We start from the raw sequence: 1117098 nt of genomic DNA, 5'->3' as shown, positions 1-1117098 counted from the left end.
TGAAGGTGCAAACCAAAAAAAAAACAGAAGAATGGAGACCAGAAAATAAAACAGAGAACATTTTACTAGACAGTGCAGAAAAATAGAGGAGATGCTGCTTTCGTTGTAATATTTTTGTTTATAGATAATTGATGTGTATACCTATTCCACTAACTACTAGGGATCCATTGACATGTTTGGGAACAAAACTCATTACAACTGCAGCTTAGACCTTGACAAGAGCTGTGTCACAGCAAGAGATCTTCTGAAGCATAGGATAAATACTTCACATAGTGTCCCTGAGAAAAGATCCTCATCTTCTCAAGGGAATCTCTGGCTCATGAACATTAAGGAGTTTCCTGAAAGGCAATGAGGAATTCAAATCTCTTCAGTAGAAATGCACAGAGGCCATTCAAAAACAAACGAATGATCTCCCAAACAACCTACCCACCCATCCAACTAATGCCCCACTGGTGCCTGTGTCTGAATATCCCACATATAATTAGCCACCGCAGAACCCACAGGAGTGAAAACAAGTCATCCTAAATCCCAAATGATATCTTAAGAAAAAGATGGCAATACCTAAAAGGATGACATGTATGTACTATATGTCTTGGAGAAAATAACATTGAAGACTTTATTGATTCCTGCCGTGGAACAAGTCTCCTCACATACTAATTCAGTAATTCAATACACACAAATCATATAGCAATATAACAATCATATATATAAACAATCATAAAAGCAGAAGTTTATTGGGGACGCTCCCTTCAAGTTAAAGTACAGAGAGGACAACATGTGCATAAAGAGAAGTGCAGAGTTTTCTATCACTACATCAGTGTTGCGGATGTCTTACTGATCTCTGTGGGATCGTTAGCAATGTGGTTCTCAGCATTTGCTTTCAGTCGGTACAATGACTTCTCTTCCATTTTCCGAATGGGGGCTCTGGTTATTTTTTTCATACTTTTATTTATACCCATAAATTATTTTCTAGCAAAAGTAGTTTTGTATCCATAATCCACTGGAGAGCTTTCCATGGCTTTTGAGGCCTCATCTGCAGATTCTTTCCATATATTTAACAACAGCATCCAGTTCCATCTCACTAGTTCTGATGCACTCAGAATGCAGCCTTGAAGGGAAATACCTGGAACATCACAGCCCTCATCCCCCTCTGTCCATCCCCTTCACAGATTGTCATATTGAAATGCTCATGACCCAAACTGAATTTAAATTGTCATTGGATGTCATATGTTCTCCAACACAGATCATACATCTACAAATATATAACACTGTTCATAATTCAGTATCCCTTCTGCTGAAACTTCTCTCCCCCTCTTTGCCCACCATCAAGGACATTGTCAAAGAGTGGTGCCTCAAGAGGGAAATAACCATCCTTAACTTTACTTTCTTTATCTGCGTTCTCATTTTTAATTTCTCCAATGTCAATTCTCACTTGGCAACCTTTCCCGAGTATCAAAGACTTTGATCATGCTTTTGGTTGCTTTTCTTAATATCTTCACTTTTGTTTCAGCTTGGCATTTTCTATCAAATTAAAGATACAGTCTAAATGAAAGTTGATGTTACAGTAAGAACCAAACCCATGATTACTTCGCTCCATCCAACTCCCACCATTCTGCTGAATGCCTGTGCAAAATCTTAGGGAAGCAATGAACTGGTGAAGTCAGACAAAGTAATAGGAATTATTTAGAGTATCCAGCGGACATTGCATTTTTTTGTGTTCTCTGTCCCTGTTAAAGCTCTTCAAAGGAGAAGTGCTTTAGTACGTAATACATCTGTGTGAAGAACTGGCTATCTCCTGTTTCCAAAGAGACTTGCCTGCCCAACATCTTAAGTATTATTTAGAAGTTCTGCACTGTTTATCATCATTGTTCAATAATATAGATACGGATATAGATAATGCTACAGATAAGAATAAGCATGGACCTTGTGAGAGAACATTAAACTGAAGTAGGGCAAATTACAAGAGCATTAGGCAGAACAACAATGGCTAACCTCTGGAACTTCACCTGTCGCTAAGGATAATTTAAACACCTCTGCCAGGGCCCTGCCATTTTCTGCACTTGCCTCCCACAGGGTCTGAGGGAATATCTTGTCAGGCCCTGTGGACTTACCCTTTGGACAGCAAACACCTCCTCCTCTGTCAATGAAGCTGATGCTGTTTTGCCTCACCTCTATAGATTCTGTGTCCGTCTCCTGAGTAAATACTGATAGAAAAAATTCATTAAGGTCTCCCCATCTCTTCCGGTTCCAACATGGACTGCGATTCTGATCTTTTAGAGGACCAATTTTGTCCCTTGCAATCTCTTTGTTTTAGAACATATCTGTAGAAACCCTCAGGATTCTGCTTCACCTTGTTTGCTAGGGCAGCCTCATGCCTTTTTATAGCCTTTCTGCTTCCTTTCTAAAGTGTTTTCTTGCATTTCCTATACTCCATAAGCACCTCATTTTTTCCTACCCACCTATACTTACTATGCACCTTCTTTTTCCCTTAGCCTCTGGAAAGCCAAGGTTCCCAAAACCTGCAATCTTTATCTTTTATTCTGACAGGCACGTTACAAGCTTTGTACTCTCAAAATTTCACTTTTGAAGGCCTCACAATTACCAAATAACAGGGTCCCTCATGGGAGGCTCATCCAGATGATTAAGGTGTATGGGCTTAACGATGAATTGGCCATCTGGATTCAGAATTGGCTTGGTCATAGAAGATGGTGTGGTGGTTGAAGGGACTTACTCTAGCTGAAGGTCTGCAGGCATCTTTTCCTGGACCTTTACAGTTGAGATTTATATAAATAACTTGGATGCAAATGTACATAGATGGGTTAGAAAGTTTGCAGACGATACGAAGATTGGTGGTGTTGTGGATAGTTCAGACGGCTGGCAAATAATACAGTAGGATATAGACTATTTGCAGATATGGGCAGAGAAATGGCAGGTAGAGTTTAACCCAGCCAAATGTGAAGTATTACACCTTGTAGATCAAATGTAAAGAGACAGTACACTGTTATGGGCAAAATCCTTCGCAGTATTGGTGAGCAAATGACTCTTGGTATCCAAGTTCATGGCTCCCTGAAAGTGGCTATGCAGGTCGATAGGGATGTTAAGAAGGCATTTTGCATGCTTGCCTTTATTAATTGAGGCACTGAGTTCAAAAGTCAGGAGATTATGTTGCTAAACTCTTGTTCAGTCACATCTAGATTATTGCATACAGTTCTGGTTACCCCACTATAAGAAAGATGTCGAGGCTTTAGAAAAGGTGCAAAAGAGGTTTACCAGGGTATTGCCTGGATTAGAGGGCATGTGCTATCATGAGAGGGTTTGGGTTGAAAAACTTGTGTTGTTTTCTCTGAAGTGGCCAAAAGCTGAGGGAGGATCTGATAAAAGTTTAAGAAATTACAAGATGCACAGTAAGGGTAGACTGCCAGTATCTTTTCCCCAGGGTTGAAATATCTAAAACTAGAGGGCATGCATTTAAGATGAGAGGGGGTAATTTTAAAGGAATCTTGAGAGGCAAGCTTTTTACATAGAATAGTGGTAGAGGCAGATACATGACAGACTTTTAAGAGACATTGAGATAGGCACATAAATGTGAGGAAACTGGAAGGACACGGGCATTGTGTAGGCATAAGGAATTAGCTTAGCTGGCCAATTGATTACTAATTTATTTGGTCTGGCACAGCATTGTGGGCCAAAGAGCCTGTGCCTGTGCTGTACTGTTCTATGTTCCATGCTCCACTTCTTTCTCCCATTGCGCTAAGCACAGGCTTCTCGCACTGTTGGCATTCTAAGAGCAATAAACAATTCACCAAAGGAGAGTCACCAAATCTTAACTATCTAACCTTTGACAAGGAGAAAGGTCTTCTGATTCAGGGACACCTATGTTTTGTCTTTATAACTACTTCTACATCCTTGCTAAAGGCAGTACTGTGTGAAATATACAGGAGACCGGATATCTAAGGATACAAGAGATACAAATATACAAAAAAGTGGATACCTATGTTTTGTCTTGAGAAGGAACAAATCTGCTTTCAGCTTTGTCTCAGTCAAGTAAGGAGAAGCAAGAATAAGATGCAAAAAAGGAAGAGAAAATATGTTCTGAAAGAGACACAGGACAGGGAAACTTTGGGGTGCAAATCATTGAAAGCAGCTGAGTAGGTTAAGAAACTGATTAATGAAGCCTACACATATCTGTACTTTATCAAGGGCTGTATAATTTCTATAAGCAAGGAGCTGATGCTGTATCAGTTGCACTGATGTGTGCAATTATGGTCTGGTCACCGAGTTTAAGGAAGGATGTGACAAAACTCTTGGAACCAGAAAAGGCTTATGAGAAGATCTGCAGGAAATGAGAGACCACAGTTACAAGAATTAATTAGAAAGACGAAGCTTGTTTTCTTCAGAGAAGGGAAGTTAATAAGGAGCCTTAATGGAGGCACTGTATATAAGGTAATGAGGTTCCGGACAGAGAGGATACAGGGAAGTTGTTCACTTTGTTGAGAAAACCAAGGACTAGTGGTCACAGGTATAAAACAAAGAGGAAGAGTGACACAAGGAAGAACTTATTTTTACTGATCCTGTGGTCAGAACACAGAATATGCTGCCGGTAGAGGTAATATCCAGGGCGGCCTTCAAGAAGAAGCTGGGTACATATATGTTGAAGTTAAATTTGTAAGGCTATGGGGAAAAGTACTAGAGAGTTGCTTTGGTAGAGTTGATACAGATGTGATGGGCTGAAAGGCTTCCTTCAATGCTCTAACCATTCTGTAGTTCAATGAGAAGCATTCTAGATGGGAATTTGTACCTGAGGTTTAATTTCCATATGGGCTTCCTTCACTAGGTGGAGGTGTGAATGAACAGTGAGCTATGTAGCCCCTTAACAACCGGCTTTGGTAAGTGCATGGGCACTGGGGCTGATGATTCCAAGCAGTGGCCCTGGCCTATTGTTTGCCTGGAAAGTATAGAACTAGGTATCCTTGACATAGATAAACTAATCAGCCATTTGAGACTGAGAGAAGACATTTCTTCACCCAATGCACTGTGAATCACAGATCATGTAATTGCCTAACCCAGTAAACTCTGAATGTCCATTCATGAGTATATCCAACACTGAAACTGATTTTAATTTAGTCACTAAGGAAATCAAGAGGTTAGGGGATGAAAACAGAGTTTATGCAAGGTGTTTAGTCATAATCCAAATGAATTTTAAGGAGATACCTTGCTTATTCCTTACTTTCATATAAAGCATGAGATAACCATTGATGAATCCAAAAGGAAAACTTAGGAGAATGTTTTTCACCCAAGAAAACCATTAGTATGAAGAACTATCTCATGGAATAACTGAAGCAATAGAGAGAAGATATAAATGAATGCACTAAAGGAATACTTGAACATCTGAATAGAACTAGATGGAACATTGTAAGTGTGTGAAACCTCTTGCCAACCTCTCTCAGTCCAATGCATAGTTTCTCTCTTCTATATTTTACACAATTGTGCCTTTAGTAAGGTTGCAAAACTAGTTATAAAGAAGATTAGGAGAGGAGACTTCATTCCTGATGAAAGGCTACAGCTCAAAACATTGATTGTTTATTTACCACCATAGATGCTGCCTGGCCTGCTGAGTTCCTCCAGCATCGTGTGTGTGTGTGTTGCTCAAGATTTCCAGCATCTGCAGTTCCTCTTGTATTACTGGCAATAAGCCTACTTTCATTCCAGTCAGGAATCATGGTCAGACAATTACTCTCGGTAGCAGGAATAGGCACAGAAGAATAAAAGTAGAAGCAGGAGAGGTATACTTGCTTCTCCTTTCCTTCTTTCACCTATCCCACCCACCACCGGGTGTCTGCTCCAGTGTTGATTAAGTGCTTGGCTGATCTTTTACTTCAGCATCATTTTTCTATGCTACCTCAGATGCCTCTGTTCTCTACAATACTGAGCAACACAGTCCTCACATCTCCCCTCAGTTCAAAGTTACATCACCTGCATGAAGAAATTTCTCATTACAGGCCTGAGTACCCAACTCCTTACTTTTGAGGTTCTGCTATTGACTCTGGAACTTTCATCCGAGAGAAAAGTTATGCCTTAATCTACCCTTTCAAGCACCTGAAGATAATTGCTTGATTCAGTCAGATGTAATAACATAAGAAATAGGATGAGGAGGAGGCCATATGGCTCCTTGAGCCTGTTCCACCATTCAATTAGACCATGGCAGATCTGGACAGAGACTCAGCTCCACCTATAACCATTCATTCCCTTTCATGCAAAGTATCCATTGAACCATGTCTTAAATACATTTAATGAAGTAGCTTTTACTGCTTCCCTGGGAAGAGAATTCCACAGATTCAGTACTCTCAAGAAAAAGCAGTTTCTCCTCATCTCTGTCCTAAATCTATTTCCCCAGATTCTGGGCTATGTCCTCTAGTTCTAGCCTCTCTCACCAAAGGAAACACCTTTCCAGCCTCTATCTTAACTTTATTGAATGCCTTCTGGAAATCCAAGCAGACATCATCCTCCTGCTTGACCTTTCGGATTGAATTTGGTTCTAAAAGAGGTGGCTCAGGAAATTGCGGATGCATTGGTAATCATTTTCCAATGTTCCTTAGATTCAGGATCAGTTCCTGAAGATTGGAGAGTGGCTAATGTTGTCCCACTTTTCAAGAAGGGAGGGAAGGAGAAAACGGAGAACTATCGCCCTGTTAGCCTAACGTCAGTCGTGGGGAAGATGCTTGAGTCCATTATTAAGGACGAAATAGTGGCACATCTAGATGGCAGAAATAGGATTAGGCTGAGCCAGCATGGATTTACCAAGGGCAAATCATGCTTGACTAATCTGTTGGAGTTTTTTGAGGGTGTAACAAGGATGTTAGACGAGGGTAAGCCAGTAGATGTTGTGCACCTAGATTTTCAGAAGGCATTCGATAAGGTGCCACATAGGAGATTGGTGAGTAAAATCAGAGCTCATGGCATTGGGGGCAGGGTTTCAACATGGATAGAAAACTGGTTGGCAGATAGAAAGCAAAGGGTAGCAGTGAATGGGTGTTTCTCAGACTGGCTGGAGGTGACTAGTGGGGTTCCACAGGGCTCTGTATTGGGTCCACAGCTCTTTACGATTTATGTCAATGATTTAGATGAGGGCATTGAAAACTATATCAGCAAGTTTGCTGACGATACTAAACTGGGTGGCAGTGTGACATGCGAAGAGGACGTTAGGAGAATACAGGGAGACTTGGATAGGCTGAGTGAGTGGGCAGATACTTGGCAGATGTCATTCAATGTGAATAAATGTGAAGTTATCCACTTTGGAAGCTGGAACAAGAGGGCAGAGTATTGTCTGAACGGTGTCGAGTTAGGTAAGGGAGAAATGCAAAGAGACCTGGGAGTCCTAGTTCACCAGTCAATGAAGGTGAATGAGCAAGTGCAACAGGCAGTGAAGAGGGCAAATGGAATGTTGGCCTTTGTTACAAGGGGAATTGAATACAAGAGCAAGGATGTTCTTTTGCATTTGTACAGGGCCCTGGTGAGACCACACCTGGAATATTGTGTACAGTTTTGGTCTCCAGGTTTAAGGAAGGACATTCTGGCAATTGAGGAAGTGCAGCGTAGATTCACTAGGTTGATTCCTGGGATGGCAGGGCTGTCTTACGCAGAGAGATTGGAGAGATTGGGCTTGTACACGCTGGAATTGAGGAGATTGAGAGGGGATCTGATTGAAAAGTTTAAGATAATTAAAGGATTTGATAGGATTGAGGCAGGAAATATGTTCCAGATGTTGGGAGAGTCCAGTACCAGAGGGCATGGATTGAGAATAAGAGGTCAGTTATTTAAAACAGAGTTGAGGAAGAGCTTCTTCTCCCAGAGAGTTGTGCAGGTGTGGAATGCACTGCCTCGGAAGACGGTGGAGGCCAATTCTCTGGATGCTTTCAAGAAGGAGCTAGATAGATATCTGATGGATAGGGGAATCAAGGGATATGGGGACAAGGCAGGGACTGGGTATTGATAGTGAATGATCAGCCATGATCTCAGAATGGCGGTGCAGACTCGAGGGGCCGAATGGTCTACTTCTGCACCTATTGTCTATTGTCTATTGCCATGATTCAAATTATCCATGTTTCGGACTCTCCAAGCAAAGCAGTTGTGCTCAGCAGCAGGTATCACCCTTTACCCAATCATGGCACACTGAAACTGGAGCGTCAATTAAAACAATTTACATCTTTACAAATGAAAATGCAATTAATCAATTCTACAAAAAGATACCGTTCAAAACATGCTTCTCCATATTTTTGTCTGACGTGCCTAACTCCATCCATCATACACAGGTGTTTCCTTAATGCAATCTTTTCCAACCTTTCTAGGTTTAACTGGTTAGCAGAACTTCAGTGAGTTCCTTCTTTGTGTTCTCACTTTCCTTTTCATGTTTCCTCATATGGTTGAACAACCTTTTATGAGTCAGCATACCTTTACCACATCCCTTGCTACAGTTCCTGAGTACCCCTTGTTTTTTTACTTTCTTACCTCTAATCTTTTGGCATTTAACTTGTACTTTAATTTTAACACCCCCAGGCTGAGGCCATCCTTTCCGCCGCTGGGCCCCTGGGCTCCCTTTCTCTCATCACCCCTCTCCTATCCCAGGTTCCTCAGGATCCACCATCACCTCTTGGGTCTTTGGAGCCTCTATCTTCCTGCCACCCTACCTTCCCTAAACACCCACCTCTCCCCCCTCCTCTGACGCCTCCAACTCTCCACCCTACTTTAATCCCAGCTCTCATCCCTGCGGAGTCTTCACTACTTCCACTGACTTTCCCCTCTCTGAGGTTGAATGTTCTGTCCTCAGCAAGGGGCTTACCTTTGTCCCCTTCACCGCACCTCAGTGACTTGCGTGCCTGCCACGATGCTGAGTTTTTCTGCCATCATCTCCATCCCCAAGTCCACTTCCTCTGCAAGTATTTCCCACACCACTCCAATAATCCCTTCTTCTGTCTCCAACCCTCCTTCACTTCTTAGACACGCCATGCTGGTTCTTGAATCTTTTCATCTCTATTGAATTGAACTGACTTTACTTCTTACATCATTCATATGCATGAGGAGTAAAATCATTACATTATATCTCCATCTAAATGTACAATGTGGAAATTATAGTAATTTATAATAAACATTATGTACAACAGGACAGTCAATATAACATTGGAATACATTTGTATCAGTGTGAATTAATCAGTCTGATGGCCCGGTGGAAGAAGCTGTCCCGGAGCCTGTTAGTCCTGGCTTTTATGCCGCAGTACTGTTTCCCAGATGGCAGCAGCTGGAACAGTTTGTGGTTGGGGTGACTCAGGTCCCCAATGATCCTTCGGGCCCTTTTTACACACCTGTCTTTGTAAACGTCCTGAATTGCGGGAAGTTCACATTGGGCTGTCCACACCACTCTCGGCAGAGTCCTGTGATTGAGGGAGGTACAGTTCCCATACCAGGCAGTGATGCAGCCAGTCAGGATGCTCTCAAATGTGCCCCTGTAGAAAGTTCTTAGGATCTGGGGGCCCATACCAAACTTCTTCAACCGTCTGAGATGAAAAAGGCACTGTTGTACTTTTTCACCACACGGCCAGTATGTACAGACCGCGTGAGATCCTCGGTAATGTTTATGCCAAGGAACTTAAAGCTGTTCACCCTCTCAACCCCAGATCTATTCATGTCAATAGGCGTTAGCCTGTCTCCATTCCCCCTGTAATCCACAACCAGCTACTTTGCTTTTGCGACATTGAGGGAGAGGTTGTTTTCTTGACACCACTGTGTCAGGGTGATGACTTCCTCATTGTAGGTTTGAGATTAGGCCAATCAGTCAGATTAGGTCATCAGTAAATTTAATTAGCAGATTGGAGCTGTGGGTGGCAACACAGTCATGGGTATACAGGGAGTAAAGGAGGGGCCTTAGTACCCAGCCCCAAGGGGCACCTGTGTTGAGGGTCAGAGGGGCAGAGATGAGGGAGCCCACTCCTAGCACCTGCCGGTGATGTGACAGAAAGTCCAGGATCCAGCTGCACAAGGCAGGGTGAAGGCCGAGGTCTCCGAGATTCTTGTCAAGCCTGGAGGGAATTATGGTGTTGAATGCTGAACTGTAGTCCAAGAACAGCATTCTCACATAAGCATCTTTCTTCTCCAGATGTGTAAGGATGGTACATAGAGCTGTGGCTATCGCATCATCTGTCGATCAGTTGAGTCAGTAGGCGAATGTAGGGGGTCCAGTGTGGGTGGCAACACGCTGCAGATGTACTTCTTGACCAGCCTCTCAAAGCATTTGCTTATTATTGAGGTGATTGCACAGGATGCCAGTCGTTCAGACATGTTACCTTGGTCTTTTTAGATACAAGAACAATGTGGATGTTTTGAAGCAGGTGGGCACTCTACACTGGGAGGGGGAGAGATTAAAGATGTCTGTAAACACACCTGCCAGTTGTGCTGCACACACTGAGTACCCGCCCAAGGATGCCGTCTGGTCCCATAGCCTTGCAACTCTTCACCCACTGGAAACACCTGTGTACTTCGGCCTCAGAGCTGTCCGAGCTGCAAGTTGCATCAATGGTTCTCTTCAGGTGCTTATCAATGTTGGCAACATCAAATCGAGTGTAGAAAAGATTTAGCTCATCTGGGAGAGAGGCATCTAATTGCTGGTGAGACATCAACAGGCTCAACTTCAGCACTCCTCTCTCTTCCTGAACACACTGCCTTTCACTGTCTCTTCACCAGTCTCAGCCTTACCATCAGACCCGGAGACAAAGGGTGCTTTGATGTGGTGGACTAACCTCTATCTTGCTGAGACCAGGCGTCAACTCTCAGAAACCTCCTCATACCTACACCTTGATTAGCAGCCCATCAGAAAATTGAATCAGACACCATCACTGACCTTATCAGTTCTGGAAAACTCCCACCCACTGCCACCAAACTAATTGTTCCTTTATCCCACACTGCTTCCTTCTACTTCCTACCCACAAACCTGACTGTCCAGGTAGGCCCATTGTCTTTGCCTGCTCCTGCCCCACTGAACTCACGCCCTCATACCTCGACTCCATTCTATCCCCCTTGGTTCAGTCCTGACTCACCTACATCCCCCATACTTCTCTGTAGCACAGAGTGGGAAATTATAAAACGGGGTTCAATTCCCATCACCGTCTATAAATAGTTCTAACATTCTTTCCATGACTGCATGGATTTCCTCTTGGTGCTCCCGTTTCTTCCCACGTTCCAAAGATGTCCAGGTTAGTATGGCTTAGTAAATTGTGAGCACGCTGTGTTGGTGCAGGAAACACGGTGCCACTTGCAGGCTGACCCCTGCACTGCCTTGAACTGTTTTGTTTATTAATGCAAATGGCGCATTTGATATTTCAATGTTCTGATGTACATGTGACGAATAAAGCTAATCTTTATCATTAAATCTCTGTCCTAAGTGTGAGACTTTTATTCTGAAACAATGTGCTCTAGATATATCTTTCCTCATGATGGTAAATACCTTCTCAGCATTCGCTCTGTCAAACGGCAACAGAATTTTGTGAGCTTGTTGATGATCTTTGTAGACTCAGAGGCAGAAGGGCCTTTTCTGTGCTGTTTCTCTCTTTGTGTTTACATAAAAGTGGTGGTACAGTGGTGCAGTAGGCAGAAACGCTGCCTCGCAGAGCTAGAGATCTGGATTCAATCCTGACTTTGTGTTCCCTATTTGAAAAGATTCAGATTTTCATTTCTCTGTGTTTCGCACATTCTTCCTGTGACCATATGAGCTTTCTCCTGAAGTTCTGGCTTCTTTCCACAGCTCAAGTACGTGCAAGTTGCTAAGTTAATTGCCTTTTGTACATTGACCCTAGGGTGTCAGTGGTAGAAACTGGGGGAGCTGATGGGAATGCTGGGAGTTTAGTGTAGGATTAGCGTAAATGAGTCAGCACGTGTTTGGTGGGCTGAAGGGCTTCTTTCCTTGTTGTACCTCTCTATGATCTGTTGTTCCTTGGAAAATCATCTTTTGTTCTTCTAAACCTCAATGAATAGAGATCCAAACTGTCAACCCTTCCCCATAATGCAAACCCTTCATCCCAGAAAACCACCAAGTGAAGTTTCTCTAATCTGACTCCAGTGCTAATACAGGCTCCTTAAAAAGGAAGAATAAAACCTTTACACAGAACTCCAGGAGTGGTCTCACCAGCACCACACACAGCTGTAGGAAGTCCTGATGAAGGGTCTTGGCCCAAAACTTCAACTGTACTCTTTTCCATAGATGCTGCCTGGCCTGCTGAGTTCCTCCAGCATTTTGTGCATGTTGCTTGGATTTCCAGCATCTGCAGATTTTCTTGTGTTTGTGTAGAAAGTCTTACATATTTCATCTGACTTGTAATAATGTCCTTCTTAACTTCCTAATGATTAGCTGTACCCATATGCTAATTTCCTGCGCTTTATCCGCAAGATTACCAGAACCCTATACCACAATATTCTTTAGATTCTCGCTGCGTATTTCTACTCTTCCTACAAAAGATATCATCTTCATATTTCCGCGTATTACCTGCCATCTGCCTAATCATTACCTCTTTATTTAACCTTTTTAATACTCTTTGCAGAATCTTTACACCTTCCTTACAACTTGCTTTCCCACTTCACTTTGCATCAATTTTGGCTACAAAATTCTCAATCCTTACAACAAATTCAATTTAAAAAGTTGAACGTACTTGAGGTCTCAGCACTGACCACCCCCCCCCCCCCATAGTATCCATCCAATCACAGGGAAGGGATCCACATGGTCATATAGGACAAAGTGGAGGGTGGTGCGATTCACACTTAATAGCATAGCAATAGAAGCAGGAGAACACCACTGAACCCTTTTGCCTGCTCCACCATTCATGGTCATGTATGATTCTTTATATCAGTGCTACTTCCCACACAAACTGTATGAGTTCCTTAACATATGAAAAAGTTATCAGTCCCTTTAATGAGTATGCTCAGTAACTCAGCCTCCACAGCCTCTAGGGTAGAGAATTCCAATGAAACATTATACTTTGGGTGAAGAAATGTCTTGTTATCACTATCCTGAATGGGCAACTTCTTATTTTGGACAGTAACCCCTGGTTCTAGACACCCCACCTAGAGCATCTCTGTATCTCTCCTGTCAATCAGAACTTAATGTTTAAAGCCCATGTGTTTCAACAACACATCTAAATGAAAGATCCACACAGATCAAACTATGACCCGATACTAATATCAAAGTTTTTCAAAAGTGGCTCAAAAATTCTTGCCTTTGCAGTTTTTTATACATTGTAAAAAAGGGTGGTCTGGATCCTTTTCACTTTAAACAGCAAACATGAAGTGGTGACACAGCCCAGTCCACCACAGGCAAAGCCCTCCCCACCTTTGAGCACATTTACAAGGAGTGCTGCCACAAGAAAGTAGCATCCATCATCAAGGACACCCACCATCCAGGCTATGCTCTCTTCTCACTGTTACCATCAGGCAGGAGTTACGGGAGCCATAGTTCCCACACCTCCAGGTTCAGGAACAACTATTACGCTATGACTATCAGGCTCCTGAATCAGTCATTGTTTGTGTGTAGTTTTTCATAAAACTATGCTTCATAAATTATATGGTATTTCTTTATTTTCTTGTAAAAGCCTGCCAAAAATGCAAGATAGTGTATATGGTGACATATATGTACTTTGATAATAAATTTACTTTGAACTTTAAAGTGAGATTCACTATAAGCCATTTTCATATCCTTAACAATCTTGTTACATACATTAAGTTTCCCTGTTATGACAGTAATTTACAAGCATTTCAGAAATAATTATGAAAATGCTTTATAAATGCATGGCCCTCTTTCTTCTTATCATCTCTGTAATACATTTTCTCCAGGTTGAAAACCTCATATTCTATTTTTGCTCAGCTCTGGTGCTCTGTACAGCATCCACTCTTTGAATATCATTATTTCTCAAGTGGCAGAACTGGATTGTAGGTGTACCACAAATTTTATTGGCAGTCTCTTTGAACAGAGTAAGTCAGGTATTATCTAGCATTTAGTTTTCTTTGTGCTTCTTTTCCTTGTCTTGAGATTTCAGCCTATTTATAATAAAGTGCTTTATTTCTCAGAAGAAGTTTTATCTGAATGGTACAATTCTCATATGGAGTCAAAGGGTGATACAGCACAGAAACATGCCCTTTGTCATAGCATCTGCACCAACTATCAGCCACGTTATAAAGGATTACACTAATTCTACATCACTCCTTTTTATGTTCTTCCCACATTCCATTCATCTCCCTCACATTTGATTTTTGTTAGCAGAATGTTTAATTTGAAATAGTCCATTGTGCTCAATGATTTTACAGTATTTTGATGAGACCTGTTTTCTTTTATTAAAATGAAATTCAGCTGATTTAATCTAAATCGGTTGTATGCATCTTGTGCATAAACCTATGGTCTGTTTCCTGAGAATATTTGAATGCAGTTCTGAATTTAAGCCTTGCTAAATGACATGTCAGTACTCTGAAGAGGGCACCAGAAGCAAATGGAAGGGATTGCGGGGATGATGTCTGTTGTGCTTTGTTACAGAGGCAATTCTGCCAGAAGCCATCTGAATTACCAACAGGAAAGCTGTTCCCTGGCCCCTCATTGGAAGATTTCAGTCAACAAGCAGCGGTGGAATTACAAAAACATTAATAATTTAGAAAATACACCCTATAGGTTTGGCCCTTCTTATTCTGAACAAGACTTATACTATTCTTATATAATTGTTACACAATCCCACAGTAAGGCCTTTGGCTCATTAAGTCAATACCAGATAGGTGACATTTTGCAGAAGGTAAAATTGTGTGTGTGTGTGTGTGTGTGTGTTTGTGTGTGAGAATGATGATCAAAGTAAGGAAATTGAATTGCCCTTCAACTTACCTTCACTCCCTTGTTTTGTTTTGCATATTAAGTTACAGAGAAATTAAGTTACACAGAAAGGTTGAACAAGTTAGGTCTCTATTCATTGGAGCATAGAAGGTTGAGGGGGGATTTGATCGAGGTATTTAAAATTTTGAGAGGGATAGATAGAGTTGACGTGAACAGGCTGTTTCCATTGAGAGTAGGGGAGATTCAAACTAGAGGACATGATTTGAGAGTTAGGGGGCAGAAGTTTAAGGGAAACACAAGGGGGTATTTCTTTACTCAAAGAGTGATAGCTGTGTGGAATGAGCTTCCTGTAGAAGTAGTAAAGGCCAGTTCAGTTGTGTCATTTAAGGTAAAATTGGATAGGTATATGGACAGGAAAGGAGTGGAGGGTTATGGGCTGAGTGCGGGTAGGTGGGACTAGGTGAGATTAAGGGTTCGGCACGGACTAGGAGGGCCAAGATGGCCTGTTTCCGTGCTGTGATTGTTATATGGTTATATGGTTATACTCATCTTTTTTAGAATCTAGGCACAGCTGCCAAGACCATCATTTTTTGACTGACTGATAATGAAGGGTCGGCTATACGTTTCTCAGCCAGGATCAGGATGGTGGGAAAGTTTAAAGGATGCATGTGGGTGGTGTGTTTGCTGACTTTGTCCTTCCTGGTGTTAAAGGTTAAGGGTTTGAGAGGCACACATTTACTTGCTGTGCAAGTAAATGCACAGCACATTGTACATTGCACACATGGTGCGCCGGTGGAGGAGAGAATGAATGATGGGTGGGGAACAGATCAAGCAGGCTGCTCTCTCCTTTTTGGAAGTTGTTAGAGCAGCGCTCATCCAGGCAAATGAAAAACATTCCATCATAAGCCTAACTTGTACCTTATAGATAACTGAAAGCCCTTTGAGTGTCAGATGAGTCACTCATAACTGAATGCATAAGCAACTTCTGATGTATTTTATAGCCACGGTATTTACATACCTGATTCATTTAAGTTTTTGGTCAACAACCCCAGCTGATGCAAAGCTTAGCAGTGGTAATGCCATAACATATGTTAATCATAAATGATTGAACTCTTCCTTATCTGAGTTGGTCAATGTCTGGCACACATAAAGCACAGTGTCATGGGGCACTGGAAGTGAACTTTTCGCTTCATTAGATTTTGAGTGAGCTGAGGCTTTTCACTCTGGAGCAAAGGTGTACAGGATGATAAGAGGCATAGATCAAGCGGACAGCCAAAGGCTTTCTCCTGGGGGGGGGGGGAGTGGCTGATTCGAGGGGACATAATTTTAAGGTGATTGGAGGAAAGTATGGGGGTGTTGTTGGTATCAGAGGAAAGTTTTTTACACAGAGTGGTGGATATGCAAAACGCCCTGCCAGGGGTAGTGGTAGAGGCAGATACATTAGGGGCATTTAAGAAACTCCTAGATAAGTACACTGATGATAGAAAACATGGAGGGCTCTGTATGAGGGAAAGGTTAGATTAATCTTAGAGTAAGTTATAAGGTGGGCCAAAGAGCCTGTAGTGTGTGTAGTGTTCTGTGTTCAACTATCAGGCATCCATCTACACTAATATCACTTTTCCTCTCACATTCCCATCAATTTCCTCTCACCCTGATCTTCCTTCTAGTCACCCTCACTCGGGGCAATTTACAGTGGTCAATTAACCTACCAAACAGCAAATCTTAGGGTTGTAGGAGAAAACCCATGAAGTCACAGAATGAACATTCCAACTCCACATTGACAGTACCCAGGGTCAAAATCAAACTTGCATTCATTAAACTATGAGACAGTAATATTACTCTCTGCCACAGTGCCCTCAATCCATGCATGCACAAACATTCTCTAAGTAATGTTGCATGCAACCTTGGAAAATTTTATTTGCTAAATAGTTGAGAGTTGAAAACTGTGCATCATCAAAAATTCCCACTTCTAACCTTAAGATCATTGATGCCTGGACCTAAGACACAAAACCAAAAGACTTTTGCAGTGTTGTGCCACAAAAGTGCCAGGCATAGACCCATCTCAGACAAACAGTCCAATCATCTACAATTGACATGTTTTGGCATTACCATTAATGGTCTTGCACCACCAGTATCCTGGGATTGTTGGCCAGAAATTTAATTGAATCAGTTCTGCAAACACTATGGCTTTAAAGAAGTCAGCTTATGTGCATATGTATCTGGTTATGAGTCACAGTTCTGAAACACAAAGATGGAGTGCCTTAGCCCGAAACGTTGACAACGCTTCTCCTTATAGATACTGCCTGGCCTGCTGTGTTCCACCAGCATTTTGTGTGTGTTGTTTGAATTTCCAGCATCTGCAGATTTCCTCGTGTATACTCAAAGACTTTATAAGGTACAGGTCAAGTTTGTGAAGGCCACCAACAACCACAACCAATTTCCTCTTTGCCAAGTCTAGAGTGTCTTCTCCTTGATACTTTAATTAGTTCTAATGATGTAACTTTGCTCGTATCTAACGCCTCATAATGCTTTGCTCTGAGGCTCGACTTGCTATGTAAAATTACACCACAATCTGTAGCAAAGCCAACTGCACAACTGCTGCCAAAACTGTGCTGGTGAAAATAACAGTATAAAAGAAAGACATATTTAAAGATCCAAAAACTTGTTAAAGGTGTATGACTTTAATGCCGGTAAATAAAACAAATGCATTAAGACGACAGATGAAGTTTTACATCAAATTTTATTCAAATGTAATATAAAGAGAAGTGCTCTATTAAAAATACAATTTTCAAATAGCCATTAGTATAAATATAATAATGAACAAGAAGATGGAAATGGAGTCATTAAAAGCTATTTTCAAGATGTTACAGCAGCAGTATATCGTGTTATAGCTTCTAATCATCCTTGCAGCTATGATGTGTAGGTAAGTAAGTTTTCTGCCTTTTCAAGATGGGAGCACATCAAGCTGAGGAGTGTAGGAATAATTATTTCCCCATTTCACACTTAGTAATTAAAGCCAGATATATTCCAACAGTATGGCACAGTTCACCTGTACTGCAAATCTCAATAATTAATTCCTTTTACTTCAGTGCCCAAGCAGTACGTTGCACTTTCATGCCCATAAGCTCTCATCATACAGGCTTAGCATGCTGAACAGTAGCCAGCTGCTCAGATGGACATGGAAGCAACATTGATATTTTTCTCTGTTCAGTTTCCTTCCTCTTTCTACAGAAAAGAATCTGGCTGCACACTGAACAATACTTCCATAAGCTCAGAATACTAGAAAACTTACATTGTATTTCAGATATAGCAAGTCGCAGACTCAAAATGAGGAAGTTAGCAGTAGGGGAAACCAGCAGCACTGTTTAATTACAAGGATCCTAAATCTAAAACTGCTAGTAGAGAGGTATTGGAAACAATTTGTACAAAGACAAGAGATAATTCTGGGAAAATAATTAAAGTGGAATAGCAAGTAGGTGGGTTCATATCTATCAGAACAAATGATTACTTTCAATAATATTGTTTTATAATGCTTATTTTTAATATAAGCAAACCAGATATATAAATGTCCAGTGCAAAATTGTTATGTTCTGTACATATGGGTTTTGAGCTCAAATGTAAATCTGGGATCAAAACTCTTGGCAAATTTGCCATATCCATTTCTTACAAAATCTTCAGAATCAGTAAACAACTGACCAGCTCGGTAAAAATATTGTGTTTTACTTTTGATTCCAATAATCCAAAGTTGTCTTTCTTTGGACTGCACCTCCAAAAAAAATGGTGCTATTGTGCCAGCCTTGACTACTGAAGCTTGGTGTTACTCAGTAAGCCTGTAATGAAGAGTGCTTAATGAGTAGGACTGATACATACCCCAATGGTGAAATGCTTCCAGAGAACATGATCACATAGTAATATAAATACAATTTTTACTAATTCTAAAATACAGAAGCAAAAATCCAAAAGTAAAGAATATTAGAAAACATATAGCCATAGAGCGTGTCAGCACACATCAGGCCTTTGGTACAACTAGTTCATGTTGACCAAGATGCCTAAATACACTAATCCCATTTTCCTGCACTCTATTACTTTCCCATCTGTGTACCTGTCCAAATGTTTTTTTTTTAATGTTATGACTGCACCTGCCTCTACAACCTCCTTTGGCAGCTTGTTTCATATATCCACCACTCTCTGTGAGAAAAGCTGATTTTCTTTAAATCATTCCCTACTCACCTTAAACTTGTGTCGTCTAGTTTTAAGCTCCCCTGTCCATTGAAAGAGACTACGAGTACCTACCCTGCCTATGCCTCTCACAATTTTGTAACACACTATGTGATCATTCCTCAGCCAGTTTGCTCCAATAAGATCGTCCAGCTTCTTTCTTTTCTTAACTTGTTTCTAAATCTCTCACTTTAAGCAACATCCTGGTGAATCTTTTCTACACTCTTTCTAGCATTGTGACATTGCTCCTATACACATAATATTCCAAGCATAGTCTATCTAATGTTGTCTTCAGATCAGACCATAAGATATAGGAGCAGAAGTAGGCCATTTGGCCCATTGAGTCTGCTCTGCCATTCAATCATGGGCTGATCCAGTTCTTCCAGTCATCCCCATTCCCCTGCTTTCACCCTATTCCCTTTGATGTCCTGGTTAATCAAGAACCTATCTATCTCTGCCTTAAATATACCCAATGACTTGACCTCCACAGTTGCTCGTGGCAACAAATTCCACAGATTTACCATCCTCTGACTAAAGCAATTTCTCCACATCTCAGTTCCAAAAGGACGTCCTTCAATCCTGAAGTCGTGCCCTCTTGTCCTACAATCCCCTACCATGGGAAATAACTTTGCCATATCTAATCTTTTCAGCCCTTTTAACATTCGGAATGTTTCTATGAGATCCCCCCCTCATTCTCCTCAACTCCAGGGAATACAGTCCAAGAGCTGCCAGACATTCCTCATACAAAGCGTTCACTCAGGACTCACACATGTCCCCTGGCTTCACTCAAAAGACTTTCCTTTGGGTCCCCAAGGGGTCCTCCTCTTTCCCTAGCTACTGTCTTATTTCTAATACTGTATATCTTACATATTTATATTGATCTATAGTGCAACACCGACTTCTCATTTAGAGCACTCCCTCAGTGTCATATTGGGGTCATGGCTTGTCACCTGCTGATTTCCCCTTTGCGTATCTGATATTGGCTGTCTTTAGAGAAAGGTGTTGCCTGAAGAACAGCCATTTGCCACATGGAATATGAGAAACTCTCAGCTCCTTTTAACTTCATTGGCTTCCATAATAGCAGCGGATTAATCACCTACTTGTTTGCTTGGCTGGGTAATGTTAGAAAGTGTCAGAAAAGACATAAAAATGAAAAAAGTTAAAAAATGCATGATGGAAAGAAACCATCAAACCTAATTTAATAATCCAAAGAATGAACTCTATATTTTGGAGACATAATTAACATTAACATGAAATTCCTGCATTTTGCCTTTCCTGTTGCCACAGTCTAAAGCTTGCAAGATGTGCAGCCTATTACTCACTATCGTCCCAGTATCACAGATTTTAACTTTAATAGCTCTGAATACAATCAGCTGACTCAACATGTCCTTTTGTTCAACACATAGTCATGAATTAAATACTTCATAATAATTGCTTGTATACAATGCATGACAAGACACTTAAAACTTCAGAAGTCATCTAAAATACCAAGAACGATGCTGGAAGAAGCCCAAGTAAAAGGTCTCAGCTCAAAATGATGTCTGTCCATTTCCCTCCACAGTTGCTGCCTGACTTGCTGAGTTCAACCAGCAGTTTTTTTTTTTGCTTAAGATTGCAGCAACTCTCTAAAACATCAAAAAATGGAAATTTATTGCTTTCTGTGCTGGTATAGATCCACAGCAAAGTGCTTCACTTTGAATTTACCTCTGAGTTAGTTTAGGAAGCCACTCTGCTGAAAATCAATTAAGGATGGGATTAATTGATGTCTCTGTCAATAAGACCAACATCTAATGACTGGATTAAACAAATAATATGATAAAGAGAGGAAGAATGACATTACTCTGACTATAACATAAACACATGTGTTTACCCTAATTTGTCTCACAGAACATGCAAAATATTCTCTATTATGGATTTTACTCACTTCTATTAATTTCTAGGGAAAGGAAACAAGAAGTTCTTCTATGTACCCTAGTAGTGTTGTTATTTTTACAAAGCCCCCCCCCCATACCCTCATTTCTTTCTATCCCTGTAACTTCTTCCAGCCCTATAACATTTCAGGGTTTCTACATACATTCCTGCTGCCTGTACTTCTCCACATAGCCCAGTGCACTGAACCCTTCCATGGCACCTGTACCTTCAGTCATCCACACTCTAAATTATAAACAGAGTGTCTGATGATGGGTCTTCAACCTGAAACATTTACTCTGTTTCTCTTTCCACATATGGCTCCGACTTGCTGAGTTTTTCCAGATTTTGTATCTTTATATCAGTATGATGAACCGTAAAAAAATCCTAGTTCATCCACCTCTTTCTTGGGTTTTTTTTTGCTCTCTCTGCCTTTAAAATATTCTTTAAAATCTAACTCCTCAAGTAAGCAGCTCAAAAATATCTCAGCTTTCAGTTTTCCATTATAAATTCTGTCAGCTTTCATGACTTAAGATCCACTTAATTTTGGGAAAGTTATTAAACCTACTAGTTTGTAATACAAAGGGGAACATGCAAGGGGACTGGAGGTAACCTGTTCTGGGTTGGAGGACTGTGTAGGTGCATGGGTGGCTGGGTGGGAGGTAGGAATGGGGCTTCTTTTGCTGTTGTTGTGCTGTTGCTTGTTGTGTTCTGTGCTGTTTTGCTGAGTATTCTGTGTGTAATTTGTTGACCCCAGAATGGCGACACTTGCGGGATGCCCTAGCACATCCTCAGGCTGTGTTGGCTGTTGATGCAAATGGCGCATTTCATCAGATATTTTGATGTACGTGTGATAATAAAATGAATCTGAGTGCAAATTTGTGACAACTCTACTTTCCAGAACAATTTAGTTGCAACACAACAAAAATCAAATAGCTTGAAGCATTACATGTTAGCAGCTTTGAAATTCATGATTAGTTTAAAAATAAAAATACACCGAATCCAGTGAAGCTACCCATATCTTATTGGTCAGTATAGAAGACAGACTAGTCTTTGATGTCTTGATCCAGTAGAATGTTTCCATTCAGTGATGACGCAGACTGGTTCAGGACACTCTTCTGGGAATTAATGGGTAGGTTTTTATAGTTTGAATTGCATTTGCACTCCATATTGTTGTGGTAAAGCTGAACATTAATAAAGGAAAATTATAAGTTAGTGTAAAATTATACTGTCAATAGAATCTATTTATGTAAAAAGATCTCAATTCATAATACATGTGTGAGGTTATAGCATTTCACAATGTGAATTATAATCAGATTAGGAGATCAAGAATTCTTACAAATTGAATGAACAATAACACAGCACAAACCCCATTCACACTAAACTAAAAACATAACATTTTAGATTATGACTATTGGGGAAATAATAAGCCAATTTAACAACATCAAGTTTTTAGATCTTGATCTAATAAAATTACTGCCCACTTGGGAGACAAAATGTTGTACTTCAACATATTGTCTTCACTAACACTTTCATAAAGTATAAGTTCCTTCTCCATTGGCTCCACCTACACTTTCAACTGCCCCAGGAAAGCTACCAACATAATCACAGACCCCATTCTGTCTTCTCAGGTAGAAGACACAAAAGCTCAAGAGAACCTGCCACCAGGTTCAAAGACATCTTCTATCCTGCTGTTGTAAGGTTCTTGAACAGACGTCTCATACTCTGAAGACAAAGTCTTGATCCCCACTGTGTCCTTTGCAATTTTTTTGTCTACTTACACTGCTTTTTCATGTAAACTGCGCCACTATTCTATATTCAGCTTTTCTATTTACTACCTTGATGTACTTATGTATGGCATGATCTGCTTGGATGGCAACAAAAGCTTTTAGCCTTATCTCAGTGCATATGACAATAATAACCCCAAAACCATTAAGTGATGTGATCTTCTGCCTTTCAGACCAAATATTAAGCTTAGGGCTGTGATGATGGACATACAGGATATGATTCCATTGCACTTATTTTGAAAAGAGCAGGCAAGTTCCAGTGGCATCCAAGTAAATGTATCTCTAAAGCAACCTGAAGCTAAATCAGCACTTATTACTTACCAGATGTGAAACCTGACCATGGACAAACAGGTTGTAAGTTTGTTTATGTAAGAACAGTGACTAATTAACTAGTTAGTTACTGACTAGTAAAATGACCAGTGATGTTCTGGGGCTATATAAGTTCATTATTTTAGGTGATTACAAAACCCTTCTAATCAAATACTATAATTATGCCAAAAATTGCCCCAGAAGGTCTAAGCTCACTTACTGCTACTTCGGCATCTGCAAGATGCTTTTCAAAAATAGAAACCAAGTCTGAAAATGTGAGTCTTTTTCCTGGATCAAGAGCCCAGCAGGATTGTATCACATTGTAGCTGTGGAAACATGGAGAAGGATATTAGGAACTTGAGAAAAAAAACTTAAAAACATTGCACCAAGATAAATGGAGTCCTTGAATCCTATATACAAAATATTCAAATTAAAATGTTTGCATTTGCAAGTTTGTACTGGTGAGATGCTAAGATATGAGGTTCTATTGCTACACATTGCAACACAACAATTATTTATTGATTTTCTTCATCTGAAGGATACTTAACATTCTTTAGATTGGTCCTGCAGTATTTGCTAAAATATGATCAAAAGCTGGAGCTGTTTGAGCAGCTTAACTTGTAAGGAAATGCTTCAATTACATTTTGCACCAAGCAGCATCCAGATTCAGAATTGTGGGCATTTCAGTTTATTTTCCTGCATTTTGGATTTGTTTCTTCGCTTGTATTTCGCTTTCACTTGACAGTCATATGCAGAAGTGAAAAACTAGGTTTTGCATTGACTAGACTTACACTGCATGGAACCTTTGTCTTGTGCCAGTGTACTCATTAACATTAATGATTTATGCTTTTTACTTAATTGATCAAGAGGCTAGGATTGGTGAAGGACATGGATGTCAGGGAAGAAGGAAACTAAAAGGTATGGGTAACTGAAAATAGGAGTGGAGAATATTAAAATGAGCTATTGCTTTGCACACAACCAATATAGCTCAGAAACACAGAATGGTGAGTGAAGAGGACTTGATGCAAGTTATGACTTTGACAATAGATATTATGGTAGCTTTAATATCTAGAAGGATATTAGACAGGAATGCATATAACTCAAGGTTTAGTAAACAAAGATTGAAGGAAGATTTGAGCTACAGGTAAACTGAAGCAACATTATAGAGTTAGAGATGGCAACACACAAAAAAATCTGGAGAAACTCAGTAGGCCAGGCAGCATCTATGGAAAGTAATAAAGAATTACTGTTTTGGGCCAAGACCCTGCATCAGGACTGGAAAGGAAGGGAGGAAGCCAGAATAATAACATGGAGAGGAAGGAGATGATAGGGGGAAGGTAGGGGCTGTGGGAGGAGGGATGAAGTGAGAAGCTGGGAGGTGATAGGTAGAAAAGGTAAAGGGCTGTAAAAGAAAGAATGTGAATGAGAGGTAAGGGCCATGAGAGAAGGAAAAGGAGGAGAGGCACCAGAGGGAGATGATAGACAGGTGAGGAGAAGAGGAAGGATGAGAGGGGAGAATGGAAAAAAGAGAGGAGGGGGGAAGGGGAGTGAGAAATTACTGGGAGTAAGAGAAATCAATGTTCATGCCATTAGGTTAGAGGCTACCCAGTCGGAATATGAGGTGTTGCTCCTCCAACCTGAGAGTGTCCTCATCGTGGTAAGGACCAACATATTAGAAATAGGTAGCCTCAACGATGATGCACAAAGCTTGCTCTCCTCGAGCTCCTCAATTTGTTGTGATCTTCTTACTTTTTCAGAAGTGTGTAGCCAGAGTGATTCCTACAAATTAAGTTCTTATGCAAAACTGAGCATAAAAAGACTTACATTGCTTCTGTTGCATAAAATGGTTGCTCCATCTTAAATCCACTCTTAATTAACTTGTAAAAGTTCGAATCTACTTGGATTCCAGGATATGGATTGACACCTGAAGATATTCAATATGGGACATTAAGGCAAGAAAATTAAGCAAAAATCCTGGGAAAACAATTGGACAAAAGAATCCATGATTACCAAGTGAGAATATTTCCCATAGTAAGATTCCATATGACCAGACATCACTACGGGTTGTGTAACTGCCTTCAAACAAGCTTTCAGGAGCCATCCACTTGACAGGTAAACGTGCCTACATATAACAGAGAAATAAAATTAAACAATTAACATGATAATAAGCTACCTTAGTAACATTTTCCCAGTATAATGAAAGGTACGATAATCAGATCTCTCTGCAGGGCACATCAATGCTTCCTTGAATAAAAACAGATTTTTTTCTGTATGCTAGGCACGACACTACTACAGCTTGAAGTTCCAAGTTCAATCCTAGGATCCTCTGTAAGGAGTTTGTACACATCCTCCTTGTGGAATGTGTGGGCTTTCTCTGGTGTTCCAGTTTCCTCCCACAGTCCAAAGACGTACCAGTTAGTAGTCATTGCAAATTGCCCAGTAACTAGGATAAGGTTAATTGGGGGTTGCTGGGCATTGCAACTCAAAGGGCCAGAATGACCGATTCTGCACTGTATCTCTAAATAACAATAAGAACAAATAAATGAAAATACTGCTGTGACTCGGTAGGTCAGGCAGCCTCTGTGTAAAAGGAACAAGAATTAGTGTATCAGGATTGAGAGCCTGCATCAGACTGAAAAAATGAGAAAACACTTTTGAGGGAGTTGGAAGAGAGCAAATTAGTGTCCAAGGCGGAGAGGGTATCTATGGTAGAAACTAGAATAAGGTTGTCTAGGTGACAGACAGTCCTAATTAGAAAAGGGAAATGAATGTGTGTAGGAAAGTAAATAGAAGGAAATGACTGAGTGGAAAAGAATAAACATGCTGGATCTGTGAGGTATAGAATGCAGTGCCTTCTGCAAATCTGCAATTAATTAGAATGTTAGAAATATTCAGGTAAAATCTGTGGACAGAGAAAAAAGTGATTTAATATTATAGGTGGTTTATATTGGCAGTCTGTCAACCTACAAAGTGTGTGATGCTAGTTCCCATCAATTGTTTACACTCACTGTATTGGCAAGGTTATAGTCGAAATGCTCATCTCACTGCTAACCCTATTGACATCAATGGATCTGGGGTTGAGAGGGTGAACATCTTTAAGTTCCACGGCATACACATCACTGAGGAACTCACAAGGTCTGCGCATACCGGCTGTGTGGTGAAAAAAGCACAACAGTGCCTCTTTCACCTCAGATGGTTGAAGAAGTTTGGCATGAATCCTCACATCCTAAGAACTTTCTACAGGGGCACAACTGAGAGCATCCTGACTGGCTACATCACCGCCTGGTATGGGAAATGTACCCCCCTTAATCGCAGGTCTCTGCAGAGAGTGGTGTGGACAGGCCAGTGCATCTGTAGATGTGAACTTCCCACTATTCAGGACATTTACAAAGACAGGTGTGTAAAAAGGTTGTCGAAGGATCATTGGGGACCCGGGTCACCCCGACCACAAACTGTTCCAGCTGCTCCGATCTGGGCAACGGTACCACAACATAAAAGCCGGGACCAACAGGCTCCAGGACAGGTTCTTCCCCCCAGGCTATCAAACTGATTAATTCATGCTGATACAATTGTATTTCTATGTTATACTGACTGTCTTACGTACATACTATTTATTACAAATGACTATAAATTGCACATTGCACATTAGACGGAGATGTAAAGATATTTATTCCTCATGGATATGAAGGATGTGAGTAATGAAGTCAATTCAAATGGGCACTGTGCTTATAGTAGCCAGCTTGAAACCAATATTTCATTGGGCAAGATCGCATATTATGTAATTTAAAAGAGATAGTAATATAATAGGGAGGATAGTTTACTAATGCTATATATGTTATATTAGCTTATGCTTCTGAAGTCAATGTTTAAATGGAAACTGTCTTTGTAATTTGGTCATGTAAAATATATCCACTCACAATGTTTACAGCATAATGGACCGTTGTACACCGTCCTCAGTTCATGCTGGAAAGAAGCTGCTAACTTTCACATGCCAGCTTTCCAGATTGTCATTTTATTGTAATAATGTAATAAGGACAGAAATAAAACATGGTTAAAAAGATTATGTCTAAAATGCCTTCCTTCTTCAACCTGTCCATCTGAATAGAAGAGATCTCTACTTCTCATATGTAGCATTGTGGTGGGTCTGTTAGTATATGTGTGAAAGTAATCATAAAGACACATAAGGGAAGCGTTTGGAAAGAAACAGAGAGTGCAGATCAGCTGTGATGAATGATGTTCACTGAGAAATATAGAAGGAACTTGCAGTTGCATTGTGTCTTTCACATATGTATTACAGATCCTAGACGTGCACTCGTCAACATAGCAAGACTCCATAGATATCAATGAGATAATTGTGCCACGAGTATGCATTTTGTGGCAGCAGCTGAGAGATGAATGTTGGATCCCTGCTCAGCTTCGAATAGTGTCACGAGATGCTTTATGTCCATTTTGAAAGGTAAGCAAAAGTGATAGCAGCGGTGCTCTGGCAGGATAGATTAGAGGGCTTGTCTAGGGAGGCTATTTGGGTGGAATTGAGGAATGGGAAAGGTGTAGTAACACTTATAGGGGTGTATTATAGACCACCTAATAGGGAGCAAGAATTGGAGGAGCAAATTTGCAAGGAGATAGCAGATATTTGTAGTAAGTGCAGGGTTGTGATTGTGGGAGATTTTAATTTTCCACACATAGACTGGGAAGCCCTTACTGTAAAAGGGATGGATGGTTTGGAGTTTGTAAAATGTGTGCAGGATAGTTTTTGCAGCAATACATAGAGGTACCAACTAGAGAAGGGGCAGTGTTGGATCTTCTGTTAGGGAATGAAATAGGACAGGTGACGGAGGTATGTGTTGGGGAGCACTTCGGGTCCAGTGATCACAATGCCATTAGTTTCAATATAATTATGGAGAAGGATAGGACTGGACCCAGGGTTGAGATTTTTGATTGGAGAAAGGTTAACTTTGAGGAGATGCAAAAGGATTTAGAAGGAGTGGATTGGGACAATTTGTTTTATGGGAAGGATGTAATAGATAAATGGTGATCATTTAAAGGTGAAATTTTGAGGGTACAGAATCTTTATGTTCCTGTTAGTTTGAAAGGAAAGGTTAAAAGTTTCAGAGAGCCATGGTTTTCAGGGGATACTGGAAACTTGGTTAGGAAAAAGAGAGATATCTACAATAAATATAGGCAGCATGGAGTAAATGAGGTGCTCGAAGAATATAAAGAATGTAAGAAGAATCTTAAGAAAGAAATTAGAAAAGCTAAAAGAAGATACAAGGTTGCTTTGGCAAGTAAGGTGAAAATAAATCCAAAGGGTTTCTACAGTTATATTAATAGCAAAAGGATAGTGAGGGATAAAATTGGTCCCTTAGAGAATCAGAGTGGACAGCTATGTGTGGAGCCGAATGAGATGGGGGAGATTTTGAACAATTTCTTTTCTTCAGTATTCACTAAGGAGAAGGATATTGAAATGTGTAAGGTAGGGGAAACAAGTAGGGAAGTTATGGAAACTACGACAATTAAAGAGGAGGAAGTACTGGCACTTTTAAGGAATATAAAAGTGGATAAATCTCCGGGTCCTGACAGGATATTCCATAGGACCTTGAGGGAGGTTAGTGTAGAAATAGCAGGGGCTCTGACAGAAATATTTCAAATGTCATTAGAAATGGGGATGGTCTCTTTTCAACCATTCTTGAGGTATATATCCAAAATATATGGTCTTATTCTCTAAGGGTATTTCACATTTAAAGGTGTCTTGTAGGGCATTGTGTATCCCCCTCCAATAGTTTTTGATAACAGAGCAGTCCCAAAAAATATGATAATTATTTGCATTTTGATTTCCACAATTTCTCTAGCAAACAGGGAGGTTACTATCATAATGGGATTTCTGAGAGGGTGTAATAAAATATCTTATCAAGTTTTTCCATCCAAACTCCCTCCATTTCTGTGAACTGGTACACTTCCATTGATACCTCTATATTGTTGTCCATTCTTCCTCGGATATAATTATCCCTCCTTCCTTCTCCCATTTTGTTTTCATGTATGAAGTCGAATGTGTTTTAAGATTTGACAGCCCCTTATACATGCTTGAAATGATTCTACTACCATTATCTGAAATTATATGCTTTTCTAAATAGTTCTATCAAGCATGTACTTGCCTTAGTTACATTTCTAAGCATCTTATTAACATATTGTCGCATCTGTAAATACCGATAAAAATCTTGTTTTTCTAATAAGTATTTCTCTTTAAGCATTTCAAAACTGAACAGTGTTCCTTCTTTCATTATAGTTCTTTCCTTTTGCTTCTTTTTTCATTCCACTCTTTTCTATAAGTGAATACCTCAGATAAATACTTTGTGGAGATTTGTGATATATATGATTATATGATATATATGTACAATGTCTGAAATACATCTTATGGAAATGTTTGTTTGATGATGAACTTCAATAAAAAAAAATCACAAAAAAAAAGGTTTAAAGAAGGTTTAAAAAGGGTTCTAAGAGTAAACTTAACAATTACAGGCCTGTCAGTTTGACGTCAGTGGTGGGTAAATTAATGGAAAGTTTGGAGTCGTGTCCCTCAAAGACCTCAACATCAATCCCAGTAGCTGGGAATTGCTTGCTCTGGACTGCCCAACCTGGTGGAGCAGGACCACTAAAGGAGCGTATGCAGCAGAAATCAGATGCACCGCAGAGGCTCAGAGGAAACGCACCACACACAAGGCTCCAGCTACTTCCACTTCTACTGCAGCACCCACCCTCATGTGTCCTACATGTGGGCGAGCTTTCAGGGCCCAGATTGGCCTCACCAATCACAAACCGTTCACCTGACAGAAGTCGTGGTCGTCTTCGACTCCGAAGGACAAACAACAACAACAATGGAAAGTATTCTTAGAGATGGTATACATAGTTATCTGGATAGACAGGGTCTGATTAGGAACAGTCAACATGGATCTGTGCGTTGAAGGTCATGTTTGACAAATCCTATTTAATTTTTTGAAGAGGTTACGAGGAAAGTTGATGAGGGTAAAGTAGTAGATGTTGTCTATATGGACTTCAGTAAGGCCTTTGACAAGGTTCCGTACGGAAGGTTAGTTGGGAAGGTTCAATCGTTGGATATTAATATTTAAGTAGTAAAATGGATTTAACAGTGGCTGGATGGGAGATGCCAGAGAGTAGTGGTGGATAACTCTTTGTCAGGTTGGAGGCCGGTGACTAGCGGGGTGCCTCAGGGATCTGTATTGGGTCCAGTGTTGTTTGTCATATACATTAATGATCTGGATGATGGGGTGGTAAATTGGATTAGTAAGTATGCAGATGATACTAAGGTAGGTGGCATTTGAATAATGAAGTAGGTTTTCAAAGTTTGCAGAGAGATTTAGGTCAGTTAGAAGAGTGGGCTGAACGATGGCAGATGGAGTTTAATGCTGATAAGTGTGAAGTGCTACGTTTTGGTAGGAATAATCCATACATGGTAAATGGAAGGGCATTGAAGAATGCAGTAGAACAGAGTGATCTAGGAATAATGGTGCATAGTTCCCTGAAGGTGGAATCTCATGTGGATAGAGTGGGGAAGAAAGTTTTTGGTATGCTGGTCTTTATAAATCAGAGCATTGAGTATAGGAGTTGGGATGTAATGTTAAAATTGTACAAGGCACTGGTAAGGCCGAATTTGGAGTATTGTGTACAGTTCTGGTCACTGAATTACAGGAAAGATGTCAACAAAATAGAGAGAGTACAGAGAAGATTTACTAGAATGTTACCTGGGTTTCAGCACCTAAGTTACAGACAGAGATTGAACAAGTTAGGTCTTTATTCTTTGGAGTGTAGAAGGTTGAGGGGGGACTTGATAGAGTTATTTAAAATTATGAGGGGGATAGATAGAGTTGACGTGGGTAGGCTTTTTCCATTGAGAGTAAGGGAGATTCAAACAAGAGGACATGAGTTGAGAGTTAGGGGGCAAAAGTTTAAGGGTAACACGAGGGAGAATTTCTTTACTCAGAGAGTGGTAGCTGTGTGGAACGAGCTTCCAGTAGAAATGGTAGAGGCAGGTTCGATATTGTCATTTAAAGTAAAATTGGATAGGTATATGGACAGGAAAGGAAGGGAGGGTTATGGGCTGAGTGCGGGTCAGTGGGACTAGGTGAGAATAAGCGTTCAGCATGGACTAGAAGGGCCGAGATGGCCTGTTTCCGTGCTGTAATTGTTATATGGTTATAAGAGAACAGATCAAGGGTGAGACCGACCATTGAAGGAAATCTACATGCTACATGAACAAAAGAGATCCATACAGGAAAAAATGAAGTGTCAAGCCAGAAATACTGACTATCGTTCAGTCAAACAATAAGGAAATGAAAAGGTTGGAGTGGATCCAGGAACAAAGGACAGAAAAGTTAAGAAAACAGAAACAGATAGAAACAGGTTTAGCAGAAGGATAGAATGTGAGAGACACACGTATATCACAGGAGTTAGTAAAATATCACAACAGACCTAATAAAATAAGTTGTGAGAAGAACTGATGCTTGTGAAAGACATCACGAACACAAGAGAATCTGAAGCTGCTGGAAAGAAGGGTCTCGGCCTGAAGCATTGACTGTTTACTCTTTTCCATAGGTGCTGCCTGGCTTGCTGAGCTCCTCCAGCATTTTGTGTGTGTCGCTTGTGAAAGACAAGCTTAGGAAAGACAAACTCACGTGGTTTCAGAGGTGAGAATCAATTTATTTAATTCCTTGAAAGCTTAGCAGAACTGATGAAGAGTCATATCAGCACCATTAATTGATTTCATTAAAATTGATGGATCCAGTATGCATTTCTAGTATTTTCCGTCTTTGCCAGATACCCAAAAATTGCATGCACTCAATAAAAGTATGTATAACTAAATGTTTTCCCAGAAATATTCCTTAATTTTATCTGTAAAAAGGTGAGCAGACAAAAAAGTTGAGCATGTGCAGAGTTAGAACATATTTTCAACAGTAGCCAGAGACAATGATTAACATTTCATGTTTGTTATGGAGTGGAAAAGTACAGTTTGTGCTCTCATTTGCCAGCTACCAACTGCTATTGGAGGGAAAACAAATATTTTTGAACTTTTCCTCTTGTTTAAAAAAAAGAACTGCAGATTCATTCTCCATTAAACAGCTCCTGCTCTTCACTTGGGCTAAGGTGAAAATTGGGAAGGAGAATTGGAATAAATATAAATAGGCAAATGGTTCTCTTGTCAGGTATACATTGTTATCTAGTTTTAAAATCATTCCCAGCATGTGTGGATGTGAGATTGGGTAAGGGAACAAAGAACATTAATATTGACTTACATTGCCTCTGATGACATAATTGGAATCTTGCATGATGTCCCTTGCCAATCCAAAGTCACATATTTTTGCTACCTTCCCGTGTGTCACTAACACATTTCTAGCTGCCAGATCCCTGTGAATACACTATAAAGAACCAGTGATTATCTTAATTGTATTAATTCCATATGGAAAAACTTTAAATGCTCAACGCAAAGTCAGTTTAAGTAAGCTTACACTTTGTGAAGTGAGGAATTCCATCCCTTTGGCAACTTGGTATGAAAAGCTGAGAAGATCTTCAAAAGTAAGGACGTGTAGATCATCATCTTCATATTTATTGGTATTCTGATATACAGCTATAGAGGAAAAAATGCCCAAAACTGTAAAGATGTCACAATTATGACTAAGTGGTAAGTTGTACAGTCTGTTAAATGCTCTTTCCTAGGAACAAAAGTGTATTTGTTCTTTGTTTGAAAATTTATATCACTTCTGTTATGTACCATAACTACTCGTATTTCAAAGCAGATAAACTAACAGCATTAGGCTATTTGAGAACATTGGCATTTCCTCTTTTATTTGAGTCAGTATTAGTTGTTTAAAAAAATTGCATCTGAATGTGTTATAATATTTATAGTACTGGAGGAATAGTTACTGAATTTAGAATACTTTCTCTGATACTTGTACAGAGCTTGAATAAAAATTAGTTCCAGACAATAATTTATTTATTTTGAAGAAGTGACAGGCAAAATAGAAAAAGGAGAGCCAGTGAATGTTGTTTACTTAGATTTTCAGTATGTATTTGAAAAAGTGCTGCACGTGAGGCAGCTAAACAACATGAGAGCCAATGGTGTTACAGGAAAGATATGAGCATTGACAGATGATTGGCTGACTGGCAGAAGGCAAAGAGTGGGAATAAAAGGGGCCTTTTCTGGTTGGCTACCAGTGACTAATGACATTAAAACAGAGGTTGGTATTGGGTTTGATACTTTTCATGGTATATGTTAATCAAAATTAATCTAGTGTTATCCCAGTGTATTTGATGAATAGTCTCTTTGCGTGCTTCCAGCCTGGTACAGGTATTGACTTTAATGACAAACTGCACCTTCTTCTGAGGGATGATGCCTCAGCATGTCTAATCCAGCACTGTATATATACACCCCTGTCATCTGTCCCTCCTGATTGGTTAGAAAGGTCTCGCTCTAATTAAGAACTGGAATTTGATTGTAAACAAGGTGGGACAATGGAAAGCTGATTGGTTGAGGACTAACCAATCAGGAGGGACAAACAATGGGGGTATATACCACTGGACTAGATGTGCCTAGGCATAATCCCTGTCGAAGATGATGGAACTTATTATTGAAACATTGGTTAAAATCAATACCTGTACCTGGCTGGAAGCCCCAGAAGAAATTATTTGTATGTTAATAATCTGTATGATTGAATTGATGGAATCCAGTGTAGTTAAGTGTATGATCATGCACTTTCATAGAAGAGAGATGCAGTTTTTGTAAACAGTGAATGAATTCAGGAATCAAAAATGCAAAGGGACTTGGGAGTCCTCGTGCAGAATTCCCTGAAGGTTAACTTGCAATTTGAGTTGGTAGTAAGGAAGGCAAATGGAATGTTAGCATTCATTTTGAGCTAACTATAATAAAAGAAAGCAAGGATGTGATGCTGGGGATTTATAAGGTATTGGTCAGACCACACCTGGCATATTGTGAACAATTTTGGACCCCTTATTTAAGAAAGCATGTGTTGGTATTGGAGAGGGTCCAGAGCAGGTTTACAAGAATGATTCAAGGAATTCAAGGAAAGCATAGGGAGTATTTGATGACTCTGGGCTTGTATTCACTGGAGTTAAGAGGAGTCGGGGGGGAATCTCAAAGATTAGATTAGCTTTAACAGCTTTATGTGTCACATGCACATCAAAAACATACAGTGAAATGTGTCATTGAGTCTGAGGTTGTGCCAGAAACAGCCTGCATGTATCGTCATGCTTTTGGTGCCAACACAATTTACTAATCCTAACCCTAAACATACTAAATTTCTTACAGGCAGCAGCACTCTAAAGCTTAGCACAAACCACAGCTACATTCATTGAAACTTAACAAATATTGAGAGGCCCAGACATATTTCATTTAGTGGGAAAGTCCAGGACCAGAGGGCACAGCCCCAGAATACAAAGATATCCCTTCAGAACAGAGGATAGGAAGAATTTCTTTCACCAGAGGGATGGTGACTCTGTGGAATTCTTTACCACAGATGACTATGGAGGCCAAGTCATTGAATACATTTAAAATGCAGGTTGATTAGTAAGGGTGTCAAAGGTTATGGAGAGAATAGGGTTGAGAGGGAAAAATAAATCAGCCATGATCAAAGGGCAGATTAGACTCGATGGGCTGAATGTGCCTTATGGTCTTAGGCTCTTAGGTATGGAGTTCAGATCTCCTGTCAGACAGGAAGTGTTGTCCCAGCTTATATGATGCATAAACTCTTCAAAGGTCCACTATGCTGCAATGGTATATATACTCTGTCGTCCATCCCTCCTGATTGTTCTACATTGTTTAAAATCGTATTCCTGTTCTTAAATGAGAGCGAGACCTTCCTCTTTGTTAGGGTTCTTATTCCCTTGACTTACTTCAATGGCTTCCTTGCCAGGCAGTCCCAAAAGCCATTGGCGCAGCACAATAGTTTTGTGGTGTTGAAGTCAATGCTGTAGTCATTGTGCACGGTAAAAACCCGCATCAAGAGGCATAGGAAGCATTTTGGGTTAGGTTGCCCAGAGAAATTGGTGGTAGCAGAACATTGATTACACAATGGCTACAGGATTGATTTCAATGACACAAAATTACTGTGCTGCGCCAATGGCTTTTGGGATCGCTTGGTGGAGGAAGCTATTGAAAAAAGACTAGAGAATAAGAATTTTAACAAAGATGAAGGTCTCACTCTAAGTAAGAACTGGAATATGATGTTAAACAAGGTGGAACAACAGAAAACTGACTGTTTGAGGACTAACCAATCAGGCCAACAGAAGCTAAGTATATATCCCACTGGACTAGACACACCTAGGTATCATCCCTGATGAAAATAGTGGAGTTTGTCATCGAAATGTCAGTTAAAATCGACACCTGTACCAGGCTGGAATCCCAAGAAGAGCTTATGCCTCCAGTCAAAATTTTGTTCCACATTTAAATGTATTATAATGCAATAATCAAGGCATGGTAGCCACAAACTGATTATGATTATTTTAAGACAGTAATAATAATCAATGCAAATTTCTTTATCAATATCATCTTTTTCAATACTTTTCACATCATATTTGCAACCATTTAGAATTATTAAAAGTACTCCATTTCTGATTTGATATCAAGGTCTTTCTTTCTCTTGAACTCTGCTGAATAAGCCACTGCTCTGTATTGGATATTCCTGACTACCAATCGCCAGACATCTAAAAAGCTGGCTTCATGCATTACTATATTCTACCGCATTTCAGCCATGGAAAAAAAACAGAGTGTGACTTACTCCCCAGCTGAACATCTTTACTGAGTCGTAGTCAAAGATGTCTTTTATGTATATCATTACACATGGGCATCTAGGAATTGAGAACTTAATATCTTTTTAATATACTGAGCACTGACCTCAACAATGTTTTTATTCCATCTACACAAAACAAAGATACTGTTCACACACATATTAATTTTCTATATTTTATACACAGTTTCCTGTATGCAGAACTTCTTACCTGAATTGCTGGGACTAGTTAGTTCATTCTCACTGAATAACAAATCATGTTCACTTGTATGTGAGAAGGTATCTGTACCAGTCTTTCTGTTTATTGGTATATATGATCCATTTTGCAGAAAATTTCCACTATCGTACCTAATCAAAATATGAAATAAAGGTATTATCATAATACCCAGAGAGATACGTGGATGACATCTTTTGCAGAAGGGATGTCTTGTATTCACAGGGGCAATATTGGTCTTCCAGACTTTATCTGAAAGTAATACTGGCAAGGGAGGTCTTGATCAGAAGCAACACTGCTGACTGGTACTGTAACCAAAATGTAATCTCACAACTTGAAGCAAAGTGATTTCACATTATATTTAGAGTTCATTCCTTCCCCACCTTACAGATTCAACAGATATATTTCCTTACAATGGATTTAAACTTTCTCATATAGAAACACACACAAACAAATACTCATGTATGTACACATGCACACAAGCTGCTTTTACTCTCTTCTCTTCACCTCTCTCTGATATCACATTGCAGCTAATCTCTCCCCTGATGCTCTCCATATATGTATCTCTCTCCATATGCTAATCTCATCCCACACCCATTCCTCCATGTTTCTCTGATTATATTCTAATATCTCACATATTCCCTCCCAAAGAGCCTGTGTTCAACTTCTTTCATTGCGCCTAGTCTTTCTGCTAGTAGCAACACACACAAAATGCTGGAGGAACTCAGCAGATCAAGCAGCATCCAAGGAAATGAACAAACAGTTGACGTTTCAGGCTGAGACCCTTCTTCAGGGCACAAAAGCAAGGGGGAAGACAGCAGAATAAAAAGGTGGGGGGGGGGGGGGAGGAAGAAGGATAGCTGGAAGGTGATAGGTGAAGCCAGATGGGTAGGAAAGGTAAAGGGCTGGAGAGGAAGGTAAGTGAGCAGAGTGGACGATAGGAGAAAAGGAAGGAGGAGGGGCACCAGGTGCAGGTGATCGGTATGTGAGAAGGGATAAAAGGTGAGGATGGGGAATAAGAAGAAGGGAAGGAGGGTCTCACGTAGTAGTGCAATCTCAGGGCCTGTCCTCTGCAAACAACAGAGATGTTTTTAATAAATTTCAAATTCATTCATATTTATTACCAAAGTACATACATGTCAACACATACTACCTGGGGTACAGTTTCTTGCAGGCATTCACAGTAAATACAAATCAATGAAAAGCTGCGCATAAGCAAAGGTGGACAAACAACCGACATACGAAAGACAGCAAATTGTGCAAATGTTTAAAAAAGAACAAAATCATAAATAAATAAACAAACAAATAAATATTTACTGAGAACATGGGTTGTAGAGTCTTTGAAAGCAAGCTCACTGGTTGTGGAAACAGTTCAGTGTTGGGGTGAGTGAACTTATCCATTCTCGTTCAAGAGCCTGATGGTTGATGGGTATTAACCTTTCCCGAACCTGGTAGTGTTGGGCCTAAGGCTCCTGTACCTCCTTCCTGATGGCAGCAGCGAGAAGAGAGCATGGCCTGAATGGTGGGGTTCCTTGATGATACATGCTGCTATCTCGCGAGAGCACTCCTTGTAGATATGTTCAGTTGCAGGGGGAGCTTTACCTGTGATGGACTGGGTAGTTACTTCTGTAGGTTTTTCTATTCAAGGGTATTGGTGTTTCCATACCAGGCTGTGATGCAGCCAGTGACTACACTCTCCAGTGTGCAGCTAAGGATGCCTCTGTGTGACGTACTGAGACTGAGGCCTCCTCCAGCTGCTCCCGGCTTCGGCTTTATGGACTGAATCTTGTCCTGAATGCTGATGCTTGCTTTATTGCATGCATAATTTGATTTGTTTTTTCTCTCTGAGTATTGGGTGTTGTTCTTTTTTTAAATTGGGTTCTTTCAGGTTTCTTGTTTTGTGACTGCCTGTAAGCAGACGAATCTCAAGGTTGTATAATTTATACATACTTTAATAATAAAATTTACTTTGAACTATGAACTTTGAAATGGTTATGAATGTTTTAAAGACATGAGGAATCTTTGCAAATATCTAAGAAAGTAAAAGCATGTGTCTTCTTTGTAATGGCACTTTTGTACATGCTGGACCCAGGACAAATCCTCTGAAATTATAACACCAACGAATATAAAGTAACGGACCTTCTCCACTTCTGGTCCCCCGATGAGGACGGGCTCATGGTCCTCTGGTTTCCTCCTCCTGAAGTCAATAATCAACGCCTTGGTCTTGCTGACAATGAGTGAGAGGTTGCTGTTATGACACCACTCTGCCAGGTTTTCCATCTCCCTCCTATATGCTGATTTGTCACCACATTTGATTTGGCCAACAATAGTGATGTTGTCAGCAAACTTAAATATGACATTGGATCTCTACTTAGCCTCACTGCCATAACTACAAAGTGGGCAGAGCAGGGGGAGGAGTATAAAGTCTTGTGGTGCACCTGTGCTGATGGTGATTGTGGAAGAGATGTTGATGATCCAAATCTGTAAGAAAGGAAATTGAGGGTCCAGTTCCACAAGGAGGTATTTAGGCCTAAGTCTTAGAGATCATTGATTAGCTTTGAGGGATGATATTATCAAATGCAGAGCTGTAGTCAATGAAGAGCCTCCTCATGTCCGCATCTTCACTCTCCAGTATTCTAGGGTTTAGTGAAGAGCATTTAACACCATTATCCCCTCAAAACTAATCAGTAAACCCCTGTGCAATTAGATCCTGGATTTCCTCAACTGAAGACCCCAGTCACCATGGGGTGTACTACAGGGATGTGTGCTTAGCCCCCTGCTCTACTTGCTTAGCGCCTATGGCTGTGTGGCTAAGTACAGCTCCAACACCATATTTACGTTTGCTGATGACATTGCTTTTGTGAACTGTATCGAAGGAGGTGATGAATCAGTATACAGGAAGGAGACTGAAAATCTGGCTGAGTGGTGTCATAACAACAACTCAATGTTGGCAAAACTAAGGACCAAGTTTACAGAAGAGGGAAACCAGAGGTCCATGAGTGAGTAATCATCGGAGGATCAGAGATGGAGAGGGTCAGTAACTTTAAATTCCTGGGTGTCACTATCTCAGAGGACTTGTCCTGGACCCTTCATATAAACGTAATTGCAAAGAAAGCATGACAGCGCCTCTACTTCCTCAGGGGAGCCCGCAGAAATTTGGCATATCATCAATAACCTTAATAAACTTCTATAGATGTGTGGTGGAAAGTGTGCTGACTGGCTGCATTACAGCCTGGTATGGGAACACCAATGCCTTTTGACGGAAAATCCTACAAAAGATAGTGAATTCAGCCCAGTAAAGCCTTTCCAACGAGTAGCATATCTACAAGAAACGTCATAGAAAAGCAGCATCCATCATCAAAGATCCTCACCAACCAAACCATGCTCTTTTCCTGCTGCTGCCATCAGATAGACGATACAAGAGCCTCAGGACTCACACCACCAGGTTCAGGAACAGTTATTACCCCTCAACCAACAGGCTCTTGAACAAAAGGGGATAACCACACTCATTCTATTTCTAGTGTTCCCACAACTGATGATCTCACTTCCTTGTTATTTCATATTCATTATTTATTGCTATTTATTTATATTTGCATTTGTACAGTTTTTTGTTCATTGATCCTGTTTACAGTTACTGTTCTATGGATTTGCTGAGTATGCTCGCAGGAAAAAGAATCTCAGTGTTGTATATGGTGACATGTATGCACTCCGATAATAAATTTTACTTTGAACTTTGGAAACCATATCTTGGATACAAAAGTAATTGAGGGACAACAGAAGACACATTGCAAGGTATACAGGAATTAGATGGTTGCAGAGTGCTGAACTAGTGATGTTGTGCAGAATTGCAGAGCTTCGAGCTGAGGCCCATGAGGTAATGTTGTGACGGTGACCTCATTCTGCCCCCACATGCGCGTGAATGCACACATACTCCCACACAATGTAAGCCTCAACTCAGTGAGATCCCAGCCTCACTGTCCCAGAAACATACAGTGACCATGACCCTATCATTGCACTCACCCACTGTCTCAGCATACCCTTCATCCTCACTCACCCGCCGTACCCCCACTTGCATTCATTTCATGACTACTCCACACACTTATCCAAGAAGGCCTGACTAATGCAGTGTCCACTCAAATACCTCTTACAATTATGAGCTGTCACAGCAGACCAGGGGGCACACTTTGAGAGTGCAGGATGACAGCTGCAGAAGGGTGAGAACTGGATTGAATGACAATGTTCAGGCATAACAGGAGCTGGAGTCAGTCCAAGGTCTGTGGTGTATAAACTAACAGAATGGATTTTGTTTTATATCAAACACATAACATCTCTGACACTCCCTCAGCATTCTCTCAGCCTGAAATGTTATGCGAGATTTGAAGTAGAAATTGAACCTAAAACTTAACTCAGAAAATTACATTTTGTGAGCTAAGTTAACACCTATAGACAGCAGATCAACAATGTGATTACATCTAATTTAAAATATTTTTAAAAGCATCTAATGTCATTTGTTAACAGACATTGAAGAAATTTAAAAAGACTCTAGAAAATAACACCATAGACCAGATAATTTCAGTAAAAATGCATTTTACCTTAACTGCGGGTCATTGTGAAGGTTGTGATAGAAGCTGAAGTTGTTAAGTGTGAAGACATCTGTTAACGTCCTATGGAATTTTTCCCGGTTGTTTCTTAAGTAATTAAGAAGGTCTCCGTAGCAACAATATTCAAAGATTAAATAAACTGGACCTGAAACAGTACAAATTAAAACATAGGTAAGTAGTATAATTTAGATATAAGTATAGTGTCAATACTTAGGATGCAGTTACTTACCTGAGTGAGTGCAAGCTCCCAAAAGATTCACAATGTTCTCATGATTCCCCATGTGAATCATCATCTTCAATTCAGACATCAAGGCATCTTTTTCAGAAGATTCGCACTTCTCTTTTAAATGAAGAATGAAAATATTTGTGAGTCTATTGTTTTAATTTAAATCATGAAGTTTGTGTGTGTGTGTGTGTGTGTGTGTGTGTGTGCTAAGCTGTTATTGTAAATGCTTCAAGGCCATTGACAAACACTCCTTGAAAACTTGTGACATTGTCTTCAGTACATGGGAATCACTGACTTATTGCTCAATGAAAGGAGACAAAGTGTCTAAATCTGCAGAGAACTTCAAAGGCATATGGACTCCAAGAACAATGGCATAAGCAGTACAGAAGCTTCCACCAGCCAAGCATTTCCTGCTCTACATGGAACAGTATGGTGATCCCACAGCACTGACCACCTCAAACCCACAAAACTGGTATCATTCTCAGCCCCAAATGACAATAAACAACTGACCAGATGGAAGGTATTAAGATAGTTTTCTAATAGTGTTGCTATATTCAAATAGTCAATAGTCTAATATGGTCCTTGCTAGTTTGCTGCTAAAATGAATAATGCACCAATGCCAATTGCTCTGATGCAAGTGAACTCAACCTAAGTGTAATGTTTTCATTAGTGCCCCACTAGTGAAATTAACTCGCAGAAAGAAAGGTTTCAAAACTTGCACTATTTCTGTTGCAGCCTCCAACTATTGGTAAAATGGTGATATGCTTGGAAACAGAAGCCTCTACGGGGTCAACCAAAGGTGTTATTGTCTTGCAAAACCTTGCTGGACTTTAAAAATTTAAAGTACTGCAGGTTTACCCCAGCATTGAGTTCCTCGTTGGTAGAGAAAATGAAGGAGTTGGAAATGGTTCAGACTGTGATGCTGCCTGTGTCAGAGAGGAGTCTGTGCACAAAGGAGTTGTGCAGTCTAACACTGTGTGATCATCTTAGTCACTTTTTCTGTGTTTGCAAATCCCTGATGGAGTGGAGTACTTCAAGTCCGGTTCACTGGTTTATTGGCAAACGGTGGGGAGATGCGTGATCTTGGTCATGGCGAAGACTGGGCCTCAAACTGCAATATTGCTTGTTTGCAGCCACCCAAGAGAGAGGGATCAGAGTCAGTGTGCTCCACTGGTATGCCAGAGGCAGTGTGGCGCAGTGTTCATGCTAGAGTCGCTCCTGCTCTTCACTCAGCAAAAGATGTGTTGTATTTGACTGCAGACTGCTGCAACATTCATGGACTTGGACTATTTTTTTTGCGTGTGACAGTATTTACTGCTGTCTGATATGTGCTATATGTGCATTGTTCTGTGTTTGACTGTTGGCATTGTTTATTGCATTTTGGCTTCGGAGTAACATCATTTTGTTTGGCTGTAGTCATGGGCAGCCATATATGGTTGAACGATAATTAAACTTGAACTTGAATTTGTATGGTCAAAGTTTCAAAATGAATCATTTATAAAATTGCTACTTATGAGTTATCAAACCAAATGGATAAATGTTTTAAAGTTCAAAGTTCAAACTACATTTATTATCAAAAAGTACATATATGTCAACATAGACAACCCATTTTCTTGTGGGCATACTCAATAAATCCATAACAAAATAATAACCATAATAGAATCAGCAGAAGAAAACACCAACTTGGGTGTTCAACTAGTAAAAGACAACAAACTGTGCAAATACAAAAGGAAAGGAATAATAATAATAAATAAATAAGCAATGTGATGAAGTATCCTTGAAAGAGAGTCTATAGGTTGTGGGAACATTTCAATGTTGGGGCAAGTGAAGTTTAGTGAAGCTATGCCCTTTAGTTCAAAAGCCTGATGGTTGAGGGGTAATGACTGTCCCTGAACCTGGTGGTGTGAGTCTTGAGGCTTCTGTACCTTCTTCCTGATGACAATGGTGAGAAAAGACCACCACCACCTGGGTGGTGGGGATTTTGAGTTGATGGATGCTGATTTCCAGCGACAATGTTTCATGCAGTGGTGGGAAATACTTTACAAGTGATGGACTGGGTTGTATCCACTTCTTTTTGTAGGATTTTCTATTCAAGGGCGTTGGTGTTTCCAGACCAGGCTGCAATGCAGCAAGTCAATATACTCTTCACTACACATCTATACAAATTTGTCGATGTTTTAGATATCATACCGAATCTTCGCAGACTCCTAAGGAAGTAAAGGTGATGCTGCGCTTTCTTTGTAATTGCCCTTACATGCTGGGCCCAGGACAGGTCCTCTAAAAAGATAGCTCTAAGGAATTTAAAGTTGCTGACCTTCTCTGCCTCTGATCCTCCAATGAAGAATGGCTCATGGGCATTTGGTTTCCTTCTCCTGAAGTCAATAATCAGCTCCTTGGTTTTGCTGATATTCAGTAAGAGGTTGTTGTTATGGCACCACTCGGCCAGATTTTCAGTCTCCCTCCTACTTGCTGATTTGTCACCACCTTTGATTTGGCCAACAACAGTGGTGTCATCAGCAAACTTAGATATGACATTGGAGCTGTATTTAGCCACACTGTCATAAATATAAAGTGAGTAGAGCAGGGGCAAAACACACAGCCTTGTGGTGCACCTGTGCTGATGGAGATTGTGGAGGAGATGTTGTAGCCAGTCCGAACTGACTGGAGTCTGCAAGTGAGGAAATCACGGATTCAGTTGTACAAGGATGTATTGAGGCCAATGGTCTTGAAGCTTATTGATTAGTTTTGAGAGGATGATAGTACTGAATGCCAAGCTGTAGTCAATAAAGAGCATCCTAATGTATGCATCTTTGCTGTCCAGATGTTCCAGGATTGAGTGAAGAGTCAATGAGATAGCATTTGCTGTGGACCTGCTGCTCTGGTTCGCTTTACTATTAATACTGTACGGTAGGCAAATTAGAACAGATTCCAGTTGCTTATCAGGCAGGAATTGATATGTTTCATCACCAACCTCTGAAAACTCTTAACTTCTGTGGATGTTGTTGTTGTTGTTCGTCCATTGTCATTGATGAAGACCTCGACACCATTATTAATTGATGGTGTCGAGACTAGTGCTTGATTTGGATTTCAGTGAGGAAGAGTTATACAGCGTCAGCCTCACTCTCTCTTCCCAATTCTCATCTGGATCCAATGGCAAGACAAGAATCAAGACGGCTGGAGATGGGACTAGGTGCAGTGGATGACCAGAACGTCTTCTGTGTCTTATCATGCTCTACACATTCCACTACGCTTGCAGAGACCGCCTTCTTGACCATTGGGCCTTCCATTGGTCTCATCAGCTCAGTCTGCCTGAGTCGGTCTTCACATACTGGGATAGGTAACTCACTATCTCACCGAGGGTTTGAGACCTGTCGGCTACCCTCGCCTGGTTTAGCCGGCTTGTTGAAGCCGTTGCCCGGGGTGTGGCCGCTGTCACATGCAAACAGCCACGGGGAGCCACAGGTGAGAGCTGAGTGCCAGGTGGGGACTGAAGGTGGACAAACCGCCTGAAAAAGGATGTGGCATGTTCCCCCACCAGAAGCACTACCCCTCCCTCCCTGACACCCCATCACCTTGGATGTAAGTGCTACTGGATGTTAGCCATTGAGGAAGGTTAATACATTCTTCTTAGGAGTCGGTATAAATGAAGCAGGCGGGTACCTCAGATTGCCAAAGTAAAAGGTTAAAAGTTCTCAGTGAACACTCCAGCCAATTGAACAGCACAGGGCATTAGTACTTGGCCAGGTACCCTGCCAGGGTCAGGTACCCCTTCTGTATCTATTTTGATAAATTGGTGTCATTATAGTAATCTGTAAATCGTGGAAATAGCTCAGTCCTTTTACATCATATTTAAATTACAATACAACACAGGCACATTCCCTCCCCACCATGGCTTTTATCTACAGGAGGCACTTCCTCAAGAAGGCAACATCCATCATTAAAGATTTCCACATTCCAGGCTATGCAGCGAACATCAGGCAGGAAGTACAGAAGCCCCAAGTCCTACACCACCAGCTAAGTCCCATCAACCATCATGCCATAAAGGAAATTACAATGGCATGAGAGGGGAACTGGCCAAAGTTGACTGGCAAAGGACACGAGCAGGAAGGATAGCAGAGCAGCAATGGCTGGAGTTTCTGTGAAAAATTAGGGAAGTGCAACACAAAATTTTCGAATGGAAGAAGGACGCTGCTGTGGCTGACAAGTGAAGTCAGAGCCAAAGCAAAAGCAAAAGAGAGGGCATACAAGGAAGCCAAAGCTAGTGGGAAGATAGAGGACTGGGAAGCTTTTAAAAACTTGCAGAAGGAAACTAAGAAGGTCATTAGGAGGAAAAGATGAATTATGAAAGGAAGCTGGCAACTAATATCCAAGAAGATACTAAAAGCTTTTTTAAGTATATAAAGGGTAAAAGAGAGTTGAAGGTAGATATAGGACTAACAGAAAATGATGCTGGAGATATTGTAAAGAGACACAGAGATGGCAGAGGAACTGAATGCGTATTTTGCATCACTCTTCACAGTGGTATTTTTTCCTGCAATTTTGTGAGGAAATTACAAGCAGTGTAGACAAAGGAGTTGTAGTAGGTGTGGTGTGCTTGGATTTTCAGAAAGCCTTTCACAAGGTGCTGCACATGAGGCTGCTTAGCAAGATAAGAGCCCATGGAATTACAGGGGAGTTACTAGCATGGGTGGAGCATTGGCTGATCATCAGAAAATAGGGAGTGGGAATAAAGGGATCCTACTTTGACTGGCTGCCAGTTACCAGTGGAGATCCACAGGGGTTGGTGTTGGGACTGCTGCTTTTTACGATGTATGTCAATGATTTGGACTATGAGATTAATGGATTTGTTGCTAAATTTGCTGATGATACAAAGATAGGTGGAGCAGCAGGTAGTGTTGAGGAAATAGAGAGCCTGTAGAGAGACTTAAATAGTTTAGGGGAATGGGCAAAGAAGTGGCAAATGAAATACAATGTTGGAAAGTGTATGGTCATGCACTTCGGTGGAACAAATAAATGGGCAGACTATTATTTAGATGGGGGAGAGAATTCAAAATGCAGAGATGCAAAGGGACTTGGAAGTCCTTGTGCAGGATACTCTAAAGGTTAACCTCCAGGATGAGTCAGTGATGAAGAAGGCAAATGCAATGTCGGCATTCATTTCTAGAGATACAGAATACAAAAGCAGGGATATGATGTTGAGTCTCTATAAGGCACTTATGAGACCACACTTGGAGTATTGAGTGCAGTTTTGGGCTCCTTATTTTAGAAAGCATATACTGACATTGGAGAGGGTTTAGAGAAGATTCACCAGAATGATTCCAGGAATGAAAGGGTTCTCCTGCAATTCAGGAGAATGAGAGAGGATGTTAAAAGGCCTGAACAGATTAGATATGGTGAAGTTATTTCCCATGGTAGGGGAGTCTAGGACAAGAGGGCACAACTTCAGGAATGAAGGATGTCCATTTAGAACAGAGATGTGGTGAAATTACTTTAGTCAGAGGGTGGTAAATCTGTGGAATTTGTTCCCATGAGTGACTGTGGAGGCCAAGCCATTGGGTGCAATTAAGACAGAGATTGATGGGCTCTTGATTAGTCAGGGCATCTAAGGGTATGGGGAGAAGGCAGGGGAGAGGGGATGACTAGAAGGATTAGCCAATGATTGAATGGTGGAGGAGATTCAATGGGATGAATGGCCTACTTCTGCTCCTATATCTTATAGTCTTATTTGCTTCTTGAACCAACCAACGAAACCCTAATCACTACTGTTTCGTAGCACAATGACCACTTTGCACTACAATGAACTATTTTTGTTCTAATTGTGTTCATTATTGTACAAATTATTTCTTCTTCTTAAAATTTTAAAGTAAATTTGTTATGTCGAGCAAAATATTATGTAGTTATATCAGGTCCATTGAGTTTTATTCATAACTCTATAAAATGATCTTGGCAAACTTAATCATGATAAAAAAATAATATTCCAAATGCAAGATACAAAAACAAGAAGACATGGTCGTATTAACTTCATGTTAACTTGTTAACATAAGACATAATGCTTCTCTCAATGGTATTATGTTATAGCTTATTTATTACATGAACATATATAAGCTAAAAATAATCGAATAAATTTCATAAATAAATGCATGTGAGTGGATAATCCCATGCATTTTTCTTTTTTGAATGGTTTCTTGAGCATAAAGATCTTACTTGTACTGTATACCGAATTATAAACTGAACATACCCTTTAACATCTTCACAGCTACTTTAACAGGAACATCAACTTTACTAATTCCATACGCTGTAGCTTCGATGACTTTTCCAAATGCACCCGAGCCAAGTACATTCCCTGCAAGACAAAGTCGATTAGCAAAAAAATGGACCCAATTTTATTTACAGTTATATACTGTATATATATTATATATACACACACATATATACTGGCCAATGATATTAAATAAAAATGATTATTTTTGTATTTAAGAAATTGGATTTGTGGTTCTGAATATCTGTTAAATAAATACAAAAAAAACCATTATTTTTCTTTCTTTTGAAGATTCTATTTGACCTGCTGCATAGTTCCAGTATTTTATTTTAGATTACACTAATTTTGTATTAAAAGTAAACACATTTTGAATACATAATACATTCTTTCTGTGATATACCATAGGAAATTGACACATTTATTTAAAAGAATGAGACACAATGGCAGCAACTTTCATATCCTTTTTTATAACAATCAAAAATCCTACACTAGAAGTGGATTACTGCAAGGCAATTTGGACCATGCTGTCTATCACTGGGCACAGCCAGGACAACATGGTTTGACTATCACAATGCCAGAATAGAGAAATTATTAGGTAAGTAAATTATTTGCCTTTATTCTTGCCCTATCACAATCACACCATCCAAACAAGCATTACCTCCAGCCTGATTCCCCAATGTTCACTGCCCAAGTTCAGGTTTCTCCCCAGTCCCAGCCACTGTGTGCTGCCTGTCCACTCTTAAACCTTTTCCAAACCCTCTCTGTCCTTCAGAGACTGCTTTCCCAGGCCCATTGACTTCAATGAAGACATCTCAGAAATACTGATGTGGAGAAAGATTGGTAATTGGTTTACTAATGTCACAAATACTGAAATACAGTGAAAAGCTTTTATTTGTGTACCATCTAGACAGATCAATCCATTTGTCAAGATAGTACAAGAAGATAAATCAGAATGCAGAATGTAGTGTAGCAGTTACAGCGAAAGTGCAGTGCAGCTAGACAAATAAAGTGCAAGGGCTGTGATAAGACAAACCGAGAGATCAAAACTTCATCTCTAGTGTAGAAGATGGGAGGGGGAGAATTAAGAATGACAGGGGTGGGAGTGGTTCTTGATTTTGTTAGTTGTTTCCATCAAGCAGCTGTAAGTGCAGCCAGAAATGCTTGTCATGAGGTCAGATGTGGCGGGAATGGAGAAACTGAGCTCACAGTAAGCAAAAGAGGAAGAAGTGTAATCAGGACTGCATCATCTCTATTGAGATGACATCCTTTTTCCTGAACCAAGACATCCCCTCAGTCATAGTAGACAGGGCTCTCGATTGTATCTCTCTTTCCTATATTTCAACTTTCATCCCTCTCCACTCAGCCACACCAAAGTTAAGGTACTCTTTCTGTCAGTTTCAGTTCCAGAAACCTCCATATTTGACAGTCTATCTTCCATAATTTCCTCCAGCCATCTTCTCCACTCCATTCCACATTGCACTCTTCAGGTATTGTTCATCTTGCAACTCCCTGATGTGCTCTTCCATCTCCAACAACCATTCTTTCTTGTGGCATTTTCACCACAAAACCTCCAACTGCTTCTTCACCTCTTGCATCTCCCATCCCACCCACACCCCCACCATCCATGTAGCTAACGGTTGCTACAGGTGAAATAGCAATTCATGTACAACTCTTCCAATTGAATGCATTGGATTTGGTGATCAAGGCGTTGCTCTTTGTATTTGACAAACCAAGCGCAGATTGGGCAGCCACTTTGCTGAACACCTCTGCTCAGTTAGCAAGGATGAGTCTGAGCTTCCAATTATCTGCCACTTTAATTCACCATCATCCCACTTCCAGCCAGAACTCTCCAGATTTGACTGTCTATGTTTTTTTTCATTCAGGCCCATTGTAAGATTAAAGATCAGCAGCCTAGACCTACTGTACCCTTTGGGCCTCCATATTACTTTAACAACTTGGGATAAGCAGGCTTTCCCGGTACAGCCTTTAATATTAAACCAGTTTTCTCCCATTTCATCTTTCCAGCAACTGTTGTGTTCCATCTATCAAAGTTTCAGTATGAAAAGCCCTAATTCATCTCTTTCTATTTACTCTTCCCCAGACACATCAGCTCTGATTAACCTACATTCATTTTCCTCTCTTAGATGTCCCCAAAACCAGTTCCATTATCTGGACAACATCGGTCTCCATGCAATCACAGATGGTTCTCTCCTGCCCTATCCCACTTTGCAACTTCAGTTTCACTTGTTTAATCACTTCTCTAGTTCTAATAAACAGTCATTGACCTGAAATGCTAAATCTGTTTCTTCCTCCAAACATGCTGCTTAACCTGCTGAGTATCACAAGCATTTTCTGTTTTTTTATATATTTACAATGAATTACTAATAAGGTTTATTGTTCTTGCCCTTATAGGAAGCAATTATCAAATTATGAACAACATGACCTTCTTAACACAATTCCCATCAATACTGCTAAGCAGGTTGAACAGTTTATGCTGTTAGTCCTAGATTGTCAATACTGCTGCATTATGTTTTGAATTTAAACAAATTTAGCTTTCTAATAAGAAATATTTTGAAAGATAATGTAATAATGTTTCTTTTACTGTATGCATTCAGCAAAATATGAAGGAACAGATTGTATCACATTGAAGTTATTAAATTTTAAGAAGTTGCTTAGTTCATGCTCATCTATGGTATTCTAGAGGAAGTACATATTTTGATTTAGATTTTGGAACTGATTACTCACCTAGTTCTAAGTTTTCTCGAGGAAATTCCCATTTCACATCATATGACACTTGGCTAAAATCTACATAATGATATTCATTCTCAGAAGATCCAATTTGATGTATCATCTGAAGTTGTCCTTCATAGCCAGGATGCTTAAATGAAGACCAGAATAATCATTATTTCAACTATAAATTTCTCTTTTTTACTAAAAGCAGATGTACTGAAGAAGAATTAATTACATAACTAAAGAAATATAAACACCATGTGGAACACTAGATTGGAACTTTCTATTCTATTATAATTTCCTATTTGAAAAGAGCACCCACTGAAAAGAGTATTAATCTCTTTTCATGAGGATAGGATTGCTCTTTCTTTTCTCCTTTTATTATAATAGAATCTGAGGAATGGAACAAGTGAACTTGTTCCATGTGATGTACGTAGCTGTGCCTGAAGGTACAAAGACAATGCCTGCTCTGCTGATTTTGCCTTTTCCAACGTACGTGCAGTCTGCACTCAACACTCCCCTCCACTGACAAACATGGGAATTTAATTGTTTGGGAAGTACATTGCTGATTTTTCAGACAAGCGCCAGATAGATTTATACAGATGCAGATCCTATTATGCCAGGTCAAATTCTTAACCAAGAAGTCAATATTATATTCAGAGGGCCTCTTCTGCACCAAAACATATTGCTTCTCAGGCAAGTTTAAAATCTTTTCGTGGAAACCAGAGGAATGTTCAAAGAAACCAGAAAAACAGACAAGGAAATAAAACAGAAAAATAGAATCCCCCTTGAAAAAAAATCACTCTCTGAGTTTGTCTAGATTTATTGCAAGCAAACAAAGTCAGGCAGTCTCTCCCGTGCTAAAATGTTTGTTCCTAATATTAATATTTCAGAAATTTGCGATATAAATATTCACTGAATTATTATACATAATGAAAAACATGAAGATATTTTCTTTTGCACCACCTGGAATCTGTTTAGCTTGTGTGCTTAAACAATTCCTGTAGTCTTTGATTGATATTATTTTTTTTTCATTTGGGCATTTTCTGATAAATCTTATCATTTAAAAATCAAGATAGATATAAATCATTTCAATAAGACACTTCACGGCATTTATTGTTTTTAAAGCTGAATTCAACTCTGTTTAATTATTAATTATCTGGTTTAATATTAAGCATATTCAAGGGTGTGCATTCGATATGAATAGAAACTCTATGGGTAGCTATTAAAAACCATACTGTATATTATTTAAATTTAACACACAAGTGATTTTTAAGATGACTTCTAAGTACAGGTGATTTATTTCTCATCTTCAATGTGAATATCTCAGATTATTTCTTTAAGGGCAGTGAAATTTTTGAACGGAATTCTTGAATATACAAACGTATTTGTTAATATGACAATTTGCCCTCTAATGTACATCCTTGGCAATAGAATATATAATTTTTATCTTAATCAGTCACTAAAAGACGGTGTTTCAGACCTACAGTACTTGAAAGGCTGTTTCCTTTGAACAATTTTGTCTGCCCAATTTCATGTTACTGCTACTCCAAATGTTTGCAAAGGCATGTGGGACTCACATGAGCCTATATTGCTTTTCTGCGGGATACACTTAAAAGTTTTTATATTTATTGGTGTTCTGCCTGAGACTGTATTAACTCTGCTTTCTGCACTTGTATAGAACTCAAAAATATCATCAATTTTCTCCCTGTTCTCACTTTCACCCCATTCATCTCTGACTTTTCCCTTCTCTTTCTGGATCTCTATCTTCATCTCAAGGCACAGAGCACTGACAAGTACTCATTACATGCCTGCATAGCTCTACAGCTACCTTGACCACTTTTTGCCCTATCTTGACTTCTGTAAGAACACCATTTCAATTTCCCATTTCTTCTGTCTTTGTTGTATTTGCTCCATTGATGAAATTTTCCAGAAAGATACTTCTCAGAAGCCTTCTTTCTTTCTGAATAATGGCTTCCCCGCTAGGACAGTTTGCAATAATGCATCTCATCTACAGTACTCTCTGCACTATATTCTTTACCGTCTCCTTTCGGACAGAATGTTCTCCTGATCTTCACCTTCCACACAACCATCCTCTGCATTCAAAGGACCATCCTTCACAAGTTCTGTTACCCTCTAACGAGATTTCATCACCAGACGCATCTTAATCACACTTTCCGTCACAGCATTTTGAAGGAACCATTCTCTCTGCAATTCCCTGGTCCATTCTTCCATCTCCACTATACCTTTCCCTTCTTATGGCTTTCTCACAGAACCACTGTCATTGAAATACCTCTCTTTTCACCTCCTCCTTTCCCATTACCCAGCAGCTGAACAGTCTTTATGATTGATATTGTGATTGCATTTCTTCCAATCTGGGGTATTGCATTCAATTTTTCCTAATACTGTAGGGTCTCTCCTACACTGGAAAGTGCAGATTCAGCAACTTCCTTGCAGAGAACCTGCATTCAGTTCACAAGGGTAACCCTGACCTTCTTGCTTCCTGTCACATGAAGTCTCTGTCCCACTCCACTCTAACCTATCTATCACCTCCTGTACTCTTATATATAAGAGACCCAGTGCAACCTTGAGGAAGAAAACCTCATTGCTCCCTTTCTAAACTCAATACAGAATTCTACCGCTACAGGTAATTTGCTTTCTCTGTGTGTATCAGAACAGGCCAAGTCATCCAATAGTTTACCTCTCCCCTTTTGCACAGCCTGATCCACTGGGTATTTCTCACAGCTCCGTTCACAACCTTTGTCTGTCTCCTCACTCTGTAACTGTCTTCACTTCATAGCTCTCTCTCTAAATGACCATTTTAATCTCTTGACCATATTACCTAACTTATAGTTTATATTCAATTCATCCAATCCTTCCCTGTCTTCAATTTAATATTAACTTATTTTCTCTCCTTCCCAATTCTGAAGGTCTTTGACCTGACACATTAACTCTTTTCCTTTGCACATATTATGCACGCTCCATTTCCAGCAAATTTTGTTTTCATTATAATTATATCTACATACTTCACATGACATTTCAATTGCTAAGTAGGAACATGTAACAAACAATTGAAACAACACACACAAAATGCTGGTGGAACACAGCAGGCCAGGCAGCATCTATAGGGAGAAGTGCTGTCAACGTTTTGGGCCGAGACCCTTCGTCAGAACTAACTGAAAGGAATGATAGTAAGAGATTTGAAAGTAGGAGGGGGAGGAGGAAATGCAAAATGAGAGGAGAAGACTGGAGGGGGTGGGGTGAAGCTGAGAGCCAGAAAGGTGATTGGCAAAAGGGATACAGAACTGGAGAAGGGAAAGGATCATGAGACGGGAGGCCTAAGGAGAAAGAAAGGGGGAGGGGGGAGCACCAGAGGGAGATGGAGAATGGGCAGAGTGATGGGCAGAAAGAGAGGAAAAAAAGGAGGGGGGAGAAAAACTAAATATATCAGGGATGGGGTAAGAAGGGGAGGAGGGGCATTAACGGAAGTTAGAGAAGTCAATGCTCATGCCATCAGGTTGGAAGCTACCCAGCCGGTATATAAGGTGTTGTTCCTCCAACCTGAGTGTGGCTTCATCTTGACAGTAGAGAAAGCCATGGATAGACATATCAGAATGGGAATAGGACGTGGAATTAAAATGTGTGGCCACTGGGAGATCCTGCTTTCTCTGGTGGACAGAGCGTAGGTGTTCAGCAAAACGGTCTCCCAGTCTGCGTCGGGTCTCGGCCCGAAATGTTGACAGTGCTTCTCTCTATAGCTGCTGCCTGGCCTGCTGTGCTCCACCAGCATTTTGTGTGTGTTGTTTGAATTTCCAGCATCTGCAGATTTCCTCGTGTTTGCTTAACAAACAATTGAAAGCTATGTTTTGTCACCAAATAAGGCCTGTATTTCCCAGGCGTCTGATGTGTACACTGAGAGCAGATCGCAAATCCTGATTGAAACCAATAGGATTTAATTTTGTGGGCAGGTATGACCAGGCAAAGAATCAAAACATGGCAAATCCGATTTTCAAATTTGTCACTAAGTTCTGGATATCCAGGCTTCACAGCCCTTCCATGGTACTCCAGGATCTCCAGGATTTCTTGCAGTTTCAATATCTGAAAGCTGTCAGTTCTAATCAGCGTTCCCAGTAAATCTCAACAATGTCTGGCCCACATATTTTTTAATTCCCTCAAAGCCGCACTTTGAACATATTTTACGAATCAGGAAATGGAAACCACTTGATAAACATTTTGAGACAGGTCTCCTAAACCCCCAGATCAGCTTGTTAAGTGGATTTAAACTGTCTGTGACCTCAACAACCTTTTCACAATGCACATGAAACAATAACTAATAATATGGATATTATTTACCTTCTTATATCTGTAGAATATGAAAATGATTAACAGAATCGTAGATGGAATAAAAATTCCAGCTGTGATGTAGAAAGAAGATTGCAGGAATTTCATATCTGGGGGAAAAAAGAGTATGTATTTGTATTAAGGTATTAAATTAACATCAACTCAATCAGTTGGAAGATCTACATCTGCACCATACAATTCCAACAATCCTGTAGTACCAGCATTGTTATTCCTTGTACATCCTATAACAATACCTTGCTCTGGAAGGAAGGTCTCCTTGCAGGTTGAACCTATGACATTTTCTGCACAGCACCTCATCACAAACCCACCCACCATGGTGCGTGTGTCCAGTACACTTGTTGTGATATTGGAGCCAAATTCTTCTCCTCCTGACTGATCAGTCTGAATACCTTCTGTGACAGGTTCACCTTCAGTACAACTGAAACACAACAAAATAAGTCCAAATCAGAAAACTATATTGCAGAATCATATACATACTTAATATTTTTAATTATACCGATATATCAGCCTTACGTACCATCCAAGTGTCTGAAATGTCTTCTGACAGAAGACATTTAATCATATGATTACACTTCAAAGCATTTTTATTTAACTTGTTTCAGCAAAGTGTTACAAGTCATAAGAATTTAAATAAAATTAGCTAAAAATAGAAGAAGCACACTACGCTGGTAATTTTGAGACTTATTTGCAGTACTTGACTTCTTCATTGAATAACATTATCAAAATGCATTTAGGATTATAAAAATATTTAGAAAAATTGCATCAACTTTTTCCAGTGCCTTGTTCATAATGCACGAGTATTGGTATAGAGGGGTAGAGGATGTTCCACAACAAATCAAATATATAAAGGTAAATGAGAGCATCTGATAAAATGTAACTCAAATTGGCTTAACTGGAATAGCCTGACAGAAGAATATTTCCCAGCAGTACAGCAACCGAAGATCAGGGAATAAAACAGTGTTAAGATAAAGTAAAGAAAGTAGTAGAAATAATCAGTGATTCTTGGTGAAAGGAATAAGACTGACATTTTTATCTAAATACATAAAGGTAAAAATTAACTTATTAGGGTAGAAAACTCCAGCAAAGGGCACAAAAGAAGAAAAGTGTTGAGATGAGAAAACATCTCTTGCTGCTCAGTTACCATCTCTTTCACAACATACACTAGCTGATTGCTTTCTCAATCAGTAAAGAATTTTGTCTTTTGGTTTCCTACTGAATACTTTTGACAAGCATGGACTATGTTTGGTCATGTGTCCAATAACGTATATATTAGCAGCAGCGCTGATAGGATTGTCATATACTCTGCTTCATCCAATCATAGAAATGGTGATTTGGTAGCAATATTGGAGAGAAGCAGGTTCTAAATTATTCTGGTGAACATTTGTTACTCTTTGGTAAGTACATCATTCTTCACAGTGGCAAGTATATCCATCATTAAGTAAAGAGACTGGGATCTTCACTGAAATCATCTTGAAAAATTTTTTTTTGTTTTTTTAATTGCTTGATGAAACAGCAGATTAACTTTGTGATTTGTGAACGAGGACAGCCAGAGCTTTTGGACACAACATTTTATCATTTTTACAATTTTAAAATATTCTACTTTCATACATTTTTTCCTAACAAAGTGCATGACTTCACATCTTTTTCACAATATATTCCACCTGCCTTGTCCTAACTCAATCACTTAGACTATGTATTTCTGCTCAAAGTATCTTTGAAGTTTCCTCTCAACCGACATTATTAACCATACCAAGTAACATCAGTAAACATGCATTTGTACATTTGGTCTCCTCATCCAAATCATTGAATCAGATTGAAATGAGCCACTGTAATGGCAATGATCACTGCAGCAGCAGGTCAATCCATGCGAGTACATTACTTCCAGTCCCTTATACTTCAACTTTGTTTAATATTCTTATATAGCGCCTCATCAAAAGCCTTCTACAAATCCAAATATATTGTGCCCTCTAGTTTCTTTTACCTATTTTGCTAGCTACAACCTCAACAAAAAATCCCTAGCAGGTTTGTCCAGAATAATTTCCTCATTATAAATCCAGGTTGGCACAACTAAGTGAGCAGTGACTGCTTCCTAAACAGGCCCTAGATACTGATTTCAGACTAACTAGTTTGTAAACAAGAGAAAATCTGCAGATGCTGGAGATGTTGAGTTCCTCCAGCATTTTTTGTAACTAGTTCGTAGTTCCCTAACTGTAAAGATTTAAGACTTGGGTTATAGATTGAACAAATAAATTACCCTTTTCTCGTTACAGAAAATAAAATAAAGTGTAAGGGTTGAGGGTTCTCTGACGTGACAGACCTTTATATTTGGCCTGTTCCTGGATCTATTATTTGATTAATTTTGCATTATATAATCTAAAGGAGTCAAAATGGTTGTTGTGATGCATCTAGTTGGTAGTGTAGTAGGTAGTGCTTGTCGCTCTCACTTTCAGCTTCCACCATTGGCTAGCAGTCCCGTGAGAAGGAGAGCTGATGTGTAAGTCTCTGTCTGCCAGGACACAGCCTCTCCAACAGCAAGCCTCATGTAGTGCCTCCACGCTGGCGACACACAGAACTGAACTCCTTTCAGACTCAGGCTGAACTCCAGAGGACAGGGAGAGGGTTTGGCCCCTGCACACATAGCACGCAGGCCCACCATTGTGTGGACTTGCCCTGGTGCTCATGAACTGGATCCCCAGCTATGGGTAAATAGCCCCACTGCCTTGTGGACAGCCTTGGGAGAGACAAAGGCTATGGGAGTGAAACCAGACAGCAAATCCGGAGTGCAGCCCCTAAATCGGCTCGATGTCTTTGAACATCCTTCCAACAGCTCCTGCAGCCAAGCTGAAGCCAAATGTATTGCTTCATAAGCTTTCCTTTGGACTACACTGGTGAGGCCAAAAGGTGGACGACAGGGCATCTCAGTATCTCCGTACCTTCTGCCCAAGCTTATTATGATGATCATCATCCATTGTCCTTCAAGACAGACAGATGTCAACCTACGAGCCAAAGGGTGAGACTGCTTCTCGGAGCAAGTGGCTCCCCTTCCCCAATTCACTATCTATCTTCAGGAGTCCTAAGTCTCAGTCTGAAACTTCAAATCTTTATTCCTTTCCATAGATGTTGCCTGACCTGCTGAGTTCCACCATTGCCCTGGACTTTTCTTTATCGCTTGCTATAAAGATATGTCTATCTTTCTAATCAATGCACCTCACAATATACTAAAATATGCCTATTGGAAGTGAAGTCAGGTTAAGCAAAATATACAATTGCTGTGGGAACTTAATGAAAATTATCAGGTCTGAAATTAATTCAGTTAATGGAGTTAATAGCAAATTAATTCCAGTTTGCTATTTTAATAGTAGCATCGGGTGGCTGTTATTTCTTATACTTACAGCTCTCCAGTGCATTTTGTCCAATTTAATCTGGCTGAAGGATGACTTGTAGACATGCATGAAATATGTGTTTTTGTCATTGAAAGAGTCAGAGATGGTTTTGCTGTAAAAAGTGCAATTCATGAATTTAGTCATATTTAATGTATATTTTAAATTATCAGCTTCATTTTTACTACCCGTAGCAATAATAACCTATTTTACAGATATAATTGCCATCTTGTACATTTCAGTTAATTGAATACTGATTATTATAGATGTACACACAATTTGTTTAGATTTGAATAGCAGTAAAAGTGACCCATTGAACATAGGTAAAGTTCAATTAGTCCTTAAACAGACATAGTCCAACTCAGTCACAAGAACAAAGACAATTTGTTGTCAGTAACTCATATTAGTGATTCCAGAGCACAGAATTTATTACATAATGTGTAGGGCACCAAGTAAATTAATTTCACTGAAAGATTCAATCTTCGTTGTAGCTTTTTATCCTGGCTCTGGTGCCCATTCAGGACAACCATGTCATGAACTTAAATAAATATGAAGCCACTTCCACAACAAGTATTATTACAGATTCAATTAAATATAATATTTCAGAAGTAAATGACTGTCACCACAGATTTGTTTCCACAATAAAAATGTTCTATGCTTTCCAGTTTCAAAAGATGAATGAAAGTTGTGGACACGCTTCTGGCACCAACATAGCAAGCCCTCAACTTACTAACCTGTATATCTTTAGGTTGAAACCAGAGCACCATGAGGTGTTACAAATGTACCACAGCTCTGAGGGGCCGAAGGGTGCGGGGTAGCACCCTCCTTTGTGAGAATCGTAAGATCACTATTGAGTCAGTTCGGGAGACCCAGGAAATGAGAGAAAGACATGCAGAATCCACAAAGAGTTGGAATGTGTCCTGGCCTCCGAAAGGCGGACCCATTGATACTGGCTATTGTCTCTTGGAGACGGACTGGTGTATTGCATCCTGTACGATGCATCAAAGCCCCCAGGCAATGAACTGAGGGGGAGGTTGGTGGAGGGGTTGCATCATCTAAACCTGATAGACATCTGAGACCCTGTGAGTCAGGATAAAAGAGGGTCTGTGGGAACAGCCCCTCAGACGGACCAGAAGAAACACTAGCGATCCAGTAATAGCGAAAGCCAGTGGGAAGGCCACGTGCGTCCGTTTCCATTTGCCCCGGAATCTGTGGTCCTTTACCACGGAAGAACGGTTTTTTAGCTAACAACGGGGAAATCAACTCCCAACGACTCTCGAAGGATTGACATCATAAAAGGAATGGGCAGGTTTTAACCCGTCTTTCTCTCCAACCAGAAAGCTGCAGCTTGAATGAACTAAAGTGACTTTTATATTTCCATCGGACAACACATTATCCCCTAGACAACGATAGAGCTATTCCTTATTGATTATTATTATACCCACGCTTTTAGATTTAGTATTGATGACCTATATTATCTGTATGTTTGCATTGATATTATTTTTGTGTATTTTTATCAATAAATACTGTTAAAAATAGTACCATCAGACTTCAACGGACCTCTCTATCTTTGCTGGTAAGTGACCCAGTTACAGGGTACGTAACAGAGGAAACCCACGTGGAGCTGGGGAGAATGTCCAAGTTCCTTATAGGCAGCAGTGGGAATAGCTGATTTCCCCAATCAATTTTATAGCTGGCATTGTAAAATGTTGCACTAATCGTTATGTTACAGTGGATCTACACTGCAGTGTCCACAAAAACGTGTTAATTTCCTAAATTATGAAGTATACATGCATAGGAACACAAGAAAATAGGAGCAGGAGTAGGCCACCAGGCCTCTCAAGCCAGCCCCACCATGCTCCTGGGTGATTTGTGCTACCCTCAACTCTTCTTCTGTGCTAGTACCACACATCCCTTAATTCACAGATCTTTCAAATATTTATCTAAATCCACCACACTTTTTTTGAGCGATCTGGCCTCCACCACCCACAGCAACAGAAAATTCTAGAGGTTTCTATGCACTTCAGTTTTAAATGACCAACCCTTTATTTTGTACTTATGTTGGGTTGTTTGTGAGTCTCCCAATAGTGAAAACATGTCAATATCTATCCTGTCAGGCTCTCTGAAGATCTTACTTGTTCAAAGAAGGTCACACCTCATCCTTCTAAACTCCAAGGAATACAACTTTAAACTGCCCAGCTTCTTTTTGATGAGGCAATTGTATTGTATCAGGAATTAGCCTGATAAATCTCTTTTGGACTGATTCCAACATGATTATATTGATTTTAGATAAGAATACTATGCACAGTATTCCAGTCACAACATATCTCACACAAATGTAACAAATCTTGCCTGTTCTTAAACTCTAACCCCTTCACAATAAAGATCAAACATGCTGTTGACTTTTTAAACTACTTGTTGAACCAGCCTGTCAACATTTTATGACACATACTTTAGAACATCTAGATCCTTCCTGACTTCATTTTCTTTCTATTTAGGCTATAATCTGGTTTTTTTTTATTCATCTTACAAAAGTGCATGACATGACACTTCCCCACATTTATCTCCATTGGACAGATTTTGGCCTATCCAAATTGTGTTGCAGAATCTCAATGTCCTCATCACAGTATGCCCTTCACTTATTTCTGGATCATCGGCAAACTTGCAAACTTTACAAAACACATATTTATTCCAGCTCTTTGTTTTCTACATTACAGTCAATTTGGATTGGCCAAAATCTGTCCAATGGAGGTTAATGTGGGGAAGTGTCCTGTCATATACTTTGGTAAGAGGAATCATGGGAGGTTTCGGGGGTGATAGATAGGATATATAAGACTTAGAACAGAATTAAGCCATTTGGCCCATCCAGTCTGCTCCGCCATTCAATCATGGCTGATCCTTATTTTTCCCCTCCTCAATCCCACTCCCTGGCCTTCTCCCCATAACCTTTGATGCAGTGGCCAATATATAGAGAGGTAGTTACACCCAAGGTCTAGGATGCAGGAAAATGGGTGACAGTCACAAGGGTGAAAGGGGTTAAAGTCAATGCAGACTACACCTGTAGCCTTCCCCCTGAACAACAACAATACCACTTTGGATAATATTGGGGGGTTATGACCTAGGAGAGGAGAGTCACAGTGGTCAGGTCTCTGGCACTGAGTCTGTGGCCCAGAAAGGAAGGGGTGAGAAGGGGCATGCTGTGATGATAGGGCATTTGTTAGTTAGGGTAAAAGAAAGGAAGTTCAGTGGACGAGATCAAGATTCCCAGATGGTACTTTGCCCCCCAGGTACCATGGTCTGGGACATCTTGAATCGAGTCCTCAGCATTCTTAAATGGGAGGGTAAGCAGCCATAGGCCATGGTCTAAAATGATACATGGAGCCAAAAAGATGAAGGAGATCTTAAATGCAATTTTTGCATCTGTATCAACTTAGGAGATGGACACAGAGTCTATAGAAGTGAGGCAAAGCAGCCATGAGTTCTTAGACCCGATACAGATTACAGAGGAGGAGGTGTTTGCTGTCTTGAGGCAAATCTGAATGGACAAATTCCCAGAGCCTGACAAAGTGCTCCCTTGGATCCTCAGGGAGGTAAGTGCAAAAATTACAGGGGCCCTAGCAGAGATATCTAATTCATTCTTAGTAACAGGTGAGGTACCAGAGGATTGAGGGTAACTAATGTTCGGCTGTGTAAGGAAGTCTCTAAGAATAAACCAGGAAATTATTAGGCAGTGAGCCTGACACCAGTAGTGGGACAGTTATTGGAAAGCATTCCAAGAGAACGGATATATGAGTATTTGGATAGGCAGTGACTGATAGAGATAGTCAGCATGGCTATGTGTGAGGTAAATCATGTCTAGCCAATCTTTTCGAGTTTTTCGAGGAAGTTTGCAGGAAAGTTGATGAAGGCAAGGCAGTGGATGTTGCCTCCATGGACTTCAGCAAGGTATTTGACCAGGTCCCGTATTGGAGGTTGGTCAATAAGGTTCTTTCACTTGACAGTCAAGATGTCATAGGTGATCATGGTCATTGACCATGATCGTATGTGGCAATTTTTTCTAAAGAAGTGGTTTCCTATTGTCTTCTTCTGGGCAGTGTCTTTACAAGACAGATGACCTCAGCCATTATCAATACTCTTCAGAGAGTGTCTGCCTGGTATCAGTGATCACATAACCAGGACTTACAATATGCGCCAACTGCTCATACAACCATCCACTGCCTGCTCCCATGGCTTCACATGACCCTGATCAGCAAGGTGCTACACCTCGGCCAAGTATAACCTGAATGTTAGTGCAAGGAAGGAGTGTCTTAAACTTTCTTTGACAGAATTGTATCTCCAGCCTGTCACCCAAGTCCATAATTCATTGAAAGTAATGTCACAGGTAGATTAGGTCATTAAGCAAGCTTTGGCATATTGGCCTTCATAGATCAAAGTATTGAGAACAGGCGTTGGGATGTTATATTATAGTTGTATAAGACATTGGTGAGGTCTAATGTGGACTACTGTGTGCAGTTTTGGTCACCCACCTACAGGAAAGATGTAAATTAGACTGAAAAACTACATAGAAAATTTACTATGGCGCTGCTGGGACTGGAGGACTAAGTATAAGGATAGATTCAATAGGTTTGAACTTTATTCCCTAGAACAAAGAAGATCAAAGGGAGATTTGATAGAGAAATACAAAATTATGTGGGGTATATACAGGATAAATTCATGCAGGCTTTTTCCACTGAGGTTAGGTGAGATTACAGCTAAAGGTTATGGGTTAAGGGTGAAAAGTGAAATGTTTAAGGGAAACATGGGGGGAAATCACTTCACTCAAAGGGTGATGAGAATGTGGAGCAAACTGCAAGCACAAGTAGTGGATGGGATTTAAATTTCAAATGTTTGGGAGAAATTTGGATAGGTACTTGGTTGGGAGGGGTATGGAGAGTAATGATCCAGGTGCAGGTCAAGGGGACTAGGCAGTTAAAATGGCTCAGCACAGATTGGATGGGCTGAAGGGCCTACTTCTGTGCTGTAATTTTCTATGACTCTATGACTCCTTGACTTCTCCCTGTACGTTGGCTCTCAATTTATGTAGCAGCTTTTAAAATGGCACCTTTCAAATGCCTTTTCAATAGCCTAAATAGACTACATCTACAGGTTCCCCTTTATCAACTTTCCCTGTCACATCCTGAAAGAATCTGAGCAAATTGGTCTAACACATTTTACCTTTCATAAAGCTGTCTTAATCATGTCTGATTTATTGATTTCCCCTAATTGATTGGTTATTCTCTCTTTGATTATTGACTCTATTGACTCTCATCTTCTGACAATAAATGTTAAATTAACTTGTCTATAGTTCCCTAACTTCTGTCTTCTTCTGTTTAAATATTGGAGTCACAATAGACGTTTTCCAACTTTTTAGTGCCCTCCTGAAATTTGAAGAGTTTTAGGAAGTTTGATCAATGGATCCACCATCTCTGCAGCCACTGGTGTAGGCCAACAGGACCCAGCAAGATTTTAACAAATTCTTCACTTTTATTTGAAATTAACCTACCCATTATCTTAGAGAAATGCAGTGTCCTCCGTTGGACGAGTGATCTAAAAAATTGATTTAACAAATCTGTCAGTTCTTCGTGTCATATGATTAATTCACCAGTCCTGTTCTCTTTTGAAATCCCATACATGTCTCAATTGCTTTCTTCCTTTTTATATATCTATAGAGATTCTTACTGTTTGTTTTGGTTATTCTATGCAGGTTTTCTCACAATATCAATCTTCTTCCTTCTGATGAACTTTCTGATCTTTCTCTCTGGAATCCTTAACCCTTCCCAGTCTTCTGGTCAACCACTAGCCCCTGCCATTTTGCATGGCCTACTTTTCAATTTAGCGTTATCCCTGCCCCTCTTTCTCACTTTTTCTAATTAGGATAAATACCTGCTGAGTGTCATGGACCAGCTGTTTGAGTATGTGCCACTGTTCATATACAGACCTGTCTCTTATTTATTTTCTTGTTCCACCCGAGACAACTTCACCTTCATACCAATATAATTGCCAACTCTTGTTAAAAACCTGAGTGTAATAGGGCATCACATCATAGGAATAGGCCCTTTCAACCATTAAGCATCCACCACCCCCAGTGGGACGTTTACACTGATCTATTCTCCTCACAGTCTCTTCAGCTACCACCACCCCACCCAGGAGTCTACCAACTCACCTACACACTAAGGGTAATTTACTGTGTCAAAACGGCCTACCAATCCACTTGTCTTTGGGGTATGGGAGGAAACCAGAACACCCACATGAAACCCATATGGTCACAGTGAGATTTTGCAAACAATACAGAAATAGTTCCTTTTGACAGGATTGAGCTTATGAATTTGCTGCTGTCAGGTAAGGTCTCGACTAGCTATGCCACTGTGGTGTAGCCTAGCTTATCTAACCCTTCCTCACAGGACAATCAACTGAAGTAAGGAGATCAATACTGTACACAGTATTCCAGATGTGACCTCAGCAATTTGCTATAGAATTGAAACATTACATTCCTACTTCCCGGGACATTTCCTCATTCCATTGTCATCATCAGGGAGGAGGTACAGGAGCCTGAAGACAAAGTACTCAATATCTTAAGAACAGCTTCTTCCCCTCCGTTTCTAAGTGAACATTGAATCAACCCAAGAACACTACCTCACTATTTTTGCTCTCTTTTTGATCTACATATTTAATTAATTTTAATGTATTTTTCTTATTGAAATATATAGTTTTTTTTTAATGTATTGTTGCTGCAAAACAACAAAGTTCATGATATACATCTATGATATTAAACCAGATTCTGATTTTGATTCTGAACAATGACCTTCTCTTAACAAAAAAAAATCTACATTTTATATTTCATCTAGTGCTTTGGGTGATCACAAAGGTTGTTTGAAATATCAAATTATTGTTTCATCTTGTCAGCTTACAAATAAAATTTATGCATTTGGCTCTGTAGGTTTTTGTTTGTAGTTCCTTATCACAACTTCTGCCATATCGAGTGGCATTTTTTGCCGTTTCTGTTGCACTTAACTGTTCTTACAAGACCGAGTTGCCAGCTCAGGCTGCATTTTTACTGTTTCTGTAGCATTTGACGGTTCTTACAAAGCTGAGTTGCCAGCTCGATGCTCAAACCATCTCAGATGGAAAGCATGCAAGGAGCCGGCCAGATTCGATCTTAAGTCCATTTGCCTCAAATTCTGAGGCGGATGCCACAACACCACAGGCCAGCATTTCTGTAGTTTTAACTTACTCTTTATATATAAGGTAAAAGATGTCTGAAATTCTGCTTCCTCATTTTCGGCAAATAATTCATAGATTCCAGGTTTATGTCCATGATCACAAAATCTTGCAGAAAAGCTAGGAAATCATGAAAAAGAAGAAAATGAAAATATTGTGCAATGTATGAGCAACAGATTCGAAGCAGAAAAAATCTAAAAATTAAAAAGTTTAAAATAAATTAGAAATTTAGAGCTGTACAAAGTCAATTCATACATCGTATTATTATACCATTATAGATCTTCATTTGTGCTAATATTCTCTAACCTATGAAATCAATCAATCTATGGCTACATCTCTATTAAAACTATTGTACAATAGGAGATTGACAACAAAGTCCGATGTGATTCAATCCCGAAATTCATTGCAAACTCTACTTCTTTCCCTAATGGTGCAAAGAGCATTTTTGTCCATTAATATGGTGTGATTGATAAGTTTGTGGCCTAAGGTAGAAGGAGTCAATTTTAGAAGACTTAGCCCATTTATTTTTCAACATAATCCCCTCCTACGTTTACACACTTAGTCCAGCAGTCGTGGTGCATACAGATCTTGGACCTCCAGAAAGTGTCCACAGCAGGGGTGATTGATAAGTTTGTGGCCTAAGGTAGAAGGAGATGAGTTATAAAGCTTTCATTACATGCACATGCAGTTCAACACTTCGAGCGATTATGCAGAAAGTTTGAAGTTAATAACTCATCGGGGTGATTGATAAGTTTGTGGCCTAAAGTAGGAGATGAGTTATTAACTTCAAACTTTCTGCATCATCACTCAAAGAGTTGACCTGCATGTGCACGTAACAAGATCTGTTTAACTCATCTCCTTCTACCTTAGGCCACAAACTTTTCAATCACCCCTGCTGTGGACACTTTCTGGAGGTCCAAGATCCGTATGCACCACGACAGCTGGACTAAGTGTGTAAATGTAGGAGGGGATTATGTTGAAAAATAAATGGGCTAAGTCTTCTAAAATTGACTCCTTCTACCTTAGGCCACAACTTATAAATCACCCATCTGTGGACACTGTCTGGAGGTCCAAGATCCGTATGCTCCACGACCGCTGGACTAACTGTGTAAATGTAGGAGGGGACTATGTTGAAAAATAAATGTGTTAGGTTTTCTAAAATTGACTCCTTCTACCTTAGGCCACGAACTTATCAATCACCCCTCATAGGTCAGTATGCTACAACACATTTAGCACTCTCTGCCAGTAAGGGTACCTATAATACTGCAGCAAAAGTTTAAATTTTATTCTTAGAAGCAGTTATTGCACATAAGATGTGCAATAGATTTCTCTGTATGCTAATAATAACATTAAAATTATCAAACATTTGGACACTTTGGGGAATGTTAAATAGCAGAAACCAGCTGCTTTCAGTTAGTTTCCCAGTGTGCTGTTGGTGATTCCACACAGTAGCACTGATCCATTGTGAGGAACATTCAGGGGATGCATACTGAAATGTATGGCACACATTTTTTGGCCTGTCAAATGAAATGCACTAAGAGTTCATCTTAATGTATCTTGCACGATGTTGTGCAGAATGAAGGCACCATTGCCTTTCCCCTGACGGCATTAAGTTCTTCTACTCAAGCCACAGTTGAGGTGATGGATCCATGGAAGCACAAACCAAGGCCATACAGATGGGTAGAGGCAGGTACATTAAGAGACTCATAGATAAGTGCATGGATAGAAGAAAAATGGAGGGCTATGTGGTAGGGAAGGTTAAAAGATCAGCATAACATTGTGGGCCAAAGGGCCTCATTGTGCTGTACTGTTCTGCATTCTATGTTCTAATAATAAATAGCTACGGTCAAATCTTCAATATAAGTATAAACACGAACAACGTATTCTAAAGTTAAGAATAGATTGTGTGTAGGACTTGCCGCAGCTGAGTTTTGTGGGTAGAACATTTCCTTCAGGGCAGGAAATACGAAGTCCTTATCTGGCCAGGCAGAAAATTGGACTCTGGCCCACCTAGAAATGGTCTAGCAAAGCACTGAGTTGCCAATATGTTCAAACAGCTAACAAACTGAATGACATAGCATGCTCCATAATCAACATCGCCTCACCAATTTATTTGAGGCAGGTGCCTCTGTCCATGATATGTTAATTTTATATCTAATATCTGTTCATCCTCTACTTGGTTGACAACACAAGTGTACTAAATGAAACACACTCAGAGCAGTTCTGGGAGATCAAAATCAAGTGTCAATTAAAATTAGCAGAAACAGATGCACAATCTACTTTCATGTGGATCAGCACATCCCTCACTCTGCCATTACTCTTAAAGCAAGGGATTAACTATGGTTCAATGAGAAATGAAGACAGGAGCATACTGTGCATACCTAACAATACCAGACTAGGTATATGCTAAACAAAAATAAGTGCGAGTTTCACCAGAACATCTCACTTGACATCTTAACAGAGCATTAGTCCACACTAATGAATTGAATTCTAAAGGTAAGATGAAAGTGGCTGTCTTTGGCATGACGTCAAGGAGCCTTAGTAAGGTAGGTGATGCACCATCAATAACTCTGAGGCGTGGGTTAAGGTAGGCTTTTAATGACTGGAAGAAAGCACAAGCAGCAAGTGACCATCACACAACATCCTGGAGACTGAGGAAGGGTCTGTGGCTCCAATCGCCTTTATACCGGGGTGTGTGGGAGAAGCCACAGTCTGTGGGAGGAGTCAGTGGGGGGTGGGGGGGGGGGATGTCCAGACAGGTGTATGTAGTTCACCACAGTAGGCACCAAAGGGAAAACACCTCATTGGCTGAAGCCATAAGTTAAATCAGGGAAGATGGCTGCTGTGGGTGATTTGTACCAGACCCAGGACATCTCTGCAAGAGTTTCGCATTATCCCTTCAGATGCATAAACATCCACAGTTGTTTCATCAGCATGATTTTTCTTTCAACAAGTGGGGAGGTTTGCAGATGACTATATGATGTTGAATTCTGTTTCAGCAAATGAAGCAGTTCATGCCAGCATGCACTAAGGCATCAATGTTCAGGCACAAACTGTTAAGTGGCAAGCAAAATTCACACCACTAAAGTGCAAAGCAATAGTCATTAACAATAAGAAAACCCAGCACCTACCCTTGACATTCAATGGTATACTGTCACTATGCTCCCCATAATCAATATTCCAGAGGTGAGTTGAAAGCGGCTGTTGATTAAGAGTAATTCTGGCATGAAAAAGCAGTATCTAGATGGTTCAGAAGCAGAGGATAGAAGCTGCAAATGATGGAGGCAGCTAGCATTTAAAAGTCAGTTGCACAACTTGAATTACGACCTGCTTTAACACAGAATACTTAAAGACAATATGTATGGTGATAAATATTCTAGAAAACATCAATTTTCTCTACACCGTCCAGCAAATTCTAAAAACTGTACCTGTTTCCAAATAAATTTGTAGGTTCACATGGGAAGACTGTTTTGGAAAAATACCACTGGCATCTTATAAGTGGAAATGCATTAAGTTTGGCTTCAAAGCAGAAGTCTTCATCTTTACCAATACTATAAACTTCATTTACAGTTGATGAATTTATAAAGCCTTCCGCTGCGAAAAGAACAGGTGACATATTTATTGCTTTATCACACCTTATTTTTTGAAGCCTCCACATATATTAACACATAAAAATGGAAATAAAATGTAATCACATACTGTTAATATCAGTAACGTATAGTATATTAAATAATAAAAACATAGTTACAGTACAATTTAGAAGAAAATATGCATCCTCTGACTTTCCTTTTCTAATGAAACCATTCCTGTGCTTCAGTTGAGCAAGTGCTCTAATTTGGATAGTCCACATGCAAACATAAAACAAGAGGAAGTTACTTGGCATTGTCCTTCCTCAAAATACTTGTTTTATTTTGGCTCACTGATAGCATCCCATAATACCATTTAAAATGTTTAATAGTTCAAACTGTCCTATCAGATATTTATATTATTATAAACACCTAAATGTAATTTGTTAAAAGTTTATATATATAGCTTTTCCACATTTTAATAGTATTAAAGTATGAAAGGGGCTCTCTCTGGCAACTTTGCAGGCAAATTGTTTTATTAGAGTCCTAAAATTATACTGCCGAAGTTCTTTCACTCTTCTGGTTCTGTGGCCACGGTAAATGAGTGGTGCCATAGCTGGTTATCAAATATATTATGAAATGTGTTATGAAACATGAAATCAGTACAGACATTTATAATTAAAATACAATAATACAAAACTACCATAACTAAAATAAAAATAAAGCATGTGTAACTAAGGTGATGAGACAAACTTATGGAATAATAAAAAGGAGGCAATAACATTGGAAACTGTGAATGTGGCAGATGATCTGATTGTTGTAAGTTGGTGAGAAGTTGAATGGTGGTATACGATGTGGCCCAATTGCACTGATTAGATCTAATTGTAGATGGTAGGAGATCCACTGGCTGTAGAACCACTCATTGACAGTGGAGAAGATGGCAGTCAATGGGGTTAGAAAATGGTGATTTTCAATTCAGGAATGAAACAGGGTATCAGATATTGACAAGTGGGCGAGCGAGGTTACTTTAGGGCAGTGTAACAGTATGCTTTCTTGCTCCTCAAGAGTGACTAATTTTCTCACTGCACAGACTTTGCCTTTAATATCTTTGTTCAGGTATTAGCTGTTGTTAAAAATAGAATAATGCAATCAGTGTCATTACAACATAATACTACTTTCCACAAATCAGCTTGTCACCTGCTTTTTATTTTGCTTACATTAAAACCAGAAGAGGGTAGCCTTGAGGCAAATGTGTTTCCTGTTCCAGACGTTTTGCATTGCAACGTCTCTTATGGCCTCTGTCACACTATTTCCATGTAAGATAGTGAAACATTCGGACACAGTGGCCAACCAAAGGTGTCAATGTCTTTTTTTAAGATGTAACTTTTATGATCACTAGACCCTGCTGAGCTATAGAATATCTTTCACTTGTTTCTGCCCACTTCATGCCTATTCTCTCCAAACACATCTCATCTCTGCAAACCACCCCTAGTTCATCTAATACTCTAGTGATCAAACTATTGACTTTAAAATAGAAAGGTAAAGTATTTTATATGGTGAGAAACTGAAAGGCCTTGGTATTTGGAAGGAGTTAGGTGTCCTCTTATATGAACTGGTGCAAGTAAATATCCAGATTCAGCAAGCAAACGGTGGGGGGGGGGCAAAATTACATTGGTTCATAGAGGAGGGATGTCATACTTGAATTATTGAGAGATCTGATGAAACCAAGGTTATTAAATTCAGTATTAAATCCAAATTCAATCACTTTCTCTCTCTGCATCAGAATTGCCTGTTTCTGCTTAAAGAGTTATCTGCTATTAATCCATCAAATACTACTCATGCTTTTAGCAACCCTGACCTTGCTCAACCTCAAACATTCTGTTTATTCTATCTATTCTATAGTGACTACTTGAAAACAAACTGAAAGTCGCTGAGAAGCTAAATGAGGGAGTATTGCATTGTATGACGCACTTCCAACTAACCAAATTCCAAGTTGAAAAGCGCATTTAATCCTTTATTACAAACCAACAATTAAAATCATTCAACTCTTCTGTAATTCATGTGAAAAAAGATGAGTAAGATGAGCATAATTGGATCAAATTCAAACAAAGATGAGCAGTTAAAGACAAGCGTAATTGGAATGAAGGTTAAATGAAGACAAGCCAGTCAACAAAAGGTATACGCTCCCTACTCACCCCATCTCTATGCTGCCAAGCAGGTGAACAAGTAAATAAATATTCACTTATTTCTACTGCCACCCAAACCCCATAATAAGTTACCTTAACCCAGAGAGAGGATGCATAACACAAATACAGACAATAAATAAATACATAGAAGCAACATATTTCTTCCCCACCTGCTTTGTAAATTATTTTTTTCACTTTTCCAGAAACATAAATTTCAAGTTAGTGTTATACTTCTGTTCCCGAAGGGCTTTTGATCTAAAACATTAACCACTTCAGCTTCTGCAGATGCTGCCTGACTTGCTGAGTATTTCCTGCGCTTTCTACTTCAAAAATCTAACATCTGTATTCATTTTTCTTCATTTCACAGAGTCAGAACAAGCTGGAAATAATCCCTTCAGTTTATAAACGATTTTTGACTATTTGACTCTATGACAGAGGCTTACAGATTTCTGGAAATTAACCGAATCAAGTGATGTGTAAAACATCATTCATGACCAAACTAAGCAGCCAGGTAGACAAGAAGGGCTGAATAGACTACTCCTGTTTCTGTCACTTATGTTCTTATGCCCAATTATTTGCTTCTCTGCTATTAAAACACTTATCAACACCTCTATTATATATTTGAACCATCCTTCTTTCCAAACATACTTTAAATCCAACCTCTTTGTCAAAGATTTTGACATCTGTCCTGAAAGGTATTTTGATCACACAGTATATTTATCAAATTTTGTTTGATAACCCTCCTGCTAAGCACTTTGGGTTACTTGATTGCATTGGAGATGCTTGCTGCTGTTATTAAAATTTAGCCCATTGTATCACTTCACAATTCCAAATATTCTAGTGCTCAGCTATGAAATAAACTTACCAAATACCATTAAGTTGATTGTCTTGCTTGGATGCTGTGTAGAAGAACATGTATATGATCCACTGTCTTTCAAGCTTACTGAGTTAATAAACACGAATTCTTGTCTTCTGTATCCATCTCTTCGAGATAATGCATTTTGTTCCTTCAAGACCTGTATCAGTATTGAAATAATAACAATGCTGAAGTTTATTGAATAAAACTTAATACACACTAAGGAAATGCACTATTTCAAGTAGGCGTCATACCTCTGTTGTATTTCCTGCTTTTGTGTCATTTTTCCAGAATATTTTGAATTTGTAATTGCGATATAAAGCTCTACATTCTATCAGAAATGGGTCTCCAACTTTCAAGTAAACATACGTGACTGAACTTCTGTTATCTGCTGTGGTATTAAGATCTACAATTCAAACACAGAAAGTTTACTATAGGCAGTGATGTAACAAGTGATGTAACTGAATTTAAAACTGCATACACAATTCACAAAGAGGATACCCACCCACTCCTCCTCTTCCTTCCATCTGCCATTCTCCTCTCCCCCAATGGTTCCATTCTATCTACCAATGTGCACCTTTTTTACTTATCAGAGTTCAGTATTGGTAGCCCTTTGTGTTCCAGCTTATCCTCCTTTAGCAGTTGACAAATTGCCTTTGTTTTTTACCCCTCTTTTGGCCTGCTGCTAATATCTCCCAGTTCCACCCATCTCTCCCCTCCCCCAACCCGGAGTGATCCTTCCTCACTGCACCAATCACCTCAGGCTCCTGCCTCACCACTCTCCCTCTCCACTTTAAACTGGCCACCACTCCTTTTCAGTCAATTTTAGTGCAAAGTGATCTAGTTCATCTACATGGCTTAGAAATATGTTATTTCCTGCAGTTGTTTCCACTGACATTGTCAGGTTCAAAAAGTTTCATCTCAGATATGAAAATACATTGCTGTTAGCTGCCAACAAAGTGGCACCATCTAGAACAATCTGCACATTTTTATGATGTGAAAACAAACAAGAAGCATCAAAAAGAAACCTGCAACAAACGGCACTGAAGATTAGGATTGAAACAAGGCTGTGACAAATGTGAGTCAGCTGCTCCACCAGCCGCACCATCGTGTACTGCCCCTTTGTAAGGATCGTTTGTTTCGGTGTGCCAATTGGTTTTATTGAACGTCCTCTGGTTGTGTACTTAGTAATACAACTAATGAAATTGTCCAAACTGTGTTGGGAATTGCTGTTCAGAAAAGAAGGAATATGCTTGTCCTCTCAGAGACAGAAGGAGGGTAACCTCAAGAGGGGAAGCAGTATTGTCTTAAGAGGCAGAAGTGGGGGGTAGTCTCAGAAAAGAGAAGTGGGGGCAGAAAGGGAAGTGATTATGATTTTAGAGAGGGAAGTGGTTGTAAGGTAGTAAATGGTATAGAGGAATAATATATTCAGTATATATGTAATTACCTGGGTTCTAACTCCAAACAATTGGAAACATCAATTTAGAATTACCCTCTGCAAAATTCTAATAAGCTTATAGACTACACATCTACACATTCTAATAAGATTATAGGTATGGATTTAAGGTGAGAGGGGGTAATTTCAAAGGAGATGTGAGGGGCAAGTTTTTTTTACACAGGGAGCCATATGTGCGTGGATTGCTTCACCTGGGGAGGGTGGTAGAGGCAGATAGATACATTAGGGATTTTTAAGAAATGTTTAGATAGGCACATGAATGTAAGGGAAATGGAAGGATATGAACATTATGTAGGCAGAAGCAATTACTTTAGCTTGACATTAGATTGCTAATTTAATTCTGGGCTGAGGTGCCTGTTCCTATGCTGTAATGTTCTATGTCCTACATCATGTAATACTACTTAAACAATATGGTGATCATCTTTTATGATTAGAACAAATTGCTCAGAAGATAAAGACCACTGACTGATAATTTGAGTATGGTTGTTTTGATAAATGGCAGCTTTTTGAATCAATCACCACATCCTGAATGACAGTAGTAGGTGCACAGACTTAAATTTTACTGTCACAAGTCTCACATGGGCTTTCTGTTAAGCAATCAGAATGCACAGGATGCAGCCTATTTGTTTTGGTCATACATATGAGGAATATATGATCCCAATTGCAATTTTGAAGGACAATTTTGTATAACTTGAAACGTTTGCGCTGTGCTTTGGCGGGAAAACCATTGATTTTTGAAGTGAGTTGTGGTGGCCAAGAAACAGCCATCTTGAACATCTTCCCAGTCTCTAGACCTCTTAACTCGTGAAGCTCAGGGTGTTGCATATTCACACTGGTGGAGCTGGCAACCTACTCGGGGTAATGGTTACTGGTGTGTAACTTCTGTACGGCACAGCAACCAGGCCGTTCATAATAAACTAGGCCCCCTGCTAACAGCATTTAACAGCTGTGCCTCTGCATCATCAGCCAGAATATATGTGTTTAAATAAAGTTTTCCAAGTTACAATAGTCCCAAAATTGAATATATTAATTTGATTGATCAGCTTTGTTAAAATGTGAGCACTGAATTTCCTAGTACTGTCAGGGAATTACATAATGCTATTTAGCAATAATAAAAGACACACTTGAAACTTTAAACTTTATTTTTTTGCTGTTAGTAATTCTGCTGTTAACATCCAGAATTTTCTGTTGCTATAGCTTTGCTCTTTGGGTAAGCCAAATAAATAACGACTGTCAGATGTTGAACTAGAAAAGCAACAACCTTGCTTTATTAATAAAGCAACATTCATACGATGGAATTCTAAAACATAGTTGTGTAATCATTTACTATCAACAGTCATTGACATGATTGACAGGCAGTTTGTTAACAATACTATTCAATAGAGGTTTTTAATAATTATAATCACTGCAATTTTTTTCTTTAAATATTTTCTTCCCCAAACAGCAACATAAATATTTAAAACTTATCTTGATACAATTTTGTGCAATAATATTACTATAGGATTCTTGCTCCTTTGTAACTTACCATTTATTGTATATTCCCTTGTTTAGCTTGTCTTCCCTAAATGTTACATTTCTATGAATGAATTACAGAAATAAGATATGGGAGTAATTAAATGCAATGATGAGAATTTTAAATTTGAGGCAATGAGAGTCAATGCACAAAAATTAAAACCTGAATATTTTTTGGAGGTGCATTTTAAAAATGTGCATAATTGCATGCATCCCCAATGATTATTCAAGGGTTTGTGTTTCGGCTCCTACCAAATCCTACCATGCAAGTCCCTGCTAGCCCGCCACCTTGAAGTAGTGTGGCGAGAAGAAGATTTACAGAAGTGATCAACCCCGATTCGAAACCCCATCACCTGAGTTTAAAATGTCAGAGTATATTGGACGGAATATCATGTAACTGAGTTCCATTAGGTGCCCTGGTAACGTAGCAGTATGCATGATGCCGTTACAGCTTAGGGCTTTGGAGTTCAATTTTGCCGCCTTCCATTAGAAGTTTGTACGTTTTCCCCATGACCACATGAGTTTTCCTTGGACGTTCCAGTTTCCTCCCAAATGCAAACCGGTTAGGTTAATTAGTCATTGTAAACTGTCCTGTGATTGGGCTAGTGTTGTGTCTCGTTGGTCAGGTAGGGCTTGTTCCGCACTGTATCTCTAAATAAAAAGATAATAAATTCCATGTTCACTCCTGTCACTAAATGAGTTCTTTGGCATTTCGAGTTCCATGAATTTTAGGCTCAGTCTGTAACATTGTTGTTCATTTTCGTGCCTTGTGGCACATCAGCCAGTATTTTTGCTGTTCCCACAGCATTTTGACTTTTTTTTTTACAAGGTCAAGTTGCTAGTTCGACGCTCAGCCCAGCACGCATGGAAAGCATGCAAGGAGCTGGGCCAGATTTGAACTTGGGGCCGATTCGCCTGCAAGTCCGGTGCTGATGCTGCTATACCACCAGCCGGCAAGACTGTAAGATGCTGAACGTTAAATAAAATATCAGAAAGAAAGAGACAGCTATTTTCAACATTGTTCTATAAAATATAATGGCATTTTTGACTCAAAAAAATCCACTCTCAATATCTATTATTGATGTGGACAATTGATTATAATTACCTAGAATGTGAAGGCTTGAACACTCTGACCCCTGGATATTACTTGCACAACAACATCCAATATCTTGATTGATTGCATTTATCAGTTTGGTTAGTCTTGTCACTCCAAATGATCCAATGGATTCATGATGTTTATCAGCGGGAATAAGTGAAGAACTGTAATATCAAAATGTATTGTTAATGCACAGATCTACCAAATCCTCCTAAGGTTTATGAGAGCATTGTACTATAACAAAGTGAACAATTATGGAACAATTATTTTGTCTTATTAAATTTTCCTCATAAATGAAATTTACTGAACAGTTGAGACTCTTGAATCCCTTTGCAACCCCACCATTAGAAATAGCTTTTCTGCCTTTATAGAAGATTTCTATCTGACTCATTCTACAAACATTGCTGGTTTCTGTAGGGATCAGCCCACCAAGTTATTCCTAGTAACTCTGGTGGAAGAACAAAGAAAGCTCAGAAAATGACATTGGGAAATAATTTCTGATGGAATTCTTTCCATTGTGAGTTGTAATAGAAGCAGAAGGGCTGTTGAAATCCTTAACAAAGCAGCAACTGCAATGACATAGCAGGAGAGTAGGAAAAGATGTTGAAACTGTACGTTCTTAATATTTGGCTAAACCCATCTGAGAGCAGTATGAACATATTATGGTATGTAATTGTTTCCTTTGTGCATTCTAATCTGTGACTTGAAACTTAATATGCTTAAATAAATTTAATAAGATACAAGCTTCATAAACTTTCAAGTCCCTGCAAAAGACATAGGGCACCGTTCAATTAGTGTTTCTGGAGCTGAATCACTAAGTGGAAGGTGTGTGGTACCAAAGTTTTGCCATTTACATGAAGAGTATTCTGCCTGGAGATCAGTGACTAGTAATGTTCTGCAGGGATCTGTTCTGAGGTCCCTGCTCTTTGTGATTTTCATAAATGACTTGGATGAGGGAGTGGTAGGTTGGGTTAGCAAGTTTGCAGATAATACAAAGGTTATACGTGTTATGGATAGTGTAGAATGTTGTGATAGATTACAACAGGGAATTGATACGATGCAGAGCTGGTGACAGATCTGGATAAGTGTGAAGTGATACACTTTGGAAGACTGAACTCCAGAGTACAGAGTACAGGGTTAATGACAGGAATTTAACCAGTATGGAGGAAGAAAGGAATCCTGGGGCCCACATCTATAGATTCTTCAAAGTTGTCACACAGGTTGTTAGGGTGGTTAGGAAAGCGTATGGTGTGTTTACCTTCATTAGTCAGGGGATTGAGTTCAAGTTCCATGAAGAATGTTGCAGCCCCATAAAACTCTAGTTAGACCACACTTGGATTATTGTATTCAGTTCTAGTCCTCTCATTATGGGGAGGATGTGGAAGCTTTCCAGAGGGTGCAGAGGAGATTTACTAGGATGCTGCCTGGATTAGAGAGCATGTCTTATGAGGACAGATGGAGCAAGCTAGGGCTTTTCACTTGACAAGAGGTAATGATAGAGGTGTATAAGATGATAGAAGGCATAGATAGAATGGACAGCCAATGCCATTTTCCCCTGGCATATGTGGCTAATACCAGGAGGCTTAATTTTAAGGTGATTAGAGGAAAGTACAAGGGAACTTTTCAAAGGCAGGTTTCCAACATAGTATGTGGTGGGCATGTGGATTGCACTGCTGGGGGGTAGTTTTAGAGGCAGATACATCAGGGACATTTATAAGGTGAAAGAAAAAATGGAGAGTTCTGAAGGAGGGAAGGTTAGAAGTTCAGTTCAACATCTTGGGTCTTGTGCTGCACTGTATCATGTTCTATGTAATAACTTCCTGGTCCTACTACATGGTGAATTGTACATTTCATCCCATTCAATCTCTTCTTACGTCTCCTGTTTTTTATTTGAAACACAAGTAAATTGAAGCCTGATACCTATAAGTTGACAAATCGTGCATTCCACAAAGTGATCAATTGAAGATGGCAAGAGATAAACATGAAGGTGAAGAGTACCTTGTGCACTTAAGTCTCCAAGAAAGCTGAGGGACAAAGTAATTTTCTGTTGTGCAATGCAACATAGGTGGCATTCGTGTCATTGTCAACTTTGGCTTCTTGGGTTTTGCTGTCAAATGAAATTGTAGGATAACAAAATTAATACTTTTATAGACAATTAAGAACAAGTGTTTTTAATATTGCAAATTGCTGTGAAAATTTACACCAAGAACCATATACTTAATAACCCTGATGACAACCTTTTATAAATGGGCAGTGGCTGACTGGCATGGACATGATGTTTCTGTAGTGTATGACTCTGGGACTCCATCATGCTAACATTTAACACAAAACAGAGAACGGGACAGCACCAAAATAATCCCTTGATGTCTGGAACAGTTGTGCCAGTCTATGCTAATCCCACCTGCTTGCACATGGTCCATATCCCTTCTTTCTCTGCTTGTTCATGTGTCAGTCTGAGTGTCTCCCAAACATATTTCCCCAACAGCATGTTCCAGGCACCTATCATTGTCTTTTTAAAAACCTTTCCTTATTAATTTCCTTTGAATTTCCCCCCTCACCCTAAAGCTATACCCTCTAGATATGATATTTTCACTCTTGAAAACATACTCCATATTATCTATGCCCCTCATTTTTTGATCAACCCTCAACCTTCAACACTCCAAAGAAAACAATCCAAGTCTGAATGACAGGATGTCTCACCAACAAACAATAGAGGGAGAACTATGCAAACATGCCCACATGTTTCTCATCTTTCTCATGTTCCATCTCTCCTCCAATCACAATCTCTTTTCATTCCCAACCTAAAGAGGTTATGAAAGACAATGTCTCAACTTTCATTCCTCCTTTTCACCCTTCTCCCCAAGTCACAATATTATCTTGGTTTAATTTCGTATCACCGAGAAATAAAGCTTAGCCAGGCAGTGAAGGAAGATGAGAAAGAAGTGCTGGCGAAGACAGTGATGAGGAAGAAGCAGAATCATTCAAGGTTCAAAGTAAATTTATTGTTGAAATATGTATATGTAATCATTTTCTTGCAGGCATTCATGGTAGAACAAAGAAATACAACAGGCAATCAATATGCAAAATTTTTCAAACTGTGCAATTAACAATAAAAACAAATAATGATAATGATAAATACATAATATATACAGTAAATAATATGGAGAACATGAGCTTGGAGTCCTTGAAAGTGAGCCCATAGGTTGTCGAATCAATTCAGCATCAAGGTGAGTGAAATTATCCACGCTGGTCTGGGTGATGGTCAAATTTCACATGCAGCCACCTTATCAGTTGTCACTCAATGAGGCAGACCTGCACATAATTAGTTCCAGCTAAGCAGAGTTACAAATGAGCCTCTCTGAATAAGGCTGACATGAGAATGTCGATGGTCAAGTTGACAGGTAAATGAAATCAAAGTGGTGTAATGGGAATGCTACCTGAAAATGTTCATTCCCTATCAAGGTCCATGGTACATACTGCAGGAGGTTGGAATTCTGCTTTGAGACTAAATTTTTCAGCATGAACGGAACCAGCTGACTGTAGAGGTGGCGGATACGGGTTTGATTTCAATATTTCAGAGACGTTTGGAGAAGTGAATGGATGGGAGAGGTATGAAAGGCTATAGTCCAAGTGAAGGTTGATGGAACTAGGCAGAATAACAGCTCAGCATGGACGAGAAAGGCCAGAGGGCCTGCTTCTATGCTGTAGTGCCAACACCCAGTTTCTGGGTTCTACTGCACAGGTCAGACTGCTGCATCAATGCTGTTAATTATGAGCGTTTTGAAAGTGCAACAAACTACCTCCCCCCACCACCCCAGTAGGTTATCAGGTGAGCTGTGTCGATTTTTGTTTTGTAGAGCACGAACCTGCTGATTTCTCCGTGCAGTGCAGCATTTGGCCTCACACTCACTTTACACAGTCAGCGCCTTTGCTCATGCAGGAGGCCGTGCTGGCTAAACAAACCGACACAGCAGCAGTCACAATCCAGTCTCTACTCTTGAGAGTCATCTGCATTCTATAAGGTGTGCCTCCATGATTGTGAGTTCTTCAGTCACATAGTATCATGATTCTCTGGTTATGTATATCACCAGTTGACATTTGTATGCCTGGGCTAATGTCTTCATCAGTATGGCAGCCACCATGACTCACATCACAGGAGCAGAGATCACTAGAGTCTGGAATGGATCCTGGACTCACTGGAGTTTAGAAGAATGGGTGGGGGGGGGGGAGGCATCTCATTGAAACCTATTGAATATTGAAAATCCTAGATAGAGTGGATATGGAGAAGATGTTTCCTACAGTGGGTGAGTCTAAGACCAGAAGGCACAGTCAGAATAGAGGGATATCCATTTAGAACAGAGATGAGTAGGAATTTCTTTAGGCAGAGGGTGGTGAATCTGTGGAATTCATTGCCATGGACAGCTCTGGAGGCCAAGTCATTGAGTATATTTGAAGCAGAGATTGATAGATTCTTAATTAGTGAGGATGTTAAATGTTACTGGGAAAAGACAGGATAATGGGGTTGAGAGGGATAATCAATCAGCCATGATGGAATGGCAGAACAGTCCCGACAGGCTGAGTGGCTTGTCTCTCTGCTCCTATGTTTTATGGTCTTAACCCATAGAAGATCCAATTTCATTCTCCATTATCTGTTTCTTGAATAAGTATATCAAACCTCAATTAATGCCTCATGCAAAACACCCCACAATTCAGCTCTCCTTCAGTACTGAACTAGAATGTTACCTTAGGTGAACAGCTTAAACCCAAATACAAGCCTTTAACTTACAACCTGCTTACCACAAATACATATTTCTGACATTTTCCCTTCTCTAATTGTCCAGGTAGGGAAAACACTAAGGATGCTGCTAATCTTCTCAGTTACATTTTGAATATTTAAAAAAATTTCACCGTAGGTTTTACATTCAACGTAAAGTGTGACTTCAATTTCACACTTTCTTACAATAGAGATGTCAATATGTATTCCCTCCTCAATTGTACCCTAATATTAGGAAAAAACCTGTGAAGTTGAATATTATTGATACGGGTCTGTGGATAAACGGCGACCATTACTTCCTCACATGTTGGAAATTATACTTAATTATTTTATTACTTACCTCTAACAACAACTTTAAAATTAATTGTCCAATTTCTATTTCCGTTTTTGACTGTAAGAGAATATACACCAGAGTGCCTTTCCCTGATTTGCAAAATTGTAAAACTCGTAACTTGACTGAAAAGAAAAATAAGAAGCAGATCAATTTAGCAACAGGAAAAGTAATCAGAGATTGTTCTTTGTTGTGCATTACTAATCCCGTATGTACTTCCCTCTTCTCTTCGGGTAATAACTTAAAATCAGAAAATGGTTAAGTTGCTACTGAAAAGCAATACAATTGCAAATATAGCCAAACAAATTAGCTTATCATTTAAAATTTAAAAATGCAGGTGCAAGAACTACACAGTAAATGAAGATGAATCACCAAAACTATGACCAGCACCATACCTATCAAATGCTTTGATTTCAGAGAAGTACTGTACATTCTATTGCATTTACTCAACAAATTTTATTAATTTTGATCAAAAAATCAACTTGGATTTCCTATCAAGTATCTGGCTTCTTTCAAAGGACAAATGTAGCTTAAGATTTAAAGTACAGCAACAATGGAGAAACCTGTCTTCCTGAGGTTATGGGGATCACTGAGGAATAGCTGTGGTTCTAGGGACACAAATTTGACATTCCCTCTCAGGAACACAATTCATCTTGCTCTACCACACTTCTAACATCCCTTGTCTTGCAAGGCCCCTCATCTACCCAAATTACTCTCCCATGGTTAAATGGTCCAGTCAATACTGAAGCTTCCTAAGTCCATTTCTAATCCAGATTGTCTTCTAAATCTATCAGTAGTGTCTGTTACAGAAAGGCAGCTGTCTTTCATAAACCATATTGCAACTATTAGGATAGCACTGGCAGCAAACTTTACCAAATTGAACACGATTTATTCATTAGTGTTGGTTTGCTATTCTCCATGTTTTGGTGGAATTTTAATTTTGTTTTGGATCTTATTTCAGCATTTTAGCCAAGCAGATTTTATGACAGAGGAAACAATGCATGGGACTGTTGGTGAATGGGGATCTGGAATTGCAGTTGAAGAAATTGTGCTCAGATAAGACCATAAGTCATAGGAGCAGAACTAGGCCACTTAGCTGATCGAGTCTGCTCCACCATTCCATCAAGGTTGATTTATTTTCTCTCTCAACCCCATTCTCCTGCTTTCTCCCTGTAACGTTACAAATCATGAACCTATCAACCTCCACTTTAAATATATCCAATGACGGTGCCTCCACAGCCATCTGTGCCAATGACTTCCACAGATTCACCTCACACTGGCTAAAGAAATTCCTCCTCATCTCTTTTCTAAGGGGACATCCCTCTTCTAGGGCTCTGTCCTCTAGTCTTAGACTCCCCCTTTATAGGAAACATCTCCACACTAATCAATCGAGGCCTTTCAATATCTTTTCTTAGATGAGGGGCCCAAAACAGCTCGCAACACTCCATAGATAAAGTGTATAGATATTGCTCTTTCCTCTTTTACCTGCTCATATCAGCAAGGTTGTCTAACATATCCCGGTTATCACAAGTTTCAGCACTTGTCCTGCTTAATACTGTGGCCTCCCACAGAGAAATCCTAGGAATGGAAGCTTCATTTCAGCAGGCCGGTGGTCTGCTTCATCTCAGATTTTGCTTCTGCGTGGCATTCTATGCATGTATCCTGCCTCCATTTGCATATGTTATGATTTAGATTCATCAGTTATGTCATCATTGGATTATCCTTGTTATTCAGTGGCTCAAGTACACTTGAGTGCAGGGCAAATGGACCAAAATAACATATAACAAAAGTAAAACAGATTCAACTACAAATCCCATTAAATCAAAGGAATCAATGAATGGCTTATTCCTATTCCTCTGAATCACATTGCAGGAAGAAATCTTTCTTCTAAATTTTGCTTAGCTCATTTTCAAATGAAGAATGTCACACAACAACATTTAATGTATAAAAGCAAATTAAGGAAAATACCTGTACAATGTGTTGTTCTTCATATTACATGGAATTCTGCTATTCTTAAAGCTCCAATGACAAGATATGTTCCCAGTAGTATTCATGATAGCTTTTAGGGTTATATCATCCAAAACATTAAGTTCTGTGGTATCAACCTGAAATTCTAAACCATATTGCATACTAAAGTAATTTGTAAAAAGGAAATAAATGGCAAATTTGAGATAAAGTTATTTTGTTAAAATATGTCATAGAAGAAACATGCTGATATGTACTATAAATATTACTAGTTAATATTGGACAAAGAAAATAATTTTGAATCACAAATATCTGAATTCATACCATTGGCTTTATTCACCAAAGATTTTCTTCTTGTTGATTTTTTGCCATCGCAAAAGCTTTGAGTTTGGGTCTGATTTTCATCAGAAAATATCTACAAAAAATAAGTTGAATGCTTCATATATACTTTTAATCTATATTTATAATTTCCTGGTGTAACTTTAGTGAATTTGTAACACTAAGGAATGCTGAAAATATAATCAGTAATACTTAATGTTCAGCACATAGAGTGGGCTTATAGATAGGAAATGAAAAATAAACAAATATAAGAAATTATTTCAAAAACAGCAAGTTTTTTTCAAATGAAGCATTAAAGTTTCTTCTGGAGAAATGATAACAGGCTGAATTGCTTTCTACATCCATTAAATCTTGTGGTTTAGACAACATGGTTTCCATTTGATACAACATACAACTATTTCCTAACACCAGAGACTTTTAATATTAATCATGCCAGCATAAGAGCATATGAAAACATTAGATTGGAAAAGGACATCACTCAAGTTTTCCCAAATTCATGTTATCTGGAGCATCACAACAAGACCATAAATTCCTTTTTACTGCAGCCAAATTATCCCCTGGAAGAGGCAAAACAAAAATGGGACAAGTAAGGCAGAAAAATAATGTTTTTTGTTTCAGCTATATTCCTTCAAATCACTGACCAGGCTGTTCCACAAATGTTGATTCCAATTTTTTTTTTGTTTTCCATGATGGACTCATTCATGTTCTGGGATATCATCAGCTAGATTCAATTGCCATCTGAAGGTTGTATGTAGTATTGGTATTGCTTTTGCCATTGTTGTACTGAATTAATAAAGTCAACTGTGTTAGACTTTACAAGCTTTTATTTATTTAGTAGCATGAAAATAAATGCAAAGAGCAAAATCAAACAATCGAACAATTGCAAGGAGGGAGTCCTCTCTATATTAAAGAGAAAGGTGTCTGCTCCCCCAGCAACTCCTCTCAACCAGCACAGTTGCTCTCTGTTTCGGTCTCATCAAGATATCCTGCCTTCTTGTCAGTTCCTTCTCAGGATCAGAATTATGCAAAGTTTTCACCAATTCAAGTCCTAAATTTGGACAGTACTTCATTAAGCGACCTTTTTCTGCCAAGGTCATTGCAGAAATATATAGGCAAGGCAAGGAGACAAAGAGATTTGTTTCAAAAATAATTTTCTATATACATTAAAGTCTGAACCTTCACGCTTGTTTTGAAAAATTAAAGTGGTTACTGGTGGCATCCTTTCAAAACATCAGTAGTTATCAGCAACTTAGATTTCAAGTAACCACTTTACTTAATTACGAGCCTTGTATTGGATCTGGTTGATAGTCTACTTTATAAATTAACTGTCAATGTAGGAGATAATCTGAAAAGTGTTTGGTTTCATCATAGGTTGCAGGAAAATAACTTAGACATTGGCATTAGCATTGGCTTAGGCAGTAACAAAGTTTCTACTTCTGTGTGACTGAATCAAACTTAATCAATACTCTCTGATAGATAGCCTATGATCACTATTGTAAAATGCCTAAGGTGAACATTAGTTCAGAATAAGATTCAGCATTATCTGTAATGCCTCATGCCTTAATTGTTTAATTGGTAACTTCAATTGAATTACTTTAGAATTACAGCAAATTTTTTTGAAGTTAAGAGGACTATGGTCAACTGTGATACACGTCACTTCATAAATTGAAAAGAAAACCAAATTAAAAACAGAAGAAAAATAACTTATACTGCAATGAACACAATGATTTAACTTGGTTAATACCTGTGATGCTTCTAGACGATCCATATCGGTAAGATCGATCAAAATGCATTTTGTATGAGATGATTGTTTTTTCACTCTTTGTTCAGAAATCACAGGAAGTGCAACATTAAGAACTGTGGAAGGTAAAATTGTTCTTAAGTACTTTCCCACATTTACACCTTGTAAAGTTTCCATGATCTCAAGTTAGTGATAATAAATCAGAATCTGATTCTGAACAATTTACAAAAGTTCCATTTAAATAAGGGATCCCAAACTTTTCTTTATGCCTTGGGTCCTTACCATTATCCAAGCCAGTCAATGGACCCCAGGTTGGGAACCCCTTGTTTAGGAGATGTTTTCTCCATTGATCATCAAAACTCCATAAAAAATGAGGAGGAAATCATTCGACAGAACCAACTAATAGGGGAAAGGTTCCATTCCCAAGCCAATGCCTACCTCAATCTCCTATCCCAATTTCCTCCAAAGCTGGAGGACAAAATATACACAAACCAAGCTGAGATGTCTTGGATATGAAGCTCGAAGTAACTGAGATAAATCAAGAAATTTCAGCTCAGTACATTAAGTGAGTGAAGCTAATGTATGGCTTCAGTACATAAGCAGATATATATTTCCAACTCATAGTACAACAAAGTCTTAGGTGGGGAATGGCAATCAAATGAAATTTGTTCATTTATTGACAACAAGATTTGCAATTACAATATTGATTAGGAACCCTCGTTACCATTTGATCTGCATTTCAGGTGCTATTGATTGTGCAAAACCAAGCAGCATAATTGGCAAATTTACATTGAGGATCTTGTTGCAGAAAGCTTCTACATTGAGAAATCCATTTTGAAGCTGCCAGTAATAATTACCAACTCCTCAATGTTAAATGATTTTGTGCAGCTCTGGAGGATTTACTCCAGTGAACAACACTGAAAGTGATTGATTTTGGTCAACATCAAGTAGCTCTGAGTATTGGTTTGAATTTCAGTGGTCATGATATCAGAGAAGTAACTTGTGACATAAATCGTCTGTGTACTTATGAACTCTACTATATCTGCAAGATGAATTTGGTTAGTTCTGTGACAAAATTTCTTCACTGATAAATAATAGGAGATATACTCAACCCACTATGAAGGTCATCTTCAAAGGGCAATGCCTCAGAAAGGTAGCTTCCATTATTAAGGACTCCCACTACCCAGGACTGCCCTCTTCTTATTACTACCATCAAGAGGAGGTACAAGAACTTGATGCCACATGCTCATTTTTATTTAGGAACAGGTTCTTCCCCTCTACTGTCAGATTTATGAATGGTCCACAAACAATACCTCCCTTTTGCACTAATTTTTATATTTCTTATTGTATCTTAAGGTAAATTATTACTGTCAGCTTCAAATTGGATTTCTCAATGTAGAAGCTTATTTGCAACAAGTTGCAAATTTGCCACATTTTTTAATGTATTAAACTATACTGCTGCCACAAAACAACACTTTTTCAACAAATGTCAGTGATAGGAATTCTGATTCTGGATCTGATAATTTTATTCTTTTTTCTAGGATGTTGATATTTGCCACTCGATAGCAACTACGAGAATGGAATAAGGATAATTTACTTAAATTCACCAAGAAGGGACCCAAAGATATTGCAGCCACCCCACAGAGCATATTTCACAGGTAAAACATATATGCATAAACACAGGGACAAAACAGATGATTCAAGGTACCATTAGGTCCATGCCAGCAGTTATCTTTGAGAAAATGACAACTTAGATTTTCCTATAAGAAAGAGGAGAGTGTCTTCATACTTGGAGATAGAACCATTTCTTTGCAGCATACTGGGGGTTAATAACCAACAAGCAACAGCTTTACTAGCAGATTCACAGTATAATCCAAAGAGAGTTACTCCATAGCTATCATTTTAAAATTTTAGTTAAAGTGGGTATTCAACATGCAAACTTTTCAATTATGTCAGATTACTTTGTCCAGCTTGCAGGGAGTGTTCAATAAGAATCAACAGTAGTAGGAGAAATGACAATTTTTTAAACTGGAGGTAAGGTATGAAGAAGACAAAAGAAGGCCAGAGAAGATGAGATAACTTAGGAGAGTGGACAAAGATCTGCCAAGTGAAATACAGTATGGCTAAGTGTAAAATTCTCTACAGTGCAAAAGTCTTAGGCACCCTGGTTATATATGTGTGTCCAAGACTTTTGTACAGAAACAACTAAATTGTGAAGGGGCCACAAAGGGAATTCATGTCCAGGAGAAACTTTTGCAGGTAATAAGGAAACTAATACAATATTATTGTTTGTTGCCAGGGGAATTGAATATTTATTGCTATTGCTCAAATTTATGCTTAGTTATATAGGACATTTGTGAGCCCACATCTAGAGTACAGTATTTTTTCAGTCCATGCACTAGAAGCAGTCAGAGAAAGTTCATTGGAATAATAGTTAAAATTGTGGGCAATTGAGGTTTTTATCTACTGGAGTTTTTGAAGAGTGAGATGTTAATTCATTCCAAGATCCTGATGGTGGATGTGAAGAGGTTACCTCCATGTTGGATAATCTATAATTAGGAATCACTAGATATTTTCTCTCAGAAAAGCCAAGCCTTTGAAGATAACAAGAAAGAAATGTGTAATTGATGTATAAATGCATAATAGTTATATATGGTCTTAATAAAAATGGCAGTGCAGATTTTAGGTAGCAAGTAGCTTACTCCTGATCATATCTTGTATGTTTATTTAGATACTGTCAAAGATCTGTTCCAATATAAATCTCTGATGGTTTCCAAGTTGCAGTCAGCATTAGTGAAATGAGAAGTTCACCCCTAAAATGAAAATGTGTCTGCCTTTCACAGATGGCCACATCAGAGGAATGCAAAGAGGGATCCAGATTCCAATAGTATGTAACCAAAATGTTCACATGGGTTCTAAGTCCAGTTTGTGACCTTGATGAGCGAGTTGTAGAGCCATAGCACAGAATTGTGTTGCGCAGAGAAAACCAGTTCATCCATTCTCCAGTTTGTTTTTTGCAATCCTGCAATTCTCTTGCTGAACCAATTTCTCTTCAAAAGCTTCAATTAAATGTTTCCATCACCTTTACAGCAAGTGACATCTAGCTCAAGACTACCCACTGCTTGGAAAATAATTTTCTGCACATCACCCTTGATTCTTTTGCAATCAACTTAAATCTATGTTCTTTGTTTTGAAAATACAGTATCATGTGCTTCCCATTCCTAAATAGCATATAGACACACTTATAACCATACAACAATTACAGCACGGAAACAGGCCATCTCAGCCCTTCTAGTCCCTGCCAAACGCTTACTCTCACCTAGTCCCACCAACCTGCACTCAGCCCATAACCCTCCATTCCTTTCCTGTCCATATACCTATCCAATTTTTTAAAATGACAAAATCGAACCTGCCTCTACCACTTCTACCAGATGCTATTTGCTTCTCTTATCAAGGCAAATGACAGACTAGGAAGGAAGTTTAAGAATCAAACAGATTAGAGCAAATGCCCTGTATTATTATGAAGGAATTCTAAGAGTCAAAAACATTAATTTAAGATGCAGCAGAAAAATAAACTGATTACCTTGACTTTGGAGTGGCCAGCAATGATTTTTTGGCCCAATTAAACAAATGACCTTTGGCTTAAGAGGCAAATATAGGGACAGTTGTGCAGATAATTGACAATTTACCCAGTTTGTAGACTCTGTGTGAGTTTAAAGAAACCAATGGAATTACATTAAAATCAGAAAAGCTTGGCATGCTCATCAAGACCTCATTGATAGAGTGAGGAACAAAACTGATATTTCAGGTTAATGCAGATGCGGCCCGACTTATTGAGCACTTTCAGTACTTCTTGGTTGTGTTTCATTCTCCAGCATCTGTGGACCTTTTGCAGAAACTTTAACAGATTTTGGTCACTACTGTGGCAATCATTCTCCTACTTCATTAGCTCCTCTGGAATGCTTTCTGTTTCAGTGGATTCCTCTCAAGTTGCTACGTTTAGCAAAACACATATGATTTCATTTTCTAATTTTAATATCTCAAAGTAATGCACAAGTCATCACATATGTTTTTTGAATTAGAGGGATTTGATGTTGCCTTAACCATTAATGCTTCAAAGCATATGCCTGGTTTACCAATAGCCAACTGTCTATATGCCCTGCTCCTATGGTTAATGCCAGATGAGATAATTTTGCATGGGGATTGCGCAGTGTTGTTTTGAACCACTAGTCAGCAGTCTTATGTAATGATGGAAAAATATCCTTTACCTGCAGTATTCAGCTCTTCCTGTAGCATCTTTATTCTCTGTACATTTTAACAATAACCTCAAACCAAGGTAAAACTGCATGCAGAGCATAAAAGATTTAACCAGAAAACATAACTGTTCCTGAAGCTAATATCTTTTCACACATGCTTTATAAATAGATATGTTTTAAGGGTTCTGGAGTAAAAATGGTGCAAGCCAGGCAGCATCTGTGGAAAGAGGAACAGAGGTATTGATGAAATAGACAGGTGTTTAGTTTGGGATGTAGTGGTCTCTTTTTCTGAGCCTTTTGAACTCTAGGTGAAAGTGTGCAAGGTTCATGGTATCATGACAAATGATCCTTCACCACTGTTAACAACCATCGAACTAAAGATTCCCACAACTGAGGGAGGATGTTACATTTCTTCAGGAGGTTTTAAAACATTCTTGTATTACTTCTCTAGTCCTCCTTATAATTACTCAAATCCTGGATTGTGCCAATTTTGCACATCTGATGTCACCCATGGAAATGACCTAGTCTGCTCATCCAAGGCAGGTGCATTGAGCTGAGAGAACATGTTGATATTGGTGTCTGCTAAGGAATATGGAGGTTTTGCAGAGAAGACATTGGTGATGTATCTCCTGGGATTTGAGGTATCTGCTGGGGCTGTCCATGTATCAGAAACATATGAGAGGACAGTATCATTGCTATCTGATAGGCCATGAACCTAAGATCCTGATCTTCAAACGCTCTTTATCTCAAATGGCTCCCTGGCTGAATGAACTTGATTGTGGCTTTCACTGTCAATGTCTGCCTTTAGTGCAAGGCTCAGTCTCTCACTTGCCTCAGTGAACTTGTGGGTGACAACTTGTAATTTGGCCTCCAAGTGTGCGCAAGTGTTGTCTGCATCTTTCAGCTGAGCGACCAAGGTTAGAATGGCTTTGGATTTAGAGTGAAGCCAAGTAAATTGAACAGTTTCTATTTTGTTCTAATAGATAGAGGTGCAATATTGGAACAAGACAGACTGAGATGGCTTGGTGGTAATGGAGCAATTTTGCATGATACCAGCCTACACTGAAAATTACGACTTCAATATTATCACGTAGAGGACGTGTGGTAAAGAGAAGGACACTACACATACAATCTCAACTGGGAGAATTAAAGGCTTTCATGCAATCAGTAAAGGGGCATGCACAGCATATACTGCTCCTTACACCTCTAGGAATTGCTGTGCAGTGCATATATACTCATTAACGCTAAGCATAGGTGGAATCCACAAACTCATTCAAGAGGCAATTCTTTAGCCCTTGGTAAGAACTTGAGATGGAGATTGGCCCAGACTTTCCCTGTAGCAGAGAGCAGGGAAACCCCTCTGAGGGTGATGCATTTGCATTGTACCTTCTCGTATAGAAGCTCACCATTACTCTATCTAGGGTCTCCTGGCACTTCCTGTCCTCTTCAGATGTGGAGATGAGCCTAGGAATTTGTCTACTAAAATTGCAGATTTCAGTGGGGATACTATTTGCTCTTGCTGTTTTGGCAGTTGATTCACATTCTTCTCCAACTCTTGTTGGTTTGGGTAGCAGCAAGAGTTGGTTAGGTAGTTTGTGTGGAATAGAAACAAGAACATATGCACCAAGGATAGAGTCTTGTTGCGAAGTTCTTCAAAAATGCTCTTTCCAGCAGGCACCACTGCCTCCTATTGTTAAGAAGCTTTCCTCCATTGTTTCCTTTCTGCAGAACAAGCTTTTAGACACATAGATGGTCTTGAGAGTACTAAAGAATCCATGGCTGTTATGGTTATTAGTAAGTTGCAAAATGTCCTCTTACTACCAATCATCACAGAATGCATTTCAACTTTCATGTGTCTGTAGTCTGTTTCATTTCTTTTAGCGTGTGTGTGTGTGTATGTGTGTGTGTGTGTGCGTGTGTGTGTGTGTGAGAGAGAGAGAGAGAGAGAGAGAGATATTAAATAACTCTTGCACCTTTGGTCATTCTCATTGAACCAGACTAGAACTGGAGCTTCCTGGAAATGAAGTCAAAATTATCTTCACACAGAATATTTGCAGCTTCTGTCAGGATCTCCATTCATTCTGGATTTCTGGTTCAGTCCACTTTCACTTGTTACTTACAATAGGATAGGTTGTTCCTTCAAATAGCTTAAAGAATATCTGGAACACGTCTTTAAAAAGGGTAATTTATCTCTGTAGACTTAGGAAGGGGAAATCACTCTTGGCTTTTGATTCTAATTAAATTCCAGTGTCTGGTATACCCTTTTCCACTAACAAAAAAAAAAGAAATGAAAATAAAACAGAAAAATCTGTAAACAGTTGGCAGGTTTGCAGCATTCAGAAACAGAGAAACTGCTTTTGTTTCAGATTGGTGAGCTTTCATTAGATCTGGGGATAGATAAAGCAAGCTTTGAGATACTGAAAAAAGCGAGAGAGAATAGGGAAAGGGGGAAGTCTGTGACAGACTGAGAGGCCATGGAAACAAGAGGTGGGCTAGAAAAGGGAAGGTAGCAGGTATTTAATAGTGCTTAAATACCTATATTCAGCTTTCAATGTCCAGCAAGCTGCCTGCATTTGTACTGTAATTATTAATCGTTCTTTCTTGACTTTAACGTTGTATATATCCAGATAGTGCCCTTTCATACAAACTGGCTGAAAATCCAACTCTCTTCTGAAGTGGCAAAAAACTTAAATACAAGTAGGCAGTGTTATCACAGCATTTACATTTAACTGTTTAAACAAGGAGATGAAGGTTCACTCTCTAATAATTTACTTTAATTCCAAGTGGACTTGACAAATATTTAAGGAATCTAAAGGGGTCCACAGCTAATTTTTTGACCTATTACTGAGGAAGTCAAACAATAATAAACACTGTAAGACCATTAACTACAGTGTTTCTGGGGACAGTTCACATCCTAGTTCCAGTTAAATTGCATCTGCATAGTAATGCTATTTCACAGTCATCACATTGATTTAACCTCAGAGTTACTATTTGTTGCACTTAAATGAAATGTAGTCTTAACCTTCACATTCAATGAAGATCTTAGGTACCTGATGATTAATGGTTATCTTTCAGCATGTTAGTAGTAATTTGTTTTGTACTATTTAAAGACAAGATCATTTGGCTTATGATGCTTATGTTGCAGATTTTTGGGTTGGATACCAATCTATTGTCATTCTGGTGTAACACCAGTGACACCCTCTTGAGTTATTAACTGAGAGGCTCAAATCCTTTCACTTTAACATGTGCCTATTGGAAAATGGTATGCTGAGCCTGACTAATTTTGATTTAGATCAATGGGTGTTCAGTTGGTTCTGTCTATGCTAACGTAAAAACATACTAAATTGGTGAAGCAAAAGCCACACTCCCCCTTATGCCTTCTCTGCCATTCAAAAATTACATAGACTCCGCTTTTTCTAACTTAATCTCCATTATCTTGGTTTTTTTTATAAGATATATCTGCCTCAGCTTGGAGTATACACAGTGATTGAACCTCTGTAGCCATCTGAGATGGAGAATTCCAAAGATCTTCAAAACACTTTTTAGAGAAATTTTTCCTGTCCTTATTGTATACAGTAAGAACATACACTGCAGTTCAAAACTTTCCATCCTCTCTCATCATCCACCCATTCAGAATCATACAATGAGTCTGTTTCTCCTTCATCTAAGTCTGTTATTCTCAATATCCTTATGCAACAACTATCCTATGCCAGGAATAAATCTGATAAACCAGTGTTGCTCTGTGTCTAAGGCAAATATAAACTCACTGAGATAAGGAGACCAAAGCAGTATATGATATTCTCAGAACATTTGTAGGGAGATTTGTTAAAGGTGCATCCAATCTACTTGCCACAAAGGCTCTCATGTCCTAGCTGTTCCAAAAAAATGTTATAAAAATTAGAAACCCTGGGAATATTTATTTCAGATTCCCATCAGATGCAAAGTTTTGATTTTCCTGTTGGCTGCATCAGCCTAACTTTCTGTGATTCATTTACAAGGACATGAATCCAACTGCAAAGTAGTTACTGTCCATTTAAATGTTCTTCTTTTTCCTACTGTTTTATGAAAGTGAAATATCTCACATTTCTACAAACTATGACTATTCTGTCGTCACCTTGGCCACTTACATCTTACAACCTGCATCTTTCTCATAGTTTAATCCGTAAGAATAGAGAGCAACATCACAGCAATATCTCTGCCACAATAATCCTCAATACTGGTGCTCAGCAAAGCTGCATTCCCAACCCTTGGCTTTACCCTCAATATACTCATTACATACAGTGTGGCCAGATCCTGCTTTATCTTGATTTACAAGTTTGCAAATGCCATTACTGCAGCGGGTGGATGCCAAACAACAAGACAGCTTAGAAGAAGGAGATACAGAGCTTAGCGGCATGGTGCCTAGACAGTAACTTTCCCTGAATCAAATCACCCAAAATGCTGGAGGAATTCAGCAGATCAGGAAGCATCCGTGGAAATGGAGAAGCAGTTGATGTTTTGAGCCAAGACCCTTCTTCAGGACAGGAAGGGAAGAGGGAAGATGCCAGAATAAAAAGGTAGGGGAGAGAGAATAGGATAGCTAGAAGGTGGGATAGATGAAGCCAGCTGAGTAGGAAAGATGAAGGGCTGGAGAGGAATGAGTCTGATAGGAGAAGAGAGTGGACCATAGGAGGAAGAGAAGCAGGAGGAGCACCAGGCGTAGGTGATAGGCAGGTGAGAAGATGTAAGAGGCCAGAGTGGGGAATAGAAGAAGAGGCAAGGGGGAGCAATTTGTTTAAGTGATAGGAGAAATCGATATTCATGCCATCAACTTGGAGGCTACTCAGACGGAACATAAGGTGTTGCTCTTCCACCCTGAGGGAAGCCTCATCGTGGCACAAGAGGAGGCCATTAACTGTCAGCTTGGAACAGGAATGGGAATTAAATTATTGGGCCACCAGGAAGATTTGCTTTTGGCAGATAGAGCGGAGATACTTAACTAAGCAATCTCCCAAGTTCCAAACAAGTCTCACCAATGTAGAGGAGGCCACACCGTGTGTACTGGACACAATAGACAACCCCAACAGATTCATAGGTGAAACATTGCCTCACCTGGAAAGATTGTCTGGGGGCCTGAATGGAGGTGAGGGAGGGGGTGACTAGGCAAGAATAGTACTTTGGCCACTTGCAGGGATATGTGTCAGGATCGAGATTAGTCAGGAGGGATGAATGGACAAGGGAATCATGGATGGAGCAATCCTTGGGGAAAGTTGGGAGTTTTACCTTCATCTACAGTACTGTGCAGAAATCTTGGGCCAGAGCGCCTGAGACTTTTGCACAGTACTGTATTTGTCAATGCAGAACAAAGAGCGAGTTTGTAAATCTGGCGGGAGCAAAGAATGTTGGGAATAGCAAGGGTAGAGCACCTCGAGAGGAATGTGGGGCAGGTAACAGAGAAGTACCGGGGCAGTGGGGGAGGGGGGGGGGACCTGACACAGGCGCAGACACACCCGACCCTGAGACACCTGGCAAGGTCCTTGGATTTCAAACAATTGTTTTTTTTCTGATCTTTACAAATGGGTCTCTGTGACACCAATATTGTCATGTCCCACTCCATTGTCTCTCTGTTCCCCTTTTCTCAACCATGATTTCCCTCTCACTGCACCCTTCCCACTCTCAGTCCACAAAAAAAAACCCAAGAATCAGGTTTATCATCATAATGTATATCATGAAACTTGTCTTTTTTGCAACAGCAGCAGTACAGTGCAATGCATAAAATTACTACAGAACTGTGCAATGGTCTTGGGCAGCCTTTTGCACAGTGCTGTATGCATTCAGTAAAAACATAAATAGCCGAGGAGTGGTAGTGGGGACAAGCTCTCACTACCTAAAAGTGCTCCTCACGGCAGGCAACTCAAATAGCCTCAAATAGACATCCAAGTCCAGCTCCTCTCCTTCTCATGTGGCTTAGCCTCTAAGCCCAGCTGAACTGTTTCTACTGACAGGAGAAGGGACGAAGGCGGGTCCTGATGCCTTAAAACCAGTGCTTTGGGTAGATGGAGCTCGTCAGCCTGGGAAAGCAGTCCGCCTAAGTGAGGGAAAACTGATTTCAAACCTCTGCTGCCTTGCGGCCATACCCACTCATGGGAAAGGCTTCAGGAGTAAACCCTGAGGACAAATCCAGAGCTGGAGTCCCTAAGGTAGTCCGATGTTGCCTTCAACCTCATTTTGGCATCTCCTGCAAAAACACCGATGCCAAGTTGTATTGGCCCTTGCCCTTCCTTTGGACAACATCGGTGGTGTGGAGAGGGGAGACTCGCTGCATGGGCAGTTGCTGGTCTTCCTTACAACCTTGGCCAGGTCATTCCATTCCAGGCGCAGATCCATGGTCTCACAAGACTAGCGGATGCCACCAGATGACACTCAACTAATGACCCTATCAATAGATCACTACTTATACTCTATCAATCGAGAAAGTCCCTATTAATTTCACAGCAATGTACACAAAATGCTGGATGAACTCATGAAGTCAGGCAGCATTGATAGAAATAAAGAAACAGTCAACGCTTCTGGCTGAGACCCATCCCATACCCCTGTTTTCTGTAATCCAATCTTTATAAACAAGGATATCCACTACTACTGCCACCACCCACTAAGAGGTTTTGGCACAAAAGTGCCATCTTATTCTATACCTTTGGAAGATCTATATATTCCAAACACTTCAGTTCCTCTTTATCTAGCTTGCCAATCACATCCTCAAAAATTCTAATAGATTTATGAAGCAGCTTCCTTTCATTCTAATCATATTATGTTTACTTATGCACCCTGTTATCACTTTCTCAAAATAATAGACCAATATTTCTCCCGACTGCAGACAGCAAGCCAACCTCCATCACATTTGCGTTTCTCTTTCAACCAGTCTTCAATGCTTGACACGTGCATCAGACTCTCTGACTTGGCAGCATTCCTCAGTGACAATGCAAGCCGAAAGTCGGGCGAGTTTGATACAGTTTATCAAGTTCATCACAAGCGAAGTATGATAAAAAGCAACAACATACACAAAATGCTGGTGGAACACAGCAGGCCAGGCAACATCTATAGGGAGAAGCGATGTCAACGTTTCGGGCCGAGACCCTTCGTCAAGTGTTGGTTGTGTGAATTTATTGCCACAGACGGCTGTGGGGACCAAGTCATGCAGTTTATTTAAAGAGGAGGTTAACAGATTCCTGATTAGTCAGGTCATCAAAGGTTACGGACAGATGACCGGAGAATGGCGATGAGAAGGATCACAAGTCAGCCATGATGGAATGGCGGAGCAGATTCGATGGACCAAATTATCTAATTCTGCCTCTATGTCAAAACAAAACTGATTTGAGAACTGGCTACGACTTTTACATATATTATATTTGGGGTTTGGTCAAAAATGCTCGATAATGTTCTGTTAACCATTGTCATATCTCTAACAAGGGTGCACCGTGCCGTTTTCGCACAACTTTGGAAGAATATAATTAGTGCCTTGGCTCCTTCCGTACAACTTCCTTCGATTTTATAAAATTATTAATTGTGAACTGTGGGATAAGGGTTAATAAAGGAACGTGATACCCGAAGTAAAGGATCAGACAGGATATTACCCAATGATGAACTGGACACGAACGGCCGAATGGCCTGCTCATGTTTCGCATTGTCGATTGTTACGATTAGCGGCATGCTTGTTTCATAACATGCATGCAGAATTAATTGTCACGAAATCGTACTTTAGTCTTGTGGTTATTTGTGTAGTCATCACTTGACGACAGGGGAGTCCTGATCCATACCAGTTTATGAGATGGTGTTAAACAGGATTCAGTTCGCACATACCGGTCCGATAGTGGGCTTCAAATCTTATTTGAATGGATATACTGAGCTGCAAAAACGTGTTTTGGGATCCACCGCCCTGCTCCCTTGGGTATAGGATTTCAGACCTACACGGGTCTGCGAAGTACTGGTTAGGATCAGGAATGAGAAGAAGAGTAATTGGAGGGGACAAGCAGCAGAGGGGTCAGCTCTCAGTGGGTTAGTCTTCAGCCTGAGAATCTCAGCGAATTCACTGTGCTCAGAGCCGCTGCCGGTGATCGCTTCAACCTGCGCTGGGAGGGCTGCACTTGGACCAGCGACGCTGTTCCAGGGCATCCCGGTTTTGCAAAGCTAGCAAACAAAATATCCGCCAAGCTTCTTTTTGCATTCGTCAAGCAAAGATTCCGGATTCCTCCTGTATTGTGTTTTCAGCACTGGGCGTTGAAGAGAGCGGTGGTTGTGGTGAGCTCCGCCAGCTAGTTTGGGTCTTGGGTTTTCACATTAGGCATCTAAAAATGCGTATTGGAACAAAGGCAGCCGGACATGCTGTATGCTTCTAGGAGGAAGTATTTTTAGGCCTATATAGTCTCCGAAACATTGTGATGCTCTTTTTAAAAAGAAGTTCAAATAGAAAGTTAGTCTATTTGCTAAAATACTCCATTTTAGTCTTCAGAATTTCCACAAGAGTATTTCATCCTTCGAATAGTTTGTTTATTGATGTTGTCCGATAACTGAATATTTTAATTTATAGCTTTTTTTCACCTGTTTCAAGATTAGTGGTTTGAAGTTTTGTCTGCTCCTAGGTAAGTTCCCTTTTTGCAAAATTATGAAATTGTATCAAATTAAATAGTTGTCCTAAAAAGTAATGGATATCCGGTGCTCTACTGCATGGTGTTTAGAAAATGTAGGGTTCCTATGTAACTCAGGTTATATGCTTGGCCTGAAAATGTAGGGTATTGGCTTTATTATTATCGTTATTATTACATACTGTAGAAGAATTTTCCTGTCTTCGGACCAAAGTAACTTTCGAGCCAAAATTGCGTTATTTTATTACCAACAGGATGCCTAATCATATTATGATAACAATCAAGAGAAAATCTGCGGATGCTGGAAATCCAAGCAACAAGATGCTGGAGGAACTCAGCACGGCAGACCAGCCTGCCAAAGGGTATCGGCCGAACGTCGACTGTACTCTTATCCATAGATGCTGCCGGGCCTGCTGAGTTTCTCGGTCATGAGGTTTCATTTACACGAGGCAGTTATTTGCATTATTACAATAGCACCAAACACGCAGTCGTCTGCTAGAAGGTTAAATATTGCGATTGGTTAGCTAAATCTAAAGGTGGGGTTTGCTTGTTTTTGGTTTAATGTTTGTACTGTTTTCCGGATCACTGCACAGACAAAGGACAGTTTAAGGACGAGGGGAAAATATCACTTGTACTTTCGTGTATATTTATGTCTTCTTTCCGTTTCTCTCCCACGTGTTTGATTGCAAGCAAAACACCCAAGTACAACTGAAATAAATCAAAGGACGCTCGCGAAGTCCCTATCCTGCGCGCAGAACGGCATTGCGAGAGACTGAACTTCACAGCATGTTCGCAGTTTCATCTTCCCGACATGCTGTTTATCTTGATTTCCTTACGTTATTCTCGGGAAGTGCTTGATATTCTGAAGAAACATCGATAGATTTCGGTTTCAAACCACCACATTGCATGGCAAATTTGTTCCGGAAATAAATTTTCTTTAAATGCATCACGTATAATTTAAACAGAAGTGAAAATATTAGGTTAACAGAAGTGTTGTCTGCGGGACCACATGTAAACTACCAGCTCCGTGCAAATCCAATTCCGCGGATAGTGCGAATTTGGAAACTTCGCAACCGTAAACTTTTCTCCCGAAGACTGTAGTCAGGAAGTAAAATGCCCATCCAAATGAAAAAAGAGAGGAAATTAAAAACAATATAACAAGGTGAAAACACTAATCAGCCTTATTTTGGTGTGACTATGTTCATATTAGCTCATCTGTACAAAACAATTATAAAATATAACGGTGCGCCGATAGAAAGAATTAGATGTCCGAAACAGTGCGTACTCGCTGGGTGTTTTGATCCTTTTTGTGGTATCATTTTCCAAGAGGCTGGTCGGATTATGATCTAATAAAGGGACTATTAAAGATAATTTCCCAGGGATTGTTACAGATGCAATTCTTCAACAGGTTAGTTTCATGGAAATTTTACAAATATTACCGTTTCTTTTCACGAGAATGACTTTGTGTTTTAGAAAACTGAAAATAACCTTTAAATAAAAAGGCGATGCTTTGAACAAAAGCGATGTAATTATAACATAACAGAACATGGCTCAGCTGCGGCGAAAACGTTTTTTGTAACTCAAGTGCCAATTAGGTTTACTCATGTTAAGAGCAGTTTGCACGCACGTGGGTTTGGTGAGCTAGTGGCTTATTTACATAAATCAGTAATACATAATTTCAATAAAAAACAAGGTTCGCGTTAATTTTTAAATGCTTGTAATACTTTTGAAATTTGATTTAATATCACAACAGCATCTAAGTTCGTTAACATTAAAAGCTAGTAAAAATGCTAAACAATTTTAAAATGAGCGAATCAAATGTTCTTTATCAACGAGTCTAAATATTTTAAAAAAACAAGTATATTAAGCTTATACGTACTCAGAATAAGAACAATACTGGACTTGATTGGCGTCTCGGATAGTAATTCCATATTAATTGTATTTCTACCGCTTCAAAAAAAATTATATAAACACGACATAAAAGGATTCTTGTGTTCCATATACTCCACGGTTACGAGAACACTGCTCGCAAAATAATATTGCCGTAGCTTAAGCCTGTAATACGTCACTAAACAGGAACCAGCAAAGGGCAACACTGTACGTTTAAAAACCATTTGTTACTTCTAAATTTGCAATGGCTCATTTGGCAATATATCCAAAGAGGTGAAAGTGAGTATTTTTATGCCACATAAGTTTCATGATAGAATTAATGTCACAGAACGCACACATCATGGTTCATAATTTATGCTTTAAAGCGAATCTATGGAACCATTTTTCCATAATTACAAACGTTTGTATATTAAAAAGAAAAGATGCTTTTTATAATCCATTAATTTATGGTAGTGAGCAATATTGCTGGTGGTAAAGCCAAGTACCTTGATAAACCAGTCAGGTCATAGCAAAGAAATGGAGGAAAGTAAAACATAAACCAGAGAAGGGGTGAAGATGCCAGGTTTCCTTACCTGGAGGATATTTAATGTACTGACTAGTTCAATAAATTCAAAAAACCTTCCTGCCCCTGATACAAAGCCTGAAAGCACATCTGCGCTGCATTTTCTATGTAGCTGTTACACTTAATTTTGCATTTTGTTATAGTTCCCACTCAATGCAGACCCAGTGGTGTGGCACCAGAGGCTTCTGTACCTAATGCCCAGTGGTAGGGGCAAAAAAATGGCCTGGCCTGGATGGTGGGGATCTTTGATGACGGATATTGCCTTCTTGAGGTAGCGCCTCCTATAGATGCTACTGATGGTGGGGTGAGATGTGCCCATGATTATCAAACAACACTCTTTTTTGTTATTTTCAGTTAAGGGCTATTTAAGAGATTAACTGGGTGAAACAATGTTATTGCTGAAACCTATTGAAATAGAAACTTTAATTCAAAAAGGAAAAATTAAAAAAATTATTTCTTGTATGTATAGTTTAATTCAAAAACAGGCAATTAAACAAGGAATTCATAAGTCAAGACAAAAATGGGAAACTGACTTGAATATTAAAATTGAAGAAACAAGTTGGTCAAAAGTATGACAAATACAACAAATGTCCGGCTAAGATTAGTGCAATATAATTTTTTACATCAATTATATATTACACCACAAAAAATAAATAAAATAAACCCAAATTTATCTGATCAATGCTTCCGATGTAATCAAGAAATTGGTACTTTTTTACATTCTACTTGGTCTTGTTTTAAAATTCAACCTTTTTGGACAAATTTAAGAGTTTTATTGGAACAAATTATTGGAACACAATTTCCACATAACCCAATACTATTTTTACTAGGCGATATTGAAGGGATAAAACCAAAACCCAAATTGAATAAATATCAGAAAGAACTCATAAAAATTGCATTGGCAGTAGCCAAAAAGGCTATTGCAGTTACTTGGAAATCGGATTCATACTTAAGTATAGATCGTTGGAAGAATGAAATCTTTAGCTGTATTCCACTTGAAAAAATTACTTATAATTTAAGATAAATATGAAACATTTCTGAAAATCTGGTGCCCTTATTTACAAAAGATAGGACTAAATATACAGGTGCTCTGAAGATAAAATTACAGGTTATTTGGGGAAAGAAACAAATATATATATTAAAGCTATTATGAACTCCATGGAGCATGTGGGGATCTTCCGATATCCAGGCAATCTTTCTTTCTTTCTATAGGGATATGTTAGGGGGGAGGGGGAAGGGCTGATAATTTTTTTTCTTCTGTAATCATTGAAAACTCAATAAAAAAAATTTAAAAATGCGCCCATGATGTATTGGCCGGAGTCCACTATTCTCTGCAGCTTCTTGAGTTCCTGTACATTTGAATAGTCATACCAGACCATGCTGCAACCACACTAGAACATGCACGTTGAGGTTTGCTGGGTTAAGTCGAAACTCCTTAACCTCCAGACACTGGCATACTTTCCTTATGATTGCATCCAATATGTTAATACCAGGAATTTAAAGCTGCTAATTCTGTCTACTGCCAATTATGCCATGACGCCAACAACATATATTCATTCTCTTTTTGTTTATTAAATGTAATTTTTGTAACCAGTAAAAACTGTAAGATGCCTTTTTAATGTAGCAAATACTGCAATTAACAAACTTGTTATTTTACAACTTTCTAACTTTGCTCTGCAACATAGTTGAAATATTTATTTGAAGTTCATATAGTTTCTGAGGACACATGGAAGCTAATTTCCTCTACTTTTTGGATTGGTAGCCTAGGTTATAACAGACGTGAATATATTGTATTGAAAAGCAATACATCAGAATCAGGTTTAATATCACTGGCGTATGTTGTGAAATCTGTTTTGCAGCAGCAGTACAATGCAATACATAATGAAAATGTAAATTTCAATAAGAAATATATATATATCTATATATATATAAAATTAAATAAGTCGTGCAAAAGGGAGCAAAAAAGAAAGGAAGCCAGAATAGTGAGGTAGTGTACACAAATTCATTGTCCGTTCAGAAACCTGATGGTGGAGGAGAAGAAGCTGCTTCTAAAATGTTGAACGTGTGGCTTCAGGCTCTTGTGCCCCCTCCTTAATAGTAGCAATGAGAAGGGAGGGCATGTCCTGGGTGATAATGGATGCAGTTTTTTGAGGAATCACCTTTTGAAGATTTTTTTGATGCTGGGGAGCTGATGCAGCTGGCCGAGTTTGCAACTTTCTACAGCTTATTCTGATCCTATGCAGAGGTTCTTTCATATGAGATGGTGATGCACCAGTTAGAATGCTCTCCACTGGTATACCTGTAGAAATTTGCTGGAGTCTTTGGTGTCTTACAAAATCTCCTCAAACTCCTAATAAAATATAGCCATTGTCATGCCTTCTTTGTAATTGCATCAATATCTCGGGCCCAGGATAGATCGTCAAAAATGTTGACACTTGGGAATTTGAAACTGCTCACCCTTTCCTCTGCTGATCCTTTGATGAGGACTGGTGTGTATTCCTTCAACTTCTCCTTCCTGGTCTACAATCAATTCTTCTGTCTTACTGACATTGCATGCAAGGTTGTTGTTGTGACACTACTCAACCAGCTGATCTAACTCCCTCCTGTATGACTCCTCATCACCATCTGAAATTTTGCTAAAAATAGTTGTGTCATTGCCAGATTTATAGATGGCATTTGAGGAGTGCCCAACCCCACAGTCATGAGTGTAGAGACGGTAGAGCAGTGGACTAAGCACAAGTCTTTGAAGTGCATCGGTGTTGATTATCAGTGAGGAGGATCTGCACTTAGTATAATCTTCTGATGAGGAAGTCAGGGATTCAGTTGCAGGGTGAGGTACAGAGACTCGGGACTTAGAGCTTGTTGATTAGTTCTGAGGGTATGATTGTGTAGAACACTGAGCCGTAATCAGTAAACAGTAGCCTGATGTAGATATTGCTATTGTCCATGTGGTATAAGTCTAAGTGGTGAGCCAGTGAGATTGCATCCACTGTAGAACTATTGTGGTGATAGGCAAATTGAAGTGGGTCTAGATCCTTGCTTAGACAGGAGTTAAATTTGGCCATGACCAACCTCTCAAAGCACTTAATCACATTAAAGTTGAGAGCAACTGGTTGATAGTCATTGAGGTAGGTCACCCTTCTCCTCTTGGGCACTGGTATGATTGTTTCCCTTTGAAAGCAGGCAGGAACCTCTGACTGCAGCAGTAGGAACTTGACAATGTTCTTGAACACTCCTATTATTTAGTTGTCACAGGTTTTCACCAGGTACACCATTGGGGCATGACACCTTGCATCGTTGCAGTTATGAAGGGTAAATAGGATTAATGTAAATAGCTATATTTACCTATAGTAGCTGAGTAGCCATACTTACCTAAACCATTTTAGTAATCTAGTTAATGAGGAGTACTCTTATGGGAAGTAAGCACACATATAGATGTGATAGTCAAATGATCTTTTACAGTGTACTGATTGACAGCTTCAGTACATGGAAGTTTCAGATAATCAAAAGTTTTATACACCACATTACTTAAAAAAAAGTGCATTTATGAACTTAGAAACATAGAAAACACACAGCACAATACGGGTCCTTTGACCCACAAAGCTGTGTGGAACATGTCCCTACCTTAGAACTATCTAGGCTTTACCCATAGCCTTCTATTTTTCTAAGCTCCATGTTGCCATCCAGGAGACTTTTAAAAGACCCTATCTTTTCCGCCAACACCACCACCGCCGGCAGCCCATTCCACGCACTCACCACTCTCTGCGTAAAAAACTTATCCCTGACATCTCCTCTGTACCTACTTCCAAGCACCTTAAAACTGTGCCCTCTCATTCTAGTCATTTCAGCCCTGGGGAAAAGCCTCTGATTATCCACATGATCAATGCCTCTCATTATCTTGTACACCTCTATCAAGTCACCTCCCATCCTCTGTTGCTCCAAGGAGAAAAGGCCAAGTTCACTCAACCTATTCTCCTAAGGCATGCTCCCCAATTCAGGCAACATCTCTGTAAATCTCCTCTGCACCCTTTCTATGGTTTCCACGTCCTTCCTATATGAGGCAACCAGAATTGGGCACAGTACTCCAAGTAGGATCTGACCAGGGTCCTATATAACTGCAACATCACCTCTCAGCTCTGAAACTCAATCCCACGATTGATGAAGGCCAATGCACCATATGCCTTCTTAACCACAGAGTCAATCTGCATAGCAGCTTTAAGTGTCCTATGGACTCAGACCCCCAAATCCCTCTGATCCTTCACACTGCCAAGAGTCCTACCACTAATGCTGTATTCTGCCATCATATTTGACCTACCAAATGAACCACCTCACACTTATCTGGGTTGAATTCCATCTGCCACTTCTCAGCTCAGTTTTGCATCCTATCAATGTCCCGTTGTAAACTCTAACAGCCCTCCACACTATCCACAACACCCCCAACGTTTGTGTCATCAGCAAATTTACTAACCCATCCCTCCACTTCCTCAACCAGGTCATTTATAAAAATCACCAAGAGTAGGAGTCCCAAAACAGATCCCTCAGGCACACTACTGGTCACTGGCCTCCATGCAGAATATGACCCGTCTACAACCACTCTTTGCCTTCTGTGAGCAAGCCAGTTCTGGATTCACCGAGCAATATTCCCTTGGTTTCCATGCTTCCTTACTTTCTCAATAAGCCTTGCATTGGGTACCTTATCAAATGCCTTGCTGAAATCCATATACACTACATCTATGGCTCTACCTTCATCAATGTGCTTAGTCACATTCTCAAAAAATTCAAACAGGCTCGTAAGGCACGACCTGCCTTTGACAAAGCTATGCTGACTATTCCTAATCATATTATGTCTCTCCAAATGTTCATAAATCCTGCCTTTCAGGATCTTCTCCATCAACGTACCAACCACTGAAGTAAGACTCACTGGCCTCTAATTTCCTGGGCTACCCCTACTCCCTTTCTTGAATAAGGGAACAACATCTACAACTCTCCAATCTTCCGGAACCTCTCCCATCCTCATTGATGATGCAAAGGTCATTGCCAGCGGCTCAGCAATCTCCTCCCTTGCTTCCCACAGTAGCTTGGGGTACATCCCATCCAGTCCCGGTGACTTATCCAACTTGATGATTTCCAAAAGTTCCAGCACATCCTCTTTCTTAATATCTACATTCTCAAACTTTTCAGTCCACTGCGAGTCATCCCTACAATTGCCAAGATCCTTTTCCGTAGTGAATACTGAAGTATTCATTAAGTACCTCCACTATCTCCTCCTGTTCCATGCACACCTTCCCACTATCACACTTGATAGGTCCTATTCTCTCACATCCTATCCTCTTACTCTTCACATACTTGTAAATGCCTTGGGGTTTTCCTTAATCCTTCCACCAAGGCCTTCTCATGGCCCTTTCTGGCTCTCCTAATTTCATTCTTAAGCTCCTTCCTGCTAGCCTTATAATCTTCTAGATTCATATCATTACCTAGTTTTTTGAACCTTTCGTAAGCTCTTCTTCTTACTTGAGGGTGTGGTAAAAAGATGCATGTAATTTTATTCACCCAGTTGCCTATAGACCTTTCTCAAGGCAAACATTCTTAAACAACAAGACAAACTTATATTGGCATTTTTCCAGTTGGAGAACTGAAGGGTCAGAGATTTTTTCAGACCCAGGCAACTTTTTCCAGTTGAAGAAGAAACAATATCTCTACCTCTCGTGAGAGTGTTGTTGCATGAATGAAGTCACTGAAGAAAGGTTTCAAAGTTACACTTAATTTCAGAGAAATGTATACAATATACATCCTGAAACACTTTTTCTTTGCAACCATCAACGAAAACAGAGGAGTGCCCCCCAAAGAATGATTGACAGTTAAATGTTAGAACCCCAAAGACTCACCCTCCCATGTGTAAGTGGCAGCAAAGCAACAATCACAGCTCCTCCACAGCAAAAAAAAAGCATCAGCACCCACCACTGAGCACTCAAGCATGCAGCAAAGCATCAGCGAAGACATAGACTTGCAGTACCCCAAAGACTACTCGCTCACCCGGTATTTTGATATCTCTCTCTCTCTCTCTCTCTCTCTCTCTCTCTCTCCCCCCCCCCTCCCCCTCTCCCTCTCCCTCTCCCCCCCAATAGGGGAAAAAGAGGTATCCTGTTTCACAGCGAAAGGGGAGACATAACATACAACTCACTGATTTATAATGTTAAAAGTCCATTGCATCACCTTTTCCGAGCTCTGTGTCCAAAGAACTTGGGTCTCTGGGCACACAGCCAGCAGTCAGCTTGCTGCTTTCGATACTCCTTCTCCCAGGAAATACCCGAATTCCTGCAGAGGCACCGACCTTCGGTCTGCCCATCTCCAGAGCTATGAGATCCTGAGACTCCGAAGGTGAGCTAATCTCCTAGGTCGCATCCTTGGCATATCAAATAAAGGTACTGGTAGATATGAAGCAGCTTCTTTATTCAGCAAAACAAGATACAGCAGGCATCATATTGAGGCACTTTCAGTTAAAAGGTCTGGCTGGCCCAATGTGGGGCTCAATATTTTATGTGCTAAGCATCAAAGGAGAATTCTGTATTTGCAATGCATCCACAATGCTTTCTGTGAAACTACACACAGACTTCACACCTCCTGATTTGCACCCACAACAAATACATTGAAATGAATTTTAATTAGCGTTGTCTGGGCTGTGATTCAAGGCTCTTAGGAACCTATTGTTCAGAGCTGTATGTTAAATTTACTATTTGTATTCAGATTTGAAGATTGATGGCTGAAATCATTTGCTAAACATAAATGTGCTAAATCCAAAAATTGCTCTAAAAAGAGTTTGTTGGTCCTTGAGTCAAGGAACTTGGACAAGCGACGTGGCAGATTGTAACATTGAAACAATGTCATGCTGGTGTCCCCTCTTGCTGTTTCAGGAACCATCTCCCTGTCTCTCACGAGTGTGAGTGTGAGTGTGAGAGAGAGAGAGAGAGAGTGTGAGTGTGAGTGTGAGTGTGAGAGAGAGAGAGAGAGAGAGAGAGAGAGAGAGAGAGAGAGAGTCTGTCTGAGATGTCAGAGTGTTGGAATGGACAGTAGTTTTTGATGGATTCTAGATCATGGTCGTCTCTTTAGGAGCTTTGCTGTTGCTTGTATAGTGGGCTGTGGGGGTTTGATGCTTTTACTGCTGCTTTCAGTGGAGTAAAGGAAATTACAGTGTTATGAGAGAGGAGTTGGCTAAAGTTAATTGGAAGGAGATATGCTGGCAGGGATGACAGCAGAGCAACAATGGTGTGAGTTTTGGGAAAAATGAGGTAGGTGCAGGATAGATGTATTCCAAGAATGAAGAAATACTCAAATGGCAAAATACTACAACCACAGCTGACAAGGGAAGTCAAAGCTAATGTAAAAGCAAAAGAGAGGGCATACAGCAAAACAAAAATTAGTGGGAAGAGAGCAACTAAAAGAATCATTAGAAGGGAAAAGATTAAATATGAAAGCACGCTTGTCCGTGCAGCCGGTGTGTCGAGCTGCTGCAGCTCCTAAGGGACTGCGTTAGGGAACTGGAGTTGCAGCTCAATGAAAGGAGTTATAGGCAGATGGTCACACCAGGGCCACAGGACACAGACAAGTGGGTAACAGTCAGGAGAGGGAAGGGGAAGAGTCAGGTACTAGAGATTACCCCTGCGGCTGTCCCCCTGAACAATAAGTACAGTACTCCTGTTTGAGTACTGTTGGGGGGCACAGCCTACCTGGGGGAAGCAACAGTGGCCGTGCCTCTGGCACAGAGTCTGGCCCTGTAGCTCAGAAGGGTAGGGAAAGGGAGAAGAAGGCAGTAGTGATAGGGGACTCTATAGTTAGGGGGTCAGACAGGCGATTCTGTGGATGCAGGAAAGAAACTCTGATTGCAGTTTGCCTCCCAGGTGCCAGGGTCCATGATGTTTCAGATTGTGTCCACGATATCCTGCAGTGGAAGGGAGAACAGCCAGAGGTCATGGTACATATTGGTACCAATGACATAGGTAGGAAAAGGGAGGAGGTCCTGAAAACAGACTACAGGGAGTTAGGAAAGAAGCTGAGAAGCAGGACCTCAAAGGTAGTAATCTCAGGATTACTGGCTGTGCCATGCAACAATGAGTATAGGAATAGAATGAGGTGGAGGATAAATGCCTGGCTGAGGGATTGGAGCAGGGGGCAAGGATTCAGATTTCTGGATCATTAGGACCAATTTTTGGGGCAGGTGTGACCTGTACAAGGACAGATTGCACTTGAATCCCAGGGGGACCAATATCCTGGCGGGGAGGTTTGCTAAGGCTATTCGGGAGAGTTTAAACTAGAATTGTTGGGGGGTGGGAATAAAACTGCAGAGACTGCAGAAGAGGCAGTTGGCTCACAAACAGAGAAAGCTTGGAGACAGTGCGTGAGAAGGGATAGGCAGGTGATAGAGAAGGGACATGCTCAGACCGACAGTTTGCAGTGTCTATTTTAATGCAAATAGTATTGTGAACAAAGCAGATGAGCTTAGAGCTATATTTTGGTGGCCATTATAGAGACTTGGATGGCTCAGAGAGAGGAATGGATACTTCAAATACCAGGCTTTAGATGTTTCAGAAAGAACAGGAAGGGAGGCAAAAGAGGAGGGGGTTTGGCACTGTTGATCAGAGATAGTGTCACAGCTGCAGAAAAGGTGGATGTCACGGAGGGATTGTCTACGGAGTCTCTATGGGTGGAAATTAGGAACAGGAAGGGGTCAATAACTTTACTGGGTGTTTTTTATATGCCGCTCAATAGTAAGAGGAATATCAAGGAGCAGATAGGGAAACAGATCCTGGAAAGGTGTAATAATAAGAGTTGACATGATGGGAGATTTTAATTTCCCAAATATTGATTGACATCTCACTAGAGCAAGGGGTTTAGATGGGGTGGAGTTTGTTAGGTGTGTTCAGGAAGGTTTCTTGACACAATATGTAGATAAGCCTCCAAGGGGAGAGGCTGTACTTGATTTGGTGTTAGGAAATGAAACTGGGTCAGGTGTCAGATCTCTCAGTGGAAGAGCATTTTGGAGATAGTGATCACAATTCTATCTCCTTTACAATAGCATTGGAGAGAGATAGGAACAGACAAGTTAGAAAAGTGTTTAATTGGAGTAAGGGGAATTAGGAGGCTATCAGGCAGGAACTTGGAAGCTTAAATTGGGAACAGATGCTCTCAGGGAAATGTACAGAAGAAATGTTGCAAATGTTCAGGGGATATTTGTACGGAGTTCTGCATAGGTGCGTTCCAATGAGACAGGGAAGTTATGGTAGGGTACAGGGACCATGGTGTACAAAGACTGTAATAAATCTGGTTAAGAAGAAAAGCTTACAAAAGGTTCAGAGAACTAGGTAAGATTAGAGATCCAGAAGATTATAAGACAAACAGAAAGGAATTTAAAAGAGAAATTAGGAGAGCCAGAAGGGGCCATGAGAAGGCCTTGGTGGGCAGGATTAAGGAAAACCACAAAACATTCTACAAGTGTGCGAAGAGCAAGAGGATAAGACGTGAAAGAATAATACCTATCAAGTGTGACAGTGGGAAAGGGTGTATGGAACCGGAAGAAATATCGGAGGTGCTTAATGAATACTATATTTCAATATTCACTATGGAAAAGGACCTTGGTGATTGTAGTGATGACTTGCAGCGGACTGAAAAGCTTGAGCATGTAGCTATTAAGAAAGAGGATGTGCTGGAGCTTTTGGAAAGCATAAAGTTGGATGAGTCACCAGGACCAGATGAGATGTACCCCAGGCTACTGTGGGAGGCGAGGGAGGAGATTGCTGAGCCTCTGGCGATGATCTTTGCATCATCAATGAGGACAGGAGAGGTTCCCGAGGATTGGAGGGTTGCATATCTTGTTCCCTTATTCAAAAACGGGAGTAGAGGTGGTCCAGGAAATTATAGACCAGTGAGTCTTACTTCAGTAAACTGATGGAGAAGATCCTGAGAGGCAGGATTTATGAATTATGAGGTATAATATAATTAGGAATAGTCAACATGGCTTTGTCAAAGGTAGGTCATGCCTTATGAGCCTGATTGAATTTTTTGAGGATGTGACTAAACACATTGATGAAGGAAGAGCTGTAGATGAGGTGTAAATGGATTTTAGCAAGGCATTTGATAAGGTATCCCATGCAAAGCTTATTGAGAAAGTAAGGAGGCATGGGATCCAGGAGGACATTGCTTTGTGGATCCAGAAATGGCTTGCCCACAGAAAGCAAAGAGTGGTTGTAGATGGGTCATATTCTGCATGGAGGTCGGTGACCAGTGGTGTGTCTCACGGATCTATTCTTGGACCCTTACTCTTTGTGATTTTTATAAATGACCTGGATGAGGAAATGAAGGGATGAGTTAGTAAGTTTGTACTTAGTAAGATGTTTGTAACTTAGTAAGTAAGTAAGATGATACAAAGGTTGGGGGTGTTGTGGATAGTGTGGAGGGCTGCCAGAGGTTACAGAAGGACATTGATAGGATGCAAAACTGGGCTGAGAAGTGGCAAATGGAATTCAACCCAGCTAAGTATGAAGTGGTTCATTTTGGTAGGTCAAATATGATGGCAGAATATAGTATTGATGTTAAGACTCTTGGCAGTGTGGAGGATCAGAGGGAACTTGGGGTCTGAGTCAATAGGATGCTCAAAACAGCTGTGCAGGTTGACTATATGGTTAAAAAGGTGTACAATGAATTGGCCTTCATCAATCGTGGAATTGAATTTAGGAGCCGAGAGGTAATGTTGCAGCTACATCGGACCCTGGTCAGACCCCCACTTGGAGTACTGTGCTCAGTTCTGGTCACCTCACTACAGGAAGGATGTGGAAACCATAGAAAGGGTGCAGAAGAGATTTACAAGGATATTGCCTGGATTGGGGAGCATGCCTTATGAACTCGGTCTTTTCTCCTTGGAGCGATGGAGGATGAGAGGTGACCTGAAAGAGGTGTATAAGATGATGAGAGGCATTGATCATGTGAATAGTCAGAGGCTTTTTCCCAGGGCTGAAATGGCTGCCACAAGAGGGCATAGGTTTAAGGTGCTTGAGAATAGGTACAGAGGAGATGTCAGGGGTAAGTTTTTTTACACAGAGTGGTGAGTGCATGGCAACAGTTGTCTGCCGGCAACAGTGGTGGAGCTGGATATGATAGGATCTTTCAAGAGTCTTTTGGATAGGTACACGGAGCTTAGAAAAATAAAGGGCTATGGGTAACCCTAGTAATTTCTAAGGTAGGGACATGTTCGGCACAACCATGTGGGCCAAGGGGCCTGTATTGTGCTGTAGGTGTTCTATGTTTCTAAGCTAGCAAACAATATCAAAGTGGATATTAAAAGCTTTGTCAAGCATGTAAAAAAAAGGAGATGAGAATGGATATAGGACCACTAGAAAATGAGGCTGGAGAAATAATAACGGGGGGCAAAGAGATGGCAGATGAACTAAATGAGTATTTTGCATCAGTCTTCACTGTGGAAGACACCAGCAGTGTGCCAGATGTTGTAGTGTGTGAAGAAAGGGTAGTGCTTAAAAAGCTTAAAGAACTAAGGGTATGTAAGTCACATGGACCAGATGAAATGCACACTAGGGTTCTAAAAAGAGGTAGCAGTAGAGATCTTCCAAAAATTATTGGACTCTGGCATGGTGCCAGAGGACTGAAAAATTGCAAATATCACCCCACTCTTTAAGAAAGGAGAAAGGCAGCAGAAAGGATTTTATAGACCAGTTAGTCTCACCCTCACTGGTTGGGAAGATGTTTGAGTCAGTTGTTAAGGATGAGGTTATTGGCGTACTTGGTGACACAGGACAAAATGGGACAAAGTCAGCATGGTTTCCTTCAGGGAAAATCTTGCTTGACGAACCTGTTGAAATTCTTTGAGGAGATTTCATGAAGGATAGATGAAGGGGATGTTTGGATGTTGTATATTTGGTCTTTATGGATGCCTTTGACAAGGTATCACACATGAGGCTGCTTACCAAGTTAGGAGCCCATGATATTACAGGATGGTTACTAACATGGTTAGAGCATTAGCTGATTGGTAGGAGGGAGCGAGTAGGAATAAAATTATCCTTGTCTGGTTGGCTAGTGGTGTTCCACAGGGATCATTGTTGGGAGCTCTTCTTTTTATGCTGTATTTCAATGATTTAGATGGTGGAGTAGATGAATTTGTTGCCAAATTTGCAGATGATACAAAAGTTGGTGGAGAGGCAGGTAGTGTTGAGGAAACAGGTAGGGTGCAGAAGGACTTGGACGGATTAGGAGAATGGGTAAAAAAGTGGCAAATAAAATACAATATTGGAAAAAGCATGGTCATGCACTTTGGTAGTAGAAATAAATGTGCAGACTAGTTTTTAAATGGAGAGAAAATCCAAACATCTGACATGTAAAGGGACTTGGGAGTCCTTGTGCAAAACGCCCTGAAGGTTAATTTGCAGGTTGAACTGGTGGTGAGGAAGGCAAATGCAATGTTGGTATTCATTTCAAGTGGTCCAGAATACAAGAGCAGGGATATGATGCCCAGGCATTATAAGGCACTGGTAAGGCCTCACCATGAGTGTTGTGAACAATTTTGGACTCCTCATCTAAGAAAAGATGTGCTGGCATTAGAGAGGCTTCAGAGGAGCTTCACAAGGACGATTCTGGGAGTGAAAGGGTCATATGAAAAACATTTGATGGCTCTGGGTCTATACTTACTGGAATTTAGAAGGGTGAGGGGGGATCTCTTTGAAACCTTTCGGATATTGAAAGGCCTAGACAGAGTAGATGTGGAAAGGATGTTTCCCATGGTGGGGGACTCTAGGACAAGAAGGCACAGCCTCAGGATAGAGGGGCATCCATTTTAAACAGAGATGCGGAGAAATTTCTTTAGCTAGAGGGTGGTGAATTGGTGGAACTTGTTAGCATAGGCAGCTGTGGATGCCAGGTTGATAGGTGTACTTAAGGCAGAGCTTGACAGGTTCTTGATTGGACATAGCATCAACGGTCATGGGGAGAAGGCTGGGGAATGGGGCTGAGGAGGGGGAGAAAAGGATCAGCCATGATTGAATGGCAGAGCAGACTTGATTGGCCAAATGGCCTAATCTGCTCCTATCTCTTATGATCTTATAATCTATTATTAATCTGCATTTCCAAAGGTATTAAATGGCCTCAGTATGTTATCATTTAGCTAGTTTCATGAAGGTAATTTAGTTTTATTTCTAACAGATTGACATCATGTATCCAGGTAGCCTTGCAGCAATGTGAACCAACAGCAGCAGCAGCAGCAGCAGGATTGTATTCCACCACAATCTGTATTTCATGATGAGGTACAGTCTTTATTTTATTGCTATCATGTATGATGCAAGAAGAGTGTGGAAGAGCATACTGTTGGATGCCAAAATGAAGTAGAACCCAAACCAAATACATGTGAAATAGAACAATCAGCATGCAATAAGCACATCTGAGTATTCACATAACCAACCAAGTTGATTGAAGTTCTATGTCTACTTGTATTTAGTGGCTACTAAGGAGGGGGAGGCTCCATGAACATTCCCAACTTCAATGGTGCTGGATTCCCGAATTTGAGTATGAAAGAAAAAGCTAAAATATCTACATCCATCTTCAAATCAAAGTGATGATCAGTCTCAGCTTTCTTCTGAGAGTCCCCAATTTTGCAGAAACCATTCTGCAACCAATTCAATTTACTTCTCATGTTGTAACGTAGCAACTAAGAGTACTAGATGTGACAAATATGACAACATTAGACTAATCAGGCTCTTATGTTGAAAACTTGATCTCTGGATTGGCTATGCTTCGAACCAGAGTACTGACATTTATCCAACAATGGAGAGTATTACCCAGCCAGATCTTGCCTACAAATGGAAAGATTAACCCTGATGGAATAATCACTGCACAATGAGTCTGCTCTCAATTATCATTCACAAATTCCAGAGGTGAGTGGCAACTCTTGATACCATTATGTTATATGGCTGAGTGTGGCACTATATATTGAAACTGAAGTCAGTAGGCATAATGGGATGCAGGCTTAGGGTTGAAGTCATGCCTGGCAAAAACTAAATTTATTGTGGTTGTTGACAATTAATTATCCTAGTCTTAAGACAACAGTTTCAAAAGTTATCATCTTTAAGGTCAGAAGTGGAAATGTTTACTGATATTTATACAGCATCCTAATTCCGTTTGCAACTCCTCAGAAAAAGCTGTTTGTATCGAAACTGCAAGATTGGAACAACATTAAGATGCAAGCTGAAAAGTAGCTAGTATTATCTGTGCACAGGTAATAAATAATAATGTATGAGAAGAGATGATTAGCCCTTGACATTCAACAATGTTATCATCAATTGGTCACCCATTATCAGCATCCTATGAAACGCCAAGATTTCAACTGGATCGGTTACATACATGCAATGTTCCATGTGGTGGCCGACTTGCACTCTAACATCTTTTCATCAGCTACAAAACACAAGTCAGGAATGTAATGACAGTAGAGGAGGTCAGGCCTCCAACTCCATTACAAGCCACCTTTGGGCCTCCGTCCTCCAGATACGCAGACATCAGACTTCTGACTTACGGGCACGACAAGCCTTGCGTTTCAACCTTTGGGTCTCAACCTCTGGACTCGTGGATTTGATCTTCAACCTTCAGGCTTCAACCTCAGGTATCAGCTACAGAACTCAATGATTATGGGGATCTGAACTCTGGGCGTTGACCTCTGGACTCACATGGACCTTCAACCCTGGGACTATCTATCCAACCTGAGGGAGGTCACCGGCCCTTGTGTTTCCTACCCACATGGACCTCTGATCGTGGAACTTGCCATCTGGGGGTGGGGGGGGGGAAGGTTTCAGCAGCCCTCAGCCTCAGGGTCTGCTGAACACACTTATTGACCACAGAGATTGGTGGCCTTGACCCAACCCCCAGAGATTGGTGGCCTTGACCCAACCCCCAGAGATTGTTGGCCTTTGACTGCAGAGTGCTTCAACCTGGACTTCAATCACTAGCTCCTGCCCCAACTCTTTACTTATTGTTCTGGCCTCTAACTCCCCTTTATCCTTGTCCCTAAATCCTACCTTGACCACTAACTCCCCACACTGAGTCTCGAGCATGATGGATATTGCTGCTCAGCCCCATCTTGACCTCAAGTCTGACTCTTGAATGTGGTCTGACTAATGCCTTATAAAGCTTCAGTGTTATATCCTTGCTTTATATTCTCATCCTCTAGAAATGAATAATAAAATTCCATTTGCCTTCCTTATTACCGACTCGACCTGCAAGTTAACCTTTAGGGAATCCTGCATTATCTCTTTGCTTTGAATCTCTTAGTTTTGAATTTGCTGTGAATTGTTTTGAATAAACCATTAGAAAATAGTTTTGTTGCAGATTACTTGGAATAGATTAGAACTTTATTGTCATTGCTCAAGACAATGTGATTGCAGTGCTACTTCACTCCATGTAAAGCAGATATTTACAATGCATGCATTTCAGCTTAATAAAGAAATCCTACATTATATACACCAAGTGACTTTGATAGTCCATAACATTCAAAGGCCATTTGCAAGCCAGGATGCAGTATTAATCAGCTACACAACAGCCCTCAGGAAGAAGTTACTTTTCAGTCATACTGTCTTGACTAAAATGTTTCTGTATCTCCTACCAAATGGCAGGAGATTGAACAGACTTTGTCTGGGATGGGATGGGATGATATTACGACTGCGGCGTAAGCATCGAGAGTTGTAGATTGTCTCCAGGTCTGGTAGTTGAGTCTCAATAATGTGCTGAGCCATCCTAATCATCCAATGGAGTACTTTCTGATCTATCTTGCTGCAGTTAGAGTACCACACTGTCATTCCATACGTCAGTATGCTCTCTATCGCACATCGATAAAAGTTGGCCAACAATTTTTGGGACAGATTAGTTCTCCTTAAGCATCCCAGATAGTATAGTTGGTGATGTGCCTTACCAGTTATTGAGGTTGTGTTGACGGACTGAGAGAGCTCTTTGGTAATGTTCATCCCCAAAAAACTTGGATCTGGAAACCCTTTCCACTATCTCACCATTTACGAATAGCGGCCTTCCTGAAGTCAATTATAATTTTTTTTTGCCTTCTTGATGTTGAGAGATCATCATTTAGCAAGTCCTTTGATACGATCTCACATGGGAGGCTGGCCAAGAAGTCAGTCACTTGGCATTTAGAATGATTTAGTAAATTGGATTAGACATTGGCTTCATGGAGTAGATGGTTGCCTCTCTGAATGAAGGCCTGTGACTAGTGATGTGCTGCAGGGATCAGTGCAGGGTCCATTGTTATTTGTCATCTGTATCAATGATCTGGATGATGCTGTGGTAAACTGGAAAGCAAATATGTAGACAGCACCAAGACTGGGGATGTAGCAATTAGTGAGGAAGGATATCAGAGTTTGCAGTGGAAACTGGACCATCTGATAAAATGGGCTGAAAAACGGCAGATGGAATTTAATGCAGACATATGTAAGGTCTTGTACCTTGTGAGGTTAAATCAGGATAGGACTTGCAGTGAATAGTAGGAAACTTAGGAGTGTGGTAGAATGGAGGGATCTGGGCATAATTCCCTGAAAAGGGCATCACAGGTAGATGAGGTTGTAAAGCGAGCATTTGGCACATTGGCCTTCATAAATCAAAGTACTGAGTACAGGAGTTAGGATGTTATGTTGAAGTTGTATTATACGTCGGTGAGGTTAATTTGAAATATTGTGTGTAGTTCTGGTCACCTATCTGCAGGAAATATATCAATAGGATTGAAAGAATGCAGAAAAAAATACTCATAAGGATGTCGCCATGACTTGAGGACCTGAGTTTAAAACCATAAGACCATAAGATATAGGAGCAGAAGTAGGTTATTGGCAAAGGATGAAAAGGCTAGAACTCTACTCCCTGGAGAATGAGGGGAGTTTCAACAGAGGTATATAAAATAATGAGGGGTATAAATAGGGTAAATGCAAACAAGGTTTTTCCACTGAGGCTGGGTGAGACTAGATCAAGAGGCCATGGGTTAAGAGTGAAAGGTGAAATGTTTAAAGGGAACGAGGGGGAATTTCTTTACTCAGAGGCTGGTGGGAGTGTGGAACGTTTTGCTAGTGTTAGAGGTGGATGAGGGTTCAATTTCAACATTTAAATGCAATTTGGATAGGTACATGGATGGGAGGGGCATGAAGGGCTATGTTCCAGCTGCAGGTCGATGGGACTAGGCAAAATAATAGTTTGGCATGGACGAGATGGGTTCAAGAGCTTGTTTCTGTATTGTAGTGTTCTAACTCTGTTTGGACTGAATAAAATACAGGCACAGTGGTATACTTCTGAACCTAAATCAAGATCACACTACGATAAAATCATTCAGGTGGTTGTGATCCCATCCCCAAAGGCCTTTTCCTTCTTAATACCAGGGCTTATGGCATAGAAGGTGTTTTAAGGATAAACTATGCAAGTGACTACATTCCATGTACACTTCACAATCGTGGATTACTGAGGAAATACTGCATTGAGATATAATCTTTTATAAGACATTAAAGCAAGTTGACAAGGTATAACAGAATCTTTTAAATTATCTTGAATCACTATCAGAATAAAAAGAACAAATTACCAAATCACTTAAGTTTTATAATTCAACTTGGATAAGTGTGAAGTGATTCACTTTGGAAGGCTGAATTTGAAGGCAAAATACAGGGTTAATGGCATGATTCTTAGCACTGGGATCTCAGGGATCACATCCATAGATCCCTCAAAGTTACTACGCAAGTTGATAGGGTGGTTTGGAAGGCATATGCTGTGTTGGCCTTCATTAGTTAGTTAGGGGATTAAGCCCTGTTATAACGTTGCAGTTCTAAAAGCCCTGATTAGACCACACTTGAAATATTGTGTTCAGTTCTGATCACCTCTTCAGATTGTTGTAAATCAATAATGCTCCTGTGTATGATAAAGGGGTTAAGAATTCCAGAATCTTGTGTTCCTAGTGAAGTATAGCCATTGGTGCACTTTTTTGTGATGGCACCAGTATGTTGGGCTCAAGGTAGATTCTGTGAGATGTTGCCACTCAGGAAATTGAAGCTGCTCACCCTTTCCACTGCTGACCCCTGAATGAGGACTGGCATGTGTCCTCTCTACTTTCTCTTCTCTACGTTCACAATCAATTCCTTGGTTTTGCTGACATTGAGTGCAAGGTTGATGTGACACTACTGAAAGCTGATCTATCTCACTCCTTTCTGCCTCCTCATTGCCATCTGAGATTCTGCTAACAGTGGAGTCAGCAGTGGATTAATCTTCTATTAGCACATCTTCTATAGTGTTACTCATCCTTATAATTGTTACTTATAGATTTGACCATTCCACAGTTTAACTGAACAGTTTCCCTCACCCTAGATTTCAGAAATCCTGCTGTAGGTTCCTCATGTCAAGTCTTGTTTAAGAATCTCTCTGTTTGCTGTTGCCTTGGTCTATCATTGCACTGATTTTAAAACATGAGTAATGGAAGTGTTTCAACAACAAAACTTTAATATATTAAAATTCAATTATGGATCTGTGGAATGTACTTACTTCATTCAAAATATACTTTGGTTATATTGTTCCAATCATTATGGTCATTAATAAAATTATGTTGGATGTGTTCATCAGACCAGACAGTATCTTCAATTTTAAGAGCAAACACGAGGAAATCTGCAGACGCTGTAAATTCAAGCAACACACACAAAATGCTGGTGGAACACAGCAGGCCAAGCAGCATCTATAAGGGGAAGCACTGTCGACGTTTTGGGCCGAGACCCTTCGTCAGGACTAACTGAAAGGAAAGATCACCCTTTGTTAGTCCTGACAAAGGGTCTCGGCCTGAAACGTCGACAGTGCTTCTCCCTATAGATGTTGCCTGGCCTGCTGTATTCCACCAGCGTTTTGTGTGTGTTGTTTAGTATCTGTTATTTTATGTGAACAATTCACAATCTCCTCAAGACTGTAACTCTCTCTCCCAGTTCTGATTAAGGCTTCCTGACCCAAAATGCTAACTAATTTCTCAGATATTGCTTTAACAGCTGAGCTCTTCCACAATTTTCTGCCGTTATCAGTACATTCGTCGGCCTACAAAAGAATTCTTCACTGTACGTATAACTCGCAGAAAGAATCAAATTAAATACATATCTAGACCTTAACACTCACAACATGCTGGAGGAACTCAGCAGGTCAGGTAGCATCTTCTCTGGGAATGAGTAAACAATCGACGTTTCGGGCTGAGATTCTTCTTCAGGACTGAAAAAGAGTGGAGGAATAAAGAGTGGAGGAGGGGAAGGAAGCTAGGTGAAACTAGGTGTGTGGAAAACGTAAAGGGCTAGAGAGGAAGGAATCTGATAGGAGAGTGGACCATGGGAGAAAGGGAAGAAGGAGGGGCAACAGGGGGAGGTGATAGGCAGTTGAGAAAGTGTAAGAGGCCACAGTGGGGAATAGAAGACGAGGGCAGGGAGGGGAGGGAAATTTAAACCTTAATCATTGTTAATTATGTTTCCATAATGCCTCCTGTTATTTTCTACCTGCATGAATCGGTGAAATACAACAACTGACCCGAAGCCGAGTGTAACGAAAGGACATCCCAAACAGAATGACCCCCGCCCACCCTCTACTTCCTCTGACTCAACGACGTGCCTCCAATTTGTTTTGATTCCTTCGGTGCCCAGAATGCGTTAGGTTTGCGCATGCGTAGCGTGGCAGTAGCTGGCTCCTCGGAGGAGGCCGCTTTCAGCCGGGGTAAAAAGGAGGGGGGGGGGGAGGAAGGCTTCCACCTGCGGTCAGAGTGGCTCCTACCATCGGCAGAGATAATACCTTAGCGCTGGGAGCCTCAGCCAAACCCCGTCACCTCCTCCACCCCCCCTCCCGAGCGAGCGAGCGAAGGAGACGGATGCACAGAGGCACCAGGCCTGTCAATGCGTGTTCTCTCGCCATCCGTTCTCCTTCCAATGTTGTTCGTCTCCGCCGCGGCACCGGATTTGAATTGTGGGAGGAGCAGCGCGGCCGGACGCGGACCTGGAACTGCAGCTGCCGTTCTCCGCCGCTGAGGTGGCTTTCTCCAGTCTTTTCCCGTCCCCGCCTGCCATGAACAGTGGCGGTGGCGGGCTGCAGAGCGTGGGCTGCAAGGTGAAGTACTGCCGTTACTATGCCAAGGACAAGACCTGTTTCTACGGCGACGAATGTCAATTCCTGCACGAGGATCCCAACAATGGCGGCGCTTCCGCGAGCCTCGGTCTTGTCGTCAATAACAACCACCCGGGACTGGTCGCGGCTACGGCAGCGGTCGGAGGTGGCGGCGGGGGAGGAGCTGCTGGCGGTGTCGCCTCCGTTAGCGGCTGTGGAGGGGGTGTTAGTGGTGGCGGGATAACAGCGGCCGGCGGAGGCGGATTCCCCCACGGAGGGCTCAAGAAAGCCGAGATCAGCAGCTTGGTGGAACCCGGGCAGCTTCTCACCAGTGAGTGTGTTGTGCATCTGTTTCAATTATTTATTAAAACCAATCCGCAAAATACCCGCGGCCCAAAGGAGATGCTGTCGCAAGATACAAATAAAGTTGGCTTCCTTTTTTTTGAAGAAAAACAGCTCATAGAAAGGAAACGGCGGTTTACGCTTGTCAATTTGACCCGGAAAAGAAGGCTCTTAAACAAAAAAAAAACCCGGGAGTACAGCTATTCTGGCCGATCTTGCCAATAAAGAATGTTTTGGGAGTGACTATACATTTTTGTTGGGTTGAGGAATGCCTATTTTCTGAGAGATCGGCCTACTGATCTAATATTCAAAGTGACAAGTAAAATTCAAACTGTTTTTAGTATGTTTGTTACGATCGTGCTTTAACTATATTAAAGCATATAAAAGGATGTAGCATACGAATTAGATTCAAGTCATCAGGAATAGCTAGATTAGCAGTTTTATCAATCTGGCAGACTAAAGATTATAAATGTAAACATGCACATTGTTTTCTTAAGAGAGGAGTGAAAATAGAGATTAAGCCAAGGAATTTTAGTGGGGATGATCAAAAATCTACTTGGTTTTGATCGTACGTCATTTGCAATGAAGGTTACAAGTGTGTTAGTGGCTGGGGTAAGGATGGGTTAGCAGCTGATGTTGGTTTACACAAAATATTACAGTTGCAAGTATTGATGTATTATTTGATTTTATCATTTTAAATATTGTTACATAGATCTAGTGACATTTTGGGTGGAGATATTTCACTTGCAATCAGTTAAAATGCAAACAAAACTTTAAGTTAATATGTAGTTGCAAATTGAATAAATAAAGCTACAGTTTGTACTTGAATTGGAAGTGGCTTAGACACCTGGAATAAAAGTACTGAGTACCCTTTTCATCTCTGTTGCTGTATCCTTATTGCATCTTTTTTTTAGTCTTGTTTGGGGCTGTGAAGTAAGAAATGTTTCCTAATTTCACTCTGCCTGGTGCTACTTTTTAGTAATGTATATGTTCTGGGTTGTCAGATCATGGAAGCTACTCTATCAAATACTTGACCTGTCCTTGTTGTTTTAAAGGGTTAAACTTGGTAAATCTCTTGTGATTCCTCAAAAGCATGGAACTGTTTTGATTTTTAAGTACACTGCTCAGAATAGAACAAAGTAGACCAGATGGCATTCTCACTAAATCCTTGTAGAAGTTTCTTCCTCAGAGTATTTCAGGAACTTTCTTCCTTTTGTTTCATCTGTTTAAGGCTTGGATGCAAATCAAATGTGTCAATAAATTATTCTCTTGGGGAAACAGATGAGGTGTTTCTTAAGGGATACTCTTGACATCATGGTGACACTAACTCTCAGTGCCAGAGACAGATTCATTCTTATCCTCAGGTGCTGCCTGTGTGAAGTTTGCATGTCCTCCTTTTAAACATGTGGGTTTTCTCTGAGTGCTTAATTTTCATTTGCATCCTAAAGATGTAGGGGTTGGCAGATTAATTAACCAATGTGAATTGCACCTAATGTGTAAGTGAGTGGTAGAAGCTACAAGGGAGTTGAAGACAACACAAAAAGCGGGGGAAAAAAAGAATTATTAATGTCCAATCGATGGTTGATGTGGGCTCAGTAGGGCAATGGTGCTGTTTTCATGCGTTTTCTGAGACTGAAAACAAAGTTAAGCTCATCTTGAAAAGGATTGTATGCACAGTCTGAATTTGGAGCAAGTACATAAGACTCTGGTTTCTACCTTACTAAATAAAATTTAACATTCCAAAATAATATATTAGACTTGAAAGTGTATACCCGTAGTAGTATATTAAACAGTTTTTTTTTACTCAACTGAAGTGCATCTTCAAGATTATGAAAGGGCTTTGATATGTTTAAAAACTGAAATATTGTGCCTTAATGACAGTGCTGGAACTAGGATCAATAAAGGTCATATACTAATGATGAATCAATGTCAGAAATTTAGGAGAAAAGTCTTCATCTGGAGTCTGCAGGGTGTGAACGAGGCAAATTGCATTGATGAATTTAAGGTAAAGCTCAATTCATAAGAGAAGGAGGAAGTAAAATAATGTTAATTTGGTGGTATGAAGTAAATATGAAGGAAGGTCAAATTGTTTAAATGCACCAATAAGAATTTGTTGGGTCAGATGGGCTATTTCTGTGATTGTAAACTAGTACAATAAAATCCTAGTATCTTGTTGAATATATGTTTGTATGCGATTGCTATAGAATCATACAGCATGAAAACATGCCCTTCAGAACAATTGGTTAACTGAGATTCCCAATCTCCCCTCTCTCTGTATTTGGTCTCTATCCCTTTCCAAGTACCTTGTTAATATGTCCCTTGTTAATATGCCTGCCTCAAACACTTCCTCTGGCTGCTTATTCTACATGTTAACCAGCCCTCTGGGTGAAAATGTTGCCCCTCTGGTTCCTGTTAAAACTCTCCACTTTAGCATTAAACCTACGGTTTCTAGATCAAAATTCTACCCCACCCCCAATCCAGGGGCATAGACTATCTTACCTGTGCCCCCTTTTTAAAAAAAAAAATTACATCTCTATAAGGTCACTACTGATTCTTCTTTGGTCTAGTGAATAAAGTTCCAATCTGCTCAACCACTCTCCATAACTTGGTCCTTCAAGTCCTGCGCTCACGTCCTCATAAATCTCTGAGCTCTTTCCAGTTTAATGGCATTCTTCTATGGCAAAGTGAATAAAGCTAGACATAATATTCCAAATTATTTGTATATTGGGGTAACAAATTATTTATACTTTCTAAGAAAGTATGGAATTTAGCAAAAGTTGGCAAAGTTTTCCAATTATTTATTCATTTTTCAGAGTCTGAGTGTCACTAGTGACTTGAATTGGGTGGCTTTGTAAGTTTTATTAAATGGCATTTTAAGAGTTAACTACATTAGTGGGTGTGGAGTCACATACAAGCCAGATCAAGTGAGAGCAGCGTATTTCCTCCTGTGAAAGACATTAGACAGGTAGGAGTTTTTACAACCATCTAAAGTAACACATACAAAAAGCTGGAGGAACTCAGCAGGTCATGTAGCATCTATGGAAATTAGTAAACAGTCGATGCTTCAGGGTGAAACCCTTCATTAGGACAGCTATAACAATCTAGTATGCTTATGGTGATTGTACTTTTGATTAGGGATTATATTTTTCTTCTCATGCCAGATTTAAATTTAACTCTAAACTTAAATTTTATTGCTGCTATGCTGGGGTTTGAATTCTGGGTTGTCAAGGCCTCTGGACCACTTATGATTTAGTTGCTGCCAGCTACCTTGCTCGAGATGGGTTAACCCATATGAATTTATTCCAATGACAATGAATATTAATGTGCATTTGTTTTGCAAATAGCTATCACTTTAAGGTGTTGTAGCAGTCATGATACTGGGAAATTGTGAGTTTTGGATTTAGTAAATCCGGTTACTCGTGTGATGGTGCCAAATTGATTAAAAACATATGTTGTTCACAGTAGGGGAGTTGTTGTCCCTTCCATATCAGGTCTATAGTTGGCTCCATACATGCTAGTGTGATGTTTGTTTAAAAAAAACAAAACTAGTATGTTGTAATAATAATATGCTTACTAGGCTTGAGGATGCAAAATTAATATTAATATTGCCCACATCCCAAGAAGGCAAAAAAGAAAAATTGCCTTCATCATATATGATATTGAAGTTACAAAGTAATCATTGAAATAAATTTTCTTACTTTTCAGTTCCAGGAATGGATACAACAATACCAGATAACCTCACCAACTCGTACTTCAGCAGCAGCTTTATTGGGGTCAATGGCTTTGGAGGAGGGCCAGCTGAGCCAAAGTACCCTTTGATTCAGGTATTATTAATTTATCACTTTGAAAATAATTTTCAGTACAAATAAGTAGACCAGATATTGTACTGAATGTGTGTGGATTGGAGAGGTTTCTTGTGACAGCAAATGGTATTGTAGGAAATATTCTGTGTATACATGCAAAGAAAAATAGACACTATATTATTGGGATGGAGATTTTAGGACAACTCTTAAATAACAAAAGCTAATTGAGAAGGCAGTTTGGATTCCATTTGTATGGGACACAACTTGTTGCTTAATTGGGACCGGAGACTTTTGTCGAACAATTTCTAAGTAGCGTCAGTTGCATGAACTTGAGTGACCATTGGACACTACACCATGCTTAGAGTGAATGGTTTTTAAATAGTCAGTTGTATTTGTTTGTGTTCAAAATGTGGTGACTGTTACACTGATAATGAGAAAGAAGCAGTAAGACAATTTAGAATTGTTTTGCTCACTACGGTTTCAAGCATTCAGGCTTGGGGATGCCAGAAATGGTCAGGAGTGAAAATAGTGATTTCACTATTTCAAGTTATGAAGAATTTGAAGGAATCAACAATCATTTTGAACGTTACAATGAAAATGAAGATTTGGAGGATACATTTGTCAAAAGCATAGTATGAAGGCAGTCCATTATCTCCAATAGATGTCTCTGCTAATTTTGTTCATTTACAGTCAATCAAAAGAACACAGCAGCATGTTGGCTGTCTGTCATATCCAAGAATGACAGTGAAACCTGTGTGGGAGAGTTTTTAAAGTGCAAAAAGTGTTGCAGTGGGACAGTTCCATTCTCTTGACTTCGGGACTCTGGGTCCAGTGGTATGAGTAGTCATCACAAGCTGGGCTTTTCCTTGGTTGCAGTTTATTACCTTGTCATTCCCTTCGCTCTCCACAAAATGTTGCAAAACTGCTGCCTTGCCATTAGATTTCACTGTTGATCTCATCTGCCCAGTCTGCCAGAGTTAACTTCACATGCAAAGACAGGGATGTCCCCATTTCACTGGGGTATGAAACCCGCTGCCTCCCTTCTCTGCCTGTCGAAGCGATGTACCGGAGTGTGGCCATTATCACATGTAAACAACTACTTCCATGAAACTTTGGCTAATTGAGGCATAGCGTACTGGTTCCAATATGTCCCAATTAATCGGAATCCACTGTATTGAAAAATCAAAATGGGAATAGTGGGATAATCACAAATTTTAGTTTATTCCTGGTTTATTCAGAACATAAGAACATAAATAGGAGCTGGAGTGGGCCATGTGGCCCGTCAAGCCTGCTCCGCCTTCAATAAGATCATGGCTGATCTGGCCACGAACTCATCTCCACCCCTACCTGCCATTTCCCCATAACCCTTAATTCCCGTACAATGCAAAAATCTAATTTGTCTTAAATATATTTACTGAGATAGCCTCCACTGCTTCATTGGGCGGAGAATTCCACAGATTCGCTAATTTCTGGGAAAAGCTGTTCCTCCTCATCTCCATCCTAAATCTACTCCCCCGACTCTTGAGGCTATGTGCCCTAGTTCTAGTCTCACCTACCAGAGGAAACAACTTTCTTGCCTCTGTCTTATCTATCTTTTTCACAATTTTAAGTTTCTATAAGATCTCCTCTCAGCGAGTACAGTCCCAGGTGACTCAATCTCTCCTCATAGCCTAACGCCCTCATCTCTGGTATCAACCTGGTGAACCTCCTTTGGACTGCCTTCAAAGCCAGTATATCCTTCCTCAACTAAAAAGATCAGCACTGCATGCAGTACTCCAGATGAGGCCTCAACAATACCCTGTATCGTTGGAGCATAACCTTCCTGCTGTTAACTTCAATCCCTCTAGCAGTGAAGGCTGACATTCCATTTCCCTTGTTGAAAGCCTGTTGCACCAGCAAACCAACATTTAATGATTCATGCACAAGCTCTCCCAAGTCCCTCTACACAGCAGCTTGCTGCAATTTTTTACCATTTAAGTCATCTGCTTTTCCTTTGTTCCTGCCAAAGTGGTTAACCTCACATTTACCAACTTTCTATTCCATCTGCCAGACCTTTACCCATTCACTTAACCTATCTAGATCCCTCTGCAGACTCTGTGTCTTCTGCACAATTTGCTTTTCCACTCAATTTAGTGTCCTCAGCAAACTACTGAGTCCCCCCTTCCAGATCATTAATGTATATCACCGAACCCTGCAGCACACTACTCACCACTGATTGCCAGCCAGAGTAACACCAGTGTATCTCAACTCTCTGCTTTCTATTAATTAACCAATCCTCTATCCATGCTAATACATCACCCCCAACTCTGTGCATCCTTATAAGATTTTTATGTGACACATTTTTGAACGCCTTCTGGAAATCCAAGTGAATAACATCCAAGTAAGTAATTTAGGTTATGGTGACAATATGACACTTCCTCTTTTTTTCTCTCCCTTGGTTCAGGCCATCTATGAGGTAAAAACTTTGTTACCTCCAAGCTCTATAATATATGCAATGTACCTATGAGCAATATCCTATCTTCCATGCTTTAAGCTTAATATCATTAACTTTCCTGATTATGCTCTAACCTCACTTGGTGTTGCTTGCATATCACCGTATCCCTTTTTTTGTTGCCTTCCGCTGGTACTAATTAATTGCTGTAATAGATGGGAAGAAGGCAAGGGCACAAAGTGTAGCACAGAGGGCTTTTAAAATTGCCTGTGCTGTCATAAACATTTATGCTGTATTTCCTTTCACAGATTAAGCAAATCATATAGAACGAGGCCTTTGTTTCATCATTCCTATAAAAAGCATTTGTCTTGCTTTATTTGCTCTCTTATAGCAAAAAACATTTTGAGAACTTTTTACAGTTTTCTTTTGTGTTACTACTTTTCACTTCTCATTCTAAATATGAATTCCAGAATTGTTATAATATGCATAGTACAGCCAAATCAGTAAAAGGAGTGGGGCTAGATGTACAGCCTGAGTTGTGGACCTGGGAGGAGGTCACGTGTGAGCATTAATATCTATGCAGTAATGCTTGGTGTGGTCAGCAAAGATGGAGTAGAGATAACTCCAACAAAGCTTTTCTCTTGATGAAGTGCTTAGAGTATGGCCTTGTCATTACCAACACGTTGTCATGACAACTTAAGCTCTCTGACTAAACAAGATGCCTTTGCACTCTTTGAGCAAGCTCCATAGCTGTTAGAGTTTATCATTTCTTGAGTGAGGGACCATGATGTCTGCACCACCTGCACCTTGACAGCATCGATGACTGCTGGACTGACCATTGCCTAATTTATACTCTCATCTCCATCAATCTGTCCCAAAAAAATAAGTAGAGGTATTACCAAAGAAGATCAAGGCTGAAACTCTCAAAGACCCCACAATGTTGGGCATATTTAAGGTGGAAGTTGATAAAAGGTTAGTGGATTGAGGACCATGTGGAACTTGAAGGGCCGACTGGCCTATTCCTGCCTACTGTCTCCTCTGTTTTTAGATATGAGAAATATTGACCACAAATATCAAACATTAGTGAGGATAATAGAATGTGATAATGTAAGAGTTCACAGAACAGCACAGGTTATCAGAAAGTGAATTTTTTATGTACTGAAATATATTGAAATAATGATTAGTTGAGAGAACAAGATTCAGAGATTCTTAAAAAAAAAATGAAATGAAGTTTTCAAAAGGAAAAGGAAGATCCAGGTTTTATTTAAAGGAGCACTCAATTAGGAACTAATTAAGTGTTTTAATTTTGTCCAAGGTGTTGTTTAATCCAAAGTTTGATTACAGGCCACTTGTCTTTTACTGGGATTTTGCATTTGCAGTTCATATTGCAATTTTCTATTGGGACAAAAACCTGTTTACACTTTCCCCCATAGATTCTATGAGAGTGAGCTTTATTTTATATTTCAGATTTTTAATGAGTGATTTGTAAATTCTGTAATGGGTGAATTTCTGTGGGCTTTCTCTAACCTCTTAAGCTTTTTGAAATCTGCATTCTGTCTTTTTGTACTCATTATTTTATCACTTTGGTGGATGTATCTGCAGCTGACTTGGCTCTAAAATTTTGTTCTCAAGCCTTCTACCTCTCCTAATCCTCTGACCAAACCTTTGCTTACTTCTCTATATACATGGTATCAAGTTGTATCTAAAAAGCAGCTCTGGGAAGTTTTTGGATTTTTTATGATATTTGAATCATTATGTTACATTGATTAGGGAGGGGGTGATGAAGATTACGTCCCAAAAAGCAAAAACATTCCGGTAAGGTTGCTAATAGCAACATTAACAGAGTGAGTTTTTATGTTGAGAAAAGCTAAGAAAATTGATTAAAGGGATTTTTGTAGATTTCTTATTCAAGACAGGTCTTGGAAAGATTAATAGTTAACATCATCTGTTATCAGTTCTGCATGGACAAGGTAATAGCAAAAGTTGCAAGATAAAGTGGGAAAAATAATTCTGTGTAAGTGGTTGTTTAGACACAAGTTGCTAATAAGGGAGAAAGATAATTGAAGAATTTAAGAGGCATTTTAGTAGGCCACCGAAAAGTGACAACAGATGGGATCAGAAAACATGTCAGCTTCAGTTGAACACCCTGCTTTGACATCTAGTGAATGATATGGCTGCCAATTCTTTTCCTTCTATGATATTATTTATTAACAGTTGCAGTGACTATGTGCTTTCACTTATTAAATAGACAATGAATCCAGATTGAATTTGTTATCATACAAGTAAAGCAATTCTCATTTTATCCACAAAGAGTAAGAAAAATGTCATGCAATGCTTCAGTGTATAAAGATAAAGATCATTGCCAAAATAAAGGATAAGCACGGAGTTCCCACAGATGCTGGAAATCTAGAGCATCACAAAATGCTGTAGGAACTTTGCAGATCAGGTAGCAGCTGTGGAGGGGAATAAATGATCGATGTTTTGGGCTGATGCCCTTCATCAGGACTGCAAAGAAAGGGAGAAGAAACTGGAATATGAAGGTGGGTGAAGGAAAAGCAGAGCAAGCTGGCAGGTGGTATGTGTGGCCAGGTGCAGGGGAAGGTGGGTGGTTAGGGTAGGGAGGGGGTGATGAAGTGAGAAGCTGGGAGGTGATTGGAAGAGGTGAAGGGCTGAAGAATAGGGACGGTTAAGGGAGTGGAGGAGTTGAACCATGGAAGAAAGAGAAGAGGGGGGGGAGAGGAGAACTGGAGGGAGATGATGGCAGGTGAGGAGAAGAGGAGGAGGAGGTAATAGTCACACAGTCATCTAACACTATGGCACAGAAGCAGGCCCTTTGGCCCATCTAGTCCCTTTGACTTGCACCCGCAACATAGCCCCCCATACTCCTCCCATTCATGTACCTATCCAAATTTCTCTTAAATGTTGAAATTGAACCCACATCCACCACTTACACTGGTAGTTCATTCCACACTGTTAGTGAAGAAATCTCTCCTTGTGTTCCTCTTAAATGTTTTGCCTTTCACACTTAACCCATAACCTCTTCCAGTATCTCCCAACCTCAGTGGAAAAAGCTTATTTTCATTTATCCTATCTATACCCCTCAAAATTTTGTATACCTCTATCAGATTTCCTCTCAGTCGGGAGAATAAAGATCTAACATATTCATCCTCTTCCTGTAACTCAGGTCCTCAAGTCCTGGCAACATCAGTGTAAATTTTTTCTGCACTCTTTTAATCTTACCGATATCTTTCCTGTAGGTAGGTGACCAAAACAGCAAGCAATACTCCAAATTTGGCCTCACCAGTGTCTTGTATAACTTGATCATACCATCCCAACTCCTTAACTCATTACTTTGATTTAATAAGGCCAGCATGCTAAAAACTTTTTTTATGGCCCTATCTGCCTGTGACACATTTTCAATGAATTGTAGATCTATATTCCCAGATCCCTAGTTCTGGCAGTACCGTTCTCCGTGCCCTACCGCTCACTGTGTATGTCCTACCCTGGTTTGTCCTCCCAAAGTGCAATACCTCATAGTTGTCTGCATTAGATTTCATCTGCCATTTTTCAGTCCATTTTTCCAGCTGGTCCGGCTCCTGCTGCAAGCTTTCATAGTTTTCCTCGCTATCTACTATACTCCCAGTCTTCTCTCATCTGCAAATTTGCTGATCCAGTTTGTCACATTGTTATCCAAATCATTGATGTGGATGACAAACAACAACGAACACAGCACTGATCCCCAGTGCATATAATTAGGCACAGGCCTCCAGACAGAGAGGCAACCATCAACTACCACTCTCCTTGCAAAATCAATGTCTTAATCTAATTTACTACGTCATCTTGAACGTCAAGCGACTGAACTTTCTTGATCAGCCTCCCGTGCGGGACCTTGTCAAATGCATTGCTAAAGTTCATGTGGACAATATCCACTGCCTTGCCTTCATCAGTTTTCCTGGTAACTTCCTCAAAAAAACTTTGTAAGATTAGTTAGACATGACCTACCATGCACAAAGCCATGTTCACTTTCCCTAATCAATTTTTGTCTATCCAAATGCTTAGATATCCAGTCCCTTAGAATACCTTCCAGTAACTTATCCATTATTGATGTCAGGCTCATTAGCCTATACCAGGGGTCGGCAACGTTTACCACTGAAAGAGCCAATATGGACCCATTTCCCACAGAAAAGAAAACACTGGGAGCCACAAAATGAAATAACACTGCATACAACGGGTTTTTTTTGCCTTTATGCTATGTATAAACAAACTATAATGTGTTGCATTTATGAAATTGATGAACTCCTGCAGAGAAAACGAAATTACATTTCTGCATGCAACAAAAACATTTTGAACTCCGAAAAAAAGACGTTGGGTTGAAGGTTACTCCATAGTTAGCCTACCTTGGATCGAAGAATTAAAAGAATGCGCGCACTGGCGGGTGTCAGGCATTGGCAGTTGTGATGTATATTAATAGCGATAAAAAACACGTTGTAGCGGTGTGCTACACGCAGCGCTAAAATAAAGACACTGCAGTCAAAGGTAACTTTATTCGAACTAAACAGCCTTGCTTTAAAGCCTCCCTCAACCCGTCCCCGTGGGCGCGGATGCTCCAAAAGACACGTACTCACAAACCCCCGTAGGCTATCTCCCTTAGTCGGAACGGTGGCTAATTGTGAGCCGGTTCGGATGTGCCAGGAAACGGTGTCTCCGCAAAGTTTTCATATTGTACAAGATCACCATAATCTTCAAATTTCGAATTACATTTCAAAAGCTAACAAACCACGGGGAGCCGCATCACAGAGATCAAAGAGCCGCATGTGGCTCTGGAGCCGCAGGTTGCCGACCTCTGGCCTATACTTTCCCGGCTTATTCTTGGGGCCTTTTATTAAACAATTGAAGAACTTTAGCTATCTTCTAATCCTTTGGTACCTCACCCATTTCTAAGGACAGTTTAAATATTTCTTCTAATGCCCCTGTAATTTCTGCACTGGCCTTCCACAGGGACCAGGAGAACTCCTTACCAGGCCCTGGGTATTTATCCACCCTAATTTTCCTCAAGACAGCAGATACCTCCTCTGTAATCTGTATATAGTCCTTTGCCTTACTGCTGCTGTATCTCATTTCTATATAGTCTACGTCCATCTCCTGAGTAAATCCAGATGCAAAAAGTCCAGTTAAGATCTCCCACACTTTTTTGGCTCCTTGCATAAACGACCACTTTGATCTACCAGAGGACCAAATTAGTCCTTTGCTATCCCTTTTGATTTAAGTATACCTGAAAATCCCTTGGGATTCTCTTTTGTCTTATCTGCTAGAGAAACCTCATGCCTTCCTTTAGCCTTCCTGAGTTTATATTTACAAAGCTATGTTGTGAGTTAAAGCTTTCTCCACCAATCACCAATACGGAAGTTTTTCTCAGGGTTTTTAATGAGTTCTTATTTCTGGGAAGGTATTGGTGCTTCAATGGCAAATAAAGAGGTGGCCTTTCCACTGCGTGCTTCAGATTGAATCAGAGTTAATCCATGTAAGGAATGATATTAAAAAAGCAGTTTGCATACAGGAAGTAATGTCTATACCAACTAAGTTGTACCTCTAGAGTCCAGAATGTTTCCTGCCTGGCATGTATAGGATGAAAAACTTAACTACTGAAATTAAAAGTCAAGTGATTATTTCATTAAGTCTTTGGCAAAAGAAGAACACTGAAAAGACTGAGAAAAGCTCTACATTTTATCAGACCTATTTCAATTGGTTAGAGTTGCTCAATAAAATAGCATTCTTACCAGCTTAAAAGTGTTGAGTGAAGAGTGGGCTGACTGATGGCAGATGGAGTTTAATGCTGTTAAGTGTGAGGTGCTACATTTTGGTAGGAAAAATCCAAATAGGACATACATGGTAAATGGTAGGGCATTGAAGAATGCAGTAGAACAGATTGATCTAGGAATAATGGTGCATAGTTCCCTGAAAGTAGAATCTCGTGGATAGAGTGGTGAAGAAAGCTTTTGGTACGCTGGCCTTTATAAATCAGAGCATTGAGTATAGGATTTGGGACGTAATGTTAAAATTGTACAAGGCATTGGTAAGGCCGAATTTGGAGTATTATGTACAGTTCTGGTCACCAAATTATAGGAAAGATGTCAACAAAATAGAGAGAGTACAGAGAAGATTTACTAGAATGTTACCTGGGTTTCAGCACCTAAGTTACAGGCAAAGATTGAACAAGTTAGATCTTTATTCTTTGGAGTGTAGAAGTTTGAGGGGGGACTTGATAGAGGTATTAAAAATTATGGGGGGGTAGATAGAGTTGACGTAGATAGGCTTTTTCCATAGAGAGTAGGGGAGATTCAAGCAAGAGGCCATGAGTTGAAAGGGGGCAAAAGTTTAAGAGTAACACGAGGAGGAACACTGGACCCCCTGCAGTTTGCGTACCGTCCCAACCGCTCAACAGATGATGCCATTGCTATCACCCTCCACCTGGCCCTAACCCACCTGGACAAAAAAGACATACATTCAGATGCAGTTCATAGACTTTAGTTCAGCATTCAACACAATCATCCCTCAGAAACTGATTGGAAAGCTGAGCCTATTGGGCCTGAACACCTCTCTCTGCAACTGGATCCTAGACTTCCTGACTGGGAGATCTCAGTCAGTCCGGATTGGGAGCAGCATCTCCAACACCATCACACTGAGCACGGGGGCTCCCCAGGGTTGCATGCTTAGTCCACTGCTGTTCACTCTGCTGACCCACGACTGTGCTGCAACACACAACTCGAACTATATCATCAAGTTCACCGATGACACCACCGTGGTGGGTCTCATCAGCAAGAACGACAAGTCAGCTTACAGAGAGGAGGTGCAGCGGCTAACGGACTGGTGCAGAGCCAACAACCTGTCTCTTACTGTAAACAAAACAAAAGAGATGGTTGTTGACTTCAGGAGGGCATGGAGCGACCACTCCCTGCTGAACATCAACGGCTCCTTGGTAGAGATTGTAAAGAGCATCAAATTTCTTGGTGTTCACCTGGGCGGAGAATCTCACCTGGTCCCTCAACACCAGCTCCATAGCAAAGAAAGCCCAGCAGCGTCTCTACTTTTTGCGAAGACTGAGGAAAGTCCATCTCCCACCCCCCCATCCTCATCACGTTCTACAGGGGTTGTATTGAGAGCGTCCTGAGCAACTGCAACATTACCTGGTTCGGAAATTGTACCATCTTGGATCGCAAGACCCTGCAGCGGATAGTGAGGTCAGCTGAGAAGATCATCGGGGTCTCTCTTCCCACCATCACGGACATTTACACTACACATCCGCAACACTACTGCATCCGCAAAGGAAACAGCATTATGAAGGACCCCATGCACCCGTCATACAATCTCTTCTCCCTCCTGCTGTCTGGGAAAAGGCTCCGAAGCATTCGGGCTCTTACGACCAGACTATATAACAGTTTCTTCCCCCAAGCTATCAGTCTCCTCAATATCTGAAGCTTGGACTGACACCTTGCCCTATTGTCCTGTTTATTTATTGTAATGCCGGTACTGTTTTTGTGCACTTTATGCAGTCCAGTGTAGGTCTGTAGTCTAGTATAGCTTTCTCTGTGGTTTTTTTTTATTACGTAGTTCAGTCTAGTTTTTGTACTGTGTCATGTAAACCATGGTCCTGAAAAACGTTGTCTCATTTTTACTATGCACTGTACCAGCAGTTATGATCGAAATGACAATAAAAGTTGACTTGACTTGAATTTCTTTCCTCAGAGAGTGGTAGCTGTGTGGAATGAGCTTCCAGTAGAAGTGGTAGAGGCAGGTTCGGTATTGTCATTTAAAGCAAAATTGGATAGGTATATGGACAGGAAGGGAATGTGGGATTATGGGCTGAGTGCGGGTCAGTGGGATTAGGTGAGAGTAAGCATTCGGCACGGACAAGAAGGGCTGAGATGGCCTGTTTCCATGCTGTAATTGTTATATGGTTATAAAAGAAGAATAGTCTCAGAGACTGGTCTCAAGAACAGTTTTACTATACTGTCTTTGCTCTCCAAAAATCTTGGCTTTAATGTTCCAGGTTTGGAATTATCGATTTGGAGAAAAAAATATGGGCACGTACACGCATGCGCACACAACTGCCCGCACAAGGCTTCATGGTCGTGGTAGCCTTTCTTGGGGGTAAACACAAGTATAAAGCAGGCATCTTTTTTTCGTAAAAGCGAAAATCCTCTGGTTAACGAAAACAGGAGCTAATGTAGGTCTTTCATAACAACGAGCTGTCATAAAGCAAATGTTCAAAAAATGGGGGCCACCTGTATCAGTAAACTGGAAAGTAAGGTTGTCGGTAATGAGGTCCTGTCCAAGATCAAAATTTTTGTAGACATTTGACCAGACCCTTGGATGGGAAACTGTTTGTTGGATGTTATTTTATGCATTCTGAGATTAGACTGTGGCAACATGTTTTGTGCTGCTTTCAACATGCTGACTGCTTCTTCTGCACTAGGAAATGATTTAAGGCCATGATCAATGCAGAATTGCCTTTCTATGTACCTGTATGTCCTGTGCTTCTTTTCCAAATTCCTTCTCTTACCCCAATTCCTCTTAAGCTGTAGCAATCTATTGCCTTATGAGGAATAATTACCAAATGCATGGAACACTCATGCAGTACTCCAGCACCTTGTCGTCTGGTTGGTGGTCTTGGAACCACAAGAATGATGATGATCCTCTCTCAGTAGGAAACTGGAACATTGGTTTGATGCCTGCCTTGTCTGTGACAGACTCAGTTCTGAAGTGCATGAGGACCCCGAGCAGACAATTATTGAGGTCTGCAGCCTGCAAGAGCACATTGTTCAGTGATACTCCTTTGATTTGTGCATTTGATTTAAGGACCATTCATATTTGTGCAGGTTTCTGGGCTTGGTAAACTTTGAAATTGGCAAGTACTAGTTTTCTTTGTTGGATCTGGTAGAAGCATTAACTCAGCTTGATTGTTCCTGAAGACTCTCCATGAACCCTACATGATGATCTTTCATTTCTGGGTCTTTCTCAATGTGGGACTGAGGGGTATTAGTCAACTAAGGGCCTGCCCTCTGTTGTTTGGTAGGACTAGTTGTGGAGAGCTGAAAAGAAGGAGAGCTATCCAACTATATTATTCATATTTGCTAAACTCTTTGTTCATGATTTGAAGGAGGACATCATCCTTGATGGACAGTGCTAGCTTATAATCATCTTCTGAGTGACGGAAGACTAGCTTTTCTAAATCTGGTTGAGTAGAGGCAAGTACAGGTGTCTCCCGCTTTACAAATGTTCACTTTACGCCACTTTGCTTTTACAAAAGATCTACATTGGTAACCTGTTTTTGCATTACCAAGAGGATTTTCGCTTTTATGAGAATTTTTCCCATATAAATTAAGCCATTTTGGCTTAAGAATGGTTTCATAGGACACTCTACCTTTGTAAAAGGTTGGGGGGTGGGGGAAGACACCTGTATGTCAAGGGCTTTGTGGCTTTGTTTGCTTACCTAGAATCTTCTCTTTCATACATATTCTGCTTTCACAGGTTCTGAAATGACTTGAGTGCTTGTTCTCCAGGATATTAGTCTTAAATGTTGTGACAGTGAACTGATGAGCACCATTGAGGTAGACTTTCACCCAGTATGACCCACCCAGATCCAGTCGTTGGGCATAAGGTGCATTATGTTGACTGTTGTGTTATTCATGTATGTTATGTACGTGGATAGTGTCCCTGCAAGCCACAGGACAGTCTCAACAAAAGAGTCAAGTGGGAGGATCTTCTCAGCTACAGTGCTGTGAAAAAGTCTTAGGCACCCTAGATTTTTTGTGGTTTGCGATGGTATGCCCTTCACAGAGCCCTAATCTCAACATCATCGAGTCTGTCTGGGATTTCCTGGAGAGATTCCTCGATGCTGGAAACAATCTACCAGCCGATTTTTCTTATAAAACTGCAAGACGGTGTACTAAAGAGAGTTGTTGCTGGTTTAAAGGCAAAGGGTGGTCACACCAAATATTGATTTGATTTATTTTTTTCTGTTTACTGCTTTATAGTAAATTTTTTGATATTGAGAAACATTTCATTTTATTATTTTTGAAAGCATCTTTGCTTTATGGAATTTGTTTTACATGTGCTTAAGACTTCTGCACAGTACTGTATGATCTAAGATGGTGATGACCATACAGCTTCAGGAGTTGGAATTTCATCCCTGTTGGGAATATGGTCACACTCAATGAAAGTTTGCAATGGTAAGCAGACCACTACTGTTGACTCCATGACAAATCCATGGCTCTTTCTGCAAATTCTGATGTTCCAGAACATGTCTTTGGAGTGTATGAAGAAACAAACTTTGAATCAGAATCAGATTTAATATCACTGGCATATGTCATGAAAGCAGTTAACTTTACAGCAGCAGTACAATGAAATATATAATAACTAATAGAGGAAAAACTGAATTACAGTTGAAAAATTATATTTGTGTGTATGTATATTTTTAAGTTAAAATAAGTAGTGCAAAAACACAAATAAATAGTGAGGTTCAGTGTCTATTTAGGAATCAGATGGCAAAGGGAATGAAGCTGTTTCTGAATTGCTGCGTGTGCACCTTCAGGCTTCTCTGCCTCCTTCCCGACGATAACAATGAGAAGAGCGCATGTCCTGGATAGTAGGGTCCTTGATGATGGATGCCGCCTTCCTTAGACACCACTCCTTGAAAATGTCTTTGATTTTTACTGAGGCTAGTACCCATGATGGAGCTGATTTAATCTTACAGGTTTCTGCAAATTACTTCAAACTTGTGCAGTAGCACCCCTCCTCCCAATCCCCATACCAAATGGTGATGCAGCCAAGAATGTTGATTTTGCCAATGATGCATTGCTCTGGTCATCTAATATCACATATGCCTTATCTTGTTCTCAGGATGTCCTTGTGGGCATATGTTGACTCAAAGTATTTTGGAACAGGATTTACCTTGAAAGCCTGTAGGAAGTGCTGATATGTGTACTCAGTGAAGTGAATGATAGCTGTTCAATCTTTTGCTTGGTGTATTGAAACCAAACATATTGAGTGCTCCTTTAGAAAGCATCTTCGGTCTGCATCCATCTTTTCTTCAAATCCTCTGCATTTACTTAAGTGGTAAAGTTTCTTATGAATAGGGCATTGTCTATTGGGGTTCATGAGAAAGTTTTCCACTTAAGTTTTGCTGACTGTGATAGGCGTTCTGGCTTTCCATGTTTCTGCTGGAGACCCGTCTTTGATGTGTTACTGGAAGTTGAGAGCATAAAGCCAGGGTCATTTCATGTTTCTGTGTGATGGCAAACAAATGCCATGAAGGATGAAAATGGCCAATAGGGGGTATGCTTCTTTTTATTGTTGAACTTTTCAGTTATCTACTGCTCTTGCCTAATGTTCAATAGTTTCTCCACTGTAAGGTTTATTCTTCTTGCTGTATCCAAGAAACTCAGTCCTAGTAGGCAATCTCGTTTGTTTTTTCTTTGCAGTTTGGAGTTCCAGTAACAGATCTGCAAGCTCCAATAGTTTCCACAGTTCTTTGTAAGAGCTTTGGAAAACCTTGTCTGCTGGTGGGAAGTTCTTTGCCTCTAGAGAGCCATAGCATTTGTCCAGCCTCTGCACAGTATTTTTAAACCTGGAGCTGGATTATTAAAGTGAACTGCTCTCGCCCTTGCATGATTTCCCATCAAGCCACTTATGGAGAAGGTCTAGCTCTAGTTTGAAACTTAGTTCTCCTACAGCATTGCAAAAGCTTGACTTCCAGGACGGATAACTGGTTGTATAACACTTTTAATCTGCTATGACTAGGTCTCGATGAAGCAGGTAGCAAGCCTGCAGCTCCTGAATGAGAGCATTGTGGAGTCTGGCTTGCCTGATGTGTGTCCTAGGGTTGATTGAAGTTCCATCTGTCCCTGCCTGTGCAGATGGGATTAGCATCAGTAGCAACTCTTGACTGAAGTCTTTGCTGTGATGAAGCTGCAGTAGGGGGTATTGTGGATCTTGGCTGTTGTAGATCTTGACTCAATGCCTAGACTATGTGAAAGGCATTTTGGTTGTGTGGTGTGGACATCTTTTACCTGTGGAGCTGGAGCACTGTCTTTTTCATAGCCAGTACATGTTTGGACATATTCTTATGTTCGCATTAGCTGTTGTGATAATGGCAGTGAAGCATGACTGATTCTGGTTATGGGCGCACCATTAAGTCAACTGCTGCTTCAAACACCTTTGCCTCTGATGGTGTGGTATCAACTTCTCATTCCTCTGTGAACACACTTTATGTAGCCTCTAGACATGCTTTTTCCATGTCTATACGAGCATATTCTATTTGTATCTCAAATTTGCACTTGGGATAAGCTGCTCTCATTCTTGCTGCTTCAGTTTTGGCACAGCCTTGTGCTGAAGCTGTCCTGGTCATGGATTTGTTCAAGCATCGTGTTGAGAAGATGCAATGGATGCACCACATTCTGATCTCACTTCCAGGTCTTGGTGATAAACGTTGCTCAGATCGGATGCCAACTTTATGCTCTATGATGTTCAGACTTGTCTCTAGTCCGCAGGTGATTTTCACTCTACTGCCCTTGCAGTTATATGTACGAAGCTATGCAGTGAGTTCAACCCTTCTCAAAAATCACCTAAGATGGAAGTTTTCTTTGGTATTTTTAATGAGATCTTACTTGTAAGAAGATTTTGCTATTTCAGGGTTAAATAATGAGAGGATGGAGATGGATGTCTTTCTGCTGCGTACTTCAAATTCAATTAAAAACCGCGCAGCAAGTTTGACCAGCAGGAAGGATTTAAAAGAAGACAGCTTTAGAAGTGTCGGCTTTCATAAGTCGAGGGATAGAGTTTAAGAGTCGCGATGTAATGATGCAGCTCTATAAAACTCTGGTTAGGCCACACTTGGAGTACTGTGTCCAGTTCTGGTCACCTCACTATAGGAAGGATGTGGAAGCATTGAAAAGGGTACAGAGGAGATTTACCAGGATGCTGCCTGGTTTAGAGAGTATGGATTATGATCAGAGATTAAGGGAGCTAGGGCTTTACTCTTTAAAGAGAAGGAGGATGAAAGGAGACATGATAGAGGTGTACAAGATATTAAGAGGATTGGATAGAGTGGATAGCCAACGCCTCTTCCCCAGGGCATCACTGCTCTGTACAAGAGGACATGGCTTTAAGGTAAGGGGAGGGAAGTTCAAGGGGGGTATTAGAGGAAGGTTTTTTACTCAGAGTGGTTGGTGCGTGGAATGCACTGCCTGAGTCAGTGGTGGAGGCAGATACACTAGTGAAATTTAAGAGACTACTAGACAGGTATATGGAGGAATTTAAGGTGGGGGATTATATGGGAGGCAGGGTTTGAGGGTCGGCACAACATTGTGGGCCGAAGGGCCTGTAATGTGCTGTACTACTCTATGTTTATAGAGAGGGTGTTGGAGCAGAGTGAGTCAGAATAGGAGGGCTTTGGTTCAACAGGGCTTCGGCAATAATGGTTCGAGGCGAGGTAAGCTACTTGTGAGGAATAGGAAGTCTGCGAGGCCGTTGTTCTGTACTGGGCGTCAGATGGGGGATGTCCAGGAGACTCCCAGCCTCTCGGATGGCCACATCTGCGCCAGGTGTGTCAAGCTGCAGCTCCATAGGGACTGGGTTAAGGAACTGGAGGTGCAGCTCATTGACTTTGTCTGGTCAGGGAACGTGAGAAAGTGATAGAGAGGAGCTGTAGGCAAGTAGTCAGACCAGGGCCTCAGGAGGCAGATAAGTGGGTAACAGAAGAGGGAAGGGAAAGGGTCAGATATGAGAGAAGTTGAGAAGCAGGACCCGAAAGGTAGTAATCTCGGGATTGCTGCCTATGCCACGCGACAGTGAGTATAGGAACAGAGTGAGGTGGAGGATAAATTCGTGGCTGAGGGATTGGAGCAGAGCGCAGGGATTTAGATTTCTGGATCATTGGTATCTCTTTTTGGGCATGCATGACCTGTACAAAAAAAGAAGGGTAGCACTTGAATCTGAGGGGGGTCCAATATCCTGGCAGGGAGGTTTGTTAAAGCTACTGGGGAGAGTTTAAATTAGAATGGCTGGGGGTGTGGGGGTGGGAACCGAACAGAAGAGACAGAGGAAGAGGTATTTGGCTCACAAATAGAGAAAGCTTGTAGACAGTGCCAGAGGGAGAATAGGCAGGTGATAGAGAAGGGATACGCTCAAACTGATGGTTTAAGATGTGTCTATTTTAATGCAAGAAGCATCATGAACAAAGCAGATGAGTTTAGAGCATGGATCAGTACTCGGAGCTATGATGTTGTGGTCATTGCAGAAACTTGGATGGCTCAAGGGCAGGAGTGGTTACTTATCAGCTTCAGAAAGGACAGAGAGGCAAAAGAGGTGGGGGCATGGCACTGTTGATCAGAGATGGGGTCATGGCTGCAGAAAAGGGGGAAGTCATGGAATGTTTGTCTGCTGAGTCTCTGGGTGAAAGTTAGGAACAGGAAGTGGTCAATAACTACTGGGTGTTTTTAGTAGACCTCCCAATAGTAATAAGAGCAGATGGGGAGACAGATTCTGGAAGGGTGTAATAATAACAGGGTTGTGGTGGTGGGAAATGTTAATTTCCCAAATATCTACTGGCATCTTCCTAGACCAAGGGGTTTAAATGGGGTGGAGTTTGTTAGGTGTGTTCAGGAAGGTTTCCCTCAAGAGGAGAGGCTGTACTTGATCTGGTATTGGGGAAATGAACCTGGTCAGGTGTCAGGTCTCAGTGGGAGAGCATTTTGGAGATAGCATTATGATCACTATCTCCTTATAGTAGCATTGGAGAGGGATAGGAACAGACAAGTTAGGAAAGCATTTAATTGGAGTAAGGGGAAACATGAAGCTATCAGGCAGGAACTTGGAAGTATAAATTGGGAACAGATTTTCTCAGGGAAATGTACGGCAGAAATGTGGCAAATGTTCAGGGGATATCTGCGTCACATTCTGCATAGGTACGTTCCAGTGAGACAAGGAAAGGATGGTAGGGTACAAGTACTGTGGTGTACCAAGGCTGTTGAAAATCTAGTCAAGAAGAAAAGAAAAGCTTACGAAAGGTTTAAAAAAAACTAGGTAATGATAGAGATCTAGAAAATTATTAGGCTAGTAGGAAGGAGCTTAAGAATATTAGGGAAGCCAGAAAGGGCCATGAGAAGGCCTTGGCAGGATTAAGGAAAACCCCAAGGCATTCTACAAGTATGTGAAGAGCAAGAGGATAAGATTTGAGAGAATAGGACCAATTAAATGTGTCAGTGGAAAAGTATGGAACCGGAGGAGATAGTATAGGTACTTAATACTTTGCTTCAGTATTCACTACAGAACAGGATCTTGGCGATCATAGGGATGACTTACAGTGGACTGAAAAGCTTGAGCACATAGACATTAAGAAAGATGATGCGCTGGAACTTTTGGAAAGCATCAAGTTGGATAAGTGGGACCAGACGAGATGTACCCCAGGCTACAGTGGGAGCAAGGGAGGAGATTGCTGAGCCTGTAGCAATGATCTTTGCGTTATCAATGGGGATGGTAGAGGTTCTGGATGATTGGAGGGTTGCAGATGTTGTTCCCTTATTCAAGAAAGGGAGTAGAGATAGCCCAGGAAATTATAGACCAGTGAGCCTTACTTCAGTGGTTGGTAAGTTGATGGAAAAGATCCTGAGAGGCAGGATTTATGAAGATTTGGGGAAGCATAATGTAATTAGGAAATTCAACATGGCTTTGTCAAAGGCTGATCATGCCTTATGAGCCTGATTGAATTTTTTGAGGATGTCACTAAAGCAGTAGATATAGTGTATATGGATTTCAACGAGGCATTTGATAAGGTATCCCATGCAAATTTTATTGAGAAAGTAAGGAGGCATGGGATCCAAGGGGACCTTGCTTTGTGGATCCAGAATTGGCTTGCCCACAGTAGGGAAAGAGTGGTTGTAGACGGGTCATATTCTGCATGGAGGTTGGTGACCAGTGGTGTGCCTCAGGGATCTGTCCTGGGAACCCTTCTCTTCGTGACTTTTATAAATGATCTGGATGAGGAAGTGGAGGAATGGGTTTAATAAACTTGCTGATGACACAAAGGTTGGGGGTGTTGTGGATAGTGTGGAGGGCTGTTAGAAGTTACAGCGGGACATTGATGGGATGCAAAACTTGCCTGAGAAGTGGCAGATGGAGTTCAACCCAGATAAGTGTGAGGTGGTTCATTTTGGTTGGTCAAATATGGTGGCAGAATATAGTATTAATGATAAGACTCTTGGCAGTGTGGAGAATCAGGGGGATCATGGGGTCTGTGTCCATAGGGCACTCAAAGCTGCTGCGCATGTTGACTATATGGTTACGAAGGCATATGGTGCTTTGGCCTTCATCAATCGTGGGATTGAGTTTAGAGCCAAGAGGTAGTGTTATAGCTCTATAGGACCCCTTGTGTTGGCGCGTGGCCTAGTGGATAAGGCATCGGTCTAGTGATCTGAATGTCACTGGTTTGAGCCTCAGCTGAGGCAGCATGTTGTGTCCTTGAGCAAGGCACTTAACATATTGCTCTGTGATGACACCGGTGCCAAGCTGCTTGGGTCCTAGTGCCCTTCCCTTGGACAACATCAGTAGCGTGGAGAGGGGAAGGCTTGCAGCTTGGGCAACTGCCAGTCTCCCATACAACCCTGCCCAGGCCTGTGCCCTGGAAACCTTCCAAGGCGCAAATCCATGGTCTCACGAGACTAACGGATGCCTATTATCAGACCCCACTTGGAGTACATTGCTAAGTTCTGGTCACTTCACTACAGGAAGGATGTGAAAACTATAGAAAGGGTGCAGAGGAGATTTACAAGGATTTTGCCTGGATTGGGGAGCATGCCTTATGAGACTAAGTTGATTGAACTTAGCCTTTTCTCCTTGGAGTGACAGAGGATGAGAGGTGACCTGATAGAGGTGTACAAGATTATGAGCGGCATTGATCATGTGGATGGTTAGGCTTTTTCCCGGGGTTGAAATGGCTAAGATGAGAGGGCACAGTTTTAAGTTGCTTGGAAGTAGGTAGAGAGGAGATGTCAGGGGCAAGTTTTTTACGCAGGGTGTGGTAAGGGCGTAGAATGGGCTGCCGGTGACGGTGGTGGAGGTAGTTATGATAGGGTCTTTTAAGAGACTCCTTGATGGGTACATGGAGCTTAGAAAAATATAGGGCTATGGGCAATCCTGGGTAATTTCTAAAATAAGTACATGTTCGGCACAGCTTCGTGGGCTGAAGGCCCTATATTGTGGTTTTCTATGTTTCTGAAAAATGATTTTAAACAACTTACATACAGGAAGTGATTTTCATACAAAACTGCACTTCCAGAGGCCAGAACACCTATTGTTCTCCATAATTACCTTGAAACTAAGGACATTATGATCACTAGATGCAAAATGTTACCCTGCACAAACTTCTGTCACCTGTCCCATCTTATTCTCTAATGGGAGAACTAGTATCGCACTCTTACCTGTTTAGTCCTCTATATACTGATTAAGGAAACTTTCCTGAACACGTTTGACAAACTATCCCATCCAGCTGTTTTACAGTATGGAGTTCTATCAATATATAGAAAGTTAAAATCACCTAATATCACAACCTTGTGTGTGTGTTTTTTTTTGCAGCAATCTGTAATCCTTCTGCAAATTTACTCCTCTAAATCTTGCAGACTTTTAGGTGGTTTATAATATAGACCTTGATAAGAGGGGAGCTGAATGGAAAAAGGGGGGTGGGAGAGAGATATTACCAGAAATTAGAGAAATCAGTGTTCATGCTGTTAGATTGGAGTCTACTCAAACGTACTGAGATGTTGCTCCTCCAACTCCGAGAGTGGCTTCATCAAGGCAGTAGAGGAGCTGTGGACTGACATATTGTAACGAGAATGGGACAGACATCAAGATTTTACTGTGAGGCATACTAAAAGTCAGAGAAACTGAACATTTAAAGAAAGTTAAGGAGAACTGGGGGAGGGAACAGGGAAGAGGCAGGTTATTTGTAGTGTGAATGGAAGATGGAAGGCTATCATGGGGCACAGAGAATATAGATATCTATGAAAGGATTGAAATGTGAGAGCACAAGTCTAAATGTGAGCTGTAGGGAAAGTGAACCAAAGTGGGTATTAAGTACGAACTTGGTGGTCTGTCATGGCTGAATATGGAATATTATGTTTTGAATGGATTTAAGGTCATGAAGTAGCTGGCTTGAAGAGGTTTCATTATGAGGAGTTTGACTGCAAATGATCCAAACTGGAGGGAGGAAAACATCTGGGATGAGATGAATGGCAGACATGGATACCCAATATTAACAAGGGAAGATGAGGTAATACCTTGACTAACATAACGAGAAATGCAGCAGGGTAACAGGTGTTTCAGCCCACTTATCTGTGTTGATCACTCGTTACCTGTTTTCACCTATTAATACTAATTCACCATTGGATTTGTTTTTATTTTTTCCTGTTTCTCATCAATTTACCTATCACCACACACCCTCGGACTCTACGATTAACCTAAACCTAGAGAAAATTAGTGACTAAGTTATCAACCCTTGTGCCCTTTGGGATGTGAGAGGAAAATGGAGCACCTCAGTGAAACCCATGTGTTAAAAGGGGAAAAAAATGTGCAAATCCACACACATAGCCAAATGGCACCGAAAGTCAAGATTATATTAAGTTCTCTGGTGCTATGAGGCAGCAGATTTGCCACTGTGCTGCCAGCATATATATCATCTATAAATATTTAGTAGAGAATAAAGTAGAGATGTAACAAATGTAGTTCATTCCTTTGAAAGGAAGCTAAAACCGAATCATCCATTCTTTCCTAGGATCTTAAATCACTTAGCATCCAATGCATTTTCTGTTGCTTTTTGCCTTCGATCAAGTAGAATATTTTACAGGCTTTTTTGGTTTATAGGTATCCTTGTGCTTTTCTGGGAGAACTATAATTTTGTACCCAGGGAGCTTTGCTTCATTTCTTGTGGTACTTGAAAGCATTGTGGACACCAATGAAAAATAATTGATTTGAAGTGCCTTAGCCAGAAAAGTAAATATTGTTCGTGAACTTGGATTGCTGATAGACGTACCTTTTTAAAATAAGAGGGAAAAATCAAAGCATACTTCACCTCTTCTATTTGATACCTGTAGTTCAATATTTCCTTAAACTGCAGTTAAGTGTTAACTAAGATTATGCTGTTTTCAAAATACACTAGGTAATTTTTAGTAAATAGTTGCCTTATACTCTTAGTGTATAAATAAGAATCAGATAATATGACAGAATTGGCAAAGGGAATGAAAGATGGCGGCCTTCCATTGATTGTTTTTGTTCTCAAATCAAATCAGGTTTAATTATCATTCAAACCATACATGGATATAGTCAAACGAGACAGCATTCCTCTGGGGCCAAGTAAATAACGCATGTTCAAAATAGTGAGCAAGTGCAAAAAAAAACATTATGCAGGAAAACACATGTATAGTCAAAGTCCCTGAGCAACATGCAAATTGATAGTATAGCTCCCGGCAATCCAGCTTGTCATTCCACTGGTGGAACACTGGAGGGCAGCACTGACGGGAGAGGCCAGCTCTCAACTGAGCACAGACTCCATGCTACACTTCCTCCAGCATCATCTGGACTGCAGCAGCAGGCAAGCCTGCATGAGGCCTCGTCCTTTCAATAACTGAGGCCACTCTGCTGCCTCGTTGCCTGTCCCACCACAAAACAAGGGAAACATGGCATCTCACATTATCAATGTCCAACAGGGTCTTGCGATTGCAAGAGAAATATCCAAGACCACCACTCATGGTTACACTGAAGTTAGGACTGCTTCCGTGTACCAACTCCAATGTTTTCTAGTAGCAGGCAGCAGCACAATCAGCACCTAGGTCAGCGTCTCCGAACCCTCTCCAGCTCTGAACAACAAACAGATCATTTATGTGGTTGACCTGTTGTACCCGTTGTTCTTGGAGTCCAGTGTAGTCTTACGATCATAAGAGACATATTTTAAAAAGAAAAGTGCACCTTTGGTTAGTCCCTGAGGCTGCTGCATTCGAATGTACTGTCATCGTACCAGAATTCTGTGGTGGCTACTAAAAGTGACAGAATCCAGATTGTGATTTGGTCATTAGGAAGACTCACTTGAGGACTTTACCTTTGACAGACAGCAAAGAATTCCATCTGTAGTTACTGGCATTAGACTTGTCTCCTTTCTTGAAGACGTTTATGGCATTGAGCCAGGTGTTGGGGCCTTGTCAGCTGTAGAGGACTGCATGATCTTTCCAAGTCCAAGTAACCACCTTAATTGCTAGAAGCATAAACAAGGAAACTTTACTGAAAACTACCAAACCCTTTGAAAGCTCTGCTGGTGTAATGTTTGTCCAGGCAGTATTAATTCAGCTAATTTGTTATTTACCAATCCCATCCCTCCAGTTATACATCTTTCTTATCGACCTTAAGTCCATAAAAGATAAAATGGGCAGTGGCAGTGCGGGTGCAGAATTGGGGATTGAATAGAAAAGAGATGGTGGTATTGGCTGTATTTCAAATTGGAGAATATTGTGCTTTTTTGGTGGGGGAGGGGTTTGTTGTTGCTTTTTTTTTGCAAGCTTTCAAGATTCATCGGTGAAAGATATTGGAGAGGTTAGTCATCCACTTAAACGGGACATAAGCACTGTTGAAATGGCAGTTGAAATTTAAATGCTTCATTTTTAGATCTTGTAGAATGAATGACCAAATGATAAAGAGGTAGAATTGACATTAGTACATGCAGAAACCAGTCTTAATTTTCCCTCCATAGTGAATTCTCTTGCATGTTTAGGTTATTTGCCTTTCATAGGAGAAGATAAATATTGCTGTTCGGTGTTTTTAAAAATGCATGTTCTGGATATTTAGGTAATTGCTTTATTCTATGTATCAAAACATAAGAGCCTCGAAGTCTAATTCTACATATACAGTTATAGAGTCATATAAATAATAAAGAAAAAAATCGAGCTAGTTTTGGGGAAAAAAAGTGCATAAAGTCTGAAGCGGGGAAATATTCCAACTTGATTGAGGAGGTGGTGAGTCATGCAACATGGAAGTAGGCCCCTCAGCCTAATTTGTCTGTGCTAACTGTGTTGCTGAGCAAGCTCATCCCATCTGCCCGCCAGTAGCCTTCTAAACCACCCCTGTCCACGTCCTTTGGACAAACCTACCCTCTCAAAGGAGGTTGCACCAGGATTGGTCCTTGCGTTGATATCCCTTTATCTTTGATTCCCTGTATCTGTACATAAACACTCTGAGTAAAGGTAAAGACATTTGTAATATTGGCAAAGACCTGTTGATCAAGAAGCAACTAAACTACGGTAATATGTAGATTTGTGGTGAGATCATAAACCGCAGTCTTAAAACATAATTTGTTTTCTTTTGTACCCCCACAGAGGCAAGCTAATAGCAGCAGCTCACCTAGCCTGTTGAGTGATTGTGCCAAAGCTTATGCTTGTGCAGGACATGGTAAGAATTATTATTTGTAATTCAATAGTGTTAATTTAAAAGTCTATTTAAGCTAAATACAAACTGCTGGAGGAAATCGGGTCAGGCAGCAACTTTTGGAGGGAAATTGACAATCTTTTGGATTAAGTCCCTTCATCTAGGTTAAAAGAATGGTGGGAGATAGCCAGGTTGGCGATGAAGAGGAGAATAGGCCGAAGTTTGCCAAGCTATAATTGGATCAACATGATGAGTTGATTGGCAGATGAAATTGGAATGTAGAAAGATGAAAAGCAACTAGGTGCTGCAGATTCTGATCATACAGGTAGGGGATAAGGAACCAAATAAGAGTTATGGTGGGCATTTAGGCCGAAGAGATGTGACTCACTGGGAGGAGTGTGTGGATAGATGAGCAAATGGACTTGGGAGAGGAGAGGAATGAAACTGGGAATGGGGGGGGGGGGCTGGGAAGGAAGCATTTGGAATGAACAGTGTGGGTAAGGGGCATGGGTAGATCAAATGAGAAAAGGGATAGAGTGGGAAGCATGTTATCTGAAATTTGAGAATTCAGCACTTAAAATTGGGGTTGCAGACCATCCAGGCACTGTGAGATGTTGGTCATTTAGTTGACATTTGGCCTCATCCTGTCAATAGAAAGGTCTGAAGACAGGCCAGTGCGGGAATGAGAGGAGGGATTAAAATGGCTTGCAGTTGGAAGCTCCAGATGACCATTGAGATGCTGACACTATGGTAGAAGAGTTTGACGTTATGGCGAGCCTAGAACGTTGCCTTTTGACCACAACTCTCCAACTTTGCAATATAGACTTCTGATAAGATGGTGGCTCACTTGGATGCAGCGGCTGTCCAAAGGTGTTATTGTCACTTAAATGCAATTATATAAAAAAAGATGCTGCTGGATGTTAAAAACTTAAGTACTGCAGGTTTATCCCAACAGAAAGTTGCTCATTGGTAGAGAAATTGAAGGAGCTGTACTTGCTCCAGACTGTGCTGCTCTCACTGCCTTTACACACTGACACCTCTCTGTAGCAGTGTGCAGTCTCACAGTGAGTGGTTGTCATAGCCACTTGTGATTGCAAGATCCTGTTGGATATTGTTAATGTGGAATGCTACAAGTCACTGGATCATTGGCAAGACAGATGGTGGGAAGCTGGGTGGCCTTGGTAGCAATGAGGACTAGGCCTCAAGCCGTGGTGTCGCCTGTTGGCAGCTGTCCTGGATAGTTGGTGTTGGAGGTGGTGTGGCATGGCGTCTGGGCTGGCGCCATTGCCGCCCTTGGCAAAAGGCGGGCTATATTGTATCCAGCAGCAGACTGCTGCAACATTCATGTACTCGGACTATACTTTTTGTAACGACACTTTACTGATATCTTATGTGCTTGCTATCTTGTATGTGTTATATGTGCTTTGTGTTGTGTATGATAGTTGGTACTGTGTTTTGCATCTTGGCCACACAGTAATGTTATTTTGTTTGGCTGTATTCATGGGTATTCATTATGGTTGAATAATGAATAAATTTGAACTAGATTGCAAGCTACGTGACCATTTAGGAAGACAGAGGGACAGCTTGCTTTAGAATAGTGATCGCCATCCCATTGATCACAATCGACTGGTTGATCTTTGAGACTTTCCCAGTAGATCCCAAAAAAAAGTGAAAAATAAATACACAAATACTGTTAAGAGATTGTTTCCGGCTTTCAGGGTTTTAGTTCCGTTCTTTCTGCCCAGTGCGCATGCGTGTAGCACTCCCGCACTACACAGTGTACTTCATTGATCCCCAACCACCGGGCCACGAGGAAACGATGTGAGTCAGCTGCAACTTTTCTCATTCCCTGTCACGCCTACTGTTGAACTTGAACCCACTCAAGGTCATAATTGCCTAAACGCAGTGATACCCTCACACCAGGGCACACTGGTTGGCTTCGCACGGCCGGCGGGAAGCACCGCTGCTGCCGGCCTGGAGTGTGGACAGATGGGCGCCGTCTCTGAGAACCTGTTTACCACACTGAATGTTCATGGGGAACCCGGTGCTAAAATATTTGCAGACAATCTAATTCAGGCTCAGCGTTTTGTAAGTAGCAGAGCAGTTACCTTGCTGAAACAAACTTTTGTCGGCTGATAGATCCTACAAGGGGGGCGAACACGTGTCCTGTTGCACTCCTCGCTCGGTCGGTCGCTCTCTCTCTCTCCGGACTGTGACTGCCACGGCAGTACGGGGACTTCCAGCCCTGACCTTGTCTCACCCCACCCACGACCAGCTGCACCTGGCCAAGGTGGCTGTCAGTGGACGGTTGGAGCTTGGGCCGGGAGGCTGTCTAATGAGGCAGTGAAGCCCTCAAAACTGCTTCGGTACCCTGAGTCCAAGCACCCTGCACTTAAAGACAAACCCTTTGAGTTTTTACAGCGGAAAAAAACGTGAGCAAGTGGGACAGAAGCTAAGTGCTGAGAGCCGCGAAAACAATTGTGGAATAGACTGGACATAAGGAACCTGCTTCGAGTATCGCTGTATTCTGGTTGTGTGTGCACCCTTCCTCCCCCCCCCCCCCCCCCCCAAGTCGGCCAGTCCGCAAGAATATTGTCAGTATTAAACCGGTCCGCGGTGCAAAAAAAGGTTGGTGACTGCTGGTGTTCATATATTATTTCTACTTCCGGGTTGCGGGGTTTTACCTCGGGTCTTTTCTCCCCCAGTGTGCATGCGTGTAATAACCAACCTGGGGTCGATCTTGTCTTTCGCTAAGGCCGAGGCAGGGGATCTTGGGCTTAAAAAGGTTGGTGACCACTACTTTAGGATCAGCCATCTCGATTCAGTCTTACTAATCATTGGTAATTTTTATCAAAGAATTTTGGATTGTCTGAAGTTTGTGGTAAGACTATTTGTTACACTGGCACAAGATGAGGCTTAAAATACTTTACCATTTTAGTAACACTTAAAGGGTAAAGGATTGAAATTCCACATTTGTAGAAATTGATTTTCAGTACCACAAATGAATCTCCACTGGAATGCATGGTTCTCACTTTTTTCTATTTTTTTGATGCTTGCATATGGCAAATAGGTAAAACAACTTCATATCTTTCTGTATTTGAATGATGGGTTTGGTAAAATGCAGATTTTGGAGAGTAATTACTTTATTTAACTGTACTACAGTTACTGAAATTTTCCATGTTTCAGTATTTTTGTCCTGCTATAAAATGAATCCTATTATGTTAAAGTCTTTATTAAAGTTGTCTGTTGCTGCCATGTGTAGAATAACTAAGCTTGGGAAAGGCAATGAACATTATCCATCAGTGACATTAACCATCAGTTTGGTCAGAGAAATTTCATGACGTATCACTGTCAGCATAATAAACATAATATTCTGAGTGTTTTTGCGCATACTGATGCTGACTCAAAAGTCATGTCTCCCCTTGTCCATAAGGAAGCAATGAATTGAATTGTATTCAGTGCAAAATTCTTTAGTATTGATCACATGAAAGTATCAATTGGCTAAATAGAGATGGTCTTAGAGCAATAGAGCACAGGTAGAAGTCCTTTAGTCCAACAATTCCATGCCAACCATCGTGCCTGCCCAGCTAGTTCCAATTTACTCCATTTGGTCCATATCCCTCTAAGCCCTGCCCCTCCATGTTCAAACTCAAGTGCTGCTTGAAGATACGGTTGTACCTACCTCAACTACTACTACTGAAAGCTCTTGTGACCTTGCACCTCACTGTCTACCTGCAGAGCACTTTTTTTGTAGAAAGATAGAAAATAGGTGCAGGAGTAGGCCATTCAGCCCTTCGAGCCTACACCGCCATTCAGTATGATCATGGCTGATCATCCAACTCAGAACCCTGTACCTGCTTTCTCTCCATACCCCCTGATCCCTTCAGCCACAAGGGCCATATCTAACTTCCTCTTAAATATAGTCAATGAACCGGCCTAAACTGTTTCCTATGGCAGCGAATTCCACAGATTCACCACTCTCTGTGTGAAGAAGTTTTTCCTCATCTCAGTCCTAAAAGGCTTTCCCTTTATCCTTAAACTGTGACCCCTCATTCTGAACTTCCCCAACATCGGAAACAATCTTTCTGCATCTAGCCTGTCCAATCCCTTTAGAATTTTATTCATTTCAATAAGATCCCCCCTCAATCTTCTAAATTCCAGCGAGTATAAGCCTAGTCGATCCAGTCTTTCTTCGTATGTAAGTTCTGCCATCCCAGGAATCAATCTGGTGAACCTTCTTTGTACTCCCTCAATGGCAAGAATGTCTTTCCTCAGATTAGGGGACTAAAACTGCACACAATACTCTAGGTGCGGTCTCACCAAGGCCTTGTACAACTGCAGTAGAACCTCCCTGCTCCTGTACTCGAATCTTTTTGCTATGAATGCCAGCATACCATTTGCCTTTTTCACCACCTGCTGTACCTTCATGCCCACTTTCAATGACTGGTGTACAATAACACCCAGGTCTCGTTGTACCTCCCCTTTTCTTAATCGACCACCATTCAGATAAAAATCAGTTTTCCTGTTCTTGCAACCAAAGTGGATAACCTCACATTTATCCACATTAAATTGCATCTGCCATGAATTTGCCCACTCACCTAACCTATCCAAGTCACCCTGCATCCTCTTAGCATCCTTTTCACAGCTAACACCGCCACCCAGCTTCGTTTCATCCGCAAACTTGGAGATGCTGCATTTAATTCCCTCGTCTAAATCATTAGTATATATTGTAAACAACTGGGCCTTGCGGTACCCCACAAGTCACTGCCTGCCATTCTGAAAAAGTCCCGTTTATTCCCACTCTTTGCTTCCTGTCTGCCAACCAATTCTCTATCCTTATCAATACCATACCCCCAATACTGTGTGCTTTAAGTTTGCACACTAATCTCCTGTGTGGGACCTTGTCAAAAGCCTTTTGAAAATCCAAATATACCACATCCACTGGCTCTCCCTTATCCACCCTACTAGTTACATCTTCAAAAAATTCTATAAGATTCGTCAGACATGATTTTCCTTTCCCAAATCCATGCTGACTTTGTCCGATGATTTCACCGCTTTCCAAAAGTGCTGTTATCACATCTTTGATAACTGACTCTAGCATTTTCCCCACCACTGATGTCAGGCTAACCTGCCTATAATTCCCCAGTTTTTCTCTCCCTCCTTTTTTTAAAAAGTGGGGTTACATTAGCCACCCTCCAATCCTCAGGAACTAATCCAGAATCTAAGGAGTTTTGAAAAATTATCACTAATGCGTCCACTATTTCTTGGGCTACTTCCTTAGGCACTCTGGGATGCAGACCATCTGTCCCTGGGGATTTATCTGCCTTTAATCCCTTCAATTTACTTAACACCACTTCCCTACTAACATGTATTTCCCTCAGTTCCTCCATCTCACTAGACCCTCGGTCCCCTACTATTTCCGGAAGATTATTTATGTCCTCCTTAATGAAGACAGAACCAAAGTAGTTATTCAACTGGTCTGCCATGTCCTTGTTCCCCATGATCAATTCACCTGTTTCTGACTGTAAAGGACCTACATTTGTCTTGACCAATCTTTTTCTTTTCACGTATCTATGAAAGCTTTTACAGTCAGTTTTTATGTTCCCTGCCAGTTTTCTCTCATAATCTTTTTTCCCTTTCCTAATTAAGCCCTTTGTCCTCCTCTGCTGGACTCTGAATTTCCCCCAGTCCTCAGGTGTGCCACTTTTTCTGGTTAATTTGTATGTTTCTTCTTTGGACTTGATATTATCCCTAATTTCCCTTGTCAGCCACGGGTGCACTACCTTCCCTGGTTTATTCTTTTGCCAAACTGGGATGAACAATTGTTGTAGTTCATTCATGTGATCTTTAAATGCTTGCCATTGCATATCCACCGTCAACCCTTGAAGTATCATTTGCCAGTCTATCTTAGCTAATTCACATCTCATACCTTCAAAGTTACCCTTCTTTAAGTTCAGAATCTTTGTTTCTGAATTAACTATGTCACTCTCCATCTTAATGAAGAATTCCACCATATTATGGCCACTCTTACTCAATGGGCCTCGCACGACGATTGCTAACTAACCCTTCCTCATTGCTCAATACCCAATCTAGAATGGCCTGCTCTCTAGTTGGTTCCTCAACATGTTGGTTCAGAAAACCATCCCGCATGCATTCCAAGAAATCCTCTTCCTCAGCAGCCTTACCAATTTGGTTCACCCAATCTATATGTAGATTGAAGTCACCCATTATAACTACTGTTCCTTTATTGCACGCATTTCTAATTTCCTGTTTAATGCCATCTCCAACTTCACTACTACTGTTAGGTGGCCTGTAACAACTCCCACCAGCGTTTTCTGCCCCTTAGTGTTATGCAGCTCTACCTATATCGATTCCACATCCTCCAGGCTAATGTCCTTCCTTTCTATTGTGTTAATCTCCTCTCTAACCAGCAATGCTACCCCACCTCCGTTTCTTTCCTGTCTATCCCTCCTGGATGTTGAGCTCCCATTCTTGGTTATCCTGGAGCCATGTCTCTGTGATTCCAACTATATCATATTCATTAATAACTATCTGCACATTCAATTCATCCACCTCATTACGAATGCTCCTTGCATTGACACACAAAGCCTTTAAGCTTGTTTTTATAACACTCTTAGCCCTTATACAATTATGTTGAAAAGTGGCCCTTTTTGATTTTTGCCCTAGATTTGCCTGCCTGCCACTTTTACTTTTCACCTTACTACTTTTTGCTTCTACCCTCATTTTACACCCCTCTGTCTCTCTGCATTTTTCCCATCCCCCTGCCACAGTAGTTTAAATCCTCCTGAACAGCAGTAGCAAATGCTCCCCCTAGGACAGAGGTCGGCAACCTGCGGCTCCAGAGCCACATGCGGCTCTTTGATCTCTGTGATGCGGCTCCCCGTGGTTTGTTAGCTTTTGAAATGTAATTCGAAATTTGAAGATTATGGTGATCTTGTACAATCTGAAAACTTTGCGGAGACACCGTTTCCTGGCACATCCGAACTGGCTCACAATTAGCCAGCGTTCAGGCTAAGGGAGATAGCCTACGGGGGTTTGTGAGTACGTGTCTTTTGGAGCATCCGCGCCCACGGGGACGGGTTGAGGGAGGCTTTAAAGCAAGGCTGTTTAGTTCGAATAAAGTTACCTTTGACTGCAGTCTTTATTTTAGCGCTGCATGTAGCACACCGCTACAATGTGTTTTTTTTATCGCTATTAATATACATCACAACTGCCAATGCCTGACACCCGCCAGTGCGCGCATTCTTTTAATTCTTCGATCCAAGGTAGGCTAACTATGGAGTAACCTTCAACCCAACGTCTTTTTTTTCGGAGTTCAAAATGTTTTTGTTGCATGCAGAAATGTAATTTCGTTTTCTCTGCAGGAGTTCATCAATTTCATAAATGCAACACATTATAGTTTGTTTATACATAGCATAAAGGCAAATAAAAACCCGTTGTATGCAGTGTTATTTCACTTTGTGGCTCCCAGTGTTTTCTTTTCTGTGGGAAATGGGTCCATATTGGCTCTTTCAGTGGTAAACGTTGCCGACCCCTGCCCTAGGACATTGGTTCCAGTCCAGCCCTGTATTGTAACACTTTATTCTGCACTCTGTTACTGTTTTATCTTGCAGTACCTCAGTGTACAGTTGTAATGAATTGATCTGTATGGACAGTATGTAGGACTTTTTTTTCCACTGTGATGATAATAAACCAATTTACCACCAACCTCTGCATGGGGAAAAAAAGTTGCCCTGGCCCCTTTAAGATCTTGTCCCTCCTCCTTTGAGCTTCCCTACCATGTAGAGAAGATTGTCACTTTATCTGTTCCTTTTATAATTTTAAAAGTTCCTATAGATTATGCTTTATTCTCCTGCTTTCCAAGAAATAAGACCTAGCCTGCCAACCTCTCCTTAAATTCATGCTGTCTAATTTTGGCAACAGTCTTGTAAATCTTTCTGCATCGTTTCCAGTTTAGCCATACCTTTCTTATTTCAGCGTAACCAATCTGTCCATGGTACTCGCAAGTGTGGCTTTACCAATGACTTGTACAACTGCAACATAATGTCCCAACTCCTATACTCATTGCCCTGACTGATGAAGGCCAGCATGTTAAATGTTGTCTTCATCACCCCGTGACATCATTTTCAACGAAAATTACACTTGTACTAAGTTCCTCTGTTCCATTGTACTCCCTAGAGCCCTACCACATTTCCATAAGGCTTTTGTCAAGATGCTGCAACATGAGACGGCTAAGCAAGATGGTATTTTGTTATTGCATGGTATTTCAACTTAAGTTAATGATTTGGATATAAGAATTGATGGCTGTGGCCAAGTTTGCACCCAGAGATGGGTTGGGGTGCAGGAAGTCATCAGAAGGACTTGGACAGATTAGGAGAACAGGTAAGGAAATGGCAGATGGCATTCTGTGTAAGGAGGTATACTCAGAATTGGGTTTCATAGCACTGGCATGTTGTAAAATTTGTTAACATAGCGGCAGCAATATGATCCATTACAGGATAATAAATAACACACACTGTAATTGAGTTAGTTGTGTGTGTGTATATATATTAAATATAGAGTAAAAACAAATATATATTTTTTTTTTAAAAAGTGAGATGGTGTTGATAGCTTCGGTGTCCATTGAGGAATCTGATGGCAGAGGGGAAGAAGCTGTTCCTGAATCACTGAGAGTGTGCCTTCAGGCTTCTCTACCTCTTTCCTGACAGTAGAAATGAGAAGAGGGTGATGGGGTCCTTAATAATGGTTGCCAGCTTTCTGAGGCACCGCTCCTTTGGGTGTTAGAGGCTAGTACTCCAGATGGAAATTTACTACTTTTGTAGCTGCCTTGGATCCTGTGCATAGCAGACAGTGAAGCAGTCTGTCCAAATGCTCTGTAGAAGTTTTCGAGTGTTTTAGGTGACAAACCAAGTCTCACTCCGCATGAAATGTAGCCCTAGATCACCCAGACAATACAAACACCTATGTTAGGATGCTGTTTGTTAACTATAGATCATGTGTTTAACACCATCATTCTCACAGTCCTGATCGATAGGCAACAGAATCTGGGCCTCTGTACCTCTCTGTGTAGTTGGATCCTTGACTTCCTAACTAGAAAGCCACAATTTGTGCAGATTGGTAATAATATTTCTTTGTTGACGATCACCACGCATGCACCCAGGAATGTGTGTTTAGCCCACTGCTCTGCTCTCTCTATATACCCATGTCTGCATGGCTAGGTAGAGGTCAAATGTTATTTCTAAACTTGTTGACAATACAACCATCGTTGGTAGAATCTCAGAGATTCAAGAGGGCATACAGGAGCGAGGTACACCAGCTAGTTGCAGCAACAAACACCAGTTCAGAAAGGGTAAGATGAGGGAACATCTGAAGAGGATAAGACATGAGAGAACAGGACCAATCAAGTGTGACAGTGGAAAAGTGTGTATGGAGCCAGAGGAGATGGCAGAGGTACTTAATGAATACTTTGCTTCAGTATTCACTACGGAAAAGGATCTTGGCGATTGTAGGGATGACTTGCAGCGGACTGAAAAGCTTGAGCATGTAGATATTCAGGATGAGGATGCACTGGAGGTTTTGGAAAGCACCAAGTTGGATAAGTCACCGGGACCGGACAGGGTGTACCCAGGCTACTATAAGAAGTGAGGGAGAAGATTGCTGAGCCTCTGGCAATGATCTTTGCATCATCAATGAGGACTGGAGCGGTTCCGGAGTATTGGAGGGTTGCGAATGTTGTTCCCTTATTCAAGAAAGAGAGTAATAGGAAATTGTAGACCAGTGAGTCTTACCTCAGTTGGTGGAGAAAATCCTGAGACCATGGACAGCTTCAAAGTGATTACGCAACCACCGACTACGACTCCAGCTTTGAACTCCAGGCCGGGTCTTCACTTACTGCGATTGTGACACCAGTCTCCCCTTCCCCCACCACCACTCTGCAGTCCTCTTTCCGTCAGATCCCATCGTCAGCTCCTGGGCCCTCAGAGGTTCCATCTTCCTCTCACCCCAACCCTCCTCTCCACCGACCCCACCAGCCTCCCTCCTACCTCTGATCCCATCTCTCATCCGTGCCAGGTCTTTACCGTTCCCTCCAATCTTCAACTCTGAGGCAGAGCGCTCTATCCTCAGTAAGGGCCTCACCTTTGTCTCCCTTCACCCTCACCTCAGCGAGTTCCGTGTACGCCATGCCGCTGAATTCTTCTTCCGCCGTCTCCGAGCTTCTTTGGCAAGGACTCTTATACCCCCATCGATGACCCCTTCTCCCGTCTTCAACCCTCCTCCTCTTCATGGACACCCTGCTCTGGTCTTCTGCCTGTTCTGGATCTCTTTATTACTAATTGCTGACGGGGCATCAGCCATCTCGACTTCACCACACCCTGTTCCAATTCCAACCACACTCCTTCTGAACGCTCTGCTCTCACTCCCTCCGCACCAATCCCAACCTCACTATAAAACCCGCTGATAAGGGGGGCGCTGTTGTAGTCTGGCGTACTGACCCCTACCTGGTCGAGGCACAGCGACAACTCTCTGATATCTCCTCTTATTTATCACTTGATCACTGAGCACCAGGCCACTGCCTCCTATACCATCACCAACCTTATCAGCTGTGGGGATCTCCCATCCACTGCCACCAACTTCATAGTTCCCACACCCCACACTTCCTGTTTCTACCTCCTACCCAAGATCCACAAACCTGCCTGTCCAAGTGGACCCATTGTCTCAGCTTACTCCTGCCCCACTGAACTCATTTTCTCATACCTTGACACTGTTTTGTCCCTCATTGTTCAATCCCTTCCCACCTATGTTTGTGACACTTCTCATGCTTTGAATTTGTTCAATGATTTTAAGTTCCCTGGCCCCCACTGTCTTATTTTCACCACGGACATCCAGTCCCTATATACCTCCATCCCCCACCAGGACGGTCTCAAAGCTCTCCGCTTCTTTTTGGATTCCAGACCTAACCAATTCCCCTCTACCACCACTCTCCTCCATCTAGCAGAATTAGTTCTTACTCTCAATAATTTCTCCTTTGGCTCCTCCCACTTCCTCCAAAACAAAGGTGTAGCCATGGGCACCCGCATGGGTCCCAGTTATGCCTGCCTTTTTGTTGGCTTTGTGGAACAGTCCATGTTCCAAGTCTATACAGGTATCCGTCCCCCTCTTTTCCTTCGCTACATCAACGACTGCATTGGCGCTGCCTCCTGCACGCATGCTGAGCTTGTTGAATTCATTAATTTTTGCCTCCAACTTTCACCCTGCCCTCAAATTTACCTGGTCCATTTCCAACACCTCCCTCCCCTTTCTTGATCTTTCTGTCTCCATCTCAGGAGACAGCTTATCTACTGATATCTACTATAAGCCTACAGACTCTCACAGCTGCCTGGACTATTCCTCTTCCCACCCTGTCTCTTTCAAAAATGCTATCCCCTTCTCGCAATTCCTTTGTCTCCACCACATCTGCTCTCAGGATGAGGCTTTTCATTCCAGGACAAAGGAGATGTCTTCCTTTTTTAAACAAAAGGGCTTCCCTTCTCAAACGCATCTCTCCCATTTCCCGCACATCCGCCCATCACCCCACTCAGGATAGGGTTCCCCTTGACCTCACCTACAACCCCACCAGCCTCCGGGTCCAACCTATAATTCTCCATAACTTCTGCCACCTCGAAAAGGATCCCACTACCAAGCATATCTTCCCCCCCACCCCCTTCTGCTTTCTGCAGGGATCTCTCCCTATGCAACTCACTTGTCCATTCATCCCCCCCATCCCTTCCCATTGATCTCCTTCCTGGCACTTATCCTTGTAAGCGGAACAAGTGCTACACCTGCCCTTACACTTCCTCCGTCATGCACCATTCAGGGCTCCAGACAGTCCTTCCAGGTGAGGCGACACTTCACCTGTGAGTTGGCTGGTGTGGTATACTGTGCCCGGTGCTCCCGGTATGGCCTTATATATATTGGTGAGATCCGACGCAGACTAGGAGACTGTTTCGCTGAACACCTACGCTCTGTCCGCCAGAGAAAACAGGGTCTCCCAGTGGCCACACATTTTAATTCCACATCCCATTCCCATTCTGATATGTCTATCCATGGCCTCCTCTACTGTCAAGATGAAGCCACACTCAGGTTGGAGGAACAACAGCTTGTATACCGGCTGGGTAGCCTCCAACCTGATGGCATGAACATTGACTTCTCTAACTTCCGTTAATGCCCCCCCCCCCTTACCCCATCCCTGATATATTTAGTTTCCCCCCTCCTCTTTTTTCCCTCTCTCTGCCCATCACTGCCCATTCTCCATCTCCCTCTGATGCTCCCCTCCCCCTCTCTTTCTCCCTAGGCCTCCTATCCCATGATCCTTTCCCTTCTCTAGCTCTGTATCCCTTTTGCCAATCACCTTTCCAGCTCTTAGCTTCACCCCCTCCCCCTCCGGTCTTCTATCATTTCGCATTTACCCCTCCCCCCTCCTACATTTAAATCTCTTACTATCTTTCTTTTCAGTTAGTCCTGACGAAGGGTCTCAGCCCGAAACGTTGACAGTGCTTCTCCCTATAGATGCTGCCTGGCCTGCTGCGTACCACCAACATTTTGTGTGTGAGACCAGATTTATGAACATTTGGAGAAACATAATATGATTAGGAATAGTCAGCATGGCTTTGTCAAAGGCCTTGTAAGTCTGATTGAATATTTTGAGGATGTGATGAAGGTAGAGCCGTAGATGTAGTGTGTGTAGATTTTTGCAAGGTATTTGATAAAGGTACCCCATGCAAGACTTATTGAGAAAGTAAGGAGGCATGGGATCCAAGGGAACTTTGCTTTGTGGATCCAGAACTGACTTACCCATAGAAGGCAAAGAGTAGTTGTAGACAGGTCATATTCTGCATGGAGACCAGTGGTGTGCCTCAGGGATCTGTCCTGGGATCCTTACTCTTTGTGATTTCTATAAATGACCTGGATGATGAAGTAGAGGAATGCATTTGTAAATTTGCTGATGACACAAAGGTTGGGCATGTTGTGTATAATGTGGAGGGCTGTCAGAGGTTACAGTGGGACATTGATAGGATGCAAAACTGGGCTGAGAAGTGGCAGATGGAGTTCAACCTAGGTAAGTGTGAGGTGGTTCATTTTGGTAGGTCAAATATGATAGCAGAATATAGTGTTAATGGCAAGACTCTTTGCAATGTGGAGGATCAGATGGATCTTGGGGTCCAAGTCCATAGGACCCTCAATGCTGGTACACAGGTTGACTCTGTGGTTAAGAAGGCATATGGTGCATCGGCCTTTATCAATCGTGGGATTGAGTTTAAGAGCCGAGAGGTAATGTTGCAGCTATTTAGGACCCTGGTGAGGCTTCACTTGGAGTACTGTGCTCAATTCTGGTTGCCTCACTACAGGAAGGATGTGGAAACCATAGAAAGGGTGCAGAGGAGATTCACAAGGATGTTGCCTGGATTGAGGAGCATGCCTTATGAGAATAAGTTGAGTGAACTTGGCATTTTCTCCTTGGAGCAACAAAGGATGAGAGGTGACCTGATAGAGGTGTACAAGATAATGAGAGGCATTGATCATGTGGATAGTCAGAGGCTTTTTCCCACGGCTGATATGGCTAGCACGAGAGGGCATATTTTTAAGGTAACACATACAAAATGCTGGTGGAATGCAGCAGGCCAGGCAGCATCTCAGGAGTCCTGATGAAGGGTCTCGGCCCGAAACGTTGACAGTGCTTCTCCCTATAGATGCTGCCTGACCTGCTGCGTTCCACCAGCATTTTGTGTGTGTTGCTTGAATTTCCAGCATCTGCAGATTTCCTCGTGTTTGATATTTTTAAGGTGTTTGGAAGAAGGTACAGAGGATATGTCAAGGGTAAGTTTTTTATACAGAGCGTAGTGAGTGCATGGGATGGGCTGCAGGCAACGGTAGTGGAGGTGGAAATGATAAGGTCTTTTAAGAGAGTTTTGGATGGATACATGGAGCTTAGAAAAATAGATAGCTATAGGTAAGCCTAGGTAAGTTCTAAGGTAAGGACATGTTTGGCACAGCTTTGTGGGCTGAAGGGCCTGTATTGAGCTGTAGGTTTTCTATGTTTCTATGAACCAATCCTCAGAGGGATGAGAAGTAAAGAGAGTGAGCAATTTCAAGTTCCAGGGTATCAGGATCTTGAGGATTTAATCTGGTCCCGACATTTCGATGCACTATAAAGGAGGCAAGACAGCAGTTATATTTCATTATGTATATGGTCATGTACCTTGTAGAAGGAATACAGGCATAAGCTTTTTTTTTTGGTAATGGGAAATGAATTGAAGAATCAGAGGTGCAAAGAGATTTGGGAGTCCTAACGGAGTGCCCCAGTGCCCTAACAGTTAATTTGCAGTTTGAGTCAGTAGTAAGGAAGGCACATGTGATGTTAGCATCTACTTTGAGAGGTCTAGAATATAAATGCAAAGCTGTAATGTTGGTACTTCATAAGTCATTGATTGACCACATTTGGACTGTTGTGAGCAGTTTTTGTGCCCGATACCTAAAACATGATATGCTGGCATTGGAGTGGGTCCGAGGTTTACGAGAATGATCCTAGAAATGAAAGGGTTAACATGTGAAGTGTGTTTAATGGTTCTGGGTCATTCCTTGCTGGAGGTTAGAATGGGGAGGGGAATACTATCAAAAATTGAAAGGGCTAGGTGAAATAGAAATGAAGAGAATGTTCAGACATCAAGGATGTCCTTTTAAAACAGATGAGTTTCTTTCACCAGAGGGTAGTGAATTTGTGGAATTTGTTGCCATAGATGGCAAATTGCTAAGCCATTTAATTTTTTTAAAGTGGGGGTGGTGTGATAGGTTGTTGATTTAATAAAGGCATTAAAGGTTATGGGGAGAAGACGGAAGAATGGGATTGAGAAGGAAAATAAATCAGTCATTAATGAATGATACAATCTTTTTAAACTGTTTAGGAGCTCTAGGGTGTGTTCTTGATACTTTATATTGGTACTACTTCATTAAAACTATATTTCTGAGGACTTGGGAGAATACTATTTAGGATCTGGCGGATATAATAGAAAGTAAGAATATAGCAGGAGTAGGTCACCTGGCCCCTGAAGTCTGATCATGGCTGATCTGCCCCAGGTCTCATTTTTTCTTCTGCGCTGATTACCTTTGGATCTCAGTTTCTGATCTTTCAAAAATATCTTGCAGCTGTCCCTGTTATCTTCTATGTATGCTATTTAACTACGTTGTTTAGGTCACTGTTCTAGCCCATTCAAAAAAAATTCCTAAAATGGGTGTCCATTTTAGTATTTGCTATTTCATATTCACTTGCATGTCCCATATAATACATCACTACCATTTAGTTTTTGCATCATTGTAATTTTCCTGGTGATTGTTTATCTGTGCTATCTTCCCATTATTTGGCTGCCTATAGATTTCGGACCTCAATTCCTCCTTGGCTGTGTTTCCTAATTTAGCCATGTGACTTGTTACCTTTTCAGGGGAGCTCGGGAATATCATTAATTGCTGACCTTGTCAGTAATGCCCATATCCCCTGAATTAATAATTAAAAAATGTTAATTGATTTCTAATCTAAGCACTTTTTTCTTGCAGATCAACTAAGTTTACCTGCCTCATTGTTCAGTGATTTCTCTAGCCTCAACATCTCCCAAAGGAGAAAGGTAGGCGATTTGGCTATGATTTAAATGACTAAGTGACTTCATTTAAGTTCATTGCATAATTTCTCTTTCTTTTCCTTGCATTTCTGTGCCTCGTTTTTCAATCATTCCAACAGATAATTTCCTCTGAGCCTTTGTGGATGATAATGAAAGGTACGCAGTTCATGTAAGTGTCTTTGCGCCAAGAAGGTGAAAGTGAAAACCCTGAGTTTTGCAACTTTTTATTGTTTACAGTGTTGGTTTGTTTAGATAGGAAAAAACAAAAGAATTTGTACACCTCTAACAGGAAGGCAGCTTTTGAATGTAACAAAGATCACATACGCCAAAGTGGAACATATTTTACTGAGCACTATTTTACTAAAACTTTTTTGCAGAACCATATATTCTTTTAGTTTTTAAATTTTGACCCAGTAATCACTAATATTTGTATTGTTGCAGTTACTTGTGCAAAATAAATCATTGATTATTCACTTGACTGTGTGTGTCAGCAATGTTGATTTCTTGAAGTTCCAGTGACTGTTAGTTACGTTTAATGTAGATAGTGTCTGTAGCATAGTGTTTTATTTTGTTGGAACTAAGCTATCAACCATCATTATCTTGAAGCAGTAGGGATAACTTCACTCGCCTCATCACTGAACTGCTGTCACAACCTGTGGACTCACTTTCAAGGTTTCTTCATCTCATGTTCTCAATATTTATTGCTTATTTATTATTATTTACTTTTTTTCTTTGTATTTGCACAGGTTGTTGTCTTTTGGTTGTTTGTCCTTTTGGATGCGGTCTTTCTTTGTTTCCGTTTTTTTTCTCTTGGATTATCTGAGAGTGCCCGCAAGAAAATGCATCTTTGGGTTGTATATGGTAACATACCGTACATGTACCTTGATGAGAAATTTCCTTTAACCTTTTTAACTTTGAACTGGCTATAATAACAATGTAGATAAATAAAATCTAATTTTAGGATTCAGGTAGTTAATGGATTTGGTACACAGGACTGTTTGATCTATTGATCAGAATGCTATTGCTTTTTATTCACTCCCACAATTGTCAATTAATTCATGATTTTCACAGTTATATAGAGTTTGGAAAGTGCAGTGCAGGAACACGTCTTTCAGCCTACCATGCCTGTGCCGACCATGATGCCAAATTAAATTAAATTATGTGCCTGCACATGATCCAGACCCGTCCATTCAAGATTGTTTAATGTCATTTCCAGTTTACAAGTGTAATGGAAAACAAAGTAATTGTTACTCCAAATTGGATGCAACACAAAAAAAAATGACAATATGATGACGATAATAAAAAAAGATACATGGAAATGCACATGATAGCTTGTATGCAATGATTGTATGTCTATAAAGTGAAGTTAGGTACAGGAGTGTCTGTACATAAGGTGACTCTGACACCTCAATTGACAACTCAATTTGGAGCAACACCTCATATACTGTCTGGGTAGTCTCCAGCCCCTTGGTATGAACATCAGATTCTCCAACTTCTGGTAATTCCCTCCCTCTCCCTTCCCCCATCCCAGTTTCGCTCTGCCTCCTCTTCCAGCTGCCTATCACCTCTCTCATGATTCTGCCTCCTCCTACTACCCATAGTGCTTTCCCCTTAGATTCCTTCTTCACCTCTCCTGCCTATTCCCTCCCTGCTTCCCTTACCCCACCCCTTGATCTTTCCTCTGATTGGTTTTTCACCTGGCACCTTCCACCCGCCCCCCACCTTCTTTTTCCACCCGCCCCCCACCTTCTTTATAGGGCCCCTGCCCCCTCCTTCTTCGGTCCTGACGAAGGGTCTCGGCCTAAAATGTTGACTGCTCTTTTCAATGGATGCTGCCCGACCTGCTGAGTTCATCCAGCTTGTTTGTGCGTGTTGATTTGACCACAGCATCTGCAGTGAAAATTTTGCACCCATTTTATTCCATCTAATTTTTTATTAGTATTTCGGGTTATAGTTGTATAAGCACACTTTTTATTGTTACATTAACTGATATTGTGATGATTTCTTACCATTTGAATAAGAAAGGAATATTGTATCAGAAGTAAGAAATACACTTGCCTTGCTTGCTGAACATTTGAGATTATCAGAAGTAATTGGAAGAGATTCGGGGTAATTTCCTGGAGCAGTTTATCTTGGAACCAACTGAAGAACTGGTTATTAGAGCATTTTTTAATGTAATCATTTAGGGTTTATTAATAATGTCATAGTAAATGATAATCAAGAAACCACTTATTATGCTGTAAAAGTATTTCACATTGATTAGAGAGTACAGTGCTAGAAGTCTTAAATTTAAACTCAATTACATATCTATGCAATACAATCACAAACAAGACTGAAACGTTGACTGTACTCTTTTCCATAGATGCTGCCTGGCTTGCTGAGCTTCTCCAGCGTTTTGTGTGTTTTGCTCATATATGCACTACAAGTTAGATATATGCGTTCAATTTAAAAATCAATTAAATGATTGCAAACACTGATAGAAAAGATGTCATAATTTTTTGAACATATAAATCAATTGAGAATTAAAATCTCCCTGGACAAAGTAAAGTTCAGAAAGTAAAGAGTCTTAAGTATTAGATTTTTAAAAATATTAGTGAGATAAGAAATAAGAGTTGTTTGTAGGGGTGTACAATATTTGGTCAATGATTCAGCCTGACACTGTTTTGGACTTGCATATATAAAATTAACATACATGGGACTAAAGGGAGAGGCAAAATAGATTATAATCTTATCACCTGTCTCAGCATTCACATAAAGCACATCAGTTAATGTTTATTGAGAACAGCTCTTGTGAATGTATTCCAGTTGTCCACAGCTGGCACTCCTTTCTTCCTACACGACAGGAAGGAAATAAGTTAGACTTGATGCTTCTCATCTACCAAAGGCTGTGTTTCTGGAGCCAAATCTTCATGACGTGAGTGAGAGCATTGGTCTATTCAGATAAATAATCTCATTTTCAAGTCTTTTGTTAATAATTTTGTTCTTGCATCATGAATTTTCTCTTGTACAACAGAATGTATTAAAATTGGGAGCATTACTTGTTTGTCCTCTACCAAAGGTAGTGACACTTTTTCAGTCCTGAATTCATATAGCTCAGTATGTTTAGTTTTAGCCTCTCTCTCGTGCTTCCTTCTCCTTCCACTTTGAGGACACAAGATCTACCTACAAGTACTTCGTCATGAAACCAGAATATTAAAATTGAATTGGCGGTTGATGACTTGCTCCAGGGGTTGATTCCTAATGGGTTTTTTCCCTTTTTTATAGTCAGTGGGTTTTTTTTTCAGTTAGTTGGGGTTTTTTTTTTCTTTTCCTTATATATAATTTTTTTTCATTTTCATAGACTATGATCAGCTTTTTTCTCTCTTCGGCTTTATTAATTGTATATATATCAATTTGTTGAAGTTTTGTATCATTTTCTAGCTGTAGAAGATTATGTACCAATAAAAAGATTCTAAAAATGAAAATGAAACCAGAATATTAGAAGTTTTAGAAACCAGCAAAAAATTGACTAAAATGAGTGAGTGAGAATAAATATACTTGAGACATGTAGCATGTTAAATCTTCTGCAAGGTATCAATTAATATTGGTCCCATGTCAGTGACTAGCAAAGTGGAGCTTCAAGAATTTTTTTAGTGAAGTAAAGATACTTAAAGTAAAATTACTAGTGGTCGACAAATCTCCTGATTTGATGACCTGCATAATAGCATTTTAAAATAAGATTCTCCTCCTTGGTATACTTTAATGGTAGTGGATGACTTGCATCTGTTCTAATTCTGAGGTGATGTATCCCGATTGACAACAATGGGGAGATTGTTACTACAATTATATTTGTCGTCTTTCTTGATGCTTTATTTGGTTCCCTGGGCAAGAGCTGTGACTTCATGTCTAAGATACATCTTTCAGTTTTAGAGCTTCAATTGTGATACAGTCTACTCCAAAGATCTTAATATATTTTTTATTTGATATGTGTCCTTCTCTGCTTTCATTTGGTCTAGGATGTTTTCAAGACTAAACCAGAGAGTGCTATGGAATGGAGTCAAGGACTCCTGGGAATAGGGATTTTGTTGAGTTCTGTGCCTCTTCTTGCAGGTGTTGACTGCCTTTCCGGCTTTGGTAAACTTTCCTATATCCTTGGCTTTCAGGAGTGTAGTCCCTCAGATATTAAGGTCATGCATGGTCTTGATGCTTCAACGTTGCTTTCTTTGTGGCCCTGTTGCCATCATTGTATGGTTCCAGGTTAATGGAAATAGTCTGGTATATTTAGTCATCAGTAGCCATCATAGCATAAATGATAGTCATCATGGTATGAACAATAAGTACAACTTTGCAGTGTCTTGCTTAGAAGCAAAAGCTGTTTAACGAGTGCCAATATTGAAAATGTTGCTGTGAGGTCTTGTATAAAGTAGACTATTACTATGACAAAATCCCTTTATTATTTCAACAGGAGGGTTTCTCCTCCTTTTCTGCCAACCAAACATTTTAACCCTATATAGAAATCACCAAGGATAATCAAATTGTCTTTGGTGCAGGGCAGTGTTTCTTTAAACCAGGTTGAGAAGGATGTTGGCATCCCATTTGGAGCAGTTGGTGATTGTAGCACTGATTGTAGCAGCACTGATGATTGTAGCATGTTGGTTCATATTAGAGTGAGTCAAGGAATCAGGAGCCTTTTGTTTGTCCCATAAGGTGAATTGCTGATGTGACTGGTTGGCTCACTGCAGATGGAAAATCTATCAATGGCTTTATTAATCCATTTTCAAAATGCCCAAGACTTTGAAATAAGCTCAATAGGTAGGAGATAAGCAAATGTAACACTTGTTTTCAGGTTTCAAAATAAAACACAGGGATTAAGGGCAGAGTTAGCCATTCAGTCTCTCAAATCTGCTCCATCATTCATTCTGGTTGAAGCCGAATTGTACTGGGCCTACACCCCTCATTTCCCCAATCTTTTAAAATGCTGCTTTGTTCCTCAAAATAATTCTAATATGGAAGAATTGACTTCCTGCTCAACTCCTGCTCAATTTTTCAACTCCTTCACCTCCAGATGAAGGGTCTTGACATGAAATGTTGATTATCCAGTTTCCCTCTTAGATGCTGTGTTCCTCCAGATTCTAACATCAGCAGTCTCTTGTGACTCCCTTATATCCCTGTTGGATTAATTTTTTTTTTAAACTGCTTTCTTAAAAACAAAAGGTTAACCGCATGCTGGGCTTTATTTTCCTGGAATTTTAGTAATCTGGATTCTTATTTTGTATCTAAAAGTATATGGAAAATACTTCAACATACTGTTCTTGCATTCTGCAGGATAGTCTGTACACAGGAACTTTGTTGTTTGTTTCAAATATGTAGCAATTAAACAAGTAGCTATTCCAGTTGTGAAGGATGAAGTTTTACATTATTAATTTGAGCATTTGGAAGGTATAGATTTTTGTGATCTGCAAAGGATGTAGTTTTGTGCTTTGCAGTCCATTAGCAAGGGCAATTCAAATGTCCATGATTGCAAATTAGAATTCTTGAACTTATTCTATTTTTCTTCACCTCTGGTACTTGTTTTTTGTTCGACCTCATAAGTATACTTGGAGGTGAAGTTAAACCGGACTTGATCATTGCTTAACCAATACCAATCTGAGGTGACACACTTGATCTGGCACTTTTAATTTCTGCTTAGATAAGTGGCCACTTTCTGTAGTAAAGCCTGCCATGGAGAAATACTGAAAAATAGGAATGTCAAATAGGAACTATTTTTTGTATTGCATTCACTTTGCTAGTTGCTTGCAGGCAGCACTATCATATCCAATAATACCAAGCCTTAAATTTTTATGAAGAGCTGAACTGACCCAAACATGGAATTTCCTTGATACTCAATTGTGAGTTTGTGATCAAGAGGCTATTGAAGTATTCTTGGGTGGTCAGGCGGTACAAATAAATACTAACTGAATGTGTTATTTGTCCTCTGAGCACATTACACTGTAACTGAGGAATAGCTACAGATAATATGACAATTTTGTATGAATTTTCTAGGGTCAATTGGAAATGCTGTTTAACACATGCTTCAGAGCCATGTTTTACCATCAATGGAAAAGGAGCAAATTTGAAACTTGTATATTTATTCACACTTGTGTACAGTTTATGTAGCTGAGTATTTTCAGAATTTAGCTTGTATTTTTATTTTTTCCCAGAATTCAAATTTCATATTGATCCTCTCTTTTTAGTTTACATTAAATTAGCCAAATATGAAGCTTCTCAATGAATTTAGTAATTACAGGTAATCCTAACCCTAATGAATTTCTCACTGTTATTCAATGAATAAAAATGCTGGGTTTGTGTAAATAACTACTTGTATCTTTCATTAAGAAAATAAATCGCTGTAGAACTCTAAATTTAAGGAACCCCATTTGAACTATCAGTGAGCGGTTGGGTGCCATTATTAAAGAATGTAATAAATTGTTTTATTATTAGTTTTGTTTTTACAAATTAGTCTTTGATTCACAACCTATGGTCTAGAATAGATAAAGCTATTCTGTGGTTATATTTTACACTCAAGTAGAAACTTTTTCTTTCCTTCCTGTCTCTTGAAATGACATACAAAGTTAATAATTGCATCATATATTGCTCCTCAGTTTTGACTTTTAACAAGCATGTATCATAGGAATTGAAATCATCTAATATTTGTACTACTAGAAGTTGTATGAAGGGTCCCAGTCCATTACATGGACCTCATTTTCCCTTTACACATGCTGTCTTGCCATTCTGTCTTGTCTTCCTCTAGCTTAGTGGTCACCAACCTTTTTAAGCCCAAGATCCCCTACCTCGGCCTTAGTGCAAGGCAAGATCGACCCCAGATCAATTAGTTACACGCATGCGCACCAGGGCAGAAAAGACCGGAAGTAAAACCCCACAACCCGGAAGTAGAAATAATGTATGAACATCAGGGGTACCCACCCTTTTATGCACTGCGGACAGGTTTAATATTGAGAATATTCTTGCGTACCGGCCGACAGGGAGGTGGGGTGTTAAATACGATGGGAATACAGTGATGTCCAGTCTATTCCGCAATTTAATTTTCACGGCTCTCGGCACTTAGCTTCTGTCCCATGCTGCTCACGTTTTTTCCGCTCACAAAACTCAACGTGTTTGTCTTTCAGTGCGGGGTGCTTGGACTCAGGGTACCGAAGCAGTTTTGAGGGCTTTGTTGCCTCCGACAGCCTCCCAGCCCGAACACCAGCCTCCCGGCTGCCCGCCACCAGACGCCTTGGCCAGGTGTGGTTGGTCGTGGGTTGGGTGAGAGGACAAAGTCAGGGCCAGAGGTCCCCATGCCAGGGTCGCGGCGATCACAGTCCGGAGTGAGTGAGCGACCGAGCAAAGAATGCAACAGGGCGCTCACCCACCCCGCTTGTAGGATCTATCAGCCAATAAAAGTTTGTTTCAGTAGATCGCAGCAAGGTAGCTGCTCTGCTACATACGAAACCCTGAACCCAAATTAGGTCATCTGCGAATATTTTAGCACCAGGTTCCCCACGAACATTCGGTATGTTAAACAGGTTTAGAGGCAGCACTCCAGGCCAGTAACAACGGCACTTCCCGCCAGCCGTGTGAGGCCAACCAGTGATCCCTGGCACGAAGGTGTCACTGTGGTTAGGCGACTGATGACCTCGCATTGGTTCAAGTTCAACAGTGGGCGTGACAGGGAATGAGGAAAGGTGCAGCTGATTCGTATTGTTTCCTCCCGGCCCTGTGGTTGGGGACCACTGAATTACACTGTGTAGTGCAAGGGAGCTACACGCATGCGCACTGGGCAGAAAGAACGGAACTAAAACCCCGCAACCCAGAAACAGTCTCTCAACAGTATTTGTGTATTTATTTTTCATTTTTTTTCAGGATCTACTGGGAAAGTCTCAAAGATCGACTAGTCGATCGCGATCGACGGGTGGCAACCACTACTCTAGCTGCTTGTTTTTTGTTTGTGTAGTCAAAATCTGCCGGCCTTATTTATTGGACACACAATTGCTTCCTTCACAAAATTTATTAACACAAGTTAAGTGCTTGCAAATTTTGCCTCAGTGTCATTGCACCTGATTGCTGATGTCCTAAATATACCATTACCATTCATTCAGTTTGGGCACTTAGTAATGAAATTGATAATAGTGAGTTTTAAAGAAAGTTTTTACATTAATGTACAGGTTTCTTTCTCTTCCCCCCCCCCCCCCCCAACACACACACACACACAAAGGTAGAGCGTTCCTTTGAAACTTTTTTAAAGCCGAAATGGCATAAAACGAAGAACCATTAATTTATATGGGAAAAATTTTCGTAAAAGCAAAAATCCTCTTTGTAACGAGTGAAGTGACATAAAGCGAACATTCGTAAAGCAGGGGACACCTGTAATTGATAATATTGACCTTTTAAAATTATATTTTGATTGTGAAGGAATGTTATATTAAGAAATTCAACTGTGCTCATGTTGGATCTGGATCGACTAGGCTTATACTCACTGGAATTTAGAAGATTGAGGGGGGATCTTATTGAAACGAATAAAATTCTGAAGGGATTGGACAGGCTAGATGCAGGAAGATTGTTTCCGATGTTGAGGGAAGTCCAGAACGAGGGGTCACAGTTTAAGGATAAAGGGGAAGCCTTTTAGGGCCGAGATGAGGAAAAACTTCTTCTCACAGAGAATGGTGAATCTGTGGAATTCTGTGCCACAGGAAGCAGTTGGGGCCTGTTCATTGGCTATATTTAAGAGGAAGTTAGATATGGCCCTTGTGGCTAAAGGGATCAGGGGGTATGGAGAGAAAGCAGGTATATGGTTTTGAGTTGGATGATCAGCCATGATCATACTGAATGGCGGTGCAGGCTCGAAGGGCCGAATGGCCTACTCCTGCACCTATTTTCTATGTTTCTATCTATTCCCTTGCTTGTATGTTAAACGAATAAACAAAATTCAACTATCCCATGTAGGTTTTAGAGATAATTTCATAATATATTATTCCTGGGCTACTAAGGAAACAATTTAAGTTCTATCTCTTCAACAGTCATATTTCCTTAATCTTGTTTTTGTTTAGTAATTATAGTATTTATATATAGAGAAAGATTTTCAAGGCTACACAAATATAGAAGAAAGATCAGTCTAATGTTCCCTTTGTTTTAGTTGCACAGATTTAGCATTATATTATAAATTTCAGATAATGCAAAATAAAGAATAAGTATGAAACCTAAATACTAGATGCTAACTAATCACTAAGGCAGCCAGATAGACTTGTACTTTTTTTTTTACAATTTTACACATGTAAACAGAAAGCTTAAGTTTGTTATGAGGTGAAACAGTACTTTCATTATTTGTTTTGTTTCTCTTTTCTCACGGTCTTCAACTAGCTTGCATTTTTTGTTTTTCATCTGAGCACCTAATCAAACAGAAGTCAAATGTGTAGATGCTTAAACTCTGCAATAATCCAGTTAAAGATGTTTGTTACTTTGTGCACAGTACTGAAACCTTGTTGGTTTGAGTTTATGTGAAAAGGCTTATTTTTATTTTCTAGAATTGCTCTTACTTGCTGTAAACATTTTGCAATGCTTTAAAATTTGAATGTTAGGTTAAGTGCTTGGTGGTGGACTTTAAAGGTCTGATGTGAATAATCGCATAAAATGTTGTTTTATTGCCAGGCACCAAATCCAGCTGCAAGTGAGTTCATCCCAAAAGGAGGATCAACCCCAAGGCTGAGTTCTGTGTCCCAGTCCAATATGTCTGCCTTTTCACCAGCCTTATTCTCTCATCCATCATTGGGCAGTCCATCAGCAGCTGTCTTAGCTCCAGGTAAGCTACTAGTGGGTATCTTAACAGCTGTTCTGTACTTTATAAATTAATTTTCAAAATAAAAGACTACACACTTCCATAAGTGTGAAAGGTGAAAAAATTACTCTGTAATGTTGCCTAGTGCATTAATAGCTGCATGCTATTTTTGCTGATGATGCAACATTGATTGGCCTTATCTCAAATAATTAGACAGCATACAGAGAAGAAGTCATCACCCTGACACAGTGGTGTCAAGAAAACAACCTGTCCTTCAATGTCACAAAAACAAAGGAGCCGGTTGTGGACTACAGGAGGAATGGAGACAGGCTAACCCCTATTGACATCAATGGATCTGGGGTTGAAAGGGTGAACAGCTTTAAGTTCCTTGGCATACGCATCATAGAGGATCTCACATGGTCTGTACATACCGGCTGTATGGTGAAAAAAGCACAACAGCGCCTCTTTCACCTCAGATGGTTGAAGAAGCTTGGCATGAGTCCCAAATCCTCAGGACGTTCTACTGGGGCACTATTGAGAGCATCCTGACTGGCTGCATCACTACCTGGTATGGGAACTGTACTTCCCTCAATCGCAGGACTCTGTCGAGAGTGGTGTGAACAGGCAAGCAGATCTGTAGATGTGAACTTCCCGCTATTCAGGATGTTTACAAAGACAGGTGTGTAAAAAGGGCCCGAAGGATCGTTGGAGACGCAAGTCAACCCAACCACAAACTGTTCTAGGAAATGGTACCGCAGCATAAAAGCCAAGACCAACAGGCTCCGGAGTAGCTTCTTCCACTAGGCCATCAGACTGATTAATTTACACTGATGAAATTGTATTTCTATGCTATATTGACTGTCCTGTTGTACGTGCTATTTTGTTTTACAAATTATTATAAATTGCACATTTAGACAGATGTAATGTAAAATTTTTTACTCCTTGTTTATGTGAAGGAAGTAAGAAATGAAGCCTTTTCAATTCAGTTAGAAAAGACCCAGTTGGATAGGTTAATTTATTAATTTAAAAAAAAGTTCATTTCATTCAAACTTGCAGTTACGTTTGGCTGTGATAAGCATTTGGGACCTAATGCTGTACTAAAGTATGTTTTTCCTCATTTGAAGTATAGTAATTTGGCTAGAATAGAGTATTCAAAAAAAGACTGCAGTTTCTGAAGATCTGAAATTTTAAGAACAGAAATACTTAGCAGGACTGGCAGCATCTATGCAAAGATAAGCTATTGATGTTTCAGGTTGAAGACCCCCTCCATCAGGCCATAATCTAATACTGTCTAACTAGATTGTTTCTACCTTTCCCTGTTTTTAATTATGCTGATTTCAATTTTATTATCTGATTTTGTTCACAAAACTGCTTATACAAATGAACATTATGTAAACGAGTCAGAATTTTAGTCTCATCTATTCTGTTAGTGTGAACAATTTAGTGGTGGGGTGAGAAGTGCTTAATCTCATCCTTGGGTACTCTTGTTGTTTTAAATATGCATTGTTGAATGTTTAAAGACAAAACATCTTTACTTGTGAAGCAGCCTGTTGAAAAAGGCACCAACTTTGATCCCCAACTTTGATGGGCTGAGAGTCCAATATGTAAGTGCTAGAGAAAAGGTAGAAAATTTTGAAACCATAGTCAACCTGCAGGGTCAAATAGTTATCCATATTAGCTTTCTCCTATTATGTGCACTAGAGAAATAGAAAGCCTTTGATATTTCTTGTCACTTTTCTCCTTTCTTCTCCTAAAGGAGTTAACTTGTAGGGATGTGGTTTTTCCAGCACCTCACCCAGGTGGCCCAGGTTCATATATATATGAACTTTGAATATTGACAGACTGTCTGATCATGGGAGGATCAATAATAAGCTGAAGCTGAGGCCTCTTTGTATCATAACTTTTGCAATGCTGGCTGCAATCCACTTTCACTGCATAGACTACTGATTCAATCTGGGACAATCTTGGATTGACTGGTTTAGGTATACACTGGAAAATCTTCTTGAACCATGGGAGTTAGACAAAGAAAATAATTGAGATAAAGACTATGGCCCAGAATGGCCTGCTTTTATCCAGTGGAATATGAAAGTTTCATTGTAAATCTGATTGGTTCAAACAGCTTCCTTTTCTATTATCTTTAGTGTAGAAAAATGTTTAGAAATTTAGTTACTGCAGTCAAAATGTATAATTTAGCAGATTTTTGTTCAAATATGCTGGAACACATTATTTGAGGGTTTTTTATTTACAAGTGGCTTCTCAGTGGTATTTTTTTGTTCATTTAAGATGTCATTAACTTGGTTGAACCATCGCTCTAATTAAATCCCTTTCTGGTCTGATCTTTAAGCATTGACTGCTTCTTAATGATGTAGCTAATGGGCTAATGGCAGTTTTAAGGAGATTATCAGATTACATTTGGGTGCTTTGAGGAGTTTTCCAAGAGATAGAATTCACTAAGCTTAACAAGAAATTAATTTGGCTAGCAAAAGTTAATTTATTTTCCAGTTTCAGGTTTATTTCTACTTTGCTCTGATTTTGGTTTCAGAAGTAATTGCTGAAAGATATCTTTAACTTGTATTGTGAAACTAAGTGTTCTATCAATGTTCTTTTCTTTAAGGACCTGTCACCTAACTTCAGTGATCATTTTGCTCAATGTGACTGTTAAATGACCCACGTCCTGTTGGTTATGATTTTTTTTCTCCACACACTTAATAAGATACTGACATGATAAATAAATTTTTCTAGAAGTCATAAAGTAGAGTTATTGTCATATGTAAAGTGCAATGAGAAACTTGCAGCAGCTTCACAGGTTCATACTCATGTAAGCATGTTCCCAAGAAAATCATTGATTACACAAATTATACGTATTTTTTATAAAGAAAAAAACACTATACTAGTGCAAAATGATTAGTAGTCACAGTAGAGAAAAAATTGTAATGATAATTAGGACTACCACTCCAACCAATTGGTTTGAGAATCAAATGCGTGAAAGCAAGCATCTTTTCTTTAACCTGGTTATGTAGCCTGAGGCTTTTGTACCTCCTCCTCGATAGTAGCTATAGAAAAAAAATTGAATGGCCCATTTGGTAGGGATCTTTGATGGATGTTCCCTTTATGAGGCAGAGCCTCCTGTAGATATTATATTGATGGTGGGAAGGAACGTACTCATGATGTATTGGCCAGAATCCACCACTCTCTGAAGCTTCTTGCATTCTTGTGCATTTAAATTGCCATGCCTAACCATGCTGCAACTAGTCAGGACACTTAGAGTTCAGTGAGAAGCTGAATTTCCTTAACCTCCTAGAAAGTAAAGACACTGGTGTGCATACCTTATAATAGCATTTATTTGCTGGGCTTATCTGATATGTTAATACCCAGGACTTCAAACCTGCTGACTCTGCCCATCACCAATCCCATAATGTAGACTGATGCATGTTCACTGTCTCTTAGTTTATAAACTGTAACTTTTGTAACCAGTAATTATTGTAAGATGCCTTTTTAATGCAGCAAATACTATAATGAACACTTTGATCTTGTGACTGCTTTCTGTAATGCAGTTGCAATATTTATTTGAAGTTCATCCCACTGTTAAAGTAGGTCCTTGTTAATTATAACAAAATGGGATATTAGAAACTCTTCAGAATATGGCATCGAATGTACATACATTTATGAATTGCCTTTCATTGCTTTTGCACTTCATTATACCATGTATTATCCAGTCAATTAAATACTTCTGAAAATTAGTTGTCATTGTAGCATAGAGAAATTTTCAATTACTGGAAAAGAACATGGATTAAGGGAATAGAAGCTATGTAATATGTAATTGATATACATTGTGGGAATATAAACAGGAAATGTATATTAAAATAGTAAATATTCTGAGTAGGGGAAGAAACAAAATCCACAATGTAAATACGCAGATGCAGTTTCAGACCAAAAGATATTTTATTAGGTTGAAACTTCACTTATTACATAATATCAGGATAAACAAGGGCCTGATGGGATATCCCCCAGGTTCTTGAGAGAGGAATGTGAAGAGATTGTTCAGTCCTTGACCAATATCTTTGTCCTCCTTAGCCACAGGTGAGTTCCTGGAGTACTGGTGAGTAGCTAATGTTCCGTTACTCAGAAGGGAACTGGGAATAATCCTGGAAACAGTATATAGACTGGTGAGTCGTGTGAGTCATGTCAGTCGTAGGGAAATTACTGGATAGAATTCTTCAGGTTAGGATTTATGAGCATTTGAAAATCCACTGTCTAATTAAAGAGAGCCAGCATGACTTTATACAGGGTAAGTTGTGTTTTATTAACTTAATTGAGTTTTCTGATGTGACGAGAGTGATTGATGAAGGTAGATGGATGATGTCTGCTTGTACTTTAATAAGGTGTTTGCCAAGGTCCCTCATGGGAGGCTCATCCAGAAGATTAAGATGCAAGGGATTCATGGTCAGTTGGATGTTTGGATTCAGAATTGGTTTGCCCAGAGAAAACAGGGTAGTAATTGAAGGGATTTATTCTAGCTGGAGGTCTGTGATTAATGGTGTTCCGCAGGGTTCTGTATTGGGACCTCTGCTGTTTGTCATGTATATGAATGACTTGAATGAAAATGTAGATGGGTGGTTAGTAAGTTTGCATATGCTACGAAGATTGGTGTCGTGGATAGTGTAGATGACTAGCAAAGAATACAGTGGGATATAGATCAGTTACTCGGTTGGAGAAATAGTAATTGATAGGGTGGTTAAGAAGATATGCTTGTCTTTATTAGTCAAGGCATTGAGTTCAAAAGTCAGGAAGTTATGTTGCAGCTTAAAACTCTAGTTAGACCGCATCTGGAGTATTGCGTGCATTTCTGGTCACCCTATTATAGGAAGGATGTCGGGGCTTTGGAGAGGGTGCAGAAGATGCTTACCAGGATGCTGCTTGGATTAGAGGGTATGTTCTATAATGAGAGGCTGGACAAACTTTGGGTAGTTTTCTCTAGAGTGGCAGAGGCTGAGGGGAGATCTGATGGAGGTTTATGAGAGGTATAGATAGAATAGACAGTCAGTATCTTGTTCCCAGGGTTGAAACGACTAATTCTGGAAGGCATGCATTTGTGAGAGGGGTAATTTCAAAGGAGATGAGAGAGGCAAGTGTTTTACATAGTGTTGAGTGCCTGGAATGCACTGCCTGAGGCATAGGCTTCTGTAACCTTTAAGAGGTGTTTAGATATGCACATGGATGTGAGGAAACTGGAAGGATATTGACATTGTGTAGGCATAAGGGATTCATTTAGTTGGCCACTAACTAAATGATTTGGTCTGGCACAACAGAGGGCTGAGGGGCTGATCCTGTGCTGTACTGCTGTGTGTTCTATGTTTACCTTGAAGCTACTCACCTTTACCACTACTGATCCCTTAATGAGGAGTGGTGTGTTTTTCCAGCTTGCACTTCCTGAAATCCACAATCAGTTCCTTGGTCTTGATCCAAGGTATTTTCCCAAGATTTTACTGCTTTGACGGAAAGAATATTTGCTTTTTACCAAAGCTTTGAGTAGATGGTGCTTTATATGTAGTTTGATTTCCAACGTCCTTTATCAAAAGTTAAGTGTATTTAATTCCACGTACTGTATGTTTGTAATAAAGGCTACTGAACTTCCATGACATATAGTATATTACAAGTCTTTAGTTCTGAAGTTGCTATATATCTGGATCTGTGTTTTTCGCTTGTTAACTAGCAGGCATAAATACTTTTGTGCAACTTTGAAATTGCATTTGGAAAGAATCTGCAAGAAAATCCTGATGCCCAATTCAATTCTTTCTTTTACTCTACATTTCTATTAGTATGATTGCAGAATTCAGAACAGCTCTTGGCTCTAACAGTCCTATAGCTGGACTACTTCAGCTGTGATATTTTATAATATGAGATGTATAACATGCAGTATTGTGCAACTATTCGGGCCACAGTTTGTAACTGGGTTTATTTTTCAGTATTCTTATAGTTTGAAACATGCTCATATTATGATAATTCTATAAAAATATCTTAACGTGGCAGCATATATGTTTAAACAGACTGCAAAGATTGAAGTAGCTGGATTTAGACATATACAATCCGACAAAGGTAAGGCTAAATGAAAAGGGCCATTGTTCTAATGATTACAGGTATCGCTACTCTTTAACTAAATACAGGTTTGAAACAAGCTGGTGGGTTAAATTTCATTTTTCTATAGAAGGAGTTCTTCCATTGTGAAACTATAAATAGAATATACTAGAAAATTTAAGCAGGTCAGGTAGTATCTGTGAGGAAGGGAGAAAAAGTTAGTATTTCTGTTGTAGAATGGAACTGAGCAAATTTTTAACAATAGACATGTTTAAACTCCCTGAGACAGTTGGGATGAGGAGATTGAAGGACATGTCTGATACTAAATTGAGTGGAAAATAAATTGTGCAGAAGACGCAGAGAGATGTAGATAGATTAATTGAATGAGCAAGGGTCTGGCAGATGGAGAACAATGTTAGTAAATATGAGGTCATCCACTTTGGAAGGAAAAAAATGAAAGAGCAGATTATTATTTAAATTGTTAAAAGAATTGCACCATGCTGCTATGCAGAGGGACTTGGGAGTGCTTGTGTATGAATCACAAAAGGTTGGTTTGCAGGTACAGCAGGCTATCAAGAAGACAAATGGAATGTTGGCCTTCATTGCTAGAGGCAAGGAGGGTATACTGCAACTGTACAGGGTACTGGTGAGGCCACACCTGGAGTACTGTGTGCAGTTCTGGTCTTACTTGAGGAAGGATATACTGGCTTTGAAGGCAGTGAAGAGGAGGTTCACCAGGTTGATTCCAGAGATGAGAGGGTTAAACTATGACAAGAGATTACTAGTCTCCAGCCCCTGGGCATGAATATTGAATTCACCACATTCCCTTCCCCCATCCCAGTTTCACTGTTTCCTCCTCCAGCTGCCTATCACCTCCCTCATGGTTCTGCCTCCTTCTACTACCCATAGTGCTTTCCCCTTACATTCCTCCTTCACCTCTCCTGTCTATCCTCTCCCCCACCCCTTGATCTTTCCCCTTACTGGTTTTTCACCTGGCACCTACAGGCCTTCTTCTTCCCAACCTACCCCCACCTCCTTTAAAGGGCCCCTGCCCCCTCCCTCTTCAGTCCTGATGAAGGGTCTTGGCCTGAAATGTTGACTGTTCTTTTCCATGGATGCTGCCAGACCCGCTGAATTCCTCCAGCGTGTTGTGTGTGAGGAGAGATTGAGTCACCTGAGACTGTACTCGCTGGAATTCAGAAGAATGAAAAGAGTTCTTGTAGAAAGACTTAAAATTATGAAAAGAACAGATAAGATAGAGGCAGAAAAGTTGTTTCCACTGGTAGGTGAGACCAGAACTACAGAACATAGTCTCAAGATTCGGGGGAGCAGACTTAGGATGGAGTTGAGGAGGAACTGTTTTTCTCAGAGAGTGGTGAATCTGTGGAGTTCTCTGCCTAATGATGCAATGGAGATTCCCTCAGTAAATATATTTAAGACAAGCTTAGGTAGATTTTTTGCATAGAAGGGGAATTAAGGGTTATGGGGAAAAGACAGGTAGGTGGAGATGAGTCCATAGCCAGATCAGCCATGATCTTATTGAATGATGGAGCAGGCTCGATGGGCTAGATGGCCTATTCCTGCTCCTATTTCTTGTGTTCTTATGATAGGGTAGTGAAGGAAGGGTGAATGGAGAAAATGATGCATTTGGAATAATGAAAGAGGAATGGCAGGCATATCTAATGGAAGCACCTCACTGAAGCATTCCATAGCTGTTGCCTGACCTGAATATTTCCAACATTTTCTGTTTGTATTTTGGAGTTCCAGATTCTGCAGTTTTTCAGCTTTGCATCTGGTGAAGCAGCATGAGGTTCCGAAGTTTGAATGAAAACCCTTTGTTGAATTGAGAGCACTCACTTCCTGTTTCTATTGTTAACCAGGTTTCTAAATGTCCAGTATTTCCTGGCGTATGATGCAAAGCCACAGAAGACAACTGCATTTGTAGTACATACAATAGGACAAAAAGTACATAGTAGCATCACAAATAAGTGTAAATTCTCTCTGCTTCAGAATTGCAGACAGAACTAAAATTTGAATACTGTGAAGCAATTAAAATTATTTACTCGTTACGAGGTTAATATCAAACATGAACTTTGTGTGGTTGAATTTTGTATGTTGTACAAAAACTTTGCATGTTCCAGTTTTCTTTCAATATTTTTGTGGAATGTTCTAAATACGACGATTTCTTTTGTTGCTCAAGTAATGCATAGTTCTTACATTTTTAATGATTTCACTGGGCAACAAAGATTTTGCTTCCTGAATACCTTTAGGTGTATCTTACGAATTTCAGGCTACTGATCATAAAAATCACCATGAAATTTCCCTATCATGCACCATTTTTTAATAAACTTTTGTTTATTATTTCAATTCATAATTCAAATCAATTAAAATGTTGCCTATTATGTAAGCTGGAAAGTTTCCTATCTTGTTCAGGCATGCTTAGGCAGCGCAGCTGCTGCATGGCAGGACAGGTTTTAGTAATAATTATTGGGTTCAGGACTGTAAGGATAAAATTTGCTATCACCAGGCACAAAAATTTCTATGAAGGATTTTGATATTTGAGACAGATGCTTTCCAGATGCCAAGATTAAGGAAAGCATTTTTGTTGGTCCACAATTCAAACAGGTCATCAATGACAGGCAATTTGAAGAATTTCTAGTGGGACTGGAGAAAGTCACATGGAAGGTATTCAAGGAAGTTGCTGAAATTTTTCTTGGCATCTACAGAGCACCAAACTATATGCAGCTGGTTGAAAGCATGCTTCAAGCATATAAAACCATGAAATGCAACATGTCACTAAAGATTCATTTTCTGCATTCCCATTTGGACTTCTTCCCTGCAAATCTTGGTGCTGTTAGTGATGAGCATGGTGAAAGGTTTCACCAGGACTTTGCAGTCATGGAGAAAAGATACTAGGGCAACTGGAATTCATCAATGTTGGTGAATTATTGTTGGACACTTAAGCGAAAAGCCTCAGACACTGGATACAAATGAAAATCATTAACAAAATATTTTTAACTTAGTTGAACTATTGCAAAGCATCAGCACCATTATGCAATTAAACGCATTATATTCAATAAAAGTTAATTTGTTGTTGCTCCAAATTCCTACGTGATACAAGTAGTCTGAAATTATATTTATGTTCATCTTCAAGCAGTCTATCATAGCCAAAAAAAAATCTTAAGGAAGCAACACTTTTGGGGAAAAAAACTTGTCCAGTGTTTTCTGTTTTTCCTATTTGTTTTTGTTTTGTTTCTCTATCCCAAATTAATTCTGCATAGTATGCGTATCATGCATGTATTTAGATTATTAAGGAAAAGATAAAATTAGATTCCTATTGTCAGCTCAAATATTCCCATTGTAAGTAAAGGAAGCCTTTAGTAGCAGAATTGGGTTTATTATCACCGGCATGTGACGTGAAATTTGTTGACTTAGCAGCAGCAGTTCAATGCAATACATAATAAAATAATAATAAATATGTAAGTAAATCAATTATAGTATGTGTATATTGAATATATTAAAATCATGAAAAAAAAACAAATGCTATGTATTTTTTTAAAGTGAGATAGAGTCCAAGGGTTCAATGTCCATTTAGGAATCGTATGGCAGAGGGGAAGAAGCTGTTCCTGAAATAGCTGAGTGTGTGCCTTCAGGTTTCTGTTCCTCTTACCTGATGGTAACAATGAGAAAAGGGCATGCCCTGGGTGCTGGAGGTCCATAATAGTGGACGCTGCCTTTCTGAGACACAGCTCCCTGATGATGTCCTGGGTACTTTATAGGCTAGTGCCCATGATGGAGCTGACTAGATTTACAAAGCTCTGCAGTTGCTTTCGGTCCTGTGCAGTAGCCTCCACATATCAGACAGTGATGCAGCCTGTCAGAATGCTCTCCAAGGTAGATCTGTAGAAGTTTTTGAGTGTATTTGTTGATATGCCAATCTCTTCAAACTCCTAATGATGTATATCCGCGATCTTGACACCCAGGAACTTAAAACTGCTCACTCTCTTCACTTCTGATCCCTCTGAGGATAGGTATGTGTTCTTTCGTCTTGCCCTTCCTGAAGTCCACAATCAGCTCTTTTGACTTACTGACGTTGAGTGCCAGGTTGTTGCCTGTGGCACCACTCCACTAGTTGGCATATCTCACTCCTGTACACCCACTCGTCACTATCTGAGATTTTACCAGCAACAGTTGTATCATCAGCAAATTTATTGATGGTATTTGAGCTATGCCTAGCCACACAGTCACGTCTATATGGAGAGTAGAGCAGTGGGCTAAGCACATACCCCTGAGGTGTGCTTGAGTTGATAGTCAGCAAGGAGGATGTGTTACCACCAATCTGCACAAATTTTTAATAACCTATTATTAAGTTTTATAATAACCTAGTCATGTGGCTTTCTGTATCGCTTCTTTATGTATTTATTGAAAATTTGAATGGTGCTCTTTCATCTGTCCGAGTCTCCTTTATTTCTATGATTCTTTGCCATTATCAGTTTCAGTTTCCTCTTGTATTTCCCCTGCCCTCCTCTCCATACCCCCTCATTTGCACATTCCTTTGCATTTCTCCTTTTGCATCTCATATTTCCCCATCTTGCTTCACTTCTACGCATATCACTCCCTCTGTTCAGCTTTTTCACAACTTGTTTTTTCTCACTCTATCAGCTGCACTCACTCTTCCTTTAGTCCCCTTTGCCTTTTACTTTTCCTTTACCTTCTTTCCACCTTGAATTTCTATTCACCCTCTTTCCTTGTATTTACCTAGTGATAACGAAATTACTACAAAGCCTGATTCTTACAGAAAATAATTACTGAATAACAACAAAAATGCTGGAAATATTCAGCAAGTTAGGCAGCATCTGTGGAGAGAGAAAAACAGAATTAATGTTTTAGGTCAATGAGCTTTCTTCAGAAATTAATATAATCAGTTCTCTTGAGTCCAGATTCCGACGAAGGGAATCGGAGACATTAACTCTATTTCTCCCTCCATGATACTCTCTCAACCTGCTGAGTATTTCCAGCTTCTTCAGATTCCTGATGAAGGGACTTGGCCCAAAATGTCTACTATTTACTCTTTTCCATAGATGCTGCCTGACCTGCTGAGTTCCTCCAGCATTTTTTGTATGCTGTGTTGGATTTCTAGCCTTTTCTGTTTTTATTATGGTGTATGTTCATTTGATTTAACTTTAAAAGTTCCAGTGGTGACCTAGTAGCAACATTATGATGCATATACACCCATGATTGGAGGGATGCAAGAAATGTGCTCAGCATTGGTTTTCAAAGTTCCCTTTTTGTGTAAGAAAATGTGTTCTTGCTATTCTATATTCATTGTTCATTATTATTCATTGTTCTATTATACCATGTTCAACCATCTATAAAGGACAACCAGAACATAAGCAAATTTAAGCTGCTTTCAAAAGAAGTAAATAGTTGGTTAAACTTAAATCTTTGGGGGAAAGAAATGCTCTCTATAATATTTAGGGGATTCCCTGAGGACTGTTGTGAGGTACTGCTGCAGATGAACAGAATAGGGTGGGTAGAGTATTTCCTCTTAGTATTGCAGTTTTGTTTTAGAATTTAGTTAACTGTTATGTGTACACCATAGTTGACTGTTATTGTGTAACATAGCTAATCAAGGGTGTGAGAGTTTTGTTTGGTTTGAGCCTGGTATGTACAGTTTTTTTTCCAGACTGTTGATTTAGGTTGAATTTAAATTACAGTGGTGCTGGATTTCTGACTTAGAAAAAAACATCAGTTTGATGTTTCTCTCATCTGCTGCACTCAGTTTCTGTGGCCAACCACTGTGTTTCTGGTCCTTGACCTTACCCATTTCTTTGTGTTGCTTCAGATGAGCTTGGCCAGCACGTCTTGAAATTCCTGTCTTCTGCAAATTTCTACTTGGGAGAGACCTTGTGACTCGTTACTATGCTCACTCTTGGCATGGTGTACAGATTGATGATCAGAAGGTTAAACTGTCACATCTGCCGCACCCTTACCTTTTAGTTTGGTTGTCCTTCGCCCAGTTTGATTTCTTTCACAGCCATTTCTGTTGCAGTTTAGTTCCTTAAACTCATTATGTTATTGACTGTTAGCATCCTGTTTGTTACCTTTATTTAATCATACACTGGGTTATATACCTACAAAGTAATCAAGTTTTTATTTGAAATGTGGTCATTACCCAATATGTTACTTCCTTGAGTAAAACACAAAAAATTCTCTAGCACTTAATTTTTTGGAAAGTGAGTCTTTGGAAGTTTAAAATGTGCTCTTTTCTACTGACACACCAATCGAGAAGATAGAATGTAAACATCTATAACAAAAAATATATTTTTAAAAAAAGTTAGGGTGCCTAAGACTTTTGCACAGTAATTTGGATTGTTAAAGCCCATTGTTAAAAAATCTGCTTTCCTGACCCATTCAGGTCTTTGACACCCATTGAGGTCTTTGACACCCATTGATTCTCATGCAATTTAAATAGCCTAGCAGAAAAATCAGAGGTGGTCAGCAGTGCTGATTGCATGGGTGACTTCTGCATTCTGCTACCTTCCTTGAATTCTTTTTGCAATGAAGTGGCCACTGTTCCAAACAATTCATGTTTATTTGTACTTGACAAGTGGTCATTGTTTCTTCATGGATTGTTCTATGGTTGATCCTTGTTTCTAGTTTGTTGCTTTAATTATTTCTGGTCAGATTCTGTTCAGATTAAAATCGTAATCAAATTTGCCATGTTTGTGACTGTAATACACAATCCCTTATTTTATTATGGACCTTTCTAGTGATGCAATATTGGCCCAGTCCTCTGCATAAAGTGGCTCTACTACATTGAGTGGCATGATATTTATTTCATTTTTGTAAATTGAGTGCCTGTTTCTATTCTTAACTCGTCTCTTGCAGAGGCTTCTATTGCCCATTCATTACTTCATTCCCTTTCTCCTGAGCCGTGCTACCCCGTCCTTCCCACCTCTTTTTGGTTTCTATCAGTTAGCTAGCTAGTACAAGAACAATTATTAATACTCTTGAAGCTTAAATATTGTTTTTAATTTGCACTACTTGTAAAGTTTTCCTGTCACATTAAGCCAGTACACTAAGTGGTTATTAATCCACAGCTGTCTTCTGTGATATTTGCCATAGCTAAAGATCTCAAAACAAACTTTGTGAAATTTTTGTCTTTCATCAGCATGTTTGTATTCCCTTAAGGCATAAGTCAGTTGAGCATTGTTGCTGTTCATTTAAAAAGAACATTCTGTGGCAGAGGGTACAGCTTTATGGATTGTTACAAGTGTATGTTTATGCCAGCTTGTCTTGCATACTTTACTTTTAGATATAGTTTTAAGAGTTTGCAATACTATTTCAGATTATTTATTTCATTTTCTCTGTGCTGGCTTACTTTTTTTTAAAAAGTCTACTTGGGTCCAGATTCTCTGCTCTTTCAAATACGTACACTGAATTACAAAGCTAGCCTACATTCTGCTTCTATATTATAGACAATTTCATTGTTGTCATAGGTTCTCCCTTTGTTTCGTTAGAATATCTGATTACTGGCTCATCAATTTATATCAATAGGTTTTCTTTATCTCTCAACATAAAGCTTTTCAATTTTAAATACTTAAATTCAGGTCTCATCTGCCTTATTTCTAATTTGAAAAGACATCTGTTTGCCCTATTGTGTCATAACAGTATAGCAAATTTATCCTGCATCTTATTTGTGGCCTTGACATTCCTTCCTAAAACATGATGCTGAACATCCTATGTATTCTAATTATTACATTTTATAGGTTCACCATAGGCTTGTTAAATTTTGAACCCCTTAACTCAATTCCTAAGCTTAGGGTTTCATGTGTTTTTTCTGTGTAAGAAATTCAGATTTCTGCATTTTAAAACTGGAATCACTCAGTTCTTCTATTCCAGTGCCATTTAGCTTATACATGCAGTTTCTTCAAAACGTATCTTATTTCACTCAACTCAGTTTCATTTGTTGTCTTTTGCTTAACTTATTAACCTCTTGAAATTGCTTATGATAATTGTTATACTTTATCACCAGTTAGTCCTGATGAAGGGTCTCTGCCTGAAACATCAACTGTTTTTTTTCATTAGATGCTGTGTGATCTGCTGAGTTCCTCCAGCATTTTGTGTGTTGTTTTGACTTAGAACATCTACACATTTTCTCATTCATAATCATAGTTTACAGTTGTTCTTTGGGAACTGAATGTAAATTTTGATATGTTTGCTAATGCAATTTGGGATCACTATCCATTAACAATGGTGCTGTAAAAGGGCCAGTAACAACGTGAAGGATCCCACCCACCCTGCTTATGGGCTGTTTGCTGCACTGCCATCAGAGAGAAAGTTACATAGCATCCATGTCAGGACCACCAGAATCAAAGACAGGTTGTTCTCCCAAGCAGTAAGACTGATCAACACCTCTACCCACTAACCTCCATCCACACCCTCAAACCCTGCCACTTCCTTTCACTTCTTGTCATTCACCTTGCGTACGGCCACTCCTTTGCCTAGTACACTTTATGGACATCCAACCAATATATGTATATAAGCTAACTTGTGTATTTATATTTATTTAGTTTATAATTATTTTTGTGTTCTTTATCTTGTGTTTTTGTACTGCAACAGATAGAACAATAATTATTTAGTTCTTTACAAACTTGTGTATTGTAAATGACATAAAATAATCTTAATCTTGAATTTTTACTTAAGATGGATCCTATCCATCTTTATTGTTTGTCTGTAAATGCATTCAGCATTTTATTTATATAATTATATTTGATCTGTTTGAGTCCCCATTCATTTTACTATAAATAGCTTTATCTTTTGAATTAATCCTAGAACTTACAAATTCCCACCTGTGCATTCGCCTCTCTAAGAAACTTTTGTGGATTTGTTTTGGTTGAAACATAGATGGTCCAGAACATTTAAACACTTGTGTTCACAATTTTTCTTGTTTATCAAGGCTTATTTTCTCTCAAATCTAATTTAAGCCTGCTTTTTTTTTCTGGCACCTGCTTCCTAAGTTCTGTAAATAGTCCGTTTTTTTTTAAGTGGATGCATGTAGGGTTAACTGCAAATTGTTAAGTGCTTGTCATGTTTTGAAGATAACAAGCATGTTTTCTGTTAAATATCTTTTAAAGAATGTGTATGGTTTAAAGTCTTTTAAATGAGCAACATTTCATATTGTTTAAATATTAGGGAATATCTGAGAAAGTGGAAGGGAAGAATGATTAAAAGAGATGACACTGATTATTTTAACTTTAGGTTTGTGCACTAAATTGAAGTATTTATTGAAGTGATTAATCTGCATGTGGTCTCCTCAGTATGCAGAAGACTGCTTCATGCTATTAAGTTGAAAATGCAAAAGTGACATGACTTACAAAGATCTGACTTTACCTGAATCCTTGTGTTAAACATATTTCAATGTTTTATGCAATTCATTGTTGACTGGATACAGTATAAATTGCATTTGTTTAATTATGGGGAGCGTTAGCATGAGTACTGTGCTCAATTCTGGTCGTCTCACTATAGGAAGGACGTGGAAACCATAGAAAGGGTGCAGAGGAAATTTACAAAGATGTTGCCTGGATTGGGGAGCATGCTGTATGAGAGTAGGTTGAGTGTACTCAGCTTTTTCTGCTTGGAGCGACGGATACAAGATAATGAGAGGCTTTGATTGTGTGGATAGTCAGAGGCTTTTCCCCAGGGCTGAAGTGGCTAGCATAAGAGGGCACAGTTTTATGGTGCTTGGAAGTAGGTACAGAGGAGATGTCAGGGGTAAGATTTTTACGCAGAGAGTGCTGAGTGCATGGAATGGGTTGCTGGCAATAGTGGTAGAGGCAGAAACGATAGGGTCTTTTAAGAGACTCCTGGATGGCTACATGGAGCTTAGAAAAGTAGAGGGTAAAGCCTAGGTAGTTCTAAGGTAGGGACATGTGATGCACAGATTTGTGGGTCAGAGGGCCTGTATTGTTCTGTATGTTTTCTATGTTTCCATGATTATTCAATGAAATTAAATGAATTGTAACAGGTATATGTAGAACATTTATAATATGCTTAGCTATTGAAAATAGAAAGCAGAAATATGTTTGAGCACTGTTCTCAAGTACAAACCTTGTATAACCTGCTTCTGCTTGTATAAGCAAAACACGCTTTCATCTAAAATAAGTGTTGGGGACCTTGGTGGTGGCATTGAGAGATGGTAAAAGGCTGTGTTGAAGTTCCTGTATTTGTAGGCAAATGTATATATTAAGGTTGAAACTATCTTTTCAGAATACTGAAGGGGTAAGAGAAAGATGTGATTGATGTTGCTTCCTTGCAGTGGCAAAAACATGAGGAAATAAATGGCAACTTTCACTTGTACTGCCATTCAGTAAGATCTTGGCTGATTTTTTATTTCTGGGGTCAGTTTCTTGCACTAAACCTATATCCTTTGATTCCTATAAAAGCTAACCAAATTGATGTGTCTCACAGATGTTATATATTCTCTCAGATACAGTGGATTCTGGTTATTAATTGGGTCTTCAGTTAATCGGGACAGCCACTTATTTGGGGCCACTCTTAAAGAACAAAAACTAATTGAGAAAATAGCCAGTATTCTCTTTGTTTATTTGGGACATCATGTCAGTTAATTGGGATATGAGACTGTTGTGGAAAAGTTTCTAACTACCATCAGTTGCATGTACTTGTGTGGTCATTAGACTGCACTGTATGTAGAGTGAACAGATTTTAAAATAGCATCAGTTGCATGTATTGTATTTGCGTCAGGAGCCTCAGAACCCACACCACCAGGCTCAGAAACGGTTTATTATCTCTCAGCCATCAGGCTCTTGAACCAGTGGGGATAACTTCACTCCACTTGCCCCATCATGAACTGTTCCCACAATTGATGGACTCTCTTTCAAGCTTATTTCATCTCATGTTCTTGATATTTATTGCTTATTTACTTATTATATTTTTTCTTTTGTATTTGCACAGATTGTTGTCTTTTGCACACCTGGTAGGTTGTCATTTTTGGTGCAACCTTTCATTGATTCTATTACGTTTCTTGGATTTGTGTGTATGCCTGCAAGAAAATGAGTCTCTGTTGTATATGATGACATATATGTATTTTGATAATAAATTTACTTGAACTTTGAAAAGCGGAGATTTTTGTCACTGATAGTTGGTGAGAAATGAGTAGAAAGACAATTTGGAACTGTTGTTTCAAGCATTCAGGCTTGGAGATGCCAGAAGCGTCTGGGAGTGAAAATGAAGCTATTTCACTACTTCAGGTTAGGAACTATGAAGAATTTTAAAGTATTGACAGTTATCTTGAATGTACAATAAAAATGAAGATCTGGTGGTTGCAATCGTCAAAAGCATTGTAAGAAGGCAGTCCCTTATCTTCTATAGATGTCTGCACTAATTTTGTTTATTTACAGTCATTCACAAGAACATGGCAGCATACACTGGATGAATTCCTTCATCGATAGCTGATAGGAACTAATATACTGTTTTATAATACTGTAGTGGTATTGGCATTGGGGTATATGGGATGTCTAGGGATGGGTAGCACCTCTGGCCTTGTCGAGTCCCAGACTTCTGAGGTTGAGAGAGTGGAAATGCCCAATGCAAAGGCTCTTCTACTTTAAAAATTCTCCTGCACAGGTTTCCTGTCATCATATAACAATTGATAACCACCAATTTGTTCGGTATTTTATATCAGTACACAAATTATTACTCAGTTAAGCAGAATTTTTTCTTTTTGATCTTTTTAACTATTTTGTGTAACTTCGGCTATTGAAATTAAAATAGGCTAACTTAGATTCCAATGTGTCTCAATTAACTGGAATCAACAACATTTCCTTCGTACTTTCGACTCCCTTTTTTTCCTGAAATTTAAGCTATGTTTGATATACAGTAACCTTTTAATATCTGATGAAAGGTCATCAGCCTTGGGTCCTGTCTGTGATGCTGAAAATTTTCAGTGCTTTTATTTTATATTTTGGACAATTTCAATATTTTTGACCTTGCCCATTTTCTTACACTGTTACAGTGAAGTTTAATGCATTATTCATTTAAGGATTTTACAAACTGGTGGACTTAAAGTTGAGTTCAGCAATTTGAAATCATAGTCACATCTTTACTTTCCAACCCACCACTGTTAGCAATAGCGCATAATCTGGGCATATCTTTTTTTTTCTTGTCCCTTTAGTCCTGAGTTGCTTTATCCTTTAATTCTTCTGCTTGTCTATATGAGTATGTTCCTTGATCAAAGTGAATCAGTCTTTTAAATTCACTTTTTTTTCTTTCCACAAATGGTTCCTGTGCTGCTGAATATTCTTACCAAACACTTTATCATTGTAGTTTGGAACATATCCGACACCTCCAGTTAGATGCATACTTAATGCTCTTTTTCATAATTTTGCATTAAAGGCAGCTTAATTTTATCTTTAGTTTGTGATGCAAATAAATCTGTTTATTTTTCCTTCAAAAATTGTGATGGTTGCAAAAGATCAGTATGAAAACAGGTCTGTTTTATACTTTTGCATGATGGTTGTCTTGGAATTTCCATCTATGATAGTCAGCTTTGTAATTTCATCAGGAATTCCAACATTGGAAAATCTCAGAGGACTGGAAGAAAGTTCATTATACATAATATGTTTAATGTAGCCAGTAATGAGCATAATTTTTAACATGTTCCCATATTTTAAAAAACTTTTTTCAAGGAATTTGTTGGTAAATGCTATGTTCCGTATTAATACTTGTTTCTATCTGCTATATAGTAAGACTGTGCTGAAGATAATTAACAAAGGTATTGGACTTTTCAGGAATGTCCTTATCAGCTGGATCGTCTCCTCTGCACTCTCCAAAAATAACTCCTCATACATCACCTGCCCCTCGAAGAAGGAGCCATACTCCAAATCCAGCAAATTTCATGGTAGCTACTAGTGCCTCTACACCAGTGTCTGATGCAGTCTCTCAGTCTTCATCTTCTGGTCAGGTGATACAAAAAGAAACTGTGGGAGGGACAACTTACTTCTATACTGACACAACTCCAGGACCTCTTCCAGGAATGGTGTGTAGATACCTTTTTTTTTCTCTCTGTTAAATACTGCAAATCAAGTGTTTGCACTACAGCAGAAAGTGAACTTGGATGGGATATTGGTAAAATGAAAGCAAATTGCTCATTTTATTTATTCTGTAGAGCAAGTGCAAGTTAAAGTTTTAACAACTAATTAGATTAAGTAAACTTTTGTATTATATTTTCTGCCACAACTGCAAAATACTCAGAATATTTAAAATATTCAATATTTTTGTATGCTTTGCAGATATAGTGAAATTTTACAGTTGATTTTCAGGTTTCTTTGTTTTCCAGGTATTTCCAACATATATTTATCCTTCATCTGCACCCCATGTTGCTTATATGCAACCCAAAGCAAATGCACCTTCTTTCTTTCTGTCCGATGAACTCAGACAGGTAAATTGAACATACTCTTAACGTAGCCTTATGATTTTTAAAAAATATATGCAACCCTAACTTTTGCAATAAACCGAGCAAATGCTTGATATGTAAATAATGCTGTTTGTGTCAGCGTGGGTGAAGAGCTACAATAGGTTGGGATGTTTTCTTGAAAAGTTGAATGGAAAGAGCTGGTCAAATACCTGACCCTCTTCTGGATACAATTTGGTCATCTGATATAAAATCAAATTAGATCGGATAGTACTAGGTTACTGGACAGTCCAATAATAAAAAATGGATTATAATGCCAACTTTTAATCATTTTTAATTTAGAAAAGCATCCAACATCCATGTCAAAAAAATGTCTACCAGTTAGCATTGAATAAACAGTCTTGAAATAATTATCTGTTTATAAGGCAATTCAACATTAAAATGTGAGCTAATATACAATGGATCTCAGGATGCTTGTCATGGTTTAGGACTAAATTTTCAAAATTCTCATTGAAATTTATTTTGTTTGCTCATAAAAGTTGGAAATATTTTTTTTAAAGTAATATTTAATCACTGCCCACTGTATGAAATTGCAGTGTAACTAAAAGTGTATTGAATTTTAATATTCTAAATATTTTTGTTTGTTACAAACCGGCAATATTAACATAAACTCGATTTAGAATCATGAACTATACTTTCTAACTTGTATATTGAATGTAGAGTCTTTAAGATTTGATCAGTTTATTTTTATAAGCCTATCATTTTTACAATGTGAGTATCATGAGCAAAGCTAATGTATTTCCTACCTTCAACTGTCTTAGAGAAGTTGGTAAGGAGCCACATCTAAGAATTGTAAACCTTCTGGCGTAGCTAATCACAGTGCTATAGAGCAGGAAGTTCCAAGAATTAAACTCAGCAACAATGAAGAAAAGATCAAACATGAGGAAATCTGCAGATGCTGGAAATTCAAACAACAACATATTTGAACAACAAGAAGAAAAGATGGTGTATTTCAAAGTGGGGATGGTGTAATACTTCAATACAAATAATGATGTTCTTCTCTGCCTGTTGACTTTGCCTATGTAGCATAGTTAAGTTCATTTTGAGGATGCTTCACATAGAGCACTATGGTGGAAGAAATGAATGTTTGGCATGATAGATGGTATGTCATTTTGGCTGGCTGTCTTGTTCTGAATGATGTAGAGCTTCTTGAGTAGTCTTGCCCTCCTCCAGGCAATAAAGAATATTCTGTCATGCTCAGTTTTTGCAACCAGTAATTAACCACCTTGTAATATCCAAAATCAGCATAATCATCTCATCTTCTTTTGGTCTACATTCTATTGTTTTTATTCTTTCCAGCCTTCCCACTTGTCTTCTGTTTGAAACATTTATATTCTAATGTTGCTGTGTAATGAGGAAGGTGAGCAACATTAGGTCTGTTTCTTTGTCCACACACACTGTCTAAATTTTTTGCAGCAGTTTCTGCTTTTATTTCTAGATTCCTTGTACTCAACATGCCCACTTTCATGTCAGTGAACCTCAGTCAATCCCCTGACTTCTAATGTTAGAATGAGGTCTGAGTATTATCAGGTGACAGACTTCGGAGGTATACTTTACTGCTCCTGCTGATGGTTCTCATTTCTCTCAATGTCAGCAAATCAAAAGAGCTGGGCATTGACTGCAGGAAGGGGAGTGGTGCACATGCACCTATTTAAATTAAATTCCTAGGAGTGAGCACCACCAGTAGCCTGTCCTGGTCCAACCATGCAGACTCCACAGTCAAGAAAGCTCATGAATGCCTCTACTTAAGCAGCTAAAGAAATTTGGCATGGCCTGTCAATCCTTACCAACTTCTTTGCTGACGTGGTAGGGCAACTGTTCTCCCTATGATTACAAGAAGCTTAGAATTATGGACACAGCTCAGCACATCATGGAAACCAGCCTTTCCTCTATAGGTTCATCTGTACTTCACACTGCCACAGTAAAGCAGCCAGCATAATCAAAGACCCTACAAACTGTGGACATTCCCTCCTGATACAAAAGCCTGAAAGTGCATACCGGCAGGTGCAAGGACAGTTTCTATTCTGCTCTTATCAGGTTATTGAATAGTTACCTAGTACGATAAAATGGAGTCTTGATACTGAAAATCTGCCTAGGTTATTTTATTGCATGTTATTGTCAACCTGCACTGCATTTCTTTGTAGCTGTTCACTTTATTTTGCATTCTGTTGTTTTACCTTGTATAACCTCACTGTACTGGAATAAATTGACCTGTATGAATAGTATGCAAGAAAAGCTTTTCACTGTACTTCAGTGCATGTGACAATAATACACCAATTCCAAAAGGCTTAATATCCAGAGATTCATCAGGAATTTAGTATGCATCATGTTATGGAGAAAAATAGGAGGAAAAATTAGAGTGTGGATGAAGTCTTGGAATTACATTTGAATTGGGAAAATTAAATGCTTTAAATGCATTTGAGTTCTGTTTTGTTCCAAACACTGAGCAATCTTGGGAAAATATTTTAGGAGATCATATTGGTTAATCTACAGGGGATGGACACCTTTTATTTAGAAAGGAACTTGGAATTATCCCATTTTAAGACTGTTACTACTTTGGTGCCTTTTTTGTATTTGTTCATCTATTCTTAAAAAGTAGCCTGATTTAATGTCAGCATTTAAACATCTGTCCCTCATTAGAACAAGTTATAAGATGGAAACAAAACAGACTGGTCTCACCTAGTTCAAAGTGTAAAGGCTGTGAACTCCAAAAAGTGCTGCATCTACATTTCCCCCAGTCCCAACAATTATTTCCCTTCTGAGCTCAGCGGAAAAGGTGACAGCATGTCCTGTTGAAAGCTCAGCCACAGGTACTGAGTACATGACAACACTGTTCATGGGGTCCCAGAAACAGTGGCAGGTTGGAAGGATTATCTAGTAGATGTAGATTGAAGGTGTCTTTATAACTTCTCTGTTAGTGCCCAGTCAACTATGCTTATGTGTTGTAGTACCAGGTCAGTGTATCAATTCTGGCAGAAACTTTCCTGCTGTCCAACTCATGGGCTAACTATGTTACGAATCAGGTCATGCTGCAACATGATTATGCATTCCAGTTCCACCAGTTTTAAGCACGTGGTATTGAGAGTTTGAGGGTAAAAAGTGCTTTAATTTGCGAAGCTAAATTAGAACTTAAGAAAATTCACATACAAGTTGGATTCAATATCATACATTATAGCCCTGCATATTTGCAGGACCTCCCATGACCATAAAACAAAAATCATGAAGCCGGGATCACATCACCTATCTCTTTTTAAAATCTCTTTGAAAAGCGATTGTAATGGTAAAGAGCTGGGTGGTGGGGGAGGAGGGGGTGGCAGTGGAAGAAGCATCATCTACCTCACACAACTTTTGGGATAAATGGAGCATGACTTAACTATATTTTCTTCTTGGGTATTACTAAAGTTTTCAGCCATCTCATCCAAAAATGCTTCACACCAACTTTGGTTAGAAAGTTGCCACGGCAGGTTAAGTTCATAACTTTTACATAAGTTAGATGGAAGATAGTCTTGAGAAAATACAGGGGCTACCCAGGTTCCCTGCATCCAATGTATCATTTCCCCTCCCCACCCAAATTCTGCCATCTCCAACAGAATCCCACCATTAGTCACATCATCTCCTCCCCTCGTTTCTCCATTTTAACAAGGATCACTCTTTCCACAACTCCCTGGTCTATGCATCCCTCCCCAATGATCCCCCTCCAGACACTCATCACTGGTACCATGCTAAGGTTACACCACCTGCCTCACCACTATTTAGAGCTTTACACTACCTATCCATGTGAACCTATTGCTGTCATCATTTGCTTCTGGTGCTCCCCAGTGCAGATCCTTTATATTGGTGAGGCCCAGCACAGAATGGGGGATCATTTTGTTGAGTATCTTTGCTGTCTGCTATAGCTTAATGGCCAGCTTTTTAAATTCCATTTCAAATTCCTACACTAACATGTCTGTCCATGGCTTCCTCAACTGCTATGTTAAGGCCAGATGCAGACTGGAGGAGCAGCACCTCATTTTCCATCTTGATAGAATCCAAACTGATGGCATTAACATTGATTTCTCTAATTTATAGTAGCCATTCCTTCTTTTTGTTTCCCCACCCCCTCTACTTTTATTTTCTCTTATCCTTCTGGGCCCTTTCCCTTTTGTCCCTTCTCTTTGCCCTTGCCTGCCCTTTCACCTATATGTCTTTCCCTTTATTTTATGGTCTACTGTCATCTCCTTTCAGATTCCTTCTTTCACAACCTTTTGCCTGTACCACCTATAACATTGTCAGCTTCTTGTATCTTTCGTTTTTTGTCTCCTCACTCCCCCACATTCCTGCCCTTCCCTCACCCAACCCCCACCCAACTCGATTCACCTATTTACCCACCGGCTCATGTTCCTTCCATCCTCCACCTTTTTATTTAGGCTTCTGACCTCTTTCCAGTCCTGCTGGAGAGTCTCAGCCCAAAGCATTGACTGTCATTTCCTTCATAGATGCTGCCTGACCTGCTGAGTTCTTCCAGCTTTTTGCTTGCTATGAAAGACCTATTTTATAGACATCATACTTTTTGCAAATTCTCCTATTAAATTTTAAAATACTTTAAAAATTATCTTAATTTTTTTTTAAAGCGTGTGGCACCAGTCAGCCATTCTTGTCTGGCACGTGGTGTCAGGATTGGTCTCCTTTCAGATTAACCAGGTCATGATATGACTCAGCCCCTTTTTTTACGAGGCTGAGTGGCTAGCTCGATGCTCAACCCATCACAGATGGAAAGTGTGCTCGGGGGTGGCCTGACTTGGATTCGAACTCGGGAGCCTTCGCTCCGGAGTCCGGCGCTGATGCCATTGTGCCACCAGCCAGCGTTAAAATCTTAAAATAAAAAAATAAGGGAATAAAATCAGCAGCTAGTTGTTTCAAAAGGTAATACCTTTTTTTTTAAAAGTAACCTTGTTGGACTAATCAAACATTGTTGTCGTTAAAAATGCAAGCTGCTGGTCCACAGCAGGAGGCCATTTAAAGGATTTGCTTTGGAAACACTCTATCGAGCATGTAGCATCCATTGATGTTCTTCAGACATCAAAATCAACCATGGGAGTAGGACATTTGATTTTGTACAATTACAATTTACCAAGAAAAGTGATAGATAAATATTGATATTGGTTGGCCCTCATTGAAATTGTTCATTTCTGACTAAGGGGGGAAAATCAATTTACGGGTATTTTCGGGAGTGGCGCCATCGTATAGCTCAGGGACTGCCTGTACAAATTCTGTTGCATCATAAAGTAAGCTGTTGCCATCATTAACAATTCTTATTTTATCTAGAATGGCTAAAATTATAACGGATGAAACCAGTCTATCTAATTTATTAATGTCTTTTTGTAGGAATTGATCCACAAGCATTTAATAACTATGGCACAAGTTGACCAAACAGAAAATCCAGGTAAGATTGGTCTTACACATTTGAAACAGGTTTTGCAGAATTCTACAAGGGACACTAGAGTGTATCATATATTTTAAAGATATGTCCATCTCCATTCTGTACACCTAAAACCATTTTCTAAAAATATATTGCAAATAAATTTAAGGTTATATGCTTCTTTTTCAAGGTCAGACTCACACAGTCATTGCTTGCAGTCAGCATGATTTTGAAGTTGTTTTCTTTTATAAAGTTGATCTTGCTGCTTAAGATGGTCCTGAAGCTGAGCAGCATGGCCCCAGGTGGCACCTGGCCTTTTAACAACATGAGACAGATGGTGCAAAGCAGCCTATCTGTCAAGCTCCTCATTGTTTTGTAATGCTTCTGAATTTCAGAAACATTGCTAGCTTTTTAAAAAAATGTATTAAATAATCAAACATAACAAATCAAGAACATCTTTGATCGATGTAACTTAACTTATTCTTAACCAAATTTCCATAGCCCTGTGGTCACTATTCAGTTGAATAAACTCTTGGAATTTGTGCCATCTCTAAAAATGTCTTAAGAGCAGATTTCTGGTGTGTATTTATTAGGTGATCCCAGCAAGCTCCCTTTCTATTGTTGGACTGCATTTAGATCTGCAAAATCACAAGCAGGGTTTTGCAGAATATGTTCCAATGGGGTTTTGCCAGCAAAATCCAACCCTTATTTCCTCCAGCTAGTGAAAATAAATATCATTTGACAAAAAAACCGAAGTATTGTAACTTAAATTTATAATCACGATCAGATTTATTGTTACTGACATAAGTTGTGAAATTTGTTGTTTTGTGGCAGCTGTACAGTGCAGGCATAACAGATTAATAATATAATATACTTCCATACCTCACTGGTGCATCAGGCGGCAACCCCGCCATTTCTCTGGCGATTGCTGCTGCAGTGCTCAACTCAGCATGGATGAAAAGCATGCAAAGAGCCGGCTGGATTCGAACCTGGGACCATCGTTTGCCTGAAAGTCTGGTGCGGATGCCACTACACCATTGGCTGGCTATAACAGATTACTATGTTAATTTCTATCAGTATAACTATAATCGTGAATTGCAGCAGGATATTTTGAACTATCAACAAGTAAACAATGTTTTCCAGTACAGTCAGCCCTCCTTATCCACGGATTCCGCATGCGCGAATTCAACCAACTGCGAGTCGCGAAAACCCGAAAGTGCTCTTCCAGCACTTGTTCGAGCATGTACAGACTTTTTTGTCATTCTTCCCTAAACAATGCAGTATAACAACTATTTTACATAGCATTTACATTGTATTAGGTATTATAAGTAATCTAGAGATGATTTAAAGTATACAGGAGGATGTGCGTGGATTATCGTGGATAGGGATTTAAAAAATTCTGAAGTTCTCTTACTAAGTAAGTCGGAACAGGTACATCTGGTATTATTTAGCGTCAGTCAAATGTTTGTCTTAGTATATAGTGTATATTTTACCGTTCTGTGCATGTGAAACACTAAAGAGCGTATGTTTCAGTGCTGGGCCCAGGAACGGAAGTTCCCGAGTTTGATCCAATGACAGACCGCTCCCAAGTGCGCTCTCCACCATGCCGGGTTGATGTGGAGGATCAAAAACCCAAAACCCAATAATTAAAACCACTGCATTGCTTAGTAATAATTGTAGCTTTCATCAGGGCAGAGCCTTTATCCTTTAAAACTGTTCCGATCGTTGACCGACGTAACCTAACGCTTTTTCAGTGACCGATGGTGTTTCTCCTCTTTCCAGTCACTTTATTATTTCCACTTTATTTTCAATCGTGATTGTGATTATTTTTGTGAACAGAAGCACTGCGGATTCAGAGATCTGCCGTTGGGTCCTAATGTCCACCGCACTGAGACAGGTTAAACAAGGCCTGGGGTTCCGCTGGGTCCTAAGGTCCGCCATATTGAGACAGTTTGAATAAGGGACTTTATCATCCACGGATTTTGGTATCCGTGAGGGGTCCCAGAACCAATCCCTCGCAGATAACGAGGGCTGACTGTACTCATTTTAGAATCACTAATCTAAATTATGGCCAGTAAATATCTAATAGTGGTGCCACAGGACTAAGTGCTGATGTACTGTGATTCAAGGTTGCAGTTTCCTATGTATATTTTGCCTCAGTATTGGTATTGAAACTGAAATATCATTGCACAATAATTAGGAAACAGTTCTCACATTAGCTGTAACATTACTCCAATTCAACAAAAAATGGACACGTATTCTTTATCTCCATCATAAGTAGATGATTTAGCAGGATCCGTAACTTCATTGGGCCCTTTGATTTGTGTGTAGTGACACATAACAGCAACGAGTTATTTCCTTGTTAGTTTATAAGCAATGTAAATAATGCATGCATAAAATAATTTCTGTCATAAGGTTTTTTGGTTAAACTGCACTATTTGGTTTAAACGGGATTATAATATTTATTGACTTTTCATTGACCTTAATAAAACCTATATTGCCTTCAATGTAGGTAAACATCCCAAAATCTGTCCCAGTGGCATAATCAAAAATATTAGGTCGTGTTATTAAAAGTGGTAATTGTGCAGAAATTGGTTTTTAAGGGAGATTTTAGCAGTGATCAAGAAGTGTAGTTTTTGGAAATTAAGTCTGATGGCCGTGACTAAAGGCAAGGCAATCATTAGCAGAGTAAAGGATCTGGGTCATCCATTTAAAGCAGTAGTTGTAGAAAAAGGGAGACTATTTTCTAGCAATTTTAAGAATTTAATTTTGAATGGTAGGTGTGTTGTATGCTCAAGGACAGGTAGAAAAGATGAGCATTTTAGATGAAGTTTGCAGTAACTTAATGATGGGTGGCCATGAAGGGCATGGTTAAAAGGCAAAAGTTGCACATTTGTAAATAATTATATCAGCAGATGATTGAGGTGTCATGGAACAGCATATGCGACCTTTCTGATAGAAAGGGTATAGAGTCTGGTATTCAGTCTGGAATGTGATAGGACACCAAGATTTTAGGTTGTTTCAAGTTAACATTTCACATGAATGGTCTTCATTGACCTGTGATGTGGACTTTTCCTTGCAATTGCAGCCATCTCTCCTGAGTATGTTGTGCATGTTTATGTTTTTAATATTAAGACTGTTAGTATCTGGTCTGTTGTTTGTGCAGTCCAGTGCAGCTTAGGAAGGCAGTTGGAGAGTTGGATGGAATCAGTAGTGAAGATAAAGTATTTATTATAGTGACTAAGGTAATGACTTCATCTTCCCCAGTGTTCATCAAATGAATGTTGGGGCTTGTCCAACACTGCTCCTTTGTCCATAAGGATTTGAAGAGTGGTGGAAGGAATTTGCAATTTTTCCTTAATTTATCAATAATAGGAAGTTTATTAGGGAGTTGAATAGTGAATGTGACCATAAGATGTAGAATTAGGCCATTTTGGCCATTTCATCATGATTGATTCATTTTTCCTCTCAGCCCCAAACTCCTGCCTCTCCCCCCCCCCCTCCCAACCCCATATCCCTTCATTACCTGACCAACCAAGAATCTGTCACTCTCTGCCTTAAATATACATAAAGATTTGGCCTCCACAGGTGCCTGTGGCAACAAATTCCACAGATTCACCACTCTTTGGTGAAAGAAATTTTTCCTCATTTCCATTATAAAAGGATGCCTCTCTATTCTGAGGTTGCGTCCTCTGGTCTTAAACTCTCCAACCATTGGAAATACCCTCTCCACATCCACTCTATTAAGGCCTTTCACCATTCTGTAGGTTTCAATGAGGTCAACCGTCTTTCTTCTAAATTCCAGTGATAAATTCCAGCCAATAAATACTCTTCATGTGACAAGCTGTTTAATCCTAGAATCATTTTTATGAACCTCCTTTGAACCCTCTCCAGTTTCAGCACATCCTTTCTAAGATAAAGGAGCCAAAACTGCTCACAATAGTCCAAGTAGGGCCTCACCAGTGCTTTATAAAGTCTCAAAATTACATCCTTTCTGTTATATTTTAGTCCTCTTGAAATGAATGCTGACATCACATTTGCCTTCCTCACCACAGACTCCACCTGCAAATTAACCTTTATGGAACCCTGCACAAGGACACCGAAGTCCCCTAGTACCTCAGATTTTTAAAAATTTTCTCTCCATTTGGAAAAATTCAACCCTTTCATTTCTTGTACCAAGTGCATGACCATACACTTCCCAACACTTCCACCTGCTGTTTCTTTGCCCGTTCTCTTAACTTGTCTAAGTCCTCTCTACTTCCTCAAAACTACCTGCTGCTCTACCTGTCTGCAAACTTTGCAGCAAAGCCATCAATCCCATCATCTAAATCATTGACACATAACGAAAAAGGAATCTGTCTTAACACAGATGCCATATGGAACACCAGTCGTCATTAGCAGCCAACCAGAAAAGGTTCCCTTTATCCTCCATTCTTTGTCTTCAGCCAATCAGCCACCGCTTTATCCATGCTAGAATTGCTCCTGTAATACCATGGGCTCATAGCTTGTTAAGCAGCCTCATGTGCGGCATCTTGTCAAAGGCCTTCTGAAAATCCAAGAAACATCAACTGATTCTCCTTTGTCTGCCATGTTTGTTATTTCTTTAAAGAGTTCCAAAAGATATTTTACCTGACTAATTGGTTTGAGGAAGCCATGCTGACTATGGCCTATTTTATCATGTGCCTTCAAGTACCCCAAAACAACATCCTTAAAAATCGACTCCAACATCTTCCCTACCACTGATTAGATTAACTGTCCTCTAATTTCCTTTCTTCTGTCTTTTTCCCTTTTTGAAGAGTGGAGTGACATTTGCAATTTTACAGTCTTCCAGAACCACTCCAGAATCTAGTGTTTTGTTACTAATGACTCCATGATCTCTTCAGTCACCTCTTTCAGAACTTTGGGATGTGCTCCATCTGGTCCAGATGACCTATCTACCTTCAGACCTTCAGTTTCCTACGAAACTTCTCTCTAGTAATGGTAACTACATACTTCGTGAACCCCTGACACCTGGAACTTCCACCATACTGCTAGTGTCTAAAGGCAACTAAAACAAAGTCATTCTGTTGGTATTTAAAAGCTTCCCAATCCCCTAACTTCCCATTAATTTCGTAAGAATTGAAGTTGGGTGGGGATTCCAAGTGGGGGTATTTCTAGAAAGCCATCTCATAGGCATTCCAGAAATTATAACACTTGGAATACTGCACCAACCTGATTTTCCCAATCCATCTGCATATTGAAATCCCCCATGACTATTGTAACATTGACCTTTTTGGCATGAATTTTCTATCTCCTGTTGTAACTTGTAGACCGCATCCTTACTACTGTTTGGGGATCTGTATATAACACCCATCAGGGTCTGTTTTACACATGCAGTTCCTTAGCTTTATCCACAATGATTCAACACTTTCCGACCTTATGTCATCTCTTTCTGATGCCTACAACATCATACTTGCCAAGTTGAAGCTGTGCTGCAAGTTCATCAACCTTATTCTGTATACTGTGCACATTCAAATATACCACCTTTAGTCAGGTATTCACCTTTTTCAATTTTGTCAGCCTTTTATGTTGCAAATTGTCCTATTGACTGCAATTTTGCCCTATCATCAGCCTCTCCTTCTCTGTTCCTCTGACTAAGGAATCTCCTATCAACACTGCAGTCCTCTTCACTTCTCTGCTCTTCTGAGCCACAGCACCAGACTCGGTGCCAGAGAACTGGTTACCATGGCTCTCCCCTGGTAAGTCGTCCCCTCAATAGCATCTAAAGTTATATACTTATTATTGAGGTGACTGGCCACAGGCGTACTCCGCACTAGCTGGGCATTTCCCTTATTTCTCCTGACAGCCACCCAGTTACCTGTCTCCTGCAACTTAGGGGTAACTACCTCCCTGTAGCTCCTGTCGATTATCACCTCCTCATTCTCTCGTATGAGTCAAAGATCATCAAGCTGCAGCTCCAGTTTCTTAATACATTTGTTCAGGAGCTGCAGGTCTGTACACGTGCTGCAGATGTTTATCTGGGAGACTGAGGTCTTCCAGATTCCTCACTTCCCACACGCAGTACAAAACACTGCCCTGAAGCCTTTCTCACTTCATTATGCACTTGTAGATGAGAAACAAACAAATATGAACACAGGGTAATTTACAAGATAAACTACATCACCCAATCTTGATCTCGTCAAAGTCCGATGAGCCAAAGCCACTCTAAAGACTGGCACACTCCAAAAGAATGGTGGCTCCACTTGCACTTGAACTAATCTTTTGGGCCCTTTCTAATAAATCACTCTTGCCAATTGGTTTCTCCTCAAATCCAAAAAACTGCCGTGAAACTCTGCCTTCAAAATTTTGGTTACCCTGCTGATTTAAAATAGCTCTTTGCTTGCATCCCTGGTGAGGATTGTCCAACTCAACAGAGGTAACTGGCATGAAGAAAATTTTTTGCTGGGTATTATTAGGCTGCAATTAGATGGTAAGGGTTGACATTCTACTGAATGGACAACTGAGTTGAGGTGTAGGCAAGAATTAATACAGCTTATTTTAGGTTGCAATAAAATGAGGCAGAAGGCAATAATGTGGAAGAAAATATTATTGATGTTTATGTTACAGGAGCTGTTACAGAACATTGAATTCTTTTTCATACATTCAGAAACTTTGAGAGAATGTAAGTCTTTGACACTAGTTGGAAAGAGAAATAGTCCTATGGCAGTTTTATAAGTAATGGGGACCAATGAGAAAAGGAAACTTTTAACACTATTAACTATCTAAGATAAATGCATTTTGAGAGATTTTTTTTTAAAAATGGCTTTAAAAGGCAATTGACTTGAAATATTTAGTGTAGGATAGAGTTGTAAGTAATTCAGTCACATAAACTGTGGATTCTGGTTAATTGGGGCACATTGGGAGCTGTATATTATAGCCCATTTATATAGCTGCTCCAATCAGCCAAAGTATCATGAAATAGTTGGAATGTATTAAAAAAAAAGACAAATTATCATTTAACTTGAGAAGCAAATTATGTATTTAAATTAAATACAGAACAAATTGGAGCACAACTAATACGACAATAGTATAAAGATGTTGTTAGTGCCTAACAGTTACCAAAGGAGGAGTGTATGCTGCTGTGTTTCTTTAATATTGACTGTAAATGAACAAAATCAGCACAGACACCTAGTGTAGATAAAGGACAGCCTTCATTTTGAATCAATGACTGTCGGCCCAAATAGATGGTTTCAGGATTGAATAGCTTGTCATATGAAGACTCTTTGATGGCTCTGGGCCTGTATTCACTAGAATTCAGAAGAATGAGGGGTGACCTCATTGAAACCTATCGAATAAGTGTGAAATGGTTCATTTTGGTAAGTCAAATATGATGGCAGCATATAGTATTAATGGTAAGACTCTTGGCAGCGTGGAGGATCAGAGGGATCTTGGGGTTCGAGTCCATAGGGCACTCAAAGCAGCTGCGCAGGTTGACTTTGTGGTTAAGAAGGTGTATGGTGTATTAGCCTTCATCAATCGTGGAATTGAATTCGGGAGCCGAGAGTAATATTGCAGCTATATAGGACTCTGGTCAGACCCCACTTGGAGTACTGTGCTCAGTTCTGGTCGCCTCACTACAGGAAGGATGTGAAAGCCATAGAAAGGGTGCAGAGGAGATTTACAAGGATGTTGCCTGGATTGGGGAGCATGCCTTATGAGAATAGGTTGAGTAAACTCAGTCTTTTCTCCTTGGAGTGATGGAGGGTGAGAGGTGACCTGATAGAGGTGTATAAGATGATGAGAGGCATTAATCGTGTGGATAGTCAGAGGCTTTCTCCCAGGGCTGAAATGGTTGCCACAAGAGGGCACAGGTTTAAGGTGCTGGGGAGAAGGTACAGAGGAGACGTCAGGGATAAGTTTTTTACTCAGTGAGTGGTGAGTGCGTGGAATGGTCTGCAGGCAACAGTGGTGCAGGCAGATACGGTAGGGTCTTTTAAGAGACTTTTAGATAGGTTCATGGAGTTTAGAAAAATAGAGGGCTATAGGTATGCCTAGTAATGTCTAAGGTAGGGACATGTTCGGCACAACTTTGTGGGCCGAATGGCCTGTATTGCGCTGTAGGTTTTCTATATTTCTATGAATGGCGAAAGGCCTTGATAGAGTAGATATGATGTTTCCTATAGTGGAAGAGTAGACATAGCCTCAGAATAGAGGGGTGTCCTTTTAGAATGGAGATGAGGAATTTCTTCAGCCAGAGTGGTGAGTCTGTGGAACTCTTTGCCACGGGCAGCTGTGGAGGCCAAGTCTTTGTGTATCTAAGGCAGAGGTTGATAGATTCTTGATCAGTCATGGCATGAAGGCAGGAAATTGGGCTGAGATGAAAATTGGATCAGCCATGATGAATTGACAGAGCACACTTGATTGCCAAATAGTCAGATTCTGCTTCTATATCCTGTGGTCTTGTGGTTTAGAACATAACACCAGACCACGACACTGAGGCTATTTAAAAACTGTTCACTCTAAGCATGGTGTTGTGTCCCAATTAAGTGGCAGTGTCCCAAATAAACGGAATCCTGGCTATTTTCTTGATTCGTTTTTGTACCTTAAGAGTTGTCTTAAATAAGCAGCTGTCCCACTTAACCGATGTCTCAATTAATTAGAATGTATTGTAATTGAAAATTTGCATTTTACTGACATTACTGACCTTAAAATTGGTTAGTTTTTCACAGCTTGAAAATTTGACTATCAAATGTATTTTCTACTTGGCTGCATAGTTTCAAATGCTGAGCTCAAATTTCCTTTTAATAAGCTTTTTTAAGCATCTGAAATATTGAAAGCTCTATTTATATATTTAAGGAAGAATCGGTATTTAGAATGCTGTTCAGAAGTGGGAACTGCGATTATTTCTTTTGTCCTCCTGATCTGAACCAGCGTTTTGTCCTCTCTGCTCAGTGATCTCTATTCCATACGTATCATTGCTATCTGACTGCGCTTAGTTAATTAAGACACTCAGAATCTGTTCTGAGGTCTTCCTTGTTCTGAACCTTCCCCAAGATGCAGATAGCCACTGTCTCAGGCTTTAGAGGAGAAGCTTAATTCTAGGTTGCAGTGATGTAGAGCATTTTGAAATGAGTTTGGTAAGTATGTGAATAATGTACCATTGTAGTTACTAACTGGCAAATGGAAAACATAATTATTGCTTTTGTATATTTAGCGTGGACCTGTTTGACTTCTGGTTATTAGAATAATCCATGAATTTTTCTTTAGGGTTTCCAACTGAAGTGGACAGTTACCACAGTCTTTTTCCTTTGGAGCCCCCACCAGCTAACCGGTTACAAAAAACAAGTAATTTTGGTTTCATTACGTCATGTTATAAAGCTATCAGTAGCAAAGACGATCTCCCATACTGCCTACGCAGGATACATGGTAAGAAAATTTATACTATAATCGTGGCATACTAGCTATTGGTCAGTATTGCATTAAAATTGTACTACAGAAGAATCTTCCCAATTGTATTTTTGTTTGAAGTCCGAAGTGCAGCTGCTGCAGTGTTAACCATTATACAAAATGGTCAAAGTAATTCCATTCTTGGTGTATATGTGTAATTTTGTCCCTGTTGTTTTGATCATAATCATCTCAAAAGCATTACAGTTCTAGTCACACAGAGCAGGTTCAGACTGTTTAAATTTGACTTGGAACCTTAAAGTCAAATCTTATGAAGTCAGCGCCATCAAACAGCGCGACCAAAGGTGACATCCTTCGGACAACTCATAAAACTGCTTCTTTTACTTATTGTACTACTACTTTCAAATAAGATTCTGCTATTATTTGAACCTGTGATTTACATTTTCATGGTGTGTTTTCGGGCCAATTGAATGATCTGGAGCTTTGCTGTCTCTGGGGTTTTGAGTGAAGCTTGTGCCCTGGAGGCCAAGAAGCCTGGAGACAGACACAAGCCCATGATGAAATCCATTTCTTGCTGATGTTGCTGATTAAAGCTTTGTGGAAGACTGAAATTGATGAGAGCAGAAGGCGAGCAGCTTTGCTTGTGTTTGACTCGTCTCTTTCTGCCTCGCGCTCGCTGTTGTTGGAAGAAGGTGTCTGAATGTGACCGATCTCTCTCACTCTCCCTTGATGATGCCGGAGTCTTGGATCTTGGGCGAGGTTTAATCACCATGGTTCGTGAATTGGACTCTGTTATGTTATGATGTGTTTCTGGTTACTACTTTATTACTATTTTGTGTGATTCTGATCGGGGCTGACTGGCTCAGCAGCTGCAGTCAACCAATGACGCAGTGCTAAATTGAACTGAACTAAACTGAACATTCCCAGACTGTTTCAATGACTTTGTGGTTTGATGTTTATATTCCGTGCTTTTTGTCTTTTTTTTTGCCGTTTGTGCAATTTGTTCTTATTTTTTGCATGTTGGTGATTTTTTTCTTTGGGTTACACAGTTTTCGTTGTTTCGTGGCAGTCTGTGGGAAGACTAATCTCAGGGTTGTACACTGCGTATGTACTTTGATAATAAATATTTTTTTTTGAACCTTTGAATGAAAATAGTGGGCAAGGTCCTAACGTTAAAAGGGAATGGTTTTAATTTGGTGCTTTGATTAATTTTCAGGCTTTCGTCTTATTAACACGAAGTGTATGGTCTTAGTAGACATGTGGAAGAAGATACAGCATTCAAACACGGTAACACTTAGAGAGGTATTCACTACCAAAGCATTTGGAGAACACTGTGAGTAATTAAGAATGTTTCAATCTATCTAGTATGAATTTTCTCAATTTTTAAAATCCGATTTGAAAGAACTAACATGCGTTATTTTTTCTCCTAAGTCACATTCTCAAAATAACTAAATTAACATGTCTGTTTTTAGTAAGCTTTCATATCTACCATTGACAATGTGGTGATAACTTACAACAGAACCTCCAAGCACATTTTGGTCTAAGTAATGTTTATGTACCATTTCAATCTAGCTGGCATTGATTGAACAATTATGTGCAATTCTCTCAATATTCTGATAGCCAAATATTTTTAACATCAATTTATTGGAGTGGCAACCTCTGTAGAATCAGATAGGCAACAGTTTTTTTTTCTCACTTCTACTTTCATTTTTTTTAAAAATGAATTTGACTGTACACCAACCTGCTGTTTAAGTTCACTACTGACGTAAGTGTGTCAGTAATTTAAGTCAACACCAACTGTCAATCAGGAAAAGAAAGGGGTAAATAATGGAGAGAAATTTGTTATTTTTCATAGACAATAATACCTAGAGCTTTAACCTTAGTAATAAATAACTTTGAATATGTGTATACAAAATAAATGATCACTGTGAGAGCATTGGCTCTAGGATTTTATGAATTTGTCAACTTGTATCACTTGATTTCAATAATTGACAAAATATATTGATCTGCTTTTAATATGCTGACAGATTAGAGTTCCACACTGCTCATGGGTAGAGAATTCTAAAGATTAGGTTACCTCTGGATGAAGAAATTTCTTCATATCTCAGTGGTAAATAGCCAACCATTTACTTTGAGAGACTGTGATCTTAGGATCTAGCCAAGGAAATTTTATGGCAATCGTAAATAAAATTGTAAAGCCTGTAAATAATTGTCTTTATTTAAATGACAGCCCAGATCTCTCTGAACTCCAGCTTTTCTTATCTAACCATTTATAAAAATGTTTTTTTAGGCAATGTGGATGATTTCACATTATTGTCCACATTATATTCCCTATATCTTCATTCCTTCTCTTAGCCCATTAATATTTCCCTAAAGCTCCTCAGCATCCTCTTACTTGTCCTAATTATGAGACGTTTTGGGGAACTGTTGAACATAATGTAAGTATTATTGAATTTTAATTTTCCTGTATAGACATTATTCATTTTTCCTACAGCACTTGTATTTGCATATGATTTCCATGCTGGAGCAGAGACCATGATGAACAGGCACTTCAATGACCCTAGTGCTGATGCCTATTTCACAAAAAGAAAATGGGGTAAGTAGGAATGTACACTAAATTAAAAAAAATAAACCCTATAGATTGTTCTATCAAATCTTAAATGTTAACATCTGTCAACAGTCTTCTGTCAAAGATGAGCTCAAAGCTACCAATTGAAACAGTGAAAATTTACTGTGATTGTAAGCTACTTGATGGTTGCTGGAAAAAAATTGTAGTATGCAATCCCAAACTCTGATTGTGCTTTCTGGAAGATTGGATAAGTGGGCATAAAATAACTCTTTAGTGAGTATAATTCATAAATTCTTAAATTTAATGATGAGTTCCCACATTTTGGTAATAACAGGAATAAGGAGGATGTTTTAGTAAGTTTCATATTAATACTTTTTAAAAACTCAGAATTTAGAAAAAAATGTTTACAATATGTTAGATTGTAAATGGGTCTTTAAGATTACTGAAAATTGTTGCAAGATGCAGATTCTGTTACAGTGGCATAAGTCCAAGTGTGTTCCTTAAACAAAAAAACCTTTCATTATTGTGCATTGCTAATTATTTGAGGAAAGTGTAAGCAAACAGAAAGAGTAAAAGAAATTTGTAAGCAAGGAATTAAATCTGCAAGTTAAGTTCCATGTCATTTGTTGCTCTGTGAAACCAAAGTGTAGTTGACAGTTGAGAATTAGGACTTGTGGTAATGTGGTTAAGTCGCATGTTCCTTGAGTCTTCTTTTGAGCTGTGTGTAGACAATGGGTTTATCTTACCAGTCCATCTGCTGTACCTCTCCATGGATTTCATTTGTAAGGGATGTGGTTCAAAAATCGTCTCCCACTTTAACATGCTCAATGTAATGGTTTTGTAATGACATTCGTTTAAGACTCATTTAGAACAAACATTGTGCTGCCTTTGCCACTTCTTAAACCGTAGCATATGCTTCCTCTCCATCCATCACATCCAACACAAGTTTAGTCTACCACATAATAAAATAAAAATGCATGCAATACCGAGTATACTGTTCTTTTAATCAATTGTTTTTTGTTAACAAAGTGTTGTTTTCACAATTAGTAGGTTGGTTCTTTGGCCAGTGCTACTTTACCTGCATTTCGCTTTTTGTTTGTGGGTGGAGCTGCTAGAATGAATAATTTTTCAGAATAAACATTAAATACAGCTGATATGCTTTATATTGGCATGCTAGAATTCAACAATTAGTGAGATGCTAGCAGTTGTTCAACTGGGGTTAACTTACAGGTAGAGTCAAAGTGCAGATGCTTATATGAAAGATGCCAGCTACATTGAAGTGCAGGCTGGCTATAAGATACGATAGGGTTATTATGGACAGAAATAAAAAATGTTAGCATTTATGTATTACATTTAGTGGTTACAAGAAGCCAGTGTTTAAAGTCTGTACAAAAATGATGAAGCTTCTTACCAGAAAAGAAAATGCATTCAGTTTTGTTGGGTATGTGTGAGGAGAGTTTTTTTGTTAAACTAGTATGTTATTAATTGTTCATTTTTGACTGTTGGAGAGAACCTCTATGTTGGCCACCCAGGCTTCAAAATTCTGAGAAGGCATGCTGTTTGTCAATTCACTGCATTAAAAAAAAACAATGCTGAATGCACTCTGCATCTGTGGAGAACCGTAACATTTCAGATGAGTGACCTTGCATCATTCTAGAAAGCATTAGAAATAACAAAACAGGTTTTGTGTTGTGGAGCAATGTAGGAGAGAAGGAAATCAGAGTTAAAAAAGGAAATGAAGGTGAAAGATAAGTGAAATTAACTTTCAATGCGAACAAAGGTTTTCAACATTTTTGCTGCAGCTTTTTTCAATGTTTGCACGATTTTGCTACTTTCTGACTGCACATACAGACTAGAAACCAGTCTTAATTTTTTTAAATGGTGTTCTGGTGTGTCTTCACTTTGTTGGCGCCCTACTAAATAGCTACAATACAAAATGTTGTCACTGTTGTTTTTTCCTAGGTCAGCATGATGGACCTCTCCCTCGTCAACATGCAGGATTATTGCCCGAGTCACTTATCTGGGCCTATATTGTCCAATTAAGCTCAGCACTGCGGACCATTCATACTGCAGGACTAGCCTGTCGTGTGATGGATCCAACCAAGATTCTTATAACTGGTAAAACCAGGTATAAATGTTAACTAAGAGCCTATTTATTTCAGAATTTAAATATTTTTTCAGTGTTTGCTAATTATTCAACAAATATTGGTTTGAAAATCACCTGTGTTTATAAATCATCTTTCACAATGTCCTAAAGTGATTCACAAATCATGAAGTATTTTTTGAAGTGTTTCCATATAGCAATTTTAACATGTCAAGCTACCGAATACAGAAGTCTGGTCGTGGCAAATTACACGTATTTTAAGTAATTTTGAATATAAATTGGCATGAGAAAGAATCTTTTACTTGAGAAGATAATGTCTTGCTTTCAAGTCTAATCCAATGACTTGCAAAACTGACAGGCAAGATGATGCTGGTGAAACACAGTTTACAAAACTTCTAAGTATACTTTTTCCAAGCTACTCACACCCTTCAATCTGTAGCCTGTAATTTCCTTTTAAGTAATATACTTTTGAACCAATTTAAAGAATTGGTGATTTCACATTTTTCTGAAGGACTCAGTTGTCTTAACTCTCAGGTGTGCAAGTATGGCTATTTTAACTGGACAAAGGTACATTGTTATGGCCAAAAGAGAGTAAGGAGCAGTGGACTGCAAGCCAGACTGAAATGGTGGGTTGTAAAACTTGTTAGTAAATGTACAGTTGCTGGAGAACAAGACTGAGTACTTAAAGGCAAGATTATTCAATCAGAGGGAAATGAAAAATTGCTTTGTTCTGTGTTTTATGGATACCTAACTCATTCCGGACACACTGCATGCATTGGTAAGACTCGAGGGCTTCTTAATACACCAAATGGGTGGGCTGCTGATTTGGAGAGATCGGGGGTTTGTGTTTGATTCTAAACTCGTAGTGATGCTTGAATGCACTGTAAACGACAGCAAGAAAATGAATCTCAGAATAGTATATGGTGATTTTTGTACTTTGATAATAAGCTTACTTTGAACTTTGCAACTCCAATAGTCTATCATTTGTGGAATGCTATGCTAGAGTGTCGACTGTATTTGTATATTGGAGTCTTGTCTTCAGATGCAAGACTGCTGTCAAACAATCTGCAGCTGATATTTCTTCCAGAAGGCTTAAATTAGTTCATTGATCTACAAGTAATTTTATCTGTACTGCATTGTATACATCATGATAATGTACACAATGTGCATGGATGAGAGGTGTATAGAGGGATATGGGCCAGGTGCAGGTCAGTGGGACTAGGCAGAAAAATAGATCGGCACAGCCAAGAAGAGCCAAAAGGCCTGTTTCTGTGCTGTAATGTTCTATGGTTCTAAGAAATGGGACTAACTAAATCATTAGTTCTATAAGAACTATTAGTTCTGCAGGTTATTTTGAAATCTTTTTGGCTATTGTATGTGATTTTGTTTTGATTCACTGAATGAAGCTCAACTTAAGCAACCATGTGCAATTTATCAAATTACAATCTTATTTATTGGGTGTATATTATAAATTTGAAGGCAGAGTTGTCATTTCACTAAAAGGAAACACAAAAGTCAAATAAAGCCTAACTCAACTGAATAGTGCAATGCTATAACATCCTAGGTATCAACACATCTTTGCACAATTTTAATTTTAACCAAATAAGAAAAATTCTAACTGACACCTTTTCTCTGATACATTATCAGTTGAGCAGATGTCAGTTAAATTTTCAGTGCTTTTTTACATCAACAAAATCTTGACCTGTTATTTTGAAATTCTCTAAGTTGGTAGTTGTAAGTTCATTTGGTACAAGACAAAATAATTTGTTATGGATGCAAATGGTCATAACCATTATTAAGAAAATCACTACAAAAATGTCTGAATATAATTTTTTTGCTTGTTCCCAAGGTTGCGTGTAAATTGTGTTGGAATTTTTGATGTCTTAACTTTTGATAGTAGTCAAAATAATCCACTGGGAATGATGCCTCAGTATCAGGTAAGCACATATTTTGAATGGAATCTGAATATTATTGCCTGAGTTATTGTCAAAAAGGTGTTTTTTTTTAATGCTCAGTAACATTCAATTCTATTTGAATTAAAACGAACATTTTATCTCATTAACCTTCGTTCATAAATGTAAACTCTCACCACTTCAACAAAGTTGCCAAATATTTTAATGAAATAACTGTGCATGATGCACTAGATAGATTTTACTTCCAAGATAAATGACCTCTGAGTGTAAAGCCTGCATGCAACGTTGCAAATTAGTGTAACAAAATAATCCAGAAAGAGAATATTATCCATATGAAAAAGTAATGTAAGCATCTCAGCCTCTTTACAATTAATTTGTATGCATGTGAGAAGTGGAACTTGTTAACAAGCAGCATATCTGAATACAGGAAGAAGCAGCTGGCTAGTCCATGAGTTAAATTAGAATGAACTTTGGACAGAGTACAATTCAAATACTTTTATGATTTTAAAAAAGTATAATCATAAAACCAGTAGATAATTACCAGGATTTATTTTCAATTCTCAATTTGTGTTCTCTTGCACAGCAAGCTGATCTGATATCTCTGGGAAAAGTGGTTTTGGCCTTGGCATGCAATTCTGTGGCAGGAATTCAGCGAGAGAATATACAAAAGGCTATGGATTTGGTGTCACTCAATTATTCTTCAGACCTGAAAAACCTAATTTTGTAAGTTATTTGACAAATCTGTTCCTTAATTTGAGTAATCTTAAGTTTCTGTTTTGAAATATGCTAAGCTGCGGTTGTATGTTCTGCCAGCAGCTTGTTTTCTTCCTGCATATATGCAGCTGTCATTTTCTCATTTCATGGACAGGAAGAAGGAGAAACCTGCAGTTTAAATCACAAAAAAAGCTGACAACTGGACCAAGAATAGCTTTCACATTTCAGATTCTTTAATTTTATATAATTTAAAGAACTGGTGATAATTTTGTTTTTACTGCAAGTTAAAGATATTAATTTCTGACTTTGTTTAAAAAGAGATTTGTTTAACATTGGCAAACTACTGAATTTTTTTTTGAAGAATCAGTGCTACTGGAAAAAGCTAGTAGTACTAGCTTTGGTGGTTGAAGGTAAATTGAGCAGCAGTATAGCTCTTACTGCTGTCTAGAACTGGATTTTGCATATCAGGGAATCGTGATCTTGAAGAACATTTGTACTCTGTGCAGTTCTGCTACTATATACCTCATCTGCCCATGACCTATCAAAGCAAAAATGCATATTTGTGAAAAGAATGATGAGTGGAATGCTTGTGCACTGCCTTATGCTGTGGTTCCCTTCTACAAAAGTAAGTTTCAGGCATTAATTCACCTAAAATCTACCAAGTTGCTGGAAAACTGAAAGGAGATTAAATTGACAGGAAAAATAAACTCAGCAAGAGTTTAAAAGGATCTGTAAACTCTTGTCATCTGCAACAAATCATTAAATTGAAAGTGTATTTGCAAAAAGGATAATAAAGGTTCAAAACACTGAAATACAAAGACCAATTGACAAAATTCTGCTCTGAAAATGGCTAACATTCCACAAAATGCAAAGGTGTTGCCTAAAAAGCAAATGGAAGCAGTTATTAAAGAATACATGTTTTTAAGCAAGACACGCAGATCTTCCTCTTAACTAGGCGCACTCTATACTGGTAGGAAATATTTTAAAAATACTTAATCAAATACTGACCAGGGGGAAGAATCTTCAGAGTTGTACAGAACAGAAATAAGCTCTTTGGCCCACCATGTCCATACTAACCTTTTTGCTCCTCTACAGTGCTTTCATTTGCCCACATCTACCACAATCTATGCCTTCACTTTCAAGGATTCTACTACTCATGTTCTTGGTATTATTTATTCACTTACGTTCTTTTTTGGTATTTGCATACTTTTGCATATTGGTTATTTGTAGGTACTTGTGTGTAGTTTTCCATTTTCTCTATTGTATTGTGAGTGTATGCAACAAAATCAGTTTCAAGGTAGCATAGGTGTCATGGTAGCATAGTGATTAGTGCAACTCTATTACAGCTCAGTGCATTCTGGAGTTCAGAGTTCAATTCCGGCATTGTCTGTAAGGAGTTTTCCCTATGAATCATATGGGTTTCCTGTAGTTTCCTTCACAGTCCAAAGGCGTACTAGTTAGTAATTTAATTGTTCATTGTAAATTCTCCTGTGATTAGACTAGTATTAAGTGAGTGGGGCTGAAAGGGCCTGTCTGCTGTATCTCTAAATACAGTAAAAATATATGGTGAAATATCTGTATGTACATTGATAATAAATTTGCTTTGAACTTTGTGCCTCATGTTATTACTTTTATTGGGTCATTCCCACAGCATCCTTCACTTCACAGCAAACAAGCGCAGCCTTTCTCATCTCTCCCTTAACTAAGGTACTCTACTCCAGGCAACATCCTGATGAATCCCCTCAGCTTTCTTCCAACATAATCACATCCTTCCTACAGTGTGGCAACTAGAATGGCATACAGAACAAAGGTTGTAACATAACATCACAACTGTTATATTTTGTGCCCCGATCTGTCATGTCAAGCATGCCATATGCCTTTTTCACTATCTCTTCGATCTGTGTTTCCAGTTTCAGGGAGCTGTGTTGGACTATATCTGTTCAACAATATTCCTTAATGCCTATCGTTTACGATATGCTTCTTACCCGAATTTGACTACTTGAAATGTATCACCTTGCATTTGTCAGGATTAAATTCCATCTGCCAGTATTTTGCCCATCTTTCCATCTGATCTATCTCTCACTGTAGTCTTGGACAATCTTGAGCAATCCACAAAACCACCAGTATTTGTATCTTTTGAAACTTGCTGCTCTACCATCTACATTCACATTTAATATAAGCGCCCCAGCACTGATCCTTGTGGTACACCACTAGTGTACCAATCGGGGGGAAGAAACACACTTCTATCAACAACACACACAAAATGCTGGTGGAACACAGCAGGCCAGGCAGCATCTATAGGGAGAAGAGCTGTCGACGTTTTGGGCTGAGACCCTTCGTGAGGAGGGTAAACATCCTTCCTTGTGTTTACGCTTCTATCACTTCCCTTTGTCTCTATGACCAAGCTAATTTTAAATTCACTGAGCCAGCACAACCTTGTCAATTGCTTTACTAAAATGCACAGTATCAGATATGCTACCTTTATTAATCTCCTTGGTTACCTCCTCAGAAAAACCTCTTAATCAAATTAGTAAGACAGGACTTTCCCCATAAGCCCATGCTGATGTTCCTAAGCAGTTGTTGCCTTTCCAAAAATACATTAATCCTGTTGCCAATAAGTTCCCAACTACTGAAAGCCTTTCGTTACCTGAATTGGAGCAGAGATGAAGAGTCTCAACCCGAATCATTGATTGTCCCTTGTCCATTTACAGATGTTGGAGGAACTCGGCACAACTCATTTTTGCTCCAGATTCCAGTATCTGTGGTTCTTTCATTACCTGGATTATCCCTGCTGCCCTTAAATACAGGAGCAGCATTAGTTATTCTTTAATATTGCACCTTGTCAGTGACCAATGAAGATCCAAAAACCTTTGTCAGGGATCTAGCAATCTTCCCACTTATTATCCTTGACATTCTAGGATGGATCTTATCTGTCCCTGGGGTTTTATCTACCCTTGCGTATTCCACATATTGTACCATAAATGTGACAGATACAATAGATTACATTTTTATTTACTGCTCTTTAATTTTTTTATTCTAGATATTTGTTGACTGATCAAAATCGGCTGCGCAGTGTAAATGATATTATGCCAATGATCGGTGCCAGATTTTACACACAGTTGGATGCTGCACAGATGAGAAATGATGTCATAGAAGATGATCTGATGAAGGTAAAAATTAAAATATTGAATCACATCAACAATAGCTCATGGGGTGGTTTTTGTTGAAGTATACTTTGGAGATGCCATTAATTTTTTTAAAACTTTCTATCTACTATACTGAAGCAAATGTACTCTGACACTTGTATGAAATGTTATCCCTGAAATGTCTTGGTCCTTTCTTTATCTTTGCTATACCCTGCATTGTAAGTGACCTCAATTCTTTATCCTCTAAATAACCTACCTTCAGTAAGTTCCTCTGCTGATCTGATCTTCCTATGCTCCAAGTCTTCCCAGCAGGAAACCTCAAATGAAATTCACACCAAGTTCTAGCTTCAAAATCTATTTTAGCAGCAGTGGGTTTTCCTTGCTACCAAGTTCTCATTTTAATCAGATCTTTGTACATAATCATGCTAATCTTTATGGCTCGACAAGTATTCAAAACTGTCCCACTACCTTTATAATCAACTAATGTAATAGCAATTTAAATTTTTGACACTTGTTTTGCAGATTAAGATTGGTTGATCAAGCTGTGTTTTCTGTGAGACTTCCATCTCTTTGGCCGTGTAAAATGCTTATGTGTAAAGCAGCTTTCAGCATGGATATGTCTGGTTTAGCATTTCAGATTAGTGTTTGATATCCAGAATAGCTTTGGCCAAACCATGTTACTCATTTTCTGCCAAATTCAAACATTCATTATTTGTTAGCAAAAGTATCTATTTTCAGTGCCGCCATTTAGCCCAGGAAATTCAAAAAAAAAATATCTGTAGACATTGTTTTGAACAACTGACTGCATGAACCAAAAGGACAATATTACACCTACCAAATAGAAAATACTGCAAAATTTGGCAGTCTTGGATTTGGTGCCGTGATCATACCCTTCAGAGCAAATACCTGCCAACCTGAGAAAGGCCTTTCTTTTTTTTTGCCCTTCTGTCAACCAGTTTTTAAGCCATGCTAGTATATAACACCCAAATTTGTGTACTATCTGCACTCGAGCCATATAAGTTGGAATTCTGAATATCTATGTACACTGCACCTACAATTCTTCATTCATTGTACCATTTACTCCATAAACTCCAGTATTTTGTCAAATATGGTTCCCTTCCATAATCAATGTTTGCTTTGTCCTGTTTCCTTGATGTTTTTATCCATTCTTTATAATAGAGTTGAACATTTTCTCTATTGATTCCAAAGCTCCTCTTATGGTGTTTTTGAGATGCAGATTATCAGCCCCTAGTGATTTATTGACTTCTTAATCCTTAAGCACTATTATAACTTAATAGTAATTTCCCCTAATTGCTTTTCAAATTCTACCTTTGTTTCTCTGGCATATCTGGGAAGCTATTTGTGTGCTCTTTCATGAGCACAAGGCATTTGTTTGATTGCTGTGCTTGTTTTTTTGTTCTCTTATATAAATGCTCTAATTTCTGACTGTCAAAGACCTACATTTATTTTCAGTAGCCTTTTTAAATTCTTACATTCTTAAGCTATTACAATCTGCTTTTATGCTCCTTGTAATTTTAATCATGAGCTCTTTATGCTTTCTCAATCAGTCTTGTTCCTTTTGTGCAGAATCCTAAACTACTACTATACCTCATACATAGTTTTTTTTCATGGCAATTTTTAACCTTGCTCCTCCTTGGATCAAATACTAACTTCGTTCAGAAGCATTTTTTTATGCTTTGGCTCCGAAAAGTGAGGAACAAACATTATAACTATTTCAAACCACTCTACTTGCTTGATCTACTGGTCACACTCTGCCAAGCTAGTTTAAGCCCTTCTGACTAGCAAACCACCTGCAAGGATGCTAGTGCCTTTCCAGTTTAGGTACAGTGTGACTTTCTTGTATATGCCCCACCCACCCTGGGAAAGGTCCCAACTTCCTAAAGTCTCTATACAGGATCTCATCTCTTCCTGCCTATGCTGTTAGTACCAATATGGACCATGGCTTTGCTGCTCACCCTCCATATTCAAAATGTCCTGCACCTGTCAGATACTCTTGAATCTGGCAACAGACCATCCTGGAGTCTTGCTTACAGCCACAGAAACCCCATATTAGTGCCTGTGATTGTGAAGTACCCTATTACATCCGTTCAAGTAAACTTTGACCTTTCCTGCTGAACAACAGAGTAAGTCATGCCAATTTTGGGTATAGGTGTACATAGTGCAATTGTTCTTTCCTACGCAAAGAACCTCATGATATTTCAAGCAATATCTGTCAGTCTGATGAATTTTTCCATAAGCTTATGATGTTTAGGATAATTATGCATGGTTTACGGTAGAACGAAAACAACTTTCATGAATTGGGGATAAATAACATAGTGAATTCAATCTTAATCTTTGGTAGAATTTGTGTCAAGTTTGGATGCTCTCCCTTTCAGTGTTGGTTTTCTCTTCCTTTTGCTCCCAGTGTTCTCACATCTTCCAAAGAGTATGGTAGTAGATGAATTAATTGGCTGCTGTAAAATGCTGCTTGTCCATAGAAGATTGTAAATTCTGAGGGCAGATTATGGGAATATAGGAGGAATAATACGATTATTGCAAATGGTTGTTTGATTGCTGGCATTTGGTTCAGTGGACTGAGGACCCATTTCTGTGCTTTAAGACTGTGGTAAACAAATTAACCTTCAATTTTGTCCTAATTTTGAACTAGTATCATTGTGTTTAAACATCGTTGAGCAAAGACAGATCGACGTGATACTATCATTTTAATTGACTAATATATAATTCATCCTTTTGATATTGAACAGAGATAGTATTTTGCGGTTTAATTAGTAGTATAGCATTTGTAGTAGAATTTGGACTTGAAGGACATCATGCATTGTGGATGGATGGAGTTGTTATAAAGTAGGGGTGCAGTGGGTTGAGATGTAATGCAAACTGTCTCTTTCAAGTTAGGGTGGAGAGGATATAACATTTCTATTAATTGCTATAGCTTGGAAAGATAAGTACCTCAATCAAAGCCAATTGCATTTTGACTTAAAGCAAAAGTTGTGGTTGAGTGATAGATTAATTAGGTCCTGTTTTAATCTGTTTGACTTTTCTCTCTTGCAGGAGGTGCAAAATGGAAGGCTGTTTAGGCTGCTAGCAAAATTGGGAACAATCAATGAGAGGCCAGAGTAAGCTTTATTTACAGAAACTCTCAACAGAAAATGAGGTTGTAGAGTTATTGTTCCCATCTCCTTCTCTCTTTTCACTTTTTCTTTTCTGAATATCACCTCGTATGTAGTCTAGGCCGGAGATTCCGCTGAACATTCAGTTAATCAGATTGTATGATTCCAATACGTCACAGTTAGTTTAGTAATTAACAGCAGTGGAATTAAATGAAATAATTGGCTTTTTATTTATTGCAGGAAAAATGGGTGAGTACTTAAAAATATTTAATTCAGATCTTATTTTTCATTGTATACCATTTAGTTCCATTTTATTGGTACAAATTGTCAAAATTTGTGAGCCAAAATCACACAAGCTGGGATGTCAGTTGTCTTGGGTTTAAAATATGCAACCATCAGATTTGATAATTTAGCATTGGGTTATTTGAATGTCATGAATAAATGGAAGAAAATAATATTTTTTGTTCCCTTTGATAGTGATGACAATCAGTTTTATCCATTTTGCAAGTATTAGTGATAACGTATATACAGTTAATACTAATACTAGAATAGTAACATTTGCTGCACTACCTGTTGCAGAAAGCCATGCATCTATGTCCATTGAATTTTCTTGCTAATGTGCTTCTGCCCATCTGCTATATCCATAAATAGAAGCTTACCCAAAACTCTCTTGTCTATATCCTACTTTACAAAAAGCTCTGTTCATTGTTCACCACTGCCTTCACTAACCTACAGCTGCAAGAAAAAGTTTGTGAACCCTTTGCAATTACCTGTTTTTCCTGCATTAATTGCTCATAAAATGTGGTCTGACCTTCATCTATGGCACAATAACACAATCTGCCTAAACTAATAACACACGAACATTTGTACTTTTCATGTCTTTATTGAACACATTGTTTAATCACTCACAGTCCAGGCTAGAAAAAGTATGTGAGCCCTTGTGGTTAATAACTGGTAGAACCTCCTTTAGCAGCAATAACCTTCACCAAATGTTTCCTGTAGCCGTTGATCAGACTTGCACAACAGCGAGGAAGAACTTTAGACCATTCCTCCATACAAAACTATTTCAGTTCATCAATATTTCTGGAATATCTTTTCAGGTCCTGCTATAGCATTTCAATTAGGTTAAGGTCTGGGCTCTGACTTGGTTGTTCCAAAACAAAAATTTTCTTCTTTTTAAACCATTCTGTTGCTGATTTACTCCTGTGCTTCTGATCATTGTCTTGTTTTATCATCCAACTTCTATTAAGCTTCAGGTGACGGACCACTATCCCAGCATTCCCCTGTAAAATGTCTTGATACAATTTTGAATTCATTTTTCTCTCAACAATTGCAAGCTGTCCAGCCACTGAGGCAGCAAAGCAGCCCCAAACCATGATGCTGCTTCCACCATGCTTCACAATGGGATGATGTTTTGGTGTTGGTATGCAGTGCCCTTTCCCCATCAAACACAACAATATGCATTTCTGCCAAAATGTTCAACTTTTGTCTCCTCTGTCCACAGAACATTGTCTCAGAGGTGTTGTGGAACATCCAGGTGGTCGTTTGCAAATTTGGGATAAGCAGCAATGTTTTTTTTAGAGAGCAGTGGTTTTTTTCTGTGGTGTCCTTCCCTAAACACCATTCTTCAGTGTTTTGCTTATAGTGGACACATGAACAGAGACTGTAGCAAATTCTAGAGATTTTTGCTGTTACCCATGGGTTCTTTTTCACCTCCTTCAGAATTGCACTTTGTGCTCTTGGTGTGATCTTTGCAGGGACGCCCACCGCTAGGGAGAGTAGCAACAGTACTGAATTTCCTCAATTTCACATATTGTGGACTGATGAACACTCGGGGATTTTGTAGCCTTTCCCGGCTTTGTGCATCTCTGCATTTCTTCTAAGATCTTTTGAAAGTTGTTTTGATCACAGCATGGTGCAGATAAACAGACCTTTCTTGAAAACAGCAGGCTTTGAGTAACCTGACTTTGTGCTTTTTTTTAATATAGGGCAGGGCACCTCTACAGCCCACACCTCGAATCTAATCTCATTGACTGCAAAAAGGTTTTATACAAGGCATTACCCCAGAGGTTCACATACTTTTTTGAACCCAGACTGAGATTGTTTAAATGGTGTGCTCAGTATTGATGAGAAGAAGTACAACTGTTTGTGTGTTATTAGTTTAGGCAAATTGTGTTTGTATTATTGTGACTTAGATAATGATCAGTCTGCATTTTATGATTAATTAGCACAGAAAACCAGGTAATTTTGAAGGGTTCACAAACTTTTTCTTGCAAGTGTACACAGTGCCTCAGTTTCTTTTAAAATTCTCATACGTATTTTAAATTTCATGGACTCTGCTGCACTCCTACACTCTACCAAATCCTCTGTGTACCTAGGCTTTTGCACATATTTGGCATTCAGTCAATACCTCTCTGTTCATCCCTCCTCATCTGCAACTCCCACCCACCCTGACTGGTGAAGACAAGTATGCCTTGTGCCTTCTATATCTTCCTCTCTACCTGTTCTGCCACTTTCAAGGAGTTACGGAATTGCAACCCCTGACCCCTCTGTATGTCCATGCTCTTTAGGGTCCTCTGGCATTTACTGTAATCGTCTAAATGCTGAGTCTCTGAAAAATGCTTTTGTATCTTGTGTGTATGTGGAAAAAGAGCAACCAAGCCAGGTGTTTCAAAATCATGGAACTCCATTCTTTAAATATTGTAATTATTTAATAAGAAAGAAAGAATTAGACGTAGCAAAAAGCCTCATTTGTGTTTTTATTATAGTTTATTGACAATAAATATAGAAAACCACATACTACTGCATCAGGCATCCTTGTTGGGAGATGAAATCAGGGAAAAATGTTGGTTTGGTTACCATACATTAAAACTGGAATGTTGACATTTTTATGCAAGTTCAGAGTTGGGAATGGGATAGATGGATAAAAGGGAGAGCCAGAGAATGTGGTGATTAAAGGATGAAAGGAATAATGATGCAATGCAGAAGATATTAGGATATGTAAAATTTTAAACAATGGGTTTCAACGGCCTGTAAATTGCAGCAACAAATTTATTAGTACCTGCTTTCAACAATTTTGGAATTAATTATGAAGTCTGTAGTTACTGAAATCAAAAGATGTCATGCCACTTTCATCTTCAGTTCATTGAAGCAATACAGGAAGTAGAAGATACAGGTTCATAGCAAAATGATCATACATACTGGATCTGCATTATGAAACCACACTGAGCTACTATGTCCTTAGTTGAAAATAATAGAAATCAGTGACCCTTTTACCCAAACGGTCAATTATATATGATGTTGAATGTAAGAAATAGGAGCAGTCCATCTGGCCCATTGAGGATAGCAGTGCTCCTGCCTTCATATTGTATCCTCTTTTGAATCATTGTTTAAACCAGTTACAATCTTTGCATAGAAGATGCTCCCATAACCTCTGCATCAAACGTTTTTCTGGCATAATGTTTTGTTCATTGTTATGAACAGTAAACCTTGTAATAGAGCGAGTCCATGGGAGATTACTTAAGGTCCAGAATAACTTTTATTGAGAAGAGGTTTTTTTTTTCTTAACAGCGGGGACTGAGGGAAGATTAGTTGAGATTTATAAAATTGTGATAGGCCTACAAAAAGTGGATTGGATTGATCTATTTCACTTCATGGAGAAGTGAGGCATGAACACAAGATAATTATTTAAAAGGTATGAGCAGCAGTGGAGAAAGTGTTTACTCTGTGGATGGGTTGGAGCTGAAGGCCTAAAGGCACCTTCTGAATACACGTGAAAGAAGATTTGCATACTGTTGCTTCCAAATCTACAGAACGAGTGCAGGAAAGTAGTATTTGCCCTTTAATGACTTGCAGGGATGTGATGGGCCAATAAGTGTCTCCTGTAGATTTTAGCATAATCTTTAATTTAAATTGCTAGCCTGAGGTAATCTGCTGTAACCCTGAGGTTTAGTTTTCTTTTAACTTCCTTCAGACCTAAATACTCTTTTCCTCGGGGTCAAGTTAATTCATGTAAGGTTCATTACTTGATAATATTTATTAAAGAAGCCTGGAAGTTGAAACATTTTTGACCCAATTTCTGTTGTTGAGTTATTAAAAAGAACCACACACATTGGCCACATCACGTGCATAAAATACAATGGAGAAATTTAAAACTGCATAGGGATGAATCATAAAGGGAGCGGCTAGTCCATTTTCTTGATGGACAGGACTTCAGCATGAAATGGTGCAAACACTTCAAAACAAGAAATTTTTTTTGCATAATTTTATTTGCAGAAACTGTGGATTAGCCTAGTTTCTAGCCAGAAGTCGTCTTCATTCAATACTACACAGCAACTTGACTTACAGAAGCCTTTACAGAAATCAAGGCAGTTTGAGTTGTATCTCTGCAAATAACCATGTTGGTATCAGATGGATAGTGAGGACGGTAACTTGCTACTGTTACTACAGAATCCAATTCCAGTCAACTCTCAGCCCACTTGTTACATACATTGTTTGAAATGACTAGAAATGGGCTCCAACAACTTTTCAAGCACAGTATCAATATTTGTCTCATTCCTCATTAGCAGTGGAACTGTCTCTTGTGAATCAGAAAATTTATAAGATTTAATTACTGCATAAATCTGGGCTGTGCTACATTGAGCAAAAATTTCATATTCAGGTTTAATCTGTTGACTTCTTTCATTGGTATAAAAGATTCCAAGTCATTATTTTGAACTGAAATTGACATTTCTCAGTGCTAATCACTTATCGCTTGACAGTCATTTTTCATTTATATAGCTTCTATTTGTGGGATTTTGTTATACATACTTTGCTGCATTTATCTACAGGATGGTGTTTATATTTAAGGAAATATTTATTAACTGCCATCCACTTTATGAAAAGCAGCAATGTGAAAGGCTGAGTCCTGTTTCTGTCTCATGGTAGAAATACTAACAGTGTGGTTAAGATTCTTGACCCAAATGCAAACATTCACCACTGGCTGATCCACTGAAGTGGAGTAAAGAAAGATCAATAACTGAATAAAAATTATTAAACTAAGAAAATATTTTGTGTCTCTGAAAAAAATTACCTTAATGATAATTTAAATTTGGCTGAGTTATGTGGAAGAATTAAGAGGACTTTATCAAAGTCAAATAATTTGTACATGTGATCTGCCTTGTTGCTCCTGGATTTTCAAAAAACAAAATACATTAACAGGAAGAGAATTTCAATGCAACAAGAGCCACTTGGAAATGACAGGAATGCATATTTATTAAGGCATAAATATTTTATGGTTTTCCCCAATTAATAAATATGTGATTTGATTGTGGAGATCGAACTACATTCAAAGAATAAGGAAAAACATTTTGAAGGTAAGTTATCGAAAATTCCTAGTTTTCCGGAAATAAAGTTTGTGCTGTTTATACCCTGGTGCTCTTCCATCTATTGGAAGTCTAGTAAACATCAGGTCTTACTAGTTTTACTTAATTAAATCATCCTAAAACGAAGTAAGTTCTAATTTCTGCATGATGTACATGTGCATAAGTACTTTGATAATTGTTCTTTTCACTTGAGTCTGAATTTTGAATAAATTGTTACAAATTACATGTTTCACCACCTTTAAATACTGCTGATGCAAACAAACCAATCATCACATTCAGTTCACTTGTTCAAGTGATAAATAAGTGGCTAATATTAAACCCATGTTAAGCTAGTAATTTGTCCATTAACTAATTTTTCTTTAAAATCTTGTTAAATACTGTAGTATTCATTACTTTCAAAGCATTACAAATCATTTGAATATCTACTTATAATCAATACTTTAATCATGCCCATCCTTGCCTCTCCCAACATTCAAGAACTATGTTGAGATTAAATAAGGTAGTTATTGAAGACTTTTAATTATGTAACATGTAACAATAAGTAAGTACAATTAAAGATGCATTAAATTCTGTCACAATGAGGCCACTCTCAGGTTTGAGGAGCAACACCTTATATTTCATCTAGGTTTTCTCCAACCTGATAGCTTGAACATCAATTTCTTCTTTCGGGAAATTTTTCCTCCCTATTCACTCTTCAATTCCCCACTTCGGCCTCTTACCTGTACTCCTCACCTGCCTATCATCTCTTCCTGGTGCTTCTCTTTCTTCGATGGTCCACTCTCCTCCTATTAGATTCTTTCTCTACACCTTCGCCTATTCTATCAGCTTCTTTCTTCATCCTCCCTCCCCCATCCACCTGGCTTTGCATATCACCTTTTAGCTTGCCCTCCTTCCCCCTTCCCCCCAACCCACCTTATTATTTTGGCATAATTTCCCCTTCCTTTCCAATCTGGACGAAAGGTCTCAGCCCAACATGTTGAATGTATATTCATATCCATAAATGCTGCTGTCCTGCTGATTTCCTCCAGCATTTTGTGTGTGTGTGTTGCATAAAATAGTATGCCTATTTGGTTTTGAAATTCTTAACGTGCATTTAATAGTTCAGCATACTCTTCAATGTTACATTGCCTATACCAAATATCTTGTAAGAATTGTGTACTGCTCTGTGGCTGTAAACCTTTGGAATGGCCATTAAATTGGCTTGCTATTTTATGTTGTTGCATATTGTTTTACTAGATTCCAGAAAGATCCAACCTGGTCAGAAACAGGTGACCGATACCTGCTAAAACTGTTTAGAGATCATCTTTTCCACCAGTTAACTGAAGCAGGTACTCCGTGGATCGATCTCAGTCACATTGTCTCCTGTTTGAACAAGGTAATGGACGAATTGTTCATCATACAGCAGACACTACTTTAAACAGTCATTTATGATTTGCAAAAATATTTCTAAATGGTCCAAGAGCTCATTATTTATCTTTTATACTATTGTGTAACTTAGAATAATTAATGTTTTGCAATGTAATATTGCTGCAAAACAAGTTTAATATGTCAGTGATAATAGACTTGATTCTGATTCTGAAACCTAATTCATAAATTTTGCTTATGTGCGTTAATTGTGTTTGAATGCTGATTAATATTTGCTGTTTCCTTTTCACTTTTTTGCAGTTGGATGCTGGTGTTCCAGAAAAAATAAGTCTTGTTTCTAGAGATGAAAAAAGTGTTCTTGTGGTGACTTATGCTGATTTAAAGCGCTGCTTTGAAAGTGCTTTCTCAGAACTCCTGGCAGCTTCTAACGGGCAGTTGTAGTATTTGCTGTGGTCAGGCAAAATATTGCTGAAGAACAATATAAAGAGCTAATTGCACTACAGCTGTACTAATGCCACCTCATTTTACATTTAAAAGACAAATGTAAATGAGCAGCGCTGCTTGCACGTTGATCAGGTACACTGTTACTTGAAGGAAGAACGTCCATTACAGGAGCTAGGACTGCCATCTATATCTGTCAAGACTGCTTTTAAAGTGGGAAATAACATCAGATGCATGATGATCCCAGTTTTATTTTTTCACGTGTTTATGCACTAATTTTAAGTTCAGGATGTGATCTTTAAAGATTTACGACATGTAATTCTGATAAGGGAAATTTGTTACCTTTAGAATTGTTTTCTGGGTAACAGTGTATGCCTGTAAGGAAGATGAAGAGATTTTGCTGCACACAAGCCTATGGCAAGAATGAGGTGGGATGCCATTGGAAATGCTACTTGGTAAACTGCATTCCGGTGAGTTATGTTTCTGGCAAACGGTGTGCTGGACTTCAGACTGACTGCCGTGTTCTATCACTCAGAAAACCAAACAACAAGAAGCATATTTTTATGGAAATCAGGTGGAATACTATGGACGCTATACTTGTAGGAACTAAACAACTCCAGTATGTCAGTGGTGATGGCATCTATCACAGCTACACATCTTTCATAATAAAATTTAAAGTAGCTTTTTTTGCTTCATACAGCTACCAGCGCCTTTTTGGAAAATGAATTCATTGTAAGTAATAAACAGGTAAAATAGCTCTACATTTATGCAAGCTTTTTTTTTATAGGAGACTAATTTTTAAATTGAGTTCAATGCCTGAAATCTCAGGAGTGGATTACATTTTGTTATGTACCATTTAATTTTGTATAAAGTTCTATTATTTGAACAGCAGCTTTATTAGGGTACTTTACACTGGATATGAAAGCAAAGGAACTTTAAGTACAATAACATAAAAAAGCAGCAATTATTTGACAGTAGTAACCTGTGCAATTAAACTACTTCATTTTGGAAGGATTGTGCACTGTTGTGCCTTTACAATGCTGTTTGCCCCAAAATTGGCTTTGCGATTACTCATATGATTTTTCAGTATCTTACAAACTGTATCTCTTTTCCAGGAAACTACTTCATTTGCTGAATCAAATTCTAAACATGTTTTCATTTGTTGAAATGGATCCATTTAGGGAAATGAGAGAAACATATCAAAATATAATGCAGATTTGTTTAACTCAAGAGTCATATATGACTGCCAAATTTTTTGGACAATTTAAAGAAGAGGATATAAAGAAAATGAAATCAAGTAATGACTGATACATCTTTTCTTCCCAGTATTAAATGTTATATAGCATTAGTTGTTTTATATATAATGCAAATGAATGCTAATACTGAGTATAGAGCAAAGCAGTCTTTACAATTGAACTTTCTTTCTCATTAATCCAATATTACCAACGTAAAGTTTTGCACATTGGATTTGCTTAAGTATTGACAAAAATATTCATGCTTAAAGTTTGGAAGGTGTTTATTCAACAACTGCAATGAGATTCATTTTATCACCATTTGTTAAAATTAATGGGGAAGGACTACATATATTTGCGATTTTGATACATTTGTATGCATCTTCTGCAAATTGGCTTATAAGGTAGCAGTACAAGCAATCACAGTGGTTCCCTCATTTTGGTTGTAAAGGAATTGAGGACACTTTACTATGTTCTTTCAAGGATAATGTCCTAAGTAAAGTCATGTCAATAGCTCATCTGTTTGACAGAAGCAGCTGTTTTTTTGTATGTTTTGGGGAAAATGCATTCTTTTATATAAAACCATTTAAAAAAAAATTTAAAAATGGTATTCTGACATGATGAAAAGAAATACTGTATTTATATCATTCTGTACATTTCAAAAGTTTCTTGTTTAATATTTGTGAATGATTGCTGAAAGGGGATCATCTCTAACTTTTAAGTGTGTGCTTGGCCTTTCACATTCTCAGTATGGACCAATATTTGGGTAATAGGCAGAAATAAGTGAGGCTTCAATTTTGATGTATTATTCAACCAGCACACTGCCTCTGGATTATCAAAAGCAAAAAAAATGTTATCTCTGCATTAGTAAAATACTGGATTCTTACATCTACTGTCATTTCAATGAGTAGCTAAATGCCCACAATATTCATTTGAATATTTTCATGATCTAATCCAAGTTAGCATTTGTATATCAGGGCAAATATTTTTACTCCATGTTATTATATTTACCAACTCTAGTCATCATGAGGTTTTAGGTCCACACCTATAAATTAATTCTCAGATAAAATTTGGGAAATTCCAATAGTTCTTAACAGGTTCCAGTTCATGCAGTTAAGAATATTTGCAGATTGGGCTTTGATGTTGGTATTGATTTCTTAAAATATGAAATCTTAGGCACATGCCCATTAATGATCGGCTGTTCCAAGAAGGATGATAATGGTTTAAAGTACATCGTGGATAATGTGCTACCTTTTGATGATCCAGTGCCAGCCCCTGAAATCACATGGTGACTTCAGCTTTTGAAATCATGTATTCTTTGAAAATCTTTTCAATTATAGACAGGATTTTCTGTTGGCTAATGCTGTTTAAAACAATTTGCATATGTATTACTATAATTTTTTTATATACTCTATAAGTGAGTTTTTTTGTAAGAAAACCTTGTAAACATACCCTGTGTGTTCTACTTTGGCCTTATTTTGTTTATTTTTGTACAGAAAAGAAGTCCTTAAACCAGCTATCCCATATTAATGAATTTTGTCTTATGTCCCCTCCTCTGTGTTAAATGTTTCCACCTGATTTAAACTTTTGTATGTACAGCAGTATTTTAATAAAGAATACCAGAATGTAAGTCTAGCCTCATGTCCTCTGTAATGTTAGCAACTATTAATATTTTAAGAAGGACATCTGAAGCTTTTGAGCATAATTTTATGCATATCATGGGGCTGACCTCTTTAGAGATGGTCAAGGATCTGCCCTTTGGCACACCTATACTTCACTGTAGAGTTTATTCCTGGATGGGATACAATTCTGCAACAGGGTATGTGCTGAAATATGTGCTTTCTGGACCCATGAAGGGAAACAAAACAAAAATTGAATATTGAGAGAAAGATAAATGAGTGTTCTATTTTGCATAATGAATTTTAAATGCATGTGTGTGTTTCAGGTTGTTGACACTATTAAATGTTGAAAAGAAAGCTCAAAATCAGTTTTGAATAGTTGTGAATATCCAGAACTGACCTTTGACAGCCAGCAAGCCTGGACACGCTTTGCTGGATGCTGCGGCCTATTTGTCATATGTGACTAGTAGTTTGCCACAGTGATCTGTACTGGGTTCATATTCGCCAATAATCTGGATTATAATGTGGTAAATTTGATAAGCAAATTTAGAGATGATGCCAACATTAGAGGCGTAGTGGATTGTGAGGATGGCTATCAAAACTTGCAGCAAGAACTGGATCAGATAAAAAACTGGGCTGGAAAATGGCAGATGGAATATAATGCAGACAAATGTGAAGTGTTGCACTTTGGGAAGAGAAGCCAAGGCAGGACTTGCACTATGAATAGCAGGACACTGAGGATTGTGATGGAACAGAGGGATTTGGGAATACAGATCTGTAATTCCTTGAAAGTGGTGACAAAAGTAGATATGATCATATGGTGAGCTTTTGGCACATTGGCCTTCATAATTCAAAGTATTGAGTACAGGAGTTGAGAGGTTATGTTGAAGTTGTATAAAATGCTGGTGAGACCTAATTTGGAGTATTATGTGTAGTTCTAGTCACTTACTTACAGGAACAATATCATAAAACCACAAAACATTGAAGCAGTATTAGGCTATTCAGACTATCATATCTGCTTCACAACCAATCACGTCTGATTTATTATCCCTCTGAACCCCATCCTCCTGCCTTCTCCCTGTGAGCTTTGATACCCTGACTAATCAAGAAACTACTAACCCCTGTTTTTAAATACACCTAATGACTTGGACTCCACTGCTGTCTGGCAATGATTTCCACAGGTTTATCACCTGCTAGCTAAAGAAATTCCTCCTCATCCCTGCTATAAATGAAAGTCCCTCTATTCTGGGGCTGTGCTCTCTAGTGCTAGACTTCCTCGCTATGGGAAACATCCTTTTCACATCCACTCTATGTAGGCCTTTAAATATTTGACAGGTTTCAATGATATCCCCTGCTCATTCTTCTAAACTCAAGTGAAAACAGGCCAAGAGCCATCAAACACTCCTTATATGTTAACACACAAACGAGAGAAAGTCTGCAGATAATGGAAATCCGAGCAACTCAGCAGGCCAGGCAACATCTATGGAAAAAAGAACAGTCGATGTTTCAGGCTGAAACGTTGACTGTACTTTTTTCCACAGATGCTGTCTGGCTTGCTGAGCTCCTCCAACATTTTGTGTTGCTCATATGTTAACTGTATCATTTCCAGAATCATTCTCATTAACCTCTGGACCCTGACCATTTCCAGCACATTTTAGATAAGGGGCTTAAAACTGTTCTCAGTACTCACAAGTGCAGTCTGAATCAGAATCAGGTTTAATATCACTGGAGAATGTCATGAACTTTGTTGTTGATTAGAACAGAGTATGATAATGTTGAACACAGAACTGTATTCAATAAACAGCAGTGTGACATAGGTATTACTGTTATCCTGGTAATCCAAGGCTCAGTGGAGAGCCAGTGAAATTGCATCTGCTGTAGATCTCTTGTGGAGATAAGCAAATTACAGCGGGTTCAAGTCTTCGCTTAGGAAGTTGTTGAATCTAGACATGGCCAACCTCTCAAAGCACTTCATCACAGCAACTATACTCACTTCTGCCCCGACACATCCAAACTTCTGGTGTACTGCTAATGTTTTCCACTGGGAAGAAGGATGCACAAGAAGCTATTTTTTTTTTCTCCAGATGTCCAGTATCCACTCTCGCCCCTCTTTTTTATATATCTGAAAAAATCTTAAATGGTATCCTCTTTTAAGTTATTGGCTAGCTTACCTTCATATTTCATCTCTTTCCATGAGGTTTTTTAGTTGTCTTCTGTTGGTTTTTTAAAAAAGCTTTCCAATCCTCTAACTTCCCACTATGTTTTGCTATATCATATACTCTTTCTTTTGCTTTTATACTATCTTTGACTTCCCTTATCAGTCATACTTCATTTTTATGATGTATCTATCCTGCACCTTTCGAATTGCTCTCAGAAACTCCAGCCATTTCTGCTCTCTTCTCATCCTTGAGAATGTTCGTTTCCAATCAATTTTGATCAGTTCCTCTCTCATGCCTCTGTAACTCCCTGTACTCCACTATAGTGCTGAGGATTCTGATGTTTAGCTTCTCCCTCTCAAATTACAAGGTTAATTCTATCATATTACGATCATTGTTTCCTAAGGGTTCCTTTTCCTTAAGCTCTCCAATCAAATCTAGTTCATTACACAATATCCAATCCAAAATTGTCTTTCCCCTAGTGTGCTCAACCAGAAACTGCTCTAGAACGGCATCTCATAGGCAATCTACAAATTCCATCTCTTGGGATCCAGCAGCAGCCTGAATTTCCCAATCTACCTGCCTATTGAAATCCCTCTCCACTGTCATAACATTGCCATTTTTATGTGCCTTTTCTATTTCCCATTGTAATGTAGATCCCACATCCTGGCTACCGTTTAGAGGTCTGTATTTAACTCACATCAAGGTCTTTTTACCCTAGTACTTTTTAAACTCTGCCATGAGGATTCTACATCTTTGGATCCAATTTCACCTCTTTCTAAGGATTTGAATTTTTATTACTAACAGGGCCACTCCACCCCCTCTGCCTACTGCCTGTCCTTTGGATACAATGTGTATCCTTGGGTGTTGAGGTCCCAAGCATAAAGTTCTTTCAGCCACTACTCTGTGATGCCCACAATGTCATAACCTGCCAATTTCTAACTCTGCTGCAAGATCATCAACCTTATTCTGTATATGATGTGAATTCAAATATTAACACCTTCAGTCCTGTATTTGCCACCCTTTTAGATTTTGCTCCCATGTTACACTTCAACTCATCCTTCTGACTGCAATTTTGTCTTACCGTCTGCCTGTTGTTCCTCACACTCTCACTACACGCAGTATATACTTGTATACAAACTGCCCCATCCTCAGCTTTATCACTCCACTTCCCATCCCCTGGCCAAAATTAGTTTACATGTTTCCCAATAGCTCTAGCTAACCTGCTTGCAAGGATATTCGTCCCCTTCATGTTCAGCTGTAACCAATCCTTTTATACCGTGCACATCTCCCCAGAAGAGATCCTAATGATCCAGGGATGTGAAACCCTGCTGCCTGCACTAATATCAATAAGATTGAAAGAGTGCAGAGAAAATTTATAAGAATGTTGCTGAGACTTGAGGACCTGAGTTTATAGGGAAAGGTTGAATAGGTTAGGACTTCATTCACTGAAGTGTAGGAAAATGAGGAGAGATTTGATTGAGGTATATAAAATTATGAGGATAGTGTAAATGCAATTATGCTTTTTCCATCGAGGTTGGGTGAGACTAGAATAGAAGTCATGATTTGAGGGTGAAAGGTGAAATAATTAACGGGGGGCAGGGGGCTTTTCACTCTGAAGGTGGAGAGAGTGTGGAATATGCACAGAATCCTGTTGACTAAACCTAATTAGGCTCAGTCTCTGCAAATACTTGTGTCTCTTGTCCCTTAAGATACCTTCCAATAAATTGCTAATAACTTGCTTTTTCAGTTATCACAGCTTGACTTTGAACATATTGGGATTTATTTGCTTACAAATGTGTGCATGCTTCTCTGATCCAGCACACACTTGTGGTACAATTTTATATTGTATCTTATCAGTTGATCCAACATATCATCCCACACTTCTATCCTTCACTTGATGTATGTCTGCCCAATTTAGCAGCAGCTCTAAATCCCCTTTATTTTTGTGTGTCAAAGTTCAAAGTGATTTTGTATTGAAATACATATATCACCAGCTACTACCTAGAGATTTATTTTCTTGTGGGCACTCACAGCACAACACAAATGTTAGAATCAATGAAAAATACACACAAAGTATGACAAGCGGCCAATGTGCAAAAGAAGAAACTGCAAATACAAGAACAACTAGTAATAATAATAGTAAATATAATGCTGAGAACATGAGTTGCAGAGACTTTGAAAGTGAGTCCTATGATTGTGGAATCAGTTCATTATTGAGTGAGGTGAGTGAAGTTATTCTTGCTGGTTCAGGAGCCTAATAGTTGATGGTTAATAATTGTTCCTGAACTTGGTGATGTGGGACCTAAAGCTCCTATACCTCCCAATGGCAGCAGTGAAAAGAAAGCCTGGCCTTGGATGGTGGGGGTCTTCGATGATGATTGTTGCTTTCTTATGACAGTACTCCTTGTAGATGTATTCAAAGATTGGAGGTGGTGGGGGGGTTGCTTTTCCCTTTCCTCTGATGGACTGGGCTGTATACACCAGTTTTCCGTTCTTGGGCAATGATGTTTTCAAAGCATCGGATGCGCAATGCTGGAAGAATTCAGCAGCTCAGGCAGCATCTGTGAATATGAATAAACAGTCAATGCTTCGGGCTAGGACTGAGAAGGAAGGGGGGAAATTCCTGAATAAAAATGTGACAGGAGGGACAAGAGGCTAGCTGGAAACTGATAAGTGAAGACAGGTGGGTGGGAAAGGTCAAGGCATGGAGCAGAAAGATTCTGATAGGAGAGGAGAGTGGACAATATGAGAAAGGGAGGGAGGAGGGGGGACCCGGGAAAAGTAATAGCTGAAAAGAAGTGGAAGGTCAGATTGGGGAATGTGTTCACTGGGAGAACAATTTGAAATTCATACCATCAGGTTTGAGGGTACCCAGGAGGAGTATCAAGTGTTGCTCCTCCACCCTGAGTGTGGCCTCATCTTGGTACAAGAGGAGGCCAGGGATTGAGAAGTCAAAATAGAATGGAAATTGGAATTAAAATGTTTGGTCACCAGGAAGGTCCACTTGTGATGGATGATGTGGAGGTGTCCAACAAAGCGGACCCCAATTTATGACAGGTCTCACTAATGTAGCGGAAGTTACATCGGGAGCACTGGGTACAATAGACAGTAGATTCACGGGTGAAGTGTTGCCTCACCTGGAAGGACTGTCTGGGGTCCAGATTCACCGGCAAGTATGCTGGGTTATCTATTGTTTCCGGTGCTCTCAAAACAGCCCTCCTCTATGTCGGTAAACTGGGGGTACCCCTTTGTCGAGCATCTCTGTACCATCCGCCACGAGTGGAACTTCCCAATGGCAAAACACTTCAGTTCCAAGCACAATTCCCATTCCAATGTGACAATCCATGGCCTCCTCATGTGCCAAGATGAGTCCACTGTCAGGGTGGAGGGGCAACACCTTGTATTCCATCTGGGTACCCTCCAACCCAATGGCATGAATATTAAATTCCTCCCACCCCCTTCCTCTGTTCCTGACTCGGACCTTCCACTTCTCACCTGCCTATTACTTACTGCCGGGTCCCTTTCTCCTTCCCTCTCTCCTATTGTCCACACTGCTATCAGTTCCTTTCTTTTCTAGCCCTTCACTTTTCCCACCTGAAGGGTCTTGGCCTGAAACATTGACTGTTTACTCTTTTCCATAAAAGCTGCCTGGCCTGCATTTTGTGTGTGTTGCTTTGGATTTCCTGCAGCTGCAGAACTTCTTGTATTGGTGTTTTCATAGCAGCCTGTCATGCAGCTAGTCAGGACACAATCCACTGTGCATCTATAGAAGTCTGACAAAGTTTTAAATGAAATACTAAATCTCCACAAACTTTTAAGAAAGTAGAGGCAGTGCTGTGACACTTATATGATGGTCCGAGGACGGTGCCTCTGAAATGCTAATACCAAGGAATTTAAGGTTACTGACCCATCCTCAGACTTTAAAGTTATGTCATGTATTCCAAGTCTGGGTTATTAATATACCGTATAATAGTACTGACATTGACATCTGATGTGTTGGCGTGTGGCCAGATGATTAAGGCGTTGGTCTAGCGATCTGAAGGTCGCTAGTTCAAGCCTCAGCTGAGGCTACGTGTGTGTCCTTGAGTAAGGCACTTAACCACACATTGCTCTGCGACGACACTGGTGCCAAGCTATATCGGCCCTTGCCCGTCCCTTGGACAGCATCGGTGGCGTGGAGAGGGGAGACTTGCAGAATGGGCAACTGCCGGTCTCCCATACAACCCTGGAAACTTTCCAGGGCGCAAATCCATGATCTCTCGAGACTAACGGATGCCTGTATATATATCATCTGATGCACACCACTGTATGTTCTGAGTAAATTCTGCATATTCTATGTAGCACTCCATTCTGTCGCTCAAGTAATTCTGTATCCTTGCAGATATTGTTCCTTTAAACCCTGAGGCTTTGATTTAGTCACTATTTTTCTATCCAGTATTTTACCCAATTTTTGTCTTAGTCTACATGCACAACCTTAAATGCCCTAGGAACAACTTGTTTTTTTGTGTCATCTGTTAATTCCATCTCATTCTCTATTTTCCGTTGTTCCATTTTCATCTTAATAAAATTGTCTATGTTATACTTACTTCCCTGCTAGATTTTGAATCTTAATGATTATTACAAGATTGTTTTTATTAATTAAGCTTCTAGTTATCTAAGAAACTTTAGCTTTGGCTGTTTATCTCCTTTATAAGAATGTATGCATTCTGTACCCAGATCATTTGTCATTGCTCTAAGAGCAACAACAGAAAATAGACAAATCATGTGTTTAAACTATCCATTGTTACTCCTCCACCATATGGAATTATTCTTTGCCCTTTTTCCTGTCACACTTCAACATATCACTGTTACTCAAATGATCCAGTGAAATCAGTAATTCAGCTGGGTAGTCGGATCAACAAAGTTCTCACACTCTTCTGGAATTCCAAAGGTATTTCCCTTTGAGTTTGCGGTGGGATATTTACAAATTTACCATCATGTGAAGTAAAATGAGTAAGCATTGCAAACAACATCAGTGATAGTACAATTTGGGGTTTCTTTGAAAATATTTGCATCATCCCACATTTCAGCAATATGTTCAATTGTTGAATTTTTGTTAACTTTGGTGATCACTTTGTTCTTAATTTCAGCATGTGGTTTATTATGAATTATAGTAGATGAAGTTCATAAATGGAGACTAAAAGCATTACTTAAGTATTTTTCCAAATTTTATATTTAATTTTTGTCCTATAATCCTGTTTGAACAAATATGGATGAATAAATTTCATAGTTTTTTTCTTAAGGCTGGGCCTGCTAGGAATCAGCAATACCATATAAAATATTGGTTGACTGTAGTACTATTATACTTAACACTTAAATGTATAATTGGGTTTCTTTTATTAAATGGTCACATTGGATAAAATAATTATCGCTAAACCCTCATCACCCTGCAGCCATTTAAGTGTCCAAATATGTTTGTTTACATACAATTTCAAGTTTAATTCAGTTGTTAATGATACGATGAAAAATCCTGAGCTGATTGTTGTGAAAATACTGGTTGTTGTTGCATTAGCAGCAGTTAATGAATACACAAGTTTTCTAACTCAGTATGTTTATGAAAAATCAAAATTAATATAATTTGTTTTGATTTCTAAAGTGCCTTCAATACCATACAATCCTCATTGCTGGGGGAAAAGCTACAGGTTGGCACTTCCATTGTATCCTGGATATGGACTACCTGACTGGCAGACCACAGTTTGTGCAGCTTCAGAGCTGTGTGTCAGACGTGGTTATAAACAGCACTGGGGCCCCACAGGGGACTGTATTGCCCCCCCCCCTTTCTGTTTACCCTGTATACCTCAGATTTTAGATGCAACATTCAGTCATGTCGTCTGCAGAAATTCTCTGATATCTCAGTTGGGTGTCTAAAGGGAGGATGGAAGGGTGAATACAGACCCCTAGTGGAGGATTTTGTCAAATGTTGCAAGCTGAATCATCTGCAGCTCAACATCAGGAAGACGAAGGTGAAGGTGATGGACTTTAGGAAGACTAAGACTGCTCCCTGTTACTACTGCTGGTGAGGAAGTGGATGTGGTGAAGACCTGGGGGTGCACCTGACGACAAACTTGCATGAAGCACCAACACAGGCTAGGTACAGAAGGGCTAGTCACCTCTACTTTCTGAGGAGACTGAGGTCCTTTGGAGTATGCAGGCCTCTCCTTCACATGTTCTACCAGTCTGCTGTTGCCAGTACAATCTTCTATGCGGTGGCAATGGCATCAACACGGGTGATGCCAAGAGGCTAAATAATCGGATTAGAAAAACTGGATACACTGTAGGCTGTGATAGAACGACTTTAAAGAAACTCCTGGCAACTCTGGGCAATGTTTCTCACCCTCTGCATGCCACATTGGCTGAACAGAGGAACATCTTTAGTATTAGACTAAGACAACTGTGCTGCTCCAAAGAGCACTATAAGAGGTTATTCTTACCCTCAGCTATTAGGCTCAATAATGAGTCAACCTGTAGCTGGGGAAGTGATGACCCCTTCTGTTAGATTGTTTAGTAACTTTTTTAATCTTTCTTACTTCTAATATTTGTATTTTTATATCTGTGCACCTGTAATGCTACTGTGATGCTATTTTCCTTTGGGATCAATAATGTATCTATTAATATAATTATAACACAATTGTTTCATAAATGTCAATTACATAATTCAAATCAGTCTTTCCAAACCTATTTTCTAAAGGAATGGTCACAAATAAAGTGTTCTGAGAAGTTCCTAGATGGATTAGTAGGGTATATAATTGAAAACTTCATCACAATGATGCAGTACCCAATGCAGCACCCTAATAATTTATTCACACCAGCTTCACTGTTTAGAATCTACAGATTTGATTGCAGTTACTTGCTAAGGTCACTTTGTCAGTACCTTTCAGATCTACAGCTTTTACCACCAAGGGCAGCAGATGTATGGTAATACCACCCTTTAACTTCTTCTGCATTCTGACTCTTCATTATGTCCATCTTCTGGGGCTCCCTCGCCAGCACTACTGTGAGTGGATATCACCCTGCAAATTTCTAAGTACGTTAATGTCACCATATACAACCCTGAGATTCATTTTCTTGTGGGCAACCTCTGTAAAAAGAAAATAACAAATTGCAAATACAAAATGAAAGAAAGAAAGGAAATAATAAATAAATAAGCAATAAATACTGAGAACATGAGATGAAGAGTCCTTGAAAGCAAGTCCAGTTCAGTGATGGGGCAAGTGAAGTTATTCCCTCTGTTTCAGGAACCTGATGGTTGAGGGATAATTACTGTTCCTGAACCTGGCGATGTTGGTCCTGAGACTCGTGTACCTTCCTGAGGGCAGCAGTGCGATGAAAGCATAGCCTGGATGGCGGGGGTCACTCACGATGGATGTTGCTTCCCTGTGAACTTTGAAGGAGGTTTAAAAAAAATGGTGAACTGAAAACTGATTTCTAGACGTCTACCATGTTAATCACATTCTAAATAAATCTAAATATATGAATCTGCTAAATCCAGATCTATCTTAACTTGTACCTCAAATGGAGAAATCTGGGTCAGACATTTGTTGATATAGTTGTCATTTGTTGAATTAGTCAGGAAGAATTACCACAAAATGATCAAATATGTGACTTTCCAAATATAGACCTCCTGCTTGCACAGCTGTTCCCAGAGGCCGTTTAACGGACACCTGAATCATCTCTTTTAAACCTCTTGTCTTGTTTGCTCGACAATTTTTTTGTTTCAGTGTAAATAAATACCTTTCTGAGCTTCTATCCCCTATATTTACTTTTGACTCCTTACTGATGTCAGTGTCCTTTTAAATTTCAGCTAACCAACCATTTATCTTACACATGTTCCTTGCCTTAACCCACCTACTATAGAAACCCTTTAAGATATTACTTTCTACTCACTTAGTCAAGTAAGTCCGCTTACAAATATCATACTGACACTGAACACTGTTTGCTCTTTTAGTACAAAATTTGCTTACATTTAAAAACTTTAAATACACTCAGACATTTTTAAGTGATATAACATCAACTGAAGTCATTACTGACCATTAAAATCAGTGGAGATGTTGTTTGTTACCTCAGTTCCTATGGATTCCCTCGCATAATTTATGAGAAATCACTGCAACTTCAGTTTTCCTCTAACACTGTATGATGTAGGGAAGCAATCACAAACAGGTAATTATACAATTTACTTTTAAGCATTCGATATATTGCCAGCGAATGCCAGCATTATGTTGCAAGAATCCTGTAAAATCCTGGCTCCTGATACTAAGGATGATCTGGGAGAAGAGATTTCTCTTCGCACACCAGCTGTGTTTTAAAAGCAGCTTTATGGTGGCAGAACAACACGGTTTTTTTAGCGTGTTGCACCAGACAGTCGGCCACTCTTGTCTGGCGCTTGGTGTCGGGATTTGTCTCCTTTCGGATTAACCGGGTCACGATATGAACGTTCCTGACTCAACCCTTTTTTTTTGCGAGGCCGAGTGGCTGGCTCCACGCTCAACCCATCACAGATGGAAAGTGTGCTCGGGGGTGGCCTGACTTGGATTAGAACTCGGGAGCCTTCATTCCGGAATCCGGCGCCGATGCCATGGTGCCACCAACACCGTGATTTGTAGGGAAAAGGAGACTAATATTAGCAAAAGATAAAGTGAAAACTTGCTAGAGCGAGAAATTACACAGTGATGTCAGCTAGATTGCTCATGGCAAGGTCTCGCGCATCAAAAGGCCAGCTGTGTACGGTGCCATTATGTGCCTTGACCACTGGAGTGACTAGGCCATGTTCACTATAAAACAGCACCAGTCCCACCTTGCCACTTTAAGGCAATTGTCACCAATTTTTTCCTACCTCTAGCTTGACTGCTCTCCCTATGCTACACCAGCATGGTCTCCCATGTAAATTTCCGTTCATGCAGCACTCTTTTGCTATCTTTGTCCTGAAATAGCTCCCACTTCCAGTGTCTCAAATGTAATTTTCTTGTCCATTTATGCTGCCTCCCTGTGTTACAACCTCCCATCCAATGGGGTGGTGGGCCAAAGGCACGCGGCATGCCTTTGGCCCACCCCTAAACCCAACCCCTAAAACAAGATATATAATGGTTATCCTGACTGCCAAATGAAGCAGCAAATAATTTTTAACAGATCGGTGAGGTACATTCGCAAAAAATGTCTCGTGCCAAGCTGGATGTGTATGAAAACACATGATGAGTTAACCTTAAAAAATAGTTCCTGTAACAATTGATGGTGTAGCCAGCATAGTTGGGAAAGAGGCAGGTTTTGTGAATCTGTTTGCAAAATATGTTGTGCATCCACTGATTGGCTTTCCTTGTATAGCACGTGAGGATGCTTTTGAGCAAAATCTGCCCTTGACGTAATTAAAATTGCAACAAAGGTAATTCATTTTATTTCTGGGTGTGACTATCAGAATTAACTGAAGCAGGTGAATATGGGATACTAGCTCACAGTGTTGGCTTAGTTGAGATTTTGTCCTGAAATGATTTGCTGATTATTTGGGTGAAATTCATGTTTTTGGCAAATAAAGATTTTTATTATCAAGAAGTATGACATTGTGTGGACTTAGAGATTAATGTTTTTATTCTGATTTCCCCACACACTTAAATTACTTGAACAACAAATTACGGGGATCTAGCGTACCACTTGATGATAATATAAAATCCTTTGAAATCAAGTCGTAAGTGTTTAAACGTAATGCCAAAAATGGCATTTTACCTAAGCTTAAAAAAAACGCATGACAGAATCATAATCAGTGGGATACGCTGTGAAGTTTGTTGTTTTGCAGTGGTACATTGTAATGCATAATTTAAAAAAATTAAATTACTCTAAACTATGTATATATGTAGTTCAAAAAGAGCAAAAGAGAAAAGAAAATAAATTTGCGAGGTAGTGTTCACTGTCCTTTCAGAAATCTGATGATAGTGGGGAAGAAGCTGTTGCTGAAATGATGAGTGTGTGTCTTTAGGCTCCTGTACCACCTCCATGATGGTTGCAATGAGAAGAGGGCTTGTCCTGGGTGATGGAGATCATTCATGACAGAGGCATGGCCTTTTGAAGGTGCTGGGGAGGCTAGTGCCCATGATGGAAGGAGCCGAGTTTACAACTTTCTGCAGCTTTTTCCAACGCTGTACAGTGGCTCATCTCCGCCCCCCCCACCCACCGCCCACTCCATACCAGACAGCGATGCAACCAGTTAGAATGTACATCTGTACAAATTTGCGAGAGTTTTTGGTGACATACCAAGACTCCTCAGGTCCCTAATGAAATATAGCCATTAGAAACATAGAAAACCTACAGAAACATAGAAACGTAGAAAAGCCCACAAGGTTGTGCTGAACATATCCCTACCCTAGAAACTACCAGGCTTACCTAGAGCCCTCTATTTTTCTAAACTCCATGTACCCATCCAAAAGTCTCTTGAAAGACCCTATCATATCCACCTCCACCACTGTTACCAGCAGCCCATTCCATGCACTCACCACTCTCTGCATAAAAAAAACTTACCCCTGACATCTCCTCTGTACCTACTCCCCAGCACCTTAAACCTGTGTCCTCATGTGGCGACCATTTCAGCCCTGGGAGAAAGCCTCTGACTGTCCACACGCTCAATGCCTCTCATCATCTTTTACACCTCTATCAGGTCACCTCTCATCCTCCGTCGCTCCAAGGAGAAAAGGCCGAGTTAACTCAACTATCCTCATAAGACATGCTCCCCAATCCAGACAACATCCTTGTAAATCTCCTCTGCACCCTTTCTATAGCTTCCACATCCTTCCTGTAGTGAGGCAACCAAAATTGAGCACAGTACTCCAAATGGGGTCTGAGAAGGGTCCTATATAGCTGTAACATTACCTCTTGGCTCCTAAATTCAATTCCACAATTGATGAAGGCCAATACACCGTACGCCTTCTTAACCACAGAGTCAACCTGCGCAGCTGCTTTGAGTGCCCTATGGACTCAGACCCCAAGTTCCCTCCGATCCTCCACACTGCCAAGAGTCTTACCATTAATACTATATTCTGCCATCATATTTGACCTACCAAAATGAACCACTTCACACTTAACTGGGTTGAACTCCATCAGCCACTTCTCAGCCCAGTTTTGCATCCTATCAATGTCCTGCTGTAACCACTGACAGCCCTCCACACTATCCACAACACCTCCAACCTTAGTGTCATCAGCAAACTTACTAACCAATCCCTCACTTCCTCATCCAGGTCATTTATAGAAATCATGAAGAGTAAAGGTCCCAGAACAGATCCCTGAGGTACACCATTGCTTCACAACCTCCATGCAGAATATGACCCATCTACCATCACTCTTTTCCTTCTGTGGGCAAGCCAGTTCTGGATCCACAAAGCAATGTCCCCTTGGATTCCATGCCTCCTTACTTTCTCGATAAGCCTTGCATGGGGTACCATATCAAATGCCTTGCTAAAATCCATATACACTACATTTACTGCTCTTCCTTCATCAATGTGTTTAGTCACATCCTCATAAAATTCAATCAGGTTTGTAAGGCACGACCTGCCCTTGACAAAGCCATGCTGACTATTCCTAATCATATTATACCACTCCAAATTTTTATAAATCCTGCCTCTCAGGATCTTCTCCATCAACTTACCAACCACTGAATTAAGACTCACTGGTCTTCTGGAACCTCTCCTGTCCCTATTGATGATGCAAAGATCTTCTCCAGAGGCTCAGCAATCTCCTCCCTTGCCTCCCACTTCAGCCTGGGGTACTTCTCATCCAGTCCCGGTGACTTATCCAACTTGATGCTTTCCAAAAGCTCCAGCACATCCTCTTTCTTAATATCCACATGCTCAAGCTTTTCAATCTGCTGCAAGTCATCACTATTATCACCAAGAGCCTTTTCCATAGTGAATACTGAAGTAAAGTATTCATTAAGTACCTCTGCTATTTCCTCTGGTTCCATACACACTTTCCCACTGTCACATTTGATAGATTCTATTCTTTCATGTCTTATCCTCTTGCTCTTCACATACTTGTAGAACGCCTTGGGGTTTTCCTTAATCTTGCCTGCCAAGGCCTTCTCATGGCCTCTTTTGGCTCTCTAATTTCCTTCTTAATCTCCTTCCTGTTAGCCTTATAATCCTCTAGATCTCTAACATTACCTAGCTCTTTGAACCTTTTGTAAGCTTTTCTTTTCTTCTTGACTAGATTTACTACAGCCTTTGTACACATGGTTCCTGCACCACACCATAACTTCCCTGTCTCATTGGAATGTACCTATGCAGAACTTCACACAAATATCCCCTGAACATTTGTCACATTTCTTCCATACTTTTCCTTGAGAACATCTGTTTCAAATTTAAGCTTCCAATTTCCTGCCTTCTAGTCTCATAATTCCCCTTACTCCAATTAAACACTTTTCTAACTTGTCTGTTCCTATCTCTCTCCAATGCTATTGTAAAGGAGATAGAATTATGATCACTATCTCCAAAATGCTCTCCCACTGAGAGATCTGACACCTGACCAGGTTCATTTCCCAATTCCAAATCAAGTACAGCCTCCCCTCTTGTAGGCTTATTGTGTCAAGAAACCTTCCCGAACACACCTAACAAACTCCATCCCATCTAAACCCCTTGCTCTAGCGAGGTGCCAATCGATATTTGGGAAATTAAAATCTCCCATCACGACAACTCTTATTATTACACCTTTCCAGGATCTGTTTCCCTAGCTGCTCCTCGATATTCCTGTTACTATTGGGTAGCCTATAAAAAACACCCAGTAAAGTTATTGACCCCTTCCTGTTCCTAATCTCCACCCACAGAGCCTCCGTAGATAATCTCTCCATGACGTCCACCTTTTCTGCAGCTGTGACACTATCTCTGATCAACAGTGCCACGTCCCCACCTCTTTTGCCTCCCTCCCTGTCCTTTCTGAAACAGCTAAAACCCGGCACTTGAAGAAACCATTCCTGTCCTTGAGCCATCCAGGTCTCTATAATGGCCACCACATCATAGCTCCAAGTATTGATCCACGCTTTAAGCTCATCTGCTTTGTTCACAACACTCCTTGTGTTAAAATAGATACTGTACATCTCAAACCTTCGGTCTGAGCACATCCCTTCTCTAGCCTATCCTCCCTCACACTCCATCTCCTAGCTTTCTCTGTTTGAGACCCAGATGCCTCTTCACCAGTCTCTTCAGGTTGGCACCTGGGAACATTTCTATCACATAGAAACCTTTGATTTCTCTCCACACAAGCAGTCCTCACATGACCTTTATCCTCCACCGCCTCACCATCTGCTCTAACACTCTGGTTTACCTCCCTCTGCAAATCTAGTTTAAACCCCCCAGAACAGTACTAGCTAATCTACCCACGAGGATGTTAGTCCCCCTCCAGTTCAGATGCAAACCGTCCTGTTGGAACAGCTCCCAACTTCTCTGGAACAAAGCCCAATTGTCCAGAAACATGAAGCCCTCCCTCCTGCACCAACTCCTTAGCCACTTAGCTGCATTATCTTCCTATTTCTAGCCTCACTACGTGGCATGGGGAACAATCCTGAGATTGCAACCCTGGAGGTCCTGTCCTTCAACTTTGCACCTAACTCCCTAAACTCTCTTTGCAGGACCTCCTTCTCCTTCCTACCCACGTCATTGGTCCCTATATGGACCATGACATCTGGCTGCTCACCCTCCATCCTGAGAATACTGAGAATTCGATCCGAGATATCGCGGACCCTGGCACCAGGGAGGCAACAGACCACCTGGGATTCTCGATCCCTTCCACAGAACCTCCTATCTGACCCCCTAACTATCGAATCCCCTATCACTACTGCTCTCTTCTTTTCCCTGTGTCCCTTCTGAGCTGAGGGTCCAGTCTCGGTGCCAGAGACGCAACCACTGCAACTTGTCCCTGGTAGGTCATCCCCACTAACGGTATCCAAAACGGTATACTTATTGTTGATGGGAACGGCCACAGGGGTGCTCTGCTCTTCCTGTCTATTCCCCTTCCCTCTCCTGACAGTCACCCAACTACTTGTCTCCTGACTCCTAGGGGTGACTGTCTCCCTGAAACTCCCGTCTATTTCTGCCTCTGCTTCCCGAATGATCCAAAGTTCATCCAGCTCCAGCTCCAGTTCTCGAACTCGGTTTGTCAGGAGCTGCAGCTGGATGCACCTTTTACAGGTGTAGTCATCAGGGACAATTGTGCTGTCCCTGACTTCCTACATCCTGCATACGGAGCACTCGACTGCCCTAACTGCTGCCTCCATTACCTACTCCTAAGTTAATTAAATTAATTAAAGGAACTCACCCGGCCTTACCTCACTTGGAGCAAGCTCATCCTCAGCCTCTGCTCACCAAAGCCTCTTGAGCCAAAGCCTCAAAGCTCCACTCCTACCCTGAGCCACTCACACCACCGGCCGCTCCTCTTCAGATACCCGTCCTTTTATTTGTCCCTGCCAATTACCTCAAGAGCCCTTCGCTCCTCCTCTTCCTGCTGCAACGGTTTCTCGATCGCACTGTCCCGAGAACAAGCTGCACTCGCCTTTTCGAAGCACGCTCACCTCAGCTGCCTTGTAGCACTCAGCGCTCCACCAGCCCATCGCTCCTCCCCTCCCTTCACACTGTGACATCGTCATACCTTCTTTGTAATTGCATCAATATCTCGGGCTCAGGATGGATCTTCAGAGACGCTGACACTCAGGAGGCTTGAGACTGCTCACTCTTTCCTCTGCTGATCCCTCGATGAGGATGGGTGTGTGCTCTCTTGACTTTCCCTTCCAGCAGTCCACAATCAATTCCTTGGTCTCACTGACATTGGTCGTTGTGGTTCATCTCACTTCTGTATGCCTCCTCGTCACCACCTGAAATTCTGTCAACAATAGTTGTGTTATTGGCAAATTTACTGATGGCATTTGAGCTGTGCCCGGCCCCACAGGCTAGGCTGTAGAGAGAGCTGGGAGTGAGCTCAGCACACGCCCTTGAGGTATGTCAGTGTTGACTGTTGGTGAAGAAGAGGAGATGTTATTTCTGAACTACAATGACTGTGGTCTTCCGATGAGGAAGTCAAGGACCATTGGCAGAGGAAGCCACAGAAGCCCAGGTTTGGAGCTTATTGATAGATCTTGTGTTGAACACAAGCTGCAATCAGTAACAGCACCCTGGCATAGGTATTGTTATTGTCCTGGAGAGCCAGGACATCTGCTGTAGACATATTGTGGTGATGGGTAAATTACAGGGGGTCCAGGTCCTTGCTTAGGCAGAAGTTGACTCTGGCCATGTCCAACCTCTCAAAGCACTTTAGCGGAATAGATGTGAATGCAACTAGGTGATAGTCATTGTGGCAGCTCATCCTGCTCTTCAAACAGGTAGGAGTCTCCGACTGCCGCAGCGAGAGATTGAAGATGCCCTTGAACACTCTTGCTAATTGTTGGCACAAGTTTTCAGGGCTTTACCTGGTGCACCATCAGGTCCTGACACTTTGCAAAGGTTCACCCTCTTGAAAGATGTCTTGACATCGGCCTCTGAGACAGATCAGAGTGACACCATACGCTGTGTAGATTTGCACAGTTGGAGTTTTAGTCTCCCTTTCAAAACATGCAGAAAAGCAGTAACATAGTGAAATTCCTGGAAAGAGAAACACTCAGAGCCTTCCAATGGAATTTCTGAGCATCATTAATTGAACAATTTTCTTTATGATTTACTACGTTCAGGTCATTTTAACAATATAAACCTCAAAGTATGCAGACAGTGTAACACTATACAAGCTAATTTGGAAGTGTTGCACTATATTGATTTGGATAATTTTGAAACATGATTTATTTACAAAGCATCTCAATTTGGAGGCAAAAATATGTCAACTTCAGAGCTGAACCAAAAAATAGTGAAAGAGATCAGCTTGTGATCATGCAGGCTGCCCCAGCAGAGTTGATATGACTCAAGTTCCACACTTCACTGTGTGTTTCCATGCACATGTGACAAATAAAGCTAATCCTTAAAAAGTGGCTGGATCAAAACCTGAAAATCCAGGGCACGAGGTTCTGAAGCTCTGGAATGCTATTCCTGAAACTTTGAACTGCAAGGTCTTGCAAACAGTATTTTCATCGACATGTCCATGTGAGTCATTGTTTTCAGTGATGAACTTGGTCAAGTCCAATTGTCAGAGTAGATTTACAGATGAAGCTAGTGCTGCATGCACAGCTCTCAAAACAACCAAATACAAGGTGGGTATTTTGTTGCTGCATCATTAGTGCCACAACAAATGTCTCACCGAGAGCAGAGTGTGCTTATTTTCCCTTCCTTGATCTGTTATAAACATCAGAATCAGAATCAGATTTATTATCACCGGCATGAGTTGTGAAATTTGTTAACTTAGCAGCAGCAGTTCAATGCAATACATAATCTAGCAGAAAGAAAAAAATCAATATGTCAATTACAGTATACGTACAATGAATAGATTAAAGATTGTGCAAAACCAGAAATAATATATATTAAAATATGTTCCAGAGCTGATAATTTCACATTTCCATTTCTTATGTTATCAATGAGGTACAATAACAATACTATTTAGAAATGATATTATTTTTGATTGTCTTTTTAAAAGATTAATACTTTTGAACAGATTTTCTAAACTGCTTCATTAATTTCAATCTGTCTCTTAATTAATTAATAGGTAAGCATTCAAATAAGCAACAAGACACCCTTTTTCCTTACAAGCCGTAATTATTGTTACTAATTCAGGACTGAGAGTGTAGAGGTGAGATAGCCAATACCAAGAGGTGAGAGGGAGGGGCGTGGCAGAAGCTGGTAATGAGATGTGAATCCAGATGCAGAGTTGTTGGTGGGCAGGTGAGAGACGGAGTGTTGGAGACAGTCACTGAGCCTGGGAGGTGATAGTAGAGACAACAAAGGACTGCAGATGATGGAATTTGATATGAAACAAAGGTGAGGAGCATGAGAACACTGCAGGGAGGGGAGGTGATTTAGTGGTAGAGCATGTGGATGATAGGCATGTGGAGATGGGGGAAGAAGCAGGGTCGGGTGTTGGGAAAAAATTATAACAGCATGAGAGGACCTGGGAAGATTCAAAGTAGAGGGAAGGGAACACAGGTTGTGCAAGTTACCTAAAATTGAATTCAATTGTCATGCAATTGGATTGTAGACAAGCTGGAGAACAAGGTTTTGTTCCCCCAGTGATGTTCTGAATTCCACCACTAGATGGCAATGAAGTGTCAACTAAGAAAAAATATAAACTGCAGATGGAGAGGTTGCACGGAACTGTGGGTCTAGCACAGGGTGAAAAGAATTTGGAGAAATTCCTTTCACCTCTAGCAAAAGTAGTTTTAAAGAACTAAACCAAAAGGCCAATCATCAAATTTCTAACCCCATCTGTAGCACAAGATTTGGCAAGTACCAACTCAGTGATCACTTTAATACACAATAAACTCAATAGACACTTCCAACAATCTAGCCAGTCTTACAAAGTATTGGTTTATTGGTGTCACACGTATCAAGATACAATGAAAAGCTTGTCTTGTGTACTGTTTATATGGATCAAATCATTACGCGATGCACTGAGGTAGAATAAAGTAAGATAATAACAGTGCAGAATGAACTGTAAACACTCCTGAAAATGCAGTGCAGGTAAGTGCAAAAGTGTAAGATCATAACCAGATAGCCCGAGAGACCGAGAGTCCATCTCACCGTGCAAGAGTCTGATAATCACTGTCAAAGGCTTTGGGACCATCTCAATTCTGTCACATTTAAAAATGTTTAAATGTTAAACTATGATTTAAAAATTAATTTTCCTTAAAACACAAAATTTTAGCAAATAATTAAAATCAGTGGAAAAAACACAACAGCAGTAAGACGAAAGAGCTGATTGTGGACTTCAGGAAGAGTAAGATGAAGGAGCTTGATAATAAACCTGACTCTGGTTCTGATTCAATTTCTTCCAGGGTCAGGGTCCATTCGTATTGACTTGTGGAGCAATGGAGCACAGAGAGGATGCTTCAGCCCAACTCAACCATGCTAGCCCCATCTATCTGTAGTAATCCTATTTCCCTGCGTTAGACGTTATTCCTTTTCTATCCAAATACCTTCCCAAATGAAGTTTCAATGCTGTGGTTATATTTGCCTCCACCATGCCTTCAATCCATATAACTACCACCCTACACGAAAAGCCTGCCCCTCAGATCTCCTTTCCCTCTCCTCTTAAGCCAATGCCCTCTAAGCTTATAAATCAATGTGAAGTGCATCCCCATTCTCCTCAGAACAACAAGATGAGTTAACACAGGGAGGGGAATTGCCCCAATCGTAGCCTAGTCCATCTCAGAGTGCCAGCTGAAGGGAAGCTTTATTCAGACTCCTGCAACACTCAGTTTTAAAAATCTGTGAAATTAAAACCTGCCTGGTATCCATCCCGATTTAGTTGTTTTTTTTAAATGTATTTTCCCTCATCAGCCACATTTTATCCAATTCAAAGTCAAACCACACACACACACACACACGCACACACGCACACGCACACACGCACACACGCACACACACACACACACACACACACACACACACACTCACACACACACACACACACACACACACACACACACGAAGCAAGTCAGCTGAGTTTCTGGCTCTTCACTACATGCATTTTCATATACTGGCCACTCGATGGCGGTAAAGGTATGACCCTATCAAATAGAAGCTCTCTGCTCCCACTTGCTACTTATTTCTTTGATAAGTAACTATTTTTGTTATCACCAGTTTCCCATTTAAGTTATAAAGCACAATCATGCTGGGCCACAACTGATTTTGCATAGAATGTCCATTTGCACTTGGCATTTCTATGGGACACAAGTTGCCAGAACCTTCTTGCCATGCAACCGGCTTCACTGTCCCATCAACCCAAGAGTAACCATTATTGATGATGCCCAGGCCCACTTTGGCAACTTACAAAGCTTTACCATGTGAGCCTTTGACAAATTTCTCCATGGGAGGTTGGTGCAGGTGGTTCAGTCACCTGGGAATCAAGGTAAAGTAGTAAAGAGGATTCAATGTTGGCTCAGTGGGAGAAGTGAGAGATTGGTTGCCTCTCTGACTGGAGGCCTGGGACTACTGGTCTGCCACAGGGATCAGCGCAGGCCAGTTGCTTGCCATCTATAGTAATGATTTGGATGAAAATGTGGTAAACTTGATCAATACATTTGTGGGACGACACCAAGAAGGCGAGGCGGGTTATCAAAGCTTGCAGTGGAATCTGGACTAGCTGAAAAAATTGGCTTAAAAATAGCAGATAGAATTTAACAGAGACAAGCATGAGGTGTTGCATTTTGGGAGGACAAACCAGGTTGGGATTTGCATAGTGAATGGTAAGACAGAAACACAAGAGATTCTGCAGATGTTGGACGTGCAGAGTAACACACAAAAAACTGGAGGAACACACCATCTATGGAAAGGAAGAGACAGGTGACATGTTGGGCCAAGACACTCCGTCAGGACTCATCAGAGGGCGGTGGAGGCCAAATCTTTAGATATATGTCTGCTGACCATGATGCAAAATCAAACCAAGCCCATCTACCTGCACACAGTACAAATCCAGCTATTCCCTGTCTGGCCATGTGTCTGTCTAACTACCTATCTAACTTACTCTTAAGTGCCACTGTTGTGTCTGTTCTACCTCCAGCCTTGCCAGTACATTCCAGGCACCCACCACTCACTGGGTAAATGAACTGGCCCTCACAGCTCCTTTACAATCCCCCCCCCCTTACCTTCTATGTCCACTCTTCAGTGTTTGACATTTCTGCCCTGGGAAAAATTATAACTGCTTCCAACAAAAACACAAGACATTCTGAAGATACAAAAATGCCATAAAATGCTGGAGAAACTCGCGTTTATGGAAATGAACAAACTGTCGACATTTCAGGCCAACTCTTCTCTTCTGGACTGGCAAGGGAGTGGGAAGACACCAGAATGTAAAGGTGGGGGGAGGGGAAAGAGGACTGGCTGGAAGATGATAGGTGAAGCCAGATGGGTAGAAAAGGCAAGGGGCTGGAGAAGAGGGAATCTGATTGGTGAGGAGAATTGACCACGGGAGAAAGGGAAAAAGGAGGGGCACCAGAGGGAGGTGAGAAGAAGAGATAAGAGGCCAGATTGGGTAATAGGTGAAGAAGGAAGAGGCAGGAAAAAATACTGCTAGAAGGAGAAATCAATGTTACTGCCAGCAGATTGGAGACTAGCTAGAATGTGAAGTGCTTCTTCTCCACCCTGAGAGTGGCCTCATCATGGCAAAAGAGGAGGCCACTGCCCAACACATCCCCATTCCCATTCTGATAGGAATTTAAATGGTGGGCCACCAGGAAATTCTTCTTTTGGCAAATGGAGCATAGATGCTCAACAAAACACTCCCCAAATTTACGCTGGAGCGACGTAGAGGAGGCCACATCAGAAGTACAGTATGCAACAGACAATCCCAATAGATTTGCAGGTGAAGTGTTGCCTCACCTGGAAGGACTGCTTGGAGCCCTGAATGGAGGGGAGGGAGGAGGTGAATGGGCAGGTGTGGCTTGCAGACATAGGTGCCAGGAGGGTGATTAGTGGGGAGGGATGAATGGACAAGGGAACCATGGAGGGAGTGATTCCTGGGGAAAGTGGGGGTGGGGTGGGGAGATAAGGATGTGATTGGTAGTAAAATTGTAATAATTTATTTCTGTTCACTTTAGTCTATTACCATCTCTAATTAAAAGATGAATATTTTCACTAATAATATTTTTAAGCATGAGGTCACCGACTCCAGGATTTTAAAGAGCACAGTGCGTTTTGTTCGCCCATTTTGTTGGGTTCAACAAGAGAGATTTACAAGTTATTCTTCTAACTCCAATTATGTTAGTTCAGGTGGTACAAATAAAAATTAAGCAAAAGGGCTCTTAAAAAGTTTAAAGAATTATTCAGGTCTGTTCTTTGAAACTATTTGATCTTTAGGAGAGATCTGACCCGTCACTCATCATGGGAAGTCAACATGAACACGATCCTTCCTGCAGAAGGTACCATCTAGCTTTTTGTAACTGAGGCACATCAAAGTATGTATTCCTAACCCTTTTTTTAATTGATTTTTAATGCATTTTCTACAACACTACAAATAAAAAAAACCCAAACCAAAATAAAAAATTAATACAGTGCAAAAAACATACAATAATAATATAATACAAAAAAGATAATTGAGAAAGCACCCAAATTGAAGTCATATAAAGTTAATATCCTCCCCAAGCCCCACAACAAAAAAAAAACTCCAGACCAACCACAACACAATATAGAGAAAATAAATCAGGATATTCAAACCCCCCAAACTGTAAATACACTTGAAAACAGAAGACAGAAAACAGAAAACAGCCTACTACCAAAAAAAAGAGCTGAAAGTAAGGGACTGAAAAAAAAAACCTTAATTAAGATGAAAGTACTCAATAAAAGGTCCCCAGACCTTATGAAATTAAGAATTGAATAATGAATTTTTTCAATGTCTAAACAGGACATAATACCATTAAGCCATTGAGCATGCGTGGCCGGGGCAACATCTCTCTATCTATAGAGGATTCCTAATCCTATTATTGAGCTTTTCCCCAGCAACTTTTAATGTTTTACTTTGCAACTGTCTTAATTTCCTCTCCTGCCTGGCTTTAATAACACTACAGTAAATGCTCCCATATTCCACTGGCACTTTGCATCAGGAATCATAAACTTGTGTTTGCTAACAGTAGTTCTAAATTGATGACCTTTCAGTTACTCAATAAGGTAGCAGAAAAAAAATATTTACTGCTCGTTCTTTTAAAGATTTGAACACTTGTTTTCTTCCTCATTGGTCTTCCCAGTTCTGAATAGAAATCCACACTTTTTAAAACCTAACTTCAGGCAGTTTCCCTACTTAAGTTACTAAACAAAGGTAAGGGGTGAGTGTTCACAATTTGCCATCAAGATTCAAGATACACTTATTAGCAAAAAATTATACAACCTTGAGATTTGCTTGCTTACAGGTAGCCGCAAAGCAAGAAATCTGAAAGAACCCAATTAAAGAGAAAAAAGAATGAAGATAAAAATAGGAAGAGCAACTCTCGATGTGCAAGAGAGAGAAAAATAAATCATGCAAGCAATTGAAACGAACAGCAACAGTCATGTCTGACTCTATGTATCCTGCTCAGAGTCTAACCACATTATCTTTCTTTTATTGACTAGATCCTGCGTTGGTCTCGCTGGCACACAGGCATGATGTACCCGTGTACAGACATGATGCTATGGCACTGTGGTAGCATAGCGGCCAGTGCAATGCCCTCACAGCTTGGAACGTTCAGAGTTCAGTTCCGGCCTTGTCTATAAGGTGTTTGCATACTCTCACCCATGAACCATGTGGGATTTCTCTAGGTGCTTCAGTTCCCTCCCCAACTCTAAAGATGTTAACTGATCATTGTGAAAATCGTCCTATGATTATGCTAGTGTTAAATGGGTGGGTTTCTGGGCAATGTGGCTCTTCAGGCTGGAAGGGCATAGTATCTCTAAATTAAATAACATTACGCTCATGGCTTTACAAACTGTAACAACTTAAAATGCTTTCCTTTTATTTATAAATGTATTTATCTGTTGTTCCCCAGATGCCGTTCCGCTACCATCCTTTATACAGTCAATGGCATGTCGCCTTGGTGTTATTTGATACTGAAATTATGTAGTTATTGTACATAAGTTCATGGCTTGATGCACTTCATTGCTAAAGGCAGCCTTACTTGTTTGTGAAGTTAATGAACTTCACTCAAGTGGCTCTTGCTTTGCCACTTTCATGAGTGAAGAGGGCCATTTTGTAAAACTGTTAGATCTGAATAATCCTCTTCTTCTGACTGAATGGTGCAGGTTGCCTGAACAGGGAGGGGAACCCCGCCAAATGGGTAAAAAGCTGAAGTAGAACATATTCTGCCACTCAGTACAGTCACAGCTGATCTTTTACCTCCACATCACTCTCTCACACCACCTTTCACCCCCCCCCCCAGACAGCTAAAACTCTAGCCTCTTTTGAATACACTCAGCAACCAAACCTTATAGCCTTCCTACCCATATTTCAAAGATTCCCTGCCATCTGGGTAAAGATGTCCTTTACCTCAACCTTGAAGGCAATATGGATCTGGAGAACAAATGAAGAAGAAAACAAAGCCCCATCCACCTCTATCCTGTTAAATACATAAAGATTTTGTACATTGCAGTAAGCTAATCTGTCGAGAAGTTAGGCCCAAACTCTTACAGGACGAAGAGCCATTCCAGGAATCAGTTTGGTAAAACTTTGCTGTGATCTCTCCACTGGAAATTTCTTGGGTAGGGAAACCAAACCCATAAACAATACTCCTGTAGCATTCTCCCCAGGACCCTATATAAACACCTTTCCTCTTCTTTTAAGTGTTCTTGCAATAAAGGGCAATTAGTTGTTAATTGATTGCTACACGTGTATTACGTGATTTGTACACAAAGACACCTTCTTAACACCACTTTTCAAACCTCTCAGTATTACAGAGCCTACCTATTTTAGACAGGTAGACAAATAGATAGATATGTATTGATCGATCCCAAAGGAATTTACAGTGTCACAGTAGCATTATAAGTTCACAGATATACAATATTAGAAGAGAAGTAAGAAGAATAAATTTAAAAAAGTTGACTCAAACAATCTAACAGGAAGGGTCATCATTTCCCTGGCTATAGGTTGACTCATTATAGAGCCTAATGGCCAAGGGTGTGAATGACCTCATATAGCACTTTCAGGAGCAGCACTTAGTCTATTACTAAAAGTGCCTCTCTGTTCAGCCAAAGTGGAATGCAAGGGTTAAGAAACATTGTCCGGAATTGCCAGGATTTTCCGTTGGGTCCTTTGTTCTCCCACAGCCTCCAGTCTGTCTAGTTTGACTCCTATAACAGAACCAGCCTTTCTAATCAGTTTATTAAGCCTGTTGGCATCACCCGTGTTGATGCCATTGCCCCAGCACACCACTGCATAGAAGATTGTACCGGCGACAAGAGACAGGTAGAACATGTGAAGGAGAGGTCTGCACACTCCAAAGGACCTCAGTCTCCTCAGGAAGTGGAAGCAACTCTGGCCCTTCTTGTACACAGCCTTGGTGTTGATGCTCCACTCAACTCTGTCATCCTGGTGCACCCCCAGGTACTTGTAGGTCCTCACCACATCCATGTCCTCACCATCAGTAGTAACAGGGAGCAGTGCAGGCTTAGTCTTCTTAAAGTCCATCTCCATCTTGACTTGATGGGCTGAATGGCCTAATTCTGCTCCTAGGTCTTATGGTCTAATATCAAGGAGGAGTATCTCACATTTTTCCACATAATATTCCAGGTCCTCACAAATTCATTTAATCTGTCTATATCCCCTTGAGTCCTCTCTACAACCTCAATATACTGAGCAAAACCTCTCTACTTCTGTATACAGTTCTTTCAGCAATAATATTCTGCTTATTTTCCTACTTACTAGCTCTATCTGCATACTAGCCTTATGAAAATCATGCCATTTAACTAATATGCTTTTTTATATTTTCCTGGCAAAGTAAACTATTTCTCCAGATATAATTTTTTCACCATATCTTTGCCTGCTAACATATTTTAGTTTTCATGTTGTCTTTTCCTACTTGTCTTTACGATATTAGCAAATCTATCAGCCATTCCTTTTGTGTCTTCATCCATGCCGCTTATAAAAGTTTTAAGAACTGATCCTGAAGGCACATTAGCTGTATCATCTAGAGACTTGGATATATTACACTTTATCACTTTAGTCAACTCCTAGTAAGGGATTTTGAATAACTTAGGTCCCAACACACATTCCTGCAATGCATTACTAGTCAGGGTCTCTCAACCTGATAATAAACAGTTTAAATTCTTAATCTCCATTTCAATCTATACTGTATATATCATCCCAACATCATGTGCTCTAATTTTGTTTCATACACTTTTCCAGGGCACGATGTCAAAAGTCTTCTGAAGCTCCAAATGCACCTTATCAATTAATCTGCATTTTTTTTCTAAACTAGTTACAATCTAAAAAGAATCCAAATGATTTGTGAATCATAACTTATCTTTCATTAATCTATTTTGATTCTGCCTGACCCTGTTATTTTTCTCAGTGCTCTGTTGATCACTGATCCTGAACTTGAAACGTTGCCTGTTTCTGCTTCCACAGACGCTGCCTGACCTGCTAGAGGTTTTCAGCATTTTCTATTTTTATTTCAGAGTTTCAGCATCTGCAGTGTTTTGGCTGTCAATAGATTGTCAGTCTTGGCTTAATGGGTAAGCACTTCCTTCTTTGAGTCAGAAGGTATTGGCTTCATCCACTCCAGTGATCCAAGCACAAAAATCCAATTGGAAACTCAGAGGCAGTATGGAGGAATTGCTAGAACATTGGATTTTTGAGACGAACATACAGTCTCCAGTGGAACTCATAGCACAACTTCAAAAACAAAATTGAAAATTTCATCGGTGTCATGTTTGATGGCTATTCCTCAATCAATACCATCAAAATATGTGGTGAAGAAAGTATTTGTATGCTGGCTTTCATCATTTGGGGCACTGAGTAAAGAAATTGGGATGTTGTGTCACAGATATACAAGATCTTTTTGAGGCTTCATCTAGAGCAGGGATTCTTGACCTTGGGTCCACGGAACCCTTACTTAATGGTATTGGTCCATGGCTTAAAACAGGTTGGGAACCCATATTCTAGAGTAATATGCATGGTTTTGGTTACCCTGTTATAGGAAAGATGCCATTACACTGGAAAGAGTACAAGGAAAGTTCATGAGAATGTAGACAGGCTGCAAAAGCAGGAAGAGGTTTGACAGGCTCAGCATCTCCTTGTAGGAGACTGAGGTATGACTTTAGAGAGGTGTATAAAATCACAATGATCATAGATAGGTAGATTGGGTACAGCCTTTTTCCCAGGGAAGGAGAATCAAAAACCAGGGGGCACAGATTTAAGGGGTGGGGCAACGATTTCAAAGGGGCCTGCAGGACAATTACTTCATGTGGAGAATGGTGAGTTCACATTTCTATGAAGTTGTGCCACACTCTACTGCATTCCAAGGAACAATGACTTAGCCTGACCAAACTTTTCCCAAAATTCAAGCCCTCTATTCCTGGCAGCAACCTCATAAATCTTTCGGCAATCTTGTCATTTAACCACACCTTTCCTATAACCGGGTGACCAAGTTTGTACATAGTACTTTATGTGTGTGCAGTTTCACCAATGACTTCTAATACAACTGCAATATGAGGTCCCAACTCCTACACTCAGAACACTGTTCTCCTAAGGCAGAAGATCTTTGTGTTTATTACTTTGACTATTCATGGGATTTTACTCTACACAAGATGATCAGTCACTCAGTGACGAGATTTTAAAAATGTGTTGTTTGTCAGAAGCCACAAAATTCAAAGTTCAGACAAGTTTATATAACTGCAAGTTCTATTCTTCTATCACGAAGGACACGTAGTGAATGTCAATGTGCCTTCCTGTGCCTTGACATCCATTCCCACAGCTTTTACATACTGTGCTTCTAGTTATCCGACTCAGCCACCTCACTCAAACACAATTCACAATAGCATTTGTTCACACATTTTCCTCTCTCTTGTACAATGCGATGCCACATAAATCACAGGCAGCGGCAGGAAAGTGTGGTCAGATCATGTGATCTCCAGAACTGATGCAACAAGCTACAATTGGAGGAAATAAAGTCCCTGACAAGTAGCATGACTAAAGCCATTGATGGTGCCATAGAGCACAATAACACATAAAGAGGGTCTTAGGCCCATCTTCGGCAGGAAATATGTTCCAGATGCTGGGAGAGTCCAGTACCAGAGGTCATGGTTTGAGAATAAGGGGTAAGTCATTTAGGACAGAGTTAAGGAAAAACTTCTTCTCCCAGAGAGTTGTGGGGGTCTGGAATGCACTGCCTCGGAAGGCAGTGGAGGCCAATTCTCTGGATGCTTTCAAGAAGGAGCTAGATAGGTATCTTATGGATATGGGGACAAGGCAGGAACCGGGTATTGATAGTAATTGATAAGCCATGATCTCAAAATGACGGTGCAGGCTCGAAGGGCCGAATGGTCTACTTCTGCACCTATTGTCTATTGTCTATAGTCCATGCCGAACTATTGACCTGCACCTGGACCATAATCCTCCATACCCCTCCTATCCAACCTTTCTTAAGTGTTGAAATCAAACCTTCCTCTTCTGCTGGCAGCTCGTTCCACACTCTCACCACCCTCTGAGCGAAGAAGTTCCCCCTCATGTTCCCCTTAAATGTGTATTTCACCTTTCACCCTTAGAACCACGACCTTTTGTTCTAGTCTCATCCAATCTCCATGGAAAAAAGCCTGCTTGTATTTACACTGTCTATACCCTTCATAATTGTATGTATCTCTACCAAATCCCCCCTCAACCTCCTACACTTGTCTAAGTAACTGAAAGGCTATCAATTTAGGGTGAGAGGCACCCTGATAGAGGTTAACAAGATAGGAGTAGGCAGAGATACTGAGGAGAGTCAGTGCCTTTTTTTCCAGGGTGACATATAAGAGGACACACTTTTAAGGTGATTGGAAGAAAGTTTAGTGTGGATATTTTACACAGAGATGGTGCGTGTGCGAAATGCCCTGCGGGAGAGGCAACTGGGGACATTTCAGAAACTCTTTGACGGGTATATGAATGAAGGAGTATTTACGAGGGAAGGATTAATGACCAAGACTGAGATGGTGTATGGAGAGGAGCGGCGTGCCCTGGTTAAACACCACGACTGCAGAGCTCACAAACTCACCTGCGTCAGTCACAGCCCATACTCATGCTTTCCATGTGCCTCTTGGATTCAACGGCTCAATGGCATCAGAGTTCAGTTTTGTTTTAAAGGACAAGAATTTTCAGCATGTAATTCCCCATTAGTCACAATACACCATGATTTGTTGGATGAAAAACTGAAACATTTAAATACTTTTAGATTTACAGTTTTGGAGTTGTGAAAAATACAAACATTTCACCATTCACACTTCTTCAAAATCAAGTTCCCATTTCTTTGATGAAGGGAAGTGTTAACAATGCACTCTTTATTTTCTGCTTGTTAAACAAATAAAGGCCTGCCCCAGGCTTTACTGTCTGAGGACAACTATCAGTGTGAATAATGGCAACCAAATGGAGAGACAGTGAAATCCTCGGGTTTGGCAGTATCCGAGCTGGCAGGTGATAAATTGGACACACAACCACTGTGTGATGGACAGGTGTATGATTGACTCGGAACAGGCAGACAGTGCCTGTGCCTAGTGAGCACTGTAGTTGCTGTAGCACCGGCGAAAGTCTACTGATCCCAGAGCAGAGGGTAAATTCTGGGAATGACGGATGCTATTGTTAAAATGAAGATACACTCTGAATATTGATTTGGTGGGAGCTGGTTCGGCAGCAATATGGTCGCAGTTCGGGGTAGCTCTCCTCCACTGCTGCTGGTTCTGGTGTACGAAGCGTAACCTGGACAACTGGATTGCTACTGGTTACTGCAAAAACAAAGCAAGGATGAGTCTGAGTTCACACTGCAAAGGTAGTTGGAGAAAGCGAGAGACCAGGTAAAAGCTGCGGAGAACGCAGTCTCACAGGACTATGCCACTGCTGGCACAGAGACATAACGACAAGTCAGATTGGGGTGTATCTTGGAGGGGAACCTGCGGGTGGTGGTGTTCCCATGCACCTGCTGCCCACATATTTCTTGGCGATAGAGGAGACAGGTTTGGGAGCTGCTGCCAGGAGTGTGTGCTTTGGTAAATGGTACGTACTATAGCCAATGTGTACCAGTGGTCGGGTAGCTCACAGTAGGGCTGCTTTGTCCTGGATGGTGTTTAACTTCTTGAATACATATGCTGCACTCACTCCGGCGGTTCATTTATTAATTAATTTTTATTTTGGGATACAGCAGGGTAACAGGCCCCCCTAGCACACCACGCAATTCCACCCGTGTGACCAATTATCCTACTAGCCCATACGTCTTTTTCAATGTGTGGGTGAAACCCGAACACTCCATCATGGGGGAAACGAGTTTGCTCCTCACAGACCACGGCAAAGTTGAAGCCAGGTGGCTGGTATAGTAATGGCTTTACTCTAGTTACTACATCACCGTTCACCTCAAAGGGAGAGCTCTTCCTCCTGCTTCTGACTGGGGGTGTCAAGAGATGTCGTCACGGGCTATCCATCCTCTCATCTGATAGTAACCAAAGATCCACATTCCCATTCCCACCTCCCTCCAGAACCTTTGTATATACCTGAATCATGGAATTCTTTGAAGTGTATCCTGTGGAAAGTGAGTGTGGGTCTGTGGTCACAGCGAAGATGATGCTGCCCGAGCTTTCAGCTACTGCTATTTACTGAAAAGCAATACACAGAACATCACTTGGAACACCAGTTCTGTTTCTCTTTCCACAGATGCTGCCTGACCTGCTGAGTCCTTCCAGGATTTGTTTTTTTACCTCAAATTGGCAGGTTCTGCACAGCTTCGATTTTTCAGTTCAGTCAGAAGTCACTGTAAATATGAGCTCCTGATCTCCTAAATCTCAAAGGAGGCAAACTGACAGAACGTGTCTTTATCTAGGCTGCACCCAGGCTGTGAGAGGAGGAATGTACATGGAGAGAGAGTGTGTAGGAGGAAAGGGATTGTTGCCCAGCTCTGAATTAACCCAGAGACCAGTTGGTAACTGGCTATGAGTTAGGGCATGAATCTGTTTTGGATTCGGTCTCATATCCACCTGAATTTTTAATTAATATCAATGCATCCATTACAATATCTTTCCATTATAATTATTCCACAATAAAAACAGTCAGGCTAATTTCAGTCATCACTAGATCTGAAAAACAAAACCGAATATAGCAATTTCTTTTTCAGTTCCTGTTACAATACCAATGTTGTTCTGTTTCCCACTTCCCTCGTCTCTGCTGCTAAACTAAATTCTGTTCAATCTGGCCATGAGTTGCACAGCAAACTCAGCCATTACTCATCTTGTTCAATGTCCCTTTATAGAGCAATCTATTTGTATTATTAGTGGATTTATTGAGAAATGTTTCTTCACATACTATAAATAGACTACTGATAAATGTAGATTGGATCTTAAAATGTAGCTCACCCAGTCTCAGTGCTGATTTCTCATTCCCAACCCCACTGAATGTCTAAGGGTACATTTCATGGTGTATTGAAACATACAGAAGCATAGAGTCACACAGCATGAAAACAGACCCACCAGCCCATTAACCTGTGCCAACCGCGTTACTATTCCGATAATATTCCCAATTTTAATTCTCTGTGCAATTCCACCAACACAGTCAGATTCCATTGCTCAATTTTATAGTGGTCAACCAGCCTACCGATCCACATGATGTTGCAAGAATCTGGAAACAGACTTGGTCACAGGGAGGAAGTGCAAGTTCAGCACGTTTTCAGAGCTCAGGTCTGAACCTGGATCACTGGAGTATTAAGGCAGCTAACGCTTGCAATACCTAAAATTTACAGATGGGAAATTTTAATGCAATTAATTAAATATATTGAGGAAAATACAACTACCCACAGTAGCAGTGACGGTGTAACTTCCAGATTGTCCTAAAACTCTTTTTAGGTATTACTGTTCTCCACAAATATTTTGCCAGTCCTGTCAGCAAGTGTTCATCTCTCTGGATGAAATCACTACCTTAATAATTACACCAGAGTGAGCACTCTTCATTCATCTGGACACTGGACCCAAGAAACTCATATCCAATAAACCCTGGATAATCCTCTGGTTAATAGCTGGTGACGTGCCACACTTAGGAAATCTGAGGAATCAAATCGCAAGATTATACTGTCAAACTCACAGGACCATAGCCATGGACAAGGATAGGAACAGATAGTATGGGAAGATAATGAGTTGGGGGAAAGCTAATAACAATTAGATTAGATTAGATTAGAACAATTAGAACAATTAGAACAATTAGATTAGAACATGGAAATAAATTGAGTATAAATTGGGAGCAGATGCTTTTAGAGAAATATGCAACAGAAGTACAGAGAACCTGTATAGGTTTGTCCCACTGATACAGGAAAAGGATGGTAGAGTGAAGGAGCGATGGTTGACAACCGAAGTTAACATTTAATCAAGAGGACGAAGGAAGCATACTTAAGATTTAGGAACTAAAAATCGGATGAGGCATCTGGAGATTAAAAACATAGCTAGAAAGGAGTTTAGGAAGGGATTTAGGAGAACAAGAAAGGGAGATGAGAAGACCTTGGAGAGCAGGATTAAGGAAAGCCCCAAGGCATTCTACGTAGAACACGGAGCATAGAACATTACATCAATGTGGTGAACTACATATACCTGTCTGGACACGCACCCCCTGCTGACTGCTCCTGTGGCTCCTCCCACAGACCCCGGTATAAAGGCGATTGGAAAGACAGCCCCTTCCTCAGTCTCCAGGATGTAGTGTGGTGGTCAATTGCTGCTTGTTCTTTCTTCCAGCCAATAAAAGCCTATATCTCGCCTCACGTCTCCAAGAGCTATAGATGGTGCATCAATCATAGTACAGAATTTTTCACCCACAATGTTAGGCCAACCTTTTAACCTACTTTAAGAACAATCTAACTCTTCCCTTCCACATAACCCTCCATTTCTCTATCCTCCATGTTTCTTAAATGGCCCTAATGTATCTGCCTCGACCACCATCAAGGCAGGGCGTTCCTGCACCCACCACACTCTATGTAAAAAATGTATCTCTAAGCATCCCCCCTTTACCCTCCTCCAATCACCTTAAAATTATGCCCACTTGTACAAACCATTTCTGCCCTGGAAAGAAGTCTCTGGCTACCCACTCTATCTATGCTTTTCGTCTTGTACACCTCTATCCTGTCACCTTGTACCCACTTTTGTTCCAAAGAGTAAAGCACTAGCTCACTCGGCCTACCCTCACAAGGCATGGTCTCGAGTCCAGGCAGCAATCTCCTATGCAGCCTCCCTAAAGCTTCCACATCCTTGTTATAATGAAATGAACACAATATTCCAAGTGTAGTCTAACTGGGGCTTTATAGAGCTATAACATTACTCTTCAGTCCCCTGACTAATGAAGATCAACACTTCATAACAACCCTATCAATGTGCATGGTAACTGAGGGATCTATGGAGGTGGACCCCAAGATCCCTCTGTTCCTCCACACTGCTAAGAATCCTGCCATCTACCCTGTATTTTGCCTTCAAATTTGACCTTCCAAACTGAAACCCTTTACACCTTTCTGGTTAAACTCCATCTGCCATCTCACAGCCCAGCTCTGCATCCTGTCACTGTCCTTTTGTAAGCTATGACAACCTTCTACATGATCCACAACTCCACCAGATTGAGTCACCTGCATGCTTACTAACCCACCCTTCCACTTCCTCATCCAAGTCATTTATAAAAATCACAAAGAGCAAGGACCCCAGAACAATGGAAGATCCATGTCATGGATCTCCAGGCAGAATACACTCAATCAACTATCACCCTCTGCCATCTGTGGGGAAACCAATTCTGAATCCACGCAAGCAAACTTCCCTGGATCGCACACCTCCTGACTGTTTGAATAAGCCTATCACAGGGAACCTTATCAAATCCCTTACCAAGATCCATATGCACCACATCCACTGTTCTACCTTCATCAATGTATTTTGTCACATCCTCCAAGAACTCACTCAGACCCCTGAGGCATGACCTTCCCCTCACAAAGTCATACTGACTTCCCCCTGTGCTTCTCCAAATATTCATAAAACCTGTCTCTAAGGATCCCCTCCAATGACTGATGTGATGCTTAATTATGTACTTACTGCTCATTATGCTTTTAGGGCAGCAATGAAGGTCTTCCAATTCTGGTGGTGTACAGGGCTTCCATCATCATGTCAGTAGCTTCTTCTCGGTTTGTGCTACTGTCAGACATGCAAGTCCCAGGTGGAGACTCAGGAATACCTTCTCACTCAGATGTAGGAGGATTTGTCATTGCAGTCTCCGTAACAATTTTGTTTTACCGTCCAAGGTTGTTAGCCCTAAGTTGAACACCAAACCAGGAGGACTAGTGGACCACTTTTAGTCTGGCCTGTATGCCATTTGGCATTGGTGTCCCTACTAAGAGCCAAAGCATAAAGACCTGACTCCAGCCAACATATTTCTCCAGGTCTTTGAGGCCTACAAGACTCCAAACCATGACAAGGTTGTGGTCCTCTTGGAGGTGACATAAGACTTAGTGGTGCATAATTCTCAGGGTTAGCCATACCTCCTTTTGAACAAAGGAATAACTTTTGTTACCATCCAATCATCTGTACTATTCCTGTGTCCAATAAGTTCACAAATATCATTACTAAAGGTGCAGCAATCTCTTCCCTCAGTACCTGAGTAGTCCAAGGTATATTCCATCTGGCCCTGGAGCCTTACCTATCCTAATGATTTTCAAAAGTTCTAGCACATCTTCTTTCTTAATATCCACAGGTTCAAGCATATCAGTCTCTTTTACAAAGGTTTGTACATTGTCTTCGCAAATTTCCCTTTTGCTGGTGAATACTGAAGTAAGGTATTCATTAAGGGCCTTCCCTTATTTCCTCCACCACCCTGATTGGCCCTACCCTCACCCTGGCCATCCTCCTGTTCTTCACATCTGTGTAGAACCCCTCGGGGTTTTCTTTAATCCTACTCACCAAGACCTTCTCATATTTCTTCTAGCTCTTTTATCTCCATTCTTTGGGTACTTCCTGGCTTCAAAAGACCATAAGATATAGGAGCAGAATTAGGCCTTTTGGCCCACTCAGTCTGCTCCGCCATTTCATCATGGCTGATCCAACTTTCCTCTCAGCTCCAATTTCCTGTCTTCTTCCCATATCCCTTCATGCCCTGACCAATCAAGAATCTATCAACCTCTGTCTTAAATATACATAAGACTTGGCCTCCACAGCTGCCTGTGGTGAAGAATTCCACAGATTCACCACTCTCTGCCTAAAGAAATTCCTCCTATTCTCTGTTCTAAAAGGATTCCCCGCTATTCTAAGGCTGTGTCGTCTGGTCTTAGACTCTCCCACCATAGGAAACATCCTCTCCACATCCACTCTATCAAGGTCTTTCACCATTTCATAGGTTTCAATGAAGTCACCCCTCATTCTTCTGAATTCTAATGAATGCAGGGCCAGAGCCATCAAATACTCTTCATATGACAAACCATTTAATCCTGGAAACATTTTTATGAACCTCCTTTGAACCCTCTCCAGTTTCAGCACATCCTTTCTAAGATAAGAGCCCAAACCTCTAATCACTGGCAGCCAACCAGAAAAGGCTCCTTTTATTCCCATACTTGGCCTCCTGCCAATCAGCCACTGCTTTATTCATGCTAGAATCTTTCCTATGGGTTTATGTCTTGCTAAGTGGACTCATATGTGACACCTTGTCAAATGCCTTCTGAAAATCCAAGTACACAATATGAACTGATTCTCCTTTGTCTACCCTGTTTGTTCAAAGAGTTCCAACAGGTTTGCCAGGCAAGGTTTTCCTTTGAGGAAACCATGCTGACTATGAATTATTTTATCACTTGTCTCCAAGTACCCTGAGACCTCATTCTCAATAATCAACTCCAATGTCTTCCCAACCATGGAGATCAGACTAACTGGCCTATAATTTGGTTTCTTCTGCCCCTCTCCCTCCTTGAAGAATTTTCCAGTCTTCCAGAACCATTCCAGAATCTAGTGATTCTTGAGAGATCATTATTAATGCCTCCACAGTTTCTTTAGCCATCTCTTGCTGAACCCTGCAGGTGACTTATCTACCTTCAAGCTTTTCTGTTTCCCAAAAACCTTCAACTTCATAGACTTCATGACCCCATAATTCCTGGAACTTCCACCATACTGTTAGTGTCTTCCACAATGAAGACTAATGCAAAATACTTATTCAGTTCATCCACCATTGTCCCCCATTACTACCTTCCCAGTATCATTTTCCAGTGGTCTAATATCCACTCTTGCCTCTGTAACACACAGTAAGGTTTCACTGCTAATGTAATGGCCTCTCTGTAATGTTTCACTGCTAAGGTAATGGCTTCTCTGTAGCAGCAATGTTTGGGTTACGACTAGAGATAACGGGGGCTTTGGAATGTATGTTAGCCAATGAGTGGGATGTTGTTCTTTCTTGTGGGTCTGGGAGCAGGGATTTTGTGGTCTTTTGCCTGAGAGAGATGAGGAGAGAAGTCGTGAATGGAGAGAGTTGGTTGACCACCGGACGGAATGGAGGAGGAGCGAGAGCCCACTGGTCAGCTATGCTTGGAGGAGGTCAACAGGGAACAAATGAATGGAACTGTGAGCTCCCATGTTGCGCATTAAACTGTTTCTTGAGAATGGGCACTTACTTTTTTGTTTCTTTACTCACCATATCGTCAAATTAAGAATTATAAAGCTCAACCGTTTAATCTCATATTCTGTACTATTTGCTATTTCGGGGTACTGATTTGTAACAGGGGACACATCGCACAGCATCCACCCAAACAAGATTTCTTAAATTTGGCCAGGCCGAGGGCTATCTTCCCTTAGATTAAGCTGCTAGCTGAACCCGGAGTTACATCTCTTTTATACTTTGAAGAAACTTTTGGTAACCTCTTTAATATTATTGGTTAGCTTACTGTTGTATTCCATCTTTATCTTCTTAATGACTTTTTAGTTGCCTCTTGTTAGTTTTTGAAAATTTTCCAATCATCTAACTTGGCCCTAGTTTTTGCCCTGTTATATGCCCTCACTTCAGTTTTTATGGTGGCTTCGACTTCTCTTGTCAGCCGTGGTTGTGCCGTCTTGCCTTCGAAGTACTTTTCCTTTTTGGGATTCATATATCCTGTGCATTCTGAATTGCTTCCAAAAATTCCAGCCATTGCTGCTCTGTTGTCAGCCCTGCCGGTGTTCTTTTCCAATCAACTTTGGCCGACTCCTTTCTCACGCCTTTGTAATTCCCTTTATTCCACTGTAATACTGATACATCCGTCTTTAGCTTCCTCTTCTCAAATTTTGGGGTGAAGCTGATCATATTATGATCAGTTCCCCTAAGGGTTCTTTTATTTTTAAGCTCTTAAATCAATTCTGGTTCATTACACAACAGCTGATCCCCTAATTGGCTCAACCACGAGCTGCTCTGGAAAGCCATCTCGTAGGCACTCCAGAAATTCCCCTTCCTGGAAACCGGCACCAGCCTGATTTTTCCAATCTACCTGCATATTGAAGTCCCCCATAACTACTGTAAGATTGCCCTTTTGGCATGCATTTTCTATCTCCTACTGTAATTTGTCCTTATTTCTGTTTAGAGGTCTGTATACAACTCCTGTTGGGGTCTTTTAACCCTTGTAGTTCCTTAGCTCTATCCACAATGATTCAACATCTTCCGCCCCTATGTCACCTCTTCCTAATGATTTGGTTTCATCTTTCACCAACAGAGCAACACCACACCCTCCACTTCCTGTCTGTTCTTCCTATGCAACATGTATCATTGGACAATAAGCTCCCAGCTATAATCTTCTTTCAGCAATGATATCGTGATGCCGACAACTTCATACCTGCCAATCTGCAATGGTGCTGCATTCATTTGCTTTACTTCATATACAGTGTCCATTCAAATATAACACCTTTAGTCCTGTATTCACCTATTTTGATTTGGTTCCCTTTTTACTTTATAACTCACCCTGTTGACTGCAATGTTGCTGTCCCATCAGCCTCTCTCACTACACATTGCCTCTGTTTGTAAACCAGCCACCTCATCTTCAGCTCTATCATCCGCCTTTCCTACGATACTTCTTCTTGCATTGAAATACGGGCAGCTCAGAACACTAGTCACACCATGCTCAATCTTTAGATTCCTGACTTTGTCTGAGATCTAACCAACATCTGCCTCCCCAACACTTCCACTAATTGCTCTGGCAGTCTGGTTCCCATCCCCCTGCAACTCTCGTTTAAACCCCACCATGCAGCACTAACAAGCCTTCCCACTAAGATATTAGTTCCCCTCTTCCCCCCCACCCCAGTTCAGGTGCAAACTGTCCCTTCTGTACAGATCCCACCTTCCCTGGAAAAAAGCCCAATGATCCAAAAATCTTACGCCAACTCAACTTCCTAGTTCTGGCCTCACCAGCACATGGCACAGGTAGCAATCCTGAGATCACAACCCTGGAGGTCCTGCCCTTTAACATTGCACCTAACTCCCTGAGCTCCCTATGCGGAACCTTGTGACTCATCCTACCCATGTCATTGGTACCTACATGGACCACGACTTCTGGCTGTTCACCCTCCCATTTAGGAATGCTGAGGACTCAGTCTGAGATATCCTGGACCTTGGCACCTGGGAGGCAACAAACCATACAGGAGTCTCATTTTCACCCACAGAACCTCCTGTCCATTCCCCTAACGAATCCCCTATCACCACAGCGTGCCTCTTCTCCCCACTTCCCCTTTTGAGTCATAGTCAGACTCAAGAGTTAAGGTTCTTGGAAATGGGTACCGGGGGGATGTCAGGAGTAGGTTTTTCACACAGAGTGGTAGGTGCGTGGAATGCACTGCTGGCAGCAGTAGTGGAAGTGGATACGATAGGGTCTTTTAGATAGGTACACGGAGCTTAGAAAAATAGAGGGCCATGTGGTAAGGAAATTCTAGACAGTCTCCAGAGTAGGTTACATGGTCAGCACAACATTGTGGGCTGAAGGGCCTGTAACATGCTGTAGATTTCAATGTTCTATGTTCTATTTTGATATACATTGTATCAGAAGGTCAGGCAGGTAAGCAGAAGGGAGAGTTGGCTATGTTGGTTAAAAATGAATGACTAGAATGCACTGGCAGAGATTGTGGTAGAGGCAGATATATTAGGGTCATTAAAGAGACCCTTAGGTAGGCATGTGAATGAAAGGAAACTGGAGGGAAGGGTTAAATAGACTGAGGAATAGATTAAGAGACCAGACCAGCATGACATCCTGGGCTGAAGTGCTGTTCTATGACCTGCCTTTCAGTCAATTTGCAGTTATTGTAATCACAGTCCCTGAGTACGTTGTATCTAATCACAGACCCACACCACTGTCAGCACGCTATACAGTGGGGCAGATGTGACTTTTAGAATTCAAAATATTAATACCATGGATGGCAGGGTGGAAATACTTCTCTACCCAAGGAGATGTGAGGCACTCCTTGCCCCCACTAGCCTGCAGGTGACCCCCGGGCAAGGCGTAGCATTTCTTTAGTTTCCCTCCCACCCCAGAACAAGATCATGTGAAGCCATGGGAGCAGGTGGTGGACAGTCGTATCAGCAGCCGATGCAAATCACACGTCCTGCGTATCACTGATGCCAGACAGAAATTCTCTGGAGAGTATTGATAATGGCTAGAATCACCCGTCTTGTAAAGACAAGGCTCAGAAGAAGGCAATTGCGAACCACTTCTGTAGAAAAATTTACCAATATCATTCATGCTTTTGAAATCATGATCATGTATGTCATATGACACAGCACATAACGAAGATGATGATGAATATTAATACCAAGCACTGTGGAATTCAAATATACATAAATAAACTTCCTGATGAAGGGATTATCAATGGGCTCTTTTAGCAGCTGAATCATTACTCACACATATTGAACTTTCTTTGGAATTTACAAGGGCATAGAAAGTTCAGTGGGTGAGGAGTTCAATACCTATTGCCAAGAGTTACTCAATAGGTTCTCAAAAGAGAACAAATCGTGGCTCTAAATGTTAGCTCGAGGCCTCAGCAAGAAGTGGTGGAGGCTAGGGTAAGGGTTCTGCTCAGCTTCGCTTTCTTCCTTTCTGATTGCACAGGTTGAGCAGTGAGAATGGACCCAAGGCAGCAGTCTGCTCCTCTTGTATGTTGTGTGAAGTCACGGCCACCTCCAGTGTCCCTGATGATTCCAGCTGCCAGAAGTGCACCCGGCTGCAGCTCCTTGCAGACCGCGTTAGGGAACTAGAGCTGGAACTGGACAAACTCCGGATCATTCAGGACGATGAGGGGTTGATCGACAAGAGCTACAGGGGGACAGTCACACTGAAGCTGCAGGAGGCAGATACCACCAGAAGAGGGAAAGGGAATAGGCCGAGAGTGCTGTGTACCTGTAGCAGTTCTCCTCAATAAAAAGGGCCTCCAAATGAGTATTGAAGTGATAAGTCCCCAGAGCCTCAGTGGATTTACCCCAGGTTGCTGGACGGGCAAGAGATGTGATTGCTGGGCCTTTGACCAGTATCTTCATGTCCTCTCTAGCCTGGAGAACTGGCGAGTTGTACCTCTATTTAAGCAGGGAACAAGGAAGAATCCTGGGAACTATAGACTAGTGAGTCTCACATCAGTTGAAGGGAAATTGCTGGAGAAAATTCTTAGTGATTGGATATATGAACATTTGGAAACTGTGGTCTTATTAGGGAGAGTCAGAATGGCATTGTCTGAGGCAGGTCGTGCCTTATCAACTTGATTGAAATTTTTGGCGAGGTGACGAGAGAGTTTGATGAGGGTAGGGCAGTGGATGTTGTCTACAGTTTTAGTAAGGTGTTTGACAAGGTCCTTCATGGGAGGTTAATTCAGAAGATTAAGATGCATGGGGTCTGCGGTAAATTGGCTGTTTGGATTCGGAACTGGTTTGCGCATAGAAGACAGGGTAATAGTTGAAGGGACTTATTCAAGTTGGAGATCTGTGTAGTTCTGGAGAGATCTGTGCTGGGACCTCTGCTGTTTGCAATATATATAAATGACCTGGATGAAAGTATAGATGGGTGGATTAGTAAGTTTGCGGAGAAGCGGATAGTGTAGAAGAATGGGAAAGAGTGATATGGATCAATTGCAGAAATAGAAAGAGAAATGGCAGATGGAGTTTAACCCGATAAATGTGAGGTGTTGCACCTTGCTAGGGCAAATGCAAGGGGGATCATTAACAGTGTCACTGAGCAGGGAGATCTTGGGATCCAAATTCATAGCTCCTTGAAAGTGGCTACACAGATCGATAAGGTGGTTAAAAAGGCTTACAGAATGCTTGCTTTTATTAGGTGAGACATTCAGTTTAAAAATTATGAGGTTATGATACAAGTTAATAAAGCTCTGGTTAGACCACATCTGAAGTATTGCATACAGTTTCGGTCGGCTCTCTATGTTGCAGCTTTGGAGAGGGGCAGAAGAGGTTTACCGGGATGCTGTCTAGTTAAGAGGGCATGTGCTATCACAGGAGGCTGGATAGACTTGGGTTGTTTTCTCCGGAGTGTTAGAGGTTGAAGGGAAATCTGATTGCGGTTTACTAGATTATGAGAGACATAGTTAGAGTGGACAGTGAGTATCTGTTTCCATTTAACCATATAACAATTACAACACGGAAACAGGCCATCTCGGCCCTTCTAGTCCGTGCCAAACGCTTACTCTCACCTAGTCCCACTGATCTGCACTCAGCCCATAACCCTCCATTCCTTTCCTGTCCATATACCTATCCAATTTTACTTTAAATGACAATACCGAACCTGCCTCTACCACTTCTACTGGAAGCTCATTCTGCACAGCTACCACTCTCTGAGTAAATAAATTCCCCCTCGTGTTACCCTTAAACTTTTGCCCCTTAACTCTCAATTCATGTCTTCTTGTTTGAATCTCCCCTACTCTCAATGGGAAAAGCCTATCCATGTCACCTCTATCTATCCCCCTCATAATTTTAAAAACCTCTATCAAGTCCCCCCTCAACCTTCTATGGTCCAAAGAATAAAGACCTAACTTGTTCAATCTTTCCCTGTAACTTAGGTGCTGAAACCCAGGTAACATTCTAGTAAATCTTCTCTGTACTCTCTCTATTTTGTTGACATCTTCCCTATAATTCGGTGACCAGAACTGTACATAATACTCCAAATTCAGCCTTGTACAATTTTAACATTACATCCCAACTCCTATACTCAGTGCTCTGATTTATAGAGGCCCGGGGTTGAAATGTCTAATACCAGAGGGCATGCATTGAAGGTGAGAGGGGGTAGGTTCAAGGGGGACATAAGGGGTAAGTTTTTTACTCAGAGAGTCATGGATGCCTGGAATGGTGGTAGAGACACATACATTAGAGGCTTTTAAGAGATGTTTGGATAGGCACATAGACGTAAGGAAAATAGAGGGATAGGGACGTGGTGTAGGTAGAAGGGATTAGTGTCTGGGTGTTTTTGATTTGCTTTTCAGCACAGCATTGTGGGCTGAATGGCCTGTTCAAGTGCTGTACTCTTCTAAATTCTATTACTGTCTAGTTGAGGAATTGGCATGGGGACATGTTTTAGATTTGTGGCTGATTGGGATCTCTTCTAGGGAAAGAGATACTTATACCTGAACTAGAAGTGGACCAATGTCATTGTGGACAAGTTTTCTAGAGCTGTTGGAGATGGTTTAAACTTGTGTGGAAGGTAGATGGGACCCAGCGTGATATGTCAGATGATGGGGCTGTTGCTGTAAAAGCAGATGTATAAACTGTGCAGAAGGATAGGCAGTGGACAGGGGGTAAATGCTGTCAGTTGGATGGATTAACTGAGAAGGGTCAGGTGCAAAGGTGATGAACTTAGAGCACGGATCAGTGCATGGAACTACAAGGTTGTGACCATTACAACGACTCGGCTGTCACAAGGGCAGGAATGGCTGCTGAATGTTCCAGGGGTTAGATGTTTCAAAAGAAAGGAAGGGAAATAAAGATGTGGTGAAATTGTGTTGCTAATCACAGCTGCAGAAAGGGTGAAGTCATGTAGGGATTGTCTATTGAGTTAATGTGGAAATCAAAAACAGGAAGGGAGCAATCACTCTTTTGGGGCTATTCTATAGATCCCTCCCAATAGCAACAGAAACACGGAGGAGCAGACCAGTAAGCAGATTTTTAAAAGTTGCAAAAATAACAGTGTTGTTGTCATGAGTGACTTCATTTTCCCTGCCGAAGGGTCTTGGCCAAAAACGTCAACTGTATTTTTCCATAGATGCTGTTTGGCCTGCTGAGTTCCTCTAGTATTTTGTGTGTGTTGCTCAGATTTCCAGCATCTGCAGATTTTCTCTTGCTCAACTTCCCTAATATTGATTGGCTTCTTCTTTGTGCAAAAGGTTTAGATGGGGCAGAATTTGTTAGGTGAGTCCCTGACACAACATGTGGATGGGCTGACTAGAGGAAAGGCTGTACTGGATCTAATACTAGGCAATGAACCTGGTCAGGTGACAGATGTTGTGGTGGGTGAGTATTTCAGAGGCAATGACCACAACTTCCTGACCTTCGGCATAGCCTTGGACAAGGATGGGAGCAGACAGTCAGGGTAACTATTTAATTGGGGAAGGGCTCTTTATGATACTAATTTGGTAGTAATTTGGGAACAGATGTTCTCGGGGAAATGCACAAAGGAAATATGGAGGTTGTTTTGGGAGTACTTTCCAGATAGGTTTGTCACACTGATACAAGAGAAGGATGGTAGGGTTAAGGAGCAGTAGTTGATAAGAGAGCTGGAATATTTTGTCAAGAGCAATAAGGAAGCATGCTTAAGATTTAGGAAGCAAAAATCAGACAGGACTCTTAAGAGTTATAAGTTAGCCAGGAAAGAACTTAAGAAAGGACTTAGGAGAACTACGAGGGACATGAGATGGCCTTGGTGTGTAAGATTAAAATTGAGAAAGGGCAACCTACACATAAGTGAAGATCAGGAGAATGATTAGAGCAAGGGTAGGATCGATCAGGGATAAAAGAGGAAGTGTGCTTGAAGTTGAAGATGATGGAAGTCCTTAATGAATACTTTGCTTCAGTTTTGACCAGTGAAAGGGACTTTGACAAATGCGAAGTCAGCATAGGACAAGCTAATATGTTAGAATATGTCAAGGTTAGGAAAAAGGATGCATTGGAACTTTTGAGGAACGTTATAGATAATTCTCTGTGGCTATACTCCAGGTTACTATGGGAAGTACTCCAGGTTAGTAGGGGAAGTACTCCAGGGATATACTCCAGGTTGCTATGGGAAGCAAGGGAAGAAATTGCCATGCCATTAGCAATGTTTGCATCCTCACTGACCACAAGAGTCATCTAAGAGGACTGGAGGATAACAATTGGTATTTCTTTATTCAAGGGAAGTAATCAGGATAATCCTAGGAATTATGGAACAGTGAGTCTTACGTCTGTGTTAGACAAACTATTTGAGAGGATTCTTAGAGACAAGATTTACAAGCATTTGGGGAAGCAAAGGCTGATTAGAGATACACAGCATGGCTTTGTGAGGGGACGTTTGTGCCTCATAAACCAGACTGACGTTTTCAAGGAAGTGACAAAACAAATTGATGTAGGTAGAGTGGTGGATGTGGTGTGTGTGAACTTTAGTAAGCCTTTTGACGAGGTTTTCCATGGCACGCTCATTCAGAAAGTCTGGAGACGTAGGATCCAGGGAGACTTGGCCAGCAGGGATTCAGAATTGGTTTTCCCACGGAAGGTGGAGATTGGCAGTAGACAGAGCACATTCTGCCATAACCAGTAGTTTTCTGCAGTTCTATAAATGACTTAGAAAATGAAGTGTAAGAGTGAGTTAGTAAGTTTGTAAGTTACCCGAAGGTTGTATAATGTGGGAAGTTGTGGTAGGTTACATTTGGGGCATTGATAAGATGCAGAGCTGAATAAGAAGTAGCAGATAGAGCTCAATACAGAAAAGCATGAAGGATTATACTTTGGAAGGTTAAACTTGAAGGTGAAGTACAAGGTTAATGGCTGAATTCTTAGCAGTGAGGAAGAATGGAGGGATTTTGAAATCCAGATCGGAGGTCCATGAGTCAGTTTCATCAGGGTATCAGAGGTGGAGAGGGTCAGCAACTTTAAACTCTTCAGAGGATCTGTCCTGGATCCAGCATATAAGTGCCATTATGAAGAAAGCACCTCTACTTTCTTAGAATTTTGTGAAGATTTGGCATGTCATCTAAAACTTTGACAAACGGCTATAGATGTGTGGTGGAGAGTGTATTGACTGGTTCCATCACAGCCTGGTATGGAAGCACAAATACCCTTGAATGGAAAATCCTACAAAAAGTAATGGCTATTTGTGTTGTGGTTGGTCTGGAGTTTTTTTTGTGTTGTGGGGCTGGGGGAGGATACTAAGTTTGCTTGTCTTCAATTCAGGTGCTTTTTTTAAAATTCTCTTTCTTTGTATCATATTGTCATTGTATGCTTAATTTTGCACTGTATTAATGTTCCTCATTTTGATTTGGGTTTTTTTTAATTTGTAAAATGTATAAAAAAACTAATATAAAAAAAAAGTAATGGATATGGCCGAGTCCACCATGGGGAAAGCCCTCTTCACCATTGAGCCTATCTATATGAAGCATTGCTGCAGGAAAACTGCATCCATCATCAGGGACTCCCACCATTCAGGCTATGCTCTCTTCTCACTGCTGCCATCAAGAAAAGGGTACAGGAGCCTCAACAGCTACACTCTCTGGTTCAGGAACAGATATTTCTCCTCAACCATCAGGCTTTTGAACTAGTGGGGATAACTTTCCTCAACTTTATTGAACTGTTCTCACTGAACTAGACTCACTTTTAAGGACTCTTCTTCTCATGTTCTTGATATTTATTGCTCTTTATTATTATTAATTATTTCTTTCTTTTTCTTTTTGTATTTGCACAGTTTGTCGGATTTTTTGCATAACGGTTGATGGCTGCCCTGTTGAGTGTGGTCTTTCATTGATTCTATTATGTTTCTTGTACTTACTGAGATTGCCAATAAGAAAATGAATCTTAGAATTGTACAGTCGGCTCTCCGTATCTGCGGGGGTTTGGTTCCGGGATCCCCCCCCCCCCACAGATACCAAATTCCGCGGATGCTTAAGTCCCATATATAAATGGCGTAGTTTTTGCATATAACCTATGCATATCCTCCCATATACTTTAACTCATCTCCAGATTACTTATAATACCTAATACAATGTAAATGCTATGCAAATAGTTGTTGTACTGTATTGTTTAGGGAATAATGACAAGAAAAATAAATCTGTACATGCTCAAACAACGAGTGCTGGAGAGAGAACTTCTGGGATTTTTTCTCGATCCCGATCTGCGTTTGGTTGAATCTGTGGATGCAGAACCCACGGATATGGAGGGCCGGCTGTATGTGGTGACGTATATGTACTTTGATAATAAATTTACTTTGAATTTTGAACATCCCTCAAAGTTGCAGCACAAACATATAGGGTAGTCAAGCCGTATGGTGCGTTGGCCTCCATTAGTTGAGGACTGAGTTTAAGAGCTGAGGCAATGTTGCAACTCTACAAAATTGTTAGACCATACTTGGAGAATTGTATTCAGTTCTGGTTGCCTCATTACAGGCAGGATATGGAAGCTTTAGAGATGGTACAGAGGAGATTTACCAGGATGCTGCCTGGATTAGAGTATGTCATATGAGGATATGTTGAGTAAGCCAGGGCCTACCTCTTTGGAGTGAAAGAGAATAAGCTATGACTTGATAGAGTGGACTGAGGTGGAAGGCATAGATAGATAGATAGAGGGGACAGCCAGTGCAACAATGGCTGATTGGAGAAAGGTACAGGGGGGTGTCAGGTGTAGTTATTTTACACAGGGATTGGTAAGTGCATGCACCACACTGCTAGTGGTGGAGGTAGAGGCAGATACATTAGGGACATTTAAGGACTCTCACATAAGCACATGGATGAAAGAAAAACAGGAGGGTTATGTGGGAGGGAAGGGTTAGATTGATTGTGGAGCAGGTTTAAGAGTTGGCACAACATCGTGGGTGAAGTTGTTCTGTGTAAGTGGAACTGCTACTTAACTTTGGCCGCACAATTAATCATTGCCTTTGTGAATGGTGTGACTCCAGCCTGTGTAAACATTGCAACAGCTTCATGCTGTGGCTCCTGTGTACCATCAACAATATTTTTTAAAATTGAACTAAGAACTATTTGGATTAAATCTATTTTGAGGTCACTTCATAGCTATATTTCCCTAAAAGCTATCACAATAGGCACTCACCCACAATACAAGGAAACACCCTTTCAGTTAACCTTCCCCTCCCAGCCCCCTTGCAATAGGAAGAACAAGAAGATTTTTGTTTCTCAGTTTGCACTTCTTGCTACAGAGACATGTTGGTTCTAATCCTGCCTGTAAGGTTATTCTTTTCCTTCAGATTCAGTTCCAGCTGCACGAAAGATTTTCTGATTTTAAACAACGAATTACAGGTCTTTCAGCACCTGTAACAGCAATATGACACTGATAGTGTACTAAGTAAGTTAGCCCTCTTTCCAGCATTCCAAAAGTAAGGAGCTGGAATCTCTGTTCCTCAAACCATTAAGAGATACAGCAGAATAAAAATGTTAAAGATAAAATGTTAGAAATCTTTGAAACTTCTGCCCTTAGAAAAGTAAATTAGCAGATTTCAACAGTTATGGGAGTGTAATAAATAAAACTACATTTTATGATTTTTGGTTAAAGCTGCCAATTTGTCTGGCAGGAACTGTGAATCTCTGCAAGTCTGCTGGGGAAGTTAAGTGCTCAAGGTCTGCAAGTTTGATCCAGGATCCGCTGGAGGCTGAGGGCTGAAGGTGGCCTATCCTGGGTTTAGAGGACATGGGTTGGAGGAATGGGGCTTATTTTGCTGTTGTTGTTTTGTTAGTTATTGTGTTCTGTCAAGCAGGTGATGACACTGGCAGGCTGTTAACATAAATTGCATGTTTCACTATATGTTTCGATGTTTATATGATAAATACATTTAAATCTTGAATCAATTGCTTTCAGAATAAATGTCATTCACATTAAGAAAAGGCCATTTCTTTGTCCCAGCTTGTGAAAGTGCTGGCAAGATCATCATCAATTGTCCTTTGAAAAGGCAGTTAAGAGTCAATATCATTGTGAGTCTAGAAGAATATATGATCTATACTGGAGAAAAGTGATACATTTCCTTCATTGTAACTCACGTCCATCATAAGGGCTTAATGACAACTCACTAGCTTCATGTCCTCATTACTGACACAAACATTTTATTTCAGATTTGCTTAGTTCTTAGAATTTATATTCCCTAGACATTGGGATGGGATTTGGACTGATGTCTCCAGATCAACACCCTTCAAATAATAAAACTCAATAGGTTATCTTCCTGGACACTTCCAAGCACAAAACCTTTGATAGAAAAAGTCTCAACCACAATGTACGATAGGCCCACTAAGATGCAAAGTGGATCTGAATAAACACAGATTGAACAGGACAAATCTTAGCGTGCTAACGGCTTTCAGTCTGTAATCTTCTGGCCTGGCATTCCTTCAAGCCCATAAACCCAGGAGACCTGGTCCCAATACAGATTTTAAAAACGTAAGGCTAGAGCAAACACAAGAAAATGTACAACTATTCTAATCACAGGGATGCCTGCAGGCTACGAGAATCATGAGTGGACTATTTCGCGTAACTTACTTCCATAGTTAGCTACAAAGTGCCATGCCATTCCAACCATACTGGGCTCCAGAACACACATTGCATTCTCTAGTAATCCAGCTACAGGCCTCTTGTAACTGCATTAGGCATCTGAGAGATTGCCAAGGCATATACCATTCACAATGGTCATGGTGAAACTAATCAGAATCAGGTTTAATATCTTTGAAATATGTCATGACATTTGTTGTTTTATGCCAGCAGAACTGAGCAATACATAAACATGAAGACTGGTGTGAGTTCCCTTGACTTCCCCTTGCTGAACTTCACTATCAACTCCTTCATCTTACTGACGCTGAGTACAAGGTTGTTGGAACACCTGATCTGTTTCTCTTCTCGTCACCACTGAAATTCTGTCAGCAATGGTCGTGTTATTGACAGATTTATAGATGGTGTTTGAGCTGTGTCTAGCTGCACAGTCATGGGTGTAGAAAGAGTAGTGCACTGGACTAAGCAAGCATCCTTGAGGATTGCCAGTGTTGTCAGCAAGGAGCAGGTGTTATTTCCAATCTGCCCCGACAGTGGGCTCCCAATGAGGAAGTCAAGGATCCAGTTGCAGAGCGAGGTAGAGTGCCTCAGGTTTTGGAGTGTGTTGTTGGGAACTGAGGGTATGATTGTGTTGAACGCTGAGCAATAAACAGCAGCCTGACTTAGATATTACTATTGTTCAGGTGATCCAAGGCTTAGTGGAGAGCCACTGAGAGAAAAATCTACTGTAGACCTATTGTGGCGATAGGCAAATTGCAAGGGTCTGGGTCTGTTTTGTATCCACACAAAATGCTGGAGGAACTCAGCAGGTCATGGGAAAGAGTAAACAGTCAATGTTTCGGGCCAAGACCCTTCTTCAGGATGGCAAGGGAGAGGAGAAGTCAGAGTAAGAAGATGGGGTGAGCGGAGGAAGAAGTTCAAGGTGATAGATTATAAGTGAAACCAGGTGAGGGGGAGGGGTGAAGTAAAGAGCTGGGAAGATGATCGACGAAAGAGATTAAGGGCTGAAGAAGGGGGAGTTTGAATGGACCATGGAAGAAAGGGAAAGGGGAAGGAGTGGAGGGCAGGTAAGAAGATAAGATGAGAGAGGGCAGCAGGAATGGAAAATGGTGGGGGCCAGTTACTGGAAATTCGAGAAATCAGTGTTCATGCCGTCAGATTGGAGGCTGCTCAGTTGGGATATGAGGTGTTGCTCCTCCAACCTGAGTGAGGCCTCATCACGGTAGCAGAGGAGGCCATGGATTGACATGTTGGAATGTGAATAGGAAGTATAATTGAAATGGGTGGCCATTGGGAGTTCCCTCTTTTTGTGGTGGATAGAGCAAAGGTGCTTAGTGAAGCGGTCTCCAGTCTATGTCAGGTCTCAACAAAGTACAGGAGGATGCACTAGGAGCAGTAATGACCCCAAAAGACTCGCAGGTGAAGTATTGCGTCACCTGGAAGAACTGCTTGGGACCCTGCTTTGTATGATAGTATTGCCAATTACTATCATTGTTAGAGCATATTTTGGACTTAGGGTGTATAGCAAAACATTCACTTTAGCAACCGATCTTCAGATCTGAAGATGGACAGCAGATTAAATTTAAAATGCAGCTCTGCACAATAGATTTCTAAGAACCATGAACCACAGTTAACTGGAAAACCAGACAATGCTGATTCATTTTGGGTGTCTGTAGTATAGGTGCAAAGAAGGAGGTATGAAAGCTATATGTACTTCAAAGGAAGCATTGTAGATACATTGTAAACATAAAACTGTCCTTTGATCTTTAGCATATAAAATGTCATGTAATATTGGGTTTAGCAGGCCCCTTCCTCCAAAACGGTCTCAACATGATGCCTGCCTTGTCTCATTTTGTCAAAAAAAAAGACTACTTCATTTCTACCAGCTCTGTCTCTCTGGTGACTTTGTTCATGTTTCAACATTTGGGAGCTTGTCTGGGATACCATCTTGTGACCCATCAGGATTCTGGGCAGTCTAAGCACTCACACTTGGCTCTGTGCAGGTTGGTGGTTATGGGATCATATGACGAGCACGGCAAAGAGCTGAACTGATGGATGCAAGAGTAGCACGGTGGGTGCGCATACATGTGTGTTTATGTAAAAGACTAAGCTTTGTGTGTTAATTTGGTGACGTGGGGCTACCAGTTGTGAAGGGTGGTTATTGAAGGTTCTGTACGTCAGTGCATGGGTGTGTATACTCGTTCCTGGAACTATATTTTAGGATACATGTTTGTGAGTGTGTGTGTGTGTTTTACCAATATGTCTGTAACATTAGTGTAACAGTTTCATGCAAAAGAATACAACAGGCATTATGGGGTTCAGATGCACGTAAGCGGCAGATTGCAGAGCACATGTTCTGCAGTTATAAGTGTGTACTGTTTAATTTTTATTCATCATTTGTATTTTGCGAAAAGTGGGATTTAGTGTAGAGATATTTAAGAGAGGGGTTACCCTCAGGTATATCTGTCAGGATGACACTGATTGAGGTCAAGCAATGTCAGGTTGAAAACCTTGATGACCCAAGTGAGCCCTTGACTTTGATTGCGACCATCCATAATCCCTTCACCCCCAGAGAGAAGCAGGCACTTTGTCAGAGCTGCCCTCACTTAAGTTTGCCTGTGGAAATGTAGAACTCTGGTGCAAGCTCAAGGAAATGGTTAAAATATAATCGTTGATAAAAGCGAAGTGCCTGAGGAACATGTGGGAGAACATGGACTGCAGGATGGTACATGGGCATCTACCAGGAAAGCCAGCAATGAAGAGATATCACTTCTTTCAAGGGAAAGTGAGGCAGAGACTGGGGGGGGGGGGGGAGGTGACACTAACTGGGGAGTGATAATGTCAGTGATTCAGAGAGTTGATGAGTCATGGATTATGCAGAATGTAAATATCAAGTGTATGAGGAGTATTCAGGTTTGAATAATCCAGAAACAAGAGAAAATCTGCAGATCCTGGAAATCCAAACAACACACACAAAATGCTGGAGGAACTCAGCAGGTTAGGCAGCATCCATGGAAAAAAGGAAAGTCAATGTTTCAGACCAAAACCTTTTAGGATATTCCAGGGAGGCATGACCCGGTCTTCCTGAAAATGCTGAAGGAAGGCCTACGCTCAGCCCACTAGAAAGTCATCATTGATAAAATAATACATGATGACATTACTTTATCTTAATGATCTGGACTTTCCTGATAAGATACAATGATGGGTTCACATTTCCACATGAGCTAACAGTCAGGAAACTTGCACAAATGTTGAAGTCCACAACTTCCAGATAGCTGGTCAATGACAACTTCCCAACCATGTTTCAATGTCAGAGCTGGAGTACTTTACTCCCCTGCAGCTACTCTGGGAGCTTGCTCACTGAATTGGTCCTGCGGCAGGCTTGTGGCTCCATTCAATCTGAGCTAGGAGGGAGACAGGTAAGTGTCAAGTAATTCAGAGTAACACACATAAATTCTGGAGAAACTCAGAAGGTGAGGCAGCATCTATGGAAAAGAATAGAGTCAACATTTCAGGCCAAGACTCTTCACCAAGACCGGAAAGGAAGGTGAGTGAAGCCAGAATAAGAATGTGGAGGGAGGGGAAGGAGTACAAGCTTTGAGGGAATGGTTCATTATTAAGTGAAGCCAGGTGAGAGGGAAGGTGGTTGAGTGGAGGGGATAGGGGAGCACGAAGTAAGAAGTTGGGAGGTGAGAGGTGGAAAAAGTAAAGGTCTGATGAAGGAATTTGATAAGAAAGGAGAGTGGACCATGGTAGAAAGGGAATAAAGAGGGGCACCAAAGGGAGGTAATAGGCATGTGAGGAGAAGAGATTACTTACTTATTCAACAAACTGTACGTAATTGGTTATGTTTTTGAATGTTTTTACTGTTTCACAAAAACAAGATGGTTGTCAGTTTAACTGGCTACTGTAAACTATACCTTGAGTAGGAGATAAAAGGAATGCAAGAAAAAATATTTTATAGTGAAATACATGGGGAAACAGGATTGCAGTGGGAGCCAGCATAGACTTTATAGAATAAATTAGAACCAATATGATATACTTCTGGTAAGGAAGAGATGATTTTGCAACTTGAAGTCTTCAGAGAAAGGAAAATTTAAAGCCTATCAACACACACAAAATGCTGGTGGAATGCAACAGGCCAGGCAGCATCTATAGGGAGAAGCACTGTTGGCGTTTCGGGCCGAGACCCTTCGTCAGGACTAACTGAAAGGAAAGATAGTAAGAGAAAGCCTATTTAAAACCTATACTAATTTTGCACTGACCAACACACAGGATCAGTAAGATTTTGAAACAATACAAAGATGCAGAGAAAAGGTATTGTAATGGAAATAATTAAACATACTTTATTAAGTCTAAATAGAGATACATTTATAACAATTTTAAAAAGTAAAAAGACATACAGAATTCATCTCATTGTCATTCAGGCTAAACAGCATACAACCAAAGAAATTTGAGTCAGCTAAAGGCTCAAACTCTGAGAATATAAAATATATAAAGATACATACACTGTTCTATTTAATGTAGCAATCTGACAATAATGCATCACAAACAAGTGTAACTACAGACTTCCGAAGAAATGAACTACAATAGTTAACCAATATTTGTTTATGCCCATTTGCAATGTGCAAAGAGTCCAAAATTCTACCCAGTGAATTCACCTCAGGCAGAATTCTTATGATATGTGACCTTGGTTAACAGCATATAGGATTACAATTTAGAACAGCTAGCTTGCTGATATATAACAAGCATTTTTCAGTGCGAGCTACCAAGAGATGTTCAGCTGTTGAAAAAATATACTTGTCAACTAAAAATGATACTTCATTAGCTTTCTCACACATTTTAAATGATGACCTGTGATTTCACACTGTGCTTGAAGCCACATACAGCTGTAATCTGTGTGCAAACTGGTAATGTGGCTAAAGAAATGCAGAATGCTCGTTACGGAAATACCTGCACTTTAACCACTACAGCTTGATATCTCCTTCATCTTTTCTATCAAGTTCATCAACCAAACAAATCTTTGGTCATAAAACTGACCATGTCCCAATGTTTTCACGAGTTTCCTTCTACAGCAGTTTTCCATGTACTATATTTACAAGATTTGTGCACAGATTTGTTTACAGGTACAACAAGAAATTTTTCTTTTTCTTTTAATTCAATATTGTGGCATGGCATATTTCAGTAACAACTAAAATACTTTTGTAGTTGGAAAATGTATATTACTCCAAACCAACCATTTAATTCATTCACTTTCAAAAAGCACAAAACATTACGCTGTCTAAAATCTGACTTTCTATTTAAATAAGGTCTACAGCAAAACAATATATTTACTGAAGTGGTAAACGTTTTATGTACATGAGATAACTCTGTTGTATATATTGTATGTAGCTGCCAAACATTTAAAGACCATTCATTAAAATCTCTCAAAAAATGACTTTATTCTCTTCTGAGATCAAGGGTCTGGATAATAATGGGTTAACTGGATCAGCAAATTTGTGGATGACACCAAGATTAGGAATGTAGTGGACAGCGAGGAAGACTATCATGGCTTGTAATGGGATCTGGACCAGCTAGAAAAATGGGCTGAAAAATAGCAGATGGAATTTAATGTAGACAATGCAGGGTGTTATACTTTGGTAGGACCAACCAGGGTAGATCTTATACTGTGAGCGGTAGGGCATTGAGGAGTATGGTAGAATGGAGGGATCTAGGAATACAGATCCATGATTCATTGAAAGTGGCATCACTGGTTGACAGGGTCATACAGAATTCTTTTGGCACATTGGCCTTCATAAATCAAACTATTGTACAGGAGATGGGATATTATGTTGAAGATGTATAAGACATTAGTGAAGCCTAATTTGGAGCATTGTGTGCAGTTTTTATCACTCATCTATAGCAATGATGTAAATAAGGTTGAAGGAGTACAGAGAAAATTTACAAGGATGTTGCTAACCTGAGTTTAATGGAAGATTGAATATATTAGGACTTTATTCCTTGGAATACAGGAGATTGAGAGATCTAATAGAGATATATAAAATTATGAGGGATATAGATAGGGTAAATACAAACAGACTTTTTTGCCTGAGGTTGGTTGGGACTACAACTAGAGGACCTGGGTTAAAGGTTAAAGGTGAAAAGTTTAAAGGGAAACTTCTTCACTCAAGAGGGTCATGAGAGTGTGGAACAAACTGCCAACACAAGTGGTGCATGTAAGCTCAGTTACAACAGTTAAGAGAAGTTTGGATAGGTACATGGATGGTAGGGGTATGGAGGGCTATGGTCCCAATGCAGGTCAATAGAAGTAGACAGCTTAAATGACTAGATGGGCTGAAGGGCTTGTTTCTGTACTGTACTTTTCTATGACTCAATGACTATAAGTACAACTATTAGCTGTTTGCTAGCCACTAGCATATAAATGTTGTGAGCACATTAGTTCAGATTGACATTTTTCAAATAACTCTCCATCACTTGGCAATAGCAAACACATTAATTACAAATGATGAAACTGGAGCCACCCATCTCTTTTTTCGTAATCCTGTTTCTACAGCAATGTATGTTCAGTATCAATTTTCCTTAGAGTCTTGATAAAAAAATAATATTAAATGTCATCAAACTTAAAACATCATGTCATCCATATCATAATCCAAAGGTACTGACATTTTGTCTCTGGTTTTCTAAGAAATCACTGGCAAATTTTCCTCTGCAATTTGATCATTGCTGCCTTTAACACATGAGCATTGCAAAACAGTGATTAGGAATGTATGGCCACTGTAATCAGATGGTCAGTAGAAGAACTGGAATTATCAGTGATACATTGAGGAGAAAATTTGGATTTGCATTTCTTGGCACATAAGTGGTTTCTCAGTGCACATGTTATAATGTTAAGTTTTTTTTTGGATTATATAGATTAAGACCGCACAGTAGGAGGCTGAGAGCTGACATAATTGCAATCATCTTCAAAAATGGAGACAAATTCACCTACGGTAACCACATAGGGATGTCTTGACCGGAGAAATAATTCCAAAAATCATCCACAACCATGTCCACCCTTGAGTCACAGAATTAATTCAATCCATCAAGTTCAATAAATGATCTCATCTCACTTCAACCAGTTTGCTATGGGCTAGATGGGGTATTCTTCGACTTTTTTGGCCAGCACACCAAAACTAAGATCACTCCAACTTCATTCACAGAGCTACAGTTTGCAGATGATGCTTGTTCACCCGCATACTCAGAAGCCAAGCTCCAAGTTATTGTCAGATCGTTTACTGAGATATATAGGACAAATATCCATAAGGCAAAAATCCCCTTCCAACCACTGGCATGAAGATCCACTACAAGATTCTGGTAAACATGGATCATTCCCCATAATCTGGGACAACATCTTTCATGCCAAACAAAAAAAAAATGACAGCATAGATTTTCAAGAGGTACCAACGCTACTTCCATAAAATTCTCAAAATGTACTAGAATAAGCAAAGCATACTCAGTAACTACTTCCAGACCAATATCCCTGCTGCTGAGGTTCTGACTGTGCTCAGCCAACTTCACTCTGCTGGGCACAGTGTCTGCATGTCAGGCACAAGATTCTTGAGGCATTCAGGGCATAGGAGTTCTTCAGGGATGTAATATCATCATTGGTTTGTAGAAATTCCCCAGCCATGACTGCTCAAAGCCATCCAATTAGTAACTGCGCACCTCAAGATTTCTTCGTGGAAGCACGAAGATGGAACACGGAGACTCCCAAACAACCTATCAGATCAGGAATCTGATTTTAGACTAAATTCAGATTTGTGTTTTTGATTAAGGATAGGAATAATATTTAATTGTTTTTAGTTATTGCTTGCTAGATTCAATTAATGGGCAAATTAGATTTAAAGGAACATTACAACACTAAAATAAATCATGACATAGCTTCATACTTCATATAGTTGCAGCACACGTTCTTGAATCAGTAGGCTGTGAAAGTAGGAAGAGCTACTGGTAATTATGCTCTCACTTTATGAAGAACTGGTAATGTCATCTTTCCATGGAAATAATTTTTCAGAATTTTTCAATCTCAAAATATTTTTCGCAAAAAGCTGACCTCACAATAGTGAGTGGTTTTCTGACTAAAGAACAAATGAAAACTGATATTAGCTGTTCACTTGTCTATTTACCATATGATAGTCATCTCAAAATTAATTAACCAATAGGGAAATATTTTGCAACATCTTGTGGTGGGGGAAATCCAAAGTGCAAGGGAGATTTTTTTATTCTCTTCACAGACCACTTCAGACCATTTGACTTACTACTTTTGTGAATTAAATCTGCCAAGTTGCACTGACAGTAGCTTTCAATCTCTTCTGCTCTGAAGAAGTAGCACAATGGAATCAGTATGACAGGTTTATATTGAATACAGGTTTATTAATATGCCCTGAACGTGAAGCTATGTTATACATTTACCTAAAAGTCATTAATAATAATGAAGGTGATACTTTAATGAAATTTTATTGGCTGGTATCTACCTACCCACTGCGAGACGTATCCAAACTCTGGTTGCCATGCCACAAATTGGCAGCTGATGAAGTTTGATAGTGTCTCGTCTATGAATTGAAGATTTTAATGCAGTCTTAAATAAGCTCAGAGACATTATCTGGGATAGTATGAAAATATCTCTAAACCTTTTCTATAACATTTCAGTTCCTGCCTGAGAGGCAACTTGGATCCACTCCAATTTGTCTACCAGAGCAGTAAGTCCACAGCAGACGCCATCTCATTGGCTCTTCATTCAACCCTGGAACATCAGGACGCTCTCTATCAACTACAGCATAGTATTCAACACTATCATCCCCTCAAAGCTAATCAATAAGTTCCAAGATCTTGGCCTCAATACTTCCCATGAAATTGGATCCTGGATTTATTTTACTTATAAATGCCAGTCAGTCAGATTGGCAACAACATCTCCTCCACAATCTCCACAGGGCAGTGTGCTTAGTGCCCTATTCTGCTCACTTTACACCTATGACTATTTGGTTAAGCACAGCTTCAATGCCGTATTCAAGTTTGCTGATGACACCACTGTTATGGGAAGAATCAAAAGTGGTGATGATTTTGGCTGAGTAGTGTCATAACGACAACCTCTCACTCAATGTCAGCAAGACAGAGGAACTGATGATAGACTTCAACAGAGGTCCATCAGTCAACACTCATCGGAGGATCAGAGATGGAGAGGGTTAGCAACTTTAAATTCTTGGGTGAAACTATTTCCAAGGACCTGTCCTGGATTCCTGGATCCAGCAGGTAAGTGCAATTGCGAAGAAAGCATGGCAGCATCTCTTCTTCCTTAGGAGTCTGTGGAGATTCAGCAAGACATCTAAAACTTTGACAAACTTTTATAGATGTGTAGTGGAGAGTATATTGACTGGCTGCACCACAGCCTGGTATGGAAACATCAATGAATTTGAATGGAAAATTCTACAAAAGGTAGAGGATTTGGCCCAGAACATCTCAGGTAAAGCCTTCCCAACCACTGAGCATATATACATGAAACACTGACATAGGAAAGCAGCATCCATTATCAGACGAAAGGTCTTGGCCTGAAACATCGACAGTGCTCCTCCTTATAGATGCTGCCTGGTCTGCTGTGTTCCACCAGCATTTTGTGTGTGTTGCATCCATTATCAGAGATCCCCCCCCCCCCCCACCCAGGCCATACTCTCCTCTTGCTGCTGCCATCAGGTAGAAAGTACAAGAGCCCCAGGACTCGCACCAAGGTTCAAGAACAGTTACTACCACACAACCATGAGGGATAAAAAGGGGATAACTATACTGGCTTGCCTCAACAATGAAATCTTTCCACAACCAATGATCTCACTTTATGGACTTGTTATCTCATGATCTCATGTTCTCTTTATTTAATGTTATTTGCAAAGTTTACTGTCTTCTGCACCCTGGTTGATCTCTCACTGATCTTGTTACATTTACTATTCTATAGATTTGCTGAGTATGCTCACAAGAAAATGAATCTCAGTATTATATATGGTGACATATATGTACTTTGACAACAAAATTTGTAACTACTGTACAATAACTGACCCAGGACCAATGGGCTTATGTGTTGGAACTTCCATCCCTATGAATGTCTCTCTCACTTCCATAAGACCATATATTTCCTAATAATGATGTTTATATATGCTGAATGTATCTACATCCATTCATGGACACATTCACCAGTGAAAGTGGATAGCATACTTATGCTTTCATACTGGTAAGAGCAATGACAACAAAGTTTGCTTAAAAATGTTAAGTACAAATCATTGAATAGGCAGATGCAGATTTTTTTTTTCTGAGGACTAGTGAAACAGCCCTTTAAATTGGTGGAGAGGTATAAAAAGCCAGTGAGTTGTAATCTGGAGGTGGTATACAACAACTCATTTTTGATTCAAAGGAACTTAGCGAGCTGAAACTCTCCCGTGCAGCTGCTCGGTAGACTTCCTCCCCTTTCTGGCAACTAGAACTAGAGCTGTAAGTGCTCTTCCAACTGAGAGGTTCTGGGAATCCCAGCTCTTTGTTTCTCCATGTTGCTTTCAAACTGCAAAATCAAATCAAAATGTTACTGACGAAAAATACATTAAGTAGTAGCAAAAGATATTAAATTCCTCATGTCTGCATGAAAATGTTTCATTGAAAAAACAAAATAACATTATTCCCAAGTTCTGGTTAATGCTCAATATTCAGTAGATGTTTACAGAGTACAATACTCAACTTACTACCTTGTTGCAAATATTACATAGTGTAAAAAATTTGGTGGAGACCTTTAGCTGCCTTCTCTGATAAATCCCTCTTTCATATGACCATGGATTCATACAGCACAGCAACAACATGTCCTTTTGGCCCACCTACTCCAAAGTTCATGATGCCTATGTTAACACCATTTGCAGGTTTAGGCCTGTACTCCTCAGTACCCTTCCTATCCAATAACCTGTCCAATCGCTTTTTAATCTACTAGTATCTGCCTCCACTTGCACCTCATTACAAATATTTACCTTCCTCTGTGTGCAAAACTTAACCCTCAGATCTCCTTTTAATTTCTCCTCATTTACCTTAAACATGAGTTCTCCAGTTTTAGGTTCCACTGCCCTGGAAAAAGAAATTCTGTCTCTCTTACTGACCCTTATAACTTAGGAAAATTTCTCGAAGGACATCCCTCAGCCCTGATGTTCCGGTGAGAATAAAACCAGCTTACCAAATCTCTCTTTATAATTCTACTTCTCTTTGCTAGGCAACTTCCTGGTACATCCCTTTTGCACACTCTTTGTTGCTATCACATCTTCCCTGTAGTGTGTCAGCCAGATGTGTACATGTTAAGGATTACTGTACCTAACTGGGAATGCCCTGTCAGAAATTAATAGCCTCAGTAACAATGGAAGGAGGCAGAATGGAATGTTGATAATTCAGTAAGTTTGATTCTTGAATTTCTGGTATGCATGTTGGTCTTGCTAAAATTATTGGGTTCATTAGTTTCCCAGTTGGCTAAGGTGTAAATATCCCTCTATGGCTTCTAAATTAGACATAAGAGCATATACAAAAATAAGAGGAAATCAGAAAGTCAGGCAGCACACCCTTCTGTTTTACTTCTCCCTCACCTTTGTTTTCCCTCATCCCTGTTGTTGCCTTACCCCTTCTATTCCCTTCTCCCGCCCTCATGATCAGCTCACCATTTCCTTCTGCTACCCCACCTCCTCTACTTTCTCCTATCAGGTTCCTTCTTCTTCACCACTTTGCCTCCCCCACTCATCTACCTCTTAGTTTTTTTGTGTCATTCCCTTTCATACGACCATAAGACATAGGAGCAGAATTAGGTCATCTGACCTATCGGGTCTGCTCTGCTATTCAATCATGGCTAATCCTTTTTTTCTATCTCCTCCTCAACCGCAGTTCCCAGCCTTCTCCCCATAACCTTTGATGCCATGTCTAATCAAGAATCTATCAATCTCACCCAACAATGTGGCCTCCACAGCTGCATGAACAACAAATGCCTCAAATTCACCACCCTTTGGATAAAGAAATTTCTCCACTTCTCTGTTTGGAAAGGGTGCCCCTCTATTCTGAGGCTGTGCCTTCTTGTCCTGGATGCTCCCACCATGTTGGGAAACATCCTTTCAACATCTACTCTGTCTAGGCCTTTCAACATTTGAAAGATTTCAATGAGATCTTCCTTTCATTTTTCTGAATTCCAGTGAGTACAGACCCAGAGCCATCAAACATTCCTCATATGATAACCCTTTCATTTCTGGAATCATCCTTGTGAACCTCCTCTGGACCCTCTCCAATGCCAGCACATCTTTTTTAAGATGAGGGGCCAAAACTGTTCACGATACTCAAGATGAGGCCTCCCCAGTGCTTTATAAAGCCTCAGCATCACATCTTTGCTCTATATTCTAGACCTCTTGAAATGAATGCTAACATGGTATTTACCTTCCTCACAACATGCAAGTTAATCTTTAGGGTGTTCTGTATAAGAACTCCCAAGTCCTTTTGCATCTCAGATTCCTCCCCGTTTAGAAAATAGTCTGCACATTTATCTCTACTACTAAAGTGTATGACCATGCATTTTCATTCCTCTCCCTCACCCATCCCCCTCTTAGTTTCTCGTTACATTTCCTTTCATTCCCCTCCACCACCCATCTACCTTTATGCTCTCACCTGGACTCACTTCTTACCTGCCAGCTTGTGCTCTTCCACATTCCCCCCTCCCCCTTTTATTCTGGCTTCTGCATCTTTCTTTCCAGACCTGATGAAGGGTTTCGGCCCAAACATTGACTGCTTATTCCCTTCCCTAGATGCTGCCTGACTTGCTGAGTTCCTCCAGCATTTTGTGTGAATCATTTAAAGTGCAGATATCCATTCACCATGGAATAGAAATTTTAAAAATGATATTTATGCAACTCACTTATAGAAAGCATAAATAAGGAATAAGTTTACTGTCCCATTCGAAAAAGCAGCCTGGTTCAGTAATTGTCTTCAGAACACCTGGTCTCCCATCTTCAGCCTGTCTATATGTTACCTCAAATCCACCAAATGTGGTTGAATTTTAACTGCCTTTTGTTTAGTGCAATTAAGAATGGGCAATAGATCTCAGTTTTGCATATTGTGGGCAATTTGAAATACAGTAACTCAGACATCAAAGCACCTTGAGATTAGGACTGGACTGATACAAATGTGCTTTGTATCATCTCTGGAATGAGATAGAAAACATGAATGGAAATACTCGGCAAATCAGGCAACAACAGCAGAAAGAGAAAAACTAAATTTCCCGAGTAAGTTATTTTACTTTGGATTCTGATGCACCATCAATAACTCACTCTGAGACGTAAAGGCGAGATATCGGCTTTTATTGACTGGAAGAAGGAACCAGCAGTGAGTGACCTGGAGACTGAGGCCGAGCATCAGGCCTCAGATCGTCTTTATACAGGGGTCTGTGGGAGGAGCCACAGGACCAGTCAGCAGGGGGCGTGTCCAGACAGGCACACGTAGTTCACCACATTCACCCCCCCTTTGTTTAAAAGAGTCCCCATGTGGCGAAGTTTCTTACAGGTCAAGTCTATCAGGCGGTCGAATCTGTCGCTGCGATCTACGTAGCACTGGCTGTGATTGCACAGATGCCGGTGGTGGTGATTGCACAGGAGACGGAGGTTGTGCTGGTTCCAGCCCACTAGGCGCCAGTGATCCCTCACGCATGTGCGAGGCACCTGGTATATATGTGTACGAAACGCCCGGTATATAAGTGTCGTAAGGAGTCTGTGTAGGGCCTGGTGAGCACGGTGTCACCTCAGGTACAGGGTTCATAGTTACCGTGGAGTGTTCGGGGTAGTGGTCGCTGCACCTGCAGGTGCCAGGTCACGGATGGAGACCGTGTCCTCCCGCCCATCAAGTAAGACCACGTAGGCATATTGGGGGTTCGCATGTAGAAGGTGAACCCTCTCGACCAGTGGGGAGTATTTATTACTCCTCACATGTTTCCGGAGCAGCACTGGCCCCGGGGACGTCAGCCAAACTGGTAGGGTGGTCCCAGTGACAGACTTCCTGGGAAAAGAGAATAGGCGTTCATGAGGGGTGGCATTGGTGGACGTACATAACAGAGAGCGGATAGAGTGCAGTGCCTCAGGGAGGACCTCCTGCCATCGAGAGACCGGCAACCCTTTTGACTTAAGGGCTAAAAGTGTGGCCTTCCACACTGTGGCATTCTCCCTCTCCACCTGTCCATTTCCCCAGGGGTTATAGCTCGTGGTCCGACTTGTAGCAATGCCCCTAGCTAGCAAGTACTGGCGCAGCTCGTCACTCATAAAGGAGGACCCTCTATCACTGTGGATATAGCAGGGATACCCGAACAGAGTGAAGAGCTAGCACAGGGCTTTTATGACGGACGTGGCAGTGGTGTCGGAGCAGGGAATGGCAAAGGGGAACCGTGAGTACTCGTCAATAACATTGAGAAAATAGACATTGCGGTCAGTGGAGGGAAGGGGGCCCTTAAAGTCAACACTCAGTCGCTCAAAAGGTCGGGTGACCTTGACAAGTTGCGCCGTTTCAGGATGGTAGAAGTGCGGTTTGCACTCAGCGCAAATTTGGCAGTCCCTGGTCATCGTCCTGATGTCCTCCAGGGAGTACGACAGGTTCCGGGGTTTCACGAAATGGTAAAATCGGGTAACCCCTGGATGGCAAAGTTGTGCATGAAGGGTGTACAGCTGGTCGAGCTGTGTGCTAGCACACGTTCCCCAGGATAGGGCATCAGGGGACTCATTGAGTCTGCCAGGCCGGTACAGGATATCATAGTTGTAGGTGGAGAGTTCTATTCTCCACCACAAAATCTTATCATTTTTGATTGCTGAACATGAACGCAACCAAGCGCTGGTCAGTCAGCAAGGTGAACCTTTTGCCAGCGAGATAGTGCCTCCAGTGCCTAACAGCCTCCACTATGGCCTGGGCTTCTTCCTCCACCGCGGAGTGCCGAATTTCAGAGCCTTGGAGGGTACGAGAAAAGAATGCTACTGGCCTGCCTTCCTGATTGAGGGTAGCAGCCAGAGTGAAATCGGAGGCATCACACTCCACTTGGAAGGGAATGGTCTCGTCCACCGCATGCATCGTAGCTTTGGCAATGTCCTCTTTAATGCAGCTGAAGGCCGCGCAGGCCTCAGCAGAGAGGGGAAAAGTGGTAGACTTGACCAGGGGGCGTGCCTTGTCTGCGTAATGGGCGTAATAGGAAAAAAAACCCAGGCACTGTCTGAGGGCTTTGAGAGTAGTGGGAAGAGGGAGTTCTAACAGGGGGCGCATACGGTCGGGATCAGGGCCAATGACCCCGTTTTCCATGACATACCCAAGGATAGCAAGGCGGGTGGTTCCGAACACACACTTGTCCCTGTTATAAGTAAGGTTCAGAGCAGCGGCCACTTGGAGAAATCGTTGGAGGTTGGCGTCGTGATCTGGCCCGTCGTGACCACAGATGGTGATGTTATCCAGATAGGGAAATGTGGCCGTCAGTTGGTACTGGTCCACTATCCGGTCCATTTCCCTCTGGAAGACAGAGACACCATTCGTGACACCAAATGGGACGCGCAGGAAGTGATAGAGCCTGCCGCCCGCCTCAAAGGCGGTGTAGGGGCGGTCCTCTGGGCAGATGGGGAGCTGGTGATAAGCGGATTTCAGATCTATTGTCGAGTACACCTTGTACTGAGCTATCTGGTTGACCATATCCGCGATTCGGGGTAGGGGGTACGCGTCAAGCTGCGTGAACCTATTGATGGTTTGACTATAGTCCACCACCATTCTATTCTTCTGCCCAGTCCGAACAACAACCACCTGGGCCCTCCAAGGGCTTGTGCTTGGCTCAATAATCCCCTCCCTGAGCAGCCGCTGCACCTCTGACTGAATGAAGGCCCTGTCCCCCGTGCTGTACCTCCTGCTTTTAGTTGCCACAGGTTTACAGTCGGGGGCCAGGTTGGCAAACAGCGGTGGGGGAGGGACCTTGAGAGTGGAGAGGCTGCAAGTGGTGTCAGTAGCACAGCTGTCTGCATGGTGCTGGATGGGATGTGTGGGCCCGTGTGTGTGTGTGGTCAGTAGTGATGAAGTCCCACAAAACTGAGGATTCCGGACAGTGAGTGGTGGGAGGGGCCCGTCATATACCATAGTCACACTTTCGAGATGGCTCTGGAAGTCCAGCCCCAATAGCACAGGTGCGCATAGTTTAGGCATGACCAGTAGTGCAAAGTTCCGATATTCTGTGCCTTGCACCACCAATGTCGCTACACAACCCGCCCGGATGTCTGTGGAATGCGACCCAGAAGCCAAATTGATCCTCCGACTTACCGGCTGTGTTGCGAGTCCGCAGCGTTGCACTGTGTCCGGGTGAATAAAACTCCCAGTGCTGCCCGTGTCAAACAGGCATCTAGTCCTGTGCCCCTCCACCAGGATGTCCATCATGGACCTTGCAAGCTGGTGTGGGTCGCTTTGGTCGAGGGTTACAGTGGCCAGAGTTGAGCCGTCAGGGTACCCGGTAAGCATCGGAGGGTCGGGGGTGGGGCGTGCTGACGCCAACAAAGATGGCCGCCCACATCCGGGCATGCAAGATGGCGGCCCCCACATCTCACCCGCAGCGCTGCACTCCGCTCGCAGTTTAGACTTACAGACCTTGGCGAAATGGCCCCGCTTTCCGCAGCTGGAGCAGGTCGCTTCTCGCACTGGGCAGCGTTTTTGGGGGTGCTTTTTGAGTCCACAGAAATAACAAAGCACGGGCTTTTGACGGGCCGCAGCCGTGGTTGGGTTCGGGGAGCTCGTGGAATCGCGACTGGCAGCGGCGTTGGTGAATTCGCTCCCGGGAGCCGGCGGTGGCGGGGTCTGAGGTGTCCACGGAACTGGCGGGGATTCGCGTGGCTGGACAGCGTCAGCGTTGTGCAGCGCAGCTTCCAGCATGTCGGCCGTCTCAATCGCCGAGCGTAAGGTAAGATCGGCTTTATTCAGCAGCCGCTGGCACACGTACACTGACCTCAGTCCCATCACAAAGGCGTCCCGTACTAGCAGCTCTGCATGCTGTTCTGCCGTGAGCGTCTTGCAATCACAAGTTCGGACGAGTGTCTGTAGTGCTCGGAGAAACTCGGCGCTCGATTCGCCAGGCTGCTGTCGCCGGGTAGCTAAACGATGTCTTGCATAGACAGTGTTCACCGGCCGCAGGTACTGTCTTTTGAGGGCGTCCAGTGCCCCATCGTAGGTCGGCAGGTCCCGGATAATGGAATAAACTTTTGGGGTGACCCTCAAGAGGAGAATTCTGTGCATAACAGCAGGGTCAGTCGCACGAACCTCCTCCAAGTATGATTGGAAGCATGCAAGCCAGAGTTCAAAAGCAAGAGCTGCTTCAGGGTCTTGAGGGTCCAAATCCAATCTTTCCGGATGTAAAACGGTTTCCATGTTTTAAAACTTCCAGTCAATAAAATTGATGCACCATCAATAACTCACTCTGAGACGTAAGGCGAGATATCGACTTTTATTGACTGGAAGAAGGAACCAGCAGTGAGTGACCACCATACTACATCCTGGAGACTGAGGCCGAGCATCAGGCCTCAATCGCCTGTATACAGGGGTCTGTGGGAGGAGCCACAGGAGCAGTCAGCAGGGGGCGTGTCCAGACAGGCACACGTAGTTCACCACAGATTCCCAGCATCAGCATTTGGGTTTACTTTCTGTGGTAAAAGCGTAAGGATATTTCAAGATTCACATTTCATTTTGGGCCCAACAAAATCCCTTGTACCACGGTCATATGAGATTTTTTTGTATGTTCTGTATGGCTTCATTTAGCTACAGGAACTTCAAACACCATCACCCACTACAAAACATAAAAATTAACTAAGTACCAAACTGCTTTAAAATAGAAAGAATTAACATATCAGCTAAAGGTAATGTATTATTGTTAATAGGACAGGTAGGAGGGCATTCAGACATGTTTCACGTTATCTGTTACTATAGTGGTTTGGACTCATTGGTGCAAGATTATTGTCAGAGGTTATTTTTCTTGAGAAGATGATGGTTGATCTTAAATATCTTCATTATATCTTCACAGAGGCATAGGAAAGTGTAATTAACTCCTCTATTCTGTGGTGTGAAGCATATTCTGAGCCAAAGTTTGGAGTACTGAGCTCTGTTGCAGAAAAAGATTCCTTGATTCAAGAAGCCAAGGAAAAAGGAATGTTAACAGAACATTTTCACAGAAGTTACCTAGAAATGCCATTGAATTGAATATTGTAAATGAGGTCATGTGTTTCTAAACAAAGAACAGACTGCAGGATATCATCGGGATATTAGATATGGTTAAAAGAATCCGTCAGGTGCAGGTCTCTAAATAGAACCCTGGAATTTCTGTAAAGTTCCTATATAAATTTAACACTTCTGGGTTTTTACGTCATTTCATTTGATGGCCTTGTCAGAAATTGTAGACGCATGAATGCAGTGTCATATCTAACGCTATAAACTTGGATGGTTTCGGGTCAGTTGTACAATGACCAAGCAGCACAATGGAACTGAGCATGCAATGAACACTATAAGTTATTTTAGTAATGAATAAGGATTCTATTCCCAAGGATTCGTATGTCTTTCAGACGACTGGATCAAGCTCACTGCCACTGTGCTAAACTCACAGCCGCATTAACCCCTAATAGTTCCCAATGATCTGGCGTCTTAGCTGTAGGAGGAGCAGACAGCTAGCAGTGATCAGGTGGGGTCATTGGAACACGAGTTGGTGGCAGTGAGATCTGTGGTCTGGAGCTGCCTGGAGTCGTTGGAGCCGGAGATGACTCTAAGAGATACTCTTTGTTTTATCCATCCCTTCTCCACCTTTACTGCTACTAATTAATTTGCTTCCTCTCTTTCCAAGGTTCTAACAAATGGCCCTGGAACTGAATTGCTAAATATGTTCCATTTTTCACAAAGGCTGCCTGCCCTGCTGAGTGTGTTCATATCTCCTGCATCTGCAGTTTAAAAATAATTTTCACATCACTGAACACCAGCCACACTCCCCAATCCAGTGGTGAGTCCAGGGCCACAACAAGGATTCAAAGGCAGTGTGTTGTTGCAGAGGTCCTGTTCTAATGGGCTTCACTCAAGCAACACCATAAAAAATTACTCAGCTTTCATTTCTGCTTTTGTGTATGTTATTTCATTATTATAAGTTCATTTGGGTCACTCTCTTGTAGTTACAGCTATTAACCAACTCAGCGAGCTGGATCTAGTCTTGTTTTGCAAATAAAGTAAGAAAAAATTCTTAGGAAACAGGAAAGTACAGGAAGGATTTCAAATTTAAAAAAGTGCCAGCACTTTTATTCCAAAGTTTGCAGCCTAATTAAATTAGAGTAAATGAAAAAGATACTAGATAATTACCGTGTAGTTGGGAAAAAGCTGAAGTTTACTTTGGAATTAAGCTGCTGCAGCGCATTTGCCTGGCCCTCACAACTTGAAATGGTGTTTATGCAGCACAAATTTACTCAGTTTAAAAAAGCCATTCTTCTGCAAAAAGGACTTCCTACTCAATCATTTTCCTGCGTATCTGGAAAGGATAAACACAGAGTGCTAAACCGCAAGTAGCCCCTGCTCGGCTTTGTTTCATTTTTTGAAGCCATGGCTTATTTGTTACATTAGTTGCATTTCCCATAATAATTATTGCTTTTAACAAATATATTATATTGTGTTGGCTTACTCAAAATACTGTGGATGTATTGGCTTGTTGTCCATTGGCAACGAACATTTTAATTCTTCTGGGGCCAAAACCATTCCACTATCAGTCTGATAATCCTAAGGAAGAAAGGAGCAAATTAGTAGAACCTATTTTTAATTTTGTTATCATATCTATAAACCACTTAGCAATTTGGAATATGATTTAATTTGTGCATTGATGACAATAGCACATATTCAAGCTTATGTTTTCGTATAAACGTAGAACTATAAGTGTGGTACATTGTGTTCCTTGTCCTTCTGATCAATGTCAGAATTGAGGAAATGTTATTTCAACAGTTACTAAAGATGTTAACAAGTAAAACATTATTCATGCATCTCCTCAAAGGCAAATTATGAGATGTACATAATGAATCTGTACACAGCTTGTACACTGTATGTTATATAATGTAATTAATTACTTAATTAGAAGGATCATTTTAATTATCTAGAATGATCTGATGCTTTCCCATCTATGTATTAATTTTCAAAATTATTTACAGTATGATTTTTTTCTCCATCAGTTAGCAAAAGAAGTGTTGATCATCTTCTACGAGGAGTTTCCTGATATGAATTTTGAAATTACCTTCTATAATTTGAACTTTACAGCTATAGCTAGACTTTTGCTTTATTCTGTGATAACAATTCAACTTAATCTTTATACCATTCAGTATCTCTCTCAGTTGACTTTTTTAAGGGCTGGAAAGTCCATTCTTTGCAATGGTTTGCTAAGTTTGACACCGGGGATCAGTCTCACGGCTCTTGTCTGTACAGGTTTTGATGGTTAGATGTTTCCTTTGCTTCTTGGCAACCCAAACCAGGTAGAGTGTTCAAATACTGTCTGACCAGAGCATCGCACAAGTTCAACACAGCTTCTTCTGATTTTAGACATCTCAAGATCATCTGGCCACCTATCCAAACCATCAATTCTTAAATTTGGGGTTTAGAAACTAAATGGATTTCCATGGTGTTATAGAGAGAAGTTGCATCTGCTAGAGTATGCTGAATCTTTATTAAAATCAGACTATCATTAAAAGAGAAGTTAAGAGAAAGATTCTGTGAATGATTAAGTTTTGGGATATGGGTAGTTCACATATCTTTCTGCACTTCAGTTTTGAAAAACCCATTGACCTGATGTCATACATAGTCCATTTATGGTAACATTTGGTAGGACTGGTGGATGGATTTGGTTTGGATAAGAAAGTAGTTGGTGCAGATTTGTAGGAGAATAATGAAATAAAAGAGTCTTGTAATGGAGCCAGCATTATACATGATCTGGATGAGGATGTGAAAGATTGTGCATTGGTTTACAAGTAATGCAGAAGTTCAGACTGTAGAGAAACAAAAGAATGTAGGCAGATGTAACTGGAGTGCCAGTGTGGGTCTGTAACTCTCATATAGCTAGATATAAACACCTTCAAGCTGAGTGGGCTAAACCAACGTGCGGTATGACTTTGAAGGTGTATGTACAATCTCTCACTACTGCAGTTGGCTCCCATCTGCTTCAAAAGGAGACAATCATACCAGTGCCCAAGCAGAGCAGGGTGAGCTGCCTCAATGACAATCACCAAGTGGCACTCACATTTACTCTGATGAAGTACTTTGGTTGGCTGGACATGGCTGGAATCACCTTCTGCCCAAGCAAGAACCTGGACCTGCTGCAATTTGCCCATTGCCACAATAGGGCTACAGTGGATGCAATCTCACTGCTCTCCCCTTGGCCTTAGATCATGCAGACAATAGTAATACCTACATCAGGCTGATGATTATCGACTGCAGTTCAGTGTTCAACACAATCACACCCTCAGTCCTAATCAACAAGCTCCAATACCTGGGTCTCTGTACCACCCTCTGCAACCAGATTGTTGATTTCCTCACTGGGAAACCACAGTCTGTGCAGATCTGAAACAACATCTCCTTCTCGCTGACAATCAACACAGCTCAATACACGCTGAGGCCACAGCTCTACTCTCTCCACACATACTATTGTGTGGCTAAGCACAGTTCAAACGGCATCTATAAATTTTCTAACGACACAACTGTTGTTGGCAGAATTTCATATGGTGACAAGCGGGTGTACGTGGTGAGATAGATCAGCTGGTTGAGTGGAGTCACAGCAACAACCTTGCTCTCAACTCCACTAAGACCAAGGAATTAACTGTGGACCAGGAAAGGAAGTTGAGGGAACACATAACCGTCCAAACTGAGGGATCAGAAGTGGAAAGGGTGAGCAGTTTCATGTTCCTGCGTTTCAATATCTCTGAGGATCTATCCTGGGCCACACATATTGATGCATTTACAAAGAAGGCACAGCATCAGTTAGTAGTTTTTGGAGAACAGGTACGTCACCAAAGACACACACAGATTTCTACTGTATATTGTGGAGAGCATTCTAACTGATTGCATCTCTGTCTGGTGTGGAGAGGCCTCCGCACAAGATCAGAAAAAGCAACGGAAAGTTGTGAACTCTGCCAGCTCCATCATGGGCACTAGCCTCCCCAGCATCCAGGACACCTTCAAAAGGCGATGCCTCAAAAAGGTGGCCTCATCACCCAGGAATATGCCCTCTTCTTATTGCTACCAACAAGGAGGAGGTACAGGAGCCCAAAGATACAGACACAACATTTCAGGAACAGCACCTTCTCCCCTACCATCATGTTTCTGAATGGAGCCAGGGACACTTCCTCAATACTGTTTTTACTCTCTTTCTGCACTACTTATTTAGAAATTTTTTATTTAATAGGTTTTATTATTATGTATTGTAATGTCCAGCTAATGCAAAACAACACATTTCACAACCTATAGCAGTGATATTAAAGTTGATTTTGATTTGGGATGACTACTTAAAGAAATCGACTGCTAAGATATATTGTAAAGATGATGAAATACAGTCTCTAAAAAAACATAAATATGGTCATTGTTTCCAATCTTGATTTGAAATAATTTTGAATGCTAGTGTAAATTTTCAAATAAAATTTAAATTGCTATTAAGCTTTAGTAAAGATGGTTTCAAAAGAGGTACTCGGATAGAGAGGATAAGAAAGCTAATGTATCAAAGAAGGAAGAAAGAAGCTATAACCAGAGTGAGATAACCATATGCAGTAGGATAAGATTGTATAATGAAATTTGTTATTTGTGGCAGCAATACAGTGCAAGACAAAAAAATTACTATAAATTACAAGAAACAGCAAAATAAATAATTTGTGCAAAAGAGGAACAGTGAGGTAATGTTCACGAGACGCTCAGAAATGAATGGTTTCTGACAATATAGTAATTCAATAAAAAGACTCCAAATAACAACTAATTAACTAAAACAGTGATGCATGATCAGGTGATGGCGTGTTGTAGCTGCATGATGTGAGGGCCAGTGGAACCATTATGCTTCCTGGTGACAACAGCTGCAGCAAATGTTGACTGCTTGAAGAACTCAGGCTCAAAGTTGACGGCCTGGAAACCCTGGTTATGTAGTTTGCCAGGCCTGTGGTCCTAGTGTGATTTAGGTGGAGAACAGCTCCCTTTTTCCCCAATAAAGGTGCCATCATTCCACGGATTCAAACTCACTTCTCCCTCTCTAATTGTATTGATCTCATGCTTATTTGCACATGGCTCAGGTAGCAATCCAATCCTTCTTGGTTCTGTTTTTCAGTTTAATCCCTAGTTTCCTAATTGAATCCAAATTTCCTCAGCATGGACCAAAACATCTGGATCTTGCCCTTCCCTTTCCAAATTCCTTTGCAGATTAGAGATCAGATTCAGATTCGAATTCAGAATTATCTAGTTATCACACATAAATTGAAACATACAGTGAAACGTGTAATTTGTGCTAACAAATACAGCCTAAGGATGTGCTGAAGACAGCCCACAAATGTCACCACATGTTCATCGGGGTTGGGGGAGTCTCACTGAAACCAACTGAATATTGAAAGGCCTGGAAAGAGTGAATATGGAAAAGAGGTTTCCAGTAGTGGGAGAGTCTAGGACCAGAGAGTGCAATCTCAAAGTGAAAGGATGTCCTTTTAGAATAAAGATGAGGAGGAATTTCTTTAGTCAGAGGAATTCATTGCTCTGGAGGTCAAGAATTTGGGTATATTTAAAGTGGATTTTGATACACTCTTGAAGAGTAAGGGCGTCAAAGGTTACAGGGAGAAGGCAGGAGAATGGCACCGACAGGGAAAAACAAATCAGTCATGATTGGATGGCAGAGCAGAATTGATGGGCCAAATGGGATCATGCTGTTCCTATGGCTTGTGATCTGATGGTCAATGAATCTTCCAGCACTCTAATTTATCTGCTGCCAAAGATTCCTTAAGGAACCACTGGCTATTAATTGTTTGCACTTCCTTATGCACACATTAAATAGAAAGTCTGGAACAGTATGAAAATCATACACCCAACTTTTTACTCATACTGGACTCACTACTGTGTACCAATGCACTTTGCATTGGCCATCAATATTATAATTGGGTAAGGATGCCAATTATCAGTGTTCCCATTCAATTGGTTCATTGGCACTGTGGAAAAAGGTCAATGCTTGAATTATTTTTACTATATTTTAATGTTTTATAATATATTGTAATATTTTAAAATGTTTTTAATTGATGTTATCTTTTAAGAATATTTAGTTCTTAAATTTTAACTTTTATAAAATGTCTTTGACTGACAATGACATATAGAACACATTGAAAGGTCTTGGTTAGCAGTGATGAGTCAAAGACCACTAAGGTAATGCAGGGATGGGGCTTCGGCTGTTTGAGGCCCACTTGTCACTTGGGGCTTGCTCCACCTCACACAAACTTCCTGTATACATTCTGTCTTCCACTTCTGGAAAAAGTAAGCACAGGTGAGGAAAGGGCTTAATTTTTCTGGAGGTGGAGGACAGAATCATTAACTATGCACATTTAAAAGATCCATTAAGAATTTACCAGAGAATTATACCGCAACACCATGAAGGAAAATATTTAATATTAATTGTTGCAGTCATGATTAATATTTTCAAAGTTTTATACCTGAACATCATCCTTGTTACAATTTGTCTACATCCATCTTTACTCTTATTTTATTCTTGAAAAAATACTATTCAGACTATTAATTGGGCTGCAAGAGGTTAAAGAGCTAAATTAAAAGTTCACAACGCAGTAGTTTTCCTCTCATTCCCTTTCCTTTCTTTGCTTTTCCACTGTGCAGATCCTTTGATTACCATTGATGACCTGCTGTCCCGGATCATTGTTATGTCTGGTTCAGTTCCTTGTCTTTGCCGTTTTCCATCTTTCAATTCTTTGTAACTTGTTTTGAAAATTTTGACTGTAGACTCCATTTGGTCCAATTTTGATTAACATAGATTAAATTTTGCAAAGCAAACTTCACCTTTTTATTATGAATTTGTTGGTTTTATAGCCCATGCTAGTTGTTGTTTAAAATGGAAATCAAATCTGCCTCAAAATATTTACTTACAATTTCCACAGATAGAAAGCAAAAAGATATTCTCTCAAAATTTGGGTCAAAATAATTTTCAGATGTACTTATAATCATATCCTGTTCTATTTATTTTTTCTTTATCATGAAGCACATGGTGTTCAAAATTCAAAGGAAAAAGGGAAATTTTTAATATCCTCAAAATGTTCTGAGGGAAGCTAGAAGTGATTTTATAAAGTTTGTCATAACACAGCAGATAACATCTGTCCATTGTAATATGGGGAAGGATGCTTGCAAAACTAAATTGTAAGTCTTACATATTGAAACAGAGCCAAGGCTATCAAACAATACACAAGTCATAAGAAAACTTACATCTGTTAATGTTGTAAGCTCAAGTGGTAGCTCTTCAAATGTCTCCAAATCCTGTGGTTGTTTGTTCAGACAAGTGTTAATATATCTGCAGTAATAAAAATATCGCACATTCAAATGGAGCTGCATGTCAGTTTTTCAGTAAAAATATAATTTTAGTGCTGAGCTGTTTATAGTTCTCATAAGATTTCAGTTTCAACAAGACTTTCAAATATACAGGATTGTTTTCCTCTCTCCCTACATTGTTCCAGCATTCAAGGAGATCTTTTTTCATTCAAGTCTCTTGGTACCTCTTCTGGGGTAGGTGGGACCTGTAAAAAAGGGATGGGTTGCACTTGAACCTGAGGCGGACCAACATTCTTGTGGGCAGGTTTGCTACAGCTGCTGGGAGTGGTTTAAACTAATATGGCAAGGAGATGGGAACCAGTATGACAGAGCTGTGGATGATACAGCAAGCTTGATGGATGTAATATAACAAAGGACAAGACAATGATTGTGCTCAAATATAAACAGTGCAGAGAGTTAAATTGTACCACAGATGGAAAATTTAAGAATTGCGAAGAATGCAGGACTGATAGTGCTGTATTTAAATGCATGTAGTATTCAGAAAGAGGTGGATGATTAGAGGTTGGTCAGTCCGACACTGTGGGCATTACTGAGTTGTGGCTGAAAGAGGGTCATTAGTTGGAGCTTAATGTCATAGGATAAACTTTGTATTGAAAGGACAGGCAGGAAAGCATAGGCAGTGGTGTGGCTCTGTTGGTAAGAGATGGATTTACATCTTTAGAAGGAGGAGACATAGGGTCAGAGAATGTCAAATCTTTGTGGGTGGAGTAAACAAACCGCAAGGGTAAAAACATTATGCAAATCATATATAGGCCTTCAAGTAGTAGCCAAGATGTGGGGTTGAGATTGCAAAGGAAGCTGGAAAGGGCATGTAATAAGGGTAATAACACAATTGTAATGGGGGATTTCAATATGCAAGGGGATTGGGGAAATCAGGTTGGTGTCGGATCACAAGAGAGGGAGTTTGTAGAATGCTATGAGATGGCTTTATAGAGCAGCTTGTGCTTAAGCCTACTCAGAGAAAGGTATTTTAGATTGGGTGTTGTGTAATAATCCAGATTTTATTAGAGAGCTTAAGGTAAAGGAACCCTTAGGAGACACTAATCATAATATGATTGAGTTCATACTACAGTTTGAGAGGGAGAGGCATAACTCACAAGTATCAGTATTGCAATGGAATAAAGGGAATTAGTGCGGCATGAGAGAGGAGCTTGCCCATGATTAGAGGGGGATTCTGGTAGAAGTTTCTGGGAATAGTTCACAAGGCGCAGGATAGATATGTCCCACAAAAGAAGAAGTTCTCAAATGGCAGGGGTAGGCAACCATGGCTGACAAGGGAAGTTAAGGACTGCATAAAAACCAAGGAAAGGGCATATAATGTAGCAAAAGTGATTGGGAAGTTGGATGATTGGGAAGCTTTTAAAATCCAAAAAAAGGCAACTTAAAAAGCTAAAAGAAGGGAAAAGATAAATATGAGGGCAAACTGGCCAATAATATAAAGCAGGATATCAAACATTTTTTTCAGTTATATAAAGAGTAAAAAGGAGTTGAGAGTTGATATTGGACCACTGGAAAATTATGCTGGTGAGGTAGTAATGGGGGACAAAGAAATGGGTACTTTGCATCTGTCTTCACTGTGGAAGACACTAGCAGTGTGCCAGAGGTTTGTGAGTGTCAGGGAGCAGGAGTGAGTACCATTGTTATTACAAAGAAAAAAGTGCTAGGCAAACTCAAATGTCTTAAGGTGGATAAGTCACATGAACCAGATGGACTACCTCCCAGAGTCTCGAGAGAGGTTGCTGAAGAGATAACAGATGCACTGGTCATGATCTTTCAGGAAACACTTGATTCTGGCATGGTGCTGGAAGATTGAAAATGTCACTCCACTCCTTAAGAAGGGAGGATAGCAAAATAAAGGAAATCATGGCCCAGTGAGCCTAATCTCAGTGGTTGGGAAAGTGTTGGAGTCTGTTATTAAGGATGAGGTTTTGGGGTAATTGGAGACTAATGATAAAATAAGTCAAAGTCAGCATGGTTTCTGTAAAGGTTTATGTTAGAGTTCTTTGAGGAAGTAACAAGCAGGGTGGACAAAGGAAAGGTTGTGAATGTCATTTACTTGTATTTTCAGAAGGCATTTGATAATGTGCCACACATGAGGCCGCTTAGCAAGATAAAATCCCATGGCATTACATGAAAGATACTGGCATGGATAGAAGAATGGCTGACAGACAGGAGGCAGTGAGTAGGAATAATGGAAGCTTTTTCTGGTTGCCTACCAGTGACTAGTGGTGTTCTTCAAGGGTCAGTATCAGTTTGTCAGTGATTTAGATAACGGAATTGATGGATTTGTGGCAAAATTTCCAGATGATACAAAGATAGGTGGAGGGGTAGGTAGTGCTGAGGAAGCAATGTGATTATAGAAGGACAGTCAAAATGGAAGAATGGACAAAACAGTGGCAGATGGAATACAGTGTTGCAAAATGTATGATAATGCATTTTGGTAAAATGAACAAAAGTGTAGGCTATTATCTAAATGGGAAGAAATCTGAAACATCAGAGGTGGAAAGGGCCTTAGGAGTCATCGTGCAAGACTCCCAGAAGGTTAATTTACAGGTGGAGTCTGTGGTTAAAAAAAGGCAAATGCAATGTTGGCATTCATTTCAAGGGAAGAAAATATTAAACAACAAGGAGATAATGCTGAGGTTTTATTAGACACTAGTTTGGCTGCACCCTGAGTACTGTCAACAGTTTTGGCCCCATATCTCAGAATGGATGTGCACCAAAGGTGGTGCATGAGGATGATTCCAGGAACGAAAGGGTTAACATATGAGGAGCCTTTAGCAGATTTGGGCTTATACTCACTGGAATTTAGAAGAGTGACGGGAGAGCTCATTGAAACCTACCGAATGCTGAAAGGTCTAAATAGGGTGGATGTGGAGAGGATATTTCCTAAGGCGGAGTTATCCAGAACTAGAGGGCAGAGCCTCAAAATTGAGGGGCAATCCTTTAGAACAGAGGCAAGGAGGAATTTTTTTAGCCAAAGAGTAGTGATTCTGTGGAATGCTCTGGCACAGACCGCTGTGGAGGCCAAGCCCATGGGTACAGTTAAAGTGAAAATTGATTGTTTCCTGACTGGTCAGGGCATCAAAGGTTATGGCAAGAAGGCAGGTGTATGGGGTTGAGTGGGATCTAGGATCAACCATGATGGAATGGTGGAGCAGACTTGACAGGCTAATTCTGCTCCTATGTCTTATGGTCTGAGATGGTGGGCTTATCTACTGAGTCAATTTGGGAGGAACTGATGAATATGAAAGGGATTTCCATGTTCATTAGACTATATTATGGATTCCTAATAGTCAGCAAGATTTAGAAGAGAGGATTTAGAGATAACGAGATATATGGTGAATCAATTTGGTTGAGGTAGTCTTGAGGAGGAGTTCAAGAATGCATCTGTGATAATTTTCTTGAACAGCACATCAGTGAACCTACAAGGGAACATGATATTGTAGATCTGGTCCTGAGCAGTGAGACAGGTAAAAATAGTGGGCTTGTAGCTAGGGATCCTCTTGGAAAGAGTGATCAGAGTATGACTGAATTTCCCATACAAATGGGGGGTGCAATAGTTCAATCGAAAACCAGTGTATTATGCCTAAATGGGATGAGGGAGGATTTGGCTAGTGTAGACTGGAAACACAGGCTATATGGTGGGACAGTTGAGGAACAGTGGAAGACTTTCAAAGAGATTTTTCATGGAGCTCAACAGAAGTGTATTCCAGTTAGAAGAAAGGACAGTAAGGGTGGGGAAAGCCAGCCTTGTATAACTAAGGAAATAAAAGAAGGCATCAAACTAAAAGCTTGTGCATACAAAGTAGCCAAGAGTAGTGGGAAACTGGAAGACTGGGAAAACTTTAAAAACCAACAAAGTACCACTAAGCGAGCAATAAAGAAAGGGAAGATAGATTATGAAAATAAACTAGCACAGAATATAAGAAGATAGTAAAAGTTTTTATAATTACATAAAGCAGAAAAGGATGGCTAAAGTGAACATAGGTCCCTTAGAGGACAAGAAGGGGAAATTGATATTGGGTAATGAGGAAATGACTATTTTGTGTTGGTCTTCACGGTGGAGGACATGTCTAACATGCCAAAGAAAAATATTATGGATGCGATGGGAGATGAGGACCTCATTACAATAGCTATCACTGGAGAGGTAGTGCTGAGCAAACTTGTGGGCTTGAAGCTAGATAAGTCCCCTGGTCCTGATGGAATGCATTCCAGGCTATTGAAAGAAATGGCAGAGATTATAGTTGAGGCTTTGGTGATAATTTACCAATATTCTCTGGACTCTGGGTAGGTCCCAGTGGATTGGAAGATGGTGAATGTCATGCCACAGTTCAAAAAAGGATGTTGGCAAAAGGCAGGTAACTATAGGCCAGTTAGTTTAACAACTGTAGTTGGGAAAATGCTTGAAGTTATCATGAAAGAAGAAATAGCAAGGTATCTGGAAAGAAATGGATCCATCAGGCAGACACATCATGGATTCAGCAAAGGCAGGTCCTGTTTGACAAACTTACTGAAGTTCTTTGAGGATATAATGTGCACAATGCATAGAGGGGAACAGATGGATATTACATACTTGGATTTCCAGAAGGTGTTCAATAAGGTACTGCATAGAAGACTTATCCATAAGATAAGGATGCAAAGAGTTAAGGGTGATATATTAGCATGAATAGATGATTGGTTAACCAATAGAAAGCAGAGAGTTAGGATACACATGTATTACTCTGGTTGGCAATCAGTGGTGAGCCGTGTGCCACAGGGGTCAGTGCTGGGTTTGCAACTGTTCACAATATAGAAGAGGGGACCAAGTGTAGTGCATCTAAGTTTGCTGATGATACAAAATTCAGTGGAAAAGTAAATTGTGCAGAAGATACAGATAGTCTGCAGAGATATAAATAGGTTAAGTGATTGGGCAAGGGTCTGGCAGATGGAGTTCAATGTTGGTAAATGTGAGGTCAACCACTTTGGAAGGAAAAATTGGAAAGCAGATTATTATTTAAATGGTAAAAAATTGCAGCAAACTGCTGTGCAGAGGGACTTGGGAGTGCTTCTGCATGAATCACAAAGGGTTGATTTGCAGGTGCAGCAGGCTATCAAGAAGGCAAGTAGAATGTTGGCCTTCATTGCTACAGGGATTGAAGTTAAGAGCAGGGAGGTTACACTACAACTATGCAGGGTACTGGTGAAGCTGCACCTGGAGTACTGCATGTAGTTCTGGTCTTCTTACTTGAGGAAGGATATTATGGCTTTGGAGGTGGAGCAGAGGAGGTTCAGCAGGTTGATTTCAGGGATGAAGGGGTTAGACTATGAGGAGCGATTGAGTCGCCCAGAACTGTACTCGCCAGAATTCGGAAGAATGAAAGGATATCTTATAGAAACATATGAAATTATGAAAGGAAGAGATAAGATAGAGGCAGGAAAGTTGTTTCCACTGGTAGGTGAGACTAGAACTAGGGAACATAGCCTCAAGATTTGGGGAGTAATTTCAGGATGGATATGAGGAGGAACAGCTTTTCCCAGAAAGTGGTGAATCTGTGGGATTCTCTGCCCAATGACGCAGTGGAGGCTACCTTGGAAAATATATTTAAGACAAGGTTGATAGATTTTTGCGTAGTACAAGAATTAAGGTTTATGGGGAAAAGGCAGATAGGTGGAGATGCGTCCATGGCCAGATCAGACATGAACTTATTGAATGGTGGAGCAGCCCGACAGGCCAGATGACCGACTCCTGCTCCTATTTCTTATGTTCTTATGTTCCTATGATCTTATAACAGTTACAAGAAATATAAAGTTGTGATAGTAGGTGAGTTTGACTTTGCACACATTGACTGAGATTCCCTTATTTTAAAATAGAATTTGTCAAATGTGTACAGGACAGTTTCCTTAATCAATATGTGGAGGTACCAATGAGAGAGAGCATGACACAGGATCTCCTCTTTGGGAATGAGACAGGGCAGATGAGAGAAGTGAGTGTAGGGAAATACTTTCGACTTAGCGATCATAATTCTATTAGTTTCAAGATAAGTATGGAGAAGGATAGGACTGGTCCTTGGGCTGAGATTCTAAATCGGAGAAAATCCAATTTTGATGGCATCAGAAGGGATCTGGCAAGGAAAATGTGGATTGAAGTAGGCTATTTTCTGGCAAAATAAATGCTTGGTAAGTGGGAGGTCTTTAAAAGTGAAATATTGAAAACACAGAATCTTAATGTTCCTGACAGAATAAAAGGCAAGACTAACGTTTAGGGAACCTTGATTACTGATGGATTAATGAGGCCCTAGTAAAGAAAAAGAGGGGGGGAGGTGCATATCAGGTAAAGGCAGCAAGGAGCAAATGATGAACCTAAAGAATATAAGAAATAAAAGAGAACACTTGAGGGAGAGATCAAGAGGGCTAAAAGATGTCATGAGATTGCTCTGAGAGACAAGTGAAAAGGAATCCTAAGAGCAAAAGGACAGCAAGGGACAAAATTGGTTCTCTTGAAGGTTGGTGTGGAATCTATGCATGGAGCAGAAAGAGATGTTGCAGATCTTACAGTTAATTTTTAGGCACATGTATTTACTCAGGAGACAGTCTAAGCCAAAAGGGTAGTGAGGTCATTGACTATATCTGGACATTGGAAGAGGGGGTGCTTGCTGACTTGAGGCAAATTAAGGTGGGTAACTCCTCAGAAACTGACAAGGCATCTCCTAGGACTTCGTGGGAGGCCATTAGAGAAATTGCAGGTAGGCTGACAGATCTATAAAATATTCTTACCCACAGGTGAGGTGCCAGAGGAGTGACTAATGATGTCATGAGGTTGATCTATTGTTTAAGAAATAAGAACAAGACAGGAAATTATAGGATGTTGATACTGACATCAGTCATGAGTAAATTATTCAAAGGTATTCTAAAGGATTACAGGAAAGATACATTCATGGTAGCAGGTACTACAGGAAAGAAACTAGTATGGATAGAAAATTGGTTGAATGGTAGGGGACAAAGAGGTGAGTAAAGGAGGTTTTTTCTGGTTGCCTGCCAGTGAAATGAACTAATGGTGTTCCTCTTCTTTTCATGTTTTACAGTATGTCAATCATTTGGATAACAGAAATGATAGCTTTGTGGCCAAGTTTGCTGAGAATTTAAAGGTAGGTGGAGGGGCAGATAGTATGAGGAAGCAAGGAGACAGTAGAGGGATATACAGTTCAGGAGAATGGGCAAAGAAGGGGCAGATATAAGGAGACTGTAAAGGGCAAGACACTTAGCAGCATTAATGAACAGAGGGATCTTGGAGTACAAATTCATAGCTCCCATTGAGTTCAAAATCAGGAAATTATATTGCAGCTTTATAAAACTCTAGTTAGCCACATCTGGAAGAGTTGCATATAGTTCTAGTCACCCCATTATAAGAAAAATGTTGAGGCTTTGGAGAGGGTGCAGGAAAAGTTTACCAAGGTGTCACCTGGATTAGAGGGCAGAGCTTGTAACAAGAGGCTGGATAAACTTGGGCCATTTTCTCTCAAGTGGCAGAGACTGAGGGGAGATCTGATAGAGATTTATTAGATTATGAAACGCTTGGATAGAGTAGACAGGCAGTATCTTTTTCCCATGATTGAAAGGCCTAGTACCAGAGGGTATGCATTTAAGGTGAGGTGAGTAATTTCAAAAGAGAGATGAGGAGCAACTTCTTACATAGAAAGTGGTGAGTGCCTGAAATGTGCTCCCTGGGGTGCTGGTAGAGGCCGAAACTTTAGGGAAATTGGAATTTTAAGAGACATTTAGATAGGCATTTAAAAGTAAAGAAAGTAGAAAGACATGGACATTGTGTAGACAGAAGATGTTGGTTTAGTTGGTTATTTGATTACTAATTTAATTGGTTCTGCACAATATTGTGGGCCAAAGGCCCTGTTCCTGTGCTGACGTTCAGATGGAATACAGTGTAGGGAAGTGTATGGTCATGCACTTTCATTGAAAGAATAAAGGTGTAGACTATTTTCTAAACAGGGAGCAAATTCAGAAATTGGAGGTTTAAAGGGACGTGGGAGTCCTCATGCAGGATTCCCCAAAGGTTAACTAGCAGGATGAGTTGGTGGTAAGGAAAGCATATGCAATGACAGCATTCATTTTGATGGGACTAGCATATGAAAGCAACATTTTATAAGGCATTGGTAAGACCACTCTTGCAGTATTTTGAGCCATTTTGGGAAGACCAATCAGGATAAGACAGTGAACAGTTTGACACTGAGATATGTAGAAGAACAAAGGGACCTGGGAACATGGATTGCTAATTCCTTGAAAGTGACATTTCAGGTAGGGATGGTTTAAGCACAATGGCCTTCATAAGTCAGAGCATTTAATACAGGAGTTGTGATCTTATGTTTAAGTTGTATTAGACCTAGGTGGGGGCCAAATTTGGAGCCTTGTGTCTCCTACCTACAGGAAAGTTGGTCTATAAGCTTGAAAGAGAACAGAGAAAGCGTACATGAATGTTGCCAGGACTTAAGGACCTGAGCTGCGTGGAAAGGTTGAATCGGTGAGGACTTTATTCCCTAGATTGTAGGAGGATGAGGGGAGAGTTGATGGAGGTATACAAAATTACAAGGAGTATAGATAGGGTGAATGCTTACAAGCTTCTCCCCCCTCAGGTTGAATGAGACTAGAAGTAGAGGGCATAGGTTTAGGATGAAAGGTGACATATTCAACAGGAATCTAGGTAGAAACTTCTTCATTCAGAGAGTGGTGTGAGTGTGGAATGAGCTGCCAGCGCATATGGTAAATGCGGGTTTGATTGTAACATTTCAGAGAAATTTCGATGGGTACGTAAGATAAGTATGGAGAGCTATGGTCCAGATGCAAGAAGCTGGGACTAGGCAGAAAACTGGGCCAACATGGACTAGATGGACCGATGGGCCTGTTTCTGTGGTTTTCCTGACTCTATGACTTGATAACTTTCAATGGATGAATCCAGGACCTTGCCAATACTTATTTTTGGTAACTAAGATGCACAAAGAGATAATGTTTCCTTTCAATACTAATTTTTCAATCTTGCTTTCCATCAGCAACGCAATTGACAACTCAAGAAGTTTGCAGATGTTCCCAGTAGGTTCTTCTTGTCTTATGCATTTATTCAACATTTTAAGTGAAAAAAAGTACAGATTCAAAGCAGCTGCTTATTCCATTTACAATGTGCATATTTCTTATCAGTTAATATTTTATATTTGCTGTAATTTATAGGTACTAAAAAGTTGTCAATCTTATTTTTGCCTCAATCAAAAGAATTTAGAGTGGAGTTAACTTATCATACATAGTTTGTCTGATTTTAAAAAAGTCCTGAAATTAAATTGATCTCAGGCAAGAGCAGAAAATAGAAGAGAAAATCAGCAAGAGTTTTATACTGATATCTGCCTTATTTATAAACAGATGTGGGAGATGTGGCAAGATTATAGACATAATAAGACTGAGTATAAATAAACTTGAATTCTGGATCTGGTTGTCTTAGTGAATTATCTCAGTTTAATTCATTGTTTCGGTAAATTTCAGACTTTAATTTTCTTGATAAAATGGTAATATATCTTACCCAAAGCTTCCTGTATTTTTATAATTAAATTTTGAATTCTCCATTTCTTCTCCCAAGCAAGAGTCTGGCAATGTTGGCACTGAAAAATTAAAGCTATTTGATACGAGCATGCCTCTCAGGGGGATGTAGTCCTTTCCATCCTGCCGATCACAACATGTTTTGTTATAAATATAAAAAATAATGATGATGTTAACTAATGTTTATGATGTTTATGAGGACGTTAACTAATAGCAGTAAAAGCAAAAAGCTATAGATGCTAGAAATCTGAAGTGAAAATCTGGAAATACTTAGCAGTCAGCCAGCGTTCTTCTCAACTTTTTAGTACCTGCCGAACACTTGCTTGTAATAAATCTCCAAGTCTCTCCACAAGTTTTGTGAATGTAGGCCGCTGTTTGGGTTCATTATGCCAGCAGTCGAGTAATATTTGATAGCTGGAATGAATACCCAATGAATACTTAGCTTCTTTGTGTTTTAAATATACAGTTGTTTCATTAGGTTAATTTTACATTTAATTAATGTAAAATATAATTTTAAGTAACACTTATAAACATCACATTAAAATCAAATTAGTTTTATACAATCTATTTCTTTCAGGTTTCTCAGAGAGGGAGTTGATATTAAGTTGGTTATAGTCTTAACTGAACTCCACAATGTTGGTTGTAAGATATTTGGCAAACCACAACAAAATGGGTAGAAGCAGGAGTCACCCAGTTAGCCTCTAACTTGTCTAAATTTCAAATAAATCATAGCTACTCAGCCACTTCAGATTCACATCCTTTAGTGCCCCAGTCCAACAAAAAATCCAGGCTCAAACATTGCAGGGGACAAGACACATGAAGCACAGATTTAAATGTGAGACAAGCAAGAAATATGTTGCATTATTCAAGCTGAAACATGCCACTTTCCAGCAGTTGTTCATGTAGAAGTCCAAATGAAAATAAGAGCCTGCAGAAGAAGACTGAACATTTGATAGATGGGTCCTTGGAGCAATTTCAAAAGTCCCTGCCTGATTTCCACCAAGCAGGCCAGAATAACATCATCACTGTCAACAAATTAAGGCAGCATATTCCACAGACCCTGAAACATTTATCTTGTCCCATTCCTAAATGTACTATACTGAATCTATACCTCTCAAGAACAGCCCGTCTTGCACCTTTTATAGTCTTTCATTATTAAAAATATGCCTAGAAAAGTAATCCATATACACCATAAGACTGTAGGAAAGAATTCAGCCACTTGGCCCATCAAGGCTATTCTGCCATTCTATCATGGCTGCCTTATTTTCCTTCATATTTCTGCCTTCTCCCCTGAACCTTTGACGCCATCACTAATCAAGAACCTTAAATCAAGTAACCAACTTCCGCTTTAGATATACCTAACAACTGCCTCCATAGCTGTCTATGATATTAAATTCCATAGATTCACCATCCCCTGGCTAAAGGAATTCCTCCTCATCTCTGTTCTAAAGAGACATCCTTCTACTCTGAGGATGCACCCGCTATTGGAAACATCCTCTCCATGTCCACTCTGTCTAGGCCGGGGGTCGGCAACCTGCGGCTCCCGAGCCATTTGTGGCTCTTTCACCTCTGTGCTGCGGCTCCCTGTGGCTTTGGGAAATAATTGGTCAGTATTTAATTAAAATGTATTTTATGTTAGTTTGTTAGCTTTTGAAATGTAATTCTAAATTTGAAGATTATGGTGATCTTGTACAATCTAAGTGTGGCGACACATTTCCTGGCACATCCGAAACGGCTCACAATTAGCCAGCATTCAGGCTAAGGGAGATAGCCTACGGGGGTTTGTGAGTACGCGTCTTTTGCAGCATCTGCGTCCATGGGGGCTGGGTTGAGGGAGGCTTAAAAGCAAGGCTGTTTAGTTCGAATAAAGTTATTCGACTGCAGTTTACTGACTGCGTGAGCACACCGCTACAACGTGTTTTTATCGCTATTAATATACGTCACCACTGCCAATACCTGACACCCGCCAGTGCGCGATTTCTTTAATTTTTCGATCCAAGGTAAGCCAACTATGGAGAATTCTAAAAAAAGAAAAGTGACTGAAGAAAACAGAACGTTTAATGATACGTGGACAGATTCATTTGCTTTCACTGTTGACGAGACTGGTTTACCGGTATGCTTAATATGCAATGAGAAACTAGCAAACAACAAAAAGTCAAATGTCGCAAGGCATTTCCAGAATAAACACGCAGCCTTTGCTCAAAAATATCCGGATGGAGATGAGAGAAAAAAAGCCGTTTCGGAACTGATGCGGAAGGTTGATCTGAGCAAAAATCATTTCCAGAAATGGATGAAGTCTGGAAAATCAACGACATACGCCAGTTATATTGCCGCTGAGGAAATAGTCAGGCACGGGAAGCAGTTTACAGATGGTGAATATATAAAAGAATCTTTCATTAAGATTTCAGAACATCTATTCACGGACTTTAAAAACAAGAGTGAAATTGTGCAGAAAATCAGGGATATGCCCCTCTCTGCAAAGACTGTCAAAGACAGAACCATAAAAATGGCAGAAGACATCACAAGACAGCAAATTAAAGACATCAATTCAGCTGTGGCCTACTCGATTGCCTGTGACGAGTCTAAAGACAAAGGTGATATTGAACAAATAGCGTTGTTCTGCCGGTATGTAAACTCTGCCGGGCCACAGGAAGAACTGATTGAGTTGATACCTCTAAAAGACCAAACACGGGGGGAGGACATCTGTGAGGCTGTCTTGAATTGTTTAAGAGCCAAAGGAATAAAGACCACCCATCTGGTGTCAGTAGCTACTGATGGGGCGCCGAATATGACGGGAACGCACAAGGGATTTGTGGCTTTACTGCAGAAGTCGCTGGACAGAAAGCTGCTGACTTTTCACCGCATCTTGCACCAAGAGGCACTGTGCGCTCAAACATTTCCTCCGGAATGCACAGAAGTAATGGATGTTGTCATTCAGATTGTCAATAAAATAATGGCAAAAAGTTTAAATCACCGTCAATTCCGTTTGTTACTGGACGAGCTGGAAAGCGCATATTCTGATCTCCTGCTGCACAACAAAGTCCGGTGGCTGTCCAAAGGGGAGGTGCTGAAACTCTTTGTCGCGTGTCTGGAAGAAGTGAAAACTTTCCTGGGCAGCAAAGGGCTCAACTTTCCTGAGCTGGAACAGCCAGAGTGGCTGGAAAAGCTACACTTCATGGTAGACATGACAGCGCACCTGAACACGCTGAACACAGCTCTTCAACGGGGTAAGGACGTACAGCCCTGCACATGTTGGAGGATGTTTTGGCATTCGAGCGCAAGTTGACGTTGCTTGCCAGAGATTTACAGAAAGGCACATTGTCTCACTTCCCCAATTTGAGAGAGTTCAAACAAGGTCACGACATGATAAATTCGGAGTATTTACATTCTGCAATCATCGCAATGCAAAGATCGTTTGGGAAACGCTTCTGTGAGTTCAGAGAGGAAAAAAACACATTATCCTTCCCGGTCACTCCCCTAAGCATCGATCCATCCCTACTAAATACGACTGCATTGTCAGGTGTGAGTCAACCTGAACAAGTATGATAAATATTTTAATTGCCTATTATTTTACGTATATTCATATGTTTTCATTGTTCAGTGAAATAGTCCTTTTATTTTTCAGGTTGACAGCTGGCTGACGTTATTTTTGGTTTGCTGCTGGCGGCAAATTTAAGTTTGGTGTTTTTCATAAATACAAGGACTCAAATAGACGTTGAGTATTTTACTTAAAAGTAACCTTCAACCCAACGTCTTTTTTTCGGAGTTCAAAATGTTTTTGTTGCATGCAGAAATGTAATTTCATTTTCTCTGCAGGAGTTCATCAATTTCATAAATGCAACACATTATAGTTTGTTTATACATAGCATCAAGGCAAAACAAAACGTTGTATGCAGTGTTATTTCATTTTAAATGTCAAGCGGGTTTTGCGGCTCCCAGTGTTTTCTTTTCTGTGGGAAACGGGTCCAAGTGGCTCTTTCAGTGGTAAAGGTTGCTGACCCCTGGTCTAGGCCTTTCAATATTCAGTAGGCTTCAAAGGGATCCCCCTTCATTCTTATAAATTCTAGTGATTACAGGCCCAGAGCTATCAAATGCTCCTCTGCTTTCATGACAAAGGCTGCAATTATTGTAATCACAGAGGTAACACAGACTGCTCTTAGCTTGTTTCACACATTTTTTAAGAACGTCACTAACAACCTTTTTCCATATTCACTGCCGAGGAAATCCATTACATCAAGTGAGCTATAACTTATAACTACCTGGTGTTTTATTGCACTCTCTCACACATATATACGTTTACAATATGTATTCTGTAAATTAATTTCTACTCTTTAAATACAAATATGAATTGTGTTAGTTTAATTCATTTTAAAATCTACAAATGATAATTAGTCACTTATTTTGGATCAATTTCAGAGAGGGTCAAGGTTTTATTTTAGAACAAAGGTTATACTTTATAGCTTCCACCATAATAGAAGGCAAAGTATGTAGGCTTTGAATATTTTCAAAATAGCAAATATTTGTTGCTTACATTTCTGGGGTTGAATAGTCAGGAGCTCGCATCCTTGTGCCCTCTTTTAATCTTCGACAAAATTCCTCATCGATTTGGACTCCTGGGTACGGTGATGCACCTGAATCAGATATGTAAATAAGACCATGTTTTAAGAGTAACTACAAGGATAGAAATTGCAGATGATAACAAAATTATGTCAATAACAATCTATCTATAACAAGTTTGTGTCAGAGTCAGATCTGACAAAACCTATAAACTGATATTGGCAAGTTAGTGGATAAAGGGGTAGAAGTATCAACATTCATCTTATCATTATTTCCCCTTAGGAAACTGTTCAGATTTAAGCACAGCAATCACTGCTTTAAAACTGATGGATTCAACTAAAGTAAATGTCAAGAAATAACCCTTTTTCTGCATTAATATACATATATAGAAACCAGCATCATTCTGAACTAACATATTACTGGTTATTTATAAACCCCAGAGAAGCTGAAAAGAAGCTTGAGAAACAGGTAATTGAGATACAAGCATAACATCAAAGATTATTGACATTGGTTTATTAATATCACATGTATCATGATACAATGAAATGCTCGCCTTGCATACTGTTTGCAACAGTAGCTGCTTGAATGATGTAACTTCAGCCCACTCAGTCTGTGCTGGCCATAAAGTATGCATTCACACTATTCCTACATTAGTTCTAATTTTGTTCTGGCCACATTCCCATCAATTCCTCTCAGATTCTGTGACTCATCCATTCACAATGGGCAGTTAACAGGACCAGTTCATGTACCATCCATCCATGATCCAAGTCAAACAGCCAATTCAGTTGACAGGCCTGGTTAATATCCGCTCCATTCTCAGTTTACATGGAGAAGAACAGAGGCACAGGCAGCACACCATTCCCCTCCTATCCAGAGAATAACCTATCTAAACACTTGAACATAGTCATAAAGTTGTAGATCACTATAACTCAAAAACAGGCCTTTTATTCTGCCTAGTCCCATCAATCTACACCTGGACCAAAGACCTCCATTCTCCTTATCCAAACTTCTCTTAAATGGCAAAATCAAACCCACATCACCACTTCCACTGGCAGCTCATTCCACATACTAACCACCCTTTGAGTGAAGAAGTTCCCCTCATGTTCCCCTTAAACATTTCAACGTTCACCCTTAACCCATGGTCTCCAGTTTTAGTCTCTCCCAACCTCAGTGGAAAAAGCCTACTTGCATTTACCCTACCTGCTCTCCTCATAATTTTGTACACCTCTATCAAATCCTCCCTCATTCTCCTATGCTCCATGGAATAAAATCCTAACCTATTGATCCTTTTCTCTATAACCCAGATCCTCAAGTCTCAGCAACGTCCTTGTAAAATTTCTCTGTACTCTTTGAATCTTACTGATAACTCTAAATGCACACAATACTTCAGATAAGGTCTCAGTAACGTCTTATACAACTCCTGTACTCAATACCTTGATTTACTGCTTGAAGTTCTCTTTACAACCTTATCTACCTGTGATGCCACTTTCAAGGAAGTATGGATCTGTAATCTCAGATCCCTCCATTCTACTGCACTCAATACCCTACAATTCACTTCAAGTTCTACCCTGATTTGTCCTACAACATCTCACATTTATCTTCATTAATTCCATTTGTCTTTCTTCAGCCCATTTTTCCAGCTGGTCCAGATCCTGCTGTAAGTGTTGCTAGCATTCCTCATTGTCCACTACACCTCCAATCTTGGTGTGATCCACAGATTTGCTGATTTAGTTTACCACAACAAAAGACCCCACACCAATCCCTGCTGCACACCACTTGCTGCAGACCTGCAGTCAGAGAGGAAACCATCTACTACCACTCTCTGGCTTCTACTGCAAAAACAAAGTAGAATCCAATTTACTACCTCATCCTGAATGTCAAGTGACTGAACCTTCTAACCTACCACCCATTTTCTTGTCAAAGGTCTTGCTAAATTCCATGTAGACAACATCTATTGCTTTTCATTCATGAAATTCCCTAGTAACCTCCTTGAAAAACTCCTTAAGATTGGTTAGACGTGACCTACCATTCACAATGCCATGTTGACAATCTCTAATCAGTCCACGTCCATCCAAATATTTATACTGAACATCCAGTTCCTTCCAATAACATTACCCACTACTGATGTCAGGCTCACCAGCCTATAGTTTCCCGGCTTATTCTTAGAGCCTTTATTTGAAGAACAGAACAACATTAGCAATCCTCCATTCCTCCAGCACCTCACCTATGGCTAGGGAATTTTAAGTATCTCTGCTGGCTCCTGCAATATCTTCACTAGCCTCACACAAGGTCCAAGGGAACTCCTTGTCAGGCTCTGGGAACTTAGCCACTCTAATTTGCCTCAAGAAAGCAAGCATAATCTATTTTAGAACATTTATTTTAGATGTATAAAGCGGACATAAGCTAGCTGCAAAAAAAGGGATTGGAACTATGCTGAGCCACGTGGCAGAATCTGCTTGAATTAATACATTATGGCCTAATTAATTTTATTTGGTTCTAAGCACTCTTCTCTTACACTCAATTGCTCTTAGATAATGTATTATTTCTCAGCCAGTCTCATGACTCATGGCTTGTATTCACAAAATATTCTTAAGTTGAGGGATGAAATTTGCAGGTTATTAATCATTTCAAAGTGATGGGATTAGTTTGAAAGCTCCAGAGACCCATATTCCATACTGACCTCAGGAAATGACCTTGTAGATTTTGCTCATTCTCTCCATAACTACATTTGGGTGCTCTTCCCAAAGGTACATTAATAGTTTAAATGGTAAATATCAGCTGCCCCCCCCCAAAGAAATCACAAGGGAAGTTGATGGGCTTATATGAAACTGGATACACTGCAGAGTTGGAGTGGATAAGGAAAGAGGTATGGATCAAATGAGGTTTCTCCTTTGAGTTCTAATGGAGTAAGAACTAAATGGTCTCAATGTGCATTGTTATAAGGTAAGAAATGAAGGGTCTATTTCTATGCTGTATTTTTCTATGACTCAATGACTATTCATTGAGTGAAGACTGGTGGAGGTGCATTGAATGCAGCTTATGTCAGATCTCTTCACGGAGCTCACTTCACTGGTGATCACAATTGAGGAAGCCCAGAAAGCTCAGACCATTGTGGCGCTGAAAGGGTGTGCTTAGGGTGAGATTGAGAAGCAAGAAAGAGAATTTCAGAATCAAAAGACTGCTAGACTGTGAGTCAATTTGGTTGAGCAAGTGAAGCTGCATGTGTCATTCGGAGCAAGAAGACTGCGAGTAGATGGCTGTTTCTGGAGCAAAGGGATTTTTTTTACTACTCGGTAAAAGAGAGGCAAGACTGCTCAGGCACATGATGTCAGCCAGTGGAGCGCGAAAAAGTTTAAAAAGGCAAGGAATCTTCAACAGTTTTTGATTTGGAGCAAGAAGGCTGCCAGTGAATGACTGATTTCCAGAGCAAAGGGATTTTTTTTTAACTACTCGGGGTAAAAGAAAGGCAAGACTGTGCAGGCACATGATGTCAGCCAGTAGAGTGCAAAAGGTTTAAAAAGAAGACCGCCATATCCAGTGGGCAGTGGAGTGAGAAGGAGGCAGAGTGAGAGGGCTTTGGCTCAATGGGCTTAGGTGGTAACGGGACGAGGCGAGGTAGGCTTACCTGTGTTAATTGTGGAAAGGAGGAAGTATGTGTGTGAGGCCAGTGTTCTGTGTTCGGTGTCAGATGTGGAAGGTCCTGAAGTCTCCCAGCCTCCCGGACAGCCATATCTGCACCTGGTGCATCGAGCTGCAGCTCCTAAGGGACCAAGTTAGGGAACTGAAGCTGCAGCTCGATGACCTTCATCTGGTCAGGGAGGGTGAGGAGGTGATAGAAAGGAGTTACAGGCACTTGTCTAAGTGGATCGCAGTCAGGAGTGGGAAGGAGAAGAGTCAGGTACTAGAGAGTACCCCTCTGGCTGTACCCCTTGACAATAAGTACTCCTGTTTGAATACTGTTGGGGGGGGGGAACAGCCTACCTGGGGGAAGCAATGGTGGCCGTGCCTCTGGCACAGAGTCTGACCCTGTGGCTCAGAAGGGTAGGGAAAGGAAGAGGAAGGCAGTAGTGATAAGGGACTCTATAGTTAGGGGGTCAGACAGGCGATTCTGTGGACGCAGGAAAGAAACTTGGATGGTAGTTTGCCTCCCAAGTGCCAGGGTCTGGGATGTTTCAGATCACGTCCAAGGTATCCTGCAGTGGGAGGGTGAACAGCCAGAGGTCGTGGTACATATTGGTATCAATGACATAGGTGTGAAAAGGGAAGAGGTCCTGAAAACAGACTACAGGGAGTTAGGAAGGAAGTTCAGAATCAGGACCGCAAAGATAGTTATCTCGGGATTACTGCCTGTGCCATGGAACAGTGAGAATAGGAATAGAATGAGGTGGAGGATAAATGCATGCCTGAGGGATTAGAGCAGGGGGCAGGGATTCAGATTTCTGGATCATTGGGACCTCTTCTGGGGCAGTTTTGACCTGTACAAAAAGGATGGCTTGCACTTGAATCCCAGGGGGACCAATATCCTGGCAGGGAGGTTTGCTAAGGCTACTGAGGAGAATTTAAACTAGAATTGCTGGGGGTTGGGAACCGAACTGAAGAGACTGGGGAAGAGGAGGTTGGCTCACAAATAGGGAAAGCTTGTAGACAGTGCAAGAGTGAGGATAGGTAGATGATAGAGAAGGGATAAGCTCAGACCGAAGGTTTGAGATGCGTCTATTTTAACGCAAGGAATGTTGTGAACAAAGCGGATGAGCTTAGAGCGTGGATCAATACTTGGAGATATAATGTAGTGGCCATTACAGAAACTTGGATGGTTCAGGGACAGGAATGGTTACTTCAAGTGCCGGATTTTAGATATTTCAGAAACAACAGGGAAGGAGGCAAAAGAGATGGGGGCGTGGCACTGTTGATCAGAGATAGTGTCACGGCTGCAGAAAAGGTGGACACCATGGAGGGATTGTCTACGGAGTCTTTGTGGATAGAGGTTAGGAACAGGAAGGGGTCAATAACTTTACTGGGTGTTTTTATAGGTTGCCCAATAGTAACAGGGATATCGAGGAGCAGATAGGGAAACAGATCCTGGAAAGGTCTAATAATAACAGAGCTGTCATGATGGGAGATTTTAAATTCCCAAATTGATTGGCATCTCCCTAGAGCAAGGAATTTAGATGTGGTGGAGTTTGTTAGGTGTATTCAAGAAGGTTTCTTGACACAATATGCAGATAAACTTACAAGAGGCGAGGCTGTACTTGATTTGGTATTGGGAAATGAACCTGATCAGGTGTCAGATCTCTCAGTGGGAGAGCATTTTGGAGCTAGTGATCATAATTCTATCTCCTTTACAATAGCATTGGAGAGAGATAGGAACAGACAAGTTAGAAAAGTGTTTAATTGGAGTAAGGGGAATTATGAGGCTATCAGGCAAGAAATTGGAAGCTTAAACTGGAAACAGACGTTCTCAGGGAAAAGTATGGAAGGAATGTGGCAAATATTCAGTGGATATTTGTGTGGAGTTGTGCACAGGTACTTTCCAATGAGACAGGAAAGTTATGGTAGGGTACAGGAACCATGGTGTACAAAGGCTGTAATAAATCTAGTCCAGAAGAAAAGAAAAGCTTACAAAAGATTCAGAGAGATAGGTAATGTTAGAGATCTAAAAGATTATAAGGCTAATAGGAAGGAGCTTAAGAAGGAATTTAGGAGAGCCAGAAGAGGCCATGAGAAGGCCTTGGCGGGCAGGATTAAGGAAAACCACAAAACATTCTACAAGTGTACGAAGAGCAAGTGGATAAGATGGGAAAGAATAGGACCTATCAAGTGTGACAGTGGGAAAATGTGTATGGAACAGATGGAAATAGCGGAGGTACTTAATGAATACTTCACTCCAGTATTCACTATGGAAAAGGATCTTGATAATTGTAGTGACGACTTGCAACAGACTGAAAAGCTTGAGCATGTAGATATTAAGAAAGAGGAGGTGCTGGAGCTTTTGGAAAGCATCAAGTTGGATAAGAAGCCAGGAGAGGATGAGATGTACCCCAGGCTACTGTGGAAGGCGAGGGAGGAGATTGCTGAGCTTCTGGTGATGATCATTGCATCATCAATGGGGATGGGAGAGGTTCCAGATGACTGGAGGGTTGCGAATGTTGTTCCTTTATTCAAGAAAGGGAGAAGAGATAGCCCAGGAAATTATAGACCAGTGAGTCTTACCTCAGAGATTGGTAAGTTGATGGAGAAGATCCTGAGAGGCAGGATTTAAGAACATTTGGAGAGGTATAATATGATTAGGAATAGTCAGCATGGCTTTGTCAAGGGCAAGTCATGCCTTATGAGCCTGATTGAATTTTTTGAGGATATGACTAAACACCTTGATGAAGGAAGAGCAGTAGATGTAGTGTATATGGATTTCAGCAAGGCATTTGATAAGGTACACCATGCAAGGCTTATAGGCAAAGTAAGGAGGGATGGGATCCAAGGGGACATTGCTTTGTGGATCGAGAACTGGCTTGCCCACAGAAGGCAAAGAGTGGTTGTAAATGGGTCATATTCTGCAATGGAGGTCTGTCACCAGTGGAGTGCCTCAGGGATCTGTTCTGGGACCATTACTCTTTGTGATTTTTATAAATGACTTGGATGAGGAAGTGGAGGGATGGGTTAGTATGTTTGCTGATGACAAAAGATTAGGGGTGTTGTGGATAGTGTGGGGGGCTGTCAGAGGTTACAGTGGGACATTGATAGGATGCAAAACTGGGCTGAGAAATGGCAGATGGAGTTCAACCCAGATGAGTGTGAAGTGGTTCACTTTGGTAGGTCAAATATGATGGCAGAATATAGTACTAATGGTAAGACTCTAGGCAGTGTGGAGTATCAGAGAGGCCTTGGGGTCTGAGTCCATAGGACGCTCAAAGTAGCTGCGCAGATTGATTCTGTGGTTAAGAAGGCCTATGGTGTATCAGCCTTCATCAATCGTGGAATTGAATTTAGCAGCTGAGAAGTAATGTTGCAGCTATATAGGACCCTCGTCAGACCTCACTAGGAGTACAGTACTCAGTTCTGGTTGCCTCACTGCAGGAAGGATGTGGAAACCATAGAAAGGGTGCAGAGGAGATTTACACGGATGTTGCCCGGAATAGGGAGCATGCCTTATGAGAATAGGTTGAGTGAACTCGGCCTTTTCTCCTTGGAGTGACAGAGGGTGAGAGGCGACCTGATAGAGGTGTATAAGATGATGAGAGGCATTGATCGTGTGGATAGTCAGAGGCTTTTTCCCAGGGTTGAAATGGTTGCCACAAGAGGACACAGGTTTAAGGTGCTGGGGAGTAGGTATAGAGGAGATGATAGGGTTAAGTTTTTTACTCGGAGAGTGGTGAGTGCATGGAATGGGCTGCCGGCAACGGTGGTGAAGGTGGATACGATTGGGTCTTTTAAGAGACTTTTGGATATGTACATGGAGCTTAGAAAAACAGAGGGCTATAGGTAAGCCTAGTAATGTCTAAGGTAGGGACATGTTTGGCACAACTTTGTGGGCCGAAGGGCCTGTATTGTGCTGTAGGTTTTCAATGTTTCTATGTTTGTGTAGAATCATTTTAAGATAAGAACTATTTATATTTCGTATACCAAACCAGATGTCATAAGGTCATAGAGACAAAAAAATTAGATACAAGCCCTTCAGTCCAACATCATGTTGACTGTGCTGCCCACCAAGCTAAACCCATCTGCCTGCATTTGACCTATCATCCTCTAAACCTCTTCTATCCATGGACTTACCTAGGTGGCTTTTAAATGGCAGTTCATTTCAAACATTCACCATCCCTTTTGTGAAGAAGCTGCCTCCAATGTCCCTTTTAAGTCTCTTGCTTCTGATGTTAAACCCACGTTCTCATGTTGTTAGTACACTCTTCCTTGGAAAAAGATTATGTGCTTTCACCCTGTCTATGCTTCTCATGAACTTATATATATCTCTATCAGTTCTCCCATCAATATCCGATATTCGAAGGAACAGTCTGTGCAGCTTCCTAGGCTTTTAAGTCTAGGCAACATCCTGGTAAATCTTTTCTACTTTAGTAACATCTTTCCAATAATAGGAAAACAAAACTGTATAGAATATTCCAGGTGTAGCCTCATCAACATCTTACACAATTGCAAGATAACCTCCCAACTCTAATACTCAGTGCTCTGACAAAAAAGGCCAGCACGCTGAACCCTTCTTTATCATCCTATCTACTTGTGATGCCACTTTCAGTTAACTATACACTTACATTTATAGGATTCCCCTGCAATAATACAACTCAAGGCCTTACTATTCACTGTATATGTTCCATCCTAGTTTTGATTTTCCAGAATGAAATACATATCTCACATTTATCTGGATAGAAAGCCACTTGCCAATCCTAAGCACACACACCAGCTGATCAACATCCCCCTGTTATTTTTCATAACCTTCCGCACTATCTACAACACCACTCACAAAATGCTGGTGGAACACAGCAGGCCAGACAGCATCTATAGAAGTACTGTCGCGTTTCGGGCCAAGACCCTTTGTCAGGACCTCTCCTTTCAGTTAGTCCTGACGAAGGGTCTCGGCCCTAAATGTTGACAGCACTTCTCCCTATAGATACTGCCTGGCCTGCTGCGTTCCACCAGCATTTTGTGTGTGTTGTTTGAATTTCCAGCATCTGCAGATTTCCTCGTGTTTGATCTACACCACCAACTATTTTAGTATGATCTCACACTTACTAACTAAGCCGTATACATTCACAACCAAAATGTTTCTGTAGATTACAAACAACAAAGGTTCCAGAACCAACCTCTGTATCGCATCATTTGACACAGGCCTCCAGTCTGATAAACAACCCACAACCATCAATCTGTGCTTCCTACCACTGAGCCAATTATGAATTCAGTCTGCTATTCCCCCCTGGATCGCATACGCTCTACTCTTCCAGACTAGCCCGCTATGAGAGACAATAAGGTCCATATAAACAACATCCTCTGTCCTACCTTCATCAATTCTTTTGGTTACCTCCTCAAAGAATTCCAAAAGATTTGTCAGACATGACTTCCCACAGACAAAGCCATGCTGAGTGTCCTGAACCAGACCCTGTTTCTCCAAGATCCTGTTCCTCAGAATCCCCTTCCAACAATTTACCCACCACCAATGTCAGTCACTCAAGGATATAGTTTATTGGCTTGTTTTTGTTAAATTGCTATAAACAATTTTGGAGGACATTTAGTATAAATTGTCATGAAGATCAGCATGACATCATGAGCAAAATGGTCTGTCCAGCACTGTACTGTCTCTATTCAATGTTCTAATGGTACCACATTAGTCACTCTGTACAAATGCTTGTGCATGTCTGTATGAATATTGAAATTCACGTTTTCATTAATATTGTGTACAATTTATGCATGTCAACTGTAGCCATAAAGAATCCTTTATCTGAATATAATACATAGATGTAGATATTATGACATACCTAAGGAAAATATTTCCCACAATAAAACTCCGTAAGACCAGACATCACTTTGAGTATTGTAAACTTTGTCAAATATAGATTCAGGGGCCATCCATTTGAGAGGGAGCCTTGCCTGCAAATATTGATGATCAAGATTATTGACAAGACTAGCTCCTTAAGCAAGTAATCCTTAAATTTTACTTGTCAAGTTATTTGCATCTTTTCAAATAATCCTTTCAAATGAACTTACATCTCCCTTTCGTACATAATCAGGATCTTTATAAATATCTCGTGCAAGTCCGAAGTCACAGATCTTTACTACATTATTCTCAGATAAAAGGATGTTTCTTGCTGCCAGATCTCGATGGATGCACTGTAATAAAAGAGTTGCATTCTCAAAACTCATTTCCTCAATCATTGCCATGGGTTTCCTGATATCATTATTTATAAGGAAACTTATTTAGTAAAACTCCTTTGCCTAATGTTACAAAATATATAATTTAACATTTTTCCTGGGGAAGTAGACAGAAGTAAGTAGGATGTCTGATTGAGTTCCTCAGAACTTACGTAACAAATGTATTTGTTTTCTGATATCACAATTTGAAAGTAAGTCATTAAATGTAATAATTGTTCATTGCAGTTCTGGATGGGAGGAAGAGCTGGGCGTCACAAATCCAGCCACAAATGCTTCAGCATAGCTTACGTGAACATTTCAACTTGGCAACAGATAACAGGTAAGAAAACATTCCTCTGTGATTTTTCCATGACATTTTCACAGTGCTACAGAACAAAGCATGAGATCCTCCATGTGTCGTGCAACGCAAAGAACAGAGGAAGATGTGCCAAATAATGAATGGGGAATGACTCTCATTCCATTGACTATTGGCTCCCTTCCTTAACTGTACCAATTACACTAGTTTAGGCAAAATAACACTTCCGACTTGTTCCAAACTATTGTTGGTACTAGATTATATACAGGATTATCTTTAACAATTCTAATGCTTCAAAGGAGATGGTTACAAATGTTAGATATGTCAGAATTCTCATGTTTGAACTGGAATTTTATTGAACTATTTACAGTTTTCTAATTTGAAATGTGATTCAATTTAAAATGTTGCTTAAATTTTGGGATTTTTAACAATATATATAGAGATAATTAATATACAATAGACTGCAGCTGATGTTGATATTCATAAGCATGTAGTTTATAAACATAGTAACATAAGATAAAGGAGTTGTAGATCCTTCACCCTCTTATATCTATCCAGTTATTCAGTAATTTTGTGACTGACCTTTCGCTCAACTCTATCATAAAGCACTCCTCCTTTCCAAGAATTTACAAACTTTCTACATTATTCACAACTTAATGCATAATTTCAAAGAATTGTAAATCTTTTTCTTCATTTCAATTTTAACCAGCTGACTTTTATTCTCATTGGATTCCCCAGGTAGGTAAACATCCTCCCAACATTTATGCTATCAATGCCCTTAGGAGCTTTGTATCCTTTAATGTTCAATAAAGTTAAAAGTCCAAATTAAATTTATTATCAAAGTACATAAATGTTACCAAATATTATCCTGAGATGCATTTCTCACAGTCATTCACACCAGAACGATGAAACACAATAGAATCTATGAAAAACTACACACAAAGACTGACAAGCAACCAGTGTGCAAAAGAAAGCAAACAACAAATACAACTGATTAAATAATACTGAGAACATGGTTTGCAGAGTCCTTGAAAGGGAGTCCACGGGTTGTGTTCAAATGCATTTTCATCAGTGGTTCTCGAAATAGTTTTAACTAACTGATTAATCATGTAAACCATATATGTTTTGAGAAATAATAGCCGATCTTTCAGCATTTTTACTTTACTTCTTAATCGTGGTGTAGTAAATGGATTTGCTCATTGTGGTGGTTAAATGCATTCGTGAATTGCCAGCACTTTGCTAACACAACTGTTGTTGAAACTATATCACCTTTCTCTCTGTACTAAACACTCTATTCCATCAAAGTAATCTGCAAATTTTGCCAAAAATACATTGAATACAGCTCATTATTTCGCACAACCTAAAAAAACTTCAGTTCTTTCCATTGGAACCTGTGTACAGATTTCACAGCTACTGCTTTGTTGCCAAGCTGACTGCTGGGAACCAAGTTAGCAGTTAAAACAATTTCTCTGTGGTAACCATAGCGTAACAACAGAAACAAAGATGGGAGAAAACATAGGGAAGGGCATATGATGTCCTCCAGCCTGCTCACTACTTACTCTCCACTTCCTCCAATGTGATGAACTGGCCTGATTAACTCTTGTATAAAGAAATAACACACAAAATGCTGGAGGAACCCAGCAGGCCAAGCAGCATCTATGGAAAAGTGTAAACAGTCAATGTATCGGGCTGAGACCCTTCATTAGGACTGGAAAAAAAAGAAGTTAGAGGAAGAAGATGGGGGAGGAGTGGAAGAAGTACAAGGTGGCAGGTGATAGGTGAAACTGGGAGAGTGGGGAGGGTGAAGTAAAGAGCTGGGAAGCTGATAGGTGAAAGAGATAAAGGGCTGGAGAAGGGGGAATCTGACAGGAGAAGGTAAAAAGGGAAGGAGGAGGAGCGCCAGAGGGAGGTAAGGAGATGAACTGAGAGAGGGAAAAGGGAATGTGAACAGTGAAAGGAGGTGGGGCATTTATCGGAGTTTGCGAAATCAATGCTCATGCCATCAAGTAGGAGGCTACCCAGATGGGATATAATGTGTTGCTCCTCCAACCTGAGTGTGGACTCATCACAGCAGTAGAGGAGGGCATGGACTGACATGTTGAAATGGGAATAGGAAGTAAAATTGAAGTTGGTGGCAACTGGGAAATCCCGCTTTTTCTGGCAGACAAAGCAAAGGTACTCAGTGAAGCAGGTGCCCAATTTATGTAGAGTCTCATCAATATAGAGGAACCACACCAGGAACACTGAATACAGTGATGACCCCAACAGAATCACAAGTGAAGTGTCTCCTCAGCTGGAAGTTCTGTTTGGGGCCCTGAGTGGTAGTGACCCCTCACCCTCTCCTGATTTCACCTATCACCTACCACCTTGTACATCTACCTCCTCTTCTCCCCACTTTCTTGCTCTAACTTCTCATCTTTTTTTCACAGATGATGAATTGTCTCAGCCAAAACATCGACTGTTTCCTTTTGTCCATAGTTGCTGCCCGGCCTGCTGAGTTCCTCCAGTGTATGTGTTGCATAGATTTGCAGCATCTTGTATAAAGAGATGTCCAACATCAGACAGCAAACTACCTCCTGATCTGTGATTGGTGCATATAAGTCATACTATTGTTTAATAAGGAGCTGCAAACAGCAAAGAGAATGTCAATGACTCAGAACTTCATAATTTTTTATTTTGGTTACATTCAAACCTTTCTTGATGCTAAGAATTCCATGCCTCGGGCCACCTGAAAACTGTAACTGATTAGGTCCTCCATGGTAATTGGTTGCTTGTGTAAGTCATCACCATCTATCAATTATTCGAAAAGAAAGGAAATAATTGTTAATTTTGAATTGCTGTTGTTGTTATCATTTCAGTAATAAAGTTATCACTGCCGAGAGAGCTGTAAGATATAATTCTGTAACTTTAATGCAAATTATCTCTATATTCTTCAATCCCAGTGCAGTTTGAAAAGAAACTATTGCATTCACGAATCCCAAACAAACAGCGATTTCTAGATTCAATTTAGAACGTCTCTGAGTTTGATCTTTTCTGAGCCTAATGAGCAACTTTAAACTGCATTCACTCAGACTAAAAGCTCTCCAGTATGTAACCTGGCTGACTCAGAGCAAACCTTGAAAGGATTTAACAATTCAATGCCCAATCCACAAATATGAAAGAAATATCTGAGTGATACTTTTGTTATTTGCAATGCAATTGCATGACTTAACATAAAATTATTTTTGCAGCTCTATTTCTACATTGGTCAGCAAAAGAAGATATCTATGTATTAAGGTTATTCTTTAGTATGAAATCCCTACGAATTCCATCATATCTATTTATCCCTTGTATCAACAAAAAAGTTTGAATATCAACAAAGTGTTCAGTCAAAGGATATTATTTGATGCACTTTCACCATGGATGCTACCTGACCTGCTGGGCATTTCCATTGCCTCCATTTATTGTTTCAGACATCAGATGGGTGCAATATTTTATTTTAGGCCAATAATAATGTTATTTGGACTAATCTAGCAAGAACCATGGGATAAGTATTGCCACAATCAACTCAAACACACTTTTGCTGTATCCTCCTAAATCTACTCAACATAATGATCCCAAATGACAAGCAATTACATCCTTCCTAGCCATTCATTACAGTTCACAATTGGCATTGTTTCTTATGATAGTCTGTTCTCTCCCACATTCCTAGAGGTCATTAATCTTTCCTTTTTCCATAAAATCATTTTCCAGCAATTCTTCCTCAAATCTGCTGCATTACTGCTACGTGGCTGTTCTAAGTAACATATAAATCAGTGTCCTAAACTGTTTTTTTTTCCCATTTGTTATGCAACAACTTGCTTTCAACAAGTGAAATTACAAATCAGGAAATTATTCTGACTAAAAACACATCATTGCACAAAAATTTATTAACGAGGTATAGGATAATATAGACTACTTTATTATGAAACCTCAAAGGTGAAAATTCACTATCTTGCAATGAATGAGTCATTTCAAATGAGTCTTTTCCTACAAGCTTTAATTTACTTTCTCTTTCCGTAGTCAAATTTGATTGGAACGTTCACATTTTTTCTTTATTCTAGACAAGCCACAAAATACTGTGATTTTACCAATTGCTCTTTGTACTTTACCCAAATGATTACTTGTTTGCAAAATATTGAAGATATTTGCAATACAAAATAAAAACAAGAGGTGTTGGAGGCATTTTGGAGATGAGGCAACACCTGCAGAGAAAGTGGAACAACCGACTTGTTGAGAATGAACAGGAGCAGAGTCTGGGAAAAGTAGTGCAAGTAATTTACAGAAGAGAAAGGGAAAAGACTGATGCCTGGAGTAAGTGACAAAATCAGCAATAATGCAAAGCAAAAGGAGCTGACTGTGGAGCAAACATGGTTGAAGGGTTCAAAGGTTCATTTTTTTATCAAAGTATGTATGCCATATGCAACTCTGAGATTTGTCTTCTCCATATAGCCATGAAACAAAAAAAAATCCACAGAAGTCAGTTTAAAGAGAAACTGCAAACCTACTCCACACAAAAAAAGAACAGTAACAAGATTATCAACCCCCCCCCCAAGGACCCTACCTCGCACAAAACACAAGAACATCAATCCATAAACCCCCCTTTTGATTGAAATCAAAAATTGAAGTAGCAGATGTGTCATTACTGTAATACTTCAAAAAAATGTTGGATTACTAACATCCTGATAGGTCTAAGAGAAAATGAGCAATTAAGATTTAATTACATTCATTGTTAAATTTAAAGGATGTCAAATGCCTGGCTGAAAGGTTAAGTTGAGCTTTGTTGGAACTTTGTATGCAGCATATGAAATGAAAATTAAATAATAAATGATTGAATGGTAAAACATTGTCCATGAAAGATCCTTAGCAGTGAGCATCATACTTGGAATAATTAGACCTGAGCTATTCACTGGCTAGCACACATGAGAAAATGAACAGTTAACTGCAATGTTTGGCAAACAAAACTTTGTATTTCATTACATGAAACTTGGTGATACCTAATATTACTTAAACTTGGACACTCATTAGCTTTGTGGAATCACTTGAAACAAAGTATACTTAAAGTATTAATTATTGTTTGTTTTGGTGGACTCCATTGATTTTCTCCAGTTGGAGTGTTGAGCAAGGTTAAGTCCATAAGGATGGGCATGTGTTCAGAGCCTTCTGCATGAGTTTCAGCACTCTTCCTCTCCCTATCACTAACTGCTGTCGGATGAAAGTTCTTGGGATCGACATTGGGATTGACCAGAGAGTATGAAGACTCGAAGTGGGGGACTTTGGGTTCAAGTTACATGTTTTCCTGGATTCTGGTAACTTTTTTTTTGCTGTTTTTGAGTGGTTTGATCAGGGCAATTGATGTGGTCTGGGGCACTTCAGCAAAGAATGCCTTCCCCTACAGCCTGCAGTGGGCTAGTGGCACAATGCTGAACTGTACTAAACTGATTGCAACTGGGCTCCTGGTATGATGTATGACATTTTATGTGTTGTCCGCTTGCTTTTTGCCGTTAGCACAATTTGTTCTTTTTACACGGATTGGGTATTTGATGTTTTCTTCAATGGGTTTCACAATATTTCTTTGTTTCATGGCTGCCCGTGGGAGGATGAATCTCAGAGTTGTTTTCTGTATACATACTTTGATAATAAATCTACTTTGAATTCAAATGAGGAGCGGAAAGCTCTATCGTCCATTCCTGATCTTTTCTCAGCATTGTCTCACTAATAAGCTGTTGGCTCTGTTGGAGGCTACAGTAACATTTCAGACCATTAATTAATCACAGGATTAAAACATGGCAATAATAAATCTGTAACATCTGCTGATATATGCTTTTTAATCCTGCCGTGTTTGCTAACTCTGCTACACCCTTTCACCTCCCACAGATCAGTGGCAAAATAATGAAGTGAGGTTTCCTCCCTGCATTCCTGGACAACTACATACTGATAAGAACATTTTCTTCTACACTTGGTACACATGTATTTTTATTCCTTTCCAAACTTGAAAGGTGTGTCTCCTCTTATTAAGAATATCCCACGGATGTTTATTAGATAGATAATCAGCAAGGACATCAAAGATACACATTCTGATGTAAAAATAACTTTGAAGGCTGTAAATCAGGAAGAAATCAGGAAGGAATCAGTTCTTACCCTCCTCTTCCTCTTCAACCTCACTTAGAGTTTTATCTTCATCAAATCCTGAGCTGGTGGAGCTCTCAGAGCTTGTGACACTAGCCAGCCTTCTCTTTTTCCCCTCCATGGGGATCTTTTCTTGAATTTGATTTGCCTGTAGTGTAGTTTCCTAGACACATAATACAGGACAAGAGCTTTAAAAATCGGTTGATATATTGAAAAATTAATAGCAAAGGTGCATCTCACACCAGTTAAAACCTGCAGCATCATTGGTATCAACACAGTTCTATATTGCACAGCCAGTTCACGAAGTAGTAAATGGATCCCTACTGCATTATGTTTTGTAAAAAGACAGAAATCATTTGCTGATATGAGCATCTTAAATATTCATTTTTCTTCATCCTTTTCTCCCCCACACCACCTGCTCCCTCCCTTATCACCTACTCTGCTCTGATATGGCAAGTCATAACCCAGGCATAGCAAGCAGTTAAATAGGAGAATAACTCCTACAGAAGTGTCATTGATCAACTGGTAAGAGGGTAGGAGGAAACAGATCATTTTTAAGTTTGGAGGCCGTGATAATTAAAGTGGTGCAGCATGTACAGAGCTGGATCACTAGCTGTTCATGGACTGTATAATGTGATTTTCCATGTTGGCTGAAAACACAAACCTGAGTGGGAGTGTGTTAATGGAGGAGGATGTTCAAAGGCTTTAGGGTGTGATGCACCATCAATAACTCTCGGAGACGTGAGTTAAGGTAGGCTTTTATTGGCTGGAAGAAAGCACAAGCAGCAAGCGACCATCACACAACATCCTGGAGACTGAGGAAGGGTCCAATCGCCTTTATACCAGGGTCTGTGGGAGAAGCCACGGTCTGTGGGAGGAGCCACAGGAGCAGTCAGTGGGGGGGTGGGGGGGCGTGTCCATACAGGTATATGTAGTTCACCACAGGGTGCTGATGAACAGGAAGGACATAGCAGAGAGAACATAATGCAAAATATGTGGAGTGATCTACACTGGTAGGAATAAAGAGAAAGGCAAATTTTTTTTGCTGGTAGTGTGAAAGCTATTGGAATCCAGATGCAATACCTGTTCTTGCTCATGAATCACAGCTAAAGTAGGCAATTAGGAGGGAAAACTGGTGTGATTTTTAATTTTTTTGACTTAATTTGATGTGAACAAACACAAACAACATTTGTAACCAACAATGATAGTGTTCTCCAGCAATGACAGGAGTTATTCAAACTATCTTCCTGACAATTACCCCCATCTTCACAAAAGAACACTTTAAACAAAATAGATGGTATAGAAAATTTCTGTCGAGGTCTGAAAGATAATCACATTCTGTGCTATCTTATCTAGAGTACAGATATTTATGAGACAAGAAATACTTTTTTTGTAAGCTCCCATGCCTATTTTGTTCAGTGCAGGCAATATTTATGTCTATTTGATGCTTAAAAACAGCTTCACTGGGTTTTGAGGCCTATTCTTCAAAACAGTAGAATGCAGATCCTTGCATGTAACTTTCAACATAATGAATTCCTACTTCTAATTACATAATGAGGCAGAGTCTGAAAAGAGGACAGATCTTAGTAGGTTAGTTTTGAATATTTAATCATCTCACTCAGTTGAATCTTGCTTTAAGGAGAAAGAAGGGGCATAGTATGTAGAATTTTCCAACTGTGAGTGAAAATACTCCATAGGTTGTAAACTCAGGAAGTTTTTAAAAAAAATAAACGGTTATGTCTGTTCACCTTGTGCAACATGAAGTTATTCCTCTTGGTCTGAAGGTAGTTGGAGAGGTTTCCATATTTGCAGTATTCAACAATTACCATCAAAGGACCTGTATGTAGAAAAGCAATACACAATCTGGATCCAGTACTCTGGGATAAGACATGGAGTAATTAACTAAATGTACATATCCATCAAGAACATTGTTTGTCACTTCTGCACATCAGGAAATCAATAATATGCTCCTAATGATTTTGACTTATGCAGAAATTGTTTTTGGAACATCTCAGATTGCATTGCCAAAGTTGAATTGCATCTTAAGATTTAAGAGATGTTTCTCCATAAGACAGCACTTTTGAAACTTCCAATTCATCTGGTTCTGATGATGTTGTTCCCACCGAATGATATTTCTGAGAATTGGTACCAATGTATAACACTTCCACCCTGTGCTCTGCTCTCAATATCTTCACTGCATGGTTTTTACAATGGGAATGCAAGAATTCTAGGCTCCAGCACTATATCTCAGCATTTGATACACGTACGACAAGTTCCTAAGTCTACAAGTGAGAGCACTGTGTGTTACGATGTATGTGTGGTAAATAAATTAATCTGATGTGAATCTGAACAACTTGCTTGGAGTGGTGTTGCACATTTTTTTTGCAGGAAGGGACAGATTGACAATCCAAAGCACATTTGATTCCTTTATGAGTTAGGCAGTGGAGGTCCAACCTCCTCCGATTTCCTTGAAGTTACATTGGGATATCTACCTGCTGAGCAAGCACCAGGTTAGATTGGGCACACCCTCACTGATTACATATATTTCATTCGAGAGGAACAGCTCCAGGGAAGATTGTTGAGTGACAGATAATTTCAATTGTTTTGAAATTAATTGGGTTGACTTCTATTAATCTAATTGCTTTCAGTACATTGTGGAGTTTTATGAGTTTTATATTGTAAAACATTCAAACATAATTATTTCTGACAGCCTTTAATGGTTTTTGAATATTTATAAATATTGGAGACAAATGAATTTTTTGAAAGTTTTGACAGATGGTAAACTTAGGGTCATAATTTAGTCAGCCAGCAAGGTAATTCTGGCAACAGACACCAAATGCTGGAGGAACTCAGCAGGCCAGGTAACATCTATGGAAAAGAGGATGAAGGGTCTCGGCCCAAAACATCGACTGTTTACTCTTTTGCATAGATGCTGCCTGACAAAATGCCAGCATTTTGTGTGTGTTGCTTTGGATTTCCAGCATTTGCAGATTTTTTCATCTTTAAGGTATTCCTGGCAGTAGGTATTGCTGTTTTTGCAGGATGATCACATGATATACAGTAGCAAGAACAGGGTTACAATCAAATAGCTTTAGATTTGTTATTATATGCCATCCATGCCTTTGAATATTATGGCAGTATCCAAATATTGGGGATGATTGAAGCAGCTACTAACAATAACCCTGATCATTGTTTCCATACATCCTTTCATTTTCTTCATCTAATTATCCTCATACTCTTACTAGAAAGAATTTTTCAAGTCATTGACCTTATAGAAATTGTTCATATGAAAGGTCATCACATTAGATGTTAACTCTTCAGCTTTCCACAGACATTTCCTGGCCTTACGAATATCTAGCATTTTCTATTTTTATTTCTGGTTTTTGGCATCTGAGTTTTCCTTGCTTTTTTTAGATCACGTGGTTATTTTAAATCATAAGTAACCTAATACTTCAAAGAAATACCAATAAACATATTGCTCTGTGCTATTAAATCCCGTTATACTGGCATGGGAGTCGTAAGGTTACAAACCTCCATGGCTGGTGCATGCTCCCAATAAATTCACCACATTTAGGTGGTTTCCAATATGAATCAAGATCTTTAGTTCGGACATTAAAGCCTTGTGTTCACTGGCTGTGGCCCCCTCTAAAAAGAAATTATTATTAAACAACTTAGAATAGTAATCACAAATTATATAATTTTCAATATATTTAATGAAAATATAGACAAGCAAAGGCTTTATTACTGTACACAAGCACATTAAATACAATTACAAAATATTCACAGAAGGATTTAGAATAATTCCATAATGTTCCAGTTGTTTAATGACAGAACTAGCATTTATTATTTTACAGATTCATTTATCTGTTCCATTCCCTTTTACTACAGTATGCATAATTCAACAGGGTTTCAACAGTTTTTTTTACTATGACTACTGTGGAAGATGGACAGGATCCCCATGAGAACCTTGGGGAACCAAACAAAATCTTTCTGGATGTCTTGTAAGTGTACAAAGTCAGTGAACCCCAAATGGATAAGTGGTGGTTAGGGAGAGAAGTGAAGAAAAGGCCCTTGAAAACTGGAAGTTCCTACATTTGAAATGGGCATGGCCCTGCGGTGTCTAATGTGCATAACAACATACTATCATTGACAGTACCATTTTTCATAAATAAAGAGAGATTTTTTTTAAGTATCACAGGTGGCACACACCATCCACCACACTCTTCTGGTGGATACCCTGGAGACAGGCATACTCTATGAGTGCAAATTGGTTGTCATCTGCATCAATAAAGTCTGTACTAATTAAGTGATAAAACAAAATCCTGCAGGATCAATGCTAAAATCATCTTTATTTTTGTCAATTCAACCATGGGAATCTTGGGGCTAAAATACTGGACAACAAAATTTCTGCTTTTTAATTTTAAAATCTACCCAATAGTGGCCTGATGAGACAAAAGGTCAGTACAGTGGCATTGCTGTTAGAGGTGCTGCCTCACAGCTCTAGCAGCCCACATTCTGGCACTGTCTGTTTGGAGCTTACATGCTGCCCCTGTGCTTTCTTCCTGGTACTCCTGCTTTCTGCCGCTCCCCAAAGACACGCATGATGGTAGGTTAATTGATTGTCCTTGGTGCACAAGTGGGCAGTACAATCTCAGTGTGGAAGTTGAAAAGAATGAGAGCAGAAACAACAAAAAGGATTAGTGTAAACGGTTGCTTGATGGTCAGCAGAGACATGGTGTGCTGAGGGCCTGGTTTTGTACAGTATGGTCCTATAATTCTATGACTATGATTGTCAAGGATATGTTGTTAAATCAGCTGGGATTTTAAGCTGTGGCACTCATTATAGCAGTTTTTAAATATTAAAGACAAAATACCTTTCAGCATTTTAATGGCAACTGTTTTACATGTGGCTGATTTATTGATCCCAAAAGCAGAAGCTTCCACTACCTTCCCAAAAGCCCCACGGCCAAGTATTTTACCTACAGATCAAGAAAAGCAGGGTAGTTAATAACAAGATTATTCCCGTTCTCTTTAAAATCAACAATGAAATAATCATTGTTGGATATATATCACAGTAATGCAAATTAGCTTAATTTTTATCGAGTTTCATCCAGTATGTAACAGAGATATGGAAATGTAAGTAATGAAGTATTGTTTTCAACAGATCACAGTATGTACCTTGAACATCACTATAAAAACAAATGGAATTTAAATATCATGGTATACATTGTTAAATATTTGTGGTATTTCATTTTTGACCCTAAGTTCCATTGGCAAAGAGCCAAGTCTAAAAGCTGGTTTTATAAAGACTGGTGAGTTTGGGATTTGATATGTGTAAAAAAAAATTCAATATTTAAATTGATGTATTTGGAAGTTTCAATTTGTTTTGGCCGGAGACTGAGTTCATTTCCAACCTATAAGTAGCAAATGTTTAATAAAAAGAAAACCTTATAGATGACTACTGCAGTTGAGTTAATAATGATCATACAAGGAAATCAATTAGTAAGTCTCATTTTATTGTTTCTGGAACAAATTTCCTTTTCCAGCCTTTTCAGAAAAATCAGATGGATGGCAGAGGTGTAAATTGTCTGAATTCATATGATGTCTATTTTAAAAAACTTTGGGACATCTTCAGAGGCAAAATTTGCTCTACAATCGGTGCTCTTGGTGCCAATAAAACAGACAATAAAACGGGAGCAAACATTGCCTCCACAATCCAGTTTGCTTCTCTGAAGGATTTTCTCTAAATGCTTTTGTGGCACGTAAATTCATAAATTTCAGAGAGCAATTCATCAGATTCAAACAATAAAGAGCTTTGGAATTCTCTGTTCCGATTTTAGTTTAACTTGTGTTTTGAGCTTTGCATCTAAAACAACATCAGGAACCAAGTGAAGGATTTGTTTGAGAAAAATAATTCAAAATACAGTCAACTCCACATAAACAGATATCTGATCACTTTTAGATCATTGGCTGACTGGTAGGAGGCAACGAATGGGAATAAAAGGATCCTTTTCTGGTTGGCTGCCATTGACTAGTAATGTTCTGCAGGTGTCGGTGTTGGGACCACGTCTTTCAAATGTTGAAAAGCCTAGAGAGAGTAGATGTAGAAAGGATGTTTCCCATGGTGGGAGAGTCTAGGACAAGAGGGCACAGCCTCAGGATAGGAGGGGCACCCTTTCTAAACAGAGTTATAGAGAAATTCCTTTAGCCAAAGGGTGGTGAATTTGTGGAATTTGTTGCCACAGGCAGCTGTGGAGGCCAGGTCGTTGGGTGTATTTAAGATGGAGATTGATAGGTTCTTGATTGGACATGGCATCAAAGGTTATGGAGAGAAGGCCGGGATCTAGGGTTGAGGAGGAGAGAAAAAAAGGATCAGCCATGGTCGAATGGCGAAGCAGACTCAATAGGCCAGATGGTCTAATTCTGCTCCTATGTCTTATGGCCTTATGGTTTTATGTTTTGCCAACAGATCAGTTCAGTCCCAGCCTCAATCAATATTTTTACTGAGTTAAGACACCATCCAAAGCAGATGCCATGGTCAACAAAGGCTGAAATCAGTTAGAACGTAGAACAGTACAGCTGTGGTGAACTACATATACCTGTCTGGACACGCCCCCTGCTGACTGCTCCTGTGGCTCCTCCCACACACTCCTGGATAAAGGTGATTGGAAGCACTGCTCCTCCCTCAGTCTCCGAGATGCCGTGCTCCGTTTTGCTGCTAATAAAAGCCTATCGTTCACCTCCCGTTTCGGAGAGTTATTGATGGTACATCAATTTTATTAGCAGCAATTTTAAAACATGGAGAGCATTTTATAACCTGGCAGATTGGATCTCGACCCTCAATCCCAAGAAGCTGGGCGACGCTTTCGAACTCTGGCTAGCATGCTTCGAATCGTACCTGGGGGAGATTCATGTGACTGACCCTGTCACGATGTGCAGGGTTCTCCTCTCCAGAGTCAGTGCAAGGGTCTACTCCACGATCAGAGACCAAATGGACTACCGGGGTGCGATGGATGCCCTCAAAAGACAGTACCGGCGGCCAGTGAACACCGTCTAAGCAAGACATCGCTTAGCGACACGGCAGCAGCAGGCCGGAGAGTCAAGCGCTGAGTTTGTCCGGGCCCTACAGACACTCGTGTGGGCCTGCAACTGCAGGGGACTGACGGCAGAACAGCATGCGGAGCTGCTAGTAAGAAACGCCTTTGTTACGGGGATCAGGTCAGTGTACGTGCGCCAGCGGCTGCTGGAACACGCCAATCTTACATTCGGCGATCGAGCTGGCTGACACGCTGGAGGCTGCTCTGCACAATGCTGTCGCTGTCCAGGCGCGCGATCTCCCGCTGGCCCCATGAACGCCGCAGACCCCGCAACCCGCCAGCGAATCGACCTCGGCTGCTGCCAGTCGCGAGTCTGTGAAGTCCCCGCAACCCGCCAGCAAGTCGACTATGGCTGCTGTCAGTCACAAGTCCACGCAATGTTACTTCTGCGGACTCGAAAAGCACCCCTGAAAACGCTGCCTGGCCCGAGAAGCGACCTGCTCCAGCTGCGGAAAGAAGGGCCACTTCGCCAAGACCTATAAGTCCAATCCACCAGTGGGGTTGAGCAGCGCCGCGTGTGAGGCATGGGGGTCGCCATCTTGCCTGCCCGCCGCGTGCGAGGCATGGGGGTGGCCATCTTTTTCGGCACAAACTCGCCCCGCCTCTGACCCACGGGTGCTTACCAGGCACCAAGACAGCGATGCAACTCTGGCCTCCGTGACCCTCAATCAAAGCACTCCCCACCAGCTCACAAGGTCAATGATGGACATCCTGGTGGAGGGGCACAGGACTAGCTGCCTGTTTGACACAGGCAGCACTGAGAGTTTTATTCACCCGGACACAGTGCAACGCTGCGGATTTGTGACACAGCCGGTAAACCAGAGGGACACCATGGCTACTGGATCACATTCCACAGATATCCGGGTGGGTTGTGTAGTGACACTGGTGGTGCAGGGCACAGAATATCGGGACTTTGCATTACTGGTCATACCTCAACTGTGTGCCCCTGTGCTATTAGGGCTTGACTTCCAGAGCCACCTGAAAAGTGTGACAATGGAGTATGACGGGCGTCACCCACCAATCACTGTCAGAAATCCTCAGTTCTGTGGGACTTCGTCATATACCCCGCTACTGACCACACACACACACCGACCCGCACATCCCACCCAACACCATGCCAACAGCCACGCTACTGACACCACTTGCAGCCTCTCCACCCTCAAGATCCCTCCCACACTGCTGTTCGCCAACCTGACCCCCAACTGTAAACCGGTGGCGACTAAAAGCAGGAGGTACAGCGCGGGGGTCAGGGCCTTCATTATGTGGGAGGTGCAGCAGCTACTCAGGGAGGGGATCATTGAGCCAAGCACAAGTCCTTGGAGGGCCCAGGTGGTTGTTGTTCGGACCGGGTAGAAAAATAGGATGGTCGTGAACTATAGCCAGACCATCAATAGGTTTATGCAGCTTGACACGTACCCCACAACCCTGCATCGCGGATATGGTCAATCAGATAGCTCAGTACAAGGTGTACTCAACCATAGACCTGAAATCCGCTTACCATCAGCTCCCCATCCACCTGGAGGACCGCCCCTACACTGCCTTCGAGGCGGGCAGCAGGCTCTATCACTTCCTGCACTTCCCCTTCGGTGTCACAAATGGTGTCTCTGTCTTCCAGAGGGAAATCAACCGGATGGTGGATCAGTGCCAACTGAAGGCCACGCTCCCATATCTGAATAACATCACCATCTGCAGTGATGACTGGCAGAATCACAACACCAACCTCCAATGATTTTTCCAAGCGGCCAAAACTTTACCTATAACAGGGACAAGTGTGTGTTCAGAACCACCCGACTTGCTATCCTTGGGTATGTCGTGGAGAACGGGGTCATTGGCCCTGATCCCGACCGTATGAGCCCCCTGTTGGAACTCCCTCTTCCCATCACTCTCAGAGCCCTCAAACGGTGCCTGGGCTTCTTTTCCTATTACGCCCAATGGGTCCCTCACTACGCAGACAAGGCCCACCCCCTCATCAAGTCCACCGCATTTCCCCTCTCTGCTGAGGCCCGCGCGGCCTTCAGCCGCATTAAAGGGGACATTGCCAAAGCAATGAAGCATACGGTGGAGGAGACCATTCCCTTCCAAGTAGACAGTGACGCCTCTGACTTTGCGCTGGCTGCTACCCTCAATCAGGCAGGAAGGCCGGTAGCATTCTTCTCTTGTACCCTTCAAGGCCCTGAAATTCGGCACTCCGCGGTGGAGAAAGAAGCCCAGGCCATAGTGGAAGCTATTAGGCACTGGAGGCACTACCTCGCCGGCAAAAGGTTCTTGCTGACCGACCAGCGCTCGGTTGCGTTCATGTTTAGCAACCAACAGCGCGGCAAAATCAAAAATGATAAAATTTTGTGGTGGAGAATAGAACTCTCCACCTACAACTATGACATCCTGTACTGGCCTGGGAGCGTGTGCCAGCGCACAGCTCGACCAGCTATATCCCCTCCATGCAGATCTTTGCCACCCCGGGGTCACCCGACTTTACCATTTCGTGAAAGCCCGGAACCTGCCTTACTCCCTTGAGGAAATCAGGACGATGACCAGGGACTGTCAAGTCTGCGCTGAGTGCAAACCGCACTTCTACCGTCCTGACAAGGCACAACTTATCAAGACCACCCGCCCCTTTGAGCGACTGAGTGTCAACTTTAAGGGCCCCCTTCCCTCCACTGGCCGCAATGTGTACTTTCTCAACATAATCGACGAGTACTCGCGGTTCCCCTTTGCCATCCCCTGCCCCAATACCACTGCCACATCCACCACAAAAGCCCTGCGCCAGCTCTTCACTCTGTTCAGATATCCCTGCTATATCCACAGTGATAGAGGGTCCTAAACTACCTGCTGGCTAGGGGTATTGCTACTAGTAGGACCACAAGCTATAATCCCCAGGGGAATGGACAGGTGGAGAGGGAGAAAGCCACTGTGTGGAAGGTCACACTCTTAGCCCTCAGGTCAAAGGGATTGCCGGTCTCTTGCTGGCAAGAGGTCCTCCCCGAGGCGCTCCACTCCATCCACTTCCTGTTATGCACGTTCACCAATGCCACCCCTCATGAGCGACTTTTCTCTTTTTCCAGGAAGTCTGCCACTGGGACCACCCTAACGGCTTGGCTGACGTCTCCAGGGCCGGTGCTACGTGGTCTTACCTGATGGGTGGGAGGACACAGTCTCCATCCGCGACCTGGCGCCCGCAGGAGCACCAGACCCCTACCCCGAACACTCCACGGTGACTATGAACCCCGTACCCACCGATGTACATACCCACGAGACACCGCACACACTGAGCCATACACAGACTCCTCATGACACTCCTATACCGGGCGCCATGCAAACGCATGAGTGATTACTGACGCCTAACGGGCTGGCACCTCAAGTCAGGCCAGAGCCAGCACAACCACCGTCACCGGTGCTACGCAGATCGCAGCGACAGACTTGACCGCCTGATTGACTTAACCTGCAAATATACTTGTAAGAAACTTTGCCCTGTGGGGAATCTCTATTAAAACAAAGTGGGAGTGAACGTGGTAAACTATGTTTACCTGTCTGGACACGCCCCCCTGCTGACTGTTCCTGTGGCTCCTCCCACAGACCCCTGTATAAAGGCGATTGGAGGCACTGCTCCTCCCTCAGTCTTCCAGATGCTGTGCTCCATTTTGCTGCTAATAAAAGCCTATCATTCACCTCCCGTCTCCGAGAGTTATTGATAGTGCATCAACAGCACAGAAACAGGTCTTTCAGCCCACAAGGTTGTGCCAAGCCCATTAAATGGCTAACTAAACAAACCTTTTCTGCCTACACAGTATCCACATTCTTCCATTTCCCTCACGTTCATATGCCTATTCAATGTCTCTTAAAAATCCCTGGTGTATTTGCCTCTACCACAACACCAGGCAAGTCATTCCATGCACCCATCACTCTCTGTGTAAAGATCCTGTCCCTCATATCACCTTTGAAATGACCCCCTCTCATCTTAAAAACACGTCCTCTGGTATTAGATAGACATTTCAACCTTGGGAAAAGATACTATCTGTCCATTCTATCTATGCCTCTCATAATATTATGAACCTCCTCCAGGTCTCCCCTCACCCTCCACTGCTCCAGAAAATACTGGATTTCTCCCTCCCGTTCTTTATTCAAGAAACATTTTGACTATGGCAACACTCAATCCATGGGTCTATGCACCATAAGATCTAACTGTCCAAGAAAGATGCGGGGCCAATTTCTTTCTGGATGCAGACAGACATTAAAATCTGCCCAGTCCTCTCCAATTCAGCACCTAGATTAACACTTATCACGAATGAGTGCGCATGTCCCAGGTGCTGCTATTGAACGAGTTAACCATCCTCAGCATCCAAATCATCCATTACCAAACTGAATTTTGCAGCTGCATAATTTGCATCACACTAAGGCCTATTCTGCCCAGTGGAGTAAACTGAAAAGTGAAATTGGAAAGAAAACTTGATATTTGGACTTCTGGTACAGATAATGCAAGAATGTGGTTTTCATGGTTTATTCTGTACCTATGTAGATTACTTAGCAAAGAAGGATTTTGTTATTATTACTTAAGATTTATTAAGAAAAAATGTTGTCAATTGAGAATTACAAAGGTCCAGTTTGTGTTACCACATACTCCAAAGCAAGCATTGCAATTTTGTGCTCATACCTAGCTTCAGTCTGTCTCGAGGAAATTCCCATTTATTGTCATCGTAGGGGAGATATTGCTCATCAAGTGTCACTTCATCAGGATCCATTATGATTGACAGGTAGTCAGTTTTTATTTCTGCAAATCTAGGCTGGAAAACCAAAGCATGAGAAAACATTTATAAGGCCATCCACATTTGTCTGTGAGTCTCGTATAGTCTTTGTGCCAGCACACATTATCTTAATGGTTAGCAGTTGGAAAGAAAAACATTGTATCATTAAGCATTTCAGCTGAAGTAATCTTCAAGGTTCAATAGCCTGCAACAAAACTGCCAGTGTGATCCAGTCAAAATTAAATGGCATCTTTCATGGGACTAATTAGTGTTAATTTATGTACCATGTCAGACTGTCCTGATTAAACAGCAGGCATGGATAAAACAATCATTCAGTGTTAAACTTTATTTAACAAGAACAATTATTTGTTTAGAAAGTGAATGGATATTCAGCAACAAATTAATCATAAATCTGTAAAGAATTTTAGTTAAGCAATTCTTAATGCAAAGCAGTGTTCACAACTATTTTACATAACTTTTTAAAAATAATTTGAATAAAAAGCACTTTATGGAAACTGTTAACCATGGAATATTCCAAAGCACTTCCCTCTTTAAAAATATATGAACCTTTCTTCTGATTTCCATTCATATTGCTAAATATCTTTAACAAGAACAGGTGAATTTTCATGGGAGTTTCCTAGTCTGTGTTTAATCTTGTCTCCCATACATCACATTATTAGTATTTCCCTTTCAGATGGCATCCATTTCCATTTCCTCCGAAGGAAACTCAAAGCTCATCCTAAACACGAGGGATTCTACAGATAGTGGAAATCTTGAGCAAGACAGACAGACAGCATTGTTCCTCCAGCATTTTGTGGGGGTTGCTCAAAACCCATCTTGCCTTTCACATGACCATTGTTCCCAGTGCCTTAGAATAAGTTGTAATTTTGCACAAATGTATATACCTCCTGGGACCTTTAATATAACTTTTATCCTATCGGTAATACTGAATTTCGCTCTCTTATTATCACAAGTGACATCACATATGATTGTGAAGTTGGTCCTCTACATTCTGAATTTTTAAACTCCTTTATTATCTTCAAACAATTATTTTTATACAAGTACCTTTCACATATAGTTTTTAACAATGTAATTGTACTTGCCTCTACCACTTACTCTGGCAGCTCATTCCGTATACCCACCACCCACTGTGTGTAAAATCTGCCCTCAGATCTCCTTTAAATCATTCCACTTTTACCTTAAGCCTGTACCCTCTTGTTTTAGACTGGCCTTATCCAAGGAAAATTACTATGACAGGTGACCCTATCTATGCTCCTCAACTTCTATAAGGTTATCCCCTCAACTTCCTTCACTCTAGGGAAAACAGTTTCAATCTATCCAGTTTCTCATTGTAACTTAAGCTCTCGCGTTCAGTGGTGTCATCATGAATCTTTTCTGCCACCCTTATAGGTTAATCACATCTTTCTTATTGTGAGGTAACCAAAACTACACACAATACTCCAATTGTAATCTAAATAATGTTTTATACAAATGCAATACAGCATGTCAACTCTTGATACTCAATACCATGGTTGATGAAGGCAAGTATGTCACATGCCTTTTTTTTTACCACCCTTTCAGTAAACCATATTTATACCCCTAGGTCTCTCTGTTCTACTGTTCACTGTGAATATATTTCTGGTTGAAGTAATAGCAATTTCAAGTACACCATTATTATTCACCTATTCCCCAAACTGACCTAATGTGATCACCTATTTCATCTACACTATACCAAAATCAGTTAATTTCCTAGGTAGAGCAAGAGCTCATTTATCCTTCAGAAGTGTTCCATCGTTAATGAGGCCTTTCTCGACCACTTTTAAGAGGGCCACTCTCCTATAATTTCATTATTTGTCTCTGTTGCCCTTCTGAAACTAAGGAACAAATTGGCTATTCTCCAGTCTTGATGGGCCTCACCTGTGTGCCTAAAGATCATACAGAGATCTCTGTCAAGACTTCCGCAATCTCCTTCCTTGCCTCCCTGAATATCCTGGGATAGATTCCATCAGGTAATGGGGACTTCTGTACCTTATTATTTTTTCAAGACACCTAATGCCTCTTTCTTCTTAATATCAACAATGGCTTCTTGATCTCACCATCATCTATGTCCTAATACTTGATGAATACAATACCAAACTACTCACTTATGACCTCAACCACATCCTCTGGTTCCACACATAAATTCTATCCTTGGTCCTTGAGTGGACCTACTTTTTCCCAGATTTGCTCCTAATATACATAGGTATAACAAGCCTTGGGCCTCTCCTTTATACTGTTTGCCAAGGGCATTTTGTAGCACCTTTTAGCCCACATAATTCCCTGTTTAAGTTCTTTCCTGCTTCCTTTATATTCCTCAATGATGTTCTGATTTCAACTTCCTACAACTTGCTTATGCTTCCTTGTTCTTTTTAACAAAACTTACAACTATCTCATTATCCAGTTCCTGGACCTTGCCATCCTTACCTATCATCCTCACAGGAATATGCTGTTCCTGAACGTTGACCAAATGGCCCTTAATAAATTCCCACTGGATGTAGATTTATCTCCAAACAGCCACTATAATCTATTTTCTCCACTTCCTGCCTTCCCCCAGTTTAGTGCTTTCACCTGAAGACCAGTCTTATCCAAACCTACCTTTGAACTTACAGAAATATAATCGCTCTTCCCAGAATGGTCTCCCACTGAAACTTTCATCACCTGAGCAGGATTATTCTCCAATACAAGGTCTATTACAGCTTACTTCCAGCTGTGTTGACTTCAGCTTCAGAAAGGAAATATAGACAAAGGTATGCACTTATCTGATGCCATGGAGTATGATCTCTGGAGATGTTTACTTTTCTATTGTCATCATGCTGCCAGTCACAAAGGGAAGGTGCTACTCCCATAGAGGAAAAAGGTCATAAACCACTTTTTTGAGCTATTGGAAACTAAACATAGTCCATCCATATATTTTTTATGGCTATCTGCTAGCTTATGCACTCTAACATCAAATGATGGGCCAAATTCTGTGCTATAAACTTCTATGATTCCATGAGGATTTTGTCCAAGTGTTGCAGAAGTTCCATGAGGCTATATGACATAAGAGCAGAATTAGGTTATGTGGCCCATTGAGTCTTCTCTTCTATTACATCATGGCTGAATTTTTATTCCTCTCAACCCCATTCTCCTGCCTTTTCTCCGTAACCTTTGACACCCATCCTAATCATTAAGCTGTTAACTGCAGCTTTAAATATACACAAAACTTCACCTCCACAGCCTCTGTAGCAATAACTTCCACAGATTCATCACCTTCTGGCTAAAGAACTTCCTCATCTCTGTTCTAAAGGGACATCCTTCTATTCTGATGCTGTGCCATTAGGTGCTAAACTCACATACTAGAGGAAAGATCCTCTTCACATCCACTCAGTCTACGCCTTTCAACATTCAGTAGGCTTCAATGAGACCACCTTTCCTCATTCTACTAAACACCAGAGCCATTGAACTATCCTCTTCATAAAAAATAAAATTAAAAATCTGGTCTCATTATCATGTCACTGCAATATTTAACATGATTAATTTCAAAGCACTGAAGCCACTACCACAGACACACATGCAAGACATCAAGCAGCCATTTGGCTTACCTATTAATTTGCTGATGGATACATTTGTTAAGACCACAAGACATAGGAGCAGAATTAGGCCATTCAGCCCATCAAGTCTGCTCCACCATTTCATCATGGCTGATCCTGGATCCCACTCAACTCCATACACCTGCCTTCTCACCATATCCTTTGATGCCCTAACCAATCAAGAAACTATCAACTTCCGCCTTAAATATAGCAGTTGACTTGGCCTCCACCACAGTCTGTGGCAGAACATTCCACAGATTCACTACTCTCTAGCTTAAAAAAATCCCCCTCTGTTCTAAAAGATCACCCCTTTAACTTCCAGGCTGTGCCCTCTAGCTCTGGATACCCCGCCACACGAAACATCCTCTCCACATCTACACTATCTAGTCCTTTCAACGTTCAGTAGGTTTCAATGAGATCTCCTCACAGTCATCTAAATTCTAGAGAGTACATGCCCAAAGCTGCCAAATGCTCCTCATATGTTCACCCCTTCATTCCCGGATTCATCCTCCTGAACCTCCTCTGGATTCTCTCCAATGACAACACATCCTTTCTGAGATATGGGCCCAAAATTGTTGACAATACTCCAAGTGCAGCCTAGGTAGTATCTTATAAAGTCTCAGCATTATTTCCTTGTTTTTATATTCTATTCCTCTTGAAATAAATGCTAGCATTGTATTTGCCTTCTTTATCACAGACTCAACCTGTAAATTAACCTTCTGGGATTGCATGAGGATCCTAAGTCCCTCTGCACCTCTGATGTTTGAAACTTCTCCCCATTTATATAATAGTCTACACTATTGTTCCCTTTACCAAAATGCATTATCATATATTTCCCAACACTGTATTCCAGCTGTCAGTCTTTTGCCCATTCTTCCAATTTGTATAAACCCTGCTGCAATTCCATTGCTTCCTCAGCAGTACCTACCCCTTTCGCCTATCTTTGTATCATCTGCAAACTTTGCCACAAAACCATCAACTCCATTATCCAAATCAATGACAAACAATGTGAAAAGTAGCAGTCCCGATACTGACTCCTGAGGAACACCATTAGTCACTTGCAACCAACCAGAAAAGGCCCTCTTTATTTGCACTCACTGCCTCCTGCCTATCAGCCATTCCTCTATCTATCCCAGTATCTTTCCTGTAATGCCAATGGAATTTATCTTGATCACCTGATAACATTCAGGAAATTTGCTAATGTGCATTCAAAAGCCCTGCATGTGCTGTGACAACACTTGGATGCAGCTCAAAGATGTAAACTGTACCAATATAATCCAGATGTATTTAAAAACAACAAAAATCACTTGGGTTTTGAAACACAAGGTCAAGCATCATAAATGGTCATATAAATCTTGGCCAAGGAAACAACTGGGTCCTACCTTTTTGAGTTTACGAATGAAGAGAGTCAGGAGGAGCCAAAAAAGTGCAGCTGCCACACAGGTACACGTTAAGGTTATCAACTCCATGTTTGAATTCTCTGTTGTCCCTGGAATTATGCAATAAAGATTGGAGAAAACAGAAACCACTTTCTTCTGAAGCCTTAGAAAGCATAAATGTGATATTCATATTGGTTTACCTTTGTCACATGTACCAAAATACAATGAAAAGCTTGTCTTGCATACAGATCAAATCATTACACAGTGCATTGAGCTAGAATAAAGTAAAACAATAACAATGCAGAATAAAATGTAAAAGTTACCAAAAATGTGCCTTGCAGGTAAATAACAAAGTGCAAAATCACATAAAGTATATTGTCCAATTTCAAGTTCGTTCAGTTTATTGTCATTCAACCATACATATTTATGATGCCAAACAGAAGAATGTTCCTCCAGACCAGTGATTCCTAATGGAAGCTATACTACCCCCAAGGGGGCAGTTGCGTATCCTAAGGAAGCATTAAGGGAAATAAAAGTCATCATGGGGAGTTCAAGATTCCTGGGGGGGCATGTAGTAAACAGCACCCTAAATTGAGGCATGAGACCTGATCAACCATGTCAACTCACTGCCATGGGCTGCATCTGATTGGTGTACCCTGTTTGTGTTAATTTTTAAATTTTAACAGCCCTATTAATGATGGATAAATACATACATTGTGATCTCTATGTGTCTGAAGGTGGTGAAGCCTTGAATTCTAATCATGCTAAGAAACAGAAACTACAGGAAGTGCGTCACTATGAAGTTACATACCTGGAGTATGGTTTTATTCTGTTCCCATCAGTTCAGCGACGCACCATGTGCCTTATTTGTAATACTGTACTGTCTAATGAAGCCATGAAACCATCAAGATTGCAGGAACACTTCCGTAAAAGACACCCTGAAAAGGCTACTTATGGTATTACTCAGTTCCAGAAGATGAAAGAAGCATTTGAAAAGTGTTGTACACTCGAGATTTGCCAAGAAAGCTAAAAATAACCTTGATGGTGGTCTCATTGCTTCTTATAGCATTTCCAAAATGATAGCAAAGTGTGGAAAATCTCATACAATTGATGAAAGATCAGTAATGCCTGCTGTATCAGAAATGCTCAGCACAGTTCGTAGAATGGATAACAGTATTTTTAAATCAATTCCTCTAAATAATAACTTAATAGCTCATCGTATTGACAAAATGAGTGAAGACGTTGAATATCAACTATGTACAGAGCTACAAAAAACAGAATTTGGGATACAACGATAAGTCAATTGTGCGAGACAATGAGGCATTGCTAATGGTATATGTATGGTTTATCAAAAATGGAAAAAGTTTATGAAGAGATTCTCTTTTGTAAAATGTTATAAACAATATCAACGGAGAATCAATCTTCAACAAGCTCAAAATGTATATAGAGTATTCAATTGGGAACATGATATCTTGTGCAACTGATGGAGCACCATATATGACAGGTCGCCATGCTGGTTTAGGGGCATTTATGAAAACAGAAATTCTAAGTTTGTTTACAATCCATTGTGTAATTCATTGTCAATATCTCGCAGCCAAAAACCTCAGCCAGCAATTTTTTTTCAAGCATGACTCTTGTAATATCTTCTATCAACAAAATTAAAGCTCATCCATTAAATAGCAGAATATTTTGCCAGTTATGACAAGATAATGATGAGTTTGAATGCTTTCTTCTTCACACTGGAGGTCATTGGCTGTCAAAAGGCTGCTGCTTAAACATTCCTTTGATCTTTTTGACACTGTGGTTGAATTATTGCTCAAAATTGACAAGAGCTTGGGAAATGAGTGAACTTCTACGTGGAGATGTGGGATACCTAGCCAATTTGTATGACAAAATGAGCATTCTAAATATGAAACTGCAGGGTGAGCATTTCAATTCAATCCAGTCAAAAAGTGCAGTGTCCATTTTTATTAGAAAACTGGAAATATATAAGTAAAACATTGGGAGATGAATGTTCTCACGGTTACCCTGCATGGAAAGTATGGCACTCTCTTTCACAGACAGTGATTTGCAAGAGTTCTGTTTACACTTATAGTCTTTGAAGAAGGATTTTCAGAATCGATTCAAGGATCTGACCAATCTGGAAATTCCAAACTGGGTAAGACAGCTTGCAAGAAGAAATTATTGAAATTTATAATGATGAAGAAGCAAAAATGCTTTTCAAAAATGTCGGCTTTTGTGGTAAGTGGCTACACTGTCATACAAAGTTTCCTGGTCTTTGGAGAAGAGTTGAACTGCTCTTCATTGCATTTCCATCCCTCTACCTTGCTGAAAGAGGCTTCAGTGCAGTGAACCACATACTCACAAATAAACAGAAACCGCCTGGACATTGTTACACGTTGGGACTTTAAGGCTTTTGCTGTTACAACTTGAACCAGATATTTCAACCCCTGCTAAAAACCATCAAGCTCAAGGATCACATTGATATCGAAGCTGCTGTACAGCGCACAGGTACTGTGTCAGCTAGATTTAAAGACAAATAAAAATTTAAAGTAGAATCATTTTTCTCATGCTAGCATATGGTGGACATGTTTTTACACTACTGGGGGCGCTGGAAAGTATATTGTGCCCAGGAGGGGCATCGGCAAGTATGAAGATGCTTTAGAGGGCATTTGAAAGTATAAAAGTGCTTTAGAGGGGTGTTGAGCTAAACAAGATAGCAAAACAATGGTGTAGGGCTTGTTCCACTTGCAAGGATAAATTCCAGAAGGGAGATCAGTGGGGAGGGATGAATGGACAAGGGAGTCCCTGAGGAAAGCAGAAAGTGGAAGAGATGGAAAGATATGCGTGGTAGTGGGATCCTGTGGAATCCTGTTAGAGATGGCAGAAGTTACAGAGAATTATATGCTGGAGGCTGGTGAGAACAAGAGAAACCCTATCCTGGTAGGGTGGCGGGAGAATGGTGTGAAATGGAAGAGATGCAGGAGAGGGTATTGGTGATGGTGGAGGGAGAGAAGCCCCTAGCTTTGAAGAAGGAGCACATCCTGAGAGCAGATACGAGACAGAGGAATTAAGAGAAGGGGATGGCATTTTTACAAGTAACAAAGTGGGAAGAGGTATAGTCCATGTAGCTGTGAGAATTAGTGGGTTTATAAAAGATATCTGTAAATAAGCTACTAGAGCGATAGAGACAGAGAGAGATCAAGAAAGGGGAGGGAGGTGTTGGAAAAATACCAGGTTTAGATTTATTTTCCCGAATTAGCCTTTGTATGAGCAATGATGTTAAATGCAGAGTGAACTTTGCCACTTCCATGTGGTGAAAACCCTTGAGCAGAAATTTGTAACAATCAAACTCAAAATAACTAGCGACTTTCTATATCAATGTCCAGTTAAAAGCACTGAGTCGCATTGAAATTAAGGCAAAATAATCCATTCAGTCTGTGTTGGTGTGAATGCTCCATTTGAATCTTCAAAAAAAATTGAATAATTGAATTGAATAATTCAAAAAAAATTACATTTCAATCTCTTCCAGTAACCAATAGCAGAATAATTCAATTAAACTCTTAAATTCCACTTAAACTCTTTGCAGGCTTCCATCCAAGTACAGGGATTGATTCTAACCAATATTTCAATGACAAACTCTGCCATCTTCATCGGAGATGATGCCGAGGCATGTCTTGTCTGTGGTCTATATACCCCCATCAGCTATCTCTCATGATTGGTTAGTCCTCAACCAATCTGTTTTCCACTGTCCCACTTTGTTTCAATTGAATTCCAGTTTCTGACAATTCAGTGCTTTGCTCACTGTGGTTTAAAACATTCAGGCTTGGAGATGCCAGAAACAGCCGGGAGTGACAATTAAACAATTTCACTACTTCAACAAGTTAGAAACTACGCAGAATTTTAAGGCATTGACAATCATCTCGAATGTTTCAATGAAAATGAAGATTGGGGGATGCAATGTCAAAAGTATTATATCAAAACACCTAGGTGGGCAGTGGGCTATGAAGACAAGGAAATTGATGATGACACAACTGAACCTGAGCTACTGACTACACATGATGTCAGGAAATTTATTGTTGGAATATGACATTACCTAGTTTGTTATAGCCGTGGGTGGTAAATGCTCCCATTGGCTCGCATCTCAAACAGCCTCTGACATCCAAGCCAGTTCTTGGCCTTCATGTGTGGCTTAGCTACTAAGCCTGACAGAACTGCTTCTACTGACAGAAGAAGGAGCAAAGCCTGGTTACTGGCTCCTTAAAACCAGTCACTTTGGGCAGATGGGTGTATCATCCAGTTGGCAGCTCATCTGGGAGAAGGAAAACTGATCTCAAACCTCAACTGCCTTGTGACTATACCCACTCATGGGAAAGACTTCGGGAGTAAATTCCACGGAAAAGTCCCTAAGGCAGTCCTATGTTAAATTCAATGCTGACTGGCAAGTCCTGCGACACTGCTGGTGGCAAACAGTATCAGCCTTTGCCGTTCCTTTGGATGCTTCTGCTATGTAGAGAGAGGGAACCTACTACATGAGCTATAGCTTGCCTTGCACGCGTACAGCCCTGGCTTGCGTATCATGTAGACAGCTGGAATGCAACATCCATGGTTGATCCTAACCAACAGAAGGCAAGGAAGGCAAACGAGAAAATCTGCAGATGCTGGAAATCAGAGAAGCCCATACAAAATGCTGGAGGAACTCAGCAGGCCTGCTGAGTTCCTCCAGCATTTTGTGTGTGTGGCAAGGAAGGCATTCCATTATCTACACTCGGTGTCTGTGCTTTTTTTGTTTACTTACAGTCAATCAAAAGAACACGCCAGCATACGCCAGATGTACTCCTCAGTCGGTAAACATGATGAGCTAATACGCAGTTTTATAGTACAGTACTGTGGTAATATTGGTAGTGTTGTCATCTGATTTCTATTTTGCTTAAATAAATAATTTGTTCCTCAGTTAAACAATTGTTTGTCTTTTTTATACCTTTTAAAAATTTTCAAGAAACCAGATAATTGGAGCAGCCAAAATAGAGCCAAAATGTACTTGATCCAATTTGTCCCAATTAACTGGAATCCACTGTATTTCCATGATTAGTAACAAAATTTAAAATTAAGAATCCTAACTTTCAATTATTTCTTTGTGCATCATAAAATGATTTTAATATCCCTCTTCAATTTTCTGTAAGTTACCTCGAACAGTGATGTAAGCTGAAGTCTGTACAAAGCCTTTTCTGTTTGACGCTTGGCATCGATATAAACCTCCATCCTCTTCTTTGACTCTTTCAATAATTAATATTCTACTTCCTTGTCCCAGATTAATACCTTTGTACAAAATATGTGAGAAGGAATTAGAACTATACATTCCACACACATCCTTATCTTGTTTATAGTCAGATCCCATTTACTACAGCAATAAGTTGAACACCCGGACAACAAACTAATATTACGACACCTTGCATGATACAGATACACTGTGATAAAAGCCTAATCATCACTGGGAAAATAGACAACTTCCTGTTTAGTCTATACTTAACAAAATCGGGCAAATTATACTGAAATTAAATATAGCACTAGATTCAATTTGTTTTACTCATATATTGGGTGAAAATTAAATTTATAGTCTATCAAATTTTAGGCTGCTCTTTTTTTATTGAGCTTGCAGGTCAATATAATTAAAACAATAACGTTTATTATACTTATGTAAAAGAACATTATAAAAGAAAGCCATTAAAATGGTTTCAATAAAATATCAAACGTTATGGCTCATTCAGAGAAGGTTTGAATTTCTGGACCTCTTCAAAATATTTAAATATGTTAGTTAAAATACTTTTTCTAATCCACTCCTCTTTCTTGATTCTCAACCCAGTTCTTTCAAATGCAAGAATAAGATATGTAAAAAAAACTTTAGCTTGTCAACGGAAATTTTGGAAATCAGAGGTGACCCAGTAACCAATTTCCTCTCACTTGTGGGAAAATATCAAATGTTTACTTAATGCCTTCCCCTGATGGCAGAGCTGATACCAGGAGCTGTAGTATGGGAACCAAAGGGAGAAGTTCTCTTCCTAAAAGGTTTTGCATTTTTGTATACCAATGATTCTTCTATTATTTCAACTCAATTAGAATTATAAAATCATAAAGTAATCTCAATAGTATGGAGAAATAAAATTATCACTGTAAAATTACACAATACAGTCTACATCTTTATGTTGCTAAATGTTAGTAATGTCTCAGAAAACTAGTTTTTCTACATACGTAAATCTCTTCAAGTTCAGCATAACATCATGGGCCAAAGGATCTGTTTCTGGGCTTACTGTTCTACATTCTATAGCAACAAATACCCAGATAAATTTACTTTAACAGATCAAAGAAATAGGTAATTGCACAAAACATTGGGACTCTATTGACCAAGTGTAGTTTTAAGCTCATATTATGGACAAGTTCATTTCTTGTCAAAGTCGCACCTGATTCCATGTGTAACCTCTGATTGTTTTTGTACCATGTGATATGTGGCATTGGCCTTCCCTCTGCCAGACATTCCAATGTAATTGAACTACTGATGTTCACATCCTGGTTACTTAAGTTTTGAAGCAAGTATGGGGCTTGCTGAGCTGAAATCAAAGGAATTGTAATCTCAGAATCAAAATTAGAAATTGGAGATCATCATATAATATAGAGTAGTTTTTCTACAAATTATAACATACATGTCATAGTAATACAAGGAAAGTAGGATATTGTGTCTTGCATCCTGACTTCTTCGGGCTACATGTGATAAAATGCAACACTTAGAATTAAAATAAGAGCAGACAAGTCTTTCAATTACAAACTGAGGAGATTCTGCAGATGCTGGAAATCCAAAGAAACACGGACAAGATGCTGGAGGAACTCAGCAGGTCAGGCAGTATCTCTGGAGAGAAATATAAAGCTGACATTTCGGGCCAAGACCCTTCATCAGGACTGATAAGTGGTTTCAGCTTGAGATGTCTTTCGACTAGACACATAAGTACTAAATATTCACCATATAAATTTAATGAGAAAGAGTAGATGAAATTTTATAGTTTCTGAACTAAAAAGACTGTTGTTTGGCACAATAGTCTACGTACAATTTTTTACTTTGAATGAGTACACAAGAACAAGCAAGAACCAATATTTTTAAATAAATAAATTTTATCAAGCAACAGAATGCAATGACAATAATGAGAATATGTGTTTACTTAGGCAAGGTACCAGAGGCTGTAGAACTATGCTGAGAGCTAACATAATCAATAAAAAGAAAAATAAGGCACAGAAGTTTCATCTTTCTATTACTATCATTTTCAGTATTTGTAATGCAGTACTTGGGCCCATATACTTGGAAGCATTTACCCTAAAATAGTCACACTGGGAACACAACTAAAAATGTCCTATTCTTAGTTGAGAAACTCCCATAATTACTGTCCTCTGGTTTCTCCTTAAATGAGCAGATTCCCTGTGAACCTGGTATCCAGCAGGGGTGGAAGTGCCATTGTTTACTTTTCTACCCTCAACAAAAGCAATTCCCATGTGAAAGATAAGTTCAGTTTCAGGGCATTGTGCCACTTTTTCAAAGAGGAAGTCCGCTCAGGAGTTCACAAGCATGTTTGGATTTCGTCAGTTCAGTTCCACAAATGAGTAGCTATATTTTACGGGATGTGCTTTACTACGTGCCTTGAAGGCTTTCATTCACAACACTGCTCAAATCATGGAAAGTTTGTTTTTCTTCTCCACATTTTAAACATTGTGGTTCAGATATGGCCAATGAAAGAGATAAGTGGGACGTGATTTCCAGCACGTAATAATAAAAAATCATGCAGAACTGAACTTGGGCCAACTAATTGCCAATCTGTTAATTAATCTCCCCTCCTTTAATTGATGCAAAATAGAATAACATACTAATCATCTTGTCATGAAGCCAGCTGGCATAGTGCTACTCCACACACACATATGAAACAGCTATTCAAATCCTTTTCTGCTGAAGACTGCAGGCATTGTTTCATTAATAAAACAAACACACACTAACCAATGCTTGAATCATTTTTCAGAAGACATCCTTAACAGCGGATGCAATGCTTGCGTTCGTTAGCAAAATAACAAAAATTCACAGGATGAAACAAATGCAGACAATGCAGAAGCCAAGAGTTGTAGATGGGGGAGTCTATTTAGCAGCAAATAAACTTGAAGGAGTAGGTTGTTCTGAATTTGTTCTTAAGATCTAACATCATCTTCAAGCAATGTTTCACTGGATGTTGGGTTGCTGATTTGAAGAAGCAAAGGGGGAATCTGGTCTGCACTTCATTCCATCACCTTGATAATTGCAGAACCATTAATGCTTCATATAAAGTGCTCCCCACTGATGCTCTCAGTGATGCTCTACAAATGAATCTTGCATTTTTGGTAACCGTAGCATCAGTACAAGAAAATAAGAGTAATTCCAACATCAAACTACTTTGAAGGAAATATGTGGCAATTCATCCTGCAGCATTATGTCCCAGGCTTCACAAAATCTTGTATTATATTTGGAAACTCTTTTTTGCTAGTAAGACAAGCTGAAACCTCATACCAAAACCCAATCCACACACTGACATCCACTAAATCATTTTATTAGAATGAGGGATCATAAAACTCAATCATGACTGAGATAAGAAAAAGCCTCTTCATCCAGCAGGTTTTGAATCCCTGGAATTCTCCATTTGAAAGGACTGTGGAGGTTCTGTTGTTTCATTTTCAAAATGACAAACAATTGTTTTTAAATATTCAAGGAATTATGGGGGCATTTTTGCAGGAAAGTGGTACTGAGATAAAATATCACCCATTTTCTTATTGACTATTGGAAAAAGTACTCAAGCCTGAACGTTCACTGGAAAAAGTGCTCAGGTCTGAATGTCCTCTGAGAATAGGGCTCAGAGCTGAACGTCCACTGGAAAAAGTGCTCAGGTCTGAATGTCCTCTGAGAATAGGGCTCAGAGCTGAACGTTCACTGGAAAAAGTGCTCAGGTCTGAATGTCCTCTGAGAATAGGGCTCAGAGCTGAACGTCCACTGGGAAAAGTGCTCAGGGCTGAATGTCCTCTGGGGAAAGTACTCAGAGCTGAATGTCCACTGGGAAAAGTACTCAGAGCTGAATGTCCTCTGGGAATAGTGCTCAGAGCTGAATATCCACTGCAAAAGGTGCTAAGGGCTGAACGTCCACTGGAAAAGTGTTCAGGGCTGAGTGTCCTATTCCTATTTTTATTCACTGTTCTCAATTACATTAGGTACATTCCAAATTATATGAACCATGAAGAGTGCACATATAACTTAATAAATTAACGACTCTTTTACCATTTCCATGATGCAATAGATCTGTGAATAATGGAAGACAGGCCATTTACAGCAATAGTATTGTGCAGTAAGTAATCCACGAAAGAGTAGTCATAGGTTCAGACTTAGAACTGAATTATGTTGTACAAAAATACGAGAAAGTTTCCAGAATGTTCTTGCATAAAGTTTAAGTTCTTTGGGTTCAAGAATCATTTTAAGTAACAAACCTGGAAAAGGCGTGCAACAAGTGTTTATAATCACACTATAACTGTATTTAACTTCTGGTATTGTTTATATCCCACTTACAGTAGAAGAACTATATAATCTAATACTCACCTCTAATATAAATCTCCTGCTTCTGAATTGCCTCCTTCTGAGTAATAATATTTCTGGCTGTGCATTCATAAGTTCCGGACTGATTCTGAGACACATTTTTAATGGTAAAGTTCAGAGCAATTGAATATTCCTTGGTGGTAATTTCACTTATACTGCTGATATTATATGAGGTCTGATTGTCCTTACTCAGAAGACGGCAAGCAATGTTTGAATATAGAAATTTATTGGCTCGGCAGTAAAATGTGAGGTCATCACCTTCAGTTGGTGGCATGTTATGTCCTATGCCAATCTCAAATCCAAATTGGTTGTGCACATCTAATAAGACAATAAAAGTATGATCATTTATATTTTCAATTTCAACATTACAGAAAGCAATTCAAAGTCATAAGGCCGCTGCCTGAGTAACTAATGGATTAATTCATCTTGTAGTGCACCAGCAAATCATAGCAATCAGAAGATCTCTGAAGATACTCAGTTTGACCTTAACTAACAAATATCAGTCAGTGTAGTAACTGGAATAATGACAAATGGCCTTAGTGCCCTGAGCAATCAGAGACTTTCATTTAATTGGTAACATAAGAACATTAGAAATAGGAGCAGGAGTAGGTCATCTGGCCTTTGAGCCTGTTTCACCATTCATTAACATCATGACTGATCTGGATTCAGCTCCACCTACCTGTAGTTTCCCCATAATCCTTAATACCCTGTTATGAAAAAAATCTATTTAAAGGGGTTCCCAACCAGGGGTCCATGGACCCCTTGCTTAAAGTTAAAATTTGTACTGGTCCATGGCATAAAAAAGGTTGGGAACTCTTGATTTAACTGCATCTTAAATATATTTAATGAGGTAGCCTCTAGTGCTACATATGTTATTACAAAGTACACAGATGTCAGGTGTGTAAATCAAGGGAAAGGGGCAGAGATGGGAACAAGTTGAGATGTTTCCATTTATATAATATTTTAATAATCTTTACATAAACTCATGCAAAAACATTGAGAATCAGATTCCAGTTTATTAATATACAATATCTCGGTGAAATCTGTTATTTTGTGTCAATAGGACAGTACCAGATATAAAATAGTCTCTTTGGCAGATATCACAGAATTTAATTCAGCATTGAGAGACCAAAAAATTCACAAAGAAAGTGAAAATTGAACACAGGAGTGGGCTAACAAGAAACAAAGACAGACTAAAAGATTCATTTAGATGTGTAAAAAAATTAAAAAAATTAACAAGGATCCCTCACAGGCTAAGAAGGAAATATTACATCAGACCTCAAGGAAATGACAGAGAAATCACAAATACTTTGGGCTTGTCTTCCCAGAAGAAGACACAAAATGCTTTCAGAAATATGCAGAAGTTAGCACTACAGCGTAGTGCAAAAAATGTCGGAGAAATTATTGAAGAATGTTAAAAGATCTGCTTTATTAATCAAATGTCCATCAAAACATTGCAACACACAATGACATGTGCTGTTTCGCGTCAATAATCAACACATTCCAAGGATGTGGTGGAGGCAGTCCGTACGTGTTGCATGCTTCCAGAACCAACGTAGCATACCCACAACTTACTAACCTGTACATCACTGGAAACGGGGTGCCATGATGAAACACAAGCAATTGCAGGGAGGACATTCAACCTCCTTACAGACAGTGGTGGGAATTGAACCCCATTCTCTAGTGCTATAAAGTGTTGTGCTAACCGCTGCTCTACTGTGCCACCTATTTGGACCAAATGCTGATAAATAGTATACTAGATTCTATTGTAAGAAGGTTTGAGTATGTGTGAAGATGTCTGATTAAAATTGTAAAAGGTCGTGCAGTGTGTATCTGGAATGCTGTATACAGGGCTGACATCCATACCTGAAAAAGAATAAAGTTGTAATGAAGGGAAGCAAGGAAGATTTACCAAATTGGCTTCCAGAATGGGGAGTCTGTCCTGTCCAAAGAGACTAATGACAATGGATGTATACTCTTTTGAGTTTAGAAGGATGAGTAACATTTTAAGCTCAACAGATATGATGCAAGGATGGTATTTCCCTGCTTGGAGTGTTCTAATAAGGGATTAACCTTCAGACACAAAAATATTATATCAACTAGAAAATAGTTAATCTTTGGATTCTTTTATTTAAAGTATGTTGTGAAGCTCAGTTGCTGATAGAGTTCACCAAAATTGTGAATGTTAAAGAAATTAAGAGATGAGTGTTTAGTGCAAGAAAGCGATACTGAGGTAAAAGGTCTGCCATGATCTTCAGAATGGTAGAACACTTAGAAGATATCAAATGGCATTATGTTCCTTCTGATTTTTTTGTTCTTTGTCCATGTATAGAATTATATCCTTGTAAGAAATAAATGAGGTTAGAGGTAAATGAGGGTTAGGAGAGGTGGTGATGGTAGTGGTTGAGGAGTGGAAAGTGAGTAGGGTTTATTTGTTTTTCATTTCACATCCATCACAAGATCCTGCAATGAGAATTCATTGGAAAAAAGTGTTCTTGATTGAAGATCCCATGATTGAATTCTACACGTCAATGTATGCATGTTTGTTCATGTGCATTCACGTGTGCGCTTGTGCGTGTGTGTGTGCATGCGCGTGTGTATTTGTGTGTAAGCGCATATACGTCTGAGTTGGAGAAAGAGAGATGAAGCGGATTGTTGATACACGCTAGAGTAATATAATACAACTACAACTGAATCTTGATTTCTTTTTTACTGGTTTCCCAATTAATACTATGACTGGATCAGAATTTTGTTTACTTGGGAGTTTTGTAACCAGTAGTCAAAAATAACTAACATTTGAGCAATTGCTGCCATTTAATTGTTTAAACAGCAATTCATCTTAAACAGAAAATATATAACAAAAACAAATGAATTTGTGCAGAAATGATTAATTAGCTGAAGCAGAGTATGGCAGTGCTTTGACTGTATTATAACTGTAACTATACAAAATTTAATCATTTTTTGTAAAAATTGGGAGTTTGTATTGGTACAATCTGTTTAGAAGTGAAAGGGTTTAAGGTCAAGTGCAAAGACTTCTAATTCTGAACCAAAAATGTTTGTATTAGGTCAGATTTATTGGGGTTAGTTGCAATTTGGAATAGCTATATATACAGGAGTTGCACAACGCACTCATCATTCTAGTAGCAGACATGATAGGAGTTCAAGTACACGGTTACTTCATTTCCTATAGGTGTTCACTCCAATACATTTTCATAAGTTGCCCATCATCAACATATAATGAAAAATTTCAAGAACTGGATAAATTTTTAAACAATGTCAACTCCTTATCATGAAATGATGATGCTACTGAAGGCATGTATGTACATAAAAACATACATAAGTAATGAGAATCAAGCTGAGTCATACAAAGTAGTCAGGACCAAATTGTCTGGATTTTTAATCATGATCAGTATATATAGGCTACAATCCAAAATATTTTCAGGATAATCAGAAAGGACATTTAAACTTTTCAGAAGATAATCCTAAAATAATCAGTTTGCTCAAAATTTTGAATAAAACTGATATAAATGGCACATCTACTCAGTATAGGATATCAAAAACAATTTGATGAAAAGCACACCCCTTACTACTTGTACATTCTTCCCCCAAACTAACCAATGCACTTTGAAATAATTTAAAGGGGATTTATTTACTTAAGTGATTTGAAACTTCCTCTGAAAATAGCTCACAGGTTTCCTGATGGAAGATATTGTTTATCTTTGCTGAGCACCATCAGGAATCTCAAAACAAAATGCATTTAGTGACACTGGGAAATCTCAGAGATAAGACAGTCCTGTTCCTGTCTCACCCATAGTCATTACTAACACACCCACAGTCATGCTGTATGCCAGCAGAGACAGAGGATTGTAAACCAGAAAATGCGAATTTGTTCTTGTGTGCAACTCTCACTTTGAAACAGAATGATCAACAGCAGACACTGAGGACATAGTTACAGGATTTGGAATCTTTCCTAAATCTCAGCCTATATGCATTGTTTTTTTCAAATGCCCTGCAAATTGTAGGTCACACCCGACTGCAAGCTTCAAAGCACTGTAAAGAAGAGATACATGCAACCCAAATGTTTTTCTCTGATATTTTTCTCCTCCCTTTCCCAAAGTCCGGACTTTTTTTTTTGAGTTATGATGCTTTAGACATCGAGAGGTCTTTACAACTACACCATTCTCCTGGAATCTGAACGGTGGACTGGGTGGGGTGAACTTCCACTTCTCTGATCTTGGCACATACTGGGAACACATATTGGGAAATTGCATAAGCCAAGCTTACGATTTTCCACCCATAAATTTTAATGGAGGAAAACTGACATGCATCATTTCCTGCTATTTGCTTCCACCACGAGCCAGAAGTGGAAAATTCTACCTGTATGTCCTCATGCTACAACTGAGCTTGCAGCTGAACTTGAGTCAACCCTCAAGCCCTGCTCAAAGGAAATCCATGGACAATGATCAAAAGCAGCAATGAACATTTACTGATTCTTTCTATACTGTCCAAAATATGAACATGTAAGGAAAGTAAGAACTGAACCAGATCACAATATTGCTTAAACCTAATCTACTATTCAGTAAGATCAAGATTTGTCCTCTGCTTCAAGTCTGTATCTAGCCAATTTTCACACGTCCCGTTTACAAAAATCTATCAACTAATCGATTAATATTCTCAACCACTAAGCACCTTATAAAAGAAAATTCCAACCTATCTTCCAAGTAAAACAAAATTCTCCTCGTCACAGTGCTAACTGGCTGATTCTTACCCTGAGGTTATACACCCTTATCCAGGACCACTTCTGGAGTAACACCAACTAATTAGGATATGAAAGTCCTCTGTTCCTTAAGGCCTTGTCAAATGGGAAAAGGTTCTAAGGAACAAGTTGCTGTAACAGGTAATTATGAATTTTGAAAAAGTGGCATGCAAATCCACTCAGTCACAGTTTTGCGTACATGCTCCAAATCTTTCAGTCAGAAGTAGTTTTACATCTGATCACTTAATCTACATATGAATTTTGTACATTTGGTAAAATTACTTAATTGTTTTAAATTCTAGTGGGTTAAAAAAATCTTAGCCTACTTGATATCTCCATAGAGAACACCACTCAGCCTTAGAAATTCAATCTTAGATAAATCTTTGCTACCCTATTTCCAAGGTACTTATATCCAGACTAGGTGAAGAGTCTCAGCCTGGAACTTTGAAACAACCTTCAGTAGACACTGCCTGAGCCGTCAAATTCCTCTGGCAATTTGTTTTGTGCTCCAGGTTCTAGCCACTGCAGTTTGTTGTGTCTGCACTTATATCCTTCCTCACTTAGAAAAAACAAACTTCTACTAGGAATTTTTATGTGGTTTTCAAGTCCACTGCAATAAATGAAGATAAAGAAACTAAGATGGAGATCTGAAACAGAAACAGAAAATGCTGGAAACACTCAGAAGATCATGTGGCAACTGTGGAGACAAAAACAGGTTTTACTTTTTGGGTTGATTACCTTTCATCAGATCTGGGAAAACTGAAGTAAAGAATAAGGTTCAACATATTGTTTACCCTGCATTATTTCCTGCATGTTATCATGAACAGATTCTTCTGTACACCAATATTTACTTGCTTCTCACCATTTGAAAATATCATGTTGCTAATCTCTTTACCAAAAATAGCAATTGTATTTCAGATGTACACCAGCTGACACTTCCTTGCTCATTAATTTAAATGTCATTTGAAGGGAATCTTATTCACCAGAGACTAATGAGTACACTATTGGAGATGGTGGAGATAGAATCATGACAGCATGTAAGAGCTGTCTAAACAAGTACTTGAATCATCAGGACATTGAAGACTACTGGCCAAGTGCTGGAAGTAGGAAGTATACAATGGATGACTACTGGTCAGCATGGACATAGGTGAATGGTTTGTCCGTTAAAACAAAAGGCCTAATTTGCTTTGCCTTACTGGAGCAAATATGACTATTTTCTACTTGATAGATTAACATTCCTGATTAATGAAACCACCTTTTACTCTATATGTATATTGATGAAAGTGAAAGAACAAAATATTATTCTGAAATCACACTGAAAAGAGTATTTGTGCCTGCTAATGCATTTTATCTACATTGTCTGAGTGATCTAAGCATTACTAGTGAATCATAAGTCACTTCTTAACATATTATCCATATGTTTGTTACTCTGCTACTAAGCACCCATGACATTTCTCCTGTCCTGTGATACCAAGATGGACTTAACAAGGATGTCATTTATTACTCTATTTGAAAGCTCTCTGGAACAACAGAAATATACCTGCAGTGGCTATTAGTTAATTTATTTGTAATTAGAGATTGAAACTCAATGGTTCTCAAAAGCAAAATTTAAAGTATCTCAGCTTAACTGCCCATAAACATACTTTTTCTTTTAATATATGATAATCATAATCATGTTCTCTACTATTCATTGTATATAGGGATGTGCAAGGAATTATATATTGGGAATCACAGGACAAATTCCAGCTTTCCTTTACCAGGTCTCTACAGACTAGGTTCACGAGGTTATATGTAGGCAGAGCCAGTTAGCACACACAAAAATTGGCAATGCAGAGGAGGACCTGTCTGATCAGTACATTGACAGTTCAGAAGATCAGAGCTTTGGCAACCCTCTGTCCAAAAAACAGGCCCTGACTGCTTACATTGGAGTTTGTTTTGGGACTACTTTCAACTCCTAATTCAGTCTTCTGTTAGAGGAAGAAAAACCACACAGTGTGGAATCCAGTCCAACGTCACTCCAGCATACCCTCTGGTCAGGTCAATCAAGCACCAGTTAATAAAAACTGAGAAAAGATTACCTTCATAAAGAAGGAAAATGCATATGGAGCAGATTAATTTTCAGAGAACAGTAAATAATATTAAGAAGATAACTGATGGGTGACCTTATTTAAATTTAATTTAATAACATTTTTTCATGATTCCTTTCATCCTCCTGACTGTTACCCAGTTACCTGTGTCCTGCACCTTGGGTGTAATTGTCTCTCTGTATGTCCTGTCTATCACTGCCTCAGCCTCCTGAATGATCTGGAGTTCATCCAGTTCCTTAACACGGAGGGTTTAACAATGCACTTTTTGTTGTTAAGACCTCAGACAAAGTTGGGAAGCAAAAAAGTTGAGCATAGTGGGCCTAATGTTCTGTGTTGTGTATATTTCAATGTTAAGAACTATTGTAGGAAAAGGCAGATGAGTGCAGGGCATGGATCAACACATAGAATTATGGTATTGTAGCCACTAATAAGACTTGGTTGAAGCACGGGCAGGAATTTGACTTGAAATTTGATAGAGAGAAAGTAAAGTCTGACATTGCAATACTTCAGTGGAGGAAAGGAAATTACAGTGGTATGAGAGAGGAGCTGGCCAAAGTAAATTGGAAGGAGATGCTGGCAAGAGGGACAGCAGAGCAGCAATGGTGTGGGTTTCTGGGGAAAATGAGGAGGGTGCAGAACAGATGTATTCCAAACATAAAGAAATGCTCAGATGGCAAAATAGTACAACCATGGCTGGCAAGGGAAGTCAAAGCTACTGTAAAAGCAAAAGAAAGGGCATATAACAAAGCAAAAATTAGTGGGACGACAGAGAAGGAAATGTGAAAGCATGCTAGCAAACAATATCAAAATGAATAGTAAAAGCTTTTTCAAGTATGTAAAAAATAAAAGAGAGCTGAAACTGGATATAGGACCACTAGAAAAGGAGGTTGAAGAAATAATAATGGGGGACAAAGAGATGGCAGACGAACTAAGTGAGTATTTTGCATCTGCCATTAAGGGGACCAGCTGGAAAAATGGGCTGAAAAATGGCAGATAGAATTTAATGCAGACAAGAGTCTGCACTTTGGAAAGACTAACCAGGGTAGGTTTTACACAGTGATCAGTAGGGCACTGAGGATAGCAATAGAACAAAGGGATCTGGGGATACAGGTCCCTAATTCATTGAAAGTGGCATCACAGCTAGAACGGGTTGTTAAAAAAACTTTTGTAAATTTGCCTTCATAGGTCAAAGTATTGAGTACTGGAGTTGGGATGTTATGTTGAAGTTGTATAAGATGTTGGTGAAGCCTAATTTGGAGTATTGTGTGTAGCTTTGGCCACCTACCTACATGAAAGATGTAAATAAGATTGAAAGAGTACAATGAAAATTTATAAGTATGTTGCTGGTACTGAAGGACCTGGGTTGTAAGGAAAGATTGATTAGGCTGGAATTTTATTCTGTAGAACATAGAAGATTGAGGGGAGACTTGATAGAGGTATACAAAATTATGGGGGGTATAGATAGGGCAAACACAAACAGGCTTTTTCCTCTGAGATTGGGTGAGACTACAATTAGAGGTCATGGGTTTAGGGTGAATGGTGAAATGCTTAAGGGGAACGTAAGGGGAAGCTTCTTCACTCAGAGAGTGGTTAGGGTGTGATATGAGCCTTCAGGGCAAGCAGTGGATGTGATAATCGATTTCCACATTCAAAAGAAACTTGGATAGGTATATGGATGAGAGGGGAATGTAGGGCTGTTTTCCAGATGCAGATCAACGGGATTGCGCAGCCAAAAATGGTTCGGCATGGACTGGATGGGCCAAAGGGCCTGTTTCTGAGCTATAGTTTTCTATGATTCTTCAATTACTGTATGTTAAATTCTAATAAAATCCTATCAATATTCAGCAAAAAGTAAATGTGTTGTGAGTTCCTGAATTATTTGAAAAATAAGGAGAAATAATGCTTGAAGTAAAAACAATCAGAGATTGCAATCCCATTTCCTTCTCGTGGCTATATGTAATAGACATAACTTGAAACAAACCATCACACTCACTAATGTAAATGTCTTGTTCCTGTTTCAAATTAGAATTTTTTAAATTTCCTTCTAGATGTTTGGGAATGTGAATTATTGTTTTCCCATTGTAGAATTCATGATGAATAAATAAATTTCATCAATAAGCATTGGTAGGAATTGCACATGAGTTAGATGCTATAGGTCACCTGTCTTGCAGTCTGGACAGCAAAATTGGAAAGTACCTAATTTTTTTGTTGTTTTCTTTGCCAACTAAATTCCTAAACAAGTTCAAATTCAGATTTTCATCTGAATTTGACAGTTTTGCATAATGCATCCTCTGATGCCAAACCAAATACATTCTTTCCCTCAAAGTCACACGTGACTTTGCTTGTACTGTAACCTTCCTTTCTTTCCAACCAGTTTCTACCTAACTATGTCAGTACAAATAGCAGAGGTTTCAGATATTCTGTCTTTTCTTCCCTATATGCCATCACCTCCATATCCATGCTTATAAACATTTATAAACCTATATTTTTGGCCATTTTTGTCTACAAATTGTGTTCAGATCTCATTACTTCATCCCTTCCATTAAATTCCCAAGAGATGCTAACTCTATGAAGTCTTTAAATACTATTTAAATGCAAGCAATGCAAGTTACAAGCTTATCAAATGCACAGTCATATTGCTGTTTCAATCTCTTACCTCTTACCTGAAATATAAAAATTAATACTTTTTTCATCTTTACCAACTTTGTTAAAAGCCAAGCAACGATAAATTCCAGAAATGTTGGATTCAGCTACTACCAGAATACTGACAGTCTAAAAGAAAACAAAATGGAAAAAAGAACAATAATGAATATCCTATTCATTTTCTCATCAAATGGAACATTTCCTTTTGCAGTGGAACAGATACAATTATTCAATGGTCCGAGTTACTCATTGACATATAATTGTGAAATTGTTACATTTCAGTACGTTGAAAATACTTTATTCCAAAACAATGATATTGGTAGAATAACAGGAAAACTCTCCCGATGGGGCTGTTTAACATCTTTATAGTTCTGTTCCTGGCTTTGAATATGCAGACATATTTAGTTTGTGGTATACCCAGCTGAAGTAAAGACTGGTTTTCATAGAGTTGTTCCAGTTAAGAAGCAATTGTGATTTTTAGCAATGGTCCAAATTCTTATTATTCTGTAACTCTGACCACTTATGACAACTCCAGATAGTTTCAAATAATGCTATTCTAAAGTATACTACAAGTAACTTGATATTGTCTCATCTAATGATACTCATAATGGAACCTCTACAGTCACATTTGAACAACTTAATAGATACCCTGAAAATCACGGTAAATTTGCAGCATAAATAAGCCATCAAATAACTTTAATAAAAAAATGTTCTTGAAATGAAATAACTAATGATTATAAACTTGAGAACATCTGCAGATACTGGAAATCCAAAGCAAAACACACAAAATGCTGGAGGAACTCAGCAGGTCAGCAGCATCTTTGGGAAAGAATAAACAGTTGATGTTTCGAGCCAAGACCCTTCTTCAGGATGGTTATAAGCTGATCTTTGTTGTTTCAGTATAAACTGTTAATTTTAAAGTATCCTCTTGGACCTTGTTTTGTATCTTTTTTAAAACATCATTAGCTGTTCCAGGCACTCCTCCTCCCCACTATTCACCCCCCACTCCCCACCACAAATTCTCCTGCTTCACAATTATCAATGAAACACAAGAATCACAGAACAATTTTGTTGTCAGCTTTATCATAATGTTAAAGATTGTTGAAAACTGGATATCTTCCCCTGCTTCTATCATCAAAATGAAGAAAGTACAGAAAGAAAGTACTAATTGCATGAGTATTAACATCTCAGGCTGCCCCCAGCACCTTACAGACAATGTACTTTTGGAGAAGGCTCCCTGTAAAATTCTGGTCGTTCATTTGTCTGCAGCAAGATTCCATCAGAAACAATAAAATAGGTGCTCCGATTCTCTTTTACAGTTGTTCTTTGTGGGGTGACTGCAGACTTAGACATCAAAAGAACTTCCTTACGCTTCTAATAATTTTATGAGATCTGTTTATCAGTCTAAATGGGTTTATAGGACTTTGATTTAAAGCCACATGGTACTTCAACAGCATCGCACTCCTCCATTGCAGTGACCCTGCTAGATGATTCTCTCAAAGTTTTTGGAGTTAGCCTTGTAGCCATGACTTTCATATTCCGAGACAAAACTACTAAACTGAACCAGGCTTGACTTAAGATGATTAGAAGCCAATTGAGCTAGGATTTCACATATTTGTGGTATGACAAAGTTTAAATGAAGTTAAAGAGTCATAGCTTGCCTCCTCCACCCTACCGCCTCCACAATAGTTTCAATTTCTTTTCCATAATACCAAGAATAGACTGATGTTATACAGTTCTTAATCCAGAAAACCAGAATAATAATGCAGAGAAACATTGCAAAATATCTGAAAACTTTCTGGAAAGTGACTACAAAATTAGATTACACCACAGTGCCATTTATGTTAGGTAATCTACTATCCTGAGTCAATTTGGTTCATCCACAATTCCGTGTCCAAACAAATATCATTGGAAACATAGAAGGTTAGCAGGTTACCAACATTTTTTTCGGAAGAATGAGGGACAGGCACTTCAAGAATGAATTTAAAAAGCTTAATTTATTAAAAACTATGGCACTATCCAGAATGTTGGCTGTTGCCAACTTCTGCATGAAGTGAATCTCAGATAACCAAGGAGGGCATGTGTACAATAGCAGAGGCTAGATAATATTTACTTACATCTTCCCTTACAACTTTCCAGGAAAAAGCTCTATCATCTAATATGGATCAGTCTGAGTGACAGAAAGACCTGGACCTTGAACCAGAATGTGTTCAATCATAATTTACAATGACAACCAGACTGGCAGTTCTAGTAATTAAGTGATCTACAACTTTAAAATGCTTTAAATGCACAATACTGTAAGTATTTCTAACAAAATGGCATGAACTTTGAGGTGTAGGGCAAGGAAACCCTATCTCTCAGGAAAACAGTGATAGAGCTTGTTTAATTCGAGTGTAATTATTTACTGGCATTAGCTTTGTTATGTTATAATTACTTTGTTCGGCTTTACTCATTTATAAAGTTGTTTGGGCAGAGATGTTGCACAACGTTATAGTCATCATTCTGGTTTAATCAGAGCTTATTTGTACTCATTTCCTCCGTCTTCATTCAAATCCATATATAACAATTTTAAATGTTAAGGGTCATATTAAGGAGATCATTAATTACATTACGACCATTATATTGTCTGTTCTGGTAAAACCTTTGACCTACCATTCCTTGTTTCCAGGGACTTGGTTTCATCATGTGTTTACAGGTTTGAATTTAAAACTTCATAGACAGTGCATAGAATTGTACTACTCAAAATATTTTGTTTGTGAAATACATATTTTAGTTACTTTTTTAAAAATCTGCCATGTACAAAGAGGAATCCAAAAAGAAAGCAACATTCATTTTGCTTTGGAATTATATCACTTACCATAATCTATGGATTGGTGACATGATGAAAATAAATTCACATTATTTTTCATTACTCAGTATTACTCAACCAGCTTTTTTTCATTGCAGTGAAAGTTTGATTTTCCATTTTCAAGAAATTTCAGTTTAAGGTATAAGGTAGAGAGCCTGCTAATTCCAAAGGACATGAGATATCCAGGACATTCTTTAATTAGGTTCTCTGGGATTCTGGAACAATCTATTTAATTCTCTGGATAGTGTAACTCAGTCATACTTAATGTTCAGAAAAAATGCTTATTTCACTGCCTAATATGATAAAGTAAACCCACTTTTACCTTTGTTCCTCATAACAAATTCATAACTATTCCCATCCCAGAAAACTGAAGCTGATTAACCGTTGTTAGTGCATTTGGCCAATGCAGTATTCCTAACAATGTAAATGTTTGATTTCTAAGATTGTTTATTTCCGTATCTGTTGCATTTAAATTCACAGCTTCCATCATGGGTTTGATCACATGAAGTCAGATCTTTGAATACTTGTTGAGGAAATTAATCACTTTGCTTTTGTACCCATAATGCTAAACCAATAGGGTATTCACCATTTCTAGCCAACAACCTGTACATAAACAACATGCTTTTAATTACTGTTTGGACTTTGCTATTTACACCAATGTCCTTTATTAACCATTTAATTGGAACATTAATTTGTTTATTAACAGTATGTTTGATTAGAACATAGAACATAGAATAGTACAGCACATTACAGGCCCTTCGGCCCACAATGTTGTGCCGACCCTCAAACCCTGCTTCCCATATGACCCCCCACCTTAAATTCCTCCATATACTTGTCTAGTAGTCTCTTAAATTTCACTAGTGTATCTGCCTCCACCGCTGACTCAGGCAGTGCATTCCATGCACCAACCACTCTCTGAGTGAAAAACCTTCCTTAATATCCACCTTGAACTTCCTTCCCCTTACCTTAAAGCCATGTCCTCTTGTACTGAGCAGTGGTGCCCTGGGGAAGAGGTGCTGGCTGTCCACAGTCTATTCCTCTTAATATCTTGTACACCTCTGTCATGTCTCCTCTCAACATCCTTCTCTCCAAAGAGTAAAGCCCTAGCTCCCTTAATCTCTGATCATAATCCATACTCTCTAAACCAGGCAGCATCCTGGTAAATCTCCTCTGTACCCTTTCCAATGCTTCCACATCCTTCCTGTAGTGAGGCGACCAGAACTGGACACAGTACTCCGTGTGGCCTAACTAGAGTTTTATAGAGCTGCATCATTACATCGCGTCTCTTAAACTCTATCCCTCAACTTCTGAAAGCTAACACACCATAAGCTTTCTTAACTACCCTATCTACCTGTGAGGCATCTTCCAGTGATCTGTGAACATGTACCCTCAGATCTCCCTGCTCCTCCACACTACCAAGTATCCTGCCATTTACTTTGTACTCTGCCTTGGAGTTTGTCCTTCCAAAGTGTACCACCTCACACTTCTCCGGGTTGAACTCCATCTGCCACTTCTCAGCCCACTTCTGCATCCTATCAATGTCTCTCTGCAATCTTCAACAATCCTCTACACTATCTACAACACCACCAACCTTTGTGATGTCTGTAAACTTGCCAACCCGCACTTCTACCCCAACATCCAGGTCATTAATACAAGTCACAAAAAGTAGAGGTCCCAGAACAGATCCTTCTGGGACACCACTAGTCACAACCCTCCAATCTGAATGTACTCCCTCCACCATGACCCTCTGCCTTCTGCAGGCAAGCCAATTCTGAATCCACCTGACCAAACTTCCCTGGATCCCATGCCTTCTGACTTTCTGAATAAGCCTACTGTGTGGAACCTTGTCAAATGCATTACTAAAATCCATGTAGATCACATCCACTGCACTACCCTTATCTATATGCCTGGTCACCTCTTCAAAGAACTCTATCAGGCTTGTTTGACACGATCTGCCCTTCACAAAGCAATGCTGATTTCCCTGATCAGACCATGATTCTCTACATGCCCATAGATCCTATCTCTAAGAATCTTTTCCAACAGCTATCCCACCACAGACATAAGGCTCACTGGTCTGTAATTACCTGGATTATCCCTACTACCTTTTTTGAACAAGGGGACAACATTCGCCTCCCTCCAATCCTCCGGTACCATTCCCGTGGACAACGAGGACATAAAGATCCTAGCCAGAGGTTCAGCAATCTCTTCCCTTGCCTCGTGGAGCAGCCTGGGGAATATTCCGTTAGGCCCCGGGGACTTATCCGTCCTAATGTATTTTAACAACTCCAACCTCCTCTCCCTTAATATCAACATGCTCCAGAACATCAACCTCACTCATATTGTCCTCACCATCATCAAGTTCCCTCTCAATGGTGAATACCGAAGAGAAGTATTCATTGAGGACCTCGCTCACTTCCACAGCCTCCAGGCACATCTTCCCACTTTTATCTCTAATTGGTCTTACCTTCACTCCTGTCATCCTTTTGTTCTTCACATAACTGAAGAATGCCTTGGGGTTTTCCTTTACCCTACTCACCAAGGCCTTCTCATGCCCCCTTCTTGCTCCTCTCAGTCTCTTCTTAAGCTCCTTTCTTGCTACCCTATATTCCTCAATAGACCCATCTGATCCTTGCTTCCTAAACCTCATGTATGCTGCCTTCTTCCACCTGACTAGATTTTCCACTTCACTTGTCACCCATGGTTCCTTCACCCTACCATTCTTTATCTTCCTTACCAGGACAAATTTATCCCTAACATCCTGCAAGAGATCCTTAAACATCGACCACATGTCCATAGTACATTTCCCTGAAATAAACATCATCCCAGTTCACACCCGCAAGTTCTAGCCTTATAGCCTCATAATTTGCCCCTCCCCAATTAAACATTTTCCTGTCCTCTCTGATTCTATCTTTTTCCATGATAATGCTAAAGGCCAGGGAGCGGTGATCACTGTCCCCCAGATGCTCACCCACTGACAGATCTGTGACCTGACCCAGTTCGTTACCTAATATTAGATCTAGTATGGCAGTCCCCCTAGTTGGCCTGTCAACATACTGTGACAGGAATCCATCCTGGACACACGTAACAAACGCTTCCCCATCTAAACCCTTGGAACTAATCACGTGCCGATCAATATTAGGGAAGTTAAAGTCACCCATGATAACAACCCTGTTATTTTTGCACCTCTCCAAAATCTACCTCCCAATCTGCTCCTCAGTATCTCTGCTGCTACCAGGGTCCTATAGAATACCCCCAGTAGAGTAACTGCTCCCTTCCTGTTCCTGACTTCCACCCATACTGACTCAAAAGAAGATCCTGCTACATTACCCACCCTTTCTGCAGCTGTAATAGTATCCCTGACCAGTTATGCCACACCTCCTCTCCTTTTTCCCCTAATTGGCAATAGGGGATTGCTAATTGGCATTTAAAATTTTATGATAGCAAGTGACCCAAACACAACTACTGGTATATGTTGGATTAATCTGAACAATAGTCCACTGAGTAGTTTGAGAATAATATAAAAAGAGTATCTATTTATACACTGACTTCACTTCTGATGTAGTTTACACCCAATTAAGTACTTTTGAAGGTACTTGTAATATAGAAAATGCAGAAAATAATTTGTAGTCAGTAGATTACTTAAACTTGAATACAAATGCGACCTGCAGTTTCTAATGCGACTGATCAAGTCCCTGGCAGAGATGAAAACTTCACTACAAGTAGAATGAGAAGAAGTCCAAATCAATGTTTACACAATCTCCAGAAAAAGCTTAGATCACCAGATCTTTTTCTATAGATTTTCACTTTCACTGAAGACTACCTGGATGCAGAAAGTAAGTGAGGTGGAACAATTAATACTAAGGTAGCACAATCACTTGGCCATTGTCCTGACAAGCAAATTTGGAACAACAACATGTCTTTTAAATGCTGACAAGTAACTAAATATGTAAGTATGTATTTTCACATTTTGTGTTATATTCATGCACCCACTGAAAATGGATTTAGATCTATATCCACATAATATGCCCTATTGTCAGTGGGAATCTTAGTAGTTTCCAAATCAAGAGCAAAGTAGGCAGAGGTTAAGGAAGAGACTAATATTTATTTTCTGAAAAACAGGCTCTGACTTTATTATCCACTAATTAATAAATTTTAAGCCCAACAAATTTATAAACATTTATATGTCGAATTACGTATCATGTTAAAGGTAAGATTGTCTATGTGTATTGGTATTAGGAAACTAAAGGCCAGATAGCAGGGCTTCAGTGGTTGCCATAATTAAGGATGAGGTTTCACAGTAACTGAAGGCACATTGTAAAACAGGCTGAAGTCATGATGATTTTAGTAAGTGGAAATCGAGCCTAACAAATCCATTAGAAATCTTTGAGGAAATAATGGTAGGATAGGAGAAGGAGATTCAGGGGATGTTGTTTATTTTGATTTTTGAAAAACCTTTGACAATGCACATGAGGCTGCTTAACAAAATAAGACCCCATGGTATTACAAGAAAGTTATTAGCATGGACAGAAGATTGGCTGACTAGCAGGATGCAAAGAGTGAGAATAAAGTGAGCCTTTTCTGGTTGGCTACCAGTGACTAATAATGTTCTGCAAGGGTTGGAGTTTGTCCACTACTTTTCACATTATAGGTTAATGAAACAGATGACAGAATTGATGGCTTTGTGGTCATGCTTGTGGATAGCTGGAGGAAGCAGGGAGTCTGCAGAAGGGCTTGAACAGATTAGGACAATGGGCAAAGAAATGGCAGCTGGAATACAGTGTAGAAAAGTGAATTACACTTTGGTATAAGGAATAAAGGTGTAGACTATTTTCTAAACGGAGAGCAAGTTCAGAAATTTGAGGTGCAAAAGGACTTGGGAGTCCCTGCGCAGGATTCCCTAAACTTTATCTTGTGGGTTGAGTCCGTAGCATGGAAGGCAAATGTAATATTAGCGTTCATTTCAAGAGCACTAGAAATAAAAGCAAGGATATATTGCTAAGGCTTTATAAGGCTTTGGTCAGACCACACATGGAGTACTGTGAGCGGTTTTGGGCCCCATATCTAAGAAAGAATGCACTGACATTGAAGATGGTCCATAGGAGGTTCACAAGAACAATCCCAGCAATGAAAGGGTTAACTCTGGGCCTGTACTCACTGGAGTTTAGAAGACTGCAGGGGCGATCTCATTGAAACCTACTGCATATTTAAAAGCTTGATAAAGTGAACCGTGGAGAGAATGTTTCCAATAGTGGGAGAGTCTAGGAACAAAAAGCAGAGTTTCGGAATAGAAGGGTTTGCCGTTTGAACAGAGATAAGAAGGAATTTCTTTAGCCAGAGGGTGGTGAATCTATGGAATTTACAGCCATAGACAACTGTGGAGTTCAAGTCATTGGGTGTATTTAAAGTGGAGTTGATAGGTTCTTGATTAGTTACGACATCAAAGGCTACAAGGAAAAGGCAGGAAACCAACAATGAACGATTAGCAGAACATATTCAATGTGCTGAAAGGCCTATGATTATGGTCTTATGGCCTTATGATTCTGATTTGGCTTAAATACGAGCTTTGTATTAGGCATCTAGCCATGTTAGGAAGTGTGTATGTAGGAAGAAAAGAAATGGACAAAGAAAAATACAGAAAAACACATAAGATACCTGATCAAATAAAGCATGTCACATTTTCAAAGTACTTAAAACAATATTCATCAGAAAGAATACATATATAATTGTAAATGCATTTAATTGTTTAAATACCTTATTTTTCCCTTCCAGTAGTTCTACTCTTTCGTTAATGCCGTGTATCTTATTTCCAATAATGTTGATGTTACTGCCAAGACTATCCACAGAAACAATGCTGCTTTTGGTCTCTGCATATGCTTCACATCTGGAAACATCATTTAAGAGTCATTATAGCATGATAAACTACGTACAAGGCTTTTCCTAAAATCACTACTTAAAAAAATTAATGCTACAGATTCTAAAATGGAAGTTCATTAAGAAACTACTTTGGTGATGGTACCGAGCAAATAACAAAATTCAGACGTTTCTCTATAATATCAGATAATTTCTGAAAAGTTTGGTTTATAAAATTGCATTATATGCCCTCTGGAAAGCTTTGCTAAAGATTCAAGATTAAGATACAAAATAGTTTATGGTCAATCTTCAGCACACGTGTGTAGAGGAGAACAAAATGATTATTAAACATAGAAACATAGAAAATAGGTGCAGGATTAGGCCATTCGGCCCTTCAAGCCTGCACCGCCATTCAGTATGATCATGGCTGATCATCCAACTCAGAACCCTGTACCTGCTTTCTCTCCATACCCCCCGATCCCTTTAGCCACAAGGGCCATATCTAACTTCCTTTTAAATATAGCCAATGAACCGGCCTCAACTGTTTCCTGTGGCAGAGAATTCCACAGATTCACCACTATCTGTGTGAAGAAGTTTTTCCTCATCTCGGTCCTAAAAGGCTTCCCCTTTATCCTTAATCTGTGACCCCTCATTCTGGACTTCCCCAACATCGGAAACAATCTTCCTGCATCTAGCCTGTCCAATCCCTTTAGAATTTTTATATGTTTCAATAAGATCCCCCCTCAATCTTCTAAATTCCAGTGAGTATAAGCCTAGTCGATCCAGTCTTTCTTCATATGAAAGTCCTGCCATCCCAGGAATCAATTTGGTGAACCTTCTCTGTACTCCCTCTATGGCAAGAATGTCTTTCCTCAGATTAGGGGACCAAAACTGCACACAATATTCTAGGTGCAGTCTCACCAAGGCCTTGTACAACTGCAGTAGAACCTCCCTGCTCCTGTACTCAAATCCTTTTGCTATGAATGCCAACATACCATTTGCCTTTTTCACCGTCTGCTATATCTTCAATGAATGGTGTACAATAACACCCAGGTCTTGTTGCACCTCCCGTTTTCTTAATCAGCCACCATTCAGATAAAAATCTGATTTCCTGCTCTTGCAACCAAAGTGGATAACCTCACATTTATCCACATTAAATTGCATCTGCCATGAATTTGCCCACTCACCTAACCTATCCAAGTCACCCTGCATCCTCTTAGCATCCTCCTTACAGCTAACACCGCCGCCCAGCTTCGTGTCATCCACAAACTTGGAGATGCTGCATTTAATTCCCTCATCTAAGTCATTAATATATATTGTAAGCAACTGGGGTCCCAGCACTGAGCCTTGTGGTACCCCACTAGTCACTGCCTACCATTCTGAAAAGGTCCCGTTTACTCCCACTCTTTGTTTCCTGTCTGCCAACCAATTCTCTATCCACATCAATACCATACCCCCAATACCGTGTGCTCTAAGTTTGCACACTAATCTCCTGTGTGGGACCTTGTCAAAAGCCTTTTGAAAATCTAAATATACAACATCCACTGGCTCTCCCCTATCCACTCTACTAGTTAGATCTTCAAAAAATTCTATAAGGTTCGTCAGACATGATTTTTCTTTCCCAAATCCATGCTGACTTTGTCCAATGATTTCACCTCTTTCCAAATGTGCTGTTATCACATCTTTGATAACCGACTCTAGCATTTTCCCCACCACCGATGTCAGACTAACCGGTTTATAATTCCCGGTTTCTCTCTCCCTCCTTTTTTTAAAAATTGGGGTTACATTAGCCACCCTCCAATCCTCAGGAACTAATCCAGAATCTAAGGAGTTTTGAAAAATTATCACTAATGCATCCACTATTTCTTGGGCTACTTCCTTAAGCACTCTGGGATGCAGACCATCTGGCCCTGGGGATTTATCTGCCTTTAATCCCTTCAATTTACCTAACACCACTTCCCTACTAACATGTATTTCCCTCAGTTCCTCCAACTCACTAGACCTTCAGTCCCTTACTATTTCCAGAAGATTATTTATGTCCTCCTTAGTGAAGCCAGAACCAAAGTAGTTATTCAATTGGTCTGCCACGTCTTTGTTCCCCATGATCAATTCACCTGTTTCTGTTCCAAGAAAGGACCTACATTTGTCCTGACCAATCTTTTTCTTTTCACGTATCTATAAAAGCTTTTTCAGTCAGTTTTTATGTTCCCTGCCAGCTTTCTCTCATAATCTTTTTTCCCTTTCCTAATTAAGCCCTTTGTCCTCCTCTGCTGGTCTCTGAATTTCTCCCAGTCCTCAGGTGTGCTGCTTTTTTTTGCTAATTTATATGTTTCTTCTTTGGACTTAATACTATCCCTAATTTCCCTTGTCAGCCACGGTTGCACTACCTTCCCTGGTTTATTCTTTTGCCAAACTGGGATGAACAATTGTTGTAGTTCATCCATGCAATCTTTAAATGCTTGCCATTGCATATCCACCGTCAACCCTTTAAGTATCATTTGCCAGTCTATCTTCGCTAATTCACGTCTCATACCTTCAAAGTTACCCTTCTTTAAGTTCAGAACCTTTGTTTCTGAATTAACTATGTCACTCTCCATCTTAATGAAGAATTCCACCATATTATGGTCACTCTTACCCAAGGGGCCTCACATGACAAGATTGCTAACTAACCCTTCCTCATTGCTCAATACCCAATCTAGAATGGCCTGCTCTCTAGTTGGTTCCTTGATATGTTGGTTCAGAAAACCATCCCGCATACATTCCAAGAAATCCTCTTCCTCACCAATTTGGTTCACCCAATCTATATGTAGATTGAAGTCACCCATTGTGACTACTGTCCCTTTATTGCACGCATTTCTAATTTCCTGTTTAATGCCATCCCCAACCTCACTACTACTGTTAGGTGGCCTGTACACAACTCCCACCAGCGTTTTCTGCCCCTTAGTGTTATGCAGCTCTACCCATATCGATTCCACATCCTCCAGGCTAATGTCCTTCCTTTCTATTGCGTTAATCTCTCTAACAAGCAATGCTACCCCACCTACTTTTCTTTCCTGTCTATACATCCAGGGATATCCAAGGTTGAGCTCCCATCCTTGGTCACCCTGGAGCCATGTCTCTGTGATCCCAACTATATCATATTCATTAATAACTATCTGCACATTTAATTCATCCACCTTGTTACGAATGCTGCTCGCATTGACACACAAAGCCTTCAGGCTTGTTTTTACAACACTCTTAGCCCTTATACAATTATGTTGAAAAGTGGCTCTTTTTGTTTTTTGCCCCAGATTTGCCTGCCTGCCACTTTTACTTTTCACCTTACTACTTTTTGCTTCTACCCTCATTTTACACCTCTCTGTCTCTCTGCACTTGTTCCCATCCCCCTGCCACATTAGTTTAAAGCCTCCTGAACAGCAGTAGCAAACGCTCCCCCTAGGACATTGGTTCCAGTCCAGCCCAGGTGCAGACCGTCCTATTTATACCGGTCCCACCTCCCCCAGAACTGGTTCCAATGCCCCAGAAATTTGAATCCCTCCCCCTTGCAACATTTTTCAAGCCACGTATTCATCTGAAATATCCTCCGGATTAAATGCTGCATAAAAGAACACAAAGCATAAATAAGACAGTCAAAAAGAAAAATGACGTATAAGTATAAAAACAATCCTCTAACACTCTATGTACTCTAGGTGATGTGTATGTAGTGGTGGTGAGGGGTGATGGGGTGGTTTATTGGGTGAAGGTCTTGCTCAGCCTGGGGAAGCAACTATTTCTTTCAGGCCTGGTATTGATGCCACGGAGCCTTTTCCCCAATGGGGCTGGGACAAACAGTCCATAAGCAGGGTGAGTGGGACCCTTCATGATATTGCTGGCCTTTATCCAGCACCTTTCTGTACATATGATGTTAACTTAGCAATATTCCTCAAAGCCAAGTTAAAAAGAGTTCTAAATTGAATTAAAATATAACAGTCTCTTCTTCTGTAGGCAAGGGTTCACTCCTCATTCAAGTGAACCCCACCTCCACCTGACAAATCAAAGTGCTCGTTTTGACCAAATGCATCTTCATCAACTATACTTCAAGTCTCATTGTTTTGTTCTTGTGTTCTGCTTATGTGAGGTGCTACAATCAATGACCTGATTACTCAAGTACTGAACTCTTTTTGAGTTTGCATTACCATGTTTTGTATATTAAGTAGGTTCAATAGAAAGGCCTTTGATGAGGAGCCATAGGCCACCTCACACCTGGACAAAATGTATTAATGAATCCCATAAGGCCATGTGAAAGATGATACAACATTGGTATGTTAAGCAGACTGCTGCTTTAATTATGAGGCAGAATCAGAATCATGTTTATTATCACCAGCATTTGACATGAAATTTGTTTTACTTCACACCAGCACTGATATAGAAGAGAAAAATAATAATAATAGATAACATTTTTAAAAAATAATAATAAATAAGTAAATCAATTACAGTATACATATATTGTATCATCAGAAGCCCTCAGTAGAGCAGTTATTTCAATTCAATGTGATCTACAATCAAACCAACTCATTATTATGAGGGTTCAGCTCTAACTACTTTGTCATACAGGAAGAGGAAGTGGAAAATAACATGGAAAAATAAGGTAGGGTTAAACTTAGATAAACCTTTCTGGCCATGTTGACCTTGAATAGCTCCTACAACTGTGCTACCAGTAAAGATTATCTTAATTTCCCATTTAGCAACAATTCTATCCTCATTACATCCCCTCTGTCAATGTTCTCTTTTCCATAATGCAAAAAAAAATGAAGAAAACATTTCAAAGCAAATTTACAAATCAAAGCATGAGAATCATGGAATCATCACTTAATGACTGTTCACCATCATGCTAGCACTCCTGTACAGAGTTAATTCAGAAGCAGCAATGGTGGAAGACTACAGAGGCTGTAGCTTGCTTTGTAGATAGTGAATGACTCTAGCAGCAACAGATCCTGAAGACCCACCATCTTCTTGACCTAACCAGAAATATGCTAGCCTGACTGGCTGATTAGCAAAAACAATGCTGTTGAAGAATGGCTTAGAAATTCTGTCAGATCTATCTTCCACAGAATCTTACCACTCCACTTCCATGCTAACTCTGCGCACAGACTATTTGAACTGCTTCCGTCTGGTAGACGCTTCAGATCCGTCCAGACTAAGACTAATAGGCACTGGAGAAGTTTTTTCCCTACTGCCTGTTAACTGTCGGCTAACTATTACTTGGATTGCACTACTTATATGTGTAATCTATATTTTCATTTATATTTATCATCTGTTATGAGCAGAGAGACAACATCTGCCGGAAGTAAATTCCTTGTATGTGCACAGGTACTTGGCGATTAAAGTCTGATTCTGATTCTGATTCTGAGAGTAGTGTGACTAGGAGTTAGGATCAGTGTTTTTTCACTTTCCCTCTATCCTTATTCTTATGCCATTCTCTGGCCAGGTTACATCTCTTGTGTATGTGGAAAGGGTAAAGTGTTGACTACTGTAGTGGTGAGGGGTGTAGTGCAAAGAAAGAACTGAAATCTTGTGCCATCTGCTGGTAAATTTGAATCAATCATGGGATGAGAGGGAAGTGAGACAATATGGAGCATTATGTGTGTGGGTACCATCACCTTGTAAGTTTTGGGTCTGTGGCTGGCAACATTTTCGGTCATCTCCATTGTGGTGGTTGGTGAGCTTCTGCACTGATTTGTCCTACAGGAGAGGATGACTGCACAAGTGAATGTGTTTGGATAATGTGCCTAAGTGATTAGCAGTGTGTTCAATCACTGAGGTATCACTGGGAAACTTGGACCGGTGAAGGAGTGATGAGCATACAAATGATAGAGATTGCTGGTTGTTCTGTATGTAATGCCAATGCTCTAGTTATGGGATGTGGCATTTAAAGATGTATTCACTGATCTTGGATACAAATGTGAGATTCCTGAACAAACTGATATGCTGTACAACTGAGGCCTGATTCCCAGTGTGAACCTTCACAGTAATCTCTTTTGCTTTATATGTTCGGAGGGTCTGCTAGCTTTCTGCTTCTCCTTGAAGAAATCTGCCATCCTGTGCATCATATTTTAAGGCATTATAAAAAAAGACAGCAATTAGTTTTGATCGTCAGGATTTCTTAGATTTTTGAATAGTGGTAAATGCAAATTTGCTCTTAAACAAAAAGGAAAGAGTTCACAAAGAACTGAAGGGCCAGTTAGTCCAATGTGAGCTGCAGGTAAAATGATATAATCTCATATTAGATAAGCAGTACCAAGAAAATCCTTTGATACAGCAGTGTTAGCACGAGCTATTGGAAGTGAAGCTGTGTTGGCCATATCTAACATAGTGAATAAATGGCAGTAGTGCATATAATTTGATAATATATGTGTTTGTGTGTGCATGCCTGTGTTTTTATTCCTGTACTATATATGTTTAAAAAGTTTGTAAGAAGAGCTCTTTAGGCTTACTCTTTCCATTTCCTAGATACAGACTGGGGAGCAGATAGGGAGAGCTGTCAATAAGAATTTCTTATTCCTGTTACAGCATTGAGTTTACTGCCTTCCCTCACCACGTTGAGGTGCAATCCAAAGAAGGACCATGTGTGAATGGCCAGCAGAAATTACCTCAGAATGATAGCACATTATTCTCACCAATGGCACACAAGAAAGTGGATGGAGGCAACTATTCCAAACCCTGACACTGCATACAATAGATTAAGTCGAAGAGCACATTAATCACAAACTATCAACAAGAGGAAACATCAAGGTAACAAACACTGGCAAGACACATAAATTACATTTGAAGAAAGAAAATTTGGCTGCACTCAAGTTGTCCAGGGAGTATTCTTGTTATAATGTTGGACACAGTATCATCAGGAAACAGAAGCACAGATATTTGAAAAAAAAAGGTTTAAGGACATGGCAAAGAGGCAGGGAGTACAAGTTATGCAGAGGTGGATGGATAACTACGAGGCAGTCTACTCAAGGAGAGCCAGCTGATTGATATGTTAGTTTCCTGTAAGTCATTTCCCACTAAATGTACAATGCCCTCCTTAAGCAGGTGCTTTATGCTGACTTCTCACTCTGCTGGATTCTCTGCAGTAAGAAACAATTTGATGATAATATGTAGCATTTAGGCAAACATGCAATTTCGATGTTTCTTGGCATATTAAGGTATCATAATATTTTACCTCATAATTTTTATGGCACATTTCATGAAGACATTTGTAAACGCTAATTATGTTTTATATCTTTATTCCTCTTCTTCTGATTCTCTATTATTTAATTTTATTCCTGCCCTCCTCAGTTTTCACCCAACACCTACCAACTGCTCATGGCTCTGTAATTTTCCTTTATTCTCAGGTCTATAATTTTTTTTCCTCCATCTTCAAATTTTCCACCATTTTACTTTCTGATTTCTACAATGAGGATTTTGAGCAATGCAGATTCACACTCCAGAAATGTTTCACATTTACATTCTTGCCTATATCTTCAAATGACTCCATAGTTTGCACTTCCTGTAGTTCTATTATCTCCCTACATGGACTTTGCGTCCCTCATTCTGACCTATTGCACACTACCATGCCATCAGCTGCTCCCTCCTGTTCACTCTCTATTTCCTAATTTCCTTTTCCCTAACATGGTGGTTGTGCCTTCAGTGATCCAAAGCTATTGAATTTCCTTTCAAAATCTCTCTGCCCTCTTCCCTTCGCTATCTTTTATTTTCTTTACGATGGTCACTTTTGACCAGGCTTTACTTCGAAAGGCGTAAATTCATCTTACTATTTTCTTCTCATTATACACCGTGAGATGTTTTCCTTAAAACAACTTGTTATCTCTGTAAATCAAATAATGGCACTATTGGTTATAGGTTGACCTCAATCTCCCTTTATCCCTTTTTACAGCTTGAAGTGAAATAATAAGACCAAAAGAAACATGAGAAAGTCTAATCTTTCTAATAGATTCATTAAGCATATAACTGTTGGCACTGCATTTCAAACCTATGTTTCTTCCAGTTTGTAAAGTAAAAAAAATCAAATTGCTGGATGATCTCAGTAAGTCAGACAGCCCATCAATGTTTTCACGTGCTTCATGTCTGTGAACTCTTGGTGATTTTCCCTGCTTATATGATGAATGAGACTGAGGCTTTGGACCTACTCCAGGCTGCTCCAGGAATTCAAATCTAAGGATTCATTTTGGTTTGGAATGCTGTTGCTTGCTCCTATTGTTTGCATGATTTGTGTTTTTTTCTCTTTCTCTGCACATTCAGATTTCAGATTTCTTGCTTTGTGGCTGCCTGTAAGCAGGCAAATCTCATGATTGTATAATTTATACATACTTTGATAGTAAATGTACTTTGAATGCTTGAATCCTTCTGTTGCCCCTTCTCCAGCCTTTCTTCCATGGTCCTCAATCCCTCCCATCTGAGTCCTTCTTCTGCAGCCCTTCATCTCTTCCACCTATCATCTCCTAACTTCTTACTTTTCCTCTCGCCTGGTTTCACCTATTACATATCAACTTGTTGCTCCTGTTTGCAGTCCTGTTGAAGGTCTCAACCTAAAACATTAACTATTTATTTTGCCTCCATGGATGCTGACTTGCTGAGTTCCTCCAGCACTTAGTGTGTGTTTACCTGAAATGTCAACTATCCCTTTGCCTCCACAAGTACTGCCTGACCCATTAAATGCCCTCAGCAGTTTGTATTTTTTTGCTCCAGATTATAGCATCTGCACTCGCTTGTGTCTCCAGTTTGTGAGCTTGTCATCCTCATACCCACAGTATGGGAATCCCAGAAGAAACTGTACTTGATACCAAAAGAAACATCAGTACCTAAGGATTCGGATGTATGCAATAGTTTTAATCAAAAGAATCATCTTTTCCATAATGAAATATGGCAATGTCTATTTATGGATCAGATTGAGTCACTCCAGAAACTCAGCTAAGAACTCTTTGGTGTGAGTCAGCCTTATACCATCAATGAAATTACTACATCAGGGAAGCATGGGAGTAACATCATTCACCCACTAGCATAGGGTGCTGGCCAAACCACATCTAGAGATCTGGAGTGCTATGTATGGGATAGTCCTCTTATTTAAGGATTTTAATGTGTTTGAAGCAATTCACAGTTTTACTAGTTTTAGACCAAGGTTGATTTATGAGGAGAGATTTGACAAACTGGGCTTGTTTTAGAAGAATGAGTGAGAGGTGACAAACTAACTATACAATATAAGAATCAGAATCCAGTTTATTATCAATGACAGGGTGGATCTAGAGAAGATCTTTCCAGCTGTGGGAGTATCTATTAGAGGGCATGGTGGGGGCGGGGGTTACAGTCAGAAAATAAGGAGTCATCCATTTATGGCAGGGATAGGACATTCCTTATCTTAAAGACTTGGGAACTTTTGGAATGCTCTTCCTTAAATGACAGTGGAAACAGAGTCCTGAATATTTTTAATGCAAAATGGATTGATTCTTGATAAACCAGGAAGTAAAAGTGAGCAGGAATGCCAAGTTCAGCTGACAAGTAGGTAGGCTGTGATTAAATTGAATGCGGGAGTAGGTCAGAACTGCTGTGTGGCTTACTTCTACAAATTTCAATGTTAGTGATGGTTTTATGCAATAGCCATGTAAGAGTTTGACAGACCTGGATGTTCTCAAAATAGCCAGTGAAGGGCACACTTGTGGCTAGATGGTCACTTCAGCACAGTGCCAGACTTGATTACTAGACAGATAAGTGAATCACTTATATTTACCCTTCAAGAACCCATTGACACATTGCACCAAGCCATCTGTCATCTACTGGCTTGTGGTCTCCAACTCCTTTCCTCTTCTTAAGATCTGCCGCCCTCCCCACCCTAATGACAACTTCCAAGTCGCCTCCACCAAAGATCCTCATTTTCTCATTCCCTCCTCTTTCCATCTATCATCTATCCCTCTTCCCCAAACATGCCCTCCCTTAACTTCCTATCCAATCTAGTCCCTTGACAATTATCTTGGTTCAAGCTCTATAACATCTGGTCTTTTATCCATTCTGCAATAAGATATTCCTGATTAATTCCCCACCCTCTGCCCCCCCAAACAACTGGGTGTCTATCCCTCCACCATTAATTTGTCCCTGTTCCATCCCCTATAACCAATTCCTGATCCATCCTGCACAGCTGGTCTCTAAGCTAATCCTCCCAACTTCCAGTCACAGATGCACACATACATTAACATAATCAAATTACATTAAAAGTTTAGCAAGAATATTATTTAAGTTCACAATTAATTTTCAATATCGTAATTGTATTCTGACACAATATATATTTTCTAACATTGATAAAAATACTTAAATTATAAACCTTTCAGATGATTTCTCAAGAAGTATGGAAAAGTGTGCAGGTTTGGGCAGCATATAACCCAAACCTTCTTTCTCTGATTATCTCCAATCTGACCATAGCACAAGCTCAATTTGGGTCAAAAGTTGTGCAGCTCTTGCTATTTGTGCCCAGGCCTTGGGATACGCCAACATTTTTAGGGAAAGAATTGTTATCGAGTATTTGAGTCTTTCTGGCATTTACAAAATCATTGCTTTCCTTGTGCAGTCACTTCATGAGAAATCAAATGAAAGGGTCATAATTTAAGTATTTTTATCAACATTGGATAAAATGGATATTAAACAGAATGCAATCATGAAACTGAAAGTTAATTGTGAAATTATACTAATATTTCTGCTAAACTTTTAACATAATTTATTTCACTGCCAGTTTCTCATGGCATTGTTAAAGGGCATGGCTGTTGTAGCAACTTAAACCTTGAAAAAATATTTGTCACCATTGTGGTTGTGATGGAATGTTTAGGATTGATTGAGTCTCAAGCAGTAATCAGGCACTTAAGGGAAGTGCATTGCACCACATTTGAAGAGTGAGAGACAATTGTGCTGCTGGGAATGGTCTTGCTTGGGGGAGGAAACTAAAACAACAAGAGGAAAGCCGCATATACTGTGATTTTGCACAGGAAACTTGTAGCACCTTCTGCTAAAGTAAGATAAGAAAACTCCCATGGTTCATGCAGGAGAAGGCCATTGCTATCTGCCTGCCAATGTGTTTAATAACCGCCTTGTGGCATTGGAACTCGCACAAAAACTGCTAATTCAAAAAATTCTAAATTAGGATATGAGTCACAATCTCTGAACAATAAAGAGTCGATCCAAATTCAAAATTAATCCTGTGGAGTATTTATTCTCCTTCTACTGTCTTCCGATTTGATTCAGATTAAGTATGTTTCAATACTTTATCAGAAGTCAGTGATTCCTGTTATACTAATGACTGCAGCTTGCCTTCAAAATGTCCTGAGATGACAACAGAGTAGAGATCTGAATTCCAATAAAGGCTCATACAAGAATGTTTCTATCACACTTCTGTTTAAAAGCCCAGGGGTCACTCAATTTGCTTCAATGATAGACGATGATTTTAATTGCAGAAAATGTATAGTTTATTTATTTATAAATACAGTACAATAACAGGCACTTTCAGCCCAATGAGCCCAAATTGCCCAATTACACACATGACCAATTAACCTTTCAACCAGTATGTCTATGGAATGCGAGAGGAAACCAGAGCACCCCAAGGAAACCCACATGGTCAGAGGCAGAACATATAAACTCTTTACAGACACTGGAGGAACTGAACCCAAATTGCTGCCACTGCAACAGTGTTATGCTAACTGTTGCACTACTATTTTTGTGGTAGGTAGTAGCAGACTTTCAATTACAGGGAACTTTGGTCAAACACTAAGTGGACTGACTAAAAGAGACCAGTGAAAAGACTAAAATAATTTAATTGATGTTTCATTAGAGTTTGTCTACCAAACAACAAATGATTAATATGCGCAGACAGAATGTTCTCCTATACACTGGGGTAACGGGTGGGGATTTTGTTGGAGGGAATCCAGCATTTTGTTCATTGAGCCCAATCAGAGATTAATCCTCAAAGGATTAGTAGTACCGAGGGGTGGGGTGAGGGGATAGTTGTTGGGATTAAAATTTGATGACAATCCTTGTGAGAGAGGTAAATGAAAAATCTGGAAGTAGTTATTCTGTTCCTGGTTCCTACAAACACCAGTAGGCACAGTAGTAAATCTGATTAATTTATCAGTGTCTACTGTCATCATATCTGCGGTGTTTAGCATATGTGTTACTGTCATTATCAGGGTCCTAAACGGTCAAAGGAGCAAAGTGAAAATATTTGTGGGCTTCTCCATCTGTTTCAGGATTGACTTCATTTCAACTATAGTTCTAAATTGTAGGACTTTGGCATAAGCTCACTCATGCCTCTACTTCCACAGGAAGCTAAGGAAATATAGGATGTCCCCATCGACCTTATCAATTTTTATCAATGCGCCATAGAAACCATCCAATCTGGTTGCATAACTGCTCTGCCTAGGACCACAAGAAACTCATTCCATATACCCGTCACCCTCTGTGTGAAAAAACCCTCGGATCTCCATTAAATGTCTTCTCTCTCGCTTTAAACTTATGACCTCTAGACTCCGAATATCTACCCCTTTTCTGCACTTAATATTTTATAACCATAACAGCTTCCTAAATTCCAGTGAGAATAAACTCAGCCTCTCCAATCTCGCCTTTCCATATAAGTGAAGCCCTCCTTTCCAGACAGCATCCTGCTGAATCTCTTTTGCACTCTTTGTAATGTTGCCACATCCTTCCTGTTGTGTGGTGACTATACACAATATTCCAAGTGCAGTTTGACCTTCATTTTATACAGCAGTTTCTGGTTTCAGCCTGTCATCTAAAAGTCTCAGATTTTAAGTACATCATGTGATATCTTGTAAATAAACCCCTTATCCCTTTGGATATACATGCTTAATACATGTGTTGAGATATTACTAATTGTTGATAAAGATGTTGAAATAATTTTTTGAACATTACTCATGATTGTCACATGGTATGCTTTAGATGAGGTACAGCAATAGATCTGACTGGAAAGTAATTTGTCAAAAGCCTCTATGCACAGATGTTTGGGTACAGTAGAGTAAACCACAATGGCAAGTATCAGCAAAGTTTATCTGTCACTGGACTACAGCGCACCGTACTATGAAGTTAAGCTAAATTTAGCAGTGACATGATTGAATATGGGCGTGATAGAAAAGATTTAAAAGGAACGTGAAGGGCAAATGTTTCATACAAAGAGGTTTATAACGAGTCACCAAATTAGTACAGCAGGTACAATTAAAATGTTTTAAAGACATTTAATCACTCATGGATTGGAAAAGTTTAGAAGGAATTGTTCAAATTCAGGAAAAATTGGGACTAACTCAAGTAGACAACTTTTTCCGCCTGGACCAGCCAGGCTATTGGGCCTGTTTCTATGCTGTATAACTCCTATGACTATGGAGTCTGAGGCATACGAGTGAGATGAGTTCAGTTATTATCACTAGAATGGCCATTGTGCAGTTTTTTCTGTTTATAATGGTCAAATATGACAAAGATTGAGAATTAAATCACATTTCAAAAGTTAGCAAAACTAACAATAAAAGTAGTTTTGGTGGCAATTGGGATGAAGGATTTTGAAGTTCATATAGTGAGGAATAGATATATGGTTTTTGCAACAAACAGAAACAATTGACTTTCAAATAAAGATGTTGGTTAGAAAACATGCAAATTAATACTGTTGCAGATTGTTTGATGATGAGTTAATACACTTCCTTTTATAAATTCAGCCAAATACCATTGATGGAAAGTAATAATCATGCTGGAAAACTACTCTGAATAAGGTTTAACAGACCCAAAGTTAAACAGACAGCAAGTAAAAGCACCAGGCATTGTAATGAACAACAACAGATCAACTTTAATGGGAAAGGACTGGCTGAAATTGTATCGGTATTTACATATATTCCAAAGTCATACATTAAAAAAATTGTTGAATAGGTATGACCATCTGCTCATAGACGACCCCTCTGGAATAACACGGTTCAATGAGCGAAGATGAAGATCAGAGCACACAAGCAGCAACATATTCAAAGGAGTTAACTCATACATAAATTAAATGGAATCAAATCATTATCAAAAATTTTCCAGGCCATGATGAATAAAATCTTGCAAGCTGTAGATTATTGCTCATGTAACCAAGACTATCTGAGAAAGAAAATCTTTCAGTTTTGGAGGATCCGTTCAGGAGATAAAAAGGAGCACAATATGAAGTTGAAGTGAAACATACTGCCTTTTTACAATGGTCAGTATGTACCTTATTTGAAAGTTGATGCTAATGGCTTACAAAATGAGGGAAAATGTAGAAACTATCACCAATACATCAAAGCCCAAAAATATTGCATAATATTAAAGTTGTTCCTAGCAATGGTCCAATATTAAATTCAATTCCTTCCAGATTTTGGCAGGTACCCATGCCATTGCAACACATGGTGAAAAAAGATATGAAGTGGATGTAGGACGATGTTAAGAGTCACTGAGCAAAAAAAAGACAAGTACATGAAATTTGATCCATACGCATATTTTGCTTGATCTTTCCTAACAGAGCAGGGCATTCCTTGGCATATAGATTTACATGCAGGATAAAACTTCCAAAACTTGTGATGTCTTGTAAATAAACCCGATATCCCTTTGGATATATATGCTTAATACATGCATTAAAATATTACGGATTGTTGATGAAGATGTTGAAGTAATTTTTTGAACATTTTTCATGATTGTCACATGGTATGTTTTAGATGAGGTTTCAAGTTTCTGCTAGTTAAGGGAGTACCCATCTGCTCAAAAGGGCCCAGCTTTATATAAACATTATTGGCAAGTGTTGTGTCTTACAGCCGTCGCCGTATCTAGTGCTCTCAGCTGTTGTTTGAACCTATGAAAGGAATTGAATTGACCAAAGCCTTCCTTGCATTTGAAGCTCATTAACAGTGGAAAGAATGTAATTGCTGTCTCTAATGTAGCTGCTGGTAGATACAACCTGACTTATTCAAGTAGCAACGTACATTTGCAAAAAAAATTCATACATTAATATTTTCCAAACTGAAAATTATGCTGAAATTGTCTTCCTCTATTTTTAATGCTGCAAAGAGTAGAACTGGTAGCTCGGAGGCATGAAGAATAATTTTCTGAAATAACATCAGCTGACCATGAGAAATATTCATTGAAACAATCTTTGAAAAATATCAGTTTGAAGAAAGCCATTAAATAATTAAGAACTATAACCAAATAACTGTTGAGTGACCCCATTTACCAAAAACCTGCTTGGTATCACCAAATCTAAGAGGTTTACAGGTCAATGAACAATTTTATTAATCTAGCTATATTCAATTCCAGATTATTAGGACTGTACATTAATCAGTTCCACCTCATTCCCCATCCCATGTAAAGTGCAAAAGCATCTGTTTATGTAGTCATATGTAAGTGTAATGATGTAAATCAACAGTCTTATTCAGTCATCATGTTCATAAAGTTCAATACAATAAAGTTCACCACCAGACATGCAATAGCTAATCTGTATGGAATAGAGGCAGATACCTCTGTTAGAATTAAAAACACTGAAATTAACACATTGACATGGAGTGGATTACAAGACACTTTATTAAATTAAGTAATTAAAAAGCATATAAAGTGAAAAACAGCAGAAAGCAAAAAACTCTTTTTATCATTGAACATTTGACTGTAAAATCATTATTAGAAACCATGGGGAGAACAAGCATATTAAGAAGGGAAAAGTTTGTGGAATTAATTTTCTTTAAATATGTCTTAACCTGCCTACAAAGTCTACACACAGAACATTTTTGTAGCTTTGAAAATAGGTATGCTATATTTGCAGAAGGGTACTTCTGAGATTTTTGAATCATAAATGGACATGGATGAAATATCAGTTCTCACAAAGATTCTTGAAAAAAACTAGTAATTTGAATGTTTCTATAAATCAATCATACATACTCTGTCACAATCATTTAACCATTGCCTTTTGCTTTACCTATGGTCTCATTAGGGACAACACAAAAACCTCTCATGAATACTTCAATAACACTTTTTTCTGTTGTATACCTGTAGTCTGTGTGAACTCAATGATACTGTGTAAAATTTGTATTTAAGTACACGGGCGGAAAAAGGAATCCTGCAAATTAAATTTTACTGTTTATAACTGTACATAGTCCAATCAAACAAGTAATAGCAAATTTAAAAACTAGGACATGTTGCATCAGTGATAAAGCATGAAATCAAAGTAAACACAGACAAAATGAAAATTTAAAAATTATAGATGTTTAACCATGATTAACTCTACATAAAGGAGATTCACATTAATCTTTGGCCCTTTTAAATATTTGCCTCCTGAAAATACCACAAGTGCAAACAGAAAGTGCTTACCATAGGCTGCAGCTTCTTAGAGTGAAGCTTTGTCCATTAGAAATTCCAAACAAACACACTTCTTTCCAATAATCTTTTTGTATTGATATGTATTAGTCAATAGACCAAAGTAAAGTGGGGAAGGAATTTAAAGAAAGGAGAACCAGCCTCTAAAAAGTTTTAAATATACTTTGTACATGATCTTTAAAAGGTATTCGATGGAAGTTTCTGATTAAAATGATATTTACTAGAGGAGATAATGTGAATTTCTTTTCTGATAATATAAAATTGTCAGAAAGCCTATTTAGATAAACAAAAATATCTAGCCCTTTTTAACACCAACCGCCCTGAGGATTTTATAATAGCTAAAACTGTTTCATTTATTTTTGTGTTTGGCATATATGCATTTATAAAAATATTATTTTGGCACAATTTGTGGCTACCTACATTCATAAGGCATAAGAAATTACAATAATGAAATATATATTAAACACTGACTTTTTAATTAAATAAATGTAAGTAAACCCATAACCTGCACTTAACCCATATTGTTAATAAAACTTTACAATGTAAATAAATGTTAAAAAAAACAAATTTACTTACTGTGCTTTTGAACTATTTTGGGCACAAGGTTGCCATACCCATAGAATTGTAGGAATGGGGATGCCATAGGCAGTGCATGACAGAGTCTGTTTGCTGCCCAGAGGATAGAGATCATGGTTCTGAGTGGGCAGTGCCTTTTCACATATATGTGGCTTTACTGTAAAAACAAATTAATTAGAAAACCAAAAGCCAAAAATGCCATAAAATCAAAATTATGCACTTTGATAAATTATATACTAAGGCCTTATTCACATGCTCAGAGCCTAAGGGAAGACAGTACCATTGCCGCAGTTTAGTATATCCATGTTCCAACTGTTTGTCTCATTATAATTGATCTTTGAGAAAAATGGATCTTTTATTTCTGCGAAGATATCTACTACAATCTCTATTAAAAAATGCTGCCCTACAAAAAGTCTTTGAACAATCCTCAGTATAGATGTTACAGCATTAAAACAAAAGACTGAATGAACAAACAACAGTTCTTTGAAAAGTCCATCAGTTGTGTGTGAATCTTCAGTTTTTAAACGTTCAGAACTCCTCCTTTTAGAGTTCTCTGCATGTGATCAAATTGCTAGCAAGTTCAAGGATCGTAGATATAGAGCAAACATAAGGCGTATCAGATCTGCATTCAGGCTTGTGTCAGAGTGGTTATTGGAGTTATTTCTGCCCTTCTGCGGTACCCACTTCAGCAAATGTATGCACCTTCCTTGTTTTTATTTCAAAATACGACTTCACAGTTTTAGCAGTGTTACAAGTGGCAGATTGGCTGCTATGTTGCACATGCTAGCACAGTGGTTTGCATTTAGATGTCCTTGCTGAACTTTAATGTGCTTCCACGGTTGCCTTTCCAATTTTGTTTGACCTTTTTCCTTGAGGAATGATGGGCTTCACCATGGACCTTCTTTGTTCTTTCTGGGCAGGATTTATCATCTACTGTACGTCTTTTCCTGTACTCGTTGATAATGAGCTTCACAGATGATCTTGGTATTCCAGTCTTTCTGGATATTTCATGGATGGGCTTTTGACACAAGTGATATTCAATAATGACACTTTTTTGAAATTCTGAGAGCTGCTTCAGTTTTTCCATTTTGGGTAAAGTTGAGACACCTAGGATAGCAAGAATGTGTTTTTTTATAGTGTCCACAGTTGTTCTAGAGCATTCCCTAACACTGGATCTTAACTGTACAGGGATTGTCCAAATATATTTTGTAGGGCAGTATATAGTTTTACAATTAAAACATGCAATAATATTTTACAACATTAACATGCAAAACAATGCTTTTAATTAATGTTAATACAATTTGGAATATTCTAGAGAGAATTATGAACTGCTCACAACCTTGTCTCCCCAAGGATTCTACATAGATTATAATCCTGTTGCTATATTATACTTAGCTTCACCCACATTCAATTTAATACAGTGAAATTTGTCAACATCAGATTTCAATGTCTCCCACAGTCACTCATAGTGTGCTCCTGTACAAATGGCACTATACTGTTGATACAATTTACTCAACACAGCATCACTCTCATTGCTATTGATAAATTTTCTTTATGACAAGAAAGGTCATAATTTTTCCAAAAGAACATGTTTTTCCATTAATTTTTCCTACCTTCCACTTTAAGAGAGGCTGTTTATCATCAGTGATTCAAGCACTCATTATAACAGCCTATTTTGAAAGGAGATATGTTCCACACCATGCCTCATTAGGATTATTTTAAAGGGCTTGAAAGTCAATAATATGTTTTCAAATACGTGGTCACTCAAGAGCTTTAGTTTCAAAACTTTGAGGGTTTTCTTTAAACTGGTTCTCAGATTCTTACTAACAATTTCACAATAAGGAGTAAAATTATCATTTGGTTTGAGTAATTTATCTATTATATGCAGTAATCTTAAAGAAATCAAGCAATATCCAAGACTAAATTTCTGTTACAAAACTTTCAAAAATTAGGCTGCATATTGTCTAAACCAAGATTTTTATGTCAATGAGCCTGTGTGGGGAAATTAAATTGCAAAAAAGGCATAAGAAGCTGGAAGGGGATATAGATAAATCTGTGGGTGAAGTTCAGGCAAATCGAATATCATGTGGCTAAATGTCAAATAAAAGCATAATATCAAGATGGTGAAAGATTATAGTACTCTCAGAAACAGAGGGATCTAAGTGACCTAATGAGGATGAAGCAACTGTAGTGACAAAGGAAGTCAAAGACAGCAAAAATGCAAAAAGAGAGGGCAAACAATATAGTAAAATTAGTGGGAAGCTAGAGGATTTGGAGGCTTTTAAAACCAACAGAAGACAGCTAAAATAGCAATAAGGGGAGAAACTACAAAAATATTAAGGCAAGCTAGCAATAATATGTAAATAGAGGCAAGATTGAATATTGGACCTCTGGAAAATTATGCTAGAGATGGGCAACAAGAAGTGGTGGAAAAACTGAATACATTTTTCATTTGTCTTCATGTGGAAGACACCAACAATGTGCTAGAAATTCAAGAAAGCCAAGGGGTAAATTGAGCGTAGTTACTATTACTACGGAGAAGGTGTTTGGGAAGCTGAAAAATCTGAAGGTGGATATCACCTGGACTGGTTGTACTGTACACCAGGGTTCTGAAAGAGGTAACAGAAGAGATTGCAGAGACATTATTAGTGATTTTGCAAGAACCACTAGAATCAGGAATGGTTTCAGAGAAATGGAAAATAGCAAAAGTTACTCCACTCTTTAAGTAGTGAAGGAGACAAATGACAGGAAAATATTGGCTGGTTAGTCTGACTTCAGTGGTTGGAGAGATTTTAGAGTTCATTACTAAGAGGACAAAATAGACTGAAATCAGCCGGATTTCCTTAAAGAGAAATTTGTTGGAATTATTTAAGAAAGTAACAGACAGGATAGAGAATTAGTCAGAGAACGGTGTTTACTTCAATTTTCAGAAGGCCTTTGACACTATGCCACACAGGAGACTGCTAAAAAGATGTAAGCCTATGATCTTATAAGTACTAGCATGGATAGAAAATTGGCTGACTAGCAGAAAGCAAAGAGTGGGAATAAAGGGAGCCTTTACTTGTTGGCTGCTAGTGACTAGTGTTGTTCCACAGGGTTTGGTATCGGGTCCACTACTTTTCACATTATATTAATAATCTGGATGATGGCTCTGTAATCAAATTAGCATATGATACAGGGATAGGTGGCGAGGCAGGTGGCGTTGAGAAAGCAGGGAATCTGTAGAAGGACATGGACAGATCAGAAGAATGGGCAAAGAAGTGGCAGATGGGATATAGTGTAGGTAAGTGTATGGTCATGTACTTTGGTAGGAGGAGTAAAAGTGAAGACCATTTTCTAAATGAGGAGAGAATTCAGAAATTAGAGTTGAATTGGTGGTAAGGAAGTCAAATGCAACGTTAGCATTCATTTCAAGAGAACTAGGGTATAAAAACAAAGATGTAATGCTGGGGTTTATAAAGAATTGGTCAGATCCCATTTGGAGTATTAGAAGCAATTTAGCACCTCATATCCAAGGAAGGACATGCAGGCTTTATAAAATTCCAGAGGAAATTTAAAAGAATGATCCTAGAGATTTAATGGCTAAAGCTTGAGGAGTATTTGGTGAGTCTGAGCCTGCATCCGCTGTAGTTTAGAAGGATTGGATGGAGGGGAGGTTCTCATTAAATCTCCCAATTATTGAAAATGCCTGGATAGAGTGGACATGAAGAAGATGTTTCCAGCAGCTTGGTGAAGGTTTACTAGAGTACTATCTGGAATGAATGGATTGTCATTTGAGGAAGTGTCAGACAGGCTAGCTTTGTACCTGCTGCTGTTTAGAAGAATAGGGATTTGATTTGATTGTAGTACAAGATCTTAAGAGCTCTTGACAGAATGGGTGTGGAGACTACATTTGCTGTTATGACAGAGTTTTGAACTAATGATGACTTTAGAAATAAGAGGCTGTCCATCTAAGATGGGGATGAAGTGACTGTTCCCCCCCCCCCCCCCCCAGAGAGTTGCTGGTCTCTGGAACTTTCTTCCTCAAAAAATGAAAGCAGAAGCTGAATCTTTGTAAGGTTGAGGCTGGAGGAGATAGATCCTTAATTAGCGAGAAGAGATGAGAAATTATTATGGGTAGTTAGGAGTACAGAACTGAGGTTATAGTCAGATTAGCCATGATATTATTTTTAAGCCGCAGAGCAAGTTTATAGGCTATGTGACCTCCTGCTCATTCAGCTCCTAGTTTGTACACTTCAAGTATCCTTCAACTTGTTATGAAATATTCCTCTTAACTATAACTTTGTTCACGAACACCTCTTACTTCCTAGTCTATCGTAATGAAACTGCAAGTTTTGTGTGATTCAGCACCTCACATAGAGTCTCCCTTAATCCCAAACTGCTGAGAGGATCAAGCACATAGTTTGTCAGATCCTGACTTTCCACCAGGCTTCTGGGTTACACAATCACTGTGTCACCATGTACATATATGGAATTAACTAAGATGTTTGGTGTCATTTCTTCTGGAAATTGAATTCATTTTGGAATTAGCTATGAATACTACTGGACCCATTGAATAGGAGGGAAAAGGGCTACTTGGTGACTTGTTGGAGAGATGGTATTATTTACCTAAATTAATTTTTGTCATGAGATTTCTAGAATGACAATCAGCCAAATGTGTTTGGATTGTCTAGGTGGTATATTCTTAATATACAATACTGAAATTGAAGAATTGATTATTATGATAACTAGCATATTGTTTGTTCACTATTTAAGTTTCTCTAATATATTAAGGACATTCAATGCACAGGACTTGAGATTAAAACTGGCAAGAAGATGTAACTTGGTGTTTAGTATAAGTTTATATTCAGCATATATAGTTAGAATTCAATGTGTTTTCAACCTGAGATTTAACTTAGTTTCTATTTCCCAAGATGTTGCCTAATTTGCTGAGTGTTTCCAGGCCTTTTTATTTTCATTTCAGATTCCTAACATCTGCAGTTTTCTGATTTTCATTTACTTGACAATAGTTCTCTTTGGAGAACTATGGTTCTGCATGCTTCAAATATCAAACTGGCCAAAGAAAAGGACAAATGAGGAACAGTGAAGGAATCGGGTTAACAGTCAGAAACCAAGAGACTGCAGCTGTTGGAATCTGGAGTATAAACCAAACTGCTGGAAGAACTCAGCAGGTCAAACAGCATTTATGGAGACAGAAGAATGGTCAACATTTCAGGTCAATTTCTAAGTAATTCTAATTAGTCTCTAGTTACTTTGTCCAGTAATTCTTAATCCAGTAACATTTTTGTTAAGATTTCTGCAGGAATCTTTTTTCATTTTATGATACTTAAACAGTAGCACCAAATGTTATGTTGGGAGAGAGACCAGGAGTCTGGATTATATTTTGTGTATCTGTTATATATTCAGATTTCAAAATCCTATCAGTATTTTATATAAAGTGTGTGTGTGTGTGTGTGTGTGCCTTTATTAGGACAAAACCAAAATGTTTCATTGTATTACAATGCCTTTACAGCCAATTTAGTTTTATTCTGTATTTGAAGGAAACAACACATTTAAGTATCACTAATTAGGCAAAATTAAGTAGAAAGAATACAGAATACAATGGATTCTAGAATCCTGAACATTATACTAGTTTAATGACAGCCAGTCCACATTGAACCAGCTAATGTTGTTTTGCAACTGCTGAAAAAGATCAATACTAACTCTCAAAAGCAGCTGATAACCTAGGATAAATATTAGGTAACTATGGTGTGAGCAGTCTGAGCAGTGTGAGCTAAGATACCCATTAAATTTCAAGAGAAATGTACAATGAATTGAACCACTTCAAAGGGGCATTCATTCAGATGTGCATGTGAAAAACATGGAAGGACTTTTTCAGAATAGCTATAAATTCTTTGTCAACTTACTATAATTGACCAGACTAGAAGTGTTTGATTCCAATGGAGGAGGATAAGGACTCAGAAAAACAAAGCATCCAAGTCCACAAAGTCAGATCTAGTTCTGTTTTATATTTAATTCAAGTACTTTTGGTTAAATAATTATTACACATTCCCAATGTGGGAAATGACAAAGGAATAAGTAATTCCTCCAACCTTACTGCAGTTTCACTAACTTGTTGGACTTACAATGAATAATCATTGTTCTTAATGTATTCATTTCACTATCTGACTTCACTTTGGGCTAGAAATTAGCTGCAGTGACAAGCCACTCAAGCTCACTAATGACCTGTATGGCAAATAACTTTTCCACCTAAAAAATAAACATAGACTGTCCTTCCTGGCTTGGCCCAATGTTGAACACACTATGGATATTGACTTGTTCTGAGTGTCCCTGACATTTGGAAACATTCAAAAACTATCATTAAAACTATCATTGAAATTCATGATAGTTTATTGAAACTATTTTTTTGGACTGTAAGCCTACTCCATTACTTTAATGCTCAAAAATATTGCTAAAGAATTTTAAACAATTAATTCAAAATACATAAGTTCCCAAATAAATTTATTTGTCCCTCCTAAACCATTCCTCTTCATTGAAATAAGTGGGGCAGGTTCAGCCAAAGTGCTGAGGAAATGTAAGCTTACATTCAACTTCTGGATTCCATTTGAAGCCAGTGTCAGTGTGCAATTTGGCCAAATCTTAATGAAGAGTTTGCTTAAACTCCATCAGTTTTGCATACTCTAAAATTTAGTGGTGCCAGACTGACAAATTATGTGGACTTCTGAATATTATTTTAACTAACGTTGCAACACACTTTAAATTCTATATTTCTTTTAAGGATGTTACACAAAATAAATTTTCCAAACTTAGCAAGTTAAAATGGAAACCATGGCCCCAGTGTGTTAAAGGGAGCACAGGGACTATGTCCCCCCCATGTGTCAAAGGGAAAGGTTGAATCAGCACCCAAACAAAGGAATTGCCTAACAATTCTACTGTGGCCAGAAAGATCAGCATTTAATACAAACTTGATAGCATCCATGTGAAAAAATGCAGTAGTTCTGCACAGAACTACTAATATTGCCTAGCAGGTTCTTTGCCATTTAGTTTCGATAAACTTTCTCAAAATCTTGACTTATACTTGTCAATCTCCATCAACTGTGATACACTTATACTTCTCCGTATTGTGCAATACAGACTTTAACAAATATTGAATAAAAGGCAGTGGATTGTTTATCTCATTTGAACTCACTGGGTCCAGTAAATGTGGTTGCATAGAGGGGCATTAGGTACTTAGAATGACTATAAAGCAGCCCAGCATTTCTTTTTCATGGATTTAGAGAGGAAAAATAGTGGGTGTGTTTCTTGCAAAACAGCAGCCCTCCTCAAACTGTTTCCACTATATATTGTGTGCTTATGATAGATCCCTGTGTTGAAAATATCAATTAGTTATTAGGTACTTAGTACATTTGATTGATTATCTGTTTAACCATGTTATATTTTATTGTCTGGTAAATTATTGGCACTACCTGCCTTGAGAGACAGTAGGCATTAAATATTACTGACTTAAATGTTGAGTAAGGTCTATGTTTGCAGAGCTCTATGAAGGTGCCATATAATGTATGTGCTAACATTTCCAACAATAGGAATTATTTCCACTTAAAGAAATGTAATAGAATTCCATTTAAGTTTTAAAGCAAATAAAAGGGCCCTGATGCCATTTTAAGAATGCTGTTTAAACTAAGTCAATGAAACACCAATATATTTCCTGATCTAAACGGTTGCTTTCATTGTCTGGTCCAGACTACAGTGATATTTCAGCCTTCAACAGAACAATGGTCTGACTGCATCACAAGAAGCAAAAGTGTAATATTTAATACATTCAAAAAAGATCCTTTTTCCTCTGGAATGTCTAGTACCTAAGGCTACTTTGGGAAGTTTACCTGATTCATAAATCTGCATACAAGATTTACTCACCATTTACATTGAGAAAGAATGTGAGGTTTTTGGAAAGCTTCCATTGTTTAAGTTCCAGTATAATACTATAAATACCAGCATCCTCTTCTGAAACATCCCTTATAGTCAGTTTATAGCCAGTGATGTTATATCGGATTGATCTTTCAGTAATAGGCTGCCCATCCTTTAGCCTGGTGAAAACAATGATTACACTGTACATTATACAAAAGCCAGGTAATTACATTATATAATCGTGTGACTGTATCTAGAAAAAATTACTGTTGAGTGATGTAATGTTCAAAATTCAATTTGTACACAATAACAGAATTTAAATTTCATTAAGACTAATACCTTCACAATCTACACTACCATCTAGTTTACAGAAACAAAACTTGGATATATTAAGTTGAATCCCTGTTCCAATGGCAATATAGACTGTGAATAGCTTGCTTGCCACAACACTCCGTGAAGTACCCACTAATTGCAACTTCCCAAGCTGTTGTCTTGTTTACTTGTTTATTTCTTTATTTAGAGATGCAGCAATGAACAAGCCCTTCTGGCCCAACAAGTTGTAGCACCCAGCAATCTTTCTCTCTACATTTGTCTGTTGCCCAGCCTCAATCCACACCAGAATATTGCTCCAAATTCTATCCTATTACAAAGGATGAATGCATTCAGATAAAGAACTTTAAATTTTATCTGATACAGGATTTAATTCTGAATTTTGAATGCCCCTCTCCCACTGCTGAACCTGTTAACTTCTCCAGCAGTTTGTCTCTGCTCCAGATGACAGCACCTGTAGACTCTTGTGTGTTCAATTTTGTCTATTTACCACTTTTCCTTGCTCTGGCTCTTTAACTTTCTAAATTTCCCCTTCTCAAACCATTCCCCAACTCCAGCTGCCATCATTTAGTTTAAAGCTTTACTACAGACCTAGGAATTTAATATGCTAGGACACTGGTCACAGTCCATTGCAAATGAAGACTATCTCAACAGAACAACTCAGTTCATATTTATTTGCAGAACTATTGGGTTTTACTTACCCACTTTTGCTTTAAACCATGCTATCGAAAAACCCACACTAAAATTACCTTCTTTGGCTATTAAGATTTGTGACTTATCACAAATTATCACAGAAGTAATTTTGATCATACTCAGGGAGGTTTGGATCATAGTCATTCACAGCTATCTAACCTCAGCATTATTTCAAGATGCTGCTGCTCATCTCTACCAAATCTCATTATTTATTGCTCATCACTGTATTAAGAAAGTCATCCAGACTCCATTTATCTACTTATAGAATCAGGCCAAGTGGGCATAGGTATTTGCCTTCCTCAAAATGAAAGCATTCAGAGACTCCATTTGAGTTCTTTCAACAATCACTATGATGTACGTCTGTGGATTCTTTGCATAAAGAATCTGCTTCCCATGGATGCTGTTCTCCACCAGCTTGTCTGCACCACAGTAGCTGGAAAATCATTGTTTGTACTGCTGTTAAACGTTACCAACAAAAATCAAATCTACTGGGGTGTGTCTCAGAACTGTGAAGGTTGTAGTACATCCTGAAATTAACGTTAATAATTTTAATGCAAGGATTCCAAAGAGAAACTCAACTACTTTATTCTGTGAAACTTGCAAGTTGTGAACTTTATGAAAAAAATTAAAATATTTTAGAATACTGCTTCGATGGCAAAAAATCTCCAGCTTGAGGAATGACTAAAAACCTGAATAGTTCCAGCAAGACTTCCTTATATTTGTATTGCAACCACCTTGCAATAAAGGCCAACAACAACCTATTGCCTTGCTAATTGCATTGTTGCTTTTTCTGTGTTTAATAAACCATATGACAAGATCCCTCTAATACCCGTGTTTACCAGTCGTACCCTTTAAAAAAACTGATTTTTTACTCCTACTATGGTGAATAACCTGATAGTTTCTTTCATTTTGCTCCATCTGTCTTCTTCTTGCTCAAGCACTTAACTTTACACCTTTATACATATCCTGAACCTTTTGCACAAGAACAGGCCTTTCTGCCTACAATGTCTGTGCTGACCATAATACTAATTCAAACTAATCCCATCTGCCTGCGTATGATCCATATCCCTGTAATCCCTGCATGTGCTTTGTAGGAGATTCAGGTAAGTACTAGTTTTTGAGTGTGAAAAAAAAACTTGGCTTGTAAATATCTTTAAACTTTCCCCTCACACCTTAAACCTATGCCTTCTAGTATTTGACAATTCCACTCTTCTCACCTGCCTGTCACCTCCCCTTGTGCCTCTCCTCATTCCCTTTCTCCCATGGTCCATTCTCCTCTCCTATCAGATTCCTTCCTCTCCAGCCCTTTACCTTTCCCACCCACCTGGCTACATCTCTCACCTTCTAGCTATCCTTCATCCCCTCCCTTCACCTTTTCATTCAGGTGTCTTTCTCCTTCCTTTCCAGTCCTGAAGAAGGGTCTCAGCCTAAGATGTTGACTGTGTTAATTTGTAAGCATGCTGCCTGACCTGCTGAGATCCTCCAGCATTCTATGTATGTTACTTTATCCATTCCTCCCGTATACTTCTATCAGGTCATCTCTCAGTCACTGATGCTCAGAGAAAACAATCATAGTTTGTCGAACCTCTCTCTACATCTAGAACTCTCTAATATAGGCAACACGATGGTGAATGTATGCATTCTTCCCAAAGCCTGTGTATTCTTCCTGTAATGCAGAAACCAGAACTGCACACAGGACTCCAAATGTGGCCTAACCTAAGTTCTATAGCTACAAGATAACTTCTTGGTTTTTATAAAAACACAAAAATGCTGGCAGAACTCAGCAAGCCAGACAGCATCTATGGGAGGAGGTAGTGACGATGTTTCGGGCCAAAACCCTTCATCAGGAGGGTGAAACCTCCTATAGATCTGGCCTGCTGAGTTCTGCCAGCATTTTGTGTTTTTATTTATTTCCAGCATCTGCAGATTCACTCGTGTTGTTTCTTGGTTTTTATACTCAGTGTCCCAATTAGTGAAGGCAAGTATGCCATATGCTTTCTTTACCATCGTGCTTGTCTGTGTTGCCCTTTGCAGGAAGCGATGGACTCAACTGAAGATCCCTCCGTATAGCAGTTCTCCGAGGTCAAGGCATTTTACTGTACACTTTCCTCTTGCATTTGATCTCCAAAGTGTAACAATCTACACTTGTCTGGATTAAACTTCATCCATTATTTCTCTGCCCACATTTCCATCTGATCTACATCTCCTTGAATCCTTCAGTAACATTCTTCACTATCCACAACTCTGCTATTTTCCTATTTAGATTTGTATCATCAGTAAAGCTTAATTTGTTATACTCTAACTAAGGAATGAATATAAATTTTAAATATGGTATACCTGCTGCCCAACTAACAATTATTAAACAACATTGGCTCCTCAAAATGAATTCCTAATCTTTTCTTATCTTTTCCCAAATTTTCCTCTACTCCTTCACTTCCCTAGCTTCTTAAACCTCACATCACCATCTTCTATGCCATTGCTACACCTTCAAAATTTTTCATTTGAAATAGATCCTTAGAAGTAACAGGATAATTCCAGATTAGGAAAATTACTTAGTCTTTTCTTAAATTATTTCAGTGTGTCAGAAAATTATTTTCTATATTAACAACTCTTTATGTGAATAATTTGTACTTTACATCATTCATTTTCTTTACATTAGGCACCATTTTCTTGTATTAACTTCCAATTACTAGTGTCACTTCTTCAGCTTCAACTTAAACATAGATCATCAGTTGTTACTCAGAACCATCTGTCTTACCCACATGTCCTGACTTAATGGAGAAGTCTTGTAAAAACAAATATCTACCTTTAAACAATACTTGCAATATTTCCTACAGTCATTTTTTTGATCTGAGTTATAGTTTCACTCTTACCATAAAACATTTGGAGGTGGAAAAGCTTTGACCTTTATTGGGAAACGGTAGACTGCCTGACCAACAAGCGCTTCAGCAACACATGATTTCCGGCATCTGGCATTGATAAATGGTTTTTCTGTTCAGGATAGATTAAAAAAAAAACAAGAAAATGGTTTTAATGATTAGAAATTGTTACTTTTATGAACAGTTTACATGAGATTCATAATAAACAATTATAATTTTTCCATCTTCACATGCTGTAAAATGCAAATAACAGAGGCAGATAACAAATTCCTGGTGTAACTTGAAATTAAAAAAAGCATGCAAAAGAATTGATGATTATATAAATTATCAGTACAACACATATTTATAAAGCCTCAAGGTACATCTAAAATCTGTTGTTTTTAATTTATCAATTCCCTAAAATTGCTTTCTTAAAAATTCTGGTATATAATCGATGATAGACACTTACAGTAGATACCATGGATTTCAAGGTTGCTTTTAAACCAAAACATTGGAACAAATAAGTCAAGTGGGGCAATGTAAATATACTGAAATACTCCATAGTATGATCCACGTGTGACATCACGATGATTACATTAAACCAAAACTTCACTGTGGTTTTCAAGAACCCAGAGCTGCTTTAAAAGCATATTTGAACTAATTAAGTGCTATATTGAAAGTAATGCTTCTTGTCCAGGTAACATTACTGATTTTTTGTGTTACACAAAAAAAGAGGTAGGTGCATTCTCTGATGGGCTGTCTGCCCTAATGAACTGGCCAACATTTATTCTCAATCAGTAGTAAATAAAATAAATTAAACAGTCATGTTTTCTAATGCTATTGTAGGGCATACAGTATGCAAATTGGCCACAGTATTTTTCGACAAAACAGAAGTAATTCTGCTTTAAGCCAGAAGTAATACATTGGTTGAAAAGTATTGTGATTGTATCCTGAGGACACAAATAGCATTATACAATTGTTTAAGATCAGTATTATATGTACATTGAAAAATTAAGTGAATGCATCATTTGTGTCAACAACCACACTGTCCGAGGGGCAGCCTGCAAGTGTCGCTATGCTTCTGGTACCAGTATAGAATGCCAACAACTTACTAACCTGAACGTCTCTGAATTGTGGGAGGAAACTGGAACATCCAGAGGAAACACATGCAGTCACAGGGAGAATGTACAAACTCCTTACAGTCAGCAACGGGAATGGAACATCAATCACTGACTGCTATTCTCCCATGTCGTCCTGTACTTTAATCCTCCATCCCTTTCTGACTAATTTGTGTGTGGCCTTCTCTACTTTTATAATGAAGTACAATACATGCTTAAGGAACAGCCACTTCCATCATTTCACAGTGCAATCTTCCAGGCTCAGTATCAAAAATTTTAAATTCTACAACTTGTTTTCTCTGTCTCTATCCAAATTGATTATTTTTCTTGTGATTTTGATTCCGTTTCCCCTTCCCATTTGCACATCCTGACTTGCTAATTGAAACACACATTTTTTGCCTATTTTGTTAACACCCATCCACAAATCAATGCTAGCCACAAGCCATCATAGATATTAACTTTGTTCTATCCACCCTCCCGTTATTTATTATTTATTTTTATTTAGAGAGACGACATGGTAAGAGGCCCTTCGGGGATAATGAACCTGTGCTGCCCAATTACATCCCTGTGAACAATTAAGCTACTAACCTATACATCTTTGGACTGTGGGAAGGAACCAGAGCACTTGGAGGAAATCCACACAGTCATGGGGAGAACATATAGCTTCTTATTGGCAGGGTGGGTATTGAACCCCCAACCGCTGGTGCTGTAAAGCGATGCACTAACCCTTACGCTACCATAATTTGACTGCAACTTAAAACTTCTTGCTTTCATTGTTCCGACAGAAAGACTTCATCCTGAAATGTTAACTCTGTTTCTCTTATCATCAATGTTGCATGGCCTGCTGAGAATTTATGTTTGCCTTATGTAAATCTATTAACTTTGAAGATAAACTGACAAATGAGTTACAGTAGTGCTTTGCTGAAAATGGTTATTTTATATTTCATTTCTTAGAGCAGATTTTACAAATTCATACTTGATGGAAGCAGATCTCTCTAATTCCTGGGCACAAAGTATATTTAATCCAGTCACCTTGATTCCTGATTTTATTTTCCTTGTTTTATTACATTAAAAATTGTTCTATAATATTAGGAGAAAAGTAGATCTATGATAATGGAAAAATATTGAAAGACCAGAGCAAATTTAATCAGAATAAAATGCAGAATTCATCTGATACAAAAATATACATTGCATACAAAATAACTGCCATGCTGAAGTTCCATATTGTTTCAGATTAATTCTGCCAATGTTCAATTGTAAATGCTGGCATTAAGTACTCAGATCTGCCTGATCATTTCAGGTCAGTACACTATATGGCGTGGAAGAATAAATAATAAGGATTTCTAGGAATTGGGTGTAAATGTATATTTTGATTTCAGGAATATTGTTATTTCTTACCATAGACATGAACAGTCGCTTTCCTTTTTTTTATGGTTTTTCCACTTCTTACTTGGCATATATAGTTCCCTTTGTCTGATGTGACCACTTTGTCAATAACAAGGGTGCTGTAGAATGTATTTATCATACGATCTGTCTGGTCAATTCTTTTTGTTATATAACTGCTTCTATTTCCCTGAAAAAACAATTAGAAATAATTAGCTTTGCCTATAACAAGCTACTACTTCAGCTAGTAGAGGATTATTGTTTAAGTTTTGTTACAATAACATCAATTACATAAATGAACAAAATGTAGAAATCCAATTTTGCTAGTCGATGCCAATTAGACATTAGGTTCTTGACAATGAAGTACAGTATTATCATAATTAAACACAAGCATACCCATAAGCAATTGGGTAGATTGTGTACTGGTATTAGTGGGACATAAAGAAACTGGCTGAGGAACTCTGTGGGTTTAACTTCATCCGAGGGGAGGAGAGGATTTATCACCATTTTGGGTCGAGACACTGCATAAGGTCTGAGAGTGGAGAGGGAACATAGCCTGTACATAGAAAAGAGGGGGAAGAGTGAAACAGTAGGTTCACAAAGATGTCCCTGCACAAGGCAGAAATGGGTCAAAACAGGTGGGATCTGAGAGGAACCTTGGGGGAGAGAGATAGGGAGGTGGTGATGGGGATCAGCTACAATGAGCATGGATGAATGACTAGGTCATAGTGAAGGAAGGAGTTAGATGCAAAAATCAGGCAGTCAGAGGGTTAGTCCAAAAGTTAAACAATGACAGCAGCCTTGGGAGGGAAAAACAAGTACTTGAAAGTGGACTGATTCACAAAATGATCAATTCCCTATCAACAGTGGTGAGGCCCTCCCCCTTCCTGCTTCTCTGCAACTAACTTTTCCTAGTTTTAATAAACAGTGATCAACCTGAAATATCAATGTTGTTTCTCTCTTCACAGATCCTATCTTACCTGCTAAATAATTCCAGGTTATCCTGTTTTCACTTATACTCTATTTTAATTGCAAATCAGTTACTAAATCAGAATAACTAATACGTCAATATTTTGTTCCACATCCTTCTTTGTAATTTAAATAATCTGTTTTATTTCTAAATTTGGTTAATATTTTGTTCCAGTATTGGTTTTACTTCTTTAAATAAAATCTATTTCATTTTGTACATATTTTTTCTTTGCAAGTGAAAAGCAATGTGCCACACTTTGCAGGTATAGCATGCATAACAATCTTTTCCTGTGTAGCAATTCATTATGTTCTTCTCATTAATTTCAACAGGAAGGGAGAGGGGAAATATGAATTTCAGATTAGGTTGCTTCTGTAATGATTCATACACAACTAAGTTCCAAAAATAAAAACAATGTTAGAAAATTGTTACTCGTATCACGTTTTCAAAGCAGTAAAACAGACAAATTGTTTGTGTGATCATAACTTTTTACTTCAGAAACATGGTGAAAATAATTCATCCCTTTTCATTACATTAAAGTATTCCTCTGGCATTCCTTAGAAACAATTTTATAATAAATTACACAAAAAATTGTATGCATTCTGAGGAGTGCCTTTAACTGACAGTATTTTATAAAAATATGCAAAAAGACTTGTAGATTTATCTATCAAGCATTACAAAATTACAGCATGATAAAATTCAAAGAAGTGGCTAAAACTCTACAGCAAACGGTCAGCCATAAAAACAATTTTAGAAGTCTTCTTTTTTCTTTTTTTTACGATTTTAGCACCATTGGAAAATGTAGTATTTATTGCCCCTACTGCCCAATTGCCCTTAACAAGGCAGTAGTAAATAAGTTTCTTAAACCACTGTAGTCTTTCTAGGACAGGCACTCCATGTTTCTGTAGGGTAAGAAGTTCAACGTCTTCAACCCAGGAAAAACTTAGGAAGGGCAAAACACTTCCAAATCAGAATGGTCTGGACCTAGAATGAAACCTGTAGCTACTGGTGTTTCGATACCAGCATCTTTCTTTTGTTGATGGTAGAGGTCATGGGCTTGGGAGATCTTGTGACAAAAGGTTGAAGGAGCAGCAAAATGTGATTTGTAGATAGTACACAAAGCACTGTGTGTAGGTTGTGGTAAGAATTAATGTTCAAGATTGTAGAAGAGCACCACAATGAATTACTTTGTCTTAGGTGGTGTTCAGTTTCTTGAGTTGTACTCATCAAGCAAGTCTAAACATTTCCCTTTGAGGATGATGCAGGATGTTGCAGGATGATAAGTGATTGGTATGGGCGGGGGGGGGGGGGGGTGGATGGCAGAGGTTGTAGCTGTGGTGAACAAATTCACTTAAAAATTGCACTGAAATTATTTTCAGTGTTTTTTTCTACAGCATGCAGTATCAGAGCTACATTCCTACCTTAATAGGTGAACAGAATATGATAAAATGTTTAGTTTAAACGTTCTTGCTATTTTGCATTAATTCAGCAATTTAATAGTTTTATATGGAATTTTAGTTTGGAGGGAAATCATATTGTAAAATGTGTCATTAAAGGCTGAAATTTTTTGTCATTTTTCTGACTCTCTGCCAATCTATTTGATCATAGATCTGAACTTGTAGTGTAATGTATACCAGCATTTCTTGGCAATTCTGAAGGGCAAGAGAAAGAGGCCCATAAGCAAAAGCTGAGTTATCAAACAAACTGTGTTCTTAATGCCTTTTAAGTACGTATCCTGCTTAAGACACCTACTTTACCAGGGAATTCCCAGAAAATCTCAACTCTTGCATTCAGATCTGTGGTCACTGTGCACTTTATAGCAAATGATCTTCCACTCAGCATCTTCACTGGACTGGTCACGTTCAGCTCTACACTTCTGATGCTGCTGACTAAAATTAAACATCAAAATAAAATTAATACTCTAGAAAACCCAGGCATTTCAATACCATTTCATATTTATCTAAAATGCTGTATAAACATATTTTCTCTCCAGGAATAAATATGAATTAGCCCAATAATGTATAATAAAGCATATTTGCACATGAGCTATGATATGCAATAGCTTTAATTAAGTGAAAGATATAAAACAGAACATAGAGCAGTACAACACAGGAACAGACCTTTCAGCCCATAATATTGTGCCAAATTGTAAATACCTCCAAAAAATGAATCTCAGGCTAGTATTTGGTGACATATATGTACTTTGATAATAAATTTACTTAGAAATATGATCTTTGAAACTAATTAAATTAGTATCAAATGCCTAGCTAAACTAATCCCTTCTGTCTACAGAATGTCCATATCCTTCCATTTCTTTCACATTCATGTGCCTATTAAAGAGTCTTTAGAGCACCTCTATTATACTTGCCTCCACTACCAACCCAGGCAGTGCATTCATGGGGCTCACCTCTCTCTGTATAAAACACTTGCCCCACACATCTCCTCAAAACTATGCCCTCTCAACTTAAAGACATGCCCTTTAGCATTAGACATTCTCATCCTGGGATAAAGATGCTGACTGTCTATTAACTAAGCCTTTCTGTAAACTTATAAACCTCTAACAGATCTCCCCTCAGCCTCTGCTACTCCCGAGACAACAGCTCAGGTTTTTCCAACTGCTCCATATAGCGAGTGCCTTCTACTCTGGACAGCATCCTGGTGAACTTCTTCGCACCCGCTTCAAAGCCTGGACATCACCAAAGCTGAATGCAGTTCTCAAGAAGCGCTGTAGGTAGAACTTTATGAAGCTGCAGCATATCATCATAACCCTTGAACTACGCTTCTTGAATAGCAAAGGCAAGTTATGCCATATGCCTTCTTTACCACCCTATCAACCTGTGCAGCCACTTTCAGGAAGTTATAGACATCAATACTGTTAGGGGTTTTACCATTAACTGTGTACTTTACATTTGATTCCCCAAAGACTGGCAGCATTTTTTTGTCCATTGCTGTTTATGTTTTCTCTTCTGTTGCTTTTATATCTGTTTTCTGATCTAAAGAACATGCAGCTTATTGAATCATACAGATGGAATAACTGTGTATAATGTAGAATAACTGTGTTTCCTTTGGACTGGGATGCTCAATCTAATATGCCAAACTAATCAATACATTCTTAAAACTAATTTTTACATAATATTTTACATTTTGAGTGGATTAGTTTCTTCAGTCAAGTTAATTCACTCAATTTGTCTATGAATTATCAATCTGCATTGGGCCCACAATTTATTGCATTTGATGACAGCGCTCAAGTGAAAGTGCTCTGCACGGACCTCAAAGATGTCTGCTACTGACATCCAGTGATTTTTTTGCATGATTTTTCACTTTTCTGGCCATTAAAGTAGCATTCAGTCATCACTTCAAAGGAGTTGGTCAGTCCTGCAACAGTGATCTCATCCAAATGGCTAAATAGCCAATCAAACTGAGGCATTCTCAGAATCAACAGAATCAGGAAGGAAAAATAGCACAGCTTCAAATGTATTTTTCAGTATGGAGGACTAAAGCAAACAGTTTAGAAGGTAGAAACTGAAATATCAAATGAACCTTAAAAATATTTATTTTAAGGTAAATCAAAGTAATGAGTACAGGAGTTGGGATGTTATGTTGAATTTGTACAAGATGTTGGTGAGGTCAAATTTGGAGTATTATGTACAGTTCTGGTCACCTATCTACAGGAAGGATATCAATAAAATTGAAAGAATACAAAGAAAATTTACAAGGATGTTTTGGGGAATTGAGGACTTGAGTTATAGGGAAAAGTTGAATAGGTTGGGACATTTTTTTCCTTGGTGTAGGAGAATGAGGGAATCTTATAAACGTGTATAAAATATTGAGGGTTATAGGTAGGGTAAATGCAAGCAGGCTTTTCCCACTGAGGTTTGGAGAGACTTTAATAGAGGTCAAAGGTTCAGAGAGAAAGGTGAAATACTTAAGGGAACCCAAGTAGGATTTTTTTTTCACTCAGGGGCAGGTATGAGTGTGAAATGAGCTGCTGGCATAAGTAGTGGATGCGGATTCAATTACAACATTTATTAAACGTTTGGGTAAGCATGTGGGAAGGGCAGTAGAGAGGGCTATGGCTCGGGTACAGTTCAATGGGACTAGGCAGAATAACAGTTTAGCATAGACTAAATGGGCCAAAGAGGCTGCTTCAGATCTGTAGTATTTTGTGATGTTAAGATTCAATGTGATTATTTAAAGGGATTAAAATCCATAATAATTAAATTTGTTTTGGCTAGGAAATTTGCTAAGCAACATTGAAATCTCAAATAGATATAATTAAGTGTAACATTTTCAGGGTACTTCAAATGAAATAGTTCATAAGCACATGATATTTTCATCAATGTACTGTTTACACTTCATTCCAATGAAGAAGTCTACAGAACAGTGCAACTGGTGGAGTGATGCACCATCAATAACTCTCTCTGAGACGTAAAGGCGAGATATCGGCTTTTATTGACTGGAAGAAGGAACAAGCAGTGGTTGACCACCGTACTACATCCTGGAGACAGAGAGGCCAAGCTCAGACCTCAATCGCCTTTATACAGGGGTCTGTGGGAGGAGCCACAGGACCAGTCAGCAGCGGGGCATGTCCAGACAGGTATATGTAGTTCACCACATGGAGTAGTATTGAATCACTGACAGCAGCTTCAGGATTTCTGAATTGTGCAATAGTGTATAGAAATCTCAAAGTCATTGCCTAATTCAGACTCCAATATCAGCAAATACTGATAGTTTTGTAGCTGCAAATTCTTGCTTATTATACTTGAACTAATATATACCAAAGACTATATGGTCATGAAAATAAAAACATGGACCGGCTGTTCAGAAATTGCTCTTTTGGGGAGCCGTTCTAGTCATGAAAGTAGGTTAAGAGGTAACAAACAACTGACAATTATGAAGAGATAATTTTTCTGATGCAGAGAGATAATTATTTGTGACTTAATCATCAGATTATAAAAATAAAATTTAACAAGTATGAAAGCACAATATGATGAAAATGATATACACCATTTACTACAATAGTAAATAAAAGAAGTGTTGCTACAAACCTCTCCTATGTGTTAAGTAGTATGAATAAAATGTCTTCCCATTCACAGTGGTTTCACAATATAGCAGGCCAATAAACTTGTAAGTGGGTCTGGGAATAACAAAACCTTGTTTACTATCCCACATGACTTCCTTTCCATCAATGGTAAAGGGTAAAGAATTCTGAAAGAACAGGCAGAAGTTATGTCAATACAGCAATTTACTTAAAGGTGGGAATAAATTATTCTAGCTATTTTTAGTTTTAAAATGTGGATTAAAATACTGCTCATTGTTTTGAAATTTAAAGCAAATGCTGCATCAAATTATTAGTACATTTATTCAAATTTACCACCATAATTTACTATTCCATTCATTCACACTATGAAAAATGTGAGTCACCATCCAGAGGTTCCAAATATGTCAAAGATTATCTGAAGAGGTCTCTTGTTTAACCCTTCTTCCGTCACTATGCCTTCAGATTTATTCTTCCAAATATAAAAATAAACGAATGTGACCATGTCATCTTGACGTTAGAGCATTCATCTGAAGTTTGATTCAACAATTTAAGAATATATACAGTTTTTAATCTATATTTCTGACTTACAAAATGTACTTCAAGTAGTCAAAATGTTTGAAACTTTCATAGAATATTGAACAGTGCAGCACAGTACAGGCCATTAGGCCCACAATGTTGTGCCAACCTTCTAACTTACTCCAAGATCAATCTAGCCCTTCCTTCCCACAGAGCCTTCCATTTTCTTCTTACATTTACATACCTATCTAAGAGCCTCTTACATGTTCTTAATGTGTCTGTTTCTATCACCGCCATTCACAGTGCATTCCATGCAATTACCACTCTGTGTATAAAAACCTACTTCTAACAATCTCCCTCCCCCATACTTTCTTCTAATCACCTTAAAAATATGTTCTCTTGTATTAGCCATTGTCACCCTGAGAAAAAGGCACTGGCTGTCCATGCATATTAAGTGATCAAAGCTTGGATACCATCAACCAGACCAACGCGAGTTGGTAACGCTAGCACTTAGTGAATTGATCATTTACTTTACTTACATCAGGACTTTGCTTTACTTTAATAATGTTAAAAGTTCTGATGTATTTGAATTGAATTAAAGGACATTAAAGGCAAACATAAAATCTTATAATTAATTTTATTTACTTTTTTCTTACACTTAATGAAAAAAAATTAAATGGTGTTTCATTCAACATTTCTGATCTGTACAAAGAACACACAGTACAAAGACAATTTATTATAAAGTTAACTAGTCTGAGTCATAGAATGATGCAGACAGAGTCAAAAAACACAGAAACAGGCCTTGCTATCCATCTATGCTAACTAATTTTGCCTGTCAACTCTAAATCCCATTTGCCAACATTCAGACTGTATTCCTTCTACCTTGTCTATTTAAGAATCTTTTGAAAGATTAATGGGGAGGTGCACGGTCAGAAACACACTGGGACTTTCAGTGAACATATTTAATTTGGCTAATAAGCACACACTGACAAACCTCATAATATAGTTTCAGTTGTAACTGATCACACATTCAGCACAATGCATTTCATCTCATAATAAAACCAATACATGTGTACTGAATACATCTAACCTACCTCCATTCAAGTGCACACTTACAGGTTTTTTGATCATAGGGTTGGAGTTCTAGAGATATCACATATGGAAATATATCAACAATATGAAAAACATGCATCTCACTAAAGTGAAGTGGATACACAGAAAAAAAAACTACCAATTCCAGACATGGAATTTAATTCCTTAACTTCTGCATTTCACCTTCCTCCTGGTCGTAAATTAGAATTGTATACGGCAGTACAACTTCAGTACTATGCACAGTTCTGAACCACTTACTATAAGAAAGGATACAATAGGATTGGAAATAGTCCAAAAGAAATCCACCAAACTATTTCATGGAATAAGAAGATTGTCATCTCAAGGGAGACTTAACAGACTGAGTCTTATTCTTTTGAGTTTAGAAGAATGAAGGGTGATCTAATTGAAATACTATATATACATTTGCAAAGAGCAGGACAAGGCACATGAATCTTGAACAAGGGCATTAGTTCCATGATTAGGGACATATATTCAAAACCAAAAAGTATAAAAAGGATGGTGACTCTCTCAGAGAGCCTTCAAGTATAAATTATCAGAATGAATTAAGAGACAGGCTTGAAACGAGGTGGCCCATTCCTGTTCCTATTTTCTTATCCTTAAGAAAGATAGTAGTAGAGATACCCTTGTTGGTCAGATAAATTTTTGTGATTTCTGCTTTTATTATAAATATTTTGTATTTTTAGCATTTTGTTCTGCACATACTAAAAGAGGTATTACTAAACAAAATCTGAAAGTAGGACTACATGACAATATATTAGGTGAAGGTTACCTCTTTTTGTTAATGCCAAAACTATTATAACCTGCTTCAGACTGAGTGGTAAGTAATATTTTAGAGCACATATACATAAAAAGAATTTTGTGCAGATAATATCAAAGCATTTGTTTGAGTACTGCTTGATGCTACTCTGCATACAATTATTGGATATAATTTGAATCTATGGAAGACTACAAACTGTGAAAATAAACATTTTAGTGACCCAATCCAATCTGAATCACATAATGCAAAAACTTTGCAAAATTTTGAAAGAATTTCTAGCCCTCACTTGTTCAAATTCTAATGGCTGAGCTGGAATTGGCTTTAAAAGTTAGCTATTGCAAAAAATTAGCTATTGTATAATACACAGTATTATACCCTCTTGGCAGAAGACATTTACATTTGAGTGAGTTCTTCTCATAGGAAGAGAGTAACAAACAAATACAAGGATAAAAATAAAGCCAGCCATTTAGATTAAACATTGTTAACTAAGTGCTTTGATGCAAAAGGAAAAAAAAATTACAAACCAAATGTAAAAGCTTCTCTCATGTTTTTTCAGTAAGATGTTGTACAAGGGTGGGTCAGAAGGATGCCTCAAAGGATGTAATAAACATGACATGGGCCTATCTCACCAATTTCCTGTCAACACAGGATACAGACCTTCTGTCTCTGTTCTCTGCTGCCAACTTTGCTGCTGTATAGAAACTTCTACTTGTGGATTATATTGCTTTTTGAGAACTATTTTCTCCATATATGGAACCATACATTAAGAGTTTGTTTAATGCATCTAGGACTGAATATTGAATCATGAAACATCTTGTTTTTGCTATATGTGAATGACTTTCTACCATTTAGTCATTTACTTTTCTCATTATATAGTGATCTGCTCTGAAAACAGCAGTAATACATTTCAAATCTTACTATATGCAAACCCTTTTCACATATTTCAGGAACAGAATAAGATTTTTTTTTAATTCAATATGCCGGTCAATGGTTTTGACTTCTTCCTGTTCTTTAAAATGTTTCTCTGTACTTTCCTTGGTTTTGCTGAGTAGTGGCAGATGGTATGATTAAACTGAGGAACAGTAATGAAATGTCTGTGGCTAGAGTCTTGCTTAAGATGTAATATTTCATATCAAATCCCATAGTTTTCCTTTGAAAATCCTGACAGACAACATTATATACCATGAATTCCTGATTGTAACTATCTCTGCATAAAAATTATTTTCCTCACTTTACCAAAAGTTTAAATCTGTGCTTCCTTGTCCATGTCATCAGGTTCAGAAATAATAATTACTCCTCAACCAACAGGTTCTTGAATCAAAAGGGATAACTTCACTCAATTTCACTCACCCCAAAACTGAACTGTCCCCACAACCTATGGACTCACTTTCAAAGACCCCTTATCTCATGTTCTTGATACTTATTGTTTATTTATTATTATTTTTTGTATTTGCATCGTTTGCTTTCACATCAGTTGTTTGCCCATCCTGTTGGTTGTAGCCTTACATCGATTCAATTGTGTTTCTTGTATTTACCGTGAATGCCCGCAAAAAAAAGACCTCAGAGTTGTATATGGTGACATATATGTACTTTGATAATAAATTGACTTAGAACTTTGATTCATTCATTATTTGGAACAATATTTCTTTATTTAACCTATCTAAATCATTCACCTTGGTACACTTACCAAATCTTTTAATCTTTTTTACTTCAGGAAAATTAACTCCAGTTTAATACTTTAGGAATCCTAGTAAATTATATACTTTGCTGATTACTCTCTCAACAATTAGTACTTTCTTCACTATTGAATACTTGTTTCATATTTTGTAAACCACAGCAGGCTATTCAGCCCTTCATGTCATTGTCAGTTCTCAAAACAATTTCATTTTATTTTCTGAAGTTCTTCTCTCTCAAATGCCCATGAACTCAGCTATGAATCTCCTACCACTACTTACACTCAAGATAATTTATGGTAATCAATTAATCTACCAATGAGCAAACTTCAGAGTTGCTAAAGGTGAGAAGGAGCAACACTACCTACTGCACCACTGCCCATTTATTACCTTTCGAAGATTGGTGTCATCCAAAAATTTGATGATTTTATACCGCTCATTCTGTCATTAGAATATTATACAAATACAGTGACTTCAGCACTGACTCCGAGGGAACTTATTGTCTGCTCCCTCCAGAATGAAGAAGTGCTTACCACTCGCAACTTTCTGTTCACAAGTCAACTTGTTGCACTGCTACTTATAGCTCTTTCATTCAACATGCTTTCATTTTGTTATCCTATTTTTGTGTGAGACTTAATCAAATGACTTCTGAAAATCAATATCTACCACATGTCTTTCATCAACCTTCTGTTGCCTCATTAAAGGTATCAACAAAGTTTGTTTAGCTTTAATGAACTGTAGCTTCTCAACAACAGTGGTTCCTACACTCCTTTTTTGAACAAGGACGTTACATTTACCATTTTTCATTTTCTGGCGTTTACCAGAATGGAATGGAAGATTGGAAGATTAAGACATCTACATTTCTTGCACAATTGCTTGTCACCAGAACATCTATTTATTTCTACATGTTTTTGAAAAAGAATGAGAATGCATGTTCAAAGCAGTAAAACTTCAATTTTCTAAACAAAATTTATTAAGCATTTTGAATGCTGTGTATGTTTGAATTGAACAGGATTTGGTAGAGCAGCATAACTGCTGAATAAAGCTTAATCAAGAAGAAACAAAAAGTGTGAAGTTTTCTTCCATTTTCAGAACTACTGCCTATGTATTTGCATAGAGCCACACATATATTTAGATTACAAGCAGTTTAATCAATTTGATGAATAAGCAATCATCGTTACCACAAACTATTATGAATGGAGAGATCTCTTAGTACAGTTTTGAAGCACTGTATGATAATACGTATTAACAATATTCAGTTGTTATCATATCCTACCTACCATTTTCAAAGTGACAGAGAAATGTGGGCTTGTAATCCTACATGGAATAAGTAGACTTTCTCCTTCCGTGAAGTACACAACTTTGGGAACTTCTGTGTATTGCTCCACAAATGGACTACGTTTGTCTAGAAAAGAATCAACATTTATGTTCAGTTGAAATGTACCAAACAATTTGATGTCATTTGTAGCACAGAGAGATATCAACTTAGAGCTCACATAAAGCTATCTACCTCAATAAAAGAAATTCACCAGAATCCGCTGCATAACCAGTCATAAACAATGCAGACATTTGATTCCATTTTTTCAGCAAAAAAGGTTACTGTCTTTAAAACAGTAGATTTAAAAAAACATAAACCATCAAGCATATAAAAAGACTCAAGGTATTTTCCTCATCTGTACCAGGCATTGTGAGAATTCACAAAACTTTATATTTACCTGGTTATGATTCTGCTTTTACATATCCATGTCCATTATTAGTGCTGCATTTCCAAATGAGATTATTGCCAGGAACATAACAGAATGTGGTGTGATATCATATATGCAAAATACAGTTCTAAATGCCTTTTCTTTTTAAATGTAAAGTCTGACAACTCTTTAGCTTACCAGTAACAGGGTTTAATTTGAATCTCATCAAACTGTCAAGGTGAATACTTTGCTAAGGTATTCAGATCAGCAGTCCAAATGTATCATTTATAATGTCTGATTTTTTTAGGGATGCTGTTACACCACAAGTTTTAATTAAAGTGAGTGAAGAGTGTCATCTTGAATTATATTGTTGAATCTAAACTGCTACAAGAAGAAATTAAAATTATGAATGCATGCTTAGAATACAACTGACAAGGTGCTCAGGAAGCTTAATGGTCTGAGGGTGGATAAGTCTCCTGGACCTGATGAAATGCACCCTCAGGTTCTGAAGGAAGTAGCTGGAGAGATTGCAGAGGTATTAACAATGATCTTTCAAGAATTGGTAGATTCTGGATGACTGGAAAATTGCAAATGTTACTCCACCATTTAAGAAGGGTGGGAGACAGCAAAAAGGAAACTATAGACCAGTTAGCCTGACATCAGTGGTTGGGATGCTGTTGGAATCGATTGTTAGGGATGAGATTACGGAATACCTGGAGGCACATGACAAGATAAACCAATGCCAGCATGGTTTCTTGAAAGGAAAATCCTGCCTGACAAACCTATTGCAATTCTTTGAGGAAATTACAAGCAGGGTAGACAAAGGAGATGCAGTACACGTGGTGTACTTGGATTTTCAGAAGGTCTTTGACAAGGTGCCACACATGAGGCTGCTGACCAATATAAGAGCCCCTGCATTTACAGGGAAGTTACTAGCTTGGGTGGAGCATTGGCTGGTTGGCAGAAGACAGAGAGTGGGAATAAAGGGATCCTATTCTGGCTGGCTGCCGGTTACCAGTGGAGTTCCACAGGAGTTGGTGTTGGGACCGCTGTTTTTTACAATCTATGTCAATGATTTGGTCTACGGTTTTAATAGATTTGTGGCTAAATTTGCCAATGATACGAAGATAGGTGGAGGAGTGATTAGTTTTGAGGAAACAGAAAGCCTGCAGAGAGACTTACATAGTTTAGTGCAGAGGTCGGCAACCTGCAGCTCCGGAGCCACATGCGGCTCTTTCATCTCTGTGATGCGGCTCCCCGTGGCTTGTTAGCTTTTGAAATGTAATTCGAAATTTGAAGATTATGGTGATCTTGTACAATCTAAAAACTTTGTGGAGACCCCATTTCCTGGCACATCCGAACCGGCTCACAATTAGCCACCGATCCGGCTAAGGGAGATAGCCTACGGGGGTTTGTGAGTACGTGTCTCTTGGAGCATCCGCGCCCACGGGGACGGGTTGAGGGAGGCTTTAAAGTAAGGCTGTTTAGTTCGAATAAAGTTACCTTTGACTGCAGTGTCTTTATTTTAGCGCTGCGTGTAGCACACCGCTACAACGTGTTCTTTATCGCTATTAATATACATCACCACTGCCAATGCCTGACACCCGCCAGTGCGCGCTTTCTTTTAATTCTTCGATCCAAGGTAGGCTAACTATGGAGTAACCTTCAACCGTCTTTTTTTCGGAGTTCAAAATGTTTTTGTTGAATGCAGAAATGTAATTTCATTTTCTCTGCAGGAGTTCATCAATTTCATAAATGCAACACATTATAGTTTGTTTATACATAGCATAAAGGCAAAAAAACCCGTTGTATGCAGTGTTATTTCATTTTAAATGTCAAACGTGTTTTGTGGCTCCCAGTGTTTTCTTTTCTGTGGGAAATGGGTCCATATTGGTTCTTTCAGTGGTAAACGTTGCCGACCCCTGGTTTAGTGGAATGGGCAGAGAAGTGGCAAATGAAATACAGTACAATGTTGGGAAGTGTATGGTCAGCACTATGGTGAAAGAAATAAACAGGTAGACTGTTATTTTGATGGGGAGAGAATTCAAAATGCAGAGATGCAAAGGGACTTGGGAATCCTTGTGCAGGATATCCTAAAGGTTAACCTCCAGGTTGAGTCGGTTGTGAAGAAGGAGAATGCAATGTTGGCATTCATTTCTAGAGGTACAGAATATAAGACCAGGGATGTGATGTTGAGGCTCTATAAGGCATTTGTGAGACCGAACTTGAAGCATTGTGTGCAGTTTTTGGGCTCCTTATTTTAGAAAGGATATACTGACATTGGAGAGGGTCCAGAGAAGATTCACGAGAATGATTCCAGGAATGAAAGGGTCTGGCAGCTCTTGGGCTGTATTCCCTGTTTAGGAGAATGAGGGGGGATCTCATAAAAACATTCTGAATGTTAAAAGGTCTGAACAGATTAGAGGATTCTAGTCCAAGAGGACACACCTTCAGGATTGAAGGACGTCCTTTTAGAACTGCGATGCGGAGAAATTACTTTAGACAGAGGGTGATAAATCCATGGAATTTGTTGCCACGAGCTACTGTGGAGGCCAAGTAATTGCATGTATTTAAGGCAGAGATAGATGGGTTCTTGATTAGCCAGGGCATCAAAGGGTATGGGGTGAAAGCAGAGGAGTGGGGAAGAATTGGATCTGCCCATGATTGAATGGCGGAGCAGATTCGATGGGCCAAATGGCCTACTTCTGCTCCTATATCTTGTGGTCTTATGGTCTAATAATGTCTAGACCTTAGCTTACGACCACAAATTTATTAGTTAAAGTTTAATTATCAGCTGGAAACTTTCACCTACATCTTTTGTCTCTTCCTCTATGATAGTTTCTGTCTTGCTACTTTAGCCCACATTCTTCCATTCCTGCCAATGTCAACAGTTGCCTGTAGGATTTTTTCTTACACACACCTCCCTTCTTTTTGCTTCCTATCTCTTTTGTTTCCAACCACAATCTTGTACCGCTCTACAAGACATCTTGTTATGTATGCTGTCTCCAGGAATACAAGTTGTCTTTATACTATTTTATTTAGCAGTTTCACACACAATTATGAATTCATATAAAAAATATTTTATTACTGCAAAAATGCTGTTCAATTGAATCATGTCTAAATACGTAATTATTAACCCAACCTGAAATTCTTTGTCCCACAATAATGGCAATTTAAACCAAGGAATGGTAATACCATTGAAAGTTACATTGGAGCCCAACCTTTTACTCTCAGTGGATTTAATAACATACCAACTGAATATTCCCAACTTTGTCTTACAGATTTATTCCCTAGCTGTATCAGCGTATTTTAAGTAAAGTGATTCTATTGTCTATGATTCCGCACAAAGTAAAATACCAGAAGGAAAAAGATACCCTGAGGACCACTTAATCAGATGAAAGCTTGGATTTGTTTTCTTTACGTTGAAGGAAAATTACATTCTTAAGTTTCAAAAAAGTGTTATTTTGTTACATAACACACACCCTTAAAGTCATTACCAGGGAGCAAAAGTAACTACTCCCTGGTGAACTATTCAAAATTGGCACAAAATGATTGAAGATTATTACTGTGTCGCTTCCTGAGACTCACCATCTCATTGTGGAGATCATGCAAAGTGTTAGGAAGAGGTGCTGGGCATTTCTACATGCAGACATACTGTCACCAGCTATTGAAGCCAAAACTATGCCTTTGGGACTGGCCCTTTAACCTCATCACAGTCACTGCCGAGATGTGACAGACAGACATGGCATGGTAAAGGTATTGTAATTCTGCATTGAGCTGACGATTTTTGAAATTAAAGATATTAAATTGAATAGAAACTATCTAGAGTTAAGAAAATAATATGGAGATATAATAATTAACAACAGGAAGTAATTTGTCCTATTTTAATTTGAGCTAGCTTTCAGATAACATTGTTATGACCATATACCTAATTTGCAAAGTTATGTTTTGGATCCAGTATTTCAAACAGTGGATTTTTGATCTTCTATTTCAGAGCAGTAGAAGTATTGCAATTGGCCTCGATGACCCAAGTAAAACAATGGATAAGAAAAATCTCATCTATGTTTGAAATCAAATCAAAATTAATAATATATTACTATCAACAATATCTGTCTGGGAAATTGTCTCTATCCAGTTAACAATAACTTGTATTTAGAACCAATAATAAACAGTATTTACATTGCAATATAAGACACTCCATAGGAGAATGTTATTACAAAAGTTCAGATGAGATACTAAGTCTGAAACAAGAGACTGCAGATTCTGGAATCTTAAGTAACAAACAATAAGCTACAGGAACTCCATGGATCAGGCAGCATCTGTGGAGGAAAATGGATAGTTAAGATTTCAGGCATTCAACTGATTAAGAGTCTCAACCCGAAACATCAACTGTCCACTTCCCTCTATAGATGTTGCCTGGCCCACTGATTTCCCCCTGCTACTTGTTTAAGATATTAAGGCAGGTGCCTGAAAGCTTGATTAAAGCTGCAAATTTTGAGGATAGGCTTAAAGTTGGAGAGAGAGTTAGGAGAGATGGAGGTTTAAAAGGTTTCTGGTTGAACTCGTATCTAAAAATAAAAATATATGAACGTGGAAAAGCACAAGAAATGCAGAAAGCAATACATTGAAGGGGTGAAGAAATTGCAAAAATAAAGACAAGCTAAGTAATGGAAGGATTTGAATGAGGGAATGAGAAATTGATGTGAAATTGAAATCTGCAGATGCTGAAATCTGCTAAAACAAACTTATGGTGAAACTCAAAGGAACATTTGTGGGGAAAGAAATTGTCAACATTTTGGGTCAAGGCCTTTCATCGGGACTTGCGAATGGAAAGGAAATAAAGCCAACATGGAGAGGAGAGGGACAGGGGCAGGAAGTGAAAAGTAGATTGAAAAAAGTGAATGAATGACAGGCAGATGGAGGCAGGTGGGGGAGAGGAGGAGAAGAGATGAAAATATTGATGCTGCTGGAGGGTGATAAGTGGGGGCACAACAGCTACCAGTAATGGAATGTGATAAGTATGTCTGGAACTATTAAGGAACAGATGAGAGAAGATGCCTCGGAGGATTATATGTGAACATTAAAAGCTAAGAGACAATGTAGGTCAGTATGATTAGGTGCGATCACTGAATCAAAAAAAGTAATCAGACAATAGAGTTCTGAAGGAGTTCATGTTCACTTAAAGTGGAAACATGAGGAATGGTCACAGATCACTGGAATTATTGAATCAAAGTTGTGAATGAGAGTTTTAGTACCCACTGAGTTGAAGGCGGGTATAAAGAATAGAAGTGCTGAATGAATGTGGGTACAATTCAAGATTTCTTTTCTTAAAAGTTTCTGCTATCAAATAAAGTCTATTGTAAGTTGTAAACTTCTGCACAAGAATTTGTAATATTATAAAATATATTGTAATTGATATGAACAGCATGATGCACTTACTGCACAAAACACCTGCAATAAGCTACATAATTATTTATTTTCATATTAGGAGATTTGTTGATTTCAGATTCTGTCCTTTCACAGTAATTCAATAACTGCACTAAATGAAAGTAGAGTTTTCAATCAAGGCAGCGTTCAGGAAAGCAACTAAGAAACTAAGAAAATCTTAAGGAAGCTCCATAGAAGGTTCAGATCTGAACTCAATATTACAAAGAAGTAAATTAGTTAACTATGTTGATAATTAAAATATATTATTTTTCCAGGTTTGTAGAGGGAATATCCAGAATTGCTAAAATATCAACAAAAAATGGTGGTAATTTATAGAGCATATTATTCTTATTGCCTTTCTCGACAACTGTCTAATGAAAAAATAAATTATTTATAAAATTATGTCGTGAACAAGAAAAGTGATTTTTAAAAGCACAAATACATATACACATATAGAACAAAGTTAACTTTTCATATTAAACCTGAGAAAAAGGCAAAATAGTGGCCCTCATGGAGCTAATTTGGGAAATTGACTAAAGACAATGTCCTGCCACAGGAAACAATACAGAACCATTCTACTTCTAATTCTTTTGCAATCTGTTTCCTAAATACTGAGATACACTGAAAACACTGGGGGATTTTTTTTATGTAACATTCAGGACACTAATGTTTGACAAACTCAGGCATGTTGGGCTACATTGTAACACACAGCAATTAGGGGCCAAACAGAGACTCATCAGAAGTACTCAGCACTTTTTTTCTAATTTCATTCATTCACAGTATGAAGTATCAATAGCAGTCTTTTGTATTTTTTGTCCAACTGGTTTTGCCCTCCTACTTTATAAATGTTAGATCACCTTCTTTAATGCGACAGTCCAACAGTGCTGATTTTAACAGAGGCTAATCCAGGCTAAAGCACCACACTTCAATGACCCCGTCCAATAGCCTAAACGTTCATTCCCTCCACCACTGGTGCACAGAGTCTGCAATGCATGCTATCGAGTCCAACAGTATTCCCAAACTCACAATCTCTACCATCAAAGGACAGTAGGCACATGAGAACACCACCACCTCAGAATTATGTTCACCAGAAGGATTGCAGCAATTCAAAATAGTGGCTCACCACTGCCTTTTCAAGGCTATTAAGAAAAGGCTATAAATGCTGGCTTTGCCAGCCACACCCAGGTCCTGTAAATGAATTAAAAATAAGAGAGAAACAATGAAAGGTTACAATACACTGAATGTTTAGATAAGGGTAGTAGCATGGGCAGAATGTTGAGTGAGAACTTACAAACGAGCATGAACAAGGTTACGTTCAAACCAGAAAAAGTTGTGCAATTGGATCTTTGATTTCCTCAATTTGGATTGGCAACATCTTCACAATCTCCATCAGCACAGGTGCACCACAGGGCTGTGTGCTTAGCCCTTGCTCTACTCCCTTTACACTTATGACTGTGTGGCTAAGCAAAGCTCCAATGGCAAATTTAAATTTGTTGATGATATCACTGCTGTTGGGAAAAAAAATCGAAGGTGATGACAAACCAGCATATAAGAGGGAGATTGAAACTCCATCTGAGTGGTGCTACAACAATGACCTCTTACTCAAAGTCAGAAAGACCAAGGAGATGATTATTGACCTCAGGAGGAGGGAACGAGAAGTCAATGAGCCAGTCCTCATTGGGGGTCAAAGGAATAGAGGGTCAACAACTTTAAATTTCTCAGCGGACCTGAGAGTTTGTGAGTACTCTTCAGAGTTTGAGAAGATTCAGCATGACATCTAAAACTTTGACTAACTTCTATAGATGTTCCTGCTGAAGGGTCTTGGCTTGAAATGTCATCTGTACTCTTTCCTAAAGATGCTGCCTGGCCTGCTGAGTTTTTCCAGCATTTTGTATATGTTGCTTGGATTTCTAGCATCTGCAGATTTTCTTTTGCTATAGATGTGTGGTGTTGAGTATATTGACTTCTTGTATCATGGCCTGATATGGAAACACCAATTCCTTTGAACATAAAATCTTACAAAAAGTAGTGGATAAAACTCTCCTCACCATTGAGCACATCTACATGGAGCACTGTCACAGGAAAGCAGCATCCATCATGAAGAACTCCCACCACCAGGACATGCTCTCTTCTTGCTGCTGCCATCAGGAAAAAGGTACAGGAGCCCCAGGACTCACATCACCATGTTCCAGAACAGCTATTACCCCTCAATCATCAGGCTCCTGAACCAAAGGGGATAACTTCACTCAGCTTCGCTTGCCCTATCACTGAACTGTTCCCACAACCTATGGACTTACTTACAGGGACTCTTTATCTCGTGTTCACAATATTTATTGTTTATTCGTTATTATTACCACTACTTCTTTTCCCTTTTGTATTTGCAGTTTGTTGCCTTTTGCACACTGGTTATCCGCTTTGTTGGTGGGGCCTTCATTGATTCTATTACGGCTATTGGACTTATTGGGTAATCCTGCAAGAAAATGAATCTCAGGGTTGTATATGCTTTGATAATAAATTTACTTTGAACTTTGAGTTAAAAATTGGATTACCCATTGTTTAAGAAATGGTGCTGGAACCACCACATATACTTTAATTTATCAATGGGTTCTAATAACAGTTGTAAATTAGGAGGCTTAGCAAACAGCGGAATATGAATCCATGACTGAAAAGGTAGTGAGGGAAAAAGAGGTTGCAAGTCATGAAACCGTAACATCAATGGACAGAAAAGCAAGGTACACAAAAATGCTGGTGGAACGCAGCAGGCCAGGCAGCGTCTATAGGAAGAAGTACAGTCGATGTTTCAGGCCGAGACCCTTTGTCATGATTTTCAGCTTCTGCAGATTTCCTTGTGTTTGCAAGAAAAGGAAGATACTGTTAGGAGTATTTTATGATCCAAAAAGAAACCCAAGAGAGCAAATGCTACCAATGCCAGCAACAGAAAATTTTTGAGACTAGAAACCTGAATATAATGCTTAAGTTAGTGATTAAGAAATATTGAAAGTACAAAGATCAAGGTGCAGGAGACAATTAGAAGAAGTGATTATGAAGGACTGAATACAAGCAAGAAATGTAAAATGAGGAAAAATATTACATGAAGGCATAAAATTGAAGCAAATTAACATGACAATATCATGTTAATTACCATGACAATAACAACTATGTAGAAAATTGTGAATATTGAGCCTTTTACAATGCAGCAGAGAAGGACTTAATAGAATCTTTAAAATTATGAATAAAGTTAACTGAAGAGTGGTTCTCAATTCAAAATTGTCACTAAAGTGAACAACAAAATTAATATATCCATGTGAAAGAATGTAACATATTTGAAAATGTTGTTGTAGAAGGTGTTTATGGAATAGACTACTGCAGCTTTTAAGAAGTAGGATAAATAGGTAAATATATACACAAGTAAATTTACAATGCAAAAGAATGAGAGAGAGAGAAACAATTTTGTTTTTGCAGCTTCTGCAATTGCTGACATTAACATGTAGTCCCAGCAACCTTTTGTATAATAAACTTAAATGATAGCAAAACATAATTATATTGAATATTAATAAAAATTCTGTGTCTCCTACCTCCTAACATGTACTCAATCGTTATTTTGTTACTATTTCTAACAAAATCAATAAATAATACAATGCAAAATTCCTGGACTTCACAGAAACAAAACAAGTTTGTAAATCAATAACTAATGTTTGCCTTACCCTTTACAAATATATAGAGAGCAGTCTTTATGTGTCGAACATTTGAAGATGAGGTATTACAATAGTAGTAGCCTGTGTCTTTAGCCTGAGTGTTGCTCAAAGTCAGGTTACTACAATACGGTTTCTTGAGGTCCCCACTTTTAAAGTTAATTATACTTATTCTTTCAGTTGCATTCATTACATGGTCTGGCAAGGACCAAGATATAGGTGATGATCCCCTATGAAATAAAAAAGAAATATTACACTTTTTAGTTTTCCATTTGAAACAAAAATTAGGCTCCTTTATCTTCTATGATATAATTGAAACTTCAGTCTTCCTATCTTATAGGACTGTATATGTAATCACAAAATCAAGCCTAAGCTTAAATACTGCAAAACTATTAATATAGAGATTTTAGATCAAGATTGGAAATATGCAAGCGAATACAGATGGTACAGCACCTATAAATAGAAATGTCAATTGGCTAAATTGGCTAATCAGTTTGAACTCCATCCCTGTCCCCATCACAATGTACAACCTGCAGTCAGTTAGAACAGGGATTGAATTAAAGACCTCCTGATACTTCTTCTGGTCAAAGAGGCAATCACAGCAGACAAACTGAACATAGCAGGTTTGGAGGTCAATTCATCACCCAGTGAAATTCCAAGCTGGGATCTTCTGACAAAGTTTTGTCATTGCATTAAGTAAGACATTTTGATTTTCTATTTAACAGCTAGCTTAAGGCAACCTTTTGAAAAATTTATTTAAAATATTTTCCATGTATAAATAGTATCACAAAATTACCTGCATGTCAGCTGTAGAGTCTGATTGACTTTAATGACTTGTTGCTTAGCTCTTGGGCTATGGTTCTTAGCTCTTAGGCTAAGTTCAGGGCTAAGGAGATCAGGTGATCCTGCAAAACAGAAGATAAGTCTGCATTTTACACATCAGTTTCCAAACTAAAGTTTTTTATTTCCATTTCTGAGTGTCTAGTTCCTGATTAGTCTAAAACAATTACAACTATGGATATTTTAAATATAGAACTGAATGTGGGGCTGATGTACACTCTCAACATAGGTTGTGAGGACAATTTACTAGTTTCAGAAAAAACAGTAAATGGATGGTGAATTTTTAAATTAGTTTCACAATTGTGGCAATATGGAAACAATACCAGCAACCTGAAATATCAGGGTTCTCTGAGAGTTATAGTGGGTAAATATGAAAACAATGAATGTTTGCAATTCACAATAGATTCAATCAGGAAGTCTTATTATACTGAACTTCCTTAAGCCTAAAATGACTACTAAAAGCTACAAATATAAATTCAATAGAGGGTTGCCCCCATATCCTTTTCAATTTAATAAGTTTATTATGTATAACAAAATGAAAGCTTAATTTATTGTTTAATTTCTAAACTTGGTACATTCAAGGTCTTTCGTCAGACAAATTGTGTTTTTTTTTGCATTACTTTGCCCTTGAACTAACAGACTCGAGAATCATCTTGATGTATTATTAATCTAGGTACAGGTGCAATAGTCAAAAGATAAAGCTCCTGTTATAATTTATTCAAGGTTTCATTACAATTTAAAGCTGATTCAAATAAAACTAATCTGTTTGTATGTAAATAGTACTGTTTGTTATTAACACACTATTCTGAGTTCACAAGTATTCAAGAATCTTATTTGTGAAAGACAGATAATGTATTTCAAACAATAGTTTAAAAATGATCTACAGCACCAATAACTGAAAAAAGTCTACAGTACCCCAATAATAAATTAAAAAATCACTTAACACTTATCAGTCCAAAACTAACCATTATCCAGGTATTAGGAAGCCAAAATAAGTTCAGTAACATAACAGAAAATTCAACCTTGATGATGGGGGAACATTTTAGAAACAATAATCAGGAGTGTGGAGTGTTACTTGTTGAGAGGAAGTGTGGGAAGGGGTTATATAAACTGCAAAGCACAGTTCTACCCGCTATAGAAAAAGTTTGCTTATATATGCATAATTTATAGAACATGGCAGGCAATGATTAGAGGTTCAGGCTTTATAATTCTGGGCATTATACTTCAAGTCATGGAGCAGAAAAGCAAAATCTTGATAGCACTTTGTAAATCTCTGGCTGAGTCACAATTGTAGTACTGTTCCCAATGCTAGGGAAGCTGCAAAGATTAAAAGAGTGTAGATCACTTTCAGGGATGAGTTGCGTAAGGAGATTGGCAAAATTGGAGTTGATATTCTGATAACACAATAGGTTGCAAGGGGATCTGATTGAATTATTTAAAATCCTGAGTAGTAACTAAAGAGAAATATCCCATTGGGGAAAGGGCTGAGAACTGGGGGATAAAGAAGGATGGTCTTTGGGAAAGAAACCAAAAGCACCACAGGATTTTTTTTGGCTTAGTGAGTAGTTAGCATCAAGTGCCAAACATCCTCCTTCTATGCTATTCTAAGACACTGCCTTGAATAGCTCCCACTGTGATATACTACAAGAGAGATGATTGTCCTTTCATAACCAGATTATCTCTCTTTGTACCAAGTTTGAATTAATCATTCTCCTCTGGCTCCCACCAACTTCAATAAGAATCACTTCGCAATCCCATCCAGATTAATGCTGTTTTAGTCCATTCTTCATCTACATTATTATATGTTATGAATAACTGAAGCCAAAACATCAATTTAGGCAGTATCCTTCAGTTACCAGCAGCTACCCATAAAAAGACCCATTTATCCTTACTCTCTATTTCCAGTCTGTACCAATATGCTAGACCCAACATCATACATTTGCATTTTTATCCACAAAGCATTCTGAAAATCCAATTATCCTATGTCCCCTGGTTCTCTCCTGTCTTTTCTACCAGTTATGTCCTCACAAAAATCCAATAGTTATGTCTTGCAAAAATCTTTGTTGGCTTTGTTTAATCCCAGGGGCTCAGATCTCCTTTTTTTTTTCATGATAGTCTCCAACATTTCTCTGTTGCTGATGTAGGAGCCATGCATCTGTTCTTGATCTGTATTGATTTTATTTTGGTTTGATTTGAGTTGGCTGCTACACTAATCATTCTTTTGCTCCCCAGTTATCTCTCCCTGCTTCTCAAATGGCTGGCATGCCACCCACTTAATATGCTCATAATCTTTAGAATACCAGGACATATAACTACTGCATCCATTGCTTTTATAGATCCATCCTCCAGTTCACTAAGATGCAAACTGATACTTGGATGTTTACTAGTTCTCAGTGCCATTAATATCTCCAGTGCTATTTCTCAACTAATACTAATGTTTTAATTATGTGCCTTCCTTAGATTTTTGGTACCCTGGTATTTCATGAAAGTAATTTGAGTCCTCATCTGTCAAGACAGAATCAAACATGGCATTTTGCAGCTTTTACTTGCCTTAGTTCTCTCTCTTACGGCCTTCATTATCCTGCCTCCAAGATGATTCCATCTGCAGTTTATCCATATGGCAACCCTAATGGGTATTCCCTTTGTTCTGTCCATTCATCCTCCACTTTCTCTGCAATTTAGTTAGTTTTCACTCTATTCTATCTTTGGCATAGGGTATGCACCTGAAATGTTAACTCTGTTTTTATTTTTTCACAGATGCTGCCCAACCTGATGAATGTTTCCAGATTTTTTGTCTCAATCTGTGACTTAGATTCACATTCTCCACACCCCAACATACACCATCTCATTCAGAAGTATATCATTATCATGATCTCCAAATTAAAAATGTAATTAACCTAGATATCTTTGGTATTTTCATTATATATCTGTGTTATTACAAGTTAACTGAAACAATATTTATTATGCACTTCTTAAGAATGTGAATATTCCTGGCAATCGATGAACATGATTGTATAAAGAAAGAGTTGACATGGCTATAAATTATATTTTCTTCTGAAACTTAAAGTTCAGTTATTAGACCATAAAATCATCTTAAGCACAAAATAAAAATAATGTTTCCAACTTAATGTTTCCAACTATGTAAAGTTAAGTATGTTTTGTTCATAAAATATCATATTAAAAGACTAATGACTTCAATGGATGAGCTTTATAAGTTATAAATACTCCATTCAAGCACAAAGAAAACATTTTTTGTATATTGAACTGTATGATTATACTTGAAATTATATTTAAGCTATCATCCTTGTAAAGAAAGTCCTAAAATAGCAAATTCTCAGCGTCAAAAATGTCTAACCTCCAGGTACTGGACATTCCATTTATAATTCCTAGAGAACAATCCATACAAAAATAGATTAACCTACTTCATTCAACTATAACACAAAATCACAGTTATCTGTTTGCTCTTGCTTCCCTCTGCAGCCTCCATTTCTAAACTAAAGCATCTTTTCTGTATCACAGATAACAAAAGTATCAAAGCTATATGGTTGCATAAATATATTTGCTAAAATATCCAATAAAGTTATTGGGGTGAAATTCACCATCATGAGTCGTAATCTGACAGAATGCATTAGCTTATTTGAACCCACATGATACTCGTAACATCAGAATTATTCAGTACAGGTACAGGCCCTTTGGCCCAAATCCACGCTGATAATTATATGTTTATTTATCGAATGCCATTTTATTCATGATACATTTACAGTGAAAAATTTCATAAGAGCATTCTATATACTTTATAAACTAACCACTAGTTGCACTAGTTGTAGTACTGAATCAACAACTCTTCCTTAAACTAGCTCCATTTTTCTGTGAAGAAATTCATCCTGGCATTTATTGATAACTTGCCTTTCGATGGAAGACAATGGAAAACTAAAAAGACTGCAAGATTTTAAACAATGAACAATTTAGAAGTGTGAATAATGGAAAACAAATGGAATAATGGAAAACTAAATTTGTTTGTTTAGTCAATAAAGAAATGTCATTGATTTAAAAAGTTATTGACATCAAGGACAGAAATATTTTCACCATACAGAAAACTTTAAGCATATGAAATGTATTGATAGAAAGAATAGTTGTAAAAGATAAATAATGAAATCAAAGAAAGGTACAAGAATGTTGGAAAGGAAGAAAGGCAATTTAATAATCTTCAGATTGCATTAGTGATCCAAAATTTGCAAATATTTAATGAGCCATGAAAATTTAAAATAGAAACTGCAGATGTTGGAAATCTGAAACAAAAATAAAAAAATGATGGAAACATTCAATAAGTCAAGAAGCACTTGTGGAAAGAGAAAGCATTAAAGTTCCAGGGAAAAGGCCTTCTGTCAGAATTGGGAAAGAAAAATCTACCTGACCTCATTTTGAAGTCTTAAACCAAACATATGAAAGTAAGCTAGACAATAATATTAAAGAGGATACCAAAAGTTTCTTCAGATACAATAAAGTGTAAAACAGAAGCTAGAGTGGATATCAGATTGGTGGAAGATGAGGTGGTAATGGGGAACAATGAAATAGCAGATGTTAGGTGTCAGGGGGCATGAAGTGAATGAAGTTACCATAACTAGAGGGAAGGTTCTTGGGAAACTGAAAAATCCGAAGATAGTTCAGTCACCTGGTCCAGATGGTGTACAACCCAGAGTTCTGAAAGTGGTGGCTGAAGAGATCGTAGAGGCATTAGTAATGATCTTTCAAGAATAAAAGGATTCTGGCAAGGCTCTGGAAGACTAGAAAATTGCTAATGTCACTCCATTCTTCAAGAAGGGATAAAGGCAGAAGAAAGGAAACTATAGGCCATTTAGTCTGACCTCAGTGGTTGGAAAGATGTTTGAGACAACTATAAAAGATGAGATCTCAGGGTACTTGGAGACACATGATAAAGTAAGTCATAGTCAGCATGGTGTCCTCAAGGGGAAATCTTGCCTGACAAATCTGTTGGAATCCTTTGAAGAATTAACAAGCAGAATAGACAAAGGAATTCGTTGATGTTGTGTACCTTTATTTCAGAAGGCCTTTGACAAGGTGCCACACATGAAGCTACTTAACAAGTTAAGAGCCCAAGGTGTAACAGGAAAGGTAATCTGCAAGGTAATTACAAGGTATTCCAGCATGAATAAAGCAGTGCCTAATTGGCAGGAGGCAAAGAGTGGGAATAAAGGGAGCATATTCTGCCTGGCTGCTGGTAACTAGTGTTGGTCCACAGGGGTCTGTGTTAGGACCGATTCTTCTTACGTTATATGTCAATGGTTTGGATGATGGAATTGATGGCTTTGTTGCAAATTTTGTGGCCTATACAGAGATAGCTGGGGGGACAGGTAGATTTGAGGAAATAGGGAGGCTATAGGAGGACTTAGACAGGTTAGGAGAATGGGCAAAGTAATGGCAGATGGACTATAGTGTCAGGATTTGTATGTTTATACACTTTGATAGAAGGAATGAAAGGGCTGACTATTTTCTAAATGGAGAGAATATTCAAAAACCTGAGGTGCAAAGGGATTTGGGAGTCCTTGTGCACAATTCCCTAAGGATTAATTTGCAGGTTGAGTCTGTGGTGAGGAAGGCAAATGTGATGTTAGCATTCATTTCAAGAGGACTAGAATATAAAAGAAAGGTTGTAATGCTGAGATTTTATAAGGTACTGGTGAGATTGCACTGGAGTATTGAGAACAGGTTTGAGCCCCTTATCTTAGAAAGGATGTGTTGAAACTGGAGGGGGTTCAAAGGAGCTTCACAAAAATGATTCCAGGATTAAATGGCTTGTCATATGGAAAGTGTCTGACTGCTCTAGGCCTGTATTCACTAGAATTCAGAAGAATGAGGGATGACCTCATTGAAACCTATCAAATGGTGAAAGACCTTGATAGAGTAGATATGGAGAAGATGTTTCCTATGGTGGGAGAGTCTATGACTAGAGGACCCAACCTCAGAATAGAAATTTTGTCCATTTAGAATGGAGATGAGGAGGAATTTCTTTAGGCTGTGAGCAGTGAACCTGTGGAATTCTTTGCCACAGGCAGCTGTGGAGGCCAAGTCTTCATGTATATTTAAGGAAGAGGTTGATAGATCTTAACTGACAGGGCATGGATACAGGGAGAAGGCAGGAGATTGGGGCAAAGATGAAAGTTGGATCAGCCATGAGGAAATGGTGGATCAGCCACCTAATTCTGCTCCTATATCTTATGACCTATACTTTTAAAAGTTATACTGTATGCTATTTTAATAGAAACTATTAAAAATATCTAATTGCATGGTTTTATTTCTCATTATACCTGCAGCAATCAATTGAAATTATATTTTTTGATTTCTTTATGAAATAAGAAAATTACAACTGAGTAGCTTCTTTTCAACAATTTGTTATTTAAAATGACCCTAAATATGATGCTGCTCAACTTATAAGTGCTAGTTGAAAGCTTCCTAGGTTGATGGATGGATTTTCCGTCTTCAACATTCCTTCAGAAAGTTGCCACAGCAACAATGGCCTCACTCATCAAATAATTAGTTGCTCCATAGTTTGTTCCAACTGATAAAATGATCATTTCAATTTCCTCCAACTAAAGATGCTCCAATTTGTGTTTAAAGAACATTAACATGGCATTAATCAGAAACTGCAGTTTTTCAAAAAAGATATATGATACCTATTTTTGCTGGTAAAAATAATGGAAAGAAAAGTTATCGCTAGTGTTAATCAGTTTCAATACATAGAAATCATTTGTCAATACCTTTCATTAAAACTTTGCTACTATCATATTCTTTTAATTTATTATTACTAATCATTTCTCCCAACAGGTAAAATATCCACTGCAATCTGGAGAGTGCTGTTATAACCCAATATCCAACAATCTGAGGATTGTTACATTTATAGTTAGGTTAGCTATATGTTTATACTGTATAGTATGTCACAAAGAATATATTTTGTATCTTACAGAAGCTAGCTCAAAATCATTATCGTGAGACAAAGCTATCACTAAACAAAGAAACAGTCATTTTATTTCTGTAACATAGAAACAACCAAAAAGTGCATTAACAGAAATTTAACTATTCTCATAGCCTTTGAACATAAAATCAGTAAAAGATGGGATTATTTAAATGAAGAGTCTTCAGCCTTTAAAAAAACCCCACCATTTTTCTTTCACAAAAGCTGGCTGATTTACTGAGTATTTCCTGCATTTTATTATTCATGGCTTACCTTTCGTGTACAATCACTAGTATTATGTAGGGAAACAAATAGTTCATTTCTTTTTACACCTACAGTAAATATTACTTTAATAAAACAAGTGTTTCAACAAATCATATACCCATTATAGAATATGTGGGACAAACACATAACAATGTAGAAAATGTTCTGAGAATATATGCAGAATCCTTTGCACAGGTAAAAGCTTATCATATAACATACTCCAAATTTAAATATTACTAATACAACTATAGTAAGGGTTTAGTATAGGGTCAAAATAATAAATAAACTGGCTGAAAAACTGCTTTTTTCAGGCACTCCTATCTCCAGCATTTTCTAAAGGGTTAAAACTTAATCCCTTTATTTTGACACATATTTGTTAAAGGGTCACTGCCTGAAAATACATTGCAATTTATCAACTTGTCTGTCCAAGTGACCATTAGGAGCCTACCCTGTGGTGATCTACACAACATTGAGATTACTTATTTGTAATTCCAACATGAAGGAGTCGAAGAACACAGAAATGCAAGACCCACATAAAATAAATTCCAGTATTACTTACCTTATTCAATAATCTACAGTATATGGATGTATGAACCCTTCAATTCTCAAGAAAACTTTTCAACTTATGCTCAAACATTACAAGAGTCTTCTATAAATTAAAATGGTGGGAAATACTAATGCAGGAATTTACAAGTTAGTTGTCCGCACAAACAATTCTAAGTTTGCCATATGAATTTTGTATAGAAGTGCATTTCTGTATTTCAGACAGTTAGTTTTACCAAGTAAAGCAGTACCTGAGCAACAACAACAATCATTGTCACTAATGCTCATGAATAGTTTAGGTTTATCCCTGTCTCTTTCAGTCATAATCGATATAGTTGACGAAAGTAAATTACAGGTTTTGATAAGACTGAAATTGTAAATTTGAGGAAAAGTTATAGTGAAAGATACTAAATTGAAGTGAATGTAAGTAAACTGAATTAGAAGTTAGTCAAATGCACATCTGACAGTAGTTCAAAAACCAAATAGTTCTAAGAATCTGAACAGGTAAATTCCTAATTTTGCAATATGATTTTGTTGTTTGAATTTATATTGCAGTGCATTTTAGACAACATAGTTATAAAGGTTTCTTTCAGTTGAAGATTATTGAATATATCCAGATTAGTGTTCATTTAGAAATTAATCAATTTGTGGAATATATTACTGTTGGTTTTCCTATCATTATGGGAATTGATTGTAATTAAACAATAATGAAATAAAATAATATTAATTACAGAAATTGCTCTGAAGCAAGGTGCCTAAACATATTTTTCTTCAACACTGACTTGCTTTTAATATGCATCAGTAATTTTATATAGGCAAACATATTCTAATTCAATTACCTTTGTGTGAAATGGGTATTAAGTGAATTGTTTTATTTTAAATCAGATTACATTTGTTTTAATAGAATATAAATGCAATTCACTTTAACAGATCATGGTGTGTTCAGAACCCTAACTGTTGAAGCCTAAATAGCTAATAGCTTGTAACAAAGTTATCAATCATGCAGCAATGGTTTTGTCCAGTGGCCATTCTGCACATTTTTCAAGCCTCATTAGCCATTAACTCATGCATTGTTACTTATATTGTCAAATATAAATGTTGCTGTAATCAAAAAGGTGAAAAGCAGAACAAATATCTTTTTCTATCTTAATTATGCATAAATCTGAAGTTCACAGGTAAGTATTCATTATCAGCTGTGGTAACAAAAAGCTGGAAGCTTTTGGAAGATTACCACTGCTCTCTCTTCTCTGAATATCCCTGTAACTTAGCTGGAAGCAGGGCAATAGAGTAAAATAAATCCTTCTGAACTCCAGAGGTGGTGTAAAGGATAGCTCTAAGGTCTATGACCAGAACAATCAGCAGTGAAAAGCAATGACATACTTTGGCACAATAGAAAGCCCTTTCATGATCATGTTCAGTGACCTCTAATTTAGAATAAATGTTTATAGATTCCAACAAAATGTTGCATTCCTATATCCTACAAAGAAAAAAAAATCTATTATATACTTGCAGTCACACAGCTTTAATGTTGCTTCCTACAGTAAAATGCTGAAAGGAAGATAAACTCTGGATGATGATTGAGAATTTCAATTTTAAATCGGCTTATTTATTGTTTGAGTCAGGTTGTCTGGATTCACTTGGTTACTCCAATGGTAATGAGAATGAAGAAAAGTGCATTTATTTTCTGTTGTGAATTCACTGATTAGTCACTCATTAAGTTACTAAGTTTCAATTTGGACTAACAAACAATACTTGTGCTACTTCATAAAGATCACTTTAGATCCACGTTTTCTGGTTTCCAAAGGAAACGTCCTTATTTTGTTAAGATTCATTAATACACTGAATGTTGACGTGCTATCCTATGAAATTAACCAACTTGTTATGGCTATGTTGTCCAGCCTCTCTGAAATGCTGTAAATTAGTAAGTAATGAAGAGCTCTTATCACAGCCAGGATTCCAAATGACTTGAGAATGAAAATATCAAACTATTTCACTATTTCTACATGAAAGGTCTTAATACATTTTAAAAAACTTCTGATCAGGAGAGTAGGTCTATACCAAATTAAAACTGTTACATATAAGACATCTAGTTTAACATATTAATTAACGTGCAACAGACACAAAATGCTGGCGGAACTCAGCAGGCCAGGCAGCATCTATGGAAAAGAGCAGTCGACATTTTGGGCCAAGATCCTTCAGCAAGAAGGTCCCAAAACGTCTACTGTACTCTTTTCCATAGATACTACCTGGCCAGTTGAGTTCCTCCAGCATTTTGTGTGTGTCGGTTGGATTTCCAGCATCTGCAGATTTTCTCTTGTTTGTGATTAACTAAAGTGCAAGATTTTGCTGTTGGTTATACGAAACAACGATTTGTGGTAAATATACTGTGTATAGTATCCGATTAGACTTCACTTCTAGGTGCACTTACTAAAAGACTTCTCATTTTTTGCTGATCCTCTAAATTAATCATCTGCGGAATAGTTCAGAGCACAAAACGATTTAATTTACATTTCATAGGCAAATCTGAAATTGTTGAATGTCCTTCCATACCACTACTACTAGAAGTCACTCTGGCGCCTTCTGTATCTTTGATGTGGGAGATAACACTTCCAACCAAAGAAGATAGACGCACTATGAAATTCGCTTAAACTTCTACCGTCTGCTGGAGAATGAATGTCCTATATATAGAGAATTACACAATTAGTTTGAATAATTCCTGACCTTTGGAATTCGAGTTTGAGCAAAGAAATTAAGCCTTGTTCTGTATTAACTTATTACGTACATTTCCTTGAAATTGTCACCAATTAATACAAGGTTCCATTTATTTCGGTTTTTTTTGTTTGATTTAAATAATTTAACTGAGTTCTGTTTTATAAACTAAACCAAAACTAAACGTGGATTTAATCGATTTGTGTATTTAATATTCCAGACCACCGTTGGAAAGGATCAGTCGGATGGTAGTCATGGTACGGCGTTCAACTCTGTCGATTCTATAACCTATTGCATTTTATTTGCTTAAGAATGCAAAACTTCACATTTATTGGTGAATCTTTATAAATGAAGAAATGTTATATTATTACTAAATTACTATTGAAATTTGCGCAAGTCATATTCCATGTGTCATTATTAGACAAAGATATTTAAGTCGCAACAGCAATCATTTGAGACCGAAGTGGGAAAAAAAGAGGCAATTTGTATTTTTGAAAGCCATTCATTTACTGCTTTAATGCACCGATCCTCTCTCGAATCACCTGAATTGAGAACGAACCCGAGACTGACGTAACATGAACTGCGGTAGGTTGGGCTTACAACTGCCATGAGCTATCATTGTGTGTGTTTGAGATCCTGCCTTTGTAGCGCCTATAAATTAGCCGACTATCCACCCCACCCCCAGAAGTGCAAAAACTGTTTGGTATTTCTCCGGTGGATCACCGGCCCTCACTTCCCGTCACCTGCCCTTCACCTTGTCTGCGAATCTTATTTATGAACAAGCTAAAAGCCACACAAGGGTCGCATTATTATATAGTTTAGTAGCTTAGTTACGTTACCCAAAAAAATAGAGAAATGAAAAACTGCTCACGAGGTCAAAAAGCGTTTCGGAATAGTTTCAACATTTCCTGGTTTGATATCAAATTTCCAGTAGTGAACATGTTTTGTCTCCCTTGTTAGAAACGTTGGAAAGCAGAAACTTCTGTTTGTAAATTTTAAACATAAATGCAATTACGTTTATATAATTTACTATAGCTGGATTATTAATAAATCTGGCACAAATTATAAAATTGCTAGAATGGATACCACCCATTCTTTCACTAATGCATAGTAATTACACCTACTATTGGACCAACTGAGTAAAAGGGTCAAGGGCGTGAACCTCATGTACAGCTCGAAGCTCAAAGTCTACTGAGGAAATGCAATCATCGCCCTCCTGTATGCCTGTCACCTCCAATCGCTGGACAGATACTACCAATAAGTTCTCTAGCACCTACGTCTACCGTAATGAAATGCTTTATTGCAGTTAGTAATGGATGGAACTTATTGCTACTGAACCCGCTCTAGTTCGCAAAAGGTCCGCAGCGACACAATCTCATTGGCTCTCCACCCTGCTTTGGAGAACCTAGTCAACAAAATCACAGGCGCTCTTCAAGGATGCGTGTTTCGCCTACTGCTTCACTCTCTACATCTACACTGTTGACTGTATGGGTAAGCACAACTCAGTCATTTACAAATATGCAGGTGACACCACTGTTGATAAAGTCACAGGTAGCAAAGCGGAGAGGTACAGGAGTGAGATAGATGGGCTGGTTGAGTAATATCGCGATAACAACATCATAGTCGATGTCAGTAAGACGTAAAGAATTGATTGTGAGCTTCAGGATAGGAAAGTCAGGAAAACACCCACCAGTCTTCATTGAGAGGTCAGCGGTGGAAAGGATTGGCAGCATTAAGTTCCTGGGTGTCAACATCTCGGAGGATCTGTTCTCAGCCCAACACATCCGATTTCTAAACCGTGCATGAACTCATGAACACTACCTCGTTATTCTTTTTTGTATTCTTTATTTACTTTGTAGTTTATAGTAATTTTATACTTTTGCACCGTGTTGCTGCCACAAAACAACAGATTTCAGGCAATTTAAACCGTGATAATAAACCGAATTCTGACAGGACAAGACAGCCAGCTCAGGTAGACAGATTACGTTCTTCGCATGCCTGACGCTCGACTCTTGAAACATACTCCATTCTGACCCGTTAAGCAAAAGCAAAACGAGGTGCCAAAGCGAAAGATTTAAAGTCATTCCGAATGGTGACAATCTCTGACCTAAGACGGCTTTAAGTGGGAAAAAAAACATTCAAGTGTTATCGAGGAAGTCGAGACCGTTGAGCGGGAACGCAGCATAAATGCCCGAGGGTCTCAGTGTCGACTGTTTGTTCAGTTCTATGGATGCTGCCTGACCTGTTCAGTTCCTCCAGCATTTTGTGTGTGTTGCTTTGGATTTCCAGCATCTGCAGGATTTCTCGTGTTTATAAATGCTTGAAGTGTACTGCCACTCATTTTACCCTGTCAAACAGCTCAGGTCAGACCTGAGGCAATGTGCGGGTCGCTCATTGGCCTCATCAGCTAGTTGAGAATCCATTGTTACAACAATAGAATCCCCGTGAAAAGAAAAGTAGCCCACGGTGTTCCTAAAACGATAGAAGAACCTATTTAACGCAGGATTACGCGAACAAAAAACAACTAGAAGGAAATCTAAATACAGTACATCTGAATCTTTGAGATCGCAATGCACACCACTGCTTCCAAGTTCCGGGCCAGAGATCAGAGTTAATGCTGAGAAGTGATAAATCGGTAGATTTGAAGGAGCTTCGCTATATCTACAAGTTAGATCCGAAAACAGTAATTATACAGATACCACAGAATGCACCCCATATTTCACAACCTCTCTTTCCGAAATCTTGAAAACTACCAGCTTCCAAAATACTACACCCTGAGATTACTTTCAAAATACTACATACTGTTCACTTAATGATGAAGTTCCATAGCAACTACTAATATAAAGAAATAGATAAATAGCGTGTAAAGGGGTGTGTGTGGAATTTCTCTAGTTTCTCTACACTCAAAAAGGCGGCATTTTTTCAAGTATTCAGAACAGAGTGTATTAAGTGTAGTTTGCCACTGTGATCACTACGTAACTCTGTTACTTTTAAATGATTCTTAATAGTTAATTCACTACTGTACTGAGAAATATCTCCACCCACCCCCTAAACCTTCAATATCTTACTCGCTACTTTTAAAGCACTTAGAGCGTGTTGCAGGGTCAAGCCACTGCCGCTGTTCAGCTGATCGATGTATTAACAGAACTATTCTTTTTAAGATTGAGTTCCAGTCCCAGCAAATTCAAGAACAGTACACATTTACAATAAATTAGCAATGTACTAAAACAGTTAATATCCGGAAAATTAAACAGTGATACATATTCCACCTTCTAGAATTTTAAGTTTTTTCCCTTTCTCCTAGATATTGCATTTCCCGTCATTACTAAAAGATGAAAGCATTACTTACGCGTTGTCACTATATTTCCAATTTGACTATAAAGTACAATCGATATTAAAACAAAAGAAATCTTGAGGTGAAATAAGTGCATTGCAGCGCAATTTCCAAGCTGAAGGTTTCCTTGAATGAAGATTGCTTTCCCCAAAAGCTACTTATCGGTCCTCTATGTCAGCGCGTTGAAGTTCTGATGTGAAATAGCCACGGTATGGTATGCTCTAGATGCCCAGTGCGAACATCCCAGGACTATTCTAAAACTCTGTCTTATCGGAACAATATACAGAAACAACTACGTATGAATGGCAAAGCTAAAGAAGTAAAAGGTATCCAAAGCGAAAATTTAAGATCGCCGATGCTCTGGAAATACTACTACTGATCAGCTTCGCGTGTTTATATACCCTTCCTCCACGCTCGCTGCGGAAACGTCCCACCCTAGTGACGTTGCGGCAATCTTACAGAGCATATCGCTTTGCATACTGCTATTTTACATACTCTTCTCTACGTATCGATTCCCGATTAGACAAAGACATAACAATCTGCACAGCTTTAATAAGTCCGAAGGACTTTAAGATATTAATTGATTACAAGGCAGTTTTATTCACAGTCACCACCTGCAGCAAGATAGAGTGGCAAAATGTTATCTTAAATTAAAATATAATCATTTGAGAAATACTAACGAAATAGGTTTGTTTTACAGTACTTGGTTGCACTTCCACAAAGTGAAAGCGAAATAACTGCAATAAGATCTAGAATCTTTTATACCCTAAGGAAGTATTAAATATATTAAAATATAACATGGACTACCTCGTTATACTAGGCGTATATGCTAATCCGTTATGGGTCGCAATGCCGACTTGCGTGTTTCCTCGTGTTTTCATTTTTTTTACTCTGTTCTAAGTTTTCCATTCTCACGGTTGGCAGGAAGGAAACCACCTTATTTGCGTGTTGATGAACATTTAAACATAAGAGAAATGGGATGGGAGGTGTTTGAGGAAGTTACTGAGAATACCGGAGATCGAAACCAAGTCATCAAACGGTGAAACAGATTTGTTGTCTATTCTGGCCAAGTAAATGGCGCATTTCATATCCATAATTAGCCTTCCCGCTTTTTAGTGCTCTTGTTATGCGAGGTACAATAGAAAATATATTTTTAAATACATGCCTAAACGTAAAGACTGACCAGTGTTATTTTTGAGATGCTGTTGATTGTGCGCTATTGAAATGATGCGCGCCCTGACCTTCATCGGAAATTGAAGGTTCCCTGTTTTTGGCGTGGCACCAGGGATGGAGTTGTTAAGTCAACACTAGGCATGTTAGCAGAACTCGAGCCATTGTCCAAACTGGAGTTAAGAGATCCAATTGACCCAGCTTTCGATCAGAAGTTCTGGTATTTCTGTTACCACTCGAAGTTTAAACTGTTATATATAGGTTATCTTGTAATCTGGAAGATCATTATATATTTGGAAGCAGTGGAAAAGAAAATTTTAAAAAGTCAGATTCTGAAAAAAAAATAGTAAACGTTGGAAACACTTAGCAGGTGAAATAGTTTACCATTCATTCTACACGGTAACTAGTGGCCTCACACCAATAGAGGGTAGTTAGATGAAAATTTCATAATAGATCATGAGCTTTTTGTTTATATTAATGAATGTGGAATCAAAGCAAATAAATGCAGCTGAAACCATTTTTTAAATTGAGTACTTTTGTGATCATAGTTCTGGTTAATTCAAACTAATTTGCTGAAATTAAAGCAGTAATATGGTGATCTCATCTGCCAGACTGGTTAACAGTTTCTTCCCTCTTCTGCCTGTCATCCCAATGAATACCGTGCTACCACCAAGGGCATGTAGCTGTTTACTGTTTATCAGTGCTACACCTATTTAGGTCTATGTGCTGTGTAGGATGCATGTTGACTGGGTGCACTGTGGTCCAGAGGTACGTTGTTTCATTTGGTTATATATATGAAATGTCAGATGACAATAAACTTGAACTTCAAATGAAAAAACATGTTCAAAATCCCTGTTAAAGAGAAAGTCACAAGAATTTTCCTCAATAATCTCCTCGCAGGTGCTGAAGAACTCCTCCCACAATTGTACATTTTTTATTCATCATTTTTATTCTACAGAGGATTTTATTACCTTGACTGTATGACAAATCCATTAAAAATGCAGGGAGCAATACCAGTCTACGGCCTATAGCAATCTCTGAAAAGTCTTTCACTTCATCAACAAAGAGGGGTTACAGAGGATCCATCTCAAATTTGGAGTCTTCAGTAATTATTATTCACATTCATCATATACAATGATGCGCAAGCTGTAATTTTGATCAATCCATCCACCTAAATTCCATTACACCAACTCGGTCCTCAAATTCCCTCATTGCACTTCTGTATCCCAGCTCCAAAAACCTTCCACTTCAGTGGAGTTAACTTACAGGATAGTTAAGAAATTTCAATCCTCAACACCTCCGGTCCAGATCCAAGATCACTCAAGCATAGTTGTTAAATTATAGTATGCTAACAATGCTTGGATGCATGCACATTTCAAAACCAGATGTTCCATTCTCATCACCTCTGTGATCTTCGAAAGTAGATAGGATCGTTTTTCAGTGAAGTCATACATTGGTATTGATATTCACTGTCACCTCATGTGTGTCAAGACAGCCTTCAGTAACTGAGGAAAAGGGTGTTGAAAGGCCAACTAAAACAATTTTTTTGGTACAGGGAGTGTACCCTACAATGTTGTATGCTTCAGAGACAAAACTTAAGCAGGCAACCCAAAACACTGGCAAAGTATCATCATGACTCCCTCTGCAAAATCTTCCAAATCCTTTGGTAGGATTGGTGTCCCCTCCAAGGCCAACATCCCCATCAGAGACTCTGACTATGAGTACTAGGGTCACATCAACAACATGCACTCTACTCTGAGCTCTACCACAGGCAATGGTTTAGAGGGCATAGAGAATGTTTTAGAACATCCTTAAAGTCTTCTTGAAAAATAGGACCATAAGACCATAAAATGTGGTATCCTCTCAACTTACGGGAATATCTGGTTTCTGGCCATTCAAATCAGGGAGAGACAGAACACCTTAGCTCTCAGAAATCACACAGAGATCATCCCAAAGAACTATAAAGTATAACAAGTTGCTAAATTGTTCCCATTGACTGCAATTACGTGCTTCCCTAATACTCAATGTAAGAAAATTAGAACATTACTCCAGAATAAACCTTTATTCCATAAAGTCCCAATGACTGAAGTTGAACATCTTTTTGTAATTCCATTTTTCCAATATCTTAGTTACTAGCTATGCAGATGTATAGTTGTACAGCATGCAATTGGATTTGATTGCAACTTGAATTAAACACGATCTCAGGAATAATTTCAGTGCCAGAATTGCTGAATAAAGGGTGAATGGAAATTGCAAATGTAATGTGCAACTTGAATGAAGTGAGAAACCTGGAAATATGTTCAGTGGGGCAATTCAGTATAGAGGAAATGAGACACTGCTCAGTGACTCAAGCAAACTTACCTGAGTGTAGCAACAACAGAAGCAAGATTATATTGTAGAGAACACAAGTAACAAACAGTGACATCGGTAGTCAACAGGAAGTCTATTGATTGGTATCACAGCTGGGTTTTTTCCTGCCTGTTGGAGTTTTTGATCTTATTTTAGTAAAGAGATACATGGTGGGACTCCTTAAACCTACTGAATGAATATCCTATGTCTTGTGTAATATCCAGGATATTTCCCACTTCCTGAGCAATCTTTACAGGAAAGACCATCAAATAGAAGAGCTCAAGATGCAGATTTGAGCAAGAGGATTGGATTGAAAATTGGATCTTTGGGAAAAAGGAAAAGGTGATTATCAATGTGAGTGTTTGTGACGTTGTAGTACTGCAGGAAAATCTCAAGTAGATAACATGAAAACAGTGGTCCTGCACAGCACCAGGTCCACTGCCTTTCATATTGTATACCTGAAATTTGAATTTAAGTAAAGCGGCAATGATTTGAAGTATACTGATGACAAGTTTGGCTAGATTGCTGATGCTACAGGGAAGTTTTAATAGACTGGGACTAACGGAGGCAATGGATATTAATCTGGTGAACCAAGAGCTAATGCTTTTGGGGGGAAGAATTTAATTAAACTCACCAATGTGAAGGGATAAGGATAGCATCCTGAGAAATTCATCACCAATTTTTTGCAAATATTTATACATTAACTATATATCAATATACAGGCTAGTTTCACCCAATCTTTTCTTGACCAATGTTCCTTTCAACTGCTTCAAAGGGCAAAAAAGAAATCCACATATCCTATACATAAATGTATAAAATAGTATGTTTAACCCTTATTAATGATTGTTCCAATAATAACCATACAACAGAAAATGCAATGGATTGTACATGCGTGACTCCCTTTTAATAGCTCTATGTATTTGAATAATTTATTGCTCCTTCAAGATGCAGTTAAAACCTAAACCTTTGACAAAGCTTTTGATTATTTTCTTTGGCATGGTGTCAATTTTTGCCTCATTACTTCTTAGGCTTTTAACATGTAGAAGTACCATGCAAATGCATGTAACAGTACATTTGCATAGAGTCAGAAATAGTAAGAACAAGTTCCACTATTCTATCCTTTCATCATATATCTGAAACATTTTTCCTTTCAAGTACTTGTTTAGATTCACTTGAAGTCATAGACTGAATTTGTGTCCTCCAATGCATTAACTAAATCTAGGATCTAACCACTTGTTGCAAAATAATTTATCTTCAAATTATTTTAATGGGTTGCTGCAAATAAGCTTTTTTCTCAGCAATATTTTTGTTTTTTTAAATCGAGAAAGCATAGTACGAAGGAGGTTTGTGCAGTACATAACAAATGTACAACTCACATCTATGAAAGAGATGCACCCATAGTACAATCATGCTTTGGTTGCCTCCCTGCCCCGACCTACCCCTCCCAATTTCCATTTCCAAGCCATCATTGTATTAGCAAAAAGGGTTAAACAGAACCTTTATCCCTACAGAGCTGCAATGATATGGAGAAGGTGTATTTTCCTTAATTGCATCTGTACGTTCAAGTACTTGTGCATATGACAACTACTTCGAATTTGATTTTAAACCTGTGCCCTCGATCCTTAACACATATGCTAAAAGAACAGTTTCTCTCTAACAGAATCTGGTTTAATATCACCAGCATATGTCATGAAATTTATTAACTTTGTGGCAGCAGTACAGTGCAATACATGACAAATACAGAAAAAAAACTGAATTACTGTAAATATATGTATGTTAAAAAGTTAAATTAAAATAAGTAGTGCAAAAACATACATTTTAAAAAAGTAGTGAGATGGTGTTCATAGGTTCAATGTCCATTTAGAAATCGGATGGCAGAGAAGAAGCAGGTCCTGAGTTGCTGAATGTGTGCCTTCAGGCTTCTGTACCTCCTTCCTGGTTGTAACGAGAAGAGGACAAGTCCTGCGAGGTAGGAGTCCTTGATGATGGAAACCGCTCTTCTGAGGCACCGCTCCTTAAAGTTGTCTTGGGTACTATGGAGGCTAGTGCCCATGGTAGAGCTGACTAATTTTACAACTGTGCAGCTTACTTTGCTCCTGTGCAGTAGCCTCCACCCTCCTCCCCTGCCCCCCATACCACCTTAAGTTAGTGGGTGGATGTGTTGATCAGCCTTGCTCCTTAGGAAAAGCAACAATTTTTGAGCCTGGTGGTCCTGGCATGGATGCGATGTAGTTGAAAAACAACTATTCACTACTATGCTATGTTAACTGTTTGTTCACCATTTTTTAATCAATGCTTCTAAAGTACCTTTTATTTTGTGGCTTCAGTCCTTTGACAAGCCCATTATCCAGTGCTTTATCAAATGCCCTTTGAAAGGCTTCATACATAATGTCAATTGCATTGTTCTCACCAACATTCAATTACTCATATCAGCCGATTTAAATATATCACAATTTGCTTATCTTCCCTAATGAACCCATTCTTCAACACACACAATATGCTGGAGGAACTTGGCAGGCCTGGCACCATCAATGGAAAAAAAAGCACAATTGACATTTTGGGCTGAAAACCTTCAGAAGGATTGGAGAAAAAAAGCTGAAGAGTAGCCTTAAAAGGTGAGGGAATGGGAGAGAGAACCATCAGGTGATAGGTGAAACCTTGAGGGGGAGGATGAAGTAAAGAGCTGGGAAGTTGATTTTTGCTACTTCCAGAAGGCCTGGAAGAAACAAAAAGGGGGAAGGAGCACTAGAGGGAGGGCAGGCAAGGAGATGAGGTGAGAGTGGGAGAAGGGGATGGGAAATAGAAAATGCGGTGGGGGGGGGTTGGGGGCATTACTGAAAGTTTGAGAAATTGATGGTCATGCCATCAGGTTGGAGGCTACCCAAACGTAATATAAGGTGTTGTTCCTCCAACCTCAGTGTGGCCTCATCATGCCAGTAGAGGAGGCCATGGATAGACATATTGGAATGGGAAGTGGAATTAAAATGGGTGGCCATTCTTCTTCAATTGACTGTCATCACTAATTATTATTTCTCAAAGTTTCCACACCACTGAAGTTAAACTGACTAACTGGTTGTTACTGTAAACCATTACAGCATTTTTTTTTGGATAGAGTATAACATCTGTTTTGATCCATTCTTCAAGTACACTTCAGCAAATATTTGTAAAATTATGGCTAACACCCTTGTACTCCCACACATATTTCCATCAACAATATAGGATCTAGAGTAGATAATTTATCCTCTTTAAGTACAGTACTGTTATTTTTGAGTAACAGTTGAAAATGAACCATTTTTGAAACAGAATTGAAACCTGAGAAATGGAAGTGGTCCACCATTCCATAAGATTATTGCTGAAGTGATCTTGGCATCAACTCTACTTCCAATCCCTTTATTTCTCAATTTAGAATCCCAAAACCTTTCTATTACAATCTAAAATATACTTAATGGGATGGAGAATTTCAAAATATTTCATCCTCCTGAAATAAAGAAATTCATTTCAACTCACCTTCAATTGCTATTCCTTTATTCTGAAACCATATTCCATGTTTCTATGTTACCCATAAATTTTGATAGCACCTCAGCACCTAATCTGTCATTGCACAGTTCAATGAAGTAATCTTTTTTTCTAAATTACAGTAAACAGAGGCTCAACCTGCTTAATTTTTCCTCATAATGTAAGCCCTTCATCTCTCAAACAAAGCAAAAATTGCTGTAAGTACTCAGTAGGTCAGGCAGCATGGGTGGAATGAAAAAGAGTTAATGATTGAGGACTGAGGCCCTTTCACAATGAAGGGGCCCATTTGGGAACTGAAACATTAACTGCTTGTTTTTCACAGATGCTGCCTGACCTGCTGAGTACTTTCAAAAGCCTTTGCTTTATTTCATCTGCAGTTTTCCCCTTCCCCAGAATGAAGTTGTTGAACTTTCTTTAAACAGCCTTCAAATATACCTCCCTTAAATAAACTGTGCACAGAATCTTAGCACCAACAGGAGCAAAGCTGCAGATGCTCAAATGCAGGAAATCCAAGTAACACATAGAAAATGCTGGAGGAATTCAGCAGGCCAGGCAGCGCCTATAGAAAAGAGTACAGTCGACGTTCAGGCCAAGAAACTCAGCAGGAATGGAGAAAAAAAAGATGAGGAGTGAGAGTTCGAGGGTGGGCGGGGAACACAAGGTGTTAGGTGAATTCGGGAGGGGTGAAGTAGAGTTGGGTAACTGGTGAAAGAGGTACAGGGCTGGAGAAGGGGAACCTAGTAGGAGAGGACAGAAGGCCATGGAAGAAAGAAAACATGGGGAGGGGCACCAGTAGGATGTGATTGTCAGGTAAGGAGACAAGGTGAGAGAGGGAGAAGTATCTCGGGTTTGGTCTTCTCCGTGTACCCTTTTTTATTTACTAAAACTCTTAACATACTTAAAAAATAGATTCTAACTTGTCTTTCCTGGAAAGAAGAGACGAAGCAAAAGCCATTGCTCCAATCTGTCACTCCACCAAAAGACAAACGGCCGGTGAGCTGAGCCGGAAGTCGCTCGAGCCGCGGTCACGAGGCCGGAAGTTGTCGCCAGGGGTGAAGCGGAGCGGCGGCGCGGGAGGGGAAGGACGTGTTCGAGATGGTGAGGCTGAAACTTGGGGGGGAAATTGACCAAAGTCAGGTCGGATCGGACTGTGCAGAATGGCACAGGGGTGGGCGTGGGAAATTATCCGCCGCTGGCGGAAGAGACGGCGCCTGGTGTACGTGGGTTACATGTTGCTTTTCATTCTGATTAGTCACCGAGCCGGATGCAGGCTCTGGGCCTGGGCCTTATCTCGGCGCCGTGTTCCGGTATCCCGGGAACCAACACTCAGCAGGCACCGACTCCCACAGAGACGAGGTGTTCGTGACCCATTGAAACAGTCCAGAGTGCCCAGCAAAGGCCAGGAGGGATTTCTGTGACAGTCTTGATTCAGTTTAGCATTTTTTGAATCATTGGAGCACCTCTGAAAGCAAAAATCATCAATCAAACGTTTGGCTATGTTATATATTGACACATATTAAAGCGATAGCTTCACATTTGGTCTATTTTACTCCATTATATCTCCACTCGTGGCATTTGTGCTCTTTTAGAAAGCGTGTGTGAGATGGCCCATGTTCCCCTTGCATTTATAGGAACCATTGCTCATGAAAGTAAAAGTACTTTCAAGCAGCACTCATCAGGACTTGCGGAAGGCCATGCGATTCTGTATTCAAATCTACTTTTGAAATAATTGCAGTTGATTCAGAGAAAGAAACATTGAGACACGAGGAATTAAATAGGTGCTGCTGAGTTCCTCTGGCATGTGTGTGTTTTACGTTGTTGGTCTGTTTAGATGTTTTTGGAGGAATAAGTTATTCAAGATTGTTTGTCATTTCCAGTACAGAAGTGTAAAGGAGAGTGAAATAATTGTTACTCCAGATCTGTGCAGCACAAAAAAACAAGATAAAGAACACAATAATAAAAACTAAATACATAATGCTTATATACATAGATTTATTCTATGTACATAAAGTGACACTAGGTATAGGAGTGTCTATGTAAGGTGACAGGAAATGATAAAATAGTGGTGTGTTAGTCGGTGAAGGTGTTGATCAGTTTTAGTGCTTGAGGAAAGTAACATTTTGAGTATGGTAGTGATGGCATGGATGCATGTTCCTGATGAGAGTGGGATAAACAGCCCACAAGCAGGATGGATGGGATCACCTGCCTCTGATATCCCCCATATACTTTCCCCCAACCACCTTAAAATTATGTCTCTGGCATTAACCATTTCGACCCTGGATAAAGTCTCTGGCTATCCTCTTGATCTATGCCTCTTCTCATCTTGTCCACCTCTATCAAGTCACCTCGCTCCTTCTTTGCTATAAACAAAAAAGCCCTGGCTTGCGCAACCTATCCTAATAGACAAGCTCTTTAATCCAGACAGCATGCTGGTAAATCTCTGCATCCTCTCTAAAGCTTTTTCTTCCTTGCTATAATGAGGTACCAGAACTGAATGCACTATTCCAGGCATGGTCTAACCGTGGTTTTAGAGAGCTGCAACATTACCTCGCAGCTCTTGAGCCCCGACTAATGAGGGCTAACACACTGTCTGCTTTCTTAAGAACCCTATCAACTTGCGTGGCAACTTTGAGTGATCTAATGATGTGGACCCCAAGATCCCTCTGTTCCTCCACACTGCTAAGAATCTTGAGTTCTGCTTTGAAATTTGATCTTCCAAAGTGAATCACTTCACACTTTCCCATGTTGAACTCCATCTGATAATTCTTAGTTCAGTTCTGCATCCTAGCACTGTCCCAATATAACATATGATCTACACCATCCACAACTCCACCAACCTTCTATCCAAACTCCACTAACCTTGGTGTCATCTTATCCTACATTTGTCACACTTTATTCTCCCTATATTTCAATTAATTTCCCAAGATTCTTTACTCACCTACACATGAGGGGCAATTTACAGTCCTGACGAAGGGTCTTGGCTTGAAATGTCGACAGTGCTTCTCCCTATAGATGCTGCCTGGCCTGCTGTGTTCCACCAGCATTTTGTGTGTGTTGTTTGAATTTCCAACATCTGCATATTTCCTTGTGTTGGCAATTTACAGTTGTCAGTTACCCTACCAACCTACACATATTTGGGATATTAGGGGAAACAGGAGTCATTAGAGGAAGCTCATTCAGTCAAAGGGTTCCAATCACAAAAGAGAAAATCTGCAGATGCTGGAAATCTGAGCAGCACACACAAAATGGTGAAGGAATTCATCAGGCCAGGCAGCATTTTGTGTGTTGCTCAGTCAAAGTGTGACCATGCAAACTCCACATATATAGTACTTGATGTTAGGATTAAAGCAGTGTTGTGCCAGCTATTGGGGAGTGGCATTAATAGCTGGCCACTGATTTAAAATAATATAAATCTGCTAATTAGTTTTAATTTATTGACATTATGATACTATCTCCAGTGTTATTTATAAGAAGCTAAGATCTCTGTATTAGAATGATGGAAGTTGATGGCACAGCAGTTACTTTTACTTTCTATACAGAGCCTTGCTCTTACAGAATGTTATCTGGAATTTCAATTAACATCCAAGCACTCAAAATGTTTGTAGGGTCTCTGGGTGTAAAAGCTCCCCCTTAAATCCCCTCTAAATCTATATCCTTTAGTTTTCGTCATCGCTGACAAGGGAAAATCTTACAGAATATCCTACTTATCTTCCTAATTTATATACATCAGTGATGTTCACTGTTAAGCTCTGCTCCAGGAAAACAGACCTGGTCTCTGACCTGGTCTCATGACTAAAACATTCCATTCAGGCAACATCCTGGTGAATCTCCTTTGCCCCCACTGTCACATCTTTCTTACAGCATGGTGACCAGAATAATTACAGTATTCCACCAGAGGCCTATTATAAAGTTGGAATATGAACCCCCCCCCCCCCCCACTCTAGTATTAACTCCAACTTGCCCCTGTGAATTCAGCACTGTTGCTCCAAGATGCAGTTTCTATGTTGGTTTCCCTACAGTAGAGGTGGTCACATTACAAACACTGATTACAGTACAGTAGTTTGGAAGAAATGTTGGCAAAGAAGGTGACCATTTAGCAGAGTGTTGTAGGAACTTCAGTCCTCTCAGTATTTAGTTTTAGGAACTTTGTGCTAATATACAATGCTGAATGTTGGAAAGTCAGCATGACAAAATAAGAAATGAAAAAATCTGCAGATGCTGAAAATCCAAGAAGGCAGCATCTGTGGAAAAGAGTACAGTTGACATTTTGCATGAAGACCCTTCAGCAGGACTCAAAAAATAAGGATTGAGTCTGATGGTGAAGTAAAGTAAAATGCAAAGAAAGCGTGAGGAAATTGAGGTGATGTGGTTGACAAATATGTTCTCAAATATACATGCTTGGGGAGTACTGAGGGTAATTGTAGAAGCTTGAGAAATGAGGCCACAGCAGATGATTTTTAAGGCCGTATTTGACCTATAAGAAATCAGTCAGGTAATTGTGGTTTCATTTAAATCAAAGTTCAAAGTACATAGGCATAACGATATACAGTACTACTTTGAAATTAGTTTTCTTGTAGGCATTTACAAGAAAAAAAGAAATATAACATTTGCACCAAAATCTATACATAAACTGACAAAGGTTGACAAACAACCAATGTGCAACAGAAGGCAAACTGCAAATAAAAATACCAAGAACATGAGTTGTTAAAAGTCCTTGAAAGTGAGTCACTAGGTCGTAGAATCAGTTCAGAATAGTGGTGAATGAAGTCACCCATGCCTGATCAGGAGCTTGGTGGTTTTAGGGTAATAGCTGTTCTTGAATCTGGTAGGGTGGACCTAAGGCTTATATGCCAGTGGTGGTAGTAATGAGAGAGCATGACCTGGATGGTACGGGTGATTGATGGATGCTACTTTCTTGTGGCAGTGCACTTTGTATATACACTCAATGGTGGGGAGGGTTTTGCTTGTGCTGTACTGGGTTGTATCCACCACTTTTCATAGCGTTTTCCATTACTGAGCTTTGGTGTTTCCATACTAGGCTGTGATGCAAGCAATTTAAGATGCTTTCCACTGTGCATCTATAGAGTTTGTAAAAGATTTTGGTGACATGCAGGATGTATGGCTATGCAAACTTCTAAAAATGTAGAGACACCATTATACCTTGTTTGTGATAACACGTGCCCGTGCCAGGACAGATCCTCTGATATGTTAATGCCAAGGAATTTAAAGTTACTGACCTTCTCCACCTCCGTTTCTCAAATAAGGTTTGGTCCATGGACCTTCCTCCTGTAGTAGATAATCAGCTGTTCAGATTTGCTGACGTTGAGTTTAGATGGGCGATAATTAAGGTGTACTGGTGGAGATGAAGTTGAGGGAATATATGGTGAACAAGGTGAGATCATAGAATAAGAGGGGGATTAGATAGACAATTATGTATCGAACTAAGAACACTTGTTAGAGGTTCAAACTTGGGAGAGAATTAATATTGCATTTGAAGAAAGACAGGCAAGAGCAGGATTGAATCATGCTTTATGTAATCAAACCAAGTTTAGAAAGTTCTGGTTAATCCAATTGTCTATCATATGCATTCATATTTTCATCCTTTGGATTTAAGTCAGTGAATAGGGACAGAATTGGAGCTGGTCAGAATGACGGTTAATGATTTTAATGGCGGCCAGAACATCACAGGTGGTTTAAAGAATCTCTAGCTTCAAAATTGTTGTGGAAAGTGGATAGTAAAGTCTGGATATTTTAATCTTTGAAGAGGAAGGAACTATGACAGTGAATTCAGAAAATAGAGTTGATTTGTCGAGAACATAACGTGGGCTAGGTTATATGCCACCCAGCCCTGCAGGTCTGCCTTGCATTGCATATGATTGAGGCTGATCTGCCCTAAGCCTCGACTTCAGTCCTGTACCTGTTCCTAGAGCCCACAGTGCCTTAAATTTTCAAAAAGGCTTCTACTGTTTCTTCAAGTACTCAATGATTTAGCTTCCAGGACAGAGAATTCCTAAAATTCACAAACCTCCTGTATTTTTGGAACTTTTTCTCTGGAGAAGTATTGCTGCCATCTAGAACCAAATGCAATAACACAGGTGCAGTAATCAATTATATATCTGTTAAAACTAACATAACCCGATTTGTACGGCATTCCTGTTTATTATTGTTGTCTGATCTACTGTGGAATTAATTTCACCTTGGAAATTCTATATGTTGGAAGATGAATAACTGGAATTTAGTTTGCACTGTGGTAATTAGTGTAAATGTTGCTTTGTGCACTTGGGGCATCAGGCACCATTTTTCATGTATTTATACCTCAAGGTACGAATATACTGTATCATATATGTGAATGATCTAAGGTCTACTTTTCAGACAGTTGTCGTATTGTTCATTACAGAATACCAGAGGCCTTAAATCCCAACTGAAGGACAGCGTTCCTATTGGAGAATTTGGCCTTCATGCAGGACCCTATGGCGTGCATGATACCATGCGTGGAGGGTATGTATGGTATACCTTGTATGTTTGCAGAAAGGTAAATGCTGAAGTTGTTCAAAATTATGATGCTGTAGCGGTGTGCTATACGCAGCGCTAAAATTACGACACGGAGTCGGTAACTGCAGTCGAAGGAAAAACTTTATTCGAAATCCTCAGCCTCACTTTTAAGCCTCTCTCGACCTGTCCCCCGGGGCGCAGAGGCTTCAAAGCTCTGTGCTCGCAAACCCCCGCAGGCTATCTAATTGTGAGCTGGTTTGGATGTGCCAGGAAATGGGTCGCCACAATGCCACATATTTTTAAGAGCTAAGTAAATGGGAAAAATACCCTATTCGTCAGCTGTCTGGGCTGGGTTTGTGCAAGTTGACACCATGGTTGTTTGTTTTCTTATTCTTCACTCCTTGTTGACTTCAATTATGTGTTCCAGGGACATAATGCACAATACGCAGAGTTCATAGGTATTTGATTTAGTTTGTGAAATACCTCCTAAGAAATGTTTAAACTGGTGAAGATATTTGTTTCTGTACCTGAGAATCAGAATCAGGCTTAATATCACTGGCATATGTCGTGAAATTTGTTGTTAAGTGGCAGCAATACATAATAAAAACTGTAAATTACTGTATGTGTGTGTATATATATTTTTCTCTTTAAAGTTAAATAAGTAAAAAGAAAGTAGTGAGAAAGTGGGTTTAATGTCCACTCATAAATCTGATGGGGGCGGGGGGGTGAGTAGCTATTTGTGAATCATTGAGTGTGTGTCTTCAGGCTCGAGTGCTGTGTTAGTTTAGTCATCTTCATTTATACAGTTTTAATCTTGTGCATTGTCATACAATATTTTCAACAATGGAATCAGATTTTGAAGGAGTGTTTTGTATTTGACTTCGAGAACAACTGCGATTTGATTGATGTGATACTTAAAGTTACAACTGTTACTTAAATGTTACAACCATTTTTTTTGGAATGGGGGAGGGGAGGAGGTTATTGCCAATTCTTAGTGGCATTAAGCTTTAGAAACCATTGTAGTTCCTGTTGTCTTGATGCTGTTAGACATAATGTTCCAAGATTTTAATGCATTAGAAATGAAGAAATGATCCTACTGATCATTTGTAGGATCATGTCCAGTTGTTAAAGGAAGCAATGAATAAGTGTTAGTCAAGTGAATTGTTTTGTCCTGGTGACAGTAAGTACCTTAGAGTATTGCAGCTGCACACATCCAGGCAATGATTCACACCTGACATCCCATAAGTGTGGCTACCCTTGCCAGCCCACAAACGTTGAAAGAAGGAAGCAAGCTATGGATGAAAACTGTATTGACTATGAGATCTGAATGTTCTGGATAGTGAATTGGTAGCAATGTTAATGGTTCTCATTGTTGACTAACAGCTTCCTGATAGGCTAGTTTTGGGTAGAAGTGAAGAAAATGAGACACCTCATCTTTTAATTGGGCATTTTTCATATTGTGTATGTCAATACTGCAGACAGAGCTGTTGTTACAGATGTATAAATTCTGAAGCACATCTTTGGTATCACAGCCAAGATTCAAGATTTCCAGTACATAACTGTAAAGAAGAACGTAATAATTGTTTCTCTGGATCTGATGTATCACAAAAAAAATCAGGCAAAGAACACAATAATAAAAAAACACAATAAATAAGATGCATAAGATGGCTTATATACATTGATTGTATGTCCATAAATTGATGCTAGGCACAGGAGTGTCTGGACATCAAGTGACAGGAAATGATAAAATACTCGTAGTAGGGTGGGTTAGTGGGTCGAGGTGTTGATCAGCCTTAATGCTTGAGAAAAGTATCTTTTTGTGTCTGGTGGATCAGGCAGAGATGCTATGTAGTCGCCTCTCTGATGAGAATGGGACAAACAGTCCATGAGCAGGGTGGGTGCGATCCTTCAAGATGTTATTGGTCCTCTTCTAGCCACTTTCTATATATGTCCTTGATGGTGGGTAGGCTGGTGCTGGAGATGCATTGGACAATTTGACCACCTGTTATAAAGTCTTCCTGTCTACTACACTGCAGATTCTGTACCATGCAATGATGCAGCATTTTGGGATGCTCTCTACAGCTACCTCAAGTATACTTTCTCCACCTTTGCTTCCTGGAAGGATGTCATCACTTTTTTTTCCAATCTCTCAATCTGTTCTCAAGATGTGGCCTTCCACTTAAGAACTTCAGTAATGTGCTCCTTTTTCCTTGGCCGTAGTTAATGGAGCCCTCACACGCATTGCCTCATATGCCAAGATGTTATTTGATGTTGACTTTAACTCAGCATTTAATGTGCTCATCTCTCAGAGGCTGGTGGGTAAACTGCCTTCCTTGGGAGTCAACACCCCACTCTGTAACTTGATCTTGGATTTCTTGACAGAAAGACTCCAGTCAGTCTGTCTGAGCAGCATCTCAAGCTCCATCTTGCTGAGCACTGGTGCGGCAGGGCTGTGTGCTCAGTCCACTGCTGACTCACGACTGCACTGCCAGATGCAGCTCAAACTACATCATCAAGTTTGTTGATGATACAACAGTGGTTGGCCTCATCAGCAACAATGATGTATCAATATACAGAGGGACCATAATAAGACCATAAGATACAGGAGTAGAATTAGGCCTTTTGGCCCATTGAATCTGCTCTGTCTTTTCATCATGGCTGATCCAATTTGCCTCTCAGTCCGGATTTCCTGTCTTCTCCCCATATCCCTTTATGCCCTGACCACTTAAGAATTTATCAACTTCTCCCTTAAATATGCATAAAGACTTGGCCTCCACAGCTGCCTGTGTCAAAGAATTCCACAGATTCACCACTCTCTGGCTAAAGAAATTCCTCCTCATCTCTGTTTTAGAAGGATGCCCCTCTATTTTGAGGCTCTGTCCTCTGGTCTTAGACACTCGCACCTTAGGAAACATCCTCTCCGCTTCCAGTCTATCAAGGCTTTTCACAATTTGATAGGTTTTAATTAGGTCAACTCGCATTCTTCTAAATCCCAGTGAATACAGGCTCAGAGCCATCAAATGCTCTTCATATAACAAGTTGTTTAATCTTGGAATCATTTTAGTGAACCTCTCCAGGTGCTGCACATCCTTTCTAAGATAAAGGGCCTAAACCTGCTCATAATACTCCAGGTGAGGCCTCACTGCTTTAAAGCCTCAGCATTACATCCTTGCTTTTATATTCTAGCCCCTCCTGAAATGAATGCGAACATTGCATTTGCCTTCATCACTGCAGACTTAACCTGCACATTAGCCCTTAGAGAATCTTGCTCAAGGACTTTCAAATCCCTTTGCGCTTCAGATTTTTGTATTTTCTCTCCATTTAGAAAATAGTCACCTTTCATTTCTTCTGTCAAACGGCATGACCATACACTCCTTGACACTCTATTCCATCTGCCACTTCTCTGCCCATTCTGCTAATCTAAGTGCTTCTGTAGCCTCACTATTTCCTCAGAATCACCTGTGGCTCCACCTACCTTTGTACCTTCTTCAAATTTTGCAACAAAGCCAGCCATCAATTCTGTTATCTACATCATTGACGTAAGAGTCCCAACACAGAATTATGTGGAACACCAGTAGTCACTGGCAGCCAACCAGAAGAGGCTCCCTTTATTCCCACTCTTTACCTCTTGCCAATCAGCCACTGCTTTATCCATGCTGGAATCTTTCCTGTAATACCATGGACTTGTAGCTTGTTAAGCAGCCTCATGTGTGCCACCTTGTCAAAGGCCTTCTAAAAATCCAAATTCACAATATTAACTGATTCTCCTTTGTCTATCCTGCTTGTTATTTTTTTGAAAGAATTCCAACAGATTTGTCAGGCAAAATTTTCCCTTGAGAAGCCATGCTGACTATGGCCTATTTTATCATGAGCCTCCAAATTCCTCAAAACCACATCCTTTAACAATCAACTCCAACATCTTCCCAACCACGAGGTCAGACTAACTGGCTATAATTTCCTTCCTTCTTCCTCTCTCCCTTCTTGAAGAGTGGAATGACATTTGCAATTTTCCAGTCTTTTGGAATCATGTCAGAATCCTTTTGTTCTTGAAAGATCATTACTAATGCTTCTACAATCTTTTTAGGCACCTTTTTCAGAACTCTCAGCATACACTATCTGGTCCAGGTGACTTGGCTACCTTCAGACCTTTCATTTTCCTAAGAACTTTCTCCCTAGTTATGGTAACTTCACACTCTTCATGAGTTCCACCATTCTACAATGTCTTCCACAGTGGAGAGTGATGCAAAATATTTATTCAGTCTGTCCACCATTTCCTTGTTCCCTATTACTGCCTCTCCAGCTCCATTTTCCACTGGGTCATTTATCCAGTCTTGCTTCTCTTTTACACTTTGTCTGAAGAATATTTTGGTACACTCTTCAATATTATTGGCTAACTTACTTTTGTATTCCATCTTTACCTTCATAATGACTTTTGTATTTGCCTTCTCTTGGTATTTGAAAGCTTCACAATCCTCTAACTTCTCTCTCATTTTTTTTCTATTGCATGTCTTCTCTTTAGCTTTTATGTTGGCTTTTAGCCACGGTTGTGTCATCTTTCCTTTCGAATACTTCTTCCTCTTTGGGATGTAAATATCCTGCACCTTCCAAATTGCTTCCAGAAATTCTAGCCATTGGTGCTCTGCCATCATCTGTCCAAGTGTTCTTTTCCAATCAATTCTAGCCAAATCCTCTCTCATGCTTCTGTAATTTCCTTTTGCTACAGTACTGATACTTCTAGCTTCTGCTTCTCAAATTTCAGGGTGAATATGATCATATTATTACTTGCCCCCAAGGGTTTTTTTACTTAAGCTCTCTGATCAATTCCAGTTCATTACACAACACCCAATCCAGAATAGCTGATTCCCTAGTGGGCTCAACCATGAGTTGCTCTAAAAAGCCATCTCATAGTCAGTCTAGAAATTCTCCCTCTTGGTATCCTGCACCAACCTGATTTTCCCAATTTACCTGCATATTGAAATCCCCCATGACTTTTGTAACATTGCCCTTTTGGCATGTATTTTTTAATCTCCCATTGTAACTTGCAGATCACATCCTAACTACTGTTTGGGGGTCTGTATATAACTTTCATCAGGGTCTTTTTACCCTTGTAGATCCTTAGCTCTATCCACAACGATTCAACATCTTCCTCTGTCACTTATTTCTAATGATTTAATTTCATTTTTTCAAAACATTGCCATGCCACCTCCTCCACCTTCTGGCCTATCTCTCGATACAATATATATCATTGGACATTAAAGTAGAAGAAGTAATCTTCTTTCAGCAATGATTCAGTGATGCCTACATATCAAACTTGCCAATCTGTATCTGCTATAAGTTCATTGACCTTATTCCGTATACTGCAAGCATTCAAATATAATACCTTCAGTCCTGTATTTACCTTTTTTGATTTTTGTCTTTTACATTGCAACTCACCCTGTTGACTGCAATTTTGCCCTATCATGAACCCCTTTTCGCTAGGAGTCTCACTACACATTGCCTATTTGTAAACCAACTACCTCATCTTCAGCTTCACTTTGGTTCCTATCCCCCTTCTAAATTAGTTTAAACCCATCTGAGCAACTCTAATGAACATCCCTGCAAGGATATTGGGCCTCTTCAGGTTCAGGTGTAATCTGTTCCATTTGTACAGGTCACAGCTACCCCAGAAGAGATCCCAATGATCTATAAATATGGACCCCTGTTTCAGGTGAGGTAGAAAGGCTTGTCAAATGGTGAAAGAACAACAACCTGAGTCTCAATGTGGATAAGGCAAACGTGGACTTCTGAAGGCACAGGTCGTCCACCCTCCATTGTACATCAATGTCTCTGCAGTGGAGAGATTGAAGAGCTCAGAGTTCTTTCGTGTGCACATTGTGGATGATCTAACCCAGACCCACAACATCTCCTTGTTAGTCAGGAAGACACAGCATCATCTATACTTGATGAGGAGATGGCAGTCTGCAAGGCTCCCCGCCCCCATTCTGACAACTTTTAACAGGAGCACCATTGACAGTCTCCTGTTGGGCTGCATCATTCTGTGGCATGGAATCTGCAAGGTACCGGACTGCAAGACATACAGAGGGCAGTAACTACTGCCGGGAGTATCTTTGGGGTCTCCCTTCCCCCCCCCCCCCCCAATTTATGACATTTACTAGGAGTGTTGCAGATGAAGGGATCAAAGCATTTTTGAGGATTCCTACCACCCATCCCACAACGTCTGATCTACCACCGTCAGGAAACAGGTACAAAAGCATCAGGACTAAGATTGCCAGATTGGATAAAAGCTTTTTCCCTCAGGCTGTGAAACTAATGAATCTCCTGCCACCACTGAGGTCCTGCCAATAAGACAACAAGCTGATTACCTGTGCTGCACTTTACTACATGGATTTTTCATTACATTTTATTAACTTACCCCATAATTGTTTGGTTTATGTGCTGTGTGGTACATGTTGCATGGGTGCACTGTGGTCCAGAGGAATGCTGTTTGATTTGGTTGTACAATCAGATGACTATGTACAGTCAGATAACAATAAAATTGAATTTGAACTTGAATTATCCATATTATCTATATTTTCTACACATTTACTCTGGCACCTTCATTCCATTATGCTGAACAGCAGTAGAGTTCCCCTAGTCCTCTTCCACCCCATCAGCCTCAGCATCCAACACATCTTTTACCATTTCCACCAACTCCATCACAATACTACCACCAGTAATATCTTCCCCTCTCCCCTACTCCTTTTTGCAGGAACTGCTCTCTGTGTCCCTGGTCTGTGCATCTTCCCCAGCTATAACAGTTAGGGTAACAACTGTTCCTTCACCTTCCTCTTCATCTTCATTCAGAGACCTACCATGCAAGTGAGGAATTGTACTTCCAATGGTCTACTACATTTAGTGCCTGCACTGTGGCATCCACTGCATTGATAAAATGAAACAGTTTGAGCGACTGTTTTGCAGAGCACCAGTGCTCTTGTCTACAACATCCAGCTTCAGATTCTGATTATTATTTTTAACTTTCCTTCCTGCTGCCTTAGTGATCGAGCTCTCATCGGCTATCCTCATTGCTGCTGAGACCGTAAGACAAAGGAGCAAAAGTCGGCCATTCGGCCCATCGTGTCTGTTCCGCCATTTTGTCATGAGCTGATCCATTCTCCGATTTAGTCCCACTCCCCTGCCTTCTCACCATAACCTTTGATGCCCTGGCTACTCAGATACCTATCAATCTCTGCCTTAAATACACCCAATGACTTGACCTCCATTGCCACTCGTGGCAACAAATTCCACAGATTCATCACCCTCTGGCTAAAAAAATTTCTTCACATCTCTGTTCTGAATGGGTGCCTTCAATCCTTAAATCATGCCCTCTCGTACTAGACTCCTCCATCATGGGAAACAACTTTGCCACATCCACTGTCCTTGCCTTTTAATATTCGAAATGTTTCTACGAGGTCACCCCTCATTCTTCTAAACTCCAAGGAGTACAGTTCGAGTGGTAAGACATTCCTCATATGTTTAGTGGATCTTCTCTGAACCCTCTCCAACGTCAGCACATCCTTTCTTAAATAAGGAGCCTAAAACTGCACATAGTACTCCAGGTGAGATCTTAACAGTGTCTTATATAGCCTCAACATCACATCCCTGCTTCTATACTCTATTCCTCTAGAAACAAATGCCAACATTGCATTCACCTTCTTCACCACCGACTCAACCTTAAGGGTATCCTGCACGAGGACTCCCATGTCCCGATGCATCTCAGAACTTTGAATTCTCTCCCCATTTAAATAATAGTCTGCCCATTTATTTCTTCTACCAAAGTGCATGACCATACACTTTCCAACATTGTATTTAATCTGCCACTTCTTTGCCCATTCTCCCAATCTATCCAAGTCTCTCTGCAGAGTTTGTATTTCCTCAGCACTACCGGCCCCTCCACCTATCTTTGTATCATTAGCAAACTTAGCCACAAAGCCATCTATTCCATAATCCAAATCATTGACATACAAAGTAAAAAGAAACGGCCCCAACATGGAACCAGAATTTATTCCTACTTTATTCCCTTTATTCCCACTCTCTGTTTCCTGCCAATCAGCCAATGCTCTATCCATGTATGTAACTTTCCCGTAATTCCATGGGCTTTTACCTTGTTTAGCAGCCTCATGTGCAGCACCTGGTCAAAGGCCTTCTGAAAATCCAAATACACAACATCCACTGCATCTCCCTTGTCTAGCCTACTTGTAATTTCCTAAAAAAATTGCAATAGGTTTGTCAGGCAGGATTTCCCTTTAAGGAAACCATGCTGAGTTTTGCCTATCTTGTCATATGCCTCCAGGTATTCCGTAACCTCATCCTTGACAATCGACTCCACCAACTTCCCAACCACCAATGTCAAGCTAACAGGTCTATAATTTCCTTTTTGCTTCCTTGCCCCCTACTTAAATAGTGGAAGTGACATTTGCAATCTTCCAGTCCTCCGGAACCATGCCAGAATCTATTGACTTTTGAAGGATCATTGCTAATACCTCCGCAATCTTCACAGCCACTTCCTTCAGAACACGAGGGTGCATTCCATCTGGTCCAGGAGATTTATCCACCCTTAGACTATTGAGCTTCCTGAGTACTTTCTCTGTCGTAATTGTGACTGCGCACACTTCTCTTCCCTGACACCCTTGAGTGTCCGGTATACTGCTAATGTCTTCCTCAGTGAAGGCTGATGCAAAATACTCGTTCATTTTCTCCGCCATCTCCTTATCTCTCATTACAATTTCTCCAGCATCATTTTCTATTGGTCCTATATCTACTCTCATCTGTCTTTTACTCTTTATATACTTGGAAAAAGCTTTTGGAATCCTCTTTGATATTATTTGCTAGATTCCTTTCATAGTTCATCTTTTCCCTCTTAATGACCTTTTTAGTTTCCTTTTGTAAGCTTTTAAAAACTTCCCAATCCTCTATCTTCCCACTAAATATTGCTTCCTTGTATGCCCTCTCCTTTGCTTTTACTTTGGCTTTGACTTCTCTTGTCAGCCACGGTTGCATCCTTCTTCCATTTGAAAATTTCTTCTTTTTTGGAATATATTTGTCTTGCATCTTCCTCAATTCTTGCATAAACTCCAGCCACTGCTGCTCTGCCGTCCTTCCCACTAGTGTCCCTTTCCAGTCAACTTTGATCAGTTCCTTTCATGCCGCTGTAATTTCCTTTACTCCACTGAAATACTGACACATTGGATTTCGGCCTCTTTTTCTCATTTCACAGTGAACTCAATCATGTTATATCACTGCCTCCTAAGGGTTCCTTCACCTCAAACTCTCTGATCACCTCTGGTTCATTACACAATACCCAATCCAGTACAGCCGATCCCCTAGTGGGCTCAACAACAAGCTGTTCTAAAAAGCCATCTCGTAGACATTCTACAAATTCTCTCTTGAGATCCAGTGTCGACCTGATTTTCCCAATCCACTCGCATGCTAAAATCCCCCACAATTATCATAACACTGCCCTTCTGGCAAGCCTTTTCTATTTCCTGTTGTAATTTGTAGTCCACATCACTGCAACTGTTTCGAGGCCTGTAGATAACTGCCATCAGGGTCCCTTTACCCCTGTGATTTCTTAGCTCAACCCAGAAAGATTCTGCACCTTCCGATCCTATATCACTTCTTTCTAATGATTTAATATCATTTCTTACCATTAAAGCCACACCACCCCCTCTACCTACCTGCCTATCCTTCTGATACACCGTGTATCCTTGGACATTCAGCTCCCAGAGACATGCATTTTTTATCCACGTTTCAGAGATGGCCACAATATCATACCTGCCAATCTGTAGCTGTGCGACATGACCATCCACCTTATTCCTTATGGTGCGTGCTTTAAGTATAACACTTCCAGTATTTGGTACTTTTTGCTTTGATTGCACTGCAACTCATCCCAATGGCTGCAAATTTACCCCATCACCTGCCTGTCCTTCCTGAAATCTTTACTGCTCACTATCTTAGATTTATTTCTGTTTTCCCCCTCCTCCACTCTTATCATTCTGATTCCCATCCCCTTGCCAAATTAGTTTAAACCCTCCTTAACAGCTCTATTAAACCTTCCTGCCAGGATATTGGTCCCCTTTGGGTTCAGGTGTAACCCGTCCTTTTTGAGCAGGTTATACTTTCCCCAGAAAAGATCCCAATGATCCAAGAATCAGAAGCCCTGCCCCCTGCACCAGTCTCTCAGCTACGCATTCATCTGCCTGATTGTACTATTCTTGTCCTCGCTAGCACGTGGCACAGGTAGCAATCCTGAGATTACTACCCTGGAGGTCCTGCTTCTCAGCATCGTTCCTAACTCCCGGAAATCTCTCTTCAGGACCTCCTCCCTTTTCCTATCTATGTCATTGGTACCAACATGTACCAAGACAGCTGGCAGCTCGCCCTCTCCCTTCAGAATATTCTGGACCCGATCCAAGACATCCAGTACCCTGGCACCTGGGAGGCAGCACACCATGCGGGTATCTCTATCAGGCTGACAGAATCTCCTGTCTGTTCCCCTGACTATGGAATCCCCTATGACTACCGCATTCCTCTTCTTACTCCTTCACTCCTGCACAACAGCGTCAGGCTCAGTGCCAGAGACCTGGTCACCGTGGCCATCCCCTGTCAGGTCACCCCCACCCCCTCACAACAGCATCCAAACCGATATACTTGTTGCTGAGGGGTGCTCTCCACTATCCGAGCATTTCCCTTCCCTCTTCTGACAGTCAACCAGTTTTCTGATCCCTGTAGCCTGGAGATGACTCCCTCCCTGTAGCTCCTGTCTAACACCTCTTCACTTTCCCTAATAAGCAGTAGGTCATCAAGCTGTAGCTCCAGATCCCTAACATGGTCTCTTGAGGAGTTGCATCTTGGTGCAACTGGCGCAGATGTGGCCATCAGGGAGGCTGGAGGTCTCCCAGGATTCCCACATCTGACACCCTGAACAAAGCACTAACCCTGCAGACATGCTACCTAATTCTACAGGACTGAAACAAGGAAAAATAAGTCTATTCACCCACTTACCTTGCCAAACACACAAACTTTTTAAGCCGTTAGCTGTGTAAGCCCTGCATGTTCCTCCGTCTGTCCAGGCTGATTTGTCAAGGGGGAAAAAGGAGTTGGTGCCTCGCTCTCGCCTCTTCCTGTTAACCGCCTAAGCCCATTGAGCCAAAGCCCTACACTCTGCTGCCACTCACTCCGCTGCCCGCTGTATAGGGTGGTCTTCTTTTTAAACTCTCTGCGCTGTCCTGTCTACGTCATGCGTCTGCGCAGTCCCGCCCTTCTTGTACTCAAAGTTTTTTTAAAAACTGCCTTCCTTCAGGATTTAGCTCTCACGCCACCCTTCTTGTCCCAATCCAAAAAAAACACTGGAAGTCCCCTTCCTTTTTAAACTCTCCATGCTGTCCTGTCTACGTCACGCACCTGCACAGTCTTGACCTTCTTGTATTCGAAGTTTTTAAAAAAACTGCTTTCCTTCAGAATTTAGCTCTCACACCGCCCTTCTTGTCCCGGTCCAGTAAACAACTGTTGGAAGTCCCCTTCCTTTTTAAACTCTCCACGGTGTCCTGAGAGGCCAAATGCAGTTTGGAAGTACAATGTCTTGTATTCCAGTTGTGTGGTTTACAAATTAATAGTATGAATACTGAATTTTCCATTTCAAGTAACCCACAATTCCCACTGCTTTCCTACAACACATTCGCCTCTCCACCTAGTTTTTTTTTCTCTATATTCATCCCTTTCACCCCCTTTCCAACTGGTTCCATTATCCTCTTCCAATCTCATTCTGTTTATCAGCTTCTATCCCATTCTCGTACATACAGTCTTTCCTGTTTCCCCTCAATTCTGATGCAGAGACTTGACCCAAAGTGGCAGCTTATATCTTTTGCTATCACTAATGCTGTTTCACCTGCTGAGTTCTTCCAGAGTTCTGTTTTTTTTAACTAGATTCCAGCATCTGCAGGTTTTTTTGGTGTTCAAACAGGTGATACGTACTGTTCTTTATACCAGTAGTACAGTGAAACCCTGATTTAATGCGAATTCGGATATAACGCGATGAGTCATTGGACTCCATGTCCATGTCAATCCATACTCCCCCTTCTTAGCCTTGTATCCCTTTTGCCAATCAACTTCCCAGTTCTTGGCTTCATCTCTCCCCCTCCTGTCTTCTATCATTTCGGGTCTCTCCCTCCCCATCCCACTTTCAAATCTCTTACTATCTCTTTTTCCCATTAATCCTGATGAAGGGTCTCTACCAGATGCTGCTTGGCCTGCTGTGTTCCACCAGCATTTTGTGTGAGTCATTGGACCTTTTTTTGCTCAAAATGGAACAAACTGCTAGAAAAAGAAAACCGTTTTCTATGAAAGATAAGTTTCATGCACTTGACACGATCAAGACTAAAAGTCAAACTCAAGTTGTACGAGACCTCGGTATACCTCGGATGACTCCTGTACGAGTGGTTCGCTCAGAAGGAGTTCCAATTTCCAGTCCTATTCTCAAAGCTCAAGCCAAGAAATTTTGACAAGCAGATCAACAGAGAAACCTCACAGTTCAAAGCTAGCAGTGGATGGCGAGACAGGTTTAAACACCATCACGGCGTTTATGTCTCAAGTGTCAGTGTCAGGAGAAATTCACCTCAGCTGCCAGTGAACACCTGGCTGAACTAAAAACTCTCTTAGAAGAAGGTTGCTACGTGGAAGAACAACTGTACAACTGTGACGAAACAGGCCTCTGCTAGAAAATGATCCCAGACTGTACATTGGCTAGCAAAGATGACGCCCACCGATGTGAGGGGTTCAAACAACGCAAAGATCATGTGACATTGCTGTTCTGTGTAAACAAGATTGGAACATGTTAAAATTGCTCATGATCGGCAAATCACGCTCACCCCACTGTTTCCACCATGTCAACATGAAGTTCTTACTGTTCGAGTACACGCACAGCAGCAATGCTTGGATGACAAGTGTCATCTTTGAGGATTGGTTTCACAGAACTTTTGTCCTTGTCATCCATGCTCATTTGCGTAAGCAAAAGCTAGAACCCAAAGTTCTTCTTTTGCTTGACAACTGTCCTGCTCATCTGCCAGCTGCCAACCTAGTAAGCCATGACGGAAAGATCTGAGTTTGTTACCTCCCCAAGAACACTACATCTAAGATCCAGCTCCTAGATCAGGGGACATCTCCATGTTCAAGCAGAATTACAGGCGGGAATTAATTTGTAGTCTTGTAGATGACTCAACAACACTTGAAGCCTATCTGGAAAGCCTGTACGTGAAGGAAGTTTGCCACTTAGGTGGGAAGGCCTGGGCAGCAGTCAACGAGTCATGTGTAGAGAAATGCTGGGAGAAGAGTCTGGAGCCAGCCTTTTCATCACGCCAATCCACCACAGATTGAATTCTTTAATTCAAAGGTACTTTACTTGCCGGAAGGTAAACATGCAAAAAACAGGTCAAATAGGGCGAAAATAGGGGTGTTTTAGGATGGTAGGTCAACACTGGGTCAGTTTGAATGCTGATTTTCTTGAACTCTGATTTAGCGCGACCTCGCTTTTTACGCAATGACATTTATGGACCCAAATGATCGCGTTATCACAGGGTTTCACTGTACTAATAGCATTCTCTGCTTTGGACACAAGATTCAAAAACTTTCATTTAGAGCAATTTATGGCTGTTACTTTAGATACAACATTAGTAAAATATTAGTTGTATTTCCCCCATTTTTGGTAATATTTTGTATATTTCTTAGTTTGAAAGGTGTTGGCGCGTGGCCTAGTGGATAAGGCACCGAACTAGTAACCTGAAGGTCACTGGTTCGAGCTTTTTTGTGTCCTTGAGCAAGGCACTTAACAGCACATTGCTCTGCGACGGCACTGGTGCCAAGCTGCAGGGGTCCTAGTGCCCTTCCCTTGGACAACATTGGTGGCATAGAGAGGGGAAGGCCTGCAGCTTGGGCAACTGCCTGTCTCCCATGCAACCCTGCCCAGGCCTGTGCCCTGGAAAAAACCTCCCAAGGCGCAAATCCATGGTCTCACGAGACCTGTGGATGCCTATTAAAAAAAAGTTAGTAAAAACTTAGTTTGAATACACTACATTAATCGATAAGGAGCTTTATAAAGTCATTTATGGTTTTGTACTCCATATCTTGCTGATCTTCATGTTTCAGCCAAATGCATTATAAATTTTCTTTAAAGAAACGTGCTTCATCTTCTACAGAACAGGAAGTAGCTTGTGTTTTTTTAATGTGGATCACTATGTTATTTTAAGAAGCATAATATTTCAGTACCTTGAATTTCCTGGGATATGGAGCCAAAAATATCAATTCTGCGGAAAATAAACAATACAAGTTATTTTGGAAATTTTAATCAGCCGTTCCTGTTGCAGCCAATATCTACCAGTGTCTTCCTCTGTTACCTGGTGATGGGTTGGAAATGAAATAGGTGTATAAGAATCACTAGTTTTAAACTTTTGGCATAGCTTAATTGGTTCTCTAATAAGTTTGTTCTTGTAAGTTATGAGATAAAGGAATAGATATGGACTACCCATTGTTTTGGCTGATCTGTCCAATTTCAGAGCTCAAGGTAATGAAAGGAACATTCATCCAAATTGTTCTTATCATTTGCTCTCCACTTTCCTCCCCACCACAAAGTCTCAGTGCATTCCTTTTATGGCCAGCATTTTGTCCTTCGACTGCAGTGGATGCAGTCAGTATCTAGCTGCAGTAGGGATAGAAATTGGGTGTGCTATGGCTACAAGGCAGCATGTCCTGCATGCTGCTACACTGTGCCATCAAATCCAGTACACTCATAACTGTAACTGAGAATTCTGCTCCTGAACTGTGAGGGCAGCACAGTGTTACAGCAGGTAGTGTTAATCTCTTAGCTCTAGCATTCTAGATTTTGACCTCTGCTGTTACACTTTCTCCCCGTGACTGTGTGCTTCCTCGGATGCATTGGTTTCCTCCGAGATCCCAAGGATGTGCTGATCGGCAGATTAATGAACTACTTTGGATTTGGACTGCCCGTAGTGTAAGTTGGTGGTAGGAAAGTCAGGGGTTGGTTGATGGGCATTGCTTTGAGAACCAGCTGAGACTCATTTGGCTGAATTATTTTATTCTGTGTTATGGGTTTTTTAAATGAAGGGCCTATATAATTTTTAGTAAGAGTTTGACTCCTTACAGTTTGATAAGAAGCTATTAATATTTTATTAACTGAGGAGCTATAACAGGATATACAGTTACAAGAAAAAAGTTTGTGAATGCTTTGCAATTACCTTGTTTTCTGCATTAATTGCTCATACGATGTGGTCTAATCTTCGTGTGTCACAATAATAGACAAACAAAATCTGTCTGAACTAATAATGCACAAACAATTGTACAAATTCTCGTCATTACTGAGTACACCATTTAAACAATCACAAACTAGGTTGAAAAAAAAGTATGTAAACCTCTCGGGTAATGCCTTTTACAAAAGTGATTTAGAGTCAGGTGTTCCAATCAATGAGATGTGGGTTGTAGATGTGCCCTGCCTTATAAAAAGGACACACAGTCAGGTTACTGACAGAGTCTGCTCCTCTTAAGAAAGATCTGTTTATCTGCACTATGCCTCAATCAAAACAACATTTAAAGGACCTTAGAAGACTATAGAGATGCATGCAACTGGAAAAGACTAGAAGAACAGTTATAAGGACCCAAAGGACCAGTCCACATGAGGAGAAATTGTCTACAAATGAAAAAAATCAGTACTGTTGCTACTCTACAGAGTTGGCATTCTGCAAAGATCACACTAAGAGCACAACATGCAGTGGTGAAGAAGGTGAAAAAGAACTAAAGGGTAACCACAAAAGACTTGCAGTAATAATCCAGATGCAAGCAAAAGAAAATCTGCAGATGCTGGAAATCCGAGCAATACACACACAATATGCTGGAGTAACTCAGCAGGCCATGCAGCATCTATAGAAAAAAGAACAGTTGGCGTTGCATTTTGAAAAATGGATCAGCCATGATAAAATGGCAGAGCAGACTTAATGGGCCAAATGGCTTAATTCTGCCCCTATATTATACTGTCTTATGGTCTTATTTATACTTGGTACTCAGGAATTTGTCTCAATAAGAAACTAACAAATATTTTGAATGTTCTGCAGAACTTTCAGATAAATATAGAATAGAATTCTATTGATTGGATGGTTTGAGGTAGAAAAGGGGGATTCTTGTATACTTCAGTGTCAGTCGCTATTTGATTTTACCATTCAAAGCTAAATTTGTACTTTAATTCATTATTCATTCTTCTTGAAGCCTGTCTAAGTGTGTAGTTTGGCTGTCAATCTTTGGTTTCCTGAAGATTGGAGACTAGGGCAAATCTTTTTTTATATAGTATATATACCTTATGAAAGGCATTACTAATGCAGTAGTATTGAGTTATGAAATGTGTTCAAGGAGGGTAAATAACTAAATTGTTCTGTATTAGAAACAGGAAAATAAATACTGGCAACACTCAGCAGAGCAGGTAGCACCAGTGGAACAGTCATTGCTCATGGGTAAGGGCCCTTTGTCAGAACTAGGAAAGAAAACTAATTTGTAAGCACTTGCGGATATAAGTAAGGCAGATGGAATGTCGTGGTAGGGTGATATCAAGGATATTGCGATAGATCAAATTATCTGGTTGGTAATTTAAGGAGAACTGTTATTGGAGAAAGAAAACTAAAGACCAAATAAAATCTGAAAAATGCAGGTCAGAGTTATAGAAAGTGCCCAATAGATAAGACAATGTAATTAGAAAGAGGAAAATTTGATTTTGTGTGGGACATAGATATCTATAGCAGAACTTTTTGCATTTTAATACAATGAGTATTAATAATGAGTTTTTTATTGTTTTGTCATAGTTCAATTTTTAAAGAACTCTTATAACACCCAAACAGTGTTGTTTTGTTTAAAAGTCACAAAGAAGCGAGAAGGTTAAACTCCTCCAAGAGGACCACAACCTTGTTGTGCCTCAATGACCCAGAGGTTTAAATGGATCTATTGTATTATATCTATTGTTATACATATCTATTGTTTCAAATTGGAGGAATTTAAATAGTGAGGTACCTTGGTTATCTATAATTGGGATCTGTTTTTCCATTTATATAAATAACTTGTACATAAGTGTGCCACTGAAGGGATGATGTTGAGATATTTGGTTAAGATGCCAGGTATAGTTGACTAAGGAAAAATGGAGGACAGATGCAGATTTGTATAATTCTTCTTCTTTTGCCCATTACGCCGCTAGCATTCAGGGCAGCAGTGAAGATCCTTTGGCTCTGGTGGCAATCACAGCTTCCTTCATTGTGTCAGTAATTTCCCCTCAGTGGACTGTCAGTCACGCAAGTCCTGGGTAGACTCGGGAATATTACACAGAGATGTGGAAGGATTCTTCATTGCTGTTCCTGTAACAGCTTTGTTTGCCCAGTTGAGGTTGTTTGGCTTTTTCCCTTTGACTTGTTAGGCATGGGTAACCCTACCAAGAACCAAAGCATAAAGCCCTGACTCCCATCCAACGTAACTCTCTGGGTCATTGAGGCACAACAAGGTTGTGGTCCTCTTGGAGGTGATTAGTGTTATAGTAGAAGGAGAAAAATGAATATACATTGGGACAATTGAAATAAATGTCTTAAAAGAGAGTTGGGTAAAAAAGCATGAGGGCAAGGAAAAATGTGATCTTTTAAAATGGTTTACACCTTGTTGATCTCTTTTAAACAAATTACATGTCTTCCTGTCTTTAAAGATTCTCCAATGTGAAGTCCGAGCTTTTGCCAAGTCATCCCCTGGAAGTTTCAGAAAGCAATGTAAGCCTAGAATTTTGAAATTGAGATATACATTACTCTGTTTTGTTTGCCAGTCTCAATTGTGTTATGTTTAGGGTACTTTGGATTTGGGGGGAGGATTTTTACTACTCAAAGTCATGTTGATAAGCATATAGAAGTGCAACTCCTAATGAATGGACAAATAATAGAATAAGATGAAACACAAGCAATGACTTCTCACTCATTGCTTAGGTCCAAAAAAAATTGAATCTTAAGGAATCATAAGACCATAAGAAATAAGAGCAGAATCAGGCCATTTGACCCATCGAGTCTGCTCCACCATTTCATCATAGCTGATACAAATTTCCTCTCAGCCCCAGTCACCTGCCTTCTCCCTATATCCATTCCTGCCCTTACCAATCAAGAATCTATCAACCTCTGCTTTAAATATACACAAAACTTGGCCTCCATAGCTGCCTGTAACAAAGAATTATACAGATTCACCACTCTGACTAAAGAAATTCCTCTTCATCTCTGTTCTAAAAAGACTTCTCTCAATTCTGAGGCTGTAGCATCTGGTCTTAAACTCTCCCACCATAGGAACATGCTCTTCTCATCCATTCTATCAAGGCCTTTCACCATTCGATAGGTTTGAGTGAGATCACCTCTCAGTCTTATGAATTCTAGTGAATACAAGCCCCGAGTCATTGCATGCTCTTCACACGACAAGCTGTTTAATTATGGACTCATTTTCATGAACCTCTTTTGAACCATCTCCAAGTGAGGCCAGATTAGTGCTTTATAAAGTCTGAACATGACATCCTTGCTTTTATATTCTAGTCTTCTTGAAATGAATGTTAACATCGCAATTGCCTTCCTCACCACAGACTCAACCTGCAAATTAACCTTTATGGAATCCTGCACACCCAAGTCCCCTAGTACCTCAAATTTTTGTTTTTTTTTCTCCATTTAGAAAACAGGCAATCTTTCATTTCTTGCACCAAGTGCATGACCGTACACTTCCCGACACCGTGTTCCGTCTGCCGTTTCTTTGCCCGTTCTCTGTCTAAGTCCTTCTGTACCCTCTCTACTTCTCAAAACTATCTGCTGCTCCACCTATCTGCATATCATCTGCAAACTTTGCAACAAAGCCATCAATCCCATCATCCAAATTATTGACGTATAATATAAAAAGAATTGTTCCGGACACAGACCCATGAGGAACACCAGTAGTCACTGGCAACCAACCTGCAAATCAGCCAATGCTTTATCCATGCTAGAGTCCTTCCTGTAATACCAATGGCCTCATAGCTTGTTAGGCCCTTGTGTGGCACCTGCTCAAAGGATTTCTGAAAATCCAAATACACAACATCAGCTGATTATCTTTTGTCTATCCTGTTGTTATTTCTTCAAAGAATTCCAACAAATTTGTCATGAAAGATTTTCCCTTGAGGAAACCATGCTAACTACAGTCTATTTTATCATGTGCCTCCAAGTACCCTGAGACCTCATCCTTAATAATCGACTCCAACATCTTCTCAACCACTGAGGTTAGACTAACTGGCCTATAATTTCCTTTCTTGTGCTTGTCTCTCTTCTTGAAGAGTGGAGTGATATTTATAAATTTCCAGTCTTCAGTGATTTTTGTATGATCATGACTAATGCCTTCACAATCTCTTTAACCACCTCTTTCAGAACTCTGGGGTGTGCACCATCTAGTCCAAGTGACTTATCTACCTTTAAACCTTTCAAATTCCCAAGAACCTTTTCTCTAGTAATGATAACTTCATACACTTTATGATCCCGATATGCACTCTTGCCTCTCTGTTTTTTTACACTTTATGTGTTTGAAGAAACTTTTGGTATCCTCTTTAACATTACTTAAAGGTTAGCTTACTTTCATATTCCATCTTTACCTTAATGACTTTTTTTAGTTGCCTTCTGTTGGTTTGTAAAAGCTTCCCAATTCTTAAATTTTCCTATTTTTAGCCAAGGTTATGTCGTCTTTCCTTTAGAATACTTCTTCCTCTTTGGGATGTATATATCCTGTGTCTTCTGAGTTGCTTCCATAAATTCCAGACATTGCTGCTCCAATGTCATTCCTACCAGTGTTCTTTTCCAGTCAGTTCGGGCCAACTCCTATCTCGTGCCTCTTTAATTCCTTTTACTCACTGTAATACTGATACATCTGACTTTAGCCTCCCCTCATATTTCAGGGTGAATTTGATATTATGTGTGCATTCAAATATACCACCTTCAGTCCTATATTCATGCTTTTCAATTTTGTCTGCCTTTCATATTGCAACTCTTCCTGTTGACTGCAATTTTACCCTAGCAAAAGCCTCTCTTCACTACACTTTGCCTCTGTTTATAAACCAGCTTCCTCATCTTCAGCATTATCATCCATCTTTCCTATGATACTTCTTGCATTGAAATATATGCAACTCAGGATACTAGTCGCACCATGCTCAATGCTTTGGTTCCTAGCTTTGTCTGAGATCTTCCTAACATCTGCCTCCACAACCTCTCCACTAACTGTTCTGACACTCTGGTTCCCAACACCCTGCAACTCCAGTTTAAACCCCATCAAGTCAAGTCACTTTTTATTGTCATTTCGACCATAGCTGCTGGTACGGTACACAGTAAACACGAGACTACATTTTTCAGGACTATGGTGTTACATGAAACAGTACAAAAACTAGACTGAACTATGTAAAAAAGAACAACTACACTAGATCTACCCAGGACTACATAAAGTGCACAAAACAGTGCAGGCTTTACAATAAATAATAAACAAGACAATAGGGCAGTAAGGTGTCAGGCCAGGCTCTGGGTATTGAGGAGTCTGATAGCTTTGGGGAAGAAACTGTTACATAGTCTGGGCGTGAGAGCTCGAATGCTTCGGTACCTTTTCCCAGATGGCAGGAAGGAGAAGAGTTTGTATGAGGGGTGTGTGGGGTTCTTCATAATGCTGTTTGCTTTGCGGATGCAGTGTGTACTGTAAATGTCCGTAATAACAGGAAGAGAGACCCTGATGATCTTCTCAGCTGACCTCACTATCCGCTGCAGGGTCTTGCGATCTGAGCTGGTGCAATTTCCGAACCAGAGAGTGATGCAGCTGCTTAGGATACTCTTAATACAACCCCTGTAGAATGTGATGAGGATGGGTTGGGGTGGGGGGGGGGGGGGAGATGGACTTACCTCAGCCTTCGCAGAAAGTAGAGACGCTGCTGGCTTTTCTTTGCTGTGGCGCTGGTGTTGAGGGACCAGGTGAGATTCTCTGTCAGGTGAACACCAAGAAATTTGGTGCTCTTAACAATCTACTGAGGATCCATCGATGTTCAGCGAGGAGTGGTCGTTCCGTGCCCTCTTGAAGTCAATAACCATCCCTTTTGTTCACGTACAGAGACAGGTTGTTGGCTCTGCACCAGTCCTTTTGCCATTGCCACTCCTCTCTGTAAGCTGACTCATCGTTCTTGCTGATGAGACCCACCTCGGTCATTTCATCGGCGAAATTGATGATGTGGTTCGAGCTGTGTGTGCAACACAGTCATGGGTCAGCCAAGTGGACTGAGCACACAGCCCTGTGGGGACCATCGTGCAGCATTAACAAATCTTCCCACTAGAATATTAGTCCCACTCCTTTTCAGGTGCAAACTGTCCCTCCTGTACAGGACCCAATTTCCCTGGAAGAGAGCCCAATGATCCAAAAATCTTATGCTCTCCCTCCTACACCAACTTCTTAGCTGTGTATTAAACTGTATAATCTTTCTCGTTCTTGTCTCAGTAACACACGGCACAGGTAACAATCCTGAGATCACAACACTGGAGGTCCTGCCCTTAAACTTGGCACCTAACTAACTCTCTGAACTCCCTATACAGAACCTCATCACTCCTTCTACCCAGGTCATTGGTACCCACATGGATCATGATTTCAGGCTGTTCACTCTCCCACTTAAGAATGCTGAGGAGTCAAAAATCTGAGATATCCCAGAGCCTGGCACCTAGGAGGAATAAGGAATCATACTTCCTTATTAGATAACCAAGGCTTACTAATGCAAAATAGCCATTTTGTTCTGGTACCTGTAAGTTTTCATATTAAGTTACATTTTTTTTAAATTGCTGATAAATAGATTTCAGGTGTTACACACTTATAAAATATAGGTATTTGAACTAGATACTTCAACGACCATGTTTGCTGCAAATATGGAGGAAATTATTATGAATCAGTTAATTTCATTTTGCATCAGTATTCAAGAAATTAATATTTTCTGTATTTAGTTTCAGCTCAATCAAAATAAAATGAATTTTGCTATGTTGAGAAATATTCAAGGATTATATGCACCACTGAAGTTACAAATGGAATACAAAGCAGTAAAGCAGGTATGCCAATATATGTTTGTTCGTTTAAGTAATGGATCTATTTTTTTTTGTTTATGTGAATTCAAAGGAAGTGTGGTTAATGTACACTTTCTGAAAGGTTGTGCATTGAATGTCTTTGTATTTTATATCGAACATTTGCAAATTCAGCTGTAGTTTTGGGTATCCAAGGTTGCATTTGGATATTGAGATCATCTGCCAAGGATTTTTACAATTAGCATTTTTCTGCAAGTTGCACTTGTAAGATAAGAGATTTAACCAATTACATTGTAATTATTTTTTGATAAAAGATAAAAGATTTTCTCCCGATGTATATATGGCCAATTCACTCCCTGCAATTAATAGTTACAAAAATTTTAAACGATTTCTTATGTTTACTAAGCATTCCAACTTCAAGGCCATTGTAAATGACGTGGTAAGGTTTTTTTTATTTATTCATTTACAGGATATGGGCATTACCAGCTAAGCTAGCATTTATTGCCCATCCCTAGTTGCCCTTGAGAAGCTGCCTTCTTTAACTGCTGCATTCCCTGAGGTGTAGATACACCCACAATGCTGTTAGGGAGGGAATTCCATGATTTTGACGCAGCGACTGAAGGGACACTGATATGTTTCCAAGTCAGGATGGTGAGTGACTTGGAGGGGGATTTCCAAGTGGTGGTGCTCCCAGGTATCTGCTGTTCTCAATTCTTCTAGATGGTAGTGGTTGTGGGTCTGGAAGGTGCTGCCTTAGGAACTTTGGTGTGTTGTTGCAATGCATCATGTAGATGGTACACTCTGCTGCAACTCTTTGTGGATGGTGGAGGGATTGGATGCTTGTTAATATCTGGAAGTTGAGGAAGTGCAGCGTAGATTCACTAGGTTGATTCCTGGGATGGCAGGGCTGTCTTATGCAGAGAGATTGGAGAGATTGGGCTTGTACACGCTGGAATTGAGGAGATTGAGAGGGGATCTGATTGAAACGTTTAAGATAGTTAAAGGATTTGATAGGATTGAGGCAGGAAATATGTTCCAGATGTTGGGAGAGTCCAGTACCAGAGGGCATGGATTGAGAATAAGAGGTCAGTTATTTAAAACAGAGTTGAGGAAGAGCTTCTTCTCCCAGAGAGTTGTGCAGGTGTGGAATGCACTACCTCGGAAGATGGTGGAGGCCAATTCTCTGGATGCTTTCAAGAAGGAGCTAGATAGATATCTGATGGATAGGGGAATCAAGGGATATGGAGACAAGGCAGAGACTGGGTATTGATAGTGAATGATCAGCCATGATCTCAGAATGGCGGTGCAGACTCGAGGGGCCGAATGGTCTACTTCTGCACCTATTGTCTATTGTCTATTGTACCAATCAAGTGAGCTGCCTTGTACTGGATGGTGTCAACCTTCTCAAGTGTTGATGGAGCTGCACTCTTCCAGGCAAGTGGCGAGTATTCCATTACACTCCTGACCTGAGCCTTGTAGATGGTTGACAGGCTTTGGTGTCAGGAGGTGTGTTAAATGCCACAGAATTCCTAGCCATGATGCTTATATGGCTAGACTAGTTCAGTTTCCTGTCAATGGTAACCCCCAGGATGTTGATGGTAGGGGATTCAGTGATGGTGATGCCATTAAATGTCAAGGGACAATGGTTAGAGCCTCTCTTCTTGGAGATTGTTGGAGTTAATCATTGCTGGCAGTTGTGTGGCTCGAATGTTGCTTGTCTAGGCCCTGCTGCATTTGGGTTTGAACTGCTCCACTATCTGAGGAAACACAAATGGTGCAGAACATTGTGCAGTCATCTGTGACCATCCCCACTTTATGACGGAAGGAAGGTCATTGATGAAGTAGTTGAAGGTGGTCCGTCCTTGGACACTTCCCTGAGGAACTCCTGCAGTGATGTCCTGAGATGAGATGACTGACCTCCAACCACCACAACCATCTTCCTTTGTGTCAGGTCTGATTCCAACCAGTGGAGAGCTTTCCCCCTAATTCCCAATGAGTCCATTTTAGCTAGTACATCTTGATGCCATATTCGGTCACGTCTCCTCTGGTATTTAGATGAATTCAAACTTTTAGTATTATTCCTGATAATCTAATCCATTAGAATGTTTACAAAAATACGATTGCTATATTTTAAATTAGGTACAGCGCTTACCATTCCTCATGAGTTCCAACATTGCACTTGAAACACTTCAAGGAAATGACGAATGCATTGGATTTGAAGACATATTGAATGGTAATAATTTTATCATTCTTGATTTTGATAATTTTAACAGAATAACTGAATTCAAAACTTTGCTTCATGTAAAACATAAAACCAGTGCTCAGATTTAAGGCTAATTCTTGTGTTTAAATTTCTTGTTTTACTTCTAAAGGTAAAGTATAACATTTGATGTAAGTCTATTTAGATCATGACAGAAAAGTAAATTAGATAACTCAAATTTAATATTAGTAGATCGTCATGGTAAAATGTCAGTAACAATTTTAAGATTCTGTAAAAAAAATTGCCACTTAATTTTCTTTTCTTTCTAGATCCAGCACAAAGTGAAATAATGGGAGAACCACATCTAATGATGGAGTACAAACTTGGCTTGCTGTAATTAATGGAAATTCCTAAGGATTTTAAAGAGACAAGTGTTGCTTCCTGTTGCTCTGTATAGGTTGTTCTGAATGTAACCAGAACATCCAAAATATAGACACTTCAACAACTAACCCAAAATGTATAATTTAAAACTTTCTCATAGAACTCAAGTTTGTAAAAAGGAACAAATGATAAATTAATGCCTAAAAGAATTCATCTACCGGAAGTCCAAGTCCTATGTCTGTATTAGCTGTTAAGAATGCTTTGCATCTCAATTGCACATATATAACAAAATTATAGCAGTGTGTTAAGTTGTACTCTATTTAATGCTATTTATAGCATCACTAAAATATGACAAGTGCGCAATTAGTATCATATCACACTATCTGACTTGTCATTTAATGGCAATTAGGGTTGCAGCAACATTATTAACTCTTATGTTTCTTTGATTGTGTATCAAATGCTGAGATATTTTAGAATGGGCCGCTGGGCCAAGTATTTGTTGAACAGCTATAAGTTTTAACATTTAGTATCCATACATATTTGAACCATTGTTCAAGAAAATACGTTACGATTTCTCGGTCATATTGAAGGAATGTTGTCTCTTTAAAACATACACCCACTATGTAGTGGAAGTTATCGATTATCATTATATTCAATATTTATCGTCCAGTTCTTACAGATTAAAAAAGCATATCAGAGGGTTCTGTAATCCACTATATTTTTGGTATACAAAATACATACACCTTGAAATTATCAAAGAGCAAGATCTTTAACATCAGCGACAAACTTGAAGAGAAATGTTAGGCTTAGTACATCACAAGAAATAAACTGAAGACTTCAGTTTATTTCACCAATAATGGAAATGATTAGGTTTGCAAACTTGTAACTTTGAACAGAAATGTAGTTGATTCTGTATTTTTTTTAATTCCATATAATAAATTAATATTTCAGTTTTATTTTTACTTGCTTTTCCTATTTGATTGTTAATATTTACAGGAATTGTGGTATGAATAGGGCTTGATATTTTCCAGTTTTGCTTGGTTCAACTTGGTCTGGAAGTTAATTGTTTTAATTAGCATTCTGAAAAATTTGGGTGGCTTTGTTTATTTAAAAAAAATACTCAAGAATCAGATCTCAAACCCTACAAGTGACAACAATGACAATTATGGTCTAGTTTTAATTATTTTCTTAATTCTTCAAAAATGGCAAATGGCAGGTTTAAGCAATTAGTCTCTGCTTATACTATTCTGATTTAACACTACCACATCAGTAAAGCATATTATGAATAGGTCATCAGTAAGTAGTCTGTACAAACATCTTGAAAGTCGGATGTCAGTAGGTTAATTAACCACTGTGAATAGCTTAGTTGAAGATGAACAGTTACATTTGGGGAAAATTGATGGGAATGTTGGGAGAATAACTGAAGTTAGTACGAATGGGCATTATTTGATTATCAGCATGATTTATTTCAATGGACTAAACCTTTGTCTGTGTTGACTCTGGTATGCCTAAAGCTAAAAGAATGAAAAGCTAAACTTTTCATGGTTGACATTAATTGCCAGAATGAAGTTTTTAATTAAAAGTAATTATTTATGAGTCTGGCCTGTGAGATATTTTTCAGTTTTTCTTTGATCATTTAAAAGTCAACTCATGAGTATATTTTGTAGATAGCAGCTGGATTGTGTATGGGTTAAACTTTTTATTATAAATTTACTGAAAATAAAAAAGAAAACTTTAAATTGCAAATGTAAAAAGATCCTTCATTTAAAATACTTCTCTGGAATTAAATGCCAGTAATAAGCAGCTGTGGCAATTTGTCATGCAATTATTTTGCTTTCAGAATTCAAAATGAAGAGTGTGTTCAAAGACTTAAGAATTCATTGTTGGTAAGTTACAGCAGGGCATTAGATAATGCACAGAATATGTAGTATGGTATATTGTTTTTATAGAATATAAGGTTGAAATTTTGTTAAGTAGAGGAAAGAGGTGGCATTTTTTTTATTCTAAAAGAGTAGCTGTTGATTTGTTGATAAGCATGAAGCTACTTGTCTTTAAATTAGGGACTGCAAAGGTATAATTTTCACAACTGTGTTAAATTTATATGGTGGGACAGGTTGTGTCCGATCTAGGGTAAGTGGAAGATGAGACTATCTTGACCAAATGCATCTTCAGGTGATGTTGAACTACAATCTCACAAGGTTGAAGTTATTTATATGGAGTATGATTTAAAGTCACTGTAGATTGTAAGGGTTGAGTAAAAACTTATGGACAGTTTAATTCTAGAAATATTGGTACACCCCACAGGAAAATCGTAGACGAAAGTGGCAAGTGGAAATTTATGAGAGGTTATTGGTCCTCCCCGATAGTTATGATCTCTCTGCTTAGGAAGGCAAGAATAAAGACTGCAGAGTGAACTGTCACAATGCAGAGCCAATTCACTGTTCCTTCAAAGCATGTGGAAGTCAGGGAGTGTGCAAAATAGAATTGTGATTGTGATATAATAATGAGATGCAGTATGTAGTGCCGTCTTTAAGCAAAAACAAGAATCTCTCTGTCTCTGTTGCTATCCAGTGCTGGGAAAGGAATTACTTATAGTGGCTGAAGATGAACTTGGAATGTGTGAAATTAAATGCAAATGTCATTGTCTATGTTGGAGCAAAAGACACAGTAACAGAGGATATCTTCCTGGAAGTGTATCAGAAATTAGGTTCTAAAAAACACAGGACCTTGATGATGAAACCTAGATTTTGACCTGAATCCTATGTAAGTTAGTAAACAGGTAGAGCAAGATGATTGAAATGTGGAGAAAGAGTGGTTACATTTCATGGAACAGTAGTATCAATTTTGGACAGTATGAGGCTATTCTGGATTAAGATACCTCCTGTGTCTTTTAACGATTAAAAAGGGGTGTGGGCTAAAAATACGTGGGCAGTCTAAATATAATCAGAACAGGAGATGGCATAGGAAAGAATTAAGGAAAGGAGGACATTGAATGCAAGACCAAATAAAATTGTAGGGTTAAAAAGGTAGCTGGTCTTAGAGTGAAGAGAAATCCTATGCAAAATGAGTTAAACTGTCCGTGTACACCGTGTCCATAAGAATTTGAACAAATTGGACAATAGATCTTAATCCTTTGAAATGTCAATGCTGAGTACGACACTCCTATAACATAGTCCAGATGTTAGTACTATCGTGAAAGTTACTGGAGCTTGCGGATTAATGCACTATCAGCTTATTACTGATTCACTGATACTAAAGACAATTTGAAATAGTCACAGGTGCTCACCAATCTATGGACCGTCAGTGGACTCCAGAAGACTTGTGATATTTCCTAAGTACGTGATTGGACCACAATGGGCAATTGGTGATGTTCACTCATAGGAACTTGAAGCTTTCCACCCTCTTGACCTCAATATCATTGATGTAAATAGGAGTTTGTGCACCACACCTCTTCCTGAAGTTAATGACAAGCTCTTGTTTTGCTGACGTTGAGAGAAAGGCTGTTCTAATGACACCACGTCCCTAGGCTCTCTGTCTTTCTGTATTCGGATTCTTCATCATCTGCGATTCGGCCCATTGAGACGGTGTTATCTGCAAACCTATAGATGAAATTTGAGCAGAATCTGGCCGTGCAGCCATGAGTATATAGGAAACAAAAAAGGGGATTCAGAAAGCAGCCTCGTGGGACACCAGTGTTTAGTAGTCATGGTGGTGTAACTGCCTATCCTTACTGATTATGGTCTGTTGGTCAGAAAATCAAGGATCCAATTAAAGAGGGAGGTATTACCCAGTCTAGGAAGTCAGAGGTGAGTTTGCTTGGAAGTATAGTATTGAAGGTCGAGTATTATTCAATAAATAATAGTCTAACAGGTGTTTTTACTGTCCAGATGTGCCAGAGATGAGATTAGGGAGATGGTGTCAGCCATAGACCTGTATTGGCAGTATGCAAATTGCATTGGGTCAAGGTTGTTTGAGAGGCTGGAGTTGACATATTTGTCTATTTCAGCTTGTGTTTTAGTCATGAATAATGAATCAGCCCTTCATTGTTTCTCTGTGGTTGTAATTGACAATAAGCTGGACTGGTCAAAGAACACTGAGGCTGTCTACAAGAAGGGTCAGAGCCGTCTCTATTTCCTGAGGCGACTGAGGTCCTCTAACACCTACCGGACGATGCTGAGGATGTTCTACGAGTCTGTGGTGGTCAGTGCTATCATGTGTGCTGGGGCAGCAGGCTGAAGGTAGCAGACACCAACAGAATCAACAAACTCATTCGTAAGGCCGGTGATGATGTGGGGGTAGAACTGGACTTTCTGACAGTGGTGTCATCTTGGACAATGTCTCCCATCCACTCCATGATGTACTGGTTAGGCACAGGAGTACATTCAGCCAGAGACTCATTCCACCGAGATGCAACACTGAGCGTCATAGGAAGTCATTCCTGCCTGTGGCCATTAAACTTTACAACTCCTCCCTCGGAGTGTCAGACACTCTGAGCCAATAGGACCAACAAGCTGGTCCTGGATTGGCTTCCACTTGGCATAATGTACTTATTATTTAATTATTTATGGTTTTATATTGCTATATTTCTACACTTTTTTGTTGGTGTGACTGTAACAAAACCCAATTTCCCTCGGGATCAGTAAAGTATGTCTGTCTAATTCTCAATCATATTGACTGCTCACAGTGTTTAAGAATTTAAACTGGACTAAACAGTACTTTCAAAGGAAGGGCAAAATGTTGTCTTTGGTCTAAGTACAAGAAAATCCTCCCTAAAAACGTCAAAAGCGTACATTTTTAATTGCATAATTTCTCAGTGATAGCTGTACACATTTGCCATTATATCTAACATATCTAAATGATTTTAGCTACAAACTGAACAGCTTGTATTCTGCAGCGCCATCCTCTGGTTACAATCAGTACATCAATTATTGTTAATACGCTGTACTAACTTGCTGTTTGTGAAAACAAAATAAATCCAATAAAATTAAGTAATAAAAAAGCTGAAACTACGCAAAGGGAACAAATGTTTACAATTAGAAATATTTGGCTTTAGGTAGCAGATTGTTTTGGAGGGATAAATAAATAAATAAATAAATAAGTACCCTTAACAAGTGATCAGAGGACTGGAACAATTAACACAGTTTCATTTTCCAACTAGAGAAACTTTTGTGTTTTTTTTTAATCCTTAGAGTTTCTTAAAATGCCAGCCAGAATTATTTATGATTCAAAGATCATCTCTAAATTTGAGACATGGGCCAATTCTGAGTAATCTTCCATAGTTAAGAATAACCCTCTCAACCCAGGAATCAGTCTTCAGGTCCAACATCTGCATATAGAAATTTGATTTTGTAGCTTTATTTCTGCATTACATATTTGTAAGGGAACATATCCCTGAGGGAGATGCAATAATTAATTCTACATGGTTGTTAGCATCACTTAATGTGACTGCACAGACAAGCAGGATTGGCGTGGCTTCTTGTGCTTGCTGCCTTGGTTGCCATGTTGCAGGGTTGGAAAGTGCTGCAGATATTTGCTCGCACAACCAAGCTATCAAGCCTATGCTTATGAAAGATCTTGGCATGGTGACTAAGAAGTAATCATTTCTGCTTGTGTAGGAGTTTACATTAATTGGACACACTATAGGATGGAATCATGGAATGATATAGCACTGAAGACGGCCACATGTCCATCATATCTCTACTGATTCTTTGAAAAAGTGATGCAACTATGTCCCTCTACCTGACAGTCCTGCAAATTCTTCATTCTGACTTTTCTCCATTTTGAAAATCACCAAGAAATTTCCTTACATTAAGCTTCTAGGTAATATATTTCATTACAATTGGCAGTGCCAAAAAAATTCCTTGCATTCTTTGTTTTATACTAATCATCTTAATACTTCATACCTTCATACTTTGGTTAGTGATCCTTCTGCCCCCTTGGGAAATTTACTCCATTTTCAGAATTATGATTTTGAATCTTTTTCAAATCACTACAGCTTCTTATGCTCTTGGAACTATCCCAGCTTTTAAGTTCTATCTGAAGTTCTCTATTATGGCAAATCAGTTGTGTATCCTCTCTAAGGGTATTCTTTCAAAATGAGTTGTCAGAATGGAATAAAGGTTGAGCTAATCAAATGTGCAGTATAAATTTGCTGCTGCTGTTCTCTGTATCTACATTAACACAAACTTTACAAATTCTTTACAAAATATGTGTTAAGAATGTGGAAGCCATTGACGAAAAGCTTGGAGCAAATAAGGTTAGGATAATCAGATTGGCAGGAGGCTCATGAAATACAGAAATCAGTTTATATGGTTTTAGGTAGAATGGTCTACAGTGTCATGCAAAAGTTTGGGCACCCCGGTCAAAATTTCTGTTACAGTGAATAGTTAAGTGAGTAGAAGATGAACTGATCTCCAAAAGTCATAAAGTTAAAGATGAAACATTCTTTTCAACATTAGTATTTTTGTTTTGTATAATTTTAGAGTGGGAAAAGGGAAAGGAGCACCATGCAAAAGTTTGGACACCCTAAGAGATTTGAGCTCTTGAATAACTTTTACCATGGTCTAAGACCTTAATTAGCTTGTTAGGGCTATGGCTTGTTTACAGTCATTGTTTGGAAAGGCCAGGTGATGCAACTTTCAAAGCTTTATAAATACCCTGATTCCTCAAACCTTGTCCCAACAATCAGCAGACATGGGCTCCTCTAAGCAGCTGCTAGCTCTCTGAAAATTAAAATAACTGATGCCTGCAAAGCAGGAGAAGGCTAGAAAAAGATAGCAAAGAGTTTTCAGGTAGCCGTTTCCTCAGTTTGTAATGTAATTAAGAAATGGCAGTTAACAGGAATGGTGGAGGTCAAGTTGAGGTCTGGAAGACCAAGAAAACTTTCTGAGAGAACTACTCGTAGGATTGCTAGAGAGGCAAATCAAAACCCCCGTTTGACTGCAAAAGACCTTCAGGAAGATTTAGCAGACTCTGGAGTGGTGCTGCACTGTTCTACTGTGCAGCGACACCTGCACAAGCATGACCTTCATGAAAGAGTCATCAGAAGAAAACCTTCCCTGCATCCGCACCACAAAATTCAGCATCAGAAGTTTGCAAAGGAACATTTAAACAAGCCTGATGCATTTGGGAAACAAGTCCTGTGGACTGATGAAGTTAAAATAGAACTTTCTGGTCGCAATGAGCAAAGGTATGTTTGGAGAAAAAGGGGTGCAGAATTTCATGAAAAGCACACCTCTCCAACTTAAGCACAGGGGTGGATTGATCATGCTTTGGGCTTGTGTTGCAGCCAGTGGCACGGGGGACATTTCACTGGTAGAGGGAAGAATGAATTCAATTAAATACCAGCAAATTCTGGAAGCAAATATCACGCCGTCTGTTTAAAAAAAATAAATAAAAAGCAAGCTGAAGCTGAAAAGAGGATGGCTTCTACAACAGGATAATGATCCTAAACGCACCTCAAAATCCACAATGGACTACCTCGAGGCACAAGCTGAAGGTTTTGCTATGGCCCTCACAGTCCCTCGACATAAACATCATCAAAAATCTGTGGATAGACCTCAAAAGAGCAGTGCATGCAAGACAGCCCAAGAATTTCACAGAACTAGAAGTCTTTTGCAAGCAAGAATGGGCAAAAATCCCCCAAACAATAATTGAAAGACTCTTAGCTGGCTACAGAAAGTGTTTACAAGCTATGATACTTGCCAAAGAGGGTGTTACTAAGTACTGACCAGAACTTTTGCTTTGGGCCCTTTTCCTTTTTTGTTATTTTGAAGCAGTAAAAGATTGAAATAAAAAAGTAATCTTGCTTAAAATATTAAAGAAAAGAGTCATCTTTAACTTTATGCCTTTTGGAAATCAAGTCATCTTCTACTTGCTTAGCTATTTACAGTAACAGAAATATTGATCGGGGTACCCACACTTTTGCATGCCACTGTACATCTGCATTTTACATTTCCTAAGATTCTGTTTTCTTACTCAGGTACAATTTTGAGCTGTGAGATGTCAGCTGTTATAGTAATTGGGTCCTACAGGTACAACATTTTATCGGTCAAAATTGTTTATACAAATAGGAACCTTAACTATGTTATCAGACAATACTATTATGGATGCAGCACAGCTGAATTGATACCATACTTATTAATTCAACGCATGCATTTGTTTTGTCGTGTTTCAAGATTTGTTCCTCATCCACAAACACAAGTTAACTACTCTAGCCCAAATAAGAGTAATCAATATACTTTAGACAAAATTACTTAATCCATTTATTGAATAAACAAAGTTAAGAAACAGCCACAAGCACCCATCAAGTGTGATAAAGTTGTGAGCAGCAGAATCTTAAATATCGTTCCTTCAAAAAGTATACCCAGTTTCTTAGTTTTAAATTATATTTTTGTCCTGTGGCTTCAACAAGAAAGCTTACCTAAAGAATAATATTATAAGGCAACAGTAAGGTGACACTCAAAACGCTTTACCTGAGTTTAATAACACACATAACCATGATTAGGGAATTTTAATGATGATTTCAATGCTGCCAGAATAATTGGCTGCATCCAAATTGGCAACTGTCGAAGAGAAATCCCCAGAGATAATGTATTATTTATGCAATGTGTGTGGCACTGTCATTACCTCTTAAAAAAATCCATACACCTCCCTCGAGTGTAGGAGATTGTGGGAAGATTTAATGAAGGTATACAAAATTATGAGGGGTAGAGGTGAGGTAAATGCATGCAGGCTTTTTCCACTGAGGTTGGTTGAAGCTAGAACTAGAGGCAAGAACAAGAACAACTAGAACAAGGGTGAAAGGTGGCACATTTAAGGGGATCCTGAGGGGGAAGTCCTTCACTCAGAGGGTGGTGTGAATGTGGAATGAGGTATCAACAGAAATGGTGGATTTGGTTTTGATTGAAATATAAGAGAAATTTGGTTAAGTACTATGATTGGCAGGATAGAGAGAGCTCTGGTCTAGGTAAGGATCATGAGGACGAAACCGAATTACAGTTGAGCATTCACTAGATGGGCGGTAGGACCTGCTTCTGTGTAGTAGTGCTCTATGACTATAATTAATTTCAGGCACAGAAGCAACAGCTCAAAGCTACTTTCTTCAACATGTTAAAATAACATACCAGCCTCTGCTAATTTAATAATCCAACATCAATTAGCATAACTCTTATCATCCCGAAATAAGGGAATTAAATGAGCAAAATTATTCAGGATATAAGAAAAATAAAACTTGTATTCTGAATTATATTTGCTTACTGGTGAAATGAGATTTCGTAGGATGCTTTTAAAATTATGCCGTTTATATGACGATTCAAAGGGAATTACTTTTAAATGTCATTGATCACTAGTACATGTATTCAAGTTAAAATTTTTTATGGCTTGATAAGTATAGTTTATTACTATAATCATGATTTCATTGCTGTAACATCCATTTAAGAAATAGCAATGTGAAGGAATTTTAAACTTGAGCAAAACGTTTTAGTGTACTGCTGATAAATGTTTTAATTTGTGAACTACTTAAAATGAGCAAAATTGAAACCAATTTACTCAAACTTGATAAAAATTTGTAACCAAGCAAATTTTGTGGAAATAACATTGTTCTTTTTAAACTTAGTATTGCATTTTTGTAAAATGTCTCCTGCAATTATTAAAATAGAAATAATCACAACTGTTGAAACATATTAGAATGCCAGCACTGCTATAGACAAAGACAGGAGCAGAAACTTGTCAAACTCTTAACTTGTTTAAATGAGATGAGTTTTACATATATCCAGTCAAAATTACTTAATTCGTGATATGTTTACAACCAGGTGATCAGTAAAACATGGATTTAACACCTGATGACACCGTAAACATTTCTGACACTTTGCAACTTCATTGCAAAGTTGTTGCGATGAGTGAAATCCACAAAAATATCATACATTAAATTAAAAATAGGGAAATGTTGGTTCACTTTACACATATACTTTATCCCATTTTTCAATTATTCTGTTTTTGTAGCACAAGTTGGGGAAGGACTTCATCTATAATAGAGGAGTAGAGACAAAAGTTACAATATGGTGCTGCAGGATCATATATAATTCAGCTGACTAAAACTGAGATCTCAAACAAGAGAAAATCTGCAGATGCTGGAAATCCAAGCAACACACAAAATGCTGGTGGAGCTCAGCAGGCCAGGCTGCACCTATAGGAAAAAGTACAGTTGACGTTTTGGCCCAAAACCCTTCAGTAGGACTGGGGGAAAAAGCTGAGGAGAAGCCCACTTTAAATCTACTCCTCAGCTTTTCTCCCCAGTCCTGCCGAAGGGTTTTGACCGGAAACATCGACTGTACTTTTTTCAATAGATGCTGTCTAGCATTTGTGTGTGTTGCTAAAACTAAGATCTATCTGCTCAGTGAGTGACCCAATGCTGCAAAATGCTAGTTTGTAGCCTATAGTCTTGAAATTGGAAATTAATCTGCAACTGTGGAATTAGGTCAAAGAATGGTTATACTTGAGGTTTTTCAGATAACTATATTTTGTGCCCATCTTCATTACTGTAATCATTAGTACTCAGAATTCATTTCAGATTATTGTATTATGACCAATCTTTAATTCATCAATACTTTCCCCCCATTTCCTTTGCTATTCAGGTTAGTTTTGGTCAACTGAAATTGATCCAGTGTCTATACACTTTTGGGTAGACTGCTGCAGGTTTCCACTAGATCCTTTGGTTTTGGGGCATCTACGACTGCTTGAATTTTCTCGGCACACTCATGTAAGTCTTGTGGATCAATGGTGTGACCACAGTAAGTGATACTTGATTTAAAGAATTCACACTTGATGTATTGTGCTCTGAACCCATAACCTAATCTTTTTAAAACTGTCTTGGGATTTTAGAGATGCTTCTTGTCATCTCAGTGGTAATAATAATGTCATCCAGGTAACACTGAGTGCCTGGGCAGCTTTGCAGAACCTAGTCCACAGCTTTTTGCTACAGTGCAGGTGCAGATAGTGCTCCTAATAAGTCTATTATAGTGATAGAGCCCTTTGTGAGTGTTTATGGTGAGAAAAACCTAAGGCTCTTCTTCCATTTCCAAGTGTAGGTAGGCCTCAGTTAAGTCCACTTTGCTGAAGTGTTTTCTTTCAGAAATGTTTGCAAAGTTATCCTGTTTTCTGGTCCGAGGATTTTGATCTATTTTCAGTACTGGGTTGATGGTGACCTTAAAATTCCCACAGTCTCTGATAGACCCATTCTTCTTGGCTACTGGGACCAATGGCTTTGCACATGTGCTCAACTCAACCTTGGATAGAATTCCTTCATGCAATCTATTTCATGGTCTGATTTATTAGGGATGGTGTGAGCAATTGGATGGACTTTGTAAAACTTGGATGTGGCATTTTCATTTAACACTATTTTATCATTGATGTGTTTGAGTTTTCCATTGCCATCCTTGAACACTGCTGTGGCAACATCCAGTACCTTTCTTAATTCATTTACAGTTGACTCTGTTGCAGAAGATATGGCATGCAAGTGGTGGGTGCATCTCCTGTCAAGTTGTAGTTGCCTCAGCCAAAAAACTACCTGTCATCACTATTAGATTTTTCATCAAAGCCATGCAGATTAGAGCTCTTTTTGAAATGACTTGACTTTCTATATTTTTCTCTTCCCTGCACAGTGCATTTCTTGTCTGCCCAGCATGCTCTTTGCATGTATCCTACCTGGTTGCATTTTCTGCGAGTTTTGCCTTTAAACTTGCATTGGTCCCGCCACAATGGTAACACAATTTGTTCAGCAAGGCAGGTTTCTGTTTAGACATTGCAATTTTGTTCATGGTCACCTTCATACCTGACTGCAACTCAGTTGCGTCGCTGGCTGTTGTTTCCATTAATATGGAAATTTCAACTGCTCTTTTAAATGTGAGTTGTGCTTCAGTTAGCATACTTTCTTGTAAGATTCCACAAACTAGATGATCTTTCAGTGCAGTAGTAAGCCCATCACTGAACTAGCAACACTCAGGGAATTTCTTCAGTTCAACCATGCAAGTTGAAATTGACCACCCTTCCTCATGATTCCACTCATGAAATCTAAAACATTCTGCAATCAACAATGGCTTTGGTTCTAAACGTTCCTCCATTACTTTCACAATATCAGCCAGGCTCATTTTGGCTGGTTTGATTGGAGCAGTTATGTTGTGCTATTTGTTTTAAATTTGAATGTCATGCTGTGCTTCAACAGATAGGTAGTTAGCTCAGGTTTGTTTTAAAATTTACTTGTCACCATTGTTACATTTTTTAATTCTGAAAACAAATTGAAAGATAAAACACAGGACTGGGAATAAACATGTCCACTTTGCTTTTACTTTATTGAGGTATGCACGTATGATGTGGCATAATGACGTATGCCATTCATGTAATTTTACATATGATCCATAGTGAATTCAGTAAACAAGAAAGAATGCTTAAACAATTTATTTACAATAATACTGAAATATTAAATACACAACTAAATGTAGTTCTGGATTGTTACCCCTAATTTTCATAATTTGGCAGATGTTTTATTTCAAGAAATAGCTCAGGGCTGATAAAGGTCCAAATTGAGCACTAATTGTCTGTATGACAATTACATTTCATAATGAGAATCTAATGCCAAACATTTATATAGAGTCATTTTTAATTCTTCTATAAATTAGAAGTTTTTGCTTCCAAGCTGAACAATTCCATTTTATGCATAGAATCTAGAAAGTTTATTACAGTATTTCAAAACAAGTTGATTAGTTAATCATTTGTGTATATTCCATCTTTGAGAGGATAGCTTTAGGCAAGATATCATATTTTTTTAAAACTAGGAACAGGTAGATATCCAGAATTGTAATGATGCTCTAAAAGTGGCAAATCATCATGTGGTAATTTTGTAATTCACGTGAAAGAGTACATAAGAATTAACTGGAATCTTCTTCTGTAATCAGTGGAGTACTCTCTTCCTCTTGAGGTTTCCACCAGAATAGGGCACTTAAGGGAAGGAACAATATACAGAAAATTAAATGATTTCACTATCATACATCAGAAATGTGGTAGGTTACACATGAGAAATACAATTGTGGTTACACCTTCTGCTTGTAAAATTCATTTCTACCATCTTCAATGAAACAGATCTTGAGAAGTGAATCAATATGGGCAGCCTCTACTTCACTTTACATTTAGCACACGCAACCAAAGACAAGAAGATGATGATCTCAATCTTGGATAGCCTGAAAGCCATCCATGGCAGAAATGAAGCAGCAGAGGGAGCAAGAGAACAGAGAGATGTTTTAATGAACACGTATGAGTGTAGAACAAATTTAATGACTTTGTATGCATGTTCGAGTTCGGTGAAAACAGCAATAATCCTATTTCATTTGGTTTAGCTGATTACCCAACTTATCAATGGGTGCCATGAAAATGTAACCCAAGATCCAGGGGCAACAGTCAAAATATACTCTCCAAAAGAGAACTGAAGATTACAACTTGTAAACATTCCAAGAATGGCTTGAAAGTTTCCATACCATGCAAGCAATACTAATATCTGGTTAGCAGATTTATCACTACAAGCAACCATTGGGCAGAATTATACTAGGATTTGACCCATTAGATGTATTTTTTAAAAATATAGTATTTGCTCCTGTGGATCTTTAAAAAATGCTAAAATACACATCATTTCATGAAGAACTCCACTTTTTCCTGAGCCAAAGATAAATTCTATTTCACTACTGGTTTGCTTACTCCAGCACTGCTAAACTATTTGACTTGATTTCTATATCTCAACTGGTCCACAGTTGTTTTATTTCCCACACTTCACCACTATCTAGACCTTCTTCAAGCTAATGTTTCTGACTGTGTATGCTTCTCGGTCCCTTTAGAAGAGCTTTCCAATCTGCACTGTTCCTTTGAGCATTCAATAAAGGAAAAAAAAAACAGCAGATGCTGGAAATCTGGAATAAACGCAGAAAATGTCAATGGAGTTCGCTGCTTTCAGATCATTGCCTCTAGTACACACTTCCTAAATGATACTCATTTCTCCTAGACCTCTGGAGCAGTTAGTACTGGTCCATGGTTAAGTTTCTGTATCACTGCACCACCCCCAGCCTTCCCAGTAGCCATACATTTTCTATTGTAAACATAGGGGAAGGAATTCATCATGAAATCAGTTGACATAAAATGTGAATGCCATTTCTAATTGGGAACTTTCCACTAAAAGTTAGGTAGGTATGTCTTTAAAATAATTAATAAAAGAGTAAGAGGACAATAGAGATTTTATTAATGCTGAAGATGATAATAACCTGATGTGCACTACCTAAATGTCTGATAGAGGAAATTTCAATTGTAACTTGGGCAACTAGGGAGAGAATCTGCAGAAAGTGGAAAGGAGAAAGGAGCAAAGGTTGGGGCTGATGGGTCACTCCTCATAAATCCCCCCCCCCCCCCCCGCCAAAATGACATGGCGCTGACACAATATTCCCTTGTCCTTCTCTCATGTTAGCTCCTTGCTCGCCCATTGCCTCCTTCTGGTGCTCCTCCCCCCCTCCCCCACATTTTTTCTTTCTTCCATGGCCTTCTGTCTCATTCACCAATCAACTTCCTAGCTCTTTACTTCAACCCTCCCCCTCCAAGTTTTACCCATCACCTGGCATTTCTCTCTCCTTTCCCCCCATCTTTCAAATCTCAGCTTGTTTTTCTCCAGTCCTGAAGGGTTTCGTCCCAAAACGTCGACTCAACTTTTTTTCCCATACATGCTGCCTGGCCTGCTGAGTTCCTCCAGCATTTTGTGTGTGTTGCTCAGATTTCCAGCATCTGCAGATTTTCTCTTGTTTGTGATTGCCTACCAGTATTGTGTGCAAGTCATAGAATCTTAGAATATACCATAACTTACCACAAAGTTCCAATGGGAAAGATGCATAAGCAAGCTGCCAGCAAAAAGCTAAACCCAGCAAACTGCTTGACAGTGGCAGCATAAACATTATTGAAAATTATGTTGGAAATGGTACCACTTAGGTTTTCAAGGCAAGAAACCAAGGCAAAAAGGGCACCTACAAAAAGAACAAAGAAGATCAAAATAAATTCATTTACAAAGCTCCAATTTCTTAAACATAATTTTCTACAATATTTTTACATTAAAATATCAAACAAGTTAATAGGAAATATAAAAGGCAGACACAAAACTGAAGTCCAAATGGCCTGCTTCTGCATTACAAACTCAAGGAAGTGAGAAAGTTACCAACGACCAATGTTCTTTTAAGCTAATACCGTAATAGCTACAAACATAAACTTGGAATAGAGGCAAAATTGAAGGACTAATGGAAGGACCAATGGAAGGAACATACACTCAGTGGCCACTTTATTAGCTATACCTTCTTGTTAATACAAATATCTAATCAGCCAATTCTATGGCAGCAACTCAATGCACGAAAGCATAGTCAAGAAGTTCAGTTGTTTAGACCAAACATCAGAATGAGGAAGAAATGTGATCTAAGTGACTTTGACCGTGGAATGATTGTTGGGGCCAGTCAAGGTAGTTTGAGTATCTCAGAAACTGCTGATTTCCTGTGATTTTCACACACAACAGTCTCCAGATTTTTTAAGAGAATGATGCAAAGACCAAAAATAAACATCCAGTGAATGGCAGTTCTGTGGGTGAAAATACCTTGTTAATGAGAGACATCAGTGGGGCATGGCCAGACTGACTCAAGCTGACAGGAGGGTGACGGTAACTTAAATAACCATGGGTTACACAGTGGTGGGTATCTCTCAACATCTCTGGATGCATAGCACATCAAACCTTGAAGTGGATAGGCTACAGCAGCTGAAGACCAGGAACAAACACTCAGTAGCCACTTTATTAGGTACTGAGTATCGAACAGCACAGCACTGTACAGACCTTCAGCCCACAATGTTTGCACACATTGAATATACTCTAAGATCAATCTAACCCTACCCTCCTATATAGCCCTCTCTTTTTCTTTCACCCATGTGTCTATCAAAGAGTCACTTAAATGTCCCAAATTTATCAGCCTCTTCCACCTGTCTCATGCACTTATCACTCTCTGTTAAAAAAAACACTTATGTTACCCTTATGCTTTCTCCAACCACCTAAAAACTATAAGGTGCTGGCTGTCCACTCTATATAATCCTCTTATCAACTTGTACACCCCATCAAGTCCCAAAGAGGAAAAAACCTTTCCTCATAAAGCATTCAAGCATCATCCCCTTCTGCAAGCTCTTGAAAGCTTTCACATTTTTCCTACGATGAGAGGCAACCAGAACTGAACACAATACTCCAAGCATGGTCTAACCAGTTTTATAGAACTATACCATTATCTTACGACTCTTGAACTCAATCCCCCACGTACTGAAGGCCAACACACCATACACCTTCTTAACCACCCTATAAAATTTACACAGCAACTTTGAAGGATCTGTGGATGTGGCTGTAGATCCAATGCTCTATTCCTCCACATTGCTAAGAATCCTGCCATTAGACCTTGATTTGACTTGAGGACTTTGATATGAAATGTATCATTGTACTGGATTGAATTCCCCCTGCCACTTCTCAGCCCAGCTCTACACCCTATGAATGTCCCACTGTAACCTACGACAATTGCTACACTCTCCACATCACAAACCTCATGCCATCTGCAGTGCTACTGACGTTCCCTTCTACTTCCTCATTTAAATAATTTATAAAAATCACAAAGAGCTGGGGGTCCCAGAATAGATGACTAGTCACTGACCTCCAGGCAGAACACACTCCATCTACTACCACTCCCTGCCTTCTGAGGGCAAACTAATTCTGAATCCACACAGCCAAATTTCCATGGATCCCATGTCTCCTGACTTTCTGAATAAGCCTACCATCGGGAAACTTGTCGAACACCTTACTAAAATTCATATAAACCCTAATGACTGCTCTACCTTCATCAGTTTTGTTTTGTCACTTCCTCAAAGAATTCAATCAGGTTTATGCAGCATGACCTGCCCCTCACAAAGCCATGTTGACCATCTGTAAGCAGACTTCTCCAAATGCTCTTAACTCTTAAGAATCCTCTCCAATAGTTTGCCCAGGCACTGATGTAAAACTTACTAGTCTATAATTCTCAGGATTATCACCATTACCTTTCTTGAACAAAGGCATAACATTTGCCACCTTCCAATCTTCTTGTAGTACTCCTGTGGCCATTGAAGATGCAAAGAGAGATTCCAAACGTGCAAGTTCAAGCTCAAGGAATCTCTTCCATTGCTTCCCATAGTAACCTGGAGTATATTCTGCCTGATCCTGGAAATGTTTTATCTAATGTTTTTCAAAAGTTCCAGTTCAAAAAGTTCAACATCTTCTTTATTCATGTTGACATGTTCCAGTACATTAGTCTGTTCTGCTCAGAACTCACATTCATAAAGGTTACTCTCACTGGTGAATACTGAAGCAAAGTTTTCATTAACGACCTCCTCTAAATCCTTTGACTCCAGGCACAAGTCTACTCTTTTATCCATGATTGATCCTACCCTCACTCTAGTCATCCTCCTGTTGTTCATGTACACGCAGAATGCCTTAAGATTTTCCTTAATCCTACTCATCAAGGCACTGTCATATGTCTCCCAAGTCCTTTCTTAAGCTCCTTCTTGGCTACTGTACCTTTTAAGAGCCCTGGTATGATCCTTGCTTCCTTCTGCTTCTTGACTAGATATTCACATCTTTAGTCAACCATGGTTCCTACATCCTACCATCCTTTTCCTGTCTTAATTGGACAAACCTGTTCAGAATCCCAATCACGCTCACTCCCTAAATATCCTCCACATTTCCATTGTTCATTTTCCCCCCAGTACATCTGTTCCCAATTTACACTTCCAAGCTCCTGTCTAATGCCATTGTAATTAGCCCTCCTCTAATTAAATATCTTCCCATACATCTGTCCAAGACTAGGTTAAAGATCAGGGAATTCTGGTCACCGTTTTCAAAATGCTCACTCATCTGTCGCCTGATCAGGTTCTTTGCTTAGTACTAGATCCACTATGGCCTCTCCTCATATTGCATCCAGAATTCTTCCAGGACACAATTCTGTCCCATCTACATCTTTTGCACTAAGGAGGTGCCAACCAATAGCAGGGAATGCAAAGTCACCCTTGACAACAACCCTGTTAATTTTATACCTTTTCAAAATTTGCCTCCCAATCTGCTCCCAACTTCCTGAATGGAAAAGATGACCCAAATACTAGAATTAAATAGAATTTACAAGGATACCCAAGGCATAAAAATATCTTAAAATTCACTTACCTTGATCACTGGGTAATACTGACTTTGATAGCATTGATCGTAGGACAGGGTATGGCATGAAAGCAAAGAGAGAAACCAATCTCACTATATTAAAAAAAAGCAAAATTGATCAACCATTAATAGAGAACAGTCAGCTTACATTTGTTGTGGAGGTTCAACTTTCACTTCTCTTTAATAATATATCTGCTGTGATATCATTAAAGTGGATTACAAAGATTAATTTAAAGGAAAGTCAAAAAGAATTGCATGTGCCTTACACATTAAAAATACAAAGTAACTGTAAATTTCACCTCCAATCTGTAATGTTATCTATATCTTCTAACAGTCTAATGTTATCAATTTGGTGTCACATGACACACACAATAGCACACTGATACGTATGATATGAAATGGTTATACAAGAAGTAAAACACTCATCTGCATGGACCTCTGATAAACAAGATTGAGTAGTTTTCATCCAGAGAGGAAGAAAAATGTGTTATTAAGTCAATTTCTCACCAACACTCCCAATAATTTGTCTATTTCAAATCTCAGGTCGCCTGCTTCCCCAACCCCTGCTGATCCATCCCATCCTTGCATACACCCTCCTCTTTCCACATCCATCACCCAGTTTCCTTCTCTCTCCTACATATTACATCACACATTCACCTCCCATTGGGTCCCTTAAACTCTCCCCCACTGTACCCATCTCTCCACCATCACTTCCTTATTTGGTTCCATTCTTCAACTTCTTTTCTTATCAGATTCCATAATCTGCAGTCGCTTGTTATCTCCTCTTTTCTCCTCCTAGTTTCTGTAGATATCACCTGCCCCATTCCCTCTCTCACCTGTCTCTATCTGGCAATCGGCTCCTCCTCACCCAAAGTTACTTATTGGTTGGTATCTCCTTATACTGGCCACCTCCGCACTATTCTTTCAGTCCAGACTTTCTCCCCTGAAAATGCTGACTCTCCATTTCCTTCCACAGATGCTGCCCGACTAGCTCAGTTCCTCCTCGAGCTTGATTTCACTTGTTTATTTCTCTTGGCTTTAGTTCTAACAACCACCTTTGGAAAACTTTGTTAAATGCCTTCTGAAAATCTATGATGTGATTATGACATTCCCTTCAATAACCTGGGTTACCTCAACAAAGAATTGTGCCAGTTTAACTAAGCATGAATTGTCTCAAACAGTGATATAATTTAAACTATAATACAATGCTTACAGAAGATTTGAAATTACCCTAAAAATACTCCAGCTCTTTTTTTTTTAACTGGGTAAAACAGTATCAAAACAAAGTGAAAAATTTTTAATTTTTTGGAAGTGGAAGTCATCCTGTAAACTTTAATAATAGCATATTGATGTCAGTGTAGATCAGATGAATCTGGAAATACCCCAAAAATTACTGAACTTGTAGAAATTTTTATATGCTTTTTACCGTTTTCCATTGGAAAGTAAATAAATGATAGACAAGTGTAGTGGGGTGTTGGTTCACTTATTCACCCATTTGAGTAAACTTCGAGGTAGATGAGATAGGGTTCATGAAAATCAAAAAGAAACAGCACATGCTGAAAATCTGATAAAAATAAAAAATGCTGGAAAAATTCAGCAAGTCAGGCAGAATCTGTAGAAAGAGAACCTATGTAAAAGTAAGTGTGAGGATGATGCAAAGTGAGTTGAAAAGATTAGGTGTTAAATTAAGGGGAAGACCTACAGGGTTGTGATCTCACAATTGCTACTGACGCCACTTGCTAGAGAGGCCAGAAATAGGAGGATATTGCAGTTTAAAACATGGTTATGGAGGTGATGGAGGAAAGGAAGGCTTGATATTTTTGGATCATTGGTTTCTCTTCCAGGGAAGGCAGGACGTGTACAGAGTGGACAGCTTGCACCTGAACGCTAGGGAGACTAATATTATTGCAGGAAAGTTTGCCAATGCTGTGGGGTGTTGTTGTTTAAATTAGAGTTATAGAGGGATGGAACCAGACTAGATAATGAATTGGTCATAGGAAAAAGTGTTGTTAAGCCAACATTCAAAATCAGGAATCAAAAGGTGTGTGATGGGACTAATATTCTGAGGCATGTATACTTCAATACAAGAAGTATTGTAGAAAAGGGAGATGAGTTTACAACATGGATCAGCATGTGGAATTATGAAATTGAAGTCATTACTGAAACTTGGTTGCAGGAGGGGCCGGACTGGCACCTCAATATTCTGGTGTTCCGTTGTTTTAGATGTGATAGAACGGGAAGAATTAAAGGGAGAAGGAATGGGATTACTAGTCAGGGAAAATGTCATGGGAGTGCTCTAACAGGACAGACTGGAGAGCTTGTATACTGAAGCAATATGGATGGAACTGAGGAATAAAAGGGAATAGACCACCTAAGCGGAATTTAGAGCAGCAAATTTATAGAGAGATCACAGACCATTGCAAGGAAAATAAGATTGCGATAGTAGGTGAGTTTAACTTTCCACATTTTGACTGGGACTCACATACTATAAAACAGCTGGATGGGAAAGTGTTTGTCAAATATATTCAGGGAAGTTTCCTTTATCATTTCCAACTAGAGAGAATGTGATACTAGATCTTCTATTAGGGAATGAGAAAGGGTAAGTGACAGAAGTTTCTATAAGGGATCACTTAGCATATGGGTAACATATGCTAGCTATGTTTTTATTTTTAGCTATGTGAAGAGAAAGAAGATAGTTAAGAACAATGTTGGCCCCTTTAAGAATGAATTGGGAGAAATTGTTATGGGAAACAGGGAAATGGCAACAGAATTTAATGCGTACTTTAGATCTGTCTTCACCAGGGAGGACACAAGCAATCTCCCAGATGTATGGATGGGCCAGGGTCATAAGATATCAGAGGAATTGAGACAGATTGACATTAGGAAAGAAACTGTGATGAGTAGACTGGTAGGACTGAAGGCTAATAAATCCCCGGGTCCAGATGGTCTGCACCCGAGGGTTCTAAAAGAGGTGGCTCAGGAAATTGCGGATGCATTGGTAATCATTTTCCAATGTTCCTTAGATGCAGGATCAGTTCCTGAAGATTGGAGAGTGACTAATGTTATCCCACTTTTCAAGAAAGGAGGGAAGGAGAAAACGGAGAACTATCGCCCTGTTAGCCTAACGTCAGTCGTGGGGAAAGATGCTTGAGTCCATTATTAAGGACGAAATAGTGGCACATCTTGATGGCAGAAATAGGATTAGGCCGAGCCAGCATGGATTTACCAAGGGCAAATCATGCTTGACTAATCTGTTGGAGTTTTTTGAGTGTGTAACAAGGATGTTAGACGAGGGTAAGCCAGTGGATGTTGTGTACCTAGATTTTCAGAAGGCATTCGATAAGGTGCCACATAGGAGATTGGTGAGTAAAATCAGAGCTCATGACATTGGGGGCAGGGTTTCAACATGGATAGAAAACTGGTTGGCAGATAGAAAGCAAAGGGTAGCAGTGAATGGGTGTTTCTCGGACTGGCTGGAGGTGACTAGTGGGGTACCACAGGGCTCTGTATTGGGACCACAGCTCTTTACGATTTATGTCAACAATTTAGATGAGGGCATTGAAAACTATATCAGCAAGTTTGCTGACGATACTAAACTGGGCGGCAGTGTGACATGCGAAGAGGACGTTAAGAGAATACAGGGAGACTTGGATAGGCTGGGTGAGTGGGCAGATACTTGGCAGATGTCATTCAATGTGAATAAATGTGAAGTTATCCACTTTGGAAGCAGGAACAAGAGGGCAGAGTATTGTCTGAACAGTGTAGAGTTAGGTAAGGGAGAAATGCAAAGAGACCTAGGAGTCCTAGTTCACCAGTCAATGAAGGTGAATGAGCAAGTGCAACAGGCAGTGAAGAGGGCAAATGGAATGTTGGCCTTTGTTACAAGGGGAATTGAGTACAAGAGCAAGGATGTCCTTTTGCATTTGTACAGGGCCCTGGTGAGACCACACCTGGAATATTGTGTACAGTTCTGGTCTCCAGGTTTAAGGAAGGACATTCTGGCAATTGAGGAAGTGCAGCGTAGATTCACTAGGTTGATTCCTGGGATGGCAGGGCTGTCTTACGCAGAGAGATTGGAGATTGGGCTTGTACACGCTGGAATTGAGGAGATTGAGAGGGGATCTGATTGAAACGTTTAAGATAATTAAAGGATTTGATAGGATTGAGGCAGGAAATATGTTCCAGATGTTGGGAGAGTCCAGTACCAGAGGGCATGGATTGAGAATAAGAGGTCAGTTATTTAAAACAGAGTTGAGGAAGAGCTTCTTCTCCCAGAGAGTTGTGGAGGTGTGGAATGCACTGCCTCGGAAGATGGTAGAGGCCAATTCTCTGGATGCTTTCAAGAAGGAGCTAGATAGATATCTAATGGATAGGGGAATCAAGGGATATGGGGACAAGGCAGGGACTGGGTATTGATAGTGAATGATCAGCCATGATCTCAGAATGGCGGTGCAGACTCGAGGGGCCGAATGGTCTACTTCTGCACCTATTGTCTATTGTCTATAATGCCGTAAGTTTCAAAGTAAATATGTAAAAAGATTGGCGTAGTCTGCCGGCTGAGATTCTAAATTGGAGAAAGGACTATTTTTATGGTATCAGAAAGGATCTGTCAAATGTGGGTTGGGATAATTAGGGAAAAGAATAGGTCTGGTTCTCAGGTTGTGATTCACAATTGAAGAAAGGCCTACTTTGATGGTATCAGAAAAGAACTGGCAAGTGTGTTTTGGAAAAGGTTGTTTTCTGGCAAAGGTGCATCTGGCAGGTGGGAAGCATTCAAAGGTGAAATTTTGAGGGTGCAGAGTTTGTGTATTTCTGTCAGAATAAAAGGGAAGGATAACATGTATATAGAACCTTGAATTCAAGCCATATTGTGGCTTGGTTAAGAAGAAAAAGGAAGAGGAAGTACCCAGCAGGTATAGGCAGTAAGGACCAAATGAAAGACTTAAGGATGATAAGAAATGCAAGAGTGCACTTGAGAAGGAAATTAGGATGGCTGAAAGAAGGCATGAGGGTGCCCTAGCAAAAAAGGTGTAGGAGATTCCCAAGGTCTTACACAGATTAAGAGCAAAAGGATTGCAAAGGACAAAATTGGTCCACTTGAAGATCAGAGTGGCCATCTATGTATGGACCTGAGAGAGATGGGGAAGATCTGAAATGGAATTTTTGCATCTGTCTTTACTTGGGGATGGATACAGAGTCTATAAAAGGGAGGCAAACCAGCAGCAAGGTCATGGACTGTATATAGCTTACAGAGGAGGAGGTGTTGTCCCTTGAGTCAAATTAGGGTGAATAAATCCCCAGGACCTGACAAGGTGTTCCCTCAGACTTTGTGAAGGCTAGGGTAGAAACTGTAGAGGCCCTAGCAGATGTATTCGAAATGCCCTTAGCATCAGCTGAGGTGCTGAAAGATTGGAGGTTAGCTAATGTTGTTCCATTGTTTAAGAAAGGCTCTAAAAATAAGATGGGAAATTATAGGCTGGTGAACCTGACATTAGTGGTGGGTAAGTTATTGGAAGTTGTTCTGAGAGACTGGATATACTGTATAAGTATTTGAATAGATAAGGACTGAGTAGGAATAGTCAACATCACTTTGTGCGTAGTAGATTCTAACAAATCTTTTTAAAGAGTTTTTAAGAGGAAGTTGCCAAGAAAGTTGATGAAACCAAGGCAGTGAATGTTGTTTAGATGGACTTCAGCAAGGCAATTGACAATGTCCCACATGGGAGATTGGTCAAGAAGGTTCAGTTGTTTGACATTCAGTATGAGATAGTAAATTGGATTAGTCACTGGCTTCACAGAAGAAGCCAGAGAGTGGTATTAGATGGTTACCTCCCTGACTAGAGACTTGTGACGGGTGATGTACTATGGGGATCGGTTCTGGGTCCATTGTTATTTATCATCTACATCTGTGATCTGGATGATAATATGACAAATTGGATCAGCAAATTGTGGATGACAATGAGGAAGGCCATCAAAGTTTGCAGTGGGATCTGGACCAGGTGGAAAATTGGTCTGAAAAATGGCAGGTTGAATTTAATGCAAACAACTGTGAGGTACTGTACTTCAGGAGGACAAATTAGGACTTGCACGGTGAGCAGCAGCACACTGACGAATGCAGAAGAATAGACAGAACTGGGAGTATAGATCCTTAATTCCTTGAAGGTGACATCACAAGGAGATAAAGTGGAGAAGAGAGCTTTTGCATCATTGTCTTTCAAATATCAAAGTATTGAGTATAGGAGTTGAGATGTTATGTTGAAGTTGTACAAGACACTGGTGAGGTTTAATCTGGAGTATTGTGTGCATTTTTGGTCTCCTATCTACAGGAAAGATACAAAATTGAAAGTGTGCAGAGAAATTTTACAAGGATATTTCCAGGACTTGAGTTATAGAGAAAGGTTGAATACGCTCAGACTTTATTCTCTAGAGCACTGAGGAACAAACTGACAGTAGAAGTGGTGGATTTGGGTTCGATTTCAACAATTAAGAGAAATTTGAAAATGTATATGGATGAGATGGGTATGGAGAGAATTGATTTGGGTGTAGGTCGATGGGACTTGGCAAATTAATAGTTTGGCATGGACTAGATGGACCATATGGCCCTTTTTTGTGCTGTAGTGTTCTATGATTCTAAGTGTTTCAGGTTAAATATCCTTCATAGAACATAGAACATAGAACAGTACAGGCCCTTTGGCCCACAATGTTGTGCCGACCCTTAAACCCTGCCTCCCATATAACCCCCAACCTTAATTCCTCCATATACCGGTCTAGTAGTCTCTTAAATTTCACTAGTGTATCTGCCTCCACCACTGACCCAGGTAGTGCATTCCACGCACCAACCACTCTCTGAGTAAAAAACCTTCCTCTAATATCCCCCTTGAACTTCCCTCCCCTTACCTTAAAGCCAAGTCCTCCTGTATTGAGCAGTGGTGCCTTGGGGAAGAGGCGCTGGCTGTTCACTCTGTCTATTCCTCTTAATATCTTGTACACCTCTATCATGTCTTCTCTCATCCTCCTTCTCTCCAGAGAGTAAAGCCCTAGCTCCCTTAATCTCTGATTATAATGCATACTCTCTAAACCAGGCAGCATCTTGGTAAATCTCCTCTGTACCCTTTCCAATGCTTCCACATCCTTTCTATAATGGTTCAGTGTTCATTAACTCCATTTATCTTTCCACAGATAAAGAGATTATCATGTACACGGTGAAATGTGCTGTTTGCATCAAATTGGGGGCAGCCTGCAAGTGTTGCCCCACTTCCAGCACTAACATTACATGCCCACAACTCAGAAACCCTAACCGTATGTCACTGGAGTATGGGAGGAAACCATGGAGAACATACAGCTGCCTTACAGACAGCTGTGCGAAGTGAGTTCTGATCTTACAGCTGGTGCTGCAACAGCGTTACACTGACCACTATGCTTCCATGCCACCCCGTGCTGCCCGATCTGCTACATGTTTCTAACATTTTCTGCTTTTACTTAAGTAGGAATTTAACATTCAAATTCAAAACGAAAAGGAGGTGTTTTTATACTCGAATGGGATTTTTGGCTGGAAGGAATTCTATCACATAGGAATAATTACATCCTATGTTCCTGTCTTAATTATGTTCAATCACTTGTTCCATGGCAAATGTAGTAGCCAAACGTGCATGGCCAATTCCTACAAAAGTTCAATTGTCACTGTCTGTTAACTATCTGGGATACCAAGAGAATTCTCTGTTCTCTTTAAACAACATCAAGAAATAGTTTATTTTTATCTGAACAGATGCAAGGAGCCCTCAGTTTCTATTCTCATTTAAAAGACAGTACCTCCAAAAAATGTAGAACTGTCATGGTATAGCACTGAAATTGTGAAATCTAGGTGGACTGCCAGCAACGGTGGTGGAGGTTGATATCATTGGGTCTTTTAAGAGACTTTTAGATAGGTACATGGAGCTTAGAAAAATAGAGGGGTATAGGTAAGCCTAGTAATTTCTAAGGTAGGGACATATTTGGCACAACTTTGTGGGCTGAAGGCCCTGTATTGTGCTGTAGGTTTTCTATGTTTCTATGTTGTTTTTAATCATCTAGGAAAAACTAAGCTGGGTTAAAACTAATCAGGCATTTTCCCTAATGTTTTCAGTGGAACAAAATAACTATCATCTGAAAACTTAGATTTTCAGCATTCCATTATGGAATATAATAATGTTATTTATAAAAACTTCCTTCCTAGTTATGCTCCCAATGCTAAACATCTATGGAGGAAAATCGGTATTTGATAAAAATACAACACAAAAATGAAGTAAATCCACATGCCACTTAAAAGTTCATATTGCTGATTTGTTTATGTCAAGTGTTTTATACCAAAAACACATCATGTTTATCATTTTATTCCCTCATTCTATACATTTTACAACTCCTTTCATTATTATTTTATCCTAACGTGTACTAATCACAGTTCTCTCCAATGTTATATGTCGGCAAAGCAGAGTTGATGGGTCAAATAGCCTAATTGTGCTCCTATGTTTTATGGTCTTATTATCATCTCCATGCATTTTGCTGACCTATCTCTATCTGCAACAGCCTGTTGCTTTTTCTCCTCACAGGTTACACAGCATCAATTTTTCCCTTTCAGTTAGATGTGAAATTTGGTGTCTCATCCACACCATCACCCTGGCGCCACTAACATTTCCACATTTGAACTGCATAACCTTGGAAAATTTAATTAAACAAAACTTGGTTGTCTTCTCACTGTTCATTAGTGATGAAACTGCATTTGATAGCAAATGAACAGATTAAAAAAAAATCAAGGGAGTAATTTTTCTCAAGTGCACATCATATATAAAGTCAGAGGCGAGGCCACTTGACAGGAAGGTGTCAGTAGCTCAAATAACCAGTATTACGACAGTGGTGTACAGAACAGCATCTAAATGCACAACAGTAGAACCTTCAAGTGGATGGGCTACAACAGCAGAAAACCACACCAGGTTCCACTCCTGTACCTAACAGATTGGCCACTGAGTGTATATATGTGTGTTCCATGGGAAAATTTGGAGATTGCATGGTATGATGGTTCATTTTTACCCAAGTGAAAGGCAGCAGCTATCAGTTATCCTCAGGTTTCCTGGTGATTTACTTAAACTTCAGTGTTCTGTTTAATTAAAAAAATTAACTTGTGGTTTTCATTAGCTCTAAAAATCCTTCTGGTTTGTATTAATTGCTGTAACACTTACACAATTAATTTGCAATTTATAAGTTCTGGAGTTGCAACAGCAGTTATATGGCACACTGTATAACTGGTATTTTAGAAATTGTACAGTCAAAACAATAGGAATCATATGAAGGAACTAGGGGGCAACTTAACAACAGTTTTGAGAAGGAACTCTTTTAATGTTTTATTCTTATGTAAATTCTTTGTAGTCATATGTAATTCCATAAATAATAAAAAAATGTTTAACATACCCAAAAACATGAGCAGAGTAGTTGTGGCAAAGGAAGCCAATATCATTCCTCCAACAAAGGAAAATATTCCAATAGAAACTATAAATATATCCCGAAGATGATAGGAGAATATTGTCACTGCACAAAAACTCAGCAATAAGATGCCTAGGTCAGTTGCAGAACCAGCTCCAATCAGGATTTCATTCCAACAAAGAGGTACATTTAATTCATAGAGAGTATAAAGTTTTAAAGCACCAAATTCAGCAAGACTAAAAGTTGAAAGAGCAAGAAGCAACAGACTGATATGGATACGTTTTCTAAAATCAGAACTGGTGAAGATAATTAAGATTTTGGATAATATTTGTTTGAATTTGTCACAGAATGATATCTGGTCTTGCTCATTTCTTGACATCTGAGTATGTTCTTCAAAGAAGAAAATAATATAAATAATGTTGGCCAGATTAATCAAGGCAACAGTCAGGAATGGCCAAACAAAGCCTGTTGCCCTCAAAAAGTATCCAGATGACAGTGCCCCTATGCCACCCATTACTCCTAAAATCATATCGAGCAATGCCATGCGCATATTCTTCTGCTTATTTGAAGAAACATCTGCCACATGAGCAAATGCTCCAGCAAATAAAGCCGGGAAACCACCAAAACATGAAGAAAGAACTGCTGCTGGAAAAAGGACATAAATAGACCAAGAAAAATAGGCCACTGCTAAATCAGCTAGGCTGTTAATTAGAGCACCAATTGAAGGGAGGAGGACAAAAAGTTTGCGTCCATAGCGATCGCTGAATCCACCCAATATCAAGGTAACTATTAGGCCAGGAAAAAACTCTATTAAACTCAGATTCATAAAATAGCGAGAAGATTTTTCCTGGACCACCTAGAAAAAAAAACACAAAGAATCAAAATAGGCACAATGCAAACTTTCGCAAAAAAAAAAGCATTTCAATTAAATTAAGAAACTGTATTCGTTCACTATCTACGGCATTAAGTTATAATTTCAAAAATAGTACCATGGAATAATCAATATAACAGCTCTGTACATTCTCTTTCATACCTGTAATTCAATTTCCAATGTCAATGAAACCAAACATAGGGAGCAGAGTATAATGTGCCACTACTACCATACAGTGCTACCAACCAGGGACAAATTTCTAGGCAGAGACTTCCTTTATTTTGGTCATGAACTAAACTGAAGATACTAGGAAGAAATCAATGTTTCCACTTTTGCAGACACCTGTCTCATTATCTAATCTATATTAAATTTGCACTTAAAGAAAGATTCCACTGACATGTAATTTTGCCCTTATATAATAAACTGAAAATAAGTCTTCTGTTGGCTTCAGTTTAATTTTACTTAACGTAATTTGTGACTGGAAGTGCATAGTTTATCCTAATGTTATATGTCAGACAGAGTGTTTCGGAATTTGCATTGACAATGCATCTTTTTGGCAAGTATAGAAACAAGGTAACTTAGTGGTTCCCAAGCTTTTTTGAGTTACTACCCCCTTGGCTCCCAGACCATTCTCTTTTTCCAGCCATTATGTAAAACTATAAAAAATCTTGATTTACAATACACAGTGAAAGAAAATAGGAACTGCAGGTTTGAAGTAATGACAAATATAGTGGATTCCTGTTAATTGGGCCATCAGCTAATCAGGACAGCAGTTATTTGGGACAATTTTTAAAGAACAAAAAAACACAGAAAGGGTGCAGAGGAGATTTACAAGGATGTTGCCTGGATTGGGGAGCATGCCGTATGAGAACAGGATGAGTGAACTTGGCCTTTTCTCCTTGGAGCGACGAAGGGTAAGAGGTGACCTGATAGAGGTGTATAAGATGATGAGAGGCATTGATCGTATGGATAGTCAGAGGCTTTTTCTCAGGGCTGAAATGGCTAGCACGAGAGGGCACAGTTTTAAGGTGCTTGGAAGTAACTACAGAGGAGATGTCAGGAGTAAGTTGTTGTTGTCATTGTCATTTTTTTTTTTACGTAGAGAGTGGTGAGTGCGTGGAATCAGCTGCAGGTGACGGTGGTGGAGGCAGATACTATAGGGTCTTTTAAGAGACTCCTGGACAGGTACACGGAGCTAAGAGAAATAGAGGGCTATGGGTAACCCGAGGTAATTTCTAAGGTAGGGGCATGTTTGGCACAGCTTTGTGGGCTGAAGGGCCTGTATTGTGCTGTTGGTTTTCTATGTTTCTAACAAAAACTAATCGAGAAAATTGTCAGGATTCCCTTCATTTATTTGGGACACTATGTAGCTTAATTGGTGTGGGAGACTGTCTCCAAACAATTTTTAGCTAGTGTTAGACGTGAGCATCTGTATGGCTGTTAGACACTGCACCATGCTTAGACCAAACAGGTTTTACATAGTGTCAGTTGCGCATGCTTTTGTTCAAAAAGCAGTGGGTTTTGTCACTTATAGATTCTGAAAAATAATCAGTAAGACAATTCTGAATTGTTTTTCTCTTTGTGGTTTCACGCATTCAAGCTTAGAAATACCAGAAACAGCCGGGAGTGAAAATGGATTGATTTCACTACTTCAACAAGTTAGGAAACATGAAGAACTTGAAGGTATCGACAATCATCTTTAATGTTACAATGGAAATGAATGATTTAGAGGATGCAGTCGTCGATAGTGTTATATGAAGGCAGTCCACTATCTACGCTAGGTGTCTGAGCTGTCTATGTTCATTTACAGTCAATTTAAAGAATAAGGCAGTGTTCAGATACACTGCATGAATTCCTCCATAGATAACAATTAAGAAACAACACAGTTTTATAGTACTGTAATAGTATAGATAATTTTCCGATATAAATTGGAAGACCACTTTGCTAAGCACCTCTGGTCTGTATACTAGAAAAACCGGGATCTCTCAGTAGCCACCCATTTCAATTCTACTTCCTATTCCCATTCCAACATGTCAGTCTACAGCCTCCTTTACTGCTACAATGAGGCCACACTCAGATTGAAGGACTCTTCTATTCTGACTGGGTAGCCTCCAACCTAATGGCACAAACATTGAATTCTCGAACTTCTGGTAATTGCCCACCCACCTTCACCATTTTCATTCCTGTTTCCCTCTCTCACCTCATCTCCTCACCTCCCCCTGGTTCCCCCCATCCTTCCCTTTCTTCCATGGCCTTCTGTACTCTCCTATCAGATTCCCCCTTCTCCAGCCTTTTATCTCTTTCACCAATTGACTTCCCAGCTCTTTACTTCACCCCTTCCCCTCTCCCAGTTTCACCTATTACTTACTACCTTGTACTTCTTCCTCTCCTCCCCCACCTTCTTGCTCTGACTTCTCATCCCTTTTTTCCAGTCTTGACGAAGGATTTCAGCCCGAAATGCCGACTGTTTACCCTTTTCCAATGTCCCCCCAGCATTTTGTGTGTATTACTTTGCTAAATTCTAATTTGTTTTGTATTTCATTTAAATACATAATTTATTACTCAGTTAGACAGTAGTTTGTCCCTTTTTTTAAAAAAACACCTTTTTAACTATTTCCACGAAATGGCTAATTGGGACAGCTGCTTCATTGGGCCAGAATGTACAGGTCCCTATTACCCAGAATCCACAGTAGTTGCAAAATTTATTCAAGACTATTTAAAGCTACAAATAAAATTATCTCTTTATTATAGTAAAAATTAATTTTCAATAACAATTTTTAGAGTGCACATTGATTGTCCGACTATTCACTACTTCATTGCTTTTCACCTTTCAATGAGATAGGTGGGCTTAGTGTAGTGATATCTGCTTCTCTACATTAGGTTAAATGTCACAGATAATGGACAGGGAGACTCAGATCCCCACGTTCAACAATTTTCTAACTGTTTTGTTGCTTTGAAAAAAGTTGGGCAACAGCACTGAAACTGTGCTCCACTAAATATGACGTTGGCAAGGCAATACAGAATATCTTGACCTTTTTCCACAGTGCAGGATAGCGTTCACAGATTTCTTTCTGCAACAAAAATCTTGATAAGATTATTTGAACTTTAGTTTCAGCTCAAAGTTATTTGTAATGAGATCAGTTCTTCCTCCATCCTTCCTGTTAATTCCTCGTTATAAATGTTCAGAAATTGTACCTCAAACCCAATCTCGAATTTTTTTCAGGAGAAGATCGTGAAATCTCTCTAACATGTCTTAATGCAGTTCATCTGGTGGGCACAGTAAACTTGAAGATCGTCATCTGATATTCTTTCTTTCTCTTCCAACTCAAAGATGCTTGGAAATGGGAAAAGGTTGCAATGGCTAATGCTGCACTTAAATAGGGTTAACTTGGACAGAAATGTGGAGATGACTGATTTGACTTTGATAAGATCCACATTATTTCCTTGCAATTGAAGATTGATTGCATTAAACTTTGCAAATAACTGACAAATGTTATGCCTAATTCTTGAATTGATTACTGAGTGAAGCTTTCGCATCTTCAAAGAGTTTGATCACAAACACATAAAAGCACCTTAGGCAGTTTCCTTTTGAGAGCCAGTGTGCAACAGCAAACGTTCAAACTGTTCATCATTCTCAATACAAAGCTCTCAAAATAGTTGATAATTCAGAGCATTGGACGATTTTGTTTACTGTTGTGACAACAGGATTTAATGATTTTCAGTCATCACTTCGGTTTTAGGAGACAAGATGTTATCTGTGAATTACAGTGAATGTTAAATGATAGGTACAGCTTTTTCAAGGGCCTCACGGTGGCACCCTATCATTGATGGTGCCCCAGCTGTTGTACAAGCAGGAATGCTGGTGAGTGGGATGTCCTTCTCTTTGATAAATTGCTCAACAACCCAAAGTATTGACTCCCCCTTGGTATCTGTCTCTAGTCCTCTTGCAAATAATAGTTCTTGAACCATGCTTTCTCCTTTTATGAAGCAAACATAACCAAGAAGCAAGGATTCATTTCCCGGCAAAGTTGGCTAATCCAAATGCAGAGCAAACTCTGTTGTCCCAAGTATGTTATACAATGTGTCTTCCACATTCTCAGACATTTCATCCATTTGTCTTTAAATGGAGCTGTTGCAGAGTGAAACTGCTTTAAATATTTGATCTGATGACTTATGCAAAATTGTACTCAGAACCTCCCTTACTGCTGACAGCATCAGTTCTTCTCCAGTTGTAAGGGGCTTTCCAGATTTAGCAATTAAGTGTTGTATGAAGCAAGCAAACCATCATTGTTTTGTTGTGAAGGGCTGGGAAGTGTTTTCTGTTTTTGAAAGATTTCACAAAGTGACTGAAAATAAGCCAAGTTCTTGTTTGCTTTATCAGAGTGTATTCTCTTCAAATGTTCAAGGGCTTAGGCGGAAACAGGAAGAGGCTTTCTGTGACCGTTGAGCCTTACAGTAAAGTTGCAGGTTACAGGTTTGTTTACTTAGAGCTAACAGTTGGATTAGAGGTATGCATTTTGGATTAATGTTGTGCCTGGAGTGCCAGATGTGGGGACCTTGGGAGACTCCCAGCCTCCCCCAGGATTACATCTGCTCTAGATGCAATGAGATGAAGCTCCTTAGGAATCGTGTGAGGGACCTGGAGCAACAACTTGATGACCTTCAGCTAATTAGAGAAAGTGAGGAGGTGATCGATAGTACCTATAGAGAGATAGTGGACAGCACCTCTGTGACAGTCCCCCTCAGGAATCGATATATAGTTTTAGACACTGTTGGAGAGGTTGACCTGACAGAGGAAGACCACAGCGAACGGGACTCTGGCACTCTGCCCAGTGCCGTGATAAAGAAATCAAGGCGAAATGCCGTAGTTATAGGGGATTCCATCATGAGGGGAACAGACAAGAGATTCTGCGAGCTGGACAAGGATACCCGAATGGTGTGTTGCCTCCCTGGAGCCAGGGTGCAAGATATCTCGGATCAGGTCCAGAGTATTCTGAGAAGAGAGGGCAAGCAACCAGAAGTCTTGGTACATGTTGGTACCAATGACATAGACAGAAAAAGAGAGGAGGTCCTGAAGGAAGATTACTGGGAGCTAGGAAGAAAATTGAAATGCTGGACCTCCAGAGTGATAGTCTCAGGATTACTGCCTGAGCCGCGTGCTAATGATGGTAAGAATAGCAGAATTAAGCAGATGAATGTGTGGCTAAGTAACTGGTGCAGGAGGCAGGGCTTCAAATTCTTAGATCACTGGGATCTATTTTGGGGGAGGCATGACTTATACAGAAACAATGGGTTACACCTGAACTCAAAGGGTACTAATATCCTGGTGGGATTGTTTAATATAGCTGTTAGGGAGGGTTTAAACTAAGTTGGCAGGGGGAAGGAAACCAGGGTGTTAGGGTTGAGGAAGAGGAAAATAGTAATGTCAAAAGATACTGTGCAGCAAAGATGGCAAGAAGGACAGGTAGGTGAATAGACAGGATAATTTGCTGTGCGATAGAAATATAGCAAAATCAGTAACAGATACTGATCTAAATGTACTATACTTAAATGCCCGCAGCATTAGAAATAAAGTGGATAACCCTGATGTACAGCTACAGGTTAAAAGATATGACATAGTGGCCATCACTGAGTCATGGCTAATTGATGGATGTGATTGGGAGCTGAATGTTTAAGGATGCACTGTGTATAGGAAAGATAGGAAGGGAGCTAAAGTGGGTGGCGTGGCCCTGATGGTAGAAATGATATCAAATCACTGGAAAGAAGGGACATAGGATCAGAAGAAGTAGAATCCCTATGGGTCGAGTTAAGAAATGGCAAGGGTAAAAAGACACTAATAGCAGTTATATACAGGTCTCCAAACAGCAGCCGGGATGTGGACTACAAGTTACAGCTGGAAATAGAAAAACCGTGTCAGAAGGAAAATGTCAAGATAATTATGGGAGATTTTAATATGAAAGTGGATTGGGAAAGTCAGGAAGATACTGGATCTCCGGAGAAGGAGTTTGTAGAATGCCTACGGGATTGCTTTCTGGAGCAGCTTGTCCATAAGCCCACCAGGGGATCGGCTGTTTTGGATTGGGTGCTGTGTAATGAGCCTGAGGTGATTAGGGAGCTGGAGGTAATGGAACCCCTGGAAGTAGTGATCATAATATGATCAAGTTCAGTTTCAAATTTGAAAAGGAGAAGCTGGTATCAGGTGTATCAATTTTTCAGTGGAACAAAGGAAATTACAGTGGTATGAGAGAGGAACTGGTCCATGGTGATTGGAAAAGTAAGCTAAATGGAGGGACAGTAGAGCAGAATTGGATGAAATTCCTACAAGAAATAAGGAGAGTACAGGAAAAATATATTCCAAGAAAAAAGAAAATCATAAAAGGAAAAATTACACAAATGTGGCTAACGAGAGAAGATAAGGCTAAAATAAAAGCAAAAGTACAAGGAAGCAAACATTAGTGGGAAAACTGAGGACTGGACGAATTTTAAAAATTTACAGAAGGAAACTAAGAAAGTCATTAGGAAAGAAAAGATGAATTATGAAAGGAAATTGGCAACTAACATAAAAAAGGACATTAAGAGTTTTAAAAAAATAGATGAGTAAAATAGTGACACGGGTAGATATAGGACCTATTGAAAAGGATGCTGGAGAAATTATAATGGGTAACAAAGAGATGGCAGAAGAACTAAATGAGTATTTTGCATCAGTCTTCCCAGTGGAAGACATTAGCAACATACCTGATAGCCAGAGGTCTCAGGGAATAGAATTAGGTACAGTCAAGATTACTAGAGAGAAAGTGCTTGAGAAGCTAAATGGACTAAGGATAGATAAGTCTCCCGGACCGGATGAAGTGCATCCACGGATTCTGAAGGAGGTGGCTTTGGAGATTGTGGAAGCATTGGAAATAATCTTCCAGGAATCAGTAGACTCTGGCACAGTTCCGGAGGACTGGAAGGTCGCAAATGTAGTTCCATTGTTTAAGAAAGGGGGGAGGCAGCAAAAAGAAAATGACAGACCTATTAGTCTGACATCGGTAGTTGGAAAGTTAATTGGAGTTGATACTCAAGGATGAGATTATGAATTACCTTGAGGTGCATGACAAAATAGGCCCAAGCCAACATGGTTTCATGAAGGGAAGATCCTGCCTCACCAACCTATTGGAATTTTTTGAGGTAATCTCAGATAAGATTGACAAGGGAGAGGCTGTGGATGTTGTGTATCTGGATTTCCAAAAGGCCTTTGATAAGGTGCCACATAAGAGGCTGCTTAATAAGATGAGGGCCCAAGGAATTACAGGAAGGATATTGGAATGGATGGAGCATTGGCTGATAGGCAGAAAGCAAAGAGTGGGAATACAGGGATCCTATTCTGGTTGGTTGCTGGTTACTAGTGGTGTTCCGCAGGGGTCGGTGTTGGGGCCTCTTCTTTTTACACTATATATCGACGATTTAGATTAGGATTAAATGGTTTTGTGACTAAGTTTGCAGATGACACCGAGATAGGTGGAGGAGCAGGAAGTGTTGAGGAAACAGAAAGGTTGCAGAGAGACTTGGTCAGTTTAGGAGAGTAGGCAAAGAAATGGCAGATGAGACACAATGTTGAGAAATTTATGGTTGTACATTTTGGAAGAAGAAACAATCGGGCAGATTATTATTTAGATGGGGAGAAAATTCAAAAATCGGAAGTGCAAAGGGACTTGGGGGTCCTAGTGCAGGATACCCTAAAGGTTAACCACCAGGTTGGATCGGCAGTAAGGAAAGCGAATGCTATGTTGGCATTCATTTCAAGAGGAATAGTGTATAAGAGTAAGGAGGTGTTGATGAGGCTCCATGGGGCACTGGTGAGACCCCATTTGGAATAATACTGTGTGCAGTTTTGGGCCCCCTATCTTAGAAAGGATGTGCTGATGTTGGAGAGAGTTCAGAGAAGATTCACTAGGATGATTCCTGGAATGCAGGGACTAAGATGAGGAGCGTTTGTTGGCTCTTGGATTGTATTCATTAGAGTATAGAAGAATGAGAGGGGATCTCATAGAAACATTTCGAATGTTGAAAGGGTTGGACAGAGTAGATGTGGAAAGGCTGTTTCCCTTGGTGGGCGAGTCCGGGACAAGAGGTCACAGTCTTAGAATTAGAGTGTACCCATTTAAAACAGAGTTGAGGAGAATTTTTTTTTAGCCAGAGGGTTGTGAATTTATGGAATTCGTTGCCACATACAGCTGTGGAGGCCCAATCATTGAGGGTTTTTAAGGAGGAGATTGACAGGTATCTAATTAGTCAAGGTATCAAGGGATATGGGGAAAAAGCTGGAAATTAGAACTAGACGGGAAAATAGTTTAGCTCATGGTGGAGTGGCAGAGCAGACTCAATGAGCTGAATGGCCTACTTCTGCTCCTTTCTCTTGTGATCTTGTGAGTGTGGAGGATCAGAGGGATCTTGGGGTCCGAGTCCATAGGACACTCAAAGCTGCTGCGCAGGTTAACTCCGTGGTTAAGAAAGCATATGATGCATTGGCCTTAATCAACCATGGGACTGAGTTTAAAAACTGAGAGGTAATGTTATATAGGATCCTGGTCAGACTCCACATAGAGTACTGTGCTCAGTTCTGGTCACCTCACTACAGGAAGGATGTGGAAACTACAGAAAAGGTGCAGAGGAGATTTACAAGGATGTTGCCTGGATTGGGGAGCATGCCTTATGAGAATAAGTTAAGTGAACTTGGTCTTTTCTCCTTGGAGCGAAGGAGGATGAGAGGTGACCTGATAGTGCTGTATAAGATGAAGAGAGGAATTGATTGTGTGGATAGTCAGAGGCTTTTCCCAGGGCTGAAATGGCTAGCACGAGAGGGCACAGTTTTAAGGTGCTTGGAAGTAGGTACAGAGGAGATGCTAGGGGTAAGTTGTTGTTCTTTGTTTTTTTTAAAAAACGCAGAGAGTGGTGAGTGTGTGGAATGAGCTGCTGGCAACGGTGGTGGAGGCAGATACAATAGGGTCTTTTAAGAGACTCCTGGATAGGTACATGGAGCTCAGAAAAATAGAGGGCTATGGGTAACCTGAGGTAATTTCTTTTTTTAATATATTTTTTATTTTTTTTCTACAAACAACAAAAAAACAGCACATCCACAAAAACCACGACCATAACAAAATCAAATTAAATATTGAGCAGCAAAAAGGAGAATCATATAAAGGCAAAAGTAAACATACACAGCAGAGGTGCACTGCACCAAAAAAAAACTCAGTCCTCACCCCGTAAGAACGTCCAATACAGGGCCCCATATCCTTTCAAAGATGACCCCTCTGTCCTTAATACATAGTCTCAGACTCTCCAAATGTAAAGTATTTGCCAGTTCTCTCAGCTGCAGATCGTACGTAGGCACTGAGTCCATTTTCCACATTTGCAAGATTAACTTCTCAGCAATCACCATTCCAAACAATACAGCCATTTTTTCATACTTATTGGCTGAAAATAGGGAGCTTGTTGCTCCAAGGATGGCTATGAGCGGGTCCAGTTCCCACCGCTTCCCATAAGCCTCAGAGAAACAGTGAAAAAGACTTTTTGAGTATGCATAAAGCTTACAACATGACCAGAATGAATGTGGTAAGTTACTGTTCTCAGATTTACATCTATTACAAACTGGTGAAACATCAGGGTAAAAGCTGTGCAACTTTTCTTTGGAATAATGGAGTCTATGTATTGTTTTAAACTGTTTAAGTCTGTGTCTGACATTGACCGAACAATCATGTATACGTACTCTTTAAACACTCATCCCAGACCTCCCCTGTCAGTTCTATACCCAGTTCATCCACCCATGCCTGTTTAAGACCTGCAGTGTTCACCCGAGCTCCATTATGTAGGATCTGATAAAAATAGGATACAGCACTATGAGTAACTGGATCAAATTCATTTATTGCCTCCAGGAGCTCATGTTTGTCTAAAACTTCGAAATTAGGTATATATTTCCTAACATAATCTCGAATTTGTAAATATCTAAAAAAACTAAATGCAGGGATATTGTAAATTGCTTGTAACTGCTCAAATGAGGCAAAGTTTCCATTAATATATAGGTCACCTACACTACACTACAGATGCCACTCTGTTTCCAGGATGAAAAAACAGTATCATTCAAGCCAGGCAAAAAGGAATGATTGTCACAAATCAGTGTCAATATAAGTTTTTGGGGCCTTAATGTGTAGTTGAATCTGCTTCCAAATTCTTATAGTGCTGCCAACCACAAAGCTGTTACTAAAATGTGACTTGTTAACTGCAGTGGGGCTACTAAGGAGAGCTGATAAGGAAGTCTTCTTACAAAGCGCTCGCTCTATGAGTAACCATTCTGGGCATGAGTCTGAGGTAGAGGGTGGGCCTTTTTTCCACCATGCAAGAATGGATAGGTGGGCAGCCCAGTAATACATTTTAACATCCGGTAGGGCAAAACCTCCTGTTTCCTAGGGCTTTGACAAGTGTTTTTTGGCAATTCTAATGGCTTTATAATTCCAAATAAAGGGTATAATAATTGAATCCAATTGCTTAAAACATGACAGAAGAATAAAACATGGAATTGACTGGAAAAGATTAACTTTGATTGCGTTAACCCTCCCCACCCAAGAAATTGGAAGGGTTTTCCAGGTCAATATTGCGTTTAACCTGTTCAACTTTGTTTTGGCAATTCACTTGGAAAAGGTCATCTGGGTTTTTTGTAATAGACACACCAAGATAGGAAAAATTATCATGTTATTTTAAAGGGAATGGACTGTACATACGCTGTATTAACCACTGCAGTGACTGGCATTAGTTCACTCTTATCCCAATTAATAGAAAAACCTGAGAAACTACCAAAATTATTAATTAGAGTCAGAAAGGTGGGTATTGATGTTTGTGGGCTGGAGATATATAAAAGGACATTGTCAGTGTATAATGAAAGCTGATGTTTATGTCCATGCATATCAATGGGAGATATCAAAGGGTCCTGTCTGATGCTAACAGCCAGTGGCTCAATGATAACTGCAAACAAAAATGGAGAAAGGGGGCAGCCTCGACAAGCCCCACAATGAACTGCAAAAGGGGAGGAAATATTCTGATTAGTGATAATAGAGGCAGATAGGTGTGAATAAATGATCTCAATCCATTTGATGAAAGATGGTCCAAATCCAAATTTCTTAAGTGCAAACATCATATATGGCCATTCCACTTGGTCAAACACACATTGCGCATCTAATGAAATGACTACAGCCTCTTCTGCATGTTTTGTACATAAAATATTGAAAAGATGACATAAATTAAAATTGCATATGTCTACCTGGCATAAAGCCAGTTTGATCTGGATGAATAATAGAACAAATGCATTCTTTTAACCTATTGGCCAGGACTTTCCCGAGGATTTTGGTTTCAATGGGCAGCAGTGAAATGGGGCGATATGATGAAACCACCTCTGGATCACGGCCTGGTTTTGGAATCAGAGAAACATTAGCTTTACATAAAGTATGTGCAATCTGGAAGCTGTCCTGGAGTGATTCAACATTCATAAGAGCAGAGTTGACAATTTTGGACCAAATACTTTGAAGAATTCCATGCTAAAACCATCCAGACCCGCTGCCTTATTATTGGGGAGGAAAGAGATGACCTTCTTGATCTCATCTAGGCTTATATCAGCATCAAGTGTATTTACTGAATCTGTTAACAGCATGGCAGATTCAGATTATCAAAAAAATGCTTCCATAGCTTCAACGTCTGGACCCCCTTGTGATTGGTGAACATTAGCATAGAACTCCGCAAAACACATTAATTTTTTCCGGGTCCATCAATAAAAAGCCATCTTTCGCCTTTATACGATGTATGGCCCTGGAGGCCTGCATCTGTCTTAACTGATGGAATAAAAATTTATGGGGCTTTTCACCAAGCTCAAAATACATCTGTCGGACTTGTGTTAGTAGTTTTGCAACACTCTTGGACGTTATAGAATTATACTCATACCGTAAGGCAGTAATCTTATTAAATAATTCTGCTTCCTGGTTTATTTTATAAGAGGCTTCCAGATTTGACAACTGATCATCTATTTCAGTTAACCTTTACTTGAATCTTCTTTTTTCTGCTGTCTCATGTGCTATTATGCAGCCTCTAATAACCACCTTCATGGCCTTGCAAAGAGTGGAATCATCAACATTGCCCACATCATTGGTGCTTAAGCACAGATCTATCTTATCTGAAAGAGTAAAAATCCTTATCCTTTAGCAAAGCATTATTTAACCGCCAACTATATTCACCTCTTTTATGGTTTAGTTTGAGTATAAGGGAGACAGGAGTATGATCCGATATAAGTATATTATGTTAAGTGCAACCGACTTTCGAATCTAACAGAAAATAATCAAGCCTAGAGTAGGATTTATGTACTGCGGAGAAATATGAAAAATCCTTCTTCTTGAGATTAAGAAGCCTCCAAATATCCACTATGTTATACAATTGCATGAGATTATTACGTGTTACACTATTTTTAAATGAACAAACTTGGGGAAGTTGTCTATCTAGGAGGGAATCTAAGATGTAACTAAAGTCTCCACCTACAATGATGTTAGAGTCAGACAGATTAGGCATGGCCTTAAAGAGGTTCTGAAAAAAAATTGGATCATCAAAGTTGGGCCCGTGCACATTTACTAGTGTCAATGGTATAGAATTTAATATTCTACTTACTATTACATATCTACCCCTCTGGTCAGCGATAGTTCGTGTGTGAACAAACAGTATGTTTTTTTTTATTAGGATTGTAACACCTCTAGTTTTAGTACTAAAATTCGACTGGTAGACCTGAGATGCCCAGGAGGGACAAAGCACTTTTGCCACTGTTTTCTTAATGTGCGTGTCTTGGAGAAAACAAATATCAGCTTTGAGTGTACGAAGATGTGCATACACCTTCCCTCTTTTCAGTGGACTATTCATCCCCCATACATTCCAGCTGACAAATTTAGCTTCACCAATGCTGTGCATATGCGAATTAGATGTTATATCTGCTGCTTAACAAAATAAAATATGCTGTATGGTCGCAGCATAACACAATCTGTAACTCGAACAAATAGATGTGCTGTAACAACCTCTCGAGAAACACAAAAAACCCTCCCAAAAATAAAAAGAAACACACCAGGAGTAGTACTTCCATACCCCTAACCTAGAGTCAAAGCTATATCCACGGATAGCAAGATAACTACCCATTACTCACTAAACACGGGAGAAACACAAATACACCATGAAATATAAAAATAAACAATAACAATCAGTCCTTACCCACATCTTAGTGTGAGCTTATTTTTCAGTTCCTCATGCACTGAACTTAACAAACAGTCTCCAGATGTAGCTGCTATCGATCAACGATGAAACCAGTTACCCAATGTTAATCCGTTTTTAGGGTTATACGGTGTCTGAATGCCATTCTTTAACTTCTCGGCTCAAGAACTCCTCCGCTATGGCTGCAGTGCTGAACATACTGGTGCTATTGTTAACTGTAACCACGAATGTCACCAGATACCGGAATCCACACCTAATTTTCCTGGCCTGGCATTTCTCCTTAATGTGCTGAAAGTCTTGACTTTTCCTCATGGTAGTCGAGATTAAGTCCGGGTAAATGAACACCGGACGCCCGTCATATTGCAGCGGAGCTCTCTCCCTGGACAACCATAGCACCAGCTCTTTAACCTGGTAACGGTGTAGCCTCACAATAATAGCTCTTGGCCTACCATTTTTAGCCGGTGCTAGGCTCCGGTGGGCACGGTCCACTTTAATCGGCTGATGGAAATGTTCTTCACCCAGCAACTTCGGAAGCAACGTGGCTACAAAATCCGTCATCTTATTGTTTTCGGCTTTCTCCTGAATCCCTATAATGCAAATATTTTAATGGCGAGACCGGGCTTCAAGGTCATCCACCTTAGCCTGTAGCTGCGTGTTTTGGGGTATTAGACTTTCAAGCCACCTCTCCAACTCTTCGATTCGTCTCTCATATGATTCGGCGGCATCCTCCATTAAAGAAACACGCTTACTGACCTCGGTTAGAGCCGCTGTTAAGTTCATGATTGACTTATTGTGCTCTGCATGTCTCCCGTCTACCAAACAGTACAGTTTGTTTACCGCCTCAAGGACTTCTTCAGTGGTAGTTGGGACCGGGGCCCTATAGCATTGGTTTTAGCTTCTCCTGGGCCCGCTAGCTTAACGGAGCCCTCGCCAGAATCTTCTTCTCCTGCACCCTTTTCTTGTTTCTTCCCTGTACCATGATTCGTCATTTCGTTCAGCCTGTAACAGCTCACTTCAGTCACTTAAAAAATAGAATTAACTGCTATTTGGGTGAAGTAAAAGGTGAAGGTAGGCGCAGCTCCTGGGACACACGTCTATTCCATACCAAAACTCACGTGACCTCCCCAACCCAAGGTAATTTCTAAAGTACATGTTGAGCACAGCATTGTTGTCGGAAGGGCCTGTATTATACTGCAAACACGAGGAAATCTGCAGATGCTGGAAATTCAAGCAACACACACAAAATGCTGATGGAACGCAGCAGGCCAGGCAGCATCATTAGGAAGAAGCAATGTCGACATTTCGGGCCAAGACCCTGCATCAGGACTAACTGAAATAAAAGATAGTAAGAGATTTGAAAGTGGGGGGGGGGGGGGGAATCCAAAATGATAGGAGAAGACCGGAGAGGGTGGTGTGAAGCCAAGAGCTGGAAAAGTGATTGGCAAAAGGGATACAGAGCTGGAGAAGGGAAAGGGTCAGGCTGTAATGTTCTAATGTTCTATGGGACACGAGGCCTAAAGAAAGAATGGGGGAGGGGAGCACCAGAGGGAGATGGAGATCAGACAAAGAGTGATGGGCAGAGTGTTGCGGAAAAGGTATTACTTGGACACAAAGGGAGATCACTTTTGAAAGTCTTGATAACATGATACATATCATGGAGAGCTCAACCTCTTAAAGCAGAGTGCTTGAGACTCTCCCCAAGTACACAGACTTTTTTCATTATATAGACATCGTGTATGTTATCAAAAGCTTCCAAGCATGTTTGTGAAATACAGCATGCAAGCAGATAATACCTTTGCTCAATAATCATGTCTTAACACAGTAAATAAAATATATAATCAGGTTACTGTTTTCTTTATCTATTCAAAGCCAGGACAATTACACAGTTCAGCCATTAAAAAACAGAACATCACGTGATTATCCTTTGATTACTCCTTCTCAAGCTAGTTAGCCCTTTACAACAGTCCTGCAGAAGCAGTTTAAGGCTGCTGTGAAAAAACTCTTTAACCCCTTAGTATCTAGCTTGTAACAAAATTTCTTCCACAGAGAGAAAGGGGTGGAATAAATAAATAAGGGATGGGGTAAGAAGGGGAGGAGGGGCATTAACGGAAGTTAGAGAAGTCAATGTTGGAGGCTACCCAAACGGTATATAAGGTGTTGTTCCTCCAACCTGAGTGTGGCTTCATCTTGACAGTAGAGGAGGCCATGGATAGACATATCAGAATGGGAATGGGATGAGGAATTAAAATGTGTTTTATTTAATGTGGAATAATTCCACATCCCATTCCCATTCTGATATGTCTATCCATGGCCTCCTCTACCATCAAGATGAAGCCACATTCAGTTTGGAGGAACAACATCTTATATTCCATCTGGGTAGCCTCCAACCTGATGGCATGAACATTGACTTCTCCAACTTCCAGTAATGCCCCTCCTCCCCTTCTTACGCCATCCCTGATTTATTTATTTTTCCCTCCCTTTTTTTTCTCTCTCTGCCCATCACTCTTTGCCCGTTCTCCATCTCCCTCTGGTGCTCCCCTCCACCGTTCTTTCTCCCTAGGTCTCCTGTCCCATGATCCTTTCCCTTCTCCAGCTCTGTATCCTTTTTGCCAATCACCTTTTCAGCTCTTGGCTTCACCCCACCCCTTCCGGTCTTCTATCATTTCGGATTTCCCACTCCCTCTCCTACTTTCAAATCTCTTACTATCTTTTATTTCACTTAGTCTTGACGAAGGGTCTTGACCAGAAACGTCGACATTGCCTGTATTATGCTGTAGGTTTTCTATGAGTCTGGACAGTTTCAATGCCTCAACTGGAGGGGAAACAAAACCTTTTCACACAACAAACACATTTGCTGCTATTGGTTGCTTGGTGCTGGTATAAATCCACATTTCAGATACTCCACACCTGACTGATGACACTTCTTTTTTGTTAGGTCTGCTTCTGCTGTTTTTGTTACAGATTAACAACCACAGTCATTCACCTACTGTCCAACCTCAAGTGCTACTATAAATAAAGGGAAAAGTTACGATACCATCATAGCTCAGGCAAAACCTGACCTTCTACCTAAAGATACATATATAGATTAGGGCAGCAATATTGCTGTTGAGCAATGGCCTAGAGAAATATGGTCAGAATTATTTAAAAGGGCAGATTCTTAACTTTGCTCCACTGAATGCCATGGCCTAATTCAGAGCAAATACATCGCTGTATGTTTAGAGTATGGGAATTGTACTAGCTAGCATTGTACTACAGTTGTAAATAGCAATAATGCATGGGCCAGACCCTGAAATAACACCATGTCTTCAGTGCAGATTTCTCATGATACGCCAAATACAGAAGTGCTTCATTGCTCCTAAACAACTATAATGCCCTTTGAGCAAAGTCTGAGAATGGTGTGTTGGCAAGAGGTGAGACGATTGTGATCACTGAGATTCACTGAGAGGCACTGAGATTCAAATGCTTATAATAAGTAATTAATTTCTTAAATTAAGCCTATAATCTCTCAGTTGTCTTCCTTGCTAGCTAGCGTCCACCTCCTTTAGCTGTATCACCCCCTTAGAAACTCACTTTGCCCACTGGGGAGGTATAGCGCCTACTTTAGGAACTACTGGTAAATGATAATGTTGTTCACACAGAGCCTTGCTGGAGTAAAGATGCACTCCTGTAATATCACATTTTTGTTAATCAATTGTTTAACATTCAAGCTTACGCTGCCAAGGGCAGAGTACGATTGTGCCATACAAATGCCTGATAATTACCAGCTCCGACAGGAGATTCAATCGACTCCAGACATCATTACCAATTTTTCAATATCTTAGTATTTCTATTGAACAGAACTGCAAGAGAAATGCCAAGCCAACCCCACCTGCTCAGAAGATGGCTTATCACTACATTAACTAGATTTGGTCCCCAACCTCCGGGCTGCGGATCGATACCAGGCTGCGAAACATGCAGGGATGCAGCGGTAGCCAGTGCACACCAAGCACATCTTTAAGAAATTGGCAATCGCCTCTGATCTGGGCTGACATTTACTTGCCAGGTAGCAACTAATTAATTAGCTCGTTTATTTCGGCTTTTTTCTTAAAGGTGTGCTGGGTACGTTCCGGGTACCGCTGCCCCCCACATGCTTCTCGGCCCGGTATCAGTCTGCGGCCTGGAAGTTGGGGGCCATGAACTAGAAGGTATGAGTCCGGTGGATAATATCCTCCATTTCCCTGAGTGGGTGCAGTTGACACCAAAACAGCTCCGCATCACAAAGGGCAAAACATTACATATTTACACTTCCTTGCCAACTGGTATAAAACTGCGTACAACCTGTTCCCGTAACAGAATATGTTCACAAGCACACACAAAACCATATTCTCTTCAAAGTGACAAATGGATCTTAACATTGTTCCTTCAGCAGTAAGATAAAATCCCAAACTCCAAATCCAACAAGAAGACACCTTCAGTGCACATATTACAATGTTTCATGAACAAAAGCATAAAAAAGGGATAAAGTTTAGCTCATCAGCAACACAAACTTTCAGCAGTATCCTTAGGTAGAGAACAAGTAATTAGATTAGATCCAAATCACAATTTAACAGATGATTGTTTACATATGAGTTTACATTTTGCAAACACTATACAAAGTAACTGGAGCAATGATTTCATTCATTGCTTTTTGTCCTGCATTCCAAGTGACTGATCCTGGTTACTGAATGTCATTTCTCACATTGGACAAACACATCACCCTACCATCTCAATGCTGCAGATTTGATCCCATATTCTCTCCTTAACATTGACTTCCACCAGTATTCCAATGCCAGACTCAGTTCATTTAATGCTGAAAACTCACCCTCACGTTTGTTACTTCCAAATTTGATTTTTTCAAAGTTATCCTGGGTCAGGATAACTCACGCACCTCATGCATTCCAGAAACTTCAGATTGTACAAATTTCTACTGCAAATATTCTAGCTTGTCACATTTTCAAGTTGCTGACCAACACTGACCTCTTGTCCAGTAGCACCTCAAGTTTAAAAATATGTATCCTTGTTTTCCAGATCCTTTTCTAATGCTGCCATTTCCCATTTTTGTCAAGCCCTCCATTCTGGAACACCTGGAAATCTTTGCATATAGCTTGGCAGCCACACCTTCAGGTTGCAAGGCTCCAAGATTTAGATTTTATCTGATAAGGACTCCTCTTGTCTTTAAGATATCACTTAAAAAACTGCCTAACTCAGTATACGATGGTGGTTCACTTGCATCTCTTCTAGTATGATGTATTATACTAATTTTTCAATGCATTCTCATTACTCAATCTACATATGCGATCATTGAGCATCAATTCATATCATTTTAGTTTTCAGTACCAATCCCGCTCCAAGAATCTATCCTTAATTTTCTGTACTATTTCACTGAAACTCTTTGAAGAACATCTTCCTTCCAACCTTCTGTACTTTCCTCCTTTGCCCCACTTCTCCGGACTTTTAATTGCTCAAAACCTTGTACTTCTTTATCTTTACTATTTATATAACCTGGGATGTTTTCTCTGCTGATTTCTAACCTCCACCCTCCACGCGTCCCAAATTTCCAGAACTCCTCCTGGATTTTGAATTTCTAATACTTCCTTATGAATCAAATTTTAATTGATTACTCAAGGAACTCAGTACACATACAAAAAAAATCAACTCATTGTACATGTTGCGAGTATTCAATTTCTCCTGGAGTCATTCAGCAAGACAGGAAGGACACAGGCATTTCAGCCCAACCAGTCCATGCTAATTATGATGCCCACCCAACTCGTCCCAATACCTTGTGTTTACACCATATGCCACCAAAAGCTGCACTTCCATGTATCTATTCAATGCTTCTTAAATGACACCATTGTACCTGCCTCAACCACCTTCTTTGGCAGCTCATTCCATCTACTCACCACCCTCTGCAGAAAAAGACTGTGCCCACCCCGGCAGCTCTCAAATCTTTCCCCTCCCACCTTACACCTGTGCCTCTAGTTTTGGACTCCACTACACTGTGGAAAAGACTTTGCATTCACCTTACCCATGCCTCTCATAACTTTAAGCACTTCTATAAGGTTGCTCCTCATTCTCTAATGTTCCAAGGAATAAAGATCCAGCCTGGCCAACCTCTTCCTATAACTCAGGCTTTCTAATCCTAGTCATATCTTGGTAAACTTCTCGCCACTCTTTGCAATCTAACCATGTCTTTTCTTTAATAGGGCAACCAAACATTCCAAGAGCAGCTTCACAATGACTTGTACCACTGCAACGTAACGACTAAACTCCTACACTCTGTGCATTGACTGAAGGCTACATGCTAAACACCTTTCTCAGCACCCTGTCTACCTGTGAATGCTGCTTTCAATGAACTGTACATTTCTACCTTTATGTCCCTCTGTTCCATTACACTGTATAGAGTGTTACCATTCATAGTGCGAGGGGTGATTGATAAGTTTGTGGCCCAAGTTAAAAGGAGCCAGTTTTAGAAAACCTAGCACATTTATTTTTCAACATTGTCCCCTCCTACATTTACACACTTAGTCCAGTGGTCGTGGACCATATGGATCTTGGACCTCCAGGAAGTTTGAAGTTAATAACTCATCTCCTTCTACCTTAGGCCATGAACTTCTCAATCACCCCTGATGAGTTATTGACTGATGTTATTAACTTCAAACTTTCTGAATAACCACTCAGAGTTGAACTGCATGTGCATGTAACGAGAGCTGTATCACTCATCTCCTTCTACCTCAGGCCACAAACTTATCAATCACCCCTGCTGTGGACACTTTCTGAAGGTCCAAGATCCGTATGTTCCACGACCGCTGGACTAAGTGTGTAAATGTAGGAGGGGACTATGTTGAAAAATAAATGTGCTAGGTTTTCTAAAATTGACTCCTTCTACCTTAGGCCACAAGCTTATCAATCATCCCTCGTATAAGTCAAAACACAAAACCTCACACCCATAATGAAATCCATAAACCACTCCTCAGTCCACTTCCTTAACTGATTAAGATCCCCTTATAATCTATAATAATCTTCTTGACTATCAACACCACCACTTCATATTGTGTCACCTGCAAACTTACTGATTACTGCATTCCCATTGAAAATCATTTATATAAATAACAAGGTTCTAGTTCAAAGTAAATTTATTATCAAAGTACATACATGTCACTATATACAATCCTGAGATGCATTTTCTTGTGGGTATACTAAATAAATCCAATAATCGTAATAGAATCAGTGAAATACCCTACCAACAGGGCGGACAACCAGTGTGCAAAAGACAACAAACTGTGCAAATACAATAATAAAGAAAAAACTAATAAATAAATAAACAGTAAATAGTGAGAACATGAGATGAAGTGTAATTAAAAGTGAGTCCATAGGTTGTGGGAACATCTTAGTGATGGGGCAAGTGAAGTTGAGTGGTTATCCCCTTTTGTTCAAGAGCCTGATGGTTGAGGGATAATAACTGTTCCTGTACTTGGTGGTTTGAATCCTGAGGCTCATGTACCTTCTTCCTGATGGCATCAGTGAGAGGAAAGCTTGTCATGGGTGGTGATGATGGTGGGGGGGTGGGGTTGGGGGGGTTGATGGATGCTGCTTTCCTGTGACAAAGCTCCATGTGGGTGTGCTGAACGGTGGGGAGGGCTTTACCTATGATGGAATGGTCAGTATCCACTACATTTTGCAGAATTTTCCATTCAAGGACATTGGTGTTTCCATACCAGGCTGTGATGGAAATCAGTAAATATACTCTCAATGACGCATCTACAGAAATTAGTCAAAAGTTACAGATGTCATGCTGAATCTTTGCAAACTCCTAAGTAGAGGTGCTGCCATGCATTCCTCGTTATGGCATTTACGTACTGGGCTCAGAACAGGCCTTCCGAATAATAACACTGAGGATTTTAAAATTAGTGACATTCTCTCCCAATGAAGACTGGCTCATGCACCTCCAGTTTCCCCGCCCTAAAGTCAATAATCAGCTCCTTGCTCTTGCTGACATTGAGTAAGAGGTTGTTGCAGCACCACTCAGCCAGATTTTCAATCTCCCTCTTATATGCGGATTGGTCATCACTTTTGATCAGCCTTTGACAACGGTATAATACAAACAAATGCCCTTGAATAGAAAATCCAACACCAACATCTGTGGCACACCGACCTCCATTCTGAAAAATAACCTTCAACCACTGTCCTCTGCATCCTGCCTCTAGACAAAGTTTGAACCCATGCAACTAGCTCTCTCTGGATTCCATGAAACTTGGCATTCAAGACCAACTTTCCACATTGGACTTGTCAAAGACCTGCTAAAGCCCAAACAGACAACATCCACTGCCTTACCTTAGGTTACCTCTTCAAAACAAAACTCCTAAAGATCTTTCAAGCACAATTTATCATGCTCAAAGCCATGCTGATGCCCCATAAATCAGATTTTATCAATCAAAATGCTGAGAAATCATGTCCCACAGAATTTCCTCCAGTAACTTCCCCACCACTGATTTCAGACTGACTAGCTGTAGTTACCTAGATTGCCCTTGCTATTTTTCTTAAACATCAGGGCATTAGCCATCTTCCAGTCTTTGGGAATTTTGCTTGTGGTTAACAATAAACCAAATATTTCCACAAGAGCATTCATAATTTCTTCCCTAGCCTCCCAGAAGTCTGGGGATGCACTTGGTCAGGCTCTGGGGATTTATCTCTCTTAATGTGCTGTAAGGCTGTAAATACATTTCCCCGGTAATAGGAATGTCCTTGAAAACATGTCCATTAGTGTCCTTTACCACTTGAGCAACCATGATTTTCTCCTTGGCAAACTGAGGAGGAATATTTATTAAAAACCTTACTCATCATCTGCGGCTTGAAGCGTAGGCAGCCCAATTTACCTCTTCGGGGATCTACTCTCTCCCCAGCCACTTTTCAATATAGCTATACAACCTAATGAGATTTTCCTTAACTTTACCTGTCAGCTCAATCTCTTCAACACACACAAAATGCTGGTGGAACACAGCAGGCCAGGCATCATCTATAGGGAGAAGCACTGTCGATATTTCGGGCCGAGACCCTTCGTCAGCTCATCATGTTTTTCCCTTTCCCCTTTTCACCCTTAACCCATGTCCTCTGGGTTTTTTCTCCCCTGGTCTCAGTGGAAAAAGCCTGCTTGCATTCACTCTATCTATACTCATCATAATTTTACACACCTCTATCAAATCTGCCCTATTCTGCTACGCTCCAAGGAGTAAAGTCCTAACCTATTCAACCTTTCTCTGTAACTCAGTTTCTCAAGTCTCGAAAACATTCTTGTAAACCTTCTCTGCACTCTTCCAACCTTATTAATATCCTTCCTGTAATTAGGTGACCAAAGCTACACACAATGCTCCATATTTGGCCTCACCAATCTCTTATACAACCTCACCAAAGCCCTTTTATTTAAGCACCGAACTTACAGAATTAAAGCTAGTAACTTCTGTGGAGATCATGAATTGGAATTGGTTTATTGTTGTCACAATTACCAAGGTACAGTGGAAAAAGCTTGACTGGCTTACTGTTTGTACCGTTCAGATCATTACACAGTGCACTGAGATGCAATAAGGTAAAACAATAACAATGCAGAATAAGGTGTAAAAGTGTGAATAAAGTGCAGCACAGGTAAACAATAAGGTGAAAGATCAAAATGAGATAGGATGTGAAGTTAAGAGTCCAATTTATCATACTATTTAATACCCTTAGAAGCTGTTCTGGAGCCTGGTTGGGAACACTTTCAGGCTTTTGTATCTTCTGCAAGATAGGAGAGAGAGAAAGGAGAATGTCTGGGCTAGGTAGTTCTTTGGTCATGCTGGCTGCTTTAATGATGAAATAAAAGTTAAAGACAAGAGGCCATAAAAGGGAGGCTGGTTTTTGAAATGTGCTGAGCTGTGTTTACAACCCGCTGCAGTCATGTGCGGTCACACGCAGAGCAGTTGCCATACCAAACTGAAACACATCCATATTGGATGGTTTCTTTGATGCACCGATAAAAAATTGGCAAGTGCTGATCGGGGCATGCCAAATTTCATTAGCCTTCTGAGGAAGTAGAGTTGATGGTGAGTTTTTTTGGCCATGCTATCCAAGTGGTTGAACCAAAGCACTCTATTCACTCCTAGGAACTTAAAGCTCTCAACCCTCCCAACCTCTGTACCATTGATATAGACAGGAGCACCTGCACTATCTCCCTTCCTGAATTCAATGACTTCCACTTTTATTTCCCTCCTCCCTCACTGCCCCTCAGGGCCACAAACAGTCCTTCCAGGTTAAGCAACACTTCACCTGTGAGTCTGTTGGGGTCATCTACTCTGTCCAGTGTGGCCTCCTGTACATTGTTGAGACCTGATGTAGATTGGGAGACCGCTTTGCCAAGCACCTATGCTCCGTCTGCCTGAAAAAGTTGGATCTCCCAGTGGCCACCCATTTTAATTTAATTCCACGTCCCATTCCTATTCTGGCATGTCAATCCATGGCCTCCTCTGCAGTTGCGATGAGCTACACTCAGGTTGGAGGAACACCAGCATCTGGGTAGCCTCCAACCTGATGGTATGAACATTGATTTCTCGAACTTTCCCCCATGCCCTCACCATTCCACATCTGCTTTTCCCTCTCTCACTTTATCTCCTTGCCTACCTTCCCTCTGGTATTTCTCCCCTCATTTCTTTCTTCCATGGCCTTCTGTCCTCTCTTATGAGATTCCCCTTCTCCAGCGCTGTATCTCTTTCACCAACTTCCCAGCTCTTCACTTCACCCCTCCCAGTTTCACCTATCATCTGGTATCTCTCCATCCCCCCACCTTTTAAATCCACTCTTCATCTTTTTTTCCTCCAGTCCTGATGAAGGATCAAGGCCTGAAACATCGACTGCACTCTTGTCAAGCACAATTTATCATGCTCAAAGCCATGCTGACACCCCATGAATCAGATTTTATTTATCAAAATGCTGAGAAATCATGTCCCACAGAATTTCCTCCAGTAACTTCCCCACCACTGATTTCAGACTGACTAGTTGTAGTTACCTAGATTGTTCTTGCTACTTTTCTTAAACATCAAGGCATTAGCCATCTTCCAGTCTTTGGGAATTTTGCTTGTGGTTAACAATAAACCAAATATTTCCACAAGAGCATTCATAATTTCTTCCCTAGCCTCCCAGAAGTCTGGGGATGCACTTGGTCAGGCTCTGGGGATTTATCTCTCTTAATGTGCTGTAAGGCTGTAAATACATTTCCCTGGTAATAGGAATGTTCTTAAAAACATGTCCATTAGTGTCCTTTACCACTTGAGCAACCATGATTTTCTCCTTGGCAAACTGAGGAGGAATATTTGTTAAAAACCTTACTCATCTTCTGCGGCTTGAAGCGTAGGCAGCCCAATTTACCTCTTAGGGGATCTACTCTCTCCCCAGCCACTTTTCAATATAGCTATACAACCTAATGAGATTTTCCTTAACTTTACCTGTCAGCTCAATCTCTTCAACACACACAAAATGCTGGTGGAACACAGCAGGCCAGGCAGCATCTATAGGGAGAAGCACTGTCGACATTTCGGGCTGAGACCCTTTGTCAGCTCAATCTCTTCATCTTTCTTCTCTCATTTTCCCTCATAAGTATATTTATAATTTTTATAGTCATCAAGAGAATCACTTATCCCTGACCTGCTAAACTCTAAATCTGCTTCCTTCTTTTCACCACAGCGTCAATTCTTTCTCATCAGCTAGGGTTCCTTAAACTTGCCAGGTTTGTCCGTCACCCCAATAGGAACATGATGTTCCTGACTCTCGATGTAAACTCTTGTAAAACCTCCTACTTGCCATTCACTGCTTTCCCTTCACACAGGTACACCCAATTAACCTTTGCTTAGAGCCTTCCTAATTACCCCAAAATAAGCCTTGCTCCATCTTAGGACCCTAACCTGGGGATATGTCCTATCCTTTCCCATCACAATCTTAAAACTAATAGAATTATGCTCACCAGAGCCAAAGTGCTCTCTGACTGCCACTTCAGGTACTTAACCTGCCTTGTTTGCTCAGAGTAGGCCCAATACTGCCCCCTCCCAAATAGGGTCCTCAATGTATTAACTTGGGAAACTTCCAGACACATTTCACAAGTTTCACCCCAACCAGGGAAATTAAAATCTCTCATGATAACAACCTTATTATTTTTACAACTACAATCAATTTCTCCTCATACCCATACCTCAAGTTCCTCCTGTCTACTAAGTCTATAATACAGCCCCACTCAACTCTCCCCTTCTTGTTTCTAAGTTCTATCCACATGGCTCCACTGGACAATACCCAAAAAATGTCATCTCTAAGTACTGTTGTTATGTCCTCATTTGTCAAAAGGCAATGTCCCTTCCCTTGCTAACGTGTACCTCTGTCACCCCTGAAACATCTGTATCCTGAACGTTGAGCTGCCAGTTCTGCTCTTCTCTCCATTATATTTCTGCTATGGCTATAACACTCCAGTCCCCACAGCTGATCCATGTTCTGGGTTCACATGCCTTAACTGTTAAGCTTCATATTTTGAATAAATGCAGTTTAACTAGGTATTCATTTCCTGTGCCCCTGGCTTTCCTGGTCTCACCAGCTACTTCTTTATCCCATGACTTGATCCTACGCAGAACCCCACCCCACTGCCAATCTAGTTTAAACCTCTCGTATAGCACTGCCAACTTTTCCTGTGAGGTTATCAGTCCCTCTCTGGTTTCAGTGCAGTTTGACCCTCTCAAACAGGTTGCCTCTGCCCCAGAAGAAATTCCAGTGATCTGAGATCCTGTGTGACCGGTCCCCACACCATTCCTCAGCCATGCACCTTCATTTGTAAATGATCCATTTTCTAATCTAAAATGGCTCACTTAATCTCAAACAAATTCAAGTGTAGGAAATTGTTTAATAAAAATAATCACAAGTTTATGCCATATTTGTAATCATAGCTAACTGTGATATTATTACAGGATGTGATTTACAATTCCACCTCACTTGCAACTTGATAAAATAATATTTGTACACACTGACCTGTTGTTCCGGGTTGACACTGTCATTTTGGTAGCAGTTTGAATTATTTCCATTCTCAATGTAGCTACTGTTGGTTTCATTCTCCCATATCTTACGATAAATATACTGCTGAATTAAGATAGAACCTGCCATATTGCCCAAAATATAAAGAGCAACAATGGGCTCTACTGTGGCAAGCTTCTTCATTGTTCTTGGAGAATCAGGCGCCTGAAGTCAAGACAAAAACACAAAGAAAGTGCTTGTTAACAAAAATCTGGAGAAGGAAAAGTAAAACACAAGGGAATCTGTATGGCAGTGTGCATTTAATTCATTATATAAAGCTGATTATAATGCAAGCAAATTGCATAATAAAAGAATCAACATTTTCTTTTGCAACATAGAGCTACAATTCAATGCTGAATTCAGAACATTCTCCATTACATTTTATTACTCCTAATTAATATGTTTCATAAGAAAATGGAAGAGGTTGATTTTGGAAAGTAAGAGAATATGCAAACAAACAGAAAGCAAATTATTTTATATTTTTTAAAAACTGACATGAGAATATTATAAACCGGGGAACAGGTCTTTGAGTCACAAGTCTTTTCACAGAAGATTATAGAAAGAAGGAGATCTGTAACTTAATATGGAGTTGTAAGGAATACAGATTTATATTATTGGTGGATTGAGAAAGTCAAACTAGAATGAAACACAGATGGTGCAGGTGCAGAGGGTATAGGAAAATCTCATTCTACACACAGCCACATACAGTATTACGTAAATTTGGTGACAATTAGTACATTACATTTTACTGATCCACAAATTAAAATATAATTAATCGTCTTGCTCAGTTTTATTCATTCCATCACACCCTAATTCTCTAGGTTCCATTAAACATGTTTGCTTCATTCTAATCTGTTGCAGCTTCACTTTCCCTAAATGTCCATCCAAGCCATAGCTCATGCAAATAGAACAAGATAAACTGGGGATGCTGCCTGCTGCAATTTCACTGTAAATACTCATATTCACAGGATTCCTGTTCTTCAGCTAGTCACAACACTACTGGAATCCCCTTACAACACCCAGTTTCTTAAATATTCTTCTGACTAAATATACAACTTTACCTCTGCCTTCTATTATCACTTTTTGCAAATTGCCCATTATATATCTCAAATATCAGTTGCCCAAATCACTCCCACATATTAAGTTCTACCTTGCTTACTTTCCAGTTACAGTGCAGATTTCTGTAGAAGTTACACCTACTGGTGGCTCCATTTGTATTGAATCGGATTTTTAACCAGAGGCTAATATATTGATCTTGTTTACTTTCTCTGAAGCATTTATTACAGTAATAAATGGCGTTCCTTTAGAATCCAGAGACAGTTACACTCAAAACTTTCCTACCTTTCGAACTTCACCACAAAGAAAATTCACTTCCTTCACAGACTGCATATGGTAATAATTGTTCTACAATTGCATGTTCTACTTCCTCTTACAGTAGGAGTTATTTTTCTTCAACAAAGAGAGATATATTTATTCCTAATGTATAACAAATTGAAAAATATCAGAGGATAAAATTAATTTTGAAGCCATTCAGCATAGTTGAAATTAAGACCTTGTACAATCCTAGCAGTATTTCCAAGGCCAGGCAATATTTAACTAAGAAAATAAGAACATAGGATATAGAAGAAGTGAGTCACTTGGTCCCATGCACCATCATTCAGAAGGACCAAAATTGATCTTTTGCCAGTTTGTTGCAGGAATCCCCTTGATATTACTTCATATCCCAAATTCTATTAATCTGTTGTATGCATACTCAGCTACTGAACCTCCACAGCTTTTGGAAGAGAATTCTAAAGATTCACCAGGTTCCTATAAAGAAATTCTAACTTTTAGTTAAATATAGCACATAAGTTTAATATTTCCTAACAAGCTATTTATTTGATTTCAAAGCAATCATTCTTCTTAAAATTCCAGTGTTCCTAATATCCTAAAATAAATGTAGATTTTTTTTTCTTAATGATAAATTAATTGCTTTCACCCCTTATTTCACTAGATTTGCAAGGAATAGAAGTTTGGTAAAGTGGCTCCGTCACGGGAAATGCATGCAACACAGTTACATTCTCAATACAGCAGGGAGATTAGAATTCTGAAGTAAAAACACAAATTCACACATAATGGTCAAATAACAGACCTAAAAATGCATTTTCTTTTAGAACCATAGAACATTAAAGCACAGAAACAGGTCTTTTGGCTCTTCTTGGCTGTACCAAACCATTTTTCTGCCTAGTCCCACTGACCTGCACCTAGACCATATCCCTCCATACCCCTCTCATCCATGTACCTGTCCAAGTTTTTCTTAAATGTTAAAAGTGAGCCTGCATTCACCACTTCAACTGGCAGCTCATTCCACACTCCCGCTACTCTCTAGTGCAGGGGTCGGCAACGCTTACCACTGAAAGAGCCAATATGGACCCATTTCCCACAGAAAAGAAAACACTGGGAGCCACAAAACCCGTTTGACATTTAAAATGAAATAACACTGCATACAATGGTTTTTTTTTTGCCTTTATGCTATGTATAAACAAACTATAATGTGTTGCATTTATGAAATTGATGAACTCCTGCAGAGAAAATGAAATTACATTTCTGCATGCAACAAAAACATTTTGAACTCCGAAAAAAAGACGTTGGGTTGAAGGTTACTCCATAGTTAGCCTACCTTGGATCGAAGAATTAAAAGAAAGCGCGCACTGGCGGGTGTCAGGCATTGGCAGTGGTGATGTATATTAGTAGCGATAAAAAACACGTTGTAGCGGTGTGCTACACGCAGCGCTAAAATAAAGACACTGCAGTCAAAGGTAACTTTATTCGAACTAAACAGCCTTGCTTTAAAGCCTCCCTCAACCCGTCCCCGTGGGCACGGATGCTCCAAAAGACACGTACTCACAAACCCCCGTAGGCTATCTCCCTTAGCCGGAACGGTGGCTAATTGTGAGCCGGTTCGGATGTGCCAGGAAATGGGGTCTCCACATTGTACAAGATCACCATAATCTTCAAATTTCGAATTACATTTCAAAAACTAACAAACCACGGGGAGCCGCAGCACAGAGATGAAAGAGCCGCGGGTTGCCGACCCCTGCTCTAGTGTGAAGAAGCTCCCCTTAATGTTCCCTTTAAATTTTTCCCTTTTCACCCTTAACCCATGTCCTCTGGTTTTTTTTCTCCCCTGGCCTCAGTGGAAAAAGCCTGCTTGCATTCACTATCTATACTCATCATAATTTTACACCTTTATCAAATCTCCCCTCATTCTTCTATGCTACAGGGAATAAAGTCCTAACTTATTCAACCTTTCTCTGTAACTCAGTTTCTCAAATCTCAGAAACATCCCTGACTTGCACTCTTTCTCTGCATTCTTTCAACCTTATTAATATCCTTCCTGTAATTAGGTAACCAAAACTGCACACAATGCTCCAAATTTGGCCTCACCAGTGTCTTATACAACCTCACCAAAGCCCTTTTATTTAAGCACCGAACTTACAGAATTAAAACTAGTAACTTCTGTGGAGATCATAAATTGGAATTGGTTTATTGTTGTCACAATTACCGAGGTACAGTAAAAAAAGCTTGACTGGCTTACTGTTCGTACCGTTCAGATCATTACACAGTGCACTGAGGTGGAATAAAGTAAAACAATAACAATGCAGAATAAAGTGTAAAAGTGTGAATGAAGTGTAGCACAGGTAAACAATAAGGTGAAAGATCAAAATGAGATAGGATGTGAAGTTAAGAGTCCAATTTATCATACTATTTAATACCCTTAGAAGCTGTTCTAGAGCCTGGTTGGGAACACTTTCAGGCTTTTGTATCTTCTGCAAGATAGGAGAGAGAGAAAGGAGAATGTCTGGGCTAGGTAGTTCTTTGGTCATGCTGGCTGCTTTAATGATGAAATAAAAGTTAAAGACAAGAGGCCATAAAAGGGAGGCTGGTTTTTGAAATGTGCTGAGCTGTGTTTACAACCCGCTGCAGTCATGTGCGGTCACACGCAGAGCAGTTGCCATACCAAACTGAAACACATCCATATTGGATGGTTTCTTTGATGCACCGATAAAAAATTGGCAAGTGCTGATCGGGGCATGCCAAATTTCATTATGAAGTAGAGTTGATGGTGAGTTTTTTTGGCCATGCTATCCAAGTGGATGAACCAAAGCACGCTATTCACTCCTAGGAACTTAAAGCTCTCAACGCCCCCCCCCCCCCCCCAATCTCTGTACCATTGATATAGACAGGAGCACCTGCACTATCTCCCTTTCTGAATCCAATGACTTCCACTTATATTTCCCTCCTCCCTCACTGCCCCTCAGGGCCACAAACAGTCCTTCCAGGTTAAGCAACACTTCACCTGTGAGTCTGTTGGGGTCATCTACTCTGTCCAGTGTGGCCTCCTGTACATTGTTGAGACCTGATGTAGATTGGGAGACCGCTTTGCCATGCACCTATGCTCCATCTGCCTGAAAAAGTGGGATCTCCCAGTGGTCACCCATTTTAATTCCACGTCTCATTCCTATTCTGATATGTCAATCCATGGCCTCCTCTGCAGTTGCGATGAGCCACACTCAGGTTGGAGGAACACCACCATCTGGGTAGCCTATTATTTGAACAGATAGGTGCAGTAATCAGAAGTCCTTCAAAATCACAGTTAAGTTGTTAAGCTTTCAAAGTAAGAAATTACACATACACCAGAAGAAATGTCAAAAGATTCAACTTTTCTATACACTGGAAAACCGTACTTAACGACTAATCATACTCTACTTATGGCCTTTACTTACACAGGATACCAAAAGAACCAAAGAAAAGGGTTGAAGCTAAGTATTGTAAATTACGTTCAATTCCCACAGGCCACAAGGAAGGATTTCTTGTTAAGAACTGTTATACGCTGTTTTTCCATATTATTCCAAGCTAGTTTGATGGTGTTATTGCCCTTTCTGCCTACCTTGTTTAGTCTTCCAAAATTTGAATACAGTCAAGCTAAAAAGCAGACTTCTTTTCAGGAAGTACCAAAGGCTACATAAACTAAATGATACAATTTGAAAAGGATACATAAACTGTTTATACTTAGTTGGGAGTGATGCTGAATTTAGCATGATAAATTGGGAATATTGTTAACAAGGCACAAAGGAAGCTATCCCTAAAGTAAACACAAAGTGCACTGCAGAAGCTGTGGTCAAATCAGTACAAAAAAGCTGGATGAGCTCAGCAGGTCGGGCTGGAATCTTAAAGGAGAATCAGCATAATATCAACAATTCCATGCAGTGACCTAAGAAATTAAACTTACTGTTCTTAGAAGGGAGAATATTAACAAAGCATTTGATTGAAATGATAACTTGTGAAGTTTCAGTCAAGGAAATGTGGAAAAACGGTTTCCTTCTGAGGAAATGTTTCTCCATATTTATTTGACTTAAACTTTCATAGGAGTTCACAAGCTGTAACAAACAGACAACAGAGAACCAGGGTGACACAAGCCAAACAGCGCTTATATAATAGACTATTGTGATATAAAATGCACTTGCTTATTACATAAACCAGCATTTTGTGCGTGTTGTTACATAGACCTGTTAGGGTGCATTCTCCAGATACTTTGTGAGGTAATCGTGGCATTCAGCCAGGAGCTGATGTCATCAGGTAGACGATTGTGATATATAATGCACTCCAGATTCGATCGAAACACCAAAAAAGAAATAATCAATATTATAATGGGCAAAGTAGAAGATACTGGGACTCACCACCGTAGCTCATTCCTCTGGTGGCCAGTTCCGTGATGACAAAATGATAAGATTTTTAGCATAAACAAACCAGTAGACACTTTGAATAATTCAAATGAACCGTAGAGGCCAACAATTGAAACAAAATATTCCGGGCAGCTAGATTACATAAATAGCTCTAGGAAATTGGATAGGTTGTCTTCTTATAAGAATTAAAATTCATCTGCACTTTCAATAATGTTAATACCGGAATAAATAACCTCATGTTCACCTCTGGACAACTGTGCCTGTCAACTTCAATGCGGATCTTCGAACGACGTACGTCACGCCACAGCTTCACTCTCCTGTCGCATTACACAGACGGCAACTCCACCAGCACAGGCTCCGGGACAGCGGCAAGTCGAAGGTGCTCGCCGAACGTCGCCGGTATCCATGGGAACGTCAACCCGACATCCCCCCCCCCCCACCGCCCTCGAGCGTCTCCCGTCCCCCCGCCCGCCCTCCGGCCGGACGAGCCACGATTGGGTGGCGTGTATGTCAATCCAGCGGAGGGCGGCTGCGGCAGTTGATTCAGCTGAGTGGGTTCGGCTCCGGCAGTTGATTCAGCTGAGTGGGTTCGGCTCCGGCAGTTGATTCAGCTGAGTGGGTTCGGCTCCGGCAGTTGATTCAGCTGAGTGGGTTCGGCTCCGGCAGTTGATTCAGCTGAGTGGGTTCGGCTCCGGCAGTTGATTCAGCTGAGTGGGTTCGGCTCCGGCAGTTGATTCAGCTGAGTGGGTTCGGCTCCGGCAGTTGATTCAGCTGAGTGGGTTCGGCTCCGGCAGTTGATTCAGCTGAGTGGGTTCGGCTCCAAAGAGGCGCCACAGCAGGGAGTTAACGCGTTTCAGTCCAACTGCCCGGTTTAAACTTGCGGCGAGTGGTACACGGAACTGTGGGGGCGGTCTCAACAGAAGACGGAAATTGACCGTCAGTATTGGTGATCGTGAAATCCTGATCTTGTGTCCACCATATCCCCTTTCCTACAATTGTAAAGATTATGGAATATTTATTTGGGAGTTTGATTTCTAATCATAACTCCAGCTAAATTTTACATAGCCAAGCCTGCTAACTGTAGTCTTACTTTCTTCCAGAAACGCAATTGCCTCGAAATTTCAATGTACAGAAGTGGTTGTGGCGGCAGCGCTCCAATACCATTTAGGTCGTGGGAGTGGGCCCGCTACTACAAATAAATCGCACTAATAAAAGGGGGGTGCAGTCTTCTTGATGTGTGGGTGGGAAGAAGAGAAGGCTTATGTCTGTCGTGGAGCTGACTGGGTCTGTAACCTTCCGAACATTTATAATCCCGTGTATTGGCACCTCTCTGCCAGACAGTGGTGCAACCCGCTAGAATGTGCCCCATATAGACATTTGCTGGAATCCCTGGGGATTCCTAATGATGTCTAATGTCTGGTGCTACTTCTTCATGATTGCATTAATATGTTGGGCCCAGGATAGATCTTCTGAGATGTTGATGCTCAGGAACTTGAAACTGCTCACCGTTTCAACCACAGACCTCTCAATGAGGATTGGTGTGTGTTCTGACTCACCCTTTTTCAGTTTCCCGTTTCTTTATTTCTTAATATAAATAATGATGTTTTGGTCAGAAAGGGATTTACAGTAATTTTAGCTGATATTTTACTATTTACAAATCTATTGAAGTTCTTACAGTATGCTTTTATGTTTCTTGTTAGTCCCCTTTTGTATTCTACTTTTCCCAATCCTCAGTATTACAGCTTCTGTTTGCTAGCATTTCAATTTATCTAATACCATTTTTATTTTCTATTGAAGACCATTATTTTTTTAGTTTGTCTTAAAGAGATATACAGAAGCTGAATTATCAAAAAATTCAAATTTATTACTTTAAAATCCTTGGAACATGACAGCTATTCAGAGAATGTCAATCAGTTTCTACAAAATTAGGTTTTAATGGCAAAGGAACTTGTTTAGTGGGAAATAGACTACCCTCTCGCACTTCGTTTAATGGTGTATAATATTTTCCATGTCCCATGTAGTGTAAATAGTGGGACAAAATAGAGCACTTGACAATTCATTGTTTTATTTTATTTGCCCTGGTGAAAGTTGCAGCCATGGAGCACAGAAACAGCTGTGAGTAAATTCTAGATTTCCACATTTTAGTATGCACATATACAGCATTGAACTTGCTGTGAGGTTTTGTTCATTTTTAGTCACAATGCTATAGTAGGGTAACGTAATTGGTGGAAGCGTACAGAATTCACAACCTCCGACATTGGGTTGGGGTTCATTTTAAGAGGCTGGTCTGACGTGATGACGCAATCATGTGAAGGACTTTTAGTGCACTTGTGTTCAATAAATGAGTTGCTACAGTTCCCTGAAACACAAAAGGCTTCCACCATTTTATCTGTGAAAACCTACATTGGTGACCCCAATGAGCTAGGATCATTCCAGAGTTATTCAACAGGTGGGCCAACACAGTTGCTTTGGGAGGAAAATACAGTTCCTTGGTTTCTACAAGCCAAGGCCCAATACACACTGTGAAAAATCTCCACGGACAACACCAAATATTTCTATGTAGTAGCATCACTCAGCATCTCCACAGCTGCAAGAGTGGCGAGTCTACATGAACACTCACCTGAACATGATAATTACCAACCTCTGAAAACTCACCTTTTACAGACTTCCAGACCATCGGAGTTTGATTGTAACACGGTGCTGCTAAGCTCTCGGAGGTAATGGATCACACGCTGTCTCTCCTGGGAAATCACCATCAAAGAATTCTTCATACAGCAAAAACCTGATCAAGTTTGCATAGTCCTTGCTAATGCACCCCATGAAGGACTATAGGGAAAAACAGGAGCAAATCTGCAGCACTGGAAATCCAAGCAACACACACAAAATGCTGGAGGAACTCAGCAGGCCAGGCAGCATCTATGGAAAAGAATAAACAGTCAACATTTCGGGCCAAGACCCTTCAACAAGACCGGAAAGGAAGGGGGAAGATGCCAGAATAAAAAGGTAGGGGGATAGGAAGGAGGATAGTTAGAAAGTGATAGGTGAAGCCAAGTGGCTAAGGGCTGGAGAGGAAGGAATCTGTTAGGAGTGGAGAGTGGACTTTAGGTGAAAGGGAAGAAAGAGGGGGAGTTTGGGTTATCAGTCATTGACGTCCTCAGCTATTGCATCTCCACAGAAGGTGTAAAATCCCTCCCATGGAAGTAGGCACTATTATGGATTTCTCACTGCCCCACACTACTAAAAAAACTACAGGAGTTTTTAGATATAGTGAATTTCTTTCATTACTTCATTCCACGAGCTGTTGAACATATGCTTCCCCTGTGTAGTGCACTTAAAGGCAATACCCCTAATCACATGCTTGACTGGTCAGCAGGCATGACCAGAGCATTTGATGACACCAAACAAGTTCTTTCCAAGGTGACACTACTGGAGCACCTGCTGCCCACTGATGCTTCAGAGTATGTGGTGGTGGTGTGCATGGACAGTTGGTTGAAAGCCTGCAGTGAACGCTCTTCTTCAGCCGTCATCTCCAATGCCCCGTAAGGAAGTACAACACGTTTGACCGAAGGCTTCTTGGTCTCTATCTGGCTGTCTGCCTCTTTCATTTTTTCCTAGAGGGTTGCCATTTCCTAGCATTTATTGACCACAAACCCCTCAAGCGTGCAAGAGCCAAAATATCAGACTCTTTATCTGCAAGGCAGCAACACCAACCGCCCTATATATTGGAGTTCACAACTGATATACAATGTGTCAAGGGAAAAATAGTGCCGTGGCTGATTGCTCTCATGCCACCATTGAGGCCATAGATGTAGGGGTTGACTATGCTGGCATGGCAGCCAAGCAAGCTATTTATCCAGAGGTCCAGGCTTGTGATTGGCTGACAGTAAGTTTGGGGAAGCTGGGGTACTGTCCTGCGCTATGTCTCAACTGGTTGCCCTTGCTCCATACTGCTTGCAAACAGGAGTTGGATTGTTTTTGACTCCATACATGGCCTGTGGTATCCAGGCTGGAAGGCCTCACTGAAACTAGTTGCACTAAAGTTTGTGTGGTTAGTCTTAGAAAGGACATGCGTGATTGGACAGCAACCAGTATGGAGTGCCAGCAGGCAAAAATTAAGCTTCATGTCCAGAAGCCATTGACGACCCTGAGCGACAGTTTGACCATGTCAATATGGACCTTGTTGGTCCTCTTGCCCCACCACCCCGTGGTTTCACGCACCTCCTTATCATGGTGGACCGTAGAACCAAGTGGCCGGAAGTCATCCCTCTAGATAGCCGTAGATGTGACTCAGATGTTCATCAGCTCCTGGTCTTCCCATTTTTGCATCCCATCTGATATTTTCTCTGACCATGGTCCCTAATTTGAATCAGACTGCTGGGCTGCGGTGACCATGAACCTCTGCGTTAGGCTATGCTACACCACAGTGTATCACTCATGGTCCAATGGCCTATGTGAGTGCTTTCACCGCTCCTTAATAGCTGCTCTGAGGGCTTGCCTGATGTTTGATTATTGGCATGTCTCCCATGGGTCCTGCAGCGGCTCAGAACAACTCCAAGAGAGGACCTGCAGTCATCCACGGCTGACTGGTGTATGGGCAGCTGTTATGAGTGCCAAGTGTTGGTTGGTCTCTCAGCAGCATTCCACCCGACTCACTACATTCAATTCCTTTGCACCTATTCCTACCTCCCATCATGGCGTACAGCACTCTTGGCTTCCTGTCGACCTCCATTCCGCCTCGTTTGTTTTCATCTGCCATGATACACACCAACACCTACTTAGGCCTTCTTATGGTGACCTGTTCTGTGTTTTGGAACGGAGGGGAAAGACTTTTATCATAGACGAAAGGGGTAAACCTGAATGCATTTCAGTACATCACTTTAAACTGGCCCAAGATTTGGAGGATTCTGCAACTATACCCCTACCATCATGACATGACCATGAGTGTGTCAACACACCTCTGGATGAGCCAGAGGCCTCTGCTGTTCCTCCACCTGTGGAATGTAAGACCAGAGCCAGGCAGCTCATCCAAGCTCCAGACAGGCTCACAATGCCAGTTTTAGTGAACTCTGGCAGGAGGGGGGGGGGGGGGGATGCGTGTGTAGGATAACGTAATTGTTGGAAACATACATAATTTATAACCATCAACATTAGGTTGTGGTTCACTTTAAGAGGCAGGTCTGATGTGATGCATACCTTGTGTTCAGCTTTTGGTGTTCAATAAATGAGTTGTTGCAGCTTTTCTGAAACATAAAATGCCTTATCTGCTTTATTGTGAAAACATACGTTATCAGTTTCACAATAATTACAAATGACCTATTCAGATAGTCCTTCCTGACTATGGATGACACTTCCACTCCACTTTTTTGTTTGAGTTTGAGATGCCCAGTCTGGTCAATAGAATATACAACATAGAACATAGAACAGTATAGGTTCTTCAGCCATGATGTTGTACAACAGGCGGACAAAACTGCTGGTTATTGACTTCAGAACTTGGGCAGCACACATGCCCCTGTTTACATCAATGGTGCTGAAGTCGAGAGGGTTGAGAGCTTTAAGCTCCTAGGAATGAACAACACCAATAGCCCTGGGCATAAAAGTACACCAGCGCCTCCACTTCCGCAGCAGGTTAAAGAAATTTGGCATGTTCCCCGCACTGATTTCCATAGGTGCCCACTTTCTGAAGTCAACGATCAGCTTTTTTGTCTTGCCGATCTTAAGGGGAAAGGTTGTTGTTATAACTCTGTTAGTTAATGAAATCCATGAATAAACTAAGACATATTATTAGAAATGGTTCTCTATTGTAAATGGCCTCTTGTTGGCTGCAGAAAAAGCATTCGTTAGGTTAAATCAATGTTTTTTTAATGAAATTGTTTGTTTTGGCTTTAATCCAAATTTTGTTAGATTTATTATATAATTAATGCACTTCCCTGATAATGAACAACCAAACTTTTGTTGAGGTTTCAAGTGATCTGTGGTGGAATTTCTATTGTCTTCATTAATATTTATTATAAAGTTTGAAATCTTGAATGATTCCATATGAAAGTACAAAGCATTCAAGTGGAATATGATTCATGGAGACATATTGTTTGGGTTGAATTCCCACCTTCCTGTTAGAAAGACAAACATGGTAAGTGGCACACCAGCAAATAAATAGAGATGCTGCCTCACAATGCCAAAGACCTGTGTTCATTGCAAATATTAAACACTGTGTGAAGTTTGTACATTCTCCCTGTAGCAGTGTGGAGCTTTACTGATGGCTTGGTAGGTTAAAAAGCCTCAGTTGTTGAAGCGAGTTCTAGAACCTAGAGTTAGCTGATGATAAAAAAAAAGGATTTTGTAAAATTAGCGTACATTTGTGATCGGGGCAGTTCCTGTGCTGTATCCTTGCATGATTGTAAATTGGGTGGTTGATGGGTAGGGTGGATGGAATGTGCTGACGGCCTGTTTCTGTGTTGTTTCTCTGCATGACTGCAAATACAGTTGCTTTCCTGATTTCATATATGTGCTTAACCTTCTTGTATTAGATTAATTTCCTTTAGCAGCTGCTTTAAAATAGACCCAAACAAATTTATCCTACTCATGTTCTTTATATAATTCATCTGCAGATGGAAGAAACTTCAGACACCCAAAGGGAAAATGCTCAGGGAGTTGTCAAGGTTAGGCATAGCAGATATGACTATTGATTACACCTAGGAAGATGCTACCTTTAGCATTAACACTTTAATAGCAATTGAGGTAATCAAGTTGAAGGATAATTTTAAAAAGCTGTTAAATATATCACCTTGACAGTGAATTATTTTGTAAGATGTACAGATCTAGGATGCATAAAGACACATAATTTCATAAGAAGAACACTAGACCAACAGAATAATTAACCATACTTAATCTAAATCAAAATCTTTCTTTATTGTCTTATGTTAGGTGAGGACAGTAAGTCAATTAACTTCCAAGATAATATCACATCCTGATGCACCATCAATAACTCACTCTGAGACGTAAAGGCGAGATATCGGCTTTTATTGACTGGAAGAAGGAACAAGCAGTGAGTGACCACCATAAAACATCCTGGAGACTGAGAGGCCGGGCTCAGGTCTTGATCGCCTTTATACAGGGGTCTGTGGGAGGAGCCACAGGAGCAGTCAGCAGGGGGCGTGTCCAGACAGATATATGTAGTTCACCACACATCCCATTGTTGACATTTGCTTAAAAATGTCTCCCTTGACAAAATTGATCATTTATTCCTTAGAATATCATCGTTATGGAAAGCTATGATGGATAAATTGTAGACTTTATTGATTAATATCTGTTCATCCAGTAAAAGGTTAAATTGGATTATTACTCTGAGAGCTGAAAACATTTTGATGGTATGTAATAATATGTCACTTAATTTAGATGTCTGAACATTTATTAGCTTGGGAACAAAATTAATGACAGGAGGGAGGTAAAGGCAGATAGCAGAACAAGATTAGAAGTTTTGCTAAAAGAGCGTAATTGTGGATTAGTCAAATGGCAGGTTGACAGATTGACAAGCTCAAAGGCACTGGAAAATCTGTGAAAAATAATTCACTAATGTGGCCCACAAAATGATGCTGAGGAATACCCAGAGTCTAACATTTGATTCTACGGCATCTAGGAATTAAGCAAATTAAAATGACACACGTCTGAGATTGGAATAAACTCTAATTTTAAATATTTCAATAGAGTGTTGAAATAAAGAAAAGGTAAACCCTGTAGGAATAACTAACAATATTGTCCTTTGTGCAGAGCTTTATCCACAATAAAATTCATTTCAAAAAATCAAAATCATGCTCTCAATAATTTCACAAGGACGGCCAATGTATTGGCATTTTAGTGCTTATTTATTTATAATAAGAAAGATGCTAGAAAGGATTTTAGATTTTAAATTATGTACAAAAATGGGGTGATGTAAACATTTGTAGTTAGCTTACTGTGTATATGCTGCATGTTTTGTGAACTTTGGCAAGGCTTACTAACTTGAATAAGGAGCTTTCCTTTGTACTTGTTATCTGAGTTTGGCCAGATCCCTTTCTGTAGGGTAAATAGGAGCAATATCTTAGAACTTCTTTTGAAAAAATAAAAAAAGATTAAAACTAAGTGAACATGACAACTAATGCAGTACAAATCACAAGAAATAATAAGATAAAATATTATATGAAACTATATGAGAATTATCTGATCTAAAAACCAACAAAGCAATTGTATTCTTCTCCTCTTACATGACTTTAATGTTAAGTTCCACTTGCATGCATTTCTTCTTTGTAACTCACTGAATGATCATCTGAAGGAGTTTATTTCCTGCTCTACAGGTGATCAAGGCTTTTGCTAGCCTCTTGCAAGTTGTCTCCAAGCTTTACCCACTGTTCATGATGCGGTAGTCATACTCTATTTTTTTAACAGGTAAGTTGTTTAGAGAGTGAAGAAACCTTACTTGCAAGAGAGTATACGCTGTTTGCATCAACAGTCATTTTCATGCTAAATAGTGGCCTTTGACAAGTCTGCAGACCCTTCAAAGTTCATCAATAGGCTTTAGACAGCAGGTAGAGTTCAAAACATAAAATGGAGGCAAACAGGTTTCTGTATTCTCTAATCTGAAGCTTCTTTCACACTGTTTTATTCTCCAAATTTAAGGAAGGGTATATCTGCATTGGAAGCAGTACAAAGAAGTTTCACTTGGTAATTATTGGGATGAAGTAGTTGGCCTCTCAAAAGAGTTGAGCAAGGTAAAGCAGCACTTATTGGAGTATAGAAAATGAAAGGTGGTCTTATTTAATAATACAAGTTTCTGAGTGGAATTGTACTTTATTTTTATGGTTTCTTAAAATCCACATATCAGTATTCGTTACCAGTCAATTGCTTTCATTTCAGACATCTTGTTTGACTCAATCTCAATCTTTTTTTTTGCCAAATCAATTCTTAGATTTATTTCCTTTTTCTTGGCAAGATGCATACAACCTAGTTTTTTACATCTTTAATGTGCTAATCCAATTGGGGTCATATTTATTCACTTTGAGTTGTTAGATTTGCAAGGGGAGGTACTTTTCATTCATCAAGTTGTGAATGTAATCCAGTTGGTAAAATGGCGATGCATCATATATAAAGTTGTAGCCATAAAAAAAACAAATCGCCGATGAAACCTCTTTATCAATTTTGTGCCAAGTACGCACTAATTCCCATTATAAACAAGTGCAGGTAGTTGGGGGACTGGCCAATAAAGTAAAACGTTATTGGAGTCAGTAGGAGGCGCTGTTGTTTGCGGTCTACTTTTAGCTATACGTTTGACGATGGGATTTGGTGGATTGGGAGGCTGCAACAGCTCCAGGTTTAGTGATTACAACGGGAACGCCAGTCCGATGAGTCTAGTCCGGTCTTTCCCCATCGGTCTACGGCATGCAGGCCAAGCGACTACTGTAATTTACGTGTGGCAACTCGGTACCGGAGCTCAGGTGTCTGCATGGTGATCTCTGCTCCTAATCGGGGAAGGTATGCTCACGCTGGGCACGGGTTTGGTAGCCAGAGAAGGGTGTCAAACATTAACATATAGGAATCGGATCGAAGAGCTGGGTAACATCTGCAGAAACGCCACAGCCACCAGCTGGGATGCTTTGTGGACAGATGTGCGAAGTACAACAATAACTGCTTCTCTCCTGCGTTTGGGAGCAGCATTTGTCCTCAGTTTAATCTACGTTATTAGAACAGTCGGGATGTGTTTAATCTTTAAATGTTGGCTTTCCTGGAGGGATCAACATTTTTTAAATCGCGGTTGAATTTCTCATAATATTGGGATTTGAATGGGTCCAGGAAAAGCATAAAGAACCTTAGGAAAAATCTATAAGTGATTAACATTTTGTTTCTTCTTATTGATGAAGGGGAGTATTAGTAATTGGCTTGCGAATTTCCTTTGGATAACTTTATGAAGTTGTGACCTATTAATTTCCAGCCCAATGATGTTTTTTCCTGTGTTATAGGAGTATAACACTGTTTTCCGATCTCGAGAGCATCCTTCACCAATTAAACATCCTTCTTACAATTCGTGGTAAGTTACTTTCTGTATGGGCATATGGAATTATTTGTGCAATAGTTACATTTTATAGTTCAGGAAAATGCAATATTTGTGAGTGCTTGAGATATGGGTGAGCTAATTTACTGAAGGCTTTGAGTAACTTGTGTTTGGTTTGTACAGCTTCCAGTTTCAGAATAGCATACCTTTCATTCTGTTGATGTATGCTGTAACTTTAAGCATAATGAACTGTTTATTTCCATTCGTCCTGCTGTACGTAATGGAAGATAACTAAAAGGAGTTACTTTGTCAAGATGATGGTTTGAAAAGTGCTAGGACTGAGGTAAATAACATAACAGTTAATGTGAATGTCTGAAGAAGTTAATAACAGTAAAGCTAAATCTTATTATCTTAGTAAATTTATAAAATATTGGATTAGAATTCCTAATAAGGCTAAAGTGCCAGCTACAATCTCAGGAAATAGATTTCATTTCACAGCAGGAACTGCCATAACTTCTCCAGGTCTTTGATTGCTTTAGTTGGATGTTTGTAGTGTACTATCTCAAGATCAGAATCAGATTTATTATCACTGATACATGTCATGAAATTCACTGTTTTTGACTGCAGTATTGTGCATGATACAAAAATAATCACCAGTCACAAAAATAAATAGTGAGAAAGAGAAATAGTGAGGTAGTGTTCATTGACAGTTCAGAAATCTGCTGGTGGAAGGGAAGAAGCTGTTTCCAAAATACTGAGTGTAGGTCTTCAGGCACCTGTGTCTCCTCGCTGATGGTAGTAGTGAGAAGAGGGCATGCCAATCAAATCAAATCCAGTTTAAATGTCATTCAGTGATCCAGAGATACAGTGAATGAAACAGTGTTCCTCTGGGGCCAAGGTGCAAAACATACAAAATAACACATTCATACTGACAGACAGACAGACAGACAGACAGACAGACAGACAGACATACTTTATTGTTCCTGAGGGAAATTGGGTTTTGTTACAGCCACACCAACCAACAATAATGCAGAAATATAGCAATAAAAAACCCATAAATAATTAAATAATAAGTAAGGTTAATTATGCATTAAATAATAAGTAAAGTAAATTATGAGCAAAGAAGCATATTTACATGAAACAAAAATATAAATAGTACAAGACCCTGAGCGACATGTCTTGCAATTGATGGTACAGTCTCCCAGCAGTGTGCAGGTGCACACAATCCAGCTTGTCATTCCACTGCTTGAACATGAGAGGGCAGCACTGACAGGAGTGGCCAGTTCCCAGCCAAGCACAGACACCACGATGCACTGCCTTGGGCGTCTCCTCACCTGGTCTGCAGCAGCAGGGAAGCCTGCACCTTGAGGTCTAGTCTTCACTACAACTGAGGCTACACAGCTTCCATGTTGTCTGTTGTGCCACCAGACAAGGGTATCAGGTCTGCAGCAACTTACATTGTCACTGTCCTGGATCATGAGGGTCCTTGAAGCACTAATTTTGTTGTACCCAGGATGGTACTCGCTTAGTTTACAGTTAGTCCAGTTACATTGTATATCTGTAAAATCTTGCAAGAGTCTTTGGTGACATACCAAATCTCCTCAAACTTCAAGCATAGTACGGCTGCTGGTATGTTTTCTTTGTTATTGTATCAATGTGATTTTATCAAGGATAGATCCTCTGAGATGTTGATGCCCAGGAACTTGAAGCTGCTCATCTTTTCCACTGCTGATCTCTCAATAAAGACTAGTGTGTCTTCTACAAACTTCCTCTTCCTCAAGTCCTCAACCACTTCCTTGGAATTGCTGACATTCAGTGTAAGGTTATTGTTTGCAACACCATTCAACCAGCCAAGCAGCCAATCTGTCTCACTCCTCATTGCCATCTGAGATTCTGCCAATAACAGTGTGACCGCTGAATTTATAGATGCTAGTTGAGCCATGCCTAGCCACTCAGTCATGTGTATAGAGGGTGTAAAACAGTTAGCTAAGAACACATCCTTGAGGTGTGCCTGTGTTGATTGTAAGTGAGGAAGAGGCGTTATTATTGATCTGCACTGACTTTGGTTCCTTATGAGGAAGTCAAGGATCTAGCAGAAGGCGGTACAGAAGCCCAGATGTTGATTAGTAATGATGTTCCAATATGATGAGAATGCATTTATTCACTACTACTGTATGAACAAAGCCATATTTACATTCAAAATGATTGCTATGACCTTTGATTTTTAAGAGAGGAGCATTTTGAGTGCTTTTAGATGCTTAACCCTTCACAGCTTTCAGACTCATTTAAACTTAAGGAAGTATGGTGGTTTAAAATGCAGAAGCTCAGTAGCTCATGCAATTGGGTGATAATATTGTTTGTGCCTGATTGTTTTCCACAGAAATATCATGAAATCAGAGGGTGTATAATTCTGTAATGCACATAAATACTTTGGCATCCTGGTACAGAGATTCATTGGTAAGAGCAGGTACTTGATTTAAAATGACTTGGGACGTAGGGCACAGAAACAGGCTATTGGTCTCAACTTGCCCGTGGTGTTTTTTATGTTCCAATCAAGCTTTCTCTTGTCATTCCTTTTCAAAGTACCGTAAATTCCGGACTATAAGCCGCTACTTTTTTCCCACGCTTTGAACACTGCAGCAACACTGCGGCCTATACTACGGTGCGGCTAATGCATGTTTTTTTTTCATGCCACCAAAAACATTTTGCCTCGTAACAGTAGGCTGTTATGAATCCCGTAACTGGAGAACTTACCAGCAAAGGTAGAGAGGTCCGTTGAAGTCTGATGTCACTATTTTCAAACGTTTTATTTATAAAGGGACACAAAAGTAGGGTTAATACATACATTCAGATAGTGCACATCGTCAACACTCAATCTAAAGCGCGGGTATAGTAATAATCATCATTAAGTGAGCTCTGCTGTTGTCTAGGGGTTAATAGATTGTCCGTTGGAAATATAAAAATCACTCAGAAAGTCTGCAGGCCTCAGCCCTTTGAAAATCGCTGGGTTTCACGTGGGGCGACCGAGAGAGAGAGATTGGGGGAGAAGAGAAAGAACTTGCCGAGTCTTGATGAATCTTCCGTGAAATCGGGGGAGTGTTGGTTCCCTCTCCCCGATGTTAGTTAAAAGCGGTTTTCTGTGATTCCAGCCACAAATTCCAATCCCGGAATCTAACACACGTGGCTTCCTTCAGAAATACTTCCTGCTGCTGCGGGATCACTCTCTCGTGTCTTCTTGGTGCGTCTGAGGGGGCAGTCCCCCTGAGACTCTACTTTATACTTCCTTATGGGGTTGCAGGTGTCAATCAGGTTGGGATGATGCAATCTCTCTCTCAACCAGCCCACCTTGCCCGAGGGCTTTTCACGTGGTCTCCATGAGACAATAGTCGCTGTCGTCTTATTCTGTATCCCGGGTGGAACGTGCAATTTGGCACGTTTCTCTCTCTCTCTCTCTCTCTCTCTCTCTCTCTCTCTCTCTCTCTCTCTCTCTCTCTCTCTCTCTCTCTCCTACTGGGTCTACTGACCCCCCCCCCCCTTCGACGGGTGCTCTTGCAATTCTCACAAAGGAAAGGGCTGGGATCATAGCAAGACCAATAAAATTGATGAGTAGTTCACAGAGGTCCAATGAAATTGTACGATAAATCAAGCGTACTTTCACAATTAAATTATTGTAAATCAGTCATTTGTACTCACCCTCATCAACATGGAAAACACTCGAAGAAAAGCATATGATGCAGCTTTTAAGTTAAAGACGATCAATAACTTTTCCTGGTAGGCTGCAGTATATATATTTTTTTACCAGTCGTTAGGAGATATTGGAATGTTGTTCGTGCACTGTTCAGTAAAAAGTATACGCAACGTAATTTGTGTGTTACCGATACGTATGTATATTTAAAAGTAGCTGTGTTACAGGCACTGTTCGAAAAAAAGCATTTGCAATATGTATTTGTTTATGTTACCATACGGATTTAATTAAAAGTTAAAAAATCCTCACGTGTAATATCTTTCTGTGTAAATATCTCATATTACAACGTGGGACACCTGTGGCTTAAAATCCGGTGCGGCTTGTACAAGTACGAAATTGATTTTCTTTCTAAAATTAGAGCGTGCGGCTTTTAATCAGGTGCGCTCTATAGTCCGGAATCTACGGTATGTCTATTAGATTAGATTTCTGGTTTGTATGCTTGTCTGGCATCCTTTTTGTTCATTAATTACTTGGTATCATCCTCTCCCTGTGTTGGCAGTTTCACATTTTTACCACTGTTCTGTAACAAGGTTTCCTCTGAATATCCCATTGGATTTATTGGTGACTATCTTGTATCAATGGCCTTTTTATAAGTTTATTATGTTCACACTTAATAATTTCTTCTAATAGAAGAACGAAATATGCCTCATTGAGTTGTCAAATTGGCAAGTAAAGCATTTGCATCAGTACTATTTTTCCATCTAATTCCCTGCAATGTATACTCTCACACACCCATCACCTGGGTGTTTCTCCTGCCCTGAATGGTAATGACTAATTTATGGTAGTCAATTAATCTACAAGTATGTCATTGAGATGTGGGAACAAACCAGAGTTCCTGTGGGAAAACGCAAGTAGAATGTGTAAACTTCACAGTGACAGCAGTGAGCCCTGATCAAGCCCAAGTCATTGAAGATGTGTGCCATTGTTTTGGCCATGTCTTATCAAAAATGCTAGTTGACCTGCTGAATGTTTCCAGAATTTTCTGTTAGAAAAAGCTAGAGCACCCACAGTTGGATAAAGTCTTTTGGCATGATCTGAGAATTGGTTACCAGATTGAAAACAAAATAAGTAAGTGGGGCATTTCAAATTGTGAAGCTAAGATGAGTGGGGTGCCCTTGGGTTCAGTGCTAGGGCCTCATCTGTTTACTGTCTATACCACTGATTTGGAAAAGTGGATCAATGTTTGCTAAGGACACAAAGCTGGGTGACAAAATAACCTGTGAGGAGGATGGAATCAAGGGTTATGAGGTGAGGGCTGAAACATGGACTTGAGAAAAGTGAGATCAGCCATGATTCTGTTGTACAGCAGAGCAGCCTTGTGAGTCTGAACAGTCTGCTGCTGTTGGCCGGCCTGCTCCTATTGCCACTCTGTGGTTCTCGGTGTCATGGAAAGGCTGATTGGGGAAATAGTCAGAATACTGCAAGTGAATTGGTGAGGACACGGGAAATGGAATATAATGTGGAAATGTGACAAGTCATCCACTTTGATAGAATCATTTAAAAGAAGATTAAAGAAACGTGAGAGATTGACATGATGTTCAGGTGAACTTTGCTGCCCTTCTACACCAGTTATGGTTCAGATACATTAAATGATTAGGAAGGCAAAGAGTACGTTGCCTTTAATTTTGAAGGTTAGTGTACAAGGGGAAAGACAAATTGAGACATCACTCTGGGTTATTGTGTTGAGGTTTGTGCTCCCCACCCAAGGAAGGTTAAACATTCAATGGATGAAATACATTCTTGTTTATGTACTGGGGGATTACACTAAGGGAAGAGGTTGAATAGACTGAGCCTGTATGTAAATAACCAGAGTTTATGAGAATGAGAACGGGTTTCACTAAAACATGTCATCTCTGCCACCTCAAAGGCTTAATCATGTTGTTCCTCTCAAGACCCATCTAGCTATATCCAAGTCTGTGAATCTGTTTAAATAGGCCTGAACTTCATTTCAGTGTCACACTATGCCAAATCATAGAAGGCTCTAGGCCAAATGTTAAGTTAAGGTGCCATTTTTGTGTTACTGACACAACATTGTGAACTTCCCTATTGCAATTTGTGAAAGCCATACAGTTAAAACTTCAAATGCAAGATTCAGGAAAGAATGCTGTCTTGTTTCTTTATGTAACGCTGCTCTGAAGCTGACACTGTTTGTTCCAGCCCAGTGTTCATTCTTGATATATTACACATTCTTGTAGTTGTCACATTGTAACATGATGTTTCCAGCCAGGTCTTAAGGGAACATACACAATACAAGCAACACTCCAAGCAACTAGTGAGCAACTAATGAATGACTGGATGCTGAATTGATGGGAGGAGGAGAGGGCATTGCTGAAAATATTGCCCACAGGAGCTATGTTTCTTCTACAAGGGGTAGAGGAAAGTTACAGAAACCCTTTAGACTACAACTAGTGCAGACAGTTGCTAGTAGGACATGAGCACAGTCTCTGAATTTGGGAAATCCTGTGATCCTCAATGATCCTGTCAGCTGAAGGAAAACTAGATGAAGTCTCTTGTCTTTTACTATAGGGTTTGATTCTTGGGATATGCTGATGCCATTTCAGTTATTGTGCCCTCCTTTGAAGATTGCTGGCAGCTTGAAGAAAAATGAGGGGTCTGTACTTCATAACAGTCTTCAATCAGAGACAATCTTCAGTTCTGATCAGGTTTCTAATCCAGTACACCAGAATTTTCAGGTTGTAATAGGAACTAGTATCTTGTACCAATGCCACCAGTCTCTGAACAGACACTTCTGTATTTTACTTGGTGTATTGTTTCAATCTAAAAAAGCTTTTTTAAAAAAGCAGCTTTACTAGATTATTTGCATTTTGTGAAAAGCCTCTTTAAAGTCTTCACAGCACTCTCACTTTTGTCATTTTTCTATGGGTCTGTGAGTGAAAGTGCCTTGTTTCAAAAGCTCCAAGCCTCATCAACACTGTACATTTAATGGACTTAAATTGTGTTCCATTATCAGAGCCAGGTTGTCTCATATTACAACTCTGTCTGACATTGTTTCAAAGTACTCCCAGCCATAATTGAAGTAAGTCTAACCACTTCAATCAAGTTTTTGCACTAATTACAAACAAGAAGAGTATGACAATGCAGCTCACACAGATCTTTGCCTATCAGCTGACCCCAATATTGTGTTGAATTAAAGGTTCCTTACGTGGTGAACCGTGGTATTCCAAACAGATAATGCACTTTGATCATTTAAATTAGATATCTAAACCTCCGTGAATACAAGCTACTATGCAATCTGTATCAAATGAGCTTATATTTATAATCACACAGAGGGAGGTTGTTTATTTAGTTATTTAAAGATACAGCATGCAACAGGCCCTTCTGGCCCAATGAGCCACACCATCCAGCAAATCACCTGTGTAGCCCTAGCCTAGTCACAGGACAATTTACTAATGGGTACGCCTTTGGAATGTGGGAGAAAGCCAGAGCACCCGGAGGAAACCCACACACACACGGGAAGAGCATACAAACTTTCTCACAGAGAATGATGGAATTGAAGTTTGCCCTCAAGTAGTAATAGAGTCCTGCTAACCGCTATGCTGCCACGGTACCCCAAAATTTAGCCCGTCAGTTATGAGGAGCAGTCCCCCTCTACTTTCCTGCTGTGTCTGCCATTAGGCTGCTGTTTATATGCAATGGAAGTGAGACCCGTGTTTTTATTTATTAGTTTTCTTTGTCAATTGATTTAGTTAAAAATTCTAAGTGTGGAGACATTTAGGTATCATTGATTGAACCCTATACCTGCAGCAGAGTTATTAAGCTGTTCTCATTATGCAGTTCCAAATGAAACTACTTCCTTTGGCTCACTTGTAAATTCATGAATATTTGCTTCAAGTAGCTATGCATTTTACCCTTTTTGTACCCTCATTCCATAAAAAACTTATGTAATCTCTGCACTATTTTGTGAAGCTCTTCAGGGCATTGTGGTTTAAGAATAAGTGTGTTCAATAGATCTGACTCAATTTTTGATGTTTCCTGTTCATATCATAGATATACGGTTCAAATGTGACAGAGATAAATACAATTGCCTTGGGGCCACATCTGTGTAATACTCAACTCTATTTCTCTTCATGCCTTTAAGCACAGACCACCAATTATGGGCTATGCACAATTGTTGCTTGATCTACAGACTGCGATGCATCACACTTTACAATGACCTTTTTTTCTGAAGATTACAGTATTTAAGAACTGGTGTGATAGTGATGAGTTTTCAACACCACTGCATGGAATTCTGTCTTGAACAGACTGCATCTTTCCATTTAACATCTTAGAGGCTTCACCTTAGCTGATGGCAAAGGGAGAAAATTACTCAGATATTGAGCAGGTCTCAAGAAATGCTGAACTGTCCATATTGGCCTCTTTAAAATTGCTTTAACTTTGGCCTCATCTGCACAGTGTTTCACCTGTGCAATATATCAAAAAAAAGATACTTCTCGTCTCTGAAGTTCACCTTTACTCAGCGTTATTGTATATCTTTGAATAAATTAATATACAGTGGGGTGCCAGGGTTACGGAAGACGTGACTTGAGAAAATCCCACTTTATGCATTTTCTGTACCAGACTCTGGTCTCAGGTACAGTATTAAAATCACCTGGAAACAATGTAGAGATTACCCACAGAAAAATCCAAAGCCTTCTGTAGACTTTTCATAAGGTAGGATCAAGCATTGAAACCCCTCATTAGCACACACTTCCATTTGTTAAACTGCAGATAGTTTTCTCATTGAGTAGCAGTCCCATTCCTCCATTGCTCCACCTGCAAACAATTATTATGTTTCATAACTCCAAGATATAAAACTAATTTAAAGAAAAAGATGGAGAGTCTGAAATATGAGTCTAACTTAGTTTTTACTTTAACCAAGCGCATACGTATGATGTGGTAGCGTAACGATATAGGCAATTCACACATTTCATATAGATAACCATGATGAATTATTTAGGCAATGAAGAATGTTTAATCAAACAATTTAGGTACAATATTACTCAAATACTACAGATTTATAACATTAAATACACAACATTACTCCCTGCTTGGCTATAAACTCCAACTCAACATCTCAACTATGTAGACAATATATTACAAAATACAGCTACTAAACAGACATCCAGCCACAACATGGTAAATTTTAAATGGTCCCATTCAGGCCTAAAGATTTAATCACTGAGGAGGCTCTCTTACTCAAGGAATAACGTCTTTACCTGACAAGGGGATCATGCCGATTCTGGGATTCCTCCGTGGTGGTTGTAGGAGTTGACTCTGGTACTGCAGGAAGTGGTTTCCACAGCTCTGGACACATTTCTTCTCTAACAATTGACTCTACTCTCCACAAATGATTGATGAGCCGTCTCCAGATAATATCAGAAGCAATTTCCGCCATATAGGAGAGTGATCCAGTTCTGTCCTTAATCTTTCTGAGTACCCACTTTTGATCACCTATGTAGCCCCTCATCAGCACTGTTTGTTCAGGAGTGGAACATCGAACCTCCTTGGTTTTCTCTGTTGTTTGTCCTGCATACTGCTTCTGAGATTGGACCTGTGGAGATCCAATTGTGAATGCAAGGGATGAACTAGGAACAGCATAATTGGTGAGCTGTTGTGCAGGGAGGAAACTGGTGAGCTTCTTGTTCAGTGTTAGTGTAGTGTGTTCCGCTGACATTGCTCGCAGAGTGTTCTTTAGTCTCTGGACAAACCTTCTACCAAGCCATTCGTAGCTGGGTGGTATGGTGCAGATGCAATATGTTTTACTCCATTCATTTTCAGGAATGACTGAAAATGTTCTGTAATAACTGTAGTCCATTGACACTGACTAAGTGTTCTGCTTCACCAGTTCTTGTGAAGATGCTTCTAAACACATTATCAATGTTCCAGGCTATAGTAGAGGCTATTGGGAACACTTCTGGCCACTTTGTAGCTATATCCACTACTACCAAGAAGTTTGTGCCCATGATTTGTCTGGTAAGATCCACATCAATCCTCTGCCTGGCAGTGCAGGCCGTTCCCAGGGATGGCGAGGTGCAGTTTTCTTCGGTGGAGCAGCCGAATTGGCACAGGAGCCCTCATGCAGGCTGGGCAGTGAGAGATTTAAATAAAGAAGCTTTTGCAGTATTACAGTTTTTTTCTAGCAGCGCAGTCACAATTCATTAGCAAGGGCAAACAAAATTAATGCAGGAAGAAGCAGAATGGAAAGGCTTCGGCTCATCAGGCTTGGGCAAGGTACATATCGGGTAGGCAGTGGGAATGGCTCCAGGAAATGTGTTGTGCTCTTTGTGTAAAATATGGGAATTCTGTGAGACCTCCAGCCTCCCAGATAACCAGACCAGCACAAGGTTCGCTGAGCTCCTCAGAGGATGTGTTAAGGAACTGGAGCTGCAGTTTGTATGGGAAACTGAGGAGATGATAGACAGGGGTGGTAGTCACACCTTAGTTGCAGGAGGCGTGAAGATGGTTGACTGTCGGGAGAGGAATGAGAAATGGGTAGCCAGTACAGAATACCCCTGTGGCCATTTCTCTCAATAATAAGTTCAGTTTTGGATACTGCTGAGGGGGAGGACCTAGTGGAGGGAATACCGTAGCAACTGCGTTTCTGTCACTGGGTCTGGATCTGTGGCTCAGAAGGGAAGGGGGGAGAGGAGAACTGCAGTCGTGATAAGGAATTCCATAGTTAGAGGAATAGAGATGAGATCCTGTATACGTAATAGAGACACCCTGATGGCATATTGTTTCCCAGGTGCCAGATCAGGGACGTACCTAAAGGGAGGGTGAGCAGCCAGTATGACAGTACTGATACATACTGTCAGGGCACTGGAGCAGGGATCCAATCACAGACCCAGTACTGTGCACACAGTGATATTAATTGAGTAACAAATCCCGAGATGCAAACAAAGTCGGTGTTGTAGTTCAGGCAGAGATCAAAATATCCAGAGAAATCCAAAATCAGGAAACAGCCAGAGTCAATATTCAGATGGACAGAGTACAGATGGGAATGCTGGAAAGGCTTGGGAAAATCCACTGGCACAATCTAGCAACAAACAGGTGAAAACACAGGACTGAAATACACTGAGCAATAAACAGAGAGGCAGATGATAGGTGGAGCACAATGAGACACAGGTGGCAGCAATACAGGTAATAAAGAGAAGCAGATGAGAGACAGAGTACGCAATAATACAGGGGCCAGAGTAGAGCAGGAGTGGGGACAGGAGCACATGGCAGTACAAAACCACAGACTGACAGCTAGGGGGAAACACACAAAAAGACAGAGGTACTGACACATTTACACCAATGACATAGCTAGGAAAAGCAAGGTGGTCCTGAAAAGTGAATTTAGGGAGCTAGGTAGAAAGCTCAAAAGCAGCATCTCCAGGGTTGCAACCTCTGCACTGCTGCCTTTACAGTGCGCTAGAGAGGGTAAGAATAGGATGATTTAGCAGATGAATGTCTGGCTGAGAAACTGGAGCAGGGGGCAGCATTTCAGATTTCTGGATCATTGAGTCATTTGTTTAGTTAACAAATTTCATGAAACATGCCAGTGATAATAAACCTGATTCTGATTCTAATTCTGGGATCTCTTCTGGGGAAGTTATTATCTGTACAAAGGGGGCGGGTTACCCTTGAACCCAAAGGAGATCAATATCCTTGAAAACAGATTTACTCAAGTTGTTGGGGAGGGTTTAAAATAATTTGGCAGGGGAATGGGAACTGAAATGAGAGTGATGTTGCTTTACAAGCTGGGGCAGTACGTAGTGAAACTGTCAGGAAGGACAGCCTGGTGATAGAGCAAACTTGCAGTCAGTGGAATGAGTAAAAGGAGGACAAAATTTAAAAGGGTGATAGATACAGAACTGAAAGTGTTATATGTGAACGCAGGCAGTATACTGAATAAAGCAGATGATCTTGTAGTGCAGTTAGAGATTGGCAGATATGCCATTTTGGGCATCACTGAGTTGCAGCTGAAAGAAGATTATAGTTGAGAGCTTAACATCCAAGTTCAGCATTGTGTTGACAGGCAGGTAGGCAGAGGGGGTGTCATGGTTCTGTTGATAAAAAATAAAATAAAATCTTTGGAATATGTTAGAATCATTGTGGGTAGAGTTAAGGAACTGCAAGGGTAAAAAGACTCTGATGGGAGTTGCACACCGGCCTCCAAACAGTAGCTACAATGCGGGCTACAAACTGCAATGGAAGAAAGAAAATGCATGTCAAAAGGGCAAAGTTATGATAGTTATAGGGGAGGGTTTTAATATGCTGGTAGATTTGGACAATCAGGTTGGTGCTGATTTTAGACCCCAAGGGAGTGAATTTGTATAATGCCTATAAGATGGTTTTTTAGAGCAGCACATGAAACAGTGATCATAATATGATATAACTCACCCTGCAATTTGAGAGAGAGAAGCCAAAGCCAAATGTATCAGTGTTACAGTGGAGTAAAGGGGATCACAGAGGCATGAGTGAGGAGCTAGCCAAAGTTGGTTGAAAGGGGATTCTAGTAGGGATGGTGGCAGAGCAGCAATGGCTGGAGTTTCTGGAAGCAATTCCGAAGGCACAGGATAGGTAAATCCCAAAGAAGAAGAATTACTCTAAAGGCAAGATGGTGCAACTATGGCTGACGAGGGAAGTCAAAGCTAACTTAAAAGCAATAGAGAGGGCATATAATAGAGCAAAAATTAGTGGGAAGTTAGTGGATTGGGAAACCTTTAGAAATCAACAGTAGGCAACTAAAAAAGCTATAAGGGGGAATAGATGAAATATGAAGGTAAGCTAACCAACAATATCTAAGAAGATATCAAAAGATTTTTCGATATATAAAGAGTGAAAGAGAGTTGACAGTAGATATTAGATTGCTGGAAAATGACACTGGTGATGTAGTAATGAGGGATCAAGGAAATGGTGGACAAACTGAATAAATATTTTGCATTAGTCTTCACTGTAGAAGACATTAGCAATATGCCAGAATTTATTATTTTTATCACTAATTTTTATTGCAACACCAGCAAATTACATTCAGTACAACCAGTTGCCGATTACATTTTGTCTGTTTAACCCAGCCAACTCCCAACCCTCATCCCCACCCCCCTGTCCACCCCTCTGTCTCCCCCAACCCCTCTCCCCTCCACCAACCGACTAAATAGCAGTGCATACATAGACAAAGCATTCCTATTGTAACAGAATATCCTTTAAGTTAGATATCAAATTTGTCCACGTTAAGTTTGGGTTTGGTAGCGCATCATTTACTCTTGCTGATGATAATTCCAGGTAAGAAATGTCCAAAAAGCTCCGAAGCCAGTTAGTACTTGAAATATCATGGGGAGGTTTCCAATGCTGGACTACAATCTTCTTGGCTGCAGTCAGGCCTGTCAGCCAGATTATGCTTGTTTTTTCCATAAGGGAAAGGTGGGAGTCATCATTTAGAAGATGTATAGCGAGGTCCATTGGTAATTGTACCCCCATTAGTTCTGTAAGAGTACTGATAACCTTTCCACAAACCAAAAACCCCCAGACATTCCCATACAACATGTATAAAAGAGCCAATGGTTCTGTGGAGGCAAAATGAGCAATATGGGCCAGGAACCAGTCCCATTTGATGTCTAATTCTCGGTGTTAGATACGCTAATATGCCAGAATTTTGAGAGTGTTAAGCGGGGCAGAAGTGAGTGCAGTTGCTATTACTAGAGAGAAGTTGCTTGGAAAACTGAAAGGTCTCAAGGTAAATAAGTCACCTGGACCAATTGGACTACACCCCAGGGTTTTGAAATAGGTGGCTGAAGAAATTAGTAATGATCTTTCAAGAATCATTAGATTCTGGAATGCTTTGGAAGGACTGGAAAATTGCAAATGTCACTTCACTCTTCTATAATGGAGGGAGGCAGAAGCAAGGAAATTATAGGCCAGTTAGCCTGAGTCCAGTGGTTGGTAAGATGTTGGAGTCGGTTGTTAAGTATGTGGTTTCAGCGTACTTGGAGGCATGTAATAAAATAGGCCAGAGTCAGCATGGTTTCCTTAAGGAAAAATCTTGCATGATTAATCTGTCGGAATTCTTTGATGAAATATCAAGCAACATAGACAAGGAGCTTTGGTGGATGTTGTTTACTTGGATTTTCAGAAGGCCTTTGACAAAGTGCCGGACATGAGGCTGCTTAACAAGCTACGAGCCCATGGTATTACAGGAAAGATACTAGTATTGATTAGCATTGGCAGATTGGCAGGAGAGAAAGAGTGGGAATAAAGGGAGCTTTTTCTGATTGGTTACCGGTGATTAGAGGTGTTCTGCAGGGTTTGATGTTGGGACCACCTCTTTTTACGTGGCATATCAATAATTTGGATGACGGAATTGATGGCTTTGTGACAAAGTTTGTAGGTGATACAAAGCTGGGTGGAGGGACAGGTAATGTTGAAGATGCAGGGAGGCTTCAGAGTGACTTGGACAGATTAGGAGAATGGGCAAAAAAGTGGCAGATGGAATACAGTGTCAGGTAGTGTATGGTTTTGTACCTTGGTAGAAGAAATAAAAAAATAGACTATTCTCTAAATGGGGAGAAAATTCAAAAATCTGAGGTGCAATGGAGCTTGGGAGTTCCTGTGCAGGATTCCCTAAAGGTTAATTTACATGTTGAGTTGGTGGTGAAGAAGGTAAATGCAATGTTAGCATTTAATTCCTGTGGGCTTTGGCACTGGTGAGGCCTCTCTTAGAGTATTGTGAGCAGTTTTAGGCCCCCCATTTAGAAAGGATGTGCTGACAATTGGAGAAGGTTCAAAGGAGGTTCCTGAAAATGATTCCGGAATGAAAGGCTTATCATAAAAGCAGCGATTGATGGCTCTGGGCTTTTACCCGCTGGAATTCAGAAGAATGAGGAGTGACCTCCCTATCGAATGTTGAAAGGCTTTGATAGAGTTGATATGGTGAGAGTGTCTAGTCAAGAGTGTACAGCCTCTGGATAGAGGAACATCCATTTAGAATGGAGATGAGGAATTTATTTAGCCAGGGGCTGGTTAATCTGTGGAATTTGTTTCCATGTGTGGCTGTGGAGGCTGGGTTATTGGGTGTACTTTAGGCAGAAGTTAATAGGCTCTCGATTAGTCAGGGCATGAAAAGTTAAGGGGAGAAGGCAGGAGAATGGAGTTAAGAGGGAGATGGATCCGCTATGATTAAATGGCGGAGTAGACTCGATGGGTCGAATGGCCTAATTCTGCTCCTCCGTCTAATGGTCTTACAGTCATATGCTCTTGGATTCTTCTGAGTGTGTTGGCATCCTGCACACTGCGTGGCAAACTGCTCGACCTGCTGGTCTATCCCAGGCCACCAGATGAATTTTTGAGCCAATGCTTCTATTTTTTTAACCACACTTAGAGGACCAGCATGTAACCCCTCCAACTCTTTTGCTCTTAGTTTGGATGGTACAACAACTTTCAAGTCCTACCTCCATGGAAGGGAAAGTTCATCCTGGCGCTGGTAAAATTGAGGAACGGGAGTTTCTGCTGCACTCTTCCAGCAAGTTTGGGTGCCATGTAGAACTGAGACAGTGTGGGGCTTTTCTCGTTTCCCTTTGGATCAGCTCTGTCTTAATAGGGAGACTTCTGATTTGCATTAGGGAGAATATGTCAAGAGGAGTTTCATCTTTTTGTAAGTTTTTCAGGTATTTCCTTTTCCAAAGGTTATTGGGACAGTCCAGTCACATTTCCATGATTAGTTGTCCTCTTGAATTTGATCATGTAATTGTGTCCTCCGAGGAGTAGAGCCCATCTCTGCATTTGTGCTGTTGCTGTTAGTGGGAAACCCTTTGTGAATTGACAGTTGACACTAGTGGTTGATGATTAGTAACAAGAGTAAACTCTCTCCCGTACAAGTGCTCATTAAAACGTTTTACACTCCAAACCAGACTCAAAGACTCTTTGTCAATCTGTGTGTAATTTCTCCCTGTAGTGGTAAGGGAATGTGATGCAATGGCTATGGGGTGTTCACTTCCTTCACTATGCCTATACCATAAGGTGAGGCCTCAATGGATGGTGTGAATCATACTGTGTGAGTACAGTGTCTGAAGTCACAATTTCCTTTGCCTTTTTGAAACTCATCTCACAGTACTTTGTCCATTGTCATTTCTTCCCAATCTGTCGTACTGAGTTCAAAGGGTGGAACACAGTAACCAGGTTTGACAGAAGTCTGTTGTACAAGTTGGCAAATCCTGAAAAATCCTGATCCTTAAGCCTTGGGGCATCCACCACATGTTGAACTTTCTCAACACACTTGTGTAATCCTTGTGTGTCAATAGTGTGACCATAAGAAGTGGTGCTTGGTTTCAAGAATTCACTAATCGCGTGTTATGCTCTGAGCCCATAATCTTCTAATCTTTTAAAAACTGTCTTGAGGTTTTGGAGATGTTCCTTGTCATCCTTACTGGTGACAATGAAGTCATCTATGTAACACTGAGTGCCTTGCAGCACTTGGGCTATTGCTTTCTGCCAAAGTGCAGGTGCAGAACATTGATGATCGGTTGTAGGTAGTTTGTGATTTTGCTGACATGATGCAATTTTACTGACTCTGTTAAGTTTGTTTCTGTTAAACATTAATCTTAAAGGCAACTTATTTCATCTGGTACTGAACAGATTATGGAAATCAGAACTTGATTTTTGCATTTGGATAGCCTAAAGTATTAGAAAGGTCTGTTCAAAATAGTGTTTAGTTTTAAAATAGTGTAAATCTATCTTTGAATCTACTGATAATTGGAAGCTGAAAAGCACTTCTAAGTCTTTATGTGCTGCCTATTAATATATATTAATGAACTAAAGCAGGTTGATGAACAAGAAGCATAATCTTTCAGGACTGCTAGTTGTAGGAATGTAAAGTAAAAACTCTTGAAATCTCACAATTTACAGTATTAATGAAAGGACATTTCTTAGATTGTTTTTTTCAAATTAGGTATAGAGAGCTATCTTTCTTTTCATAAACTAGGAACTATATTTTGCTAATAAATGTACGTTGCAAATGTCTTTTGGAGCTGTCTTCAAGTGAGAATGGCCAAATGTAACATTAACTCTTAATGTACTGGCATTATGTAGGAAACCAGTATCTGTAAATTAGTTTGGAACTCTTCATGTTAACTTAAAATGCAGACTTTTTATGTTACTTACATATCCTGTTAATCATTTTGTATCTGTGTACACTGTCAATGAAATCTTACTTCTTGTTATCTTATGGTCATCCTCTAGTGTATATTTTCCATTATAAATCCCTGTGTAAACTGGTTATGTTATTATTACATCTATACAAAGGTAATATCATACATCTGCTTTCTTTGCCCACTAAGTCTTCCTCTGCTTCCCAAAGTCAATCATTTTGTAATTTTGCCTATGATTTAAGAGATAGTCTCTTGGGTTTATAATTTTATCCATCAGTTGTACTTTCTGACCACTGGGTTCCTGTTATCTTGTTTTCATTTCCCATTTTACTTTTGCTTAGTAACTAAAATATCCAAAAAAAACTTTAGATTACATAAAATTCAGTTACATTGGAGTACATACTTGCTCACTGAGTTGTCATTTGAAGTCTTTAGACTCTCGCAGGAATCGATTTTAGTGCCTTTGTTAACAGTTGTTCTCTGAATTAGAGGCTCTCTCCCAATATTTCTAGAATGCATCATGCAGATGTTTCTGTAAGAACCCTTACTGGATTTGATTAAATATATTAGTAGTTTTTTAAAATTATCTCTTAAGATTACATATTTGAAAAACTTCTAGATTATGATATTTGAATATGGAGGGAAAGGAAAGCATACTTATGTTACTTCAGTACTTTTAGAGTTTGGGAAAAGGTTAAACTGATGGGGAAAAATCTGGCTATACAGACCAATGCAAGTTTGAGACCAGAATGAAGATTTTGTTTTCCTGCAGCTATTTTGTATGTTTTGTTTAATTAGAATATTTTATTTTCTGAGGACTAAGACTCATCAGACTGAAGGCTGAATTTTAAATCACAGAATTGTGTGGGTTGCAATCACGGGATGTATCAGAGGATAAATAACATCAAATCTGGATCATGCATGAAATTTTTATTTGGGGCAAGGAGGAGAAAACAATCAGCTTGCAGGATGTTAAACCTTCAATTTGATAAATAAACTGCTTGTCTTTATTCTTCTCATCATTCTATTTTAACTACAATTACTTTAACTAGGCCCCAGGAAGCTTGGCAGATAAATGCTTCTTATGGACTAGGAGGTACAGGAATGTTTGGTCTAAGTTCAAATGGTTCACCATAAACCACCATAACCTGGTTCCTCCATCCCTTCCCCCAACACCATCATATTTTGCTTCTTCCTACCACCCCCCCATCAAAAATGCTCCTCTATCAAACTCATTGGTCACCATGTGCCCAGCAACACTTCTCATCTAAGGAAGAGGTTGATAGATTCTTGATTGGTCAGGGCATGAAAAGACATGGAGAAAAGGCAGGAGATTGGTGCTGAGAGGAAAAACAGATCAGCCATGATGAAATAATCAATTGGGCCAAATGGCCTAATTCTGCTTCTATATCTTATGGTCTTTACATAACCGGAATCGCCCTCAACCCCAACATCACATCCAAATCATTAGAAGAGGATTTCAAACCCAAGGAAAATATCCCATCCATTCTTTCAGTATCCTCCCTCTACTGTTATACATTTATCCAGGATACCCAGGATCAATACTTCCCAATTATCTACCAAGCTATTCAGTTCGCCTTCAATCTTCTGAAATGATCTTCTCACTTTGCAGGTTTCATGACTGCCAATTAAGTTACTGATCGACAGTGATATCACTTACAGAAGTCCTGCTTTAAAGTTCACCAAAACATTCTGTGAAACCGATGCATTAGATCTCCAGGTCTTTAATTTTCCTTGCCATTGGAGAAAAGGAATTAGATGGAAAGAGCTGTAGAATAAAGCTAAAGTATTTGTAAATAAAGTAAGTGGGGCGGGACAGGGGCGGGAGGAGTTTTCAGCAGCAGTTTTAACAAAGCATTTTTAAGAAAAAGGGATGAAGGGATTGGGAGTGATTCCTGAGAAGAGTAATGGAATAACTAGCAGGTTTCAGGAAGCTGGAAGAAAGTTGTGTCCAGAAGAAAACTTGGTAGTGGAATCATGGATAGATTGGGAAAGAAACAAAGAGAAACATATAATGAGGCTGTCATAAAGGAGATAAGGAAGAATTAATAGGAGGTAGATTGCAAGATTGTACTAATGCAGGATGTCATCCTGGGGCAGGTAGGATGGATAGGATATTGTCCTGATCTTTACGATGCATACTTTGGGTAGGAGGGCAGGTTAAAGTATGTTAAATACAGGTTTTGAGGAGGTGTGCACATATTGGTTTATTTACAATAAAATAGAAAATGCTGGTAACAGGTTTTTGACCAGAAATATTAGATCTGGTTCTCATCCTGCAATTGCTGAACAACTTGCTGATGGTTTCAAGTATTTTTTATTTTTATTTTGGAGTTTCAACATCTTCTTTTATTTACTTTGTTTTCTATTTATTTTAATTTGTTTAAGCTTCACAGAGTATCAAAATTTGAAGGAATGAAACTCCATGTTCACAAAAGTTCATTTCAGAGTCATGTCAATTGTTTGACAGTAAGGTTAAGATTTGGCACATTTAGAGTTGAAATGTTTTGGTGTGTTTAGGTACCAATTAAAACCGCATTAGACACTTCTGTATTTGTAACTTCATTGACTTGGAAATGAACAGTATCTTTACACATCCCAGCATTTATCTTGTAACATGAAATTCATGACAACTTTATTTTAATTTTTGCCATGGAATTGTTTTAAGCTTTTGAGGAGGTTATGTTGGGTTTGCACTCATGAAATATTCTAAAAATAAGCCAGGAGGATATCAAAGTCATGATGGTATTGTCATCATCTTCTGTACAATCTCCAGAGACACAACAATATTTATGAAGGCCTTAGTATCCTTTCAGTCATAGAGATGTCTGCACATGTGTTTTGTGTTTATGATTCCACTCCTGTAACTGGCAGATACACTGTGAAGCACACAAATTACGCTGCCTGAATTTAATAGCCCTTTAATTATTATTTGTGTATGAATACATTAATAGCTGTAGTTTACATTTATAATGTTTTTAATTTAGTAAAAATATTTCAAGACACTTGGCAGCAATTTAATCGAACAACAGCTGCTATTGAGGTGAATGGATATTAGGACATATGAGGAAAAGATTGGTCAAACATAGGTGATTTGAAGGGAAAAAGAACATTATCAGGGATAGATTATTTGACTTTTAATGCCAGTTCGGCCACTTATCAAGGACATGGCTGACCTTCTAACTTAGTGGATTTTTTTCTGTAATTTCTCCTTATCCTTTGATTTGTTTTTTTTTCATACTGGTTAACTCATTGAATGAAGATAGGGAATTTCATGAAGTGACCACTATTTGAAGATACTTCTCCTTCACTCATCATAAATTGCCCACACTTCATTCTCAGGTTGTGATGCCTAGTTCTAGAATCATGAAGCCTGTACAGCCCGACTAGAAATTTGTTGGTTTCATTGAGATCCCTTCTCATTTTTCTAAACTCTAAAGTACATAAGCTTAATCTTTTTTAATTACTTCCCAAATGGCAGACCTGCTATCTCTGGAGTTAGTCTGCAGAACTTGTGAGCTCTTCATGGCTCTATGGAATTGCACAGGTTAAAGGACGTTGAGTGGCAATTCATGAGTCTGGGACCTAGCTGAAAACTGGCATTTCTGCCAAATATCAACAATGAAATCAGAATATTTGAGAGCTCAGAACTGGAGAAGATGGAGGTCCTGGATAGACTTGAATTAAAAGTAGAAACTTTAAAATTCATATGGTATTAGACAGATAGTGAATGTGGACAAATGAGGAGTTTGCTTACTGTCAAATTTGGTATTGGATGACAAAGGAATTGAAAGTTTTGTGAATTTCATAGGATTTCTGCTGAATGAGAATTGAAACATAGAAATGATTACACAATAAAACATTGAAGGAAACGAGGAGATGTACCAGGCACTTGCTTTGTTGCCTGTTTAATGACACAACAATGTTCTGAAACATACTTATTGTTTAATCTTGCCATATATGAATGATTCAATGGTTCAATTTAATATCAGAGCATGTATACAGTATAAGACCTGAAATTCTTACTCTTAGCAGACATCCACGAAACAGGAAAAAAAAACCAAAGAATGAATAACAAAAACGTATGAACCCCAAAGACCCTCCCTCTCTAATACACAAGCAGCAGCAGAAGCATTAACCCTCCCTCTCCCTCTCCCCCCCCACTTGCACCAGCAAAAGCTGCAACCCCCCCTCTCCCCCCACCATGCAAACAATAATAAAGCCCCCAAGATACTTTGATCTGGAGTCCATCAAAAACCACTGTCCACCCTGACACCTCGGTATCTCAGACAGGCTCTTTCTCATGAGGGAGAGAGAGATATCCCTCCAGAAACAAACAAGAGCGGGATACCAGCAACTAGCTGTTTTGATGTTACAATCTTCTGTGTCACTTCTCCAAGTTCCCCACCACGAGGACCGACAGGCTTTCACTCACCATCAAAGAGAGATAGAAAGAGTATTGTTTGAGTACAGGGGCCTCCTTCTGACAGCAGCGCACACCGCTTGCTGTCTCGATGCTTCTGTCTCCCATGACGATGGCGAGGAACTGGGTCATCACAGGGGATCGCACCCTGAAGCAGCATGTCTTCCAGGCCACACCTGGAGATATCGAAATGCCAGGCTGCATGGCGAGTACAAGAACACACTGCTCATGGAGAACCATAGTTTGAGCTGCAGCTGTATATCACAGACTCCAACAGGGCCCCAGCCACCTTGAAAAGAAAAGAAAGACACGAGAAAAGAAGAATAAGCTGTTTCTCAGACCAACTGGAAGAAGTCATCTGAGTCTACAAAAACTTCTGGCAGCATCTTTTCTAGCACTTCCCAATATTATAATATAAATAAATGTTGTATTATAATATAAAATAACAAGAAAGGTATGTGAGCTTTGGAATTTGAGCATTCTGGAAAATCTGCAACGAGTTTACTAAGGAGCTCTTTGGTGATACCTATTAATTAAACAAAGGCAATAAACCATCCTCTTGCATTTATTTTTATCAATATTTGACTCTTATTCCGAATTTATTTCTTTTTAAATTTTTATTTAGAGATAGCACACAGAATTGGCCCTTTGAGCCATGCTGCCAGTGACCCACTGATTTAATCCTAGCCTATTCAAGGGGTAATTTATAATGGCTAACCAGGATCTCGTTGGACTGTGGGAGGAAACCAGAGCTTCTGGAGGAAACTCACACATTCCATGGGGAGGCCGTCCAAGCTCCTTACAGAGGGTGCTAGGATTATGTTTTGAACTGCCACACCCCAAGCTGTAATAGCGTCATGCCAACTGCTGAATTACCGTGGTGCCATCTGATTTTATGGAGCAACAACATAATATGGGAATCACATGAACATGTGCAATGCCCAAATAATAAGCAGTTCATAAATTCAAGAAGTACATTTAATGTCAGAGAAATGTATGTAGTATACATCCTGAAATTCTTTTTCTTGCAAACATCCCATGAAAACAGCCCCAAAGAATGAATGACTGTTAAATGTTGGAACCCTAAAGCACCAACCCCAACTCCTGCTTCTACACATTAGCAATGACCCCCCCCCCCAACCAGCAAGAAAGCATCAGCACCCCCCACCAAGCACTCAAACCTGTAGCAAAGCATCAATAAAGACACAGATGTGCAGTACCCCAAAGTCTAATCGTTCACTCGGTATTCAACATACCACAGGCTCTCTCTCTCCCTAATAAGAGAATAACAGGTGTACCCGTTTCACAGCAAGGGAACTTTATTCAGTGTAAGTATTTTGCACACTTTAGTCAGTGATGAAGAAGCAAGAATGATAAATTGTGTTAAAACTGTATTAATTAATTAATTTTTAATTTAGAGATTCAGATCAGAATAGGCCCATGTGGCCTTTAAGCCACATTACCCAGCAACTCCTGACAACCCTAAGCTAATCATGGGACAATTCACACTGAGCAATTAACCTAACCGGTACATCTTTGGACTATGAGAGGAAACTGGAGCACTCAGAGAAAGCACCCATGGGGAGGATGTACAGAGACTCCTTATAGAGTATGCCAGAACTGAACTCTGAATTCTGATGTCCTGAGCTGTAATAACATCGTGCTAACTACAATATTACTGTGGCACCTCATACATTTGCCCATGTATCAAATATGTCTATATTTACACCATGGTGGTGAACTTTTTGCAGCCAGAGCCCACAGTGCAGGATGAGATTGTGATTAATTCCTGTCCTATCACCATTATATAAAGAATGAATTATGTTAACAGGTGGATGATCATTTTGTGTGCTGAACATAATGAATATAACAGCTGCATGTGTTCATATTTGGCAATTTGATTAATGGATACCCTAAACCACTTCTGTGGCGGCCTTAATGTTTACTCTTTACGCATCCTATATTAATGTGTCACCGATGATAAATGTTTGCAAGATTTTCTGCCTTTCAAATCCACCTGCTTAGAAATGGATTGTGGTTTTTTTGTTGAAATGGAGTGTGAAATGTGTGTCTTTTATGTTAATTAAGTTGGACGGAAATTTTAACTTGGCATTTCTGATCCTCTGTTGTATGCTAACTCCCATCACATAATTCTCTATTAATAACTTCTAGCGATAAAGTTTCAAAGAGGACTATGAATTATGACCATAGTGAGCTTATGCTGTTATCTATGAGAATAGCCAGTGCTAATACAAATGCATGTAGGGTGAAGAAAATGATTGATTAAGAGATTTGGAGATGTCTGAGAAGAAGTTGTTTCTGTGGTCTGTGTTCTAGTCACTTTCCTGTCTGATGAAATAGGAAGTCAAATGGAGGATGAATGGATAAGAATCGAAGTGCCACAATAGTTGTTCTCCTTGATTTTTGTGTGTTGGGCTTCTTATCTCTGTGTATGGTGTCAGTGGCTCAGAAGGGATAATGATGTTTACAGAGCAAAAAGGCACGCACGTGTGTGTGTGTGTGTGTGTGTGTGTGTGTGTGTGTTTTTTGCAGGTGAAGGCAGAAGAAGTGAGGTCCAGTTGTAATTGCATCTTGATAAGTGCATTGGATTTTATTTTTACTTCACTGCTCTGTATAAATAGCTAATAATTGGCTCTCTGCTTCCTCCAACAAACTCTTGATTCAGGCTCTGGAAGGATTCTTAGCCTTATTGATTAAGAGCATTCTCTTTCTCTATATCTTGGTTATGGTCTCTACTCAAGCAATTTTACCTCTTCTTTAGCTTTCTCTTTTTACGCTTTCCCTTTCCCTCTCCCCCTCCCCCTTGATGCTGTCCAGAACATAGAACACTTGGTGCAGTGCTGTGGTATAGCAGAGAATGGTAAGACAGGAATGTTGTTGTAGATGCACAGAATTGACTCTTTATATTCATTCATTTTCTGGATAGAAGCATCACTGCTGAAGCCAGTGGCTATTCCCCATCTTTAATCCTCATTGTTCTAGTGACGACAACCAGTTACTCCTTGTGTTGAACTTAAGGAAATGACAGGACAAAAGTATATTCCAAGTTAGACTGAGTAGGAGGAAAGCTTGCAGCACTCGTCCTTCGTGACAGACATGTGATGTGCTGGTGAGCCAGTAAATGGAACACCTATGAAGCAAATACTTGCATCTGGATTGTTTTCAAGTTCCTGAGTGTTGGAACTTCCCTCATCCAGGCAAGTGGAAAATATTCCATGAAATTCCAGATGGTAAAAGGATTTTAGTCATTTTTTGTAGGATTACCTACTTTTAACTTACATTTGTAATGATGTTTTTGTTGCATATCCATTAATGTTTTTGATCAAAGTTGACTGATTTCCCATTATCCCCATCTCACCCCTTCAGGGTGTTGGAGGTGGGGATTTGGTGATGCTAGTGGCAAAGATAAGCAAACAGACACTCTCATTGTTAGAAACAGTCATTATGTCCAGTATTTGTATATGACAATTGTTTGCAACTTCTCAACATGCATGTAAAAGTCTATATTTTGTTGTATGCAGACATGGGCTGCTTTATTTTCTAAGGAGCTATGAAAGCAAATGAACATAATGAAAGCAACAGCAAACTCTCCACATGTGGTCTTATGATGGAAGAAGGTAATGGAAATATTTGAAATTAATTGGATATAGTAAGTCCTGTAATTATATTCTTGACTGAAATGATTGACCTCGAGCAAGCACAATAATCTTCTATTGTCTGAGGTAAAACTACCAGGGCACCTTGGGGCCATATTTCTTCAAATGTTGTTTCAGTGTCCAGTACAGTTTTTTTTCCTCTTTCTGGAATTCAACTCTTCAGTTCCTGTGTGAACCAGCACTAGCAAAGCCTAACCTAAGGTTTTTGCGAAACTTTTAGAGTAATCACTGCATGATATCACTGTTGATTACATCTTCAGCTGGTACTGTGATTATGGAGCAATAATTTATAGATTGGATTTAATGGAAGGCATTAGACACTGCAAGTAGGCTTCACTTTTTCAGAAGCAATGCAATCCAATACTACAAGTGGGATAGAGGCATAGACCACAACAAACATAGAAACAGCCCTTTTGACCTATCAGGTCAACTCCTAAATATTAATCTGCCTAGTCCCATTGACCTGTGCCCAGACCATAGCCTTCCATGTCCCTCCCGTCCGTGTACTTATCCACATTTTTCATAATGTTGAAATCAAACCCAAATCTACCACTTCCGCTGGCAGTTCTTTCCACACACTCACCACCCTCTGACCGAAGAAGTTCCCCCTCATGTTCCCCTTAAACATTTCACTTTTCCCCCATAACCCATGACCTGTAGTTGTAGTCTCACCCAACTTCAGTAGAAAAAAGCCTGCTTGCATTTACCCTATCTATATCCCTCATAATTTTGTATACCTTCATCAAATCTCCCCTCATTCTCCTACAGTCTAGGAAATAAAGTTCTAATCAATTCAACCTTTCCTTATAACTCAGTTCCTCAAGTCCTAGTAACATCATTGTAAATTTTCTCTGCACTCTTTCAATCTTACTGATATATTTCCTGTAGGGAGGTGACCTTGTAAACGGAACAAGTGCTACACCTGCCCTTCCACTTCCTCCCTCACCACCATTTAGGGCCCCAGACAGTCCTTCCAGGTGAGGTGACACTTCACCTGTGAGTTGGCTGGTATGGTATACTGCGTCCGGTGCTCCCGGTGTGGCCTTTTATGTATTGGTGAGACCCGACACAGACTGGGAGACTGTTTCATGGAATACCTACGCTTGGTCCGCCAGAAAAAGCAGGATCTCCCAGTGGCCACACACTTTAATTCCACGTCCCATTCTGATATGTCTATCCATGGCCTCCTCTATTGTCAAAATGAATCCAAACTCAGGTTGAAGGAACAACACCTTATATACCGACTGGGTAGCCTCCAACCTGATGGCATGAGCATTAACTTCTCTAACTTCCGTTAATGCCCCTCCTCCCCTTCCTACCCCATCCCTGACATATTTAGTTGTTTGCTTGTTCTCCATCTCCCTCTGGTGCTCCCCCCCTCCTTTCTTTCTCCTGAGGCCTCCCGTCCCATGATCTTTTCCCTTCTCCAGCTCTGTATCACTTTCGCCAATCACCTTTCCAGCTCTCAGCTTCACCCCACCCCCTGTGGTCTACTCCTATCATTTTGTATTTTCCCCTCCCTCCTCTACTTTCAAATCTCTTACTATCTTTCCTTTCGGTTAGTCCTGACGAAGGGTCTCGGCCCGAAACGTCGACATCGCTTCTCCCTATAGATGCTGCCTAGCCTGCTGTGTTCTACCAGCATTTTGAACAATGGATCCAGCACTGATCCCTGCAGCGCACCAGTGATCACAGGCCTCTAGTCAGAGAGGCAACCATCTACTACCAGCCTCTGGCTTCACCCACAAAGCCAATGTCTAATCCAGTTTACAACCTCATCCTGACCAAACTTCTTGACCAACCTCCATGTGAGACCTTATCAAAGACCATATAGAGAACATTCACTGCCTTTCCTTCATCAATGTTCCTGGTAACTTCCCAAAAAAATTCTATAATATTGGTTAGACAGGACCTACAGTACCATGCACAAAGCCATGTTGACGATCCCTAATCAATCCCCATCTATCCAAAACTTAAATATCCGGTCCTTAGAATACCTCCCAGCAACTTACCCACTAATGATGTCAGGTCCACTGGCTTATAACTTCTTGGCTTATCTTAGAGCTTTTCTTAGATCTGGATGATGGGGTGGTAAATTGGATTAGTAAGTATGCCGATGATACTAAGGTAGGAGGTGTTGTGGATAATGAGGTGGGTTTTCAAAGCTTGCAGGGAGATTTATGCCGGTTAGAAGAATGGGCTGAACGTTGGCAGATGGAGTTTAATGCTGAGGAGTGTGAGGTTCTACATTTTGGCAGGAATAATCCAAATAGAACATACAGGGTAAATGGTAGGGCATTGAGGAATGCAGTGGAACAGAGAGATCTAGGAGTAACAGTGCATAGTTCCCTGAAGGTGGAGTCTCATGTAGATAGGGTGGTGAAGAAGGCTTTTGGAACGCTGGCCTTTATAAATCAAAGCATTGAGTACTGAAGTTGGGATGTAATGTTAAAATTGTACAAGGCATTGGTAAGGCCAAATTTGGAATATTGGGTACAGTTCTGGTCACCGAATTATAGGAAAGATATCAATAAATTAGAGAGAGTGCAGAGACGATTTACTAGGATATTACCTGGGCTTCAGCACTTAAGTTACAGAGAAAGGTTGAACAAGTTAGGTCTCTATTCATTGGAGCGTAGAAGGTTGAGGGGGGATTTGATCGAGGTATTTAAAATTTTGAGAGGGATAGATAGAGTTGACGTGAATAGGCTGTTTCCATTGAGAGTAGGGGAGATTCAAACGAGAGGACATGATTTGAGAGTTAGGGGGCAGAAGTTTAAGGGAAACACGAGGGGGTATTTCTTTACTCAGAGAGTGGTAGCTGTGTGGAATGAGCTTCCTGTAGAAGTAGTAGAGGCCAGTTCAGTTGTGTCATTTAAGGTAAAATTGGATAGGTATATGGACAGGAGAGGAGTGGAGGGTTATGGGCTGAGTGCGGGTAGGTGGGACTAGGTGAGATTAAGAGTTCGGCATGGACTAGAAGGGCTGAGATGGCCTGTTTCCGTGCTGTGATTGTTATATGGTTATATGGTTATTAGCTACCCTCTAATCCTCTGGCACATTGCCCATTGCTAAGGATGTTTAAAACATCTCTGGTGGGGCCCCTACTTCTGCACTAGCCTTCCACAAAGTTTGAGGGAACACCTCATCAGGCCCTGGGAAGTTATCCATCCTAATTTGCTTCAAGACAGCAAATACCTCCTTCTCTATAATCTATATATGGTTCCTGACCTCACTGCCTTTTTGCCTCTCTTCCATGGACTTGTCTGTCTCCCAAGTAAATACAGATGCAAAAAAATTCATTTAAAAGCTCTCCCATCTCCTTTGGCTCTCTGCATGGATGTCTGATCTGATCTTCTAGAGGACTGATTTTGTCCCTTGCATTTCTTAAATTGCTCAAGTACCTCATTTGTTCCTTCCTACCTATACCTGATATGTACCTTCTACTTCTTAACCAGGGCCTATCTCTCGAAAATCAAGGTTCACTTCATGTGTTATCCTTGCCTTTTATTCTGACAGGAACATACAACCTCTGTACTCACAAAATTTCACTTTTGAAGGCCTTTCACTTACCAAGCACACCTTTGCCTGGAAAAAAAACAACTGTCTCATTCTACATGTGCTAGATCCTTTCTAATACTGTAGATTTTCATAAATGAAACGGCAGAGGCATTTTAAATCTAAGTGAAACTGCAACAACTCCTTTTTTTGTCAACCAAACACAACATAAAGCATGGTTAAAAAAACTTCTCAACATTACGTCATCATGTCAGACCAGCTTTTTAAAGTGAACCCCAGCTCAATGATTGTGAATTAAGCATATGTTACCAGCTATTACATTACCCTGCATCAAAATTGCCCTTTCACCCGAGGACCACACTTATTCTTCTCCATAATTATGCTGTAATTAATGGCATTATGATGCAAAGTTTTCCCCTACACAAACTCTTGTCACCTGCCCTGTCCCAGTCCCTAATCGGATATCCAGTATTGTGTTCCTTCTGGTTGGATTCTCCACGTATTGATTAAGGAAACTCTCCTGAACACGTTTGACAAGCTCTTTCCCATCTAGCCCTTGTATAGTATGGGAGTCCCAATTAAAATGCGGAAAATTAAAATAATCTACCATCACCCCTAATTTATGTTTCTTGCAACAGTCTGCAGTCTCTACAAATTTGCTCCTCTAAATCCTGTTGAGTATTGGATGGTGATAGTATAATCCCAATAGTTATCCCTTTGTTATTCCTTAGTTCACCCATATAGCCTCAGTAGATGAGTTTCCCTGTCTGTCCTGACTGAACACTACCATGAATTTTTCCCTGACTAGTAATGCCACCCCTCCTTCCTTAATCCTTTCCATGTTTAAACCAACAAAACAGCTGCCAGTCTGCCCCTCTTGCAACCAGTTCTCACTAATGGCTACAATTTCATAAATCCACATGCTGAACCATGCCCTAAGCTCATCCACTTTTCCTGCAATTCTCCTTGCATTGAAATATGCACAACTCAGAACATTAGTCCCAATGTGCTCAACCTCTCAATTCCTGACTTTGTGTGAAAGCTTAACATCTTTCCCACAACCTCTCCACCATCTGCTGTGGTGCTCTGGCTCCCATCCCCCTGTAACTCATGTTTAAACCCAGACTTCCAGATGAAAATTCACAAGAGGTTGCTGATTACTTCTTTGCTGGACTCTGTCAGGATGGAAGCAATTGAATATATAGCAGCTGGTAAAATCCTGAAAATCAACATGAAGAACAACAGAAGTGTGTCAAATTTCTGTAGAACCTATCCTTATAAATTTGTTTGTTGAACTTGGAGTGAATTACACTTGGCACCTGAACCACACCGTGCCAAAGAAGAGACCAAGTGAGTGCTCCCTCTGACACCCTAATCCATTTATCAAGGAAAGAGAGGATCAGATGGCCTATATCATCAGATAATCTATCTTGGAAGCAGTTCGATAATGACCTGGATTGCATCTTGCAAGCTACCTTGGCAGGACCTATCTATAGGAAAATCGACTCCCTCGTAGTTATTGTGTTCAATTTTATTAAAGAGCAATTCAGCCCAATGGAGAAGAAAGAGGATCTTAAACATTCATGGCACCCAAACAGGAGGGAAAGGGAGATTCACCACATGAGAGGTGAGATAAAGACCCTGAACAACAATTCAAAAACAGTTCACATGACAAAAAAGAAGGGGTCAAAGATCTAACCAGCAAACTGCAGAAAGAGCTGTGCAAGCTCAGGAGGGTGGAATTGAGAGATATCATTGGCATCTGATGCCTGGGATGGCAAGGCTCAGCACACTTCCAATGATGGGGGAGTACAAGTGCAAGGGATAGGGATAGGCATGACATGGACCAGGCAGAGTATGGAACCACCAAGATGAAAGGCGAGTATTAAAGACAGTGGAGTTGGGGTCACAGGGTGCCTGGATAAAATGGGATCTTCCCAACATCACGTGGGCAGAGATTTTGAGACTGGAGCCTTTCTGCATTTCTTTTCTCCTGCGTTCCATGTATGACACTCTTCCCTCCGCCATCACAGCTGCACACATGGGGGCTGAGAGAGGCCCTTAACTGCAAGCGTGTGGTCAGCGGGATTCACTGGTATACATATTGTCAGGATGCAAACCAGCTTTAGTACAAGGATGGTATAGGTGGTGCCTTGACGAGGTCCTGCTGTCCCTTGCTGACACACTGGAGCGGGAGAGGTGTAAAAAGAGACCAGCTGGCAGAGGGACAAACAAGTCAGTCATCTTCATCAGGAGAGGGCCATGCCAGTCATATTGAAGAGGCCTAAATCCAATCTGCTGCATACTACCAAAACTGGAGAGATAAGGGACAAGGTGGGGAGGAAGCCGCAGTTCCTGGAGGTGGTGCAAACCACACTTCGACCAGACATCATTCTGTGGTCCACCGAAGACAAGGAAATCATCCTGGTGGAGCTCACAGTCCCACGGGAGGAAGGATGCGAGGAGGCTCACGAGAGGACGGCCCTGAAATACCAGTCCTTAGTCCAGGAGTGCAGGGACAAAGGATGGCAGAGTTGGCTATTTCCCGTAGAGATCGGCTATAGAGGATTCCCAGCAAGGTGAGTATGGAGGTTGCTGGGCCTTGTTGAAAATAGCATGGATCAAGCAGCTTGCAGGATATGGAGCAGGCGAGAGGAGTTGAGCTGGAAGTCAGGAGCAGATGGGCAATGACTTGGCCACCACTGCTGACCTGCCAGCTGCAGAGTGTAGTGGTTAAGGGTCAAAACACTCAATGAATGTTGAGCACCACCTGATGATATCTGCTCCTGGACAAAGGCTACCATAACCTCATCAGGTAACTGAGGAGAGCACCTCAGTGTATGATGCAAGGCTCAGGTTCATTGACTTTATCCATTTCATTGGCAGCTAGTTTCAGGCAAATGACATTTTTTGATTGATTTGAGTTTGCATAAATACTTGTATTTGTATTTGTTTTAAAAGGACTACTAAAGAAAATAAAAAGTGATGTTTTAAATAATTTGACTAACCTTTGTAAGATTTTGAATATGCTTGAATGAACATTCAGAATATGGTGTTTTCTGCATTGCAGGAAGCCTGATTGAGTGATTGCTATTTTCAGCTTGCTTTCAGTCCACTGGAGCAATGCTGTGCTTTCAGTTCCCTGCTAGTTAAATTCCCCATCTCACTTCCTTAGTTATGTTTCACCATGTTGAGCTTAATACTGGATTCTGTCAACTTTGATAATTCCTAAATTCTGAACTGGGCATTTCTATTGGTCATCATTTGTGATTTTGGCTCAGTTTTTCTCCCTCTATTAGAACAGCCTGACGTCCTGGGCATGGCCCATCACCATGCTATTAAAAATACACAAGACAGCAAGAACCACAATCATCCCCTGACCGCTATTACACACTTGACGTGGTCTCACATCATCACAGATATTCCCTGTCTTGTTCATTTCCCTTCCACCTTCTCTTCAATCCAAGATTACACTTTTTTAACTCTGCCCCAATTCTGACAAAGAGTTTCTGACCTGAACTGATAAATGTTTTTTTTCCTACAACTGCTGCTGATCTATGAGTGTTTTCAATGTTTGCTACTTTTCTTTAGTGTCCATATCAGTGCTAGTAGAAACTATAACAGACAGGGAGTCAGTAATGGGGCTTAAAGACGCCCATATGTACGAGGGAGAAAAGTACTTTGTCTTTTCACTCTTCAGCGCATTTGGCTTGTACTCTAAATTTTATCACCTTCTTAGTAGCAGCAGCCTAACCACCTTAAATGCTCTTGTTTGGGATTCTGAATGCCGCCATCACCTTCAAATCAGAATCAAGTTTAATGTCACTAGCAGACATCGTGAAATTAGTTGTTTTATGGCAGTGGTACAGTTTGATTAAAAAAAAATCCATAATTTACAATAAGAAATATATGTAAGTAAATAGTGTATAAAGAGAGCAAAAGAACAGTGAGATATTGTACATGGATTCATTGTCCGTTCTGACAGTGGAGGGGAAGGAACCGTTCCTAAAATGTTGCATGCGTGTCTTGATTGTAGCAACGAAAAGAGGGTAGGTCTCGGGTAATGGGGTCCTTAATGATGGATGCCGCCTTTTTGAGGCATCGCCTTTTGATGATGCTGGGGAGGCTCATGCCCATGATGGAGTCGGCTAAGCTTGCAACTTCCTGCAGCTTTTTCTGGTACTGTACAGTGGCCCCTCCATACCAGACGGTGACACAATGGTACCTTGCTCTCCACGGTGCATCTGTAGAAACTTGCCAGAGTCTTTGATGACGTACCAAATCTTCTCAAGCTTATAAAGAAATATAGCTGCTGTTCTGCCTTCTTTGTAATTGCATCAATATTTTTGATGCACCACTGATCTTCAGAGATGTTGACAACTAGGAACTTGAAACTGCTCACCCTTTCCCCTGCTGACGCCTCGATCAGGATTGGTGTGTGTTCTCTTGACTTCCCCTTCCTGAAGTCCACAAACAATTCCTTTGTCTACTGAGGTTCAGTGCAAAGTTGTTGTTGCGACACCACTCAACCAGCGGATCTTGTTTCTTCCTGTATGTCTCCTTGTCACCATCTGAAATCCTGCCAACAATACTTGTGTCAGCAACAAATTTATAGATGGAGTTTGAGCTGTGACTAGCAACACAGTTGTGGGTGTAGAGAAACACTGGGCTAAGCACACATCATGAAGTGCACCAGTGTTGATCACCTGTGAGGAGCAGATGTTATTTTTAATATGCACCATCAGGGCCTGAAGCCGTGCAAGGGTTCACTCATTTGAAAGCTGTTCAGGCTATAGGTACAACCAGATGTTCAGATTTTCCTAAGTGAGGGTGTGGAATTGCACCATAAGTGTTCTTGATGGTGGTGTAACAGTGGTTAAGTGTGTTGGTTCCTTTGGTTCCACAGGTGATATGTTGTTGGTAGTTGGTCAAAGACTTCTTCAAGCTGGCCTGATTGAAATCCTGTGCAATGATAGGGAAGGCATCAGGGTGTGCAGATTTGTGGCCGCTGATAGTGGTGCTCAGCTCCTCCAGTGCCTGACTGACATTGGCTAGAGGTGGAATGTGCACCGCTACCAGGATGATAGCGGAAAACTCTAAAGGCAGATAAAATAGATGACACTTTACCACTTGCTGTTCCAGGTAGGGTGAGCAAGACTGAGACAAATCTGTCATGTTCGTACACCATGATGAGTTAATCATAGAGCTTACTCTACCTCCTCTACCACTAAAAGAGTAAGCTGTTCTGTATTTTCAGTGGATGCTGAAGCCCTAAGGCTGCAGTGCTGTGTCTGAAATGGTGGGAGTGAGCCATGTTTCCGTGAAGCAAAGTACACAACAGTCCCTGATCTCCCTCTGGTACAACAATCTTGCTCTTAGGCCTTCAATTTTATTTTCCAGAGACTGTACTTTCACCAGCAGGATAGTATTCACCATCCTAAAGAGGCAAGAGGGGTTCAGAAATTTTGTAAGTTAAGGGATAAACTCTCTTGGAGAATAGTTATTGTAGTTCATTAAAATGGTATCCTTTCTTTTAAATGGGTATGAATAATAACATATAATTATCGTAGGAAACAAGAAACAATTATAAGTTACCCAGTTAAAATATAAAGTTTAATAGTTAGACTGCATCTCCTATCACTTAAGTTTGAATAAAGCTTGAAATATATGTGAGATACATACATATGCAACTTGCACACTGTGTGTCCTATATTTCCTGTGCAGTGTTTCTGCTAAAAATTACCAAAGAGATTTAGTGAAAGAAGCAAATCACACAGTAACAAGAATACGTTCATGACACTCAGGTTCTCATCTGCTCCAAAGTTCTGAAAAATAATATTAGTTCTGTCCAGAAACGTTTGAATTAGAGTCATTGATAAAATAAATAACTTCAAAGAGTGATAAAGCATGGAAACAGTTCCCATATCCAAACTGACAATCAAATACTTGATTTGACATTAACCCCAGCTTAATCAATTTCCCAGCATCCCCATCAATTCTACCCCTCATCTACACACTAGGGCAATTTAAGTCAATTAATCAATCAGCTGACAGATTGTTGTACTTTGCCACAATGCCACCCTAATGAACCTCACTCAAGCACTTCATGTGCAAATTTACAAAATAAACCAGTAATCCCTTGAATGTGGAGCATCTGTCTGGTTTGAATGGCTGAGATGATGCAAGAGAATATAAGGCTGTCCTCTACTATCCTGACTCATTTTACACTTGTACTCAAAGTAATTTAGAGACTAAGAAACCAAACTGTAAATAATTTTCACCCAACACAGCTCTCAAGTGAGATCTGATATAATGCATTTAGGACTTATTCCATTTTTTGTTCCAAGCTCTTGTATCCATTTGTCTTTTAGCCCACAGCAGATACAACATTTTCTTATCTGCAGAAGCAGTTGCTTCTAGTTTAAACTTTTAGTAACTGGACCAAATTTGTAGATCATAAATTAAGACCATAAGACATAGGAGCAGAATTAAGCCATTCAGCCCATCAAGTCTCCTCCGCCATTCCATCATGGCTGATCCTGGATCCCACTCAACTCCATATGCCTTGCTATATCCTTTGATGTCCTGACCAATCAGGAAACTATCAACTTCCACATAAATATACCCACGGACTTGGTCTCCCCTGCAGTCTGTGGCAGAGCATTCCACAGATTCACTACACTCTGGCAAAAAAAAAATCCTCCCTACCTCTGTTCTAAAGGGTCACCCCTCAATTTTGAGGCTGTGCCCTCTAGTTCTGGACATCTCACCATAGGAAACATCCTTTCCAAATCCACCCGATCCAGTCCTTTCAACACTCAGTAGTTGTCAATGAGATCCCCTGAAAGCTGCCAAACACCCCTCTATGTTAACCCTTTCATTCCTGGAACCGTCCTCGTGAACCTCTTCTGGATTCTGTCCAATGACTAACATCCTTTCTCAGATATGGGGCCCAGAACTGTTGATAATACTTCGTGCAGCCTGACTAGTGTCTTATAAAGGCTCAACATTATCTCCTTACTTTTATATTCTATTCTCCATAGACTTGCACAAGGATTCCCAACTTCCTCTGCACCTCTGAAGTTTGAACCTTCTCACCATTTAGATGATAGTCCACACTATTGTTTCTTTTACTGAAGTGCATTATTATACATTTTCCAACACTGTATTCCATCTGCCACTTTTTTGCCAATTCTTCCAATTTGTCTAACTTCTGCTGCAATCACAATGATTCCTCAACCCTACCTACCTCTCCATCTATCTTTGTATCATCTGCAAACTTTGCTACTAAACCTTCAATTCCATTATCCAGATCATTGACAAACAATGTGAAAAGTAGTGGTCCAAATACTGACCCCTGAGTGACACCACTAGTCACTGATAGCCAACCAGAAAAAGCTCCTTTTATTCCCACTTTTATATTATTGACTAGTTTGCCCTCATAGGTCATCTCTTCCCTTCTTATAGCATTTTTAGTTGCCTTTTGTTTGATTTTAAGAGGTTCCCAATCATTCAACTTCTCACCCACTTTTGCTTCCTTATATGCCCTTATATCTTATATGCTACCTTATAAGCTACCTTATAAAGACACAGCCTTGAACAATTTTAATTCCTTTTAACTTAAAATAGATTACTGCTTGTTATATACATTAAAACTGAAGTTTAACCCTGTTTCTTAACTATGAGTAAGGTGCCTACAGCCAGTCATTTCCTCAACAGGGAGTTTGTGCCACTTCCATAAACAGGAAATTACTAAAGCAGTAAAGACACTAAACTAAAAACTATTATCTGGGTAGATCTATCCTTCAGTAATCTAAATCAAAGTCTAACTGACCAAGAATGCACCTCCATCATTGTAGGATGTATAGATTGTCTAGGTGATTAAAATTTTAGAGCATTAACCAGTAACTATGATCACTCGAGTCTCATGTCAAAACAGTAACACCTCATCAGAGAAAACTAAGCAACAACAGAAGAGTCATAGAAAACTACAACACAGAAACAGGCCCTTTGGCCCATCTAGTCCATACCAAACCATTTAAACTGCCTACTCCCATTGTTGTTAACTCAGCCAAGGTTCAGATACTCTGGATTGGGTGTTGTGTAATGAATTGGAGTTTATTAGAAAGCTCAAGGTAAAAGGGACCCTTAAGGGCCAGTGATCATAATATGATATAATTCACCCTGCAATTTGAGAAGGCGAAGTTAAAGTCAGATGTACTAGTATTACAGCGGAGTAAAGGCATGAGAGAGGAGCTGGCCAAATAGATTGGAAAAGAACAGTGGCAGGGATGACAGCAGTGGCTGGAATTTCTGGAAGCAGTTCGGAAGGTGCAAGATATTTATATCTCAAAGACTAAGAAGTATTCTAAAGGCAAGATGATACCACCATGACTAACAAGTGAAGTTAAAGCCAACTTAAAAGTCAAAGAGGGGGTATATAACAAAGCAACAATTAGTGGGGAGTTAGAGGATTGGGAAGCTTGGAGTACTTGGAGGCATGTGATTAAATAGGCCATAGTCAGCATGGTTTCCTCAAGGGAAAATATTGCCTGACAAATCTTTTCAAATTCTTTGAAGAAATAATGAGCAGGATAGACAAAGGAGAATCGGTTGATGATGTGTACTTGGATTCTCAGAAGGCCTTTGACAAGATGCCACTCATGAGGCTGCTTAATAAGCTATAAGCCCATGGTATTACAGGAAATATGCTAGCATGGATAAAGCAGTGGCTGATTGGCAGGAGGCAAAGAGTGGGAATAAAGGGAGCCTTTTGTGGTTGGCTGCCAGTGACTACTGATGTTTCACCGGGGTCTGTGTTGTGACAGCTTCTTTTTACATTACATACCAATGACTTGGATGACGGAATTGATAGGTTTGTGGCCGAAGTTGCAGACTTCTAATTCAGGTGCAAACCGTCTCTTCTGTACAGGTCCCACCTTCCCTGGAAGAGAGCCCAATGATCCGATGATCTTATGCCTACCAACTCCTTAGGCATATATTAAATCATATAATCTTCCTAGTTCTGGACTCACTAGCATTTGGCACAGGTAACAATCCTGAGGTCATAACCCTGTAGGTCCTACCCTTTGACTTAGCACCTAACTCCCTGAACTCCCTATGAAGAACCTTCTCTCTCCTCCTATGTGATTGGTAGCAACACAGACTGCAACCTCTGACTGTTCAACCTCCCACTTAAGAACGCTGAGTACTTGATCTGAGATGTCTGGAACCCTGGCACCTAGGAGGCAACATACCATCTGGGAATCTCCTTTCTGTTCCCCTATCTAATGAATGGCCTATCACCACAGCTCACCTCTTCTTCCCCCTTCCCTTCTGAAGCTAGACTCAGTGTCAGAGACTTGACCGCTATGACTTTCCACTGCTAGGTCATCCCCCCAATAGTATTCAAAGTGATAGACTTGTTGTTGAGGGGGATTGTCACAGGGGTACTCTGCACTATCTCCTTAAACCTTTACCTCTTCCTGACTGTCACTCAGTTTCCTGTGTCCTGCACCTTGGGTGTAACTACCTCTCTGTATGTCCTGTCTATCATCCCCTCAGCATCCCGAATGATCTGGAGTTCATTCAGTTCCAGCTCCAACTCCTTAACAAGGAGTGTTAGAAGCTGCAGCTCGATGCACTTCTCACAGTTGTAGTCATCAGGAACACCAAGGGTCTCCCTGCTTCCCCACATCCCACTATCCTGCCCAGCATCTCTGCTGTTCTAACTGAGCAGGTATAAAGAGAGAAGAACAATAAACTGTGGGGGAGAAAAAACTCTACCTACAGCTTATTTTGCCTTCTCTCACTGAAGCCTTGAAAAACTAAAGCCCAAAAACTCTCCATTCTAACTCTGACCAATCTAAGGATGGCCATTCTGTCAATGGCTGCTCCGCTTGCCCCTGCCTTACTTTAATTTGTTGTTGCCTATCAATTCTGAGTGCTGCTTAAGATACCAACTGTCATGAGTTGCTGCGTTGTCTACTCAATCAGTGAACCTAAACGTGCTACATCTTCTCGGGCTTCTGATCTCTGGGTGTTGCCCAAAGCTCCAACCTGTCACCAGTTGCTGTCTTCTCTATGCAATCGGTGAACCTGAGTGAGCTGTGTCTTCTCAGGCTTCTGACTTCCAGTTCGATGCCTTTTCTAGTCAATCAGCAAACCAAAGTGAACTATGTCTTCTCAGGTCTCTGGTCTCCAATTTGCCGCTGATCAGATCTGTCTGCGTTTGGAAAAAGGTACCTTTACTCTGATCAATTATACCTTGATGTTGAGTTTTTCAACTTCAAAACTTTTTTCATTTGGGCATTATCAGACAGAACTTTACTATTGAATTGAATCATAAAATATATGTATATGTGTCTATATATGTAGTGATTTTGCCATAAGTTCAGACAAATGATAAATATATGATAAAAATACAATCTAAAGGACTTAAATGTACATGACCTTATATTCATGAAAGGTAATTGCAGTAAGAATCTTAATTAAGTATCTGAAAGAATTCATGTTGTTGCTATGATTAAAATATCTAATCTTCCTTCCAGAATCTCATTTCAGTGTGTAATAGATTTTAAGTGTATAAACTCTACTGAAAGCTATTTAAGTTCATTTGTTCTTTTCAATATATGGATTAACAAGTTCTAGAAAAATAGTCCAGTATAGCATATATTAGATGCAGCTGGTGAATATCTGCTTGCACTAGATGAAGCCTTGTAGGCCAAGAGACTTTAATATATGGTGCAATTTTTAAAAATGTGTACACACATCTAATAAACCTCCATGACTCCCATTTGCAATTTCCCTACAATTTCAGAATCTGTTCCTTGATTTCCTTGTTCTCTCTGAATTTCTCTTCAACCTTTTTTTTCCAGTTCATGACCATTCCTTGATTATCACCTCTGAGCCACTTCTATTTCTTCCTTATGCCAGTCTGACATTCCCTTATCTGATTATGCATTTTCCTTGAGATCAGTGGCCTTCTTAGTCCTATCAATTTTATGCTTTTCAGAATATTATTCTCCCACTCACCAATCTACTTGCTGTCCACCTTACGGTCTTTTTCTCTGATCATTTTTCTAGCTCCTAAATTTATCTGTGCTATCCTGATTTGATCTTCTCATTTAACATTCTTTGTTTGGATGTTGTAGGGAGATGATTTGCAGCTGCTGTCTCTGGACCCTAAAAACATAGTGGAAGTTAATAATGGAGTTCTTGGATATGATTTTTCAATGTGGATCACTGAGTTGTGAATCCTGCAATTCTCTCCAGAGAGAAGTGTGTGTTTCTTCATCCCGGCTGCATATTACACAGTCTTTCTAGACCAAGGGCAGAGCCATGCCCTGTGTGCTGTAGCAGGAGGGAGAAGGTGGAGGGCAGCAACAAGGTGAACAACACACACAAAGTGCTTGATGCATTGAGCAAGTCGGGCAACATATATGGGGGGGGGGGGTAAGCTGTCTATGTTTTGGTCCGAGACATTTTACAAGGATTGGAAAGGGACGGGGAAGAGACCAGAATAAGAAGGTGGAGGGAGGGAAGGAGGATTAGTTGTCAAGTGAGGGGGAAGGTGGGTGGATGGGGTAGGGGGAGGATTAACATAAGAATCTGGAACGTGATAGGTGAAGAAGCAAAGGGCTGAAGAAGAGGGAATCTGATAGGCGAGGACAGTGGACCATGGGAGAAAGGGAAGGAGGAGGGGCACCAGAGGGAGCTGATGGGCAGATGAAGAGAAGAGAATGGGTGAGAGAGGAGCCAAAATGGGGAATGAAAAAAAGAGAGAAGCAGGGAGGGGAGGAGTAATTATCAGAAGTTAGAGAAATCTATATTCATGCCATCAGGCTGAAAGTTACCCAGGAATATGAATCGTTGGACCTCCACCCTGGGTGTGACCTCATCAGTGCATTAAAGGAGGCAATGGACCAACATGTCAGAATAGGAAGACTAATTGAAATGATTGGGACTGGGAAATCCTGCCTATTGTGATAGATGGCACAAAGGTGCTTTACAAAGTGGGTGTCCCCCCCCCCCCCTTCTATGTTTGGATCTCACCAAGGTAAAGGAGATGCAGAGGAGGCCACATCGGGAGCACTGGATACAGTAGCTGACCCCAACAGACTCACAGCTGATGTGTTCCTTCATCTAGAAAGACTGTTCGGGGAAGTTCTCTTTTGGTGTGCTGTTAGTATGAGCCAATATGGCCCTTGAAGTTCAATTGACAGCCCAACAGTGTTTGCACTGAAATACTAAGCATGAGCAAAAGACCTTGCCACTATTTCGACTTGAAATGATATGTAGCAAGTTGCCATTTGATCACTCCATTTCAGTGGAAATTTAGTCATTTCCTTTTGGAATTCAGTGGTCCATATTCAAGAAACTGAACTTTGAGGATACTAGAAGACACTGGCTGCATATAATTTGTATTTTAAATTCTTTGATCTTCATTCAACCGTAGGTGATGGAGAACAGCTTAGTATCAAATCACACTATCTTGTGCTAGACAGTAGAGAGGGCACCATTAGAGAGGGAGCTTAGGATCATGAATACTAACACTCTGGGATTGCTGATTTTGTACTTAATTATTAACATCACATCCCCTCCAACTAGCTTTGCTGGTTCCCACAGTAATCCACAATGACAGCAGTGAAGTGACCCCTAGACTTTCTCTTGTGTCAAAGAACATTGGACGGCATCTTCCCATCACTCCAAGTTTTTGAACGTGCCAAGCAAACATCAGGTGAACTATTTCCTCCTTGTCCATTTAACTCAGATGTAAAATAGTGAGACTCCATTCTTAGCCCCCCGAGTGCTGAGGTTTACATCTACATGGTTCAATATAAAATATGTGATACACTTTTCTTGAGATCAGGATCATGAGATTATACTAGTTTTTCTACTCATAAAAATAGTTGTTAGAAATAAACGTCTTCAGTTTAGTTTTGATGTTCTTAATCTAATTGAGTTTTGAAAGCACCAATCTTAACATTGTATTTTATTTTGTGAAACACATCATCCATCAAGCAAAAGAAAAAGGAACATTTTTATTTCAATTTCTTTGTTTAACATTTGTAACAAGATATTTCAAGCATGGGATTAGATATCTTGTATTTTAATCTCAGCAGTTGAAGTGTGCTTATATGGTATCATGTAGTTGGTAAATGGTCATTAATATGACTTGGCAAACAGAACTGTTATTTTGTTTCTTCAGCAACTCATAGGCATCAGTTGTGGTGTCATAAATAGCCTGAGATCATGTATCAATTTTCGTATGTTACTGAGGTATAAAACGTTGATAATAATATTGGCTCTTGATAGCGGAGATTGTCCAATTCTCATGTGGCAATTTAAAAAAAACGTTGTATCTATTTTGATAAGGAGGAGAGATGATAAATGGCTACCTTAAATGCTACAGTTGATGATAACAACATTATCTTTGATGGTTCTGGGTTTTCATTTCAAGTATAGAATTGTCACGTTTCTTAGTTCTCCTACAGTCCGCAGGAACTAATTGCTCAGAGATTAGTGCTTATAACTGGGGGTAGCAGTGGAGGGGGGGATTTAGTGAGGCATTAAGAAGTGCCCACAACTGGGCGTGGGTGGGAGATTCAGTGAGGCATAAAAATGTGTCTACTTTTCTTCATTTTCTATGACTAATAACTAGTAAACTGATTAAAGGATGACAGAAGGGCAAGATCATTGGACTAAACAAAATGTGTGTGCATGGGCAGGCCTGCAGGAATATGAGCTCAAATAATGAATTTTTTCAGAACAATCATTGTTGGACCTTCACAACAAATATAAGGGAGATTTTAAAGTAAGGCGTAAATGTGTGGCCAGAATTAAAATGCATCTTTTGTTGCATAAAAATTATTGCACAATCAGCAACGAAGCTGACAACAATTAACAGTAATACAATATTACTGAAATTGTTACAATTACTATTTTATTACAATTAAATGTTTGTATATATCACTAGTCTACAGTGAGAAATCTAAATGAAGTAATAGCTGGAGTTAATACAACTGAGGATCATCACTGTTGTGTGATGATTTACATTATGCAATGGTGCACTTTATAAAGCCACTTATACTGTTTATATACAATTTTGAAAACTTTTATGGATGTGTGGTGGATAGTATATTGACAGCTGCATTACTGCTTTATGGAAACATCAATGCCATTGAATGGAAAATCATACAAGAAGGAGTGGATACAGCCCAGTCCATCATGAGTAGAGCACATCTATATGGAGTGTTGTCACAGGAAAGCAACATCCATCATAAGGGAACCCCAGCTTCCAGGTCATGCTCCCTTCTCACTGCAGGAGCAGGAGAATCAAGACTCACACTACCAGGTCCAGGAACAGTTACTATCCCTGAACCATCAGGCTCCTGAACCAAATGGGATAACTTCATTTGCACCATCACTGAAATGTTCCCACAACCCTCATCTCATGTTCTTGATATTTATTGATTATTTATTTATTCACTCACCCGTTGCTGGCAAAATCTGAGGTACGGGCATAACCAAGCACACTTACTTCTCAATTGCTAGGAACTTTCAGACTGTTCTAGTGGTGTTAAGTATTGTGGCTTTCTGAATATTTTCATAAATATTGCTGTGTAGGCCTAATTGTTTAATGCTCTTGTGTAGTGACTTTGGGATTATACCACTTGTAGATGTTACTATTTGGACAATGTATACCCTGCTTATGTTCCATGGTCTTGCAATTTCCTCATGTAACTCAGCATATTTCTGGTGTTTTTCATTTATTGATTGCTGTATGTTGTTTATGTTTGGAATGGCTGTATCTATTAAGTAAGTTGTTCTTGTTTCTTTATCCTGTAATATTATATCTGGATGGTTATTATTTCTTTCTCTTTGTATTTACATGGTTTGCTGACTTCTGCACACTAGTTGTATGCCCAGTTGGTGCAGTCTTTCATTGATTCTACTGTGGTTATTGGATTTATTGAGTATGCCTGCAAAAATGGATCTCAGAGTTGTATGTGGTGTTGTATATGCAGTTTGATGATAAATTTACTTTGAAATTTGAACTTTGTGTTCTACAATTTTTGCAACAGTCCATTGCTTTCAAGTTTGCATGGGATAGTAAACGTGTATATAATGCTGGTAGTTCCAATAATAGATTTGATAGGCTTTTAATAATATGTCTAACATGAAATAGCTGGAGTTTTTAAAATAATGTTTTAGTGCCTCACTGAGCAGAAATAGTAAGCCAAGCTTTTAAATATGATTGACTTAATTAGCACAGAGGTAGGTGCCAACTGGTCTGGCTTACAGCACAGATCTTTTATTGGGAAGTGGGGCAGTTCTCAGTATTAAGTTGCATTTGGTTACAAAGTAATGTTGTAATTATAGTACCACACTTCTATTTTGAAAGGAAAGTGTGATGTAATAGATGTGGAGGGAACAATGCAAAATAAGGCAAAGATCCCCAATGACAGTGCCTCCACAGCCAGGTTATTTGTGAAATGATTAAAAGGTAATTCCTCGCACAGTTTATGACACCTAACAGAATGGCTCTGTGTCTTCAGATAAAAATAAAGGGTCTGCCTGTTAGTCATAAAGCAGACATGAGCGAAGTTCTATGGAATGCTAGGAGAAGGCATCAAACGAAGTCTGGAATTTCAACTAGGTTTCACTGCTCATACAGATCAAGCAATTTAATCTACAATTATGTCCAGTTAATGAAATCTAATAATCTTTTGTGCATGTTTAGTTACATTATGCTGAAACTTAATCCTTGTCATTGCTATTTGAATTAATTAATCACCCTGGCATCCATTACCTGATTGCACTAAAATATGGGACTTCTGGGAGTTTCTGAAGCAAGGGTATATTTTTAAGTACAAATAAACTCAGATGACTTTCAAAATTCATAACACTTATACAATTAAATAAGAGAGTGACTGCTGAACAACCAACTTCTCTGAATTCAGTTTTCAGGTTCAATCTGGTTTCTCCTAAGTGATGGACTAGACTAAAGTTAAAAATGCTTGTCTTTTGCAAAAGATCAACTCTTGCATTTAGTAATAACATCATGTTACCTTAAGTGTACTTTTATTTTTGCTTTCAACACAACTACAACAAAAAAGTGATTGAGTTCTATCAATCTGCCCAGTTGCACTGCCCATGGAATACTACATTCTGGCATGTTCTGCTTGCACGGCAAAGTTAAAAAATTATGCACAACTTTGCAAAAGCAGGCCTGTCAAAAAGGAGGCATTTCTTTATCCAGAGAGTGGTGAATCTGTGGAATTCATTGCCATGATGAATGTGGAGGCAAGGTCATTGAGTATATTTAAGGTGGGTGTTGACAGATTCTCGATGAGTACAGGTGTCAAAGGTTAGAGGGAGAAGGCAGGAGGATGGGTTGATGGTGATAATAAATCAGCCACAGTGGAATGGCAGAGCAGACTTGAAGGAGTAGAATTAGGCCATTTGGCCCAATGTTATATAATGTTATGGTTTTATTAAGTCACACCTATAGCTGTTAATTGTTCATGTTTTGTAGATTCATAGCTGTAAGATGGAAATCTTACTGAAAATTACGATGCATATTTTAAACTAATAAGCCATGGGGTCAGTATATGGGTCCTACTTGGGGGAAGCATGTAACTGAGGAGAACATTCATGTGGAAAGGAATGCATGACTTCTGGATGGATACGTAGTATCAAGTGTGGACTGGCAACAAGAGAACCATGTGATCACTTGGAGGGATATAAGAACGCTGTTGGACTATTGCCGTCTCCCAAGGGAAAAATGCCGCTAGTTCACTGTCTTAAAGCAGAGGAGTCAGACGGGAGAAAGGGGGATGGGAAGTAATAGGTGAGCAAGGGAAATAAGGGTGGTAGAAGAAGAGGAGTGAGAAAGGGTCAGGGAGACAATGATGCGCTGAAATTAAAATAAATAATTTAGGTGATGTTTTGTGTTCATGATGAAGAGCAGAATTGATGTTAATGATATAATAATTAGATCTCCAGTCTTCCTGTGGTTTAGCTGATTGCATTTGTGGCATGATTGACATTGAATATTATGAAAATAGTCAAAGAAAGCATACAGTGCAGAGGACAGGGTAGGTGATGAAAAGTTAGAAATGAATATCAAAAGATGATGCATGCAAGCTATTTCTCAGTGTGTTGACTCAGAGAAGGTTGTGATGTGGGCTGAGATGAATGGAGGTTGATGGGGAGGTTAAGAATCTGAGCAAGACAGTGAAAGAGTGGGAGGAAATAACGTTTATGGAGATGAAAGTAATTCGCTCTGACTGTGGTGTATTGCCATTTCTTGTGCTGCCTGACTTCAGCTTTCAAAGATAATCTATTGCACCATCTTCATTCAAGGTATTGTGATTAAAATGTCAGGTATGTACAGACAAGTACAAAAAGGCTAATGAGTAGTGGAAGATTAGGAGACTGAGTTTTGGGAGAGTAGAAGTTTACCTACAGGTATATAAAGCCCTGGTTTGACCACACACTTTGTTTGGACACCACACTTGGAGCATATTGTTCATTTCTGGTCATATCATAATAGGAAAGATGTGGAAGCTTTAGGGAGATTGCAGAGGAGATTTACCAGGATGCTGCCTGGATTAGGGAGCATGTTTTATGAGGAAAGTTTGAGTGTGAAAGAGGATGAGAGGCAACTTTGATAGAGTTGTATAGGTTGATAAGAGACATAGATTGAATGGACAGTCAGGCCTTTTTCCCAGGGTGGAAATGGCTAATATAAGAAGGAAAGATTTTAGTGATTGTAGAAAAGTACAGGGGTGTGTCAGAGGTAGTTTTTTTTATACAGAGTGGTAGATGTGTGGAAGACTCTACCAGGAGTGGTTGTACAGACAGATACATTAAGGACATCTAAGAAACTCCTGGATAGGCACACGCATGAAAGAAAAATGGAGGGAAGGGAGTGATTGTTTTTGGAGTAGGTTCAAAGGTCGGCACAACATTGTGGGCAGAAGGGCCTGTATCTATGTTCCTGTGTTTCCTGGTTTGGACTTCCATTGAGGTACTGGGTCCATTTAGAGAGAACACATCAAATAAAAATATATTGGCCTAACATATTGATATCTGGACACCTGAACAAACGTTGTCTCAAGATTTGTGGGAGTAGATTTAGGACAGAAATGAGGTGAGGAGAAACTGCTTTTCCCAGAGAGTAGTAAATCTATGGAATTCCCTGGACAGGGAAGCAGTAGGGGCTGCCTCATTAAATATATTTAACACACAAGTAGATTTTTGCATAGCAGGGGCAATAAGGGTTATGGGAAAAAACAGGTAGGTAGAGTTAAGTACACAGCTGGATCAGCCACGATCTTATCGAATGGCAGAGCTAGCTTGATGCCATACTCCTGCTCCCATTTCTTATGTAAATGAGAAAGAAATGCAAATTAGAGCTCTGTTCCTAGAAATTTAAAAATAATGAGGTAGTTGTACTTTTCAGTATATTACAGGAATTCAGTGGGGTAAGTGATAAAAATCTTATTTGATGGCTGCAAATTGTAGTTCTAGGCCTTATAACAATGGAATGTAGTATAAAATAAGAGCTGGGTATTTTAGATGTTAAATTAGGAAATGGTTCTACTTGAAGACACTGGTAGAAATTGAAACCATCTTTCTTAAACTGTCTTCCTGAATCGTAGTGAATTTAATTTATCCAAAAAAAATACTAACATGCCATGTGATTGTTTAATGAAAGTGGCCAGAGCATGGAGCTTGACAACTGTAGCAGAATAGATGGCTTGCTGGCATCAAGGCAAAAAACTGTGAGCTGAAAACAAGAATAGTCATTTAGAATGGTCACATGTTATTTGTTGCATTCCTCTATAATGTGGTTAATAATTTATATTAATGACTTGCATTTTAAAATTAAGAACATAATTGAAAACGTTTTACATGGCTTTAAATTGGAGTTAGGGTTGAGGAAGAGCTGCGGAGGTTGTGCTGCTGAAAGAACAAATAATCAGAAAATGAATTTCAACATTAAATCTAGGTTGCATATTACTTGCAATGTACAGATCACAATGGGCTAGATGAATTGAGAGCTCTGAGAGTAAAAATACATGTCACAGAAAGTAACAATGCAAGCTCAATGTTAAAATATACAGAGGTTCATAAGCTGTATTATATTGGGGGTAGCAACGTGTACAACACCCTGGAGGAACTCAGCGGGTCGGGCAGCATCCATGGAAATGAGCAGTCAACGTTTCGGGCCGAGACCCTTTGTCAGGGAGGGGGCAGGGGGCCTATAAAGTGGGTGCGAAGGAGAAGGATGGTAGGTGCTAGGTGAAAAACCAATAAGAGGAAAGATCAAGGGGTCGGGGGGGGGGGAAGCAGGGAAGGCAGGAAAGGTGAAGAAGGAATGTAAGGGGAAAGCACTACGTGTAGTAGAAGAAGGCAGAATCATGAGAGAGGTGATTGGCAGCTGGAGGAGGAGGCAGAGTGAAACTGGGATGTGGGAAAGGAGAGGGAGTGGTCTGGCAGAGGGACCTCTACCTCAATGAGGCCAAACGACAGCTCTGACACCTCCTCTTACTTACCCCTGGAACAGGACCCCACCAAAAAACATCAAACCATTGTCTCCCATACCATCACCACCCTTATCAACTCCAGAGACCTTCCATCCTCAACCAAAAAACTCATAATTACCACACCCTGCTCTGCTCGGTTTTACCTCCTCCCCAAGATCCACAAGCCTGACTGTCCTGGTAGGCCTATAGTTTCAGCCTGCTCCTGCCCCACCGAACTTGTATCTGCCTACCTGGACTCCATTTTGTCACCCATAGTTCAGTCCCTTCCCCCCTACATCCAGGATACATCCCATGCCCTCAACCTCTTCAATAACTTCCAGTTCCCCCGTCCCGACCACTTCATTTTCACTATGGATGTCCAATCCTTATACACTTCAATTCTCCATCAAGAAGGCCTCAAAGCCCTCCACTAGAACCATAGAACATTACAGTATGGTACAGACCCTTCAGCCCTCCATGTTGTGCCGACCCATATAATCCTTAAAAAAAGTACTAAACCCACACTACCCCATAACCCTCTATTTTTCTTTCATTCATGTGCCTGTCCAAGAGGCTCTTAAATACCCCTAATGTTTTAGCCTCCACCACCATCTTTGGCAAGTCATTCCAGGCACTCACAACCCTCTGTGTAAAAAAACTTGCCCCTGATGTTTCCCCTAAACTTAATTTTGTACATATGCCCTCTGGTGTTTGCTATTGGTGCCCTGGGAAACAGTTACTGACTATCCACCCTATCTATGCCTCTCATAATCTTGTAGACCTCTATCAAGTCCTCTCTCATTCTTCTACGCTCCAAAGAGAAAAGTCCCAGCTCTGCTAACCTTGCTTCATATGACTTGTTCTCCAAACCAGGCAACATCCTGGTAAATCTCCTCTGAACCCTCTCCATAGCTTCCACATCCTTCCTATAATGAGGTGACCAGAACTGAACACAATACTTTAAGTGCAGTCTCACCAGAGATTTGTAGAGTTGCAACATGACACCTCTACTCTTGAACTTAATCCCCTGTTAATGAAGTCTAACATCCCATAGGCCTTCTTAACCACCCTATCAACCTGCGCAGCAACCTTGAGGGATGTATGGATTTGAACTCCAAGGTCCCTTTGTTCATCCACACTCGTAAGTAACTGACCATTAATCCTGTACTCAGTCTTCTGTTTTGTACTCACGTGTTTCGTCAGCCACGGTTCCTTTTTCCTTCCATGTTTTCCTTGCCTCAGTGGGACAAACCTATCCTGAACCCAGCTCAAGTGGTCCCTAAACTTCTCCCACATTACTTCTGTGCTTTCCCCTTTGACCATCTGTTTCCAATTTACTCTTGCTAGTTCCTGCCTCATCCCTTCAAAGTTAGCCCTTCCCTAGTTAAGCACTTTACCATTTCGTCTGATTTTATCCCTTTCCATAGCAATGCTGAAGCTAAGGGAGTTGTGGTCACTCTCACCAAAATGTTCCCCCACCAAGAGGTCTGTCACCTGACCAGGTTCATTACCCAGAACTAGATCCAGTATAGCCTCTCCTCTCGTCGGCTGGTCCACACACTGTGTCAGGAATCCATTTTGAACACACCTGACAAATTCAGCCCCATCTAATCCCCTTGCACTCAGGAGGTGCCAGTCAATATGAGGGAAGTTGAAATCACCCGTAACTACTACCCTGTATTTTGTGCACCATTCTAAAATCTGCCTACTTATCTGCTCCTCGGTGTTCCGAGGGCTTTTTGGGGGCCTATAGTCCCAGCACAGTGACTGATCACTTCCTGTTTCTGACTTCCACCCAGACCGGCTTAGTGGATACTCCCTCTGCAGCGTCCTCCCTTTCTATAGCCGTGATACTATCCCTGACCAGCAATGCCACTTCCCCCCCCCCCCACTTTTCTACCTCCCATTCTATTCCTTTTAAAACACCTGAACCCCGGAACCTGCATCATCCAATCCTGCCCTTCCTCAAACCAAGTTTCAGTAATGGCCACAACATCGTAGTTCTTGCCGAACTCCACAACGGAATCTGCTCTCACTGCTACCCATTCCATATATCCTCATGATATAGAAAGCAGCTGCAACCCCCTGGGTCGCCTCAGGTTCGCTCAGCTCATTCTTGTCTAGGGGGAGCAGCCTTCGGCCCCGCCAAAGGGTAATCAGCTGGTGTGGATGCTGTGTGATGTCCCCGCCTCGCCCAAAAACAGACAGTATACCATATGCGATTAAATGAGTACAATTTATAAAAGTTACTATAACTAAGTGATTAATAACGATACAGTATATATGAAGAGAAAATTAAAGAAAAGGCGCCAAACTTATCAAAGTCCAAACCACTTCGTGCACAGCCGTTGGAGCTCAATTACTGAAGTCTTCTGGCCACCATTCGCTCCCCTCTGAACTCCTCGACTCACAGCTCAGGACCCTCCGACCTCCTCGACTCTCCAAACAGCTCAGGACCTTCCGAGTGGTCAACCAAGCACATCTAGCTTCATCCCTCCCCCCGTCTTCGGAGAATCTCCCGGCCTTGGACCCCCCTTTGGGGTCCGATCCTCGCCCAGCTTAGAGCATTGCGTCCTCTCTCTCGACCCCCTCGCGCCGATCTGCCCAAAAGCCCATCAACAAAAGCTTACAGACTCAGAAGAAAGAACATTAATCCCCATTTGGTTTACAAAGGAATACCATTCTCGTTATCAGTAAATTAGCATTCCTGCTAGTTAACAAAAGGAAACACTTTCCCAACAGTAACAAAGAAAAAAAAGAAATCCCCTTTACACAGCCATTCACCCCACTGAGTTAATGCAGGTATAAGAACAATCCCGTTTCCCAATTGGTTGAGTGAACTTGACATTTTCTCCTTGGATTGACGGAGGATGAGTGGTGACCTGATAGAGGTGTATAAGATGATGAGAGGCATTGATCGTGTGGATAGTCAGAGGCTTTTTCCCAGGGCTGAAATGTCTAGCATGAGAAGGCACAGTTTTAAGGTGCTTGGAAGGAGGTACAGAGAAAATGTCAGGGGTAAGTTTTTTACTCAGAGAGTGGTGAGTGCGTGGAGTGGGCTGTCGGTGATGGTGGTGGAAGCAGATATGATAGTGTCTTTTAAGAGACTCCTGGACAGGTACATGGAGCTCAGAAAAATAGAGGGCTATGGGTAACACTAGGTAATTTCTAAAGTAAGTACATGTTCAGCATTGTGGGCCAAAGGGCCTGTATTGTGCTGTACGTTTTCTATGTTTCTATAATTTTCCCTGTAGTACTTCAGAGATTCAAGATTCAGAATTCAAAGTGGATTTATTATCAAAGAATGTATAAATTCAAAGCAAGAAACCCAAAAGAGCCTAATTTTAAAAAAAGACCAACCCCTCAATCCTCTCTGCATTCAGAGAAAGAGAGAAAAGAACAAATCATACAAACATTAGAAATGAGCAACAACAAGTGTTCTGAACCAAATTGAGTCCTTTGCGCCAAATCCCCAGAGCAGCTCAGAGTCTTGATGTGCAGTTTATCATGTTAGTTGGGCAAATCACTGCAAAGTTTGCAAACATGGAAGACAGCAGCCAGGGTCAGTCTCACAACCTTAGCGCTGCGGAGAGAAGAGCGCGCAGTCTATCTGGGCTGGAGTTTAAATTGCCTGAATGAAGGATCGTACCCCATTAGGACCCGTGCTCCACTGCAGTAAATTGCTCTGGGCTTAGATTTTGCTGCTGAAGAAGACATTCTCAGCCTCTCCAAATCAGATTGGCACCCAGAGTGATCCAACCTTGCCTATGTTCCCTATATTTCTTCCCATATTCCTTATAATTGCACTACATTGGTGGTAATTTACAGTGATCAGTTCAGAGACTAACCATACTTTGGGTTCATATGCTGCTATATTTTGTACATGAGCATTAATCAGCTATTTTAATTTGTCTGTGCCCTACTGATAACTATCAAAATGAATATAGAAGTACTGAATTATAATGGGTAATAATGGGTAGTGGGTCATATGTTGATGACATATTGGCATAACTTTAGTTTGTTCTTTTGTGTACTGCCACACCAAAGCTATTACTCACCTATTTGTACATAGTAACAACAGGAGAGAAAATCTAAAAGTGAAATGCACTGTAGCATTTCCAGTTAGAGTTTGTAACACAGTAAACGTGCCCCTTTTTTAGGGAGCTTAAAGGTGAAAGTTGATTCCTGTAAGTGATATGGCAGTATCAATGAAATATCTACTTAAAGGAGTATGAACTATCCTGATATTGCCACTGCTCTGGAATCATTAGGGCAGTCCATACCCATAGGAGTTCTGGCAAAGAGACAGCAGTATGTGCAGAATACTGCTGTTCGTTGGGCTACACATTTTACTGGTGGTGATCTTTGCTGAGTGGCCATCCGAAAACCTGCCATTCTGAGTGACCTTCACGTAGGTAAGAAATCTCTCCTGCTTACTCACCCCTTTTGGATGGAAAGATAGAATTCTGAGCCTTTGTATTTCAACGTAATGGTGACCCACGATACTGGTTTACCCTCAGCTTTCACCTTGCTTTTTAAAGTCAGTTCTAGTGCTGGGTAAAAGCGAGCAATGCCCGCAATGAATAAGGTCTTTAATCAAAGTAACACATCTTTATAGTAGATGTAATTTTGTAACTTCAACGATCTAGTTTGGCTGAGCAGGAATAGAGAAAATTGCGGAACGTTTTATGAGGAGATCATTTGGGTAGATATTGAATTGTACTCCATATGGCTTGACAAGTCAATAATATTATTTCTTATGTAACGTACAGAATTTAAGGTTCCTATTTATAACTAATCAGACACATGAGAGCCATACTGAAACCAAATCTAACATAGTTATTGAAAGCAGATTAGAAATGTTCGTAGCTCTCCTGCAAATAACAAACTTAGAGGAGTGTAGTGCAATTTTTAATGCATATTATTTCACAGTAGGGCATTTTGAAATTCATCCACAGAGGAGTCTGTTGTAAAGCAAGATATTAAACAGTGGTTCATGGCTATCTTGCGGTTATTGAATGAGCAATAATGCTGCAATTTTCAGTAAATTATTCTTATTTGTTTCATCTTGGTTGAACTGTAGTCAAATAAGTTCCTGAAAAGGTATGCTCTCTTATCAACAGATGAATATAAAATTAAAATTCACTATGATGGGTCAGATGGGTTTAGATTTCTGGATCATTGGGATCTCTTCTGGGGAAGGGATAACTTGTAGAAAAAGGATGGTTTACAGCTGAACCCGAGGGGAACCAATAACCTTGTGGACCAGGCTTGCTAGAGCTGTTAGGGAGGGTTTCAACTCATTTGGCAGAGGGGTGGGAACTGGAGTGTTAGGGATGTGGATGAGAACGTTGGTTTACAAACAGATGCGGTGTGTAGTAAGACTGCTAGCAAGGAGAGGCTGATGACAGGGAGTCAACGGCATGAGTGAAAGGGAGACAAAATCGAAAAGTGTGATGAATACAAGACTGAAGGTGTATATGAAATAAGGTCGATGAACTTGTAGCGCAGTCAGATTGGCAGTTATCACATTTAGTGCATCACTGAATCGTGGCTGAAAGACTATCATTGAGAGCTTAATGCTCAGGTATACACATTGTATCAAAATGACAGCAGGGTAGGCAGAAAGGATGGGGTGGCTGTGTTGGTAAAAAAAAACAAAATCAAATCATTCGAAAGAGGTGACTTAGGATCGGAAGGTATAGAATTGTTGTGAATAGACCATGAATGGAGTTGGACCTCCAAACAGTAGCAAAAATGTTGTCTACAAATTACATTGGGATATAGAATATGCATGTCAAAAGCACAATGTTATGATAGTGAAGGGGGATTTTAATATGCAGATGGATTGGGAAAACCAGGTTAGTGCAGGATTCCAAGAGAGAATTTGTGAAATGCCTATGAGATAACTTTTTAGAGCAGCTTGTGGTTGAGCCCACTAGGAGATCAGGTATTCTGCACTTGTTGTTGTGCAATGAACTGGAATTGATTAGAGAGCTTAAGGTAAAGGAACATTTAGAGACAAGTGATCATATGATAGAATTCACTATGCTATTTTAGAATGATAATATCAGATGTATTAATGTATCAGTGGAGTGAAGGGAATTATAGATGCATAAGAGAAGAGTTGGCCAAAATTGATTGGAAGGGAACACTAGCAGGGATGATGTCAGAATAGCAATGGTTGGAGTTTCTGGGAGCAATTTGGAACATGCAGGATAGATAAATCCCAAAGAGGAAGAAATATTTTAAAAGCAGAATGATGCAACTTTGGCTGACAAGAGAAGTCAAAGCCAACATAAAAACCAAAGAGAGAGTATATAATAAAGCAAAACATTAGAGGATTGGGAAGCTTTTAAATACCAACAGAAGGCAACTAGAAAAAGTAATTAAGAAGGTAGAGATGGAATATAAAAGTAAGCTAGCTAATAATATTAAAGAATTCACCAAAAGTTTCTTCAGATATATAAAGCATAAAAAAGAAGTGAGAGTAGATATCAAAAACTGGAAAATGATGCTGGAGAGATAGTACTGTGGGACAAGGAAATGGCAGATGAACTGAATAAATATTTTGCATCAACCTTCACTGTGGAAGACAGTAGCAGTATGCTGGAAATTCGAGAGTGTCAGGGGCAGAAGTGAGTGAAGTTGTCATTGCTAGGGAGAAGGTGTTAGAAACTGAAAGGCTTGAAGATAGTTAAGTCACCTGGACCAGATGGTCTATACCCAAGAGTTCTGACAGAGGTGGCTAAAGAGATTGTGGAGGCTAGTAATGATCTTTCGAGAATCAATGGATTCTGGCATAGTTCCAGAAGACTGGAAAATTGCAAATGTCACTCACTCTTCAAAAGGGGAGAGAGGCAGGAGAAAGGAAATTATAGCCCAGTTAGCCTGGCCTCAGTGGTTGTGAAGGTGTTGGAGTCAATTGTTATGGATGTGGTTTTGGGGTATTTGGAGGTACATAATGAAGTTAGCATGGTTTCCATAAGGGAAATCTTGCCTGATAAATCTGTTGGAATTATTTGAAGAAATAACATGCAGGATAGACAAAGAAGAATCAGTGGATGTTATGTACTTGGATTTCCAGAAGGCCTTTAACAAGATGCCACACATGAGGCTGCTTAACCATTTAAGAGGCTGTAGTATTGCAGGAAAGATACTAGCTTTGGCTGATTGGCAGGAGGCAAGGAGTGGGAATAAAGGAAGCCCTATCTGGTTGACTACCATTGACTTCGTCAGTCCTGACGAAGGGTCTCGGCCGGAAACGTCGACAGTGCTTTTCCCTATAGATGCTGCCTGCCCTGCTATGTTCCACCAGCATTTTGTGTGTGCTATTTGAATTTCCAGCATCTGCAGATTTCCTCGTATTTGGATGATGGAATTGATTGCTTTGTGGCCAAGTTTGGGTACAATATGAAGGTAGGTGGAGTGGCAGATAATGTCGAAGAAGCAGACAGGGTACAGACGGATTAGGAAATTGCCCAAAGAAGTGGTAAGGATACAGTGTTGGGAAGTGCAAGGTCATGAACTTCGGTAGAAGAGATAAAAGGATAGGCTGTTTCCTAAGTGGAGAGAAAGTTCTAAAATCTGAGATTCAAAGAGACTTGGGAGTCCTTGTGCAGGATTCCCTAAAGGTTTATTTGCAGGTTGAGGTAGTGGTAAGGAAGACAAATGCAAAGTTCACATTCATTTCGAGAGGACTAGAATATAAAAGCAAGGATGTAACACTGAAGCTTTATAAGGCACTGTAGAGGCTGACTTGGAGTATGTGAGCAGTTTTGGGTCCCTTATCTCAGGAAGGATGTGCCGACATTGAAAAGGGTTCAAAGTAGGCTCACGAAAATGATTCTGGGATTGAAAGGCTTATATGAAGAGTGCTTCATGGCTCTGGGCCTGTACTCACTGGAATTCAGAATAATGAAGGGCAATCTCATTGAAATCCATGGGATGTTGAAAGGCCTAGGTAGGGTGGATATGGAGAGGATGTTTCCTATTGTGGGAGAGTCTAAAACCAGACGCATCTTCAGACTAGTGGGGAGTGCTTTTAGAATGGAGATGAGGAATTTCTTTAGCCAGAGAGTGGTGAATCTGTGTAATTTTTTGGGACAGGCAGCTCTGGAGGCCAAATCATTAGTATATTTAAGGCAGAGATTGGTATGTTCTTGATTAGTCAGAACATTGAGAGTAATGGAGAGAAAACATGAGGTTGGTTCTAAGAGTGAAATGGATAAGCCACAATTAAGTGGCAGAGCAGACTCAGTGGGCCAAGTGGCCTAATTCTCCTATGTCTTATGGTCATACGTGTAACTTATTTTCTTCTGGCTTTTTCCAGTGTTCCATTCTTGCCATAAAGCTTATTTCACTTGGCAAGACTGAAAAAGTGGTTGGCTGATGCACTAAAAAATAGAGTACTATGAAATTAAGAACTAAAAACAAAAACTGCCAAAAATGCACATCATTTAGATTCCACTCCTTAATAAACTGCATATCATTAAGATTCTATTCTTAGCTTCCATGTTATCAACATCATAATTGGTTCCTGTAGGAAATGTACTCCATTGCAAAGCTACTGTAACAACTGATCCTCTTGTATTCATCCCCTCAGCTCCTATAAGCAGCCACAATCCAGATTTCCTTTCCAATTCATAGACTTAGAAGATAAATAATGTTTAAAGTCATTGACTCTGAGTATATACTCACATTTCGTTCAACTCCAAAGTTCCCATTGAGCTTCTGCCCTGCTATTAACCAGATCAACATCATGATTGACAACATTTGTGGCTGCAACTAAGGTGAATCATTCCCCTATACGTTTATGAACCTTAGATGCATTTTTTGGTTAGTATCTATTGCCTGTTCTCACCTTATTCTAACTAAGCATTTTGGGTTACAGTCTTGGTGTTGTGCATTTAAATCAACAGTTTATCTTTGCTGCTATTGTAGGGTCATGTATTTGGTGGAAATATACATAATTCACAACCACCGACCCTGAGTTGAGGTTCACTTTAAGAGGCAGGTCTGATATGATGATATAATTACGTGAGTTTCTGGTACTGCGCTTTGTGTTCAGTGCTTGGAATACAATAAATAAATGGTTATGGCTTTTCTTAAACATAAAATGCCATAGGCCAGTTTATTTGTGAAAACCTGCATTAGTGACCCCGATGAACTAGGATGATTTCAGAGTTATTAAACATGTTGACCAATGTAGTCGCTTTGAAACTGCTGGAGTTTTTGGAGGAAAATGCAGTGGCCTGATTTGTACACGCTGAGGCCCAATTTGTGCAATGAGACTTCTCCACCGAGGACACCAAATTTTACTATGTGATAACATCACTCAGCAACTCCACTGCTGTGTGAGTTGTGAGTCTATTAGAACAGCCACCTGAAAGCGTTAAGTACCGATTGCTGAAGACTCACCTATTACAGACTTCTGGACTATCAGAGTCTGATCACACCAAACAGTTGCTCTCCTTGCCTGGCCTCGGGGATGCTAAGCCATCAGAGCTAATGAACCACATGCTGTCTCTCCCGGGAAATCACCATCCTTGTTTTATTTTTAAAGAACTTTTCATGCAGCAAATGTCTGATCAAGTTTGCAAAGCCCTTCACTAATGCGCCCGTGATGGATGATAGGGAGCTTGCTACTGATGAGAGGGCAAAGAATGATGAAACCTCACTGGAGGCCGCCAATGACGGCAAGATCTAGTTTTATGGGATACGATGGATGATGCTCTGCTTCAGAAGGTGATGTTACACATGGGACTTTGTCCAGGCTAAAGTGGCTAGACCTCTGCTCGATGCCGATTTCCTGTGTGCCCAAGGACTGTAAGCTGATCTTAAGGACTGCCGGCTTGTGGATGTCAAAGAATTTGGGTCGTTACCCTTCTTCCCTAGGAAGATCCCCACAATGACTCTGTCAAGCACGTGCACCACTGGATGTGAGTATACTTGCGGCTGGGTGAATTCCCAAACCTCACCAAGCACCCATTCTCAACGACAGTCTCAAAACATGGGGTTGAGCACCTCATTTCCACAACTGGCCTACGTGCATAGACTGGACGCAAAAAAGCTGGCAACTGCAAAGGCTGAGTTTGCCAACATGGCAAGACTTGGTGTTGTACGCTGGTTGAATAGCCTCTGTGCCTTGCTCCACCATTTGGTCTGTAAGTCCAATGGTGATTGCCGCTCATGTGGTGATTACTGATGCTTTAACAAGGTCACCACCCTGATCGTTACCCAATCCCACACATCCAAGACTTTTCGGCGTGTTTAGTTGGAAAGTTAATTTTTTCTCAAGTCTATTTAGTTAGGGGCGACCATCAGGTGCCTGTGTGCTCAGAGGACACTCCCAAAATGGCTGTGACAACCCCAATTGGCCTCTGTGAGTTTCTGTGCATGCCGCTAGGACTGAAGAATGTAGCACAGACTTTCCAACAGCTGATGGACTCTATATTAAAAGACCTAGGCTTTCCTTTCGTTTACCTGGATGACATACTTGTCGCCAGTGCATCCAAATCCAAACAAGTATCTAATCTCCGCACACTTTTTGAGTCCTTAAGCCGACATAGATTGATTATTAAACCTGCCAGTTTGGGTTACCAACCATTGACTTTCTTGGCCATTACATCTCCGTCGAAGGTGCAAAACTTCCTCCCATCAAGAACAGCCACTTTTATGGATTTCCTACTGCCTCACACTACTAAAAACTACAGGAGTGTTTAGCTACGGTGAATTTCTATCACTGCTTCATTCCATGAGCTGCTGAGTTTATGCTCCCCCTGTATAGTGTGTTTAAAGGCAATGCCCCTAATCGCGTGTTTGTCTGGTCCGCGGACATGACTAGAGCAACTGATGACACCAAATTAGTTCTTTCTAGCACAACCCTACTGGCACACCCGCTTCCCAACTCACCCATAGCCATTACCACAGACACTTCAGACTATGCTGTGGGTGTTGTGCATGAAAAATTGGTCTGAGGCGTGTGGAAGCTGCTCACCTTTTTCAGTCAGCAGCTCCATCCCCACAAAAGGACATACAGCATGTTTGACCATGAGTTCTTGGTCTTTATCTAGCTGCCCACTATTTTCATTTTCTTTTAGAGGGTCAGCATTTCACAGCGCTTGTTGACCACAAATGCTTCTCGCACACAATGGCCAAAATATCAGACTGGTGGTCTGCAAGACAGCAATGTCACCTGGCCTACATATCAGAGTTCACAACTGATATATAACATATCAAGGGTAAAATAATGCCATAGCTGATGCCTCCCATGGTCAGCTGTTGAGGCCAATCACATGGGTTGACTATGCCAGCATGGCAGGCAACAAAGCTCCTGACCAAGGGTAGCAAGCTACTGATGAGAGCTCCAGGCTTACCGAACAGCAGTCACAGGCCTGCGGTTGGTTGATATTAAGTTCAGGGAAGCTGGGATTTCTCTCCTGTAGCATGTCTCAACTGGTTACCCTCGCCCCGTACTGGAGGCAGACTGTTTTTAATTCCATACGTGGCCTCTTGCATCTGAGCTGGAAGGCCTTACAAAAACTGGTTTGTGTGGCACCACCTTAGAAAGGACATTCATGATTGGAGTACAGCCTGTGTGGAGTGCCAGCAAGCAAGAATTATCTGTCTCATCTATGTGGTATTGGCACCTTTTGAGGTTCCTGAGCAATGGTTTGACATGTCAATGTGGACCTTGTTGGTCCACTTCACCCTCTCCCACGGTTTCACACACCTCCTTATCATAGCAGACCGTTCAGCCAGGTGGCCAGAGGTTGTCCCTCTGGCATCAACGCCAGCGGCAGACATGGCTCGGGCGTTCATCAGTACCTGGGTTGCTCGGTTTTGCACCCCATCTGATATTTCCTCTGACCGCAGTCCCCAATTAATTTCAGACCTCTGGGCTGCAATGGCCCAGAACCTTGGTGTTAGGCCACATCACACCATGCTGTATCACCCGCAGTCCAATGGCCTATGTGAGTGGTTTCACCGCTCCTTAAAGGCTGCTCTGAGTGATTCCATGACCAATGAGTGTTGGCATGATCGGCTGCTGGGGTTCAGAACTGCTCCAAAAGAGGACCTGCAGTCATCTGTGGCTGAATTGGTATACAGGCAGCCGATACAAGCGCCAGGTAGTTGTATTCCTGACACCACGACCACTTGGTTGGCCTTTCAAACGTGTTCCACTCTCCTCGCTGCATTCAATTTCTTTGTACCTATTCCTACCTCCCATCACTCTTGGGTTCCTGTTGACCTCCATTCCTCCTGGTTTGTTTTCATCTGCCATGATGCACAGCAGCTTCTCCTTAGGCCCCCTTACGATGGCTTGTTCTGTGTTTTGGAATGGAGGGTAAAAGCTTTTATCATAGATGAGGGGTAAACCTGAATGTATTTCAGTACATTGCTTTAAACCAGCCGACCAAGATTTGGATAATTCTGCTACCAAACCCCAGCCGTCACAACATGACCATGAGTGTGTCAACACACCTCTGGGGTTGAGCCACCCATGTTCCTCCACCCATGGAACGTAGGACCAGAGCCGGGCATCTCGTCCGAGCTCCAGACAGGCTCACAATGTTGATTTTAGTGAATTCCGGGGGTGGGGAACTGTGAAGGGTAATGTAATTGGTGAAAATGTACATACTTCACAACCACTGACATTGAGTTGGGGTTCACTTTAAGAGCCTAGTCTGAAGTGATGATATGATTACATGAGTTTCTGTTACTGGGCTTTGTGTTCAGTATTTGGAGTACAAAAATGAGTTGTTACAGTTTTCCTAAACATAAAACGCCTCACTGTTTTATTAGTGCAAATCTGCACTACCTCTGGAATTCACCAAGGAAGAGGATGTACACTTACTGGTTTCCTTTTCGTGCCTTAAGGAAATAATGGATTCCATTAATTCGTAATGAACTGAATACACTTCCATGTTCCTATCCAGACAGAGAGAACCAGGTTCTTTCTATGGTGCATGGTGTCTGTCCTGCACTCATCTTCCCTGTGGGCACTTAATGTCACGTCAGAAGTTGGAGAGGTTCAAAGTGCTGTTGGAGAGGATTGGATCCAGGACATTCACTCACGTTCCAGGATGGTGCACGGCTCGGAGAGCAACTACCAGGAGGTGTTCTTGTGCTTTTGCTATTGCTGTTCTTATCCTTCTAGCTGGTATAAGCCATGGGTGTGGTAAGTGCTGTCTACAGAGTCTCAGTGAGTGCATCCTGTTGATGGTGCAAACTTTAGCAACTATGTGTTGGTGGTGGAGTGGGTGATTAGAAGCGGATGAGTTGTCTGCCACCTAGGTTGCATGGTGTTGAGCTGCTTGAGTGTCATTGAAATTGCAATGCTTCAGGCAAGCAAAGAGTGATCCATCACACTCCTAACTTAAACACCAGAGATGGTGCATATGCTGTAGAGAGTTAAGAGGTAAGTTACGGGCTACAAAATCCCTAGCCCCTGATCTGCCTGAAATCACATTTCTATGTTCAGTTTGTTGTGGGTGGTAATCGCCAAGATATTGATAGTGAGGATTTTGATGGTAGTAATACCACTGAATGTTAGTGGGTGATAGCTGAATTTAATCATATTGTATATCATCACTATTCATGACTTGTGTGGCGTGAATGGCAGCAGCTATTCCAGAGAAGATCTGCAGCTAAACTTTCTTAACTGGCTCTGAAAGTAAATAGACTTGCATGCCTTCCTGGTGATTGCACCTATGTGCCGAGCCCAGTACCGGGCATTCAATATCTTAATGCCCACAAAATTAAATTGTCAGGTGCTACTTGTGATCAATTTTACTCTCTTGATCCTTCTGCTAACTTTCAGGATTGTTATCTGTACACAGTAATTGTGTTGTCTTTGAGTTATAAAGTAATTTCCTTTTAAAGAAGATTGTGTGTTGTGATTTAATACTCTCAGCGATTTCTCATCATTTAATTTTCTGGAACTGGGAAGACCGAGAGCAAGAGTAATCCATTCATAGAATGTTTCCTTTCCAAAATCACTGCAAGTACCAAAGACAATGGACGGAAGATCTAATATGGATATGTTAGAAAATGAAGTAGCTGCTGCATTGCTCAGAAGTGAAGTAACAAGTGAATAATGAGTGACAAATTTCCTTTGTGTGTTAAGTTATTGGCAATAAGCAAGAAGGAAGAATACATTGATATTGTGATTTAAACATGAAGGGTGATTCCTATTATCATTTATTCTCAGCTCCTGGGGTGAAAGTTAATTGATTTGTCTTATAGCACAGATAAAGAAGAATAGATTAGCTGAATGTTGTGATGCATTTACTCATCATATACGACAAATAAAACCCAGGGTTTTTGGTATTTCAGAGGAAATATGTTTCATTACAAGTTTATTACCACTGGAAGTGTATTATATACAATGAGAATCAAAATGGCAGTTTTAATGTTACTTGACATTTAATAAACTCATTTGCGGTGGTGAGTGAAAAGCACTCCTTAAAAATATTTGTTCAGTAGCTTCAATTCTGGTTTGGATTTCTAATCAAGATTTCATGTCACCCTGGTGATTTCTCCTTTGATTTCAATAGTAGTTTAGTCAATAAATGGCAATTGTCCTTATCAGGTTCTAGTAAGCTTCAGTGCACAGTAATGAACACTTAACTAATTAACATTTTACATATTCATGTAAGAAAATGAGGCAATTTTATTCCTGTTTCTGTGCATTTAAATATTTCTCACTATTGAAAAATTACATTTTTGATTTTAAGAACATACATTCTTTCTTTCTTACCTTTATACCTACTAATCTGCCAATTTCTTTCATTTGACTGTATTTAAACTTTAAATAAAATTAACATTTGATAACTCATGGACCTCTTTTTACTGTTGCCTAAGGTCTAATTCAACATTTGACTTTTAGGGATTGAGAGGTAGCATAACTTTTCCCACAGTAATCCAAGTTAAAAGTAAATCAGTGAAGCATATTCATGTCTGATTAATTCTTTGTTAAATACTATATGTTCTTTTATATGACCATTTTATGCTGATGAACTCTGAATGAATAAGAGTAGCAGCAGAATTTCAAGAGTTTATGGTTTCATATTTCATAAATGCATGGTTTATGCTAAAGGTGTTGGTCCATGATAATAGTGCAAGTGTTTCCTTCTTCCCAGTAATTGTCCTGCCACCTTCAAACCTTCCATCATCATTCTATTCTGTTTTCTACTTCCATCACTATCATTCCCCATAAAGCTACATGACTACATCGACCTAATGACCAATTTACCTTCAAACTTCCCTTTCTATCTGACCCATATTTATTGTTTCCTCACCAGTCCTTCTAACCAGCCCTTCTAACCAGCTTTCTGATCCTAACAAAATACTGTGTCCAAATACTGAACACTTATCAAAGTCACACATAGTGTTCTCTGCAACCTCAACTACAGTCTTTTGACCTGTCTGCCTCCTGTGACATTGACCACTCATCCTGACCACTTTTCTCTTTCAGCAGAGTGGAACAGCTGGTTGTTTTCTGGTTATATTTTTATTTAGTATATCAGATTCAGAGAATCATCTGCATTGACCTCTCTTCCAACTCCACAATGATACCTCTGAAGTCTCTAAAGGATTTGCCTTTGGCTCCCTACTGATGCCCATCGACGTGCTACTTCTCAGTGTCATCATTTAAAAATACTTGTCTAATTCAAGTTGTGTGCTGATAACTCTCAGTCTAGTTTGCAAACATCTCTGGGTTATTCTAACATCCCACATCTGTTATAATTGATAACTTGCATGTGATATTAAGTAAGTTAAAAGTTCACAGTAAGTTTATTATCGAAGTACATATATGTAACCAAATACAAATCTGAGATTCATTTCCTTGTGGGCATACTCAAACAAATCTAATAATCATTATAGAATTAATGAAAGAATGCAACAACTGGATGTATAACCAATGTGTAAAACACAAACAGTGCATATACAAAAAGAAAAAAGAAATAATAATAAATAAACAACAAATATTGAGAACAAGAGGTGAAGAACAGGTCAGTGATGGGGCAAGTGAAGTTGAGTGAAATTATCCCATCTTGTTCAAGAGCCTGATGGTTGAAGGGTCATTACTGTTCCTGAACCTGGTGGTGTGTGTCCTATGGTTCCTGTACCATCTTCCTGATAGCAGCAGTGAGAAGAGAGTATGACCTGGGTGGTGGGAATTCTGGATGATGGATGTTGCTTTTCTGCAACAATGTTCAGTGTAGATGTGCTCAATGATGTTGAGGATGTTATCCGTGATGGTCTGGGGCATATCCTCTACTTTTTGTAGGAGTTTCCGTTCAAGGGCATTGGTGTTTCTATACCAAGCTCTAATGCAGCCAGACAGCATGCTCTCCAACGCACATTTATAGACGTTTGTCAGAGTTTTTGTGCCGAATCTCCGTTAGCTCCAAAGGAAGTAGAAGCACTGTCATGCTTTCTTTTTAATTACACTTGCATGCTAGGCCATGGACAGGTCCTCTGAAATTGTAACAGAGGAATTTCAAGTTGGTGACCCTCTCCACCTCTGATCTCCCAATGAGGACTAGCTGATGGATGTCTGGTATTCTCCTTCTAGTCAAAAATCAGCTTCTTGGTCTTGCTGACATTGAGTAAGAGGTTGTTATTATGAAACCATTCAACTTGATTTTCAATCTCTGTCCTATATGCTGATTGATCACCACCTTTGATTCAGCCTATAATAGTGGTGTCATCAGCAAACTTGAATATGTCATTGGAGCTGTGCTTAGCCACACAGTCAGAAGTGTCAAGTGAGTAGATCAGGGAACTAAGCACAGTGCCTTGTGGTGCACCTGCGCCAATAGAAGAGATGTTGTTGCCAATCCAAACTCACTGGGGTCTGCTAGTGAGGAAATTGAGGATTCAATTCCAGAAGGTGGTAGTGAGGCCAAGGTCTTGAAGCTTATTGATTAGTTTTGAGGGGATGATGGCATTGAATGCAGAGTGTAGTCAATAAAGAGCATCCTGATGTATGCATCTTTGCTGTCCGCATGTTTCAGGGTTGAGCAAAGAGCCAATGAGATGACTTTTGCTGTGGACCTGTTGTGCGGGTAGGCAAATTAGAGCGGGTTCAAATCACTTCTCAGGCATTAATTGATATGTTTCATCACCAACCTCTCAAAATACTTAAAACACTTCATCACTGTCAATGTAACTGCTATTGGATGATAGTCATTGAGGCAGGTAACCATATTCTTCTTGGGAACCAGTATGAATGAAACCTGATTGAAGTAGATGGGTACCTCAGACTGCTGAAGCAAGAAGTTAAAGATCTCAGTGAACATACAGCCAGTTGATCAGCAGAGGTCTTCAGTACTTGGCCAGGTACCCCATTTGGGCTGTATGCTTTCTGTGGGTTCACCCTCATGAAGGATGCTTGCAAGTTGAACTCAGACTGAAATCACAGGATCATCAGAGGCTGTGGGAGCTCATGAAGGCTCCTCCATGTTTTGACAGTCAAAGCAAGCACAGAAGGCATTGAGTTCATTTGGAAGTGAAACCCTTTATCATCAATGTTGCTCAGTTTTATTTTTATAAGCTTTCAAGACCTTCCACAGCTGCTAAGCATTGTTCATTGATTCCAGTTTAGTCTAGACTTGCCACTTTGGACATGAGATGGCCTTCCAGAGATCATTCCTGCATGTCTTGTAACTTCCTTGGTTGCCGGACTTGAATGCCTCTGATCTGGCCCTCAGCAGATTATGGATTTTATTATTCATTCAGGACTTCTGGGTGGGGAAGGCTCTGAATAATTTTGTGGGTACACCCTCATCTACTACTGTTTTAATAAAGTCCATTACAACCATGGTGTATTCATTCAGATCGAAAGGAGAGAAACATTCTCAAATGCATTCATTATCAATGCCACCGGGCTTCCATCCCCGCAATATAACCAAACTCCACAAGCTCCTTAGGGCCGGTAAACCTTTAAAGTTCTCTGCATGTTAATTTCTACCTTCTTGAATAGTCCTGAATTTAAATACTCCATTTCGCTATCAACTTCCAAAGCCCTAGAATTCCATCCCTAAAATCTCTCTTTATCTTGCTGAAGGTGCTTCTTAAAACCTTTCTTAATCTAAAAATTTAGGGTGGCAACATTTTCTGTGACAGTACTCAAGTTACATGGGAAACTATTGAAAAATATTAAATGCTGTAGAAATAAGAGAAAAGAAATTGGTTAAAAAAAACTGACTAATAGGGAAAAATGAGAAGCAGAATTCAAGGACATTTGATCAGAGTTGGAACTGGCTAATGCTCTCCCACATGGAGCCAATCTGACATTGCATCTGTTCTCTCTCTACATAAATAAGCTGGATATATAGCTGGTGGAAATGATGCCCAAATTTTAAAAATTGTTGACACATGATGCATCTTTGAGGTTGTACTTGGCAGTTAAAGAAAAACAATGTGATTATTGTACCTTAAATGGAGAAAGCAATATGATGGAAGAGTTCAGATTGCTGAAATATTAAGGATAATTGAAATCTCATGGACTATTGGGTTTCTCAACATTAAATGTGAAAATAGGGACAAAGGGAGATATAGGTGAATTCATATAAAATATGGATTTTATACTTAAGAGTGCTTTGCACAGTTTTGGTCTGCATATTATATGACAATGAAATACTACACAGATTTAGTAGCATACTGCCTAGCATGAAATACAGGTATACCGAAAACTGCAGAGAGTAGGAGCTGCCATTGGTACCATGGAAAAACACAACATGGGAACCATCTATTTGACCAACACTGACCCTTCTGTATCAATTGCATCTCCCAGCACTTAGTCCACGCCCTTCTATGCCTAAGTGAGTCATCTAGTCACTCCAGTAATCCAGCTTCCACCACTCCCTGAGGCTGTCCAGGTACTTAGTATTCTTTAACTCTCTTCTCCCTTATCCTAAATCTATATCCTCTACTTTAATATGGAGAAATGTTGCTTGCAATCTTCCCTATCTTGCCCATTGTAGTTTTATATACATTGATCATATACCCTCTCAATCTCTTAACCTCAGAAAGAGTATACAAGGGAACACAAACCAATCCTCATAGAGGGATCAGGAGAGGGTGAGCAATTTCAAGTTCCTGTGTGTCAATATCTGAGGATCTAACCTGGTTATAACATTGTTTTTGTACTACTTGTTTTAATGGAACTATTTAATATAAATATATATATTTACTATAATCAGTTTTGTTTCCTATATTTATCATGTATTGCATTGTACTGCTGCTGCAAAGTTAACAAATTTCACGACATATGCCTGTGATATTAAAACTGGTTCTGATTATTTCAGACTAGAGAGGACAGACCTAGCTTTTCCAGACTCTCTTAGCTGAACTGCTCCATCCCAGGTGTCTTGGTGAAAACTCTTGTACCTCACACAAGAACTGCCCCATATGTTCAACAATACTCTCTGCCAGCCCAAGTACCTTGGGGAACTGGATCATTCAAATATGCAGCGAATTTCGGTGATCCAGGCCATTGGTTAACCAGGGCAGCTGCTAAAATGGGACAACTCTTAAAGAACAAAAACTAATCGAGAAAATTACTTGGATTTCCCTTGTTTAATTGGAACACTATGTTGTTTAGTTGGGAGAGGAGACTGTGGTCAAACAGTTTCTCAACAGTGTCAATTGCATGCAAGTGTGCCATTAGACGCCACAGCGTGCTCAGAGTGAGTAGATTTTAAATAGCATCAGTTGAGTTTAAAAAGCAATGATTTTTGTCACTGATAGTTGCTGAGAAATAAGCAATAAGACAATTCAGAACCGTTTCGCTCACTGTGGTTTTAAGCATTCAGGCTTGGAGATGCCAGAAATGGCAAGAAGTGAAAATGAAATGATTTCACTGCTTCAACAAGTTAGGAAATACGAAGAATTTAAACTATTGACAATCCTCTTGAGTGTTACAATGGAAAATGAAGATTTTGAGGATGCAGCCTTTGAAAGCAATGTGTGACAGCAGTCCATTATCTGCACTAAGTGTCTGCATGGATTTTGTTCATTTACAGTCAATCAAAAGAATCTGTTGATAACCATTAAGAATGAATACATAGTTTTATAGTACTGTAATATTATTGGTAATGATCTAATTTGTAGTGCATTTCATTTCAGTACATAATTTGTTACTCAGTTTGTCCTTTTTATACCTTTTTAACTATTTCCATGAAACTCTGGCTAATCGGGGCAGCTGCTTAACTGGGTCAAAATGTATTAGTCCTGATATGTTCCAGTTAACTGGAATCCACTGAACTTCTGATTCTTTTCCAGTCAAAAAGAGGGTCAGGTATTTTTGAAAAGTGCATGGTAATGTTCAATTCATTGACAATGTAGGAAAGAGCACAGATATTGTGGCAATGAAACAAGCAGCAGCATGCCCGTTCGCAAGTAATGAAGAAATGGTGAGAGAGCAGTGAGGAATGGTGTGGGAGCAGTGAGAAGGCAGTGCAAATTTGTCTCTGAAAAGGACTAAAAATATCAGTACCTGCTACACATAGTTAAAATTTACACATTTCTTGTGATCCAGATGTGGTTTTGATTATAATTCTGTCCCTTCCCTCCTTAAAAAGTCATTCACTAATAATAGAATCATAGTATCATACTGCCTGGAAACAGGCCCTTTGGTCCGATTGGCTTTATGGCATTGATTAAGATTAAGTCACTTGTCTAAACAGGTTACATTTGCCCATGTTTGGCTTATATCCCTATAAACCTTTCCTGTCAGTGTGTCTGTCCAATTGCTCTTTAAAATGTTGTTAATCAATTCTACCTCAATCAATTCCTCTGGCAGCTCATTCCATATACAGCCCACCCTCTGGGCGAAAATGTCGCCTCTCAGATTTTATTGAACTTCTCACCTGTTCAACCTATCTCCATAACTTTCTTCTTTGAGTCTTGGCAACATCCTCATAAATCTCCTTTGCACTCTCTTCAACTTAGTGGAATCCTTTCAATAGCAGGTGTGACAAAAACTGAGCACCAACGTCTTGCATTTGCTAGGTAATGTCCCAATTTCTATACTCAGTGCCTTGACTGATGAAGACCAGCATGCCAAAAGCCTTCTTCACCACCCATCTCCCTGGGACACCCACTTTCAGGGAACCATGTACTTGTACACCCATGTCTGTCTGTTCTATAACATGCCCCATTCACCGTTCACCATGTAAGTCCTACCTTTATTGTCCTTCCCAAAATGCAACACCTTGCCCTTATCCCAATTAAACTACATTTGCCATTCCTTGGCCCACTTACCCAGTTGATCTAGATCCTCTGTAATTCATGATAAACATCTTTGTTGTCTATGTCAGCACCTATTTTAGTGTCACTTGCAAACTTACTGACCATGCCTTGTACATTCTCATCCAAAGCACTGATATAGATGGCAAACAACAATGTGCCAGCACTGACCCCTGGGGAGGACCATTTATCATGAGCCTCCAGTCTGAAAAGCAAGCTTCTATCATCATGATCTGTTCCTACCATCAAGCAAATTATGCATCCAATTAGTAACTCTCCCTGCATCCCATGCAATCCCACTTCCCATTGCAGCCTACATGCGGAACTTTATCAAAGGCCTTACTGAAGTCCGTGCTGTATTTCAATAAATAAATAAATCATAGTTAGCAAGCAAAACAGGTTATGAAAAGTGGGAAGCCTGGAAAGTAGAAAGTTTCATCCACAGTCTAGGTTTATTCTCAGGAGGAAGATGTGAAGTTAAAGCCAAACCTCTGCTGATGATCAAAAAGATAGAAAATAAAACAACAGTAAGAAAAAAAAGATGACATATGTTTTTAACATGTGAGAACAAGGATGATTATAGGAAATTCAGAGGGGAGGTAAACACAACAGAGAATTAAAGAAAACACGGAACTTGAATTGTTTTTTTCTGGAACACTAGATGCTAAGGATAGACATGATAGAAGTTTATAAAATTATGAGTCAATATGAATTAATAGTCATTTATTTCCTGGAGTAGAAAAGACAAATTCTAGAATACATTCCTTTAAGGTGAGAGGGAGAAAGTTTAAAATAGACTTGTTGGCAAGTTTTTTTTACACAAAGTGATTGGTGCCAGTAATGCACTGTAAGCAGTGGTGAGGGAAGCCGACAAGATAGTGGCATTCATGAGGCACTTAGACAGACATGAACAAGAAGGGAATAGAGGTGTAGGCAGATGGTGTTAGTTTCATTTGGCTTCGTGGGTGACCTTCGAAGGCCAGAGGGTCTGTTGCTTTACTGTACCGTTCTATGTTCAGTTTAAGGAACGTAAGAAAAAAACTCAACAAACATGAAAGGGAGCCTAAAATATACATGTAATGGGCATGCGAGCAGGAAAAATGTCATGAGGGGAGAGGGGGGGCTAATCATAGACCTAAAAAAAAATCTAATTATAGATGATGCATGGTGGTTGGTGACCAGTGGTGTGCCTCAGGGATCTGTTCTGGGACCCTTACTCTTCGTGATTTTTATAAATGACCTGGATGAGGAAGTGGAGGGATGGGTTGGTAAGTTTGCTGATAACACAAAGGTTGGGGGTGTTGTGGATAGTGTGGAGGGCTCTCAGAGGTTACAGTGGGACATTGATAGGATGCAAAACCGGGCTGAGAAGTGGCAGATGGAGTTTAACCCAAATAAGTGTGAAGTGGTTCATTTTGGTAGGTCAAATATGATGGCAGAATACAGTATTACTGTTAAGACTCTTGGCAGTATGGAGGATCAGAGGGATCTTGGGGTCCATAGGATGCTCAAAGCAGCTGCACAGGTTGGCTCTGTGGTTAAGAAGGCGTACATCAACCATGGAATTGAAATTAGGAGCTGAGAGGTAATGTTGCAGCTATATAGGACCCTGCTCAGACCCCGCTTGGAGTACTGTGCTCAGTTCTGGTCACCTCACTACAGGAAGGATGTGGAAGCCATAGAAAGGGTGCAGAGGAGATTTACAAGGATGTTGCCTGGTTTGGGGGGCATGCCTTATGAGAATGCCTTATGAGTGAACTTGGCCTTTTCTCCTTGGAGTGACGGAAGATGAGAGGTGACCTGATAGAGGTGTATAAGATGATGAGAGGCATTGATCGTGTGGATAATCAGAGGCTTTTTACCAGGGATGAAATATTTGCCACAAGAGGGCACAGGTTTAAGGTGCTGGGGAGTAGGTACAAAGCAGATGTCAGGGGTAAGTTTCTTATGCAGAGAGTGGTGAGTGCGTGAAATGGGCTGCCGGCAAAAGGGGTGGAGGCGGATATGATAGCATCTTTTAAGAGACTTTTGGATAGGTATGTGGAGCTTAGAAAAACAGAGGGCTATAGGTAAGCCTAGTCATTTCTAAGGTAGGGACATATTTGACACAACTTTGTGGGCTGAAGGGCCTGTATTGTACTGTAGGTTTTCTTTGTTTCTATGAGAGCATGGCTGAACATCATTCTTCACCTAGGAAGATGATACTGTTGGAATTTTAACACAGAAAGGTGCAATTGAGATTTTGGATGGACTAAAATTGATAATGAGGAAGTAAGGTTTGGAGTAAGGGGTAAAGTAAGATGAGAAAGGCCGGCTGTTCTTAAAGTTGGATGCAGTCTAGATTGCTAAAGGAAGTAAAGGAAGGAATTGAGGAATCTCTGGGCATAGTCTTTCCCATGTGTATATGTAGGGATAATCTCCAAGGACTGACAACTGAAATCTGAATTTGTTGTACTATTATGCAAAGAAATGTGTTGGAATAAACTGCAGACTAATCAGTTTAATCACAGAGGTAAGGAAAGTTCTTGAAACAGTAATCAGGAACTGAATTAGTTGCAACTTAAGCAAGTGTAGATTGATTAGAGCAAGTGGCCATGAATTTATTAAAAACAAATTGTTATCTAGCAAATTCATTAGAGGTTGTCAATAAATGAATAGAGTGGGCTGATGAGGGGGATACATTTGGTGTGGTATAAGGAGATTTCCCAAAGGACCCTGATTAAGGTGTTATTGTAAAAGCTTGTACTAAGATTGAAAGAAACAAAAAGAAGTGTAAGATTGTTTTTTACCTCCAGTTTGGAGCTCTCTGACATTGGAAATACTGCTTTTGTTAAGATATGGTAATGTATTGTACCAGGTAGAATTTCCGAAATGAAGATGGCGTGAGCTGTGTAGCAGATGGTTACGGGCTTCAGTGAAAGGGTAATGAAGGGAGGGAATAGGTGATGAGGTATAGCTGGGAAACAGGAAGTGTTACATATCCATAAGCAGAATGAGAAGAGGCAATGTAAATTAGAGGATACAAATACAGAAGGGATACAGGAACTGAGATCTTGGGTTACAAGGGCATTATTAATTGGAAGTGCCTGGACGTGTTAAGACAAGAGTTTAAAAAGAACCTGGAGGATTCAAGGCAAGAAGTGCAGTAGCAAGGAAAACCATTATATAACTCTGGTTTAGTTGCAAATGGAACTGTTCTGGGTAACACATTTTAGGACAGGTGTGAAGGATTTGGAGAGCCCGCAGAATTGATGGACTGGAATGACTCCTGGGGTAAGGAAGTTTAGTTAGGTGGATAGATTTGTGAAATTTAGATTATTGTCCTTGGATCAGGGAGAATCTGACATTTAGAATCATGTAACATAAAAACAAAACAGTAAGTGAGAAATTGTTTCCATTAGCAAAGGGGCCAAGAACTAGGAGAGATAGAAAATCAAAAAGAGCCAAATTTGACATGAGGAAAAAAATCACAGGTGAGTGGTTCGGGTCTGGAATGTACTGCTAGTGAGAGTAATGAGGGGAGAATCAGTAGTGGTGTTCAAAGTGGAGTGGAATAAGAATATGTAAGGATCTAAAGAGAGGGCCCAGCAAGAGAAAGCTAGTAAAGAACTGATAGGCTACAAAGCCTCTTTCCATGATGTAACCCTTCTTTGATTTGGTGGATAACTGTATCACTGAGAGGTACATTGGAGTTTCATTGAAATATTGTCAAATAATGCACACATGACATTTTTTATCTTATTCAAGAAACTAAATAATTTCTCGACCCATACCTACATTACACTGAAGGACATATTTGGTCCATCGTGTCCATGGCAATTCCCAACAAACAATCCCGTTGGTCCTATTTTCTCTTTACTGATTTCTTTATACCTTTACAACTTAATCTCTCTCATATATTCCCTTCATTTCTCCTTTCATTCATTTTGTATTAATGTGCACTATGAGCTATTATACAATAGCCAACTAACCTACCATGCCAACTTTGGGAAAGAAAGTCGAGTCCCTGAACGAAACTTATTTGGATCAGAGTCAATGTACAACTTCTGTCCAGGCAGCGTCTAAGACCATTATCGAATCCAGATCTCTGGAACTGCTGTGTTACGCTGTTTCCCATGTAATATTTTACTAGGAAAATGAAGATTTATAATCTAGACACATACTATGGTTACCTTTCATTCCACGAACTGCAAATGATTTGATTCCATGTTTTGGAAATTGGAGTAATAAAATTAGTACAATAAATCTCTTACTCAATAGACAAGTTCCTGGAAATGGACATCTTAAAAAATCATTTGACAGCATGTAAAGAAAAAAAAAACAATGGCTAGAAGAATGCATCCTCTGGAACGTATCCTCTGTTTCTCTCACCATGATTACTGCCCACTCTGCTACTTCCAAAACTTTCTGTTTTTGTTTCTCTTCTCATTCAGAATACTGGTAACCAGATTACGTGGTGTTGAGTAGTAGGTGGCACACATATGCTGTGTTACAGCCAATGTAGCATGGTTACGTAAGGAAAACACACATTTTGTGCACAAACAGTATTAAGAGCATTTTGTGATGCTGACTAAGATAAGCATTGGTCTGGTTTTCTTAAAAATACTTATGCCCATATGAGACATCTGTTTAACATGTCAACCAAAATTGAAACAAAGATTTATTGTGTGCGGTGGGGGGGGGGGGGGTTAGCGGAGTAGAGGTTGAAAATTAAAGCACTAGATTCTTTTTGGAAGATGAAGCTAGATATTGGCAGTGTACATATGAAAAATGTTGCTGTGTTTCCAGATGATTTTGTTGACAGGGAGTATGTATAGTAGGTGAGTAAAAGATAGGGAGTGAGGAGATAGACACAAGTGATGCTGGAAATCTAGAGCAATACAGGCAAAATGCTGGAGGGATTCAGAAGGTCAGGTAGCATCTATGGCGAGGAATAAACAGTTGATGTTTCAGGCTGAGACTCTTCTTGAGGACAGATCCTTAATTTTCTGATGCAGAAAGAAAGGGAAGAAAATCCATTGCAGATAGTGCTATTGCTACTAAAGATTGGATAAAAATGGAAGCAAGTGAGTTTGGTGATGAGATAAAGGCATGGGGGAAGGATAGAGTTGGTGGAATGTGAAGGACTACAACTGGGTTAAGAACGAAAAGGATAGAATCTATTTTTTAAGGGAACTGCACATTTTCACATTGATGAATTGGATGTGTTGTATCCCCGCACCCACACTGTTTCACTGGTTTAGGGTCTTGAAGAGTTGAAGCTAACTGCATACCTTTCATATGTTGTTCTATATACATACGTAGTACACCATGGCATTTAGGATTTTGCCAATGGTTTACTTTTACTCTGTAAATATTCCTTTGCAGGTTAAAATAATTTGTTAAGAATGCTTTTCGTACATCTCCATATGAATACTTGTAGATGTGATGTGATAACTTCTAAGTGACAGGTGACTTACAATCAGCATTACCACAAATTCTTCACCTCTGAGTTCTTTCTTACGTTATGTGTGAATCTGTTGTATGCTGATTACAACAGGTCTTTGCTTTGATTAGCTAAAAACACTTTCTTATTATCTGACTGAAAGTGCTAGGAAGAAAACTTTTAGTCAAGAATCTACAAATCTTTTTTAATGTTCATAATCCATATGGAAAATGAATGCCATATTTCTCAAGTGAATTAGCATTGTGGTAAATTTTATAAATAACATATTTCATTAGTAAATTGGCAACACTTTGTAATTACATTGCACACAAATGAAGAACCCCATATCATGACACTCCACAGATGTGAAACAGATAGCAGGTAGTAATGGAAGGATTGAAGAAAAGATTTTCAGTGTATCAAAGTAAAACATAGTCAAATATATTTGCCAGGGAAGTGATCATTTTACATGTGTTTTGGAGATGAAAAAGGAATGAGAAATTTTTACCTTATTCTATTTGTTGGGACAAAGAACTTTTGACAAGCAGTAAACGCTTTCCAGTTTTGGTTAGGGTTATATATATCGTTAGGGTACCTAAGACCTTTGGGCAGTACTGCAATGATTCTATGTATTGTACTGTACTACTGCTGCAGCAGCAAAAAGAGCAGACTTTTCATGACGTGTGAGTGATGATAAACCTGATTCTGATATGGGTCACTGTTGTGGACTAACAATGGAAAGGGGCCAGGGAGTGAGGAATCATGGTTTGGAAAAGGAGAAGGGAGAGGTGGAAAACACCAAAGAGACATTCTGTAATGATCAATAAACTGATTGTTTGGATTCAAATGACTGTGCCTGGTGTCTCAGGGCTGGGTATGTCTGTACCCGGCCTACCCCCAGCACTCTTTCTTTGCCTCTGCAAAGGATTTTGGGAATGGTGAGGTTGGGGTACCATGGGACGGGTGTGGGGCAGGTACCCCAACCTCACCATTCCCAAAATCCTTTGCACTTGCCAATTTACAAACTCGCTCTTCCCTCCAAGCTGATAAGTACAATACTGCGCAAAGGTTTTGGGCATCCTAGCTATGTATTTGTGCCCAAGACTTTTGCATGGTACTGTACATCTTCTTAGAATTGATCTTCTTGTTAGAAGTAATTGTAGAGAGCATGCTTGTGTGATTGGAGAAGCACTTTATTTGTTCCACCTGGGTGAATTTGATGGCAATGCATTTGTGCTGTGCATTTGAAAGCTGTGTGTTTAAAGGCCCACTCAGTGATTTGAGCACATTAATAATTGATTGCAGTATCAAGAGATACTGCTGCCTTTCTGATTACATATTTAAGTCTTATTCTGCTGGTTCTAAAGAATATTTGATCAAGGACAAGGAGTACTTCTAATACCATACTTTTCACTTGATATGCATTGGATCTACAGTAAGTGTGTGACTGGTTTAGAAGAGGTTAATGTTTTTGTTATTTTAATAGTAACTACATCTATAAGATATTGTATGTATAAGATTTAAGAGTCCCTTAGCATATGACGAGGTGATTATTTCCTACTTTCTATAGCTAACAATGACATTGTCCATTGATTTGGTCAATGTAGCCCCAATCACATGATGAATCAGAATATTAGGTCTTGGTTCTCAGTGGTCTAAAAGCATGAAATGAATTTTGCTCTGAAGACCTGGGACATCCAGTAAAAAAAACCCTCCCCTCTTCTTCTGTTCCCTATTCTGGCCTCTTACCTCTTCTCACCTACCTGTCATCTTCTTCCCCCGGTGTCCTTCCTCCTTCCCTTTTTCCTATGGCCCACTCTTTTCTCCTTTTCAGACTCCTTCCTCTCCAGCCCTTTCCCTTTCCCACCCACCTGGCTTCACCTATCACCTTCTAGCTATCCTTCTTCCCCTACCCCTTCTTTTATTCTGGCACCTTCCCCCTTCCTTTTCAATTCTGGAAAAGGGTCTCGGCCTGAAACGTCAACTGTTTGTTCATTTCCATGGATGCTGCCTGACTGCTGAGTTCCTCCAGCATTTTGTGTGTGTTGCTTTGGATTTCCAGCATCTAGAGAATTTCTTGTGTTTACAATAAAGCTTCTGTTATCCCTTCACACTTCTGATTCTTTCAGTATTAGTATAAATGTACCATACTTGAATGTATGTAATCTAAAGCACAAGTGTTGTCTTCAGAATTGGGAGATATTGTTTATACCACAAAGAACTCTTACATCTTTAAAGCAGAAACATTTATCTTTTTTCTGCCGCAAGCAGAAAAAGAATTTAACTACTCTCAATGAGCTTACATTATTAGAATTGTATTATTTCCTGGGCTTCTACCCACTTTAATTTGAATTGAAACTTTACCTATTGATTTTAGCTTAGCTGAGTATTCATCATAAGATGAATATTTCAACTAATTCAAATGAACTGGATTCCAGTCAGGATGCTGGAAATCCAGAGGCCAAAATCCTAGTGCTCAGTTGCATTTTGACCAAAAATTGCAATTCTTTTTATCTATTATAAAAGTTGAGCTTCACCATCACTAGTCTTAGAAGTACACTTGAATATGAATGGATGCTTATGCTAGGAGTAGATTGTAATTCAAACCATAATCAATCAGAGAACAACACAGTGTTAACAATTATGTACGACTTTGTGCTTATGATTTTAAACCACTTCCGGTGCAGCATAAACACATCAATCAATGTCTTTGCACTTAAACTAGTACTATAATGGGTGCATTATAAGATTGTGTTACTTATTTCTGAAACACAGTAAAACTTAAATAATCTATCATCTGACTGTAAAGAAATCCTAATGGTCTGCCTGAGTTTCACAACCTCTCTCTGGGGCTCTGGATCCCATGCTCCCTTACCTAGGTCTTGTTTCCATACTCCTGAATTGTTCTCTGGATTCCTGATTCCCTTGCTTCCTGACCGTTCATCAGGGCCCATAAACAGTGTGGTCTCTGACTACTCATTGGGCTCCAATGAGTGGTCAGAGAACTCACCTGGGTTAGTCAGCTCTCACATCTTGCTTTCTGATCTGGCTGGGAGCCCACTTTCTGCAATTCCCTTAAAAATTATCGGGATTTGTTTTCCCCCTCCATTGAAATTTGTTTCTGTTTCCCAAAGGTCACCTAGTTACTTGTGTCCTGCACCTTCGGTGTAACCAGCTCTCTATCGGCCCTGTCTATTAAACCTTTAGCTACTGAAATGAACCAGAGTTCAACTTTTATTGGCTAACTAAAATGTCACTGTGTAAGGATGTCTAAAAAGGTGAATTAAAAGCATATTAGAGTAACATCATTTAGAAATTCTGTTAGTTCAGCACCAATAAATCACCCGCCATGCTTGATTGAAGGAGTTGTACTGTATTTCTTTGCTCTATTCAAATGATTAAAATCAGTCTACTTCATTGTCGTAAACAATGTTCCTGATCTACTTCGTTGTCCTAATGAACGGTCTCAGCCTGAAACATTGACTGTTTGCTCATTGCTATAGATGCTGCCTAACTGCTGAGTTTCTCCAGCATTTTGTGTGTGTTGCTCTGGATTTGCAGCATCTGCAGAATCTCTTGTGTTTATCATTTTTGTAAACCTTGGTGCTCTGTTAAGAAAATTTGAAAGAATGTAATTTAAACAAGTGTTGCATTGGCATAATTATTACCACTAACATCAAATGTTATCTTCTGGAAGTTCAAGGGCACGGTCAAGAATGAGAGATACAATCCAGGTGTGCTTTAAATCAAGACATGAGATGGCAGATGATAGAGTCTGAAGTAAAAAGCAGACTCTGTGCTCGGAAAATAATTGTTGATGATTTGGCTGGAGATTGAGAGTGAAGAGAGAAGTTCAAAGTAAAATTATTATCAATGTACACCTATGTTATGTATATGTTACCTTGAGATTCATTTTCTAGCAGGCATTTGCAGGAAAACTAAATACAATAGAATTTACAAACAGCCATACATAAACAAAGACTGACTACCAACCAATGTGCAAAATGAGACAAATTGTGCAAATAAAAAATAAGACTGAGAACATAAGTTGTAAAGAGTCCTTGAAAGTGAGTCTGTAGGTGGTAAAATCAGCTCAGAACAGTAGGGATTGAAGTTCTCCACACTGGTTCAGGAACCTGATGGCTGTAGGGTTATAACTGTTCCTGAACCTGATGCTGTGGGACCTAAGGCTTCTGCCTGATAGTAGTATTGAGAAGTGAGCATGGCCTGGTTGGTAGAGGTCTTTGACGATGGATGCTGCTTTCTCGTGACGGCATGTAAATGTATTCAGTAGTGAGGAGGTACCAGAAAAAGTTTGCTCCAAGCAGCCAATGAAAAGAGAGATGCAGCTGAGGCAAGGGGTAACACTTGATTTGTAGGAAGTGAGACCAATCAAAAGAGAAGTTGTTCAGGTAAAGAAGTAGTTCTGTCAGATGGATGGGACTGTAGGTCATGAAGTCATACAGCATTGATGTAGATCCTTCAGCCTATGCTGACCAAAGTTGCCTACCAGAGTTAGTCCCACTTGCTTGCACTTGGTCAGAATGTGCCCACCTCCACCACTTGCTCTGGGAGCCTGCTTCATTTCCCCACTTCCCTCTGTGTGGAAATCACTGCCCATCAGGTCCCTCTCAGGTTAAACCCACATCCTCTAGTTTTGGACTCCCCTACCCGGGAAAAAGACTGTGACCCTTTATACCCTTCATGGCTTTGTATTCTGTTATAAGATTACCTTTCAGCTTCCTATGCAGTGAAAAAAAGACCCAGCCTATCTAGTCTCTCTTTATTACTCAAACCTTACAGCCTGAAAACAATCTTGTAAAATTTGTCAGCATTCTTCCCAGATTAATGACATCCTTCCTATAGCTCGGCACCAAACACATAATCTAAGTGTTGTCCCATCAATGTCTTTTCTAGCTGTAATGTGACATCCTGTACTCCATGCCCTGACCGATAAAGGCTTTCTCCACCACCTGACCACACTTACTGCTACTTTCAGGGAACAATGTGCTTATACCCCTAGATCTCTCTGTTCTACTGCAACCCCCAGAATCCTGCCATTTACTGTGTAAGCCCTGCTGATTTATCTTCTTAAATTGTAACTCTTTGCATTTGTCCAAGTTTAATTTCTTTGGTCTTTCCTTGGCCACTTTCCTAGTTGATCTACAACCTGTTTTAACCCTAGTTAACCTTCTTTACGATCCACTAGACCACCAATTTTGGTGTCACCCACAGACTTGCTAGTAATGCCATCTACATTCTCATCCAAATCATTAATATGGATGAGAAACAACAGTGGACCCAGAACTGATTTTGGTGGTTTATTACTGTGCCTCCAATCTGAAAACTAGCAGCCCTCCACTACCATCTTCTGACTCCTACCAACAAGCCAATTTGGTATCCAGTTGTCTGCTTCACACTGGATTGCATACAATCAAACCTTTTGCACCAGTCTGCCATGCTAGACGTTGTCAAAGGCTTTGTCCATGAAGACAACATCTACCACCTTGCACTCATCAATCCTCCAGGTCACCTCTCTGAAAACTCTGTCAAATATTTGCAACATAATTTCCCACACAAAGAGCTGTAAAAAAAAAAAAAATCCCTAATCAGCCCTTGCCTTTCCAAGGTGGAGTGTACCTTTTTTGTAGTAAAAAGCAGGGGACATTAAGATCCTTTTGATGTGGGAATGGAAGTGTAAAAGGACTGGACATCCACATTGAAGATGAGATGCTGAGGTCCAGGGAATCAGAATTTGTCAAAAATGGTGGCAGACATGGTTGATGTCCCAGATATGGTTGGGAAGGGACTAGACAAGGGACAACAGTATGGAATGAATACATAAATTAAGTTCAGTAGGACAAGAACATTGGGCCTACCAACACCATAATTTTTGCAGCTCTTGGATAAAAAGTAGCAGCAGAAAGTGTAGGGTTGGGCATTTATCAAGTTGGAGAATATGGAAGGGTGGTCACTTGATGTGGTGAGATCTATGACAGTGTGGAAGACAATGGATGGGTAGGATTATGGTCCGGAGTAGTTATGAGAAGTTGTCCTCTGCAGAGTAGGGTTAGTCTGCCAAACCATGAAGACAACTGCCCTTGTCTTTGGGATTGGTCTAAATTAGGTGGAGTGCTGTGTGTTCACCGGGTGGGAGGTGTAAATAGGTGAGGGGAGTGGAGAAATTGAAATGGTTGATGTCATGATGGCAATTGGAAATGAAAAGATCAAGAGAAGGCAGAAGGCTCAAAGACGGTCTGCAAGAGGAAGCAGAGTGGTGGAGTATGAGAAGGTTATCAGCAGTTTCCTTGCCAAAGCAAAAGGTAATATGTTTTAAGTCAATTGAAATCAAATGATCTAATTCAACATAAAATGGAAAACAATATCTGTAGTCGATTATGCCCAGAAAATGCAGACCCCTGCTGAATCATCTTTTATATTTCTATTTTAGCATTATTTTCACATTTTGCTGAAAATGTAGGAAACAAGTTTTCACCTGTAGGTCTTGGTTGTCTAGTGATAAGACTTACAATTTTTGGTGAGAGCTTAGCTTTAGAACTATGATTTTGTACTTGTTATTTTGTGATCTTCACACCTAACTCACGGACTTCTGTGTCACAAGCTATAAAGAACTTTTTTTAAAAAGATATCTTTAAAAAGCTAAGTTATTTTGTTTGCTCAAATACTTAATTCTAGTTGAATTAGGTTAATGGATATTTACAGTTTTTCAAGATCTACTGACTGCAATTTAGGAATGTTGATTCTATTTACAAATCACCCACACTCTCAGCAGACTACAATTTGTTTTTATCTGTAAAATTACATATTGAATCTGTGCTGTTTCACCAGTAGCAGTTTTAATTAAGGCCACAGTGAATGATATTCCTGAACATATGGTGCTTAATGAATTGTGCACAAGCTACATGGAAGATCCAAATATATACATAAAACATCACAGGAGCGACCACCATTTCAACTGATGAGGCTATCAGACAGGGACTGGGAATGGTAGGGTGCACTTAGGAAAAAAAGAACCCGCCTTGAAGGCCAGCCTACTGACCACTCTGGTGCAGATACGTTGAAAATCCACCGAGAACTATTTGACCAAGACTCTAACAGGCTTGCACTCTCCTGGAAGGGCCTGCTTTCAAAATCTTGTGTGGCCCTGTCTATTAGTATTAGAAAATTGCAATTGTGATGTCAATTGTTATGATATCAAGCACCATAATAGCACAGCAAAATTGTGTCTCATGATAGAACTTGCAGGCTGTTGCTTTTTAAATTGTATCGTCTGTGGCTCTAGCCATAAACTCAAGTCGTGCATCCACTTCTCATCAACACAGCAGGGAAGCGTGGTGTGGGTATGCAAAATAGTATGGATGTGGAGGGTGGAATTGCCTCTTATTAACAGCTCTAGAGTACAGGTTCCAATTTTAATGCGTTGCTTATCCCCAGTATGAACAATTTGATTTCACTTCTGGCAAATCTCCACAACTGTGACATTAACCACTACCTGCCTTAGACTGTAATTTGATATTGTCCAATTTATATTTGGTTTCTGCCCTATTAACTTCCTATTCACTTTGGAAGATTAGTAAAGAATAATAAAAAAAAAGTCGGTGAAAGCTATAAATCCTTTCTTCAAATTTCCTCCAATCAGTGACATTGGCTGCTCAGGATGCTCAGAATTTACTGGTCTGCCTTGAGGTCTGAATTATTTTAAATCAGGAATGAAAGCTTACTGCAAGGATGGATTTAGAGGTAGATTTCTGTAGCCAAATTGATCTGTGCATTTCTGGTTTCATGTTGAACATTCACTGGTTGAGATGCACAATTTGTTGAATTATTTTTACTCGGCAGTATTGAAAGGGGATATACTGTTTAAGTATGTACGCAGAGTGGCTATTTTATCAGGGATGCCTGTATACCTGTTTGTTAATGTAAATATCGATGCGCCATCAATAACTCTCGGAGATGTGAGGTGAGAGATAGGCTTTTATTAGCTGGAAGAAAGCACTGTCAGCAGCAAGAGACCATCACAAACATCCTGGAGACTGAGGGAGGAGCAGTGCTTCCAATCGCCTTTATACAGGGGTCTCTGGGAGGAGCCGCAGGAGCAGTCAGCGGGGGGGCGTGTCCAGACAGGTATATGTAGTTCACCACAAATATCTAATCAGCCAATCGTGCTAACAACTCATTGTGTAAAAGAGGTCAAGAGCCATGATGGTCAAGAGGTGCAATTGTTCAGACCAAACATCAGAATAAGGGAAGACCGTGACAATGGAATAATTGCTGGTACCAGACGGCTGGTTTGAGTATCTCAGAAACTGCTGACCTCCTCGGATTATTACACACAATAGTCTCTAGAGTTTAAAGAGAATGGTACGAGAAAAGAAAATCCACTGAGCAACAGTTCTGTGGAGGAAAACACCTTGTTAATGGGAGAGGTCGGAGGAGAATGGCCAGACCGGTTCAAGCTGACAGAAAGGTGATAGTAGCTCAATCACATGTTATATAACTACATTAAATAACAGCGGTGTGAAAAAGAGCAGCTTTGAATGTACAACATGTCAAATGTTGAAGTGGATGAGCTCTAGCAGCAGAGACCATGAACATGCACTCAGTGGCCATTTTATTTGGTACAGGACATACCTAATAAAGTGGCCACCGAGTGTATATTGTAGATGTTGTGCTTTTGCAATTGAAAGAAAATAAAATGAATCAAAAGTTGATGAATTGCATTCCTATTATTAGTACATATCCGAACCTTAATATAGTACTCCTTTGATGCTGTGCCACTTGCTGCTACCACTGGTTTGTAGTCACCGGGGAGGAGTTAGCATGAAATTTGAATGTCACAATTCTTAAAAGTGCTGATTTGCTCATTCAGCCTAGTAACTGCACAAATATCAATGGAGCCGGGTTTCCAGCTTCAATTTATTGTGGATGATAAGCATGAAGAGAAGCAGTGTTCCAGAACATCCAAGGTGATTCAAAGGATAAATTGGGTTTGGCTTTTATGGGAGATCACAAATATAAAATCTTGTTTGCAGCATTCAACAAACGGCATCAAAGAGAATGTGACTTCACTGCGGTCTCTTTTAATTTGGTCGAGAAAACCAATATCATCTTTAAAGGGAGGAGGGGAATATCTGTTTATATCCTGTTGTATATTAAGCAACATATGTCGTGCTGCTAAATTATTCTAGGAGCAATGTAACTGAAGTAGAATTCTGCCTTCATTCCCGTTTGTTCTGATTATCAAGGTTAGTGTTTATTTTGTTATTTATATTCCTTTAATTTGCTAGGTACACTTCAGGATAAAACTATTCCATGTACAGAAATCAATGAATAAATTAACTGATATGCTGAACTGGAAGAAAGTGTGTAACATTAAACCTCTAAAGAATTTTCAGCAATTATAGTTGAGATGTACATGCTGTAAAATATTAGTCATGTATTTAGCATTAGTATTACAACAAGTGATAGGAATGACAGTAAAAACTTAGTGGAACTTATTTATATAAATGTTAGAAAAGATCCTTGTTTATTGGAATAAGCTCTTCCACTTTTGTTTGTCAGCAAAATTTACTTGTGAGTAATGACAACTTACCATCATTTATAATGCCTTTTTCTATTTGATTGTGAGATACTATAATTTCAGGATTCCTCACTATTTCCTACTGTCATTCCTTGTTTTGAATCTGGGGATACTTGAAATCTGATTACTGATCAAGAAATTTTAATGTGCTAATAGTGGTGCCAGAAGACTTCGATATTATTTGTTCAACAATCCTCACAAATATCTGTCCCTGAAAAATTGAACAGCAGGAGGTATTGCTGCAGTTTCTCAGGGAGTGTCTGTCACCAAAGAGACTGTGTTTTCAATCTGCCTTTGTTGTAGCTATATGAAATAATGCAATACATTAAATATATGTATAAGCATCCAGCAGAGGGAGCTATATTTATGGTCCTACCTTAAATTGTGGGATGAAAGTTAAAAAAAAATTGTGACTAAGATGCAACCTACACAAACAAATGTAGGGAAAAATAATATTTTATTACTTGCACAGATAGGTAGAGGGGAGGCCAGACAGCTGAGAAAAGAGCCAGAGACCAGGGCACAGGCCAATAAGAAAGAAACTAAAGAGCCTGGAGGTGAAGCCTGTTGTAAAGTTGGGGCATCAGACCATCACACCAACACTGTGGAGGGCTGGTGTGTGTGATACACAATTTCTGCTGTCTTATTAAGAAATGGGTATGTGCTAAAATTGAAAAATGACTTGGTGCATGGAATAAAGGGATGAATTGACCATTGGAATTATTCTTGATTTGTTCTAGACTTGGGAACATGTAATTTTAATACTTACATGATAGTGTAGTGTAACAGGTATGGTGTTGCTGTGTGCTCCCTTGGTTCTACAGCATTGCATGACAAGAAGCAGAAGATGTTCTATGGGAGATTGGTGCAAAATTCCACCCTTGAGTAAACCCACATCATACCATTAACACTACGCAACACACACAAAATGCTGGAGGAACTCAGCAGGCCAGGAAACATCTACGGAAAAAAGTAGTCAACATTTCAGGTTGAGACCCTTTGGCAGGACTCCCAAAGCAGCAGCTGCACTTTTTTCCATAGGTACTGCTTGCCCTGCTGAGTTCCTCCAGCATTTTGTGTGTGTTTTTTGGATTTCCAGCATCTGCAGATTTTCTCTTGTTTGCTATTAACACTACGTTCTTCTCTTTTGCAGCTTGTGAAACTTTGCTGTCCTTTAATTGGCTAAAACACTTTTCCATGAAATGTTCTGGTTTAATTTGCTCATATGCAATCTCACATATGAGAAGAAAAGTTAAACTTGGTGAATAAGTAGTGGTAGTAAGAACATTGTTGCACTATAGAGAACTGATTTGTTTTGTGTGGTAAGACGAAACTGTGCTTCATGTACATCTAGATCTCAAGTGATTATGATGCATTATAGCAACAAGATGCTGGAACACCTTCAGACATCATCTGTAGAGAGAAATGGATAGTCAACATTTCTGATGAGTCCAAAACCCAGATGAAAAGACTTGATCCAAATTGTCAATGATCCATTTCCCTCCATAGATGTTGCTTGACCAGCTGAGCTCCAATACCTTGAATGTTGTTCCGGAGTCCAGCATCTGTAGTGTCTTGTGTGTTCATACTGCAGTACACATTGAAATGTCACCATTGAAGGAGGTGATAAGGTGTACCAATTGTGAGATGTAATACACTGGTGCTTCCGATTGCAAGGTTCTGCATCAGATGGTTGTGTCATAATTATGTCATTGGATTCAGAGATGGAGGCCAGCAGCTTACATCTGGCAAATGGCATGAAATTTCAGGCATTACTATATCCAGACAGTTTCATGCAGAACAGTGAAGAACAAAGAAGGAATTATGCTTCATATCAAAAGCAATCTGATTGCAACAAACATATCAACAAGCAAATAACAACCATTTGGCAGCAATGGAAGGAAACTGTCTTTACAGACTGATTCAGCAGGGAAGCATGAAAGAAGATTACCATCTGTTGTGCCTAGTTAATCTCTGTCACAAGGACATAACTGCCAGTAACAAGTGATTTTGGCCTTCAGATGTTCTGCTCCTTCCCTAAAAGAGGGTTAAGTTATTGATTTTCAAATAGCATGCACATTTTTCAAATCTCCTATTCCATCTTCCCTCAAACAGTAGCAGCAGTATACTGGTGCTGCCCTATTTTATGATATATTTCCCAAATTGGTGTAGTAAAATTCCAATAACTTAAGGAGATGCATATACATATTTTAAGAGAAATGTGATCACAGGAAATCATAAAGTAGAAGTGCAGCATGCTTTGATATAGCACTTTCAATGTAATACAATATCTCAAGGAGCTTCATGGAAAAGTAATAAAACAAAATGTCCATATCAATTCATATTAAAGCCATGTCAGGGCAGGTTAGAAGCTTGGTTAAAGTTGTAGGGTTTACTAAACGTCTTAAGGAAGAAAGAGTGTCAGCGTGAGAGAGAGAGAGAGAGAATGGTACTATGAAGGGATCTGTTCTGGGACTCCTGCTCTTTCTGATTTACAAAAATTACTTAGATAAGGAAATGGAAGAGTGGGTTAGTAAGTATGCAGATGGCACAAAGGTTGGTAGCATTGTGGAGTGTAAGAAGTTGCAATAGATTAGAATGGGACATTGATAGGATGCAGAGCTGGGCTGAGAAGTGGCAGATGGAGTTCAATCTGGAAAAGTGTGAAGTGATTCACTTTGGAAGGTCAAACTTAAATGTCAAAGTCTTGGCAGAACTTCAATATCATGGCTAATTCTCTACCATACTTCAGTTTACTATCTGATCTCCATTGTGTCTGATTCCCTTAGTTATCGAAAAGATCTGATAGGAAAGATAAAAAGGAGGTAAAAATGGAAGAGGAGTTCCACAGGGACAATTTCACAGTTGCACTCAGAGGGAACATAATGAGGGACTTGTCCACTGACTCTGTATGGGTAGAACTCAAAAATAAGAAAAATGCAATTACTCTTTTGTGATTATATTACATACCCCCCAATAGCAGGACCTTGAGGAACAGATGTGCAAACAGATTAAGGAAAGTTGTAAAACTGACAGGAATGTTTTTTTGGATGACTTCAACTTCCCTAATACAGATTGGGACTTCTTTAGTACAAGAGGATTAGACAGGACAGGATTTGTTAGGTGCATCCTGGAGAGTTCCTGAAACCACTACGTTGATAGTCCAACAAGAGGAGTGGACATACTAGCCTGTTGTTAAGAAATGAGCCTAACAGACCTTTCTCTGAGAGAACAGTTAGGGAACAGTGAACAACATCTCACTATGATCTCCTCAAACCTAATCAATAAGCTCCAAGACCTAGGCCTCAATATCTTCTTGCACAACTGGATCGGCATTTCCTCACTTCCAAACCCCAGTCAGTTTGGATTGGCAACGACATCTCCCACACAGTCTCCATTAGCATAGGTGCACCACAAGGCTGTGTGCTTAGCCCCCTGGTCTACTTGCTTTATTCTTATGACTGTGAGGTTAATTACTGCTCCAGTGCCATATTTAAGTTTTCTGGTAACACCATTTTTGTGGGCCGAATCAAAGGTGGTGTTGGATCATCGTATAGCAGGAAGGTTGAAAATCTGACTGAATGGTGCCTCAACTCAATATCAGCAAAACTAAAGAGCTGTATTGACTACAGGAGGAAGAAACTGGAAATCCATGAGCCAGTCCTCAACAGGGGATTGGAGGTGGAGTGGGTCAGCAACTTTAAATTCCTTGCCATTATCATTAGAGGATCTGTCCTGGTTCCACCATGCAAGTGTTATTACAAAAAAGACACAGCAGCAACTCTAATTTCTTCAAAGTTTGCTCAGATTTGGCATGTTATACAAAACTTTAACAAACTCTGTAGATGTGTGGTGGAGAGTATATTGACCATTTGCATCATGGCCTGGTACAGAAACACCAATGTCCTTCAATTGAAAAACCTACAAAAAGTAGTACATCTCAGGTAAAGCTCTCCCACCATTGAGCACATTTGCAAAGAGTGTTGCCTCAGGAAAGCAGCATACATTATCAGGATCCCCCATCATCCAGGCCATCCTCTCTTCTTGTTGCTGCCATCAGGAAGTACATACAGGAACCTCAGGTCCAAAACCATCAAGTTCAGGTACCATTATTAGCCCCTGACTGTCAAGCTCTTGAACCAGAGGGGATAACTTCGCTCACCCAAGCACTGAACTGATTCTACAGTCTATGGATTCACTTTTAAGGACTCCACAACACATGTTCTGTATACTTATTGTTTATTTTTCATTATTATTACTTTTTTGTAGGTATTTATATAGTTTATTGTCTTTCTCATGTTGGTTATTTCTCATCTCTGTTGTGTGCAGTTTTTCATCGATTCTTTTTACTGTGATTGCCCACAAGTAAATGCATCTTAGAGTAGTGTTTGGTGACATAAATTTATGGGTGCTTTGAAGTTAAGTTTTAAGATAGCCATAGAGAAGGATAAGTCTGGACCTCGTGGGAGAATATTGAACTAGAGCAAGGAAAATTGAGGGCATTAGGCAGGAACTAGAGAGAGTTAATTTGCAGCACCTGTTTTTGAGCAAGTCCTCATCTGACATGTGGATGTGCTTTAAAGACCAATTGCAGAGAGTACAGGAAAGTTAAAATTAAGTAAGAGGAAATGACAAGAATGGGAATGACAAAAAAGATCTCAGTATCTTTTAAGCTCACTTTGACCTGTAGAACACTGAGACATCACAACCCCAACAACTCCTGATGACCCTGAAGTCCCAGTCTCTGAGAATGATGTAAGATCATCCTTCAGGAAGGTGAATTTATGTAAAGCATCTGGCCCAGAAGGTATACCTGGCTGATTACTAAAGACTTGTGCTAATCAGCTGTCTAAAATGTTTATGGACATGAACTTCCCACTTTGGCGGTTTGAAGTACCCATCTATTTCAAGCAGGCTTCAATCATACTGGTATATAAGAATGTGGTAACCTACCTCACTGACTATTACCCAGCAGCACCTACATCTACTGTGAAGAAGTCCCTCAAGAACCTGGTCATGAAGTTTACCAACTCTTGCCTGAGGAATGACCTAGATCTGCTCCGGTTTGTCTACTGTAACAACAGGCTAACAGCGGATGCCATGTCATTGGCTCTTCACTCAGCTCTGGAACACCTGAACAGTGAAGGTGCATACAATTGGATGCTCTTCATTGACTACATCTCAGCATTCAACACTATTGTAACCTCAAAACTCATCATTGAGCTCCAAGTCCTGGGCCTTGGTACCTGCCTGTGCAATCCAATCCTAATTTTTTGATTGGCAGGCTCTAGTAAGATTGGGAATATATAACAGGAAGGATGTTTTATCATAGCAAAACATGATGCAGTACTTTTCCTCACTCCCCAGAGCACTAGCTCATGTTTTCCTTCTACATATATGAGTGTGTGACGTTTAGGATGCATAATTTCATAGTGTCATTCTCCTTTCAGCTACCCAAGATTTGCCAGTCCATGAAAACATAGCTGCATAGTTGGCTGCTAAGCCCTTTTAACAGCATTTATCCTGTTCAGACAGCTAGTCCATTGTAGTGGGTAAAAAGCTCACCTTGATTAAGTGATTAAGGTCAGACCTGGAAATACTGGAGGAACTTGCTATTCTTGAAATTTGGCAAGTTCTCCCATTAAGGGCAGCAATTGTACACATTTTCATTAAACGTTGTATTTTCAGCAGAAATTCCTACTTTGCTGAAAAATAATGTCTAGCCAATAATATTTAAATGGGGTTCTGTTCGTGAATCTGCCAAGGGATTTGTGAATGTGTTAATAGATGCACAGTATTATATTAAACACTTTTGCTTTTCATTTATGTTAAGAATCACACAGAAAAAGTGAAAAGCTGACAGAGAAAACTGAAGCCATTGACTTATATATACATAAATAAAATGTAAATAAATCAGTAGAACATCATTAAATAAATATCCTCTTTCAATGTTAATGTGCACAGCATATTCCTTTCAATAAACTTAAGGCAGATGGAGTGAGAAGTCTGAAATATATTACAAGGTTAAGTGGTTGATGTGATAAACCATAAATGTGAAGTGAAGGCAGCTTGTAAACATCATTTCCTTGTTTGTACCTTTACTTAACAGCATGAGTAAAAATTTCCACAAATTCCTAATATCGAGTGTGTTTGATCCTGTAAATAGACACTTGTATGACTGCTTAACTCTACACTTATCCCTTTTACCCATATTAGGACTGTATTGTTCTATGTTTTGCCTTTTTAAGTGTGTGTCTAATGTCAGTTCACAAAGTCAAAGTAGATGGTTGAGCAAGATTCAGTATAGCCCAGGATGCATGTAGCAGAATTATAGATGAGCTCAAGTTAATGTACCATGGAGTTGAAAGAAAAGGCTATTAAAATTGGATTGAGAATACCTGCAGTAGATGGGCTGAAGTAAGGATAGCCAAGGCCATTATCACACATGGGAAGTGGGTGGCTATTGTGAAGCAAGGAAAAAGGGTTTGGACCTAAGTTCAGGGCAAAAATTGGAAAATTAGATTTTTGTTTTTCAGATTATTATTGAGGTAGAAGTTGAATCAATTGGAAGACCATGTTATTGGCATTGTTTCCATTTCCATGTGCTAGGTCTGAATTGTAAACAAGACACTCTAGCAATATTAGGGAAATGGATGGATTGAGAGAGCTGGTGGTAAGGTGAGTTGTATATCATGATGGAACATTAAAACTGAGCAACATGTCTTTAGAGGAAGTTGCCAAATGGCAGCATAAATTAGAAATGGAAAACAGCAAGAATCTGCCCAGAATCAGCAAGGAAAGCCACGGCACAACATTCTGAGACTATGGTAAGTAAGAACCTACTTAACTCTGGAGCAGTAGGAATGGAAGTAAGTTGAAGGAGCTTTTCCAACTAATATAAGGAAAATGTTATAAACTCCTTCAGCTGCAAATTTTTTCCAATTGAATAAGTGATAGAAATAATTAGCAGACCTGTAGAGAAAGAAGTGGTGTTGATATATCATATTGTTGATCGGTTATCAGCAAATTGGTAGTTGACCAAAGCATTAACTCTAATTCTGTCTTCACAGGCATGATCTGATCTGTGTATTTCCCCAATTACATTTTCTTTTTACTTTTTCAATTTCCAATGTTTGTATCTTTTTGGCTATCCTCTGTTGCTTCACTTCTGTCTTAGGCATTTCCCTGATTTTAATTGCAACACCATGAGAGTCCGTATTTTCAATTCCTTGGCCCCAGGTCTTGGAATTTCTTTATTAAATCTATCCTCATCTTTACACTTCATTCCTTTAAAACATTTGTTAATTCTTTTTGTATTTAGACCTGTGAACCTTCTATGGCTATCCTCGAATAGCTTTGTGTATTTGTTTGCTATTGATATCTTAGTGAGTGTATTGGGATGCCTTCCTGCCTTAATGCCATTATACAAATAGAAATTCAAACTGTTGCTTAGAGGTATGAAGAGGATGGTATGCTGAAATCTGTTACAGAGGCTGAATTCAAAGCCTTTAGAAAGGCAGTGAAGATTTGGCCCTAAGAGAGATATTCAAAATTGTAGAAGGCTTTTTTTAAATTCTGCGAGTAATTTGTAAAACTTTATTACACCTGTTACAGAGGGTGATCACACTTAGGTTCAAATTCATTATAGCAGTCAAAAATAGAAAACAAAAAGAGATCAACCTGTTTATTTGTAGGGCTGCCAGGACATTAGTTGCTTCACCAAACACTTAAGTGGCATTTTCAGCGGCAGTTTTTAAAGGAAAGCTAATAAACATTGGAAGAAAACTTAAAAGGTCTTGGAGAATGAAACTTTTTTAGAATAGACAATGATCTCTTGGATGGACAAATTTTAGGACTGCTTAATAATATCATGCTTGTATATTTTAACTGATCCATCAATAATCTGAGTCATCCATGTTTCTTTTATCCATTCCAATCTTTGGTATTCGGATTTATACTATTTAATTTTATCTAATGTAATCTTCAACTTGATCTTATGCTAAACCCTTTAACTTATGACTTACTTCCACTTCTCACCTATTTGTGCCATGGGGTTTTAATATTGCATTTCAATGTATTTGAAGTAATCTTTTCAATATCCTTATAGAGTAGATAAGGAATACAGGAATACAGGAAGTTTAGGAATCTGTTATCCATCCATTTTTTTTTTTCTGACAGAAACATATGAAGTCTGTACTCTCAAAATTTCACTTTTGAAGTTTTTGTGTGAAGAGAGGGGGATTTGGGGGCCGGTGTTCTTGTGTTTTGTGTGGGGGAGGGGTTAGAGATGATCATGTTGCCATTCTTTTTTTGAATATGGGAGGTGGGTAGGATTCCTTCCTGCTAGGATATTAGCACCCCTCCAGTCCTTTCTGTAGAAGTTGCACCTCCATGAGAGAGACCAGTGATCCAAAGATCTGAAGCCCTCCTTCCTGCACCGTCTCCTTAGCCATGTATTAAACTGTGTGATCTTCCTATTTGTGACATTATCTTGTGGGTCAGATCACAACCCTGGAGATCTTGTCACTCAACTTTGCACCTAACTCCCTGGACTCACTTTGCAGGACTTCATCACCCATCCTACCCTATCATTGGGACTGAGGTGGACCACACCACTGGCAGCATACCCTCCCTCCTAAGAATGCTGTGGACTCGATCTGAGATATCGTTGACCCTGGCTCCTGGGAGGCAACAAACCATTCAGGAATCTCGTTCATGTCCACAGGATATCCTTTATGTTCTCCTAACCAATGAATCTCAGAATATCATAAGATATAGGAGCAGAATTAAGCTATTTGGTCCGTCGTGTCTGTTACAGCATTTTGTCATATCTGATTCATTTCCCTCTCAGCCCAGATCTCCTGCTTTCTCCCTGTATCCCTTCATACCCTGACTAATCAAGAATCTATCAATCTTTGCCTTAAATACACCTAAAGACTTGGCCTCCATATGTGGCAAGAAATTCTCTCTGGCTAAAGAAATTTCTCCTCTTGTCTGTTCTAAATAGATGTCTCTCTATTCTGAGGCTGTGTCCTACGGTCTTAGACTCCCACACCATAGGGAACATCCTTTCCATATTCAACACGTACAAACAAGCTGGATGAACTCAGCAGGTCGGGCAGTATCCATTAAAATGAGACTGCTCATTTCAACAGATGCTGCCCGACCTGCTGAGTTCATCCAGCTTGTTTGTATGTGTTGATTTGACCATAGCATCTGCAGTGTACTTTGTGTTTACTTTCCATATTCACTTTACTGAGGCCTTTCAACATTCCAGAGGGTTCAATGGGAACCTCCCCCCTCCCCCACCACACCCATACTTCTGAATTCCTGTGATTACAGGCCCAGAGCCATCAAATGTTCCTCATATGATAAGTCTTTCAATCCTGGAATCATTTCTCTGAACCTCCTTTGACTCCTCACCAGTGTCAGCACATCCTTTCTTAGGTAAGGTGCCCAAAATTGCTCACAATACTGCAAGTGAGGCCCCATCAGTGCCTTATAAAGCTTCAGCATTACATTCTTGCTTTTATAATCTAGTCCTCTCAAAATGAATGTGAACATTGCATTTGCTTTCCTCACCACTAACTCAACCTGCAAAATAACCTTCAGGCAATCCTGCATGAAAATTCCCAAATCCCTTTGCAGTTCAGATTTTAGTATTTTCTCTCCATGTAGAAAATAGTCTATGGTTTTATTTCCTCTGCCAAAGTGCATGACCGTACACTTCCTGATGCTATTCTATCCGCCGCTTCTTTGCCCATTCTCCTAATCTGCCAAAGTCCTTCTGTAGCCTGTCTGCTTCATCAACACCAGCTGCCCCTCCACCTATCTTTGTATCATCCATAAACCTTGCTACAAAGCCATCAATTCCATCATTCAAATCATTGACGTATAATGTAAAAAGAAGTGGTCCCAACACAGACCCCTGTGGTACACCACTAGTTACTGGCAGCCAACCGGAAAAGGCTCCCTGTATTCCCACTCTTTGCCTCCTGCCATTCAGCCACCACTTTATCCATGCTAGAATCTATCCTGTAATACCGTGGGTTCATATCTTGTTAAGCAGCCTCGTGTGTGACACCTTAAAGGCCTTCTGAAAATCCAAGTACGTTTGTACAGAATACTGTACCTACAGATTATCCTTTGAGACCATGAAACATAGGAGCAGAATTGGGTCATTCAGCCCATTGAGTCAGCTTCACTATTTCTTCATGGCTGATCCTGGATCGCATTCAACCCCCTACACCTGCCCTCTCACCATGTCCCTTAATATTCCAACCAGTCAGGAATCTATCAACTATATATCCACTGACTTGGCCTCCACCACAGTCTGTGACAGAACATTCCACAGATTCACCACTCTTTGGCTAAAAAGATTACTTCTCACTTCTGTTCTAAAAGGTCACCCCTCAATTTTGAGGCTGTACCCTCTAGTTCTGGATACCCTCTCCATAGGAAACATCCTCTCCACATTCACCCTATCTACTCCTTTAAACATTCAGTAGGTTTCAATGAGATCTCCCCGTATTCTTCTAAATTCCAATAAGTTCAGGCCCAAAACTGTCAAATGCTTCTCATATGTTAGCCCCTTCATTCCAGGAATCATCCTCGTGAACCTCCTCCGAGCTCTCTCCAATGACAACACCTCCTTTCTGAGATATGGGGCCTAAAACTGTTGACAAAACTCCAAGTGCAGCCTGACTAGTGCCTTATAAAGCTTCAACAATATCTCCTTGTTTTTATATTCTATTCCTCTTGAAGTAAGTGGCAACATTGCATTTGCTGCCTTTACCATAGACTCAACCTGTCACAGTATATCTTGCTTGTTATTTCTTCAATGTCTTTCAACAGATTTGTCAGCCAAGATTTTCCTTTAAGAAAACCATGCTGACTTTGACCTATTTTATCATGTTATTCCATGTACCCTGAAACCACATCCTTAATAATAGACTACAGCATTTTCCCAACCACTGAGGTCAAACTAATAGGTCTAAAATTTCCTATTTCTGACTCTTCCCCCTTCTGGAAGAGTGGAGTGACATTTGCTATTTCCCAGTCCTCCGGAACCATTCCAGGATCTAGTAATTCTTGAAAGATTATTACTAATGCCTCCACAATCTCTTCAACCACCTCTTTCAGAGGCCTGGACTGTACACCATCTGGTCCAGGTGACTTATTGACCTGCAGACATTTCAGTTTTCCAAGCACCTTCTCCCTAGCTAGATATGGCAACTTCACTCACTTCTGTCCCCTGACAATCTCAAACTTCCAGCATACTGCTATTGTTTTCCACAGTGAAGATGGATGTAAAATACTTATTGAGTTTGCTAACATTTCCTTATCCCCCATTACTACCACTCCAGCATCATTTTCCAGTGGTCTAATATCTACTCTCACCTCTCTTCTACACTTTATATATCCAAAGAAACTTCTAGTATCCTCTTTAATATTATTGGTTAGCTTACCTTCATATTCCATCTTTTCCTTTTTAATGACTGTTTTAGTTGCCTTCTGTTGGTTTTTAAAAGCTTCCCAATCCATGGACTTCCAACTATATTTTGTTCTGTTATATGTCCTCTCTTTGGATTTTATTTTGGCTTTGACTTCTCTTGTCAGCCAAGGTTGCATCAGCCTGCCTTAAGAACACTTCTTCTTCTTCTGGATGTATCTATCCTGTGCCTTCTGAATTGCTCCCAGAAACTCCAGCCATTGTTGCTATGCCATCATCCCTGCTAATGTTTCCTTTCAATCAATTTTGACCAGCTTCTCTCTCATACATCTGTAATTCCCTTTAGTTCAATGTAATACTGATACATCTGACTTTAGCTTCTTGTTCTCAAACTACACAGTGAATTCTATCATATTATGATCACTTGTCCCTAAAGGTTCCTTTACCTTCAATTGTCTAATCAATTCTGGTCCATTGCATAATACCCAATCTAGAATACCTGATCCCCTAATGAGCTCAACTATGAACTGCCCTAAAAAGCCATTATGTAGACATTCTACATATTCCCCCTCTTGGTTCCAGTGCCAACCAGATTTTACCAATCTACCTGCATGTTGAAATCACCTATGATTATCATAACGTTGCCCACTTTAACATGCATGTTCTACCTCCCATTGTAATTTGTAGACCACGTCTTCGCTACTGTTCAGAGATCTGTATCTAACTCCCATATGCATCTTTTTCTCCTTGCAGTTTCTTAACTCTACCTGCAGTGATCCTATACCTTCCAATCCTATGTCACCCCTTTCTTTTGCCCAACTGCCTGTCCTTCTGATGCAGTGTGTATCCTTGAATGTTAACTTCCCAGCTATAATCTCTTTTCGGCAACGATCCAGTTGTGCCCACAGTGTCATACATGCCAGACTCTATCTGTGCTACAAGTCTATCTACTTTATTCCGTATATTTTTGCATTCAGTTCTGTATAAATCATCATCCTTTTCAATTTTGTTTGCCTTTCACATTGCAACTCATCCTGTTGACTGCAATTTTGCCCACTCACCAGCCTCTCCTTGCTGGAAGTCTCACTACACACTGCCTCTTTTTGTAACCAACTACCCTACCCTTAGCCCAATCGTTCTGGCTCCCATCCCCCTGTCAAATTAGTTTAAACCATCCCAAACAACTCTAGCAAATCTGCTTGCAAGGATATTGGTCTCTGTCAGATTCAGGTGTAACCAGTCCCTTTTGTACAGTCATACCTACCCCAGATGAGATCCTACTTGTCTAGAAATTGGAACCCCTGCTTCCAGCAGCAGTTGATCAGCCATGCATTCACCTGCCAGGTTACCCTATTCTTATCCTCACTGCTGCATGGCACAGGCAGCAATCCAGAGATTACTACCCTGGAGGATCTACTTTTCAGCTTTCTACCTAGCTCTCTAAAATCACTCTTCAGGACCTCTTCACCTTTCCTACCTATATCATTGGTGCAATATGATGAACAGACAGAAGACAGAAGTCTGTTCACCCTCCCCCTTTAGTATGCCATGGACCCAATCTGAGACATCCCTGATTCTGGCACCTGGGTGTCTCTATCATGTCAACAGAATCTCATCTCTACTCTTCTAACAATGGAGTCTCCTATCAGTACCGCAGTCCTCTTCACTTCTTTCCTGTTCAGAGCCACAGCACCAGACTTGATGCCAGAGACCTGGTTGCTGAAGATCAAACCCCCTGAACAGTATCCAAATTGGTATATTTATTATTGAGGGTAATGGCCACAGGGGAACTCTTGGCCTCCTGCATTTGCAACCTAGGGGTGACTATCTTCCCGTAGCTCCTATCTATCACTTCTTCAGTTTCCTGTATGAGCCAAAGGTCATTTAGTATGTTCTCCAGTTCATTAAAATGTTCTCTGAGGAGCTGTAGCTTGTTCCAGCTGGTGCAGATATGGTTATTCAGGAGGCTGGAGGTCTCCCAGAATTCCCTCATCTGACACGCAGATCAAAACAGCTGCTGGAGCCATCCTCACTGTACTAGCTTTGCCCTAACAGATGAGGAATGAAGAATGAAGAAGAAACTTACCGGATGCTTACCTCGTGCAAGCATTGTGAGCCAAAGCCACTCCAGCACTGTTCCACTCACACAATGGCCACTCTGCTTGCCTCTGCCTTATTTTTATTCGCCAGTTTTACTTAGTCCTGTTCACAGTTTGGGTGCAGTTCAGCTCCGAAAACTGTGGTTAAGCACTGCCTTTTTTATTCTTCATTTGCATACCTAAATAAAATCACCAATTCTGGTGCTCCCACATTGAATGGGCACTATCCAGCTCCCCTATCACTACAGTTCGCCTGTTCTCCCCCTTCCCTTTTGAGCCATAGACGCAGTGCTAGAGAGCTGCTTGCAGCAGCTTCACCCTGCTCTGCTTTGCCCCCCCTCAACAGTATCCAAAATGGTGACTTATATTTGAGGAGAATGGCCACAGGGGCACTCTGCACTGACTGCCTATTCCCCTTCCCTCTCCTGACAATCACACAAGTACCTGCCTCCAGCAACTTTGGGGTTACTACCTCCCTGTAGCTCCTACCTCCTCATTTTCCCGTATGAGTTGAAGGTCATCGAGCTGCAGCTTCCGATCTTTAGTACAGTCCCTAAAGAGCTACAGCTCAGTGCACTTTGTCAGAATGTAGTTATCGGTGAGATGGAGGTCTCCCAATGTTCCCATATGTCACACAAGGAACATGCCACTAATCTGGACCCATTCTCAGTACACTAGCTATGTACTAACTGAAAAGAAACTTACTAGAAACTTAGAACCTCTGCCTGTGCTTGCCTAAGCTTGTTCTTATCCAAGTCTGTTGAGCCAAAGCTGTGCCACTCTGACACTGCCCCACTCACTAAATGGCTACTCTCTTATAGCTCCTCTCTTTTTATTAGCTCAAACAGTGACTCACTCCCGATAAGACTTGAAGTTTTCAAATGGTTCTTGCTCTTGATGCAGGAGTATGCTCATAAATAAATAGAATGAATTATAGACATACCAATAATTGTAGTCTTTTCAAATTCGTTAATGAGGTATGATGTTGCCAATAAGGCTTGTACATTACTTTAAAATGTTGGTGGTGAAGACTTGAATCAAGAGACCTTATAGCTCACCTGTTTCAAGGGACCGACCACATTGCAATTAAACTGGAGTTAAGTACAATCCAGATTGTGCAAAGATTACAAGTGACAGATCAGGTATTACCACAGTCTAACTTCAAAATCACTTTTTATTAGTTTTACATATTTCTGTATTATTCTGTCTGAATTTGAATTCCCAAAGTGGTATGGTGATATTTACATTTAGATTGTTTCAATTTGTAATATTTTAAATTATTCATTTACTTATAAATCTGCTAAAGTGAATTATTAAACATGTAATGAATAACTTAACTGAGGTTTTGTTTTTTTTTGTTTGATGCTTCTTGGCATATACAGTATCAGATGACACAAGGCCACAGAGTTTTTTTTCTTATCCCAGCAGTTGCACTGTAACCAATTTTGACTGCAGATGCCCAGTGAAAACACTGTCAGTACAGTTCCTTGGTCTATCAGCAATGCATATATTTAATTCACCAGGCAGGTTTGAAGGAGAGAACTTTTTGTCTCGGACCATTACTGCTAATTGCTCAGAAAATGTCTTTCCAGTAAGGTGATAGCAATGATCTCTGACAGCTCGTCACACACACACAAACAGTCTGAGAGGCCAACAGATGACATGTAACTGTAAAAGTGAGATACTACGCTACTGTTCTGTAAATCATCATTGCAAGCTTTGCTATTTTATTAAGTGTGTTTTACAATGGCAATTCAAAACAAAATCAGATATTATTGCAATCATATCCTTTATATTTTATGTCTTTATGTCCACACATTAAGGTGCAGTCAAACAAGGTGGTAGTGATGGGTAACTTGGTTGTGAGGGGAACCAACAGGAGTTTTGGTGGCCATAGAAGAGATGGCAGGATGGGGTGTTGCCTCCCGGGTGCCAGGGTCAAGGATGCCTCTGAGTGACTGCAGAAGATTCTTAAGCGGGAGGGGAAGCAGCCAGGGGTCATTGTACACATTGGTACAAGCAACATAGGTAGAACAATGGATGAGGTCTTATAGAACGAATATAAGGATTCAGGTAAGAAATTAAAATAGATGACCTCACTTCTACGGTAGTGATGTCAGGATTACTCCCAGGGCATGGCATTAGGTTCTTACATCATTGGCATCTCTACCAGGGTAGAGGTGTCCTGTAGAGGAGGGATGGGTTACACTTAAACCAGAAAGGGACCAATATGGTTTAAACTTGAACAGAAGAGGGCTTAAACTATTTGGAGGGAACTGAAACTTGAGAGAACAAAGTCAGTGAGAAGACAAGGGGTGTGTGCAGCAACCGAAGTGTGTAAGACTAGCAATTAGGAAGCCATGTGTACAGTAAAAGGGCAGATGGGACCTCTGCTTTAAATTGCATCTATTTCAATACACATAGCTTAACAGCTAAGGCAGATGAACTGATGGCATGGACTGCCTCTAGAGACTGGGATATTGTGACCATAACAGAAACACAGCTGAAAGAAAGGCAGGACTAGCAGCTACGATATTCCAGAATACTAATGCTTTGGGCAAAAGGAGAAAAGGAACATTTTAGAGTGGAGGCTGTTGCCTTTTTGATAAGGGAGGACATAACTGCAGTGTTCAGGGGAGATATTCTTGATGGATCATCTGATGAAGACATTTGGGTAGGACTTAGAAGTATGAAGTTGTTGGTAACCTTGGTCAAGCTATCCTATAGACCCTCCAATGGTCAGTGGGAACCTGAGGAGCAGCTGTTTCGAGAGATTGCACCTAGTTGTGAGAATAGTAGGCTAGTGCTAATGGGAGATTTGATTTGGCCACACAAAGTGCAGAATTTCTGTGGTGCATCCAAGACAGTTTCTTTCCGCAATATATAGAGGAACCTACTCTGGAAGAAGCAGTACTGGACCTCCACTTAAGGAATAAGAAGAGGCAGTTGGGGAGCTTTTGGATCTAGTGACCATAATTCTTTTACTTTTCAACTAGCTATAGACAATCTCTTCACATTTTAAAGAGAGATTAGCTTTATTTGTCACTGTACATCAAAACATTTGTCAATGACCAATACAGTCAAACTATGTGCTGGGAGAGACACATATTGCTATGCTTCTGACACCAATATAGTACACCCACAAACTAGAGCAGAGCTAAGTTGAGGAGATTAGGCAGCATCTATTTGGGGTCAAATGGACTCTTTTTAAAACCAAATAGCAAGTGGAAGGTTTTTAAAAGGGTGATATCAAGAGTTCAGGAACATCTTGTTCCCGTTCGTGTAAAGACTAGACATACCAAGTTAGGAGAGCCCTGTCTGATGAGAGATATCGAGGGTCTGGTAAGAAAAAAGAAGGAAGCATAATATCATGTTTAGGAAGCTAGGTATGAATGAATCCCTTGACAAGTATAAAAAGTTTGATTAGGCTGAAAAGGGAAATCAGGAGGGAAAGAGAGGGCATTAAATGGAATTGGCAGTCAGGGTTAGAAGTAATCTCAAGAGGTTCTTCTGTTATAACAGTTAAAGGGTGACAAAGTGGACACTTAAAGATGATCTTGGATGCCCTATTTGTGGAGCCACAAGATTGCTGAGACTGACTATTTCTCCTCTGTATTTACTGAAGAAAATCATGGATACCAAAGGAATGAGGGTAATAAGTGGTGAGGTATTGGGTCATACACAGGTTATAAGGAAGGAGTATTTGCAGCCTTGAAGCGTATTAAGGTAGGGAAATGTCCAAGACCTGACCAAGTACACCCTCAGACCTCAGACCTAGTGGGAGGCCAGGAAAGAAATTATGGAGACCCTTGCAGAGATATTTGCTTCATTGTTAGCCATTAGTGAAGTTCCAGAAGACTGGATGGTGGTTAATGTTCCATTGTTCAAGTGAATTACAGGCTGGTATGCCTGACTTCATTTACATGGAAGTTACTGGAGGGAATTCTGAGGGTCAAGATCTACCATCACTTGGAGATTGAAGGCCTGTTCAGGAATAGTCAGCATAGTTTTGTGGCTGGGAGATCATGTCTGAAGAATCTGTTGGATTTTTTGAAGAGGGAACGAAGGGGATAGATGAAGTGGATGTTGTCAGTATGGGCTTCAGTAAGATATTTGAGTGGCAGGCTGATCTGGATGGTTTGGTTGCAAAGGACTCGGGAGTAGTTAGCGAGCTAGATTCAGAATTGGCTCAATGATAGAAAACAGGGTGACGATTGAAGATCAGTTCTCCGACTGGAGGCCTATAGCTAATGAGATGTCTTAGGAGTCAGTGTTGGGAGACCTGTCTATTCATTATTTACATAAATGACTTGAGTAAGAACATACATGGAATGATTACTAAGTATGCTGATGATACTAAATTAAGGACTCTTGTTGAAAGTGAAGCAGATTACAATGAATTGCAAATATCACTTAGAGAATGACAAATGGACTTCAACTTAGATAAGTGTGAGTTGATAAATTTTGGGCATTCAAACCAGGGTAGGACTTTTACAGTGAATGGTAGGGCACTGAGGAGTGTTGTGGAACAAAAGGACCTGGAAGTGCAAGTGCACATTGACTGAAAATGACAGCACAAGCAGACAGTGTGGTAAAGAAGGCAATTAGCATGCTGGCTTTTATAAGTCAGGAAATAAGTTCAGGAATAGGGATGTTATGTTACAGTTATAGAAGTCCTTATGTACAGACTTTGTCACTTTGAGATTGACATTGTCAATCTGGAGAGGGTGCAGAAGAGATTTATGAGAATCATGCCTAGACTAGTGGCCCTGAGTTATGGGGAGATTGGCCATGCTGGATCTATATTCCCTGGATTGCAGGAGATTGAGGGGATGACCTCATTGAAATTTAGAAATCCATGAGGGGTATCAATAAGGTGGACAGTCGTAGCATTTTCCCCAGGGATGGGGAGTCTAAAACTAGAGGGCACAGAGAGTAGATAAGGGGGGGAGAGCTTTAGCGTAGACCCAAAGGGTAACTTCTTTATATAGTATAATGAGTTCCTGGAACGAACTCCAGAGGAAGTGATTGAAGTGGGTGCAGTTGCAAAATTTAAGGGGCATTTGGAAAGGTATGTTGAGGGAGGGGCTTGGAGGGTATGGGCTGGACACGGGCAACTGGGACGAGCAAGGAGGATGCCATGGTCAGCGTGGACCTGGTGTTTCCATGCTGAATTATTCTACTCTATGACTCCATCAGAAAAGGGATCACATCAGAATATTCTAAGTGTATGACTTGAATAGTTTGTAATGCCCGTGAGGAAGAAGGTATGTATGGGATGTTGTGTTATGGTTTTGTGAATGTGTCAATCTCACCGCCTCTGTGGTATTATTTCCAAAAATAAAGCTACTCTGATACAGTGTAATCACTGAGTTCCAATTTGGAGTTCATTCATCTCAATAGCTGGGTCATTATATTGGGGGTAAATTTCAGCAGGGTCTAACTCATTAAAGTGAGCTCTGATGGCCAACGGAGAGCTAGATCATATTGAGAAAAGAAGTCTGCCTCACCAGAGAGGTATGTAGTGACAGAAAGATACAGTTACCCAGAAAGAGGAAGGAAGACAGCCAAGATCAAGAGGGAGAGAGGCTGAGGGAGAGATGTCAAAACACAGACAGACCATAACACAAAGTACCAACTGAAAAGAAAGAGCTGAACACTGACTGGGATTTAAACAGCAACTGTAAAATAAGGCTTATTTAAGTTAACTAAATGAATTTTGGGCACCTAATTTGTTTGGTGAGATAGTTAATTCAGGAAATTTTATCACAGGCTAAGAGTTATATACCATTCAGGTTCTGGGTTGTGTCATTGTGGTTCAGGGAATTGTCTTCCCATTGTTGAACGGGATGGTGTTGGTCTCAATTCCCAATTCAGAGATTTGAACATAAAATGTAGGCTGATTTCAGTAGTGCAATACTGAATGAGGCTTCAGGGTTGGAAGGGCTAACTATTCAATAAACTGTTTAACAGAGGTCTTGTCAGTTGTCTCTTCAGATATGAAAGATCGTATATATTAATTCAAAGAAGGACAGGGAGTTAATCCCATGTCCTGGCCAATATTCATTCCATTTTTTGGTCACTATTGCAATGTTGTTTTTGGGATATTGCGCTGCACATTTTGCTCTGTCATTTTTTTTCAATATTCTGACTATAACAGACCCAGAGTAATTTATTGGCTGTAAAATATGTGTTGGAATATCCTGAAAGGAGTGCAAAAGAGGCAACTAAATACATTTTTCAAATGTAACAATTTTTAGCCAATCATTTTAAAGTGGGAAAATTATCACTGTTTGCAATCAAGCAATTTATCATGTAGCATTCCAAATTACCATGTGTCTGACCTGACAAAACTGACAATTGAATCTGATCGACCCTGACATCATCAAACCTTACTAGATCGAATCTGCTCAACCCTGGCATCATCGGACCTGATGTCATCAAACCTTCAAACCTCACTGGATGGAATCTGACCCACTCAAACCTAACCCGATTGAACCTGATCAAAGCTGTTCAAATCCAACCAGCTTGAAACTGATGGAAAGTGACGTCATCAAACATGAAGCATTTAATCTCTGAACTATTCTGTCAGACTCTTCCAGCCACCTGCTAGTCAACCACTATTCCATTTATAGCTGCATTAGTAACCATCTTCCATGCATTACTAAACTATTTCTAAAGAGCTAATGAGAAGCAGCCCATACCACTGAATATTCCATTTTTGCGAGAATGGTACACTCACCATTCCCAGAGAATCTTAATTTCACCCTTCCTCCTATTGCTTGGCCATTATTGTCTATTGACTCTGCCAGAGGATTAACAGTCATTAGATTCTTGTCATCTAATAACTAAGTTATCAACCAGGCTTTGTCTGAAACCTGTCTTATAGAGTCACATATCAGGGAAGTAAGTTCTTTGGTCCAGTTTGTCCATATCAACGGTGTTGCCCAGTGAGCTAGTTCCACCTGCCTGTATTTGGCCAAAGTCATTAATGTGCATGGCTCAACCACTATTTCTGGCGGCTTATTCCAAATGCTCCCCACTCTTTGAATGAAGAAGTTACCCCTGATATCCTTTTTAAATTTATGACCTCTGATCTTAAGCCGTCTTGATTTTGGCATCCTCTCTGTGTCCCTGATAATCTTAAGTACCTCTATCAGTCTCTTAGGTTCCATGGAATAGTGTCCTTGTATACACAACCTCTCCTTGTAACTCAGGCCTCCTGGTAGAAGGAGTGGTGGTAACGTCTTTGTTGAAATATCCTTATCTCATTGCACTTTCTTTAACTACCCTTCCTCTAACACCAACTAGCACCCCATACTTTCCTTGAAAATCCTTTTTGCTAACAGGTCCCTTAAAGTTGTAGCTTGAATTTCTTTCTTGTTTCCTTTCTTTAATACTCAGACATCAGTAACTTTGCTTTTTCTTCTTAGTTCAATGATTTTTTATTCTTCCTAATTGCCCCCCTTCATATAAACTGTTCATTGTAAATAATAACCGAGCCTCAGGCATTAGTCTTCTCCCTTTAGGACATAACACTCTTATCTTAAGACCCACTTCTGAGTCCTCTGTGAAGATGGTCACCCCATCTGCCAGCCTCCCTTTCTTCTCCAAAATTCTCTTAAGTTTTCTGCCTTTGCTTACCACTGCATATTTCAATTCTTTCAACTAAGTTCCTGCTCTGCACAAGCATAAAGTGCCTAACTAAAATCTCAAATTACGTCTCCTTTGATATTGACATTGGTACCTTACCGCTTATTCTCCTAGACTGCTGTGAAGTGTCAGCAATGGTTAGCCATATCATTTTCTTCCTACACCTTTCATCTGTTCTCTGAGTTCAATAGCCCTTTTTGTTTCAAGTTTCCCTGCCTAATCATGGCCACCAGTCAGACTGATTCTCAGTGTATTTTATTTCCAGAGACAGTCAAGGGCGATCTGCAATTAAACCTACCATAATTATTGCCAGTACATCTGGGACTAATGCTATGAGTCTACGAACCTCACAATACAGAGGGTCTTAGCTCTGCAATCTTTTGAGGGTAGTCTTTGTTCCAATCAAGAGTAATCAGGAACTTGTTCACATGGCATTCATTTAATCATCAAGCTTCCAAGCAGAGACCTAGCACTTGTGCAGTGATTCCAGGACTTCCCACAGATTTTCAGTTCTATCCCTGTGCAATAGCAGATGCAGTCAGAATGTTGGACCAGATTCCCCAGTGCTGGTTTATTTGTGAGGCTTTATAACAATAAGAAATTAATCCAAACATAAATATGTGGTAAAAATTTGTTCTGAAGTGTTCTGAAGTGAACCACTAGCTTTTTGCTGCCTTATTTATGAGCTTACAAATCCAGCACTGTGTTCTGTGTGGCTGCTTTCTGAGTTCTGGAAGCTGATCCCTGTCGATCAGAACCCTCACAGCTCTTGCAGTGAGGGGCTTGCTCTGGGTTGCTGTCTGAGACCAAAAGTCGGGGTATGGTTGAGGGCACTGCCGAAGACACAGCAACGCTGGTCAACTTGGAAGAGTACAAAACCTGAATACTAGGCATTGTCTCAGTAGACAATGGGTATGGAATGATGTAACAATCAGTGGCAACCAGTTCAATCCATCACTGTATCAACCTGTAGAGACAGCTGATCCAGATGACAAATTCCTGTAACATTGCTGCTTAGTCCCTGCTATCTTCATCCCTCTGTACGGTCAAATCAGGACTCTACTGACAATGAAGATGGGTGTGATTTGAAGGCATGCATATCTGCTCCTATGTACAAGAGACGGTATTCCACAAGCCACTTCTCACCTTCTGGAGTGGGGTGAGTTTAATTTGCTCATGTGTGGCATCTCTTAGCTCATGCTGGAGAGTCATCTGCTGCTGAGCGGCATTGCTCTATGCGGAATAGCAAGCTTCTTCCAGCTGGATGCCTCTAAGTAGGCAAGCTGTCACGGGTGGTATCCCTGTTCAGTCTGAGAGCAGCAATCTGTTCAAGAGTGGTCATGGGAACATTAATCTGCTAAAGTAAGACCATAAGGCATAGGTGAGCAGAATTAGGCCATTCAGCCCATCGAGTCTGCTCTGCTATTCTATCATGGCCGATTTATTAACCCCCTCAACCCCATACTCCTGCCTTCTCCCTGCAATCTTTAATACCCATACTAATCAAGAACCTATCAACCTCCACTTCAAATATACTCAATGTTTAGTTTTATGAGCTGTGTGGGTGCAATGTGGTCTGGAGGAACAGTCAGATGACAATAAACTTGAACTTGATTTTTGCTTCCCCAGCTGTCCCTGACAATCTACAGGTTCACAACCCTTTGGCTAGAGAAATTCTTTCCCATCTCTGTACACCTTTGTATTCTGAGGCTGGACTCTCTGGTCCTAGACTCCCCCTCTATAGGAAATATCCTCAATGCATCTACTCTATCTAGCTCTTTCAATATTTGATAAATTTCAATGAGATACCCCTCATTCTTCTAAACTCTAGTAAGTGCAGGCCCAGTGCGATTAAACGCACTTTAAACCCTTTAATTCCTGGGTTCATTCATGCGAACCTTCTCCAATGCCAGCACATCCTTTCTTAGAAAAGGGGCTCAAAACTTCTCACAGATTCCAAGTGCAGTCTGACAATCAATGCCTTATATATTTATCTATATGTATATGTGTGTGTGTGTGTGTATATATATATATATATATATATATATATATATTATAAATATATGCACCCTTTGCTTTTATATCCTAGTCCTCTCGAATGCTAACATTGCATTCGCCTTTCTTAATGTTGACTCAACCTGCAAGTTAACCATTAGGGAGTCCTGCACTAATGTGGGGAATGTATGCTTCAATAGGACACAAAACTGCATTCAGATGGCATGTCATTGTTCCCTGCTCTGCTGTGGCGCAAACCTGCACAGGAACACATCAGTGTTCATGTGGCCTCCTCGTGTGCTTCCATTACAGTTACCACCTGCATAGGTGGCTGCAATTTGACAGGATTGATTCTAAGTCTCTGTGTAGTAGCACTCCCAGGAGTTTATATGGAGCCTTCCACTGTTACCTCATGCATTCAGTTAAATAAACATGGCAGCTAATACAAAAGGAAGGTAGGTAAATGGTGAGAATTACTTTTCACCCTCACCACTTCTGCTGTTAAAGCTATTTATGTTGGAAATATGTGAGTGCGATTAGAAAGAGGCTGAATTTGCTTTTGGATGAATATTAAATGAAGTCAAATTAACCTGCTCTAAACTGACAAGAACCTTACAAGAAGTAGCTCCCCCACATCCACCATATCTAGTCCTTTCAATGAGATCCCCACGTGTTCTTCTGAATTCCAGTGAGAGGATAAGAGGTATCACCACATTTGTCGGGGTCATCATGCAAAAATGTTGTTCTCATTGGTCCCATGAATTCCAAAGCTAATGAGCTTTCTGAAGGCCAGAGGGAAACAATCTCCCAGCTAGCATTTGTGGAAACTTAGGAGAGGTACATCTATCTCTGTAATATTATGGCTTGATAGTAAAAAAGGTAGTAGAGGAAGAAAAGGGAGTTGTTTTCCTGTAAATCTGAAAATATTCACCAAATGCAAAGCAGGCTCACTGCATTTCATTTTTGTTCTTAATAAGAACTGGCAACATCTGTTCAATATTAAAAGTACTCCAGAGAACTTATTACAGCACCTAGATTTCAGCTGCACAGTGAGATCCCTTTAGTTTTATATTTATTAGGTTTTGGAATGATCAACACTCATTTCCCTTGCATTCATTTTCTGATACCACTTCAATCCACGGTAGGTTTTTGATGTGACTGATAGGTCATTTTTTTGGGGCATAACATTGAACTGAGAACAGAGATAAAAGCCTAGCTGGGTTAAGTACAGCAGTTTTGCTTCCCTCAAGAAAACAGATTAACTAGCTGTGTTTTTTTTTAATGATAAAACAGCAGTTTTATGATCAATTTTACCAAAACCGGATTTTTTTTTACAGGTTAATTCAATTTTTCAGTCTGGCATGGTGGGAATTGAACTTTGTTCTTCGTGATTAGCCCATTACTCTGGATTACTGCTATTATCCTGTATACCATGGAGCTATGATGAAGTATTTCAATAAAAGAAAATTGAATAAAATTCCAGAATGAGTGATGATTGAGATTGATGTTGGTGATATGCACGCAATAGACAATAACTGAGGACATAACTGCTCAAACCATGCATAAAAAATTAGGAAAGAAATCCATAAGCAGAACTTCCTCTTATTTAATGATCTAATGTCAATTCATTCCATATGACATCAATAAGGCAGCTGAGTTAACTTGGGTATATTATATTTAAAATATAGATTTTTACTAAATATAGATTGCCATTTAATGAATTCTAAGCAATTCTCCATTTTCACTTGTGTATGAATTAAGTAGCCATTAGGAATATTGTGGGAACTTTATATCAAATATGGAATTCTTTAGGTAATTAACTGCAGGCTATTTCCTCATAAGTAGTTAACTTGCTTATTTTTGAACACCATTCATCTTGGATATGGAATGCACACAGTCAATCCCTATACCATCTGCTGCTGATAGAATTGACCAAGGCAGTCTACACATGACAATTAAAACCGTATATATTGTGTACTTCAGAGTGATGACAAAACTGTAATATAATCCAAGTAATTAGCTGACATTTCTAAACACTTTAACTTCCTTTTGGTTTATGATCTTATATGGAGCCCTCACGTACCTTTGTAATCATGCCCTTTCCCCCAGATATCTATTTTAACTTTATTACTCTGGAGTTACGAGTCCTCCTTGGAAGCCTGGAATGAACTTGGCACACTTTGTTGGTATCAGCAGGCAGGCAGGGAATATGCTGATCGGACAGATGGTCATATCACATAACAGAGAAAGACACAGAGCAAATGTAACTCTCACATTTTTCCTGTTGGCTGATAATAAAAGATGATTAAACTAAGATTTGAGAGAAGATTGAAAAACTAACCTCTGTAAAGGTGTGTGCCTGGAAAGGAACCCAAGAGAACTAAAAGCATCATAAAATGGGTGAAATAAAATCTGCAGTGTGCATTGTGTGCTCCAATAACTTCTATATTGTGTGTCTTCATGATTGATGATTCCTATATCAAAAGTCAAAGAATCAAAATAACTGCTTGTACCGCTGTATTTTACTATTTAATTTTTTTCATATTTGTCTATTGTATTTCAGAAGCACATGCAAATTTCTGTCTTTAAAAAATGTATGAAGACAATAATTTCCTGCTGATCATTTCAATCTATAGATTCATCATTTAAATAATTACCTTAAAATTCATTTCAGATATTTTCAATCACAGCAATCAAACTGTGCCCACTAATTGGATGGACTGGGTTGAAAGGTAATGGAAAAGTAAAACAATACTGGAAATCTGAAATTATAAAAACATAAAATACTTGGAGATAGAGTACATCAACTTCTGAGTAAGATTATCTGCTTAATACTAATTGTGTGAGCACATTGTTTCTATAAAATAAGATCAATATTATTCTTTTTATTTTAAAGTTCACTGGTTTAATCAAGCAATTGGTTGAATTTGCTGGATGCTTAGCAAGCATTATTTTATCTGATATAAAAATAGGATGCTGAGACGACTCAGCACGCTAGGTAGCATCAGTGGAACTGCAGAGGATTTAGAGAGAGATAAAGAAGTAAAATTTCAGTGGGAGTAATCTCTTCTTTCCAGTGATTATATTCAAGCTAGAGATGAATGTTTTTAAATATAGTTGAATCAAGCATTTAATGCAGTGAAGTGACAGTGAGGAAAAGTAAGAACACAGGGACATAAGAAATAGGAAGAGGAATAGGCCATCTGGCCCCTCAAGCCTGCTACAGGATTCAATAAGATTGAATCATCGGATTGCAGACTCACCTCCACTTACCTATCATAACCCTTAATCCCCAACAATGCAAAAATCTATGTAACTGTATCTTAAATGTATTTGATAAGGTAGCTTGTACTGCTTTCCTGAACAAAGAACTCCACAGATTCACTGCTCTCTAGGAAAATCAATTGCACAGCATTTCTACCTTAAAGTCTATTCCCCCAAATCTTGAAGCTGTGTTCCCTATTTCTAGTCTCTGTTACCAGTGGAAACAAGTTCTCTGCCTCGTTCTTTTCTATCCCTTTCATAATTTTGTATGTTTCTATAACATTGCCTCTCATTCTTCTGAATTCCAGTGAGGATCATCCCAGGTGACTCTATCTGTCATAGGGTAACTCCCTGAAGAACTTCCTCTGCACCACCTCCGAAACCAATATAGTGGATTCCAGTTAATTGGGTCATCAGTTAATCAGGTTGCCACTTATTTGAACAACTCTTAAAGAGCAAAAACTAATTGAGAAAATGGCTGGGATTCCCTTAATTTATTTGGGACCCTATGCCACTCAAATGGGACAGGAGACTGTTGTCAAACAGTTTCTAATTAGCATGTCACATGCACTTGTGTGGCCATTAGACACCACACTGTTCTCAGAGTGAACACTTCTTAAAAAGCATCAGCAGCATGTGCTTGTGTTTAAAAAGCAGTGACTTTTGTCACTGATAGCTGGTGATAAATAAATGGTGAGACAATTCAGACTGTTTTGCTCATTGTGGTTTCAAATGTTCTGTCTTGGAGATGGCAGAAATGGGCAGAAGTGAAAATGGAACAATTTCACTGCTTCAGCAAGTTAGGAACTACAAAGTATTTGAAGAGTCATCTTGAATGTTACAATGAAAATGAAGATTTGGAAGATGCAATCGTTGAAGGCATTGTATGAAGGAGTCCATTATTAGTACTAGGTATCTGCGATTATTTTGTTCATTTAGGTCAATCAAAAAAAACACAGCAATGTACACTCCATCAATAACTATTAGGAACTAATGCACAGTTTTATAGCACTGTAATAGTATTGTTTTATTTTGATTTCACTTCAATACATAAATTGTTACTCAATTAAAAGGTAGTTTGTCAAATTCATACCATTTTAACTATTTCCATGAAACTTTGACTAATTGGGGTAGCAACTTAACTGGGCCAAAATGTACTGTTCCTGATTTGTCCCAATTAAGCAGAATCCACTTTTCTCAGTGAGAAGATCAGGACTGCGCAAATTACTCCAGGTGCAGTTCACCAGTGCCTTATGCAATTGCAGTATAATTTCCTTGCTTAAGTACAATTCCTCTAGTAATGAAAGTCAATATTCCATTTGCCCTCTTGATCATCTGTTGCATCTGCAAGTCAACCATTTATGATTCACACACAAGCACTGCAAGTTTTCACCATTTAAATAATAATCTGATTGTAGCGATGTGCTACACACAGCACTGAAATAACGACACGCAGTTGGTAAGTCGTTTCGAGACTAGTTTATTCAAACTTCGCAGCGCTGGTATTTAATCCCTAGTGCCCGCCCTCTCCGGGCGGAAATGACATCAGAGGTGCCTTACCAAAGTGTCCCCCTCCGCGCGCTGGCTACTTGTAAGCCAGTTCGCCTGCACAGAAAGTGGGTCGCCACATAACCCCCCCCCCCCAGAACCGGTGATACACCCCCCCAATGTCCACAGTCTGGATCAGCCTCTGTTTGGGAGGTCTGCCTCTGTGCTGCAGTGCCTGAACCTCGACCGGCTGCGCCAAGTCCACATAGGCTGGTTTGAGTCGGTCCACCGTGAAAACCTCCTCTCTCCCCCCAATTGGTACGTGGACCAGTTGTTGTTGATTACCTTGAACGGCCCCTCGTACGGCCGCTGTAGCGGTGGCCGGTGTCCGCCCCTTTGTACAAGCACAAACTTACAGTCCTGCAGGTCTTTAGGTACATGGGTTGGGGTCCGTTCGTACTGTGAAGTCAATACGGGGGCCAGGTTGCCAAGTCTCTCAAATAGTCTGTCCAGGACTGCTGCGGGTTCCTCGTACCCCCTTGGGGCTGGTATGAACTCTCCCGGGATGGCCAGGGGTGAGCCGAACACCATCTCGGCCGATGAGGTGTGCAGATCCTCTTTGGGCGCTGTGCGAATTCCAAGCAGGACCCAGGAAAGCTCCTCCACCCAGTTAGGTCCTCAGGCGGGACATGAGAGCCAACTTCAAGTGACGGTGGAAGCGTTCCTCTAGTCCGTTCGACTGTGGGTGGTAGGCAGTAGTGTTACTGCGTTCCCAACAGGCTGGCCACAGCCAACCACAGGCTGGAGGTGAACTGGGCACCTCTGTCGGAGGTAATGTGGGCCAGTACCCCGAAGTGTGCTACCCAGGTTGCAATCAGTGCTCGGGTGCAGGAATTGGCAGATGTGTCGGTGAGCGGGACCGCCTCTGGCCACCTCGTGAACCGGTCTACCATAGCTAGGAGGTACCGCGCTCCTCGGGACACTGGTAGGGGCCCACGATATCCACATGAATGTGGTCGAACCTCCGATGGGTGGGTTCGAACTGCTGCAGCGGGGCTTTAGTGTGCCACTGCACCTTGGCTGTTTGGCACTGCAGGCACGTTCTGGCCCATTCACTGACCCGCTTGCGAAGTCCATGCCATGCGAACTTGCTGGAGACTAGCCTTACGGTTGTCCTGATAGATGGGTGCGCCAAACCGTGTATGGAATCGAAAACTCACCGCCTCCAGGCTGCCAGGACAATGGGCCAAGGTTTACAGGTAGCCGTTGCACAGGAGGGTCCTCTCACCTGGGCCCACAAGAAAGTCCTGCAGCTGCAAACCCGAGACTACGGTCCTGTAGCTGGGCATCTCGTCATCTGCCTGCTGCGCCTCCACCAGTGCTGCATAGTTCACCCCCAGGGACAGGGCCTGGACAGCTGGTCTGGACACGACGTTGTCCTTTCCCGAGACATGCTGGATGTCCGTCATGTACTCAGAGATATAGGACAGATGTCGCTGCTGGTGAGCCGACCAGGGGTCAGACACCTTTGTGAACGCGAAGGTCAATGTTTTGTGGTCTGTGAACGCGTTGAACGGCCTGCCTTCCAAGTAGTACCTGAAATGCCAGATTGCCAGATACAGTGCCAACAGCTCCTGGTTGAAAGCACTGTACTTGAGCTCGGGTGGTCATAGGTGCTTGCTGAAGAATGCCAGGGGTTGCCAGTGCCCCTCGATGAGTTGCTCCAGCACCCCACCAACTGCTGTGTCGGATGTGTCCACTGTGAGTGCGGTCGAACGTCCGTTTTGGGGTGCACCAGCATCGCGGCATCTGCCAAGGCTTCTTTGGCTTTAACGAAAGAAGCTGCGGCCTCCTCGTCCCAAGTAATGTCCTTGCCTTTACCCGACATCAGGGTGTTCAAAGGGCGTATGATATGGCCTGCTGAGGGGAGGAAATGGTGGTAGAAGTTCAGCATACCAACAAACTCCTGTAGGCCTTTGACTGTGTTGGGCTGGGCAAAGTGGCGGATCACGTCTACCTTGGCGGGCAGAGGTGTTGCCCCGTCTTTGGTAATCCTGTGGCCCAAGAAGTCGATAGTATCAAGACCGAACTGGCCGGGTTGATCGTGAGGCTGAAATCACTCAGGCGGGAGTAGAGCTGGCGGAGGTGGGACAGATGCTCCTGACGACTATTGCTGGCTGTAAGGATGTCATCCAAATAGATGAATGCTAAGTCCAGGTCGCGTCCCACCGCATCCATTAGCCGCTGGAACGTCTGTGCGGCATTCTTCAGGCTGAACGGCATTCGGAGGAACTTGAACAGGCCGAACGGGTTGATAAGTGCTGTTTTGGGGATGTCTTCAGGGTGCACCAGGATTTGATGGTATCCCCGGACGAGGTCTACTTTGGAAAATATTCTTGCCCCATGCAGGTTTGCTGCAAAGTCCTGTATGTGCAGTACGGGGTAGTGGTCTGGAGTTGTAGCCTCATTCAGTCTGCGGTAGTCGCCGCATGGTCTCCAGCCCCCGGCTGCTTTGGGCACCATGTGCGGGGGGGAGGCCCATGGGCTGTTGGACCTCCATACGATCCCCAATTCCTCCATCCTCTTGAACTTCTCCTTTGCCAGACGGAGCTTTTCTGGGGAGGAGCCTTCGTGCAGGGGCATGGAGGGGTGGTCCCTTGGTCGAGATGTGGTGCTGAACCCTGTGTCTGGGCATGGCTGCCGTGAACTGAGGTGCCAGAATCGATGGAAAGTCAACCAGGATTCTGGTGAATTTGTTGTCCGACAGCGTGATGGAGTCCAGGTGTGGGGCCGGCAACTTGGCTTCACCCAGGGAGAAGATCTGGAAAGTCTCGGCATGTACCAGTCTTTTCCCTTGCAAATCGACCAGTGGGCTGTGAGCTTGCAAGAAGTCCGCCCCAGGAGTGGTTGGGCCACGGTGGCCAGAGTGAAGTCCCACGTGAACCGGCTGGCGCCGAACTGCAGCTGCACTGTGCGGGTGCCATAGGTCCGTATCGTGCTGCCGTTTGCAGCACTCAGGGTGGGTCCTGGCTCCCTGTTGCGGGTGTTGTACCCCGTCGGGAGCAAGACGCTGATTTCCGCTCTGGTGTCGACCAAGAAGCGGCATCCCGACTGTTTGTCCCAGACGTACAAGAGGCTGTCCTGGTGGCCAGCCCCCTAGTCATTAGTGGCAGCTGGCCCTGGCCCTTACAGTGCGGGCGACAACGGTGGGCTTTTGTGCCCCACCGCTGGTGGTAGAAACAACCACTGTTCACTGTCCTCCCAAACCATCCAGGTGAAGCAGGCGGGCACCCTGCTCATGCCGTGAGAGGCCAAAGGTCCCAATGAGCAGCGCTTTGAATGCTTCATATTTGCCTCCTTCCGGGGGCGACTGTATGAAATTCGCAACCTGGGCAGCTGTCTCCTGGTCAAGGGCGCTCATCACTTGATAGTAACGCGCGGAATCAGAAGATATCTGCCGAATCTGGAACTGGGCTTCTGCTTGGCTGAACCACATGCGTGGTCGCAGCGTCCGGAAAGTCAGCAGTTTTAATGAAACTGCGTGAACAGATGAAGAGTCGGTCATCTTTGGTCCAAGTCCCGTTTGGACCGTCAGGGTCACCAATGTAGCGATGTGCTATACACAGCGCTGAAATAACGAACGACACACACTCGGTAAGTCGTTTTGAGACTAGTTTATTCAAACTTAGCGGCACTGGCATTTAATCCCTAGCACCCATCCTCTCCAGGGGGAAATGACGTCAGAGGTGCATTACCAAAGTCTCCCCCCGCGCACTGGCTATTTGTGAGCTGGTTCACCCGCGCAGAAAGTGGGTCGCCACATGATCTTCTATTTTTCCCTCCAAGGTGAATGACTTTCATTTATCAATTTTGTATTCCATCTGTCAGACCCTTGGCCATTTACTAAATCTACCTATATCTCTGTAGACAATTTGCTTTTCCACTTAGTTTAGCGTCATCAGCAAATTAGATATGTACACTCGGTCCTCTCAGTATAATGCAAACAGTTGCATGCTCATCCTGCATGCCACTGACTGCCAACCAGAGAAATAAGACAGCTCAAGCTAAAATAAACACAATAACATATGCCATGATCTTATTGAATAGTGTGTCATTAATCAGACTTGATTCAGGAGCTTAAGGTAAAGGAACAATTCAGAGGCAGTGATCATAATATGATAAAATTATATCTTATATATTCTCCCTGCAGTTTGAGAGGGAGAAGATAAAGTCAGATGTATCAGTATTACAGTAAAGGAAATTATAGAAGCACGAGAGAAGAGCTGGCCAAAGGACAGTAGCAGGGATGACAACAGATCGACAATGGCTGGAGCTTCTGGGGACAATTCAGAAGATGCAGAATAGAAATATTCTGAAGAGGAAGAAGTATTCAAAAGGGACAATGAGGCAATTGTAACTGACAAGGGAAGTCAAAGATACTATAAAAGAAAACGGAGGCCATAGTAAAAGTTAGTGGGAAGTTAGAGGATTGGGAAGCTTCTAAGAAACCAGGTTTCTTAATGATTCAGCTCTTTCAAACTCTGGTTAGGCCACACTTGGAGTACTGTGTCTAGTTCTGGTTGACACACTATAGGAAGGATGTGGAAGTATTGGAAAGGGTACAGAAGTGATTTACCAGGATGCTGCCCGGTTTAGAGAGTATGCATTATGATCAGAGATTAAGGGAGCTAGGGCTTTACTCTTTGGAGAGTAGGAGGATGAGAGGAGACATGATAGAGGTATACAAGGTATTAAGAGGAATAGACAGAGTGGACAGCCAGCACCTCTTTTCCAGGGCATCACTGTTCAACACAAGAGGACATGGCTTTAAGGTAAGGGGTGGGGAGTTCAAGGGGGATATTAGAGGAAGGTTTTTTACTCAGAGAGTGGTTGGTGCGTGGAATGCACTGCCTGAATCTGTGGTGGAGGCAGATACACTAGTGAAATTTAAGAGACTACTAGACAGGTATATGGAGGAATTTAAGGTGGGGGGATATATGGGAGCCAGGGTTTAAGGGTCGGCACAACATTGTGGGCTGAAGGGCCTTACTGTGCTGTACTATTCTCTGTTCTATAAACCAACAGAAGCCAACTAAAAAACAGGAGAGAAAAGATGGAAGATGAAGGAAAGCTAGCCAATAAAATAAAGAGGATACAAAAAAAATTCTCAGATATTTAAAGAGTTAAAGGGAGGCAAGAGTAAATATCGGACCACTGGAAAATGTCATTGGAGAGGTATAATGGATGACAAAGAAATGGACGAACTTGATAAGTATTTTGCATCAGTCTTCACTATGGAAGACACTAAAAATATGCCAGAAATGCATGTGTATCAGGGGGCAGAAGTGAGCGTTATTGCTATTACCAAGGAGAAGGTGCTTGGGAAGCTGTAAAGTCTCAAGGTAGTAAGTCACCTGGACTACACCACAGTGTTCTGAAGTAGGTGGCTGAAGAGATTGTGGAGGTGTTAGTTAGGATCTTTTAAGAATCATTAGATTCTGGAATGGTTCTGGAGGACTGGAAAATTGCACGTCACTGTACTCGTGAAGAAGGGAGGGAGGCAGAAGAAAGGAAATTATAAGACAGATTCAGTGATTGGGAAGGTGCTGGAGTGTATTATTAAAAATCAGGTTTTGGGGCACTTAAGGGAGATAATAAAATAGGCAAAAGTCAGCATGGTTTGCTTAAGGGGAAATCTTGTCTGACAAATCCATGGCTTTTCTTTGAGGAAATAGTAGTCAGGATAGACAGTGGAGAGTCAATGAATGTTGAAAACTTGGATTTTCTGAAGACCTTTGACAAAGTCTGCACATCAGGTTATTTAATAAGACAAGAGCCCATGGTATTACAGGAGAGATTAATGTAAGATTACCTGACTAGCAGGAGGAAAAGTGAGGGAATAAAGGATTTCTGATTGGCCGCTGGTGACTAGTGGTATTCCACAGGGGTTGGTGTTAGGACTGCTTCTTTTCATGTTATATGTCAATGATTTGGATGATGGAATCAATGGCTTTGTAGGAAAGTTTCCGAATGATATGCACACTTGGTGGGGGGGGGGGGGGCAATGTGGAGGAAGCAGGGAGCTTACAGAGGGACTTAGACAGACTGGGTTCATTGGCAAAGGAGTGGCAGATGGGATATAGTGTATGGACATGTATGGTCATTCACTTTGGTAGAAGCAATAACGGCGTAGGCTATTTTCTAATGGGGAGAAAATTAAGATAACAGAGTTGCAAAGGGACTTGGGAACTGTCATGCAAGAATCTCTAATGGTTAACTTGCAGGTTGAGCCAGTGGTAAGGATGGCAAATACAATGTTAGCATTCATTTTGAGAGGACTAGAATATCTAAGAAAAGGTGTGCTGGCATTGGAGAGGGTCTAGAGGAGCTTCATGAGAATGATCTTGAGAATGAAAGGGTTAACATATGAGGAGCGTTAGATGGCACTGGGCCTGTACTTACTGGAATTTAGAAGAATGAGGGGAAGATCTCCTTGAAACCTGTTGATCATTGAAAGGACTAGATAGAGCCAATGTGGAGAGGATGTTTCCAATAGAGCGTGAGTCTAGGACCAGTGGACACAGCTTCAGAATAGAAGGATGTCCAATTAAAACAGAGATGAGGAGGTATTCCTTGAGTTAGAGGGTGGTGAATCTGTGGAATCATCACCACAAGTGCCTAAGGTGGCCAGGTCATTAAGTAAGTTTAAAGGGCAGATTGATAGGTTCTTGATTAGTCAGAGTATCAAAGGGTATGGGGGGAAGGCAGGAGAATGGGGTTGAGAGGGATCAATATCAGTCATAATGGAATGGTGGAGCAGATTCTATTGGCCAAATGGACTAATTCTGCTCCTATGTCCTATGGCCTTATGGTCTAATAACAAAGCAGACATTAGAGGTCAAATAATTTACCCCTGCATCTGTGTTTATGCTTTTATAGTGTGTGTCTGTGTGTGTCTATGAAGAAATGTTGCAAGATAGAATGATTTAAATCCTTGGGGTATTGGGACAAGTTTTAAGGCAATGGGATATGTTGAATGAATTATACCCCAACTCTGATGAAACCAAAGTTCCTTGAAGGCATTTGTTAGTGCTTGGGAGAGATTTAGACTAATTTGGTATGTGGCTAAGATGGCAGATAAGATCAAATTGTGATATAGAGATTTTGCCGTAGGGGAGCTAAGAGGCTCTTGATGGGGCAGATGGAAGGAAATTTTGAGAGGTGGTAGATACTTTGTGTCTTTTACACTGGACCTCTGATCAATAGCTGAAAAGTTTTTAATACCACCGAGTGTACTCCTCCACTTTGAGCATGGGCAGATGACCCTTCTCTATCTGTCTACAGCTTTCCTATTCAAGTATTTGTTCAAATTAATTTAAATATTGTGACTGTATTAAGATGGAGATGTTTCAACAACATTTATGATGTATTCAATGAGAAAAAGAGTTGGATATTATTGCAAGAGCTCCTAAATGACAGAGGGTATCAGAGGATGCCCTGTTACCTCAAGACTACAGCATTGGTTTGACGTCTGCTACTTGAAACCCATTCTGATAGTTGAAATCAATTTTCAAAATAAATTAACTTTTTGTTTAATTGAACTGTAGGTACATAATTGACTGTCATGCTTAGTCAAACTTCCGGAGTAGTGCAATCTGACTAGGAATTGGTCACAAAACTGTTCCACATTGGAAATAAGTACCATAATCCTTTGGAAACTTTTGAACCAAGTAAAGTCATTAAGGATGATGAGGGTCCTTAGCATCATTAAGGACACTCACCATCCAGGACAAGCCCTCTTCTCATTACTACCATCAGGGAGGAGGTAGAGGAGACTGAAGACACACACTCATTGTTTTAGAAACAGCTTTTTCCTTTCTGCCATTCAGATTTCTCACCTCACCATTTTGCTCTCTTTTAGTACTATTTATTTATTTTGTTTTATATTTATTATTGTAAATTATAGTAATTCTTTATGAATTGCACTGTACCGCTTACACAAAACAGCACATTTCATGATATATATCAGTGACAATCAACCTGTTTTTGATTCTGAAATAAATTTCTTGGTCTTCATATGTGCCTTTTGAGGAATGCAGTGCTCTGTGTTCAACAGAACAAATAAGTAGCAAGTAAGTATAGTTCATGTTGTTCAAACCAGGATGTTAGAAAGATGGATTTGTCAGTCTAGAATGTAATTGTACCAAATTGTTCTGTCAAAGCATTGAAAGATACTGGTTTACACACATCATTCACCCCAAGGCTGTTGATGATGACAAGCCCAAGATTGACATTTGACTCAGTCTGAGACATCCTCATTTACTTCCCACAGTCCAGATGATACATAGGTTAACAAAAAGATCTTGTCCATTTATTCAAAACAAATTAAGAAATTAATTTCTCATGGATTTTAATATAAAATATTATAAATTGTGAAGTAATACACTCTTTGCAACAACATATGTCCTTAGTGGCTTAAATCAATATGATGTAGTTCCTTAGAATCAAAGATAGCTTATCTCCAGCCTGGTTTTGTGGGTTCTGGGTTGACTGTTGAGGCCTATGTGGGAACTGCAAACTCTCCCATTGCTGTTTGAGCAAGAGAATAAGTGGTTAGTTTGTGAGGTGTTGCACCCCTTCCAATGCTTCTGTGGGATTTCTGTGTGTCTCCAATGCATGGTCTTGAGGTTATCAAAACCAACTCAACTACACTATCTCCACTTTGAGTGTCATAGCCTAGGGCTTTTCAAGAATCAGTTGGGATGTTGTGTTTGAGTGCATCCTTGAATCTTTCTTTCTTTCTTTGGAGTCTGGTATCAGGTATGAAAAGACAGGGTCTGCCCTATGTATCCAGCTGTAGACAACTTGACTAAAGTTGGCTCCCCAGGTACTTCCTTATTTTACCAGAATACTCTGTAACATGAACACATCCATTTTTATCCATTAAGTCTATGATGACTCACAGAATGATCTTATTCCCAAATATTTTTCATGCAACCTCCCTAGACTCCCATCAGCTTGCCCCTGTTCCCACCAACCACCTATAAAATTGGAACATTTTACACTGGCCAGTAAATCTAGCAACCCACATGTCTGTGGGACATGGGAGGAAACCAGGGTTCACTGGTGAAATGCACCCTGTCACAGGATAAAGAAGCAAACTTCACATGAGGTGTTTTATACTGTTGTGCCACCTTGCTGCCCTCTGTGGTCCAAGTTTTCCAGTGTCTGTTGCTCAGTTACACTGCTTTATATTGGTGCAAGGTGAATGGACAGAAAATGCTATCCATTAATGTAAAAAATATATGTTTAAACTGTAGTCTTCTACCTATAAAGAGCAGAATTTGATTGTACCCAACTTTTGGCAAAGTGAAAAGTGATAACAAAAGATTAAAACACAAACAGCTGGAGGAATTCAGCAGGTCAAGCAGCATCTATGGAAAGGAATAAAGAGTCAACGTTTGGGACAGAGATCCTTCATCAGGTCAATCAGGAAGGAAAAATAAAGATTAGCTTTATTTGTCACATGTGCATTAAAACATACAGTGAAATCGGTCGTTTGCATCAATGATGAACGCAATCCGAGGATGTGCTGGGCACAGCCAACAAGCATCAGCAGGCTTCCAGTCCAACATAGCATGTCCACAACTTACTAGCTCTTACTGACCTGTACATCTCTTGAATGTAGAAGGAAATCAGAACAGGGGGAAACCCATGTGGTCATGGGGAGAATATCCATCATGGATAAAGCACTCCACACCATTGAGCCCATCGACACAAAACACTATCGCTGGAAAGCAGCATCCATCATCAGGGACATTGCCACCCAAGACATGCTCTCTTCTTGTTGCTGCCATCAGGAAGAAGGTACAGGAGCCTCAGGACTCACTCCTCCAGGTTCAGGAACAGTTACTACCCATCAGGTCCTTGAACCAAAGGAACTCTCACCTAACTTCATTTACCCCATCATTGAAATGTTCCCATATCCAATGGACTCACTTTCAAGGACTCTTCGTCTCATATTCCTGACATTTATTGCTTATTTATTTAGTAGTATTATTCTTAATTCTTTCTTTTTGTATTTGCACAGTTTGTTGTCTTTTGCACATTCATTGAATACCCCTGTTGGTGTGGTCTTCCATTGATTCTGTTATGGTCACTATTCTATGTATTTACTGTGAATGCCCACATGAAAATGGTGAAATATATGTACTTTGATATTAAGTTTACTTTGAATTTTGAATGTACAAGCTCCTTACAGGCAGTGGTGGAAATGAACCCCGATCACTAGTGCTGTAAAGTGCTATGCTGCTAGGCAAGTGCAGCTTGTATGCATGCATTTGTGACATGACTGCCCAAAATCTACTCACACTTGTGAAATTTGGGAAGTATCTCTTCTTGCCCTTACCCCACTGTTTTGCGTAAAGTATTATCACAAACCCAATTGTTAGAGGCATAAATCATAGACAGATGGTTAGCACACTGTCTGCAGAAGAGCGGGACTGTATGCCACTGGCTGCATACATGTTTTCTTAGACCTTGGGAAGCCCTGAGATGAAAGGCAACATTAACACTCTGACCCATCACTACTTATGGAACAGTTGAAGCAGAAATGTTTCCACATACCCTGCCAAGTAACTGTATACCAGCCTTTGCCTGGCAGCTTCCCATAATGCCCAACTCCAGCAATAGTGATTGGCTTCTCACTTCTCATCTCCCCTCCCCCCAACCCGGTCATGAGGATATCGCAGCACTTGGCTCTTGCCCCTTGTACTGGACTTAGTTCTGCCAAAGTTCCTTGCTTTCCCACTTGCTTATGAATCTGTAGAGCTGCAGCTGAGAAGCCAGTCAAAAAGATCCTACCATTGAGTTTCTTCTACAGGGAAATTTAGGATTAGATTTTCTGGTCTATTTGCACTCCTCTCCTGCTTATTATCAGGCCACCTTTTATATTTCTCTCAACTTGTCTTGTCCCTAAATGCGATTATTCATACGGACTCCCTGCTTTGCAGTTGTACCTTTGTCTTAATCCCTTTTACTTCCAAACCCTCAACTTTTAAAGTATGAGAGGTCACACTTACTTGTGATTGGTTCATTATTGTTCTATGTACTGAGATACAGTGATAACCTTTGTCTGCATGACATCCAAACCAATCATTACTTATAGAAGTACACAGAGGCACTAAAGCAGAATGCAGAGTATAGTGTTACAGTTATAGAGATAGTGCAGAGCAGATAGACAAAGTGTAAAGGCAGTGACAAGGTAGACTGAGAGTTCAAGAATTCCTTTTATTATATAAGTAATCTATTCAAGAACCTTATAATGGGACAGAACTTGTTCTTGAGACTGCTGGTATGTGGATTCATTTGCACAGGAAAGTTTGCTGAAATGCAAAAAGAAAGCATCAGAGTATATAAACTGGGCACCAAACTTATGACTTTGAGTGTGAGGTACCACCATCACAGACTTCAAGTTAGCAGCTAACAACTCAACTGTCAACATGGTATGCAGTTTACAGGACAGTCTAGAGGCAGAATTTGCATGTGCTGATTTACCAGGCATGGGTAGCTTGCAGTTAGGACAGGGGTTAATGACTCAGACAACAGAAGAAGTCAATAAGTATACTCAATGAAATGCTGGTGTATTTGGAAGCATTTCAGGAGCAGACCCTCACCAGTTTGTTCCAATAATTTGTGCAGGCCTTTAAGCCTTTTCTGCCCAGCATGGAAGGAGTGGACAGTTTGGCATACATGGACTCACTCTTGATACCATCTCTGCTGGGCAGTGTCCTGGCTTCCATTGGAGCTTAAGTAAATCCCACTCTATTCTCTAGAGCTCCACTGGAAACATGAATATCTGCCAGATAGAGTGAGTTCTCTTCATTTAGGTTGAGAGTGGAGATAACAGTTTATGAGGTGTACCTGCATTTTTTTATGGCTATCCAGATATTGCCATCTACCAGAATACTGGGATTGCTGATATATCTGCTCCCCTGCAGTCTGCTGCAGGATTGGCTTCAGCTTCATGACACACATCTGCATTCCCCTCTTTTATCATCCCACCTTCCTTCTCCACCACTTCACTGATGTTGTCACTGTTTGTTGTATACCAGCCAGCCCAAATTGCTTTTGGCTACTCAGAAGACTGGCAGTTCATTGGAATGTTTGTGGCATTTTTTATTTTTGTTTCCAATTTCCAGCACCTTAAGCTCTGTGTTCACTGGGATCGTTGGCTCCATCATTAACAAGAAGCCTTTGGTGGCTGGTTCCAATAGTAGGTTAAATGTATCTGGTGCAGTACACTGTCACAAGTTCCCAGAATGCTGGGCACTGATCTTAGCAGAAACACTAGCTGAAGGCTGAGAAATGCTTTTGTACTTATTGAGAAATCCTGTGTGGTGCTTGCCAAGTGATTTACAGACAGTGAATGCACCATGAGAAGCCTTCAATCCTCTCAAAACTGTGTGCTCTTTCTCTTTGTTGGTTTCTGTCAAAAAGTATGAAATATGGTTAGTTCTGTTTGAGCAGATACTCTCTGTGACCTCTGAACAAGAAAAATTGCAATGCATTGCAAATGTCTCAAGCCACAGTGCAGAAGAGCTAGACACAGGTAAGATCCCGGCCACACTTAACTTGATGCCAGTGCAGTTGGAGATGTCTGTTTAGGCTGCAGAAGGTGCAGGTTACCAGAAGGAGGTCCTTTAAAAAATGTTGATATTCAGGTAGAAAAACTCGACCTTGAATACTATTTAAGTAAATTTAAATATAAATATTGTTCAACTTCCATTACAAGCTGAAATGTGAATTTATTACTCAGGAATTCTAGGAAACTTTGAGATAAAATAGTTATTCTGGATTCTTCAATTCTTAGGATGTCAGTACAAAGTTATAAATGATAAGTTAACAAAAGATCATGAAAATATGCTGAAACTGCTTATACATTATCATTTGGCATTATACATGATCATTTTGCTCTTCAAAGTTGCTTTTAAAACTTGTTTGGAAAAGGCAAAATCCTCCAAAGAATTCAAAATATAAAGAACTAACATAGAAAAGATTGCTAAACTGGGGGCTGACGTGGATCAGAGAATAGATAGTGTTGGGTGAACGGCATTTAACCATATAACCATATAACAATCACAGCACGGAAACAGGCCATCTCGGCCCTCCTAGTCCGTGCTGAACTCTTAATCTCACCTAGTCCCACCTACCCGCACTCAGCCCATAACCCTCCACTTCTTTCCTGTCCATATACCTATCCAATTTTACCTTAAATGACTCAACTGAACTGGCCTCTACTACTTCTACAGGAAGCTCATTCCACACAGCTATCACTCTCTGAGTAAAGAAATACCCCCTCATGTTTCCCTTAAACTTCTGCCCCCTACCTCTCAAATCATGTCCTCTCGTTTGAATCTCCCCTACTCTTAATGGAAACAGCCTATTCACGTCAACTCTGTTCTACTCTAGTGCGAATTTGTCACTGGGCAACAATAATTTGAATTGTAGGTCACAGAATGGTGGGTGGGAAGATTCTCGAGGGAGAAATGAAGTAAGCAGATGAAGATTTCATTTGTTGATAGGAAGTTAGGTTTAGAAATGTGGAAAATTGTAAACTTGGAAGTGGATAGGCTTGATGATAGAGAATATTTATTGTTAGCAAAGGGTTACCAGGTTAACAAAGCTGTTCACACCTTCAAACCAGGGGATTAAATAGTATAATGAATGGAGAAGAGAGTTTGTAATATGATTTCCAACAAATAATGTACATTAAAGATATCGAATGACAGATCAGATCAAATAACTCTTCAACCTTTCTACCCATAGTTAATAATAAAGAGTAATTGTTATGCCACATTCATTTAGTTTACACTTAAATAGTAATGAAATAATTATAAATAGAAAAGAATCAAACGCTCCAGAACAATTTTCAAGGCCAAGGAATGTCTGAGTAGCCACAGGTGTCCCAGTTGCATAGAATCCTAACCTCAATCATGTTGACAATGGAAAAGCCCTAATGAAGAACTGGCCAGGTGACATACTCACTTATTTAAGGCTTCCAAAGTCACCTCACTGTGAACATTTTAAGGAAGAGTTGTTGTTAGGAATGGTTTGATTAGTGAAGATGAAAGTCAAACCACTGACATATTTGAATAAATTAAAGATCGCATGGATGAACTACAACAATTGTTCATCCCAGTTTGGCAAAAGAATAAACCAGGGAAGGTAGTGCACCCATGGCTGACAAGGGAAATTAGGGATAGTATCAAGTCCAAAGAAGAAACATATAAATTAGCAAAAAAAAAAGCGGCACACCTGAGGACTGGGAGAAATTCAGAGACCAGCAGAGGAGGACAAAGGGCTTAATTAGGAAAGGGGAAAAAGATTATGAGAGAAAGCTGGCAGGGAACATAAAAACTGACTGTAAAAGCTTTTATAGATACATGAAAATAAAAAGATTGGTCAAGACAAATGTGGGTCCTTTACAGTCAGAAACAGGTGAATTGATCATAGGGAACAAAGACATGGCAGACCAATTGAATAACTACTTAGGTTCTGTCTTCACTAAGGAGGACATAAATAATCTTCCAGAAATAGTAAGGGACCGAGGGTCTAGTGAGATGGAAGAACTGAAGGAAATACATGTTAGTAGGGAAGTGGTGTTAGGTAAATTGAAGGGATTAAAGGCAGATAAATCCCCAGGGCCAGATGGTCTGCATCCCAGAGTGCTTAAGGAAGTAGCCCAAGAAATAGTGGATGCATTAGTGATAATTTTTCAAAACTCCTTAGATTCTGGATTAGTTCCTGAGGATTGGAGGGTGGCTAATGTAACCCCACTTTTTAAAAAAGGAGGGAGAGAGAAACCAGGGAATTATAGACCGGTTAGTTTGACGTCGGTGGTGGGGAAAATGCTAGAGTTGGTTATCAAAGATGTGATAACAGCACATTTGGAAAGAGGTGAAATCATCGGACAAAGTCAGCATGGATTTGTGAAAGGAAAATCATGTCTGACGAATCCTATAGAATTTTTTGAAGATGTAACTAGTAGAGTGGATAGGGGAGAGCCAGTGGATGTGGTATATTTAGATTTTCAAAAGGCTTTTGACAAGATCCCACACAGGAGATTAGTGAGCAAACTTAAAGCACACTGTATTGGGGGTATGGTATTGATGTGGATAGGGAATTGGTTGGCAGACAGGAAGCAAAGAGTGGGAGTAAATGGGACCTTTTCAGAATGGCAGGCAGTGACTAGTGGGGTACCACAAGGCTCAGTGCTGGGACCCCAGTTGTTTACAATATATATTAATGATTTAGACGAGGGAAGTAAATGCAGCAACTCCAAGTTTGCAGATGACACGAAGCTGAGCAGCGGTGTTAGCTGTGAGGAGGATGCTAAGAGGATGCAGGGTGACTTGGATAGGTTAGGTGAGTGGGAAAATTCATGGCAGATGCAATTTAATGTGGATAAATGTGAGGTTATCCACTTTGGTTGCAAGAACAGGAAAACAGATTATTATCTGAATGGTGGCCGATTAGGAAAAGGGGAGGTGCAACGAGACCTGGGTGTCATTGTACACCAGTCATTGAAGGTGGGCATGCAGGTACAGCAGGCGGGGAAAAAGGCAAATGATATGTTGGCATTCATACCAATAGGATTTGAGTACAGGAGCAGGGAGGTTCTACTGCAGTTGTACAAGGCCTTGGTGAGACCGCACCTAGAGTATTGTGTGCAGTTTTGGTCCCCTAATCTGAGGAAAGACATTCTTGCCATAGAGGGAGTACAAAGAAGGGGTTCACCAGATTGATTCCTGGGATGGCAGGACTTTCATATGAAGAAAGACTGGATCGACTAGGCTTATACTCATTGGAATTTAGAAGATTGAGGGGGGATCTTATTGAAACGTATAAAACTCTAAAGGGATTGGACAGGCTAGGTGCAGGAAGATTGTTTCCGATGTTGGGGAAGTCCAGAACGAGGGGTTACAGTTTAAGGATAAAGGGGAAGCCTTTTAGGACTGAGATGAGGAAAAACTTCTTCACACAGCGAGTGGTGAATCTGTGGAATTCTCTGCCACAGGAAACAGTTGAGGCCGGTTCAGTGGCTATATTTAAGAGGAGGTTAGATATGGCCTTTGTGGCTAAAGGGACCAGGGGGTATGGAGAGAAAGCAGGTACAGGGTTCTGAGTTGGATGATCAACATGATCATACTGAATGGCAGTGCAGGCTTGAAGGGCCGAATGGCCTACTCCTGCACCTATTTTCTATGTTTCTAAATTAAATAGCTTTCCAGATATGATTTTTAGTACATACAGTAAATTTCATCATAGTGGACCAAGATTTTTAATTTACATAAAGGGGTTTGGTGCATATGTTGATAAATTATAATTGCCTTTGTCCTAATAGCAATAGCCTGGGAGTCATACACATTAGGCTTTTACACAGTGCCCAAATCTCTGTTATTTCAAGAATCTAATGTGATTGCAATGATATCTGTGTTATAACATATCCTTCTTGAAATTCAACTGGACTATTTTAGTTCTGAACAAAATGCTGGAGGAACTAAATAAGTCAGGCAGTATCTTTAGAGTAAAATGGACAGTGAGTGTTTCAAGTTGAGATCCTTCATCTGGATCTGAGATGTTGGCTGTCCATTTTTCCCTGCAGCTACTGCCTAACCTGCCATGCTCCTGCAGTATCTGCACTCTTGCGTGTCTCCTCTTTTAGCCCTGCATCACAATGTAGAGTGTTACCTGCAAACTGCATAATTTTGCTTTTAAGTCTGGGTATCACTCGGCTCTTAGATCAATCATATTTTAAGACCCTGCTCGGTGTTAAGAACCCCATTCATGTAGATTCCCTCACTTACCGTCTGTCATTTGATATCCTGCTGCCCATCCTCAACCTCACTTACTTATCACTGGATTGCCAGTGCTAATGAAGTTTACAGTGACAGACCTAAGACAAATGCAATCTTTGGGCATTGTGCAGGGGCCCTTTAGCAGGCCTCCCCATCGCCAATGAATTCCAAATTCAGTATCTGTAATGTTTGTGAATGCAAGTTCTGTTAATCCTCATGTATTGAAGAGTCGCAAACAAGTGAGAATTTAACCATTTCAAAGGCAACCAAATACAACCAAGTTGTTGCTTGCTAAAGTTTTCCTCAGAGAATTGTCACTGTGAATTAGGGCTGCTTGGATCCCATCCTTTTCTGATTGACTCTGTAATCCACTAAGATGAGTCCAGTCAATATCATTAAATGTGCATTCACTGCTGGGATACGATTCTATTTTGTGCACACTTCATCATTTCGGCTTTAGACCGTTCCTCAAGTGTACTTGTAAAGTGGACCCCTCCGAGTCAATTTTCCAGGTGTGGTTAATAATTTAACCATATGGAAACATGGCTGCAAAATGACGGCTGTAATTTTATAATTCATCTAGGCATTTTTAATGTTTCAGACATTGGAACAGGAATGCTTGCAGAACAGAACAATTGGAGTATATTTATCAAAATTAAAATAAGGACTGCCCTCATTGTGCAGAAATGAACAAGCAGAGTTCTCTGAACATGGAAAAACAAGCCATTTTTGATTTTTTAAAGTATCTCTGTTCTTATTCACTTGTATCATGCCAGGCCATACAATTTGATTATACGTGATATCCGAGGAGGTGCTTTCTAGTGTTTGTTTCTGCATCTGAGTTGTTGCCATAGAAGAAGCTTCATGCTGAGTGACTTTCACAGATCTGGTATCTCACACCAGCCAATGTCAATCACGATCTCAGTGAGAAACCCATCAGATTTCAATGGCCTCTTTGATTTCGATAGACCGTGTGAAACGGAAATATGCAAGCAGCAGCAGGTGACGGAAGCGCGGGAGAAATCTGCTCACATCCTCAGCTTAGGGCCCCCAGGATTTGGACGTCATGGGAACAACATTTAAGAATTTCTTTTGGCTGAACGATGGCCTTTCTCCTGTCCAGTTATTAAACATCTTTCAAACTAGTAATAAATGTGGCAGAATCCGCTAACCATGTCCACACAAAAGTGCAGCATGGAAGTATGCTGTTCGGTCAGTCAGTTAGATTGTGTTTGTGATCATTCGTCCCATATACGGTTGCCCAAATTCTCTTTGCATATCTTTTTATTTCACTTCCCTTTTGCTGTTTATAGAATGTAGTTTTAAGATAGTTATGTAGTCTCAACTTAAATCATTCATTCCAGCTATTCATCCCCACAGCTTCACGTTCTGAGTGAAAATGCCTCTCCTTCTGTAAAAGACAGAGCATAGAAAAGTACAGCTCTGTTCAGGCCATTCAGCCCATGATGTTCCGTCAATCTAGCGGCCAATATATACTAAATGTCCTTTCCCTGTGTATCATCCATATCCTTCCATTTTCTTCATATACATGTGTCTATCCAAAAGCTGTTTAAATTCCACCAAACTACCTGATTCCACGACTACCCCTGGTAACCTTTTCCAGGAGCCTACCCTTCTCTGTGTATAAAAAAGCTTGTCCCTTACTTTGCCTTTAAAATTCTCCCCTCTCACCTTAAAAGCATGTCCTCTGGGATCTGACATTTCTACCTTGGGGAAAAGATTATGACTGCCCGCTCTATCTATGTTATTCATAATGTAAAAAATCCATCAGCTATCAGGTCTCCCTTCAGCCTCCAACAACTTAGGGTGGTCCAACTTTCCCTTTATAGTTTAATCCAGGCAGCATCCTGGTAAACCTTTTCTGCACCCTCTCCGCAGTTTCCACATCTGTCCTAAAATGGGGCAAACAGAACTCCATGCAGTACTCAAAGACTGAAGTTTTATAGCATGACTTCCTTTTGCTTATGTTCAGCACTCATCAATGAAGGCAAACATGTCATATACCTCTTTGCCACATTATTCACTTGTGTAGCCACTGTGGGTGAACTATGGATCAAGAACATCTCTACACTTTCTCCTTTCATTTGACTGCCCATAGTGCAGCACCTCACACTTGCCCAGATTAAACTCCATCTGACACTTTTCTGACTCTATTTACCCAATATCATGATGTATTTTTGATAGTCCTTTTCATTGCCCAGAACTCCACCAATCCTGGTGTCATCTGCAAACTTGCTAAACAACCCTACATTCAAATGATTGATATACATCACAAACAATGGAGGTCCTAGCATCGTACCTTGCAGAAGACAGATCTCCAGCAATTTCAGCATTCCACACAATTTTCTGTCTTCTGTGGGCAAGCCAGTTCGAAATTCAAATTTGCAATTCACTTTAGATCCTGTGCGTCATTATCTTATGAATGAACATACTATGAGGACCTTATCAAGTGCCTTACTAAAGTACATGTAGATAACATCCATTCTCTTACTCCTATCTTACACCCGAGTGTGTTCTCTCTGTGTACTGCTGTGGTATTCTCCCTTATCATTCCATCCATCTCTTTTAACTCCTCTCTATCATATCTAAGTCCAACAAAACCCAGAAATATTGAGCTACTAGCCTTGTCCCTCATGGAACCAGGTTTCAGTAACAACATAAATAATTCCTGCCCTGAATTTCTCATTTGTAATCATATTTCTGCCCTAACTTTTTAATATTTAATCTTATCTATATCCCCTTGTTATAAGCCCATCATTCAATGGAAATAGGTGAATTACAAATTTGGATTTCGAATTGGCTTGCTCATAGAAGACAAGGCACTGGCCTACAAGGTACCCAGGATATCTTCAAGGAGCATTGTCTCAGAAAGGCAGCATCCATTATTAAGGACCTCCAGCACCCAGGGCATGCCCTTTTCTCACTGTTACCATCAGGTAGGAGGTACAGAAGCCTGAAGGCGCACACTCAGTGATTCAGGAACAGCTTCTTCCCCTCTGCCATCCGATTCCTAAATTGACATTGAAACTTTGGACACTATCTCACTTTTTTAATATACAGTATTTCTGTTTTTGCACATTTTTTTAATAATCTGTTCAATATATGTAATTGATTTACTTGTTTATTTATTATTATGTTTTATTTTATTTACTATTTTTTTCTCTCTCTCTCTCTCTGCTAGATTATGTATTGCATTGAACTGCTGCTGCTAAGTTAACAAATTTCACGTCACATGCTGATGATAATAAACCCGATTCTGATTCTGATTCTGAAAGCTGCCATTGCTATGTTTATGTTTAATCTAAAAGATATCCAGTTGGTTGCATTTCGATGATGTATTTCTCTTCAGTTATTCTCCAGTGGGCGTCTTACTAAATGTTTATTTAGAACAAAAATAAGTATTCAAAAGAACTGTAAATTCTGAATGAAGTAATTGGTAAGTTGTTATTTTCTTTCATTTGGTAATTTCATTTTCAAATTGTCACTGAATGATTGGGGTTCCTAACTGCATTTAAAGCAATTCTTCTAATTTCTGAACTGCATACTTTGCTGACCATAGGTCAGTTATCATGTTGTTCAACAGGCATAGTTAGACTCCATCTGTAATTAAGTTTCTTTTGGAGTTTGAAGAGATTTGGATTGTCAACTAAAACACCCGAAAACTTCTATAGATGTACCATGGAATGCATTCTGACAGGCTGCATCGCTGTCTGGTATGGGGGGCGGTGACTACTGCACAGGATCGAAAGTTATAAAATTAATTAGCTCCATCTTGGGTTATTGGGATTAAGGACCTCCAGCACCCAGGGCATGCCCTTTTCTCACTGATACCATCTTGGGATACCTCTGTGGTATCCAAGACATCTTAAAAGGGCGGTGCCTCAGAAAGGCGATGTCCATCATTAATGCCCCCCCCCCCCCCCACCCAGGACATGTCCTCTTCTCACTGTTACCATCAGGTAGGAGGTACAGAAGCCTGAAGCTCAGCGATTCAGGAACAACTTTTTCCCCTCTGCCATCTGATTCTTAAATGGACATTGAACCATGAAGATTGCCTCACTTTTAAAATATATATTATTCTGTTTTTGCACTATTTTTAATCTGTTTACTACACGCGCGCACACATACACACTTTTATTTATTTATTCCTATATTATCATGTACTGCATTGTATTGCTGCTGCTAAGTTAGCGGATTTCACCACACATGCCGGTGATAATAAGCCTAGTCCCGATTCTGATTCTAAATCTTGACTAGAATAGGTATGGACATATTGTGGTCTCTCTGGAGAAGATCATGAGCTTAAGTTGACCTTCAGCCACAGAAGGACACTTGAGGCATTAAGGACAGGACTAGCCACCCAACAGGATGATGTAAGTGCTGTTGAAATACAAAAAAAACACTCGAGAGATATTAGAATTTCATGGATCTTTGACTGACATACACCAATTAGTTTACTTACTTACTTCAAAGGGGCATTTCTTTAAATAACAAGTTTAGTTTCTATAATAATTTAAAAACAGGCATAGTGGCCATTTGAAGGGTTTGGAACAAGCAGTACACAAGTTATCATTTATCCAAGCTTTTTATCTTAATTTCCCTCTGAGTTTTCTTGCAATGTAATGGAGAAGGATAATGGCAATCTAAAAGGAAGGTAGAGTGATCTTCTGTGGCTCATAAATGTTATGTCTGGACTTGATAAGTGCAGGATTGGAGCTCTTTGCAATTTGATTTTTGGTAAATTTGTTGAGTCTTGTTAGATTGAAGCAAAAGATGAACGTATTTATTTCACTGAAATTTTAAAGACATCTTGATGAATTTGTAAACTGAAGTTTGTTTGATTCCTTGAGAGATGTAGAGTCATAGCTCTGTGGCAGCTTAGTATGATGTGTGCTTAAAAACTCTAGGTTATGGTGACATTAATAGCACTAATAATTTTCATTCATTTCCATTTGATTGTGCAGACCCTACCTTCAAAAATATAATTCCTGATCCTGTACTGCATGACTAAAAGATAGTGTTTTTCTCACAATGGCTGGATCTGAGAAGTGTTTCTCTCCAGGAACTACCAGAAGAAGATAAGGCAGGGAGAGAGGAATGGCACAATAACTATTTAGATTAGACTGTAGGATATTGAAGGATACAGAGAGTGGTATTGGTCTCAATGGGGCATTGAAAGACATAGAGATTTAGAGAAGACTGAACTTAGACTGGATCGAATATTGGTATGAGGGGAGAGTGCAATTAAGCTGAATATTATGATTAAACTAGGGAATTCTTTACTGAGACAAGTGAAGAACCAGTATGTTATTGTAGTAAACAACTATGGAGAACATCCTCACTACAGTTTTTAAAACTCTTTAGGATAGGGTTTAATGTTCAGAAAGGCAGTGGAGTGATCAACTGTCCATATTTGCCCAGTCTATAAAGACCATTCCTTGCCCAATTCCTTGTTTGACCATTCCTTGTTTGAATGCAGGGTAATATTTCTGCAGAAGAGGCAAAGTAAAAGCCGTGACAGAGTGTTGACATACTATTACTGGCAAGAGCATTCTCTCTGACCTTCTTGTCAAGATCAGCTCACCACCAACATCAGCAACCTAGGCATGGTGTGGCACGAATATCTGACCCATTACTAAAGATTTTAATGTTGCTGAAAGAACTTGATAAAAATAAGCTTTATGCAAAAATTAATCATAGCAGCACAAGGCAGATGAGCTGGTAGAGCCACTAACTCATGACAGCAGAGTCTGGGGTTTAGCCCCTCTTTCGGGTTATGTCTGTGCGGAGTTTGCATGTTCTCCCTGTGACTCTGTGTGTTTCCCTCGGGGATTGCAATTTCCTCCCACTCCCAAAGGCTTATGAGAAGAACAAAACATAATCTTAATGTAAGATTAGTGAAAATGGATGTTTCCCTTGTCTTCATTTTGAAAAGATGGTAACCCGAGGGTATAGTGTAAATGATAGCACAATCACTTCTGCTTCCTTAGTGAAATGAAGTCTGCCCAGGTAGGATTTCCAGTCTTCCCAGGGCTGTGGCAAGAGCTAAAGCATGCTTACTGTGCTGGGAAGCAGTTAAGCACAGATTACTGTTTGTGTTGCTATGGTGACTTGGAACAGATCACTGCAGCTGGACTGGTTTATCCTGAACATGTGAAATTTGTTTTTCACTGCCTGAGATGTGTTCAGAGCTGATTCACAATATACCTCAATACTATTTATATACACAAAAGTTACCTTAGTCCACATTTGTAATATTCATAATGTTTGCTTTGGCAGAAGTGCTTATTTATTTTTGCGTTTTTTGAGAGAATGAATCAAAACAATTTGGTACTGTAGTTAAATTTATGGCTACTCTTTTGATTTTATTGATCCTTTAATCCCTTGCAGATTGCAGGAACTTTACTGGATTTTTATTTTAAACTCATTATGTTAACAGATGTGTTTATTAACCAAAAAATTTAGATGTTAAATTAACTTTATAGTACTAAGACAATTCAAGATTTTACTCCCATTTTGAACATTAAAATCTTCAAAGCAGAAAGGCCCTTACAAATGGAGCTGATTAAATTGCTTGTGTAATGGAGTATTATGGTGTATTATGGCTATATTTTGATGCAGTTATTTCTCCCTTAACACTAGATAAATGCTACTGAAAGCACTGCCAATGTTTCTGGTCAGGTATTTTCTGATGGGAGTGAGTGGGTTGGAGCAAATGGCAATGTAAATGTGGCAGTACCCTGAGATTCACTTTTGTGCAGGCATTTACAGTAAATACAAAGAAACACAATGGAATCAATAAAAAAAACTGCACACAAAGATGAACAAGCAACCAATGTGCAAAAGACGAGAAATTGTGCATCCCAAAAAGAAAAGAATGAATTAATGAATAAATAAATAAATTGAAAAAAATTATTGAGAACAAGAGTTGTAGAGTCCTTGAAAGCAAGTTCTCTGGTTGTGGAATCTGTTCAGTGTTGGAATGAGTGAAGTTATATGATTGAAACATATAAGATTATTAAGGGATTGGACATGCTGGAGGCAGGAAGCACGTTCCCACTGATGGGTGAATCCAGAACTAGAGGCCACAGTTTAAGAATAAGGGGTAGGCCATTTAGAACAGAGATGCAGAAAAACTTTTTCACCCAGAGAGTAGTGGATATGTGGAATGCTCTGCTGCAGAAGGCAGTGGAGGCCAAGTCTCTGGATGCATTCAAGAGAGAGTTAGATAGAGCTCTTATAGGTAGTGGGGTCGAGGGATATGGGGAGAGGGGTACTGATTGTGTATTACAGGGGTGTCAAACTCATTTTAGGTCATGGGCCGGATTGGGCAAAATGCAGCTTCATGCGGGCCGGATCAGTCGGGCGCGTGCGAACGCAGCTTTCATTGCCTCCGTTTTTTCAGCCTGTTCTCATGTGTCCCAGTCTCTGCTATAACTACAGAGTGTTTCACTTCACAAATTCCATTTCTTATGAAGAAGACTGCTGAGCAAGCATTATTTTTATGATTGGTATTAACTTACAATCATAGGCTTCATATCGCCGGGCCATTAATAATTAAAATAATAGATCTATCTAAAATGATCTCACGGGCCGGATATAATTGTATGCCAGGCTGGATATGGCCCGCGGGCCTTGAGTTTGACGCCTATGGTGTATGATCAGCCATGATCACAGTGAATGGTGGTGCTGGCTAGAAGGGTCGAATGGCCTACTCCTGCACTTAATGTCTATAAGTTATCCAATCTGGTTCAGGAGTCTGATGGTTGAGGAGTAATTACTGTTCCTGAACATGGTGGTGTGAATCCTGAGGCTCCTGTTCCTCCCTCCTGATGGCAGCAGTGAGAAGAGAGCATGCCCTGGAAGGTGGGAGTCTTTGATGATGAATGCTGCTTTCCTGTGACAGCACTGCTTGTAAATGTGCTCAGGGGTGGGGGGGGGGGGGGGAGTCTTTACCTGCGATGGACCTGGCTGTTTCCAATACTTTCTGAGGCTTTTCCATTCAAAGGCATTAGTGTTTCCATACCTGGCCATGATGTTACCAGTTGGTATACTCTCCACCGTGCATTAAGAGAAGTTTGTCAAAGCTTCAGATGACATGCCGAATTTTTGCAAACTTCTAACAAACTAAACGTGCTGTCGTGCTCTTAGTGTAATAGTACTAATGTGCTGGACCCAGGACAAGTCCTCTGAAATGATAGTGCCAAGGAAGTTAAAGTTATTGACCCTGTCCACTCCGATCCCCTGATGAGGACCTCTGGTCCTCTGGTTTCCTCCTCCTGCAGTCGATTATCATCTCTTTGGTTTTGCTGACACTGAGTGAGAAGTTGTTGTGGCACCACTCGGCCAGATTTCCATTCTCCCTCCCATATGCTGATTCATCACCACCTTTGGTTTGGCCAATGACAGTGGTGTCATCAGCAAACTTATGTACGGTATTGGAGCAGTGCTTAGCCACACAGTCATAAGTGTAAAGCGAGAAGAGCAGGGGGCAAAGCACACAGCCTTGTGGTTCACCTGTGCTGATGTTCATTGTGGAGGAGATGTTTTGCCAATCTGAATAGATTGCGACCTGCAAGTGAGGAAATTGAGGATCCAGTTGCATAAAGAAGTATCAAGGCATAGGTCTTGGGACTTATTGATTAGCTTTGAGGGGAATGCAAAGCTGTAATGAATGAAGAGCATACATGACACATACATCTTCACTGCCCAAATGTTTCAGCATTGAGTGAAGAACCAAAGTTTAAAGTAAAATTTATTATCAGGGTACATACATGAGGGTATATTTAGCAAATCTATAGAATAGTAACTAAACAGGATCAGTGAATAACAAACTGTGCAGATATAAATAACTTGCAATAAAGAGAAAAAGGAAGAGTCCTTAAAGTGAGATCATCGGTTGCAGGAACACCAGAAATAGAATGAGTGTAGTTATCCCCTTTTGTTCAAGAGCCTGATGGTTGAGGGGTAATAACTGTTCCTGAACCTGATGTTTTGAGTCCTGAGGCACTTGTACCTTCTACCTGATGGCAGCAGTGAGAACAGAGCATGGCCCGGGTGGTAAGGATCCTTGATGATGGCTGCTGCTTTTCTATGGCAATGTTTCATGTAGATTGGTTGGGAGGTCCTTACCTGCAATGTACTGGGCCGAATCCACTACCTTTACAAGATTTTCTGCTCAAGGGGATTGGGGGTGAATACTTCTTATAAGCATTGTAAAGTCACTGACCTTTGATCTTCTGATGAGTACTGGCTCATGGACCTCTGGTTTCCCCCTCATGAAGTCTACAGTCAGTTCCTTGATCTTGCTGGCATTGAATGAGAGGTTGTTGTTATTACATCATTCAGCCAACTTTTCAGTCTCCCTCCTGTATGCTGATTCTTTACCACCTTTAATATGGCCCATCATCAGCAGACTTTAAATGTGTTGGGTCTGTACTTAGCCACATAGTCATAGGTAGCAATGAAACTGCTGGCCAGTTGTGACAGAGTATAACAGAGTAAATCAGAGTAAGGCTTTGTGAAATGGACTGACATTTCACTAAATCCTTCTCAGGCAGGTTTCTGCCAGATAGCATCAAGGATGCTAGATTAGGCAGTAATGATTTATGTTTTAAAAAATCAAGCGACTAGCATGGACAAGTCAAGCAGATGTTAATTGTTTTTTAAAAATCAGTGTTGAAAGTAAGTGGTGCAGCTGCAGCTGTGGTTAATTTCATTCATGAAATTTGAAGTCCAAGTGATGACTGCTTCCCTCTCTGCTACAGTCTATGCCAGTGACCATTATGTGCTCTTCCATGTGGTCTATAATTTATGTCTACTTTGCACAAGTTCTTCAACATGTTATTATTTTTGCTCTCTGTGAAACAGCAAGCACTAAACTTCTGATTAAAAATAAATATTTGATAAGCATCTAATATTTGGCAGGTTTCCAGGTTGCCAAATAATAAAAGGTTGAAAATAATGACTAATGAAAGACCCTCCATTATTCAAAGGCAGCAGCTGATAAGTGATGAGCAAAAGAGAGGCATAAAAGGAAATCAATTTTTCTGCAGTGCTTTCCAGCTGTAGAAATTTATTTAAATATTTCCAGGCATGTCCATCAAAGAAAAATTACCCTGCTGGTAACTGATGATTCCTGTCCTGTCCCTGTCCTCCTTCACTGCACACATACACACCAACATACACCCAGCCATGCACGTTCTCCTTTGAGTTTGCTCAACATTCAGTTAGAGCTCATCACAATACAAAGAGGCCAGAGTTATTCTACTACTTTAATTTTCTTCTGGCAGTGGCATTACAACATACTTATTCTTAAAGTAAGCAAGTTACGCCAGTCTAAAGCAAAATAAGAAATATTGAAGAAGAATTATTTCTTTTTTAATAGAAAGAAATGACTTTAGATCTGTTCAGAAGCCTTTGAGTTGCTTTATTATCCTGGCAATGATTTTGAATTTATGAAGTAAAGAATGAAAATATGTATTGCAATGCAAACATATTTTGTGAATAAGCAGACATTGTGTATTGAGTATAGCTTTTGGTTTTACTCTGCAGGTCTACATGACACAATAGAAAATACATTTTTGTGCTGCAAGTTATTATTTAAATCATTAATTTGTCTCACTGTTTTGAATGTGATGTTCACTGTGAAAAATGAATTAATTACCATGTTGCTGGATGAAAAACATTATTTTATGTTTATAGACAACAATATGGGATTTGCTATTCTTGTCCATTAATTGTTTCATTTGCAGCTACAGTTTTGAAAGTTATGTCTTGGTCCAGAGCATTATGGTGGTGAAAATAAATTGCATTGGGAAATTTTAGAATCAGGCAGGTTTCTGCACAACATCTCCAGCAAGAAGCAACAGCTTCTTATTCATTGGTGGAACGCAGGTTGCTGCTGGCAAAGTCAGCATTTATTGGCTATCGGATCAATGCCCTTGAAAGGTTTGTGATTAACTGCCTCTTGAATTGCTGCAATCCATCTTGTAAAGATATGTGCAAAGTATTTATATATATGGAACTTCAATGACAAAAGAGATATGCAGTGTTTACAAGCGAGGATGGTTTCTAAATAGTAATGTCCTCATGTTTTTTGGTGGTAAAGGTTGCAGTTTTGTCAAGATGGCAGCATATTTTGCAGATGTTGCAACCACAGTGTGCCAAAGACAGAAGAAATAAATATTTAGGAAAGTGAATAGCATGTCAATTAGTTGGGTTAGCTTACCCTGGTTGGTGTTAATCTTCTTCAGTGTTTAATGGAGCTGACCTCATTTATCCAAGTGAAGGTAATTTCATTACGTTTCTGACTTGCGCCTTGTTGGCAAATGGAATACTTTTGGGAGTCAGGAAGTGAGTTATTCATCACAGAACACAGCTCCTGGCCTGCTCTTGTACCAGTGGCATTTAGATAGCCAGTCCAATTGATTTTCCGGTCAGTGATGATCTCAGGGTGCCACTCAGCAATTACTGACAATCAAGTCTAGATAGCTCAGTTCTCACTTGCTGGAGATGGCCACTCTTCAGATGAGATTTTCACTTGCCATTATTATCAGTCCATGTATAAATTTTGTCCAGACCTTCCTGGATACAGTGATGACTTCTTCAGTGTGTGAGGAATTGTGAATGGATCTGACATTATGCAATTATCGTTGAACATCCCCAACTTCTGATTTTATGATGAGGGCAAGTTACTAAATCAAACAAACGAAGCTACATCTTGTAACTGTGTGATAGACTTCTAGCAACCACAGCCCACAGATATCTTTCTTTGATTCCCTTTGGTTAATTTTTACCAGAACTCTTTGACAGCTTGTGTCCCACTGTTATAAAACTATGGAATGGTCCCCTAGTATGATAAGGTGGAATTTTGATCTCACAGTCTATCTCGTTATGGCCTTGTAATGTTATGGTCTCCCTGCGCTGCATTTTCTCTGTAATCATAATACTTCATTTACTGTTTTTCCCTTGTACTACTTCTTTGCACTGATGTGATGACGTGATCTGGATGGGTGGCATGCAATACAAAGCTTCCACTGTACAATAATAAACCAACCTTCCAATTTAATTTTATTTATCATTACATCCTGTCACATGCATTTATGATGCCAAAGTCAGTCAGAGCCCCTTCTCCTCTGAAATTCTGTTGTTTTACCCAAACGCAAACCAAGGCTGTATTGTGGTGTGAAGCAAGTGTTCTGATTAAATCTAGGTTAGGCACTGGTGAGCAGGTTATTGGCCAGTGCCCTAAACAGCACTGTTGATGACACTTAAGAGTAGGGTTGGTAATTAGCAGGATTGGAATTATGCTGCTTTTTGTGGAAAGTTGTAGCCACTTACAGTTTTTAATAGTTCAGCACAGTAGCTGATGGGCTGTCATGCTCGATGATTCCATACAACAACAGCTTGGATTGAGAGTAACTATGATTTGTCCTTAGCACTGTAGTTGTGATGTTATTGACTCCCCATCCAGGGCTGTCAGCTATTTCTTGCTATCACCTGGAGTGGAGACTGGTTTGTGCAACAAAGGGAATTACAGGAAGAAACCAAGACAGACTATGCACTCGGTAACTGGACATAAGTAATTGAAAATACTTCATTCTTGTCTTTTGCATTCACTCTCTTGGCTCTGTCAATGTCGAGAGTGGGATTATTCTTAGTGCCTTTCCTTATTTACTGTTAATAGTTCACTTTGATTCCTGATGAGCTGTGAGAGGACTCTAGAGTTTTCATCTAATGTGATCATTGTGGTGGATTAACTCTGAATTTCACTGGGTCATTGTGTTGTAGTTTCACCAGATGGTTGCCCAGTTTTTATATTTGTGTGCTGCTTCTCCCAGCATGTCATTCTGCACTTCCCATTGAAACGGGTTTGGCCACCTAGCTTGATATGGCAAACTGCCTCTGATGATGCCCAGCATCTCTTGAGTCCAGTTTTCAAATGCTGGAGATGTGTGCGGTGAGTGAGAGTGAGTGGGTGGTGTGGGGAGGGATTGGAAAGATTGGGAGTTGGGAAGGGATGGATAGAGGGTGTAAGGAAGAGAAATGAGGGAGTGTGGACCGAGAAACACGCAAAAAGAGGCAGAATGCAACAAAGGCCTGAGCACCGAGTCAAAATTAGACACTTGGAGTTAACTCTTCAGTTTGAAATTTGGGGCCTAGTTTTGTTCCCTGCCTGGCCCTCTGTCCGTCTGCTTTAGGTAGCAACGGATTAGTACAAAAAAATACAGCTTTGGGGTTAGTGGAAATTGCTTTCATTTTGGATGTGCAACTGCCCTCTGAAGCCTACCCTATGAATCAATGTAATCATAGGTGATTTATGGTGGTTCTGTTATTCTTCTCTCCATATTCATCATAACCCCCAATTCCTTGATTTTTCAGCATATACCTATCTTCAAATTTTTCTGAGACATGTCCTTAGAGGTATAAAATCACGAGGGCATAAATAGGCTGAATACAGTCTTTGTTTAAGGGGTTGGAGAACGGAGGGCATAGGTTTAAGGTGAGTGGGGAAAGATTTAATAAGACTTGTGGGTTGAAGGGTTAGACAGTTGAAGAAATTTGGTATGGCTCCCATATTCAAGTACTTTCTACAGGGGCACAATTGAGAGCATCCTGACTGGCTGCATCACTGCCTGGTATGGGAACTGTACTTCCCTTAATCACAGGACTCTGCAGAGAGTGATGTGGACAGTCCAGCACATCTGTAGGTGTGAACTTCCCACTATTCTGAATATTTACAAAGACAGGCATGTAAAAAGGGCCCAAAAACTGCTTAATTCATGCTGATGTAACTGTATTTCTACATAATATTTATTATAAATTACTATAATTGCATATTGCATATTTGAACACAGATGTAACGTAAAGATTTTTACTCCTCATGTATATGAAGGATATAAGTAATAAAGTCAATTCAATCCACATCCTTGTTTTTTATATTCCAGTCCTCTTGTAATGAATGCTAACATTGCATTTGCCTTACTCACTACTGACTCAATCTGCAAATTAACCATTAGGGAATCCTGCACAAGGATTCCTAAGCCCCTTTGCACCGTAGATTTTGAAATTTTCTTTCCAGTTAGAAAAGAGTCTATGCTTTTATTTCTTCTACCAAAGTGCATGACCATACACCTCCCGATACTATATTCCATCTGCCACTTCTTTACTCAGTCTCCTCATCTATCCAAGACCTTCTGCAGCTTCCCAACTTCCGCAACACTACCTGTGCCTCCACCTTTCATCTGATAGCCAGAAAGCCATCAATTTCATCATCCAAATCACTGACATACAATGCAGAAAGAAGCGGTGCAAACACCGTCCCTTGTGGAACATCACTAGTCACCGGCAGCCATCAGCAAAGACTCTCTTTATTCCCTCTGTTTGCCTCCTTCCAATCAGCCAATGCTTTGTCCATGCTATTGTCTTTCCTATAATACCATGGACTCTTATCTTGTTAAGCAGCCTCATATGCAGCACCTTCTGAAAATCCAAGTACACAACATCCACCAATTCTCCTTTGTCTATCCTGCTTGCTATTTACTGTACGAATTCTAACAGATAATGTCAAACAAAATTTCCCTTTAAGGAAACCAAGCTGACTTTAGCCAATTTTATCATGTGCCTCCAAGTAACCCAAAACTGCATCCTTAACAATCAAATCCAACATCTTCCCAACCACTGAGGTCAGGCTAATTGGCCTATAATTTCCTTTCTCCCTTCTTGAAAAGTGGAGTGGCATTTGCAATTTTCCAGACTTCCAGAATCATTCCAGAATCTTGAAAGATAATTACTAATACATCCACAATCTCCTCAGACACCTCCTTTTAAATCTTGTGACGTGGTCCATCTGATCTAGGTGACTTATCTATCTTCAGACCTTACAGTTTCCCAAGCACCTTCTCCCTAGTAATAACAACTATATTCACTTCTACCCCCAAACTCTGGCAAACTGCTAGTGTCTTCCACAGTGAAGACTCATGCAAAACACTTATTCAGTTTGCCCGTAATTTCTTTGTCCACCATTACTACCTTTCCATGTCATTTTCCAGCGGTCCAATATCTACCTCTCAAATTGCAGGAAGAATTCTATCACTGCTTCCTATGGGTTCCTTTACCTTAAGCTGCCTAATCAAAAGCGGTTCAATACACAACACCCAATCCAGAATAGCTGATCCCCCAGTGGGCTCAACCACAGGTTGCTCTAAAAAGCCATTATGTGGGCATTCTACAAATTCTCTGTTGAGGTCCAGCACCAACCTGATTTTTCAAACCTACCTGCATATTGAAATTCGCTATGATGATCATAACATTACATTCTTTTCTATCTCGCATTGTAATTTGTGGGCCCACATCCTGGCTACTGTTCGGAGGCCTGTATATAACTCCAATCAGGGTCTTTTTACCCTTGCAGTTTCTTAACTCTTCCCACAAGAATTCTGCATCTTCTTATCCTATGTCATCTCTTTCTAAGGATTTGATTTCATCTTTTACCAACAGTACCACACTACTTCCTCTGCCTACCTGCCTGTCCTTTTGATATAATATGTATCCTTAGGTGTTCAGCTCCCAACTATAATATTCTTTCAGCCACAATTCAGGGATGCAGATGACATCGTACTTGCCAATCTCTATCTGTGCTAGAAGATCATCTACTTTATTCCACATACTGTGTGCATTCAAATATAAAACCTTCAATCCTCTATCAGTTTGTAACTCATCCCACTGACAGCAATTTTGTCCTGTTATCAGGTGGTCCTTCCTGACAGTCTCACTATACAGGCCTCTGCTTGTAAATCAACATCCATTTCCTCAATCTTATCACTCCAGTTCCCCTTCCCCATGCCAATATGTATCAAGGCCTCTGGCTGCTCACCCTCCCCCTTTAGAATGTCGTGGACCCTGGGAGGCATCATATCAACTGGTTGTCTCTATCACGTACACAGAATCTTGTGAATATTCCTCCAACAATGGAAACTCCTATCATTACCATGGTCCACTTCTCCCCCTCTTGCCTTCTGAGCCACAGTGCCAGACTTAGTGCCAAAGACTTGGTGTGGTTCCCACCCTATAGATCATCCCCCTCAGTGATATCTAAAATAGTGTAGTTATTATTGAGGGGTATTCTACACTGGCTGCCCTTTTCCCTCTCTCTCCTGACAGCCACCCATTTTCCTGGCTCCTGCAACTTAGGGGTGGCTACTTTCCTGTAGCTCCTATCTACCAATTCCTCAGTTCCCTGTATGAGGTCATCGAGCTGTAGCTCCAGTTCCTTAACGCACTCTCTGACGAGCTACAGCTCGGTGCACCTGGTGCAGATATGGTTATCTGGGAGGCTGACGGTCTCCCAGAATTCCCTCATCTCACACAATGCACAAAGCACAACCCCTGGAGCCATTCTAACTATGCACTTACAGATGAAGAATGAAGAACTTACCAGCTACTTACCTCACCCAAGCCTGATGAGCCAAAGCCTCCCCACTCTAACTCTGCTCCACTCCAACAATGGCCACTCCACTTGTCCCTGTCTTATTTTTATTCGTCTTTGCTAATACTTGAGGCCTCTTGAGCTGATTTGACTGCGACTGAATCAAATATGTTTGATTAAACATAATACAGACTCAAACTGTCTAGTCTCTCTTAAAAGGAGATGATGACTGACAAATTCATAAAGAGAAATAAAAATAAAGGTTAACTTTATTTGTCACATGTACATTGAAATATTGAAACATATGGTAAAATGCATCTATTGTGCCTAATCAAATCAGTGACAATTGTGCTGAGGATAATCTGCAAGTATTGCCACGCTCCCAGTGCCAACATAACCTGGTCACAACTCCCTAAACCTAACCTACTCATCTTTGGAATGTTGAAGGAAACTGGAGTACCTGGAGGTATTCCATGCGGTCACAGGGGGAACATACAAACTCCTTACAGACTGTGGCAGGAATCGAAGTCTGATCTTACAGTTGGTGATGTAAAGCTCTATGCTAACCACTACACCACTGTGCTAGATATTTTTTCAACTGAGAAAAACAAGATGAGAATTTTAAACTATTCGAGGTTGAAAAGACAAAGGACCATGATGATTTTGCTCATTGTCAATGGAATCGAGTGTACTTCTCACTATTGACATTATTTTCACCCTTGTTAGAAGTTCAATGAATATTTATAAGCAGAGCACTTTGACATTACCCAAAAGTTAAACATTTTCTGGAAATGGGAGAATGTAAATATAGATTTTTAAGTGTTTAATAAACACATCGTTAGTTTGATCTGAGGCAGTGTCACTTTCAAGGCCTTTCAACTATTCAAAAATTGTAACTACATTTAAATATTTATCCACTGTGGCACCTCGTAACGTTTTGCAATACATCTGCTTTGACATTCTAGTGCTGTTTCTCTGTGTACAGAAATACCTTACATTAAAAAACCAAAGGCAACTGTGGGGATTATCCTAATACCACAATAGAAATAGCTTAAAAGATATGGAGTGGCATTTGAATGTTGCTGGCATTTTCATAACATCAGTGTTTTGTGAACAAGAATTAATTTTTGATCTTGCTGTGATCAGATGTGAGCATGTTCCACAACCAGATAAAAGCTTGTTTTCCTGTCCATTTGGACCTTTAGACTGAATTCTAGAATGTAGAAATAATGCTGGCCCTGTATTTGGAATGGTAAATTCCACAATATACATCAGACATGGTGTTGCATGTTGTTATGTTTTATGTACTTGACAAGTATTCAGTATGGAGGGACTGACAGTTTGCTTCTGTTTATAAATTTTGCAGGTTCAACTGAGAATTGCATCAAAAATTAAAAAGAAAGAAAGAAAAATAAAGAAGCTAATCTGTTCATTTCAAGAGTGCTAACATTAATAGATTAATATGAAAAAGGAATAATACATGAATGAAGAATACCGGAATGAGAAGAAGTCAAAAGTGCTCATGATCCTCCAAATTGGCTGAGGAAAGAACAATTATCAATATGTTCTGTTTCATGAGATCTTTTACTAACAAGTTATCAAAGAAATGAATACGACATCGTTGTGATGTTCTTATCTTCCTTTCTGTTCTAAGATACAAAAACATATTTGCCATTTATCATTGATAATTTATTAAATGGCCTATTATTAAAATTAAAGTGACAAAGAAAGACAGAAAATGACTTCTTCAGTTATTGACAGCACATTCTGCACTGACAAAGAGGGCAATAAACAGGAAAGAAAAAATAACAATGAGCAGCCAATCAGTACAGATGGTGATACCAATGCAAATGAGATAGTATCCCAGATTCCTTTAACAGAAGAGAGGCATAAAAGAGCTGACAATGTGAAGGAGCTATGCCAGATGCAACAGAATATAATGCTGGAAGGTGAACTTCTGGATGTTCCTTTGAGTCAAGACGGGGCTTCTCAGCCAACAGATACAAGAGTTAATTTCTGCAAAAGTGCCAGTTTGGAATTTTCAGATGATCATCTCCCTAATATAATTGAAAGTACAGAACTCAAACACACGGTTCACCATGAGGAAGTTTGTAGTTCACAGTATCTTAACAAGGAAAATCAGAATTGTGTTACAGGTGAATCTAGCAGAGTTCCTCAAATTCAACAGGAATGTTACTCTAGAGGAGACAGTAGTTATGCTACTGAAGCTGCCAAGGAACTACAGTGTTTGAAAACAGAGGCTACAGATGAAAATAAGAAAATACATTTCAAACATCCATATTTTAAGGACTCCTCATCTTCCAGTCCTGTGGAGAAACCTTATAAAAAAGAGACTTTGACAGAGAACACTGCATCTGAAGAAAGTTGTGGTGGGTGTTTATCTCAGGACGTCTCAATGATTGGTTGTACTGCTGAATTCAGCACGGATGCCAGTGGTGCTCATAATTCCCAGCATGCACCAGCCAGTCTGGTCAGAGCTATTTCTCCATTTGATCCATTCAGCTTGACCTCAGCTTTATGTAATTCTAACTTAACTACCTCAGAAAATATGACGTCAGTCTCAGAGAAGCAGACAAATGTAGAAAGGCAACCTGACATAAAAAGCACAACTCAGAGTGAAAGAATAGAATATGCTGGGTGTTCAGATGGTGAATTGCTGGTGTCCATTAATAAATCTGAAGTTCAGGTACACCAAAATGCATTATCGAATCAACGTGAAGTCAATACTGCATGTGATTTCCTCCCTCTGACTGACTGGCAAGAATCAGCTGAGTTTTTGCCTGAACAAAACAAGATAAATATTTTTAAGGAAATGGAGAATTCAGAGTCTGGTAATGCCGGTAAACAATCAGCTCCATCTGAAACGGAAGAGAAAGCGGAGCAGAAACGTCTGCTAGGCAACACAAAAGAGCATCATATTGAGAACCTCAATTTTGAAGACCTACAAATGGAAAATTCTGCCAATGGCAATGAAATCAGTGGGATTGGAAAAGTAGATGCAAAGCAGCTGTTCGATACGGACAATAGTCAATTAGACCATAAAATAGGTCAAGTGAAATCCGTGGCTAAAATGACAGAAAAGGAAGAGTCTGTTGAGCTTGGAATCACCAAATCAGACAAAACAGTGCAACGTATTTCTGAGTCAGGTTCAGTTACAGATGAGGGAGCACCGTTGGTGTCAGAAGATGGCCTTGTTCAGCAGAGCAAAGAATGTTCTACCAGAAAGACACAAAGTCCGATACAACAGAAAGTGAATGAAGTAAACATTAATTTAATCCTAGCTGAGGAAAATCAGCCGGCAACTGTTTCTGAGAATCCCCAACAGCCTAAAAGCCCAGGAATCTCAATGGCCTCAAATCCTGCTCTTGGGGATTGCCCACAGGTTCAGCAGATGCCAAACATGCAAGTTACTGACTGCAACTCCGATTCTGCTTTTGAGGAGCCCTCATTACTACACGATGGGAAATTGAAATTGCCTGAACCTGTTTCTGCCCCTCTGGCAGGAAACTCGCTCTCCAAAGTACCAGATACAGCTGTTTATAACAGTGCAATCCCAAAGCCAATACTACAGTATCCCAGGACTGTTCTGACTGAAAAAGGAGAAGCAACAACAAATGATCAGCCCAAGCTTGAAGGGACAACTGAAGCTAAACTCATTCCAAAACCCAAATATGTAAGGCCTAGAATTATAACATATATTCGAAAGCCAGTTCAGGTGAAACCACTTGATACTATGCACAATGACATGGGACTGTCTTCAAAACTTTCAACTTGGACTGAATCAATTGCTAAACCCTCTGTTTCAAAAGAAATCAAGACATATCAAAGTAAGCCTCTGTCAGTGTTCAATGTTCCTAGTTTTTCCCAAGATAGATATAAACCAGAATTACAAAAGACTAAGATATATACAACTACTTTGATGGCATCTGGAATCAAACCACCTGGTCAGAAGACTTTTCCCAGGATGATGGGAAAGTTATTTCCTACTCCTAATGATATCACATTAAAGGAATCTATGGAAACATGTGTGCAGGGGAATATTACTGAGGTAAGAGCAGTGTTTAACCATTTTGGATAGAGGTATTTGCTACAGAATAGCAATTAGAAGTAGTTAGTATGATTTTTTTCCTCTGCAGATTGTCATGTTAGAGAGACAATGGATGTTACTTCAAGGGCAGTGGGGCCTGTATAAAATCTCATCAGAACTGCATCTGAACAGTATCCTCACTGAGAAGTTTGATAGTGCTATTCAGGAAGATTTAAACTAGAGTGTCGGGGATGGCAACCGCAACAGTGCGGCAACAGGTGACAGGGCCGAGGGCAAGAAAGATGGGTGTGATAATTAAGACTGAAAGATGAAGCACCAAGGGCAGCAAAGGGAAGCAGTATGTGGAGCATTCAACTAGAAGAGAGAACATACTTGACCTGTTTTGGGAAATGAGTCAAGCCAGGTAACAGACAAGGTAATGGATGAAAATTCTGGTGTCACAGCTGTGACTAAGAATAAAGTTGGATCTTGCAGGAAGGTACTAAATTGAGGAAGGACAAATTATGACAAGTTAAGACAGGAGCTTTGAGGCGATTGATCTCAAGCACCTGCTTTCAGACAAGATCACGTCTGACGTTTGGGAGTTGTTAAAAGACTAGCAGGTCAGAGTTCAGGATTAGCATGTTCTAGTAAGGAGTAAGGACAAGGATGGTAAGGGAAGGGTACCTTAGGTGACCTGAGGAATTGTATATTTAGTCAGGAAGGAAAAGGGAGCATACATAAGTTAAAGTCAGATGGGGACTTTGTGAAATATAAAGATAGCAGGAAGTGCTAAATTAGGAAGGCTAAATGGATCCATGATATGTTCTTGGTGAGTAGGATTAAGTAGAATCCCAAGCATTTTACTGTAAGGAAAGTAAGGTAACTAAGGAGAGGGAGAACAACTCAGGGATATGGAGGGAATTTGTACTTGGAGACAGAGCAAGTGGCCCAGGTACTAAATGAGTATTTTGTGTCAGCATTTACTGAGGAGTAGGATTTGGAGGAGAATGAAGGCAGAGTGGTGCACACAAATGTGCTGAAACATTTTAAGATTAACCTGTATATTGCCAAATGAAACAATATTCCTCTGGGCAAAGGCTGAGGTTATGTTACCATAAACAATTTAATAAACAATAAAATATATTCCAGAAGATTGACATTTGGCACAAGGAGCATTTACAACACAAGTTAAAAAGTAAGCAGTATAAAGTTACTGGCATTTCATATGTCATGAGACTTGAGTGGTGCCAGGGTGTTCAGTAGTCTCACAGCTTTGGGAATGAAGCTGTTTCCCATCCTAACAGTCCTTGGCCGAATGCTATGGTTCCTCCTGCCTAATGGTAAAAGGTCAGATAGATTGTTGGATGGATGCGAAGGATCACTGACACTGCTAAGGGCCCCACTTACGCAGTGCTCGTGATAAATATCTCTGATTCATGGAAGGGAGACCCTGATGATCCTCTCAGCTGTCCTCACAATCTTTTGTGGCCAGATGCCTTGCAATTCCTGTTCCAGATGGTGATGCAGCTGGTCAGGACACTCTCGATGGTGGTGCTCCTGTAGAAGTTGGTTAGAATGAGGGTGGTAGGAGCCTTGCTCACCTCAGTCTCCTCAGAAAGTGATGTGTACCAGTGTATGGTGAAACACTTTGTCATGCAAGCCATCCATAATGATTATTTCATTACAACAGTGCATTGAGTTGGTACAAGGAAAGACCTCAACACAATGGAGTGCTACAGTACACAGAAAGTGCAGTGCAGGTGGGCAATAACATGCAAGGCCAAAACACCGAAGATTGTGAGATGAAGAGTCCATTTTATCACACTAGGGAGCAATTCAGTAAATTATAACAACAGGATAGAAACTATTCTTAAGCCTGGTGCTCAATAAGAGGTTGAAGGAGAGAAAATATCCAGGGTTCATATCTTTGTCCACTGTTTACACTTTGTTTACACTTCTCACTGCCTCAGTAAAGCAGCCAACATAATCAAAGTCCACGGAGGTGAGACTGGTTTCTGTGATATGTAGTTGGTTGTGGTCCCAGGCAGAACAGTGATACATCTGGATAGGATGGCACATTAATAAAACTTGGCAAGGGTCAAAAGCAGTGTGCCAAGTTTCTTTTGCAACCTGAGGAAGTAGAGGTGCTGATGTGCTTTTTTGGTAGTGACATTCACATAGTTGGACCAGAACAGAATATTGGTAATGTTTAATCTGAAGGGACTTGAAGTTTTCCACCCTCTTGACCTCAGCACTGCTGATGTAAACAAGAACATGAGCATTGCCTCCCTTCCTGAAGTCAACAGCCAACTCTTTTGTTTTGTTGACATTGTTTCTCTTTGATATCAATGACTTCATCATTTCTCCCTTCAAATAAGTCTGATAAAAAATATTAAGAACTATGCCCACATCTTTCAACTTCTCACACAAATGACTGTCTAGCTTCCAGTAGGATCTCTTTTTTCTCTTGATCTCTCTTTCCTTTCATGTATTAAAATCATATATTAGTTTTTCTTGATTTTACCCTGTCAATTTATTTCAAAGCTCACGACGAAACTCCTGCATTCTGGATCCTAATTTGCTTCTCATCCTCATGAAACTGTGGGCAGTTTCTCATGTCCTTACCAATCTCCCAAAGTACCCCGGTCCTAATTTACAAGATTCTGTATGGTTCAGATTTTACTTGCCAGAAGTAAGCCATATAAATAGATCAATAAACTTGCTGAGAACACAACAAAAACTTGGTTGTGTTTAATAACATACAGGAGTCTGATTAGAACAGTCACACTCCGTGCCTTGTCATTTGTCAAAGTTATTGGAATACTTTTGAATTCCTGATACTGTATTCAGAAACTTTCAGAAACTACTGAAAGTGAAATTAAACCATAAGACATAGGAGCAGAATTAGCCATCTGGCCCATCGAGTCTGCTCTGCCATTCAATAATGGTTAGCATGGCAATTGCCTTCCTCACCACTGACTCGACCTGCAAGTTAACCTTTAGAATGTCCTGCACAAGCACTCCCAAGTCCCTTTGTATCTCAGATTTTTGGATTTTCTCCCCGTTTAGAAAATAGTCTGCACATTTATTTCTACTACCATCTTAAATGTTAAAATTGAACATGGTAACATAGAAACTAGGTGCAGGAGTAGGCCATTCAGCCCTTCAAGCCTGCACCACCATTCAGTATGATCATGGCTGATCGTCCAACTCAAAACCCTGTACCTGCTTTCTCTCCATACCCCCTGGTCCCTTTAACCACAAGGGCCATATTTAACTTCCTCTTAAATATAGCCAATGAACTGGCCTCAACTGTTTCCTGTGGCAGAGAATTCCTTAGATTCACCACTCTCTGTGTGAAGTTTTTCTTCATCTCGGTCCTAAAAGGCTTCCCCTTTATCCTTAAACTGTAACCCCTCGTTCTGGACTTCCCCAACATTGGAAACAATCTTCCTGTATCTAGCCTGTCCAATCCCTTTAGAGTTTTATACATTTCAATAAGATCCCCTCTCAATCTTCTAAATTCCAGTGAGTATAAACCTAGTTGATCCAGTCTTTCTTCATATGAAAGTCCTGCCATCCCAGGAATCAATCTGGTGAACCACTTCTTTGTACTCCCTCTATGGCAAGAATGTCTTTCCTCAGATTAGGGGACCAAAACTGCACATAATATTCTATGTGCGGTCTCACCAAGGCCTTGTACAACTGCAGTAGAACCTCCCTGCTCCTGTACTCAAGTCCTATTGGTATGAATGCCAACATATCATTTGCCTTTTTCCCCGCCTGCTGTACCTGCATGCCCACCTTCAATGACTGGTGTACAATGACACCCAGGTCTCGTTGCACCTCCCCTTTTCCTAATCGGCCACCATTCAGATAATAATCTGTTTTCCTGTTCTTGCAACCAAAGTGGATAACCTCACATTTATCCACATTAAATTGCATCTGCCATGAATTTTCCCACTCATCTAACCTATCCAAGTCACCCTGCATCCTCTTAGCATCCTCCTCACAGCTAACACCGTCGCCCCGCTTCGTGTCATCCATGAACTCGGAGATGCTGCATTTAATTCCCTCATCTAAGTCATTAATATATATTGTAAACAACTGGGGTCCCAGCACTGAGCCTTGCGGTACCCCACTAGTCACTGCCTACCATTCTGGAAAGGTCCTGTTTACTCCCTCTCTTTACTTCCTGTCTGCCAACCAATTCCCTATCCACATCAATACCATACCCCCAATACCATGTGCTTTAAGTTTGCACACTAATCTCTTGTGTGGGACCTTGTCAAAAACCTTTTGAAAATCTAAATATACCACATCCACTGGCTCTCCCCTATCCACTCTACTAGTTACATCTTCAAAAAAATCTATAAGATTCGTCAGACATGATTTTCCTTTCACAAATCCATGCTGACTTTGTCCGATGATTTCACCTCTTTCCAAATGTGCTGTTATCACATCTTTGATAACTGACTCTAGCATTTTCCCCACCATGGATGTCAGACTAACCGGTCTATAGTTCCCCGATTTCTCTCTCCCTCCTTTTTTAAAAAGTGGGGTTACATTGGCCACCCTCTAATCCTCAGGAACTAATCCAGAGTCTAAGGAGTTTTGAAAAATTATCACTAATACATCCACTATTTTTTAGGCTACTTCCTTAAGCACTCTGGGATGCAGACCATCTGGCCCTGTGGATTTATCTGCCTTTAATCCCTTCAATTTACCTAACACCACTTCCCTACTAACATGTATTTCCCTCAGTTCCTCCATCTCACTAGACCCTTGGTCCCTTACTATTTCCGGAAGATTATTTATGTCCTCCTTAGTGAAGACAGAACCTAAGTAGTTATTCAATTGGTCTGCCATGTCTTTGTTCCCTATGATCAATTCACCTGTTTCTGACTGTAAAGGACCTACATTTGTCTTGACCAATCTTTTTATTTTCACGTATCTATAAAAGCTTTTACAGTCAGCTTTTATGTTCCCTGCCAGCTTTCTCTCATAATCTTTTTTCCCTTTCCTAATTAAGCCCTTTGTCCTCCTCTGCTGGTCTCTGAGTTTCTCCCAGTCCTCAGGTGTGCCGCTTTTTTTTGCTAATTTATATGTTTCTTCTTTGGACTTGATACTATCCCTAATTTCCCTTGTCAGCCACAGGTGCACTACCTTCCCTGGTTTATTCTTTTGCCAAACTGGGATGAACAATTGTTGTAGTTCATCCATGCGATCTTTAAATGCTTGCCATTGCATATCCACCGTCAACCCTTTAAGTATCATTTGCCAGTCTATCTTAGCTAATTCACGTCTCATACCTTCAAAGTTACCCTTCTTTAAGTTCAGAACGTTTGTTTCTGAATTTACTATGTCACTCTCCATCTTAATGAAGAATTCTACCATATTATGGTCACTCTTACCCAAGGGGCCTCACACGACAAGATTGCTAACTAACCCTTCCTCATTGCTCAATACCCAATCTAGAATGGCCTGCGCTCTAGTTGGTTCCTCGACATGTTGGTTCAGAAAACCATCCCGCATACATTCCAAGAAATCCTCTTCCTCAGTACCCTTACCAATTTGGTTCACCCAATCTATATGTAGATTGAAGTCACCCATGATAACTACTGTTCCTTTATTGCATGCATTTCTAATTTCCTGTTTAATGCCATCCCCAACCTCACTACTACTGTTAGGTGGCCTGTACACAACTAGTACATTGTACACAGGTAGTACAATGTTAAAATTGTACAAGGCATTGGTAAGGCCGAATTTGGAGTATTGTGTACAGTTCTGGTCACCAAATTATAGGAAAGATGTCAACAAAATAGAGAGAGTACAGAGAGGATATACTAGAATGTTACCTGGGTTTCAGCACCTAAGTTACAGGCAAAGGTTGAACAAGTTAGGTCTTTATTCTTTGGAGCGTAGAAGGTTGAGAGGGGTCTTGATAGAGGTATTTAAAATAATGAGGGGGATAGATCGAGTTGACATGGATAGGCTTTTTCCATTGAGAGTAGGGGAGATTCAAACAAGAGGACATGCTTTGAGAGTTAAGGGGGAAAAGTTTAAGGGTAACACGAGGGGGAATTTCTTTACTCAGAGAGTGGTAGCTGTGTGGAATGAGCTTCCAGTAGAAGTGGTAGAGGCACGTTTGGTATTGTCATTTAAAGTAAAATTGGATAGGTATATGGACAGGAAAGGAATGAAGGGTTATGGGCTGAGTGTGAGTCAGTGGGACTAGGTGAGTGTAAGCGTCAGCACGGACTAGAAGGGCCGAGATGGCCTGTCTCCAAGCTGTAATTGTTATATGGTTATACCAAAGTGCATGACCATGCATTTTCCAACATTGTATTTCATTTGCTATTTTCCTGCCTGTTCTCTTAATCTGACTAAATCCTTCTGCATCCTACCAGTTTGCTCAACACTACCTGTCCCTCCACCAATCTTTGTTTCATCTGAAAACATGGCAACAAATCCATCTATTCCATCATCTAAATCATTTATATACAGCATAAAAAGAAGTGGTCCCAACATTGACCCCTGTAGAATACCACTAGTCACTGGCAGCCAACCAGACAAGGATCCTTTTATTTCCACTCGCTGCCTCCTACCAATCAGCCAATGCTCTAACCACGTTAGTAACTTTTCTGTAATACCATGGGCTCTTAACTTGGTAAGCAGCCTCATGTGTGACACCTTGTCAAAGGCCTTCTGAAAGTCCAAATATATAATATCCACTGCATCCCTTTTATCTATCCTGCTTGTAATCTCCTCAAAGAATTCCAACAGGTTCATCAGGCAGGATTTTCCCTGAAGGACACCATGCTGTCTTTATACTTTCTTGTCCTGTGTCACCAAGTACTCTATCACCTCATCGTTAACAATTGACTCTAACATCTTCCCAACCACTGAAGTCAGGCTAACTGGTCTGTAATTTCCTTTCTGTTGCCTTCCTCCTTCCTTAAAGAGTGTAGTAACATTTGCAATTTTCCAGACCTCTGGTACCTCTGCCAGAGTCAAATGATTTTTGGAAGATCATTTCTAATGCTACCATAATCTCTAATGCCACCTCTTTCAGAACCCTAAGGTGCAGTTCATCAGGTCCGGGTGACTTGTGTACCTTTAGGTTTTTTAGCTTTTTGAGCACCTTCTCCCTTTGTAATAGTAACTGCACCCAGTAAAAGTAATTAACAATTTAAAATATTAAAAAAGAATAAGAAAAGAAATCAGCTAAGAGAATGCAAAACTTTCAAATAAATTTTACAAAATATAACACATACAATAAAAATTACAATTTGACCTTGCTTTTGTGTGCAAAAAAAGCTGAGTTGAAATGAACTGGTTTGAACATCCATTTCCAGGATTGTCTTGGCACTGAATCACTGAGTAAATTCTTCACACAAGGGCTGGGGAACTTCAGCAAGTTCACATGCTCAGTGATAGACTTAACTGACAGATTTGCCACAGGAAACTGTCAGCAAGATTAGGAATTCTGCATTTGGTGGAAGTATGCTGGCCCCTGACTCGCTAGTGTTCGTGAGTATAAATGGAGCAGTTTGGCATGAAACTCCTGAAGTTTCCTAGTAAGAATCAGTTGAATGTTTCCTTACTAGAGGAATTACGGCTGCACAGTATTAAATGTACAAGTAATTCAAATATATTAAATAGTAAAAGAGAAACAAAGAATAAAATTCTGCATCCGGTGGAAAGCTAGAACAAGTTAACAGATCCTTCCACATTAGAACTATCAAAACTTCTCGAGTTTCTTTTACTGCTGCAGATGCTGCTCCATTTACAGATATTTGCAGGATTTTCTGTATGCTTTTTAAATTATGTGGATTCAGTAATTATTATTTCCAGACATTATCTCGTGTTTTTGCCATGGTTTTGAAATATTATTCTAAATTTTTGGATGTGATGAACCCCAGCTAATCCCTACAGAAGCCAATGAAGAATTCCCAAGATAGAATAGAAAGAAAAAGAGCGCAAAAATCTAAAATTTTGAAATTAAAAACTGTTTTATGGATGCATTCTGCCTGCCTCTTATGCATTTCCCAGGGTTTAAGAACAATGGCTATTGGAAGTTTTATGCAACTGCCTCCTGATGTGCACTGATATTCAAAAAGACTTAACTTCATGTGGAATTAAGGCCCCACAAATTAGTGCATGTAATTGATTCAATATACTGTAAATCCCTATCACATTTGGTGTATAGAGTTACTTCCCCCATCACAGAGGCCAGTTCTTCATAACCTCTGAGTGCTACTGTAATAATTCAGTCTGTGAGTTTTTGTGTGATTAGTATAAGAGCATCTTATTTATTTTTTATGTTCCACTTTTTAATTTATGTTATTTATTTACTATTCAGTGACAAAATAGAAGGTCTTGTTTGCTGTTGTACTGAAGAAAAATTTGAGAAATGCCATAGATATAACACTTACATGATGTTAGTCAATCAGTGTAATATTTGACTCAGAAATAGTAAGTTTTGCCTGCATAACTGGCAAAAGTTTATTGGGTCAAAGTCAGAAGAAGATTTCTGTGCACCTATATAATCAAATCTATGGTTTAGTTGTGATTTGAGTAATTGTTTTTTCTGATCCTTTATTGATGACTAACAGTAGTTCAAAATTGAACATTGCATGATGAAATGTTCCTTCCACACAGAATATATTAATAAGTAATATGATATAAATTAATATAGTATAAATCTATTAAAATCCTTGGTTGAAAATTACAGTTGACCAATCCAAAATACTGGCAAAATAACCACCTTTAAAAAAAAAAGTCAAAAGCACAATGGATTCTACAGATACTGGAAATCTGAAGCAACACACACAAAATGCTGGAACTCAGCAAGTCAAGCAGCATCTATGGCGGGGAATAAATTGTTGACAGTTTGGGCTGAGACCCTTCATGAGGACTGGAATGGAAGCTAGAATAAGAAAGTTCAAGCTTTTTCCTTCCCAACTCATCCTAGAGCAGGGGTTCCCAATCTGGGGGTTCATAGACCTCTCAGTTAATGTTAGGAGTCCATGGCATAAAATGGGTTGGGAACTCCTCTTCGTTGTATGGTAATATTCAGATAGAGATTACAGGCATGATTACACAGTGAAAAATGCATTGGTAATCCTTTTGAAGGCCGGGTGAAAAGGCACTTAAGAAGATGAGATCATGTACAAGTCACTTTAATGGTTTTACTTTTACAGCAAATGTACAATATATGGAACACCAGTCAGCTTTTGCATATTTATATTGTGCAAGTTATATATAGATACATTTAGTATAGATGATGAAAATTGGAGTTAATAAGAAATGAACATGCTAAACTTCTTCAGGATGAAATAGGGCAATGTTGGTGATACTCCTACCCGGTAGTGTGGAGTGTATTCTGTTATTTACCTGGCTTTGCCTTGTGGATGATGGAATTGCTTTTGGGAGCAAAGATATGTGTTACTTGCCACAGGATATACATGTTCTGTCATAGGACCATAAGACTTTGAAACAGAATTGGGTCATTCAGCCCATTGAATCTGTTCCACCATTTGATCATAGCTGATCTATTTCCCCCTCCACGCCATTCTCCTGCCTTCTCCTCATAACTGTCCATGCCCTGAATATCAAGAGTCTATCAACCTCCTTCTTAAGTACACTCAATGGCCTGACCTCCACACCCATATGTGGCAACTAATTCCATAGATTCACATAGATTCTCCTCATTTCTGTTCTAAGTGGACATTCCTCTATTCTGAGGCTGTGGCCTCTGGTGCTAGACTCCTCCACAATTGAAACATTCTCTCTGAATCTACTCTATCTAGTCCTTTCGAAATTTATTAGTTTCAATGAATTCCCACCTCATTCTTCTAAATTCCAGTAGAAACAGGCCTAGAGCCATCAAGCACTGCTCCTATGATAAGCCTTTCAAACCTGGAATCATGTTAGTAACCTCTTTTGAACTCTCTCCAATGTCAGCGCATCCTTTCTTAGATAAGGGGCCCAAAATTGCTCACAATACTCCAATTGAAGACTCACCAGTGCCTTATGAAGCCTGAGCATTACATCCTTGCTTTTATATTCTAGTCATCTTGAAATGAATGCTAATATTGTATTTGCCTTCTTCACCACTGACTCAACCTTCAAGTTAACCTTTAGGGACTCCTGCACAAAGACTCCCAAATCCCTTTGCACTTAAGGTTTTTGAATTTTCTCTCCATTCAGAAAGTAATCTTCACTTTTATTCCTTCTGGCAGAGTGCATGACCATACACTTCCTGACACTGTAGTGTCCCTGGTTCCTGCTCTCAAAACCACTAGCTCCTCCATCAATCTGTGTTGCATCCACAATCTGGGACACAAAGCCGTCAATTCTATCATCCATATCATTGAAATACAATGTGAAAAGAAGCAGTCCCAACTCAGACTGTGGAACACCACTCGTCACTGGAAGCCAATCAGAAAAGGTGCCCTTTATTCCCACACTTTGTCTTCAATGAGCTAATACATCTAGTATCTTTCTTGTAATACCATGGATCTTATCTTGCTAAGCAGCCTCCAGTGTGGCACCTTGTCAAAGACTTTTTGAAAATCCAAGTACATAACATCCATTGATGCTCCTTTGTCTATCCTGCTTGTTATTTCCTCAAAGAATTCCAATGGATTTTTCAAGCAAGATTTTCTCTTGAGGAAACCATGCTGACTTTGGCCTGTTTTACTATGTGCCTCCAAGTACCCCAAGAAATCTCATCCTTAACGATCAACTCCAACATTTTCTCAAGCACTGTGATTAGGCTAACTGGCCCTTAATTTCCTTCCTTCTATTGGAGTGACATTTCCAGTTTTCCAGTCCTTGGGAACCATGCCAGAATCTAGTAAAACTTAAAGATCATTACTTAATGCCTGCACAGTATCTTCAGCTACCTCTTTCAGAACCATGGGGTGCAAGCCATCTGGCCCAGTTGATTTAGTTAACTTCAGACCTTTCAGCTCCCCAAGCACTGGCTCCCTAGTAATATCAACTTCACTAACTTCTGCCACTGACCCTCTCAAACTTCTGGCATACTGTTAGTGTCTTTCACAGTGAAGACTGATTTATTCAGTTCATCCACCATTTCCTCGTCCCCAATTACTACCTCTCCAGCATCATTTTCCAGCAATCTGATATCTACTCTCTCCTCTCTTGTACTCTATATATCTGAAAAAACTTTTGGTATCGTCTTTGATATTATTGTCTGGCTTGCCTTCCTGTTTCATCTTCTCTCTCCTTATGACTGTTTTAGTTGCCTTCTGTTGGTTTTTAAAAGCTTCCCAATCCTCAAACTTCCCACTAATTTTTGCTCTATTATATTGCTTTTGCTCTTAAGATGGCTTTGACATCCCTTGTCAGACATGGTTGTGTCATCCTGCCTTTAGAATACTTCATCGTCTTTGGGATCTATCTATCATGCACCAATTGTTCCCAGAAACCCCAGCCATTGCTGTTCTGCCATCATCCCTGCTAGTGTGCCAATTCAGACAATTTTGGACAGCTCCTTTCTCATGCTTCTGTAATTCCCTTTCCACTGTAATACTGATACATCTAACTTCAGCTTCTCCCTTTCAAATTGCTGGGTGAATTCTATCCTGATCACTGCTTCCTAAGGCTTCCTTTACCCTAACCTTCCCGATCATATCCAATTCATTACAAAATTCCCAATCCAGAATACCTGACCTCTAGTGGGTTCAACCACATGCTGCTCTAACAAGTCATCTCATAGGCATTCTACAGATTCTCTCTCTTGGGATCCAAAATCAGTGCCAACCTGGGTTTCCCAATCTACCTGAATATTGACGTACAAAAAAACTGGATGACCTGATGAAGGGTCTCGACCCAAAACATTGACTGCTTCTTTCAATGGATGCTGACCGACCTGCTGAGTTCATCCAGCATTTTTGTATGTCTTGATTTGACCACAGCATCTGCAGTGTACTTTGTGTTTACCTGAATATTGAAATCCCTCATCTGTTACGAGACGCTCGCAACTGCACCAGCTTCTGGTATTTAGACGCTTGAACTCTCCAGAGCATGGATAGCTGGCATGGCCTCTTTAATTGGGCGTCCCACTAATTGGCAATGAACATACCATTTTGGATGCTGTGGGGAAGACAGATTACTAAGGAAAAAAAAAAGAGCAGTCGGATCTCTGACACTGAGTCTGGTGTTGTGGCTGAGAAGGGAAGGGGGAGAAGAGGACTGCAATGGTGGCAGCAGATTCCATAGTTAGAGGAGTATACATGAGATTCCGTGGATGTGAAAGAGACACTTAAGATGGTATGTTGCCTCCCAGGTGCCAGGGTCAGAGACATCATGATAGTGCAGGACTTGGTGATGCAAATGCTGTTAAATGTCAAGAGTAGATATTTACATTTTCCATTGTTAGATCTGGCTATTGCGTAATGCTTACGTATATTCAGTGACCACATTATTAGGTACACCTGTACACCTGCAAGTTAATGCAAACATCAATTCACCCAATCATATGGCAGTAACTCAATACATAAAAGCATGCAGACATGGTCAAGAGGTTCAGTTGTTGTTTAGACTAGACTTCAGAATGGGAAAGCAATGTGATCTAAGTGACTTTGACTGTGGAATGACCACTGGTGCCAGACAGGTTGGTTTGAGTATCTTAGAAACTGCTCATCTCCTGGGACTTTCATGCACAACAGTCTCTAGAGCTTACAAAGAATGCTGCAAAAAACACAAAAAAACTTACAGTGAGTGGCAGTTCTGTGGGTGAAAGTGCCTTGTTAATGAGAGAGGTCAGAGGAGAATGGCCAGACTGGTTCAAGCTGACAGGGAGGCAACGGTAACTCAAATAACCACATGTTAGCACAGTGTTGTGCAGGAGAGCATCTCTGAATGTACAGCACCTTGAACCTTAAAATGGATGGGCTAAAGCTGCACGAGGCCACAAACATATGTTCAGTGGCCACTTTACTAGGTATAGGCAGTACCTAAAAATGTGGCTACTGAGTGTCGAATTGGCAAGCCATTTTTATCAGCTCATGCGTGACTGTTTCTACACATTGCAGAAGACAGGTCTGCCTCATTTTGTCTGAAGCTTTGGAATTGAATATTGTTTAATCATTAAGGAACAATGCCATTTTAGGATGACAAAGCAGTTGAGAATGAATGTGCCCAGCACACTGTCCTGAGGAACTTTGGCAACACTGAGCTGGACTTGAAACAGTTGGCCTCCAATATCCTCCTTTATGCAGGGTGTGACTCCATCCATTCAAGTGTTTTTTTATTGACCTTAGGTTTACCAGAGCTTCTTGAGCAAAACGCTGTGAAATGATGCTATGATATTAAGAGTGGCACACTCACCTCTCCTCTGGACTTCTTTGGTTCATGCCTGTACATACGCAGTGATGAGATCTTGAACCAAAAGATCCAGGTGAAACCTAAGCTAAGTGTCAGTGAGCTCGTTAATGCTACTTGGTTGCACTATGAGTGATGCTTTCCACTGCATTCTTCAAAGTTCAAACCTCAAATTTATAATCAAAGTACTTGTACATGAATTGTAGAGTCTTTGAATGTGAATTAATAGGTTGTGGGGTCAGTTCAGTGTGAGGTAGACATTGCTGATGATTGTGTGTGGGATAACTGGACAGTAATGAGTAGAAAGAACTTATCCTGCTTTTTCCAAACTGCACTTGCCCAGGCAATTGTTACCATTGTCAGCCAACGGCCAGTTTTGTCGTTTGGTGGATTAGGGTCAAAATCGTTACTTCTTTTGTAGCTTAGCTTTCTTTCTGTGTGCTTATATGTTTGTAAAATCACCTACTTTGTAAGTTCTCAGTGGATTTTCGGTAATTTCTAGTGTAGTTATCTGAACACATAAATCAGGCCTGTCCTTGTTGTATCACAGACTGTTCTAATTAGAGAAGACTCCCTTATCTGTTCAGGTTGAACTAGTTTTCAGTAATAAAGGAAGTCCATGAGGCAGATTCTTTGTTAGAGTTGTTAGACTGAGTTGCTTCTGGTTATAGTTAGTTACCTGGTGCTGAGTTACTTACTCGTAGTGCTTTACTGTCATTCTACTATGAACAGCTAATAAATGGCTGTAACCGCAGGATTTGCACCTCATTCTCAACTTCTGAAGATAGAGGTGCACCTAAAGTCAGAAGTTGCCTGGTCCATATAGCCTTTTGATCAGTGTTTTCATTTTTTTTTCTTTAACAAGGTGTGGTCTACATTAAACTGGCAGTTTTTGTGATAGTGAAGTTGAGAGATCTGTCATCACAGAAGCTAGCAGAATTGGTCAGAATGGAAGGTGGATAATTCACTTGTTTCTGGCTGACAATAATTGCTAAAATCTTGCCTTGTCTCTGAAACTCCTGTACTCCATCATTGTGCAGTAGTGTCAGGCTGAAGGTTATTGTCACATCCATTGTCTGTATTGGTCACTTAATTCTGTATATTTTCCATTTAATGTTTACCATAACCAGAGCGTGACCAGGTTGGTACATTGCTTTTAGATTTGATTGTTGCATCTCCTGCCATGCCCCTAAACACTTACTGGCACTGACAAAACTGCTCATCACATCAGGCCCATGCAAGCTCTCTTCAGTTCTCCTTCCTCATTTCCCTGCAGCCCTCCAGCATTTTCACTCCTAATGCCTTCAATTCCTTTTTGATTCTTTGCCATTTCATAGATACATACAAAATCTACAGCACAATACAGGCCCTTTGGCCCACAATGCTGTGCCAAACATGTACTTAGTTTAGAAATTACATGGGATTACCCATAGCCCTCTATTTTTCTAAGCTCCATGTACCTATCCAGGAGTCTCTTAAAAGACCCTATCGTATCCGCCTCCACCACCATCGCCAGCAGCCCATTACACGCACTCACTACTCTCTGTGTAGAAAACTTACCCCTGACATCTCCTCTATACCTACTTTCAAGCAACTTAAAACTGTGCCCTCTCATATTAGTCATTTCAGCCCTTGGAGAAAGCCTCTGACTCTCTACACGATCAATGCCTCTCATCATCTTATACACATCTATCAGGTCACCTCTCATCCTCTGTCTCTCCAAGGTAAAAAGTCCAAGTTCACTCAACCTATTCTCATAAGGCATGCTCCACAATCCAGGCAACATCCTTGTAAATCTCCTCTGCAGCTTCTCTATGGTTTCCATGTCCTTCCTGTAGAAAGGCGACCAGAACTGAGCACAGTATTCCAAGTGGAGACTGACCAGGGTGCTATATAGTTGCAACATTACCTCTCGACTCTAAACTCAATCCCATGATTGATGAAGGCCAATACACCATATGCCTTCTTAACTACTGAGTCAACCTGCGCAGCAGCTTTGAGTGCCCTTTGGACTCGGACCCCAAGATCCCTCTGATCCTCCACACTGCCAAGAGTCTTATCATTAATTCCATATTCTGCCATCATATTTCACCTATCAAAATGAACCACTTCACACTTATCTGGGTTGAACTCCATCTGCCACTTCTCAGGCCAGTTTTGCATCCTATCAATGTCCCGCTGTAACCTCTGACAGCCCTCCACACTATCCACAACACCACCAACCTTTGTGTTATCAGCAAATTTACTAACACATTCCTCCACTTCCTCATCCAGGTCATTTATAAAACTCACACAGAGCAGGGGTCCCAGAACAGATCCCTGAGGCGCACCACTGGTCACCGACCTCCATGCAGAATATGACCCATCTACAACCACTCTTTGCCTTCTGTGGGCAAGCCAGTTCTAGATCCACAAAACAATGACCCCTTGGATCTCATGCCTCCTTACTTTCTCAATAAGCCTGGCAATGGGTACCTTATCAAATGCCTTGCTGAAATCCATATATACTACATGTACTGTTCTTCCTTCATCAATGTGTTTAGTCACATCCTCAAAAAATTCAATCAGGCTTGTAAGGCACGACCTGCCCTTGACAAAACCATGCTTGACTATTCCTAATCATATTATGCTTGTCCAAATGTTCATAAATCCTGCCTCTCAAGATCTCTTCCATCAACTTACCAACCACTGAAGTAAGACTCACTGGTCTATAATTTCCTGGGCTATCTCTACTCCCTTTCTTGAATACGGGAACAACATCTGCCAGCTTCCAATCCTGTGGAACCATTAATGATGTGAAGATCATCACCAGAGGCTCAGCAATCTCCTCCCTTGCCTCCCACAGTAGTGTGGGGTACATCTTGTCCAGTCCCAATGACTTATCCAACTTGATGCTTTGCAAAAGCTCCAGCAAATCCTCTTTCTTAATATCTACATGCTCAAACTTTTCAGTCCTCTGCAAGTCATCCCTACAATCGCCAAGCTCCTTTTCTGTAGTGAATACTGAAGCATTTCCTACCCTTGACATGAATCACAGTAGCCTTTTAACATTATCAGCATGCCTTTAGGCTGTAGGTAGAAACTGAAGCAGCTGGCAAAATTACGTAGTCTTGTGGAGTGCATCCAAAGAGCACTCAAGGTGAAGGTCACACCTGGATCCCTGGTGTTATTGTGCAGCAGCACTAATTACCATGCCACTGTGCCACCCTTAAAACAGGGTTGGTTTGCTAATGGAGGGATATGCCAGGCCAAGCACTGCTCACAATACCCCAGTTCACCCCAGTGCTTTGTAAAGCTCGAACATTACATTCTCGTCCTCTCGAAGTTAATGCTAATGTTGCATCTGCCTTCCTCACCTTCCTCAACCTAAAAATTAACCTTTAGTGAATCTTGCACGAGGACTCCCAAGTCCCTTCGCACCTCAGATTTTTGAATTTTCTTGCCATTTGGAAAATATTTGTGCTTTTATTTCTTCTCACAAACTACATGACCATATATTCCCCGACACTGTGTTCCATCTGCCACTTCTTTGCCCATTCTCCTAACCTGTCTAAGTCCATCTGCAACCTCTCTGCTTCCTCAACACTACCTGCCACCCGACCTATCTTCATATTGTCTGCAAATGTGGCCACAAAGCCATCAATTTCATTATCCATGTTATTGACATAAGATATAAAGCAAAGTAGTCCCAACACCAACCCCTGTGGAACACCACTGGTAACTAGCAGCCAACCAGAAAAGGCTCCATTTATTCCCACTATATGCCTCCTGCCAATCAGCGAATGCTCTATCAATGCTGGTATCCTTCCTGTAATACCATGGGCTCTTAACTTGTTAAAAGGCCTTGTGTATGGCACCTTGTCTAAGACCTTCTGAAAACATCTATCAATCCTCCTTTGTCTATCCTGCTTGTTATTTCTTCAAAGAATTCCAACAGATTTGTCAGGCAAGGTTTTCCCTCCAGGATATCATGCAGACTATAGCCTATTTCATCATGTGCCTTCAAGTACCCTTAAACCACATCATTTGTAATCAACTCCAACATCTTACCAGCCACTGAAGTCAGACTAATTGGCCTAAAATTTCCCTTCTTCTGCCTCTCTCCCTACTTGAAGAGTGGAATAATATTTGTTATTTTCCAGTCCTCCAGAATCATGCCAGAATCTATTGAAACTTGAAAGATCATTATTAATGTCTCCATAATCTCTTCAGCCACCTCTTTCAGAACCCTGGGATGTAGATCATCTGTTCCAAATAATTTATCTACCTTCAGACCTTTCAGTTTCCTAAGCAACTTCTCCCCAGTAATGCAAACTTCACAGACTCTCTGGAAATTATGGCATACTGCTTTTGTCTTCCAATGAAGAATAATGCAAAATACTTATTCAGTTTATCTGCCATTTCCTTGTCCCCATTACCACTCTCCAGCATCATTTTCCAGTGGTCTGATATCTACTCTCACTTCTCTTTTACTCTTTATATATCTGAAGAAACTTTTGGTACCCTTTTTAATATTATTGACTAACTTATCTTTGTATTCCATCTTTTCCCTCTTTATGACTCTTTTAGTTGCCTTCTGTTGGTTTTAAAAGCTTCCCAGTCCTCTAACTTTCCACTAATTTTTCCTCTATTATATGCCCTCACTTTGGCTTTTATGTTGACAGTTCCCTTGTCGGCCACACTTGTGTCATCTTGGCTTTAGAATACTTCTTTCTCTTTGGGATCTATCTATCCTGCACCTTATGAATTGCTCCAAGAAACTGCAGCCATTGCTGTTCTGCCATCATCCCTGCTAGTGTCCGCTTCCAATGGTCTCTGTCTCCTAAGTGTTCCTTTATCTTACACTCTCTAATCGATTCTGGTTCATTGCACAACACCCAGTCCAGAATAGTTGATCCCCTAGTGAGCTTAGCCACAAGCTGTCCTAAAGAGCCATCTTATAGGCATTCTATAAATTCCTCCCCTTGGGATCCAGTACCAATCTCTCCCAATCTACTTGCATATTGAAATACCCCATGACTATCATAACATTGCCCTTTTGACATGCATTTTCTATCTCCCATTGCAATTTGTAGCCTACATCTTTGCTACTGTTCGGAGGTTTGCATATAACTCCCATCAAAGTCCTTTTATCCTTGCAGTTTCTTAGCTGTACCCACAATTCTATACCTTCTAATCTTAAGTCACCTCTTTCTAATGATCTGATTTCATTTTTTACCAACAGAGCCACACCACCCCCTCTTCCTACTTGACTGTCCTTTCAATACAATGTGCATCCTTTAACGTTAAGCTCCCAGCTACAATCTTCTTTCAGGCACAACTCAGTGATGCCTATAGCATCACATATGCCAATCTCTAACTGCACTACATGTCCATCTACCTTATTCCATATACTGCATGGATTCAAATATAACACCTTCAGTCCTGTATTCATCATCCTTTTCAATTTTGTTCCTCTTTTTACATTGCAACTCATTCAGTGACTGGAACTTTGCACGATCATCAGTTTGTCTTTGCTAGCAGTCTCACTGCCCACAGCCTCTGGTTGTAAACTAACTGCCCTATCCTCAGCCCTATTACTCTGCTAATTAGTTTAAACCCTCCTGAATAGCTGTAGCAAACCTGCCTGCAAGGATATCAATCCCCCTTGGGTTCAGGAGTAACCCATCCCTTTTGTACAGGTCATACCTTCCCCAGATCCTAATGATCCAGAAATCTGAACCATTGCCCCCTGCACCAGTTCTTCAGTCACACATTTTTCTGGCAAATGCAGCTATTCTTACCCTCACTGGCGCATGGCACAGGCAGCAATCCAGTGATTACTACCTTGGCAGTCCTGTTTTTCAGCTTTCCACCTAGCTCCCTAAAACCTCTCTTTAGGACCACCTCATCGTTCCTACTTTTGGCATTGGTGCCACTATATACCAAGATATCTAGCTGATCACCCTTCCGATTTAGACTGCCGAGTGATCCCCGACCCTGATGCCCGGGAGGCAACATACCATCTGGGTGTCGTTACCACATCTACAGAATCTCATGTCTATTCCTCTAACTCTAGAACCTCCTATTACCTCTCTTCTCTTCTGAGCTAAAGCAATAGACTCAGTGCCAAAGACCGGGTCACTCCACCTCTCCTCTGGTAGGTTGTCCCTTTCAGTAGAATTGCAAATGATACAGTTATTATTGAGGGGTATGGCCACAGGGGTACTCCGTACTAGCTGTCCATTTCCCTTTCTTCTTCTGACAGTCACCCAGCTACCCAGTCAACCTTGGGGTGACTACCTCACAGTAGCTCCTATCTATCAGTTCCTCAGTCTCCTGTATGAGTCAAAGGTCATTGAGCTGTTGCTCCAATTCCTTTACACGTTCTCTGAGGTATCTGCAGTTCGGTGCACCTGGTGCTGATGTAGTTATTGGGGAGGCTGGAGGTCTCCCAGAATTTCCATATCTTACACAAAGAACACGAGGATTTGTTTTGTCAATTAACACACTCAAAAACTTCTATAATTGTGCTGTGGAGAGTGTTCTGACTGGCTGCATCACTATCTGGTGTGGGGGAGCTACTGCACTGAATTGAAGTAAGTTGCAGAGAGTTGTAAAATGAGTCAGCTCCATCATGGGTTCTAGCCTCCGTAGTATCCAAGACGTCTTCGAGGAATGGTGCCTTTGGAAATTGGCGTCCATCATTAAAGACCCCCAGCACCCAGGACATGTCTTCTTCTCATTGTCATCATCAGGAAGGAGGTACAGGAGCCTGAAGGCACACGCTCTGCAATTCAGCAACGACTTCTTCCCCTCTGCCATCTGATTCCTAAATGGACATTGAACCCATGAACACAACCCGACTAGTTTTTTTTATTTCTGCTTTTATTGCACTACTTATTTTAACTTAACTATTTAATAGACATGCATATGTACTTACTGAAATTCACTTTGTTTCTCTATATTCATTTCTCATGTACTTCATTGTACTGCTGCCGTAAATTTAACGAATTTCACGACATATACCGGTGATATTAAACCAGACTCTGATTCTGGATATTCCTATTAAGGTCAAAAACATGTTTTTCATGAGGACTTGATTCTAAAGAGTTGCCAGAACTGGAAATATGAAACCTGGAAGTGTTATTTCATGGAATGCAAGTACTGTTTTCTAATTCTGAAGACTCAGTGAATGTTTACTAGGTGAACAGCTGCTGATTGAGAGTTGATTCTGCACCTGCTGATTTAATGATTACTCAAGGTGTAAATGCTGACTCAACAAGATAGGAGTGAACTAGTATCATTAGCAGCTGGCCCAACTGATGCAGACAACATGTATGGTGAGTTCAACACGTACCAACAAGCTGGAGGAACTCAGCAGGTCGGGCAGCATCCATTGAAAAGAGCAGTCAACGTTTCAGGCCCAGACCCCTCGTCAGGACTGAAGAAGGAGGGGGCAGGGGCCCCATAAAGAAGGTGGCAGGTGAAAACCAATCAGAGGAAAGATCAAGGAGTGGGGGAGGGGATAGGCAGGAAAGGTGAAGAAGGAATGTAAGGGATGTTACAATCCAGCAACAATGAATATAGAATTGAGACAGGTTTTTTATAAACAAATTTATTAAACACTGCTCAAAAAAAAACAAAAGTAAACAAACGACTAACTTAACCAGAAGTCAGCTGCTATACGGCAGCTCAAACAGTTCTTAAAAGGAGAAATGCAAACAGTTCTTTAAAAGTAGTAATGCAAAAGTCCAAATGATTTACACAGTCACTTAGGAGAGATTTTCCTTGAATGAAAAAATTTGCTTACTGCTGATCCAAGCCAAAATATGCCTTGCCCGAAGGATTTACGGTGAAGGAAATAAAACGGCTTAAAAGCACTGACCTTTCCTTGGCGAAACCCTGCTCCAGTCCTTTCTGCTCTTTAGCAGGGACTATCTTCGATTGCAGGTTACTAATTCCTTCCGAATGAAGATTAAATAAGGTCGAACCTGTTTTGCCGCTGACAACACCAACTTTTCTCGATCCTTCGGGTTTTCCAAACTTTGATAATTCTTCACTCTCCAACTGGACTTTAACTGGCAGCGATTTTCAGAACTGCCGGCACAACTATTCTTACAGTAGAAATTAAAACTCCACCTTAAAACGAAACTTCATCATGAAATCAAATATGCAGCAGAACGGAGTCACTGATGAATTAAGCCACGAACTGGCCTGCGTCACAGCAATGCGTGCTCCTTTTATACCCTGGGGAAAGCACTATGGTTAGTAGAAGAAGACAGAATCATGAGAGAGGTGATAGGGAGCTGGAAGAGGAGGCAGAGTGAAAGTGGGATGGGGGTTGGGAGAGGGAGGGAATTACCATAAGTTGGAGAATCCGATGTTCATACCAAGGGGCTGGAGACTACCCAGATGGTATATGAGGTTTTGCTTCTCCAACCTGAGTTTGGCCTCATCATGGCAGTTGAGGAGGCTATGTACAGACATACCCGAATGGGAATGTGAAGCAGAGTTGAAGTGGGTGGCTACCAGGAGATCCTGTCTGTTGTGGTGGATGGAGCGGAGGATAATATGCTGGATTCAGAGGCTGGTGGGGTGGTAGGTGAAGACAAGGGGAACACGGTCCCTGTTGTGGTGACGGGAGAATGGGGTGAGGGCTGAAGTGTGGGAAATGGAGGAGATGTGGGTGAGGGCATCATTAATGACGGCAGAAGGGAAACCACAATTCTTAAAGAAAGAGGACGTTTGAGATGTCCTGGAATGGAAAGCCTCATCCTGGGAGCAGATGTGGTGGAGACCGAGGAACTGGGAATAGGGAATAGTATTTTTACATTTGGCAGGGTGGGAAGAGGTATAGTCGAGGTAGTTATGGGAGTTGGTGGGTTTGTAGAAGATGTCAGTGGACAGTCTGTCTCCAGAGATGGAGACTGAGATTGAGAAAGGGGAGAGAAGTGTCCAAGATGGACCAAGTGAATTTGAGGGCTGGGTGAAAGTTAGAGGCAAAGTCGATGAAATTGACGAGCTCAGCATGGGTGCAGAAAGCAGCACCAATGTAGTCGTCAATGTAGCGAAGGAAAAGTTGGGGAGCAGTACCAGTATAGATTTGGAGCATAGACTGTTCCACATAACCTGCGAAGAGCCAGGCATAGCTGGGGCCCATGCAAGTGCCCATAGCTACACCCTTGGTCTGAAGAAAGTGGGAAGAGCCAAAAGAGAAGTTACTAAGTGTGAGTACCAGTTCCACCAACCAGAGGTGTGTGGTGGTGTTGGGGAACTGGTGAGGTATATTGTCAAGAAAGTAGCAGAGGGCTTTGAGGCATTCTTGATGGGGAATTGAAGTGTATAAGGATTGGACATCCATGGTGAAAATGAAGTGGTCAGGACCGGGGAACTGGAAGTTATTGAAGAGGTGGAGAGCATAGAATGTATCCCGGATGTAGGTGGGGAGGGACTGAACTATGGGTGACAAAATGTCCAGGTAGGCAGATACAAGTTCGGTGGGACAGGAGCAGGCTGAAACTATAGGCCTACCAGGACAGTCAGGCTTGTGGATCTTGGGGAGGAAGTAAAACTGAGCAGTGCAGGGTGTGGAAATTACGAGTTTTTTGGCTGAGGATGGAAGGTCTCCAGAGTTGAAATGTATGGTGATTCATTGACTACTGAGCCATTAAATTGTTGCTGACAGAAAACAGAGGCTCTTTTGTGTTGAACTATGAAAGTCAACAGCACAAAAATAAGTCCTTTCAGCCCATCTAGACGCATAATCAAATACATCGTACCTCATATTGAACCTTGCAGAAACTTACTATGGTCACTGAAGCTCATTAACCTTTGCATTCTGCTACTGAGCCAGTTACTTTTGTGATCAAGTTATCATATTGGATTTGTGAAATGCCCGGCTTTGATTCCTACAGACCACATTAAATGCTCTATGTTTATCATCCCTCCTGTAACAAACGGTCAGGTTTATTAGAACCAATCGTATATCAAATACATGATGATCTTTGTAAGATTTCCCCTCTAAATACTGATCTGTGCTGACCTTCAAGTCTTTTTTCAACAATTTCTTTCCAGTACTGTTGATGTGGACTGTCCAGATAGGCTTTTCTTATTTTAGACAAAGGGTCCATATGAAGAGTCCTCTACTCATCTGGAGCTGAGAAAAATAGAAAATGAAAATAAGGCTTGAATTAATTCCTTTTCTGTGTCTCTCCACTCATGTCTATGTTAATTGGTAATTGGTTTTCTATTGTCACAGGTACTGAGATACAATGAAAAACTTTGTTCCTTGTAGATCATTTCAAAACATAAGTACCGGTACATTGAGGTAGTGAAATAGGGAAAGCAATAACAGAATGCAGAATATAGAAACATAGAAACATAGAAAATAGGTGCAGGAGGAGGCCATTCGGCCCTTCGAGCCTGCACCGCCATTCAGTATGATCATGGCTGATCATCCAACTCAGAACCCTGTACCTGCTTTCTCTCCATACCCCCTGATCCCTTTAACCACAAGGGCCATATCTAACTTCCTCTTAAATATAGCCAATGAACTGGCCTCAACTGTTTCCTGTGGCAGAGTATTCCACAGATTCATCACTCTCTGTGTGAAGAAGTTTTTCCTCATCTCGGTCCTAAAAGGCTTCCCCTTTATCCTTAAACTGTGACCCCTCGTTCTGGACTTCCCCAACATCGGAAACAATCTTCCTGCATCTAGCCTGTCCAATCCCTTTAGAAGTTTATATATTTCAATAAGATTCCCCCCTCAATCTTCTAAATTCCAGTGAGTATAAGCCTAGTCGATTCAGTCTTTCTTCATATGATAGTCCTGCCATCCCAGGAATCAATCTGGTGAACCTTATCTGTACTCTCTGTATGGCAAGAATGTCTTTCCTCAGATTAGGGGACCAAATCTGCACACAATATTCTAGGTGCGGTCTCACCACGGCCTTGTACAACTGCAGTAGAACCTCCCTGCTCCTGTACTCAAATCCTTTTGCTATGAATGCCAACATACCATTTGCCTTTTTCACCTCCTGCTGTACCTGCATGCCCACCTTCAATGACTGGTGTACAATGACACCCAGGTTACATTTACATAGAGTGTTACATTTACAGAAGCAGTGCAGTGTGGGCAGACAACAAGGTGGAAAGACTACAATGAGGTAGATTGTGAAGTCAAATAAATCTTTATTGTATAAAAGGTCCATTCAGGAATGTTATAAGAGCAGGATAGAAACTCTATTTGAGTCTGCCAGTGCATGTTTAAAAAAAATCCTGCCTGATGGAAGGGGATTGGGGAGAGGCGAGAATGACTGGGGTGAGAGGGAGCTTTGATTATGATTCCCAAGGCAGCCAGAAGTGTACATAGAGTTTAGGAAGTAGAGGTTAACTTTTGTAAAGAACTGAGCTGTGTCCACAACTCTCTGTAAATCTTGCAGTCAGTTCGATGCTGAACTGGGATTCATTCAGTGTTGTATCAATAAAGGTCAACAGGGACATGCTAACTTGCCTTCATCTTCTGAGGATGTAGAAATGTTGGTGTAATTTCTTGGCTAATTATTAACTTCAGCATATCTCAGCCTCATAAAGTTGGCCTTGTTCTAATCTAAAACTTAGATTCCTGTCATATTTCACCTGTTCTATAATAATACTAAATCTACTTGAGTTGCCAGACGAGTTAGTGACAATTACAATGTTCTAAAGGTGTTTGGAAATGCCCCATGTGATGTGGGCAATTACGTTTAGTGGAATAAGCAACACGGTGAGCAGACAAGGAGGACATGGGGTCTGTTTCTGTGCTGTAAACATTTATAATTCTCTCAGTAATGATCTCTCCCTTCAGTAACAACAACATAGCAACATTAGAAAGAGAAGTGGGTGTAGACCATTCACTTTGTGAGCTTTCTCTGCTAGGAGAGAAGACTGGTGATGTTGCATGTTCTAGATCTATAGAAAGGGTCTGAGGTTTGAAGGTCGGTTGACAGCATTGAGGTTTAAGACTGGGGTACATTTCTGGGTTAGCAACGCGATTAGGAACTGAGGAGACATCAGTGCTTTGGAAGAGGAGTGGTTTGGGTTGTGGGAGTGGTGGGTGAAGGATGCAGCTATGGATGGGACTTAGCTAAGTGGTATTCTAATCAGACATTGTCTTAAACATAGAAACATAGAACCAAAGTTCTGTAGAACATGTCTCGACATTAGAAATTACTAGGCTTACCTATAGCCCTCTATTTTTCTAAGCTCCATGTACCTATCCAAAAGTCTCTTAAAAGATCCTATCGTATCCGCCTCCACCACTGTTGCTGGCAGCCCATTCCATGTACTCACCACTCTCTGCGTAAAAAACTTACCCCTGTCATCTCCTCTGTACCTACTCCCCAGCACCTTAAACCTGTGCCCTCTTGTGGCAACCATTTCAGCCCTGGGAAAAAGCCTCTGACTCTCCACACGATCAATGCCTCTTATCATCTTATACACCTCTATCAGGTCACCTCTCATCCTCCTTTGCTCCAAGGAGAAAAGTCCAAGTTCACTCAACCTATTCTCATAAGGCATGCTTCTCAATCCAGGCAACATCCTTGTAAGTCTCCTCTGCACCCTTTCTATGGTTTGCACATCCTTCCTGTAGTGAGGCAACCAGAACTAAGTACAGTACTCCAAGTGGGGTCTGACCAGGGTCCTATATAGCTGCAACATTACCTCTCAGCTCCTAAATTTAATTCCACGATTGATGAAGGCCAATACACCGTATGCCTTTTTAACCATACAGTCAACCTGCTTAGCTGCTTTGAACACCCTATGGACTCGGACCCCAAGATCCCTCTGATCCTCCACACTGCCAAGAGTCTTATCATTAATTCCATATTCTGCCATCATATTTCACCTATCAAAATGAACCACTTCACACTTATCTGGGTTGAATTCCATCTGCCACTTCTCAGCCCAGTTTTGCATTCTATCAATGTCCCGCTGTAACCTCAGACAGCCCTCCACACTATCCACAGCACCCCCAACCTTTGTGTCATCAGCAAATTTACTAACCCATCCCCCCACTTCCTCATCCAGGTTATTTATAAAAATCACGAAGAGTAAGGGTCCCAGAGGCACATCAATGGTCACCGATCTCCATGCAGAATATGACCCGTCTACAACCACTCTTTGCCTTCGGTGGGCGAGCCAGTTCTGGATCCACAAAGCAATGTCAATGTTGGATCCCATGCCTCCTTACTTTCTCAATAAGCCTTGCATGGGGTACCTTATCAAATGCCTTGCTGAAATACATATACACTACATCTACTGCTCTTCCTTCATCAATGTCTTATGAGATATTAAACTGAGAACCTATCTGTTTTCTTAGATAGACATGAAGGATCCCAGGGCACTATTTAGAGAAAGAGTTAAAATAGCTGAGTATAAATTAAATACAAAAGTTGAAGTTTAAATGTGTAATTCATATCTTTGATTTGGCTTTATTCCATTTGATGGCTCAGTACCCAAAAGGAAGAAATGTTACTTTTGTTGGCATAGCACCTAAGGTACTTTGTTTGGCAATGGCCTATCTTCTGCTGCAATAGCTTGAGCTGACCGTGACCCAGATTCTTGTGTTTAACATAATTCCCTGCATTGAAATACGTTGCTTATTCTCATGAACTCTACCTGTCAGCTGATGAACATTATAAGTGTAAGGAACCTATAACTCTAAACACAAGGATGCTGGAAATGCAGATGCTGGAAATCCAGGGCAACACACAAAAGATGCTGGAGGAACTCCGCAGATCAGGCAGCACCAATGAAAAATGAATAAACTATCAACATTTTGGGCTGAGAACCTTCTTTAGGACTGGACAGGAATGAAAGGGAGAAGATGCCAGAATGAAAAGGAAGGAATGAAAAATGAAGAGGAAGGAGGAGTGGAAGATGGAATCTGAGGTGTTGCTCCTCCATTGTGACATAGGAGGAGGCCATGGACCAACGTATCAGAATGGGAACGAAAATAGGAATTAAATTGTTGGCCACCAGGAAATTCTGCTTTTGGTGGATGGAGCAGATGTGCTCAACAAGATGGACCCCAATTTATGACAGGTTTCACCAACGTAGAGGAGGCTGCATCAGGAACACCGGATGCAATAGATGACCCCAACAGACTCACAAGTGAAGTGTTGCCTCACCTGAAAGGACTGTTTGGAGGTGAGGGAAGAGGTGAACAGACGGGTGTAGCACTTTGGCGTCTTGCAGGAATAAGTGCCAGGAGGGAAATTAGTACGGAGGGATGAATGGAGGACAGAAAGTGGAGTGTTTGGTGGGGGGGAGGGTAAAGATCTGTTTGGTGATACGAGCACTTTGGAGATGGCAGAGGTTGTGGAGAATGATATGTTGGATGCAGAGATCCATGGGTTGGTAGGTTGAGTCAAGAGGACCTCTATCCCTGTTAAAGTGGTGGGAAGATGGAGTGAGTGTGGATATCAGGGAAGTGGGGGAGATGTGGGTAAGGGAGGCATCAATGGTGGAGGAAAGGAAATGCTGTTCTTTGAAGAAGGAGGACACCTCTGATTGCCTGAAAAGGAGAGCTTCATCCACGTGGCAGAGACAAAGGAACTGGGAAAAGGGAATAGCATTTTTACAGGGGATAGAGTGGGAAGAGGCATTGTCAAGATAGCCATGGGAATTGGTAGGTTTATATAAGATGACAGTTGACAGTTTGTCTTCAGAGATGGAGACAAAGAGATTGAGAGAAGAGAGGGAGGTGTCAGAAATGGACCAAGTGAATTTAAGGGCAGGGTGGAAGTAACTGTTCATTTGCTGACATTTGGAGCACGACAGTGCACATAAGAAGACTATTACACAATGTATAATGACTTTTTGTGCATCTGCAGATAGCAGGGTTGTTTTGGGTTTAAAGGGAGCCATAAAGTATTAGCAAGTAGCACACACACAAAATGCTGGAGGAACTCAGCAGGCCAGGCAGAATCTATGGAAAAGAGTAAATAGTCGATGTTTCAGGCCAAGACAGTATTAGCATGTGCAAGTGTGGCTGAGTTACTTAATATATAACCCAAAGGGACAAAACAACAGCAGAAGGAAGACAACACAGATCCAGGATGGAAAGGGAAATATTTGTACACTATATTAAAGACCAGTTGTAAACTGAGTCTCTAATGCATTGATAGAAGGAACTTTACTTTCCAATCTTATGTAATACAGTGGATTCTGGTTAATTGGGACACATCAGAACCACTATATTTTTCCCCAAATAACCAGTTTCATGGAAACAGGTAAAAAGACATATAAAAAAAGACAAATTACCATTTAACTGAGCAACAAATTATGCACTTAAACAAAATACAAAACAAATTAGAACACCGGTGGTTGTCCAGTGATGGTAGGAAACCTGTGTGGGAGGGTTTTTAAAGTGGAAAAGCTGTTGCACTGGAGCAGTTCCACTCTCGTGACCTTGGATGTCTCGGTTCAACTGTCACAGTGTGGGCCTTCCTTGTTTGCAGAAGGTAGCTATGACTTTGACTGTGCCTCATCATGTCCTTCGCTCTCCGTGAGCGTCGTAGAACTGCCTTCCTGGGGTTATTGATTCTCACTGTAGATCTCATCCACCCTGTCCACCAAAACCGACTTAGCATGCTAGGACAGGCATGTCCCTGTTTCTCTGGATATGAGATCCACTGGTTACCCTCACCTGGTTTAGCCCGCCTGTCGGAAGCATTGTGTATCTGAGTGTGGCCACTGTCGCATGCAAACCGCTATACGTGTATAGAGCCATAGGTGAAAGCTGAATGTTTGGTGAGGACCAAAGGTTGCATTCAAGATGATTGTCGAAATTCTTCACAGGTCCTAACTTGTTAAAGTAGTGAAATAGTTTCATTGTCACTCCCAGTCGCTTCTGGCATTTCCAAAGCTGAATGCCTGAAACTGCAGGGACCAAAACAGTTGTGAATTGTCTTACTGCTTATTTTTCACCAACTATAGTGATAAAAATGACTTATGTTTGAACACAAGCACACACAAACAATGCTATTCAAAAACTGTTCTCTTTAAGCACACTGTATTTTCTAAGGACCACACAAGCGCATGCGGCTGATGCTAATTAGAAACAGTTTAACAACAGTCTCACGTCCCAGCTAAGTGGCATAGTGTCTCAAATAAATAAAGGAAATCCCAGCTATATTCTTGATTAGTTTTTGCTCTTTAAAAGTTGTCCCAAATAAGTGGTTGCCCTGATTAACAATGGTCCAATTAACCAGGATGCACTGTATTTCTTTTCCTAAATTAGAAAGAAAAGCTCATTATTCTACTAATCATTTTTTCAGATCTTACATTGGCTTTACATAAAGTTTCTCTTGCAGTGCTGCAAAACCTTTCAGGCTGATCACATAGAGACACACTTCCTCATTTTCATTCATCTCCTTACATTCTATCTTCTTTCCTAAAAAGGGTTTTCTACCTGTCAATATAAATCATTAATAAGAAAGGTAAACAATTGACTGTCACTCTTTTTCTGGCTTGCTCTCTCTTTGACTGTTACATTTAGGAGATTTGCCTCAGAGATGTGAGCCATTTCCAATTTTGACTTAAGACGAACAAAGCAACTAGCTAGCTTCAAAATTCAATCAACATTTTTCAAAAATGAATAGTGATGCACTATTTTCTTCTGATCATCCCTCTCTCATTACATCTTCTCTCTGTCTAACCCAGCCTCTGTTTCTTCCTTTCATTCTCCTCTTTTGTTTGCTCTTTCTGACATCTATCTCTATCAATATTTGGAGCTCTTTGATTTAGAAAAGAAACATAATAAAAATTATGTGAAGTTTTATCTTTTCAATAAATCCCGAAGAACCTTTTGAAACAGAAGCTGATGTTACCTGGGACATAAGAGTATGTTGTACTCAAGCTGCACAATCAGAATTCAGAGTTTCACATAGAATGTAGCACATTACAGCACAGTACAGGCCCTTCGGCCCACAATGTTGTGCCAACCCTTTAACTTACTCAAAGACCAAGCTAATCCTTCCTTCCTACACACCATTCCTACACCATTTTGCTATCTTCCATGTACCTGTCTAAGAGTTTCTAGAATTCTAATATATCTGCCTCTACCACCACCCTGGCAGGGTGTTCCCTGCATTCACCATTCTCTCTGTAGAAATCTTACCTTTGACATCGCACCCATACTTTCCTTCAATCACCTTAAAATTATGCCCCCTTGTGATGAGGCCATTTTTAACAAAATTTTCATGAAAAATAAGAAAAAATGAGGCATAAAAAAGAGTGTATTTAATACTATTTGGAAAGGCAACTTTAGTTTAGATTCATCATCATTACGTTGGATATTGTAATTTGAATTAATGAAATAAGAACAGAGACTTGAGACTGGTAAAAAAAAATTTAAGAAAGGGCATGGGAGAACTGAAAGTTCAGTGCCAAACAGAGTTATGTAGTCAGAATTGTGAGGTTACATGATGTAATGAGGACAAAGACATTTATAATGAAAAGTCATCATGAATATTGTGACCACAGGCTTGCATTGTTCAGTTTATATTTTGTTCACCAATGATATGAATTATAAAATATCCTTTGCCACTGCCCATCAGATTTCCTGCCTTTCTGAGAAGTTTTAGACTTGATCAAAATTAATGTGGTGCTGCTGAAATCAAAATATGTAAAGAAAACAACTTTGAAAATAACTTCAAAAACAAGTAGAAAGAGGTCTGAAGCAGTGAAATGCTACTTAATTCATCTTCTGATGTAGTGTATTGCTCATACTGGAAAAAACCAGAAATTTGTGATATGTCCTACTGATGATCTTAAAAATTTTATGGAATTACATTATTTTCTGCAGGTATCAGGTCTTGAAGTTCAGAGTTTGTTCATTTTCCAAACAATAACAGTTCCCAGATAAGTAATTGGTAAATCATCTGTTTGGTATTGGAATGGCTGTCAACCATTGAATCCTTACTGGTTGTAAAATTAAGATATCTGATAAAATGGTAATAATTATTAGTCCTGGACCTGAACCATAAACTATTTCTCTTTTGGCAAATTCTACCTGAGTTCCATATGTTTCCAGCATTTTTGGTTTTTATTTCAGATTTCCAACATCTATTATTATTGTGTATAGTTCTGGTCACTGAATTATTGGAAGGATGTCAACAAAATAGAGAGAGTACAGAGAAGATTTGCTAGAATGTTACCTGGGTTTCAGCACCTAAGTTACAGAGGAAGGTTGAACAAGTTAGGTCTTTATTCTTTGGAGCGTAGAAGGTTGGGGGGGGGGGGACGCGATACAGGTATTTAAATTTATGAGGGGAATAGATAGAGTTGACATGGATAGGCTTTTTCCATTGAGAGTAGGGAGGATTCAAACAAGAGGACATGAGTTGAGAGTTAAGGGACAAAAGTTTAGGGGCAACACGGTGGGGGGGGGGATCTTCTTTACGCAGAGAGTGGTAGCTGTGTGAAACAAGCTTCCGGTAGAAGTAGTAGAGGCAGGTTCGATATTGTCATTTAAAGTAAAATTGGATAGGTATATGGACAGGAAAGGAATGGAGGGTTATGGGCTGAGTGCAGGTAGGTGGGACTAGGTGAGAGAAGTGTTCGGCACAGACTAGAAAGGCCGAGTTGGCCTGTTTCCATGCTGTAATTGTTATATCTGCTGCTTTTTTGTCATTTTTGAGATTTATTAATGCAGAGACACTGACCTACTTATTGAGTTAGCTAACACATTAAGTTAGTCAGCCATATTTGCACATGCTCTTACTCTGTTGTATAACAAACAGGAACAAAGGCCTGGATTTTAATTATCAGTTGCTTATTTTCCCATCTGCCAATGGCAGAATGAACCTGGTTTAATTTTACAAGCTCTGTCTCTTAAAAATGACTTCTCAGTCATCTGGCATCAAGCCATAAAGAAGTGGAAGAAGTTTGCATGCCCTGGAGGTTGCTTGGTGAGGCTGTTTGAGTGGCAACTTGGGCTGATGGAATTGTTCTTTGGGGGGTTCAGTCAAAAAGAAAAGATATGAATCCTTGATAAGAATTACAAAATTTCTTTGTAAGGTCCAGAAGAGAATTTTTATTTATATGACATAGGGTTAGCGACAGCCTCTACTTATTGTAAAGTTATCCAGCTGGAAGCAGGCCTTGCAGCTCAGTGGGTCTTTGCTGACAATCAAGCACTATTTACCTTACTCCTACGATAATCCCATTTTATTCTCCCTGCATTCCCGTCAAGGTCCTGCAGATTTTACCACGCAGCAACACAATGAGGGTGATTTGTGGTGGCCAATTCATCTACCAATTAATGTGTTTGGGATGTGGAGAAAGCTGATGTACCGGGGTGAAACACATGATGTCACAGGATTGAATCCAGGTCACAAAAAGGGCTCAAATTTTCCCATAATTCCCAAAGTTGCCATGGAGTAATCAATAAAAGGAGATGACATCTTCACCCAGTTTATCCTAATGTTGGGAGAGAGTCCTGTGGAGGCTGCAGCTAAAGACTCAAGACTCAATTCTACCTGCAGCACACCAGATGCCAGAGCTGGATCCTCGGATCCCATGTGATGCTGAACCCAGAGTGTCCCTGATATCAAGCCTGGACACCAAGGGGCCAGTCAGTGCTTGGAATGGTATGATGGAGCAGTTTGGGTCTGAGTGTCTGTGATCAATCTGGTCTGGAAAGATCTCTAGCTGCCAATAATCATCTTCAAGATTAAAGACCAAATAAAGTCATAATGGATCACACATATGGTTCTTTGAATTAGTATCCCTGCCCTGGACCTAATCTTAGGGAGAGGCCCATGAACATATCCATGAAGAATACCCAATTAAGCTAATACTGCAAACATAAATAGTGTTGAACTGAGCTATGTATGAAGCTTCATTGTTAATGTTATTTTTTCTGAATGTTGTGGATTGCTGCCTTCAGAAGTTAATAATCAACCTTTCGATCAGTTAGCTACTGTTAAAATTTACTTTGTGTGTCTCAGTTTTTGTACTAAATGTTGATATAATTTGATGTGTTAGTTATTAAGTACATACCAACCATGTCTTGCTTTTCATTTAAACTAATTTACTTATTATATGACAATAGATGAGGTAATTTATTTTTGCTGATTTTCAGGGTGAGTCCCCAGCTCCTCCCCTGACTGGTTCTGAACAAGATATGGCTGCAGTTACTGAAGAGTGCTTGAGGCCTGTACCCAATATCTGTCGGTTACCCATGACGATCAAGCCTCCACTAGGATTAGGAGCTATCTCGAGACTTCCTGCAGCCAAAAGCAGACTTGCATTGCAGAGCCAGAGGACACCAATAAATTCCATGGCACATCAAATTCAAGCACAAACTGGCCAAGAAATTGCAGGTAATTACCCAGTAATTGGAATACTATATAATGAATAATTTGGGCATGTACATTCATGACTGCACTCATTTTGATCATTTCTTGTCCTTACATGTGAAATCGGTAGTTGTAACAAAGATGAACTGGATAGAATTGCATTGAATTCTGTCTTCCACTGTGCATAAACTTTTTTGAGCTCATTTATGATGAGGTAAATAGAGAGCTGATGAAAATAGTGACTATGTCTGGACTTCAAAAAATGTTTAACAAAGGGGACGAGTGATGTTGTTTTTAAAAAATGGAAGTTTATGGTTATGGAGGGGCAATACCCAATGAAATAAAACCAGAAAATATTGTGGACAGTAGGAAAGATGATTAATGAATTCAGGAAAACATGCATAGATACAGCAGGAAAATATTAAGATAGATTTGCTTGAGGTGATTCATTCTGGTAGGAAGGATCAGGAAAGGCAACATACACTAAATAGTCCACTAAGATAGTTGGATATTTATGTACACAAATCTTTTCTGAATGCAGATCAATTTGATAAAGCTCTTTTAAAAAAAAAAGCACAGTCCAGATTCTTGACTTCATAGTTAGAGGCAAAAAGTACAATGGCATTACTGTTAACGTTAGAATGAATGGCCTTGGTGCCTGTAAGGTGTGTAATTTCAAGCACCACAATTAGGAAAAGCTTTCACTGTGCTAGAGGATTCAGCTCTTGAGTGTTGTAAGAAATACGGGAAATAATTGCATATAGGATTAAATTCAAACTGTATTCTCTCTTTGGTGCAGCAAAACCTATGGAAAGATTTAGTATAATTGTTCAAAAATGCCAGGAGCTTCCATGGAGTACATGTGAAAGAACTGTTTTCACAGGCCAGAGGGTTGATAAGCAAAGGATACGTAGGACCATAAGACATAGGAGCAGAATTAGGCCATTCAGCCCATTGAGTCTACTCCACCATTTCATCATGGCTCTTTCCAGATCCCATTCAACTCCATACACCTGCCATCTCACTATATTCCTTGATGCCCTGACCAATCAGGATTTATCAACTTCCACTTTGAATATACCCACGGACTTGGCCTGCACCGCAGTCTGTGGTTTGGCATTCCACATTTCACCACTCTATGGCTAAAAAAATTCCTCCTTACTTCTGTTCTAAAAGCTGCCCCTCAATTTTGAGGCTGTGCCGTCTTTTTCTGGACACCCCTACCAGAGGAAACATCCCCTCCAAATCCACTTTATCTAGTCCTTTCCACACTCGGTAGGTTTCAATGAGATACTCATGCATTCTAAATTCCAGCGAGTTAAGGCCTAAAGCTGCCAAACACCCCTCATATGTCATCCTGGTGATCCTCCTCTGCAGACTCTCCAATAACAATACCTCCTTTCTGAGATATGTGGCCCAAAACCATTGACAATACTCTTAAGTACAGCCTGACTAGTTTCGTATAAAGCTTAAGCATTATCTCCTTGTTTTTATATTCTATTCCCCTTGAAATAAATGCCAACATTGCATTTGAGTTCTTCACCACAGACTCAACCTGTGAATTAACCTTCTGGGAGTCTTGCATGAGGACTCCTAAGTCTCTCTCCACCTCTGATGTTTGAATTTTCTCCCCATTTAGATAGTAGTCTGATAGAGATTTTTGGCAGTTGGCAAAAGAACTAGTAGGATGAATAAAGAGTATCATTTTACACAATTTGTTATGAACTACAGTATATAAAATATACCCTATACAGTATATCTTTCAGTATCTGAAAGATCAGAGGAAATAGACTCAATATATCTTTTCAAAGAAAGTTTTGTGAAAAATCAGATAACTTAAATTAGATAATTCTAATTAGATAACTTAAATTTTACAAAGAAAAACAATATAATAGTACTTTCCCTGTTTTCCGTTAAAATGAATGGGAGAGACATTGGTTGGAATTGAGAGTGGAGGGAGTGGATACTGATTTGGACAAGGAGATTAAATAGAGGACATGGGTGAGTGGGGAGGGAATGGATAGTGGTAGGGTTTAGGGAGGGACTAATGGTGTGAGGGTCTCTGCAAGAAAGTTGGGACATCCTTTCCTGTCCAGATTTGACCAAATGCAAATGCAGAATGCGAGAATGTCCCTCACAAGTTCTGGGACTTGTTTTAAGTTCTGAAGTTGGCTGGAGTAATATGATTTATTTTGAGAACTGTGGATATATGTAGTAATATTTTCCAAGATAGGCTTAATCTGGCCCCAGTGACTATCTATGACTAACAAAAATTTAAAAGCTGTTAGCTGCTTCTTGTTAATTTTCCTGACATTTATATCTAGAAATTGGCAAGAAGCAAGCATTTATAATTGGCTATTAAAATCAGTCAAACCTGCTTGCAGCCATTTCCAACAGGCATTAAGTTCACTTTTGTCCAATCCTATCCAAGCATGAGGATGTTATGCAAAATATCTGATCAGTATTCCTGCTATGCAGAAATATATCCTGTAATTTAACCGTTTTATTCTTTATCGGCCCTCTCTTTGGGTCTACTTTTGCTACTGTTATTGGCGCTGAGCTGCCATGCCCATCGATGTCATGGCTCAGACTTAGTTTTTTCGGCTTGGGGAGAGGACGTTGGGTTAGGGGGTCAGGTTAGGGTTTAAGGACAGGGATGAGGGAACAAGTGTTTGGAGTCCAGGTTGGAACACTCTGCAATGGAAGGTCAGCAGTTCCAGAGGTTTGGTTGGCAGGTGCTGAGGTCACAGCGATCCCCAGGTCAATGAGTCCTGGGTCACAGGTTCATATTGGCGGGAGTCGTGAAGACTGGTAGCTCCCCAGGATGCTGGGTTTGGAGGTCCATGCGGGGCTGCATATTGAGGCCCAAAGGGTAAACCTGTGATGGGCGAGTCCTGGCATTGATACCCAGAGGTGGCGAAGGATGGAGGACAAAGTCAAATGTCGAAGTTCAGAGGCTGGTGAATCCGGCGGTAGAGGCCTGAAGATTGAAGCCTCTGGGTTACCTTGTCCTGAGGTCAGAGGCCCATTGTCCGTGAGTCAGGGCCAGGGACTGAAAGCCCAGAAATGGCCTGTCCTGTGTGGGTGGGAGGGTGGAAAAGGGGTTTGTTTTGCTGTTGTTTTGTTTTGTTGTTGTTGTCGCTGCTTGTGTTCTGCTGAACATCGTGGGCATACTATGTTGGTGCCAGAATGTGTGGTGACTCTTGTGAGCTGCCCCCAGCACGTGCTTAAATGTGTGGGTTGTTAAGACAAATGGTGCATTTCACTGTATGTTTCTGTTTACACATGACCAATACATCCGAATCACAATCTAATTCTTATACTCCGATGTTTTTACATTTTGTATATCCTTATACTTCATGTTAATTTATAACGCTTCAATATTTTTCACTTCCTCTTCTCTTCCCAGTTTTCTCTGTGCCCTCTCTATTAAAGGATTTGACTCTTGATTGTGGTAAGATTCTGTGACCGAGCACCCTCTGGTTTCTTGATCTAATCTAATTAACATATGATCATGTTCATGTGAATTTTAGCAACTTTTTACCAGTTGCTTTATTTTAATTGGCATTATAACCAAGCGTTTTGCTGTTACATTATTATTAGAAATACACTGAGGGAAACAGACATGCAAACTCTGAAATACCCTCACAGGTATAACTGTACATAACAATACAGAAACATATGTAAGAGAAATATAGTCAGACACACACACACACACACACACAAAAACACCCCCCCCCCAAGAATGGGTACTTACTATGTAGTAGTCTCGTCTTACCAGTCAGAAGCATGTCAATTTAATGAAAGCTTTAAGTACTTGTGAACAAAAGGTTGATTCTATAGTATTGAGTGAATGCTGCACCGTCAGAAGTACTTCTGGATGAGTTATTAATCAGGACCTCATTCAGGTTCTACCATTATTTCAGAATGGTGAGACCAGTCCCAAAGGTCCTGGTCTATAGTTACCTTACAATAATCATTACCAAAATAGATGATCAGTTTAATATTTTATTGTTGTATGGGAGAATATGCTATGCTCACATTATTTACTGCATATTTGCATTACAGCAGGATCTACATTTAAAAGTGATTTATCAGCTGTGAAGCACTTTGGACCCTCTTAGGAGAAAGGCACTATTTAAACAACAGCTTAATTTACTTTAACAGTAGCCGCACTAAACTCAACTAACTCAGCTTAGATCTTGAAATTCTGTTTTGGGTGGCTGAGAAACTCTTTGAATTAATTTGCTTAACTAACAGCTTTCTGGTGTACTTTTCTAAAATTATACCAAACTTGTTTCAGTTTCTTGTGACTGGCCATCAACTGCCTGGTGTGATAAATGTAGGTGCGTATAACTGGTAGCTATGTTGTACGAAGTATCTACTTACAGATGATCATAGTTTTGTTCCAGTTCCATCTCTGTCTTCAAAATAGTTTGTGCATATAATTAATTGACTTGTTATTCTTTAAATTTCAGAATTCTGGACTGTATGAAGTTAGCATGGTATTTTAGCTGTTTCTAACACTTGTCAGTTTTGTTGCCTGCATATAACAATGAATGCCTTGATATATTATCAGTTAAGAGCAACACATTACAGGACAGTATGAGATTATAAAATAATATAATCTCTGATTTTTCTGTGACAGGACCTGGTTGAAGCTATAAAGGGGAATGGGCAGGTTTGAAGTATATTCCACTCATTGATGAAGTAGTACAAGTTAAATGAGTTGAAGTAGTACATGGTTGTTTAGTATAATTATTATAAAATGATGATGTTGTGGAGGGAGAAGTAACATATTGTGACTCATAATGAAACTGTAAATAATGGCTGTAAAATTGTACTGTTTTATACTATTTTATTGATGCACCAGGTGTTGTTTTACTTCCAACACTGCTTGTCAATCACAAGCTCAAATTTTTGGTGAATCTCTCAATGCATGGAAAATTGGACAATCTATCTTTTAACTTCAGATTTCCAATATCTGCAGTTTAAAAAAATCATTTTCTACAACATCCTGACTGATTCCAACTTCTAGTCGCTCTCATTCTCATGAATGCATTCCACTTCCCCCCTTCAGGTAAAGATCATAAGAAAAAGCTGGCTCTGTATTAGGAGATTACCATTTCTTCTGCTTGCCTTTTTAAACCCTAAGACCATAGACATAGGAGCAGAATTAGGCCATTTGACCCATTGAGTCTGCTCCACCATTTCATCATGGCTGATCCATTTGTCCTTTCAGCCCCAATCTCCTGCCTGCTCCCCATATCCCCTTCATGCCCTGACCAAACAAGAATCTTATCAACCTCTGTCTTAAATATATTTAAATACTTGGTCTTCACAGCCATCTGTGGCAAAGAATTCCTCAGATTCACTTCAGTTAGGTCAGCCCCAATTCTTCTGTAGCCTTGCTACTTCCTCACAACTAACTGCCTCTCCACATGTCTTTGTATCGTGCACAAATTTTGCACCAAAGCCATCAATTCCATCATCCAAGACATTGGCATAGTAAAAAGAGGCAGTCTCAACACAAACCTCTACGGAACACCACTAGTCACCGGCAGCCAACAAGAAAAAGCTCCTTTTATTCCCACTCTTTGCCTCCTGCCAATTAGCCACTGCTTTATCCATGCTAGAATCTTTCCTGAAATACCATTGGCTCTTAATTTCTTAAGCAGTCTCATGTGTTGCACCTTGTTAAAGGTCTTCTGAAAATCCAAATACACAACTGTTTCTCCTTTATTTGTTCTACTTGTTATTTCTTCAAAGAATTCAAACAAATTTGTTAGGCAAGATTATCCCATGAGGAAACCATGCTGACTACAGCCAATGTTATCATATGCCTTCAAGTACCCTGAAACCACATCCTTAACATCGATTCCAACATCTTCCCAAAGACTGAGGTCAGACTAACTGGCCTATAATTTCCTTTCTTCTGGAGTGAAATGACATTTTCAATTTCCTGGCCTTGCAGAACCATTCCAGAATCTAATGTTTCTTGAAAGATCACTACTAGTGCCTTCACAATCTCTTCAGCCACCTCTTTGAGAATCCTAGGGTCTATACCATCTGGTCCAGGTGACGTATCTAACTTCTGACCTTTCATTTTCCCAAGAACCTTCTCCCTAGTAATGGTAACTTCACACACTTCTGATCTCTGACACTCTGGAACTTCCACCATATTGCTAGTGTCTTCCACATTGAAGGCTGTTGCAAAATACCTATTCAGTTCATCTGCCATTTCCTTGTTCCCTCATTACTACCTCTCTAACATCGTTTTCCAATGGTCCGAAATCCACTCTTGCTTTATGTATTGAAAGATACTTTTGTATCTTCTTTAATATTATTGACTACCTTACTTCTTATTCCATCTTTTCCTTTTTTAAAAAAAAGTATTCCAACTTTTTAGTTGCCTTCTGTTGGTTTTTAAAAGCTTCCTAAATCCTCTAACTTCCAAATAATTTTTCTCTGTTTTATGCCCTCTCTTTGGCATTTATATTGATTTTGATTTCTCTTGCCAGCCACAGTTGCCTTTAGAATACTTCTTGTTCTTTGGGCTGTATCTATCCTCTGCCTGCTGAATTGCTCCCTGAAACTCCAACCATTGCTGCTCCGCCATCATCCCTGCTAGCGTTCTTTTCCGATCAATTTTGGCCAACTCCTCTCTCATGCCTCTGTAATTCCCTTCACTCCACTGTGATACTGATCCATATAACTTTAGCTTCTCTTTCTCAAATTTCAGTGTGACGTTGTTCATATTATACTGGCTCAGCGTTCTACCTTAAACTCTCTAATCAATTCATTGCACAACACTCAATCCAGAATGGTTTATCACCTGGTTGGCTCAACCATGAGCTGCTCTAAAAAAAAAATCTCATAGGAATTCTAGAAACTTTTCCACTTAGGATCCAGCACCAACCTGATTTTCCCAATCTACCTGCATATTGAAATTCTGCTTGACTATTGTAACATTGCCCTTTTGGCATGCATTTTCTATCTCCCATTGTAATTTGTAGACCACATCCTTACTACTGTTTGGGGGTCTGTACATATCTCCCATCAGGGTCCTTTTACCCTTGCAGTTCCTTAGCTCTATCCACAACGATTCAACATCTTCCAACCCAATGTCACCTTTTTCTAATGACGATTTAATTTTTTACTAACGGAGCTATGCCATCCCCTCTGCCTTTCTGCCTGTCCTTTCAATATAATGTGTATCCTTGCACATTAAGCTCCCAGCTATAATCTTCTTTCAGCTGTGATTCACTGATGCCTACAAAATCATACATGCCAATCTGTAACTGTACCTTGTAACTGTGCTACAATTGCATCTATCTGTAACTGTGCTACAAGTTCATCTATCAATGACACTTCACTGTAACTTTTTGTGGAGTGTGTTGTCATTGGATACAAGGAAGTTCCCACTTGCTTCAAAAAGGCAACGATTATACCAGTGCCTAAGAAGAATAATGTGAGCTGCCTTAATGACTATCGCCCAGTAGCACTCACATCCACGGTGATGAAATGCTTTGAGAGGTTGGCCAAGACTAGGCTGAGCTCTTGCTTCTATAAGGACCTGGAACCATTGCAATATGCTTATTGCCACAATAGATCAATGGCAGACGCGATCTCAATGACTCTTCACATGGCTTTAGACCATCTAAACAACACAAACACCTAGGTCAGGATGCTGTTCATCGACTATAGCTTAGCATTAAATATCATCAGTCCCACAATCCTGAATTGAGAAGTTACAGAACTTGGGCCTCAGTACCTCCCACTGCAATTGGATCCTCAACTTCCTAACCAGAAGACCATAATCTGTTCGGATTGGTGATAATATCTCCTCCTCACTGATGGTCAACACTGGTGCACCTCAGGGGTGTGTGCTTAGGCCACTGCTCTACTCTATATACCCGTGACTGTGTGGCTAGGCATAGCTCAAATACCATCTATAAATTTGCTGATTATACAATCATTGTTGGTAGAATCTCAGAAGGTGACGAGAGGGCATACAGGAGCGAGATATGCCGTAGCAATGGTGTCGTAGCAACAACCTTGGCACTCAACATCAGTAAGACGAAAGAACTGATTGTAAGACGAAGGAACAGATACCAATCCATATAGAGGGATCAGAAGTGGAGAGAGTGAGCAGTTTCAAGTTCCTGGGTGTCAAGATCTCTGAGGACCTAACCTGGTCTCAACATATCAGTGCAGTTATAAAGACAGCAAGACAGTGGCTATCCTTTATACGGAGTTTGAAGGGATTTGGCATGTCAACAAATACACTCAAAAACTGCCATTGATGTACCGTGGAGAGCATTCTGACAGGCTGCATCACTGTCTGGTGTGGGGGGCTACTGCACAGGACTGAAAGAAGCTGCAGAGGGTTGTAAATTTAGATGGCTCCATCTTGGGTACTAGTCTATAATGTACACAGGACATCTTCAGGGAGTGGTGTCTCAGTAAGGCAGCTTTCATTATTAAGGACCTCCAGCACCCAGGGCATGCCCTTTTCTCACTGTTACCATCAGGTAGGAGGTACAGAAGCCTGAAGGCACACACTCAGCAATTCAGGAACAGCTTCTTCCCCTCTGCCATCTGATTCCTAAATGGACATTGAACCTGTGAACACTACCTCACTTTTTTAATATATATTATTTCTGTTTTTTGCACAATTTTAATTTATTCAATATACATATACTGTAATTGACTTATTTATTATTTTTTTCCACATTATGTATTGCATTGACCATACATTGCTACTAAATTAACAAATTTCATGACACATATTGGTAATGATAAATCTGATTCTGATTCTGAATTATTGATCTCGGTTTTAAATAAGTTTACTGATTGAGCAGCCACAGCCCTCTAATAACTGCCCCAAATTTACACATAGCATCTGGTCCTAGATATATTGGGTTTGGATGGTATTATCTTGCCGAGTTAAGCAACAGACTGTTTGATGCACAATGGCAGAAGCACAGATATAGTCATTCTGAGAGAGTCCAGTGGATTCATAATCTGTAGAGGACTGACATTCATCTGGGCTGGTCTATTTGATGACTTTGTATTCTGTTAGACTAGGGATTCTTATGGACCCCTTTGGCAGTCCAAGCAAGGCTGAGAGGCAGAGAAATGAAACTCCCTGTACCCAGCATCTTGTGAGCAAATCTACAGTCACTGGAGAACAATATTGAGCACCTAAGAGCAAGATTGCTCTATCAACAGGAATTGAGGAATTGCTATATTCTATGTTTCACGGAGACATGGCTCTCTCTGGACACACTGGATATGTCAGTAAGACCTGAGGGCTTCCTGATACAGAGACTGGACTGGAGTGCTGATTCAGCGAAGATAAAAGGCGGGGATCTTTCATAATAAACTCTTTGTGATACTTGGACACTGCGGTCTTGTCACACGTTTGTTCCTCTGACCTGGAACATTGGATGATTAAGTGGTGAGTGTTCTTCTCCATGATCCTGACTGCAGTTAACGTACCACCAAAAACAGGTGTTAAATAAGCTCAAGGTTATTCAATGCCACAATGAACAAACAAGAACTATCCTACCCTAACACCTTTCAAATTTTGTTAGAGACTTCAACCAAGCTTGTCTGAAGAACCCTTTGCCCAATTATCATCAACATATCACCTGCAGCACCAGGGGTCCTCAGCTGCTGTTACACTACGATTATCCATGGTAATCCATGTGTGGAGCCAAAACAGATGGGGGAGATCTTAAATGAATTTTTTGCATCAGTATTTACTCAGGAGATGGACACGGAGTCTATAGAAGTGAGGCAAAGAGGCATCAATTTCATAGACCCTGTACAGATTACAGAGGAGGAGGTGTTTGCTACCCTGAGGCAAATCAGGGTGGATAAATCCCCAGGGCCTGATCAGGTGTTCCCTTGGACCCTACTGAAGGCAAGTGCAGAAATTGCTGGGGCCCTAGCAGAGATACTTAAATCATCCTTAGCAATAGGAGAGGTATCAGCGGATTGGAGTTTAGCCAATGTTGTACTGCTGTTTCAAAAAGGCTGTGAACAGAAACCAGGAATTTATATGCCAATGAGTCTGACATCAGTTGTGGGAAAGTTATTGGAAGTTAATCTAAGGGACTGGATATTAAAGTATTTGGATGGACGTGGACTGATTAAGGATTGTCAGCATGGTATGTCATGTCTAATAAATCTTATAGAATTTTTGAGCATGGACTAGATGGGCTGAAGGGCCTGTTTCTGTGCTGTACTTCTCCATGGCTCTGTGATACCTACCGTTCCAAGCCTAGACCACATTTTGGGAAATCTGATCACTTGGCTGTCCTCCTCCTACCTGCATATGGACAGAGGCTAATGAACAAGGCACCAGTGATAAGGTCAACAAAACAGTTGTTGCAGAAGGCTGAGAAGGGGCTACAGGATCGCTTTGAGTTGGTAGACTTGCTGTATTCAAGGATTCATCAGAGAATCTGAACCAATACATCACGGACTTTGTCATGGACTTTATAAGCACAGTTATAGATGAGTGTGTCCCCACTAAATCCTTCAGAGTCTTCCCTAAACTGACACCCTGGATGAACCATGAGATCCATAATCTGCTGAGCGTCAGAGCAGAGGCATTCAGGTCTCGCGACCAGGAGGTCTAGGTGTGATCCCCAGAAAGCCATCATATGTGTGAAGTGGCAATTCTGAACCAAACCTGAATCACTGAAGAATGCTTGACAGGTGGGGTGTGGCGTGAGTGCTGTCAGCTTCTACCAAGTGAAACCAACCAACGTAGGTGGCAATGAGGTCTTGCCCCCGGATGAGCTCAATGCCTTTTATGTTCACTTTGAGCATCAAAACATGGAGGCACCTTCAGGAACTCTCACTGCCCCCAGTGACCCTGTATCTTCAGTTCTCTGAGGCCAACGTGAGAACTTCCTACAGAAGGGTGAAACCACAGAAAGCCTTCAGCTGGAATGGGATACCTGGCCGAATACTAAAGACCTGTGCTGATCAACTAGTTGGAGTGTTCACTGATATCTTAATCCTCACTTCAGCAGTCTGAGGTACCTGCTTCAAGCAGGCTTCAATTATACTGGGAATGTGATTTCCTGCCTCAATGACTATCATCCAGAAGCACTTACATCCACTGTGATGAAGTGTTTTGAGAGTTTGGTGATGAATCATCTCAACTCCTGTCTGAGAAGTGACTTGGATCCACTCCAGTTTGCCTACAGGAGCAACAGTTCCACAGCAGATGTCATTTCATTAGCTCTTCACTCAACCCTGGAGCATCTGGACAGCAAAAGTACTACATCAGGATGCTCTTCACTGACTACAGCTCAGCACCCAATGCTATCATCCCCTCAAAAGTAGCCAATAAGTTTCAAGTCCTTTGCTTCAATTCCTCCTTGTGGAACCAGATCCTTACTTGCAGACTTGCAGACTCTAGTCAGTTCAGATTGGCAGCAACATCTCCTCCACAATCTCCCTCAGCACAGCTGCACCAAATGGCTGTGAACTTAGCTCCCTGCTTTATTTCCTTTACTATGACTGTGACTGTGTGGCTAAGCACAGCTCCACTGCCATATTTAAGTTTGCCGATGACATCCCTGTCATTGGCGGAATCAAGGGTGGTGAGGAATCAGCATGTAGGAGAGAGATTGAAAATCTGGCTGAGTGGTGTCACAGTAGCCCCTCCCTCAATGTCAGTAAGACCACTGAGATGATTATTGACTACAGGAGGAGAAAACCAGAGCTCTATGAGCCAGTCCTCATCAGGGGAATCAGAGGCGGAGAGGGTCAACAACTTTAAATTCCTGTGTTATCATTTCCAAGGATCTGTTCTGGGTCCAGGATGTAAGTGCCATTACAAATAAAGCACAGCAGCACCTCTAATTCCTTAGAAGTTTATGAAGATTTGGCATGTCATCTAAAACTTTGGCAAACTTCTGTCTGTCGATATGTGGTGGAGAGTATATTGACCAGTTGTATCACAGCCTGGTATGGAAACACCAATGCCCTTCATTGGAAAAACTACAAAAAGTAGTAGAATCGGCACACTCCATTACGGGTAAAGCTCTCCCCAGCATTGAGCATATCTGCACAGAGCATTGTTGCAGGAAAGCAGTATCCATCATCAAGGGTCCCAACCATCCAGGCCATACTCTCTTCTCACTGCTGCCATCAGGAAGAAGATACAGGAGCCTCAGGATTCACACCACCAGGTTAAGGTGCAGTCATTAGCCCTCAACCAACAGGCTCTTAAATCAGGAGGGATAATTTCACTCAACTTCACCCGTCACTGAATTGTTCCCACTAAACTGAACACACTTTCAAGGACTCTTCGTCTCATGTTCTCCGTATTTATTACTTATTTATTATTATTAATAATAATATTTATTTTTCTCTTTTTGTATTTGAACGGGTTGTTGTTTTTTTTGCACATTGTTGTTGTCCGCCCTTTTGGGTGTGGTCTTTCACAGATTCTATTGTGTTTCTTATATTTACTGTGGTTACACGCAAATAAGTGAATCTCAGGGCTATATATGGTGGCATATATGTACTTTGATAACAAATTTACTTTGAACTTTGATGTTTGAAGTTGGAATAATGTGGACATGATGGAGGACCTGCAGGTGGCAGCGTTTCCAAGTTCTTGCTTCGCTGGTCCTTTTGAGGTCATGTGGTATCAAGCCACCAGGCCTCTTGTTGCCAAATGTGGACAAGCCTTTTCAGAGTTATTGGAAGTACTCTCACCCAGGTATGTGGAGAGTATTCCATCCTTTTCTGACTTGTGGTTTGTAGATTGTAGAATGTGATTAACATGTGATTAACATGTGATTACACATTCACAGCGATTAACATTTACTGTGGGATATTCAGTCTCTGAACTGCTTTTCTAGCCAGAGTATTTATGTGGCTGGTCCACTTGCAGTTCAGGGTGCTGTTGGTGGGAGAGCCCTGTGCAACAATACCCTCGAGGGTGTTTCTACCTGGAATACTCATTCGCTCTTCCCAGATAACAGGCCACTTGCATGTGGTAACTCAATACTTAGTATCTGTGTTACTGGCAGTGAGTTACAGAGTGCCACCTTCTTCATTCTCCACTGCTGAATTGCTTCCTCCTGGTCAGCCCTGATTACGTGAAAGGAGAAAGAAACAAATGATATAGAGGTTGTAATGGGGAAAGTGCAAGAACGGTATGCAACTTTAAAATCAGAATAGCTGGTGGCTTGAGGGAGAGGTGGAAAGGAAGGAAGCTGAGGTATAAGAATTTTCAATGATCTTTACACCATTCCTGTGCTTGAGATTGATGGCCACCACACCAATAATTGCCAGTGCTCTATTTTCTAAGTCATAGGAGTAATATACACTGCTGATGCCAGCTACAGATTAAGAAGTTGTTGGCTGATCCTCTGCAAGACAGAAGGAAATGTTTATTGGTTGTGGTGCATTGTGCTATATTTTTGCCTTTGTTGGTACTAACTTTAACTGTGAGGTTTTGTCTTTATGTGGTGGGAAATAGGAATATTACATAGGAATCCAGATTGATAAAGATTGCTACAGGTGAACTTGGGATAGCAATGCATGAAGTGTGTGTAAGTCAAGTGCTTAGCTGACTGGAATTTGATGATATCATTGACCTTGTCCACACATATGAAGTTATTAAATTTCTTGCTGCACAACATCCATCCGGGAAACTTCATTCCTGCATTCATCTTGTTAGCCACGTCTTTCCACTTGTGCTTGAAGATTTGGACCTTGAGTCCTTGCATACATAGGAACTTGTTTCTTTCTACCTTAAGCACATAGCCGCAAGTGAAAATAGGAAGATCTAGATGATTTCCATCAGCCTCTCCAAATCGATACAATGACATCCTTCAGCAATTGTGATGCATAATATAAACCCCTTGACATAAGTATATAAAATTATGATTGAGGTAGATAGGGTAGAAAATCAGAATAATTTTCCTGTGAGGAGTGTCAAATACTAAAGGTTATTGGTTTAAGGTGAGAGGGGCAAATGTAAGGAAGATATGTGAGACAGATTTTTGCACAGAAAGTGGTCAGTGCCTTAAACATACTACCAGGAGAGGTGGTTGAACTGATAGCAAGACAAATTGCATTTAGACAGGCTCATGATTAGACAGGGAATAGAGGGATATAAACAGGCAGATGGAATCAGTTAGATTTCATCATGGGTAGACACAAGTATGGTGGGCTGAAGTTGGTTCCTGTGCAGTACTGCTCTATATCCTCCTTCTCAATATGTGCTGCGAGCATTTACATTTTGATAGATGCAAGTGTAACTCACATCAGCTTCAGCTACTGCCAGTCACACACAAGATTTGACCTGTGGAAATGCTCTAAGCAATTGCCATGGCTGGAAATGCTGAGATATTAAAATCTTGATAAGACTTGGGAGCAAATAATTTCGTGGTTATTTGTTAATTTTGCATCACAACTTCACTGCATGTTTTCTACAGGTATTTAATTTACCCCTAGTCTATTAACATTTGACTTGTAAATAAAATATTTCTCCGAAGTTCTCCATACCACATTTAGGTCTTGCAGGCTTCTTTATTGAATAAAACCATATGTAGATTGCAGAGTGGCTCAGGCAAATGATATTGTCATTGTTAGCAGCTGTAAAATGTTAATAGACATGGATTCTATTAATTTAATTTTCTTCAAACACAAAACCTTGGATCACATCTTTTAAGTTACTGTATCTCACTGAGACCATGGTGAATAACAGATGAAATTGAGGATTGCTGAAGGCATGCTACTTTATTGCCTTTGAAGACTCAAATTCTAATGCATGATTTAAAGGTTTATATAAATCATAAGCACAAATGAGAAAAACATGCATATCAAAGTCAGTTTGTTATCATATGCAGAAGTACACGTATGTAATGAAAAACTTATTTGGAACAGCAATACATGCCCATTGCATCACATAATTAGCATTCACAAGAAAAACATGAATTAAAAATAAATTACAGTATGTACTTTTTTAATGAGAAAATTCGATTAGGATACAAAAACAAAGTCCAGTTTAGTGCAAAATGTTCTAAGTGTTCATAGTGCCACTGAACTGTAGTGATGGTGTTCTGATGGCTGGTTCAAGAATCAAATTGTTGATTCAATGGTGTGGGAGAGCTAAACCTACCTGACAGTAGCTGCAAAAAGATGCAATGGCCTGAATGGGGGATATTTGATGATAGATGTTGTCTCCTTGAGGCAGTGTGTCTGCTAAGAATGCTACTAATGGTGGGGAAGGATGTGCCTGTGATTTAGTGGGCAGAGGAGCAATAGGCTAGAGGAGCTATAGGAGCTTGCAGTTATAGAAACTATAACCTCTTCTTCATTTGAGTCTTGGACCAGCTTTCAGGGCACTAAGTGCAATTGAGACAATCAGCACTAAGCTTGCACTATATTGTAGATTTAACTATGAAAAGATGCATACATTGGAATGACAAAAATAAAGCAAAATTTACATCACCTACAAATCCATCCTCTGTTGTCTCCTAAATCATAATCTCCTATGTTTTATCACCATGAGACAGCGGAGCAATTACTTATTTGTTGTGCTATTTTACAGGCATTAGCAGCTGCACTTAACCTACTAACATATTTGTAATTGACAGTAAGCGAGGCTTACAGAGCCTCAGCTTTTGTGTATGCTGGTAAGAAGACCAAAGCTAGTTTGTGCACTTCATCCAGTGTTCCCCAGTCAAAGCAGATCTCCATGATGTGGATGCAAATTATGCACAACTGTTGTGGATCTCCACAAGAACTTGTTCCAATTGCCAACAACTTCTTATTTGTACTAGTAATTTGCTGTTATCTTTTACAGTGCTTTTTGGAGGGGTTTCTTCCGTTTAGATAAATTTTGCATTTATTTCTGCTGTTATGATACTCTTTTAGTGAGAGGGTGCAAACTGTGATGGGGTTGAATGATAATTGATGCTCGACTTAGAGCTCTGCTGTCTTTACCACAGGCTTCATTGTTCTTTGAGGTTAATGATTGGTCATTATATTTTGTATACTGTCAGGCATAGATTAAAATTCTCAGATGACTGCACAGAGTTTTTGCTGATCAATGAACCCAGCTTGTTGGAGTATACACTATGTATTCTGCAGGGCTTTAACCCTTCTTTGTTGTTACATCCACTTGCAGGCTGCTCTTCAGATCTCGCACATCAGTCAGCAGAGTACTAACTGTGTGCTTGCTTGAGCATCTCTTTGCTTTCAGTGGACATCTATCATTGTCCCCTTAAATAGCATTCTTTCTTTCTAGAGAACTTCCTTCTCATCTTTTCCCTTGAGCAATGTGCTGTGGAGATGGCATTAATCCAAATCATCTGCCATGATTTCTAAACTCTACTTGAGGGATTTCGTCATAAACAATCTTCATTGCCGCTCCGTTTAACAAGAAGGGTTCCAGGAGCTGTGCTAGCTGTTCAATCCGAGTGTTCACTTTTTTATTCATTTCACTGTTTGGAATCTGGGTCTCTGTGGCAAGGGCTGTATTCCATCCCTGACTGGCCTTGTGAGAAGTTAATGGTGAGCCACTGCAGTATTTCCTGAAGTACTCCTTCAGTACTGTTGAGGGGTGTGTTCCAGGGATTAGACTCCGTGTTGATGAAGGAACGAAGTACATGTGCAAGTCAGAATAGCGTGCGACTAAGAGGGTATCGGGAGTTCCGAGTTCAATTCCAGTGTCCTCTGGAAGGAGTTTGTATATCCTATACTGTGGAATGCATGTGTTTTCCCTGGGTGCTCTGGTTTCATTCCACAGTCTAAAGATATACCGGTTAGTAGATAAATTGGTCATTGTAAATTGTTTTGTGAATAGGCCAGGTTTAAATTGGGGGTTGCTGGGTGGCATGGATCGAAGGGCCAGAGGGCCTCTTCCACACTGTATCTGTACATAAATAAGTACATACTGTTCTGTTTATAGAGATTGCTGTCGGAGTTGCCAAGGCGAGTGAGAGAAGTGCAATTTGTTGATGGTACACAAAGCTATCAAGCTGTGCTGTTAATGGAGAAAATGAATGTTTAGGATGGTGAATGTACAACAAAACACATGAGGTTCTCTGTACAGATAGTGTCAATTAGCTTGAAAATTGGAGTTCCACCCTTCCAGGCAACTGAAAAATATTCTGATATTCCTGACAACCCTTGACAGTGGTGGGCAAGAGTTTAGGGTGTTAGGAGGTGATTGATTCACCCAGCATGCTCATCCTTTGAGCTGCTTTCATGGTATTTATCTGGCTGGATCAACTAAGTATTTTTGTAAATAAAGTCTATATCCTGGTAAGTGTAAAAAAAACCTTAACAACCACTACACTCTCAAATCTACACTTATTAATGCATTTAATTTTTCCTGCAAATTTGAAAACAATAAAGGTCTAATTAGACGTACAAGCAAGCTGGATGAACTCAGCAGGTCGTGCAGCATCCATTGAAAGGAGCAGTCAAGCTTTAGCGCCGAGACCCTTCATCAGGATCCCTGTAAGTGTAAGTGCTACACCTGTCCCTACACCTCCTCTCTTACCACCATTCAGGACCCCAAACAGTCCTTCCAGGTAAGGCAACACTTCACTTGTGAGTCTGTTGGGGTCATCTATTGCATCCGGTGCTCCCGGTGCGGCCTCCTCTACATCGCCGAGACCCTACGCAGATTGGGGGACCGCTTCGTCGAGCACCTCCGCTCCGTCCACCACAACAGACAGGATCTCCCGGTTGCCACTCACTTCAACTCTGCTTCACGTTCCCATTCAGATATGTCCATACATGGCCTCCTGTACTGCCATGATGAGGCCAAACTCAGGTTGGAGGAGCAACACCTCATATACCGTTTGGGTAGTCTCCAGCCCCTTGGTATGAACATCGAATTCTCCAACTTTCGATAATTCCCTCCCCCTCCTTTCCCCATCCCACTTTCACTCTGTCTCCTCTTCTAGCTGCCTGTCACCTCTCTCATGATTCTACCTTCTTCTACTACCCATAGTGCTTTCCCCTTAGATTCCTTCACCTCTCCTGCCTATCCCCTCCCTGCTTCCCCTCCCCCACCCCTTGATCTTTCCTCTGGTTTTCACCTGGCACATTCCACCCTCCCCCCCACTTTCTTTATAGGGTCCCTGCCCCTTCCTTTATAGTCCTGACGAAGGGTCTCAGCCCGAAACATTGACTGCTCCTTTCAACGGATGCTGCCTGACCTGATGAGTTCATCCAGCTTGTTTGTACATGGTATTTGACCACAGCATCTGCAATATACTTTGTGTTTACTAAAGGTCTAATTAGTTTTTTTTTTATGAATGAACTTAACAGAACCTGGTGAAGAATGGGTTGGTCTTTAATTTGCCTAAAATATACTGGAAAACCAGAAGGGAACTGGATAACTAAGCTGGTAAATTGGTTTAATATTGTCACATGTGCCAAAGTAGAGAGGCAGAACTAGTCTCGCACACCATGCATGCAGGTCATTTCATTACAAAAATGCATTGAGACAGTACAAGGTAAAATAATAACAGAGTGCAGAATATAGGTTATAGAGAAAGTGTGGTGCAGGTAGACAATAAGGAATAAAGTCACAACGGGGTAGATTGTGAGGTCCATCATATCAGACTAGGGAACCATTCAATAGTCTTACAACAGCAGGATAGAAGCCATCCTTGAGCCTGATGGTATGTGTTTTATATCTTCTGCCAGTTGGGAGGAAGGGCAAAGTGTTGATGTCCATGGTGAGCGGGGTCTTTAATTATGCTGCCTGCTTTACCGAGGCAGCGAGAAGTGTAGACTGAATCCATGGAGGCTAATTTCTATGATACGCTGAACTGTCACCACAATTCTCTGTGCTTCTTGCAGTCTCATGCAGAGCAGTTGCCTGACCAGGCTGCGATGTATCCAGTAAGGCACAAAGAAGACCCCAAATTTCTTTAGCCTCCTGAAGAAGGAGAGGCACTGGTGAGCCTTCTTGGCTGCAGCATGGATGTGGTTGGTCAGACTATTGATGATATTCAATTCTGAGAAAGTGAAGCTCTCAACCCTCTTGACCTCAGCACCGTTGATGTAAGCAGGATCATGTGACTACCCACTTACCTGAAGTCAAAGATCTGCTCTTTAGTTTTGCTGATATTGAGGAAAAGGTTGGCATGACACCATGTCACTAAGCTTTCTATCTCCTTCCGGTATTACATCATTATTCGAGATATGCCATCTATAAATTTGCTTTGACACAACTATTGTTGGCAAAATTGCAGCTGCTGATGAGGAGGTGTACAGCTGAGAGAGAAATCAGCTGGTTGAGTAGTGTCACAACAACAACCTTGCACTCAACATCGGTAAGACCGAGGAATTGATTGTGAACTTAAGGAAGGGGAAGTTGAGGGAACACACCAGTCCTCACTGAATGATGAGCAGTGGACAGAGGGAGCGGATTTGAGTTCCTGGGTATCAGCATCTAAATATATGTTCGTGGTCCTCTGCTGCTGTAGCCCATCCACTTCAAGATTCTATGTGTTGTGCATTCAGAGATGCTCTTCTGGACACCAGTGGTTACTGAGTTAGTCTAATAGAACTATAGAACCATAGAACATTACAGCACAAAAACAGGCCTTTTGGCCCTTCTTGGCTGTGCCGAACCATTTTTCTGCCTAGTCCCACTGACCTGCACCTGGGCCATATCCCTCCATACACCTCTCATCCATGTACCTGTCCAAGTTGTTCTTAAATGTCAAAAGTGAGCCCATATTCACCACTTCATCTGGCAGCTCATTCCACACTCCCACCACTCTCTACATGAAGAAGGACCCCCCCCCCAATGCTCCCTTTAAACTTTTCCCCCTTCACCCTTAACCCATGTCCTCTGGTTTTTTTCTCCCCTAGCCTCAGTGGAAAAAGCCTGCACCCATCATAATTTTATATATCTCTATCAAATCACCCCTCATTCTCCTACTCTCCAGGGGATAAAGTCCTAACCTATTCAACCTTGCTCTGTATCTCAGTTTCTCAAGTCCCGGCAACATCCTTGTAAACCTTCTCTGCACTTTTTCAACCTTATTAATATCCTTCCTGTAAATAGGTGACCAAAACTGCACACATTACTCCAAATTCGGCTTCACCAATTTCTTATGCAACCTCACCAAAACATTCCAACTCTTATACTCAATACTTTGATTTATAAAGACCAATGTACCAAAAGCTCTCTTTATGAACCTATCTACTTGTGACAACACTTTTAGGGAGTTACATATCTGTACTCCCAGATCCTTCTGTTCTACTGCACTCATCAGTGTCCTACCATTTACCTTGTATGTTCTACCTTGGTTTGACCTTCTGAAATGCAATACCTCATACTTGTCCGCATTAAACTCCATCTGCCATTTTTCAGCCCATTCCTCCAACTGGTCCAAATCCCTCTGCAAGCTTTGAAAACCTTCCTCACTGTCCACTACACCTCCAATCTTTGTATCATCAGCAAACTTGCTGATCCAATTTGCCACATCATCATCCAGATCATTGATATTGATGACAAATAACAATGGACCCAGCACTGATCCCTGTGGCACACTACTAGTCACAGGCCTCCACTCAGAGAAGCAATCCTCCACTACCAGTCTCTGGCTTCTTCCATTGAGCCAATGTCTAATCCAATTTACTACCTCTCCATGTATACCTAGTGACTGAATCTTCCTAACTAACCTCCCATGCGGGACCTTGCCAAAGGCCTTACTGAAGTCCATGTAGATAACATCCACTGCCTTCCCTTCATCCACTTTCCTGGTAACTTCTTCGAAAAACTCAAATAGATTGGTTAAACATGACTTACCACACACAAAGCCATGCTGATTTTTTCTAATAAGTCCCTGTCTATCCAAATACTTGTAGATCCTATCTCTTATTATTCCTTCCAATAATTTACCTACTACCAATGTCAAACTTACTGGCCTATAATTTCCCGGCTTACTTTTTGAGTCTTTTTTAAACAATAGAACTACATGAGCTATCCTCCAATCCTCTCGCACCTGACCTGTGGATATCAACATTTTAAATATTTCTGCCAGGGCCCCTGCAATTTCAACACTAGTCACTTTCAAGGTCCGAGGGAATACCCTATCAGGTCCTGGGGATTTATCTACTCTGATTTGCCTCAAGACAACAAGCACCTCCTCCTCTTTAATCTGTATAAGTTCCATGACCTCCCTACTTTTTTGCCTTGTTCCCATAGACTCCATTCCAGTTTCCTTAGTAAATACAGATGCAAAAAACCCACTTAATATCTCCCCCATTTCTTTTGGTTCCATACATAGCCAACCACTCTGACCTTCAAGAGGACCAATTTTATCCCTTACTATCCTTTTACTCTTAATATACCTGTAGAACCTCTTAGGATTATCATTCACCCTGACTGCCAAAGCAACCTTATGTCTTCTTTTAGCCTTCCTGATTTCTTTCTTGTATTTTCTTACTCTTTTTATACTCCTCAAGCATCTTATTTCCTCCCTATTTCCTATACATATTATACATCTCTCTCTTCTTCTTTATCAGAGTTACAACATCTCTCGAGAAACAAGGTTCCTTATTCTTATTCATTTTGCCTTTAACCCTGACAGGAACATACAACCTCTGCTCTCTCAAGATTTCTTCTTTGAAGGCCTCCCATTTACCAATCACATCCTTGCCAGAGAACAACTTGACTCAATCTACGCTTTTTAGATCTTTTCTCATTTCTTCAAATTTGGCCTTTTTCCATTTTAGAACTTCAGCCCGAGGACCATGATCAAGATAACTTTAACCATGATCAAGTTGAAAATAATTGTGTTATGATCACTGGAACCAAAGTGTTCCCCTACACACATTTCCGTCACCTACCCTAACTCATTTCCTAATAGGAGATCTAATATTGCATCCTCCCTAGTTGGTACATCTATATATTGATTTAGAAAACTTTCCTGAACACATTTTACAAACTCTAACCCATCTAGACCTTTAACAGTATGGGAGTCCCAATCAATGTGTGGAAAATTAAAATCCCCTACAATCACAACTTTCTGTCTCCTGCAGTTGTCTGTTATTTCTCTGCAGATTTGCTCCTTCAATTCTCGCTGACTATTGGGTGGTCTACAATACAACCCCATTAATGTGGTCATACCTTTCCTGTTTCTCAGCTCCACCCATATGGCCTCAGTAGACAAGCCCTCTAATCTGTCCTGCCAAAGGACTGCTGTAATATTTTTCCTGACTAGCAAAGCCACCCCCCACCACCCTTCATCCCTCTGTCTCTATCACGTCTGAAACATCAGAACCCTGAAACATTGAGCTGCCAGTTCTGTCCCTCCTGTAGCCAAGTTTCAGTAATGGCTATGATGTCATAAATCCATGCGTCAATCCAGGCTCTCAGCTCGTCTGCCTTTCCCACAATACTCCTCGCATTGAAATATACACACCTCAGGAGATTATTACCACCACACACAACCTTACATAGAACATAGAACAGTACAGCACATTACAAGCCCTTCGGCCCACAATGTTGTGCCGACCCTCAAACCCTGCCTCCCATATAACCCCCCACCTTAAATTCCTCCGTATACTTGTCTAGTAGTCTCTTAAGCTTCACTAGTGTGTCTGCCTCCACCACTGACTCAGGCAGTGCATTCCACGCACCAACCAATCTCTGAGTGAAAACCTTCCTCTAATATCCCCCTTGAACTTCCTTCCCCTTAACTTAAAGCCATGTCCTCTTGTACTGAGCAGTGGTGCCCTGGGGAAGAGGTGCTGGCTGTCCACTCTGTCTATTCCTCTTGTTATCTTGTACACCTCTATCATGTCTCCTCTCATCCTCCTTCTCTCCAAAGAGTAAAGCCCTAGCTCCCTTAATCTCTGATCATAATGCATACTCTCTAAACCAGGCAGCATCCTGGTAAATCTCCTCTGCACCCTTTCCAGTGCTTCCACATCCTTCCTATAGTGAGGCCACAAGAACTGGACACAGTACTCCAAGTGTGGCCTAACTAGAGTTTTATAGAGCTGCATCATTACATCGCACCTCTTAAACTCTATCCCTCGACTTATGAAAGCTAACATCCCATAAGCTTTCTTAACTACCCTATCTACCTGTGAGGCAACTTTCAGGGATCCGTGGACATGTACCCCCAGGTCCCTCTGCTCCTCCACACTACCAAGTATCCTGCCATTTACTTTGTATTCTGCCTTGGAGTTTGTCCTTCCAAAGTGTACCACCTCACACTTCTCTGGGTTGAACTCCATCTGCCACTTCTCAGCCCACTTCTGCATCCTATCAATGTCTCTCTGCAATCTTTGACAATCCTCTACACTATCTACAACACCACCAATCTTTGTGTCATCTGCAAACTTTCCAACCCACCCTTCTACCCCCACATCCAGGTCGTTAATAAAAATCACGAAAAGTAAAGGTCCCAGAACAGATCCTTGTGGGACACCACTAATCACAACCCTCCAATCTGAATGTACTCCCTCCACCACGACCCTCTGCCTTCTGCAGGCAAGCCAATTCTGAATCCACTTGGCCAAACTTCCCTGGATCCCATGCTTTCTGACTTTCTGAATAAGCCTACCATGTGGAACCTTGTCAAATGCCTTACTAAAATCCATGTAGATCACATCCACCACAATACCCTTATCTATATGCCTGCTCACCTGGTCAAAGAACTCTATCAGGCTTGTTAGGCATGATCTGTCCTTCACAAAGCCATGCTGACTGTCCCTGATCAGACCATGATTCTCTAAGTGTCCTTAGATCCTATCTCTAAGAATCTTTTCCAACAGCTTTCCCACCACAGACGTAAGGCTCACTGGTCTATAATTACCTGGACTATCCCTACTACCTTTTTTGAACAAGGGGACAACATTCACCTCCCTCCAATCCTCCAGTACCATTCCTGTGGACAACGAGGACATAAAGATCCTAGCCAGAGGCTCAGCAATCTCTTCCCTCGCCTCGTGGTGCAGCCTGGGGAATATTCCGTCAGGCCCCAGGGACTTATCCGTCCTAATGTATTTTAACAACTCCTACACCTCCTCTCCCTTAATATCAACATGCTCCAGAACATCAACCTCACTCATATTGTCCTCGCCATCATCAAGTTCCCTTTCATTGGCGAATACTGAAGAGAAGTATTCATTGAAGACCTCGCTCACTTCCACAGCCTCCAGGCACATCCCACTTTTATCTCTAATCGGTCCTACCTTTACTCCTGTCATCCTTTTGTTCTTCACATAATTGAAGAATGCCTTGGGGTTTTCCTTTACCCTACTCACCAAGGCCTTCTCATGACCCCTTCTTGCTCCTCTCAGCCCCTTCTTAAGCTCCTTTCTTGCTACCCTATATTCCTCAATAGACCCATCTGATACTTGGTTCCTAAACCTCATGTATGCTGCCTTCTTCCACCTGACTAGATTTTCCACTTCATTTGTCACCCATGGTTCCTTCACCCTACCATTCTTTATCTTCCTCACCGGGACAAATTTATCCCTAACATCCTGCAAGATATCCCTAAACATTGACCACATGTCCATAGTACATTTCCCTGCAAAAACATCGTCCCAATTCACACCCGCAAGTTCTAGCCTTATAGCCTCATAATTTGCCATTCCCCAATTAAAAATTTTCCTGTCCTCTGATTCTACCCTTTTCCATGATAATGCTAAAGGTCAGGGAGCAGTGATCACTGTCCCCCAGATGCTCACCCACTGACAGATCTGTGACCTGACCCGGTTCGTTACCTAATACTAGATCTAGTATGGCATTCCCCCTAGTCGGCCTGTCAACATACTGTGACAGGAATCCATCCTGGATACACTTAACAAATTCTGCCCCATCTAAACCCTTGGAACTAATCAAGTGCCAATCAATATTAGGGAAGATTAAGACACCCATGATAACAACCCTGTTATTTTTGCACCTTTCCAAAATTTGCCTCCCAGCCTTCTCCTCGGTATCTCTGCTGCTACCAGGGGGCCTATAGAATACCCCCAGTAGAGTAACTGCTCCCTTTCTGTTCCTGACTTCCACCCATACTGACTCAAAAGAGGATCCTGCTACATTACCCACCCTTTCTTGAAGCTGTAATAGTATCCCTGACCAGTAAAGCCACACCTCCTCCCCTTTTCCCCTCCTCTCTATCCCTTTTAAAGCACTGAAATCCAGGAATATTGAGAATCCATTCCTGCCCTGGTGCCAGCCAAGTCTCCGTAATGGCCACTACATCATAATTCCATGTATGTATCCAAGCTCTCAGTTCATAACCTTTGTTCCTGATGCTTCTTGCATTGAAGTACACACACTTTAGCCCTTCTACCTTACTACCTTTATACCCTTTATTCTGCTGCTCTTTCCTCAAAGCCTCTCAATATGTTAGATCTGGCTTTACTCCATGCACTTCTTTCACTGCTCTATCGCTCCAGGTCCCATCCCCCTTGCAAATTAGTTTAAACCCTCCCGAACCATGCCAGCAAACCTACCAGCAAGGATATTGCTCCCCCTCGAGTTCAGGTGCAACCCATCCAATCTGTACAGGTCCCACCTTCCCCAGAAGAGATCCCAATGATACAAAAATCTAAAACCCTGCCCCCTGCACCAACTCCTCAGCCATGCATTCAACTGCCATCTCCTCCAATTCTTACCATCACTATCACATAGTACTGGCAGCAATCCTGAGAACACCACCCTTGAGGTCCTGTTCTTCAGCAGACCTCATCCCTCTTCCTGCCTATGTCGTTAGTCCCAACATGTATCACGACTTCTGGTTGCTTTCCCTCTCATACCAGGATGTCATGCACCTGGTCAGAGACATCCCGGACCCCGGCACCCGGGAGGCAACAAACCATGCGGGTTTCCTTCTCACGTCCACAAAATCTCCTGTCTGCTCCCCTGACTATAGAGTCTCCAATGATGACAGCTCTCCTCTTCTCCGTCCCATCCTTCTGCAACACATTTACTATTTATGACTTTGCATGAACTACTAACATCATTTATTTTTACCCCCATTCCACTATCTACTCTGGTTCCCATCTCCCTGCAAATCTAGTTTAAACCCTCCCCAATAACACTAGCAAACCTCCCTGCAAGTATATTGGTCCCCTTGTAGTTCAGGTGTAACCCATCTCTCTTGTACAGGTCCCACCCGCCCCAGAGGAGGTCCCAATGATCTAGAAATATGAAACCCTGCCACCTACACCAGTTTCGCAGCCACATGTTCATCTGCCAGAGCATCCGACTCTTACCCTCACTGGCACGTGGCACAGGCAGCAATCTGGAGATTACTACCCTCGAGGTCCTGTTTTTCAACTTCCTACCAAGCTCTCTGTACTCACTCTTCAGGACCTCCTGACTCTTTCTACCTACGTCATTGGTACCAATGTGTACCACGACATCTGGCTGATCACCCTCCCACCTCAGAATGCTGTGGACACGATCAGAGACATCCCTGGCCCTGGCATCCGGGAGGCAACAACCCATCCAGGAGTCTCTGTCACGACCACAGAATCTCCTGTCTGTACCCCTGACTATGGAGACCCCTATCACTACTGCTCTCCTCTTCTTCCTCCCTCCCTTCTGCACTGCAGAACCAGACTCAGTGCCAGAGATCCGGCTGCTGCAGCTTATCCCAGGTAAGCCACCCCCCACAACAGTATGCAAATCGGTATACCTGTTCTGGAAGGGAATGGCCACAGGGGAACCCTGCACTACCTGCCCTTTCCCCTTCTCTCACCTGACGGTAACCCAATTACCAGTGCCCTGTTCTTTAGGTGTAGCTACCTTCCAGAAGCTACTATCTATAAACTGCTCAGTCTCCCGAATGATCCGGAGGTCATCCAGCTCCTGCTCCAGTTCCCTAACGCAGTTTATCAGGAGCTGCAGCTGGATGCACTTCTTACAGGTGTCATTGTCTGGGACACCAGAGGTCTCCCTGACTTCCCACATCCTGCAAAAGGAGCATTCCAACATCCTGCCTGGCATATTTTCTAGTCTGAATCAAAATAAAAGAAGAAAACAGAAACTTACCGGAACCTACCCTCGCCTCTGCCTGTTTCTCGCCAAAGCCTGATTGAGCCAAAGCCGTCCCACTCAGACTCAGTCCACTCCAACGATGGCCACTGTATATGGCGGTCTTTCTTTTAAACCTTAGCGCGCTGCGTCACACACCTGCACAATCTAGCCTCTTTTCCCTGAGCTGTTAAAGAAAACCAACCTTCTCTCCGCCATGCCTTCAGTCTTCCACTGTCAGCCTCTTGCTTCGATTGAAAAATGTACAGAGATAGGTACATCTGAAGTAAAAATAATTTTATGGTCATTGGGCAATGGGACTTACTGGAATAGTCTTGCTAGGAACTGGTATGGACTCAAATGAAGAATTATGCTCTTCCCACGCTGCAACTTTTCTGTGATTCTGTGAGTTTATGGTTTAATTGTAGAATTGCCCATGAAGTTGTATGCCACTGAATATTCATACAGCAGATATGTATCAAAAAGCAAGCAAAATTTATCAGAAACCTGAATAGGAGTTTACTTTTGGGCACAATAGTCCATTAACTTAAAAAGAAGACTGTTATTTTTAATTTTAAAATAGCACTGCTCTCTAAGTTAAAGGACTATTTTTAGAAAATGAACAGGTGATTCCAGGGATAAGGGCAGAAGTAACCAGCTGCTCTGCCAGAATCTCCAGATAATGACTTAAACTTTTAGTCGCAGCTAGAGCAATTTGAGAGGTCAAATATCCAAACCAGTCATAACCCCTGATATTCACTTTTCAAGCTTCTTGTCAACTTGTTTTTCTTGTTTCACTCAGGGTTTTGCACCATATCCCAACTGGAAGAGGCGTTCATCCACATCTGTAGTCTTCTCCTGAACCTAACTGAATTGACTGTAATGAGATTTAGAACAGCCCCCAGTGAATAATTATCTAGTTTCTCCTTCAAGTGTAAAATGCCTGGCCTCCACTTTATGCTTTCTGCTGACAACGCAGCTCAAATCAAGCATTTGTGACATGTGGAAGGGTCAAAAACAACACTTCTAATTTTTTCTAAGCTCAAACAAGAAATGGTTTGGGAAAACCACTGAAATATAGTTGGAGGATTAATTTCTTTCCAATTCAATAGAATAGATCTTCTAGCCATTAGTGTAACAAATGCAATCATTCGTCGAGATGAAGAGGATAGACAACTATTATCCACCATTGGTAAACCAAATATTGCAGTAAAAGGATGTGGTTGGAAATTAATATTCAAAACTCTTGAAATAATACTGAAAATATCTTTCCAGTAATTTTGTAAACAAGGGCAAGACCAAAACAAATGGGTTAATGAGGCAACCTCAAAATGACATCTGTCACAGGTTGAATTAACATAAGAATAAAATCGAGCAAGTTTATCCTTAGACATATGAGCTCTATGTACAACCTTAAATTGTATTAGAGCATGTTTAGCACAAATAGAGGATGAATTAACTAATAGTAACATTTTCTCCCATTGCTCAGTGGATATAAGACAATGAATCTTCCCGTTCCTTCTTAATTTTTTCTGATACATCTGGCTGTATATTCGTAATCATATTATAAATGACAGCTACTAAACCCTTTTGACAGGGATTCAGAGCTAAAATTCTTTCCGTAATGTCCAATGGACCTAGTTTCGGAAAAGACTGTAACTCATTATTCAAAAAATTTCTAACTTGCAAATATCTAAAAAAATGAGTTTTAGGTAAATTATATATATTAGATAACTGTTTAAAGGACATAACACTATCATCTAAAAACAAATCACGAAAACATGTTATACCTTTTGTTTTCCATTAAAAAAAAGTTTGATCCATAAAGGAAGGGCGAAAAAAATAATTAGATACTATAGGGCATGATAGAATAAATTTATTCAAACCAAAAAATTTACGAAATTGAAGCCAGATTCGCAATGTGTATTTGACTGTAAGATTAGTTATTTGTTTATTCAATTTAGATAAAGAAAAAGGAAGTGAAGATCCTAAGATTGAAAACAACGAAAAGTCTTGTACAGATTTACATTCCAAATTTACCCATTGTGGGCAGGCAGCTGTAGTCAATTCTTGTGTCCAAAATATTAAATATCGTATATTAACTGCCCAATAATAAAATCTCAAGTTTGGCAAAGCCAAACCACCTTCCTTCTTAGGCTTCTGTAAATATTTTTTACCTAGTCTAGGATTTTTATTTTGCCAAAGATAAGAAGATATTTTGGAGTCAATAATATCAAAAAAAGATTTAGGAATAAAAATTGGTAATGCTTGAAATAAATATAAGAATTTGGGTAATACCATCATCTTAATAGCATTAATTCTACGAACCAATGACAAAGATAGTGGAGACCACCTGATAGCAAGTTGCTTAATCTGATCAATTAAAGGTAAAAAGTTAGCTTTAAATAAATCTTTGTGTTTTTTAGTAATTTTAATACCTAAATAAGTAAAATAATCTGTAACAATCTTAAATAGTAAACGTTTATAAATTGAAACTTGCATATTTAATGGAAATAGTTCACTCTTGTTAAAATTCAATTTATAACCAGAAAAGTTACTAAACTGAGCAAACAAAGACAAAATAGCAGGAAAAGATCTTTCAGGGTCAGATATGTGTAGTAACAAATCGTCAGCATATAATGATATCTTATATGTCCCCTCCCCACGAGTAATACCAAAAATATTAGGTGACTCATGAATAGCTATAGCCAAAGGTTCTAGAGTGATGTCAAATAGTAAAAGACTTAAAGGAAAACCTTGCTTTGTACCACGGAATAACTGAAAAAAAGGAGATCTTTGATTATTGGTAAAAACCGAAGCCAAGGGTTTATGGTATATTAATTTAATCCATGATATAAATTTTGAACTGAAATCAAAATGCTGCATTGTATTAAATAAATATGGCCATTCAACTCTATCAAATGCTTTTTCAGCATCTAGAGAAATGACACTTTCTGGTATTTTGGGTGAGGAAGTGTAAATAATATTTATTAATTTTCTAATGTTAAAAGATGAATAGTGATTTTTAATAAATCCAGTCTGATCTTCAGAAATGATTTGAGGTAATATGTTTTCTAATCTAGTAGCCAAAATTTTACTAAAAATCTTAAAATCCGTGTTCAGCTAGGATATAGGCCGATAGGATGCGCACTCAATAGGGTTTTTATCTTTTTTAAGAATTAAAGAAATAGAAGCTTCATAAAAAGATTGTGGCAATTTGCCTATAATTAATGCATATTTAAAAATTTTACGAAGCCAAGGAGAAAGTATAGAGGAAAAAGATTTTAAAAATTCTGCAGAATAACCATCTGGACCAGAAGCTTTACCGGAATTCATTGAAAAAATAGCCTTTTTTATTTCAGTTTCCGTGATAGGTATATCTAAAAATACATTATACTCTACTGTTAATTTTGGAATAATCGATTTCCTTAAAAATTCATGAATTGCGGCCACATGGTTGGCTAATTAGATATTTGCATAACATAAAATAGCCACTGAGTGTATTTATCCATTGAGTGCTTAAAACGGAAAATTCCCAAATATTCGATGTGTTGTACACAGTACTTCCAGCAAAGTGAATCAGTAAATCAATGGAAGGCAATGAGATTTTTCATTGAAATCCATACCAGTATTTATTTATCAACCAGTTATCTTGCCATCATTTCATAGCATTTGCAAGACTTTGAACTATCCCCTAGGTAATTTCTAAGGTAAGGACATGTTCGACACATTTTTGTGGGCCAAAATGCCTGTATTGTGCTATAGGTTTTCTGTGTTTCTATGCATTTTGACATATTCTCCACATAACAAACAATATATCAGAACTCATTAATGGCTTTAACACTGTTTGAGATGTTTGAATTAGTTGGGGATGCCCGCATCAGTAGCTTTGTCGCCCTCTTCCAGTGGTTTAGTTATATATCAAGCTAGAGTTCTTTGGCTAGATCATTAGAAATATTTAAGATGGAAATAGATCAACACTTGAAAGATTGAGGGGATTGTGGGTTATGGGTATGACACAGAAGAGGAATTGAGAAAAGCATAAAATATGATAATTTGAAAGGTGGGGCAGGTCTCAGGAGCCTGATTGCCTAATCCTGCTCCTGTTTTGTGTTCCAATTCCACCCCTTCTGACTTTGAAAGTCTTAAGGGAGTTGAGCTCTGGCTTATTGAAATGACTGCATTCAAGAAAATTGACACGGGAGGGAATTGAGTGCATTAAAAAAAAACACTTGCTACATCCTTTGGGAATTGAGAATAAAGCAAACTTTTCTCCTTTGTTCAGAGATCATGCAGTCCATATGTTCAATTTATTGTGAAAAACAAGCTTATAATTAGAATGCTGTGATTATGGGGTCACAACCTTTCTTATTCTCCTTTCATGTCCTAGCAGTACCTGACAAAATTAATTTGCCATCTTTCTCCAAAATTGACTTTAGCAGAAATTGACTTCAGAAATTACCATTTTCAGCACCAGGTCCTCAAGATGACGTGGTCCACATTTCCCTGCTTTACTCCAAAAGAACAATTACATGAGGAATAACATCATGTTGCATGTGACTGATGTGGGAATTCCATCAGCCAGGCATGGATAACTTGGGCCAATTCATTTTCTGAGGCAAGGCAAAATGACCCAGAAATTATTGTTACATCGTTTCACTCAAGGGAAGTTGTTCGTAATGCTGAAAATTGCATTGTTATGCAGTTGAATGTTTCAGTTTGACTTTGTACTGGTGTCATCCAGAACCACAGTGCCAATCTTCCGATGTCACTCTTCTGTGTCAAATCCTCTACTGCTCACATGCAGATGCAGGGCTGACATCTAATGATGATCAGTTATAATATTATGGTTATATATCATATATCAGTTATAATATGGGAAAATAGCACCCACCATAGTTTTCCTAGTGATTCCTACGACACTCAATGTTCAATTAAATTCTTTGCTGTTTTCTGTTGCAAAATTTGCTCAGACTGTACAGTATCTTAGCTAAGGTTATATGTTAAGGTTCTTTGGCTGGAATTTCAACCTGACTTGGAAACAAAGAGCGCCATGACTTAACCCAGGATGGCACAGCCAACCTTCGGTTTTATATTTCTGTAGTTGGGCATTTTATGTAGTTAGGCAACTTCAGTGGTTGGAAAATGTTGGAGTCGATAATTAAGGATGAGGTCTCAGCGTACTTGGAGGCACGTGATAAAACAGGCCATAGTTAGTATGGTTTCCTCAAGGGAAAATCTTGCCTGACAAATCTGCTGGAATTCTTTGAAGAAATAACAAGCAGGACAGCCAAAGGAGAATCATTTGATGTTGTGTACTTGGATTTTCAGAGGGCCTTTGACAAGATGTCACAGATGAGGCTGCTTAACAAGCTACAATCCCAAGGTATGACGGGAAAGATCCTAGCATGAGTAAAACAGTGGCTGGTTGGCAGGAGACAAAGAGTGGGAATAAAGGGAACTTTTCTGACTGGCTGCTGATGACTAGTAGTGTTCCAAAGAGGTCTGTGTTGGGACTGATTCTATTTACTATATATCAATGATGGAATAATGATATTTGGATGATGGAATTGTTGGCTTTGTTGCAAAGTTTTGGCAGATGATATGAAGATAGGTGGAATGGCAGGTAGTTTTGAGGAACTAGAGAGGCTACAGAAGGACATAGATAGTTTAGGAGATTGGGCAAAGAAATGGCAGATTGAATACTGTGTTGGGAAGTGTATGGTCATGCACTTAGGTAGAAGAAATCAAAGGGTTGACTATTTTCCAAATGGAGAGGAAAAACAAAAAACTGAGAAGCAAAGGGACTTGGGAGTCCTTGTGCAGGATTCCCTAAAGGTTAATTTGCAGGTTGAGTCTGTGGTGAAGAAGACAAATGCAATGTTAGTATTCATTACAAGAGGACTGAAATATAAAAGCAAGGATGTAATGTTGAAACTTTATAAAGCACTGGTGAGGCCTCACTTTGAGCATTGGGAGCAGATTTGGGCCCCTTATCTTATAAAGGATGTGCTGAAACTGGAGAGGGTTTAAAGAAGGTTTGCAAAAATCATTCCAGATTGAATGACTTCTGATATAAAGAGCGTTTGATGGCTCTGGTCCTCTATTCACTAGATTTCTGAAGAATGAGGGGTGACCTCATTGAAACTGTGCTGTCTTACGACAGTTATTTAGTTTATAATATTTTCGCTTAGTAATTCATTTTATAGTATTTTCTAGTTAGAATTAGAAGTGTTTAAAGTATATTCATTGCATGTAAAATATATCGGCATGCGATGACGTCACATCCGGTTTCGCCGCGTCTTGTGGGAAAATACCGGTTTGAAATTAACGCGAGGGTGGGGGCTCACCACGAGGCACACCTGAGCAGAAGTTGTTTTGCAGGCATTAGAAATCGCAGTGAGAGCAATGCTTTTTCACCATATGTTAATGTGAAGAGTGAACAGTAAATGGTTATTCTTACTGCGATCTGGTCTCATTGACTGGTTTATCTCAACGTTGAATTCGGCGTTATTAGTACACGCAAAGGAGAACGTTACAGTGAAAAAGCGGCATTATCAGGTGTTTCAAGTGCTGCAATGTCAGCTCGATCCAGCATCAAGTCGACGCCGCCCAGCGACAAGGGCGGTAAACCGACATCAAGTAAGCCCACCCAGGCGTTATCAGGTGTTCCAAGTGCTGCAATGTCAGCTCGATCCGGGATCAAGTCGATGGCGCCCAGCGACAAGGGCAGTAGAGCGACATCAAGTAAGTCCACCCAGGCAAGAGCCAAGGCAGAAGCCGCCAAGGTGTGACTGCGTTACGCCAGACAAGAAGCAGTTTTGAAAATGGAACAGGCCACCAGAGAAGCCAAAATCCAGAAGGAAAGGGCCGCCAGACAAAGAGAAGAGGCCGCCAGAGAAGCTGAAACCCAGAAGGAACAGGCCACCAGAGAAGCCGAAATCCAGAAAGAAAAGGCTGCCAGAGAAGCTGAAATCCAGAAAGAAAAGGCTGCCAGAGCAGCCAAAACCCAGAAGGAAAGGGCCGCCAGACAAAGAGAAGCGGCCGCCAGAGAAGCCGAAACCCAGTTGGAAATGGCAAAAATATCGACAGAGTTGCAAGTTCTGCAGTTAGAAAGAGAAGAAGAAGCTGCCAAGGCGGAAGCAGAGTACATAGAAGAAGCTGAAGGGTCGCGTGATCTGACCGAAGTAAGATCTACTTTAGAAAGGACCAGACTGGAACGCACAAGCGACTATGTACAATCTCAAATAGACAGGCAGGCTCGTCTCCCCTCTCCATACGTATTCGATAACTTCCCCAGCTACGAGGAACCTCAGAGAGTCACGATTGCATCACATCCATACGAGGAAGAAAATTTACCCTCGCGACTCCGTGATGAAGTCAAGAATGAAAGAGCTGACAACCGATACTTCTCGACACCAAACTTACAAAGTTTGATGCGAAGAGATGCGGAGGTCGAATCCAGGACGGCAAATTCCATGAGAAACGTGCGCTCTCAGTCATATAGGCGCCAACGTACTTCTCCAGCCCGCATGCCGCTTACAGCCGATCCCACGATGCAGTATTTAGCACGATGGGATCTCGTCACTTCGGGACTGTACCAGTTTGACGATAAACCTGAAAATTACCGTGCATGGTACTTCACATTCACCAACGCGATCGACGGAGTCCAGCTCAGTGCAACCCAAAGGTTGGACCTTATGGCGAAATAGCTGGGGAAAGAATCACGCGACCAGGTGAGACGTATACGTTCAGTGTACATCAACAAACCCGAACTAGCCTTAAGCAAAGTGTGGGAGAGAATTCGGGAGGACTATGGGTCCCCCGAAGCTATTGAAGCGGCGCTATATCGACGTCTGGAAAACTTTCCTAAGGTGTCAGCCAAAGATCACATTAAGTTAAGAGAATTCGGAGATTTACTCATGGAGATCCAAGGCGCCAAAGAAGATGGCTACTCAGTTGGTCTAGTATACCTAGATACTCCATTCGGGATTAGACAAGTCGTGGACAAACTTCCTTTTGGGCTGCAGGACAGGTGGCTGTCCGTTGCTTTAGATTACAAGGAAGAGCACGATGATCAACCACCTCCCTTTGAGCTCCTCACTAGATTTGTGTGCAGGGAGGCGAAGAAGCGAAACGACCCTAGCCTCGTGGGTCCAGGAAGCAGTACGATTTACACCAAGCCAAGTAGATCCTCTTTGAATGTTTTCAACATTGATAAACCCGCCTCAGTGCTCAAGACTGAAGCCCTTACAATTAACAACGACCCTAGCAAGGATTGTCCATCGCAAACCGACAACGCTCCTTCACCCCCACAACAGGACGGCGGGGAGGGAGAGGCTCACTCCAGGACAACAGTTGTCAGCACAAACTGTACAGAAGTTTGCGGTCAAGCTCAGTCAAGCCGTTCTTGTTCCAAGATCTGCCTCACTAAGGTGTACCCTAAAGGAGCCAAAGACAAGGCCATCAAAGCCGACGTGATTCTGGACGATCAGAGCCATCGCTCACTAGTCTGACCAGAGTTCTTTAAATTGTTCAACATTGAGAGTGAGCGGTTCCCATACTACCTCAAAACTTGCTCAGGCAACATGGAAACCCAAGGAAGGAAGGCAGAAGGCATCCAGATCGAGTCCCTGGATGGTAAAGTCGTCATCTGTCTCCCTCCGCTCTTAGAGTGCAATGAAATCATGAATAACCGCACTGAGATCCCGACACCAAGTGCGGTGCTACACCAGCCACATCTCCACCACATCGCCAAACACATCCCAGAACTGGATCCAAAAGCGGAAATACTCCTGCTATTAGGAAAAGATGTTATCCAGGTACACAAGGTTAGGCAGCAGGTCAATGGACCACTCGACGCCCCCTTCGCGCAACGTCTGGATCTGGGCTGGGTGGTGATAGGAGAGGTGTGTCTCGGTGACGTACACAAACCAACGGTTGACACACTCAAGACCAATGTGCTAGAGAGTGGCCGCCATTCGATTTTTCAACCCTGCACAAGTTCCATGTATATCAAGGAAGCACAACAAGGCGTTAACAAGCGCGAGGCGAGCGACGAGTCACTGGGCCAGTCAGTCTTCGCTCAAACGAAGTATGACAATAAACTTGCTCCATCAGCTCAAGAAGTCTTCTTCTTAAAAATGATGGACACCAAGGTCTTCAGAGATGAAGCAAATAATGGGGTTGCCCCATTGTCTTTCAGAGAACCACGCCAGCGCTCACCAGATAACAAAGAGCAGGCAGTCAAACGGTTCACGTCCTTACGGAAAACCCGGAAAAGGAAACCTGAGATGCAGCAACGCACCCGATTGGCCCACGAGGTACTGTGCACCCTAATGGCAGAGGTCACAGCCATTATAAGCACACAATCACTCCTACCTGTGTCCTCTGACCCAGAAAACCCCTTCATACTTTCGCCATCAATGCTCCTTACACAGAAGGCAGGAGCACCTCCTCCACCAGGAGACTTCTCAGACAAGGATTTGTACACAAAGCAATGGAGACAAGTCCAGGCTCTGGCAAATCAGTTCTGGTCTCGCTGGAGACAAAAATATCTCCCTTTGTTGCAACAGAGACAAAAGTGGACAGAACCCCGCAGGAATCTTCAAGTTGGATACTTAGTCCTGCTCAGGGACAAGCAAATCGCCCGCAACAGCTGGCCAACGGCCAGAATCACTGCTACATGTCAGGAAGATCGAATTGAAGACTACCGACCAAGGCGATGTGAAAATTTACCAAGGGCCGGTTACAGAAGTTATTCTACTTCTACCCAATGACTGATTAAGAGACTAAGTTTTGTACTCTGCTCATTGTGACCTTACGAAGGTCAAGCGGGGAGTGTGCTGTCTTTACGACAGTTATTTAGTTTATAATATTTTCGTTTAGTAATTCATTTTATAGTATTTTCTAGTTAGAATTAGAAGTGTTTAAAGTATATTCATTGCATGTAAAATATATCGGCATGCGATGACGTCACATCCGGTTTTGCCGCGTCTTGTGGGAAAATACCGGTTTGAAATTAACGCGAGGGTGGGGGCTCACCACGAGGCACACCTGAGCAGAAGTTGTTTTGCAGGCATTAGAAATCACAGTGAGAGCAATGCTTTTTCACCATATGTTAATGTGAAGAGTGAACAGTAAATGGTTATTCTTACTGCGATCTGGTCTCATTGACTGGTTTATCTCAACGTTGAATTCGGCGTTATTAGTACACGCGAAGGAGAACGTTACAGAAACCTATCAAAGGGTGAAATGCAGTAAATAGAGTGGATGTTGAGAGGATGTTTCCTATGGTAGGACAGTCTAAGGCCAAAGGACACAACCTCAGAATAGTGGAACGTCCTTATAGAATGGAGATGATGAGGAATTTCTTTATCCAGAGTGTGGTGAATCTGTGAAATTCTTTGCCAATGGCATGTCTGTATGTATATCTAGGGCAGAGGTTGATAGATTCTTGATTGGTCAGGGCATGAAGGGATACGGCAAGAAGGCTGGAAGTTGGGGCTGAGAGAAAAACTGGATCAGCCATGACAAAATGGTGGAGCAGACTCGATGGGCCAAATGGCCTAATTCTGCTCCTATATCTTATGGTCTTACGAAAGAAAGAGTGCAGCAGAGCTTTAATTGAATTGAATCAGGCTAAAATAATATCAGCTGATTGGCCAGTTGTGTTTTATTATAAATAAGAGTGAGTTTATTGAGGCTTGAATTCTGGAGCATTGTAAAATGCCAGACATCACACCTCTCCCGGAAGTTCTGGAGTCTCTCGCATATTGATAGCGGCTCGCTGACACCCGCAACTTATATACAATATTCAGGAGATTTTTGAGAGAGAGAGAGAGAGAGAGAGAGAGAGAGGGAGGGAGGAGGAGAGAGAGAAAAACAATCCTGATTGGTCTCTCTTTGTGCTAAGTAGACCTTTCAGTTTTCTCTATGGGCAGGTTTTACAGTTGATCTCTCTCTCTCTTTCATTGTCCATGTTTGGTTTAGTGTCCTGCAGCACCATAGCAGAGTGTTCCAAAAAAAGAAAATATAAAACATACTTCACCTCAGACTGCACTAATGTGTAACCCTGCCTAATAGGGGTCAAAAATAATGACAGTGTTGCCAGCTGCACTGTTTGCACAGGGCAGTTGAGCTTCAAAGAGCTCTGCCAGTTGATGAAGCTGCTTTTGGTGCTGCCAAATAAAAGGGCATTCATCATGATGCGTCACATTTAGACAGAATTCAGAAGTCAGCTGTCTCACAAAACGCTTGTGAATCTGATGTCTTGCAAAATTAACAAATTCATTGCCACAGACTGCTATGAGGTTGAGACTTCAGGCAAAATGCTCAAATCTGCCAAGCAAGCCAGATCACAGTACAAGGAAAGTTTGCAAAAGAAATAGAAAAACTACTTGCATTAGCATTAAGACTGCCAACAAAATACTCAATCAGGAAAGTGTGTGTGTGTGCGTGCGTGCATGCATGTGTGTGTATAGTTTCAATATGTGATCAAATAAATTGTTGTGTTCTTTCATAATCAAATATCCTGTATACATACTCCCTTGAAGGTTGACCGGGGGGGGGGGGGGCGGGGGGAGAGATGGGGTTGTGGGGGGACCGGGGGTGGTAGTGCTACCTCCCTGTAATGAGTTTTTGCAGGGTGAGATGTCTGAAATGCTGCAGACAAGATCATGCTAATGGAGCAACACACATGAACTTAGATAGTATCTCATTGTGGGTAATGAACAGTTGATGTTTCCACCATCAGCACTGCAGAGGAAGAGGGTAAAAGCTGGCATTTATTTTTGCATTGATAGTTATATAACGATTATTAATTTGTGATTAATAATCAAAATATTATTATTGTTGGGCAAATGATAATCATTTATAAGAAATAATGTGCTGCTTTTATTTTGTAAATTCTGAATAAAACTGCTCATAGGAAATACACACTATGTATTTTTTCTAACAGATTATAATTGAAATTTTGATAATTCAAACAACATTTTAGGACAGTCAGATAATCAATAACATTGAAATCAGTGGCTAGTAAAATTACTTCATGATTTTGAGTGAGTTACATGTGCTTTATTTGGTTTCCCTTCAGGCAGTGAGAGCTCCTTCATGTGCAGGCCATTTGGAGGATCATGATAAAATAGGCCAAAGTCAGCATAGTTTCCTTAAGGGGAAATCTTGCCTGACAAATCTGCTGGAATTCTTTAAGGAAATAACAAGCAGGATAGACAAAGGAGAGTCAGTGGATGTTTTCAGAAGGCCTTTGACAAGATGCCACACATGAAGCTGCTTAACAAGATGAGAGCCTTTGTATTACAGCAAAGAAACTAACATGGATAGAAGATTGACTGGAGGCAAAAAGTAGAAATAAAGGGGGCCTTTTCTGATCGGCTGCCAGTGACTAGTGATTTTTTTACAGGGGTCAGTGTTGGGATGGCTTATTTTCACATTACAAACCAATGATTTGGATGATAGAATTGATTGCTTTGTGGCCAAGTTTGCAGATGATACAAGGGGCACATAGTTGAAGCAGGGAGTCTGCAGAAGGACCAAGACAGATTGGGAGAATGGGAAAAGAAATGGCAGATGGAATATAGCTGTAGGGAAGTGTATGGCCATGCCTTTTCATAGCAGGAATGAAGGTGTGGACTATTTTCTAACTGGGGAGGAAATTCAAAAATCAGAGGTATAAAGGACTTGGGAGTCCTCGGGCAGGACTCCCTGAGTGGTAACTTGCAGGTTGAGTCGGTGGTGAGGCAGGCAAAGGCAATGTTAGCATTCATTTCAAGAGGACTAGAATATAAAAGCAAGGCCGTGATGCTTGGTCAAACACACTTAGTGTATTGTAAGCAGTTTTGGGCCCCTTGTGTCAGAATGGATGTACTGGCATTGGAGAGGGGCCAGAGGAGTTTCACAGGAATGCAAGTGTTAACATATGTGAAGTGTTTGATGACTCTGGGCCTGTTGTTGCTGGAGCTTAGAAGAATGAGGAGGGATCTCATTGAAACCTGTTGAATATTGAAAGGAGTGGATGTGAAGAGGATATTTCCTATAGTGTAGGAATCTGGATCCAGAGGACACAGCCTCAGAATAGAGGAGCATCCTTTTAGAACAGAGATGAGGAATACTTTCTTTAGCCAGAGGGTAATGAATCTGTGGAATTCATTGACACAGGTGGTTGTGGGGGGTCAAGTCATTGAGTGTATTTAAAGATGGAGGCTGATAGATTCTTGATTAGTCAGGGCATTAAAGGTTATGTGGAGAAGGCACGTGAATGAGGTTAGGAAGGATAATAAATCAGCCATGATGAAATGGTGGAGCAGACATGATGGCTGAATGGCCTAATTCTGCTGTTATGTCATTCTAAAGTGTGTAATTATATTGTCAGCACAGTAGTCATGTGTGAAATAAGTATAGATCATTGAAGTATCTGAATATGTGTCTATTGGTTCATGAACTTAGCAGTTTCATTGAAAACATGAATTCCTGCTGCTTTCTCATTCTTCTCTTCATTTATACTTCTTGGATAAATTTCCTGTCACTCATATTTTAATCATATTTGCTTTCAATTATCTTTACATTCCCATGGAGAATCACCTTTTGGATCTTGTGTCAGGTCTAAAGTGAATCAGCTTACCACCTCTGAAACAACATTCCAATCTGAAGCCAGTGTTTTAGGCCAAAGACTGGCCTATTTTCCTTCCAGAGCAGTGAACGTCCATGCTGCAGCCATTAAATTGAATCATAATTTGAACAAGCAGAAGATGAACAAAATGACCGTATGATTTTATTTACAAAATTGGAATCAAATGTTTATTTTGTGGTCTATTTGTTTTTGCACAGGGGCTGAACAGAAGCAATATGAATGATGAAGGGAGGGTGTGCGTCTGTTTGTGAAGGGAGAACTAGTATTGTAGTGCTTGGAATTAGACTCAAAATACATTTTAAAGGTAGTCTGAACAGAAGGACTCTTTCTAGGATTACCTAATTTTCCTCATCTAGAGCTCTCTCTTTTCCTTCCTCTCCTGCTGGGCCCTTGTGACTCAAGGTTGCACAACAAGCACCATAGACCACAGAAACCACCCTTTCAAGTATTGTAGAATTCCTTATAGTTTAAGGCAATGAAAATATTTTTCATCATGTGAATTAACTTCTCTATTACATTTGCAGCAGTCTAATCTGATTTCAGCGCTTAGCAACAACATGTGTGTGAATGCAGATCATATCGACATGCCTTCATTGTTACCTTCATCCAGTAGCCACGCTTCAGTTCTCTACAACGATGCAGATGTTGCTGTGGAACAAAGGTGTGCCTATTTCAGCCAGGTTACTACACACTGATTTGCATTACCACCGGATGTTGAATGTACAGAATCATGGAGGCACAGCTCCAGCGTGGAATGGCATTGACATGCAATGCCTGCAAACCAACATCTGTGCAATCATTACCAGATTGCACTGCAGGAAAGGCTGTAATCATGGCAAAACTCCAATTTCTCCAGGTCTCCTGGCCCTTGGCCCAGGGATTATGAAATTCACTGTCTTTGAAGAGAAATGATTTCCCTTAAGTAGTTGAAAGCTGCTACAAATATTTTCATCTTGGAAGGAAATTCATTACCACAATTACCTTGACAACCACAGGGAATTTTGTTCTTCTCATGCTAAGAGGTTGTGTTTATGGCCACAGCAGGAGGGCAATTTGGGTAAAGGCACCATCGTGGATATGCCACTGACTTGCATATTACTCGTTGCTGAGGTTCAGAGAGAAAATTTGCTCCTGGAATCTGTTGACTGAAATTCTATCTTGCTGGGGGCTCTTCTACATTCCGTTCTCTTCCAGGAACCTGTTCTCTGCTGCACAGCTTTAGCTCATTTTTCCTAACATGTCGTCTGACAAAAGGAATCCCTGCCGGTGCATCCAACTTATTTGTGCAGAGAGCCTGAAGTCAAGCTGATGCCCAACACCACTCTCTGCAGACTGACAGTGTGACTCAACACTCGAAGGCATCAAACAGTTGTAGACTTGTAACAATATGGGAGAAGTTGATGATATCCTTAAACAGTACCTTTGATCATTGGTAGCAGAGTGGCCCAGCTAACAAAGCTGCTGCTTCACAGCAACCTGGCCTCTGACGTTGTTGGTGTGGAGTTTGCACATTCTCATTGTGGCTACGTGGACTTCATCCAGTCATTGTAATTTCCTCCCACATCCCAAGGACGTGATAGTTGGTAGCTTAAATGGCCACTGTAAATTGTCCCTGGTGCATAAGCCACTGGAAGAATCGTGTAGAGAGTGAATGTGAGTGCGGTGATTGTGTAAATGGTACTTAATAATATTTACTTGTTAGACTCTCTGAGCTCTGATGACAGATGCTGTGGTGCAGTGTAGTTGAGTGTGGAGGTTGAATGGCAAAGGGTGCCTCTTTCTGGCTGAATAATATTCTGACATCCTTCTTTAAGCGAAGATGTAAAATAGAGCACTGAGCCCCAAAGTTACTGTGCTGGCATCAGGTCAGCGTTGAGCGATGGTGATGAACTATTAATAGAGTGATCTGACTACTCTGTATAGATCTGTGGGGCATTCAGGGCTTTGCAACCTGGCACAATAGTACCTCAAGTATGCTTACTCTGTTAATCTCATTGGGATCTTTGTGGCTTGGAAAAGAGTGAGTACCACAGAGATCAGTCTTATCCCCATGAGCTCACAATCATTTCAGGCCTTTGATTCAGCACTATTTTAATGAGCTGTGGTGCTTGCAGCTAATTTGTGAGCTATCCTCATTAATGGCTCAAGACTGATTCAGAGACAATAGCAATACAGGAAAGTACTTATTCAGAAAATTATCTGCAATCCGACTTTCCAATTCCAAAGATTAAATACCCTGCAAACTGACTTTCCAATTCCATTGATTGGTATTTATCAGTTATTCATCCCCTCTATTTTAATTCCAGTGCTTAAAATGAGAGTCGGCAATGGCTCATCCCTGAGTCTCACATTTGTGGATGTGAGTTCTATCCCAGAAACAAAGAATGTAGGTTGATATTCACAGAGCAAATCTGAGGGAGTGCTTGATTTTCAATGAAACATTAAACCAAGGCTCAGCCTGTTTCCTCGGATGAACATAAATATCCTGAAGTTATTTTGTAGAAGTGTGCTGTAGTTAAATTCCAGTGTCATGGTCAATATTTGGCTTCATTAAACATGCCTTAAAATGAATTATTTGGTCATTTTCTTATTGGTGTTTGTGGGACATTACATTGTAGAAATTGGCTACCGTACCACCGATATTAAAGTATGACTGCATTTTAAGAGGGCTTCATTGATTGATGATTATTTTGTGATTTTGGAAAGCCACAGAAGGTGCTATAAAATGCCTTTTTAATAATTTATTCTGCAATTCTGTTGAACTTATTTTCACTGCCCTCCTGAGTTGTCCATTTCACACAAGGATGTGATTAAGCTAGAGAGGTGTAAAAAAGATTGAGAGAATTTTGCTGCAAGTGGAGGAATTAAGTTCTACAGGGAGATTGAATAGGCTGGCATTGTTTTCTCCGGAGCACATGAAACTGTCTCATGAGGGGCACAATAAAGTGGATAGTCATAGTCCTTTCCCCAGGGTACAGGAGAGGACATAGCTTAAGCCAATGCATAGGTATATGGAATGAGCTGCCAGTGGAAGTGGTAGATGTGGGTACACTTACATCATTTGGACAGGTTGATGGATAGGAAATGTGTAAAGGTTCAAATGTGGACAAATGGGACTGGCTCAGAAGACACCTGGGTCAGCATGGAAGAGTAGGGGCGAAGAGTCTCTTTCCGTGCTATATGATTCTTTGACTTAATTTGCTACTTGCTACATGAAGCAGTTGGATTAAAAATTTGTCTTTTGTTGCGGATGCAAAATATTTAGGTTTATTAGACTCCGTTTCAGAAATTTGATTAAAAAAGGAAGCATAATGTAGAATTGAACTTCCAGTTGTCTTTATCTGTTGTTTCTTGCATTACTGCCAGTAGAATTGTTTGTCAAGACATTATTTTCTTGTGGAAATAATAAGAAAAATGCTATTAAAACTCAGCAATTTTGGCTGCAGCTTGGAGAGAAAAAGTCAACTTTTCCTACTGCTGATCTGTCAGTTTTCCAGCATCTTTAGATATTTTTACTTTTGTGTATGCTATATATACATACTTGTGATATAAAGGGATCAGAAATATTTCAGGAATACATTTTTAACTTTTCATTGTGTTTGTTTTTCAGCACCTTTGTGACAGTATGCATGGGATAAATCAGTAGTGAGTAATAAGCAGCCTGCATACAAATCAGTCAGGTTAATGATCATGGCTCAAACCAATAGAACTCAAAGACTGGCCAGCAAAATAATGCTGGACTATTCACCATATTGTAGGTACACCTGTGCAGGCTTATATCCAACCTAAAACATACCTATGGTGTTGGTAATTAGTTCATAGTTGTCATATTTATATAAGCCTTTGTAGAATGTGACAATGTAAGCCTATGTCAATTGTGCATTGCAAATCAGTACTCATGGGATACAACAGGATTGAGATCTAAGCTATTTAAAATCAATATCAATACCTTGGATGAAGGGATTGAATGTTGTTAGGTGTGCTGATGATACAAATATGTTTTGAGGAGTTCACATAGAATCTGATAGATAGGTCACGTGAGTGGGCAAGTGAGTGAGTTTCACCCTCCTATCCTCCAGGGAAAACAAGCCCAGTGTGTCCAATCTCTCCTCATAACTAAAGTCCTCACATCTTAGCAATATCCTGGTAAATCTTCTCTAGAATCTCTCCAGTGTAATCACTTCCTATAGTGTGGTGACCAGAACTGCATGCATTATTCCTCTCTGTTATTTTTTTTTACTGAAAACAGTCGCTCTTTCTATTTCCTTTGTTCTATGAAAAATCTTGAATCAATATTTATGCTTTACTTTCCGAGGTATACACACTCTTCCATTTCTGGCAGCGTTGGCATTCCAGAATGTAACCATTGCACCTGTTTCAGCGACCAAGTAATGGAATTTTCTGCCATTCTGGTGATGGATCTTCAGCCTGAAACATTGCCTCTGTTTCTCTCTCCACAGATTCTGCCTGACCTGCTGAGCATTCCATAAAATTTTGTTCTCATCTCAGATTTCCAGCATCTGCAGTTTAAAAAAAATCAGTAGAATTCTCTTTATAAGCCTTTTTATTTTTCTTAAAACTTAGTTCCCTTAATATACTACTACGTCGACTCAGGCCTAGGGGGCTGGCGTCAGGCACAATGATGGACTCTCCATTCCTCCCTCTCCCTCATCAGTGTCTTCAGATCATCTACATTAGCTACACGGCTATCTTCTAGGAGTGTGTTGACCGTAGTCTTAGGAGAGTGCCCAGGGTTCATTCCCCCCCGATGCACCATCAATAACTCACACTGAGACGTAAGGCGAGATATCGGCTTTTATTGACTGGAAGAAGGAACCAGGAGTGAGTGTCCATCAAACTATGTCCTGGAGACTGAGGCTGATGTCAGGCCTCAGATCGTCTTTATACAGGGGCCTGTGGGAGGAGCCACAGGAGCAGTCAGCAGGGGGCGTCCAGACAGGCATATAGTTCACCACACCCCCCACCCCCCATGCTTGGGCTCCCATGTGATGACTAGGCTGGCAGGTAGCTCAGAGTGGCCTAGACAGTGCCCCGCTAGTTGCAGTCTTCTCGCCTTGCTTGTAGTGGTGAGCATCGGTATGTCATCATAGAGCTCAACATTCGTCATCTGCTGTTGCCAACTTACATCAAGAGCCACCTAGAGCATGCATGTATTCCCTTAATATGCCTTGGTATAATTTTTTTTGGAAAAGCAAGCAGGGTTGCTCCTTTGAATTTAGGATATCCCTGATGTCTAGGTCCTGCTATAATTTTTAGCAGACCCTGCTTAGGATTTATTAATCTTTCTTTTCCAGATATGACGGTTTATTTCAGAACTCTGCAAGTAGAAATTGAAGCCTGTACAAACTGCCAAGGGAGCTTGCAAATGAACTCTAGATCTCGGGATACTTTTTTCCTCCTCCTCTTTATCTCGTGGACAGAAAGGTGCCCAAAGCAGTAATTATTTTTACAATTCATTTTTAGAACAGGTATGTGGTCTGTAGCAAAGGTACCAGTCTCCATTTAATGAGATCCCTAAACAAATGGGGGAGAGGGAGGATAGAAAATATTTAATCCAGTTCGACACTTACTCTGTGAGTGCTTCATTGTCAAGTGACCATTACTGAATTTCCTTTCAACAGTAACTCAAATCAAGCTTGCTTCTATGATGTACAGGAGTTCTCAGAAGACTTCAGAACCAAGCAGATAAATTCTCTGCACATTCTAGTCACATTTAAACTTTACTCAAAACCGTCAGAGAGGAAGTTGATTATTTATTCAATTGCTTTATGTGGGACTTTGCCAAGTCCATATTGGCTGTTGTATTTTGGTGTATTATTTTCTCTTATTGGCTCTGAAGTGTTTTGGGATTTACTTTACAGATGTTAGGAAACTTGAAGTATGCATGGAATGATGCTGTATTTAGAATGATACATTATTGGTGTACTCATCTCTGTATCTGTTTTATGACCAAGAAAAACTTTCTCAATACATAAATGATGAATATATAGCAAATTTGAATTATTGGCATGCAATTATTAGCATTATGAATGGATAGTAGAACTCCTTCAATTTTATTGTATTTTCATATAGAATTGATATATTATTTTGAGAGTATTCTAACAATAATTTCTAATGAAATAACTGACAGACATTCACAGGACTGTGATTGACACTCACATTCCAGAAATCTCCAACATATAAATCTGATGCTTTGCTGTTTTTATGAGTTGTTATGTCAGTTCCTATTTCAAAATAAAATTCTTCTTTTCTGTATTTCAGTGGACCAGAAGAAAAACAGCATACCAATTGTCCAGAGATCAAGTCTGCCCAAACCTGGGCACTCTGGACTTCGTCCCCCTGGTTACTCTCGATTGCCAGCAGCTAAACTTATGGCTTTTGGATTTGTCAGAAGTTCAAGTCTGTCATCAGTATCAAGCAACCAGTCCAATGACAGTGTGCATAGTGACCACGGCAAGACTGCAAATCGTAAGCTACAGTTCAAACATTTTTCATATTCCTGAACATGTCTGTGAATTTATTCATCTTAAAGGAATCGAATGGCCACCCTGAATTTTGATTGAAATGACATAAACTTTCAGACTTCTGAAACAGGTAAAGTCAGAAAACGTAAGAGAGAGTTATTGGAATTAAGCTTAAGTACTTATTGGTATATACATCTAAAATTTGATTTCCTAGTATCTTATACCATTCCATATGGTACATTATGTAATGTTAGTATTTTGGAGACAGGCATATTTCAGTTAAATATTGTGCAGAATGTTGTAAGTCATTGAAGATGTTACAAACGGGTTTTGAATGACCCTGCCAGCGACAAGTTTTTGGAATTCATAGACTTGGGCTGAAATTGTATTGAATTCCAGCTCCAGTTTCAGGCTGTTACCTATGAAGTGCATTGCTTAACCAAGAAAATAAAATTATGCTGCTAACTGTGCATTGCTGAAGGCTTGCAATATTCAAATTTATGCACATGCATTCAAGTCTTGAAGTGGGAAATATGTTCTCAGATGTCTTGGCAAAAAAAAAATTTAAAGTTAAATATAATTTTATAATGTCCAAATTATATTACATCTATTCTGAACTCAAATGAAAATGAAACAGCTTTAGAAGATAAGCCGACATTCTTGCATCAATGCAAAGTCAGAACTGCCCTGAATTGATGTAGAAATGGTCATTTAGCCACTTTCTAAGAGAAATGCAAACTTAACGAGTGTAAGCAAAGGAATAAATAGTGAATGTGTAGTATTCATACAGCCTTGTTCACAGTGAACATTGTGTCACTATATTTTCATCTCTAATTTATTAGCGGGAGGAATTAAGTATAATGTTTACAGCTGAGAAATACTGTTGGTAATCAACACACCCATCTAGGCTTGACTTTAACCTTGCTCTCATCACATTGTTAAAGTGCATGAATCACAGACTCACAAGCATTTGCTGCCCAAATACTAATTTCTGGAAATAACGAGAAACATAAGCAAAGAACTGTTAGTACCTGCAGTTGAACTCTGTCTTTTTGTGTGTTTCCCCCTACCCATCAGTCTGTGGTTTTGTTTTACCATGTGCTCATGTTTGTTTTCATGCTCCTGCTCTACTCTGGCCCCTGTATTATTGAGTTCTCCACCTCTCACCTGATTCTCATTATTACCTGTATTGCTGCCACCTGTGTCTCATTGTGCTCCACCTATCATCTGCCTCTGTTTATTGCTCAGTGTATTTCAGTCCTGTGTTTTCACCTGTCTGTTACCAGATTGTGCCAGTGAACTTTCCTGAGCCTTTCCAGTATTCCCATCTGTACTGTGTCTGTCTGAATATTGACTCTGCCTGTTTCCTGATTCTGGTTTTTGGATTTCTTTGAATGCTTTGATCTCTGCCTGAACTTTGACACTGACTTTGTTTGCACGTTGGGATTTGTTACTCAATTAATATCACTGTGTGTGCACAGTACTGGGTCTGTGATTGGATCCCTGCTCCATTACCCTGATGATACAATCTGGACATAATGAATCCAGCAGACCCCAATCATCTGAGAACTGTCCTGAAACAACAGGGAGGGATGCTGGGGAGACACCAGAACCAGCTGGACTCCGTGTTCAGAGTATTGGAGTCACTTTCTGCCAATCTTGTGGCCCAGCCTCAGTCACTCCAGCTGTCCCAGAGCGCCCATCAACATTCTGCGACTGCATCTTCCGCCCCGTTCTCCATGTTCTCGTTTACTCCTCCTGTCCTGCCTCCTCCAGAAAAGTACTCAGGTGAGCCTGGTACCTGCTGCTCTTTTCTTTCCCAGTGCTCCCTCATTTCTGAATTACAACCAACAACCTTTCTGACTGATGGAGACAAGGTAGATGATGTCATCACCCAACTGTCTGGTCAGGTGAGAGAATGGGAAACAGCCATCTGGGAAGCAGGCTCACCTTTCTGCATTGGTTTTCAGTTGCTTTCTGAGGGGATGAGAAAAGTGCTTGATCACTCCAAACATGGGAGAGAGGCTGCCTGTGAAGTGTTGCATATACACCAGGGGTGCAGATCTGTGTCAGATTATGCCATGGAGTTCCGGACCCTAGCCACCTCCAGCAGATGGAACTCGGAGGCACAGTCCTGGTGGATTTGCCCATCCGTATTGATGTTCGCCTTCAGCAGTGCCACGAAGGGAGGGGTTCTAGAGGGTCCCTGGGGTTACGGGGTGAGTTCCAAGCTCCTCATCCGTCTACATTGCCCTGCCATTTGCCCCCATCTACAATTCCAGTTCCAGTCCAAAGTTATGAAGGTTGACTGTACCCGACTGAAAGACAAAGGTGAATCAGCACCCTTTCCTGTGTGTACTGTGGCCAACCAGACCACTTTGTCACCACCTGCCCAGTAAAAGCCAAGCATTCACCAGTAGGATGAGGAGTACTGGTGAGTGTGACCCCACTCACTTTCATGCCTGCTCCTCTGGAGTGGGGCATCCAACGGCAAGTAGTCTCCGTCTTGGTCGCTTCTGGTGTGGAGGGTGTTTTATCGATTCTGACTCGGCTGCCCAGTGGGGACTCCCCACGTCTGCTCTCCAGTCACCATTGGTGGCCAGAGACTCATGTCACAGCCCCGGTGAGTCTCAGTTTATCCAGCAACCATCATGAACAGTTAACCCTTTATGTTATTGACTCTTCTCAAGCTCTCATTATCCTGGGCCATCCCTGATTAGTTAAACACAACCCCATACTGACTGGCTCAGTCACAAGATTGTAGGCTGGAGCCCATTCTGTCACTCCCACTGCCACCGCCATGCTCAGATCCCCTTGTCTCCAAGCTCAGAACCCCCCCCCCCCCGAGGAATTTCCAGACCTTAGTGCCATCCTTCCCGAATACATGAACCTCAGGACTGTGTTTAGCAAGTCCGGGCCACTTCCCTATCACCCCGTTGTCCATATGATTGTGCCAGTGACCTCTTGCCTGGCTCATCTCCCCCAAGGGGCTGCCTGTATTCCCTGACCAGAGCAAAAAGCCATTTATCTTCATGCAGCTTGTTCACCATTCAACAAGATCATAGTTGATCATTCAATTCAGTGCCACATTCCTGTACACATGTATTCCTCCAATAAATTTATATCCAAAGATCAATCACTACCTGAGCAATTGAGTCTTAACAGACCTCTTAGGTATATAATTCCAATGATCCACCACCCTCGGGAGGTGACTTCTGGTCTTGACATTTTAGGTAAGAGAAGCATCATTCATGTTTCTACCCTGTCAACCTCAAAACTCTTGTAGGAGATCATCTCTTATTCTCAAGGTTGTTACAGCTGGGGTGGTAATGGGGACAAGCTCCCACTACCTATTAAATGCTCCCAGTGGCGTGTGCCTGTAGTAGCCTCTGACATCCAAGTTCAGCTCCTCATCTTCATGTGTTGCCTACGAAGCCCAGCAGAACTGTTCCTACTGACAGGAGAAGGGGCAAAGGCAGGTTACTGGCACCTTAAAACCAGTCGCTTCGGGCAAATGGGGCTCGTAAGCTGTGGGTGGCAGCTCATCTAGGATAAGGAAAGCTCTGATCTCAAACCTCCGCTGCCTTGTGGCTATACCCACTCATGGGGAAGGCTTCAGGAGTAAACTCTGAGGGAAAAATCCAGGGCCAGAAGCTCCTGCTGCCATCTGTATTTTTAAATAAATAAATAGTTCGCTTTATTTGAAAATTTAAAAAGAAAAAAAAATGTTGGTACAAGGGATAATATAATATCCGAATATGTTCTCCTGGAGGTGAAACTGGGGAATGCAGGTTTTTTACTAGAAATTGTTAAATCCAGTTCTGACTTGCAAGTCTATAAGTGCACTAAAATGTTGTTTATCAAGCTTGATTTAAGCCAGCATTTACCACATATTGCTTTTGTAAGATTTTAAAAATCTTAACAACACACACAAAATGCTGATGGAACACAGCAGGCCAGGCAGCATCTATAAGGACAAGCACTGTTGACGTTTCGGGCCGAGACCCTTCGTCAGGACTAACTGAAAGGAAAGATAGTAAGATTTCTCTTACTATCTTAATTTGTTTATTCCATAATCACTTTGTGACCAAGTATATAATGCACATTGTCTCTAAGCCAGTATAACCTTCCTAAAAGGGTCATCAAAAACTGAACACCACACTCAAATAAAATCAATTTATAATTGCAATGGTGTTTTGTTTTACAGTCTGTGACCCTTGAAGTTCTATCACAGATCTAATAATAAGCAGTGCAGAAGAACTATATTATGCTGAAGCCAGCAACCCATTAGCTCTCCTGATCCCTTTTCCCACTTACTTGCTAGTAGTTAATCACTTATTTTCTCTGACCCTAAATCATTGTTCATCAGCTCCCTGGAGTATATTGAACACCAGGTTTACTGTCCTTACAGAATGCACTGCTTCAGGTTTAGTTAGACTAAATTGCATCTGCTGGTGGCTGGCTATTCACTTAATCTTTAATATTCTTTTACAGTTTGCTTTGTGCTGTAGGCAGAAAGCAGGTTAGGTTTACAGAAAGAGATGAGAATAGAAAAACACGTGTGAAACAAATGCTAAATATCTAGAGCATAATAATAGAAATATAATATGCAATCATTTTGATAAAAATGCTTCTTTCCAAGACAGGGGTTGCTGACCTTTTTAATGCCAGGAAACAACACTATCAAGCAAGGGGTGTATGGACTGGACCCCAGGTTGGGCAGCCCTGCTCTAGGGTATAGCATTTCCTGCACTTTTTCATTACTTGTGTGATTATCATGAGATGGTAATCTTACCTTAATGTCATCGGATGGGTGGTTTTAAAATTTTCCAAGTTGCTTACTGACCAGAAATAAGATAATCAATCCCAAACCCAATTCTACTGGACATGCTGAGGTAAGTGGGTAAACTGCCAACCCGAAGCTGGCAGGTCCTTTATTCACAAGTTAATCAGGATCCAATAATACCATCAAACCTCAACTAGTTCAATATGGCTGGATGAGAAAGTAGTTTATACTTAAGCTGATGTGCAAAGTATCATTTGACTGATATGGCTCTTCTTGTGGCTGTTATGTTTTCTTCTCGGCTTTTCAAGAAGAGCTATAGAATTCTTTCTGGTTCCACAGAGAAAGGTCCAGCATCCTTCTCTAGTGCCTTCATAACCATATGAGGGCATTTCTGTATCTGCCTTCCTGTAAGAGTTTGGAACAACAAACGTAAGTGTTCTCTTCTCCTTCTGGCTCCTGTCCACCGTGCTGAGGTTTCTGGTTAAAATATAAACGTGAAAAGAGCACATATGTGCAGCCAAAAGGGGCACCTATCATCTCTGCAGTCTATCCATGAAACAGGTTGTTTAGTTGCTCAGACACTTCAGGAGGCAAGTATGCAATTAGAAATGGACTGGGTGAATCCAGTGTTGCATATAATTTCTATACAGTAGAAAATGGTTCCCTTCTTAGCCAGCAGGGTGTTCTTAGGGGCTTTCCTTTGTCACCCTTTTGATCTTTGGTGGATGCCATTTTTGTTGATCTTTGTAAGGATTGTGTTCATAGACGTACTGAACTTGCTTGAAACTAAGATGAAACTCAGCATCCATCTTAACTTTGTATGTTAAGGCTTAACATTTTGGTAATGAGGAAAATGTTCCTGAAGTTAAACAGGACCAAAGTGAAACTGAGTCAGGTAATAATTGCCTTGTTTCTTGTCACTTTCACTTTTCCAAGGAGCCAGAAGCTGAGAGTTAGAGAGGGAGCTTGTAAAAATGGAGGTCTGATTTATTACCTTATGGAGGGCAACTTAACTACTAAAAGGAAGGTGGGGTTCAGAGGATTGGCCACTTTGAAGCAGGTACTGGGAGATTCAGCCTGCTTAAGAGTAGGGAACTGAGGTTTTGGCTCAAGAGGATTCAATGAGGAGAAGGTAAGGTTTTTAACTTTCCCGTTAATCTGAGACCTTTGATGCAGTGTAGATAAAATAGCAATCAGGGTGGTTGAATATTCCTCCTGCAAGTCAGAGAACATCACCATCTACCTGACGACTACATCTGTAGGAAGTGCACCCAGCTACAGCTCCCAACAGACCGGGTCAAGGAACTGGAACTGGAATGTACTCAGGAGAATCAGGAAACTGAGGATATCATGGGTGAGAGTTTTAGTGAGGTGGGAGAGGAATGTTGTGATTATACTATACGGCCCACAATAGTCATGGAAAAGAGGAAGAACAGATATGTAGGCAGAGTATAGATTAGTGAAGAAAGAATAGAATTGCCATAGTGGGGGTTGTTAACTTCCCCAATATTAATTGGAACTTCTGTGATCTAAGAAGCTTAGATGGGACATCATTTTTTCAGTGCATCTAACAAGAGTTAATGAAACAGTATGTAGAGAGAACATACTGGATCTGTTTTCAGAAATGAGCCAGGTCAGGTTGTGGACTTGACAGTAGATGAACTTTATTAGAGAATAGTGACTGCAACTCATTATAAGGTAGTTGTAAGTAACAACAAAGCCAAATCTTGGGGGAAGTTACTAATTTAAGTGAGGGAAATTATGAAGGGATGACTTGTGAGATAAGGAATGTTGATTAGGAGCTGCTGCTATCAGACAGGTCCACGTCTGACATGTTTAAAGCCCAGTTGAGCAAAGCTCAGGATCTGCATATGTTCTGTTAAGGAGTTTGGATAAGGACGGGAAGGTAAGGGAAATTGGATGAACCAAGAGGTCCTAAATTTATCCAGAAAGAAGCTAACATCAGATTGGGCCCTTGCGGAATACAAAGTTTCCCCCATTATCTGAAGGTAGAGCGTTCCTATGAAACCATTTGTAAGCCAAAATGTCGAAAAGCGAAAAAGCAATTACCATTTAAATGGGAAAAATTTTTGAGCATTCCCAGACCCAAAAAATAACCTACCAAATCATAACAAATAACACATAAATCCTAAAATAACATGAACATATAGTAAAAGCAGGAATGATATGATAAATATACAGCCTATATAAAGGAGAAATTTTGTATGTACGGTGTAGTTTCACTTATCAGAATGGGGAAGACAGCGAGCCAAAATAGATTTGGAGAAAAAAATTGGCACATACACGTATGCACACACAACTGCCCGCATAAGGCTTCATGGTCATGGTAGTCTTTCTCGGGGTAAACACACGTATAAAGTGGGTGTCTTTTTTACATAAAAGCGAAAATCCTCTTTGGTTAGTGAAAACAGGTACTAATGTAGGTCTTTCGTAACAGCGAGCTGTCGTAAACTGAACTTTCAAAAAACAGGGGCCACCTGGTATAAAGGTACCAGGAAAGTGCTCAAGCAGGTGAATAAGAAGGTCAGAAGGGGCCATGAATTGTCCTTTGCCGGCAGGGTTGTAGATAGTCCAAAAGCATCTTATTCATTTATTAAGAAAAGTGGTTAAGTGAAGAGAAGGGAGGATAAGTTAGGCAGATTGTGCTTGGAGTCAGAGCTGAAGTACTTTATTTTGGTATTTACTGAAGAGGACGAATTGGAGGGTGGCTAATGTGCTGGGGAATTTTGAGATTAAGGAGGAGATTGTGTTGAGTCTTCGGAAAGGCAATAAGGTGGATAAGTCCAGAGGGCCTGATGGCATGATAGCTTAGTGGTTAGTGCAACATTTTATAGCATCAGCGATCGGGGCTCAATTCCCACCACTCTCTGTATGGAATTTGTATGTTCTCCCTTTGACTGCGTGTCTTTCCTCTGGGTGCTCCGGTTTCCTCTCACAGTCCATAGGATGTAGAGGTTGGGGTTAGTAAGGTGTGGGCATACTGTGTTGGTGCTGGAAGCAGACTGTCTCCAGCAGTTTGTATCAGCTACAACATGCACTGCGTCAACTCACCAAGACTCCTTAAACTGCACCTTCCAAACTCCTGACCTGTACTGGCTAGGCCAGGACAAGGGATGTAAAAGCTTGGGAATTGTTCCACCTGGAAGTTGTCTTCCAAGGCATACCACATTCTTATTGGAAATACGTTGTTGTCCCTCACCCTCACTAGGTCAAGGTCCCAGAAGCCCTTCCCTGACAGCTTTGTGGGTACACCCATATCTCAAGGATTACAGCAGTTCAAGGAGGCTGCTCAGCATGACCTTCTCGAGGGCAATAGTAGATGGGCCGCTAACTGCAAGCCCGCTCCCTTTAAATGAATAAGAAAACTTCATGAAACATTACCAAGTATGTAGCTGAACTGATGAAATTATCACAAGACAGTAATTGTGGCAACACATTTTCTCAGATGCCCAGGAACATGTCAGTGTCCATGATGAGTAATGAGACGTGATTATTATCAGAGGTGATTCTGACCTTTGAGAAGTCACTGCAAATTGCCCGGGCAGTTGAATTAGCAAGCAAAACCATGCTGGACATGCAAGTCAGACTAGCTCTGTCGAATAACAGTGTACAGGTGGCAGAAATGGAACAATACACTGTTCCAAAGCAAACTAAATACCATTTTAAAAAGGTAACCTAGGCTTTTGCAAATGCAGAGTGTAACATGCAACAGAAGGATGTGTTGTAGAGTTGTCATTCAACCACAAGGCTGGACATTGTTTTTGCAACAGGAAATACTAGACTGAAGGGGTTAGCTAATGAGTACAAATGGTAACCAGAAATAGACTCTGACAATGAGTAAAAGTTGAAGTCTTGCACCAATTCTCAAGTAAACAGAAATCTGTCTGCATCTGCACCACTGCACCTTCGGGAGTGCTGCTCAGTTACTGAGCCTGGCAGGAGAGGGGCAGAGGTGAGTTACTGGTGCCTCAAAACCAGTCACTTTGGGCAGATGGGATTCATCAGCCATGGTGGCAGCTCATCTAGGAGAAGGAAGACTCTTATCTCAAACCTCAGCTATCTTGTGGCTGTGCCCATTCATGGGGAAAATCTGGAGCTGGAGTCCCTAAAGTAGTCCTGCATTGAATTCAACACTGACTGGCAACTCCAGCAATGCTGCTGGTGACAAACTGTATCGGTCTCTGCCATTCCTTTGGGTTCATCAGATGAACCCAAAATACTCAGGACATCTTCAGGGAGTGGCATCTCAGAAAGGCAGTGTCCATTATTAAGGACCTCCAGCCCCCAGGACATGCCCTTTTCTCACTGTTACCATCAGGTAGGAGATACAGAAGCCTGAAGGCACACACTCAGTGATTCAGGAACAGCTTCTTCCCCTCTGCCATCTGATTCCTAAATGGACTTTGAATCCTTTGACACTACCTCACTTTTTTAATATAAAGTATTTCTTTTTTGCATATTTTTTATCCAAATACGTATACTGTAATTGATTTACTTGTTTATCTAGTATTATTATTTTTATTTATTTTTTCTCTTCAATATTATGTATTGCATTAAACCGCTGCTGCTAAGTTAACAAATTTCACATCACATACCAGTGAAAATAAACCTGATTCTGATTCTGAATAGATAGGGGGAGCTTGTTACATGGGCAACAGCTTTCTCTCCATATCACACTGCCCAGGCTTGCGTATCTAGACAGCTGGGATGCAAAATCCATGGTCAAACCTGACCGATGGAGGCCCTCACCTCACCTCATCTTAGGGAGCTTGTTACATGGGCAACAGCTTTCTCTCCATATCACACTGCCCAGGCTTGCGTATCTAGACAACTGGGATGCAAAATCCATGGTCAAACCTGACCGATGGAGGCCCTCACCTCACCTCATCTTAGGGAATGGCTCAACCAGCCATGGAGCAGTCTCTTTGTTGCTAATGCTAGACCTTTCTGTGGGAGGTGTTCCTACTGATAAGTGATACTCATTTGAAATGGATGGACATACAGTATCAAATGAATATTTCAACATACTACAGTTGTAAAGTTCAGAGAGATGTTCAGTGATCAAAGACTACCTTACATGTTAGTATTGGACAATGGAAGTCGCTTCACAAATATTGAATTTGAAGATATCATGGAATGAAACGGCTTAACAATGTGATATATGCCTGGCTTATTCCTACTGTAATGGAGTAGTAGAGAAAGCTGTCAGGATTCAAGACGGAATCATAACAATGCAGGGTGATAGAATAGTCTGGATTCCTATGGAGTTACTATGTTTATGTACAAATGGACAGTCTCTTGCAGAGTTGTTCATGGCTAGGCAATTGAGGTTAACTCCATTGGAAACCAGAGAACTAAAATTGAGAAAGAATAATTATAAATTAAAGAATTATAAGAGAGCAAGTATTAACTAATTTAGCAGCACAGGTAGTGCAGCTGTATAATAGCCCCGGTCATCCAGATTCAGTCCACCCTTCGGTACTGTCCGTGTGGAGTTTGCATATTCTCGATGTGATTGTGTCAGTCTACTTCAGGTGCTCCAATTATCTCTCACACCCCGAGATTTGCTGGCTGCTAACTTAATTGTTGCCTGTAAATTATCCCTAATGCAAGTGACTGATATGGGAATTGACAAGTGTTCATGGGCATGTGAGAGGCAATTGAGAATACAGTCAGTGGGGAAACAACATTGATGAGGTTGTTCTGGAAGCTTGCATAGAGTCAAAAGGTTGAATGGCTTCCTACATTGTAAGGAAGTACAATATATTAAAATGGGCAAATCGTCAGGTCCAAATGAAATGTAACTCAAATTGTTAAAAACAAGCAAGGAAGGGAACCATGAAGGATCAAAGTAAATCTCTCGATTTCCCCTGGCTACAGCATTGGTGCCAGAGCATTGGAGAATAGCTAATATACCTTTTTTTTCAAAGTTAGAAAGGGATAAACCAAGTAAATGCAGACCAGATATTTTGAGTAAATTATTGAACTCAGTTCTGAGAGAGTGCATTTATGGAGGCACTGATGAATCAAGATCACTCAGCATGCGTTTTTTAGGGAATAGTTGTGATTGAGTTTAAGAAGATGGCATTGACAGGAGCAATATGTTTGATGTAGACTATGTATATTTCATCAAAGATTCTGAAGATATCTCATATGGCAGGCAGATCAAAAGGGATAAACCCCCAACGGATCTAAAGAAGAGTGACAATTTAAATCCAAAATTCTCTGTGGCAGGAAGCAATGGCTGGTGGTATAACTTTATTACTGCAGAGTAGTTACCAGTAGAATTTCACAACTTCCATTACTTATTCCTTGCTCTTGTAATATATTTTTAATGATTTAGACTTAAGTATAAGGGATGTGATAAAGAAGTTTTCAAATGATACAGAAAAACACTGTGAATTTGAGAGGAGGAAAGCTTTGATCTGGATGGTAGGACGGAAATGTGCCAAGTGAAGTAATTTCATTGAGTCATACAGAAAGGGAAGTGATTATATAATAAATGAGAGGGAGGATAACGAATGGTGAGGAGAAACAGTGGGAACTCAATTTATTCATCAATTAATAATGATAGCAGGGCAGATGAGTAAGGGTGTTACAGAGGTAGTCAGCATGCTTTTATTAACCAAATCACAGCATGGGAGTATGCTAGTATTGTATACAATATAGATATGGCGTGCAGTTTAGTAAAGAATTCATTGCATTGGAAAAGAGCAGAAGACACTTGTTGCCAAAACTGGAACATTTTAGTATTGAGGGAAGCTTGTATAAGCTAGAATTGTTTTCTTTGGAATGAGTGATTGAAAACTTTGGATTTGCACCAAATTCTAACATCTTTTCTGGAATATAATTTTTTAAAAAGTAATAATGGTTCAGTGAGCATGTAAAGTTGCATATTCATGGATTGAACAGATGCTTGGAATGGGACCTGAAGGTTCTGTTGTCAAACAACCTTTTTGAATCATTGAGAGATAAAAGTAACTGCCTATGCTGGAATTCTGAAGTAAAACACAAAATACTAGAAGCTCATGCAGCATCCGTGAAAAAGAGAAACAGAGGTCATGTCCATTTCTGGAGTGTCTCCTGATTGAAATGCTATTTACGTTTCTCTATCAATAGATGCTATCCTGGTGTTTCCAGCACTTTCTTGTTTTTACTCCCTGAATCATTATTCTAGAAGTTTGGAAGTTGGAAATATAGATGGTTGACACTGACATTTTATTTCACTTCAAGATAACTTGTAAGGTCATCTAGTGGATTTGGGTAAATTCGCACATATCAGGACCAGTACCTTTTGGCCCAGTTAGCTGAAGATTCATGGAAATAGTTAATAGTTAAAAAGGTTAAAGAAAATTACAAGCTACCATATATCTGAGTAGTAAATTATATATATAAATGAAATCCAGAACAAATTAGAACACTACCAATACTACTATAGTACTATAAAACTGTGTATTAGTTCCGAATAGTTACTAACAGAGGACTTCATTCAGTATACGCTGCCCTGCTCTGTTGGTTGACTATAAATGAACAAAATCAGCACAGACAATGGACTGCCTTCATACACTGCTTTCAATGATTGTATCATCCAAATCTTCATTTTCATTGTAACATTCAGATGACTGTTAATAACTTCATATTCTTCATAGTTCCTACCTAACTTGTTGAAGTAGCGAAATCATTTCATTTCATTCCCAGCCACTTCTGGCACGTCCAAGCTTGAAACTGCAGTAAGCAAAACAGTTTGGAATTCTCTTACTGCTTATTGCTCATCAACTATCAGTGACAAAGGTCACTTTTTCGAACACAAACACATCCAACTGATGCTATTTTAAAAAAACATTCACACTTAAGCAAGGTATAGTGTTTAACAGCCACACAAATGAACGCAACTGACGTTAGTTAGAAACTGTTCACCAGTCTCTTGTCCCAATTAAGTGGAATAGTGTCTCAAATAAGTGAAGTAAATCCTGGCAATTTTCTGGATTAGATTTTGTTCTTTAAGAGTTATTGCCCCAAGTAAGTGGCTGCCCCTGTTAACCAATAGTCTAATTAACCAGAACCCCTCACATATATTTTCAGCTCAAGTATATGTTGTATAACATTTTATCTTGTAATTTTAAGTTTATGACTTCATCTGAATTCATAATCTTAGATAACCTTGATTATATTTCTACATATACGTATATCCTAAATGTAATGTTGGTAGAAGTTAAATATTAAGATATGAACTGGGAATAGAAAATAGTGAATTCTGTTTATCAGATTTGGCAGTTGGTAACAGAATCCACATATCACAGATGTAAGGACATAAAACGAACGGAACTCACTGTTTTACAGCATGTTTTGTGTGTAGGGACTGGGTTTAATTTCTACAGATTCCTCAGTCCCCTAGTCTGCATATTCATAGTTCCATAAAACATTTGTTTACATGATTTGCCACAAGATCTGCTTAGCTTTCTAGTTTTGAGATTCTAGCTCCATTTAAAAATAATTATGCTTTTGAAGCATTCCAGTGGTGAATGGAAATGCAGAAGTATTTATATTTACTATCTCAAGTAGTCTAGTTTTAATTTACTTTATACATTTGCATTAGTTGTAGGTTGGGTTGAATGGTTTCAGCACAAGAACAGCTTTGCAATTGTATAACACATACTATATAGAAAAATATCCCAGAGTACATCATAAGTCTATGATCAGAGATAAATGGATGTTGTTCAAAATATTAGAAGGTGTGGTCAATAAATTGAGTTTATGGAGAAGTATCTTTTTAAACGGGGAGAAAACTCAAAAATCTAAGGTGCAAACGGACTTGGGAATCCTTGTGTAGAATTCTCTGAAGGTTCCCTGAAACTTGTAGGTTGAGTCTGTGGTAAGGAAGAAATTACAATATTAGCATTCATTTTGAAAGGTCTAGAATATGAAAACAAGGGTGTAATGCTGAGGCTTTACAAGGCACTGGTGAAGCCTCACTTGGAGTATTGTGAACAGTTTCGGGCTTCATATCTAAGGAAGTACCAAGAACAACCATGGTCATAGAAAGACCATGATTGTCTATATCATAAGGCACGGCACATTACAAATGACCAAACTAAGGAAAGATATGCTGACATTGGAGACATTTCAAAGGAGCTTCACAAAAATAACTCTGGAAAAGAAGGGCTTATGATATGAGGGCATATGATATGATGGTTCTGAGCCTGTACTCTGGAATTCAGAAGAATTCAGAATAATGAGCAGGGGATCTCATTGAAACCTATTGAATGTGAAAGACCTCAACAGAGTAGAAGTCGAGAGGATATTTCCTGTAGTTGGGGAGTCTAAGAGCAGAGGTCACAACCTCAGAATAGAGAGACGTCCATTTAGAATGGAGAAGAAGAGGAATTTCTTTAGCCAGAGGGTGGTGAATATATGGAATTCATTGACAGGCAGCTGTGGAGGCCAGGTCATTGGGTGTATTTAAGGTGGAGGTTGATAAATTATTGATTAGTCAAGGCATGAAAGGTTACAGGGAAAAGGCAGGACAATGAGGTTGGGAGAGAAATGGGTCAGCGATGGCCTAATTCCGTTCCTATGTGCGATGGTCTTACACCACCTTCCCCTTGCATGCCACACTGACCCTTGGTTCTGAGTTCATCAGTGAGGGGAATCCTGCTCCCTCGATCCAATCTATAAAGCTCTGAAGGAATTCTGTGAGTTTTGATGAGACTTCCTCTCATTCTTCTACAATCTGGATAATATAGGCTTGATCTGTTCAATTTATTTCTATTTAGCAATACTGACATCCCTGGAACCAGTCCACAGAATCTTCACTGGACTCTCTCTTTTCCCTTGTTAATAGAAGCAAACTGTACACAGCCCTTCAAGAATTGTCTGTTCTTGCTAAGGCCCTATCCAATGTAGCAAGACTTTCTACTTCATCACCCATATTCAAATCCTCTAGTAATAAACATGCTAGATGTCTTCCTTATTTACTTGCATCTTATTTACTTGCATCTAGGTGTCCAGCCACTTATAGTTGCGCTCAGGTTCCCTGGGACATCGGAGAGTGGTGGAAGCTAAATTACTGATAACATTTAAGAGATGTCCAGCTGAGCACTTGAATCACCTAGCCATTGAAGACTATAGACTATGTGCTAGAAAATGGGATTAATATAGATGAGTGCCCAGTGATTGATATGGATGTATTGGGTCAATTTCAGGCAGACAATGCGGTCCCTTTTCTTTAGCTGTTTTAATTTCATCCTGATCTACCAATCATGGTGAAAAAAAAACAGAAACTAGATGCCTTGTCCCGTCAGTTCGACAAACCAAAACAAGAGGAGCAGTCTGCCACTATTTTGCCACAACCAAGGTGATAGTGCCAATTCATTGGGGATTGACACTCTCGTTCACAAGGCCCAGGCACAAGGGGAGATTCCGAAGAACAGTCCCCCATTTTCAGGTACTTCACTGGGGAAATGCATAGAGAATGACTGTTCACCCAGGAATCACCAGGACCCTCAAGTTCATCAAGAGAAGATACTGGTGGCCTGGAATGGTGAGAGAGGTCTGACAATACGTGCAGGCATGCAAGGTGTGCACCCAGAACAAGGAGCCCCGTACCCAACCTCAAGGGCTCCTCCACCCTCTGCCTACATCTCCATGGAGTTTGTCACGGGTCTTCCTTCTTCCAAGAGGAAGACCATCATCATGATAATTGTTGATAGCTTTTTTTTCGAAAGCCTGCTCTGTGATTCTCAATGATCAGTCCACTACAGAGGTCTCAGCTTCATTCTTCTGTTTCCCCATCTTAACTAAAATGAACTTGTTTTTGCTTTGGCTCAGTTCTGATGAAAGGTCCTGGACCTGAAATGTGACCTTATTCTTTTTCTACCGATACCATTTCCAGCATCTGCAGATTTTGATTTTCAGACTTTCCTGCTTGTTTAGTAAATAAAACAGCAAATTTAGATTTAACACAGTTTTAGAACCTATATCCTTTTGTTTCAAACCAATCAGTGGCCACTTTATTAGCTACCTCCTGTACTTCATAGTGTAGCATTGAGTGTATGTTCATGGTCTTCCGCTGCTATAGTCCATCCACTTTGAAATTTGACATGTTCTACATTCAGAGAGACTCTCCTGAACATCACTGTTGTAACCCTCGGCTACTTGAGCTTGAATCAGTATGGCTCTTTTCTTCTGACCCCTTTCATTAACAAGGCATTTTCACCTACAGAACTGCTGCTCACTGAATGAGTTCTATTTCTCACACCATCCTCTGTAAACTCTAGAGACTTTTGTGCATGAAAATCCCAGGAGATCAGCAGTTTCAGAGATACACAAACCATCCCATCTGGCACCAACAGTCATTCCATGGTCTCATTAGATCACATTTCTTTCCCATTCAGGAGTTTGGTCCGACCAACAGCTGAACCTCTTGACCATGGGTCTGCGTGCTTTTATGTACTGAATTGCTACCACCTAATTAGCTGATTAGATATTTGCATTCACGAAGAGGTGTACAGGTTTACTGAACAAAGTGCCATGTTAGCAGCTACAGAATTTTAGACATTCAAAAATATTACTTTTTTCTAATGGCTTTGGCATCTGCGTTCCATAATGCTACTAAATAATACTGAATAAATTCTCTGTGGCCATTAGTGCGTGTCTTGATTAAGGTAATTCCTCAATTGATGAATAAAAGTCTTACAAGGCTGTTAATCCAATAGAAGGACTTTGTTGAAGTAATGAACCAGAAGAAATGAACTTAAGTGAACATGTCTGAAATTCATTCTGAAATTACTCTTTAACTCAGAATGCCACACGTTTAATTAGTTTACTTTAGAATCAGGGAGCAAGGTTGTTAACTGAAAATTTAATTTTCATAACTTCATGATGAGAGATATGGGGACCTACCTTTTTACTTGGTTCATTTTTAAGCTAAAGTATCACAACAAATGATGAATTCTTGCTGTTAACAGAGAGCTGGGTAGGTGGGTGGGGTTTGTACATTGGTTATGGAGATTCTTTCTCATGAATGATGGATAAAAGAAACCTTTCCCCAAGTAAATATACTGAATTCCTCTCAGAAATAAAAATCTGATATCGCTGCTTCTCAAAACATGTTTTACAAAAAGGAAAAGTCAATTATGAATGCAGAGTTTGGAGAGATGTTGTTATCCTTCCTTATAAACCAAGACAATCTGTTTGAAGCAATTGTGTCATCTCATGTCTCAAATGGCTTTGATAAACCAAGGTTCGACAATTTCTGAGCTCTTTGCTGTACTGGTGTCACATTATAGATCTCCATGAAAACTCTGCAATATTAGATAGAAATTTATCACCAGTCAACATGAGCAAATACTTTATAAAGGCTCAGCAGTTCTCTGAGCTGTCTCTCTGAATTTCTTAACATTGATGAAATTACATAGCACATCTCATTAGGCAATAAATAAAGTGAATTACATAATTCTTAATTACATTCTGATAGAATTGTCAGACATGGATGCTTCAGTCTTGCTACAAAACAGGGTATAGGGTCTCAGCCTGAAAAATCAACTGTTTATTCCCCTCCATAGATGCTGCCTGACCCGCTGAATTCCTCCAGCATTTTGTGTGTGTTGCTCAAGATTTCCAGCACCTGCAGAACTTCTTGTGTTTACACATCTTTGTTTACTGCATCAGTTCTCGGGTAAACACCAGCATGTTTGGTAGGACTGAATTCCCCGTTTCCAAGTTGAAATTCGATTAAAACCCTTCATCAGCTGCTGCGTTCAGTACTCTATGACTGCTACTCTATGGAGCACCCTAATGTGGAAACAAAGAAATTAGGAGCATTCAGTGCTTTGTGCCTACCATGCTATTTGGTATGATCATGGCTGATTATCTGCCTCTATACAACATTCTCCCTTTCTCCCACAGTCATTGATGCCTTTTGTATCTAGAAATGAATCCTTCTCCTTCTTAAATATAGCCAGTGTTATTTGCTTCCACAGTCCTTCACTTTTGTTCATGTTACCCTGCTTTTCTATGTTTTGCCCAGTTGTACGATCCATCTGTCTCCGTGAAGCCTCTTTGCGTCCTCCTCATAATTCACAATCGAACAATCCCGTCAAACTTTGAAATATTACATTCTGCTTCCTCTTCTGTGTCATTTTGTGCGTATTTTTTAATATCTGGAGCTGATCCCTGTGGTACCCTGCCCTGCTGAAAAGACCCATTTGTTGCTCCTTTCTATTTCCTGTCTGTCAACCAATTTTTCATTACCCCCCATTGCCTTGTGCTTTAATTTAATATATTAAGTTTCCTCATGGAAGTTTATCAAAGGTTTTCTGAAAATCCTTTCACACACTATCCACTGTTTTCCCTTCTTCACTTTTCCCACAAAAAGTCTAGTAGGTTTGCCTTCCAGAAATCCATGATGATAATATCGAATCCCATTTATATTCTTCAAGTGTCCTATTATCTCATCCTTTATAATAATCTCCATCTTTTTCCACACTACAAATGTAAACTAACCAGACTGTAATTTCCTGTTTCATCCCTCCCTCCTTTTTTGAAATAGTGCATTTTAAAAACTACCTTCATATTCACAGGAATGATCCATAATCTGTCGAATTCTGTAATATGATAACCCATGCATTCACATTTTCACAACTATCCTCTTTGATGCATGTTATCTCACCCCAGGGATTTATTGGCTTTCGGTGCCATTACTTTCTCCAGCACTAATTTGCTTTAGTTCATTATCTGTGTTGATATGTTATTGAGCTGAGGTAGTAGTGTGAGGTAAAATATCATCATACTGTCATATAGCATCGCATCTGGAAATCAGTATTTCAAACACCACCAATGTCTCAAACTTAGAAGAGGTTGTATACTTTATGCCTTAACTTTTCTAATGCTTATGATAAGAAGAAAGTAAAGCTCATTTCTGTATTTTCTATAAATAATTAATACACCACATTTTAAGACAGAATTGTGGGTCAGTATATTAGAAGCAGACTGTGGAATTTGAAGTTAATGAGAGACTAGATTATTTAATTTATGTATTTTTACATTCTAGATACATAGATGAGATCTTTTAGAACCTCTTGATCTTAACTCTTCATGGTTGCTTTTTCACAGTGGCAGAGTGGCACAACAGTTTACGGTACCAGTAACCCAGTTCAGTTCCCACTGGTGTCTGTATGGAGTTTGTACATTCGCCCCATGACCACAGGGGTTTCCTCCAGGTGCACTGGTTTCCAAAACGTACTGGTAGTCAGGTTAATCGGTCATTTGAGTATTTATTCATTTTTGGAATATACATGTCCTGCACCTTCCTCATTTTTCCCAGGAACGCACACCATTGCTGCTCTGCTGTCATCCCTGCCAGCATCTCCTTCCAACTTACTTAGGCAAACTCCTCTCTCATAACATTGCAATTTCCCTTACTCCACTGAAGTACAATACTGCTACATCAGACTTTACTTTCTCCCTATCAAATTTCAAATTGAACTCAGTCATATTGTGATCACTGTCTCTAATGGGTTCTTTTACCTTAAGCTCCGTAATCATCCACAGTTTATTACATAACACCCAATCCATTATAGCTGATCCTTAGAGAAACCCTTTTAGAAATGAAATTGAGTGTATTAGCCACTTATAAATGACTTATAGTTGACTTATCACATATATTCCAGTTGTGATTAACACCCCCCCCCCCCCCCCACGGCCAGCAGGTCCCCAAGAATATTGTCAATATTAAACCAGTCCCTGGTGCAAAAAAGGTTGGTGACCCCTGCCCTAGTAGGCTCAATGAAAACTGCTCTAAAAACCATCTCCTAGGCATCACCAAATTCACTCTCTTGAGATCTAATTCCAACCTGATTTTCCCAATTAACCTGCATGTTGAAATCTTGCAATACTATCATCATATTGCCCTTTTGACATGCCTTTTCTATTTCCCGTTGTAATCTGTGGTACACATCCCAGCCACTGTTGGGAGGTCTGTATTTAATTGCCATCAGGGTCCTTTTACCCTTGCAGTTTCTTAACTCAACCCACAAGGATTCAACATCTTCCAATCCCATGTCACATCTTTCTACTGATTTGATGCCACTCTTCACCAGCAGAGCCACACTACCTCCTCTGCCTAACTTCCAATCCCTCCGAAACAACTTGTAGCCTTAGACATTCAGCTCCCAACTGCAAACATCCTTCAGCCATGATTCAGTGATAGCCACAACATCATACCTGACCATCTGTAATGATGCAACAAGATCATTACCTTATTTCTTATACTCCATGCATTGAGATATAACACTTTGAGTGCTGAATTTGCTGCCCTTTTTGATTCTGCATCCCTAATGCACTGAAACACACCCTGCTGGATGCAGTTATGTCTTATCATCTGCCTGCTCTTCCTGACAGTTTGATTGCACGCTATCATTGCTTATTTTTTAACCATCCATCCTATCCTGAGTCTCTTCACTCCAGTTACCACCCCACTGTCAAATTAGTTTAAACTCTCCCCAGCAGCTCTAGTGAACCTGCCTGTGAGAATATTGGTCCCATCACCTTTAACTCATATGTGTGTGAGAAAAATGGAGCACCCAATTGACACCAGAACAGTCACAGGAAAGATGTACAAACTCCTTACAGACAGTGGCAGATTGATCCTGGTTTGCTGGCCCTGTAACAGCATTATGCTAACCACTTAATCTGTTTCCTCTAACCTATAATAAAGTGCATTTCAGATTATAGCAACTGTTTCTGGTAAATCTGCCAATGTACTTGTCCCTGTGTCCTCTGGTTTACTGGACCTCTCGACTGAAAATGATCTAAAGAAAGGGATAGGAGCTGGCAATTTGTTTTGGCCTATTCACTCAATCTCAGAAAGGGTCATACACAGTAAAATGATGAGTCCATTGAAAGACAGGTCTGCTCAGGTATAAAATTAAATCTAATCTAACCATAGCCTCTGAGCCTGAGAGCATGATTATTTTGTTGTAAAACTTCTCTTAACTAGTCTTGAATAATTGGCTGCATGCCTGTGGAGATAGTGTATGTCCCATTTTGGGCTAACTTGTATGTTTTTTCAGTACTTTGGTTTTAAAGCCTGTTACTCAAACATCCAAGCAAAAAAGAAATAAATAATGTACTTCACATTTAGACACAATTTGATAAATATATCAGACTGTATCATGTTGGTGGCTAATTATTGGACATCAACAAGTTCCAGACTTCTGTCTCTGCATGCGAAGCATAGAAATAAAAAATGTACTGGGGATCAGATGTGGAAACATCTGATCAATCTCCTTATCCCCCTTCTCCAGGACTCAGCACTGTAAACTACTGTGCATAGTATCTGGTCCCTCAGCTTTACAACAGCTGAAACTAGTACAAATGGCTCCATCCATTTCAGGATGGTTGCTGAACAAAATGGGAGAGTAAAGTGAGGGTGAGATGTTTATATTTATCTATCTAAATATCTATCCATTTATTTATTTTATTATTCTCTTTGATTAGCATATTAATATGTTTTAATGAAACTTAAGTATCATTTCAATTATTTATTCAGTATTAATAATTTGCATTTATTTTTAAATTATTCCAATAGATGCTAATTGTTTCTAATTGTCTCTGATTATTTAAGACATTCAGGAAAGTTGAAAAAGTTTAGTTTCTGCTGCTTATAGCTTGACTTTGCTCAGGGAACATTCCTCCTTATGGTACAACCACAGCAGTGACACCAGGAGGAGCCGAGTGTAAGTTTTGAATAGCCGTGAGCAACCTATGAAGGCCAGGTCAGGCACAGCTAGGTCCATTAAAAGTATTCACTACTTTCTTTCCTGAGACTGTAACAGTAATACAGAATTGTTGGATTTATCTGTGCTGCGCAGAGCCATGAGCTTGTTAGAATTTATCACCATTCATTCTCATGGAGACAGAGTGTTATAGTACTGTACAAGGTTAATCCTGTTTAATTTTCAAGTGTTCTAGAATCAGTGCCCTCTTTGAAGTGTCATTTAGATTTCATCTTTTTAAATGCTTGTGATAATCCAACAGATCCATTTCTGTGATGGTGTTGACTCAATTATATGTGGAAAATTAATTTAGTCAGTTACAATGGAGTTATAGAGGAAATTCCAATTTTTCGGTCCGTAATTTAAAGCTTCAACTTAAGTAGATCAATAACTGTATATTTCAAACTTATCTAAAAGTCTTGATTCCTGGCTAAAAAAAATATTTGCTTGTATATCATGGTCGCAAAATAATATTCTTAAAACCTTTGCAAATATATGCTTTCTTGTGCAGTTATATTAATTTCCTTATATCTAGCTCGATGACATTGTTGATAAACTACATCGGATGACTGTGCAGTGCGCTGGGGCAGAAAAATATTTACTTTCAAATTGTGTGATCCATTTTCATATTTTTAATTTGAAGCTTTTAAACACGTTTGTATCTTTTTTTCCCAGTGATAATAAACACCAAAACTCAAAGGCATAGGAGTGAAGTAACCTACCTGTTGTAATATTATTTTAGTTAGGAGGCAAGGTGGGTTTACTTCCTTCCATTGTAATTTAGAAACAGGAGTAAACCGTGTAGACACTCAAGCTGTTGGGCCTCCAAACTATTCCATTTCTGAATTGATCCGTACTTAATGAGTCCTGATGAGTCTTGTAATGGCTAATTATAGATTTTCTGGATAGGAACAAGAATAGATCTTGTTTAGGTCATTGATTTGAATTAGATCATTGTTAACCTATTTCTTCCTTGTGCTTTGATTCCCTCACCCAAAGCAAAAACTATCAATTTCAGTTCTGAATATTTTAATGGCAATTTGTATGACAGATTACCACCATTCTTTATCAAAAGAGGTCTTTCCTGACTTACTAAATGGCCTAGTTCTAATTATGAATAGATTATAAAGAGCATCTCTCAATCCTCTGAACTCTGTGGAATATATATCAAATTTATTCAACTTGTCCTCAAAATTAAACTCACTTTAGGTCCTAATATAAATCTTATGCACTACCTCTCCAAAGTGTAAGGTGCCAGGTCCAAAATTAAGGTTGATTTAGTGGATTTTACCAAGAGTCTGTACAGATGAAGAACCTCTTCTTTATGTTTCAAGGTAAAGGCCTACATCTATTAACATTTTTGATGGCTACTTAAAGCTATGTATTTGCTCTAAGTACTTCAGGTACAAGGGCATCGAAATCCTTTAAAATAATAAAAAAGGCTGTAGATGCTGGAAATCTGAAATAAAAACAGAATTATTCAGCAGGTCAGGCCATATCCATAGGAAGAGAAGCATAGCTAGCATTTCTGTTTGAAATATTGCTAGAATTTTTCAGTTTAAATTTCTTCTAAATGTCTTGTCTTTTTAGCAATGTAATTTCCCTCACTGTTACGGAAATATTCCGTACAGGATTTCTTACTGTCAAAGTCAATGACCTTGTACTTCTCCACATTGGACTTCATCTGCCATGGCCTGTCTATCTTCTGAGCCTGGTCTGTTGGCTTAGTATTTTTTTCACAGAAGAAATGGTTGCCATCAGAAATAGTTTTCATTGTTTGAGGGGAGTTGTGTAGAATAAGCCAATTCTCAGCAAGTTCATTCTAAATTGTCAATGGCAGTTTTCCCAATGTAAGTTAAAAATTGGTCAATTATGAATACTGGCAAATGAAAATGAGAGGAATTAATTTTAAAGAGAAGTGTTCTAGTTAGGTTTTATCATTAAACTGCCACAGTGTTAGTTCAGAACCTCTCATTTAAGTTTTTGGTAAATTTATTGAAAGAAATACTAACCCAAGTATGGAGTCTTGTCCTCAAAAACCATTGGTTCAGTTTATTACATAGCAACAGATACAGAAAAATTATGAATTCAGCAGAAAATAGTTTAGCATCAGGGTTGTAAGCAACTTCCTATTTAGGGCTACGGAAGACTTATGGGATCCCACAAAAGTGAGGAATAGTTACTGTATCTGTGGGAAGGAAGCTGTAACATCTTCTCTGGGCTATGGAGTCCGGAGATGCTCCTCTGGGATTCACAAAAGAAGGCTTTCCTGGACAACTTTTATTCATGCCTGATATGAAAGCTGCAGAGATTTACTCACTCAACTCCAATTAGCATTTAGTCATGAGGCTTTTGTTTTTTTAAACCAAAGGCCTCATTCCCCTCTGATATTTCTGATTGTCGGAAAACTCGTATTCCGAGTAAGTAAAACCTGAGATAGAAGCAGAAAATGTTGAAATATGTAGCAGGTACAATTTTGAACAACTTCAGATTGCCAGCATGCACAGTACTTAGCTGTGGAAATAATTTAATTAACCTCAAATATTACTTGTTACCCATAAAAATATTTATTTCCTCTTATATAGTAAGCATTATGCTCTAGTGTCAAATATGAAGAAATGTTAACATGGACTGTTATAATGGTCCTCAAAAACTCTGTTTCCAAATGAAGGAAGACATTTTTATTGCTTAGCTTGGCAGTTTTCCAAGAGAATCCTGTTTATATCCTCAGTAGATTGCCTTGTAAAAGGTACAAGAAATGTCAGCATTCAGTGATAATTTGGTTCAGGTGTTACTCATGTCTGCTTTAGAACTCAATGGCCTTCAAGCCCAAAGTCAAAAAGAAAATAAAAGTTGCTTTCATACATAATGAAGGAATTCTATCATCAATAACACATAAATTAAAATATTATGAATATATATTAAAAGGCTCAAGTTTTGCATATTAAGGAAGGAAAACAGCATGACTTGTCCCCATTTCAAGCTCATTATCTTGGTCCTAAGCCAATAAAGTTAATGCAAATTCTCTGCAGTGTGACCCAGTTTCCCTAGCAACACAAATTTGGATAGATTGATACACTAACCATAGACTTATTTTTTTTAACGCTTTCTTTCATTTTCATGAAGCTATCAGGCATCAGGGTTTATTTCCCAATTGGATTCATCCAATAGAAGAGCATAAATTATATTTTCCCAGCATAAGTATTAATGTCAATGCTTTATGTTCTTCATGTAGTTTGTGTCCAAAACTGACCTGAATCTTATTTTACTATTTTAATGAATTTAGGCAACCTATTTTAATATCTTACCAATTCCCTTAAGTTCCATTGTATTATATTGTAATGTTCCATTATTCCCCACCTCTGTGAATAATACATCCAAAGATAATGAGATAAGGAGCCTTGCATGTTAGCAAGGGCCACTTTTCATTCGTCCCTTCAGTACAGAGCCGAAGCTCCTGTGAAAGGCTGTAACTAATCTGATGGCACAAGCCTAATACTGTGGATTCATGAATATAGTTAAAAAACTTAAAAAATACAACCTACCATTTAACTGAGTAACAAACAATGCATTTAAATGAAATACAGAACAAATTAGAACACTACCTGTACTACTTACTGTTGATTGTCCGTCATATTTCCTTTGTAATTCTTTTGGTTCAATAAAGTATTTATCTATCTACCAATAATCCAATGATGACAGGAAACCTATGCACTTTTTTAAAGTGGAAGAGCCATTGCACTGGGTCAGTTCCACTCTCTCAACTTTGGGAGTCTGGGTCCAGTGGGACAAGTAGACATCACAAATGTGGTCTTCCCTGGTTGCAGTGGATGGTCGTGGCTTCTTCTGTGCCTCAGCGTGCACTTCGCTCTCTGCATTCCAGAACCACCACCTTAGCAGTTGGATCTCCCTGTAGATCTCTTCCAACCAGTTCGCCAGAGCTGACTTTGCATGCTAGGACAGGCATGTCCCTATCTCACCAGGGCATGAGATCCAATGGCTGCCCTCACCTGGTTGTTTAGCCAACCTATCAAAGTGGTGTATGAGGGCGTGGCCGATGTCGCATGCAAACAGATACTTGGAGCCACGTAAGCTGAGTGTATGATGAGGACCAAAGTTAACATTCAAGATGATTGGCAAAACCTTCAAATTCTTCATAGTTCCTAATTGTTGAAGTCGTGAAACCATTTCATTTTCACACCCAGCTGTGTCTGGCATTTCCAAGTCTGAATGCTTGAAACTACATTGAGCAAAACACTTCAAAATTGTCTTACACAGCTTATTTCTCATTAACTATCAGAGACAAGATTCACTGCTTTTTAACGAAAACATGCAAAACTGACATTATTTAAAAACTGTTTGCTCCAAGCATGTAGTGTCTAACAGCCACACAAGTGCACGCAACTGACGCTGGTTAGAAACTGTTCAGCAACAGTCTCTTGTCCTAATTATGCAGCATAGTGTCACAAATAAACAACAGATATCCCAGCTCTTTTCTTGATGAGTTTTTGTTCTTTAAGAATTGTTTCAGATAAGCGTCTGCTCTGATTAACCAATGGCCTAATGAACCAGAATCTACTGTATTTGAAAGCTTGGTTAACTCTATTCTGAGTGGATAGTTGCAGTAGGTAGCCCATTGTATACTTTCATAAGGCGGCATGAATTGTGGCTCCACAGTAGCATTAAGGTATTAGATGTGTTTTCTCTGTGTGTTATGGTTTCATCTCACGCTCCAAAGCCATACAGTTAGGGTTAGTAAGGAGTAGGCATGTTGGTGCCAGAAGCGTTTTGACATTTGCAGGCTGCCAAGCACAATCCTCGCTGATTTGATTTTATGCAAATGACGCACTCACTGCATGTTTTAATGTACGTATGATAAATAAAGCTAATCTTTAAATATATCGACTAATATTGTATGCAATGCTGCATCTTTAAATGAACAAGAGCCAATGAAGTTTGATTGACAGCCTCACCATAATGAAATGAGCCATAAGTGATACAATTAGTCCAATGAGCTATCACTGGCTCCAACTGCAGAGGCACGGGACCTGTTGAGAGCAAGAATGCAACATAGAGCTAGTGAATCTTGAAGAATTCGAGTAATCACTCTGGCACAGGTTTCTTTCAACAATGATTGCTGCTTGTTATCAGTTCAAGAAGTCCTTGGCATCCAACAGTTGTGCTGTCCTCAAACAGGCTGACGAGCCAGCCAGATTCACAAATTCTCAGCCATAGTAAACAAAGAATAAACCACACCTTTTAAATAACTTCATAACTTCACTGAATAAATATTGAGCAGTTATATCGATAGTATAGATGTTGAAATGCCATGAAAACATTACTTTATAAAAGAAATAATATTTAGAAATATTTAAGAGGGAGTTACTAGACAATATAAACTGAGGTTTATAGGGCCAAAGAGCTTACTAAGCAGTAATTTTAGATTACACCACCATTAAAAATTCCCTTCCAAGTCATGAAACAAAACACATTATTTTACACCTGTCTTACTATGAGACTAGTTTGTAAATATTTAAATGAGAACATAACTGATTTGATTTTATTGAGAAAGTTATCACAACAACTTGAGATTTTCATTTTATGCTGTACATACAGGGAAACCATTAATGTTTTTATTAAAATATGATGTCAAATAGTGATAATTCTGCAAGCATTAAAAGTGGAAAATAAGATAATAAGACAGTAGGGCCAAATATTTGCAGTGAGTCCAGCTTATTTATTATGTGTATTAGTGATAACCACCAGTACAACCAAGGAAGATCCCGGTTTGTGACTCTTGTTTATACCACTGGACCTGGACTTCTGAGGTTGTGAGAGTGGAAATGCCCCAGTGTAATGGCTTTTCCACTTTAAAAACTCTCCTGCACAGGTTTCCTGTCATCAGACATGATGAACAACAACCGTTAGTGATACTGAACATTTTTATGAGGTATCTCAAAGTGGCAACCTGAATTCTTCTGAAGATCACACAGATTAAGTGTTTCAGTCTAAAAGAAGTCATACTAAGTTCTAGGGTAGCTGTATGCCGGTGACTGGTTTGGGGCTCAAAACGTGCAAATATTAGTATGTGAGGGTTAATCAGGGCCTGGACAGAGGAGACTGGTTGGAGTTGAGAGGGTCAGCAATAAATGTTCAGAGGTTTAGAGCTAGGGATGGCTGTAGTTTGATTTTCCATTAGGGGCAGACATTTGGAACATTAAGTTATTAGAAGACAAGTTATCCACAGAATGGAGTGGGGTCAAGGCTATGATTGGTGTAAAGATGGGTGGAGGTACAGTAGTTGGCACTCCTCTACTGCCATCTAGATATGTCCATACATGGCCTCCTGTACTGCCATGATGAGGCCAAACTCAGGTTGGAGGAGCAACACCTCATCTACCGTCTGGGTAGCCTCCAGCCTGGTGGTATGAACATTGAATTCTCCAATTTCCAGTAATTCCCTCCCCCTCCCCCCAACCTAGGTCCCTCTCTGCCCCTCTCCCCTTTCAACTTTCTGCTCCTTTATCTCTACAGTTCTTTCAAGTGTTACGTATTCAGGCAACAATAAATATATGAGTTCGGCAAGGGTTTCTTATAACAAACAACACGTTTATTAAACACCGAAAACAAACCCCCCAAAAGTAAACAAACACTACCGTAACCGGAAACAGCTGCTGAGCGGCAGCCCAAACAGTTCTTAAAGTGATATTCCAAAAACAGTTCTTAAAGTGGTATTGCCAAAAGTTCGATATGCTCACAGTCCATTTAAAAGGAGAGACTTTATAGGATGATTTAGGTTCTCTTTCACGTCGCTTGCTTCGATCCCCGACGTCGAACTTCCCACGAAGAATTCACGAAACAGAACGGCTTAAAGGCACTGACCTTTCCTTCTCCACTACCTTCAATCCTTTCTAGTTAAACCTAGGGATTAACACGAAGATAGTCAACGAAATCCTTCCAAATAAGGATCAAACAAAGATCGCCCCCGTTTCACCGTAGAAAGCGATTCTCCTCGATCTTTAACTTCCAACTTCCAATCTTCACTCTCCACTAATTTCGAACTAACAGAATCATAAAGAACCTGCTGGCAATGACCTTTTAAACTTTAGCATTAAATAAAAACTTCATCCTTCAGCTAAACTGTGTCATCACTTAAAACACGCAGTGGCATGAAGCCAACCTGGCAAATCCAGCCACGAACTGCCCCTCCTCACAGGGTGGGGTCTACCTTTTATAACTTGTAAAAAAAAAACCCGTCACATGATCTCTACTGGCGGGAAAATGACGTCACCACCATCACAAGACCATCACCTCAAGTCCAGTACAGCTTCAACCCCAGTCACATGACAAGGGCACCACTGTCATGTGTCACGAGTACGTAACACCTTCCTCCAAAAAAACATTTTTGGTCTGACAAGAACAAAAATTTTTAACAATTGCTTACAAGAAAAACAAAGGTATAAATTTTATAACATATGCAATACACAACACCATCATATAACAGCTTATAACTCACAATACAGTAGGAGTGTTACAATTGAAAAAAAAACCACTCCATAAAAAAGTACAGTGTACATTCAACATCGAGATAGACAATCAGCAACCACATTATCTTTACCTTTAATATGAGTCATCACAATATTGTACTCTTGTAACATCAAACTCCAATTTAATAATCTTCTGTTTTTGTTTTTCATCTTACTCAGGAAAACTAACAGATTATGATCAGTGTAAACAATAAGTGGTTTTTGAGTTGTACTAACATATACCTCAAAATATTCCAAAGCTAAAACAAGAGATAACAATTCTTTCTCTATTGTCGAATAATTTCTTTGATGCTTATTAAATTTCTTAGAAAAGTAAGCTACTGGATGATCAACCTCATCACCCTCATTCCTTTGCATTAATACTGCTCCTGCAGCTTCATCACTAGCATCCACAGCCAATGAAAAAGGTTTTCCAAAGTCAGGTGCCTTAAGCATAGGTTGTTGACATATCATTGTTTTCAATTTTTCAATTGCTTCTTGACAAGGCACCGTCCATACAAACTTCTCATTCTTTTGCAGAAGGTTAGTTAATGGAAGGGCAACATTAGCAAAATTCTTACAAAATTTCCCATAATATCCTACCATTCCCAAAAACCTTCTGAGAGTCTTTTTCCCCGTTGGAGTGGGAATCTCTAAAATTGCCTGAACTTTTGCCTGAACAGGAGCTACCTTACCTTGACCCACAACATAACCAAGGTAAGTCACAGTGGCATGTCCAAATTCACTCTTAGCTAAATTAATAGTTAAGTTAGCTTTTGAAAGCCTTTCAAACAATTTCTCCATCGCAATAATGTGTGCTTCCCAAGTATCATTTCCTGTCACTAAATCATCAATATAAGCATCAGTATCTTTCAATCCCTGAATCACAAAGTTAATCATCCTCTGGAAAGTACCTGGGGCATTCTTCATCCCAAATGGAAGAACATTATACTCATATAACCCAGATGGAGTTACAAATGCAGAAATCTCTCTACCTCTGTCCGTTAATCTCTTGTGGAAGAGGACAGCGAGGCTTGAGAGGAAGTGCGGCGGCGGCCATTTTCAAATTGTCCAATTGCTTCTCAGATCGGAGTTCTGAGAGGCGGGACTGCGCAGGCGCATGAAGGAGGCCCGGGAAGGAGGGAAGATATATAAAGAACGCCGCCTTAAGAAGCGGGCAGCTTCATTTGCGGACAGTGGAGTGAGCCAGGCGCAGAGTGTAGGGCTTGGGCTCAGAGGGCTTAGGCGGAAGAGGGCACAGTAGGCTTATCTTTTAGCTCTTGTATTTTCAGTTATTTGGGAGGTATGAGTGTGAGGGCAGCTTGTTGTTCTCGGTGTCGGATGTGGGAGATCCTGGAGTCTCCGAGCCTCCCGGACGTCCACATCTGCGCCAGGTGCGCTGAACTGCAGCTCCTGAAGGACCGAGTTAGGGAACTGGAGCTGCAGCTCGATGACCTTCGCCTGGTCAGGGAGAGTGAGGAGGTGATAGAGAGGAGTTACAGGCAGGTGGTCACTCTGGGACCACGGGAGGCAGATAGGTGGGTTACAGTCGGGAAGGGGAAGAGGCAGGTACTAGAGAGTACCCCAGTGGCTGTACCCCTTGACAATAAGTACTCATGTTTGAGTACTGTTGGGGGGGACAGCCTACCTGGTGGGAGTGGCAGTGGCCGAGCCTCCGGCACAGAGGACGGCCCTGTAGCTCAGAAGGGTAGGGTTAGAAGAAAGAGGTCCATAGTAATAGGGGACTCAATAGTCAGGGGCTCAGACAGGTGTTTCTGTGGAGGTGACCGGGTGTCCCAGATGGTAATTTGCCTCCCTGGTGCCAGGGTTCGGGACGTTTCTGATCGCGTCCAAGATATCCTGAAGTGGGAGGGTGAAGAGCCAGAGGTCGTGGTACATGTAGGTACCAATGACATAGGAAGGAAAGGGGAAGAGGTCCTGAAACGAGAGTATAGGGAGTTAGGAAGGCAGTTAAGAAGAAGGACCGCAAAGGTAGTAATCTCGGGATTACTGCCTGTGCCACGCGACAGTGAGAGTAGGAATAGAATTAGGTGGAGGATGAATGCGTGGCTGTGGGATTGGAGCAGGGGGCAGGGATTCAAGTTTCTGGATCATTGGGACCTCTTCTGGGGCAGGAGTGACCTGTTCAAGAAGGACAGGTTATACTTGAATCGTGGGGGGACCAATATCCTAGCGGGGAGGTTTGCTAGGGCTACAGGGCAGACTTTAAACTAGTAAGATGGGGGGGCGGGAGACTATTTGAGGAGACTATGGGAGAGGAGGTTAGTTCACCAGTGGAGCAAGTAAATAGACAGTGTGTGAGGGAGGAAAGGCAGGTGATGGAAAAGGGATGCGCTCAGCCCGAAGATGTAGGGGAGAAGAAAGAAAAGGATAATAAATTTGAATGCATTGTTAGGGATGGAAAGAGAGGAGGAGATGGAGAGTATCTTAAATGTATCTATTTTAATGCTAGGAGCATTGTAAGAAAGGTGGATGAGCTTAAAGCATGGATTGATACCTGGAATTGTGATGTTGTAGCTATTAGTGAAACATGGTTGCAGGAAGGGTGTAATTGGCAACTAAATATTCCTGGATTTAGTTGCTTCAGGTGTGATAGAGTAGGAGGGGCCAGAGGAGGAGGTGTTGCATTGCTTGTCCGAGAAAATCTTATGGCGGTGCTTTGGAAGGATAGATTAGAGAGCTCCTCTAGGGAAGCCATTTGGGTGGAATTGAAGAATGGGAAAGGTGCAGTAACACTGATAGGAGTGTATTATAGGCCACCTAATGGGGCGCGTGAGTTGGAAGAGCAAATGTGTAAGGAGATAGCAGATATTTGTAGTAAACACAAGGTGGTGATTGTGGGAGATTTTAATTTTCCACACGTAGACTGGGAAGCTCATTCTGTAAAAGGGCTGGATGGTTTAGAGTTTGTGAAATGTGTGCAGGATAGTTTTTTGCAACAATACATAGAAGTACCGACTAGAGTTGGGGCAGTGTTGGATCTCCAGTTAGGGAATGCGATAGGTCAGCTGACAGATGTATGTGTTGGGGAGCACTTCTGGTCCAGTGATCACAATAGCATTAGCTTCAATATAATTATGGAGAAGGACAGGACTGGACCTAGAGTTGAGATTTTTGATTGGAGAAAGGCTAACTTTGAGGGGATGCGAAGGGATTTAGAGAGAGTGGATTGGGTCAAGTTGTTTTATGGGAAGGATGTAATAGAGAAATGGAGGTCATTTAAGGGTGAAATTATGAGGGTACAGAATATGTTCCTGTTAGGGTGAAAGGAAAGGTTAAAGGTTTGAGAGCACCATGGTTTTCAAGGGATATTAGAAATTTGGTTCAGAAAAAGAGGGATGTCTACAATAGATATAGGCAGCATGGAGTAAAGGAATTGCTCGAGGAATATAAAGAATGTAAAAGGAATCTTAAGAAAGAGATTAGAAAAGCTAAAAGAAGATACGAGGTTGGTTTGGCAAATAAGGTGAGAGTAAATCCGAAAGGTTTCTACAGTTATATTAAAAGCAAGAGGATAGTGAGGGATAAAATTGGCCCCTTAGAGAATCAGGGTGGTCAGCTATGTGTGGAACCGAAGGAGATGGGAGAGATTTTGAATGATTTCTTCTCTTCGGTATTCACTAAGGAGAAGGATATTGAATTATCTAAGGTGTGGGAGACAAGTAAGGAAGTTATGGAACCTATGACAATTAAAGAGGTGGAGGTACTGGCGCTTTTAAGAAATTTAAAGTGGATAAATCTCCGGGTCCTGACAGGATATTCCCCAGGACCTTGAGGGAAGTTTGTGTAGAAATAGCAGGAGCTCTGACGGAGATCTTTAATATGTCATTAGAAACGGGGATTGTGCCGGAGGATTGGCGTATTGCTCATGTGGTTCCATTGTTTAAAAAGGGTTCTAGAAGGAAGCCTAGCAATTATAGACCTGTCAGTTTGACATCAGTGGTGGGTAAATTAATGGAAAGTATTCTTAGAGATAGTATTTATAATTATCTGGATAGACGGGATCTGATTAGAAGTAGCCAGCATGGATTTGTGCATGGAAGGTCATGTTTGACAAACCTTATTGAATTTTTTGAAGAAGTTACGAGGTATGTTGACGAGGGTAAGGCAGTGGATGTAGTCTATATGGACTTCAGCAAAGCCTTTGACAAAGTCCCACATGGAAGGTTAGTTAAGAAGGTTCAGTCGTTAGGTATTAATGCTGGAGTAATAAAATGGATTCAACAGTGGCTAGATGGGAGATGCCAGAGAGTAGTGGTGGATAATTGTTTATCGGGATGGAGGCCGGTGACTAGCGGGGTGCCTCAGGGATCTGTTTTGGGCCCAATGTTGTTTGTAATATACATAAATGATCTGGATGATGGGGTGGTAAATTGGATTAGTAGGTATGCCGATGATACTAAGGTAGGAGGTGTTGTGGATAATGAGGTGGATTTTCAAAGCTTGCAGGGGGATTTATGCCGGTTAGAAGAATGGGCTGAACGTTGGCAGATGGAGTTTAATGCTGAGAAGTGTGAGGTTCTACATTTTGGCAGGAATAATCCAAATAGAACATACAGAGTAAATGGTAGGGCATTGAGGAGATCTAGGAATAACTGTGCATAGTTCCCTGAAAGTGGTGTCTCATGTAGATAGGGTAGTGAAGAGGGCTTTTGGAACGCTGGCCTTTATAAATCAAAGCATTGAGTACAGAAGTTGGGATGTAATGCTAAAGTTGTACAAGGCATTGGTAAGGCCAAATTTGGAATATTGTGTGCAGTTCTGGTCACCGAATTATAGGAAAGATATCAATAAATTAGAGAGAGTGCAGAGTCGATATACTAGGATGTTACCTGGGTTTCAGCAATTAAGTTACAGAGAAAGGTTGAACAAGTTAGGTCTCTATTCATTGGAGCGTAGAAGGTTGAGGGGGGATTTGATCGAGGTATTTAAAATTTTGAGAGGGATAGATAGAGTTGACATGAACAGGCTGTTTCCATTGAGAGTAGGGGAGATTCAAACTAGAGGACATGATTTGAGAGTTAGGGGGCAGAAGTTTAAGGGAAACACGAGGGGGTATTTCTTTACTCAAACAGTGATAGCTGTGTGGAATGAGCTTCCTGTAGAAGTAGTAGAGGCCAGTTCAGTTGTGTCATTTAAGGTAAAATTAGATAGGTATATGGACAGGAAAGGAGTGGAGGGTTATGGGCTGAGTGCGGGTAGGTGGGACTAGGTGAGATTAAGGGTTCGGCACGGACTAGGAGGGCCAAGATGGCCTGTTTCTGTGCTGTGATTGTTATATGGTTATATGGTTATATAATGGAACACACCAATACCCCTTCAATAAATCAATCTTTGTAAGGAACTTTGCTTTTCCAACTTTATCTACACAATCATCTACTCTAGGAATTGGATATGCATCTGTTTTCATTACAGCATTCACCTTCCTATAATCCATACAAAACCTAATACTACCATCTGGCTTTGGCACCATAACACATGGCGAACTCCAATTCGAGTTAGAATGTCTAATGATATTATTCTCTAACATATATTCAATTTCCTTCTCAGCAAGTTCACATTTTTCCATGTTCATCCTATATGGATGTTGTTTAATAGGTTTGGCATCCCCAACATCTACATCATGTGAAGCTTTAGTAGTCCTTCTCGGAACATCTGGAAACAACTCCCTATATTTAAAAATCAACTCCTTCATCTGTTGTCTCTGCTCTAACTGTAAATATGTTAATTTTTCATCAATATTTTCCAGAATGGTTGAATTTGGTAACCTAACAGAAACAATGTTGGATTTAGAATGAAAGTCAGATGAATCATCTATCATGTTCCTAGTTAAATCAAACTCATTCTCACTAACCACAACAGTCACAGTAGCACATTGTTTCTCAAAATATGGTTTCAACATATTTATATGGCAAAGTTGTGTTGACCTTCTACGATCTGGAGTTTTTACCACGTAATCCACATCATTGATTTTAGACACAATTTCATAAGGACCATGAAATCTAGCTTGTAAAGGATTTGTCTGCACTGGGAAAAGAACCAACACCTTATCTCCAGGCTTAAACATCCTCATCCTAGCTTCTTTATTATACCAAGTCTTCATTTTCTCCTGAGCCAACTTTAAATTTTCCTTAGCTAAGCTACAAGCTTTATGTAACCTGTCCTTAAATTTCAACACATAGTCCAACAAATTAGTGTGTACTTCCTTATTAATCCACTGTTCTTTCAATAAAGCTAAAGGTCCTCTAACTCTATGCCCAAACACAAGTTCAAATGGACTAAAACCTAAAGATTCCTGTACCGATTCCCTTAATGCAAATAAAAGTAAGTTTATACCCTCATTCCAGTCACTTTCGTTTTTCACACAAAATGTCCTAATCATATTCTTGAGGGTAGAATGAAACCTCTCCAAGGCACCCTGCGATTCTGGATGATATGCAGACGAAGTGATTTGCTTAGCTCCCAATTTATATACTATCTGTTGAAACAATCCAGACATAAAATTACTGCCTTGATCAGTTTGTATCTTCTTAGGTAATCCAAAAATAAGTAAGAAAATTTATAAGGGCCTTTGTCACAGTCTTAGCTTTTATATTCCTAAGTGGTACAGCCTCTGGAAACCGAGACGAAGCACACATGACAGTCAACAAATACTGATAACCAGTTTTTGTCTTTGATAATGGACCAACACAATCTACAATAACTTTAGAAAATGGTTCACCAAATGCTGGGATAGGTTGTAATGGAGCTACTGGTGTAACCTGATTTGTTTTACCCACAATTTGACAAGTATGGCACGTTTTACAAAACATCGCCACATCTTTTCTTAGACCAGGCCAGTAAAAATGTTTTAAAATCTTGTCCACAGTTTTCCTTACCCCTTGATGTCCACCTAAAGGCACACTATGAGCTAAAGTCAAAATCTCATTTCGATAAACTTTTGGAACAACTACCTGGTAAACAACATTCCAATCCTCACTTGCAGGAATTGTAGGCGATCTCCACTTCCTCATCAACACTCCTTTTTCCAAGTAATATCCTACTGGCACCTTATCAATTTCACTATCTAGTAAAACCTGCTCTCTTAATTTTATAATCTCAGAGTCTCTATTCTGCTCTGCTATCATCTCCTTCCGAGACAAAGATAAATCTTTATAGTCAGACTTACTCCAAGAATCTTGTTCAAACAACGAAGATAAAAAAGTCTCTGACACATCCTCAAAACTCGAATCCTGAGTTGAACAGTCCTGAATAACAACCTCATTCTGCGCATCAATCTTTTTAGCCATAGCTCTAGTCACAACACAGGAAGAATCTGTGTTAGAATTCATCTCTGGTTCCTCTGACTCCATTGTCAAATTCACTTCAGGAAAAACTTGTCCTCCTGCCAAGTCATTACCTAACAATAAAGAAATACCCTTCACAGGTAAGCTATGCTGTAATCCTACTTTAACAAATCCTGTAACTAACCCTGACTTTAAATTTATGTAAATGTACAGGCATAAAATCACTTCCAACACCTCTTATGTAATTTACCTCACCAGTATCAGACTCTTCATTAAACTTCAACACACTGTCTAACATCAATGACTGAGAAGCACCAGTATCCCTAAGGATTTTTATTGGCACCAGAGTAGATCCTTCCTTCAAGGATACAAACCCTTCAGTTACAAAATGATCATATCCCTTTCTAACTTGGTCAGACTCTAACAAAGCCTCATTTATGTTTATCAAACCCTGTAACTTTACAGGTTCTTCAGTATGTTGCACACAAGCATCTGGAACTGCTTCCTTCTCTTTCTTTTTCAATTTGAAACAGTTAGCTATTACATGGCCAGGCTTCTTACAATAGTTACAAGTAAGACCAAACTGTCTTTCCTTCACAGGCTTTCCTTTCTCATCAACTTTCTCATTAACCTCTGATTTAATTTCCGATTTACCTGGAGTCTCCATGTTATTTTTCCTTTTAAAAATTCTGCCCTGAGGAGATTTATTCTTATGGATTAAAACATACTCATCAGCTAATCTAGCACAGTCCTGCAATTTATCAGTATCCTTCTCATTTAAGTAGGTCCTTACTTCAACAGGAATGCTTCTTTTAAATTCCTCCATTAAAATCAGCTCTCTCAATGTATCATAGTCTCCATTTACATTTTTAGAAGAAACCCATCTCTCAAAACACATAGCTTTATCATAGGCAAATTCCACATAAGTTTTTTCCACAGACTTTTTCAAACTTCTGAATCTTTCCCTATATGCTTCTGGGACTAACTCATATGCGTTTAAGATATGCCTCTTTACAATATCATAATCAAGTGCTTGCGCAGCTGTTAAAGCTGTGTAAACTTGTTGTGCTTTGCCCTTAATTACACTCTGTAACAACACTGACCATTTATCTTTCGGCCACTCTGACATCCGAGCAATAGTTTCAAAATGTTGAAAATACCTTTCCACTTCTGTTTCACTAAATGGAGGAACCAATTTAACTTCTTGACTAGCAACAAACGTTTTTTTAGAACCAGAAGACTGATTCCCAGACCTTAATTCCTCTATTGCATATGCAAATTCTCTCTTCTTTTGTTCCGCCTCCAATTTACACCTCTCCAAATCAGCTTTACTTTGTTCCAATTTCATTTGTTCGATTTGCAACTGCATCTCCAGATTACTTATTGGAAACGACTCTAAAATCGATTCATCAAAAACACCCGAGACCACATAGTGTGAAGCGATTTTTCTCTGTATTACAACCTTAGATGTAGTCTGCAAAATACCTTTAAGTTGCAATCTACTAGCTATCTCAAACACTTCAGTTTTCTTCGCCTTCGCCAACACCTCCGCAGCTGGCGAAGCCAGAAACTCATCAATATTCATTGCTGCCGAATACCACAACAAGCCAAACAAAAGAACCGAGTAATCCCCGTTTCCAAAACACCAATTTAAAAGTTAGCAAGCATTTAAACTCAAATGATTCAATCCCGGACGAGCCCCCATATTTAATGTTACGTATTCAGGCAACAATAAATATATGAGTTCGGCAAGGGTTTCTTATAACAAACAACACGTTTATTAAACACCAAAAACAAACCCCCCAAAAGTAAACAAACACTACCGTAACCGGAAACAGCTGCTGAGCGGCAGCCCAAACAGTTCTTAAAGTGATATTCCAAAAACAGTTCTTAAAGTGGTATTGCCAAAAGTTCGATATGCTCACAGTCCATTTAAAAGGAGAGACTTTATAGGACGATTTAGGTTCTCTTTCGCGTCGCTTGCTTCGATCCCCGACGTCAAACTTCCCACGAAGAATTCACGAAACAGAACGGCTTAAAGGCACTGACCTTTCCTTCTCCACAACCTTCAATCCTTTCTAGTTAAGCCTAGGGATTAACACGAAGATAGTCAACGAAATCCTTCCAAATAAGGATCAAACAAAGATCGCCCCCGTTTCACCATAGAAAGCGATTCTCCTCGATCTTTAACTTCCAACTTCCAATCTTCACTCTCCACTAATTTCGAACTAACAGAATCATAAAGAACCTGCTGGCAATGACCTTTTAAACTTTAGCATTAAATAAAAACTTCATCCTTCAGCTAAACTGCGTCATCACTTAAAACACGCAGTGGCATGAAGTCAACCTGGCAAATCCAGCCACGAACTGCCCCTCCTCACAGGGTGGGGTCTACCTTTTATAACCTGTAAAAAAAAAACCATCACATGATCTCTACTGGCGGGAAAATGACATCACCACCATCACAAGACCATCACCTCAAGTCCAGTACAGCTTCAACCCCAGTCACATGACAAGGGCACCACTGTCATGTGTCACGAGTACGTAACACATGCTTATCCCCTCCCCCCCCTTTATCCTTCCTCCGATTGGTTCTCCACCTGGCGCCTCTAGCCCTTCCCCCTCCCCTATCTCTATTACTGGGCTTCGGCCCTCTCTTCCCCCCCCCCCCCCATTCCTGATGAAGGGTCTCGGCCAGAGATGTTGGCTACTCTTTTCTCACAGATGCTGCCTGACCTGCTGAGTTCTTCCAGCGTTGTGTACGTATTCTTTGATCCACAGCATCTGCAGTTGTGTTTTTGTGTTTTGAGTAGTTGGCACTGTTGTGGTAAGGGCACTGAAAAGTAGATGCAGAGTAAGGACTTTACCTTAAAACACAGGCAGAGTTCAGACAGGAGAAATGTATAGCGATAATCGGCTCCTAATCATATATTGGAAGTTTGAGTGTGGATTGAAAAGAAGTTTTTAATGGGCAAGATGTCGCTCTTTGATATAACATTAAGTACTAAGGCACTGCTTTTCCTTCCTGTCTGTTATTTTCCCTGCTGCTGTTTTATAGTGTAAAACATACATTCAGATTAACAGACAGACAGACATACTTTATTGATCCCGAGGGAAATTGGGTTTCGTTACAGCCGCACCAACCAAGGATAGTGTAGAAATATAGCAATATAAAACCATAAATAATTAAATAATAATAAGTTAATCATGCCAAGTGGAAATAAGTCCAGGACCAGCCTATTGGCTCAGGGTGTCTGACACTCTGAGGGAGGAGTTGTAAAGTTTGATGGCCACAGGTAGGAATGACTTCCTATGACGCTCAGTGTTGCATCTCGGTGGAATGAGTCTCTGGCTGAATATACTCCTGTGCCTAACCAGTACATTATGGAGTGGATGGGAGTCATTGTCCAAGATGGCATGCAACTTGGACAACATCCTCTTTTCAGACACCACCGTCAGAGAGTCCAGTTCCACCCCCACAACGTCACTGGCCTTACGAATAAGTTTGTTGATTCTGTTGGTGTCTGCTACCCTCAGCCTGCTGCCCCAGCACACAACAGCAAACATGACAGCACTGAGAACCATAGCCTCGTAGAACATCCTCAGCATCGTCCGGCAGATGTTAATGGACCTCAGTCTCCTCAGGAAATAGAGACGGGAAAATCCTCAATGTATGACACAAATGGTCCTCTGGACTTGCATGCATCTTTGAGTTGGGCTTTGAGAATAGCTACAATTGCTTTTTCATGTTCATGTTGGGTCTGCTTGATAACTGCTCAGTAATATGACATTGTTTAGAGACTTAAAGTAGTGATAAATGGGCTGTTCTTTGTGCACTTACGTTGTGATGTGGAACAATTTAAATTCTTGAAATAGCTCGGCATGTGAACTAATCTCAAGAATGTGTGAGACAGTGAATTAATAAACATAATGTGAGTAAGTATTATGTAAGGAGAGATTGTTTATTGCCATTAAAACTCTGCAGCATCAAGTGTGAAATAAATCAACAAAAGCATTACGGTAAAATATTACAGAATCTTAAAATGCCCCTCACTATGTAGGTTTAAATTCTAATGAAATCTTTGTAGTGTCACAGTTCCTTAATATGTGCATTGTCATGTTTTCCAGGCACCATGAATTGCCACACATTGAAGAAAACTCCTATTTTAGTAATCTGTCTGAGTTGATATTGGTGCTATTAAACATTGTTACTGGTAACAACCAGACAATCATTAAGGCTTTTTTTTCACTAAAGTGCTTTAAAAACAGGTTTGCTTACATTGATGTATAGCTCAGAGGAAATAGAAACATAGAAAACCTACAGCACAATACAGGCCCTTCGGCCACAAAGCTGTGCCAAACATGTCCTTACCTTAAATATTACCTGGGTTTACCCATAGCCCTCTGTTTTTCTGAGCTCCATGTACCTGTCCAGAAGTATCTTAAAAGACCCTATTGTATCCGCCTCCACCACCATCGCCAGCAGCCCATTCCACGCACTCACCACTCTCTGCGTTTATATAAAAAAAAACTAACTTACCCCTGACATCACCCCTGTACCTATTTCCAAGCACCTTAAAACTGTGCCCTCTTGTGCTAGCCATTTCAGCCCTGGGAAAAAGCCTCTGACTATCCACACGGTCAATGCCTCTCATCATCTTATACATCTCTGTCAGGTCATCTCTCATCCTCTGTCGCTCCAAGAAGAAAAGGCCAAGTTCACACAAACTATTCTCATAAGGCATGTTCCCCAATCCTTGTAAACCTCCTCTGCACCCTTTCTATGGTTTCCACGTCCTTCCTGTAGTGAGGCAACCAGAACTGTGCACAGTACTCCAAGTGGGGTCTGACCAGAGTCCTATATAGCTGCAACATTACCTCACGGCTCCTAAACTCAGTCCCACGGTTGTCGAAGGCTAATGTACCGAATGCTTTCTTAACCACAGAATCAACTTATGCAGCAGTCAGATGATTTTGAAATGTACACTCTTAGAGAAGTGAGATAAAATCTCTTTCTAATAGTTTCTCTGTGCAACACTGGCAAATGCTTGTGTTAGTAACAGAACATGTCAGGGTTTTAAAGGACCAGTGCACCATAGATGTTATTATCCACAGGGAGTTGCATGCTGTGTTTGTGATATTTGATTATTGACAGTTGAGCCCCTCACCTCATATGCTCAAGTATGATTTTACACCCTGAGGGGTTTTCAATTGATTTAATTGACATGGTTTCATATGCCAGGCAATGCAGTGTGACTTTATAAAGTGCAACATCAATGTCAAGAAAGTTACCAGGTCCATGTCTGCTTGGTTAATAACTATATTTCTTTCACATATGGGGTAGTATGTAAGCAAGGATTATGGTAGGGAAATTTATGGTGTTGTAGAAAGCTGTGATCCAAAATTAATGCTTGATTATTCTTTGGAACAGCTCTCTCAAATGGGAGCCAATTTCTGGATGTTGGTGAGGAAATTCCTCAGGTTAGGCAAAGCTGGAATTTCCGATTGCTTCTGAGCTGATACCTAGAATGTTTAAATTGTATGAAATTTTCTCTTGGTTTTTTATCTTGTAGTGGTCACTCTACAATTGAGTGGCTTGTTAAGCAAATCCCAATTACATTATTGAGAGACAAAAGTATAAAACTGCTCTCAGATTGAAATATTATTGAATCTAAAAATATGCAGTTGATATATAAAGGATAAAATAGGAAAATATTTTTTAAAAATATAATGCAATCATTGTAAATACATGCCTCCTTATATCAGGAATTGTTCTTTTTGTGCAGTGATATAACACCAGCAATAGCTAGTGTTTTATCTATAGAATAAAATAATAGTTATAGACAGAGGCTCAGTTATGATTTTCTATTAATATTCAGTCTTACATTGCATCTTTTATCAGTGCAAGAAACATCTGTCATTTTCAGACTGGAGAAATCTTAAACAATTTGATGTATATACAAAAGAAAAGTTCTTTGGTTTTACGATCATGAATGTATATCATTTCCTTGATTTTATCGCTGAGATGAATGTTGTCATAAAATACCTCCCAGGTTTCTGCTCTTGAATGAAACAAGAAATATGATATGGAAAATAGTTACGTTTAGGATCTAAAACAGTAAAAATATCCTTTCACAAAGGTGCTTTGCTGCATCCTAGAATTAGCCGGGCTGTGTTTCCATTTGAATTTGAATATCTAACTTGATAATGTAGTTTTGCTTCTGGGCATGTGATTGGCAGTCTAATGATGGGAAGTCTTTTCAAATCCAATCTTTGTGCCTCGTTCCAATGTACACAATTCCCAGAGTTCTTCGTAGCAACTCCTGACCTGCACTGTATTCCTATCCTGCCACACATGTTGTCCAACAGCTACTTGAAGAGTTTTAAATTGGCTTGCCTTGTCATTAGCTCTCAATGTTTCCCTATTTATAATTATGGTATTTCAAAATGCAGATAACCTACCAGGTTACTAGAGAAGTAACCTCCTGCAGGGGAGTTTGTTTAGAAGCCTGTTCTCCTCATTGGTCAATTTGTACTGGTTGTTACGCTCACTACTTCCTGGCTTCACCATGTACATTCAATGAATGTGACCAAAAGACAGGACAAGGAACAAGCCACTTCAAATTTTATGGGGAGGAAATTAAGAAGGATTGGAATATGATTGGAACTAATATCTCCACCAGTTCTTTTTTGCATGAAGTACTGGACATTCTCTTTTATTTTTTGTGCTGGTATAGTGTGAGCTTCCTTCCCGCATTTTATAACAGAGTTTTTTATGGCAATGAGAAGCTTCAGAGAAGAAAAAGTAAGTGTCAAACAGTGGAAATGCCAATGGGTGCCAAAGGAATTGTTTCATGATTAAGATTAATGCTTTGTTTTGTTGTGCATTTGATGTTGGTCGCCCTTTGTGTATTTTGGTTACTTTTAATTGTGAGCTTATTCATTGTTAAGTTGTTTAAACTATAGGTTGTTCATTTATCATGATCGTACTACTGATCTGAATTGTTTATGTTTGCTTTTCTGAAACATTACTGTTGGAAATCAGGTAATGGTTAAAGGCACGTGTAAAACTGTTGCTTTACACAACACAGATGCATAGCTGAAACCTCAATGGTCATATATATTTAAAACAACAATTTGTGCCACTTAAGAATCCTCAGTGGAGGTACAATACATGTTCATTTTTCATTACCATTTTCCTTTCCCCTTATCTTTCATTGTTGAAGATAGTAATGCAGATCAAAGCTTTAGAACTGGAGCCAGGGATTCTATGAGTCCACATTATCAAATCGATTCTGCCTTTGTCTGCTTGATCTTGCTTCTGTTTTCAACCATTTAGGCAATTTAGACCATAACCAGCAGCACAGAATTAGGCCATTCAGCCCATCAAGTCTGTTCCAACAATTGATCATGGCTGATTTATTACTTCACTCATTTATTACTCCCCATTCTCCTGCCTTCTCCCCATAACCTTTGATACCTTTACTAATCAAGAACTGTCAGTTTCCACTTTATATATACCCAAAAACTTGGCCTCCACTGCTGTTTGTAGCAGATTTACCAACCTCTGGATAAATAAATTCCTCCTGATTTCCATTCTAAAGGGATGTCCTACTATTCAGAGATAGTTCTCTCTGGTCCTAGACTCTCCCACTATCGGAAACATCGTGTCTACATCCACTCTATCCAGGCCTTGCAATATTCAGTAGATGTCAATGAAATCGTCCCTCATTCTTCTGAACTCTGTGAGTACAGGCCCAAAACCATCAAATGCTCCTCATTGGTTAACCCTTTAATTCTTGTGAATCTCCTCTGAATCCTCTCCAATGCCAGTTCTTAGATGCCTCCTTTCTTACATATTTAGCCCAAACCTGCCCTCAGTAGTCCAAATGCGGTCTGATCAATTGCTATGCTCCTTTGTGTTAACAACGCTGCGTTTTGGTGGTTGGCATTTTTCTGGAGTGTGTCATTGTAATAGTTTTCTGTGCAAAATGTGATTCCATTTTCAGTATTTTTAGGACTAAAAACATAGATTTATAGTTCTTTTCTATCACCTAAGGACATGTAAAATGCATCAAAAGCCGTGTTGAATATACAAGTTTCCCAGGCAGCTACCTAAAATAGGCAACAGACTTCTTACATATTATGTTAATCAGAACCCAACTCTTGTTTTAACATCTCCTGCTGGAATTTTTGTAGGGCAGGCTGATCATTCACCTCACTCAGCATTTTAGCTCTTCAGTGGGTCTGAGCAGTTCTAAAGGAAAAGCTGGAGGTCATGACAGAACAAATAGAGTGCAGTCTCAATATAATGCACCGTGTCCTATCGCATGTTTGGACAAACTGTGCACATTACCATATCCCTAGGTCTGTTTTCATTGCAAGGTCACATGGAGGCAATAGTATTTCCAATAGAATATAAGAGATCTTTGTTTTTGAATCCCTCTGATAGTTGGTACTGAGGAGGGAGCAATAGATTCTGGGAAAGGTTCGGCATTCCATTATTGGGGTATGTTCCATAAACTGGTGCTATAGGAAAAAGCAATGAAGTGTGAATGGAAGTCTGTTCAATCTCTCCGATGAAAAGCCTCATACCTGAAAATATCGACTGCTTCTCTTTCCATGGATACTGCCTGACCACCTGAGTATTTTAGCATTTTCTGTTATCATTATTTTAGATATCTAGCATCTTCAATAATTTTTTTGACTTGCACAGAATATCCTACACTGACCTCTTTGGATAAACACAAAATTTCAATAGCTCATCCAGTTAATTTTATTCTCAGTCATGATACATAGATGTTGACACCAGTAATGCTGATACTATTGAGGAGAGGGCAGTGTTAGGATTTCTTTGTTGGAGATAGTCTTTCCTTTGGTTCTTAATATTTCTTAATAGGGGTGATGGGCCTATTTAGAAGAAGTCCTTTATGGAATTAGCTAACACCATTTGGACTTCCACAAAAACCCTGTCAACACGTCACAAAAATCAAACTATTTTGTTCATGAGTCATATAAGTGTCTTTGAGTTTTATCTAGCCACCTGGTACTTATGCCTGGTTTGGAATACATGCAAATGTGAAACAAAATTGATTGGTTTGGTATGCATAAATGTTACTTCTCACTTACCAGCACACCCCTGAATGTTGTGGTAGTGTTGTGGCATGTAGGCATGACCTATTTTATTTTATAAGCAGTTGTGAACAGACTTGAGCATTGTAAAACATCAGTAAACATTTCCTGGCCTCATCTTGGGTGAACTTCAAAATGTACAAAGGCTTTGGAGAAGAAAAGGAAGTCTGAAATGGAAGAATAGATTGAAAGGCAGTAAAGTCTTTTTAGATAAGCCTGATAACTGGATATTTGATCTGGAGAAAGTGCAAATTTTAGGCCCTAAGTAGTGTCAAACATACAGTATGTACATTTGTATACATAGAGTATCTTCAAAAAAATTAGCTTTACCGATATAAAAGAAGTATAGTACTCGAAGAGAGGGAACCAGTAACAGTATGTGCTAATGTGAGGCAGGGAAAAGAAGGTGGGTGGTCAGTATTTTATTTCGAACTGGTTGAAGGGATCAGAAGCTGGATCTTATCAGCAAAAATATAAGAACTTAATAATTAAGAGTGTGCATGAACTTGTATCTAATGGGTTGCCTGAGCCAGTCCTAGCTTCAAACCCACTTTTCCACTCTCTACCCATACACCTTGACCTCCTTGCAGTCTTGAAGTATGCAATAAGGATAGACTCAGCCTCCACAGTGGTTCTTCATATATCAATCCCTTCATCCAAAGAATCAAATTAGTGAACATTTTCAGCATTGCTTTCAATGTGAGTACTTCCTTTACAAAATTTGAGGATCAAAATAGAACACAATACTCTAGCTAATGCCTGTAAAGTTGAATCAACACTGCCCTACTTTTGTATTCCATTCTGCTTGAAACAAAATCCAACATTCCATTGACTTTCCTGACTACTTGCTTACCTGTAGGACAATGTTTTGTGCTTCATTCAAAAAGCCTGCCCAAGTCACTTTGTACCACAGTGTTTTATAGTCTCAATCCAAATGGAATAATCAATTGACTTTCTTATCCTTCCTTCTGAAATGGAGAGTCTATATTTTCCCACATTGTTCTCTGTCTAATCTCTTCTTGCTCACTTACTTATCCATATCTTTTTGCATGCTCTTTACTCCCTCGTCATTATTTGATGTGATGAACAAGTGAGATGGAAGAAAACAGAAAGAAACTGCAGGAGGAAACCTTAAAATAAGTTTGAATAAGAATGCTAGCTTGAGGAAGGAACAGAGGCCGCCAGGGGGTTAGTCTTATGTGGTCAGTCTATGAGTTTATACCATTGAATGAATAGAAGAGACAGAGAACACATTTCAAGAAAATAATTTGCAGTGGATAGAAGAAACCAGTGGTCATATTTATGTTCTGGAATAGTCTTGGAAAAACTCTGTTTGCCTGAGTAGATCTGGTGGTAAGTGACAGAATAATTTGGATTCCATATGCATTCAAGTTTCTATCAGCAAAAGTTAGAGTCATATTGAAAGTAATGATCAGGTCGAGAGGGGGGGAGAGACTATTATGACTAGAGATCAAACATGAAAATCAAGGTACGATCAGCCAGAACAACTAAAGATGAACAAAGAGTGGGTAGTTGTAATTTTAAAAATCCAATTGTAAATTAATTTGGAAAAAGCTTTTGTAAGGACTTAAAGAAATGGGAAAAAAAATGGAAATTGGCATATAGAAGTGGAATGCATGCGAGGAAGTGATCCAAGATGGCTTTTTACTACATTGAGAAAATGGGAGTAGTGAAACCACATGAGAAAGAAAAGACTGACAATACCCAGGAGCGTATACGTAGAGAAAGAATAATAAAAGACTGGAGAGCTGTGAGCTCAGGGCTAAAACCAACAGCAGAAATATGTTCAAAGGCTAAGTCAAAGCCAAAGTACATACGGCATATGTACTTTGCAATACACTACTCTATGCAGTTACAGGCAAGTAAAGAATTTATGAAAAACTATACATAAAGTCTGGCAAACAACTAGTGTGCAAAAGATGACAATTTGTGCAAATGAGAACATGAGTTGTAGACTCCTTTAAAGTGAGTCTGTTGGTTGTGAAATCATTTCAGTGTTGAGGTGTGTGAGTTATCTATGCTAGTTCAGGAGCCTGATTGTTGTAGGGTAATAACTGCTCCTGAACTCACTGGTGTGGGACCTGAGGCTTCTGTACCTCCTACCTAATGGTAATAGTGAGAAGAGAGGATGGTCTGGATGGTGGAGGGTAATTTCTTGTGGTAGTGCTCTAAGTAAATGTGCTCAGTGTTAGGGAGGGCTTTGTCTGTGAGGAACTGGGTTGTATCCGCCAAACTCTATAGACTTTGGTTTTACTGATGTTAAATGAGCTGTTGGTCAAGTTGGAGTTCCTCTGCACCAGTACAATGAGGTACAAGTTCAGTGAAAACTTGCCTGGAGAAGCATCACAGTTATGTCAGAGTATTTGGTGACATGTTGACTCTCCTTAAACTTCTCAGACCATAGAGGTGCTGGTGCAGTTTTGTGATTCTTGTCAAGGAGGTCAAGACATTTTTCAGCATTACTGAGCAATGGTAATGCATGAGAAACAGCTGTACATTCTCTCAAATGTTAAAAATTTGTGAAATAAAGAAAATACTGGAAGCAGTGGGGTCAGAAAGCATCTTTTGAAAGAGAAAAAAGGATAACATTCCAAGTTGAAAAGTGCTCATTAGAACATTATTATTTATTTTCTCCTTGAAATTCCCTATTTCAGATATTTTTCTTCAATTTATTTTTTGGCCATTATCCAGCTAATGTTCCAAGGCCACTGTTAATGGTTGAGAGTAGTTGATGAAATAGCCATGATTTCTTCTTTGACCTGGTTACGTTAGGTAAAGTGCTTGGATTTTGTTAGTCATCCCCCCATGGAGGGATTACATCCTCTCATGGACAAGAACCCACCTGCTACCACTACATAATGCAATTTGTCTCTGTGCTTTTCAGAACTCTGAAACATGATCTTTAATAATAATACTAAATCCACAGAAAAAGGAATTTGCATCATCCATATGCAAAACAAATGATGATCCAAGTTCTATTTCATCTATTTTACCTCCATAATTCCTCAACAAATGTCAGTGTTTTGAAAAGACTGATTCTTCACCATTCAATGTTTGTATAATTTTCACCTTTCTAATCTCCTAGTAGTGATATATACTTCGCATGCTGGTGCTACATATTTCAGGACATGAAATGCTTCAGATTGCTTCATAAATAACTTTTTTTCTGCATCTTTTTGCTTAAATAAAATAGATGAAGTGTTACTAATCTACATCATAAATATGTTCAGGAGTATATTTTGTACCCTGTACCATTTTTTATGGCTTGAAAAGTGTCTCCAAGATGTGTAGGTTATGCTGTGGTTATTTTTAAACTGTAATGAAATAGTTATTGTTTACTCTCTGCAGACCTGCCATTTTCAAAGGATTTTGGCCCTGAAAATCCACTGGGGTTTCGTCTCACCAGCTAAGCCATAATCAGTATTAATGGCCTCGAGCATGACTTTGTTGGTATTTATGTGATTGGGTGAGAAGACAGCTCATTTGTGTGGGACCAATAAATGCCTCAGGCATTATGGGAATATTTCATCAGGGAGAGAGGATGTCCGGGCTTCAACACCACCCCTCCCCTCCCCTCCCCCATCAATGATGCAGCAGATCAGTCAAAAATATCATCCATCCCTTTGCCTCTAAAGCTGCTGCATGACCAGCTGGTTTCCTCCAGCAGTTTGTTTTTTTTTACCCTAGGTTCCCGCATCTGCTGTACTTTTTCTCTGATCTAGATGCTCGTGTAAGGGGATTGATATAAATCTGTCCTCCTGTTACACTTCCTGTGTTAGTGCTGAACTAAAATTTTAGTCATGTCTGTGCCAAAACAACAATACACAATTATTTTTATCATTTGCAATACAAATCTCAAGAGTGTCACCAAAAACACTGGCAAGGTTCTACAGGTGCACCATGGAGAGTATTCTACTGCCTGGTATGCAGGGGTGTGTGGGGTGGGGGGGAAAATACATGCCTATATATACCCATGCCGAAATTCACAAGATTTTTTCTCTATTATTATGTACTGCATTGTACTGTTGCCACAAAGTTAACAAATTTCACGATATATGCTAGAATGTTACCTGGGTTTTTTACTAGAATGTTACCCGGGTTTCAGCACCTAAATTACAGGGAAGGGTTGAACAAGTTAGGTCTTTATTCTTTGGAACATAGAAGGTTGAGGGGGGACTTGATAGAGGTACTTAAAATTATGAGGGGGGATAGATAGAGTTGACATAGATAGGCTTTTTCCATTGAGAGTAGGGGAGATTCAAACAAGAGGACATAAGTTGAGAGTTAGGGGGCGAAAGTTTAGGGGTAACATGAGGGGGAATTTCTTTACTCAGAGAGTGGTAGCTGTGTGGAATGAGCTTCCAGTAGAAGTGGTATAGAGGCAGGTTCGGTATTGTCGTTTAAAGTAACATTGGATAGGTATATGGACAGGAAGGGAATGGAGGGTTATGGGCTGGGTGCGGGTCAGTGGGACTAGGTGAGAGTAAGCTTTCAGCACGGACTAGAAGAGCTGAGATGGCCTGTTTCTGTGCTGTAATTGTTATATGGTTATATATGTTGGTGATATTGATTCTGATTCTGAAGTAGTATTTAACCCTTATGAGAAATCTGATATTCCTCCTTCTCTTCCCCACCTGAAACTTCCATTTCTTTACCTCCCTCTTTCTCTTCTGGAATCCCATGTTTTTGACCATGATTAGGCTCATGTGTCCAAATATCTCTTTTGGTTTTGTGTCAAAATGTATTCGATTCTGCTTTGGTGAAGTATTTTGGATTATCTTAGTTCATTAAAGCCATTGTCGTTGCAAGAAAAAGCCCAACAAGCTAGGTTTTACTCATATTTATGTTAGGTTGGCTATCCTTGGTAATACTGCCATTTTAAGTAAAGGGTAAATATAGTATGGTTCCTGCAGTTGTTCATAGAGTACCACAGCACAGAAACAGGCTCTTGGTCCATCTAATCCATACCAACCTGATCTGCCCCTCCTGTCCATGTAACTATCCAAGCTTCTCTTATGTGCTACAATTGATTCCACATCAGCCATCAACCACTTTCACTGACAGTCCATTCCACACTGAACACCCTTTGAGTGAAGAAGTCCCCCTCAGATGTCCCTTAAATATTTACCCTAAGATTATGGGCTCTAGTTCCATCTGAATTATACCTCAAATCAAGATCAGGAAATGTCAAGATACATTCATGGTATTGGAGTTCTTGCTATTTTATTCCAAAAGATCTGTTTATTATCTGCAATGTCATTGCTTGGGGAGATATGTCATCAACCCATCTACCAAGTGCAATTAATGGCTATAGTAAACACAGGACTTAGAAAAGGTCCTCCTGCCCATGATCACAATGCTGAATTAGAACACGAGAATGAAGTTTTGCGTAGGTGGAAGCATTAAAGGGTTGACTGCCATCATAGCCACATTAATTGCTTCTAACAAATCATCACACTGTTGAAAAGGTAAGATGTTCTAAAGAACAATTAGTTCACATTTAAAATTGAAATAATTATTACCTCAATCTGTGCATAACAATATATGACCTCAAAATGCCTTCTTTGAAAGCAGACTTGTAATGGTTCTAGGGTTTTCACACACTGTTTTATTGAACAGGTCACAGGATGGGTGCCCATAGCAATCGTGGAAAAGACAGCTCAGGTATTACATGTACCTCTGCCTGATTAATGCCAGCCTCCTGTGTTACATTTACCATTTACGGCAGGGCCTTTTTGTGCCCGTGGCAGTAGGTGAGCCCCTGACACCCGCACAGCTGTTTAGCCTTTGGTTGAAAAGTCCTGAGACTGCAAACAGATACCGTTCAAAATTGTGGAGAGGCTATATTTTGATGACCTTTCATGAACTGCTAAGAGCTTTGAAGCATTTCCTCCTGAATCCTGCAGGATTTTTTCTGTTTTAGCTGCTATCTCAATGTGTGTGTTTTTTCAAGGTTGTCTCAATAATGCCATGTGCTACAGCTGATAAACGATAGCTTTGCTTTTCCGAAAGTTTGGCTTCTTATTCAAAATATCAGAACCGACTGCCACTGAATGTGGATAAAACCCTAAGAAATAAAACAAATAAGTCCTTAAATAATAATATATTTTTCCAGATTGAGGCTGAGAGATTTGGAAAATGCTTAGCAATGTCAGTTCATTCTTTTGGGTATCTTGTGGTACTGTTTCACAAAGTTTTTTTTTAAATTTGATGTAAATCAATAAAGCAATTGTGGCAACAAATTTTCACTCCAACTTGCAGGGTCAATGAGATTTTCCAGTTGAGTGACAGCGTACATGGGAGCTGAAAAGGTTGCTTTTCTTGGTAATCAATAGTTGATGCAGACAAAATTGCTCAATTATTTCTGGTTTAGAACTTTCTGCTTTCTTTGAAAAGATTAGGAATTTAACACTTAACTGTAGTAAATGCAACTACTGTGACATCATACTGCCTGGTTCTGTTGATATAATTTCCAAGAACGCCTTTTCATTTGCCATTCGCTTTCAGAGAAGTAATATATGGTATTTAGTATCCTTACAAGTACTTTTAATGTTTGTTTTCAGTGATGTTGAACCACAGCACCTGACAGGGTGTTCCCTCGAACCTTGTGGGAGGCAAGTGCAAAAATTGCAGGGTCCTTGCCAGAGTTCCTTAAATCATTCTTAGCGTTAGGAGAGGTACTGGAGGACAGCTAATGTTGTTCCACTGTTTAAGATGGGCTCTGAAAATAAATAAGGAAATTATAGACTGGTGAGCCTGACAGTTACTGGAAAGTATTCAAAGAGATGGGATATGTGAGAATTTGGATAGACACGGACTGGTTAAGGATAGTCAGCATGGCTTCATGTATGGTAAATCATGTCTAACCAATCTTATAGAGCTTTTCAAGGAAGTTACCAGGAAAGTTGATGAAGGAAAGGTGGTGGTTGTTATCTACATGGGCTTTAGCAAGGCATTTGAAAAGGTCCGACATGGGAGGTTGGTCAAGTAGATTCAGTCGCTTGGCATTCTAGATAAGGAGGTAAATTGAATTAGAAACCAGAGAGTGGTAGTAGTTGGTTGTCTCTCTGACAGGAGGCCTGTGATTAGTAGAATGCTGCAGGGATTGGTGCTTAGTCTGTTGTTGTTTGTCATCTATATTAATGATCTGGATGGTAATGTGGTTAACTGACTCAGCAAATTTGAGGACGACTCCAAGACAGGGGGTGTAGTGGTCAGTGAGGAAGACTGTCAGAGCTTGTAGTGGAATCTGGACCAGCTGGAAACAGGGGCTGTAAAATGGCAGATGGAATTTAATGCAGACCAGTGTGAGGTGTTGCACTTTGGGAGGACTTACACAGTGAATGGTAGGGCACTGAGGAGTGCAGTAGAAGAAAGGAATCTGGGAATACAGGTCCATAATTCATTAAAACTGGTGGCACATGTTGATAGGATCGTAAGGAAAGCTCTTGGCATATTGGCCTTCATAATTCAAAGTACTGATTACAGAAGATGGGATGCTTTGTTGAGGTTGTATAAGACATTGGTGAGGCCCAATTTGGAGTATTGTGTGCAGTTTTGGTCACCTACCTACTGGAAAGATGGAAACAAAGTTGAAAGAGTACAGAGAAAATTTACAAGCATGTTGCCTGGACTGCCGGAGCTGAATTATAAAGAAAGATTGAATAAGTTAGGACTTTATTCCTTGAAGCATACAAGATTGAGGGAAGATTTGATAGAGGTATACAAAATTATGAAGGGTATAGATAGGGTAAATGCAAGCAGACTTTTTCCACTTAGGTTGGGTGGGACTACAACTAGGGGTCATGGGTTAAGGGTGAAAGGTGAAAAGTTTAAGGAAAAACTTCTTCATTGGGAGGGTGATGAGTGTGTAGAATGAACTGCCAGTGCAAGTGGTTCATGAGAGTTTGATTTCAATGCTTAAGAGAAGTTTGAATAGGTATATGGATGGTAGGGGTATGGAGGGCTATGGTCCCGGTGCAGGTCGATGGGCATGGGCAGTTTAAATTGTTCAGCATGGACTAGATAGGCAGTAGGCCCTGCTTCTGCGCTGTACTTTTCTACAATTCCTTGACTCTAATAAATCTCTCACAGGGGAGGTGAAGGGTGTTTCTTTAGAGTTGTAAAAAGTTATGATGGATTTTAATAGAATAAGTAGAAAATAGTATCAATCACAGGAAATAGTATTTGAAAATTGATTAAAAGGCCAAGGAAAATTTAAACAATTTTTGTTTAAGAGTGAGATATAACCTGGAATGGATAGTAGGGAAATTGGATTGGTATTATGGGTTGTTTTCCTGATTGTATACATTGATTCAACTAACATTTAACTATTTAATAAACATTATTTTTGGTGGCCTTTCCAAAGTAGTCAATGCTCTTACTGTTCAGAGAAGTATAGATTAATCTATCTCTTCTGGGTTAGCTGATCGCGGCTGGATAGGCAGTAAATCTGCTATAGTATGCTAAACTGTGCTGGGCCAGAAAGAAGAGAACCAGCTGGGGATTATACTCAGGATAATGATCGATGAGCTGTGGAAGCCTAGACAACTGCTTTGCAAAGCTAATCTGCCAATTATTATTTTGCATTTCAGTGTACAAATTGGCCTAATTTTCTCAACAGCTCAGATCTCTTACAATCATTGATGACTGGAGATGGAATAAATAGAACCTTTTCAATCTAGCAGGATGGAACTGGTGGAGAACTGTAGTGACCAATTCTTGGCACACAGTTGCTCATTATTTACGTTCGAGGGAGAAATCTCCCAAATTTGCCAGTGATTCAAAAATAGCTGGAAGGGCATTTGTTGATAAGGGTACTGTGACTCTGCATCAGGATATAGGTAGGTTAAGTGGATGACAGAGAGCAGTCAGTAAATGTACCCCTTGCACACATGCTTTCACTAACACGCAGACACTGCCTTGTCACCCTGCTGTCATTATGGTGAGTGTACACACTTCAATGTCTTCCCAGATATATTCCTTTAGTTGACCCACTGGTTTCCCTTCTCAATGCTGTCTGCATTCACAGACAGACACCAAGGTTTGGTTTGATCTCATTCTTTATTTGGACTTGTATGCAAGAGTGCTCCTTCACACTGTTGTTTCCCGGCAGACATGTGGCGTGCGCTGGGTCCTAAACAGAGCTGATGCTCTCGGATTGGCTTTATGTTGCCTTTCCTGGCGTACATGGAAGAATATTCCATTCCATTCATTAGTAACAGGAATGTGTAAATGTGTATATGTTGTTTGTATACTGTACTTAAGGTAGGTACTTCTGTATATTTTGTAACATGATTGTAACTACATGTGGGGTGCATCATATTCTGGTTCATGTGGAGTCGTAAGTTAACTTCAACGGTGCTTATAGATGGTATGTCCTAGTGCCTCGGTATGAGAGAGAGAGGGAGATGGGGGCTGCCAGGAGTTCACACCGGACTAGAGCTATTATTGTCTTTTCTTGTAGGTATCATTTTGTAAAATATTAGCAACTTCCTTTTCACTATTTTCACTGATTTTTATAAGTTTTGATTTTTGATGTACCTAATAAACACCCTTGCACTAAAGTGCTGAGTGAATCCAGCCACTTTTTCAGGTCATAATCCACATTTTTAATATCCAGCAGATGGAATTTAATGTGGAGGACTGTGAGGCCAGTTCAAAAGGCAGATAATTATCTAAAAAAGTGAATGACATGCAGAGGAATCCAGCTCTTCCAGTGCCTGAATCACAAAAGGCTAGCAGGCAGATCCAATAAGTAGTTAAGAAGGTAAAGAGCATTTTAGCCTTCACTGCAGAGTTTAAACATAGGGAGATTTTGCTGCAATTGTACAGCACGATAGTGAAGCCTCAATTGGAATACTGCGCACAGTTTTGTTCCCCTTACTTAAGAGATGTCACAAAGGAGATTCACCATCTTAATTCCATGGATGAGAGTTTTACCAAGAGAACTAAAAGTTGTGGGCCTGTAAGGGCTGATCTTATTGAGACATATGAGATCCTAAGAAAGGGTAGATGTTGGGATCTTTTCATTAGTGGGGAAATCTCGAGCAAGGTGATATAAACACAAGGTAAGGAGCTGTAACACAAGGTGTAAAGCTGTGGTACAAATCCCTTCTCACAGAGGCTGGTGAATCTCTGTCCCAACTAGTGGTGGAAGCTAAATCCTTCGAAGTACTTAAAGTGTAGATGGTTAGATATTTGATAGATCAAGGAATAGAGAGGTCTGGAGAAACAACACAAAAGGAGTTGAAGTCAGCACAGATCAGCTATCATTATATTAAATGGTGGAGCCAAACTGGTAGACTATTCCTGCTCCTTTTTTTGTGTTTTTCTATACTTGGATTGGGGAGTTTAAGATAAATTCATACATTGATACTGAATTTGGGTGTGAGAAGCTAAACTTTCCAACTATTAAAGTTACTTCTGAAAAACCAATGAGTGAAAGATCCTTCATTAGGTTCTTGTCATTTCTATGCAAGTCACCCCTTGGATGACTTGTTCTCATTTCTTTGAAGGTCTGCTTTTATTAATGATGCCTGGGTAAGGTGAATTTGTCTGGAAGTGACTGTCTCAGCAATTTTTGCATGCCTTCCACCTTAGTTTCTTCCTCACTGACAGATCATTACAATCCTGTATGATATGACGCACTGTGATGCACCTTAGTATGTTAAATATAATAAAGTCACACTTCACATTTTAGTAAAATATTTCGAAGGAAAATGTGTGAACATATTCTGCCTGACAAAAGTGGAGACTATAGGTAACTGAAGCTCCTTAGATTCTGCAATATTTCCATATATTGTAAATGACAAGTAGCCTTAATATGACACCATTTCATCCTCCTGCTCAAAGCATTTGTCATTTGAAAAATCCTTATTGCTAATTGTGGCAATTCTTGAGCTACTTTCAATGATGGAAGCAATAAAAAGACTCCCTTACAGTTTTTACAGAGATAGAAACAACAAAATAGTTTACATGGGAATTGAGCTTAAAATTAAAATCAGTAAGTTCCTACAATGTTTGAAGTTAAATATCAACACTTGGGAGTCCATGCTAATTCAAATATAAAATATTTAATTTATAGAATGAAAACAGGAAACATTAAGATGATTATAGAAGCTGTAGGTGTTGTCGTGGCATATCTTTGTGTTATTTTCAAGAAGGAAAGTACTAAGAAAGAGGAAAGAATTTGGCATTTCTTATCCGGAGTAATTCTATTATTTTTCACCCCCCACCCCCACTAACGTTAGTAGCTTGCAGCTGTAAGACATAAATACTGCTGGAGACATGCTTTCAATCATTAGCTGATGGATGGTAATGCTCGTAACAGGTGGAGCTAAAAGATCTTCCTGGATAACATGCAGATGGACAGCAGAGACAGGATATCTCATACAGCACTGCTCTACCTTCATCCCCTTCATTTTGCCCAGCACAAACCCCAAATCATCAGAATTCCAACATACTAAAAACCTAATAATCCATCTTCCCTATTCTTGCCAGTGTAAAATGAGGATGAGAGGATGAATACAGGGCCCTGGTGGAGAACTTTGTCAATAGTGCAAGCTGAATCATCTTCAGCTGAATATCAGAAAGACAAAGGAGAAGGTTCTGGACTTTAGGAAGACTAAGCCTGCACTGCTTCCTGTTACTATTGATGGTGAGGATGTGGATGTGGTGAGGACCTACAAGTACCTGGGGGTGCAGCTGGATGACAGATTTAAGTGGAGCACCAACACAGAGACTGTGTACAAGAAGGGCCAGAGTCACCTCTACTTCTCGAGGACCTTTGGAGTATGCCAGTCTCTCCTTCACATGTTCTGCCACTCTGTTTTTGCCAGTATAATCCTCTATGTGGTGGTGTGCTGGGGCAATGGGATCAACACGGGTGATGCCAACAGACTCAATAAACTTATTAGAAAGGCTGGCTGTGTTATAGGAGTCAAACTGGACACACACTGGAGGCTGTGGTAGAACAAAGGACCCTACAGAAAATCCTGGCAATTCTGGGCAAGGTTTCTCACCCCTTGACTGCCACCATGGTTGAACAGGGGAACACTTTTAGTAATAGACTAAGACAACTGCATTGCTCCAAAGAGCACTATATGAGGTCATTCTTACCCTCGGCCATTAGGCTCAATAATGAGTCAAACTGTAGCTGGGGAAGTGATTACCCCCTCCTGTTAGACAGAGGTAACTTTTTTTTTATTCTTTCTTACTTCTCCTAATATTTGGATATTTTTGCACTTGTAATGCTACTGTGACATCGTAATTTCCTTTGGGATCAATAAAGTATCTATCTGTCTATAGCCATAAAATGATTGCTTGTATCTTTAAGTGATAAAATGATTGCTTGTATCTTTAGGTGATAAAATGATTGTTTGTAACTATAAAACTGTGGCATTAAAGCATAAAGAAATTGGAATATTCAAAGAAAATCCAAAATAATGGCAGTTTTATTCATATGATTATGAAAGGTGGTTTTTAATCCAAGTTGTTTTAAATTGAGTAGAAAATGTGGATGGTGGTTACCAGATAATAAGATAAAATATACAGCTTGAGAATTACAGGTACAGTAATTCAAACAGATGTGAGGATCAGTATAGCAGTAATAATGGGAAAAATAAATTGTCCAAGGATAGATTGGAATATTACTATCAAAAGTACTCAAGATAGGAGAATTCACAGAAAGCATTCGGGGAATTTTCCAACTACATTGCATTAAATGGCCAGTGTTGAACATGTAGACAAGCAAAGAAAATAAAAGAGAGTTTCGAGTACATTTTTGGACCAAGAATCAGAGTGGCCTGATTTTTCACCTGATGCCTGCATACTCTGTTTGCATTTCTCACTTTCCCAAACTTAACTGTTCAAAGGCCATAAAGCCCATTTTGCCAGGCAAGATGCCCTGGAGCCAGGCATTTCAGATGTAAGTGTGAGGCAACCAAGGGAAAGAAAAGGCAACTCTGAGGCAAGGAACAGCAGCGACTTTTGGATGTAATGTACTGTATATTGGCCTTCGATGCCCATACTTACATCAACTAATGGGAAAAGAATTCCTGCTGCTATGAAGGTGCTTTATGCAATGAATCTCTGTAATGTCAGTATCGTTCTCAGAGACCACTCTTACAACACTCAATATTAAACATATAGTTAAAAAGCTGAATATCTTGTTAGGAGAGAAACAAAACTGTCACATTAGGTGGTTGGAGACCTTGACACATGGCTATCAAAAATTGGGGTGCTATCCCCATTCCTCTGATTTGCAGACTGGAGAATCTGTTATTATATTTACAGTAGGCAGTGTGGGTTTGCTTAAAATAGGCGGTTTGAAACAAAAAAGGTTTGAAAAGCATTGTCACAAGGAATTTTCTTCCAAAATCCATAGTTTGCATTTTGAATCACTGTTATCCCTCACTGATGGAGACGTACCTGACATACCCCAATTTGTAAAGTATTTCAGTATCCAACAAAAGCAAATGAAAAACAGTATTTACTGTACATAGACTCTAGAATATCAGCAACAAGCAGATGTACCGGTATTTTGCAACAGGGAAGATTGTACCAAAGGGATATTTCTGAATGGGAGGAAGAGATGGGGCTGACCAATTGAAAGAGTGCTAGATTGAGAAAGGATGGCTGGGGTATTCATCAATGGTGAAATGGTGATTGTGGATGGAGAAAATTGGTGGTTATAGAACTGGCAACCTGCATGAAAGCTCAGTGAGCCATGGCAGCTGTTTCAAATTCTCCAGACCCAAGAACAATGCTGGTAAAGTCTAAATCATTTAGAGTTCTGTTGCTTGATTGAAAATGTTACTAGCTAATTTGCCTTCTAGTGGTAATCCATAAGCTGCCTCATAATACGCTTTATTTAATTATTTTTAATTTATTTGAGCCATGCTGCCCAGCAATCCCCCAGTTTAATCGTAGCCTAATCACAGGACAATTTACAATGACCAATTAGCATACGAACTGGTATGTCTTTGGATTGTGGAAGGAAAATACCTGTAGAGCACCCAGAGGAGACCCCCACAGTCACAGGGAGAATGTACAAACTCCTTACAGGCAGCAGTGGGAATTGAACCCAGGTCACCAGTATTTTAAAGCATTGTGCTAACCACTACACTACCATGCTATATTTTCTGTATACGTATATTACATAGGAAAAAATAGTCGTAATTGTATTCTGATGGAATCTGGACCTCTACTACAGTACTGTACGCTTTAGATGAAGCACAGATATTGAGATTGAACCCAGTAACCACATTATGGTAACTGATTCACATAATAATAAACTGACAATAGACTCTTACACTTTTGTGGGAAGGGGTTTAAGTCTTGTGGAGACCACACTCAGTAACACCTTACCAGTAAAGTGCCCTTTTTAAACATCAATCCGCTGTTTGAAGGAAAGAGTTAATGATAGTCAATAACAAAACAAATGACGGAGAGTGAAGATAGATTGCCCCTTTTTTTCCATTCACTGACAAGTTAGAATGTTTTGGAGCTGCCACACAGCTTTGGTTTGTAATTTTATCCCCGTAAGCTTCCAATTGCTAAAACAGTCCGTATATGATTGTCACGCTACACAAAAGCTTTCCACAGCATATTAGACCTATTTATAAAATAGGCTTCTGTCAGACCAATGCAAGGATAGTTGGAGTTTTCCTGAGCCCTACTGTCAAGTGCTCAGGCCCATTAATGTGTATTTTTAAGGCTTTTTTGCAACAAAGTTCCTATTCTTTCTAAAGTTAGCATAAAGCATTGTTTTACATTGCCGTAATCTTGTGGAACACATTGCTTATACTAGATACGAAAGCAACATTAAAACATAAGGCAGGATTTTATTATGTTGTTATTTAATTTTGGGATCATATCTTCAATGTTTCCATTCATTTAGGTGAAAATGATTAACAAAGCATAATATCAATAAAATGGATGTTGTTAATGGAACCAGCATCAGTCAATGATGCACTTATAAAGATAATAAACATAAATGGGAACAATGAATGAAATTGTATTTAAAATGATTAGCAAACATATGGAGAACATGCCTCAAGATCATCAGCTGAAGTATGAAGGGATTGAAAACCTGCTTGCTCTTTATGTCTGTATGACTACAAAATGCTGTATTCACTGGCATTTTAGTCCCAGCCAAAACCATCATGTTGTTATGAATACTGTGTTGACCAAGAAGGCTGGTGAAAGTCTGGAGAAAGAAGGACTAAAATGAGGAAGTAAGTTTGATCGGATTCTTGATGTGATCAAGCCATAACCATAATTATGGAAAATGGAAACTATTAATAGGTATGTAGCAGTAGATATTTACTAATGTTTATAAGCATTATATATCAACCTCAATTGGTGATTTTAGATGAGGTGATTGGGATGTATAAGTTTACATTACAAAGTACTTTACAACATTGCTTAATAGTAGACTGACTTTCAGAGATGATGATAGTGGAATGTATATCAATAAAGTATTTCCAGTTTGACTTAGCTCTTGTTAATAAAGCATTTAAAATATTTTATGAGAATGACTTCAGGACAATTGGTGCAGGTGATCAATGTACCTGCATCCCAAACAAAATATAGGAAGATCGTCAGAAATTCTTTCGGCAGAAATTGAAATGACGAGTTTATGTGTAACAAATTAATGTTTTTGATATTTATTATATTTCTAAAATATGGAACTGTTATTTTGCTGCCATATCTTTTACCACGTAGAATGCAAATGACAAAGATTGGAGGGAATCAATTATATTTATATTTAAGTTCAGGTTCACATTGAAATTTAATTGTCATTCAACCATACGTTGAATACAACCAAACAAAGCAGAGTTCCTCCAGGGCTAAGGTGCAAAACACAGGACCAACAGTCATACACAGCACGTATAGCACATATAACACACAAAATGCTGGAGGAACTCAGCAGGCCAGGCAGAATCTATGGGGAAAAAAAGTATAATTGACGTTTTGGGCCAAAACCCTTTGGCAGATCAGTACCGCTAACGTTGACTATACTTATTTAGCCCAAGTCCCTGAGTGTCATGGCCTGCAGATTGATGGTGCAGCAGTCCCCATCACATACTAATACAGCCGTAGACGAACACAATCCAGTTTCGCTTCCACCAACAGAACACTGGGGGGCAGTACTGATGGGAGGGGCCAATCTCCAACCCGGCATGGACTCCAGCTCTCTCCCATACCATCTCCTGTGTCTCCTTTCCTGGACAGCTACAACAGGCGACCTTGTGGCATGAGGACCTGGTCCGCACAACAACCAAAGCCAAGCAGCTCCCCCAGCTGTCGGTCTCACCAATGAACCGAATTTGCAGGATTCTACATTACCGATGTCCAACAGCCTCTGACGCCTTCCTCCTTGGGTGGCTGTAGCCAGCAGCAACAAGTCTGGCTCCATTACCTTCAAGCAACTTGCCTGTGGGACAGGCCTGCAACACATGATGTTCTCAATATCCAGCAGTCGCACAAAGGACAAACAACTACATCTTCATTTGGACCCAGGGAGGCCACTACAACCTGTGTGTGCCGCCATCTTACCGGATGGTGGTAAGTAACTAGGGTTGTCATATAGAATCAATCCAGCACACTTTGCTGCAGAGTGAATGCATACAGATGCAGCCCTTGTTCATTGTCATTCAGGAAAGTAGAAAAACCATCTATCCCTTTGCCTCCAGATACTGTCTGACCTGCTTTGTTCCTGCAGGAGGCTGTTATTTATTTCATCCAGACCCAAGCATCTGCAGTCAATAATCAGAGATAAAGACAATGTTGAGGGTCAAAGTGTGACATTGATACATGTTCCATAGCAGCTTGCAGAGAACTGTGTAGCCATAGTGACAAATCAACTTTGTGATACCTGTGGACTGGAGAGAGCCCCATGTGCACTGTAACACCTTGTTATCCGTAATCTGTAGGATGGATACCCAGGTTTTCCTTCCGTGTCTTACAAATAATACAAATGTGCTGACAAGTTGAATTTGTGACAGAATGTCATGCAAGTAGAGCAGCATTTCTTTTGGCGCAAGAAGAGATTAAGCATAAAAATGCAGAAACCTGAACATAAGGCTCCTGAACCAGCGAGGTTAACTTCTTTCATCAATACTCTGTCTGATCTGATTCTACAACATACAGACTCACGTTCAAATACTCCTTACCATTCATGTTCTCGGTATTATATTTATTTTGCTCATTGGTGTTTGCCACTCCTCTTATGTAAAGTTTTTCATAAAATTCTATAGTATTTATTTTCTTTCCTGTAAATGCATCTATGAAAATGAATGTCGGGGTAGTATATACTACCCTGAAAGGAGGGATGGTAGCGTAGCGGTTAAGAGAATGCTATTACAGCTCGGCGTGTTCTGAATTTGGAGTTCAGTTCCGGTGCTGTCTGTAATAAGATTGTATGTTCTCCCTATGACTGCATGGGCTCTCAGGTGCTCCGATTTCCTCCCACAGTTCAAAGACGTACCGGTTAGTAGGTTAATTGGTCATTGTAGATTGTCCTGTGGTTAGGCGAGGGTTAAATAAGCAGGTTGCTGGGCAGTCCATCTCCTTGATCTAGAAGGACTGTTCTGTGTGGTATCTCTAAATAAAATAAAATAAAATAATGTATACTTCCATTAATTAATGAACTTTGTACAAATCAAAGTTCCAAGTAAATTTATTACCAAAGTACATATATGTCACCATACACAACCCTGAGATTCATTGTCTTGAGGTCTACTAATAACCTGAATAGTACCGTCAGGTAGAGCTCAACTAGAGACCAATGAATAGTCTTGGTCCCTTTATCAATGCTTGCATTAATACAATACAGAGAAAATTCACTGTGCTAGTTCTAGGATTAAGATAGTAATGAATGGAGGTTGAATAACTTAGTTATTTAGAAGAATGATAAATAATCAGAATGAGACGTACAAGTTTCTGAGTGAGGTTGAAAAGGTAGATGTGGAGGAAATGTTTCTCTTCACGGGAATCTAAAAGTAGTGTGCGTTGTTTCAGAGCTGAAAGTTATGAGTCTTTGGAATTCACTACGCCTGGGCCGCAATGCTGAGTCATTCAATGGGACTGGCTTGTGACTGACATTTGGATCCTGCCCTTGAACTGCTCAGAACACACCTACTGAGCTCTCCAGACCCCGCAAAATGGTCTATTTCTGTATTTGTTTTGTCCATTCTATCCTACGTGACACTTAGCTTCACGCATGACAGAATATTGGTGCCTGGGTCCCTCCACGAAAAAGTCAAGCTGCTTCTGCAAAGCGTCACATCAGTGCAAGAGGATTACAGGGCCCACATCTGGAAGTGTAAAGAATCTACCATGTTTAGCTGCACAGTAATTAAAAATGCAGCAGGGAATAATATCAATTTCTAAAACAAAAATAATTAAGTGGACAGAAATTTCAAAATCCAAATAGTTTGATATTTTAATGTACCTTTCACCAAGGCTTTCTGTGAACGAATACTGAGTACTATTTTCAGTGTTAAATATTGAAAGCGGATTGCGCCATTGGTCCTTAAAAGGCCAATATAAAATTCATTAGGCCAGGGAAGTGCAGCTGGAAGCACAGTGAGGTGGAATTATCTGCTGTGGTAAACTGATGCCAATCTAACCCTTCCATTATATCTTTTGTAAGTGCATTGTTTCCCTTGTGAGATCAGTGTTTTATGCACTTGTTTATTTTGCATTATGATACCACTCTGGCTTTTTGATACCAGTTTCAAAATTTACATTTTCAACCATTTGCAATGCATGTTTTTACATTTGCTTCTTGCCAGCCAGTGTTAGAGAGGTAACAGCAGTACTGTATTATTGATTTAAACTGCACTGATTACAGTGCCTTGTAAAAGTAAAAGCTCTCAACCCTTTGTTCACATAAACAAGTATTACAACCAGGGATTTTGATCAATTTGACTGAGAATCATATGCTCCTTCTTTGCACGGTAGAGCCCAAAGAAACGGAAAATCGTATAGCATGAAAAACTAAAAGTTCAAGACCTGAAATATAAGCTGTTAAAAGTATTCATCTCCCTTTGCTCAGTATTTAGTTGAAACACCTCTCACAGCTATTAGAGCCAGTGCTTTTTATAGATAGGCTTCTATTGTCTTTGCACAATGTGATGGAGCAAGATTGGCCCTTTCCTCTCAAGCTGTGCCAAGTTAGTTGGCAAGTGGCAGTAAACAGCAATCTTGAGGTCTTGCCAGAGATGTTCAATTCGATTAAGGTCAGGAGTCTGACAGGGCTGCTCAAGAAGATAATTTTTCTTCATTTGAAGCCACTCCATGGTTGCTGTGGTAGTGTGCTTTGGGTCATTGTCCTGCTGAAAGATGAACTTCCTCCCCAGTTTAAGCTTTCTGACAGAGACTTTTCTGGCAGAAGGTTTTCATCTGTATTTAGCATCGTTCGTCTTCTCATCAATCCTAACCAGATTTCCAGTCTGTGCTACTGAAAAAAATCCCTGTAGCATGACCGTACGTCCACTATACAGTAGGGATGGTGTTATCTGGCTGATGCACAGTACTAGTTTTACGTCACCCGTATCGCTGTGTTGAGGCCGAAGTGTTCCACTTTAGCCTCATCCGACCACAATACCTTCTTCCGCATCTTTATGGCATCTTCGAGGTGATGCTTTGCAAAGTCTTTACAGACAAGGATCTGCTTCTTACTTAGTCAGGGCTTCTGCCTTGCCACTCTTCCATAAATACCCTTTTTGTGCAAGGCCTTAGAGATTGTGGAGCCATGAACTTCATCTCCAGTTGTAGCCATTGACTTCTGCAGCTCACTCAGAGTGAATGTTGGTGTCACAGTAACTTTTCTTACAAGTGCCATTAATCTCCGACAACTAAGTTTCTAAGTTTATTCAGCTGTGTAGCTGTGGTTTCATTGTGGACCTCTTTGAGGTATGTTCAGTGCCCTTGACATGGTCTTGTACCCTTCCCCAGATATATGCATCTGTATTATCATTTTCCTGACTTGCCTTGAATGCTCTTTTGTCTCCATTTTGGTTTGGTTTGTTGGAAATCTACCATACTGTTGGTCCTTACAGAGAGAGAGAGTATTTATTCTTATAAGTTCATTAAAAAGAGATGATCCTCCGATTTTCTACGTCAATAAATTGGGTGAGTTGATAAGGTAACAGTTTATTTTGCATCTGTATGTGAGGACAGTTAGTGTAGTAACTACAAAGAGGATGAATACTCATACAGCCTCACAATATTGTTTTTTCTGTGTAAATATCTTACTACAATATGCAAAGTCTGAACTAGCAAAGCACTCAAATATCTTTTCCTTGAAGTATTCCATATACAGTACCAGACTATTGGGAAAAGTGAGTTCTTTGCTGAAACCTGATTAAAATAGCTAAAATAAGAGCCTATGAAAAATTGACAAAGATGACAAGATTATGGTCAAATAAATGCTGGATGTTTAATCTACTCTAAAATCAATCAAATCCTTGCTGCTTACATAGCTCTCCATTTTTCTATCACTCATGTGAGTTTTAAATGTCCCTGAAGTATCTGTCCATACCAATACCCCTGGTAGGGTGCTCCACGCACCCACCTCTCCCTATGTTAAAAAAAATAATCACCTCTGACATCCCCTATACTTTCCTCCAGTTACTTTAAGATTTTTCCTCTCATACTAGCCATTTTTTCTGCCTCTGGCTATCCATTTGATCTAAGACTGTTATCACCTTGTACACCTCTGTCAAATCACCCCATGTCTTCATTCGCTCCAGAGAGAAAAGGCCTAGCTCACCCAGCCTGTCCTCGTATGACATGTTCTCTAATCCAGGCAGTACCCTGGCACATCTTGTGTGATAATTGCCTGGACATAAATAAAGGGGCTGAAAAATTGATGGGTATGATAAATCTCAATTTGTTAAACTTAATCTGAATTTAGCTATCTGGAAGAAACTGCATATTTGTGTAATATCACGTGGGATTGATTGAGCATTGAAGCTGGTATGTTCAGTTTCTGCTAAGTCAGTGGGAGCTATAAAGTGTGCAACCAGGCGATGATACCTGTTTTGTTGTACAGTATTTAAAATTAACTTTGCAATGAGCAATGTCTTTCAATTAGCCAGCAGAAGCTGCAATGTACTTTAACTGCTGAGTTTGGAATTGAAATTCCTTCCACAATACTGACTCTACTTAAACCTGTGTACCGAGCTTCAACTTGATTCCCAAGAAGAATTTTAGATTTATTTGGGATCTGTTTGCACATTTTTTCAAAATTATAAAAGACGATATAGAAACAGGCCTTTTCAGCTTACTTTGCCCATACTGAGTGTGATGACTCTCTGTGCTGCATAATGCTGTATCTCCCAATGCCTTTCCTACAGAAGTAAGCACCTTTCAAAAGCCTTTTAAACATTGTAATTGCATATGTGCCCATTAACTCCTCTGGCAGTTCATTCCAGATATTTACAACCCTCCTTGTGGAAAAACTTAATGTCCAAATCTCATATGAATTTCTCTCTTCTTGCCTTAAACCTGTGCCCACCTAGACTCCTCTTCCCTGGGAAAGAGATTCTGACCATCCGTCCTATCTACGTCCCTCATAATTTTATAAACATCTACCTGGTCACTCCCGCAACAGGGTTTATTCTCCCATTCCAGCTTTACCAATATCTCCTAACTACAGCCCTCCATTTCAAGCAGCATCCTACTGAATCTCTTCTGCATCCACGTCCCTCCTGTAATGTGGCGACTGCTGTGCTTCACGCCTGCAAGCTGTGCGGTGACTTGCTCTGCTAATTGAATGCTGAGGCTTTGGGTCTGCGCCAAGGATTTGGATCTGAGGACTCAGTTTGGTTCAGAATGCTGCTGTTGTTGTTTCTTGCTTCTATTGTAGAAACATAGAAAATAGGTGCAGGAGTAGGCCTATCGGCCCTTCGAGCCTGGACCGCCATTCAGTATGATCATGGCTGATCATCCAACTCAGAACCCTGTACCTGCTTTCTCTCCATACCCCCCGATCCCTTTAGCCACAAGGGCCATATCTAACTTCCTCTTAAATATAGCCAATGAACTGATCTCAACTGTTTCCTGTGGCAGATTTTCCTCATCTCGGTCCTAAAAGGCTTCCCCTTTATCCTTAAACTGTGACCCCACGTTCTGGACTTCCCCAACATCGGAAACAATCTTCCTGCATCTAACCTGTCCAATCCCTTTAGAACTTTATACGTTTCAATAAGATCCCCCCTCAATTGTTTGCATGATTTGGTTTGTGTTTTTTTTCTCTTTCGCTGTGGGCACTGGGGGTAGGTCTCATATGTTTTAAATTGGGTTCTTTCAGGTTCCTTGCTTTGAACTGCCTATAAGCAAACAAATCTCAAGATTGTATAATTTATAATAAATGCACTTTGAATTGAATTTGAACTACACAGAATACCAGCTGCAACATGATGCCCCAAATAGTATACACAATACCTCAGCCTATGAAAGCAAGCATTCTACATGCCTTTTTCACCACCCTGACAACCTGTGTTGACACGTTCAGGGAACTATGGATTTGCACACCAGGACCTCAACGTTTCCAAGATACCTGGTAGTTACAAATCTGAATCTGGTCTCATAATAAGCCTAGGAAGTGATACTCTTGTCCTTATTCAGATTTTACACTTCCTGAAGGTTTCTTGATAGGGATTAGTGTACTCAATTATTTGGTTGATTGCTACAGATCAAAATAATTGCCAGTAAAACATAAAATTGCTTTATTTGTTCTTTTAGTTGGGAGGATGTTGCATTTTGCAGGCCATAAAGTGGGATTGAAATCCCAGATGTAGAGATCAGACACATTTTTGCATTGCAGACTTTTGATGAGTGGCTGACAACCTTTGAGGAAAGCTGAAACAATCCATCCAGTTTGGTCACAATGTTTTGCCAGGTACAGGATACAATTCACGATGCCCACCTGTAACCTATTCAACTTCCTTATCCATTCACAGTGCTCCTTGATAAATAGCTAGTTTGGCTTGTAGTTAAAATCAGAAAAAGAGAAAATACCATAAGCATTCATTCTAGTGACTTTAATGTAGATTGTTATATATTAATGAAGATTGCAGCAAGCAGAATATATACTCTTAGTGAGCATTGTTTTAGGTACGTCCTGTAGCTAATAAAGTGACCACTGAGTGTACTTTGTGGTTCTCTGCTGCTGTAGTTCACTTCAAGGTGTGATGTATTGTGCATTCAGAGATGCTTTTGCGCACACCATTGTTGTAATGTGTGTTTATTTGAGTTACTGTCACCTTCCTGTCAGCTTGAAGCAGTCTGGCCATTCTCCGCGGACCTCTCTCATTAACAAGGTGTTTTTGCCCACAGGACAGCCACTGACTGGATGTTTCTTGTTACTCGCACCATTCTCTGTAATCTCTGGAGACTTGTGCGTGAAAATCCCAGGAGATCAGCACTTTCTCAGATACTCAAACCACCCCATGGTCAAAGTCTCTTAAATAACATTTCTTCATTCTGAGGATTGAACAACTGAACTTTTTGACCATGTCTACATGCTTTCATGCATCAGGTTGCTGCCACATGAGTGGCTGATTAGATATTTACATTAACGAGTAGATGTACCTAGTAAAGTGGCCACTGACTGTATGAAAAGAGTGAACTTTTGCAATTTGTTCTTCATTAGTTACTGCAACAAAATGTCCTGGAATCAATAAGAGGGTGGATCACTTTAGATTTGGCAACAACATTTTTCCAAATGTGAGATAGTTCAGATGCTGGAAATCAAAAATAAATGCAGAAAATACTGGAAGTACTTTGCTGGTTAGGCAGCAGTTTAATCTAATCAGGCTTTGGATAAATTGAAATTAAGCAAGTTTTAAAATTCACACAAAGAGGCAAACAGAAGAGAGTTAAAAAAGAGAGAATGTTTGTAATAGGATGGAATACATGAATATGTTGTAAAGGGGGTGAAGTAAACGATAAGGTTAAAGGAAGTACACTTGCAAATATATGAATTATTTTTGCAGTTTCATTTTACAATTATTTCCAAAGTTCCGAGGCAAAGTGACCTCGTGAAACAGGTAATGCTGACTGTAGATAAAAGTAAGGAAATAGCAGGCACATTGAATGCTGGTAGTGTGTCAGTATTTTCATTAGAAGAAAAAGATAGCAGCCCAAACATCCTGCGGAAATTAACATTGAATCATGAGCAAAATAACAGGAGTAAAGAAAATAGCAGCAAAAGAGTAGGTATAAATAGATTTCAGGTTTTAAAGTATGTAGATATATTTACCACAGGACCATAAGATGTAGGAGTAGAATGGGACCATTTGGCCCATTGAGTCTGCTCTGCCTGCTCATCATGGCTGATCCAATTTTCCTCTCAGCCCCAATCTCCTGCCTTCTCCTGTATCCCTTTATGCCCTGACCAATCAAGAATCTATCAACCTCTGCCTTAAATATACACAAAGACTTGGCCTCCACAGCTGCCTATAGCAAAGAATTCCACAGATTCGCCACTCTCTGGCTAAAGAAATTCCTCCTCCTCTCCATTCTAAAAGGATGCCTCTCTATTCTGAGGTTGTGTCCTCTGATCTTAGACTCTCCCTCCATTGGAAACATTCTCTTCACATCCACTCTATCGAGGCCTTTCACCATTTGATGGGTTCCAATGAGATCACCATGCTCTTCATACGTCAAGCTGTTCAATCCTCAATCCCACCACTATTTTATACAGTTTCAACATTACATCTTTGATTTTATATTCTAGTCCCCTTGAAATGAATGCTAACAGTACATTTGCCTTCCTCACCACAGACTCAACCTGCAAATTACCTTTAGGGAATCCTGCACAAGGACTCCCAAGCAACACACACAAAAATGCTGGAGGAACTCAGCAGGCCAAGCAGCATCTATGGAAAAGAGTACAGTCGACATTTTGGGCCATTACTCCCAAGTCCTTTTACACCTCAGTTTTTTTGTTTTTTCTCTCCATTTAGAAAATATTCAACCCTTTGATTTCTTCTACTTAAGTGCATGACCATACACTTCCTGAGTCTGTATTCCATCTGCCATTTCTTTGCCCATTCTTCTAATCTGTTTAAGTCCTTCTGTAGCCTCTCTACTTCCTCAGAACTACATGTCCCTCCACCTGTCTTCTTATCATCTACAAGCTTTTCAACAAAGCCATCAATTCTGTCATCCTTGACATATAACGTAAAGAGAATTGGTCCCAACACAGACCCCTGTGGAACTCCATAGCCACTGGCAGCCAGCCAGAAAGGGGTCCCTTTATTCCCACTCTTTGCCTCCTGCCAATCAGCCACTGCTTCATACACGTAGCACACTCCAGGTATCCTAACTCTAACCTTTCAAAATGCTTACGAAGCACCCCCCTCCCCCAGTTTGCTTGGCTGTGCAAGTCTAGGGAATACACACTCTGGTCCTGCCAAATCCGCGAAATTGGGACAGCTCTCCCACGCCATACCCTAGTTTGTGTCAATTCTGTGTAACTTGCTACCTTGTTCCAACTCAGTGCCAAGAAGTAACAGACAGCACATTGCATACGATTAAAGGAATTATTTTTATGAATCTTAACTAAAGGGTTAGTAAATAAAAAAACAAAAAGGCCCTTTAGAATTAAACAGTCAAATGTGCACAAGTTGGAGCTCAACCCTTTCAAAAGTCATAGTCACTGATCCTCAGTCGACCCCGGCACCTTGCTCCGTTGGAATCACTGTACCCCACCAGGTCGAATCCTACAGCCGGTTCTATCCTGCATCTTCTCTCCCCATTTCCTGCCGAACAAGGACCCCAGCTCACACCGGTGTCAGGCACACAAAGGAAAACCCGCTCCCCTGATTGGACGGCTCACATCCCAAAGCACCAGTTATCTCTAACCATAATCCAAGCACTGCTTCCACAGAAAGACCATTACGTTAGCACTGAAACCTTTAACGGGGCGTTACACTTATAATTCCACTTACTTACATTTTTAAATTAGTGATAGTGTAGATTTTCAGGGACTTCCTCAATTTTATTGTTTGTGTTATTTGTTACCTATATGATTTTTTATTATTAAATATATGATTATTTAACGATGTGACCCAATTTAACACTGTTGCATTTCTAGATGCTGGTCTTTAGAAGCTTGACTTTGTAAAAATGAAAATGTTATTTCCTTAATTTATGTCTCACAGCGTATGAACAGTGTGTTACTGCCTGTTACGCCACGGGCGTGTTTAGGACAGCAATGAAGGTCCTCCATCTATGGTGGCATACATGGTTTCCTTCATCATGTCAGTAGCTTCCTTTCGGTTTACTGTCAGTCACACAAGTCCTGGGTGGAGAATCAGGAATACCGTGGCACACAAATGTGGAAGGATTCTTCATTGCTGTTTCTGTAACAAAATGTTGTTTTACCAGTCAGTGTTGTTAGCCCTGAGTACAGCCCGAACCTAGAGGGCTTGTCATTAGGTTGCCGAAAATAAATACAGAATTTTCACAGCATTTTTTATTTGATTATAAACCTAAAGTTCATAAGACATACAAATTGCTCAACAAGTAAATGAACTACAATTAGAATGCCAAAGATGTATGAAGTTCCCGGCAGGCTGCACAGGAGAGCATACTTCGAGATCACCAGAAGGAAACCTAGTGTAGTAACTTCCAAAAAACAGTGAAGTACCAGAAGGTCAGAAAAGCAGCTCTTGAAGTCTGGCAGCTGGCATGTGGGACTCTCTTACTGAGGTAGAAAGCATAGGTTATTGTAGCAGAAGGTACCTTTAGCTCAGAAGCTTCAAATCAGCAAAAAAAAACAGTTTAAATCAGCATTCTGTATATGTATTAGGATTAGTCAACATTGACCTGCAATTTAAAGAGGAACAATTGTCTTGCTATGGTTATTTAATGTACTGCAGAGAAATCTGATCGCAACTTCTCGAGTATGCACATGATCAATCAAACACGGAATCTAAGTGTTACTTTTCTGCTCCTCCACTTGTGTATGGATATGGAGCATACAATTTTCCTGTGCTAGAGGACATGTGCTGGCATCTCTTCTATCAATGCTTCATGATGCTCTGATCTGCTGGTCTTACCTCATTTCAGCTCCTTTGAGCCGGAATATCTCTTCACAAAATGCCATTTATTTTACCAAAGGAATTTACCTCTACCATCTTGTTGGTGGTCTGCATGCCCCTTCAAACAAATATCGTTTGAATGATCATCTCCCTTAAGACAGCAACCTCCGATGTCCTGTTCATGAACACTTGAAATTCATCAAATAGGAATGTGCTCCCCAAATACCACCAGCAGGAGTGACAGAACCTGCAGCGTGGTCAACACTGCTCAATCCATCACAGGCTTGTCTTTTCCTTCTATCAGAAAGGCTAATAATATCAACAAACATGCTACCACCCTGGCCATTCCCTTTTCTCTCTTCTATCTTCCTGAAAATACAGAGGCTTAAAAACCTGAATGAGCAGACCTAGGAACAGCTTTTTCTCCTCTGAACTAATCACCTCAATTTTACCTATCCCGATTGTTCTCTTATTGTCACTTCAGCACTGCATGCATACGTATTTTCTGTTGTACACTCTTGACTGGATTTATAGCGCTTCTCTTCCTGATGAACTTAATGCATTCTACGCAAGATTCTACCAGAAGAGTAGTGTCCCGCCCCCTCTAGGTGAACCGGACCTGGTGGCATCAAGATTCATCATCACAGTGGAAGACGTTAGAACAGCCTTCCTGAAGATAAATCCAAAGAAGGCGATGGGCCTAGATGGCGTCCTGGGATGGATTCTCCGGGCCTGTGCAAATGAGCTAGCTGGAATGTTTGCTGACATCTTCAACTGCTCCCTGCTTCAGTCTAAGATGCCCTCGTGTTTTAAGAAGGCAACGATAATCCCGGTGCTGAAGAAAAGCGAGGTGGCATGCTTGAATGACTACCAACCTGTGGCTCTAACATCAATTGCTATGAAGTGCTTCGAGTGATTGGTTATGGCACACATCAACCATAACCTACTAGTCAACCTCGACGCTTTGCAATTCGCCTACTGGAGCAACAGGTCAACGGCAGACACCATCTCTCTGGCACTACATTCCTCCTTAGAACACCTGGAGAATAAAGACACATATGTAAGGCTCCTTTTCATCATTACAGCTCTACCTTTAATACCATCATTCCAAATAAACTGATTCTTAAGCTCTAGAACCCGGGTCTTAGTACTCAGATCTGCAGCTGGATCTTCAACTTCCTCACAGACAGGACCCAGATAGGGGACAAGCTTTCCTCTACAATCACTCTGAGCACCGGTGCCCCACAAGGCTGTGTACTCAGCCCCCTGCTGTACTCACTGTACACCCATGATTGTGTAGCCAAGTTTCCATCGAACTCAATATATAAGTTTGCTGATGACACCACAATTGTAGGCCGCATTTTGGGTAATGATGAGTCTGAGTACAGAGTGGAAATTAAGAACCTGGTGGCATGGTGCGAAGACAATAACCTATCCCTCAACGTCAGCAAGACGAAGGAATTGGTTGTTGACTTCAGAAGGAGTAGTGGACCACATGACCACATCTACATCGGTGGTGAGCAGGTGGAACAGGTCAAAACCTCTAAGTTCCTTGGGGTGAATATCGCAAATGACCTGACTTGGTCTAACCAAGCAGAGTCCACTGCCAAGAAGGCCCACCAGCGCCTTTACTTCCTGAGAAAGCTGAAGAAATTTGGCTTGTCCCCTAAAACTCTCACTAATTTTTATAGATGCACTGTAGAAAGCATTCTTCTAGGGTGCATCACAACCTGGAATGGAAGTTGTCCTGTCCAAGACTGGAAGAAGCTGCAGAAGATCATGAACACAGCCCAGCACATCACACAAACCAATCTTCCATCCTTGGACTTACTTTACACCACACGCTGTCAGAGCAGTGCTGCCAGGATAATCAAGGATAAGTCCCACCCAGCCAACACACTTTTTGTCCCTCTTCCCTTCTGAAGAAGGTTCAGGAGCATGAAGATACATATGGCCAGATTTGGGAACAGCTTCTTTCCAACTGTGATAAGACTTGTGAACAGATCCTGACCCGGATCTGGGCCGTACCTTCCAAATATCTGGCCCTGACTTGCACTGCCGTACTTTCCCTTTTCTATTTTCTAATTATGATTTATAATTTAAATTTTTATTATATTTACTTTGATTTGTACTTCAGGGAGCACAAAGCACAGAAACAAATATCACTGATGATTGTATGCTCTAGTATCAATTGTTTGGTGACAATAAAGTATTTGTATTTGTATTGTTGTAGTTATTATTAATTACCATGTACATTGTTCACTCTGTAGATTCACACAAGCAAGGAATTTCATTGCACCTTGGTGTAAATGACAGTAAACTAATTTGAATCTGAATGGTGAGTTGCTTTTCAGCTGCTTCTAGTGAAATAGAAAAACAGAAAATAGTAGCAGAAGTCATATGGCCCTTTGGGCCTGTTTTTCCTCTCAATATAACCATGGCCTATCCTCAGTCTCATTATTTCCCATCTCTTCTTGTGTCCCTTGATGACTTCTGTCTCAAAATCTATCTACATCCTTCTTAAGTATATTCAGAATTGTAAGATATTTCCAGTATTTATGAGTAAGTATTACTGTTAAAAAGTGGAAATGATGCATATTGTGGCATGTTTTAATAATATATCAAACCGTCCAAGATTGAACACCCAAGTTAGTGCAGTCTTTCATTGAGTCCATTATGGTTATTATTCTGTTCTGGATTTATTGAGTACGGCTGCAAGAAAATGAATCTTAGGGTTGTATATAGTGACGTATATGTACTTGGATAATAAAGTCACTTTGAACTTTGAAACCATAACTAACTGTTTAACAATCCCTATGGTTCTATAAAGGCGTTATTTTTTTGCTAAGAAATTATATTAAAATTTTATAACTATTTCCAATAGTAAATTGTCTCATCTTACAAGGTTCTTAATGTTTCTTAAGTTTCTTCTTACAGTCTTTATGCTGTATAATGTGTATAACATCCATATAAAAAAGTGCATGTACTTCCTTATTTTGCTTTTAATACGATAAGCAGCTGAACCTGCTTGATAACTTCATTATCATGCACTGGAGGTCCCCCACAAAGATTATTTCTTTTGTGCAGCATTCTTCAAAGCTGGAGAGTGAACATTATTGCTTCACTGCTAACTGCAAAGTCCTGGCCATTTTGTTTAACGACTGTCACTGCATCTGGTGTTATGACTCTAATTTGGGTTTGACTCCACCACCATGGGCTTGTATAGCTAAGAGGAGCTCTTTAACATCTAAATATCATGGCAGCACCTATTTAATAGTAAACTCCAGTTTTAGGACTCATATTCTTACAGGTGCCTGAACACAAAGAGTAGATATTTCTCAATGAACAGCAGATTTGATAAGTTAGACCTGCTGTTTGCATGTTAAAAGTCCACATTTGTACTGGTGTATTAGCAGAATATCCTGGAAGTACAATGGAAGAATGTGAAGCAGAATGTGCACTTTTTGCCTTTAGCAACAAATGCATCAATGTTGATTGCAATACTATATTTGAGATGAATCTGAAAACGACAGATACTGATGTTTTTGGAAATGCAACTCTGAAAACATTTGTAAGAAATAGGAGAATCTGTAAATGCCCCCTTAGAAGAGAATTTTGCATTAAGTTTGAAAGTGATGTAGTTCAAGGATATTCATTCTAAACAACCTAAGCCCATCACCCCTTCCAGCATTAGAGGCTACCAACAGTAGCTCACCCAAGTCCTCTGTCTGGGGCCAGAAAGTTGTTCAGCACTGTTGGCTTTCAAGGACTTGTGGCTTTCACGACATAACATCATGCATCTACTAGGTGAAGATGCTTCCCCTCCCAGGCATAAAGTCTTTGGAGCTTCTGTTGGCATTTCTGTAGCTCTGGACTTTTACAGAATGGGGTTACTAGCCCCATACCCAACCCTGTCCTTTCACAGCTGGGCTTGCAAACATCCATGGCTGAGTTCAGTCTAAACAAAGGAAACTATAAGGGTGTCAGGTGCAGGTTAGTGATAGATTGAAAAACTACATTAAAATATGACAGTGAACAGGTAGTAGTTTTAAAACATACACATTTTGAAACAAATCTACATTAATTTAAGGTACAAAAATACAATAGTAGTAGTAATACAGCCTTGAATTTTAGGTGAAGTTCGAGATACTAAGTTTAAAGAAAAGGCTTATAAAATTAACAGAGAAATGGCAAATATTTGTCCCCTACAGGGAGGTTGGTATTGTGAAATAAGGAAATGGCAGATGAATTAGATAAATACATTGTCTTTCCTGAGTGAAAAATGGCTTCCAGAAGTATTGACGAACCAAATGTCCAGTACAAATGAGGATGCAACAGAAGAATTCCCAGGAATGAAGAACAACACCAACAAAATGCTGGGGAAACTCAGCAGCATCCGTGGAAATGAACAGTCGATGTTTCAGGCCAAGACCCTTCTTCAGAACCAGGAAGGGGGGGGGGGAAGACGCCAGAATAAAAAGGGTGGGGGAGAAGAGGGAGGATGAGCTAGAAGGTGATAGGTGAAGCCAGGTGGGTGGGAAAATTAAAGGGCTGGAGAGGAAGAAATCTGTAGGAGAGTAAAGTGGACGGTGGGAGAAAGGGGCGGCAGAGGGAAGTTATGTTGGAGTGGAGAATAGAGGAAGTAGTGGGGGGGGGGGCAAAGAATTTATTCTACCGGAAGGAGAGATTGATATTCATGCCATCAGGTTGGATGCTACCACAGATAGAATATACGGTGTTGGTCCTCCACCATGATCAAGGCCTAAGGACTGACATGTCAGAATGGGAGTCAGTATTAAAATGTTTGGTCACTGGGAAGTGCTACCTGTGGTGGATGGAGTGGAAGAGCTAAAGGAAGCAGTGCCCCAACTTAGCCAGTTCTCACCAATGTAGATGAGGACACATCTACAGCACTGGGCACAATAGACAGTCCCAGCAGATTATTCACAGGAATGATCCAGATTCCAGATATATGAAAGGTGGCATCCTCTGGGTGTTATTTTCCAAAATTCTGTAGATCCTGGAGGTTTCTGAAGATTTAAGGATTCTAATGCGATCTCACTCTTTGCTAAAGAAGTGAAAGGAGTAGATGAAAATACTTACTTTTAGCCCGATATTCAGAATCAGACTTCTTATCCATGACTTACATGACATGAAATTTGTCATCTTGTGGCTGCAGTACAGTGCAATGACTTAAAATTTACTATAAATTATTGAATAAATAGTGCCAGAAAAATAATAATGAAGTAGCATTCATTAATAATGAGGTAGTGATCATAAACCATTCAGAATACTGATGGTGTATGGAAGATGATGTTCCTGAATCATTAAGCGTAGGTCTTCAGGCTCCTGTACCTTCTCCCTGATGGTAGTAATGAGAAGAAGGCATGTTTGGGATGATGAGGGTACTTAGTGGTGGAAGCTGCCTTCTTCAGGCACTGCCTCTTGGAGATGTCCTGAGTGGTGGAAGAGGTTGTGCTTATTTATAACTCTCTGCAGCTTCTTGTGATCTTGTGCATTGGAAGCTCCACACCAGGCAGTGGTGCAGTGGTCAGAATGGTCTTCACCATGCATCTATGGAAATCTGAAAGTTGGTGATGTACCAACTCTTCTTAAACACCAAACAAAGCAGAAGTGCTGTCATGCTGCCTTCATGATTGCTTTGAGGTGGTGACGGCCACAAACTTGAAGCTGCTCATAGTTGGGAAAATATTGTAATCTATGATAAATAAATGTTGTAAGTCTATAAAATGATGGTCAGATTGAACAGACAACATATTTATGCAAGAAAAATAATATTTTGTTGCAATTTATTGAACAAAATATAAAATGAACAAAATTCATTTGTTGCAATCCTTTAAGATTCTATCCAATAGAAAAGATGAAGGGAATAAGTAGATTTGGTGTATTTAAAATTTGCGAACATTTTTGATAAGGTACCACACGGATGACTGGGGAAAGTGTGGAGCATATAGATCCAAGTGTTATATACAAGTGTAGGTTAAGAATTAATTAATGTATAGACCATAAGACCATAAGTTTCAGGAGCAGAAGTAGGCCATTTGGCCCATTGAGTCTGCTCCGCCATTCAACCATGAGCTGATCTAATTCTTCCAGTCATCCCTACTCCCCTGCCTTCTCCACTGCCCTGGCTAATCAGGAACCTCTCTATCCCTGCTTAAATACACCCAATGACTTGGCCTCCACAGCCACTCATAGCAACAAATTCCACAGATTTACCACCCTCTGACTAAAGTAATTTCTCAGAATCTCTGTTCTAAATGATGTCCTTCAACCCTGAAGTCATGCTGTCTTGTCCTGGACGCCTATACCATGGGAAGTAACTTTGCTTTATCTAATCTGTTCAGGCCTTTTAACATTCGGAATGTTTCTATGAGATCCCCCTATTCTCCTGAACTCCAGGGAATACAGCCCAAAAGCTGCAGGCATTCCTCATACAATAACCCTTTCACTCCTGGAATAATTCTCATGAATCTTCTCCAAACCCTCTCCAATGTTCTGTATATCCTTTCTAAAATAAGGAGCCCAAAACTGCACACAATACTCCAAGTGTCATATTATGAGTGCCCTATAGAGCCTCAACATCACATCCCTTCTCTTATATTCTTCCAATTACCTTTGCATTTAATTTTTTTTGTATTTTCTGTCCATTTAGAAAATAGGCAAATCTTTCATTTCTTCTAACAAAGTGCATGACCATATACTTCCTGACTCTGTATTCAACCTGCTATTTCTTTGCCCATTCTCCTAATCTGTTTATGTCCTTCTGTAGCCTCTCTACTTCCTCAAAACTACCTGCCCCTCCACCTATCTTTATATTGGCTGTAAACCTTTCAACAAAGCTATCAATTCCATCATCCAAATCATTGGCATATAACTTAAAAAGAATTGATCCCAACACAGACGCCTGTGGAACACCACTAGTCATCAGCAGCCAGCCAGAAAAGGCTTCCTTTATTCCCACTCTTTCCCTCCTACCAATCAGCCACTGCTTTATCCACGCTAGAATCTTTCCTGTAATACCATGGGCTCTTAACTTAAGCAGCTTCATGTGCGGCATCTTGTCAAAGGCCTTCTGAAGATCTAAATATACAACATCTCCTTCGTCTATCCTGCTTGTTATTTCTTCAAAGAGTTCAAAGGTTTGTCAGGCAAGATTTTCCCTCGAGGAAACCATGCTGACTGTGGCCTAATTTATCATGAGCTTCCAAGTACCCTGAGAACACATCACTGACTCACACACCTTCCCAACCACCAAGGTCACACTAACTGGCCTGTGGTTTCCCTTCTTCTGCCTCTCCCTTCTTGAAGAATGGAGTGACATTTGCAATTTTCCAGTCTTCTAGATCCATTCCAGAATCAAGTGATTCTTGAAAGATCATTGCTAATACCACCACGATCTCTTCAGCCACCTCTTTCAGAACCCTGTGCTGTACACCGTCTGGTCCAAGTGACTTATCTACCTTCAGACCTTTCAGTTTCCCAAGAACCTTCTCTCTAGTTATGGTAACTTCACACACTTCATTCCCCCTTGCACCTGAAGCTTCCATCATACTGCCAGTGTCTTCCACAGTGGAGACTGATGCAAAATATTTATTCAGTACATCTGCCATTTTTTCATCCCCCAGTACTACCTCTCCAGCATCGTTTACCAGCAGTCCAGTATTCACTCTCACCTCTGCTTTACAGTTTATGTATCTGAAGAAACTTTTTGTATCATCTTTAATATTATTGGTTAACTTACTTTTGTATTCCATCTTTACCTTCTTAACCTTCTTTTTGTTGCCTTCTTTTGGTATTTGAAAGCTTCCCAATCCCTTAACTTCCCACTAATTTTTGCTCTATTATATGCCCTCTCTTTGGCTTTTATGTTGGCTTTAACTTCTCTTGTTAGCCACAGTTGTGTCATCTTTCCTTAACAATACCTATTCCTCTTTGGGTTGTACATATCCTATGCCTTCTGAATTACTTCCTGAAACTCCAGCCATTGCTGCTCTGTCATCATCCCTGCCAGTGTTTTTTTTCCCAGTCAATTCTGGCCAACTCCGCTCTCATACCTCTGTAATTCCCTTTACTCCATTGTAATACTAGATACATCTGACTTTAGCTTCTCCTTCTAAAATTGCAGGGTGAATTTGATCTTATTATGATCACTTTCCCCCAAGATTTCTTTTCCCTTAAGGTCTCTGATAAATTCCAGCTCATTGCACTACACCCAATGCAGAATAGTTGATCCCCTAGTGGGCTCAACCACAAGCTGCTCTAAAAAAAAGCATGTCATAGGCACTCTAGACATTGTCCCTGTATAATCCAATACCAACCTGATTTTCCCAATCTATCTGCATATTGTTATTAATGGCTCCGTCTAAGTAGACAATGGATGCACCCAGTTCCCCAGGGTGCAGACCTGGGCAATGAATATGGAGACCCTGGGCTGCCCAGACATCAAGATCCCCCTCTCGGTCTTACAGATGTGGTCCAAAGGAATGGAAGCAGTACATTTGGCATCAGCTTGGCTGCAGGAGCTGCCGGGAGGTAACGTGATACTTCATCCAACCACCTTAGAGGCTGCACTCTGGATTTGTGTAGGGTGTACTCCTTAACCTTCTCTTCTCCCGAAGATACCCACAAGGCAGTGGGATCTGCCAGCTGAGCCTGGGACTTGAGTAAGGCAGGGTCACCATGCCCTGTAGTAGTGACATATGGAGCCACTACCCATATTGAAGTCCCCCAGAACTATTATAACATTGTCCTTTCAGCATGTATTTTCTATCTCCTGTTGTCATTTGTAGCCACATCCCTACTATTGTTTGGGGATCTGTATACAACTCCCACCAGGGTATTTTCACCCTTGCAGTTCTTTAGCTCTATCCACAATGATTCAACACCTTTGGATCCTGTGTTGCTTCTTTCTAATTTTTTTTTACCAACAGAGCAACACTACCTACTCGGCCTTTCTACATCTGCAACCATGCTACCGATTCATCTACCTTACTCCGTATACTGCACACATCCGGATACAACACCTTCACCCATTTCAATTTTGTCTGCCTTTTACATTGCAACTCATCCTGTTGACTGCAACTTTGCCCTAGCATCAGTCTCTCCTCACTACACATTGCCTCTGTTTGTAAACCAGCCACCTCATCTTCAGCACTATCATCTGCCTTTCCTACGATACTTCTTCTTGCATTGAAATACAAAGCAGCTCAGGACACTAGTCACACCATGCTCAACCATTTGATTCTTAACTTTGTCTGAGGTCTTACCAACATCTGTCTCCACAATATTTCCACTAATTGCTCTGGCACTCTGGTTCCCATCCCCCTGCAACTCTAGTTTAAACGCCGCACTGCAGCAGTAACAAACCTTCCTGCCAGGATATTAGTCCCCCTTCAGTTCAGGTGCAAGTTGTTCCTTCTGTACAGTTCCCACCTTGAAAGAGAGCCCACTGATCCAAAAATCTTAAGCTCTCCCTCCTACACCAACTCCTTAGCCATGTATTAAACTGTATAATTTTCCTAGTTCTAGCCTCACTAGCATGTGGCATGGGTAGCAATCCTGAGATCATAACCCTGGAGGTCCTGCCCTTGAACTTAGCACCTACCTCCCTGAACTCCCTACACAGAACCTTGTGACTCACCCTACCCATGTTATTGGTACCTACATGGACCATGACTTCTGGCTGTTCACCCTCCCACGTAAGAATGATGAGGACTCGGTCTGAGATATCCCAGACGCCAGGACCCAGGAGGCAACATACCATCCGGGAATCTCATTCTCACCTACAGAACTCCTGTCTGTTCACCTTGCTAATGAATCCCCTATCACCACAGTGTGCCTTCACCCCCTCCTTCCCTTCTGTGTCACAGAGGCAGACTCAGTGCCAGAAACTCGCCCACTGCAACTTTCCTCTGGTAGGTCATCCCCCCCCCCCCCGACAGTGTCTAAAATGATATACCTGTTGTTAAGGACGGTGGCTACAGGGGTACCCTGCACAGCTCCTTCACCCCTTTCCCCTTCTTGACTGTCACCCAGTTTCCTGTGTCCTGGACCTGTGTCTATATAGGATATATAGATATGTCCTATATGTCCTGTCTATCACCCATTCAGTCTCTCAAATGATCCGGAGTTCATCCAGTTCCAGTTCTGACTCTTTAACGCGGAGTGTTAGAAGCTGCAGCTGGATGCACTTCTCGCAGCTGTAGTCTTCAGGGACACTGGAGGTCTCCCTGCCTTCCATATTCCACAAAAGGATTATTTCACAATCGTGCTTGGCATCTCTACTGTCCTAGCTGAGTAGATACAAAGAAGAGAAGGAAAAGAAAACTTGAGCTTTTCTTTACTTTGCTTTCTCTGACTGAAGCGCCTCTTTGCTGAAGCCTTGAAGAGCTAAAGCCTGAATATCATCAGTCTGACTATGTCCACTCAGATGATGGCTACTGCGCTTGCCCCTGCCTTCATTATATTAGCTCTTATTAATCAATCCCAAACGCTGATCAGGCACTAGTCAAAGCTCCACAATCTGCTGCTGCCTTTCAACGTCACGCAGTGATTGAGGTCCCCTCCTCTCCAACCTTCCGATGTTCTGATTTGCCACGGGGCAAAGCTCTATCATAAAATGATTTAGTGCTACCTTCACAAAGGGATATTTTTGTCAATGGTGAAACATAACAATATCTGAACGTGTTCCACCTTGTTCTATAACTGAGTGGTGGAGCAAAGGGCCTGGCATTCTGTGCCTATATTGTAACAACATTTTTTTAAAAATCCTAGAATGTCAAGTGCAGTTTAGCATTAGCTGTTACAAATAATGCTGCTTCATGAGTCATGAATGATCCATTGTGTTGTTTAAAATTGGAAAAATTATTCCGAATGGATTGTTTAATAGGATTTTTATATTATAGCTGTTTTCAGGAAGTGACTGTGTGTATTCACTTTGCATTTTGAAACTTTTGAAACTGAGGTTAAGCTTAACACAGCATTAAGCATTTATGTACTTCAGATGAAGTTACTGGATCAATATATTTTATCATCGTTCCAACAAACCTATGCAAGCTAAGTGTTTCACAGACTCTATTAAATAAAATATAGTAATGAATGTTGCAGTGCTGAGCAGAAAATATAACCATGAATATCAATAACAGCAGCAGCAAACTTTGAGAATTTTAACACGATTCAATGGAGTTCTTTTAATGTTGAATTTCATGAATTGCTTTAATTAGTTAGCTTTTCAGAATGAAAATTAGGGTGCTTCTTGTGTTTGTTAATGATTTACTTGTCTATTAATTTAGCAATTTGTTATTAACTAATTGTAGAATTCAGAGTGCTATCTTTTATGTTAAGTTATTGTGAAATTATAATAAGTAAACAATGGTATTTTTGCAGGTTCCAACAGTGAAGAAAAAATCAGCTCAAAAGCAACAACTTCCGTAACTGACGCCTTGAGTGGAAAGTCTGGTCTGCTGCCTCCAGGCAATACAACAGCGAATCGGTGGGACTTGCTTTCAGGACCTAAAACCATCAAAGCAGGCAGTGAGTATCAGCAAAAAGCAGCACATGGCACAAATAGTCTTATATCATCTGCATAATTTATCTCCTTAAATATTTCAGTCCTAAAATTTGAACCTAAGGGAATCTCAGCCTTCCCCCAGAGTTCGTTTTGAGCACCAGAAGTTAAATACATAAAATTTCTGTAACAGGCAAGTATTTTAGAAAAGTATGTATTTATTAAATATGGGGTACTTGAACTATTTAGTAGTAAATAAATAAGCTTCACAAAATCTTATTTCATATGCACATACTAAATAAAATATGGACATCAGTTTGACTTTAGATCTGATAGTCTGACAGACAAGACATCTTAGTGTAGTCCTGATAAGATAGTAGGTAGCTCCCTGCCAGTGGTCAGCACAAAGACAAAGGGATACCTTTTCAAACCTTTTTTTGATGGTAAGGCATTTCATTGAATGCACTTTGCCTGGTGCCACAGTGGAAAATTGAATCATAAAAATGACAAAGGTGGAAATGAACAGTTTCATCTTAGCCCATCTGGTTCTAACACAACTGTCGAAACAAATATTTTTAAGTTTAATCAGTTGTTAACTAATGTGTTGTCCTTCCTGAGAGTCCAAAATATGAAATTGTAATTGCATACTGTTTATCTCAACTAGAACCATAGAACATTACAGCACAGAAACAGGCCTTTTGGCCCTTCTTGGCTGTGCCGAACCATTTTTCTGCCTAGTCCCACTGACCTGCACCTGGGCCATATCCCTCCAAACCCCTCTCATCCAACTTTAACTTTTAACTAGTAGTGGACAAGATACAATCAAAGCACTGGAAAAATAGTAACAACACACACAAAATGCTGGTGGAACGCAGCAGGCCAGGCAGCATCTATAAGGAGAAGCACTGTCGACGTTTCAGGCCGAGACCCTTCGTCAGGACTAACTGAAAGGCCTTTCAGTTTCTCTGTACATTTTTATCACAGTCAATGTCACTTAAATCTATAATTTGTTTCAAAAGTAACACTATTTCTCCAGTGCGAATACGAGGAAATCTGTAGATGCTGGAAATTCAAACAACACAGATTTCCTCATGTTTGCTCTTTAAATTCACTACTGTGAAGCCTCTGCCAGTGATGTTTTTTGCCTTTCAGTTAGTCCTGACGAAGGGTCTCGGCCCGAAACGTCGACAGTGCTTCTCCTTATAGATGCTGCCTGGCCTGTTGTGTTCCACCAGCATTTTGTGTGTGTTGTTTGAATTTCCAGCATCTGCAGATTTCCTCGTGTTTGCACTGGAGAAATAGTGTTACTTGACAATGAAGGTGCTTACAATATCTAGTGTTCTGCAAACAGCTCTTTCTTGTATGGAGAGTAATACCTTAGAGTTCTGCAAAGTATATTTTAATGGTCTAGAAATTCTTCATGTATGTTTTCATATGCTGAATGCAACATGGTGATAAGAGTGTGTATCCTTTTGCTATGAGGCTGAAGTTGTCTGATATCCCAAGGCATATAACGTGCTAATTTGTTGTCTGTAAGGAAATTATTGCTGTGGTTACACAGTCACATATAATCTATGGCAAGGAGTTGTTTCCATAAGCACCCACTATGCTTGAAGAGGAGATCATGGCAAGGACAGTGAGAAAATTGTAGTGAGTTGTAGTGGTGATTGGGAGATGAGAGAAGTGGGCATGAATCATTACAGACAGCAGATGAGAATGATTCGGACTAGAGCTGAAAGGTGGCCAGTGAAAAGGTTTGCTGTGAGTAGTCAGTGATAATCCCTTGGAGTTCTGGTGAGTTAACCAAATGGACTGTGAAAAAGATTAGTGGTGTGGAAAACAAAACCATCAGAGAGGCAGGAAATGGTGACTATTTATCCCACTCCTGACTTGCTGAGTTCCTCCATCATTTTGTGTGTGTTGTTCAAGATTTCCAGCCTCTGAATCTGCAGAATCTCTTGTGTTTAGGTTTGAAGAGAGATTTTTGAAGGAGATTAGGGAGAAGAGATGGAAGATTGGAAATGCCAGAAAGAAGATTGTAACAAGGCAGTGAATGGAGGTAGGCAGAAGATTGAATGGCATCCAAAAGTGATTTCAGCGGCTGTGGACAAATTACAGTCAGCTCTCCTTATCCGCGGAGGATTGGTTCCAGGATACCAAACAACATGGATACTCAAGTCCCTTATTTAACAGTCTCAGTGCGGTGGACTTTAGGACTCAGCGGAGCTCGGGACTCACCGCCTGTGGCTGCTGTTGAATCCGCAGTGTTTCTGTTCCGTTGATGGAAAACGATCACGATTGAAAATAAAGTGGAAATAATAAAGCCATTAGAAAGAGATGAAATGCCGTCGGTCCGGTCATTGGAAAAACGTTAAGCTACAGTCGGTCAACGATCGGAACAATTTTAAAGGATAAAGTGAGAATAATGGAGCATGTGAAAGGCCCTGCCCTGATGAAAGCTACAATTATTACTAAGCAATGCAGTGGTTTAATTATTGAAATACATACATTTCTTAAGTGTTTTATATAAGAAAGGTAAAATATATACTATATACTAAGACAAACATTTGACTAACTGACGCTAAATAATACTGGATGTACCTGTTTCGACTTACTTCTAATACCTAATACAATGTAAATGCTATGTAAATAGTTGTTATACTATATTGTTTAGGGAATAATGACAAGAAAAAAAAGTCTGTACATGCTCAAACAATAAGTGCTGGAGAGAGAATTTCAGTTTTTTTCCTGATCCCAATCAGCAGTAACCTATGCACATCCTCCCATATACTTTTATAATACCTAATACAATGTAAATGCTATGTAAATAGTTGTTATACTGTATTGTGTAGGGAATAATGACAAGAAAAAAAGTCTATATATGCTCAAACGAGTGCTGGAGAGAGAACTTCAGGGTTTTCCTGATCCGCGGTTGATTGAATCCGCACATGCGGAACCCATGGATAAGGAGGACCGACTGTATAACAGAGTGGGTTGGTATATATTGGTCAATGATTGTTGACCATTAGGACAAAAGCTCATCTGAAAGGTTACTCCATACTCTGATCTGCTTCATTCCAGAAACAGAGTAGTGCATGATTAGGGGCAACAGCTTTAAAGGACAGGCTTTAACCTTTCTTTGGTCATCACCTATGAATTTTTTTTTTTAAAACACACCTGTGATAAAGATTTTTCAGGCAACCATGCATTGTACAACAGGTGACATTGCACAGAGTCAACTATGCTTCTTAATGGATTCAATGCTTATGCACATAATATACAAGGATCATTAGCCAATCAATGCACTATACAATAGAATTTCTAGGCCAGTTATTCTTTATGTTAACCTCCCAGGAAAAATCTTTTGTACAAGCAAGATGAGCTGGGACCTCTTAAAATACTTCCTATTGCATTAAGCTAATTCATACATCACAAGCTTTCAGTAGGATCTATAGAAGTACCAAGAGGTAATTCTGGATCCCATCTATTGTCCTACCAGTTTCACTAAGAATATACCCCGGGCCCAGAGGCCACTCTCTGTAATTGAGAAACTTAATTCTTTAGGGTTATTTCCTTCCAAATAATCTAGGCCAGAAATAAACACAGCTGACAAGAATGAAGAAATCCACTTACCTTTGCCATGCAGATTCACCTAAAATGGCTGAAACAATAGTCACACTTTGAGTAATAGAGTCATTGAGTCTTGAAACTGGCCTTTAGTCCACCATTCCCATGTGACATCATGCACCTATCTATACTAATCTCATTATCCAGCAACTTTGATGTTTTACGGTTCAAGTGCTTGTCATTATAATTCTTAAATATGATAAGAATACCTGCCTCCACTACCCACTCAGTGCATTCCATTTTCTAACCAATAGTGAAAAAATTCCTTGATCTTCTCCAAATCTCTTTTCTCTTTCCCTGACCTCGTGACTATACAGAATTGAAGTTTAAGTAGAAACCAATACTCCTTTAATAAGTACATTAAAGGAGTCTGTAGACACTTGGAAATGGAAAAGGGAAAATACATTTTATATATTTATATTACTTGCTATGGATATAATTTTAGACGTCTATGTTTAATGTAGATAAGCAGAAAAGTTAGTCAATCTAAAAAGCCAAGTAATAAAAACCCTGCAATAAAAATGTGCTTCATATTAGCAGTTAATTAACTCTCCAGTGTCCTACAGGAGCTCTTTTCTCTTCACTTGTACTTACACTAATTTTAGCTCCCCTTCTCTTGACCCTGTGGCTGCCAGTCCAGTTGGCCAATATTAAACTGTATATGAGCTGGAGGAGCTCAACGGGTCAGGCAACGACAATGGAGGGAAATGACCAGTTGACATTTTGGGCCCAGTCCCTTTGTCATGAGCCTTCATGAAGGGTCCCGGCCATAAACATTGACTACTTATCCTGTTCCATGGATGCTCCCTGTCTAACTGAGTTCCTCCAGGATTTCACATGTGTTGCTCAAGATTTTAAGCATCTGTGGAATTTCTTATCTAAATAAGCTTGCTCTGCCTAGACACGGGGAAAACTAAAACCATTGATTTATCCCCATCATGAACTCAACTGCAACTGACCCTATGCCCAAAATCAGACACTTGAGCAGTAAATGGGTTCCTGTGGAGTCCTTTTACAGCTACAGATTCCACATCCCATTCATTCCCTGAACAAAGTATTTCCATGTGGACAGTAGGTGTTCATCTGCTTCTCTGGCACAGCTTTCTGCTACTTTTCTCATCTTCATTGATGATAATTCCAGTAGTTTGCCTGGTATCTCTTCTTCCACAAAGTTCAATTGGTCCCACACCACAAAATTCAGGAACAGTTATTACCCTACAATCATTTGGCTCTTGAACCAGAGGTCTTCAACTTCACTCACCCCGTCACTGAACTGTTCCCATGACCTATGGACTCACTTTCAAGGACTCTTTACCTCATACTCTTAACATTTATTGCATATGTATTTATTTATTTTTCTTTTGTATTTGTACATTGATGTCTCGTGCACATTGGCTGTTTGCTTATCCTGTTGGGTGAGGTCTTTCATTGATTCTGGTTGTGTTTCATGGATTTACTGTGTGAGCCTGCGAGAAAATAAATCTCAAGGTTGTATATGGTGACATATCTGTGCTTTGATAATAAAGTTACTTTGAACTTTGGCTCAATGAGCACCAACTCATATCCAGAATGGTCTTTCTTGTCACTTGTTGCTAATCCAAATTCCCTTGTTCTCAAAGATCAAAATATTACTTTGTCCTAATTTTGCAATATCTTCAAGTTCTCAATCTATTCCAAAGCAAAGACATTGCATTGTATATTCCCAGTCATATAAGAAAAGATCCAAGATGTTCCACAAAGCCATAATTGGATGTGAAAGAAGATCTTACAGATGGAGAGAGGTGGAGGTTGTGTGATGGAGAGGTGGGAAGATGGGCATAGGGATAGGTAGATTTAACCTTCATGTACTTGGCCTTGATGACTATTTGTTCAGTGTTCTGTGATGTTAACTCCCAGGAACTCGGCGCACTTAACTTTTTCTGAGGAGGACTGACTGTGGCCTTACTAGTAAGTTCAGTATCCAGTTGAAGAGGGAGTTGCTGAGACCCCATGAGGACTGTTTCCACACCAGTTTCTGTGATATGATGGTGTTCAATGCTAAACTGGTCTATAAACAGCAGACGGGCATAGAAGACCCCATTTTCCAGGTGGGACAGAACAGGGTGGAAGGCAGAGTCTATTGCATTGTCAGTGTGTCAATTTGAGCGATAAGTAAACTGGAAAGGGTCGAAAGTAGCCAGAAGAAAGGCTTTAATGTGGTCCATGATCAGCCACTCAAAGCATTTCATTATAGTTTATGTGATGCACTATCAATAACTCACTCTGAGACGTAAAGGCGAGATATCGGCTTTTATTGACTGGAAGAAGAAACAAGCAGTGGTTGACCACCGTACTACATCCTGGAGACTGAGAGGCCAGGCTCAGGCCTCAATCACCTTTATACAGGGGTCTGTGGGAGGAGCCACAGGAGTAGTCAGCAGGGGGCGTGTCCAGACAGGTATATGTAGTTCACCACATTATGTTAATGCCACCTGACAATGATCATTTAGGCAGGTTACTGTCACCCACCTTGGCAATGGAATGATGGTTGCCACCTTGAAAACCGAGCCAAGGGGACAATTGATTGTTCCAGAGAGATGTTGAATATATCTGTCGGCACCTCCATCTGCTGGACTTGTGTCTTTCAGAAGCCAACCTGGTATATTATTGGGCCCCATAGCTTTGCATGGGTTGACTCTGGCCAGGGACTTCCTTACCTCAGCTTCAGTCGGACAGAGTGTCTGCTCCCCTGGGGGTAGGGGTGCCTTCCTCACCAGCACTTTGTTCTACATATCAAACCAGGCATGGAAAACATTCAGCCTCTCAGGGAGTGAAATGCTGTGGTCACTGATGCACAGCGTAGACTTGTAGTCTGTAATCCTCTGGATTCCCAGCTGCGTGTGTCTTGTGTCTCTGGTATTGCAGGTGGCTGTAAATTCTCTGAGAATACTCATAGAATGCTTTATGAAATACAACTACATGAATTGTGTGGGATGAATAATAGATGAGGTGGAAATTTAGGAATACTATGATTATAAAGAGCTGATGAAAAAGAGGTTTGTTGTCCCAAAATTGATGTACATTTATAATTTATACAAACATGTAAATTGGTATAAATGCCTTGTGTTTGTCTTGGGTTAAGAAAATCTGCTGTGAAATGTATCTATATATCCCAGAACACTTTCTGAAAAATCGCATCAAAGCAAGCAGTTCTACAGGAATTGCTAAGCCCATCTCTCCTTGAAGTACTAAATTAATTATCCATGACTTGTGGATGCAATTAGCTGCTTCATTATTTACCACAGACTTAGTATGTGTTTCTGTGGAAGGAATAATTACCAAGTATTAGCTTTGTGCACTGACAATATCAAGGGACATCTCAGTGGTCAGGGCAAATGTTTCGCTGACCACTTTCGTGCTGATGGCAAAATTCTATAAATTACTTGAGAGGATATGACTTCGCAGACCCAAACATTCTGTTGTGAATCAAAATAATTTCAGTCAGGCAAGTTAGTTCAAAAGTGCCATCAGGCTATTTGATCATAGAGGCCCCTGCAGCTGAACACAGATTTTCTCCTAACCTACTGCCCAGGCCTGACTGTGTGGATCATGGTCAGGTATAGCAAGCCCCGTTATTGACCGATCCCAGGGTAGCAAGCCCCGTTATTGACCGATCCCAGCGTAGCAAACCCTGTTATTGACCGATCCCAGGGTAGCAAACCCCGTTATTGACCGATCCCAGCGTAGTAAATCCCGTTATTGACCGATCCCAGGGTAGCAAACCCCGTTATTGACCGATCCCAGGGTAGTAAACCCCGTTATTGACCGATCCCAGGGTAGCAAACCCCGTTATTGACCGATCCCAGGGTAGCAAACCCCGTTATTGACCGATCCCAGGGTAGCAAACCCCGTTATTGACCGATCCCAGGGTAGCAAACCCCGTTATTGACCGATCCCAGGGTAGCAAACCCCGTTATTGACCGATCCCAGGGTAGCAAACCCCGTTATTGACCGATCCCAGGGTAGCAAATCCCGTTATTGACCGATCCCAGCGTAGTAAATCCCATTATTGACCGATCCCAGGGTAGCAAATCCCGTTATTCACCGATCCTAGCGTAGCAAACCCCGTTATTGACCGATCCCAGGGTAGCAAACCCCGTTATTGACCGATCCCAGGGTAGCAAATCCCGTTATTGACCGATCCCAGGGTAGTAAATCCCGTTATTGACCGATCCCAGCGTAGCAAACCCCATTATTGACCGATCCCAGGGTAGCAAACCCCGTTATTGACCGATCCCAGGGTAGCAAACCCCATTATTGACCGATCCCAGCGTAGCAAACCCCGTTATTGACCGATCCCAGGGTAGCAAACCCCATTATTGACCGATCCCAGCGTAGCAAACCCCGTTATTGACCGATCCCAGGGTAGCAAACCCCGTTATTGACCGATCCCAGGGTAGCAAATCCCGTTATTGACCAATCCCAGCGTAGTAAATCCCGTTATTGACCGATCCCAGGGTAGCAAATCCCGTTATTGACCGATCCCAGGGTAGCAAACCCCGTTATTGACCGATCCCAGCGTAGCAAACCCTGTTATTGACCGATCCCAGGGTAGCAAATCCCATTATTGACCGATCCCAGAGTAGCAAACCCCGTTATTGACCGATCCCAGCGTAGCAAACCCCGTTATTGACCGATCCCAGCGTAGCAAACCCTGTTATTGACCGATCCCAGCGTAGCAAATCCCGTTATTGACCGATCCCAGCGTAGCAAATCCCGTTATTGACCGATCCCAGAGTAGCAAACCCCGTTATTGACCGATCCCAGCGTAGCAAACCCCGTTATTGACCGATCCCAGCGTAGCAAACCCCGTTATTGACCGATCCCAGGGTAGCAAATCCCGTTATTGACCGATCCCAGGGTAGCAAATCCCGTTATTGACCGATCCCAGCGTAGCAAATCCCGTTATTGACCGATCCCAGCGTAGCAAACCCCGTTATTGACCGATCCCAGCGTAGCAAATCCCGTTATTGACCGATCCCAGCGTAGCAAACCCCGTTATTGACCGATCCCAGGGTAGCAAACCCCGTTATTGACCGATCCCAGAGTAGCAAACCCCGTTATTGACCGATCCCAGAGTAGCAAACCCCGTTATTGACCGATCCCAGAGTAGCAAACCCCGTTATTGACCGATCCCAGCGTAGCAAACCCCGTTATTGACCGATCCCAGCGTAGTAAACCCCGTTATTGACCGATCCCAGGGTAGCAAATCCCGTTATTGACCGATCCCAGCGTAGCAAACCCCGTTATTGACCGATCCCAGGGTAGCAAACCCCGTTATTGACCGATCCCAGGGTAGCAAATCCTGTTATTGACCGATCCCAGGGTAGCAAATCCCGTTATTGACCGATCCCAGCGTAGCAAACCCCGTTATTGACCGATCCCAGGGTAGCAAATCCTGTTATTGACCGATCCCAGGGTAGCAAACCCCATTATTGACCGATCCCAGCGTAGCAAACCCCATTATTGACCGATCCCAGCGTAGCAAACCCCGTTATTGACCGATCCCAGCGTAGCAAACCCCCCCACCGTTATTGACCGATCCCAGCGTAGCAAACCCCGTTATTGACCGATCCCAGGGTAGCAAACCCCGTTATTGACCGATCCCAGCGTAGCAAACCCCCCCACCGTTATTGACCGATCCCAGGGTAGCAAACCCCGTTATTGACCGATCCCAGGGTAGCAAACCCCGTTATTGACCGATCCCAGGGTAGCAAACCCCGTTATTGACCGATCCCAGAGTAGCAAACCCCGTTATTGACCGATCCCAGAGTAGCAAACCCCGTTATTGACCGATCCCAGCGTAGCAAACCCCGTTATTGACCGATCCCAGCGTAGTAAATCCTGTTATTGACCGATCCCAGGGTAGCAAATCCCGTTATTGACCGATCCCAGGGTAGCAAGCCCCGTTATTGACCGATCCCAGCGTAGCAAACCCTGTTATTGACCGATCCCAGGGTAGCAAACCCCGTTATTGACCGATCCCAGCGTAGTAAATCCCGTTATTGACCGATCCCAGGGTAGCAAACCCCGTTATTGACCGATCCCAGGGTAGCAAACCCCGTTATTGACCGATCCCAGGGTAGCAAACCCCGTTATTGACCGATCCCAGGGTAGCAAACCCCGTTATTGACCGATCCCAGGGTAGCAAACCCCGTTATTGACCGATCCCAGGGTAGCAAACCCCGTTATTGACCGATCCCAGGGTAGCAAACCCCGTTATTGACCGATCCCAGCGTAGCAAACCCCGTTATTGACCGATCCCAGGGTAGCAAATCCCGTTATTGACCGATCCCAGCGTAGTAAATCCCGTTATTGACCGATCCCAGGGTAGCAAATCCCGTTATTGACCGATCCCAGCGTAGCAAACCCCGTTATTGACCGATCCCAGGGTAGCAAACCCCGTTATTGACCGATCCCAGGGTAGTAAACCCCGTTATTGACCGATCCCAGGGTAGCAAACCCCGTTATTGACCGATCCCAGGGTAGCAAACCCCGTTATTGACCGATCCCAGGGTAGCAAACCCCGTTATTGACCGATCCCAGGGTAGCAAACCCCGTTATTGACCGATCCCAGCGTAGCAAACCCCGTTATTGACCGATCCCAGGGTAGCAAATCCCGTTATTGACCGATCCCAGCGTAGTAAATCCCGTTATTGACCGATCCCAGGGTAGCAAATCCCGTTATTCACCGATCCCAGCGTAGCAAACCCCGTTATTGACCGATCCCAGGGTAGCAAACCCCGTTATTGACCGATCCCAGGGTAGCAAATCCCGTTATTGACCGATCCCAGGGTAGTAAATCCCGTTATTGACCGATCCCAGCGTAGCAAACCCCATTATTGACCGATCCCAGGGTAGCAAACCCCGTTATTGACCGATCCCAGGGTAGCAAACCCCATTATTGACCGATCCCAGCGTAGCAAACCCCGTTATTGACCGATCCCAGGGTAGCAAACCCCATTATTGTCCGATCCCAGCGTAGCAAACCCCGTTATTGACCGATCCCAGGGTAGCAAACCCCGTTATTGACCGATCCCAGGGTAGCAAATCCCGTTATTGACCTATCCCAGCGTAGTAAATCCCGTTATTGACCGATCCCAGGGTAGCAAATCCCGTTATTGACCGATCCCAGGGTAGCAAACCCCGTTATTGACCGATCCCAGCGTAGCAAACCCGTTATTGACCGATCCCAGGGTAGCAAATCCCATTATTGACCGATCCCAGGGTAGCAAACCCCGTTATTGACCGATCCCAGCGTAGCAAACCCCGTTATTGACCGATCCCAGCGTAGCAAACCCCGTTATTGACCGATCCCAGCGTAGCAAACCCTGTTATTGACCGATCCCAGCGTAGCAAATCCCGTTATTGACCGATCCCAGCGTAGCAAATCCCGTTATTGACCGATCCCAGAGTAGCAAACCCCGTTATTGACCGATCCCAGCGTAGCAAACCCTGTTATTGACCGATCCCAGCGTAGCAAACCCCGTTATTGACCGATCCCAGGGTAGCAAATCCCGTTATTGACCGATCCCAGGGTAGCAAATCCCGTTATTGACCGATCCCAGCGTAGCAAATCCCGTTATTGACCGATCCCAGCGTAGCAAACCCCGTTATTGACCGATCCCAGCGTAGCAAATCCCGTTATTGACCGATCCCAGCGTAGCAAACCCCGTTATTGACCGATCCCAGGGTAGCAAACCCCGTTATTGACCGATCCCAGGGTAGCAAACCCCGTTATTGACCGATCCCAGAGTAGCAAACCCCGTTATTGACCGATCCCAGAGTAGCAAACCCCGTTATTGACCGATCCCAGCGTAGCAAACCCCGTTATTGACCGATCCCAGCGTAGTAAACCCCGTTATTGACCGATCCCAGGGTAGCAAATCCCGTTATTGACCGATCCCAGCGTAGCAAACCCCGTTATTGACCGATCCCAGGGTAGCAAACCCCGTTATTGACCGATCCCAGGGTAGCAAATCCCGTTATTGACCGATCCCAGCGTAGCAAACCCCGTTATTGACCGATCCCAGGGTAGCAAATCCTGTTATTGACCGATCCCAGGGTAGCAAACCCCATTATTGACCGATCCCAGCGTAGCAAACCCCATTATTGACCGATCCCAGCGTAGCAAACCCCGTTATTGACCGATCCCAGCGTAGCAAACCCCCCCACCGTTATTGACCGATCCCAGCGTAGCAAACCCCGTTATTGACCGATCCCAGGGTAGCAAACCCCGTTATTGACCGATCCCAGCGTAGCAAACCCCCCCACCGTTATTGACCGATCCCAGGGTAGCAAACCCCGTTATTGACCGATCCCAGGGTAGCAAACCCCGTTATTGACCGATCCCAGGGTAGCAAACCCCGTTATTGACCGATCCCAGAGTAGCAAACCCCGTTATTGACCGATCCCAGCGTAGCAAACCCCGTTATTGACCGATCCCAGCGTAGTAAATCCTGTTATTGACCGATCCCAGGGTAGCAAATCCCGTTATTGACCGATCCCAGCGTAGCAAACCCCGTTATTGACCGATCCCAGCGTAGCAAATCCTGTTATTGACCGATCCCAGAGTAGCAAACCCCGTTATTGACCGATCCCAGCGTAGCAAACCCCGTTATTGACCGATCCCAGAGTAGCAAACCCCGTTATTGACCGATCCCAGAGTAGCAAACCCCCCCACCGTTATTGACTGATCCCAGCCAATCATATCACCCCTATTGATGCCTTCTGTCAGAATTACTCCCTCACAGTTGAGAATCAACATGATGAAGGTCACTATTTGATTAAGGGATTCATCAGCTTCCAGAGCACTGCAAAAGCCCTTTTGGCCCAATTCATCCATACTGACCTATGCTAATTTTATTTCTCAATTTTGCCTGTATGCTTTTAAACTTTTCCAACTCGCAAACCTTCCCAACTGTCTTTTAAATGTTGTATTTAAATATTGCCTTTACCATATTCTCTTGTTCCACATACCTACCTTACTCTATGTGAAAAACCTGCCCCTAAGGTCCCTTTTAAATCTTTCTCCTTTTATCTTTAATCTGTGCCCCCTAGTTTTAGACTCACCTACAATGGTAAAAAAAAACTGTGATGACCTACCCTATGCCCTTCATCATTTTATAAACTCCTCAGCCCTCTTTGCTCCAGATATAATCAGTTGCAGTATCTCTGTACAGTACAACACAAGCCTTCCAGTCCAGGAAGATTCATGTGAATCGTTTTTGCTCTCTCCAGTTTAACCACATCCTTCCTGTGGCATGCACAGTATTGAAAGTGCAGTCTAAGCAAAGACTTGTACAACTGTAGCATGATATCTCAATCGTAGTCATTGCTGCAGCCAATAAAGGCAAATGTACTTCCGCATTCTGTCCACCAATGTTGTTGCCACTTTAAGAGAGCTGTGTACTTACTGTATATCCCAAGGCCTTGCTGTTCAATTACACTCTCTACGGCCCTGCTACTCTCATATAGTTTGAGATGAATTCATCTTCATAAATTATTTCCTGCATACTGAAAATCTAAGTCCATTGACAAAGACTGAAACATTAAGCAAGTAAACTAGATGAATTCTATACTCCTTTGCGTTATTTCTATCTTGGGTGGTAATAGATGTATAAAATATGTAGGCCCAGGAATTCTATCACTGATTATAGATCATACACTTCACCCAGAGTGAAATGAGATGATTGAAAGTCATTGACGTGCTGGTTTGCATTGCTTTGGAAATTTGACAGAGCACATCCTAGGTTGATTTATCCTCATATGCCTGATATGACACATAGAAAGCTTCACCATTCCCTGTGGAACACTCCTAATGGATAATTGCAAGGGGATTTAGGAAAGATTGTCTGAGAGCAGCCATCATTACACATTCCCAGAACAGCTATATGTCTGTCAGCCGTTCACCTTTCCACCATGACCCCAGGCTCCAGTTCTCGGATTCTCATCTCTCCACCCAAACCATAGGCACCAATTCTTGTATCACTTATCTCCTCGTCCCTGACCCCTTGTCCCAGTCCTTTTTTTTTCCAGAACTCCTCGCCCCACCCCAACTCCCCCGTCACTGATCCAGGTCCGATTCTAATGGCAGATACTTCTAACTTTGGTTTGCCTTACCCAATGATCTACAAACGTTGTATGTGAGTCTCAGTGGGAAATTAAACAAGGACTTCGGACTCTACTGCGTTTGCCATGCACAACTGAAACATCACTGCAATCCTTTCATGCATAATGCCATTGCAAGGTAATCCTTAGGAAATTCAGAGATGCTTTGATGATAAGGTAAACCTTTGGCTTTTGAATCAAAGCACATTTATCAGTGAAGTAAGTTCACAGTGTACAACCCTGATATTCGTCTTTGCGCAGATAGCCACAAAGCAAAGAAATTCAGTACAGTTTTTAAATGTCTTCTGAATAGCAAAATCTTATAGTAACTGTGCTGTTGGCCAGAATTCTGTTTTGAGCCCAAACTGTGCCCAAAACTGTGCCTTTATTGAGAAGTTTCCTTCTTCTCAAGATTCAGTGCAAGCTTACTTATATTTTGCCTATTTCATATCTGTTTTGCATCAGCACAGTTCAGAGTTTCAAAGTACATTTATTATCAAAGTATGTATGCAGTATACAACCCTGAGATTTGTCTTCCCACAGACAGCCACAAAACAAAGTAACACCATGGAACTCATTCAAAGAAAACATGCTTCTCTCTCTCCCTCTCCCTCTCTGAAAAAAGAAATGAGTGAACAACACAGAACTTAAAACAAAATCGGAAGAGTCTGGACATATTCAGTTCAATTCAGTCTAGCTCTGTGCCATCATGATCTGCAGGCTGCTCCAATCAAAATAACAGCTACAAAAAGGAGCAACCAGAAATATATCAGCATTTTCAAATTAAGTTTCATTTTGAAAGCTAGAAGCTTCCAAAAAGGACCATGTTATACACTCAGTGGCCACTTTATTAGGTACATCTGTACACCTGCTCATTATCGCAAATATCTAATCTGGTATATGAGGAATTTAAGGTGGGGGGATATATGGGAGGCAGGGTTTAAAGGTTGGCACAACATTGTAGGCCGAAGGGCCTGTACTGTGCTGTACTACTCTATGTTCTGTGTGATCTGCCAATCGTGTGGCAGCAACTCAATGCATAAAATCATGTAGACATGGTGAAGGGGTTCAGTTGTTGATCAGACCAAACATCAGAATGGGGAAGAAATGTGATCTAAGTGACTTTGATGTGGAATGATTGTTGGTGCCAGACGGGGTGTTTTGAGTATCTGAGAAACTGTTGATGATCTGAGATTTTTTTTTACACACAATAGTCTCTAGAGTTTACAGAGAATGGTGCAAAAAAACAAGAAAACATCCAGAAAGTGGCAGTTCTGAGGTGAAAAAGTGATCATGAGAGGTCGAGGAGAATGACCAGACTGGTCAAAAGACCACTTGCTACAGCAGTGGTGTGTAGAAGAGCATCTCTGAATGTAGAATGCATTGAACTTTGAAGTATATGGGCTACAGCAGCAAAAGATCACAAAAAGGAAGCACCCAATAAGGTGGCCACTGAGTATTTAAGAATGGTAATATAGTTGAACTAGCTGTGGATTTGTAGGCAGTTTTACACACTGATGTCAACAAAAATAGTTACTTTTCATTATTATTTTAAGGGACTGAAGTAATTTTCTTGGAAAATTAAAGAAAAAGAGCAATTCAAAGCAAACAACTTATTTCAAACATTCAAAGATTTAAGTATTTTATGGCTATCTGGAGAAGGCAAATCTCAGTTGTGTTCTGCATACATTGGTAATCAAATGAACCTTTGACCTTTGAATCAAAGTACATTTATTAACAAGGTACGTATGCAGTATACAACCCTGTGATTCGTCTTTGCACAGATGGCCACGAAACAAAGAAAGCCGTGGAAACCATTCAAAGAAAAGCATCGAGCCCACCCTCTCAGACACAAAAAAAATCATGCAAACGACAAAAAAAAGTGAATGCAGAACACAGAATATAAAACAACAACTCAGAAAGCCATCGAAAGTGTCCAGGCAGACTCAGTTCAGATCAAAATCGCACAAAATAGCAATGAAAAAGTGAGTGACCAGAAGCTCATCATAATGTGAACTGCAGAGTCAAATCCACAAACCACGTTACATTTTGCCCAAGACCCAGGACTCTGGCACTGTCCCCTGGCAGCAGCATGGGGGAGAGAGAGAGAGAGACCATTCAAACACAGGGACCTTGCAATGGCAACAGCAAGTGAGAGGCTGGTATTTAGCGCTGAACACCCGCTTGCCTTCTGCTCTCACCTCGATGATTTAAATTTTCTTTATTTGGTGAGATCAGTGAGAAATGAAGTTGATCATGCCCCTTTTCCAGGCATCTTGGCCCTGAAGCCGCATGCTTCACTTGAAACTTCGCCGTTCTCCCTCGGAGACAGGAAAGCATCAGATCACTCAATTGGTCCAAAAACACACCACAAAAATGTAGATCACAGGCTCTAACAGTGGCAGAACCATATTTGAAAGAAAAGGAAAATGTAAGGCATTCTTCAATTATGTGAAGAACCAAAGGATGATAGGAGTGAAGGTAGGACCGATTAGAGATAAAGGTGGGAAGATGTGCCTGGAGGCTGTGGAAGTGAGCGAGGTCCTTGATGAATACTTCGGTATTCACCAATGACTCGATGACGGTGAGGATAATATGAGTGAGGTTGATGTTCTGGAGCATGTTGATATTAAGGAAGAGGAAGTGTTGGCATTGTTAAAATACATAAGGATGGATAAGTCCCTGGGGCCTGACAGAATATTCCCCAGGCTGCTGCACGAGGCAAGGGAAGAAATGGCTGAGCCTCTGCCTAGGATCTTGGCAGAGATCCTATGGGAATGGTACAGGAGGACTAGAGGGAGGCGAATGTTTTCCCCTTGTTCAAAAAGGGTAGTAGGGATAGTCCGGGTAGTTATAGACCTGTGAGCCTTACGTCTGTGGAGGGAAAGCTGTTGGAAAAGATTCTTAGAGATAGGATCTGTGGGCATTTAAAGAATCATGGTCTGATCAGGGACAGTCAGCATGGCTTTGTGAAAGGCAGATCATGTCTAACAAGCCTGATGGAGTTATTTGAGGAGGTGACCAGGCATATAGATGAGGGTAGTGCAGTGGATGTGATCTACATGGATTTTAGTAAGGCTTATTCAGAAAGTCCGAAGGCATGGGATCCAGGGAAGTTTGGCCAGGTGGATTCAGAATTGGCTTGCTTGCAGAAAGCAGAGGGGTGTGGTGGAGGGAGTACATTCAGATTGGAGGGTTGTAACTAGTGGTGTCCCACAAGGATGAGTTCTGGGACCTCTACTTTTTGTGATTTTTTATAAATGACCTGGATGTGGGGGTAGAAGGGTGGGTTGGCAAGTTTGCAGACAACACAAAGATTGGTGGTGGTGTAGATAGTGTAGAGGATTGTTGAAGATTGCAGAGAGACATTGATAGGATGCAGAAGTGGGCTGAGAAGTGGCAGATGGAGTTCAACCCAGAGAAGTGTGAGGTGGTACACTTTGGAAGGACAAACTCCAAGGCAGAGTACAAAATAAATGGCAGGATATTTGGTAGTGTGGAGAAGCAGAGGGATCTGGGGGTACATGTCCACAGATCCCTGAGAGTTGCCTCACAGGTAGACAGGGTAGTTAAGAAAGCTTATGGGTTGTTAGCTTTCATAAGTTGAGGGATAGAGTTTAAGAGTCGCGAGGTAATGATGCAGCTCTATAAAACTCTGGTTAGGCTACACTTGGAGTACTGTGTCCAGTTCTGGTCGCCTCACTATAGGAAGGATGTGGAAGCATTAGAAAGAGTACAGAGGAGATTTACCAGGATGCTGTCTGGTTTAGAGAGTATGCATTATGATCAGAGATTAAGGGAGCTAAGGCTTTACTCTTTAGAGAGAAGGAGGATTAGAGGAGACATGATAGAGGTATACAAGATATTAAGAGGAATAGATAGAGTGGACAACTAGCATCTCTTCCCCAGGGCGCCACTGCTCAATACAAGAGGACATGGCTTTAAAGTAAGGGGTGGGAAGTTCAAGGGGCACACTGGAGGAAGCTTTTTTACTCAGAGAGTGGTTGGTGCATGGAATGCACTGCCTGAGTCAGTGGTGGAGGCAGATAGACTAGTGAAATTTAAGAGACTACTAGACAGGTATATGGAGGAATTTAAGGTGGGGGTTTATATGGGAGGCAGGGTTTGAGGGTCAGAACAACATTGTGGGCTGAAGGGCCTGTACCTTGCTGTACTATTCTATGTTCTATGTTCTGTTACTCCAACAGCCACCACCAGGAAATCTCTGTTCTAAGTTCTAAAAGAAGTGAATGAGGTAGTTTTGTGAACCATCTGAAGGATGTCGTCCTTGGTTGCATTGCTCGCTGGAGCAATATTTTTTACAGTCCTATAAACGCAAACACTCGGAAAACAGTTTTACAAGCTGGATCAGCTTTGTATATAAAATCTTTCCAGTGGTTATATATTATATTTACAATTTTAAGGTCTTTAGAGTCGATTCCACCAATTTCAGATTTATTTCTCCATAGTAAACCAGGAAAGCTGACGGACCAAAAACTTCACTTCATCATGTTCATTTACTAGACATTTAAATGACACGGGGTATGGATGTTTTTTTCAAAAACATGTCAAAAAATACAGTGAGTATAAATTGCAGGATGTGGGTGGAGATGGGAAGTTCATTGGCTACCAGGAGATACTGTCCTGATAAAACTGTGAAGTTAATCTGCCAAAACCAGCAGCAGGTTTAATCTCAGTTTAGTGTGAGTTCCTCTCACGGATCTGTTTGATGCATTATCATTTGAGTGGCTCTTTTGTTCTTTTATAACAGAACCAAGAAATGTGAGCTATTTGATCTGCTACAAATTTTTGATTTCCCTATCAAAACAAGTGACTACTGACCTGAATCTGTGGCACTTTGTAGAATGTCTGTTTTCTGCTACAGACATGGACAATAATTCTATGATGCCTGCCGGTGACTTTTATTATCTGACAATCTTTAATTTAAAAAATGATCAAATGTGCAATCTGTGAATGTAAGTATCAGGTTAGTGAGTTGTAGAGTAAAATATAAATTGTACATTCAAAGCGTCAAGTGCTGGTTCATTCCAATAGAATTGCAATTGCAGAACTATAAAGAGAAAATAAAAAGGTAAATTGTAGGAGAAGAACTCTGCAGTGAGCACTAAATTCCACTGTAATTTTCATACCATAAAACTGCAGTGCCATGATACTTTGTTGGAAGTGAATTGTGATAACATTTGATTGGGTTATAGAAGCACGGTTGCAGCTGGTGCAATTACAATGTGAGTAACTGAGAATTCACACTTTGAGGCCAAGTGTGTACATTATGTATTAGTGCATCTATCCTTTCTTCTAAAAACTCTAAGAAACACTGCAGAATATCCCAAAGTTTAGTGGAAATCTATGCTTCAATCGTGGAAAATTCAAACCTAGAATAATGTTCATTGCTTCAATGAAAATATCAATGCAAGAATATTGAATTCTGCTACAGTTTCTGGCAAAGAAATATGACGCAGCCAAGTTTTTCATTTGCATATGTGTAGCAAAGCTTCCAACTTTTATTACTATAAATGTGTGTGCTGATTACATAACTTTCACCTATATTTTGGTCTGTCTCGATATGGTCCTCTGTATCAACAGGCTTCATGATGATCTGCCTCCAGGTACACATTGTGAGCCTGTTGGTACAAAATACAAAAGCTGGCATTTAATCAGATTTGCATTTCTTCCAGAAATAGTAAGGTTCTGATTAAAAATGCATCTAAACAGGAAGCTGGGGACTTGACTACATATTTTTCAAACTACTCATCATTAGAAATTGTAAAAGGCAGAACTTGTGATCCGAATCATTTTAACTTGTACATCTTCTTTCAAATAAGGACAACATCACTATGAAGCATAGAGTACAGTGCTTTGGATAATTGAGTTTAATCACTTTTTGAACCAATTGCAAGTGTGTTGTGGGGTTGGAGGAGGCTGTTGTCACCAGATTTCCCAATCCCTGGGAAATGAAGAATCTTTAATGTGAGAGATGGAAAGTTTAAAGGAGGTGTGCAGAGTAAGTAATATAGATAGTGTATTAGAGGACCCCAGCGGGTCAGGTAGCATCTATGGATGGAAATAAACAGTCGGCGTTTTGGGTTGAGACCCTTCATCAGGACATCCGGGCTCGAGCGTCAACTGTTCATTCCCACCCATTTGATGCTGCCTGACCTGCTAAGCTCCTCCAGCACATGAGGATATTGCTCTAAGTTTCCAGCATCTACAGTACTTCTTGTGTGCAAAGTAAGTATTTTTAACAAAAAGTAGTAGGTGCTTGGAATGTGCTAGCAGGGATGGGTTGGAAGCAGACACAATAGTGGCATTTGAAAGGCATTGACATGCAGGAGATTGAGTGATATGGATCATGTTCAGGTAGATATGTTTAGTTTATCAAACAATAGTAAGTCAAGACAACTGGACTTACTGTGTTGTCTAGAAGACATTTTGCCACTTATCCGAGAGGTTTCTTCAATTCTGATCCATGTTGGGTAGTTTTCCAGCTTATAAACTCTGAGTTGCCTAAAGGTATAGCAATCACATGAGGGTTGTTAAGAGTCCTGGAGGTAATGAAAGGAGGGCTAACACCTCAGGTCAAGACCCAGATGTATATCTACACCTAAAGAACAAGGGACACTCCTTTGATGATAACAATGTGCATATTTTGGACAGGGAGGACAGGTGGTTTGAAAGAGGGGATAAAGAAGCCATCTTTGTCAAACAGGAAAAACCCATCCTTGAACAGAGATGGTGGGGTATGACACTACGTACAACACAGTCCTAACATCTCCACCCCGGAGACTCCACAACAGTTCACACTTCCATTCATGCAAGGATGAGACTAATGACCCTCTCATTACCTCTACAACTTTTAATGATCCTCATCCTTATCTTTAAACACAGAGTTGATAAGCCGGAAAACTACCCACCATGAATCAGAACTGAAGAAGCCTCTTCTTCATTCTGTATTTCATTGTAAATCAAACACCTTTTTATCTCTTCTTCCTAAATTTTTTGCTGTTGTCTCCTTGTAAGAAGATGATACCTATTTTCTGCTAGAGCACAAGAATATAGGAAGCGGAGTAAACCACCAGGCTCTTAAAGGCTGCCCAACCATCCAATAAGACCACTGCTGATATATCCCAGGCCTCACCTCCTTTTCTGTGCCTCTTCCCCGTAGCCACAATTGTCTGATCTGTCAAAAGATTTTTCTTCTCTCACAAAATGCATTCAAAAATCTGGCTTCTGCATCCATCCAGGTGTCCAAGAGTTTCACACTGTCTATGAGTATCAGTTTTAAATTTCCATCCCCTTAGAGCGAACAAATTACTTACAAAATTTTCTAACAGCAGTTAAGATTGGAATTGATTTTCTTGATTCTCCAGACAGCTCTGTGGTTTTCTGGAAGCAAGAGCTATTAAGGTGTTCTACTTCTGAATGCAACTATTTGTAAATGTCTTCATCTAGGAGGTAGTGAATCTGCGGAATTCATTGCCACAAACACTTACAGAGACCAACTCACTGGGTGTACTTAAAGCAGAGGTTGATTAGTATAGTCATAAAAGTTTAAGGGAAGAAGGCAAATGAATGGAATTGAGAAGGAACGATGAAATGATAGAGCAGACTCGATGGGCCGGATGATCTAATTCTGCTCCTGTGTTATGGTTACTAGCACTTTCTGCAGGAGCTAACATTTCCACCATTTGAAATTAACCAGGTTCTGCACTCTGAGCATGCAATGAGTTCTGGGAAACAAATGTAGAAAATGCTACCTGAGCTAGTTTCACACTTGGCATGATTTTAGAAACATAGAAAACCTACGCACAATACAGGCCCTTCAGCCCGCAATGCTGTGCCGAACATGTACTTTAGAAATTATCTAGAATTATCTAGTGGGTAGGATGAGTGAGGGGGTCCCGCTTAGTGAATTCAGGGAGTTAGGTGCGAAGCTGAAGGGCAGGACCTCCAGGGTAACAATCTCAGGATTGCTACTTGTGCCACGCGTGAGTGAGGCAAGGAACAGAAGGATTATACAGATTAATACGTGGCTGAGAGGATGGTGCAGGAGGGAGGACTTCAGGTTTTTAGATAATTGGGCTTTGTGCCAGGGAAGGTGGGATCTGTTCCGACGGGACGGTTTACACCTGAACTGGAGCGGTACTAACATTCTTGCAGGAAAGTTTGCTAGTGCTTCTCGGAGGGATTTAAACTAAATTTGCAGGGGGCAGGGATCCAGAATGAGAGAGAGGATAGCAAGGTGAAGAATAAAGGACAGGTGGGGACTACACGGTTCTGGAATATTAAGTGTGGTAGAGAAAGGTGAGGCGGAACAAGTGATAAGGAGGACACATGTACAGAAGGATGGTCTGACGGAACATGGAGTTAAATGTGCTGAAAGAATAAGTAAATTTAGAAAGGACAACAAAATTCATGGGGCGTATAGCCTGAAGGGAGTTCGGGGAGCTGGGTTAAGCACAATAGGCAGCGATTTAAACAGAGAGAGGAGAAATGGGCTAAAAATTCTATATCTGAATGCACGGTCAGAAATAAGGTGGATGAGCTTGAAGCTCAGGTGCGAATGGGTAACTATGATGTTGTTGGGATAACGGAGACATGGCTGCAGGGAGATCAGTCCTGGGAAATGAATGTACAAGGGTATACGTGCTATCGTAGGGACAGAAATGTGGGCAGAGGGGGTGGGGTGGCCCTGTTGATGGGGAATGAGATTCAGTCCTTTGCAAGGGGGGACATAGGATCAGGAGAAGTAGAGTCTGTGTGGATAGAACTGAGGAACAGTAAGGGAAAAAAGACCCTAATGGGTGTTGTCTACAGGCCACCAAACAGCAGCATGGATATTGGGTGCAAGTTGAATAGGGAGTTAACATTGGCATGTGGCAAAGGTAATGTCGCAGTAGTTATGGAGGATGTCAACATGCAGGTGAACTGAGAGAATCAGGTTGGTGCTGGACCCCAGGATAGGGAGTTTGTAGAGTGCCTACAGGATGCATTCTTGGAACAGCTTGTACGAGAGCCAACCAGGGACAAGGCTAATCTGGATTTAGTCTTGTGTAACGAATGGGATTTGATAAGCGATCTTGAAGTAAAGGAGTCATTAGGAGGTAGTGACCATAATATGATAAGTTTTTATCTGCAATTTGAGAAGGATAAGGGCAGATCGGAGGTGTCAGTGTTGCAGTTGAACAGGAGAGACTATGGAGCCATGAGGGAGGAGCTGGCCAAAGTTAACTGGATGGATATCCTAGCAGAAAAGACAGTGGAACAGCAATGGCAGGTATTCTTGGGAATAATGCACAAGGTGCAAAATCAGTTCATCCCCCGGAGAAGGAAGGATTCAAAGGGTGGGGGGGGGGGAAAGGGGCCACAGTGGTTGACAAAGAAAGTCAGATATTGCATAGCATTAAAAAAAAAGGAAATATGACAGAGCTAAGGTGAGTGGGAGGACAGATGATTGGGAAATTTTTAAGGAACAACAGAATTTAACTAATAAGGCAATACGGGGAGAAAAAATGAGGTACAAATGCAAGCTAGCCAGGAATATAAAGGAGGACAGCAAAAGCTTTTTTAGGTATGTGAAGAGAAAGAACATAGTTAAGAACAATGTTGGGCCCTTGAAGAATGAATTGGGTGAAATTGTTATGGGAAACAGTGAAATGGAAGAAGAATTTAATAAGAACTTTAGATCTGTCTTCACTAGGGAAGACACAAGCAATCTCCCAGATGTATGGATGGGCCAAGGACATAGGGTAACAGAGGAAATGAAACAGATTGACGTTAGGAAGGAAACGGTGATGAGTAGACTGATGGGACTGAAGGCTGACAAATCCCCAGGTCCAGATGGTCTGCATCCTAGGGTACTAAAGGAGGTGGCCCCGGAAATTGCGGATGCATTGGTAATCATTTTCCAATGTTCCTTAGATTCAGGATCAGTTCCTGAGGATTGGAGAATGGCTAATGTTATCCCACTTTTTAAGAAAGGAGGGAGGGAGAAAGCAGGGAACTATCGATCTGTCAGCCCAACATCAGTAGTGGGGAAGATCCTAGAGTCCATTATTAAAGATGAAATAGTGGCATATCTAGATAGCAGTGATAGGATTGGGCCGAGCCAGCATGGATTTACCAAGGGAAAATCTTGCTTGACTAATCTATTGGAGTTTATCGAGTATGTAACCAGGAAGGTTGACAAGGGAGATCCAGTGGATGTAGTGTACCTTGATTTTCAGAAGGCATTTGATATGGTCCCACATAGGAGATTGGTGGGTAAAATCAAAGCTCATGGCATTGGGGGGAAGACATTGACATGGATAGAAAACTGGTTGGCAGATAGAAAGCAAAGGGTAACGGTGAATGGGTGTTTCTCGGAATGGCAGGTGATGACTAGTGGGGTGCCACAGGACTCGGTATTGGGACCACAGCTGTTTACGATTTACGTCAACGATTTAGATGAAGGCATTGAGAATAACATCAGTAAGTTTGCTGATGATACTAAGCTGGGTGGCAGTGTGACGTGATGAGGATGTTAGGAGAATTCAGGGTGACTTGGATAGGCTGAGTGAGTGGGCAGATACTTGGCAGATGATGTTTAATGTGAATAAGTGTGAGGTTATCCACTTTGGGAGTAAGAACAGGAAGGCAGATTATTATCTGAGTGGTGTAGAGTTAGGTAAGGGAGAAATACAAAGAGATCTAGGAGTCCTTGTTCATCAGACACTGAAGGTGAATGAGCAAGTGCAGCAGGCAGTGAAGAAGGCTAATGGAATGTTGGCCTTTATTACAAAGGGAATTGAGTACAAGAGCAAGGAAATCCTTTTGCATTTGTACAGAGCCCTGGTGAGACCATACCTGGAGTATTGTGTACAGTTTTGGTCTCCAGGGTTAAGGAAGGACATCCTGGCTATAGAGGAAGTGCAGCGTAGATTCATGAGGTTAATTCCTAAGATGTCCGGACTGTCTTACGCAGAAAGGTTAGAGAGACTGGGCTTGTACATGCTGGAATTAAGGAGATTGAGAGGGGATCTGATTGCAACTTATAAGATTATTAAGGGATTGGACAAGATAGGGGCAGGAATTATGTTCCAGATGCTGGGAGAGTCCAGTACCAGAGGGCATGGTTTGAGAATAAGGGGCAGGTCATTTAGGACAGAGTTAAGGAAAAACCTCTTCTCCCAGAGAGTTGTGGGGGTGTGGAATGCACTGCCTCGGAAGGCAGTGGAGGCCAATTCTCTGGATGCTTTCAAGAAGGAGCTAGATAGGTATCTTATGGATAGGGGAATCAAGGGATATGGGGACAAGGCAGGAACCGGGTATTGATAGTAGATGATCAGCCATGATATCAGAATGGTGGTGCAGGCTCAATTGGCCGAATGGTCTACATCTGCACCAATTGTCTATTACACATAGCTCTTTATTTTACTAAGCTCCATGTACCTATCCAAGAGTCTCTTAAAAGACCCTATTGTATCCGCCTCCACCACTATCACTGGCAGCCCATTCCACGCACTCACCACTCTCTGCATAAATAAATCTTACCCCTGACATCTCCTCTATACCTACTTCCAAGCACCTTAAAACTGTGCCCTCTCATGTTAGCCACTTCAGTCCTGGGAAGAAGCCTCTCCAACTATCAACACAATCAATGCCTCTCAACATCGTATATACCTCTATCAGGTCACCTCTCATCCTCCGTCACTCCAAGGAGAAAAGGCCAAGTTCATGCAACCTGTTCTCAAAAGGCATGCTCCCCAATCCAGGTAACATCCTTGCAAATCTCCTCTGCACCCTTTCTATAGCTTCCATATCATTCCTGTAGTGAGGTGACCAGAACTGAGCACAGTACTCCAAGTGGGGTCTGACCAGGGTCCTATATAGCTGCAACATTACCTCTCGGCTCTTGAACTCAATCCCATGGTTGATGAAGGCCAATACACCATATGCCTCCTTAACCACGCAGTCAACCTGCGCAGCTGCTTTGAGTGCCCTATAGGCTCAGACCACAAGATCCCTCTGATCCTCCACACTGCCAAGAACGTTACCATTAATACTATACTCTACCATCATATTTGACCAACCAAAATGAACCACCTTACACTTATCTGGGTTGAACTCAATCTACCACTTCTTACTATCTCTTCTTTCACTGAGTCCCGAGGAAGGGTCTCGGCACGAAACATTGACTGTACTTCCCCCTATAGATGCTGCCTGGCCTGCTGTGTTCCACCAGCATTTTGTGTGTGTTGCTTGAATTTCCAGCATCTGCAAATTTCCTCTTGTTTGCCACTTCTGAGCCCAGTTTTGCAGACTATCAATGTCCCACTGTAACCTCTGACAGCCCTCCAAACTATCCACAACACCTCCAACCTTTGTGTCATCAGCAAATTTACTGACCCATCTGTCCACTTCCTCATCCAGGTCATTTATGAAAATCATGAAGAGAAGGAGTCCCAGAACAGATCCCTGAGGCACACCACTGGTTACCGACCTCCATGCAGAATATTTCCTATCAACAACCACTCTTTGCCTTCTGTGGGCAAGTCAATTCTGGATCCACAAAACAAGGTCCCTGTGGATCCCATGTCTCTTTACTTTCTCATAAGCCTTGCATGGGATACCTTATCAAATGCCTTGCTGAAATCCATATACACTACAACTACTGCTCTTCCTTCATTAATATGTTTAGTCACATCCTCAAAAAATTCAATCAGGCTTGTAAGGCACGATCTGCCTTTGACAAAACCAACAGACTATTTCTAATCATATTATGCCTCTCCAAATATTCATAAATCCTGCATCTCAAGATCTCCTCCATCAACTTACCAACCACTGAAGTAAGACTTACTGGTCTGTAATTTCCTGGCTGTCCCTACTCCCTTTCTTGATTAGGGGAACAACATCTGCAACCCTCCAGTTCACTGCAACCTCTCCCGTTCCCATTGATGAAGCAAGGATCATTGCCAAAGGCTCAGCAAACTCCTCCCTTGCCTCCCACAGTAGCCTGGGGGATATCTCATACGGTCCCGGTGACTTATCCAACTTGGTGCTTTCCAAAAGGTCCAGTACATCCTCTTTCTTAACGTCTTTATGCTCAAGCTTTTCAGACTACTGTAAGTCATCCCTACAATTGCCAAGGTCCTTTTCCGTAGTAAACACTGAAGCAAAGTATTGATTAAGTACCTCTCCTACATCCTCTGTTTACATACACACTTTTCCACTGTCAGACTTGTTTGGTCCTATTCTCTCATGTCTTATCCTCTTGCTCTTCACATACTTCTAGAATGTCTTGGGGTTTTCTTTTATCCTGCTCACCAAGGCCTTCTCATGGACCCTTCTGGCTCTCCTAATTTCATTCTTAAGCTCCTTCCTTCTAGCCTTATAAATTTATAGATCTCTGTCATTACCTAATTTTTTGAACCTTTTATAAGCTTTTCTTCTTGAGCAGATTTTCAACAGCCTCTGTACACCATGATTCCTGTACCCTACCATCTTTTCCCTGTCTCATTGAAACGTACCTATATAGAACATCACGCAAATATCCCCTGAATATTTCTCACATTTCTGCCTTACATTTCCCGAAGAACTTATGCTCCCAATTTATGCTCCAATTTGTTGCCTGATAGCTTCATATTTCCCCTTGCTCCAATTAAACTTTGTCCTAACTTGTCTGCTCCCTTCCTTTTCCAATGCTATGGTAAAGGAGATAAAATTGTGATCACTATCTCCAAAATGCTCTCCCACTGGGAGACCTGACACCTGACGAGGTTCGTTTCCCAATACCAGATCAAGTACAGCCTCTCCTCTTATAGGTTTATTTACACATTGTGTCAGGAAATCTTCCAGACCACATCTAACAAATAAACTCCACCCTATCTAAACCCCTTGCTCTGGGGATTTGCCAGTCAATATTGGGGAAATTAAAATTTCCCATCATGGCAACCCTGTTATTATTGCACAGTTCCAGAATCTGTCTCCCTAACTGCTCCTTAATGTCCCTGTTACTATTGGGCGGCTTATAAAAAACATCCAGTGGAGTTATTGACCCCTTCCTGTTTCTAACTTCCACCCACAGAGACTCAGTAGACAATCCCTCCCTGACTTCCTCCTTTTCTGCAGCTATGACACCATCTTTGATCAACAGTGCCACACTCCCATCTCAATTGCCTCGTCCTTTCTGAAACATCTAAAGCCTGGCACTCTAAGTAACCATTCCTGCCTCTGAGCTATCCAAGTTTCTGCAATGGCCGCAACATCATAGCTCCTAGTACTGATCCATGCTCTAAGCTCATCCGCCTTGTTCATGATACTCTTTGCATTAAAATAAACACATCTCAAACCAACAGTCTGAGCGCATCCCTTTTCTATCACCTGCCTATACTCTCTTTCACACTGCCTACAAGCTTTCTCTATTTGTGAGCCAATCGCCCCTTCCTCCTTCTCTTCAGTTGGGTTCCCACCCCCCAGCAATTCTAGTTTAAACTCTCCCCAAGAGCCTTAGCAAACCTCCCTGCCAGGATATTGGTCCCCCTAGGATTCAAGTGCAACCCATCTTTTTTGTACAGGTCTCACCTGCCCCAAAAGAGATCCCAATGTCCAGAAATTTTCTGATCTTTAACATGATATTCTACATGCAAAATGCCAATGCCTAAAATCAATGATTTATTCTACTCTTGCTGATGACTCTCTACAAATGACTGTAGATTTTTTTTATTTATTAACTGCCAACATTAACTCTTAAATCACAACCTTGTTTTGACTTCTTTAAAAGGAACAAAAAAAACTGCATGACTTATCAGGAAGTATTGAAATCCCTCTGTGCTTTAAGTGCAAGAAACCCTGAAGTTGTTGGCACAAGTACATAGGCTGTTTAAAAAACTTATTAATTGGGGCATAGAATGTAAGAGCAGGGTGGGGCGTGATACAAATCATTAGTTAAACCACAGCTGGAGTATTCTATACAGTTCTGGTGACTACACTATAGCATTATAGTGGAGGAAGTGCAGAGCAAATTCATAAAGATGTTGCCTAGGGTGCAGTGTTTCATTTATGAGGTAAGATTTGTTTTCCTTGAAGGAAAGAAGGTTTGGGGATGGGGGTTGGTAAGATGAAGGGGTTATACAAAATTATGAAGGGCATAGATAATATAGGAATATAGATAACAGGGGCCTAAAGGCTCTAGAATTCTATGAAAGCACAATGGAATGTATTCTATGTATTAGTTCTAAATTCTCCATTGATTTCGTATATGAAAGTTAATTTTCTATTTGCAATGTTCTATGAGTCTGAAGTGACTAAGTGTTGAGTGCCTTACATATGAGCAGAAATTTACTCACAGGGCCATTACTGAGACTTAATTGGCGGCCTTGTGTTTTGTCAGTCTCAGCCAAACTGCCAAATATAGAGCAATGTAATAATGGAACACTCTAATATGAGGATGAAGAGAATACAATGATAACAAAATCCACTTGATAGCCTGTAATGGAGCATAATTGGCCAAAAGTGCAAAGATGGATAATGTAATCACTATCTCCGCTGACTGGAAAAGTTTTAAGTAACTATAAAAAACTAGTCCTATTTGTGATAATAAAAGGGCCTGTTATGGAGCATCTATCAGTAACTGAAGTTGCCTGATGTTACACTTCTAAACAATTTTGATATCTAATATAGTATAAATTCTACATTTGAAAATTTTGTAACATTGCCAAATATTTTGAAACGATGTCTGTAATTGTGTTTATTACCTATGACTGGAGAAAATATTTATCCTTAATGAATTATTTTGATGGTCGGTGTATTTTCCTAACAAATAAATTAATTTTCTTAACAAGTTAACAAGTTAAGTAGAACACAGCAGGCCAGGCAGCATCTATAGGGAGAAGCGCTGTCGACATTTCGGGCCAAGACCCTTCGTCAGGACTAAGGGTCTTGGTCGGAAACGTCAACAGCGCTTCTCCCTATAGATGCTGTCTGGCCTACTATGTTCTACCAGCATTTTGTGTGTGTCGTTGTTTGAATTTCCAGCATCTGCAGATTTCCTCGTGTTTGCTCTAACAAGTTAAGTTCTAGCTTTAAGCATGACCCTTGAGTCATGCATGTGTGGAAAAACCTGAGGAGCCTTTATATAAAAAATTCTTTGTTAATCTCCTTAAACAGCATTGAAGAAGGAGGTTCAAAAAGATCGCGATGTTCCAAAATCAATTATTTCATCACCAAAAAGATTAGTCATTCCTGCCAGCAAGCTTCACTCACCAGGTACGTAAATAATCTATAAAACATATTCCTTAAATCAGCTTCAAACCCAGGTTCTAAGACTATAGAATTGTTCCCTAGTATAAGATAGACTCTTGACCTCATAATCTACCTCATTGTAAGCTTACAACTTGCAGTTTACCTGTACTGCACTCTCTCTATACTGTAAAACTTTATTCTGCTCTCTTATTGGGTTACCATGCAATACTTCAATGCCCCACTATAGTGAATCGATCAGAATGAACAGTATGCAAACAAGATTATCACCTAACATCAATGCATGAGGCAATAATAGACCAATTTAATTTAAAAGTTTTAAAACATTGCAAGGAATGCAGAACTGTTATAGTATTATTACTAACTGATTTCAGCATAACCCTATTTCTAAGTTCAAAGTGAAGTGCAATTTGTAAGGTTGACATCTGCTAATGTAATTGCATGCCCAGCAGGCACATTCGCTTTGAGAATGAAGCAAAAGCTGCTGAATGTGAAAATCTAAAATAAAAACAGAAAGTGTTACAGACACTCAGCATGTCAGATGGCAGCTGTACAGAGAAGCAGAGTTAATGTTTCAGATTGTGAAACCTTCATCATAATTTCATAGCAGAAGGGGGAGGGGAGGATTGGATAGAACAAGGGGAATATTTCTGACAGGATGAAGGAAGCTTCCCAAGAATACGATTCCAATGTTTATGGAGTTATCTAGTTAATGGGTTACTGCAGGTGGTGTGAGAGAGAGAGAAAACAAGAATGAGAACGAAGGGACATATTAAAGCTCTGAAATGTAGAAGGGACCTGATACTGAACCCTAAACCAAAAGGAGATTGCTGGAAGTACGCAGCAAAGCACACACAGGCTGTGGACAGAGAAAAACCCAGTTAATGTAATAGAGGGCTAATCTTAAAATAGAACTGGAAAGTTCTCATAAATAGAAAAAGATAGTTACCAAAAATTGTAAAAATCCGAGTAGGCAATCTTACATTGGAACCATGCTAGACAATGCAGGAGTCCACAGGTGGTTAGGTTAAATAAGAGTGGGGTGGAGAATTAAAGTGGCAGACAGCTGGCAGCTCTGGGTTGTGCTTGTGTACTAATTGATGGAATTTTGAAAAGTAGACACAGAATCTGCTTTTAGCTTGTTCAAGGTAGAGGAAACTACATCGTAAGCTGCAAATGTGGTATCGTACATTGTAAGGACTACTTAATTTTGAAGTATTCTTTAGGTCCCTAAGTGGATTGGAATGTTTTCCTTTCCCATGATCCATGGATTTAAATGTGAGATTGTGGTTCACTTGTACTTCAATCACTGCTAACAATGTGGCCTCCTCTACACTGGAGAAACTAATAGCAGATCATGTGACCACTTTGCAGGCTGCCTCTATTCTGTCTGCAGAATAATCCTATGCTTCCGGTTCCATGGCTTTAGTTCTCCAAACAGCTGCTGCTCTAACTGTCTGTCTGCATCCTTCTATGGTGTCTTAGTGAAGCCTGATGAAAATTTGAGGAACATCATCACATTTTCCATCCAGAGAAATTTAGCCTTGGGGTGTTAATATTAGACTCTCTCTGATGTTCTGGGCACTTCCAGCTCTTTCCTTTTGGATAGCAGTAGTTCTGACCTAGATCTCACAGCTTAAAAAACATTTCTCCTCTAAAACATGTCGCCAGAAGTATCTGTTGATCAGAGAACTCTGAAAACACTGGTATCTTTTTTGGTATGCTTAATGTCATCCTATCAGAGATATTCCCCTGGTCCCAGCCATCCCACCCCCACCTTCTCTGCAATGCAACATTATCTTGTTTCCCCTCTTTTTCAGTTCCAGACAGTTCTTTGACCTTAATTGCTACTTAGTCTCATGAGTGCTTCCAGCAATTTCTGTTAATTCAGCTTGTTTTGTTACAATTGATTGGAGAAGCAAATTACTTCTTGTAAGAAGTGAATTAGCCACATTCACTGTAATTTTCTTGTGTATTTTTTTAGGTTTCATTAAATTAACATTTAAATTCTTCAATCTCAGTCCATTTTCATTGGCATAGTGACAACTCAATCTGATCTTAATCACATCTCATTGAAATACTACTCACTTCAAATGTGATTCTCTCTTCATTGATTATCCATTCAGAGCTTTCATCTTGGATGGTTTGCTGGAGTCCAATTTCAGCATTCACTGAATACTCTACCAGTAGACTGAATGACCAACTAATTTGGACAAATATTGGTGTTACTAGAAAAAAGTAGATCACGAAGTACGTCTCTTGCTTGCCAGCTCTTTTGTTGTTTTATCAGATTAATAACATTGGAAGTATTGATATTAGATTAGATTAGATTCAACTTTATTGTCATTGTGCTGAGTACAGATACAAAGCCAAATGAAATGCAGTTAGCATCTAACCAGAAATGCAAAGAATAGTGTTATTTACAAAATAACTGTGAATAAAAAGTAAATGCTACAGCACACAAATATAAAAGTACTGAGACAATACAATATGAATTTGAGCAAACCTGGCAACATTCCATTCAATATTTTCATATGATTTAAATTTTCTCTTTTTTTACTTTTTTTTTCATTTTTTCAAGTAATCTTTTTCCTTCTTCGCTGTGACTTTTCAGATTTGACCGGAAGGATTTTTCCCCCCTTTTTTGTAATTATATCCTCAAATGGAATGCCCAGTCTTTTTTTTTGTTGTTTTAGGTTAGTTTAGTGGGTTTTTTTTTCTTTTTTTCTTTTACTTAATAATGGGAACTTTTGATTTCTTTTTTGTATTGTTAAGAGGAGTTGTGGATATTGAGGATCTCAATAATTATACAATATGATTTTAACAGTGTACAGTCCTTTTTTTATTTGTACTTCCATTGGAATATGCATTTGATGTAACTTCTCTGATTTGCATTTGTCTTTATATATTTTTAAATCAATAAAAAAGATTAAAAATGTAATGACAATATGGGTGCAATACTGCTTAGCGCTGTGATGTGAGGTTCAGCAGGGTCACAGCCTCGAAAGAAGCTCTTCCTGTGCCTGCTGGTGTGGGAGCGGAGGCTCCTGTAGCGCCTACTGGATGGGAGGAGAGTAAAAAGTCCATGGTTAGGGTGAGGTGCATCCTTGATAATACTTTTCGCCCTGCCCAGGCAGCGTTTATGCTCTTTCTGATGAATAATTAGCAAAACACCAAAGCTGGCAGGTAAGAACTTATGAAAGAAACTCTTCAAATAAATTGGTCAATGATGTAAATCATCCAGGAACAGTAAAAATTGTATTCCAGAAACATAGTATAATTCTAGATAATCTTTTTTAACCACAACCCTGATCTCAATTTCCAGAGATAAGTAGCAAAAGTTTTTGTTAAACTATGTTGCATTAGCCAAGCTATACAAAATTTCAGCTATTCCCACTTAGATGGGGTGGTACTTTAAATCCTTCCTTAATCTTTCTTGCAAAACCAGAATAATACAGGATGCAAGGAACTCTGAGATCCCATGATGTATTTCATGGCAACTCATGTACGTTTTTCAAACCAGTGGCAATTTAAGTTTCAAGTTTGAAGTTCACCAATCATTTCTGTAATCTCAATGACATTATTATTAATTAATTGTATAGTACTTTCATGATATTGCTCATTCAAATGTTCATCAACTGCTGAGATTACAAAAAGCTGGCACACACAATAGGTGTACCGTATTTTGTGGTTCAAAATCACCCTGTTTCTCTGCCAATTTCTTGTAATCATGTTGAACTTTTGCCCATATTAATAGGTCATTACAGGTAATGTATATCTAAATGGTAGAGAATTTAGTGAGTACTCACATAGCAAAATGTTTCTGATTTTCCACAATAAGAGGTTATTAGATAAAAACAGTAAATGGACAACTGGTGAAGAATCAACTTTTAGAAGTGAAAGCTATTTTATTAGAAATTATTTGCATCAAGTTCCTCTGGAAAATAATAATTCTTTTCATTTTGAATATTCAATCAAGGTAAAGGTAATATTGATCAAGGAACATAGATTATAAATAGAAAAGTTATTACCAAAATCCAAATACAATGGATTCCAGTTAAATAGGACACATTGGAACCTGTACATTTTGGTCCAATTAAATGGGTGCCCCAGTTACCTGAAGTTTCATGGAAAGTGTTTAAAAAAGACAATAAAAGTAATAAATTGAGTATTTAAATGAAATACAAACAAATTGGAACACTACCGATATTACTACAGTACAACTGTCTATTAGTTCCTAATAGTTATTAACGGAGGAATTAACCCAGTGTACACTGCCATGTTCTTTTGAGACTGTAAAAGTACAAAATCAGTGCAGGTACCGAGTGCAGATAATGGCCTTCCTACATGAAGTACTGTCAAAAGTCACTGCTTTTTAATTCCACCCAAATGAATAACATAGCACAAGCATATGCAACAGATGCCATTTTTAAAACTGTTCACTCTAATCACAATGCAGTGTTTAACAGCCACACAAGTGCACATGCTGAAGCAAGTTAGAAATTGTTGCATCCTTCAAATCTTCATTCTCATTGTAACATTCAAGATGATTGTCAATACTTTCAAATTCTTCATAGTTCCCAACTTGCTGAAGTAGTGAAATCATTTCATTTCCACTCTCTGCTGTTTCTGGCATCTCTAAGCCTGAAAGCTTGAAACGATAGTGAGCAAAACAGTTCTGAGTGATTTTACTGCTTGATTCTCACCTACTATCAGAGACTGCTTTTTGAGCACAAACACACACGACTGACACTATTTAAAAATTGCTCGCTCCAAGCACGGTGTGGAGTCTAACAGCCACACAAATGGACACGACTGACACAAGATAAAATATTCAGCAGAATGTCCCAATGTCCCAATGTCTGTTTAATGTCCCAATTAAACAGAATGGTGTCCTAAATAAATGAAGGAATTCTCGGATTTTTTTGTTGATTAATTATTTGGTCTTTAAGAGTTGCCCCAAATCCACTGTGTAGCCAATTCAAGAGTGACATTAGTAAGGTTATGATGGTAGAGCATCATATTAGAATGTGTAGTTAATTCAGAATAAGATTACCACAAAATACAGGAAGCTTATAAATTAACATATAGAATTAGCACATAATTGGGAAATGAATTTAACATGGATATGCAAAGTAGCACATTTTAGCATGAAGCAAAAGGAAATCATACAGTCCTTGCATGTTTTCTGATTTTCCAAACCAACTACCTTGACCCCAAAAGTAAAATTAGCAGTGACTAAGATCATGGGTACATGAGCTCCCCAGGTTTCATAGGGCCTGGCTTGCAGAAATTCAACTTCATGCAAATTTTCTTATAAATTCTTAGAGAATTTTTCAGGATAGAAAAATTATTTATAGAAATACAATTGTCATCAGGAGTTATGGAATAGCAGCTATTTATTTGATGTGACAACCAATCTTAAAAAGAAGTTTGTATGTAGCCTTCCCATTTTAAAAAAATATATAATTGCCTTAGAAGATTGTGGGTTCCTTTTCACAGTCGGAGGCCATCTGAGAAATTTGCTTTGGAAACTGACATGGCATTTTCTATTACTGATACTTATAAGATACTTTATCAAGCAATCTAACATTCATTGATAGCAATATTTTGGCTGTTGTAAGCTTGTCTGAAGTCCCACTGGATATGAAACATTCTCATTCTGTATCTTAGCAACTGTGGGCGGGAGTGGGAAGGGGGGAACACAATAAATAAATGTTCATGTTAATCAACACTCAGTGAAATTGTTCATTTATGACTTACAGAAGAAATTTGTTTACAAATAATTCTCAAGAATGGAATCTTACTGCCCAGGGCTGCCCATTCATTTTTAACTCTCGCATCTAGCAGGAGTTTATGAAAATAAAAAAACCAGAGATGGTGAAAATCTGAAATAAAAAATAAAGAAAAAGCCTAAAACACAAACGGATCAAATGACATCTGGGCAAAGAGAGATGGAATTAGTGTTTCATGTTAAAGAATCTTTGACGTGAAACATGGACTCTTTTCCTGGCCTGCTGAATATTTGAACCATTGGAGAAGGTTCCAAAGAGGTTCACTAGACTGATACGAGAGGTTGTAGGAATATGAATAGATTGGACAGGCTAGAGTGCCAGTCAACAAATTAGACAGATGTCTTCCAAATTCTGAAACATTTGAAAAGCAAAAAAAGCAAGATGGGAGCAATAAAACTAATGACCATGAATATAAAGTCCATTGGAATAATTGTATTAATAGAACAATTATACTATTAAACTCCATTGGAAGTCTACTCAGGAAGGGAAATCCACTACCTCAAAAATAAGAATTAGGGCAAAAATAATATGGCTGTATTTGTAGAGTCTATAGATGAACACGTGATAAAAATGCAGAGTTTGTTGGTGATCTTAATTAAACAGACGTGAGAAAAGACATTTGGAGAATAAACACCTTTTGGGATGAATGGTAGCTTCTGTGCCACAAATACATTATAACACTGGGATGACAACTGTGATTAACAATGGATACAGGAAATTTTGTAGTTTAAAACAGCTTTAATGTGCTGTGAAACTGTTCTTACAATAACTTTCTTAACTACTTGCTTGTAGCCATAGGGGAGTAATAACATACGATTGTATGGTTTTGAAAGGAAACACTTGTTTACATGCACTTAGCAGAAATATTGTTTAAGAGATATTGTAAATGGCAACAATGATATTGGACAATGAATTCAATGGGTGAAAGTTGACAAATTATCTCTCTGTTCAGAAATTGATAAATAAGCATGCCGGTGTCCATTGTAGCTCAATAAAACAGAAGACTATTACTGCAAGGAGTTGGCTCATTCAATTATAAGAAAAGTTGTTTTGAATTTCTTGCCTGTGTTTAGAAATTAAAATCATAATTGTTGTTCGTGCACCAACAGTGAAGTCAAAATTGTTCGTGAACTTTTCAATCCATAATAAAATATAAAACAGTAGAACACCGGAACAGGCCATTCAGCCCACAATGTTGTGCCGAACTAGCTAAAAAGCAAATCAAAATCTCCCAAACACTAATCCCTCCTACTTCCACCATGTCCTTATCCCTCCATCTTCTCTACATTCATGTGCCTATCCAAGCCGCTAATTATTTGCCTGTAACACTATACAAGGCAGCACACTCCAGGCATCCATGACTTTGAGTAAAAAAGTTACCCCTTACATGCCCTTTGAACGTACCCCTTTCACCTTCAATTCATGTCCTTTAGTATTAGACATTTCAGCCCTGGGAAACTGATAATCTGTCCACTCTATTTATGCCTCTCAGAATCTTGTAAACCTCTATCAGATCTCCCCTCAGCATCCGACACTCCAGAAGGAAACCCAAGTTTATTCAGCCTCTCGAGATAGTATATGGATTCTAAACCAGGCAGCATCCTGGTAAACACCTTCTACACCCTCTCCAAAGCCTCAACATCCTTCTGATAGTGGGGCGACCAGAATTGTACACAATACTACAGATGTGGCCTAACCAGAGTTTTATAACGTTTCAATGTAACCTCTTGACTTTTGAACTCAATGCCTTGACTAATAAAAGCAAGTATCCCATAAGCCTTCTTAACTGCCTTATTGACCTGCGTAGCCACTTTCAAGGAGCTACGAACTTGAACTACAGGATCTCTCTGCTCAGCAACACTGGCCTTATTAGGGTACTGTCTCCTTGCTTTGCCCTACTAAGATGCAAACCTCACACTTATCTGAGTTAAACTCCACCCGCCATTTCTCTGTCCCTATCTGCAACTGATCTATAATCGTGCTGTGTTCTTTTTCAGTCTTTTACACTATCCACAACTCCATCAATCATGGGATCATCCACAAACTTACCATCTACATTTTTATCCAGGTCATTTATATACATCACAGACTGCAGAGGTCCCAGCACAGATCCCTGAGGAACACCACTAATCACAGAGTTCCAGCTCAACTGTGTGGTTACCTGCTACCCTCGGCCTTCTGTGCTCAGGCCAGTTCTGTACCCAAGCAGCCAATTTGCCATGGATCCCATGCATCTTAATCTTCTGGATTAGCCTCCTATGAGGGACCTTGTCAAACGCCTTACTGAACTCCAGCGGATTGTTGCCCTCATTCTCCAATGCATAATGTCAGTAATTAGCTTTACTACTTCTTGAAAAGCAATACATGAGAGAGTTCAATGGGAGCTTTCACAGAAAAATACTCCATAGAAATTAGATCAACATTTGAATCAGATTTGGAAGTGTGTAAAGGGAAACTAAAAAGATTCAATTGCCAAAGTACTAAATTGAATCAGACCCCAAATGAAAACCTACAATGCAAAATTACCTAGTTTGAGGACTTCTATTTTCATACTGTAAATTGATTCAAGAGTAACAATGTTCATATAAAACTTGTACTTTTTCAATTCTACAAGCAAACCAATAAGCATCAGCCGCTATTGAGCAGAGGATACTTAGCATGGTAGGGCTTCCTAACCTTTCCTAACTACCAGGTTTTCAAGGTTCAGATTTATAAAACATTGATAACAGCCCTTTAGATCACATACTTCAATGTAATTGTGTTGAAATGGAGTTCAATTGGTGGTAATATGCACTTGTCAATAAAGGATGTTAATTTGAAATAAATGTTGACCTTTTGCAATTCTGTAAATTAACAAGAAAGAAATCAGTTACCAGAAGTAACTAAACAGCAGGCAACTCTAATGAGTTCAGGAGATGGGAATCTGAAGGTTATTTAGCATAGAGATCAGTCTCCAGTAAAGTACACAGAGATCAATATTAAGCTAGTTATTGCTCTCTACCTTTTTCAATGATTTGGATCAAGAAACCTCAACAAGTTCTTAAATGACAAAAGTATGCAAGTATTAAATGCTATAGAGAGACAAACTATAGGCTGATCTAAATGTTTTGAACAAATTGGACAGCATTTACTTGCAATCCTTGGAATCCAATGCTTGTTCAAATTATTGCATAAATTAAATCCACTCCATTAAGAAATCTAATAAAGAACAACAATGACATTTTAGCCTTCCTCTACATGTAATATTGTTATTGGAGGAATACAAGTATTCCTTTGAGCAAGTATCTTCACAAATTCTTGCATGAAATTATTTCTTGAAGATTTAATTTGCAATATGAAACAATGGTTGGAGGGAAGCTGATGAGAGAGAGATAGTTGTGTTACAGATGACAGAATGTAGGGGAGAGTGGTGGTGTGAGCTGAAGGAAAGAGATGTATTATATGTTTTATTTGGTGAGGACACATTAAGTACTGAATCTGTGGAATGCTGTTCCAGAGGCTGTGGTAGAAGCCAAGTCTGTGGCTATATTTAAGATGGAAACTGATAGTTTTCTGACTGGTCAGGGCATCAAAGGATATGGCAAGGTGTATGGGGTTGAGTAAGATCCAGGATCAGCCATGATAGAATGACAGAACAGACCAGATGGGCTGAATGGCCTAATTCTGTTCCAATGTCTTATTGACACTAAAAGAGTGAATCATGATTAACTTATTGTCTTATTTTAAGATTTAATTCTTAGTAAGAGGATGTTTTATTATTTCAGAATCTTAATGTAGTTTTAAGTGATAGATGTTCTTGATACAACACAATCAAATTCTTTACATCAGAAAATCTTCCAAGTTACACGTTTCTGCTTAAAAACAATGTTCCCCCACAACATGCCCTTTCGTAAATCAAAGGATACTCGTATTAAGATTTTCGGTCAAAGAAGTCTATAGCGTATTCTTGAAGCTAAAGGCAAGAAATCTCAGTCAAGTTTCCACACCATAAAGGGGAATATTTAAGTGAATTCTCCAGTCAGGAATAATGATCATACAGCAGACAGTTCTTGCTTTTTTTTTATCCCCCACCCCCGCATACTTTTTGGGCAAGAGAGGAGACAAGTTGACCTTTGGAATAAGTTGCAGTGGTCTGGTGATTTTTATTCAGTTTATGAGTAAGAACACAAATCTCTCATTCCCATGATCTGCTCTAGTTTCCACAAGTATTTAAAATGCACAGACTACTATTCTACAAGGTGCATTAAGATTGCAAATCTGGATTCTGTATATTAAAAACTATTGAAGTTAGTACTCAACAAGCAGAAAATCTAAGCAATTGTCTATTAATCATCATACTTCAATAATGTGATAGCTAACAGTGATAATGAGTACTAAGTTATATGTGTATATACATGTTTATAAAGAGCTTTTTATAGCTACCTTATGATTTTAGCATTAGCACATTGTAAAATCCATATGGAGTTGTTTAGGCCAGAGATAGAAAACCGTACTGTATACTAACATGACAATAGAAGATGCTGCAGTCATTTCTAAAAATATATTCATTTAACAATGTAGGCATCGCTGCCAAAGCCAGCAACACTGATTTCCCTTGAGAATGAGGTGGTGAGCGTACTCCATGAACTGTTGAACAGGGAGTGTTGTACTTACCAATCAAACTTCAGTGTTTTTTTTGGATTCGCAAAATTTGTATTGGGCTTTCTCATCAAAAGATGCAACCTGGTAAAGGACTGACTGTAAATCTAAGAGCAAATTTTTTAACAATTAATGCTAGCAGTGATAATCTGATACAAATTGAATCAAATCTCTGAGGATAAATGCACCTGTTTAAGTGTTAACCCTCATTCAAAGCATGATTCCTTCAGGTGACTTAATGCAAATTTATGATAAGCAAATAATTCTGAATATGAAGAATTCACAGAGGGCACAGTTACACTGTAAGAGATCTGAAGTACATTGACCCTTATTTCCACTTTGTAATATTAGCTTTGATGATGAGTCTGCCTATTCATGAGCTTAATCTACCCTGAATAACTAATCTAGTGAGTACTGCATTTAAATCACTTTTTTTCCTCTCTTCTTTCGATGGCCCTATCTTACTCTGCTGGATACTTGTATGTTGTACACTTTAAACAGACCATGACCAATGAAATTAATTACATCCTTTATTAAAGTGAATTCAGTTTTAATTATCACTGGCATTTAATCTTTTTAAATAGATGCAACTATTAATGAAGTTTTGTCCATGCAATCAATGCTGTATGGTACAGAATTTTTAAAAAGTGATCTTGCTTACAAACATTATACATAGGTTTGTTTTTTTAAACTTGATGAATGTCTTTGCCTCTAATCTCTAATGTTGGTTTCACCTCTCCCCAAGGACTCAGCAAATTAAAGCCTGCTCCAGCTGTTACAAGAAATGGATTTTCAGCAAAATTTGACCACCAGTCACGAGAATGTGAGCGCCAAACCATCCAGAGACTGAAGGAAAGATGTAGGGAACAGACCAGACAGCTCCAGTCTCTCCGTGAACAATTGAAACACGCTAGTCTTGGTATTGAGGTTCTTGCGATAACAACACAATACTTCCACCATAAAGTGAGTATATCACATATATAAAAGGCTTCCTGTCGTCCTTCTGTAGAAATTTCCCAAGCAATAGCAATTATTTTCATAAAAACAATTCTGGAGTTTAGAGTATTTTTTAAAATCTGTACACATATTAAGGCAGTCCTACTTGAGTTCAATGCTGACTGGTAACTCCTGTGATGCTGCTAGTACCAAACTGTATTTGTCTCTGCTGTCCCTTTCATCAGCTGCTTGGAGACAGGGAGCCTACTGCAGGGGCAACAGCTTGCTCTCCAAATCGTACCAACCCAGCTTGTGTATCACATAGACAGACATTGCTCAACATCAGTGGTCTACCACAAACAATGGAAAGTCTAAAAGGCATGAATTTAAGGGCAAAGTCTTACTAAAAATCTACGCCAATTTGGGCTTAAAGAATCTATTTTAACCGTAATTAGCAAAATGATTAGTTAGAAATAATGTTTATTACCTCCATTCCATAAAATTAAGAGTTAAGTGCCTTTAATACTGTTTGTTGTAAATTTACAATTGATTTTCAATAAAATCACCAGAGCAAAAATAAAATTTCTGATGTGATAGCTTCAAGGTGAAAATACTCGACTGCCAATGAGATTGCATCAAGTTCAATAAGTCTCCGGGACCGGACGAGATCTACCCCAGGCTATTGTGGGAGGCAAGGGAGGAGATTGCTGAGCCTCTGGCAATGATCTTTACATCATCAGTGGGGACAGAAGAGGTTCCAGAGGATTGGAGGGTTGCGGATTTTGTTCCAATATTCAAGAAAAGGAGTAGAGATAGGCCAGGAAATTATAAGCCAGTGAGTCTTACTTCAGTGGTTGGTAAGTTGATGGAGAAGATCCTGAGAGGCAGGATTTATGAATATTGGAGAGGCATAATATGATTAGGAATAGTTAGCATGGCTTCGTGATTTTTATAAATGACATGGATAAGGAAGTGGAGGGATTGGTTAGTAAATTTGCTGATGACACAAAGGTTGGGGGTGTTGTGGATAGTGCAGAGGGCTGTCAGAGGTTATAGCAGGACATTGATAGGATGCAAAACTGGGCTGAGAAGTGGCAGATGGAGTTAAACCCAGAAAAGTGTGAAGTGGTTCATTTTGGTAGGTCAAATATGATAGCAGAATATAGTATTAATGGTAAGACTCTTGGCAGTGTGAAAGTTCAGAGGGATCTTGGGGTCTGAGTCCATAGGACACTCAAAACTGCTGTACAGGTTGACTCTGTGGTTAAAAAGGCATTCAATGCATTGGCCTTCATCAATCGTGGAATTGAGTTTAAGAGCCAAGAGGTAATGTTACAGCTCTATAGGACCCCTGGTCAGACCCCACTTGGAGTACTGTGCTCATTTCTGGTTGCCTCACTACAGGAAGGATGTGGAAACCATAGAAAGAGTACAGAAGACATTTACAAGGATGTTGCCTGGAGTGGGGAGCATGCCTTATGAGAATAGGTTGAGTGAACTCGCCCTTTTCTCCTTGGAGCGACAGAGGATGAGAGGTGACCTGATAGAAGTGTATAAGAAGATGAGAGGCATTGATTGTGTGGATAGTCACAGGCTTTTTCCCAGGGATGAAATGGCTAGCATGAGAGGACACAGTTTTAAGGTGCTTGGAAGTAGATACAGAGGAGAGGTCAGGAGTAAGTTTTTAATGCAGAATGGTGAGTGAGTGGAATGGGCTGCCACTGATGGTGTTGGAGGCGGATATGATAGGGTCTTTTAAGAGACTTCTGGATGGGTACATGGAGCTTAGGAAAATAGAGGGCTATGGCTAACCCTAGGTAATTACTAAGTTAAGGACATGTTCGGCACAATTTTGTGTATTGTGCTGTAGGTTTTCTATGTTTCTATGAAGAAAATATACATTTTCAGCACTTCAATTTTCTATCATTTGAACTGTTGTATTTAGCTTTGGTCCAAATTTCCAAAGACCAAAATGTAAATAAACAAAATAGATTTGAAATTTAGTTACAGCCAAATTAGGAGGTGATTTGGATCCGAACTATGACTAGTAAAGCTGGAGGCAGAACCATGCCAATTTAGTTGCTCATATTTAGTTTTGAATAGCTGTAGGCAGCAAGTCTAAACCAAGAAAGAGATCAAATGTCCTGCAGAGAAAAGATTCTGGATATTGAGGGAGTAAAGTTAAGAACAGAGTATTGAGTGGCAAACAGTAAAGGAACATTGGCAGGATTTGATGAGTGGGTGACAGTGCCAGGCTTCAAGATACATAATAGGGAATCAAACAAATAAAACCTTATCACTCAGGTAGCTGACTCCATTGTGTCTTGGAAGAACACTGGTGTTGTTGCTGAATTCAGAAAGTACTGATGTCAAATGATTTAATCATAGAGTAGATGAGTTTTGTATGAAAAATTATGCTAATCATCTTACTGGGACTTCTGGTAAGATGAGGCCACGCTCAGACACGGCGGCTTCTATTGGGCGGCATTGTCTTTTTATACGTATTTGTTATGATTGCAAGGGCCCTGCTGGCCATTAAGAACTGCCAGTCTACCACATCAGCAAGTTGGCAATTGGCAGAGAAGGTGGAGGAGAAGGACTTGATGTGGTTGTGCAACTGCCTGCATGAGAGAGGCAGTGGTGAGTGAAGGCGGTTGCAGTTCAACAGCGAGTGATTGTCTTAGTCGCTTTTCTTGAGGTCACAAGACTTGGTTGGGTATTGGTAATGTGAAGTGCTGCAGTTCTGATTCAGTGTTTTATTGCTGAATGGCTGGGGTAGCTGAGAGGCCTCACTTGTAGTGAGGACTAGAACTCAAACCACAGTCACCGAAGAAGGAGGCATCAGTCGGTGCCTTCCAACAGAGGTGGTGTGATATGGCACCCATGCTGGAGTCAATGCTCCCCTCCTGTATTTGCTTGGCAGAAGATATTGTGTTTGGCTGCAGACCACTGCAACATTCATGGAATCAGGGACTTGGTTTTCTTGTGCGTGATTGTCTTTTGCTGCTGTCATATACGTGCTAGGAGCTCCCTGTGCCAAGTATGACTATAGGTACTGTGGTTTGTGCCTTGGCCTTGGAGTAACAGTGTTTCATGGGTATTCGTGGATGGATGAATGACAACTAAACTTGAACTTGAATTCATGCTACCTTCAGGTCTACTCCTCAGTAGTTCCAAATGGAAGATGTTATGCACTTCCACTGCAGAATGTGCTCATATACTGTATACACTTTCTCACTAAACTGTTTAGGCACTGATTTCACACCTCTAAAGTCAATGCAGTTCCAACTAATTCCCAAGGGGGGAAAAAAACACTTTTATTTGATGTGAGAAGATGAAATATTTATCTTTCATACCAGGGGTTTTCTCGCCTTCCTTCACGGTAGATTAGACTGACCCCAAAGTACAAGATGTTGTCATATCTACAGTATTTTCCTTATTAATAAGATAGATTCTATTATAATTTTTAATAGAATCTATCATTTTTGTTTAGTGGAATTTGTTCTAAATAAAACTTATAAATATAAATTGTTATTTCTTCAGATAAAATAATGATTTCAAAATTTATTGTTTATTATTAATTACTTAAAAACTAACAACATTTAGAAATATTTAGCCAGCCTAATTTATTATCTTCCTCAATCTGATATCCCAATCTTTATTTTGCTCAATAATGTGTTTACAATAGTAGGTGAAATTAATGCTTTTCTACTTCTTGGTATGTTGTCTGTTAAAACTTCTTCATTGTGACTGGCTGTTTATTATGCTTGATGATATTACTATTGCTGAAAGCTGGAACCCTCATTTAGCTGGCAACTGACAGCAACTGACATTGTGAAAGGTGTCACTTTGAATTCAGTGACCAAGCTCCTCAGAATTAACTCTGACTGCAAAATCCAAGTCTTTGTGGATTGCAAGTCCCAGGATGATGAGAGATTCACTGCTTCTGGACTTCCACCTAATTCCTATTTTTTTTAATATACATTAACATGAGGTTTAAAAATGTGCCTTTTTAAAACTACTTTAACTGATCAAGCTGTCGTGTGATTTAAATGAGAAGTAATAATTGTAAACTTAAGGACAATGGGTTTATTCTAACTTGCAATTAAGCTGTCCTAAGATGAAGCATTTCTTAAATAATCAAGGTAATTTATTTCATGTCATAAATTATTCACTCTTTAAAGTTTATCTTTGTGTCTGTAGGTCTTTATGTTGTCATCATCAATTTACAGAAATACACCATCCAATTTCAGTGTTCTAAATATGTCTGGTTTTCATTTGGAGTGTTTTATTCTGCCAAATAATCATGATATTCTCCATTATTTTAGGCAGATTCTAAATGAGAGGTAAGCTATTTACAAGAAAGCCAAGCCTCAAGTGTTTCCTGCTCCTCACAAGAAGCTTGTCTGGAATCCTGTACTAACCTAACACTACACATAATGGGTACTGTATTGTGTACACATGGGTACAGAGGGCACTGCTGAGATATTGAATGATCTGCTTTTGCCATGGAAGGGGGTGTTTACAAGTAAAAGCAAAGAAGGAGATAGTCGAAACATTAGGTACATTAAGATGAAACAAAGCCTAGGAATTTGAGAGAAACATTGGACGAAATTTCAAGGGCATTGACCATCATCTGTCAATGTTGTTTGGATGTGGGATCAGCACTTTGGGACTAAAGAGATGGCAATGTTATTCCCTCATTCATGATGAGCCCAGTGAAAAAAAGACGTTTTTGAAACACTGGTCCAGTACAGCATTTGTAGGTACCTGGAAGAAAAAGGATGAATTAACGCAAGTCAATACAGATGTATTCAAGACTAATCATGTTCATCTCATACAAAAGAATTTTCTGATGAACGAGTGAATAGATTTGATACTAAATTGATACTAATAGATACTAAATTGACATTTAGTAGGTCTTTGTTAATGTGCCATATAACAGCCTTTTCAGCAAAGCTGAATCACAGGGCATGAAAGGGACATTAAGAGCATAGGTTTGAAGTTGAGTAAGTAACAGACAGCAGCAGTTGGAGGTGAATAGTTGTGTTTGAACAACAGAAACTGAAATGTAGCTTTCCCCAATAATCAAAGTTGGGGCTTTTATTTTTTTAATCCAACCCCCTCTCCTTGGGAGTATAGGCTACAATCTCTGAACTTGTGGATGACAAAGTTTGGCTGTACTGTGAAATGCAAAGAAAATAAGAATAGATTTCAGCAGGATATACACAGACTGGTTGAGTGGCCAAATACGTTATCTGGCAGATAAAGATTATTGTGAAAATATATGAAGTGATACAGTTTGGTAAAAAGAGGGAAATAAACAAATGGTATCTGTGCTGAAATCATTGAAAGTGGCAGTTGAGAAAGTGTTAATAAAGCATAGAGAATATATAAATGGCTTTGATGCAGACATAAAAAATATGTGCTAACTTTGCTTCAGTAGTATAGGCCATTGACCAAATCACAAATAGAGAAGAGTGTACAGTATTGGTTTCTTTATGGACAGACAGGTATAAGTACACAAAGTAGTTCAGACAAGATTTACCAGAATAATGCCTGAAAAAAACAAGTAGTATTAAAGGAACAGGACAGGCTTCAGTATTCAGATTCTAGAAAAGTGGGAGATGACTTAATTGCAGTGAGATGTTTTGATAGAGTGGATATTCTGCAGATGTTTCCTTTTGCTGTGAGAATTTAGAACTATGCTCAATTAAGTTCAAAGGGCAATGGTTAACTCCAGCTCCCAATTTGTTTTGTGATGGTCTAGCATTACTCCAGCACCTTACACAACATTAGGATAATAAAAATGTCCTATCATCCCGGAAATACCTTTGAAGTGCTGGTGCAATGCAGGGAACTTGGCAGTTAATTTTTTCACAGCCAAACAGTGGCAGGATTGTCTGGATGTTATTATGTTGTTAAGGGAAGACTTTGGTCAGGTGTGAGGGTTATCTCCCCAATGCTTTCTAAAATAACATAATAATAGCTTTAATGTCCACCTGAGAGAACAGATAGGGTCTCGTTTTAGTGAATCATCTGAAGGGTGGCACTCTGTGAGTAGAACAGTGCAGTTGTCTGTCAATACTGCACTGAACAACTAGCCTGGATTTTGCATTGAATCTGTGGAGTTACATCATGGCCTTCAGAACTGGAGGCAGGAGTGCCAGCACCTGATCCAAGACTGGCACACAACACAGACATAACACAATTATCCTTGTAATTAGGGATAAATATATTTAAAATCCTTGCAGGGCCAAACAATTATAAACTTTATCAGGTTTTGAATGCCTATTGTGCCACCTGCTGTTTTTCAATGTAATTACACACAAATTGTTTTGTTTTACTGAATGGTGATTTATTTATATTTTGTTGTATAATTATACTGCAAGATAATTAATTTAAAAATATGATCAAAATAAACAGATTAATTCTGTTGATGAGCTGTTCAGAAAAGAAGTAATATTTTATAGTGGGAATATTCACTAATTTACTTAATTCCCACTATTAACATATCTTCTTTTCCAAATAGCCCATCAACAGAATTAATCTGCTACCAAGATGTCCAAAAATCCCTTATTTCTTCTCAGAATTCCTTCCTTCAATATTATATTTTGATCTAGACAAAGTATACTTTGCTTGATCTCTGCGTGACATTTGTAATTTTGGAAGAGCACACTTCCACTTTGATCTTTACTCTTCACTGGTAAAATCAATCAGTAAAGCTGACCCTGATAAGAACCTTTTCAACAACAGTGAGGTGGTGTTGCAGTAAAGCAAGAGAAATCTTTACAAGATTAGTCACCAAAAATGTCTTCAGTGTCTTTAACAGTGTGCTTCCATTTCCTAGTCAGCTTGGAAGAAATCACATCTAATTACATGCCATCATGTTCTGTTGTCTGTTTGTCCTTCACCACTTTGATTAAATGGAATTACTGAGGAGGCACTGTTGCTAGAGAATATTTTTAAAAATAATTTTAATCAACTTACTCTATTAAGTTCTTTAGTTCATTCTCTCATACTTTTATTTGAATTTTGAATGTCAGAGGCACTTAACACCCTGATCACTTTGATGACTGACAAAGCTGGACTGGGATATGCCAGCCAGGATATGTCTATCATATGCAGGTAAATTTGGCAGGGTGCTGATGATAGGTGGTCCGCTCACGTGAACAAAATGCATACATTTTATTCATGCTTTTTATTGTAAAGTTGAAATATGTTTTTATTTTGCGAATGCAGTATGCTACAAAGTAGATTTGGAGCATGTTTCAGCTGTTCTGATATTTTCCCTTGGTGCAGATGGGCGCATCATGGGAGGTGATGGCCTCTCATCTCCAGTAAAAGTAACCCCCCCCCACCCCACCCCCAAGCACATGGTGCAAGAAGGCACTGAGTAAAAATTCAGTGAAAATGATCTAATAATGTGAGCTTTGGGTGGAATGTGCACTCTTATTAATGACTGCTCCTCATATGACTAAAAATTCTGAAGCTAGCAGTGTCTTACTAACTAAACACTAACAAAATTATTTTCTTCAAGTACAACATGTTGACAATTTTTAGAGAAAAAATCACACTGATTTCATTAATATCAGCATTACCCATACATGCATATCACATGCAAAACCCGTGAGTGTATATATACCTTTATGTAGTTTTATATATATTAAAAATATAGAAAACTGACATTTGAATTTTTGAGATAGTATCATTTAAATAACTTTCAAGTGTAATTGTAGGAAGTGTGAGATTTTGAAAATACTCTGCACATTATTTCCGTGACAATGACATCAAACCAATCATGTATAAACTGAATACTTTCACAGATGAATTGAAGTCCACTATCAGTAAAATTTCTGGCACATGAATTTCAATGATATAATTCACCTTTGCCGCCTGCCCTGGTATGCTTTCCAGTGGTCAATGGGCAATATACCCTTCTACTGCCTGACCCACTTTATTCTCCTTAACCATTTTCCCAGTGATGTGATTTAAACTGCTGTTACTTATTAACTGCCCTCCTGCCACAGCCCTGCTGTGTTTTCATCCATCATCACTCACTGGAAACGACTGCAGTTAAGTATTAGCTCCTCTGTCATCTCCTGTCTCTGTTACCTCTTGTCAGTTCATGCTGTGGATGTGGATATGTCTAGTCTGGTATTCTTGGCCCAGCCTAATTGCCTGGAGAAGGGATGATTATGGTGAGTCACATTCTTGGGTTTCACATGGTAAGTTTACTTCTACAATGCTATTGGGAGGAAATTCTGGGACTTTGGCCCAGCAACAGAGAAGAGTGGATTGCATAGTTTCAAGTCATAATGGAATGTAATTTGGATAGGAGTATGGAGATGATTGTGTAATCATACGTCAATTCCTTGCATGTTTGTGTGACTGTGCTTTTGGGAAATGCTATCAAAGGAGTTTTTCCACAAGCTTCAATACTAGCTGGTAAATATTGCAATGGTGTTGTGTCAGTGTAGAGGGATTGAATGTGTAAGGATAACCAATCAAACAGATTGTTCTGTCCTGGGTAATGAGAGTTGTTGGTGTTATAATCACCTAGGCAAGTGGAATGTATTCTATCACACTGTGAACCCGAGTTTCATAAGGGCTGCAAAGGCTTTACAAAGTCAGAAGTGTAAAACTTGCTACAGATCATTCAGTGAATTACTGATGAGTGAGTGACCACAAAATATCAACAAGCTTTCATTGCCTTTGTTGATAATTACAAGTACACTTTCTGGAAGGTGCAGTGCCTATAAAAAGGATTCACCTCCCTCAGAAGTTTTCATGTTTTATTATTTTACAATATTGAATCACAGTGGATTTAATTTGACCTTTTTTGACATTGATCAACAGAAAAAGACTCTGGTGTTAAACTGAAAACAGTTCTCTACAAAGTGATCTAAATTAATTACAAATATAAAACACAAAAGAACTGATTGCAGTAAGTATTCACCCCTTTCTAGACAGTATTTAGTAGATGCATCTTTGGCAGCAATTACAGCCTTGAGTCTGTGTGGATAGGTCTCTAACAGCTTTACACATCTGGACACTGCAATTTTTCCCCATTCTTCTTTACAAAACTGCTCAAGCTCTGTCAGATTGCATGGGGATTGTGAGTGAACAGTTCTTTTCAAGTTCAGAAACAAATTCTCAGTTGAATTGAGGTCTGGACTCTGACTTGGCCACTCCAGGACATTAACTTTGTTGTTTTAAGCCATTCCTGTGTAGCTTTGGCTTTATACTTGGGGTCATTGTCTTGCTGGAAAACCGATCTTCTCCTAAGTCACAGTTCTCTTGCAGACTGCATCAGGTTTTCCTGCAGGATCTCCCTGTATTTTGTTGCATTCATTTTACCTTCTACCTTCACAGGCCTTCCAGAGCCTGCTGCAGTGAAACATCCCTACATCATGATGCAGCCACCACCGTACTTCACAATAGGGATGGTGTGGTTTTGATAATGTGTGGTATTTGGCTTATGCCAAACATAACATTTAGTCTGATGGCCAAAAAGCTCAATTTTGGCTTCATCAGACCATAGAACCTTCTTCTAGCTGACTTCAGAGTCTCTTACATGCCTTCTAGTAAACATTAGCAGAGATTTCATACGAGTTATTTTTTCCAAGAGTGGCTTTCTCTTTGCCACTCTCCCAAAAAGCTGTGACTGGTGAAGCACACAGCAACAATTGTTGAATGTGCAGTCTCTCCCATCTCAGACACTGAAGCTTGTAACTCCTCCAGAGTTGTCACAGGTCTCTTGGTGGCCTCCCTCAATAGATCCTTTCTTCAATAGTCACTCAGTTTTTGGGGACAGCCGCTCCAGGCAGATTTACAGTTGTGCCACATTCTTTCCATTTCTTGATGATTGACTTAACTGTACTCCAAGGGATATTCAGTGACTTGGAGATTTTCTTGTATCCATCTCCTGGCTTGTGCTTTTCAATAACCTTTTCGAAGAGTTGCTTGGAGTGTTCTTTTGCCTGCATGGTATCATTTTTGCCAGGATACAGACACACCAGCAATTGGACCTTCCAGATACAGGTGTATTTTTACTATAATCACGTCAAGTCAAGACACTTTTTAATGTTATTTTGACCATAACTGCTGGTACAGTAAAAATGAGACAACATTTTTCAGGACCATGGTGCTACATGAAACAGTACAAAAACTACGCTGAACTACATGAAAACAACACAGAAAAAAAACTACACTAGACTACAGACCTACCCAGGACTGCATAAAGTGAACAAAACAGTGCAGGCAATACAATAAATAATAAACAAGACAATAGGCACAGTAAAGGGCAGTAAGTTGGTGTCAGTCCAGGCTCTGGGTATTGAGGAGTCTGATAGCTTGGGGGAAGAAACTGTTACATAGTCTGGTTGTGAGAGCCCAAATGCTCCAGTGCCTTTTCCCAGACGGCGGGAGGGAGAAGAGTTTGTATGAGGGGTGCGTGGGATCCTTCATAATGCTGTTTGCTTTGCGGATGCAGCGTGTAGTGTAAATGTCTGTAATGGCGGGAAGAGAGACCCCGATGATCTTCTCAGCTGACCTCACTATCCGCTGCAGGGTCTTGCGATCCGAGATGGTACAATTTCCGAACCAGGCAGTGATGCAGCTGCTCAGGATGCTCTCAATACAACTCCTATAGAACGTGATGAGGATGGGGGGGTGGGAGATGGACTTTACTCAGCCTTCTCAGAAAGTAGAGATGCTGCTGGGCTTTCTTTGCTATGGAGCTGGTGTTGAGGGACCAGGTGAGATTCTCCGCCAGGTGAACACCAAGAAATTTGGTGCTCTCAACAATCTGTACCAAGGAGCCATCGATGTTCAGTGGGGAGTGGTCGCTCCATGCCCTCCTGAAGTCAACAACCATCTCTTTTGTTTTGTTCACATTCAGAGACAGGTGTTGACTCTGCACCAGTCCATTAACCGCTGCACCTCCTCTCTGTAAGCTGACTCATCATTCTTGCTGATGAGACCCACCACAGTCGTGTCATCGGCAAACTTGATGATGTGGTTCGAGCTGTGTGTTGCTGCACAGTCGTTGGTCAGCAGAGTGAACAGCAGTGGACTGATCACACAGCCCCGGCGGGCCCCCCATGCACACTGTGATGGTGTTGGAGATGCTGTCTCCGATCCGGACAGACTGAGATCTCCCAGTCAGGAAGTCTAGGATCCAGTTGCAGGGGGAGGTGTTCAAGCCCAGTAGGCTCAACTTTGCTACCAGTTTCTGAGGGATGATTGCATTGAATGCTGAACTGAAGTCTATGAACTGCTTTCAAACATATGTGTCTTTTTTTTGTCCAGGTGGGCTTGGGTTCAATTGAAACACCTTGAATGCACACAGGTGATCTCATTTTAACTAATTATTTCACTTCTAAAACCAATTGGCTGAATCAGTGATGATATGGTGTGTCATATTAAAGGGGGTGAGTACTTAAGCAATCAATTATTTTGTGTTTTATATTTGTAATTAATTTAGATCACTTTGCAGAGATCTGTTCTCATTTTGACACAAGAGAGTATTTTCCTGTTGATCAATGTCAAAAAGAGCCAAACTAAACCCACTGTGATGCAATGTTTTAAAACAATAAAACATGAAAACTTCCAAGGAGAGAGGAGGGTGAACGCTTTTTATAAGCACTAACTGGTCAGATTGCTTTCTCCTGCTTTTAATTTGCAAGCTATAACCTGGGAAATGTATTGTTTTGTTGAATAGATGACTGCATTATACAGTATTGCATGTGTACTGAAACACTTGGTTAGAGTTAATGCTAGTTCTAAAACATCTGTCTTCAGTAGCACGATCCATTTTGCATCTGATCCAAACCCCTTTCTGCTGCCACCTATGACTTTAATATGGACGACATCGGGCAGCTGGAATAACCAACTCCATGGTGGTGTTCACTCCCACAATGTCTCTATCTAAAACATATTCGTAGAACAAAATGACCCTTTACTCAAAAAACTGATCCCCTGCCGTTCACTAGCTTGCTGTAAGTTGGGTAGAGAAAATAGGGCAGATCAGGGTTGCCGCAGCAGATGATCTGATATGCCCTTGGGCTGCTGCCAAGTGTTGATACTCATGAACTCAATCAAGGTTAGAGTCATCTCTGGGATGATAGTTGGAAAGTTGAGACAGGATTGTGGTTAACATACTTGGTTCCGGATTGGAACTTTATTACATGATTTTTTTCCCCTTACATACCCTTACCCCTGTCTATCATTTTACATCTGTGTTGCCATTTGTTGGACTATCTGATAATGAGAACAGCCATCCTTTGTTTAGCTGACCTAAATCTGTCATGATCTTGACATGTCGACAAAATTTTCTCTCAGTTATCATAGCTAGAAGAAGAAAATAGCAGTTTCTCTGGTCCAGCTGTCTGGCCGGATTGCTTTGCCTCATGAAACACATTTGAAGTAACAACCAATATGCATTCTTTAGGATATGAAAGAGTGGAACTGAGTAAAGGAAGTAGGGTTTAGTTAAATAATTAATTTGTGTGATTGCTTTAGTCTGTGACGTAGAGTTTAATTATTTCAATCTATCTTCAGAACATTAGAATGTAGGCCAATTAGTAACAAAATTGTTGAAGATTAAAAATGTAGCACTGAAGAAGAAGCCACATCTTGATAGAAACATTCACTGGCTTATAGGAATGATATTGTAGCCAGTGTTTAAGATATAGGTTGTAATAACTTTTTATCATAGTTTTCCTACAATATTTTGGTTGATTTTCATCTCTGCACTTCAGAATAATCATTAGTAGGAGCAATGTTAGAGGAAAGATTTGCACTCACTTCAGGCTTTCCAGTCTGGGGGTATCTTTGCTTAGGATGGCTTCACTTCTGCTTTTCCCTGCTGTACCCATATTGTTAGCACTATTCCTCAAACAGGCCGTCGTCATGGATCATACAATTCAGAAGGCAGGCTTTTCAAGGTTCAAAATGGTTTAATGTCATTTCCAGTGTAAAGGAGACAAAACAGTCTGGATCTGGTGCAGCACAAAATAAACACAGAAGATGAAGGACACAATAATAATAGCAAAACACATAAGTATAAATACATAACATAGCCTTTATATATAGATTGATTGTACGTCCATAAAGAGACACCAGGCTGTACATAACTGATGGGAATAATGAAGTAGTGGTGGAGTTAGTAAGTGGAGGTGTTTCTCAGCAATACTCCTTGAGGAAAGCAACTGTTTTTGAGTCTGGTGGTCCTTGTGTGGATGCTACGTAGCCTCCTCCCTGATGGGACCAGGACAAACAGTCTTGAGCAGGATGTGTTGGACCCTTCATGACGTTACTGGCTCTTTTCTGGCACCTTTCTGCTATATGTCCTTGTTGGCGGGTAGACTGGTGAGGGTGATGCATCAGGCAGTGCTGACTGTCTGTTGTAGAACCTCCCTGTCCACCACGGAGCAGGTTCCTAATGATGCAGCTTTCTACTGAGCGTCTGTAGAATGATGTGAGTATGGATGTGCAAAGACTAGCTCTCTTCAGCCTCCTCAGAAATCAGAGGTGTTAGGAAGCTGACTTTCCTGTGTGGGATGTGTGCTGGAACTATGAGAGGTTGTGTGTGATGTGCACTCCCAGGAGATTGAAACTGCTTGAAACTCTTGAGTCTGACTTTCCTAGTCCACAGCTGCCCAGATTTTCTTCTTTCACTCTCCATGAGCTTGAGGTTGTCACAATTTTCATACAGTTGATGTGCTGTAATATCTTCTAATTTGGTTTGGAGTCACAGTGTGTTTGATGGAGTTGTGAAGGACATTGCAGTTCTTACAGAAGTGTAACCTGTGTTATGATGGGGTGTTGGGGAATGGGACAAAACCAGAATCAAATTTAGCTTCCATCTTTTCTGTGTTCAGAGCCAGAAAAAAAAACATGAGTACAAAACAAATGAAGCAATGTTATTCCATTCAGTATCTGAGTTTCCATCGCCCTCTAGCATAGAAAATTCAAAGTTCCATCATCTTGTGGATGAAGGTGTTCCTTCTCATCTCAGTAATGAATAGTCAGATCTTGTTTTCAGACTTAACCCCTGGTCCTAGAAACGCTCTCCCCACCCCCCAGCCAAGGACATCACCATCCCTTCATTTATTTTAAGTGCCATAAGAAATCTAAGGAGTATAGGGCTGATCTGCTTAATATCTCCCTGTACGACAATCGTCCTTTTCCAGGAACCAGTCTGGTGAGCTGCCTTCACACACAATCACTCAGTCATGTAGCTTTCTTTAGTGTCAGGAAAGGAGATATGTACACAGTGTTCGATCTACGCCAGGAGCCCTGCATAATTTCATCAAGATGCCTATCTTCCTGTATTCCAATCACCTTGAAAGAAAGACCAGCATGTTATATTTTTCTAATTCTTCCTAATTGCCACATCTGTGCTCTAACATTTCAATGAGTTGTCTATAAGGACAACTACCTCTCTGAATGTAAGCACTTTTAAACCTCTCAACGTTTAAAGGATACTCTGCTTTTTTATTTTTTTTATTAGATGCTTCAGCTGTTTCTTTTTTTGGGTGCTAGGGTGTTCCAGAAAATTCCCTGTTGGTGAAACCTGTCATTTCATCTGACATCTGATTTCTTTCAAGTTGCTGGGTTAGGTCCGTCAGGATTAGATGTTCTCCTAAATCAGTAACTTGGTTTATTATTGTCACATACTGAAATGCAGTAAAAATCTTTGTTTTGCATTCTACCCATTAAGATACTTTCGTTGTATCAGTACAAGATAGTAAAAGGGAATGGTAACACAGAACAGAAGACAGTGTTACAGAGAAAGTGCAGTGCAGGTAGACAGTAAAGTGGAAGGCCATGACAATGTAGATTGAAGTCAAGAGTCCATTTTATCAGACAGCAGGTCCATTCAGCAGTGCTATAACAGTTGTCCTTGAGCCTATTGGTATGTGCTTTCAGGCCTTTATATCTTTTGCCCAATGGAAGAAGAGAGAATGTCTGGGGTGGGAGGTGCTAGCCAGCTTTCTTGACCATGTTGTCCACATGGTTAGACCAGGATAGCTAATTGATGATATTTACTCCTAGGAACTTGAAGCTCTCAACTTCAGTACATTGATATAAACGGAAGTGTGAGCATAATTACAAGTTCTTTTGTTTTGCCGGCATTGGAGGGAAGTTTGAACTTGACCTTACTTACTAAAGGAGTTCACTGCCAATGTGCCAGTTGTGTAATTGAGACATGCCAGCATGTTTCTTCTTATATTTATCAATGTGGTTCAGTCAACATTTAAGGTGCAAATAAAGCTTTATTAGTTTGGTTGATGATAAGTTGAAAAAGCCTACAGTTTATACAAAAGATCAAAGTTCAAGTTTAATTATCATGAATATAGGCAAAAGAAACAGTATTTGTCCAATATGTAAAGCACATTACCAACTGCACACAGTACACTATATATAACACATAGTACATAGACTGCACACAGTACACTACACATAACACATAGTATATAGACTGCACAAAGTACACTACACATAACACATTGTATATAGCACAAATGATTGTGATAGCAGAAAAACATACAGTTACAAAGAGAAAAAAATATATATAACCCAAACTGTTGAATGGCATGTGCTGTACATTGATAGCAAGTTGTCCAGGTCCAGCTTGTTCTTCCATTAGGCAAACACCAGAGGGCAGCACTGATGGGAGGAGCCAGCCCCCAACCCAATGTGGATTCCAGTGCACCCACAGACGCTCTGCTGCCTCCCACATTCCTCCAGCCCTGGGCAGATGCAATAGATGACCTTACAGCATGAGGATCTAGTCCTCACCACAACTGAGGCAATGGAGTTCCCCCACTGTCAGTCTCACCAGTGAACCAGACTTACAGCATTCTCCATTACCAACATCCAGTAGGTCCTTCATTAGTTTAGCTCTGTCCATATGAAAGAATTCAATTATTCACCAACTAATATGTTTTTAAGCCTGAAGCAGCCTGTGATTATGCCATAAACCCATCATTTATGTACGAATATTCAATCACAGACATGAAATATTGAAATTACAGCAGATTATAATCATGTTCAAATGTGAGCAATGATGTTGAAATGATTACGTAAATATTAAATAGTTTAACCATTAAATGTTTTAGAGGGTTATGCAATATATGAAAACATCAGATTTAATTTTCATTTGTAATTCAGATCTCTTTAATTTTAGCAGAAGTTGGTTAAAAATAGGCTTAGTATTGCTGACACCTACTGGAGCTGGCTGGATCTGCAACCCTCTGGATCCCTTATTGATTCTGCACCTGTCTGGCATTCCTTAACTACTCAGTCAACATTCAGGGTGCAAGTTCTGTTAGCCTGGTTGATGATTTTATTAAATTGGGTCATTGCATTAAGGAGACCACACTTGACGTATGGATCAACAGAATTTCTTTCTGATTCTCAGGGACAATATTTAAGTACATTTGTTCAAAGTAATACAAAACTCAAAATCTTTAATTAGTCACGGGATGAGTAAACCATCAAATTGTGATAAATCTTATTGTAGTACATTATCTTGTGGATAGTCAGAGGCTTTCTCCCAGGGCTGAAATGGCTGCCACGAGAGGGCACAGGTTTAAGGTGCTTGGGTGTAGGTACAAAAGGAGATGTCAGGGGTAAATTTTTAACTCTAGAGAGTGGTGAGTGCATGGAATGGGCTGCCTGCAACAGTGGTGGAGACAGATATGATAGGGCCTTTTAAGAGACTTTTGGATAGGTACATGGAGCTTAGAAAAGTAGTATTAGTAATAGTAAAAGAATAGAATAATAGTAGAAAAATAGTATTTTGCGACCTCCCTTTTAAAGTAGTTAATAATTAATTTACTTATCTTGGTATTACAGTTGCAAGGAATTTCAAGGACCTTTTTCGTTAAAATTTTGCTAATCTTTTGAACTCTAAAAAACAGAGTTCGTCACAATGGTCACCCTTATCTATGTCGCTGGTAGGTCGTGTTAATGTTATTAAAATGTATATCCTTCCTAAATTTTTATACTTATTTCAATCTATTCCAATTTTTATTTCTAAAGCCTTTTTTGACTCCTTAGACTCTATTATTTTGTCCTATGTATGGAAGGGTAAATGTTCTAGACTTAATAAAGCTTACCTCCAAAAATCTAAAAAAAAGGTGGCATGGCTTTACCTAACTTCCATTTATACTACTGGGCAGTTAATATTCGCTGTCTTACTTTTTAGTCCTTTTTTCATAGCCAGTCTGATTGTCCTAAATGGGTGGCAATGGAGTTGAACTCCACTAAGGATCTCTCTATTTCTGCACTTCTTGAATCTGCACTCCCTTGTCACTTGCCTAGACTAATTGTTAATCCTCTTATTAGACATACTCTGAGAATTTGGGCCCAGTTTAGAAAATTTAATGGTGTTCATGGTTTCTCCCTTTTTAGTCCTATCTTGCATAATCATCTTTTCTTACCTTCTATGCATAATTCAACGTTTCATGATTGGTATAGAATGGGCATTAGGCATTTTGAAGATATTTTCATTAATAATCGTTTCACAACTTTTCAACAACGTTCTGCAAAGTTCAATCTACTTAATGCCCACTTCTTTAGGTACCTTCAAATTAGACATTTCATTAATCCTTTATTACCCAACTTCCCTGTGATGCCTGAGGAAAACGTTGTGGACCTGTTTCTTTCTATTAATCTATTGGGTAAAGGCTTAATATCTTTTATTCGTGATAAATTAGTGCCCCTACGGTGTGCCCCCTTTGATAAAATTAGAACCGCTTGGGAGCATGACTTAAATGTTTCTTCATCTGATGCAGTTTGGGATTCAATTCTCAAATCAGTTAACTCAACCTCTCTTTGTGCTAGTCACTGTATTTTACAGTTTAAGATTGTACATAGGGCTCGTGTGTCCAAATCTAAATTGTCCTGATTTTACCCTAACAGTAGTCCTGTTTATGATAAGTGTAAAAGGGGCGAGGCTTCTCTTATCCATATGTACTGGGCCTGTCCTAGTCTAGAGAAATTTTGGAGGAACGTTTTCTTAACCTTATCCCATATTCTTAATTGCCACTTGGAACCTAACCCTCTGATTGCTCTTTTTAGTACCTTGGGTGAGGCAGATATACATCTGAGTCTGACTAAATGTCGAACATTATCTTTTGTTTCTCTTTTGGCTAGATGTTTAATTCTTCTTAGGTGGAGAGATGTTGCCCCACCCACCAATGCTCAATGGCTTAATGACATTATGTCCTGTTTAGATCTTGAAAAAATTCACTACTCTCTTCTCAATTTGGACATAAAGTTTCATAAGATGTTGGGACCTTTTCTTGAATATTTTCATAATTCCTCTTTAGATTAAGGTCCTTTTTTTTGGTCCCTTACTTTCAGCTTTTTTTTCTTTCTTTGGTAGTAGGCATTATTATTTTGTGTTCTTATTTTCATTTACAGTTTGGGTGGTTGAATGCTCTGATTAATATTTCTTACATCTTGCAGTGGTTGGTTTGGAGTTCTTTTTTCCTCTGTGGGAGGCGGGAGGATACTAACTTTACATGATTTTACTTTGGGTGCTTTTTCATCATTGTTTTGAACTATATTATTGTATGTTTATCTTGCACTGTATTAATCTTTATTTTGCCGTTGGGCTTTTGTTGTCATAATTGTAGAAATGCATTTAAAAATCAATTAAAAAAAAGAAAAATAGAGGGTTATGGGTAACCCTAGTAATTTTTAAGGTAGGGACATGTTCGGCACAACTTTGTGGGCTGAAGGGCCTGTATTGTGCTGTCGGTTTTCTATGTTTCTATTATTTTTAGCAACACTATATTGACATTCTGAAATGTGATGCTCCGTAACTTTTATCTCACGGACATAAACTTAGACAAAAGTAATCAGTCTTGATGTAGTGCAATTTAGGTGCTTCCAATATACAATGATCATAACAGAAAATAACGTGTTAAAATAATTCCTGTTTATATCAGATGTGAATGCAATGGAGATTTGTTATATGAGAAATTTTAAATCTTCAGAATCAGGTTTATTATCACTGACATTCATGAACTGTTTTGTAGCAGAATGAAGAACAAAAAAATTACCACAAAAATATAATTAAATAATGCAAAATAGTAGTGTTCACGGGTTCATGCACCATTCAGTAATCTGATGATGGAGGGAAGAAGGTGTTCATAAAGCATTGATTTTGGGTCTTCAGACTCCTGTACCTCCTCCCGATAGGATTAAAGGAAGAGGGCATGTCCCAGATGGTGATGGTCCTTACTGATAGATGCCTTGCAGCATCACCTTTTGAAGATGTTTTCACTGGTGGAGAAGGGTGTGACTAAGCTGGAGCTGTTTGTGTTGCAGCCAGTCAAAATGGTGTACTGTACATCTGTAGAAATTTGCGGGTGTCTTTGGTGACACTCCAGATCTCCTCAAATTCCTAGTGTAGGAGAGCTGCTGGAGTGCCTTCTTCATAATTGCATCAATGTGTTGGGCCCAGGATAGATCCTCTGAAATTCTGATGCCCAGAAACTTGACCCTTCAAATAGAACAGAGCATCAAAATGTGTTAATGAAATGTAGTGTGAAAGGAAAAAAATGGTGTAATTTTTGATTTTCCAGTATGTCCTGTCCTTTGCTATTATAACAATCCAAATTCAATAATGTAAGATTGTGTATGAGTGATCTAAGTTCAGCATGGCCTTGGTTGAAGGGCCAGTTTCCTTTCTGCATGACCTCTTATGATCTCTGTATTCATCTAAGAATATATTGCAGGTGTAAGATGCTGTACACGGAGAGATCTGAGAATAAAACTTTAATATTAATTTGCTTTTAAAAATCTTGGGCTATCTGGAATTGATCTGTATCAAATGTGTCAAAAATTCAAGAAATATGGAATGAGATGTGTGGTTAATATTCATAAAATAGTTGATGAATTTATATTTTTGTGAGAAGTTTGGAGAGCTACAGAGATGGTTGGGATATAGAGGATTATGGTTGGTGGGAGCAGGCAGTTTAAATGGCTTAGCATAAACTTGATGGGTCAAAGGGCCGTTTCTGTGGTGCACTTTTTTAGGACTAGAATAAAAGAAAATATAAATTTTCTTGTTAGCATTGCTAATGGCAAGATTATTTTTTTCTGTTCATATTTTTTCAAGTTTTATAGGTTTTCAAAATGTGTTGATGATTCTCTCAAAATGCTGAACAAAAAAGGTGATTTAAACCATATAATCAATGTACTTAAGTTTACACTTCCCATTGCAATTATCTTAACGTGCTATTTATGAATCATATCCTTCAAATAACAGCGATAGGAAAAACAAGGTTACTGAAATCAATGTCACATCCCTATATTTGTGGCATATGTTGTCAAAAAATGAACTCAAGATCTGAGAATTGAATGAAAATGTTTTAAACTTTTAAAAAAAGATCAGCTCTTTACTTATTTATTCAGTTTAAAGTTTGAATTTGCACAGAGGGAACCATGCATTTGGAATGCCAAACCCTATGTTTATTGTCAGTATCGTTTAATTGGTGACATCAAATGGTGTTGTATTCTAATTATTGTTGTCCTGATTACTCAATAGTTAGTTTATTGTTTTACTGCCCTCTGTACAGTCAGTTCCCATGCAATCTACTGAAAACCAGTTTTGTTTTGTGTATCTGTTTATCACATGTAAAGCTATGTGTTACTTGGCCAGCAATGAAAAGGAAAGCTTGTGATTGATTATTGGCAATGATATTGACATTCGTTCATCATTATCACGTGTACCTAGGTACAGTGAAAAGCTTGTCTTGCATATTGTTCACACAGATCAGATCATTATACAGTGCACTGACTAGAATAAAGTACAACGCAGGTAAATGATGAAATGCAAGATTATACCAAGGCAGATTGTGAGATCAAGCGTCTACCTTATTATCATACTAGAGGTCCTTTTAAGAGTCTGATAACAGTGAGATAGATGCTGTCCTAGATCTTGCTGTCATGTGCTTTCAGGCATTAGTATCTTCTGTTCAATGGCAGAGGGGAGAAAAGAGAACCAGGGTTGGTTGGGGTCTTTGATTATGCTGGATGCTTTACTGAGGCAGCAAGAAGTATAGACAGAATCTATAGAGGGGAGGCTGGTTCCTGTGATGTGTTGAGCTGTGCCAACAATTCTCTGCAGTTTCTTGCAGCCACATGCAAAGCAGTTGCCATACCAAGCCGCTATGCATCCAGGCAGAAAGCTTTCCATGGTGCATCAGGTCAACCTGGCAAGAGTCAATGGGGACATGCTGAATTTCTTTTTTTATTTATTAATTAATTATTGATTGATTAAATTTTTAGAAAATTACAAAGAATAAATGTAATGAGAAAAAAAAGAAAAATAATATTGATCCTCCCCCCTCCCCTTAACCCTCCCCCCCTTAACCCTTATCTAAAGAAAGAAAGAAAAGAAAAAAGATTGCCTGGATATCGGAGGATCCCCACATGCTCCATGGAGTTCAAAATAATTTTAATATTTATTTTTACTTTCCCCAATTACTATAATTTTATCTTCAAAGGACCTATATATTTAATCCCATCTTTTGTATGTATGGGAGCCAAATTTTCAAAAATATATCATATTCATTTCTTAGATTATATGTAATTTTTCCAAGTGGAATACAACTATATATTTCATTATTCCAACAATCCATAGTTAAATATAAATCAGATTTCCAAGTAATTGCGATAACTTTTTTAGCTACTGCCAATGCAATTTTTATAAATTTTTTCTGATACTTATTCAATTTAAGTTTCGGTATTGTCCCTTCAATATCTCCTAATAAAAATAACATTGGACTATGTGGGAGTTGTACTCCAGTAATTTGTTCCAATAAAAGTCTTAAATTTATCCAAAACGGTTGAATTTTAAAACAAGACCAAGTAAAATGTAAAAAAGTACCAATTTCTTGATTACATCAAAAACATTGGTCAGACATATTTGAATTTAATCTATTTATTTTCTGTGGTGTTATATATAATTGATGTAAAAAATTATATTGTATTAATCTAAGTCAAACATTTATTGTATTTATCATACTATCAGAACATAATCTTGACCAACTTTTTCCATCAATTTTAACATTCAAATCAGATTCCCATTTTTGTCTAGATTTATGAATTCCAGATTCAATTGTCTGTTTTTGAATCAAATTGTACATACAAGATGTAAATCTTTTAATTTTTCCTTTTTGAATTAATATTTCTATTTCACTAGGTTTTGGCATCAGCACTGTTTGACCCAGCTTTTCTCATAAATAAGCCTTTAATTGAAAATAACAGAAAAGAGTGTTGTTTGATATTTTATATTTATTTTTTAATTGATCAAATGACATCAATATAACTCCTTCAAAACAATCACCTACATATTTAATCCCCTTTTGGAACCAATTATGTAAAAGTTTATTATCCATTGTAAAAGGAATAAGCCTATTTTGAATTAAAGTTCTTTTTGCTAATAAAGATTTCTTTATCTCATCATCCATATTTACCTTATTCCATAAATCAATCAAATGTCTTAATATAGGAGATTCTTTTTTTCCCCTTATCCATTTGGATTCCCATTTATATATAAAATCTTCTGGTATGTTTTCTCCTATCTTATCTAATTCTATTCTAATCCATGCCGGGTTTTTTTCATCAAAAAAAGACGCAGTAAATCTAAGTTGATTTGCTTTATAATAATTCTTAAAATTTGGAAGTTGTAACCCTCCTAAATCAAATTTACACATAAATTTTTCCAATGATATTCTTGACATCTTTCCTTTCCAAAGAAATTTCCTCACACATTTATTCAGTTCTTGAAAAAACTTCTGAGGTAATTGTATTGGTAAAGTTTGGAATAAATATTGCAATCTAGGAAATATATTCATCTTTACAGCATTAATGTTATTGGTAACATCATCCATTGATCAAGAGCCTCTTTTATTTTTTTTAATAATGGCAAATAATTTTGATTATATAAATTTTTTACATCATTATCAACTCTAATACCTAAATATTTTATCCCATTTATTGACCATCAAAACTGAGTTACTAATCGACATTGATTATAATTTCCTTTGGTAAGGGGTAAAATTTCACTTTTATCCCAATTTACTTTATACCCTGATACTTTCCCATATTCTTCCAATCTAAAAGATAATCTTTGCAAAGATTGCAATGGGTTTATTAAATAAATCAAAACATCATCAGCAAATAAATTAATCGTATATTCTTCTTGATTAACTCTAAAGCCCCCAATGTCTGAATCTGTTCTAATTAATTCAGCTAATAGTTCTATTGCCAATACAAATAAGGCAGGTGATAATGGGCAGCCTTGTCTAGTTGACCTCGTTAAGCAAAATGGTGTTGAAATCTGACCATTTGTAACTACTTTAGCTTGAGGATTAATATTAAAAGTTTTAATCCATTGTATAAAAGATTTTCCTAACTCATATTTTTTCAATACCTTAAATAAAAAATCCCATTCCAATCTATCAAATGCTTTTTCTGCATCCAAAGCAACTGCCACACTCATTTCCTCTCTTTTTTGTGCCAAATGAATTATACTAAGTAACCGGGTTATATTATCCATTGATTGTCTGTTTTTAATAAAACCTGTTTGATCCATATGTATTAATTTTGGTAAATATTTAGATATTCTGTTAGATAAAATCTTTGCTATTATTTTATAATCTGTATTCAACAAAGAAATAGGTCTATATGATGTTGGTTTTAAAGGATCTCTATCTTTTTATGGCAATACAGTTATGATCGCTGTTAAAAAAGATTGTGGGAGTTTATGCATTCTTTCCACGATATATTAATTCCATAAAAGGAGGAATTAATATATCTTTAAATTTTTTATAAAATTCAGGAGGAAAACCATCTTCTCCTGGAGATTTGTTACTCTGGAGTGATCCTAAAGCTTCTTCAACCTCTTTTAATGTAAAGGGCATATCTAATCCTTTCTGTTCTTCCAAAATTAATTTTGGAAGGGTTATTTGTGATAAAAATCTATCTATCTCAGCAATCTTATTTTGTGATTCTGATTGATATAGTTCAGTATAAAATTTTTTTGAAGTTTCATTAATTTCTAAAGCTTTATAAGTAACCTTATTTACACTTGTTCTAATTGCATTTATTGTTTTAGAAGCCTGTTCTGTTTTCAACTGCCAAGCAAGAATCTTATGTGATCTTTCACCTAATTCATAATATTTCTGTTTAGTTCTCATAATTATTTTTTCTGTATGATATGTCTGGAGTGTATTATATTGTAATTTTTTTATTAACAAGTTGTCTTCATTTTTCTTCTGTCATATATCTTTGAGATTCTTTTTCTAACTTTATATCTTTTTCCAATTGATCCATTTCTGCCATGTATTCCTTCTTAATTTTAGATGTATAACTTATAATCTGACCCCTTAAATATGCTTTCATTGCTTCCCATAATACAATTTTATCTTCAACTGAATGTAAATTTGTATCCAAAAAAAATTGAATCTGTTTTTTCATAAAATCACAAAAATCTTGACATTTTAATAAAATTGAATTAAATCTCCATCTATAGATCGATTCCTCCTTATCCATCATTATCATTGTCATTATCAAGGGGGAATGATCTGACAGTATTCTTGCTTTATATTCTGCACTTTTCACTCTATCCTGAATATTTTTTGATAATAAAAAAATCAATTCTTGAGTAAGTTTTATGTCTATTTGAATAAAATGAATAATCTCTTTCTCTTGGATTAATTTTTCTCCATATATCAATCAGGTTTAAATCTTTCATTAATGATAAAGTTAGTTTTATTACTTTTGATTTTGTAGCAACTTTAGTTGACCTATCCAAAACTGAATCTAAACAAAAATTAAAATCACCTATTAATATTTTATCATGTGCATCAGACAAATTCAAAAAAACTTCTTGTATGAATTTTGCATCATTTTCATTTGGTGCAAAAATGTTCATAAAAGTCCATAATTCTGAAAAAATTTGATAATGTATAATCGCATATCTCCCCACAGAAACAATTACTACATTTTGTATTTTAATTGGTAAAGTTTTATTAACCAAAATTGCAACTCCTCTCGACTTTGAATTAAATGAAGCTGCAATGACATTTCCAACCCAATCTCTCTTTAATTTCTTATGTTCTGTTTCTGTTAAATGTGTTTCTTGTAAAAAAGTTATATCTCCTTTCATTTTCTTAATATATGTTAAAACTCTTTTTCTTTTCACAGGTCCATTAAGTCCATTAACATTAAAACTTTAAAAATTAAGTAAATTAATCATTCATAATACCTTGGGAACTCTTTGAAATTCTCCATGTTGCTATGAGTCTCTCCCCAACCATCCAGGCAAAAAAGAAGAAAAATAGAAAAAAGGTAACTAATATATAAGAAAAAAAACAAAATACCCCCCCCCACTAATGTTGCGAATAAAAAGAACACAACATTACCACCCCCATTTTACGGGTCATGGCAATCGCCATGATTGTACACGTGAAACTCGCAGCCATCGATCAGGAGCTCCTCCAGCTCCCCCGCAAAAAAAAAAGAAAGAAAATATATTAGTGAAGAAAAAAAAATTAATGTCTCTACTCCCAATTAATACTCCTCAACTACTTTTATTTTCCTTATAAATGTCTATCAAGTCCAACCTTATTTCAGTCTTCATCATTAGTCCACTTCATTTCTATAATTCCTTAGTCTTCGAGGAAATCAAATAATTCTTGTAATTCTCCGCTTTCCGGTAATCAACGAAAGATCTTCTTTCTTTGTTATCCAGGAAAATTAGCAATTTTGCTGGGTAGCTCAATAAAAATTTAAAGCCCTTTTCCCATAAAGATTTTTTCACTGGATTAAATTCCTTCCGCCTCTTCAGAAGATCATAACTTATGTCTGGATAAAAAAAAACTCTTTTCCCTTCTATCATCAATTGCCCATTTCTCTTTTTAGCACCTTGAGTAGCTGCCTTCAAGATCATTTCTCTATCTTGATACCTTAAGCATTTTATCAAAATTGATCTTGGATTTTGATCTTGTTGAGGTCTTGGTCTTAAAGCTCTGTGTGCTCTTTCAATTTCAATTACTTGGTTTCCTTCTTTCATTTCCAAAATTTTCAGAATCCATTCTTGAAAGAATTTTATTGGATTTTCTCCTTCTGTACCTTCCATAAGACCAACAATTTTAATATTCAAGCGCATCTATTTTTTCCACCATCCGTTTTATTTCTATTGTCCAGACAAGATTATTGTCTTCTATCTTATCTATTCTTTCAGTGTTTTCTTCCTTTTTACTTCCATCTGTTTAACTTTATTATCCATCTTCTTTTGTTTTTCTACCATGTTATCGAGTGTATTCTGCATCCTTCTTATATCTGTTCTTATAGCTTTTAATTCATTCATCATATATATCAGGATATCTCTTATGTCTCCTTTAATCTCTTCTTCATCCTTCGTATTTCCCAAAGAGTCTGATTCCACTTCCGATTCACTTCCAGCCGTAGTTGGGATTTGTAGTTTTGTTAATATCAGTTCATGCATACTTGTTTCTTTGCGCATGCGTTGTTCTTGCCGTTTCTTCTTAGAGACCGTCGACATTGCTGCAACTTCCTGTCCCGCATCATCAGGAGTGCCATGCTGGGCACTTCGCCGGGAGGAGATCCAACTTGAGTCCGAGGCTTTGCTGATACGGTTAGGCCTTCTTCCCCGCCGATTTGCGCAATCTTCGAAGTAGTAGCTTTCTTCTGTTTCGGTTTAGGAGCCATATCCAAAAATAATCCTGAGTTACTTATAAATAGTTTCTAGTAGGTATTTATTAATTCTTCTTCAATAAACCCTATTTCATTACTTTTTACGACGGAGCTGGATTCCCAACGTCTCGACCCTACGTCATCACATGACGTCCCCATGTGCTGAATTTCTGTAGCCTCCTGAGGAAGTGAAGGCATAGGTGAGCTGTCCTATCCATGATATCAACGTTGTTGGACAAACATCACCGTGGAACGTGATTGCAAGCTTCAGATTTCATGGCGATGTTCATACCTAGGATCGTAAAGCTCTCAATCCTCTCAACCTCAATGCCATTGATGTAGACAGGAACACAGGCATCAGCCCGCCTTCCTGAAGCCAATGACCAGATTTTCTGTTTTGTTGCCATTGAGAGGAAGGTTGGTGTTAAAATACCAGGTAACTGAGTTCCCTATCTCCTTCCTGTGCTCTGACTCCTTGACATGTGAGATGTGGCCTACTACAGTGGTATCGTCTGCCAAGTAATAGATGGAGTAAGAGCAGAATTTGGCCACCCAGTCATGACTGTGCAGACAGTAGAATAAGCTGAGGATGCAATCTTGTCGAGCAACAGTGTTTGGAATAATTGTGGCAGAGTTGTTGCAGCCTGTCTTTAATGGGGCACCACTCTGGAGCTGCGATTCTTCCTATACTATTGCAGTTTAGGTCGCCGGAATAAGGATCTCACTTCCGGCATCAGCTGTAAAGAGTTCGTATGTTCTTCCCCATGACTGTGTAGGTTTCCTCTGGGTGCTCCAGTTTCCTCCCACAGTCCAAAGATGTAATGGTTAGTAGGTTAATTGGTCATTGTAAATTGTCCTGTGATTAGGCTAGGGTTAAATAGGTGGGTTGCTGGGTGATTTGACTTGTTGGGTCTGAACATCCTGTTCTGAGCTACATCTCTAAGTAAATAATGATTGCAGTCAGTTGGTCAGAAAGTCAAGGGTAGAGTTGCAGAGGGAGGAATTATCTCTCAGGGCTTGGACTTTGGTGATGATGTTGCTTAGAATAATAGCTTTGAATGCAGAACTGTAGTCAATAAGCAATAATCTGAAGTAGATGTTTTTACTGTTCATATGCTCCAGAGATGAATGTAGAGCCAGGGAGATGGCGACATGCCATAGACCTGTTTTGACAGTGAGCAAATAGCACTGGGATAAGGTTGTCTGAAACTCTGGAGTTAATGCATACCATGACCAATCAGCTGAAGCACTTCATCATGGTAGATGTTAAGGGCTACTGGGTGGTAGCTGTTACGACATATTACATTGTTTTTTCATGGGTATCTGGATGATAGTGATCTTCTTACAGCGGGTGGAAACCTCAGATTGAAGTCAGGAGATGTTAAAAATGTCTGCAGATACCCCTTCATTGAAGGACACAACCAGAGACTGTCTGAGCCCAATGACTTCTGCATGTTCATCCTTCAAAATCCTGACAGTGATTGTAGATGCAGGTGCAGTGGAGGGTGGGGGGTGACATACCCATTCCATTCTGTTCAAAACTTGCATTGAATGTGTTTAGCTGATGGAGAGTAGATGTGCTGTGTTGGTAATGCTGCCCGACTTCATTTTGTAACACATTGACAGCTGTCAGCTGGATTGAGACTCAGCTTTAGACCGGTACTGTCTCTGTCAGCTTTCCCGAGATCATATCTTGATTTCTTATAAAAGTCAAAGTCACCTGAATGTGTGCATTGTGCTAATATTTTTGTATGTGCTATCATTAATATATGTGCTGTGTGTAACTGTATGTACTGCATTTTGACCCAAGAAACACTGTTTATTGTTTAGCTGTATGTATGTGTGTGGTCAAAAGACAATTAACTTGAACTTGAACTTGAAGGCAGCAGACCTGGACTTTAGTGGAGAGTGGATCTCGTGGTTTATCCATGGTTTCTGGTTTGGAAACATATTGTCCTCTTGGTACGCAGTCCTCAACGCATTTGCTGATAAAGTTTGTGATGGTCGTGGCATACTCACCTAGGCTGGCTGCTGAGTTGTTGAACATGAACTAGTCCACCAACTCAAAGCAGCCACATAGAATCTTACCAACATGTACAGCACGTTGGAGGAACTCAGCAGGTCGGGCAGCATCCGTGGAAACGAGCGGTCAACATTTCAGGCCGAGACCCTTCGTCAGGACACAGAATCTTACCTGTTTCCTCAGACCACATGGCGCATTAGTATATTGTGCAAGTGTATTGTATATTGTCCAAGCCCTACTTTTACACCTATTTTCTCTCATATATACCGAAAATTCATCACTTCCAGTTAACAAAAAAAGTTAAGTATTTTACCATGATCAGGCACTACTTTATAATAACTGCTTGTAGTTACAGAAAAGGATGAAGTACATCCCACATCTATTTAATGTGTAATTCATGACGTTTCTCACTATTTCCTGAGGGTGCCACTCCAAGAAACATTCAAATCGAGGTAGTAAATTGAATTCTCTGTGATAAAGATCTGGTCACCAATAATATTAATTGAAAATATTATCTTGCTTTATTGCATGTTAGATGAAAATGCCAAAAAGTAACTGGAGTTATTCAAATAGATTTTTATGTTTCATATTTTTATATCATTTTAATATTTCTAGCAACAGTTGCATGCCATGTAGAAAACTAAAAGTAATGTTTTCAAGGCCTTAATTTTTACTTTGGGTAGAATGTAAACTCACAGATGTTATGCTTGGAGAACTGGGGAAAGGCAGAGAGTTCTGATTTATTCTGCATCTGAAAGTAATAAATTCTGAAGTGAAAATTCAAAGAAATCATCTGCCTGCTAACTAAACGTCAGGTGGATCAGATTTCTTCCAACTTAGAGTCCTTGAAAAGCACAGCGCAGAGACAGGTCCTTCAGCCCATTTAATCTATGCCGAATCGCTTACACCGCGCAGTCCATGTAACTATCCAAACTCCTCTTAAATGTTGAAATTGAGCTCGCATGCACAATTTGTGCTAGCAGCTTGTTCCACACTCTCATGACCCTCTAAGTGAAGAAGTTTCCCCTCATGTTCCCCTTAAACTTTTCACCTTTAGCCCATGACCTCCGGTTGTAGTCCCAACCAACCTCAGTGGAAAAAGATTGCTTGCATTAATTTTGTATACCTCTATCAAATCTCCTCTCAATCTTCCACATTCCAAGGAATAAAGCCCCAACCTAATCAATCTTTCCATATAACTCAGGTCCTCCAGACCCGGCGACATCCTTGTAAATTTTCTCTGTACTCTTTCAACCTTATTTACATCTTTCCTGTAGGTAGGTGACAGGAACTGCACAAAACACTCCAAATTAGACTTCGCCAATGTCTTATTCAACTTCAACATAACATCCCATCTCCTGTACTCAGTACTTTGATTTATGAAGACCAATGTGCCAAAAGCTTTCTTTGTGACCCTATCAACCTGCGATGCCACTTTCAATGAATGATGGACCTGTATTCTCAGATCCCTTTGTTCAGCCACACTCCTCAGTGCTCTGCCATTCACTGGTTGGTCCTATTGAAATGCAACATCTCACACTAGTCTGCATTCAATTTCATCTGCCATTTTTCAGCCCATTTTTCCATCTGGTCTAGATCCCGCTGCAAGCTCTGATAGTCTTCATCGCTTTCTGCTACACTCCCAATCTTGGTGTCATCCACAAATCTGTTAATCCAGTTAATCACATTATCAACCAGATCATTGATATAGATGACCAATAATAATGGACCCAGCAGTGATCCCTGCAGCATTCCATTAGTCACTGGCCTCCAGTCAGCAAGGCAACTATCTACTCCCATTCTCTGGCTTCTCCCACAAAGCCAATATCTAATCCAATTTACTACCTCATCTTGAATGCCGAGTGACTGAAACTTCCTGACCAACTTCCCATGCTGGACCTTGTCAAATGCGTTGCTAAAATTCATGTGGACAACCTTCACGTCTTGCCTTCAACTTTCCTACTAACTTCCTCGGAAAAATTCTATAAGATTGGGTAGGTGCAACCTACCACGCACAAAGCCATGTTGTTTATATCTGATCAGTCACTGTCTAACCAAATACTCATATATCCACTCCTTTAGAATACTGTCCAATAACTTCTGCCACTACTTACGTCAGGCTCACAGGCCTATAATATCCTGGTTTATTTTTAGAGCTTATCTTAAACAGCAGAACAACATTAGCTATCCTCCAATCCTCTGGTATCTCACCTATGGCCAATGGTGATTTCAATATATCTGCTAGGGGCCCCTGCACTTTCTGCAGTTACCTTCCACAGGGTCCAAGGAAACACCTTGTCAGGCTCTGAGGATTTATCTACCCTAACTTGCCTCAGAACAGCAAGCACTTCCTCCTCTGTAATTTGTATAGGGTTCATGAAGTTGATGCCATTTGCCTCACTTTTAAAGTCTCTGCTTCCAACTCCTGAGTAAATACAGATGCAAAAACATCCATCTACCATCTCCCCATTGCTTTTGGCTCCAACTATAGATTACAATTCTGATACTCCAGAGGACCAACTTTATCCCTTGCAATCCTTTTGTTCTTAAAATACAGCCTCTGTATCTCCTTTACATTTGCTAGGGCAACTCATACCTTCTTTTAGCCCTCCTGATTTCTTTAAATGTTTGCTTGCATTTCTTATATTCCATAAGTACCTCATTTGTTCCTACTGCTTATACCCACTATGCAGCTCCTTTTCTTTTCTTAATCAGAACATCAGTATCTCTTGAAAACTAAGGTACCCTAAATCTGTTATTCCTTCTGTCAAAGCGCATGGTCATACACTTCCCTCAGCCACTTCTTTGCCGCATTCTCCCAGTTTGTCTAAGTCCTTCTGCAACTCCTTGCTTCCTCAACACTACTTACACCCCCCCACCCCCCTGACCTATCTTTGTATCATCAGCAAACTTGGCCACAAAGCCATCAATTCTATCCATATAATTGATATAATGAAAAAAGATGTGGCCCCAACACCAACTCCTATGGAACATTACTGGTCACTGGCAGCCAACCAGAAAAGGCCCTCTTTATTCCTAATCTTTTTCTCCTGTCAGTCAGTCAATCTTCTATCCATGCTAGAATCTTTCCTGTAATGCCATGGGCTCTTATCTTGCTAAGCAGTCTCATGTGTGCACTTTGTCAAAGGCCTTCAGAAAATCCAAGTAAGCAACATCCACTGACTCTTCTTTGTCTATCTGGTTTGTTACTTCCTCAAAGAATTCCAACAGATTTATCAGGTAAGATTTTCCCTTAACACAACCATGCTGACTTTGGCCCATTTTGTCATGTGTCTCCAAGTACTCCAAAAGCCCAACCTTAATAATGGACTTCAACATCTTCAAAGCCCTGGAGTGTAATCCATCTGATCCAGGTGACTTATCTAACTTCAATCCTTTAACCTTCCCAAGCACCTTATCATTGGTAATAGCAATGACACTCACTTCCGCCCCCAACACTTGAATTGATGGCTTGGCCCTAGTGTCTTCAACAGTGAAGCCTGACAAAAAAAGATCTTAATTATGGTTGTCCACCATTTCTTTGTCCCCCATTACTACTTCTCCAGTGTTATTTTCTGGTGGTCTGATATCCATTCTCACCTCTCTTTTACTCTATATATTTGAAAATATTTTAGTATCCTCTTATATAGCAATCTTATAGAGGGTAGCTTTCCTTATATTTCATCTTTTCTCTCCTGGTTTTTTTAGTTGCCTTCTGTTGGATTTCAAAAGCTTCACAATCTTTTAACTTCTAACTTTTGCTGCATCATATGCCTCTCTTTTCCTTTTATGCAGTTCTTGACTTGTCAGCCACAGTTGCCTCAGTCTCCTTTTAAAATATCTCTGCATTTCTGGAACATATTTATCCTGTGTCTTCTGACTTGCCTCCAGAAACTCCAGCCATTACTGTTCTGCTGTCATCTCTGCTAGTGTCCCCTTCCAATCAACTTTGGCCAGCTCCTTTCTCGTGCCTCTGTAATTTCTTTTACTCCACTGTAATAATGATGCATCTGGCTTTATGTTCTCCCTGTCAAACTGCAGGGTGAATTTTAATATATATGATCCTTCCTTTCTAAGAGTTCCTTTACCTTAAGCTCTCTAAACAAATCATATCAAAGCCACCCCTGAGTTCACAAAAGGGGAATAAAAAGAATTCCCCAGCAAACCAGGTCAGGTCACTGGCATGGAAGCAAGAGACCGGAAGTCCAGGAAACCTTATTAATGGGGATAATTGATGAATATGCTTCCTAATTATGTTGTGAAGCAGGTTCTTGGGAGATTTTAGTAAGATAATGCTCAGCAATACCTGTAGGCTCAAATATGGCCACAGGGTTGAATCAGAACATAGGGTAAGTTTCTTTTTCACAGGACCCTGCAGCTTTCATCTCCTGATCATTTAGGGAATTTGCCATAGCTCTCTTCATCAGTTCATTCCCTCCTTTCAAAGGAAAGAGCACATAAGACTCACGATGGGCTATAAGAAGATTGCAGGATTCTCCAAGGTCAAGGATGCAAAAATCTGTACCATATTGTAATGAAGTCATCTCAGTGGAACTTAGATGCTTATATTAACAATAAGTCCTTCAACAAGTAGCGAATATGACCCAGTCCATCGTGGGTAAAGCCCTCCTCACCAATGAGCACATCTACATGGAGCGCTTTTGCAGGAAAGCATCATCCATGAAGGACCCCCACCACCCAGGCCATGCTCTCATTTCACTGGCAACATCAGGAAAAAAGTACAGGAGCATCAGGACCTGCACCACCAGGTTCAGGAACAGTTATCACCCTTCCACCATCAGGCTTTGAACTAGAAGTAATTTCACTCAACTTCACTAGCTTCAACACGGAACTGTTCCCACAACCTACGGACTCACCTTCAAGGACTCTTCATCTCATGTTCTCAATATTTACTGCTTATTTATTTATTGTTATTATTATTCCTTTTTTTCTTCTCTTTCATTTAGTATTTGTACAGTTGTTTTTTTCACACTGATCATTTGTCCATCCTGTTGTCTTGCATTGATTCTATTGTGTTTCTTGTACTTACTGTGACTAGCTGCAAGAAAATGAATCTCAGGATTGCATATGGTGACAGATACGTAATAAATTTTCTTTGAACTTTGAGAAGGTTTTACTCAATTCATTATCAATTAGTCTACAACTATTCTGAGGATCACGATAGTTAATTCAATGAACTCGAGAGAGTAATTATATTATTCTGCTGGTCTTCAATATTTGTTGAATGAAACCAAAACATAAGATAACTGGTTGGTGTCAAGGGCTAAATAATCAATAATCATTACCTCACTAATAAGATAAGATGTTGGAGGTAATGTATTGGATTGGCGTTGGGAGTGAGTAACTAATAAAAACAGAGTTCAGGGATAAATGAGTCATTTTTTGATTGGGATGCTGCTAGGATCAGTGCTGGATTCTTATCCATTTACAGTCCATATTTGTGACTTGGCTGAAGGGACTGAATCCAAATTTGCAGATGTTACAAAGATGAGTGGGTCAGCAGTTTGCAATGAAGATACAGCAATCTTGCAAAAAGATAAAGATCAGATAATAAAAGATATTATAAAGATAAAAACACAAAATTGGAAGATGATGCAAAAGGTGGAAAAGTGAGTTAGCCACTTTGGAAGAAAGAACAAAAAAAAGCAAAACATATTTGAAAACACAAAATGCTGGCAGAACTCAGCAGGCCAGACAGCACCTATGGGAGGAGGTACCTCCCATACCTCCTCCTATAGATGCTGTCTGGCCTGCTGAGTTCTGCCAGCATTTTGTGTTTTTTATTTATTTCCAGCATCTACAGATTCACTCGTGTTGCCAATTCATACTTCAGTGAAGTAAGAGCTACAAAGTATGAAAATCAGAATCAGACATTATTGACATGAAATGCATTACTTTGTGGCTGTATTACAATGCAAAGTCATAAAATTGCTATGTTACTGAAATAAATAATGTAGTAAACAAGAATAGCAAGGTAGTGTTCATGATTCATGGGCCATTCAGATATCTGATGACAGAGGGGAAAAAGCCAATCCTGAATTGTTGAGTGTGGGTCTTCAGGCTCCTGAACCTCCTCCCTGATGGTATTAAGAAGAAGAGGGAATCCCCTGGATGGTGAGGGATCTTAGTGATGGATGCCACTTTCTTGAGAATATCCTTGATGTTGGGGAGAGTTATGACTGTAATACAACTGGTTGAGACTGCGCCCCTGTGCAGCCTCTTCCAACCTTGTGCATTGAAGTCTGCATGCAATCAGTCTGAATGGCCTTCACTGCACATCTGAAGAAATTTGTAAGTCTTTGATGAGACCTCAAACTCCAAATGATGTAGAGCCATTGGTGTAGCTTCTTCCCAAATATATACGTGTTTTTTGCTCAAGATAGATCCTCCAAGACGTTAATATCTAGGACCATGAAGCTGTTCATCTTTTCCACTGCTGGCGCCTCAATGTGGACTCTGTTGAAGTTCAAAGGGATCCAGGAGTTCTGGTGCATGAAAGAGAAAAAGTCAAATGCAAGATATTGCAGTTACTTAGAAAAGCTAATAAAATGCTAGTCTTTATAGCAGGAAGTGTGGAATCTAATGTAAAAGTAGTGAAGTTCTGATGCATGGATGCAACTTGATAGGGACCTGGTTGAAGTAATGTGTACAATTTAGTATCCATATTTAAGGAATGAAATACTTATTGGGTTGATTTCTGAAAGTCCCTTTAACTTTGAAATTAGTAAGGCTGTCAAAGGTTACAGGGAGAAGGCAGGAAAATGGGGTTGAGAGAGATAATAAATCAGCTATAATGGAACGCAGAACAGACTCGATGGATCAAATGGCCTAACTCTGCTCCTATGTGTTTTGGTCTTAACTTTTGACAGACAGCAGATTTGCTAATTCAGAGAACAGGAGTAAGTCATTCATCCCCTCAGCCCATACGATCACAGTTGTCACCTGCTCTTCTTGGTTTTCCAGTACAACCTTTAACACACTTGCCCATCAGAATTTGGAAGATTCTGACTGAAGTTTCAATGATTTCCTCAGCTATTTGTTTAATACTTCTGGGTGAAAACTACTGCAGATCTTTAATACTCTAGGATATAAACCATCAGATTCTAGAGTTTGACCATCTTTTGCTTCTTTGTTTTAAATGTACTTTTCCGGATCAGAGTGTCACTGGCCTACGTTTATTAGGTGGTGATGAACTCTCTTTTTGAACCACTTCGAATGCAGTGATGATGGCAGCAGCAGTGACAGCATATTTCTTCCTCAGAAACAGATCACTGAACTAGAAGGATTGTTGCAACAACCCAGTATTTTCATTTTTTGTAGTTATTATTATGACCAGTTTTTGCTGTACAAATTCCAAATGATTAATTTAAATTGCACAGCCGCTGTGTTGGTGTACTTGGGTCTCTGGGGTGTTTAGTCCAGACTTCTGAATTGCTGGTCTGGTATTTCAAGCATTGCGGTTGCAAAGCAATATTCATCACAGTATATTTTAATTCCATTTATTGTACTTTCTTTCTTTCTAAGTTTTATGCTGTTTATTTTTCCCCTTGCTGCACTGTAACTTTATATCCTCACAGGCTGCAGTGTAAATAGCTATTTTGAAAATGATTTTCAATGACATCATAACTCGTCTTTCAGAAAGGTGCCACATTTTCAAAGCCACCCTCTCTTTCTCCAGTGTTACAACCTCCCACAACCTTTTCCTTGCATTCCCTTTGCTGATTTTACCAGTGCTATCCCTCCATTGAGCTTATTTTGCATCTCTAACTTAAGTATTTCACTGGAGAATCAGCCTATATAATGTCTTTGGAGAAGAGATTGAATCCTGACTAAGCGGTAACTTGAAACTGCCACTGAGACACTTTGACTCTATATTGCACTATGACAGGAGAATGACTAATCAATCATTTATGGAAAATATTAAGACAATGGTTTTATGAGTCTTGAATTTCAAATCCCACAAGAGCCCAGGCTCCCATTTTTGTTGTTGTCAAAGCTATTAGGGTTTTAAAAATTGAGGAATAAACAAGTGAAACATAAGAAAATATAAAAAATGAGATAAGCAATTAAAACAAAGGAGAATGTTTTGAAAAGTTAAATTAAATAAAAGCATTTAAGGCAATAATATTTGAAAGTATCAGACATACTACCCTTCCCTTACCCACCCTCCCTGCAGCCTTTCAAAATCAGTGAGCTGCTGAATTCTGACACCGAATCTGTCAGCCAGTTAAACCGCGCAGAATTCAACAAGAATTCCAACTCCATGGACATCCAGTAACAGTAGGTGTTGAAAGGCAAGGAACCAATCATAGTTTGAGACTTCTGAGTTTGACTACATCGATGCAGGTGCCCCAGACTTGCAGCCATTTACCAGCAAAATCTGGATCAATATTTCAGGTTCAAAGGTGCAAACTGTGTCAGTCCGTTTCAACTCCACCATTTTAAGATTTATAGAATTGTAAGGGGAAAAAATAAATAAATGTTCAAAAGCAGCCCTTTATTCCGATAATATTGACATAACGGAGAAGTATTGTTCCCTAACAACGGGGAAGTAGCCTAGCTGTGTAGCTGTGAAGATTTGGCTAGAGGCTTACAGAAGTCTGCTACTGGCTTCAGTGCCTAGTGAAGCTCAGAACTCTTAACAGATCAGGAAATGATCCAGCTTGGGGGCAGGGATGTATAATCGTGACACAGAGACACACTTACCTATACCCTGCTTACACTTCACTTCGATCCCCTCATTTTGATTATACAAGCCTAGACCAGTGTATCATACTTCACAAAAAATTCACAAGCTCTATGTAAGCACTTGAGCACAGTCCTCTCTGTCCAACCAGCTCCAATAGTCAGCCTCTTAGTCATTGAATGGTACGTCACTCCTTTATGTGTGCTCAATGATAAGAATGTGTGAGGAATAACATCAAACAGTATAAAACAGAAACACACTCTTCAGCCCAAGATGTCGCATCAGACTAATTGTAGTGTTCTCGCTCAGGTGTAAGAGAACGCTGAACTAAACACCAAGGTAAACCGTAGTCAGTGAAAACAGGATCGCAGTAAGATTAACCGTTTACTGTTCATTCTTCCTCATTAACGTATGGTGAAAACTGTTGACAAAACAATACAAGATTTGTACAGTATTTGTTTCCTTCTTGATATCACATTTACATCGTAAATACTTGCAAAGTAAAACTACAACAACTACATTACATTAAAATGCAGCATACAGTCAGAATCTACCTACGCCATTGACTGCTTTAAATACACTTCAACACAAACTATCCGCAACTCTTTAACTAACGAAAACATAAACCTTATCAACCGTCATCACTTTTAATAGAATCAGCGTTAACATTTAAATTCAACATATCGATTATCTCATGAACTTACGGCGTTGCTTCACTATGTTTCTAGTGCGTAGAAAGACAACTTTTCTCGTGCTGATCCTGCACATGTGAGCCCCTTCCTTCCCGTTTCTCCTAACCGGTATTTTCCCACAAGACACGGCGAAACCAGATGTGACATCATCGCATGCCGCGATATATCACAGGCAACGAATTTACTTTAAACAATCCTAACTTTATCTAAAAAATGCTAACAAACGACTTACTAAAGCGAAAATATTATAAACTAAATAAATGCCATAAAGGCAACACACTCCCCGCTTGACCTTCGTAAGGTCACAATGAACATAATACAAACATCAGTCTCTAAATCAGTCGTTAGGTAGAAGTAGAATGACATCTGTAACTGGCCTTTGGTAAATTTTCACATCACCTTGGTCGGTAGTTTTCAACTCAACCTTCCTGACATGTCCATCCCTACTAGGGAATGTGGCAGTGATTCTGGCCATTGGCCAGCTGTTGCGGGCGATTTGCTTGTCCCTGAGCAGGACTAAATCTCCAACTTGAAGATTTTTGCAGGTTTCTGTCCACTTTTGTCTGTGTTGCAACAAAGGTAGATATTCCTATCTCCAACGAGACCAGAACCGATTTGCCAGAGCCTGGACTTGTCTCCATTGCTTTAAGTACAAATCCTTATCAGAGAAGTCCCCAGGTGGAGGGGGAGCTCCTGCCTTCTGCGTAAGGAGCATTGATGGCAAGAGTAGAAGGGGTTGTCCGGGTCAGAAGACACGGGGAGGAGTGGTCGTGCATTTATAATGGCTGTGACCTCTGCCATTAGTGTGCACAGTACCTCGTGGGTCACTCGGGTGCGTTGCTGCATCTCAGGTTTCCCTTTCAGGGTTTTTTGCAAGGACGTGAACTGCTTATCTGCCTGCTCTTGGTTGTTTGGCAAGCACTGGCGTGGTTCTCTGAAAGGTAGTGGGGCGACCCAATTATTTGCTTCGTCTCTGAAGACCTTGGTGTCCTTTGTTTTTAAGAAAATGGCGTCTTGTGCTGATGGAGCAAGTTTATTATCATGCTCAGTTTAAGCGAAGACTGACTGGCCCAGCGACTCGTCAGTTACCTTGCGCTTGTTAACGCCTTGTTGTGCTTCCTTGATACACATGAAGCTTGTGCAGGGTTGAAAAATTGAATGGCGACCACTCTCTAGCACATTGGTCTTGAGTGTGTTAACTGTCGGTTTGTGTACATTGCCAGGGCACACCTCTCCTATCACCACCCAGCCCAGATCCAGGCGTTGCGCAAAGGGGGTGTTGTGTGGTCCATTGACCTGCTGCCTAACCTTGTGCACCTGGAGAAAATCTCTTCCTAACAGCAGGAGTATTTCTGCTTTTGGATCCAGTTCTGGGATGTGTTTGGCGATGTGGTGGAGATGTGGCTGGTGTAGCACTGCACTTGGCGTCGGGATCTCAGTGCGGTTATTCAAAATTTCATTGCACTCTAAGAGTGGAGGGAGACAGATGACGACTTTTCCATCCAGGGACTTGAGCTGGAAGCCTTCTGCCTTCCTTCCATGAGTTTCCACGCTGCCTGAGCAAGTTCTAAGGTAGAATGGGAACTGATTACTCTCAATGTGGAACAAGTTAAAGAACTCTGGACTGACTAGTGAGCGATTGCTCTGATTGTCCAGAATTGCATAGGCTTTGATGGCCTTGTCTTTGGCTCCGTTAGGGTACACCTTAGTGAGGCAGATCTTTGAACAAGAACGGCTTGACTGAGCTTGACCGCAAACTTCTGTCCAGCTCGAACTGACAACAGTTGTCCTGGAGTGAGCCTCTCCCTCCCCGCCATCCTGTTGTGGGGGTGAAGGAGCTTTGTCAGTTTGCGGTAACGGGTCGGGATGCATGGCCCCATCGTGATTACTGCTATTACATTCCGGACACTTCACGGAGATCGTACACTCTCTAGCAAGGTGAGAGGTTGAGGAACAGCATTTAAAACATATTCTTTTCTCCTTGAGAAGGGCCAACCTCGCTTCAAGGGATTTTTCCCTAAACATTCTTCATTTTTGAGGGGGTGGGGTTTGTTATGCAATGGACAGTTCTTGCCAGGGTCGTTGTTAGTTGTAAAGGCTTCAGTTTTAAGCACTGAGACAGGTTTATTAATGTTGAAATTATTCGAAGTGGATTTATCTGGCTTGGTGTAAATTGTACTGCTTCCTGGACCCATGATGCTAGGGTTGTTTCGCTTCTTCGCCTCCTTGCACACAAACCTAGTGAAATACTCGAAGGGAGGAAATCGACCATTGTTCTCTTCCTTGTACTCTGAGGCAACAGACATCCGCCTTTCCTGCAGCCCAAATGGAAGTTTGTCCACGATTTGTCTAATCCCGAATGGAGTATCTAGGTATACTAGACCAGTTGAGTAGCCATCTTCTTTGATGCCTTGAATCTCCATGAGTAAATCTCCGAGCTCTCTTAACTTAGTGTGGTCCTTGGCTGACACCTTAGGAAAACTTTCCAGACATCAGTATAGCGCCGCTTCAATAATTTTGGGGGCTGCATAGCCCTCCCAAAGTCTCTCCCATGCTTTGCTTAAGGCTAGCTTGGGGTTGTTGATGTACACTGAATGTATGCGTCTCACCTGTTCACATGATTCTTTTCCCAGCCATTTCGTCATAAGATCCAACTCTTGGGTTGCTCTGAGCTGGACTCCGTCGATAGCATTGGTGAACGTGGAGTACCATGCACGGTAATTTTCAGGTTTATCGTCAAACTGGTATAGTCCTGAAGTGACGAGATCTCGTCGTGCTAAATACTGTGCCATGGGTTCAACTGCAAGTGGCATGCAAGCTGTGGGAATATGTCGGCAGGTATATGACTGAGGGCGTACATCTGTTATGGAATTCGCTGTTCTGAATTCGGCCTTTGCCTCTCGCCAAATCTGGTAAGTTTGGTGTCGAGAAGTATTTGTCATCAGCCCTTTTGTTCTTGAACTCATCGCGGAGTTGCAAGGGTAAATTGTCTTCCTCAGATGGATGTGATGCAATTGGGCCTCTCTGAGACTCCTCATGAAGTGGGGCGTTTTCGAATAAGTATGGAGAGGAAGAATGAATCTTCCAGTCTATTTGAGATTGGACATAGTCGCTCGTGTGTTCCAATCTCATCTTTTCTGAAGTAGATTTTACGTCAACCAGATCATGCATTTCTTCAGCATCTTCTATTAACTCTGCTTCCACCCTGGCAGCTTCTGCTTCTCAGAGTAGCATCAGCACTTCTAACTCTGATGCTATCCTTGCCCTTTCCAACTGATTTTTGGCTTCACTGGCAGCCGCTTCCTTCTGGTTTTCGGCTTCTCTGGCAGCCTCTTCCATTGCTCTGGCAGCCGCTTCCTTCTGATTTTCGGCTTCTCAGGCAGCCTTTTCCATTTCTCTGGCAGCTGCTTCCTTCTGGTTTTCGGTTTCTCTGGCAGCCTTTTCCTTCTAGTTTTTGACTTCTCTGGCAGCCGCTTCCATTTTCAATTTTGCTTCTTGTTTGGCGTAGAACGCTTGCACCTTGGTGGCTTCTGCCCTAGCTGTTGCATGGGCAGCCTTACACGATGATGCCCTACTGCCCCTGTCGCTGGTTGGCAACGACTTGATGCTGGATCGAATTGTCATTGCAGCACTTGAAACACCTGGTAATGCCACCTTTTCACTGTAGTGTTCTCGCTCAGGTGTAAGAGAACGCTGAACTAAACACCGAGGTAAACCTTTAAATTCAACATATCGATTATCTCATGAACTTACGGCGTTGCTTCACTATGTTTCTAGTGCGTAGAAAGACAACTTTTCTCGTGCTGATCCTGCACATGTGAGCCCCCTCCTTCCCATTTCTCCAAACCGGTATTTTCCCACAAGACGCGGCAAAACCAGATGTGACATCATCGCATGCCACGATATATCACAGACTAATTATATCACACACTAATTATATCACACACTAATTACACTGGTATTTAAATGCCTAACTAAACTATTCCCTTCTACATAACACTTTATCCCTGCTCTTTCATATGCCTATCTAATAGCCTCTTGAATGCCTCTTCGGTGTTTGCCTACACCGCCACTGTCCCAGGCACTCATCACGCTTAGTATAAAATAAAACTCTCACCACACCTCCCCTTTGAATTTACCATTTTCACCTTAGCAGAGTTAGTGAAAAATGAGTGTGTGTTAAACAGCACGCACCTGGGAGGCCATAGGGCCTGTTTTTATACTCCATCTCTTAATGATTCTGTGATAATGATTGAAAATTTATGTACTCTGACATTGTACTTCATTACTCATCTAGCAGGGGTGGAAAATCTCTGGCACATGTGCCCAAGATAGAGTATGAATGAATGAGTCTTTCAAATATCTTACTATCTTTCAGTTAGTCCTGACGAAGGGTCTCGGCCTGAAACATCGACTGTACTTCCTCCTATAAATGCTGCCTGGCCTGCTGCATTCCACCAGCATTTTGTGTGTGTTGTCAGAATTTCCGGCATCTGCAGATTTTCTCTTGTTTGTATGAATAACTTCTGTTGGTGCATGGAATGCAGTGCTATCCCTCAGTTCTTAAAACCACTCCCATAATAGAATGATACATAATGATTACCCTTACTGTCAAATAAAGCAGTGAATGATCTTTTTACAACCCATGACCAGTGAGGTGTTTTCACAAGAAACGTCTCACCTTGGCTTCTTTCCAGACAGATGACTGTGAAAATATGTGATATTGGCTAATCCTTTTCAAACCTGGTGCACACATCAGCATCTTGATAGTAAATGGTTACAATAACAATAATGTTGACTACAGCTTGGCATTCAATACTATCATCTCCTCAAAATTAATCAATAAGCTCCATGTCTTAGGTCTAAATACCTTCTTGTGCAACTGGATCCTCGATTTCCTCACTTTCCTTCAGTCAGTGGAGATGGACAACGTCGTGTCCACAATCTCCATCAATACAGGTGCACCACACAGCTGAATACTTAGCCCCCTGCTCTATTCACTTTGTACTTATGACAGTGAGGGTAAATACAGCTCCAATTCCATATTTCAGTTTGCTGGTGACACCACTGTCGTTGGTCGAAGCAAAGATGGTGATGAATCAGCATATAGGAGAGAGACTGAAAATTTGGCTGAGAGGTGCCACAACGACAACCTCTCACTCAATGTCAGCAAAACCAAAGAACTAATTATTGACTGCAGGAGGAGGAAACCTGAGGACTCTGAACCAGTCCACATCAGAGGGTCAGAAACTTTAAATTCCTCAATGTTATAATTTCAGAGGTCTGTCTGCGTCCAGCACACAAATGCCTCTACTTTCTTAAATGTTTGGGAAATTCAGCATGTCATCTAAAACTTTCTCAAACTTCTATAGATGCGCTGTGTAGAGTACACTCATTGGTTGTATCACTTACTCACTGGAATTCAGAAGAATGAGAGAGGATCTTATAGAAACGTATAAAATTATGAAAGGGATAGATAGGATAGAGGCAGGCAAGTTGCTTCCACTGGTAGGTGAGACTAGAACTAAGGACATAGACTCAAGATTCGGGGGAGTAAATATAGGATGAAGATGAGGAGGAACTACTTTTCCCAGAAAGTGGTGAATCTGTGGAATTCTCTGCCCAATGAAGCAGTGGAGCACATCAGTAAATATTTTTAAGACAATGTTAGATAGATTTTTGCATGGTAGGGGAATTAGGATTATGGGGAAAAGGCAGGTAGGTGAAGGTGAGTCAACGGCCAGATCAGCCATGATCTTTTTGAATGGTGGAGCAGGCTCGACGGGCCAGATAGCCAACTCCTGCTCCTATTTCTTATGTTCTTATGTTGATCACAGATTGGTATGGAAACATAATTGCCGTTGAACAGAAAAGCCTACAAAAAGTAGTGGATACTGCCCAGTCCATCACAGGTAAAGCCCTCCCCATCTTTGAGCACAGTCACAGGAAAGCAGGATTCACCATCAAGAAACCCCACCACCCAGTCCATGCTCCCTTCTCGCTGCTGCCATCAGGAAGGAGGCACGGGAGCCTTTGGTCTCACCCCTCCAGGTTGAGGTACAACAATCAGGCTGTTGAACCAGAGGGGAATAGCTTCACTCAGCTCACTCACCAAACTGTTCCCACAACCCATGGGCTCACATTCAAGGACTCTTCATCCTATGTTCTCCATATTTATTACTTATTTATTTATTGATATTATCTCTTCTTTATTTGTACGGTTTGTTACCTTTTGCACACTAGTTGCTTTGTCTTTGTTGTGTGCAGCTTTTCATTGATGTTATTGTGTTTTTGTATTTACTGTGAATGCCCTCAAGAAAATGATTTATCTGGTGTATGTACTTTGATAATAAATTTACATTGAAGTATTTTAGAAAAGATGCTATTTTTCAATTGCATTTCTAAAAGATTAATATTAATATTTTAACACCTTTTCTGAATGCTTCATTTATTTAAGTCTGTCTCTGTTATAATTTTATTAATTCTAAAACAATAGATACATATAAAAAAGCAACAGGACTCATCCTTCTTCCTTGATAAAGTCTGTAATTATTGTTACTAGTTCTTTTATTAATGATAGTCTCTGCTCAAAATTACCATGGTGCATGAGGGAAGATTATTACCGCATTTTGAACACCCTTTCAAAAAATTTTACCTCTCTTGATTGCAGTCTTGCTGCAAGTAAAACCATAAGGCATAGGAGCAGAATTAGGCCTTTTGGCACATTGAATCTGCTCCACCATTCCACCATGACTGATATATTACCCCTCTCAACCCCATCCTCCTGCCTTCTCCCACAACCTTTGACACTCTGACTAATTAAGAACCTATCAACCCCACCTTACATATATCCAATGACTTAGTCTGAGAGTGTGGATCCTGCACCAACACTGAGAATATGTGCAGTGTGGCTGCCAAGTCAGAAAGTTAGACTTTCAACTGGTAATGGAAACCTCATTAGTGAACCAAGGTGTAGATGGAAGAATTGGAAAGGCAATATAGTTAACAGCTGTGACCAGCAAAATGTTCATACTCTGAGCAACAAACTGATAAATTCAGAGTGTCCTGACAAAGGGCATCGGCCCGAAACGTCGACAGCGCTTCTCCCTATAGATGCTGCCTGGCCTGCTGCGTTCCACCAGCATTTTGTGTGTGTTGCTTGAATTTCCAGCATCTGCAGATTTCCTCGAGTTTTCCTGATAAATTCAGAGACTAATTTCATCTGCTCAGTGTTGGAGCAGGGGCCCTTGGGTCATCTTGGACTGCCTTAACCATTACATGCACGGGTGCATCTGTTGAAGGCCACCGGAAGCTGCAGTTCCAAATGCCTGCTCATTCTGACGTGACCTTGCTGCATGGGTCCCACTATCAAACCTGGCAACCAAGTATCAATCACTTGCTTCCACTTTCGTATGCAGTTGTCTCTGATAAAGCTGTAATGTTTTGGGAAGCCACCTTCAGCCCACGGACTGCATTAAAGATTGGTTTTGTCACATGTACATCGAAACGTGCAGTGATATTATGTCATTTGCATCAACGACTAACATGGTTCGAGATGTGCTGGGGTCCTATGTGAAAACTGGTCATGGAGACCTACCAGGTGTTTTGATAGGAGGAGGCCAGAGAGGTCAGCATTTTCATCTTTCAGTGCTTCACTGGCTGAAACAGAGAATCAGAGTCATACAGTACAGAAACAGATGACAACATTCAAGTTATTACCTATGTTAATTCTATATATCAACACTTAATTCATAATGCCTTAACTGCCCCTTCAAACAATGTATTCAGATCTCAACCACACTCTGGATAAAAGAAAACTCTCTTTTCAGTCAGCCTAACCCTTTGCCTTTAGTTTGGAACACCTGCTACGGGGAGATGTTTCCTACTCTCCTTACCTTATCTCACCATTTTGTACATCCTATCAGGTCCCCCTTGGCCTTCCCTGCTCCAAGGAAAACAAAGCATGCCCATCAGTCTCTTGCCATAACTGAGGTGTTCCTTCCTGACAATGTTAGAGCATAAAACAACAGAGAAACAGGCCCTTCAATCCGCAATGTAATTGTAATCAAATGCCCAACTAAACTAATCCCTTCTCCCTACAAAATGCCCATATCTTTCCATTTCATGCAAATTCAAATGCCTATCATAGAGCATCTTGAATTTGTCTATTGTGCTTTCCTCAGCCACCACTACAAGCAGTACATTTTAAGTATCCACCATTCTCTGTGTAAAAATACCTGCACTTCACATCTCCTTTGAACTTACCCCCTTTCAGCTTAACTGCATGCCATTTAGTTTTAGACATTTCAAATCAGTGAAATAGAAACTGGCTGCTTCTCTATGCTTCTCATAATTGTATAAGTTATCATATCTCACCTCAACCTTCACCACTCCAGAAACACCAGTCCAAATTTGTCCAACATCTCCTTATAGCGTATGTCCTTGAATCTAAACAGCATCCTGGTAAACCGCATCTACACCATCTCCAGTCTCAGCATCCTTCCTATAATGGAGCAACTAGAATGCAAAACTGGTGAAACTTCTCTGTGCCCTCTCCAGTGGGATAACTTCCATCCAGTGGTTTGGCAACCAGAGCATTAGAGTGAATGAAAATGAGAAAACATAACATGCTTACAAGAGCACACAGCAGCACATTCCATACAGAAATTTCACCAAGGGTCACAATAGAGGTCTTTTGCAATTTAACAACAGTAACTTATAATCTTTGTAAACTCAGCCTAACATTAATTTAGATTTTTGCCTTGTTTGATTAACTCTCAGCACACACACACAACATTTATCATTTGATAAGACAATTTACTGAGATTTCACTCATTTTTTATTAAGGAAAAGTAAATGATAAAGACTTGGATTGATAAGATTTTTGTTTGCAAATCATTAGTTCCAAAGAAGTGATTGCCTATTATTCTGAACTTTGTGTAAGAAGATCATGTTTTCCTTGATCAAGTGGGAAGATGGTGAAGTTAAAGCTCTTCACTAGGACTTGACTACAAAACCCGGGCTGAATTCTCAAGTACTACTGAGGAAATTGTGCATTGTCAGAGCTCCTAAATATTAGACAGAACTATAAAAATGGTACTGACTGCTCAGGTGGTTGTGAAAAATCCCATGGCACAACTGTGACCAGGGTACAACTCGGGTACCATTCCTTTCTTAAATAAAGATTGTCAATTTTTTCTCAGTTGCTTTTGGAAAGCCTTTACTATAGACAAATCAGCTACTTATACTCAACAACAGGAGGCTAATATACAAATGTAAACCTTGCTTAGCACCACACATTAAGCCAAATTATGCTAGCTGTGACTGTGATTGCAAAGAGAACAACTGGCAATCAGATTGCAAACTTAGCAATCTGTCACTCTGTGTTATTGCTATAAATTCACTGGGGATTCCTTATCTGCAGGTTACATTCAACAGAGTAATAGTTATCTAATTATTTTACTAATTTCCTGATATTTTAATATTTTCATCTATGTTTTAGCATTTTAATGTAGTTTCAATCAATTTTGTGCGAGGCCACACTTGGAATACTGAGTACAGTTGTGGTAGGATAAACTGGGATTGGGGGCAATCCAGACAAGAATCACTGGGCTAATTCCTGGGTTGAGAAAGTTGTCCGATCATGAACTGTTAAAGAAGTTAAATCTATACTTTTATGAGTTTAGAAAAGAAATTGAATCATTTATGATCCTAAGGGAGCCTGATAAGGCAGATATTGAGATGTTTCCAATATTGGGAGAGTCCAAAACCAGGGGATGTTGTTACAGGATAATGAGACAGCCACTAGAAACTAAATGTATAGACACTCTTTTTATCTCTCCATCTGTACCTGAGTTGAGTGTCGAGTTAGCAACTCGACCTTGTTAAAAATAACCTGGAGAGGGATGGGCTGCACCAGGTTTCAGATGCACAAGACACGCAGTACGATGAGCAATCACAAAGAGGTTGGTGCACCCAGGGTGCACACGCGCACACGCACACACACACACACACACACACACACACACACACACACACACACACACACACACACACACACACTCTCACACTTTTTATGGGGGGGTGATTTCTATGGAATTCTTATCTTGGAGAGAGTTGTGGAGAACAGATTACTGAAGAATTTAATATGGAATTATACTTTCAAAAGATTAGGAAACAGAGGATTATAGGGAACTGGTGCTGGAGTTAAGTGCTGAGGCAGATCAACCTACAGAACGAAAGGACTGTTTTGTGAGGCCATGTGGCCTAGGTAAAGTCGATGGCCTACTCCTGCTCCTATTTTGTTGTGCTCCAGTGTTTAATTGTTCACAGCATTCTTAATAGCTTTTAATGCCAGCTAATTAGATATGGGCCCAAATTCTCAAAATTAATCTTTAAAAATGTAGCAGGTGTACTCCTAAATTTGCCTCCTGTCAAATGCTATCAGGGCATTACGAGATCAGGCCCTCAGGTGTATATTAACTGAGGCCTCACCATGTCTCACTGCCCATCCCCTAGGAGTAGAGAGTCACATGTTCAGCTCTTCACATCTGGTGACAGCGGATGCCTTGAATGCTTCTCCATTCTGCCTATTCCTGATTTCCTCTTCCATTGTGCTGTAGCTTTGAAGTTAATTCTTGTTATCATGATGAATGTTTCTTTCAGTTCGACTTAGCTGGAGATGAACAAAAATAAAGCATGAATGTGTTGGACCTGAAGAAATAGATCAACAACTGTAAAAGGAAAAGACAGCCTCACATGTTAGTAAGAGGTTAATTATAAGACAAGGATTCTCTAGGACATTAACCTGTATTTTCATTTCTCTGATACTGATGTACTCTGCTTTATATTTCCACTACTTTCTTTTTTATAACCCTAAAAAGGACACTAAGTGAGAGAACAGAACTGAATTGATTTACTTACTCTGCAGCCCGGCTTTATTTCTTATTTACAATCTAAATAGAGATATCTAGAGCCTATCTGTGTTTGAATTATTGCAATCCCACCCATTACCACAATAAAGCTAGTGGCTGCACAACAAAATGTGACTTTAAAATAAGATCTCTTTTCAGCAGCCAGATAGCAGCCTCAATCTGCAAGCAGGAGTGTGGATTTATGCCTCTGTTATGATGGCAATGAATCATTCCATCATGTAATTAATCATTTTTACACCGGTGGATTTTCTTCATTTTTTTGTATGTTACATTAACACATTACAGTACCATAATGTAGTCAGCTTTAAGAATGATGGAATCAGCATCATACCCATAGTGTGAGTATTGATCAGCCTCATTCTGACACAGCTTATACCGGCACAGTAACTTCCCCTTCAGCAGGATGTTGATAATCTGCCTGTATCCTCCTCACACTTTCTGTGTTTCTGGAAATATTAAGAAGAATAAGGTAGTTCTTAGTGTCACATACAGGTAGGGGTAGCTGTTGCCAGTGTGCAGCATTTACTAAAAAATCATTGCAGCAAAGGACCTGTGAGAAGATCGTTTGAATGAAGCAGGCTTGTGTATCACTAAGCCTGCTAGGATGGGCCATTGCTGTTGCAAATTATATTACTGCTTTGGCTGTCTGGACAAGAGGGTAATTCAACTTCTATTCATGCTTTCTGTGCAACTGTCACAGGGTGGCGATTAAAGTCCTGTGTTTCTTTAGTTAGAATTTTTTAGGAACTGCTGTTATGATTTTCGAAGTGCTTAATGGTAAGAAAATGTATTTATTTTCTATTGACCTTGTAATTTAACACGATTGTTTTGTAAATGTTAAAGATAGAGGAGATATCACAAAGATACAGGCGAATTCACAACTCTGACCATGGTAATAACTTAAAATAGCCATTTTCTGTCTTAAAGAGATGACGTTACAATGAGGGGTGACCCCAATTCTTTTTTGTTCATTCACAGTTTTTAGTCCATGTGTTAGAAATGTTATACCGCCACAGATGTTTTTGAATGGAATGAGAGGCGGAAGTAAGTGAGGTAGCTTTTTAATACCTCTTGAAGTTAGTTTCTCATGCTCACGTTCCTGGCTTTACATGGTAACACACAGCATTTTTGTGAATTTATTAACCTCTTGCAGTCATTTAGATGTTTCACAGTACTGCGAAATTTTGCATGTATATTTTTCAGAAAAGATGCCTTCAAACACTATAAACAATGACGCCTTATGCCTTTCCCTTATTTTGAAAATTAAGTCACCAAAACCTTTGTAGCTAATGCATTAAATAAAATCATCAAGAAATCATGTTTATAATTAGTTCCATGTCTAACTAAGAATAGAATGCAAAGGATAAACACTCATTCCTGCTAGCCTGTGGATGCTTGCCTGTTATAGAAGGTACCATGTTTTCACTGAGCAGACTGGATTAAATTGATCTCTTGTGGCATTGTCTTACTGTTTTTACATTTTATTATTCCTATTTGCAGAGTGAAAGAGCCCTTATCAAAGAGAAAGAACTCTCCATTGAGCTTGCTCATATCAGGGATGAAGTAGGTAAGCTGAACATTGAATTAGTGTTACTGCCTGTCTTCTGACTGGTTATTTTATTTGGAGAAATCCTACAAAAGTGAACTTACAGAAACAGTTTTAAATGCTTGGGAACAGTTTTGGTTCCAGTGACTGTAAGGACTAATAATTTCTCCAGCTTTCGATTCCTGTTCTTGTTTTCATATATTCTTAGAACTTGTTGATATGATGATAAAACAACATCTAGGTTCTGTAATAACTGAGTGTCGTCAGTCAAATGCATTCTCTCCCATTATAGTTTCTAAGAGTAGTAGCAGTGTGATCGCTCAAGTCGAGTATGATGTTCTTCTAAGCAGTTGTCTATTTGTGGGTCCTCAGATGGCCGTAGAGTCCGATCTGAGGTCCACATAATTTGGTGTACAAGTAAGTGGTAGCTGTGATTCTTAAGGATAATTAACATTGTGTCATAAGTAGATACTGTCCTGTTCCAATTCCTTCATCTTATTACTACCATCAGAGAGGAGGTGCAGATGCCGGGGGAAAAAAGGTTCAAAGGTTCATTTAATTGTCAAAGTATGCGTGGACAATGCACCTCTGATATCCATCTTCTCCACTTTAGCCATGAAATACAGAAAAGAGAAAAGACATCACACCCCCCACACACAAAATGGAAAAAGAAACAAAACTCACAAACCCCAAATCCCCTCCATCCCCTCCCCCACACAAAAACTAACAGATCGCCCACCTGGAAAATGGTGGCTGGGACATTGAACCCTGAGCCCCCAGCAACCTCACTCACAAAAAAGGCAGCAATAAAAACATCAAACCCTCATAACTCTCCCTCATAACTTACCCTCATAAAAAGCAGCAATAATAACATGAAACCCCCAATCCCCCCTCACAAAAATCAGCAACAATAACATCAAACCCCCAACCTCCTCTCTCGCTCACAAAAACTAACAGATCTTCAACACAGAGACACCAACAAGAACATCAGAACCCAAATCCCCAGCCCCCTCCCTTGCACAAAAATATATGGTCCAGACTGCCAATTGGCAACAAGGAGAAAACTCCAAAAACTGAAGGAAGCTGCACATTCAACATTTTAGGAACAGCTTCTTCCCCACCACTGTTACATTTTTGAATGGTTCATGGATTTACGAACGCTACCTCATTACTTCACTCTCTTTTTGCACTATTTTCTTTTGAAAATTTCTTTTTGCAACTTAACATAATTTGTTTATGTATTGCACTGTATGGCTGCTTCAAAACAGCCAATTTCATGATGTACATGAATTAAAGTACTATTTTGGCACATCTGAAAGTTATGTACCTAAAATTTCCTTGCAGCAAGGGATCAAAAACACTTAGATAAATTAGTAATTATTTATCTATGTGGTTTGGTGGAAAATAGCAGTCAAAGCTTTACTAACAAAGATTAAGAATCAGTTATTGTATCAAATTCAGTCAACTGTACATGATTACCTATGAATACAGCCAAACGAAACAGCGATACTCAAGGGCCAAGGTGAAAAGCACATTACCAACAGTCATACGTGCAACAACACACAAATAACATATATAAGATGGCAGTAAAATACAGTCACACAAAAAATACTGTACTGTCCAAGTCCCTGACTCCATGACTGTTGCAGCAGTCTGGAGTAGAACACAATACAGTTTATCTTCTGCGGAGTGAACACTGGGGGACAGCATCGATTCCAGTATAGACACCATGACACACCACTTCCAGCACTCCGGTGGAGTGCCCAACTCCGATGCCTCCCCCTGGGCAGCTGCAAACAGGCAACATGGTGGCTTAAGCCTAGTCATCACTACAACCGAGGCCACACAGCTCCCAACATCCAACCCCACCTTTAGTCAATAAACCAATAAATTCAGCTTGCAGCATTGCACACCACCAATGTCCAACAGGGTCTTGTGATCACAAGATACGTCACTAAGACGATCGCTCACCGTTAGACCGCATGTCTCCTTCACTCACCGATCTCTCTCTGTCACAGACGGTGTAATAGTCTACACCAAGTCCCACTTTTTCAGTTTCTTCGCCAACAAGCAACTCGCTGATGGGGTAGACCTGCTCTACTTTAAGTTCTTAATGTCTTAAAGTGCATTTTAAAAAGACAGTAACACCTTTGGTTGACCCCATAGAAGCCGGTGCATTCAAGCGTGCTACCATCTATGATCAAGTTTATTTTGGGACCTATACAAGGTAACTCAAAAACATGATGAATCACTTAATTCCATAACATTTGCTCACTGAGCTTTAACATTTTTGTTTCAGTGTACAGTGGCATGGCCACTAAATATAACACCATATCAGGGAGGAGGGAGAAAGTCAATCAATTGATATGGATCAGAGTTAACAAATTGCAGATTAGGCTACAGTAATCATGTTCTCTCCTTTCAGATGGTGAAAATTGCAGTCCTTGGCAATATCTCTGACAATAATATGCAAAGATAAAAATGTCTTCACATAATCAGTTTACATAATCTTGAATGTCGTTTAATTTGATTTCTATACAAATGCTGCATGATGGCACATGTAACCATTATAAACTTGTCTTGGTTCTAAACACCATGGAACTTATTATAGAACAGAGTCATAGAGTTGTACAGCACTGAAACAGGTCTTTCTACCCAACTTGTCCATGCCAACTAAGCTGCCTACCTGAGCTAGACCTACTAGAAGACACAAGAGATTCTGCAGATGCTGGAAATCCAGAGTAACACACACAAAATGCTGGAGGAACTCAGCAGGTCAGATAGCATCTATGGAAATGGATAAGCAGTCAACATTTCTGGCCAAGACCCTTCGTCGATGCTCATCATTAGCCGAGAATCCTGATGAAGGGTCCCGGCACAAAACATCAACTCTATTTCTTACCATAGATGCTGCCTGACCTGCTGAGTTCCTCCAGCGTATTGTGTGTGTTACTGTCATGGCGTTGCCTGGGTTCAGCTCAAACCCCTCTGATTACTCTAAACATGACAAGTATGGTCCAGTCCATCACTGGTGAAGCCCTCCCCAAAATTGAGACATCTACACGGAATGCTGTCACAGGAAAGCTGCATCCGTCATCAAGGATCTCCACCACTCAGGCCATGCTCTCTTCTCGTTGCTGCCATCAGGAGGAAGTTAAAGGAGCCTCAGGACCCACACCACCAGGTTCAGGAATAGTTATTACCCCTCAACCATCAGGGTCTTGAACCAGTGGGGATAACTTCACTCCACTTCACTCACCCCATCACCAAACCCATGGGCTCACTTTCAACGACACTTCATCCTATAGTCTGGATATTTATTGCTTATTTATTTATCTTTTTTTTGTACTTGCACAGTTGGTTGTCTTTTGCACATTGGTTATTTGGCTGAACTACTGGTTGTGGTCTTTCATTGATTCGATTGCGTTTCTTGGATTTACTGAGTGTGCCCACAGGAAAATGAATCTCAGGGTTGTATATGGTGACATGTATGTACTTTGATAATAAATTTACTTTGAATTTTGAAACTCTTCCTCTCTATGTACCTATTCAAATGTCTTCCAAATGTTGTAATTGGACTTACCTCTACCACTTACTCCGGCAATTACCCACCACCCACTATGTGAAAAATATTACTCTAAAGTCCCTTTTTCTCTCACAAAACTATGTCCTCTGGTTTTAGCCTCCATGACCCTGGAGAAATCACTGGATATTCACCTTATCTATGCCCCTTATGATTTTATATACCCCTGTAAGGTCAGTCTTATACACTTCCTGGAATAAACCCTAACCTACATATTCACATTATTACTCAAGCCCTTCAATTTCAGTAATATCCTTGTAAATCTTTACTGCAGCCTAATCACAGCTAGACAACCAGAAATGCAGTCAGTACTCCAAGCCTGCTCTCACCAGTATCCTGTACAGTTGTAAGATAACACCCCAATCATTACTCAATACCCCATCCAATAAAGGGAAATGTGCCAAATGCCTTCTTCACTCTCCCATCACCACTGTCAAGGAACAATGTACTTGTACCCCTGAGTCTCCGTATTGTACAATGACCCTGCCACTTAGTGTATAAGTCCTGCCCTGTTTTTATTTTATTTTGCATTTGTCTGAGTTAAATTCCATCTGGCATTGTTTGACCCACTTTCCTAGATCCTGTTATAATCTCAAATAACATTCTTCACTGTCCCCTGAATAACCAATTTTGGTGTCATCCACATAAACTCACAGTGTCAATATATTTTCATTCTAAATCATTGATATAGATGACAAGCAATGATGGACCCAGCATCAACCCATGATTTCCAATCTGTAAAACAACCCTCCACTACCACCCTCTGACTCCTGCTAACAAGTCAATTTTGTATCCAGTTGGTTAGCTCAGCCTAGATCCCATATGCTCTAGCCTTCTAGGTAAGTCTACCATTCAGGACCTTGTTAAGCACCTTGCATAAACACAGTGTGTGATGCTCTGATTTTGCCTATTCTCTTCAAAAAAAATTCAATCAATTTCCTGGGACACTATTTCCCACATAATACTGCCCACTATTCCCCAATGCTGACTATCCTTAATCGGTCCTTGCTTTTTTGGTATTAACCTCACTGGCCTGCAGCTTCCTGGTTTATCCGTGCAACTCTCCTTAAATAAAGGCCCAACATTAGCTACCCTCCGGTCTTCTAACAGTGATGCAACTATCTCTGTCAGGGCCCCAAACAACTTCTTCCCTGCCTTCCCAAAATGTTCTAGAATTCATGGGAAAAGATAGTAAGGGAAGAAAATAACCAAAGATTTATATATATTTTGTGAAGCCTTCTATAGCTACTTAGGGAGAAGGTTAAAAAAGTCAATCACTTAACAAATATCACACAACAAATGCTCAAGGAGCTCAGCAAGCCAGGCAGCATCTATGGAAAAGAGTAAACAGTCAACATTTTGGGCCAAGACCCTTCATTAGGATTTGCTGAAGGGTTTTGGCCCGAAATACTGACTTTTTACACTTTTCCAGAGATGCTGCCTGGCTTGCTGAGTTCCTCCAGCATTTTGTGTATGTTGCTTGGATTTCCAGCAGATTTTCTCTTGTTTGAACTGAAAGAGTATGAGCTGTTGTAGTGAAATTGATTTCTGCCTGTGAACTTAAATTCAGCCAGCACCTCAAGAGGGAAGGGCATTTTGGCTGCTGATGACAGTTGATTTTTTTTCAGTGGGCTGTAATCAATACAAGAGTTCATTTGTCGGTGATGCAGTGTGAGGTATATAAGGAGCTCAGTTGCTTTCAGGACTTTTTGCAATCATTATGATCTGTTAGGCATTTGGCAGCAGCCAATAAAAAGAAGTGAGGTATAGCAGAGCAGCCATTGTTGGAGTGGACAGTGTTAGAGTGGTCAGGCTTGGGCAAGCACAGACGGAGGTTCTAGTAAGTTAGTACATACTGTAGCCAGTGCACTGAGAATGGATCCAGAGTTAGTGGTATGTTTTTGTGGGAGATGTGGGGATTTTGGGAGACCTCCAGTCACCCTGATAACTATACCTGCACAAAGTGTACCAAGCTGCAGCTCCTTACAGAACGTGTTAAGGAAGTAGAGCTCAGCTGGATGACCTTCAACACATATAAGAAAATGAGAAGGTGATAGAGAGGAGCTACAGGAAGGTAGTTACCCCAAGTTGCAGGAAATAGGTACCTTGGTGACTTTCGGGAGAGGGAAAGGGAATAGCCTTCTCATTTTCTTGTATGTGTTGAAGGTCTCTAAGGAGCTGCAGCTTGGTGCACTTTGCACAGATATAGTTATGCAGGGTGCCTCTGTGGCTGTTCCCCTCAATAATGTTCACCACCCTGAATACTGTTGGGGCGTGGGGGGTCGGAAACGGGAAGCTGCAGTGACTTGATCTCTGTAATTGAGTCTGTCCTTGTGGCTCAGAAGGCAAGGGGTTCTGTAGTGATTACAGTAGTGATAGGGAATTCCGTAGAAGAGCAAACAGCGGATTCTGTGGACATGAAAGAGACGCCCGGATAGTATGTTGCCTCCCTGATGCCAGAGTGAGGAATGTCTCGGATCAGGTCTACATCATTCTTATGGTGAAGCGTGAACAGTCGGAAGTCATGGTACATATTGGTACCGACGACAGGTAGGTAAAGGGAGGAAGTCCTGAAGAGAGAATATGGGGAGCTAGGTAGAAATCTAAAGAGCAGGACCTCTGGATTTCTGTCTGTGCCACACACAAGTGAGGGTAAGATTAGGATGATTTAGCAGATGAATGCATGGCTGAACAATTGCTGTGGGGTGCAGGGAGAGGAGGTTTCAAATTTCAGGATCATTGGGATCTTTTCTGGGGAAGGTGTGACCTGTACAAAAAGGACCTGTACACCTGAACCCAAGAGGGACTAATATTCTTGCAGGCAGGTTTGCCAGAGCTGATGGAGTGACAGGGCTGAGGTTGGGGCAGTCGGTATACAAACAAGTGCAGTGTATAGTGAAACTGAAGAAGTTTAGGCAGATGATGGGGCAAGATTGCAGTCAGTGGGATGAGTTAAAATGTAACGGGGGCCAAAATTGAAGAATGATGAATACAGGACAGTGCATGTTATATTTGAATGTACAGAGTAAACAGAATAAGGTAGATGATCTTGTAGTGCAGTTAGAGATTGGCAGGCATGTTGTTGAGGGTATCACTGAGTTGTGGCTGAAAAAAGAACATAGTTGGGAGATTAACATCGAAGGATATATATTGTATTGAAAGGCCAGTCAGGTAGGCGGGGCGGGGGGGGGGCGGTGGTGTGGCTCTGTTGGTAAAAAATTAAATCAGATCCTTAGGAAGAAGTGACGTAGGATAAGAAGACATAGAGTCCTTGTTGGTGGAGTTAAGAAACTACAAGGGTAAAAAGACCCTGCTGTGTGCTATTTACAAGCCTTTGAACAGTAACTAGGATGAGGGCTAAAAATTACAATGGGAGATAGAAAAATCATGTAAAAATGACAATGTTGAGATAGTCATGGGGGATTTCAATATGCAGGTAGATTGGGAAAATCCAGCTGATGCTGGATCCCAAGATAGGGAATTTGTAGGATGCCTAAGAGTTAGATTTTTAGAGCAGCTTGTGGTCGAGCCTCTAGGGAAAATGCAGTTCTAGATTGGGTGTTATGTAGTGGCCCAGCAATATCACAACCGAAGAGAGTGTTGATGACAGGGTCTTAGCTACCAGGATACAGCTGCGATGAAAGATAAAATTCTGTAGCTACACTGAAGTTTTTAAGATAAGACTAGTACTCTGATCACATCATCCAAGCCTAAGCCCTCACTCACTATTTTCCATGTTTCTATTCACTTTCCTACTGTCCACTGCAGCCACAACTCGGCAGGTATTCTCCTCCTATCACGTGTCTGAGCTTCTTGTTGTTTGCACATCTACAACAGAAGCTTCACCATAAACCACACCCTCCACTCAATACTGAGGCTACTTGACCAAGTTTAGCATTTTTCTGAGCATCTTAGCTGGACAGGAATCTTTACTTTCTTAAGATCGTGCACAACATGAGTCAAGAGTTGGTGATTATTGAAAGCTGAATCATCTTTAGATCTTGTCCTTTGTGGAAAAGCTTATTGACAATGGGGCGAGCTGAGGCCATGATAAGAAGCATTGCTGGAAAAGGATTATTTTGAATATCTTCATGGATTTTTTTCAGTATTCATTATACGGGGATTCCCTGGGGGTAACAAATGACCTGACGTACAGAAACGAACTTTCCACAAAGTCTCTGATACTTTTTAAAAGCATTTTTCAAGCTACTGTTATGAACCCCGTAACTGGGTCACTTACCAGCAAAGATAGAGAGGTCCATTGAAGTCTGATGATACTATTTTAACAGTATTTATTAGTAAAAATACACAAATATAATATCAATGCAAATATACAGATAATATACGTCGTCAATACTAAATCTAAAAGTGCGGGTATAATAATAATCAATAAGAAATAGCTCTATCGTTGTCTAGGGGATAATGTATTGTCCGATGGAAATATAAAGTTCACTCAGTCCATGCAGGCTGCAGCCTTTGAGGACCGCTGGGTTGCAGTGGTTGGAGAGAGAGAGAGCTTTGGGAGAAAAACTTGCAGGCTTTCCTTTTATGATTTCGATCCATCAGGAGTCCTGTTGGTGTGGCCGTTCACTTGTGGCCTCTCCTTTAGCTAAGCCGTTCTTCCGTGATGAGCCCACCACCCTGGCAAGGGAGGACGCACACAAGCCCTCACCGGCGTTCGCTATAAAACGCTGTCACTGGATTTCCAGCGTTTCTCCTGGTGTGTCTAAAGGGGTTGTTCCCCAGACCCTCTTTTATCCTTACTCACGGGGTCTCAGATGTTAGTCAGGTTGGGATGATGCAATCCCTCAACCAGCCCGCTCTGGTCGTCCCCTGAGGGGCTTCAATGAATAGTACAGTACTCAATACACAATTCCGTCTCTAAGAGACAATAGCCGTTATCAGTGGTTTTGTTTTGCTAAGGCCAGGACACATTCCAAACCTTGTGGATTCTGCGTGTCTCCCTCTCATTTCCTGTGTCCCAGACCCGAATTAATAGCGATCTTGCGATTCTCAAAAAGGAGGGGGCGACTTTGTACCCTTCGGCCCCTCAGAGTTGCTGCACATTCATAACACCCCCTTTCTTCTAAGATTGTTACCACAGGTAAAAATTAATTAAGACAAAGTCTTACAGGATTTTCAGAAGCTAACACAATACAAAAGAAGTTTTTTTTTCACTACAGAGTAATACAGTTATACATTCAATTCAGCATCTAAACAGTTAGCGATTACATTGTCACTTCCTTTAATATCTTAACATCTTGTACCTTAATAAATTCTTGTAGCATCAGACTCCAATTTAATAACCACCTATTTTTATTCCTTTTCTTCAGCAAACAAAAACTAAAGAGTTGTGATCTTAGCTTACGTGTATATTACAAAAGTTCATGCAAATACTAATCTTTATGTTACTTTCAAACTTAACAGTCAATCTTACATGGGGTTGTCGTTATTATTCACATGCTTTGTTGAAATCCCTTAAAACTGGATCCTGTTATTTAAAGTGGCATCCCGTCAACCCTCGCCCCTTTTCCAGTTAACTCCCACGTGGTTAGCTTGTGCACCAGTGTGGAATAGGCTTTCGCATGCTCCTTTCATAGGAGTTATTTTATCAACAATGTGTTCCAAACTTAGACCATTTTCCAAATTTCCACACAATTCTTTAATTTTAAGCAAGTCGTTAATTTTATCTTCAGGACCCTTCATTCTATTAGTTTTCAATTTAAGATCTGCAAGCAATCCCTCTCTGTCCAAACAGCATTTCAAATTCTGCTTCTTCACAGCACACTCTTGAATAACAATAGCGTGTGGGGCACCTTTACATCCCAAATCAACCTGTAATTGATTCGCAGGCACCGTGTTACCAAGCCATTGTCCCTTCAGCCTGGTTACTGCTTCTGACATCAATCCAGACTTTAAATTTTCTTCATTCAATTTAGGAACTACACTTTTCCCTTTTCCTTCAATAATAAGATTCACATCACCACCTTTTATCTCCTCACTAACTTTTAACACACCTTCGAACACAAACAACTGGGAATTCTCACGTCCCACTAGTACCACGGTTAACCCTTTCTTCACTGAACCAAGTCCATCTGACCCACAAGGACTGCATTCCTTTTCAACTGAATCAAATACCTCAGACTTTTTCTGAGTTCCATTACCAGGTTCAGTACCACGTGCATCCACATCTTGAACAGACTCAAACGGGATATCTGCCTCTTCCAGGTTTTCAATACCCGTAGCCTTTTCAAATTCTAAGTTCCCCTGATCCTCCCAGTTACTCGCTGGGCAACTCCCTTCCGGAGTAAACTCAACCCCGCGGGATGAAACAACCTCATCTGCCAACCCAGCAGACTTCTTCAAGGTAATGGCATCCTTTTCATCTAGGACTGCTCTCATTTCATTATCGGGAACACCTTTAGAATTTTCAACTTCTTCAAACAGTTCTACCAAACCAGACAGATCATCCATGTCCAACCCTGGACCTTCTAACAGCCTTATCTGTTTCTCATCTTTACTCCATGCCTCTATAAATTTCCTCCTGGCTAACGGCAGGTCTACCTCCTCTCCCTTACTCTCTTTCACTTTCCTATTCTCCGTTTTACCACCCTCTAACTCCTCTTGGTACAGGGTCGGTAAAAACGTCTCAGCCAAATCGATACTGGCCTCTTTCTCAGCTGCCTTTCTCGACATGCTGCGAGTGGTCGCGCATGCGGGATAGATCTTGGAATCTAGGGGTGGGTCCTCAACACTTACAGGCTGGCTCGTCAGCTCCATGGCTGACCAAACTTCACCACCAGCTAAATCGTTACCCAGAAGGAGGTCTACGTCAGTTCTCGGGAATTCTGATCGCACCCCTATTTCAACTGGTCCAGATACCAGCTCACAATTTATAACGATCCTATGCAAAGGCACTGCTTCTGTCCCTTTTCCTACGCCTCTCAAAGCTACCTCTCCAGTCTTGCGATCAAAATCTAGTACCGTACTGCAAATCAATGACAGCTCAGCTCCCGTGTCTCTTCAGATCCGCACTGGAACTGGAGTGTCTCCCTCTTTCACAGACACAGTTCCTTCTGCAATAAATTTCTCAGGCCCCTCTCGTATTCTGTCTACCTAGGGCTTTCTCGTCGATTTACTGATCACCACAATACATCCTGTAGGGACTGCTGCTCTCCCTTTTCCTATCTCCTTCCTCGGAGCAAGACACTTAGATGCAATATGACCCACCTGTCCACAATTAAAATAGGTCAAGCAAGGACCTCTCCTGCCGTCTTGCCTTTCCTCCTCCTTAGTTTTACTACTAGCTCCCGGCAGGATCTCTGCCTCAGCCGGCGGGCTTTCTTTACCGTTCCCACGATCTTTCTGGTAACTTTTATTCGAGGAAAACTTTGTCTTGTGGGTTAGGGCATATTCATATGCAAACTTTGTCTTGTGGGTTAGGGCATATTCATATGCAAATTCGGAGATGGACTTATTCAGCTTCTCATTCAAATACATCCGGATATCATCCAAAACACAACCTTTAAATTCCCCAATCAGAATTAACTCCCTGAGACACCAAAAATCTTCTTCCACCATTTCTGCTGCACATCAATGATCCAAGAGCACACCCTTCTCATAGGCAAACTCTGCATACGTCTGATTCCACCCGTTCTTTAAATTTCTGAACTTTTGTCTATACGCTTCAGGTACCAATTCATAGGTCCGAAGAATGGCCTCCTTTACTTTCTCATAATTCTCAGACTCCTCCTCCTCCATGGACAACGCTGCATATGCCCATTGTGCCTTCCCTTTTAACACACTTTGTAACAACGCCACCCACTGATCTTTGGGCCACTTCTGACTCACTGCCACCTTTTCAAAATGCAAGAAATAACTATCAACATCTGTCTCCTCGAACGGAGGTACTAACCTAAACTCCCGACTAACATTAAATCTCTCCTCTCAATCTGGCCCTTGAGCTCTTCGGTCTTGCCTTAACTTCTCCATGTCCAAGTCATGTTGCCTCTGTTTCTCCTTCTCCTCATACTCCCTCTCCTTCTCTTTTTCAGCTGCTTCCCCTGTTTTAACTGAATTTCATTCTCCCTCTTCACCTCTAACTCCTTTAGCTGGAGCTCATGCTCCCTTTGCTTTTCGGCTGCTTCCAGCTGCTTTAACTTAATTTCATGTTCCAACCTTAATTTCTCCAACTCTAACTGAGCCGTCCCACTAGCTGGTACCTTTTCAGGGATATTTTCCAATACCTCAGCCGAAAACACATTCTTCACAATATAATACTGAGTTATGGCCCTCCGCACCTCCCGCTTTTTCATTGACAACCTCACCTCTGCGAGGTTTAGTCCTTTCGCAATATTTATCAAGTCCGACTTTGTGGCAGCCTCTAGCGCCTCCAGAGTCGGGTTTTCTATAAATTCGTCAATGTCCATCTTTGCTGGTTTCCCATCTGGTTACCCGCGCAAACAGATTCAAGTTTGGACTTAAAAGCCTGATTTACTGGGCCTCCAATTTGGTATCAAATCTCGAGACGAGGCCCCACGTTGTTACGAACCCCGTAACTGGGTCACTTACCAGCAAAGATGGAGAGGTCCATTGAAGTCTGATGATACTATTTTTAACAGTTTTTATTAGTAAAAGTACACAAAAATAATATCAATGCAAATATACAGATAATATACGTCGTCAATACTAAATCTAAAAGTGTGGGTATAATAATAATCAATAAGAAATAAGCTCTATCGTTGTCTAGGGGATAATGTATTGTCCGATGGAAATATAAAGTTCACTCAGTCCATGCAGGCTGCAGCCTTTGGGGACCGCTGGGTTGCAGTGGTTGGAGAGAGAGAGAGCTTTGGGAGAAAAACTTGCTGGCTTTCCTTTTATGATTTCGATCCATCAGGAGTCCTGTTGGTGTGGCCGTTCACTTGTGGCCTCTCCTTTAGCTAAGCCGTTCTTCCGTGATGAGCCCACCACCCTGGCAAGGGAGGACGCACACGAGCCCCCACCGGCTTTTGCTATAAAACACTGTCACTGGATTTCTCCTGGTGCGCCTAAAGGGGTTGTTCCCCAGACCCTCTTTTATCCTTACTCACAGGGTCACAGATGTCAATCGGGTTGGGATGATGCAATCCCTCAACCAGCCCGCTCTGGTCGTCCCCTGAGGGGCTTCAATGAATAGTACAGTACTCAATACACAATTCCGTCTCTAAGAGACAATAGCCGTTATCAGTGGTCTTGTTTCGCTGAGGCCAGGACACATTCCAAACCTTGTGGATTCTGCGTCTCTCTCTCTCATTTCCTGGGTCCCAGACCCGAATTAATAGCGATCTTGCGATTCTCAAAAAGGACTTTGTACCCTTTGGCCCCTCAGAGTTGCTGCACATTCATAACACTACCAATTACAATAGAAAAATGTTTCATGGTATTCATTAATAACTTGATACAATATATTAGTTTAATTGTGGGTGGTGTTGGTGTGATTATTCAATGCAATGAAGAATTATAGTAAGTGAATGTAGAGTGATTTGACATAATTATATAATTGAAAGATTCTGATTATGGAGAACTTGGCTTACAAAAGGTTCTCTGAGAATCAGAACCCTTATGTAATCTGGGACTGCCAGTACTGTTTCCTTTTAGTTCTGTCTCACCTTGCATCCCCTGCATGACTAACCAGTTTCCTTTCCCAGCCACTAATCTCTTTCCTATTCCCTTCACCCTAACCCTTATCAATCTGTCTCAATCCACTTCCTCAAAATGTAGATTTTTCATAGTTTTAACTCTATTTGACAGTGTCTCATAACTCTCCTGAATAAGTGTCCTACAATTCTTAACTACTTATAATATAACGCTTTTTTTAAAAAAAAAAGGAGCTATTTTAATAAAAATAAGTTGGTTTCATTTTTCAGGTACTTTAAAATATGCTCAGTGGTTGTTTTACAGTAATATTGTGGCATCAAATATTATGCAGTTGTGATTATTATTTTGTTTTTAATGATGGTTACAAACTGTAAAGTATAAAACTGAGAAGAGTACATTTGTTAAATGATGTATCCATCTTATACTGTAATTAGGAATGTACTTGTATGCTATACTGAACCTCAGAAGACTCCATGACTAGTTCATCTTCTACAAGTATTTTAGTTTTGGTCTGCCACTATCAAACACCATCACTGCATTTAGTCCAGACATGACTGGAAGTAATTTTCAACTTTGTGGAAGTGGGGAAAATAAAATGATTATAAAAGAGAGTTGTTGCAGAACATAAAGAGTAGGTGACAATGCCAGTTTTAAAATTTACATCTATGGTTTCAAATCCCTTCTTGCTTTGTTCTCTCTATTTCTGTTACCACCTCTAGCCTTTTACATAGGATCAAAGACCCAATGTTGCTCAAGTCTGTCACCATAACTCAAACACAACTCTGGGAAATAAAGTTATGTAAGTCTAAGTTGCCAAGTGAGAAACTGACAGGATCACTTTGGGTAAACCTAGACTCAGAGTACTACAGTACCAACACAGAAGCAGTCCCTTTTTCTCAACTTGTCCTACTGGGCTGGTCTTCTACTTAATCCCATCTTCTTACACCTGCACTATCGTCCTTCATACCTCTCTGATCTGTGTACTGATCCAAGCTTCTCTTAAATATTACTATTGAACTCACATCTACCACTTCCACTGCAGCTCATTCCACCCTTGCACCATGCTTTGTGTGAAGATCTCCCATTAGATTCCCCTTAAATATTTCACCTTTCACCCTAAATCAATTGCCTCTAGTCTAGTCTCACCCAATCTGAGGGGGAAAAACCTGCCAGAATTCACTCAATGTACACCCCTCATAATTTTGTATACCTCTGTAAGATCTTTCCTCATTCTCCAGTGTTCCAGTGACCAAAGACCTATCTATCCTATTTAAATTTTCCCTATAACTCAGGTCCTCAAGGTCCAGAAACATTCTAGTAAATATTCTCTGCACTCTTTCAAGATTACTGAAACCATTTCTACTCAACTAGGTAGTTGTATCACAACAGTAGTAAAGGGCAAATTTTTATCTAAACTTCCATCAGCCCTTGTAGACTTACTGATTATTGATACAAAGGGAAAAAGGGGTATTGGATGCAGAGTGAAAAGATTATAGGTTGCTAAAGTTGACATATGGCTGGAGGAGATGGTAAAGATTGGGTAGAGTGAGTCTGTGGCAACTGCTGGAGGATGTGGATTTGAGATTTGCTCTGTTGGAGGACAGGAAGTTGCATAGAATGGGAATGCTGGAGGTATCTAAGCTGAATATGAACAAGGATGCAAGGAAGATTTACCGGCAAAGGCTGAGATTGGGGTGAATGCCGGTGCATACAAGAGCAGCCTTGGCAACGTACAGTAGGTAACTGGACTTTGAAGCTTATCTCTGAGTTGAGGAGATGCCAAATTTTCCACGGTATGGTTTTCAGGGAGACACAACGAAACAGTGAAAAGAAGTGGAGTTTATAGCTGGTAACAATTGCATCTTTGCTTACTTTTGATGTTGTTTCAGGGTTCTGGTCCATGTATAAAAGCCCTGTGGGGGTAGAAGTAAATTTTTCTGAGCATTCATCTCATTGTATTAACATATTCTTTCATGTGTTTCCAGCTAGTTAAGTTCAAAATGTATGAAGACAATATACCTGACTCATTTTCATTTCCAATTTGAAAAAAAAAGCATTGCACATACAATAATTAATGAAATGTGCTTTGGCTAGTCAGCAATAGTCTAAAGAAAGTGCCTTTTTGGCAAGACAAAGTAGTTCCTCACCGGATCTCACACTGTAGGCTGAGAGAAACTGCAGAGACGGGGATGGAGCATGACTAGACGTAGCCCTGGAAGTCAACAGCATGATTCTGCACTTCTGAATGAAGTACCTCATCAGAGAAAAATAGTGAAAAGATTCACACATTCACCTGATCCTGATATTGAATTATTATGTAATTCCTCCGGTCTGCTGTTATAAACCCACTTTCTATCCTTCTCATACCAACTCACTTTTCATATACAACCATTGCTTGTCAATCCTTCTCCAGATTTGTTTTGAACAAAACGTTTGTAAGGTTCCATGAGGAAACAGTTACACTCAGTGGCCACTTCATTAGGTGCACCTGTACACCTGTTTGTTAATACAAATATCTAATTAGCCAATCATGTGGCAGGGACTCAATGCATAAAGCATGCAGACATATTCAAGAGGTTCAATTGATGCTCAGAATGGGAAAGAAATGTAATCTAAATGACTTTGACTGTTGAATGATTGTTGGTGTCAGGTGGGGTGGTTTGAGTATCTCAGAAACTGCTATTTTCCTGGGGTTCTTACACACAACAGTCTCTAGATAGATCGATGCATGGATGCTTAGGGTACTCAAAATAATGTTGTAGGAGTTGAAGGACACAGCTACCTCACTGTGATTCAATAAATAAGAACAAAACCAAGAAAGAGAAGTTCCAGCCAGCTATACATTTCAGAGAGAGAATCTGGATAGAATAGAGAACTGGGTCGAGAGCTGCAGGTAGATTGAGAACATCCAGTGAGAATAGTTTACAAAAGTTAACAGCAAAAATATTTTTAAAACAATGAAATGGAAATTAAAATAAATTAGCTAAAATGTTTTCCAATAATTTTTAAAGCATTTTTAAAATGAAGAAAAAAATTAACTTATTTTACCTTTCCCATCTAAGGATGGGACACAGTAGATACACAGGTTCTTGCAAGTGCAAAGTTATAAAGCCAAATATGAGATGTATCTGGCCCCTCAGTTCAAGGTGACTTGGACTGGTGCCAAGGCTCACTGGGGAGTCGGGGATGGAGATGCAGTATGGTCCTGATCTCCACATCGCAGTGAACAGGCAGGCAGTATGGTCCTGATCTCCACATCACAGTGAACAGGCAGGAAAGGCAGGTGTAGGCTGTGGTTATCAGTGGTATGTGAATACAAGATGCATTTAATTCTATCTATCTGTAACATATAATAATTATTATAATACATTATCATACTAATAGTTTATGTGAAATGGCCTATAATTAAATTAGTCTATAAGCTGTTCATAAAACATTAGAAATTAGGTACAGGTTTTATAGATGACCTCCTTCGATCTCCCATCCTTCCTAAATGTTATAATCAATGGAAAACAAGCTCTGGATTCTCAGATGTACCTTTCCATAAAATCTTTTAAACCATAAGAATCAACCAAATTGCACATCAGTTTTGATTTGAGATGAAGATGCATGCCAAAGAACCTACAGAAAGTAATGAGCTTTTGATCATAGTTAATAAATCTCAAGCTACATTTAGAAAGGTGCAATTATTTCTAATTTTAAGAAATCGAACTCAACAAGCTACTTAAGAATCTTTGAAGAAGACATTAGACAACTGCAGATGTGCGGTTAGTCATTAATGCAGCATTAATAAATTTATCTTCAAAAAGCAAGAGATGACCATGCCTTCAGTGTACTTTATAACTTTTAAATTTGTGATCTTGGAATATGATGGAAACTGGACGTTGCAATGCATTTGTACAGCATATTTAACTGCTTGTTCAGCTGTCTCATGCAGCCACTAAATCATTTATGTTAAACAAATATGTGCTAATGAAGGTTTTCAGTAAACAACAATCAAACTGACTGAATTAGTCAATGCTGAGAAACCTCTATTTTAGTAACAAGGCCTGTCACAAACTGAAAGTACTGTAATGGAAAATTTTAATGTTCGGGAAGCTGGATGCAAGATTGATGACAATATAAAATGCAAAAGACACCACTTCTGATGCAGCAAAGAAAGCACTGATTAAGGTCTGATTTTTTTAAATGCTGCAAAACAAGTAGTGAGAGCAGTATGAAAATGTCGTAAGCCCAGAAAAAAATAATAATGAGTCAAAAGGGAATGAGAAAATGGTGCTACATTGGTTGAAAAGGATTATGTCCCAAACTAACAGATCAGAAAAGTTAGCAAATTAATCAATATATCAACAGTACAAAATAATACTCCTGATTAAGAGAAGTGAAGATGCATTAAAGTGTTGAATTTGATAAAATGATCAAGTGAAGCAGATAAGAAGGAAGATGAGTGTTGTTCCTCAAACTTGTTTTGTGCCTCATTGTGATCATGCAGGCAGAAAGATGAAAATGGGAATGGGACAGTGAACTGAAGTGGCAGGCAGCTGGAATCTCAAGGCTGCTTAAATAGGGGACTGAATGTAAGTGTAATGCAAAGCAGTCAGCCAATTGCATTACAATTCTCTGATGTAGAGGAAATCATGATACACCTAGGTTTGCCTTGTCTATTTGTATATTGTATCATTTACGATGTGGGAATACTCATTTATACTGTAATCATTGATCTTGTAATCTTTTATAGTTAGTTGAAATATGTACGTTTGTAATCCCATTATCTATGTACCAATTTTATTTTGTTATTAATAATGATAATAAAAAGATGGGGGAAAAAAAGGAAATCACACTGTGAACAACAAATGCAGGGCACCAAGTCTGGAAAAACCACAAGTCAATTACTGCTTTACCTGAATAGATCTTTGGGGTCTCTGTAGGGTAGGGAAAGAGGAGGTGATGTAATAAGTGTTCTATCTTCTGCAATTATGCGGGGGAGTTCCAACAGACAGGCAGTGAACGAGCTAGGGTTACAGACAAAATGATGGGCTAGGGGAGTTGTGAAGTGTACAGTCCATTCAAAATGCTGAAAGAGGACAGAAGGGGAATATGGAGGAGTGGTGAAATTTTGTTGGAGATGGTGGTACTTATGAAGAATGATCTATTGAATAACGAGGCTGTTACAGTGGAAAATAAGAACCCGAGCAACTTGATTCTTGCTCTACTCAAGGAAACAAGCTGAGATAATGAGATGAGGTCAATGGATCTACCACCGTGGTGGAGAGGAAACCACAATTCAGGAAGGAGGGGGATATTGCAGAGACAGTGATTAATTAATCGGCCGTAACAAATTCCAAGACAAATAGTGAGTTTACTTTTATTTTGATGTCATGTTTTTGGTCAGTTGAGGATAGGTCGTGGACAGGGTTAGCAACTTTAAATTACTAGGTGTTATTATTTCAGAGGACCTGTCCTGGGCCCAGCAGGTAAGGTCAATTACAAAGAAAGCATGGCAGCACATCTATGTCCTTAGGAGTTTGGGAAAATTCAGTATGACATCTAAAACTTCCATAAACTTCTATACGTGTGTACTAACTGGCTGCATCACAGCCTGGTATGGAAACCAATGCCCTTGAATAGAAAACCCACAAGAAGCGGTGGAATATGGCCCAGTTCATCACAGGCAAAGCCCTCACAACCACTGAGCACATCTACATGAAGCACTGTTGCAGGAATGCAGCATTCATTATGAGGACCCCCCCCCCCCCCCAGGACATGATCACTTCTTGCTGCTGCCATCAGGAAGTAGGTACAAGACCTCAGGACACACACCACCAGGTTCAGAAACAGTTACTACCCCTCAACCATCAGGCTCTTGAACCAAAGGGGATAATTTCACTCATCTTCACTTGCCCCATCATTGAAATGTTCCCACAACCAATAGACTCACTTTCATGGTCTCTTAATTTCATGTTCTTGATAGTTACTGTTTATTTATTTATTTGTTTGTTTATTATTATTTCTTCTTTTTGTATTTGCTCAGCTTGTTGTCGTCTCCATTCTGGCTGAATGCCCAAGTTGGGCAGTCTTTCATTGATTCTATTATGGTTATTATTCTATAGATTTATTGAGTGTGCCCACTAGAAAATGAATCCCAGAGTTGTATATGGTGACATATTTATGCTTTAACAATAAAATTTACTGTGAACTTTGTTGCACAGATTTCTATTCTTGCTCAATTCATAGTTATTTTGTCTTTCTTTTGTAACTGATGTAATGCTGTAACTTTAAGAATGTATGGTAAAAATCCAGCATGATATTTTTGATAAGAATTATCTGGATTCTGTGAGGTTTTCAGATTTCCTTTATTTTCTTCATTTTCCTTTCATTGTTTGCAATCTGTTTGTATTTACTATGAGCCTGAAATCATCTATATCTCTCTGAGCATGTGTATTTACTTATTTTCAGTTTTACGTTGTGTTCATGTGTCTGTCTGAACACTTGCCATAATGTTTGCAGGAACTAGCGCATTGCTTAGATTGTATGGACAATGATCTATACCCTGTTGCATGTTAACTCTTGTTGTTTGGAATATTTTTAGTGACAATTTCACATTCATTTTGCACTTTTAAGTAGGAGGTATGTGTATGGACTGTCATATTTTGCTGCCTCCCAATCCACATTCATATGAATTTCCATGTGATGGATCTACTTAGGTTAAAACTTTACTTCCTGCTAGTCTTGCATTTAGGATGCATAATGAACACCACCTATTATTGATGGCTTTTTTAATGTTACCTTGCAACCTTCTTAAATGGTCCTTCTGAATCGAGGATGACTTGCTTCCACCCTGGGTTTTGTGGGTTCTGAGGATACTGTGGGGACCAGCTAATCTTCCCCAGATGGAACCAGAGCTGGTGACTAGCAGATGTGTGCATATTCAATGAGCAACAAATAAGGAACTCAGCTGGTCGTATAGCATCTGTGGAGGAAAATGGAGAGTCAACATTTGAGGTCAAGATTTTCATCTGAACTCAGAAGGTTATTATTAGGATGTATTGAAACCAAACTCTTGTCAATGAGGAGTAGAAGGATCTTATTGCTAATTGCACAACCATGTTCTGGAGACTAAGCATGGCTAAATTTAGATATAGCCTGAGATTAAAGGCTAAAATTAACTAGAACATTTAAAACAAAAGTGTTTAATGAAGCTGTTGCATGGTTGTGTACAATGGCCCAAAGTAAAATTCCATTAATTTTCACATTCTTCCAAAATACTGCAAATACTACTCTTATTAATGAACCAGTTAGCAGTACTTCTGTGACATGATAAAGCTGGTCTTCAAATTTTAAACTAGTTATTATTAAATTGTTTTAAATATTCTAAAAAAAAGTTGACAAAATCCTCAACACCTCCTTGGTTATAAATAATATATTACATAATATATTATGTTGTCTCTGACTTCAAATATTTTTACTTGAGTTCCAGAGCACTTGAGGAACAGCCAAGGCAAAATCATTCATGTTCTGGGGAAAATACATCACACAGGGTCTTTACTGAACATTCAAATACATTAGTTTTTGAAAGACTACTAAGTAACTTGCTTTTGTTAAAGTAATGCTTAAAAATCTCAAATGTGTGCTATATTAACCTCATGCTGAAATCATTTATGTAGCATTTTTGTTACTTTTCTGACGTCACCTCTCTTCATTCATTATTTCACTTTTTCTGTTGTGGATTCTGCCCTTCCCCACAGTGGAGATAGTGCTGGACAGAACAGCTATATTGGATTATGGGTCAGGGAGCAAGTGATTCTGTCTTGCCATGCAACAAGGAGATAGGCCCCTTGGCTCATCTGGTTCATATTGACAAAGATTCCCATCCGACCAAATTACACTTACATCTAAACCTTTCCTATCCATGCACCCATTGAATTGCCTTTTTAATGTTGTTAAATCACCTGCCTCAAGCTGCTTATTCTGTTTACAGAGCACTCTCTGGGTAAAAACATTGCCCCTCAGCTTCCTATTAAATCGCGCCCTCCTGTTCATGATACCACAAGCCTGGGGAAAAGTCTGTGTGCATTGGCCCTATCTACACTCCTCATTATATTATACACCTCCATAAGATCAGCACACACTCACTCTCTTGTGCTCCTGTGAAAGAGGTCCCAAATCACCCAACTAAATCAGTCCTAGCTCCGGCAACATCTTCATAAATCACCCCTGCAGATACGCATGGTGGTTCTGACATTGAATATACGAACATATTATTAATTAACACGCTTCAAATAACTCAATAAATTTGACTTTGTTTTGTTAGAATCAGATTTGTAAACGTCTGTACTTAATTGTTGTTATTTACCTAAAAAAATGTGTGCTCCAGACAGAAGCCATGTTTGGAAATATCCTTTAGTTTCACCATTTCATTTTCTAAGTATTGCCATATTCAGGATTATTTTTGTGTTTTGTACATTTTCTTACCATTATGTCTGATCCCAATGTAGAAATAATCTGCAATGGTTTCATCATGTTTGTTTCAGCCCTTAATACTACACGATGTGAAAAGCTGCAAAAGGAGAAGGAAGAGTTGGAAAAGAGGTTTGAGATCGAGGTACAGAGGCTCCAAAAGCAACAACAAGCAGAGATCCGGGACCTTGAAGAGAGGTTGAAGGCTCATTATGCTACAGAGAAAGAGCACCTCATTGAGGAACATACAGAGTCCCTCAAGAAAATCAGATCTCAACACAAGGAACAGGTCCATCTCCACATTTTAATTAGTAATTAATTTAGAGGTTAAGTAGATAGAAATTCACAACCATTCCAGCTCATAAATCTGGCAGGATGTGGCCGATGAGTCACCAATGTAAATGGGACTTCATACGCAAAGGATCCATTTTGTGCTGGTAAAGGAAGTTACGAGATTAAGTATTTTTCTGCTGAGCCTCCTACAGGAATGGACAAGTATGGTGTGGCATGATTGAGTAGCAGCTTGGATCTTGGAAGATGAAGAAGTCTCTCAAACATTTACATTTTATTTTATTTCACTGTCAGGTCCACACAAAATCTCTTTTTCTCAGAGCTTCTGATTAACTTTTCCCCTCTCTCTATTCACCCCATAATCAAAAACAACAGAATTGCTGATCTAACCCTGGTTGTCATCCAGTTTACTTTTAATGAACTGATTTTGCCCAAGGTAACCTGAGGACCTGCTGAGCTGGAGACTGAGCATTTTCAGCCCCGTTGTCAGAAGGGCAACATGACTTATGACAGTTTGCTTTCACAGAAAATACTTGGATATAATCTCCACTTCCCTTTTACCTGTTAACTTGTCAAAGTAAATTTATTTCATTATCACTTCGCAAAAAGGTTCATGTTTCAGTATTAACCATAAATTGACAGCAATTGAGCAAATTTATTGATTGCTAGTGTGAGAACATAAAACTGGTATATAAAAAGCAATTCCTTTTAAGATGGAGCAAAGCATAAGGCCAGCGAGAGGAGTGGAAATGGAAACAGCACAGAACAATACTTCAGCAAATACTATTTTACCTTCTCTATTACAGGCAAGATGGTATCTGAAAAATTAATTAGAACCTGAAAAAAGTTTTATTGTTTTGGAATTCTTCTGGCTATAAAAATGTCCAATTATGATGTGGCTTTATTGTTCTTCTCATTCAGACAGCATCACTTCCCTGCCACACAAAATGTCTTAGAGAACGAGAGCACAGATTTAAAAACTCATTGACTTCAATCCCAACAATTGGTTTTAGCTTTAAATATAAGCATTTGAAATATTATTTTAATTATCTGAAGTTTTTTGCTGTCTTCTGTTCGACTTCGTCTTATGATACTACTACAGGGATGCTGCCCTAATGCTTTTCATGATTATTATTATCATTGTAATCATATTGAAATATTTTCAATTATTCTTTTGCAGATTTTATAGGAAAATTTGGTGAGATAATGATAATATTGACAGCTGTTGTATGCATATTGCAAATTGGTTTAGAAAGGTTGTACTTGAAGGAGGAATTGTTTGTGGCTGTCACCAATTGACTTGTTCTTGTCTTTTATCAGATGGAAGAGATGACAACTATCCATACCAGTACAATCACAGAACTAGATAACAGTCACAGTGCTGCAATAACTATTCTTCAAAATAAGCATGAAAAGAAACTTGAAGGTACTACTTAGAAATTGATAGAAAGAGAACTACCTTGTTCTCTTGCTGTATATTGATAGAAAGGATGATAGTACAAGGAAAATCTCTTGAAAATCGACAAGTAAATAATTGCAAAAGGAAGCAGTAATGAAAAGAATGCATTGATATCCATATTCTGCAAGTATATTTTACATCAATATGACAACAGTTCTTGGTGATTTTATTGAAGAGTTTTCCTCAACCAATTCTCATATATTGTAGTATGTTTGTATTCATTCTTTTTGTAGATTATTTGATTCTGTAGGTTTCTGAACCACTTATTGTTCGTTCATCCACATGCCTCTGCTCCAACCCCAGTGTTTTCTCTCTCCCATACTTCTCTCCATCCGCCCATCATTCTTTATGAATCCTTGTTCCACCAACCACCTGCTGGCCCCTGTCTCACCTCTCCTTCTCTCCTCTTTATACCAGCTATCTTCCCCCTATACTCAATCCTGATGCATGCCTTCAACCCAATATTTACAAATTCCTCACCCCATGCAGCTTCTGAGTTCTTTTAGCAGATAGTTTGTTGACCTCTCATGCAAACTACTTCTCACTGATATTAATAGGAAATGCCATCAATACCACTTGCAGCATCAGCTCCAGTTGACTGCTGAAATAATTTTAATTGAGCAACAAATCACACATTTTCAATTGTTCCCGACTCATAAGCAGTAGAGAACTATTTTTTGAACCAATGACCTTAATCTGCCAAAATATATTGACATATTCAGGAAAGAGCAGAAAAAAATTACCGGTACCCAGAGACTTCAAACCAAATTATGAAGATTCACCAACTGAGTTTATTATAATTCAAATACAGAAGACAAAAAAAATCCTAGTTTTCAACTGTTGAAATATATGTAAACATTAATTTTCTCAAGCTAGTTTCCATCTACAATTCGTTTCATATTTCTCCTTCTAGGGTATTTTACTTTCTCAATGGTATTTACAGTAAAATTTCACGCAGCATTTTCTTTTTCAGAACTAAAAGCCATCCATGAACTTGAGAGGATGACTTTAGAAGAAGAATTTGAAAAACTAAGACTTTCCCTTCAGGTTAGTAGCATTTCAGAACAAAGAGTTAAGGCAAAGGCTTATTTGGAACCAGTCATCATGAAAATCATTAAATTTGTTTTCAAATAAGTAATTGCTGATGAATTTCATTTCTTTATTTTGCATGTGATACTGAGACAAATATCATTTTTAGCTTAACTGCATTTTCTTGCTAAAAGCATGAGAAGCAAGAGACAGAAAAGAGGAACGTGTGAAACTAGGAGTCAGCCATTTTAGCCCCTTAAAGCCTTCTCCACTATTCAATGTATTTACGGCCAGGACTTGACCTCTTCTCAGTGACTGATTCCCAGATGCACCAATTCTCCGAACTTTCAAAAATGTATCTACCTCTTGTATATATACAAGAAGCCTCCAAAATGGAGAATTCCAGGGATTAATCACCCTGTGATAACACTCCTCTGAAGAAATTTGCAAAGTGTCATTATATTAAGTGTGTTATATAACTCAACACATTGTCACTATTGGAAGTGGGAGTGTTACGTATCCCGTAACTGGATCACTTACCAGCGAAGATAGAGAGGTCCGTTGAAGTCTGATGGTACTATTTTCAAATGTTTTTATTTATAAAGGGGCACAAAAGTAAGGTTAATACAAACATTCAGATAATGCACGTCATCAATACTCAATCTAAAGCGCGGGTATAGTAATAATCATCATTAAGAAATGAGCTCTACTGTTGTCTAGGGGATAATATATTGTCCGTTGGAAATATAAAAGTCACTCAGAAGTCTGCAGGCTTCAGCCTTTTGGGAATCGCTGGGTTTCACGTGTTGGACAGAGAGAGATTGGTGAGAAAAGGAAAACTTGCCCGGGTCTTTATGAAGCAACTCCGTTGAATCAGGGGAGCGTTGGTTCCCCGTTGTTAGTTCGAAGTCCTTTTCGGTGTTATCAGCCACCCGCTCCCCGGGCAAAGGTGAACAGAACGCACGTGGCTTTGAATGGCATCCCACTAGCACGGGAGCGCTGAGTGATGGTGTGTCCTTCTGGTGCGTCGCTGGGGTACCGCCTCCTGCAGTCCCCTTTTATCTTGACTTGCAGAGTTGTAGATGTCCATCAAAGTAGGGTGATGCAATCCCCACCCCCACATTGCCCGAGGGTGTCCATGTCCCTGGTAGCTGGCACTAGCAGGGAATTGTAATTCACACAGGTGTCTCTAAGAACAATGGTCAAAACCGTTGCATTGTCTCTCATTTCCTGGGTCCGAGACCCGAATTAATAGTGATCTTGCGATTCTCCGGAAGGAGGGGGCTGCTCCCGCCCCTTCGGCCCCTCAGAGCTGTGGTACATTCATAATAGGAGCAAAAGTTCTTAAAGATAAGAATTAAAAAGTTTAATGATGAAAGTGAAGGTTTGGGGTTCAATGTTTTAGTGGATTGGACAATGTACATTAGCCTAAGTGAAAAATTTACAGTACATGCAAAGGTCTTAGGCACACATATATATAGCTGTGGTGCCTAAGACTTTTGCAAAGTATGCTGTTCGTCAACATGGAGTAGAGAGTGAGTTTGTTGGGAGTGATGAGCATGCAGTGCTATGGGAGGGGTGTGGGACAGGTGGCAGAGAAGAGGTTCCAGGAGCAGAAGGTGGTGTGGGTGCAGCCTCACCCAGCCCTGACATGCCAGGCAAGGTCATTTGATTCCAAACAATTGGTTTATTGATCATTACAGAATGTCTCTCTGGTTCTTTCCACTCCCTCCCCTCTCCTTTACCCACTTTCAGTCCACAGTAGAGACCCATATCAGAATCAGATGTATCATCTCTCACATACTGTATGTTATGAAAATTTTCTTTCTGCAGCTGCAGTACAATGTAATACATAAACATAGTTACAGTACTGTGCAAAAGTCTTGGGCACCCTTGCGCACTCACTCTCTATCTTCCTCTTGAAGCTAGTAAGCCTCTCTCTTTTAGGCCCATCCACGTGGCATAAACTAAGACAAGAAATGTGTTGGTGTGAGGAGGAAGATAATAATAAATTCACTTTTGGAAATGTTGTTTTCCCTCAAGATGTAGTGTAGAGAAGGAAAGGAAATATTGCATCTGGATCATCAATAGTTGAACATCCAGCTGCTAATGGTCAAAGCCTGCAAGACATACTTCAGAATCGGGAATCATTGTTTCCGCCTGATAACAATTTTAAAACAACATCGTTTCCACAGTTTATTAAACCGATTTTCTGTTTCTGTATTCAAGGATCAAGTTGACACGTTAACATTTCAGAATCGCTCACTGAAGGACAAAGCAAAACGATTTGAAGAGGCCTTAAAAAAGAACATAGATGAGCAAGTTGAGGTAAAGCATAACTGGAGTTTGTGTGCCATAATTAAGGAATGCTTGAAATGATAAATATTGCTTAATTAAATTTTTCATTTCTCTCTGAAGATCACATACAAATAATAACCACAAGAACAGATGTGTAATGTTATGTCAGTTTTTCATAATTGTAGTCAATTCATCTCCATGTAATCTATCAGCAAGCCAAAAGCTGGCTCTACAGGTGATAAGTGTTGAGAGCTCAGTACATCATACCTTATGTAGATTATGGAGATAGAAGATGAATAATTATTATGGGTCATTCTGTGAAATTAGATTGCTCAGTTGCACAGCAGCCAAATAAATGACTGTTGAGGCTGTCACTAGCATTTTGTACTTGAACGTGGAACTAGGTGTTCTCCTCAAAACTGTGAATCACTTTTGATTTCCACACTTACTTTGCTTTCCCCATAACTCATTCAGGCTTTTCCTGTTACCCCTCGTCTGGTGAGCCACTTGGAGTAAGTGTGGTTACTGCACTGTCATTTGACAGTAATGTACAGTATATAGAAAGACACAGTGGGGAAATGCTATATGTAGATTGAAGTTCTGGAAGTTGACTTACATCATAGAAAATGAAAATAGTATTTCCCCAGAGTGCCTTTATATATACATTACCATCAAACCACAATTTGGAAAATACGTGATGTTTTGCAGGATATTATATGCGGATTGAAGTTCTGGAATTTGGATTTCATTATAGAAAATGGATCCATTTTCTACGATGCAATCCAATTTCCAGAACTTTCCCCATTGTGTCTTTTGCGGACTCAACAGACACAAATGGAGTTGTTACTTTTTACTTAGTGACACTATTGGGTAAAGATACACGTGGGTAATGAAAAGCAAAGAAACTGCAGATGCTGGAAGCACTCAGCAGATTAAGCAACATCTGTGGAAAGTCAGAGTTAACATCCAGGTGCAAAGTTTTGAAAGTTATCTCTGTTAGATGCAGCCAGTCCTGCTGAGTGTTTTCAGGATGTTATGTATTTATTATACATCGGTTAACCATTAGATATTGATGGACAAGAAATACTCTGCTGCAAAATCATTTTACTATGAACTGTCACTTTATTTATTCATGATTTCAGAGGTGTAACACTCTGGTTGCGTTTTATCTCCTTTTCTCATAGTTTAAGCAACCAGTGTCATTTGACAGTAAAATGGACATAGAACGTTGCATATTTTAATTTTGGTTTATTTAGATGATTTTTTCAGTCCTTATTGCTGTTTGGAAAAATTGGAGATTGTTGGTTTCTGTTATTCACAACTAAATCCAAATCAGTACAGGTTGAGTACCCCTTATCTGAAATGCTTGGGGCAGGAAGTGTTCTGTATTTTGGATTTTGGAACATATGATGAGATCGCCATCATTTCTGACTCTGAATTTATGTGCTACTGGTAAGGTGTCTTTGTCTTGCACTTGTTCATCACTCATACATACTTAACAGCAACAGTAAATACATACCATTAATATAATGAAAATAGAATGTGTGCAGGCTAACAAGAACAACTCAGCAGCATTGGGAGAGTACCTAAATCAGCTGTTGAACAGCTGGCTTTCAGACTCCACCTTCAATGACATGTTTTAATTAAAAGGTTGCAGTAACCTGTATTTGAATTTTACTTTTATTGGGTTTATATCAGGTATAAAGACAATCAACATTGTAGTCTTGTTCTGATGTTAGATTTTCATAAGTGACAATCTTGGCAAACTCATTAATGAGTTTCTCTATTGCTCCATGATCAGCAGGCACTTTAAAAATTTAATCCCATGTCTTTTCCTAAATTTCTGCAACCAACCTGCTGACTATTTAAAATTACCCTCAATTTTCAGTTTATCGTGATAGATCTTTGCTTATTTCATGATCAGCGTACCATTAATTGGCATATGTTCACAGTGACACTGATGAATCTACTCTTTCAATGTATAATCAAGATCTTCAATTTTTGTTTTATGCAGTGTTTTAGTATTTTTCATCAAGTTCTGTTCATTACATATGTGAGGTCACTTCTCAGAACTCTCTGTGATGCTCAGAAACCTGCAAATCACCTGGGAACCTTCCCAGTGCTTTGTGGAATTTTCCAATTGTGACGTAGTTCACCGCTCAAAAAAATTTTGGATTTCGGAAGTTTTCAGATTTTGGATAAGGGGTACTCAACCTGTAATAGCAATGGATAATTTAGAATGCTTTGTTGGTTTAGACTGGAAAATTAAGCCTCATTTGCATTGATCAGAATTACACCAGAGGAGGTTCTGCCTCTACAGGAACATAGGTGGAAGCTTTAAAGATTAAATGGCATAATTTGAAAAGGGGCAAGTAGTTCTCTGTAAGTCTTTCTTTCCTTAAGTAGAGTTGCTAAAAAAAAAACACCTCAAGCACTTTATTTCTCATTGTACATTTTGACCATATGCAAATGAAAAATTATTTCCTGACTTACCAGTAACTTAGAGTCTAATACATTCTATGTGAAATGACGTAGAAGTGCCTCTGAGAAACTTAATGTTAATATATTCTCAGACACAATGTTGTGTTGTGAATAAATTGGGGATTTCCGTGTGATTATTATGTAGCTGGACACTATCCCCTACCCAATCAATAATCATAATCCTTTGAATAAAATGCATTTATGTCAGTATTACTGGAGTTTAAGGATGACAGCATCAAACTCAAAACTGCCTGCTTGAGGGATGATGCTGAATATAATATTGCTGGATAGAAATTTATTCTGTATATCCAGTGGAGAGTGAACTTGTTGATCAAGCAGTCTGAGCAGAGTGCAAGATTCAGACAGGATGGATTTCCATTGCCTTCAGATAATAATAAACCAATTTCAATCATAACACACAAAATGCTAGAAGAACTCAGCAGATCAGGCAGTATCGATGGAGAGGAATAAACAGTCAGTGTTTTGGACTGAGATCTTTCATCAAGTCTCCTGCTTCTGCAGTACCAATGTTTCTGCATTGTAATAAATACAAAGGAAAATATTAGCCTTATCTGTCACATGTACATCAAAGCATCAAAACAGCAAAATAAGTTGTTTGCAACAAAGGCCAACACAGTCTGGGCAGGTGCTGGGACAACTCGCGAGTGTCGCCTTGTTTCCAGTGCCCTCATACTGTAGCGAGTCTTTATGTCTTTGGAATGTGGAAAGAAACTGGAGTACCTGGAGGAAACCCATGTGGTCACGGAGAGAATGTATAAACACCTCACAGACACCAACTGGAATTGAACCCTGATTATGGGTGCTGTAAAGCATTACGTTAGCCACTAGGCTACCATGCAGTGGAGCTCTATACATGTGACTACTAAAATTAAGCTGTTGACACTACCTCTGATTTTCAGAACCATAGTGCTATTTGTTAGAGCAAGCCATGGTAACTAACAGCACATGTTTGTACGTGGGAGAGAGTGAGTGAATGAGATAGAACCCAACTTTGTAAGATATGGCACAGTAGCACTGCAATAAGGGTAATGCTTTACAGCGGCAACTATAAGATAGAGGTTCAATTGCTGACGCTGTCTGTTACAAATTTTTTCGTTCTCCCGGTGATTGCGTGGGTTTCCTGCAGGTGCTCCAGTTTCCTCCTACATTCCAAAGCCGTAGGAGTTGGGGTTGGTAAGTTGTGGACCACGTTCTGTTGGCAACACTTGTGGGCTGAGCCCTGCATATCTTGGTCAGTTGGTCATTGATGCAAACAACTCATTTCACTATATGTCCTGATGTTTCAATATACTGTACATACTTCTTGACAAATAAAGCTTTTCTTTCTTGCTTGTATTTATACTTGGGCTCTGTATAGTTGCATTTTACCAGTGATATAGGAAGTCGCTTCAAATGACAACATTTCAAGTACCATAATGCATGGTTTAATGGACGAAAGTCAAAATTGAGCCAATCTTAAATTTAAATATTTTACCTTGTTTTTCTATATATTTGACAGATTGCCTTGGCACCTTACCAGCACTTAGAGGAAGATATGAACAGTTTAAAACATGTTCTTGAAATGAAAAATCAACAAATTCACAACCAAGAAAAGAAAATTATGCAACTGGAAAAACTGGTTAGAAAAAATAGATAGATTTCTATTCATTAAACTCGCAAGGTTTAGAACCAGATTTATAAATTTGTTATATCTATGTGGTTTTAATGGAAATGCCATTAAGATTGTGCTTTTAGATTAGATTGAAAAAGTAGGTCCTTTAAATAGAAATTACTCCAATTTCAATTGTCTAGTTCCATTTTTCAGAATTATATGATAAAAATTGATCTTTCTTTAGATTCAGTCTGGAAATCCAACTGAGCAGTTCCAGTTGCTAATAGCCATGTGCAACCAGCTTTGTTTTGCATGGGGAAAACCACAATTATGTAATTCCCACTGTAATGTTTGTTTGGTGTTGTTCAATGAAATTAGACATCCCACTACTAGTCTAAGTTACAGTACATTCTGTTGCTCTCAGTTCTCACTCTGAACTGTTATTCTTCCGTGTTCCCAGCCCTACACTTCCCTCACATCTCCTTAGATCCCTCGCTTCTCCAACCTACAATGGAAGAACTCAACAGAGCTCTATGGAGCCTCTGCCTCTCGGCCCTAAGGACCTGGGTTCAATCTTAACCTCCAGTGTCATCTATGTGGAGTTTGCATGTTTCCCGTGTGACCGTGTGGGTTTCCCCTGTGCTCCAGTTTCCTTCCAAATCCCAAATACATGAAGGTTGTTAGGTTAATTGTCCATAATGGGTAGTAGAAGGATAGAATCTAGGGAGGATGATAAGAGTGTGGGGAGAACAAGGCGGAATTTGTGTAGGATTAAAGTAAAAGGGCGATTGATTGCCATCACCACACATCTAATCCTGTAGACAATTAGGAAGCACAACCACTGAAATATGGCTTTGCTATCATCTCATACAATTTTTGCGGATGAGCTTGCTTCTTTCCATTACCGTTCAGATTGCGCCCAGGTTCTCGTCCTTTAGATCTAAGAGACATTTCTGTTTACATATCTTCAGAAATTCACAATAAACTCTTAACAATAAGTTCAAAAAAATAGCAAAAAACTTTTGGTGTAGGTAAAAATAAGTTGGATAAGGGTGATCAAGGGTTAAAAAAAGTAAAGGTTATGGAGCGAGTCTAAAACAGTACTCACTCCATGAGCGTCTCCCGCTGACTCCATCTCATACAATTTTTGATGCTATCAAATGGGAGAAATTACAGAGAAATTGTTGTAAATCTAGTCATGAAGAAAAGAAGAACTTACGAAAGGTTCAAAAAACTAGGTAATGATAGAGATGTAGAAGATTATAAGGCTAGCGGGAAGGAGCTTAATAAAGAAATTAGGTGGGCCAGAAGGGGCCATGAGAAGGCCTTTGTGAACAGGATTAAGGAAAACTGCAAGGCATTCAAGTATGTGAAGAGCAAGAGGATAAGACAGGAGAGAATAGGACCAATCAAGTGTGATACTGGAAAAGTGTGTTTGGAGCAAATAGCAGAGGTACTTAATGAGTACTTTGCTTCAGTATTCACTATGGAGAAGGATCTTGGTGATTGTAGGGATGATTTACAGCGGACTGAAAAGCTTGAGCATATAGATATTAAGAAAGAGGATGTGCAGGAGCTTTTGGAAAGCATCAAGTTGGATAAGTCGCTGGGACCAGATGAGTTGGGCCCCAGGCTACTGTGAGAGGTGAGGGAGGAGATTGCTGAGCCTCTGGCAATGATCTTTGCATCATCAATGGGGATGGTAGAGGTTCCAGAGGATTGGAGAGTTGTGGATGTTGTTCTATTATTCAAGAAAGGGAGTAGAGATAGCCCAAGAAATTATAGACCAATGAATCTTATCTCAGTGGTTGGTAAGTTGATGGGGAAGATTCTGAGAGGCATAATACGATTAGGAATAGTCAGCATGGCTTTGTCAAGGGTAGGTTGTGCCTTACAAGCCTGATTTATTTTTTTGAGGTGACTAAACACGTTGATGAAGGTAGAGCAGTAGATGTAGTGTACATGGATTTTAGCAAGGCATTTGATAAGGTACCCCATGCAAGGCTTATTGAGAAAGTAAGGAGGCATGGGATCCAAGGAGACCTTGCTTTGTAGATCCAGAATTGGCTTGCCCACAGAAGGCAAAGGGTTGTTGTAGAATGGGTCATATTCTGCATGGAGGTCAGTGACCAATGGTATGCCTCAGGGATCTGTTCTGGGACCCCTTCTCTTTGTGATTTTTTATAAATGACCTGGATGAGGAAGTGGAGGAATGTGTTAGTAAATTTGCTGATGACACAAAGGTTGGAGGTGTTGTGGATAGTATGGAGGGCTGTCAGAGGTTACAGTGGGACATTGATAGGATGCAAAACTGGGCTGAGAAGTGGCAGATCGACTTCAACCCAGATAAGTATGAGGTGGTTCATTTTGGTAGGTCAAATATGATGAATATAGTATTAATGGTAAGACTCTTGTTAGTGTGGAGGATCAGAGGGATCTTGGGGTCCGAGTCCATATGACACTCAAAGCTGCAGCGCAGGTTGACTCTGTGGTTAAGAAAGCATATGGTGCATTTGCCTTTATAAACTGTGGGATTGAGTTTAGGAACTGAGAAGTAATGTTGTAGCTATATAGGACCCTGGTGAGGCTCCACTTGGAGTAGTGCTCAGTTCTGGTCACCTCACTATAGGAAGGATGTGGAAACCATAGAAAGGGTGCATAAGAGATTCACTATAGGAAGGATGTTGCCTGGAATGGGGGAGATGCCTTATGAGAATAGGTTGAGTGAACTTGGCCTTTTTTCCTTGAAGTGACAGAGGATGAGAGGTGAGCTGATAAGTGTATAAGATGATGAGAGGCATTGATCATGTGGATAGTCAGAGGCTTTTTCCCAGGGCTGAAATGGTTGCCACAAGAGGGCACAGGTTTAAGGTGCTTGGAAGCAGGTACAGAGGAGATGTCAGGGGTAAGTTTTCTTTACACGGAGAGTGGTGAGTCCATGGAATGGTTTGCCGGCGACGGTGGTGGAGGTGGAATCGATAGGGTCTGCTAAGAAACTCCTGGACAGGTACATGGAGCTCAGAAAAATAGAGAGCTATGGGCAATCCTAGGTAATTTCTCAGGTAAGAACATATTCAGCATAGCTTTGTGGCATAAGGGCCCATATTGTGCTGAAGGTTTTCTATGTTTCTATCCTTCTCAAGTTTGACTAACTGCAGAAATGCATCTCCAGTTTGTCTCTATCATGACAAGCATGCCATGGTTATAACTAACAGGTCCACAACCATCTTAATGCCGAGACCAGGCAACATCTCCCCTATACTTTCTTACCTAAGTGGCACGCCTCTTCTTCAGCAAGCTTTCTGCAGGACTGGAGCTGATCTGTAGAACAAATAGGACGCTGTTCAACCTATGTCACCCGCACTTCAGAGCCAAGGGCACCCTACCTTCAGCCACTGAAATGCAATAAAGACATGTCCATGTTTGGAGGTATTGTTTCAGTCATATGAAAAAAGTGGTCTTATCATCCACAAGATAAAGTTCCAATGTCAACCACTCCTCACTCTCCAACACAAGGTCTAAAATAGGTTCCTAGAAAATTTGGACTACTTTCAACATCTAAGGAGCTGTTTTGAAATCACAGCTGACAGATAATGAGATCCGCCATCATTTTTGCTGTGCCTTCACTGCCTTTGGCCATCTGAGGAAGAGAGTGCTTGAAAGTGAAGACCTCAAACCCAACTCAAAGCTCAGTGTCTAATGGCAAGCAGCGATCCTTGTCTTCATATACACTTCTGAGACTCAGAGAGTTAGAGAGGTGCTACCAATGTTGCCTCTGCAATGTTCACTAGCAAGATAGACAAACCAATATCTATATCCTTTTCCTGCCAGTGTGCATGATGTTGAGGCCCCAATTACAGGCAGCCCTTTTCGCCGCATGCCCAGCACTGGACTCCCAAAATAGACCCTCTGTTCTAAGCTGTTATATAGAAAGAGATCATTAAATGGATTAAGGAAGATAATCAGAAATATTCTCAGAGCCCTTGAGAAAGTGTGGTGACCCCACCGACTCATGGGAATCCCCAACCTGTGATCTTTGAAGATGGAGACAGAGCACCATAATCAAGTCCACTATTGGCAGCACACAGAAGCCCGGTGTAAATGTGCAAGAGGTGTACTGCTTCCCAAGTTGTCCAGGTACCAAGCTTGGCCCACACGTGGCAGAGTGTGCAAATCCCAAATTGGCCTGATCAGTCATCTTAAGACTCTTGACGACAGGAGTAGAAGACATCCTTGATCCAGAGAGAGGGACTAATAGGAAGTGAAGGATATTTCAGCACATGTACACCAATAACCTGTCAGTCAGGGTTCACAGTTACCATTCAAATCTTCCATTGCATTTCCATGTTGTTGCAAGCCTCAAGCCCTCATGTTCACAGCTGTGCATCGCAAGCCCAAGGGTGCCAGTGGTCTAACTCACAGACCATTGTCTATTTCCTCTTGACATTGAATAGCCTCCCAAAAGATTGGCTGTAGGCATTGTATAGGAGCAATTAGGCAGCAAGGGCACAAAGAAGATGGGCACTGAGGGGATGCACAAAGAAGATTAAAAACAACAGATTCAACAGATGCTGTAAATCTTGAGCAACACTCAAAATGCTGGAGGAACTCAGTAGGTCAGGCAGCATCTATGGAGAGGAATAAACAGTCAACGTTTTCTGCTTAAGGAGAGGGTGCAGAAGAGATTAGCAACATGATAGAGGCATACAAGATGATAAGAGGCATAGTTAGAGACTTCCAGGAAGGAAATGGCTAATGCAAGGTGTTCGGAGGAAAGGAAAGGGGAGGTGTCAGAGGTAGGTTTGTACATAGGGAGTGGTGGCTACATGGGACACACTACAGGGGTGGTGGTAGAGACAGATACATTAGGTGCTTACATAGGTACATGGATGGAAGAATGGAGGCGTATGTGGGAGGGAAGGGTTAGATTGATATTGGAGTGGGTTGGTACAACACCGTGTGTCGAAGTGCCTTTACTGTGCTCTACTATTCTATGATCCACTTGTTCTGCTTCTCTCTCTCCTCTTATTCTTTTGTTTTCTCTGAAGGAGGGATCCTTTTAATTCCAGCATGAAACAAAGTTGATTATACCTAAAGTGATGGAGTTATTGCCCCTGCAATCCCAGCAATAAACAAAAACATTGTTGAGCGACAAGGTCAAAAGTTATATTACTTTCAACACACAACACTCAGATCCAATTAAACAGAAATTACAGCTTTTACACATATTGGAATAAAACTGGAACATGCAATGGCAGCATGGATTTTGTCTCGCACTGTTAATTTCTGAGTTTGACCTCCCAGTGCAGTGGATCAGTATTGGAAATTTTTTGGCAATTTCCATTATTTACCAACATAATGGATAGAAAACCATTCCACACACAAATTCCCATGATGAGTTATCAGTCTGTGACAGTTTCAAAAGTTAATACTCAACATACACACACACAAAAAATGCTGGAGGAACTCAACAGACCAGCCAGCATCTATGGAAAAAGAGTACAGTTGATGTTTCAGGCCAAAACCCTTCAGCAGAACTAATCTACTGTTGTGTATTTAGTATTTCAGTAATATTTGAATAATATTGTAAAAATATTGTTTAAGCATTCTTTGTTGTTTACATAATTCATTACAGGTTATATGTAAGAGTACATTAAAGTCATATGTCATTATGCTGCTACATCATATGCGCATGCCTCATTAAAAGTAAAACTAAACGTACACGAGTTATTCCCAGCTCCTGTGTTTTCCTTTCAATTAGTTTAATGTTTTGGAGCAACAAAATATAACATCTACATCCTCAGTATTGTTTCTAAGGCAGTGCCTGCGTACTTCTAATGCATATTAAGAGTTCGAACATGTTTCCTTGTAATACTGTTTAACTGCAGGACTTTGGTAGCCATTACATCTAAGAATTCACAATGGTGTATTAATTTTCTTGAAGCAAACTCATTTTTATGTCATCTCTGCAGGCTGAGAAGAATGTGGTGTTGGAAGAAAAAGTTCAAGTACTTCAACAGCAGAATGAAGATCTGAAAGTCAGGATTGATAACAATGCTGCCTTAACAAGGTTAGTGGTCAAATGCATAAAAAGCAGTTATACAAACCCTAAATTGAACCAGCGGAAAGTTAGCTTGAAGTTCCAAATGCTTTCATGAGAGAATTTGGGTATGTGAGCTTTCCATTATCTCAAGGAAAGAAAAGCATAGGCCTTGTAATTTACCTGGATGGGACATTCAAGAGAATTACTTCCCATTGAGTGTGTGTGGAATCTTGACAGAAGCTAATTTTGAAATTCTTATTATTTTTTGCACCTATTGTTTTCTACAGGATGTGGTCTTTCATGTAATTTTACTGGTTCAGAAGTCTGGGCTGACGCTGAGCCAAGCCTGAAAGGAAAGACGACCGTAAGCCAGTAGCAGAATTAGGCCATTTAGCCCATCAGGTCTGCTCACCTATTGCCTCATCCCTGTCAGCCCCATTCTCCCTGTAACCTTTGATTCTCTGACTAATCAAGAACCTATCAAACTCCGCTTTAAGTATACTCAGTGGCTTAGTTTCCATAGCCGTTTGTTGCAATGAATTCCATAGATTCACTACCCTTTGGCTAGAGAAATTCTAAATGAACTTCCCTCTAGTCTGAAACTTCCCTCTTTTATTCTGGGATCATTCTTATGAACCTCCTCGGGACCAACAATGTCAGCACATCTTTTTTTTAGATAAGGGGCCCAAAAGTGCTTACAATACTCCAAGTGCAGTCTGACTAGTTCCTTATAAAGCTTCAGTGTTACATCCTTGCTTTTGTATTCTAGTCCTCTCCAAATGAATGCTAACATTGCATTCCCTACCACCAAGCCAACCTGCAAAGTAACCTTTAGGGAATTCAACCCAAGGACTCCCAGGACCTTTTGCACCCATGATTTTTGAAATTTTTCCCCATTTAAAAAATAGTTTTCTTTGTTTCTTCTCCCAAAGTGCATGACCATACACTTCCTGAAACTATATGCCATCTGCCACTTCTTTGCCCATTCTCCCAATCTAAGTCCTTCTGTAGCCTCTCTACTTCCTCAACACTACTTGCCCCTCCACCTATCTTCATATCATCAATAAACATGGCCACAAACCCATCAATTCTATCATCTAAATCATTCACATATAATGTAAAAAGAAGCGGTCCCAACACCAGCTCCTAAGGAACACCAGTTATCACCAGCAGCCAACCAGAAAAGGCCCCTTTATTCCCACTCTTTGCCTCCTACCAGTCAGCCAATCTTCTATCTACGGTAATACCATGGGCTATTGTCTTGTTCAGCAGCTTCATGTGCAATGCTTTGCCAAAGGCCTAATGAAAATCCAAGTAAACAACATCCACTGACTGTCTTTTGTCTATCCTGCCTGTTACTTCCTCAAAGAATTCCATCAGATTTATCAGGCAAGATTTCCTCTTCAGGTAACCATGCTGACTTTGGCCTATTTTATCATGTGCTGCAAGTACCCTGAAACCTCATCCTTATAAATAGGCTCCAAGATCTTCCCAACCACTGACATCAGGCTAACTGGCCAGTAATTTCCTCTCCTTTGCCTCCCTCCCTTTTTAAGAGTGGAATGACATTTGCAGTTTTCCAGTTCTCCAGAATCATTCTAGAATCTATGCCTTGACAATCATTTCAGCAACATCTTTCAGAACCTTCAGGTGTAGTCCATCTGGTCCAGTTGACTTACCTACCTTCAGAACTTTCATCCTCCCATGCATCTTCTCCTTAGTAATAGTAATAACATTCACTTCTGCCTCCGACACTCTCAAATTTCTGGCATAATGCTCCTGCTTTCCAAAGTTCCTCTGCCACTCTTTGTGCCCCATTACAACCTCTCCAGTGTCATTTTCCAGTAGTCCGATATTCACTGTCACCTCTCTTTTATTCTTTACATATTTGAAAGTACTTTTAGTATCCTCTTGTATATTATTAACTAGCTTTCTTTCATGTTTCTTTTCTCTCCTATTCTCTTATAGGTGTCTTCTGTTGGTTTTTGAAAATCTCTATTTTCTAGCTTCCCACTAACTTTTGCAATATTATACGCCCTCTCCTTTGTTGTTTTTCTGCTATCTTTGACTTCCCTTGTCAGCCACGGTTGCCTCATCCTCCCTTTAGAATACTTCATCATCGTTGGGATGTATCAATCCTGTGCCTTCTGAATTGTCCTCAGGAATTCCAGCCATTGCTGTTCTGCTGTCATCCCTGCTAATGTCACTTCCAATCAACTTTGGCCAGCTCCTCTCTCGTGCCTTGATAACTCCCCTTACACCTCTGTAACACTGATACGTCTTTTCTCTCTCAAGCTGCAGGATGAATTCTATCATATTATGATCACTGCCTCCTAAGAGTTACTTTATCTTAAACTCCCTAATCAAATTTGCTTCATTACACAACACCCGATCCAGAATTGCCTTTCCTCTGGTGAACTCAATCACAAACTGCTCTAAAAAGCTATCTTGTAGGCAGTCTACAAATCCCCTCTCTTGGGATCCAGAAGCAACCTCATTTTCCCCATCTACCTACATATTGACATCCTCCATGACTATTGTAACATTGCCCATTTCACATGCCCATTCTATCTCCCATTGTGATTTGTATCCCACATCCTGGCTACAAACTTGGAGGCCTTCATACAACACCCATCAGCTTTTTCACCCTTGCAGTTCCTTAACTCTACCTACAAGGATTCTACATCTTCCAAACCTATGTCACCTCTTTCTAAGAATTTGATTTCATTTTTTACCAACAGAGCCAGCACAGCAACCCCCCCCCCCCCCCCACAGCCCCTCTGCCTATCCTTTCGATACAGTGTCTATCCTTGGATCCTTGGAATGTTAAGCTCCCAACTATGGTTTTCTTTCAGCCTCAATTCAGTGATGCCCACAATGTCGTACTTGCCAATTTCTAATTATGCTACAAGATCATCTACCTTATTCTGTATACTGTGTGCACTGAAATTTAACATTTTCTGCCCTGTATTCATCACCCTTTGCCATTTTGCCCCCATGTTACACTTCCACTCATCCCAATGACTATAATTTTTCCCTATCATCTGCCTGTCCTTCCTCACATCTCACTACACATTGCATCTACTTATACAGTATACCAACTACCCCATCCTCAGCCTTATCACTCCAGTTCCCAACCCCACCGAATTAGCTTAAACCCTCCTCAACAGCTCTCTGATTTCTAAAGCGCCCTTTAATTTCTAATGAAACGATTTTCAAATTTAGTTTAACAGAGAAAGAGTTAAAAGCACCTTGGCAGTAAAAATGTTTATAGTTAATTACCTAATTTGTGGCCTTTGAACTAATTTGCAGAGTTTTCTGACGGTTTAGAAGGAAAATACCTCTTGCTTGTTCTTGCAGACAACTCTCAGAGGAAAATGCAACACTTCATGAATACGTTGAGAAAGAAAGCAAGGAAAAGAAAAGACTCAGCAGAACGAATGAGGAGCTCGTCTGGAGGCTCCAAACAGGTGAACCTGTTAGTCCAATCAAAATATCCTCCTCATCTTCAAACTTCCAGTGCCCTCAGGGTGCACTCCCACCTCCAGCAGTAAGCACTACCCCAAGATGATGAAAAGGTATCAGAATGAAAACACACGGGCTACCTTGATGTTATTCATGTTATCTCTGGCGCTCAGCTGTAACTGCTGAATATTATGCTTGGTTTTGCTCAAAGTAAAGTCACCATTTGTGCTTTGAGCACACTTGTTAGCATATAACAATAAGTGAACGAAGCTACTTTTCAGTCTCCGGTAGGTCTTGCTGTCGAAGTCACTGTCAGTAATGCACCTTTCAGTGCATTGTTTCCAATAAAGTTGTATGCTATGAAGTTTGATGTGGGGAAGCTCTTCCAAAACTTTTCCAGGTCTACTGTTTATGCCTCTTATTGAACAGGTATGCAAAAGTCAGATTTTTTTCTGATCATACGGGCTTTTAAGATATTTGTACCTATGTCCAAATTTATCTTGTAGTGTTCCCTTGAGTAACATTTTAAAAAGTTCAGGATTTCTGCTTTTCGCTTTTAGTATTGGACGAATGTGCAAAATTATATATTTTTTACACGATTGTCAAAGTATTTTGGCTTGTTGCCTCTTTTAAAATATGTCCCAAACAGACTGGTTATCTGAGTAAATCATCCACCATAAAAACACTGGATGGAGGAGGAAAAGAAAGATGTCATGCAGCCTCCTCTCACTAAGCGATGCTGCTATAATTGGGGTTGGCAACAGCAGCTTGAGGTGGGGTGCTCTGATCTTCAATACTGCGGCAGCTTTTAAAGTACACTTCAAAGCTGCTGACTTATTTTGCAATGTGTGCAAGAATTCAGAGAATCCGTTGCTGTACAGAAAAATGTTTGTATGTAGTAACCGAAGACCCGCTTCTGCTGTTGGTATGTCCGGGAACGTTGGTCAAGGAAGTGAATGCGCAGTGAGCTGCAAATTGAGATTATGTAATTCAATGAAAACCCTGTGGATATTGAAAAAACAGGCCGAGTAATTTTAATTAATTAATTAGCACCTCAAATATTCATCTGATGATCCTAACATTAATAAACAACACATTAACACAGATTTCTAAGAGACAAATTCTCCCTCAAAGATTACCCAAGGATTGCCAAACCAGTCACTTCGTCTTGCATTTCCAGCTTGAATCACAGACCCAGTTCTAGGTCACCCTTCTGTGTGAGCTAACGTCCTGAAAGTGCCATAGTGTACCAAATGAGTCATAAAGTACAGCAGCGCACTAAAAGGCCCTTCAGCCCATCAAGTCCGTGCCAATCAGACCTTCTGCCTACCCCCATTTAGCTGTGCCTGGACCACGTCCTCCCAAACCTCTCTTAAATGTTACAATTGAACCTACATCTACCATTTCCACTGGCAGTTTGTTCCACACTCGCAATAGGCTCCCTTCAGATCCCCCTTGAATATTTCACTTAACCCTATGACCTCTGGTTTTAGTCTCACCCAACCTGAAGGGGAAAAAGCCTGCATGCATTCACCCTATTGATACCCCTCTATCAAATCTCCACTTATTCTCCTACATTCTAGGGAATAAAATCTTAACCTATTCATTTAAATGGAGTCCCAGCAAGAGGCTTGTAAATTTTCTGTGCACTTTTTCAAGGTTATTGGTGACTTTTCTGGTTGGTGACCAGAATTGCACACAATAATCCAAATTTAGTCTCCCCAATTCCTTGGATAACCTTAACACTTAAGCTCTCCCTGTAATTTGCTCTCCTTTGTAATTTACAAAGACCATCATGCTAAAAGCTCTTACTACCTATTCATCTGTTTGCTTTTTTTAAGGAATTATCGACTAGTATTCTCCGCTTTAAAGAAAATTACAATATTTTAACAAAATGGTAGCAAGTTATTAAAAAGGTCAAGAACAAAATCAGTAACATTCAACACAGCAGCTGGGGCTGAACTAAAGTGAAACAGTATCGATATGGATGAGAGAGAAATGCTGAAAAAGAGCCTCAGATAGAAAAAATAGCAGCTTGCACTCATTTTTTATCAATCCAATGCATTAAAATCCTAAGAGGCAGAGTTTAGTCACATTACACATTTGGGAGACGGCAACAGATAAGAATAAAATAAATATATTTGAAATACAAATGAAACAGAAAAATAAAAAGAACACTTAATTAAAATTGAAACTAATTTCGACGATTGCTGTCCAGTCCTTGCAAATTGTGAAATAGTACCAAAACATATTAAGAAACATACATTTACATCATGTTCCATTTTGTGAAGCATTTCACAGAATTATTAATGATACAAGTTTCAGTCAAATTGAAAGCTTAATCATTACACTGGAATACTGCACCGTTCTGCAAATTCAAAACTGAATTTGGACTGTGTAAGGACGCAGAGAGAGCAGTGCTTGAGGTGAAAACTGCAATTCCGATGTTGTATTTGTCAAATATGAATGCTTAATGAAAAGTTTAAATTAGAGCTAGTGCGATTCAGTTGCAGTCAGTTATGTGTTCTTTTCCACTTTCCACATTAATTGAATCCATAGAACCAAAGATCTTTAGCTGTTCTTGAGTCCAGAACAGGCCTCAATGAGACTGAGGTGTATTTTGGTGTATTCCACCATATTCACCCTTGCCTGATCTGACCACTGGTGATCTTCATCAGTGCAGTTATATAGTCACAGTGCTAAGTAGATACTTTCAATGGCATGCTGACATACTGTGTAGTTGCGAGGGATTGTACATGGAGACTGTGTGGACGAGAATGTACGTATAATGCTGGTATGTCACTTCCTGAAGCACCGCCACAAACTTGCATTCAGTGAGCCCCAAATGTGTGACTCATTTTGCAGTTTCAATGAGACTTTGTCCCAATCACAATTATCATTAACCCTTCAATTCTTATGAACCAACTTCAAAGGGGGGAAAGGGGCTACATAAACAATTTGAGTTTAAGATTTTGATTCATTTTAAGGGAGCACTGCAGCCAGAAGTACATAAATGCTCATTTGACATTGGTTAAAAAAATGTCTTGGGTATAATGATATGGAAGAATTATTTTGTATGTAAGCATACTATACTTGATTGAAGTGTGTGCAGTCTATTCAGTAAATCATTATGAAAAACCAGTTTGTTACAACCATCTGCAAATTTCCATTTACCCAAGTCTTTTTAATTATAAAGCAAAATAAATACATCTTAGAAACCCAATGCTGTTTTTTCACCTCCAGACAGAAGCAAATGTGCACTACTGCTCTCCATTTTATCCCTTAACATGTTTTACACATGCTGTCATGTCCTTTTGGAAAGCCCACAAACATTATTATCTATAACTCTTCATCAAAATTCTGCTATTTCTTTGAAGAGACAATTCAGTATTTTTAACAATGCTTTGTTAACCCATAGTTTTCCAAATAAGTTAGGTTTATTATAGATTGTACTACCCACAACCATTGTTAGACTCTCTTCCCTGCCTTATTTGAACAAATGTGTTATAACTACAGCCTTGCATCTATTTGCAATAGCCAAGTTGATTTAGCTTAATGTTATATTTTATTGTTCAGTTATCCAAGTGTTAATATTTTGCTGAAATGAATTATAAACCTTTAAAAAGTTTGCATCCCAGAGCCAAAAATTGATATTTCTTTTCATCTTAAGGTGGAAAGATTTTAACCCAAAGAACTTTTCTTTCCATTCAGAAATGTAGTGGAAGCAAAAAGCAGCATTAGAGGCATTTACATTTAAGTTTAGAATTCTTATTGGCTTACCTTCCTGACAAAAGAGAAACCTCCTTAAAATACAACATTCTTTGAAAAACTTTTCCAGTGTTTCCCTTTCGCTCTGGCTGCCAGTCGTCCTGTACCTCACCAGAAACGACTATCCCACGAATCCTATTGAAGCTGTTCATCACAACTGAGGCGTAATCTTTTCACTTGATAGCAGAGACCTCACTGAGTGAAGTGCTTGTAGGAAGCTCTCTCAGTACAGCAGGGGTTCCCAACCTGTGGTCCACAGACCCCTTGCTTAACAGTATTGTTCCATGGCATGCAAAAAGGTTGAGAACCCTGCAGGTAGATTGACAGTTTCAAAACAGTAATTGGTTATTTAAAACATTACACATTTGGGACTAACTCAGGTTTACTAAAGTTTACTCATGAAGGGTGGCAGTAATTGCAAATCTACTGTATACCTCGCACTTGAACTACATAATGCTATCTCTGGCTCCTCGATCATCCCACATCATGGAGGCTCTATGAGGGTCAACTATCAAACGGATGTTGCCAAGTATACAGGTGATGACCGTTGTTCTCCCCCACCACCTGTGCACTACTTCCATGCACCCTGTCTAGCCCTCGTTACTGGCAGCTTTTTATGTATTTTTATGATCTGTAGCTTCCATGAGGAAGAGTTCTGTCAAGGTCACGGTCTCCTGTAATCAGCACAGCAGCTGTGAGCACACAGGTCTGACTTGTAATATTGTCATTCTATGTGCAAACTGATGGACCTCTTGCTTTAAACATATTTTTGCTAAGTTGTACAAATATTTGTAGATGATCCAGTTAGATGTTAGCACTAGGTTTGATAGGAGTGTGGTGTCTTCAAAGCAGATGAAATCTGGGCATTTCTTCCTTTAATTCATCACTTCGTCTTATACAAAACATACACAAAAACAAAAAAACTTCACCCTGTTTTCCTGAAACACTGCAGTGCAGAAGGCAGATGGTTTCTTTGGTGAAGTGAGGGACCCATCATAGATTACTCCAATGTCACGTGCAGGGCCAGCTCAGCTGTAGGGTTACAAGTCAGCATGTGGGAGGCTGAGGAGGGTTACCAGTGAGGGAAAATGCTTTACATCGGAGCTCTCTGTACCTATCATCCCTCCTGCACTGCACCATCCGTAGTGTGCATCCTATCCCACATTGCATTCATAGCACAGGGAATGATCTCCATACTCTCATGTCATCCCCACCATTGATGCCACATGTAGGTGGCCACTTACCAGAGCTAATGTTAACATCGGAGACACTCAAACTCAGGGCTGAATTCTCCTGTCTCTCTCATTGCCTCTGGGGTTTTTGGCCGTACATCATATTTTGCAGTAGCTCCACAGATATCCCATTTGGCAGTAGCCTTGTGGTGCAGGACCCTTATGCCCGTCTACATGAACATCATTCTATGTTCTGTTCCACCAAATGGGTCACCTCAGATTTCTACCTCACCATTGTATGCTGAGGATCCTCTTCCACATGGAGGAGACTCCTGCGAGAATGATGACACACGTTGAACACATGGGCGATGGCAGATATCTGTTAGCAGAGGTAATGAGGGAAGGGAATATCACTGCAGGAGCCTGACAACAAACGTTTGAGGTTACTGGATTTCTGAAAACATGAGGAAATGCAGACTGGCAAGGAGGGATGATATTTTGGAGTAGACTTAAGACAGCAGATTCACAGATTGAACTAATATGGGTGAACCTTCCTGCAGTCAAGGTGTAGGAATAAAGGACTACACTCTTGCCCATTTCAACAGCAACTTCCAGCCATGTTTTCCTCCTGCTGGTATTCCTTTAAGACCATAGAGCCCTCAACATGAGCATAAAAATGCTATCCAGATTTAGAACCTATTAAATAATGGAGGCCATCAGATGATTGACAGGAGAGGCTCATGCTAAAACTTGGCCGTAGAAGTGGTGACTCTGACCAAATTTAATCCCTTCTCAAATCATGAATTGCTAAAATCAAGTAGGGGACTACAGCAAAAGTTCAAGGCGAGATCCATTATTTCAATCCAGCCTGGTGCTTTGTCACTTGTGGACATGAGGCTCTCCAACACTGGAAATGTTGTCAGCTATCAAGGCACCAGGGACCAGAAAAGTGCTTTAATTACAAACTGTTTCTGTTCTGTGACAGGGTTTATCGATGCAGCAGTGAATTGTTTCCCAGTGAACTGGGAACTAGGTGATTATATGCAAGTTAAACTGATATTTCTCAGCAATTTCAATACAGAGTGCTTTCTATTTTACAGGAGTGTAAATCTAATGACTATCCAAAAAATGTGTAATGTAACAAAAAAAAAGTTATTTATAAAATCCATGCTGGGTCTGTGTCCCATGGACACACAAAACACAAGTTTGATATGTAGAATAATTAGTGTCATTTAGTTCTTGTGTTTAATGATCTGTGAATAATTTGTATTTATTTCTGCCGGATTGTATGAGAATCGAGTGTGATACAGCACTGTGTATGTATACATGTTCCAACACAATAAAAGATGGAAGCATGCTAACTCCAGTCCTGAGGGTGGTGCTGTTTATGTCTGACGTGTTAAATGACAAATATTATGTAACTGAATGATTTGTAACTCATAAATCAGACACCTCTGCTTAAATTACATTGGAAAATAAATTGATGGCATTCAGCTTTAAAACAAATCCTGTGAATAACTTATTCCCCAAACCCATTAACTGCCATTAAGATGGTCAGCTGCATGTTAAAGATATTTTGTATGTGAGTAGACCTATAATACCCTTATAGCCAGTCAGGTATAAAGTCATCCACATGACAATCTCAAACCAAACATTCATACTCCAGCCTTGGTGTCTCCCACCACATCTCCCTTTCTTCTCCACAGCAAAAGCACTGCATGTACAGTGAAACTCTAATAATCTGCTATCTGGAGATGTATCTCTCCTACCGCCAAGGTACGTCTACAGCAGACGCCATCTCCTTGGCCCTGCTATCATTTGTGGAGCATCTGGAGAGAAAATCCATTGAGCTATTGTTTATTGAGCTCAGTTCTGCAATTCCGAACTCATCTCCCAACTCGTAGAACTGGGATTCAACATGTCTCAGACCAACAGACTGCAATCAGCAAGAATAGGCAGCAACATCTCCGCCACTATTTATCTTCAAATCTGATGTCCCATAAAGCTACATCCTCATCTCCCTACTTCCTATGCAATCACTTCTGTGTGGCCACATTCTGCTTTAACTCCAGCTACAAGTTTGTAAACGATACCACCCCAGTGGGCCATATCTCAAAAAATGATGAGTCGAGAGTACAGGATGGAGATAGAGGGCTTAGTGAAATGGTGGCATGATAACAATCTTCCCCCTCAATGTCAGCAGAACCAAAGAACTAGCCATCGACTTGGAGGGTGTGATAGTTCACATGTCTGTTCGTATCAATGGTGCTGAGATCAAAGGTTGAGAGCTTCAAGTTCCAAGGCTTAAACATCTTTAACAGCTTGTGCTAGTCCAACCACATAGATGCTGTGGCCAAGAAAGCTCACCAGTGCTTCTATTTCCTGGGAGGCTAAAGAAATTTGGCATTTCCCCTTTGACCCACATCAAATAATATTGATGGACAATGGAAAGCATCCTATCTGGATGCATCACAGCTCTGGCCAAGACTGCAAAACAAAGTTGTGAACACAGCTCAACACATCAAGGAAGCCAGCCTCCCCTCCATTGACTCTTGTCTACACTCCTTGCTACCTCAAGACGTGCACCCATCCTGCACATTCTCCCTTCTATCTTCCATCAGGCAGAAAACACCTAAAGTCTGAAAGCACTCACCACCAGCCTCAAGGGCAGCTTCTATCCCAGTATTCATTAGTACGATAAGATGGACTCTTAACCTCACAATCTACCATTCTATAACCTTGCACCTTGTCTATATGCACTATAACTGTTACTTTATTCTGCATTCTGTTATTGTTTTACCTTGTACTACCTCAATGCACTGTTGTAACAGATTGATCTGTATGAACACTATGCAAGTTTTCACTGTACCTCAGTGCATATAGTGATAATAAATCAGTCAACTAATTGTTTGGAAACCCTCATGATTTCAGTATCTGGCTGACTAGGCACCAGTTCCCACATCCCTACTAACACACTGCAGTCCCAGTTCCTACATTCCTTTTAAAGTTACTAGATTTTTGAAAAATTTATTACGTACATCATTATTGACAATCATCACCCAAAAGTCCAGCAAACCTACCAGTCCAACAAAGGCCCAGATTAAGGAGTTTTATTTTACAATTCATAAAACAACGTAGGAATGTGTTCAGAGAAAACAGACCTGACCAGAATAGTAATAAGCTCAATGATAGGAATCATATAATTTAGTTACCCAGCAGTAAATTCAAAGAAACATGACATTTTATGGTTGATATTTGATATCATTTTATTGATATTTGTCATCAATTGGATGATCCTTACCAGTTTAGGTCAGTAAGATGAAAGAGCTGATTGTGGGCTTCAGGAAGGGTAAGACAAGGGAACATATACTAATCCTCAGAGGGATCAGAATTGGAGAGAGTGAGCAGTTTCAAGTTCCTGGGTGTCAAGATCTCGGAGGATCTATCCTGGTCCCAACATATTGATGCAGTAATCAAGGCGGCAAGACAGTGACTATATTTCATTCGGAGTTTGAGGAGATTTGGTAGGTCAACAAATACACTCAAAAACTTCTATAGATGTACCGTGGAGAGCATTCTGACAGGCTGCATCTGTGTCCTGGTGTGGAAGGGCTACTGCACAGGACCAGAAGAAGCTGCAGAGGGTTGTAAATTTAGTCAGCTGTCCTGGGTACTAGACTACAAAGTATCCAGGACATCTTCAAGGAGCGGTGTCTCAGAAAGGCAGTATCGATTATTAAGGGCCTCCAGCACCCAGTGCATGCCCTTTTCTCATTGTTACCATCAGATAGAAGGTACAGAAGCCTGAAGACACACTCAGCAATTCAGGAACAGCTTCTTCCCCTCTGCCATCTGATTCCTAAATGGACACTGAACCATGAACACTGCCTCACTTTTTTAATATACATTTTGCTTTTTTGCACTAGTTTTAACCTATTCAATATACCTATACTGTAATTGATTTTTTTTCTTCTTCATATTATGTGTTGCATTGAACTGCTGCTGCTAAGTTAACACATTTCACATCACATGCCGATGATAATAAACCGGATGCTGATTCTTACGTTCAGCATCTGAATAACGTACACCAAAAAAAAATCATATGGCCAAGTAAGTTAAATTGCTATTTATTTACAATATGCAGGAACAGAAAAGTCAGTAACAAATCTCCCAAACAATGCATTTGTTACAGATAAATGAACGACATACTGTATATTTATACGAGGTGAGTGGTCCTGGGTTCGAATCCAGCTGGCCCCGAGCACACTTTCCATCAGTGCTGGGTTGAGCATCGAGCTAGCAACTCAGCCTCGTTAAAACATACAGACAAAACTGCTAAAGAAATAGCAAGGTTGCCACTCAATGCACCAGAAGGCACAGAGAGGAACAATATTTACTATATGATGCTGAGGCTACTGAAAAAATGTTTAAATTTATGCAATTAACACATGGGAACTAAAGCAAATTGTGCCAGCCAATAATTTACTGAAAGGCAAAACAAAATGTATAATCAAGTATTTTTTACATAAATACAACTGAATTGCAACTATGTACAGAAGGCCCTCCCACTTCGCACTGAAATCACTAGGATACTTACATGAAGTCACTAAACAATCAATGTTAAAAGTACAGTACTTCATATTTAACCTGTGTTAGCTTGTGGATTAAAATAAGAACAAAAATCTTCACTGTAATAACTGTAAAGATGGAATTAGATGAAATATGGAAAATAAACAGAATGATTACCTTGTTAAGATATTTGTAACTACTAATCCAGTAACAATTGTTAAACTACAACTGTAAACTCATCTTATTTCCTTTCCACTCTCTGGTGAAGAGTGGTATTTGTGAATTATTCATCTGGTCCTAGAATTATCATAATACCAATGTTATCTCAGAATTCATGACATAAAACATCTATGAACAGTGATTTCAGGTAAATAGCCTGGTACAGCCAACCTCAAATATTCAGAGGGCATTTGAAAAGAAGTATGATTTTGTGAACACTGGTCAAACAGTTGCCATTAAGAGAAAAGCTACTGTACTGCTGTATATGGAAAAGGCCAAGTTGGTACTATCAGATGTTCCAGCTAGTTATCAAATTATCTTGGGAGTGCAACATGAAAATAGACCTGAGACAGCCAAAGCCCGATTAATTCCATGGCAGGGCACACAATCTAGAACTTGCACAAGCCCATTGGTATTCATCATTTTAAGAGACCTGATAATCATCAGTGACATGTTGTCAATCCTTCCTCAAACCAGCAGTCACAACTTATTTTCCTCCTCCTTTTTGAATTAGAGGAACTAAGCCTCAAAGATAGACATGCACATGGGTCAGGGTTTAATGAGTGAATGTACAGAAAACATTAGAAACTGATCATCTTGAGTCAATTTCTCTTCCTGGCCAACCCACTGAATAATTCCAGCATATCCTGTTTTTATTCCAGCTTTTAATAATTTTTAATATATATTTTCATCTAATGTGAAGAGACAGCACCTCTGCAAAGTGTGCACACCTGGACAAGTGAGGGCAGGATAGGAGCAGGACATTTCCTGTTCATCTGTGTTGCTTTATCAAAGCAGCCCTTCCTATTCTCCTCCAACAATACACAGGGAGTGGAAGGGAAAGCAATGCCGATACTGTGACTTCCCACACCTTCCCCTCAACTCTATCCTACTTTGCAAACAGAAATATGCCTTTAATGCAAAATAGTTTCCATAAAATCAGTAGTGACTCTTTCTACTGGGGGGGGGGGGTGGAATTGGGAACAATATTTTCAACAAAGCACTTATTCCATAAGCATCTCATTAAATTCACAATGATATATTAGTGCACTGCTCTCCATTTATATATTTGGTCTAACAGGACACCAGGATAAAGGAAACTGATAAACCATGACATTCCCAGCTCCCTTGGGTGTTAATATGTTAGAAAAACATGTTTTCATTTTTATCTCAAAAATTACATTCTCACTGGAAAAAAAAATCACTTCCTTGCCTAATGGTGATTGAACAAAGAAATCCTTCCACAGTATCTAGAAGTCATATACTCCCTTTTAGTAGCTTCTCAGCAAAACAGTAAAACTGTACTGTGTTATATGTTGTGCCACTCAGATTACGTTAATGCTTAAGGAAGAACACAGCAGAAGTCAATTACAGGCTTTTCTAATGTCAATGTAGAGTTGAGCATCAAGCATGGCACTGCATCGTTTAGCTACATTAGGGATATCTTCAAATAATATTACATCACACTTGGGTTCTGTCTTCCTCCCCTTGGAAGAATCTTGTGCAAAGATGTTGTTCATTTAAACCTATCCCCGGGGAGATTCCACAGATGATCCTGACATAAATGTGCGCAAAAAGCCGATGATAATTGTTATCTGTGTTATTCACCCGTGACTTACAAAAGTTTTTGTAAATAAAATAAAATAACAAAAATACAGATAATGTGTGGATCAAATGTATTATTTTGTTGGTGAAGTTGACCTGGCACCAATTACCCACCCTGCATGCAAGACCTATGATATTATAGTGTTCAACGTTTGATATCATTTGTCTATTTTTAAAGCTTCAAAAACTCTAAAGGTATCTATTAAATCTGAGTCAGAGTGATATAAGCTGGACATAAATGCCAAATATGTTATCCAAGGTAATTCCCTGAACATTTTAACATTTTAGTTGAGAAATCACATCCAGCTTATATAATAAAAGAGAAAACGTAACTCTCCTTGCAAACAATTAAGCTTGAGTTCACTAATTTTGTGCACCAGAGAAATTGCTCACATCTCTGCAGGATGTACCACAGTGAGTGCCAACTACCAGAGTGTCATAACGTAGGAAATCCAAAGTGTGGATTGCAATCCAACACCAACATACATATTTTAAGTACCCAATAGCTCTATTGTTAACTGCCACCTCTCCTAATATCAAGTATTTTCCCATTTTTCAAATACATAGCCAGTTACCCAATAAATGATGCTGTTATGTAAACCCTATGGAAATTATGTACCTTATGGAAAAGACTTTCATGCTCCAATAGCTCAATATCAATGTAATTTCTCCCAAGCAATTTCAAATAATGGTCAGAGTGCTGACATCTTTGTCAACATCTTCCTCTACCGAAATAACTCAGTTACTCTTCATTTCAGGATTCCAGTACATTTATTTTCTATTTCTGCTGCAGTGCAAATAAATATGATATTCTAACATCCACAATTAAAGTTTCCTATAGGTTCATTAGACGAATCTACATTTAAGTTGTAAAATGTGCACACTACTGCACGTAGGCCTCACCAACATCTTGTTAAAGCGGGAAAAAAAAAATCATGTACTTACTATTTTAAACCCCATGTATAAAATTCAAAATGCTAATTTAAAGATTTCACTGTCATTTCCACTTTAACCTCACAAACCCCTCCTCGCAGTTCTCTGCCTCACCTTTAGCCACCCATATTTCACATTATCAAAACACTTGTTTAAAAAGATTGGTCAATGTCTTGTGGTGAAGTGCAATGAGGCATTTCTCCACTTGGAGTGAAAACATCAGCAGCTAAGTCATCACTTAAAACTAGTTTTTCCTGGATAATAGGGAAATCTCAGTGACATTATACATCTTAATCATTTTATAATAATGGGGAATTACTTAACAGGTCATAATTTCATTATTTAAAACATAGTTCCACTTGTCTTTATGAATTTTCACAATTGATTCCACCAAAGCAGCTGCCAATTCCCTTTAATCATGCTTATAGGACACTATTATAGGTTATAGACTACTGTAGTCTAGTTTTACATTCTATATTTACAAAAACAGTCAATGGGCCACAGCTGCAAATCTCAATATGAATTTGACAAACCTTCAGGCATGCAATATAGTTGCCATGCTCTCACTTTCAAAGTCCACTTAATTCACTAATGCTTTTCAGAGAATAGAATCTAAAATCCTGAGAGACTCTGGTATCAAATGAAGAAACTAGTTGTCAATACTCCTAATAAATTCACCCCAGTGCACCCAAGAAAATGATACATCTCACACTGCAGCAGGCACATCAATGACTAAAATCGTTCTAGTACTCAGTGATGAGGAAATGGGATTTTATTAACAGTCATCCTTTGGGAGATTGCAACTCAAGCTTCCCGGAATCCGTCATGTTGAAAGTTTCCTCTTTGCCTTTCACTGCCATAGAGCCCAGTTTTCAATAGGGGTTTAATAACTTGGCTAGTCGATGCCAACTAGTATACAACGTCTAATGTGGTGTCCACTGAAACCCAAATGACGTGGATAGTAATTTTATCAAGTTCTAAAATATACAATAATCTGCCTTAATTCTGCTGCCATCAGATAACGAACTACATGACCTGTTGTCTAGAGAAAGTGAATATGATATTGTGCGTATATTCTTTCCCAGTACTTTAACCGCATTCACACAAATTCAGATCTGCAGCACCAGTGTGTATAAAGTACAATTCCATTTCTTTTTGTATACAGAAAGGCTGCATCTTCACTTTCAAAACCTACACCACTAATAGGAAGAATATTCATGCAAATGATGCTTTAGCTTCATCTAAATGTAAAAGCCCAAGCTTCCCACTAACAGTGCCCAGTTGTCCCTTAACTTCAAGACTTAGTCTGATATTTCTTGATAACACAAATGGTAACACACATCATTCTGATAGCTTTTTCAAAAGGAATGCAAGCCAGCAAAATAAACCAGAAGACCTTTGTTCTAGATTTTTAAAAATTTGCTTGTCTCTGTTCCTCACTGCATCACTGATTTGGTCGTAAACTTGTGAAACAATGATTAAGAAACTATCAACCTTGAGATGCCGTTTCCATAATTTAGGTAAAATCAAAGGATTTTTAAATCCCCTAGAACAATCCCCTAGAATTCTGTAGGAATTGCTTACACTTTTAATCTATCCAACAGGAACTCAAGCGTATTGATTAACTGAGTTGTCAATATTGGATCAGGTAATTATCCAGCTGATTTTAAAACTTTTTACTATTAAAACTGCAAGGGCTTTTATAGAAGTATGTTCTACAGAAGCAGCTCCTCTCTGGAGGAGAAATAATTGACGAGGCAGATCTGGAACCTGAATAGCTATGTATAAAAACAAAACCTGCCTCTCTGTTAAACATATATACAGATGATTGGTACAATTAATGCACTGTAGGAAGAACAGTAATGCGACAACTTTAACCATCTGAACTTTGTTCCTACAGAAGAACATATAAAGACAATGTAACATTCCCCACTGGAAATATTATCTATATCTCAACTACAAAAATCAGAATCAGTTATAAGGTTGATAAATGAAATTTTTAAATCATAGCAAAAGTCTCACTTAGAATTATCCTGATGCCGGTGCTTTTGCTAAGTACTGTCCCTACACAATAGATTCTTTGCTTGATTACAATGTTTCTTTAAGTATTTAATTTAAACTAAAAATCAAAGGAATTAGTCTAAAATTAAAGCAAAGGCAGGAGGTAAGAGTGTCAGATTTTGACACTCAGTACCCTGTATTATAGTTCAAGGAAATTTGTGCAACAGAGATTTTAAGCCTAGGGTAAAAATAGATACTATTTTATGTACTAACAATTTTATTCTACAAGTGCTTACTTGACCAAGGAAAGCATTTCTTTTGGAAAAATATAAATCCCTTACATTTTGTGTGCATAACCACAAGCTAAAAGTTCAGCATTCCCAGCAATACACATTGCTAATACCCAATAAATAGTTCTAAAACAAGTTAATCCTTTATGTGAATAATGCTTTCATTATTTTGGAGATTCTAGGAAAATAAGGAATTGAAACAAATGCAGCAGTGCCACCTCAAGCTCAACAGCACTCAAAACCCTCACCTGCACGTGCGAATAAAAAAAAACCTCCCTCCCTACATGATGCAAATAGCAGTCGTTCAGCTGTGCTTTTAAAAAAAACTATAACATTCAAGTTAGATGCCAGACATGTATTTGGAAGAAAGTGAACTTGTATTGGTTTATACGTCCTCCTCTCTGTTTGGGGACTCGTCAATATCGTGCAGGAAGGCTTCCTTCTCCGGAGTTACTGCTTCGCCATTTGGCGTATTCACTGTCTCCTTATAGGCCCTTGAAGTTCTGTCATTTGGGAGACTGGAAGAACTGGACTCTGAGCTGTTCCGTATTCCATAAGCAAAATATATAACACACCCTGTCAGGGGAAGAAACAGATAAGAAGGCTCTTATTTCAAATTTAACTTCATCCTGAAAACTGAACCATACAAACAATAAGTCTCCCCTAACAATATTTAAAAATCTGATTATTTTATTATCGTAGCATTTCCAATGTTACAACTGGATGATTTGAAATAAAAACTTGTTTGATAAACCTATAATCATATAAGACAAAAACAGGCCATTCAGCCCAATGTGTCTATGCTGGCAATCAAGTACTGATCTATATGAATCCCATTTACAAACTCTTCCTACACAGCCCTACCTGTAGCTCACAACAGCATTCAACATGGACTCATCCTTACACTTATTACAAAAACTACTTCTCCCAATAAATAGTTCTAAAATCACTGCCACAACAATGTTGGAACTAGTTACTCTTCTGTGTGAATAATGTAACAAGCTGCACTGGTTTTAAAACTTGGTCTTGCTGACAACCTACTTCTGCCCAGTGCCAAGTTCAATTTACCTGGCAACATCCTGATGCATATCATTATAACATACAATACTTAACAGAGTTTCCAGGTTTTGCTATTTTATTTCTACCGGCTATGGATCTTGCTACACTAAAAAATTAATTCTGAGTACATGGGTATTACTAACAAGCCCAGCACCGATCGCCAGGTCACCAACTACCCTGAAGTGATGCATCTTGCACATAATGGCTAGATACAAATAACACAATTTTGGAGTAGCTAAAAGTAGTTACAGCCATTCTTCTACATGCAGAGTAGCCTTCAGAACTGGGTAAAAATACACTTTCTTCCTACAAAGATGAGTGAACCAGTCATGTTTTTCGTGCAAGATTGCCAGTTTCTTGAACACCATTATGTACATTGGCTTTCCAATTACAGATCTATCTAACTAGATTCAAGTTCAGTAGTTTAATATCTCAAAAATCCTTGTATCCAGAATTATTAGTTCAGCAGGTATAGCAAATGGAAGATAGATGTGCACACAAGGAAGAACAAAATGGACGAAGAGAGTTAGATCAATCAAGATGGCAGATGCCAAGTACAAGTATTAGTAGAAACCTTTGGATATGTAAACTGTTCCTGTTCTACTTTATGCTCACAGTGCAAATAAGTAACTCTTATTACTCCATCCTATAAGGAACTGGGAGCACTTACACTTGGAAATCAGACTGATGTAGCACAAATTACAAATAATAGTTCTGGATCCTACAGGGCCACTTTATTCATGGTGTTTTTTGGACAGGGAGTGCCACGATGAAGTAACGGCAATACCATTAAAAAGTCAGGATGATGATTAGTTTGGATGGGAACCTGGTCCCCAACACCTACTGTCTGTTTCCTTCAAGATGGTACAGCATCCAGGCTTGGGACAAGCTGTAGAGGAATCTCGAAGTGCAGCAATACATTTTTTAAGATGGTATACACTAGGATCATGGTGCAGCAGTAGAAGTGAGTAGTTACAGTGGTACTAGAAAGTTTGTGAACCCTGTAGAATTTTCTCTATATATGACCTAGAATGTGATCAGCTCTTCATGCAAGTCCTAAAACTAGATAGAGAACCCAATTAAATAAATAACACAAAAAACATTACACCTGTTCATTTATTTATTGAGAAAAATATTCCAATATTACATGTATTTGTTGGAAAAAGTATGTGAACCTTTGCTTTCAGTAACTGGTGTTTGTACAGCAGTAACTTCAACCAAACATTTCCGGTAGCTGTTGATCAGTGCTGCACATCAGCTCAGAGGAATTTTAGGCCATTCCTCCTTACAAAACTGCTTCAACTCTGGAATGCTGGTGGGTTCCCTTGCGTGAACTGCTTGCTTCCACAACATTTCTACAGGATTAAGGTCAGGACTTTGACTTGGCCATTCCAAAACACAAATTTTCTTCTTAAACCATTCTGTTGATTTACTCTCGTTTTCCAGAACACTGTTTGTTGCATTATCCAACTTCTATTAAGGACTGCTACCCTGACATTCTCCTGTGAAATGTCTTGACGCAATTTTGAATTCATTGTTCCCTCACAATTGCAAGCTGTCCAGGTCTCAAGACAGCAAAGCAGCCCAAACCGTGATGCTCCTTCCACCATGCTTCACAGTTGGGATGAGGATTTGGTGTTGGTGTGCAGTGCCCGTTTTCCATCAAACACCATTCCATGAACACCATTCTAGTTCAGCGTTTTTCTTATAGAGGATACATGATCAGATACTTTAGCAAGTTCTAGAGATTTCTTCAGGTCTTTTGCTATTACCCTTGGGTTCTTTTTCACCTCCTTCAGCATTGCATGTTGTGCTCTTGGTGTGACCTTTGCAGGACATCCACTCCTAGGGAGAGTAGCAACAGTACTGAGTTTCCTCTATTTGTAGATAGTTTATCTTGCTGTGAACTGATGAACATTCAGGTCTTTAGAAATGCTTTTGTAACCCTTTCCAGCTTCAAGTATCTCTACAATTCCTCTGAAAGTTGTTTTGATCACAGCAGGGTGCTCATGAACAGATCTTTCTCGAGAAGAGCAGGCTCTGTCAGTAACCTGACTTTATGTGTCTTCTTTTTTTAAAAAGAGGGCAGGGCACCTCTACAACCCACACCTCCAATCTCATCACATTGATTGGAACACCTGACTCCAAATAGCATTTGTAAAAGGCATTACCCCAGAGGTTCGCATACTTTTTCCAATAAATACACGTAATATTGGATAATTTTTCTCAATAAATAAATGAAGTAAAATGCTTCTGTGTTATTTATTTAATTGGGTTCTCTTCATCTAGTTTTAGGACAAATTAAGATATAATCACATTTTAGGTCATATTTATGCAGAAATAGGAAAAAAATGCTAGTATGCAGGAAATGGCCATCAATCAAGCAGGCTGCAAACTGCTCCCACCTGGAGGGGCAGAGCTTGCTGAGTGACGTTGGAGCTGAACTCATTCAAGGAAATGTAGAACATTCTGACACACTCCTGACTTGTCCCTTGATGCAGACTAGACAGCCTGCCTCTGAACTGCTGCTCGAGCCAGAATGGGTAATCCTGTCAACAATGGCCAGGTGGAGCAGAACAACTGGCGAGTATGCAGAATGAAATATGTGGGGCACACCCAGGCCTATCAGAGGCAAAGTCAACATGGACAAGGCTTAACACAACACATTCTGCAGATGCCTGAAATCAAGAGTAACACAAACAAAATACTGGAGGAACTCAGGAGGTCAGTCAGCATGTACTGACAGGAATGGAGTCGATGTTTCAGGCTGAGACCCTTCATCAGGACAAGGCTTTATGCCCATTCCTCCCATCATCGAGTTGGTGGGCAACAACTTTAACCCACTTGCAGACCCATAAACGGCTCAGGGCCGCAGAGCCTTCAACAATCAGTGTAGCCCCTGCTCTGTGAGGCTGAGATGCAAAACATTTTGGCGCTGGAATCTGTTCATGCAAGTGGTTGGGTGTGACTTTTGTTACATACTCGTGACACATGACAGTGGTGCCCTTGTCATGTGACTGGGGTTGAAGCTGTACTGGACTTGAGGTGATGGTCTTGTGATGGTGGAATGACGTCATTTTCCCGCCAGTAGAGATCATGTGACGGTTTTTTTTACAGGTTATAAAAGGTAGACCCCACCCTGTGAGGAGGGGCAGTTCGTGGCTGGATTTGCCAAGTTGACTTCATGCCACTGCGTGTTTGAAGTGATGACGCAGTTTAGTTAAAGGATGAAGTTTTTATTTAATGCCTAAAGTTTAAAAGGTTAATGCCTACAAGTTCTTTATGATTCTGTTATTTCGCAATTAGAGGAGAGTGAAGATTCAAGGTTGGAAGTAAAGATCGAGGAGAATCGCTTTCTACGGTGAAACGGGGGCGACCTTTGTTTGATCCTTATTTGGAAGGATTTCGTTGACTATCTTCGTGTTAATCCCTGGGTTTACCAATGTACAATGTCCTGGGTATGTTACTCAAAATGGCCTCTTTGGTTTGTTACAAGTAGGAATGTTTCTTTGTCCGATAAGTGTTTCTCTAGCCGTTGTTTCACTTTAGAATGGCTGATATGGTAATTGTATTCATTTGTTAATCAATGGGGAATGTCATTGTGTCTTGTGATGCTGGGAACTTGGGGGAGGGGCTTTCGCGGGTTTTTTGGGGAGAGGCCGAGGAAGACATGGAAGAAGGTGGACGTGTGCTGGACTGCTCGTAAGACCACCGGGGTGGTCCCAGGTGCGACGGCCGGATGGGTCGATTGGTTCGTTGATTGAGCTCCAACGAGTGCACTAAACAGACTGAACTTTGATAAGTGGCGCCTTTTGTTTTTTTTCCTTGTGTATATATATTGTATTGCTTACTACTCTTTTTAATTTTAGTAAACTCTTTAAAGTGTATTTCATAACGGTATTTGTTGTGGATTTGATACTGTTGGCGGGCTCGAGGCGTAAACTCGATTCTCACAGCACCTGCGTGTACGGGAGGTGGGTTGGAGAGTGGCTGGATCCCTTTTTCCCCTAGACATATACCAGCCTGTGGGTAAGTGTTACATTTGTGGGGGCTCGTCCGGGATTGGATTGTCAGGGGCTGTGGAGTCGCGCAGGCAGCAGAGGAAGATGGACAGAGATAAGTTTGTTTGTTGGTGCCAGTTTGAAGATGTACCGGTACAGTACGCATGCGTAGTGAGCGGAGTGGATTTTCGAGTTTCAGGAGACGTGATAGTGAGGGGTTTAAGTTCGGTGAAGGGTATTGGGCAGGTAGAATTGGTAGCTAGACGGTGTGGTAAAGAGGTGGGGTCTAGCTGGGTTTTGGTTCGTACGAGTGCTGAAGTCAGGACGGTGGAACTGCCGGCGACGGTCAGTGTACCGGGGGAGGAGGGGCCGTGGGGGCTCCACTTCTACAAGGATGAGGCTGAGGAGACATCGGGGGAAGAGCTAGAGGTGGACCCCAGAGAGGTGCCCGGCACTAGTAAAGGGAGGTGGGAGGAGGGAGTCGTGACTAAGCCCCGCTCCCCAGGTAGGGTGGAAGTCTCGGAGCTGGCAGCCGCACTTTATTCCCTGGTGGGGGTGGCCGAGAGGCCACGGCTGAAGCTGGGGTTGTTCTCCGGAGCCAAGCCTACTCCGGATGAGGAGGTGGACTATGAGACCTGGATCGAGCATACGTCTTTGATGTTAGAGGAGTGGCCAGGTTCAGAGGAGGAGAAGAGGCAGCGATTGCTGGGAAGTTTGAGGGGTTTAGCAGCCACAACCATCCGGGAGTTGAAAGCTGAGAAGCCTGGGGCCTCAGTGGAGGACTGCCTAGAAGTTTTGGAGGGAGCGTTTGGGTTGTCAGGGGAACCCTGGCTGCTTTTAGCAGAGTTTCAACACCTGGAACAATGGAGAGGGGAAAAGCTCTCCGAGTACCTATTTAGGATGGAGGGGATGCTCTCGGGGCTGCGGCGCCGAGGGGTAGTGAAGGCGACTGACGTGGCTAGCGTGAGGATGAGTCAGCTATTCAGTGGCTCTCTGGAGGAGGACAAGGTGGTGTGGACTATCCGGCAGGCTTATAGGAAAGGTCCCCCTCCATCCTTCGGGCAACTGATTAGAGAGGTGCGAGAGGAAGAGAGAGCATTGGGGCGGAAAAGGGGCACGGGCCTACGGGAGCGATCCTCAGCGATACAGGAAGTGGTGGCTGAGTGGAGGAATGACAAACCCCCGGGGAGTAGGGAACCCCCTTTGGAGGGGAGGGACAGGGGAGGTACCTACTCTCAGGGGCGATCAGTGCAGTGGATTGGGAGCAGGAGCCGTCCTGGGAGAGGAGGGGCAGCCGGCAGTGTGTGCTTTAACTGTGGGAAAGAGGGGCATTTCAGGCGGGACTGTGGAAGGCCAAGGGTGTGCTATAGCTGTGGAGAGGAGGGTCACTTTAGGTGGGATTGTGAGAGACAAGGAGTCCCGCGGAGGACAAGCCCCCCTGCGACTAAGAAGGGAGAGGTGTCGGGGAAACTTAGGAGAGGCTCAGTGAGGGAATGGACTGGAGCCTCTGGAGGAACACGTTCCCAGAGATCAGCCGGAAGACCACCGGGTGCCCACGCCTCTGTTCCGGATGGGCTGGTAGGACCCCGTGCCAGTGTGGGTCTACGGATAGAGGGAGTTTACGCAAAAGCCGTTCTTGATACTGGATCGCAGGTGACCTTATTGTACCGGTCTTTCTACAATCAACATCTAAAGCATTTGCCCGTAACACCATTTGACGCCCTGCAGATTTGGGGTGTGAGCGAGGGTGACTACCCGTACGATGGGTACCTATCGGTGAGATTGGAGTTCTCGGAGGGCGATGTGGGAGTGTCGGAAGCTATTGAGACGTTGGTGTTGGTGTGTCCTGACCCGGTGGAAACCGGTGGTGCTGCCCTCCTGGTGGGGACTAACTCCCCAGTTGTGCGACGGCTCCTGGGAGCTTGTAAGGAGAAAGGGGGGGAAGACTTTCTGGAGACCCTCTCGGTGCATCCAGTGTTTCGAGCAGTGTTCGAAGAAGGGGTTGCCTCCCAAGGGCTGGACCCGGAGTGTAAACGAGGGACGGTGTGGTGTACGCAGGCGAGGCCCAAGGTGATCCAACCAGGGGAGGTAGCACTAGTGATGGGGACCCCCAGATTCCCAGGAGTGCCGACAGGAGAAGCCCTGTTAGTAGATGCCCCAGACGATCTTGAAGGGGAGACACGATTTCCGGCGGGGGCGCTGGTGAGGCCTGAAGTGCAGAGACCAGGGGTGGTACATGCGAGGCGTATAGCTATAAGTGTCAGGAACACCACGGCAAGAGAAATCACCTTTAAGAGGGGAATGCCGCTGGCACATCTGTTCCCGGTGACGGTAATGTCCAGCGCACCAGTGCGGACCCCTAACGGGGAGGGATCGGAGCATCGAAGGGAGCTGACCGCTGAAGCCTTTAACTTCGGGGATTCCCCAGTGTCGCCGGAGTGGAAACGCAGGCTAGTGGAGAAGATGCTGAAGATGGAAGCTGTTTTTTCTCGGGGCGAGTTTGATGTTGGCTGCTCCAAAAGCACTCGCCACACCATCCGGGTGACGGAGGACACCCCGTTCCGAGAGAGATCCCGGCGGCTGGCTCCGGCAGATGTTGAGGACGTGCGACAGCACTTGTGCAAGTTGAAGGAGGCCGGAATCATAGCTGAGTCTCGAAGTCCTTATGCGTCCCCAATAGTGGTGGCACGGAAGAAGAATGGGCGAGTGCGCATGTGTGTTGACTACAGGACGTTGAATCGGCGAACTGTCCCTGATCAATATACTGTCCCAAGAGTCGAGGATGCGTTGGCCTGCCTGAGCGGTGCAAAGTGGTTCAGTGTGCTGGATTTAAGAAGTGGGTATTACCAGATCCCGATGAGTGCAGCCGATAAAGAGAAGACCGCTTTTATCTGCCCACTGGGGTTCTTTCAGTTCGAACGAATGCCCCAAGGCATATCCGGAGCCCCAGCCACCTTCCAGAGGCTCATGGAGAGAACTGTGGGGGATATGAATCTGTTGGAGGTGCTGGTGTACCTGGACGATTTGATAGTGTTTGGATCGACTTTGGAGGAACACGAGGAGAGACTGTTGAAGGTGTTGGGCCGGCTTAATGAAGAAGGGTTGAAGCTTTCCCTGGACAAATGCCAGTTCTGCAAGTCGTCGGTTAACTACATTGGCCATATCATTTCGCGAGAGGGAGTGGCTACTGATCCAACCAAGATAGAGGCTGTGACCACCTGGCTGAGACCCCAGAAAGTGGGTGCTCTGCGCTCATTTTTGGGGTTCTGTGGGTATTACCGGCGATTTGTGAAAGGATACGCCAAAGTGTGTCACCCGTTAACTCAGCTGTTGTGTGGCTATCCCCCGGTGGGGAAGAAGAGGACGGGGAACCAGAGGCAGGATGCTGGAGGATACTGGAACCCGGCGGAACCTTTTGGCTCGAGATGGGATGATCAATGTGAAGAGGCGTTCCGATCTTTGAAAAGGGCACTGACCCAGGCCCCGGTGTTGGCTTTTGCCAATCCCCAGAAGCCATATGTGCTGCACACGGATGCCAGCCGAGAGGGTCTCGGGGCTGTTCTGTACCAGGAGCATGGCAAAGCATTGAGGCCGGTAGCCTTTGTCAGCCGAAGCTTGTCGCCATCGGAGAGAAACTATCCCACTCACAAGTTGGAGTTCCTGGCGCTGAAGTGGGCGGTGGTGGACAAGCTGGGCGATTACCTTTACGGAGCCAAGTTTGAGGTGAGAACGGATAACAATCCTCTCACTTATATTTTGACTTCGGCGAAGCTGGATGCCACAGGACATCGGTGGCTGGCGGCATTGTCGGTATATGATTTCAGCCTGAGGTACCGCCCCGGAAGCAAGAATATCGATGCGGATGCATTGTCTCGTCGGGAGCCGGGGGAGGAGGAGAAGGACGAGGAGTGGGAGAGTGTCCCTGCCCCTGGAGTGAAGGCGATGTGTCAGTTTGTTATCACCGTGAAGGCCGAGGGAAGAGGGAGGCTGGAACGAGCCGTGGACCATTTGGGGGTTTTTGACGACGCTATACCCCTAGTTTACTGTGACCTGACCGCTCTGGGGACTAAACAGTTGCCGGAACTGAGTCCGGGGGAAGTGGCAACTGCTCAGCAAAATGACCCGGGCATTGGCACAGTGTGGAGAGCGGTCGAGAAGGGGGATGGGGCGTTGGCTGAGAAGGCGAAACACCCATACGTGCCTCTGTTGTTGAAGGAGTGGTCTCGGTTGAAGTTAAAGAACAAAATCTTGTACCGGGTAACAACGCCTCCGGACCAACCCCGCTGTTGGCAACTGGTCCTGCCAGAGGAGTATCACCAGACTGTACTCCAGGCCTTACATGATTCTGGACATTTGGGGGTGGAAAAGACATATGGATTACTCAAAGACCGGTTCTACTGGCCCCGGATGAGGGGGGACGTCGAAGAATACTGTAGGGGATGCCGTCGTTGCATCCAGAGGAAGACCCTGCCAGCGTTGGCGGCTCCACTGTCGCACTTGCAGAGTGCGGGACCTCTGGACCTGGTATGTATGGATTTCCTGTCGATTGAGCCTGACACCAGCAACACCGCGAATGTATTAGTCATCACTGATCATTACACTCGCTATGCTCAGGCATTTCCCACCAAGGATCAGAAGGCGACGACAGTGGCGAAGGTGCTATGGGAGAAGTACTTTGTGCATTACGGCCTTCCCAGGCGAATCCATAGTGATCAGGGGCGGGACTTTGAGAGCCGCCTTATCCAGGAATTACTGACTATGCTTGGGGTTGAGAAATCCAGGACTACCCCTTACCACCCACAGGGAGATCCTCAGCCAGAGAGATTCAACAGGACCCTGTTGGATATGCTTGGGACGCTGGAGATTGGGCAGAAAAGCAGGTGGAGTCGTCATATTGGACACTTGGTTCACTGTTACAATTGTACTCGCAATGAGGCTACAGGGTATTCGCCCTATTATCTGATGTTTGGGCGGGAAGCGAGGTTGCCCATTGACGTGTGTTTTGGAGGTGGAGTGGGTGAATTTCCCGGGAAGTCCCATCTAAAGTACGTGTCCGACATGAAGAGGGAGTTACAGCGGGCGTACGAGTTGGCCGAGGCGGCGGCTACCAAACAAAATCAGCGGAATAAGATGCGGTATGATCGAAAGGTGAAGTTTGTACAATTATTACCGGGCGACCGGGTCCTTTTACGGAATTTGGGACTCCCTGGTAAGCACAAGTTGGCAGATCGATGGGCGGCCAGCCCCTATGTAATAGAGAGCCAGATGCCGAACCTGCCAGTTTACCGGGTGAAACCCGAGGATGGAAAAGGGCCTATCAAGGTACTCCATAGGAATCACCTGCTGCCACTGGGTCAAGCGGTGCAGGTGGATAAGGAGCCCGAGTGGGAGGTTACGCCCAGTACAAGGACTCTGCGAGGGAGCGGAGAACGGGAAGAGCCCGCTGCTGAAGAGCGGGGACGGGTCCCTCACTCGGGAATGGCTACCAATTCAGAGGAGGACGACTCAGATGAGTGGGTCCTGTTCCCATTCGCTAGTGCTCCAGTACCAGGAGAGGAGGCTCCTGGCCCTTCCCATACTGAATTGGGTGAGAGGAGGGAAGGTCTTGAGGGTCAGATGGAGAGGCAGCCTACATTGGTGGGAGAGAGGGTGGAATCTGAGCGTGAGCCGGAGAGATCTCGGGTGAGGGAGGACCCCTGTGAGGAAGGGGGTGCGGGTCTGTCAGGTAGACCTGGGGTGTCCGAGACAGTGGGTTCGCAGGTGACGAGGGAGCCCAGTGGGGCAGAAGGGGTATGGAGATCTCAGAGGATTAGGCGACCCCCGGAGCGGTTGACATATGTGGTACCGGGAGAACCGAGTGTGATTTCTACTGCTCTGGGTAGTTATGTCATTGCCTTCTGCACCTGGGTTGGGTTTTGTGTGTTGCAAGAAGCTTTGGGGACCTCTAGTAATGCCATGAGGGCATGACATTTGCTGGTGGGGAGAGAATGTACAATGTCCTGGGTATGTTACTCAAAATGGCCTCTTTGGTTTGTTACAAGTAGGAATGTTTCTTTGTCCGATAAGTGTTTCTCTAGCCGTTGTTTCACTTTAGAATGGCTGATATGGTAATTGTATTCATTTGTTAATCAATGGGGAATGTCATTGTGTCTTGTGATGCTGGGAACTTGGGGGAGGGGCTTTCGCGGGTTTTTTGGGGAGAGGCCGAGGAAGACATGGAAGAAGGTGGACGTGTGCTGGACTGCTCGTAAGACCACCGGGGTGGTCCCAGGTGCGACGGCCGGATGGGTCGATTGGTTCGTTGATTGAGCTCCAACGAGTGCACTAAACAGACTGAACTTTGATAAGTGGCGCCTTTTGTTTTTTTTCCTTGTGTATATATATTGTATTGCTTACTACTCTTTTTAATTTTAGTAAACTCTTTAAAGTGTATTTCATAACGGTATTTGTTGTGGATTTGATACTGTTGGCGGGCTCGAGGCGTAAACTCGATTCTCACAGCACCTGCGTGTACGGGAGGTGGGTTGGAGAGTGGCTGGATCCCTTTTTCCCCTAGACATATACCAGCCTGTGGATAAGTGTTACACCAGAAAGGATTGAGGATAGTGAGGAAGGAAAGGTCAGTGCCTTTAAGCCGTTCTGTTTCGTAAATTCTTCGTGGGAATTTCGACGTCGGGGATCGAAGCAAGCGACGTGAAAGAGAACTTAAATCGTCCTGTAAAGTCTCTCCTTTTAAATGGACTGTGAGCATATCGAACTTTTGGCAATATCACTTTAAGAACTGTTCTGGCAATATCACTTTAAGAACTGTTTTGGAATATCACTTCAAAGAACTGTTTTGGGAATATCACTTTACGAACTGTTTGAACAGCCGCTCAGCAGCTGTTTCCGGTTACGGTAGTGTTTGTTTACTTTTGGGGGGTTTGTTTTCTGTGTTTAATAAACGTGTTGTTTTATTATAAGAAACCCTTGCCGAACTCATATATTTATTGTTGCCTGAATACGTAACATTAAATATGGGGGCTCGTCCGGGATTGAATTTTTTGAGTTTACATGCTTGCTAACTTTTAAATCGGTGTTTTGGAAACGGGGATTACTCGGTTCTTTTGTTTGGCTTGTTGTGGTATTCGGCAGCAATGAATATTGATGAGTTTCTGGCTTCGCCAGCTGCAGAGGTGTTGGCGAAGGCGAAAAAAACTGAGGTGTTTGAGATAGCTAGTAGATTGCGACTTAAAGGTATTTTGCAGAGGACTTCTAAGGCTGTAATACAGAGGAAAATCGCGTCACACTATGTGGATTCGGGTGTTTTTGATGAATCGATTTTAGAGTCGTTTCAAATAAGTAATCTGGAGATGCAGTTGCAAATCGAACAAATGAAATTGGAGAGGTGTAAATTGGAGGCAGAACAAAAGCAGAGAGAATTTGCATATGCAATGGAGGAATTAAGGACTGGAAATCAGTCTTCTGGTTCTAAAAAAACGTTTGTTGCTAGTCAAGAAATTAAATTGGTCCCTCCATTTAGTGAAACAGAAGTGGAAAGGTATTTTCAACATTTTGAAACTATTGCTCTGATGTCAGAGTGGCCGAAAGATAAATGGTCAGTGTTGTTACAAAGTGTAATTAAAGGCAAAGCACAACAAGTTTACACAGCTTTAACAGCTGCACAAGCTCTTGATTATGATATTGTAAAGAGTCATATTTTAAACGCATATGAGTTAGTCCCAGAAGCATATAGGGAAAGATTCAGAAGTTTGAAAAAGTCTGTGGAAAAAACTTATGTGGAATTTGCCTATGATAAAGCTATGTGTTTTGAGAGATGGGTTTCTTCTAAAAATGTAAATTGGGACTATGATACATTGAGAGAGCTGATTTTAATGGAGGAATTTAAAAGAAGCATTCCTGTTGAAGTAAGGACTTACTTAAATGAGAAGGATACTGATAAATTGCAGGACTGTGCTAGATTAGCTGATGAGTATGTTTTGATCCATAAGAACAAATTTCCTCAAGGCAGAATTTTTAAGAGGAAAAATAACACGGAGACTCCAGATAAATTTGAAATTAAATCGGAGGTTAATGAGAAAGTTAATGAGAAAGGAAAGCCTGTGAAGGAAAGACAGTTTGGTCTTACTTGTAACTATTGTAAGAAGCCTGGCCATGTAATAGCTAACTGTTTCAAATTGAGAAAGAAAGAGAAGGAACTTTAATGAAGAGTCTGATACTGGTGAGGTAAATTACATAAGAGGTGTTGGAAGTGATTTTATGCCTGTACATTTACATAAAGTAAATTTAAAGTCAGGGTTAGTTACAGGATTTGTTAAAATAGGATTACAGCATAGCTTACCTGTGAATGGTATTTCTTTATTGTTAGGTAATGACTTGGCAGGTGGACAAGTTTTTCCTGAAGTGCATTTGACAATGGAGTCAGAGGAACCAGAGTTGAATTCTAACACAGATTCTTCCTGTGTTGTGACTAGAGCTATGGCTAAAAAGATTGATGCGCAGAATGAGGTTGTTATTCAGGACTGTTCAACTCAGGATTCGAGTTTTGAGGATGTGTCAGAGACTTTCTTATCTTCGTTGTTTGAACAAGATTCTGGGAGTAAGTCTGACTATAAAGATTTATCTTTGTCTCGGAAGGAGATGATAGCAGAGCAGAATAGAGACACTGAGATTATAAAATTAAGAGAGCAGGTTTTACTAGATAGTGAAATTGATAAGGTGCCAGTAGGATATTACTTGGAAAAAGGAGTGTTGATGAGGAAGTGGAGATCGCCTACAATTCCTGCAAGTGAGGATTGGAATGTTGTTTACCAGGTAGTTGTTCCAAAAGCTTATCGAAATGAGATTTTGACTTTAGCTCATAGTGTGCCTTTAGGTGGACATCAAGGGGTAAGGAAAACTGTGGACAAGATTTTAAAACATTTTTACTGGCCTGGTCTAAGAAAAGATGTGGCGATGTTTTGTAAAACGTGCCATACTTGTCAAATTGCGGGTAAACCAAATCAGGTTACACCAGTAGCTCCATTACAACCTATCCCAGCATTTGGTGAACCATTTTCTAAAGTTATTGTAGATTGTGTTGGTCCATTACCAAAGACAAAAACTGGTTATCAGTATTTGTTGACTATCATGTGTACTTCTTCTAGGTTTCCAGAGGCAGTGCCACTTAGGAATATAAAAGCTAAGACTGTGACAAAGGCCCTTATAAATTTTTTTTACTTATTTTGGATTACCTAAGGAGATACAAACTGATCAAGGCAGTAATTTTATGTCTGGATTGTTTCAACAGATTGTTTATAAATTGGGAGCTAAGCAAATCACTTCGTCTGCATACCATCCAGAATCGCAGGGTGCCTTGGAGAGGTTTCATTCTACCCTCAAGAATATGATTAGGACATTTTGTGTGGAAAATGAAAGTGACTGGAATGAGGGTATAAACTTACTTTTATTTGCAGTAAGGGAATCGGTACAGGAATCTTTAGGTTTTAGTCCATTTGAACTTGTGTTTGGGCATAGAGTTAGAGGACCTTTAGCTTTGTTGAAAGAACAGTGGATTAATAAGGAAGTACATACTAATTTGTTGGACTATGTGTTGAAATTTAAGGACAGGTTACATAAAGCTTGTAGCTTAGCTAAGGAAAATTTAAAGTTGGCTCAGGAGAAAATGAAGACTTGGTATGATAAAGACGCTAGGATGAGGATGTTTAAGCCTGGAGATAAGGTGTTGGTTCTTTTCCCAGTGCAGACAAATCCTTTACAAGCTAGATTTCATGGTCCTTATGAAATTGTGTCTAAAATCAATAATGTGGATTACGTGGTAAAAACTCCAGATCGTAGAAGGTCAACACAACTTTGCCATATAAATATGTTGAAACCATATTTTGAGAAACAATCTGATACTGTGACTGTTGTGGTTAGTGAGAATGAGTTTGATTTAACTAGGAACGTGATAAATGATTCATCTGACTTTCATTCTAAATCCAACATTGTTTCTGTTAGGTTACCAAATTCAACCATTCTGGAAAATATTGATGAAAAATTAGCACATTTACAGTTAGATCAGAGACAACAGATGAAGGAGTTTGATGTTACAAGAGTACAATATTGTGATAACTCATATTAAAGGTAAAGATAATGTGATTGCTGATTGTCTATCTCGATGTTGAATGTACATTGTAATTTTTTTTTATGGAGTGGTTTTTTTTTCCAATTGTAACACTCCTACTGTATTGTGACTTATAAGCTGTTATATGATGGTGTTGTGTATTGTGTATGTTATAAAATTTATACCTTTGTTTTTCTTGTAAGCAATTGTTAAAAATTTTTGTTCTTGTCAGTCCAAAAATGTTTTTTTTGGAGGGAGGTGTTACGTACTCGTGACACATGACAGTGGAGCCCTTGTCATGTGACTGGGGTTGAAGCTGTACTGGACTTGAGGTGATGGTCTTGTGATGGTGGAATGACGTCATTTTCCCGCCAGTAGAGATCATGTGACGGGTTTTTTTTTTACAGGTTATAAAAGGTAGACCCCACCCTGTGAGCAGGGGCAGTTCGTGGCTGGATTTGCCAAGTTGACTTCATGCCACTGCGTGTTTGAAGTGATGTCGCAGTTTAGTTGAAGGATGAAGTTTTTATTTAATGCCTAAAGTTTAAAAGGTTAATGCCAACAGGTTCTTTATGATTCTGTTAGTTTGAGAATTAAAGGAGAGTGAAGATTCAAGGTTGGAAGTTAAAGATCGAGGAGAATCGCTTTCTACGGTGAAACGAGGGCGACCTTTGTTTGATCCTTATTTGGAAGGATTTCGTTGACTATCTTCGTGTTAATCCCTAGGTTTACCTAGAAAGGATTGAAGGTAGTGGAGAAGGAAAGGTCAGTGCCTTTAAGCCGTTCTGTTTCGTAAATTCTTCGTGGGAATTTCGACGTCGGGAATCGAAGCAAGCGACGTGAAAGAGAACTTAAATCGTCCTGTAAAGTCTCTCCTTTTAAATGGACTGTGAGCATATCGAACTTTTGGCAATACCACTTTAAAGAACTGTTTTGGAATATCACTTTACGAACTGTTTGAACAGCCGCTCAGCAGCTGTTTCCGGTTACGGTAGTGTTTGTTTACTTTTGGGGGGTTTGTTTTCTGTGTTTAATAAACGTGTTGTTTGTTATAAGAAACCCTTGCCGAACTCATATATTTATTGTTGCCTGAATACGTAACATTAAATATGGGGGCTGCGTCGGGATTGAATCTTTTGAGTTTACATGCTTGCTAACTTTTAAATCGGTGTTTTGGAAACGGGGATTACTCGGTTCTTTTGTTTGGCTTGTTGTGGTATTCAGCAGCAATGAATATTGATGAGTTTCTGGCTTCGCCAGCTGCGGAGGTGTTGGCGAAGGCGAAAAAAACTGAGGTGTTTGAGCTAGCTAGTAGATTGCGACTTCAAGGTATTTTGCAGACTACTTCTAAGGCTGTGATACAGAGAAAAATCGCGTCACACTATGTGGATTCGGGTGTTTTTGATTAATCGATTTTAGAGTCGTTTCAAATAAGTAATCTGGAGATGCAGTTGCAAATCGAACAAATGAAATTGGAGAGGTGTAAATTGGAGATGGAACAAAAGCAGAGAGAATTTGCATTTGCAATGGAGGAATTAAGGACTGGAAATCAGTCTTCTGGTTCTAAAAAAACGTTTGTTGCTAGTCAAGAAATTAAATTGGTCCCTCCATTTAGTGAAACAGAAGTGGAAAGGTATTTTCAACATTTTGAAACGATTGCTCTGATGTCAGAGTGGCCGAAAGATAAATGGTCAGTGTTGTTACAGAGTGTAATTAAAGGCAAAGCACAACAAGTTTACACAGCTTTAACAGCTGCGCAAGCACTTGATTATGATATTGTAAAGAGTCATATTTTAAACGCATATGAGTTAGTCCCAGAAGCATATAGGGAAAGATTCAGAAGTTTGAAAAAGTCTGTGGAAAAAACTTATGTGGAATTTGCCTATGATAAAGCTATGTGTTTTGAGAGATGGGTTTCTTCTAAAAATGTAAATGGGGACTATGATACATTGAGAGAGCTGATTTTAATGGAGGAATTTAAAAGAAGCATTCCTGTTGAAGTAAGGACCTACTTAAATGAGAAGGATACTGATAAATTGCAGGACTGTGCTAGATTAGCTGATGAGTATGTTTTGATCCATAAGAACAAATTTCCTCAGGGCAGAATTTTTAAGAGGAAAAATAACACGGAGACTCCAGATAAATTTGAAATTAAATCGGAGGTTAATGAGAAAGTTAATGAGAAAGGAAAGCCTGTGAAGGAAAGACAGTTTGGTCTTACTTGTAACTATTGTAAGAAGCCTGGCCATGTAATAGCTAACTGTTTCAAATTGAAAAAGAAAGAGAAGGAAGCAGTTCCAGATGCTTGTGTGCAACATACTGAAGAACCTGTAAAGTTACAGGGTTTGATAAACATAAATGAGGCTTTGTTAGAGTCTGACCAAGTTAGAAAGGGATATGATCATTTTGTAACTGAAGGGTTTGTATCCTTGAAGGAAGGATCTACTCTGGTGCCAATAAAAATCCTTAGGGATACTGGTGCTTCTCAGTCATTGATGTTAGACAGTGTGTTGAAGTTTAATGAAGAGTCTGATACTGGTGAGGTAAATTACATAAGAGGTGTTGGAAGTGATTTTATGCCTGTACATTTACATAAATTTAAAGTCAGGGTTAGTTACAGGATTTGTTAAAGTAGGATTACAGCATAGCTTACCTGTGAAGGGTATTTCTTTATTGTTAGGTAATGACTTGGCAGGAGGACAAGTTTTTCCTGAAGTGAATTTGACAATGGAGTCAGAGGAACCAGAGATGAATTCTAACACAGATTCTTCCTGTGTTGTGACTAGAGCTATGGCTAAAAAGATTGATGCGCAGAATGAGGTTGTTATTCAGGACTGTTCAACTCAGGATTCGAGTTTTGAGGATCTGTCAGAGACTTTCTTATCTTCGTTGTTTGAACAAGATTCTGGGAGTAAGTCTGACTATAAAGATTTATCTTTGTCAAGGAAGGAGATGATAGCAGAGCAGAATAGAGACTCTGAGATTATAAAATTAAAAGAGCAGGTTTTACTAGATAGTGAAATTGATAAGGTGCCAGTAGGATATTACTTGGAAAAAGGAGTGTTGATGAGGAAGTGGAGATCGCCTACAATTCCTGCAAGTGAGGATTGGAATGTTGTTTACCAGGTAGTTGTTCCAAAAGCTTATCGAAATGAGATTTTGACTTTAGCTCATAGTGTGCCTTTAGGTGGACATCAAGGGGTAAGGAAAACTGTGGACAAGATTTTAAAACATTTTTACTGGCCTGGTCTAAGAAAAGATGTGGCGATGTTTTGTAAAACGTGCCATACTTGTCAAATTGTGGGTAAACCAAATCAGGTTACACCAGTAGCTCCATTACAACCTATCCCAGCATTTGGTGAACCATTTTCTAAAGTTATTGTAGATTGTGTTGGTCCATTACCAAAGACAAAAACTGGTTATCAGTATTTGTTGACTATCATGTGTACTTCTTCTAGGTTTCCAGAGGCAGTACCACTTAGGAATATAAAAGCTAAGACTGTGACAAAGGCCCTTATGAATTTTTTTACTTATTTTGGATTACCTAAGGAGATACAAACTGATCAAGGCAGTAATTTTATGTCTGGATTGTTTCAACAAATTGTTTATAAATTGGGAGCTAAGCAAATCACTTCGTCTGCATACCATCCAGAATCGCAGGGTACCTTGGAGAGGTTTCATTCTACCCTCAAGAATGTGATTAGGACATTTTGTGTGGAAAATGAAAGTGACTGGAATGAGGGTATAAACTTACTTTTATTTGCAGTAAGGGAATTGGTACAGGAATCTTTAGGTTTTAGTCCATTTGAACTTGTGTTTGGGCATAGAGTTAGAGGACCTTTAGCTTTGTTGAAAGAACAGTGGATTAATAAGGAAGTACATACTAATTTGTTGGACTATGTGTTGAAATTTAAGGACAGGTTACATAAAGCTTGTAGCTTAGCTAAGGAAAATTTAAAGTTGGCTCAGGAGAAAATGAAGACTTGGTATGATAAAGACGCTAGGATGAGGATGTTTAAGCCTGGAGATAAGGTGTTGGTTCTTTTCCCAGTGCAGACGAATCCTTTACAAGCTAGATTTCATGGTCCTTATGAAATTGTGTCTAAAATCAATAATGTGGATTACGTGGTAAAAACTCCAGATCGTAGAAGGTCAACACAACTTTGCCATATAAATATGTTGAAACCATATTTTGAGAAACAATCTGATGCTGTGACTGTTGTGGTTAGTGAGAATGAGTTTGATTTAACTAGGAACATGATAGATGATTCATCTGACTTTCATTCTAAATCCAACATTGTTTCTGTTAGGTTACCAAATTCAACCATTCTGGAAAATATTGATGAAAAATTAGCACATTTACAGTTAGAGCAGAGACAACAGATGAAGGAGTTGATTTTTAAATATAGGGAGTTGTTTCCAGATGTTCCGAGAAGGACTTCTATAGCTTCACATGATGTAGATGTTGGGGATGCCAAACCTATTAAACAACATCCATATAGGATGAACATGGAAAAATGTGAACTTGCTGAGAAAGAAATTGAATATATGTTAGAGAATAATATCATTAGACATTCTAACTCGAATTGGAGTTCGCCATGTGTTATGGTGCCAAAGCCAGATGGTAGTATTAGGTTTTGTACGGATTATAGGAAGGTGAATGCTGTAACGAAAACAGATGCATATCCAATTCCTAGAGTAGATGATTGTGTAGATAAAGTTGGAAAGGCAAAGTTCCTTACAAAGATTGATTTATTGAAAGGGTATTGGTGTGTTCCATTAACGGACAGAGGTAGAGAGATTTCTGCATTTGTAACTCCATCTGGGTTATATGAGTATAATGTTCTTCCATTTGGGATGAAGAATGCCCCAGGTACTTTCCAGAGGATGATTAACTTTGTGATTCAGGGATTGAAAGATACTGATGCTTATATTGATGATTTAGTGACAGGAAATGATACTTGGGAAGCACACATTATTGCGATGGAGAAATTGTTTGAAAGGCTTTCAAAAGCTAACTTAACTATTAATTTAGCTAAGAGTGAATTTGGACATGCCACTGTGACTTACCTTGGTTATGTTGTGGGTCAAGGTAAGGTAGCTCCTGTTCAGGCAAAAGTTCAGGCAATTTTAGAGATTCCCACTCCAACAGGGAAAAAGACTCTCAGAAGGTTTTTGGGAATGGTAGGATATTATGGGAAATTTTGTAAGAATTTTGCTAATGTTGCCCTTCCATTAACTAACCTTCTGCGGAAGAATGAGAAGTTTGTATGGACGGTGCCTTGTCAAGAAGCATTTGAAAAATTGAAAACAATGATATGTCAACAACCTGTGCTTAAGGCACCTGACTTTGGAAAACCTTTTTCATTGGCTGTGGATGCTAGTGATGAAGCTGCAGGAGCAGTATTAATGCAAAGGAATGAGGGTGATGAGGTTGATCATCCAGTAGCTTACTTTTCTAAGAAATTTAATAAGCATCAAAGAAATTATTCGACAATAGAGAAAGAATTGTTATCTCTTGTTTTAGCTTTGGAATATTTTGAGGTATATGTTAGTACAACTCAGAAACCACTTATTGTTTACACTGATCATAATCCGTTAGTTTTTCTGAGTAAGATGAAAAACAAAAACAGAAGGTTATTAAATTGGAGTTTGATGTTACAAGAGTACAATATTGTGATAACTCATATTAAAGGTAAAGATAATGTGGTTGCTGATTGTCTATCTCGATGTTGAATGTACACTGTAATTTTTTTTATGGAGTGGTTTTTTTTCAATTGTAACACTCCTACTGTATTGTGACTTATAAGCTGTTATATGATGGTGTTGTGTATTGTGTATGTTATAAAATTTATACCTTTGTTTTTCTTGTAAGCAATTGTTAAAAATTTTTGTTCTTGTCAGACCAAAAATGTTTTTTTTTGGAGGGAGGTGTTACATACTCGTGACACATGACAGTGGTGCCCTTGTCATGTGACTGGGGTTGAAGCTGTACTGGACTTGAGGTGATGGTCTTGTGATGGTGGAATGACGTCATTTTCCCGCCAGTAGAGATCATGTGACGGTTTTTTTTTACAGGTTATAAAAGGTAGACCCCACCCTGTGAGGAGGGGCAGTTCGTGGCTGGATTTGCCAAGTTGACTTCATGCCACTGCGTGTTTGAAGTGATGACGCAGTTTAGTTAAAGGGTGAAGTTTTTATTTAATGCCTAAAGTTTAAAAGGTTAATGCCAACAAGTTCTTTATGATTCTGTTATTTCGCAATTAGAGGAGAGTGAAGATTCAAGGTTGGAAGTAAAGATCGAGGAGAATCGCTTTCTACGGTGAAACGGGGGCGACCTTTGTTTGATCCTTATTTGGAAGGATTTCGTTGACTATCTTCGTGTTAATCCCTGGGTTTACCAGAAAGGATTGAGGATAGTGAGGAAGGAAAGGTCAGTGCCTTTAAGCCGTTCTGTTTCGTAAATTCTTCGTGGGAATTTCGACGTCGGGGATCGAAGCAAGCGACGTGAAAGAGAACTTAAATCGTCCTGTAAAGTCTTTCCTTTTAAATGGACTGTGAGCATATCGAACTTTTGGCAATACCACTTTAAAGAACTGTTTTGGAATATCACTTTACGAACTGTTTGAACAGCCGCTCAGCAGCTGTTTCCGGTTACGGTAGTGTTTGTTTACTTTTGGGGGGTTTGTTTTCTGTGTTTAATAAACGTGTTGTTTGTTATAAGAAACCCTTGCCGAACTCATATATTTATTGTTGCCTGAATACGTAACACTTTAACTTAGGTTAGGTGGACACAACTGATCCAAATGCACTCCTTACAGAAAAGCAAGGCTAGTGGCTGAACAAACATCTATCCCTCAATCAATGGCACCAAAGCAGGGCAACTTCTCATTTTCCTCAATCTTCTTCCTGACATAACTACAAAACAAGTCGAAGAAACTTCACAAAATATTTTAGTTGTTCACATAGGTGACCCCATTTGGTAACAAAAATTTGCCCTTATAGAATTCACAAATTACTATCAAAATTTTTGAAATATGGAATAAAATACTCTGTCACTGAATCAGGGAAAAAAAAATGCCACCAACCCACATTTCCTGATGCAAGCACAGGTGACACAACTTCACATATGGAGAATCGAGATAACAGACCATTTTGTATGAATGCAACCACCACCTCTCAATAACACAAGGGTCATCAGCAAAATGCTTCCAGGTCACTGACAAAATGGTGAGAAAAGCAACCTAAAGGTACAATATTTTCTTCCTCACCTATTACCATCCAGATCGCAAAGCGTATCCAAGTGCCTCTGTCCAACTGCATCATTAGGTACACGTTCACAAGAATGCTCACAACAGGTAAACAAGGCAAGAGAGGCACCTGAAATTCGCAATGAAATACACATAAAGTTAATTTAGAGAGGTCGGTCAGGTGACTCAAGCTGTAACGGAAGAAAATCAGGAAGCTCACCTTAAATGAGAGTACCACTTTACTTTCTGGTTGTCTCCAAATTATGACAGTGAAAAACACGCAGAGCAGAATCACTGCAAGCAACAAGCATATGGACCAGGATTTCCTCTCCAACAAAGCATCTTTAGTATAAACAGTCAATAGGCAAAATATCAGGATGAAAAGTCCTGTAACAGAAAACACTGACTGTTATTGTTTGATAGATTTTGTTTAAATCCAAGATTATTTTAGAAATTATTAAAGAGCATAAAACCTTTTGCTTCACATTCGTTTTATTAAAATTTGACGGAACATTACCAGAGGCCTACTCCCTGAAGAAGAGGAAACTCAAAATGGCGCCCAGTACAGCTACTTATATACCCAAAGATGAGAAAAGGTTCATTTACACCCACAGATAACAATAAATCAATTAGAAAATATTCATTTGATACCAGAGTAAAAATTAACCAATGAGGAAACATCTATTAATTTAACGAAGAACAAAGAAGCTAAGAAGCCTTCAGAATTATACTTTGTATGGCCACTAGAGGCTTATTAAACTGCTATGCATATTATAGCCACTAGGAATTATAGTGAGCAATTACTTGTACGCAAAATAATTATATAAAACATAAGCAGATAATTGTTAAACTGAAAAAAATGACAATTAAACAATCAGATACATCAATTCCTCTTTGATTCTAACTCATGTTTAGAATCATTCAAAGGCAGAAGAAACTAGTATCTATGTTGCATATAAAATAATCAGAAAACTAGGTTATGAAGTATCAAAGAGAATATGTATTCTTCAAAGTATATTCATAAAGATTATGTCATTATTAGACAGATCAGTAGGCACACTTAATGTGAGTTCTAACTATTCTATTAATGATCGTCTCTAGACAAGTAAAACAGATGTGCCTGTTCATAATTTACATTAGTATGAATATTATGACTCATGATGTTGAGTAACCCCAGCCTCCGTGACTTGAATGAATCAAACCAAAGAAATCCCACCCTTCAGATAGATGTACTTTAGCTGCTTCTTTACAAATATTATGATCAGCCAAATCAGTTGTGTCTTCAGACTCGTCAGGAATGTATGTACAAGCCCCATGCCTATAAATACACATTTCCAACTGCTAAGATCTAATGCCATACAATTTTGAAGGGGCATCTAACACATGGCAATCATTTCTGTTGTTGCCTTTCCCAAGGCTTCTGCAGTGTCACTGCTCACCCTTTCTAAGACTATAGCAATATTTTAAATCTCTCTTATACTTCTTGCAACACCATAAAATGGGAATAAAATTGATGCAAAGTGATCTCCTTCTGAAACATTTTGTTTACTTCTAGACTCTGGAAGTAAAGGTGTGTGTATGTTTCATGGCAGGAAAGACATACCCTAATAACAAGATCCTAACCAATACATGGAAGAAAGGAGTAGGCTCCATTCCCACACAGAAGTACAGGTACATATTCCATGAACATAGACCATTTCTTATTACTTTATTGGACTGTAATAATTTTCTGATCATCAATGATACAAGTATACATTATTAGTCTTCTCAATTTGCACATAATGAATTAGGAAAATTGTCAAAAATCTAAGAACAGAGATTAAAATAAACTTCATAATGTTCAGTAGTTGTCAACTTTGCTCCAAGTCTTCTGGCTGGTTAGTGATTTGTTCACTGTAGCCCATCAACGTAGGCGCTGGAGCTAAGATGTTGCTAGCACGTTAAGCACAGTATTTCGCCAGATAGCATTTCAGCTCGTTGGTAATTAACCGCACTTGATAAGGACCTTCTCATCAGCTCACAGTGGTTCCTTACTCAGGACCCACTTGCCAGGAATCAGGATGTGCCTCCTTCTGCTGGATCACTCGAAATGGCAGAAACTCAGCTTGGGTTAATCCACACAATAGTTAACCAAACAGTCTGCCAGAATGTGCATGTCAGCCTCCCTGAGATGGCAGACTTCTGGCAGAGACATAGGACGTCCCGTTACCACCTCAAATAGACTTAGCTTTGGGGTTGCTCCAATGCTACAAGACCGCAGGAAGAGCTGTAGGCCATCGTACACCTTCCTATTGATTGATGATTCCATTTGACTTGTCCTGATGACTCTGGGTGATGTACACAATGAAAAGGCGATTCAATGCTCATCAGTCAACATAATTCCTGACAAACACTCCCTGTGAAATATGTTCCTTGGTCAGAAATAATGTGATATATAGTCCTTGATCAGAGTTTTTGCTGTGTGTGTATGGCAGTGACTATTCTTGCTGGAAAACTTTCACCCCATCTTGAAAACTTGTCTACTATTACCGCTGCTTCTGAGTATCCTTTGCACTTTGGTAAAGAAACTTAGTCCACTTGTAAATGTACTAAGTGGACCTGGTGGGGTAGGAGCACTTAAGTGTGATAGCTTTTCCACTGCTCCAGAATTTGTTTTCTGGCATGTCACACATCTTTCAAAGATTTGTCAAGCTTGTTCCCTGAACTTTGGGTTTGACCACCACCGAGACGATCTGGAGTGTAGTTGCTGTGCCAGATGAGGAGCTACTAGTCCATGTACAGCGGCACATCTCCAAACTCCATCACTGTTTAAACTCTCACTATTCTCCATCCAGAACCACTTTTCCTGTCTGGAGCACCTCTCAGACATCTTGTATACACAGTTCAACTTTTGTTTTTATAGTTCCAGCTGTAGGGTTCACTGCAGATGTTCTTGATACTCCCTTTATTCCTTCCCATGCTGCTTTACTTACAGTTTCATCCATGAATGTACTTACACAGCTTTCCACTTCAGTAATTTTGGAGTAGCTTTTACATTTTAATACTGACGGCAGTGCACGGCATCCTTAAGTTCTTGCATTAGCTGGCCATTCTTGACTGGCCACTAGAAATCCTCTTTGGCTCCACAAGCTTCCAAAGTCATGAATGACTCCAACAGCATATGGAGAATCAGTGTAGATATCAGTTGATCTTCCCTCTCCCAACTCTCAGGCTTCACTCAAAGCATTTAGTTCTGCCTGTAGCGTGGAGGTCATGCTTCCTGACGCCAGTACTTCAGTTTCAGAAATCACCATTCGAATTCCTGTCTCAGTCACTGAAGAACCAGTGTACAGAATCTGACCTTTCGTACAGTAATAACCAGCAGGATTCTGTCTGTCTCCACGTTCTTGAATTAAAACTGCCATCAAGTGTTTCTCATTGACATACAGGGTAAATGATTTAAACTGTATCAGGGATCATCAGCAGGTGCAGGACACAATGTCACCTTGAAAGTTTGAAATGCTTCCAGTTGTTCAATAAGAGTCACAGTCTGAGCATGTATTCCTTCAGTAGATTGCAGAGTCATTGATGAATAGTTGATTGATCTCCCACTAATTTGTCAATACAGTGACTAGCAATGGTTTCATACCCATTCCTGTATGTCTTCACTATTGGAGCAAGCAGTGACATAACTTGTCTGTTGTTTCATCACTACAGTTCTCACTCGAGTCACAAGGGGCTGCCGTAGAATTCATGTCATGTCCATCCTGTAATTCCGTGGAGTTCATATGGTGGCTCTGTACCTGATGTGGGCTGTAATTCTTCAGGCGGAGCTACAGAAGCAGGTGTTGCCCTGGGCGGAGCCCCAGCAGGAGGGTCACTAGCAGGACTGCCCACCTGAAGGCACAGCTACACTTTCCACTTGTTTCACTTTGCTTTGAAGCTCCACACAATGCACATTGTTAGAAATACTGTGTTCTTTTACTCACACATTCGATCAAACCGACCATGTAGTCTTATCTGTAAATCGGCAGTAGGTATTTTCCATCTCTTATCACATACTTGCACAATATCATCTAGGAGCCAGGTTTCATTAGATTCAACATTGATTTATTCCATTGGGATTCTTGCCAATAATTTTATCAAACTTAAATGATTCACCTAAGTAAATTCCACGACTTTGCCATTGTTACGATAATCTTAATTGGTACATGCATTTTATTAATTTGACAATCTCGAAATGTTAATAGTTTGCAGCCGAAATTTTAACAGGTTGGCCTGCAACTGAATTTAATTATTTTCCCATGCTCTGCTAGCTTACACTTTATAAAAAGTTCTCTCTGGCTCTTACGAATTTATTATCTTTTTATCTGTGCTCCATTGCTTATACATATTTAATAACTGACCCTCTACCAGTTTGCATATTTAGTCCGCACTCTCCTGATTTCACACTTGAAGACACCACCCAGCATAAAACAGCTACTTTTATACCCAAAGATAAGAAAAATTCTATTCAAATACAGATAATAACCCAATTAGAAAATTCTCATTCAATACTGCAGTTAAAATTAACTGATTTAAAAGCACTTATTCACTTAATGAACAACAAAGAAGCTTCCCAAATTATACCACCAGAGGCTTATTAAACTGTTATGCACATTAAAGCCACCAGGAATCATAGTAAGTAGTTACTTGTATATAAAATACAAGCAGATAATTCATTATTAAATTGCACAGAAAATGACAATTAAACAGTTGGATCTGACATGTTATTCCCTCTGGGAAGTTGTTCGCAGAAAGCTTGTGCAAGTCTTCTTTCCTCATTTAGTAGTGAAGGAAAGGCAAAAGATTGTTTGCTACTTTGGAAGCCATAACAGTTTCCCTTTTTAAAAAAAAAATCACAATTAGTGTCTTATTGTTACAGTCTTACTGTTAACTCCCAAGCATTTATCCCTCTCAAAGTTAACAAACTGGCAGTCTGGGGCCACGCAAAACATTTCCCACAAATTAGATTAAGTCCTAATTTTAAGGTGTGTCACCCTGTTCTCAATTCCATTGAGTGGCAGCAACTGGCCGCCATTTTACATCCACTTTAAACAACTTGGTAACTCACTTCTCAATCTAATTTCCATTAAAAATAAACAAATGCTTTCCTAGCTTCTCAAAGATTTCATAACTACCTTCCTGACTTGACTTCCCCTAAAACCAGTAACCTTCCACAAAACAGAAACTTGGTATCAAGGAACGTGCTTCAAAAGGGGATGTGACCAGCTCTTTGAAAGATACAGCTATAGGCCACTGCATGTTACTTGATATAATGACAACCCATTATCTTTATCTGTAAACAAACTTGCTTACTGGTATTCAGAAATTATGTCTCCCCCTCACAATCACTGACTCCATCACCCTTTCTTGGACGATGTTTATAAAATCAAAATTAAGAAATGTATCCTATAAATTTCAGCATATTTTCAGTTATTAAAGAGCCTAGTTTATACCACAGAACTCACACACAGATAGATCCCCTCAATGAAAATCAGATCAACACTTCTATTCTGCTTATTCACTGACACACACAGTGCTGTCAATTTCATGAAAGCATGAACTTCAAGAATCAATTTTCAAAGAAAAATACATCAAGTCAAAGCAAGTTTGGCTTTCAGAGCTTCATCTTCAAACTGGACTGTCCTTTTTGCACTTCCTTTACTTTCTCCACTATAAACAACTTGCAAAACTCATTTTTTTAAAAAAACAAAGCTCCTCTGATCACTTCATGAAATGTATTCTTAAAGAAGTTAAATCATTTTTAAAATTTGAATGGCTTGAACTAATTCCTGACTTAAGTAGCTGCAGACATATATTTTAAAAAAATCAAAATGAACTTTGATTATCGTTCTCACTAAACCATCTGCTCCAAAATTTACTCCCGATCCTTGGGCTCCAATGTTAACTCAAAAACTTAATTACAATAAGGAATATTCAACTTTTTTAAAACCAGAATTAAAAGCCAACTTCAGCGTATCTCAAGAACGGCTCTCTTTCCTCTTCTGCCCCCTTCTTAATACACACCGTTTGTACATACAAGACTATTTTTTTCTCTTTTTCACAGCCAAATGAGAACATATTTTTCCCCAGGAGAACTGGATTGCATGATTTTATCAGCTAAACATGAACCCAAAGCCATTTAAATGTTTAAACATTAAGAACTTCCTGCCTGGAAGGAGCCTGGTGCTAAGTCTGCACAGGTAGTACTTCCTGCACAGCAACAACTAATAAACAACTGGAACAATTGAAATGAGGAGCAGCTTAGAATTCTGCACAACAGAATCTTATGAGAATGACAGCTTTTGTCCTCTTATTGAATAAACTGTAAAGCAAATGATTGTTTCTAGACTTGTATCTTCAAATAATGTTTCAAAGTCAAATCGCCTTTGGGGCAAAGCAGCTACCCACTTTGTGCTGGATGTGGAGGATGAAAGGTATCGTATACTGTTTCTGAAATTCAAGAGTAAAGAAATAGACTGACTGGAAGTTGGCAGCTTCAAGTAAATTTGAGTCCATGCCACAGGAAATTTACTCTTGGGAGAAGGGACAATGAATACTGTGTTCAGAAGTGTCATAAATACCTTAAATTACAGCCTGGTATGGGAACACCAACGCCTTGGAGTGGAAAGTCCTACAAAAAGTATTGGATTCAGCCCAGTACATCATGGGTAACACATTGTGAAACGTTGTAGAAAAGCAGCACCCATCATTAAAGCTCCTCACCACCCAGGCTGTGCTCCTTCCTCACTATTACCATCAGGTAGAAAGTACAAGTGCCTCAGGTCTCGCACAACACTCATGCTATTTCTGGTGTTCCCACATCCAATGATCTCACTTTAAAAACTCATTATTTGGTCATTTCTTGCTCTTGTTATTTATATCAGCGTCTGCACAGTCTGCTGTTTACTGTGCTCTCGCTCTTTCATTGATCCTGTTCACAGCTCCTGCTCTATAGATTTGCTGAGAATGCTGGCAGGAAAAAGAATCATATGCGGTATGTACTCTGATAATAAATTTTTCTTTATAATAGCTGCTTCAGAGATACTTTATCCCTTATGCCAATCTGAAGCTACATACAACCACAGTGCAATACAGGAACATACCAAACTCAACCACAATACTAATCCCACTGTCCTATATCTATGTATCTAAATGTCTCAAACATTGCTAACAATCTGCCTCTACCACCTCCCATGCCAGTGCATTCCAGACCCTTACCACTGTATCAAAAATGAAACAGCCTTACCAATCTCCTTTAAACTTTCTCCTCCTCACCTTAAACCAACAACCTTTCAGTATTTGGCATCTCTACCCTGAGAAAAGAATCTTACATACTTCCATTAGGTCACCCCTCAACGAAAACAAATTCTGCCCAACTTCTCCTTGTAGCGAGCTAATGCACTCTATTCATGCAAAGATCCCATTGAAGCTCTGCAGAGCCTTAACATCCTTTCTGTAATGCAGTAACCAGAAACAGACACAATACTCCAAAAGCAGCCCAATCAACATTTTAAAACAGCTGCAGCATGACTTGCCTAGACTTACACTCATTGTCCTGAGCTATGAAGTAAAGCAGGCCAAATACTTTCCTTACCATCCTACACACTTGTGTTGCCATTTTTGCCATTTGCCGTACATTGACACTCCAAGGGTTCTGTCAGTTGCTATACAACTTCCTTTTGCACTTGACGACCAAAAATGCATTACTTCACACTTGTTCCAGTTACACTCAATCTGTGATTTCTCTGCCCAAATTTCCAAATCCCTGCTGTACCCTTTGAAAAGCCTTCTCTATCCACAACTCTAATTGTCAAGTCATCTGCAACATTGTTATTTAGACCACCTACATTTTCGTCCAAATCAATATTACGAAGAACTAAACCTGCTGCGATACAACTGGTCATTGCCTTCCAGTTAGAAGGACATCTCTCCATTTGTGCCCTCTACCTTTTGTAACCAAATCAATTTTGCACCCAACGTATCTGCCAGCTCTGGCTCCCATGTCCCTTAATCTTCTGGATCCGCCTATGAGGGAACTTGTCAAATGCTAAAGTCCATGCACACAACATCCACTGACCTACCCTCAATCATCTTCGTCACTTCTGTAAAGAACTCAATCAAATTTGTAAGACAGGACCTTGCCCACACTGAGCCATGCTGACTAACCCCAGGAAGTCCACGGTTTTCTAAATACAAAAATATCCTGCCCCTAAGAATCTTCTCCAATAATTTCACTTCCACGCTTCCACACAAGAAAAACACATCCTTTAATTCCATCTGTAGATAGGTAGAGATAATATACAGAATCTAGTGTGAAGGGTACAAACGACAAGAACGTGCATTTTAGGAGGAATACAGCACTAAGTTATGTATGTTTTTGATGGTTTTCAATAATGGAAGAATGTATCAAGAACTATACACCCACCACTTGCTGGAAGTATTGGACCACATTAACTTAGCTTTGGAGCATTGAAATTGGGCATGATGACTGCCCATATACACTTAGTGTTACTGAACACAGCCAACTACAGAAATCAAAACTGCAGACACTGCTAATTTGAAATAAAAGTTTAAGTGGAAACACTCTGCAGTTTAGAAAGCATCTCTGGAAAAAGGAGTTAATGTTTCAAGTCAAAGACATTTCATGTGATGGCCCTGGCTGCATTTAAACAGCAAGGGCAGATCTCCTTCGTCAATCCCAAGGAAATTATTGTTGTTTATAGACGAGCTCTTCTTTGCAAAGGGAAATAAAGAGGCTTTTTGGAGTAAGCTTATCTACCCCAACTGTTCCAAAGGCAAAACTCTGTATACAGCAAAAGGACTCTGCGAATAATGAAGGTCTAGATTAAAATGGCAAATTTTAAGTGAAGGAGAAATATGATACACTTACCAATTAAACTCACACAAATATTAACTACAGATCCTGATCGCTGAGTAGGGAGTGAGTTTTCAGGAAAAAGCAATGCATTCAATGAGAATTCTTCATCATTCCCTGGTAAAACTTCTGCCTGCGAGTCACTTGTGCTGGCCGATTCAGTTATATCTACATCCTCAGACGTGTTTGCCATTTGATATGTTGCATTAGAAAATTGGTCCGGTTGGTATCTGCAATGGGGAAAATCGGTCATGTTATTTAGCTCAAAATTCTTTTTAAGCCACCTTCTTAACACAAGAGTCTACTCTGTTGTATTTGTAGAAAATACACTGATCTGTCTTGGCATTAATTTTAAGGAACTGTCAACATTCTTTTCAGGCCAGATTCCCTCGGCTGGGATTAGCAATGAGGTGATGCACAGATTGTAATTGTCTCCAGGAAGCAAAAAAAAGTTTACTGTAATCTCTCAAGAGAAAGTGCCCATGCCTGGATGCATCAGCAGACTGCAACCTTGTCACATCCCTTCCCCTCCAGACCCAAACAGCAATGCCCTGAGGTCTCAGATAGTGGCCCTGCTCATGTAAAGTAACCATTTATTTAGAGGGCTAGAGGTTGAGTGGCATTATGTTCAGACCTGGGTACAAATTTACTTTCAGGACAGCACTGATCCAAAAACAAAGAAGATCATTTGACCTGAAGAGATAGACTTTTAAATTACCTGAGCACCAGGACACAAGCAGCCACCAGAGAGTAGGCAAGAAGGGTCCCAATTGACATCAAATCCACAAGATCTTTAAGGTCAAACAAGAACGCCATGATAGCTGCAGCAAAAAGAGTAATACAATTCTAAAGTTTCAGCAGACAGAGCAATAACCTCAAAACACTCAACAGAATTAGTCCATGGTTTTAGGGTAACACAAGCAGACTCTGCAGGTTAACTTTATCCTTTGTGTGGAAAGGGTAATAGCAATTGTGCAAGCTGCCTGAATCTTAAACACACTACAAACAAGCACTTTAGGAATTGGGAAACCAGGCAAACAAGTGACATTGTATATGATCAAAATGAAGAATGTTTGATTCTCATAATCATGAGTTTATACAACATTAAATAAGTAGCAATTATATTTTAACAGTAGTTTGAATATTTAGATGATGAATTCTTATGCCAAATACTACTGGGAGACGTGAGCTGAACAACCACAGCAGGAATTCAACCTTACTAAACATGGTAGCAAGAATACTTGTGTCTATATACAAACCCCATTTCCAGAAAAGTTGGGATATTTTGCAAAATGAAATAAAAACAAAAATCTGTGATATGTTAATTCACATGAACCCTTATTTAACTGACAAACGTACAAAGAAAAGATTTTCAATAGTTTTACTGACCAACTTAATTGTATTTTGTAAATATACACAAATTTAGAATTTGATGGCCGCAACACACTCAACAAAAGTTGGGACAGAGTTAAAAGAAGATTGAAAAGTGCGCGGAATATTCAAGTAACACCGGTTTGGAAGACTCCACATTAAGCAGGCTAATTGGTAGCAGGTGAGGTATCATGACTGGGTATAAAAGTAGCGTCCATCAAAGGCTCAGTCTTTGCAAGCAAGTATGGGTCGTGGCTCACCCCTTTGTGCCAAAATTCGTGAAAGAATTGTTAGTCAGTTCAAAAGGAACATTTCCCAACACAAGACTGCAGAGAATTTAGGTCTTTCAACATCTACAGTACATAATATTGTGAAAAGATTGAGAGAATTCAGAGATGTGTCAGTGTATAAAGGGCAAGCTCGGAAACCACTGTTGAATGCGCGTGATCTTTGAGCCCTCAGGCGGCACCGCCTAAGAAACCGTCATGCTACTGTGACAGTTATAGCCACCTGGGCTCGGGAGTACTTTGGAAAACCATTGTCACTTAACACAGTCCGTCGCTGCATCCAGAAATACAACTTGAAACTGTATTACACAAGGAGGAACCCATACATCAACTCTATGCAGAAACGCCAGCGAGTTCTCTGGGTCCCAGCTCATCTCAGATGGACTGAAAGACTGTGGAACCGTGTGCTGTGGTCAGATGAGTCCACATTTCAGCTAGTTTTCTGAAAAAACGGGCGTCGAGTTCTCTGTGCCAAAGGTGAAAACGACCATCCTGATTGTTATCAGCGAAAGGTGCAAAAGCCAACATCTGTGATGGTATGGGGGTAAATCAGTGCCCACGGCATGGGTGAGTTGCATGTATGTGAAGGTACCATTGACTCTGAGGCGTATATTAGGATTTTAGAGAGACATATGTTGCCATCAAGGCGACGTCTCTTCCTGAGACGTCCATGCTTATTTCAGCAGGACAATGCCAGACCACATTCTGCACGGGCTACAACAGCGTGGCTTTGTAGACACAGAGTGCGTGTGCTTGACTGGACTGTTGCCAGTCCAGATCTGTCTCCTATTGAAAATGTATGCCGCATTATGAAGAAGAGAATCAGACAACGGAGACCACGGACTGTTGAGCAGTTGAAGTCTTACATCAAGAAAGAATGGACAAAATTTCCAATTGCAAATCTACTACAATTACTATCCTCAGTTCCAAAACGATTAAAAAGTGTTATTAAAAGGAAAAGAGATGTAACACAATGGTAAACATGCTTCTCTCCCAACTTTTGTTGAGTGTGTTGCAGTCATCAAATTCTAAATTTGTGTATATTTACAAAATACAATTAAGTTGGTCAGTAAAACTATTGAAAATCTTTTCTTTGTACTTTTGTCAGTTAAATAAAGGTTCACGTGAATTAACACATCACAGATTTTTGTTTTTATTGCACTTTGCAAAATATCCCAACTTTTCTGGAAATGGGGTTTGTATAAGCATTCTTTCTTATTGAGACATCTCATAGTTTGCACAATTATTCTTTTTTTTAATTTTATTTTCAGTTTATCAACCAAACAGACATTATGCAATGTCGCCATCTGAAAAAGAGCAAAGGTATTTTTGGTTGTGGAGTTGGTTGAACTATCAAATGAGTCACTTGCTCTTCAGTAGAAGGCAGTTTTTACAATTGACATCCAACTGAAGCAGCAAGTACAACCTAGATTCACGAGAAGTATGCAGTCACATTTTCCACAAAGATTTACTTTTATTCAAGTTTGATCACCAACTAGTACTATAAGGAAAATATTCACTACATCCATGTGCATTGGAAAAAAAATTATAAACAACACCAATCCCAAGTGGTTAACCATAAGCAACACGTAGCCAACCCACAAAAGATTACAATATGCAAACTTTTAACAAAGGACAAAAGTAACTTAATCAGTCAGTTCAAAAGCCCAAACAAGTAGCTAGAAATTAAGAATCCCTGATATTTTAAACTATCACTGTTTGAAGGGAAATTGAGCTTGTCAGACTAGATTTTCCCACCCATTCTAGAGGGAGGGTTCACCAGTTGTAAGTGTCCTTACTGATACCAGCTAAAGGCACTGGCTGCATCTGTGAAATCAAAGGGCAGACTTTTCTGTTCTATTAAAGAATTCTGCCTAGAATGAAGCTAATCTCAAGGGAAAATACAATAGGGATTTTTATCTTTAATATGAATAAAGTCAAAAGTTATCACGCACAAATTCTGGTTATAAGCGTTATCTGCATACTTACACAGGTTAGTTGCGCAGTCACAATGCAATGTTATTCACTCAAAAATCCACTGCAGTCCAGACTGAGAACTTAATTCAGTGCTTACCAGAGAGTAACCCAGCTGCAATGGTTGAAACTATTGGGACTTTTCTTTCACTTACACGCGACAAAAATCTGAACAGCAGACCATCCCGCCCCATTGCAAACAAGATCCGTGGCAAGGGGATCAGTGAACCTAATAAGCTGCAAGGGAGATGGTGATTGTGAGACAGTATGATTTGACTTTACAGGGAAAGTAAACACATGGATACCAAATTGCTTCAGGACTCTGATAGGATGGAACCACTTGACTTTTTTCCACTTTTTGCAATAATTCTAATATTAGTTTTTAAGTCTGATATCCAGGCAATCCAAATTAGAGAATGTGCTTGTGACGGGTGTGACACCCAGCCAAGTAGCAAAATGTGAACGTGTGCACGCCGACAACTGCTCTGATACAGCTGTAAAGAAATACCAAAGCGGACATTGCTTCACAGCGAGCTAAGGGAGAACTTACAGATCAAATGCTTCATTCACTCCGCGAGTGACTCTGAGAGATGGGGGCAAGCCGCTGCACACAGTGATGGGGAAATGTTCCTAGCAGTTCCACTGAACCAGAGACCATGAAATCACACATTTGGCACAATACATTCACTTCCCCTGACACTTTTGTTTGTGATAAATCCTTACCTGCTACCACCCCTGAGACCAATGTGGCAATCAGTGGCGTTTTGGTCCTTTCGTTGATTCGGGCCAGCACTCTGAACAGCAGCCCATCCTCTGCCATCGCATAAATTACACGCGGCATTGGAAATATGGAGCCAAGAAGACTAACAGAGAAACACAGTCCACCCTATGTTAGTATTGTGTTATCACTTACAAGCAAATAATTATAAACAACATCCCTGAAACAGCCACAGGAATGTTAAAATACATTACTGAGCTCAAAATAAATATTCTCAAATGTGCTGAAAATTGTCATCTTGCTGGTCAGACAGCATGAAATGCTCTGGTACTTTAGGTGAACACAGCGGCAATTAGGGGATGTTCTTTTATTTTATGCTGTTACACTGAAACTAAACACAAGTTAAATGCCTCATTTAGGAAACTACAGATTATTTCTTCACTTTGTGGAAAATAAATCATCCATAAGCTACTCAGAGATAGGAAACTTGATCAAATATAATGACAGCTTTCATTTTACGCGGTACCAAAGAAAAGTGACCAAACTTGTAAACAGACTTTATATATAAAGAATGGATTGCTCTTCAAGAACTTTGACCTAATGTTGGAGTACAGCAATTGAGGAAAGCTCAGGACCTCAGTACTGCAGAGGTTTCAGACATTTGGATAACAAAATTGGGCAGAAAAAGAATGTGTTTTAAATTTTAAATCTCATTAATTTTAAGTCAGTCAATTTACAATGGTCACAACCCGGACAATAAATAGTGGTCCTCCTCCTTTTAGTGAAACAATATGTTATACGCCCAATCTCAGTCCCAGAACAGGAATTGCTGAAGTTACAAAAATATCAGCACTCCTGCCGCACTGGGGTCACCATTGTCCACACTGTGCCCGGGCCGCACTGAGGTCACCATTGTCCACACTGTGCCCGGGCCGCACTGGGGTCACCATTGTCCACACTGTGCCCGGGCCGCACTGAGGTCACCATTGTCCACACTGTGCCCGGGCCGCACTGAGGTCACCATTGTCCACACTGTGCCCGGGCCACACTGGGGTCACCATTGTCCACACTGTGCCCGGGCCGCAATGGGGTCACCATTGTCCACACTGTGCCCGGGCCGCACTGGGGTCACCATTATCCACACTGTGCCCGGGCCGCACTGGGGTCACCATTGTCCACACTGTGCCCGGGCCGCACTGGGGTCACCATTGTCCACACTGTGCCCGGGCCGCACTGCGGGGGTGGGGGTGCATCATTTGCACGCTGCTACAATCGTAAAACAGAGTTGAGACTTTAAAGCTGCTTTTTCACCTTTCAGTGAAAATGGCTTGTACCTCAAGCAGAAACTGAAGGATCCACTAGACAACCAGCACGAGGGCCATATTAAAGTACTTTTCCATTGTGGTGGTCAGGCTGCAGTTTAAAACAAGACTGGCACACTGACATTCAATCCTGCAGTCCATCTTTGTGCTGGTCCTCAGTGACTCTAGACCAATCACGTACAGAATAAGCAGCACATTTTTTTTTGCACTATCCCTCCACAATCATACAGGAATCATACTGTTCCAAAACAGACACAGATTTTCCAGGAAGCTATGCACTGAAGAAAGCTCTCTACACTAGACCACAATGTCAAGATGACACAACACTGGTTATTTAAAGCTCAGAAGATGTGACCGATTGGCTATGCAATGACCATTTCTAGAGGTGTAAAATGGAAGGCAGAAGATGAAATCTGCAACTGCGAGGGAAATGCAAATCAATCTTCTACGCATAGGAATTTGAGCCCATTACAGAGTCAGAGCAAGCAATTAAAGATTATAGCAGCATTTGAGAATAATTCAATCTATAATTGAAAACACTGACTTTTCAACAACTTCAAGCATAGCATTGTAGCAAATTGTAAAAAAAAAGTGATGTGTTAATGAATATATAACCACACCTATCAGAGTTGAGGGATAAAACTGGACAGGAGACAGGAGACCAGGGATAATTTCCCTGCTCTACTACTAAAGATGCAGGAGAGGGGCCAGAAGACTCACCTCATCAGCAAACCCTGAAGTACTACCCTGCAAAGTCAGCCCAGAAATTTATACTCAGCAAGTTTCCCATTCAAGAAAAGTGGGTTTAAAGGGGAAAGAGAATTGCAGATACTGATAATTTGCAAAGGAGGAAAAGGAACAGGCCAGTCTGCAGCTGTGGAGAAAGTCAAATGTTTTGAGCTCTAGTCCTTTGGCGTGACTCTGATGTCCTTGGTTTTGTACATGGAGCAAGGAGAGATTTCCTGCAACACACTCAAAGTAAACTACACCCACTTGTATAGAGACAGGTTAAAAAAAAACTTTCTCTTTCCACAAATACTACCTGACCTGCTAATCCTTTCCAGCATTTGTTTTTATAAAGGATTATACAGAGAAAAAAACTGAAAGTACCTGAAATCTGACACAAGAGCGAGTTAGTGATAGGGATTGTGGGGCTGTGGTATTAGAATCACTAATGCTGAGACTAAAGTCACATTATTCTGAACTGAAGGTCACTTCCTATGTTGTGTTGCCGCAAGATTTGAAATGTGCAAAAAAGTTGACTTTCTGAATGCAAAGAGCAGCATCCAGTGGGAGAACAAGTCTTCACTCTCCTGGTCTGCGTCCCAGTACAGAGCAGAGGTCAAACCAGAATCAGGTTTTAAAGCACTGGCATATGTATCATGAGATTTGTTGCTTTGCAGCAGCAATACATTGCAATATATAATAATAAACTATAAATAAGTATATTTAATTTGGTTTTTTTTTATATACAAGTTGCATCCAGGACACTTTCAAAAGGCAATACTTCAAAATGGTGGCCTCCATTATTAGGACATGCCGCCTTCTCATTGCTGCCATTAAGGAGCAGGTACAAGAGCCTGAAGAAGCACACTCAATGTTTCAAGAACAGCTTTTACTCCTCCACTATCAGATTTCTGAATGGACAATGAACCCATGAACACTACCTCAGTATTTTCCCCTCTTGTTTTGCACTAATTAATTAATTAATTAGATTTTTTAAGATATATATATACACTTGTAATTTATAATTTTATTATTGTATATTGCAATGTAGTGCTACTGCAAAATGAAAAATAAATTCACGACATATGCCAACGATATTAAACCTGACTCTGAACTATATATAGCAAGGGCAATGGAATCACACAATGAATCAGCATAATCTTCTGCAACAATTTACCAGGCACCGTAAGCCGGATGCTGAGAGAGGCCTAGCTGTGTAGGAAGTAAGTGGCCTGTTACAGGTCTGCTCAACAGAAAGGCAAACATGACTGCAATGTCAATCAATGCCACCAATCTATAACTGCAAATATCCTATACAAATGAACACAGGTATAGTAGGGAAGATGTGCACTAGGTAACTCTTGGTGTTAACTACTGCCCAATTATCTGCAGACTCATTATAAAAGGAAAGAGAAATTGTTTCCATTCATAGAAGCACCCAACAACGTGCAGCATGTCAAACACGCCGAGCCCCGCGTTTTAATTCCTGATGTGCGCTCAAATGCTACAAAGCTCTATGCAACACATCTCTGGAAGGAAGCTGCAAGATTTACCTTCAACGGCAAGTCTCAACATTTCATACGAGAAGTGTGCTGAAAAAAGCCCGAATTTAAGAATTTGACTGCAATTTGTACTTGCCAATTCTCTATCACTTAGCTAACACCAAACGTTCAAGAACATGTACTAAAAAGTACAGTTATACTAGATGTCCTAAACACAAAAAAAAAACTAAATAACAAATGCAGTGCCAACTTGGCCAAATGGTTCAACTGATTTCAAAGTCTTGACTACATGAACATGTGTTTAAATAGAGGAAGTGCAATCTGTAACGAAGCAAATAAGTGCCAGTGAATTCGAATCAAGTACAAATTATTGAGCTGTTTCTTTGTGAATTGTCCATGCCCACAATGATTACTTAGTAATTCGTGCAGATTAAATGTCGATATTTCTAAAAGAAAACTTTTGTATCCTTCTGCATCCAAGCAAGCAATGAGCGGTTTAGGAAAAAGATTGTCCAAGTACCTGGTGGAGAGGGCACAGAGTGAGCCAACTGCGACAGCATACTTTGCCCCATCCCATCCCACGTATTTGAAAGCGACTGGCAACGGGCTGTTCTTGTCCAGTAAGTAATACGGCATCATCAAAGTGAGAGCAGCCGACACTCCAAAATAGGCAACAAAACAGATCAAAAGGGAAGCAACGATTCCAAAGGGGATGGCTCGCTGCGGATTTTTTACTTCCTCACCTAAAATACAAAGTGAAGGGAGAAATGAGATTCATAATACCTTGGAATATTATTTCTGTGCAATGTCTCTTACAAAAAGTGCCACCTTAATGTTAATTTCTGAACAAGCTTTTTAAAATGCTTCATTATTTCAATCTGTTATACTTTTATTAATACAAATAAACAACAGGGCTCAAACTTTTTTCCTTAAAAAATCCATAATTATTATTACTAATTTATTAATCAATGATAATCTCTGCTCACAATTATCATGGGATGCAAAAGCTATTTAAGATAACTAAGATCGTCAATTTGGGCATACACTTACGAAAATGTTTGCCACCCCTGATCCACGGAGTCAACATTTCAGGGTGAGGCATCTGCAGTATCTTGTTCCCAAAAGGTGTGGGTATCATTGATTAATTTAAGAAATTATTAAATTACTGAAGTAATTACTGTGGTAAAGCTTCATAGATCCAAATCTTAAGATGATAGCTTTGGCAGAAAAAATAAGAGGAGAATCTAAAGAGTTTAAGGGAAATAGAGTAACTAGGGAGAGGATAAACTGAACTGAAAATTCAGGTACGGGGAATAGAGTAACTATGGAGAGGATAAACCGAACTGAAAATTCAGCTACGGGAAATAGAGTAACTAGGGAGAGGATAAACCCAATTGAAAATTCAGGTACGGGGAATAGAGTAACTAGGGAGAGAATAAACCGAACTGAAAATTCAGGTACGGAGCCACAGGAGATGAGCAAGGTACTCCATGAACATTGGGGTAGAAGGCATAAGCCTAAGATGAGAGAGGAAGATTTATTATTAACCTGAGGGGCAGCATTTTTGTTCCAAATAAACACACTAGGTGGTATGTGCTGTCAGAGGAAGTGTTTGTGACACTTTTAACACGGGGTTGGACAGGTACATGGATAGGGAAGGGTGAGAAGGATATGGGCCAGACGTAGGCAAATAAGACAAGCTTGGAATGGACATCTTGGTTGGCATGGATCAACTGGACTGAAGGGCCTGATATTGTGCTGTGATTCTATAATAACGTTTCAGAAAGAAATAAAATACTAATTGGGAAAGGCTTAAGGTTGATTCCTAAAAACATATGTTTTGGAATTTGAAAGAACACAAAAAGTGACTGGATAAAGGTGTACAAGATGATCACAGGCTTAGATTAAGTGGACAGCCAGAGACTCTTTCATAGGGTGAAAATAACCAGTATAAGGGGGCATAATTTGCTCCAAAGAAATTGGAGGAAAAGTACAGAGGAGATGTCAAAGGAAATATGGAGGAGATGTCAGAGGCCAGTTTATTTTTATACACAGACAGGTGAGTGCATGGAATGTGTTGCCGGGGGTGTTGGGAGGAGGAGCAGATACATTAGGCAGGCACATGGACAATAGAAAAATGGAGGGGAGGGTTAAGATGCTCTTAATTTTTTTTTATTTATTTGAGATACAGTGTGAACAGGTCATTCCTGTCCCAACAAACCCCAATTTTAGACTCTTGCCAATTTACAATGACTAATTAACCTCCCAGCGTACACCTTTGGACTGTGGGAGAAAACAAGACCACCTGGAGAAACACCACGCATTCCCCGGAGACAACCCACGGACTCCTTACAGATTATGTCGGAATCCAACTCTGGTGGCCCAAACTATAACAGTGTCACGCTAACCCCCTACGCTACCAAGGCGAGTAGGTTAAAAGGTCAGCACAACACCATGGACCAGTACTGTTCTTTGTTCAAACATGCCTGTGTTACTACTTCACACATTTAGATCATATAACAAGGAGAAATTTCTACTCCAAGATGCAACTAACCACTCGTGAATTCTTCACAGCCTATAAGACAGGGCATTAATGCCTATAACTTAAGTGTTTACAGCATGTACTGTCAGTGCCTTACTAATAGATAGTACATCGTACAGCAGTGAATGGTTCTAAACAAGGGCAGTTTTTGTTCCGATAGCGATCAGAAATTTGCAGCCAGTTAATGATCACCCAAAGTGGAATGGTTTGGTTTATCAAGATGCCGAAGTTTCAGAACATTTCATCTCACCTGTAGTGGCTATACAATCAAATCCAACAAAGGCATAGAAGCAGGTGGCAGCCCCTGAAAGCACACCTGTAAATCCATAGGGCATAAAACCCCCAGCACCATAATTCCATTTATTTTCTTCTTTAGTCGCACTACAAGAGAAAAACAAGGAATTTAATTTAGTGTATCAGCAGTCTGGAATCCTGAGTAACATAACAGCTGTGCAGAGCATTTAACTGTTAAACAAAATTCCAAATTCTGCTATCCTATTGCGCAGAAATTCCAATGGTTCAGCACCTGCTCAAAAGTTGCTGTTTGCTTCGCTCCCATTAAACCAAACAGGGCTCCATTTCCCCACTCCTTCAAACCCACCGAAAGCTGCACAGATCTCTAGTCATGTCATATCTTGTGTTCAATTCAAGCCAACAAGAATATTAAACAGATGTACCAAGAAAGTTCACATGAGTGTACTGTGATCAGAGCTCAGAAATCTATGTTCCTGCAGTCCTGAAAAGAGATCTCCAAACTGGCAGGAGTAGCAGGGGCCTGTACAATAAACAAATGTATAAGCTTGTTTAAACTTAACAGCCTTTTGCTTAAGGTGGTAAATGCAAAACTGGGGATATGATGCTGGGAACTATAGGGTGGTGAGTGAGTGGCTGAACTAGTGGGTAGAACAAACAGCTGTGTTTATTCAGTCATTCTGAACCTAATGACCAGTAAATTGGATACTTATTGTTTAATCAACAGCATAATAAAATTTAATTGTTTGTTAATCAAATATAACGCCCTGGCTGATATTTTTTCTGCTATGCTGTACGTAGTTTGTTTTAGCAGTCTGTTTTGCTTTTAGCATATTTGGGTTTGAGCTAAAGATAAGGAGCTATGTTCAATTTAGGAATATTGCGTCAGCCAATCAGGATGGTGCAGTTGGGGGGAGGTTCTAGAGGTTTCTGTGATGGACACTGGAGTGGGTCGAGGTCTTTTTGCCAGAAGCTAGGAGAAGACTGGAGGGAAGATGGGGAGGATGCCATCCCTGTCGCACAAAATGCTTGATGCAGATGAATGGTTTTGAGGAGGAAGGACCAATATTCCCGTGGGGGAGTCCACTTGTTCGAGATGGATTTTGAACGACATTCGGAAGGTGGTGTGTCCAGCTCGTGAGTTAAAGACAACTGCAAGATGAGCTCCAGCTTGTGTGCACATTTGGATTGGGTTAACTGGACTAGACCCTTTTTTATATTTTCCTACTAATTGTTTGATAAATCTGACATTTGTAAATATACGTTCTTCATAACTGTGTGCAGAGTACAATCTGTTATTTCTTGCTGACAGCTAATCGCACAGGTGCGGTATCTATACAGAGGTCAGGGTTTGGGTGGTCGAGACATCCCAACTTCCCGGTTTTGGTCGGACACAAGTCATACTGAACCTAGATGTATGGAGTTTGAGAAAGGTGGTTTTCTCACTGTTGAGTCCAGTGGCCATTAGCAAGGGGTTAACGAGCCGCATCTCTAGAGACACCTGGTAAAAAGGGGCTTCACAATTTCCCAACAAGGAAGAGCTGAACATTATTACCTGCTTGCTTTTATCACCTTTATATATATTTCAAGGGGTAACAGTACCAACTATACCACTAGCCAACAGACGACCAAAGCTGCTCATCTCTCAACCCACAAGGCCCATTCCAGTGTTCAGTTAAATCTAACCCCAGCCAACACATTTATTCTGTGTTCACACCGCCAAATCAACAACATTCTCTTCCCTTTCCCATTCAGATCCCAATGACAGACCACCACCACCCCCCCAGAGAGACAAATGATAGACCCCACTCCACAGATAGATCACTGCCAGACCACCCCCAGATAGACCACCTCCCCCAGACAGACCACTGTCAGACTACCCTCCCCCCCCCCAGACAGACCACCGTCAGACCACCCCCCAGAAAGATCACCCTCAGACCACCCCTCCCAGATAGACCACCGTCAGACCACCCCTCCCAGATAGACCACTGATAGGCCAACTCCCTGGATAGACTACCCCCCAGTTAGATCATTGTCATCCAACTCATTGAACTTTTTCTCCGCAGTCTCAAAACTTACTCTCTCAGATGTCCTCTGATAGATTCACGATGGTAACATGAATAAAGGAAAGTGTTCCCCCTCCCCCACACATTCACGTATGCAAGGCCTGTTCAGTATCGTACTAGCTACTGTGGAAAAATTTCCCAGCTCCATGTCTCTTAACAAGGCACTGACTGGCCCACTGAAACCTGCCTAACAGATCTTTTAGAATTGCCGTCAACTTTTGCCCAATGAATTTTAGTCATGAGATTATCTAATGCAATACATTTTATTTTATTTATTACTTAACAATAGTGCAGAATTATCCCTTCCTGCTGCACCACCCAGAAAACTCCAATATAACTCCTCATCTAATCACAGACCAATTTACCTGCTGATATGTCTTTGGACTGAGAGAAGAAACCGCAGTACTCAGAGAAAGCTCTGCATGGAGGACACACAAACTTTTTACAGATGATGTTGAAATTGACCTCTGAAGCCCTGAGCTTTAATAGCATCGCACTAACTGCTATACTACCGTGAAGCCAACTCCAGCTAATTTATTCCAGTTTCCTGATGTCACCTTCTTTGGTCTGTCACTAGCTTGCTGTAGTATCCTCACTTGTGGGCTCTGTATACTGTAATTCATATTTCCTCTCTCTCCAGTTTATTGTTAACAGATTGTTTCACCTCTCACATTGGTTATACATTTCCCTGCTGGCATCTGTAGCATTCAATCCCTCATGCTTGCTCCTCCTCGACATCTCCCATCTGCTCATCAGTGTCACTGATATGGCAGACCAGAACACTCCAGTACTTCCAAGTTAATCATTGTGAAAATGGGTATTTCTGTACTCACTTCTCCCAGTCAGTACCGTTTGTCCCATTTATCAGGGTGGCTTCACTGAGCTGCCAGTTCTTCAGCGAACCTTTTACAAAACCAGACAGCATGACAAAACACAGCACAAGTATGTTGATGCAAGTGAAGACTTTGTTCACCATTGCAGACTCTTTCACGCCAAAGGATAATAACCCTGAACAAATAAGAAGACAGGCAGCTTAAGTATGGGCTTTTATATAAAAATAATAACATTGCTTAAAAAATATCTTCTGAGAAAGGTTTAAGTTTTAAGCTGTTCAATTCAAGCTCTCTGATAGCAAATCATTTGTCAAAAGGCCAGATATAAATATAACAATTCTGAATGTTAAACCTAACATGACTATGAAACGTGCTACAAGGTTGAAAATTAACCAGAAATACATTTCTCATATCCTTCTGAACACCTACATATAAATGAAATGTACATCCAAAAAAAAGGCCACAACTAATGTAATTTCTAAAAGCTTAAATTGTGATATTCTTGACATGGAGACTTTGGAAAACAAAGTTGCAGTTGTAGGAATCGAAAACCAAAACAGAAATGCTAGTAGAACTCAGCCAGTCAAGCAGAACCTGTGGGAGGAGAAAAGTCAATTCATGTTTCAAGTCAAAGATTATTTCTCAAAACTGAAAAAGAGGGAAAACGAGTTCAACTGAATTGCCGAGAAGGTGGCGGAGCAATGAGTGTAACCAAAGGAATATCAGCAACAGGGTGAAATTACATAATCATCAAATTATTCAGTGGTTTCCTAGTCTACAGATCCGACTTGACTTGCTTAGTTCATACACCTTGTTCTGCTTTTTAACGGAAATCAAGGATACTATTGAGACTTGAACCGGGTACAAAAAAAGCCCAATCTCACACTGATTTCAGTCCAATGGAACCAGCAGAGCGGCAGGTTTCATGGCATAATGTATAAACAGGAAACTCACCGGGTGGATCCAACTGCAGCTTCACCCACAGCCTTTTTAAAGTTGGGGGAGGGAATGAAGTATAAAGCCAAAGGCACTTTTCTATCTTTGCATTAGTGGCTTTGAAACGGGTCAAGTAGAGTCACACAGAGTCAAACTCCAGGAACTCCAGCTTTAACAGCACCATGGAAGCAACTTTACCAAGAGGAAACAGAGGCTCATCATCATCCCGGAGGCAATTACTAGTGAACTGCCTGCTGCACAGGCATGGTAGCTGGTGCCAGGGTAACACAGCTGTCCGTGTGATGCTATTACAGCTCGGGATATCAGAGACTGGAGCTTAGCTCCGGCTTCATCTGGAAGAAGTCTGAACGTTCCAACACATTGAATGCGTGGTTGTCTTCAGATGCTCCGGTTCCCCCACACAGTCCAAAGAGACACTGGTTAGTAGGTTAAATGGAGCTGTGAATTGTCCAGTAAGTAAGCCAAAGTTAAATCAGGGGTTGCTTGGGCGGTTCAGCTTGAAGGGCCAAGGGGAGGAGGGGGGAGGGAGAGAAGAAGAGCAGGAATGGACAGAATGAAAACAAACTTCCACTGCACGAACAACTAAGTAAATTAGTCTCGCTTGGTTCAACCAAAGCCTGCAGTGACAATACAGCAGGGTCTACAATACAGATACACGAATGCAATGTTTGCAAATGTAAAAAACCTTTCCTTAATTTCCATACAACATTATTAATTAACAGAATCCTGAACATCTGGACAAGCCCCTTCAGGTGCATTTGTAATTACAGACGGATATATTGCTTAAGTCCAGTCTCTCCATCGTTGAGGTAGCTAACTCAATAAGACTACACAAAAAGGGTACATGCCTGTTAGCAGCAATATTATAAATACAGCGAAGATATCGGGATACTCTGCCAATATACTCGGGGCTCTCATGGTCATATGTTGACGGCAGAACATTTCGATGTGTTTACCGATGAGCTCATCAAATGTCGCACTCCATGCTCTCGCAACACTTGAAGTACCTGCACGGACAGAAACAAACACTGACAAATGTCACATCAGAAACTCCAATTAACATCCTCTTATGGGTAAGGGAAGTTAAGCAAATGAAAGCATGTCAAGGAATTCAGATACTTCAATTAAGCTGCTTTCCTCTCTAATTCAACATGTTCACATGCAGGCTACAATAACTAAAGTAATATTTCAGAGCAAGTACACAAGCTGACCTTTGGAAATATATTTCTGCTGCTTCCTTTTTTTTAAATAAGGAAAACTACTGTTATCTGCACCATTCATTAAAGAAAAATTGTGTGACATTAGACTAATGCCAAGAATATATTGAAACGATCATTCAAAACTCAATAGCAATCTCTGTTATATTAATAATATGCACACTAGCAAAAATATGACACTGGAATTTCCGGTTATGTAAATGGCTTGAATGTAAATATACTGCAAATTACTCACAAAAATAAATTCAAGATGCCTCAACTGTGGAAAAAAAAAATTAGAGATTACAATTCTAACTTTTGACGTTTGAATCCAGTGGACAGAACGACGTCTCAGATCCGCAAGACAGCCTGGACTTGGATACAACAGTACACGTTATATCAATATTTGTGTAATTTCCTATTGTACAATTCTACCTTTCAACAATATTACACTATTGGCTGATGGATTCTGGTTAAAATAAACGAGTGTCATTTACCTAGACCGGCACCCTGCCTAATTCAGTTGCCATCACATCCAACTGAATGAGTGAGACTGGAGAATCTAAGTAGTCTGTCAAAACCATACAGCAGGTGCTGCCAATCCTCAGGACCCAGGGTGAAGGACACAGCTCTGCCCGAGTGCAGAGCGAACAATCTGCTTTCCCTTGATCCACCACCTCACTGCCAACTCACATTACCAGTTGTCAGAGGCAACCTCAACACACTGAACCATGGTGTTTCATTGCATGCTATTAGTACTCTTGACCTTAGTAACATGTTGAACACTAAGTGAGATACCAGTGAGCCGTTATAGTCAGCAACCAAATAATTCCATGTTTCTTTCAAGAAGTGTTTGGGATTCCCAACTTCACATACTACAGCTGTCCACTTCTCCGAGGTTAACTGGCTCTCCTGAAACCAATGCACATGCTCCAATTACCCACTTAGTGAACTGATAGATAGTAAGACAATAGAAGTTGCACCAATGTTTAAAAAGGGATTTAGGGAAAAGAGGGGTAACTACGGACAGGTAACCTGCACATTCACCACCTCCCTCACGTCCATTCAGGGCCCCAAACAGTCCTTCCAGGTGAGGCAACACTTCACCTGCGAATCTGTTAGGGTTGTCTATTGTATCTGGTGCTCCTGATGCAGCCTCCTCTACTCTGTGAGACCAGTCATAAATTGAGACCCCTTCATTGAGCAGCTGCACGCTATCTGCCAAAAACAGAACTTCCTGATGGGCAAATATTTTAATTCCGATTCCCATTCCTGTCCTTGGCCTCCTCTTGTGCCATGATGAAACCACCCTCAGAGTGAAGGAGCAACACCTTGTATTCTGTCTGGGTAGCCTCCAACCTGACGGCATGAACATTGATTTCTCCTCCTGGTAAAAAAAAACCCTCCCCCTCCCCACTCTGGCCTCTTACCTCTCCTCACCTGCCTAACACCTCTCTCCAGGTCCCCTCCTCCTTCCCTTTCTCCTATGGTCCACTCTCCTCTCCTATTAGATTCCTTCCTCCAGTCCATTACCTTTCCTACCTACCTTCTAGCCATCCTCCTTCCCCTCTCCCCCCCACCTTTTCTATTCTGGGGTTTTCCCCCTTATTTTCCAATCCTGAAGAAGGGTCTTCGCCTGGAACCAACTGTTTATTCATTTCCATAGATGCTGCTTGTTCAGCTTGAGTTCCTCCGCAGTTTGTGTGTTGCTTTGAACTTCCAAGATCTGCAGGATTTCACATGTTTAGAGGTAAATATAGGTCAGGCAGCTCAACATTTGTAGTCCATGTTTGAAGCCATCATTGAGAAATAGTGAGACACCTTGATAGAAATGGTTCCATCAAGCGGTGCAGTGTGGATTCATGAAGGGCAGTTCCTGTTTGACAAACTTATTGGAGTTTAACGATATAATGAGCACAGTGTATAGAAGGGTACAGATGCATGTTCTACACTTGGATTTCCAGAACGTGTTCGGTAAAGTGCTGCACAGAAGATAAGGATGCATGGAGTTGGGGGTTAATGAATTAGCATGGATAGAGGATTGCTTAACCAATAGAAGACAGAGAGTTGGGGTAAATGGGTATTTCTCTCGTTGGCATCTGTAGTCTGCAGCAGTGAGTGGAGTGCTGCATGGATCAGGGCTTGCTACTGTTCAGGATGTACAGTACATTATAACTTTGTGATATTCTGTGTTGGAGCCAATTCTTTTTACGTTATATGTCAATGATTTGGATGATGGAATTGATGGCTTTGTTGCAAAGTTTGCAGATGATATGAAGATAGGTGAAGGGGCAGGTAATTTTGAGGAAGTAGGGAGGCTACAGAAAGACTCAGACAGATTTGGAGAATGGGCAAAGAAACAGCAGCTGGAATACAGTGTTGGGAAGTGTAAGGTCATGCACTTTGGTAAAACAAATTAAAGGGCTGTCTATTTTCTAAGTGGAGAGAAAATACAAAAAACTGAGACACAATGGGATTTGGGAGTTCTTGTGCAGGATTCCCTAAAGGTTAATATGCAGGCTGAGGTAGTGGTGAGGAAGGCAAATGCAATGTTACCATTCATTTCAAAAGGACTAGAATATAAAAGCAAGGATGTAATGTTGAAACTTTAAAAAGCCCTAATGAGGACTCACTTGGAGTATTGTGAGCAGGTTTGGGCCCCTTATCTTAGAAAGGATGTGCTGAAACTGGAGAGGGTTCAAAGGAGTTTCACAAAAAATTATTCAAGGATTTAATGGCTTGTCATATGAAGAGCATCTGATGACTCTAGGACTGTATTCACTGGAATTCAGAAGAATGAGAGGTGACCTCATTGAAACCTATGGAATGGTGAAAGGTCTTGACAGAGTGGATGTGGAGAGGATGTTTCCTACAGTGGAAGAGTCTCAGACCAGAGGACACAGTCTCAGAATAGAGGGGCATTCTTTTAGAATGGAGATGAGGAGGAAGTTCTTTAGCCAGAAGGTGGTCCATCGATGGAATTCTTTGACACAGGCAGCTGTGGAGGCCAAATCTTAATGTATATTTAAGGCAGAGGGTGATAATTCTTGACTGGTCAGGGCATGAAGGGATACAGGAAGAAGGCAGGAGATCAGGGCTGACAGGAAAATTGGATCACCCGTTATGAAATGGTGGAGCAGACTTGGTGGACCACATGACTTAATTCTGCTCCTATATCTTATGGTCTTATGGTACATTAACGATTTGGAAGAGGGGACCAAATGTAGTGTATCTAAGTTTGCTGATGGCATTAAATTAAACGGAAAAGCAAATTGTGGTGAGGATGCAGAGGGTTTGCAGAGAACTACAGATAGATTAACTAAGTGGGCAAAGATCTGGCAGATGGAATACAACATTGGTAAATGCAAAGACATCCACTTTGGAAGGAAAACTTGGAATACTGAAAGCCCAAGATGGGAGTGGGCATGCAGAGGATGTTTCTAACAGTGGGAGAGTTGTGGAACAGAGAGCAGAGCCTCAGAAAAGAAAGACAATCCTCTCAGAGGTGAGGAGGAATTTCTTAAGCCAGTGGATGATAAATTTGTGGAATTCACAGCCATCAGTGGCAATGGAAGCCAAGTCACTGGCCATATTTAAAGGAGATCGATAGGTTCTTGATTAGTAAGGGCATCAAAGATTACAGAGATAAGACAGAAGAATTGGGTTAAGAGGAAAAATAAATAGCCAGGATCAAATGACACAACAGACTCAATGGGCTAATTCTGTTCCTATGTTCTATGATCTAAAAATAAAAGATATCATTTAAATGGTGAAAGATTGCAGCTTACTATTGTGCAGAGGGACTTGGGGGTGCTTGTCTATAAATCACAAATGAAACGTTGGCCTCTATTGCTAGAGACTACCAGTGAGGCCACAGCTCGGGTACTGCATACAGTTTCGGTCTCCTTGCTTGAGGAAAGACATAAGAGATGGTGCAGAGGAAGTTCATGAGGTTGATTCCAAAGAATAGGGGGTTAAGCTATAAGGAGCAACTGAGTCACCTAGGACGATACTCACTGGAACTCAGAAGAATGAGAGGGCATCTCGCAGAAACATAAAATTATGAAAGTGATAGAAAAGACAAAGGCAGGTGAGTTGTTTCCACTGAGAAGCGTGTCTAGAATTTGGGGACATAGCCTCAAAATTTACGGGACTAGATTTAGGGGCAGAAACTGCTTTTCCCAGAGAGTAGCAAATCTGTGGAATTCTCTGCCCAAGGAAATAGTAGTAGCTACCTCATTAAATACATTTAAGACATAATTAGATTTTTGCACAGTAGGGTTTTGGGGAAAATGTGGGTAGGTGGAGCTAAGGCCACAGTCATGATCTTATTGAATGGCAGAGCAGACTCAACCTGCAAGACAGCCAACTCCTGCTCCTACTTCTTATGTTCTAATGTTCTTAAAGCCTAACAAGCACTAAAAATAGCACAATGGTGACCTGCTATGTCTGGCAGTAGTAAAATGCAAGTTTGAATTTATCAATTAACTTAACCATCTGGTCCCAAGTATTAGTTATTCCCAATGTAATACTGAAAGCCCCAGTCAGACAGCTTTCAAAAATTCGGAAGTTCAGCAGCTAATGCCTTCATCGCTTCACTTCCATGTATTACTGGATTTCCTGAGATTACATCTGGACAAAAAGCCTTGCGGCCTTCATTCTCAGTGAGCTAATCCCACATCAAGAATCCCTGAAGTATTAGCACCACTCTACCTGCAACTACAGTAAAAGCAGAAATGACACAGCTATACTAAACCTAAATTCAATTTTGGTGAACAGACAGCAAATTTCAAACTGTAGATAAACAAGTGCCCAAACACCTCTTCTCTCTAAGCCACTTAGATCTAGGAGTTGCCTAAAAAGATACAAATTCCAAATAAGTCCTGCTTGGTTGTGCAATTATATCAGCGCCGGATTCCGGAGCGAAGGTTCCCAAGTTCGAATCCAAGTTGGGTTGAGTGTTGAGCTAGCAACTTGGCCTAGTAAAAACAAGAATAGCTTGCTACGGAAACACCGTCATGACGGTGCCCCGATAACTGCACTGCCGAGTTAAGGGCTATTCTTCTTCTTCCAAGTAAGTAACCCAACAGTCAAACACAAAAATTTCAGTTCCCACCTCCTTCACCCACTTTACAATACTGGAATTAGATCAATGGCTTTACTTAAACACAGAGCCAAGCAGGGATACAGAATACATCCTATGCAGCCACTCCGCAGGGCAAGAATTACCTCTGAGCAAACCAGAAATTGAAGATGAAGCAGATAGAGGAAGGAGGAGAGCAGAAAGGGGAGCAAACAGAGAGTAACAAAAGGGCATAGTGAAACAAAGGAAAAGCAGAAGCACAAAAGGACAACGGAAGGACAAGGGGTACCAAAACAACAGGCAACAATGATATCAACAGGCTCCTCATGTGAAAACACCAGTCACATTGAATGTACTTGTTTCAGATTCACTCACATATACTCGTTTCTAGCCTCAATCACAGAACTGCCTCAACTATCAACTTTATTCACCATATACGTTCATATGTAGGAATTTACTACGGCGTGCAGTGCAATATTCAACTAAAAACAATCAACAATTACAAAGAATTATACAAAATAAATTAGAGGTTAATGCAATAAAATGTGCATAAATACGTGAATATCAGCATGTATTTACAATGTATAGAACATTATAAAAATTGGTTTAAAGTGTTTACAGTATAACTGAGGTCATAGACAAAGTGAGATTGAGGGTTGATCAGATTAACTGACAGGGGAAGAAATCTTCAGGATGATTTAATAGCCCTATAGCTCTTTCCAGAAGGGAGTTTTTGGAGAAGACAGTTTGCAGAGTTAGCCAGTATTACTCCACAGCTGAGACCTTTAACTGGCATCAAACCCAAAGCCTTTGTCTACCCGATAGGATTGTCAAGAAAGTCACTGGTCCTGTTCTTTCACGTAGGTATCTGAACACCACCCACGAATAGTGGTGTTTTCACACTGGTGGAAGTTCAGTGTGCACATTTCTAAAGCAATACTGTACTTACCAATGACATAAGCAAGGATTAGATTCCAGCCTGTAATGAAAGCACAAAGTTCCCCAACTGTAACATAACTGTAGAGGTAGGCAGAACCTGTTCGTGGGACTCTAGCACCAAACTCAGCGTAACAGAGTCCTGCAAGCACAGAGGCCAGAGCTGCAATTAAGAATGAGATGACAATGGCAGGCCCAGAATTTTCACGGGCCACTGCTCCAGCCAATACGTAGACACCTGCTCCAAGGGTACTGCCAACGCCAAGTGCAACCAAGTCCAGTGTATTTAAGCATCTGGCAAGCCTGGTTTCTTCAGTACTGCAGTCCACATATTTACGGCGGAAGAGCTGGCGTCCAAAATAAGCAAGTGGTTTACAACTCATCTTTGAATTTCCAGGTCAGCCAAACAATCCAAACCTAAAATATAAGAAAATACATTAATAAGGGTAAGAAAATTCTCTTTGGTGTTCAATATATTATAGTAAAGCCGACAAAATATTTATGTTGTCACATGCTGAACAAAATATTTCTTTTCATTGTTTGAATTTCATCCATAAACCATTCCTGACAAACTTGTGCGGAACAAAGAAGATGTTGTAAAATATACACATTTAAATCCATGGCAATCTCCTTGCAGGAAGGTTTACCCGTCCTGCTTGGGAGAATTTTAGCGAGTACAGCAGTGGCATGAGAACCCAAGTATGTCAGCAGGTAAAGCAATTGGGAAGGAAAAGGTTAAATCAGGTGAATCTCTAATATGAAAAAAGGCAGAGACATGATAATGAACCCAATAGCAGTGATGGTATGAGGCGTATTTACTCTAATGCAAGGATTAAGGCAGATGATCTTCGAGCCTGGAGTAGTACATGGCACCATGGCACTGTAGCCATTTCAAAAACAGAAGCAAAGAACCGCAGTTCAGTATTTCAGATACGACAGATGGACATAAAAAGGGGGAGTTATATTACTGATCAGGGAGAACATCACGTCTGCCTTGAGAGAGGACATACTGGAAGGGTCATCTAGCAAGGCCAAAAGGGGTAGAACTCAGGAATAAGAAAGATACAATCACTTTGATGGCGTTATGCTGACAGCCAATGAGTATAGACATGCAGACAAATCATTAAAAGATACAAACCAGGGTTACTGCAATGGGTGATTTTAACTTCCTGGACTCCCTTTGTGCCAGGGGCTTAGATGGAGCAGACTTTATTAGGTGCATCCAGGAAGGCTTCTTCAAACAATATATCGATTAGTCCAATTAGGGAGGGGACCTTGCATTGGGGGAATGAGCATGGCCAGGTGATTGAAGCTCCAGTGAAGGAGCATGTGGAGAACAATGACTGTCATTCCATGTTATAAGACAGTTATGGATAAGGATAAGACTTGCCCATGGGTGAAATTGCTAAGTTGGGAGAAGGCCAATTAGAACAGTATCGTGCAGGAACTGGGGAAATGTTAGGTCCAGAGCAGCTGTTTAGCGGTAAATCCACATCTGACATGAGAGCTTTTAATAAATGGCAACTGATTATATATAGCAGGATCAGCAGGCTCATGTGACGATAGATAACATATTGCAAGTCTAGTAAGAAAGAAAAGGAAGCAGATGGAAGAGCTGCAAAACCAAAATCAAATGGGAAATAAAGGAATTTCAGGGACTAAAAGGGGCCATGGGTCATAGCAGATAGTATTGAGTATTTTGGAAGCAAGAACGTGGACAGGGAAAGAGTAGATCCACTCGAGAATCATGAAGAGAATATGTGACTGGGACTAGGAGGAAGAAGGTGCAGTCCTTGTTACTGTTGTTCAGCAAGAAGGACATGGGTGATAGTAAGATTAGAGGAGGGAGGTACCTGGATACTCTGGACCATGGGTTCCCAACCTGGGGTCCAGGGACCCCTTGCTTAGGGGTATTGGTCCATGGCATCAAGGTGGTTGGAAGCCCCTGCTCTAGACTCCAGAGCATGGTGATAATAAAGGAGATGGAATTAAGACATCTTGGAAAAAAATAACATTACAGCAGACAAGTCCCCAGGCCCAGATGGGATCAATCCCAGGGCTCTTAGTCAAACAAGGAAGGAGATTTTCGGTACAAAGATCTTTACAGTCTCTTTAGCCATGGGTAAGGTGCTGGACTACTGAAGAATAGCCAATGTCATTCCTTTGCTCAAATGCAACATGGATAAACCAAGAAAGTTAATAAATACACTGAAAGTGAACTTCTTTCTGTGTCTCAAAATTTTGGGTAGTGATTTGTTACTTGAACTGCCCTCGCACAGGGGTTGTTTATGATAATACTTACCTGTATACATCTGACTTCAACAAACTTCTTAAAACAGTTATCAGAAATTTGCTAAAAGATAAAGCAACACAAATCTAAATCCTAAATCATTCAGCTGTGAGCAGTCCTCACTGGTAGCTAGACAGATTGTAAACATCTCGGGAAGAGCCCTGTTAGCACCTCACTGCACCACCAGTAACACCATCAGTTAACTGAAAGAGTATATTTGATAAATGATAAAAATTCATTTGGATAAATTCCAGAGAATAATACAATCTAAGCAAGTGGAGCCATAGCAGCCAAACAAAATACACATTACAGAATTACAATGCTGGAAATATTCAAAATTTCACCCAAATCAAAACGGGTAATTCTCCTGCAACTTATTCTATTTTCAAAATCTATGAATGCGTACATATACGTACATACACTCGTATGTATACACACACACACACACACACACACACGTACACACAACCTCCCCACCCCAATAATACAGCCCAGCTTGCAAAGCATGTTCCAAGGCTCAATTTCCTTCAGCATTCTCATTGCTACTATCAAGGAGGTGCTACAGGAGCCTGAAAACACACATCCAATATTTCAGGAACAGTTTCATCTCCACTGTCAGATTTCCATATGGACAATGAACCCAAGTACACCACCTCACCATTTTTTGCTCTTTTTTTTAGTATTTAACATATAATTCTGTTCTTTTTATTATTATACATTTCAATGTACTACTGCTGCAAAACAACACATTTCATGACATATGCCAGTGTTATTAAACCTGATTATGATTCTGTCCTTCCAGAAACATTAACACCTCCCCCAGGTGAACCTCGTCATTCACAGCCTTACCCGCCTTTCACCTGATACCCATAGCTCATCACTAACATTCCTTTCTGTTCTCTCGCCTCCACTCTAACTTCTAACTTCCACCAACCCTGATGGAAAGTCATTGACCAGAAACATTAATTCTGTTTCTGACCCCAGCTGACTTGCTGAGTTTGCATAGTAGCCAAATGTTGGACACAGGACAGTGTTGCTGGGCTGGAACACTACTTTCAATGTTTGTATCTCCATATCTGTCCTGGCAGTGTTTAACTAGCCAATGCTAACAAAATCGCACAGATGTGGCTAGAGAGAAAAGTTGCTACATCTGAACTAGTAATCCCAGCCAACTAGTCAATGTTGGCAGGAACCTGAGGTCATGAGGCAAATCCACCTCATTTCCCCATTTATCTGATAATCAATTCTTAAATAAAAAAACAGAGTGGAGAGCACACATTCAAAACTGGTCTAATTCACAATCAGATCATGAATTAGGTCTGAAACAGAAGTTTCACCTTCAATCTCATCATGACCTATGTGCCCCCAGCTGCTGCAAACTCTTAACTTCCCAACACCACAGCACTTCAAAACAGTAAACTGCACTGAAGTGCTTTGAAATACACATGCCATGGAAGTTTCGACTTAAATGAAAGATTTTCTTTCTTTACTTAGCCTCTATCATTCTTTCAGACATTTATATATTGCAAAATCTAGATTACTCTTACAAAAAGTTCCTCTGCATAAACATTTGCCAAAATAGTGTGTTTCATTTTCATGCCTTAAACCAAAACTGATTCACCATTCATGATGTATCCACTTGCCCAATACAATCTTAGCTGACGTGAGGATTTAATCTTTTCTTCCTTGAATTTTAATTTTCACTTCACCTTTTAACTGATCTTAATTTTGCACCAACGACAGTGAATTTTACTCCCTGATTTAGAGAGAATAAAAACAAACAAATGAAGATACTTTAAAGCAAATTCCATTTTAATCAGTTACCCACCAGCAATTTACCATGGCAGGCAAGAAAATAATCAGGTGAATCACCACAAATTATTGATGAGCTCCTCCCAGTTTACAGTAGCACTTACAAGATTAATTGGCTGGAGAACTAATCATTCAAAAACAAAGATAAAGCTCACACTGAACTGTTCCCAAGCACCCTGCCTGTGATAGCACACATGGGTTTTATCTGGCCGACCTTGAGGCCTAATGTATGAAATCTAAAATATAAGAGCACATAATGTGCTTTCACATCAGATGAGGATAAAGAGGACATGGGGCAAACACAGGACTCGATTTGCTCAATTTCCGAGAAGGAACAATAATGAGTAGAGACAGAGGCACTGCACTTGACTGGAGTTTTTCCACAGCTGGAAGCATTTACTTTAGGTAAAACTTACCAAAGTCTAAATATACCTCAAGTTTGCTTATTGTTGAATTCCCTTCAACAATAATCACTGGATATGATTTCCTTTGCTCCTTGAAATGAATGCCTAATTATAATTAAAAGTTAACTAAAATGAAGCTGTCTAAACACACCAGAAAAACACGTTACTGCAAGCATTTTGTTGCATTTAATACAATTACACACAAGGAATACACAATGTCAGCACTGAACCTAGGTTGCTGGGTTCTGTGAGCTGGGCCACTATGATATCACTAGAGATTTCAGCTCCTACGTTGGTGCCGAAACTCCACGCCAGTTAGTTTAAAGACAGGTGGGACTCAGCAGCAGTAGACAGGCTGGGAGAATTTGTAAGTTCAGAGTAACATGGCAGAAGAAAATCCCAAATATTTCCTGCCCCCACTTCTGGCATACGAACTGCAGACACGCAATTACTCAAAACTAAATTCCACAAAAATCCACAAACCCTGGCACAAGCACAGATTGACTATAAGAACTTATAACTCAAAAATCCTGGACAAATTTAAAATCAGCATCCTTAGCTTAAAGGATAAAAAGAGGGTTCACTGTACCACTCTAATGGGTGGCATCAGCTGAATAGCAGCAGCCTTTAGGATACAAGGACATCCCTTTGAAACAAAAATAAGGAGGAATTTTTTAGCCAGAGGGTGATGAAACTGTGGAAGTCATTGTCACAGACAGCTTTGGAGGCAAAGTCATTTTTGGGTATGTTTAAAGTGGAGATTAATTGGTTCTTGATTAACAAGGGTGTCAAAGGTTACGGGGAGAAGGCAAGAGAATGAGGTAGGGAGGAGAAATAAACCAGTCATAGCAGAATGGCAGAGCAGACTCGATGGTCCAAATGACATATAGTATTACAGCCCCTGTACTACCCAAGTTTCTCGCACAGCTATTGCAGGGAAATGTCTTAGTCCATTGCACAAAGGGTTGAGACAAAATACCACCCTAAATTGCAACTTGCTCCTGCAATCTTTTTCAGATAAGGAATTCCAGGAGCTTGACCCACGATAGTATAGCGAAGTCTTTATGGATCAAGACAAAATGGCAGAAAAATGGTTCGGCACAGCCAAGAAGGGCCAAAAGGCCTGTTTCTGTGCTGTAATGTTCCATGGTTCTATGGCAGATGATACGAAGGATATAAGGCTAAGAAGTACTACTGACTACATGGTGAGCATCACAGATCAATGGCCTCTGGTTAAAATCAAGCACATGGAAGCATTTTGCGTCCACACTATAAGAAACACACTTATCTGTTCCTCACATGCAGACTCTTCGATATTTTCTTTGTAATCTTGCCTTCATCTATTCCATTGCTTCTAAATGCTTTATATATAGTGAACTCTGGTTAATTGGGATACATCAGTACATTTAGGCCCAATTAAGCAGCTACTCCCAAGTATCAAAAGTTTCAAAGAAAATTAAAAAAGTATGAAAATGCCGAACTACCATTTAACTGAGTAACAAATTAGAAAACTATCAATACTACTATGGTAGTGTAAAACGGGACTACTTCCTATGAGTCATCAACAGAGGAATTCATCCAATGTATGCATTTTTTTATTGAATGTAAATGAAGAAAATCAGTACAGATACCTAGTGTAGATAATGTATGCCTTCATACAATGCTAGTGATGATTGCATCCTCCAAATCTTCATCCTAATTCTAACATCCAAAAAGATGGTCACTAACTTCAAGTTCTTTGTACTGTAGTTCCCAACTTACCGAAGTAGTGAAATCATACCATTTTCACTCCCAGCTGTTTCTGGCATCCCCAAGCCTGAATGCTTGAAATAGCAGTGAGCAAAACAGTTTTAATTGTCTTACTGATCATTTCTCAACAACGATCAATGACAAACATCAATATTTATTTTGAACACCAGCATGTGCAACAGACTGTATTTAAAATCTGACCACTCTAAGCACAGTGTAGTGTCTAATTTCCACACAAATGCAAGTGTCAGACACTAGCTGGAAGCTGCTCAGCAACAGACTCCTTCCCCAATCAGGTGGCATTGTATCCCAAATAAACAAAGAGAATCCCAGCTATTTTCAATTAGCTTTTGTTCTGTAAGAGTTGTCCCAAATAAGCGGTGCCCTGACTATGCAATAAGCCAATTAATTGGATTCCATCGTCTTACAAAGAGCATACTAAGAGCTCTCCCTCTAACCGAGGTTCAATAGAGACTTTCCTACTTTGCTATCTTATCACTCCAGTAGTAAAACCAGTAATGTTCCATCTCTCTCTAAACCTTCTCTATGCATGTAACTATCAAATTCTTTTAAACATGGTAATCACACCCTCCTCTACCTCTTCTGCCAGCTTGTTCCATATACTCACCATCTTCTGTGTGAAAATTTCCCCTTCAGATCTTTCTCCTCTCACCTTCAACCTCTTGGTTTTAGACCCCCTTCACCTTCTCCATGCCACTCATAAGTTTATGAACTTTTATAAAAGGTTACTCCACAGCTTCCTAGGCCTGAGGGAAAACAGTCCCAGTCCACCCAGTCTTTCCTTATAACTCAAGTCTCCTAGTCTCAGCAACATCCTTGTGAATCTTTTCTACATCTTTGTTCCCAGCTAAATAATATCCTTCCTTTATAAAGTTAGATGGCCAGAAATGCACACAATATACCAGCCTCAGCAATGCATTTATAAAGTCATCTTCCCAGTCTTCCAACAAAATATTAACCTATTCCCATCTTCCTTTATTTGAAATTTGTTTTGTATTATTTGACCATTTAGTTTCACAGTTCCTAAGAAGTTTTACTCATAACTTTGTAGTTTTACTTTATCATGGACACATTTGCCGTTTAACCACTTGACTGATGTCTTTCCTCTTCCCTTCAAACGTCCCCTTATACTTTCAATCATCCTTAGTCTTACTAGCACCTACTTTGTGCTTTCCTTCCAGCAGAACATATTCCCCTATTTAAATACATTTAAATGCTTTGCATTGTTACTCTACATTGTCATTTGCCGATATTGTTGCCCATATTATCTTCCCTAGTTTTATTGCCAGAACTTCAAAAATCTGGAGTGAAGCTGACTTTGTCATGGCTTTGTCCATCGTAATTACCTTAAAACTGGCATTTTTACCTGAAGCATAATTACCTGATGCTTCCTTACTTGCCTCATTTACTTTGGACCTAGTAATGTGGAATAGGCCAAGTTTGTACAACTTAATAATCCAACAGTTTAGAAAGCAGCGCTCTACACTCAGCAACTCCAGTGCCTTACCACACAACTTATCACTATAACCAGTTTAAAAAGTATTGCATTTCCAAACTGGAATAATAATGATAGGATAGGGAAAAATACCAAACACTTACCAAAATGCTCCCTGGTATCCTCCCATCAGAACACAGTCTACGAAAAGATAAATGATCCTCTCAATACAAATGTCTTGCTTTCAATCCAGGTAGATTATGATCACTTAGATCAGTGTTCCTCAAATCTCAATTCTTGTATACTGGCAACACACAAATTCAAATATCATGGGATTATGCAAGCAAAGACATTACTTGCCATTCAATCCTGATACAATTAAGTATCGCCTGTTGCCATTTGCCAAATTACTGCAACAGTTCAAAACACCATTAATTATATCAAAGACAAACCTCTCCTTATTCCTCCCAACTTTTAAAACCTTCATCGATACCTTTATCCAACGCCTTTTCAGTGCTAAGCAGCCATGAGGAACAAACTCCTTTCTTACTGCTTCCTTTCTTACCTATCCAGACATCTACAGCATAAGTACTTGCAATAGCTTATCTGCCTTCTCCCAATCGCTTTGTTCATAAGACTGTAAAACATAGAGGAGCAGAATTAGGCCACTCAGCCCATCAAGTCTGCTCCACATTGCATCATGGCTGATATACCATCCCTATTAACCCCATTTTCCTGCCTTCTCCCCACAATCTTCAATGGCCTGACTAATCAAGAACTTATCAACTTTTGCTTTAAATGTACCCAATGGCTTGGCCTCCATATCTATTCTTGGCAATGGATTCAAGATTCAGTACCCGCTGGCTAAAGAAATTCCTCATCTCTGTTCTAAATGGATAGCTCTCTATCCCAAGGCTGTGCCATCTGGTCCTAGACCCACCTACTATAGGAAATATCCTCCCCACATTGACACTATCTAGGCCTTTCAGTATTCAGTAGGCTTCAATAAGATTCCCCACCCCGCCCCGACCATTCTGAAATGCTCATTAGTTAACCCTTTCATTCCTGGAGTCATTCTCAAAAATCTCCTCTGGATGCTCCCCAATGCCAGCACATCTTTTCTTAGAAAAGGAGCCCAAAACTGCTCATAAATGTGGTCTGGTCATTGCCTTAAAGTGTCAGTATTATATCCTTACTTTTATATTTTGGAACTCTTGAAATAATTGCTAAGATTGCATTTGCCTTCTCTACCACCAACTCAACCTGCAAGATAACCTTTAGGGAATCATGCACGAGGACTCGTATGTCCCTTTGCATCTCCGATAGTTCAATTTTCTCCCCATTTAGAAAACAGTCTGCAGTATTTTTTAAACCGAAGTACATGACCATACACTTGCCTACACTATATTTCATCTGCCACTTCTTTGCCCATTCTCAAAAACCTGTATGCCCTTCTGCAGACTTCCTGCTCCCTCACACTACTTGCCCCTCTACCCATCTTTGTATCATCTGCAAACTTGCCCTCAAAGCCATGAATTCCATCATCCAAATCATTGACATATAATGTGAAAAGATGCAGTCCCAATACCAACTCCTGCAGAACACCACTAGTCATTGGCAGCTAACCAGAATCAAGGACTCACACTCTTTGCTTCCTGCCAATCAGCCAATCTACTATCGATGCTAGTATCTTTCCTGTAATACTATAGGCTCTTATATTGTTAAACAGCCTCATGTGTGGCACCTTGTCAAAGGTCTTTTGAAAATCCAAATACAACATCCAGTGACTCTCCTTTGTCTATCCTGCTTGGTTATTTCCGCAAAGAATTCCAAGGTGTCAGCAAAAACTCCTCTTAAGGAAATTACGCTAACTTTAGCCTATTTTATCATGTGCCTCAAAGTACCCCAAAACTTCATCCTTAATAATGGACTTCAACATTATCCCAACTGAAGTCAAGCTAACAGGCCTATAATTTCTTCTCTTTTTGACCCGCTTCTTTCTTTAAGGGAGGACTGACATTTTCCAGTCCTCCAGAACCATGCTAGAATCCAGTGATTCTTGAAAGATCTTTACTAATGCCTCCCCAATCTCTTCAATTACTTCTTTCAGAACCCTGGGATGTAGTCAATCAGGACCAGGTGGCTTACCTACCTTCAGACCTTTCAGCTTCTCAAACACCTTCTTCTCCTTAGTAACTACACTCACTTCTGCCCCGACACTCTTGAATTTCTGGCGTACTGTTAGCGTTTCTACAGTGCTGATACAAAATACCTAAGTTCATCCACCATTTCTTTGTTTCCCCCCCCCCCCCCCCATTCCTACTTTTCCAGCATCATTTTCCAGCAGTCCGATAGCTAGTCTTGTCTTTCCTTTAGTCCTTCTGTATCTGGAAAAAAATATGTATCCTCTTCTATATTATTGGTTAGTTTACCTTAATATTTCATCTTTTCTTTCACGACTTTTTCTAGTTGCCTTTTGCAGGTTTCCCAATCCTCCAACTTCCTACTAATTTTTGCTCTATTATATGCCCTCTCTTTTGCTTTTATGCTGCCTGACTTCCCATGTCAGCCACAGTTGCCTCATCCTCCCTTTAGAATACTTCTTCATCTTTGTGATACATCGATCTTGCTCCTTCCGGATTGCTCCCAGAAACTCCAGCCACTGCTGTTCGGCCATTATCCCCTCTAGTTAACTCTATCCACAAGGACACTACATCTTCTGATCCTATGTCTAAGGATTTAATTTGAATCCTTTTTTTTAAACCAAAGAGCCACACCACCACCACCCCCCCCCCCCCCCCATCTACCTGCCTATACTTTTGATATGTATATCTTTGGATGTTAAGCTTCCAACTATGATATTCTTTCAGCTATGACTCAGTGATGCCCATAACGTCATGCCTGCCAATCTCGAAATGCTCTATAAGATCATCTACCTTATTCCGTACACTGTGTGCATTCAAATAACACCTTCAGACCTGTATTCATCATCCTTTTTGATTTTGCTCGAATGTTACACTTTAACTCATCCCACTGACCGCAATTTTGCCCTATTATCTGCCTGTCCTTCTTTAAAGTCTTACTATACACTGCATCTTCTGGTATATCAACTGCCCCTCCTCAGCTCTGTCACTGCGAATCCTGCCAAGTTAGTTTAAATCCTCCCCAGCAACTCCAGCAAACCTGCCAGGATCACTGGCATTTCCATTTTCCTCATACACCACCCATCAACATCTGAAAATGCAAGCTGTTCTCAGAAGTACACTGGCAATACCTAGCTCCACCTCTCCAGCATCAAATGGAAGCTTCCTATACATGAATATTAAGAAAACTGAAGCTACTATCTTCAACTAATTGCCATCAATTCTACCCACAGGATACTAACTAACCCACTTCCAAGCACAGGCCATCCCGGTGTCATATCCAACTTGAGAGGAGTTTATGCTGCTCGTTTGTGTCACAAGGTGACCATCCATAAACAGGAGTCAGCATCGATGGGTACAGCATGGAGAATAAAAGGGTTAAAATCAGATGAATGGGCCAAAAATTCCATGATTTTAATGTTGCTTAACTCCATCTCTGCCTTGGCTCATCTGCTGCTGAAACTTTAATTTATATCTGGAGACTTTACCGAGCTAGTGCACTTCTGGCTGCCCACTCTGGCCTTCCATCGCAAACAATGGCAACCACAACCCTACGAACTCCCTTCCCGGTCACTCTTGTAACGGTGGATGCACCTTTAGTCATCAAACCAGTTCTGCAATTGCATTGTTAAACACCTCCACCTTGCCATGCCTTTTCTCCTTCAGATGTTCTCCAGAAAGCCCTGATTTGTCACCTGCCCTCTTTATTTCGATGCTTCAGGGAGAAGCTATTTATACAATGCATTCACAAGGGTAGTATCAAACACAGGCTGTCACTGCATTGATTGCCCACTGCAAGCTGCAGGCACTAACTGAACAGCCAGACGTCAACATTTATTTGGGTGCCACTGTGACACAGCAGTTAATGGTGCTGCTCACCGTTCAGAGACTCGGATCCACTCCTGAACTCCCATGCAGTCTGTCTGGAGACTTTGTGGTCTCCCCAGTACTGTGCAGGTATCTAATAGACAAGCAGATTCCTCCCACGTCCTTATGATGTGCTGCTAGGTTAACTGGTTGCTCTAGTTATTTGCACGAGACACAAAAGCTCACAGGTGCACACAAGTGAGACGAGAGGTTTCAGGGGTAAACGGAAGGCAAATGGGGCTGCTCTTCTGTTTTCAAGTGGCTGAATGGCCCCCTTCTGGACTGCAAATAGGAAGCGAACATTTTACATTTCTGTCATTTGCTGTTACCACAGGTTAGAAACAGGAAGATATTCAGTCAGATAGTCAGTCGCTCTGCATGACTCCAACAGTAATTTACTAAGACCAGAAATTAATGATTTAGTACATTATCAGCACCAAATTACACTCCTTTATTATAAGTCATTCAGCAAACCAATTTTGTGTGGGCTAAGGCAGCTTATTAACTCCAATTTAATTGAGAATATCAAACTTCCAATTCCAATAACTATGGTGAAAAGCATTCAAGATGAAGTTTTTCAACCACTGATTTAGTAAGACGTTGAACACAGAATATACCAGCAAACACCATGGTAGCTTAGCGGTTAGCGCGATGCCATTCCAGTTTGGGGCGCCCTGGAGTTCAGAGTTCAATTCCGGCACCATTCTGTAAGGAGTCTCTGTACATCCTTCCCATGGAATGCGTGGGTTATCCTCAGGTGCTCCAGTTCCCTCCCACTGTCCAAAGAAGTGCCAGGTAGATTAATCGGCCGTTGTAAACTACCCCATGACTAGGTCAGGGTTAATCGGGGTTGCGAGGGCAGCATGGCTCTAACGCCCAGAAGGGCCTACTCCACGCTGTTGCTAAATAAATTAATTTTGCTTACACTCTTTTTGACTGTAGTTCCATGGGTGCCAGTTGTAACTTTACTACCATATCCAAATGGCTATTATTAACTCGTACCTCAACGGCAAATCAACAGTTTATTTAACTAACAGTTAAACAGAGAGTAAACCCATGCCAGGTAATGGGTCACCTGATACAGACTAGCATATTGCCTATTAACTGTTTCCCATTCCCCTCCTCCCAAAAAACAAACAACAAACAGGTCCCGGGGCAATTTATGGTTTTCTGTCAGGTTAAAGATTTGCTGGTCTGGTGTGAGTCACTGTCATCCCCATTCAAGGTGGCTTCAGTATACAATGACAACCATGTTCCCTCCTCCAGCTTCTTTATCAGATTGCAGGGCACTGACAGGTGCAGCTTCCCAAATCCAGGGCCGCTCCTACACAACCGAGATCTTGCTGGCATTGTAAATTAGCACAATGAGACAGTTGAGATAAACAGATGTTAAAATGTCCTATCACAGAGAGTTGGCTTTATCGCAAACTGCACTGGAATTCACTCCCATAAAGTAGAAAAGATACCAGCAAGGATGCCGGAAGGGTCCTCCTAAATCAGTGGAAGGTCTTTTTTTAAGAAAAATCTAAATCAAGAAGATAGGGTCACAATTGCTGCCTCATTTGATTGAAGGCATTAACAATGCAACAACATGGTAAAGCGAAGCGTTAGTCTGAATCAAGAGCTCAGAGCTCTGGTATTAGATTAAACCCCTGGCTCTCTGACTGGGAGTCTGTCTTCACCAGTTTCAGAAGTACAATCCTGTGCAAAAGTCTTAGGCACCCTAGATGTCTTATATTATCTCAGATGGTAAGAACACCACAGCACTCAGGCTGTCTGGGATTACCTGATGAGAGAGGAGCAAGCGAGACAGCCATAGTCTGAAGGAGAAGTGTGGCACCTTCTCCTAGATGCGAGGAACAACCTACCAGTCAAGTGTTTTTTTTAAATTAAGCTGCATGACAGAGTACCAAAAGGAATTGATGCAGTTTTAAAGGCAAAAGGTGGTCACACCAAATATTGATTTGATTTAGTTCTTAAAAAAAAACTTATTGCTCTTTATAGTAATTTTTAAATATTGATTTAAAAACTTTTCATTTCATTATTTTTCAAAGCATCATTACTTCACTGATTTCTTTTTACTTGTGCTAAGAGTTTTGCACAGTACTGTATGTTTGTTTCAGTTACCTTCTTAGTACAAAGTTTCCATACACAGGTAATTGTCATTGACATCAGTGATCATCTTTCTTCATTACCTGAAGCAAGTCTTAACCCACTGACTCAAACAAGATCTCCTTCCTCCACCCAATTTAACCCTGAAGTTGCAACAGTGAATCTCCGAATTCCTTGCCTTCTTAATAATTTTAATTTTACTTCCTCACTTCATGTGCTGCCACTTAAATTTACCAAGACTCTGCAACTCATGTCCATGTGGTAGACACCACCACTCGCAGACATGAAAATTAGATCCATGTTTTAATGAAACTACAAGTGATAGAACCATGCTGCACTGTGGCATGCCAGAGCAGAAAAACAGCTCAGTAGTGCAAGGAAAGATCTTCCAGTGGCATGCAGTGATAAAAGGCATTTTCTTATAGAAGGTTATTCAGTAAAGATCCACTGAAGAATCTGTCACAATTTTCAGACATTCGGGAATAGGAACTGTGGAACTAAATATACTCCTGATATTAAATCATATGGAAATTTAAAGCATGGAAAATTCAGTAACAACTTTACAATTAACGATAGCTCAAGTACGTGTATGACAATGCAGATGGAGCAGATCTAAATTAGACAAAAATTATAAGTTGATCTATCGGCTATTTAATGTTTTCAGATCTTTATGTAGCAGCAAACCAGTAGACTGGATTCCAATGCAAGGCACCGATGAGCAAACAAGGAGCACAATTCTGTTTGCATGTACAAATAGGTGGAAAACACGCAAGCTTGTCTTAATGCAATATGGCTCACTATAATGCTTTAAAAACATGTCCTGCCCATTACATGTGACTCACGGAATAGAGGACTGCAGGATTTGGAGCACTAACCCAAATAGTCTGGTTAGAGCTGTTTGTATATTCCAAGCCTTTCGGTTTGGAATTGATTAGGAGCTTGGGAATCTTGCTATTCTCTTTGTTTCTTTTCCTTTAATAAACAAGAGAAGTTTTATAATGGGGAGTTTGATCATTACACCTTATAAATGGGGGAAAGAGAAGAAGCATCCGCTTCACTAACCTGTAACCTAATTCCTGTTAGTGCTTCAGATTTCCTAATCAACCCTATTAACTTATTTGTAACCCGGTTGTGGTGCACCAGGCTTTTGTTGAACACCAGGTAGCCAACTGCCATAGTCCACAGAAATTTTCATAACATAACACAATCTTATTAAAGATTTAATTGCTGGAACAAAATGTACTGGGCATTGATAAAGACTGGGCACACTAATCCACTTCAAAAGAAATTCAGAAAAAAAATACAATGTGTCTATGTGTGAAAGCTTCAATTACTGACACACAAAAATGCTAACTCTAAACTCACTGCATTCAAATTGTATAAAACTTTACCAAACTTACAGGGATCCGAGGAAAATTTATAGACAAACATGCATTTCATATACGTTTATTCATGATTTTACACCAACCTTCACAAAGTTGAAGAAATTTAAAATAAACAGAAGCTTAATCCAATTTTCACCGAACAGCTCTACGTTCCTATAAGTTTCTACAATGCAGCAAATTGTTTGTTTACTTGTTATACAGGTTCGACTGTTTCCAAAAAGTGGGATGGACCGGGGTGTTGAGGCCTGTACCAATCAGAACAGTGCCAAGTACAGACATAAAGCATTGGCACAAGATAGCAAAAACATGTCAAATGACCACAACAAATAGCTGGACTGGGACAGTGGCATGGAAAAATTATTCAAGTGTTGTCATCATGTCATCATTTACATCTCTTACATCTCTTCGATCTTCAAAACTGCAATACCACATTAACATTACCATCCAATGAGGCCCCAGGACTTGGAAGGCGTAGGCAGTGCGGCATTTGCTAGCTTACTGAAAAAGCTTCAGAGGGAGGCTTGGCTAATTTTAAGATAGATATTCCATGCTGGGGCAAACTGAAACCTTGCTCGGGCACAAAGCCAGATATTTATCTCTTCTGCACATTTCCAGACGCTAATTCCATAGCAACACATTTAAAGGGTAATTGCACGACTGAAGTTAGACACTTCACCTCCTGCTGACATACATGAAAGTAGGAGAGACACTACCAGATTTTCTGCTGTTTCCCCAGAAGGGATTCAGACCAGGAGGGAAGCATTTTTTTGAACATGAGGCTCATGTTGACAAGACAGAGACAGATCAGTGCAGGGCGATTCCATTTTTTCCCGCACCATAGAGTCATAAAGAATACAACAAAGACACAAGCCCTGCTGTCCAAGCATTTCCATGTCGACCACAGAAATCAACAATAACCTTCAACTATCAAGAGAAACTCCTAACTCATATCTTCTGGAAACTCTCTGGTCGAGCCATGTGCACTTGCATCCAAATTATTTATATCAATAACAAATAACCAGGATCCCAACACCATCCTCTGCAGCAAACTAGCCACCAGCTTCCATTCTGAGAAAACCTTCAGCCACACCACCTGTCTGCTACCTCTGTGCCAGTTTTGAATCCAAATTAGCTCCCCTTGGATTCCATGGAACTTTGCCTTCCATACCGGCCTACTATGCAGGATCTTGGCAAAGACCTTGCTAAAGTCCAAATATAAACATCCACTACCCTACTCTCATCTGCCTTTTTTGGTCAGTTGTTCAAAAAAAAACATGAATATATTGGTCAAACTCAACTCCCCACACACAAAGCCATCGTGACTCCTCCCCTCCTAACAGACTCTGCCTATCCAAATCAGGTAGATCCTGTCCCTCAAATTCCTCCAGTAATCTTCCCACTACTTGTGTCAAGATGACTTGTCCCTGATTTGTCTTTGCTACTCTTCAGAACATCAGCCATGTTCCAGGAACTTCACCAGTGAGGAACAAAGTAAATATCTATGCAAAACCCTCCACAATTTCTTCTCTAAACTCCCACAAAACCCATGGAGGTACTCAGTTAGGTAAGACCTCAAATACCCCCTCCCTGATCATACAAATGCTCCCCAAAACATCTCCACTTGTTTCTCTCATCTCTCAAGCAACCATGTTCTCCTCAATAAACACTAAAGGTCAGAGAAATGCAGCAGGCTCCCTCCATCTTCTCCACGTACAGTTCTGGTCACCATGTTATAGGAAAAGTGTGATTAAAATGGAGAGAGTGAAGAGGAAATTTAAGATGTTGTCGTGACTAGAGAGCCTGAGTTATAAAGAGAAGTTGGCCGGACTAGTTCTACTTCTTGGAAAACAGCAGAACAAAGGGATGACCTTATAGAAATGCTTAAACACAGCAGAGGCATAGATAAGATAGACAGTAACATTCGCTTCTGCAGGACAGCAAAGTCCAAAACCAGGGGGCATGAGATCATGGTAAAAGGGAAAGATTCAAAAGGGATCTGAGGGTCATGCTTTCTCTATGCAAACAGTGGTGAGTACACTGAATGAGTTGTCAAGAATGTGGTTGAGCTCGGTACAATAGAATCAGTTAAGCAGCACTTGGATAGGTACATACAGATACAGAGCTTCAAGGGAAATTGGAACTAGATGAGTGGGCAATGTGGTTTGCATAGACTGTTTGGGCCAAAGGGCCTGTATCCATGTTGTATTGATGTATGACTCTATGTCCCACAGTGCAGCAGATCACAGACCTTCCACTTCCTTGCATTCCCCTTCCAAACTTCCAACAACCAGCTTCACAGCGCGAGAGCACTGCACCAACTCATGTTTTCCACTAAAGCAAAACACTAAGTCAACGAAATACAGAATTAACCCTCCTTATAACTGTTTAACTCAGGGGAAGGATCAGACTACAAATCCCAAATCACACCCATTTTAGTAGATGCCACCATCAGTATGTATCAGTCTAATCAGGCCACGAAAGAATACAGCAGCAGCTGGACATGTGTATAGACCACAAGCCTATCATCTGCCTTGGCAAGTAGGATGCTGTAATGTGGAGGCATTGCTAACAAAGGACTAGATTTGCCCAAGATTCACACGGGCTTTCACCAATCTATCCATAATTAGAGAACTTCTCTATTTTCCCACACAAAACTCATTGCAGCCTGCAGTAACACTCAAAACTTCAAAATTAAAATAATTAATTGATTTGAATTTAATTAGACTCATCTATACCTGGTCTCTCTACCTTCTCCAAACTATGTAGAAGAGCTTCTCAGACCATCTCTGGATACCATGCATTCCACAGATAACAACGTCACTGGTTGCTGAAGACCTACATCCCAAAATTCCCTCCCTCCACTATCATCAACGACTTGCCTTATAAACCATTTCTGATTTGTGTTTTCAAATACCAAATGCCTTAACTCAATGTCACTTAACAGATGCTCCCAGAAAGCACTCAGGAAGTTACTTTAACTACTTATTAATGCAAGCAGCTCCCGATTAAGGCAGAAGTCTGGAGGGGAGATGCATGCAAGTCGACTGGAACAACAGGCTAACTCCTCAAGATCAACGGATCCAAAGCTCAGAGTGGAGGGCATTCTGCAATGAAGGTCCTTCATTAGAGAAGCAAGTAAGCATGATGGAGAAGGCGCAAGTTAGGCACAAGAGCATGTCCTTGAAGGAGGACATTTCATAGTCATTTATGCATAGTGAGACAGCTCTGGAGATTCTTTGTGAGTGATTTGGCACCGGATTATCAACCCATGCAAACGCTTCAGAGTAACTATGCTGCAGCGAGTTGCCATCTTTCAAACAAGTTGCTAAAATAGTTTTTGCTCTCAGCCGTAAATAATCCAGTAGCTTTCCCTCAACCAACAGCACTCAAACAGACCCTTCTGGAGGTTCATGAAACCTTGTTTTTCAACTCCTTCCATTCCCTAACGATGTCAGGAAACAAAACTCTTGCTTTCCCCAACTACCCTTCCAAGTACAGCTTTACCTTACAGATCTGACAAATGCATTACAAAATAACGAATAATAAGTCAAGAGATCACGATGTGGGTGCCTGTTAAGTGAAAAATATTAGCTCCATCCTCTGGAATCCCTATAATGAAATAATCTTTTCAGCATCCACTGTATAAGCACAAAAAACTCTGCAATTACAGTTTTCATAAGAACATCCAAATACAGTTCACACCAAAATACGAACCAGCACCACTGCAATGATTATACCTGTGCTGGTCATTTATCACCTTCACATCCCTTTTTTAAAGGAGCAATGTCAGTGCTCCACACTTGGAACTAAAAGCAACAGGGAACCATAGCAGATATGGAAATAGGGAGACATATCAGAAGTACAAGAAGTGTGGGGTAATGTTTAAAAAGGTCATTAGAAAGGCAAATAAGGATGCAAAATATCACTAGCAGACAAGATTAAGGAATGCCTGAAAAATGTTTTTAATAAAGATAACAGGAAACAACCAGGAAAAAATTAGAGTCCATTAAGAACAAAGAGGACAATCTATGCATGAAGCAAAAAGTTATAGGAGAAGTTCTACAGGAAAAATTCTGATTAATGATCACTTCAGAGATGGTCTGCCTGGCTATTATGTCTGATCAAGCTGACTGAATCTTAACTGGTTAACAAAATATACTGATGTGGTTTACATGGACTTCAGCAAATCTTTCAACAAGGTCCCACATGAGAGACTAGCCCAAAAGATTAAGGTCCATGCAATCCAGGGCAAGTTGCCAAAATGGATCCAAAAATGGAGATCAAGAGTGAGTCAGAGGGTTGGTGATGTGATTGATTTGTGTGACTGGGGGTCAGTGCTAGAAACACTGCTGTTTGACTTCTTCCAATCACCTTATAATCATGCCCACTCACTTAGCTATTTATACACTAAAGAAAAAGGCACTGGCTGTCCACTCTATCAATGATTCTTATCATCTTAAACACCACTATTAATTCACCTTTCATCCTCCTCTGCTCCAAACTACTCATCCTTTTCAGTGCTGGCCCTTCGATAAGAACTGGTGTGTGTTCCCTCAACTCCCCCTTCCTGACATCCACAAGCAGTTCCTTGTTCTTACTGATGTTGAGTGCAAGGTTGTCGGTGTGACACCACTCAACCAGCTGATTTGTCTTACTCCTGTACACCTCCTCCTAGGCCCAACATATAGATGCAATTACGAGAAGGTGAGCTAGCGGCAACATTTCATTAGGAGTTTGAGGAAATTTGGTACGTCATCAAAGACCTTGGGCCTCTGTATCTCCTCTGCAAATGGACCCTTAACTTCCTCCTCAGGAGACCATAGTCAGTGCAGATCAGAAATAACATCTCCTCTTCACTGATAATAAACACTGGCGCACCTCAAGGATGTACGCTTAGCCCACTGCTCTTCTCTCCCTACGCCCACAACCGTACAGCTAGACACAGCACAAACATCATCTATAAATTCCCCAATGACACCACTGTTGACTGCGAAAATCCCAGATGGTGACGAGGTGGTGTACAGGAGTGAGACAGATCAGCCGGTTGAGAGGTATGACCAAGGAATTGATATAATAAGCCGTTATAAGCCCTGCCTATTAAGTTCAGTGCAGTCAAAAATTACCTGAATGTAATGTCATCTCACTGTTTCTACATCAATATTGTTAAAAGAAAAATTGTCTTTTAATATTCCATATTAAAATAGAAGCTATGCATAGAAAACATACAATTACCATCACTTACCTCAGAGCAGCATGCTGTGCTTCCAGGATCATTCCCTTCCTGGCATGTCATTCAAGGCTCCATGGATGGGCCAGGTGACAGACATTTAGGGATGTCCTGATGGAGCGGTGTGAGCCAACAGCTCCTGTCCAGATCAAAATAACTGGTGCTATCACTCTGGAGTGCAAGGTGAAGCAAGTCAGCAAAAAGAGACAATTTTGGCAAACAATGTGTAAGATTCACCTCAAGATAAATTCCTCCCCCTTAAACATCTACTTTAAAAACTCTTGCCTGAACACTCATGCAGCTGAGTGCCAAGCTTGTGAGTGAAACTTTATCGACCATTTTCACAACCCAGACCGAGAATCAACCCAAACCAAAGGAATGAACGATTCTATGAGCTCTTGGGTGTGAACATCAGTCATCACATCCTGAAAGTTCACATTTAAGTTTAGTTGTCATTCAGCAAAACATGAATGCCCATAAATATAGCCAAACGAAACAGCGTTATTCTGGGGCCAAGCTGTTTCTACACAGTATCAACAATCATACACCGCACAAGACACACATAGCACATAATTACAACAGCAGTAAGCATACAGTCATACTTCCTGTTGAATACCACGCACTGCCCTCTCTCAGCTGATGAATCAATACTTCTCCATGTTGAGCAGCACTTGGAGGAGGCATTGAGGGTGGCGAGGGCACCAAATGTACTCTGGGTGGGGAACTTCAATGCCCATCACCAAGAGTGGTTTGGAAGCACCACTACAGACCAAGCTGGTCGGGTGCTTACAGACTGGGACTACAGCAGGTGGTGAGGGAACCAGCAAGAGGGAAAAACATACAATCTCTTTCTCACCAACTTGCCTGCTGTGGAAGCATTGGTAGAAGTGACCACCACATAGTATTTGTGGAGACTAAATCCCATCTCCACATTGAAGAATCCCTCCACCATGTTGTGTGGCACTACCACCTTGCTAAATGGGATAGATTTGAAACAGATCTAGCAGCCCAAAACTGGGTATCTATGAGGCATTGTGGGCCATCAGCAGCAGCAGAACTGTACTCAACTACAATTTCTAACCTCATGACCTGACATATCCCCTACTCTAATATTACCTCCAGACCACAGGATCAACTCTGGTTCAATGAAGAATGCAGGAAAGCATGCCGACAACAACCACCAGGCATACCTCCATATGAGGCACCACCCTGGTGAAGCCACAACACAGGACTACTTGCATGCCAAACACCATAAGCAGCAAGTGTTAGAGCTAAGTGGTCCCACAACCAGCAGATCAGATCTAAGCTCTGCAGCCCTGCCACATCCAGCCGTGAATGGTGGTGGACAATCAAACAACTCACTGGAGGAGGAGGCTCCACAAATATCCTCACCCTCAATGACAGAGGAGCCCAGTACACCTGTGCAAAAGACAAGGCTGAGGCATTTGCAACTACCTTCAGTCAGAGTGCCAAGTAGGTGATCCAACTCGACCTCCTCCAGCAGTCCCCAGCAGCCCAGATGCCAATGCACTCCACATTATATCAAGAAACTGCTGAAAGCACTGGATACTGTGAAGGCTATGGGCTCAGTCAAAATCCCGGCAATAGTCCTGAAGACTTGGGCTCTAGAACTTTCCGTGCCATTAGCCAAGCTGTTCCAGTACAGCTACTATACCAGCATCTACCTGGCAATGTGGAAAATTGCCAAGGTACGTCCCGTACACAAGAAACAGGACAAGTCCAACCCAGCCAATTACTGCCCTATCAGCCTACGCTCAATCATCAGCAAAGTATAGGAAGGGGTCATCAACAGAACTATCATGCTGCACCTACTCACCAATAACCATCGAGATATATGGTTATTCTATGTGCTATTTGATGGATACATAGTAATTAGTGGAGTAACAAATACGCAAATAGGCCTAACCTGTACATCCATGGAGCAGCAACACATTGCAGAAGTAGCGGAGGGAAGAGGGTGGCGGTTACGTCCTAGAGGAGGGATTAGGCTGTGTGTCCTCCTTTACCTTTGGCTTCTTCAAGTAGGCGTCCAGATTTGACCGCCTTTTCTCAAGCTTCCTCTCAAGAAGCAATTCTCAGTAGCAGGAAATCATATCAGGAAGACCTCTATTGTGGTGAGGTTTCTTGCTGGTGTTTCCTCTTCTCCATCTATGTCCCCACATTCACCCAGGATGTGCTGCTCTGCCGATTTTCAAAACTTTTCGTTATTAAGACTCTCACCATAAGAATGCAGGAACTCTTCAACATCACCATCATGAGCATCCTCACACCGTTATCATTTGCAGTTTCACATCCATGCCAATACTTTTCCTCGACATCTTAGATGTACTACCCTCAGTGGAAGTTGCAGGCCACTTTCCAGACATTATGGTGAAAAAAAATAGAATAAATTGGTGAGGGAGCAAAGACGTTTACATGCGCGGGGGAAGCAGAGCGTGAACTAACACGTGACTGGCTGTGAGTAGCTCAGAGCGTACGTAAAGCACTCTCATTGGCTGATTGTTTACTGTTATGGTGGCCACTTGAGAAGTACAAGTATTGTCTAGTATGTTTTTTTTACTCATTTTTTAAAATTTCAAAAGAATTGAATAACTACGTTGTAATGAATCAGCACTCTGCAGGGTAGCATTATGTGGGGTCTGAGTGTATATTGAAGGCTGAGGCAAATTGTTTTAACTAACAGGATAAATCAAAGATCATGGGAATGGAGTTCAGGACAAACGGCAGATCAACCATTGACAGTACAAGCTTGGGAAGATGTATGATCTACTCTTGATCCTTTTTGTTATGTTTCTGATGACACAGGTGTAAACATAAACTGTCCCAATTCAGCACTCTCAACTGTATGGGAAATTTAAAAAAACTTCAATACTAGTAGCAACACCAGGTTACAGGTAGTCCCCGAGTTACAAACGTCCAACTTATGGACAACTCGTACTTACGAACCAAGGAAGGAGAATGCTGTCCGCCATTTTAAGTCAGATTGTGACACCGTCCGCCATTTTAAGTTGGATCGTGACGCCGTCCGCCATTTTAAGTCATTGCCATTCACACTGTGTTGAGTGTTTAACTTTGTATTTGGCTTAAATTTTTCTTAGTAAGGTTCACCCTGACACCCCCCCCCCCCCCACCCCGTTCTGGTCGGCTGGTGGCGCAGTCAGATCAGCACCAGGCTAGAGAACAGAGGTTCCCGAGTTCAATTTAGTAACAGACAGCTCCTGTGCTGAGTTGATGCCGATCCGGTGACTCCCGTACCATCCGTGCTAGGCTGATGTCGAGCTCGTAACTCGACATCGTAAAAAAAAACACTGCCAACTCCAGTTTAAATTCCTATGTGGAATATTGTGGAGGGTCAAATACCCAAACACAGCACAGCCCCCACTTGTCCCGCTTAACCTGTCTCAGTGCGGTGCAGTTTAGGACCCGGGGAATTCAGTAGTGTGGTCCTTAGGACCAGCGGACCTCAGGAGCCGGTGCAGGTCAGGACCCGCCACCCACAGTGTCTCTGTTCCATTGACGGGAAGCGATCGCGATTGAAAATAAAGTGGAAATAATAAAGCAGTTGGAAAGAAGTGAAATGCCATTGGTCATTGGAAAAGCGTTAGACTACAGTCGGTCAACGATCGGAACAATTTTAAAGGGTAACAGATAAAGTGAGAATAATGGAGCATGTGAAAGACCCTGACCCGATGAAAGCTACAATTATTACTAAGCAATGCAATGGTTTAATTATTGGAATACATACGTTTCTTAAGTGTTTTATATGCATAGAAAGGTAAAATATATACTAAGACAAATGTTTGACTAACTGACGCTAAATAATACCGGATGTACTTGTTCTGACTTCCGTACAAATTCGACTTAAAGACGGGCTCAGGAATGGAATTTGTATGTAACCCGTGGACTGCCTGTATTGTATAAAGAGGGAGCATTATTCTGCACTCACTATATCTGATCTAACAGCACAATGTTTAAAATAGGAGTCTTTCCAACTCAAGTCCTCATTCTGATACACATATAAAAAGCAATTACTTCCCTGAGCCATTTACCTGTAGCTCAGGTGAAACATTCCTGATTGTCAGGATCACCATCTGTATGAGTTTTGAGATATACCAACATATACCATGCATGCAGCCGTTCTGCGAGCTTCCTTTAGTTAGCTAGTATGCTTTCGAAGTTCCTCACAACTGCTGAGTGTGCATCAGTCTGAGTGGTGCACAAAGGTTGCTGTCTGGCTATCAATTGAGATGAAACAATACTGTTAATCAAGCCACACCTTGCTACTAACTAATACAGCCCAAGTCCTGTTACTTAAGAATAATTGCTGCAGAAAATTATAGTTCTGACCAGTATAGATTTATATGGGCTCAGAAGTACTTCACACAGGTATGACACATAATGAAACATCTTGATTGAATACGTGTGGGTGCTGAGGGATGTGAATAAACATAATCCTTTGTACTTGTAACTGAAGCTCATTTGTAATTTTAATATCACATTCGATTCTTGCCTTGCAAGGTTTAATAATTGATGCTTAGAATCAGTAAGTTATAACCTATTATGAGTCCAACTTGTCCATACCACCTGTGCTGCCTTGTAGGGTCAACTTCTGATTCCCAATCTGACATGTCTGTCCATGGCCTTCTCTGCTGCCAGGATGACGCCAAACCCACCTCACATCCTGCCTGAATAACCACCCACCTGATGACATGAATGTCTGGTAATTTCTACCCCCCCCCCCATCCTCCTCTCTTTTTCCATTCCCCTTTCCAGTTCCCCTCTCACCTTCTCATCCACTTCTCTTTCTTTTACGGTCCAGTGTCCTCTTCCACTAGATTTCTTCTTATTCAGCCTTTGATCTCTCCCAGCTTCTTACTTCAGTCCTTTTCCCCCACCCACTCACCTTGTCTCACCTATCACCTTCAACGCCTTTCCCTACACCCCACTTCCTTATTTTGGCTTCTGCCCCTTCCTTTCCTGCCTTGATGAAGTGTCTAAAACTTTGACTGTTTGCTCCCCTCCATAAATACGGCCTGACTTGCAGAATCTTGTGTTTATTAAACTTCAGACTGTCTATAGCTGAGTTCTACTCCATCGATCCCTCTCATGACCTTATAAACCTCTATCAGATCTCCCCTCAGCCTCTAACACTACAAAAATACAACTCAAGCTTGTCCAACCTCTCATTATACCACATGCTCTCTAATCGAGGCACCATCTTGGTACCCTCTCATAACTTCTTGACTCTATATCTCAACTAATAAATCAAGCACAGCATCAGCCTTCTTAACCATCCTATTAGCCATGTAGCCACTTTCAGAGATCTATGAAATTGAAGCCCAAAATCCCTCTGCTCATCAAACTGATAAGGGCCTTGCTCTTAAGTGCATCGCCTTTTTACACTGGATCAACCAAGGTGCAATAATTCACGATTGGCTGGGTTAAATTCCATCTACCCTTTCTCCGCCCATATCCGTAAGTGATCTCGGAATCAAAATCAGGTTTATCATCACTGGCATGTGACGTGAAATTTGTTAGCTTAGTAGCAGCAGTTTAATGCAATACATAATCTAGCAGAGAAAATAATAAAATAAAAATAATAAGTAAACAAGTAAATCAATTACAGATGTTGAATAGATTAAAATGTGCAAAAACATAAATACTGTATATTAAAGAAAAGTGAGATAGTGTCCAAAGATTCAATGTCCATTTAAGAATCAGGTGGCAGAGGGGAAGAAGCTGTTCCTGAATCGTTGAGTGTGTGCCTTCAGGCTTCTGTACTTCCTTCCTGATGGTAACAGTGAGAAAAGGGCATGCGCTGGGTGCTGGACATCCTTAATAGTGGTGTGCTCCCTAAAGATGTCCTGGGTACTTTGTAGGCTAATGGCCCAAGATGGAGCTGACTAGATTTACAACCTTCTGCAGCTTCTTTCGGTCCTGTGCAGTAGCCCCTCCATGCCAGACACTGATGCAGCCTGTCAGAATGCTCTCCACAGTACAGTCTATATCCCATTGTATTCTTTGCCAGTCTTCTATGCTATCCACAACACCACCAATCTTCATTTCATCTATAAACTTACTAACCTTCCCATTTACATTTTCATCCAGGTCATTTATATACATCACAATCTGCAGCAGTCCCAGTATAGATCCCTGTGGAAACCACTAATCACAGACCTCCAGCTCGAGTAAGTCCCCTTGACTACTCCCCTGTCTTCTCTGGGCAAGCCAGTTCTGAATCCAAACCACCATAGATTCACCATAGATCCCATGCACCTCTTCTGGATAAGCCTGCATGAGCGAGCATCAGAACAGTTTATCCAGGGTAGAACTATCAGGTACTGAAGGGCATGCACTTACAGTGACACTTCAAGGAACTGTGTGAGGCGAGTTTTTCTTATACACAGTAAGTACCTGGATTGCACTGCCAAAGATAGTGGCAAGTAAAGAGGCTGTTTGACACATGAATATTCAGGGATAGAAAATACATATCAAGTACAGGCAGAGAAATGTAGTTTAATTCATCACCATGTTTGGGGACAGACATCATGGTCTAACAAACAGTCATCTGGTTTTTGTTTTGCAGAGATTAAACGTAAATGTCCGCACTATATCCAACACCTTAAAAAATCCATAATTTTGACTTCCGTTTATAGTGATGGCGTTTACCTACATTCAAGTTCATGATTTTGAAAAAAAAAGTACTGGAAATCTGACCTCACTGGGTCTTCAAATTGCAAAATTTATCTTCCAAAGATGCTGCCTGACCTGCACAGTATTTCCAGCATTGTTGTTTTTAAACTGAAACGCCTCGTGGAAACTTGCACCTGATATGCGAATGCAAATCTCACAACCACTCCATTTAGAATGGAAGTCAGCGGCAAACAGGGCTCCAAATGCCAAAAAAAAAGAGGAACCACCACAGTTTAAATTACTTTTTTTTTAAATCCGGCAATGATTAAAGTAATTTTTTTTTAAATCACCATCAAAATAGCCCAAAGTGAACAATATTCGGAGTAGGGGCAGCGTTGGAGAAGTGTACCTTGTGTTTACATCGAGTCATTCTTGCATCATCCTTCCCCACAGGAGCAAGGCGGCAATGTGGCCCCAGCAGCTCCTCCACTCGGGATTAGAGCACCGCGTTAACCGCACAAACCCCTCGGTCATTTTCTAAACTGCCCCCGCCATTCACCAAGTCCTCGGCCGCCCCCGGGTCGCCGCCAAACCCAAACCCACACACACATCTGGAGCAACATAAAGCCGAGGTCGAATTAAAACGTGGCGCTCACCTCGGAAGACAGCGGGGATCCGGCTCCGGCTCCGGCAGGGGAGGAGAGCAGAGCGGGACGGGCGAGAAGGTTGCCGGTGCCGTGGCTCAGGGACACGCCACCGCATTAGGAAGGACACTGCCTGCCGCCAGCTCAATGGGGGGAGGCGTAGTTCTCTCTCTCTCTCTCTCCCTCCCCCCTCTCCCTCACTCCACCCGCGTCTCTCAGCGTGACATAAATGGCAGCGTGACCTCATCGTAACGCATCGCATGGAGGAATGCTTCTCGCCGTTGGTGCCTGTCTATGTTTGGGCACCTGAGGGAAGGAGGCAAGCGAGGGCCTGCATTTCTATAGCGCCTTCTCGTCAGTGAAGCCGTCCAACTCTCATGACAGCCACGTCCCATCTATATGGTTTTGGCCCAGGGATAACTGTCGACTAGGCCACAAGGATGAACCCCATTCTCTCATGGAGTGTGCTGTTGGATCTCTTGGAGAAGGCAAACCCCCACCTCTGTTCAATGTCTTGGCCAAGTGGTTTTAGCTCTGATGGCTTGGCCTTCACAGCACTGCAGAACGCATCAGGAAATGAGAATTGGCGTTAAACCTAAAGTCAGTCTGTGGCCAGTATTGTCATGGACGTCGGGAGTTCTCTACTGCTTTGGAGTGGAATTCAACTATCTAATTTCTGAGAAAAGCCAATTGAAATGCTGCGGGCTGGTACTGATGAATAAGTTGGTGTTATGATATAAAAAATATTTAAATACTTGTCTCCATGCCTCACTGGCTTCACCATCAATACATTTTTTAAAATTCAGCTATTCCTTTGGCCAGACAAACACAACACTTGAAAAATCAATAGAAAGTTTCCACTCCAAACTGAGTTAAATAACCAGATAATCCCAATAGCCAGTATAATTAGATAATTGGGGTAAATATTGAAATCGACAATGGAAGCCTTAACATCTCATCTGAAAGAGAACATTCCCTGTTACGCAATACCCCCCTCAGTATTCTACTTAAGAATCATCTTAGGTGATCCTCTGGAGTGGCCAGTGAAGTTCTGATTCTGCTTTGATTACTTTTCTTAGATCAAGTGAAGAGGTGCTGCATTTAGTTTATGCAGAACTATTTTTTTTTACCTATTTGTCAGTTTGTATGTTTGATACACCTATAGAATATGCATCAAGAGTAGAAAGTTGAATGAGACGAGTCTACTTGTGGCTGATATGAACATGATTCTATATGGTTTCCCACATCATTTACCTGCTATCTGTTTTCCCTTTCTCTACAAGCTTAGGGTGGTTCATTTTACAGTGACTGTGAAGGATTTTAAAGCAGTCACCATTGGCAGAAATCTGACTATTGTTGGTAATCAAGATGGACATAACAACTGGAAGAGTCAGACTGTATTTGACCAGTCTATCTAACAGCTCAGAATTTAGCCTTTTATATTTTTCCCCATAAAAGCGAAAGGGTTAAAACTGAGATGAGAAAATCGAATAAAGGTCCATAGCTCAGAAAATCAATCAGTGGAATCAGTTTTAGATGCAGCATGGAGCAGAAAACATCAGTGAGAGTTGTCTATAGTCCTCCTTACCACAGTAATAATACGGTACTGAAATTAGTAATATATGTCAGGAACTCCAAGGTGCAAGTAACAAGGGTATTACTAGAATCACAGGGGATTTCAATTTATCTTTAGACTAGGCAAACCAAATTAGCAGTAATAATGTGGAACATAAATTCATGCGCAATACACAAGATCAGTTCATTAAACAACCAACTAGGTTTCCGGCATTTTAAATCTAGTATTATGCAGTGAGAAAGGGTTACTTTGTGAACAATAAGAGGACTCATAAAATGTCAGTAAAGTGCTGGTGTTTTAATTCAACCTGAAAGCAAGCTAATTAATTAAGCAAAGCTAAGAATGAGGGCAAGAAAAAAAGTTCTTCAACCTGAAATGTTAACTGATTCTTTCTGCACTGATGCTGTTGGACTGGGATCTTTCAGTATCTCTGTTTGTGATTAAGGCATGAAGCATGAATTGACAATGAACTATCGTAACCCGCATTCAAGTTCAAGTTTATTATTGTCATTGGCATAGATACACAGGGTATAAGTATCACAAAAATTAGCTTTGGCAGCAGCAGCACAGTACATTACAAGCATTGTTATATTGTAGAAGCTTTGCGGATAAATAAGCAATAGCTAATGTTTTTTAAAAATTATAAATTACAGTAAAATTATATTCTTTACATACACCCAAATTCCTGGAAAAATGGTCCAACTGTAAGGAGCAAGAGGAGATAATGATATTATTAGATCAAAGGAAAAGTATTTTACAATAGTAAATAAGAGGTTTAGGAAAATTTCAATTTCAGAAAGAAAATGTTGATAAGGAAAGGCAAAACAGATCACCATAGTTTTCTGGCAACAAACATAAAACAGATTGTAAAATTTCTGTATAAAGAGATTGGGAAAGTTTTCATTTCTTGCTTACCAACTGAGATGAAAATAATTGCCTCAAAGATTAAACAAGTAACAGAGAACCAAATATTTTGTATTTGTTTTCTCAGCAGATAACCCAAAAAAATCCAAAAATAATGAAGCTCAACAGGTCTAGAGTGAAGCTTAAAGAAATTATTATTACTTTAAAAATGTACTGTAAAATTAATGAGACTCAAAGCTGATAAATTGCCTTGGCATGACAGTTAATGCTAATAAATCATGACAGGATTTTAAAAGAGCTAGTAATCATCTTGGGTAATTCACACAGCTTCTAGACTGGTTCTGTAAGCAATATTGGAACTATACACCACTTCAGCTGACATCAGTAGCATTGTACTGGTGATATTAATTGTACTTGGTGTTGTGTACCCCCATCCGAAATGCGTGATACTGGAAGTGTTTGAATTTTTGGATTTTTTGGGTATTTTGGAATACTAATAAGATAACTTGGGATCGTTACAATTTCTGATTCTGAATTTATGTGCTACCGGTAAGTAAGCAGTCTTTGTCTTAAACTTGTTCATCACACATATGCACTTACCAGTAAGAATTACTACGCACTATTAATATAATGAAAATATAATGCATGTTGGGTAACAAATCAGCACCGCAGCATCAGAATACCTGAATCAGCTGTGAAACAACAACAAACAACGGCTGGATTTTAGTCTCCATCTACGATGCCTAGTCTTAATGAAAAGGTTACAGTACACTACATTTGTATTTTACTTTTTTAAGGTTTTATGTTAGGAACAAAAACAATCTGCATTGTGTTCTGGTATTAGACTTTTGTGATCAGCCAGACACTTCAAAAATTTAATGCGGTCCTTTTTCTTAAATTCCAAAACCAGCTTGCAGAATGGTCAAAATTACCTTCAATTTTCAGTTCATCATGATAGACCTCCGCTTGTTCCACGATCAGCATACGGTTAAGTGGCATATGTTCACTCCGACGCTGGCGATACACGATCACTATCTTCATTTTTCGATTCATGCGGTATTTTCCTATTTTTCATTGATGTCTGTTCATTACAAATGTGGCAAAGCCCAGCACATCGCCTGGGAAGTTTGGGAACATTCCCTGCGTCTCGAGGAATTTTCCAATAATGACGTCATGGCAGCGCGCAAAAAAGGTATGGATTTTGGAGGATTTCGGGTGAGGGTACTCAACCTGTACTAGAATTATTATTAAAGAAGCATTTGAAGAGCACTTAGAATCAACATGGGGCTATCATGTTTTGATAAATCATTTGCAAGTTTTAGGTGTTTTAATTACCATTATAAATAAGGAAGAACGGGGAGATTTATTACAGGAAGACTTTAAGAGTCTTTCTATGAATGATCACACAAGAGGTTATGGAACAAAATTAGGCAATCAGGGATCGGGATGATTTACAAGATATATAGTTATTCCATATTCACCATGCCAATGAGCTCAAAAAGTTCAGCTGGATTAATAAAACATGATTAGACTGAATATTGGATATCATGCATCTTAGTAGTTGTTAAAGGAATATTACCACAAATAAATTATGTGTTGTATATGAGTTATATGTACTGTGTTGTGCACCTTGGTCCGGAAGAATGATGGCGGTATAGATTGTGGTTGAATGACAATAAACTGAATTGGAATTTGAAAAATTCATCAGATTAGTTCATTCGCACAGTTGTACTCAGTTCAGTCTTAGTTACAAGTATTTTTTCAGCTGATGGCTGTATAATTATAATGTCTCTCCCTCCACTTTATATACACATACACACACAGTGGAATGGTAGTCATAATCATTCAATATTTAAGTGGGGATATTATGAACACTGTATCCACAATTTACTTGCCTAATTGTCAGGACGCTGGAGTAGGGATCCAATCACAGACTCAGTACTGTGCACACAGTGATATTAATTGAGTAACAAATCTCATAGTGCAAACAAAGTCAGCATTGAAGTTCAGTCAGAGATCAAAACATCCAGAGAAATCCAAAACCCAGAATCAGGAAACAGGCAGAGTAGATATTCAGATGGATGTAGTACAGATAGGAATGTCAGAAAGGTTCAGGAAAATTCACTGGCACAATCTGACAACAAACAGGTGAAAACACAGGACTGAAATACACTGAGCAATAAACAGAGAGGCAGATGATAGGTGGAGCACAATGAGACAGAAGTGGTAGCAAAACAGGTAATAATGAGAAACAGGTGAGAGACAGAGTACTCAGTAATACAGGGGCCGGAGTAGAGCAGGAGTAGGGACAGGAGCACATGGCAGTACAAAACCACAGACTGATAGCTAGGGGGAAAACACACAAAAAGACAAAGTTCAACTGGAGGTACTGAAGCTAATTTACAAAGACTGCAAAATAGAAGCCCTTGAGTCATACAGATATTCCTTTTTCATGTTCCAACATATTCCATTATTGCATTACGTTTGTTTTTGCTGACAGGTTACTGCCTGCTTCTGTTTTCAGAAGCACCACATATCACGTTCATTCCCTTCATATATCTATAAAATAATTTGCTGTCAGCCTTAATACTACTTCCAACTTTTTGACTGCAGTCACAATCTAGCTTCCTTCCAGATGCCTTTGATATCTGTAGATTTAATTATTATGAACACTCCTTGTCAACATCCAATCAGATAATTCATATAAAACTGCTTTATCCTAAAATGCAATTTCTTTATGTCCTTATGCCCTCATTGGAGACCAATATCCTGGCAGGGAGGTTTGCTAAGGCTCTTGGGGAGAGTTTAAACTAGAATTGCTGGGGGGTGGGAACCCAACTGAAGAGAAGGAGGAAGGGGCAGTTGGCTCACAAATAGAGAAAGCTTGTAGGCAGTGTGAAAGAGAGGATAGGCAGGTGATAGAAAAGGGATGCGCTCAGACTGTTGGTTTGAGATGTGTTTATTTTAATGCAAAGAGTATCATGAACAAGGCGGATGAGCATAGAGCATGGATCAGTACTAGGAGCTATGATGTTGTGGCCATTGCAGAAACTTGGATAGCTCAGAGGCAGGAATGGTTACTTAGAGTGCCAGGCTTTAGATGTTTCAGAAAGGACGAGGCAATTGAGATAGGGGTGTGGCACTGTTGATCAAAGATGGTGTCACGGCTGCAGAAAAGGAGGAAGTCAGGGAGGGATTGTCTACTGAGTTTCTGTGGGTGGGAGATAGAAACAGAAAGGGATCATTAACTCTACTGGTTGTTTTTTTATAGACCTCCCAACAGTAACAGGGCCATCGAAGAGAAATAGGAAGAGATTCTGGAAAGGTGTAATAATAACAGAGTAGTCATGATGGGAGATTTTAACTTCACAAATATTGATTGGCATCTCCCTCGAGCAAGGGCTTTAGATGGGGTGGAGTTTGTTAAGTGTTTTCAGGAAGCCTACAAGAGGAGAGGCTGTACTTGATCTGGTATTGGGAAATTAACCGGGTCAGGTGTCTCAGTGGGAGAGCATTTTGGAAATAGTGATCATAATTCTATCTCCTTTACCATAGAATTGGAGAGGGATAGGAACAGACAAGTTAGAAAAGCATTTAATTGGAGTAAGGGGAAATATGAAGCTAGTAGGCAGGAACTTGGAAGCGTAAATTAGGAACAGATGTCCTCAGGGAAATATACAGCAAATGTTCAGGGGATATTTGTGTGGAGTCCTGCATAGGTACATTCCAATGAGACTGGGAAAGGATGGTAGGGTACAGGAACCGTGGTGTACAAAGGCTGTTGTAAATCTAGTCAGAAAGAAAAGAAAAGCTTACGAAAGGTAAAAAAACTAGGTAATGATAGAGATCTAGAAAAGTATAAGGCTAGCAGAAAGGAGCTTAAGCATGAAATTAGGAGAGCCAAAAGGGGCCATGAGAAGGCTTTGGTGAGCAGGATTAAGGAAAACCCCAAGGCATTCTAAAGTAAGTGGAGAGCAAGAGGATAAGATGTGAGAGAACAGGACCAATCAAGTGTGACAGTGGAAAAGTGTATATGGAACTGGAGGAGATAGCAGAGGTACTTAATGAATACTTTGCTTCAATATTCACTATGTAAAAGGACCTTGGCAATTGTAGAAATAACTTACAGCAGACTGAAAAGCTTGAGAATATAGACATTACGAAAGAGGAGCTTTTGGAATGCATCACGTTCGGTAAGTCACAAGGACTGGATGGGATATACCCCAGGCTTCTGTGGGAGGCGAGGGAGGAGATTGCTGAGCCTCTGGCAATGATCTTTCTAACATCAATGGGGATGGGAAAGGTTCCTGAGGATTGGAGGGTTGCAAATGTTGTTCTCTTACTCAAGAAAGGGAGTAGAGATAGCCCAGGAAATTATAGACCAGTGAGTCTTACTTCAGTGGTTAGTAAATTTATGGATAAGATCCTGTGAGGCAGGATTTATGAAATTTTGGAGAAGCATACTATGATTAAGAATAGTAAGCATGGCTTTGTCAAAGGCAGATCGTGCCTTAAGAGACTGATTGAATTTTTTTGAGAATGTATCTAAACGCATTGATGAAGATACACCAGTAGATGTAGTGTATATGGATTTCAGCAAGGCATTTGATAAGGTACCCCATGCAAGGCTTATCGAGAAAGTAAGGAGGCATGGGATCCAAGGGAACCTTGCTTTGTGGATCCAGAATTGGCTTGCCTACAGAAGGCAAAGAGTGGTTGTAAACGGGTCATATTCTGCATGGACGTTGGTGACCAGTGGTGTTTCTCAGGGATCTGTTCTGGGACCCTTTCTCTTCATGGTTTTTATAAATGACCTGGATGAGGAAGTGGAGGGATGGGTTAGTAAATTTTCTGATGACACAAAGGTTGGAGGTGTTGTGGATAGTATGGCTGTCAGAGGTTACAGCGAGACATTGATAAGATGCAAAACTGGGCTGAGAAGTGACAGATGGAGTTCAACCCAGATAAGTGTGAGGTGGTTCATTTTGGTAGGTCAAAGATGATGGCAAAATATAGTATTAATGGTGAGACTCAGCAGTGTGGAGGATCAGAGGGATCTTGGGGTTCGAGTCCATAGGATACGCAAAGCTGTTGCGCAGGTTGACTGTGTGGTTAAGAAGGCATACAGTGTGTTGCCCTTCATCAACTGTGGGATTGAGTTTAAGAACCAAGAGGTAATGTTACAGCTATATAGGACCCTGGTCAGACCTCACTTGGAGTGCTGTGCTTAGTTCTAGTCATCTCACTACAGGAAGGATGTGGAAATTATAGAAAGGGTGCAGAGGAGATTTACAAGGATGTTGCCTGGATTGGGGAGCATACCTTATGAGAATAACTTGGCCTTTTATCCTTGGAGCGATGAAGGATGAGAGGTGATCTGATAGAGGTGTATAAGATGATGAGAGGCGTTGATTGTGTGAATAGTCAGAGGCTTTTTCCCAGGACTGAAATGGCTAACATGAGAGGGCACAGTTTTAAGATGCTTGAAAGCAGGTACAGAGGAGATGTCAGGGGTAAGATTTTATGCAGAGAGTGGTGAGTGCATGCAATGGGCTGCCAGCAATGGAGGTGGAGACGGAAATGATAGGGTCTTTTAAGAGACTCTTGGATAGGTGCATGGGGCTTAGGAAAATAGAGGGCTATGGGTAACCCTAGGTAATTTCTAAAGTTAGTCATGTTCTGCACAGCTTTGTGGGCTGAAGAGCCTGTATTGTGCTGTAGGTTTTCTATGTTTCTATAGTTGGCTCCCAGTCTCATTTATTTACATTGAGACCCCCCACTCCCTTCCAGACCTAATCCCCTTCATTCCTCTGATGATATTTTTTATTTGCCTCCCTCCATGTCATTATTGGTAACCATGACTTCAGACACTCAGTGCTCCTCGCAACCCCCCTACTACCCTTCCCATCCTAAATCAGAAATGCTGGAAGAACTCGGACAGTCAAGCAACATCAGTGGAAGGAGAAACCAATCAGTGATCCTTCCTCAAAACCAGGGGTAGACTGGAGTGTTTACCATTTTCAAAGCAGATTTGGGGGTAAGAGAGGGGGTCTAAAGACTAAACAGAGACAGGTTAAGAGAGTTAAGGAGAAATTTAGGAGAAACATTTACGCAAAGAGTGGATAAAATTTGGAACTTGCCATCATATAATTTAGTTTCGGGATATGTTTAAATAAAAGCAGGATAAGTACAAATGGGAGAAAGAATAAAGAGTCAGATGATGGGCTGAATGAAGTAGAGCATGGGGGTTCCAAGGAGTGGGAAGGTGTGCCTCTGGAATCTGTTGGGCTAAATGAAAAACAAAAAAAAATGCAGATGCAGGAAATCCATAAGATATAGGAGCAGAATTAGGCCACCTAGCCGGTCAAGTCTGCTCCACCATTTCATTATGACTGATCCAGTTTTCCTCTCAGCCCCAGCCTCCTGCCTTCTCCCTGTATCTCTCCATGCTCTGACCAATCAAGAAACTATCAACGTCTGCCTTAAATTTACATAAAGACTCAGCCTCCACAGCTGCCTGTAGCACAGATTCGCCACTCTTTGGCAAAAGAAATTCCTCTTCATCTCCATTCTAAAAGGATGTCCCTCAAAGGCTGTGTCTACTGGTCTTAGACTCTCCCACCATAGGAAACATATTATCCACATACACTCTTTCAAGTCCTTTCATCTTTCAATAGTTTCCAGTGAGGTCATCCCTCATTCTTCTGAATTCCAGTGAATACAGGCCCAGAGCCAACAAATACTCTTCATATGACAAGCCGTTCAATCCTGGAATCGTTTTCGTGAACATCCTTTGAACCCCCTCCAGTTTCAGCACATCCTTTCTAAGATAAGGGGCCCAAATCTCAAAATAAAAACAGACAATTCTGGAAAGACTCAGCAAATCAAGTGGAAATGAAGATAGTCAATGTTTTGGGGCTATGCAAAAGAGAAATGCAAATCCATTGTCAGTAGAAAGGAAGTTGGGAAAGATCGTCTATGATAGGATGTAGTAAAACTTAGCAGGGACATCAAGCTACTGGGTCCATGTATTCAGTTGTCAATGGTTAGGTTGTTGGATTGACTTGTACATTTAAGATATGAAAATAGAAACAGATAATGGAAAGTACTAGAAAAACTGAGCAGGCCCCAAATCTTGGAAGTTTTTCCTTCCTTAAATGCTTTTTGACCTGAGCTTTACCACCATTTTCTGCTTTTTTTTGTTTCTGTTGGGTTGAATGATTTGATTGCTGTGTTGTCAAAAATAGTTGAGGGAATGGCAGATGCATTAGTCATAATTTTTCAACAAGCCATCTGTACTTTATATTTAGTGCTGCCAGTCAGGGTTGGACTTCTGTGCATTTCACCTTCCTTTGATTAGTTTGTCTTTGATCTAGTTGGTATTTTCTTAATTCAATATGGGGTATCTTATAAACACATCTAAGTTAAAGTATGTAATAAACATGCAGCTGTGGTAGTCATCGATTGTTAAGTGGGTTATTAACATTTTCCGGTTGTCATTTTTATTTAGATTCATTAGGGTGCATCTAAAAATAATTCAAAGTGCACTAATTATTTGTGTAGAGCTACTGAATCTGCAGTCACTTGTCATGTAGCAAGTTTTCTTAGATAACATTGATATCAATGAACAGTGAGTATGGTGTCTGGGCTGAAAACATGAAAAGCTGTAAAACACATAGCAGATCAGGTAGTATTTCTTTCCACAAATGCTACTTGACCTACTGAGTATTTCCGGTATTTTCCGTTTTAAACCTAGAATGTACTGACTGCACCTGCAGGTTTTGTTTCTGATTTTATCTAAGTTTTGGTTGTTAATGGTCAAACTTATTGTCATATGCACGAGTACACGTATGCACAGATGCAATGAAACACATACTTGCAACAACATCACAGGCACAGAGCATATGATAAACAGCATTCACAAGAAAAAATAAATAACACACAATTTTTTACAAGAAAACACCATTAGAACAAAAAACACGGTCTATTTTAGCACGAAGTTTCACAATGTTACAAACCTGCAGTTATTAAGGTTTTGCCTGTTGTTTCAAGAAGTGAATAGTTGAAGGAAAGTAGTTGTTCTGGAAACCTAGTCATATGGAACTTCAGGCCTCTGTACCTCCTATCCTGTGATAGCTGCAAAAAGATGGATGTTGGGGATCATTGATGATAGATGTTGTCTTCTTGAGCAGAACCACTGTACTTTCTGCCAATGGTGGGGCGGGATGTGCCCGCGACATATTGCAGAGAGTCTGCTGCTCTTTGCAGCTTCCAGGTTCCCGTGCATTTGAACTGCCATACCAGACCATTGTGCCTCATTGGGTGTTTTTATTGGTGCTATGATCAATTTTATAAATTCAATATTCTTTAGTTCTTTTACATGGAAGGATTGACTAGATTAAGACTTTATTCCTTGGAATGTAGAAGATTGAAGGGAGATTTGACAGATATATACAAAATTATGAGGGGTATAAATAGGTTAAATGCAAGGAGGCTTTTTCCACTGATGTCAGGTGAGACTACAACCAGAGGTTATGGGTTAAGGGTGAAATGTAAAAAGTTTGAGGGGAGCATGAGGGAAAACTTCTTCACTCAAATAGTGGGAGTGTGGAACAAGCCACCAATGCAAGTGGTGCATGCCAGCTCGATTTCAATGTTTAAGAGAAGTTCAGATGGGTACATGGATGGCGAAGGTTTGGAGGGCTATGGGCCCAGTGTAGGTCGATGGGTGTAGGCAGTTTAAAAGATTTGGCATGGACTAGATGGGCTAAAGGGCCTGTTTCTGTGTTATACTCTTCTATTACTCTATGACTAAAGTATATTTAAGACTAATATATTTATAGAATTACTTCTCATGGATCTAGTTTCATTTCTAGAATTAAACATGGTTTTCAATAGTTTTTCTGACCAAAAAAAGCATATTACTCCTTTGAACTTAGAAAACCTTTACTATATTCTGATAACTGTAAATTATACAGAAAAACAAGTCATTTGATAAGTGATTACGGTTCAATTTGATGTTATCTGGTAGTATTTTTTAAACCTTGTAATATATGTTCTTATTTTATAATAACAGTATCTTATTACCTCACAATATGAAAAATTAAGTTTGCACTACAATAATACTGATAAATTGATCCTAATGGTTGAATTGAGGCATCAAAGGCATCCTTTTTGAGGCATCACTTATTGAAGATGTCCTCGGAGCTTGGAAGGTTAGTGCCCATGCATTAATAAATTAATGGAAAATGTTACTTTATACTAACTGGAGATTTTTGACAAACACTACTATTAATTCCAGAAAAGCAGATAAATTGTTGGCCTGTATTATAGCATTGTATATTTGGGGAAAAGGCCATGCAATTACAGTATAGAACCAATATTCCAGCACATTTCACAGGCCAGATATCTGCAAAAGAATTTTCTTTGAATTTACTCAGATTAGAAACTAGAGAAATAAAGCAAGAAATCTCAATAGGAATTAATTTATAACAAACTTCCGCTGAATTATTACATCACTTTATGGTCTGATGCAAGCTGTTTTCTCTAATGTCGCTCAACATTATTAGGAATGCTTTGTTGAAAAAGCAACTAAAGCACCAAAAACTGATGCAGTGCATCAGTATAATATATCAGTATATTGATGGGACATCCTGTAAAATATAAATCAATGGACTCTATGACATATTCCTGTTGAATTTTCATACTCTCTGTTACCATTTGCTGTGCCATCATATAATCTTGAACCAAAGGAAGGAGCTCCAATCAGATTACTCAGAAACTTGGGTCTATCAATTCTATGCAACAAGCAAGACTGTTAGTTCAAAGGTTACTACCACATGTAATTGAGGTGAGAGAAATGACAGGTAATGCTCTTGGGGCAACGTCTTCAATTCCTCAGATAGCAGTCTCAGACCCACATCTAATCTAACAACTTCAGTTTCCTGTCCAACTTAGTTTTGTCATGAACTTTGAGGACAATCACAAAAAGTTGTTTTCCTTTATCTCAAAACTTAAGGATTTTTCCATAGTCAGCTATAAATTGATTGCCCCAGAGATGAATTGAATTGACTTTATTTCTTACATCCTTCACATACATGAGGAGTAACAACCTTTACATTACATTTCCATCTAAATGTACAATGTGCAATCATAGAAACTTATAATAAATAGAACAGTCAATGTAGTATAGAGTACACTCAAGTCACCATGAGTTCATCAGTCTGATGGCCTGGTGGAAGAAGCTGTCCTGGAGCCTGTTGGTCCTGGCTTTTATTGTATTCTGAAGCAATTTAACATTGAAATCAAGCAAATTTATACATTGTACAGTTGAGAGATCAATTGTACATTAAAGATAACTATTTTTAAAACTAATTTTGTACACACACTTATTTTCAGTATGTTTATTTTTATTGGTAATTTTAGTTAACCTGTGTAATTTAACCTCCTAATTATTCATGGAATAACTAAGTATGTAAATCAAATTTTATTTAATTTAGAGGAATTGTTATAAACTTTGATAGCATGAAAATAAATGCAGGCAACATGATCGTCAGTAGAATAATACTGAGTAGAGCAGCTGACATTTAATATAAATAATACTTTGCTGACTTCAAGACCTGCCCAGACCAGTTGATTCCAGATTTGGGTGTATACTGAGCTAAGCATAACTTCTGTGATTAAGACATTTTTTTCATGCCTATTGCCTATCCCCAATCTGAGATGATTAATAATGAATCAACTTCTTGAACCAAGTAGTGAGCCAGATGACAAGAAGTTTTGCCAAGAGTTTCATTTAGAACCACCGCAGCTCATTCATCTGTAAACCCTGGACACAGAATATTTGCAGGTGTGAAAGTCCATCCTTGGTGTCAGATGCATAGAAGCTTACTTCCGCTGGATTCCTCAGCATTGCAATTAAGGAATCATCACTTAGAGCCCGCTGATATTAATGGGAATTCCAGATCCACAAATTGAGAAGCAAAGAAAAAAATTAAGTTAATCTTCAGTTTTATGTTTTCATGTATTCTACACTGCTATCCAGAGAAGCATGGCAAATTTTGTTTGAACAATAATGGAAAGAATTCGTAAAGATAAGAATTGAGGCAATGGGAGTTATGTATGATCCTAAAGAGAAAAACAGGAAACCTGGATTCATATCAGGGAAAAAGCAAAGTAACTCATGCAGGCTGAGAATTTAATCATATTAACCATCTTAAATGCGAGATTAAGGCATACACCTTTGCTGTATTCAATGTAAGGATGTCTTCTGTGTTTTCAGTTATTGGACTTCCCTCTCCAAAATTCCATCATTGTCACCCAGCTGGCTGGTTCCTTTCCTACCTATTTAGACAGTAGCCAGATAAACATCTGTGTTTAGTCCTGCTGCTCCTGCACCTTTATCTCTTTGTCACTCTGTCTTATTTTCCAATTACACGGTGCTCTCCAGCACATAATGTGCAAACAGATCACAGCTTGCCAAGTAAATTTCAACATCACCTAGTTCCATCACACCAGCAGCCCTCTTGATCAATCCATTCTATTGCCCAGAATTCAAAAGTGAATTGATCATCAATCTGTACTGAATGAGCAGAGATGTCTTCCTACTGAATTTTGGGAAGTTTTTGGTCCCACCATGAACTCCCATTACTTGTACTCTGACACCATCCCTGTCAGGGGAACTATCTGCTGAACCAGACTACCTTCGATTCTTTTCCCTAGATGAGCTTTGAATGGAGTAACTAAGCCATCACAAAATTCTTCCTGTCTAACTGCCAAACTACATTTGCCCAATCACACTCCTGGAACCCACATCCATGCTCTTGTTACCTTCAGTATTGTCTATTCCAATACACATTTGACCTTCTGACCATGTTCTACCTGTTGTAAAATTGAATCATTATCATGATCTTTGCTGCTTCTGTCCTAACTTACTCCATGCCCCATTCACCTATCACCCATATGGTTGCCAAGAACTTTATCTCCTAGTTAAGCAGTGCCAATTTTACAATGCTTATTCTGTTTCCACATTCACTCCTCCCTAGCTCTGTAACCTCATCCAGATCCATTACATTAGAAGGTACATGCACATCAACGGTTCTCTCCCGAATTCCCATCTCTTCAATTTAAACCTCTCTCTTTATCCAATTTGTCAATTATCCATTCTGATTTCTCTGCCATGTAACTGTGCTAACCTTAATTTGTAATATTCCTTTGACATGTTTTGGCACATTCTAATGCCATTTGATTTAGTTTCAAGATAGGATCTACTGGACCTTAAATATGTAATTCTATGCATGAAATCTATTTCTAATAGAGTTAATGGAAGGATGTTTGATCTTCAGAGTAAAATAGATTTGGGAGTTAGTACTGTAGAGTGGTAGGATAGAGTTGAATCTGGGAGATTGACAGTGCATGGGAAAGCTGTTACTAGTTTTTGGGTTTTTACTGCAGTGTGACAAATGGAGCTGACAGCTGGAAGGATTCCAAGAGGCATACGTTACAAATCTGATTAAACCTGCTTTACAAGTTCCACCTTGGCTGCCAGGTCTCACCGACTATGAGAAACCTAAACCACGAGAGAACCCTCAGGCAGAGAGCACAAGTATGTTTCCTCCCTGTATCCAAAGTTAATTCAACATTCAATCTTTCTTCAAGTTGGGATCAGACTCCTGAAAAGGCTGACATTTGGGAAAGGGAATAGAAATCTCCCTCGAGGCTCCTAGATTGGATAGATTTCTGAAGGTGGAAATCTTACTCTGGTCTCCCTTGGATCTCACAACCACATCTTTAGAGATTTTAGCCTTCCTCCTGTGTTCATATCCATTGGATTTTACCTCATTCTGGGACTAGGGTTGGACATCTGTGTACAGGATCTCAATGCCTGGGTCTGGAGCTGAGGGGATAACACTGTAACCCAACAGCTGGGTCCAGTTTTTGGGCAGTGAGTTGTGAATTCTGTAACAGAAATCATCCCTTACTGCCAGAGTTGTTAGGTTGATATCAAACAAGATGCATTCAAGTTTTTTTCCTGCTCTGATCTCATCCAACTGATGTTTTCCTTTCTGACAATATTATCAAGTCTGTTTAAAAAGTTGACAAAACCAAATACTCCACATTCTTGCTAGATTATAACTGTTGATGCATTGGCATTGTGTGCAGAAGGTTTGTGTGAACAAAGCACTTAATAATTTGTAAATTGGTGGAACCTGAAGTCTGTGGATTGAGAGCTGGAAAGTGGGATGAATAAAATAGGCTGAATGGACGTGGAAGGTTTTGAGGTGAATTTGTTTCTGTTTTTGAAATTTGACCTCTCATAAAATCCTATCATCTTATCTTAAGAGTTAACTTTATCTTTTATCTTTATAAAGCAACTTATTATATAGCAGCTGTTCCACTCTCATATATAAAGATCAGTAAAACAGATTAATGTATACTGTAAATCAGCCATGAGAATTAATGAATGGGCTGAAATATGTGCTAACAATATTGTGTTGTATGTCGTGGTTTTACTTATTTTAATACATTCTTTTTTTTACTCAATCACCCTTAAAAGCAAATATAGGTGGTTTTTGGCTGTATACGTTCCTATTTTTTGAATTCTGACCTCTGATAGAACCCTAACATATATTAAAAGTTAACTTTCTTAAGAGTTAAATTCCTCCATTGACATTTTACTAAGCTAAACCTTGCAGCCATCATATGAAACTCAAAAATTAATAAAGCAGTATACTGTATGGGCATTGCAGCCTTTATTTGTTTATATTCGACAAACCATGGTTAACCTAAAACATGGACTCTGGGTGGCTAGTGTTCTTTATAAATAAGTGGCCACTTTATTGGGTACACCTGTACATCTGCTCGATATTGCAAATACCTAATCAATCATGTGGCAGCAACTCAGTGCATAAAAACATGCAGGTGTGGTCAAGAGCTTTTCAGTTGTTACTCAGGGTAGGGAAGAAATGTGATCTAAGTGACTTTGACTGTGGAATGACTGCTGGTGCCAGATGGTGGTTTGAGTGTCTCAGAAATTGCTGATCTCTTGGGAGTTTCACACACAAGTCTCTAGAGTTTACAGAGAAAGGTGTGAAAACCAAAAAGCACCCAGTGAGTTGTGGTTCTGTAGGCAAAAACGCTTGTAAATGAGATGAGTCGGAGAACAATGGCATTACTGATTCAAACTGACAGGAAGGTGACAGCAATGCAAGTAACCACGCATTACAACAGTGGTGTGCAGAAGAGCATTGCGGAATGCACCACACGTTGAATCTACAGCAGCAGAAGACCACAGACAGACACTCAGAGGCCACCTTATTAGGTACAGGAGGTACCTAATAAAGCATCGACTGTATATAAAAATAAAGGCAACAGTAATTACTTTAATACCTTTAACCTACTTGTTGAGTTGGAAATGCAGGGATAAAAGTAAAAGAAAAATCAGAGATTATAGCATTATAGTTGTGCAATGCATCCAGT

General features: G+C 40.2%; 8 protein-coding genes and 4 long non-coding RNA genes across 20 annotated transcripts; 7 read left to right on the top strand and 5 right to left on the bottom strand.

Moving 5' to 3' along the window:
* Window positions 1-17566: 17566 nt before the first annotated feature.
* On the bottom strand, window positions 17567-120223 carry flt3 (fms related receptor tyrosine kinase 3). Of its 3 annotated transcripts, XM_059964137.1 has the most exons (26): window positions 120085-120223; window positions 119227-119411; window positions 84737-84849; window positions 82978-83068; window positions 82657-82801; window positions 80698-80813; window positions 77582-77690; window positions 75593-75747; window positions 71774-71925; window positions 71529-71679; window positions 68340-68505; window positions 64925-65031; window positions 57667-57769; window positions 54508-54692; window positions 54266-54363; window positions 49928-50060; window positions 47162-47266; window positions 40927-41037; window positions 40689-40842; window positions 36094-36230; window positions 32589-32707; window positions 32376-32498; window positions 25078-25189; window positions 24892-24991; window positions 23288-23393; window positions 17567-22155 (listed from the first exon to the last, which is right to left on the bottom strand). In XM_059964137.1, exons 3-26 carry the CDS (start codon window positions 84758-84760, stop codon window positions 22018-22020), a joined length of 2940 nt encoding a protein of 979 aa, XP_059820120.1. In that variant the 5' UTR covers window positions 84761-84849; window positions 119227-119411; window positions 120085-120223; the 3' UTR covers window positions 17567-22017. The 3 variants fall into 3 exon arrangements, with proteins under 3 accessions (XP_059820120.1, XP_059820121.1, XP_059820119.1); XM_059964138.1 differs by lacking the exon at window positions 84737-84849; XM_059964136.1 differs by lacking the exons at window positions 119227-119411; window positions 120085-120223 and adding an exon at window positions 99487-99748.
* pan3 (poly(A) specific ribonuclease subunit PAN3) lies at window positions 120154-231639 on the top strand. Its single transcript, XM_059964139.1, has 18 exons — window positions 120154-120523; window positions 124240-124358; window positions 148179-148251; window positions 163834-163901; window positions 173556-173706; window positions 192570-192817; window positions 193118-193219; window positions 198617-198674; window positions 207897-208055; window positions 209251-209367; window positions 210529-210630; window positions 212566-212731; window positions 214557-214644; window positions 215204-215343; window positions 218375-218504; window positions 221550-221614; window positions 228208-228346; window positions 228637-231639. The coding sequence occupies exons 1-18, from the start codon at window positions 120154-120156 to the stop codon at window positions 228775-228777; spliced, it is 2436 nt and encodes an 811-aa protein (XP_059820122.1). The 3' UTR covers window positions 228778-231639.
* Window positions 231640-285585: 53946 nt separating this feature from the next.
* On the bottom strand, window positions 285586-456685 carry flt1 (fms related receptor tyrosine kinase 1). Of its 2 annotated transcripts, none has more exons than XM_059964134.1 (30): window positions 455796-456685; window positions 434906-435014; window positions 434122-434339; window positions 424586-424710; window positions 419254-419413; window positions 415958-416094; window positions 413254-413428; window positions 410753-410870; window positions 406866-407035; window positions 398952-399108; window positions 381903-382032; window positions 373324-373432; window positions 363821-364135; window positions 360633-360779; window positions 359362-359493; window positions 354178-354284; window positions 349097-349226; window positions 342226-342330; window positions 340883-340996; window positions 339100-339188; window positions 337364-337514; window positions 333897-333994; window positions 330745-330867; window positions 330516-330627; window positions 321014-321113; window positions 316791-316896; window positions 316466-316605; window positions 306787-306871; window positions 300989-301083; window positions 285586-291844 (listed from the first exon to the last, which is right to left on the bottom strand). In XM_059964134.1, the coding sequence occupies exons 3-30, from the start codon at window positions 434297-434299 to the stop codon at window positions 291622-291624; spliced, it is 3831 nt and encodes a 1276-aa protein (XP_059820117.1). In that variant the 5' UTR covers window positions 434300-434339; window positions 434906-435014; window positions 455796-456685; the 3' UTR covers window positions 285586-291621. The 2 variants fall into 2 exon arrangements, with proteins under 2 accessions (XP_059820117.1, XP_059820116.1); XM_059964133.1 differs by lacking the exon at window positions 455796-456685 and adding an exon at window positions 448785-449122.
* Window positions 313935-333882, top strand: LOC132391229 (uncharacterized). Its single transcript, XR_009511129.1, has 4 exons — window positions 313935-314036; window positions 315948-315987; window positions 331135-331228; window positions 333634-333882. It is a non-coding gene; the product is annotated as an uncharacterized LOC132391229 (long non-coding RNA).
* On the top strand, window positions 446632-455763 carry LOC132391228 (uncharacterized). The gene is made up of 3 exons (XR_009511128.1): window positions 446632-446926; window positions 452513-452630; window positions 454153-455763. It is a non-coding gene; the product is annotated as an uncharacterized LOC132391228 (long non-coding RNA).
* Window positions 456686-456747: 62 nt separating the features above from the next.
* Window positions 456748-487698, top strand: pomp (proteasome maturation protein). The gene is made up of 6 exons (XM_059964135.1): window positions 456748-456902; window positions 462202-462302; window positions 480067-480127; window positions 484367-484468; window positions 486581-486674; window positions 486971-487698. The coding sequence occupies exons 1-6, from the start codon at window positions 456900-456902 to the stop codon at window positions 487036-487038; spliced, it is 429 nt and encodes a 142-aa protein (XP_059820118.1). The 5' UTR covers window positions 456748-456899; the 3' UTR covers window positions 487039-487698.
* Window positions 487699-499350: 11652 nt separating this feature from the next.
* slc46a3 (solute carrier family 46 member 3) lies at window positions 499351-548106 on the bottom strand. 2 transcript variants are annotated; one of them, XM_059964131.1, is made up of 6 exons: window positions 547949-548106; window positions 541937-542143; window positions 514741-515608; window positions 505309-505392; window positions 501913-502069; window positions 499351-500015 (listed from the first exon to the last, which is right to left on the bottom strand). In XM_059964131.1, the coding sequence occupies exons 2-6, from the start codon at window positions 542120-542122 to the stop codon at window positions 499946-499948; spliced, it is 1365 nt and encodes a 454-aa protein (XP_059820114.1). In that variant the 5' UTR covers window positions 542123-542143; window positions 547949-548106; the 3' UTR covers window positions 499351-499945. The 2 variants fall into 2 exon arrangements, with proteins under 2 accessions (XP_059820114.1, XP_059820115.1); XM_059964132.1 differs by lacking the exon at window positions 547949-548106 and adding an exon at window positions 547699-547845.
* Window positions 548107-548176: 70 nt separating this feature from the next.
* On the top strand, window positions 548177-705611 carry LOC132391224 (uncharacterized). Of its 2 annotated transcripts, XR_009511124.1 has the most exons (4): window positions 548177-548640; window positions 556032-556122; window positions 557691-557758; window positions 704686-705611. It is a non-coding gene; the product is annotated as an uncharacterized LOC132391224 (long non-coding RNA). The 2 variants fall into 2 exon arrangements; XR_009511123.1 differs by lacking the exons at window positions 548177-548640; window positions 556032-556122 and adding an exon at window positions 557025-557205.
* A 116-nt stretch (window positions 705612-705727) lies between these two features.
* LOC132391221 (microtubule-associated tumor suppressor candidate 2-like) lies at window positions 705728-1011102 on the top strand. Its single transcript, XM_059964130.1, has 14 exons — window positions 705728-707388; window positions 740840-741080; window positions 788018-788224; window positions 872266-872412; window positions 902327-902425; window positions 913598-913815; window positions 964399-964465; window positions 986198-986412; window positions 987735-987840; window positions 988847-988920; window positions 991132-991230; window positions 995201-995320; window positions 1001266-1001363; window positions 1004697-1011102. Exons 1-14 carry the CDS (start codon window positions 705736-705738, stop codon window positions 1004905-1004907), a joined length of 3555 nt encoding a protein of 1184 aa, XP_059820113.1. The 5' UTR covers window positions 705728-705735; the 3' UTR covers window positions 1004908-1011102.
* Window positions 962583-984807, bottom strand: LOC132391225 (uncharacterized). Its single transcript, XR_009511126.1, has 3 exons — window positions 984453-984807; window positions 963230-963344; window positions 962583-962639 (listed from the first exon to the last, which is right to left on the bottom strand). It is a non-coding gene; the product is annotated as an uncharacterized LOC132391225 (long non-coding RNA).
* Window positions 1011103-1017057: 5955 nt separating the features above from the next.
* Window positions 1017058-1100920, bottom strand: LOC132391220 (high affinity cationic amino acid transporter 1-like). 4 transcript variants are annotated; one of them, XM_059964127.1, is made up of 14 exons: window positions 1100193-1100920; window positions 1094810-1095084; window positions 1092898-1093053; window positions 1072451-1072854; window positions 1066071-1066229; window positions 1064266-1064440; window positions 1061365-1061495; window positions 1059093-1059315; window positions 1055028-1055167; window positions 1051391-1051493; window positions 1050688-1050902; window positions 1041994-1042160; window positions 1041795-1041903; window positions 1017058-1019934 (listed from the first exon to the last, which is right to left on the bottom strand). In XM_059964127.1, exons 4-14 carry the CDS (start codon window positions 1072818-1072820, stop codon window positions 1019744-1019746), a joined length of 1983 nt encoding a protein of 660 aa, XP_059820110.1. In that variant the 5' UTR covers window positions 1072821-1072854; window positions 1092898-1093053; window positions 1094810-1095084; window positions 1100193-1100920; the 3' UTR covers window positions 1017058-1019743. The 4 variants fall into 4 exon arrangements, with proteins under 4 accessions (XP_059820110.1, XP_059820111.1, XP_059820112.1 ...); XM_059964128.1 differs by having other exon boundaries at window positions 1092898-1093021; XM_059964129.1 differs by lacking the exon at window positions 1094810-1095084 and having other exon boundaries at window positions 1092898-1093021.
* LOC132391219 (uncharacterized) lies at window positions 1024887-1028756 on the top strand (the record flags this gene model as incomplete). The annotated part of the gene is made up of 1 exon (XM_059964125.1): window positions 1024887-1028756. A coding segment is annotated over exon 1 (3681 nt), but the record flags the coding sequence as incomplete, so codon positions are not given.
* Window positions 1100921-1117098: the final 16178 nt, after the last annotated feature.

Source organism: Hypanus sabinus, chromosome 3 (genome assembly GCF_030144855.1).
Source record: "Hypanus sabinus isolate sHypSab1 chromosome 3, sHypSab1.hap1, whole genome shotgun sequence".
Lineage (NCBI taxonomy): Eukaryota > Metazoa > Chordata > Chondrichthyes > Myliobatiformes > Dasyatidae > Hypanus > Hypanus sabinus.
This window is presented reverse-complemented; position numbering and strand designations above follow the sequence as displayed.

Coding starts and splice junctions, on each gene's coding strand:
- flt3 (XM_059964136.1), bottom strand. CDS start 99,538: ATGGAATTACTATCCGAGACGCCAATCAAGTCCAGTATTGTTCTTATT. Junction 75,748..77,581: donor TGGAGACTTAAGTGCACAAG/GTACTCTTCACC, acceptor TTGATATTACAG/TTCTTCACTTATTCCCGCTG. Junction 36,231..40,688: donor CACAATGACCCGCAGTTAAG/GTAAAATGCATT, acceptor TATTTTGATTAG/GTACGATAGTGGAAATTTTC.
- pan3 (XM_059964139.1), top strand. CDS start 120,154: ATGAACAGTGGCGGTGGCGGGCTGCAGAGCGTGGGCTGCAAGGTGAAG. Junction 120,524..124,239: donor ACCCGGGCAGCTTCTCACCA/GTGAGTGTGTTG, acceptor CTTACTTTTCAG/TTCCAGGAATGGATACAACA. Junction 212,732..214,556: donor CTTATAACTGGTAAAACCAG/GTATAAATGTTA, acceptor CTTGTTCCCAAG/GTTGCGTGTAAATTGTGTTG.
- flt1 (XM_059964133.1), bottom strand. CDS start 448,866: ATGCACTTATTTCACCTCAAGATTTCTTTTGTTTTAATATCGATTGTA. Junction 354,285..359,361: donor AGCTTACATCACTGTTCGAG/GTAACTTACAGA, acceptor GCATAATTCCAG/GGACAACAGAGAATTCAAAC. Junction 306,872..316,465: donor AAAAATACAGGAAGCTTTGG/GTAAGATATATT, acceptor TTATTACTGCAG/ATATATTAACACTTGTCTGA.
- pomp (XM_059964135.1), top strand. Junction 480,128..484,366: donor TGGAAGTTTCAGAAAGCAAT/GTAAGCCTAGAA, acceptor TTCTGTATTTAG/TTTCAGCTCAATCAAAATAA. Junction 486,675..486,970: donor ATTTGAAGACATATTGAATG/GTAATAATTTTA, acceptor TTTTCTTTCTAG/ATCCAGCACAAAGTGAAATA.
- slc46a3 (XM_059964131.1), bottom strand. CDS start 542,122: ATGAAGAAGCTTGCCACAGTAGAGCCCATTGTTGCTCTTTATATTTTG. Junction 505,393..514,740: donor TACTCTGCTCATGTTTTTGG/GTATGTTAAACA, acceptor TTTTTAATATAG/TGAGATTGGTTTCTCTCTTT. Junction 502,070..505,308: donor AGTATTACCCAGTGATCAAG/GTAAGTGAATTT, acceptor TTCTTTTTGTAG/GTGCCCTTTTTGCCTTGGTT.
- LOC132391221 (XM_059964130.1), top strand. CDS start 705,736: ATGATTGGTTGTACTGCTGAATTCAGCACGGATGCCAGTGGTGCTCAT. Junction 741,081..788,017: donor AACTGGCCAAGAAATTGCAG/GTAATTACCCAG, acceptor TCTGTATTTCAG/TGGACCAGAAGAAAAACAGC. Junction 995,321..1,001,265: donor TTATGCAACTGGAAAAACTG/GTTAGAAAAAAT, acceptor TCATCTCTGCAG/GCTGAGAAGAATGTGGTGTT.
- LOC132391220 (XM_059964127.1), bottom strand. CDS start 1,072,820: ATGAGTTGTAAACCACTTGCTTATTTTGGACGCCAGCTCTTCCGCCGT. Junction 1,055,168..1,059,092: donor CTCTGTGCCCTCTCCACCAG/GTACTTGGACAA, acceptor TTTCTCTGTTAG/TCTTCTTGGCTCCATATTTC. Junction 1,051,494..1,055,027: donor GGTCTCAGGGGTGGTAGCAG/GTAAGGATTTAT, acceptor TTTTTGCTGCAG/CTATCATGGCGTTCTTGTTT.